The sequence below is a fragment of the Homo sapiens genome, chromosome 16 (genome assembly GCF_000001405.40).
Source record: "Homo sapiens chromosome 16, GRCh38.p14 Primary Assembly".
NCBI lineage: Eukaryota > Metazoa > Chordata > Mammalia > Primates > Hominidae > Homo > Homo sapiens.
The window spans coordinates 84,968,966-86,044,457 of NC_000016.10; the positions used below are offsets into that span (position 1 = coordinate 84,968,966).

Sequence of the window (1,075,492 nt, forward strand, 5' to 3'; positions counted from 1 at the left end):
CCCGAGTAGCTGGGACTACAGGCGCCCGCCACCACGCCCGGCTAATTTTTTTTTTTTTTTTTTTTTTTAGTACTTTTAATAGAGACGGGATTTCACCATATTGGCCAGGCTGGTCTCGAACTCTTGAGCTTGTGATCCACCCGCCTCTGCCTCCCAAAGTGCTGGGATTATAGGCATGAGCCACTGCGCCCGGCCATCCTTACTATTTCTTGAGCACCTACTATGTGCCAAGCATCCTCCTGCCCTTCAGGATTCATTATTGCTGATCCTCCCAGCAGCTACACGAGGCAGAAGTTGTTGTCATTTTACATACAAGGAAACTGAGATGCAGAGGCAGGAGGTGACCCACTCCGGGCCTCGCAGCTGACGAGGCTGGTGCTGGGATCCTGAATAGCCGGCAGATGACCAGATTTGGTGGTTTCTGGTTGCATTGAGCTTGAAAAGCCTGTTCCCCTCCACCCAGGGAATCCCCTACTCTTTCCAATGCTGGGTGCGAAAGCTGTGATTTTCAACTTGGAGCATGTTGCTAAAATACAGATCACTGGGTGGACATCAGAGTTTCTGACTGGGGAGGTCTGGGGTGGGGCTGAGAATTTCCATTTCTAACAAGTTCCTAGTGATGCCGGTGTTCCCGGTCCGGGGAGGGGAATGCACTTTGAAAACCACTGTCCTAAATAAAACAAGTTCATTCATATTAAGGTTTGGGGGACTGAGAACAGCTTCAGTATGAGCCTTCCCCCAGTTAGATGTGATGCTGTAGTGGGGAAGTTACAGGCTGAGGGTGGGAAAGGAAGGGACATGTTTTGTTTTGTTTTGAGACAGAGTCTCACTCTGTCGCCCAGGCTGGAGTGCAGTGGGGTGATAGCTCACTGCAACCTTTGCGTCCTGGGTTCAAGCAATTCTCCTGCCTCAGCCTCCAGAGTAGCTGGGATTACAGGCGTGCACTACCATGCCTGCCTCATTTTTGCATTTTTAGTAGGAACGGGGTTTCCCCATGTTGGTCAGGCTAGTCTCGAACTCCTTACCTCAGGTGATCCGTCCGCCTCAGCCTCCCAAAGTGCTGGGATTACAGGCATGAGCCACTGTGCAGAAGGGACATGTTGAGGGAGGGAAACTGCAAAAAACCCAGCCCTTTCCTGCCCCAGGGCCTTTGCACATCTGGTAACCGCAGCTGCAACCCCTCACCTCCCTCCAGGGCCCTTTCCTGACAACTCATCCTCCACAATATCCACCCTGATAGGGGATATCTCCTTTTCTCAATGCTGATAGCAGAAATCACAGTCTACAAATTGCATATTTAATTTCTTGTATTAGTGTCTTTTTTTCTTGAGTCTCACTCTGTTCACCCAGGCTGGAGAGCGGTGGCACGATCTTGTCTCACTGCAACCTCCGCCTCCCGGGTTCAAGTGATTCCCCTGCCTCAGCCTCCCGAGTATCTGGAATTAAAAACGTGAGTCACCATGTCCCTCTCATTTTTTTGTTTTTAGTAGAGACGGGGTTTTGCCATGTTGGCCAGGCTGGTCTCAAACTCCTGACCTCAAGTAATCCACCTGCCTTGGATTCCCAAAGTGCTGGGAGCACAGGTGTGAGCCACTGCACCCAGCTAATTAGAGTCTACTGAGGGCAGACGCCTTGCTGGCACACGGTAGGTGCTCTGTAAATATCTGTGGACCTACTGAGCAGATGGGCCAGCGATGGGTGAACTTCCCGCGGCCTGAGCAGTGTGTGGGTATTTGCTGTCTCGTGGCGCCCCCTGGTGGCCGTCATGCAGCACACGCTGAGGGGCCAACCCGTTTTCTCCCTGCAGGATAAGTCCCTCACCTGGCACCCACTTCCCATGTGGCCACCATCGGTGACGTGGGCAGATCCACAAAGTGGCAGCTTTTGGCCCCCATGGAGTTCTGTGCTTCTGGATGATCAGGTGAGTTGGAGGAAAGTCCCTGTTAGAGTTTCTCACATCATTAGTAATGGCACCATGATTAAAGAGCTAGTGCTGATCATGTTAAACATAATACGATCCTTGTTTGCTGCCTATGGGCCCCGAGCAACCTCTCTCAGCCTCAGTTTTTCCCCATCTATGAGATGGTGATGATTGCAAGAGTTAAGGGAAACGGTGCGTGTTAAATCAGCACAGGACAGGCAGGTTTTCCATAAAGAAGCGCTGTCGTATTTGGGGGAAATTTTCTCCTGAGCATGGGCTGATGACACCGTGAGAGGTCAGCCCTGTTACTCACCCAGCTGGGCATGTCAGAAAGCTTCTTGGCCTCCATTTCCCCACCTGTGAAATGACCACCTTGGCCACACTGCCTCCCAGGGATGTGGGGGGAGCACCAAGGAACACCAGAGCTTGACAGCTGGTTCCCAGATACGAAGGATGGGGAAAGAATTTTCTGTAGGAGGAGGTCAGACTCCTAGGTACCACCCCCCAGACCCCAAAGGAGAGGGGCAGCTATTCCTGGAAGATCACGGGGTCAAGGACAGCAGGCACTACTCGGGGCAGAAAAGGAGAGAGGAGCTGGTCTATTTACTGCCCAGCGAAGCTTCTGGGCCCTTCTCTACCGAGTCCCAGCAGCCAGTCTTCCAGTCAGGAGATGGGGGCCGCCTCATGGAAAAGCTGGCTCCCTACACAGCCCTGCCAGGCAGTGGGCTGGTGTCTCACGCAGAACATGGAGGAGGGCTTCTAATAGGAAAGCCAGAGAGCACGCAGAGGAGAGAATGCGGAGTGGGGAGCCTGGGAGTACACCACCCAGGAAGCCAGGGGAAATGCAGAACGAAACCCCAGTATCCTTAGAGACAGGGAACAGCAGGGCATCCGCAGAAGACACTCTGGCTGATGTTTCCTCAAAAACACAAAGGAAAATAAAAAGCTTCTGGAAATTAAATCTACCATAGCCTGAATTTTAAAAAACATCCAGAAGAGCTAGAAGACAAAGCGTGGCGTGGTGGCTCACACCTGTCATCCCACCACTCTGGGAAGCCGAGGTGGGCGGATCACTTGAGGTCAGGACTTCAAGACCAGCCTGGCCAACATGGTGAAACCCCGTCTCTACTAAAAATACAAAAATTAGCTCGGCGTGGTGGCACACGCCTGTAATCCCAGCTACTCAGGAGGCTGAGGCAGGAGAATCACTTGAACCTGCAAGGCCAGAGGTTGCAGTGAGCGGAGATCGTGCCACTGCACTCCAGCCTGAGGGACAGAGCGAGACTCCATCTAAAAAAAAAAAAAAAAAAAGCAAAGCTAAAGATTTCCAGAAAACAGAGTGTGTAATAAGAAAATCAGAGGATCAGTCTAGGTGGTTCAACATGCAATCTTAAAATTAAGAAAAAAATGGAGTGAATGGGATTCCCAAAGACATAACACAGAATGTCTGCCAGAACCAGAAAGCTGAGTGTCAGGTGGAGTCTACTGAGCATCAGCACAGCCAGCGGGAGAACTGAGGCCAAGGCACCTTGTCGACAACCCTGAGAAACCGAGGAACTAAAGAGAGGCCGTGGGCCAGGTGCAGTGGCACACGCCTATAATCCCAGCACTTTGGGAGGCCGAGGTGGGCGGATCACTTGAGGTCAGGAGTTCGAGACCAGCCTGGGCAACATAGCGAAACCCTGTCTCTTCCAAAAATACAAAAAAGTTATCTGGACGTGGTGACAAGGGCCTGTAGTCCCAGTGACTCAGGAGGCTGAGGAACAAGAATTGCTTGAGTCCAGGAGGTGGAGGTTGCAGTGAGCTGAGATCACGCTGCTGTACTCCAGTCTGGGCTGAGATCCAGCCTGGGTGACAGAGCAAGAACCTATCTCAAAAAAGAAAAAAAAAAAAAAAGCTAGGTCACACAGCACAGGGGCCAGGAGAGTGTGGGCTCTCCATGGCTGCTCTGGGAGCCAGAAGATGGTGGGGTGGTGTCTCCAACAGGCTGAGTGAAAAGTACTTAGCTACGCCATCAACCAAAGGTGAGGCAGAATAAGGTATTTTTAGGTGAGCCAAAATACCGGAAACTTGAAGAATAAGGCACCCCTTCTCCAGCAACTCTCAGGGAGCGGTTATACCACTGGAAGGATCTGGAAGGTGTAGACCCTGGGACCCAGAAGATTGAACCCACCAACCCTGCAGAAGCCAGGCCCTCTCAGCAGGGAATGGGGGAGATGGTGCAGATGCTGCCCGTGGCAGAGGCTGGCTGGGGTGCAGGCACTCAGCGACAGCTGGAACAGGCACACGAGGCAGCTTCACCTCTGTAAAAGCAAAAAGTTGGACCAAAAAATCAGAGGCCCCTATCTGGTTTAGCAGCAAAGTATTCAGTCATCACAACTAAACTTGATCATGTACGAAACGTGGGACGCACATATATTCGGTGAATGGGGAGGGGAGAGCAGGCAGGAAACCCGGAGTTCTCTGGACTGCAGATGTGCTGTGCCTAGAACTTTCTTCGGAAACTTGCTGGCCCTTTTGGGAAGCCGCCTGCATGGGCCTGTCGGGCCTGACCGCTGAGCTACTCGCTCTCTTAGAGCTCAGAGATTGGCTCAGCTTTCAGCGCCCAGAACCAGCCACACGGAAAACCAATTTTCCCTTGGCGTCTTCAGGTTGTCTTGGCTAAAATTAGCAGCTGGATGAGGGGCATTGCGGTTTTAAACAGGCTCCTCAGGAGATGCTGTAGGGCGCTTGTGCTTTTTTTTATGGGCACCCTGCTTTTTGTGTGCGGCTCCCAGGCTACCCTTCAAGCTATTTTCCCCTGCTTCCATACCCAAGCCAAGTTCATGTACAATAGAAGATAGGATTTAGCCACCTTCCTATTTGGAGGATATTTTTGTTTTGTTTTAATGCAAGCGTCATCCTTCTATACAATGAGCCTACATAACAATCTAATATAAGGAATACAAATAATATTGCAGCAAAATTCGGCAGAGCCACAAACACAAGCTGGAGGGCTGCTGCCCATGCAGCCGCCCGGCTCAGGTGTGCGCCTCCGTGTTCGAGTCTCCTTCTCATTTCCGCGTGTCTGGAATGCCACCAGGAGCCCCAAGGCACAGCACGTGCGAGGCAGGGCTGCGGCACACACTGACCATCTGGCCTCTGAAAGGTAAGCGAGGCAGGGCTGCGGCACACACTGACCATCTGGCCTCTGGAAGGTAAGTGGGCATTTTGGTTCCCTCAGTGCAAATGTTAGACAAATTTGTTGAATGAATTAAAATCAAATTGTAGGTACTTGAGATTCTGAACTGTGGAGATTTTGAAACATTGTTTTTATTTCAACGTGCACTAAAAAAAGGACTAAGTAAAACGATGGGAGTCGAATTAAACATTCAACAAGCAACAGTACTCACTGGGCAACATTTGTGAGTCGCGCTTGAGTGCCCAGGTCACTTGTCATGGGCACAAAAGCATTTAGAGTTTCTGGAAACTGTTTGGGAGTGACCTTAACAGCCTGGGGCTGGGCCCACGAAGCACGGAAAGGCACCCCCTGAAAACACCACCATCCAGGAAGAACGGGCGCTTTGGAAGCCATTTGAGAACTGTTAATTGATTACTTTATTTCATATAAAAGTTACATTGAAAGAAGAGGTTGAAAAGTCAAGTATACTTGATTTGCACACACTTGCCAAGTCTCACAGGATTCAACCACTTGGATAATTGTTTTATTGATAACAGGATATACATATTAAAAGCCTCACACTGAAGCCCACACGCATGTCCAACCCAGACAACAATGTGCAAATGAATATGCAGAACAATCTCGGAAACTGGCGTCTCCAGGATCACCCACACTTTGTCCCTCTGGCTGTGACGCAGCTCTTCCCCCAACGGCGCACACGCTTCTGCGGTGACCAAGTCCACTTCCAAACCCCCTGCAGGTTTGCTCGCTTGGCTAGGACGGTGGCTCAGGTAGGTCCCTTTGTGGTTTTGCATCAGCAGTGGTAGAAGCCCTGATTCGGATGGGGTACAGAGTAATTAAAAACAAAAAACAGTTCACAGATGAACAGAAAGGCAAAACAATTCCCAGGAGGGAGACGCCAACTTCTCTTAGTGTGGAGGGCAAGCATAAAGGAAGACCCTCAGACTTTGTCACAGATTGCTTCTTGATGCGTCCGGCAAAAAATGTACAAACCAGGCAAGTTTAAGGCAAGGCCCCACGAGGGGAGCTGTTGGCTTTCTGGCATAATTTTAAGCTCCGCACCAAGGATCCTATTTTATCACCTGTGCCGTGGGTGGAGAAGAAAACGTAAAAGCTAACCAAAAACTCCAACAAGAGGGCGCCATCCTGGCCATTCCCGACTGGAGCGCTGCCTGCGGTGGCACAGTCGCCCCTGCCAGGGGCTGGCTGCCTCATGGTCCCCTCCCCTTCCCAGAGGTGCCCAATGGCTGGGCCCTGCCTCTCCAGTAAGGATGCCTCCCCTGCCCCACACACAGCATCGGGCTGCCCCAAGTATCAAGTCACCGAGCCGCAGCTCTGCTCTTACCTAGGTGCCATTTATACACTGCTAATTTGGCTGGAACAAAAAAAAAAAATCAGTTCCAAGGCCCTCAAGCACTCAAGATTTCTTTAAAAAATGAAAGCAGGAGGGCAACGAAGGGCCGCACAGGAACGGCTGTTCTTTGGATCGAGATGTCCTCCAACAGCAATACATTCATAGTAACCACGGGCAGGACCCCGCGGCTCTCTCCCCTCTTCCCTGAAACGTCGGTTTCTAAAAAATAGCTTGTTTGCTGTACACAGCCGGTAAATGTTACATTGCCTAAACAACACTGGCAATTTTGACACACATGCACACACGCGCGCACACGCACAGACACGCACACACACAGACTTGCTGAGAGGGTCAAAGGATGTCTCTTCCGGGGCAGCGGGGAGTGTGCCGGAAGCCACCTTCACTGTTCAGTGCACAGATCTTTTGCAACTTCAGTGCAAAGCATCGGAGCTAATCGAGACCAAAACGTCTTTCTATGTAAACGCCCTGCTGTGATCCGGGGAGTGCACTGCTGAGTGGCGGGGTCAGCAGGAGCCCCCTGAAATGACTGCTTGGAGAATCCCTGTTCACTGGATTCACTGTTTTTCTTCATGATTGGAAACAGCAGCTCAGGACCCAGGATTTGAATAACCCATGTAATAACCCGAAGTATTCTCCACAGAAGCCCCAGCTCTGCAGGAGGCCACGGCGTTTGGCTTCTTCGTGTGGCCACACACCTTTCCGTTGTTGTACAGGTGGGGACTGAGAGCCTCTTCCTCTGCCATCTGTGACTATAAATATATAAAACTCTGCTTGCTGCAAGCAATTGGTTTGTGTAGGTTCCAGTTGCCCTGTTGGTCACAGATGAGCTGTTGATATCCTTCAGACCCCAAATAAATAACTGGAAGTCTGTGAGCAAGTTTCAGTCTGATGAGCCACGCCTCACACTGAGAACTCCGGGCCACCTTTTCTGGGTCTCGTGGGCAGTCGCCTAAATCGGAAGCCCACAAAGGGATTCATCCAGAGGAGTGAGGGGGGCCCCCCAAAGACGGACTTCATCCCTTCCCATCGCAGCCTCCGCTCCCATGTGGGCTTCTCACTTTTCAATCGCTCGATCTCCTGGAAGCAGAAAGAAAAGCAAGTGGCAGCGGCTCCAGGAAGCTCGGCAGACCCCACCAAGCCTCAGAATCACACCGTGCTCAAGCACAGTGTGGGCTCGATGGAGGGTAGGTGAGTGAACTCTCCTTCCCAGCTCTGCCCCGATCCAGACCCCGTGGCCTCTGTGAGCCCAGCCCGGCTGCAGCCACGTGGCCAGCCCAGACTACCACAATGGCCCTCCCAGCCAGGCACCAACATTTGTCGCTCGTTAGTTACTGTGTACAGACATTTACTGAGCGCCACTCCAGGCCTGCAGAGCCAGGCCCTAAAGGCAGTCAGTTCCCTGAAATTTACTGACTGCACTGGGAGCTGGGAATCTGCCTGGCTCTGCTGACTTGCAAATCAAACTGAGACTAGAAATATGCACTGCCCAGAATGAAAGAAACAGCAAACACAGGGAGCTGGTTGCAGCTCATCAAGACCGTCCCATTACGTTCCCGAGTCAGTCCACAGGCACCTATTGTTGACATTAGGACTTTTCATTTACTCAAGCTTGGACCACATATGAAGTCCACACAGCCGAGAACAAAGCTTACCGTCTCGTCGTTGCATATGGAGTGGATTTGGGTGCCAAACATAACTGCAGTGAAAGTGAAAAACAGAAGACCCTCAAGGCACAGGAAGATCAACAGGATTACAGTTATCGGAGGTGAAAAATCACTGCATTCTGCGGACAAGAGGAAGTTGGTTATAACTGGTCCTGAATACCCCGAGTGGCAGAATGTTTGGCTCAGAGAAGAATCCTCTAGGGCCAGCCCCTGGCCAGCTTCCAGGGGGAAGTTGTTCACTTTCTAAATGGGCACATTCATTGTTCTCCAAGGAGCAGAGGAGGGCCACCCTTCCAAGCAAAAATTCATACCATGACTTCCTGGCCAGTGGTTTCAAAAGAGTCTGTATTTTCTGAGGTTTCTATTGACACTGTATTTATGAATTAAATGGCAAATGAAGCCAGACCAGAAGAGTTGTGTGCACCCATACCAGTGAGCAGTGCTCACAGGAGTCTGTTCACCATGTTCCCCTGGGGTGGGATGAGCCTGTCCAGACCTCACTGCATATCTAAGGTAGGATAACGAGCACCTATTTTCACTACACTTGCTTAGGGTCGGTCACTCACGTAAGCAACGTGAAGCCTGCTTTGAACAATGGCGAGCTAGCTGACCAGCAGACAGACACAAGCTTTTGGGGCAACAATATACTAGTAAAATGGTGGTGTTAAAACTTAACTAAATTCTTTAAAATTCAATTGCTAAAATAATTGCAATGATTTCCTTCAAAATTGGAAAACTGGTTCTTCCTTTAAAGCTTTCCCCTTTCATCCAATAACAGCATGCAAAGCCAGGAATGACACATAGCCAGGGAACTTACCAGTCCACTGCCCTCGGACACAGGAGATGAACTGAAATCCACAAAGGATCAGAGCATGGACTGAAGACAGAGCTATATACATCTAGAATGAGGGGGAGATTGGTTAGTCACTTTTATTTTTTATTTTTTTTAGAAACAGAGTCTCCCTCTGTTGTCCAGGCTGGAATGCAGCGGCGTAGTCTCAGCTCACTGCAACCTCCGCCTGCCAGACTCAAGCGATTCTCCTGCCTCAGCCTCTCAAGTAGCTGAGACTACAAGCACCATGCCCGGCTAACTGTTTTGCATTTTTAGTAGAGATGGGGTTTCACCATGTTGGCCAGGCTGGTCTGTAACTGCTGACCTCTAGTGATCCACCCAGCCAGTTAGTAACTTAAACAAGTCTTTCTAAGAGCAAAGGCTGATGACACATCATGTGTATACCTCCATCTTGTCAGAGAAAAAAATGAGGGAAGGATTAAATGGCAGCAGTTGACATTTTCCTACCCAAGATCATATTAGACCAAGTAGAATAATTTTATAGAAAAATATAGCTGGGCATGGTGGCTCACGCCTGTAATCCCAGCACTTTGGGAGGCCAAGACGGGCAGATGGCTTGAGCTCAGGAGTTTAAGACCAGCCTGGGCAACACAGCAAAACCCCGTCTATAAAAAAATAAACGGCCGGGCACGGTGGCTCACGACTGTAATCCTAGCACTTTGGGAGGCCGAGGTGGGCGGATCGCCTGAGGTCGGGAGTTCAAGACCAGCCCAACCAATATGGAGAAACCCCATCTCTACGAAAAATACAAAATTAGCCAGGCGTGGTGGTACATGCCTGTAATCTCAGCTACTTGGGAGGCTGAAGCAAGAGAATCACTTGAACTTGGGAGGCGGAGGTTGCAGTGAGCTGAGATCACACCACTGCACTCCAGCCTGGGCAACAAGAGCAAAACTCCATCTCAAAAAAAAAAAAAAGAAAAAAAGAAAAGAAAAAGGAAATAAACTCTAACATACTTTAGGAAGATTCCTGTTATTATTAATAAACAATAGCGATTGAGGACATCTGGGAGAGAATTAAATTACAGTGAACACCTAAAATAATACAAGCAACATATTACTTATTGGGACTACTTCCTGCCAATGACAGCACAGTATTATAATTTGAATCCTGGAGAAAAGGCTGGAGAGAAACTGGCCTGACGTTAGTAGATTTCTCTGCTCCAGGCAAGAAGCAGTTAAAGAATTTCAAATTCAATGTAAATTCAATACAAAAATATTTTTACTTACAGTGAAGAGCACAAAAAATCTTTGATTCTTTTCTCCTACACAATTGTTCACCCACGGGCAGTGATGATCCATTTTCCGAATACATCTTTTGCAAATACTGAAAAGGAGAGTTTGATTTTTCAGTATTCCATGCTCTGAGGAAACCAGAGTAACACAACCAAATAAAATCAAAGGTGGAGGAAAATTAGAATGTATATTCTAATACAACATGTCAAAAAATATCATACATTCTCACTATATTCCTTTAAGGTTTATCATTTTAATTAAATGTCTTCCGTTTCCTAAGGAAAATACTCAATGGACCAACAGCTTGGGGCGAAAGGTCAAACTAAGCCATACTTCACGAGTTCTCAGACACTCCCCCAGTAGAGCTGGATCATGTACACCTATCAGTAATGTTCCTAATTTTGCAAGCTTACAAGTCTATTTCAATAAAAAACAAAAACTGAAATTTTACCCTCAAGGAGAAACATTCTTTGTATCTTCAAATAATTCCTACCACTGAATCCATATTCACTGATGAATATGCAGTATGGATTGCATATTCATCTTGAATCATCAACTACACACCCAGGCATGAAGTCGTCTTGTTTTTAACAGCTGTATTTTACTTTTGCCCAAAACACTCTGTATGTCCAATTTTAAATAACTAATTTGATTATCGATTACTTTTTAGTCCAAGCTTGCACCATTTAATTACATCAAGCAGACATCGATGGCAGCAGGTTCGCTGCAGGCAGACTTGCTATCATAGCGTCACCTTTTTTTTTTTTTTTTTTTTTTTGAGATGGAGTCTTGCTCTGTCGCCCAGGCTGGAGTGCAGTGGCGCAATCTCAATCTCAGCTCCCTGCAAGCTCTGCCTCCCGGGTTCACGCCATTCTCCTGCCTCAGCCTCCCGAGTAGCTGGGACTACAGGCACCAGTCACCATGCCCGGCTAATTTTTTTTTTCTATTTTTAGTAGAGATGGGGGTTTCATCGTGTTAGCTAGGATGGTCTCGATCTCCTGACCTCGTGATCCGCCCACCCCGGCCTCCCAAAGTGCTGGGATTACAGGCGTGAGCCACCGCACCCGCCCATAGCGTCACCTTCTTCTTATTCATTGACCTTGGCTCCCTGCCCGACCTCCACAGCACCTGACTTCCAAAACATTCCCATTTTATCTTCAACAGATTTATTGAAGTATAATTTATATACCATAGGTCAGGCGAGGTGGCTCATGCCTGTAATCCCAGCACTTTGGCAGGCCGAGGCAGGTGGATCACCTGAAGTCAGGAGTTCGAGACCAGCCTGGCCAATGTGGCAAAACCCCGTCTCTACTAAAAATACAAAGATCAGCCAGGCATGGTGGCGGGCGCCTGTAATCCCAGCTACTAGGGAGGCTGAGGCACAAGAATCGCTTGAGCCTGAGAGGCAGAGGTTGCAGTGAGCCGAGATTATGCCACTGCACTCCAGCCTGGGCGACAGAGCAAGACTCCATCCCCCCATCCCCAAAAAATTTATATACCATAAAAGTTCACCCATTTGCAATGTACAATTCAATGATTTTTATTCTATCTGCAGAGTTGTGAGACCATCACCATCTAATTTTTGAACATTCCCACCATCCCAGAAAGAAACCTCACCCCATATGCAGTCACTGCCTATTTCTAACCCCAGCCCAAAACAGCCACCCATTTACTCTCCGATACCATTTCATCTTTCTTTACTTTCTGGCCAAACCATGAGGATATGAATCTCTTAAAGCTTTCACTCCAGCCATAAAGCAGTCAGCACCCTGTATCTGGGTTTCCTCCCGTTGGAGGCCATCAATGGCTTCCAGCCTATTCAAGCAGGCCACGACCCCCCAGGAGAAGGGCACTGTCCAGGTGCAGCCTGTCACACAGTACAGGGACGTGTGACAACTATTTCAAGGAATGGAGAAATACACCCAGACATTCACACTTCAACACGTGAAATCAACAGCCAGCCCCTCCAGGAGCAGAAAAAGGAGTCAGGAACTGGCAAATGTGGGGGAAGAGGATAAAATGCAACCAAGACCAGCAGGGGTGAGGTGTGAGGGCCAGGAAGGCTACTTGAGCCAGGCAGATAACTGGACTGTGGCTTTTAAAAAATACAGTAACTGGTGTTTGAGAGCACGCCCAAATAAATACAAAAAAACAAAACAACAAAAAAATGAGAGCACATCCAAAAGAACCTTGCTTCTACGCTGCACCACCACCCCAGGTAAGAACAAAAGTGAACGCACAACAGCCTCTCTGGCTGGCTGGAAGAACCCAGAGCAGGAGTGAGGGGAAGGTTCTGAGCCTTTCTTCTGGCCCCCACACAGGATGTGCCCAGGAGCTGTGAGCACACACGTGCTGGCCTGTGTGGCATGTGTGCCACAACAGAGGCGGGAACCTTGTCACCTCCTCCAGTTGTTGAGCCACAGCGAGTCCCTCGGGAAGGAGGGGATCCCTGAATCCATACTGTTTCCCAGCTCCCAAAAAGACTCTAGGGCACCGGCCCTTTACTCAGCTCCCTACCCCAGAAAGAACATGACACCTACGGCCCCGCCCGTACAACGTTGCCCAGATGCTCGGGGGCCATGTACCTACGGTGGTGGGCGCACTCTGGTTTAATACAGCAGCACACGTACCCGCAGTGGCGGATGCGCTCGGGTTTAATACAGCAGCGCACGTACCTGCAGTGGTGGGCGCGCTCGGGTTTAATACAGCAGCACTTGGGGCACTTGTAGATGACTTCCCCGGGCTTCAGCTGCAAGCTCTCCATGTATTCTTTCGTAGCGTTTCCTTTGGGTACTGCCCCCTACCATATAAGAAGAATGTACTTTAGTTGGGGAGAATGAAAGTTAAAAACATCAGGCCGGGCGCAGTGGGTCACACCTGTAATCCCAGCACTTTGGGAGGCTGAGGCGGGTGGATCACGGGGTCAGGAGTTCAAGACCAGCCTGGCCAACCCAGCCTGGTCAACATGGTGAAACCCCGTCTCTACTAAAGATACAAAAAATTAGCCAGGCGCGGTGGCAGGCGCCTGTAATCCCAGCTACTTAGGAGGCTGAGGCAGGAGAATCGCTTGAACTCAGGAGGTAGAGGTTGCAGTGAGCCAAGATCGCGCCGTTGCACTCCAACCTGGGCGACAGGGCAAGACTCCATCTCAAAAAAAAAAAAAAAATCATATATTTTCTATATCATCAAACAATTAAAAAAAACTACCTTATTATCCTTTTGATAAATGGCTTAACCACCTGCATTTTCAGAGGCAAGGCTTATTCCCAGACAAGGGCACTGACTGTCCCCAGGTGGGGCAGGGAACCTCTTTGCACACCACTTCCCTGTAGCCCCTGCTGACAGGGAGGTGACTGATAAGCACTGCCCAGAGTTTTCTTATCGGGCAGTCGGGGAACAAAGAACAAAACAATCTCAAAAAGGACTTTAATTTCGTGTTGCTAAAGTGACATGATACTTTTGTCTCTTGGCCAACTTCCTCAAAGGCATTCACACACAAACCTGGAGGTGGCGGTCCAGACCACCTGACCCGATTCATGTCTGGCAACGAGGCCGCCCAGCGGCATCAGAAACTTGAACATGCATCCATCTGTGCCCCAAGTGCTAGAGGAGCTGGAGAAGATGAGCAATGGCGAAGCAGCGGAAAGAGGAGTTGGGGAGGCTGTGAGCTGCTGGTAAGGGGCAGAGCTGAAGGCCAAGAGTCACCCTACCAGCACCATGTCAACTGAGGACCCGCTGTAGGGAAGGTAAGGCCAGAGCTGGCTGCAACAGCAGAGGCTTTGTTCTTTGGGCAGTGGAGATAAGTCATCAAAACCATGTTTGTGGGAGACAATTCTGGGAGCTGTGGCAGGGTGGAATAAAATAGGCAGACCTGCCTGGGGGTTCCAATGCCTCAAGAAGAGGAACAAGGCCTTGTGTCTGCCTCTTAGCCTGGATCCTGCACTTCACGTAGAAATCACAGATCTGGAGAATGAGACCCACGGACACTGGGAACAGCAGTCAGGGCTGCAGTGATTGTGCAAAGACAGGGGATATAGGTGGGGCAAATGGAAGGTGGGAGCTAACAGCCTGGGAGATGGCAGAGGTGGTGAAGGGCTCTGCCAACAGCAGATGGCCCTGCTGGAGCTCCTTAAAATGCAGGTGCCTCGCTGGGCTCCGGAGCCACAGATCTGAACCTCTGCAGGGTGAGGGTTGACATCCAAATTTTAGAAAGTTCAGCAGGTGAGCGCCCTGCAGAGCCAGAGACTGCTGCCCGCTGGATTCAGGGCTACCAACAGGCCAGAGCTGGAGCCTTGGGCAGCACAGGCAGGGGGGCCCCAGGGCAAATGTGAGTGTTGACTGCCCAAACCTCCCCTGAGGTTTACTTCCTCCAAACAAGGCCCCGTCAGTCCCATGGCCGCAATATGGGGAAGCTGTTTTGGTCAAGATCAAAGTGTTTCCTAACATGCTGCCTCCTTAAAGAAGTTAGAAAAGGGTTTAAACTCATCTTTGAAAACTTAAATCAGAATAAGTAAAACATTTTACTGGCTGGGCAGGGTGGCTCACGGCTTTAATCCCAGCACTTTGGGAGGCTGAGGTGGGTGGATCACGAGGTTAGGAGTTCAAGACCAGCCTGGCAAAGATGGCGAAACCCCATCTCTACTAAAAATACAAAAATTAGCTGGGCGTGGTGGCCTGCGCTTGTAATATCCCAGCTACTCGGGAGGGTGAGGCAGAGCACCCGGGAGGTGGAAGCTGCAGTGAGCCAAGATCACGCCACTGCACTCCAGCAAAAAAAAAAAAAAAATTTTTACTTAACTTACATTCTACAATTTAGAGTCTTTTTTTTTTTTTTCTTTTTGTTGAAACAGAGTTTTGCTCTGTTGCCCAGGCTGGAGTGCAGTGGTGTGATCTTGGCTCACTGCAACCTCTGCCTCCGGGGTTCAAGCGATTCTCCTGCCTCAGCCTACCAAGTAGCTGGGATTATAGGCGTGCGCCACCACACCCGGCTAATTTTTCGTATTTTTAGTAGAGACGGGGTTTCGCCGTGTTGGCCAGGCTGGTCTCGAACTCCTGACCTCAGGTGATCCAACCGCCTCAGCTTCTCAAAGTGCTAGGATTACAGGTATGAGCCACCGTGCCTGGCCTGGAGTCTTCAATCAACTTTCCTCCAACAATCTAGGGATCTTAACACTGCTTTGATTTATAAAATTCCACAATGTTGCATATATGCCCCAGGTGACAGTCGAGTGTTACACATCTCCTCAGAGGAAATGGGCCAGATTTTAAAACTCCAAACACCGTAATTTTATGAGCCATGCATGCACTTTTCCACAGCAGCAGCAAATATGATACGATGTGGCACGATACACTTCTGGAAAGCGGCTACCCCAACGCTACCCCAGTTTTTGGTCACTTATGACCAAGGAAAGGCATTTCGAAGGGGAAGCCAAGTACACATTGGGTGATCCTCAGGGACCTGAGACTATGTGGGATTTCAGGCACTTGCTGGGTCCAGGGATTCCTTTTTGCTGCTCAGAACCTTGGGCAGACAATCAGTGAAACTCTTCACGGGCATGGTGTCCTGGGGGTTTCAAGGAGGGGTTCCTTCCACCTGAGGCCCCGAGTCTATCACCTACATTTTCATCCTGAGCCTTTCGAGATGTGGTTTGGCAGAAACAGAGACCATATGCAGAGGGGGTGTGCACGGCTGCACCATCTCAAAGGGCCTCGCCAGGATGTGCCCACGATGACAGCGGCAGGGGCTGGAGCACCGTTTCCTCTGCACCCATGGGGCATTCTTCTTCCCACCAGAACAAACCTTCCAAGTAATTGAGCACATTCCTCAGTTCCCATTTTAACCATTTTCGGGACGTTTTTTTCTAAAACACTTCTTGAATGTTTCCCACTCATCTTCTTGTGGGACTGACCATAGGCTCCAGGCCATGGGATGCCTTCAGGCTCCTCCCTCCCACCCAAACACCCAGCGGCCTCCCTTCAGAGGTGCTCCCTGATTGGCTGTTCCCTCTTCTGGTGCCCCTGCCCACATCCCACTTCCAGTCAGCCCTGATGAGACAAAGCAGCCAGCCAGGCCCAGGCAAGGCGCTCTGTGCCACCTCGCCCTTCCAGGGCAGTTAGGCTTCGCAGAGCATGCTTCCGGTCCTCTCTCCCCTGCTCTCCACCCCAGCTCCCTGTCATGCATTCTGGATCCCCAGGGCCTAACTAAGCGGCAGGTAAGAATGGGGCCGGGCCTGTGGATCTGCCTCCTAATTTATGGAAAATGCTGGGGACGAGGAGCACAGCAAAACCCAGTACAGGGATGTAAACTGCAAACAAAGAACTGTGTTTCTTCAACTTAAACCCCAAGGGAAAAAAAGACATTGCAGGGACCAGAGAGATTAATTAAAAGAGATGTCAGAGACACATAAACCAATCACACTGTATGGATCCTTATTTGGATCCTGATTCAAGGGAAAAAAATTATAAAAGAATTGAGACAGGCCAGGCACGGTGACTCACACTTGTAATCCTAGAACTTTGGGAGGCCGAGGCAGGCGGATCACTTGAGGTCAAGAGTTCAAGACCAGCCTGGCCAATATGATGAAACCCCATCTCTACTAAAAATACAAAAACTAGCCGGGCATGGTGGCACATGCCTGTAATCCCAGCTACTCAGAAAGCTGAGGTGACAGAATCGCTTGAACCCAAGAGGCAACCGTTTCAATGAGCTGAGATCCTGCCATTGCACTCCAGCCTGGGCAACAGAGTGAGACTGTCTCAAAAAAAAAAAAAAAAAAAAAAAAGAATTGAGACAATTGAGGAAATCTGAACTCTAACAGGAGAGGTGGTATAAATACATTGCTTTACATGAGCTACCGGTATTGAGGTTATGTTTTTACAAAGAGCCCTTTTAAAAGATACACACGTTTACAAATGAAACAAAAGAATGAGTGAGATTTAGGCGGGTTATCTGGGGGAGGGGAACGGCGTGGGCGAGGCCACCACATGATGTGGTGACAAGCTCAAGGTGGAGCGCTCTTTTCTTCCTACCGTGCACATTTGGAATTTCCCATAAGAAGTGAAATTTTCGAGGCCGGGGCTCTGAAGATAGACAATCTGGTTCAAATCCCAGCCTGGCCTCTTACTGGCACAGCGAGGCCTCGTGTTCTCACACGGATGCTACACCTACGTCCCAGCACTGCTGTGACGGTGGGAGGAAAGCACGCTTTTGGCAGAGCTCCTGGACAGCAGTCGCGGCCCCATGAAGGCTACCTCCGGAAGGCACTCGCACGGCTGCCGAGAAGGCTCGTAGGCATCCACGGGGCTGGCATTGAAGACACAGGCTCTAACAAGTAAAGGGATGCAGGGCCCAGGGCCGTGGGTGGCCTTCCTCCCTCCCAGCCCTCTCACGATCCCAAAGTGAAGCCTGGGATCAAAGTTGCATCCTTCCACAGCAGGGTTCATTGCTCTATCAGTAGGCCTCTGACCCCATCTTCCCCTCCACTCCTCACTCAAAGCACCAATGACTTTCCTCAAGTGACAATACAAATCCCAATTTGTATTGTCCAGGGCAATCCCAGCGAGGACTGCCCAGTCCTATTGGTTTAGAAAAATGACATGAAGTCCCACTGGGGTATCTGCCCCAACCCCTCAACTGTTCAGTTCAGAGGTGATGTGATGGTTCTAGTTCAGCCTGGACTGGACCCTGGTAGGGTAAAGACATGATCTGTGGAGAGAAGAAATCAACTCCCCACTGGGAGAACAGAGGTGACACCTGACCCTGCTGGGCCATGCCCACTCTCCCCTTCAGAAAAGTAGACCTGGACATCAGTGACTGCCACTCCACCTGCTCTGAGGACTGCCCTTCTTCCCTGGGCAGCAGGAAAGCCAGGACTCAGAGAGACAGACAAAGCCTGAGGACAGCTGCCAGCCTCTCCCCTCTGTCCACCTTCCACTCCACAGCCTGCCAGCAGCCAGAAGCATCCTTGCCCTGGGGCTCTGCGTACTCCCCCTTCCTCAGTTTCATTTACAGTGACTCCTGGTGGTTTCTGTCACTTGTCACCAGAGGACTCAAGCAGACATGCTTCCAAAGAAGACACACAAATGGCCAACAAGCCCATGAAATGATGCTCAACATCGTTGGTCATTAGGGAGATACACAGCAAAGACAGTGAGATACGGCGTCACAAAAGAATGGCAATAATGTGTTGAAGATGTGGACACACTGCAGGTGGGAATGTAAAATGGTGTGGATGCTTCGATGTTTTGGGGTTTGTTTTTTTTTTTTCATCATTCCCTTCCCCACAAGATTTTTTTTCCATTTTCTTTTTTTTCCCCCAGTGGGGACACTTTAGAGAATACTTGGCAGTTCCACAAAAGGTTAAACACAGAGTCACCATATGTCCCAGCAACTCCACTCCTAGGTATATACCCAAGAGGAATGAAACACCCATCCACACAAAAACTTACACGCGGCCGTTCAGAGCAGCATGATTTGTAACAGCCGAAAAGCAGAACTCGCCCAGATGCCCATCAACTAACGATGGCTATAGGTGAGAAGGGTCCGGCCAGAGCATGGAATATTATTCAGCCTTAAACCAAATGAAGCACTGATCATGCCACAGCACGATGGACCCCGAAGACGCAATGCCTGGTGAGAGCCAGGCACAAAAGGCCACAGACGAGATGACTATGAAAGTCCCTCAACAGGCGGCCAGGCGCAGTGGCTCACGCCTGTAATCATCCCAGCACTTCGGGAGGCCGAGGCGGGCAGATCATAAGGTCAGGAGATCGAGACCATCCTGGCTAACACGGTGAAACCCCGTCTCTACTAAAAATACAAAAAAATTAGCCGGGCATGGTGGCAGGCACCTGTAGTCCCAGCTACTCGGAAGGCTGAGGCAGGAGAATGGCATGAACCCCTGGGGGCGGAGGTTGCAGTAAGCCAAGATCGCGCCACTGCACTCCAGCCTGGGCGACAGAGTGAGACTCCGTCTCAAAAAAAAAAGTCTGTGAACATGCAAATTCCACAGAGACAGCAGATGAGTGGTTGCCAGGGGCAGAGGGCGTCGGGTGGTGGGGTCGGGGAACTGGGAAGTGATGGCTAAGGGGTGTGGGGTTCCTTTCTGAGGTGATAAAAATGTCCTAAAACCGACTGGGTGATGGTTGGACACTCTGTGGATGCACTAAACACCACGGGACTACACACGAGGATGGATTTAGTGCTATGTGAATTAAATCTCAATCAAAACACCCCTGACATCCAAGATCTCCAACTTCTCCCTCAGTATGTTCCATTCAACATTCTCTGCAGTAATACAACAAGCAAAAGAAATCTGCCCACCAGGGCGGCAGCACGCCCTGCACACACCTTCTACCCTGACTTCCTGGCCGCCTCCAGCTCTCCAGGCTTCTGGGGCCTTTTCCGCAGGAGCAGGAGCGGGGTGGGAGCAGAAGCTGGACTGCTGAGTAGCTGTAGAGTCTGAGCGCAGAGGAGGAAGGGGCAAGTGCGCTTGTCAGCAAAGAGGAGCAAACTGCTGAGGACTCCCAGCCAGGCTGACCCTCCCCCATGTGCCTACCCCACACTCACAAGCAGGAGGCTTTGCACAGACTCGGTTCCCTCACCACAAATGCCCACAAGGGTTGGGTCCAGCCCAGTTTTCACTGTGCAGGCAGATGGTCGGCAGTCACTGGATTTTTCCTACAAGGCAATATTCCAGTAAAAATCGCTGAGCTGGACCTGGCCCTGTAGCTGGCCCTCTCCTTTGTCGAAGTGCCTGGGCACTTTGGGCAACAAACAAGGGGTTTCTGCTGCAGCCAAGGAAGGAGAGGGCGGAGACACACAGGGATCAGGAGCAGGGTCTGGCTCCTAGAGGGAGACCTGCCGCGTAAAAGGAAATGACAAGACAGGCTTTAATTCTCTGAAGGCACAAACCCATCGAAGAGACTCAGTTATGGTCAAAGACTCCACCATCAGATCAGGCTACAAAGCCACTGGCAGACTTTGCTTCCAAGTTTGTCCCCAAGGTACCACTCCCCAGCTGCCCTCTGGTTGGGCCTATAATACTGTCCCATTCCCAGGACAGCTGCCCATGACCTCTACTAGTAAAACAGGAGACAGTAAACAATGTACATCCAAACCCTGAATAATTAATTCAGATAAAGCAAAGACAGATAAAGCCACGTGCAGACCACATTCTGTGAGCTGATCCGTTTCAGTTTATTCTCAAAAAAGAGTCCTGGTCAGGCGCGATGGCTCATGCCTGTAATCTCAGCACTTTGGGAGGCCAAGGCGGGTGGATCACCTGAGGTCAGGAGTTCAAGACCAGCCTGATCAACATGGTGAAACCCTGTCTCTACTAAATATACAAAATTAGCCAGGCATGGTGGTGCATGCCTGTAATCCCAGCTACTCAGAGGGCTAAGGCAGGAGAATAGCTTGAACCCAGGAGGCAGAGGTTGCAGTGAGCCAAGATCGCACATTGCACTCCAGCCTGGGCAAAAAGAGCAAAACTCCGTCTCAAAAAAAAAAAAAAAAAAAAGTCCTTATCTTATTAACGTCTGGGTACCTTCTTTAGAGAAAGCTTAGAAACAGACAAGAACCCAGTAGATTTTAAATTGACAAATTGGGAGTCCCTATACCATGGTTTAAAACCACTGTTTTAAAGCAGTGGAAAGAACTTTTTTCAAATGAAAATCTACTGACTGCTAATACCTGACTTTGCATGCCTGCAGCTGCTGGGCGTCTCCTCCGAGCTCTGTGGGAAGCCTGGAACTCACTTACTAGAGGTGACGGATGGCTGAGCTGCAAGATCTGTACGATCGGCCCGAATGCCCCTCCCTGATTGAAGGATGTCTCAAAACTCAGGAACAGCCTGAAAGCCCAGCTGGAAGCTGAATCTGGTGGCCTGCAAGGCGTCAGGAACTAGGGGTATTTCACTGCGCTAGGTCTGGCCTATGTTTATTCTCAGCCTAAAGGGAATCTGCTCCCAAAATGAGCTCAATCCACCTTTCTTGTTCCACACCCATGTCAATATGTCCCTGTGCACTGCTTCCTCCAAAGGGTCAGCCACACCCGAGGACACTAGACCAGACACAAGAGAGCCACCCAGAGACGCAGCCAGTACTCACAGGGTCGGTGAGCATGGTTCTCAGGTGGGATGACAGGGCAAGCACGGCCAAGCAGTTAAAGATGACCCCGTTGACCACAGAGTACCAGAAGTCTTTGGAAGGCAGCAGCATGACGAAAGTCACCACGAAGTCTGCATAGGCGACCAGAAGCCACGTCATGACAGCACAGATCATGCCGCAGCCGTCACGGATGAACCAGACCCGGTCAGCCACGTCAGCCTCGGAGGAGGAGGACGATGAAGAGTCATAGTTGTCATTTTCAGCCAGGAGAGGATGATGCTCGACGTCCCGGAGCCTGTGTCCTGATGGCTGCATGATTTCCCTGACGCACCCTGGGGAGGGGGACGACACAGAGCTGGTAAGGCTCAAAAAGCTCACAAGCTACCTTAAATATGATGTGTTACAGTTTGTCCTTGGCCATTTCATGAAGTTAGTCTAAATACACATAGTGGGAAAGAACATAAAAACATAACTAAGATCTGAATTTTTAAATCTCTGACTTGATTGATTGCTTTACTACAACACAGTAAGTCCCACAGTACAGGTTATGCCTACATATACAAAACCTATCTATGGCCAGCCGTGGCCACATACAAAGATTATGGAAAGCACAAGCTAGACGCGAAGTCCCAGCACTGGGTTCCCCGGCAGCGTGGAGAGGAGCTCTGCTGTATCACTGCTGCGCCTGCTCCCCTGAGCCCCACCTGTTCCTGCTCTGCTCAGCAGCTCACCTAAATGCTCCCAAGCAGGTGCTCGGCACACACTTCAGCAAGCAGCATGATGAAAGAATGACGAGTAAGTCACTGGTTCTCTATTCATCTTTACACCGCCTCATACACACTGACCTCATTGGTCTTACCTGATTTTCCTCAATTTGATTCTCAGTTTATCCTCGCTTATCTGTGATGTTTTTGGAGCAGACTCCCATTTTTATATCTCTGTTCCTTGACACTCTACCCTGCTTCTAGAATGCCCTTCATCTCTATTTTAATCTTTTTTTTGAAACCAAGTCTCACTCTGTTGCCCGGCTGGAGTGCAGTGGTGCGATCTTGGCTCACTGCAACCTCCGTCTCCCAGGTTCAAGTGATTCTCCTGCCTCAGCCTCCCGAGTAGCTGGGATTACAGGCGCCCACCACCACACCTAGCTAATTTTTTTGTATTTTTAGTAGAGATGGAGTTTCACCATGTTGGCCAGGCTGGTCTCAAACTCCTGACCTCAGGTGATCCATCTGCCTCGGCCTCCCAAAGTGCTGGGATTACAGGCATGAGCCACTGCACCCGGCCTCTATTTTAATCTTTTAAAAGTTTCCTGTTTTTGTTGTTTTGGGAACACAGTCTCCCTTTGTTGCCCAAGCTGGAGTGCAGTGGCACAATCACAGCTCACAGATGAGGTCTGACTATGTTGCCTGGGCTGCTCTGGAACTCCTGGGCTCAATCCTCCTGCCTCAGCCTCCCAAAGTGCTGGGATTACAGGTAGAGCCACCATGCCCAGCCTTTCCTTCATTTATTAATCCATTCTTTTGCAAGCCATCATTTTGACACTTCTTCCCTATTTCCAATAGCATCTGATTTCTAAGAACATACAAGATCTAAAGAAACTAAAGAAAAAAGTAGGACCGGGCACAGTGGCTCATGCCTGTAATCCCAGCACTTTGGGAGGTCAGGAGTTTGAGACCAGCCTGGTCAACATGGTGAAACCCCGTCTCTACTAAAAATACAAAAACCAGCCGGGCATGGTGGCGTGCGCCTGTAATCCCAGCTACTCGGGAGGCTGAGGCAGGAGAATCACTTGAACCTGGGAGGCGGAGGTTGCAGTGAGCTGAGATCACGCCACTGCACTGGACTCAGTCTCAAAAAAAAAAAGAAAAGAAAAGAAAAAAGTGGGTCAGGTGCGGGTGGCTCATACCTGTAACCCCAGCGCTTTCAGAGGCAGAGGCCGGTGGATCACGAGGTTACAAGTTCAAGACCAGCCTGGCCAAGCTGGTGAAACCCGTCTCTACTAAAAATATAAAAATTAGTCGGGCACAGTGGCAGGCGCCTGTACCTGTAATCCCAGCTACTCAGGAGGCTGAGGCAGGAGAACTGCTTGAACCCGGGGGGTGGAGGTTGCAGTGAGCCGAGATCGTACCACGGCACTCCAGCCTAGTGACAGAGTGACACTCCCTCTCCAGAAACAAAAAGAAAAAAGTGCACTTTTCCTGGTAACTGTTTTGACTGCTTCTTTGATTGTACGCCCTTCTCTTATCGGTGTTTGCTCTGAGAGTTGTAATATCACAGATAAAGAGCCAGGGAAAGGAAGAGACAGTCAATTTCACCTAGCTTTGCCATGAGGAGAAAATACTGACAAATATTTTAACGAACTGACCCGGGCACCTTCTCAGAGCAGGAGCGCTCCTCATATTTTAAGCAGGCAGAGTGCAGAAACCATGGCTTCTGAAATGTGAATAAAGGAGTGTAGTAAGAATGTTCTCAGAGGTCAGGTCACTACAACTGAGTAACAGCACTGGGTGCTGTTTTTCAAATCTGGGTGTGACTTTTTCTTTTCTTAAATGCAACTGGAACATAGCAATTATGAAAACATTTGCCGAATGAACATGTGGTGAGGATTCATTCGCCAAATACTTTAAAAAATTTCCTCTCGATGCAAAAATGCTGACTGGTACAAGAGCAAAATGAAATTGTTTTCCAAAGTCAGTAAAATAGCCCTATTTTTCAATCAGATAAAAGCAGCTTTAAAAAATGTTTAAGGCTGGGTGCAGTGGCTCAAGTCAGCACTTGGGAGACTGAGGCAGAAGGATCATTTGAGCCCAGAAGTTTGAGATCAGCCTGGGCAACAGAGTAAGACCTCATCTCTACAGAAAATAAAAATTAACCAGGCATGGTGGCTTGCGCTTATAGTCCCCCCTACTAGGGAGGCTGAGGGGGGAAGATTGCTTGAGCCTGGGAGGTGGAGGCTGCAGTGAGCCATGATCATGCCACCGCGCTCCAGCCTGGATGACAGAGAGATCCTGTCTCAAAAAATAAAAATAAATAAATACATGCTTAAGGCTGAGTGTGGTGGCTTACACCTGTAATCTCAGCACTTTAGGAGGCCAAGGTGGGAGGATCTCTTGAGCCCAGGAGTTTGAGACTGGCCTGCGCAACATGGGAAGACCCAATCTCTACAAAACAAAATTGTTTTTTTTTTTTATAGTCAGGCATGGTGGCACACACCTATAGTCCCAGCTGTTTGGGGGACTGACGTGGAAGGATCGCATGAGACTGGCAGGTTGAGGCTACAGTGAGCCACAATCCCACCACTGCAGTCCAGCCTGGGCAACAGAGTAAGTAAGACCCAATGTCAAAAAAATTGTTTTAATTAAAAAAACTTTTAAAAATAATCATTTGAGTGAAATAGAAAAAACTAAAGATCAAAAGAATTTGGACAGACCCCTTAGCCAACCATTCCTTCAGCATTTTCTGAACCTACATCTTCTGCATCTGTCTGCTCAACATCCCCTGCAAACACCTTTGCAGCACCATTGCCTCTACATAAACCTCATTCACCCTGCAGGGCCTAACTTTTCTCTCTTCTAGGCAAGCCAACCTGAAAAGGGAGTTCTCTTCTTCTGAGGAGCACTTTGCGAAGAGGTCTCTAGACATCAGATGTGACTATCCGGAGATAAAGGCTGAAACTGCTTCTGCCTGCACTACTAGTAAAGCCTGACTGTCAGGGGGCTGAGAAAGTACCTGGAAGTTTCTCTGCCTCCGCTGAAGCCCTGGGCACGCTCACCAGCTCTCCCTCCCAGGTACTTACCACTTGCTACCTGAGAGCTCTTGCAGGTCCGACCTCCCGGCCTGATGTCAGCCCCTCCAGGGGGGTCTGGGTCTCCTCCTGCCCTGTCCCCCTCATGCCTTGCATGCTGTCTGGCGCACAGCAAGGGCATGTTTGCTAAAAGGCAGATGCAACAAAAAGCAAGCAGTCCCTCTCTCAGATTCCAATCACCTCCTGCTGATTTCCATCTAAGTTTCTTGGTGAATCGTTATCTGTGGGCCCAGGTACATCAAGGCCGTAAGCTGAAAAATTCCTCTGAGCAGAACCATTTTGCTTTATGGTGACTTCTCTAATAGGACACGTTCCATGAGAAAAGGAAGGGTGCTTTCCAGGCAGTAAAACAAGCTATACTTTTGTCAGAGCACAATGTTTGGGCAGTCTGAGCTCTCTCCAGAAAGCAGGGCCTCTTGAAAGTCTTCTAAAGGCACACATGTGACACCTGAGCCAGCTCAGCTCCGCCTTCCTGGTTCAGGTCCTGGTAAGACCTCCACGGAGTGCAGGATGCTGCTGTGGCTCCATGCCTGACCTGGGGGTGCGGATGGCAGGCACAGCTGTGTAAGGAGAGCGCCCACAGACACCAAACACTGGCCATGGCAGGACGTTCCTATAAGCACATATTAGGGTGACATATCATACTTGAGGGCTTTAGTGCCATATCTGTAAGATCCATTAGAAGTCAACAGGAAAATAACATGAAATCCAAAAACTGCTTTATTTTCAACAAAGCAACAAACGAATATAGCAAAGTTAGGCTGGACAAATACAGCTCTCAGTAACACAGTGCACTCACTCGTGTCTCTGAGTCACTGTATTTACACTTGAGTAATGCAACAGGAAGGGAGGGGAAGAAATGAAGAAACCATTCCTTTACATGGAAGCTAATCTAAAAGCAAACAGCACAGCCATTTGAGATGCGGTATTAAAATGTACACATTCCTTAGGAGCAAGGGCACAGCCTTATTCTGCACTGAATTCCAAAACCACCGTTGACTTCATACTCAAGACAGTTTCTGAGGGAACCGTGAAACACTGGGCACTCTCACACAGATGCCCCAGCATCACTCTTCTACCCTAATGGCCGATTTAATGGGATTTTCTCAACACTCCCGAACCTAAGCTCTTTCTCGGCATGTTAAATAAAGCCCTGTTTCCCAGAACACCAAAAGCAACACTACAAATCTCCATATTTAAAGGGACAACCACACAAGCAAAAACTTTCCGTTTCAGGCCGGGCACAGTGGCTCACGCCTGTAATCCCAGCACTTTGGGAGGCCAAGGCGAGTGGATCACTTGTGGTCAGGAGTTCAAGACCAGCCTGGCCAACATGGTGAAACCCCGTCTCTACCAAAAATATAAAAATTAGCCGGGCATGATGGCGGGTGCCTGTAATCCCAGCTACTAGGGAGGCTGAGGCAGAAGAATCACTTGAACCTGGGAGACAGAGGTCGCAGAGAGCCAAGATCACGCCATTGCACTCTAGCCTAGGCAACAGACTGAGACTCCATCTCAAAAAAAACAGACAAAAAAAACCAAACCACTTTCCATTTCAGGTGGAAAGCGGGGTATTCCCCTCATCTTGTGATACTGGCCAAGAACTCATCAATTCAATTCATGGAGTCCCCTCCACAGATACACCCTCCTTTTAGGACCGGAAGGCAGCGGGTGAAAAGGAAGGCGTGCCTGTCAGCTTGGCACCACGCCTCTGCTTTGCCACATGCACAGGTTACCTTTTTAGTAATATACAAGCTAGTGTCAGCTGTGAGAAAGGAAACAGTGATTGGACCCTAAATAATCACACTCTTACCTCACAAGTTATTTCTAAACATCACTTGAACATTTTGTGCCGTTTCTTCAGGATCTTAAGGTGCATACTGTCCTATGTGATCGGATCTGAAAGGTAATAAAATCTGATTAGAAAAAGTGATTTATTTTATGACAGACGTGTGTCATATTTCTTAGGGTATGATTAATTTTTGGAGCGTAACATTTGACGCATCAAGTTCTGTCACTCAGAACTATCCTTAAGTATGAAATCATTGCTCTTCTAAGTTTTGATTACTAGGTAAATTCACAATCCTGGAAATCAAGTAATTTATTTTAAATATTTCCATTTACCCTCCTGCTCTTTTAGCCCCAGTGTTAAATACAGATCTATAAGCTAAAATCCCTCCAGAAAAATCCCCTAGGGCAGACCAAATCTGGGTAGCCTGCACTTCTACCGTCGATAAGCTGATTTACTGGCCACATTAAAGGAATCACAGAACAGAGAGACAGAGCACTTGAGGCAGGAGGGGTGGACTAGAATGGCAGGCCCTGCTGTGGGAGGGGCGAGGAGGTGAAGGAAGACAGTGGAACCCAGTGAGGGCCACTCAATGAGAGCAGAGACTCCTGGCACGCATCTCCCACGTAGCTCCCCGAACCCTGACAGATGGGAGGGTCGAGGAATCCTCTCTGGCACTAACATGACCCAAGAAAAAGGTCTAAAGACTCTGCGATGTAGGGAAAACCCAACAAGAAGGTCAGATTCACTGTCAGACCTCCCTAAGTCAGGGGCCACAGGGAAACCCCCGCCACGGACACAGAGGTTCCAAGTGCTTGTCGTAGCTCCATTATAAAAAAAGAAAGTCCAGGCCAGGCGCGGTGGCTCACGCCTGTAATCCCAGCACTTTGGGAGGCTGAGGCGGGTGGATCATGAGGTCAGAAGTTCAAGACCAGCCTGGCCAAGATGGTGAAACCCCGTCGCTACTAAAAATACAAAAATTAGCTGGACGTGGTGGTGGGCGCTTGTAATCCCAGCTACTCGGGAGGCTGTGGCAGAGAACTGCTTGAACCCACGAGGCGGAGGTTGCAGTAAGCCAAGATGGCACCACTGCACTCCAGCCTGGGCGACAGAGCAAGACTCTGTCTCAAAAAAAAAAAAAAATTAAATCCAAACACGATTCATGAAAGAGCACAAAACAGAAATGAAGGGTAAGAGTCCAGAACACGCACAATGCACAGAGAAGAAAATGTCAACAAGGCATAGGTAAAATTCATATTCTTCAAAATAAGAGAAGAGATTGGTTCTGTGAAACAAAAAGAGGAACAGTTTAAGAACTTCCTGGTTATTCTACAACGAAAATACAACAGTCTATAGATTCTAAATTTTCCTTTTTTTTTTTTTTTTTTTGAGATGGAGTCTTGCTCTGTCGCCCAGGCTGGAGTGCAGTGGCGCAGTCTCGGCTCACTGCAAACTCCACCTCCCGGGTTCACGCCATTCTCCTGCCTCAGCCTCCTGAGTAGCTGGGACTACAGGCGCCCACCACCACACCCAGCTAATTATCTTTTGTATTTTTAGTAGAGACGTGGTTTCACCATGTTATCCAGAATGGTCTCGATCTCCTGACCTCGTGATCCGCCCGCCTCGGCCTCCCAAAGTGCTGGGATTAAAGGTGTGAGACAGCGCACCCGGCCTCTAAATATTCTTAAACAGAATTGGACAAAAGAGTAGAAATGGGCCAGGCACAGTGGCTCACGCCTGTAACCCCAGCACTTTGGGAGGCTGAGGTGGGCGGATCACAAGGTCAGGAGATCGAGACCATCCTGGCTAAAACAGTGAAACCCCGTCTCTACTAAAAATACAAAAATTAGCTAGGCGTGGTGGTGGGCGCCTGTAGTCCCAGCTACTCGGGAGGCTGAGGCAGGAGAATGGCATGAACCCGGGATGCGGAGCTTGCAGTGGGCCGAGATGGCGCCACTGCACTCCATCCAGCCTGGGCGACAGAGCGAGACTCCGTCTAAAAAAAAAAAAAAAAAAAAAAATAGAAATGTCCCAGAGAGGAGAACTAGAAGACAGAGAGAAAACACTGAGAAGAGAATGTAAAATAAAATTAGAAGATCGGGTCTGTAATCCCAGTACTTTGGGAGGCCGAGGCGGGCGGATCACGAGATCAGGAGATCGAGACCAACCTAGCTACTAACACGGTGAAACCCCGTCTCTACTAAAAATAAAAAAAAATTAGCCGGGCGTGGTGGCGGGCGCCTGCAGTCCCAGCTACTCGGGAGGCTGAGACAGGAGAACGGCGCGAACCCGGGAGGCGGAGTTTGCAGTGAGCCGAGATCGCACCACTGCACTCCAGCCTGGGTGACAGAGCGAGACTGTCTCAAAAAAAAAAAAAAAAATTAGAAGATCGGGTCAGGAGGTCCACCTTCCAAACAACAGAGGTTGAGCACAGGGGTCCCTGGGAGAAAAGGGCGCAAGCAGATCTCCTTGTGGTAGGTTTCGGCTCTGGCTTCGGCGCCGGCTGCCTGGCTCCTCCACTCCATCTGTAGCTGAGATGCTTCCACGACAGTGCTTTTTCTGCCTGAGTCAACCCCCAGCTACTGTCTGTTGTCTGAAACCAAGAGCCCTGACTAGTTTCTGAAAACATATTCTGGGGTGCCTCCCGATAACCCGAGATGGCTCGCTGTCTCCCGCCCTAGTGTGCCAAGCCTCCACCTGGGCCCGCTCTGTGGAGGTCCCTGTGCCCATCACACCGACTGCAAGATCCCTCAGGGGTCGCTTTTCCCTCAAGCTTCTGCCCAGGCCCTAGACAAACACTGACACAGCACTGGTTCCCCAACAGAGCTCCAGCTCTCAATCCCTTCTGAACCTTTTTTTTTTTTTTTTTTTTTTGAGATGGAGTCTCACTCCTTTGCCCAGGCTGGAGTGCAGTGGCGCGATCTCGGCTCACCGCAACTTCCGCCTCTGGGGTTCAAGCAATTCTCTTGCCTCAGCCTCCCGAGTAGCTGGGATTACAGGTGCACGCCACCACTCCCAGCTAATTTTTTGTATTTTTAGTAGAAACAGGGTTTCACCATGTTAGCCAGGCTGGTCTCGAACTCCTGACCTCAGGTGATCCGCCCGCCTCAGCCTCCCAAAGTGCTGGGATTAGAGGCGTGAGCCACCGTGCCCAGCCTAAATGCAGCATTTATATATAGTAACTTTATTCAAACATCTATGCACCAGCCAGAAACTTGAAATGCTTAGTAATATTTTGAACTGTTTTCCAATGAGCTTATCTTAGCAATGTCTTAAAATCGGAAACTGGTTTGCAAAATTCAGGACTGTGAATCGCAAGCATCAGGTCTACACCAGATTTTCTACAATGAGATCAAATCTCCAATTAATTTTATAAATTTTAAAAAGTAACCACTTTGGAAAGCAGTCTGGCACTTTCTCAAAGTTAAACAAATACCTACCCTGTGACTCAGAGATTCCACTTCCAGGTATTTACCCAAGAAAAATAAATATAAATATGAACACAAAAACTTGTCCGATACTGTTCACAGCAGCTTTGTTCATAATACCCCCAAACTGAAAACAACCCAAACCCGTCAACAGGAAATAGATAACAAACATTGGTGTATTCATATAATGGCATACTTCTGAGCAAAAAAGCAGGAAAATATTACTGATACAAGCAACATGGCTAAATCTCAAAAATATTATGCTAAGTGAAAGAAGCCAGACACGGAAGAATATATAGTGTGATTCTATGTGTATGATATTCTAAATGAGGCAAACTCGTTTATTTAGAAAGAAATCAGAATAAGGATTTGAGCACAAGTAGAAGTGACTGTGGAGAGGGCCAAGGTAACATTGTAAGTTGACAGACATGCCTGTATCTTGAGAGGGAAGTGGGTGACACAGGCATATGCGTTTGTCAAAACAAAATACAATTCGCTGTTTAAAAAAAGCCCAATAGACTATACACTTTAAATTGTGGGGCCGGGCACAGTGGCTCATACCTGTAATCCCAGTGCTTTGGGAGTCCAAGGCAGGATCACTTAAGCCCAAGAGTTCAAGACTAATCTGGGCAACATGGCAAGACCCTGTCTCTACAAAAAAAATTTTTTAAAAATTGGCTGGGCAGGGCCTGTACTCCCAGCTGCTCAGGAGGCTGAGGCAGGAGGATCGCTTGAGTCTCGGAGGTCGAGGCTGCAGTGAGCTGTGTTTGTGCCACTGCACTCCAGCCTGGGCAACAAGCAAGACCCTGTCTCTAAAATAAAATAAAATAAAATTGTGCATTTCACTGTACATTAATCATGCCTCAATTAAAAACATGAGCAGGAGAAAAAATACCCAGCACAGGTATGTACGGCCGGTGTGATAGTGCAAGGGTGCGGCACAAGGCAAGTCCCAGCGAGCAGTGGAGTCACTTTTCTTCCTGGATAACCCGCGTTCCTGAGTCCAGACCCTGTCTTGGATTTACTTGTATCTGTAACTTCAAGCAAGTGTCTTAAGCTCTTCGCCTTTACTTTTTTCCTTGGCTATAAACAGAAAATGTATTTCTCAGGAACACACTGAAAACAAGTAAACAAAAGATACCAGTATTCTCTGGTGATCAGTGACTACAGAAAAGAACCAAGACATAATTATTTTTACCACTGCACTGCTAAGAATGTCCACCCTAGAGTCTGGTATCCATGTTTATATTAAAATACTATTTAAACTTGTCGTTGCTTTACTGTTCATACACCCACTTCAGCCCCATAAAAAACGGAATTAAGCAAACCTGTTTTAGGACAGAAGGTTACAAAACAAACTCAACCCCTGCCATGAACAGTCCACTCAATTCAAACATCAGGCTGGGGAGTTGGGGGGTGAGCATCCAAGCACGTACTCTGTGCAAGGCCTCAAGGATGTGCAGCCAAAGACAGCCTGAGCCACAGGAGCAGAGCGCACACAGCAGCGAGGTGAGGATCCAATGTGCAAAGTGCTTTCCCCAAGTTAGCAGCAAAGTGTGATCAGGGAGAGAAATGAAAACAGCTACTTCTGGAAGAACCAGAGAAAGTGTCAATAAAGACAACAGACAGCATGGGTGGGCCCCAGCAGACCAGAAAGACATGGACAAGAGAGGACAATCATGTGACACAGCACAGAAGGGAATTCAGCATTCCAGAGGGGAATGTGACCAGAAGGACAAGCCTGAGGTCCAATGGAACCACAGCCTGAATGCCACGCTAAGAAACCTGGAACTCTAGACTTCACTCTGCTGGAATGGGAGGCACCAGACCTTAGGTAAACCAGATGGTTTAAAAGATAACTGGGGCCGGGCGCGGTGCCTCATGCCCGTAATCCCAGCACTTTGGGAGGCCAAGGTGGGTGGATCACTTGAGGTCAGGAGTTCAAGACCAGCCTAGCCAACACGGCGAAACCCCGTCTCTACTAAAAATACAAAAATTAGCCAGGCATGGTGGCCAGTACCTGTAATCCTAGCTACTTGGGCAGCTGAGGCAGGAAAATCACTTGAACCCTGGAGGCTGAGGTTGCAGTGGGCCAAGATCGCACCACTGCACTCCAGCCTGGGCAAGAGAGCAAGACCCTGTCTCAAAAAAAAAAAAAATTAAGTAAATGGATGGCAAGAGCCAGGCTTCTCACTGTTGGGGTGGAAGTTTCCAGGTAAGCAAGAGGAGGAAGCTAGAATGACCTAAGTTTTTGGTTTAAGGAAGATACAAGCAGTTGCATATGGAAATATCTACAGATATGTATACACACATGGGTTAGCATCCACACATATATTTACTTGCTCTGTCAGCTGAGACGGCCTAGAAGCAACACACCAACAGCCACCAGCACACCTAATTCCCAGATCTTGGTTTGTTGTTGTTGTTTAATATTCAAGATGGGATCTTGCTAGTTGCCCAGGCTGCTCTTGAATTCCTGGACTCAAGCGATCTTCCCATGTCGGCCAAAGTGCTGGGATTATAGGTGTGAGCCACCACAGATCTTGGTTTTTAATACCATTCTCTAATAAATAAAAGGAACCAGGACTGAGGCAAAAAAAATAAATATATATACAAGATGAGCTTGGAGCATCTTGTATTGCCAGAGAATAATGAAGTGTTCACAATACACACACACAATCATGGGGACAGGTGGGCTCATGAAAGGGATATAGGAACCAAGTAAAAGAGCTCCCAATGGCCAAAGCTTTTTCCAGGAAAATAAAATAGTATTGCTTTATAACCCGAAGCATCAAGTAAACATGCACGAGTCCAGACTGATATAAAGCAGTGGCTGAATAAACAGAAAATAGACAAATACCCAGCGCCACGAGTCCGAGGAATGCCTGTGGCTCCTCCTCCTCCAGCAGGGAGGACGCTGCTCCCCACCCCTCAAGTATGGCCGTTCACAGGGACAGTTTCTAACGAGTGGAGTACGGAAAGGAGGAAAATAACTTTACTGAGGAGAAACTTGGCAAACACCACCTCAGTCAGCCAGGTGTTCAAGGCCACATCCATAGCAATGAGTCCTGTGGACAGAACACAGCCTTGACAGGCTGTGGCGAGACAGGCCCTCTAACTGCATCACCCAAGTCTAGTCATAAGGAAAATATCAAACAAGTCCCAAGAGAAGAGCATCCTACAAAAAAATCCCTGACCCACAGCACTGCTCCCAAGTGCCAGTCATCCAAACAAGGAACGCCTGAGAAAGCACCACAGCCAAGAGGGGCTGACGAGATGTGCCCACTCATGTCCTGTGTGATCCTGGGTGGGATCCTGGGACAGAGAAAGGACATTAAGGAAAAGCTGAGGAAATCTGAATCAAGTGTGAATTTTATCGATAGGAGAAAGCGTGGGTGGAGTGGGGGGATGGTCGACAAAGCGGAATGATCCTTCCTCCCTGGAGGAAGAAAGGGGAAACCCGGGCATGAAGAGAAGTGAAAGCAGTTCACTCAGGAAGACGAGTGCTGAGTGTCTCAGCAGAGAGGAGGAGCGGGGCTGCGGCGCTGGGAGGGCCTATGGAGACCGCAAAATGGAAATGGGGTGGAGAGGCGGCGGCCAAGAGGGGCCTGAACTGTCACCCTGCAGGGCCCAGACAATGCTGACACCTTAAGTGTCTCATAGAGGATGGGAATGGCTGGTCCTTTTATCCAAAAGCCCAGCCCAGCACCATAAACTTACCCAGGGCTGGAGATTAGCCAGGATGATGGGCTAGAAAAGCAGAGTAACGAAGGCAAGACCAAGATGCAAGCGGGAGAGGCCAACCTCAGAGTCCAGGGGGCAGGAGGAGAGGCCTGGTAAGCCAAGTGACCGAAACTCAGGGCACTGAGGGCCCGAGGAGCCTGAGAAACAGACTCAGAGGAAGTGAGGGGCAGGACTGAGGCTGGGTCCAGGGGGGCGCTGTAAGATCCGGAGGCAGTGGTTCCTATGGGCCGTGCAAACGGGGCCACATCCCAGGTATGCCACCAGCCCGGATGAGTCAGGGAACCTGAGTCAAGGTGGGGAAGGCTACAGAGGGAGCTCACGTCCTCCCTCAACTCACAAAAGGAGCGCAGCACTCAGCTGACCCACTGCAGTGAGCTGATGGCGACTGCGCTCCTAAGTGCTCTTGCCATCAACTGGCAATCATGAAATATTCAGTTTGTCCTTTCAAATCCTACCATAGGAAATGATGCTCTAAGAAACCATGATTTTCTACTCAAATTACTGAATCCAAAGATCAGAATATTACTTTTAAGGAAAAAAAAAATCCACACCAGAATATTAACCCAACTCAAGCCAGATCTCAATGATATGCTGGCACGTAAGTCATACGGTGAATAGTGACATTGCCTGACCTTTCTAGAAGGGCATTTCATATTAAAATACTTAATCACTCTACAGTAGGATCAGAACACTGCAGATCAAAAACATGGCAAAGTGGGGGAACACACACAGCACACAATGAACCGTGGAAGTGGGAGAGGGAACACCAGTCTCAGGAGTGAGGGGCCTGGGGGACAACACTGACTTCCCTTCCCCCTAGCCACACCCGGTCTCTGACTGGATACTTCTCCTCCACCCATGTAAACGCCGGGAGCACCCGGGCTTAGTCCTCGGCCTTCCCTTCATCTACATGCTCTCCACAAAGGAGCTAATGGGGAACCTCAGTTTCACGAAGTTTAAACAAAAAAAGATATCTGGAAAACTCTCAGGCTGACGATGCATCCCTAAGGGCGTCTATCCAACTGGCCACTTAACAACTCCAGGGCAGGAGGGTCAAAGCAGAACCTCCCCCACTCAGTCACGACCCCACTCTTTCCCATCTCAATCAACGGCACACCACACCCAAAAAAAAAGGCCCCGCCCTTCATGTATCTCATTCCCCACCTCTCCACATCTAGCTGATCAGCAAGTCCTATGGGGTGCACCTCTAAACCTACCCCAAATCCGACCACTTCTCCCACCTCCTCACCCGCCCAGACCAAGGTCCCATGAGCTCTCACCTGGGGAGTGCTTAGATCACCTGCTGACCAGTCCTCTCTCTACTCTCATGCCTCTGCTCACCCAACAGTCCAGTCCCCCATGCAGCACCCAGAGTGGTCTTCCACAGACGTAAATCAGATCATGTCACTCCCCTCCCTAAGCTCATGCAATCACTGCCTTTTCAGTGCGAATAAAATCCCACCCCACCCCCCACTCCACCCCACCACCATGGCCTAGAAAGCCCCACTCCATCTGGAGCCTGCTGGCCTCCCTTCCTAGCAGCCTCTCCCTGGCTGCTTGTTCTGCCATCACCTCAATGGAATGTTACTCATAGTATCCCCAGCACTCCCGGGTTCACCACGCACTCCACAAACATTTCTTGAGTGAATAAGTAAGGGAAGGAGGGTGCTTGAGGGAGACAAGAAAAAGTAGAAAGGAAGTCCACAGGCAAACGACAGGGGCGTGTGATAAGATCTGCCAGGGGAGTGGGCCAGAGGCCCAAAGGAGCCTGGCAGAAAAGGAGTAGAAGAGAAATGCACAAGGGTTATAGAGAAAGAGGGAGACGGGGGTGAAGAGAAAAACCCCACCTGTAGGCAAGTCACAACTTCAGGTCCAGAAAACATGTGCGCGGGACCTCACTAGAGCACGCAGGCCAGATGAGGTGGCCTCCAAGGAATGCTTACTCGTACCCCAAAGGTTCCCCTTTCATCCCTGTACGAGAGCCACAACCTAACTTTGACAGTCAAATGGAGCAGCTATTTTTAAAAATCCCAGCATGGTAACTAAACCCTCAAGAAATCTAAATCCAGAAATAAAAAGAACTCTAGAGTTCCAAACCTCATTAAGCATCCTGTCCCAGGGAAGAGCAGAGCCTCAATCAGGCTGGTATTCCCAACCTCCTTCCCTGTCTTCCTAGAGTTTCCCTGTTTAATACAAAATGAGCTTTTATAATGCCAGATTAACCAGAGTTCAAAATACTAAGAAAATATGACATGCTAACAATACATTTAGCCCTCAATTACAAGTTAATGACAACATAAAACATTTGAAGGTGAGAAGAAAGGCTATTTACTGAGCATCTACTCTGTTTGTCAGGAGATTTACACACGTGACCACCACCCTAAAAGCCAGGCGTATCACGAGCTCATTTTCAGGATGACAAAATTGAGTCTTAGAGGCTAAGTGCCTTGCTCAGATCCACAGCCAGTTAGGGTGGAGTCAGAACTGTTTTGATTCCAAAGCCCGTGTTCTTCCACTAAAATACACTGGCTTCCAGAGCACTCAGTTTAAGAAAGTGCATTCTGTAATGAATAAATTGAATGTTGGAAATATGGAATCTAAGAATTCAAAACATTTCAGTGAACTCTAAAAGCTGGTCTCCAATGAGACTGGAAGCCTCTCTAGCTGACTGCCCCTCCTCACGCAGTGCTGCAAATGAACGGCAGTGTTTCCCGGTGAACCAAACCACCAGCTTAACATAGAGCTAGCGTCTTTTTCCAAATCAGTGACATTCCTCATGCAACCAGGATTGATTCACCACCTTTTAGCCTCTGGACACAAAATTCCTCCATTCCTACATGTATGACGACACTTCCCACTTACAGCTCTGATCCTTCTCACCTTTCCCACAACCCAAATTTAGGCAGCCCTCATCTCTAGCCTGTACCTCTGCAGAACGCTAACTTCAAGGGTCACTAGATTCCAATGACTCTCCACATGGCTGCAGGAATCACCGTTCAAAATCACAGCACAGGCCAGAGGTGGCGGCTCACACTTGTAATCCCAGTGCTTTGAGAGGCAAAGGCAGGAGGAACACTTGAGTTAAAAGACCAGCCTGGGCAACATAGCGAGACCCTATCTCTACAAAAAAAATTTTTTAATTAGCTGGGCGCAGTGGTACACAGCTGTAGTCCCAGCTACTCGAGAGGCTGAGGCAGGAGGATTACTTGAGCCCAGGCGTTCAAGGCTGCAGTGAGCTATGACTGCATCACTGTACTCCAGCCTGAGTAACAGAGAGAGACCCTGTCTCAAAAAAATTAAAAACCTAAATAAAAATTCCTTGAAAAATAAAATTAAATAATTTTAAAATAATATATAGGGCCAGGTGCAGTGGCACCGGTCTACCTGTAATCCCGGCACTTTAGGAGGCTGAGGTGGGCAGATCATTTGATCTCAGGAGTTCAAGACCAGCCTGAGCAACATGGAGTTCAAGACAGGCCTGAGCAACCGGCCTGACCCCATTTCTGTAATTTAAAAAAAAAGGAGCCAGTTTCAGTGGCATGCACCTGTAGCCCCAGCTACTCAGGAGGCTAAGGTGGGAGGATCGCTTCAGCCCAGGAGGTTGAGGCTGCAGTAAGTTGAGATCATGCTACTGCACTCCAGCCTAGGTGACAGAATAACACCGTCTCAAAAATAGTAATAATAAAAAATTAAATAAAACAAAACCACAGCACAGGTCACAAAATCAACCTGTTGCGAAACCTTCTGGCTCTCCCAACCTTTCCAGGCTCAACATTCCCCACTCTCTTCCATATGGTGCTCCTTTGGATTCCCCTTACCTCGCCTTTCATAGCTCTGTGGTTTTGCTCCTGTTTCCTCCAATTAGAATTCTTTCTCTGCCTTGCCAAATTATTCATTCACCAAACAGTTTTCAAGCACCCACTACCTATAAGACACCGTAGAAGAACACGGTGTTTTCAAAACCGTAAGATGCTGAACCAAAATAAGGCATTGTCTGGGCCCCATATGGAGTCTGGGTTTGATTAGAGGATTAATAGGATTCTACTGAAAAGTTTTTCAAGAATGGAATGGAGGCTGGGCAAGGTGGCTCATGCCTGTAATCCCAGCACTTTGGGAGGCCAAGGCAGGTGGATCACCTGAGGTCAGGAGTTCAAGATCAGCCTGGCCAACATGGTAAAAACCCGTCTCTACAAAAATACAAAAATTAGCCGGGCATGATGGTGGGTGCCTGTAATCCCAGCTACTCGGGAGGCTGAGGCAGGAGAACCGCTTGAACCTGGGAGGCGGAGGTTGCAGTGAGCCGAGACCACGCCACCGCACTCCAGCCTGGGCAACAGAGCGATACTCCATCTCAAAAAAAAAAAAAAAAAGAATGGAATGGAATGGAACTCAGAAGCAAGCAGGGCCAAGATTACTAAGACAAGGATATGTTTGTAAATAGAAGTGAAGAAACCAGCAAATGGAAAAAACAATCAAAAAGGCAAGAGATAGTAAATGATAATTCACAGTCCCATAACAAGCAGACCAAAGCAGACACAAGCGTTAACATCAGGAAGGAGGGACTGTCTCTTCCTCAGAGGCAAAGCAGAAGAAAATGACTGATGGATATTCGAAGACATTTTAGTTAAAAGGGAACTAAGGTTGAGAGCTCTCCCTGTGGCCTGTGTCTCCTCCATGTTCTAGAAGGGACAGTCATTTGTCAATGGCAAAGCACAGTAGTATACAGGATTTTCAAGTAGGAAGGGACCAGGAAAGAAGTAGGATATGTAGTAAATAATTTAACCAGGCCAGGCACAGTATAACATGCCTCCGGGCGGCCAAGGCAGGTGGATTGCTTGGGCCCAGGGGTTTCAGACCAGCCTGGGTATCATAGTGAGACCCTATCTCTACAAAAAATAAGCCGGACAGGGTGGCGTACACCTGTGGTCCCTGTTAACCAGGAGGCTGAGGTAGAAGAAACCACTTGAGCCCAGGAGATCAAGGCTGTAGTGAGCCATGATTGTGCCACCGCACTCCAGCCTGGGCAAAAGAGCAAGACCCTCTCAAAGCAAACAAACAAAAAACAATTTAACCTTATTTAATCTTACCCAAAAAGAGGTCTGCCCTTTGTCCTCAGCTAACAATATGATGTAGGGTGAGGGGGGAGCTCTTCGTCACAGGGTATCAGTCTATCTGGGAACTAATATCAACCATGTGGGCAATCAATCAATCAATCAATCATGCCTGCATAATGGGGCCTCAATAAAAACTGACTACAAAGACTCAGGTGAGCTTCCCAGGCTGGCAATACTCCATGCATACTGTCACACATCAATGCCAAAAAAGTAACGTGTTCTGAGTCCACAGGGAGAGGACAATCGTGCCTTTGGTGCTTCCCCATCTGGTACTTCCCTGGACTCCACCCAAGGGTGGTTTTGGGAACCACCACCTACACCCCCCCCCAAAAAAAAGCCAACTTGCAGTTGGTATCACAAGTGAGGGCAGTCCTGTGTGGACTGGCACTATTCCCACTCAACTTTATAGCTAGCTAACTGGCACAGTCCAGCTAAACTCTTCTCAGATGTTACAACCGAAGGGTCACACAGCAAGTTGTTAACACTGACCCTGGAGACTAACTTTGGGAATAAGATATTTCAGTGAAAATGACAGTTTTGACTTTATGTTCTGCTCTAGGGTTTGAAGAAAAAAAAAAAGGGTCAGGCACAGTGGCTCACGCCTGTAATCCCACCATTCTGGGAGGCTGAGGCAGGCGGATCACCAGAGGTCAGGAGTTGGAGACCAGCCTGACCAACATGGAGAAATCCTGTCTCTACTAAAAATACAAAATTAGCCAGCCACGGTGGCTCAGGCCTGTAATCCCAGCTACTCGGGAGGCTGAGGCAGGAGAATCGCTTTAACCCAGGAGGTAGAGGCTGCAGGGAGCCAAGATCGAGCCACTGCACTCCAGCCTGGGCAACAAGAGCGAAACTCCGTCTCAAAAAAAAAAAAAAAGTACTTCTAAAGTTAAAATATTACAGAAACATACCCCAAAAAGCTGCTTTAGTAAAATTATCTTGTATAGTTGTCCAATCACGAAAACTATTCAATGTTCATCCCAAACATTAACTTTCTACATGAACTTATTTCTACACCCATTTTCTTTGTTAATTTAACAAAGATTGTATTATTTATATCAACAAAGCATCCAAGCCAGCAGGTAAGTTTCAGTAAGAATGTAAAAGTACGTTCATACTTTTGACTGAATCAAGATTGTTCTTATATAAAGTTCATTTCAGTGCTTTCTTTCTCACTGAGAGGGCCATTCTATTCATGCTAATACTCTTCTGTTCTTGAAGAGGATTTGTTTTTACAGTTCATTGATTAGCAGGGCTGTAAAGTTTCAATTCATTAATCTGTCAACTGAGGCAGGCTCTGAGCCAATGGTAGCAGAAGAGTTCCCATTGTTACTTAGCGAATCCTTTGGGAATTACCTTTTCAAATAGTCTTCTTCTCCTTCAACTCTCAAATCAGAAGCCAATGTGGGCCCCTAACCTATTTTCCAGAATGTTCAAGAATTGCAATTTAGTTAATATTTCAGTTCCATTCCATATTTCAAATATCCCAAGAGCCTTTCACTTTAACCAAGTTCTGACTTTTTTTCTTTTTTTTTTTTTTTTTGAGACGGAGTCTTGCTCTGTCGCCCAGACTGGAGTGCAGTGGCGCGATCTTGGCTCACTGCAAGCTCCGCCTCCCGGGTTCACGTGATTCTCTTGCCTTAGCCTCCCGAGTAGCTGGGACTACAGGCGCCCACCACCATGCCCAGCTAATTTTTGGTATTTTTAGTAGACATGGGGTTTCACCGTGTTAGCCAGGATGGTCTCGATCTCCCGACTTCGTGATCCGCCCGCCTCGGCCTCCCAAAGTGCTGGGATCACAGGCATGAGCCACTGTGCCTGGCCAAGTTCTGACTTTTAACAAGCGAATTTAACAAAGTGACTTTTTTTTTTTTTTTGAGATGGGGATCTCACTCTGTTGCCCAGGCTGCAGTGCTGTGGCATGATCTCAAACTCAAGTGATCCCCCCACCTCAGCCTCCCAAGCAGCTGAGACCTCAGGCGTGTACCACCATATCCGGCTAATTTTTTAATTTTTTTGTAGAGAAGGGGATCTCACTATGTTGCCCAGGCTGCTCTCCAACTCCTGGGCTCAAGTGATCCTCCTGCCTCAGCCTCCCAAAGCGCTGGGATTACAGGCATGAGCCACGAGCCACCGCGTGCGTACCAGGCCACAAAGTGACTAAAAGGTGATTTCAGGTATGTAAACACTGTAAAACATAACAAAAAAGAGATTCTTCATCTGTGAGATGAAGAGTTCAGAAAGAAATATTAATACACATTGACCTAAATCTCTAAACCCCTTGGGATAGTAACAGTAAAATAGATAAATACGTGCGCTTAAGTGCATACACTAAGCAGACTGAAAATGCAACACTGTAGCAGCGATTTGCCCAGCACTGTATACAGCCCAGACAGTAAAAGAAGCTACAAGGCAGGTAGCCGCATCAACACTGTCTCTTACACTCCAATTTAACGGCCACAATAAACTGGTTCTTCATAAGCTAATAAAGTGTGTCTATCTAACTGAGTGTGACAAAGTTGTAGAAGGAACCACACCAGGAGAGGTGAGCCTTACTGCCCTGAAAGCTTTACTGTCCCAGATGCCCTTTCAGGCAACTAACACCCAAAGATGACTGACGTGGAGCAGGAGGGAAGATAACTAGGAAGATGGGCAGAGAATAAAAGAGAAAAGTTTACAGCTTAAGAGGAAGAGAAGCCACAACGCGAAGTGCGAGACTGCTCATTGTAATACCTGCCTATTAAAAAACTCTTTACAGCTTACACAGGGTTTATAGCTGCTCTGTAACCACCACCCCGTCATTAGCCACACAGAAAACCAGGGCTCGGAGAGCTGAGTGTCACGCCCAAGGTCAGGCAAAAAGCTGGGGCTGCAATCCGGGCCCTATCCCGAGAGAGCAACTAAGGAATGACAAGGGGGCACCTGGAAGGGAAGTCAGGTGCGGGCACGGAGGTGCCCCTAGGAACTCCAGAAGGTCGCAGGTGTGCGGCGGGGTGGAGACAGAGCGGCGGAACCGACGGAAGGACAGGGCACGCCGGGGGCCAGAAGTGGCCGGGAGACCCGGGAGTGAGCAGCCCGCCCGGCCCAGCCCGCCGCACTCACCCGAGGCCCGGGCGGGGTCGCCCGGCGCTGCGGCTCCTCCCGGCCTGCGGCGGCGGCGGCGGCGACTGCAGCGGCCGAGGCAGGGACGCATCATGCGGCCGCGCTCATGGCCGGGCTGGAGCGGGCCCCGCGGCTCGGCTCGGCTTGGTCCCCTGGGTCCCGCCGGGCAGGTCGGAAGGAGGCTGCAGCCAAGCAAATGCCTCAGCCCGGAGCCTTGGCTGGAGAGCGGGGCGGTGCGAGCGCCGGAAGTGAACCCGACGAGGTCAGTGACGTCACGCCGGCGCAGTTCCGGCCGCGCAGCTCTCGCGGAGAGGGGCGCTCGAGGCGGTTTGAGGGGACCCGGAGGCTCTTACAAACTGGCAGTTCATTGAGAAAAGGCAGCTTTTAGTCACAGCCCCTCTCGCTAAGACAGAGATGCCGCCAAACTGAAGTCCGGAGGAGAAAGGATAGGGGCTACGGGCTGCAGCAGGGTCCAAGCCACGCCGTTAGGCTGCGGAACCGGGTTGGGAATGCCCTTAGCGGAGTGTGTACCCGCGCCCGCGGCGGTGTCTCAGAGGCAGCTCCAGTGGCCTGTACTATATGCGGGGATGTGACCGAAGGAAATGGGAAAGTAAGGGAGCGGGAGTGGAAATGGCTGAGCCAGAAAGCACTTGGGAAAAGAGGAAAGCGCCCTGAACTGGGGATTGGAGGCCTGACTCCTGAGGTCCGCGGAGCCCCCGGCCTCCTCCTTGAGGGACTTGGACACTAGAGCACCGCCACTGTCCCTTCCATATAGGAAGCCCTAAGTGTTTGAAAGTAGGAACATGTATTTTAAGGCCGGGCGCGGTGGCTCACGCCTGTAACTCCAGCACTTTGGGAAGCCAAGGCAGGCTGATCACTTGAGGTCAGGAGTTCGAGACCAGCCTGAACAACAATGGTGAAATTCCGTTTCTATTAAAAACACATAAATTAGCCGGATGTAGTGGTGCACGCCTGTAATCCCAGCAGCTACTCGAGAGGCTGAGGCAGGAGAATCATGAACCCAGGAGGCGAAGGTTGCAGTGAGCTGAGATCAAGCCACTGCACTCCAGCCTGGGCGACAGAGTGAACAGTCTCAAAAAAAAAAAAAAAGCATATCTTTTTTTTAAAATAAAATTATGACTCTCACACAAATATAAAATGAACATATGTCAAAGATACCATTTAACTCATTAATGATGGTATATATACAATGCTCCACTAGAGCTCTAGATAGCTTAAAGACAAAAGTAAGACCCCATAAGACGAGATAACCCAGAAGGGTATGCCAGACAATACCTACTTGTTCAATGAAGACACCTAAAGAAAACCAGAATAAGGCCAGGTGTGGTGGCTCACATCTGTAATCCCAGCACTTGTAGGAGGCCGAGGCAGGCAGATCACCTGAGGTCAGGAGTTCGAAACTATCCTGGTCAACGTGGCGAAACCCCATCTCTACTAAAAATACAAAAATTAGCCGGGTGCAGTTTTGGGCGCCTGTAATCTCAGCTACTCGGGAGGCTGAGGCAGGAGAAACCGCTTGAGAACCGGGAGGCAGAGGTTGCAGTGGGCCGAGATCGCGCCATTGCACTCCAACCTGGGTGACAGCGAGACTCCATCTCAATGAAAAAAGAAAAAGAAAAAACCAGAATATATCACCGCAAAATATGCCTCTTCGACAGAAAAATTATTTTCAGCTGAAGGCAATTAAGAAGCGACAAATGCAGGAAAAGTTCTCTTTATCCTCCCTTTTCTGCCTAAAGGGCAGGTGTAAATTCACCTTTACTGGACATTCTAGACTCTTCTTAGCCCAGAGAGGGCACCAAAGGAATCTGCAAACAAACCTTACTCTATTAAGTTTCTTCCCATATATAAACCTTTCCATAGTTTGCCACTTTTGGAAGCTCAAAACTCCTTTGTCCTGTCATTTCTCTACAAAAGTATTGTTCTTTTATTATTATTATTATTATTTTACTTTGAGATGGAGTCTCGCTCTGTCTCCCAGGCTGGAGTGCAGTGGTGCAATCTCAGCTCACTGTAACCTCCACTTCCGGGGTTTAAGCAATTCTCCTGCCTCAACCTCCTGAGTAGCTGGAATTACAGGGGCCCGCCACCACGTCCGGCTAATTTTTGTATTTTTAGTAAAGATAGGGTTTTGCCATGTTGGCCAGGCTGGTCTTGAACTCCTGACTGCAAGTGATCCACCCACCTTGGCCTCCCAAAGTGCTGGGATTGTAGGCATGAGCCACCACGCCCGGCCAAAGGTATTATTCTTTGTCGAAGGTACTATGTGAAACCACATTCCAAGCTACCTCTTCGAGTTACTCTTTCCCAAGTTTCTCTTATGAATATATGAGATGTACATGTTAATAAACTTCTGTTTTTCTCTTATTAATTTGTGTTTTTTTGTTTTGTTTTGTTTTTGAGATAGACTCTCGCACTGTTTCCCAGGCTGGAGTGCAGTGGTGTGATCTCAGCTCGCTGCAACCTCATCTCCTGGGTTCAAGCAATTCTCCTGCCTCAGCCTCCCAAGTAGCTGGGATTACAGGCACCCACCATCACACCTGGCTAATTTTTGTATTTTTAGTAGAGACGGGGTTTCACTATGTTGGCCAGGCTGGTCTGCAACTCCTGACCTCAGGTAATCCACCCACCTTGGCCTCCCAAAGTGCTGGGATTACAGGTGTGAGCCACTGCACTCAGCCTAATTTGTCTTTGTTACAGGGACCCCAACCAAGAATGTAAAAGGGTAGATAGAGATAAGGAGTTTTCTTTTCCTCCCCTACACACCCAATAATCTTTGCGCCCATTTTAAAGTTTTCTCAAAAAATGAGGAGTGGAGGGATCCTCACCACATAATTCTTAGTCCCCACACTTTTGTCAACCCAAAATAATCAAAAGGATTGGAATCTAAAGAGAGTTTATTCAAGCTCAAAGTTTCAGGATGGCCACCTGAGAAGTATAGATTTCAAAGCATGGAAGTCACTGTATGGAGTGTAGAAGTTTGGGGATCGTTTATAGAGAAATAGTTTAGGGAAGCTTAACAGAATTTCAACATCTTTCTATAGCAGGCTTAATGCACAGTTACAACAATCTGATTCGTCAAGGTGCTCTTTTTTTTAGAAAAGGTTTATTTAACATTCCACAGTGAAGGTGTGACAGCCATAGAGTCTTTGTGGCATCTGGTGTTGAGTTAGGTACAGGACAATAAAGAAGGCAGTTAATCTGTAACAAAGATTAGTGATTGGAAGGGGAGGAGGTCTCTCCTAGTCAACTACAGAACAAGAACAGCGAGGAAGGGAGTTAACCTACAGTGTAAGAAGTGGAAGTTGCAAACATGCTACATGATCCAGTCTCCAGGGCTTAACTTACCCCTTGACAAATTTAGAGGGTACTGTTGACAAAAAGAGCCAAAGAGACAAACTCTGTGAAATATTTGAAGAGATTTATTCTGATCCACATATGAGTGACCAATGGCCTAGGACACAGCCCCAGGGGATTCTGAGAACATTCCCAAGGTGGTTGGGTCACAGTTTGGTTTTTGACATTTTAGGGAGACAAAACATCAATGAATACGTGTAAGATGTACATTGGTTCAGTCTGGAAAGGTGGGACAACTGAAATAATGTCGTGAGGTTGGGGGAGGGGTGCTTCCAGGTCACAGGCAGATTCAAAGATTTTCTCATTGGCAATTAGTTGGCAGAGTTATTATCTAAAGACCTGGAGCCAATAGAAAGGAATGTGTCAGTTAAGGGGTTGTGGAGACTTTGGTTTCATCAATGTGAAGCCTCCAAGTAGCAGGCTTAGGAGTTTTGTTGTTTTTTTTTTTTTTCTGAGATGGAGTTTCACGCTTGTCACCCAGGCTGGAGTGCAATGTCGCAATCTCAGCTCAGTGCAACCTCCGCGTCCCAGGTTCAAGCGATTCTCCTGCCTCAGCCTCCCAAGTAGCTGGGATTACAGGCGCCCACCACCATGCCCAGCTAATTTTTTGTATTTTTAGTAGAGACGAGGTTTCATCATGTTGGCCAGGCTGGTCTCGAACTCCTGACCTCAGGCGATCCACCCACCTCGTCTTCCCAAAGTGCTGGGATTACAGATGTGAGCCACCACGCACGGCCTCACAGCTCTTAACAGACCTAAGAAAGGTGCCAGATTCTTAGTAAATTATCTCCTGGATCAAGAAAAACACCTGAATAGAAAAGGGGATTCTCAACAGAATGTAGACTTTCCCCACAGGAGACAGCTTTGCAGGGCCATTTCCAAATATGTCAAATAAATATACTTTGGGCCAGGCACGGTTGCTCACGCTTGCAATCCCAGCATACTGGGGGGCCAAGGCAGGAGGATAGCTTGAGGCCAGTTTGAGACCAGCCTGAGAAATGTAATGACACCCTGTCTACAAAAATTTAAAAATTGGCTGGGCGTGGTGGCGTATCCCTGTAGTCCCAGCTCCTCAAGGGGGTTGAAGTGGGAGGACTGCTTGAGCCCAGGAAGTTGAGGCTGATCATCCCACCACTGCACTCCAGCTAGGGAGACAGAACAAGATCCTATCTCAAAAAAAAAAAAGAAAAAGAAAAAGAAATATACTTTGATTTCTCTCAGGGCCTGCTATCTGTCATGTGATGCTATAATAGAGTCAGGCTGGAATTTGGTGTCATATGACAAAAAGTCTGTTTCTTCATCAGTCTTAAGATCTCTGTTTCAATGTTAGTTCTGGTCAGCTGTGCCTAAATTCCAACAGGAGGAGGGATTATATATAGTGAGGCATTTCCACCCCCCCAACCACGTCATGGCCTAAACTAGTTTTTCAGGTGAGCTTTGTAATGCCCTTGGCCAAGAGGAAGGGCCCATTCAGTTGGTTGGGGGGCTTAGAATTTTATTTTTTTAACTTTTTAAATTTTATTATTATTATTTAAATTTATACAGATGAGGTCTCACTATGTTGCCCAGGCTGGTCTCAAACTCCTGAGCTCACGTGATCCTTCCACCTCAGCCTCCCAAACTGTTAGGATTATAGGCATGCGCCAGCACACCTGGCCAAAAATTTTATTTTTGGCTTACAGTCCTGAAATGTTCTTTTATATTTGCATTGCCTGTGCTTTTAGTTACTGGTATAGCTTGCGTAAAATTGTACCCTTGCTAAAAGAAATTAAAAAATCAAATCATTTATTAAAATCTTTGTTTGGTGAGAGAGACAAGGTCTTGCTCTGTTGCCCAGGCTGGAGTGCAGTAGCCCTGTTATAACTCACTGCAGCCTCGAACTCCTTGGCTCAAGTGATCCTTTGCCTCAGCCTCCCAAGTAGCTGAGATTACAGCTGCCGGCCACCACACCTGGTTAATTTTTTTTTTTTTTTAAAGATTGAGGGTGATGGCCATGTTCTCACTATATTGCCCAGGCTAGTCTTGAACTCAAGCGATCCTCTCACCTCAGCCTCCCAAAGTGCTGGGATTACAGGCATGAGCCACCACACCTGTCTCGTTAAAATACTTAACAGAGATGCCAGCAGTGGACAAAAATAATTCCATTCTTATCAAGGATCTTCATCTGTTTCTCAACGGAAGTGATATGTGGTCTTCTGCCAGTCATTTCCCCTTTGTATGCCTCAGCTTTATACAAAAATAATCTCTAAAATATGAGATTAGACTTGATTTCTTTTTTCTTTTGCTTTTTTTTTGAGATGGAGTTTTCACCCTTATTGCCCAGGCTGGAGTGGAATGGTGTGATCTTGGCTCATTGCAACCTCTGCCTCCTAGGTTCAAGCGACTCCCCTGCCTCAGCCTCCCAAGTGCTGGGATTACAGGCATGAGCCACCGCACCGGCCAACTTGTTCAATTTTTTAATCATGAGCATGTATTCATTTTTACATACATGAAAAAATTTATGTAAAAATGTAATTACAAATAAATAAGACAACCCAATAGAATAATTGGCAAAACACTGAACATACTTTACAAAAGAGAATATCTGAAAGATATGAAAGTGCTCATTCTCATTAGTCATCAGGGAAATGAAAACTTAAACCACAATGAAATAGTATCCAGACACCCACTAGAATGGCTAGAATGAAACACCACCAAGGGTTGGCCAAACGCGGAACAACCGAACTTCCGCACACTGCTGGTGAGAGTGTAATTGTTTAACTGCCCTGGACAACTCACAGGAGGAGCTGCTCAAACTGAACATGCACATCCTATGCTCACCAAGAGACTTCTACTAGAATGTTCATTCATACAGTACCATCCATAATAGCCCCAAACTTGAAACAACCTAAATGTCCATGAACAGAATGAATAAATTGTGGCGTATTTGTGCAATGAAATACTGTGCCACAACGACAATACACATACATGCGACACCCAACAACATGAATCAATCTCACAAATATAATTGATACCCGTGGGCTGGGAGAGATCCCCAAACACCAATGGGACCTCAACCCCAGCTGGTGTCCAGGCTCTTGACACTGTCGTGAGAAGGAATTTAAGGATAAGTCAGAAAATAGTGAAAGCACAGTGATTTATTGCAAAGGGAAAAGTACACACTCAAGGGAATGCGGGCGGACTCAAAAGTCACGTGTAAGGGGGTTTGAGGTTGCTACCTCTATAGGTTTCTTTAACCAAGGACTGGGATATTCATGAACATTCCTGGGAAAAGGTGGAGATTTCTTGGAACTGTGGTGCCACCCATTTTTACATCAAACCTGGGTGTTCTTGGAACTGTCGAGACACGGGTGGGTGTGTGTTTAGGATATTAATGAGTGTATATTGAGGTCCTAGGAGAAACCTGGTCACATCCAGTGCCATGTTGGGTCCAGTTGGTCTCAGCCAGTTTGACCCACATCCTGGGTTTCAGGGTCTTATAAGTCCATAGCCTCTAGTCATGTGAAACTACTGCCCAGAATTTAATTCTCCTGTGGCCACCCTGGATTATTCTTGTCTCATAATGTTGAGTAAAAGCAGGAAGACACAAAAGAGTACATGCAATATAATAAAAAGAGGCAAAACTGATCTTCGGTGTAGGAAGACAGGGCAAGGCAGTGATTCTCACTGAAGGGAAGGGAGCGTGGGGGGCAGGGTGCTAGTAATATTCAATCTCTTGGTCTGGCTGCTGGTTATACGGATGTTCATTAGGTAAAAATTCATTCAGTTATGTACACTTATTTGTATTCTTTTTTTTTTTTTAAGACAGAGTTTTACTCTTGTTGCCCAGGCTAGAGTGCAATGGCACGATCTCAGCTCACCGCAACCTCCATCTCCCAGGTTTAAGCAATTCTCCTGCCTCAGCCTCCCTGGTAGCTGGGATTACAGGCAAGTGCCACCACGCCCGGCTCATTTTGTATTTTTAGTAGAGACGGGGTATCTCCATGTTGGTCAGGCTGGTCTCAAACTCCCAACCCTGTCAGGTGATCCGCCCACCTTGGCCTCCCAAAGTGCTGAGATTACAGGCATGAGCCACTGCGCCCAGCTGGTGTCTTCTCTATTTCAAGTAGATGCTGGCAGGGAGAGAGAGAAACTCGCAAAGGTTATGCAGTGGAAAATCAGAGACTTGTTCCGGACGGGTGTTTGGGTTCTTATTTTTCCCACCGAGTTTGTGGTGTTGAGTTCAACAGCCATGCTAGGAAAGCCAGAAGACTGAAATTCCACAACCTGTGGTAGATGTTTAAACCCGAAGAGGGTGACGTGTCCCTGAATTCCTTTTCTGCAGGCCACCTCACCTCCGCTGTAGGTGGAGCAGGTCTGGAATTGGAGGTAGGGTGCTTGGCAAAGCCTTGTGTGGGCCACTCACTGAGTGCCAAGCGTGACCAAGGTCGTCCATGCTCATTCTCTCGTGGCTGTTAGGACTTGACTCAGAAAGTGTTTTCCTCCCCGGTCCCCCATGTAAAATTTCTCCCTCCCTCGCATTCCTGCAACGTATTTCGTTTCCCTTCCCTGGTTTACTCCTTGCCACATCTCACGTCTCACCTGTATCCTTCACTTACCCCGTTGACTATTCCTCATCGGAATGCAAGCCTCACAAAAGGCAGGGGGTTTTGTTGGTGTTGTTCACTGTGTCCCCACTGCCTGTCCAAAAGTAGGCACTCATGTGAATAGCCACTGCATGCCAGCCTGGGCAACAGAGTGAGACCCTGCCTCTAAAAAGAAGTAGTCATCTGGCCAGGTACGGTGGCTCAGGTCTGTAATCCCAGCACTTTTAAGAGGCTGAGGCGGGCAGATCACCTGAGGTCAGGAGTTCGAGACCAGCCTGGCCAATATGGTGAAACCCCGTCTCTACTAAAAATGCAAAAATAGCCGGGCGTGGTGGCAGGCACCTGTAATCCCAGCTACCCAGGAGGCTGAGGCAGAAGAATGGCTCTGTGCCCAGGAGGCAGAGGTTACAGTGAGCCGAGATTGTGCCTCTACACACCAGCCTGGGTGACAGAGCAAGACTCTGTCTCCAATAAATAAATAATAAAAACTTTTGAAAAAGTAGTCATTCAATAGATCTGCACTGAATGAATGAGTGAACTCACTATGATTGGTCCCTTTTCTAGACAAACAGGACCAGAGAGGTTGAGCAGTGTGCTCCCGGTCACACAGTGAAGAGGTGGAGAGCCAGGATGCCGCCCCAAATGTGCCTTGAACTTCTTAGCTGCTGTTATACCCCCTCGTAGACTCACTTCATCCTCACCACCCTGTGAAATCTCTTTGTACAGCTGCAGAAACTGAGAGTCAGATGTAAGCCATTGACCAAATGAAGTACAGGAGCAGAGCCAGCTGGCAGGTGAGCAACACTAGGCTATGAAAGCTCTGCCGTTTCGGCTGCGCCACACCCCTCTGGAAAGAGCCCACAATCCTAGCTCTGTGCCAAGCCAGCCTCCTCGAGGGCTTGCCTTAGGCACGGGTCTCCTACAGTGGGTACCATGACCACATCCACTGAGTCCTTCAGAAGCAAGCCCCTGCCCATTTGTCCTCAGGCTACAATAACCCAGTCCTCATCTTGTCTACCTTCTCCCTGCGATCCTGGTTTTAAACTCATATTTATTCATTCAACAAGTGTACCTGGTACCATGCTAAGTGCTGCAGACACATGAGTGAGCAAAGCTAGGCAAAGCTCCTGCCTGTTATGGAGCTTAGAGTCCATTTTCACAAATGCATAATTGCAAACGTGTTTCTGTGGAGGAAGATGATATTATTTGCTGAGATGATACACCCAGGACTCTGACTTGGTCTGGAGGTCACATGCAGGGATTCCTTTAGGATGTGACATGTGAAAGACATGGATATTTGTTGAGCAAAGGAGCTTGAGGTCAAAGGAAGTGGGTTCTGGGCAAAGGGACACGCAGGCAGGTCCTACAGTAGAAAGGAGCATGGATTCTTTAAGGCCCTGCGAGGGTCAGTGTGTGGAGGGCAAGGGGAAGCGGTTCGAGACCACACAGAAAGCTTGGAAGGGCCAGGTCATGCTGGGCCCTAGCAACAGGTGAAGGACGCTGGCATATGTGAGGGGCAGAGGAAAGCCACTGAAGGACTGGAGCACATTTGTGGTTTTTAAAGGTCACTCCAGGCCAGGCACAGAAGCTCACATCTGTAATCCCAGCATTTTGGGAGGCTGAGCGGGGAGGATTACCTGAGCCCAGAAGTTTGAGACCAGTCTGGGCAACATAGTGAGTCCCCATCTCAACAAAAAATACAAAAATTAGCCAGTTAAGGTGGCACACACCTGTAGTGCCAGCTACTCAGGAGGCTGAGGTGGGAGGATCGCTTGAGCCCAGGAGGTCAAGGCTGCAGTAAGCCGTGATCACACCACTGCACTCCAGCCTAAGTGACAGAGCAAGACCCTCTCTTAAAAAAAAATTAAAAATTAAAAAAGGGGGGGGTGCACAGTGGCTCACACCTGTAATCCCAGCACTTTGGGAGGCCGAGGTGGGCGGATCACAAGGTCAAGAGATGGAGACCATCCTGGCCAACATGGTAAAACCTTGTCTGTACTAAAAATACAAAAATTAGTTGGGTGTGGTGGCGCACACCTTTAGTCCCAGCTATTCAGGAGGCTGAGGCAGAAGAATCGTTTGAACCCAGGAGGCGGAGATTGCAGTGAGCCAAGATTATGCCACTGCACTCCAGCCTGGTGACAGAGCGAGACTCCATCCAAAAAAAAAAAAAAAAAAGCCAGGCGTGGTGGCTCACACCTATAATCCCAGAGCTTTGGGAGGCTGAGGCAGGTGGATCAACTGCGGCCAGGAGTTTGAGACCAGCCTGGCCAACACAGTGAAACCTTGTCTCTACTAAAGAAAAACAAATACAAAAAAATAGCTGGGCATGGTGGCATGCACCTATAATCCCAGCTACTCAGAAGACTGAGGCACGAGAATCACTTGAACCCAAGAGACGGAGGTTGCAGTGAGCAGAGATTGTGCCACTGCACTCCAGCCTGGGCAACAGAGCAAGACTGTGAAAGAAAGAAAGAAAGAAAAAGAGAGAAAGAGAACAAGAGAGAGAGAAAGAGGAGGAGATAAGGAGAGGAGAGAGAGAAGAGGGGAGGGGAGGAGGAGGAGAGGAGAAAAGAGAGCCCTCCAGCTGCTTTGTGGAGGACAGATTAGAAAAGGGCAAAGACAGGCCGGGCGCAGTGGCTCACGCCTGTAATCGCAGCACTTTGGGAGGCCGAGGCGGTTGGATCACGAGGTCAGGAGATCGGGACCATCCTGGCCAACACGGTGAAACCCTGTCTGTACTAAAAATACAAAAAAAAAATTAGCCAGGCGTGGTGGCGGGCGCCTGTAGTCCCAGCTACTCAGGAGGCTGAGGCAGGAGAATGGCGTGAACCCGGGAGGCGGAGCTTGCAGTGAGCCGAGATCGCGCCACTGCACTCTAGCCTGGGCGACAGAGCGAAACTCTGTCTCAAAAAAAAAAAAGGGCAAAGACAGATACAGGGAAATGTCAACTAATAAATGTAGGTGGAGCAATAGAATTAGAAAACTCAGCCAGGCACAGTGGCTCACACCTGTAATCCCAGCACTTTAGGAGGCCGAGGCGGTTGGATCACTTGGGGTCAGGAGTTCGAGACCAGCCTGGCCAACATGGTGAAACCCTAACTCTACTAAAAATACAAAAAAAATTAGCCAGGCATGATGCACATGCGTGTAATCCCAGCTACTTGGGAGACTGAGGCAGGAGAATCACTTGAACGTGGGAGGCGGAGGTTGCAGTGAGCTGAGATTGCGCCACTGGACTCCAGCCTGGGCAAAAGAGTAAGACTCTGTCTTAATAATAAGAAGAAGGAGAAGAAGACAACTCAACATTTGGGGACCACTATAGACTTATCATTAATGGATGCTAAACCACTAGCTGAAAGTTCATTGAGTTTGTTGAAAGATAGGGTATCTAAATAGTCTCAAAGTATCTTCCCCACAAATTTCTGATTACTTACAAAGGAAAAAAGGTACCTTTACAATGGAGAAATATATCACCATTGGTCAAGCATAGTATCACCAATAATGAGACAAATAGACAGTATGTGCCTCCTGATATGAAGCACTAAGAAGATCACAACTTCACTATGAATTGCTGTTGCTAAACTGTGTTACCTGCCTCTAATAATAAGGGAACAATCAGGAAAATCTAAATGGAGGGACATCCTATGGAACAACTGGCCTGCACTCTTAGTCAATATCAGTGTCTTAAAGGACAAAGAAAAGCTGAGGAACTGTTCCAGAGTAAAGGAGACTGACTAGGCAGACAGAGGAAGGGGCCACAAGCCATGCAATGCAGGTGGCCTCTAGAAGCCAGAGAAGACAAACAATTCTCCCCTAGAGCCTCTGAAAGGAACACAGCCCTGCTGACACCTCAATTTTAGGACTTGACCTCCAGAACTGTAAGATAATATATTATGGTTTTCTTTTCTTTCTTTTCTTTTTTTTTTTTTTTTGAGACGAAGTATCGCTCTGTCGCCCAGGCTGGAGTGCAGTGGCGCAATTTCAGCTTACTGCAACCTCTGCCTCCCAGGTTCAAGCAATTCTCCTGCCTCCACCTCCGGAGTAGCTGGAATTACAGGTGTACCACCATGCCTGGCTAATTTTCGTATTTTTAGTAGAGACAGGGTTTCACCGTGTTGGCCAGGCTGGTCTTGAACTCCTGACCTCAGGTGATCCACCCGCCTCGGCCTCCCAAAGTGCTGGGATTACAGGCATAAGCCACCACACCTGGCCAATTGTGTTGTTTTTAAGCCAGTAAGTTTGTGGTGATTTGTTACAAACAAAGGAAAAATAGGCATGGTAGTCAAACACACACAGAACTGGTGCTAATGCATATCACCTGCTATTTTGTATAGTTGTATTTTGGACTCATCCTCTATTCAAAGTATTTCTTTGTTTGTTTTTTGAGACAGGGTCTCCCTCTGTCACCCAGGCTGGAGTGCAGCGGCACAATCTTGGCTCACTGCAACCTTGACCTCCCAGGCTCAAGCAACCCTCTAACCTCAGGCTTCCAAGTAGCCAGGACTACAGGCATGCGCCACCATGCCCAGCTAATTTTTTGTATTTTTGGTAGAGACGGGGTTTCACCATGTTGCCCATGCTGGTCTCAAACTCCTGAGCTCAGGTGATCTGCCTCGGCCTCCCAAAGTGCTGGGATTATAGGCATGAGCCATCACACCCAACCTATTCAAAGTATTTTTTTTTGAGACAGAGTCTCGCTCTGTCGCCCAGGTTGGAATGCAATGGTAGGATCTCAGCTCACTGCAACCTCCACCTCCCGGGTTCAAGCAATTCTCCAGCCTCAGATTCCCAAGTAGCTGAGATTTCAGGCATGTGCCACCACGCTTGACTAATTTTTGTATTTTTAGTAGAGATGAGGTTTCACCATGATGGCCAGGCTGGTCTCAAACTCCTGACCTCAGATGATCCACCCGCCTTGGCTTCCCAAAGTGCTGAGATTACAGGCATGAGGCCCCACACTTGGTCTCAGAGTTTTTTGTTTTTTTTTTTTTTTTTTTGAGACAGAGTCTTGCTCTGTTGCCTAGGCTAGAGTGCAATGGCACGATCTCGGCTCACTGCAACCTCCGCCTCCCAGGTTCAAGTGATTCTCCTGCCTCAGCCTACCCAGTAGGCAGGATTATAGGCACGCGCCACCATGCCCAGCTAATGTTTTGTATCTTTAGTAGAGATGGGGTTTCACCATGTTGGCCAGGCTGGTCTTGAACTCCTGACCTTGTGATCCGCCCACCTTGCCCTCCCAAAGTGCTGGGATTAAAGGCGTGAGCCACGGTGCCCGGACAGAATATTTTTAAATATTGATTTAGCCATCCAATAACTTTACTGCTTCTCCTACCTCCTTCCCGTGTCCTTTGTACAATGTCATGAGATATGTCGGCAGAGGCTCCATCCTGGATATCTGTAGCTTTTCCCTGCCTATCCAGAAACGACCCTCCTTGTTCTGGCCAGACCACCTCAGTTTCCTCAGAAGAGCCTCTGTTCCCTTGCTCTCCACTCAAGTAGTATGAGTGGGGCTGACCCCTACTCCTGTGCAGATCTGATCAATCCAGTTATTCCAACAATCTGGCCTCAGAGATTGGTTCCAGGGGATGAACACACAGGTGCATCAGTCCATTCAGAACAAATCCTGGGGCTTTTGCTGAAAGTATTGAAAGAGAAGATCCTTTTTTCCATGGGGGCTGCTAAGCTGAGACAATATAAGCCTAGAGCTCTTGGAGGACACTCTGTAAAAAGAACCTAATCTGAGGCCAGGCGTGGTGGCTCACGCCTGTAATCCCAGCACTTTGGGAGGCCGAGGTAGGTGGATCACTTGAGGCCAGCAGTTCGAGACCAGCCTGGCCAACATGGTGAAACCCCCATCTCTACTAAAAATACAAAAATTAGACAGGCATGGCGGTGCGCACCTGCATTCCCAGCTACTTGGGAGGCTAAGGCAAGAGAATCGCTTGAATTCAGGAGGTGGAGGTTGCTGAGATTGCGTCACTGCACTCCGGCCTGGGTGACAGAGTGAGATGATTTAAAAAAAAAAAAAGAGCCTAATCTGAGACTGAAGCCAACTCAAAGGAGCAGTGAAGAGTGGGAGAGACCAAGTTCTGATGACATCACTTGTGCCCCTGGATCCTGCTGAGCCAACCCCAGAGCCTTTTATGTCTGCCAACATATTCCTTTTTTGGGGGGGGGGACTAAGTCTCACTCCGTCGACAGGCTGGAGTGCAGTGGCGCGATCTCAGCTCACTGCAACCTCTGCCTCCCAGGTTCAAGCGATTCTCCTGTCTCAAGCCTCCCGAGTAGCTGGGACTACAGGCACCTGCCACCATGCCCAGCTAATCTTTGTATTTTTAGTAGAGACCAGGTTTCACCATGTTGGCCAGGATGGTCTCAATCTCTTGACCTCATGATCCGCCCGCCTCGACCTCCCAAAGTGCTGGGATTACAGGCGTCAGCCACCGCGCCCGGCCCCCTCTCTTTTAAAAACCAGTTTGAATTGAGTTTCCATCACTATAACTGAAAGAATACTGGGAAATATACCTTCCAGGCCCAGATATATATTTCCACCATATTTCCTTGATTTACACATTTATACATTTCACATCAAGAAATAAGGTTAACCTAGTGTGACTTGGTCTTTGTCACTGTTGTTTCATCTTTGGAGAGGTCACAAATATTTTTTTGTTAAGTCATCTGCCCTGAAGATTTTCCAGGCCCAATGTCAGGTTCACTGATCTGTGGTTTGCAGAACTCACTTTCTTCCTCTTTTAAAAAATGGTCATGTAATCTGCCTCTCTCTAACCTTTTGACAAGGTCAGAAAACCTTCTACGAAGTCAGGAGAGGGTCTGCATGATATTCCCCTAAAACAGAATCTGACTCTAAATGAGTCACCTTTTTACAATTCTCCCAAACAGCTGGTAATGCAAGGGCAGGTCAGGATGGCACAAGTCGGTGCCTTGTGCTAGGTTCACTTGCTGACCCAGGGAAGGAGTTTATTCAGCCACAGCATCCATCCTCCTCCATTCCCATGAATTCTACAAGATGGCACTTGCATCCTGCTGGACTCACGGCAGAACCTGCAGAGACCAAAAGCGTACCCACTCGCCTGTAGCAACCACGTAAAGGAATGAGGGGTATTGGACACAAACTGAATTCACACCAAGCTGGAGACACCCTGAGTTCCAGCTTCACATGCATGGTGGCCACACCCAGTTGGTCAAACAAATCTGGAGTGTACTAGAAGGAGCTATGGTGCTGAAGGCTCCATAACCCTCACGGCACTGCAGCTCCCAGCTTTTTTCTTCATGTGTTCCCTTAAACTTTCCCAAGGAGTCTACAGTTCAAGTCTACATCTTTCCAAGGACTGCCACTTCTGCTTGGGGTGTGGGACAGGTACTTGATCATCGATCCATATGTCATCTTTTCTCTTAAGTGATAGAACTTGTTTCTCCTGCATAACTCCCGTAATTTCAGAAAACCCACCGTTTTCTAAAATTGACATTCAGCCCTATTTCAGATATCACTGCATTTCTTTAGAGACAGAGCTTGATCATTTAAGGAGCTACCAGAAGGAGCATTATAGCACTGGAATGTAGTTGTACAAATATCTTCAGAAAATTTGAGGTGTCAGTCAATACTCCAGAACCAGATTCTCCACTTTGCTAGGTGCTGGAGTCGAGTTTGACATAACCCCCACATTACTAGGGAGGGGCTGTCAGTTTATGTTTCTATACTTCCTCTACAACTAAAAAGGCGTCCAAAGGCAGCACTTCTATTTTAAAAACTTTTTTTCTTTTAATTGAGGAGACACAGAAGAAACTGAATGGCCTGAACGTTGTGTTTACTGTATTTGCTGAAAAGATGCCGACTGGCCTAGAATTTATGGAGCAGCTGAGATGGAATCTACCAGTCTCAAAGATGCCCCGTTTTAAAAAGTAAATTGGCCTCTGATTGCTCTTCCATACCAAGTATCCAAGCCGGACATTTTTCTTTTTTAAATCTCTTTTGAAAAATTTTTATACCATTTATTTATTATTATTTTTTTTAGCTCCTGCTCAAAGCCTCGCTGGACTAATTTTAATGGTATGTTGGTTAATAACATGCCTTCGCCGTAACTAGGGGATAGGGAGGGTAACTGACACGGCTGTTTTAAAGGTAGGGAAACCGAGGGCCAGGAAACAACTAGAATCCGACGGTATTTCCTAGCTCCCTGATGGCGCTTCCCATGCCCCCAACTAAATCATGAAATAACCCACTCACCTGTTTGCACCGGGCCTGCCCCACCCACTCCTCCCAGAGTCCGAGAACACCCAGCCTCTAAGCAGAGCCAGCAAGGGGGCGCCGGGCGTACCCGAGAGCGCTCCCACCGAGCGTGGGCAGGCCTCGGGCCCCTCAGGCTCCGCCCTGTCACGTGACACCAAGCGCTGGCCGCCTCCCGCCCCCCGCGAGGGGAGGGCCGTCTCGCGCCTGCGCAGAAGGGGCTGGAGGCGGGCGCGTCCGGTTGACTGACAGCTCGCGCCGCGGCGCCGGGAAAGGACCCGGCTGCTCGCGGGCGGCGCAGTCGCCGCAGCAGCCGAGTCTGACGGCGCCGGTTCGCTGCCCGGTCCGCCCGCGGTGAGAGGTGCGGTGGGGTGGCCTCAGGCCGGCCTGACAGGCTCATGAGGGGAAGGATGACCCGGGAGGGACGGCGGGGACCCGGGATGGGGGTCTGCGAGGGGTGACAGCTGGGAGCGCCGTGGGGCGAGGGGCGCGGGGAGGGAGGAGGGGTCCGCGGGGCGAGCGGGGGCGGGGCCTCGCGGGCCGAGGGCTCAGGCCGGGGTTCTCCGCGGGCTCCTCGCCTGCTGGGAGGCAAAGGGAATAGGGGAAGGTCGCCGGGAGCCCACGGGCGGAGGGGCAGTGCGGACGCCCGTGAATGAGTGCAACCCGGGCCGCTGCCTGGAGGAGGCGCCCCCAACCCCGGGGCAGATGGTGGCAGCAGGTGGCTTTGGGATGGAGCTGGTGTCCCAGTCTTGGGGGAAGAAGAAACCCCGGACTCCTGCAAGGGCATTCTGGGGAGAGGGTGCAAGGACCCCGGGGGAAAGACATTGGCGAGTCATGCGTGTGTGCGGGGTGTGAAGTTGCTGCCTCACCGCTCCCGGGGCTTAGCAGGGTGGGGGTGAGAGAAAGGGGCTTCCTGGCCTGGGTGGCCACCCCTGTCCATTCTGCGTCTTCCCTCTGCTCTTGATGGGCCAGTGAGCAAAGGGGAGGATTGCAGGGAGGATAGCAATGGAAATGCGGTTTTAGCAGCTCAGTTTAGGACCGCTGGATCAGATAGAATTGAACCCGTTTAGAGGATCTTGCAAAGGACAGAATTGAGTGTTCTGGAGCTGGGTGCGTGCCCCCCACCCCCGCCCTTGTCCTGGGTTTGTGCTTTCCTGGGTTGCAGGTTGATTAGACTTGGGAAGATGAAAAGGGGAAGAGGAAAAAAAGACTTTACAGGGGCACTAGCCAGGTCCTATTCCTCTCTAGGTAGGGGCCAGGCATGAGTCCCAGCCTCCAGATTGAGCAGGAACAGCCTCTGAGCTGGCACAGGTGAGGCGCCCCTGACGTGGAAGTAGTGGCTGTGGTGAGTCAGTGTTAGAGGCAGGCTGACAGCTGTCAGGACCGAGGCTGCTTTAGCCAGCCTGCGACTCGATGTTGATGTTTCGGATTCATTTCCTTAGAGGCATCCTCCTCCCTCAGCCTAAAAGCAGGGCAGAGAGATGCTTAACACCGAATCGTTCAAAGGAAAAAGGTTTGGGTAATATTGCATGTGAGCGTTCCTTCCTGTCTTCCCCCCATTTCTCCTGGGAAGCGTATGTTCTCCATTGTTCAGTGTCTCTCTTTGGCTGTCACTTGTTTTTATTTCCACTTTGTTCAGAAATAGGACTGCTTACGCCTTTGAAACACAGGACGAAAGGCTATTGAAATTGGCTCGCAATGAAAAAGTTGACTCATGAGATTTTTTTTCCATTAAAGAGATGAAGATGGCGTGGGACTCACATGTAGGCAGCGTTTGCGATCAGATCATCACTAACCTCTCTGTGTTACATTCTGACGTTTCTGGCCCTGTTTGCCTTTTGTATGGGATGTGTCAGTTAGTGTGAAGGTTGGTTTGCATTATTTGAGATGTAACAGCCAAAGGCAATGAGAAGCCACTAGGTGACTGAGTAAATCACAAGCCTTAAATAATCTGCTGCCAAATCCCAGAAAGTGGTCGATTTCCATAGATATTGAATGTGGCTCTCTTTTCACGACAATAACTGCTTCTTCAAAGGTGAATTGCTTTATAGTAGCCCCAGCGGCTCTGAGGAGCATCTTTTAGGACAGTCCCCAGGAAGGGGTGGGATGAGTCATGCTGTCTGCTTCTCTCTCCTCCCACCTCCTCCCTCCTTTCTCTCATAAAGCAAAAGTAATCAGGTTAAAAGAAACACGAACAGCAGCCTGGGGCAGTTTTTTAAAAAAAGTCCTGAGAAGTCAACCAGCAGCAGGAAAGACATGCAAAGGCAGGAGTAAAAACCCTATTGCCCGTAATAACCCTCACTTTAATACTTCCCAAGGGTTTTCCCATGCAGACTCTTGGCTGATCTTCATTATAAGCTTGGCAGTCATGGTGGGTTTGTTATCGTTCCCATGTCATAGATGAGGAAACTGAGGCTGAGTGACTTGCCCAGGGTCTCTTTGCTACTGGGGGCACAGTGAAGTGTTTAACCCAACCGTCTGACGCTGGATATAGCAGCCCTTACCGCTCTGTGGAATGGGAAGTGGGGCGGATCCGGGTGGTTTGTGCCTCACACGAGGGGTCCCCAGAGGCTTGCAAAACATCCTTCTCTTCCACCACCTCCCCGGCTTACCGAGTCTGCCGCAGCACCCCTGCGCCCGCCCCAAGCTTGAGGTAGTCTGCATGGACTCAGATTTATTTAGACGTCCTTGAGAAATCCAGTAGGAAGTATGATTGCAAAGAGCGTCTTTTGCTTAAGTCTCTGTGTTTCCAAATAGCCCAGGTGTCTTCAGCTGTGTGAGGCAAGAGAGCACGCAGTTCTCCGGCAGCCTGCTAGAATCGTTTTCCTTGTCCCCCACCCAAAAGAGAAATGCGGTGGTTGTGAAACCAAGGGAGCTGACCCAGTAACTTTGTTTATTCGAAACCGTTTTTTATATGTGGCATTGTATGCATTATGGTGACACTTAAGAAAAATAAGCCATAGGGCTGGGCGCGGTGGCTGTTGTTTTCCTGTAATCCCAGCACTTTGGGAGGCCGAGGCAGGTGGATCACCTGAGGTCAGGAGTTCGAGACCAGCTTGGGCAACGTGGTGAAACCCCGTCTCTACTAAAAATACAAAAATTAGCTGGGCATGGTGGCGGGTACCTGTAATCCCAGCTACTCAGGAGGCTGAGGCAGAATCACTGGAACCCAGGAGGCGGAGGTTGCAGTGAGCCTAGATCGCGCCACTGCACTCCAGCCTGGGTGACAGAGAAAGACTCCATCTAAAAAAAAAAAAAAAAGACAAAAATAAAGGCATGGTGTTCTCATGAGGGAAGGACAAGTTTTAATCCCACTTTCTAAATCTGGGCATCATGGGGAGGAGTCCTAAAAAGGAATTCACGGGGAGGTTGGCCAGTAAATGTTTCGGCAAGTCAGTGGTATAAAACAATGGAAAGCCAAGGCAATCCCCAGCACACGAACAGAAGTGTAGGTCTGGAATGAAACAGGTGATAGTTCCAATCTACTCCATGCTTAGAACATTGTGTTCTTTTCTGGACATCACATGTAATGAAGGATGCAGAAAAAAATAAGCATATTAATTGGAAACCGCTACAGTGGTGAATGAATTAGATGTAAGCCTGGAGAAGCTTGGGAACTGTGATTTATTAAGCTCATTCTGTAGAGGCCCAAGGTTCCAAGAACTGAAGGACAAAAGTAATCGTTAGAAAGACTTGGCCTTGGCTGGGTGTGGTGGCTACGCTTGGAATACCAGCACTTTGTAGGGGCCAGGGTGGGCGGATCACTTGAGCCCAGGAGTTCAAGATCAGCCTGGGCAACATGGCAAAACCCCGTCTTTACCAAAAAATAAACAAAAATTAGCCAGGTGTGGTGGTGCAAACCTGTAATCCCAGCTACTAGGGAGGCTGGGGTGGGAGGATCAGTTGAGCCCCAGAGGTGGAGGTTGCCATGAGCTAAGAATGTACCACTGCACCCCAGACTTCAGTTTTAAGACCGTGATTATGCGAGAGTGGTCGTTTAAAAACTCTTGAGTTAAATCTTGTCTGTCCCCAGCAGCTTCCCAGGACCTTGGTCAACTAGGGCAACTGCACAGGTGCTGACTGACCCTGCCTGTTTCTCCAGCTTCATTGACTGCTGCTGTCATTCACCACGGTCCTGCCTTCTTCCTGTGCCTTCCGTGTGCCAAGATGACTCTGCCTCAGGACCTTTGCCTGGGCTGTTCCTCCCCTTTCCATGGCCAGCTTCCTGTCATTCAGGTCACTGCTGCAATATCACATCCTTAGTGAGACCTTCCCTAATAGTCAAAATAATGTTCCTTTTTCCTCTGATCCCTGCCCACTCACTCTATCATATTACAGTGTTTTATTTTCTTCATAACAATATCAGAAATGACCTTGTTTAATGGAGAATGCTTTTACTAGAGACGGTGAAACCTAGCCTGGCTAGCGGACCACTGGGCAAGAGAATTCAGGCACTAGACAGACAGTAATGCCAGGTCACCTTTATTTCTCTCGGGAGTGCTCTCACAAAGAACCACGCACTGGGGCTTAAAGCAACCGAAATTTATTCTCACAGTTCTGGAGAACAGAAGTCCAAAATTAAGGTGTCGACAGGGCTGGTTCCTTCTTGGGGACTCAGAGGGAGACTCTGTGCCTCACTCCCAGCTTCTACTGGTGGCCGGTGATCCGTGTTGTCCCCTCACTGGCAGCTGCATCACCCCAGGGTCTGCCCCTGTGGCCACATGGCCTACTTGTCCCTGCATGTTTGTCTCCACTTCATGTCTCCTCCTGTGGGTCTGCCTCTCTTCTCCTCTTAAAAGGGCACCAGTCGGATTGGACCTGGGGTCCACACTACTCCATTGTGACCTTCTGTTTTCTTGAGACAGAGTCTCTGTTGCCCAGGCCGTAGTGCAGGGCATGATCTCAGCTCACTGCAACCACTGCCTCCCAAGTTAAAGCCATTCTTCTGCCTCAGCCTCCCATGTAGCTGGGATTACAGGTGTGTGCCACCACGCCTGGCTAATTTTTGTATTTTTGGTAGACATGGGGTTTCGCCATGTTGGCCAGGCTGGTCTCAAGTTCCTGACCTCAAGTGATCCTCCTGCCTTGGCCTCTCAAGTGGTGGGATGACCTCCTCTTAACTAATTACATCCACAAAGACCCTTTTTTTTTGAGACAGAGTTTCAGTCTGTCGTCCAGGCTGGAGTGCGGTGGCACAATCTTGGCTTACTACAAGATCCGCCTCCCGGGTTCACACCATCCTCCTGCCTCAGCCTCCCGAGTAGCTGGGACTACAAGTGCCTGCCACCACTCCCGGCTAATTTTTTGTATTTTTAGTAGAGGCAGGGTTTCACCGTGTTAGCCAGGATGGTCTTAATCTCCTGACCTCATGATCCGCCTACCTGGGCCTCCCAAAGTGCTGGGATTACAGGCATAGAGACCGCGCCCGGCCCCACAGAGACCCTATTTTCAATTAAGTTCACAGATTCCCTGGGTTAGGACCTCAGCATATCTTTTGGGTCCAGGGGTTGCGGCGGGTGTGCCTGAATTCAATCCATAATGCCTTCCAGCATCAAGATGCAGTGATGTTTTAAAGGGATTGGCAGGAGGTGCTCAGTTATTTTTAGGGATAATGACAGGGATGTGGACGTTTTTACGAGAAGCATTCATGATCCTTATGATTTGCGAGACAAGTACTGACCGTTGTGCTTCACCGTGAAGAGGTCGAGCAATCCAGCGACCTGCCCGAGGCCATGCGGCTCCTGACAGTGAATCTCCTCACTTCTGATTGCAGAGCCCACAACATCTTTACCCCTCCCAGCAGGGACGCCACAGCAGCAGGGATGCCACAGCTGCTTCAGGTCAGGATGCAGGGTTTCTCTGATGCACTCTGCAGGGGCCCAGAGAGATGATTCCCTTCTTTTGCGTTTTGCTGCACTGGTCCTTGTAGTGGAGGAACAGCTCATCGGCGTCCAGCAGTGAAATAAATGGCGCGGGTGAATACGATGCCCTGCCACTTAGGCAATGCTGCCCAGAGGCGGTGGCGTATGTAGAAGCCTCCTCCCGTGTGTAATTTGGAAGGGCTGTTCACGAAGGCCTCCAGAGCTCTGCACTTCTGCATCTCATATCTGACCAAGGGTGAGCCCTCAGGGAGTTCATAGAGCAACTTTTCTCCCTTTGGGCTGGGGGTGGGGGCAGGGATGGGGGAGGGTAGAGCAGGACCGTCGCCAGCTGACTTATCTGGTGACTGGCACTGGCACCTGGAGATGCCTCAATTCCTCATTCTGTCACCCAGATACTCAATATGCCCGTCTTTATTTATTTTTGACTAAGTAATATGTGCAGATGGTACCAAATTCAAATGATACAGAAAGATGTCGTAGTTTGTCTCTCCCTGCCCCACCCCCCACTTCCCAGTTACCCTCCCCAGTGGCATTACTGCCCATTTCTTGTGTCTCCTTCCAGAGATCCAGTGTCCTTTTAATGTCCCCAATTACCATCATCCCCCTCACCCCGTGGGCCATGCTCGCCATCCCTCCCCTCAATCCTTCCTTCCTCCAACCTCGCCACAGCACATCTGTTGGGACAGATGACTTGTTTCCCATGTTAAGAGCTGATGAGGCCAGGCATGGTGGCTGATGCCTGTAATCCCAGCACTTTGGGAGGCGGAGGCAGGTGGATCACTGGAGGTCAGGAGTTCGAGACCAGCCTGGCCAACATGGTGAAAACCTCTCTCTTACTAAAAATACAAAAATTAGCCAGGCATGGTTGTGGGTGCCTCTAAGCCCAACTACTAAGGAGGCTGAGGCAGGAGAATTGCTTGAACCTGGGGGGTGGAGGCTGCAATGAGCTGAGATCACACCATTGAACTCCAGTCTGGGCGACAAGAGGGAAGCTCCATCTCAATAAACAGCGACAACAACAAAAAAGCTGATGACTGTACTCCTGCCAAGGAGTTTATCTGGGGAAGGAAGGTGCTTAGCAGAAATGAGTCTGTAGAGGTAAATGTGGGGCAAGAGTGTGGGGAAAGGGCTTTTATTTATGGGGTGGTTTTCGTAGTCTTGTGCCTTAGACTTCACTCGGTAGGGTTTGCCCTGTCCAGGGCAAGTACAGAGGACTCACCGGAAGGAAGGCGATGGGGGCAGTTTATCTTATGTGGCTGAGGTATAAAAATAGTGTGGTTGTTATTATGGCTCATATTTATAGGGTTTCCTCTGTCCACGCCCAGCTGTGTGCCCAGTGCCTTATGGGGCTGTCACTTTAGCCCTCACCAAAACAGTATAACGTAGCCAAGGTTACCGTCCCCATTTCACAGATGAGAAAACTGAGGCATAGAGAGGCAGAGTAACATGGCTCCATCACACAGTGTGTAGGGGCAGCGCCAGCACATGGGTCAGGGCAGCCCATCTCTGGACCTGGGTTCTTTGCCTCTCCCCTGTGCTGCCTCTCCTGAGAAAGTGCAGGTCACCTTTGAGACCCCCTGTCACCGGAGACAAGTGCTCTGCAGGGCGCTGGGCCCCTAAGCCCCACCCCACACCTGTGCACCTACCTCTGCCCCCCTTCCCCAGGCCGAGCCGTCAGGTACCCTGCTTCCTCTCAGCCCTCTGATTTCCACCTGGCTGTCAAAATCCCAGGCCCCAGGACATCTTCCCGGAGCCCCCAGTTCTCCGAGCATGGCCATGGTGGTGCTGGGTCTGTCCCCCATTCCGTGGCAGGCACTTGTCTCTTGCCCCCTTCGCTGCCTGTTCCTCTCTGAGCAGGTCAGAAGTGGCTCTGCAAGTTCTGTGTTGTCCTGCTCGTTCTTCGGTTCCCCAGGCCTAGCCCAGTGCTCAGCATGGAGCAGGTGACGAAGAAACGCTGGTAGCACAGGCAGCTGGTGGTTTAGGAAGCCCTGGTCTCCACCTGGCTCTGTGGGGACCCTCCTCTCCCAGGCTGTAAAAGGAAGGCTTTAACCTCAAGTCTTTTAGCGTCAGAATCTCTCTCACTTTGCTTACGCTGTTTGTTTTGTTTTTTGTTTGTTTGTTTGTTTTTAGAGATGAGATCTTGCTCAGTCGTCCAGGCTGGAGTGCAGTGGTGCAATCACCGCTCACTGCAGCCTTGATCTCCCGGGCTCCAGTGATCCTCCCACCTCAGCCTGCCAAGTAGCTGGGACTACAGGCATGTGCCACCATGCCCCACTAATTTATTTTTATTTTTTATTTCTAGTAGAAATGGGATCTTGGCTGGGCGCGGTGGCTCACGCCTGTAATGCCAGCACTTTGGGAGGCTGAGGCGGGCGGATCATGAGGTCAGGAGATCGAGACCATCCTGGCTAACACAGTGAAACCCCGTCTCTACTAAAAGAATACAAAAAAATTAGCCAGGCTTGGTGGCGGGTGCTCGTAGTCCAGCTACTTGGGAGGCTAGGCAGGAGAATGGCATGAACCTGGGAGGCAGAGCTTGCAGTGAGCCGAGATCGTGCCACTGCACTCCAGCCTGGGCAACAGAGCGAGACTCCGTCCCAAAAAAAAAAAAAAAAAAAAGGAATGGGTTCTTACTATGTTGCCTGAGCTGGTCTTGCACTTCTGGGCTCAAGCAATCCTACCGCCTTGGCCTCCCAAAATGCTGGGATTACAGGCATGAACCACCACACCTGGCCTGCTTAGAGTGTTTAAACAGCCTTCTTTCCTCCTTCTTTGTTTGTTTCTTTAACAGCTTATTGAGTATGTTTTAGATATCATAACATTTTTCCATTTCAATTGTACAATTCAGTGATTCTTAGTAACTTTACTGAGTGATGCAACCCTTATCATAATCTAATTTCAGAATGTTTCCATCACTCCATCAACGAAACCCCTTTCCCATTTGCAGTCTCTGCCCCTGCCTCCCAAACTGGCCTCTGACAACCACTAATCCAGTTTCTGACTCTGTGGATTCGCCTGCTCTGGACATTTCGTAAACCTGGAATTGTCCAGTATGTGGCCTTGTAACTAGATTCATTTTTAGTTCATTGCTATTGTAGCACGTGTCCATCCTTTGTTCCTTTTTAGTGTGGATGTTTTTAGTGATTGTCTAGTACTGGGAAAGAGTGCCGGTGCCTTCTGGCCCTCTGCACTCGTCTCCATCTGCCCTCTTGCAGATGGAGCCTTTGATTGTGGGGTGGACGAGCAGGCAGTAGCCCTACTGGGTGTGCTTATGTGTTACGCCACAGACCTTACTTGACTGTCACAGTGTTCCCGTACTTTCCTTTCTGTTCCAGGATCCAGTCCAGGGGACCACATTGCATGTGGTCACACCAGCCCAGCACCCCCTGCCCGGGGACAGCTCCCGCCTTTCCTTATTTCACACACAGTTTGGTGGTCTCCATGTAACACGGGATCTTCATAGCTCCCAGAAGGAAAGCCATGCAGCGGCAGCGTGTGTCTGAGGCCCGCCTTGCTCAATAGAGGAAGAACCTGACTTGAGAAAATCCTGCTTTCATTCTTGCAGGGTTTCTGGCCTTATTCCAGAAACTTTCTCCTGCCTCTAAATATCAGAAATGCATGGCCAGGACCCATAGCACTGTAGGAATAATTTCTAGCCAAGGCTGATGGGGATGGTAAATTAGAAGAAGGAAAGGAGAGAGAAGGGGATTATTTTTTTCTCTTCATGACTAAGTCCATGTAGGAAAGCATGCGCCTGGCAGACCATCTTCTTCAGTGACATCCTTTTCTCTGCCAGGTGTGTTTGGAGACATTTTCCTGGCCTTTACATCACAGCCAGGCGTGACTCACAAGCAGATGACTCAGTGGCAAAAGTGACCAATGAGCTAGGGGAAAATGAGAATCTGGGAACAGTGGAACAAATGGAAAATGCCAGAGTCAGTGCGTGTGGACGGCTGCTGTGACGCTGACTTCCTTGAGTCAGGGGATATCGGGTGAACCTAGGACGCTAGGATACAAAATGGGACCCTGAAAGGAGGGGTGGAAGCCTCATGAGGGAAGAGAACCACATTCTGAGTGAATAGTAAGTATCGAGAATGCAATAAAAGAATGAGATGAGACGAACACAGTGTCCATATGTCAATGTCAAACCTAAGACTGCCTCCCGTAATTTTTTAAAAACTTAATTTGCAGTGGTTAGAAGGAAATAGAAAACCCGTTAACCAAGTAAAACTAGTCTAATCCGCACTCTATTCAGTGAGAGGCAGATTATGTTGAACTTCATTATGCAGAACAACATCACTCCTAGAATCCCAAGGCCCAATTTGGATAATAAAAAACACTTTATGAGTCTGCTCTTGTGGAAGCAAGCGGTATTCTACATAATCAGAAATTTAATGGAAGTAGAATTAACAAAGTCATCTATGCTGTGGGAAAGAAGTAGCATCTCTCACGTCCTCTCTCCCTCCTCCAGGGAACCCTCCCAAGTGAGCTGGAGTGGCCAAGAGCAGAGGGGCCCCGTGAGGCTGCACGTCCTACCTGTGGTCCTGCATCTGTTCTTGCTAGCATGCCAGTCCACTCTCCACACAGTGGCCAGAGTGCAGCATCTTTCCAAAATCGAATTCAGGTCATGGCATTCCCCAGGTGTAAACCCTCTAGTTGCTCCTGGGATGTATTCCCAAGTCTGTAACTTGGCCTGCAAGTCCCTGCTTCCATGGGCTGGTCCCTGTAGCCCTCCCACCCTCAGCTCCTTCCACGCCACCTCTGTGCACCCCACTGGGCCACACTATGTCGCCGTAGATAGAATGGCCCAGGTCCATGCCCTTGAAGAGCATTGACTTTGCCTCTTCCCTGGGCTGGGCCCCACGGCCTCTGGATCATAGTGACCTCCCCGCTTTCTCCGGCTGAAGGTGCTCCTTGCTGCCAGCCGCCTTCCCTAACCCAGCACAATCCAGCAGAAATGCAAGACGCACCACGTGTATGATTTTAAATCTAGCAGCCACATTAAACAAGTAAGGGTATCTAGCAGTATAATTTATTTTTTAATTGGCCGGGTGCAGTGGCTCATGCCTGTAATCCCAGAAGTTTGGGAGGCTGAGGTGGGTGGATCACTTGAGGTCAGGAGTTCCAGACCGGTCTGACCAACACAGTGAAACTCCATGTCTACTAAAAAGACAAAAAGATAGCTGGGCGTGGTGGTGGGCACCTGTAATCCCAGCTACACGGGAGGCTGAGGCAGGAGAATCACTTGAACCTAGGAGGCGGAGGTTGCAGTGAGCCAAGATTGTGCCACTGCACTCCAGCCTGGGCGACAGAGCCAGACTCAGCCTCAAAAAAAAAAAAAAAATAATAATAATAATATCTTTGTTGATAGATTCTATTTAACTCAATGTATCCAAAATATTATTATTTCTACATGTAATCTATATAAAAATCACTAATGAGGTAGTTACATTCTCTTTTCTGTCCAAAGTCTGAAGTCTGATGTGGTCAGCAGGTCACAGCTTGAACGAGCCACATTCATGGGCTCAAGGGCCGCATGTGGCCAGCGGCTACCACAGTGGGTAGCACAGCTCTGACCTGTTAGTGACGTATTTTATTCATAGCACAGATGATGGCTATAGTATTTTTGTTTGCTTTTTTTGCTCTCTGACTAGGACATAAGCTCCCTGAGGGCCAGGCTTTTGTCTCTTTCACCCGGAGCAATGCCTGGTGCACTGTAGATGCTCAATAATACTTGTTGAGTGATTGAATGGACGGAGGCCAAACACAAACCCTCAATTCTCCTGCTGCTATAGAGGTCACGGAATAGTCAGTGCCATTGGAAGCCTATTTTAACCAGGCCCATTTAATGTCGCAAGGTTCCTTGTAACCCAAAACACTGTTTTATGTAGGGACTTATGTATCATCAAAGGTCTGTATGATTACTCTTTTTAATTTTTTTGAGATAGGGTCTCACTCTGTTGCCCAGGCTGGAGTGCAGTTGCACGATCAGGGCTCCCTGCAGCCTCAACCTCCTGGGATGAAGTGATCCTCCTGCATCAACCTCCTGAGTAACTGGGACCATAGGCATGTGCCACCACGCCCAGCTACTTTTATTTATTTTTTGTAGAGATGGGGTTTTGCTGTGTTGCCCATGCTGGTCTTGAATTCCTGGGTTCAAGCGATACTCCCACCTCAGCCTCCTGAGTAACTGGGACTACAGACTTGGGAATACTCCTGAGTAACTGGGACTACAGACATACGTCACCATGCCTGGCTAATTTTTATATTTTTTGTAGCAATGGGGTTTCGCCATGTTGGCCAGGCTGGTCTTGAACTCCTGACCTCAAGTGATCCCCCTGCCTCAGCCTGCCAAAGTATTGGGATTACAGGTGTGAGCCACCACTGCTGGCATGATTACTCTTTATTGGGTTTGGTTTTTCCGGATGATGCTGATACCAAAGAAAGAAAGGTTTTCTTTTCTTTTTTTTTTTTGAGGTGGCTCTCACTCTGTCACCCAGGCTGGAGTGCAGTGGCACCATCTTGGCTCCCTACACCCTCCGCCTCCCAGGTTCAAGCAATTCTCCTGCCTCGGCCTCCTGAGTAGCTGGGATTACAGGCATGTGCCACCGCGCCTGGCTAATTTTGTATTTGTAGTAGAGACAGGGTTTCACCATGTTGGCCAGGCTAGTCTCGAACTCCTGACCTCAGGTGATCCGCCCGCCTCAGCCTCCCAAAGTGCTGGGATTACAGGCATGAGCCACCGTGCCCGGCCAGAGAAGGGTTTTCAACAGGAAGCAAGTGCAGAGATTGAGATTCTTTGAAGCTATTGCTTGGAGTTAATATAGATCAGGAATTTTCAACTGGAGACATTTTCAGTTGTGACAACTCGGGGGTGCTTCTGGCATCTAGCGAGTGGAGGCCAGGAGTGCCCCAAGCATCCTATAGTGCAAGGACAGCCCCCACCACAAGGAGTGACCCAGCCCAAATATTAACAGTGTCATTGTCAAGAAACCCCACTGTTGGCTGGGCGTGGTGGCTCACGCCTGTAATCCCAACTACTCGGGAGGCTGAGGTAGGAGGATCGCTTGAACCTGGGAGGTGGAGGTTGCGGTGAGCTGAGATCGCACCACAGCACTCCAGCCTGGGTGACAGGATGAGAATCTGCCTCAAAAAAAAGAAACTCCAATGTCCATCATCGCAGGTACACGTTTGTTGCTGTCTCGGAATTACCTCTGGTAACGTTGGGAAAGTTTTTAGTTTCAGGAAACTTGAGAGGTTCCACGCAGGCCCCATCTTTTCATTCCCTTCTCTCTGTTCAGGTTAAACCCTCCCCAAGCTATCATTGCTTTTCCTAAAAGCACAGACTAAATGGGAGCCGCCTGCAGCCAAAGCGTTTTGAGATGAAAGAAAATTGGCTCCACTTGTAAACTACAGATGAGAATTTTGTAGAGAAGCCATCTAGAGAAGCGTGTGCCTTGAGAACTGTGGATCAATACACTTAAAGCAGTCCTTGGAACCTATTTAGATACGCTTGAAGCAAAACAGCCGCAGAAACCTCTTTCTTTTCGCTCACATGCAAGTAAACATCTGCCAACTCCACCATTTCCAGGCTCCTCAAAAATGCATTTGCATATTGCAAAGCAGGACTAGAGTGCAGAATGAGATGTATTTTAATTCTTGTTATATATTAAGGTCCCCTAAATAAGAATTCAGCTCCTGTTTTATTATGGGTAGAAAAGTGGTTGATTATATATGTTTCAGTTTTAGGGTTTTGGGGAATACTTCCAAATAGAAACTGAAGTTGTGCTAGACTAGGCAGTATTTTTTTAATCCTTCCCAACTCTCCAACTAGGTCGGAATCAGTCTGAATTAGCCATGTGGGGGATAGCAAACCACCTCACGCCTGTCACTTCGCGCCAACTGTTTCCTCTGTCCGGAATATCTTCCGTTGTATGACTGACAGGCTCAGGCTTCTACCAGATTTCACCCAAAGAACGCAGCCCTTGAAAACCGCCCCAGGCAGAGTGGAGTTCTGCTCCTGGGCTCCTACTGGCATCTGCCTCCTGGAGTCAGAGCGTATGGCACGTGGCTGTCATCTTCTCTGTATGCGTCTCTCTGGATTGTGCTTGGGAAAGGAAGGGTCATGTCCTATTCATCTTTGTTTCGTAGGATTTATCACAGTTCCAGTGCTTGATAGGGGCTTCAAGATGGTTGCCAAGTGAATGGCTTGAACTGGACAAAGTAACACCTTTTGTCTCGCTACTCGGGCGCTGCCTCCATCCGTAAGGAAAGGAGAAGTGGCAGAGACAGCAGCTGTCCTCTTCAGCCTCCGGTGATGAAATTCCCGGACTTGGCACTGAGCAGAGAGGTGACAAGCCACCCGGGGAAGGAGGGACCCTGGGTTCCCCTGTTTCTCTGTGTTACCCAGCTGGTGACACGGTGGGTGGAAAATGGGGGTTCTGGACCCATCTGAGGAAACCACCGCCTGACTTTGGGGATACAGCTTCACCTTGTCACTTCACTCTCTGGGCTTCAGTGTCCCGCTCTTGAAACGATTCCCGGGATTCCGAGCGTTTGCCCCTATGCTGCGCACTCCTGTCCCTCCTTGTCTGTCTGCCAAGCCCCTACCCATTTGCCAGAAGCCTGAAGTCTCATGTAACCCTGACATCCTGGGGTTTTATTTGAGTAACACAAAGTCTAGAATTAATTAGTGCACAGCTGTTTTGTTCCCACTTGTTTGCAAACATCCTTTATTCTCTTATAATTATTGTAATAACATTCAACTCTTTTCTTTTGGCAGCGAGTAACTTTTGCGAAAGCCCAGCATTTATGGGTGAAAAGTGCTAAGCCCTCCTTGTTTGTCAGTCTCTACTAAAGTGGGAAATAGAGAAGTTCAAATGCTTTGGATGGGATATCAAATTGCTAATCACGTGCGGTCTGTGTGTCTTCCAAATGAGGAGACCTATAGGTTGAGTCTTTTCCCATGGTGTTGGTCGAGGGAGTATTAATCCACCCCGGTGTACTGCAGCTATGTAAAGGGTCCTTATTCATCCCCCAGATGAGCAAATAGGGGGCAGGGTCCTTGTCCATACCCGCAATATTGTAAGGCTGTGGACTCCCCCTCTGCTTGGGTTTATCTAGACACTTCCATCTTTGCTCTGTAGCCTTAGGCAACTGTTTAACCCTTTTAAGCCTTAAAGTTTCTTCCTCCATAAAGTGGGGATAATAGTTTTAGCTCATATGTTACTGGAGAATGAAATCAGATAATTAATGCCTAGTATGTAGGGAATATACAATAAAGGTGAGTTGTAGTTATTATATCATTATCAAAAAGTAGTAAATAATGGTAATGCTGGGCATTGTGGAAAAGAATAGTCCAGACCAGCATGGCTCCCTCTCAGCAGTGCCGTGCACAGAGGCAGCAGCAGGCAGCAGTCGGCTTGGCCTTTCTGCAGGGCATTTGTGCCAGGCCTCGCCGTGGCACTCAGAGGCAGGCAGGCTTCTGACATTCCCCGAGAGGGAGGAGCAGAGACTTTTGAAATGTCTGAAATTGCCATCCTTTTATTCAAATATAAGTTTTTAAGGACACAATTTTTAGAAAACTGTGATTGTATATAACTTCTCTAACGGGTGGAATAAACATCTTTATTTTTAACAACTACGAGCTTTATAAACAAGTAGTAGGAAAGATAATTCTTTACATTTGCTAATATGTCATAACAGGCACAAACCGAAATACAATTTTAGACTAGCAGTGTATAAAAATACTTTTTAAATAGTAATTTTGATAGGTACAGTAGCACTTGAAAAAACAGCTGTGTAGTTATTCCTTGTGAGGACCTACTAAAACAATTCGATTTACTACCCCCAGCTACAACTGAAAGCACGAACCTGGAAAACAAGTTCTCTTACCCAGGTACACACCACACATACCTGCGCACTGAAACAACCTCCAGCCTCCGTCTATGGTGCACACCGATGAGGCGTCCTTCTCAAACAGGGCATGAGATGGCAGGGTTTGGAGCCTGTTGCTTCTTGGATTTTTTTTTTTTTTTTTTTTTTTTTTTTGAGACAGAGTCTCGCTCCATCACCCAGGCTGGAGTGCAGTGGTGCCATCTAAGCTCACTGCAACCTCTGCCTCCTGGGTTCAAGCAATTCTCATGCCACAGCCTCTTGAGTAGCTGGGACTACAGGCGTGCGCCACCACACCCGACTAATCTTTCATATTCTTAGCAGGGATGAGATTTCACCATATTAGCCAGGTTGGTCTTGAACTCTTGACCTCAAGTGATCCACCCACCTCAGCCTCCCAAAGTGCTGGAATTACAGGTGTGAGCTACCATGCCTGGCCAGGAAATGATGTTTAATGGATTGAAATGCCTTACTTGAGTCCGGACGCGGTGGCCCACGCCTGTAATCCCAGCACTCTGGGAGGCCGAAGCGGGCGGATCACCTGAGGTCGGGAGTTCGAGACCAGCCTGACCAACAAGGAGAAACCCCATCTCTACTAAAAATACAAAATTAGCCGGGCGAGGTGGCGCATGCCTGTAATCCCAGCTACTCGGGAAGCTAAGGCAGGAGAATCTTGAACCCGGGAAGCGGAGGTTGTGGTGAGTGGAGATTGCGCCAGTGCACTCCAGCCTGGGCAACAAGAGCAAAACTCAGTCTCAAGAGAAAAAAAAGAGAAATGCCTTACTTGAACCTTCTTGCTTGTAGACTGGCATGAACGTTTTTCCATCTTTGTTTCTTAAAAACCTCAATAGGACAGAAAGAAGGAAGCCCACCTTATCTTTTCCTTTTGTAGTCACTCATTAAGTTCTCTGTGGCTTGGGCCCTTGTCCCATCAACAGTGAAGACATTGGGTCAGTCGTATTGGTTTGTAACTGAGGAGAGGTGAACCAGTGGTGCCCGCTGTGTGTGCAGGGACTCTAGTCCCCAGGAAGGCATGTCGAGTGTCCCCTGTGTCATCTAGGGCAGGTCACAGCATTCAGCGAGGTGACTCAGAAATCAGGCCCCTCGTAGTATCCCAGAGGGGGACACGTTGACAATGTTTCCTTTCTTGGGGTTCGAAGTGAGGTCCCTGCTGTTCTGGAAACATAGTCTCTGTCCATCCACCACCACAAAGTAATGCTCCTCCTTTTTATTTTTATTTTTTTTTTTTTTTGAGACAGAGACTCGCCCTGTCGCCAGGCTGGAGTGCAATGGTGCGGTCTCAGCTCACAGCAACCTCTGCCTCCCAGGCTCAAGCGGTTCTTCTGCCTCAGCCTACCAAGTAGCTGGGACTACAGGCGCGTGCCACCATGCTTGGCTAATTTCTGTGCTTTTAGTAGAGACGGGGGTTTCACCATGTTGGCCAGGCTGATCTCAAACTCCTGACCTCATGATCCGCCTGTCTCAGCCTCCCAAAGTGCTGGGATTACAGGCATGAGCCACTGTGCCCAGGCAGTAATGCTCCTCTTAAGAAAGAAGGCATTTGGCCGGGTGTGGTGGCTCACACCTGTAATCCCAGCACTTTGGGAGGCCGAGGCAGGTGGATCATGAGGTCAGGAGACCAAGACCATCCTGGCTAACACAGTGAAACCCTCTCTCTACTAAAAATGCAAAAAATTAGCCGGGCGTGGTGGTGGGCACCTGTAGTCCCAGCTACTTGGGAGGCTGAGGCAGGAGAACGGCGTGAACCTGGGAGGTGGAGCTTGTAGTGAGCTGAGATTGCACCACTGCACTGCAGCCTGGGGGACAGAGCGAGACTCCGTCTCTAAATAAATAAATAATAAATGACAAAAAAAAAGAAAGCATCTGTCCCTCATCATGTCAATGGTCTGTAGCAGTCAGATGCGTTTCTGGACATCTCTGTGCTGTGAAAGAGCAGGTGAACGGGAGGCTGGGGCTACCACACATGCCTGGTTTCAGCTGATCAGGGCTGATTTATGGCCAAGCACTCACTGTTCTTTGGGGGAAGAGAGTCTTTATATTTGATACTTAAGCAGAGACCCAATGACCTTGTTTGTTTGTTTGTGACAGTCTTGCTCTGTCACCTATGCTGAAGTGCAGTGGTGCAATATTGGCTCACTGCAACCTCCGCCTCCCAGGTTCAAGTGATTCTCCTGCCTCAGCCTCCCGAGTAGCTGGGATTACAGGCACCCACCATCATGCCCAGCTAATTTTTGTATTTTTAGTAGAGATGGGGTTTCACTATGTTGGCCAGACTGGTCTCGAACTCCTGACCTCAAATGATCCACCTGCCTCGGCCTCCCAAAGTTCTGGATTACAGGCGTGAGCCACCGCACCCAGCCCCAGTGACCTTGTTTTAAGGACATGACATGGAATTCCTGGAACCGGGATCCGTTTTGAAGAGTCAGTGGTCCTAAGTTGTCATCAGGCAGGGGACCAGGTTCTGCTCTGTGCGTTGGCCTCTGCTCCAGCCTGTGCAGGCTGTGTGGACGAGTGCCACCTGCATCAGCGGGCACCTCGCAAGGCTTTGTTGAGCTCCAGTGAGTAGCCCACTTCCATCTGCCCATCTGGCTTGGACTTTCTGTACTTATCTTAGTCCCATGGCTGTGCTCCTGCAGGGCCAGGCAGATGATGGCAGCCGACAATGTGCATCTCAAAGGGACGACCACCCGAGGAAGGATCCACAGGAAATGTCGCAGGGGGTGGGTCGTGCCACAGCCCCTGGAAACGAGCCAGGATGTTGCCCTTGATCTTGCCTGCATTCTGGCTTTGCACATTGAGGGAGCTGCTTCGGCCCTTCCCTTGGTCTCTGGCTGTTTGAGCTTTATATAGAGAGCCGAGTAGGAGTCAACTCTTTGGGGCTGTCTCTTGTGAAGTCCTTCTTACCACGCGCCATGCCTTTCTGGGCAGTGCGGCTGCATCTTTCACACATGGCTATTCTCTTAGCAGTTTCTTACCCTGTACAGTTTAAAAACAAACATCTTACCTAACCTGGAGTGCTTTCTACATGCCCATGACACCTTTCTCCTTACAGAGGATGAAGAACCACGGAAAAACTTGGGGCTCCGATATTGCGAACTCCCTAAATTCTCCCACCTCCTTTCCCACATAACCTGATGCTCAGCCTACTGCTGACAAGCGTCAGCCCAGCGGAGGCCCGTCTGCTCTGCCTTCGTCATTTCTAGTCCCCTTCGGTTATGTTTCATGTTCCTCATTCTCACAAGAAAGAATCCCTTCCCTTCTACAGATGGACGGCCCGTCTGTAGGCTGGTGCCATCCTTCGAGGTCAGCTGGTGATACACACTGAGAGGGAACCTAGGTCCAGAATGTGCTTGTCAGGAAGGGTGTGCAGCCCAGGGTTCTCTCCGTGTTCACTGCCTCTTTCCTTTGTCATCTTCATTCTGCCGTTGAGCCTATCTAGTGGGTTTTTACAATTTCAGTTACTGTATGTTTAGTTCGAAGTTTTCCATTTGGTTCTCCTTTATACCTTCTGTTTCTTTCCTGAGACTTCTCATCATTCCCTTTATGTTAAGAATACCCCTCCTTACTTCTTGGAGTGTTTTTTGTAATAGCTGCTGTGGAGTCTGTCAGCTAATTCCAATGTCTCTGTTAGCTCAGATAAGATGTTGATCATCTTTTCCCATGCGAGTTGAGGATATTCACCTTCTTTGTATGCTGAGTGGTTCTGGATTGGTCCTGAACATTCTGAATATTACGTTAGGAAGCTGTGGTTCCTGATTCAGTCCTCTGGAGAGTTGTTGGTAGCTTGGTTGTGGCAGGCACTCCACCAGCTTGGGTTCAGGTTCTCAGTCCCTACCATTCTGCTGTGGGTTTTGGTGCCGTTTTCCAAGCCTTTGTCCACTCTTCAGATCTGTCCACTATGTAGCACTCCATGGCCTGTGTGGGCCCCGGGCATGCTCCGTCCTAACCTTCAGTGCTCAGGGTCTGTGCTTGAGGGCTCTGTTTACATATGCCTCGCTCAGGGCTGAGCCCAGGAGCTCGTAACAACTTGATGGGGTTGTTTTCCCGAGAGCTCCTCCCTCTCTGCAATCTCTCGAGCACTTTCCGGTTTCCTGGGCCTCCTATCTTCACCCCTTCAGCCAGGAGGCAGGGCTTCAGTTATCAGCTCTGCCACGCTTCTCCCGTGACTGAGCTTACTTTTGTGGCCAAGCAAGAAGAGGACACGGAGAAAAAAAGCCAGCGGGTTTTTCACCCTCTTTGGACCACCGTTCCTCCAGCTGGAAAGGAAGGTTTCCTCAGAGCTTCAGACACCTGCAGGCTGACCCCTCTGCTGGCACTGTCACTGTTGCCACCACTGCCGCTGTGGAATTTCCTGGGGACCAGGGCACCAGAGAGACAGGGAGAAAGGAAAAAACCCAGGGATCTGGCCCACTGTCTCAGAACCAGGTGACCCCTTTCCTGTTACTAGATGCTTCTCCTGGAGCCCCCGGGCACACTCTTGCTCGCCTCTGGATATCGAGTTGTATTTAGTCCAGGCTGGGGATACCAGGGTCAGGGACATGGCAAACTCACCGCAACCTTGGTGGCACTTCAAATTCTGGTCTTCAACCCCCTTCTACCTGCTACTGGTCAATTCTCAGAGGCCTCAGTAGCTCCTTTGTGTGCCTGTCTAGCCTTTTAGCCACATTCAGTGGGCAGGGAAGGGTGGCGGGGGTGGTGCTTACCCTGTGGAGTAACCATAAGGAAACCAGAACCATAAGGAAATGAGAAGATGTGTTTTAAAGGCCTTAAACAGAAACGTCTGGGATTACAAACAGAAATGAGGAAGTCAGGAATAAAGTAAAGGGTGAATGATTAGGTGAGAGTGAGCAGAAGCGCCTGATATGCAGGATCCTGTGGGCCTCTGGAGCCCATCCCCTAACTCCCTCACCCATCTTTCCATGTGCACCTTGCAGAGGGAGGAGGGAAGCCCTCTGCACCCACCCCGCCTTCCAGGTTGAGACAAAGGCTTCGACCGTCAGCACGCGAGCCTATCCTTTCCACGGGGAGTGTCAGAAAGGTATCGATGGAGACATGGAAAGGGGTTTCTAAGAGTCAAGAGTCTTTAATGCATGATATCAAGTGTCTGTATCCAGGTAGTCACCCATGTGCAGAGCCTCATGCTGCACGATTGGATCTGGGCTTGATAAAGAATTTAGTGTCTCAAAGCAGATCTCTCTCTCTCTCTCTCTTTCTCTCACTCTCACCCTCTCCCCCCTTTTTTTCTCAAAAAACAAAGCTTTTATTGCAAGAATGATTCTGGCTCTGTTAAAAGACTTTCTGAAGCTGGATGTGGTGGCTCACCCCTGTAATCCCAGCACTTTGGGAGGCTGAGGTGGGAGAGTTGCCTGAGCCCTGGAGTTCAAGGCTGCAGCGAGCCAAGGTTGTGCCACTGCACCTTAGCTTGGGTGACAGAACGAGACTGTGTCTCCAAATTCTACTAATGATGATAATAATACTAATCAAATATTGTTAAACATGTATCAACCAGATAAGGGAGGATTTCAGAAGACCACAAATGACCTGTAGAAAACAGTAGAACACAATAACAATCTTCCGATTTCTCCACATTGAGGGGCAGGTTTTGGGTTGGCCACAGCCCAGAGGGAGGTGGGGAGTGTGGTGGAAATTAAGAAAGCCTCAGCAAAGGTGCAGTGTGTGTGTGAGAGGGAGAGGGAGGGAAAAGCGGCCTGATTAGGGCAGAAGTTCTTTCTTGAAGACACCAACACCGAGTGCTTCTGTGAGGTTGCTTTGCACGGTGGCCATGTCCCCTCTGTCTTAGCTCCCTGCCAAACTGCGTGGGCAGCTACAAGCAGCTCCAGATTGCAGAGCGCCTTGGGCCCCAGCCAGAGATGGCAGGTGTCACGGGTAGGCAGGGACAGACACTAGTGGCTCTTGAGCAGAAGGCTCACTGTGGCCCGCCAGGCCATCCCTGGATCCAGGAGGATTTGCCCAGTCTTTCCTCCCATAGAGGCATGGATGTCCTCAGTGCACAGCTGTTAGCTTTGGCCCTTCATGGGGCCAGCGGGAGCTGAGCACCAAATCCAAAGACGGTGGAGGTTGGTTCCGTTCCACCCTCACCTACCTTGGGTTCTGATACGGTTTGGTTCTGCGTCCCCACCCAATCTCCTGTCGAATTGTAATCTCCAGTGTTGGAGGTGGGAGGTGATTGTATCACGGGGGCGAATTTCTCATGAATGGTTTAGTGCCATCCCCCTTGGCACTGTCCTCGAGATAGCGAGTTCTCATGAGATCTGGTTGTTTAAAAGCGTGTGGCACCTCCCCTCATTCTCTCTCTTGCTCCAGCTCCTGCCACGTAGGACGTGGCTGCTCCCTCTTAACCTTCTGCTGTGTTCATAAGTTTCCTGAGGCATCCCCAGAAGTCAAGCGGATGCCAGCATCATGCTTCCTGCCCAGCCTGTAGATCCAATTGAACCTTTGGTTTTATTCTTTATAAATTACCCAGTCTCGGGTATTTCGTTATAGCAGTGCAAGAATGGCCTCATTCACATTCATAAGGCCCGAGTCCTGCATCTCTTAGGGAGCCTCTCCCTGTCCAGTAATTAAGTGTGGCTGTCTCCATGCCAAGGGGTTGGGGCAATATTCATTTATTTTGCCAAATTACTTAAGAGTGGAAGGCCAAGTCGGTCTCTGTCCGAGTTGAATTCAGCTGTCCCGGAGTCAGCCGCTGTGTCCTTTTGTGAAAGAAGTACAGCCCGTCACCCAGGGAGGGCGCGCCTTATGGCGGGTTCTAACACGCAGTTGCAATGGAACCAACTCAGTCAATGGTGATCGCTGATGGTAAACAACCCCTCACCCTGCACTGTCTCGGTGCCTGAAACTCAAGGGCCCAGCCCTCGACTCAGGAATTACCTAGGACCAATTAAACAATGACTAAAGGGCAAAGTGTAAATCCAGGTGCTTGTGTGAGGTGACTTGAGTTGGGACTTAGGAGAACTTCTGAAAAAACAAGAAATTTCAAAGACTCCTACTCTGGAGGAGCTGTTGATTGATATTTATTTATTTATTTATTTATTTATTTATTTATTTTTTTTGAGACGGACTCTTGTTCTGTCACCCAGACTGGAGTGCAGTGGCGCAATCTCGGCTCACTGCAACCTCCACCTCCCGGGTTCAAGCCATTCTCCTGCCTCAGCCTTGGGAGGCTAATTTTTGTATTTTTAGTAGAGACAGGGTTTCACCATGTTGGCCAGGCTGGTCTCGAACTCCTGACCTCAAGTGATCCCCCTGCCTCGGCTTCCCAAAGTGCTAGGATTACAGGCGTGAGCCGCCGTGCCCAGCCGAGCTGTTGATTTATAACCATGGTGTTTCTTTTCTTCCCTCCCCAATCCCCTGGGGGCTGACTCACCCCTTGTTTTCCGCAGTGTGGTAGAGTTGGGTTTGTTGTGGAGCCTTGTGCATTGTTGCTGAGTCAAGGAAGGCAGAAACAGTAGATTGTGTGCTCTGTGCTGTGAGGAATGTATCCCCTGCACTGCCTGCCGTGTGCCCAGCACTTAGCACAGAGCCTGCCCTTCACAGGCGTTTACAAATGGACCCAGTGGGCCAGGTGCACTGGTTCATGCCTGTAATCCCAGCACTTCAGGGAGCCAAGGCGGCAGGATCACTTGAGCCCAGGTATTTGAGACCAGCCTGGGTAACACAGTAAGATCCCATCACTACAAAAATGTGTTAAAAAATTAGCCAGGCATGGTGGTGCAGCTACTTGGGAGGCTGAGGTGGGAGGATCACTTGAGCCTAGGAATTTGAGGTTAACATTGAGCTATGATTGCACCACTGCACTTCAGCCTGGGCGACAGAGTGAGACCCTGTCTTAAAAAAAAAGGAAAAGAAAAAAGAAAGGACCCAGTTGAAGCCCTAGTTTTGTGAGGTCGTCTTCGTGGAGAACTTAATGCGTTTTATTCTCCCACTGGGTTGGGGAACCAGCAGATGGCCCCTTATCTCTTTTTTTCTGTGAACTGTGAACCAAATTTAGATGTTTTCCTCTTCCCGGAGGTCATAAAATAGGACCTATCTTTGGATATAGCCATTATGACAGTTTTAGTGGAGAAGAACTGCATTAAGCTTTATAAAATGTTATCTCAGAAGAGAAATGGCAAGAAACCCTAGAGGTTCAATGGCCTCTCCCTGTTAATAACCTGTTAACAAGCAGACATCCCCATTCCCCTTCCCGCTTCCCTCAAAAGGAGACCCCAGAGAACTGTTCCGGTTGGTGGTGGCTCCGCCTTGCTGGAACTCCTCTGCAGGCTCAGCTTTCCTTCTGAGCCACATAGAATCATACTCTCTACTTCCTCTCACACAGCGACTCTTACACATTTAAAGACCACCATCTTGTCTCCCATGTTACTTACCCCCATGGTAAATTTCAACTTTCTCACCCTTGCTCATGTGATATGATTATTAGACTCCCTAACGATGCTGGCGGGGTTTGTTTGGGATTTCTTTGGATGCTCTCCAGGTTCTTGGTAGCTCTCGCCTTTTCCCTCTCATGTTTTTTTTTTTTTTAAGAGACGGGGTCTTGCTGTGTTGCCCAGGCTGGTCCCAAACTCCTGGGCTCAAGTGACCCTCCAGCCTCAGCCTCCCAAAGTGCTGGGATTACAGGCATAAGCCATTGTGCCTGGCCTCCTTTCATGATTTTTTAAGTCTTACAAGCACTTATTAAATGAAAATGCCTTTGCAAGGTTGTTATCCTTTCTAAAACGACGCATTGGCCAGGCGCAGTGGCTCACGCCTGTAATCCCAGCACTTTGGGAGGCCAAGGCAGGCAGATCACGAGGTCAACAGATCGAGACCGTCCTGGCCAACATGGTGAAACCCCGTCTCTACTAAAAATACAAAAATTAGCCGGGCATGGTGGCACACGCCTGTAGTCCCAGCTGCTCAGGAGGCTGAGGAAGGAGAATCGCTTGAACCCTGGAGGTGGAGGTTGCAGTGAGCTGAGATCACGCCACTGCACTCCAGCCTGGTGACAGAACGAGCAAGGCTCTGTCTCAAAAAGCAACAACAACAACAACAATAGCAACAACAAAAAGCTAGCCAGGCCTGGTGTCAGGCACCTGTAATCCCAGCTACTCGGGAGGCTGAGGCACCAGAATCGCTTGAACCTGGGAGGCCGAGGTTCCCAGGTTCCATTGCATCGTGCCATTGCACTCCAGCCTGGGCAACAAGAGCAAAACCCTGTCTCAAATCAATCAGTCAATCAGTCAATCAATCAATCGATGCATCCTAATGGGTTTCTTTGGGCTTAAGGTTTCAGGATAGCAATGAGTATAGATTCTTGGACGTGGCTAACCACAGTACTGCTGTGGAAAGTTGATCATTTCTCCTGAGGCATGGAATTGAACAGAGTGTTCCAGGAGCAGCCTGACCAGCAGAAGCAGAGTGAATGGCATCATCACTGTGGTTTGGGGGCAGGTGCTTTTGTCCGTGCATCTGAAGGTCGGTTCAGAGTTTGCTGTTTTCATTAGTTCCACATATGTTGACTCAGCAAGCGCGCCCTCAAGCAGTGAGCTGCCTCTCAGTATCGTGCTTGTGTAACTTCGGATCAAATTTTTATTTTTATTTTTATTTTTTTTATTTTGAGACCGTCTCGCTCTGTCACCCAGGCTGGAGTGCAGTGGCACGATCTCGGCTCACTGCAACCTCCTCCCAGGTTCAAGCGATTCTCTTGCCTCAGCCTCCCAAGTAGCTGGGATTACAGGTGCCCACCACCACACCCAGCGAATTTTTGTAGTTTTTAATAGAAACAGGGTTTCACCATGTTGGCCAGGCTGGTCTCGAACTCCTGACCTCAGGTGATCCGCCCACTTCAGCCTCCCAAAGTGCTGGGATTACAGGCGTGAGCCACCACGCCCGACCTGGATCAAATTTTTAGATAACCTCGCTAGTCATTTATGAGTTATTGGAAGGCAGACACCATGTTGTTTCTACATCATGCCTGATACACGGAAGGTACTCAGGAAACACCCAGCGAATGAATGAATTTCCCAGCCAGAGGCATCTTTTAGACCCAGCGCATTGCTGCAGCCTGCCAAAATCCTTTTGGGTCTCGATTGTGTCATTCTGTAAGTTAACTGTATCTCTTGGTTTTATGTTCCCACATTCTCTATCAACATGTTGTTTGCATTCATATCTGAATAATTAATAGGGTGTAAGGATAGGCCTGGACTAGAGTTTGCCCCATTAGGGATGGAGACATCTTTCCAGGTTGACTCTCTGGATAAGGCAGCTCAGCTATCATGTTTTATCAAACTTAACAACTCATCAGTCCTAAGATTCATCTTTATTTTATACATTACTAAGAAAGATTACTTGAGCCCAGGAGTTCAGAATCAGCCCAGGCAATATAGTGAGAAGTTGTCACTACAAAAAAATTTTTAAGGCCAGGCGCGGTGGCTCACGCCTATAATCCCAGCACTTTGGGAGGCTGAGGAGGCGCGGATCACAAGGTCAAAAGATCAAGACCATTCTGGCCAACATGGTGAAACCCCGTCTCTACTAAAAATACAAAAATTAGCTGGGCATGGTGGCGTGCACCTGTAGTCCCAGCTACTCAGGAGGCTGAGGCAGGAGAATCACTTGAAGCCAGGAGGCAGAGTTTGCAGCGAACTGAGATCATGCCACTGCACTCCAGCCTGGCGACAGAGCAAGACTCTGTCTCAAAAAAAAAAAAAAAAAAAATTAGCTGAGTGTGGTGGCGCATGCTTGTAGTCCCAGCTACTCGGGAGGCTGAGGTGGGAGGATCACTTGAGCCCAGGAGGTGGAGGTTGCAGTGAGCTGTGATTGTGCCACTGCACTCCAGCCTGGGTGACAGTGAGACCCTGTCTCAAAAATAAGATTAAACACTGCCGTTTACACTATTACACATTTTCTTATCACTTAGAATTTTTGTTCTATCCTTATTGAAAGAATGTCTTTTAGAATTACTTAGACATAGATTGTTATGTGTCACCTTGGTCCATAAGAAAGAAAATATAAGCAAAATAAATTGGTTAAAATACTTCGAAAGCTTCTTCACATTCAAAGACCCATATTTCTGAAGTTATCTCAGTGCCATTGAAATCTGTGTTTCTTTTTTTTCTTTTTCTTTTCTTTTTTTTTTTTTTTTTTGTTGTTGTTGAGATGGAGTCTCACTCTGTTGCCCAGGCTGAAGTGCAGTGGCCACATCTCGGCTCACTGCAACCTCCACCTCCCAGGTTCAAGCAGTTCTCTGTCTCAGCCTCCCAAGTAGCTGGGATTGCAGGTGTGCACCACCACACCTGGCTGATTTTTGTATTTTTAGTAGAGATGGGGCCTCACCATGTTAGCCAAGCTGGTCTCGAACTCTTGACCTCAAATGATCCACCCTCCTCAGCCTCCCACAGTTCTGGGATTACAGGCATGAGCCACCACGCCCAGCCAAAATCCATGTTTCTGTACAGTATCATCCTGTCGCCAGCAGTGTGCCCTTCCCAGAATGTGCCATCCATTTACCTTTGGGGAGGCCTAAAGGGGATGGCAATGTTGTACGTCCTGGCGCGGGTGGTGGCTGCATGGACGTATTCGCTTTGTGAGGGTTCATTGAACGGCATCGTTATGATTTATGTATTTTCTGTATTTCATTTTATTTTTGAGGCAGGGTCTCTCTCTGTTACAAAGGCTGGAGTGCAGTGGTACAATCTCGGTTTACTGCAACCTCTGACTCCTGGACTCAAGCAGTCCTCCCACCTCAGCCTCCCGAGTAGCTGGGACTACAGGTGTGTGGCACCACGCCCAGCTAATTTAGTTTATTTTTTTTAGAGACAGAGTCTCACTGTGTGCCCAGGCTGGTCTCAAACTCCTGGACTGAAGTGAGCCTCCCCGCCTTGGCCTCTCAAAGTGCTGGGATTACAAATATGAGCCACCGCCCCCAGCCTCTTTTTGTGGTTTTTTTTTGTTTGTTTGATTGCTTAAAAATAGAAAAGGAGTGTCCACTCTTGTCTCTAGACAGTACCATGATGGGCTGGTTGAAACAGTGGTAAGACACATGTGATTTCAGATATCTTAAAGTGCAAAAGAAAATAAGATGCATTTTAGGATAATGAAATACAATATTTCTAAATCCATGAAATTACACATTGTTTAGGCCATGTTCTGCCTCGTCTTCAAAGACAGAAAGTGAAAGTGAAGTCCCTTGCTAAAACTCAGTGTACTGTTCTACAGGACAGGACAATCTCCCTGATCTCTGAGTCTGTAACAAACACACACAAACAACTGCAGGGCTTAGTCTGGCACCAGCTCTTGACCTCAGCCCTCACCACTTCCCCTTCTTGGTGCTTGCAGAGTGTCGTGTTGGTAGCCTCTTTCTAGACACCTACTGACATGGATATCTTACTTAATCTGTTGCACAGAATCCGCCACCTTCTCCTTTTGAAATGAGGTTTCCATTTGCCCTTCTTCTCACCTCTCCCCCAGCCTGTTATCTTGGTTTTTTCGGAGATGAGAAATCGTGATTCAGAGAGTTCCTCTGTAAAGCCTGTGAGTTGTAATTCATCAGTGTGACAGCCGAGTGCTCGGAGCCAGCCTCCCAACAAGCGTGGGCTCTCGGGCCCACTCAAACTCTAAGCTGGTGCTTGGGTGGTGCTGCGGGGCAATCTGTGCTTTTTCTTTCCCTCCAGTGTCTCCCCCAGTCCCCATCCTGGCCTTGCCAGTGCTGCAGCTCAGCCCTTCTCTGCACTCTAAATGGTTCTGTGCTTTGTTTGTGCCTGTGGTTCAGCCCAGACCCCCCTGAAAGCCACAGCCAGCAGTTTCTCCTGTCCATGTGAGAAGCACGTGCCAGCAGGCACCTTGAACTCAGGATAGCTGGGGGTTGGTTGCGATGGACGGCACGACGGTCTGCAGTGGGGATCCAGGATCCCAGACATGGATCCTAAACTGCCATAGGAGCCATGCCTTCCTAAGCCTCCCACCCTTTGCTCCTTCCCATCAGCGCGGCGTTAGAAAAGCCCGCCTTTCCGAGGCCCCCTCTCAACACCGCCATGAGAAGTCTTTCAAACGCCCTGGAAGTTAGGTTCAGGAGAAGCCCGTCAGTAAGTTCCCCATCATACCACACTGCAGCGGTAGCTCTTTCCATTCCACAGAACAGCAGCCAGAGGGAGCCAGGGCAGCTTCACAGCCCACCCCACGGGAAATGCCTGACTTTCTCCATGTGGGTCCCTCTCCAGGAAAGCCTCCCTTCCCAGCTCCACTTAAAACCCACCCAGCCTTCCAAGACACAGTTCCCCAAGTCTTCCCTGAGAATCTCCTTGCCATTGGGTGTGCTCTTGCATTCCTCCGGGCCGCGCTCGCCGAGAGCCCTTTGTTCACTGGTTACGGTGCTGGCCCCCTCTGCTCAATTGCCCAATTATTTAGATGCTTGTCTTCTTGTTTTGAGGTGGGGTCTCACTCTGTCACCCAGGTTGGAATGCAGTGGTGTGATCATAGCTTACTGTAGCCTTGAACATCTGGGGTCAAGGAATCCTCATGCCTCAGCCTCCCAGACAGCTGGGTACTATAGGTGCATGCCTCCATGCTTGGCTAATTATGTTTTAAATATTTTGTAGAGACAAGGTCTCTCTTTGTTGCCCACACTGGTCATGAACTCCTGGCTTCAAGCGAGCCTCCTGCCTCAGCCTCCCAAAGGGCTGGAATTACAGGCAGGAGCCACTGCACCCAGCCGAGATACTTGTCTTATTTTTCCTACTGGGTGTACAGTGTCTGAAGACTGAGTCTGTCAGTTGTTCTTGTTTGCGCAGTGCCCTGTACATAGCACCTCCACAGAAAGCATGTTTGTTTGCGAGTCAGCTGAATTGTTGAATGGGTTTTTCTTTGCCTCCTGGGTTATATTGTAAACCCCCTGTGGTCAGGAATTGTGGCGTGTACACTTTCATGCAGCCGAGATGAATGGCGTAGAGTCCAGGCTGATGCATTTTATTGATCAAAAGACCAGTAAATGATCATATAGTTTTTTCTCCTTTCAGTTACAAAATAAATCAGCAGCAGGGCATTTTACTGACAGTCTTCCTTAAACTGTTTCTCCCCCATCACCAAGTGTACAGGGCGACGGGAGGAGGTGTGTGGTGTGATTGGGCCCCCAGTGGCTGGACTCTGCAACTGACCTTGCAGACTATGGCAGGTGTGGAGGAAGGAGCAGTTCAGATGCAGCCCCTTTGGGTGGAGCTCACCTTTGCTGGCACTGTGAGTTTTCAACCAAAACACATTGACAACATCTCTTATGGGCCTGACCCTGTTCCAGTCCCGGGAATACTGCAGTGAAGAAAACACACACGACTCCTGACTCCCAGGGAACTTGTGTTGGTGGAGTATTGTCCTGGGATCTTCAGTCCTGGGCCACGAGGAGGCAGTCAGCCAGAGCTAGCCCGTATGCCAGTGCCTGGTTTAGAGGATCTCCACTGGAGAGGCTGCCTCTGCTTTTTGTTTTTGTTTTTTTTTTTTTTCTCTCTCTCTCCTTTTACCTTTCCTGTGGTGCTGAGGCTGCCTCTTTCAAGCCAGCACCTGTGAGTAGGTCATTCTGTGTGGGACCTGGTGTGTCTGCACACGGCTTGGTGTGGGCTGGAGCTGCCCCCACTGCCCTCCTCATTGGTGACCCCAACATTTTTGTCTTTACTGGGCAGTGCTCCCCACAGGAGTAGCCCCTACATATGGCTAAGATGCTGCTGCTGTCTGTGTCTGAGGGAATAAAGCCAGGCTCTTATGTTCACAGCAGAATGACAATTCTCCCTCCCCGGTGACTACAGCACGCGGATGCTATTTTGGTTATCAAATCAGAACCTCGGCACTTCAGGCCCTCTTCAGAGAATTCAGGCATGAATGGTCTGTGGTCTGACACTTGTCAAAAGCCCTACTGAGGCATCTGGCACTGGAGGAGAGGCACCCTCACGGGCATGTTCACTGTCACGCCTCATGTATCAGGGAGCTCTTCTCTTCACCTAGTAGCGGGATCCAGCCAGACAAATACCTGTACCAAATTGATTTCATGTATGCCTTCAGATTTTTTGAGAGTCTTTTAAAGAAATGCCTGTTTTGGCCGGACGCGTTGGCTCATGCCTATAATCCCAGCACTTAGGGAGGCCGAAGCAGGTGGATCCCTGAGGTCAGGAGTTCGAGACTAGCCTGATCAACGTGGTGAAACCCCATCTGTACTAAAAGTACAAAATTAGCCGGGTGGGGTGGCGCATGCCTGTAATTCCAGCTACTTGGGAGGCTGAGGCAGGAGAATCGCATGAATCCGGGTGGCAAAGGTTGCGGTGAGCCAAGATTGCTCCACTGCGCTCCAGCCTGGGCAACAAGAGCGGAACTCCATCTCACAAAAAAAAAAAAAACACACAAGAAAACAAACAAAAAACAACAAAAAAAGAAAGAAATGCTGATTTCAACATCTCTTTACCTTTTATAGATCTTGTTAGAGACCTTGTCATCACAGTAATCAGTGTCATTGCATACGAAGACCCTCCTGACAAGTGCATTTCCAAATTCAGTATCTGCAGAAAGCTACTCTGCAGATGAATTTGTCAGATCAAGAGAATTTTATGAGCAAGGATGCTTTTCTTTTTTGCTTTGGCTGCCAAGAAACTCAACTAAATCTACTGCCCAACTGCCATAATGAATTTGGTTGATTCCACCGTCTCGTAGTTGCTCTAGATCCATATTGACTGAGTATAAATCTATGTCTGGACAGCAACGCAAACACACTGACATTGGATTTAGACACACACATCTAAAAGGACATTGAAATTTCCTGTGACTTGACATGGACTGTTGGACCAACTATTAGACCAACTATTGCTTAGTAGTCTGAAACAGCCAAAAATCTCTTTTTGGCTCAGATAGGGTGTCATCAAAAGACATGTAAACATGACCTCATGGTAGAAGTGAACTGCTTCAAGCTAGTAATGTGCGTCTTGCAGGTATCCAGTATTGCTGTGTTTCCCTCAAAAAATTGATCTATGCTGTGGTGTCCCTATAACTTTGCTTAGGTGTTCTGGGGGTGCCCTGGTGCCAGTTTGGGAACCACAACTCTAGGTTAAAAACATTCTCAGCCCCTTGAGCTGTGCCTCATGTAGTGAGGATTTGGGGTTCCCCCTGAGCCAGGCTGTCTCCTCTAGTCATAGGAGGCAGTATCCAGCTAAGGTGGCTCCAGAAAAGAGTGGGGTGCCCGAGTGCGAACATGACGCTTAAGATGCTATCAGATGCCAGGTCTGCCTGGAGGTGGTCCCCGCACACACCCCTCTTCTCCAGCCCCACGTTTCTCATCTCTCAACTGGGAGTGAAAGCAATAATACTGCCTCAGTGGTGTGAAGTTGTTCTGAATGAAATGGTTTTGTGTAGTGCTGCACTTTGAAAGGTATGAACTGCTCTGATAATAGGGTCATTGATTTCTCCTCTGAGCTGTCTCATGTTAGCACGGCCAGGGAAGATCTTCAGCTTCGCCCTTCGAGCTGGGAGGACCATAACCTATTTCCCCAAAGTGTTTCTTCTAAGGCCCTTCATGTAGTGCGTCACTTCCTGTGATAATCCTACTGATTAGGGAAAAGAGCAATTCTCCTTCACATTTTTCAAAGAGGAAAACTAGGGTACAGATTCAAATGATTTCCCAGTTTGATTTTTTGTTTGTTTGTGTGTTTTGTTTTTTGAGACTGAGTCTCATTCTGTTGCCCAGGCTGGAGTGCAGTGGCGCTATCTTGGCTCACTGCAACCTCCGCTTCCCGGGCTCAAGCGATCCTCATGCCTCAGACTCCCGAGTAGCTAGGATTACAGGCATGCACCACCAGGCCTGGCTAATTTTTGTATTTTTAATAGAGACGGGATTTCACCATGTTGGCCAGGCTGGTCTTGAACTCCTGACCTCAGGTGATCCTCCTGCCTCAGCCTCCCAAAGTGTTGGGATTACAGGCGTGAGCCACTGTGCCCGGCTTTCTTAGGTTGATTTGTGATGGAGCTGAGACTCAAGGACGAAGAGGTGCATTTTTCCTTGTTTGGGCTGCCAGGGAGTTGGCAAACTAGGTACTTTAGTCAGCGGTGGAGAGGAGGGAACTTCAGGCCTCCCTCAGAGACACAGGTGGTGTCTCGGGGTCCCGGTGCCCCATGTGCACAGTGCACCTGCCCTTCCTGCACAGCACCCTTCACGGACAGCAGGAGCAAAACCCAGGGACCCCAGCTGTGAGGCTGGGGTTAGGTGATGTTTCCACCTTACAGTTGAAATGAAGGTCAGGCCAGGCACGGCGGCTCACGCCTGTAATCCCAGCACTTTGGGAGGCCAAGTTGGAAGGATTGCTGGGGCCCAGGAGTTTGAGACAAATCTGGGCAACATAGTGAGACCTCACCTTTATAAATAATAATAATAATAAGTTAGCCAGGTGTGGTAGCACATGCCTATAGTCCCAGCTACTCAGGAGGCTGAGACAGGAGGATCACTTGAGCACAGGAGGTCAAGGCTGCAGTGAGCCAAGATTGCACCACTCTACTTCAGCCTGGGCAACAGAGCGTGAACCTATCTAAAAAAAAAAAAAAAAGAAGAAAGAAAAAGACTGGGCCCAGTGGCTCACACCTGTAATCCTAGCACTTTGGGAGTCAGAGGTGGGTAGATCACCTGAGGTCAGGAGTTCGAGACCAACCTGGCCAACATGGTGAAACCCCATCTCTACTAAAAATACAAAATTAGCCCAGCATGGTGGCGGGAGCCTGTACTCCTAGCTACTTGGGAGGCCGAGGCAGGAGAATTGCTTGAACCCGGGAGGCGGAGGTAGTAGTGAGCCGAGATCACGCCACTGCACTCCATCCAGCCTGGGCGACAGAGTGAGTCTCCGTCTCAAAAAAAAAAAAAAGAAAGAAAAGTTTCAGGTAAAAGCCCACCAAGTATATATTGCTGCAGACAGACTTTTGGCAAAGTAACTTGGTGATTCCTATCACAAGCCTTAATAATGCGCACACCCTTTGGCCAGCAATTCCACATCTAGAAATGCCTCCTCAAGCATCTGAGATGTCGCTGTAAGAGGTGAGGATGACGTGGGGATCAGGGCCCCTGGTTCTCCAGCTGACCTGTGTGCGGGTTCCTTGCCCGGTCTCTTCCTGGCCTCTCCCCGCCTTGCCTTACTGCAGCTTCAACAGGGGAGACAATCCAGGTGCACATGCGTGTGATGTGTGTGTGTTGTGTGTTGCCTGAGGTTTTGCACACTCTGGGTGAGAGGAGCAGCACATTTGGGAGTTCTTGGGGACACGAAAAGAGAGGAGAGTCTTGAGGTTGATGGGAAGGGGCAGGCTCACAGAAAGTTCCAGATTCTCCCTGCAGGGAGCTCTTGTCTGATTGCCCAAGGCCAACCTGCTGGAGAAGCCACAGCTCTGGTTGTTCCGGGATGCTGGGGAAATCAGTGTGAGCACAGCTCCATGGGGAAGTGGCAGAGCAGCCACACCGGGGCAATCTCGTGAGTTCCTTCTACAGCTGGAGGCTGCTGGGTGGGAAGAAGCAGTGGGGGAAGTGGGGCGGAAGGGGTTGCAGCAGGAGGTTAGGAAACCCCCTCCAGAATACAGACCGCTGTGGCCTCTTTTCCCATGAGCGGTGGCTCCCCGGCCTCATTGGCCTTCCCGGTTCTTGAACTTTCTAAAGTGGTTACCTTAGGGCCTGCATGCTTCATGTTCCCTCTGCCTGGGTCACCTTCAAGCCTTTTCAATGCTGGTTCTCCCTCTTTCCATCTCAGCTCAGAGGTCTGCCTCCCCAACCTCCCCGTCCAAAGAAGCCACTTCTCAGCCCTCTCAGGACCATCACCTTCAGATCGTCTCTGTAGCACTTAGTGCTGCAGAAGCTCTTGTTTGGTTTTTTATTCTATTAACTCTATCTTCCCCTCTCCCTGCCCCTGGTACGTACGTAAACACACACACACACACACACACACCCCATAAGGTCTCACTCATGGCTTCATTTCTAGCTCCTTGCACAGTAACCGATGCATAGTAGATGCTCAGTACATGTGTGAAGAATGACTGGATGTTTGCAGAATCTCATAAGGGCTTTGGAAGGTACAGGTTGACTTAGAATTTTAGCCTAATTTGGTTGGTGGAAGCCTCCATCATGGGGCCTACGATGCGAATTGCAAAGTGTAACCGCAGGGGGGTTGCAGTGCTTCAGGCCCGCAGGCCAGCATGTTCCTATCTGCGGTGACACAGATTCCCCTGTGGCCAAAAACACGGTTTCTCAGAGTCTGGGGACCTGCAGTGGGCCTCAGTACCTCCTTGAATGTAGAACGAAGCAGATGGGCTGGGATGCAATCCACAGATGGGTTTTTTGACTCCCAGCGTGTTTTGAAATAAATTTAAATTAGTTGCCAGTGTTGAAAAATCAGAAGATTTCATGTAACGGGATTTCAGCATTCCTTAGAAACCTGTAGAAGCTCTGATACTCCTGGGTCTACATTCCCAAATGGTAGCACCGGGCTGGCTCTGAGCAGGGACAGTGTGGCTCCTTGCTGGACCACCTCCTCTGTTTTCGCCAGATGGCCAAGACTGTGACCCTGCAATGTGAGAGTGGCCATGACCTTGTCCTGCCTAGAGGCCCACAATGACCTTTCCTTCTTAGAGGAAGAGGGTGGGGTTGCTTCCCTTGCCATGACTACACACAGTCACTGCTGTGACATCTTAGATCTGTGAGCGAGCCCCAGACAGCTGAGATCCCTGAGCTGAGGGGTCCGGGGACAGGGGTGGTGCACGCCACAGCTATCGGCGTGCAGGACCAGCCCTCCTGCCACCCATCTGCTTCCTCTCACTCTGTGCCTCTCCTGTGATATCGCCTCCGTGCTGAGCCCACGGAGGAAGGCGGCACCCAGCACTCAGGGCTTCTGGGAGAGGGTGACTCACGAGAGCATCTGAACGGCCCAAGAGTGCCTGAGGCTGGATCAGAAATAGCCACGATCGTCCAGTTTGATTGATTGATTGATTGATTTAGTTGTGATGGAGTCTCGCTGTATTTCCCAGGCTGGAGTGCAGAGGCACGATCTCCGTTCACTGCAGCCTCCACCTCCCCGGTTCAAGTGATTCTCCTGCCTCAGCCTTCCGAGTAGCTGGGATTACAGGCACCTGCCACCACGCCCGGCTGATTTTTGTGTTTTTAGTAGAGACAGGGTTTCGCCATGTTGGCCAGGCTGGTCTTGAACTCCTGACCTCAGGTGAGCCACCCGCCTCGGCCTCCCAAAGTGTTGGGATTACAGGCGTGAGCCACTGCCCCCAGCCCCAGCTTGATCTTGAACCTCCTGTGTGTGGGCAGAGAGACATGGCCCTGCTACTGCTTGAACGGCTTCCGGAGACAGTGACTTGTTTCCTTTTTCCCTCTGAACTGTGAGTGTTTGCCATGCAGTGTTAGGATAATGAACAAAATGAAAGAGGAAATCACCCTGATGCCAGCACCGCCAGCCATTTCTACATTCTTTCCCATCGCTTTTGCATATGTATACATGATTGTAATTAGAGTAAAATTAAATTTCTCTCACTTCAGTATTCGCAGGCCTCTGAACAGGGGGTGGCAAGCAGGAGCACTCAGTAAACCTTGGCTGACCGAAGAATATTCTGTTTACTTCACTAGAAAGTGAACGTTTTCTGAATTGTATCATACACTGATCACTACTGCAACTTTTTCACATGTATTTACCATTTTACTATATTTATTTATTTACTTTTTTTTTTTTTTTTTTGAGGTGGAGACTTGCTCTGTCGCCCAGGCTGGAGTGCAGTGGCCTGACCTCAGCTCACTGCAACCTCTGCCTCCCAGGTTCAACCGATTCTCCTGCCTCAGCCTCCCGAGTGTTTAGGATTACAGGCGTGCGCCACCATGCCTGGCTAATTTTTGTATTTTGAGTAGAGACAGGGTTTCACCGTGTTGGCCAGGCTGGTGTCGAACTCCTGACCTCAGGTGATCCACCCGCCTCAGCCTCCCAAAGTGTTGGGATTACGGGAGTGAGCCACCGTGCCTGGCCCGTTTTACTATATTTAGGTATTTTTTCTACCCATCTCCCCAGTTAGTCAGGATTATAAATACTGTTGCAATGAGCATTTTTCTCTATGTAAGTTTTTGTGTGTTTTGAATTATTTTCTTAGGATAAATTCCAAGCATTTGAATTCCTGAATCAGAAGAGAGAAAAATAAGAATGATAGAAATTGCCTTTTGAAGTATTATCTCTCCCTATTCCAGCAGTGTTTGAGAATGTTAATTTTACCATAACTTTACCAGTATTTAGATAGTTTTTAAATTTTTGCTAATTTAGAAGTATGGGATGGTACCTTGTGGCTTTAATTTGCATATTTATATCGTGGTTATTAGTATGGGTTGAAGAATTGTCTACGCCTTTAATAATTGTATTTCTTTTTTCTTTTTTTGAGACGGAGTTGTGCTGTCACCCAGGCTGGAGTGCAATGGCACCATCTCGGGTCACTGCAACCTCCGCCTCCTGGGTTCAAGTAATTCTCCTGCCTCAGCCTCCTGAGTAGCTGGATTACAGGCAAGCCCCACCATGCCTGGCTAATTTTTGTATTTGTAGTAGAGATGGGGTTTCACCATGTTGCCCAGGCTGGTCTTGAACTCCAGACCTCAGGTGATCCACCCGCGTCAGCCTCCCAAAGTGCTGGGATAACAGGCGTGAGCCACCGCGCCCGGCCTATAATTGTATTTCCTCTTGCGTGCCTTGCCTATTTGAGTGGTTTGTGTAGCTGTTAGAATATAGACTTTTTAGAGTTGTGTGAATTTGTAGTACAGACAGCACTAGCTTAATGTTCCTACTATATTTACTGTAAACATTTTACTAGTGTGTGGTTTTTCATTTTTAATGCCGGGCATGTTACTGTGTGTGTGGTTTTCTGTTCTTTGGTGAGTGAGAATGCGCTTGTGGAAGGGCCTTGGGTTTCTGATCCAATCTTGATGCCTCGGCCAGGGGGGACCCATCAGAGACTAGGCGCCCTGGCCGGGGACGCAGCTGGCGAGGGGAGACCCCGACCGGCCACTCCTTGCTCTCCAGGTCCCTGAGCTGTAGCCACTGCCTTTTGAGCTCATCAGAGTCCTTGGTGCTGTCCTGGCCTGGAAAGTTCTACTGAGCTGAGGTTTATGCTTCTCTCTTGTGGACGGAGGCTTGCTTTGCGGGGCTCCCCTGAACACGCCTAGCACCACGCTGGTGACCTGGAACCAGCCTTTTCTCTTTCTGACTCAGGGTATTTAAAAATATCCCAGGCTGGAGAATTTGGAGGAATCCATCATCAATGGGTGAGCATTAAGCTCTTAAGAGGCAGAAAAGGCCATTCTGCTATTGAATTGTCCTCTGAAGATGCGTTCAGTTCAGCAGTTTCACAGCCACCTCACTGGCAGGCATTGTCCTAGATATTTGGGGTCTAACAGGGACAGGGCTGTGGTTAGAGGTGTGCTCTGCTCTGAGGGGCTGTCAGGAGGGCGTCTCCTTCCCGCCTAGCTGTCTGCCTCTGTACTGGTGAGGAAGGTTCCCCAGTACCTTCTAAACCAGCAGTCAGGAGACCTGGGTTAGAAGCGAAGATTCAGATCCCAGCTCTGCCACCCTGTGACCTATGTAGCCAGCTCCCCTGACCCTGTGAGCATGTTCACAATCCGGTCTGTTCCTTCGTTCAGCAAGCACACGACACACATGCACGTAGTCAGGAGTCCTCGCTGGGCACAGCATGGCTACGGTGGTGCCAGGGCATGGTCCCTCTGGAGGGGCGTATACTTTACGGGTAAACAGAGATACTGGTGTCTGTCAGTAAAGCAAGCAGGATGATGAATGAGGCTGAATAAGATGCTGGAGCCCACAGAGGAGTCAGTCATTCATGTTGAATAGGAGCAGAGTGGAGCTTCTCAGAAGACGTGGCCGAGGCAGAGGCTTGAGGGGTGAATAGAACTCCAGGGTGGGAATGGCGGAGGAAAAAGTTGGGGAATGGAGAAGGGAGAGGGCTGCCCAGGCTGAGGAGCCGAGGGGTGTGTCGTTGTCCAGCGGGGCTGCAGTGCTGGGAGAGGGGACAGGTCCAGATGGCAAATGTTGTGCTTAGCAACCATCATAGGGTTTGAGAAGGATGCTGAGAGGAGATAGACCTGTGACAGTCCGGGAATGCTTTTGACGAGAACAGAGCCCAGGAAGGAGGAGGTCAGAGCTCAGGAGGTGAGGTGTGTCTTCCTCAGTAGGGAGGTTCTTCCGTAGCCACTGATTCCAGTGACAGCTAGCGGGCAGGTGGATTGTCCCTGGTGATCCTCCGTTTCCAGCCCAGGATGGGCCTTTTCTGTCCTGGCGATGGGCTCAGTCTTGGGGCTGGAGCGGGGAGGAGGCCAGCAGAGGCCGTGTGCTGACAGTCTGAAATGCTGATGTCAGTGTTTATTTGTTCATTCATTTCACAAGTATTTATTGAGGACCTACCATGGACCAGGTGTTGAACAGTAAAGCGGACAGTAGGAAGATGATAGCAAAGAGGCACCCCAAATTCCGGAAGAGCAGAGATTCTCTTTCTGGGGAGTCTGTGATCTAGGTCGGGATTCTGGTGAGGAGTGGCGCTAATGTCTGTGTCTGTGTTTCCATTCTAGATGCCGTAGGGCCAGGTGAGCTGCTGTGAAGGACTCATTCTTGGTAGCCGGCAGTTACTGGCAACTTGTGAGCTTGGTGGGCTCCTACTAACGCACCTGGGACACCAGGCTGCTGGGCTCCCCTCTAGGCAGCCTCCCCTCCAGGCAGCCTCACCAGCAGCTCCCCTGAGCCATGGAGACCCCAGAGGTCCCCGTGGGCTCGCTAATCGACTTTGGGCCTGAGGCACCCACCTCTTCTCCCCTGGAGGCACCACCCCCTGTGCTGCAGGACGGCGATGGCTCCCTGGGGGACGGTGCATCAGAGAGTGAGACCACTGAGTCTGCGGACAGTGAGAATGACATGGGCGAGTCGCCCTCGCACCCGTCCTGGGACCAAGACCGCCGTTCCTCCTCCAACGAGTCCTTCTCCTCCAACCAGAGCACCGAGTCTACCCAGGATGAAGAGACCCTGGCACTCAGGGACTTCATGCGTGGCTACGTGGAGAAGATCTTCTCTGGAGGGTAAGGGGCCTGTGTGGACGAGACAGCCTGGTGTGGCCACAGGGCCCAAGGGGACTCGCCTCCTGCTCTCGGCTCTGCCTCTCCCCAGGGTGCCACCTGGGACCAGAGCTTCCATTTCCCCATCAGCCAGGGGTGGCGACTGCAGGGGCCTCACTCCACTCCAGGCTGCATGCAGAGCCACGTGGAGAACTTTAAAAGAATACCTGAGCCTGGACTTCACTCCAGACCAGTTATATCAGTTCTCTAGGGTGAGGCCCAGCATCAAAGTATGTGCGGCTCCCAGGTGATTTGGAAGGGCAACCATGCAGAGAATCCCTGGAGGGACACGCTCCGGAGTGCCCAGCTCACAGGTCCCCATCATCCCCGTGAGCTCCATTATGTTCTTTTTGTTTATTTTCTTTTCTTTTTTTCTTTTTTTTTCTTTTTTTGAGACAGAGTCTGGGTCTGTCACCCAGGCTGGAGTGCAGTGGTGCGATCTCAGCTTAATGCAAGCTCTGCCTCCCAGGTTTAAGTGATTCTTCTGTCTCAGCCTCCCGAGTAGCTGGGACTATAAGCACCCACCACCACGCTTGGCTAATTTTTGTATTTTCAATAGAGACAGGGTTTCACCATGTTGGTCAAGCTGGTCTCGAACTCCTGACCTCATGTGATCCACCCGCCTCAGCCTCCCAAAGTGTTGGGATTACAGGCGTTAGCCACCGTACCCGGCTGAGCTCTGTTATTTTCCAGTGCATGTTGTTCCTGAATTTTATCCACGCATTCTTTTTTTTTTTTGAGAAGGAGTCTCACACTGTTGCCCAGGCTGGAGTGCAGTGGTGCGATTTCAGCTCACTGCAACCTCCACCTCCTGAGTTCAAACAATTCTCCTGCCTCAGCCTCCCAAGTAGCTGGGATTACAGGTGTGCACCACCACGCCTGGCTAATTTTTGTATTTTTTTTGTTTTTTTTTTGAGACAGAGTCTGGCTCTGTGGCCCAGGCTGGAATGCAGTGGCGTGATCTTGGCTCACTGCAAGGTCCGCCTCCTGGGTTCACACCATTCTCCTGCCTCAGCCTCCCAAGTAGCTGGGACTACAGGTGCCCGCCACCACACCCGGCTAGTTTTTTGTATTTTTAGTAGAGACGGGGTTTCACCATGTTAGCCAGGATGGTCTCGATCTCCTGACCTCATGATCCGCCTGCCTTAGCCTCCCAAAGTGCTGAGATTACAGGTGTGAGCCACCACGCCTGGCCAGTTTTTGTATTTTTAGTAGAGATGAGGTTTCACCATGTTGGCCAGGCTGGTCTCGAACTCCTGACTTCAGGTGATCCGCCTGCCTCGGCCTCCCAAAGTGCTGGGATTACAGGCGTGGGCCACCGTGCCCGGCCATCCATGCATTCTTAAACAAGGCTTTGGAGGGACTGTCTCTTTCTTTTCCCTCCGCCAACGCTTGTCTCACCTCATTGTTGCTAAACACAAGGGGCACTTGTTCTGCTTGTGGGACCATCTGAGCATGTGTAGGCTAGCCACTCCCTAGCGCTCCTTGTCACAGCTATAGTTGGCTAAGAGGTTGCAATGATTCACTGAAATTAAATATAGGGCCAACGTAAGATAATAAAGCTGTGGTTAGCCATACTGGTGTGCTCATAAGGAGCAGATTCTTTTTTAGAGAGACAGGGTCTTACTCTGTTGCCCAGGCTGGAGTGCAGCGACACAATCACAGCTCACTGCAGCCTCCATCTCCTAGGCTCAAGCAGTCTTCCCACCGCAGCCTCCCGAGTAGCTGGGACTATAGGTACACACCACCATGCCCAGCTCATTTTTTTGTGTTTTTTTTTTTTTTCTTTTTGGAGGCAAGGTCTCACTCTGTCACCCAGGCTTGAGTGCAGTGGTGCAGTCATAGCTCACCACAGCCTCAAACTTCTGGCCTTAAGCAGTCCTCCTGCCACGACTCCCCGAAGTGCTGGGATGACAGCAGTGCGCCACTATACTGGCCAGCAGCTGATTCAGAAGCAGCTGTTTGCATGGGGCCCTTCCCTGGATGGCCGTTCTTTTGTGGTTCTTGAGGGTAAAATAAGGAGTATTGACAATTGGAGCAGCAGGAAGGGAGAGTTCGGGGCTGTGACGTCCACTGAGAAGTGGGAATCTGTGCATCAGCCTGATGTTTCCCTACCCCGGTTCACTGCCTGTTAATATCTCAGCCAGGGGAAGGAGGACGCACACACACCCCGGAGCCATGGGGTTCAGGTGTGGATTGTGGAGCTTCCACCATTCACAGCAGCACACTAGATAAGGATGGTCTTGCTGCTGTGTCGTGTGTGGGCCGGCAGCATTGGCATCTCCTGGGAGCTTGTGAGAAATGCAGAGTCTTGAGCCCTGCCTGGCCCCACTGAGTGAGAACGTGCCCTTTAACAAGATCAGTAGACAGTTCTTACACGTCAGCGTCTGAGAGGCACTGGCTTAAGGGTAAGTTTTCCAGTTTCATTAACACAATTAGAATTTGTGGCCAGGCTCAGTGGCTTGCACCTGTATTCCCAACACTTTGGGAGGCTGAGGCGGGCAGGTCGCTTGAGCCCAGGAGTTTGAGACCAGCCTAGGAAACATAGTGAAACCCCCTCTCTACAAAAAAAAAAACCACAAAAATTAGCCAGGCATGGTGGCATGTACCCATAGTCCCAGCTACTCAGGAGGCTGAGGTTGGGGGATCAATTGAGCCAGGGAGGCTTAGGTTGCAGTGAACCGTGATCGGACTACTGCACTCCAGCCTGGGTGACAAAGGGAGACCCTGTCTCAAAAAAAAAAAAAGAAAAAAGAAAGAAATTTTGCGTTTTACTCTGCAGAGTCCATTGTTTCCACCGTGATTTGAGTCCCGCATGTGTAAACTGTCAAGGGCTGACTTCCGCCTTATTCATGGGTGCTTTTCATTTGATGGAGACCAGCCTCAGTTTTCTATGTGGTTAGAAAAGAGAACCGTTATATGATAATCCAAATATCTGACTGTCTCAAAATGCATTTATGGGCTGAGTACGGTGGCTCACACCTGTAATCCCAGCACTTTGGGAGGCGAGGCAGGTGTATCACCTAAGGCCAGGAGTTTGAGACCAGCCTGGCCAACATGATGAAACCCCGTCTCTACTAAAAACACAAAAATTAGCTGGGCGTGGTGGCAGGTGCCTGTAATCCCTGCTACTCGGGAGGCTGAGGCAGGAAAATCACTTGAACCCAGGAGGCAGAGGTTGCAATGAGCTGAGATTGCGCCACTGCACTCCAGCCTGCGCAAGACAGAGCGAGACTCCGTCTCAAAAAAAATTGATAAATAAAAATGCATTTATGTTTAATTTGAGTGCATTTTAGGAGAGCAGATGTAGCTTCCTACTCGTTTTGTTTGACCAACACTGAGATGGGTGCGCTTTCTCTGAGCACACGCTGGTTAACGAAAGGGGAAAATGCCCAGAAGTTTGTTCATTTGCCAGGAAAGCCAGCCTCTATTTGCAGTAGCCCATCAGCAATACGGAATGTGGACACCTGAGTCAGATGCATCTTCACAAGCGTTCCAGAAATTACTGCAAAAGCCTGCAGATACACATATTTCATCTGATGCTGTTATTGAGAGTAAATAAGGACCAAGATGTTTTCTACAAAACATAAATGAAGATTGCATAAGCCAAGTGATCTTCAGCCTTCTGCTCCATTTTTGAGTCTTTAAATTTGGGAAAGAGTGTTGGCCCCTTGCAAAGAGTGATGAGAAGTGGCCTGAAATCATGTGAGCATGTTATCCATCCTAGTGGTGGCGACACCAAGATGGAGGTCCCCGGTCTCCATCCCTCTCACACACAGCAGGGGATGGCCTGAACCATGAGCAGCCTCGCTCCAGAAGTGCAGAGGGATGAGCGAGCGCCCCGCTGATACGTGGGAGGTGATTTTCTTCTTGGCCTCAGACCTTGGCGTCAGTATGCTGAGACAGAGCAAATTCAGGATGTCTTAAATTCAGGGGCTGGTTCCATGCTGACTTCAGCATCAAAAACTAGTGGGAAGTCAGAGAGCTGGAGAACCAAGACCTCTTAGGGTTCGTGCCCTTATCCAGGCTCAGACCTCCCCAGGCAGGGGTCAGGAGGCGCAGGGGAAGGACATGGGCTTTGGAACCAGGAAGGCTGGATGGAACTCTGGTTCACCACTCTCAAGCCGGCGTGTGATTCTCCAAGCCAGGCTCCTCGCCTTTGAAATAATAGTAACACCCTTTCCTCATGGGACCGCCCGGAGGCTGAGATGAGCTGATGGGAGTTGGGGTCTGTGCTTGGCTGGGGAATATTTCGTTAGTTCCTTCTCCTTGCTCTTCCCCTGTTGCTCCAGGGGATTGAAAAGGGTTTTTTTTTTTTTTCCTCTGCTCTTTTTTTTTTTTTTTAGGGAGGACTTGGATCAGGAGGAGAAAGCCAAGTTTGGAGAGTACTGCAGCAGTGAAAATGGAAAAGGCCGGGAGTGGTTTGCTCGATACGTGAGTGCCCAGGTAAGGGCGAGGTGATGGGAAGGATGGGCGTTTACTCTCAAGGAAGAATCTAGTGAAGCATAACAAATTTGACTTTATCCTACAATGACACTCTGGAGAAAAGAGTCAAGGGAAAGGACCCAACAGTAAAAAAAGTAAAACTTATCCAAAAATACTCTGAAAAGGAGTGTTTAGAATAGTAAGAAACAGTCTGGGCACAGTGGCTCATGCCTGTAATCCCAGCAGTTTGGGAGGCCGAGGTGGGAGGATCGCTTGAGCCCAGGAGCTTGAGACCAGCTTGGGCAACATAGTGAGGTCCCCCCTCCCCGCATCTCTAAAAATTAAAAAAGAATAGTGAGAAACAGGAAGTAGCTCATTTGGATGTCGCACTTCAAGGGAAAGAGTAAGAAACTGGGCTTTCAACTTTATGAAATTCCGGAAAAGCTCAGTTTTTAAAGGCAAGCATGTGAATTATGTGCGTGCATATTTTTATTAACCCATAATACTCAGTGTTTTGTAAAAAACAAAAAATATTCAAGACCATGACAGCCATGTGAAGAAAATATATTAACAAAGTTTAGAAAAGAATTAAATTTTGTAAATATCCAATAGGTTCTTTTTTTTTTTTCCTGAGTGGCCTAAGTTTTTAGTTTTTGAGTATTTTAGTGCAAATAATTTATTTTTCATGGAAAAGTTAGAAAATGCAGATGAGCAAAGAGAAGTTAATTACCCACAAATGCACAATTTGGAAACAGCCAGTGTTGTCACTGTGGGGTATCTTTCTGTGTGTGGGTGTGTATGAAGTTCCTACTTTTAAAAATCTGGGAAGGACACCGAGGGGAACCCCTGCATGTGCCCTGCCCAGTGATGGTTGGGTGCAGGTGGCTACACTCTGCCCGGGTCCTGGCAGAAGGGGTGGGTTCTATAGTGCAGAGGCAGCAGACATCCTGGGCCCCCATCCCAGCTGCATTTGGAAACACTGAGAGTGCAAAGCCTGCAGCTTCACTGAGTGCTGCGTGTGTCGCCCTGAACCTCAATGATGTGTCTGCCTCTTTCTGGACAGCGCTGCAACTCCAAGTGTGTCTCAGAGGCAACCTTCTACCGCCTGGTGCAGTCTTTTGCAGTGGTGCTGTTCGAGTAAGTAATGCCGTGGCACAAAGCCTTTGTCCTGGCAAGCTCCTCTTCCCTCCCTGCCTCCCTCCCCACCCAGCCGTGTCATAACCCAGCTGTGAACCATATCCACACTAGTCATCAGGTTGCAGTTGCTCTGCTACGCCCAGCATTCAGCTAAAAGGCACAGTCGTGACCTCCATCTCGCGGGAGCAGGGCTGGCAGTCCTTAGCTGGCAGCGAATGAGAGGGCTGCCGCTGCGTGTGAGGAGCATCCTCTGTGTGGGTCCTCAGGGCCAGATGGTGATGGTGCACTGTGGCCCTGCCCTCCCCGGGAGATCTGGTACTTTCCCGAGTTCCTATTGTAGAGTACTTCAAACTCAACCACCCACCCCACTAGCATATAAACACTTAATGATATGTTGGGAGGACTGTAGCTTTCCCTGCGAACACTGATTAGGCACTGCTGGGGCCTTTTATCACAGGAAGCCCTTGGTAGGCGGTGAGGGGTGGTGGAAAGGGCATGGCTGCCAGCTGGAGATTTGGGGCCAATCCCATCTCTGCCCCCGCTCACCTGTGAGATTAGGGAGCCAGACCCCATGAGGCATAGACCCTCTTCTCAGGAGCATGACTCTCTGGGGTCAACAGACCAGCTTCATGCCTCCAAGGTGTGAAATGGAGGGGATGCCTCTTGGCCTTGGGGAGGCTGGGCAGTGGCCTGACCGACCCGGAGCCTCGAGAGGAGGATTCTGGGGCTGGGAGCCCTGATCTGGGCATATCTGTACCCCACTATCCTCGTCTCCTGCAGAAGGCCTCCAAGCAGTCCCTGCTTTGGGCCCCACGTCCCCTCCTGGTCCTTGGCTCATCCCATCGCCACCTTCTCACATCACTGCCTTTGTTTTGTCCTTCCAGGCCTGAAAAATATCCCTCCTTTACTTCCTTGTCTCCCAACCAAAAGAAAGCTGCTCTCTTGTGTCGTTTTTTTTGTTTTGTTTTGTTTTTGTTTTTGTTTTTGTTTTTGTTTTGAGACAGGGTCTTGCTCTGTCACCCAGGCTGGAGTGCAGTGGGATCTCAGCTCACTGCAACCTCCGCCTCCCGGTTTCAAGCAATTCTCCTGCCTCAGCCTCCTGAGTAGCTGGGATTACGGGCACGCACTATCATGCCCAGCTAATTTTTGTATTTTTAGTAGAGACAGGGTTTCACCATGTCGGCCAGGCTGGTCTCGAACTCCTGACCTCAAGTGATTCACTTGCTTCAGCCTCCCAAAGTGCTGGGATTACAGGAGTGAGCCACCACACCTGGCCATATTCCATTTATATATACATATATATATACACACATACACACACACACACACGTATATATACACACATACACACACACACACACACACATATATATTTAGTAGAGATGAAGTCATCAGGCTGGTCTCAAACTCCCGGGCTCAAGGGATCCTCCTTCGTCAGCCTCCCAAATTGCTAGGATTACAGGCGTGAAACACCACACCCAGCCTGCTCTCTTGAGTCCCAGTTCTCCTGCTTCATGTCTCTCCACTTTCTCTCTTTCTCTTTGAACTTGGGCATATACTGGAAGAAGACCAACAAAAGGAGTATCCCTATTTTTCCTGCTCTTGCTCAGGATACCCCAAGTCCAAGATCCATTTCCCCTCTGAGGTCTGGCCTTCAGAGCTGGCCAGGGGAGGGCTAAGAAACCACTGAAAGAGGTTGAGTGAGCCCTCACCTTTGGCCAAGAGGGCGGTGGTTTAAAACAGGCCCTCCAGATTGCCTTTTATGAAACATTCTCTCATGCAATTAAGATACTTCAATTTCCGACATTTGCAGTCACAGGCATTTTCATGAAGTCCCATTTTGCATAGTTCTAATTCTCCATTTTCTTTCTTTCTTTTTTTTAATTTGCACTAGGCTAAAAGTAATTCTCCATTTTCCTTTGAGTTTTTTGTCCTATATAAGTAACGTTGGGGAGGGAGGGGATTAAAGTCCCAACCCTGCCAAAACACAAAAATTCTTGCCATCACTTGGTCCCTGAGCATATATATGTTTGTATAGTTGCAAAAACAAAGTGAAACAAAAACCCTTTTACTATTTAGACAATATGGGATTTTTTAGTTTTATAATCTTTAGTTTGTTAAACATCTAAAGTAAAAAGTTAATTTTTACTTTTAGTCTTTTATAGTTTTATTACTAGTTTAGTTGATTAGTTTTTTATATAAAAAGATAAAAATGGCCTTTAATCCCACTGTCTAGATAATTTCTTTTGACTTGTAAAGTAATAATTGTCCAAGGTTAAAACCCAAACAGGAAAGAAAAGTCTAAAAGGGATCAGGATAGAAAGGCAAAGAAACCTACAAGGCAAAGGAATGGCCCGACCCAAGACCAAGACCTGTTGAATCAGAGGCTCCACCTCCTGACACCCCACTGCGAATGCTGTGGGCGGGAGCCTGAGAGCCAGGGATGCGGGGAAGGTCATCCAGCTTACTGCTAGTTCCCGAGAAATCAAGGGCTGGAGGGCTGGGCGGCCTGAGCCACGGGTTTTCACTGAGACTTGAGGGCTGGCATCTCATCCTGGCTCTGCTCCTGGGCGTCAAGTTGAGCTTCCCAGGCCTGGGCTTTCACCTTTCCAGTGAAAGAAGCCGGGCAGGCAGACCACAAACTCCTTCCCGTTCAGAATCAGTCCCAGGCCGTGTGCCTACGTGTAGTTCTCCTAATGGAACTTGGGGAGATTGTTTTGTGCATCTCCAGTGGGGAAGATATTAATTGGGACGCATGTGTCAAGTGTCTCAGTGATGTCTGACCGACTTGCAGGAAGAAGCAGGTGGAGCGATCTTTAGCCATGAGCCTTGCCTCTTGTTTCAGGTGTCATCAGATGGATGACTTTGGGCCTGCCAAGAACCTCATGACCATGTGCTTCACCTACTACCACATCGGTAAGACATGGGTGGGCTGATGTGGGGCTCACCTGAGGCTAGTCTGCTGATAATATGGTGTCAGAGGAAGCTTTCTTCATGATAAAAAGCAAAAGCTATGGGGCCTCCAGAGAACAGAGGAAGCTGATGTTAGGGAGGAGTGAGACTTCGGAGAAAACACAGTCCGAATCATGGGGCAGGAGGTTGACTGCCCAGGGTACGAAGGAAACTCTCCTGGGGCAGTAGGTTGACTGACCAGGGTGCAAAGGAAACTCCTGAGCTGGTAGGAGATGAGAAAAGAAACAAGCTAGGCAGGACATTTCATGGTGGAAACAGGAACTGCTGGACATGAAGTTATCAGTTTTATGTTTTACCAAAACAAGACGACACAGTTGGTTGTTGGAGGGTGGTGGGGAGGAGCAGCGTAGGATCTGAAGCTGCAGAGAGTTCCCAGGGATGGGCTGGAGATGGCTTATGAGGAGTGCGGACTGTGCTTGATGCTGAGGCTAGGACATCTCTTCCGCCTCATTGCGTTGGCACTTTCTCGTATGTTGGAGCTCAAGGGCTTCCTGCGTGAGTCTCCTTGGGCTGCAGCAACAGGACTCATTCAGGCCACCATAGGTGGGAGGTTGCTGGAAGCCTCCTCGTGGACTGGAGCTAGGTCAGGGAGGTGCTAGGCCCTGGTCCCCCGTGCTTTCCTCTCTCGGGACCCGCGTGCTCACTCTTGGGGTGTATGTATCCCCTCCCCCTCCCACAGCCATCCTCTCCGCACCCCTCAGTTCAGTTGGTCCAACTGCCATGGCTGGTGTCCCAGCCTCACCAGTGGGCAGGCCCTTCCTGCCAGGCCACACGTCGGCTGCTTTGGGTGGGGTAGGAACCCCCCAGTACAACCTGTGGCTCCTCCTTTTTGAAGAACGGATAGACACATAATGAATAGACACTGCTTCCTGAGACAGGGCCACCCACAGCAGCTTCAGCTAGCGAGGACACCCCACTGGGACCTGCAGAGGGCCTTTGACCTATAGTGGGCACTGAGGCCCGTGGGGGTGCCTCATCCTGTGGGGGTGCCAGGGCCTCATGTCCATCCACTGGCTAAGGGAGTTTGGGTGCTGCCCAGACTCCTCCTCCAGGCCCCCCCCCAACCCGGTGTCTCCACACTCCCATTCCAGGGGCCTGGTGCCCAGCTGGCTTCTGCCTCCCTGGCACTGGCATGGTCGGGCCTCTGCCCTCGCCTGCCTGCAGACCCTGCCACTTGGGCCTCGCTCCTCCTGCTTGCATCTACTTTGCTCCCTCCCTGCTCCTAGTGGCTTCTCAGTGCACAGCAGGTGCTGGGGGCACTCACGGGGAGCAGGGCCCCCACTTCCTCATCCTGGGCCGGCTGAGCCTGCACCACCCCCTGTCCTCGGCTGAGGAGGGAGGCTCCCGTATCCCCACTGCACAGGACCCCTGCGGGGCTCCCTCTGGGCCTCTGCAGTTAGCAGGCGCATACCCCAGCCTCACTGGCCTCGTCTTGTTCCCTCTCTCATCCAAGGAAAACCACAGCTGCTGCCCCCGGAGTCCCGGGAGAAGCCCGCGGGCAGCATCGACTCCTACCTGAAATCCGCAAACAGCTGGCTGGCCGAAAAGAAGGACATCGCCGAGCGGCTGCTGAAGAACACCTCGGCCAGGACTGAGAATGTCAAGGGCTTCTTCGGGGGGCTGGAGACCAAGCTGAAGGGGCCCCTGGCCAGGAGGAACGAGTACGTGTGGCCTTGGGGTCCCTCCCACCTGCAGGGGACTGGGGAGAGGCTGGTGTGGAGCTCGGACGGGGGCAGCAGGGAGGGTGCGGGTGAGGCCCAGAGACTGTCAGGAACACTGCGCTGCCCAGCCACTTCTGCCCCCACGGCTTGCTATGGTCTGCAAAGCCAAGCCCCCCCCACTGACATGCAGGGATGTCCCTGGGGGCCACACTCCCTGGGACTGATGAGGAGCCCAAGGGATTGTCAGATGGCAGAGGGAACTGCAGCCCTCCCTTCTGTCTCCTCTGTCCCCTCCATCCCCTGGCTGGACCAACAGTGAGTGCTTGTGGAACACGGTCTTGAGTCGCAGGAGAAAAAACACTGTCCCCAGGAGAGCAGGGCTCTGACAGACACTCGAGGAATGCTTTGGGGACGGGCACATCAGAAGTAGACGCGTAGAAGCTAAGACTTCCACAAGGAAGAGGGATGCGGCAGCCAGAGGGAGCCCCCGGGGTCCCCTGTTCCCACTCATGGCTGGGCCACAGCCGGGTGCCTTGGCCTCCTCCTCTACCCCATTCAGCTTTGGATTCAGAGAAAATGACATAAAGAAACCTCAATGCCACATTTCCTGAATTCTGAAACACTGGCAGTTGACAAATAGAGCCTTGATTTCATAAAAGGCTTTTCAGAGCAAGCCGTATTAAATGTACCCAGTCCCACCTTAGAAGTGTAGAACAGCGTCTTTGAGTTGAGAAAGTGTGGTGTGAGTCGCGTGTGTCATCATTGTGCCTTCTCTCCCTCAGGGAAGACGAGAACAAACCCCAGGAGAAGCGGCCCAGGGCTGGTGAGTCTGCCCAGGCAGCAGCAGGAGACGCCCAGCCCACAGCCCCTCAGCCAGCACACAAGCAGGTGCACGGCCTCTGGGGCTTTCCTGCCTCCACGGAGCATGGGCACCTTGCCCTGGGTGATGCCCCAGTTGCTTCCCAGCTCCCGTGGTTGTATTTTCTCACTGAGTTTCTGTGGAAGAGCCAGTTTTCTCAGGAGGAACTAAATTCCTTATCCCAGGAAGGCTAAGGGTTACTGCGAGGGGCTGTGGCCATGCTACGGAACCATCCCTCAGAAGAAGTCCTTATTGCCGGGTGGGAATAGCACCGTTACTGGCTATGGCTAGCAGAAAAGCCACGGTGGGGTTTGCATCACGTGTTTCAGTGACATTCGGGGAGAAACTGGCTGCTGGGAGGCTGTCACCCGGGGTTTGCCAACAGTGGGTGCGCAACCAGAGCTGCTTTCAGCCATTCTCTCTCCTCCCACAGTGACCGCGTACAGCCCCGAGGACGAAAAGAAGGGGGAGAAGATCTACCTGTACACGCACCTGAAGCAACAGCCCATCTGGTAAGGCCGAGCCCGCGGCTTCCCGTCACCCTCTTACTGACGGGGCCAGCAGTCACTCCCCGGGATCACTTCTAGCTGCCTTTGTCCCCATCAGAATGGCAGAATTCTCACACTCACCAGAGTGGCAGAATAAAAAGATGAACACTCACAGGCGTTGGTGAGGATGTGGAGAAACTGGAGCTCTCCTGTATGGCTAGGAGCAATGTAAATGAGCAGCCGCTGAGAAACAGTCTGGCAGTTCCTTTAAAGGTGAAACACAAGAGTTACTCTGTGACCCAGCAGCTCCACTCCTAGGAGTCGCCCAAGAGAAAAACATGTCCTCACAAAACCTTGTACACAAATGTCTGTAGCAACGTCGTTTATTATGGCCCCGAGGTGGAAACCACCTTCATGGCTGTCCAGTGATGAATGGGTAAACAAAATGTGGTCCATCCGTTGCATGGACTATTAGCCAGCCATGAAAAGCAATGGCATGCTGCTCCACGCTGTAGCAGGGATAGACCTGGGAAACATCGTGAAACTCAGTGGAAGAAGCCAGACACAGAAGCCCAAGTATTGTATCATCCCTATGAAATGTCCAGAACTGCAGATTCCTAGAGACACAGCAGATGACAGATTGCCCGGGCAGAGGGTGGGGAATGGGGAGCAGGGCGTGACTGCTGATGGGGATGGGGCTTCTTTATGGGGTGAGAGAATGTTCTGGAAATGGTGGTGGCTGCACAACTCTGTGAATACACTAAAAATCACTGAATTGTATGTTTTAGAGGGTGAATTTCATGGCAAGTGAATTATATCCTAATTAAGCTCTTACATATATATACGTGAATGGAGGTCATGGTTGAAGTGTGAGACCAGTGTTGCAGGGGAAATCTTGGCCGCCCTGGCATATGGCCTGGCTCCGCAGATGATGGTCGTGCTGCGTTAATCTCTCTGAAGCCTCTCCTCGACATATTTTAGAGTGCTTTGCTAGCACCTGGAATCAGTGTCAGACGGGCCCTCCCTCCCCTGAAGATCACAGTTGGCTGTGGTGCATTTTGCCCGTTAACCAAGCAAGGGTTACTTGAGGAGCTTGGCCAGGGAGCGCTGCCGGGACCCAGAGGGCAGAGGGCAGAGGGCAGGGCCGGAGCTGTCAGGAAGGCCCTTGAGGAGGCTGGACCCGGTTCCCATGGAAGCAGAGGACGGGGAGAAGCTGGCCCGCTTTGTCCCGCTGTCTGGTGATTCAGCTCAGCTCCTCTGTCCTTGACTTGGCTGCTGTCTTTTCATTGTCACTTGGCAAACTTTTCTGTGAAAGGCCAGATAATAAATATGTTAGACTTTGCGGGCCAGATGGTCTCTGCTGCAGCCACACCACTATGCTGTTGTAGCGTGAACACCACCAGAGACGTTGTATAAATGGATGAGCGTGGCTTGTTCCAATAAAACTTTATTTACAGAAACAAGCCACTGGCCCGCTTCAGCCTACACACCATCGTTTGCCAACCCCTGATGTTCTTTAAGAAGAATTTTTCTGCTGGGCACAGTGGCTCATGCCTGCAATCCCAGCACTTTGGGAGGCCAAAGCGGGTAGATTACCTGTGGTCAGGAGCTCGAGACCAGCCTGGTCAACATGGCGAAACCCCCATCTCTACTAAAAATACAAAATAAGCTGGGTGTGGTGGCGCATGCCTATAATCCCAGCTACTCAGGAGGCTGAGGCAGGAGAATGCTTGAACCTGGGAGGCAGAGGTTGCAGTGAGCCGAGATTGTGCCATTGAACTCCAGCCTAGGCAACAAGAGTGAAACTCCATCTCAAAAAAATAAATAAATAAATAAAATAAGAATGTTTTTTTCCTTGAGTATCCCTATGAACGTTAGTTCGCTCAGCACACGAGGAGTCCCTGCCTGGTTGCCATTGATGTTACTAGACCCTGATGTAGAAAAGCACACCTTCCCAGCCCTCTGCTTCGTCTTGGGAGTCCCAACGGGAAAGGCAGAAGAAGAAAACGACCCACCTCCGTGTCCTACAGATGGTGGCTTCAACTTTGCCCGCCAGTGCCCTCCTGCCTGCAGCGCAGCCCGGGTTATCATAGCTTTCCCTCCCACTTGCGCCATCTCTCCTAAGAGATACGCAGCCGCTGGGAGCCCCAGGGAAACAGCTGTAATTAGATCAAGCCATATGCTCAGTTTTTCCTTCTCAGCCCTACCTCTCTGAGACTTCTTAGAAGCTCAGACAGATGTGAGACACTGCCCTTGTTTATCCCTCAAGGGGCCCACAACCCGTGTCCTCCCCGCCTCCCCTTGGAGAGAGTGTGACTGGGGCTCTGTCTTGCAGGCACACTCTGAGGTTCTGGAATGCAGCCTTTTTTGACGCTGTCCATTGTGAGAGGACAAAGCGATCTCCCACTACCAGGTAGGAGCAAAGTGTGGCCCCATTTGGCCTCAGGAAAAAGGACCAGGGAGTGGCTTTATTTCCCGGTTTCGGAAGAGGAGAGCAGAAGAGCAGCTGAGTGGACGTGTCTGTTTTTTCTTCACCCCCTCATGGCCCTGGTGCCTCGCAAGCTGCCTGAGGGGTCACAGCTTCATGGGTGGGGGTGCTCAGCTTGCATGAGCGCTTTCTGTCCTGGGGCTCTGGCATGACTTGGCCTGACCCTCCTAAAAATGCAAACTCCCACTAAGACCATCAGGACCCCTGCTGCTGGGCCCACCCTGCTGTTTGCTGGACAAAATCAGCATCCTGAGGATGAACGCTTGGAGCAGGGTCCTGGGAGGAAGGGCTGGCCACCATCCCCGAGACTGCCCTCGAGAGCTGGCGCCTGGGGAATGCAGTTGCCGCTCGCAACTCACCTCTTGGGTCTGCAGCCTGAGCAGACCTTCCCAGCTTCACCGAGGGCCACCTCGCACGTGGCAGAGGGGAGGGGCTGGCACCCACCCCACGGGGGCCGATGCCATAGCAAGCAAAGCTGCCGTCCACCATGTGCAGCGACATGACAGCGAGGGACGGCAGCCCCTGGGGGAGCCCCTTCCAGTCATGTGACTGAAGTCTGAACCTCTCAGGGCCCTGGTCTCCTCATTAATAAAGCACATCCCTCCCCCTGTAACACTGGGGAGACCCTCTACCCTTCACTCTTGTCAGGAGAGTGGGCAGATGGCTGCTGTTGGGGGGAAGACTCGAGTCTACCAGCACTTGCCGTGTCTCAAGTGAAATTCTTTCTTCTGGAGGCAGCTAAAACCCTCTGGGGGCAGGAGGCCTGGAGCATTGTGCCATGGCCGCATTTCCTGGGGAGGCAGAGGGGCTCGTGGAGAGGGAAAGACGCTGAGACTGCCCGAGGAGCCTCGAGAGACCCCGCTGTGCCAGGAGACCAGAACAGGGACATGCTCAGATGCCCCTAGGCAGAGGGGCGTTGCCTCTTTAGTTCTCAGACTTCTAGGAAGTGAATTTATTTCGAATATTCCTGTCTTTCTCTGTCCCGCTCCGTTTCTGCCTGTAATAACCCTCCTCTGCTTGTTCTCTTTTTACCATCCACATATCTTGCATGACTTTGACATGTTCCTTTGTTTACCTGTTTCTGCTGCCGCTCCAGAGGGGATGCTGGAGAGGAGGAGGAGAAGAGGTGTGTGTGTCCACGTGACTTTGTTCCATTTTACAGTGCGGGCTCCTGCGAAGGCCACTGCAGGGTGGGGGCTGTGCACTGTGCTGAGCTGCTGCAGCAGGCACAGCCCAGACGCAGGTGCAGCCTGGTGGCCGGCGGGGAGGGCGGCCCTGGGGAGGTGAGGCCAGCGCTAGGGCAGGCTGGCAATGCGTCCCAGAACTGGGCAGGTGGGAGCCTGCCAAGGCCGGAGCACTCCGAAATAGTCAGAAAGCAAATGTGACACCTTGAGACGCCCTGGCGACAGCATGAGCTCGAGAGGCAAAGGCGGTGACGCCGGGGAAAGCGGGCTCCAGTTCTGAGCCAGCCGTGCTCTCCACCAGCCACTCCGGCCCCTTCTGAGCAGACCTGAAAGCCTCACCCTTGGCCTTACTGTTCACACTGGAGAAGTGGGTCCCGGCTCATCTGGGAAGCCACGGGTGGGGTGCAGAGCCTGTCCTGTTTGCAACACCACCCACTCTTGGGTGTCCTGGGGCCGCCAGTTTGAGGGAGGCACGGAAGAAGGACACACTCCCACTTTCCCAGCCACTCGGATGGGGGTGCGAGGGGCCCCCGAGGAAATCCGAGAATGGGGCTGTTTCCTGCCAGCCCACAGAGGGGTCTGACTCTCTCTGTTCCCCTTTCTGTGGGCTCGAATCCTTTGTGATGTATTTTTAGAGTCGCTGATCTGCCTCTTTAAATAGAGTCCCTGAGACGATGGCTCTTTTGTTGGAGGATTCATGAAGTTGCCTCCTCTAATCAGTGGTATGTCTGTAGTGTTTATTGTCATGAGCAATCGTGTTTCTTATGCAGACTTACGGCTTTCAAAGGAGGACTTAGGCCTAACAAACACCTCCTTTCATGAACAAAGCCCCTAGGTTTTCACTGACTCTCTGGGTGACTGTGTGTTTAACCAGCCTTCCAGGAACGAGTCAGCCCCACAGCCCTAGCCCAAGGAGGGCTGGGAGCATCCCAGCGTCCTCTGAGAGCTGGTTGGTACTGCTGGGGAGGGGTGGTCTGTCCTGAGCTCAGCTGAGGGGACAGCTGGCCTCTTGGGCCTTCTCACCGAGGCAGATTCGCTTTGACCACCCATAGCTCTGCACCAGTGCACCAGCTCCTCATCTCTGACCGGCCCCTGAGCCTTCCCCAGAAGAAGGCTGAATATTGCTTTGAGATTGAGGCAGGTGGCAGGGGGCGAGGTTGGCTCCAAGTCCCCAGGCAACCTCATGCTTCCAACATGCCATCTCTTTTTTGGTAACTTCTGCTGACAGCAAGATGCCATTATCATCCTCTCTGTGTACAGAGGCAGACGATTCTGCATTTCAGAAGGTTTCCCTCTCAGCAGGCTGTTGGTCCCGTCCAGATTCCCACTGTAGCGGTGTAGATGCATGTTCAGCTCGCTGCCCAGTGTCAGAGCTTGACCAGTACTGGAAATTGAACTCTTCTAATTTTTTTTTTTTTTTTTTTTTTTGAGATGGAGTCTCGCTCTGTTGCCCAGGCTGGAGTGCAGTGGCACAATCTCAGCTCACTGCAACCTCCATCTCCTGGGTTCAAGCGATTCTCCTGCCTCAGCCTCCCGAGTAGTTAGGATTACAAGTGCCCGCCACCATGCCCAGCTAATTTCTCTTTTCTTTTCTTTTTCTTTTTTTTTTTTGAGACAGACTTTTGCTCTTGTTGCCCAGGCTGGAGTACAGTGGTGCGATCTCGGCTCACTGTAACCTCTGCCTCCCAGGTTCAAGCGGTTCTCCTGCCTCAGCCTCCCGAGTAGCTGGGATTACAGGTGCCCGCCACCACACGTGGCTAATTTTTCTTTTCGTTCTCTTTTTTTTTTTTTTTTTGAGATGGAGTTTTGCTCTTGTTGCCCAGGCTGGAGTGCAATGGTGCGATCTCGGCTCACTGCAACCTCTGCCTCCCGGGTTCAAGCAATTCTCCTGCCTCAGCCTCCCGAGTAGCTGGGATTAGAGGCACCCACCACCATGCCTGGCTCATTTCGTATTTTTAGTATAGACGGGGTTTCACCATGTTGGTCAGGCTGGCCTCAAACTCCTGACCTCAGGTGGTCCACCTGTCTCACCCTCCCAAAGTGCTGGGATTACAGGCATGAGCCACTGCGCCCGGCCTAATTTTTGTATTTTTAGTAGAGACAGAGTTGCCATGTTGGCCAGGCTGGTCTTGAACTCCTGAACTCAGGTAATCTGACCGCCTCGGCCTCCCAAAGTGCTGGGATGACAGGCATGAGCCACCGCACCCGGCCTGAACTCAGTTGTAAGAAGTGATTTTATCGTGGGCATTACCTGATCTGCTACTGCCAGTGACCATTTACCTCTTTCTTGAGACATCAGGTTAAATGTCCCAGCTTTCGTCTTCACCATGGCAAGAAGAATCGCCTCCTCATTTGGCTCAGGAAGAGGAGGGGTCAGGGCTGCTGTGCTGTACAACTCCCAAGGGAGACGTTCCCGTGTGGTCTGGGGTTGTGCAGGGCGCAACCTGCACAGCTGTGCACAGCAGGCCTGCGAGGGGTGCGGGGGTTTATGTGTCTGGACAACCCTCAGGGTGGCTGTTTCGGGGAAAGACAGTAGGAAGGAAATGGGATGGGACTCTGCAGAGTACCTGGAAGTATATTCTGGTGTCTTCGTGGGCATCCTGCCATCGGCACGAGGAGGCTGGGAGTGACCTTTGTCAGTCACCCCCATCATGCCCCTGATGTCCTGTGACCCCTGCTAAGCTGCAGCAGTGCCAGTGACCTCTCGTGGGCCAGGGGGTGGCGAGGAGCCAGGAGATCATGTTCCTTTGTTTTGTTTCTCTTCCTCTGGCTTCTCCATGATCCCAACCTCTCACCCTCTCATACATCCTTCTCCCCTTTCTTTGATCTTCCTCTCAACCTTATTTTAGTCAGACTCATCCATCCAGTTTTCTTTTTAGGGGGAAAGGGGCTCAAATTAGTGTCTCCACATTCGCAGCTGCTTCTGCAGGTAGCTTCTCAGATGGACGTGGTGTCCAGGGAGTTGTGTAAGGGTCGGGGAGGCCCCAGGCCCTGGAGGGAGGGGAAGGAGCCGGCAACACAGAAAAGCTCTGTGGCACTGAGGGGTGGGGAGCCCCCTTGTTCTGCCCTGGACAGGTGAGGGATTAACAGCACTCCCGTCTAAAGCACGCAGCAGGTGAACGCTCAGAACACCCTCCCACTTCAGGCCTTGTGCGGAGAACGCATCAGGGTCCCCGCCGGCTCCTGAAGCTCGTGCAAACCTCGGCCGATGCCGTCTTACTGGGTTTTCAGCACTTTGTTCTCACGCCTGGGTGCTGTCTTCACCATGGTCCATAGCATTCACAGGGTCACGGTCAAAGAGACTGGTGGGAAGCGTGGGGGCCTGGTCTGTGTTATTTAGGGAGGGGACTAGAGAGAGCATTGAGGGCCTCGAGAAAGCCAACATGGAGAAACCGCAGCTGAGCAGGGCACAGCCCTCTGCAGACAGGGGACAGTGTGGCCCTCAGCGCCCTCAGCCTCTGTGGAAGCTGCCATCCGCAGCTGGCCCCAGGACGACGCACCTCGCTTGGCCCATCAGGCTGGTCAGGAGACACAGGTGTGAGTCTAAAAACGTTCCCTGGGCCACCAAGGCCCGCTGTCCTGGGACGTTGGGCAGGTCCCCTCCCTCTCTGGAGGTTTCTCCCCTGAGGACAGGCCCAGACCCCACTCTCCAACCGTAGTAAGGCTCTGGGGCCACCCTCGCTGCCTGTAGAGTGCCTGGATAGCCGCGTGGTGCTCCGTGCCTTCAGGGCCATAAAGAGCACTTTCATTTCCACGTCTCTTTATCTTATGAAGAGTGAGATGAATGTTGGGGACCCCAAGCGCGGTGTGAGGATCCCGGCAGGCCTTGTGGAAGGCCCAGCACACGGCTCTCCGGTGGAAGGCACCCCCTTCTGTGCCCGGTGGGGGCCGTACATGGGTGCCGCCAGCACCTGCGGGTCAGAACAGGGCGAGGAGCTGGGGCAAGGACAGCACCATCTGAGCCCCGCTTCTGTCACCTCCTGTGCTTGCAGGGAGAAGTGGTGCCACATGACCCAGGAGGAGCGCGACGACAGCCTCCGGTTCAACGAGAACATCACCTTCGGGCAGCTGGGGTAAGGGCCAGAGTGGGAAAGCGGGAGGGGAGAGGGGGGAGGGCCCACCCTGTGAGCTGTCACACCTGGTATCACACCCTGGGGTGTGATGTCAGCCTGCTCTGAGGCATGGGGTTCATCACACTTGGCCTCCATGCCAGCTCATAATTAATCCGCCTCCTACACGACCCCTGGTGGCCACAGTGCCACAGTGAGAGTTGCTGGTGGCTAATTAGGCAGCAGTGCGTTTTAGTTTCTGCTGACAATTCCAGGCAGGCCATGGTGGGCGTCCCAGAGACAAGGGCCCAGCTCCCCGGCCCTTTCCCCTGGGAGGCCAGCGGGTGACGCTCTTGGGGTTTCTCCTGCAGCACATTCACGCACAACATGCTGGCCTTTGGACTGAACAAGAAGCTGTGCAATGACTTCCTGAAGAAGCAGGCTGTGATTGGCAACCTGGATGAAGGTGCGTCTGGGGGAGGCTGCTGGCAGGAGGCGGGCAGGGCTGGGGTCAGGAGCCAGTGCTGTGCCCGCTGGCGCTTCTGCACTGCCAGAAGGCATGTCGTGTTGCAGTCGGAAACGTGGTGCTGAGCTCTCGGCAGACGGCCCCTCCTTTCTCCCCAGTCTGTATAGACAGACGCACAGGACACCTCTCGTTCCATTTGGAATCCATTTCTGCTAGATGGGATTGCGGGCATTGGGGCCATAGCCTGGGTGTTCACAGTCAGGGCAGAGGAAGAAGGGGGACGCGGCACTGGGACTCAGCTTGCACGGAGCCAAACTCTGGCCCCAAGTTGCCCCCTTCTAAATGGCTGTCACGTGGCATCCTTTTCTTTCTCAGACCACACTGCCATCATGAGTATCGGGGGACAAGGGTGGTGAGGAGTGAGTTTTGAGGTTTTTCTAGAATCTCTGGCTTCTGTGACAGCAGGGAGTTGCTGTGACATTGGCGCCCCCCTTGCTGGGGGCCCGTCCCTGTGTGCCCCCGCCATCTGCCACAGGCGTTGGTTCTTCTTCATCGAAAAGGACTTACACTTAGGCGTGGGTACGGATTGACCCATATTCTTTAGAGAATCCCATTCTCTACCTAATTCAAGGGATCTGTGGTGGAGTGGCCTCAGGAGGCATGAGAGTGCCAGTGGCTGCTGGACGACCTCAGAATGTTGCTCGCAGCCCCACCTCACTAGCAAAGGGCAAGGGGGATGCTGCCACCTCTCCCGCTCCCCAGGTTGGCTGGACTGACTGCCCCTTGCCTTTCACAGGCTGTAGGGGCTGAGCCCCATGACACCATTTTCATAAGAAGGTGCGTTTCCCAGTTTTGAGGGCTGCTTCCAGCCACCTGCTTGCCCCACAGGCGGCGTGCTGGCCAAGAGGCTGTGTGTGCAATGCGCCCTCATGGCACAGCCCTGCCCTGAAGCACGCAAGCCGTGTGGCCTGCAGAAGGCAGTGTGGTTCAGGAGCTGCAGCCCTGCTCCCAGGGAGGCCCGATTCGTCCCTGTCCGAGTGACAAGAGCAGGATATACCTGTCCCTGTCACTGTCTTTCATCTGAGAAATAACATCACTTTCTCTTCCAGAGCAATACAAGCTGCTTAGTGACCACATTGAGCAAATGGCCACTGAGTAGGCCCCAGAGGTCGCACTCCGCAGGAGGACTGAGGCCATGTGCCATTCTCCCGGGCCCAGCGCCCGGCCGTCACCCCACCCGATGACCTGCATGAAGCCAGCAGCACCCAGAGCCACTCCTGCTGCCCTAGAACTAGCGGTTAGAAGAATCCGCTGTTCCTCCCTCATCTCCTCTGCCTGTGTCTGCGACCCCCATCCATGTGCCAAAGTGTCCCTTGGGTCACACAGCTAAAGCCGAGGTGACCAGTTGTACCCCGAGTGCCAGGCTTGTGAGATGAGACCAAGAGGGAGGAGGGGAAGGACTCCATGGGCCATCGTGGGCCAAGGGCTGGCGAGGGTGGGGGCGGGCAAGGGATGCAGGCAGGACAGCCATGAGGTGGGGCTGCAGCCGGCACACCCAGTGGTGGAGGGCCGGCGCTGCCACTCACGGTGGGTGGCCGTGGGCCACCTTCCCTGCAATGGGTGCACACGCGGCTCCCATCCAGCCCTCTCAGCGTGGGGCTGTGGCTGGTCCTCACTATTCCCCAGTCTCCCGCTGTGGGGCAGGAACAGGAAGTGACGGGAACCTTGAGGAGGAAACGCCTGTGTTAGGGAGAGAGTGGGTGCGGTGTAGAGGATGCTCTTGGCCGGCTGGAGCAAGACCTGGCTCCCACCAGAGGGACGTGTGTGTGCCTGCAGACGGCCCGGGAGCTGTGTGTCTCCGCCAGAGTCACAGCAGTGCCGAGGTGTCCGCGGCAGACCACACAGACCGTCTGAAATGCGCCCGCCTGGCGGACAGCTCCCTTCTGAAGCAGAGAAGCCTCCATGGTCACGAAGCAGCGTTGTGCTGTGTGTCCCTCGCAAGAAGCACAGGAAAGAGAAGTTTCTTTAGTAGCCACTAGACAACCACCCTTTCTGAAAGCAAACAGTGCTGCTCTTTATTCCAGACAAGGCAGGAAAGTCTGAGTTGGGAGTGACAGTGGCTGGAGAGAAGCAGATCTGTGCAACGTGCAGGGCAAGCCAGTGGCGTGGCCTCTGCCTCTAAGCGCTGAGCATTGGGCCCCTTCCCCACCAGACCTTTGTAGCTCCTCCAGCCTCTGCAGAGACTCCCTTCACCTCGCACTTACTGCCTGGGAACCACGGCCCTTCTCTTCTGTGGGTCTGTACCAGGTACTCCAGGCCAGCCCATGGGCCCGGGGCCTGACCCCAACACCTGCATGCTGGGTCCAGAGCCTTCTGTTTCACCGTGCGTGGACACTGCTAGGCCGCCTGGGGTCCCCTGCCTCCTGCCTGTCGCTGCCGTGGTCCCTGACTGCGAAATAGGCCCGCGGGGCTCTCCCTCCTCCTGCCATCCTCCCCTCCCGCCCTTCCTGGCTACCTCCTCTGACATGCGGTCAGATAAGTCCCGTCTTGTTTGTGAGTACCACAGAAACGCCTGAGAGTCACTTACCCGGCCACTGCTTGGAAGGTTTCCCTCCGGGGAATGCCTCCCTGGAATGTTCCAGAGACGGAACATTCTCTAGAGACAACAGTCTGTGCTGCAGATTGGTTGGATCACAGAATGTGTGTCTGGGGCATTATCTGAAACGTGGTGTCATCTGATGCATTTGGACCATATGCTGCCAGACTGCAGAACGGGGGAGCCGGGGCTCAGGGCCCCTGACTGCATGGTGCATGAGTGATCTCAGCCTAGCGATGCCGCTGGCCAGACCGTGACCATGCTGCCAGTGTGCTCGCCATGAGCTGGGTCAGGGCTGGGGAGTTGTGCAGGCTGGGGTGACCCTTCCCCCATCATTGGGCCCCAACGGGCATGTCTCCACCGAATCCATTTAGAGAAATGTCAGAGCGAGGGTTGTGTGGACACCCCTCGCTCTGATGCCAACTGCAGATAATACACACCTCCTGCAGCGTCCAGCCACGGCTCCAGGGCACTGCTCTCCTCCTTGCACCGGTGAAACTCAGGCCACACTCAAGGGCTGACTGTCCAGGCGCTCCCTTCAGCCGCCTCGTCGTCAGCGTTCTTAGTCATGCATTATTCGTGTTAGCTGAAATGCATTCAGACTTTGTTCTGCGGTGCCCACAGGACTTACCCCTGTATGTACAGGATTTTTGTATGAAAGTTTTGTTTGATTCTGAGACTCTCTTGGGAACGCTGGAGAGCTTGTGCACAGCCTCTGGAAGGAAAGGCAGCGCTGACTTCGTTGGGCTTTTTTCCAAGCACTTTAACTTCAGAAATGGTCTTGACACTTTTTTCTCCACATAGACTCTTGAAATAGCCATTTCAGGGGAGGAAAGGGTTGGGGTTTTCTTTGTTTGTTTGTTTGTTTCCCCCTTTACTACCTGTTCTTGTAGATCTAGCTCCTCAGAGTTGGAGGAAGGCTGACAGAGAAGGTCTCCTCTGTGCTCCATCCACACAGGATGCCGGAGAGACAGCCCCTTGTGCTGTGAGCAGAGCAGGCAGTGGCTCTGGAGGCTGCCTGTGGTCTCCTTCCGGCTGTGGCTGACAGTGGCTCTGGCCAGGGTTGCTTGGAGAAGGCTCAGTGTGCCTGGGACAGGGCTTACCACCTGCCACCAAGGTTTCCTCTCTTCCCCCAGGACCTGGGCAGAGCAGGCATGAGCTGGGCTGTGGTGCAGAGCAAGCAGACCCAGCCACACTGCTCAAAGGTCCCTGCGTGGGGAGGTGTCACACCAGGGGCACACCCAGGGCCACCTGGGTGTAGGAGAGCTCTGGTGGCCCCTCCGTAAACTCAGGAAGTGTCAGGTGATTTCCTAGGGAGAGGTTCCCAGTCCCAGCAGGCAGAATGCCCAAAACCAGGAGCACGAAGGCCTGTCATCCATGGGGCCATTGCAGGCACTCTGCCGCCCGACCTTGAGGGCTGTGCCAATCCTAGTGAACCAAAATGCAAACAACTCACACAAGTGAAAAGCTCCCTGCTTTGAAAACAGGACATGTTGACAGGCAGCATGGTATGTTTTTAGCCTTTGTTACAGTTTTAGCAACATTGATGTCTAAGAGGGGCCGTGGTAATAGATTGCATCTGCCCTGTGCATGCGCATGTTTAACCACAGGCCAGAGAACTCAATTCTGATGTCGTAAGTTCTCTGTAAGTGAAATGGGGTAGACTGTATGATTTTCCTATTGCCAAAAGAAAGAAAGGGGGCCAAACAGCTCTGAAATTTCCAAAAAATGGCTAGAGGGAGAGTCCAGTTTCTGAGCTCTGTACCCAAATTAAAATCCTGATGTTCAGGTTAATCCAAGCAACACGCATTGGGTTTAAAACCAGCACCGAGGCCCAGTGGGGGAATCACAGACATCACCAAGTCTCGTCTTCTTTCCTTCCTGTGAGTTGAAACCAAACAGGCCTCTCGCTCACTCCTCCCAGCCCAGTAATGCTGAGGAGTTCAGTTGTGAGGAAAGAAGGCTGGAGCTGTGAGATTCGCTTTTCCCTAGGCTGTTCCGCGTGGGTTACCTTATCACCCTGGAGCACTTGGTATTCCAGACCCCTGACATGAGGAATGCAGGTTCACACTGTAAAGAGTTTGTGAAAGGTTTCAGTCTAACTGGGGTTCCTTAGCTGGAAGCCAGGGCTGGAAGCTACAGGCCTGACCTTCCTGGGTCCCACTATCTGTTGGCATTTTTTTTTTTTTTTTTTTTTTAGACGGAGTTTTGCTCTTGTTGCCCAGGCTGGAGTGCAGTGACACAATCTCTACTCACTGCAACCTCCACCTCCCGGGTTCAAGCAATTCTCCTGCCTCAGCCTCCTGAGTAGCTGGGATGACAGGTGCACGCCACCACGCCCGGCTAATTTTTATATTTTTGGTAGAGATGGGGTTTCACCATGCTGGCCAGGCTGGTCTCGAACTCCTGACCTCAGGTGATCCCCCCCACCTCAGCCTCCCAAAGTGCTGGGATTACAGGCGTGAGGCATCACACCTGCCTCTGTTGGCTTTTTAGTTAGGAAGGATCCAGCTAGGCCCGTGTGGTTAGATCAGCTTTGTTACTGAATTACCTAAAACCAGACCACAGCACAGCCAGGGAGCCCAGTAGTGTTTCCAAGAACAGTGTGGAGCTTGAGAAAGAGAACTTTAAAAATTAGAGGGTCCCTTTCTGCAGAGGAAGGGATGCTCGCAGGGTGGCAGTGGCCCAGCCCCAGCCTCAGGGACGGGGAGGGAGAGCCCCCTCTGGGCCCAGCAGGCAGGTGTTCTGAGGCTGGTCCCTCCTCAGTTTCCGCAGCCACAAGGCGAAACGGCCAGATTCTCACTCAAGGTCGTTCTCACTCCTTTTCCTGTCCCGTTTCCAGTCCCACTGAGCCATTCACTTCTGCTGAACCATTTTTCTTAGGATGCAGCCGTCTCACTCCCTTGTCCTGTAAATCGTGTATTCATGTTGATGATTCTTGGAGATAGGTTTCACTTTTTCCCAGCTGCGTCCACAGGAAAGGGGAGTCGGATGCCAGCTGCACCCCGCCTGGCTCGCACAGGCTAAGACCACAGACAGAGCAGGGCTTCCCGGAGCCACACAGGCCACGCACCCCAGGAACCCTTGCTGCCGCGGGCCAGGAACAGGAATGTGTTGGTGCCTGAGACACCAAATGGAAGAAGCACATCAAGACTGTTCTCCTGCGGCCAACACTGGCCCGGAAGCCGCCCTCCATACAGGCCCTCAGGGGGCCTGCCTTCTGCGCCTCAGTCCCCCGTGCATCCCTGGGCCTGGGTATCACATGCTCTCCAGGAAAGGGACGGAATCAATCCTGTGACCGATGGGCTCGCAAGGATGGGTGCCGCCGTGGGAGCCCTGCCTCTGGTGCTGGCAAGGGATTGGGTTTGTGTGGGTGTCTCTAGCCTGCAGAGTGCAGTGAGTGAGAGTCCTTGGGAGCGCGGCGCTGCCTGTAGCTGTGCCTGGGGATGCACGTGGCCACGGGATTTCAGTGGGACAGCGCTCCCACAGGGGCTGGGGGTGGGGGTGGGGTTTCTTAGTTACTGTTGGAAAGGGAAAAATTCACCATATCCAAGGGGAGAGACGATGGGCTGGGTTTGTTTACTCCAACTTCCCTTCTACACCCCTCCTGCAGGACAGTACGATTTGGGGAGAACCCAGCTCCCCACTTTATCTGCAGACTCTGGGACCTGACAAAACAGTCAGAGCCTGAGTGCACTGCAGCCTGAACTCCCTTGAGCAGCGCTATAAGGGACTTTGCACTTTAAAAAGGGGATGCCTGTCAGTAAATCCCCTGTGCATTGACTAGAACTGGGGGGCTGCGCCCGCTCCCTCCTTAATCCTAGATGATTTGCTCATGAAATAGAGGTGGGGGACGACCGCATGCACTCTGGGAGGTGCAGCCCTAAGGGGTGGACTCCAGATCTCCCTGCAAGAGACAGCTTGGCTTGGCTTTGGCTGTTGGGGAGGAGTCCCTGCCATCCCGGTGAGCCTGGGGCTGTTGCTTAGGGTCTTCTGGGTGGACACGTGGAGAAAGAGAAGGCAAACGTTGGAACACTAGGAAAAGCTAGAAATTCAGACAACACACATGGATCCCCTTAAAACATGTAAATGTGTCAGAACACGGTTGACCTGCCGCCTTCTTGAACCTGGTGGCCCCCGTTGGAACTATCAGTGGCGTCTCCCATGCACACGCCCTCTGCTTTCTCTTTCCTAGACTCGCGGTGCTCACATCCAGACATTACCTTGTTGGTAGCCCCCAAGTGGCGTGCAGTGACACCAGTATCTTCTCTGTTGCATTTTTGCAATCTTGTGTCCCGCTCGGTGATGTTCTACAAACTCTGTTTTAAGGTTGAGAAAGTTTCAAGGGTGAAGATCTCAAAACAGTGCTAAAATCAAAGGTGTTTGCTGTGAAGAAAAACATGTGTATATATTGCACCTTGAGTTGTCAGAAGGTAGAAACTGAAATAAACTAACTTTAAAAAAAAAAGTCTGTTTAATTTTTAACACATCCATGAGGACTTTTTACAGAATTTGCAATCTTCTCAGTGATACCCATAGCTTTTCAGAAGGAAACCATTTTCTCTAAGGCCAAATAGACATTTTTCCCATGCGGGCTGAGCACCCGGGTCTTAACAGATAGAGCAGCCACGTTGGCCATGTTGGTAGTCTGTATTCATGAATGAGGGACCCCCTTTCTGGACTGGGTCTCGGCCCAGGTTCCACCAGCGCCTTGAGCCCCTCCACCTGGACACCTGACCCTACCCCTCAGAGCCAAAGCCACCTTACCTCTTTGATTGGGGGTTTTGGGGTGGTCAGTGGCCCTGACCACAGCCCCTATCCGACACGAGCAGGGCGCCTGCATCAGTTCCTTCCAACTCCGTTCTACAAAAGTATTTCAAACATCTGGGGGGTTTTCCTTTTCTCTGATTGTAAGAAGTCCACAGCCACATTCTGATACTCTGGCCTAAACAGATGGGCAATGAGCCCTGGGAAGGAGCAGGACGCAGGGGCATCCCCCAGACCCCAGGGCTGAGATGCAGGGGTCCCCTTCACGCCCGGGGAAGGAGCAGGACGCAGAGGCGTCCCCCAGACCCCAGGGCTGAGATGCAGGGGTCCCCTTCACGCCCGGGGAAGGAGCAGGGCACAGGGGTGTCCCCCAGACCCCAGGGCTGAGATGCAAGGTCCCCCTCCCCCAGCTGCCTGAGTGGAGTGCCACTCCAGGCAGAGAAGAATGGAGCAGCCTCCACGTCCCTGGCTCTCCATCTGCCCCCTCTTAGCCACACAGGGAGGGGCGGGCATGGCTGGTGGGTGCACAGCCCTGGGGCGTCGCATCTGGGCTTTTTCTCTGGTGTTGGGGGATTCCTCCCGCAGGAGGTGAGGGGTTAGACTCGGAGGCAAACTCCAGGGAGGGGAGAAACTCCTCTGAAAGGCAGCGAAGACCCCAAAGAGTTTGGGCAGCTCGGGGCAGGACCTGGAAGGGCCTGGATCCAGTTCCACCTCCCGGCAGCTGACTGTATGCCCTTAGCCAGATGGTTCTTTGAGCCTCAGCTTCTTCATCTGTGGACCAGGAAGAAGAGCATCACACGCCCTAGGCCGTTCCTGTGGGAAATGCAGGCAGGCCTCTTCCTGCACAGCTGCCCTTCAGACAGGGGCAGGAAGTTCCCTATCTAGTGAAAGAAAAAGGACCCAGCTCTTCTAATTTTTATAGGAATAAATTAAAATGTACTATTCGGCCGGGTGCGGTGGCTCACACCTGTAATCCCAGCACTTTGGGAGGCCGAGGTGGGTGGATCATTTGAGGTCGGGAGTTGGAGACCAGCCTGGCCAACATGGTGAAACCCCGTCTCTACTAATAATACAAACATTAGCTGGGCATGGTGGTGGGCACGTGTAGTCCCAGCTATTTGGGAGGCCGAGGCAAGAGAATCGTTTGAACCCAGGAGGCGGAGGTTGTAATGAGCCGAGATCATGCCTCTGCACTCCAGCCTGAGTGACAGAGCAAGACTCCATCTCAAAAAAAAAAAAAGGCAGGGAGGGAGGGCATCCCTGTGGGAGGCGGCCACCCCCACCTCTGCCTCCTCAGGGCCCCAAAAGAGAGAATTTCTGAGTTTTCTTGCCAGTTCCCAAGTGACCAGTGGAGAAGGAGTGACAGGGAAGGCTCTGGGCCAATTGTCCCACCTGTACTCCGGGACCATTGGTCTCTTTGGTGCACTGGGGCCAAAGGGGAAGGGGAGAGACCCCCAACCCAGCCGACCTTACATGAAATTGGCACCACCAATTCCAGGACCACAGCCCTGACAAGCAAGGTCATTGTCCTTCAGAAACTATCACAGAGCTGGGACTCAGCTGAGGTTTCTGAAAACACAGACATTTACATATAAGCAAATGTGTGTGTACACACAGGTATATGCGTATAAAAGTATACAAATATACACTCTAAAGCATTCATAGATGGAATATACAGATTATATAGAACATCTAGAAAGTTTTAGTTACTTCTGGAGTGTGTATCCTGGCCTGGGGGAGTCAAGTTATTTCTGGAGTGTGTATCCTGGCCTGGGGGAGTCAAGGATTCCCCAAGAGGTGCCGTGGAGCCAAATCTTGGGTAATGAAAATCACCGTGGGCCGAGCGCGGTGGCTCCCGCCTGTAATCCCAGCACTTTGGGAGGCCGAGGTGGGCAGATTGCCTGAGCTCAGGAGTTTAAGACCAGCCTGGCCAACAAGGCGAAAACCCACCTCTACTAAAAATACAAAACATTAGCCAGGCGTGGCGGCGGGTGCCTGTAGTCCCAGCTACAGGTGAGGTTGAGGCACGAGAGTCGCTTGAACCTGGGAGGCAGAAGTTTCAGTGAGCTGAGATCGCACCACTGGGTGACAGAGTGAGACTCTGTCTCAAAAAAATCACTGTGATGAAGACGCCAACCCTACCTCGATCCTGTGAGAAAGATGTGTGTCCCTCACTTTGCTAATGAAAAAAACCAGGGCACTCCACGTGGGGAATGCGAACTCGGGGCTGTCTGGCTCTAGAGCTCAGCGGTTATCTACGAGGGCAGCATGAGGGGCCACCGGGTGGACCATTCCCAGCCAAGGTCTTCAGAATGCAGGAGGCTAGCCAGGGATGAGCCCCCCACAGCGTGGATGCCCCACCCCAGGCCCTCGAAAGGATTCCACAGCTGGAACAGGCGCCCCCCCAGGATGGAAGGTTTGTGATCCTACCTAGGAAGTTGGTAGAAAGAAGCTTCTATGCTGTTCCATCTCCTCATGGAGGATTTAGCCTCATTTGGAACTTTCACTGGCTTCCGTTGTCTCAACAGAGACAAGCTGCTTTCTGGCTTTGAGATGCTGGGACCCCCGACCGGGGGTGGCCCGTTGGGGGTGCTGGGATCAGTGAAGCCAGCCTGTATCTGCAGGCTCCAGGTGCACCTTCCAACCCGGGACCATTGGGCAGTGTGTGGCCTTGAGGGACAGAGATGGCCACACTCATGGGAAGCACGGAAGCCAGTTTTTTTTGTTTGCTTGTTTGTTTTTTGAGACGGAGTTTTGCTTTTGTTGCCCAGGCTGGAGTGCTGTGGCACGATCTCGGCTCACTGCAACCTCTGCCCTGCTGGTTCGAGCGATTTTCCTGCCTCAGCCTCCCGAGTACCTGGGATTACAGGCGCAAGCCACCACGCCTGGCTAATTTTTTGTATATTTGGTAGAGATAAGGTTTCACCATGTTGGCCAAGCTGGTCTCAAACTCCAGACCTCAGGTGATCCACCTGCCTCGGCCTCCCAAAGCGCTGGGATTACAGGTGTGAGCCTCCGTGCCTGGCCACGGAAGCCAGTTCTAGGACCCAGACATCTCCACCAAGCCTCAATGTCACCAAGTCGTGCCAGGCTGGGAGGAGCAGGCTCATCTCGGCTGCCCTCAGAGACGGTCCAGAGGATTAGCTCCCCGGCTGTGCACCAGGGGCCCCAGCAGACAGCCCCCCAGTCCACACACCCCAACCCTCTCTACACTTCCATCCCCCTCTGACCTCTGTGGACTTCTGTGACAATCTTTGTCCCAAGAGCATCCCTGCACATCACGTCCATGTGTTACGGGCTGAATTTTGCCCCCAAAGGTCTATGTTGAAGTCCTACCTGCCCCCATACTTCAGAATGTGACCTTATTTGGAAATGGGGTCCTTGCTGATATAATTAGTCAAGATGAGGCCATCCTGGAGTAAGGTGGGCCTCTGATGATGGGCGTCCTTTATAGGAGGGGGAGGTTTGGACACAGGCTCAAGTGCACACTGGGAGAACACCACATGAAGAGGAAGGCCAGGTCCGGGGGATGTGGCTACAAGCCCAGGCGTGCCAAGGACAGGAGCCACTGGAAGCTGGAGGGGGCCTGGGATGGGTGCTCCCTCTGAGCCTCCAAAAAGAAACAGCCCTACTGACCCCTTGCTCGCAGATTTCTGGGTTCCAGAACACAGGAGAGTGATTTTCTGTGGTTTGAGCTGCCCAGGCAGTGGTGCTTTGTCAAGGCAGCCCAGGAAAGGAATCTACTGTGCTTGCAACATGAACACAGGGGCAGGCACGTCCCACCCAAGCCCCCAGACTAAAGGCAGAATGAGAGAGCCGGGATCAAGCTGAGAGTCACAGGGCATTTATTGAACACCTACTATATGCCAGGCACAGCGATCCCCCAGAGCAACCTGTGAAGTGAGTGATATTGGCCCTGTTGTACAGATGAGGAAACTGAGGCTCAGAGGACACGTGGCTTGCCTGAGGGCACACAGCAGAGCCCACCTGAGGATCCAAGGCCAGCTAAGTTCTTCTGACTGTTGTGGGCAGTTCTCTCTTATGGGGTCCCTGCCCCAGTGCCCTGAGGTCCTCCACGGGGGCCTCCTCCATGGAGTTGTCCTCACTCTCCTCCCCTTCTTTTCCTGGGCTCCATATGGTGCTCTGAGCACTCTAAATAATAATAATAATAAAACGACAGCAACATCAGTAATGATAATGGCAGCAACAAGTCTCAAGTGTTTGTTGCGCAACAGGCCGGGTTTTCTGTGCTTCGTATAGATCTGTTCATCTGATACTCAGCACAGCCCTACACGGAGGTTACTGTTCTAAGCCACTCTGCAGGCGAGGACTCTAAGGCACAGAGAGGCTAGGAGACTTTCCCAAGGTCACACCGCCGGGAGCAGTGGGCTCGGACCAAGAAATAGATAGCATAAAGAAAAACAATCAAAACTTCAGGAAACATTGGATACACTCACAGAAATGCAAAATGCTCTGGAAAGTCTCAGCAACAGAATTGAACAAGTAGAAGAAGGAAATTCAGAGCTTGAAGACAAGGTCTTTGAATTAACACAATCCAACAAAGACAAAGAAAAAAGAATCAGAAAATAAGAACAAAGCCTCCAGGCAGTCTGGGATTATTTTAAACGGCTTGGGATTGCACTTACCCTACGTCGTTAGAGAGAATGTCCTGGAAGCATGAGATGCCCACCCTGCCCACACACACAGTGGGCTGGCTGCCCCTTAACCACCCACTCACAGAGACTAAACCTGCCATGATTGGCATGAGGATGTTCAGGGTCTTCATTTGCCCTACTCAGCTGGACCTGCAGAGTTCCCTGCAGAAATATAAATGCACCTGATGGCAGGCCTTCCTGGGGCTGTAAGGTAACATCTAATGTATGTACCTAATCACCTCCCTAACCTCTGAGGAACCCTGGATTCTGGAACCCGCGGGCCCACGGGCTGGGATGGAGGTGTGGACCTGACTGGGGGCCTCTGTTTCTCAAGTGGCAATACCTCAGAGTGCCTCCAGGGAGTGCTCAGGACCCATGGCAGCCACGGCAGGGACCGTGTGGCCTACCACACTGGGTGACGTGGCTTCATTGATTCTACTTTTTTTTTTTTTTTCCTGAGACAGAGTCTCGCTCTGTAACCCGGGCTGGAGTGCAATGGTACGATCTCGGCTCACTGCAACCTCTGCCTCCTGGGCTCAAGCGATTCTCCTGCCTCAGCCTCCCAAGTAGCTGGGATTACAGGCATACACCACCACACCCGGCTAATTTTTGCTTTTTTTTTTTTTTTTTTTTTTTTAGTAGAGATGGGGGTTTCAACATTTTGGCCAGGCTGGTCTCGAACTCCTGACCTCAAGTGATCCTCCCACCTCAGCCTCCTAAAGTGCTGGGATTATAGGCATGAGCCACCGTGCCCAGCTTCATTCTACTTCAAGGCAAAGTTCTGGTCAGACCCCCGGGCAGCCCTCCATGCTCCCACCACCCCTGCCTCCTCAGCCTCCCATTTCAAATTCGAGTTCTCAGCCACCCTCCTCTAATCCCTGGGGTTACTACCACGGGCCTTCCAGGCCGTGCACGACATTTTAGGTGTAACCCCTCACCCACCCACACGCTCACCTGGCTGGCGAGAGACTGAAGAACAGATGGAGGGGGGCTGGTGTTGGCAAGCAGCCGAGTGTCATAATGCCCATAAACTCCTTGCATCTTGGCTCTAAAATCCTGCCGGGGAGAGACCAGGGTGGGTGGGATCCGATGGGAAAACACAGCGTGGGTTGGGGGAGTGGGATGGAAAGACGGTGGGGACGAGAAGGCCCGAGACAGCTAATGCTCATGGAACTCCACGGTCCTCTCCAGGAGCTTCCTGTTTCTTATTTCACATAATCTACAGCAGCCCGGTGAGTGGGCATTATCACCCCATTTTACAGATGGGAGAGGCCCAGAGAGGCCAGGTAACATGACCATCGTCACACAGGATAACAGCAGGATTCGAGATCCCCCTTTCCCCTAAAAAGAATATTGTGAAGTGAGTGAATGCGAGAGAGCCCCTCTGACCTGCATCAAACCTCATGGTAGTTTTAAGGCTTACTGGTAACTCAGATGATCTGATGCTTCCCCCATCAGGAGCTGGAATCAAACTCCTCTCCCCTTGAATACAGGCAGCCTCAGAGATTCACTTCTAACAAATGGAATATGGCAAAGCCACACTGGGTTACTGCTGAAGTTAGGTCATAAAAGGTGATTGAGTGCCGGGCGCGGTGGCTCACACCTGTAATCCCAGCACTTTGGGAGGCCGAGGCGGGCAGATCATGAGGTCAGGAGATCAAGACCATCCTGGCTAACACGGTGAAACCCCGTCTCTACTAAAAATACATAACATTAGCTGGGCGTGATGGAGGGCGCCTGTAGTCCCAGCTACTCGGGAGGCGGAGGCAGGAGAATGGCTTGAACCTGGGAGGCGGAGTTGCAGTGAGCCGAGATAGTGCCACTGCACTCCAGCCTGGGCGACACAGCGAGACTCCGTCTCAAAAAAAAAAAAAAATGGTGACACTCCCTCTTGGAACCAGCTGCTGTGAGGAAGCCCAGGCCCCATGGAAAAGCCGTGGGCAGCCACTGTGGCCGTAGACCCCGAGGAAGACCCAGGGATGGCAGGCTTTGTGGGGTGTAGCTCACACAGTTGCCTGGGGCTCCACACCCAGAAGGACCCTGTGCTTGGCTTAGCACTCTGATGCTGCTGTCGTGGAGATCTTAGTAATTGTTGATACGCCCCACATTTTCATTTTGCAGTGGGCCCTGCAAATCTCGTGGCCTGTCCTGTGCTCAGATGACAGCCACCTTCTGCTAGACATGAGGGAGGAAAGCTAAGAAAAGACAGCCCCAGCCTCTGACCAATGGCAGCCACATGAAGCCTCCACCTGAGAACTGCCCACGTGAGCCCCATCAACCCCAGACCCACAGAAAAGAATCATGATAACTGATTGTTGCTTTACAATACTAGGCTTGCGGAAGGGTGTTACAGATAACGCAAACAGCTCATTCTAGATTTTAACCAGATCAGAAGGGGATAAAAAGCACTTCTTTCTATTTCAAAACTACATCAAGCATCAGCCAGGAAATGCTTTTTATTGTTGTTGATCCATTTGTGTTTTTTTGTTTTTGTTTTTTTTTTTTGATGGAGTCTCGCTCTGTCGCCCAGGCTGGAGTGCAGTGGCACGATCTCGGCTCACTGCAACCTCCACCTCCCGGGTTCAAGCGATTCTCCTGCCTCAGCCTCCCGAGTAGCTGGGATTGCAGGTGCCCACCACCACGCCTGGCTAATTTTGTATTTTAGTAGAGACAGAATTTCACCATGTTGGCCAGGCTGGCCTCGAACTCCTGACCTCAGGTGATCCGCCTACCTCGGCCTCCCAAAGTGCTGGGATTACGGGCGTGAACCACCATGCCCCCGCCGATCCATTTGTTTTTAAACACCCCAGTGATGATGAATATGTTGATGTTCCAAATAGCATTAAGAAAAATTATCCTCACTTTGGCACCCACCCAGGGGCAGATATTGACAACGCTTCATCAGCATGAGTCTTCAAAGTTAGAAAAGTTGTGAAATGTTACCAACAAAAACGACTTCTATCAAGACAAAACCAAAATGAAACTCTGCCCCACTCCACCATATAGGAAACGGGGTGTCTGTGACTCACCAGTAGATCCCTCTCCAGGTCATACTTCTCCAGGGTCTGGAAGGCGCTAGAATACACCTCCACCGCTTTGGCATGGAAAACCATCTCAATAGTTACAAAGTCACAAAAAAATTTCTGTGGGGAGAGAAACCCAAAGAATGTAAGCATCGCAGTGAGAAAGAGCCCAGGGAAGCCTGGGATGCAGGCAGATGGGGTGGGGGTGTGGAGGGCTGTCCGTGTGGGGACAGGCCCCAGGTGGGGAGTTTCGACATGTTATTTTAAACTTATTTTTCTTTCATAGAGAACACATTTGCATGGTTCAAAAATCAAAACTATTGGTCAGGCACAGTGGCTTATGCCTGTAATCTCAGTACTTTAAGAGGCCGAGTCAGGAGAATCACTTGAGCCCAGGAGTTCAAGACCAGCCTGGGCAACATGGTGAAATCCTGTCTCTACTAAGTACATAAGTAAATAAATAAATAAATATAAAGTATGCCAAAGTGTCAACTGAGGAGACTTGCTCTCCATCCTCCATCCTGTTCCCTTCTTTCACTTCCCCTCTGCCTCCTGAGATCACGTTGAGAAGTTTCTGTGTATTCCCGCCTTGTTTCCTTAGATAAGCCAGTATTCTCTTCTCTTCTCCCTTTTTCACTCTGGTCTGAGCTTGCTTTTCCCCTGCTAACAATCGGTCCTGGAGATCTCTTCACAGGAGGCTTTTTTTTTTTTTGAGATGGAGTCTCCCTCTGTCACCCAAGCTGGAGTGAAGTGGTGTGATCTCGGCTCACTGCAATCTCCGCCTCCCGGGTTCAAGCGATTCTCCTGCCTCAGCCTCCTGAGTAGCTGGGATTACAGATGTGTGCCACCACGCCTGGCTAATTTTTGTATTTTTTAGTAGGGACAGGGTTTCACAATGTTGGCCAGGATGGTCTCGAACTCCTGACCTCAAGTGATCCGCAGGAGGGCTCCACTTTCATGAATGGGATTAGTGCCCTTGTAAAAAAGACTGGAGGGAGCTTTTCTGCCCCTTCTGCCACATGCGGACTCATAGCAGGCACCAGCCATGGGGAACAGGCCCTCCTCGGATGCTGAATCTGCTGGAGCCTCGGTCTTGGACTCCCCAGCCTCCAACACCGTGAGAAATAAACTTCTGTTGTTTATAAATCACCCAGCTTAAAGTGTTGTGTTGGCGCAGGCTGGATGGACTAAGACAGGTGGTGATGATTAGCTCAAGTTCTTGCTTTTATCTCTTTTGAAATGTGAAGGGCTTTCAAGGCATGGTTTGGATTCACATCTCTTACAAATTTAATCCCAGAACTTGAAAGCACTCCCACTTTTAAGCTGTGCTTCTGTTGGCCCCTGACCTGGAGAACCGTGTGGTCCATGCTCCCTGGTGCTGCCCACCCAGCCCCAGACACATCAGGTGCTGAATAACGTCTGCCGACTGTTTCAGTTTCTCCTTGCCATGTAGGCAGCGTGAGCACTAATCACTGACGCTTCATTCCCTTGTGCATTCATTCATGCAGGCGTTCACTCATTCGTTCATTCCACAAGCATTTACTGAATACCCACTAGGTGCCAGGCCCTGGACCCTGGTGGCTGGGATTCGGCAGGGGTCCTGTCCTGTGGCACTGACATGCAGTGTGTCACACAGTGACCTCACAGGCTTCTCTGCTCCACGACGTGATGAATGTGATGGATGGCACACAGCACACCACAAACCACATGATCCGTCCATCTCCTCCCGCCCCAACGGTGTCAACTCCGTGAGCTCAGGGACCTTGTATGTTGGGCATGGTGTACCCAGCATCAGGCACAGCACCTGGCACGCAGTAGGTGTGCATTCCACACTTGTTAAAGTAACACGTGAATTGAATACACAATTAACCATTCCACCTGGGATGGCAGCCCCGTGGGAGCAGAGTAGGGTGTATAAACAAGGGGCCTGACCAGTCTTGGGTCCGGGTGACTTTCCCCAAAGAATGAGGTTGAAGCCGAAGGAGAAGGAGGCACCGACTGGACGCAGATCAAGGCACAACCCTGCAAAGGCCTCGGGTAGGAATGGGCTCTGTGCACTGGAGCTTGGAGTGCCGCAGGCAGGATGAGGCCGCAGGCCTGAGCCAGGGCTTCAGGAGCCTGGAAGGGATTTTGGTTCTAATCCTTAGAACAAGGGGAGCCACCAGAGGGTGCTCAGCCCAGCGATGATGAATTGGACCTGCCTTTTAAGAGATCCCTGGGGTAGGCGCGGTGGGTCACACCTATAATCCCAGCACTTTAGGAGGCCAAGGTGGGTGGATCAATTGAGGTCAGGCGTTCGAGACCAGCCTGGCCAACATGGTGAGACCACCTCCCCCCATCTCTACTAAAAATACAAAAATTAGCTGGGCGTGGTGGTACGTGCCTATAATCTCAGCTACTTGGGAGGCTGAGGCAGGAGAATCACTTAAACCCGGGAGGCGAAGGTTGCAGTGAGTGGAGATCATACCATTGCACTCCAGCCTGGGCAACCAAGTGAGACTCCATCTAAAAAAAATAAAATAAAATAAAATCCCCATGGTGGTGTGCACCTTTGGAGAATGGACTAGCGAGGGCTCAAGAGATGGGGAAGGAATCTCTGCGATCAGCTAGTACCAAAAGACCCCGCCTCTCTGAGCTCCTTTTGTAAGAGCTGGGGCTCTGGGCCCGGGGCTTTGTGGTGCTGGGGTGGGGATCTGGGTGGCAGGAGGAAGGCACCCACACCCAGCTGCTGGGCCTTCACGTGGCTTGTTCAGGGAGGGGGTTTAGAGCTGTGAGGAGAAAAAGAGGTTAGAGCCATCCTGTGTGAAGAGGAAGTGGGGAGTGTGTGTGGAGGCAGACAAACTCTTCCTGGCTAGGAGCTGGACCTAGGGCCACCCAGTGGCTTCCGGCTGTGCTGGGACAGCTGCCCTGAGCACCAGCCTCTGATGCCCTGTGGCCAGGATTAACTGTGCCGGGAGCCTGTGTGGGCATAAGCTCACTCACGCCTTCCAGTGCTCACACGTGTACACAGACCCATACACACTCATGCTGAAGCATGCACACAGACACGTGTACACACGTGCATGCACACACACACAAGGCAGCCCAGGGCGCCTCCCATCCCGGCCAACCACCCTCACCTGCAGGTCCTTGAGCTTCTGCCTCTGGAAGCCATCCACAGTCTCCTCCAGCTGGAGGGTGGTGCGGCTGGAGTCCACAGCGGCCCTCTGCACTCTGGTCTCTGCCTGGCCCCAGGGACACAAGACGTAGAAAGTGTCATGGGGGTGCTTCTGGCCCTTAGACACCTTTCTGAATCACTCTGTCTCTAAACCCTTCTCTCAGGCCAGTTCTCCTGCCTCAAGGGACGTTTCTTGCTAATTGGGTCATCAAAGGAATGGCTGAGTAGGACCCCGGCTGAAGGAGCAGTCACTGGAGTGAGACACACCTGCTTGCTAGCTGTGTGACCTCAGGCAAGTCACTTACCCTCTCTGAGCCTCAATTTCCATGCTTGTAAACAGAAGACAGTAATGAGACTTGCTTAGCAGGGCTGTTGTAGAAATTAAACAGCAGCACCTGCTGAGCCCTTAGGACAGGTGCTCCACGTTCATTGATAATTAATTTCTGCATGAGGAACACATTTAGGTAATTAACTCTTTCGTTCCTTTGATCAACATCTATAGACGCTTACTCCATGCCAAGCCCAGACATGAAGAATCTGGCTTTTAGAGTCAAACACCTTGGAGCTGCGTTTGAAATTTGCCACTTAACTGCCTGTGTGACCTTGGGTAAGTCACCTTTCTTGGTTTCAGATTCCTCTTTAAAATGGGGACTTAAAACCACCTTCGTGTTTGTGAAACGCCTGAGATGGGAAGAGACAGCTGGGGGCTGGCATCTAGGAAGCCCTCAGGAAAGAAGGGAAAGCTGTTGTCACTCAAATAAATGGCTGCAGAGACGGTGGGTGACCCAGGTGGGATCCAGGATAGAATCCGGAGGTGCTCGGGCAGGGCTGTGACCCACATTCGTGTAGGTCAGGACTCCCCACGCTCAGCACTAGTGTCCGGGGCCCTGTGGGAGGTTTAGCGGCATCCAGCATCCCTGGCCTCTTCCCACTGGATGCCAGGTGGTAGGTAGGATAAACGGCCCCCCAAAGATGTCTGCATCCTAATCCCTGGCACCTGTCAATATGCCCCTTCCAAGGCATCGGGGACTTAGGGTAGCAGGTGGAATGAAGGTTGCTAATCAGCCATCCTTGCCATGGGAGATGATCCTGGATTATCTGCTACAAGCAGTGCAATCAAAGGGTCCTTTCAAGTGGAAGAGGGAGGCGGGCAGGTCAGGGGAAAGATGTGACTACAGAGGGAAGGTGCAGGCTGCCAGCTTGAAGACAGGGGAGGGGCCATGAGCCAAGGGATGTGCGTGGCCTCTGGAAGCTGGAAAAGGCGAGGGCGCAGACTCTCCCTGGAACTTCCAGAAGGAACCAGCCCTTTCCACACCTTGATTTGGCCCAGTGGGCCCACGGTGAACCTCTAACCTCCTGAACGGTGAGAGTCCGTCGTCATTTTTCACAACAGTGGGAAGAACTTAACACTTTCTAGCAGAGCTCTCCAATCCTGAGCCAGAAACATCGCCAGAGAGTGAAATGCCCCCAGGTGAGGACCGCTGACTTAGCTCCATCAAGGGGCACTCTTTGTGGCTGGGCCTGTAATCCCAGCATGTTGGAGGCCTGAGGCAGGTGGATCGCCTGAGGTCAGGAGTTCAAGACCAGCCTGGCCAACATGGCAAAACCCCGTCTCTGCTAAAAATATAAAAATTAGCCAGGCACAGTGGTGGGCACCTGTAATCCCAGCTGTTGGGGAGGGTGAGGTAGGAGAATCGCTTGAACCCTGGAGGCGGAGGTTGCAGTGAGCCGAGACTCTGCCACTTGCCCTCCAGCCTAGGCAACAGAGCGAGACTTTGTCTCTCAAAAAAAAGGGGGGGGGCACTCTTTGGATGAGGTCACACACTCAGTCACAAATCAGTTACACATACAGCAGCGGTGACTAGCCCTCCTCCAGCTCTCACTCTACCTCCCGGCCCCTGCATCTTTCCCACGGGGCAGGACAGTAAGACAGACAGCATGCGGGGTCCCTTCCACCTGCTGTGCCCCACGAGCTCCCATAACTGTGTCTCTGTGAGCCCTGGTTTCCTCCTGTAGACGATGGGGATGAGGCTAGCAGTGCCCACCTGATGTGAGCATTAAACAGGTAACTGGAGGGGAAACCGAGGCCCATGGAGGGACTGATGGTATCAATAATGGGACAGAGCCCAGGTCTCCAGACCCCCAGAGCCCCTTTTTACTGGTACCTTTGGCTTTCCCAACCTGAGCGCAAGGTCCTGCACACACCTGCTTCAGACCAGGTAAAGTCTACCTGGCCGTTTTGTGAGGTCGTGTATTTCCTACGTGTGATTCTGCCTGCCCCAGACAGACATGTGACACTCACCTGGGACTGAAAAACGTGCTGTTAAGGAACCAAGTTAAGCCCAGGCAGCCCCGTTGGGGTGGTCCGCCCCCTTCACAGCCCCTGCCCAGCGGGCCCAGGCAAAGAAAACCTCAGAAGACATCAGTGTGAGTGGACACCCTGGCCCGGCAGCCCCAGGCCCCACTTCCAGGGAAGGATACGATCATTTGCTGATCCGAGGGTGACTTCTGCCTCAGTTTCTCCAGTTTTTCCAGTTGTTTGATCTCATGATTTTGGACATGTTTGAATTTCTTGATCTCAGCCTGCAGAAAAGGAGGAGGGTTGTTTCCTGGGATCCCACAGGGCAAGACAGGGATGCCACCCACACCGAGGTGCCCCGGCTCACCCGTGTCTGCTTGATCTGTGCCCCGTAGAGCTTCAGGGGGTTGACCACCTTGGTCTCCAGCCTCTCGACCTGGGGGAGCGGGGACACCAGGGGATCTGAGCGCAGGGTGCTGCCTGCCTCCAGCCTGGGCATATAAAGCAGAGCCGGCACCCGGGAGCCGCGTGTCCAGAGCTGTGCGGCGGGAGGTGGAGCGCGAGGTGCCCTCCCTTTTCCCGGTGTGTTGGAGGCACGGAGCTGGGTTCAGGGCCCGGCTCTGCCTCCCGAGGGCTCCAGCAACGCATTCAGTCTCTCGAAGCCTCATTTCCTCACCTGTCAAATGAGGTCATGGATGCACCTACCAGGGTTTCAGGACAGTAGGAAGATGGTGCCTGGCCCAGAACTCAGGGAGTGTCATCACTGAGGAGGGCAGGACAGGCCCCTGGTGTGTGCTCAGTCTCTCTACACGACAGCCCTGGCCCCGTCTCCCAACTGCCACACAGGGTGGCGATGACAAACCCACTTTGCGGATGAGAAAACTGAGCCTTGCTTTGGGGACAAGACTTTATTGAGAGTCACAGTGGGGCCGGGCGCGATGGCTCACGCCTGTAATCCCAGCACTTTGGGAGGCCGAGGCGGGCAGATCACCTGAGGTCAGGAGTTCAAGACCAGCCTGGCCAACATGGTGAAACCCCGTCTCTACTAAAAATACAAAAAATTAGCTGGGCATGGTGGTGCATGCCTCTAGTCCCAGCTGCTTGGGAGGCTGAGGCAGGAGAATCGCTTGAACCTGCAAGGCTGGAGGTTGCAGTGAGCTGAGATTGCGACACTTCACTCTAGCCTGGGCAACAGAGCGAGACTCCATCTCAGAAAACAAAAAACAACAAAAAACTAAAGCAGCCTCTTGCCAATTTTACAATCGGGAATGTCTTTGTGAGGGCCAGGAGCCGTCTCTGTGAACGCGTAGACATCAAGGAAGATGGCACCCTGTCTCCTGGTGCCCTGGTCTTCCTCTGGTCTCCGTGGGAGTTTAGGGTAGGCTCCTGGCTCCAAGTTCTGCCACCTGCTTGTCACAGAGCCGTGAGAAGTTTTATTTTTCCTTTGGTTAAAGGTAATTAACTAGGCCAGGCATGGTGGCTCATGCCTGTAATCCCAGCACTTTGGGTGGCCGAGGTGGGAGGACAGCTTGACCCCAGGAGTTCAAGACCAGCCTGGGCCACATGGCGAAACCCCATCTCTTAAAATTTTTTTTTTAATAAAATAAAGATAATTAGCTAGTACAGGTGGCCACCCCGTTACCAGGTGAAAGTAGGATGTACTGGTGAGAAATGGGGTTGTCAAGGCCTCTTACTGGGGGACAGTTGTCATCTGTCTTGAGAACATGGGCATCGTGGGTTGTGTCTGCCTGCCTGGAGAAGAGAGTGCCGTTTCTGTCTGTGCGATCTTTCTTGGACTGCCCATGACATGCGTTGCTATCTGGTTTAAAGCTTACTCAATTGTAAAGCTGTTCCATTCTTTGTTTTTTGGTATTTTTTGAGATAAAGTCTTGTACTGTCTCCCAGGCTAGAGTGCAGAGGCATGATCATGGCCCCAGCCTCGACCTTCCAGACTCAAATGATCCTCCTATCTCAGCCTTCTGAGTAGCTGGGACCACAGCTGCTTATTTATTTATTTTAGAGATGGAGTCTTGCTATGTTTCCTAGGCTGATCTTAAACTCCTGGGCTCAGACAGTCTGTCCACCTAGGCCTCCCAGAGTGCTGAGATTACAGGTGTGAGCACCTGGCCCTTTTTTATTCTTTTCTACAATTCATGGTGAGGAGTTTTCTGGGCTGGCAGGAATTTCTATTTTTAATTATTTCCTGAACACCCTGCAGCCTCCTTGCCCCTGACTCCCCACCAGGATTTCTGTTCCTTCCCGAGGCCCTCATAGGCCTTGGATGTGTCTCCTTCGGGGGTTCATGGAGCCCCCAGGGCTGGCTTCCTGGGTTTCCTTGCTTTGTTGACCCTTCATCCGACTCAGCAAAGCCTCCTAGGCTCTCAATCCTGCAGGTGGAGGTGTGACCCTGGAAAGGGTGTAAATGTCCATTGTCGGTGGATGTCTCTGGAGACACACCCATTGGCTGTGGCCACAGCAGGGCTCCTGCAGCCCTCAGGCCTGACCTTGGCATTGGAGCCTGGGTACCCCTCAGCATCCCAGACCCGGGCCGGCAGCACTCACCTGGGCCTGCCGGTAATCCTGCACTTTGGCCAGGTCCTCAGCGAAGCCCCTCATGGTGGCCCGCAGCTCGGGGTTCTCGGAGTTGGCAAAGTCGATGAGCTGCTTGACCAGCTGGTCCGCCTTGTCCCGCAGCCGGGCCGTCTTGCGCGTGTAGGCGGCCAGCAGCGAGCAGAACTGCCCAAAGTACTTCTCGGTGTTGGCCACGGTATTCTCCATCACCCTCACCTGGCTGTCCCTGTGGAGGCGGGGACCTGAGCAGCCATTCTGGGCAGAGATGCAGGGCCCCGGTCATGCCAAGAGCAGACAATAGCTATGAAAACAGGAGCTGCCACCAGCCGGCCTCTGGTGTGGCACGCACATGCCACAGGCTGTCACTCAAGGTGGCAGCATCACGGCCATTGAGGCTGATGAGGGGGATCTGCCTGGGCTGGTCAGTAGTGGGCAGGAATATAAATGCGGGCTTGGCTGCAGACCTGGCCTTTTTTTTTTTTTTTTTGGAGACAGAGTCTTGCTCTGTCACCCAGGCTGGAGTGCAGTGGTATGATCTTGGCTTACTGCAACCTCTGCCTCCTGGTTTCAAGTAATTCTCCTGCCTCAGCCTCCTGAGTAGGTGGGATTACAGGCGCCTGCCACCATGCCTGGCTAATTTTTGTATTTTTAGTAGAGACAGGGTTTCACCATGTTGGCCAGGCTGGTCTTGAACTCCTGACCTCAGGTGATCTGCCTGCCTTGGCCTCCCAAAGTGCTGGGATGACAGGCATGAGCCACCACGTTCGGCCCCAACTCACCTTTAAGGGCTCCCAATCCGGCGCCCCCCTGCAGCAGGTGCGCGATGACTGATCCACCGCATTCAGGCTTCTACGACAGCCAGGGAGGCCTGGCCTCTCCTGGGCCTCCTCACGCCCTCTCCTTTCCCTCATCCCCAGCGTGTAACTGTCCCTGCCTCTCTCCCTGTGACCAAAGTCCCCCGTGCAACCCTCTCATCAAATCCCTGACTCGAGAAACGCCCTGAGGAGCAGCCCTCTGTCCCGACAGACCCTAACTCTCTTGCCACCCTCACTGCAAAACACTCCACATGCACCGCCCTATAAGCAAGGTGCTGCTGGTATCACCATGTGAAAATGCAGTGAACTGAGGCCCAGAGAGGTGAAGCATCTTGCTACCGGTCACACAGCCAGACACAGCCTCTGTTCCCGCAGGTAGGGTCCTCACAGCCCCTGATTCAGCAGCACAGGGGTCAGAAGTCAGACACTGGGGCTCCTAGGCCCCCGACCCCAGGCATGTGCACCAGAATCCCTGGGAGGGGGCCTGAGAAGCTGCGTTTTAAAAACACATCCAGGCTGGGCACAGTGGCTCACGCCTGTCATCCCAGCTCTTTGGGGGGCCGAGGTGTGCAGATTGCCTGAGCTCAGGAGTTCAAGACCACCCTGGGCAACATGGTGAAACCCCGTCTCTACTAAAATACAAAAAATTAACCGGGCGTAATAGCACGCCTGTAGTCCCAGCTACTTGGGAGGCTGAGGCATGAGAATCGCTTGAGCCCAGGCGATGGAGGTTGCAGTGAGCCGAGATCGAGATGGCACCACTGCACTCCAGCTTGGGCTACAGAGTGAGAGTCCATCTCAAAAAAATAAAAGATAAAAACACATTGGTTGCTTGAGAGGTTGCCTGGAATTCGAACCTCAGAGGAACCAGGCGTGGAAATGAACGGGGCAGGGCAGGCAGGTTGTGAGAGCAGGGATGGCATGGGCCGGGGCAGTGTGGACTGGGTCCCCACAGAAGGGGGAGGCCTGGTTGGGGTTGAGGTGTGATGGGGGTTTTCCAGGTGGAGGCGAGAAAGGAAAGGGGATGAATTTGACTCCTCCAGATACACAGGCAGCGATGCTGGAGAAGCAGACGGAGGCCAGATTCTGGAAGCTTCTGTAGTCCCAAGCCCTGTCTTCCCTGAGCTGGATGGAGGTGGAGGCACCGTGGGAGGGAGAGCTCCCCTCACCCCCAACCCCCACCCCAAGCAGCAGGCCCTGCTGCCCTCATCTTTGTTGGTGCCCCGGGCCTCAAAACCCGACTTCCACCTCCCTCACAGCCAGGCTGGCGCTGGCCCACTCACCTGGAGAAGACGATGTTCATTGTGACCAGAGCTTTGGCTGTCCCGGTGCTGGGGAATAAGGACAGGGCCCCAGGGGTCCTGCAGGCCTGGGAGGAGCCGGGCAGGGCTGGGTGCAGCTGTGTGGCCTGGGCTCAAGGGACGCTGCCACCCGGTTGCTAGGCGATGGGGCCGCCCACGGCAGGCCCTAGGAGGAGCCGGTCGCCCGGGCAATGCCTCCCTGAGGCCGGCCTCCCCAGCCTCGCGTTGGCTCAGGAGCTGCTGAGAGAAGAGGGCACCCCACAGAGGCCCACACTCTCCCTTTGAAGATGGAGGCTCTTGTGGAATGGGGCTAGTGGCTGGGGCTCCCCAGGAGGTAGCAGGGAGAGATTTAGGGGGCTCAGGCCTGCGTGCGGCCACATGTGTGGGTCCTGCCCACTGGGCTCCTCCCTCCCTTCAGGGAAGCTGCCTGCCCCGAGCCTGCCACTGGCCTTTCTGGGGTCTAGTCTCAGGTGGGCGGGACATGGAAAAGCTCAGGTGGGGGGTGCAGACACACAGAGTAAACTCGGGCTCCCCAGGGTGGGGCAAGGAACCAGCTCAAAGGAGCGTCTTTCACGTTTTTATCATAATTGCATTGTTTTTTCCCTTATTATAAAAGCATTATCTGCTCACTGTTAGTAAAGTAAGATAATTAAGATACCACAGAAAGAAAATATAAATGCACATGTCAGATTGACTAGCTCAAGTCCAATACATTCCACTAATGGTATGATTTCTATGTCTCAATGTATAGACACTTTACCTTCAGAAAAGAAACATAAAAATCACGACAGTAAGGAACGGGGATGGGAGGCGGGCAGAGGAAGCGGCCCAGGCCTTACTCTGCCGTTCTGTTACTTTGTATGTTTGGAGGCTTTCATTATGGAAATGGAAAGGGTTTTTTGTTTTGTTTTGTTTTTAAAGCATATATAAAAGCAAGGACTTCAGGGTCAGCTAAATACAGGTTCAAATCCCAGACCCCGCTCTGCTGTGTGACCTTGGGCAAGTCCCCTGACCTCTCTGGGCTTCAGTCCCCTCCCCTGCAGAATGGGCTCATGACAGTACTCAGTTAGGAGAAGTAAGTCCCTGGCATGGGGGCGAAGGGACAGACACAGAGGCTGGGGCGGGGACCCAGAACTCATTGAAATTCCCAGTGCACAGGCCCAGGCTGGTGGCGGCTTCCCTCTGTGACCGATCCCCAGGTGCCCACTGGGCTGTGCCGGCTGGCTGGCCCCTCCTCACGCTTCTCCAGTGATCTCATCGTCACACTCTCTCCAATCGTCCCTTTGCAGATGCCCTGCCCTGTGTTCCCCGGAGTCCCCGAACAACGCATGGACCACCCCAGCTCTGTCCCTGCTGGGTCCCCATTCTCTGTCTGGGGCATGAACCCCCACAACCTCCCACGGGATGGCTCTAAGTAGCCCCCTGGGGTTCCACAGTCAGCGTGGCTCCTCCCTTTCTGTGCCAAGCTGTGGGGTGGTGGGGTCCTGTGTCCCCTTTGTGCCGTGCAGCCGTCGCTGAGCGCCAGTCAAGTCCCTCTCCTGCTCTCTGCTTCCTTCACTCTTGGGGGCTGTGCTGGGTGGGAGAGTGTCCCCCCAAATGTATGTCTCCCTGGGGACCTCAGAGTGTGGCCTTATTTGGAAACAGGGTGGCTGCAGATGTGATTGGCTGAGTCGCACCGGAGGAGGGTGGGCCCTGATCCCACCACCGGGGTCCTCATGGGAAGAGGAGACAGAGACACACCCGGGGGAGATGGCCATGCGGCCATGGGGCAGGGACGGGAGCGGCGCAGTGTGAGCCAGGAGCACGGAGAGCTGCCAGGAGCCGGAGACAGCCCCGGAGCCTCCGGAGGGACTGCAGCAGCCTCCGTAGATCCTTGATTTCGGACTCTGTGGCCCCAGAACTAGGAGAGAAGAAACTACTGTCATTTTAAGCCCCCAGTTTGGGGTAATTTTGCTATGGGAGCCCCAGGACACTCACACAGGGTCCAAAGAGAGCAAGCCGTCCTATGGTCTACCCCACAGGGTCTCTCCAGAGCCCCCTGACCTCACCCCTGCCCTTTCCCCTCCTCCAACACACTCCTCCACCCCATCACCTCCCCCCACGTCCACCTCACGTAAATGCTCTGCTCTGTTGCAATTTTGGGTTGTCGGTCCTAAGGGCTGTGGTTTTGTTTGTTTTGTTTGTTTGTTTGTTGAGACGGAGTTTTGCTCTTGTAGCCCAGGCTGGAGTGCAATGGTGAGATCTCGGCTCACTGCAACCTCCCCCTCCCGGGTTCAAGCAATTCTCCTGCCTCAGCCTCCCAAGTAGCTGGGATTACAGGTGCCCGCCACCATGCCCGGCTAAATTTTGTATATTTAGTAGAGATGGGGGTTTCACCATGTTGACCAGGCTGGTCTCAAACTCCTGACCTCAGGTGATCCACCCACCTCGGCCTCCCAAAGTGCTGGGATTATAGGCATGAGCCCCTGTGCCCGGCCCCTTTGAGGGTTGTGTTTTAACTTTCCAGCTGAACAGCCAGGTCCTGGAGAGAGTTTTGGATTATCCCCTTGGTGAATTAATTCCTTCATGCGCCAGCCTCCCGGAGGGTCTTCTGTGTGTCATGTGAGCCAATCCCTTAAGTAAATCGCTGTCCGATTGGTTCTGTGTCTTTGCGGACCCAGCTCTACTAGGACAGGAGAGACCATTTCAAAACCCGTGTCAGGTGTCTGCCCACCAGTTGGCCTGGTCCGCGCTACTGCCGATGGCCACGGGAGGGCAGCAGAGACCCATCTGGTGGAAAACGCTTTGCTGCAGAGGTCAAGTGGGCTGGGCGGTCCCCGGGGAAACCAGAGAAGCAGCTCGTTTCAGAAAAGGCCACCTTAACACAGGGTGGGAGAGAGGAGGGTCAGAGAGGAAGGGCAAAGTTTAATTCACCATCCTAGAAACTTTAAGCATTTTTTAAAAATGAAGGCTGGGTACGGTGACTCACACCTGTAATTCTAGCACTTTGGGAGGCCGGGGTGGGTGGATCACTTGAGGTCAGGAGTTTGAGACCAGCCTGGGCAACACAGTGAGATCCCCGTCTCTATTAAAAAAAAGAAGAAAAAGAAAACCACTTCCTGGTTGGACAACACAGAGACATCTAGCGGCCAGAGAAAGAAAAGTTGAGAAATGGGGGCTGGGGCGAAGTTGGGGGATGCATGAAGCCCTGTGTGCCCCGGTTCAGATGTCATGGGCCTCCTCCCACCCCCTCTCCTGTGTGCCCCCGTTCAGATCCATGGGCCTCCTCCCACCCCCTCTCTCCTATAAATGTTTTTGTATTTATTTTTGTTTTTGTTTTTGAGACAGGGTCTCCCTCTGTTGCGTAGGCTGGAGTGCAGTGGCACGATCTCAGTTCACTGCAACCTCCACCTCCGGGATTCAAGTGATTCTCCTGCCTCAGCCTCCTGAGTAGCTGGGATTACAGGCACGTGCCACCACAGCCCGCCTAATTTTTGTATTCTTAGTAGAGACAGGGTTTCCCCATATCGGTCAGGCTGGTCTCGAACTCTCGACCTCAGGTGATCTGCGCACCTCGGCCTCCCAAAGTGCTGGGATTACAGGCATGAGCCACTGCACCTGGCCCTGTAAATGTGTTTTTGGGGAACCACATGGGAGAGGGTTGCAGACATCAAGAAATCCAGGGAGCACCTCCAAAGAGTAAGGACGTCTCCCGCAGGTCCACCTGTGACTCCACACCCAGGAAATTCACACGGCCGTGCTGGCATCTGACACTGTCCATAGGCTCACTTGCCACATCCAGCCGCTGCCGTCATGGCAGCCGGTTTTCCCCGGATCCAGGGGGGTCTGCAATGACTACCTGGGTCTACATAGTCTCCTGGAATCAGAAACTGTTCTCAGTTTTTTTTGTTTTTGTTTTCGTTTTTTCTAAGATGGAGTTTTGCTCTTGTCACCCAGGCTAAGGTGCAATGGCACAATCTCAGCTCACTGCAACCTCCGCCTCCTGGGTTCAAGCCATTGTCCTGCATCAGCCTCCTGAGTATCTGGTATTACAGGCGCCCACCACCATGCAGGGCTAATTTTTGTATTTTTAGTAGAGACGGGGTTTTACCACGTTGGTCAGGCTGGTCTCAAACTCCTGACCTCAGGTGATCTGCCCACCTCGGCCTCCCAAAGTGCTGGGATTACAGGCATGAGGCATGGTGCCCGGCCTCTCAGCCTTTTTTCATTCATGATATTGACTTTGGTTTTTTAAGTTTCTGTAACTTTTTATTTTGAAATAATTTCAGTTGTGCAACAATAATATAAGAACTCCTTCACCCAGATTCCCCGGTTGTTGACATGTTACCACGTTTGTTTCATGATTCTCTCTGCCCCTCTCTCTCTCTCATGTGTATTTTATTTTCTGAACCACTTGAGAACAGTTGCAGACCTGAAGCCCCTTTGCCCAAATATTTCATATGTGTTTCCCAAGAACAAGACCAGTCTCTTACATAACCACAGTAAGAGTATCAACGTCAGAAAATTCACTCTGTTATGTTCCATTCCCCAATCTACAGACTTCATTCAGATTCTACAGTTGTCTCAATAACACCGTTTTAGCAAACAGGCAAGCCATTGTCTCCTGGCCCAGGACAGCCACCCGCTGCCTTTAGCAGGCGCGATACTGACGTTTTGGGGACTCTGAGCCAGTTGTTTTGGGCAACATCCCTCGGTGCCCATTTTCTCGAGCACCGATTCAGGCTGAGGTCATGGCAGGATGGCTCAGAGGTGCCCCTGGGCCCTGCCTCTGTTTTATTTTATTGTATTTATTTATTTTATTTTATTTTATTTTTTGAGATGGAGTCTCGTTCTGTTGCCCAGGCTGGAGTGCAGTGGTGGGATCTCGGCTCACTGCAAGCTCTGCCTCCCGGGTTCACCCCATTCTCCTGCCTCAGCCTCCTGAGTAGCTGGGACTACAGGTGCCCGCCACCACACCCAGCTAATTTTTTTGTATTTTTAGTAGAGATGGGGTTTCACCGTGTTAGCCAGGATGGTCTCGATCTCCTGACCTTGTGATCCGCCCGCCTCGGCCTCCCAAAGTGCTGGGATTACAGGCGTGAGCCATCGCGCCCTGCATCTGCCGCTGCCTCTGTTTTGTAAGACTCTCTACCCTAGATGCTTCTAGGCCACCTTTTCCCACATGACATAATTTCCAGCCTCCTCCCACCACCCATCTGCAGAGCGTCAGTCCCAGAGGCCGCCCACCGCCTGGAATTTCGGGTGGACCAGCCTGGCCAACATGGTGAAATTTGAAGCCCCATCTCTACTAAAAACACAAAATTAGCTGGGCGTGGTGGCACACACCTTTAGTCCCAGCTACTTAGGTGGCTGAGGCATGAGAATCACTTTAATCCAGGAAGCGGAGGTTGCAGTGAGCCAAGATCACGCCACTGAACTCCAGGCTGGGTGACAGAGCGAGACTCTGTCTCAAAAAGAAAAATAAATAAAATAACATTTATTGCGCTCTTAAACTGTGCTGGGCCCTGGGCTAAGGGTTTCACACATGCCCATCAGCAATTGGTATTATGCAAAAGAATTACCAACCTCATGTCAGGACTTGTCCCAGCCCTTCGCCATAGCAGGTCCCCTCACCACCTCTCTGTAAATGACTGCAACCCCTCCCCAACCAAAAGATAGTACAGGAATAGTATTGGCCACAAGTAAGAGAAAACCCCAAATACTCATGTCTTTAAAAAGATGAGAATTTATTTCTCACGTCTGTGAGGCTCCATGATGTTGGGACCCAGGCTTCTCCTATCTCATTCTTCTATCAATTTCTATTCCTGGAATTGCTTCATGGTCCAAAATGGCTGCTGGAACTCCAGCCATTGCACCTACCATCTAGCCAGCAAGAAGAAGGGAGGGGCAAAGGAGACCATGCCCCTTTCTTTTTTTTGAGACTGAGTCTTTCACCCAGGCTGGAGTACAGTGGCGTGATCCTGGCTCACTGCAACCTCCACCCACCGGACTCAAGCAATTCTCCTGCCTTAGTCTCCCTAGTAGCTGGGATTACAGGTGTGTGCTACCATGCTGGCTAATTTTTGTATTTTTAGTAGAGACAGGGTTTCACCATTTTGGCCAGGCTGGTTTCAAACTCCCAAAGTGCTGGGATTACAGGAGTGAGCCACTGCGCCTGGTCATGCCCTTTTCTTTACTGAAGCTATGCACATCACTTTGTGCTCACATCCCGTTGGTTAGAACTTAGTCACATGACCACACCTAGCTGCAAAGGAGGCTGGGAAATGTAATCTCAGGTACAGGCTCAGGTACAAATCAGGGATTATGTCCAGGGTAGACCAGGCTGCAGGGCTCCACTCTGGCTGGGCTGATGGCCATTCACCTCCTCAGGGGCTCTGTCGGCACTCATAGCTGCTAAAGCCCCAGCCTCGGAGCAGTTTGTGTAGACTCCCTCAGCCACTCCTGCAGGGGACCACAATCAGGCTGGGGAGCTTGGCCAACGCCCCTTGTTCCTGAGACCTTCGGGCTCATGAGCTGACCATGCCCCAGCGACAGGCCTGGTGTCCCATCTTCCTCCAGGCCAGCAGTGACTGCAGGGTCCCCGGGGTTGTTGTCATGTTTTTGGTGTGCCTCGCTGCCTGCCTCCAGTCTCAACCAAATAATTTGGAAGGGCGTTCAGAATTCTTCGAGTGAGCAGAAAAAAAGACAAACCAAAATGGCTGGGCATGGTGGCTCACGCCTGTAATCCCAACACTTGGGGAGGCCAAGGTGGGCGGATCACCTGAGGTTGGGAGTTTGAGACTAGCCTGGCCATCATGGTGAAACCCCATCTCTAATGAAAATACAAAGACTAGCTGGGCATGGTGGCAGGCACCTGTAATCCCAGCTACTCGGGAAGCTGAGGCAGGAGAATCGCTTGAACCTGGGAGGTGGAGGCTGCAGTGAGCCGAGATCGCACCATTGCATTCCAGCCTGGGTAACAGCACGAGACTCCGTCTCATAAAACAAGCAAGCAAACAAACAAAACCCCAAAATATGTTTCCCTTTGGAAAACCCAGTGATTATGTCAAAAGCTGGTGACAAAGGAAGCGAGGAAGTGGCTGGCATCACTGCGATGTGGGTTTACGAAACAGGCTGGGGTGGAGGCCCTGGAGAAAGGTGAATGGGACCTGGCAGGGGCTGGGCGGAGGCTCAGGAGTCATGGGATCAACTTCCACCTTAGCCACGGGTGTGCTGTGTGGCTCTGGGCAGGTCACTTTGTCTCTCTGAATCTCATTTTCTTTCTTTTTTTAATTTTTGAGACAGGGTCTCACTCTGTCACCCGGGCTGGAATGCAGTGGTGAGATTTTGGCTCACCGCAACCTCTGCCTCCTGGGTTCAAGCGATCCTCACACCTCAGCCTTCCAAGTAGCTGGGACCACATGCACACATCACCACACCCAGCTAATTTTTTGTATTTTTGGTAGAGACAGGGTTTCGCTATGTTGTCCAGGCTGGTCTCCAACTCTTGAGCTCAAGCCATCTGCCCGCCTCGGTCTCCCAAAGTGCTGGGATTACAGGACTAAGCCACCGAGCCTGGTCTCATTTTCTTATTTGTATAATGAGAGAGTGGGGCCTAGTGAGGCCTAGCGCCCTCCCAGCCCTGACACCCTGGGGCCCCATCCCACATCCCAGAACATCTTGCACCCTGACCTCCATGCAGCCTTCTGAGCAACAGGGAAAGGCCTCTGTTCCCAGCTTGGAGCTCCCCACAAAACGCCCCGCACGTGGGACCATGCAGGTGCTGTCTTCCTCTCCTGTCTCTCCTCTGCTGGACTCTTGGCAGCACAAACATTTCCACCGAACAGGAAAAAAGCCTGTTCCCCTCCTAGGCAAAGAGAAGGCAATTTAGAAGCAGTTTGCAGCTCCCCAGGACAGGAGATAAAGGGAAGGATGGTGGTGAAAGTAAGCCTGAAGTTGCATTTTTTACAAAGCTGTTTTTCCTCCTAATTATTATTATTTTCTTTTTTCAGAGGAGTCTTGTTCTATTGCCCAGGATGGAGTGCAGCAGCATGATCTCGGCTCACGGCAACCTCCGCCTCCCGGGTTCAAGCGTTTCTCCTGTCTCAGCCTCCCAAGTAGCTGGGATTACAGGCATGTGCCACCATGCCCAGCTAATTTTTGTATTTTCAGTAGAGACAGGGTCTCACCATGTTGCCGAGGCTGACCTCTAACTCCTGAGCTCAGGTGATCCACCCACCTCGGCCTCCCAAAGTGCTGGGATTACAGGCGTGAGCCACCGTGCCCAGCCTTTCCCTCCCTGATTATGTAGTAAATCCAGAAATACAGGTAGAAAGTACAGGAGGAAAAGTGCATAATCCCACATCCAGAGATACCCGTGGGTAACAGAGGATGCATTTCTCTACAGTCTTTAGGAAATAATTGATATGATTTCGTAATTTTGACATCACAGGCATTCTCATATGCTAATATAATAGTTGTTATTTTTCTTTTTTCTTTTTCTTTTTTTTTTTTTGAAATGGAGTCTCGTTCTGTCGCCCAGGCTGGAGTGCAGTGGCGTGATCTCGGCTCACTGCAAGCTCCGCCTCCCAGGCTCATGCCATTCTCCTGCCTCGGCCTCCCGAGTAGCTGGGACTACAGGCGCCCGCCACCACGCCTGGCTAATTTTTTGTATTTTTAGTAGAGTCGGGGTTTCACCGTGTTAGCCAGGATGGTCTCCATCTCCTGACCTCATGATCCGCCCACCTTGGCCTCCCAAAGTGCTGGGATTACAGGCGTGAGCCACTGTGCCCGGCCAATATTTGTTATTTTTCTATCTTTTTATTTAAAAAGATTTCAAATACATAGAACAATGAAAAAAAGAAGAGCATGCAGTTTGTGGCCCACCCTCTGGATTTGATGGGTGTTGGCGTCTGCACAGTGATCAAGCTCGTTTTAGTGGCTGGGTGGTATTGCACTAGGGCACACGTGTCTGGGCTCGGTCAGTTACTGAATGAATATGTATTAAGCGCCCACTCTGTGCCCAGCAATCTCACAGGCTTTGGGGCCTCGTCAGTGAACAAAATAGTCATGTGTTTGCTCAAAGGACACTCTATCTAGGAGCGTGGGGAGATGTAAAGGAGCCCTTAGGCATGGGAGAAGTGAAATTTCCAATGGTGGAAGGCCGTGTGCGGGTCAGCCAGTCCTCCCTAGTACTCGGGCGTCTTTGGGATGGTGGAAGGGTTTTCATGAGGACTTTTTGGCCAACAGTTTGGGACCTGTTTCCTCTGTAGTATGAAATTGCCAGGGCCTTCCCCAGCCAGCAGGAAGCCAGCGACAAGCATCTGTTGGTAGGATGCTACCTCCGAGGCACCCAGCCCAGGGACCCCTGAAAGCCAGCCGCACAGCAAAGTGAGCCAGGCTGGCACTGCCACTGTCCACAGTGAACTGGGAAGAACATGGAAAATGCGAACTGACAAAGCGACAAAGTGACAAAAATTTAAATTGTTTTAAATTTTTAAAACAATTTAGGGGCTGGGCACGGTGGCTCATGCCTATAATCCCAGTATTTTGGGAGGCCGAGGCAGGCAGATCACCTGAGGTCAGGAGTTCGAGACCAGCCTGGCCAACATAGTGAAACCCCATCTCTACAAAAAAAAACAAAAAAAAAAATTTAGCCAGGCATGATGGCAGGTGCTTGTAATCCCAGCTACTCGGGAGGATCACTTGAACCCGGGAGGCGGAGGTTGCAGTGAACTGAGATTGTACCATCGCACTCCAGCCTGGGTGACAGAGTGAGACTATATCTCAAAAAAAAAGAATTTAGGGATTTGTATTCCTTCATTTGTGGTAGTCTTGTGTGTCTTGTTGGGTACAAAATGGTAGTGGTTGTGTTACTTTTTTTTTAAAATGTCCTTGCTTAAGGCTGGATGTGGTCGCTCACACTTGTGATCCCAGCACTTTGGAAGGCTGAGGGAGGAGGATTGCTTGGGTCTAGGAGTTTGAGAACAGCCTGCAGAACAAAACAGACCCTGTCTCTACAAAACAGTTAAAAAAAATTAGCTGGGTATGGTGGTGCACGCCTATAGTCCCAGCTACTTGGGAAGCTGAGATGGGAGGATCACTTGAGATCCCAGAAGGTGGAGGCTGTAGTGAGCCAAGATTGCGCCACAAAAATTAGCCAGGTGTGGTAGTGGGTGCCTGTAATCCCAACTACTTGAGAGGCTAAGGCAGGAGAATCACTTGAACCCAAGAGGCAGAGGTTGCAGTGAGCCAAAATGGTGCCACTGCATTCCAGCCTGAGCCACAGAGTAAGACCCTGCCTCTGAAAAAAAAAAAAAAAAAAAAAAAAGGCCGGGCATGGTGGCTCATTCCTGAAATCCCGGCACTTTGGAAGGCCAAGGCAGGTGGGTCACTTGAGGTCAGGAGTTCGAGACCAATCTGGACAACATAGTGAAACCCATGTCTACTAAAAATACAAAAATTAGTTGGGCGTGGTGGTGGGTGCCTGTAATCCCAACTACTCGGGAGGCTGAGGCGGGACAATCGCTTGAACCAGGAGGTGGAGCTTGCAGTGAGCCGAGATCATGCCACTGCACTCCAGCCTGGGCGACAGAGCAAGACTCTATCTCAAAAAAAAAAAAAAAAAAAAAAAATCAGTACCAAGAAACATTTATTTAAAACTCCAAAAAGTGAAGTCTCCTTATCATACCATTTTATTCAAAGAAAGAATACTGTCACACCAATTTTTTTTTTAATAAAAGGACAAAAGGCATAAGGTTAGAAGCTCCTGAAGTGGTAAAAAATAACAATTTAAAAAAAAAACAACCTTAGAAGCAAGGCCAGCTGCCCTCACCTCTTATATTCTAAACACTATGCACCAAAATCTCAGAAGTCACCACTAAAGAGCGTATTCATGTAACCAAACACTACCTATTCCTCAAAAACCTATTGAAATTAAAATTAATTAATTAATTAAATATTCAGAGCCCTCCCCACCATCCCCACTTTTTTAAAAATTTGAGGTACAGTCTCGCTCTGTCACCCAGGCTGGAGTGCAGTAGCACGATCTCAGCTCACTGCAACCTCCACCACCTGGGTTTAAGCGGTTCTCCCGCCTCAGCCTCTCAAGTAGCTGCTATTACAGGCATGCGCCACCACACCCAGCTAATTTTTCTGTATTTTTAGTAGAGATGGGGTTTCACCATGCTGGCCAGGCTGGTCTGGAACTCCTGACCTCAAGTGATCTGCCCACCTGGGTCTCCCAAAGTGCTGGGATTACAGGCGTGAGTCACTGTGCCCAGCCTCCGAGCCCTTATTTTCCTCCTCTGTCTTGAGCTTCCGATAACTCTGGCCCAAGTCATCACCGACCCCCAGCCCCCATTTTAGGGACTGCCACAGCCAAACTGCTTGGTTCCAATCCCAGCTCCGCCACCTACCAGCTGTGAATTGTGGACTGGTTCTGACTTGCTGTGGGCCTCAGTTTCCTCATCTGTAAAATAGGAATAGAGCCCCCCTCCTCTCCCCAGTGGAATAGAGAATAATGCGGTGCCTCACCGGGGCCTGGGGCGTAGCACGTGCTCACTGAGCGGTGGCTGGTTTTACTCTGCCTCCTCCTCCGCGCCTGTCCTGGAGAGGAGACACCGGCTGGGCCTGGGATGGGAGCCTTCCCGCAGGGAGGGAAGGCCGGGAGTGTGAGCAAGGAAAGTGGGAAGGTCCCTGATACAAGCTCTGCTGACTTCAGGGTTCTGCTGAGACCACAGCCACCAGCCAAGCCGCCTCTGTCAGAGGGAACAAAGGGTGACCTCCCTGCAGGCTCCCCGATTCCACAGGAACGACTCACAGCCTCGGCCTCGGGGCTTTGTGAAACCTTCTTTAAACAATAAGTGCTGAGCTGGGCGCTTCCTCTCTCCAGAGCGGCCCGGGCACATCCGCTCCAATGAGGTGACGTGTCCGTGCATTTGGCCGGGACGACCACCTCAGAGGCCAAGGCGCGGGGACTGGGCCCCAGCCAGGCCGGGGTGCCGTCCAGGAAGGAGACACTGCTTCCCGTGGGCCTGGCACGGTCACTCCCCCGCTGCCCGCCCCACCTCGGGACCAAGTCCCCCCCAGGGGGGCCCGCTGTGATGACGACGTCCAGCCCCAGGGGGCCTGAAGTGAGGACAGGTCATCAGATGGGCCCTGGGAAATTTCCACACGATGGCAATTTTGTGATGGTTTCTTGGACTTCTCTAAATGATAAAAAATCCTTGGAACTCAGAGCCACATGCAGTCAGGATGGCTGCGCTTGCACTTTAGGAGTTCTTGAGCTACTCACTCATTTAACGCATTTTTATGGAGCAATTGCTCCGGGCTTGGCTCTGAAGGCCCAGTGGTGGACGTGACAGGTGACAGGCATGCGTGGGCCCTGCCCTGCTGGAGCCAGTCTCATGAGAGCCCCCAGTTAGACAAGCACATGCCAGTGAAGGGCCACATGGCACTGAGAAGCTGCTTCACTCCCACCAGTGCAGCAGCTGGGGTCATACAGACTGACGACAACAAGTGTGGGTGAGGATACAGAGAAATTGGAACCCATCTTTGTGGCAGGTGGGGATGACAGTGGTGCAGCTGCAGTGGAAACGGTCTGGCAGCTCCTCAAAAGGTTTAAACACAGAGTTAGCACGCAGCCCAGCAATTCCACTCCTAGGCTTATACCTAAGACGAATGAGAGCATCTGTTCACACCAAAACCTGTCCACAAATGTTTATAACAGCAATATTCTTAAGTAGCCAACCAGTGGAAACCACCAGATGTCCATCCATTGATGAAGAGATAAGGTGTGGTACGTCCACACAGTGGAATATTATTCAGCCACGAAAAGGAATGAAGTGCTGAGTCATGTTATAGTGCGGATGAATCGTGAAAACATGCTAAGTGAAAGAAGCAGTTCACAGAAGACCTGCAGGGCATAGGTTTCCATTTACAAGAACTGTTCAGAACAAGAACATTCATAGAGATATAAAGTGGATGCATGGTTGCCTGAGGCTGGGGGGCAGGGGGAGAGGGGATGGGGTGACTGTTAAGTGCATGGGATCTTTTGGGGTGATGAAAATGTTCTGGAAGTAGACAGTGGTGATACTCGAGCACCCTTGTGAATATATGAAAAACCTCTGAATTGCACACTTTAAAATTGTTAATTTTATGGCATATGGATTATAGCTCCATTTTTTTTCAGCAGACAGAAGGGCCAGGGCCGGGAGCTTTCAGTCTATGTGGGCTCTCTCAGCTCACAAATCCAGGAAAGCATATACCGTATTAATTCCTTTGAAGCTTTCCAGCCTTTTGAAGGCAATGACCGTAGCCCCATCTTCAAGGTCTTCTTGCTGAGGGCTATTTCTGTGGCTCTGGGCTGCCCAGGGAAAGTGCTGGCACACTGTGAGCACAGTGAGTGCTCAGAAAGGACAGGCGTGTTGGAAGCGGCAGGCAGGGTCTGGAACAGCCACCTTTTGGCTTCTCTCCAGAGTTCTCAGCGCCACCCAAATCTATCTAGCCTCAACGCCAACCCCTGCTGGACCTCTCAGCTCAATTGTAGCACCTTTTAATGAAAGACACTGGGAAGTGTACTGCCAGGTACTGTTGGGCAGTTTGTTCACTGTGCAAGCAGCATTTATCGAACTCCTACCATATGCCAGAAAGCTTGCTTAGCACTTTGCCTAAACTGAACCTTGTTTCATCCTCACACTCACTCTTTGGTGAGGGAGTCATTAACCTCAGCTTCTGAAGGCAGGAGCCTTGGGAAGCTTTGTGAGTCCCTCAAATTCACACTCTTTCCCTGGCTGCATCGGGGGCAACCCTGGCAGGCCCCAGTTCTTCAGCAAAGCAAGGCCTGCCTCGCCACTGGGAAGGGCCAGGAAGCCTCTCACGCCAGACCTGCCATGCCCAGGGAGTCCCGGGAGCCTGGGACCCGCCCGAAGCTGGGGCTCAGCTGTGGGAGGCACAGTGGTGAGACTCTCAGGACAGGGGTCAACAGGACCTGGGTCCAGCCTTCCTGACTCTGTTCGTCGGCAAGTTGTTGAATCTGTCTGGGCCTTGATTTTTCTCGTGTGTTCAATGGGCAGTGACAACATCACTTCTAGAATTGCTTGGGGATGAAATGACATAACACACGCAAAGCGCTTAGCTCACGGAGGAACCCCTAATGCCTATCAGCGTTCAGAGGCATGTGCTGGTTACTTTTCCCCACCATCCACGAGGGCAGGGCCTCAGCTGTCTCGTTCACAGCAGTTCCTGGTGCCTGGCGCCGTGCCTGGCACATGGCACTCAATAAATATTTTTGAACAAATTAATGAACGAATGAATTAGTGAACGAGGGCTACTTAGTACCGGGTGCTGCCCACAGACTTCAGATCTGCCGCTGGAAGTCACCAGACTCCTCCTAGAAGAGGCCACAGCCCCCAGTGCCCCACCCCAGCAGGGGTCAGATTCTCCCTGGGTGGTCCTGCTCAGAAAACACGGCTGGGGGAGCTGCCAGGCGGCAGGGGGTTGGGGGAGTCCCAGCCTCTCCTGTTTCTTCGGCCTTGCGGGCGCCGTGACCTTCCCCACCTGGCCCTGTCCGTCTTGCTGGCTGCCCTGGCCACCAGGGAGCCCGCAGTGCCTGCCCCGGCTCCCCTTTCACACGGAGAGGGGCGCCTTCTCCATCTGTACGGCCTCACCGGGACTTTCCTCCCCAGCTCTCAGGTTACATTCCATTCACAAAAAACAGTCCAGATTGTAAGATGTGTGAGCGAATTATAAGGAAAAAAGCGAGGTGGAAAAATGTGGTCAGAGAGTGAGCTAGCTGGGATCGGGGCACAGGAAATTGTTCCACCCACCCCCTTCCACCCACCCACACACATGCCCGGGGCCAGCTGGAAGCCTTTCCATCTGCTGCGTGGGCTTCCAGGCTCAGGGCTGCCCGCTCTATGCAGGGGGGTTGGTGGGGTAGGGAGCGGGGGAGGGGACACTGAGCAAGAGAGGCAAAGAGATTCAGTGGCAGAGGCTCTAATTAACAACCACTCCATTATGTCCTCTTGGCCAAAGCTGCCAGGTACTGTTGGGCAGGTTGTTCACTCTGCAAGGGTGCTTGGCTCCATCCAACAAGCCATGTGCCCTGGCATAAGGCTCTGTCTGCCCAGCGGGGGACATCTTTTCCTCACACACACAAAGGTAGCTCATGCACTGGTGGTCTCGGCTCATAAATCTTCACTTCTAAAATGCTTAAAATAGAACTTTGCTCAATGTGACTCTCTCACTCCAAGACTCTCCATGGCTCCCACTGATCTACAGGATAAAAATAGCAGCACATTTCCTGATGACTGCCTGTGTGCCTGGACTGTGCCAAGGGGTTTCGTGTGCAATGCCCCTTCTCCACCACCACAGACAATTCTTATGAACAGGTCTACAAAAAACTACATAAAATATATATGTACTGTTTAGTAAAAAAAAAAATTTTTTTTTTTTGAGACAGAATCTCACTCTGTTGCCCAGGCTGGAGTGCAGAGGCACAATCTCGGCTCACCACAACCTCCGCCTCCCGGGTTCAAACGATTCTCCTGCCTCAGCCTCCCAGGTAGCTGGAACTACAGGCGTGCACCACCATATCCGGCTAATTTTTGTATTTTTAGTAGAAACCGGGTTTCACTATGTTAGTCAGGCTGGTCTTGAACTTCTGACCTCATGATCCACCCGCCTTGGCCTCCCAAAGTGCTGGGATTACAGGCATGAGCTACCACGACCTTCCCTGTTTAACAAATTACAAACAAATGCCTTTACCCCTCACAACAATAGTGTGAGGTAGCCACTGTTACCATTGCATTTTCCAGGTGAGGAAGCGGAGACACTGAGAGGTGAGTTGCAGGCCTGAAGTCACACAGGAGGTACAGGCAGGATTTTGTTTTTCGAGACAAGGTCTCTCTCTGTCATGCAGGCTGGAGTTCAGTGGCACAGTCACAGCTCACTGCAGCCTTGACCTCCTGGACTCAAGTGATCCTTCCGCCTCAGATTTCAGAGTAGCTGGGACTACAGGTGTGGGCCACCACACCCTGCTAATTAAAAAATAATAATAATAATAAATTAGCGCTATGAGGTCTCGCTGTGCTGCCCAGGCTGGTCTTAAACTCCTAGCCTCAAGTGATCCTCCTGCCTCAGCCTCTCAAAGCTGGGATTCCAGGCACGAGCCACCACAGCCACCCAGAGGCAGGATTTGAACCCAGGCCTCTGGCTGCAGAAGCCCACAGGGGACCTCTGCTGCTTCATCTCAGTGCCCACAACAACCTTGCCAGGGGCCTCTCTCCTTGTCCCCATTTTTCAGATGTGGACACTGAGGTCCAGAGGGAGCGACCCCTTATTCAGGGCCAGCATTGAAGAGGCTGCACTTTACCACCGCACTGTCCCCTTGCCTACAGCAGGTGCCGAATTGATGTATGTTTGAGTGAAAGTGTGGGCTGCTTTAAACCACACCACCAGCCCTGTCCCTCTCCAGGTGGTTTTGTAAGGGACAGCAGGACAGATACTTTACTCCTTGTTAAGTCCCTTCAGACACTGGGCCTGATCCAGGCCCTTCAGCCCCTCCAGGTTCTTGTCTGATTTTCCTGGTGTGCAGGAGAGATATGACTCCAGGCAGAGCCTAAAGGCTGCAACCTTAGCCTCCCACAGGACGGCAAACTTTACTGCGCTTTGCACGGGGAGAACCTAAATGGCATAGAATTGCAAACAGTGGGACCGTCTTCAAAGCTAAACGAAGCCGGGCGCGGTGGCTCACACCTGTAATCCTAGCACTTTGGGAGGCCGAGGCAGGCGGATCACTTGAGGCCAGGAGTTCGAGACCAGACTGGCCCACATGGTGAAACCCCGTCTCTACTAAAAATATAGAAAATTAGCTGGGCATGGTGGCTTGCACTTGTAATCCCAGCTGCTTGGAAGGCTGAGGCAGGGGAATCCTTGAACCCGGGAGGCAGAAGCTGCAGTGAGCTGAGATTGCACCATTGCACTCCAGCCTGGGCAAGAAGAGGGAAACTGCATCTCAAAAAAAAAAAAAAGCGAAATGAGCCAGGATCGAAATCCCATCCCTGGCCTTTGAGAAAATGACTCCGCTGCTCCATTTCCTCACCCACAGAATGGGATGAGCTCTTTCTCCTTGGGTCTGTTGTTGGGATTAAACCATGCACTTGGCCGGGCGCCGTGGCTCATGCCTGTAATCCCAACACTTTGGGAGGCTGAGGCAGGCGGATCACTTGAGGTCAGGAATTCTAGACCAACCTGGCCAACATGGTGAAACCCCGTCTCTACTAAAAATACAAAAATTAGCTGGGTGTGGTGGTGCACGCCTGTAATCCCAGCTGCTCAGGAGGCTGAGGCAGGAGAATTGCTTGAACCCGGGAGGCAGAGGTTGCAGTGAGCTGAGATGGCGCCACTGCACTCCAGTCTGGGCCACAGAGCAAGACTCTGTCTCAAAAAAAGCAAAAAACAAAAAAACCGGACAAACCAACCATGCAGTCTTCATAACATGCCTGGGAGCATGTTGGCACACAGTAGATGCACAATAATTGCTCTCTTTCCCTGTCTTCATGCCGGCAGAGCAGGGGCACAGATCTGGTGGTTTAAACCATATCGGGGACTGCTTTTCACATTGAGTCCTTACCCACGTGGCCCAATGAGGCTCATTCCTGTTCATGGATTTTTTTCCCTGCTGCATCTGTCAGTATCATAAATACTTGCAAAGGGAAGAAAAAAAAATTCCCCCAGACTTGACGTCAACACAAACAGCCCTAATTGGTCCTGGAGCCTCATAATTCTCAGATTGTCTTGACCATGTGTATCTAGGAAATTCACAGCGGCAAAGGTGAAGGGTGTTTTCATTCGTAAATTGAAGTGAAGGCTTTGTCTCCAACTGAAATTTGGCTCCAACCCCTCACCTTGGGTCGCTTTTTCTGTGTGTGTGTGCAGAAATCTGACTTATCGCTTTCTTAGGGGAAGGAGAAAAGGCATGAATATTTAATTATTCTGCTGCCAAGAAAGGAGGGTTCGGAGCTAGATGAGGAAAGAGCTAGGTTTTTCTCTTCCAGGCCAAGGCAGGGCCCAAAACAGCCCTTCGGATTCTCCCCTGCCCTCCCTCTTTTTGTCATTTTGGGGGTGCCACAAGCTGTCCTGCTCTGCTTTCCCGGCCTCTCTATTTTTGGAAAGCATCAGCTGTTGGGTGAGTTTCATTAATTTCCGGTCAGATCTTCTGAGCTCCTTGGCATGTCTTGTTTTGTTCACAACAAACTTCAGAGAAGGAGGAGGAGGGAGAGGAGAGGTGAGGCCCAAGCTCGCTTTTGGCCAAAGAATTGCCAGCCGAGAGGGAAGGGGGGCCTGTGGCTGACGAGGCTAGAACATTCTGCAATGTGGAAGCCAAAAAATTCCAAAAGAAACATTCTGTAGCTTCCAGCCTGTAAGAGGAGGAAGAGGATTTCCTCTCTGGGCAGTTTCTGGGGGCTCTAGGGAGGGACCCATCAGTGCAGCCCCTCTGGCAGCCAGGACGGAGGGGCGGGATGTGGGGGGACAGGAAACAGGGTCAGGACTCTGGGCAGCACCAAATTTGGAGAAGCTCAGGGGTGAGAATTTCAGCCCAGGCAGGAACAGGACTCTGTGATGACCGAGCCTCCTCCGATCTTGGGGAGATTTGCCTCTCTTCTCGGGTGGGTAAACTGAGGCAGTGAGCTCCCTCCACTTTGCCACTTTGCAGAGCAAGTTTCCAGGAGAGCTGCATGTCAGAGGTGCCACTGGCTAAGCACCTACCTGCCATCACAAACTTCACATAGATTTTCCCGTATCCTTGGCACAACTCAAAAGGGGTGAGCCATTAGGCCCAGAAGACACATGTGGAAACAGGCTGAGAGGCCACCTCTTTCTCCAACTAATATTTTAAAGTTATCCTATGATTCATCTGGCCAGGTGGCTCAGACCTGTAATCCCAGCACTTTGGGAGGCCGAGGCAGGTGGATCACCTAAGGTCAGGAGTTTGAGACCAGGCTGGCCACATGGCAAAACCCCATCTCTACTAAAAATACAAACAAATTAGTCAGGCGTAGGGGTGCATGCCTGTAGTCCCAGATACTCAGGAGGCTGAGGCAGAAGAATTGCTTGAACCCAGGAGGTAGAGATTGCAGTGAGCGGAGATCACGCCACCACACTCCAGCCTGGGTGACAGAGCAGACTCCGTGTCAAATAAATAAATAAAGTTATCCTATGATTAATTTCTGTTTTTTTTTTTTTTAGATGGAGTCTTGCTCTGTCGCCCAGGCTTGAGTACAGTGGCGCAATCTCGGCTCACTGCAAGCTCTGCCTCCCGGGTTCACGCCATTCTCCTGCCTCAGCCTCCCGAGTAGCTGGGACTGCAGGTGCCTGCCACAACGCCCAGCCAATTTTTTATATTTTTAGTAGAGACGGGGTTTCACCATGTTAGCCAGGATGGTCTCGATCTCCTGACCTTGTGATCCGCCCACCTCGGCCTCCCAGAGTGCTGGGATTACAGGCGTGAGCCACCGCACCCGGCCTCCTATGATTAATTTCTTAACAATAGTATACCAGATATGATGTCATTATATATAAATTAAACAAAATAATAGGAACCCCCAGTTTTAATAACAACCACTGGGAGTAATTAAGACAATTGCATGACACTGATTTTGTTAGAACAAGCGCCTTTGCTGCCATCTGACAGAAAATTGATATAATTGATGGATAAGTAGTCCATCTTTCAAGTCAATAAAGCTGTCATAAAAACACAAACATGTTTTCTAGATTATAAAGATATCCACAATGTGAACAGCATCCCCTTTGTCATGGATTCCTTGCAGTGCTCAACCTAAATAATGGAATAGAGTGAGGCCTGGCGTGGTGGCTCACGCCTGTAATCCCAGCACTTTGGGAGGCTGAGGCAGGCGGATCACGAGGTCAAGAGATTGAGACCATCCTGGTCAACATGGTGAAATCCCATTTCTACTAAAAATACAAAAATTAGTTGGGCATGATGGTGCACGCCTGTAATCCCAGCTACGTGGGAGGCTGAGAATCGCTTGAACCTGGGAGGCGGAGGTTGCAGTGAGCCAAGATCGTGCCACTGCACTCCAGCCTGGGGCGACAGAGCGAGACTCCATCTTAAAAAAAAAAAAAAAAAAAAAACACGGGACACAGTAACCCTGATGAGTAATTGAATTTGAACTTGGCGCTGCCTCTCCAAAGCCTGGGTACCACTTATTCCATCCCTAGTTAGCCATGAGGCCCACCCCAACTTCTAGCCACTAGTGACTAAGAGCACTGAGGAGTCAGACAGGAAGGGACATGAAGTGCTCAGCTGTGGGATCTCCCCTTGGTCCTGGGGCTTGGAGCTCTGGAACCTTGAATGGCTATTTACAGGACACAGAGCCGGGCAGAGCCTTGGGGATGCAGGGGTGAGTTCACGGACGGAGAGATAGGGGGATGGGATTTTTTTTTTTTTTTTTTTTTTTTTTTAAATGAGATGGAGTTTCGCTCTGTCACCCAGGCTGGAGTGCAGTGGCGCTATCTCCGCTCACTGCAACCTCCGCCTCTCAGGTTCAAGCCATTCTCTTGCCTTAGCCTCCCCAGTAGCTGGGATTACAGGTGCCCACCACCACACCGAGCTAACTTTTGTATTTTAGTAGAGACAGGGTTTTGCCATGTTGTCCAGGCTGGTCTTGAACTCCTGAGCTGAGGCAATCTGCCCGCCTCGGCCTCCCAAAGTGCTAGGATTACAGGTGTGAGCCACTGTGCCTGGCCAGGGGGATGGGATTTTCGACGCCGTCTGTGCACACGTGTGTCTAAGCGTGCACATTTCTGTGTGTGCATGTGTTTTTGTGTGTATGCATTTCTGTGTGTACACGTGTTTGCACGTTTCTGTGTGTACACGTATGTGTGAGTGTGAGCATGTTTCTGTGTGTGCACACCTGCATACTGAGAGGGGTAGGACTTGTTTTCAGGTGGGGACCCTTTAGCACGGACATTTGGGGCCTACAAGAGGACTTTGCCCCACTCATTGTGGATCAGTAGCTGCTTCTTGTCAGGGGGAATGGGTAGCACCCAGAGGGCCCAGGAGCATTTATTGAATACCTACTGTGTACCAGGCACTCCTTGGCACCTTACCCATGCCCCTGGAGGGTCTTAGTAACCCCACTTTCCAGAGTCATTGTTCAGAGTCCTGGCAGGAGGGAAGTGCAGGGGACTAGGCTGGGGGCCTTGACTCTAGGCCCCCTGCCCCCTCCCCTCTCCTTGGGAAGGAGATAACCCAGAGCCCTCCTGAGAGTCCCCAAGTTGTCCTGGCCCTTTTTGCCTGGGTCTCCTCCTTTCCCCTTGTGATGGGGAGACTGAGGCTGGAGGAGGGGAGGAAACTGGCTGGTAGAGGGAGGAAAGTGTGCAGATGGGAAGGTGGTCAGGGGGTGCAGAGAGGGAGGTGGGGGCTGCAGATGGGAAGGTGGCCAGGGGTGCAGAGGGGGAGGTGGGGGCCGGGAGTGCAGACGGGAGGTGGCCTGGAGGCCCATCTTTTTTTGGAGGACTCTGCTGTGTCCTCTCTTCCTTTCACCCACTGGGAACCTAAACTCACCTGTCCCTCCAGGCTCAGCCTAAGGTCACCTTCTCCATGACGCCCTTGGCCAGTGCCTGCTGTCTGTTTCCAAAGGTCAAGTTCTAAGTTGTGGCTCGGTTTCTGGTTGGTCTGTCAGATCCCCTGGGACAGGGCTACACCCTTGGCCTGAGAAAGACTCTGTGTGGTGCATGACTTCACGGATCAAAGGGACTCAGACCTGGGTTTGAGTCCTAACCCACTCCTATTAGCCATGTGACCCTCGGCAGTGCCCTGATGTGCCACATTTCATATCCAGCCCTTTAAAGGCACTCAGAATGGCCCCGAAGCCTGACTCCTCTCCCTCATCCCCATTTTTGGTTGCTTATTTGTTTGTCCTACGGATTCTCTGGCCTCAGGGCCTTTGCACGTGCTGCCCCTTGGCCTGGAGTGCCTTCTCTTCTCTCTCTACCACCTCAGCCTGGCCGACTCCTGGTCCTTCAGGTCTCAACCTCCACCTCCTCTGGGAAGTTTCCCCATCTCCCCATGGCCGGGTCACGTGCTGCTCTTGGGGCACCTGCAGAATCATTGTGCATGTGGCTGCTCCTGGCCAGACCCCGCCAGAGCTCCTGGAAGGCAGGGGTCACACAGAGTTTCTATCGCCCTCTCCTCAGGGCCTAGCCCAGGGCCAGACATCCAGGGGCACACGCTGACGCAGGCTGAATGAGTGACTGCAGCCGGGAGAGCTCAGCCCTCCTCCCTTCCCGCCACACCCCTGGTCTGCAGCCCGCACCGGCACCAAGCTCAGGGACATGGCAGATGGAGGGCCGTGATCTGAGACCCCACTGATCCAGGAGCGCTGAAGTCAGTTCCCAAGGCCCCAGCATACAATGAACCACGTGAAAGCCACCAGCAAGCACCTCTTGTAATCAGGGACAATGCTTGGCCCTGCATCCCGAAGGACATCCCAGGGTCTCCGGAGGTAGGAATGGCCCAGCCAAGCACCCTGGCCTCATGCCTCCCGGCGCAGCCTGCCGAGGGCGGGACCCACCTGGCGACTCCTTCCTTCCAGCTGCTGGCTCTGGGGGTTCCGGCCACGCCTTTCCTGAAGCCACCCCCTTCTTTTTCCGGTCCCCACCCTGCTGGCCGGGCTGCTCCATTTTCTGCCTGACCCCACCCCCAGCCTTTCAGGGCTGCTGGACTGGGGCATGAGAGTGGGGTGGCGCTGGGCTCGCTGGGTGGCAGCTTTGGGGACAGCGGTGCCTGTTGGTATAACAGCCTACAGGCAACGGTCCACCAGTCACTCAGCAGTCCTAAGGGCATCATTATCTCCACTTCACAGATGGGGAAACTGAGGCTCTCAGAGGTTACGCGACTTGACAGGGTCACACAACTGAGTGTACCGGGGGGAAGGCAGGGCAAGGCTTGAGCCCAGGCATATCTGCCTTCAACAGGGACAGCCACTGCCATCCCCCCGCTGCAGACACCACAGGGCTTGGTGGGCTCCAGCCCCTCCCTGAAGCTGTACCTGTGACCCTCACACCTGGAGGAAGCACTGGGAAGTGCTGGAATCAGAGAGGACAGCCCTTCCCTCAGCTACGGCTCCAAACTATCCAGCAAAATGCCCTGGATGGGCCAGAAAGTCAGAAGGGACTTGGCCCAAATAGCAGTTCCAGGAGCAGAGGCTCAAAGCTGTGATGTCCCTTCCTTCTGAAGTTTCTCCAGGACAGACTGTGGTGTGTGTGTGTGTGTGTGTGGTCACCAGCTATACATGGTGGACAGATATCCACTCACAGCTGGGCTCTGTGAGAGAGGAGATGGGAGCAGAGAGTGGGGAGGCCATAGTCAGGCCACCACGAGACCAGGGCATCTGTGAGTCACCCCAGCATAGGGCGAAGGGACAGAGAGGCAGCTCCTCAGCTCCCTGGCAGAGCCCTGTCAGTGGGAGCCACAGAGCTGTCAAGGAAAGAGCTCTGGAAAGGCCCAGCACGGCACTCACATCTGGCATTCCCAGCACTTTGGGAGGCAGAGGTGGGAGGATCACTTGAGCCCAGGAGTTTGAGACCAGCCTGGGCAACATAGTGAGACCCTATCACTACAAAAACGTTAAAAAAATTAGCCAGGTGTGCTGGTGCATGCCTGTAGTCCCAGCTACTTGGGAGGCTGAGGTGGGAGGATCACTTGAGCCTGAGAGGTAGAGGCTGCAGTGAGCAGTGATCGCACCACTGGACTCCAGCCTGTGCGACAGAGTGAGATCCTGTCTCTAAAAGAAAAATAAAAAAGACAGAAAGAGCCCTGGCCTGGGGGTCAGAAGGGCCTGATTTCAGCCTCAGCCCTGTCAGTTATCAGCAGCTGCATCACCACTGTGACCCTCAGTTTCCTCATCTGTACAGTGAGCAAAACATAGTTCCTCCCCCGGCAGCTGTCCTGAGACACAGAAACCACGACCACAAATCACAGGGCTGCTTGGCGCTCAGACATATTAGGAAAAAAAGGAAGAAGATTTGGGTGATCTGAAAAGGTCAGTTTGAGGGTTGAGGGAGAGAGTCCTGCATTTCCTCCCTGGCCTGGCCTCAGCTGGGCCCCACTTCCTGTCCCAAGCTGGCCAGTCAGCTGTGCCCTTGTTTAACCCCCTTCCTGCGGCCATCTCTGCCGGGAGGCACCTCGGTACTTTGGTTTAATTGGCCTCTGCCTGCATTTTAAAGCAGAAAGCGGCCTCTCTCTGAGGACCCAGCGGGGGCAGTCCCTCCCCGTGCTCTGTGCGCAGCCCCAGCTGCCTCTGCACTCCTCATCCAGCTGCCCCGATTTCACGGGGCTCAAATGTTCAAGGTCACTGGGTCGCCCAGAGTGGCTGCTCCACTCCCTTCTCCTCGCCCACGCTGCTGGGACTGCCGGAGCCCCTCCCAGCCGGCCAGGAGCCTGGCTGATTCTTCTCCTAAACTCACCCTGCCCCTAGCTTGCTGCATGAGCTCAACTCCAAGCCCCATTCCAGATCCCGATCTCCTGGTCTGCAGAAGAGTCCAGTGGCCACGAGCGACCTTCCGGAATCGCTCCTCGCACGGTCTGAGACTCAGGAGGGAACATTCTTCATTCTCAGGGAAGGACTCCATTGGTCCTGTTCAGGTCCCGTGCCCATCCCTGCACCAATCACAGTGGCCAGGGGAATGGGAAACTGTGATTGGTCGGGACTGGGTTACATGCTTCCCCTGTTACCAAGGGTCAAGGGCAAAGTACTGGGACTGGCACCATCCCCAGAAACTCAGGGGCAGAGGGAGGAGCAGCCCATTTCCAAGCCGGGATGCAGTTCCAGGGCAGGCAGTAGAGGCCCAGGTAACCCCAAACCGGATGCCACTCCCAGGGCAGTCCACGGTGGAGTGAGCAGCCAGGTGGGAAGGGCAGGGTGTCTCCTCCTAACTGCACCTGACCCCATCCTGTCTGATGTGCGTCCCAGGAGAGGGGGTGTGGCGACACCCCTGTGTGGTCCCCTTGCGAGCCAGCCAGGCCATCCCGGTGCCTCTGGCTTCCCCTCCCTGCCGCCAGCGCACACGTTGCAAACATCTGCCCCGGCCGGCTGCTGGGGGTCCCCTCCTGGAGTTCCCTGCTGCTGACAGGAACCAGTGCGCCTTTTATCACCCGCGGTGCACATCTGGGAACACTCTGGCCAGTGCGCTGGAGAGCTGACTCCCGGCCAAGCTCGCCGGGCAGGAGGGGTGGCCTGGGTCTGGGAAGCGCCTCCCAGTCCCGGGCGAAGCTGCCCCATGTGACCTCCAGCTTCTGGACGGTGTCCACAGAGGCCGTTGTGTAACCGCCGTGTCCAGGAGCGGGGCGGGCCTGGGCGGTGGGTGGGGTCCCACCAGCAAGCCTGGTCTGCCAAGGGGAGACGGGGGCCTCTGGGGTGGCTTAGGGACAGGGGGCTGGGGCTCCTCTGATTGAGGGCTGATGTGCATGCTCATTCTTCCCCTTGCCCCTCCTGCCTTTCTCTTTTTCTTCTTTCTTTCTCTGCTTTTTCCTTCCTCTCCCGTCTCTCTGGCTTTCGGTTGGTCTCTCTCTCTCTCTGTCTTTCTTTCCTCCCTCCTTCCTTCTTTCATTTTCTTCCTTCTCCCTTTTCTCTCTCCCTCCCTTTTCCCCTCTTCTCTCCTTCCTCCCTCCCTCCCTACCTTTCTTTCTTTTTCTTTCTTTCTTTCCTCTCTCTCTCTCCATCCCTTCCTTCTCTTTTCTTTCCTGTTCTCTCCTTGCCTCTCCTTCCCACAACATTTTCTCTTTCCTGCTTGAAGACCGCCTTCTGAAGATGTCCCTTTGAAAGGCAAGAGCCTGAACAAATGATGTGGTTTTGGAAAAGCCCAGTCTGTCCGCTTCTAAAGATGGGGTTGGTGGGGGGAGCTGTGCTCTTGCCCACCCCCCGCCCACGTCATGGGTTGCATCCTTTTAGTTGTTGTCGTTGTTTAGTCAAGGTCTCCCTCTTTCACCCAGGCCGGAGTGCAGTGATGTAATCTCAGTTCACTGCAGCCTCCCCTCCCGGGCTTAGGTGATCCTCCCACTTCAGCCTCCCCGGTAGCTGGGACCACAGGCATGCGCCACCAGGCCTGGCTAATTTTCTCTCTCTATCTCTCCTTCTTCTTCCTTTTTTTTTTTTTTTTTTGGTAGAGACAGGATCTCACTATGTAGCCCAGGCTGGTCTTGAAATCCTGGGTTCAAGAGATCCTCCCCCTCTCAGCCTCCAAAAGTGCTGGGACTACAGGCATGAGCCACCATGCCCAGTGTCCACAGCATTTCAACAGAGAGAGCCAAGCCTGCAGCCACCAGTGGCAGGCCCCTAGCTCCCCTGACGCTGATGGATTGCAGACACTTTTGAGACAGACACGGTGCAGAGAGGACTTCTCGGACCTCAGCAGAGCTGTGACCCAGGCTGGTGGTTTTGCTTGCTTGCCCAGCCCTCTGTCCATCCGTCTGTGGCTCCCTTCAATGCCACCTGCTGAAACCTCCGCCAACACCAGGCCACGTGACAGGGACTACAGGTGTGAGCCACCATGTCCCCAGGCCACTTGAAAGCATGTTTGTTTTGTTTAAAAGCGTCATCTCTTCTGCACGTGACTGGGTAACATGTCTCCAGGAGAGCCTGGGGAGGCCGGTAGACGAAGGGGCTCAGGGGGGCGTGGGCAGGGGTTCTGGTCCCTGGCCTCCTCAAACCCAGCATGGCAGAGAAGGCCTACGTCCCTTCACTCATCCATTTGTTTCTCAAATATTGGCCGAGTCCTGTTGGGGGTGAGGGTGCATGCCAGGCATCTGGATTATAACAGCATGCGAGACAGAATATCCTGCCTCCTCCATTTTAGTGAAATGCGAGGAATAAAAACATAACCAAGTGGGTAAATACGGTAATTGTCATTAGGGTGGGTCTAGGAAGGGAGTCAGCCAGGTGCTGGAGCCCGTGAGTCTAAGGTCAGCCTGCTTCTGAGGGGGGCTCCTTTCACCTGGGCTGGGCAGGAGGAGAGGGCCCAGTCACATGGGGAGCAGTAGGAATTCTCCTGGCAGCAGGAGTGCATGTGCAAAGGCCCTGAGGCACAAGAGGTTTGCTGGGCTGTAGAGTATGGAAGGAAGCCCCAGGGGGCTTACAAGGAGGGACCAAGGGAAGGGGGGCAGGATCTGATCCGGGCGTCCTGTGGGCCATGGTGACGACTTGGGGCTTTATTCTAAGATCAGTGGGGAGGTCACTAGTGGGCTTGAGCAGGGGAGCTCAGGGTCTGACTCATGCTTTAGGAAGACCCCCTTGGCCAGGTGGTGGGACCGCGTGAGGGGAGGGAGAGTGAGCGGGGAGGAGGCGATTCTTCATTGTTTAAGTGGAGGTGCTGGTGACATCAATGAGATGGTGACCCCAGAGGTAGGGAATAAAGGATGAAACCTAGAGAAGTCAAAGGTCCCTATCCTCACAGGGGGCTGGCTAGCAAAGAGAACAATTATCCAAGTATTGACAAGACAGTGTAAGAAATATAAAATATATGGGCAGCTCTGGGGGCTGCACAAATCCTTAAAGACATCCCACCAGTCTTGGAATAATCAGGAGGGCAACCTGGAGGAGGAGGCATTTAAGCCGAAAATGAAAGGAAGAAAACAAGAAGAAAGAGGAGCGGGGAGGCAGAAAACAGTGTTTCAGGCAACGGGAGCTGCCTGTGCAAGAGGACAGAGGCAAGAGAAAACATACACATTTGAGGACGATAGAAGTTAAGTGCTCCCCGTTGCACAAGTGAGGAGGTGAGGGAGGGTGGGGTTGTGGTAGGCCTGAGCTCCAGGAGAGTGGTGGACTTTGTTCTGAGGACCTCAGGGGCCACTGGAGGGTTTAACTCTTAGTGTTAGTGTCATCGCCAGATTTGTGGTTTACAGAGATTCCTGCAGTTGCTGGTGGCGTGGGTGGTGGGGAGACGTGTCCAAAAGAGGGGTTCTAACTCAGCAGCTTCCTCCCCGAGCAGCCCTGCAGAGCCAGCCCATGTTCCAGATCCAGCACCAAGCACCTGAGCCTTGTGCCGGAGGGGGTGTGAAAGGAAAATAAAATATGGGGACCTCAATCCACTCTGCCAAAAGGAAGAAATTAAGCTGAAAGCTGAGTCCTGTAAGAAGCTGCCTTTCCTTTTGTTCCTAAGCAGAGAGCTGCAGAGAAAAGGTTCAGCATCTCCACACATGGCAGCTCCATGCTCAATGCTCACCTTATCTTTTTTATTTTTATTTTTTCCGGGGAGGGGCGGTGTCGGATAGAGTCTTGCCCTGTTGCCCAGGCTGAAATGCAGTGGTGGGATCACAGCTCACTGCAGCCTCAACCACTGGGGTTCAAGCGATCCTCCCACCTCAGCCTCCTGGATAGCTGGGACTACAGGTGCACACCACCACGACCAGCTAATATTTTAAAAAATTGTAGAGATGGGGTCTTGCTGTGTTGCCCAAGCTGTTCTCAGACTCCTAGGCTCAAGCGATCCTCCCGCCAACTCGTCCTCCCAAAGTGCTGAGATTACAGGCATGATCCGCTGTGCCCGGCCTGGTCTGAATATCTTTTTTTTTTTTTTAAGACAGATTTTCACTCTGTCGCCCAAGCTGGAGTGCAGTGGTGTGATCTTGGCTCACTGCAACCTCCACCTCCCGGGTTCAAGGGATTCTCCTGCCTCAGGCTCCCGAGTGGCTGGGATTATAGGTGTGTACAACCAAGCCCGGCTAATTTTGTTTTTTTTTGAGACAGAGTCTGGCCCTGTCGCCCAGGCTGGAGTGCAGTGGCATGATCTCGGCTCACTGCAAGCTCCACCTCCCGGGTTCACGCCATTCTCCCGCCTCAGCTTCCCTAGTAGCTGAGACTACAGGCGCCCACCACTACGCCCAGCTAATTTTTTGTATTTTTAGTAGAAACGGGGTTTCACCGTGTTAGCCAGGATGGTCTTGATCTCCTGACCTCGTGATCTGCCCGCCTTGGCCTCCCAAAGTGCTGGGATTATAGGCGTGAGCGACCTTGCCTGGCCTCATTTTGTATTTTTTAGTAGAGATAGGGTTTCACCATATTGGTCAAGCTGGTCTTGAACTCCTGACCTAAGATGAATCCACGGGCCTCAACCTCCCAAAGTGCTGGGATTATAGGTGTGAGCCACCGCACCTGGCCTTGTCTGGCTATCTTGATCACGCTGTGCACATCTTCCCTGTGGGAGCAGCTGGGGCACCGTCCTGGACCTGGGAGAACTGCAGTCACCATAGGGTTGAGGAGCTGTCAGAGTCAATCACGATAAGCACTAAACACACTGGACCGCCCCAAAGCTGCTCTGGGGAGGAGTGTGGGCCTTCCAGGCAGATGCGGCGGCCAAGACAAAGACCTCAGTCAGGGCGGGAGTGTTTGGCGTAAGACTGGTCTGCCTGGAGAGAGGGCTACCACTGGTGGAGACGCTCGAGAAAGCCTGCCTGCCAAGCTTCAGTGTCTAGACTTGATCCTTTGGGCAATGGGGAGCCATGGAATGTATGTAAGCAGAGGAGTGAGAAAGTGGGATTTTAGGAAGGCTGTCCCTCACAGCTCGAAACTCCCATTGCCCTCCCAGGTCAGCCTTTCTGTTCCCCTGCCTGACCACTGCTGCTCAAGGCCGTGATGATCCCAGGGGGCCACCCAGTCCCTTTTGAAAGCCTGAAAGCTGCCGGCACCTCTTTCCTGTGCCCAGGTACCCCTAGGCTGCCGGAAGCGATGCATTGTAGCGCTGGCCTCCAGGATTTCCTGCAGTGGCCCATGGGCTGGACAGGTCTTTGAGAAAACCTCCCCAGAGGACCCCATGCAGCCTGGCCAGGGTCAGGCCTGGGAGTCAGTGAGAGGGTTGTTTGCTCAAAGCAAATGGGGCCTTGGGGAGAGGACCCTGCAGGAAGTGGATGCTGTTTGTGGAGGCTGCGGGGTCTCTGGAGCCTCCTTCAGCAGCTCCCAGCTCTGGGACCACCTATGTGTCCTGGCCCCTGCTTCTCCAGCATCCTCTGCTCTGGCAGGCGCGGAGCGGGGCTCTGACCGGGTGGTGGCCGCCATCCCCTCACTCAGAGCTGGCTGTGGGCTCCCCTGCTCTTTGCAGCTGGCAGGAATGACATGGGGGACAGCCTCGGGCAAAACTGGGACATCATGACCTTTGTTGAGACAGTGTCCCCCTCCTTATTCCCCTCTCCCCCACAGTCCTGGGCAGGACCTTTCAAATGAGGCTGTGGAGGGGGTTGAGCTGCAAAAGGTCACCTCCTCTCCCTGCCCCACCCACTCCTGTGACGGCCAGGTCTTGTCACTCCCAGACTCAAACTGCCTTTTGGCTCAGGAGGGGATCCACACAGGCCCAAAAGGAGTTTTATTTATACAAATAGTGCCTACCCAGTGCCTAGCAGACACAGGGGTTCCGTGAAGAGTGTCGGGGTTGTAGGGGGGCAGTGGGGGAGGAAAGAAGGCGTCACTGCTGCCCAACCTGGCCAGGGATGAAGGGGCCTCCCCGTCCCCTAACCCACAACCTAGCGCCTCCCCTGCGTGGCTCTGTGGCCACAACACCCCGGGGCCCTGACCTGCCCCGCCAAAAGCTGCAGCCTCCAAACCCCGCCAAGGTCACGTCGTTTTCTGTCACCAAACTTCCGAGGCTGCTCTGTGTGGCTTTGTGTGGCCTGGCTGCAAACCAGACCCCGATCACGCCGATGAGAAGGCCTCGCTGGGGCAGGAACCTGGGCTGGGGCGGATTCCTGTCCCTGGGGAACTGGAATGAACGTTCTCTGAGCCCCCAAGCCTTTTTAGTCCCCCTGTCCGTGAGCTGGAGCACCTCACTCTGCCCAGCCCTGCCTGGCCGGCCTGGGAACCTTGACACGAGCTGTTCGTGGGGTTCTGGTTACAGCAGGAGGCATACAGGGACCTTTAACCGCTGCACGCAGATTCGGGGGTCTCTGTCCACAGCAGGAGGGGTACAGGGACCTTTAACCGCTGCACGCAGATTCGGGGGTCTCTGTCCACAGCAGGAGGTGTACAGGGAGCTTTAACCGCTGCATGCAGATTGGGGTCTTTGTCCACCTGTGAGATGCCTCTGAGTCCTGCTCTTCTTCTTCGGGCCACGGCAAAGCCACACAGAGCAGGTTGGAAGTCTGAATCTGTGACATGTCAGCTGTATGACCCTGAGCAGAGCTCTGTTGTCCCACCTGGAATGTGGCCATCCCCACCAGCGGGGAGTCCGCACAGCTGTGGGTCTCCTGTGCCCTCAGCTCTGCCTGAAGGAGGACAGGGCATCATGGGCTGTGCATTCCATGCCAGGGGAAACATTTTATCAATCAATAACCTCCCTGGCCTGTGGATCAAGGGGGCACCTTGACGATCATTGGAGGGTCAAGGGAAAGAGCTGCTGTTAGCTGAGCACATACTGTGTGTGCCATCAGGCGTCTTATGTCCTTACCAGACCTGCCTTTGTATTGCCATGTTCCAGGTGCAACCCCCAGCCCAGGAGGAGACTTGACTCGCCTGAGGTCAGCTGGAGCCAGGAACACCTTTGTGCAACAGCTGCCGTGGCCCATCTGTGAGAGACACGTGGACCCCGTGCCTCGAAACAGGTCCTGGGAGTGGTGTAGGCACCATGATCCCCTCAGAAGATTCAGGGGAAAAAAAAAAGGCCAAGCAATAAATGAAGTGATTTCCAGCAAGGGAGTGCCGTGCGGGGCAGCTCTCGAAGAGGTGGCTTCTCACTCCTGCCGCGCTGAGCCCTGAGCAAGACGGAGCAGCTCTGCACCCAGAGGGGCTGAGCTTACGGGCAGAGAGAGCTGCCTGGGCAGAGGCCCTGCAGGAGGACACAGCGGGAGGGAAGATGGGCTGACTTTGAGGGCTTCCTGGGCCACGGGAAACAGCATCAAGCAGCCCCAGGAGGTTAGCCAAGAGTGGGCAGGTGTGCGACTCAGTAAAAGTCAGTTCCTCAGTTTACCCAGTTTACCCAGTAGGAAGGCCACAGGTCCACCATCTGAGCCCTGATGACGCCTGAGCCAGGTTTCCTGCCTCTGAGGAAATTCCAATTAGATGCAGGCGAGATGTGCTGGGCTGATAAGGCACTAACAATGGCCCAGGGCAGAAAGCGAGCAGGGCCAGAGGCAGGGCCCAGAGCCCAGAGGCTGCGAGACCGGAGAGGCTGGGGCGGCCAAGACCTCCTTCACGCCTGGGGTCTGGGTGTGGGTGGGGGCCGCCTTGCATCAACCTGGGGGTAGGGAAGGGAGGAGGTCAGGCACGGCCAGGACTCGTACAGCAGCGGGGTGTCCAGGGCGTTGTGTGAGTGTCCCATGGCTGCCCTGACAAATCACCACAAGCTTAGAGGCTGAAACCTCGCAGCTGCTTCTCTCCTGCTTCTGCAGGTCAGAAGTCAGACATGGCTCTCACTGGGCCAAAATCCGGATGTCGACAGGGCTGGTTCCTTCTAGAGGCTCTGGGAAGCCCTGGTCCTTGTGCTCCCAGCTTCCAGGCCACCCGAATTCCTTGGCTCCTGGCCCCTTCCTCTTTCTCCAAATCCATCATTGGAGCATCTTCCAGTTCCTCTCTCTGAGTGTGATGCCCCTGGCTCCCTCCTGTGAGGGCCCCGGGGTTCCTCAGGCCCACTGGCTAATCCAGGACACACACCCGCCCCCCACATCCAGGTCCTTCACTGAATCATGTCTGCAGAGTCCCTTGGCCACCCAAGTTAACACAGTTGCAGGTGCAGGGGTTAGGACGAGGGGCACCTTTGGGGATTGTTTGAGCCTGCAGGGTTGACGTCAAGGTCAACATTTCTGGGCTGGAGATTCAGGACCCCGAGGTCAGGGTCGGGGACAGGACCGAGCTGCCATCTACAGGGGTTTGAGGGGACTGAGAAGCCACAGAAAATCTCATCGTAGGATGTGGCTGTTACACGCAGCCAACACCAACAGGCGAGGGGTTGTGGAGCCCTGCGAATCCCAGACTTTGGAGCAAGAAGCCCTGGCTTGGCCTCTCACCAGCTGTGCGCCCCGGGGCAGGTCACTCTGCCTCTCTGAGCTTCACTTTCTGCAAGTGAGGGGCAGGGAGCAGAAGAGGCCCTGGCTTTCCAGGGCTTGCGGGGACATCTGTGGGAGGATATTTGTAACCTGCATGACACAGTGCCCGGCACATGGTAGGTGCTCAACCTGTGATGGCAACGTCCCATGGGCCATCCCAGCGGGGCCTGGGGAAGAAGGTGACATGACCCACCCAAGACCACTTTACAAGGCGAGAAAGTAAAGCTTGTCCCGAGAACAGCTACATGACAGCTGAGGGATCAGAGACCTGGGCAAGCCACAGAGGGCGCTTAATGAATGCGTGTCGAATGAATGAACAAGTGACTGTGAGGTGGCATTAGATGGGGACGGAGGAGCCGACGGGGTGCCCTGGGTCCTGTGCAGGGGAGGGGGCCACAGAGAGAGGAAGTGAGGCTGCTGAGCACTGCCCAGGACGGATGGACAGAGCCACTGGGGCAGGGCCGGGGAGGGCAGAAGCTGGAGCGTAGCCGAGGCCCCCGCCCTCTTGCTGGCTAGATGTTTAACTCTGGTGAATGGCCCTGAGCGGGCACCACACCAGCCTGGAGTCTGCTCCCGGGAGGGGCGGACACAAAGCCTGCAGGCCAGGGGCCTCCTGACCAGAGCTGCCTGTCCAGGGCTCAGCCCAGATGGGGATCAGCTCCTCTTCCAGGCGGGCTTAGGGGGCTTCACGTGTACTTCCTGTCTGAGAAGCGCTGGTGTGGACACCCATGGAAGAAGGTCAAGTCGGGTGACCTGATTGCTTGGGGCCGGGTGGATGGGGTGCCTTTTGAGCTGAGCTTGTAAGATAATTTGACTGCAGGGGTGGAAGGCTTCGGGGTGGGGGAGCGACATCACAGTGATGGGGACGGCCAGTGGAGGCCGTGTGTTTTGGCTGGAGTGGATCCCAGATACTGTGCCCTGGTCCAGACCCTGGAGATGGACTGGCTCTGCCCTCAGTATTCACAGTCCTTACAATGACCAGCAGGCCCTGTGCTAAACATGTTATGTCCATCAGTTCATTTACTATGCCAAGAATGGTGTGGGAGGCCCCAGTGCTTATTCCATTTCACAGATGGAGCAAGAGAGGCACGGCAAGGTCAGTGACTTGCCCAGGATCTCTCAATGTGTAAGTAGCTGAGTCAGAATTCAAACCCAGATGTCCTGGCTCCAGCATCCTTGCTCTTAGCCTGTCTTCGAACTGCCTCTCTGAGAGCACTAGGGAGCCACGGATAGTTTGAGAGCAGGAGAGTGACATGCATGAAACAGAGTTTTGCAGAACTGGATGTGGCAGAAGCATGCTCACGAGTACACCGGGGTAAACATTTTTCAGGGGTTGGGATGGGAATTGGGAATGGGGGAATGAGGAGGGGGAAGCCTCTAGGGTGATCCTTCCCCAATCCAGGCAGGAAGTAGCATGATGGCCTTGGGGAGGGGTCAGCCAGGCTGAGATCCAGCCAAAAGTGAGGTCTCAGGAGAATTCCAAGAATGAGAACGAGGTGCGCCCATGGCCACTGAGGGCTAAGGACAAGAGGCCAATCAATGGCCGAAGCCCTGGGAGAGTCACTGCAGCTGCCAGGGGACAGCGGCCGGCCCAGGCAGCCATGAGCCGGTTTCCCTGGCCTAGTTTTGGCTGCATTTTCCTTACCTCCTTTTTCCCTCCAAGTCAGAGCCTCTGGGAAATCCCTGCCGGCCTGGCTGCCTTGAGGCCTTCTTCCTGGCTCGGCCGGAGGACCCCGGGGCAGGCTACATCCTGCTCTGTGCTTGGAGCCCAGGGTCTCTTCCGGGACAGACCCACAGGGACAATCTCCCTTCCTGGCCTCGTCTCTGTGAAAATCCAGCCTGAGAGTAGGGCAGAGAGCCTTGCTCTGCACAGATCGTCGAGGGTGGGCCTCTCCGTTTGAGGCTCGGTGATGCTGCGTGGGGGGAGTCCGCGCTGGCTGACCACACAGCCTGCTCACCTGCCCCATGGGCTCGGGAGTCGCCAGTCTGGGCTGGTGGCTGACCTTGGACGGCTTCCTTAACCCCTCTCGGTTTCCTTCTCTGTAAACATGGGGAGATTAACGATGGGGTTGTTGTGAAGATTTCTTGAAGATAGTGGATGTCAAGGTCACAGTCGTGCTGCAGACATTCTCATTACCATGCATTCCTGGCAGGGCTTTGCTTAGGGGCCTGAGGACATCATAGTCTCGAAGCTAACTGTTCCTGATGAAAAGATATTCATTGCGTGTCTCCCACATGCAGGCAGTGTTGTAAGCACGGGGACAGAGACGTACGTGAGCAGATGGAACCCCCGAAGACCTGCAGCTGTCATCCTGGGACTGTGTGCCCGGCACTGTGCTAAATGCTCCCTGGGGCATCTCGTGTAACCTTTGCAGGAACCCTAAAAACGACGATCAGATTAGCCTCCTCCTCTTGAAAATGGAGACAAAATTCAAATAACATAAACTTCACCACTTTAACCATTTTATTTTATTTACATATTTTTTTTGAGACAGAGTCTCGCTCTGTTGCCAGGCTGGAGTGCAGTGGTGCGATGTAGGCTCTCTGCAACCTGGGCCTCCCGGGTTCAAGCAATTCTGTCTCAGCCTCCCGCGCAGCTGGGACTGCAGGGGTGTTCCACCACACCCAGCCAATTTTTGTATTTTTAGTAGAGACAGGGTTTCCACATGTTGGCCAGGATGGTTTCGGTCTCTTGACCTCATGATCTGCCCGCCTTGGCCTCCCAAAGTGCTGGGATTACAGGCATGAGCCACTGCACCTGGCCCACTTTAACTATTTTAAAGGGTACAATTCAGTGGCGTTCAGTGCAGTCATGAGGTTGTGCAGCCACCACCTGTATCTCATTTCAGAATATGCCCATCACTCCAAAAGGAAAACCCTATCCCCACGATCCGTGGTTCCCCAGCCCCCTGGCCCCCAGCCCTAAGCAGCCACTAAGCTGCCTTCTGTCTCTACGGATTGCCGGTTTTGGGTATTTCATGTCGATGGGATCAGTGTGTGGCCTTGTGTCTGGCTTCTGTCTCCAGGCATATGTTGTCAAGGGCTATCATTCCTTTTCTTGGCCAAATAATGCTCCATGTTGTGGACACATCGTATTTTGTTTATCCGTTCACCTGCTGATGCATGCCAGATGGTTGTTTCCAACTTTTTAATTCCCATTATAAAGATAAGGAAACTGGCCAGGTGCGGTGGCTCAAGCCTGTAATCCCAGCACTTTGGGAGGCCAAGGCGGGTGCATCACCTGAGGTCGGGAGTTTGAGACCAGTCTGACCCACACAGCGAAACCCCGTCTCTACTAAAAATACAAAAAATCAGCTGGGCGTGGTGGTGTGAGCCTGTAATCCCAGCTACTCAGAAGGCTGAGGCATGAGAATCACTTGAACCTGGGAGGCGAAGGTTGCAGTGAGCTGAGATCGCGCCACTGCGCTTCAGCCTGGGAGACAGAGACTCTGTCTCTAAATAAATAAATAAACAAACAAATAAATAAATGTAAACTGAGGCTAAACCGCTCCACTCAGGGTCAACACCTGCCCTGTGACCCAGCAGTTCCACTTTTCGGTATTTATCTAGGAGAAATGAGAACACATGTCCACACAAAGACCTGTGCACAAATGTTCACAGCATCTTTCTCTGTAATAACTTCGAGCTGGCAACGATCCAAATATCCATCCACAGGAGCTGGGTAAACAAACCGTGGTGTCATCCTGGAGTGGGACGCTCCTCATCAGGAAAGAGGAAAGAATGACCCATGCACGCAGCAGCTTGGAAGAGTCTCAAAAACAAGATGCCAATGAAGGAAGCCAGGCACGGGACTGCAACTGTAAGCTGTGACTCTGTGTGACTCCAGCGGTACGAACTTCCAGGAAAAGCAAAAATATGGGACAGAGTATCCACAAGTGGCATTCAGGGACTGGAGTGGGAACTGGCAGGGAAAGGGGAAATGTATTGATTATTTCGATTGCAGTGGTGGGGAGGAGGGTGGACACCTGTGCCAAACTCACTTAAAACGGATGTATTTTATTGTATAAATTATGCCTCAATGAAATCCATTCATAAAAAGAAGCTGAGCCTGGGCACGGTGGCGCATAGCTGTAATTCCAGCACTTTGGGAGGCCGAGGCGGGCCAATCACGAGGTCAGGAGTTCGAGACCAGCCTGGCCAACATGGCGAAACTCCGTCTCTTCTAAAAATACAAAAATTAGCTGGGTGCAGTGGCAGGTGCCTGTAATCCCAGCTACTCCAGAAGGCTGAGACAGAAGAATCGCTTGAACCAGGGAGATGCAGATTGCAATGAGCCGAGCCGAGATGGCACCATTGCACTCCAGCCTGGTGACAGAGCAAGAATCTGTCTCAAAAAAAAAAAAAACCCAGGAAGCTGAGTTTCCCAGCCCTCCATGCCTGCTGTTCTCCGTGCTCCCCATGCTCAGCCCCAGCTCTCTGGGCCATGTAGCCTGGGATTCCCTTTATTTCGCTTGGTGCCTGAGTGCAGCACTTGGAGTCCCGCCAGTGCTGGGCACGAAGTAAGTTCACCGGGAAACCTGGCGGCTGCTGACCGAGCTCTGTTGTCTCCCTGGACGGGGGCAGAGCTGTGTCTGGGAGGAGTTCTGTTCAGAACCCAAGCCACAGCCCACATGGCTGGGACTAGAAGCCAGGTCCCCACTGGACCTGCATCTGATCTGGCCCTGACTCTTCAGACCGGCAGTGTAAACGCCTCCACTCCTGGAGTCCACACCGCTGGGCCGAGGCAGCCTGGCAGCCCCTCCGAGGCCAAGCAGGGGCCACGTCCTGGTTATCAACCTTCCTCCCACAGCCTGCAGCTACCCCAAGCCCCCAGGTTGGCCACCAACTCTATCTACCTCACAGATGAGGGAAACTGAGGCTCAGAGAGGTGAAGTCCCTTGCCCTGGGTCTCGCAGCATGCGGGTGGCAGTCCTAGGATGCACACACAGGTCTTGGGTCCAAGCGTGTCCACTGGTGGGCTTCCTCACCACGCAGAGCCTCGCCCTGAGCGAATTTGGGTCAAAACGCAAGACACTGATGCTGGGATGTGTGGCCCTGGGAGCAGAAAGCTGGGGGCTGAGAGCTGGGGGCTGAGAGCTGGGGACTGCTGGGCCCTGGGGACGGCTAAGCTCTGGGTCACGGCTGGCAGGATGGCCCCGGAGGCTGTTCCTGCTGCTCCCCAAGAAGCAGCCAAGATGGGGTTGCAAGGGCTGCACGTGTGCACAGGGCCTGTGAGGGCTGGGGGCTCTGTGGGGGATACTGGGATCAGTTTGTATGTGTCTGTGTGTGTGTGTATGTGTCTGTGTGTGTGTGTGTCTGTGTGTGTGTGTGTGTCTGTGTGTGTGTGTGTGTAGCTGCATGTGTGTGCCTCTGTCTGTGTCTGTGTGTGTCTCTCTTTGGGTGTCTCTGTGTCTCTCTGATTCTGTGTGTGTCTGTCTCTTTGCATGTCTGTTTCTGTATCTCTGTGTGCCTCTGACACACTCTGTCTCTGTCTTTGTGTCTCTGTATTTCTCAGTGTCTCTCTGTATCCCTGTCTGTCTTTCTGGGCCCCTGTGTGTCTCTCCATCTCTGTATCTCTGTCTCTGTATCTGTCTCACAGCATCCTGTGTGTGTGTCTCTCTGTCTCTGTATCTCTGTCTCTGTATCTGTCTCACAGCATCCTCTGTGTGTGTCTCTCTGTCTCTGTATCTCGTTCTGTCTCTCTGCTCCCCACTCTGTGTGTCTCTTTGTGTCTCTCTGTCTCTGTATCTCGTTCTGTCTCTCTGCTCCCCGTTCTGTGTCTCTCTGTCTCTGTATCTCTGTCTCTGTATCTGTCTCACAGCATCCTGTGTGTGTGTCTGTCTCTGTATCTCATTCTGTCTCTCTGCTCCCCGCTCTGTGTGTGTCTCTCTGCGTGTCTCTCTGTCTCTGTATCTCGTTCTGTCTCTCTGCTCCCCGTTCTGTGTGTGTCTCTCTGTCTCTGTATCTCTGTCTCTGTATCTGTCTCACAGCATCCTGTGTGTGTCTCTCTGTCTCTGTATCTCGTTCTGTCTCTCTGCTCCCCGCTCTGTGTGTGTCTCTGCATCTCTATCTCCCTCCATCTCTGTGCATGGTCAGGTTCACAGCGTCCCTCTCCTGCCTCTGGGCTCCTGAGTGGCACAGTGAGAAGAAGGCCCCTCTCCGGGCAGATGGAATGAGGGGATGGGCCAGCCCTGACTCGGTGGCTCCTTCTGAGGCTGCTCTAGCACCTCCAGGCAGCAGGAAGAGGCGTTCAGGCCTTTCCCAGGACAAGGCCTACCCCGCTCCTGCCCAGGCAGCAGGCAGCAGGCAGCAGGCAGCGGCTGGCTCCATGCCTTCCAGCCTTCAGGATGAATTCCCTCCTCCTGGGAGAGGCCCCTGTTTCCTATCCCTGAGGAGCGCTGCCAGCTCTGCATGCCCTCGGGTTCTGCAGGAGTCCAGGCAACCTCTGGCTGGGAAGAGGCCTGGGCCCCACCTCCCTCAGTGGCCTGCCAGGCCCCACCCTCCCAGCCTCCCTCAGCAATCGCCCCCGCCCTCCTCTCCCCGGCTGGTCTGTGTTTCTTGGCCCCAGTTGAGATGAGTCACTGGGGAGCCCCTGACAGCTCTGAGGGTGGCAGCCCCCCGCAGGACCCAGGAAGTCAGAGTCCCCAGGGCAGCCAGGCCTGAGCTGGCCTCGAAGCCACCAGCCCACTCAGAACAACCGTCTGTAGGGCTCATCAGAAACACAAACAGCCCAGCGGGACAAACACGCTTGGAGTTGGCCACCCTGGGGCCACAGCCCAGCTGCCCCTGTCAGTGACAGGATGTCTCCAAGTTCAAGGCCATCATCTCCAGGTGGAGGTAAGAGCCCCAGCCCACCGGGATAGCCGGAAGGCTGAGGTCACAGAGAGGGCCCCATGCCCGGCACAGGTGTCTTCAATAACGTGAGTGCATGGCGCCCACTGGCCACCTCCACGTGAGCTGCGGGAACGCTCACTCCTCAACAGCAGTGCTCTGAGAAACACGCACACAACGTTCTTCCAGCTGATACTCGGAAAACCCAACATGTATTGCTGAGTTACTGGGTGTCCCAGGCTCTGCAGGCGCCAGAGAGTCCATCATGGTGGGCAGCTCCCACCCTGGAACCCCGCAAGGAAGTGACTCTCCCAGTGGATGCTTAGGCTGGTGTAAGGGAGATGCATGGTGGCAGGAGGAGAGGCTGGGTTCTCCCCACAGGCATCAGGCAGGGCTGGCTGCCTGGAGGAGGGGGCCTGTTAGGGTGCAGGCCTCGTGTGGTGGGTAGCGCAGGATGGAACATGCTGTACCCAAGGCTCCTGCCTGGCCCCCTGGGCTCCCTTTCCTGCCCCTGATGGTCCAGAAGCTGCGTGTGTCTCCCCAGCCTCGGCCTGAGGCCTGGCACCAGGTGTCAAACACCAGAGTCCTGGCAGCCGGAGGATGACAGCTGGGCCCCACCCCAGGGGACAGGCTCCAACACGTTCCCTGCAGGGCAGAGGCAGATTCAGGGAGGAGGGGGGGTAGGGGGTGGGGATGGCCGGCTGGGGATCAGACTGACCAGGTCCGAGTCTGGGCTTGTCCTGGGTGCACTGACAAATAACTCGCCACGTCTATTTCCTCACTGCAAAAGGCTGGTGGGTGGGCACGGGGGCTCACGCCTGTAATCCCAGCACTCTGGGAGGCTGAGATGGGAGGATCACTTGAGCCCAGGAGTTCGAGACCAGCCTGGGCAACATGGTGAAACCCTGTCATTACCAAAAAATACAAAAATCAGCCAGCTGTGGTGGCACACATCTGCAGTTGCAGCTACTAGGGGAGGCTGAGCTGGGAGAATCACCCGAGCCAGGGAAGTCGAGGCTGCAATGAGCTATGATTGCACCACGGCACTCCAGCCTGGGTGACAGAGCAAGACCCTATAAAAACAACAAACAACAACAACAACAACAGCTGTTGATGTTGATGGCGACTGCTCAAGGTTGTGTGAAAAAAATTAAAAGCACGTGACGCTGAGGTTGAATAAAAGGACTTTCTCATCAGACATCCGTGACATGGCCAAGCATGCTAGCTCCAAGAGGTCAGTGCTATTATTATTATTCCTGTTTTACAGATGAGGAAGCAGAGGCTCAGGGCGCAGCGAACATTCTCTCAGGTCATCAGCAGCAGAGCTGGGAAGCTCGTGCATGAAGTTTAGGTGTCTGTATAGACAGCTCCTCTTCTCACTGGATTTATAGGCTCCCCCTCCTTTCTGCAGAGGGCAGGGAGCTCATTCAATAAACAGAATCAATGAATGAATCAATGAACAGTTGCGCTGTGTGACCCCGGGCAAGCCTCCTCACTTCTCTGGGCCCGCATTTCCATTTGTCGGGTTAAGCCTGGGAGCGTTCAGCTCTAGAAAGCTTTTCAAGCCAAGGTCCAGGAACCCAGAGAAGCAAAAGGCAGCCTGGGGCCCCAGCAGGGGGACTTTCCAAGGTCCCTGGTCATTTTTAGCCTCCCTCCCTGGGGACAAGTGACCCACACTCTGTCCTCAGGCCTGGCTGCTCTCGGCAAGTTCTTTTTCTGGCTGTATGAACTCAGGCTGCGTGCACAGCCAAAGTTAAACTCAAGAGGGCTGGACACGTGGCTTGGGCGGGGAGCCGGGGCAGATGGCAGGCCACCTGTGGAAGGGATGGCTGCGAGTTGGCAACCCCCACCAGAGGCACCTCCACCGCCCCCCTCCTCCTGCCTACCTGCTGGCCTCACTTACTCCCTGTGTTCTGCACTGAGCCCCTGCAGCATCCATGGCAGGGGCTCTCACAGAGAGGGGACCAACTGAGGCTGGACAGGTGACGAGGGGACAGACATCCTCTTCAGAGCCTGGTTTGCAAAGGCTCAGGGCAGGGAAAGCAGAGCCCCAGCAGACCAAGGGGAAGGGGCTTGGACACCTCTCAGAGGAGACCCCAAGTGGGGCCATGGGTAGGTGCTGACCCCCATGTCCCCTGACACCCCATCCCACCTCGGTCCCTTAAAGATCCCACCAAATCTGTCCCTCGAAGGTGTCACTCACTAAATCTTTGGGCATTTAAAGACTTTTAAAGTCCTATTTTTGTTGTTGTTTTTCTGAGACAGGGTCTCGCTCTGCTGCCCAGGCTGGAGTGCAGTGGCGAGATCGTGGCTCACTGCAGCCTCAGCCTCCCTGGCTCAAGTGATTCTCCCTCCTCAGCCTCCCAAGTAACTGGAACCACAGGTGTGCAACACCCTGCCTGGCTAATTTTCTAATTTTTCTTTTGTAGAGATGGGGTCTCACTATGCTGATCAGGTTGGTCTCAAACTCCTGGCCTTAAGTGATCTTCCCGCCTTGGCCTCCCAGAGTGCTGGGATTACAGGTGTGAGCCACTGCACCTGACCTAAAACTCCTGTTGTTAAAAATAAATCAGATGAATAATATACATTCATGGTCCAAGGTGGAGGTTTTTGAAAATATCCACAGGCAAAAAGAGAAAAAGCACCATCTGTATTCCCAGGTAAATACACCTACTATCAGTCTTCCAGTATTTTTTTCTATGAAGACATATATAGTTTTTAAAAATCTTCCTTCTATTTAACAATATAAGGTTAACCTCCTTCCAGGTCAATACCTAGGTAACCAGAGCATGATTTTTTTTCATAGCATCACCTGGATGCCCACTTATTTAGGTAGGTATTTATTTATTTATTTTGAGACAGAGTTTTGCTCTTGTCGCCCAGGCTGGAGTGCAATGGCGTGATCTCTGCTCACTGCAGCCTCTGGCTCCTGGGTTCAAGAGATTCTCCCGCCTCAGCCTCCCGAGTAGCTGGGACTACAGGTGCCCGCCACTACGCTGGGCTAGTTTTTGTATTTTTAGTAGAGACCGGGTTTCACCATGTTGGCCAGGCTGATCTCAAACTCCTGACCTCAGGTGATCTGCCCACCTCAGCCTCTCAGAGTGCTAGGATTACAGGCGTGAGCCACGGTGCCCAGCCTGCATTGGATTTCATGAACATGTGGGGTTTCTGAGGTCCATGGACTACAGTTTGAAAAACAATAACATTAGAGACATCTCAAACAGCATCCCCCAAGAAGGGGAAGGAGCAGGAAGGTCTAACGGCTTGAGCTTGGGCTTGGCAGCCAGAGATCTAGGCCCAGTTCTGGCCTATCTCTCATGAGTGGAACCTCCCTAAACCTCAATGTCTTTATGTGAGATAGAACAAATTCTCTCCATGTTTGAATTCAATACATGAGCAAAACACCAGCAAAGATCCAGCAAATGTCAGCCCTGAAGACATCTGTCCACGTGGTTAAAATCGAATGCACCTCCATCACAGCAGAGGAGTTCCAGAACTCAGCATATTCTGTAGCATTAGAATTATAAAATGGTACCAGTGCCAAATCTTACATGACACCCCAGCGGGGCTGAGGCAGTTCCCTTAATCAACCACTGTTATATTTCTGTAGCGAAATACATGAATATTCATGCAGAGTACAGCAAGTGGAGGCTCCGATGAGCCTCAGGTCAGTTTTTTGCAGCCAAATGAGTGACACAAAAACTTGGTTTTTTTGAGCACTTGTGATTTTAGAACTGCAGGTAAGGGACAGAGCCCTATATAAAGATGTGGGCATCCAAACTGGGCCTGGTGGCTCCCGCCTGTAATCCCAGCACTTTGGGAGGCCGAGGCAGGTGGATCACCTGAGGTCAGGAGTTCGAGACCAGCCTGGCCATCACGGTAAAACCTCATCTTTACTAAAAATACAAAAATTAGCTGGGTGTGGTGGCGGGTGCCTGTAGTCCCAGCTACTCAGGAGGCTGAGGCAGGAGAATCACTTGAACCCAGTGCGTGGCAGTCTGGGTGACAGAACAAGACTCCGTCTCAAAAACAAACAAACAAACACACAACAAAAAACAAAACAAAAAAATCAGTGCAGACTTTGAGGCCCCAGTCTGGCCTCCTGACCTGATCGCTGGGGAGCCACAGGCATCAGCTTGTTAATAGGCTCACGGTGATTCTGCGTGCTTTTTAGTTTGAGATTCTCTGTCCAGGGTCCCAGGACTGGGGTGAAGGGAAATGTTGTTCCAACTTCTTCTGGACTTGAACTTAGGGGCTCCAGGATCTCACTTTTTGCCTCTACCCCCTGCTGCCAGGAGCACGTCAACCTTAACTGTCACCCTGGGAGCCCCGTCTCTCTGAGGCAGCCACAGGGCTGTCAGGCATGTCCTGTTGGCCAAAAAGCCATGGCTGGGAGTGGCCTCTCCAAAGCCAGTCATTAATCTTGGTTAACGCAAGGGAATTGCACCTCAGTTCAGATATTACCTTCCCTGCCCACTCCCTTCTCAGAGCCTGACCTTTCTGCATATTTTGCGGAACACAGCACGAAGTTCCCACGTGAGCACTGACATTCCCTGGCCCTCTGCTGCTCCGCAAAGGGCAGTTGTGCTTTTTATCTTAAATCAGTCTGCCTGTCTTCTCTCCCTGCCTTTTTTTCCAGGAGTAAATCCTTCCTTCCTCCCATCCATATACCCACCAACCCATCTTAATCCATCCATCTGTTCTCTTTCTATCCATCCATCCATCCATCCTTTCTCCATCCATCCATCCATTCACCCATTCATCCATCTATCCATTTACCCACCAAACCTTCTATCCCAAACTCATCCATCTATCCACTCATCATTCATTCACCTACCCACCAAACCATCCCTCCACCAAACAATCAATTTGTCAATCCATTCATCCTTCATTTCTCTTGCCTTCCATCCATTCATCCATCTACCTATCCATCCACCCACCCAGCCATCATCTGTCCATCCATCTATCCATCCATCCACCCATATTCATTCACCCACTCACCAAACCATCCATCAATCCATCCATCCTTCATTTCTCTTTCCTTCCATCCATCCATGCTTCCATCTGTCTACCCATCCACCCACCCAACCATCATCCACTCATCCATCTATCCTATCCACCTATCCATTCTGGTGCCCAAGACAGGTGCCCATAAATCTAATCAAATGAGTGAATGATGAGTCTCTCCAAGCAATTTATTTAGTAACCTTATGAGAAAGGGAAAAAGATTCCCCTGGAGCAAGTGGCTTTGGTGGAACGCGTCCCTCCCAGCTCTCCTCATGCATTCATTTGCCCATTATTCAGCACATGTTTACTGAGTGCCCCCTAAGTGGCAGACATCACCTCGGTTCTGGTGCTGGAGATACACAGTTGAGCAAAAACAGATGCCTGGGCCTCGCCCTCATGAAACTTACAAATGTGAGGGGGGACAGATGTTAGCCAAGTAGCCACGCTCATGAAGCCATAATTACAAACAGCAATTACAAGCGGTGCCCACACAGTGCCCAGAAAGAAAAGAAATCACTCAGAATATCACAGAGGTTTCCGAGCCAGGCCCCGGGGCCAGGGAGGACTCCTGCGAGATCTGGATGGTCATGCAGAGGCCAACGCTGGTCAAGGAAAAGGGCACCTGAGCCAGGTGAGTCAAGAGAGGAATCCAACAAAGAGAACGGGCTGCAAAAGCGGTGAAGAAGCTGCAAGAGCAAGCAGGGAAGTGAGGCTGACTCGTGACGAAGAACAGCAGGAAGCTGCTGTCACCCCTGGGCAGGACAGGGGAGGAGGATGGAGTTACTAGAGCTGCTGCCGGAACCACAGAGATCTGGCCACTTGCAGAGACACTGCCCAAGCAGAGAGAGAGAGAGAGAGAGAGAGAAAGAGAGAGGGAGTGAGAGGAGGGCTTCTCCCTCCCCTGGCCCTCTAGTCTCCCTCAAGTGCCTCTCAAGGACTGTCCCTAATGGGAAGTCAGAGGCAAGGAAGCCTGGGAAATGTAGTTTGCAGGGTCAGCCTGCAGAGCAGAAGGGTGAGGAATGGGGTATGCCTGGGACAGGCAGGAATTCATCAGGCACAGAGGGGAGGGGCGCAAGTTCCAGGCAACGGAAGCAGCACATACAAGGACCCTGTGGTGCAACGTGCCTGGTGCCTCTTAGGAAGGCCAAGGCACCAGGAGGGTGCAGGGTCCCGAGAGGCCTCAGGGTCTCCAGGAGACCTGGGCAGGGCCAGCAAACAGGGATTCTGACCTTTAACCTGAAAGCTCTGAACGCTGAGAAGGATTTTAAGCAAGAGGGAGACCACAACCAGACTTGCGCTTTTGAAAAGACCGTGCTGGCTGCTGGGTGGAGAACAGACGGACGGGGGCCCCCAGAGGGGAAGCAGGTTGGAGGTTGGGGCTGCCCCGCCAAGCCCCTCCCCCAGCTCCCCAGCTTCCGGCCCAGGCCGGGGACCTCCGATTGTCCCCACCCTCTGGTCTCAGACCCCCATGGCAGGAGGGGAGCTCCAGCTTCTCCTAAGGAGACCCCCACTTTCTTGATCACCTGCTTCCCCCTTTCAGATGGCAGTCCTGGCTCCACCCCCCAATGAGGCCCCAGCTCGGCCCACACCACCCTGCCCACCTCCTTACCCTCTGCTAAGCCCCCCCAGCGGCCCACACCCTGGGCTGGAGTGCCAGCCACCGCGGCACCTGTCCATGGCTGTTTTCCACTGCTCCAGCAGCTCAGCTTTCAGCTCTGATAAATATTAACGGCCACGTAGGGTCGAGGGGGGCCCCACGGAGAGATAGTCTTTCTGGAAGGCACATCAGGGTGCCCAGTCACAGTCGCAACGGGACACCCGGGCCTGACTCCCAGCCTCCTCGCCTGCCCCCACCCCATCCCACTGGGCGCCAAGCCTGGGAGCCCCACAATCAGACTTTCTCTGGTTTTCTCTTAATGCCAGAGCTCAACTTCCCTTGAGTGAAACCTCGGGCTTCCAAGGAAGAAATGGAGTCAGGAAGAAGTTCTTGAATGACTGACTGAGGGCCCCTTGGCCTCATAACCACAAATCACCCTTTTCCAAAGGGGTAGAAGGAGCTTTAGGCTGGGAGTCAGGAATGCCGAGTTCTAGCTGGACTTTGTGTGACCTTGGTCAAGTCAGGGCTGTCCTGGGCCTTGGACTCTCAAATTCAGGGGGTGGGCTGGAGCACATCCAATGCCTCAACTCTCTCTAAAAATTCAGGCTTTGGAAGGCAGGCACTTCTGGAAGGTGGGAGCCATTTCAGGGAGCCAGGTGGGGGGTGCTGGTGGTGGGGAGATGAACCTTTGAGCAGCGTTTACTGTGTTCGAGGCCCTTTGGCATTTGATCTCTTGACAAGGGGGTGTCACGGGCATGGTTGTTGCGACACACCCACGTGGAGTAAGGAAATGTGGCTCGCAAGTTCAGCCACTTAGCAGGGGCCACACTGATAATAAATGGCAGGGTTGAATTTCCATCTAGATTTTGAAATCTAGAGCAAAGTAGTACAGTACTCAGTGTGGTCTCTGGAGCCAGACAGCCCGGGGTTGAAATCCCAGCTCTGTCTGTTAGAAGCTATGTGATCCTGGCCAAATAGCTTAGCCTCTCTGTGCTTCTGTTTCCTCATCTGTGAAGTGCAAATAATACTTGTGCACCCACCTCATCGGGCACTGAAAGGCTGAAATGGGATGACGTGTGCAGATTTAGCTCAGCTAGCTAAGGGCTCGGGATTGCTGTATTGATTAAGTCTCACTCGAAGACACATGTGCTTGCCACTGTGTCGGCCTGCTGCTTGTTTGCTTGGACTCTGTGCGGTGTGTATATACATATATATATATATATATATTTTTTTTTTTTTTTTTTTTTTTTTTTTTTGAGACAGTTTCGGTCTCTCGCCCAGGCTGGAGCGCAGTGGCACAATCTCCGCTCACTGCAAGCTCCGCCTCCTGGGTTCACACCATTCTCTTGCGTCAGCCTCCCGAGTAGCTGGGACTACAGGCGCCTGCCACCAGGCCTGGCTAATTTTTTGTATTTTTAGTAGAGACGGGGTTTCACCGTGTTAGCCAGGATAGTCTCAATCTCCTGACCTCGTGATCTGCCCACCTCGGCCTCCCAAAGTGCTGGGATTACAGGCATGAGCCACAGCGCACGGCCGGACTCTGCACAGTATTTGAACCCAGAAGTCCCCCGGAAGAAATGCACATTGAACCCAGGCCCGGTGGAGTCAGGACCCAAAATCACAGGCGATTGATCTCGGGGACTGTAAGCCACTGTTCCTGGTGAGCACTGTCCTTCAGACAGCTGGAATGTTCTAAATCATTCTAAGACCCAGGCAGATTGGAATTTAAAAATGTATTTCCCCTTTTAGAGTGAGCCATGCCTAAGTATTTCTGGCCTGTGAAAGGAACACAGTTTCAGAGCCAGGGCAGAAAAACCATGTGTGCTCACAAAACCCAACCCAAATCTTGGCCATGAAGACCGTTTCCTCTGTAGCTTGTACGGACTTCATTGCAGCTGCTCTGGAAGGCAGGGGGTGCCCTGTAAGAAGCCGCCCAGGGGGTTGGGCTGGTGGGTGAGCAGCTGAGGGGAGGAGTCAGGAAGGGCGGAGTCTGGGAACCAGGGAGCCTTGGGAATTCCATAGGCCTATGAATGTGATTTAAAACATCTCAGTATGCATTAAAGTCAAATATACACTGACCCCATGGTTAGCAGTTCGACTCCTAGGTATTTACTCAACAGAAATGCATTACGTATTTTTGCTTTTAGAGGTTTCTTTGCAGGCAGCTTCTCACTCTGTCACCCAGGCTGGAACACAGTGGCACGATCATAGCTCTCTGCAGCCTCGAACTCCTGGGCTCAAGCAGTCTTCCTGCCTCAGTCTCCCCAGTACCTGGGATTACAGGCATTCGCCACCATGACCAGCTAATTTTTTTGTTTTTGAGATGGAGTCTCGCTCTGTTGCCCAGGCTGGAGTGCAGTGGCTGCGATCTCGGCTCACTGCAACCTCCGCCTCTTGGGTTCAAGCAATTCTCTGCCTCAGCCTCCCAAGTAGCTGGGATTACTGGTGCCCACTACCACACCTGGCTAATTTTTGTATTTTTAGTAGAGACGGGCTTTCACCATCTTGGCCAGGCTGGTCTTGAACTCCTGACCTCATAATCCATCCACGTTGGCCTCCCAAAGTGCTGGGATTACAGGCGTGAGCCACCGCGCCCAGCCTGACCAGTTAATTTTTAATTTTGCAGAAATGAGGTCTCACTATAGTGCCCAGACTGGTCTCGAACACCTAGGCTCAAGCCATCCTCCTGCCTCAACCTCCCAAAGTGCTGAGATTACAGATGCGAGCCACCACACCCAGGCTGCATTTTGTGTTTTCAACCAAAGACATGAAATAGAATGTTCAGAAAAACACAATCATGTAAGTCCCAAATGCAAACTCCCCAAAAGCTCACCAATGGCGGAATGGATGAACAAATGACGGAATATTCATCCATAGACTACTATACAGCAATCAAAAAGAACAATGTACTGCTTCAGGAAAAAACAGGGAAGAATTGCACAGATCTAATGCAGAGCAAAAAGCCAGACCCGAAGGGTACATATGATACACTTCCACTTAGCAAAGGTACAAAAACAGCCTGTGCGGACATGGGCTACAACGTGAAGGTCTGAAAACATTATGCTGGGTGAAAGAAGCCAGTCACAAAAGACCACGTGTTGTATGATCCCATTTATACGAACTGTCCGGAACACGCAAATCCACAGAGACAGAAAGTAGATTATTGATTGCCAGGGAGCGGGTGGGGGTGCGCTGGAGGTGTTGAGGGTGAGAACTAAAGGGTATGAGGTTTCTTTTTGGGGGTGATGAAAATGTTCTAAAATGGATTGTGGTGATGGCTGAAAACTCTGTAAATATACTAAAAGCCATTGAATTGTACACTTTAAATGGGCGGATTGTGTGGTATTTGAATGATATCTTAATAAAGCTGCTAAAAAATAAAATGTTCTTGGTGTTAGAAATCAAGATGCCTGCAGTCCTGGCTCAAGTCGTTACCCTTGCGGGTAGGTGAGGGTCTGGAAGCAGGTACATGGGGGCCTACTGGGAGTCTGGACATGCCTTCTTTCTGGGTGCTAGTTACACAGATATGTTCTGTTTGTGAAAATGCAGCTTGCTGTACACGTATGAAGATGCACACTTTTCTGTACGGAGGCGACACTTCAGTGTAAAAAGGTTTTTTAAAAATGACACCCCAGTGTAGCGTCAGACACATGCCTCAGTCCCACCTCACGTCCCCATCCGTGAGTCCAGCAACGACCCACCAGCCGCATAAATCAGAGGCCAGGGAAGTCGAGCTGGCGGCTGGGTTTGGAACATGCTTCGGTGACTCAGAGCAGCAGCTGGAAATAATCTGCTGCTGTTGACTTCACCGCCCTCCTGTTCGGCAGCTCGGGGGACCTGCCACGGCCCACTGAGTATTCCAGTGCCAGAGAGCTGGGGAAACCTGTCCTGAAGTTGGCGGCCGCTGATGAAGCCATAGGCAGGACTCGAAGGCCTGCAGCGAGGCCTGACCATCAGCCTCCCTGGCAGGACCCCTTGAGGGACAAGGACGCCTCTAGCAGGAAGGATCTGGGAAGGTGGCCCAACAGGCCAGGAGCTGAGCACACAGCAGGGCGGATGAGAGTGAGGCGCTCCGGCCAGATCGGGTCTCAGTCCAGCTTTAACACTTCCCAGCTCTGACACTGGGGACATGGATTTGCTGTTCCAAGCCTCAGTGTCCTTGTCTGTAAGAGTGTAATCGTGCCTACTTTTTAGGCTGTTGAGAGAGCCAGATGGGATAATAATATGACTATCAGCTGTGAACATGGTACCTGGCTTCTAGTTAAACATCAGCTATTGTCATTGCAGGATGTACGCTGATTACTACTGAGCACCGACTGTATGCCGGGTGCCTTCGTGGCACTTCTCGGTTGCACGCTGGTTAGTATTGAGCACCGACTGCATGCCGGGTGCCCTCACGGCACTTCTCGGTTGCACGCTGGTTAGTATTGGGCGCCGACTGCATGCCGGGTGCCCTCACGGCACTTCTCGGTTGCACGCTGGTTAGTATTGGGCGCCGACTGCATGCCGGGTGCCCTCATGGCACTTCTCGGTTGCACGCTGGTTAGTATTGGGCGCCGACTGCATGCCGGGTGCCCTCATGGCACTTCTCGGTTGCTCTGGCTTCTGTCTCCCTTTGCTTGTGCCCCCACCCCGCCCACTGTGCCCCACCAAGAAACCTCCGTGGCTGGGAAGCTTGGGGACAAACCACATAAATGGCTGCTGTGAATTTCATGCTGCAAATCAGGGGCCTGTTGAGATGCCGGCGGCAAGGGAGTCTTTGAGTCCACTCCAGATTTATGTGAGTGTTTGTCCCATCATCCCCAGTGGCAGGTCAGCTCCAGCAATCATTTATCAAAAGGGTTTATGAGGCCCTGAAGTTCATGGCAATATCCTTGGATTTCAAGATGGTGAGGGCTGGGGTGGGGGATGATGTCTCCTGGAGGGGGAGACTGGGCTATTCTCTGCTGGATTCTTTTTCAGGCTTAGGGGAGCAAGGTGAGGTTTTAGAGCACCCGATTCTGCTCTGTGAATCTGTAGCCCGTGCTCTGACACTTAATTGTGTAATGCAAACCGTCATTGTTTAAAAAGGCACTTTGCAGTTTACAGAATGTTTCTGCCTAGGTTGTCTCAGGCCCCGGGATAGAAAATGGCCCACCCACTTCCATGCTCAGAAACTCCTGTATTTAAAAAGGCAACAAGGCTGGGCGCGGTGGCTCATGTCTATAATTCCAGCACTTTGGGAGGCCAAGGCGGGTGGATCACTTGAGGTCAGGAGTTCAAGACCAGCCTGGCCAACATGGTGAAACTCTGTCTCTACTAAAAATACACAAATTAGCTGGGTGTGGTGGCGTGTCCTTGTAGTCCCAGCTACTTGGGAGGCTGAGGCAGGAGACTTGCTTGGATCTGGGAGGCAGAGATTGTGATGAGCTGGGATTGCACCACTGCACTCCAGCCTGGGTGACAGTGAGGCTCCGTCTCAAAAATAAATAAATAAATAAAAATAAAATAAAAAATGAAAAGGCAACAAGATGCTAAGACACGGCTACAAAACATGCTGTATGTGTTTCATGTTTATATTTAACAAATTAGCACAATAAATGCACAGAAAATGCAACAAAATTTCATCAGCCCCAAAGCTGGCAACTTATCCTGATTCCAAGAATGGTTCCCCTGGGGAAATCCCTGCTTCTTGGAGCCTCAGTTTCTCTGTCTTTAAAATGGATGTGATGCCTCCATGTACTGCTGTGTCACATGAGTGCATGGAGGTGAACCGGTTCATAAGCCCAAGGCCTCCACAAATCCCAGGGATTTTTCGTTGTTAACAGTTACATTCTTTCCCTCTGAGAAGGAGGATATATTTTTGCCAGTGGCCTGCCATGTCTGAAGCTCTTTCTGAGGATAGCAGAGAAGGGCTTGCTTCGTTCTTAGGCAAAAAGAATAAAAAAGAATTTAAAAAAAAAGAAAAAGAAAAAAAGAAAGAAAAAAGAAAAAATAGGGCAGTCAGATGATAAATTTTGTTTTTCTGGTCCCCAGTGAGCCAGAGGCCAAACACAGCACACGTTGTCTCTGAAAAGAAGAGGATGGACCAGCCTAAGAAGGTAAATGGGTCCTGGGCGGGATGCCAAAGGCGCAGGCATAGTTTAGAGGAAGGAGGAAAAGGGCAAAAGGCCCACTGAGGAGGGAAGTCGGGTTGCAGGGTTGGGAAAAGCCAGGGGCACGTGACAGAGCTTAATCTTGATTGCTGGCACTCAAGAGGAATAAAAGATGGCGCAGCAGAAGCTGGCCAGGCAGCTGGATGATTCTGGAACTTGGAAGGCATAATGAGTGAGGTTTTGGATAGAGTCTAGCGGCGTCCCTGGTTCAAGCACTGATTGGTCCCCAACCATGTCCACATCCTTGTGAAACTGTGGGGCAGGGCAAGGCAAGCCAGCTCAGGCTCTGCCCCAGTAGGAGAGGCAGGCAAAGAGACAGAGATACAAAACAACGTGTGGTTAAGCATTTGGAGGCTGGAAATGAGTTCTCCTGGGCAGGATGAGGGCAGATACCTGCGGTTTCTGGGCTAAGACGAACCTACAGGTAGCTGCAAATCTGAGATGTGCCCAGGTGTTCCATGCTGACGGCCTCCTTGTCTCCTGCAGAATCCAGGTGGGCATTTTTTACCTGCTCCCAATGCAAGGTCTGTCTGTGAGCATCTGTCAATTCTTTTAAAGTCCTACAATTGAAAGATGAAGAGCCGGGCTGTGCAGTGTGTGGTCTGGAGGGAGCCTGGCACCCTCTCTCCAGCTGCAGGGTGAGGTGTAGGACTTAGAGGGAAGCCAGGAGATGGCTCTGCTGGGGATGGTCAGGCTGTGGCCCCAGCAGCACTTGGCAGGGATGTTTGGATGGCTTAGTCCTGTTGGAGCCTTTTGCCCATTTCCATTAGAAACGGGGACTTCAAGTCTACGTTGGTGCATGAAGTTCATGCCAATGCACCCTGACATTTCTTCTCATCTCCTGGCACAAACTTGGCCCGTTTTGTACCCAGACAGGCACGTTTGAGGGCCTGTTTCCTTTGGCATGAAACTGGGGACACATGTGAGGAGAGGGGGGACCAGATTCTAGGCTGTTCCTGTCCTAGCATTGCAGGATTGAAGAGAAAGTGAATCTCACTAGCCAGCAAAGCAGAGGGTTTCAGAGGCATGCGGCCGGGGTGCCAGTCCCAACTCCACCACGCTGTGTGACCCTGGGCCTGTGACTTCCCTCCCCTATGCCCCAGTCTCCTCACCCCTAAACTTGCGGGTACAGCACCACCTACCTCGTGGGCTTTGGGGAAAGATTTGATGAGTTGGCACCTGCAAAGCATAGGTCCTGGTGTGTGCTTCACACTGAATGGGTGTGCTGTGTGTTTAATGTCTACACATGCTGTGTGTGCTTATATCACTGTTTTTCTGCATCCCAGTGCAATGTACTTTACCAGCATTGGCTCAGTTCACCCTCTTTGCGCACTGTCAAGTTGGCTCTGCTTTACAGATGGGGAAACTGAGGCTCAGAGACCTAAACGAGCAAGCCGAAAGCCACACAGCTAGTAAACGGTTGTGTGATGTCAGTCTGCTGTGTCAAGCTGTGGCAGTGGCCCTGCCCCCATGTCATCCCCCCAGAGGAGCAGCCATCATCACCGGCCTCCTCCTCTGATTTGTGTTCACCCTGCTTCCTGGCTCCCAAGACGTGTTCCAGGGGACTTTCCTGAGTCATTGGGTCATTGAAGAGAAGAAAAACATTCAGCTGGACGCCTCCCACTCCCACTCCTGGCCCGCTTGACATGCACACACAGGCACACACACAGAAACACACAGGTGAACTCATACACACATGCTCACACACAGGGTGCACATACAAACTATGCACATGTACACACACACATATAATCTAACAAATGCAGAATCATGCACATTCAGATACGCGCACACTCACACCTGCATATGTATGGTGCAATACCTCCTGGAGGATTCCGGCTCAGCCAAGAAAACCCTAGCTCTCTCTTTTGGTCTGGTTGGCCCCGTGATCCTTCTCCCTCAGACTCTGTGTGAACTCAGCACAGTGGCCCTCCCTGCCGCCCTGCAGTGTGCCCTGCAGTGCGGACAGGCGGCAGGAGAACCTCTTCATCCACTGGAAAGAGGAAGAGGCAACACACGTACACGGTCACCTATAGCATGCCAGAGCCCATGCCTGTGCCCAAATCCCTATTTATTTAACAACCCCCATTGTACGGAGCAGAAAACCGAGGGGTGGTGTGCCAGGAAGTCCACCCAAGGCTCACACAGCTGGCAAGGGACAGAACAGGATGGAGACCCAGGTGTGTGGGACCAAGGCACTGAGCCAGGCCCCAGATCTCCAGTGAGCAAGACAGACCTAGCTCCTGCCCTTGAGAGGGAGCACCCAGGATTCCGGGGCGGGGCAGACAGGAGCAGGGGACGGAAAAATCAATAAAATCAATGGCAAACTCCTGCGCTGGGGAGCTGGGATGAGAAGCGCGGAACAGCACCTGCTCTAGAGAGGAAAGGGAGGCCTCTGAGGATGATGCTGTGACCATGGCCATACAGATGAGCCCAAAATGCATTTGAAGCAGAAGGGACAGCACGTGCCGAGCCCTAAGGAACCCATGTTTAACTCACCCGCTGACCTGCATGTCCCCAGCCGGGCAGTGTCTTACTAGCAACCTCTCGGTCTGTGTGGGACCTAATAGTCCCTCTTTAACTGTGCAAGGATGCAATTCAACAGACATTGTCCTTTAAACTTTTCCTAATCAGCCCTCCTCCTCTCTCCAGGTATTAAAAATGCCAGGAGCCGAGAAGCCCCCTGCCCCGCTCCCAACATTCCTTCAGGACAGTTTTGCTGACACAGCATTCCTCTGGGCCAGGGTGAAGGCCCAAAGTCCCAACCAATGATGATTTCCTGTTAACCCTTGGACTAAGGGTTGAGCCCTGGAATATCCCCCAGGGATTCCGGAGGCCTTCTTCTTGCGTTTGTTTACAATGCATGGCCCTCTTCCTTGCCAAGAGGAAGCCCAGTTTTATTTACATTTCAGTGTCCCAGAGGGTGGAGGGGACCACCGGGCACCTTTGTCCCCAGGCTGATTCTGGGCTGCTGCTTGCAAATGAGGAAGCTCTAAACTGCCCAGAAGTCAGACACTAGTAGAATTTTGAAGCTGGAAGGGGTGCCATTTCACAGATGGGGAATGAGAGGTCTGGAGATGCCTAGATTGGACCAGGGCCTGAGCCAGATCATCCGGGAGGATCCAGGGATCCTGGCCTTGTCCTGCCATGGACGGTCCCGTCCCCATCAGCAGACTGGCGACGTGGACCAGACGTTTGCCTCGCACGGCTACTCGCCCTGGTGGTCAAGAGTAGGGCCTGGAGCCCGACGTCCTGGGTCTGAATTCTGCTTAGCCCCTTTGGACGAAAACTTAACACTCAATGCCACTTCTTTCCTGTATGTGAAATGGGGCTGATCACCACAGTTAACCCTAAGCGCCTCGCACCGCAAGTCCCTCTGCTTGTTAAATAAATACAATGGATCTCTACACATGCACAATAAAGACACGGAAACAGTTAATCCCCTGCTGCAGCTCCTGTTGAAGGGAATAAAATCAGGACCCAGAGAGGTTGATTCACTGACCTTGGGACACACAGGACCCTTTCTACCTCTGCTGGTGACCCAGTGACCCCTGTCGATGGTGGGAAGGGGCAGAGCAGGCCTCAGACTGTCCGCAGGATGATGCATTCACTAACGGGTTCTAGGAGACGGGGACGGCTCCTCTTTTCTCTCTCCAAAATTAGAACGCGGGGCCCTGAATGGTATCCCCAACTCGGGCCTGTTCGGGACTGTAAATGGCTTTCTCGCTTGGTCCCCCCTTTTGAGAGGGTCGGACAACCCTGAACGAACCCGGCAGGGTGCCTGCATCTAGGCTGGGGCTGCCCTCACTGCAGCCCTGGGGTGGGGGGTTCCTCCGCCTCCAGGGGCGCCCGCAGCGTCCTTACCTGGCTCCTCCCGCGTCCTGATTGACCTTTACTTAAAGACCAGCTCCAGCCGCTGATGGGTTTCGGCGGGTCCCCCAGGAGACCCTTCAGACGGCTAGAGCCGGGCGCGCTGCAGAGAGCCCCTAATTGGGGCAATGAATCATCGCGCGCGGCTCCGGCTGGACACAAAATAGATAGAGGAGCCGGCCGCTATTGTGCGCAGTTTGGGACGCGGGGGGAGGCGGCGGCGGGCGGGAGGGAGGCAGGCTTGGAGGAGGAGGGCGGGGGGAGGGAGCGCGCGGGGAGGGATTCCCCCGCCCGCCGCGCGCCCGCCCTCCGCCCCTCCCCGCCCCTCCCGCCCGCCGCCGCCCCGCCCCCTCCTCCCCAATTAAATGACCCCACGCCTTGGCAGGCGCCGGAGCTCGCACATGCGGCTGCCGCTCCAGCCGCCCGGGCCCCGCCGCCGCCGCCGCCGCCGCCGCCGCCGCCGCCGCGTTCCGGGCGCGCTCGCCGCGGCGCCGCCTCGGCCCGCGCCGCCGCCGGGGGGTGCTCGGCAGGCCCGGGGGGGCGCCGCTGCGAGGGGCCGTGCGCCCGCGCCCGCGCCGGCCGCCCGCCGCCAAACTTTGCGGCGCGCACACATGCTCCAAGTTGGGCGCGGCGGCGGCGGCCTGGGCGGGAGCTGAGGGCGGCCCGGGGCGCGCGGGGGCCCGGGCGGGCGGCGCGGCGCGGCCATGAGCGGGCGGCCGGCCCCGGTCTCCCGCAAGCAGCGGCTCATGGCAGCCGTGGGCGAGCGGGCTGCGGGCGGCGCGCCGCTCTCCTGCTTCATCTGCGGCGGCGGCATCGGGCGCGGCAAGGAGCTGAAGCTGCAGGTGAAGCAGCCGGCGGCGGGCGCGGGGACCCCGGCGCAGCCCTTCTTCCCGTTCCTGCAGCAGCAGGAGCCGGCGCCCGGCGCGCGCGAGCTGTCCCCGGCCGACGGCTGCGTGTTGGTGTGCGCCGTGTGCCGCTGCTTCCTGGGCGAGCAGTGGGCCGCCTTCGAGCGCGCCCGCACGCCGGTGGACAAGCGCATGTACTGGCTCAAGCGGCCCCACCAGTGCGACGCGGGCGCAGGCGGCCGCCGTGGCGGCGCCGGGGCCCCCCGCGAGTGGAACGTCGCCTACGCGCTGGGCAGCGCCACCGGCGACGACGACGAGGACGACGGTGGCGGCCCCCGGCTGCGCGGGGCCGCGGAGGAGACGCGAGACTCCGACCTGTCGGAGCTGTCGGACACCGACCCCCTTTCCGAGCCCGACCCGCCCGCGCGGGACGCCGCCAGCCCCCACCAGGACGGGGCCCCAGGGCCAGGGCCTCGCGGGGGGCGCGGCCAGGAGTGGAGGCCGGCTCCGGGACCCGCTCCGGGACAGGGCGCAGAGGCCTCGGCGCAGGGGCGCGCGGAGGAGGAGGGGCTCCCCGCGAAGGCCCACGCGGATGGGGAGCCCAAGTCCGGGGTTAGGCGCCGGCGGAAGGGGGTTGGGAGGCACTGGGTTCCCGAGGCCCGGGCCAGCGTCCTGAGGAGCATTCAGGATCCCTGGCAAGGCCCTCTTGTCCAAGAGGCCCCTGCAGACGGCATGAAAGGGCCTCCCTCTGGCAGAGCCACTAAGACCCTGGAGAGCAGGCCGCTGGGGGAGACCCTACGGGGCTTCTGCACCTCCGAGGACAGTGACATCAACATCACCAGTGGGGAAGAGGACCACAAGGAACAGCCTTTCCCAGGCGTCTGCAACCCCAAAGAGAAGAACAGTGGCCGTGTCCCCCGGGCTCTCCAGGACAGCCGGGCGGCACCAGCAGAAGGCCTTTGCTGCTACATCTGCGGGGCCCCGCTGTCCCCGGCCTCGCACCACCAGGTCCACGTGCAGAAGCAGGAGAAGCTGGCTCAGGCCCCGTTCTTCCCCTTCCTGTGGCTGCACAGCCCGCCCCCAGGGGCACAGCCCATCAGCGAGGGCGGCAGTACCTTGGTGTGCGCCAGCTGCTTCTCCTCCCTCACGCAGCAGTGGCAGAGCTTCGAGCTGGCCAACGTGCCAGTCCTGCAGCGACTCTATGTGGTGCCCCTGGACAGCCACGCCCCCGGCATGGCCTCTAAGGGCAGGAGGCTCCCGAGGGAAGAGGGCCTGCCCTCCGGGGCCCTGCGAGAGGCCTGCTACCTCTGTGGGGAGGACTGTACCCCGGATGCCCGGGCGGTCCCCTCCAGGATCCTCAACGGCAACGCCAGGAGCGCCATGCATTTCCCCTTCCTCAGCCTCCTGCCCTGCCCGCCCAACGCCCAGGGCCCCAACAAGCGCTGTGAAGTCCGCAGCTGCCCCAAGTGCTTCAGCGTCCTGGAGGATGTCTGGGCCCTGTACCGGGCCTGCCAGAACGAGGAGCTCATCACCTCCGTGCAGGGCTTCCTGGGCAGGTACCACCAGGCCTTCTCCGCCTCCGACCCTGCCCTCTCCGAGCTGCCGGCGTCGGCCCAGGGCGGCCCCGTGTCCATCTGCTACATCTGTGGGGCTGAGCTGGGCCCCGGGAAGGAGTTCCAGCTCAACGTGAACCCCGCCAGCCGCTTGGGCGAGAAGGAGCCCTTCTTCCCCTTCCTCACCGTGTACCCGCCTGCCCCTCGTGCCAGGCCTGTGGACTCCACCGGCCTGGTGGCTACCTGTGTGCTCTGCTACCATGACCTGCTGGCCCAGTGGCTGCAGCATGAGGCCCGCAGCTCCCACCACGCTGTCAGCGCCTGGTCCCGGCAGTACCAGGTGGAGACGTTCGTGTGCTTCTTTTGTCAGCAGGAGAAGAAACGGTGTCTGGGGCTGAAGTCCGTGCGGGTGGCCCGGCTGCCCCTGTTCCTATACACCCTGCGAGCAAGCCACAGCCTGTTGGTGGATGACGGACAGCAGCTGATCATCGGTGCTTGCGTGGAGTGTGGGACCCTGGTGTGTGCGGGCCAAGGGCTCACCCGCCAAGGACCCATGAGCTGGAGCTCCCCGGTGGCAGCAGCGACGAAGGTAAGCAGCAGTTTTCATCTCATCTTAGACGCTTCCTCCAAAATCCATTCAGGGAAGGGAGAGATGTTTTCTGTTCCTCAGAAAAACTCTGAAGGAGGAGTTTTCACTGGTTCTGTGCGGGGTGTTCCGGGGGAGGTACCCTCCCTGAGTCACTGGGCTGGTGCTTGGTGGGTACGTTGGCCTGGCTGACCTTGGAGGCATGGGGCAGGGGTCAGAGGAGTGGGGATCAGGAGTGGTCTTAGGGAAGAATAGGGCACTGCTGAGAACAGCAGGCACGGGCCTGAACTTGGGTGTGTTTGCAGTGGGATCTATCAAACAGAGGAAGTTCGGGGCATGTCTGTCATCCGCCTGATAACATTGGTAATTAGTCCAGCCGTGCGGGTCACAGAGAGGTCTCCGTGCTCACCCGGTTTGAAACACATCAGAGGTGGAAGTTCCTCTCCGTTCTAGCTCCCGTGTGGCTTGGCTTTTCCAGAGTTTTCCACCTAAGTTCACACTGTTCTTTTGAGACCGTGCTTGCTTTACGGCGGAGGGAAATAGGGTTCCAGACATGGGGGTGTGGAATTTGAGGGACAGTGGCCTAAACAGACTTTTCCCCCAGCGGGAAGAGAGTCTTTCCTCTCTGCAAGTCAGCTGTGCAGGAGGCAGACGGGAGGCCTGGCACTCTCCCTGTTTATAAGGCGCCTGCCTTCCTGCTGCCCGCCCGCGAGGAGCCAGACGGGGCTCAGTTAATTTGGGATCCGGCTTTGCAAGGGACCAAGCAGGAACTGCCCCCGGTGGGTCTGGGGAGGTAGATGTAGGCGTCTGTGAGTGGCAGTCACCAACCCGGCCACCGGGGCATGGATGCTCATTTCTGCCAAAGACAGTCAGTGCGACTTGTTTTAATCAAACGCCTGTAGTGGCAGCTGCTGGCCATGTGTGGGCAGAGGGACGTGTGGATGGGAAAGGTGGCGCTGTCGTGTTCAGAAAGGGTCATTCCACCCTTTGAAAGCTTCCTGATCCTGCCTCCCACCTGCACGTGTGGGGCACGGAGGTGGACTATCTGGGGGACATGTTCACTTACAGTGGCTGCACCCGGGAAGTGCGCTCTGCCATGATTTGCCCACCTCTCCCCCGATACGCGGCCCCTGTCTTCATGCTCTACTCAGATTTCCTTTTCTACTGATGACAGCTTTGGACTTTCAAGCTGTCTTTGTGGCTTTGGTGGGATGGTCTCTCGTTTTAATTGGATGAGCACGTCGTCTCCCGTCACAGATGCTGAAGCTCTCCTCTTCGGCATATAGCAGTGCAGCCCCTGGGAGTCAGAAGAGCTGCAGTTCCCAAAAGGGCTGAAACTGGGAGAAGAGAACAAGTTTTGGAGCAAGACTGACCCCAGTTCATTTGTTCCTTACCATGGCGCTGCGAGGCCTTCTCATCTCATTTTATAGATGAGTCAACCAAGACTCAGATAAGTCAGACAACACTCAGTCAGTAGGTATCTGAGGCAGATTTCGAAATTCTGCCCTTTCTCTTGCTAAGTACCTGTGAGTTAGTTTCTTATCCTGGTGGAATGTCAGTTTCCTTGGTTGAGAAGTGGAAACATACCACTTGCTTTGTAGGGACATGGTGAGAGTTCAATGGATTGGGGGAAATGTAAGTTCCCCCAGAGGGTCAGATGCTTGACATATAGTGGGACCCTCGTGTCCTCCACCCTGGTGCATAGGAGCAAATTCTTCTTGGATGTGGGTTGGTTCTGTGTGCGAGGTGCTGGCTTGCAGGCTGGGTGCCAGTTTTATACCTGGCAGTGGTGTTTCAAGGGGCAGTCAGAACTCTCTGCAAATCCTCAAACACAGGGTTTTGTGCAAAGTATCCAAATTCTGGTGTATTTTCTCATGTGGATTTGCTCACGTGTCAGGAGTTGATGGGATGCTGCCCGTCGGCCTTGACTGATAAGAACGCCAGGAAACAAGAAGCCGCCGTTTCCCAGGCAGCTGGGAAGGGGGAGTGGACAGTAGTCTGGTGTGGACGGGAACGCAGGCTGGTGTCTGCCCAGAAGGGGTCAGCATGGGTTTGGTGAGGTTTCATGTGGTATGGATGTGTGCTCTGTTCCCTAGAACAAGTTAGTGCATTCACTCCTTATCATGGCTCTTGAGGCCTTCTTATATCATTTTATAGACGAGTCAACCAAGACTCAGAGAAGTCAGACGACACAAAGCCAGTGGGTATCTGAGGTGGGTTTTGAACCTGCTTCTGCTCCCTACGCCCTCTTCCACCAGCTGCCTGGAGGAGGTGGAGCTTGAGTCAAGCCTCAGAAAAGAGGTAGAATTTGTTGGAATGAGGCAGGCAAACAGGCCCAGAAGCAGGGGTGACCTGTTCAGCCTCCGTGGGCGGGAGGTGCCTGTTGGGGATGAGAGGAAATAAGGTTGGAGTGAACTCCAGGCCTTGAAATCAGGAATAGGAGGTTGGATTTGAAGTTGAAGGCTCAGGGGAGCAATAACAATTTCTTGAAAGAAAGTGGAACGGACTGAGAAGAGATCTGCTCAGGGCCCAGAGGTGGCAGCAATCCAGGTGGGTGGTGAGGCCGCTGGGGCAGGTCTGCCTACAGAGAGGACAGCTCTGATGGGTCTCAGGCTCCCCTGGACGGGAGGGAAAGGAGAAGCCTCAGCTCTCAGCTCCCAGGGAAGCACGATTGACAGCCGGGAGAATGCCGGAAATGCAGCCTTCTGGTCTTCCGTCCTCCCTCCCCCTCCTTCCCATTCATTCAACAAATATTTATGGAGCGCCAGCTCTGAGCCAGGCGCGGTTCCAGATGCTGGGGATCTGGTGGCAAGCACAGAGCCTCCAGTGTCATGGGGGAGGGGGACACACATGAGGAGTGGAGGGAAGGAGCCACTTCCAGCAGAGCAAAGTGCCGAGAAGTAGCCGAGCAGATTAAACTTAGGACCCAGTGCCAGGGTGGGCATGGGCAGCGAAGGTGACACTTGCAGGAGCTGGGAATGAGAGCTGGGGCTCCGGGCAGGGGAGAAGCCTGTGAGCCCCCTGGGGAGGGAGAGAGGGTGGAGGGGCTGTCCCCAAGCCCATTTCCTCATGCCAGCCCCCAAGATCTTGATCCTCACGTGCATCTTCCCATCTGTCTTTTGGGGGGTGGTTTGAGAATTTAGGTGGGATGAGGAGGGCAGTGGAAGTTAGCTGCGGGGAAGCCACTCAGCTGGGGACGTGGCATGTCCCAGAACCATGATCTCTGCTGCTTCCTGTGACTCCTCAGTTGTTCCCTATTGTTCCCTATGATGTGTTCATGCGTTAGCGAATCAGCTTTAAAACACAAGAGGAAACATGAGAAAAATAAAGAGAAGAAAGAAAGAAGAGGAGGAGGGTGTCCCCTGCACCTTCTGCTTTGGATAGGATTTGCACTTTTCCCTCCAGCTGGGCCCCGGGTCCCCAGAGAGCACCATGCTCTGCAGGCACCTGACTCGTGCCTCCTTCGCCAGGGCTGTGTCTGGGGTGGCCTGGGGAGGGCTGAAGCCTGCTCTTCTGGGCTGGGCACCCCTGCCCCAAGGACGGACCCTTCCCTGCAAGCTTCCCAAGGAAGCTCTGTGAAACCCTGGAAGGACCCCGGGCTTGCCTTAAGACAAGCCTGGCTTCAATCTTCATGCTGCTGGGAGTCGGCTGTGTGATGTTGGGTAAGACTCTTGCCCTGTCTGGGCCTTGGAACCGAGTGAGCCGGCCTGGGTGAGAGCGCCTGGCTCGCAGTGGGGTTGCGGATGCGTTGACGCCCCCTTCCCCCCGCCCCCGTGAAGTGCTGCTGGCGCGACGCTGGGTTTCTGAGATTGCAGCCTCTGCCTGCTGCCTTTCTGCTGGGATGGGGAACGGCTGTCCCTCCCTTCAGAGCTAGAAACAAGGCCAGCCAGGATGTTGGGGGCGGCATTTGGGGACGTGATAATGCGGGTGATAACCATTATGGAGTGCTTCCCACCCTCCAGGAGGCGTGCACACTTCACCTGTATTCACACATACTGAAGCCTCGCCGCAGCCCGGTTTCAGGAGGTGCCACTGTTCCCTTTTCGTAAATAAGGAAATAAGTTCAGAGAGGTTAAGCAACTTGTCCAAGGTCACTCAGCTAGTAACCCCAGGACCAGCGTCGGGCCTGAGTCCAGCTCTTGAGTCTGTGCTCCAGCCTCTACTTGGTCTTGCCTTTTTGTTTGCTTCTTTTCTTTTGTTTTGAGACAGGGTCTCACTCTGTTGCCCAGGCTGGCGTGCAATGGTACAATGTGCACTCACTGCAGCCTCCCCCTCCTGAGCTCAAGCAAACCTCCCACCCCAGTCTTCTGAGTAGCTGGGACCATAGGTGTGCGCCACCATGCCAAGCTAATTTTTTGTTGTTTTCTAGAGACTCTGTTGCCCTGGCTGATCTCCTAAGCTCAAGTGATCCTCCCACCTTGGCCTCCCCAAATCCTGCCTTTCTGTCTCCTGTGGGTCTGCAGTTGTGGAGGTGGCCATGGCCTGGAGGTGGGGCAGTGGCTCTTAATTTCCTGTGTGTGCCCACCCCTCCTTGCCACAGCCTCTAGAACATCTCAGGGGCAGGAGTTAGCTTGCATGGGGCAGAGGCCCTGAGACGCCCCACTTGGCTGCCTTGGCTGCACCCCTGAGTTTCTTTGCTTACTGAGCAGTGGTGCCCCGTGCCTTGGCTTCCCCAGTGTGGACCATCTGTTGAGGTCTTAGCCGGCACCTTCCTTCTGTTGCTGGGAGAGCTCCCGTCGAAGATGGGTCTGCTGCATGATGGATTGGCTCTCCCTGCAAGCCAGTTGGCGGGCGGGCCGCGCTTCCCGCTTCCAGGACTCTGTCCGGAGAGCATTCTGGTTAATGGCGCATGCAGCTGTTTACCTAACCATACCCCAGCCTCTCACTGTGGGGATGCCCCGGCCAGGCCCCCCGAGTGTGGCCTCCGAGCCCAGAACAGGTGTTGCTGCCGCAACCACCTTTCTTCTCTGCAGGGACATCTGAGGTCTGCAGAGAGCGTCTGTCGTCACCCACCCATCAGGCCACGTGCACATCTGTTTCCCATGCTTCCTGACTATCTGCGCCCACGCAGTTCCCTGCTCCTCAGGGGGCCTGGCTGCCCCTCCTCCCCAGGCCCAGGCTCTGGAACACCTGGTCAGGACTGATTGGAAGTGGGGACCTTCTGGAAGGTGCCACAGGAGGCAGCCTGGCTGGGGCTGGTACTGGCACCCTCTCCTTGGCAGCAGCTGGAAAGTGGCCAGGCCCTTCTCAAACTCAGAGGAGTGAGCTTTCCAGCTGTGCCCCTCCTAAACCCGGAGGCAGTCGGAGAAAACCAGGGGAAGGAGGAAGTGAAGGCGAAAGGTCTTCAAAACTCGGCCTCCCCTGGAAGCAGGAGGGGGAAGGGGTGAGGCTGGAGGAGCCAGGGTCGGCAAAGCTTCCTGGTTCCTCCTCTGCTTAGATCTCTCAGGATCTCACCCTTGTGAGGTTAACTCTGCTGGGAGTGTCTTTGGAGGATGTATAGCTTCTGGGCACCTTTTATTGGCTGGGGAAGACCCCGCATACAGAATTCAGGGCCCTCTTCCGCCTCAGGTCCCCCTTCTAGTGGGGACACTGAAGAGAGATGCCATGTCTGTCCTCGGAGAAGAGCGTTGCAGGACTTGCCTCCTGACTGCACATAGCTCCAGGTGGGACACTCTTGGGGTCAGTTGTGGAAGGAGCCCCTCCTCACTGGGCGACCTTCATCCAGTTTCCCCATCCGTCAAAGTGACAGGACTGGTCTGCAAAGATCACAGGCGATTTGCGTTGTGTACGTGGTGTCTCATTCTGCCATCTCGTGCTGTGTTAAGAAGGGTTCTGAGGCCATGTCTGGACTCTCTAGGAAAACGTCTTGTGATTTATTGGCAGTCTCTGCTGTGAGGCTAAGAACGGGAGCATGACTTCATCTTGGGGCCTGGTTTTAAATTTAGTATATGATGCCGGGACCCCAAAACGCCATGGGGTTCTGTCCCTTGGAGGATAACATGTTAGGGTCAGGAAGAATCTCACAGACCATCACTTTCAGACAACGCTATACCCTGGCAGTGCTGGGCCAGGGACGAACTGCAGTCCTGCCTCCCGTCCCTGTGTGAGCCTCTACCCTCATCCATATCTACCTTGGAGAAGAGCACCCATATTCTACCCACTAACTGAACAACGTGTGTCTGCCCTGGGCCAGGCACTCCGGGAGCATGTGGCGCTCTGGGCACCTGCTATGACATCAGGCATCCCCTGACCTCAGGGTGCTGGTGGGCGATGAGAGGTTGAGGAACCAGTGAAGAGGTCCAGCCGTGGTTGTGCAGTGCATTGAGTTCTGTGCTGAGGTCAGGGAAGGGTCTGCTGAGAGCCTATGGCAGGGTGAGAAACAGGCGTGCACAGGGAAGACTTCCTGGAGGAGGTGACATCTAAGCTGAGTCCTGAAGACTGAAAAGGATTCAGCCAAGTCCGTGTAGGGGCCATGTGCTCCTGGCAGAGGAGCAAGTGTTAAGGCCTGGATGTTGGGGGGTAATGTGCTGGCGAACAGTCATTCTGCATGGAGCCAGAAGAGGGGACGGGCACGAGGGGTGGGCAGGACCAGCATTCCCGGCGGTGTTTGGAATCCCTGGGTGCACACTCGAATCAGTGTCAATCAATCTGAATTTAAAAATACCAATGACAGGGCCCTGCCCCCAGGCCTGTTAAATCAGGATCTCTGAGGGGTGGTCCCGGGCCATGGTATTTTAAAGCTTCTAGCAGATTCAAGTGCAAGGGTGAGAACTGCTGACGGACGGCATCGTGGGCACAGCTGAGGAGTCTGGGATTTATCCTGGAAGGCCACGGGAAAAGGATGCTATTCCAGGTTTCAGCCTGTGTTTACTGAGTGCCCACTGTGTCCCAGGCACTGTTCTAGACACCAGGACCCAGCAGTGAGCAACCAGGCAGGGTCTTGGGGGCAGTGATGGTGGCCAGCAGAGTGGCCGGAGAGAGGGGTGGTGGGGGCCTGCCGTCTGCACAGTGACGAGTGTCCTGGCAGGGGCTCGAGGTGGGACTGAGGGACGGTGAGGAGGGAGGTGCGGGGGGTGGGCAGGGAGGGATGAGGGGTACGTTGTCCATTGTAGCAGCGGGCGGGGACCCGTCAGGTGGGAATAGGGACTGTGGGGCTGCCCTGGAGAAAGCATGGTGGTTTTTGTTGTTGTTTTAATTGTGATACAATTCACACACCGTGAAAGTCACCCTTTGAAAGTGTACAGTTCAGTGGGTTTCAGTGCAGTCACGAAGTTGTGCACCACCATGACTGTCCAGTTCCAGAACATTCCCATCACCCCCAAAGGACACCCTGTGCCCGTCAGGAGTCAATCCCCGTCGCCTCCTCCACCCACCCCTGGCACCCACTCGTCTGCCCTCTGTCTTTATGGATCTGCCCGTTCTGGTCGTCTCTTGTGAGTGGAATCATCTAATTCGTGCCTTTTTGTGACTGGCTTCTTTCACGCAGCACCATGTTTTCAGGGTTCATCCATGCTGTTGCGTGGATCAGAGCTTCATCCCGTTTTGTGGCTAAGAACGCCGTTGTATGGATGGACCACGTTCTGTGTCCCCAACATCAGACCGTGGACATCGGCTTGTTTCTGCTTTTTGGCTCCTCTGAATCATGCCACTGTGAACACGCATGGGCAAGTGTTCACAGATGTCTTCATTTCTCTTGAGTGTGCGCCTGGGAGTAAGGTTGCTGCGTCCTAGGGTCACTGGAGATTTAACCCTCTGAGGACTGTTTTCCCGTTGGGGGTTTTCAGCAGGCAAATGACGTGATAGGGCTTAGGTTTGGAAAAGTCATATTGGTGACTCCTTGAAGCCCTGTTTCATCACTTCTGCCTGCAGTCCATCCTCTTACTCCTGGTCTTCAGGCAGTGGATTTGTGTTTGAAGATGGCGATCGTTTTTGTTCTCCCTGGGATGAGGGGAGCTGTACTAAGAATTGAGAAGGGGTTTGCATTGGCTCTGGGGGCTTTTGCCTTGCTCCAGCCACAACCCTGGGCATCAGAAGCCTTGGGTTATGGCCCCAACACTCACAGCAGCCTTGGGCAAGATGTTCTACCCTGGCTGGGTCTCAGTTTTCCCCTCTGGAAAATGGGGGCAGATGGTAGATGATAGACTATTAGCTGAGCCCTCAGCTCCTGCACAGCTGACAGTCGCTAACCATCTCGTCTTTCTACATGTGTTGGCGGGGGGCTGTGGGGCAGGGAAGACCTGGGCGGTTGGGGTCTGGCCTGGCTCTGTGAGCCCATGGCTCTCAGGTTCCCTGCCTGGGGTCTGGTTGCCCTGACTGCTGTGTTTTAAGCTCTGCTGCCTGGCCTGTCTGGCGTGGAGCCCTTGATTAAATCGGTTGCTGGATTGGGCTTCCCGCGAGAGGTGCAGAACCTCATTGGAGTGGCACAAAGGCCGGGGTTGGTATTCTGCCCTGCCAAGCCAGGGCCCGGGGCAGGTGCCTCTGGCTGCAGCTCTTTCCACTTGGCGAGAGTGGGCTGGGGAGAGGAGGCAGCCCAGGGCCCAAAGGCGGCCCCTCAAAGGTCACCCACCGAGGCCACGCTATCCTGCCCATCATTAGTGTCATTTGTTGGCACAGAAAGGGTATTTAGGTTCCGGCCCTCCACTCCCAAGCCCTCGGGCTCTGATGAGAGCTGCAAGGGGACGCCAGTGTCAGTGGCAGCAGCAGAGGGCATTGATAGCATGCGCCTGGTGCCAGCCAGTGTCCGAAGAGTTTTGCCTGCATTGCCCCACGTGACTGTCTCACTGTCTTATAAGTGGGCTTATTTGTTTTTATAGACAAGGCAATGGAGGCACAGAGAGGTTAAGTCACTTGCCCAAAGTCACACAGTGGGGAAGTGCCGGCGCCGGGATCCGCACCCAGGCTGCCTGGCTCCAGCGTCTGCACTCTGCCATGCTCATCACACCCATCCTGAATGGGAAGGCAGGCTGGGAGGGAGATGAAGGTAGATGGGGTCAGGAAGCCTCCCTGGAGAAGGGGTATCCGATGAGTTCTTAGGATTTAACGAAGTGGCGAATGTAGAAAAGCTTCCTCTTCTGGAATTTACGTACCAGTGATGTCACCTTAAAAGGTCCTGATTTTCTTCTTTAAATGTGTGCCAGGGTGCTGCCTGCCAATGTATTATACTGTGGGAACCATTTCAACGTTTTAAGTCATTTTCAGATTGTGTCGTATTTTACATATAGAAAGAACATGTGTTTCATGATGTTGAACTTGGAAAGCTTAGAGCCGGTGAATGCCGGGCCATGTGTCTGGTGTCAGCCCCAGCTTCCGCAGCTGCCCACAGGGTCCGCTGGCCCCGGGATCCTTCTGGGTCTCATCTGGGCTCCACGCTGACACCGGCTAACTTGGTGACCTTGGGCAGGGTGCCAGTTCCTCCCCTCCCTAAAGCCTTCCCATTTCTCCTTGGACCACAGAGGGGGCGTGAATGGCCCCATGGGCGGATGGTATCATTCCCGCTTTTCAGATAAGGAGGCCAAGGCTCAGAAACTTAAGAGAGTTCGGGGTGGAGGTGCCAGCCGTCATTGGCAGGGCTGGGAGGTGTGGGAGAGTGGCCAGTCCAATGCCACTGCCTCAGCCTTTCCCCTGCCCTGGAGTTCAGGGGTGCTTCTGGGAGGCGATGCAGCCCTGGTGGGGGCCTGGCTTCCACACGGCCCTGCCCCTGATTGAGCACAGGAGGCCGCCGTGCTCTCTCGCATCAGCTTTCAGAAAGGCTCTCAGTTCCGGAGGGAGAGGGTCAGAGGGCTGACCGCTGCTGCGGCGTTTTATTCACCTTTCCAGACCCATCAACCTAGTCTCCCGCTTCGGGTGGGAAGGTTTGCAGGCTAGGAGGCTTGTGTGGGGGAGTGACAGTGATAAGGGCGGCAGCTGAAAAGTGGCGTGGGGCCTCCACACTTCCAGACACGACAGGACTGGCCATGGGGCTGGGACGGGTCCTGGGGTCCAGACCCAGCAGCAAAGGGAGGCCAGGAGGCACCTGGATGGCAGCTGAGGGTAGGTTGAGGCCTGGATGTCCCGAGAGCATGGCGGGGCCTTGCCACAGCTGCAGCGCCAGCTCTGTGAATCTGCAGTCCCTTTGAGCTGGCGCGTCCTCCAGGCGTGCCCTTGCCCTTTGAGACGGACCGTCTCACGGCTGTACACTGTTCTTTCTCTTGTGCAATTGTACCCAGGAGCCTCTGGACAAGGGAGCCCCGGAACGTCCAGAATGTGGCTTCGTGCTCTGCTTCCAGGCTGCGCGGCATCCCCAGCAAGGCTGTTCACACCAAGCATGGGGGACGCACGGTGGACAGCGAGGGCTCCTGGGAAGCCCTCCCCCACCCTCCCCGCCCCCCGCTGCCAGGAGTCCGGGTAGTCTGGGCTCCTGTGGGGGGAGGAGGTGCCATCGTGGGAACAATACCCACCATCAGCCTCGTACAGAAGGCCAGAATGTACCTGGTGGACCCCAGGGCGTGCAGAATGGCCTCTGGGTTCAGCCCTGTTGTCCAAGAAACCAGGCAGGCTCCAGAGGATGGGAGGAGGCTCGGGCCTGGCCTTCAGGTGGCCTCACGTGTGAGCCCCATGGTGAAAGGCAGCACCCAGACAAGGTGTCACTCCCCTGGCGGCCTGGTCCCTGCAGGGGGGATCGCTGCTTCTCCCATGCCTCAACCTCTTTCTCTTCCGGAAACTGCGTTTTCTTCCTGATTCGTAAGTGTTTGGGGTCAGTGCAGGGTCTGGTTTTCTGAGCGCCCAGGGGTGTGACTGCTGGATGCCTCCTGCAAGAGCACTTCCCATTAACGGGAGAAACCTGGAGCACGCTGACTGCTCACCTGTCTCTTGGCAGGTGACAAGGTGAACCAGGCCTGTCTTTAGGGTTTAAGACCTGGTGCAGTGCAGGTCTTCAGGGAGGCAGGCCAAGCCAACAGGCGTGCTGGGAGCCGCCTGCGTGGGAGGGACAGTGGATTGTTGACGGCTGCATGAGATGGGAGTGAAGCCCCTCCTGCCCCAGCATCCACAGGGTGGGGTAGTTTTGCCCCCACCACTCCTCTGACCCACACACCCCAGCACACCCGCCTCCCTCTCGCACACACGCACCTTGCACCTCCTTCTCCTGCACCACGCTCGCACACTTGTATGCGTACACGTTCACATGCAAACCCACCCACACACTTGTATGCATACTCACTGTTACACATGCGGTCACATGCATTCATACATGCATCACTCCCGTGCACACTCATACACTGTCTCACACCTGTGCCCACACACTCACATGCGTGCTCTTCCATGCACACCTGTACCCTCACCCCCTCACCGCCACATTCGCACTCATACACCTGCACAGTCATTTGCATGTACACACACCCGCATGTCCTCACACACATGTGTATGCACACACTCCCACACACCCTCTCTCATTCATGCACACTCATGCACACACACTCACATTCTTGCCTGGAGGTGAATCTGGCAGGGCCCGTGTGCCAGCCTAGCTCTCACCTGTGCCACTGTTTCCTCTTGGCCGTAGGGGTGTCCGTCTTAAGACACAACTTGGCACAGACTCTGGAGTCCAGCTGGGCTGCACCAGGAAGGAGGTGGGCACAGTGGCTGGGGAGGAAAGGTACAGGGTGGGGTTGGAGAGGCTGGTGTTCCACAGCCAGGGCACCCAGACTCCTCCCTGCTCTGCCCTCACCCCTGTGGTCCTCTGGGTTCTCATCTGTGACCCCAGAGGGTCCCTTCTGATTTGGTGATCTGGCCGTCCTCCATGCCCTGGGGCCATTTGGACTCAGATAGATGTTTGCACTTGTCCTTCTCTGTTGTGTGACACTTGGTAAGTCGACTGGCCTGTCTTAGGCTTGGCTGTAAAGCTGGGACAGGAATGATGGCTCACCTACGTGGATGCCCCCCTTTACCTCAGAGGTGATTATCCCCATTTTACAGATGTACAGGCTGAGGCTCAGAGAGGTGGAGACACGTGCCAAGGTCAGAGCTGGGGAGCAGCAGAGCTGACATGGGATCCCTGTGTGTCTGACCCAAAGTCTGGCTCTCAGATACCACCCTTTGCCTCCTTTCTAGAACTTTCTTCACAGAGATGTCATGAGGGTGAGACAAAGCTGTTGACGTGTTCTGCACAGACCAAGCTCCCAGTAAAAACTCGGTAATTGTTCATATTTGTTTCTGTGGCCTTACTTATCATTCCCCAGAGAGTCTTCAGTCTCCTCTTGAATCCTTCCAGGGATGGCGAACTCACTCCCTCAGAAGCAAGGCGTCACCTGTGATGTGTCAGGAAGGAATGACAGGCTTCTGAGGATCCTCTGCAGCTCTGAGAATTCTGCCTGGGGAGTTCTGGGGAACAGGAAGAGTCTTGGGAAGGGCTTCTGGACCCCATTTGTGACTCAGGCCTGTCTTTTTGTTGTTTCTGGTTCTGGTTTATTACCTTGTCTCAGAACCAATGCCTGTGGCTCCCCAGTGACTCTGCTGGTGGCATCTTCTGATGTCTCTACTCCCCCTTCCCCTGCATGCCTGGCAAATTCTTGATCTTGTATTCCCTAGGGGAAAAGAGGGGAATCTGCAAAGTCATGTTTTCCCTCAGGATGTGGAGAGAGAAATTTCTAACCTCAGTGATGCCTGCTAAATTATACTTAAGAAGGGGGCCAGGCACTGGCATATTTGCTAAGCATTCCCCATATGCTTCCCTCTTTCCCCCATGAGAGCTCCTTTTCTCTAAAATACTGCATGGGAGGGATTATTATCCCTACTTTAATAGAGGCAATTAAAGCTATGCATGTTCCTCTAAGCACTGCTTTAGCTGCACCCCACACTTTGTGATAAGTCATTTCTCATTCTCATCTCATTTGAAATATTTTTCAATTTCCCTTGTGTTTTTTTTCTTTGACCTATGGATTATTTAGAAGTATGTTGCTTAATTTCCAAACATTGGACTATCTTAATATCTTATGGTTATTGATTTCTAATTTAATTCTGTGAACAGAGAAGGTACTCTGTATGGCTTTAATCCTTTTATATTTAAGTGTACGCTCTTGAAGAAGGGACCACAAGCTCTTGAAGAGGATATGGAAACAGCAGTATTTGGTTCTCTACATATTAATTAACTTGAAGAGATTGGTGCTTGGTAGCAGTGTTCAAATTGTCTAGGTCATTAACTTTTTTTGTGTGTGTCTATCAGTTGCTAAGAAAAGAGTGCTGATTTCTACTACAGTTTGGATTTGTCTTTTTGTCCCTTTAGTTTTGTCCAGTCTTTCATCGTGGATTTGGCACATTCGTGGTTGTTTTGTCTTTCAGATGAATCGGCGCTGTTTCCACTATGATGCAGCTCCTCCATCTCTGGCAGCATCTTTGTCTTGGCACCTCTTTTATCTGAATTATTCACATCTGGACACTGAGGTCTCTGAGGTTCGGAGAGGGAAAGTGACTTGCCCAAGGCCACACAGGTGTCAGCTCCAGGGGCAGAGTGCTCCCTTCTCAGCCCAGCTGCACACAGGTTTTCTCTACTCCAACAGTCGCTTTGGGGCCATGGGTCTGAGAGATGCTCCTTCCCAGTGACTTTCTGGTTTCATGATTGCCAGGTGGCCAGAGCTGTGTCCCCGCCTGCCCTTGGCAGAGGACCTCCCAGCAGCCCCAGAAGTCACCTCCATGCAGAGCGCAGCATCTGGCCTGCAGCCTGCAGAGAGCTGGGCTGAGCACGCTTGGAATACCCACTGGAAACTTCTCACTAAGCTCTAGCTCTGGAGCTCCTGGCGCCATCTCCCTGTTTGGTGAGATGGTTCTGAGCATATTGGCCAGATCTTCCCAGGACTCACATGTCATAAGAATTTCTCTGGATAGCAGGAGAAACGTCCCCCGTGTCTGGCTCCCCTGGTCTGTGTGGGCTTTTGGGAGCCCCAGCCAAATCCACTTCCTGGTGCTTCGCCCTCGCCAGGCTGTGGCCTGAAGTGCCTCAGGGGCTCCGTGCTGGCAGAAGGCCTCCTGCCCATGGTCTGAACCCTCCCTGGGGCATTCTGGGAAACTCTGGAGGGCCCTGCGGGGGCTGGGAGGGCCGTTGTCTAGGAGATGTTTATGGGGGAAATTGACACAGTGAGGGGCATCTCTGCCGAGGGCGCGGAGGCCTGAGCAGGGTGATGGGTGGGTTCGGTCAGCAGTTTCACGGGCCTTACTGTGTGCCAGATGAGAGTAGATGGAAGCCAGCGCGAGAGACCACGATGGGCCGGGCAGCGACATCTGACCATAGTCACCACTGATACTGTTCTATGTCCCCCTAGGCTTGAGAAGATGCTGCCTTGGGAGACTGACCCTCCACCCATCGTGAGATTTTGTCCTGATTTCACATTTCACATACATTAACATGTAAAACAGGTTGGGTACAGTGGCTCACGTCTGTAATCCCGGCAGTTTGAGAGGCAAGGCAGGAGAATTGCTTGAGCCCAGGAGCTCGAGACCAGCCTGAACAACATAGTGAGACCCCATATGTACAAATAATTAAAAAATTGTCCGGGTGCGGTCGCTCACACCTGTAATCCCAGCATTTTACGAGGCCGAGGCAGGTGGATCATGAGGTCAGAAGATCAAGACCATCCTGGCCAACATGGTGAAACCCCATCTCTACTAAAAATACAAAAATTAACTGGGTGTGGTGGCGCATGCCTGTAGTCCCAGCTACTAGAGAGGCTGAGGCAGGAGAATTGCTTGAACCTTGGAGGAGTAGGTTGCAGTGAGCCGAGATCGTGCCACTGTACTCCAGCCTGGGCGACAGAGTGAGACTCTGTCTCAAGAAAAAAAAAAAAAAAATTTAGCCGTGTGTGGTGGCGCATGTCTGTGGTCCCAGCTAGTCAGGAGGCTGAGAATGGCCTGAGCTCAGAAGTTTGAGGCTGCAGTGAGCTATGATCATGCCACTGCACTCCAGCCTGGGTGACAGAGTAAGACCCTATATCAAAACAACAAAAGACAAAAAAATCTAAACAGTCTGAGTCTTCAAATCAGTGAAATACAGTAAGGATGATGATGATGGTGGTGGTGATAAAGAAATAGCAGCGATGGTTGCCATGTATCGATTACAAGACATTATCTCACTGACCCTGTAAACAGGACCCTCTGACGGGTGTACCAGGGAAGTTGACTTCCTCTTTCCCACCAGCCCCTCAGGGTGATTTGGTGGGGTCTGGATGAGGCCAGCCCTGCTGAGCATGTGCTGGGCCAGCACTGGGGTTGGTGCAGTGACGCAGCCACGCTTGGTGTCTCTGGGGAGTGGTCCTCCTTGAGGTGCCTCTTGTTTCTGTCGCCTCCAGGTCTGGAGCCGGCCAGTGGGAGCGACTCAGCTGCCTGGCAGGCTCTGTGGTGTCCAGGTGCCTGGAGCTTGGGGCCTAGGAGGCATGATGGGATCCCTTGTGACTGTGGCTGCAGCAGCTCCAGGGCCTTAATCAGGCCAGTGGAATGCAGCGTCAGCAGCAGCAGAGCTGGCAGCCCCGCAGCTCGGGAGCCTTGGCTGGTGGAAGGGACAGAGCGACGCTGGGCAGTGCTGGGGGCAGCTTCAGGCTGCGCCAAGGCCCTGGGGAGCACCGGGGCCCCCGCTTCCTGGACTGAGAGCCCTGCTCTGGGGGAAGAGAGAGAAGGAGTTAAAAACTTGCTTCTCAAGTTTTTCCCGTGACGAAGCCCATTCTTGCTCAGTGTCACCTGGCTCTCCAGCCATCCTTACAAAAGAAGCTGAGGCCAGCGCGAGTACTATCCCTTTCCTGTGACAGAGAAACCCAGGCTTCAGGAACAGTCGTGCTGGTCTGCTCTTGACCGGGAGATGGCGTGGTTTGGCTAAGGGTGTGCGGACATCAGGCCTCGCCCCCACCTGCTCCTACCTGGGTGGCCTCAGCAGGTCACTCCATTCTCTGGGCCTTGGGCTCCTCACCCACACACAGGGACAGGCTTGGGACCGACCTCACAGGACTGTGGGACATGGAGCACGTGAAGCCATAGCCGAGGGCCCTTCCTGTGGTCCAGACTGGGGAAATGATCGCTGTGGTTATTTAGGGGCAGAGGAAAGGCAGGGGGAGGTAGCTGAGGCCCCACTCAAAGGCCGTGGGAATGAAGGGGCCTGTGCCCCTCACGCTCAGGATAACCCTTCCCTTCCCCCACCTGGACCACCCTGGCCTTGTAGCAGGACCCCTGCTCCCAGACTCCTGGCACGTCTCCCATGGGCCTTGGTACCACCTGCAGGGTGCTGGGCCCTGTTCACAGTGGCTGCCAGGCCGTGGCCACTGTCATCCAAGGGGAGGCAGGTGTGGGATGGAAACCTGCGAGTGGCTGGAGGGTACCTGGGATCCAGGCTCCCTCAACACCCCGTGGGCTCCCAGTGCTCATCTGAGAGACGGAGGGGCATTCAGACACGTGGTCCTTCACGGGGCTGCTGGGCACTGGGCAGCAGTCAGCGGGCACCTGCTGCCTGACCGTCTGTCTGCGGGCCCTGTTCCCTCATCTGTATATGGGAATTACAGTAGAGTGTGTGTCACAGGCTGTAGTACATAGTATGTGCTCAATTAATGTTGGCTCTTATTACTTTTGCTATTTATTATTTCCCTTCTGTTCCTCCGTTCTCACTGTTCTGGAGAGCTGTCACCTAGACCTCAAAAACACAGGGACCTAGACCCTTTTAGTCCAGGTGAATCAGGAGGGCTACTTTTTAGGTCAGGTTATGGGAAAGAGCTAGGGGAGGCCAGGCACAGTGGCTCCCAGCACTTTGGGAGGCTAAGGCAGGAGGATCACTTGAGGCCGGGAGTTAAAGACTAGCCTGGGCAACATAGCAAGACGCCATCTCTACAAAAAAATTAAAAATTAGCCAGACGTGGTGGCATGCCCTATAGTTCCAGATACGGGGGAGGCTGAGGCAGGAGGATTACTTGAGCCGAGGAGTTCAAGGCTGCAGTGAGCTATGATCACACCACTGCACTCCAGCCTGGGTGTTAGAGTGGGACCTTATCTCTATCTTAAAAAAAAAAAAAACAAAACAAAAAAACACAGGAGTTTACAAAGATCCATCATCCTCATCACTACCTCTGTTCTTACATTCACCTTTCTTAACCCTCAAAATTTAATGCAAAATCTGGTGCATATGTGCATTTTCTGGAGAGAGGATCAGTGGCTTTTATCAGACTTGCTGTGGGGGACATGTGACTCCCAGAATGTAAACAACCATTGTTATAGACACATTTCCCTGCACACGCTCCAGTGCTGCCGGAAGCCTATTCCTCACCATTCCTTGAAGAGCCAAGCTTGTTCCCACCATTAAGTCTTGACACATGCTCTTTCTTTCACATTTCTGCCTATTTTCCTGCTCCGGGGAGCCTTCTTTGCTGGCTCCTGCCAGCTGAAGTTTCTCTTCCCTCTCCTGGCTGACCTAGACACTTATCTGTATGTAGCATTTTTGACATTTGATAATAACCTAGCACTTTATTCTATTTGACTTCATGTTGTCTTCTGATTGACTCATATGTGTAAGCCCTGTTTCTCCAACTAGATAGAAAAAATAGCTAAAATTTGAATTTTTACCCATTGACCCTCTATTGTTTTTCTTTTGTGCATTGTACACAGTGATTCCTTGCCAGCTGTGGGAGTGGCATTCCTGAAAAGCACTGCACTTGGCAAAATCACAGCTGGCAAGATCAAAGTCTCAGTGAAAATGGGAGGTTAGGGAAAAACAATAAAAATGGCATTAAGTATATGTCTTTAAAAACCACAGTAAATAAAAGTTCTAAGAGACATCACTGCCAAAACAAACCAGATTTGTCCACATTTAAAAACCTGTTCCAGTTGGTAATCTTTTTCTGAATTACCTTCTTAAGTAGATGGGAAACTTGGCCAATGTCTTGATGTACTGACAATGAGAATTCTCCCATGAGGTTTATTTCTTCTTAAGTCAGTTTTGGTGATTTATTGTTTTCAAAGAGCTTATTCATTTTGTCTAGGTAGTCAAATTAGTTGATAAAACTTTGTTCTTAATATTTCTTTATTATCTTTCTAATGCCTGTAGGTTCTGTAATGATGTCCCCCCTTTCATTCCTGATATTGGTGCCTACTCTTTTCTTAACCAGTATAGGAATTTTATTAATCTCCCAAAAGGTTTATATTTTAGAGATTTACCTCTTTAAAGTTTTTGAACCAGTTTTTTGGGGGGCTTAAGATGTATCATCTTTTGCACTTGTCACCTATCTTGTTCTGTTTTTGCAAATCTAGAAGAAATGTGTATGAAAACACCGGGACTGTTCCAAGTTATCTAGGTCTAAGGGCACACTTCCCAAGCCTGATCTTCTCTCTATGCATTGAGCCAGTGGAGGCTAAAGCAATTTCTCTCTATCACCTGCCCCTGTGATGGACATTGGTGAAGTCCAGATGGTGTGTCCTTTGGCTTGAGTGGATTTTATGAAAACTTGGATAAGTAAGAAAGATACTAAACTGAAATATTTTTTAATGCAGAAAAGAGAACTACTTTATCTCAGAATCACAGATCATAAAGAATTGCTGGCTCTCTCATATATTAGTGGCTGTGTTATTTGGAGCATATGCATTTAATAATATTGTGTTTCATTTCTTATACAAAGTATCCACCATTTAAAGTATTTGTGACCTTCTGTGCTTTTGCTACAAAGTATGGTTTATCCATAACCTTGATTGAAATTCCAGTTTCACTTGTCTTTGTATTTTTAACAAATATGAGTGTCTGTTGAGAATCACAAAACTGGGTGAAGTTGAGTCTAACACTCTTCACTTTAACAGGACTCCAAGGCCCAGGAAGGGAAAGGGACTTGCCCACCAATACGGAGGACTTGCCTCCAACTTAGCCTGTCAGAGGCTGAGGCAGAATGCCAGTGCCCTGGGAATTTCTGCTTCATCAGCCAAGACTGTCCCTCTGGCAATAGATATCCTGGTATTTTTACATTAGCAATTTGAGGGGCCATGGGAGGTCAGCCCCAGCTGCCAAGCCTGTGTGGGATTCCTGGCCCAGGGCACAAAGGGCGGACTCACCAGGGTGGGGCTGATGGTGAGCAGCATCCTGCAGACCCACTGCTCTTTCATCTCCAGGGTGGCCTAGGGTCCTGTCAGAGCCACTGACAGCTGCTTCTGTGTCAGTTCCATTCTTTTAAAAGATATATATATTTTAGAATTACAGAGTCTTGCTCATGCCTGTAATCCCAGCACTTTGGGAGGTCACGGCAGGTGGATCGCTTTAGGCCATGAGTTCGACACCAGCCTGGCCAACATGGTGAAACCCTGTCTCTACTAAAAATACAAACAATTAGCTGGGCGTGGTGTTGTGTGCCTGTAATCCCAGCTACTTGCGAGGCTGAGGCGGGAGAATTGCTTGAACCTGGGAAGCAGAGGCTGCAGTGAGCCAAGATTGCACCACTGCACTGCAGCCTGGGCAACAGAGCCAGAATCCATCTCAACAACAACGACAACAAAAACAACAACAACAAATGTATATATATAAAATATTGCAGCTTTATTATATAATTTGCCCTTTAAAGTGTACAATTCAATGTTTTTAGTATATTCACAAAATTGTATAACCATCACCGCTGTCTAATCTTAGAAATTCACCCCTGAAAGAAACCCCATTCTGCCTGGCCACATTAGCTTTCATTTTTATGATTATTCCATGCTTGCTGTAGGAATTTTGGAAAGTTCAGAGAGGAATGAAGGAGCAGTGCTCCCTGAGCAGCTCAGAGGCAGAGACAGCTGATCTTTCCTGTTTCCCCCTCGGCATGTTCAGTACGTACTTTCTATCAAGTTGAGATGGAACTCTACGTGCCGCTGTGCCTCTTCTGCTCACTTCACGCCCCGGCATGAACATCCCCCGGTGTTGCTACAAACATAGTCCTCGTGCCTGTGATGGGCTCCGAGTAGAGGCCGGAACTTATCCCTCACCTCGAGAGTAAACGCCCCGGGTGAGAAGGGCCGCTTGTGCTGATGCAACACGTATGGGAGGTGATACTTGCAAGGCTTCTGGCTAGAAGATTTCCCTGACACCATGACGGATAGACTTGGGTGGTGGGACGGTCTGGGGGCCTGAAGGACTTAGGCCATTAGCAGGGTCTCCAGGGTGGGCAGGCATGGGTGGGCGTGTGCAGAGGGGCAGGGCACCAAGGAGGACAAGGGCAGCAGTTTTGAATCTTTCCGAAGTCTAAGCTATTCATGTTGAAAATGTAGACAGCAGAGATGTGAAGGAGGTAATGAAAATGACCTAAGTTCCGCCATCCAGAGCTTCCAGCCCTTTTTTGCTCATGCACATTCTGGTGCACTCAGACACGTGCAGGGTGCACACATAGGCAGTACTGTGGGTGGGACCATGCTGTACATTGTATGTTTTGGTCTTTTTCACCCAGGACATCATGAATGTCTTTTAGAGGGGTTAGGATTATTCCACTGTAGAGCAAGATGCTGGGGTTCAAATCGGGGCTCTACCCCTTGCTAGCTGTGCGTTCTTGGGTCTGTTACTTAACCTTTCTGTGCTATAATTTCCCCATCTGTAAAGGTTAATAGCCATATGTCTATTGGAAGGTTGTTTCAAAGGTTAAGCAAGTTAGGACGTGTTAGAGCAATGTGCCAAGCATTGTTATATGGCCTCACGTGGCTCAGCATTCTTCTAGAACAGGAGTTTCATTGGGTGCATATGGCCGCCCGTTGCTGGGTGCCCAGGTTGTTTCTAGCTTCACAGGTGTGAGTGGCTCTGCAGGAGCCTTTGTGGACCTCATCTGTGCTTCTGCTGCCTCCATCCTGGGCCTGTCCCCCTCACCCTTTTGTTCTTATTGAGTGACCTTGCAGGTTCCGGAGCCTAAGCTCGTCGGGCACTGGGGAGCCTGGAGGCCTCCTGGCCTCCTCGCCAGCTTCAGCAAGTGGCAGAGGGCGTGAGATCAGGAGGGGGATATTCTCTTTGGCAGCCTCTGGGTGGCTTCCCTGGGCCAGCTGTTGGAAGGGACTAAGGCAGAAGGAGAGAAGGCGATGGGGTCGAGGCAGCATCTGGGCCTCACCTGGAAGCTGCCTCGCCCTTTTGGGAAGAAGGGGGGATTTGTGTAAATGCCCTCGCAAACAAGAGTGACCCCTGTTCTTGGTTCTGCTGGCTGTGTGCCTGCGCCCAACCTGGCGTCTGGCCGACTAGGGCAGGAGGGCTGTTGGAGGGGGCTGGGAGCCTGCTAGGAGGCTCTTCCCCCGGCATCTGGCACATCTTGGTAAGGCCTCTAATGCTTGGGAGACCATAGGGAGCCCTCTGGTTACAGTGTACCCAGCCATCGGACTTCAAAACGGGTTTCCTTTTCTGGACTATTAAGACTTCATCAAAAGAATAAGAAAAAAGGTTGAACACCGAGTCCACATTCCCTCTATTTCTCCATTCATTCAATTCTTCGGTGTCTGTTTATTGAACACTCGTGACGTGGATAGGCATTGGAAAGGAATGATAAACACACCATCCTGTTGAATAGCTGCCACATCTGCATGAGTATTCCTGCTACGTTTCTAAATTTATTCTTATTTTTATTTTTTTGTAGAGGCAGGATATTGCTCAGTCACCCAAGTTGGAGTACAGTGGCATATCATAGCTTACTGAAGCTTTGAACTCCTGGGCTCACCTGCTTCTTTTTTTTGTTTTTTGCTTTTGTTTTTTTTGAGTTGGTCTCACCCTGTCGCCCAGGCTGAAGTGCAGTGGTGTGACCTCAGCTCACTGCAACCTCCGCCTCCCGGGTTCAAGCGATTCTCCTGCCTCAGCCTCCCGAGTAGCTGGGATTACAGGCACCCGCCACCATGCCTGACTAATTTTTGTATTTTTAGCAGAGACAGGGTTTTGCCATGTTGGCCAGGCTGGTCTTGAACTTGTGGCCTCAGTGATCCACCCGCCTCAGCCTCCCAAAGTGCTGGGATTACAGGCATGAGCCACTGCATCCAGCCAATTTTTAAAAGCATTTTATTCTGAGATAATTGTAGATTGACCTGCAGTTGTGAGAAATAATGAAGAGCCAGTGTACCCTTCACTGAATGTTTCCCAGTGGTAACCTTTTGGGTAACTATAGTACAATGCCACAGTCAGGGCACTGACGTCGACAGTCCATAGATCTTATTCCGACTTCTCCAGTTGTACATGCACTTGTGTGTGTGTGTGCGCGCGCGTGTTTGTGTGTGCGTACATCTGTGTGTAGCCTGCTTCATTTTTGAAAAAGGAAATGAGGCTCTGGGAGGTGAAGGCCTTGCCCAGGCTCATGCGGCCAGTATGTGGCAGAGCTCGACTCTGACTCAACGACGTAGCAGAGCTTCACTCTGACTCCACGCCCCTGAATCCGTTCAGGAGAATGGTCACCTTCTCTCTTTGCTGCTGTTCTTGGACTCCGTGTCCGGGCGCCCTTGTGGTCTCTGCTGCAGCTCTGGGCTGAGACCCCTGGCCCTGGATAGACTAGAACCCAAAAATCCTAGTCCTGGGATGCTGGTTCTTTCATTTCATAGATGAAGGAGACTGTGGCTTAGGGAGGCCAGTGGATTCGCTTAACGTCACCCAGGAGGTCAGAGGCTGGTCTGGGACTATTTCTTCTAGATGTGCACAAGGCAGTAACCACAATGAGCTTCTTTTTCTAAGAGGTAAAAAGAGGTTGATTGCAAACAATCAGGATTCAGACTGGTTACCAGGGAGACAGGGGCCATTCTGGAAGGTTTTTGAGCAGGAGATGACTCTGGAAGTATGGGAGGTGACCGTGGACCCTTAGCAGGGCCCCATGTGTGTGCCAGGAAGACTAATGACTCGAGTGTTGGGATTTTTTTTCCCCCTTGCTCAAATGCATTTGGGAAACAGTTAGATTAAAGACAGTTAACCAGGAGCTTTGGCTGCAGGACTTATCAGTGCCTTTAATGCACGGATGTCTACTGTGTTGGACTTCTGTTCTGTGCAGTGTGTTTCAGGAAATGGCTGAAAAGACCTTCTCTCCAGGGTGCGAATCTGAAGTTCTGCTGCCAAGGTTGGGGTGGACACAAGTGTCTACAGAGCAGGATCCAAGGTGCCTAGGTCTGTGTATTTTTTTTTAAGAAGAGGCTAAAAGTGAGTGGCTAAAAATGGCTAACAGTGAGTGTTCGGGGCAGTCATAGCTCAGCCAGGGCCGGTCGTGAGGCCAGTAGCTTTCAGATCATCATAAAGACTTGTTCCCGGTACAGGAATCACTCAGGAGATTTGTGAGGTGGGAAAAGGGAGAAACAGACCTGTTCAGACTCCACCATCCAATCGCAGGCATGTACCTCTGCCTACGTGTGAGGGGAGAGGAGGAACAGGCATAGGTGAAGTCAGCTATCTTATGGTTGGTGGAATTTTAAGTACTTTAATATTTTTAATGTAAGATTTAAAAAACCCACAGAGGAGCTTGAGCTCCATTCACTGGGGCGGTAATAAGCCACTGTGTATTTGGAGCGGGGGTGAACGACGCTGTAACAAAACATCTTACAAGAAGGATTTTTCTGAGTGCCACCGGGCAGGCGAGTTGGAAGAAGGAGAGGAGGAAATCAGCAAGAACCACGTTGGAGGTGGGGGCCGTAACCCTGGCTGGGACAGGGGTGGCAGCTGTCAAAGGAGAGTTGGAAGCAGCTTTGCAGCTTCCCATGTTCCTGAGGCCCAGAGAGGTTAAGTCACTTGCCTCGAGTCACGCAGGGGATGGACTTGGATGCAGCTCTCTGGATTTAGAGTCTTGGAGTATTGCTCTATGCCACATTTGTCAAATCCGCCTTCTTCTGCCCTATATTTCTGACACCATTTGGGTCCCCCCTGCTAATCCCCTATCGAGGTAAAGATTCCAGGGGGTGCATTTGCACCATTGAGGATGACCACTGCAGCGTCTTGTGGTCGTCAAAATTAACCCCATGAACTTAACCACGAAGGAGAAGACTCAGGATGCACCAGGGCACCGCACTGCTGAGACTGTCCCGGAAAGGTTAGAAAGAATGAGAGCCTCTGTGTTTCAGAAGTCAGCAGCCTAATTCCATTTACACAGAGTTAAAAAATAAAACAAATCAAAGCCAGCAGCTCCTGTTCCCATCACTTCTGACCTGCAGCCCCTGGTCTGATACCTTTGGGGCCAGATATGTCTCGGAAGTCAGGATTTTTCAGAACCTCAGACAGATGCTTTAGTACCGATGCTGTGTTTGACACGACACCCCAGCGGAGTCGGGGGCAGCACCCGATAACCAAACACGGTCATGTTTCTGCTGCAAAACATGTGAGTATTCACGCCCAGTGGGGAAAAACGAGGGCTCTAAATAGTCTCAGGGCAGGGCAGTTTTTGCTGCCAAACGAGTTAAGAAAAACGTATGGTTTCCAGAACTTTTGGACTTGGGGGTTGTGGGTAGAGGGTTGGGGCCCGTGTTATCATTGTCTCGACCTGAGTGAGGCCCCTGAAATGTTGAGTAATGTGCATGGGATAATCTCAGTTTAGGTGACTAGGGAGAGAAGGCCCCTCTGTCCTCTGGAACTTTGTTCCAAGTTCCAACTTGTTCACAAGTTTCATGGAGAACTTGGAGGGGACCTGCATCTGACTGTCAGCCCCTGGGGGATGGGAGAGGAGAGAGCAGGGAAGGGATTGGCGTCAAGTTCACGTGTGCACTCCTGCGTCTTGGCTTGTCACAATGAGTGTGTGTGACTTTCTTAATTTGAGAGAGAAAGAGAAAAAAGGGCCCTCAGTGTGGCTGGTACTGGCTGAGTCTCTGGTGCCCAGGGGGAGTTTGGAGAGTTTTCTGGATTCCATCCGAGGCCTTTGGTAAGCATTGTTTCTCGATGGGTGGAACACAGACGTGCTCTTTCCCCGGTTGCTGGCAGCCAGACCTGCCCTGACCTTGAGCAGCTCCATAAATTAATCCAGCGACATGCTATCCTTCTTTGCCAAGGCTCCCTGTGTTGGGAGGGAGTCCCATTAGGCCCTGTGTTTAGACCGCATGTTTAGACGGGGCGGGGGGGCCTGCCGGAATTTTCATTCCCTCATTCAGAAGCTAAATGGATCTTTTATTAAGATCAGCAGAATCCATTTTTAACTGAATTTGAAGGTCACCCTGGGCTTGGGTTTCTCCCCTGTGAATATGTGTCCAGGACACTTGGAGAAGCCTGTACTGCGTCAGAGGATGAGCACTGGCCAGGGAGTCTGGAGACCCCGGTATGGGACCTGCTGCTTATTTGGTGATCTCAGGCCAGCCGCTTAACTTCTGCGTTTCCTGTGGGGTCAGACGAGGGGTTGGATGTGATTGATTTATCGATCAGCCATTTATTGAGCACCTCCTGCATGCCAGGCACAGAGACAACAAGACCTGGCCCCTCGGAGCTCGGAGCCTGGCGGGGAAGCCAGACACAGGGACGGGCAGTTCAGAACGGTGGACCCAGAGCCACTTGGGGATCCACGTGGGAAGGGGGATTGTGGGACCCCAGTGAGCCCCCTCCGTCCACTTGGAGAGGGGCGGGAAGGGAGTCTTCCCAATGCCTGGGAAAGGGAGAGATGAGGCTCACTAGCCACAGAGAGAAGAGCAGGCAGTTAATTTTAAAGGACTCCAGCCCTTTCTCTTCCTCGGGGAATTTCTTACATATAACTGGTTTTTTGCTTACAGCGTCTTTAACTCAATTCCTGTTCCAGCATAACACCCAGGGTGTCACTTCTAGCTTTAAAATCCCAAATCTTTTATCTCAGCCTAGGGCCTAAAACCCAAATAATTCAGGTCTTCCACTTGGTTCCAGAAGATGGGTCCTGGGGACAGTGTTTCCTGCGTCGCCGGCAGTCACAAGAGCGCTGGCCTCTCTGCAGACTAAAGTCAATCCCTCTCTATGCTAGGAAGCTTGGCAGCTCCCTCCGGGATCAAGGCCCTCCCTGGTCCTGGCGTCCCCACTCTGTGTCACCTTAGAGCAAGCAACTTCATCTGCCTGCCCCATCTCCTCGTTGGCCAAGGGACCTAGAGGGGCAGTCCCCTCCTGCACGTTGTTATAGCTGAGAATCCGAGGCCTGGAGCAGAGAGAGGGTTTGTCCGGGTAGCACCGCCAGCCCAGGGTCCCCACGGGGCTGTTGGAGCAAAAATCAGCGTGGTTCTCGTGAGGTGTGTTTTCTTTCCATCTTGGATGTGTGGTGAGCACGCAGGGCAATTCCTAGATACAGTCAGTGACAAACCAAATGCCAAGGAGTCAACAACTCCTGCCTCCTACCGAGAGCACCCCTTGGTTGGGCGAGTCCTGTTCCAGCAGAGGGTGGCCAGGACGTGCAGGTGTGGCCCTCAGCGTCCTCACACCTCAGGCTGGGAGTCAGCCTCTATGTGGGTGGCAGAAGGGAAGGAAGATCAGAAGCCCTGGCCACCACTGGGAGGGCTGGGAGCTGCAGTGAACCTGAGGACCCACAGGGTCACTGTAGCTCCCAACCATGGGGACCAGGGCTCAGAAAGACCGAAGTCATGTGTTCCTGGCTGTAAAAGGGGAGAGGAAAGGGTCCTCTCTACGGACGAGGTCAACAGGGGATGAGAGCAGCTGGCAAAGTACACTGAGACATGTCCTTGGAACGTGTTTTCTAGGCCCCAGCTGTGGGCCAGGCTTGTCCTTGGACAGGGTGGGGGTGCCTAGCTGTGGTCAACACAGACCAGAGTCCCCGGCTGCCAGGAGCTGACCTTGCGATGGGGGAGACAGGCCATAAAGCAGTGGATGAGCAGAGCCAGGGTGCATCCAGTGGTGATGTGCTGGGAGGGTCGGGATGGGGGTAGCCTGAGCTCTGCTGGCCAGAGTCTGGGGCTGGGGAGGGCTGCCGTCTTCCCTGGACAGTGCCCACTCAGCCCTGGATGCCACGGTTCTTTCTGCTGAGACTGCAATGCCCCCATTTGATTCCGCCCTACACTGCAGAGACCCCCCACCCCGACCCTTTAGCCCCTTGCTCCTTGCCAGGCCTCCTTGTTTTGAGAAAATATGAGCTAGAGTGTGGGGTTCCTTCTTTTTTATTTCGAGACAGGGTCTCACTTAGTCGCCCAGGCTGGAGTACAGTGGTGTGATCGTGACTCACTGCAGCCTCGACTTCCTGGGCTCAAGCGATCCTCCCACCTCAGCCTCTGGAGTGGCTGGGACTACAGGCATGCACCACCACACCCGGCTAATTTTTTTTTTTTTTTGGGAGACGGAGTCTCGCTCTGTTGCCCAGGCTGGAGTGCAGTGGCGTGATCTTGGTTCACCACAACCTCTGCCTCCCTGGTTCAAGTGATTCTGCTGCCTCAGCCTCCCGAGTAGCTGGGATCACAGGCATGTGCTACCATGCCCAGCTAATTTTTGTTTTGTTTTGTTTTGTTTTAGTAGAGACAGGGTTTCAGCATGTTGGCCAGGCTTGTCTCAACCTCCTGACCTCAGATGATCCGCCCGCCTCGGCTTCTCAGAGTGCTGGAATTATAGGCATGAGCCACCGTGCCCCGCCTGTATATTTTATAGAGATGGGGTTTCACTATGTTGTCCAGGCTGGCTTCAAACTCCTGGACTCAAGCAATCCTCCCGCCTCAGCCTCCCAAAGTGTGGAGATTACAGGCGAGAGCCACAGTACCTGGCTGTGGGGTTTCTTCTGTCCACTGGTGGGACTCACGGGGCCGAGTCTTCTGACCAAAAGACTTGAAGGAGGGCGATGTGTTTATTTTAAAATGTAAACACCCTCTCCAAGAATACAAACCAGAGTGTCCAGCTGCGTTTAATTTATCAGAGGCGCATCGGCTTAGCTGCGAAAAGAGACACGTTTCTTCTCCAGGAGGCCCCTCCGCTGATTTCTGGGTAATGCGTAGTTTTTTCTCCTGTGAAAAGTGCTGCGGGCCGGAACACCGAGTTTGCAGCTCTTCCCTTTTTTTTTCTCTCTGAAGTCTAAGTTTGGGAGCTCAGGATCCAAAAAGGATGACATTGGGACATTCTATTCAGAAGGTATGCTTTGCCCACTCAGCCACACAGCAGGGAACGGTTTTGAGCAGGGGTGTGATGTGGCTGGCAGACCCCCGTGTGGAGACCAAGGTGGCTTCCAGAGGCTGGTGGCTGGGAGAGCAGGGAGGGGGCTACTGCAGTGGTCCGAGCACCAGTGATGGGACAGCGTGGATGGCCACTGTGGGATGTGGAGGACGAGGGGGACACATGAAACTCCTAGGCCAGAAGACGCAGCCACCAGCCCCTGCCTGACTTTGCCCTCTTCTCTTTTTGCCATAAATAAAAATAGCTGTGGGCTGTCACCCTGCCTTCTGCCTTCGTCTCCTCTGTTATCCCACCCTCTGCGGGCTGAAGATAATTCTGCCTTTTCCTTCACCCGCTTGCTGACACCTTGTCACTCTTTCCTCCCACCTTCAAATATGCTCGGATCCCATTTTTATCACATAATACACAGGTTTGTCCTTGGGGCCCAGTTTTATATCTTTCTACCAGGGGTCTTGAGTTTCCTCGGGACAGGGACCTCATAGAACCCTTGGATGTTTTTCCTATCTCCCACGGCAGGTGGGCTCGCCAACCTCACCTTTATCTAGTAATCACAGGGAGAATAATGAATGTTTATGGAGCATTTTCCTGGGGGCTTGGGTCTCGGTGGCTGCAAGTATCCTCCATCTCCTTGAAGAAAGAAGGAAGCTTTGCTTAGAGAGGTCATGTGGTTTCCCCCACGTCACACAGCTCTTATGCAGTGGAGGCAGAGCCTGAACCCAGGGCCCTGTTCTCTAAATCCTGACCTGTCAGCTCTGGGCAGGTGTTTCCAGGTGTGGGCTGAACTCTTAACACCGGATGACGTGTTTCAAGGGGCCCTGCTGACGCAGCATTCACTGACAATGAATCACCCCAAGAGGACATTGCCCTCTTTCGCCCCACATTTAATCTTACTGCAAGGGGACAGTTCAAGGGCTAGTAGGTCACACAAACCTCAACAATTTTTGTCGTGCTAAGATGACGGGAAATGGACTATTTCAGCTATTTTTACGTGTACAGTTCGGTGGCATTAAATGCGTTCACAGTGCTGTGCAGCCACCACCACCGTCCGTCACCAGAACTTTGTCTTCTCACACTGAACTGTCCCCGGTAAACATGAACTCCACTTCCTGCAGCCCTGGCTGCTCTCTACTTTCTTCTCCGTGAGTCTGAACAGGCCAGAGACGAACTGACCCTGGTGGCAGGCTCCAAGCCTGGAGCAGGGCAGTGTCTAGAACAGAACGAAGCAGTATTGGTTTTGTTTTCGTTGTGTGGATCTGTAACCCCTTATCTGAAAACCCTTGGGACTAGAGGTGTTTCTTTTTCTGGAGACAGGGTCTTGCTCTGTTGCCCAGGCTGGAGTGCAGTGGTGCAATCATAGCTCACTGCAGCCTCAACCTCCCCGGTTTAAGTGATCCTCCCACCTTAGCCTCCTGAGTAGCTGAGGCCACAGGCAGGTGCCACCACACCCAGCTATTTTGTTTTTGTTTTAGAGACAGGGCCTCCCTGTGTTGCTCAGGCTGAGTTTGAACTCCTAGGCTCGAGTGATCCTTGCAACTCATGTTTCCCTTTGGTGTTTTTTTTTTTTTTTTGACTTCAGAAAGTGAACGTGAAGCCGGGCACGATGGCTCACTCCTGTAATCCCAGCACTTTGGGACGCCGAGGGCGGTGGATTGCTTGAGGTCAGGAGTTTGAGACCAGCCTGACCAACGTGGTGAAACGCCATCTGTACCACAAAAATTAGTTGGGCATGGTGGTAGGTGCCTGTAGTCCCAGCTACTCGGGAGGCTAAGGCAGGAGAATTGCTTGAACCCAGGAGGCAGAGGTTGCAGTGAGCTGAGATCAGGCCACTGCACTCCAGCCTGAGTGAAAGAGCAAGACTCCGTCTCAAAAAAAAAAACAACAACAAAAAAAGCCAGTGACCATGGCTGGGCCGCTGACCACTGACTCAAGCCCTGGCTGGGTCCTGGCCGTGCCCCACAGTTCCAGACTTCACTTTTCTCTACGTGTTGGAGATGTGAGACAAAGCCGCGTAGCCTTTTGTCTGTCAGCATGCAGTCTCATGGCCAAATGATTTGCCACAAACTTAGGAATTTTTGTTTTTTAGTTTTTCAGGGCCTCCTGGATTTCAGAATTGCGGACAAGGAAGCTAGGGCTTTTCAGTGCAACCCGTGGATATATTTTAGTTGCCATCTGTGGATGGTAAGAGAGAGAGATACATTTTAATGTTTAAAGAGTTTTTAAAAGTGAGTTGATGAAAAGGAAAACTTGAGGTGAGTGCAAGTCCTGGTGGGTGGTGGCGGGCCTTAGCTGAGCTGGCGGAAGGTGGTGGGGCTGGCCGGCTTAGGAAGTGCTCCCCTGTTAGGCCCCCATCAGGGCCCGGGCGGCCTGTGATGTGGAGGAACTGGCACAGGGTTGCCTGGGCAGTGAGGGCTGGGGCTGGCTGTCCCCCTCCCAGGAACCTCTCCTCCCCAGCCCCAACTGCCTTCTGGAATCCGGCAGCTTCCGAGGAAGGGCCTGAGTGTTAGGGTCTCTGGGGACTTCCCTACATCCTCATTCTTCCCCGTTTGTGCCCCACACGGCCTCCAGGGTGGGCTTGGGAAGCTCTTCCCATTGCTGGGAGTATTGGAACAAGCGGCCTGGCTTGGCTGGGAGAGAGCGGGGGTGGGGCCCACAGGACATTTTTTTGTAGAGACAGGGTCTCACTATGTTGCTGGTCTCAAACTCCTGGGCTCATGGTGGCGCTGATGGGGAGGGGGCCGGCTCTGGAGAACATGAGGCCCCCAGCCAGGCTGTGGGCTCACCCGAGGCAGAACCCCACCCCACACAGGGATGTTTTCAGTTGCCACAGTGATGGGGCTGCCAGCATTCATGGGGGACCCTTCGATCCTCAGGCCAGGCCCACAGGGTTCTGGGAGAGCCCCTTGGGAGGGGCCCTGGGGGGCCTCTGGCCGGAGCCAGGCCGATCGCACCCAGCTCCCTGTGTCTGTTCTCGCCTGGAGCCCTTCTGGGAGTCCAGATGCTGTGCTTCCAGGCCCAGCGTGGAGCCAGGCCTGGCCAAGGGGGAGCGGAGGCTGGGGATTGGGCCTTGTCCTGCGCTCGCCCTGGAGACAGGCTGTGGGCCTCCTGGCTGTGCCCCAGCTCTGTGGGAAGGTCAGAGCCAGCCCTCGTCCTCTCCCTTCGCCTCCTCCCCTTCCCTCCTCCCCCTCCCTCCCCACCTCTACCCCCCTTCTCCCCCTCCTCCTTGGCCAGAACATCTGTGTGTTCCTGGGGAATGTGGCTCTGGCCCCAGCTGGCCTCGGCGGTGGCAGGGGCCTGGATTTCTCCTGAGATGCTCACTGCTTTGGCCCTGGGTCCTCTCCTGTGGGGGTGCCTGTGCTCTGAGCTCACACCTGGCTCTGGGGCTGCTCTCCTAGGCACCCCCTTTCCATCTTTGCTCCACTGTCCTCCTCAGCATGCGTTTGCGATGGCCACCTAGATGGAGTGATGGCCACCAGCCCTGCAACAGCTTCGCAGGGCATAGCGCCAGGCTGGGCAGGTGGGGTCCTGGTGAAGCAGGCACACCTGTGTCCAGGTCCAGTCTAAAGGTGGGGCAGGTGCGGGATGCTAAGGTGGTGTGGCACCCTGGCAACAGTGGTGAGCGGGCAGAGCCAAGGCCTGAGGACAGCACGTGGGACACGGCCTGCCCCTGTGGCCCCTCAGGGAGGGGTTGGATGGAGGGAGACCCTGCTCGCTCTTTCGTGGGAAGCCAGCAGGCCCTTGGTGCAGGTTACACAGCTGTGCAGGACACGGAAGGGGAGGAAGAGTGGCAAGTGGGCCTAGAGTCACCCCACTCTACAGATAGGCAGCCAAGGCCAAGCAGTGGGATTTCCTTTGTGCAGCTGCTTTATTGAGACATGACTCACAGAGCATACAATTCACCTGTCTCAAGTGTACAGTTCACAGAGTTGTGCGGCCACCACCATAGTCAGTTTTACAAAACTTTACTTATTTGAGACAGGGTCTCACTCTGTCGCCCAGGCTGGTGTGCAGTGGTGTGATCTCAGCTCACTGTAGCCTCAGCCTCCTGGGCTCAGGCGATCCTCCCACCTCAGCCTCCTGAGTAGCTGGGACTACAGGTGTGCACCACCATGACCCGCTGATTTTTATTATTTCTTGTAGAGATGGGGTCTCACTTTTTGTATTTTTTGTAGAGACGAGGTCTCACTATGTTGCTGGTCTCAAACTCCTGGGCTCAAGCAGTCTTTCTGCCTCGCCTCGGCCTCCCAAAGTGCTGGGATTACAGGCATGAGCCGCCGTGCCTGGCCAATTTCCCAAAACTTTAACCCCTAAAGGATACCCATACCTGTTAAGCTGTCACTCCCCATTCCCCGTTCCCCTCAGTCTCCAGCGATTGTGAATCTCCTTTCCGTCTACAGATTTTTCTATTCTGGATATTTCCTGTAAATGGAATCATAACATGTGACCTTTGTGTTTAGCTTCTCTCACTTTGCAAAATGTCTTCAAGGTTCACCCCTGAACTTCATTCTTCCTATGGCCGGATAATACTCCACTGTATGGAAAATAGCATGTTTTCTTTATCCATCATCAGCCCGTGGGCTTTTGGGTTGTTTCCACCTTTTGGCTAGTGTGAGTAATGCTGCTGTGAATATGTGAGTACAAGTTTTTGTGTGGATGGATGTTTTCAATTCTCTGAGGAATTCTCAGTTCCTAGGAGCAGAAATGCTGGGTCGTGTGAGCAATTCTGTGTTTAACTTTTTGAGGACCTGCCAGGCTATTGTGTCTGAAGTTCCAGTCCTCCACCACCTCACCAGCACTTCTTGTTATTTGCCTTTCTGATTCTAGCCATCCTAGCAGGCGTGAAGTGGTGTCTCCTGGTTAAGGATTTGAACTGTGGGCTTTCTGCCCGGACAGACTGTGTCCTCTCCCCCAGGGAGAATGACAAAGGGATCTGCCCTTCTTGGGGACTCCTGTTTCCCCAGCAGCAAGCTGAGCTCACAGGGTGGGGCTCACATGTCTCTGAATTCCCTGCTATGCCAGGCCTGCCCCCCAGTCCCCCACACCCAGCCAGCCAAGGGTGCTGTGTGCTCACAGCTGTTTACAGGGTCGTCCGCCTAGGGCCTGGGACTGGGGACAGACCACAAGCTCAGAGTTCTGGAGTCCATGCAGTTGAAGCCCCTGGGCCAGGACACTCCAAAAGGGAATCCCTTAAACCCCCTAGAATGTTCCTGAAAGGTAACTTGCCCAAATCCTAAAAGCTCTCATTTGCTGGGCATGTACACGTACGTCTTGGCTCACTGGATCTCCCCGCAGCCCCTGAAGAGGTGAATGCTGTCATCGTTGTCTCCTTTAATTTTTATTTATTTATTTATTTTTTATTTTTTTGAGACAGAGTCTCGCTCTGTCACCCAGGCTGGAGTACAGTGGCATGATCTCGGCTCACTGCAACCTCCGCCTCCTGGGGGTTCAAGCTGTTCTCCTGCCTCAACCTCCCGAGTAGCTGGAATTACAGGTGCCCACCACCATGCCCAGCTAATTTTTGTATTTTTGGTAGAGACGGGGTTTCGCCATGTTGGCCAGGCTGGTCTTGAACTCCTGGCTTCCAGTGATCCGCCTGCCTTGGCCTCCCAAAGTGCTAGGATTACAGGCATGAGCCACCGCGCCCAGCCTTGTCTCTGTTTTGCTGATAAGGAAAGTGAAGTGCAGAGAGGTTAGACCACTGGCCTGAGGCGACCCAGCAGAAACAGGAGTTGAGGTCACAGCAGGCTGGGCTTTGTGTCTTCACTGCCTTACTTTTTTTTTCCTTCCCTAGTTTCCCTCAAACACACTCATCCCCCACAGCCCCTCTTTGGCTCCAGGGCTCTACACTGGGGGTAAGAGGCAGCTGTGGAGGCCCCTGCCCATCTCCCCTGCCCTGGGCAGCATGCGGTGTCCCCTCCTCAGTGTGAGTGGGTGTCCCATGGGCCTGCCTTGTGGGGAGCTCTGGGGAGCGGGACCCAGGGGCCCATCTGTGAAATCCTCGCAGACTGGGAGGACATTTGAACTGAGCCCTGGATGACCTTTCCAGGTGACACGGCTGCCTGACTCATTCATTCATCTGGTGCTTCATTCATTTAACAAGTACTTACTGAGTGCCGTCACGTGCCTGCAAGACAGAAACGTGGTGTGCAAAGCCAGACACAGCTCCTCCCTCACGGAGCTTCCAGTCTGGTGGGAGAGACAGATGTCGGTGGCCAAATCACACAAACAAATGTCAGCGTGCCACCAGGACAGGGGTTTGGAAGGAGAGAAACAGGGAACAGGGCAGGTAGGGAACTGACTTCCCTGGGGAGGCCGGGAGGCATCTGCCGGGGGTGCTGGCTGATCCCAGTTCTGAACGATAAGGGGGAGTGAACCGGGCACGGGAAGGGGGGAGGGAAGCACCCAGATGGGGGGGGCGCATGTGCAAAGGGCGCCGGGTGTGGTGGGAAGACCTGTGTTTGGCAAGGAGGCGGGCGTTGGGGGAAGCCCGGGCCGGAGACCTTCTTGGAGACCCAGGCCATGATCTGAAGGGTGGGGGCACGGTGGAAGGGTCTCAGCTGGGGATGGCCGGGCCACATCTGCCCTTTGAGAAGCCTTGTGTTCCAGCAAGGAGAACTGGAATGAAGCCAGGTTTTGAGCCTGACTGGAACCAGCAGCCAGGAGCAGAGTGAGAGTTGGTGTGAGAGGCTTTTCGGGGTGGCTGAACTGGGTCTCGATGGGGCCTGGACACCCCCTCCCCAGGAACCCCCAGGTTTTCCCAGATCCAGCTGCAAGCCAGGTGGGGCTTGGCATGCTGGAAAAGCGTCTGCCTACCTGGGCCAAGGCCGGGGGGCCCCTACAGCATGGGCTTCAGCCCCTCCCCCACCCCTTCCTCTCCTGCCCCTGCCCGTCCCCTCCCCGGCTGGGCCCCCAGCGTCCTCAGCAGGCCCCATTCATTCACAATCTCCCAGCGCCTCTTGGAGAAAGGGGGAAGCTTCTAGGCCGCCAGGATGGAGGTGCTGGCCCCCCGCCAGGATGGAGGTGCTGGCCCCCCGCCAGCCCAGCTTCCCTGCCCACCGCCCCCTCCACAAGCCCCCCCAGCCCTCCTGCCCTTTCTTTATGGCAGGCAAAGTGCTAATTCCCAGCCCAGAGGGGTGGGCCAGCGCCGGTGGCCAAGAGGAGAGAGACTGTTTACAGCCTCCGGCGGCAGTTCTTGGCTCCAGCGGTCCGGCGGGCTGGCCTCGCAGTGACATGTTTATTCTCCAGGCCCACTGCTGGCCCCGGCTCTTGGCAGGTCCGAGCGGAGGGCTCTTGGTGATGGGGACAGGCTGGCGGCTTGGGGCTCTTGGCGTCTGCACTTGCCTGCCTTCTCCCCACCTAGCATCTCCACCTTCAGGGAGGCAGAATGTGGAGCCGAATCTGGGACCCCCCCGTCCTCCCAAGGGCACTGCTCCCCAGCAGAACCCCCACTTGCTCCTCTCGGCCAGAAGCCCTGGCCTGGCCCCTCACTCAGGCTCCGCTCTGCGGGCCAGGCTCCTGGATTCCAACTGGGAAGGTCTTCAGGGCCGGCTCTGCTGTGCTGCACTGGGGGCCCCTGCCCGCCGCCAGCCATCCCCATCACTCAATCACCCAGCAGGTTCCTGCTGAGGACCTGGTCCGTGCCGGCCCCCGGGTGATGGCAGTGGACATGACAGATGCACTGGGACCTGCAGCCCAGCTGGGAGAGGCTGGCTTCCCCTGCTGGGGGTGACTGAGGGTCATTCAGAGGCCCCTGCACCCTGCCCCAGCGGCAGGAGATCTTCTCAGAGCCTGCAGCCCCTTCATGAATCCCCTGCAGGCGCTGGTGTGAGGAGCCCGGGCTGCAGAGCCAGATGAGGCTGGGTTGAATCCCGGCTCTGCCGTTGACCAGCGGGGTGAGGGCAGATGAGCCCATCACCCTCTCCAGGCCTCTGCTTTCTCGCCTGTAGAATGAGCGGAGGAGGACGTCACTTGACAGCCGACCTCTCTGGGTCGCCACTGATTCACTCACACACCCACTCCCGGTCACCACGCGCCGTGCTGGGTGCTGGGGATGTGACGAACAAACCCACAGAGGCTTTCAGGGATGGCGCATGAAGAGGAGACCGGCTCTGGAAAGGCACGATGTTGCTGGGGGGTAGCTGGGTCTTTGTCCCAGGGGCTCACTCAAGGGCCCTGCATCCAGGCCCGGGTGACCTCACAGGAGGGTGTCTGATGAGGGTCCCTGGGGACAGAGGAAGTTTGGGGGGGGTGCCAGGTGCCCAGGACCATGGGGATGTACCCCACAGTCAGTGTGTGGTTGGAGCAGCATTAGGAGGGAGTCAGGATGCCTGGTTGTCGTCCTTGTCCTTGAATGGCCTGGTGACTTTGGATGGGTCATGCTGTTTCTTCTAGCCTCAGTTTCCCTGGTGTCCAGGCCCTTGGTGTCTCAACGTTCCTGCTAGGCCTGGGTTCTTGAGCTCCGGATGGAGAGGGACCCCACCACATGCTGGGGATGCACTCCGCCACGTCGCTGGCGGAAGGAATCATCAGTGCTCCCTGAACGGTCTGCGGAGTTCTCAGCCATCGCCCGTGGCATCTCGGCTGGTGCTCCCACTCAGTACTCCCTCCTGGTGCCTGCCTGGGGCTCGAGGGGCGTCATAGCAGCCACGCCCTGGACCAGGCCCCTTCCCTGACGCTTTGCCTGACGCTGGCCTCCTGCTGCCTCAGCTCCTGACTCCTTCAGGTCCTCGTCCCCCACACCACCTGTCCCCTTTCACATGATTCCAAAGGAAACTTTGGTACCTCTAGACCAGGGACCGCAAACTCTGTGAAGGACCAGATTGTAGATACCTTAGGCTTTGCGGGCCACTTAGCCTCAGGCTCTGTGCCCCATACTCTCCCTTGTTTTTTTTTTTGAATGACTTTTTAAAAATGTAAAAGTCATTCTTAGCTTAGCCTGGGCCGCAGTTGACTGCTGCCCGCTCTAGATTAGCGGATGGGGGTGGGGGTGGGGTTCGCCGCGTGTTGGGGTTCGCCTGTGTTGGGGTTTGCCACGTGTTGGGGTTCGTCTGTGTTGGCGTTCGCCTGTGTTGGGGTTCACCATATGTTGGGGTTCACCACGTGTTGGGGTTTGCCGTGTGTTGGGGTTTGCCACGTGTCGGGGTTCGCCTGTGTTGGGGTTCGCCGCATGTTGGGGTTCGCCTGTGTTGGGGTTTGCCACTTGTTGGGGTTCGCCTGTGTTGGGGTTCGCTGCGTGTTGGGGTTCGCCTGTGTTGGGGTTTGCCACTTGTTGGGGTTCACCTGTGTTGGGGTTCGCTGTGTGTTGGGGTCTGCCGCGTGATGGGGTTCGCTGTGTGTTGGGGTTTGCCGTGTGTTTACTGAGTCCAGTGTTTCTGTTCTCTGCTCACTGTGGCCCTGGCCTGCAGAAGCTGCGCAGGAATTGGCTCCTTTAACTCTCACAACAACCCCACGAGGTAGGCACAATGCTCCCATTTTACAGATGAGGAAACTGAGGCACCGAGGATTAAGGAACTTGCCCAAAGTGTCATAGCTGGCCAGGGCAACATCCTCCGTCCTTGTTCGTGACCTCGATGTGCACCTCCTGGCTGTCAGTGCCTGGCTCCCGTGCCCCCGCCCCTGCTCTGATCATTTGGCATGCAGAGGAACCTGCCGCATTCTGTTCTTGAAGTCTTCTGCATCTCTTGTGGCCCCCAGCTGGCGTGCATCCCCCTGGACCACTGACCCCTCCCACCCTCTCCCCCATCACCATCGCTGCCCCACATTAGGGAGAAACCCATAAGCAACTCACAGTTCCAGAAACGGCTTCTGCAGCACCGGCCTCCCGCGGCCAGCCCAAGGGTCACGCAAGGCCAGGAGGTGTTCCCCGGCTGCTCAGCCCACATTCTGCAACCCTAGATCGAGGTGCATGGCCATGGTCACGACACGTGATCCCGAGGCTGGGAGGGAGAGTCTGGCAGGCCGCCTGACGTTGCCTGCTGGGCCTGCCCTGGTGATCCAGGCAGCTGAGGCTGAGGGGGCCGCTGGGAGAGGGTTAGGGGTCCCTACCCTAATCCTGCCTTTGACCTGGTCCAGAAAGTGACCAGTTGGTGACCTAAAGCTGTTGGCCACCAGAGACTGGTACTGAGCTTTCCTACCTCCAGGGGTGCTGTGATTTAGCAGGGGATTTTAACAGCTAATTCAAATGAGAGGAGACACAGCAGTAAATACATGGGGACACGGTTACAGTCTAAACTATTAGCATAATAGTCCCAACTATTAGCATACCAAAAAGATGGTCAGACTCGGTGCTGGTGAGCTGCAAAAATATGGCTCATTCATATTGCCGCTGGCAGCATAGTTCTGTGTCGTATTCGTCTTTACTGAAACCATTTGTCAGCAGGTGTCAAGGGTTTGAGAAACACTGGCTACTTTGACCCAGGAGTCCCACTTCTGGAAATTTGTCCTAAAGAAGTAACTCATAAGAAGGGAAATAATAGGTGCACAGAGTTGTTCTTTGCACTGTTATTTACCAGGTGGAAACAAAATCCAAATGTCCACAGTAAGGTGTGATTGACAAAACTGCTGTGTTCCCAGCACTTCAGGAGGCTGAGGCGGGCAGATTGCTTGAGCCCAGGAGTTAGAGACCAGCCTGGACAATATGGCTAACCCCATTTCTACAAAAAAATTAGCCGGGCATGATGCCTGTAGTCCCAGTTACTCGGGAGGCTGAGGTAGGAGGATTGCTTGAGCCAGGGAGGTCCAGGCTGCAGTAAGCTGTGATTGCACCACTGTGCTCCAGCCTGGGCAACAGAGTGAGACCTTGTCTTAAAAAAAAAACACCCCAGTGATGTCATGTTGAGTGGCCATAAGCAGATGCCAGACTGTACACGTGTCCTGATTCCAGCCTTAAAGAAATATGCCTGTGTAAGTTGAGGCTGGGAGGAATTTGGGAAGCTGCATGAGGCTGTGATTAGGTGACGGGGGTGCCACCCGCTGCCCATTGAAACATCCTTTAATGTTGTCACCGTGTCATCTTAGCACTAAATGGGAGGGAGGCATTCTTGTCACTTGAGCTTGTCATCTCTGGCAGCAGGAGAGGAGCCACCTGGACTCTTCTTCTGGCCAAGACCCAAGCAAGCTGTGTGATCTTGGAAAGGTTGCTTTGCCTCTCTGGGCCTCGGGTTCCTTCTCTGTAAGATGATCTTTGGGCCAGGAAGCTCCCAGACTCCTTTTCACAGGTGAGGACTGTGCCACTTGACCTTGCTGGGTTGCAGGTTTTGCTGATACTGGCTGTGGGGCCCTTGAGTGCTCAAGGAGCATTTATTGAGTGCCTCCTGTTTGCAGACACTGGGCTCTGTGAGCCACAGGCATGCTTACCCACACCCTCCATTAGGTTTGGATCCCGACACCACCCCTCTGGGAGTTCCTTAGGGCCTCACTTCTAGGGGGGTACCCAGCCCCCTGGCCAAGCTGCCCCTTCCCATGCCAGAAAGCATGTGGGGTGCCAGGAGAGACTGGTCTCAGCTTCAGGCTTGTGGTTTTTTTTTTTTGTTTTTTTTTTTTAAGGGAATGTCTTTCTTGCTAAGCACTTTATTATTGCTGACAAGCCACTGGCATGCAGGGCGGAGTCCCACATCTTGACTCCAGCCAAGCATCACTGCAGCCTGGGTGGAGTGTGAGAACTGCGTTCCTGTCCCACTCTGCCACTGCCGCGCTGTGTCACCTTAGACAAGTCACTGGCGGCGAGCCTCGCTTCAGTCATCCATACGGCGAGGCGGCACCTTCGCAGCTTCTCCGCAGGGCTGAGGGTCTGGAGGGGGCCCTGGCGTGCAAGCCCTTTGCAGGTGGTGACTTGTGGCGGGAACCACTTGGAGCTGTGTGGTTCCCATCTGGCCTGGAGAGACCAGGGGTGGAGTGAGATCCTGGGGATGGGAGGTGTGGGCCAGGGTGCCCCATGGAGCCTGACAGGGTACTGGGCACCCGCGAGAGAGGTATCAGTGCCTGCCCAGTGCCACTCCGCTGCTGCCTCTTGCAGCTGGAAGCTGACCCGGGCTCTTCCCCAGACTTGGATGCTGCCTCTTGGGGCAGAGCGATTTCCAGCAGGGCTCTCTTCCTGAAGTCACACACAGCTTTGAGCGCCTGGATTTCAAGGCACCAGGGGGCTGAAGGCTTCTGTGTCACCCCCGTGCTGGCATCACTTGAACCATCGCCCATCAAATGGTTTCTGACTGGGGGAGGACTCCTGTTACAGGCTGAGCCATGTCCCTCAACTTTGTGTGTTGCAGCCCTGACCCCCAGTTCCTCGGAATGTGCCTGTGTCTGTAGATAGGGTCTTCAGAAAGGTATTAATAATTGGGCTAGAAGCCGGGCGCGGTGGCTCATGCCTGGAATCCCAGCATTTTGGGAGGCCGAGACCGGCAGAACACTTGAGGTCAGGAGATCGAGACCAGCCTGGCCAACATGGTAAAACCCTGTCTCTACTAAAAATACAAAAATTAGCTGGGCATGGTGGCAGGCGCCTGTTATCCCAGCTACTTGGGAAGCTGAGGCAGGAGAATCGCTTGAACCTGGGAGGGAGAGGTTGCAGTGAGCTGAGATTGCGCCACTGCACTCCAACCTGGGTGACAGAGCAAGACTAGGTCTCAAAAAAAACAAAACAAAAAAACAAACCTGGGGTAGAATGGTTTGGGTAGAGTGAGCCCTAAGCCGATAGGACTGATGTAGTCATAAGGATAGATCAGGACACAGATATTGCATAGAGGATGACCGTGTAAGGACATGGGGAAGACAGCGTTTTCAGGCTAAGGAGAGAGGCCTCAGGAGACATCCACCCTGCCCACACATTGACCTTGGACTTCCAGCTCCCAGAACTGTGAGAAAATACTTTCCTATTGTGTAAGCCACCCAGCCTGTGGCACTTCGTTATGGCTGCCCAAGAAAACTAATATGACGCCCCACAGACGTCTGTGAGGGGTGTCCGCCCACTCGCAGGGGTGACAGCTGAAGATGGCCAGCTGTGTAGGAAGAGGGGGCGTCTGTGTTTTCTTAATGATACCTTATTGCTGAATGTCTAGAACAAACTGTAGCTGGGTGTGGTGGCTTGTGCCTGTAATCCCAGCACTTTGGGAGGCCGAGGCGGGAAGATCGCTCGAGCCCAGGAGTTTGAGACCAGCCTGGGCAACATGGCAAGACCCCGTCTCTACAAAATATTTAAAAGTTAGCCAGGCTGCCGGATGTGGTGGCTCACTCCTGTAATCCCAACACTTTGGGAGGCCAAGGTGGGCAGATCATGAGGTCAGGAGATCGAGACCATCCTGGCCAACATGGTGAAACCCCTTCTCTACTAAAATACAAAAAATTAGCCAGCCGTGGTGGCGCATGCCTGTAGTCCCAGCTATTTAGGAGGCTGAGGCAGGGGAATCTCTTGAACCCGGGAGGCAGAGGTTGCAGTGAGCCGAGATCACACTACTGCACTCCAGCCTGGCAACAGAGCAAGACTCTGTTTCAAAAAAAAAAAAAAAAGAAAAAGAAAAAGTTAGCCAGGCATGTTGGCATGCGTCTGCATTCCCAGCTACTTGGGAGGCTGAGGTGGAGGTGAGGGGGATCGCTTGAGCTCGGGAGGTGGAGACTGTAGTGAGCTATCATCGTGCCACTGCACTCCAGCTTGGGCGACAAAGTGAAACGCTGTCTCTAAAAATTAAAGAACAGCCCCTCACCCCCTACTATTATAATAACAGTGCAAAGGACCTCCCTGTGTACTTTGTCATTGCCATGCTTGCAGGGCACAATTCCAACAGTGGCATTTCCGAGCCGAAGTGTCACGTGTCCGGGCTATGGCTCCTGCACGGATTGCAACAGCCAGCCCGTGTGTGATAGTCAGCAAGGCAGGCTCTGCTGTGTGAGGAAGACACCCCCAGCCCAGAGTCTAGAGCCTGGACTCACACGCATCAGGGGTGCCCTTGCAGGGACCACATGACCTTGAACTGAGCTCAGGCTCTGAGCCGATTCTCAAAGAGTGAAGAACATTGAAGGCCCCCGCTGCCCAGCCTGTGGGAGTGGGGAGCAGAGTCCATAGGCAGCTCAGACTCACAGGCCCTGAGGACAGAGGGCCCCAGGCTGTTGGCAGCTGTGCCAGGTCAGTCACGTGGGAACAGAGGCCTCAGTCCTCCCCGCAGAGATTTTCTGTGACTGCTTCCATGAGACAGAGAAAAAGAGAGAGGGCTGTTAAGGGAGGTGGAGGCCATCCCAGGGCATCTCTTGCCAGGCTGGCACCGGCATCGTTCCACTGGGTACATAATATCCCATAATAGGGCCTGGCTGTTTGGAGTGCACAGAGACAGAAAGAAGATTGACATCGTACGAGTGTCGGGTTCCGAGACTGGCGTGCCCGCCGGCCTCTCCCTCTGTGGGCGGCCTCCGCTCACCCACGAGAGCAGCTCCGGAGGCACCACCTCGGGGAAGCCGACTATGCTGGGGTGAGGGCCCCCCCACCCAGATTCTTGTCACCCAGAACCTGTGAGTGTGACCTTGTTTGGAAATAGGGTCTTTGCCCATGCATGAAGTTAGGGTGAAGTCATACTGGATTTGGGGCCTATATCCAGGGACTGATGTCCTCACAAGAAGAAGGAGATTTAGAGACGCAGACACAGGGTGCAGGCAGAGGTCGGAGTGATGCAGCGACTGACCAAGCGATGCGCAGGATGGTGGCTGAGCCCCCAGAAGCTGGAAAAGGCAGGGAGGAGTCGGCCCCGGAGCCTTCAGAGGCAGCGCGGCCCAGCCAGCACCTTGAATCCAGACTTCTCCTAACCGAACTGCACCGAGAATGACTTTCTGAGGTTTTAAGCCACCAGATGGTGGTTCTTTGTCACAGTTGCCTTGAGACAGTAATACCCGGGCCCTTCTGAGGCCTCCCTCTCTGGCCTCTGTGGCCCCGCCCGGTCCCCTCTCACAGACCGCGTGGGGTGCAGGCGACTAGAGCCTCCTCTGCATGGCCTGGTATCCTAGGCAGGGTTGGCAGGCCTGGCAAAACATAGGTCTGCAGTGAGTGAGAGGATGCAGGGGCCCTCGTGGATGGACAGGTGGGTGGGGGTGGGGCAGGAGGAGAAGGGCAGGGCTGACTCTGAGAGCGGACCCTGTGGCCACAGGAGGGCTGGCCCCTTCCCTCCCCATGTCCATTCACCCCTCCTTGCCCGGTCTTGGCCTCTGCGGGTGGCGGGTGGGTGGAGACACAATGCCAGGCGCAAGGCCCAGCTAGAGTGCCCAGAGAAGAAAGAGCTGAGTGTCCAGAGCCTTGGGGAGTAGGCCACCGTTAACACTGACCCCTGACACAGGCTACACAGACATGGGATTGTGGCCAGAAGTTAAGTGGTTAAAGAGCTTTGACTCCGAATTCTATTCTGTGGAGTCAGATCCCTGCTCCTCAGCTCTGAAACCCTGTGATTTGGGTCATTTAACTGCTGCAAGCCTCACTTGTGTCATCTTTAAAATGGAGGTGCGAAATAATATCTGCCAACCATTATTCTAAGTGAAGTAACATAGGAATGGAAACCCCAAAACCATACGTTCTCACTTGTAGGTGGGAGCTAAGCTATGAGTCCACACGGGCAGGCGGAGTGATATCATGGACTTCAGACACTCAGAAGGGGAAGGGTTGTGGGGGGGCCAGGGATAAAAACTACACCTTAGATACAGTGTACGCTACCCAGTTGGCAGGTGCACTGAAATTTCAGAATTCACCACTGTATAACTCATTCATGCAACAAAAAACCATGTGTATCCCAAAAGCAATTGAAATAAACATTTTAAAAAATAATAATATCTGCCTTATAGAGCTGTGGTGGCAGTCCCATAGATGCCTGTTAGAGAAGTGCCTGACACGCGGCTGTTGTTTGTTCACTCAGCAAACATTCACAGAGTGCCTGCTGTGTGCCCCGCACTGTTCCAGCACTTGGGGATCAGGGAGTGAACACCACTGCTTTCAGAGCACACATTCTGGGGGGGTGTGATTATTATGGGATGTTATGGGTTAAGCTGGCTTTGGAGGGCTAGCCTAGGACTCAACTCTCCCCTTCCCCCGTCCCCACCGTAACCCCACCGGTTGCTGCTTCTGTTGCAGAACAGGATCAGGTTGTTGGCTGCCAACTGAGACATGAGGGCCCTCAGTCACCTGGAGGCCTGTCTGCAAACCCAGCTGTGAGCAGAGCCCTTGGAGGGGTGGGCCAGAGACATACTTGACACGTGTTCCCTTCAGCCCTGGGGGTCAGCCCACAGCCAACAGGAGTTGGGGAGGGGCAAGCCCCTCCTGTCCCACCCTGCCTCTGCCTGCTCCCAGGACTGAGCGAGAGGGTGGCCCAGCCCAGGGCTTCTGCCCCTTCTCTCTCGTTCTTCCACCATCATTCCGACCCCTTAAAGGGCTTAAAGGTAAAGTGCTCCAGGAGTTCAATACCATATTGGGCAACATAGTGAGACCCCATCTCTACAAAATATCAAAAAATTAGCCAGGCATGGTGGTGTGCACCTGTAGTCCCAGCTACTCAGGAGGCTGACTTGGGAGGATCACTTGGGCCCAGGAGATGGAGGCTGCAGGGAGCTATGATCCCGGCACTCCAGCCTGAATGACAGAGCAAGACCCTGTCTCTAACAACAAAAGATAAAGCACTGTTATTACCAGCTCTCTCTATTACCATATCTAATAGTGATATAATGTTATCTGATTATAATAATTCATAGCTAATATAATATTTTTTAAGTAGTCATAAGAAATAGAAAAACTTTAGCTTACCACACGTGTCAGGAACACAAACTGACGCCTATGACCTTCACTTCATACCCAGGAGGTTGGTACTTTTCTTATCTCCCTGGGACAGATGAGAAATTGAGGCACAGGGAGGTTAAGCTGTTTTCCCACAGACACACAGCAGGTGTAGAGGCTGCATTTGAGCCTGGGCTGTGGGACTCCCAGCACCTGCTTAGAGGTGCTGTGTTCACCTCCTCCAGCCTCTGGGGGACTCCCTGGCCTTGGGCTGTTTCTGGGGCTGTCCCTGGAAAGATATAGCACTTGCTGCTCAAACCCACTCCTGTCTCTTGCCGGCTGCCTGGCTTTGAGCAATCTACAGAACTCAGTTTCCCCAACTGCAGAATGAGTTTGCAGCACCCCCTCTTTGGGTTCTCTTGAGGAATGGGTGAGGTGGCCTATGGAAAGCGGCAAGCCCCTGATGCTTGTGTGGGATGAAGGAGCGGGGCGCTGTGGTTGACACAGGGCCGTAGAGGCGAGTGGCTTGGATTTGGGGCCTTGGCTGCGCCAGGTAATCCTGAGATAACCTTGGGCAACTGACTCAGCCCCTTTCTGCTTCCGTTTCCCCATATGGAGCGTGGGGGTGATGAGAGTAGCGACTTCACAGGTGTCTGGGCGGGTGTCAAGCTCCCTGTGACGCGCTGCCTTGCATAGGCGCTCAGCAAATGCTGCACATTGGGACGATGGGGGAAAAGGGTGGGAGGCAGGAGGAGGGGACTGGGGCAGGCCCTGGACGGGATGTGCCTCTCAGAATCAGCTTGTTTTCATTTCTGTGCTGTGTTTGGGGTTGGGAGCGAAGCCTGGTCAGGTGGGCCAGAAGAAGCCGCCACGCCTGGGACCATGCGAAGGCTGGCGATCCCTCCAGAGAACCGTGTGCCCTGCAGAGTATGAGAAGGTGGGAGCTGGAAGGTCCCTGAGCCAGCGGCTCCTCCATTCTCTGAGTTTGACCAGGGGGATCCCAGGCTCAGAGAGTGCGTGACTTTCCCAAAGCCACATGGGGAGTGCGTGAGAAGTGATGCTGGGTGAAATGGGGGATGATGCCCTTGCCTGGTTGTGAGAGTTAAATGCGTGAATACATGGAGAGCGTTCAGGACAGGGCCTGTGGGAGGAAGTGCTCAGTGAAGGCCAGCAAGCAGGAGTATCTCATTCCCTGCCTCAAAGCCGAACAGCCCAGCGGACTTTCCTAAGCCCTCCTGTTGCCCACGTCATTTTTCCCTGCTGCATCCTCCCCGAATCCTCTTCCTCCTGCCTCCTCCTCGAAGCCCTCCCTGACTACCACCTGTGCACTCCCTGTCCCCAGTCAGAAGTCCTTCCAGCCTCTTCTTTTTTTTTCCAACAGAAATTTATTTTTTATATATATTTTTTGAAACAGAGTCTTGTTCTGTTACGACGCTGGAGTGCAGTGGCGCGATCTTGGCCCACTGCAACCTCTGCCTCCTAGGTTCAAGCAATTATCGTGCCTCAGCCTCCTGTGTAACTGGGACTACAGGCACGCACTACCACACCCAGGTAATTTTTTGTATTTTTAGTAGAGATGGGGTTTCACCATGTTGGCCAGGCTGGTCTCGAACTCCTGGCCTCAAGTGATCTGCCCACCTCAGCCTCCCAAAGTGCTGGGATTACAGACATGAATCACCACGCCTGGCTCGTTTCAGCCTCATCTGAAGCTCACTGTGCTGAGGTGGTTTTCTCCTAGGGTTTCCACTGTAAGTCATGGGCTTGGGGGTCCAGAGCACCAGGTTTGAGCCCCAAGTCCGTGTGTTACCCTGTGACTCGGGATGGGCTGCTGAACCTTCCTGAGTCTTCATGGCCTCATCTCTAGAACACAGTGCATATTCTCAGCTCCTAAGATTCTTTGAAAGAGAATTAAACCCCTTCATTGAGTGCATGTTTATGGAGACCTGCGGAGTGCCAGGCACACTTCTGGGGCTGCACGTGAAACGAGACGTGCCGCTCGTAGTGGTAAAACGCGGCCTTTGGAGCAGTGAACCTGGGTTTGAGCTCAACTCTGCCACTTGCTACCTGTGTGACCTCCCAAACTGCTTTCTGCCTCTAGGCCTCACTTTCCAAATCATATGGAAAATGGGAGTAAGAACAGGCCTGTGGGAGTCCAGCAAGTGACGGGCCCAGCTCTGCGCCTGGCTCACCCATGACCTGCCTTCTGCAGGTCCTGCTCTGTGCGTCCAGCTGGTCTTGCGTCTACTTCATCTTTGCTTCCACAGCTTCCAGCGTGCAGTAGCCAGGCACCCTTTGCATATTTTTTATAAGAACCAAATGACCGATTGAATGTCACATGTCCTTCCTATGTATTCTGACAGTCCATGCGGATTTTTCTTTTTTTTTGAGACAGAGTCTGGCTCTGTGGCCCAGGCTGGAGTGCAGTGGTGTGATATCGGCTCACTGCAAGCTCCACCTCCCGGGTTCACACCATTCTTCTGCCTCAGCCTCCCGAGTAGCTGGGACTACAGGTGCCTGCCACCACGACCGGCTAGTTTTTTGTATTTTTAGTAGAGACGGGGTTTCACCATGTTAGCCAGGATGGTCTTGATCTCCGGACTCATGATCCGCCCACCTCAGCTTCCCAAAGTACTGGGATTACAGGCATGAGCCACCGCGCCCGGCCTAATTTTTGTATTTTTAGTAGACACAGGGTTTCATTATGTTGGGCAGGCTGGTCTCGAACTCCTGACCTCAGGTGATCTGCCTGCCTTGGCCTCCGAAAGTGCTGGGATTACAGGCGTGAGCCACCGTGCCCGGCCAAAAGGACTGCTGCCCATGTGGGTTTTTTAAAAAAATGAATTATATTTTGACACTTTGGTTGGATCCAGAATAATCTTTGTGGGGAGCTGGTTAAAAGTAGCTTTGGAGCCCAGGACAGACCTACCGCATGAAGCTGCTGGCCTGGGGCTGGCCTGGGTCCTACCTGGTCAGGGAGCCTCGGCCCTCAGGCCAGCTGTCTTGGACCACCTTGCACTCTCTAGAAAGCCCCCTCTTGACAGCATGAGTACACTCACTGCACGGCCCAGAAGAGACAAATGTTCTCATTCTGCTTCCATCCCACCTCCATCTCCGAATGTCGCCTGTGGCACTTTGAGTGTTCATATCATGTCCTCTGCCTCCGTGCACCTGACCTGTCTCCTGTGGTCATTTCTTTTCTTCTTGCGTTTTCCAGAATTGTATTTGGAGCCCCTCCTTCCCCCTTCTGCAAGCCACAGCCCCATGACTATGGGACCACCAGCTTTGCTTTATGCCCAGTTTACAGATGGGTTCACCAAGGGCCCCCAAGCCGACGTCTCTTTGTTTCTGGCCTGGGCCAGGGAAGGCAGGCTCTCCTGGTCTCCTGGCCCTGCAGGTGACAGGACTTCCTTTGGAACAGGTGGGCAGCATTTCCCAGGGTGACCCCAGCCTGGAGGATGGGAATCCCTGCTGCTATTTTCAGCTGCTTCAGGTGGGCGCTCCCTTCTCCCATGAGCCACAGCTGCCCAGACTTGGTGGCCTGTGTGTTCTTACATGATGTCAGAGCATCCTTCTGGCTGGGGGGCCAGCACCCCACCCTCGGCCCCTCACCCTTTCTCAAGGAGCACGGGGAAATCCCAAAACATTTTCCCCTCTGGGCCAGAAGCAGCTCGGCGTTACCCCGCACCTGGGATTTCAAGAGCTCTTCCTGGTCCGCTTTCCAGTGGGTGGCTGTGAAAATGGCACTTGGTTTCAGTTAGGAGCTGGGGGCAGGCGGGGGTCTGGTTTCCCTGCTCCTGGAGGAATTACCGGACCACATGTTGCCAGGAGCCTTGGCTGGGAGAGGCAAGCGAGGCTCCAAGCCGGCGAGCGGGCGGCGGCGCAGATGGAAACTCGATCACCCCCGGCTCAGCAGACTGTTTGATTTATTTTAAAATCAAGCAGATGGCTGCAACAGGGGTTTGTTTAAGTTCAGCTCAGAGCCGGGCCCGCGGCCAGGAGCCTGGGGCAGCTGTGCCAAAAATTTTTCAATGACTTTGGTCGTCAAACCACCTCTTCCCCTCCCTTTTGAACTTCAGCCTCCCCACACAGGCGGGCTTCTCGGGCCTGCCCGCTGCTGCCCGCTGCTGCCCGCTTGCCCTGGCCCGTCTCGCTTTGTCTCTGTCTTGCTGCCTGGAGTCCCTGGCTTTGCCACTCTCGTGCTCTCTCGCGCTCTCTGCACCTCTGGTGTCTGCCTCTATCCCTTTCTCTCTCCTTGCTTCGGTTTCTCTTTTTTTGTCTCTCCATCTCTCTCAGTATGTGTCTCTGTCTCTGATTCACTCTCTCCCACCACTTCCTCCCCATCCCTTTTCCGTTGCAGGAAACCTTCCCAAATCGTGCCCCCCACTGCTTCCTCCAGCTTCCTCCTACCTTGCCCCCCACCCCTCCTGCCCACCCCCTCCTCCAGTGGCCCCTCTCCCCCTCCCTGGCCCAGCAAGGCACATGGGAGAACAGCCAAGCCTTTGTGGGGATTCAGCGTCCTCCGGGCTGCCCCCTCTCCGAGACCCTGCGGCTGGGAAAACCAGGCCCCCAGCCGTAAAATCCTGGAGTCGACCAGACCTCCGAGGTCAAGCGGTGCAGCCCCCGCCCAGAGGCAGGGAGGCCAGGGGCACAGGCCTCATGGTCACAGGGTCGGCATCTGCAGCTGTCCCTCCCGTGCTGGGCGGGCGGGGGGCCGGGCTGTGCGAGGAGCCCCACTGTGCGGCTGGTTTGCCAGGGAGGTCAGCTGCAGGCTACTGGCCTGGTTCACACTTCCCTAGCGCGCACACACACACACACACACACACCCCAAGTACATGCACACACACACACCATGTACATATACTACACACACCCACATGCATACACACATACCACATACATACCCTGCATGCATGCATCCACGTGTGTGCACATGTGTACACACACACACACAGACGCACACAGACACACACTGCTTATGAGCAGGGTACGCCACATCCCTATCCCTCTACAGGGATGACCTGGTCCCCTGTTCACATGGCAGCAGGTTCCCTAAACCAGGCACCACCCGTCCAGCCCCAACTCCCCAGCCAGGGCTGCCCCTACCCACATCCCCTGACGAGGCCAGGACGTGCCGCCTGAATGGTCTCGGCCCCGGCTTCCTAAACAAGATGAGTGTTTGAAACAGCAGCAGCCCTTTAAGCCCAGAGCCAGAGAGGCCCACTTTCCTTCATGTCCAGGCAGGTGGGGGCTCGGCCCCCAGACACCCTGGCATCTCGGGGTGGGGTATGGATGGCACACCCTACCCCTTGCCGGGGCTGGGGGCCAGAGCCCACGTCAGTCCCGCTTGGAGCCCTCATGTTTTCCGCCTCTGATGGAGAGGCCAGCTCTCTGTTGATCTGAGGGAGTTGACTCAGCTGCCCCTCCCGGTCCCCGCCCCACAGGGTCACCGGTGACCAGGTGGGCTGGCCTCAGGGAGGGCCGGGGAGGCCCACAGCAGCCTGGTATCTGTCAGCCTCGGGTCTGCTGGGAGCCTGGGGTACGCAGGCCCAGGGCCTGGGGAAGGGGACAGGACACTAGTCCTCTCCCTCTGGGCCACATCTATTCCACGAGAGGATGGATGCTGGCACCCACTGCCCCTCCCCGCTCCCTGTGGCTCTGGTGGAGCAGCCTCCTGCACTTCAGTGTAGAGGCCAGCCTCTCCCTCCAGTGAACTCTGCCCTGAGCGGGGCCCACCAGACCTTAGGGACAGATTTGTCCAGAATGTCAGCATGGGAGCCCAGGTCCCGGGCTGGGGCCAGCGCACGGCTCTCCAGCCCAGGCAGGCCTCGGCATTGGTGGAGAGGTCCCTTAGACCACAGGGCGGGCTGGAGGCTATGCCCCCTGCTTGCGTGAAATGGGGTCGGCACATTCCACTTGGGGATTATCTTCATGGTCCAGTGCCTTTGAGTTAGGAGTTCTCCAAGACGTGCCTGACGGTTCACACCAGGCCACCAGCAGCTTCAGATCTTGGAAAAACACCGCCAGGAGGCTGATAGCTATTTTTCACAATAGCCAGTTCCCACCCCCAGCAGCCATGCACCAACATCTCTTTGTCGGATCAAACAAATTTGGAAATCGTAATGAATTTTACTGCCTCCTCCAACACAAATGAAGTCCAGGAAACGGAAAACGTGGCCCAATTAAAAACGTGTCTCCGTCTCTGCGTGGACTGCCGGGAGGAGATGTTTCTCATTGAAGATGCCCTCTCCGAGGGTGGGGAGCTTTTGTTTATTGATTTTCTGTCTCACTGGTCTCCCGCTGCTGACGGGCCTCCTCTGCAGCAGAAGTTTGGATCCATGCGGAGCTTCCTTCATACGGTGGCTTTTCTTCTGTTTTCTTACCATTTTAGTTTTGCATGCAAAAGAGGAACATAAAAATTGAAAAACTGTCTGCTATATATCCAAAAATCATGCTTGCAGAGTTCTTCAGAATTTCATTTTGCAGATAGTCTTACCGGACTGCTTCCCTCTAGTTTTGTTTTTTTCTGGTTAGGCATGAAGGAGAGGCTCTGTTCTCAGGTACGGGGCCGGCGGAGTCAAGGCTGCCATACCCATTTGTCTTATCTCAGGAAGAGGCAGAAAAAAGTCTTCAAGCCTATGGTTATTATAAATCCTACACGCTCCTGAATTCAGTCATGCCAAATGGAACCAGAACCATGTTTTTAACCCTTTTAAAATTGTGGTAAAATAGTCTGGGCACGTTGGCTCACGCCTGTAATCCCAACACTTTGGGAGGCCAAGGCGCGTGGATCATTTGAGGTCAGGAGTTCGAGACCAGCCTGGCCAACATGGTGAAACCCCATCTCCACCAAAAATACAAAAATTAACTGAGTGTAATGTCCTGAGCCTGTAATCCCAGCTAATCGGGAGGCTGAGACAGGAGAATAGCTTGAACCCGGGAGGTGGAGGCTGCAGTGAGCCAAGATCGTGCCACCGCACTCCAGCCTGGGCAACAGAGCAAGACTCCATCTCAAAAAACAACAACAAAAAAATTGTGGTAAGATACACGTGACATAAAATTTGCCACTGTAACCATTTTATTTTTATTTTTTGTTTTTTAAATGTATTTATTTTTAGACAGTCTCGCTCTGTCGCCCAGGCTGGAGTGCAGTGGCGTGATCTCGGCTCACTGCAGCCCCTGCCTCCCGGGTTCAAGCAATTCTCCTGCCTCAACCTCCCGATTAGCTGGGATTACAGGCTTGCGCCACCATGCCCAGCTAATTTTTGTATTTTTAGTGGAGATGGGGTTTCACCATGTTGGCCAGGCTGGTCTCAAACTCCTGATCTCAAGCGATCCACCCATCTTGGCCCCTCAAGGTGCTGGGATTACCGGCGTGAGCGACCTCATTTGGCCCACCACTGTAACCATTTTAAGGCACACAGTTCAGTGACATTTAGCCCATTCACAAGGCCGTGCAACCACCACTTCCCTCCATTTCCAGAACTTTTATCATCACCCCAAAAGGAAGCCCCAGCCCCATTATCAGCACCATTTTCAAGACATTCTGGAGGCAGAGACACTTCCTCCCTTGGCGATTCTGGGGGCACGTGGCGCATCTCAAAGCCCCAGGAGAAGGAAGTGTTGTCCGGTTCCTGTGGGAGAGGCCCTGTCCCACGATGCTGGTGGGGAGAAAGGAGCACAGGACCTCTGTAGAAAAACCTGCCCTTGAAGGATGCGCATGAAAAGCGAGAAGGCGAGGGAGGAGGAGGGTTTCATAACCCTTATGAAACCCTATCTCTACTAAAAATACAAAAAAAAAAAAAAAAAAAAAAAAAAAAAAGGGAACACACAGGGGCGGATTCCAGGAGCCAAACTCATTAAAAAAAAATTCTCGATCTGGTTGGCAGCTGATAAACTAATATTTGGGCTTAGCTCAAGGCTCTGCAAATTAGTGTGGTTGGTTCCAGTTCGGGTTTATAGCTTAGTTCAGTTGGAGCCTGACTCTCTAGGTTCCTGGATGCTGAGCTTTTGGCAGTATCCAGACTCATTCATTCATTCATTCCACAGAGGTTCCTTGAGCATCTACTATGTGCCGGGCACTGTTCTTGGTGATGGTGGTGTAGCCGTGGACGACAGCTCCATCCCTTCCCCTGCCGAGCTTACCTTCTGATGGCAGGGGAGGGGGGCACTTGGTTTGCAGAATGCAGAAATAAGTTGGCTGGGCGCAGTGGCTCACGCCTGTAATCCCAGCACTTTGGGAGGCTGAGGTGGGCGGATCATGAGGTCAGGAGTTCGAGACCAGCCTGGCCAATATTGTGAAACCCTGTCTCTACTAAAAATACAAAAAAAAAAAAAAAATTAGCCAGGTGTGGTGGCACCTGTAATCCCAGCACTTTGGGAGGCCGAGATGGGCAGATCACGAGGTCAGGAGTTTGAGACCAGCCTGGCCAATATGGTGAAACCCTGTCTGTAGTAAAAATACAAAACAAATTAGCTGGGCATGATGGCATGTGCCTGTAGCCCCAGCTACGTGGGAGGCTGAGGCAGAAGAATCGCTTGATCCCAGGAGGTGGAAGTTGCAGTGAGCCGAGATCGCGCCTCCAGCCTGGGTGACAGAGAGAGATTCCCTCTTAAAAAAAAAAAAGAAAGAAGTAAGTGAATAGTAGACCACGTGGGATCACAGGGAGCTGAATGCAACACAGACATCACACACACACATACACAAAGCTGAAGACACAGTTGAGGTGTTGAGCAGACACTCTGGGAGGACTGCCCCATAGATTCTGTGGTTGGGGCCCTCTCTGCAGAGCCCAGGGTGGAGCTGGGGCTGGCCAGGAGAGGGGTGTTCCTGGCAGAGAGCAGAGCAGTCAGTGCAGAGGGCCCGAGGAGGGAACGGGTGTGGGGCTTCCTGGGAAGAGCAGGAGGCCAGCAGGGCTGGAGCAGTGAGCACAGGGGCTTTGTGGGGGGTAGGGATTCAGAGGTCAGCAGGGCCTTGGAGCACTTAGCTCACACTCCGTGAGAAGGGTCCCCAGGGAGGTGCAGCCTGATCCGCATGAACCCTGTCCCTCCGCTGCCGGGTAGAGAGCTGCTGCAGGGGCTGGTGCGGTCACGGTCTTAGGGAATGCGTGGAGCCCCACAAGGATACATTCATTCCCCTTTCAGGTGTCTTTGGCCATTCTGACACCACTCTGTTTCACTGCACAGAGAATCTTGGTGTGGAATTATTGTCTTCAGAGCCTCTCAAACACTTGCAGTATTCGTAATGTATTGCTGTGTAACAGAATACCTCAAAACATTGTAGCCTAAAACAATAAATCTTTATCATCTCTCAGTTTCTGTGTGACAGAAATTAAGGAGCAGCTTAGCTGGCTGCTCCCACACAAGGTGCCCTCATCAGCACGTCAACTGGGGCTGTGGTCTCATCTGAAGGCTCTGCTGGGGCTGGGGGATCCACTGGCCGGGTGGCTCTTTTGTGGCTGTTGGCTGGAGGCCTCAGTTCCTGGCCATGTGGGTCTCTCTAGAGGGCTGCTGAAATGTCCCCACATTAGGGCGCTGGTTTCCCCCTAAGCAAGGTGGATGCTGCAGTGCCCCTGATAGCCTGGTCTCAGAAGCCACACCCTGCCACTCCACCATACTCACTTCCTTAGACACGTGTCACTGAGAAGGTAGGCACGTCAGAGGATCCATGGACATGTTCCGAAACCACCACTGGCAGAGAGGCCGTCTATCAGGAGTGATATCTGGATGAAATGGGGTAACACTGCTTGGTTTCCCAGGACCTCTTTTTAGGGTTACATTTCTATTTATGTTGCTTGATACTGATTGCCATTTTATGATAGTCATCTACAATTTTATTTTAATTTATTTAAGCTTAAAGAGTGAGTTGATTTAAGGAAAATTATGAAGTAAAAAATATTAAGTAAAGTGATGGTGAAGGACAAGTGGAGGGAGCATGCCAGGATGCAGAGGTGGGGCCTGACCAAGGGGGCTGCTGGCAGCATGTGACTCTGCAGCCAGATGGCCTTGGTCGGAGTCCTGGCTCAGCTGCCTACAGCTGTGTGTCTGCAGTGGGCATCTTACGTCCTTGGGCCTCGGTTTCTTCTTAATAAGGTGAGGGAGCAGGCTGCTGCCGGTGCTGTTGTGAGGTTTAGATAGAATGGAGTCTGCACAGGGGGCTCGGCATGGGGACTGGCATGATGGGTGTCCCCTGCTGGGAGGTGGCCTGAGCCTGAGCCTCCCTGGGCTGCCTGTGGTGCTGCCTGGACTGGTGTGTGTGTGTGTGTGTGTGTGTGTGTGTGTGTGTGTGTGTGTGTGTGTGTGTGTGTGAAGGAGGACGAAGGAGCTAGCACCCCTCTGTTCCTCTGAGCAGTGGTAGCACTTGGTGAGGCTGGGGGAAGACTTTGCAGGCTCTTCATCTGGCCCGAAAACTGAGGTTCTCCTTGCAGGAATAAGTCAGTCAGGTAGCGGCCATCCCCACACCTAGGGCCCACCTGCCCATCCAGCCACCCACGCATCCCCTTTCCATCCATTCACCCACCCACCCATTTTCCTTTCATCTTCCATCTGTCTATTTATATACCCATTACCCATCTTTCCTCAGTCCTTCTTTTCATCCATCCATCCATCCATCCATCCATCCGCCCACCCATCTGTTCATTGGTCCGTCTATCCATCCAATAGGCAGTGGATTTTATGCTGAAGACATAGCAATGAACAAAACAGCCCCTGCTATCAGAGAGCTCCAGTCTGGTTGGGAAGGCCTGTTCTTCATGCATGAATGGAGAAGATGGTTAGTCATCCTGCAGTGGTTTAGTGAGCACCTGCTGTTCTCAGTGAAGGCTACTGCACGCAGGCCTCTTCTCACGGACCTCAACGGTGGGTATGTCCAGAGGATGAGGTGCCAGAAGGGGCTGTGATCAGCTCTATCTTGCAAGGGACGAAGTACTTGAATGGGCTTTTGAGGGATGTGCAGGAGTTGACTGGGTGGGTGAGAGATAAAGGGCGATCCAGGTAGCAGGAACAGCACAGGCAGGGCCCAGGAGGCATGAGAGTGTGGCGAGCATGGGAAAGTGTAAGCAGCTGGGCAGTCTCTTGGGAGAGCAGCGGGGAGGTTCTTGCAGGTTGGGGCTGGATGCCGGGTGGTTGGGTCACTTGAGGGAAACATTGAGGGTTGGGGAAGATGAGGGCAGGCAGAGAGGAAGTGGGAGGGGAGATTCATTTCAGGGCAGCCGCAGGCTCTGGAGCACCCACCATAGTCTGGCTCTGCGCTGGGCCCTGGGAGATGGAGATTGATGGGTTGACTGATTGATTCATTCATTCCCTCACTGTTTGCTGAATGCTGGCCTCATGCCGACCGGGGGATACAGCAGTGAACAAGAGAGGGAGGGCCCTACCTTCACGGGGCTCACACTTGAGTCAAGAGCATCAAACCTGAAACAGATCAACGCAGAGAACCCCGTGCAGGGGAGTGAAACAGGGAATACCTCAGGAGGGGGTGTGGTGGGGAGCAGGGCCTGGGAGGGCTGGGAGGGCCCCTCTGTGGAGGAGGCAGCAGTCAAGTGGAGGGGCAGTGGGCGAGTGGCTCCCTGGGGACGGGTGATCCAGGAGGAGGGAACAGCACGGGCAGAGGCCCCGAGGCAGGAGTGAGCCTGGCTGCTGGAGGAGCAGCGCTGAGTCCCGGCCCCCGCCGGAGGAGCCCTGTCACTTGGCTCGCAGTGAAACATGAGTCAAGTCTGGGGGTAGTGTCAAGAGCTACAGACAGAGGGCTTTGCGACGGGTTTGTTTGGTTTTCTTTCCTGTGGCTGCTGGGGAGCCATTGTAGGTTTTTGAGCAGAGGAGGTTGTCCACACTGCTTGTGGCCAGCAGCGTACAGGATTAGATAGGAGGGAGAGGGCAAAGCTCTGGGGCCAGGAGCTTCGGGGAAGGCTGAGTCAGTGCGGCGAAGGCCCAGGCTTCCAGGTCAGCTGTGCCTGGGTTTGAACCCCCACCCTGCTGTGGGAGGTGGATAGGGTGTTTACGCTCCCCAGCCCTAGTGTGCTTTCCTATAAAATGGGAATAATAATATCGCCTATCTCTTGGAGTTGCCGTGGGCATTCCAGGAAGTGTTGCGTGTCAGCAGTACAGTCCCTGCCTGCAGTGTATGCCTAACGGGTGCCGTTTTCCAGGCCCCACGAGAATGGCATGAATTATGGGTCACAGGCACAGACGGGCCAGAGAGCAGATCTGCCGTGGCTGGGTGGCTTTGGAAAATGAGAGGGCCAGCGGTGACATATGCTTGAGCCCAGAAGACCAGTTGGCAGAAAGCATCTTCTCAGAAAAGGAAATTGTGCAGCAAGATTTGAGGCCACCTTCTGCCTCAGTTTACCCCACTAGAAGGCACCCTGGGGCCTTTGGTCTTCCATGGAGAAGGAAAACATACCCGAAGGAGTTAAGCCATCCCAGCCTTGCAGCCTGTTCTGAGCTGGGCAGGACCTGGGCATCCCAGGAGGGAACAACTGTTCCTGCCTCACCAGATGGACGTCCACGCTGGGCCCGTGGGAGGGTGCGACACTCGCCATCCCCACCAAGGAGGAAACACATCCGCTGGGGAGTTGTGGAGCACAGCCTGCAGCGTGGGGGTGGCGGCATCGTGGGAGCAGGGGGCTGAGGTCTCCCTACCTAAGAGGACGCCCCCCTTTGTGGGTTCCAGCTGAGATCTGGCGCGGCACCAGCGGCCTGGCCTGCGGGCGGGTAGGGGGGTGGCAGCCATGTCGGGTTGAGGGGGTGGCCCTCCCTGCAGTCAGCGGCAGGCCGGAGCCAGCTCTGGCCTTGGCAGGGCGGACACGGTGAGAGTCAGCTCCACCTGTGCCGTGTCAAGGCCGGGAGCGGGCTTGTGGCTGCCGTTCAGCTCACTGGGGCCTTGGCCTCTGCACCCCTCTGGCCTTCCCTGGCCCACCTGGTCCGTCCTCTCACTCCGCCCTGCCTTCTCTGGCTAGTGCGGCATCCAGAGTCTCTTGGACACTGTCTATGTGCCATGCACCGTGCTAAGTGTTTTCATGTGTACTAAACGATTTCATACTCACATGAGTTCCATTCTATAGAGAAGGAAACTGAGGTTCCGAAACTTGCCTGAGGTCACACAGCCAGCAAGTCGTTGAGCTGGGATTTGAACCCAGGCAGGTTGGCTCCAGAAGCCGTGCTCTTAACTGCTTCAAGAGACTGACTCCTGAAACCAATATTCAGTGAGAGTGGAAAGCGCAGTTCGCAGCTCCAGGGTACAACAAATGAGCTTTTCCTTAAATCAGAGTAAATCCAAATGTGATTCTCTTGGTCCTTTTCTCATGGTTGCGAGATAGCTGCCACGGCTCCAAACATCACATTCTCACACGATAGCATCCAAAAGCAGGGTGAGAAGGGGGTAGAGGGCCCTCTTGCCCTTTTCTCTTTAGGGGAAGAAAGTGTCTCCCAGGAGGTTTGTGCAAACCTAGGTCCAGTTGTCCAGGGCTGTGCCACATGCCCACTTGTAATTGAAAGGGCTCTGGGAACGTTATCTGCCTCCTCAGGCTCTGTGGGGGGCAGGCTGGGCCAGTATGGCTGCTGCGTGGGCAGCTGAGTCCCCTGCTCCATCATGGGTTCTCCCAGGAGCCCTGCACTGTAAGTGGTGCTGTCTGCATTTTACACGTAGGAAAACTGAAGCTAATTGGTTGGGGTCTTGTCTGGCCTCCTTTAACCCCATGCTGGCATTGAGTGCCTGTGCCGTCTGGTTTGTAACCTCATTGTTTGTGTTTTAGAACTGCTGCTCCAACCGGCAGGCAAGGACAGGGCTTATTTATCTTTTGTGTGTCCTCTGGCTCAGGGCTAAGCTTCTAGAAGGTTCTAAATCACTTTGTATTATATTGAAAGGGTTTGTGTTACCCACGCCCCTTTCTTTTTGCAACTGACGCAAACCCAACTCAGACTCACTCAAGCAAAAGGGGGTTTACTGACTCGTGTAACCGATGGGGTGACATTGGCTTCAGCCTCTTGGATGCAGGACTCACTGGCTGTCTCTAGGCCTCTACCTCTCCCTACTTCGCTCTGCCTTTTGCTGCGGGGGTTCATTCTCCAGCAGGCTCTCCTCGCATGCTGTCGGAGATGGCCACCAGCAGTTCTAGGCTGACGTCTAGTGATCCTGGACATGTGGGGAGAGATTCTTAGCAAATACCCAAGGGCAGATTATGACTGGCCTACCCCGGGGCACATGCCGTGTGTATAAAGGGGGAAAGGGGTGTATTAACTCACAGTCCTCCTGGGTTGGAGAGGGACAGATGCTGATTAGATAAAATGGAAAAGTTCCTTACTACAAATGAGTGTGTGGAAGACTAGATGGATGGATGGATGGATGGATGGATGGATGGATGAGTGGACGGACAGAGGGATGGGTGGAAGGATGGATAGAATGGAATGGATGGATGGATGAATGAATGGATGGACAGACGGATGGATGGATAGATGGATGGACGGACGGACGGATGGATAGAAGGACAGATGGATGGATGGACAGATGGATGATGGATGGACAGAAGGATAGATGGATGGATGATGATGGATGGATAGCTGGACAGAGGGATGGATGGATGGATGGATGGACAGATGAATGGATGGATGAAAGGATGGATGGAAGGATGGATGGATGGATGGAAGGATGGATAGAAGGACAGATGGATGGATGGATGGATGGACAGATGGATGATGGACAGAAGGATAGATGGATGGATGATGATGGATGGATAGCTGGACAGAGGGATGGATGGATGGACAGATGAATGGATGGATGAAAGGATGGGTGGATGGATGGACGGAAGGACAGATAGAAGGACAGATGGATGGATGGACAGATGGATGATGGATGGACAGAAGGATAGATGGATGGATGATGATGGATGGATAGCTGGACAGAGGGATGGATGGATGGATGGATGGACAGATGAATGGATGGATGGAAGGATGGATGGATGGATGGATGGATGAATAGATGGATGGACGGAGGGATGGATAGAAAGATGGATGGCTGAATGAGCAGATGGTTAGACAAAATAGACAGGTGGAAGTGTAGATGAATGAGTAGATGATAGATGGACCAGTGGTTAGATGCACGGGTGGAATAGAGGGGTGGCTAGTTGGATGTAGCCCCCTCTCCCTGCCTTCCTTAGGAGCTCTCTGGGCAGAGCTACCTGTGTGATGATGACCATGTTGGGTCTTCCTCTTGGTCAGCAACCTGTCTAGGCTCTGAAGCCCATTTAAACCTTCATTTTTGTATCAAGGTTATTTCTGCTCTTTTCTCTGTGTCAGAATTACTGTTGTCTCAGCCTAAAATGATGCCTGGTTATCTGAAAAAAGCTAGAAGGCGAGGAACTTGCAAAAGCAAATGAAAAGTCATCATGGTGCTGGCCTCTGGGGATACCCAATGTTGACATCTGGTGGGTGTCTCTCTGGTGGCTCTTTTCTGACCGCCATGAATGCCAGTGTTGGCTTGCCCCCCTGCCGCTGTTTAGGGAGTGCCAGGCCTCAGGGGACCTGGGCCAAGCCAGGCTCACTCCCCCACAGTGAGAGGCGGTGCTGGGGAGACATAAAGCAGCAAAAGCCTTCCTGGCAGGCAGACCAGAAGCAAGGCGTTGGCCTTCGATACATCCCTTGGGAGGTAAATGTTTGTTTCAACAAGGCCACAGCGAGCCAAGCATTTTTATGACTCCTTCCTTGGGAGCTGCCTTCTGAACCCCAAAGAACATCCAAAGAGAAGCTGTGGCCACAGTGTGCTCCCCAGGGGCCTCACTTTGAAAAGGCCAACCCTCGTTTATCTGAAATTAAATGTTCTGTCCACTTGACATCTACTCCCCTCGGACCTCCACCTTCCCAGGGGGAGGATGGGAACCCAGGCTACCCCAGGAGGACTCAGGCTCTGACATCCTCAGATGGGTGGATGGACAGGGGCTGATGGTGTGGACAGGCTGTGAGTGTCCAGAGTGAAAGAGGAACGAGCTGCTCCCTGGTGGCTTTTCCTGCTCAGGGTGTGGTCTCGGGAGCAAAATGGATAGACCCTCCAGAGCCCTGGTCTCCTGCCATGTGGCCCAAGGGAGGCCCAGCAGACCCAGCTCCTGTGTGAGGACTGGGCAGGAGGAGGTGGCTTCCCCTCCCATCGAGGTGCTCCTTGCTAGGCTCCAGCCAGTGGGGTCCTGCGAAACAACAGTCTCCTGCCACTGTATGTGGCTCTTCTGCCCAGAGCGCCAGCTCCAAGTCTCAGCTCAAAAGCCACTTCCTCCCGGAGGCCTCGCTGACCACCCCAGCTTTCTTAGCTTCCTTCCACCCAGGTTGCATTTTCAGGATCTCAACCCTATGTTAGGATTCTTTCTGATCCAAATGAATGAATGAATGAATGGTCCCAGGTGTGAATTAATGAATGGCTCCAGGTGTGAGCGTGCAAAGTGCATGAGCCTGGGCAAGGTCCACATGGCGGGGGCCACGTGGGCGTCAAGGTGGGCAGCTGAGGTCAGAGATGGCAGTCGGCAGTCGAGGGCAGGGAGACCTTTGCTTTGGTCCCAGTGGCCTTGCTGGGGCTGCTAGCCCCATGGCTCCAAACAGGCCCCCCAGCTGGGCCTTGTCCTCTTGAATGAAATGCAGAGGCAGCTCCAGTCCTGGTCTTCTCATCCCCGACAGTCCCCCTTGCTGTTTCCCTCGTGGGACCCTGTGCCTGCAAAGGCGAGGTGTCTACCCAGCCTCGTTTGTCAGCCAAGCACTCATTCATTGCATCATTTCGTCTTCTTAATCAAATCACTATCCACCCACCAGGTGTTTGCGTGGGGTGAACAGCCCAGTGCCTGCTAGGTTGACAGAATTGTCACCAAAATCAAGGGTACCTGAGTTGGAGCCAGGCTGGAGCCCTCAGGTGGAGGCTGGGCGGGGTGGTTCGGCCTTTGGGGAAATTTAGAACAGTTCCAGGGCCCCGTTCTCTCCTCCTGAGGGGTGGGAACTGCTCTGACAGCTGCATATGCACACATGTGCCTGTGTGTTCATGTATGTTCATGCACACATGTTGTACAGTGTCTGGATGCTTGCATGTATGCGGTGTGTGATATGTGTCCACGTGGCGTCTGCATGTGTGGCCTCTGCATGTGTGTGTGTGCATGTGGTGTGTGTGGATGGGGGGTGTGCGTGTGGATGGGTGGTGGAGGCAGTGGGAACAGACACACTGACAGGGACTTTCTTGGAATGATTAATGGTTTTTGGAAGGAGGCAGGCATCCATCAGACGCTCCTGGCAGGTTCTCAGCTGGCACTTTGCTGGCCTCCTGGCTGGACCAGCCCAGGTGAGGCTGCCTGCTCAGCCCAAGTGGCCTGGGGAGGTGTAGGGAGCCCCTTTGGAGCCGACACAGGTTTGTTCTGTCCCAGGGCCCTCCTACCCCTGCCCCCTGTCCACACATGGCAGGGATCACATGGGCAGGAGCACAGAAGGCGGCTCCTCAAACCTGAATGGGCCCCAGAACCAGCCCCCCAGCCCCTATATAACAAAAGCAGATTCCAAGGCCCCCTTGGGAACTCAGGTTCAATAGGACAAGACCAGGGCGAGGGAATCTGCATTTTAACAACCATTGTAGGCGTCTGGTTCTGGTGGGCTTTGAAGAACCCACCTAGTGCTGCAAGGGAGTCTTGGTGCAGGCCAGGAAGGTATCCACTCCCCGCCCTCCTATATTTGCCCCTTAGATACCCATCCCCTGGCTCCCTTTTGCTGAGTGATGCTAGGCTAGTCACTTTACCTCTCTGGGCTACTGCCTCATTTTGAAACCAGAGTCTCCTCTCTTACTAGCTTTGGGGCCTCTCTGGGCTCCACCATCTTGGTCTTGGTCTGTACAGTGGGGATCACATGAGCACCACCTCCCCAGGTTCTCCGGCTCATGGAAGGAGTGAGTGAGCACAGGGACCGCTCCAGCAGCAACTCTGGATAGTGACGTTTCCTGCCATTGCTATTCTCTGCCCTGGAGACGGATGGGCGGTTAGGTGGGGCGGGGTGGCTCTGAGCTAGCGGATCCCACTAAGGGTAACAGATGCCTGCCAAGCACTTTCCATCCCTGTGGGCTGTGTCCTCATTCCCAATTTACAGACAGGAAAACCAAGGCTCAGGGAGGCCCTGTGACGTTCCCAACGCCAGGAGGCCCAGGAGGGCAGATCTCAAAGCCGCTGGCCTCACACTGCCCTTGACCCTCTGCTGGACCAGGGGAGAGGCTGAGGATGCCGGCCCCGCCCCGGCTCCGCCCCCGCAGCAGCAGGGAGGAGCCGGCAGCCTTGGGAATGCTGGCGGGTGGGGTGGAGGCGGTGGGAGCCGCGGCCGCCAGCGAATACGGCCCAGCTGGGGGATTAGAAGGCATCTGGCTCAGTTTACACCAAAGAAACAAAGGCGGCTGCCGGCGCCTTTATCTACTGCGGAGGGGCGGGGGTTGCCCTGGGCCCCGCCGGAGACCCGGATACTAGAGAGAGAGGCCAATCTGGGCCCTGATCCCCCTCCTGGCTCCTCGCATCCCCAGGACCCTCAGAGATGGGACCAGACATCTGTAGATGGGGGCGGGGTGTTCCTGGGTGGGGTGAGGTGGAGGGGCAGGGGTCCTAGGGGCCCCAGACTCCTCACCGCTGCCCCTCCCAGGCAGCTCCGCCCAGCTCGAAATAGGGGTGTCCTTTCTCCCCAGGCTGGGGCTCTCAATTACTGAAAGGAAACATCCAATAAAACAAAATCAGAACAAGCTCCCAACCCCCCGGCCGCCTCTGGCTGCCAGGCGGGGGTGGGCTGGCCTCTTCCCCCACTGCTGGGGGGTGACGGCTCCCCAGGCGAAGAGGGGTTGGTTCTGGCCCCCTCACCCCCCTCCCACCTCAGAGAGGCCTCTCCTCTCCAGACCGCAGCGGGGGGTGGGGTGAGGGGGGTGATGGAAGGGTACTGTGTGTGTGTGTGTGTGTGTGTGTGTGTGTGTGTGTGTGTGTAGGGGGTGTGTTCTGGCCTCCCATCTCCCTCCCACTGCAGAGAGGTCTTTCCTGGCCAGACCTGGATGAGGGGGTGATAAAGGGACTATATGTGTGTGTGTGGGTGGGGGGGGGGCGCGTGTTCTCGCCCCTCCTCTGCCACCACGGGGGTGGGGCTCATACTCCTCGTCCCCCCTCCTCCCCCCGAGGGTGGGGTTGGATTCCGTCCCCTCCCCCAGACCATTGGGTGGCGTTCTGGCCCCTTCCCCTCTGCGGCGGGACTAGGAGGTGGGGGGCCCGCCCGCCCCAGGAAGCGTGGCGGGTGCCAGGCGGGCGAGGCGCCGGCCGGTGAGCGCGGCTGGCTGGAGCCAGGAGCTGACCTTACGGGCGCCGGGGCAGCTGTTCGCGATGCACATCTGGCAGCGGCGCCCGCGCCCCGCCCCCGCGCTGGCCGGGCGCTACCTTCCAGGAATGCGCGCATCTGGGGAGCGAGGCTGCAGCAGCCGGCGCCCCCTCCGGCGCCGGGCCTGGGCCTGGGCCTGGGCCTGGGGCTGAGGCTGGGCCTGGGGCTGCGGCTGGGGCTGGGGCTGGGGCTGGGGCTGGTGCCGCCCCTCCCGGATTTCCCGGCTCCTCCCTCCCTGGCTGCCTGTGTGGCTCCCGGGCAGGCTGTAAGCTGGGCCACCGGACCGGAAAAGAGGGCGGCCGGGCTCGGGTTTCTCCTGGTGGGGGCTGGGACCGGCTCTTGGGGCCCCCATAGTACGGAGGGAGAAACTGAGGCCCGGAGGGGTGAAGGGCCGGGTCCTAGGGCACCTTGGCTGGCCCCCGTGGTGCGAGCTGTGGCACAACAGATGCTGACTTCTGTGTAAAAGTCAAATAAGGATCTGAGTGTGGTCAAGTCCACAGAGCTTCATTTTCACATCCCCCAAGTTGCATGGCCCTGGCTGGGTCTGGGCCTCTGGCCCAGTGGGCTAAAAACTCTGAGACTTGGGGTCCCACTGGGGGCATAGGAATGAGCGGAGGCAAGCACATCATGTGTGACTCCCGTTGTGGGGAGAACGGCCTGTGCATAGGCCTGGGTGTGGGTACCTTCCGTGTGTCTCATGGTGTGGAGAGAGAACAGTGTGTGCATAGGCCTGGGGGTGGGTTGGGCCAGCTTGAAGGCTGTGAATGCCTGCTCTTGGGTCCCAACAGCCTGTATTTCTTTGGACTTTGTGGTTGAGTCATAGGGAGCCATTGAAGGTTCCTGAGCAGGAGAGTGGCCTGTGGAGTCCTGGCCAAAGTTCTCTCTCCAGCCTGGGTAGAGTGCCCCAGAGATTATGAGGGAACAACTCCTGCTGCCTGTAATACCTCTAAGGTGTGCCTCCCCTGTACCTACAAGGCCCCCTGGGACCTTGGGACCTCTGCCTGGCTCCCCCCGACCATCCCTTCCTTAGACCTCACAACTTCCAGCCACCTGCCCTTGCAGAACTCCCCGAATGAACTGTGAGTCACTTGCACCCTGAGTGCATTTATGACCACTGTCACCACCCCAAGGGTTTCCATTTCAAGCTGGTGTCTCACAGAGGATGAAAGAGACTTCCAGAAAGAATAATGGGCTGGGCGCCGTGGCTCATGCCTGTAATCTCAGCACTTTGGGAGGCCGAAGTGGGTGAATCACAAGGTCAGGAGTTTGAGACCAGCCTGGCCAACATGGTGAAACCCCGCCTCTACTAAAAATAGAAAAATTAGCAGGCGTGGTGGCGGTCGCCTGTAATCCCAGCTACTCGGGAGGCTGAGGCAGGAGAATGACTTGTACCCGGGAGCTGGAGGTTGCAGTTTGCTGAGATCGCGCCACTGCACTCCAGCCTGGGCGACAGAGCAAGAGACTGTCTCAGAATAAATGAATGAATAAATAAATAAAACAATAGAAATGGCATTAGAGCCCTACACCTGGTAGAGGAGGTGTGAGCTGAGCACGGTGCCCGCTGCAGGGGACTGTTCAGTGACTGGAGGGCAGAGGTGGGGCTACAGTCCTGGGAGGGAGTTCCGAGCTGGGGATTGACAGCACGTGCTTGGGGTTTGGCTTCTCCGTAAGGTACTGGGGAGCCACTGAAAGTGAGTGAATGAGGCTGGGCACGGTGGCTCACACCTGTAATCCCAGCACTTTGGGAGGCCGAGGCGGGCAGATCACGCGGTCAGGAGATTGAGACCATCTTGGCTAACAAGGTGAAACCCCGTCTCTACTAAAAGTACAAAAAATTAGCCAGGGGTGGTGGCGGGCGCCTGTAGTCCCAGCTACTTGGGAGGCTGAGGCAGGAGAATGGCGTGAACCCAGGAGGCGGAGCTTGTAGTGAGCCAAGATCGCGCCACCGCACTCCAGTCTGGGCGACAGAGCAAGACTCTGTCCCCCGCAAAAAAAAAGAAAAAAAAAAAGAAAGTGAGTGAATGAAACCTCCCTGTGGCAAGACGGGCCTATCTGCTGCTCCAACCCCAGCGTCATGAACAGGGCCTGGGACATCGTAGGAGTTTGCTCATCACTAGTTGAATGAATGAATGAATGAATGAATGAGTGAAGGGTTCTGAGGGAAGAATGCAGAGGGCTTGGCCCTGGGTAGGGGCAGTGGAGAGAGGAGGGCAGTGAGGAGCTGAGGCTGGAGGTTCTGCCTTGGGCCACATGGCCTGTGGTGCTGTTGGACCCAACACAGGCCTGGGGGTGGGTGGGTGCAGGAAGACCCCGGGAGGTGGCGTCCTGCTATTGATGTTTTCTCTGCCCAGGTTCTCCCCACACACGGGGTTAGGGAGGGTGTGCCAGCCTGCCCTCACATCCCCAGACAGAGTCCCCCTCCAGCATCTGCTGCCTACCTCCTTCTCCCTCAGTGCCTGTTTGTTTTTCTTCCAGAACCATCGCCTCTCACCAAGGCAGCCATCCAAGGGGGGCGGTGTTCCGGAGACATCCTCTGCCCCCCGCACCCCTGCAGCGGTAGCCTGGTGGGGGCTGGTGCTGCAGTTTCGTCAGCCCTTGGCTCCGGGCTCTGCAGGCGGAATCCCGAGCCTGCGTGAGGGCCGCCCTGGCCTCGGCGTGTGTCCTGGGAAGGGGCGTTGGAAGCCTCTCTGCTTGTCTTGGCTGCCTCTGCTCGCTCAGCTCTGCCCCCACTGGGGCCGCCAGCCTCTGCACTCCCCCTTGGAGGAGCCAGGCAGGGTTTGGGTCGGAGCTGGGGTAGAGGAAGGCTCCAGGCGGCTTGCCGCAGGATCTCCCTGCTGTAGCCAGCCCTTGGGGCGCTCAGCAGGGTGGGGGACCATCAGTCAGGGTGGGGGACCCTCAGTCAGGATAGGGGGGCTCCTGTTCTTTCCACTGCCACCAAGCTACCCTTCCCCTAACTTATTCATCCACAGGGCTCCTTCCTTCCAGTCCTTCCTCCAACAGATACTTAATGAGCATCTACTGTGTGCTAGACCTGCTGACGCCACCTGCACACCCGGGCCTGGGGAGGACAGTGGCATTTTCTTTGTTTTTTTTTGAGATGGAGCCTCGTTCTTGCTCACACTGGAGTGCAGTGGTGCGATCTCGGCTCACTGCAACCTCTGCCTCCCGGGTTCAAGCAATTCTCCTGCCTCAGCCTCCCGAGCAGCTGGGATTATAGGCACCCGCCACCACGCCCCCCTAATTTGTTTTTGTATTTTTGGTGGAGTTGAGGTTTCACCATGTTGGCCAGGCTGGTCTCGAACTCCCGACCTCAAGTGATCCACCCACCTCTGCCTCCCAAAGTACTGGGATTATGGGCATGAGTCACCACGCCAGGCCTGGCAGTGGCCTTTTTTAGCGAAAGTCATTGGAAGGTGTTAATGGGGGCGGTGGCCAGAGCTGGGCATTTAAAGACCCTCCTAGTGCAAGGTGGCTGCCTCTGGGGACAAGCAGGTATTGAGCACCAGGTGTGAGGCAGGGCATGTGAGCAAAGCTGGCAGAGATCCCTCCCTGGGGAGCTTGGTGGAAGGCGCTGCAGGGGTGAGGAGGACCGTCTGCTTCAAGAGCTCTGAGAAGGGACACTGACCTGTCCTTGCACGGCTGCCCTGAGTCCCCCTGGGCTCCACCTGCAAGCCTTTCCTGGAGCCTGGCCTCAGGATCCTGGTGCTACCATGCCTTCAGGACTAAGCACCTTCCCACCTAACCTGGGCTGCAGGAGATGAGGCTGGGAGAGGTGAGAGCTGGAGAGCCAGGGCGGGCCCCACGGCTCCCAGCTCCTAGTGAGGGCTCTTCCGGGTAACTCCATACCCGACCTTGGGGAGACACAGGGACACAGCCAGGGTTGGGGGTCCCACCGGGGCTGTGATTCTGCCATATTGTCATGATTCAATAGAAATCTCTTCTCCATCTTGATCACCCCAGTTCTGGATCCTGAAATCCGATACTGAAATCCTGAAAATCTCAGATCCCAAACCAACGGAAAGTCTGATTTGCCACCTTAGGTCTGGAAATGTTTTTGGTCTTGGTCTGCTGGTAACGGGGTGCATCCTTCTGCATCAGAGCATCAGGCCTGACATTGAACTGTGTGCGCTTCACTGTAAATGTCTGTGGCCTGGTAGAACAACCCTGGCTCAAGGGCCTAGAGTGAGCCTGCAGCCCTGTGGCGCCGCCAGTGCGTGGCTTTAAGCAAGTTACTGAATCTCTCTGAGCCTCAACTTGCTCATCTGTAAAGTGGGACATAGGTGTTGTTCTCCAAGCGTTCTTGTGAAGATGAAATAAGTTAATAGGAATGTGATGCTTGGCCGTTGTCACTGTTCTGATGACACGTGGGTGCCCAGGGTGTTCTCTGTACCTGTTCCCTCCTCCCCAGTCATTAGCCCAGGGGCTTCCCCAGCTGGAATCCCACACCTTCCCTGCTGGTTCTGGGTCCCTTCCCCAGCCGCACAGCCACAGCCAGAGCCCCTCAGTTGGCTCAGGCCCCCTCAGGGTAGACCAGACCCCCACCAAGGGGGAGGGGGGTGGAGTGTCAGCATCCGGCACTTCCGACCCCTGCATTCCTCATCAACGTCTCTCCTGGGGCTGCTGCTGGCCTTTCCTGCCAGCTTCCCTGTTGGGGTTCGCAGCCCAGGAGTCCTGGCAGGGGCGAGGGGCCGGTCACTGAGGCTCTCTGAGCCTCACCTGGAGTGAGGGGAAGATGGTAGTTCCCGCTGCTAGGGGTCTCCCAGACTTAAACGAGATGGTGCATGGAGGGGTCATGAAGAGCTGGAGCCTGGGTGCGCCCTGCGAGGTTCCTCGGGGCCACTGTTGGCATGCTGCCCATAAGGACTGCCATTGTCCTGAGCAGAGTGACAGTTGAGGGTGTCAGAATGGGCGCTCAGGACTTCGTCTCTCTTGGCTGAATTGTATTCAGAGGCTGGTGCTGGGTTGGGGGGTCCCAGGTAATTATGATTCCAGCACAGTCGGGGAGCAGAGAGGCTGGACGCAGGACCCAGGGAAGCAGAAACACGCCTTTCTGTAAGTCATGGAGAGATGTGTTCCCATCCTGCTAGCTCCCTCCTAGAAAAAATGCCCCCTTGAAAGCTGCCACCCTAGGCCTTGGTGTCTCTCAGTCCAGTCTGGAGGCTGGAGGAGGCCGTTTCCATCTTCCATGGATGCCTGTCATGGTTTTCAAGGCTTTAGCCAGGCTTCCCCGTGAAACGAGCCTCCTTCTTCCTCTGAGACAGACCTGAGCTTGAACCTGGCTCTGATACTTCCTAGCTGCGTGACCTTGGGCTCGGCTGCGTGACCTTGGGCTCGGCTGCGAGACCTTGGGCTCGTTGCTTCTCCTCCCAGAGCCTCAGTTCTTTGTGTCTGTAAAAGCAGGGCTGATGGTTTTCACCCTAGAGGGCTGTGGTGAGGAGTCGGTGCTGGGGCACCCAGCATAGGCCCTGGCACCTGGCAGTTGCCCCCTGAGGGTGTGCTTCCCTGTGCTACCTCCCAGGCCCTCTCTGTCTCTGCCCCACCTTTTCCCAAGTGGGCATTGCATGGCTTCATGCTGGTAGCTTGCAGTCTGCTGTGGTGGGAGTGTTTACACCAGGGAAATGGGCGGGTACTGCAAGCTGGAGTTGGTTATTTTTTTTCAGAAAGCTGGTGGTTAAACCTTTACCTCACACCGCAGGGAGGGGGCCTTGGTGAGTCTCTGAATAAACTCTGTCAATTACCCGGTGTGGTCTCCCAGTGCCTGGATTTAGGAATATGTCACTCAGCTAGTAAGCCACCGAACAGGGATTCAAACTCAGGTCTGCATGACTCTGAAACCCTGCGCTTTATGTACTCAGCCCTCCTAGGGTGGTGTGGGAGGGCTTCCTGGAGGCGGTGTGGCTCCCAGCTGGGATTCAAAGGACTTTATTTCCCAGATCTCTCCTCCTGTACTCACTTTAGGACTAAGAGTGGCCGATGCCCTTTATGGTATCTCATGGCCTACACAATAGACCCCCTCCCCGGGCACCCCCAGCCCACACTGGGCATCCTGTCCTCCCTTCATGGTGGCTGCCGGGAGGGGAGGGAGCTGGCCCCTCCGAAGCTGCTCATCTCTCCCAGTTGCTGTCTGCACCTGGGGTCAGCCAGGTTCCCTTGCTCCCTGCTACACCGTCCTGGTGTCCCTGCCTCTGCCCTGAGCCCTCCACTCTCAGGAGCTGCAAGAGTCCCACGTCCCCAAGTGATTTGTGCTGGTGCTCACTGGCATTACAGATTCACTGCCCATCACACGCCAGGCATCTCGCCCTGTGGATGCCTGCAGAGGCCCTCGCTTCCTCTCCTGGCACCAAAGAAGAGTGTAATGCCTTTCTGTCCACAAGCTTCAGTATCCTCTGCTCACCCCAGCCCCCCTGCAAGCAGCCGCCCTCCTGCTTCCCCTCTGCCAGAGGCTCAGCAGCCCTCGGGGTCTGTCCCTGCTGGCCAGGGCCTGCAAACAGGTGATGTGTCACCCTCCCCGCACCCCCATGCAGGAAGGGGTGGGTCAGTGTGGTCAGCAGGACCACGTGGAGCCAAGCAGTTGGTGAAGGCCACCTTCCATCTTTCTGTCGGTGCCCCGCAGGGCAGGGCCTGTGCTCGGCCACTTTGCACTGGTCCTTCTTCTAAACTCATAGCAGCACAGTGTGGACAGCGTTGTCACCAGCGCTTTACAGATGGGTGCACTGAGGCCCATCCAGGACAGCCGTGCCTGCTGGGCTTGAGGGAGCAGCCCCTGCCCAAAGCAGGGAGGGCTGGATGGGGACTCTGGAAACAGGAGGTATACGACAGCGACCCCGACCCCACTGCTCCTTAGAAATGCTGGCCCTGCTCCTGGGGATTCTGATGTAATTGGCTTGGGGTGGAGCCTGGGCTTGGACATCTTTGCAAAGTTCTCTAGGTGACCCTGTTTTATTTAATTAAATTAAATTAATTAATTTATTTATTTGAGACAAGGTCTTGCTCTGTCATCTAGGCTGGAGTGCAGTAGTGTGATCATGGCTCACTGCAGCCTTGACTTCTCGGGCTCAAGTGATCCTCCCACCCCAGCCTCCTGAGTAGCTGAGACTACAGGTGCACACCACCAAGTCCAGCTAATTTTTAAAAATTTTTACAGAGATGGGGTCTCGCTGTGTTGCCCAGGCTGGTCACGGACTCCTAGGCTCAAGCAATCCTCCTTCCTTGGCTTCCCAAAGTGCTGGGATTACAGGCATAAGCCTCTGCGCCCATCCCTCAGGTGAGTAACATGCAGCCCCCGAGGAGACACACAAATGTATCAGTTTGGAAAGTGTGTGGTCCTGATACAAATGACCACACACTTTGGCACTTAAAACAACACACATTTATTATCCTTCAGTTCTGCAAGTCCAAAGTGCAAAATCATTCTTGCTGGGCCGAGCTACAGTCAAGGTGCCAGTGGAGCAGGTTCTTTCTGGGGGCTACAGGGGAGAATCTCTTTGCTTCTAAAGGGTGCCTGTGAGGGGAAGGACACGGGCAGTGGGGCTTACCCCAAACGGGGACACACACTCCTTTGCTCACAGTTTTGCTGCTGAAACTGTGTCCCTGGCATCCCGGCCTGTGTTGAAGAAGGCGGTGGCGTGTGGCTGCTTGCTGCCGGGTGCACGCAGCGATCCCAGGAGCCTTGCACATGCCCTCCTGGAAGGCGGGGCTGGGAAATAAACCACAGGAGCCAAGTGTTGGCCTCTATGCAGCAGCAGGAGCTGGGGTGGAAAGAGCTCCCAGAGATGTTGTGAGTGGAGGAGCACGGAGCAGGCTTTGTGTCTGGTGCGCCGTGGTTTGTCCTGGCAGGTGAGCATGTGTGTGGACGCATCTGTGCATGTGTGGACGCGTGGCAGATTTGGGGAACATGCACAGGAAGGATCCACCATGGTCATTTTTGGGGAGTCCAAGCAACCTTCACTTTTAACTGTTTCTACTGTTTGGCTTTTAAAAAATCATGTGTTGGCCAGGCACGGTGGCTCACGCCTGTAATCGCAGCACTTTGGGAGGCCGAGGTGGGCGGATCACCTGAAGTCAGGAGTTTGAGACCAGCCTGGCCAACATAGAGAAACCCCATCTCCACTAAAAATACAAAATTAGCCAGGTGTGGTGGCACATACCTGTAATCCCAGCTACTCAGGAGGCTGAGGTAGGAGAATTGCTTGAACCTGGGAGGCAGAGGTTGCCGTGAGCGGAGATTGCACCATTGCACTCCAGCTTGGGCAACAAGAGCAAGACTCTGACTCCAAAAAAAAGTGGGGGGCATTAAGGTTGCAGGTGGAATTAAGGCTGTGAATTAACCCTGGATTATGCTGGTGGGCCCAGTGTAATCACAGCGTCCTTGTAAGTGGAGAGGAGGCAGAAGAGAGTCAGAGAGGTGGGATGCCAGAGGCACTCACCTGGCATCGCTGGCTTTGAAGGTGGAAGGGAGGGGCCGTGAGCCAAGGGATGTAGGTGGCTTCTAGAAGCTGGAAAAGAAACGAGATGTTTCTCTAGAGCCTCCAGAAGGAGCACAGCCCTCCTGAGCCCTTGATTTTAGCCCAGGAGACCTTATCAGACTTCTGACCTCCAGATGCATAAGAAAATTAATTTGTGTTTTAATAAGAAAAATTAATTTTAGGACACTAAGTTGGTATCATTTGTTACAACAGCCACAGGAAATGAATGCAACTATACGTGAAAAACCAGGCCAGGTGCAGTGGCTCACGCATGTAATCCTAGCACGATGGGAGGCTGAGGCAGGAGGATCGCTTGAGCCCAGGAGTTCGAGGCCAGCCTGGGCAACATAGTGAGACCCCAATCTCTACCAAAAATACAAAATTATCTGGGGCTGGGTGCAATTGCTCACACCTATAATCCCAGCACTTTGGGAGGCCGAGGCCGGTGGATCACTTGAGGTCAGGTGTTCAAGACCAGCCTGGCCAACATGGTGAAATCCTGTCTCTACTAAAAATACAAAAATTAGCCGTGCGTGATGGCACATGCCTGTAGTCCCAGCTACTCAAGAGGCTGAGGCAGGAGAATCGCTTGAACCCGGGAGGCAGAGGTTGCAGTGAGCTGAGATCGTGCCACTGTACTCCAGCCTGGGCAACAGAGTGAGACTTCATCTCAAAAAAAAAAAAAAAAAATTTTTTTTCCGAGTGTGGTGGCACATGCCTGTAGTCCCAGCTACTTAGGAGGCTGAGGTGGGAGGACGGCTTGAGCCCAGGAGTTCAGGGCTGCAGTAAGCTATGATTGTATCACTGTACTCCAGCCTGGGTGATAGAGTGAGACCCTGTCTCAAGAAACAAAACAAAACAAAACAAAACACCCCTGGCTCCACTCACCATAAATAAAAGGTAGCCAGTGAGAAATTTCTGATATTATAGCTTCTGATATCTCTCAGCCGCAGCCCTTGCCCTGCTATTAAAGCTGGAGATTGGCTAGTATTCGAGAGGCACTGAAGTCAGAGCATCACCCTCCCGAGACTTTCTGCCGGGAGCATGGTGAAGGGAAGTTCGCTTGCTGTGTGTGGACGTCATGCTGCGTTTCCACCTGGTCCAGGGGCAGAGCCTCTGCCTGACACATACCCATTCATGTGTCCTATTATTATTGTTGCTGTCGTCATTGTCCCGTCATCCTTGGAGAAGGAGCTTCTTCCTGACTGGCTGTGTTTAAAAGCACTTCCCCTCTTTTCTTGCCCCTTTTGATTGGATTTCTTGGATATAAAGTTTCATGCCCTAATCTTGTTGAAAAGCGGTTACATTAAACGTTTTAACTCTTAAAATAGTCCTTACTATCTCTTCCAGTTAATTGTATGAACCGGACTCGTAACAGATTGGGGACCTTTAATAGAAAAAAAGTGTCCTCTGATTAGAGGGGGACGGCAAGACTGTGGGCACCGCCTGGGGGGTGCCTTGTCCAGCTCTGGCAGTTCCAGGACATGGACTCTAGGTGGCACCAAAACCCAACCCTGAACTTTCCTGGTCCTCACTGGGAGTTCTGCCTCCTGCGTGTGCGTGTGTGTGTGTGCGTGTGTGTCGAGGTGTCTACGTGTGTGTGGGGAGGTGTCTGCGTGTGTTAGTTGGGGAGCAGGGCGTGTGTGTGTGGGGGGCTGTCTGGGTGTGTTAGTGGGGAGGCAAGGGGTGTGTGCGTGTGTGTGTGTTGGGGGTTGTCTGCATGTGTTAGTGTGCAGAGCATCTGTGTGTGACTGTGTGAATGCTTGTGAGTTGCAGGAAACCTGAGACCACACACACTAGCACCCGTGTTTTCCTGGGGAGTTTGGTGGACATGGGGTGCCGTGGAGGCCCTACTGCAGGATGCCCCAGCTTCAGGGACCCTACACACACACACACACACACACACACACACACACACACGCACACCACACGCTGTCTACACACACACACACACACCCCACACGCTGTCTACACACACCCCACACGCTGTCTACACACACACACACACACACACCCCCCACACGCTGTCTACACACACACACACACACACCACACGCTGTCTACACACACACCCCACACGCTGTCTACACACACACACACACACCCCATGCTCTCTACACACACACACACACACACACACACCCCACACGCTGCACACACACACACACACACACTCTACACACCCCCCCCCCCCCGACGCTGTCTGCAGGAGATGTGATTAGCAGCTGTGCAGGAGCAGCCGTGATTTATGTCCCCAGTCGTCTAATTATCCCCGGCCCTGGAGGAGGAGAAATGAGGCGCTTTGCAGGGCTGGGAGCCTGAAATCTCAGCAGGGGTTCTGGGCACCAGGCCCACCCCACTCCCACCCTCGGAGGCCCCAGAACCCTAGTGGACTAGAGAGGGCCTGGGGGGCAGCCAAAGGCACTGTGCCTGGAAGCAATGAAATGGGCACCCTCTGGGGGAGCCTCCCCCCTGGATGTCTGTGGCCCCTACTGAGCACCAGAGGAAGGGGGTGCTCAGGAAATCAGCCCCTTTGTCACGGAGTCCTGGCTGGTTTGTCCCCCACACCATAGCCCAGGGGAGCTTGGTAGAGGGGCTAGGTTGGGTTACCCCCTGCTAATGTTGCCAAGGCGCTTCCCAGTGCTCTTAGAATACAATTTTAAGTGGCTCGGGGGTGGGGGTCCCTAGAGGGGGGCACCGCCTTCTTCTCTGACCCATCTCGTCACCTGCCCCACCCCCCAGGGCTGCTGCTGCTGCTCTTTGCTGTCCCGGAAGCTTTCCTTGACCGCCTCTGGTACACCTCTCTCTTTCTTCTGTTTCCACCCAGGCTCTCATCTGTGGTTTCTCTGGTCACAAGTGTCCTGGTCTTGATTTCGCCACGGGCTGGATGCTCTGAATGGGAGGGTGTGTGTCTCCCTGTCCATGCTCTGTCCCCAGCACCTAGAAAAGACCTAGTGGGTAGGGAGTGCTCCACAATTGTGTGTTGTTTGGACACATAATTGTCCATTGGACATTGGATGGACAATGGATGGGAAACCCACCGCAGCACTGGGAGATCCTCAGAGCTCAGTGGGGTCCCTGAGCAGAGGAAGGTGGCTTGGAGGACTGTACAGGCTCCAGAAGGCAGTGGCTGCATGCAGGGACCGGGCCTGAGCCAGAGAGGAGGACGGGATGAGGGCCGGACCCGCACGTCATGCTCCTCAGAGGAGGCCTGGACCTGGCTGACCATACAGGGTCTTCTCTCTCCTAAGCCTGGCTCAAGCCACTGCCACCACTGCCACTTCTCCCACCCTGGGTGCAAGGACCTGCCTGTCCTGGGGTTTAGCAGCAGCAGCGTTGGGGCTCCCCGGCCAGCTGGCCCTGGGCAGGTCATTCACAGCCCCTGCCTCTCATCTTTCACTTCATTGCTGCCCCTGGGGCTGCTGTGAGCACTCAGGGAGGGAACGCGGGGAGGGAGGGGCTGGGCACATGGGGGACATGCCAGGGGGCTGGTCTTTGAGTGCAGTGGGGACACCTGAGCCCCGTTCTGAACAGTGGCACAGGCCCTGCATCCAAGCATGCACCTGAAGGCCCTTTCTGCAAGGAGGCCTGGGCTCTGCCAGATGGTGGCTTCCATCTTGTCACTTCTGGCTGTAGGAATTCCTCGGGGACAAATTGCCCAGTGCTGTTGGGCTCAGGACAGCTAGGGGTGACCCTGGCTTTAAAAGAGCTTACTTAAGGCCTGCCTGGTGCCCCCAGCTCTGTCCACCTGCCTGTGGGGCTGAGAGTGGGTGGGGTGCGTAGAGCTGCAGGTACAAATGGAGAAGGATGGGCAGGACCCTGCTGCTCATCTTGTGGGGACCCCGCTGGGCAGGTGGGCTTGGGACCCCCAGATCCCTGTACCCCTCAGAGAGTCTTCACAGCTGCCTACTCCGCCTCGGCCTCCCTCTGCCTCCCTTTACCTTTCCCCTTCTCTGACCGTTTGTCTTCCCGCCTCTGCCCGGTTTGGATTCTGGGTCCTTCTGTGTCCTGTGCTGCCATCCTCAGTAGCTCTGTCTTTCTCTCTCCTTTTGTCTATCTCTCCCCTTTTTTCCCTCTTCTTTCTGTTTCCTCTGTCTCTTTTCTCTTCCCGCATCTCTCTCTCCCTTTTTCTCTCACGCTCCCTCCTTTTTCCCTCCGTCTTTCTCTCTCCCTCCCTTTCTCTGCCTCTTCCTCCCTCTTTGCCTCTCTCTCTCTCTCTCTCTGAGCAGCTGTTACCTAATAGGCTGTTAATGATGATACAGTAAGTGGAAGGCAGAGTCCTGGGGGAGCCGCCATGATCTGTGTAATTGGTCTCGAAGGAGACAGAAGTATCTAATATTTACACACCAGTATTAGTCCTTTGGGAACCTTATCTTGGCTAGAACCAAGCAGGGAGGGGGGTGCTGGCTGGAGCCATCTCCCCCCATTGATACCAGCTCAGAAGGTCTTTAGTTAATGGGAACTGCTTCCTCCCTTTGGGTGAAGATACCAGGGTCCAGGCTGAGGTCCTGGGAGGTGTGGAGTCAGTGCTGAGAGTGGTTGATTGGACCAGCCTGCATGGGCCCTGGGCACTGGGCACCCCCGTGGAGTTAGTGCTCAACTGGCAGGTGGAGTCCTGGAGCTTCCGGGGCGTTATATGACTAGAGTCCCCCAAGAGTGAGGAACTTGGGGCGGGGGAGACACAGACACAGATAGGAGGCAGCTCCCAGGCGATGTCTTCAGCCTCTGGATCAAGCCATGCCTGAAGGCCTCCTGCCCCAGACACTTCATGTTCCAAGTCCACAAAAGCCCTTTTGCTCAGTCAGCTTGAGGCCCAGCTAAGACATCTTGCCTTTCCCAGGCATGAGAGTTATTTAAGCAGCAGCGGCCGCATTTGTGCAGACTTCATGGTGCCCAGTAGCCCAGTATACCCAGCCAGCAGGAATGAAGCTGCCTTAGTGGGCCCAGAGCCCGTCTCTGACTTGGCCCCTTCCCTAGGTCCCATGGGGGATAGCGGGGACCCCTCGCAGAAGGGGGCATGGGGCCCAGGAGGGATGCTCACAGCGAGGACTGTGGCACTTGCGGAGGCCCAGTCGGGCCAGCACTCTGTGGGCCTGTGCAGGCAGCAACCCCGAGGTGAGGCTGCCGTCAGCCCGTTTCAGACTGGGACCCTGAGTGGCAGTGCTGGGATGCCAGCCAGAGCTCTGGGTTCCGGGGGCGCGCCTCTCTCCAAAGGCTGCTGCCAGCGCCAGCACCAGCACCAAGACTTCTCACGGATTGTCACTCCGTGGAGCAACAGCACAGCAGGGCAGAGTCCTGGGTTCCCGCCAGGACACTGGGGGCAGGCGTCCAGCTGCTCTGGGGCAGGCCTGGTCCTGGGGCTCCCGTTGTCCAGCTGTCCCCGCAGCAGGACATTTGGGAAGGGGGTGTTCTGGTAGCCCTGAGGGCCTGGCTTGGAGTCGGGGCTGCCCCTCACAGCTGCGTGCCCAAGTGGCACAGGGTCAGGCCGCCCTGCAGTTTGGCAGGTGGGCAGGGAGATGCCCTCCACAGCCCATCGCTCCAGTTGTCCTCCATGAGGGCAGCAATGTCACAGCTGCAGAAGCTGGTGATGCGGCAGGGCCGAGAGCGATGCCAGCTGGGCGCTTCTCCATGCCTCGGTTTCCTTGTCTGTAGCAGGGATGAGAACGGCTCCTGCCTCCCAAGCTGTTGCGGGGTCCTCTGGGGTGAGGGCAAGGTTTGTGGAGCAGCATCCGCCTGGCTCCTGCTGCAGCTCCTGCGGTGTTGGTCTGCGGCGGCCTCGGCAGCTCTGCTCGGTTCTCTCCTAGTTTCGTCCACCAACTTGAGGCCAGGCCGAGCCCTTGGCTGTGTCCCTCGAAGAGACCCCTCTTCCCCTTGCCCACACCAGGGAGGGAGGCCAAGTGGCCTTTCTTTCAGAATGGGCTTGGACTTTTCCAGGGAGGCCTGGCAAAGGGTCCTGGGTTCCCGGCAGAGGTTCTCGTGGCGCCCTGTTTGCGCCAGCAGTGCACCCCCTCTCGCCCAGCCCCTGCAGGACCGGCTGGCAGTTTACAAACAGAGCAGCTTGTGGGGCGTCTGCGCTTGGCTGGCCCCGCCCCAGCTGGGTGTTCCCAGGATGGCTGGTGAGCCCAGCTGGGGGCGGAGGCGCCAGGGCCAGGCCTCCCCCGACCCCCTACCGCTCTGTCTGCAAGCCCCTTGCCATGGAGACCCCAAGCACCTTTATTATGCTGCTGATCAGCAAAACAATATGTGTTCATGCCTTTTCATTTTTGTATTTCAAAAATACCCCAATGTATGAAAAATGGCATTTTGTAAGTGCTATTTTAAGTGCAGTTTTTTTTATAACAGCCGTATTGAGATATAATTCACATATCATGCAAGCCACTGATTTAAAGTGTAGAGTTTAGTGGTTTTGAGGATATTCACAGAGTTGTGCAACCATCACCACTATCTAATTCTAGACTATTTCCACCACCCCCAAAAGAAGCCCTGCATCCTCAGCCGTCACTCCCCACCCCCAGCCCCCCTCCCTGGCAACCACCCATCTACTTCTTGTCTCCAGGCATTGGCCTGTTCTGGACATTTCATCTGTGTGGAATCACAGCATGTGGACTTCTGTGTCTGGCATCTTTCACTCGGCGCCTGGTTTCCGCAGTCATCCATGTAGCACAAGTCAAGGCTTCATTCCTTTTCATAGCTGAGTAATATTCCACTGTGTGGGTGTGCCACGTCTCGTTATCTGTTCATCCGTGGATGGATGTTTGGGCTGCTCCCACTCTGGGCTGTTATGAATCACCCGGCTGTGAGCATGCCTGTGGACGCGCGTCTCCATCCCCTCAGACATGTGCCTTGGTATGGGGTTATGGCTCTTGGGCACCTCCGTGTGTGAGTGCTCTCCGCAGAGCAGCTTCTTCCAGCTCTCAGAGGCCTTGCCCTCAGGCTGCTTTGTCCTCCCACGGATGCCCTCAAGGTGACAAAGCCTGTCCCTATGGGGAAGGACTCATGTCTGTTTTCTCCACCACCGTGTCCCAGCACCCAGCACAAATAACACAGAGTAGGTGCCCAGGAAGCGCCGGGTGAGTGGGCGGCCATATGGCCTGGCACTCGCCAGCTGGCTGAGCTGCAGCACAGTCCTGTTCTCTGTTTCCCTGGGCTCAGCAGGAAACAGGCCGGAGGTCATCCAGCGGGGGTGCGGCCAGGCCGGGGCTCGAACCCTGCTCCGCCTGACCCAGAAACCAGACAGGGCTGGAGAAGGGCAGCAGAGTGACCCTGGGCAGGGGCTGGGCCCGGGGCCTGCCTGCCTGTGGTGGTGCCTCCCGGGCCTTGCTGGGCGGTCAGACCCTGCCTGCTGGGCACGTGCCCTCTTTCACACGCAGGCCTCTGCTGCGGGGTACAGGACCCGCTTTTCTAAACGCAAGCGGCTCTTCCTCTTTCCCAGGTGATTCTGCATCAAGGGGCCTGAGTAATGCAGCAGCTGCCTGGTGGACTGGCACCCGGCTCCTGTCTGCATTAGGGGGCTGCACACAACCGCTGGGTGTGCGGAACCCCTATCCCATCCTCCAGGCAAGTAGGTCCCTGCTGTGTGCTCAGAGCCAGCCACTACCTGGCTGTCAGAGGCCACCATGCCAGGCTGCCATGAACAGGTAGGAACTGCTGTCAGCTCCATTTTAGAGATGAGGAAACGGAGGCATAGAGAGGTGAGTCACTGCCTGATCGGCACACGCTAATAGATGGCAGAGAGAGCAGTTGAACCCCAGAGTCTGACTCCGGAGACCCAGGGCTGACTCCCGCACTGTGGGATTAAACGAAGCTTGGAAATGACGGAGCTTCGTACTGAGTAGATGCTCAGTAAACATCCGCTGCCTGGGAATCTGCTCCATGTGGTCACCCGGCCTGGCTCCCGAGGGAATCTGGCGGCAGGAGGGGGCTGAGCCTGTCACTATCTCCATGCGATCACCCGGCCTGGCTCTTGAGGGAATCTGGTGGCAGGAGGGGGCTGGACCTGTCACTGTAGCTCAGTGTTACCTCCTCCATAGCACAAAGTTCTGGAATCTTCCTCCCTCCCCTTGTTGCTTAGGATGTGTACGTGCATGAAATTACTGTGGAAATCAGCCCTAGACACTTTCTGGTTTAAGGGGGACAACCCCCGGTCCCCATCTCAAATTTCCCCTGAGCCCCTTGGGCACACCCAAGCCCATCTGCAGGCGCCAGCACTCTGGGGAACCCAGTTTGAGAAGCTCAAGTCAGGGTCAGGTGTCAGGCCCAGAAGTGCCCTGAAGATCCTCCTTCGGGGGTTTGTCAGAGCAGGAAGAGGCTGGAGAGGCCCCAGCTGTGGCTTCAGGGGAGGAGGAAACTGAGGTCATGCCGGTGTGGGGACGGCACAGCAAAGCTTTGAACCCTTGAGCCTCCAACATCAGAGAACGCCACAGTTGAGTCACCCCATTCACCTGCCCCGAGTTACAGGTGCAGTCTGAGGCTGCCGGTGACAGGACGGGCCTGTCCTTGCAGGCTCTGTATACTCCAGTAAGGCACTCAGCTTCTCCGAGCCTCAGTTTGGCTGCCTGTAATGTGGGATGACCACAGGCTCGGCTCCCTTGCAGGGGCCTTCGTGGAGCTGACACATGCCCACAGGGAGGTGGAAGGGAAGTGGAAGCTGGGTGGGCTCCCTGCCCTCGGCAGCCCCTAGCCACTCCCCACAGCTTGTAAGGTGCAGCAGCCAGGCGGCTCCAGCTCATAGGCGCCCCCGCCCCCCCCCCACCCCCCCCCCCCCACCAGCAGGCTGCTTGCAGGCCCGCTGAAGATGCTGTGACGGGGAGAGCATATGGCGGGCATATGCCACGCGGGAATGAGCTGCCCACGGGAGGAGGCAGGAGGAGCAGAGAAGGCGCCAAGGCCTGCCTCGCCGCCGGCGACTCACAGCACCCGCCTGGCTTGCTGGGTGCCCCTCTGCCCCAGTCCTGCCCTGGAGTCTGCAACCCCGCTTGCTTGGGGCCTGGGCTGTGCTGGGCCTCCTGGGTGGTGGGGCACTGTGCCCGCTGCCCGCTAGGTGTCGCTGTCCCCTGCCAGATCCTGCAGAGCTGCAGCCTGTGTGGCCCTGGAAATGGGGTGGGGTCTCCAGGGGGAACAGAGCTGCTGCTGCAGCCACCTCTGCTGTCTCCACCTGGGACCCCTTTGTTCCTCTGCCTCCTCTTTCTGGAGTCCCTCCTGTAGGCTGGTTTCTGGGTGTTGCAGAGGGATTGGGAGGCCTCACCCTCCCAGGGCTCACTGTGCCAGGGTGGGCTATGGCACAGTGTGATTGATGCCACTGGTCGGAGCTCCAGGAGTCTGGGAGAACCCAGAGGAAGGACATCCCGCCCAGCCTCCTTCCTGGAAGACCTGGAGGAAGAGTTAGCCAGGGGAGAAGGAGGGTGGCAAGAGTGCTCCCGGTGGAGGGAACTGTGCGTGCAAAGGCCAGGAGGTGGGACAGGCTGGGTGCTGTGGGCTTGGAGGCTGCTCTTGGCAGTGAGAACTGTGTGTGCAAAGGCCAGGAGGTGGGACAGGCTGGGTGCTGTGGGCTCGGAGGCTGCTCTGGCAGAGGGAACTGTGTGTGCAAAGGGCAGGAGGCGGCACAGACTGGGTGCTGTGGGCTCAGAGGTGGCAAACATGTCTGGATGTCTGGAGCATCGTGTCTGGAAGGTGTGGGATGGAGCTGGAGCAAAAATAGAGGCCGAATTCCCATCTGGAGAAGGATGGGGACCCTGCCGTGTGGGGCATAGCCTCAGCACCATCCGATTGCCAGCCCGTATGGGGCACTTACCATGTGCCAGGCAGCAGCTCATCTCACCTCTCGGGATCGCCCCCAAGGGGGCATGGTTTCTACCCTGGTGTACTCTGGTGCACAGAGAGGTCAAGTGACTAGCCTGGGGTCACACAGCCCGTTGGCAGAGCCGGCACTGGAGCCCACTCCTGGGAAGCAGGAACAGGTGGTGGGACCCAGCTTTTCTCCCACAGAGCCCTGCCTGCCCCTGCCCTCAGCCCAGGTGCCTGCAGACCTGGTTCTCCTGGCTGTCTGGACTGGGACATGTGTTGACCCTGAAGAAGTTGTCCCCTAGCCTCTCCCACAGCGCCTCGCACACAGCAGGTACTCAGCACATATGCTGGTATTAGGTGACCCTTTAGCATGACCCCCCCACTCGGAGAGGTCCCCTGACCCCAGGAGGTCTGGCAATGAGCGTCATCAATTGAGACAGGTGACTCTGGGCTCTTAGCTTCTGGGGGGCCCTTGCCACCCACTGGGGAGGTCTTTTGGAAATCTCACTCCCTGTCCACACATCCTCGCGCCTCGCTCGCTCTGATCCTAAGCCCGGCCACACACCTGTGACCAGGATGACCGTGCTCCTGGGCGGCAGCACTGATTTGAAATGGGAGGGTCTTGGAAACCCAGACGTTATGGTCAGGAAACCTGAAGGGAAGGACGCAGGCAGAGGGGTCCCAGTCAGGGGCAGGAGCTGGCCTAGAGCCCACTGTTAAACCAAGACATGCTATGCCCGTTTCACACCTGCAGCAGCCGAGGCTGGAGATGTGTGCCCAGGTCCCAGTGCTGGAGGTGGAGGGGCATCCGGCCTGCTCTGCCCACCACAGTGCGCTCATAAACACTGTTCTGTGTCCCCCGGTGATCCCCAGGCTGGGGAGAAGAGGTGGTTGGGGGCAGCACCCACCTCTGCCGCGGGCGGTCTCTGCAGGGACCCGCCACCCACCGGATCCCGGTGCCGGAGCAGATGGGCCCAGAGAGGGAGGCGGCGGCGGCGGTCGCTGTTGCCAGCTTCCGGCTCCCCGAGGGGCGGGCGTGAGAGGCAGGATGGAGCGAGTGGCAGAAGCCCAGCCTGCTGTCCACACCACCCCACCCGCTCCCCAGCCCTTCCAGAGGCTTCTCCCCCGACTCCTGCTGCCTGGGAGACCCGGGAGCCCAGAGGCCAGAGCCTGGGCTTGGGAGGCCTGAAAGCCCAGCTGCCGGCCCAGCCTGACCCGCTGCCTTCTGGCTGTGTGGTCCAGGACCACTGATGATACCCCTCCCAGCCTCAGTTTCCCCATCTGTAAAGTAGGGGTGATGTCAGTGCCTACTTTTTTTTTTTTTTTTTGAGACGGAGTCTTGCTCTGTTGCCCAGGCCGGAGCGCAGTGGCATGATCTCAGTTCACTGCAACTTTTGCCTCCCGGGTTCAAGTGATTCTCCTGCCTCAGCCTCCCAAGTAGCTGGGATTACAGGCGCCCACCACCACACCCGGCTAATTTTTGTAGTTTTAGAGGGTTTCACCATGTTGGCAAGGCTGGTGTCGAACTCCTGACCTCGTGATCTGCCTGCCTTGGCCTCCCAAAGTGCTGGGATTACAGGCGTGAGCCACCGCACCCGGCCAGTCAGTGCCTACTTTTCTTTCTTTCTTTTTTTTGGAGTGCAGTGGCGTGATCTCGGCTCACTGTAGCCTCCACCTCCTGCGCTCAAGCCATCCTCCCACTTCAGCCTCCTGAACAGCTGGGACTACCAGTGTGCATGACCATGCCTGGCTCATTTTTAAATTTTTGTAGAGATGGGGTCTCACCGTGTTGTCCAGGCTGGTCTCAAACTCCTGGGCTCAAGCAGTCCTCCTACCACAGCCTCCCAAAGTGCTGGGAATACAGGCGTGAGCCACCACACCCGGCCAGTGCCTACTTCTCAATCCTGCGTGACCTCGGGCAAGTCCCTTAACCTCCGTGTGCCTCAGCTTCCCCATATGTAAGATGGGAGAATAATACTAATTTCCTCATAGTGTTGTGGGGCTGAAACAGTGCCGGTTTTTCTGGTTAAATCATGCGGTGGGGAGGGGACGCCAACAGGGTGAGTTGGAGGCTCTTCCCTCGGCAGGCAGACTCGGACAGCACCGGGGGGTGGAGGGTGGGAGCTTCAAGTGGGGAAAACAACCCAACAAACATGTGATGATAATAATATAATAATAATAATGACAACAGCCAGCACCTGTGGAGCACCCGCTATAAGGCAGACACGTCTAAGTGCTTTGCATTAATAAAAATGACAACAGTCAGCACTTAGGAGCACCCTGTATAAGGCAGACGCTTTGCATGCACTGGCTCATTCAGCCTTAGAGTAGCCTTAGGTTTGGGACTGTTCTCGTTGCCTTGGTGCAGATGGGGTAGCTGAGGTGTGATGTGGCTGAGGTGCTCACTCGGGGTCAGGGCCGCCCAGGCACGTTCCTTGGCGAAGCTCCCACTGGGCCTGATCCAGCACCTGGCCCGGCCTCCCGGCCTTGGCTTACGCTGTATTTCCATCCGGGACCCCGGATTCCACCAGCTCCTCCCCATCCCTGCCTGAACACACCCACCAGCTCAGACCCCATGTCTGTCCCCGTCACGGGGTGCTGAGCCACCCAGAGGTGTTGTCAGCCCTGGGGTCTCGTCCCTCACTCTTCTGCCCTCTGGCCTCAGGACACACTTGTGGTAAATGATAAACGTTTTACTCTCCAGCTTTGGGGCCCAGGACTGTCACCACACGTGGCCACTTATATTTCAATGAAACGCAACGCAAAATTCAGTTCCTCAGCTGCACTCACTGAATTTCAAGTGCTCACGACATGTGGCCGGTCTCCACTGCATTGAGCAACACAGATCTAGAAGGTTCTTTCTGTCACGATACTTTGTATTGGATGGTGCTGCTCTTGTTATTAGCCAAGGTGGGAGTCTTTGGGTGGGGAGGACATGGGACATAGGGAGGTTGAAGAGATGAGGGGTGGATTATACTTGCTGTATTTGTTGGAGAAGAACAACTGGAACAATGCTCTGTATTTTCATTTTTTTTGAGACAGGGTCACCCAGGCTGGAGTGCAGTGGCGCGATCTCGGCCCACTGCAACCTCCACCTCCTGGGTTCAAGCGATTCGCCTGCTTCATCCTCCCGAATAGCTGGCATTACAGGAGCCCTGCCACCACGCCTGGCTAATTTTTGTATTTTTAGTAGAGATGGGGTTTCAACCACGTCAGCCAGGCTGGTCTCGAACTCTTAACCTCAGGTGATCCTCCTGCCTCGGCCTCCCAAAGTGCTGGGATTACAGGCATGAGCCACCACGCTCAGCAATGTTCTGCATTTTCTACCATATTTCCCCAGGAGCTCATTCCCTTATATTTTATCCAACTTCAAGCCGGAGCACATAGCGCGAGGAAGGATGTTTCTTATATACTTGTAACTTGATTTACAGAAGTCTTAAAAGATAATGAAAAATGAAATCACATTTAGTCAAGCATTTTATAAACTGCCTTTATTGCAAAGGAAAAAAACTAGCCTGGGCAACATAGTGAGACCCCCGTTTCTACAAAAAACTTAAAAATTGGCAGGACGTGGTGGTGCGCACCTGTGGTCCCAGCTACTGGTGAGGCTGAGGTGAGAGAATCACTTGAGCCCAGTCCTTTGAGTGAGGCTGTAGTGAGCCGCGATGGCATCATTGCCTGGGCAATAGAGTGAGACCCTGTCTCAAAAACAAAAAAGAGAAAAGGAGAGAAGAGACTAGCTAAGATTGAGTATCTCCCTGAGTATCTGGGACGCTCTGTCATCATTCCTCCATGTCTGTTTATACATACACGTAAACTGAGGCCCCTCACCTGGAGATTCCAGGGGCCTAGGAGGGCTGGTGTGATTGGGAGCTCAGGGCCTGGACTTAGTTCCTCACTTTGCAGAGTAATCTTGGGCAGCTTGACTCACTTTGGGGGTCCTCAGTTTCCCCATCCCCAGTGCCCCCATGGGCAAAACATTCTACAGATGGGTTGGGTGAGGATCTCAATTGAGGGGCAGGGTAGAGTGTGCACCTAGAAGGCCAGCAGGCAGCAGGGGCCTCCTCACGCATCTTCAGAAGGGACAGAGTTGGGCTGAGAGTCCCCTGAAGCTCCCCCAAAACTGTAAACATGGCCCACTGGCCCATCGCACCGCTGGGAGCAGCCCAGTTCCCTTGAGGGGCTGACAAGAGGCTGGAGTCACACAGACTGAGCTTGATCTCAGCCGAGCATCTGTCCTGGCTCCGCACCCCTGGGACTCCCTTCCTGAGCCACAGTGAAAGGATGTTGAGACGAGGCCCACTGATTCCTTCGTTCTTCCACTGAACACATTCTCACCGGGTCCCCACCACGAGCTGCAGAAACAGCAGCAGGCAAACCCAGCAAAGCTCAGCCCTCTTGCATCCTGCGGCCCCGTGGCCACTGCTCCTGCCACCCCTTCCCGCCTGCCCTCCAGGTGGAGGGGGAGCTGGGTGCCAGGGCGCCTCTGCCCCCCAAGGCATCAGGAATCCCAGCGAGAGCCCCTTCTCCGCCTGTGGGAGGAGGAGGGAGAGGGTTGTCAAAGCGGTCGGGCCTGGAGGGGTTCCCAGATGTCCTTCCCGCCTGGTCAGTGACCGCCCAGCGGGGTCACCATGCACTCCTCCAGGAGGGACACGCTTGTCATGTTGGCGCTTGTCAGGCCCGCGAAGGGAGCTGTGGCGGTTTAGCCTCTGCCCCTTGTGGTCCCCGTGCCCCAGCCTGACCTCGCCCTCTCCCCGTTGTTCTGCCCATTGTTCTGCCAACCTCCCCCCGCCAGCTGCCCTGCCGCGTGGTTGCTATGGCAATCGCTCAGCTGTCAGGGGCCCACTGCTCCCCCTTCTTCTCTGGGGGCTGAGCTTCTGGGAGGCTTCTTCTGGGAGGCCCCCAGGAGCTGCCAGGCTGGGGAGAAGTTCCCCAGAGGCCCCTCTTGGTCCTGGAGAGAGGAGGGGGCCTTGACCTCTGCCCGGGCAGGATAGGGGCTCAGTGCAAGGGAGGAGGAGGGTTCTGCAGGGGCCACCGCGTCTGTGGAAGGGAGAAGTAACATCATGTCACCAGGGGCGGGGGCTCGTGCCCCTGGTCTCCAAGGAACCCCGGTTGCCTCCCGGCTGCCCATCCGCACGGCCCCACTATGTGCAGCCCCCGTCCTGCCCTGTGCTCCACCCTGGCCCACCCTGTGCTCCACCCTGGCCCACCCTGTGCTCCACCCTGGCCCACCCTGTGCTCGCCCCTTCCCTCCGTGCTCCACCCCTCCTGCCATGGGCTCCAGGCACCTGAAGACTTGTTTTTTGTGTAAAGAGGCCAAGGATCCACAAACAGCCAGACAGGGGATCTCAGAATAAAGACCGAAGTCACAGCTGTCCTGCGGGGTGTGGGCTGGAGGCCCTCACGGCCGGCTTGTTTTGCCCCAGGGCAGCCAGGGCACAGAGAGGGTGGGCAGCTGCACAGAGCTGCCCAGGGCTAGTGGGAGGAGCTGCTTGTCCTGCTGCTGGGGTTTTGTCCCCTGTGGAAGCATCAGTGCCAGATGGGGGCCACACAGGTGGCAGAGGAGAGGGGAATTGAGAGCAGTAACAGTCCCGAGGGCAGGGCTGTGCCCCTGCCCGTGTGCCCACCACCTGCTCTCTGCTTCCCTGTTGCTCCTGCACTGTACTGGGACCCCCCACCCCTGCACGACATCCTGCAGTGATGGGCGCATGGGGCATGGCACTGAGGGCTCAGGGAGTCCATGGGTGGCCTCCGTGCCAGCATCCAGATGGGGGCTGAGGACATCTGTTGACCTACCCCAGCCCAGCTGCAGGGAGAAAGGGCTGGATGGTGACCACTCAAGCACACAGAGGCGGGGCCCGACACAGCTTCCTGGAGGAGGAGGCCTACCGCAAGGCTCAGGGCTCCATCTGGCCAGCACTTACCAGAAAGGGACGGAGATGAGGCAGTGGAGGAGGGGGCTGGTGTCCCCGTGTGAGCCCCACAGGACATAGGGGGCCCTGCGGGGCATGGGCAGCCCCCCCGCAGCAGTGCTGGTCATCTTTGGTGGCGCTTCCAGACTGGGGCTCACGGCAGCCCACTGCCCTCCCATGGTACCTGGACACCTGACAGTCTAGTTGCCTCTGGTCTTGGGTCACACCACGGCTTTAATTTCAGTGACCTTGACTCTTGTCAGGTGAAACATTTCTTTTTTATTTTTCCTTTTTCTTTTTCTTTTCTTTTTTTTTTTTTTTTTTTTTTGAGATGGAGTCTCGTTCTGTTGCCCAGGCTGGAGTGCTGTGGTGCTATCTTGGCTCACTGCAATTCTACCTCCTGGGTTCAAGTGATTCTCCTGCTTCAGCGTCCCAAGTCGCTGGGATTACAGGTGCCCGCAACCACACCTGGCTAATTTTTGTATTTTTAATAGAGACGGGGCTTCACTATGTTGGCCAGGCTAGTCTCGAACTGCTGACCTCAGGTGATCCACCTGCCTCGGCCTCCCAAAGTGCTGGGATTATAGGCATGAGCCACCGCACCCAGCCAGGTCAAACATTTCAACTCAGCGACTACTCTGGTAGGAGCTGTTCCCAGGGCAATGGGGGCTACGCCACAGGGCCCTTTCTGGCCCCCCGTGCTCCCTACTCCAGGGAGCTGCTGTTCCCCTGCCCATGTGCCCACCATCTACTCTCTGCTTCCCTGTTGCCCCTGCACTGTACTGGGAGCCCCCACCCCTGCATGACATCTGCAGTGATGAGCGCATGGGGCGTGGCACTGAGGGCTCAGGGAGTCCATGGGTGGCCTCTGTGCCAGCATCCAGATGGGGGCTAAGGACATCTGTTGACCTACCCTGGCCTAGCTGCAGGGAGAAAGCGAATGTGTTTGGAAAGGCCCGGCCTGGCATCTTGGGAGGGGGCATTCAGCCTGGGGGTGCTCAGTTCCACCATGGCTTGGCCCTGATGGGTCCTGGCCTCTCTCGGGTGCTCTGGTCACCAGGCCTCACCCAGTGCTCTAAGTGATCAGCCCTTACCACCCCCGCCTGGAGGGCCAAGGCTGCCCAGGGTCTGGGCCATTTCTTCTGCCCTGGGCTGCCGCATCCCAGCTCGCATTCTTGCCAGAGCTTTCCAAACACATGCTCAAGACTACACCTTCGCTTTGGCCCTAACCATACCCAGTGTCGTGTGCTTGCCTGTCATACCTACCCTTGGGGGCAGGAGGCCTGGTGCCCCCACTCACTCAGTGTATGACTCTGCCTCGGTGCCTCAGTGTTCCATCTGTACAGTGAGCAGTTGCTGACTCAGTGAATTTCACGCAGTTTTGAGCTGTGCCTGACTTCTGGCAAGGGCTCAGCCAGGTAGGCACTTGGCATGTTTCCCCTTATCCCGCAGAGGAGGAGGGCGCAGAGTGGGTAGGCACATCTCCGAGGCAGTCCAGCTGGTTCTGACTGACAGGAGGCACATCCACGGGGGCCTCGTGGGAGAGGCCAGGACAGGCTCAGAGTGGAGGGCTGCCCCGTGTGGTAGAGGGGACTTGGCGGCCAGCAGGAGAGGGCTGGGCATTGATGGGTTCCCGACCATCTTGAGGCCACTGACTTTCGGCAGTGTCCACAGGGCCCAGCAGATGCTTTCGGACAGATCATCCCACGGTGGATGGCTGTTCAGGTGCACGCTAAGCACTTTGTATGCCAGAGCCGCCATCGTCCCCAGTCTACAGACAAGGAAGCTGAGGGGGTTGAGAATGTGCCTGTGTTTCTGCAGCTGGGCAGCAGTGGGGCGTATCAGCACCTGTGATTTGGTGCCCGCTTTGGCTGTCCCTGGGGGGCTAAACCCTCGTGTGTATCCTGAGATATGTGTATTTTCTCATAGGCTCTCCCCCATGCCTTATGTCGGGATGTTTGTCTCCCCCACTTTACAGATGGGCAGACTGAGGCCGAGCAGGTGAGGTGACTTGCCCCAGGTCACACAGGTTGCAAAGGACAGAGCCTGTTTTGAATCCAGAGCCCAGACTCTTAACCACTTCACTGGCATCTCCCCGGCGGGTGCTTGGAATGCCCCAAACAAGAAGCCTGCTCTTCAAGAATGACTTCTTTCTGAAAACTGACGATGACAAATTATTTATTTAATGGTTTTAATTTATCCCCCTTTCCTCAGAGAGTGTCAGAGGCAATCTGCTTCCTTCTGCCTCTCAGAGCCTCCCCGTCTCTTGTTAGTGGTTCTGCTTTGAACATATTTCCTTTTATCATGTGGTGACACGCGGTGGCAGAGGGCGATTCTGGGAGAGATTGTCGGGGAGGGGGCCAGCTAGAGTTTGCATCGCTTTTGACAGCTAATTAGCTGTGTGTCTTTGCACCGGGGGGCCTCTCAGATGGCAGGCATCATCGTCACGGCCCTGAAGCCGCATGCCGGGACTTCAGAGGAAGCATGCCTTGGCCTCCCTCCTCCAGCCCCACATCGGTGATTTCTAGGGTAACGGTTTCCATTTTGGCCATGCCATTAGACTGTGGGCTTGTCAGCAGGAGAAGGACGCAAGGCCAGAACGCCTGATCCCTAGAGCCTGAATTTGCCAACAGATCACAGGGTTCTGGATTTAGCAATCAGACCAGAGTGGGAGTCCGAGACTCCATGTGTGACCTTGCACAAGTTCTGATCCTCCCCACAGCCCAGTTTCCTCATCCGAAATTGGGTATGGGAGTGATGCTTGCTCCGTCTCTCACAAGCTTGCCGCGGGCACCAGTTGGAAAATGTGTTGCAATGGGAGCTGAAAAGAACTCGGCGAGCCTCTGGGTTCCTCCATTCTGCAATTCAGTGTTAATTGACTACCGACTGTATGCCAGGCCCCGTTCTAGGCTCAGAGGATAGAGCAGTGGACAAAGTGGACAGAGATCCCTGCCCTTAGGGAGCTGAGCTTCTAGCAGGGAAGGAGACAGTACAGGAATAGATAAATAACACACGGATCCCACAGATCGCGGGAGGGCGGGGGCCGGGCTCGCTTACAGCACTCCTGACAGCTAATTAGCGACGCGTAGTGATTAGAGGCTTCCAGAAGAAGGAAGCTCACGCTTGGAGAGTGCGGGAGGGAAGAGGGTTGTAGCTTCAAAGAGTGTGGTCAGAATAGGCCTCCCTGAGATCATCATCATCATGATGTTAGCATCATGCTTGTTTAGCAAAGATCATCAAACCTTTTTTTTTTGGCTTGTTAGAAATACACAGCCTATTAATTTACAATTTTTAGGGCAGGGATTGTGACGCTGGAGTGTGCATCAGAGGCCCCCAGAGAGCCGGGGAATCAGGCTGCTGGCAGTACTGGGAGTTTCTCACTCAGAATCTGCGTCTCTAACAAGTTTCCAGTTGGTATTTGCGCTGCTGGCCCGGTGGCTGCAGTTTGAGAATCCCTGGTCTAGGCCCAAATGGACTTGGCTCTTGCATTAAAGCTTGAATTTCTTCTACCTCGGGGGCACCTAGGGTCAGCTCACACCAGATGAAATGGCCACTTTTTCTTTCCTTTTTTTTTTTTGAAATGGAGTCTCAGTTTGTCGCCCAGGCTGGAGTGCAATGGAGTGATTTTGGCTCACTGCAACCTCTGCCTCCAGGGTTGAAGCGATTCTCCCGCCTCAGCCTCCCAAGTAGCTGGGATTACAGGTGTGGGACACCACACCCAGCTAATTTTTGTATTTCTAGTAGAGACAGGGTTTCACCATGTTGACCAGGCTGGTCTGGAACTCCTGAGCTCAGGTCATCTGCCTTCCTCGGCCTCCCAAAGTGCTGGGATTCCAGGCATAAGCTGCCACGCCTGGCCACTTTTTCTATTTTGTATTCGTCATTCCAGGTCTCCTCTGCCGTCCTGGCCTCACAGAGCTGCTGGTCGGCAGGGTGGACAGACAGAGCTTAGTCAACAGCGGGCCCTCCAGCCTGGGGCCGGGGAGGGCTTCTAGGAGGCAGGGACCTCTCTCCCCCAGTGAGGGCTCCACAGACCCTTAGCACTACCAGATACAGAAGGCGGGGAATGGTATTCCAAGTGGTAGGGCGCCTTGCAAGGAGGTTAGCAGTTAGGGATTATGGGGCACAACCTGTTGTGGGAGGGTGGGGGGCAGCTGGAGCTTGGAGTGGGCCCCTCTCAGAGGGCCTGAGGTTTCATGTTGGGGTAGAGGGGCCCTTGACCCGTGGGGTGGAATATCACGTCCCTGGTGTGGAATGTGGTATCTGTCCCACATCCCTAGCTTAATAGCACAAGGAGGGAGACCCTGCGGAGGACCCCGTCTCAGATGGGCTTGGGGGACCGGGTGAGGTAGAGGGGAGCCCTGGCCTCACGCTGGGCAGGCTGTTGTGGGGGTTCCACGCCTCAACTCCGGGGAGCCCCTGAGGTTTCCGGGCCCAGTCTTGATTTCACATTGATTCCCCCAGCATCACCGCCTCCCTCCTCGGCCGACTCTCCTCTGCACCTGCCACTCGCTGAAGACCTGGAACTGAGGTCTAAGAATCAACAGCAGAGGACCCCCAGGGACGAGAGGAAGGGGCCAGGGCCGGGGGTGGCTGCTCGGACTCTGAGCTCGCATGAGATCCCCCTGTGGACGGCGTCGGGTGGGCAGTCCCTGGTGCTTGTCGCAGCTCAAGCCCTCTCTCCCTGCTCGACTTCCCAGCTGCTGGTGTCCCAGTGTGTGTAGAGTCAGGAAAACGATGTGAAATTGGCCCGTCCCCTGTGGAGACCCCTGGTGTCAGGTGTGTGTAGAGTGTGGGTAACCAGGACCGGGAGGGGTGAGGGGGTTGGGCTGAGTCCTCGCATTTGGAGATCAGACGCCCTGGGTCCTTACAGGGGTTCCCCTACTTCCAAGCTGTGTGAGGCCAGGCAGGTGACTTGGCCTCTCCGTGCCTCAGTTTTCTCCTCTGAGAAATGGGACAGTCACATCACGACAGCCTGAGAGAGCTGCGGTGAAGAGTAAACGAGCAGGCACCACTGTGACACCCGGAGCAGCGTCTGGCATGTTGTAAGTACGCAGTAAACGCGCACTCTTATCACTGCAATGGCGGGGGCCGCTTCCCTGCATTGGTGAGTTGGGAGAGTTGCAAGGGGGAATATAATTTTGTTATTCTTAAGGGCAAACAAGTAGCAGAATTAGAATGAGGGCCTGCGGGTAAAGGCCTGGAGTGTGGACAGGACGCTGAGACCAGCCTGTTTGCAAAGGGAGAGCTTGTCACCAATCCTGACTGCCTGCCTGCAAGCCAGTTTCATAAACGGAACAGAAAGGAGTTGGCGGCCACCTCCGCTGGGTGGAGGCAGACATGACTGCTGCTAAGGAAGGCTGATTGCTCAGAGTTGCTGTCCTCCCCCTGTTGAGTCTCGACCGCCCCAGACCCGCGCTAATGCACCCTGTGGACCTCACTGCTGACATCGTTGCCCCAGTTCAGGCCAATTCCTGGCCTTTTCTAGAATATGTCCGGACTATATCTCATAACTGGGCAGACCCCTCCTTTGTCCCCTGGTCAAACTCCTCATCTCGGGCATAACCTCCTTCAGGAAGCCTTCCCTGATTGCCTCCAAATCAGCTGACTCCAGAGGCTGATGCCTACCCTGCTATTGCTGGGAGCAGGCACTGAAAGACCATGTGTTTGGGGCAGGTTCTGGTTTTCATGAGGGAGGAATGTTTTGATCAGGCCATTGGGGGGCTCTCTGCTGTGCTCAGGACCTGGGGTGCCCGAACATCCCATGCATCGCCGGGGTCCAGGCTTGTGTGACGTAGATGATTGAATTTTCCTGATGAGCAGCCCAGGGCCAGGGCAGGTGAGGTCCCAGGTCCACGGTCACAGGGCTGGGTGAGCCTGGGTCTCTGCAGTCTCTGGCCTTGACATTTTCTGGGTCCGCTGTGCCTGGTTCTGCCCGAGAATGTTTGCTGTAGTCCCTGTAAGAGTGGCTGGGTGGCCTGCGGGTCCTTGGACAGACAAAGTGGAATGATGGATTTCAGGCCGCGGCGCTGGGCTCTGGAGTGAGGAAGGGAATCGCTCATGCTGTCATGGGAAGGCCGTTCCAAGGAGCCCGAGGCTCCCCAGGGAGGTGGGGGAGCGCCCCACCCCACCCATCTGACAGGGGCCTCCCTCCCCAGGAAGGGCAAACTTGTCCCTGTTTCTGGGCACCTTGGGGGCCGTAGTGCCCCCTTCCAGCTCCGGGCGAGACTGCTGGGCATGCGTCCTCTCTCTCTAGGAAAACTCTAGCAATGAGCGAGCTTGATTGCTCAGTTAGAGAAACTGAGGCCCGAGGAGTGAATTCCCTCCCTGCTTCTGTTGAGCCAAATTGGAGATTGCCAATGGCAAGCATTCCAGAAGCATCCCGAGGCCTCCCTCTAACTGGACAGGGATGGCACCGTCTGCCAGGCAGGGAGCAGGGCTGGCACCGAGGGTCTCCGGCACAAGGACCTGTTTCTTCCCAACTTTGAGGTAGCTTCTGTTGTGCCCACTTCACAGAGGGCAAGGCTGAGGCTGATGGGTCTCCAACACTGCCTGTCACCCAGCAGACAAGGGATGGATCTGGTGCAGAGCTGAGCTGTGGGCCTCCTAGATGCCCCTTCCTAGTCCTTTTACCCCCTACCTCTCCAGGGAGGGAAGGGGTGGTTTGGGGCCTGCCAGAAAAGGTGAGGGCAGCATGAAGGAGGGGTGGCTGTTTGCTGGGGGTATGCTGGGGCTGGGAGGGGTGGGCAGAGACAGGGCTCTAGTGGACTCTTGCAGGTACTGATCTTATGTGACCTGTGTGTTGAGGCCTGAGAGGCTGAGGACTGGAGCCACACAACCAGCTGGTGGGGAGTGGAAACCGACCTCCACGTCCTGTGCTCCTGCCCTCTCCCCCTTGGTCCCCCATTTCTGGACATCTGGTGCCTGCTCAGCGCGGGGACAGGAGGGAGCCTGCAGGGGGATGGCTCTGCTCTCAGCCACAGGCCCTTGGGCTCCGAGACGGCTGGCTCCTTCCTGCCCGGGAGGCTGGGCCTCTAGAGCAGGGGATGCGTCTCCCGCTCAGCTAATTATGTGGAAAATTGGAAGAAATTGCACGAGCCTTGGTGGGAAATGAGGTCAGGGCTGAAGGCTATCGGAGCAGCGGCGGTGGCTGCCTGGGCTGGCCTCCCCTGAGACTCCCGCCCCTCGCCTGAGGCCGAGCCACATCCTCGGCCCCCTCCCCATCGGGGTGCCCAGGAAGTGGGGGTGGCAGTGGATAGCTAACCTCCCCTGCCCCTGGCATATTTTCCGAAACCATAAAAACCCAGAAGCAAAGTGGACCAGCTTTTCCACCCCTGCCTTGTCCCTGCCTTCCTGAGTCTCCTCTTTTCTCCATCACCCCCTCGGTGACTTCCCAAGGATACCTGGCATGGAGGGGCTGGCAGGAAGGAAAGGAGGGCAGTGACCGTGGGGGGTGGGGGAATGGGGAGGTGCCTATGTGCGCACGCATGTACAGGTGGGTTAAAGGACAGTCACGTCACGCTCCTTAGCCACCCCCTGCGAGCTTGCATCTAGCTGCTCTCCCCCAGCACCTGCTGCAACAAGTATTTTATTGAGCACCTGCTATGTGCCAGGGATTGACCTGCCCTTGTTCCCAGCTATACTCACTTTTCTTCATTCTCTTGAACACATCCAAGCTTTCCCTGACCCCTGGGTTGTTTCCTTTGCTCAGACAACTCCTATTCATCCTTCAAAACCCACTGCAGGCAAACCCTCCTCAAACAACCAGGGCACTGTATCGATATGCTCTTACTGTATAGGAGGCAGCATAGTGTCGTGGTTAAACATGAGCCATGGAACCAGATGCCAGATTCAAACCCCAGCTCTGCCACAGACTAACCGTCGGCCCCAGCTAAGTGGCCTCTCTGAACCTCAGTTTCTTCATCTGGGAGATGGGGCTAATAGCAGTGCCCACTTCAGAGGGTTGTGGCCAGGATTAACTTAGTGATACTTGTCAAGAGCTCAAGTCACTGCCTGGCACTGCCCAGAGGCTGCCAGGCTTTGTCACGGTTGGTAAGGAGGTGGGGTTCACTATGCCCACTGCTGAGCGGTCTGCTGTGATGCCTCTGTATTTCGTGACACAGTGCTGTCTATCCTGCTGCCTTGGGGGGATTGCTTGGGGCCCAGGGAAGGGGCCACAGCTCGTCTACTCTCTGAGGCCCTGGTACTGGCACAAGGTGTGGCACAAGGGTTCTATAGGCCGCTGGTGCAGAAGCATAATTTCACACACAGCATCGCACAGCTGTACTCCCCCCGCAGTCCTCCTCCTGATAATGATAATGGTCACAGTACAAACACTGCCAGGTCCCCACTGAGTGACCGCGCCGAGCCCCCCAGTGATCCCCTCTGCATCGTGCACTCAGGTCACTCCCCTTCCCCGTCTGGCCCCTGCCCCAGGTGTGGGTCCTAGTTTGCTATCACTCTTCTATGAGTGGGGAGGGGGGTTGCCAGTCAGGGGTGCTGGCTTTGGGCTGCGAGCCATGTAGACCAAAAGGCACCTTCATCCTCGTTCAGGTGTCTGATTAAACCCTGTCTGGCCATAAGGACAGGTGTGAGGCCTGTGAGGCTGGCCTGGGGCACTGCTGCTGCCATGATCCCGGCGTGTAGCTGCCCCTGGAGCCCCCCAAGGGCCTGGACAATTCACCTGCCAGCACAGCCTCAGCAGGAGGGGTGCAGCTGTCCAGACACCCTCTGCCTTCCTCGGGGGGCATTGGTTCCCTCTGTGCCCAGCCTCCTGGGTAAGAACCTGTGAGCCACCACCTTCCAGGTGGACTTTGGGACCCCCGTGCTCTCTCCACACTCAAAGCTGCTCAGACACAGGCCCTGAAGGATGGGACCCATTTCTACTTGAGGGGGGACCAGGGGGCTAGGCTTGCCCCTGCCTTCTAACAGGTTCTGATTTTAATGACAGGGGAGGGGGAGGCTGCAGAAAATGCCAGGAGGGAGGAAAGGATGGATCTGTGATGTCTTCTGAGTCAAGGGCTTCCTGGACAGTGACCCTGGGGTGGGCATGCCCTGCATTTTACAGATGGACAAACCGAGCATCAATGCCATTCAGAAACTTGCCCGAGGCCACTCAAGAACCATACTGTTTTTTTCTTTTATTACCATGCCATCTAATATGGAGAGATGAAAATAAATGAGCCACCCCCACCTCCAATTTACTCCTTTGATTGACGGGAGGTGGCCTCCTGAGGGCTGCCAGGCCCTTCCTGGGGGAGCATCCCACGTCCTTCCCCTGTGTCCCAAGATGGTGAGATGACCTCCCCAGCAGCATCAGAGGCAGGCTGGGAGGCGAGCGTAATTGACTTGTAACATACAGACCGTGGCAGGCTGTCATCTGCGTCAGCGCAGGGTGGGAATACGCCTGTTAGCATGAGTGTGTGGGTGTGTGAGTGTGTGTGTGTGTGTGTGTGAGTGTTCTCACCCTTGTGTTCTACGGAGGTAACAAAACACTCTTTCCTGTTAGGGAAATTCTTACAAACACAGTGCAAATGGCCTGTGGGGCTGGGGACCCAGGACAGAACAGGAGACTCCTGACTCCCCGGTGCTGCCTCCCGTGCTCTGCATGCCCGGCCCCTCCCCTGGCCCCCGAAGCCCCTCTGTCCAGCCTTCAGTGCCCACCTTGAAGCCCAAGCCATGGGGAAGGGGCTCCCAGTGTCCCCAAAGAGGAGCTGCACCAGACGCCCTTGCACCTGGCACTCTGCAGCAGGTCTGCTGGGGTCTCTGGGCTCCTCCCCTGGGGCAGCACCAGGCCCTGTCGAGAGAGGTGGCACCGTAGGTGGGATGCCTGTGCCCTACACACACGCCATGTTGATGACCAAGCAGCACCCGAGGCAGCGCCGACATGTAGCTGCGTTCTGTGGACGCTTTGGAGGGCTTTTGTGGTTTGCATAGTGAGCCCGTGTTGCAGGTTTGAAGACTGAGGCTGAGAGAAGGTGAGTGATGTGCCTGAGGCCACACTGTTGGTAGCTAGGATTCAAATCCAAGTCTGCTGGACTCCACCCCATGCTCCTCCTTCCATGCGGCTATGTTACCTTCTGCTGTGGAGCCTAGCGTGGCTTCACTCCTCTGGGGTCACACTGGCCAGAAGGGACTGGACAGACGCTCAGTGGTAACCTCCCCGGGCCATCGGCTTCCTGAGCAGATCCTGGGGCTCCCACCTGCCACAGCACAACTCTGCGGTCTCTGGGGACAAAACAGAACCACCCAGGCTCCCAGCACATGCCTCTCTGTTGAGGCCCAGGTGATGATCCCAGTGACCTGCTGCTCTCCCTGTCTGATGGATAGAGAGAGTCTCCTTCTTGGTGTCCTTCTTCTCCTGGACATTTGTCCCAGCGACATCCAAGGCTCCACTCCGTCTGCTTGGGTGACTCTCCGAGGACACAGCCCCTGTAGACATTCGGCACAGCAAGCCTGGGATGCTTCGGTAGCCAGAGGTAGATTTTTCCATTTGCATCCTCTTTTCCAGTGTTTTCAGAATCTGGAAACAATTAAAGCAGCCCAGTGGGGGCCGATTTTATTAAATCAAAGCTCTCGGGCTGTTGTATTTGTTGGATTGATGTTGCCCTGGGCTGGCTGCTTTGTTAATGCTCTGTCCTGCGTGCGGCCTTGAAGGAAACACACACGAGAGGGAGGAAAAATCCATTTAATAATCCTCAGAAGCCCAGCTCCCGCCAGCTGGAGAGAATGTCGCCCTGGGTGTTTCCGGGGTGGGAGAGGTTCCTTATGAGGTCTCGCCATCCACTCGGGAAAGAGCAGTTTCTAAATGTGCCTGTCTGGCTCCTCCGGCAGCCCATCCATCCCAGGCTAGACAGAGGCAGGCGGACATGGAAAGAAGGCACCCGGTGCAGGCACACAGACCTGGCTTCACATACCTGCCTCCTCTGTGCCAGCTGAACCAGCATTTCTTCCTTTCTTTACTGGTGCTAATCTCCCCCGTCTCACTGAGGCAGAGCGAATGCCATCAGGCCCTGTCCCCAAAAGGATCTCTTTTTCTAGGTGCTTTCTGTGGCCCAGCAGCCCACCTGGCCTCAGGGAGGCCAGAAGTACCGGGAGGTGAATGCCCCGGGGAGGAGCCCTTTACTAGTGTCTGTGGGAATTGGTGTATAAATATCCCAGATCCCTCCTGTAGGTGGACCACGGAAGCATGTCTCTCACGGTGGGTCCCAGAGCCCCCAAGCAGGATCGAGTTCCAGTTGCCCACCAGGGTGACTGGCTGAAGCCCACCCTCTCTCCCAGCCTCTTCCTCCCCTGCCCCTCTTCCCCGCGCTCCTGCCTGTTTGACATCTCTGCTCACATGAATGGCTCATCTTCCTCTCAGTCAGCTCCTTGGGGTTTCTGTGGGATGCAGATATATATTCAGAATCTGGTACAGGAAGATCAGGGCTTGGGAACTGGTGGGGAAGTATGAATGTGGTTCTTGGAGTCAGCAGTAGGACTTTTGGGGGTGAAAGGAGAGGCATCCCCAAAGCCCGAATCATCTGCCAAAGTGCGGGAGTGATAGCACTGGTGAGGCCTTTGCAGCCCACGCTGGCTTTCCTGCTGCTTCGCAGCGTGTACTGAGAGTCAGAGGCAGTCAGGGCCGTATGTACAGGAGCTTAAAGCTGGACATAGGCTCAGAGACACCAGGGGCCTGTGATCAGGTGCCATGACCCACCACCTCTGCCACTTTTCACCCTGTCTTGGGAGCCTGTGACAGAGGGGAAGTGGGGAGAGCAGTGCCGCCTGGAGGGAGAGATGGGATGGGGGAGCTCCAGTCGGGCTGTGATGGTTTCTTGGTGAAGCAATGGGTCACATTCTGGTTAAGATGCACCCTGTTCTAAGGGTAGCAGCCGGAGACCCCAGGGCTGGGGTCAGGGCACCTCAGGAGTGCCTTCGGGGGCTACGTGGCCAGGCCAGCGTCTGCAGGACGCCTTTCTGCAAGGGTTCCCCTTCCAAACCACTGTGTCACCCCTTCCCTCTGGTGGAGGCTGCCTCCTGTGCACTACAGGGCATGGTGCCGCCAGCCTGAGGGCAGATGGCCCCAGACCCGTATCCTGCGTTCCCATCATCGTCACCATGCGGCCGCCATTAGCTGGGTGCACACGCAGGCCCGAGGAAGCCTAGGCTCCCTTTTCTAACAGGCTCCGCTTTGGATGTCTGAGTTTGGGCTGCACACTTCCTAGCGTGGAGCGGATAGGGGCCCCTGTCTTTGGCCGTGCTCTGCAAGGGCTATGCGCGTGGGACGATCCGTTTTTCCATGTCTGAAGGAGCCTCAGGCCCGCAGAGGTGTCGGGGCCTTTGCCATCCCTGGAGTGATTCTTTGGGCAACTTTCTTCTGTTTCTGCCCTGATTCGAGATCTGGTTTTGTTTCTACTTATTGGGTGAATGCTGACAGTTTCTATTTTCCTGGAAAACGGTCTGGTTTTGGTGAGATCTTTCTACATGTCACCCTTCGGCCATAGGTGGCATTCTCCTAAACCTTCTGAATGTCTGTGGGATGGTGCCTGGGGTCCCTCAGGCCCAGGCAGTGGGAGGGGTGGAGCCGTGCTCAGAGCTGGCCCTTTCTGGAGAAGCCACGGGTGTGCGGGGAGCCTGGGCTGACTGTGGACAGCCCCTGGCAGTGCTGGGGGCTTGGTGAGGGGACCCACAGGAGAAAAGAGAACCTGAAGCTGTCCTTGCAAGGGGGCCCTACTTCTTGCTTGTTTGCTTGCTTGCTTGCTTGCTTGTTTTCTTCTCTTTTCTTTTTTTTTTTTTTTTTTGACGGAGTTTCACTCTTGTTGCCCAGGCTGGAGTGCAATGACATGATCTCTGCTCACTGCAACCTCTGTCTCCCAGGTTCAAGTAATTCTCCTGCCACAGCCTCCCGAGTAGCTGGGATTACAGGCATGCACTATTATGCCCGGCTAACTTTGTATTTTTAGTAGAGACAGGATTTCTCCATGTTTATCAGGCTGGCCTCAAACTCCCGACCTCAGGTGATCTGCCCGCCTCGGCCTCCCACAGTGCTGGGATTACAGGCGTGAGCCACTGTGCCCAGCCCATGGGGGCCCTACTTGTTCTCAGGGAAGAATTGAAGCCGTGACTGGCTGGGAGTTGACGGAATGGGAGCCTACAGGTGGGGGACCCCAGGCCAACTACTTGGCCTCTCCGGGCCCTGGTGTCCCCATCACTAGGGTTGGGGGTGGGGGAAGATTGAAAACAGTGATGCTAGGCCATTGAGTCAGCGCAACATCCACTTAGGAAGAGTAGATTTTACTGTATATAATTAAGCGTCCCCAGTCAATCTGACCTTAGGACAAGTTAAGGGAACGTGTGCCCAGATGTTCATAACAGCATTATGCATAGCAGCCAAAAGGTGGAAACACCTCATGTGTCTGTCAACTGATAATGGAGAAACAACATGTGGCCTCTCCATGCCGTGGAATATTACTCAGCCATAAAAAGGAGTGAAGTGCAGATCCATGGTGCAGCATGGATCAACCATGAAAACGTGACGCTGAGTGACAGAAGCCAGTCTGCAGAGGCCACAGTGTATGAGTCCATTCGTATGGGATGCCCAGAACAGGCCAGTCCATAGGGTCGGAAAGCAGACTGGTGCTGCCAGGGGCTGGGAGGAGGAAGAAGAGGAGTGACTGCTCATGGGCATGGGGTCTCCTTTTTGGTTTTTTTTGAGATGGAGTTTAGCCCTTGTCGCCCAGTCTGGAGTGCAGTGGTGCGATCTCGGCTCACTGCAACCTCTGCCTCCTGGGTTCAAGTGATTCTCCTGCCTCAGACTCCCAAGTAGCTGGGATTACAGGTACCTGCCACGACACTCGGCTAATTTTGTATTTTTTTTTTTTTAGTAGAGATGGGGTTTCACCATGTTGGCCAGGCTGGTCTCGAACTCCTGACCTCAGGTGATCCACCCACCTCGGCCTCCCAAAGTGCTGGGATTACAGGTGTGAGCCACCACACCCATCCAGGGTCTCTTTTTGGGGTGATGAAAAAGTTCTGGAAGTAGATAGAGGTAGTGGCTGCACAACATTGGGAATGCCACTGAATTGTACACTTGAAAATGGGCAATTGTAGGCTGGGCACGGAGGCTCACTCCTGTAATCCCAGCACTTCGGGAGGCTGAAGCGGCTGGATCACGAGGTTAGGAGTTCGAGACCAGCCTGACCAACATGATGAAACCCCATCTCTACTAAAAATATACAATCAGCTGGGCGTGGCAGCAGCCACCCCTGTAATCCCAGCTACTCGGGAGGCTGAGGCAGGAGAATCGCTTGAACCTGGGAGGCGGAGGTTGCAGTGAGCTGAGATCACGCCACTGCACTCCAGCCTGGGTGACGAGAAACTCCATCTCAAAAATAAATACATAAATAAATAAAATAAAATAAATAAAAGAGGGAAAGAGTGTATTGATGTATTTATCGAGCACTCGGCCAGATGGCTTTGGTGGCTCTCCTAAAACCTGGCTCAGGCATCCCAGTGGCTGTGCACTTTGCTACCTGTCAGGTTTAGGAATGGCCTCAGGAGTGTGAAGAGGGCCATGAATGGGCAGCCGTCGAGGCCTCTGTGGGCAGGGGACCTGGCGGTTGTAGGGATCCCCAGCCTCCCACGTGGGATGGGCAGCTTAGTGTTAGCAGTGCTAACAGGGCTTAGGTGCCTGTCCCCCTCTCGCCAGTGGGAGGAACCAAACCCAGAGCGCTGGTCCAGGCTGACCACTGAGGCTGCTTCCAGCCTGCACGTCCAGCCACTGGCACCTGCCCCCAGCAGCAGGTCACCTGCAGAAAGCTCACACTGGCACCTGCCTCCAGCAGCAGGTCACCTGCAGAAAGCTCAGTCCTGGACCCTGCAGATGCATGTGGGGCCTGGCCCTCACTGCCCCTGTTCCAGTTCCGGCCCCTCCTGCTGTTCTTGGAGTGAGACCAGGCATTTTCTGCAGTTTCTCCATCAGCAGCCTTGAGGCTCAAAGCGTTCCTTATTAGAGCTCCTTGGTGGCTGGTGCCTAGAGCCAGGAGTCTGTCAGGTGTGAGGGGCCATATGCTGTTCTGCTGTGGCTGGCCAGGGAGCATGACATGGAGCATCAGCCGATCCGCAGACACAGACCTGGGCCTGTGCGGGCCCCACCCCCAGACAAGGGAAAAGTCTCCCTGGACCACGTGGCCTGAAGTCTTAACTCCCAAACCACAGAGGCCTCCGAACTGGAGGAGACAGAACAGCTCCCTGCTAGGACAGCCAGCCAGGGCTCCAATAGCCCCCGTTCCTCCACACCGAAGGAAGGACAGGACAGAAAAGCTGGGCAGAGGGCAGGCAGGGGACAGAAGCCCGGGCAGAGGGCACCGAGGGGCGAAGGCTCTGTCGGGAGAGCATGAGCCAGGGGTGCTGAGGGCTCACTCCCTTGGCACCAGCAAGGAGCACCTTGGAGGAAGGGCCTGGACTTTGCATCCAGAAGTACCTCGGTGCGAGTCTCAGACCTGTCTCACTCGACAAGCCACCGAGTTCAAATGGCACCAGTGAAAAGAGAAGATTCCGGAGCTAGCACCCAGCATTTCATACTTTCCCTGTGGCATCCTCTCTGGGCCACCCCCAGGGTCCTTGGGGTCAAAGTTGATTTCCAGAGGTCGGTCCTAGACGTGGGGAGGCAGTCAGGGTGAGGGGACCCCAGGGACTGAATAGGGGCCTGTAAAGCTGCAGCCCTCCGCGTGGGGCCCTGGACCCAGGTGGAAACCAAGCGAAGGGATGAACCGGGGCGCTGAGCCCCATGTCCCCAGCAGATGGCGCCCTCGGCCTGGGAAGGGAAGGGCTTGGCTGGGAGGAGGGCTGGTGATGGAGGAAGCCCTCCCTGCCTGTTGGCGGTCTCTGCTCTCTGGCCCCGTTCACTTCTGCACAGGTGGGTGGAATGCCTCATGCTGCAGAGCTATAGGCAAAGTCAGAGGGGGTGCTTTCTATGTCCTTGGCCTCAGGGTCCCCCTCCCAGCGATGGGCAAACAGGGACTGATAAGCAGTTGAGTCCTGTGCTAGCACAGTGCCACAGAAAAGATGGTCCTGGTAGATTTCCTTGGGGTTTGCCTCCCCACTTTACAGATGGGGAAACTGAAGCCCAGAGAGGTTGAGTGACTTGCCTAAGGTCACACAGCTGGGAGCAGCAGGCCAGGCCTGTTGTTTCCGCCTTGCGGCGCAGCTGGAAGACCCTCCTGGTGGCTGCCAGCCCATGCTGAGCATTGCTTTCTGAACTGTTTGAGCACCTGACTTGAATCTCCCCGCTTGTTACAACGGGTACTGCTGCAGAAGGGGAAACTGAGGTAGGAGGACTTCAGGAAGGTGTGCCCCAGGAGCCTCAGAGCTGGTACGCACTGGACCAGGAAGTCTGGCTTACAGCTTGGCCAGGTCAGCGATTTGTTCACCCAGCGGTTTTCTGAGCACCGCCTGTGTACACTGCCTGCTGCCCCAGTGTATATTGGGTGAATGAAATGAATGGAATCGGCTCCTAAGTCACTGAGCAGGTTCAGCCAAGGCAGGGCCTCAGGGAGCAATATTAAGGATGTTTAATCCAGAAAGGGCCCGGGTTCGGGGTGACCTCCCCGTGATGACCATGAGGGGCTAGTAGAGGCAAGTGGCCGGGAAGGGCGTGGAGGATGCTTCGGTGGCGGGAGACAGGATGGACCCACCACGCTGCTCTCAGCGTGGGCCAGGGCAGGGGCCGGGGAGGTGTGTGGGGTGGGACCTCGCTCGTGGCCCAGCAGCAGGATGTCACCCAGAACTCCTTAGAGATGTGCTCTCGGCCCCACCCAGGCCCCCTGACTCAGGAGCTTCCCACCAGGGCTCTGAAAAGCAGGTGTCCTCAGACTCCTGTGCACGGTCAAGTTAGAGAACCCCCAAGGCCGGGCTCTGGAGAAGGTGCTGGGCAGCGTGGGTGGGCAGGAGGGGACCGTGCAGCCGGGCCAGGCCTGGGGGCTTTGTTCTGAGAGCAGGGGGACCCTGAGGGTTTCAGGTTGCAGGATGAGAGGATCGGATGGCATCTTCAAAGTCCCTAACAGCTGCTCCAGAATGGATTGAATCTGGGGAAGGAGCTGGGGGAGGGGTGTAGGGGACACCTGGCCCATCAGAGGCCCCTGAGACCCCACGGCCAGCCTGTGGAGTGGGGAGAAATAGAGGCGAGACTGGGCAGGTGAGGTGGCGGTGGGGGTGGGGCACTGTAAGGCCTGCCCAAGGAGGGAAGGAGATTTCCTTCTGGGGTTCTGGCCAGTGCCTCCAGACGGGCCCAGGCTGGGTCATTTTTTTTGCATGTGAGAGTTGGGGTGCCTTGGAGCCCTCCACAGGAGCCCTGAAGGAGAGAATGGGGTTCCAGGGTCTGTCAGTGCCAGAACCCACCCCTGAAAGGCGGAAGAGGCTGAGCTGCCGGTCTGGTGGGGCCTGTCCCTTGGGCGGCTGGTGGGCACAGGGCAAGCCTGTACTGCTCAGATGTGTATGCGAGTCACCTGGGGCCAGGCCTGGGATTCCGGATTTCTAAAAAACTCCGGTGTTGCCTGTGATGCTGGGTCAGGGCATCACTCTGAAGCCCTCCCGCCTACCCACAGGTGCCTCATCCAGCCCAACTTCCACCCCACCTGGAAGAGCCCCTGGGCTGCAGCTGGGCAGCCTGGAAGCGGTGGGTATGTGGTGGTCTGCTGGGGACTCCTCACCCCTACAAAGCATCTCCTCTTTGCTTTATGTCCATTTCCAACAGCTGAGGCCTGCTTCTCCGTTGCCCCTGCCTTCGAGCTGTGTCTGGGCCAGCCCTCAGCCTCTGTGCCATCCATGCCTGTGGCAGACCCCAGGCCGGCCCCAGGACACCAGCTGCTGCTGGGCCTCTGCCTGGGACTGGCCTGTGGATTCCTCCTGGCCTCCACCTCGGGGCTCCTTCCTGCTGGGGTCAGCGGGTCCCTAGAGCCCATGGGTGCGCACAGAGGGGAATGGGTGGGAAAGCAGGCTTCACGACTCCATTGAGAGCAGTCACAATATTGGCGGCATGTGTCCCAACCGTATCGTCCATTTGAACCTCACAGCTGTCCCGCGAGGAAGGTCACGGGCATGGCCCCGTTTTACAGATGAGAAGATGGAGGAGAGGGGTCCATGTCCCTGGCTGAAGTCCGGGGTCTGAATTCAAGCTGGTGAGGCCCCCCTGGACTCACCCTCCTGCAGCGTCAGGGGGCGGGGGTGCTGTCCTCTGACCCAGGCCCTTTGCAGAGTGTGACCTGAGACCCTCTCTTCTTGCTCCTGAGTAGTGAGGCCACACTGGCGGGAGCCCTGGAGGTCCCTCTCCACACATGCCTGAAGCAGGGTGCTCTGAGCACCCTTACTGAGCAGTGCTTTGCTTCTCTGTTTTTGTCTGTGTTTGCCTGTTTTTCATTAGGTTTTTGAGAAAGAAGACACTGTATTTAATAATACAGGTTTTAAAAAAATCATTTGAGCCTGGTCAGACTCTATGATCCTGAATTCACAAGGTTTGTTTTTGGTTTTGTTTGTTTACCCCAGATTTTTCAGGGGTATATTTTTACCCCAGATATTTTTCTGTTAGCCTCATAGTCTTCATAAGCACAGTTAAAAATCCCAAACCAATTCTGATACAAGTAAGTGTCTTGAATTATCAGTAAGAATAATTTAGCAGAGACCTTCCTGTCCAAAGTATTTGCCAGTTGTTTATTTCTCAAGAGAAACTATTTCTTAACTCACATATTCATGTTTCATAGTTCAGGAACATAGGTCAGCGACAAACTTTTAGGTCAACCCAAGAAGATTATCTATATTCCAAAATCACCTTGCACTCTGAAAGATACCAGCCTTCCTCATCTCCTCAAAATCCTTCACGGAATCCTAATTGCTGTAGAAATCTGCGAATGACTCTTTCTTGGTTCAGCCACAGCAGACTTACAGAGAGCTGCAGCCCCCAGAGAGACAGTGAATGCTCAGTACGGGAAATTGCAGACGTTGGCCAGAAGGCCACGCATCTGAGGTTTTGTCAAAGCACTGGAAGCTTTGGCGGTTATCGTCCTTGATAGGGACATCAACCTCAACACCAGTGTCCTTCCCAGCTGATGGAGAAATGCCCAGATTTTTTAAAAATGCAAACGACATAAAATAACGATGTGGTAACTTTCAGGGCTACAGGGCGATAAAATAGTGGGGAGGGGGGAGGAGGATGCTTCAGGCCAAGGCCCCAGGGAGAAAGCGTATTTTCCTGTGTACTCTACGGGTTCTATTCTCAGTCCTGAAATACCTTCTACCATGCAAGCCCGCTACAAGCTCATTTAAGGTAGTGCCATGGGGCTGTGTGTGGTGGCTCATGCCTGTAATCCCAGTACTCTGGGAGGCCAAGGCAGCGGATCACTTGAGCCCAGGAGTCTGAGACCAGTCTGGGCATTATAGCAAGACCCTGTCTCTACAAAAAGTACAAAAATTAGCCAGGCATGGTGATGTGTGCCTGTGTTCCCAGCCACTCAAGGGGGGATCACTTGAGCCCAGGAGGTGGAGGTTGCAGTGAGTCAAGATCGCACCACTGCACTCCAGCCTGGGTGGCAGAGCAAGACCCTGTTTCAATCAATCAATCAGTCAGTCAATCAATCAATCAATCAAACAGTGATGTAGCTCTGTGGGTCAGAGCTCAGTTTCCTCCCTGTGAAATGGTGCTGCCCGGCCTGCTCCATGGGGCCTCCTGAGCACCTGAGCCCGTAAGCCTTGTGTCATTATGGGAGGCGGTGTTTTCTCAACTCCAACTTCTCTGTCTTCACTTGAATTCTCAGGACTGTCTGTCCCTCCCCTGCCTGAGTGAGGATCTGTGTTTCAAGAGCCGCCCATTTCCCGGTGGAAGGAACGCCATCTCAGAGCAAACTCCGGCGGCGTCATTAGCCGGGGAGATGGCAGCTCATTAAGTGTGAGCGGTGACTCCAGGGTTTATCAGTGAAATTACTCAGTTCTCCCCACACACAGAGCTGAGGGGGAAATTGAGCCTTGCTGAGGTTCCAGAAAGTTCTCCTTTCACCCAAAGGTTGCTGAGGGCTGCAGTTCTGTTGGCAACACGCCCAGCGCTCGGAAGGTCTGCAGCACTCTCTCCAGAGTGCATGCTGTTTCGGAGCAGATGGAACTGGCCCTTGGAGACCCAGCTTCCCAGCAGGCGGTGCTTAAGATGGTAGGAAGGCCCTGGCCCAGGAGTCGGAGGTTTTGGGAAAAGTACACCCGGCCCCTGCTTTCCATTGGCCAGGTGACCTTGAGTAAGGCCTCTACCAGTCCAGGGTGAGGCTTCTCTGGCCAAGGCCCCATCCAGCACCCAAGCTCTCAGATTCCACCCGTGGAATGCACCACTCCTGGGCTGTCCCACTGGGTCATATGGTCTATTTATTTATTTATTTATTTACTGAGGCAGAGTCTCTCTCTGTTGCCCAGGCTGGAGTGTAGTGGTGCAGTCTCGGCTCAGTGCAACCTCCACCTCCTGGGTTTAAGCGATTCTCCTGCCTCAGCCTCTCGAGTAGCTGGGACTACAGGCGCCCGCCACCATACCTGGCCAATTTTTGTGTCTTTAGTAGAGACGGGATTTTGCCATGTTGGCCAGGCCGCTCTCGAACTTCTGACCTCAAGTGATCCGCCCACCTCAGCCTCCCAAAGTGCTGGGATTACAGGCGTGAGCCACAGCACCCGGCCACATGGTCTCTTTAATTTGGGGATTGCCCCCACACCATCCCTGCCGTCATTCTTTACAAAATGTCACCTTTGCCTCCTTGCAGCTGTGTCAGTGTCTCTCCATTTTTCAAACCCTCTGAGGACTCTGTCTTGTGTTACTGTGTCTGATTTCTTAGAAAGCCAGTGCAAGGAGAAGCAGAGAACATCGGCGGTGACAAGGAGAGGGTCCCGTGGGTCCTCGGGCTGAATTGGAACCAGGTCCTGGCGTTGCCTGCCCAGGTCTTCCCATCTGGGTTTGCTCCAGTGCCTGGGCCGGTCAGAGCTGCCTCTGCCGCCCCATGTCTCTGATGGGTTGCGGGGAAGTTTGAGATGAACGGCTCTCCCTGCTCTAAAGTCACTTCAGCAGGGACCCAAAATTGTCAAGAAGCAAATGAACCCACGATGCAAACGGCCTCTCTCAGCATCACCTCCACAAAGCCTTAGAGCTGGACATGATCTTCCAGGCTGTCAGTTCTGAACCTTTACTGGGGAGGACATCCGAGGCCTGCAGAAGCCCTGTGGCTTGTCCCAGGTCCCAATTAGCTGGGGACACAAGAGGCCCTCTTGACAGCAGGCAGGTGACGGCTCCTCTGAGAACAGCACTCTGGATGGTGACGTTCACACCCTCCAAACCCCGGCCACCAGCAGCTCCAAGCAGTTCCAGGCACGAGTTAATTAACCCTCACAGCAGCTCTCCAAAGGAGATAATTATTACTCATATCCCCTCTGTAGGTGGCTAAACCGAGGCCCACAGGGATGGGGTGAGTGTCTTAAATGCCAGATGAGAAGTTACCTTGCATCGGAGCGCCGTCTAACCTGCCTCTTAATTAGTTGGGGCTAAGAGGCCCCAGTGACTTTCAAGGATTCCATTTTTGTTATTTTCCTCTAAAAACGATATGCAATGCTCCAGAAAGAGAAAACCCTAGAAGAATGTAAAACTCAAGTTCCCTCCTACCTGGTCACCGTGGGCAAAACCAAGGTGCATGGACGTGGTTTTCAGGGTGTCAGCCCACTTCAGGTTATAGGTGGTGTCCAGTGATGGGGTGGGAGGATGGAGAGCATGTGCACGGGGTTAGTGTTGCTTCCAAGCTTATCATTGCCACTCTTGATTTCAGGAGCTCTGGAAGCAAAGCGGAATAGATTCACGTTATCTGAGCAGGACACGCCCACCACAGCATGCCAGCATTATTTTGCCAGAAACCTCACAGTCCCCAGGTTTGCCACCCACATGCAGAGCCCTGTGTAGGGTCTTAGATGGCACAGATGGTGCCGGGTGCCACAGCCGGGGTTATCCTGTGAGTTGCTATGTTTTCTTTTCTTTTTTTTTTTTTTGAGACAGAGGCTCACTCTGTCACCCAGGCTGTAGTGCAGTGGCACGATTTCAGCCCACTGCAACCTCTGCCTCCTGGGTTCAAGTGATTCTCCTGCCTCAGCCTCTCGAGTAGCTGGGACTACAGGCGTGCACCACCATGCCCAGTTAATGTTTGTATTTTCAGTAGAGACGGGGTTTCACCATGTTGGCCAGGAGGGTCTGGATCTCTTGACCTCGTGATCCAGCCGCCTCGGTCTCCCAAAGTGCTGGGATTACAGGCGTGAGCCACCGCGCCCGGCTGGGTTGCTGTGTTTTCATGACTGCTTTAGATCAATTTGCCACCGACCTGCCTCTCACTGGGGTAGACTGACTTCAAAGCTTTTTTCTCCTCCAGGTTTCTGAAAGTTGTTTTTTGCTGAAAGCCCGGTTCAGAGTTCTCATGTGTGTTTTGGGGACCCAGGGCATTTACCGAACCCGGTGAGGGCTGGAAATTCCAGTCTCAGAAAGTCAGAGTCGCACAGGATCGGGGAAACGTTCAGGCATCCTGGACTGTTTGGTGACGAGGTCACAGAGCCCCCGGAGGATCAGGAGCTGCTCGTTAAAAGCTGGGGACACTCAGAGGCTCTTGTTTTTCCTTGGAGGATTTTTATGAATTATGATTTCCTTTATTTCTGTCCATAATTTTGTGCTTTTGCTATACCAGGATTTTAGTCGAGATTCAATGTTATCACCTGCCTTGAAGTCTTGTCTCTTGACAAATTTGCATAATTCTGTGTTGTATTAATTATCTAGTGCTGCATAACGAATCACTCCCAAACCTTGTGGCTTACAACCACAGTCATCACTGATGATCTTTTACAGTTTCTGTGGGTCAGGATTCCAGGGGTGGCGCCACCAGGCACTTCTGCCTTGGGGTTTCTCTCGGAGTTGGAGTTGGACATCAGCTGGGGCTGGAGTCACCTGCAGGCTGGCCTGGGGTCGGGCAGGGGGATCTGCTTCCAAGGCTCTGCTTCAGAGGCGGCTCCCTCCCACGGTAGGCGCATGGTTTCCTGTCTCCAAAGTGGGCCTCTGCACAAGGCTGCTTGGATGACCTCATGATATGGTGGCTGCTGACCAGGGTAGAGGCTGGAACCCCTTGGATGGCCCAACCTGGGAGGTACTAGCCATGCCTCTGCCATTGGGCCCGGCCACACAGGTTCCTGCCCTCTTCTCCGCTGCCCTTGTGCCTCCCGTGTCCTCGCTGCGTCCTAACCAAATGCTGGACTGGCAGAGACTGAAAACGCCCCACGGGGCCCCTGTGGCTTGCTCACTCGGGCTCTCCGGAGAGTGGGTGCCAACCCCCTGCGCCCTGAGCATCTTGGCTCTGCTTGGCTTGCAGCTGGATCCCCTTTTTGGACTTTGGGGCTGCACACGCACCTTGTTCTGGAGCGAATGGGCTCGTGAGAGCCGCAGGCCCTGAGGCATGGCCTAACTCAGGCAGAGTAGTTGGCGAAGGCCCCAGAGGGACCCAGGCTATCGTCCTGCAGCTGCCGGCGAGTGGGCTGGGCTGGTGGCGTCCTCAGTGCTCTCCCTGGGATGGGCTGTGGACCCCAGCAGGCGGGGTTTGATGCACGCTGCAACCTTGTCCAGCCACAGCCCAAGGAAGGGCGCTGAATTGAACGTGGGGTAAAACAGTATTTATGGCTGTTGATTCTGCTGGGCCTGTTCTCAGTGCTTCATAAGTGTATTAGCTCATTCAGCCCTCAAACAGCCCCTAAGGGGTAGAGACCATTATTATACCCATTTTATGGATGAGGAAACTGAGGCCCAGAAAAGCTGAGGCTGCACAGCTAGGAAATGCTGGAGCTGGGCTTTAATCTCAGGCCGTCTGGCTCCAGCATCCATGCTTTTATCCGCTCCACCACGTCTCCCTCCTGCCCACATGTCCTCAGGCCCATCTCTTTGCCTTTCTGGGCCTCAGTTTCCTCTTGTGAGTAAGATGGGGGCGGGGAGGGAGGCAGGCTGCATGGCCTCCACAGTCCCTCCCAGCAATTAAATGCATGCCCGTGGCTGTGGCATGCGTGAGGACAGCTGCCTGCCAGCCTTCAGAGGCCAGTTGTTCAGCTTTCAAGATGCCCCCGGCCCAGGAGAAGGCCCGGCGGGTCGGGAGGCCGGGAGAATTGAGAATCTGCCCGGCGGGTCGTGCTTTAGCTGTCGCTGTAGGGCGACTCTTGGCGTGTAATCACAGCATGTGGCGCGAGGACAAAGAACATGACAGCAGAGAAGGATCAGACAGGGAGAAGGCGGGAGAGGGCAGAGCAGGCCGAGGGAAAGAGAGAGAGGTCTCCCGGCGGGGGCCGGGCGCGAGAGCCTCTGCTTCCATCTGCTCGGCGAGGACTCTGGGAGGTGCCAGGTGAGACCTGCCTCCCTGCCCTGCGCTCAGCCTCTGTCCCAGAAACCTGAGCTCCAAGCGGCACAAACTCCCCAGGCCCCCAGGACTCTGTTATTACAGCACAAAGCCCTGGATTTTCATGTCCACCAATTAAGGGATTTGCTGGGTTGACGATTCTCGGGAACTCGGTGCAGATGCTGTATTCGAGCCAGCGAGGGGGTGGTGAGAACCTGCTAACTGGATATTAAACGCCCGCTGCTGGGAGAGTCGTGGTCCACAGTAGGATGTGATCGTTCAGGCTGGAGGGATCGTGGGGAAAATGGTGGCTCATGGAATACTAAGGGGAAGGCTGTCAGGTGCGGGCGGGGCTGGCACACACAGCTCACCTTCAGCTGAGGAAGCTGCCTGCTCCGCTGCCGTCCTGGCAGTCAGTGACAGGTATTGCTGAGATGTCAGCTCAAGGGTGTCTGGGTTCTTTTTTGGTATTAGAGTAGGTCTGTAATCACAGACCAGAATTTGAACTTAAAAATTAATAAACCTAGAGGGGACAATGGAAATAGAAAATCGCCGCTTACAAATAGCACTGTGGTCATCGTTTCAGGCAAAACCATCAACGGATGCTGACATCAGCGAGCAAAAGTGTGATGAAGAACGGCGATTTGCATCGTTTCAAAGTATCTCTCCATGAGATACTTACTAATTTCAAAGGGGACAATGGCCAGGTGAAGCCTGGCAGATGTCACTTACACTGAGTGATCCATGTTGCCATCTCCAGGGTGACACGGTGTGCCTGTGACATGAAGCGCCAAGGGGAACCCAATGTCATTTCTGGGGTTCTTCCTGCCCCAAACAGTCCATTTGGTTAAACTCACGAGAGTGTGTGCTTGTCGATGTAGCTGATTCTGTATGGGTGGGGATTTGGACCAGCCCTTCACTACTCAAAGTGGGGTCTGTACACCAGCAGCAGGGTTACCTCCTTAACCCCGAGCTTGTAAGAAAGCACAGCCAAGCATGGTGGCTCATGTTTGTAATCCTAGCACTTTGGGAGGCTGAGGTGGGTGGATCATCTGAGGTCAGGAGTTTGAGACCAGCCTGGCCAACATGATGAAACCCCGTTTCTACTAAAAATACAAAAATTAGCCAGGCGTGGTGATGGGTGCCTGTAATCCCAGCTACGTGGGAGGCTGAGGCAGGAGAATCACTTGAACCCAGAAGGTGCAGGTTGCAGTGAGCTGAGATCGTGCCACTGCACTCCAGCCTGGGCGACAAGAGCGAAACTCTGTCTCAAAAAAAAAAAAAAAAAAGAAAGAAAGAAAGAAAGAAATTAAGAGTCTCGGGCCCTGCCCCAGACCTAGAATCAGGACCTGCATGTTAACAAACCCCACATCTGTGATCCCTGTCCACAGTAAAGGCTGAGAATGCTTAATCCAAAACACCTTCCGCCTCCCAGAGCTTGTGGCTTTGATGCCATTTGTCTGAACATCACAAGGAACCACGTGGGAAAACAGGACTTCGTGGCGTGCCCTGGCAGACAAGCCAAAGCAACTGTGGGCATCAGGCTGTGGGGGTGAGTGAGGCCCACTATCTTGGGCACTGGGCGGTCCCCCAGAAAAGATGGAGGGGCTGGTGTCTGGGCCTGGCACAGGGCGGGATGTCCCCTCATCTGGCCTGCAGCCCCTCCCCGGTCCCGAGCTGCTGAGTTTACAGCCCAGGGCGCATGTGTGCCTCTTGCCCAGCCAGGAGGTCAGCAGACTGGGCGGTGATGAACAAGTGCCAGCAAAGGGCCCCGTGCTCCGAGCATGTTAGCGGGAGGAGGACACAGTGGCCACTTGATATTTTCCAATACGGGGTTCAGGCGGGTCGGCCCACGGGCTGGCAGAGGCTCTCCGTGTCCTTGCCAAGTGACTCATTCCAGATGGGAACATTTATTCGAGGGAATGTATGACAACTCAGCTGTGACAAATAAAAAGGGGGTGTCTGTGTCTTTGTGCCCGGCTGGTGCCTCATCTCCCCTCAAATTGCTGCCGCAGTCCGTGTTACTGAATCAAGGACTTGGTGAGCCTGGTGTCCGTTCAAAGGATGGTCTTCCAAATGTCCGTTCCCACATGGGGAGACTTCCATGTTAACAATAGGTTATTGTAGTGCGGCTGGCCCGGAGGACTGGGGACTGTGAAAATAAATTAAGAGTGGGCCGGTCGGAGCTGCAACAGTCATCGTGGGCAGCTCTTGGGCTTGCCAGAAATTATTTGGCGCTGCGGTTTACGCATCTATTAGTCCAATTGCCCAACAGCTTCAGACTGGGTTGGGATTTTTTTTTTTTTTTTGAAAGATGAAAGATTTGGGGGCTGTTTGAACATCTGCTCTGGTATCACTTGGGAAGTTTAAAGTCAGACGAGTTCGTATGATCAGCGAGTGGGATGTTTTCTTCCCTGTGTAGGGATTAAAAACAAAATAGTGAGAAAACGCAGTTTTTTTCGTTGTCCCATAGTATGGGCTCCGTGGGCTAGGGCCGGGTCGGAAGCAGCTCTGGTGGAAGAGAAGCCTTTGCAAAATGTGCTTCCACCCTGGAAAGCGTCGGGGGCCGCGGGCTCCAGCGGGTCACTCTGCCCGCCCCGGGTGCCGCCCGCCACAGCTGGACTCTTGTTTCTCCAGCGCCTCTGGCCTCCCTGCCTGTCTCCGGGGACGGGGACTGAGCTGGCGGCGGCAGATGAGTGTTCTGCGGTGTCACTGAGAACTCTGGCTCATGCACGAGGCCAGCTGGAGGCGAGTGCCGGGGTCTGTTTGAGACAGATGGCTCTGTCAGATCTGGCTCCTGGAAACTGTGCAAGACGTGCACCACTTGGTGGGGCTTGGAGGCCTGAGCTCCCAGGGTGGCCTTTCGGGCTGACGCATGGGGCCGGAGCAAGCTGGGGAGTGGGGGACTTGCTGCCTGCCCATCCCCCTGCACCAGCCACCCCAGGGTTTTGTGGGACCTCATGGGAGACCTCAAAGTGAAACAGCCGTGCATGTCCCTACGGTGACTGACAAGGCAGTAATGATCCACCCACACCCCCGCCTCTGGCTTCATCTCCTCCACGCACCCGCTCTGTTCTGCCCCTGCTGGCCTTCTTGCTGTTCCTTGATTGCACCAGCCACGCCGCTGCCTCAGGGCCTTTGTACCCGCTGCCCCCTCTGCCTGGAATGCTTTCCTCCTGATTTCCACACGGCTCCTCCCTCGCTTCCTTCGGCCTTTCCATATTGGTCACTTTCTCTGTGGGGTCTTTCCTGACCACCCTTTCTAAAACTCCAGCCCCAGACTTGACAGTCCTGACCACACCCCCCGATGCCATTTTCCTCCTTGGCATGTGTTACCAGCACTGGCTGGTGAGTTACTTACTGACCTTGTACCTCTTGTCTCCTGCCCTCACCCCTGCTGAAGCCTAAAGGAGCCGCAGGAGCTCCATGGCTGGTCTGTTTTGTTCACAGCGGCATCCCTAGGACTCAGAATAATGCCTGCGCACAGTAGGCACGGAAGTATTTGTGGAAGGAAGAAATGGAGATCATCATGAAATAAGCGCTATTGGCCGGGCACGGTGGCTCACGCCTGTAATCCCAGCACTTCGGGAGGCCGAGGTAGGCGGATCACCTGAGGTTAGGAGTTCGAGACCAGCCTGGCCAACATGATGAAACCTTATCTCTACTAAAAATATAAAAATTAGCTTGATGTGGTGGCGTGCACCTGTAATCCCAGCTACTCGGGAGGCTGAGGCAGGAGAGTCGTTTGACCCCGGGAGGCGGAGGTTGCAGTGAGCTGAGATCACGCCATTGCACTCCAGCCTGGGTGACAGAGCAAGAATCTGACCCAAAAAAAAAGAAAAGAAAAGAAATAAGTACTCTCAGCCCCCCTACGCACTTTGACATTTAAAAAATAATTAGAGAGGCACTGACCCTGAAGTCACTCTGGGGTGCCAGAGCTGGAGGAACTCGTAGGACAATACAGCCAACCTGGGCAGATGGGCAAAGAGACCCAGGGCATAGAAGCCACCTGCCCAGGGCGGTGCAGTTAATTGGAAGCAGAGCTGCCTCTTAGCCTGGGCTGACCCATGGGGGCACTGGGGAGGTGGAATGTGACAACCTGTTGAGAGCCCGCTGTGTGTGGCAGTGCCATGCCCAGCTGGGGTCAGAAAAGTTTCAAAGAAGCCTCTGATCTGAAGGAGCCTCCCTTCTGTGGGGAGACACCCCTGCCACTGAGGACAGCAGAGGTCAGGATGCAGTCTATTCTGTCCTGGGGGCTGGGGTGCATAGAGGAAGAAGCAAAACTCACATGGGGTCCAGGCAGGCTTCCTGGGAGAGGCGGCATTTGTGCTGGGTCATTGGAATCTGGGGGTGGGGGGCATTTCAGCCCCAGCAAATCTTGGAGGTGGGGAGGGTGGAGCTGTCAGCATCTGCAGGAGGCACCCACCCTGAGAGAGAGGGAGTGGGGGTAAAATTCAGTCCCCTCTTTGCCAACTGAGACAGGAGGCCCAGCCTGGGCTCTATGGGCCTGAGAAATGGTGTGCCTAGCACTAGGACACTGCAGGGAGGGGAGGTCAGCGAGAAAACAATGGTGTCAGGCTCTCCTGAGCCTCGGCCACCTTCCTCACCTCCACCTGCCAGGTCTGTGGGGCAGCAGCTCTCACCACCTACCTCTGAATGATCAGATCCTGGGCTCAAGGTTCATTTTATCTTCAAATAATCTTTGGCACAGCCCTGAGTTTCCGGCAGGGTGTCACCTTGACCCCTTCTGCTTGCAAAGCTCATATACAAACAGGCATGACCTGCTACATGGGAGGGTCCCTGGAGTCCTCCCTGCAGTCCCAGAGGCTCTTGTGAGTTCATCCTCCCGCCATTGGCCTCCCCTCCAATGCTGGGGTTTTTTCCCAGGCCCGAGAGGCTGGCTTTGTCAGTGAAAGAAGCAGCTGCCCCACAAGGACTCACCTGTACTGTGGCCACCCGTGTCCAGCTCAGCTCCCCTGCCCCTGACACACTCGTGTCCAGGCCTTGCTTCGTGTCCCCTAAGTGACACATATGTGGTGCCAGGCCTCTCAAACCAATGTGTGTGAACCCTCTGGGAGCCTTGTGGAAATGCCGTTTCCCATTCTGCAGGTCTGGGATGAGGCCTAGGACTCTGCATTCTCACTGGCTCCCAGGGAAGGCCAATGTGCTGGGCCACAGACCACACTTTGAGAACCATGGAGCTGGACCGTCTGCAGCCTGGCTTAGGGGCTTAGGGTAAGCAACGGGGTGGTGGTGGGATACAGGAGGGTGCAGAGGACGGGGTAGAGTAGGCAACTCACGTTTGCTGGTGAAGGACATGGCAAGGTCCTGGGGCAGTCGCCCGATGAGGAACCCAGGCCGGGCTGGTCTTTGTCCCTCAACTGGTTCAGCCTCTGGCTCACAGGCTGGGGGGCTCCTTCATGTTGGGGCGGGGATGAAAACCACGGTTTTACTCAGAAAGAAGCCCCTGGTAGAGCTTCTGAGCATGTGTGTGCCTGACCTCTCTTTGGAATTCAGATTCATTAGATCTGGCTGGAGCCCAGGAATTTGCATTTTTTAACAAGCGTGTCCTTGCGGGTGATGGGGGCAGGTGGGTGTTAAGAAGGCCGGGGAGCAGAGGTCTTGGGTGCAGAACCCAGCGGGGAAGTGAGACGATGCCTCTTCCCCTCCCAGAGTCGCCGCTTGGGTTTTCTTTGGTGAAGGGGAGAAGTGGTTTGGATGCCAGTTATTGGACAGTCAGTCACTTCCCTGCGTGGGAAGGGTCGTCCCCTTTGTGGCACTCCTGAGGGCAGCCTTCCTGCCCCTGGCCAAGGCCCCGCCCGCACTTCCCTGCACAGGCCTGCCCTGCCTCAGCAGACCCGGGCCCCTGCCATCTTCTCATCACAAGGCCATGTCCACGTCACCCCCAGGCCCCCAACCTGGAGTGCGGCAGCCTTCAAGGATCCCTCCCCATGACCTCCAGTGAGCTCCGTTCCATTGGGTACTGATCCCATCAAATGACATGTAAGCAGTTCTCTTTCTGCAACCTCGATAGACACTAGGCCTCTAGGGGGCAAGGAGCATGCCTTAAACCCTCCGTCACTTGCTTGGCCTTCTGTGTGTTCATTCCACAGCTGCCCTGTGCAGTTGTGCAGATTACACACTGCCCAAGGACCAAGGACGCAGACCAAAATCCAGGCCACACAGCACACACCATGCCAGGTGTTCTGGAGCAAGGGAGCACCTTTTTCCAACATACACCGCTGTTTGTAATAATCTGTAATAATAACTAACTCTTCATAGAGCCTTTGTTGTCACCGAGACACACAAAGATAGGAGATGGCCACCCACGAGCTGTCCGGTAGATTCTGAGTTGTTTCACCTTGTCATGCTGACCAGATGGCCGGCCAGTGCCATGTCCTGCATTCTCTCCTGCTCCTCAGCCTCACCAGCTCGTGCAGTCCCCTCGTCCCTGAGCAGGCCAGTGTGGGAGCCCCACCCAGCCTCCCCTGAGAGCAAGCAGTTGGGGAGTGTCTGCCGGGTCCCCAAGCAGGGAGCAGGGAAGTGCCCGTTCTCAGTGTCAGAGCCGTAGCAGACAGACATGGGAGGGGGCTGCAGGCCTGGAATAATCACGAGAACAGCAAAGCCTGATTCAGGCAGACACTGTCCACACATGTGACATCCAGCATTTCATGGAATCCTTACAGCAGCCCTGGGAGGTTGGCACTGTCATTATCCCCATTTTACAGAAGGGGAAACTGAGGCATGTAGTGGGTATGTCCCTCACCCAGGGTCTCTCAGCAGAGCTGGACACCAGGCTGCAGATCCAAGCTGAGGTCTCCTGATCACCTTGAGCCTGCTCAGAGCTTGAGTAGGAGCCAGGCGTCCCTCCTCACCCTCCTCCTCCCTGTCCCAAGGGTGGCACCAGCCCCCCTGGGCAGCCCGCTCTGCAGAAGGGCGCCTTTGTGCCCATCTGGCTTGTGCTGGATTTTTTCCTTCCTGAATCCAGCAGCATTTTCTGGATCCTTCTCTTCCACTGGACCTGCTACCACCCTCGGAGGGGACGCCGCCCTCCCCAGCCTCCTCCCCCGGCCCCCGCGTGAGCCCTGGTGTCCCATGGGGTCGAATAAAGGGCTGTCGGCCCTGGCAGGGCAGACTTCCCCACAGGGCTCAGGGCCGGCTTGTGCGCAGTGTGTGGCCACCGCCTGGTAAGGAGGCTGGGCCTCGTCCCCGCCCTTTTCCGCCCGGCCAGCCGCAGCTGCTGACAGAGCCCAGCTGGGCCCCTGACCCCGGGGAGACCCTCCCTACACTGCCCTCACCCTGTGGGGGTTAGGGGTGAAGGTCAGGCTGGGGGCAGAGGCCCAGAGGCCAGAGGCCACCTCCCAGGCCTCTCCGTGGGGCCCATAACCTCCTGGTTGTCTGCCTTCCTCCCCATCCCCCCGCCAGCACAAAACACTCGTCCCTCTCACCACAAAGGGCCCTTATTTCCCTCCTGCTTTTATTAGAGCCGGCTTTGGGTTGACCGGGTCAGGCTATGGGGACTTACATAGAAATAAGGCAGCCCTGCCCTTGACCCTGGGAGCCCCGTAAAGGAGGCAGAGAGGTGATCAGGAAATCCACCCTCAGCATGGGAGGTGCCGCCCCCCATATTCCCAGCTACTTGCTGTGCAGCTTTGGGCACATTGCTTAACCTCTCTGGGCTTTGGTTAATTTGTTGTAACTGAAGGTGAAATTCACACAAAAGAATGAACCTTTTTTTTTTTTTTTTGAGGCAGGGTCTCACTGTCACCCAGGCTGGAGTGCAGTGGCGCAATCTTGGCTCACTGCATCCTCCGCCTCCTGGGTTAAAGCAATTCTCATACCTCAGCCTCTCTAGTAGCGAGGACTACAGGTGCACGCCACCATGCCCAGCTAATTTTTGTTGTTTTTTTGTTTTTGTTTTTTTTTTTTGTTTTCTGAGACAGAGTCTTGCTCTGTCAACAGGCTGGAGTGCAGTGGCGCGATCTTGGCTCACTGCAACCTCCGCCTCCCGGGTTCAAGCGATTCTCCTGCCTCAGCCTCCCGAGTAGCTGGGATTACAAGCACGTGCCACCACGTCCAGCTAATTTTTGTATTTTTAGTAGAGATGGGGTTTCACCATGTTGGCCAGGATGGTCTCGATCTTGTGACCTTGTGATCCACCTGCCTCGGCCCCCCAAAGTGCTGGGATTACAGGCCGGAGCCACTGTGCCTGGCCTAATTTTTGTATCTTTAGAGATGGGGTTTCGACATATTGGCCAGGCTGGTCTCAAACTCGTGATCTCAGGTGATCCACCTGCCTCGACCTCCCAAAGTGCTGGGATTACAGGTGTGAGCCACTGCGCCCGGCCAGAATGAACCACTGGTAAGTGTACAGTTCGGGGGCATTTCACACATTCACGACAGTGCACACCCGTCACCTCTGTGTGGTCCCAGAACATTCCATTGTCTGTGAAACAGGGACAATGCTAGACATTACCTCTTGTGATGAATAGCTGTGTGTGCACGCAAATTAAATTGCTTTATTTTTTATTGGCTTTATGGAGGAATATTATACATACAATACAAGCCACATGTTTTAAGTGTCCGTTTTGAAGAGTTTTGACAAGCGTGTACGGTTGTGTGGCCATCACCACCGCCACCGTGTTGCTGAACACCTCCCTCTCTCCGCAGTGTTCCACCGATCCCCCATGGTCAGGCCCCTCTCCCCAGCCCAGCCCCTGAGAGTCACGGATCGGCTTTTGTCCCCCCATCGCTGTACTTTTTCTGTTAGTGATTGGATGAGTGATAGGCCTGTGGTAGTGTCCCGTGTCCTGTTAGTGTCCTGTAACAAATCACCACAAAAGTGGTGGCTTGGCCTGGCACGGTGGCTCACACCTATAATCCCAGCCCTCTGGGAGGCCGAGGCGGGTGCATCACTTGAACTCAGGAGTTTGAGACCAGCCTGGTCAACATGGTGAAACCCTGTCCCTGCTAAAAATACAAAAATCAGCTGGGCGTGGTGGTGTGTGCCCGTAATCCCAGCAACTCGGGAGGCTGAGGCAGGAGAATCGCTTGAACCCGGGAGGTGGAGGTTACAGTGAGCTGAGATTGAGCCCCTGCATTCCAGCCCAGGGGATAGAGTGAGTGAGATTCCATTTCAAAAAAAAATTTTTTTTAAAAAGTAGCTTGAAACAGTAGAAATGTATTCTCTCACAGTTCTGGAGATCCGAAGTCCGGAATCAGGGTGTCAGCGGGACGGCTTCCTTCTGCTGGAGCTAGAGTGGGAATCTGTCCGGGCCTTTCTTCCAGTTTCTGGCATTGCCCACAGTCCTTGGGGTTCCTTGGCTCCTAGAAGCCATCTCTCCGATCACTGAACTTCATCGCTGTGATCGCTGCCTCTGCCATCATGTGACCTTCTCTGTGTGTCTTCACGCGGCCTTCTACGGAGGACACCAGTCTTTGGATGGGGACCCACCTTAACCCAGCATGACCTCATCTGGTCATAATTACATCTCAAAGACCCACTTTCCAAAGGAGGTCATGTGCTGAGTCTGTGGTGGACCTGAAGTCTCGGGAGCAATGCCAACCCAGCATGATGCCTCCCCATGCTTCGAGGCGCCCTCTGTGCAATGGGGATGGCAGCAGTGATGCCTCCTCCCCGGCCGCTGGTGAAATGAGAAAACACCGGCAAAGACTCCAGAGCATAGCCTGGCTCCCCGCAACAGCCAAGCCAGGTGGCCTGTTCCAGCTGGCATCTCTCCAGCTGCAGATGAGATCCCCGGGGTCCCTTCTGCCTCCTTCCCTCCACCCCAGAGCAGCCCACTCTTGAAAACCTGATGCTTCCTTTAGACTTTCAGGGCATATGGCTCCAGTCAGAGTCCACCTCTGGTTTTGTTTTGCCTGTTGGTAAACCCTGGATAAATGGTCACATGGAACCTGTACCCTCTGGAGTCTGCGCTTAAAGTGTGAGGTTTACTCTGAGTGACTCGTGCAGGCCCTGCTGGCCCTTGTCCCAGCTGCGTGGTGTTCCATGGGTGACATTTGTTCGTTCGTGTTCCGTCAATGGAGGGAGGTTGGTTCCAGGTTCTGCTATTACAGATGCTGCCCAGGCTGTTCTTTTGCCTCATGTTGGTGCCTGACAGTTTCTCAACAGTGTGGGGCTGAATTTCAGGGTTACAGGCTGGGGTCACATTCAGCCTTCCTGGATCTTGCCAGCACGCCTCTCACTCTCTCTCTCTCTCTCTCTCTCTCTCTCTCTCTCTCTCTCTGTCTCTCTCTCTCCCCCCCCTTCCCTCCCTCCCCACCCCCCACCAAAACCCTAGTCTCTCCATGATCTCTCCAGCATGGGTGCTTCAGGGTAATTGGGATCCTTGCACAGAAGTCCAGGGACCCCAAGGTGCAAGTCCAAAGAGAGAAGGGGTGGGGATCTCTTGTGAATTGAGGTTAATAACAGAATTTACCATTTGAAAGTGTACAGTTTAGTGACATTTTGTACGTTCACAGTATTTTGGGTTTTTTAGTTTTTGTTTTTTTACATTTTTGCAGAGACGGGGTCTCACTATGTTGCCCAGGCTGGTCTCGAACGTCTCACCTCAAACCATCCTCCTGCCTAGGCCTCCCAAGGTTCTAGGATTACAGATGGGAGCTACCTCTCCACCAAATCACCTCCTAAAAGCACCACCTCCTAATACCATCACCTCGAGGGTTCGGGTTTCAACCTGAATTTGAGGGAGATACATTCAGTGCATAGCATCACCCCAAAAGGAAACCCCACACTCACCCAGCGGTTACTCCATGCCCCGCTTCCCAGGGCCTCCGCACACACCGGTCCACCTTCTGCCTGAGGATGGCCTGTGCTGGGCATTTCCTGGGAATGGAATCCTGCAGTACAAGCTCTTTTGTGGCTTCTCTCACTCGGGACCAGCCTGGGGCGAAACCCTGTCTCTACTAAAAATACAAACAAATCAGTTTTCAAGGTTCACGCGTGCTGCAGCGCGGGTCAGCACATCAGCCCTTTTATGGCTGAGTGATTATTCCACCGTGCGCGTAGACCGCGTCCTTTTTGCCCATCCACCGCCGATGGCCGTTTGGGCTGTCTCCACCTTTCGGCTGCTGTCACGTCCATGCAGAAGGTCTTGTGTGAAGCCTCATGGCCTTTTATGACTTAGCCGTGGAAGTTACAGGGCTGTGTCACTTCTGTTGCACTCTCGATGTCAGGAGTGAGCCTGTGCTGGTCTAAGTCAAGGGGAGGAGAATTAGAGTCCCCTCTTGCTGGGGCTGTCAAAGAATTTGTGGACACGATTCAGGACCATCACAGCAACACTGGTAGAAAACACACATCGATCCTTTTTCCCATGGACAACTGGCTAATTCGTAACTTTTTTTTTTTTTTTTTGTAGAGATGGGGTCTCTCTGTGTTGCCCAGGCTGATCTGGAACTCCTGGGCTCAAGTGATCCTCCCACCTTGGCCTCCCAAAGTGCTGGGACTACAGGTGTGAGCCACCGCACCCAGCCTAACTTGGGACTTTAATGGTCCCTTGCTTTGGGCCCTTATTTGTAAAAGGAAGGGCGACCGTCACTGCTGCACTGCAATCCAGCCTTTTGGAGCACCCATCCAGGAAGCCGGCACCACAGCTCTCCTCGGAGCCAGTTTGGATCAGCTTTGCAGGCTGAGAACCAGGAGGCCGGCTTGGGAAATGTAGGGATGAAAGCTGTTTCAAGGCTGAGGGGGGATGTGGGAGCGGAGAGGAGGTGATTTCTGAACTGCACAAGGTACGAAAGGCACGCTAGGGAAGGGGACAGCCTGTGCGAACACTGCCCGTCCCTCCCCGTGGCCAGTCTCTAACCACCTCCCACGCACGGCTCATCATGTGTGAGCACGGACACCCAGGCACAAAGCGGGGTCAGGTAGTTTCATTAAAACAAAACAAAGGGCCGGGTGCAGTGGCTCCCGCCTATAATCCCAGCACTTTGGGAGGCCGAGCTGGGTGGACTGCCTGAGCTCAGGAGTTCAAGATCAGCCTGGGCAACATGGTGAAACCCCGACTCTGCTAAAATACAAAAAAAATTAGCCGGATGTGGTGGTGCACACCTGTAATCCCAGCTACTCGGGATGCTGAGGCACTAGAATCGTTTGAGCCCAGGAGGTGGAGGTTGCAGTGAGCCAAGATCGCACCACTGCACTCCAGCCGGAGTGACAGAGCAAGATTCCTTCTCCAAACAAACAAAAACCAAAAACAAACAAACAAAAAGTGTGCAGCATGAACCCATTTCTGAGCGCCCTTCAACTTCTTCCTCTGTGCAAACGACCTGGGCTAACGCTGACTGTGCACCGATTCTTTCAGAGCCTTGGCTTCCCTCCCTTTCATGTCCTAACTCCTTCCATTCTTACAGAGACCCTGGGAGGAAGGGACTGTCACTTGCTGCATGTAACAGTCGGGGAGACTGAGGCATGGGCCAGTCCACAGCTTGCCTGGAGTCTTGCAGTCTGTGAGGGCGGGGGTGGGGTCTGAACCCAGGGGGTCTGTCGGCACGCCCAGGCTGCTCCCCCGGCGCTTCCCCGGCCAGTGCCCGATCTTTCCTCCTTTGACCTCACTCTGTGCCTGCTGGGTGTGGACTGCATCTTTATTGACTTATGGGGCTTGGGAAGTCCCAAGCCTTCAGAACAGTGTGGGGCAAGGGGGATTGAGTGGGGAGGTTGGGGGGTGCAGTGATGCCAGTGAATCCTGCTGCCCGCCCTCTACCCGGCCAGGCTGGCACCCTCCAGGGTTGTCAGGAGACGGCGCTTCCTCTTCCCTCCCTCCAGAGGGCGCACTGGAGTTGCTCGGAGCATCTGTACAGAAGCTGGGCCACCAGGTCAGTGGGCGTTGAAAATTGGGGCTCACAGGGCCAGAGGCCTCCCTCAGGCCCACCAGTGAAGTGACTCGCCGAAGGGTAGGGGCAGCAGACGAACTCCAGAGATAGGAACCTTCTTAGCCAGAGAAGCAAAGCATCTGTAAATCCCTTAGACTTTGATCTGAACCCAGATGACGTCTTAGTTTTAGTTTAAGAATTATGACTTCCTATCAGATGGGTTGCCCCTGTCATGAATGTCTAGCTATTGTGTTTTTTTTGTTTTGTTTTGTTTTGAGATTGTGTCTTGCTCTGTCACTCAGACTGGAGTGCAGTGGTGTGATCATGGCTCACTGCAGCCTCCACCTCTCAGGCTCATGTGATCCTCCAGTCTCAGCCTCCCTTGTAGCTGGGTTCACAGGCACATGCCACCCAAAGTGCCTGGCTAATTTTCCTTTTCTTTTTTATCTTTTGTAGACAGGGTCTCACTTTGTTGCCCAGCTGATCTCAAACTCCTGGCCTCAAGGGATCCTCCCACCTTGGCCTCCCAAAGTGCTGGGACTACAGACGTGAGCCACTGCACCTGGCCCTTATCTTTTGAGTTTTATATTTCCTTGTCTCCCTCTGTTGCTGGGATATGAAATCTCCATCGTGGCCTGCAGAACTTATTTTCAGGGTGCCGTGGAACTTGATTTTAGTCCCTGCGTTCCATATGCAGAAATGTGGGGATGAGAGTGGGAAACAGGCCAGTTATCTTGAGCTCAGCTTATTAAGGATTGCCTTCCGTGAAGACAGTTGGAACAGATCACTGAGGGAAAAATGTAAAAGGCTGTAATCTCCATTCTCCAGAGAGGCGAGGACACCCAGAGCTTCTCAAACTGCAACGTGGGACATGTCCAGATCTTATTAGAAAAGCGGATTCGAATTCCGCAGTGCGGGGTGGGGCCTGGGACTCTGTATTTCTGATGAGCTCCCTGGTGATGCAATGCTGCTGTTGGTGCAGGGCCCTCTGAGTCTGAGAGCCTGGCCCCATCCCTCAGCTGCCTCCCTGCCCAGATGTCTCCAAGAGGCAAATTTGACATATCCAAGAAGAAGCGCTTTATCTCCACCTCCTTCTTAAACTGGCCACCTTCCTGAGTCACCCGCTGAGCAGGGCTATCACCACTGTTTGCATAGCCCTGACAGAGACCTCTTAGTATTTTATTTATTATTATTATTGTTATTTTGAGATGGAGTCTCTCTCTCACCCAGGTTGGAGGGCAGTGGCACGATCTCCGCTCACTGCAGCCTCCACCTCCTGGGTTCAAGCAATTCTCCTGCTTCGGCCTCCCAAGTAGCTGGGATTCCAGGTGTGCGCCACCATGCCTGGCTAATTTTTTTGTATGTTTAGAGATGGGGTTTCACCATGTTGGCCAGGTTGTTCTCGAACTCCTGACCTCAAGTGATCCACCTGCCTTGGCCTCCCAAAGTGATGGAATTACAGGCGTGAGCCACTGCACCTGGCCGAGACCTCATAATATTTTTAAAGAAACAGATTCACGCCCTTTGCATGTTAATCTGGGCCAGGACCGCATTGTGAACGTCACAGGTAGGGCAGGGGCACTCCGCTGCAGATGGGCTAGAACTTTCGGGAGTGGGTGTGGGGGAGCATAGGCGTTTATGGGTGTTTATGTCTGTGCTGGTGGACGGGCTTTCTCCTTGGTTGGCAAAGGCAGTCTGTGGCTGTCCCCAGTCACCTGCAGTCGTAGGCACACGGGCCAGCCTGCCTGTCTGGAATGTCCGTCCTCGCTGCTGGAGGACAGGTGTGAGGATGCTTCCTGACATTCGTGACCCTGGTTCCTCTGTGGGGCGTGGCCCTCTGGTCAGTGAATATGTGCAGTGAACATGCAGCATGGTGTTAGGTCAGTCAAATCCCATGTCCGTATGTTTGCACCGTCTTGTCTTTTTCGGGGAAAATACATTTGGGGTTGTCCTGGCAAGTCTAGGCAACATGCTGGCCAAATAATACCTGAGTTGTTAAGGGGCTTGGTCCTAAATGCGCCAGGTGCTGGATCTGGGATGTTGGAATTCCTGTGTCTATTCAGGAACGGGCCGGTCTGCAGGTGACAGGCTAGTGGTGGCAGAGCCAGGGGCAGGACCTGGATTTCTGAGTCCTGGGCTGCCTTCTCTATATCCTCTCCAACCCCCCTGCCAGCCTTCACCTGGCCACAGGGGAATCCAGGGAAGCCACCAAGCCCACTTCTGCCAGTGACCTGCCTGAGGTCGGAGGGAGCGTATCCCTAGCAGGCCTGCCTCTGGGCCTCCAGTGAACTTGTTCTTGCTTTGAGGATTCAAGCCCAGCATGTCACACCTGAGCCCTCTGCCTACTCCGTTCTCTGCAGAAATTAAGCAGTTTTAACTGCAGACTTAAAAATTGCATTCTTTGGCCAGGCAAGGTAGCTCACACCTATAATCCCAGCACTTTGGAAGGTCAAGGCAGCAAGATTGCTTGAGCCCAGGAGTTCAAGACCAGCCTGGGCAACATAGTGGGACTCTGTCTCTATAAAAAATTTTAAAAATAAGAAAAAATTTAGCCAAGTGTGGTGGCATACATAATCACAGCTAATCAGGAGGCAGAGGCAGGAGGATCGCTTGAGCCTGGGAGGTCGAGGCTTCTGTGAGCTCTGATCCCACCACTGCACTCCAGCCTGGGTGACAGAGTGAGACCCTGTCTCAAAAAAAAAAAAAAAACAACCCAACAAAAAAAGCTTTTTAATTGTGTGGAAACATATATAACATACAATTTCCCATGTTAGCTTTTTTTTTTTGAGACACAGTTTTGCTCTTCTAGCCCAGGCTGGAGTGCAATGGCACCATCTCAGCTCACCGTAACCTCTGCCTCCCGGGTTCAAGTGATTCTCCTGCCTCAGCCTCCCGAGTAGCTGGGATTACAGGCACCCGCCACCACACCTGGCTAATTTTTGCATTTTTAGTAGAGACGGGGTTTCTCCATGTTGGTCAGGCTGGTCTCGAACTCCTGACCTCAGGTGATCGTCCCACCTCGGCCTCCCAAAGTGCTGGGATTACAGGCGTGAGCCACTGCGCCCAGCCCATGTTAGCCATTTTTAAGTATACACCTCAGCGACATTGAGTACATTTGCAGTGCCGTACAACTGTCACCGCCGTCTAGTTCCCAAACTTTCTCCTCTTCCCAAACAGAAATTCTGTACCCATTCGGTGTCAGCCCCTGTTCTCCTCCCAGCAGATCCTGTAACCACTCATCCGCTTCCTGTCTCTAAGGAGCTGCCTGTCCGGACATTTCATGTGAATGGACTCACACACACTGCGGCCTTTGGTGTCTGGCTGCTTTCACTCAGCAGCGTCGTCAGGGTCTACTGCGTTGCAGGGGGTGTCAGTGCCTCATTCCTCTCTCGCCGAGGAATAGTCCATGGAGTGGTCCGACCACGTTTTGTGTGTCCTTTCGTCTGCCAGGGTTCCACTTTGGAGCAGCCGCTCTGCACCAGGCATTTTCACCTCCTGCCTCTCGGCTTCCGCTTCCAGTCTCACGCTGTGTGGATGGTGAGGCAGGATTTACAGTCAAGCCAGTTGGCCCCGACCACCCACCTGGCGTGTGGCTGAACTGGGACACACTAGGTAGTTGGACTCACGCCCCATACCTTGAACCCGCCAGCCATCCTGCCTCCCAGAATTTGGGGGGAGTGGGGACTGGGGGCTGGAGAAGGGGAAGACATAGGCAGAGATGCAGTGGGGGTGTGGGATGGCAGCATTCGGCCACAGGGTCCAGTGTGTTCCCTCCTCCAGGGGCCACCTTCCCCCACTACACAGAATTCCCCTGTGGTTGCACCTACCGGCTCTCTAAAGTGGCCCCAAACCTTCCCCAGACCCCCAGGCCTGGTGGGGCGCTCCCTCTCCCATCACATGGCGCCGTGGTGGTCAGTGTCAGGGCGGTTGCCAAGCCCACTGCAGGCATGTTTATGGTTAAACCTCCCAGGTCGAGCCCGTGTTCCATTTTATGAGCCTTTTGGGCCCAGGAAAGTGGTGCCCTTGGTGAATGTTTGCTAAGAACCCAGGCAGCTGGCAGGAGCTGCCTTCACTGGGAGACGTGTCGGATTCATGGGGGTGATTGAGGAAGGCCCTGGAGTGGGTGGTCTCTGGGAGGCGGGTTCCTGGGATGATGGAAGGTTTCCAGGAAACATGATCTCCTGTTAAAAGTCTGCCAGCAGACACAGGCTCCTGCCCTCACCTGTGCAAGCCACACTTGAGATAAAATCCAGTGGCTGCCGGTTGGTGGATGGCAAGCTGCCCTGCATGGGCACCGGAAAGAATCCCGCCAAAGGAAAGTTGCTGGGGCCAGTGTGGGACTTCTCTCCCTGCAGGGTTGATTTTTAAACAGGGACAGTGCTTTCTAATGGACATCTGTCCCTCGTCTCGGCTCTGTTGCCATCTGTGTTTCCTTTGCCTCTGTGCCCTTGAAGCTGGACCCTGTCTCCCTGGGTCCCCTCCCAGGGCAGGGCAGAGGGGCACCCCCACAGGCAGCAGTCCCCAAGAGGGAGCACCCTCCTTCCAGATGGCCCAGAGGCCCCAGCAGTCAGATCCTGCTGTTTGTCTCACAAGATGAGCACAGCCAGGAACCCGTGACCTTGTCCCCATTCTGTCCTTGCATCCTTGGGTTCTGATAGTCAAGCCTTGTCTGGAAATCAGGGTGCAGACCAGCCTGAGCAGGTCCATGCCCCAGGAAGATGGCCCTGTCCACCCTCATGGGGCACAGCGCTGGAGAACCAGAGAGAACTCTCCAGGCAGGGCTGTTTCCAAACCTCCCTCCCCGGCTGAGCTGCAGGGCAGCCCTCTGAACAGCTGCTAATGGCCACCCCAGATCTCAAAATCATCCACGTCCAATTTCCCGTCTTGGAATGTCACCTGGGGAGAGGAGACACAGCCCAGGAAGGGATCGAGGAAATAAAAGAGAGAGAGAGAGGACTCGAATGCACACTCTAATCTTCGCTTGGCGGTTCAGCTTTCAGGAGCCCCAATTAATCATTATTAATTTAATCCGGGGTGACTCGGAGTCATCCTGACAGAGATCAGCCACGATTTATCCCACCTGCTAAGGGGCGACCTTAGCAGAATTCAATGAATTCGTCATTGTGTTAAGCAAGGACCCTAATGAATCTCTTGTCGGCCCAGTTTACTGAATGACCATTAGCCACAAATGAGTCACAGCACACCGCCCCCCCCCGCCCCCACACACACACCGATAGTACTGCTATCAAGGCTCTTCTTGACAGTAGGAGGGGGCTGGGCTCGGGAGGACAGCAGGCGTGAGAGGTTGTGCTTTCCTGCGCTGATACTGACAGCTCTGAAATGCACGCATGCCTCAGCATCACCAGGGCTGCTGGTTTAAAATGTGGATTGCAGGACCTCATCCCCAGAGCCTCTGAATCAAAAGAGCTGATTGGGCCCAGGAATCTGCATTTTCACAAGCACCCCTGGTAATTCTGGTGTAGGGGGCCCAGGCATCTGAACCTGAGAACGTGATGAGCTCCAGGAGGTCAATTCTTGGCCTTGGCCTTGTCGAGGTGCGGTGTGCTGGGCAGGGTGGGTGAGGTCAGCGGCTGTCACAAGTAACCCTGCGTCTTCAGTGGCGTGATGCAGCCGAAGCGCATTCTCCTTCAATCGGGTCCAACGGGGTGCTCAGTGGGTCTTCCACAAGGTGACTCGGGGTCCGGTTTCCCGGAGCCTCGGCCTCCCCACTGCTAGTGATGAGCAGAGGATGGCACAGAGGTGACGTCACCTCGACCTACATTGCGCTGACTGGAGCCAGTCCTGTGGCCCCCGCCTGCAGCGAGGGGGTGAAAATGTTGCTTAGCCATGTGTCCAGAGCGAGGAAACGGGTTTAGTGACCATCCCTCTGGCCGTTGTTGCCCAGCCCGGAGGCCTAGTGGGGTGCCCGGCATTGAGGACAGGTGGCCAAGCAACGGGAAGCGGAGGCGGAGTTTTCCATGGGACCCACTGCCCTGCTTGCCGCGGTCACTCTGGTTGGGTTCCTATCTGGGGCTCCAGGATATGCCCCAGCCCCAGTCATGCTGAGGTCAGGGCACACCCTGGAAGTGAGGGTCTATGACCCCTCGGTGGGGAGTCCCGACCCAGATGTTTCCAGAAAGGAGGTCTGTGGTTTCCCACCTGTCGGTCTGACGGTGCCGCGCATCCCCTCCTCCTGCAGGAAGCCCTCCTAGCCACCAGAGGGCGCCGCACCCCCGCCGCTGTCCGCCGCTTGCTGAGCGCTTGCTGTGAGCCCGGGGCCGCTGGACTCGCTCATTGGACCTTCCCGACAACTGAGGGTGGCAGGTTCTATTGTGACTCCCATTTTGTTGACAGGAAGACTGAGTCTCAGAGAGGTAAACGGGGCTGCCCGAGGCCGCACAGCTGGCCAGCTGCAGACCAGGTTAGGAAACACGGCGGTGCGGGCAGGAGCCGGGCGCTGGGGCCACAGGCACCGGCCGCCGCCTCCCGAGTTCTGGGGGCACCTGGGAAAGCGGCTGCGGCCTGGCCCTGCCTCAGTTTCCTCACGAGTGAAACGAGGGTGAACACAGGCCCTGGCCTGGCGGGGTTGCGAGGGTTGCATGGGAGAAGGCTGGGAATCGCCTGGCAGTGCCGCTGCCCCCAGGGTTGTCCCGGGGACGCCCCGGCCATTGGTGCTGCTCTCGGCTGCCGGCCTCCTGCCTCTGGGCTGCTTGCGAAGACAGCGGAGACAATGAGAACAGGACCCCAGTGGTCTAGGGCAGGAGAAGGTTCCAGAAGCGAGGCCCAGATAAGAGGAGACAGCAGAAAAAGCCGCAGGACAGAGCCCCTTGGCCTCCTGAGGTCCCTGGTGTGTCTCTCCATGGTTAGGGAACAGAATCGCTGCCCAGTGGCCTTTCTGCACCGCATCCCATTGCCAGGGAATACAGAGCAAACGGGCCCCAGAGACATAGCCAGCCGTCCTGCTTTATGCCGGGAAACTGAGTCCCAGGAAAAGGAAGGGATCGATCACTCGGCTGCGTGGTGGAGAGCTGGGAGTAGACCCCTGGCATGGTGTCTTTACTGACCTCCTGCCCTTTTCTTCTCCTGGCTACAGCCAGGTGGGGAGAGGCCCTCGGTGGGGCCGGGGCTCTCTAGCAGAGGGGCTGGGTGCCTGCATTCTGTGGGGGCTGGGCCCCAGCTGACTCCTGGGCATTGTGGGTGAGGCAGGGTAGCCCGCCCGCCAGGGGCAGTGCCCTCAGCTCTGTGGAGCTCAGGCTCTCCCATGCCAGGAGAAGCACCCAACGTGTAGCTTCAGAAAGGAAAGGGAAGTGGGGAGCTTTTGAGATTGAAAAGCTGCATGGCAGCTGCCAAGCCGGGGGCGGGGGGGTGGGGCATCCCTTTTGCCTTGAGTCCACCACCAAACCTGGTGTCAGCTGAGAACGTGAAAAGCCACCTGTTGGCAGCTGGGCCGTGATGTTCCTGCCTGAACATAAATAACACCTGCAGAAGATGGCAGAGACAGGCCAGGGCCCTCTCGACTTCACTGGGGATAAGACAGCGACCAGGCCGCTCTGCAGCCACAGAATGACTCAATGTCCCCCTCTTTCAACCAGCGTTGTTCATTGCTGTTCCTTTACCTGTGACAACTCTAACCTTGCTTTAACCTTTTGAGCCCCTAAAAAAAATGAAGATAGCCCAGCACTGAGTGACCCCTGCTTCCTGACTGTCCAACCCAGTGTGGGACCCACTTCCACACCCTTCTCAGGCCCGCCCAACACAAGCCCACATCCTGTTAGGAGCCCATCCAGCCCAGCTCAACTCCTTATGAGAGGCCCTCCCATTCCCCTAGGGCACATGCCATCCTGGGCCGCAGCTTGTCCTGGTGGGCTCTGCCCTAGGCAAGCAGCTCCCTGGGCCATCTCCAGATTCCCCACCCCCATGACTGGAGCAGGGTCTACACGTGAGAATCACCTGGAGAGCTCTCCACAAAATACTGATGTCCTGGCCTCGTTCCAGTCCGCGAAGCTAGAATCTCTGACGATGGACCCTGGGCATCAGGATGATGATGATGATTATTATTATTTGGAGGTGGGGTCTCTGTTGCCGAGGCTGGAGTGCAATGGTACAATCATGGCTCCCTGCAGCCTCGAACTCCTGGGCCCAAGTGATCCCCCTGCCTTAGCCTCCCAAAGTGCTTGGATTGCAGGCATGAGCCACATGCCCAGCCAGCATCAGTTTTTTGTTGTTTTTTTTTTTTTGTTTGTTTGTTTTGTTTTTGAGACGGAGTCTTGCTCTGTCACCCAGGCTGGAGTGCAGTGGTGCAGTCTCAGCTCACTGCAACCTCCGCCTCCTGGGTTCGAGCAATTCTCCTGCCTCAGCCTCCCGAGTAGCTGGGTAATTACAGGCATGCACCACCATGCCTGGCTAATTTTGTATTTTTAACGGGGTTTCCCCATGTTGGTCAGGCTGGTTTTGAACTCCCGACCTCAGGTGATCCACCTGCTTTGGCCTCCCAAAGTGTCGGGATTACAGGCGTGAGTCACTGCACTCCGCCCAGCATCAGTATTTTTTAAAGTTCCCCTGGTGGACCGCACATGGTGTCTCACACTTGTAGTCCCAGAACTTTGGGAAGCTAAGGCAAGAGGATCACTTGAGGCCGGGAGTTCGAGACCAGCCTGGCCAACATGGTGAAACACCGTCTCTACTAAAAATACAAAAATTAGCCGGATGGTAGTGGTGCGTGCCTGTAATGCTAGCTACTCAGCAGGCTGAGGCGGGAGAATCACTTGAGCCTGGGAGGTGGAGGTTGCAGTGAGCCTAGATCGTGCCACTGCACTCCAGTCTGGGTGACAGAGTGAGACCCTGTCTGAAAAAATAGAAAAATAAATGAATAAAGGTCCCCTGGTGATTTGGTTGCAGCCAGGGTTAGGAACTCCTGCTCTAGAAAGAGAGAACCTTCCTCCAAGAATGTATTGGTCTCCAGTTTCCCTAAAGAACAGTCCAGCCCTGGCTGTGCTCCTAGCCAGCCTCATTTCCTAATCCTCCTAGCTCAGGAAGGAGGCTGGCTGGGTCACGTTGACACTCTGGCATGTGGACCTGGCGGGTCAGGTCTGCGTGAGTGCAGGAGGCCACGGTGCCTGAGCGGCAGTTGAGGGAAGTGGGGCTGCGTCATCACAGGGGCGTGGTCACATGGTCGTTGCTTCTGTTGTGAGTTGTGCTGAGAGTAAGTAGAGTTTTTCCGGTCAGAGCCAAGGGCTCCCCTCAGACTGTGGGTAGGAGTTGCAGGAGAAAGGCTTTGAGTCAGTAGGGGAAATAACTTTCTAGCCTTTTTTTAAAAATTGTTTTAGAGATGGGGTCTCCTCTGTCACCCAGGCTGGAGTGCAGTGGTACAGTCATAGCTCACTGCAGCCTCATCCTCCTGGGTTCAAGCGATCCTCCCACCTCAGCCTCTTGAGTAGCTGGGACTATAGGCATGTGCCACCATGCCTGGCTGTTTCTAGCAATTTGAGGCCAATAAGAGCGGGCCACCTCCAGCCCTGGGTATGGCCAAACGGAGGCAGATTGGAAGGAGCTGTGGACTTGACAGAGCGACTTTTAGGCTGAGCATTTTCCGGAAAGGAGAGTGGCCTTTCAGAGGCCCCAAACGGTTTGAACCTGTTCATAAAAGGCGGGAGCATACAGGCCTGGGTGTCCCCTTCCTGTTATGCACTGGGGCACAAGCTCTGCTGTGACACATCCAGCGCTGTGCCCAAGCTCAGCACAAGCCACCCAGGTGTGTGGGTGCAGCCCAAGCTCCTTGCAGGTGAGGGCAGGTTGGGAAGTGTCCACGAGGCTGGGCCAGCAGCTGAGTTTGGGCAGAGGTTGTTCTGTGCTCTGGTCACACGTACAGGCTGCAGCCGGCTGCCCGCCCCCGATAGTGGGGGTGGGGTGGGGTGGGGTGGGATGGAAGCTCAGGCCTCGTTTACCTGCTGACCTGAGGTTGTCAAATGGTTTGCATGGTGGAGAGGCAGGTACACTCCGTGTCAGGCCTGGAGGCTCCTTGTCAGTGGCCACCGCTTTCTCTTGTTTCTTTTCTATGTTCTCTCTGGTTTAACCACCTGCGACGTTCCAAGGCAGCTTCTAAGATCACCTTCACTTCTGACACACCTGCCTAGCTCAGGGGGCCCCAGGACAGCGCTCAGTTTCAGTAATTTGTTAGAAGAACCGCAGAACTGGCAGCCGAAAGCTGCACTCACAGTTATAGTTTATTACAGATGCAGGTTTAAGTCAGCCAAGGGGAGGGACCCATGGGGTGAGCCCAGGAGGGTTCCCAGCACAGAGCTTCGAGCTGTCCCTCTCCGTGGAGTCCTGGACAGTGTTAACTCCTCATGACAACAGCGTGTGATGGCACACAGCATTGCCAACCAGGGACGCTCCGCCAGCCTCGGTGTCCAGAGTCTTTGCTGGGCCTTGGTCACGTGGGCACGGCTGACACCATGTGACTGACCTTAACCTCCAGCACCTCCGCACGTCAAGCTGATGCCCTGTGGTTCAAGGCCCCACCATGAATCTTATCATTAGCATAGGCTGTTCAGGGTGGCTAAGCCCTCAGGTAAACAAAGACACTCTCATCAGGCGGGACTCTTCAAGGGCCTAGAGGTGACCGCCCCAGGAGCCGGGGGAAAGGTCAGACTTTCTGTGAGTTCAGTTAATCCTTCACTGTACACCAGTACTTGGGAGTTTGGGAATTTGGATTCAGCTGTGAAGCTGATAGCAGGTTCTAGATCCTCAGGGGCGGGCTTGGTTATTTCCCTCCGGGGGCTGTGCCGGCAGCGTGGACAGCTTCCACCAGGCAGGAGGGAGGTCAGGTGCGGTTCTGTGGGCAAAGGAGGGACTTGGTCATGGACTTCAGAAGACTCCGAGTAAGTGTCTGCATTTCGGTTTCCTTGTATTTCACCTAGAACGCTGAGCTGCTCTTCTCTTTGAATTCCAAAGAGACATCTAAAGGAAGCCCTCAGCTCTGAAGACCACCTAGCTGGAATCTCAGAGGGAGAGCTGGGGACAGGAAAGGATGACTACTCCCACCATTCTGTGGACACCGAGTCCAGCCTCCGGGAGGACGCTGAGGGAACCTTTTGGGACAGCCAGGGCAGAGAACGCCTTTTACTTCTTAAGGCTCTGGATCAAAACAGAGAAGCTTCTGTTTTGGAGCCTGGCAATCCTCGAACATCAGTGTGCATTTTAAGCCATAAAGCGCAATACTGATTACAAACAGGAATACGGAGGGCTTCCTTTAAACTGCTTCAGAAAACAAACTCCTCGGGGACTTCGAAAGGAGCTCTCACCATAGCTCCTGCAATCCACTCTGAACAGGAAACCTTCTCATCTATTTATTAAAACTGACCCCAGAAAGATTTTCAACAGGGAAGCCTGGCTTTATGTTGTGTATAGCCACAAAGAAGAACATATATTTTTAAAACACATTGCCTGGGGAAGGCTCTCGCTCTGTCAGTGGTTCTTGAATTCTGCAAGACAGCTGTTTCCTTCCTTTCAGTCTGAATCAGAGAGGTTTGCAGCAAAAGCCATTTTGGAGAGACCAGGTCAAGTTCAGCCTTCTCAGATCCAATTTTGCCACTACCATGACCCACAGGAGAAATTCCTCCCAGCTTGGGACTGTGCTATCTCGGATGACGTGACAGCGACAAGCCATTTAGAGTGTGACTTGGGGCTTTTCAGAAGCGCAGATGCACGGGAGGTCTGCATTCAGGTAGTGACAGGTCACAAGGACAGCCGTGGAGGCTCCAAAATTGGCCTGGGAATTGGGATTCAGTTCCACAGGATGGGGCGGGGCCTGAGTCTCTGCATTTCTGACAGGCTCTGAGGGGCTGCTGCAGCTGCTGGTCTCAGCCGGTTTTGCACTAGCGAAGCTCTCGACCCAGGCCGCCCACAGGAAACAGAATGCCAGCCAGATACAGGATTTTAAATGGTCCAGTAGCCTCATTTAAAAAGTAAAAAGAGGCCAGGTGCCATGGCTCACACCTGTAATCCAGCACTTTGGGAGGCCAACTAGAGGATCGCTTGAAGCCAGGAGTTTGAGAACAGCCTGGACAACGTAGTGAGACCCCTATCTCTACAAAAAATGTAAAAGCCAGGCATGGTGGCACCTGTCTGTGGTCCCAGCTCCTCAGGAGGCTGAGGCAGGAGGATCGCTTGAACCCAGGAGTTTGAGGCTGCCATGAGCCATGATCACACCACTGGACTCTAGCCTGGGCGACAGAGCCAGACCCTGTCTCTAAAACAATAATAAATAAATAAATAAATAAGAAGAACCGGGTGAGATTAATTTTGAGATGATATGTTATTTAACTCAGCACATCCAAAATAGCGTCCTCGAGGCACGTGGCCCACCCCCCGGATCTGGCCGGGAGCAGCTTCCACAGTGCCAGGACCTGTCCACCTCTCCTGCTCTGCAGACGCCATTTGGGGCTAATGATCCATTCTCAGCTGCTGTCTGAGCTGGCATTCAGTGCTGTCGCGGTGCTGCAGAGCCGAGCGGCAGGCTGAGCCCTGGGTCTGGGCCGGCTGGCGGCCTGGGGTTGGGGTTTCGGGTGAAGGGTGGACGCGGCCAAGAAACATCCATTGTGCCCGCAGCAGCTGATGTGGTTACAGCTGGCGAAGTGGCGGGCGCCCCCTTGCCACCCCCTCACGCCCCAGCTCAGGAACAGACATCCCTTCTTACAAAAAAATAAAAAAGGAGAAGTGGCGGGGTCACGGCTGTGCTTTCCACATGACCTGCCTGGGAACAGAGCGTGTCTTTGTTAATCCAGCGCCTGTCAGTCGGCCCGAGCCCAGGCATAAGCCCAGGCATAAGCCACTTAGCACGGCCTCACCCCTGTCCCGCCTGGCACTCAGCTAGGGCTAGGGGCACCACGCAGGCCTGTGCCTCCTGCCAGCTGCCCCCACCACCTGCTCCCGCTGGCGCCCCCACGCCCTGACCCAGCCTGCCTGGGTGGCAGGAGAGGACCCGGGAGGGGTGCGTGAGGCGTGTAACTGCTGTGGGCCTCACTTTGCACATCTGGAAATGGGAACAGTCGCTGTGGCCACTGCATGGGATGTTTGTGAGGTTCAGCGCCTTAATATGTGTGAACCAGCTGGCGATACTGGAGAAACAGTAGCTACTTTATTAAGCTGTCGTTCTCATTAATGTCATTGTCGGCTGCCTTCCTTTCACAGTGGCTCTGATCAGCGGTTCCTTCCTGTTTTCCTCCCTCCCTCCCCTCCCCTGCCGTGCTCTTCTTCTCTGCCCCTCCCCCCTCCTCCCACCTCCTCCTTCTCCCCCACCTCTCAGATCCTGTCACCTGCCCACTGCCCTTGGTCCTTGTTGCTTCTCCCTTTGAGCCCCTCTCCCTGCTCCCTGACACCTGGGCATCCTCTCTCAGCCATCCCAGGCTGGCAGGGAGGGAGGGAGGGAGCAGGAGGGCCCGCTGGGGCCCACCAGGGAGAGATGGAGCCTGATGTGGAAGGGGAGCGCACCCAGTCAAGGTCCACTTGAGGTGCTCGGAGCAACCTCTGGCCTGCGTCCCCCCCCCACCCACCTCCCCAGCCCAGCCCCTCCCCTCAACACCCACCCGGGGTCCAGCAAGTGTGGCCAGGTGGGCTGCAAGGCAGTGCACAGCCAAAGCCCTGTGTGTCTGCTCAGGGGCTGGGGATGGAGGGGGGCACCCACAGGCACAGTAGAGGGGACAGCAGGGCCCCCCGCCGCTCCGCATCCTTCAGCAACCGGCAGGCAGGAGCAGTTTGAGGCTAAATATAAACCCAGCCGCCTTTCCGCGGCCGTCAGCAATGGCCATGGCTCTGTCAAGAAGGATTATCTCGTCCTCCAGCAGGCAGGGCATCTGACAGCCGTGGAGGACGGCAGAGGGGAGGGCAGCCTGCTCCGTGGGCTGGTCCCAAATTCCAGAGGCCCATCGGATGCCCCTGGTTCCCAGGGTGCCCCCAGCAGAAGAGCTGAGACTTGAATCCCATGGCACTGATGTGGGCACAAAGGGGCAGAGCCTAGCCACGGAGAGAGGGTGTGCCATCCTCTCTGCCAGGCAGCGGGCTCCCTGGACAGGGTGGGCGTCGTTAGAGCAGAAACGGTGGTGGCAGGACCCAAGACTGTGCAGTTCTAAACCAGCTCTGGTGCAGACAGCCCAGGTCAGCAGCAGCATCGGAGGCAACCTGCCCTCGTGGCACCACAAGAGAGCTGCTGGGGACAGGACGTGGGCGGAGCCCTCGGCTGCCTCCCACCGTGGGACATTGGGGAGGGAGGGAGGGAGGGAAGGAGGTGCCGGGGTGCTCACCTTCCCCGAGGCTTTGTTTCCGGATTCTTCTCTTCCCTCCTTGGGGTACTCCATGGGCTTCTGCTTCGGTGCCCCTGGGGGTCCTTCTCCAGGGCCCCTTGGGCTGTGTACCTGGGCCTGGTGGCTCTGTCTGTGGCTCTCTTGGGGCCCTGGATACCTCCTGCCTGCTTCATTTCCCAGATGTCTTAGGACCTGAGGTGGTGCAGGCTCTCCAGGGACATCTGTCCCACCTGCCGATGCCCACATACCACCTTGCAGTCCTGGTGATGGGGACCCACTGTCTGACCTGTGGCCCCAGCCGCGAGTCCTTCTCACCCCAGACCCCAGCGTCTGTGTTTCATGAGGGTTGTGAAGTCCCTGCCTTCCCGGGTTCCCTCCGCCGGCCCAGCACTGCCCAGCCCCAGCCCCGCACCACTGTCCTCATGTCTGGAGATGTGGGCGGTGTCCGTGCACACTGCTGGAGCAGCTGGGCCAGCTCGACCTCTGGGACCAGGGTGGCCCAGGCTGGCTTGGCCTCTCTGCCTTGCACCCCCAGAGCCCTGGGGCAAGAACAGGACGCTCAGACTCTCCTGCTGGCCCCCTCGCCCACCGCTTCCATCCCCTCCCGTGTGCCCAGCTCAGAGAACATTGCAATCCCTCTGTGGTCTCTCTGATCCTCTTGCGGGGGGGGGGGGGACACACTTACCCCCAAACCCTAAACACAACTGAGTGCCCTTAGGCTGATGTGACAGTGTGCCACAAATTGGCGGCTTAAAACAGCAGAAACTCACTTTTTCACGGTTCTGCAGGCCAGGAGTCCACAGTCGAGCTGTTGGCAGGGCCGCCCTCCCTTCCAAGGCTCGGGGACCCGTCCTGCCTCTTCCAGTTCCCATTGGTCCCAGGTGTGCCTTGGCTCATGGCTGTATTGCCCCGATCTCTGCCTCTCCTTCACGTGGCCTCCTCACTCTTTGTCCCCAAATCTCTCTCTCATTGTAAGGACGCTAGTTAGTGGATTTAGAGCCCCGTGGATTTGGGTGCATTTAGGCTGGATTTAGAGCATCTTAACTTCCTGACATCTGCAAAGACCCCCTTTCCAGACTGCCACATTCACAGGTTCCAGCAGGACATGGGTTTTGAGGGGATGCTATTCACTACAGAAGAAGCAGGGAGGGGGAGGAGGGAGAGGAGGAGAAAGAGAAGGAGGAGAGGAGGAGGCGGACGAGGAGGAGAAGGAGGGGGAGGAAGGAGAGGAGGAGGAGAGGAGGAGCAGGGCAGGAGGAGGAGGAGGTCTCGTCCACCCAGGTTGACACTGGCCTCAGAGGGGAGTAGCTGAAGTGTCCTCTCCCCACACTGTCCAACCCTGTCTAGGCTGGTGGATTTCCTGAATGGCCTCCTGGGCAGGTGTGACGGAAGTGCTGAGGCCAAGGGGCAGGGGATGAAGCGGGCCTCAGGGCCAGCCGGGTTGCAGGTCCCTGGAGCGGGCAGCCTCCCTGGGAGAGGAGGAGGAGCCACTGCCCGGCTGATACTCGCCAAGGCCCCAGCTCTGACACTCCAGTGCACACTCAGCCCTGGCCACAGCAGGAGGGAAGCCTGTGGGGCCTCCCAGGGAACCGTCTCAGAAAGTGAGAGGTGGGGCCCCTGGCCTGCTGGGGTCCCTTGTCCCTCTGACCACAGCTGAGCATTCATGGACCGGGGGCAGCACCTGCGTGGGGTCAGGGCTCCGAGAGGCTCCTGGTGAGACCTGCCCTGCTTCTCCTTGGGCAGACCCCCTTGTCCTGCGTGTCTTCCTCAAGGTCCTCGAGACACCTGGCTTGACCTTGTCCAGCGTGATTCCGTGTTTGGGGAGGGCTGCCCCTGCCCCGAGACCACCCTGGTGGAAGTCTCGGATTGGCTTGTCCCGTTGGGCCAGGGCCAGGCCATCTCGGCCTCCTCTCTTGCAGACAACGGGCCCCTTTTCCCTTTCATGTTGGCCCCGAGGAAGCCAAGCAGAATATTACCACCCCCCACCCCCCTGATCCCCTTCCTGCCCCCTCCCTGCCCTTTGCTGTGAGAGGTTTTCCTGCCCTGCTAGTGCCCCTGGGACAGCTGGAGAGGCCCTAGGCTGGGGGGTGGGGAAGGAGGATTCTGGAGCCTGCTCAGGCAGGCCCAAAGTCTGGGCGGTCAGAACAGGCTGTGGGGAAGGAAGCCCGCGGAGAGCTGTCCGGGAGCCTCTGGGCAGCTCATGTGGCCAAGGCCTGGCTTCTGCTCCCCGCCAGCCTGGGCTGAGCTGGCAATGTCCACCCTGGGCTGCGAGACCCTCGTACATGCCCACTGGGGAGTTGGGAGGCCGGAGGACCCAAGATACATGAACAGCAAATGCATCCTGGGGTGATGTGCTACAGCACTAGTCTGAGCCTCTGTGTGTGTGTGTGTGTGTGTGTGTGTGTGACATAGCCTAGTGTGTGTGTGACACAGCCTAGTGTGTGTATGTGTGTGTGTGTGATACAGCCTAGTGTGTGTATAAGACATAGCCATTTGTGTGTGTGTCACAGCTGTTTGTGTGTATAAGACATAGCCATTTGTATGTGTGTGTGACACAGCTCTGTGTGTGTGTGTGTGACACAGCCTAGCTCAGAGAAGGGCTGTCACTTCCCCAGCCTCCCTCCCCTGAGGCAGTGCCTCACAGAGCCCGGGGAGTGAGAAGGAAAGGAAAGGAGGAGGCAGGCATTCTGCCGGCTAGTGCCACAAAAACCAGCCAGACCCTACACACGTCTCGCCAAAATAGGGGGACGTGAATGCTGCCACCTCCCAGGAGTCCCTTGGAAAGGTCTTGAGTCTGCGCTGGGTGCCTGTTTTCAGCTTGTGTCTCACGGGTAGAGGTGAAGCATGCAGGATGCCATGTCCCAGCCCAGCATCTGTGTGGGGCTGTGGGACAGATGAAGGGATGTGAGGAACAGTGGGGCCTGGTGAGGCTGCAGGGCTTGGAGGTGGCCAGGCTGGTCATCCCACTGTCCCCTACACGTGTGTGCACACATGCATGCACACACATGAGCATGTACACACACACACGTGAGCATGTGCACACACACGAACACACCCACAGGCTCCCTCCTTCCTCGCCCCACTCCTTCCTGAACACCTGCTCCCCTGGCAGGCTCCCCATGCATGGCGGGCCTGGGTCTCTGGCTTAGAAGCCTGGAGCTCCGCCGTCTCCCCCGCAGCAGGCCCTAGGTTCCCCAGGCTTGTTTTCTCCTGCTGTTTCTCATCTCCCAGGCAAGGTTCCCTGGGGGCAGGCCCAGGAGAGGTCTCTGTGTCTCATGTATCTTCCAAGGCCTCTTGGAGAGGAGACAGAACCATCCTGGGACCCTCCCAGCTAAGCATTCTGGGCCGTGTGTTGATCAAGTGACAAGCTGGCACGGCCCTGCGTTTGCCATTTGCTGACCTCACAGGAACACCCAGGATGCTTAGATGCTTGGGAAGAAAACTGGTTAGTGTTTGCAATCAGGGCCAGCTCAGAAAATCTGCAGCATGTCCCAGGACAAAGCCAAGGCCCAGTGAAGATCTGTCACTTATTTTAGAAATATTTGGGAGTGCCCCACCCTGCCCGCCCTGGACACAGTGGGCCTTAACATCTTCCTCTGAGAAGTTCTGAGGGCACCACCGCAGGGTGATCTTTTGACAAGGAAGGAGACAAAGGGGTGGCTGAGGGAGCAGGGGTCGGGGGGAGGCTCAGCGGGAGGCCACACAGCTCTGCCCCGTCTTCACAGGAGCATTTAGGGCCTGCTCTCCTGCAGTCCGGTCTCACTTGCCCCTCCTGCACGCACATCAGATTGAAGGACGTTTTGCTTACAAATAGGGTTCAGATGGCAAACAGGCAGGGAACAGGCCGTGGTACCATGGTGGATGGTGATCCTGCAGAGCCCTGGGGGTCAGGACTGGGGATTGGCCCTGAGAGGGAGCCCGTGCTGAGTGCCTGGGAGCGGGCAGAGCCTGGAGGGCCTCGGGTTGGCTGTTGCCTCCTACAGCAAGTGCTGGGCTCCCTCGTTCATTCCGTGGGACAGTGATGGGGACAAGAGTAACCAAAACCCAACCCCTGTGTCCTGGGGGAGCCGCCTGCCTGGTGTGTGTAGACTTGAGACCGTGTGTAAGGCAAGAGAGGAGTACGCACCGGTTCCATTTGCATTTCAGATAAACAACGAACACGCTTTTAGTATAAAAGTCTATCCCATGCAGTATTTGGGATATACTTATACTAAAAACGTATTCGTTGTTCATCCGAAATGAACTGGGCACCCTGTATTCTTATTTGTTGTATTTGGCAACCCTGAGTAGTGGGGATAAAGGCTTCGGAGCAAACCCAGGTTGGGAAAGGACCAAGCAAGTGTATCCGCTGCATCCCACGCCAGAGCACGGTGAAGCCCTAGTGGGAGGGGGGGTGAAGGTGGGAGCAGGACCAGGCTGGAGGGGCAGGGCTGGTGCCCATGGTGCCCCTGCTGGGCTTTCCTCTGGCCGCTCCTGCGTCAGCGCTCAGAGCCATCGAATGTCCCACCCGATGGACGGCAGAGGCCATCTGGCCTGACTGCTGTTTCCAAAGGGCGAAGTGAATTTACCAGAAACCTGATAGCAGCCACGAGCTCCCTGAGTAACTCGGTGCAGAAGTGCGACACCAGCCACCTATTCCATTTTCAGTTTCCTACTAGCCACGCTTTTAAAAAGGAAAAGCAGGTGAAATTTATTTTAATATATTCTCTCTAGCCTAATATATTCAAAATATTATCATTTCAACATGTCATCAATATGTTGAATTGTCAGAGAGCGATTCCTTTCTTCCTATCAAGTCTTCAGAATCCGGTGTGTCTGCTTATAGCACGTCTCAATCTGCACAGGGCACGTTTCGAGGGCTCCCTAGCCACGTGTGGCCCAGGTGGCCGTAAGGGACCAGCCCATCTTGCACCCACACCTCCCAGCCACTGGTCCGGGTGTCCTCTCTGCCCGGTGAAGAGCGCTCCAGCAGGCTTTGATCTGAGGTCTCTCCCACTGGGGGAGGAGTCACTGAGGTCCACAGGGGTAAGGGGACTGGACTGCCCGTGGCCAGTAGGGGGCAGTGGAGGTCAGTGCTCTGCCCTCCACGGACCAGGCCACCTGCAAGGACAGCAGACGTCCTCACTGGGGGCTGCACATCAGCCAGTGGCCTCTGCAGTAGATCGAGTCCCAACCCCCATGGGGCTCCGCAGGGGTTACCATCCACAGTGGTGCTGTGGCCTATTTCCTGTGTGTCTTGGGAGCAGACGTCTCCCTGTCAGGATGATGGGGTGTCAGGGGCTGAACCTGGGCTCAGGGAACCCCGCCCGGCGTGGCTGCAGCCCCTCAGGGCACAGGGTACGGCCTCAAAGAGTGGAAAAACTGAGTGGGCCACAGAGCAGGAGCCCCGGGAGGGATGCCCTGGCACTTTTGGGGAACCCACCTCTGTTGGGGGTGGGCTGCTGAGCGAGTCTCAGGCCCCGTCCCTGCACTGCTGGGGCCTAAGGCAGAGGCAGGCACATTGATTCCCTCCCGTAAAAGTCTCTGCTCCATCTTGCCATGTGTCTATTTAACCATGAGCGTTTACTGAGCACCTGTTGTGTGCTGGGCAGGCACCATGCCTGGCTCTGAAGATCACGTGGGGACAAGACGGGGCCTTTGTCTGGTTGTAGTGACTGTGACATCAGGCACCTCCTTTGGGTGTGGACGGGACTAACACTTGCTCCATGTCAGGGCTGCAGGACCTCCTGGCTGTTGACAGCAGGCATGCATCCCTCTGGCTGGTTCATTCCTGTAGAACGTCGATAGCCCTCCTTCTCCTCTTGGCTCTCTGGTGTGCTGTGCACACCACGCTTCCTACCTCCAGCTCCAGCGGTGCTGCAGACTCATGCCCCCAGGACCAGCCTCAGCCAGCAGCCCCAGGAAGTGAGGACAACCCCCCTACGAGTCCCAGCCCCTCAGGTGGTATAGCCTAGGCCTGATCTGCACAGCCCCCGTGGTCCGTGGCAGGACTGAGCCCTGCTGCCCACAGTGAGTGTTGGTGAGCATCCATGCGCCCTGCACAGCCCCCAAGGTCCCTGGCAAAATTGATCCCCAGTGCCCACGGTCAGCACTGGTGGGCATCCATGCGCCCTGCACAGCCCCCGAGGCCCCTGGCAAGATTGAGCCCCGGTGCCCACAGTGAACGCTGGTGAGCATTCATGCACCCTGCGCTGGCTCATTCGCTTTCCTGCCGCGCTGCCCACCAGTGTATCCAGCACTCCCCTCCTAAGTGTGGGACCTGAGCTCTGAGCTCAGCTCCTTGCCTCGTCCGCTTCTGGGAGAGCCCAGACTAAGAGGGAAACTATCGTGTGAATCGTCAGGTGTTTTGGACATCTGCCTCAGCCCGGGGTTCCTGGGGGAGGTGGGGCCTCAGTTGGTTCTCAAAAGAACTGGGAACATTCTAGAAAGCTGAAAAGAGAGGAATTGGCAAGCCAGTCAGGAAGAATAGCATCTGCAAAGATCTGGCCACAGGACAAGGCCACGTTTGAACAGGGCAGGGGAGGAGGCCGTCCCATGGTGGTGGGGCAGGGACCTGTGCCCAAGTGGGCAGGAGGCTTCAGATCTGGGGCCAGGGATGCGGTGCCCACCGCCAGGCCCCTTAAGAGATTCAGTCCTTTCTAAACTTCAAAGGGCATCGCTTTGAAGTTTGGCTGTGTCTGGAAGATGAGTAACTCGGTCACTCTGAGCCCCGGTTTCCTTATCCCTTTTTTTGGATGGGGGGATAGGGTCTTACTCTGGGCCCCAGGCTATAGTGCACTGGTGCAGCTGTGGCTCAGTGCAGCCTCAACCTCCTGGGGTCAAGTGATCATCCTGTCTTCGCCTCCCAAGTAGCTGGGACAGCAGGCATGCACCACTATGCCTGGCTAATTTTTTTAATTTTTTGTAAAGTGGGAACCTCCCTATGTTGCCCAGGCTGGTCTCAAACTCCTGGGATCAAATGATATTCCCTCCTGGGCCTCCCAAAGTGCTGGGATTACAAGCGTGAGCCACTGTGCCCAGCCTCCTCATCCATAAAATGGGGCTGACGATAGTGGGAACTAAATGAGTGATTTGTGAGAAGCACCTGGAACAGTGGTGGTTGTGGGGCACACGTAGAGCCAGCGCCATCGTTCAGGTCAGCGTCAGAGGTGGTGGGGTTGGCACAGCCCTATCAAGCTGCTTGGGCAGACTCCAGAGCAGCCTCCAGTGAGGATGTGGCTTCTCAGCTTCTCACCCCCAATGACTCCCCAAAGGTAGTGTCGCAGGAGACACAGGGTCGGGGAGACCTCCCGGACTGTCAGTTCCTGGGCCACCTTAGCTGTTGACTCAACCTGTGAGGGTGAGATGTTGGTAAATGACCTGGGTCCCTTAATAACATGGATGAGGCAGTGTTTAAGGCGGAGTCCTGAAGAAGCAGGCTGGGCTGAGGACCCAGGTGCTAAGAATGGCGCATCACCTGGTGTCTGGTGTCCTTTGGAAAGCGAGCATCATCTGTATCTTGGAAGGGTGGAGTGGCGGTGACATTAGATGTGAACTTGTGGGGCCCAGCATGTCATAGGCCCTCAGTATCGCTCACCCCCTCCCTTCTCCTCCTCTTCTCTCTTGACATTTAGGCAAATGCCCAGGCGGTAGATTGAGGGTCTCAGAGCCAATGAAAACACTAGCTTTCCACCATCAGTTGTCAGAAATTTGTGAAGAAAATTCTGGAAAAGTAGGCGTGTGACCCAGAACTTGCGATCGGTGCCAGGGCACTGGGTGGGACAGTGTAGCGGGAGTCCTAATGGAAGCCTCTGGATCGAGTCCCGTCGTAACCAGGCTGCAGTGAGCCGGGCAGCTCTTCTAGCAGAGCAGGAGAGACGCCAGCTCCTGGGCCTCAGCCTGTGTCCGCCCTGGCAGCAGAGCCTCCTCGTCCTCACCCTTCCGTTCCAGCGGGAGTGGGTGGGGTGGCGAGCGTCGGGCTGATGAGCTCCCTGTGTGAAGGGGTCCCTGTGCTGAGCCCATTGGAGCTTTTCAGTTGCCAGGCAAGGTTCTGGGCAGACATTATTGCGACCATCTCACAGATGAGCATATTGAGGCTCCACCCAGAACAGGGCCCATAGGGCCCTCGAACACCGCCTCCAGCATTAGTTCACTCTGTTTTCTCTGAGCTTCCCTGTCATCTTTTAGAGGCCTCTCTTGGGGGCATTTGCAGATTCTGCCTCGTACTGTGTTATTTCAGTTTGGTGTTACATCTTATACCTTTTAGACCTTCTTTGAAGGCCTTCTCACAAATGGTACGCATTCAGTACAACATCCTTGAACTGAACTGAAGTGCCGTTTGAGGCAGCACCTAGCATGGTGCCTGGCAAACATAAGGTGCTCAATAAATGCTTGTTGAGTCCATGGGTAAGCTTTCCCTGGGTCCCGGGCTTACAACTGGCAAAGACTGGGGCTGCGCCTACCCAGCCGGTTCGCTTCTCCTTGGGGTTGCGTTTCTTTAAAAACAAATTACAGGTTCTCAGATGGATAATGACAGGCCCCACATTTTCACAGGAGAAATCTGTCTGGGAAACTTTAAATGAGGCAACAAGGAGAAGCAGTCGGGGCCGGGGAATCCATGTTGCTGCCGTTCTTGGGGCCAAGGGCCTCCAGAGGGGACTGGGTGGGAAGCAGAGTGGGCAGCCGTGGCCCCACCCAGCAGGGCCCTGGTCGCCCTCCGTGGAGGGAGTGGGCGGCGCATGAGTTAGCCGACCTGTGTCATTTGAGGCCGGAGCAGTTTTCCTTTCGCTCACGCAGAACACCAGGCCCGTTTGCCTCCTCTGAGGCCAGGAGGTGTGTGGAGCAGACGCCCAGTTTTCACCTGGTGAATCCAAGAGCTCACAGAACCAGGACAGACAGGGCCGCCACCATACCCGGCTAATGTTTTGTTTTGTTTTGTTTTGTTTTGTTTTTTTGTAGAAATGGAGTCTCTCTATGTTGCCCAGGCTAGTCTCAAACACCTGGGCTCAAGTGATCCTTCCACCTCAGCCTCCCAAAGTGCTGGGATTATAAGCGTGAGCCACCACGCCCGGCCTGTATCCTCTCTTCTTACAGAAACACTTAATCCAGTGTGACCTCATCTTAACTAGTAACATCTTCCAAGACCGTATTTCAAAAAAAGGTCATATTCTGAGGTTTTGAGCAGCATGACTTCTCGGGGAACACTGTTCCAGCCATTGCACTTGTTCTCCCAAGGATGGGCTCTCACCACCTCTCCAGCCCCCATGTCCTTTCTCCCCACTCTGCGTGGCTGCCCTGGAGGCACTGCCTTCTTGCTATTGCTCCACAGCACCAGGCATGCTTGTGCCCCAGGGCCTTGGTACCTGCTGTCCTCCTGCCCGGAACACCCAGAGCTCCCTTCCTCACTTCTTCTAGGAGTCTACTCACATGACCTCCTAGAAATCACACTCCCGTCACTCCAGTCTTATTTAGCGTGGCTTAGTTTCCTCTGCGCCCCCTGCCCCCATCACCCCGATCTTATTTAGGTCGCCTTAGTTTCCTGTGTACCCCTGGCCCTCTATATGTTGTATGTGTATTTGCCAGTCTGTGACACCTCCAGGCAACTGGAAGGACAGGGACCTTGTCTGTCTCTTCTGCCGGTGTCCTAGAACAGTTCCTGGCACACAGTAGGTGCTCAACTCCATCTGTAGCCTGAGTGAATGCTCGTGTAGCTCAAGTGTGCAGGCTTGTGGAATCCCAAGGGGTCCTTGAAGTAATGATTTCTTCAGCACAGGGGTTTCAGAAGCTGCAGCACAAGGAGAGAGGAGGGCGAAGAAGGGATCCACTCCATGGTTTCTCCCCTCTTCTGCCTGAGCTGGTCTGCTTTTCTCTAAATTATATACTTATTTTTGTTTGAAAGGAAGGGCGAAAAGAATTCTGCCAGCAATGTACTGAGGCCCCTGTTTGTACTAAAAATTAAAAAATTAGGCCAGGCATGGTGACTCACAACTGTAACCCCAACACTTGGGGAGACTGAGGCAGGAGGATCATTTGAGCCCGGGGGAGTTTGAAGTGGCAGTGAGCCACGATCATGCTGCTACACTCCAGCCTGGGTGACAGAGCAAGAGCCAGCTCTTAAAAAAATTTTGTTAATATAAATAATAATGTAACTGGGTGTGGTGGTGTGCTCCTGTAGTCCAGCTACTTGGGTGGCTGAGGCAGGGGGATCGCTTGAGCCCAGGACTTTTGTGCCACTGCCCTCCAGCCTGGGTGACAGAGTGAGAGCCTGTCTTAAAAAAAAAAAAAAAGAAAAAAAAGTTCTGCCTGTAACTGACGGAAGAATCTAGAGGCTGATTGGAACATCTAGAGTAACAGCCTCGGACACTGAGGCTCCTAGAAGGACCTAAGCAGATGCAGCCTAAGGTCCTGAGCCAGCTGGGGTAGAGCCAGACCCCAAGTCCAGCTTCCTGACCGCCAGGGCCGTGTCCACCCACTGAGCCTGGCCGCGGCTCCTCCCTGCCTGGGCAGTGACCATTGCTAGGGGCTGGCGTGGAGCCTGCGTGGGAAGGTGCCTGAGGCTCTGCACCCAGCAACTTGCAGGTCAGAAGAGCTGGGACTGGGTGGACCTTCCAAGGCGCTCAGAGCAGTGTTGTTTCCAAGTTCAACATTCTGCCTTGCCAGCGGCTAGCTCAGTGTCACATGGCACACGTTCCAGGAAACAGAGCGGCCTCTGCCATCCCTGGAGGCCAGTCTGGGTCTGATAGTACCGGGTGGGTCAGCACCCTGAAAGCCCCGGGCGGGCGGGGGGGAAGGTGGCAGTGGGGGAAGGGGAGCAGCCCACCCAGAGTTGCTGAGAACTCCCGGAGGCTTCTGGAAATATTGTAACTGGCCACACTGTTTGCACTTTCAAACCTTGTTGCAAAGAAAAATAAATACATAAACCTAATCAGAGGAGGTTTGCAAGCAGTGACCAAGGGACTGTTTGTACTGCAGTGAGCCAACAGTGGATACTTGCAGGGGTCTGCTGGGTTCAGGACCTCTCTGCCGTGCTCTAGGGATGTTGTTCCCAGCCCTCTTGGGTGACTTTGAGCAAAGGGCTGTTATCTCCATTTTGCTTTTTTTTTTTTTTTTTTTAAGACAGAGTATTGCTCTGTCGCCCAGTCTCCAGTGCAATGGCGTGATCTTGGCTCACTGCCACCTCTACCTCCCGAGTTCAAGCGATTCTCCTGCGTCAGCCTCCTGAGTAGCTGGGACTACAGACGTCCACCACCATGCCTGGCTAATTTTTGTATTTTTAGTAGAGAGGGGGTTTCACCATGTTGGCCAGGCTGGTCTCGAACTTCTGACCTCAAGTGATCTACCCGCCTTGGCCTCCCAAAGTGCTGGGATTACAGGCATGAGCCACCACGCCCAGCCTCCGTTTTGCTTTTGAGGAAACTGAGGCTCAGACGACTTCGGGGTCAGTGCTGATTGGTGAGTGACCCTGCGGGGACTAGATGTCAGTTGGTCTGAGTCAAAAGCTCATGCTTTTTCCTACTTTGTCACCTCCCAAAATAGCATTTGGAAGGGAAAACAGAACAGGGCGTCATTGTTTGTTGTTTCTGACCGTTTGTGGTTCGTGGTGGAGACAGAATCTTGGGGCAAGACGTGAGAGGCAATTTCAGGTGGGCCTGGAACTTGAAGGGCTGCAGTCTCAAAACCAAAGATTGGGTCACATGGTTCAATAGAGCGTTTTTGTGCTGTCTCCGGGTGGGAGACAGCATTCAGTGCCAAAGCCTTGACATTTCCAGAACCTTCTGAGGGTTGCTGGAGACCACGAAATGGCAAGATAGAATTAGTGGCCCACTTGGACTGCCTCTAGAAAGGGTGAGAGCCTAGAGGTCAGCGGCACTGGCGGACCAGGCCTTGGGAGTTAGAGTCTCAGGAGGCTGCCAAGGTGAGCTGAATTCTGGAAGAAGGGAGACAGGCCCAGAGAGACAGGGCGTCTGGGGGGAAAGTCGCCGGCCTGGAGGAGGGGGCGAGTTGCCAGGTGGATGGCACAGCCTGGTAGCTCGCGGGAGGTGAGGTGGGGCATGAAATGAGGGACCCCAATCCCAAGGCCTATGTGGTGGGAACCTGCCAACTCTCAGAGGCTCTGCCCAGTGACTGCCCCCACCCCTGATTCTGGCCAGGCTGAGCAGTGGGGGGAGGTCTGGAGACCTGTGTCCAGGGCCGGCCCCAAGGGGGGCAACTGTGCAGACACTTGGGGCCCCAGGCTGACTTCCACGCTCCCCCATTGCCACCCTAATGTGCTGCATTGTTGTTGAGTGAGGAGTTCCCCCTTAGATGAGAAGGGGTCCTGCCTTGTGGTCTAGGTTGACACAGAGTGGCTGGTCATCTGGCCGCCTGCCACACAGCTTCCAAGTCCAGTAAGGCCTTGAGCCCGAATCTGCCTTGAGCCCAGGAGCATTTTCTGTGAACTGCTTCTGCACCACCCGATTCCTTTGCACATGAAAGCTTAACCAAGGTCTCGCTGCACACCCATGACGGGGCAGGAATTAAAAAGGCAGATAATAACAAGTGTTGGCGAGGACGTGGAGAAGTTGGAACCCTGGTGCACAGCTGCTGGGAATGCACGTGGTGCAGCTGCCATGGAAAACAGCCTGGCAGCTCCTCAGATGATGAACTTAGAGTTGCCCGAGGACCCAGTTACTGCACTGTAGGTACCCAAGAGAATGAAAACATCGGTGGCCGGGCACAGTGGCTCACGCCTGTAATCCCATCACTTTGAGAGACTGAGGCAGGTGGATCACCTGGGGTCAGGAGTTTGAGACCAGCCTGGCCAACATGGCGAAACCCCGTCTCTACTAAAAATACAAAAATTAGCTGGGTGTGGTGGCGCATGCCTGTAATCGCAGCTACTTGGGAGGCTGAGGCAGGAGAATCACTTGAACCTGGGAGGCAGAGGTTGCAGTGAGTTGAGATCACGCCACTGCACTCCAGCCTGGGTGACAGAGCGAGACTCCCTCTCAAAAAAAAAAAAAAAAAGAAAAAGAAAACATCGGAACATCGGTTCCACAAAAGCCTGTGCACACACGTTCACAGCAGCATTATTTGTAATAGCCTAAGTGGAAACAGCACAGAAGCTGTCAGTTGATGAGCGGATAAACAAAATCTGGTCTACCCAGAGAGTGGAGTATGACTGGGCCATAAAAGGAACGAACACAGAGGGTGGGTCTGCGCCATCCGTGACATGTCCAATAGGCAAATCCACAGAGACAGGAAGCGGATGAGTGGCTGGCAGGGCCTGGGGAAGGCGATTCCGTCGGGGAAAGGGGGATAAATCTGAATGGGTATGGAGTTTTGTTTTGGGTGATGGAAGAGTTCTGGAGTTAGTTGCACGGCATTGTGAAATGTAAAAAGCACTGAGTTGGACACTTTAAAATGGTGCTTTTTGTGATGTATAAATTATATCCCAATTCATTTTTATTTTTATCCGTTTTTTTTGAGACAAGGTCTCACTCTGTCACTGCAGCTGGAATGCAATGGTACAATCTCAGCTTGCTACAACCTCGACCTCCTGGACTCACTTGAGCCCAGGGACCTCAGCCTTTTGAGTAGCTGGGACTACAGGTGCATGCCACCACACCTGGCTACTTTTTAAAATCGTTCATAGAGACGAGGTCTCACTGTGTTCCCAGGCTGGTCTCGAACTGCTAGCCCCAAGTGATCCTCCCACCTCAGTCTCTCAAAGTACTTGGATTATAGGCATGAACCGCCGTATCCAGTCTAGATCTCAATGTCTTAAAAAGCTTTAGTGGCGAGGGGGGCAGGCCTTGGGCCTGGACGGGCACTGTGTTTTGACCTCTGGGGGCTCTTTATTGTCCCTCTAAGTTCTTCCAGTGTCACGATCATGGTTTTCAAACCAAAAATTGAGTCCTGTGATCTGATAAAGGGTATTTTTCAGTAAAAAAAAAAATTTTTTTTTTTGAGACAGAGTTTCACTTTTGTTGCCCAGGCTGGAGTGCAGTGACACGATCTCAGCTCACTGCAACCTCCGCCTCCTGGGTTCAAGTGGTTCTCCTGCCTCAGCCTCTGGAATAGCAGGGACTACAAGCATATGCCGCCATGCCCAGCTAATTTTTGTATTTTTAGTAGAGACGGCATTTCACCACGTTGGCCATGCTAGTCTCAAACTCCTGACCTCGGGTGATCCACCTGCCTTAGCCTCCCAAAGTGCTGGGATTAGAGGCGTGAGCCACTGCACCCGGCCTTCAGTCAATTTTTTTTTTTTTTGAGACGGAGTCTCCCTCTGTCGCCCAGGCTGGAATGCAGTGGCACGATCTCAGCTCACTGCAACCTCCGCCTCCAGGGTTCAAGCGATTCTCCTGCCTTGAGTAGCTGGGATTACAGGCGCATGCCATCGTGCCCAGCTAATTTTTGTATTTTTAGTAGAGAGGGGGTTTCACCATGTTGGTCAGGCTGGTCTCGAACTCCTGACCTCATGATCCACCCGCCTCAGCCTCCCAAAGTGCTGGGATTACAGGTGTGAGCCACCACCCCCAGCTCAGTCAATTTTAAAAATACGTTCATATGAAAAATTTGACAGGGGTAGAAAGTTGGCCTGACGGTGTCTACTTTAACAAGATCCTTGACTGGAAGGGTCATACATCTCTGGAATCGGTGCCCCCCTGGCTCGTTCAGGATATGGGCTCATCACAACCACCTGGGAGGGGCGGTTAAGCCTAAGGGTTAATGAGGAGGACTCTGAGCCACCCGCCTGGTTTGAATCTCACTTCCACCACATCTTGGCTGTGTGACCTTAAGTGAGTTAATTAACATGTCTGTGCCTCAGTGAACTCATCTGTAAAATGGGGATGATTGTTGTTGGGTTAAATGAGTTTAGCCTGTGATATGGTTTGGCCGTGACCCCACCCAAATCTCATTTTGAATGGTAATCCCCACAAACCCCACAGGTCCTGGGAAGGACCCCATGGGAAGTGATTGGATCTTGGGGGCGTTTCCCCTATGCCGTTCTTGTGATCATGAGTTTGGCATTTCCTCTGCTTGCACTCACTGTCTCTCCTGTCGCCTTGTGAAGAAGTTGCCTGCTTCTGCTTCCCCTTCTGCCATGATTGTAAGTTTCCCGAGGCCTGCCCAGCCATACAGAACTGTAAGTCAATTAAACCTCTTTTCTTTATCAATTCCTCAGTCTCGGATATTTCGCCATAGCAGCGTGAGAACAGACTAATATGGCCTGGTGCTTACTTTGTGGTTTCAGCTCCTGTCCAGGGTAGAAGCTGTGATCAGCAAGCACGTGTGGGCACCTAGAAGGTGCTAGACGCTGTGGGGTCCCGATCAGTTTAAGACCCAGTCCCTGCCTGGAAACATTTCTTCCGGTTGTCTATTACCCGGTGACAAATCACCCCAAACTTAGCAGCATAAACCATAATCGCTGTTTTTGCTCACAGGTCTGTGATTTGCATAAGGCTCGGCAGGGAGGGCTGGTCCTGCCCCACAGGGCACCAGGGGAGGCAGCTCCCCTAGGGCTGGAGCATCTACTTCCAAGACAGTGCGTGCACCTACCACAGGGCTGCTAGATTGGTTTGGGCTTGTTTCTTTCCATGGGAGCCTCTCCCTGGGCAACCTGGGCTTCCTCACAACATGGTGGCAGGGTCCCAAGACCAGTGTCCCAAAAGAAAGAGCTGGATTACTTTTATGATCTGGCCTCCAAAGCCACAAGGCACCCGCCACTTCTACCACGTGCTATTAGCAGATGCAGACACAGAGCCCTCCTCCTGCCCGGGTCCAAGGGAATGGGGACAAAACTGGAAGGTTCTAAGGCCGGATGCGGTGGCTCACACCTGTAATCCCAGCACTTTGGGAGGCTGAGGTGGGCAGATCGTTTGAGGCCAGGAGTTTAAGACCAGCCTGGGCAGCATGGTGAAACCCTGTCTCTTCTAAAAATACAAAAATTAGCTGGGCATGGTGGCACATACCTGTAGTCCCAGCTACTCCAGAGGCTGAGGCAGGAGAACCATTTGAACCCGGGAGGCAGAGGTTGCAGTGAGCTGAGATCGCACCACTGCACTCCAGCCTGGGCAACAGAGCGAGACTCTGTCTCAGAAAAACAAAACAAAACATAAACAAAACTAGAAGGTTGTGGAAGAGCATGTCAGGTGGGAAATACTGTTGTGGCCATTTTTGGAAACTAGAATCTGGCACACATTGTGTTTGTTCCATCTTTGTGAAATAGAGGGTCAAGACTGCATGGATTCATACAGGCCATTGACCCTTTCCACATGCCCATTTTACGGATCAGCAAAACTGAGGTCCCGGGGGGAGAGTGAATTCTTAGGATCACAGACTCACAGCCTGTCATATACAGGCTATTTGGGAGGATGTTGTCTTTCCTCCTTGATACCACATTCCTGGAGTAGGGGGGCGGATGGCTCATCCTTGCCCTGGTGCCCCCCACCCCCAGATCGCCTGGTACAGATCCCTGGCCATGCATGAATCCAGCTGGCTGTGGTCAAGTGGACCCCCAGGTCATGTCCCAGAAGGTCACTCAGCCTTTTGGCCTCTCCTCCTTATGTTGGCCACACAGCATTGCATGCAGTAGGTGCTCAATAAATGCTTGGCTGCTCATGCCCAGCCGATGCCAGGAAGCTCGTTCTCACCAGGCCAGGGCAGAACATACGACAGCAGAGTTGGGGGGCCAGGCCTGGCAGGCCCCTTTCCGCTCCTCCTCCACAGCAAGCCCCCAGACGGGGCGAAAGGGCCTGGAATTCCCTGTCCAGGGTGGGGCTGTCACCCCAGAGAAGAGTCTCCTGGCCACTGTCTGCCCACAGCCTGTAGGGTTCCCCTTCCCCAGCCACCTCCTCAGAGGCGTCGGGGCTGCAGGAAGAGCCGGCTGAGCCAGATAAAGGCACAGCGGGGGCCGGAGGGAGCCGTTTTCCAACAAAGGAAGCCTGCGGAGGCCTTCCCCCGCCCGCCTAGACACTCCAGGCTCCTTTCAAGCTCTCAGCCGACTGGCGGGCTATTCAACTGCAGCACAAAATGGGGTGGGAGGTGCCCCTGCTTCCCAAGCAACAGAGAGGCAGAGCCATTTATTTAAAAGAAAAAAGCCACAACATGTTCCAGAATATTCCTCCTCAGAATGCAGGTCCCTTTGTGGGCCCTGCAGGGTCTGCAGTGGGGCAGGGAATTGGAGAGAGACAACGGGGCTGGGTCTCTCCCCGTAGTCATGTCCGTGCCCCTGCCGGGTCCTCACAGGTTCCGCCTCTGCAGTGATTGACAAGGCCTTGCGGCTGGGCGTCCCCGCCCCGGGGCCTCCCCGCCCCGGGGCCTCCCGCGGTGGAATGGATGGACAGGGACAGAGGAGACCACCCAGACCTTCCAGCTGCACCCCTGCCACCCCTGCCCCCGCAGCCTGGCAGAGGAAGAGGATGACAGGGCCTGCAGGGTGGCTGATGCCCCTCCAGGACTGGGGGCCCCAACCCTTCATCAGGGCCCAAGAGGGGCGTTCGGTGGGGGATTGAGGGGTGAGGTCAGCTGCCCCGCCCCTAGTGGAGCCAGAACCCCCGCGGCCCCAGTGTTCTAACACTTGAACTCTGCCCTAGGCTCCTCCCCCTCCCCCACAGCTCCCTGGGCCCCCCAGAAAGAGCCACAGCCTTGGCATCAAACCAAGCCCAGCTAGAAACCCAGCATCGCCCTTTAGGAGCTAGCCAAGGCCTGAGCTTTTCTGCACCTCAGTTTGTTCATCTGTAAAATGGGGGTGGACGCTGGCTGCCTCCAGGGCTGGTGTGTGAAGTGAGTGGAGAAGGACCTTCGGAGCACCCGTGTGCTGTGAATACAGGGCCTCAGCTCTGCTAGGGGCGGCGTGGGGAAGACATAGGGCGGGTGTGAGTCAGCCACTTCGGCTAAGCCTGGAACAGCCCCAGCCCCAGGGGCTGCGGGCTGCTGGAAGGATATTAGCCGGGTGCCCTGCTGGCTTGGGGGCTGCAGAGCCACCTGCAGGTGGACCCTCAGTCGGGCACCCGCTGGCCCCAGGCCTGGGTCTCCGCAGGCTGTGGGAGCCGCTCAGAGGCGCTCAGCAACAAGCCCCTGGGGGGCTGCGGGGTGCGGGGAGAGGGCAGGAGAAGGTTCGCCTGTGCCAAGGCTCATTAAGCGCCGGTGTTCTGAGGGGATTAGGCCGGAGCCAGCCGAGGATTCCTTGGGCTTGGTTATTAAAGGCTCCGCGCAGGGTAAACACCAGGCGCTTCCTTTCAGAGCCGCACCTGCTAATTAGAGGGCAAGGAACTCATTAAAACAGTAACTCCAGGGACTGCCTGGGAAGAAGGCTGGGGACGGGAGGGGAGGGAATGTGTGGGGAGGGCGGAGGGCAGGAGGGGAAAGGGCCAGGCATCAGGGGCAGGGGGCAAGGGGCTAGGGGGATGCAGGGGGCAAGAGGCTGGTGGGGGGGCAGGGGTAAGACCCCGCCCTCCAGGGGCTCCCATGCTTCCTGCTTTATTTTCTGCCCCCTGGCAGATGCCCCTGCCAGGTGCTCTGCAGTCTCCCCGGTGGGCTCCGAGGTGCACGTGTTCTTCCTGGTGGCGGCCAGGAGTGGGGAATGGGCAGAGCCACGTCTGTGAAATAAATGCCTGCTGTGCTGGGCCGAGCAGGGACCCCAGGGCTCATGTCCTGATCCCCTCACCAAAGAGGCTTTGCAGATGTGAGCTAGGGACTTTGAAACAGAATGTCCTGGTTTGTCCTTGTGACTGTCCTTAGAAGAGGGTGATGGAAGCTGATGCTGCAGGAGAGGAAGTGGGCTGCGTGGTGACAGACCGAGGAGCTGGAGTGCTGTGGGGTGGGGGCCACCAGCCAAGGAACGCAGGGGCCTGGAGAAGCTGGAAGAAAGGACGGGTAACAGTCTCCCCTGGAGCCAGCCCTGCCTACACTTTGACTTTAGTCCAGCAAGACCCAAGTCGGATTTCTGACCTCCCAAGAGGGTGGATATGTGTTGTTAGAGCCATTGTTCGTGGTCGCATGTTACAGCAGCCGCAGAACACAGAGACAGCCCCTCGCAGCAGGCGCCTCACCTGGGGCACTGTGAGGGGCTGCAGCGCCCCACTGCCATGTCGTCTGCCTCTGCCGATCCAGGAAGCGTGCAGGTGGGCAGGGGTGGGCACCGGAGGGCATGATGCATCATTTTTTGTATGTTTAAAATGTTTCATAATTAAACTGTGAAACGACATCTGCCCGGATCCCAGAGTCTGCCCCTCTCTGAGTTCTCCTGCCCCTCTTGGATAAATGTCAGTGGCCAAGCATGAGCCCTTGGGGCCCAGGGACACATCTTCCCTGTCTTTCTCTATCTCCCTCCTCCCTTCTTACCCCAGGCTTGGGAAGTCTGAGTGTTTCTGGAAGTCTGCTGCTGTGTGGGAATCACTCTTGTCTTGCTGCTTAAGACACGTGGGAGCTGTTAATGGCTCACATTTCAAAGCCTGGCTTTGGGGTAGGATTTAATGCAAGCCACCTAGTGGGGAGTTAGAGAGGTCATACCCTGCTATGTTGCTTTAGGCTGGGCACCTAGCCTCTCTGAGCTCAGGCGCTCCTCTGGAGATGGGAATGGAGACGGGAAATGCTTCCTGTCTTTGTTTTTTTATTGTTATTATTTATTTTTTAAATTTTTATTATTTATTTATTTATTTTTTGAGACCGACTCTCACTGTGTCACCCAGGCTGTAGTGCAGTGGCACGATATCGGCTCACTGCAACCTCCACCTCCCGAGTTCAAGCGATTCTCCTGCCTCAGCCTCCCAAGTAGCTGGGATTATAGGCACATGCCACCATGCCCAGCTAATTTCTGTGTGTGTGTGTGTGTGTGTGTGTGTGTGTGTGTGTGTGTGTATATATGTATATATATGTATATATATGTGTATATATGTATATATATGCGTATATATGTATATATGTATATATATGCGTATATATGTATATATATGTGTGTATATATGTATATATGTGTATATATGTGTATATGTGTATATATGTATATATGTGTATATATGTGTATATGTGTATATGTGTGTATATATGTGTATATGTGTATATATGTGTACATGTGTATATATGTGTATATGTGTATTTGTGTATATATGTGTGTATATATGTGTATATATGTGTGTATATATATATGTGTATATGTGTGTGTGTGTGTGTGTGTGTGTATATATATATATATATATATATTTTTTTTTTTTTTTTTTTTAGTTAAGATGGGGTTTCACCACGTTGCCCAGGCTGGTCTCAAACTCCTGACCTCAAGCGATCTGCCCACCTCAGCCTCCCGAAGTGCTGGGATTACAGGCATGAGTCACCGCGCCCAGCTACTCCCTGTCTTTGCAGTGCTCCTGAGGGTGTGCCTCCCATGTTTGGAAGCTTGAGGCGCAGGGCCTAAGACCTTTAATGAGCGCATGCAGCCTTGGGGCCTCTGGAGGAAGGGGTGTGTACACCTGAATCACCTTTATGGCAATTCTGCATCCAGAGGGTGCTTCCTGCCTCAAAGTAGAGGCTCTGGGGCCCTTTGGCAACCATCTGGGGGCTCCTGTCCTAGCCTGACTGCCCCAGGTCTGAAGTGGGGAGCCAGGGATGGGGCAGGGGGCCCAGACTCCCAGTCACACCCAAGCAAGTGGGACAAGTACCAGAGGTGACTCATATGTAGAGGTAAAAAGCACAACACCGCTGCTGTCTGTCCTTTGGGGTCCTGTAGCCGTCGGCCATGAGAGGGGGCTGCAGTGCCACCAACCCCTGGGTCTGTATGCCTTGGTCTCCCACTTACAGACCCAGATGGGTCGAATTCCTCCGTCTCCATAATCACACTAAGGAATGCGGTACATACCGAGCATGCACTGCAGGTGCTTTGTCCTTAACTCACTGAATCCTCCAGCAACCCTACGAAGTCAGGACTAATGTCCCCACTTTCCAGATGGGGTGGCAGAGGCTCAGGGAGGGGATGTGACTTCCCCAAGGTCACACAGCGGGATCCATAGCCAGCAGCTCTTGGTTAATATGACTTACGGTGTCCAAAGCCCCCTCCCCGTGTGCCTCCCCCGACCCTCAGCTGGTGGGACTGAGAAGCCAGGGCCGCACTGCTCTCTGCGGACCCTGCAGGACTCTCCTTCTCCCCTGGCTTCCTTTGCGCCACACCGAGGGGACTGGATGGTGTGATGCTTTTCCCACGCTGGATTTGGTTGTTTTCCTACCTGGAAACACCAGTTCGGCCTCTTCCTGTCTACACCTCCCTCTGAAACGCCCTTTCTCCCCCTCCAGCCTCTTCTCTCCTCAGAGTCATTGCTTGTCTTTTGAGTGCCCTTCATGGCGGGCCCAGGGGCCAGGCCGTGTGCTGGCCACCCAGGGAGGATGCTGTCCCACCTCAGAACCCCCCTTTATCCCCTGTACCAGCCGGGGCCTTTGTGATTGGTCTACACCAGCTTCTCAGACTGAACCCCCCTTGCTCCCAGAGTGTGTCCTTTCAGAGGCCACCAGAGACCATCACCACCAGGGACCACTTCTCCACCTGTCATCCCTTTGTACCCCGCCGCCTTGGACCCTTCTAGAAACCCCCAAATCAGCCAGCACTCACCCAGGGCTGCAGAGCTGGGAGGTGGACACTGAGCTTCACAGTGGGGAGGCTGGTGGGCAGGCCCAGCGTCTGTAGGGCTCATACCAGGAGGGGTGGCAGGGGAGCTTCTGTCACAAGTGGGTCCTCTTTCCTCAGGGAAGCCTCACCCTGGCTCTGAAGGCCTCCCAGCTGATCCACGCGGGCCCACCCAGGTCATCTAGAACAGTCTTCCTTACTGAGAGGGCAAAATCCCCTCCCAGCAGCCCCAGAGGCCAGTATGATGGAGCAACCCACCCCGTGCTGGCCCAGCCCACCAGGCTTCCCTTCCAGCCTCCCACCCGGCCTCCTCCTTGTCTCTCCTGCCGGCTCCTCTGAGTGCGGCTGCAGCCCGGCCTCGGGCCCTTCCACTTTGCCCACCTCACCCCCTTAGGGCTTGGGGGGCCTGGGTCAGGTGCCTGAGGCCAGCCTGCATCAGAAGCTGGCTCCGCCTCTTTACTGTATGTGGCCCTGGGCCTCAGTTTCTTCCTCTATACAATGGGGACAATAACATACCAGCCTCCTGGGAACTGGCTGGGTTACAGGAGAGCAAGTCTTTGGAGCTGGGCCGGCAGGCATGGGGGCCCAAAGAGGGTCCTCAGCTTTGGATCTGGACGCCTCTTCTGGAGATCTCACTTCCGGAGCACCCGCCATCTCTGCGTGGACATCCCATTGGGCCACTTCCCTCAGGGGGCCCCAAGCTGCAGCCTCCTCCTCCCCCCACAGCCCTGCCTGCCCTCCCTGACCCAGACGCCCCGTGCTCAAGCTTCCTCTGCCTGGACGCTGTTGACATTGGGGATGTCCCGTGCATGGCAGGATGCTGAGCTACGCCTTTGGCCTTTCCTGCTAGATACTACTGTGACAACCAAAATGTCCCCGTCAGCCTCGGGATCAACACCGTCTGTCCTCCAGGGCGTGGACACGGGGCCTCTGCTTTCCTCAGACCCGCTCCCTCTCCAGCCACTCCCCTGCTCCTGCCCTCACCATGTGCACTGACCAAGCTGTCTTCTGAGCCCACGCGGCCTTCCTCGTCCCACACATGATGCTGTGTCGGCACTCCTCTACTCTATGATCGACTTGGCTCCCTACTGCCCACGGACCTTGCAGGAGTCGAGCTGGTCCATCCAGAGTGTGGATGTGGAGCTGCCACTTGCCACCTGGTGGCCCTGGGCCTCACTGGCCTCTGTTTTGTCATCTGGAAAAAGTCATCCACGCCTCACAGCATTTCTGGAACTGAGTTTGGACAGGGCCTGCATGGGGGAGCTGCGCTGGGGTTGCTGGAGTCACCATCCTGTTGCCAAGGTCCCGCACTTGGGCCCTTCTGGCCCCCTCCAGCCATGATGAGCTCTCCTCTCCCGGCATCCCTTCTCTGCGTTTCCTCTCTCCTGTCTGTCCCCAGGTTCTGCTCATCCTTGAAGGACCTGGTGTCCCGACCAGAGGGTGGACTCTGAGGTGCAGGGGCAGTGCATTGACTTTTGGGGACGCTTGGCGTGGGGTGGGCCACTTGTGAGGAGCCCCTTATTGGGGCTATGTGTGACCCATGGAGGGAAGCCATTTTTCTTCCCCCTAAATGTGGGGGCTCAAGACCCACCACCCCAAAATATGGCTGTAGGAGACCAGAATGTGCCACCCCAAAATATACTTCATCAGCGTATTCACTGCCGGTTATTCTGAGAAACTGCGGAGCCAGGAGTCGCTCTGAAAAGCTGTCCTTTTGTAAAAGCAATTTGCATCTGTAAAGGAGAGCCGCTTTAGTGAGGTGTCTGCACCCGGAAGAGAGCTGCTCCAACAACTTTTATCACCAGGGAGACTTTATCTGCACAGCAAGACAAGCTTGATTCACCAGGCACTTCCTCCCTCACCTCCCGCCACCCCTGGAAGCCCCAGACCCCTGCTCCTTCCTTCAGCTCGGATGCTATCTGTACAAGCGACAGTCACCTGACCCTTGTTTGAGTTTCCCGTGCGGTGGGACTCCCGTGCCTGCGCATGTAATTAAACATGGTTTTTCTCCTGTTAATCGCTCATGTTGATTTATTCACAGCCCAGCCAGGGAACCTCGGAGGGTGGAGGGGAATCATTTTCTCTCCCTACACCCATCCCGGGAGGCCCCAGCTCTGAGCCCGGGGGTGAGCGGCCCTGAGTAGTTTTCGCTGACACAGCCCTTTGCCCCATGGTGGCACTGCTGAGGCCGGGAGCAGCCCCGGGCCCGGGTGGAGGGCCGTACTGTCTTGGCATTCTTTCCTCGGCAAGCGAGTGAGTTCAGTCGGCTTTTTAATCAGCAAGACCTTTGATCCAGCAGGAATGAGTAATTAGCGCGGAGCCGGGAGTGGGCAGTTGCAGGAGGCGGAGGCCGTGCTGTGCGGGCTGGCAGGAGGCGGAGGCCGTGCTGGGTGGGCTGGGCTCCCTGCAGGTGCTGGGGCGTGGGTTTGTGGGGTGAGGGAGTACATGGCCCAGAATAGGAGGAGGTACATGGGGTGAGGCCGTGCACCGCAAAAGGTGCCCGGCTCCTCCCACAGCCACTGCTGCAGGGTGGCAGTCTCATGCCCGGCACCACCAACAGTGACAGCAGCAATAACACTGTTGGCTGCCGGGAGAAAGAGAAGGAAAAGAGGAAGGGAAGAGGTAGAAGGGAGGGAGCCATGTCCATTTCGGAGTTGGGAACCCTGATGCCCAAATAAGCCAGTGCCTTGTCTGAGGCCTCCAAGCAGCCGGGCGCGCTGGGAGCAGGGCGGGACACCCTTCAGACCTGACGTCCAGTGTGGAGTTTCCCTGCCACCCCAGATGTCCCATAAAGAAGGCTCCAGCATGCTGACCGGCTGGCCTGAGTGGACTTCCAGCAGCTGGGGCTGGGGTCCCAGGAGGACAGAGCCAGGGCAGGACCGCATACTAGGACAGGTGGGACCCAGGCCTTCCTGGGACCCTAGTGTCTCCGAGATATGGAGGAACAGGGCGTGGAGGCTGCCCCTGCCCCGGGTTCAGGCCAGGGTCCTCCTGGAAGCCTTGGTGAGGACCCGGCTGCAGTTCTGCAGGACTCCAGGGTCACCAGGGGCTGACTGGGCAGCATCAAGCCTTGGTGCTTTAATGAGCTTCCATTAGCCCTCCTGACATGCGCCACTCCAGCAGTGTTTGGGGATTGGCTGATGGATTTTTGAGCCTTTGTTCGTTCCCTTGATTATTCATTCAACAAATGTTCATGAAGCCTGGCACTGAGCCAGGGGATGGCCCAGACTTTGCTCAAGGAGCTCCCGGCCTAAGCATCAGCTCATCAGCTTTTGAAGACAGAGCTTCAGAGATGCCGACCAGTCGGTGGCGTTCAGCACAGAAGGGGCAGAATCAGAGGTGCAGGATTAGGCCACCTGCAGCCTTGGTGGCTCGGGTAGGACACTGGTGGCTTTCTGCAGCCTGGTGGGCTGTGAGCCACTGAACAGTCTAACACACACGTGTGAGCATGTTCATGTGTGCACAGGACACACACATGCCCTCACAATTTTTTTTTTTTTTTCGAGTTGAAGTCTCACTTCATCGCCCAGGCTGGAGTGCAGTGGTGTGATCTTTGCTCACTGCACCCTCCGCCTCCTCAGTACAAGCGATTCTCCTGCCTCAGCCTCCTGAGTAGCTGGGATTACAGGCGCCTGCCACCACGCCCAGCCTTGCCCTCACAATTCTTATGTGCACATATGCATGCTCACACACAAGGCACTCATATGTATACATATGTCATGCCAAAATACATGCATGAACATTCACACGTTCACACATACACATGCTCACACAGGCACACACGTTCGTGTACACGCATGCCCACACAAATGCACACGCTGACATGCACACATGCTTGTATACACATAGGCACACATATACATGGGCACACACACAGACATGTACACACACATATCCACAGGCACATTTGCTATGCGCTTGATGCACACTGACACATATGCACACACCCTGGGTCTGCCCCCAGCATCGAGGGGCTGGCGACAGAGTGCAGACAGAAGCTCCTGCTGTTGCTGTCTCTTCTCACCCGCCACTGTGTCCCCCATCACACCAGGCCACGCCTGTGGGCACCCCCGCCTGCTCCTCAAAGCTCATGCTACCCTTTGGGCCTAGGCAGCACAGCCCCCTTAGGAGGACAGGCCTGAGGGGAGGCCCTGCACTTGGGCTCAGGACTTTTTTTTTTCTTTTCTTTTCTTTTTTTTTTTTTTTTGAGACGGAGTCTCGCTCTGTCGCCCAGGCTGGAGTGCAGTGGCGCGATCTCGGCTCACTGCAAGCTCCGCCTCCCGGGTTCACGCCATTCTCCTGCCTCAGCCTCCTGAGTAGCTGGGACTACAGGCGCCCGCCACCACGCCCGGCTAATTTTTTGTATTTTTAGTAGAGACAGGGTTTCACCGTGTTAGCCAGGATGGTCTCGATCTCCTGACCTCGTGATCCGCCCGCCTCGGCCTCCCAAAGTGCTGGGATTACAGGCGTGAGCCACCGCGCCCGGCCAGGCTCAGGACTTTCAAGCAGGGAAACCGGGGACCTGGCGCAGGGATGGGCTGGGGGCCAGTCACCTGGGCTGCACATCTCCTTGCCTTCAGGGGTCCATGGGTGTGGGCCAGGGCCGGGCTTCTCTCAGCACAGGGCCCAGGGCAGGAGTCCTGGTTGTCCAGGTCTCAGCAATGCTGCCACACCTGGCGTCTGAAATGGAAGCGTCAGCCTCTGCAGTTTTCACTGCATGCGGCGCCGTCAGTGTTCTCATTCCATTTGATTTTCTTTCTGAAAACCACTGGCCAAAGCCTCCGTATTGGTCTCAGGCAGGACCCAGCCTGGAGTTGGAGACTATGGAGCAGGTGACCTTTCAGGTTCTTCCCACCTCTGAGCTTTGAGGGTGCTGGGAACACCCCTGGGCTCTCCCTCACCTCTGGATCAAGAGAATGAACACAGAAGCCACGCCTTCCCTGTGCTGGACCTGTGGGTGCTGGCCCTGCTCGTCCTGCTCTTGCTGACCACCTGTCCTGTTCTTCCCTGGAGCCCTGAGCCTGGGCTGCCCACGGCAGGGCAGGGCAGGCTGCCTGGGCGTTGCCTGCTTCATCCTCCTTTCTCATCTCTGCACCGGCAGATCTTCCCCCTCAGCATCTCCAGATGCGCCTTTTTCCGTATCTTGCCTTCACCTCTGGGTGCATTCAGCTGGTGAACCTCTTTCCTGCAATGGGGCCACCCTGAGTGCCCTCCTAACCTTCCGGGCTGCTCTGAGTGGTAGATGTCCCCCAAGGTTAACAGTGCAGGCTGAGGATGACAGCGTATGTGTGCAGAGCTGGCTCTGTGTGACGTGAGGCAGCTGACTTACCCCTCCCTGCCTCAGTCTCCCCCTCCATCAAATGGGCGTATAATGATAGCACCTATGTCATAGGCATGTTTGGAGGATCAGGCAAGTAAGATTTGCAAAGTGCTTGAGCATTGCATGGCACATGTGGTGGCTAAATAATTTAAATAACATTAAATAATTAAGGGGTTACCATCAGGGGAAATAAAATCAGCTAGGTTTTATCCAGCGGCTCCTAAAGGCCCGGTAGTAGTCTAAATACACCCATCTTGAGTCACTTTTTTCCCCCTGTGAGGTAGCTAGTAGGTACTGTCATTGTGACCATTTTACAGATGAGGAAGCTGGGGCCCAGAGAGGTTTAATCACTTCCCCGTGGCCACACAGCCCGCAGTAACCGAGTCAGTGCGTGAAGCAGGGCAAGCTGTGATGGACAGGTGCTGCTGCCGGTGGCGTTACTCTCGTGATACTGCTGAGGATGGAATGAGCGCGTGTCTGCAGAGCTTGGCCTGGCCCGCAGCAGGCAGAAGCATGGGGCATCTCATCCTGTGAGCGTCGTCGGTTTCGGTGTTGGGGCGGGTGTTTGGGTGGACTCGCAGCTGGGCATGTTACCACCCCCCACCGCTGTGACTGTCATGGGCAGGTGGATGCCCCCAACCCTGCTCTCTTCCCCTGAACCTTTGCTGTCACCTGGAAGGGAGGGAGGTCACTGGGTCTGGTGTCATTTCCCTCCCCACCAGCCAGGCCAGTAGCCAGGCCCGTAGTAGTTCTCATGGCTATTTTACGTGATTGCAAATTGATTTTCCCAGTGATCTGTTCTAGAGTCCACCTGGGCGTGGATGCCAAGCTGGCTGACCCGGGATTTCCAGCCGGCGACATCCTTTTCCTCCTGTGGAAGGGGCACATTTGTCTTTGCCTGGACCCAGGGCTGTGCTCGCTCCAGCCGTGATTTCTCCGGACAAATGGCCGCGGTGCTGACGAGGCCCTGGCACGACTCTGCCTGCTTGCTGCGCCCTTTCTAGAAGCTTCTGCCTTTTATTTCCTATGTTTCCTTTTCCCCTTTCCACCCCAACTGGGACTCACTTCAGTCAATTATTCCCTTCAGATCTTTTCAGGGAAGGCGGCAGTGAAAAGGCACTAAAATTGCTGTCTTCTCAATGTTCTCCCATTATTAGATTTCTTTCCGTGGATGTGCGGAGGGGGAGGGGGGCAGAGAGAGGCGGCGGGCGCAGGGTGGGGGTGGGGGCGGTTCTTTTTAATCTTTCCATTTTTCTTCTCTTTAAAAAAATGACTCTTAATCCTTTGCTGGTGAGAGTCTTAGACTCTGGAATTGTGTCTTTATGCCAGGGGACGGCGTCTGCATTTTCATTTTTGGTGACTTTCGTGTTTGCCTATGGAACCTGAAGGAGTGGATATACATCGTCTGTCTTCTTTTAACCTGAAATGTCAGCTTCACAGAAGCCGGATCTTTCCCTGTCTTACTCACTGCCAAGTCCTCAGTGCCAAGAACGGTGCTTGGCCCAGGGCGGGGGCCAGATAAATAATTTAAAATTCACTAACAGGCTTGTTTTATGTCCCCTGGTCCCCACCTCTCTCAGCACAGCTTTGAGCTTAGACAGTGGGCTTTAGGTACATTTCTGAATCTCAGTCGATAAAGGTGTATCCAGAATGGAAACAGATGGTACAAATCGTTTAAGAATCATCATGCAAGGCTGAGCCCAGGAGTTCAGACCAGCCTGGGCAACACAGTGAGACCCCATCTATACAAAATATAGAAAAAAATTAGCCGGGTGTGGTGGCGTGTGTCTGTGGTCCCAGTTACCTGGGAGGCTGAGACAGGAGGATCACTTGAGCCCACCAGTTCGAGGCTGCAGTGAGCGGTGATTGCACCACTGCACTCCAGCCTAGGTGACAGAATGAGACCCTGTCTTAAAAACAAAGGCGGGTATGGTGGCTCATGCCTGTAATCCCAGCACTTTGGGAGACCGAGGCAGGAGGATCACTTGAGGTGAGGAGTTCGAAACCAGCCTGGCCAACATGGTGAAACCCCATCTCTACTAAAAATACAAAAAATTAGCTGGGTGTGGTAGTGCACACCTGTAATCCCAGACACTCGGGAGGCTGAGGCAGGAGAATCGCTTGAACCCGGGAGGAAGAGGTTGCAGTGAGCCAAGATCGCGTCACTGTACTCCAGCCTGGGCGACAGAGCAAGACCCTGTCCCAAAAACAAACAAAGAAAAAACATCTTCACGTGAGCTGTTCGGGACCAGCTCCTGATACCATTGTGTGTGGTGCGTTCCTAGCTTGGGTTTAAGAATGAACAGAGACACTTCCTGCAGGTCAGCAGGTCAAGGGGTTTCTCCCACATGTCAGGCTGACAGGCTCTGCAGGTGGCTGGGAGGGTGGGACGGTGCGAGGGTGGGCTGGAGCCCTGAGCTGCTCCACTCCCGGCTCTGCCCAGGCCCCCAGTCTAGGAGGTTTTGCAGCCTCTCTGAGCCTCTGCACGAGTTTCCTCATCTGGAAAATGATGATGATAATGGCAGTGTCTACCTCACAGGCTGTGGCAAGGATTAAGTGAGTTAAAATATGTGGAAAGTATTTAAAACAGAGCAGGGCACAGAGCAGATGCTGCACCTGTGTTGATTATTATTTTATTGCCATTATACTTATTATTCTTCCATCCACTGAATTGAAACCTTCCTGACTGCTGAAAGTCAATTCATCACTGCATGCAAGAACATGCGAGTTTTTCTAAGCTCTCTAGGGGCTCTGTTGTTTACTTTTTTTTTTTAAATAAACAGGGTGTTGTTCTGTCTTCAGGTTAGAGTGCAGTGGATCTCAGCTCACTGCAGCCTTGACCTCCTGGCCTCAAGTGATCCTCCTGCCTCAGTCTCCTAATCAGCTGGGATCACAGGCATGTGCTACCATGCTGAGCTAATTTTAAAAATTTTTGTAGAGGCCAGGCGTAGTGGCTTATGACTATAATCCCAGTACTTTGGGAGGCCAAGTCGGGTGGATCACTTGAGGTTAGGAGTTTGAGACCAGCCTGGCCAACATGATGAAACCCCGTCTCTACTAAAAATACAAAAATTAGCTGGGCTTGGTGGCAGGCACCTGTAATCCCAGCTACACGGGAGGCTGAGGCAGGAGAATCGCTTGAACCCGGGAGGCAGAGGTGCAGTGAGCAGAGATCACACCACTGCACTCCAGCCTGGGTGACTGAGTGAAACTCTGTCTCTAAATAAAAATAAATAAAAATTTTGTAGAGATAGGATGTTGCTATGTTGCCCAGGCTGGTCTCAAACTCCTGGCCCTAAGCAATCCTCCTGCCCTGGCCCCCCAAAACACTGGGATTACAGGTGTGAACCACTTCACCTGGCCTGTTATTTACATTTTTTAATGTGTGAGTTTCAGATGGGCATCAGGCTTTAGGGAATAAGGCCTCGTGGTGATGGCTAGGGTTGGATCCTAGCCTTGCCTGCTAACGAGCCAATGGCCTCAGTCCCTGGGCCTTTGGGGATGCTCAGGACATACCCTCGGTCTCTCGGCAGTGGAATAGAGACCGGCAGGTGGTCTCTCTATCCCTGGGCTGCCTGCCGTCCCTCCACAGGGACTTGCAGGTGAGCAGGTGGGATTGTGTCTGCAGGGCCCGGTGGCCAGCCCTCCAGCCCATCACTGCCACCTCCCTGACACCTCGGGACCCACCAAGCAGAAGTGATATCTCCTGAGGCTGTTTGCTGTGGCTGTCACTGTGTTTCCATGATCCCGTGACAGAAACCCTGCCCTGGCGTTAACTCACACTGTAGCCAGTGCATCCGGACGTGTATTTTTAAAGGGTATAATTTCTATCAACTTCAATTAGAGCTATTTTTATGTTTGTCACCCTGAAGAATTTCCCTGTAGCTGAGCTGCCATTTTTCACTGTAATACCCTTGGCAGGGGCTGGGGAAGAAATTAATAGTCTAGTGATCACTTTAGCTAATGCCCTGTCAGCGCTTGAGAAACTGACTGCCCTGGGTGAGGCGGCTCTGCTCCTTCAGTCATTGTGTCACGCTCATCTGCGGTGGCCCACGCTTGAGCTGAGAGCTCAGGGCGTGGGCCTCGGCAGCCCCACCAGCCCCCACTCTCATATCCTTTTGGGAGACCTGCTGGATGAATTCCTCCTCCTCAGAGCGCATGTGTTGAGGATCTGTCTCTGTGAGGTTCAAGGCGCACCAGGGCGAGAGTCTGTCATCTTCAGGCTGTCTGACGTTTGGCAGTCTGTTAAACATCTCTGAGCCACATCTAAACAGGGAGCACACCCTAAGGATTAGCTGTTCATAGCCACTGGCCTCCCCAGCCCGGGACATCAGAGGAGGCGATGGTAGGGTGAAGGGAGCACTGTGCTCCACAGGTGCCTAGCAAATGGGGCATCCCTGCTGGTTCCCCCTTTTCAGCGGCACCCCCTCTCCATGCACAAATTGTACCCCTCTCCAAGCCATTTGTGCATGAAGAGGGGGTGCCGCTGAAAAGGGGGGCCAGCAGAGAAAGCCGGGCACAGGCTCTGAAGATAGGAGGGGGTGGCAGGCAGCAGGGAGTGGGGAGCAGAGGCTGTGGAGAAGGCCTGGGGGTGCAGAGGGAGCAGCTGAGCTGCTGGATGTGCCTCCCTCAGCCTCTCAGGGAGGAAGGTGCTTCTTGATCCTGTTAAACCCAAAATCAGCAAGCAGTTCAACAAAGCGTGGCGCGTCCACACTACGGCACGCTCCTCAGCAATGAAAAGAAACAAAGCATGGGTGCACAGGGCAACCTGGGTGCATCTCCAGAGGACCGCGCTGAACGGGAAGGCCAGCCCCAAAGGACCGAGCACTGTGTGATTCCATTTCCATTACGTGCTTGAGGTGACCGAGTTCTAGAATGGAGAGCAGATTAGCGGTTATCAATTCCTGCTTGTGGCGGGTACTACAGTGAGCAAGGGGTTGCCCTTGGAGGCTGGGTGAAGGGTGTCGGGGATGGCTCCATTACTGCTTACAGCTGCAAACAAATCTGCAGGTATCTCAGCTTAAAAAGTTTGCCCGGCCCAGTGGCTCACACCTGTAATCCTAGAATTTTGGGAGGTTGAAGCAGGAAGGTCGCTTTAAGCCAACAGTTCGAGATGAGCTTGGACAACATAGCCAGACCCCATCTCTACAAAAAATAAATAATTAGCAGGGCATATGGTGGTGCACGCCTGTAGACCCAGCTACTGAGGAGGCTGAGGTGGGAGGATCGCTTGAGCCCAGGAGGTTGGGGCTGCAGTGAGCTATGATTGCACCACTGCACTCCAGCCTGGGCAACAAGTGAGATCCTGACTCAAAAAAAGTTGAAATTTTAAAAAGGCAAAAATCAAAATGATGTCTCTTCAGCTCGGAACATCCAGCAGGCTCCCCTCTCACTGCGAATGAGATCCAGAGTCCTCCCGGGGACCTGTGGGAACCTCCAAAATGGGACCCATTGCTTCCCTAGCTCCTCCCGTGCCACTTGCTCCTTGCTCTTCCTCAAATGCAACCGGGCACAGTCCCGTCTCAGGGCCTTTGCACTGGCCATTCCCCGCGCCTGAAACACTATTCCCCCAGGAACATGGCTCCTTACATAACTCAGATACGTCTCCTTCAGCGGCTGTGCTGAGGACGCCGTGCCAGGGCCTGGGAGTGCTGTTCCCAGGTTGCTGATGGTCTGGGGGTGCGGATCTGCAATCCAAATCTCTGGCACTGGGATGTGGCACTAATGGACATGGGGTGGGATGCGGCCAGCCCTGCCCGGCGGGGGAGCTAGGGATAGTGCCCAGGGGAAAGGGTACGGTCCCTGGCTGAGGAGGAGGCAGAGAACATTTCTGGGAGAAAGGCAGGGGGCATTTTATGATGGGAGGGGACTCCTAGGCAGTTGGCAAGGTTTGTGAGCAGCCCGCGCGTTGCTTTTGCCCGGAACCCTGGGCCGAGCGGGGTCCTGCCCGGGGAGCCTCCTTGGCTGACTGCCCGAAGCTCCCAGGACGACAGCAGCCCTTGTTTCGGGGCTGAGAGCTGCCCTCCTGAGAAGCTGTGATGGGACAAATGTGTAGAGGACAGGTGTGCGGGGCACATTTGATGGGCACCAGGAGCATGTGTGAAGCGCAGGGCTGCTCCCCGTTTATCCTTCAGTGCCCTTGGCGGGCCAGGCCCTGTCCCAGAGCTTCACAACACAGACTCATTGGCCCTTGCGGCTGCCCCAGGAGGCTGGCACTGTCACTGTTTCCATTTCACAGATGGGGTAGCCAAGGCCCAGAGAGGTAGAGCCACTTGCCTGCAGGCACACAACTCGTCAGGTGGTGCTGGACTTTGAAGCAGGCAAGGCTGAGTCTATGCCCTCAGCCCCAGCAGGATGCAGCTTCCCAGGCTGGAGAGAGAAGGGAGGGGAGGAGCCGGTGGTGTAGACAAGCTGGCTGGTGCCATGTGTGCTTCAGAACGAGCTGTCTGCCGCCTTCAGGCAGATGCAGGTGACCCGTGGGTGCTGCTGTAGCCAGCTCTGCTCTGCCCTCACCGTGGCTCACAGGTTCGCCTCTTCTGTCAAGACTCAGCCGCCCCCTCCCACAGGCCCTCCTCCCTGACGGGTTTTGCCTACAAGAAACTTCCTTGTGTTTAGGAGTCGGCGTACACCGTGCCCCACCTCCCACCCCCTCCTAAACCCCAGGCCTCCTCTCTGCTTCTAGAGCAGGGGCCTGCGGGCCAAGTCCAGCTGGCTGCCTGTTTTTGGATGGCCCATGAGCTAAGAAAGGCTTTCACGTTTTTAAATGGTTGCCAAAAACAAAACCCAAAGGAAGAACAGTATTTCACCACAGATAAAAATTATATGAAATTCAAATTTTAGTGTCCGTAAATAAAGTTTTATTGGAACAGCCACACATGTTCATTTAGGTATTGTCTGAGGCTGCTTGGGTGCTGCAGTGGCAAAGCTGAGTGGTTTTGACAGAGACCATTCAGCCCACAAAGCCAAAAAATACCATCTGGCCCTTTAAGAAAAGGTTTGCAAATGTGCTGCTGCCTCTGGGCCATTGCGCTTGCTGTTCCTTGTTCCAGGAACACTCTTCCCCAGCTATCTCTGTGGCTAGTGTCCTCGTTTCCTTCAGGTCTTTTCACAAACATCCTCTTCTCAGTGTGGCCAGCCTATGGAAAATGATATCTCTACCATTGCCCACCCATCCGTTACTTTCTCCACCCACCCGCCCTTCTCTCCATCCTGTTCTTGTGCTGTTTGTCCTTATGGCACTTCCTACTGATGGACAGATGAACAGTTTGTTTATTCATACTCATGTTAAAATACTGTGTGTCTCCCCAGCCAGAATGTCAGCAGGGATTTTTAGCTGTTTTTCTTGCTGCTACATCCCAGGCACAGAGCCTAGCACATAGTTGGTACTCAGTAAATGTTTACTGGATGAATGGATTGATGGATGATGAGCAAATGGACAGGTGGATGAGTGGATGAACAGTGGATATGTGGATGGGTGGATGGATGACTGGATGGACAGATAGATAGATGGTGGACACATGGACACGTCAATGAATGGACAGATGGATGGGTGGATGGATAGATGCATGGACAGAGGGACAGGCAGTGGACAGATGGACAAGTGGATGAATGGATGGGTGGATGAACAATGGATAGGTGGATGGATGCATAGATGGAGGGGCGGGCGGGTGGATGATGGATGGATGGATGAACAATGGATGGGTAGATGGATGGATAGATGGAGGGGCGGGTGGGTGGATGAATGGATGGATGGATGAACAATGGATGGGAAGATGGATGCATAGATGGAGGGGCGGGTGGGTGGATGATGGATGGATGGATGATGGATGGGTGGATAGATGATGGACAGATGGATGAATAGTGGATGGGTGGATGGATGATGGATGGATGGATGATGGGCAGGTAGATGGATGGTGGACGAGTGGATGGATGGTGGGCAGGTGGGTGGATGATGGATGGATGGATGATGGGCGGGTGGATGGGTGATGGACAGGTGGATGGTGGATGAGTGGATGGATGGGCTGATGGGTGGATGATGGATGGATGGATGATGGACAGGTAGATAGATGGGTGATGGATGGATGGTGGATGGGTGGATGATAGGCGGGTGGATGGGTGATGGACAGGCGGATGGTGGACGAGTGGAGTGATGGTGGGCAGATGGGTGGATGATGGATGGATGGATGGATGGATGATGGACAGGTAGATGGATAAGTGGTGGATGGATGATGGATGGATGATGGGTGGATGGATGAGTGATTGACAGGTAGATGGATGGTGGATGAGTGGGTGGATGGTGGACAGGTGAGTGGATGGTGGGCAGGTGGGTGGACGGTGGATGGATGGATGGATGGACAGGTAGATGGATGAGTGGTAGATGGTGGATGGATGGATGGATGGATGATGGGCAGGTGGATGGGTGATGGACAGGTAGATGGATGGTGGATGAGCGGATGGATGGTGGACAGGTGAGTGGATGGTGAACAGGTGGGTGGATGGTGGACAGGTGGGTGGATGGGTAGATATGAGGGTGTGACAGAAATGTGGATGCAAAGCTGAGCTGAACCAAATAACGTGGCTCTTAGATGTCACGTGACAGGGTCAGAACTTTGGTAAGGGGTTGGCGGGATAAGTGTGGTGTTTCAGGAAGGCCGCTGCTCGGTGGTGTTGAGAGCTGTGGCTGGCAGGGCTGTACACCCAGGTCTAGCCGGAGGCTCTCACCCTTGGAGGCAGGAGATGAGCAGGTATGGGGCAGGCTGGGGGTTGGGGAATACCTCTGGGGCTGGGAGGGGTCCCTGGGAGAGACAGGATGTCCGTGGTGAGCCGGTCTGAGCTCAGCCTAGCTCCCACTGCCAGCCCCTAGGAGGAGGTTCTTGGGCTGATGCCAAGGTCTCAGGGCCTCCACATCTTGGGGCGCTGGCCTCTCACCCTGGCCCGGCTGGATTCCCCAGCAGCACCCAAGCGCCCTGTTGCCTGACAGCCATGAGGAGGCGCTCTTGCCTCAGCAAGCAGTGAGCTCCTGCCCTGTGCCAGCCTTTCAAGGGACCATCAGCTGCCTCCGAGCCTGAGTGTGTCCTGAGGCTGTCAGTTTCGTCAACATGGATGGATCCCCGCTTTCTAGTGACCCTCCTGGAAAGACCCGTGCCCCACCCGCCCATCCCACAGTGGGATCAGACACAGCAAGTGCACCAATGTTTCTGTCGCCAGTGACCTCATCCATATAATGGGACACACAGTTCCTGCCTCACTGAGTTGTTTAAGGCTTAAATGGGTCAGCCCCTGCAGGGACAAGCTCAGGCCTGGCCCTCAGTAGATGCTGTGGACATAGTGGCTGCGGGCATTGCAAAAGCCATCTTTGCCACAAGCTTCCGCTCTAGGACCTTCTGTTCCACCTGGTCAGGGACAGACAGCAGCTCCTGGGCTTGGGGACAACCCCAGTGTCAACTGAACCCAGATTTTTCAGCCCCAGCAGCCCTCGAGGCCTTGAACCAGGGACTTTCTTGTCTTCCAATGACAAGCTTTTCTTTGCGGCAGGCGGGGTGGGGTCCCCTTCTTTCTTCTACTCTTTATGTAGCAAAGGCATTCATGGACTTCTTGCGCTAAGTTGGAGTGCACAGCTGCCTCATGGTCCAGGACGCATGGTCCAGGGCTCGAAAAAATAAAAAGGCGGTTCTGCCCCAGGCTTCAAGTTTGGCCAGGCCACCTACCTGTCCTCCATCCATCCATCATCCATCCACCCATTCACTATTCATCTATCTGTCCATCATCTGTCCACCCATCTATCATCCATCCACCTGTCCATCATCCATCCATCCATCATCCACCCACCTGCCCCTCCATCTATCCATCCATCCACTGTTCATCCATCCATCCATCCATCCATCCATCCACTGCCTATCCATCTGTCCATTCAGTCCATCAACCCATCCAGTTTAAAGCTATGGGTGGGACTCTCAGCTCCACCTTTGCGGAGGAGGAAGCTGAGGCCAGGAACATGACATGGAGAGGCATTCCCTAGATTACCTTCACTCCCGCCCAGGTCCCAGCTCTTTCTTGGTCACCCGGCTGCATCTGGCCCCTTTGTCCACTTGATCTTGGCCACTGCCCATCCATGAAATGCAGGCTCCTTTCCCTAACCCAGACATCCGGGGCAAGGTGCTCTGTGCCTGCTGGAAGAGGATCCAGCTGGACAACCTCTGCCCACTTTCTGTCCGCTCAGCCTCAGTTTTCCCATCTATAAAATGGGTTGGTCATTCTCACCTGGCCTGCCTGGCTCTGGATCGTGCTTTTGTGCATGTGTTTCGTGGATTGTCCAGGAGACTCGGGCAGCTGCAGCCAGCCGTCACCTGGCCAAACTTGAAGCCTGGGACAGAACTGCCTTTTTATTTCTTCAAGCCCTGGACCATGTGTCTAATTGAGCTTCTGTTGTCCTCCCTCCCTCCAGCCCCCGAGAGATGGGGGAGAGTCTGATCCTGACCCCCCAGCTGCGGCGCCCTGCCCGAGACAGCCAACCCCCACCGCCCTGCCGCTCCCCAACCCCAGCCGGGAGCGCTGCAGCCGGAGCGGCCCTAATTGCAGTCACAGATGTGGCAGCCACCAGCCTCTCCCGCGCGATCTGCCGTGTGGCGTGTGCTTAATTAGTCCCTGATTACTCATTTGCCGGGTGCTGTGTGTATTCCATATCTAATAACTTTCCAATTACACCCGGTCGCCAGCGCACATTTAATAACCCTTTAGTTGTCTGCTTATCAGGGACTCTGCATTCGGCATCTCCAATCTCCCCCTGACCCGAAGCCTTATCATTCCCTTTATTGCAGTATTTGGAGCCTCTGCTTGCCATTATGGAGCTATTACAGGGAATTAAGGGGCGTAAAATACTGTTTTTGGCTTCTGACACACTAGCTTGCAGCACAGAACAAGAAATCCCATCAGGGCAGGTTGAGCAGAATGTCTTCGTAGGTGGGCTTTGGTGCGGGGCCACAGCGGGTCAGGACAGCGGGAGAAGAGGGCTCCCGTGGCAGGGCTGGCCTGTCCATGTTCCCTTCTCTCCCTCCCTGGCAGACGACAGCACTGGTGCTGCAACCTGAGTGTCCCCAGCAGGGGCAGGGGCCTCTGGCCAGCCCGGGAGGTGCTCCTGGGCTGGCTGTGCCCGCCGCCCTCCCTAGCCAATGCACACACCCTGCCAGCGCCCTGGGGAAGGGACTGTCTTTCCCCCTACACTTGGCTTCGTGCCTGTGCTTGATTTTTCCTCGGGGCGAAGAGGAGGCGACGCCGTGTTCTTTTGTGTTGTCAGGATGCTGGCGTCTCTTCCCCCTCCTGCGGTTGTGTTCCTTGTCTCATCTTCCCTGCTTTGCTCTTGAGATAAATCAGCCTCAGCCCATCAGCAAACCTCCCCTCTCTGCCATTCACCAGCAGCACAAACCTACTTGCCCCAGAGTGCGGCCTGGGTTGCTGTACGGCCGCTAGGCGTGGGGGTGCAGAACCAGGCTCTGCCAGTGTTTACTGAGCACCTACTGTGCCCTGGACACTGTGCGGGGACTAGGTACTTGACAGAGGACACATGCTGGCCTGCATTCTCGGCTCTCACTGTGACCAGCTGGGTGACGTTGGGCAGCTGACTTGACTTCTGAGCCTCTGAGAATTCAGGTGGGGTTGCTGGGATGATTAAATGGGCTGCCGATGGCAGGTGCTCAGCTGGCACCTGGCACATAGTAGGTACTCGGGACAAGTAAGGCAGGGGTTACTAGCCCACTTTCCGGAGACATCAGCTGAGAGCCAGAGCAGTTGTGGCTCGCTTGGTTTCTCCTAGTCACGCCAGCAGGTGAGTGGCAGCTTGGACTCAGGCCTACGTGTGTTTTACTCAAGATCAGCAGTGCCGGCTTCCTGGGGTGCACCTGGAGCTTGCTTGGAAGGAAGAGATGATTCAGGCTGGTCAGGAAAAGTGGGTGAGCCCTGTTCTCCTGACATTTAGCTGTTCAGAGCATCCTGCCCCTGTGACTTCAGGGACCCTAGACTGTCATGGGGCTCCAGGCCAGCAGCTAGGAGACAGCCCTGCCAGCTGGAGCCGAAACTGCCCAGCAGCCAGGGTGTGAGGGACACTGGACAGGCCCCGCCCCCACCATCTGCACCCAAGGCCAAGACGCCTTCCCCAGCACACACCCCTTCAAGCTTTGAGGGGCCATGAGGTCACCGTGATGCTTTGATTCTTGTTCCTGATGTTCCTGCTCTTAGTTCATGGGATCAGCTAGTTTGTTGAGAACCTGCTATGTTCCAAGTGCCTTAGCAGAAGAGTTCGTTGAATTTCCTCCGTCATTCCTCTTGGAGGTAGGCACTGTGTTGTCACTATCATTTTTTCTTCGAGACGGACTCTTGCTCTGTCACCCAGGCTGCAGTGCAGTGGTGCAATGATCTCAGCCCCCTGCAACCTCTGCCTCCTGGGTTCAAGTGATTCTCCTGCCTCAGCCTCCCGAGTAGCTGGGATTACAGGCGCCCACTACCGTGCCCGGCTAATTATTGCATTTTTAGTAGAGACAGGGTTTTGCCATGTTGGCCAGGCTGGTCTCGAACTTCTGGGCTTAAGTGATCTGCCTGCCTCGGCCTCCCAAGGTGCCACTCTCATTGTACTCAAAAGGAAACCAAGGCCTGGAGGGGTGAATCACTCTGCTAAGATCTCCCAGCTGGGAGAGTAGCCAAGACCTGGGGCACCAGCTGTGCCCTGCTACAGAGGAGGCCGGGAGATGGAATCTGGCTGGATGCCCAGGAGGGAGAGGGAACTGGCTGCATGAACAGCCAACCAGTTCCTGCCGAAGAGGCTCCTGGAGAAGGGAATTCTCTGTCCAGCAGCCCCTGGGCTGCTGTGGGTCCTCAAACTGGAATGTCCTTTATTGTTCAAAATACTGGGTTTACACACTACAACATGACAAACCTGAAAACATGGTGCTAACTTTAAAAAGAAGGCAGCACAAAAGGCCACATATTGGATTTGTATGAAATGTCCAGAAATGACATTTGTATGAAACGTCTAGAAGAGGCCAGTCCACGGAGACAGAGAGCAAATGAGTGATTGCAGGGCCTGGAAGGATGGGGTTGACGGGGGCTGCTCATAGGGATGGGGGTTTCTTTTGGGGGTGATGAAAATGTTCTGAAATGGATGGTGGTAATGGTTACACAGCTTGTACATACATTAAAGCCATCAAACGATACACTTTTAATGGGCGAATTGTATAGTATGTGAGTTGTATCTCAATAAAGCATTTTTTAAAATAGCCTTGGGCTGGGCGCAGTGGCTCATGCCTATAATCCCAGCACTTTGGGAGGCCGAGGCAGGCGGATCACCTGAAGTCAGGAGTTCGAGACCAGACTGGCCAACATGGTGAAAGCCCGTCTTTGCTAAAAATACAAAAATTAGCTGGGCCTGGTGGCGGCCACCTGTAGTCCCAGCTACTTGGGAGGCTGAGGCAGGAGAATTGCTTGAACCCGGGAGGCAAAGTTTGCAGTGAGCCGAGATCGCACCACTGCACTCCAGCCTGGGCAACAGAGCAAGACTCCATCTCAAAACAAAAACAAACAAAAAAAAAACCCAAATAGACTGGGGATCCCAGACCTAGGGATCTCATGGACTAATAAAATTAATAAAACTTGGCACTGACCACACGTGTGTGCATGCACATACACACATACAGTCTTCCTCTTTGGAGCAGGGATGTGGCGTCTGTCTTCCCCCACACCCTCCTCCCCTGAGTCTACCAGGAGTTGGCTTTCTCCAGAAAGCACTCCAGCTCCCTGGAGAAAGCATAACAATGCAGGATCTCATTAGGCTATTCAGCGGTGGGCTGTGAATCCCCATTTATTTGGAAGAACCCTATTAAATTTCCCCCTTTCATCCTTCCCCATTAACTAACTAAAGCTTTAAAGGTGGTGGCTGCGGTCCAGGGAAATTCAGGAAACAATGGCATTTTCCCAGCCTGGCCAGTCCTCCGAGGCCCAGTCTGCTTGAGCCCCTTGAACTGCTCTGAGATGCCATGTTCTCCAGGGCCCCCTGGGAGTGGGGGATGCTGACATCACAGGCCCAGGCACAATAGTACTTTAAATCCAGACCCACTGTGGGCTTGGAATTCCTGGCCCTGGTAGAGAAGACACAGCACATATGCAGGTTTCAGGGCCTGCTTTTTCAGGGACTGTCGTAAATGTGGCCTTAGAAGGATAAGGAAGGGGGGCCCTTTGCCTCTGTTTGATTACCTGGCTGAGAACTTTTGTCTCCACCTTCAAGATGGTGCTGAGCAGGAGATAATCCATAATCACAAAACCCTGTGTGCCCCACAGCCTTGCGTGTCCATTAATATTGACCAGGCTCCCCTGGGAGTCCAGGCCAGCTGCTGACAAAGAAAGGGGGTAAAATCCTTTCACTCCCAACAAGAGTCATGGTAGTGGGAAGAGCTAGGCCAGGGGAGGGACTGGCACCTGGTTCCCTCTGTTTCTGACACACACAGCTCAGCAGACAGTGGTGCCAGGGAACACTGATACCTAGGCCAGGCACTGTTCTAGAACTTTAAGGACTGTATCAGCTCTCTGTTGCTGTGTAACAAAGTATGACATGTTTAGCAGCTTACAGCCACACATGTTTATTATCACACAGTTCAACTGGGCCCTCTGCTCTGGGCCTCACTAGGCTGCAGATCAAGGTGTTGGCTAGGACGCAGTCTCAGATGGAGGCTCAACCGTGGAGGAACCCGCCTCCACACTCACTTGGTTTGTTGGCCAGGACGCAGTCTCACCTGGGGACTCGACCGGGGAAGAACCCACCTCCACACTCACTTGGGTTGTTGCCAGTCAGTATTCATTTGTCTGTAGGACTGAGGGCTGCTACGCACCTTCCTATACAAGTTCGTGTGCGGATGGCTGGATGTTTTCAGTTCTGTTGGCTATATGTCTAGGAGTGGAGTTGCTGGGTTGCAGGGTAACCCTATGTTAGACCGTTTGATGGACTGCCAGCTGTTTTGCGAAGCAACTGCATCATTTTACGTTCCCATCAAAAGCACAGGGTTTTCACATTTCGGGGATTAGTTGCTGACACTTCATCATCAGGAGAGTTCAACTTTAAAAAATGGATTCCCAAAGCCAGAAGCGATTGCATCCACCTGTAGTCCCAACTACCTGGGAAGCTGAGGCAGGAGGATCACTTGAGCCCAGGAATTCAAGGCCAGCCTCGGCAACAAGCAAGACCCTGTCTCTTAATAAAAACATGTTTAAAAAGAGGTTCCCAGATTCTTCTTGGAAAATCAGAAGATCTGTCAAGGTGGGGCTCAATTCCATCAAGGTGATACCTGCTGACCCTGGGAAGGGCTGTGGCTGTCTCCTTGCAGTCTCCTCCACTCAATGCCCTTGCAGAGTTTCCCCTCCTGGCCCCTGCGGGGATGTGTGTTCCAACCTCCTGTCCTAGACCACGAGCCCCTTGAGGAAGAGCAGGAGCCCGTCCAAGCTGCCTTTGCAGGAAGCCTGCTGCCTGGTCGGCTCCGTGTCTGTTGAACAATCTTGTGTGCGTTCCTGCCTCTGGCGCCTTGTGCAGGTGCCTCCCACACCTGGAATGCTGTCCCTCCTGTTCCCACTCCCTTTCAAATCCTACTCCTCTTGAAGGCCCACTTCACATTCCAGCTGCTCCAGGAAGCCCGTGCGGATTTCCTCAGACCTTGGGGACCCCTCCCCTTCTCAAACTCCTATAGTACTTGTCATCTGTGCTCCCATCTCCCCCGGTGGTATTCCCTCTTGCCATCTTCTGTTCTCTACTGAAAAGCTGTGTCCCCCAGTTGCTTTGTAAGCTGTCTGAAGTTACAGACAACTGCTTCAGGTCAAACCCGTATCCCTCCAGTTATTGTGTGAGCTCAGATCACTCAGTTCATCTCTTCCTGCCTCCATGCCTTGTTGGAAGGATTAACTATGCTAATCAGTACAAAGCCCTAGATCAGTGCCTGGCACATAGTAGGTGCTCAGTAAAAAGGGTTGTTTTCTCTTTTGTTCCAGTGCTGAGTTGAGTGGAGGGTGAGCCTCACCACAGCCGTGTTTGCTGCCTTCTTTCCTTATACTCACAGTCCCGCTTCCGGGAGCCATCTCCACCCCAGGAGGGGCCTCTCAGCTTCTCTCTCCAGCAGAACCCTGGCCCCCCAGCTCCAGGAGGGACCAGGAGGTGGACAGGGGTCGAGACTGGGGCATGGCACAGCCCTCCCCTGCACCCCTCCAGCCCATCCCCTGGGGGCTTGAATGCAGATGCGGCCCAGCATGACCGGGTGCTGCCCCATAAGCCGTCCCTCGCAGCAGGAGCCTCTGGGGCTGGCTGGAGCTGCCGTCTGTGCTGCATCATGGACACAGTAGCCCCAAGCCTTCCTCTCTCTAGCATCACCCTGCAGCATTTCCTGAGATGACTCAGGGCAAGGCTGCAGGAGTAGCTCAGTCCCCAGGGTGGGAACCACCTTGGTACAGGCCCCAGGGTACCTGCCGTCCTGATGGGCTTACCCTGGGCCCTGAGTGAGTGGATGAATGAATCAAGTGTGCTGGCCTGAGGTGCCGCCGCCTCCTGGCTCCAGCCTAAGCCGCCGGCATGCCTGTGGGATTTGTGGGGGCTGTGGTCTGGCCAGTGTCACCATATGGATCCCATAAATTAAAGCATTCCCGGAAACAAACGGTAAATTTATACGTCCCTTGCATGCAGAGCTGGTGGGGCCTGCGCTTGCCCGAGGAATTCTGAACCATCCATCTCACTTAGGCACTTGGGTTTTATAGCACTAATCCCTAAAAGAAAAAAAAAACAAAAAACCGGATCAACAGAAAGTTGCTTTTCCACAACCCTGCTGTCCCTGGAGCTCATCATTGGGAAGTGGAGGGTCACCAACCCCCACGACAGGGACCTGGTAGCACAGTTCGTTGTTCAAGCTGGGGCTTAGCTCACAACCTCACCAGACGGCAGGCCCTTAGCCTCCCACACCCAGGGCTCTGAAGCCTCTGGCCTGGGCTGACCTTGCCTGTGACCCTGGGCTCCTACCAACTCTTCCTGGAAAGGGGATGGGCCAACAACAGCAGCCCGTCACCAAGACAGAGAGCAGACGCCGACAGCCAGGGCTGAGGGCGGGGAGCAGGGAGCCTTTTAATGGGGACAGAGTTGCTGTGTGGGATGATGAGAAAGTTCTAGAAATGGATGGTGGTAATGGTAGCACAACACTGGGAATGTACTCAGTGCACACTTGGAAATGGTCAGAATGGTAAATTTTGTGTTCGGTATATTTTATGACAATTTTAAAGATTACAGAAAAGTGGCCAGGTGCAGGGGCTCACACCTATAATCCCAGCGCTTTGGGAGGCAGAAGCAGGCGGATCACTTGAGGTCAGGAGTTCGAAACCAGTCTGGCCAACATAGTGAAACCCCATCTCTACTAAAGAAACAAAAAACAAAATGAGCCGGGCATGGGGGCGGGCACCTGTAATCCCAGCTACTCGGGAGGCTGAGGCAGGGGAATCACTTGAACACAGGAGGTGGAGGTTACAGTGAGCTGAGATCACAACACTGCACTCCAGCCTGGGTGACAGAGTGAGACTCCATCTCAAAATAAAATAAAAAATAAAGATTACAAAAAAGTGAGGGCTGTGGGCATGGGATGACCCCCCTGCAGTGTGGACTGAGTTCATCCGTATAGTTATAACTGGTAGTTGGTCATTCCAAGTTCCATGTAGAGCTAGGGACAGGTAGGCCCTTAGTAACGGGCAGTTGGCGTCGTCACCATCAGCATCCCCATCATCGTCGTCGTCATGGTAGTTCTTGCTCGCCTCGGGACCAGTGAGCCCAGGTGCACGCAGGATGGAGAGGCACGTTTTGCAGTTCCTGCAAAAGTGCCCTGAGGCCCGGGGCTGCACCCTTGCAGTCCTGGCCCTCGCACGGGTCCGTTCCCTTGGCAGGGGGCAGCACCCGGGGAGGGACACGGCTGTCAGTGGTCAGTGGCCAGTGTTGCCAGGTCCCAGGAGGGTCCCACCAGTTCTGTGCTCCCTTTGACTCCCCTTGGTGCAGGGACCTAGAAGAAATATCTGTGTTAGTAAGCCACAGGTGAGACTCTGGCCAGCTTGTGGCGTAGAGCTGGTCACCACCAGGACGTGCACCAAACCAGGTGCCGCCCCACCTGTTCTCCTGCAATAAATGAAGACATCACAATCACAGCCTTCCTGTGTCCATTTTTTAAATTTGTTTATTTATTTTTGTAAAGATGGGGTCTCCCTATGTTGCCCAGGCTGGTCTGGAACTCTTAGGCTCAAGCCATCCTCCTGCCTCAGCCTCCCAAAGTGCTGGGATTACAGGCGGGAGCCACCGCGCCTGGCCTGTATCCATTTTGTCATGTTGTAATCAAGGCACTCCAGTTGCTCAGAGAGGTGAGGGGCCTGCCTGCTGCTCCCCGGCTGGTAATAACAGCTCAGGATCGCACCAGGTGCCCGGCGGCCCAGTCTGGAAGAGAGCATCCCCCGGGGGTACTCAGATGAGGGCCTTTCCCTGATTTGCAGGGTGCGGCTGAGATGGTTTGCCCAGCTCTCTGAGCCAAGTGCCAGGCCCCAGGGGATCTCTGGGCAAGCACCACAGAATAAACCTTGTCCCCACCACCGCCAGGGGACAGGACAAGGCTGGACCTTTGGGCTTAGCCTCAGGCTCCCTCTTAGATGCTTCTGGGCTCCGTGCAGTGCTGGCCAGCTGCCGCGAGGGCTCCAGAAGCTCCAGTTTTGGATGGCCAAGAAGATGGGGCTGTGTGGGTGGGACCCCAGCAGCAGGGGTCCAGCCTGGTGTTCCCTAGGCTGGGCTTGCTGGGCAAGGAAGACACTGGCACTGGCCTTACTGAGGACCTGCTCTGCTGTTGCCCTGAGCCAGCCAGTCTGAGTTCCTGATCACCAAGGCCAGGCCATCGTCGGGGAGGAATGGCACCTATGGCCAGAGAGTCCATTCATGCATCATCCCCTGCAGGCATGGCCCAGGCTCACTGTGTCCACCTCTTTTCCTTTCAGCCTGTTTGTGGATCTCTGGAAGCATCTGCAGCCAGCCACCCTCCCACCCGGGAGTCCGAGACCCGGCCACGCGCCCCCACGGAGACCCTGCCCAGAGGCCCCAGGATGGCCCAGGAGCTGAGGCCAGCACAGTGTCTGCAGAGCAGCCGGGAGGAGGACGGACCAGACCTTACTGGTGCAGGTAGACGCCAGCTCTTTTTGTATCTCTGGGTACTGGGCTGGGATGCGGTTGTCCCAGCAGGGATGGGGGCTCCCAGAGCCGAGTTCAGATACAGTTCCGCCTTGTGTCCTCGGCATCCTAGGGGAGAGACCGGGTGCTGGGTCTCCCTTACTGGAGTTTGGATTTTCTCTTCCATACTCCTTAGGGTTCCAAAACCGTAGTTTCATCAACATCCCTGGTTCTCGATACTCTCGCCTGCTGGGCTCCTGGGCTGCCTTTGTTTGTTTATTTACCTATACACTCTCTTGTCTTCATTCATTCATTAAAAAAAATGATGTTATGGATAGTCTTGAGCCCAGAGGGGGTCGTTTCTTGGTTTTCTCAGATGTCAACACACTGTGTCCCAGGTGCACGTGTGCGCTTCTCTTGGGCTGGGCCACGGGGAACCAGGCTGCTCTGTGCGGGGAGATGGCGCTGCCGTCCTCCCCCTCCCACTCCCGCCAGCCACAGGCGTGCTGTGGACCACACCCCCACTCCAAGGCATCCTCAGACACATCCTAAGGGCTTCTGCATGGTGCTTCCCTGAGGCCAGGCGAGGCTGTGCCCTCCTTGGTTAATCGCCGTGTGTGGACCCTTGAGGCTTTGGCTGCTGGGCCTTGGGGCCTGGGCCAGGTCAGATGCTTTGGCTGGGCTTGGACATGTGGTGACCCCCATGATGCGTTTTTATGGCCTCATCCTGAAGCCACCCCTTAGGCCATAGGTTCGTCAGCAAGACCCTCCAGAGGGCTGTGGTCAAGGCTCTGTCCTGCCCCCATCGCTGCCCCCACAGCACGGGAGACTTGAGACCCCCAGCCCAGCCCGCCCCTGGTGCCAACCACAGTGAGGGCAGTGGGTCCAAAGCACCCCATGTTATTGGGCTGAGCCGGGGAGGAGATGGACAGACAGGGGACTGCTGGGGGCCTGGGGACAGCTGGCCCATCCCCCAAGCCCTGGACTTTGATCTGGGACCTCCATCTGCAGGGCAACCCCAATACCGACCTCTTTCTCTTTGTGTGGTAGGCTCCGGGGAAGGGAAGGGGCTGGCCAGGGGCTTTAGGGACGCTGACCCCTCTGAAGGGCTTCCAGACACTGGCGGTTGAGGTCAGGGTGGTCAGGCCACAAAACAGGCCAGGCAGGGACTACTGTCCCCACCTTGTCTGAGGACCTGCTCTGCCGTTGCCTTGAGCCAGCTAATCAGAGCTCCTGATCACAAAAGCCAGGCCATTGTCGGGGAGGAATGGCTAAGAGCCTTGGACAAGTGAGTTTCCCTGCTCCGTGCCTCAGTTTCCTCATTTGGGAAATGGGAAGAAAGCTAATGGGAGTGCCTGGCTCACGGGGCAGATGTGGGGATTAACTCAGCCAGGACCCGAGCGTGTTTGTGACAGGCCTTGGCACCCTCAGTGTTCAGGGTGCAGGCTGGGGCCAGGGAGTTATGATTTGTTTGCGATTTCTCACGCTCAGCTCTGGGTGGCAGCTCAGGCTGGGTCCACACCCACCTGTCACTCAGGACATCCCCAGGGGAGGCTCAGGCAGAGGAGGACACCAGTGTTCCCCTGTGCCTAGGGCAGGCCGGGTGCCCCTGTTTGGCGATGCGTCCTCCTGGGCCTGGCGGCTCACGGGTCAGTGGAGGGCTCCGAGGAGGAGGCAGCTTGCCTGGTTCTCACCGTTTCTCTCCCACAGCTTTGGGCAGAGCCCTGCCCCAGGAAACCAGAGTCCTCCGGAGCAGAACAAGGCCCAGATGGACCCCTAGGCGGAGTTTGGCTGTGGTTTGGGGAGCAGGCCCACCCACTTCTTATCTGAGGGACCTTTGGCAAATGAATGAGTCATCCTGAGCCTCTGTCCTCACATCTGTAAGAGGGAGCCCTAATAGTAGGTGTTGGTAGAGGTTTCGTGGCAACCTCGTGAGCTGATGCTTGTAAGCTGCTTGAAGAGGGCTGGGCACCGAGGAAGAACCAAGTCTGCCTTTTTCCCACTCATGTTGGGACACATGTCCTCCTCCATCAGTGAAACAGTGTCCTGCAGGCCAGAGAGGCTGAGCAATCTGCCTCCACTCACACAGTAGTGAGCGAGGGGGATGGGGCACGAACCCCGACGTCTGGCTCCCGCGCCGAACTCACCCTCGGCACACCAGGCTGCTTCCCTGAGTGCTGGGAGGCCGAGGAGTTTGAGACCAGCCTGGGCAACCCCCAGGCGAAACTCTGTCTCTACAAAAAAATACAAAAATTAGCCGGGCATGGTGGCACGCACCTGTGGTCCCAGCTACTCAGGTGGCTGAGGTGGGAGGATCACTTGATTCCAGGAGGTTGAGGCTGCAGTGAGCCGTGATTGTACCACCACAGCCCAGCCTAGGCGACTGAGCAAGACTCTGTCTCAAAAAAATTTTTTTTAATTAAAAAAATGTTTTAAAACAATCAATTCAGGGGTTTTCAGAGTGACATTTCCAAAAGGAGCCCTTTTTGGAGACCTTTGGGGATGGGGCTGGTCACTCCTGAGTCCCTGGTCCCGGTGGCCACCAGGTCCCTGGAAAGAACCTTGTCTCATCAGCAGGTCCTTGCTGCAACTCACTGCGTACTAGCGGGGTACGTTGGGGGCGGGGGCCTGAGAGTCTGGGGGTGCCAAGAAGGGTGCAGAGGTTGTGGGGGACCCCCGTGAGTGTCCCTGCAACAACGGCTGACCTGGCAAGCCAGGAGCCCCTGCCCTGCGGCCGGGTGGGGGCAGGTGGGGCAGGGCCGGGGCACGAACCTGCGTCTGCCAGCTGCTCCCTGTCAGGCTGCAGCCAAGTCCGGGCAGCTCCTCAGCCAGAGACCCACCAGGAGCATGTCCCGCAGTCAGGCCCCGCCTGGGCAGCCACTGCTGCTCAGAAACGTGACAGTGACTAATGGTTTATTACACACCTGCCACCTCTCATCCGGCAGGCGGGCGGGCGCTGTCTCCCGGGCCCAGCTGTGCACTGCCAGCTGGGCGGCGGGGCGGGTGCAGGGGGAGGGGGCACGTCCAGACATGCAGACGCACGAGACAGACACAGACACAGTACATACACGCAAACACACAGACGAAAGCAGGCACTCGGAGACACAGCTCACAGACATGGCATAGGCACGGGTGCACGCGTAAGTCAGACACACACACACATACGCAGACACATGGGCAGACCCAGCACACACACAGATACACACACAGAAACCCGTGACACACACACACACACCTGCATAGATTTTTCCCAAGCACACGATATGCACGTGGATACACAGACTTACAAGCACAGGGCCACGTGCAGACAGACACAGACCCTGTCTGCACCACAAACATACCACACACAGCCACACACACAGAAGCCAAACATCCTCGCATAGGTGGATACAAGCACAGACTCACATACACATATGCGATACACATATGGATACATACACAGAGTACCCCCACAAACACACAGACACACACGGGCAGAGACAGACAGAGACAGGCACAGACCCCCCCCACACAAACACACAGACACACACAGGGGCAGAGACACACATAGACAGGCACAGACCCCCCACACACAAACACACAGACGCACACGGGGCAGAGACACACATAGACAGGCACAGACCCCCCACACACAAACATACAGACGCACACAAGGGCAGAGACACACAGAGACAGGCACAGACCCCCCCACACACAAACACACACACACACACACAGGGGCAGAGACACACAGAGACAGGCACAGACCCCCCCACACACAAACACACAGACACACACACACAGGACACACATTCCAAATGCCCATCCCCACCACAGCCCCGTCTCCCTCTTTCCAGGCCACGGCCTCAGGGGCACTGAGCCCTCTCAGCCCTCTCTGCCCTCTCTGTCTCTCTGGCCCCCTGCCATGGTGGCCCCACCCTGGCACTGGCTGGGGCAGGAGCCTTTACCAGCAGTGGGGGTGGCCAGGGCAGGTGGCGCGACTGTAACCGCCCAGGGCCGTCCGTTTCTGACCCCCACTTCCCTGGAAATGCCTCGTACGTGGGGACAGCAGCTTTTGCCAGGGAAAGGAAGCAGGTACAGGAGGAGCCTGTGCCGACCTGGGCCCTGGGCAGAGTCCCCCAGGGAAACACGTGGCCGTCAGCTGCCTTGGTCTCCCCCAGAGGCGGGGGTTGTGTGTGTTGTGGAAGGCGGTGATGAGTTTGGTAACACTGGGTTCCCTGCCGTCCCAGACTCCCGGGGCAGCCCACAGAGCTTATCAGACTTGCGTCACTACGGTCGGATAGGGCCACTGCCGTGTCCAGAGTGGGGCCACTCCCGGGCAAAGGCTCCTGGTGGCTGGCCAGGCTCTCACCATGTGGGCAGCTTTGGTTCCCAGGTGTTGCATTTGAAGTGGCCGTCTGGGAGGTGGCCACTTGCTGGCTGCCGGGAGTACAGCTCCAGGGCTGGGGACTCTGCCCTCCTGTGAAGGCCATGAGGAACCCTGGGGCTGGGATTCCTCTGGCAGGCAAGGCCCAAACGGACTGACCAGGCATCTTCAGCTGCCGGGAGAAGGGTGCAACCGAAACCTTGTGATGGATGTCCTTCCCTCGTGGGGCGGGTGAGCAGTTGAGCTCATCTCTTTCCAATACTCTTCGGCCTTTAGTCAAATGAAGACCCATTTCTCATGTGCCATCGCATGCAGTATAAAATCTATTGAGAGGACACTCCTAATTTATCACCAGTGGATGGGAACAGGCTTCCCTAGAACAATTATCTTTGTGTTGTCTGCAGCCACCTTGGGAGAGAAGCAGCACTGGTTGGTGATAGGAGGGAGGGGCTTGGACTCAGGTCCAAGTTTCCAAGTCCTAGCATTACTACTTCCCGGCCATGGAGCCTTCTCAAGGTTCAGGACCTTCCCTGGGCTCAGCTGCTCTGACTACTGAATAGGCATGGTAAAAATAAAATCCTTCTGGTAGCGTGGTGTCAGTGACATTGGATGAACATTGAGAAGGCACTGAGGGCTGCCATGCAAGGCTGTGCAGGTTGCACACTGCACAACTCCCGGAGGCACCATTCTTATTGTGGTCTCTGTGAATGTGCTTTCTGCATGGCCATTGGGGCTGCCGTGTGGCACATCAGTGGTGGCCCTGGAGTAGTGCCACGTGGGCCCTGGGTATCCTTCCTGAGCTGTGAAACCGTTTCTGAAGTGGTTATTGATATCTTTTTTTTTTTTTTTTTTTTTTGAGATGAGGTCTCACTCTGTCGCCCAAGCTGGAGTGCAGTGACATGATCTTGGCTCACTGCAAACTCTGCCTCCCAGGCTCAAGCAATTCTCCCACCTCAGCCTCCCGAGTAGCTGGGATTACAGGCGTACTCCACCATGCCCAGCTAATTTTTTTGTATTTTAATAGACATGGGGTTTCACCATGTTGCCCAGGGTGGTTTCAAACTCCTGAACTCAGGAAATCCACCTGCCTTGGCCTCCCAAAGTGTTGGGATTAGAGGCGTGAGCCACCGCACCCGCTGGATATCATTATTAATACAGATAGCAGATGCCACAGACCCTACCGCTGAGTTTGGGGTGGGGTTGCAGAAAACCAGGCCAAGATTGACTCTCTGCTTATGGCCATGTTCCAGGGGCTCCTCCCTTTCTCACCTGCCATACTGGGGTGTTGCCTTGCTTGACAGGGGTGCTGGGGCTGATTGCCCCTTTGGGGCAGTCTATGGGTTCCTTCTGCCCCAGTAGCTGTCTGCTTTGCCTCCACCCAGAGATCCCTTGTTCTCAGCAGTGCTTGCTCCAGGCTTTGGGGAACCACTGGGCCAGGCCTTACCTCCAACCCTGGCCGACCAGGACTGGACTTGCGTTCCCTATACATGGGTGTCAGAGCCTGTGGTGTCTCCACCTCCTCCTGGCTCTTCCCATGGGGTTTCTCTCTCTGTTCCCAGGGCAGGGCTGATCCCAGCATCCACACACAGCAGAGGAAGGAGGGAGCGAGGGTAATCAAGAGAATGAAAGCACTGAGCTGTTTTCCCACCAGAGGGTGCAGTTGCAAAAGCCTGATTTTCCCATGCTGTGCCTCAGTTTACCCGTGGGTACTGTCACCACCAGTTGCCCTCTGTTGGCCACCTGAGGAAAGGAAAGCCAGCCTCTCCCTGTGGTCTGGGACAGTGGGTGGGGCGGGGGAGAAGAGGAGGGGGCTGGCAGGGTGGGTGGGAGCTGCTGCAGAAGACACAGCATGCCCTCCGTCTCTACTCTGGGCTGATCCAGAAGGTCCCTTCCCTCTGCCTGCTCTTGTGACTTCTGCCTTGCCGATCACCATGGCAGGGGCTTACTTAAGAAGAGGTCTGTGTTTGTTTCCCATGGCTGCTGTGACAATACCACAAACTTCGTGGCTTAAAACAACACTCATTACTCTCACACGCACACATAGTTCTTACAGTGCTGGAGGTCAGAAGTCTGACGTTAGTCTCACTGTGCAAAAATCCCGATGTGGGCAGGGCCTGTTCCTTCTGGGGGCTCCAGGGGAGAATCTGTTTCTGTGCCTTCTGCAGCTTCCTTGGCTGGAGGCCGCCCGCATTCCTTGACTTGCGGCCCCTCCCTCCACCTTAAATCCAGCAACTCAGCGTCTCTCAGACCCTGCTTCCGGGTGGCACCTCCTTCTCTCTCCTCTTCTCCTGCCCCCCTCTCCTACTTAGAAGGCCCCTGTGACTGCACCAGGCCCACGTGGCTAATCCAGGCCCATCTCCCATCTCAAGGTCAGCTGGTTAGCAACCTTAATCCCCTTTTCCCAGGTAAGGTGGCACGTGCACAGGCTGCAGGGATTGGGATGTAGACATCTTTTGAGTCCGTGCTTAGCCTGCAGCCACAGTATTTATAAAGTCAGCTGCATTAGTCAGGGCAGGCACCCCCGGTGCCGTAACAGACAGTCCCAGGGTTCATGGTGGGTCTTCCTGATTGAGTGACTCAGGATCCCGGATTCTCTTCAAGCTGTGGTCTCTGCTTCCTTGGGACTTCCAGAGTGCCCTGATGTCCCATCACCAGCGGGCACGGGCAACAGACACAGGAACACCCCTGGATACTCTCCCGCTGTGGCCTTCCAGTGACCCATGCCGTTCCTGCCCACTTCCCGTTGGCCTGGACCAGCTCACACCCCACCCAGACGCACGGGGAGCAGGACAGCAGCCACTCCCCAGCAACTCTGTCCCCGGCAGAAGGGGCCGAGCCCTGCCATTCTGCTGGGCGGTTCGTCCATGGTCCCACAGTCCCTGAGACGGCACGGGTCAGAGGCTGTCTGTGCGCTGCCCAGGCACTTCCCACTTCTACATGCTCTCCCTGGGTCCTGTGTACTGTGGTTCTGAGGCAGCCCCTGGCTGTCTTCGAGGCTGTCTTTGGAGGCCTGTCCTCAGGCCCCTGCAGCTGCTCTGTAGGAAGGGCTGGGAGCTCTCATCTTTGGGGCAGCCCTTTGCAGCCAGTGACTGGCAGCTGTGGGGTGGGAAGCCCCTTACTTCTGGAGAGAGGAGCCACCCACCCTCCAGAGCTCCTCTGGGACAGGGCTGGGGTCGGGGCTGTGTCTGAAGTCACGCTTGCATCCTCACACCCGCCCCCAGTATCCCCGGGAGACCAGCCTTAGAGATCACGGCGTCCTGGTCTCCCTGTCTGCTTCTGAGAAACCTGCCTGAGACAGCACACGCCCAGGGCCATGGCCTCAGTCTGGTCTATGCAGACAGCACTTCAGACGCACCACTCCTTCACTCCTGCACTCCGCCTCCACCTTCACTCTTCTCTTTTCCCTGTGGACAAAGGGGCAGCTGGTTCACCTGGCTCCTCCCAGGTCAAGCTGGGAACACGAAAGAAGGAAGCCAGCAGAGGGCAAGTACAGACAGGTTCATTGCAGAGCGTAGCCTTGGGGTTCAGCCCCTCAACCTGAGGCTGAGGATCTCTTGGAGCTTGGGGAGCGTCCTTGGGGACCACATTCAGTAGATGGAACCACAGGGCCGTAAGGGTGCGTCCATGTGCATTGCCTGGAAGGTGAAGCTTGTAGAAAGCAAAGGTTTGTAGAAGGCGAAGGTTTGTAGAAGGCGAAGGTTTATAGAAGGTGAAGGTTTATAGTAGCCTACAGCGACTTCATTTCCACTCTCTCTCTTCTAGCCATGTGTTGAAATCAGTTATTCGTTGGGAATGACTAGGCTGTGGATGGCTTTCAGTGTGCATACCTGGACTCCCTCTCCCTGAGTTCCAAACCTGGCTCTGCTCCTTTGGAGCTTCTGCTATGTGGCAGATCGCCTCCCTGTGCCTCAGTTTCCCCATGTGTCAAACGGGGATGACGGGGTTTCAAGAATCAGAGTCCACATCAGATGCTTGCCTGGCACACGGGAATGTGTGAGCTGGGCCTGCCCTGGCAGCGACAGAGAGCTGGTGACCACCAGAAACCCTGGCCCTGGGACGGCTTTTGTCTCTTTTTTGTTGGGCAAATGGGCTCCCAGCCGGGCTTGGGCCTCCACCGCCGGGAAGGCGGGACTGCGCTCGGGTACTGGGCTCCGGCCTCCCGAAGTCCTTGGTAAGCCTTGCCTGTAGCGGCTCCGCTGCCGAGTGCTTTGACACCAGGCGCTCCCAGAGCTCTGCCCCCACTGCCAAGCGGCAGCTGCTCCGGAGGGCACGGGGGGCTGGATTTGGCTGTGGCTTCTCCAGCTCTGCACAAGAGCCCCCCTTCCCTGGCCCTGCTGCAGCATGACTGCCTCCTGGCTCGTGTCACCCACTCTGTCTCTGTCTCTCTTCATACGTTTCCAGCTGAGCTGGGATCCATAGTCTGTTTCCCTCTCCACGACCAATCTATTTATCTTCTCTGGAACTTCTTGTAATGCCGGGAGTGCAGAGCTTACAAGTTGGGGCAGGAAGCTTTAGAAGCCCAGGCAGCCCTGAGAGGCTCTTTCCTTGTAAGTGGGTCTCTCCCCAGGAGCCTCTTGGAATATTTAGCAGGGACTTTTACCCATGCTGGGTCTAGAGACCCTCCCGCCCCTCTGTTTCCTGCCCTCCTACTTAGACTGGGATCTGGTTTCCCTCAGCTGGTTCCCTTGCTAGCGTGTGACTCTGTGTGTCTGTCTGTGACTGGTTTAGATTTGTATGAAATAAAAAAGAAAAGAGAATTTAACTTGGGCAATTGAAAAAACAATACACCAAGCATTGAATAAAAGCAGATCTTTATAACTGGCAAAATTGCTGTTAAGAGGGTCTGTTTACCCTAAACTGGAATTTCTTTCCCAATAAGTTGGTGATAAAGATTTTAGATGGAAAAGACGAGATTGGCTGAGTAGCAGGAGTGGCTGTTCTGGAGCTTAGGGTGGGGTGTCCCCGGGGCAGGGCCAGGGACCCCAGGGACAGAGCCGTGTCACCAGGCACAGACCGTCTCTGCAGGGGCCACTGTGCCTTGGCCCGCCTGGCCACCACCCTGCCGTGGCCTCTGCTCACCCACTGTTCTTCATTCCCCTGACCGGTCCAAGCTGATAAACTGTCACCAGGGACCTCGGCTGGTCCGTTTGGCACCACTGTGGGTTTACGCGGTTTGAAGAGTGCCACCCTTGCCCTCACCCATGACCTTCTAAGTGGGAGCAGACACCACGGGAGAGCTGGGGATCTCTCCTGGCTGGCAACTTCACCACGGCTCCGATCTGACCGAGCTCTGATTGTCTGCCGGCACGTCTGTCTCTGCCGCTACAATGCCGTATGTGTGCCTTTGTTCACAAGTGTTGATTGAACACCACCTGTGTGCTAAAGACCATGCTGGGCATGGGGGGCATAGCAGGGCACACACCAGACACAACCCCTGCCCCGAGAGCAGATATTCAAGAGGAAGGCAGATAACTCCCGAATGAGCAGGTAAAGGAGTGATGCCGGGTGGTGAGAGGGCCACGAAGAAACAGGCAGGGGACAGAGAGACCTGAGGGCGTGGCTTTAGACGGGTGGTCGCAGAGGCCTAAGGAGGTGGCATTTGGCAGAGAGTTCCAGACCAAGCGAAGAGCATATGCAAGGGCCCCGGGGCAGCCAGTGCCTGGCATGCTTACCCTCACCATGAAGGCGGGGACCGTGGCTCCCTGTCCTCGTGATCTCTCCAGTGCGTGGCACAGTGCACATAATAGGTGCTCAGTAAACTTTTGTTGAGTGAATGTGAGCTTTTTAGTCAGCTGTTGCTGGGAGACATGACCAGGGGAGGGCAAATGTAAAGAGGAAATAAGATTCTTTTTTTTTTTTTTTTTTTTCCGAGATGGAGTTTCACTCTTGTTGCCCAGGCTAGAGTGCAATGGCATGATCTCGGCTCACTGCAACCTCTGCCTCCTGGGTTCAAGTGATTCTCCTGCCTCAGCCTCCCAAGTAGCTGGGATTACAGGCATGTGCCACCAAGCCCGGCTAATTGTGTTTTGTATTTTTAGTAGAGACGGGGTTACTCCATGTTGGTCGGGCTGGTCTCGAACTCTCGACCTCAGGTGATCCACCCGCCTCAGCCTCCCAAAGTGCTGGGATTACAGGCGTGAGCCACCGGAAATAAGATTCTTACAAGCACGGAGGGTGCGCGTCTTCCCGAGTTTCCTGGGTCAAGAGCTGATGTTCCAAGCAGGTTCTTACTGCATTCCAGAAGCTTCATTCTCTCTCCAGGACCCAGGGTGGAGTCAACCATCTGGCCTCTCTGGGCAGAACTCTTTGTGCTGGGAGAGTTCTGAAGGTCACTGGAGCATCGGAGGAGAGCCTTGGCTCTCCTGCCGCCTGTTTCACAACTGATTAGATCAGCCCTAAATGCCTTCTCTAAAAGATACAATTCTGACCAGGCACGGTGGCTCCTGCCTGTAATCCCAGCTCTTTGGGAGGCTGAGGCAGGAGGATCGCTTGAGCCCAGGAGTTGTAGATCAACCTGGGCAAGATAATGAGACCACATCTCTACAAAAAATTTTAAAATTAGCTGGGCGTGGTGGTGCACACCTGTAGTCCCAGCTACTCAGGAGGCTGAGGCTGGAGGATCGCTTGAGCCCAGGAGTTCGAGGCTGCAGTGAGCCATGCTTGCATCACTGTACTCCAGCCTGAGTGACAGAGTGAGACCCTGTCACTAAAAAACTAAACTAAACTAAAATTCCATTTGAAATGATGATGAAGTTTAAAATAAAATTCCAGCAACTGTAGACCACCCTGTTTTCTCTAGGGGGCTTCCCAGACTGATTAGATTGGGGTCAAGGGCACTTCAAGGTCACCCGAGAGTGATGGGTCCCCCTCCCTAGGGCATGGACGGCTCTGGGAGGGCTGCGGGCTCCCTGAGTTGAGCACATGGAGGGGGTCCTGCCCAAGCAGCTGCTGTGAGTCGGGTGCTGTGTCTGGAAACAGCACTCTTCCTAGTCATATTATTTCTGTGTTGCTGTAAGAAGTCACCGTGGACTTGGTGGCTTAAACCAAAAGCTTGTTCCCTTACAGTTCTGGAGGTCAGAGCCCTGACTCGGATCTCACGAGGCTAAATTCGAGGTGTGGGCAGGACTGGCTCCTCCTGGAGGCCCTAGGGGAGAAACTGTTCCCTCATCTTTTCCCACTTCTAGGGGCCGTTTCATCTCCTACATCATTCTGACCTCTTGCTGCTGCCTTTTTTTTGAGACAGGATCTCACTCTGTGGCCCAGGCTGGAGTGCAGTGGCGTGATCACGGCTCACTGCAACCTTGACCTCCCTGGGCTCAAGGGATCCTCCCACTTTAGCCTCCCAAGTAGCTGGGATTACAGACATGCGACACCATTCCTGCTTAATGTTTGTATTTTTGTAGAGATGGGGTCTCACTCTGTTGTGCAGGCTGGTCTCAAAATCCAGGCTTCAAGCAGTCCTCCCTCCCAAAGCAGTCCTCAAGCTTCCCAAAGTGCTGGGATTACAGGCATGAGCCCCCACTTGCTCCTGTTCTCACATCTCCCACCACCCACTCCTGCCTCCCTTGCAAGGACCCTGTGACCCCATTAGATGCCCCTCGCCACCCTGGACAGTCCAGGATACTCTCCCCATCTCAAGATTCCAACTCATGTCTGCAAAGTCCCTTCTGCCATAGAAGGTGACATTTTCATAGACTCCGGGGATTAGATGTGGACGTCTTTTGGGGCTGTTATGCAGCCTAACACACTCTCCCTGGCTGGGCTGAGCTGGCTGAGCCTGAGGGGCGTGGTGTCCATGCTCACAATTAGTCATTTATTGAGCGCCGACTGTGTGCCAGGCACTGTTGTAGGTGCTTTGCTGGGACTGGTCCCTCAGCCTCACGGTCATTCTGCAGGGGCAAACTGGGCCCCACTGCCTGGCTCAACCCCAAGGGTGCATTCTGCGTCACCCCGGGTCAGTCCCCTCCTTGGGAACACGGGGCTGATGACGGAGCCCCCTTGAGAGGGTGGCCTCAGTTAGTAACTCCCGAGTTTAGAGCTGGGAGGGCAGCCCTCTAGGTGGTCCCTGCGCCACCCTTGCGGGGCAGGGGCTGGATACTGGCCGGACCCAGGAGGTTCTGGGTGCAGTTTAGCGTTTTCCCAGGAGGTGGCGCAGTGAAGCCCTGGATGCACAGCCAAAGCCAAGCCCTGGGGCTGCCCCCACCCTGTCCCTGGGCACTGGGAATGGCACTCACCCTAGAGACCCAGCCAGGCTCTGCCCCTCCCCTAGCCTCTGAGCAACGCACCCCAGGAGATGGCCAACTGACCCCACCTTCCAGTGCACTGGGCGTCCCTCTGCCTCTGCCTGCCCCTCAAGCAGCTAAGCCATGGTCCTCACCTCTGGTCACTGCTCAACCCGTCTATCCCCAAATACACTAAGATGGGCTCTCACAAGACGCAGAGAACACAGCACGGTGCAACCCAGGAGGGCTCCAGGGAGGAGGCGCACTACTTGAACTGGGCACCCAGACCCTAGGAGGGCAAAGGAGGCCCCTCAGGGGAAAAGAACCTGAAAGTGGATACAGCAATGATGGTGGGCTTCCTCCTTTCCCCTCCCTCTTCTCTTCCCTCCCTCCTTCTCTCCCTCCCTCCTTCTCTCCCTCCCTCCTTCTCTCCCTCCCTCCCATGGGGACGGCTGCTTCTGCCTGGAGCGAGTTCTAGGCCCCAACCCAGGGCTGGACACTGCAGAAGGCCTGGAGTGAGAACCCAGTGTGTGCTGCTGGATGACTCTGCGAGCCCATGGGTGTGACCTGGGCGGGATATCACTCTGTGTGACCACCTTTGGGAACTGGGTTTTCTCTGCTGCCCACGGAGTTGACAGGGAAGGCAGGAAGTGGCTGCCGCAGCTCCCAGCTCCCACTACCCTCCGAGCCAGCCTGGCTCCTGTGTACAGCTTGCAGCAGCCTGTGCCAGGGTGGGGCGGAGGCTGGGAGGGCAGGAGGAGGGCCTGCGCCCGGCGGTGGCTGGCTGTGGCCTGCTCCACACCCTCGCGCTCTCTTCTGGGGAGTTTGCGCCCCACACTGAGTTGTGGGCCTGGGCCTGGAGGGAGCCGGAGGCGTCCTCTTCTCCTCCCACCCTCGCTGCTCCGCCCCCCTCGTTCCTTCCCCAGGCCAAGGGGAGCTGACTGATGACCGAGGCCACCGCTGCTCCTCGGGCTACCAGGCCAGGGCAGGGGGGCCAGGGGCTGGGCCAGGCAGTGCTCATGGACCAGAAGAGCCCCAAGTGGAAAGTGCTCCTGCCGGGTGAGTCCCCGGGGATGGCCCCACGCAGCGCCATGGAGGAGCCAGGGAGTGGGTCTTGGGACAGTGCCCAGACTTCCAGGACAGAAGACGGAGATAGCAAGGAGGGACAGAGGGCCGAGCTGTGACTCGGTGAGGGTGTGCGTCCTGGCTGCAGGGGCTGTATGGGTGCAGATGTGGAGCATGAGTGCTGGCCCAGGGGACGGTGACCTCAGGGACAGGCATAATGGTCCTAGTCTGAGCCCCAGTGCCCAGGCGCAGGCGTTAGGATTCTAAGGGGGCGTGGCAGGGCCTTGGGGCCACAGCTGACAGCCTTCTGGGCACTCCCTGGGCACATCCCAGCTGCCTCTGCTGCTGGCACCCCTATTGTACTGTGCATGGACCCTTACGGGACACAGGCTGGCACAGAGCCTGGCACCAGACACCTGAGGGTGAGCTCAGGGTGCCTCCCATCCTCCCAGCTCACTGGGCCCCTGGGTACTAGGTGGCCCTCTGAGGTCACTGAATCCCACCCTCCTTTCCCGTGGAGGGGGAAACTGAGGCTGCTCAGTAGTCCCGGATGGTGCCAAGCCTAGAACCTGAATGACCCTCTCCCAAGCTTCCTACTGCTTCTGGAAGTGGGAGGAAAAGGGCAGGAGGGGCTGGGAGAGGAGCCAGGCAGCCCTGGCTGAAGGAACGGGCAGAGAGGGAGAGGAAGCGTGCAGAGGGGCTCCGCCTCTGCAGAGCTTCCAGGAGGGCACAGGTGTGTGTGGCACAGGTGACACCAAAGCCCTGGTGCTCCTAGTTCCCTTACCAGGTGGGGTGTAAGCGGCTTCTCACCCTCCCCTTCCTCCATCATGGCTGGTTTCACAGCTAGCGCGGGACTGTGGCCCGGACCCTCCACTCCCTGGCTTGGGCTGTGGAAGATGGATTTGATTTCATTAAGAAGGAACCCCTGGCGGGCGCGGTGGCTTGTGCTTGTGAGATCAAGGTGGGCAGATCACTTGAGCCCAGGAGTTTCAGAACAGCCTGGGCAACATGGCAAAACCCCATCTCTAAAAAACAACACAAACAATAAGCAGAGTATGGTGGCTCATGCCTGTGGTCCCAGCTACCCTGGAGGCTGAGGTGGGAGGCTCACCTTAGCCTGGGAGGTTGAGGCTTCAGTGAGCCGAGATCATGCACACTGCACTCCAACCTGGGTGACAGTGAAACTCTGGACTCTGTCTCACAAAAAAAAAAAAAAAAAAAAAAAGAACACACTACCCTATGGCAAGCACACATTAGCAAGTAGTGCGCACCTCGTGCCCTTCTGCACGTGGGCTGGCTGCGAGGTAGTGAGCTCCCCATCCCTGACCATATTCAAACAGGATTCGTGCAACCCGTCAAGGAGTCTGTGGAGGTCAGAAGAGACCATATTCCTTCTGGGTCTTAGATTCCAGATCCCAGTTCCTCCATGCACCTCATCTGTACTGTAATGAGGATCCTAGCCGCCAGGATTTAGTGAGCACTTACTGTATACCAAGGTTCTTCACCACCCTCGGTGGGCACCAGTTCACCAAATCCTCACCACACCCTGGGAGGTGGGCAGGCTCCTCCCCCTTGTTGCAGATGAGAAGGCTAAGGAGGAGGGGAAAAGTGACTTGCTGACGGTCGTCCCGCCAGTCAGCTGAGTCACAGAGCTGGGTTGCAAAGCCAGGCCATGTGGCACAGAGCTTTCATCCTGACCTCAGTTACAGGAAGTCCACCGGTTAGGAAAGTGTTCTCTAAACTGTGAGACATGCAGAAGTTCTCCAGAATCACCTGCACGGCTTTGACTGTGAGGGCAGTGGGCTGTGGCCTTCTAGGCCCAGGTCCTCTGCCAGGACAGGCAGGTGTCAGCAACAGCAGCAGCCAATGTGGCCATGGGATGCCGGCTCCTTGTCCACCAGGGTGGGTGCCAGGCGCCTGGTAGCAGGCCCAGCTGCCTCGAGGTGCTCCCAGGGATGGATCGCTCCATGCTGGGATCCCCCACTCTCACGCGCTCTCCCTCCACCCCTTTGTCTCAAACAGCCAGGCTGTTGGGGTGCCTTCTCTGATGTCTTCTATCATGGGCTGTTTGTTTGGGTGTCTCTGGTGTCTTCTCTTGTCAAACAGACAAAAAATGGAAAGAAAGCAAGGGAGGGAAGAGCAGAGGAGGGGAGGGGACGAGAACCTCTCCCCCTCCGCTGCTTTCCAGCTCAGCCTGTCTCCCCATTTGTGAAGTAGGGATGCTGTGGCAGCTGCCTCCCGGGGCCCCTGGGAGAATGGGCTGGGGCACTGTGTATAGCAGGGATTCAGTGACCGCATCGCTACTATGTGTCCTCCCAGCCTGGAGTGAGTGTCTGGGAGGGCCACAGGTATGCTGGCCACGGCCTGGAAGAGTCCGCTCAGAGCAGGTGCTCCAGGGAGATTCTGGAGTGAACAGGTGTGTGGCGGGTGGGTGGAGGGACGAAAGGGCGAATGAATGAGCGCTGGCCGCCTTCTCCCGGCAGGCCTGGGGACCCTGGATCCCCGAGGCAGCCCAGGGCAGGGTGATTGTGCTCCTGCCCCACGGTGCCCCACGGTTACCACCGCCACGGCAGGGCCAGTCTCTTTGTCTCTTTCATGAGCGGCAGCCTCCAGGCACCCGCCCGGCCTCCCTCCCCGCTCCCCGCAGGCCCTGTCAGGTCAGCGGCGCCTTATCCATCGCCCCACGGTGGCTGCATGTGCGTATGTGTGTGGGTGTCCACATGTGTCAGGTTCACATGAATCTGTGTACCTGTGTCTGTGTGCACATGTGGTTCTCAGTGTGTATGTGTGTGGTGCTGTATGTGTTGGTGTGTGCACGCGTGGCCCTCAGTGTGTAGTGTGTGTCAGTGTGCATGTGCGTGGTTGCATGTGGCCCTCGGTGTGCAGTGTGTGTCAGTGTGCCTCTGTGTGTTCACGCGTGGCCCTCGGTGTGCAGTGTGTGTCATTGTGCCTGTGCATGGTCGTGCGTGGTCCTCGGTGTGCAGTGTGTGTCAGTGTGTATGTGCGTGGTTGTGTGTGGCCCTCGGTGTGCAGTGTGTGTCAGTGTGCCTCTGTGTGGTCGCGCGTGGCCCTCGGTGTGCAGTGTGTGTCATTGTGTATGTGTGTGGTTGTGTGTGGCCCTCCGTGTGCAGTGTGTGTCAGTGTGCATGTCTGTGTCTGTGTCCATGTGCATTTTTGTGTGCACATGTATGATTGTGTGTGGGTGTGTGGCTCTCAGTGTATAATGTGTGTCAGTGTGTGCGTGTGTGTGTGTGTGTGTGCGCGCGCGCGTGCACAGGTAGCTCCTAGCGTGTTGTGTGGTGTGATGTACAGGTCTCAGGGTGTGTGGCTGCCATGGCCAGGCTGAGGGCAGTAGCGTGGAGGCAATAGCTTTGGCAGCCAGCCAGGCCCATGACCCTGGAGGGGGTAGGGGGTGGATGGGCCCAGTGGATGCGTTCGAGCTGCTGGTTTGGTGAGGGCTGTGGAGGAGGGAGGCGCCCACGCAGTTTCGGGACCCTCGCCAACCTCCTCTTGGGCTGCCTTCTGCCTCACTGAGGACGGACAGCCCCCATCCTCTGTGGGGTGAAGACAAATGAGGGACGAAGACAGTCCTTCCTCTCGTCACTCCTCCTGGTGATGGTGACATTGTGCCTTCCCTTTGGGGCCGAGGCCATCCCAATTGGGCACCCCTTTGCCCCCGAGTGTCATGGTAGAAAACAGGGCTGCGGCCCCAGCGTTCTGGGTTTTGATCCTGGCGCAGCCACTCGCTGCTGTGTGACCTGGATGAGCCACCTAATCTCTCTGCACTGCTGCCGGCCATCAAGGGGAGTCAGCAGCCCCTCACGGGCTGGGACTGTAGGATAGAGTGAGTTGGGGTGCGAGGCCCTCAGGACACCCAGCTCAGGCTGTGCGAGCTGCCGGCACCCTGCCTGTCACTGCCACTCTTGTCATTACTAATCCCCTTGCCTGGGAGCTTCTGGATCCCAGTGTCACCTCCCAGGCCCCAGGTGCCTTTTCGGGCCACCCAGAGCCCATGCCTTGGCCCTGCCAAGTCACCTCACCTCCCCCAGGTGAGGGGCAATGCAGGAGTCTCAGATGAGCAGGACCGCAGCCATGAGGGAGGTTCCCGCCTCATCTTCACCAGGCCCAGGGCGCCCATTAAGGTGGGACCCAGTCCAGCCCCCATATCTGGGAAGCAGCGGGTGTCACAAAGAGCCACAGCTGGGCAGCACCAGTGCTGGTGGGGTGCAGGGCAGCCGGATGCCAAGACCCTGAGACCCCCAAGCCTGCCTGGGGCCATGCAGGGCTTAAGCGGTGGGTTTGCTGGTGTTCAAGCAGGTATAGGGGAAGCTGGGGTGGAGACTGGAGTTTGGACACCTCTGACTCTGTCTTCCCTCGCCGGGCACCTCCCAGGCAGCACCCAGAGCGCCATGAGCCCAGGCTGGGCCAGCACAGGCGAGGGAACCACACAGGCCTGCCTGTCTCTCCCGGGGGCAGCTCCGTAGCCACACTGCCCGCCTCCAGTACCCTGGCCCCTGTGACTCTCTCCCCTTCACCAAGTGAGATACTGGAAGGGAAAGAACATGTATTAAGTGCCTACTGCATGCCAGCTCTCGTGCGCATGTCAACTCCACCATCAGCCCCATTTTATAGGTGAAGAAACAGGCTCAGAGACGTGTGAGGTTTGCCCCAGGTGTGCCGGGGGCCTGGCTGCAGCCCAGCAGTTCTGAAGCTGGAATTCCCACAGGGAACCAGACCCCACACTCCAACTTGGCCTCCCTTCTGCTATGTGGATTTCTCCTTGGGCCTGAGCAACTGCCCCCAACCCTCACGGTCCTCACCCCCGCCAAAGAAGGTACAGACTCCAGGCTTCTCTCTTTTCATCCCCAGCCCAAACAAGCTCTGCACCCGCTGTTCTGCCTCCCCTGGCAAGCAGAACATGGTGAGATGGCCGCAGAGAGGCCCAGGAACCAGACCCCACAGGCACATCTGAGCCTGAGTTTCTCTCTCCGGGAAATGGGGATGATCGAGGAGCTCGACCTCGGTTAGTCCTGGGGAGGTGCCTGGGTGCCTGGCACAGTGCCCCTGCCCGTTAGGATTACTGCAACTGTTGGAACCCTGCCCTTCTGCTCCCGGCCCATTAGGGCTGGGCTGGGGTGAGTTCGGTGGCTGCGCGGGCTGGTCTGGCCACCTCCTGGCTCCTTGATGGCAGATTTGGGCACAGAAAGAGCCTGTGGCCGGGTGGTGTGGGCAGAGTGGGCTGGGGGCTCTGCCCTCCCTGCCTGCCTGCCGGGCGTGTGGTCCTGGCTGGAGACACAGGAACACAGCCCTGGCTCTGTTCTCGAAGTCGTGGGAGGCGGGCTGTCACCACAGTGGCTGGGAGCTGGAGGCCAGCCCAGAGGGAGAGAGGACGCCATGTCTGTGCCCTCACCCTTCAGCACAGGCCCTGCCAAGCCACAGGTGCCTCTGCTGCACAGGGAGTGAGAGGGGGCTTTGCTGGGCAGAGAGCAGGGGGCTGGGGCTGGGAGATGGAGGTGGGGGCTGTGAAGGGGAGGACAGGACAGCAAGGATTGCTGGGAAAAGAGGCTGTGTCCGTGGTGCCATAGGCCTCTCTGCACACCCCTCCGCACACCGCACACCGCACACCCGGCCCCGCGTTACCCGACGGCCCCTCCTGTTGTGCAGGTTGCACGCTGTGCAGTCGCGGGTGGCCGTTTGGCCAGAGTTGCCCAGTGTGAGTGACCCAGGCCTGCCTCCCACCTTCACCGACCACGTGTTGATTTTTGGTTCTGGAATTCTGATCACCTTATTTTTTATTGTAAGCCTGGAATGTTGACAAGGTTGCCGTGTGTGCACAGTTGTGGATGACGGGGTACCCCTGGTAGGCCGCACGTGGTCTGAGGATTTGGGGGCTGCAGGAAGCCGTTTCTGTCCTCAGGGGACAGAAGAACATCTCTCTGTGCTTCTCTCTGGGTGTGTCACGCATCCCACTCTCCACAGGCATCTGTGCGGTGTCTGAATTGCAGGGTGCCATGCTGCACAGCCCCCAGTGGTTCGGGTCTGGCCTGTTCTCCCCCTTGGCTCCTGGCCCCCCTTGCCAAGAAATAAAATTCTTAACTCAAGGACTCTGGTTTGGGCTGCTGGCTCCCTCAGATCCCTGGGGAAAGAGATGCCAATGGAAACCTCTCCTGGCTGTGTGACCTTGGGCAAGTTACCTACCCTCTCTGTGCCTTAGCTGTCTATCTGAATGAAGGAAGGACTGATAGAATATGTGGTAGGGCTGGAGGCAGTTAAATGAGATGATGATGAGGGCACTGTGAGAAGGAACAGTAAGCAAGCGTAAGCAGCAGTTCTCACCCCACATGCCCTGGGCAGAAGCCACTGCTTCCTGCTTTCCTGTGACACCTGGAGGTCCTGCAGGCAGGGGGCCGGGGCTCCCCTCTGTTGTTCCCGGGAGTGGCCGGCACCAGGCCTAGCCCAGGGTGAGCCCCAGATTTGTAAACATGGGCAGGGTTGCAGGAGGAGGCTCCCTGCGGGTGGCCTTCCAAATGGCCCGGCATCCACATGTGCAGGAGCTGGGGGGAGGGCATGGGCCCCCAATCCTCGTCCACACCAGCATCCACCTCCTGGTACAGGGGAAACCGCAGGGCCTGGCCGCTCCTTGGGCAGCCTCTCAGCCTTATCTTGGCCTTCTGCAGACAGCCCTGTCTCCAGGAAGGGCTCTATCGGCTCCGTCATCTGCACCCCGGGCTTGGGAACACATGTGGTCAAGTGGATTTTTCTGGGAATGGCAGCCACGTCTCTTGGAGACAGACCCCCACCCCCATCCCCCGCCACCACCCGGTGCCAGGGCTCGGGGCAGGGCCCTGGGCCAGTGGGGGCCAGCTTGGGGCAGGGCTGAGGAGGGCAGTGGGGGTAGGGCTCCCTCCTCCGTGGCAGGCTCTAGAAAGGCCAAGCTTCTAGACTCCCCTCTGGGACTCTGTGATGTTCAGGTTCCGCCAGCCCCTCCCTCAGCTGGGTCGGTGTCCTCCATGCTGCTGCCTGCCCATCCACTCCAGGCCAGGCGGCTTGGGGCAGCCTCCTGGGGGCAGTCTCCTCTCTGTGCCAGGAGGCAGTCAGGGGTCCCAGCCTGCGCCTGGCAGTGTGGGCATGTGTGGGAGGGTGGAGGCAGGAAGCCTTTCACTTAGGAGCTGTGAGCCACGGGAAGTCTGCTCAGCCTCCCTGACTTCCCCCAGGGCCAGAGAGACCCCAGGCTCTCCCTCTCTATAATCAGCACCATGACAGCGTACACATGCAGCGCTCACCAGACAGGGCAGCCCTGCTTGGCGCCCTTCGTGCTGATTGATTTTTTGAATCCTCCCATGGCTCTCATGAGGCAGGCACAGTTGCTGACCCATCTTAGAGACCAGGAGACCGAGGCCCAGGCGAACCTTTGCCCCCTGCAGCCCTGTGCCTGCCCTGAGTCTCTGGGCAGTGCCAGGAAGGCAACTTGGGGATGGAAAGCACCTGCCAGTCCCCTCCCCACCTTCGTCCCTGTCCTTGTGGCTACCCCCGTGCTGCTCTGCAGTCTCCTCCCGGCTCTGCTGTTGCTCCCTCTCCTCCACTTGAGAACTTCCCTGAACCAGTACTGAGGGTGGCCAAATTGGATGCTCCCCAACTCCTGCAAATGCCAGAGGACTTGAGAATTAAAATATCCAGGTTCAAGTTCAGATCCTGGCTCTGGGTCTCACTGGCCAGACAGCCTTGGGCAAGCCACCTATCGCCTGCACCATGCACAGAGCCACACACCTCTCCCACAGAGCCGCTATGACTCTCCCCAGAGAGCTGCCATCTCCCTGCACTCTCCCCAGAGAGCTGCTATCTCCCTGGACTTCCGGGGCCCGGCCTACCTCTTCCTCGATGGCTGCCCCTCCCTGGGCCTCAGCACCCTCCTCGCTGGGCCTCCTCCGCATGCAGTGCCATCTGGCAGAGGGAGTGTGTTGCACCAATCAACTCCAATCCTGGTCTGGTGTCCACACTAGCTGAGCAGCTTCCAGAAAGGCAGAGTTTCCATCCGTTTTGCTCCTCTCCATCACCCCCAGTGCCTAGAATGGTGCCTGGCCCCGTGAGGTGGCCCTCGGAAAAACCTTGTCAGATGTAGAAGGGAGAACACAGAGTGGTCTTCCCCTCCTCTTCTCCCACAGACCCCTCCCTGCTCCTGAGAAGATTCCAGGAGGTCTCCCTGGAACATAGTAGGTGCTTCCATGTATTGGTTCCTTCCTCACCCCGTGGTGAGCACAGCTCAGGTCTCCTGGGACCCCTGGGTTCTCATGGACCATCCAAGGTCTTACTTAGAAGCAGCAGCCCAGCTCCTGGGGTACGTTTTCCTGTGGCCCCTCCCTCCATTGCAGGTCAGACAGCTGGGCCTGGACCCTGCTCCCTGCCAGGCCACTGAAGGGGCGCCAGGAGTCCCGGAGTCCCCTCAGCCTGGCTGTGCACTTCCTTTGCTACTGGATCCTGGGCCCTGCCAGAGCCCAGCAGCCATGGCCTAGGGGTTGAGGGAAGCAGATCGCTGTGCTCCTCCCCCAGCTCCTGCTCCCTGGCCTAAGGTCACCAAAGAGAAGACCTTTGCTGGTTCTAAGACGTAGCCATTAGCTGGCCCCTTGGCCTGCCTGTCCATGCCAGGCTGCCCCAGACAACATCTACCAAGACCCTACCCCTGCCCTGCCAAGCATGGTGGGCAAAGGGGCTTTAATTTCCAAATCCAAGGACAGAACAGCAGGTGTTTGGCCTTGGGAAGCCCAAGCATTGCCATTTCTAGAACATTCTGATGGGCTAAAAGGGTCATAACTCTCTAATTTGAACTTGGACATTCACCATAGCTGTGAACAGCTGTGATCCTTTGTACTCAGGGATCATCAAGTCCAGCTGGGCGGGCAGGGCTCTTATACCCCAAGGATTAGGGCATGTGGCTGAGGCAGTCTGGGAGGGCTCCCTAGAGGAGGAGAGGTGGAGGCTGTGACTTGAAAGATTCCAGGACGCAAAGGAGAGTAGTTAAGGTCTTCTTGGAGGCAGAGGGAGACAAGTCCAAGAGGGGAGGAGGTGGCACTCCAGGGCCTCATCTAAATTGTGGCAGTGCTAAAACCACCCTCTAAATCCTCCCTGAGCCCTTGGCCAACCCCACTGTTCAGCAGGTGATGAATCTGTAGCGTAGGGAACCATTTGGTGAAACAGGATAGAAGCAGGGTGAGGCAAGGTGGGAGGACACCCCCCCTCCACCCGCCACCCTGGTACCCCCAGCTCCCAACACTGCCCGCCGGGGGAGGCCTCTCATCCCTCATGGTCGAGGTTTAGTGTGGCATCTCAGACGTTTGATCTGTGCTCTGCATTAGACGGTAGCTATTTGAAATCTTGACATCAACAAGGTTAACAAATTGGCTCCATTTGGCGTGGCCCCGGACCTAATTAGATCTAATTAATACTCACTGGGGGTCCTGCATCAAGCCGCAATCCATCATCCAGCCTCGCAAACAGCCCTCCGCTGCTCCTCCAGCTGAAGGGAGTGTCGCCCTGCCAAGCTGGGAGACCGTCCTTCTCCCTGGTCTTTGCATTTTCTTTGGGGAGCTGTGAATTTCCAGTGGGCATGGGAACGCGGTGAGCCCTGGTAAAGTCTTTGCAATGCGTGTTACTTTAATTTTTTAAAGTTGAGGTAAAATTCACCTAACACAAAATTAACTGGAAGCAAACAATTCAGTGGCATTTAGGACCTTCACAGTGCTGTGCAAACACCACCTCCGTCCAGTGCAAAAACATTTCGTCACCCCAAAAGGAAATCCCAGACGCATTAGCTCTGCCGTTCCTCACTCCCCCACCTTCCTTTCCAGTCCCTGGCAACCATCGATCTACTTTCTGTTTTTATGAATCTTCCTATTCTGGACGTTTCACAGAAATGGAATCGTACCGTTTGTAGCCTTTTGTGTCTGGCTTCTTTCACTCAGCGTGGTGTCTTCCAGGTTCATCCACGTTGCGGCCCGAATCCGAACTTCATCCCTTTTTATGGCCGAATAATATTTCATTGTGTGGATAGACCCCATGTTATGTATTTGTCCTTCTGTTGGTGACACTTGGGCTGTCCCCAGGTTTGGGCTATGGTGAAGAATGCTGCTGGGAACATGAGTGTGCAAATTGGTCCTTGAACACCTGTTTTCCCTTCTTCTGGGTATAGATCTCCACAGAGGGGATCTGATAGGCCACGGTATCCTTTTCATTTTGTTTAACAAGCACATACGTAGCTCTTGTTGGGTGCCAATTTAATATTCATAACCTCACTAAGAGGGAGGTACTGTTACCTCCGTTTTACAGATGAGCAAACTGAGGCTATGTGGGTTTAACAGGCAGGATTTGAACCAGGCAGCCAGATGCTGCTGGCTTTCACTAGTCAGTGTAGTAATTTGGCATCAAGGCCACCAGGTCTGAGCGGCCCTTGGGAACTGCTTCTCAGGGTTGCAGGCCCAGGAGGCCTCCCTTGTGCAAATCACTCCTCAGGATGCTGTTGGGTGACCCTGAGGCCGGTGCATCTGTTCACAGAAATGTCACTGCAAAGCAAGCTAGAGGGGCAGCCTCTCCCTGTCAGGGTCCCCTGCCTGACACCCGCCTGGGGGCATCTCACCGGGCTGGGGCCAGGCTTCCAGGCCTGCTCACAGAGTGCCTGAGGAAGTCTGGTCCCAGGCCCAGGAATAAATAACAGGCGTGCAGGCTGTCAGCCAAGCTGGCTCTCAGGTCTCCTGGAGCTCCACAGAGCCCCGGCTTTCTGTTGATCTGATCTCCTGTGGTCTCTTGGCTCCTCCGCTGTGATCAATCTTGCGGCCCTGGGCTGGCCGGGCAGTCACCCCCACGCAATGTGGTTATCTCCTGGCCACACATCGCTGCTGGGGCCCGGGGCTCGCTCAGGCGGCCCTCGATGGCTCATCTCCCCTGCCTGATCTCCCGTCCTGGTCATTCTCCAGCCCGCCCTTATCTCAGTGTCTGGGCTCTTCCTTTACTTGCAAACCGTGACTGTGGTGGGGGCAGGGACGGCCGCCTTGTAGTCACCAGACCCTCTGAGACAGGATTTGCTTCCCACACAAGGCTAATCAGGTCCATAGGCCCTGGACGAGGGCTCCTCTGTTTCAGAGGCCACATGGTGACCCGCTGCCCCTGCAATGTGCAGAATTGGGTAAAATCGCTCCCAGTCACACAGCTGGGAGGGACCCTGGGAAGATGCACGTGGTCTGCCCCTCACTTTCCCGATGAGACAGCAGAGCCCTTGAAAGCAGGGGGTACCTGCCTGTGCCCGGGCTCGGAGCCCACACCCGGAGATGCTGGGTAAGATGGGAGGGACAGAATGGGGAGCAGGGAAGCAGATCCAGAGCCAAAGCACTGCCAAATAACAGCAGAAGCCCCAGGCCATCAAGAGCATGGCACCTCACACATGCACACACACACACAGCCATGTGCACACTCAAGCATGTGCACACACATGTATGCACACCCATGCATGCACACACACAACACATGCACACACACTCATACACACATGCACAAACACACTCATGCACACACATGCATACATGTGCACACACAGCACACATGCACACACACCGTGCACACACACGCATACACTTGTGCACACATACATGCACACACGCGCACACAACACGTACACATGCACACACGTGCACACACATGCACGCTCACACGCACACATGTGCACATACAACACATGCACACACGGTTGCACCCACACATGCACACACACACCGTGTACATGCATGTGCGCACACACACACATGTAATCACAGCCTTAGTGCACAAGCATGCCTGTGCACCCACACACAGCTCTTGACACAAACACCATAACACACCCATATATACAGTAGACACCTGGGTACACAGTGCACATTTGCACACACACATCCACACACAGCCCTCTGTACATAAACACACACATTCACATGCACACACAGCCTGTCACACACTTGAGCATACACACAGTTCCCAGCACACATGCATGTGCACAAACATGTACATACACAGTCCTCAGCACACACACACCGTGACATACACCTGCACCCAATAGACAGCTGCATACACACAGCACACATACACTCACACACATGCACACACACGCACACACAGCCTCTGTACATAGATACGCACGCATTCACATGTACACACAGTCTGTCACACATTTGAACATACACGCAGAGCTCCCAGCACACACACACACACACACGCACACCTGCGTCTCTCTCTCTCTCTCTCTCTCTCTCTCTCTCTCTCTCTCTCTCTCTGACACTCATACTCCTCCTCCTCCTCCAGACCAGCCTGGGTGACCATGAGTTTCCTCAGAAGCCGACCACATGGACTCTTCCTGCCTCCCTCTCATTGCCTCATGGGTGTCTGTCCACTTGGGGAGGGGAGCAGAGGCCAAGAGGAGAGAGTGGCTGGCTCGTGAGGGTGGCTGACCCTGGCAGGGTTAAGAGGGGTCTACCGTTAAAGGGTCCCCATGAAGGCAGGAAGTCATCCAGCCGAGAATGGGAGGACCACACAGACCTCTTTCCTACAGAGCTTGGGGTCAGAGTGGACCACTGGTCTCTGGGCCAGTGGCATGGGGTCCACAGGATTGTGTCCTTGGCCCAGGAGCTGCTGTCCTCAATCCTTGGCCATCCTCACAGGGGCTTGGCCGCCACCCCTGACTGCTTCAAAGCCTCTTGGGCTTTCCCTCCAGAATCCAGTTCAGGCCAGTGATCACATCCACATGGGCAGAGCCTCCTTTTTCCAGGCTGCTCCAGAGAGCACGTCTCCCTCGACCCTCCGGCCTTGCTATGCACAATCAATGCCACTCCCCTTACAGGGGGGCACAGACTCAAAGGAGGGGAGGGAGGTGCTATTGTGAACACGGACAGGTGACTGCCCAGCCCAGGCTTCCTGATGGGGGCCCCGAGACCCTCTCCGAGAGGAGCAAGAAACACACGTGCCTTGCTCTGTGTGGGTGCGGCCGGGTGGCGAGCGGCCCATCCTGGGAGGGCTGGAGAACCTCCCCCTTGCCCATAGCGTGGCAGATGGGCCAAGGGCTCCACTTCCTCCCACCTCTGCTGTTTACTGGCTGTGTGACCTCAGACCATTCTCTCAACCTCTCTGAGCTTTTATTTCCACATCTATACATGGGACCAAGGATAGCCCCAATCCCAGACCTTGCCAGATGTGTCAGAGGGTCCTGCAGTGTGTGCAGCACCAGGCCTGTACACATGGTGCCGACTGGCATCATGAGGGAGGTTTCCTTTACTGTTCCTTGCCCCTGGGCCTCACTTTCCCTTCTCCTGCAAGCTGGGACCTGTGCAGGCGGTGGCTCAGCCTACAGAAGGGCTGGGAACTCACGGCCAGGCGTGTGGGTGGATTGTTCTGGATGCCTCAGAGCCCTGTTCTTCAGGGACCTTGATGAGCTCCAGCTAATGAAGCCCAGGCTCTCCTGAGGGGACAAGATGTTGATGGAGGCGTGGAGGACTGGAAACAGGTCCTCCAGCGCCAGGATCCAGGAGGGAACACACAGGAGGGGACAGAGCAGGCCTGTCCGAGTCTTGCTGGGCTTTTCTGCACCCTGGGGGCCCTCAGGCAAGCAGCCAAGCAGGTAGGAGATCCGGCCTTGCATCCGGCCTGCCGCAGACCCAGCAGGTTAGCGTGCTGTGCACACCTGCCCCGCCCGCCCTGGCCTCGGATTGGCTCGGCCAGATGCTTTCAGAAACACTTCCCATCATAAAAGTCTCACTGGCTCCGCCACCTGCCCCGGGCCCTGTTGCTCCGCCAGTCAGGAGACAAGTCTGTTCTCGCCAAGGAAGCCCTTTGTGCCACCCTGGGCCGAGCCACATGGGGCTTGGGATGGGTGCCTGGGGCAGGGCACCCGCAGCAGGTGTTTTGGGGTGGGTGCCTCCAGCCTGTGGCTGCTTGTCCGGGGCAGGAGGCTGGGAGGAGAAGGGGAGTCACATCAGCTGTGCGTCTCTGGCCCAGGTGCAGGCAGGGCTCCTCTCAACTGCCCCTTGCCCCTGACGCCATCTGTGTGTGAGGCCAGGGCTCCCAGAAGAGTGTGGTATGGCCCCCACTATTGGAGTCACCATGCAGAGGGGGCCAGACGCCTGGACAGAGACTCAAAGCCACACAGAGACCGGGCTGGGTGGGACATACTTGCCTCCCACCACTACCCGTGGCAGACAGCTCCTTCTCGGGGGCCCTGGGGAGCAGGGCAGGAAGCCAAGCGGAGTTTGTGGCTGAGGTGGAACCCTGGTGGAGGAGGGGTGTCCGCAGCCTCTGCACCCAGCAAGTCCCGTGGCACCCCCAGGGCCAGCCTGGCTGCTGACAGATGGTCATGAGACCCGGGGAGTCTGATGAAGTTCATTTTTCACCTGCACGTGTTTTCGCCTCCCCGCTCTCGCGAGGCAGCCGGCCATCCATCCTGGAGCCCTTCCGAGGCCTCGGCGGTAATGGGGTCATAGATCACTCCCTGGTGGAGACAGAGCTGGACAGGGGGAGGGGAGCCATTAAGAATGACCGCGGGTGACCCCCGGGCCAGGACGGCTCCAGCTCCAGCTCCAGCTTGAGACGGGGCGTGCACAGCCCTGAACCTGGGTGTGGGCTAGATAGGGGTATGGGGTGCTTTCAGGCCTGGCTCAAGCCCCATTGGGGAGGGGTGGGCAGGGAGCGAACCCCCATTCCCCGAGGGTACACCCAGGGAGGGCATCACTCTGCGGGGCTGTCTGGGCCTCCCGTGGCCATGGGATAGCGGCGCTTCTGGTCAAGGCCTCTCTGTGACAGGTCAGGGTTGAGGGGTCACTGGCTCAGAGACTACCACCCCCTCCCACCCTGTTTAAATATGGTGGTTCAGGTGGAACCCTCCCACGCCCTGCCCCCTGTTTGGGCTCAGCATTGTGGCCAGCAGAGCTGAACAAGGCCCTGACGCCGTGGCAGGTGCCTGGCCCAATGCATCCTGCCTGCGTGCCTGACACCAGGATGGACGGCTGACTCTAGGTGGGGAGTTGGATGCTGCCTGGGTCAAACCTGGTCATGCCATCTTACTGTGCAAATGAGTAAGTCTCTTGCCCCATCTTACCTCAGTTTCCCCCATAGGCAAAATGACAATAATAAAGATATGACGTAACGCACGGGGGTTTGAGATGATAGGGTGAGCTGTCGCCATGACGGGCTATGTCTGGCAGCTTGGGCACCTACTGCCTCAGAAGCGGTGTCTGTGGTTATTGTCATCCTTCTCATCATCACTGTCATAGTGGTGGCTCAGAGCATGGCTTCTGGTCCCAGCTGTGTCGGCTGTGTGGCCTGGAGGAGATGCTAAACCCTCTCTGGGCCTCCCTCAGTTTTGTGACCCGAGTGTTCAGCACGATTGTGCGTGAAACGCCTTGGAAGGAGGCTGGCCTGAGTCAGTGGTCAGGAAAGTCGACCTCACTTAGTGGGTGCTGGAAACAGCTCCCCCGCCATGCTGCCCTCCTGGGACACCCCTTCCAGAGGCTTCTCCTGGAGTTCTTGTTACCAGATTTTACCCTATGGGTGCTGGAGGGGAGGGAAGGGGCCAGGGTGCCATTCCTGGGGTGCCTCTTGGGGTGGCCCTGGCTGCTGGCTTTGGCTGGGTGGACTTTGGAAGGGACAACTGGACAGCTCCCACTGAAGGTTCTGGGGCTCCCTGGGGCCACGCAGCATCACACAGGGTCTTCTAGCACCAGCTCCCTGAGTTCTTGACAATTTGAACGTGAGGTTCTCAGAAACCACTTGAAAGACAGAAAGGAGTGATAGTGGGGTGCCCCTGCCACTGCCCGACCACCGTGGTTTCTAGATGGCCCTTCCAGCCCAGATGCCACAGGTACTGGAGTCCAGCACAGGGTGCTGTGCACAACGGACACCGGGCCTAAGGAGGGTGGTGGGAGCCCCCTGCACCCATGGTCCAGCCCCAGGCCTCTCCTGAGTCTCACGCCCAGTGACTCCCCAGAACCCCCCACTTTCCCGACGCCTTGCCATTTGCCACAGGCTGTGGAACGCTGGGAGTGCTGCGAGGTCTGGCCTCAGCCTCCCTCCTAGCCCCCCTCCTCAACCCCCCACGCATGCTGAAGCCGTTGTGGCTCCTGCTCTGTGGTCCTGCCCCAGGGCCTTTGCATCTGCTGTCCCTTCAGCCTGCGATGCTCTTTCCACAGAACTTTGCGGGACTGGCTTCTTCCCAGCCTTCAGGCCTCACTCAAATGTCACCTCATTGGTGAGGCCCTCCAGGATCACCTGACCTGGTGGCCCCTCTCCTCCAGGACATCACCTGCTTTCATGTTACCTTGGGTTGCTTTCTTCCTCTTGCTTATCACCAACTATCCAAAACTGTCTTGTTCATTGATTTTCTTCTTTTAAACATCTCTCTCCCTTGGTTAGAACATAAGCTTTGTGAGAACTCATTCATCTGTGTAGTTCACTATGTCACCAGAACACATTAGTGATAGTGCTTTGGTACAAAGTAGGTGATCAGTAAGTACTTATTGGTTAGACAAATGGGTGAATGAAAATGGATGGGTGTATGTTTGCATGGACGGATGATTGGATGATTGGTTGGATGGGTGGGTGGATGGATGGATTTGTGAGTGGATAGGTGGGTGAGTGGATGGATGGATGGATGGATGGATGGATAAAGGGATGGATGGGTAGGTAGATGGGTGAGTGGATGGGTGGGTGGATGGATGGATGGATGGATGGATGGATGGATGGATGGATGAACAGATGGATGGGTGGGTAGATGGGTGAGTGGATGGGTGGGTGGATGGATGGATGGATGGATTGGTGAGTGGATGGGTAAGTGGACGGATGGATGGATGGATGTATGGATTGGTGAATGAATGGGTGAGTGGGTGGATGGGTGGGTGGATGGATGGATGGATGGATGGAGGGATGGATGGTTGGATACATACATGGGTGGATGGATGGATGGATGAATGGATGTATGGCTGGATGGATGGGTGAGTGGATGGGTGGGTGGATGGATGGATGGATGGATGGATGGATGGATGGATGAATGGATGTATGGCTGGATGGATGGGTGAGTGGATGGGCGGGTGGGTGGATGGATGGATGGATGGATGGATGGATGGATGGATACACAGGTGGGTGGATGGATGGATGAACAGATGGATGAGTGGGTAGATGGGTGAGTGGATGGGTGGGTGGGTGGGTGGGTGGATGGATGGATGGATGGATGGATACATAGGTGGATTGATGGATGGGTGGATGAACAGATGGATGAGTGGGTAGATGGGTGAGTGGATGGGTGGGTGGATGGATGGATGGTTGGATGGATGGATGGATGGATGGATACATAGGTGTGTGGGTGGATGGATGGATGGATGGATGGATGGATGGATGGGTAGATGGGTGAGTAGATGGATGGATGGGTGGATGAGTGGATAGATGGGTGGATGGAAGGAAGGAAGGAAAGATGGAAAAAGGGCAGGCAACATCTGGGTTTCTTTCCTTCCCTTGACTCAGTTCTGACTACTGGTGAAGAAGTGGGGCAGCTGGTGGCTCTGCACTGGGGGTTGGATTGAGCCAGGACAAGTGACTGGGTGATGAGGTTGTGGTTAGATGGGGAATCCCCAGGGAAAATCATAGGTGTCCTGAATCCTACAAGGTAAAGAAGTGTTCTTTGGGAATAGATCATGAAGGAAAAAAAAGAGAGAGAAATGTTCCACGATGTTGAGGGTAATCTCTGAACCATGGAATGGCCCTCATTGACTGGGAAAAGGAGCTCAGGCTCTGAGGCCCCCCAGCCAGGTCCTGGGGAGAGGAGGGACTGGCCAGCAATGGGGGCCAGGCAGCATCTGAGGCATTCTGATAGAGCAGAACCTCATTAAGAAGCTGCTAGGGGCCGGGGCAGTGGCTCATGCCTGTTATCCCAGCACTTTGGGAGGCCAAGGCGGGTGGATCACTTGAGGTCAGGAGATCGAGACCATCCTGGCCAACATGGTGAAACCCCGTCTCTACTAAAAATACAAAAATTAGCTGGGTGTGGTGGCAGGCACCTGTAATCCCAGCCACTCGGGAGGCTGAAGCAGGAGAATCACTTGAACCCGGGCGGGGGAGGTTGCGGTGAGCCGAGATTGCACCACTGCACTCCAGCCTGGGTGACAGAGCGAGACTCTGTCTCCAAAAAAAAAAAAAAAAAAAAAGTGGCTGCTAGGGTCATACCAGGGGCTGAGGGTGGGGGTCACATTATTTTCATCTGGTTTGCATGCAGGTGGTGCAAACCAGGATGTGCAAAGCATCTTCCCGTGGCCATGTCTCTGCTTCTGTCCTCCATCCCTCCCACCATTTGTCACTGTCCTAGAAAGCCTCAAGCAGAGAGAACCTCCTGCTCTCACGGCTGAGCCCCCAAGGTCTTCTCTTCCATATACAGAAGAATAATCCTAACAAATCACTGAAGCCCTTCCTGCTTGGAGCCCTTTACCTGAACTAACCCATTGAATCCCCACGAGCCTGCAAGGCAGGTGCTAGTATTGCCCCCATTTAATAGATAAGCAAACTGAGGCCCAGAGAGGGGCGTCACTTGCAAACAGCTGCATGGCAGGTGGGCCCACGCTTAGCGGATCTGGGCAATGAGGCCTTACACAGACCCCGTGGAGTCAGGCTCTTCGTCTCGTTTTACCCCAGGGGAAAGTGAGGCATGACTGAAGCTTGAGAAGGGACAGAGAAAGCGAAGAAAGCACAAGCAGCTGACCTCGGGGCCTAGGCTGGGATTCAGCTGCAGATCAGGCCTAGAAAGTACAGATTATTTCTTTATCTATTTATAAAATTATTTATTTGTAGTTATGATGGATACATAATAGTTGTACAAAGGGAACTGTGTATTCTTACACATACTTCTGTGTCCCTGAAATCTGGGACAGTCGCTGGCACACAGTAGGTGCTCCAAAATACTCACGGCCTGTAGCTTTGTGCGGTCACAGGCACGGTTCTGCTGGCGTTGGGGTGGGGGTCATCACTCAAGTGACCAAGGGGAGGTGTCCAGCAACAGACGGGGACGGGGCCTCCTTTGCTTTCTGGCAACAAGATCAGGGTCAGATTCCTGCTAAGTGGGGGGCACCCGTGCCCCCCAGGGCTGTGCCTGGCCGGGGCAGCTAGTCCCCTTTGAGCCCTAATTCTAAGAGCTAGCTTCGTGTCCCTCCATATAACAATATGATGGGTTAGGGTCAAGCTGTGGTCCTATAACTTGTTGGAAGACATTTCAGAACAATAAAGGTGTCGGGCTTTATGTCTGCTCATATTTCATCCTGGCTCTGGCCTCTCCTGCTCACTCACCTTGGATTTACTGTGCGGATATTTTAAATGGGGTGAGCTTGGACGCTAGTGTTCCCGTACCCCCGCCTTGTCCCCCCCACCGCCTTGTTCTGCCCCCCCCACCCCTCCCCGCCACCGCCCAGCTCTGGGAGCCTGGCCCCAGCCCGAACCCCGTGCTGGCCTTGCCTGCTGAAATATTTACCTCCCGGCTCCTCTGACAGGCAGAGCTGTCTCCTTAAGCAAAGGTTATTGGACTGCGAATGTTATGACATTACATTTTTGTGTCTGCACTTTGGAGATGCGTCATGCTGGCAGAATGACAAGCTCTGGGCAGGGCTGAGCAGAGGGGCCGGGCAACGCGGGGAACTGATAGCGGTCCACTTTATTGCAGTGCCTTCACGGCTCCGCCGCTGCGCCCTGGGAGTTGACAGGACAAGGCGCCAGCCTCCTTGGCTGGGGCTGCTTAGCTGGTTTGATGCTGTCAGCTCCCAGGCACCGCCCCCCCACCGCCCCAGCTGGCAGCCCCAGCACCTCCAAGAGAGGGCTAGGATGGAGCAACAGGATGGAGCAAGGCAGACCCACAGCAGCAATGAGAATGGTCCCAGCAGCCCACGTGGCACAGAGCTGTGACATTCCAGGTAGTGTGCAAACACATTCGGGCATTAATGCATGTCCCACGCACCCACCCGAAGAAGCAGGCATTTTTATCCCTTTTGTCAATTGAGTAAACTGAGGCACAGAGTGGTAGTGACTTGTGATATCTGTCCCCTGCGGCTGCCGTAACAAAGTACCACAAACTGGGGAGCTGAAAGATTTCTTCTCCCACAGTTCTGGAGGCCAGAAGTCCAAAATCAAGGGGTTGGCAGGGCCACACTCTGCCTGGCAGGTCCAGCCGGCGATGCTTCCTGCCTCTTCCAGTCTCTGGTGACTTCAGCATTCCTTGGCTTGCGGCAGCATCACTCCAGTGTCTGCGGTCATCACGTGGCCGCCTTTCCTCTGTGTCTATGTCCCAATTCCCCTCTTTTTATAAGGACGCAGGTCGTAATTTAATATGCCCACATTTTAACTTGATGACATCTGCAAAGACCCTGTTTCCAAGCAAGACCTCATTTACAGGTTCCGGGTGGACATGAATTGGGGGTGGGGACATTATTCAAGCTGACATGTGTGCCCAAGGTCACTGGAGTAGATGCTTGTGGGGCCTCACTGGCATGTCCCCCACCAATCTCCGAGCTCACCTGCAGATGGCTCTATAGAACCCTGTGGCTTCTGGACTTGCTATGCTGGAACGTGTTCCCGGGCTGCCCTGACTCATGCAGGCTGCAACTTACATGCTAGGAGGTGGGTGTCCCCAGGAGTCACTCCAGCCCAAGAAGGAAAGGTGTTGGTGGATACCTCCCCATCGTCCTTGTCCTTCCTGGGAACTCCTCTCCTAGGGGCCCCAGCTGGCCTGTTCAACGTGGCCCCTGTAGGTTTCCTTCCCAGCCTCACCCCCCACTCCCTCCCTTCCCGTGATTCCCTCCCAGATCATCTCCCTGCCCTTGATCCTTGTCCTGGGATCCGCCTCTTGAGGAACCCAAATGAAGGCAATATAAATAATGATAACAGAACAGCTGGCACACACAGCATTGATTCTGCACAGGCGGCCGACTCCTTCAGGACTACAGCAGGCCTGGCAGAGAGCGTCACCAGATCCAGAAAGAAAAACACAGGACACCCAGTGAAACTTAAATTTCAGATAAACAACAAATACCTTTTAGTATAAGTATGTCTCATGCAATATTTGGGCTATACTTATGCTCTTAAAACATCCATTGCTTCGGGCTGGGGAGGGGATGGAGAGTGATTGCTAATGGTTATGGGGTTTCTCCCTGGAGTGGTGAACATATTCTGAAATTGACTGTGGTGAGTAGCTGCCCACTTTTGTGAGTATTCTAAAGCCCATCAAACTGTGTGCTTTAAATGGGATCATATGGGATGCAGGTTATGTATAATAAAGCTGTTATATTGAAAAAGTATTTGTTGTTTATCTGAAATTTAAGTTTCACTGGGAGTCCTATATTTTATCAGGCAATCCTATTTGGGGGTAGGTTCTCCCACTATCTCTGTATCACAGATGAGGAAACTGAGAGCCAGCCGCATATCACAGCCAGGACTTGTGGAAGGGACTGGAACCCAGAAGTCCAGCCTCCTTGACCCTTAGGGAGCGTTGCCTCAGTGAAGATGGAGCCTGAGGCTGGAGAGGCGGCTGGGGCCAGGTTGGCTGACCCCGAATGTGCGGGGATGCCCTCCGAGGTCTCTCCATCCACCCAGAGGCAGAGTGCATGCCTCTGAGCAAGGGGTCCCAATGTGGCTGAGGTTCCTCTCATCCTCTCCCTGCCTCTTTGGGCTCGGCCTCCTCCCTCACATAAGGACCGCAGGCTGGTCAGAGGGAGGAGGATCAGATAGAGGCCCTGTCAAGGCTGCTGGTGCAGGGCCTGCAGTCGTTGCTTCTCACAGGCAGCTGCCTCTTGGAGGTCGGAAGAGAAACTGCGCTGGGCACGGTGGTGCGCACTTGTAATCCCAGCACTTTGGGAGGCTGAAGTGGGAAGATCACTTGAGGCCAGCAGGTCAAGACTGCAATGAACTGTGATTACGCCACTTCACTCCAGCCTGGGCAACATAGCAAGACCCTGTCTCAAGAAAAGGGAGGCGGGGGCACAAAATATATGAACTTGAGGCTGTCTGAGGCCTCTGGCAAGACAGGAGCGGCAGGGAGGCCAGGGGCCACACCCTCTCAGGGCTCCCAGCCCAAATGACCTGGTGTCTGTGATTGATGCACCATCCCCTTGAATCCTGATGGGAGAAATGTCTGATGTCGTTACAGCTCCGTCTCACACAGTACCCAGCACACAGTAGGTGCCTAATAAATGCCTCTCATATTGACACCATCCCTGGAGCTGAAGGGGTGTGGAAGCAGCTGGGAGGGTGTTTTGCTAACTTCATTTTGCAGAGACTACTACTGAGTCCCAAAGAGCCACCTATCCCTGACTGAGACAGGTCTGCAACCTTCTGGAACAGTCTTCAGGCTCCTGTGTGATTTACAGGACCCCAAGGCAGGGGACCTGCACCCAGGAGGCAGCAGGCGGTTCAGGGTTCTGATCTTCTTAGGGGCCCAGTCCAGAATGAGGTGCCCTGCCCAGACCCCCTCTATCTATTCCCCCACTGCCCCCCAGCCTGGTGGCTGGGCTGGGCTGAGGGGCTTGAGGTTCCCCACCACGGGCAGGTGGGCCTTCTCACCGCCAGGGGGCAGCAGGGGGTTGGCCGCCAGCTTGCGCCCGGCAGTCCTGATGCAGGCCCACTGGGGCGGGGCTGGGCTGGGGAACTCCAGGCACCCTGGGGCCACGGTGGAGCGCGCCCCTCTTCTCGGGGGCCCACAGGACACTTCCAATCTGCCTGGGGACCTCTGGCCACTTGTCACCAGGCGTCGATACCGTTCGGGCTCACTGCTGGCTCCGGGTTGTTGACCCCCTGGGAGAATGAACATTCGGGCTGTCGGGGACCGGGGAAGGCTCAGCCGTGACTGCTGACGAAAAACACAAACATCTGTGAGGGGAGAGGCGGGGCTGGAGGGTGGGAGGCAGCCGGGGGCCGGGGAGCGAGGTCAAGGCCCGAGAAATTAAATGTTCATAAATGTAGGCCTGGCACTCACAAAGTAGGGCAGAGCCATTAGCGCTCATTAAAGTTTAATACCTGTCGGTGCTGGTGCGGCCCCGCTGGACGCTGCTCTAATTTGATGGGTGTAGAGGGAGAGTTCTCAAATAATCGGGGAGGTCGGGGGCTTGCTTCTGTGATGTTCACAGGAAGAGGACGGTTGGGCTTTGAGGGTCCCTTTAAAGCGAATGATTTGGGTGGTTCCTCGGATGAGCGGCTTGAGGGGGCTCTGCTTTATGTACCCTCCCCTGTGCCCATTTGTGGGGTCACTGGTTTAGTCCTGGATGGGCGGCAGCCCCCGCGCACACACACACGCACTCCTGTCTGCAGGATCACCTTGAGATTGCAGGCCCTGCCAGGAGCCAGGTGTGTGGGCGTCTCCCCCTGAAAGCCCTGGGGATTCATATTAGCTCATTTGTCTTAGTTGGAGCAGAAGCCCCGTCCGTCTCCCCCGAGAACATCTCTTTTTCTACAGCAGAGCAAACCTTTCCTCTCCTGTTCGTGCCACTTCCAAAAATCCAGGCTTCCTCGGGCATCCCCCTCCATGCCAGCCCTGGCTCCTTGGGCACACGGTTTCTGGGCTCAAACATTGGCCCAGACCAAGGGTAGATGAATGGTCTGGAGGAGGCACTCTGGAAGCTCAATGGGGCAGGCTAGAGGCATCCAGGGAAGGCCCCCTGGAGGAAGTGGCAATTGAGTCGGGCCTTGATGGACAAAGACATATAGGAATTAGGCCTGTAGAGGGAAGCACCTGGGCATTCTCGACGCGGGGAATGGGGCGGGCAGAGACTGGGGCACCTAAGCATAGGGAGGTTGTAGGCTGCAGCCACACAAAGCTGAGGATGAGGAGGAAGGATGGTCTGGGGCAAGCTGGGGTAGGCCTTGCATGCCAGGCTATTGGCTTCTCGAACGTTACCCTGAATCCCTGGGAATGGAATGGAACCGAATGAACAGGTAAAATCTATACGAGGCCCAGAAAAATCCAAGCCCCGAGCTGCTGAGGTGTCAGGGCAGTGGCGCCTGCTGAGCGTGTTAGAAAGGAGGGAGAAGCAGCAGCTAAGATGATCGCGCCCTGCTGTGTGCCAGGCTCCTCATGTGAGAAGGACCATAGGAATCTCCCGTTTCACAGGTGGGCACACCAAGGCCCGACAATGGGTCCAGGCTGCCAAGGGTGGAGCCGAGATGCAAAGGGGCACCTCAGAGCCTGCATGTCTGGCCAGGCTGGACACAGGCTGGCATGTTCGCTGCCTGGAAACACCCTCCCAGCAGCCAGCACCCAGCTCTGAAGCTCTGGCTTTGGCTGGGCACCATGCCAGCCCTCGCCACAGCGGCTCCAGACCTCCCTTTCTCTCCAGGCCTCCCGAGAAAGCCCTTTGCATCTTTTGACTCACCCTGAACAAATGCTCCCTCCCTCTGTCACGTCCGCCCTCCCCTGCCCACGCTCTCTAGGGGCCTGCCCAGAACAGCTCCTAAATCATCCCGCCTGCCTCCTCCCGCCGGCTTCCTCCTGGGCGCCCGCCCACCCTCCCCAGGCTCTGCCCTGTTCCCAGGATGGCCTGGAGCAGAGCCAGCCCAGAGATGGGGAGAGAAGAAAACCAGCCAGCGCCCCGCAGAAGGGCTGCGTGAGGAGTCCCGGCGGCCTGAGTCCCCCCAGCCTGCAGAGCCCACAGCCCTGTCCCCCGGCTGGTATGTCCTCTGAGTTTCAAGATGCTCTGGGGATTTTTCTGCTTTTTACCCCTGAGCTTGCTGCTTCTAGAACCTTCTCTTGGATATGAACAAGGCTGATGAAAGCTTCAGCCCCAAGTGGCCTGTTTCCAGCCTCAGTCTGTCCACTTCATTTGGAAAACTCACTGGGACCCCATGAGCAGGAGGCAGGACATCAGCAGGCCCGTCCTTCCTTGCCCCTGCCCGTCTCCTCCCCAGTTCCCCAAGTCCATGGAGGCAGGAGGATAACACGCTGTCCTGCTCACTCAGCCTCTCCCTGCTGCCCAGGCACTGGGGCGGGGGGAGTTGGGAGTGGGTGGCCGTGTTGTTTGGAGAGACAGGAAATATTAGGCCGTGGCCCAGCGCAGACAGGCCCTGTCTTGAACTCCAGCACAGAGTGGATGTGCTGCAATTGTAATGCAAAAACACCTCTGATTAGTTGTTTCCACACCCCTTCCACCTCCCCAGCACCCAAGTCTAGTTCCATGCTGGGTGGAGGAGCCGCTGTCCCGGATGCTCTCCGCTCCTCTGCCTGCCAACACCTTCCACTGCCTGGCCACTGCCAGAGGCAGCTGCCCACCACCTGGAGCCATGGAGGAGAGCAGTTGGCTGAACGGGCAGCTTCCTCCTCCCTCCGATTGGGAGCAGGATTTCTGCTCAGTTCAGGACGTTCAGGCCATTCTCAGGACCCCACAACGGGGCAGGATGGATGTCCGGACGCTACACAAGTGGGAGGCCACAGGCCCCCGTGGGGACTTGACCCAGGAGTGGGTGAGGGTGGCGGCAGGGGAGGCTGTCTGGGAAGCGCAGGTCAGGGCCATGGGCTGGGCGGTTGCCTGTTTCCTGTCTGTGTGTGAGATGGGGGTGCCCTCTCCAGGGAGCCCGTGAAGGTCAGAGAGAGACAGAGAGCAACAAAGAGACAGCGTGAGATGGTCATGGAGAGAGACAGAGGAAGACACCCAGGCAGAGAACAGAGTGACAGGTCCAGAGAGAGAGAGCAAACGTGAAAAGCAGAGCAAGGACCAAGAGACGGGGGCTCCCCTCCAGCTGGGTGGGTGGGAAGAGGGTGCAGAGAGGCATGGGCAGATGGAAAAGGAGACAGGCCAATGTCCCAGGGAGCCCCCTTGCCCCTGTCCCCCATCTCCTCTGTGAAGTCCTGGGGGGAGACTTGATTTCCCACACACTGGGGCAGGGGCTCAGATGCCTCCTCTCAGCCCCCTGGCAAAGCAGACACTTTTCTCCCCTTTTGCATTGGGGGAAGCAGATAGCAGCTCAGAGAGGTAGACTGGAGGGCCCAGGGCCACACAGCAGGGCACTCAGGCTGCGACCCCCGCTCCCACCCTTGGCACTCAAGTGACACTCAGTGTCTACTCGCTGATGCAGGTGCTGAGCCGTCTCCTGCGGGCGGTGTGTCCCCAAGGCAAGGCAGAGTGCATGGCACGTGTATCTCCTCGCATGGACCCTGCCTGGAACATGTGGTCTCTGCTGGCCCAGGCTTGTCACGGTACTAAATCTGGAGACTGAGCCCTCTGCCTCTGTCTGCCCCCCGCCGCTGCCTCCAGCTTCTGGAGCTGTCATGTTGAGTTCACGAGGTTCCAAAGTCACCTTCCATGCAGGGAGCCTTCGGGTTCTGACTCAGCCTGGGGCCTCCCCGGAGCACCAGGGTGCGGGAGGCACCACCTGCCATCTGGCCCCCTCTGGAGGACGCGCGTCAGCCTCACACCTGCATCGCCTTTGCCCCGCTTCCCTGGGGACTGGTGGCCCTGGGCTGTGGGACTGCAATGTGGAGGAAGGCGCACATCCCCTGCTGCCCTCCTGAAGGTCTGATTTAAATTCAGGAGCTTCCCCTGGGATCCTCCTCCTCCAGCCCGCATAGAAGGAGGTGTGAGGCTTCTGGAAGCAAATGAGCCCCGCAGACCAGGGGCTGCCCCTTAGAGTCACAAAATCCTGGGGCCTGGGCTCCACCCTACAGACCAGTTAGTTCCGAATCGTGGGGGTGGGGTTGGGGGTGGGGGCTGCAGACCTTGGTGTATTCTCAGAGCTTCCAGGTGATTCTGTGCAGGAGAGGACCCTAGGGAAGACGCACCTTGGTATTCTGGGGTATCTTGGAGCTAGGTCTCCAAGGTTCGGACCCCGATGAGTGATGTTGTCTCTCAGTACCTCAGTTTCCTCATCTGCAAAATGGGCGTGATGGGATCACAGGTTCCCAGGATGGTTGTGAGCACTGGGTGAGATGAAGTGAGCAGGTGAAGAATTCAGGCGTCTTTGGGGAAGTGGAGAAGGAATGTTAACATGTCGTGATTTGCAGTGGCAAAACCTGGGACACTGAGGCCTGAGGGGTCGCAGAGCTCCCAGGGGTTAGAGCAGGCAAGAGCCCAGTCCCTCCTGAGCAGGAGGTGGAGGGGAAGTGTGCCAGCTCCCAGTCAGCAGGTCTGGGTCCAGTACCGCCTGTCTGCTTGATGTCTGTGGGTAAGTAGCTGTGCCCTGCTGCTATCTGTAGACTGGGGATACCCCTGCAACCCCCTGAGGCTGTGGTGAGGATAGATGGAGGTAAAGCGTGGGAGAACTGCCTAGGACATGGCCACACATGGCCAAATAATGATGATGTTCCCGCATAATCCGACAAACCGCTGCATGACTCTGGACCTCAGTTTCCCCAGCTATAAAGTGGGATAGGTTAGGATCGAGGGGCTCATTTCAGATGCTACAACTTTAGTGTCAGAGCCAGGAGAGAGAATGTAACTTTACAGCCCAGCTCTGGGTTCCTGGGCTGGAAGAAAATGTCACTTTCTGTTCACGTGGTCCTTACATGGTCCCGCACAGAGAATGTGTGTGGGTGCATGTGTACACGTGCACATGTGTAGACATGTATAATGCATGTCGAGTGCGCACCGACATGTGTGGTATGTTTGTGTAGACATGTATAATGCATGTCGAGTGTGTATCCACATGCGTTGTATGTTTGTGTGTGCCTCTGGGTGTGTGTGTAGCATGTGCATATGTGTGTACATTGTGTAAGTACTTGTGTGTGGTTGGCAGACATTGGCAGACACATATGCATGTGCAGTGTGTTATATATTACATGCACATGTGTATGTGTATGTGGTGTGTACATGTGTGTGTGAGGATGCATAGGATTGCACATACACGTGGCTTGTGTGTGTCTGTATTGTGTGCATATGACCGTATAGATGTGCACGTGTGATGTGTGTGGTGCTGTGGGGAGCCCTCCAGGGTTTCATCACTGTCAGCTCCTGACCCTGCACCCATGGTAGGCTGCCTCGTCTGCTGGGCCCCCCCAGCACAGAGTCCTCTCAGGCCGCCCCGAGTGGGGCCCTCTGCACGTGGAAAGGTGGGCTTCCGGGGGGGTTCAGTCCACGGGGGCTCCACGGCCTTCAGAGTGTCTAATTGTGAAATATTTAATGCATTCCAAAAAGTAGAAAGAATAATACAGCCAGCACCCACATGCCCCACCAGCTTCAGGAAGAGAACGTTGCTGATGCGGTTGTACCTTGTCCCTAGTTTCACAGCCCCCATCCTTGCGGGCTTTCAGAAGCCCCTGCAGGCCCCTGGGTAAACCGACCAGTTTCCTAAGCTGCCTGCCTGCTTTCTTTGCCTGTAAAGTGGGGATATAGCAGTACCAAGCTTCGTGTCCTCAGCACATGTTTATTGAGCACCTACTGTGTGCCAATCACTGCCGTAGGCGTGGGGGATGCCGCAGACAGTGAAACGGGCAAGGATACCTACACTTGGCGGGGTGCACATTCTGCTGAGTTCGGGGGAAGAATGGATTAGGAATCTGTGCTTCGCTCCTAGAAGAGCCCCTGGCAGGTGGTGAGTGTTCCGTGAGTGCGGGCTGCGGTTATCATGATTAATATTACCATTAATATTGCTGAGAAGTCAAGACTGGCCAGGGCAGACCCTGGGCCCCAGGCCACTGCACACCCAGCTACAGGGGGCTGTGCCCTGGAGCTGCGCCCCATGGAGTGTGACCTGCCAAGTCACACTGGGCGCACAGCAGCCCCTGAGCAGGCCCAGCGCAAACACAGGGGCCTCCTGCAGGGACCTTGTGTCACGGCCACACGGAGCTACTGACTGCTGACACCTGCGTCTTCGCCGCCACACCGGCCCTGCAAATCATTAATGCTTATTCTTTCAAAGGCAAAAAAACGGAGAATGATCCGCCAGACGCCCCACAGGCCCTCCCCTCCCTGCTGAGGTTTTGGGATCATCAAAGAGATGGGAAAACAGGAAGTGTAGGGTTGTGTGTGTGTGTGTGTGTGTGTGTGTGTGTGTAATTGTGTGTGTGTGTTTCTGTGTATGATTTTGTGTGTGTGATTATATGTCTGTGTGTGTCGTGTTTCTGTGTACTGTGTGTGCTTTCGTGTATGTCTGTATGTGTATCTCTGTGGCCGTGTGTGTTGCATGTATGTCTTTGTGTGTGTCTCTGCATGTGGTTGTATGTCCGTGTGTTGTATGTCTCTGTGTGTAGTTTTGTGTTGTGTGGGTGTGTTGTGTGTGTCTGTGTGGTTGTGAGCCTGTGTGTTTTGTATGTCTGTGTGTGTGTTGCGTGTGGTTGTGTACCTGTGTGATGCATGCGTCTGTGTATGAGTGTATGTCTATGTGTTGCATGTCTCTGTGTGTCTGTGTGTTGTGTGTGTCTCTGTGTCTGTGTATGTTGCGTGTGTCTCTGTGTGTTTTTGTGTGTTTGTATGTGTTGTATGTGTCTGTGTCTCTGTGTGGTGTGTCTCTGTATGTGGTTGTGCACGTGTGTCTCTGTGATGTGTGTGTCTCTGTGTGTGTGGTGTGTGTCTCTGTATGATTTTGTGTCTGTGATTATGTGTTTGCGTGTGGTGTGTGTGTCTCTGGGTCTGTGTATGTTGTGTGTGTCTCTGTGTGTGATTGTGGGTCTGTGTGTCTGTGTGTGTGCGGAAGGGGTCATAATGGAGACCTAGCTTTGACCTTGCGCATCTGTGTGTGTGAGAGGAGGCAGCCGGCAAGGTTGGTTTGAGCATCTACATCAGTGCGGGTGCAGATCCAGAGACCCCACCCACGAAGACCTCCGCGTGGAGGCCAAACCACGAAAGCCCAAATCAGCGGATATGGTGCTGGGGTCCGCAGCTTGGGCTTTCTGAGGCCCAGCTGGGTGGGTGCGGTGCGGGGAGGGGCAATGGGGGCCCCCGCCCGGCAGGAGAGGGAGTGAGGCCAACGTCATGCGTTATTCAGCGGCTCCTGATTTCACATTATTCTCCCTGATACGTTTACAACCTGTCAGTAAATAAAAAGATTCTACATTATTTATAGAAATGGAGCAGAATTGGCCAGGAAGATTTAGTACTGCTATTATCAGGGAGTACCCGGGCCATCAGAGTGGGTGGGGTGGGTGGGGCACCAGGGGTGGGGGCAGAAAGAGAAAGATGCTGCTGCCCCAGCGGGACCGGAGCTCGGGGGCTCTGGATGGGCCTGCTGACCCCAAGAGGGGACACAGTTGCTTCCCTTGGGGCACCTCCCGCAAAGTCAGGCACCAGGGGCCAGGAGAATGAGCCGGCCCAGAGGGCTTGGGAGGGCAGGGTGGAGGCAGGGGACTTCTACCTGTGGGGCGGCCCATCCAGGTGAGGGCCAACACTCTGCCGAGGCCAGGGTGGGGTCCCCAGGCTGGGACAAGTGGCTGAGGCCCAAATGAGCCATATATAAGAGCTTCTAACTGCTGCTGAGTGTTTATTGAGCACCTGCTGTGTACACGCAGCACTGCACGCCGGTTACTGGGGTTGATACCCGTCCATGCTGCTACTGTGGGGGAGGGCCGAGAGCAGTGTTTCTCAATCTGGGTTCCACCATTCCTGACGGGAATGTCTAAACATGTGCTTTCCGTGTTCCCAGCCATCTAACTGTGCCTGGCGTGAGCCTGTGCTGGTTACTGGGCAGCCCCGCTGTGAGTGGGCACTTCTGGGGGATCCAGGTATGAGTCTGCAGGTGCAGCTCAGTGTCTGGAGCTCGCCCTGAGGGACAGCAGCTGCGCTCCATGCCAGGTTTTCAGAACTGGAGCCCGGAGACGTTGGAGGCCCAACCATTTCCTCACAAGTCGTTCTGTTCCCAAGTTTGAGAACCACTGGCCCAGAGAGGGTAGCATCCTGTGCCGTTTGTCCCGGAACGCAGCTTACGGCACACTCTGGGTGCCCTGCGATGTCTGGGCTGTGTCCATAGGAACCTTGCGGCCTGGCGGGAGGTGAGATAAGCTGGTGGGTACTGAAGCCAGAGCGGCCTGTCCACCGGGCCACCGTGTTTTCCATCCTGAACCCAAGACGCTGAGAAGCTCGGGGGAGAGGAGTCGCCAGTGGGATGTCTGGTTGGAGAAGCTGCCAGGAAGGGGGACTCGAGAGAGCCTGGGAGGAGGAGGTTTGCAGAAGGGAGCGCACAGCCTCAAGAACGGGGCTGAGCGAATAGGGAAGGTCATGGTGGTTTCTCTGAGGGCCGGGGCCATGCTGAGTCCCAAAGCTGAGGCTGGAGATGGGAGAGTGGACCCAGAGAGAGTGGCCTGCAAGCCATGTGGAGCCGGGGCTGGGACATCACAGGGCGGCACTTTGAAGAGAGCTTGTCGGGAGCGCGGCGCTGGGCCTGCCAGTTACCTCTGGCTGCCTAACAGATTGCCCCAAGGCCAGGCATGGTGGCTCACACCTGTAATCCTAGCATTTCAGGAGGCTGAGGCGGGAGGTTCACTTGAGCCCAGGAGTTCAAGACCAGCCTGGACAACATAGTGAAACCCTGTCTCTACAAAAAATACAAAAGTTATCCGGGTGTGGCTCCTGTAGTCCCAGTTACTTGGGAGGCTGGGGCGGGAGGATCACCTGAGCCAGGGGAGATGGGGCCTGCAGTGAGCTTTGATTGTGCCACTGCATGTCAGCCTAGGTGACAGTGAAAGACCCTGACTCAAAAAAAAAAAAAATTGCCCCAAAACTTCGTGGCTCCAGACGCCATTTATTATCCCACAGCATGTGCGGGTCAGGGATCCGGATCCAGCTTAGCCGGGCCTCCTGGGTATCAGCCTTCCCCAGCTGAAGGCTTGGCTGGGGAAGGATCTACTCCCAAGCCCTCTCCCATGGTTGCTGGGGGGGGACTCAGTTCCTCTGGGCCGTGGGATAGAGGCCTCAGTTCCTTGCCGGATGCTGGCTGGAAGCCACGCTGAGCTCACCACAGGGATCCTGTGCTATCAGGCAAGCCAGGGTGCGGGGGAGGGTAAGAGAGGGCACACGCAATGGCAACCACAGTCTGTAACCGACACCGGAAGCGAGCCCCCTCACCTGTGCCATGTTCCATTCATTAGGGGCAAGTCACCAGGTCCAGCCCACACTTAAAGGGCGGGGGCCACCCAGGGGCATGACCACCAGGAGGCGTGGTCATTGGGGGCTCGTCAAAGCTGCCCCCAACACTGAGTGTTCGGAGAATGAGGGTCTCTTGGTTGGTTAAGTTTGTTAATGAATGTGCCTTGTGACTCTTCAAGGGAGGGATAAAATTGACATTGTAGGCCGGGCACAGTGGCTCACACCTGAAATCCCAGCACTTTGGGAGGCTGAGGTGGGAGGATCACTTGAGCCCAGGAGTTTGACACCAGCCTGGGCAACATAGTGAAACCCTGTCTCTACAAAAATAAAAAAACAAAATAACAAAATTAGCCGGGTATGGTAGCACATGCCTGTGGTCCCAGCTATGTGGGAGGCTGAGACGGGAGGATCGCTTGAGCCCAGGAGGTTGAGGCTGCAGTGAGCTGTGATCCTGCCACTGCACTCCAGTCCTGGTGACAGAGTGAGACCCTGTCTCAAAACAACAACAACAAAAACCCAGAAATGTATTCTGCCACAGTCTGGAGGCCAGAACTCCAGCATCAAGGTGTGGGCAGGGCTGCACCCCCTTCAGAGGCTGCTGGGAGGCCCCTTACTGCCTCTCCCAGCCTCTGGGGACTCTGGCTTCCAGGGCTTGTGGCCGCTCACTGCAGCCTTCAGGGCAGGCATCTTCACCTCCCTCTCTGTGCCGTCCTTACGGGGCCTTTCCTCTGTGTGCGTCAGAACTCCCTCTGCCCACCTCTCAGAAACCAGCTTGTGATTGGACACAGGGCCCCCCCGGATAATCCTCACTGTTACACTCAGGGCCCCCCTGGATAATCCACACCGTTACACTCAGGGCCCCCCGGATAATCCTCACCGTTACACTCAGGGCCCCCCTGGATAATCCTCACCGTTACACTCAGGGCCCCCCCGGATAATTCTCACTGTTACACTCAGGGCTCCCCCAGATAATTCTCACTGTTACACTCAGGCCCCCCGGATAATCCTCACTCTTACACTCAGGGCCCCCCGGATAATCCTCACCGTTACACTCAGGGCCCCCCTGGATAATCCTCACTGTTACACTCAGGCCCCCTGGATAATCCTCACTGGTACACTCAGGCCCCCCGGATAATCCTCACTGTTACACTCAGGCCCCCCGGATAATCCTCACCGTTACACTCAGGGCCCCCCCGGATAATCCTCACTGTTACTCTCAGGCCCCCCTGGATAATCCTCACTGTTACTCTCAGGGCCCCCCTGGATAATCCTCACTGTTACACTCAGGCCCCCCGGATAATCCTCACCGTTACACTCAGGGCCCCCCTGGATAATCCTCGCTGTTACTCTCAGGGCCCCCTGGATAATCCTCACTGTTACACTCAGGCCCCCCGGATAATCCTCACTGTTACACTCAGGCCCCCCGGATAATCCTCACCGTTACACTCAGGGCCCCCCCGGATAATCCTCACCGTTACACTCAGGGCCCCCCTGGATAATCCTCACTGTTACTCTCAGGCCCCCCTGGATAATCCTCACTGTTACTCTCAGGCCCCCCTGGATAATCCTCACTGTTGCACTCAGGGCCCCCCGGATAATCCTCACTGTTACTCTCAGGCCCCCCTGGATAATCCTCACTGTTACTCTCAGGCCCCCCGGATAATCCTCACTGTTACACTCAGGGCCCCCCTGGATAATCCTCACTGTTACACTCAGGCCCCCCGGATAATCCTCACTATTACACTCAGGCCCCCCGGATAATCCTCACCGTTACACTCAGGGCCCCCCCGGATAATCCTCACTGTTACTCTCAGGCCCCCCGGATAATCCTCACTGTTGCACTCAGGGTCCCTCTGATAATCCTCACTGTTACACTCAGGGCCCCCTGGATAATCCTCACTGTTACTCTCAGGCCCCCCTGGATAATCCTCACTGTTACTCTCAGGCCCCCCTGGATAATCCTCACTGTTACTCTCAGGCCCCCCGGATAATCCTCACTGTTACACTCAGGGCCCCCCTGGATAATCCTCACTGTTACACTCAGGGCCCCCGGATAATCCTCACTGTTACTCTCAGGCCCCCCTGGATAATCCTCACTGTTGCACTCAGGGTCCCTCTGATAATCCTCACTGTTACACTCAGGGCCCCCTGGATAATCCTCACTGTTACACTCAGGGCCCCCCTGGATAATCCTCACTGTTACTCTCAGGCCCCCCGGATAATCCTCACTGTTGCACTCAGGGTCCCTCTGATAATCCTCACTGTTACACTCAGGGCCCCCTGGATAATCCTCACTGTTACACTCAGGGCCCCCCTGGATAATCCTCACTGTTACTCTCAGGCCCCCCTGGATAATCCTCACTGTTGCACTCAGGGTCCCTCTGATAATCCTCACTGTTACACTCAGGGCCCCCTGGATAATCCTCACTGTTACACTCAGGGCCCCCCTGGATAATCCTCACTGTTACTCTCAGGCCCCCCGGATAATCCTCACCGTTACACTCAGGGCCCCCTGGATAATCCTCACTGTTACTCTCAGGCCCCCCGGATAATCCTCACCGTTACACTCAGGGCCCCCCTGGATAATCCTCACTGTTACTCTCAGGCCCCCCTGGATAATCCTCACTGTTACTCTCAGGCCCCCCGGATAATCCTCACCGTTACACTCAGGGCCCCCTGGATAATCCTCACTGTTACTCTCAGGCCCCCCGGATAATCCTCACCGTTACACTCAGGGCCCCCCTGGATAATCCTCACTGTTACACTCAGGCCCCCCTGGATAATCCTCACTGTTGCACTCAGGGCCCCCTGGATAATCCTCGCTGTTACACTCAGGGCCCCCCTGGATAATCCTCACTGTTACACTCAGGGCACCTGGATAATCCTCACTGTTACTCTCAGGCCCCCCTGGATAATCCTCACTGTTACTCTCAGGCCCCCCTGGATAATCCTCACTGTTACTCTCAGGCCCCCCTGGATAATCCTCGCTGTTACACTCAGGGCCCCCTGGATAATCCTCACTGTTACACTCAGGGCCCCCCTGGATAATCCTCACTGTTACTCTCAGGCCCCCCTGGATAATCCTCACTGTTGCACTCAGGGTCCCTCTGATAATCCTCACTGTTACACTCAGGGCCCCCTGGATAATCCTCACTGTTACACTCAGGGCCCCCCTGGATAATCCTCACTGTTACTCTCAGGCCCCCCGGATAATCCTCACTGTTGCACTCAGGGTCCCTCTGATAATCCTCACTGTTACACTCAGGGCCCCCTGGATAATCCTCACTGTTACACTCAGGGCCCCCCTGGATAATCCTCACTGTTACTCTCAGGCCCCCCGGATAATCCTCACCGTTACACTCAGGGCCCCCTGGATAATCCTCACTGTTACTCTCAGGCCCCCCGGATAATCCTCACCGTTACACTCAGGGCCCCCCTGGATAATCCTCACTGTTACTCTCAGGCCCCCCTGGATAATCCTCACTGTTACTCTCAGGCCCCCCGGATAATCCTCACTCTTACACTCAGGGCCCCCCTGGATAATCCTCACTGTTACACTCAGGCCCCCCCGGATAATCCTCACTGTTACACTCAGGGCCCCCCGGATAATCCTCACTGTTACACTCAGAGCCCCCCTGGATAATCCTCACTGTTACTCTCAGGCCCCCCGGATAATCCTCACTGTTGCACTCAGGGTCCCCCGGATAATCCTCACTGTTACACTCAGGGCCCCCCGGATAATCCTCACTGTTACACTCAGGGCCCCCCCGGATAATCCTCACTGTTACACTCAGGGCCCCCCTGGATAATCCTCACTGTTACTCTCAGGCCCCCCTGGATAATCCTCACTGTTACTCTCAGGCCCCCCTGGATAATCCTCACTGTTACTCTCAGGCCCCCCTGGATAATCCTCACTGTTGCACTCAGGGCCCCCCGGATAATCCTCGCTGTTACTCTCAGGGCCCCCCTGGATAATCCTCACTGTTACACTCAGGCCCCCCGGATAATCCTCACTGTTACTCTCAGGCCCCCCGGATAATCCTCACCGTTACACTCAGGGCCCCCCCGGATAATCCTCACTGTTACACTCAGGGCCCCCCTGGATAATCCTCACTGTTACTCTCAGGCCCCCCTGGATAATCCTCACTGTTACTCTCAGGCCCCCCTGGATAATCCTCACTGTTGCACTCAGGGCCCCCTGGATAATCCTCACTGTTACACTCAGGGCCCCCCCGGATAATCCTCACGTGTTACTCTCAGGCCCCCCTGGATAATCCTCACTGTTACTCTCAGGCCCCCCTGGATAATCCTCACTGTTACTCTCAGGCCCCCCTGAATAATCCTCACCGTTGCACTCAGGGCCCCCTGAATAATCCTCACCGTTACACTCAGGGCCCCCCGGATAATCCTCACCGTTACACTCAGGGCCCCCCGGATAATCCTCATTGTTACACTCAGGGCCCCCCTGCATAATCCTCACTGTTACACTCAGGGCCCCCCGGATAATCCTCATTGTTACACTCAGGACCCCCCTGGACAATCCTCACCGTTACACTCAGGCCCCCCGGATAATCCTCACCGTTACACTCAGGGCCCCCCTGGATAATCCTCACCGTTACTCTCAGGCCCCCCTGGATAATCCTCACCGTTACACTCAGGGTCCCTCTGATAATCCTCACTGTTACACTCAGGGCCCCCTGGATAATCCTCACTGTTACACTCAGGGCCCCCCTGGATAATCCTGTTACTCTCAGGGCACCTGGATAATCCTCACTGTTACACTCAGGGCCCCCCTGGATAATCCTCACTGTTACTCTCAGGCCCCCTGGATAATCCTCACTGTTACACTCAGGGCCCCCCGGATAATCCTCACTGTTACACTCAGGCCCCCCTGGATAATACTCACTGTTACTCTCAGGCCCCCCTGGATAATCCTCACTGTTACACTCAGGCCCCCCGGATAATCCTTACTGTTACACTCAGGGCCCCCCGGATAATCCTCACTGTTACACTCAGGGCCCCCCGGATAATCCTCACTGTTACTCTCAGGCCCCCCGGATAATCCTCACTGTTGCACTCAGGGTCCCTCTGATAATCCTCACTGTTACACTCAGGGCCCCCTGGATAATCCTCACTGTTACACTCAGGGACCCCTGGATAATCCTCACTGTTACTCTCAGGGCACCTGGATAATCCTCACTGTTACACTCAGGCCCCCTGGATAATCCTCACTGTTACACTCAGGGCCCCCCGGATAATCCTCACTGTTACACTCAGGCCCCCCTGGAAAATCCTCACTGTTACTCTCAGGCCCCCCTGGATAATCCTCACTGTTGAACTTAGGGCCCCCCGGATAATCCTCACTGTTACACTCAGGGCCCCCCGGATAATCCTCACTGTTACACTCAGGGCACCTGGATAATCCTCACTGTCACTCTCAGGCCCCCCTGGATAATCCTCACTGTTGCACTCAGGGTCCCTCTGATAATCCTCACCGTTGCACTCAGGGCCCCCCGGATAATCCTCACTGTTACACTCAGGCCCCCCTGGATAATCCTCACTGTTACACTCAGGCCCCCTGGATAATCCTCACTGTTACACTCAGGCCCCCCTGGATAATCCTCACTGTTACACTCAGGCCCCCTGGATAATCCTCACTGTTACACTCAGGGCCCCCTGGATAATCCTCACTGTTACACTCAGGCCCCCCGGATAATCCTCACCGTTACACTCAGGGCCCACCTGGATAATCCTCACCGTTACACTCAGGGCCCCCCGGATAATCCTCACTGTTACACTCAGGGGCCCCCTGGATAATCCTCACCGTTACACTCAGGGCCCCCCTGGATAATCCTCACCGTTACTCTCAGGCGCCCCGGATAATCCTCACCGTTACACTCAGGGCCCCCCGGATAATCCTCACTGTTACTCTCAGGCCCCCCGGATAATCCTCACTGTTGCACTCAGGGTCCCTCTGATAATCCTCACTGTTACACTCAGGGCCCCCCGGATAATCCTCACTGTTACACTCAGGGCCCCCCTGGATAATCCTCACTGTTACACTCAGGCCCCCTGGATAATCCTCACTGTTACACTCAGGGCCCCCCTGGATAATCCTCACTGTTACACTCAGGGCCCCCCCGGATAATCCTCACTGTTACTCTCAGGCCCCCCTGGATAATCCTCACTGTTGCACTCAGGGCCCCCCGGATAATCCTCACTGTTACACTCAGGGCACCTGGATAATCCTCACTGTTACCCTCAGGCCCCCCTGGATAATCCTCACTGTTGCACTCAGGGCCCCCCTGGATAATCCTCACCGTTACACTCAGGGCCCCCCTGGATAATCCTCACCGTTACACTCAGGGCCCCCCGGATAATCCTCACCGTTACACTCAGGGCCCCCTGGATAATCCTCACTGTTACTCTCAGGCCCCCCGGATAATCCTCACTGTTGCACTCAGGGTCCCTCTGATAATCCTCACCGTTACACTCAGGGCCCCCCTGGATAATCCTCACCGTTACACTCAGGGCCCCCCGGATAATCCTCACTGTTACACTCAGGGCCCCCTGGATAATCCTCACTGTTACTCTCAGGCCCCCCCGGATAATCCTCACTGTTACACTCAGGCCCCCCGGATAATCCTCACTTTTACACTCAGGGCCCCCGGATAATCCTCACTGTTACACTCAGGCCCCCCGGATAATCCTCACTGTTACACTCAGGGCCCCCCCCGGATAATCCTCACTGTTACACTCAGGGCCCCCCGGATAATCCTCACTGTTACTCTCAGGCCCCCCGGATAATCCTCACTGTTGCACTCAGGGTCCCTCTGATAATCCTCGCTGTTACACTCAGGGCCCCCCTGGATAATCCTCACTGTTACACTCAGGCCCCCGGATAATCCTCACTGTTACACTCAGGGCCCCCTGGATAATCCTCACTGTTACTCTCAGGCCCCCCGGATAATCCTCACCGTTGCACTCAGGGCCCCCTGGATAATCCTCACTGTTACACTCAGGCCCCCCTGGATAATCCTCACTGTTACACTCAGGGCCCCCCGGATAATCCTCACTTTTACACTCAGGCCCCCCTGGATAATCCTCACTGTTACACTCAGGGCCCCCTGGATAATCCTCACTGTTACACTCAGGGCCCCCCTGGATAATGCTCACTGTTACACTCAGGGCCCCCCGGATAATCCTCACTGTTACTCTTAGGCCCCCCGGATAATCCTCACTGTTGCACTCAGGGTCCCTCTGATAATCCTCGCTGTTACACTCAGGCCCCCCGGATAATCCTTACTGTTACACTCAGGCCCCCGGATAATCCTCACTGTTACACTCAGGGCCCCCCGGATAATCCTCACTGTTACTCTCAGACCCCCCGGATAATCCTCACTGTTGCACTCAGGGTCCCTCTGATAATCCTCGCTGTTACACTCAGGCCCCCCGGATAATCCTTACTGTTACACTCAGGCCCCCGGATAATCCTCACTGTTACACTCAGGGCCCCCCGGATAATCCTCACTGTTACTCTCAGGCCCCCCGGATAATCCTCACTGTTGCACTCAGGGTCCCTCTGATAATCCTCGCTGTTACACTCAGGGCCCCCCTGGATAATCCTCACTGTTACACTCAGGCCCCCGGATAATCCTCACTGTTACACTCAGGGCCCCCCGGATAATCCTCACTGTTACACTCAGAGCCCCCCTGGATAATCCTCACTGTTACTCTCAGGCCACCCGGATAATCCTCACCGTTGCACTCAGGGTCCCCCGGATAATCCTCACTGTTACACTCAGGCCCCCCGGATAATCCTCACCGTTACACTCAGGGCCCCCCTGGATAATCCTCACTGTTACACTCAGGCCCCCCGGATAATCCTCACTGTTACACTCAGGGCCCCCGGATAATCCTCACTGTTACACTCAGGCACACCGGATAATCCTCACTGTTACACTCAGGGCCCCCCTGGATAATCCTCACTGTTACACTCAGGCCCCCCGGATAATCCTCACCGTTACACTCAGGGCCCCCCTGGATAATCCTCACTGTTACACTCAGGCCTCCCGGATAATCCTCACCGTTACACTCAGGGCCCCCCGGATAATCCTCACCGTTACACTCAGGTCCCCCCTGGATAATCCTCACCGTTACACTCAGGGCCCCCCTGGATAATCCTCACCGTTACACTCAGGCCCCCCGGATAATCCTCACCGTTACACTCAGGGCCCCCCTGGATAATCCTCACTGTTACACTCAGGGCCCCCCCGGATAATTCTCACTGTTACACTCAGGGCCCCCCCGGATAATTCTCACTGTTACACTCAGGCCCCCCGGATAATCCTCACTCTTACACTCAGGGCCCCCCGGATAATCCTCACTGTTACACTCAGGGCCCCCCGGATAATCCTCACTGTTACACTCAGGGCCCCCCGGATAATCCTCACCGTTACACTCAGGGCCCCCCTGGATAATCCTCACTGTTACACTCAGGCCTCCCGGATAATCCTCACCGTTACACTCAGGGCCCCCTGGATAATCCTCACCGTTACACTCAGGCCCCCCGGATAATCCTCACTGTTACACTCAGGCCCCCCCTGGATAATCCTCACCGTTACACTCAGGGCCCCCCTGGATAATCCTCACTGTTACACTCAGGCCCCCCGGATAATCCTCACCGTTACACTCAGGGCCCCCCTGGATAATCCTCACTGTTACACTCAGGCCCCCCGGATAATCCTCACCGTTACACTCAGGGCCCCCCTGAATAATCCTCACTGTTACACTCAGGCCCCCCGGATAATCCTCACCGTTACACTCAGGGCCCCCCTGGATAATCCTCACTGTTACACTCAGGCCCCCCGGATAATCCTCACTGTTACACTCAGGGCCCCCCTGGATAATCCTCACTGTTACACTCAGGCCCCCCGGATAATCCTCACCGTTACACTCAGGGCCCCCCTGAATAATCCTCACTGTTACACTCAGGCCCCCCGGATAATCCTCACCGTTACACTCAGGGCCCCCCTGGATAATCCTCACTGTTACACTCAGGCCCCCCGGATAATCCTCACTGTTACACTCAGGGCCCCCCTGGATAATCCTCACTGTTACACTCAGGCCCCCCGGATAATCCTCACCGTTACACTCAGGGCCCCCCTGGATAATCCTCACCGTTACACTCAGGGCCCCCCTGGATAATCCTCACTGTTACACTCAGGCCCCCCGGATAATCCTCACCGTTACACTCAGGGCCCCCCTGGATAATCCTCACCGTTACACTCAGGGCACCTGGATAATCCTCACTGTTACACTCAGGCCCCCCGGATAATCCTCACCGTTACACTCAGGGCCCCCCTGGATAATCCTCACCGTTACACTCAGGGCACCTGGATAATCCTCACTGTTACTCTCAGGCCCCCCGGATAATCCTCACCGTTGCACTCAGGGTCCCTCTGATAATCCTCGCTGACCTCTCCAGTGCAACTGTTGATTTAATCACACCTGCAAACACCCTTACCTTTTTGCCATATAAAGCCGCATTCACAGGTTCCAGGGATGAGGACAGGGACATCTTTTCAGGGGGCCGTGATCCAGCCCACCCCAGCCCCTGTGTGACTGTATTGACCATGTGTCCGTGAAGCCATCGGCCCGGGTGCCTGTTCGGGTGCAGGTTATAATGCTGAGCCTTTATCGCACACTTAGGAGGGCCTGGCTTCTGGAAGGTTCCGTGCTGCTGCTGGAGGGGCCGCCCCACGGAGCCCCTGCTGCTCTGCTTGTCTCTTGGCTGTTTCCAGGCCGAGCGCCCTTTTCCATTTTGAAGCCTGTGTGTTTCCGCACACCCTGCAACAAGCACGTGGAAGTGCCGCTCCCATCCGGGCAGCGGCCGCTGTGAGTGAGGTTGAGGCAGCGGGGCTGAGGGACCCCCATCTCCCACGAGAGTGTGGGACACGGGGAACGAGGTGGGTTGAGGGTTGGGAAGCCAAGAGCTGAGTAGCTTTGGCGCTTTACCTAGGAGGAAGGCAGGGCCATGGAGGGAGGGTCCAGGAGGGAGGAGCTGCCTGAAGTTGGGGAGATTGATGTCACCATCTTCCCCAGCTGTGACCCCCAAGCATGGCGGCCTGCTCTCCCGGGTGACCGTGGAGCACCATCTTCCATCACTAATGTCACTTACACCTTCAGGCGGCAAGGGCTGAGGGTGGGCTGAGGGTCCCGGTGGTCTCCAGACTTCCTTCAACCCATGTCAGTAAAGTCACGTTAAGCACACGCTTCGCAAATGGACATAGTTACTTAGGTATCAATTACATACATGTACCACTGGCCTAGCAGACTGTACCTTATAAAACTGACCCCCAAACAGCAATTCAAAAAGGGGGTGAGGAATTTAACATAGAGAATCCTAATGGTTACTCCCAGAACCTCCAGGGCAAGGAGGGTGATATGGTTAGACTTTGTGTCCCCACCCAAATCTTGCCTTGAATTGTAATCCCCAGCTGTTGAGAGAGACACCTGGTGGGAGGTGACTAGATCATGGGGGTGGTTTTCCTTGTACTGTTCTCGTGATAGTGAGTGAGTTCTCGTGAGATCTGATGGTTTTATAACAGGCCCTTCCCCCTTTGCTCAGCACTTCTCCTTCCTGCTGTCTTGTGAAGAGGGCACCTTGCTTCTCTCTCACCTTCCGCCATGATTGTAAGTTCCTGAGGCCTCCCCAGCCATGCAGAACTGTGAATCCATTAAACCCCTTTCCTTTATAAATAACCCAGTCTCAGGCAGTTCTTTATAGCAGTGTGAGAACGGACTAACACAGAGGGTGTGCACAGCTGGCACTCCCCCATGGGCCCACGCTCCCCTTCCATGCCACAGGTCTATGGGATGAGGAGTCAAGCTAGACACAGAGCAGGGAGGGGGCATTTAGGGGACTTACTCGGAAACATCAGATACTTTCACGTGCTGAGAAAGCTGGTATTTCGGGAACTGCATTGGTTGCTAAATCACTGCCATGGTCAGGTGTTTCTCCAACATCTATGTCAACAACCCACAATATGGATTTCACATTTTATATCATGACGCAGGCCATGTACACATCTTCCCTGAAACAGCGCACACCCTTTCTCCACACCCACATCTCTCGCATTTTCTATTCTGTTTTGTGCCATGGAAAAAGACTACTGCCCTGACCCACAGAATGACATCGCCATGCCTTCGTGGGTCCCAACACCCACGCTCAGAAACACAGGTGTCAGGGCTTGTGCCCTGGGGCTTTGGAGAAGGGAGACAGCATCATAATTTTGATATGCATAGACATTAGTATGACTTTATTCTAGTTATTTATTTATTTCTTGAGATGGAGTCTTGCTCTGTCACCCAGGCTGCAGTGCAATGTTGCGATCTTGGCTCACTGAAACCTCTGCCTCCTGGGTTCAAGCAATTCTCCTGCCTCAGCCTCCTGAATAACTGGGATTACAGGCACCTGCCACCATGCCTGACTAATTTTTTGTATTTTTAGTAGAGACGGGGTTTCACCATGTTGGCAAGGCTGGTCTTGAACTCCTGACCTCAGGCGATCCACCTGCCTCGGCCTCCCAAAGTGCTGGGATCACAGGCATGAGCCACCGTGCCCAGCCTGATTTTATTTTTATTTATTTACTTTTGATACAGGGTCTCACTCTGTTGCCTAGGCTAGAGTGCAGTGGTCCAATCATAGCTCACAGCAGCCTCTACCTCCTGGGGTCAAGCTATCCTCTTGCCTCAGCCTCCTGACTAGCTGGGACCTTGGGTGTGCACCACCATGCTAATTTTTGTATTTTCTGTAGAGACAGGGTCTCCCTATGTTGCCCAGACTGGTCTTGAACCCCCGTACTCAAACGATTCTCCCACCTTGGCCTCTCAGAGTACTTGGATTACAGGTGTGAGCCACTGTGTCTGGCCAGGACTTAATTTTATATTTGTGTACCTTGTTTTCTCATCTTTTGGGTCCCCCTGGGGAGGGAGTGTGTCCTCTTCATGTCTACAGAGGACCTACAGCAGACGAAGTGCTAAATAGGACATGATGATGAATGAATGAATGAACAAATGAATGACTATATAATGACTGTTACTGGTGGCTTCCAGGTGCTGAGGGCGTCCTGGGGTTTGCTACGGCAAACTTGCCATCCTAGAGATGCAGAGCTGGCAAACCGGGTCCTCACCCTGAGATCCCTGGCTCTGCTCCCCGAAGGCAAGGCAGATGGCCGCCTTCTCAGCCCCCGTCCCCTACCAGCCAGGGCCCCGAGCAAACCCTTCTACAGCAGCTGGCCTCTGCTGACCCCGTGATCGGGATCTGCTCTGTTTGGAAGAAGATTCATTCCCTGTACAGTTGACGGCCCCACAGCAGAGCTGCGAGGGTGGGAGGCGCAGCCCGGGTCGGCCTCCAGAAACTTACGGCTTGTTCCCCCTGTCCTGGAGGTGCTGGCTGCCAAGCTGGCAGTGACAGTTTTATTGGCAGGCAGGCCCGCTAGAAGGATTGTAGGCTATTTACAGTGTTGAGGCCATGGCTTTGCAAGGAGACAGTTAACATAAATTCACATGATGGATCCGTTATCACTTCATTGAACTTGTGGCGGACCCATCGAAGGCCGAGCAATAACACACTGTTTCCTGGGTTTGCACAGCCCAGGGATACATTAAATACACTTTATTTATGGCTCACCATCGCGGCACTGTGGGCAGGAGAATGCAGCTTTTGCAACTATCGTCTAATTTTATGATGAGCATTAAAGCCGGGCCTATAATTTGCACCTTTTTATTCATTAGACAGTGGTGCAGCCATAAGTCAAACAGGCCCAGGGATTTAGATGCCGATCCAGAAGATAAACTATTGACAAGCCAGATGTATTTTTACATTAGAGCGCCTTTACAATAGTTTATGTTGAGAGTGGAATATAAATTGCATTATTAAATATGAACCGCTCTTGGAACCCGGCTCGCCAGCCTGCTGGAGGAGGGAGGGGCCCGGGGCCGGGAGCTGGGAGGGCCGCCTAATTTCTCAAGGTTGAATGTATAATTCTGCTCTGTGGGGTTTCTCCGTTCAGAGCCCCCAAGTGGGAGCAAGTGGTGAGATGGGGTGGGGCCATGGGTTCAGAGCGGCTCCTCCCGAGCAGGTGGGAGTCCACCGGGCGGTGCTTTCTGCCCAGCTCCTTCCCGGAAGGAGGTGCAGCCCCTGCCACGTGGGATGCGGTGTGCCCACTTGCCCTCTAGGGGGAGCCCGGGTTGAGGGTGGCAACCTGTGGGGCCTGCCAGACTTTCAGGGGCCCATCACATCCTGTACATTTCAGCAGCCCTGCAGGTTTCCTTGCTAAGAGTTGCTAAGCAGGTTTCCTTGCTAAGATTCTTCATGGGAACCCAAGAGTCCCTGGCAAAATCCACTTTCGTGGAATTACAGGTTCCCTGGGTCACGGCTGACTTGAAGGCCCAAGAACTTGCATGGATCCCGGGGCTTCTCAACCTTAGCCCTGTGGAGTTTTTTGTTGGTGGTGGTTTTTCTTGTTTTGTTTTTTGTTTGTTTGTTTGTTTTTTTGTTTTTTGAGGCAGAGTCTCACTCTGTCCCCCAGGCCGGGGTGCAGTGGCACGATCATGGTCGCTGCAGCCTCAACCTCCCAGGCTCAAGTCATCCTCCCATCTCAGCCTCCTGGGTGGCTGGGAGTACAGGCACAAGCCACCATGCCCGGCTAATTTTTTTGTATTTTTTTGTAGAGCAGGTCTCACCATGTTGCCCAGGCTGGTCTCAAACTTATGGGCTCAATCGGTCCCCCGGCCTTGGCCTCCCAAAATTACAAATTATAGTTCAAATTACAGGTGTGAGCCACCATGCCCAGCAGCCCTGTGGATATTTGGGTGAGATAATTTTGGGTGGTGGGGGCCATCCTGTGCACTGTTGGGTGTTTGCCACATTCCCAGCCTCAACCCCACTAGATGCCAGTAGCACTCACTCCCCGAGTTGTGACAACCAAAACATCTTTTGATATTGCCAGATGTCCCCCTGGGGGCAACATCACCCCCGGCTGACCACCTGCACAGCCTGTCAGGCCGCTAGTCTGCTGGAAGACCCGAGCTGGAAGAAGATCCTTGGCCTCTGTGTTCTCCCTGCAGCCTGGAGAGGGTCAGAGCACACGGTTTCGGACTCCCTCTGGCTCTAAGTGCCTGTGGTTTTAGAAGGGCCGCCCAGGTGTGTGTGCAGCATAGCGGTAGGAAGCTCACCTCTACCACTGCCTCCAGAGTGTCTGCATCAGCGGGTTAGGTGGCTCTGTTGCCCCATGGGTGGCCCAGGCCGCTTTGGCTGCCAGATGTCCCTGGGTATGGAAGGCTGGGGCCCAAGGCCAGTGGGAGAGGAGGGGGCGCTGGGCCCAGGCTATTCCCAAGGCTAGAGCAGAGGATCTCAGTGTCCCAGGGCATCAGCATCCGTCGCAGGACGTGTTACAGTCCTGAATGCTGGGCTGCACCCACAGCATTTCTGATTCCATGGGTCTGAGGCAGGGCTGAAGGCTGCATTTCTTTTTTCTTTTTCTTTTGAGATGGAGTCTCACTCTGTCGGCCGGGCTGGAGGGCAGGGGCTCGATCTCGGCTCACTGCAACCTCCGCCTCCCGAGTTCAAGCGATTCTCTGCCTCAGCCTTCCGAGTAGCTGGGATTACAGGGGTCTGCCACCATGCCCAGCTAATTTTTGTATTTTTAGTAGAGATGGGGTTTCACCATCTTGACCAGGCTGGTCTTGAACTCCTGACCTCGTGATCCACCCGCCTCAGCCTCCCAAAGTACTGGGATTACAGGCGTGAGCCACCGCGCCTGGCTGGAGGCTGCATTTCTAACAATGCCGCCATTGGCCCAAGGGCCACATTGCGAGTCACCATGCCAGACGGAGGCAGGTTGGGGAAATGTGCTCCGGGAAGCGTGCTGAGCAGTCTTTTTAGCTGCCATGAAGCCAGTAACATGCAAAGTCACAGAGGTGGGGCTGAAAGGTCCAACCTCCAAGGCATGGGACCCCAGGGTCGCCCCAGGCACGGCTCCCTCAGAAGCAGAGGATGATGCAGCCCACTCGCTGCCTTTCCTGGCACACTGCTTGTCTCGTCTACTGCTCTTTGGCCATCTCCTGTGTTTCTCCTGGCTGCCCATCCAGATCAGCCCTTAGCACAAGCCCCGCCTCCTCCAGGAAGCCCTCTCTGACTGCTGTAGCCCAGCCTGCTCAGGAACAGGCACACACAGGCCAGCAGCCTTCCTGCCCCTCCCAGGAGCCAGACCCAGCCTCTCAGCATAGAGAAGCCACTGCTGTCTGTGGGACGTTGGGGACAGGCACCATCAAGAGGACACAGTCTAGTGCCAAAAGGAGAGAGAGTCCTTCCAAGGTACTGATGCAGGATCCCCCTGGCCACTATATGAGGAATAGAAAAAGGGGGACAAGCCGGCAAGCAGGGAGCCACCAGAAGACTGCTGCAGGGATCCAGGCAGGACCAGGGTGGCAGCTTTGTAGGGAGGGATTGGATTTGGGAAACGTTTTGAGCATAGAGCTGTCAGGATTTGCTGGCGGAGCAGAGGTGGGATAGGAGAGAGAGAGAACCTTAGAACATCTCCAAGTCTGTTGACTTGAGCGGCTGGAAGGTTAGTGTTGCCAGGAGGAGCAGGTTTGGGGGTGGGAGAGGCGCTGGAGCTCCGTCCTGGCCATGTGAGAGCTGCCGTGAGACACTGTGCGGAGATCCAACTGGCAGTTGGATATTTGAGTCTGGAGCTATGAATGTGGGCGTCCCAGCGCACAGATGGCGTGTAAAGCTGGGAGACTGGGGAGACACCTTGGGAGTGAGTGACGTGATGGGAGCCCAGGCACCGAGCCTGGGGATTCTGACAGTCAGAGGCTGCCTTAGTCTCTGCAGGGACAGCAGTGAGGGTGCCCGGGCCCTGCCCTTACAAAAGGTTCACCTCATAGAGGGCGCTAGAGGCCACCTCAGGAGGCAACATTTAGAGTCGGGGTCAGGGTTTGAGAATATACCAGATGGCCGGGCGTGGTGGCTCGTGCCTATAATCCCAGCACTTTGGGAGGCTGAGATGGGAGGACTGCTTGAGCCCAGGAGTTTGAGACCAGCCTGAGCAACATAGTGAGACCCTGTCTACGAACAAAAGTTAGCCAGGCGTGGTGGTGCACATCTGTGGTCCTAGCTACTCGGGAGGCTGAGGTGGGAGGATCGCCTGACCCTGGGAAATCGAGGCTGCAGTGAGCCATGACTGCATCACTGTACTCCAGCCTGGGCAATAGAGCAAGGCTGTGTCTCAAAAAAAAAAAACAAAAAACAAAAAACAAAAAATAACATTATGCCAGAACATGCCAGCCTTTCTCATGCCTCGGGTGCAGTCGTGTGCAACGGTGAATGCACGTTGGAATCAGCTGGGGATCTCTAAAAACCCCTCTGATGCCTGCCTCCCCCGCCCCGCCCCCACCCCTCCAAGACTCTGATGGAAATGGTCCGAGTAGGGCTTCTGCAGGGCCAGCCAGGAACTCCACAGGTGAAGTGGAGTGGGCAGCCAGGGCTGACCACCACTGCTCTGGGAGGGTCAGAGTCGGGGGGACTGGGCTGGAACAGAACTGAGGGACAGCAGGGGCAAAGTCTGAGCTAGGAAGGCCCCTCTGAGGCCCAGCTGGCAGTTATCATGGGTCTGTGAATGCTGAGCTTGACATCGGGGCCAGGGATGCTGAACAGAACAAGTCCCTGCCCTAAAGTGTCTAGAGGGGTCTGACGGGTGCCCTGGCAGACACTGAGCAGTGTGCTCAGGCCAGACGGGTGGTGGCTCATGCCTATAATCCCAGTGCTTTGGGAGGCTGAAGTAGGAGGACTGCTTGAAGCCAGGAGTTCGAAACCAGCCTGGGCAACACAGCGAGACCCCATTTCTTTTTGTGTGCTTTTTGTTTTTTGAGACAGGGTTTTGCCCTGTCGCCCAGGTTGTCGCCCTAGTACCTCTGGAGGGAGTGTGGCCCTGCGGACACCTTGATTTCCAACTTTGGGTGTCCAGGATCGTGAGGGAACGTACTTCTGTTGATCTAAGCCACGCAGTTTGTAGCTCTGGCAGCCCTGGAAAGCTAACACAGGATCAGGCAGGATTTGCTTCTGTCTTGTCCTCCCTCCCCATCGCCATGTCTCCTCGGAGGAAGTCCCCGCTGCGGAGGACCCTGGGGCTTCCAGGGCCAAGGGGGGTGGCACCATTGCTCTCTGGTCACTCAGGGCCCATGTGCCTCCTTTGTGTCACCACCATGCGTCCTCCAGTGACGCGACTCACAAACACTGGAGGGCCTGCAGCAGATGAGGCCAGCCCACTCGGCCCACCGGGCATGCTGGTGCTCAGATTCCACTATGACCACACCTGTGATCCGTCAGCACTCTCAGGGGTGGCTAGCCAGCAGCTGCCTTCCCTTGGGGAGCCAAGGGCAGGTGGCTTCCTCTCGCCCTGGGTGGAGTGTAAGGGCCTCCCACCAGGACCTCTAGAGAGGCTGCAGGGCACCCGGCCGCAGCCTGGAGCTGCAGTGCCGCGGGCCTCCACACGGGGGCGCCCCTACCGGCTGCGGCGGCGATGGCGGCTTCACCCGCGGTGTGAGACCGCGCTGTCCTGCAGGGGGCGCGCTGCAGTCGGGCTGCAGCGTCTGCGCCGCCACCGCCTGTGCCACGTGACGCTCTAGGCCTCAGTGGCCCCCTCTGTAAAATGGGAATCATAACAGAGCCTACTGTTATTACCCGGGGGCGTTGGGAGGATTAAATGAATTGATATGTTTGGTGTTGAGCACAGAGCCCGGCACGCAGTGGGCGCTGTGAAAGTGTGTGTTAAACCAAGAGAAACAGGAAGGGCAGGGCTGGGCAGTTCGGAGTGCAAGCAGGCACCCTCCTGTCTCCTGGACGGGGACCCCCGCCAGCGATTTGGGCCCAAGACTGGGGTCCCTGGGGGGGTCTCTCGGGCCCTGGCCCCAGATTGCAGGGGGATGGGAGCCTAGGGCATCCTGCGGGGGTCCTGCTTTCCACAGGGTCACCCCAATTTCCACACCCTCTGGACACTCAGCACCGGGAGATGCACCCCAGAAAAGAGCACAGCAAGCAGGGGCTCCACCGCCTCATTCAACCAGGAGAAAGCTGGGGCACAGAGAGGGGCAGGGCCTGGCCCCAGGATGCTCAGCCCAAGCTGGGTCTCAAACAGCAGCCCCAACTCCTTCATGACTTGTTAATTCAACAAACAGCTGCACAGCGATTTTCTGACCAGGCGGGGAGGAGAAGGCAGGTTTTCGGGGCTGCTGGCAGCTGCTCATTTGCAGGCCCGAGCTTGTGAACGGTTTCCACCTGGGGGCGTCGGGGGTGCTTCCAGGTACCATTTGTTCCTGCCTGGAGGGAGCCCCTTCCCTCGGGGAACCAAGGGCTGGTGGCTTCCGGTCGTCCTGGGTGGAGGCTTAGGGCCTCCCACCAGGAACCCCAGAGAGGTAGATGGGGAGAGGGTAGCTGTGTTTCCATGCTTGTATTTTTGGGGGGAATGGCTTCCGGGGTGAGGGGCCGACTTCAGGGCCTTTTTCCTAAAAGAAGCTTCAAGGCCGGCCTCCTCTGGCAGGCCCATGCTGAGGGCTTTCGAAGGGATCCCGTTCAGCCCCACAGCACCCCCCTTGAGGTAGGTGTGATCATTGTCTTTCCGGGGGCCCCTCTCCCATGTAGGCTCATAGTGGGCAGAACTCCCGCCCCACGGCCCATGTACAGGAACAGCCCAGCATGGAAAAGCTGCACCTCTGACCCAGGCAGGCCATCATCGAACCCCCATGTCCCCAGGGTGTGCCCGGGTCATCCTCGCACCCCACCTCGGCCCCCTCCTCCCCTGGTCCCTGGCTGGGCTGCAGCCACAGCTTCTTCTAATGGGTTAAGTGACTTTGCATCAGACACAATCCCGTTGACATTATCGGCATGAATAAAAGATGAGATCTGCTAGGGGTGGCTGTCAGGATCCTCCCCGCACAGGCGAGGCTCCCGGCAAGACTGACAGTAAGAGGCTCTGCGGGAAGGAGCTGGGCGGGGCGGGGGGGGGTGCCCCTGTGGAGCCACTAAATGAGGGATGTCGGTTCCTCCCCCGGAGGCCTGGTGGATGGGAGAAGCCTGGGGCCCACGCGGGAGGCAGTGTGGGGTGGGGCTGAGCAAGGAAGGGAGGAGGAGGAGGAGCAGCGTGCGGGAGTCCCCTTGTACACACGTTCACGGAGCAGCCACTGTGGGCCTTGCCCTGTTCTGGCCAAAAGAAAAAAAAAAAAAAGCAGACAGTAGGAGAGAGAAAGGGGCAGGAGAGAGGGGGCGTTCTGGCCGCAAGAAGCGGCATTCTGACCTGAAGGAGGCGAGAGGAGAGAGATCCAGGCAGAGGCCCTGCAGGTGCAGAAGCCGCTTGGGGACTTGGGAGGCCGGAGCCAGGGAGTGAGGAGAGAGGGGTTTGGGGGCGCTGCTGCCCTGGGTTTGGACTCAGCAGACTCTGGAAAGCAGGCATTGGAGGAAGGGCGGCTGAACCCTCTGGCTGCTCATTAACCAGGCCTGACGCTCGGGGCTCCAGGGGTGGGGCCGCACCCCGCTTGCTCACCTGCCTGGCTGCTTTATCTTGACAACAGATTGCACAAACCCCAGAGCTAATATTGAACTTGCCTGGCTTTTAAATAGCACCTGTAAACACCACTACTCCCAGCCCCTGGTCCACACATCCCTGCCCAAGGAGGCATTGAGGTGAGGCTGGCCCCAGGCACTGCCTCGCAAGCACTGAAGTGGAGCAGAGTCAGCTCCCCAGGAACCAGATCCTCATCATTTGCCCCACCCCTGATGAGCGAAACCTTCTCTGCTCACCTTTTGTGCTGGAAATGGTCAGGGGAACCCTTCTCTGCAGGGAAGGGGCAAACGCCCAGCCAAGCTGGAGAGCCATTTCCAGACCTGCATGGACGTCCTCCCTGAGTGGCAAGGCCAGGCCCTGGGTCAGGCTCCAGCCGGAGATGTCCAATGGCCTCACCCATCGCTGCCTCGGGGGCTCCACCCAGCTGCTGCTCTGCCGTGGCCTCATTCTGCTGCACCTGAGATCCCTGGAGGGCTTCGGAAGTCACCCCCAGCCAGAGTCCCAGCTGCTGTTCCCATCCAGCTGGTCTGGGGTGGCAGGGTTTGGCTTGCTTAAAGCTGGCGATTCCAGTGTGCAGCCAGGGCCTCAACACAGGCTGGGGGGCCGCTGAGCCCCTGGAGAGCCACCATGCACTAACATGGGAACCCCAACGAGAGAGGAGTTAGGGGGCTGTAGAAAAGAGAATGCGCAGTGGGGTAGGGGTGGGACCTGGGTGGGTGGGGTGTGGCCTGGTGTCCAGAGTGGGAGTCTTACTCCACCAAGCAGACCAAACCGTGGCAAGCGTGTATCCCTCTCTCTGTCGCCGCATCCATCCACCTGTCCATCCATCCACTCTCCCACCCACCGCTGCACTTGCTCTCCCTTCTCCTGGAATGCTCTCCCCACGGTCCTGGCCTCTGCCGCTCACAGGCAGGGCCCCTGCAGCCCCAGCCTCGTGGGACATCTTCGGGGAAGACCCCCTGAGGCCCCATCCAGGATGTCAGCCCCAGTACCTGCACCCCACCTGAAGGAGTGACGTGAGGCCACTTCCTGGAGGCTGGCACTGCCTGCTCTCCTCGAGTCCCTCCTCAGCCCTCACCTGCATCCACCAGGGAGGCCAGAGCCTCCTCCATCCATGCCCCACAGCCCAGACCTCAGGATGCTCTTTGGAGCAAGTGTGTTCAGAAGAAGAGTGTTCTGGGGTCTCTTGAAGGAACCAGAAAGAAAGCTCTTGTCCTCCTAATAATGACAACCCGCTTTAATGCATTTGTTCGTTCATTGGGGGACTTACTGAGCACTGTGTTCACAGGACTGGGATGGAACAGGGCACAAAGCCCCCGCCCCTCCGGTGCCAGCGTACAGACATCTTACCCAGAAGTCGAGGCTTGAGGTTCTTGGCGACGGCAGGGTCGCCGCTTAAAACATTTCACCTGTTCGGCCCGGGGCTCATGGGGAGGCTGGGGGCTTCCTGGTGAGAGGCCAGACCTTCTGGAAGCAGCTTGCTGGGGCCACAGGATGCAATGGCAGGGTGTCAGTTAACCAGCCTGGCTGGACACGTGGGGACAAGCCACATGGGAACCCGCCAGCCATGCCTCTAGCCCTGCCTGGCCCTGGGCATGTGCAAGGCTGCCCCTGAGCTGGCCTGGCCGCCTGCAGCCTCCGCCCTCTTCCTTCTCTCCCAGCCCGCCAGGATCTTGCTCACATACTTTAAAACAATCTAAAAGTAATTATTACAAACAGGCTGCTTGGGAACACCTGCTCCCGCCGTCCCTCGGAATCGCTAATGTTCCTGCGCCCAGCACTGACAGGCGCGAGGGCTCCTCACGCCCCGAGTCGCCAGATGCTCTGCGCCATGGCACCCCCCTCACCACCCCCTCTGCGTGGCATGGCGAGGGCCGCTGGAGCCTGTGTTTCCAGCGCTGCCCGCGCAGCTGTCACTTACAGCGATCAGTGGAAAAATCATCACCCCACGAAGTCATACATATGGAACATCATATTTGCAGAATATTTATTTTAACATGTGTCAGGGCCTCTTCGGGTTGCAGGCAGAGCTCTGCCTCCCATGCCAGGCAGCTGGAGCAGGGCAGGCAGAGGGCCAGGGTGGAGAGCAAGCTCCGAGCAGGCTGGGCTGGACTGGACTGGGCTGGGGGCCCCGGGCCACTCACCCAGGACTCCGGTCGGCCCTCCCTGGGCGCCCTGGGGCGGGGGGTTGTCCCAGCAGCCACTTGCATCCCTGGCTGTCCCTGCATTGTCCCAGCTGCCTGTTCTGTACCATCTCAGTTAGGGGCCAGCCACGATAGAAGCTGCTTGAGGCATTTCAACAGAGAGGATTTGACTCTTGGCACTGCTGAGCAGGTGCTGGAGGACCCAGAAGGCAGGAGGGGATGCACGGGTGATGTGAGGTGGTGACAGCAGGAAGCAGCCCCACCCCCAGGGCCAAGGGAAAGGGTGGAGTTGCTGGACCCAGAGGCTTGGTGGAGGATGGATCTGGGACTGACCTTGGAGGCAGGTGTGCTGCCGGGCTGGAGCTGCGAGTGTCAGGGGAAGGGAAGTCGCCCGTGATGCTCATGAGACAAAACCCATCTTGTGGTGGCAAAAAGGGGCTGGTCTCCTCCTAGCGGGATTTGGAGCGGAGCCACACCGATGCACGCTTTGGCGGAGACTGAGCCGCAGGGAAGAGGCGCAGTAAAGGATGTTGTCACCCAAACATGGCCACCCCACCCACCCTCCAAGGCAAGCCTGCCCTGCCCACCCAGAAAGTCATGCAGCCCCGCTTACCCATCGCACTGAGCAGTCTTATCTCCTGACCACTTACCACTAGGAAGAAGCAATTTTGTTCCCATTTTACAGGAGACTGAGGCTGAGAGACGAAGTAACTTTTACTTTGGTTAAAAATCCATGGCAAGTAAAAGGCAAGGAAGAATCTGAACATCCTAGACTGAGACCTCACAATATCATCCCTTTCTTTTAGATGGGGAAACTAAGGCATGGAGCGGTGGAGTTTCCTGCCCACAGTTGTTCAGCTTGTCAGTGGCGAGGCCGGGATTCAAACTTTAGACAGTCATGCTCTGGAATCCACACTTTTAACCACCACTCTCTAAGAATGAATGGAAAATGGATGGATGGATGGATGGATGGATGGATGGATGGATGGATGGATGGGTAGATGGATGGGTGAATGAGAGGGAGGGAGGAAGGAAGGAAGGAAGGAAGGGTAGATGTATGTATGGATGGATGAATGGATGGGTGGGTGGGGTGGATGGATGTATAGTGGATAGATGGATGGCTGGATGGATGGATGGATGGATGGTAGATGGTGGGTGAATGAATGTGGATGGATGGATGAGTGAATGGATGAATGGATGGATAGATGGGTGGGTGAATGGGAGGAAGGAAGGAAGGGTGGGTGGGTAGATGTATATATGGATGGATGGAAGAAGGGTGGGTGGGCTGGTGGATGAATGGATGATAGATGGTGGGTGAATGAATGTGGATGGATGGATGAGTGAATGGATGAATGGGTGGGTGGAAGGAAGGAAGGAAGGGAGAAAGGGAGGGAGGGAGGGAGGGTAGATGTGTATATGGATGGATGGATGGAAGAGTGGGTGGAAGGGTGGGTGGATGGATGGATGATTGAATGGTGGATGGATGGGGGGTGAATGAATGTGGATGGGTGAATGAATGGATGGATGGATAAATGGAAGAAGGACAGATGTAGGTAGATGGGTAGGTGGGTGGATGGGTGAATGGAAGGAAGGAAAGAAGAAGGGAGGATGGGTAGATGGGTGGGTGGATGGATGGATGGATGGATGGATGGTAGATGGAAGGATGGATGGATGAATGAACCACAGAAAAATATCCTCTTAAGCTATGTTATTTCCAGTCACTGGGAGTGTGCTAAATTAACCCTGGCTTCAGCCCACTTCTGGTGGCTCATGCATCCTCATCTTTTATTTTGTAGGGAGAAGTGCTTGAAAAATGTCTGGTGAGGGTAGAACAGAACATGGACTGTGGTGTGTCCCATAGACCTTGGTTTGAATCCTGACTGTGCCCCTTACTGTTGAGTGACCTGGGGGCCTCAGTTTGCCTGCCTAGGAAATGGAGCTATGAGGCTGTCCCCGCTTCTGTCCCCACCTATGAGCCCAGACCTCACATTGGGAACAGGCTCAGTATGTGGTGGCTATGCAGTGTCAACCCCAGCACCAGCACTGTGAGTCCTGGGGTCCTGGGAGTGGGACAGCAGCTGCCCGCAGGTTCAGGCAAATTCAGCCCTTGGAGAAGTATCTCCCAGACCCTCCAGGGTGCCTGAGTTCAAAGCAAAGCAACACTGTCTACGGATTATACAACTCAGGCACAAATGTGAGCCACGTGCTGGCTTAGGTTTTATTTCCAGTAGTCACCTTTAAAAAAGAAGAAAGAGTGAAATTGATTTTAACAATATGTTTTAGGCCGGGCGCAGGGGCTCAGGCCTATAATCCCAGCACTTTGGGAGGCTGAGGTGGGTGGAGCACCTGAGACCAGGAGTTTGAAACTAGCCTAGGCAACATGGTGAAACCCCGTCTCTAGTAAAAATACAAAAATCAGCCGGGCATGGTGGCAGGCACCTGTAATCCCAGCTACTCGGGAGCCTGAGGCAGGAGAATCGCTTGAACTCGGGAGGTGGAGGTTGCAGTGAACCAAGATCGCGCCACTGCACTCCAGTCTGGGCGACAGAGCAGCACTCCATCTCAAAAAAATGGTGAAACCCCATCTCTACTAAAAATACAAAAATTAGCTGGGCGTGGTGGCATGCGCCTGTAGTCCCAGCTACTCAGGAAGCTGAGGCAGGGGAATCGCTTGAACCCAGGAGGTGGAGGTTGCAGTGAGCCCAGATCGCGCCACTGCACTCCAGCCTGGGCGACAGAGCAAGACTCCGTCTCAAAAATAAATAAATAAATAATATGTTTTAACAAACCCCATATATCCTGTTACTATTTCAGCACATGGACAATATTAAAAAATATCAGTGAGATATTCCATATCCTTATTTTTGTCCTAAATCTTCAAAAGCCAGTGTGAATTTGAACCTAGAGCACATTACAGTTGGACCCAGCCACATTTCAAGTGCTCCATGGCCATGCGTGGCCCGTGGCTGCTGTATTGGACAGGACCTGCTGCATTGGACAGGACCCAGATAGACCCCTTGTTCAAGGGGCTTCGGTGCTGGGAACTGGTGCATCTCGCCCACCCTTGTCTCTTTGAGCCTCTCCAGATCCCAGGCAGGAGGGAGAGCAGGGGCTGGCCCCTCATTAGCAGGGCAGGCTGAGGGCCCGAGACAAGGTCCAGCCCCGGCCCTGGGCTCCTGACCTGGGCTTCCTGCACCACCCAGGATTCCCTCGTGCCTTGGTGAGAGCTGTGAGGGGCAACGATGGGCAGAGGCAGGTAGGTGTCAGGCATGGCATGGCTCTAACTTCGGAGCCGACCGTCTGGCTTCAGAGCTCAGCTCTGCCACCTGCTGGCCCTGTAACGCTGTGTAAGTGATTGAACCTTACCAAGCCTCAGCTTGCTTAGCTGTAAAATGGGGCGATAATCGCCCCTGCCTCACGGGGTGCTGAGGCAGTGACGTAGCGCTTGGAACCAGCACTGCTAGCAGTTTATTCCCCTGCCTCACTAAGACAAGGTGTTTTGGGTCCCTGTGGGGTTTCTGGAGTGGGCAGGTGAGTGAGGCTGCAGGCCAGCCCCTGAGGGCGGTCCTCTGATGGGGACACCTGGCTGAAAGGTAAGCCCTCCCCTGAACTGGACTGTCCACAGCCCCAGAAGATGAATTTCACTGTTGGCTCCTGTTTGAATTCACCTCCCACCCCCCATTCTAGTTACCAGGGGTCCAGTGGGTGGGAGCGGGCTGGGGGATCCTTGGCAGTTAGGGGAAAATCGATTCTGCTTCCAGTAGACAAACGCCTGGGGGGTCCCTGGTGTTGACAGCAGACCAGTAAACTGTCTTTGTCACTGGCCGGTGAGCTGTGGCCACCGTCCTGGGCAGCTGGAGTGAGCAGTAACATTTGTAAGGTACTCCTTCTGCCCAGCCACCTTGGAGAATCTCAGCTTCATAACACAGCAGCGTGCACAACGCACACATACAACACGTGCACATACATGGGGCGCCTACAGCTCCGAAGCCTCCGCACGCTGCATCACTCACGGTAAACAGCCGCAGGAGCAGCAGGTGCCTGCTCATCACAAGCACATGCAACATACATGCAGAGGTGCAGGTGGGGAGACAGCCCAGGGCATGCACGCCTTCTCAGGACACACAGCCCCCGCCCAGGACCTGTGTCCGGAGCACCCCCCAGGATGCCCGGCAATGCCAGGTGCCACGGTCACATTCTGTGTGGCATGCATCACTGGCATGTTCTGCCACGGGCATGTGCATGGAGGAGCTCCCCGCAGGGTCTTCTGTCTGGGGGCAGAGCTTCTCCATGCAGGAGTTGCGCTGCTGCCCCGAAACATCCTCCCTGGAAGCCGAGTGCAGAGGAACCAAGGACGGGGGCTCTGGTGGCAGAGGCAGGCACAGCTGTGACAAGTGCGAATCTGCTAGTGAGGCGTCATCATGTCCCTCCTTGCCCAGAACCTTCCTGTGGCTCCCATGTCCCTGGGGACAAAAGCCAGAGTCCTTAGCCTGGCCTCAAAGCCTGGTGTGATCTGTTCCATGGCCCCCAGCATCTCCTGTCCTCACCTCCTCCCAAGATCTCCCTTGCTGGCTCTGCTCCAGCCCCACAGGCCTCCTCCCCTGTCCTCAGACCTGCCCCAGGGCCTTTGCCCCCACTGTTCCCTCTGCCTGGAACGCTGCTCCCACCTGCACAGCCCTGCATGTGGCTCTGAGCCCCCTTGCTTCCCGCACAGCCTCCACATGGCCTCCTTCCATTCCTCGATTTTCCATTTTTCTCCAGAGCTCTGGGTCACAGCGAGCTTACTCATGGATGTGTGTGTGTGGTTATTCTCTGTCTCCTTGCTGAGCTGTCAGCTCCACCAGTGACCTGTTCTCCTCCGTGCAGTTCCCAGGACTGTGAACAGAGCCTGGCATTCTGCGGGGGCTCGGTAAAAACGTGCAGTAAGCACAGGTCAGGGAATTTCATTCATTCTCCTGTCTCTTCACCTCCTAGTCCTCGGGGAATCCATCGGGGGTTCAGTCGGAGCCCAGTGATGTGTGAGCAGGGTCCCTGCAATATCTAGCACTTTTTGAGCACTTACAACATCCCAGGGGCGAGGCTAGGAACGTTGCCCGTGAGCACATTTAATCCTCACAACCTCATGGGTCATGAAGCCCATTTGACAGAAGAGGAAACAGATAGAATGCAGTGAAGGATGAGGCCAGCCCCAGAAGCAGTTTGGAGCAAAGAAACACACAGAAGGAAGAACCGAGATCAGCCATGATAATGGCCGGACACCCAGACAGCCTCCCGTGCAGTCCTCATTCCCAGTCACAGATGGGGGAAGAACCACAGAGAGGTTCAGCAACTTGCCTAAGGTCACCCAGCCCGGTAGGGCCAGAGCCAACTCCAAGAGGGACACAGGTGGGAACTGTGCTGGGAGGGTGGCCAAGGGAGCCCGGCCTGGGAATGACCTTGGAAAACTTGCCCTGCACCTCGAAGGCCAGGCCAGGGGGCGGAGGGGTGAGCATGGAGCCACACAGCGGCGTTCAGCCCTCTCCACACGGCAGTCACTTGGGAGCTGCATGGAACGGGGACGCCTGGTGCCACCCCCAGAGGCTCTGGCTTGATAGTCCCCAGGTACGGGCTGGGCACAGGGCGGCGGCAGTCTAGGGCATTCGTCTGAAGGGCACCGCTGGGGAAATCCTGACGTAGGCACACACGTGCATGACCTGCCCGCCTCCATCAGGGCCTGGAGCGGAGGTCCCCCCACTTAGCGGGCAGCAGAATCCCCTGAAGGCAAATGCAGGTTGCCGGGCCCTGCCCCGGGGTCTCAGACACTGCAGGTCAGCGTGAGGCCTGGGAGCCTGCGTTCCCACCCAGCTCCCAGGAGAGGCTGCCGCTGCTTAAGACTCTGCACTTTGAGAGCCGCTGATACAGAACATTTCCAGCCCCGCCGCAAGGCCCTGGGCTGAGGGTTTTTTAAAGCTCCCCAAGTGATTTTTGAGTGCAGCTCAGGTTGAAAGCCACTGCCTCGGGGGGCGGATTTCTCACATCCTGGATTCAAGCCCTCCTGAGCTTGGCTCAGAATTGCACCAAGCTCCAGGGGTGTTAATCTGCAAAACCTCTCAGTCTAGCCTGATAGGGCGGCAGGCAACGTGAGGGGCGCGCAGGAGCCAGAGACCCAAGGAGGGAAGCCCCTGGGGTGAATGTGGAGGAGCTGCTGGCAGAAGCCAGCCTCCAGGCCCTGTCCATACGGGAGCTCGCTCAGGCCCAGCCCGCGGTGCCGCATGATGGCGTATGGCAAAATCTTTGTGTTTTCAAAGAGAAGCCAGAAGTCCAGATTTTTCTGTCAAATCTGATTTTTAAATGTTGGCAACTAATGCGAAAATACAATTCTTACGTTACCGCGGGGCGAAAAACACACAACGCCCCTACCGTGTTTGCAGGCCACACTTGCAGAGCGCGTCTCTGATCCAACGCCTGCTGTCCCCAGATCTGATCCTTTGAGCATCAGGGCTGGAAAGTCGCCTCCGGGGTGGTGGCCGTGGCAGCCTCAGAGGTTTCTGCCCGTGCTCCCCGAGACACTTGGCCATGGCACCTGCCTCCCGCCATTGGCCTTCCGTCCTCCTTCGGAGCGAAGCTCCACCCAGCCCACCTGGACAGGAGCTGGCCTGTCTGGCACTCTGAGCACCCAGGGCCCAGAGGGTATCTGGGCCGCCTTGCCTCCCTGGCCCCCCAGCCACCCACGCACCCTCTCCTGACAGCTTTATCAAGCCTCCAGCCTTCCCAATCCCATTGTTCCTGACATCTGTTTCAGTAAGTGATTAATTGCAATTAGCTAGCGGTTTGAAAGCCCTGGAAGAATACTCAGCAGAAAACTCATCAAGATTAATGAGTGGCGGGGCTGTGGGAGGGGCATCCCAGGCACAGCACGGCATGGGCGCCTGGTGGAATCCTCGCCGCCTGGGCGAGTGCTGGGACGCACACCGGAGGTGACCGTCTAGCTGCACGCCCCCGAACTCACCCCTCACCCCTCTTCCCCCATAAACGACCACTGGCTGACTTCTCATCAAAATGCATGAATTACCCGCTAATAGGCTATTAATAAAGCCCTTAGAGTGTCATAAGGTTAGGTTCTATGCATGCAGAATGGATTGCCGTGCTTCCAGAACATTCTGCCATTGGCCAAGACGGGCACGCCCAGATGGAGGAGGGAGAGGGTCTGTACACAGCCATCCCTTCCAAGTAATTTTAGGGAACTGAGGATGCACTTGAAATCAACAGTCAAGTCCGTATTGAAGTGAAACCTCCTCCCCAGAGGTGGGAATTCTCAGTAGCGTTCACTTCACAGGCAACGAGAGACTGGGTGGGAAGAGGGAGAGAATGAGCTTGAAGCTCTGACCCAGCCCACTGTCTCCCAGGTGCCGAGCAGCTGAGCTGCACATCCCAGAACACACAACTGCACAGGGTTCTTTCCACGCTTTGCTTGCGTGTTCTCTTCAGGGCCCTGCCTGCAAGCACATATGTTGCACGTCGTGGCAGGTGTCATTTGTGGGGCATATTTTATGCCACCTTTGTGTGTTTCCACGGTTCTCAGCATCTCTCCTCTTCCCCCATTTCTAATGAAAAAACAGGCATTCTTGAGGGACCACTGTGTATCAGGTGTTTTCCAGGTATTCTCTGCAATGCTTCCAACAGTCCTGAAATGCCCCCAGTTGACAGATAGGAAAAGCAAGGCTGGGATGCTTCAGCAGCAGGCCCCAGGTGCACAGGTGAGGATGGAGCTGGGATTTGAACCTCGGTCTGTCTGGTTGGGGATTTTTGCCTACCCCGGCACTCTCTGCAGCTCTATACGGGTCATCCTGTGGCTCCAGGACTTACTGGGGTGGCAGATAGGGACTGATCTGGCATCCAGAGGCCTAGAGCGGTCACACTGTGGATGGAAGAGCCCCGTTTTTATCTTGTGCTTTTTCAGATCTGCTTGGGGGATCAGGTGATGATAAGTCCCCCCCAGAGACTTCCCTGGGGCAACTTGGAATGGGGCTCAGGGGTTCAGGGAGGCTCAGCACCAGCCCCAGGCAGGTGCTCTCTTGTTCAACAGAGGGCCTCGAGCTGTGGGCGAGTGATGCAACCAGCCTTGGGTTCAACACTGGCCCCAGACATTCTCTTGCTTGGTTTACATTGTCATTTTCATTTAATCTTCATAAGAACCCCAAAGAAACATCTCTTATGCCCATTTTACAGGCAAAGGAACTGAGGCACAGAGAGGTTAAGTCACCTGGGTCCAGTTACCAGATTATAAAAGTAGAGTTGTGATTTGACTTCAATCCTTTACTTTCCCACAAATTACTTTCCCTGCCCTCGGCCAGCCTTAGAGAGAGAAGCAGGAGTGCACACCACTGGCCGTGATCCCTGGCCACCCCCAGGGACCTCTGCTGCCCACTCACTGTAGCGTCCTGACAACTCTGGGCCCTGCTGTTTGGCATTGGTGTCTGTATCTCTGACCAGATGAAGGCTGTGTAGATGGATGGATGAAGAGAAGGATCCTGGATGGATGGATGGATGGATGGATGGATGGATGGATGGATGGAGAGATGATTGGGTGAATGTTGAATGGATAGATACTTGCATGGGATTGGATGAGCAGAAGGATAGATGGGCCAGTGGATGTTGGATAGATGGTGGATGGAGGGTCAGATGGATCAATGGATGCTGGATGGATGGATGCTGGATAGATGGATGTTGGATAGATGGATGGATTTTGGATGGGTAGAGAATGGATGAATGGATGGTGGATAGATGTTGGTTGTACAGATGGATGGAAGTGGTTTGGATGGATGGATGGATGTTGGTTAGATGACTAGATGGAAGGATGGAAATCTCTGGCTCTGGGAGGGGAAGCAAGAGCCATAATTCCTCATATCCCTAGTGGAAAGGGGGACTAACTAGCTCCAGCCCTAGGCCTGCTCAGCTGGGCACAACCCAAACCTGAGGGCCTGTGGGCACCAATCTCCCACCCAAAGGGGCAGCAGAAATTCTCCAGTATCAAAGTCTGAAGGACTGTGGCCCAACTCCTCACCAGGAAAGAAACTGAGACTCAAAGATGGGAGGAGACTTGCCATGGTCCCAGGATTTATTTCCCACAGGGCTGGGGACTGCAGCCTCATTTCTGTGACATACTAAGGGTCCCAAGGAACGCCTTACAGCCCCTCCTGCCCCATGAGCACCATCTAGGGCATGGCCTAGGAGTCACTAGGATGGTGGTCTAATAATAATAATAATAATAATAATAATAATAATAATAATCAGTGCCGTCCGCCTCCTGTATACCCGGTGTCAGCGCTTTACTTGTATGTGTAACTCCTTTTATTTCCCCAGTAATCCAGTAAGGGAAGGACTGCTGTGTTATTACCTGCATGTTACAGATGAGGAAATTGAGGCACAAAGAGGTTGAGCTGTTTGCCCAAGGCTCCAGTTAGAAAGTGTCAGAGCCAGGCTGGTCACGGCAGCTCATGCCTGTAATCCCAGCACTTGGGGAGGCTGAGACAGGCGGATCACTTGAGGTCAGGAGTTCAAGACCAGCCTGGCCAACATGGTAAAACCCCTTCTCTACTAAAAACACAAAAATTAGCCAGGCATGGTGGCACGCATCTGTAATCCCAGCTACCGGGGAGGCTGAGGCAGGAGAGTGGCTTGAACCCGGGAGGCAGAGGTTGCAGTAGCCAAGATCGTGCTTCTGCACTCCAGCCTGGGAGACAGTGAGACTCTGCCTCAAAAAATAAAAGGAAGTATCAGAGCCAGAATGGAAAGACAGGCCAGGGGCTGGGCTTGCCCATCTTGGTCTGCTGCCCCGTCCTACTGGGGTGGGCCCCTGTGGTCGCAGCCTTTCCCTGTCCCCTCCCCAAACTGGCAGCAAGGCGGCTTCGTGGCTGTGCAGCCTCAGCAGTCACACAGGCCCCACACTCAGGAGGGCCTACGCTTGGTTTTATTGCCCTGGTGTTGCCATCTTGATGCGCTTAATCATTTTGGAACAGGAGGTCCCCATTTTCATTTTGCACTGGGGTCCCTCCAGCCCCATAGCCCCGATTCCCTGTCCAGGTCAGGCAGAGGCCCAGGCAGGCTGAGATGTGGCAGCAGGGCCTAGATGCCCAGAGCCTCGGCCCTGCACACGCCAGGAGGTGCCCTTTATGGAGCAGCCTCCTGGGGGGCCTGGCCTGGGTCCTCCTTCTCCCCAGCTCTAGAGATGGAGACCTGTGCCCTCCCACCACCCCCTCCCCCACTGTGGTAGAAATTCCTCTTAGACTGTGCCCTCCATGGAGGAGCAGCCTTCCAGGGGGCCCGGCCTGGGTCCTCCCTCTGCCCAGCTCTAGAGATCGAGACCTGCACCCTCCCTCCCTCTCCCTCGACTGCAGCGGAAATTCCTCTGAGCCTGTGCCCTAGATCTGTCACAGCCCCCCGCAGCAGGTGCGCCCATCTGACTTCTGGGGCGGGTCCTGGGGGAGGGGCTGGGGGCTGAGGGAGGGGAGGGGTCTGTTGCTTTCCTGCTGCCCCTGCAACTCCTCCCCTTGAGTGGGTTTTGAGGGGGGATCTGGGCTTGATGGGAATGTCTGAGAGGGAAGGGGAGAGGGAGAGACGGTGTAGGATGAGGATGGCCTGGGAATGGGCAGCAGAAATTCCCTCTCCTGACGTCTCCACGCAGCTCTGTGACTCCATCCCTGCCTGTGTGTACCTCAATTTCCTCATCTGTGCAAGAGGCCTGGGCTGAGGGTTGACCAGGGGCCGTGCACCCAGTGGGCCCTTCGGCTGTAGGTGGATCTGTGGGTCCCATGTTCCCCAGGCAGGAAGCTGAGGCCACAGGGGACTTGTGTGTGCCTAAGTCCTTGGTACCCCACCAGCCCCATGTAGTCACCCCAGAAGGCAGGTGGGGTCTGGGGCTCCCGGATCTCACCAGTGTGGTTGGCGTGGGTCTGCATTTCCAGGGCCAGAACCCTGCTGGGCAGCTTCCAGAAGCTTCTTTAAGCTGTCTGCATCATCGTACCCCCCAACCTCTACAGCCTTCCAGAAACGTTAGGAGTCAGGGGTCACTGAGTGGCCTTGCCCAGCCCTGGGTTAATGGGGTAGCTCCTTGAACTTCCTGTTCTCTCCTCCAAAAGTTCACCCCTAAACTCCTCTCCTCTCCTTCCCTTGCTCTTAGCAAAGCAGCCCGTGAAGGTATCAGAGCGCAGGAGTCCTGCAAGCCAGCTTTTCTTATTCCAGTTCTGCAGGTAGGGAATTTGCCCAGAGAGCTCAAGACACTGTCTCCGGCCACTGTGGATCCTGGCCCAGCCCATCCTAGCCCTGAGTCCAGCCCCAGCATCCCGGCGTCTCTGCTCAGTCAGCCACACTCCAGTGCGATTCTGCCAATCTGCCCTCTCCCTGGTTGATCTTTCATTTTACTTGGGGTAACTCTTAGCCTAGAATGCAGGAGGTGGAATTTGTTTTTCCCAGGAACAGGGGGCCTCCCTTCCTCTGTGGGGGCTAACAGTGAAACTCGGCCCAGAGTGTGAAGGCGGGGACCTCGGTAGCCCCAGTGGGGTTAGGATTTGACCTCCCAGAGAGTCCCGGGAGGCAGCTCTAGCCCCAGGCCCGGCCAACTGGGCAAGGCCCAAACCCCGAAGGGCCCGTGGGCGCCTGTCTCCTGCCCGAGGGGCGGGCCAGCTGCCTGGCAGAGTCCCCGCTGGCCAGGTGCCTGGTTCCGGGCTGGGACCCCACGCGCGCTGCCAGGCTGCCGGGCTGGTGGTGGGAGCCCGCAGGCCAGAGTGTGGGCTGGGCTCGGTTCCCCCATCCCACGCAGTGGGCGGCCCGGGACTGTGGGGGCGGGCTGGAGGCAACCTTGAGCTCATCAGTGGGAGACATCTGCTTAAAAAATGTGGGGATGGGGAGGGGAGGTTACCGTCGAGGTCGACGCGGCGGAGCCCGGGCAGAGGCCTACTCCCCTCCCCAGCGACTTTTGGCCTCTGAGCAGATGGCGGGGGCGGGGGCATGGGCGCAGCCGGCCGGTCTCACAAGCTACCACACCCATGAAATTTCCCATTAAGGGAGGTGGGGCGACGAGGCGGCCTGCCCCTCCCCACAGTCCCCCAACCCTCTGAGGCCATCTGATCTCCCTCCCTGCGGACGCCTCCGCCGCCGGGCTCCCCAAGGAGGCTCCTGGGGTCACAGAGGCCCCCTGCACGCCCTCCAAACAATCTTCAACCCCCAAAAGAAGTGGGGGAGGGGCGAGGAGTGCCGAGGAGGCCTTTTTACATGTAAATAGAAGAACTGGCCTCCTGGAAGGCTTTTTTCCCTCTTCTCATTTTTATTTCTAGAAAGCAGGATGTTGCCAAGACCCGGGGCCTCCTGCTGGACCGGGAGGCAGCCGTATGGTGCCTGGGAGGAGAAATAAGGAAATAATGACATCTAGGGAGGCGGCACCCACACCCACCCTGGGGGAGGAGGGAGCTACGTGTTTGCACAGCCCTGCGGGTTCTACCAAGGAGAAGGACGAGGAGGGGCAGCCACATGCTCGGGGGATTGGGATCGGAGACCAGGAAGGGATCTGGGCTGGAGCCTCAGCCTGCGCAGGAGCCGCCTGTCCTACCTGTCTCCTGCCCCACCTGGACCTGTTTCCCCACTTAAAAAAGTCAATCTGCCTCCTAGTTACCTTCCTCCTGTCTAGGAATCCACAGATCAGGGCTGGGGGATCCAGGAGGCCGAACACCACCGCCTAGAGCTAGCAGGGGCTATGTTCAGTGGTTGGACCGGCTCTGGGTTTAAATCTCCCTCCCACCCTTTCGCTGTGTGGTGTCAGGCATGTTGCTGAACCTTTCTGAGCCTGCCTCCTTGATGACAATAGTACCTGCCTCCCATCATAGGGTTGCATGGGGATTAAGTCACTTATGTGTGGAAGGTGCATAAATAACAGCTATTCTAACTAGTGTTATTACTGCTCAGGAGCTAGTTCCGTGTCCGAAGCTCTTCCAGGCTCATCTGGGGGAGGCGGGAGAGGGGTTCTGTTCTCAGCACCCCAGGGGCTGCCTACCTTTCTCTGTGTCCCCCGGATAGGATACTGTGTTTTCGTCTCTGCCTCCCCCGTCAGTCTGTGAGCCCCCACGGGGTACCTAACACAGGTAGACACTCTGTAGAGTGTGTGGAATGAGAGAGTGAATGAATGAAGACTTGATACTCCAGATGCTGGAGGATTCAGCCCAGCCCGGGGGACCTTGCAAGGCCATGCGGTGGTGTCTTTCCGGGTCTGTGCTGCTCCTTGCTGGGGAAAGTGGGGAGTGGTGGCCTCTGGGGAGGGACAGGAGGCGGAGGGGCGCACCCCGCTCTGTTCTTGGTACCCGCGCCTGCCCAGAGGTCCTTCGTGGGCAACATCAGCTGCCGCCTGGAGAGGCTCTGTGGTGGTGGACCTGCTCTAAACGCTGCCTCACTTAATCCTCGGGACAATCTAGAAGGTAGGTGCTGTCAGCCTCTTCTTTTACAGATGGGGAAACTGAGACCCACAGCAGTGGAGTCACTTGCCCATGCTCTTACAGCTCGGAAGGGAGTCACCAGAATTCACACCAAGCAGTTGCTTCCAGAGCCTGCGTGTCCCAGCCACAGCCTCTTGGGCCTCTGTTTTTTGAATGACTGCTTGAGCGAGTGATCGCTGCCTTGAGTTCTTGGGGAACTTTGTATAAAGTAGGTGTGAGCACCTGAGTTTCAGGGGTGAAGAAGCAAAGGGTGCTGGGACACTCAGCTGTGGCTGGCAGAGCTGGGACCAGCCCTCAGGTCTGTGGGCACTGTCTGTGCAGCTCCCGTACTGACCACTGCGTCCTGGGAATCTACCCGTGCAGTCCTAGGGTAGGGATCCCCCCGCGGCCTCCTGCCTGCCTCCAGGGGCCACCTGAGCAGGTGTGGGCCTGCACCTCTGCCCCAGGCCCTGTGATCAGAGTCAACCTCCCCACACGGTGAGGCAAAGCCAAGATCACCCACAAAGCCCAGGGGAACATGAGAGCCTCCTGACCTGCCCTCTGGCCCTCTGAGGCCCCCAGCCAGGGCTGTCAGGGGTCATTCAGCAGCCACTCTGTCTGCAGACCCGGGGGACGTGCCCTGCCTGCCCTGGCCCCTCACCCGGCACTGACCTGGATGGTGATTTATGTGGCTGAGGCAAAAAGCCACTGAGGTGGGGCCCGGGAACAGGGGTTAGGACAGCCAGGAGGCACCAAGAATGAGGGTGGTGGCCTGCCCCATGACCCAGGTGGCCAGAGAGGGGCAGTGGGGGCGGCCTCGGGCGCTGGCCTCCCTGGGGCAAGATGAGGCCTTGATTCCTGCCATCTGGCTCTCTCAGCCTTGGAGGCTGGGGGTGCCCCTCCACCACTGGCTCAAATGGCCGAGCAGGAGGGGGAGAGACAGATGGCAGTGGGCTCACAGAGGTAGAGGGTGTACTTTGTTCAGAGGCACTCACAGGCGGGGAAACACACGGTCTGTCACACACACACACACACACACACACCCCAGGCGTCACACTGAGGTGCTTTGTAATTCTCGGCCTGTGTCAGTGGGGGGTGGGCTTCTGATGGGCCTGCAGGTCCAGCCTCGCCTGGTGAAGACACTCCCCAACACACACAGACATGCATGTGCACACACATACATGCAACAAAAGTGCACACACAGGTGCTCAGAGAGCCACAGATCCACATGCATGCACACACACAGACACACACACAAAAGTGAGTGCACACATGTGCACAGAGATTACAGATCCACAGGCACAGATGCATGCATGCACACACAGACACATAAACTCACAGGCATGCACACATATGTGTACACAGGTACACACAGGCATGCACACCCACAGATACATACATGCATGCACACAGGCATACGCAGAGACACTCAGGTACACAGACACACATTATTACATATGTGCACATGCATGCATATGCAAATATGCACAGTACACAGACTGCACAGAGCTCCACAGACATACACTTGCACCTTCGGGTTTAAGCCCTGAGCAAATTGACATCCCGTGTCTTGTTCTCCACAGTGTCTCCAGTGCCAAGCATGGGGCTGGGTGTGGTAAATGTTTGTCGAGTCAGTGAATGCATGGATGGCTCGAACCGTGTCTTGACTCAGCAACACCGGGACCAGTGGGGTCTGGAGGTGAGGATCAGGAGACAGTCAGCCCTCTGCTTTGCTGGAGACTGGGGAACACCTTTAGGACATTCAGAGAAGGACAGCTGCAGGCACAACTTGCTCTAGCAAATCACAAGCCTGGATTGAGGCCTCAGGATTCCTTGTACCGTGTTCCTTTCCACTGCCCAGAGATAGCCAGCTGCTGGACTAAGCACTTGCCATCTGGGGGAGGCGCTTCCTTGGGTTCCAGAAGTTTCACGTGCATCTGAGATGAACCTGCTGCAGCAGGAGACGGACAGCTGGCCAGTCCTAAACATCGTCTTTCTCACACCCACCCCAGAATGAGGACTCGGCTGCTGATCTTCAGCCGACACTGGGAGGACCTGGGGTTAACTTTGCCAAGGGCCACACCAGATTCCCTGGCTGGGGTCAGTGGTCACTGGTCAGCTGGATGCTAACCTGACTGGGTCTCATTCCCTGCAGCTTTTACTTTTTTCAGGTTGGGTAAGTTCTGGTGCTGAGGCCCCAGGAACCATCACGGGGGCACAGCGCGGCCTGGAATATGCCCGTGGAGGTGGGGCCTTGCTGGGAGCTTTTCCTGCAGCTTTGGAAACTGTGGGCTGCAGTGAAGCCAGGCAGGCCACATCTGTGCCCTGGGAGGCCAACTGGCTCAGCCCCGGCCTGGCTTCCCGAGGACGCGGTCCCACCGGAGTCCTCACCCATCATGCGGGGCCTCGTGGCAATTCGAGCCCTGGGCCACTTGCCGGGGGTGGGCCTGAAATGCACACGTCCAGCCAGCTCCCGGGAGGCCAACGCATATGCTGGGCCACACCTGAGGAACGAGGGGCTGGCGGGGAGATGGGTGGCAGCTGATCCCAGTGCTGTGGCAGCAGAGTGTGGACTTCAGGGAATTCCCTGGGGGCTGCGGGATGGGGATAGGCTGGGGTTTCTCAGCCTCGGCACTGTTGGCATTTGGGCTGGCTCCTCCTTTGTGGTGGGGGCTGTCCTGTGGATTGTAGGACGTTTAGCACCATCTCTGGCCTCGACCCACCAGATGTCAGTAGCACCCCCCAATTGTCAAAACCAAAAATGTCTGCAGACATTGCCATTTGTCCGCTGGGGGGCACAGTCACCTCCTAGTTGAGAATCACGGGGTTAAGGGACACTCACAAAACAGGGGACGTGGTCTGGCGTGGTGGCTCACGCCTGCGGTCCCAGCACTTTGGGAGGCTGAGGTGGGTGGATCACCTGAGGTCAGGAGTTTGAGACCAGCCTGACCAACATGGTGAAACCCCACCTCTACTAAAAATGCGAAAATTAGCTGGGCGTAGTGGTGTGCGCCTGTAATCCCAGCTACTCAGGAGGCTGAAATCGCTTCAACCTGGGAGGCAGAGGTTGCAGTGAGCCAAGATCTCACCACTGCACTCCAGCCTGGGTGTCAGAGTGAGACTCCGTCTCAAAACACAAAAACAAAAAACAAAACAAAACATAGGACATTTGAGCTGGGTCTTGAGGGGTGTGTAGGAGTTTTCCAGGAAAGGCTGTTGTGATAGAAGGAAGGATCAGAGAAAGACACCAGGATTGATGGCAGTGGGCTCCTCCTTGGCCTCCCTGCCTCCCCTCTAACCCCTGCAATGCTTTCTCCTCGCAGCAGCCAGAGGGACCATTTTAGAACATCCGAGAGCCCATTTCACTTCCCTCGCCAAAACCCCCTACATCATAGCAGCTCCCTGTGCCGCTTGCAATAAAATCCCAACTCTTCACGATGGCCTAAAAGCCTTGCGTGCTGTGGCTTCTAGCGGCCTTGTCCAGCTTCATCTCCACCTCCACGTGGGCCCCTGCTGCAGCCACACTGACCACCTTGCTGGTCTCCAAACAGCCAGATCTGTTTCTGCCTCAGGGCCTTTGCACCTGCTGTTGTGGATGGCCTGGAGATCCTTCTGCCAAATATTCCCAGAACTTAGTCCTGCCGTCGTTTCAGGCCTCAGCTCAGGTATCACCTCCTCAGAGAGGCCTTTGCTGCCCCCCTCCTCCTTAAATAGCTGTTCTGCTGCCTCCTTCACTGGCTTTGTTTCTGTTATGGGGCCCCCAGTTGCTGCAACACTGTTCCTTGTTTGCGTGCTTGTTTACCGTCCTGGCCCCATCTCAGCATCAGCCCCACATGGGCAGGGACTTCTATCCTGTTCCCTGCTGCATCCTGGCCCAGCGCTGGGTGTCCAGCAGGTGGTGGACAAATGTTTATTGAATGAATGGATGAATGAATGAATGAATGAATGAATGAAGGGATAGAGAGAGGGGAGCCTCGGGCAGGCTAGAGGGGATGATGTGTTGGGAAGCACAGGAGGTAAACTGAGGCTGGGTGTTGCACAGCATCTAGGATCTGGCCAAGTGGTCATTGGGAATTTTTGGCAGGAGACAGGTGTGACGTGACTGCTGTTAGATTTTGTGCCTGCTGCTGCAAACCCAGAGGGCACCCAGGTGGCATCGTGAGCCAGGCGACCCATCAGGTGGAGAGGCAGCCCCTGGCCCCCTTGCTTGACAGCAGCTGCCCCCTTAGCTCCCGTATTAGTGGCTGCAGTAACATATTACCACAAATGCCGTGGTTGGAAATGACAGGAATGCATCTCTCACGGTTCCAGAGGCCGGAAGTCCGACATCAAGGTGTTGGTGGGGTTGATTTCTCCTGGAGGTCCCCGGAGGAAATCCATCCTTGTCCCTTCCGAGCTCCGGTGGCCGTTGGTGACCCGTGGTGTCCCGCAGCTAGTGGCTGCATCACCCTGACCCCTGGCTCCGTCCGCCCATGGCGTCCTCCCTGTGAGCTCTGTGTCTTCTTTTAAGGACACCTGTCATTGGATCGAGGGCCCACCCTACAGTGGCATGGTCTCATCTGAGATCTCTGATTGATGACATCTGCGAAGATCCTCTTCCCAGTAAGGTCCTAGCCTAAGGTTTGAGGTGGAAGTGAATGTGGTTGGGGGGGCACCGGCCAGCCCGGTGCAGCCCCCATTTCCTCCCCAGCGTGCTGCTGCCTGCTCCGTGAGGGGCTGTCCTCAGCACACCATGGCCCGCCAGGCCCCAGACCACCCTCTCCAGGCCCATCTCGCCCGTTTCTCCCTTTGGTCCCTGTACCCCAAGAGGCAGCGCAGTGCAGCGCATGGCCCAGAGCCTGGCCTGGCTCCCACTGGCTGACCTCGGGCCAGTGTCTTCACCTCCATGTGGCCACTTCTCCACCTGTAAAACAGAGCTAGGACAATGACCTTCCTCCTCATGTTACTGAGATCCAGTGAGGAAATGGATGGAAGGCGCTTCCACCTGGCCCATGGTAATGTTTATATAAGCGTTAACTGTTATTATTCTGGGTAGAAACTTAAGTAGTATTAATACAAAAAGTAAAAACTCAGAGAAGCATAGGTTCAGATGCTTCCTGCTGTTCCCGTGGCGTGTGCCGAGTGCAGCGGGGAACCGAGGCCTGGCAGCAGGAGGTGCAATGCCACATCCCCACCCACCTGCCTTCCCTGCTGGAGAGTCCTCGCACCAGAGGGGCCTAGCGTTTGGCTGACAGAGGGACCTCGGAGCCGGATAGCCCAGCGGGGAAAGTGCCAGGCAGGTCCCTCTGCCTGGGTGCCCCAGCCTCTCGGAGCTTCAGCTCCCAGCCCAGCTACAGGATGAGATCGCGCCCACTCTCAGTGACCTATGGCGACCAGAAAGCACATCTGCAGAAGCTGTGGGCCGGCCCACCTGTGATAAAGGGGGCCCTGGGGGTGGCTGCCACGTTCCGGGAGACAAGGGGGCGCTTTTTTTTTTTTTTTTTTTTTGAGACGGAGTCTTGATCTGTCGCCAGGCTGGAGTACAGTGGCGTGATCTTGGCTCACTGCGACCTCCGCCTCCCGGGTTCAAGCGATTCTCCTGCCTCAGCCTCCGGAGTAGATGGGACTACAGGCACATGCCACCAAGTCCAGCTAATTTTTGTATTTTTTGGTAGAGACAGGCTTTCACCATGTCGGCCAGGATGGTCTCGATCTCTTGACCTCGTGACCCTCCCGCCTCGGCCTCCCAAAGTGCTGGGATTACAGGCGTAAGCCATTATGCCCGGTCAGGGGGGTGCTTTCTAGCCAGCCCAAAGGACATAAGCAAAGGCAACCAGGGGACAGTGTCTCAAGAGGCTCTGAAGGGCTTTGTCCAGGGAGGCGAGAGAGATGGCAGGAAGTTCATAGGTGCCGTTTCCAGCTCAGCCAGGCCTGAGTTCGCACTGCAGGAGGCCGCTGGCGTTGAGAGCTGCCGAGTCTGGTTTAGTTGGAGAGGCAACACCGGACAGCCTGAGGAACCCTGGGGAGGGGCTTCTGGGGCATTCTGTTTCCTGGGTTATGGTCCAGAGGGCAAAGGTCACGGCCTGCCAGCTTGGCAGTGCCCTGGTTGCAGGTGTCCCCAGGACCTCTGCCGTCTGCTTGGGGTAAGTCCTTCAACCCTCTCCATGCATGTGCACACATGCACACGTGCACACACGCTATAGCCGGGCTCCGTGTTGCTAGAAAAGCTGCCTCCTGTGACCCACTGAACCAGCATCCAGCACAGGCCTGATCTCTCATGCCATCGCTGTGCTGGGCCCCTGCCCCAGTCCCTCTCCTCCGCCCCCTCCAGCCTCCAAGGGACTGTTTCCACTGTGGGAGCAGAAGCTCAGGATTGCTGACCCTGGGGTGTCCCGCCCATGCCCCTTCCCGCGGCGCTGGCTGTGCCTCCCCCGCCTCCCCACTGCCCACGTTGTCACAGGAGGCCCAGGTGTGTCGCCGGCTCCGCAGCAGCCAGATCTTGAGCCGCTTTTCATGCTTCAGGTTTCCCGCCGCACGCAGGCAGGGGAGCGGGGGCTGTCTTTTCTGCACGCCTTGCCCTTGATCTTCCCTGGCTTTATCTTCCAGCCTGAATCGCTGGTGGCACCCCACAGGGCCCCCTTGTTCTGAGCCACCTGAGACTGGGCATCGGGGTGCCACACACCTGACTGCCCTCCCCCATGGGGCCCCTTGCTGCTTGCTCTCCTCTCCCGGGAGCAGCTGCCACGTGCGGTAATTAGAGGCTGACACCAGGTGTGGCCGCCACTGCTGCTAGCACAGTGGAGAGGCGAGTGTGCTGCTACCTGCTCCAGCGAACCCCCCCACTCTGCAAAGGAGGCAGACCGTGAACATGGGGGGCGGGAGAGGCTGAGGAAAGGTGGGCTGGACCAGCCCTCAGAGTGCTCGCTGGCGGCCACGCACAGCGAGGGGGGGCGGCCAGTCCCCAGACCCCTCACAGGTGCAGGCCCAGATTCTGTTGAGCTAAGCTTTGCGTGGCGGGCGGCTGGCAGCGATCTGCTGAGCCTTCCAAAGGTAGCAGCCATCTGCACTGTGATAAAAAGCCCTGAGGATGATAAATAGACAAGTCGCACTTTTATTGGATTGCAGTTTGGGAGCAGCCACTTTGGGTTTGGCACTGTGTTAACGACAGATTTCTGCTTCCCTTGCAAGGCCTGGCCTCTCGGGGAGCGCGCCAGCAGCAGCAGCCCTCTCCTGGCTCGAGGGAGAGCTCCCCCCAGCCGCCCTGGTGGGTGGCTGGCCTGCTCCCATTGGCCCCTGCAGCCATGCTGCCCTTGTGGGATTTCTGCTGGGGGCCCGCCTTGCAGCTCGCTGGGGTCAGGCTGATGAGTTCACATCCCGGCACTGTCACCTAGTAACTGTGTGTCTTCAGGCGGGTGTCCTAACCTCTCTGTGCTGCCAGTGCCCCATCTGTGAAATGGGCAAATAATGGCATTTACCTAACAGGCTTGGGAGGTTCCACGGGTAACGGCTGTGCGTGTAGCATTTGGAAGAGTGCCTGGGTGCACACACAGTGAGCGTTCTGTAAACATTAGCTGCTGGTATCAGCGCCATGAGCAGCCTGATTGGTAGTATGATTGCTTCCAGAGAGCCCCGCCTGGCCCTGGCATCCCACCAGGCAGGGAGCTGTTTGGCCTCAGCTCTGCGACGTCGGGGCCTGTTCCCCGGAGGACCTGTATTTCCCAGGACAACAAGGCCTCTGCTGTGTCCTCCACTCATCAGTTGAACGTGGGAGCTCTGGGACCAGATGGTCTGACTACCTCATGGTCTCTCAGCTGTGAGACCTTGGGCGGTAGCTGCAATGCTCTCTGCCTCGGTTTCCCCTTCTGTCAAGCAGGGATAAAAACAGAACTGAACCTCATAGTGCTGGAGACGATCTGCTGTAAGCTCTTGGACCAACGCCTGGCACGTGATAGGCATGGGTGGGTGATGTCCCCCCACTCGGCATTGCTGGTGGCTCTCCTGTTTGCCAGGAGCCCCCGGTGGGCCCAGCGTTGGCTCTGGGTTCTGCGATGACCGGGCTCATGTGGAAGGACGGCAGCAGGAGTGGAGAGCAGAGGGTAGCCCGGGGTGGGGCTCGACCCCTATGGGGTGTGGGTGGCTCAGTAGACGCCATCGAGCGGGTTCTCTGCCTGCATGGCAGGGAGACCTACCGTGTGTTGGAGCTCAGCCCTGGGGAACGGAGGAACAAGGGAAGAGCGGGCATGGTGGAGGCGGTAGCCTGCGTCCTGTTCCGCTTGGCTTCCTGGGTGCGTTGGGCAGGTTGGCTCATCTGTCTTAGGCTCCGTTTCCTCACTGGAGCTTCCCGAGGTTCCTCCCAGGGCCCGCAACCCCGCTCCCGCTGTCCCCATCTGGCCTTCCGTTCCCTCTGCACGGGCACACCCTCCTCCTGCTCTGTGTGCCTGCTCCCTGCACCCCCATGCCCTTCAGCTTGGCTCGTCCGACCCCTCCAGCACAATGTCGGGTGCTCCATGGGCCACACGCCTTGAGCTGAGCCTCTATTTTGAGCCAGGACACAAAGCAGCCTGCCCTGAGCAGTGACCCTGCTCGGGCCTCTCACTCTGGGCCCTCTGCCCTGCTGCTTTCTGGGCCTCCGTGTCATGGGCCCTCCCAGCACCTGGGGCCATGCCGGGCCCACCTTGCCTGCTTTGCAAGCAAGAAGGCACTAGTTAGGAGTGTGCAGCACCCCCAGCCCTCCGTGGTCTGGGCCCTGTTTCCGCACAAGGATTCTTTCTTGGACCACTCTTTTGGCTACTCTGAGGCCCCAGTGGCCCTGAGAAGGCACTGGAAGAAGGCTCATATAAACACGTGGTGGCCAGGAGCTGGGGTTCACAGTTCAGGGTTCAAGTCCCAGATTCACCACTTGACCTTGGGCAGATGACCTCTCTGGACTTTGACTTTCTCATCTGAAAAACGGGGCAGTTAAAGGAACCAGCCACACTGGTGCGCTGTGAGGACGGAGGACTCAGGTTGGCTACGGAGCTGGCTCACGCAGGTGCTCAGCACATACCAGCTGTCACCAGCTGTCACCATCATGGGCCAGGCGCCTGCTCCGTGCCTGTTTCCTCATTTCACCCTCACAGCAACCCTGTGAGGTGTCACATCTTCCCACTAACCAGATGAGGCCACGGAGGCTCTGTGGGGCTCGGAGCTTCTGTAGGATCACCCAGGTACCCAGCAGTGGAGGCTGAATTGAGAAGAAAGACTGGCAGTGAGCTGCTGAGGCTTCCAAAGGGAGCAGCCACCTGCACCTTTAGGTGTGAGGTCAGACCCTGAGGTGCCTTTCACACAGCTCAGTGGCCATCTGGTTCAGTCTCCAGCCTCATCAGCAAAGGTCCAGAGAGCTCAAGTGACTTGCCCAGGGTCACACAGCTTCTCACTGCCAGCTCCTGGTGGGCGACTCGAGGCAGCTGCTGATACCTCAGGGCTTGCTGTGGCTTAGTGTAGGGGACAGGATTGCAAATCTTAATGGCAGAGGGAGAAGCAGAGCTGGGAAGGAAGCGTAGGGCACCTGGCAGCCAGCGAGGGCTCATCAGCCCTCTGCCTCCTCCCAGTCGTGTACCCAGCTCTGGGCTCCTCCGCCTGCCCTGCCCGCATCACCTTCTCTGGAAAAGGATGTGCAGACTTGAAGATCCAGATAATAATGATCCCAGACGGAGAGTCTCAGCCTCGCTTTGTGTTCCAGCTGCCCAGGAGCTCTGGAAACATACCTGGGCCCAAGCTTAGGGATTCTGGGGTACAGCTGGGCTTCGGGATCTTTCCGGAAGCTCTCCAGATGATTCTGCTGTGCAGCCAGGGTGGAAGACCCCTGGGGTGCAAGACCCTGTGCTCTTTGAGTGATGACCAGATACCGAACGGTGGTGTTTCAAAAGCAGAGAGGCCAGCTGCAAGCCAGGAGGGGAGAGAGTGCTTGCTGAGTGCCTACTGTGTACCTGGAGATGCTCCAGTCACCTGTCATGCTATTGTTAGCCCTGTGCAGTGGACATGAGACTGAGAGATGAGGCGGGACCCCAGGGGGAAGATGTGCTCTCACCTTCTGGTCCCTTCTAAAGTGAGCAGAGCCGACCCTGTGGCCATTTCCTGTCCCTCCTGCACGCTTATCTGGCGCCTCTTCCTCCCTCCATCTGCCAAGTTAATGCAAACTGGCAGGGGCGATGGAGGGGGGCTCCGGGGGCACCACTGGCAGCCCGCCCCACGCCGCCCACATCCCCGGCCCTGCAACCCGGGGCAGGAAACCACCAACGTGTTTATGAAAGAGGCAGGCGGCAGCTGCTGCTAACAGGTGAGCCCTTCCCGAGCCGAGCCTCTCCCAGGGCCTCCTGGAGAAATCGGTAATGAAGTGCAGCTGTGAACTCCGGTTTTGGGTCAGAAAGGCAATTTCTCATCTCTACGCGCAGCAATTGAGTCGAAAATCCAGGAGCTGTTTGCCTCTCCCCGCCCCTCCACCCGCTCAGCCCTCACTCGCCTGAGCAGGAGGCCTCTCAGGCGTCAATATTGACTCTGTCAAAGGCAGGTGGCCGGGCGCAGGAGGGAGCCGGGCTGGAAACCGGGCCGGGAGCAGCCCCTGGGGCCAGTGAGGTGGGAGCAGGGAGCAGCTGGCCGGGGTGCCCTGGGAGAACGGAAGGCTGTTTTTCCTCTCATTTTAATTGGTCTTTGTGACTCTAATGGTGCCCGTTTCACCTAGTGGCAGTGTATTGGCTTGGGGCCCCACCGCGCACCACATCTGAGCCATTCAAGAGGCGCCAGGCAGCTGTTCCTGGCCTAACCGACTTTTCTGGATGGTTCTGGGCCTGGAAGGGCCCAGAAAAACAAAGCCAAGGGATGGCTGGGAAACCTCAGGGCCTCCCTGGGATGGCAGCCGGCAGCTGGGCCGAGGCCGCATGGGGGGCGGGGAAGATCAGAGCCCCGGCTCCCAGATCCGGCTGCGGTCGTGGCCCTGTCTGGCCACCTTTGGCCACAGGGTCACCTGAGAATCCAATTTCCATAGGCCCAGATGAAGTAAGCAACGCTTGCCAAGTGAGATTGATTGGAAATCGGAGTGGGCGGCAGCTCCTGCCCTCTCTTCCGGAATGGACGCTTATGAAGCCCAAATGCCTTGTTCCCAGCCCAGCTGAGATGCATTCAGGAAACACTGGTAGCCTTTGAGGAGGGGCCAGGTGTAGTGGTTGTGAGCTGGGGGCACTGGGGCCAGCATGCCTGGGGTTTGGATCGCTGCTGTGTGACTTTGGAGAGATCGCTTGACTTCTCTGATCCTGTCTCCTGCAAAATAGAAGGGTTGCATTTGAAGATCCACCTTGCAAATCTGATGATGACAACAATAATCATCATTTCCCTGGTGGGGAATAAAACACAGAAAGTTGTGCTGTGCCTCTTCTGCCTGCCGCTGCCCTTCCTGCCACACCATGCCCACCAGGGCTCCCAGCTTGGCCCAAAAGGAAGGGCCTAGTCTCAGCCCCAGTGGCCTTCTGTCTTCAGCCCCTTGGTGTAGAATCGGAACCACACAGCTGCACCCAGCTGTCCCCATGTAATGGGAACCCTGTTACCATGGTGGGTACTTTGTGGCCAGTTCTATTTTAGGCAGCTGACTTTTTTTTTTTTTTTTTTTTTGAGACGGAATTTCGCTCTTGTCGCCCAGGTTGGAGTGCAATAGTGTGATCTCGGCTCACCACAACCTCCACCTCCCGGGTTCAAGCAGTTCTGCCTCAGCCTCCCAAGTAGCTGGGATTACAGGCATATGCCACCATGCCTGGCTAATTTTGTATTTTTAGTAGAGATGGGGTTTCTCCATGTTGGTCAGGCTGGTCTCGAACTCCCGACTTCAGGTGATCTGCCCGCCTTGGCCTCCCAAAGTACAGGGATTATAGGCATGAGCCACCGTGCCCAGCCACCTTACTGTTTTTTTATTTCTTTATTTTTTATTTTTTATTTTTATTTTTGAGACAGAGTCGCACTCTGTCACTCAGGCTGGAGTGCAGTGGCCTGATCTCGGCTCACTGCAGACTTCACTCCCCAGGTTCAAGCAATTCTCTGCCTCAGCCTCCCAAGTAGCTGGGATTACAGGCGCCCGCTACCATGCCCAGCTACTTTTTTTGTATTTTTAGTAGAGATGGGGTTTCACCATCTTGGCCAGGCTGGTCTTGAATTCCTGACCTTGTGATCCACCCGCCTTGGCCTCCCAAAGTGCTGGGATTACAGGCATGAGCCACCTCGCCCGGCCCACCTTACATATTTTTTAAAAGCCAGGTTTGGCCGGGCACGGTGGTTCACATCTGTGATCCCAGCACTTTGGGAGGCCGAGGTGGGCCGATCACCTAAGGTTAGGCGTTCGAGACCAGCCTGGCCAATATGGTGAAACCATCCCCCTGCCCCCTGTCTCTACTAAAAATACAAAAATTAGCTGGGCATGGTGGTGTGTGCCTATAATCCCAGCTACTAGGGAGGCCAAGGCAGGAGAATTGCTTGAAACCAGGAAGCAGAGGTTGCAGTGAGCCAAGATCGCACCACTGCACTCAAGCCTGGGTGACAAGAGCAAAACGCCATCTCAAAAAAAAAAAAAAAAAAAAAAAAGCCAGGTTTATTCAGATATAGCTTACGCACAAGAGCGTTCAGTCTTTTTAGAGCGTACCAGTTGGTGAATTCTCACAATCATATACAGCAAAACCACCACCATAATTTACAAAATTTTGCCTCCAACTGCAGAAAATTCCATGGTGTCCTTTTGTGGTCATTCCCCACCTCCAGCCCCTGCACCCACGGGTCTGTTTTCTGACTTGATTGTTTCACCTTTGCTAGGATGTCATGTAGGCGGAGGCGTTCAGTACAAAGACTCCTGTGCTGAGTGTGCCAGGGTTGAGACCCATCTAAGTTGGTGCGTGAGCTGGTGGTTGGTGCGTGCGCTGGTGGTGGTTGGTGTGTGTGCTGGTGGTTGGTGCGTGCGCTGGTGGTGGTTGGTGTGTGTGCTGGTGGTTGGTGCGTGCGCTGGTGGTGGTTGGTGTGTGTGCTGGTGGTTGGTGCGTGCGCTGGTGGTGGTTGGTGTGTGTGCTGGTGGTTGGTGCGTGCGCTGGTGGTGGTTGGTGTGTGTGCTGGTGGTTGGTGCGTGCGCTTGTGGTGGTTGGTGTGTGTGCTGGTGGTTGGTGCGTGCGCTGGTGGTGGTTGGTGTGTGTGCTGGTGGTTGGTGCGTGCGCTGGTGGTGGTTGGTGTGTGTGCTGGTGGTTGGTGCGTGCGCTGGTGGTGGTTGGTGCGTGCGCTGGTGGTGGTTGGTGCCTGCGCTGGTGGTTGGTTCCTTCCTGTTTTAGAGCAGTGCACCACTGTATGGATGCACCACAAATGGTTTGCCCGGTGGAGACACTGAAGCCCACAGTCACACTGCTAGGCTCCTCATAACAGGCCACCTGGCTTGAGAGGCCACCCAAGAGGCCCGTCTCTGCCTGCCTCCCCCCCTCACCGAGTTTCTGGTTCCAGGGAGACTGGGTCCATGTGCTGTAAGCAAGAAGCGTCCCCACCCAAGGTCCGTGTCTCGGTGTCAGGTTAGACCATGGCTGAAGATGCATCTTTGTCCCCGCCAGAGAGACCCGTGTCCGGCGCGAATAATTGGATTTTAATGAAACGAATGGGAGTGCTGAAGCCGTTTGCCACCCTGGCCTGCATCGGGGCCCCGCAATTAAGCCGATTATGTTTTGAGAGTCAAGCTGTCTGACTCCTCGCGTCCCTAATGTGATGATGTTTGATGGCCCTGCCAGCGCGGTTATTTATTTATTTACCCAACCCTCATGAGCTGGGACGTGCCAGTGGGCCCCGGTAATTAACAGCGGGTGCTGAGCCTGTGTGTTCCCACTCTGGCCCCCACCTCTCCCTCTGTCTGGCAGCTCAGGGCATCACCTAGGGACAGACTCTAACAAATGCAGATGGCCAGGCCATACTCACGCAGACTTTTAAGTTGGTTGATCTGGGACTGTGGCAAGGCCACTGGGATTTTTCAAAGCTACCCCGGCGGGGCCCAGAAGCCCCTGGTCTAAAGGACGCAGATTCTCCTGGAAGCCTGGGGTGCTGCTGCATCTCAAAGGGCCTCCTTCCTCGGAATCCCCTGCCCCAGTGGGCCCAGGCTGTTCCCACCTGTGGGAGGCCTGTGGTCTTCTCCTCCTTAAGGCCTCACTGAAATTCAGGGAAGGATTTGAACCCAGAGACCCTCAGCACAGGTCCTGGGAGAGAGACCCCTGGTGGGCGGTGCAGAACTCCGGGTGTCTTTCCCAGCAGTGGTAGTGGATTGGCGTTCTCTCTCCCCCGTTCGTTCTGTGAACAAACAGGGATTGGGCCCTTCCCTCTGCCAGGCGCTGGGCTAGGTGAGTGCTGCAGTGCTGGGTGGGGGACTGGGTGGTCGCTCGGTGCCTCCAACCCCACCCTGTGGGCACTGAGGGTCCTCCCTGGAGCTTTCTGGCTTCTCTGGCTGTGTGGTTTGGCAATTTGCCTGTGTTTTGGTTTTCTGTCCCCGACGCTGCCGGTCCAGGGCGGAGGGACACCAGGATTTTGTGTGATCTTGGATAGATGAGTCACGGAAGCTCCTGGGCCTGGGTCCCCCACCTGTAAAATGGGGGCAGGGGGTTAGCAACTGCCAGGCAGTCCTTTCCAGCTCCCGTATCGGGGGAAGGTTCTAGATTTAGACATTGGCACGGCTGATGGGGGTGTGAAGGAAAGCTGTTTTGGGGAGCTCTGTGGTAAAGTCACACGGTGGCTCGGGGACCCTGAGCAGCCCGCCCACCCTCCTCTACCTCCCTTCCCTCCGCGGAGGCTGGGCAGATTGCTCGGTGCATGGACGCAGTGTGTACAAAGGACTCAGCATCGGGCGCTGGGGCGTGCCAGGCAGTGACAGTGCATGCCGGGGTGGCTGGACGTAGGAAGCAAGGCAGCAGGGAGGGTTGGGGTATGGGGCTGCTTGTGGGGGCTGGGTCCCAGCTTAGGTGTGAGGGCACCTCTTTCATCAGGAGGAGGTCGGTGGGTGGAAGTAGCAGGTCCCTCAGGTGGTGACCCTGGGGCTGGGTGTGGCTCCTGGAGCCCCAGCTGTTGAGGGCAGGGCTTGGTTTGTGCCCCTCACCCCATGAGACCAGGCTCAGGTGGGCAGTTCCTGTCCTGAAGTCTAGAGCTCAGGGGGCTGAGAAGAGGGGGCGCCACTGCCTTTCCTGTGGGGGGATCCTACTTCATCCAGCGCCCTCCCTCTCTAGACCTCCTTTTCCCTCTGCACAAGGCGGTCGCACCCCATCCAGCTCTGGGCGGACCCCCAGGTGTCTGACCTCGGCCGGCCCCACTTGCTTGGCACTCTTGGACCTGGTGGGGGCTCAGCTGAGGCATGCAGAGAGCAGAGCAAGGGCTGGATGAGCTCCTCCAGGGCCCCAGGCCACCTGCACACAGCACCCCCTGCCTCCTTGGGTGAAGCTGCCAGCCAGGTCCTCATGCCCCAGGAAGGAGACTTGGGGGCGATTCCACCCCCGCCCCCTGCCCCACGGGCATCCAGCTTCAGCCCAGCTGGGCAGAGTGGCAGGCTCTAGGAGTGGAGGGAGCCACCCTGAACGTGGGGAGAATATAACCAAGGCCTGGTGGTAACCCTGCTTTCCAGTAAAAATAAGAGCAACCAACATTTATTAAGGACTGGCAGCGTGCAGGGCCCTGTGTGGAGCCTTTCCATACACTGCCTCATTCGATCCTGAGATGTGGTAGCATTGGTGGTGTGTAATTTTCATACCCTCCGAGCTTCTCCGAGGCTGCCCCAGGCCCTTGGTTCCTCGCCCTCAGCCCTGGTGGTGGCAGTGGCCCTGGAGGGCTACCCATGCGGCAGGGGAGCGGCCAGCAGATGGCTCCAAGCCAAGGCAGAACGGCTCAGGAGGGGTGGCCAGCCAGGCTTGCCAGTGGGCCTTAGTTTCCCCTGCTGAGCCCACAGTGCCCTTTTGGCTGGGCTCATTTTCCCTGGAGCATCCATGCAGCCAGGCTCCTGGGCAGATGCCGGATGAGTTTCCCGGGGCTGCCATAATGAATCACCCTAAACCAGGGGCCTCAAAACAACACACACTGACTCTCCCACAGTTCTGGAGACGTCCAAAGTCAAGGTGTCGGCAGGACGCGTTCCTTGTGGAGGCCCTGGCGGAGGATCTGTTCCAGCCTTCCTCCCAGCTGCTGGCGGTGCCGGCCATGCTTGGCAAGGAGGCTTGGCACTCCTTGCCGTGTAGACGCGTCACTCCAGGCTCTGCCTCCATCATCATGCAGCCTTCTATGGGTCCACGTCTCCTTCTCTGTTTCTTAGAACGGCACTCCTCCCTAGGTTTAGGGCCCACCCTAATCTAGGATGAGCTCATCTCAGGAGCCTTAAGTTAATCACATCTGCAAAGCCCCTGCCTCCAAATAAGGTCGCCTGCCCAGGTGCGGAGGGTGAGGGTATGGACAGATCTTTCTGGAGAGCCGTAACTCAACCTCCTGGGTGCCAGGTTCTGTGCAGGCACCTTATGTTCTGTTTCCTCCTCCGTAAATGGGGACACGGGTGCATCCCACGAGGCTTCGTAAGCATCAGAGGAGCGGGTTGGGGTGATGGCCTGAGCAGCGCCCTGCGGCTGCAATAAACACCTGCAGATTGGATGGTTATTCAGAGCAGGGCCTCATTCTCCTCCAAGGTGACCCAGGGTCCCTCTTCACAGGAGAGGAAACAGAGACTCTGAAGCTCCACTCAGCCTGGCGTGGTGGCACATGCCTGTAATCCCAGCTACTGGGGAGGCAGGCGGGAGGATCGCTTGAGTTTGAGGCTGCAGTAAGCCAAGATTGTGCCACTGCCACTCCAGCCTGGGAGACAGAGCAAGACCTGGCATTACAAAAGAGAGAGAGAGAGAGAGAGAGAAAGAAAGAAAAGAAAAGAAAAGAAAAAAGAAACTCCACCCAGTGTAGGGCTGGGGATGAAGCTGGGGTGTTGTAACAGCAGACCCCATGGTCCCCTCCTCACACCCCATGCTCAGGCCGGTGTGGGTTTATAGCGGCTACCCAGGAAACAGAAGGGCAAGCAGAGCCTCTGCTCATTTGGGGGACCCCGATTATCTGGGCTGCAACTCAGCCCCGTTTGGAATTGATGGCTCAGTCTCAGATCAGAGACAGACTCAGGGAGCCTGGCGCGCTGCAAGCTGCCTCCCCCGCACGAGACTTCAGGTGGCCAAGACTTCCCACATTGGGGAGTTCTGCTCTCAGTTTCTGACAAGCTTGGGGGGAATGTGACCCATCCACGTGCAGGCAGCTGTCTGGGGGTGAAAGCGTCACGCTCTCTCTCCACTCTCACGCCTGCATGGAGCCCATCCTGCTGCCTAACTCCCATCCTGGCCTAATGCCCTTCCCTCCCAGGGACCCACCCCCACCTCTGGGGTCAGGCCCCGCTTTGTGTGCCTTACAAATGCGAATAAACTCATAGCATCCTTATTTTAGAGACGAGGAAACTAAGGCTCAGAGAGGTTAATGACTTGCCCCAGGATACCCAGTTGTAAGTAACAGAGCTAGGATTTGAACTTGAGTGGCTGGCCCTCCCTCTCAACTCATCCTCATCTGTGTCCAGAGGAAGCTGTGCCTCCCTGAGTTCACCCAGTCCTGGTTCAGAGGAGGGTCACCGAGGGGTAGGACAGTATTTTGGAGGACACCTGGGCCAGACCCCTGGTATATTGTCGTGGGGTGCAAAGGGGGTCTGTCATCAGCATTACATTTGGCTTTGAGAAGCAGTGGAGCTGGGGCATCAGAATCCAGTGAGGCAAAGTGGGAGAGAGAGAGGGCATTCCAGTGGGGAGGCCCTGTGAGAGGAAGCGCTTGGAGGTGGGACCCTTTGAGCTTGTTCTGGAACATGAGAGCTCAGCCATCTCTACCACCCTCTGCCTTCCAGATTATGCTCTGGGATTTCCAAATTGCTTGTACCTTCAGCAGCACGCAGCCCACCATTTCACACTGCCACGAAGTCCGGGGTGGTGTGGTAGGGACCAGGACCCCGCTGCAAATCCCCAAGCACCCTGAGGACAGGGAGGGGAGGGTCATTTTCCTGCCGTGTGTGTGTGTGTGTGTGTGTGTGTGTGTGTGTGTGTGTGTGTGTGTGTGTGTGTGTGTGGTCTGCCATTTTTGCTCTGCTTCCAGAAGGGACTTGAGGCAGCTAAGTGGTATTTAAAGAAGATTAAGCATTTCCAGGGAGGGAGGCTGCAGCAGGGTGAGCGCTGGTGGGTGAGAGGCCCGCTAGGAGGCTGCTGTGGCGACTCAGGGTCCTGGCGGGGAGAACCTGCCCTCTGTGCCCCGCCACACTCCCAAGCCCCGCCATTGCCAGGGACGGTGGGACTCACAGGAGAGACACCGGCAGGCTGTGTTTTCAAAGAAGATGCCATTCACAGCACAGCCCAGGACAAAACGGGCCTTGCCTTGCTAAGTCACAAGAGACCAACTCCCGACAGAAGAGCTGACCAAGGGCTTCCGCAGCCTCCTTTCTGGGGGCTCGAAAGAATCTTCTGATAAATGAACCTCAGCAGTAGGCATCCTGAGATCACTGCCTGCTCGGGGTGGCTGTGGGGGTAAGCCAGGCAGTTCCTGCCTCCCGCTTTCCTCTGACCCCAAAAGAAAGGGCAGCGGGGTCTGCCCTAGAGGCTGCCAGGATTGCATTGCACATAGCCAGATAAGGATGAGGAGAGTGGAAGGGCAGAGGCCCCGTCAGAGCTTATCTGGGCAAGGTCAGGAACCCAGAGCAAGGAAGATGCTCTGGGAGGAGAGAAGGGAGCATGTCCATCTCCACCCTGAGCTGGCAGATGGGGGACAGCGAGACTCCCCCCAGACTGGACCGCAGCTGTCAGCCTGGCCATGAGTCCCAGCATTTGCCCACTGCAGGGGAGAGGCTGTCTCTGATGGTCCCTGACCTGGGGCAGGGATACAGATCATCCTGGGTTTCTCTGTCCGGTAGGGTTGGCACAGCAGGCTTCACAGTCTCCCTCGTGGTGATGAGATGTGTCATCGTCCCAGGACCTGGTGGAGGCTGAGCTCAGGCATGCAGAGAGCAGGGCAAGGGCTGGACGGGCTCCTCCAGGGCCCCAGGCTACCTGCACACAGCACCCCCTGCCTCGTTGGGTGAAGCTGCCAGCCAGGTCCTCATGCCCCAGGAAGGAGACTTGGGGGTGATTGCACCCCCACCCTCTGTCCTACGGGCATCCAGCTTCAGCCCGGCTGGGCAGAGTGGCAGGCTGTAGGGGTGGAGGGAGCCACCCTGAATGTGGGGAGAATATAACCAAGGCTTGGTGGTAACCCTGCTTTCCAGTAAAAATAACAGCAACCAACATTTATTAAGGACTGGCAGTGTGCAGGGCCCTGTGCGGAGGCTTTCCATACACTGCCTCATTCGATCCTGAGATGTGGTAGCATTGGTGGTGTGTAATTTTCATACCTTCTCTGAGATTGAAGTAGCTATTATTGACCCCATTTTACATGTAAGGAGACTGAGGCACACAGCAGTGACCCCATCCTGGTGCACCCTGGTTGCTGTCTTCTAGTGAGGTGCTCAGGTGTGATCTGACTCCCCAAACCCTACAATCTGCTCCGGGCTTCCTCAGAGGCCCCTCTGCAGCACCAGCCGGCACTGACCTGGCCTCCCAGCACTTGGAAGTGGGCCAGCCATTTCTGGACCCCCTGCAGCTCTGGGGACCCCCTGCCTCGCTCCCGGCTGGATGCCGTGGGACACTTCAGAAAAGGCAGACAGTCCTGCCCTCAAGGAGCAGGGAGGAGTGCAGCCCAAGGACACAGCTGAGGTAGAAGCTTCAAGGCCACAGGTAAATGAGGCCCTGCTTGGAGGAATGGGCCTTCAGGTGCAGGTGCCTGGAGGGGAGCCCTCGACAGCTGGAGCTGAAGGATGCACCCCAGGGCAGCCAGAGCTGAGCAGACACTGCCCTAGCAGGAGGGCATTGGAAGGGGGCATGGAGAGATGGAGGCCCTGTCCCAGGTACCAGGATGCCCAGATGGAGAGGCTGGTTGAGCTGGGCATGGAGGCCCAGGGGCCAGGGGAATCTCCTGTTGATGCCCTACTGGCCAGTGGCAGGGGCTTCCACATTGCGGGTGGCTATCACACCACAGCAGCAGTTCCCAAAGTGGGGTTGTCCTGGGAACTCATTAGGAATGCAGATTCTCAGGCCCCGCCCCAGACCTGCTAAATGAGAAACGCTGGGTGGCAGAGCAAGGCTGTGTCCTCCCCAGCACTGCTGGGGATCCTGGTGCTTCTTAAAGTATGAGGTCCCCTGTGCTGCAGGAGGGATAGAGTCACTTTGGGTTCAGGGAGCCTGGGGCCTCCTCTTTCTACTGCTAACCCTCCATCTAAGGCCAGAGGGGAGCTGTGTTCCTTCACCTTCAGCAAGGAGGTACCTATCTCCCTGCTCTGGATAAACCGTGCCACCTGCCCGCAGGTCTGGGTGGGGCAAGCAGTGCCCTCCCCACTCTCAGGAGTATTGGCCGCTTTCGCTCCTGCCACCCTGTGCCTAGGGCCTTGGCAGGGACTGAGACTTTCCGTCGGCTGCTGCCTGTGGTGCCTCGGCTCATCATCCTCTGCTTACACAGTGGCCTCTGACGCCGCCTGTGCTCATTCACCCAGAAAGATGGCATCGGGGTGAAGTCAGAGGCAGGCAGATTCTATCTAGAACAACCACCGTGCCAATTGCAAACGCCACCCCCAGGCACCCTCTGTGTCTCCACATGCATGCAGGCAGGAGTTGTGGGTGCCCCTCCACAGAGCCACCACCAGCCCATATGGCTCCTTTGTGCAAATTAGAAGGCACCCCTTGCTTCAGGCAGACCCATCCCGTGCCCAGCTGGTTGTTGAAGAGTAGAGTGACTTTGGGTTTCAGCTCCCGCTTGCCATTTCCTCCAGGAGCTCTTGTGCAGTGAACAATCTGGACGACTATACTTGGCAGCCCTTTTCCCTGGGCTCTTGTTGGCTCCCATCACCATCCCATTGGCTGTTAGGGGCTTAAAGCACAAACCACTCAGCTGCCCTTTCACTCCAGAGAGACCAGGGCATCCATTTCCATGCTCTGCCTGGTCCCTTTTGCCTATGTGCTTAGTGTGGAGTGGCTAAGATCTGTTAGTTCATGCCAAGGGCTGGATTAGAGGTAGAGGACTCCACGGAGTCACTGAACCCAGTCTGCCCACCCTGCAGAGGAGTATATTGAGGCCCTGAAAGTTACGTGGCCTCGGGCAAGTCACTGTTAAGACTTGTTTTCCCTTCCCAGAGGCTTTCTCTCTTTGGTCTTGAGCACTTGTTTTGTGCAAGGCTGAACAGGCATTCACCCCTCCTTCACAGAGGGGGTTGCTGACGCCCAGGGAAGCTGAGCGATTCCCCCAGCTCACGCAGTGAGTGGATGGCCTGGTTGGATCTCAGTCCAGGCTCCTGGCTCCTCTCAGGAGCTTCTCAAAGCATTTCTGCCAGAAAGCAGACCCTGTTCCCTGTGATCCTGTCCTTCTGCTGGGGTGCATGAGCCCCCAGGGCCCCGCAGTGCACATACCTTCACCCAGCGCCTGGCCTCCGATGAGCAAGGACACGATGTCCTGGGGGATGCAATCTCCTGGCCCACATCCCTTGACCAGATAAACACTCCCCTACAGACACTCCAGCCTGAAACACCAAGTGTGTTCAAGGTCAAACGGGCTGGCCTGGAGGAGGCCTTGAGTCCCTGATCCTTCCAGCAGCCTTCTCAGCCGTAGCTGCATCTTGGAACCACCCGGGGGGCTTTGAGACACACTGATACCTGGACCCCCTTCTCCAGAGATTCTGATACAACTGCTCAGGGGTGCGGCCCAGCCTGGTATTTTCTTAAACTTCCCGAATTGTCCCGTCGAGCAGGGGTGACCACCAGGGCTTACCCTCAAGAGAGGGACGCTGGACGATTTGGCCTTGGAAACCACATTATCTTGCTAATCTGCTAGACAATGGGAAGAAAGCACTTGGCAAAATGTAAGGTAGTTCATGTAAAGCCCAGCACTTCGTTTCAAAAGTAAACTGACAGGCAGAAAGTGGGCGACGTCACTTGTTAGGGGTTCGGGTGAATGAGGCCTCGGCTGCTCCAAGCTGGGCAAGAGCCGGCAGTGACCTCTCCTTGCCCGAGCTAATGTCACTTCCAAGACTTGAAGAGACGGGGGCTGTGGGAGGCCAGGGCGGAGCACCCATGCGCAGACACGGTCCTGTGGTCTTGCACTTTAAGGAGGTTGTTTACAGGCCAAAGAACGTCCCATAACCAGGGACGGCAATGGAGAAGGAGCTGAGGAAGCCAGGGTGGGGGTGGGGAGAGTCTGCCAGAGCAGTTCAGACCCAGGGGACCGTGAGAGTGGGCTGCAAATCAGGACGTGAAGTCTGATGACAGATGGGAAAGGGCTTGGTCCAGTGGGGTAGAAGTTAAGAGATTTCAGCTCAACACAGGAAGCAATTGTAACAGTCACAGGCTGACGGCAGCCAGCCGGGTGGGAAGGAGTGAGCTCTGGAGTGGGAAGGGAGACCCAGGGACCCTCTCTCCCCACACCCTTAGGGAGCACCTGCTTCGGGCAAGCCCTGAGCTGGGCGCAGTGGAGGACAGTTCCTGAAGGGCCTTTGCCTGGTGGGGGATTGGCTCACCCTGGGTTTCTTAACCTTGGGACTGTTGACATTTGGGGTTGGCTGATTCATTGGTTTGGAGGCTGTTCTGTCTGCTGGAGGGTGTTGAGAAGCATCCCTGGCCTCTACCCACCAGGTGCCAGCAGCGCTGTGACCCCCAGTTGTGTCAATCAAAAATGTCTGCAGACACTGGTTGCTAACTATGCCCTGGGGGACAACCCCCACTCCCCCTTTGAGAGCCACTGGTTTGGAACAAAGGATCTCTACCTTGGCTGCGCACTGGAAGCCCCCAGGGAGCTTTAGAAACTACCAATGGCTGGGTCCATGCCCAGAGGTGTGATGTCATTGGTCTGGGGGCAGGCCCACGCAAGGGGGGGAGGGGGCGCTGTGGTTTAAAAGCACCCAGGTGGTTCTAATCTGTTGCGAGGGGTTCGAGACCCCCTGGTGTACATGGTTGTTTCTCAAACTTGACTTGTCATAAGAATCGCCTGGGTAGTGGCTCAAATGAAAGCCCCCACCCCTTTAATTAGGATCACCTGGAATTCTCAGGCTGCAGTCGGTGGGCTGGGATAGCCATAATCCCCGTGCTGCGTGAAGCTCCAGGATTCAGAGCTGAGAGGCCTGGCCAGCCAGCCTCACTAGATCTCCTGCAGCTCCCCTATTCCATCCCCGCGGCTGGGCCCCCTCCTCACCTCCCCTCCTCCCGGACCTTCTCCCAGCCCTCACCCCTCCCCAGCTCCTGAGAGCGGCAGGCAGCCCTGCCCCTCCTTCCTGCTCTCCTCCCAGCCCATGGCTCTCAGCGCAGCTTGATTTAGTAGGCGGTGGAGGAGAAAGGCAGCTTGAAGAGTCACTTAGAGCCTCGGTGCTCACAGCACTTATCTGGAAAGGAGAGGCCAGCAGGCCCCCGGGGAGTGGGGCGCGAGGCTGAGCACACCTCCCCACAGGGGCAGGGAGGCTGTGCTCTGCAGGGCTGTGGGCACCGGAGCTACACACACCCTCTGTCCCCAGCACCCAGTCTCGGGTCTGCCCCTCCTTGCCAGAGCACACGGTGTCAGGAGGTCCCCCTGCAGTCTCCTCCTGGGGGATGGGCTCAGCTCCTTAAAGCCCTAGGTCAGGGAGCTCAGAGACCCCTGGGTTAGAAGCGATGTCAGGTCGTCTGGTAGGGAGGTGTCCTGTGGCCGCCACCTGGCTTTTGCTGGGCAGGAGGGGGCCCTCCACCCTCCCTACCCTCAGCTTGTTGGTTGGTTGCCTGCCCTCCTCTCCTGGTGCCTGTCTTCCTTCTCCCCCTCCTCCCTGATGAAAAATACAAAAGAAAATGCGCCAGTGCCCAGGTCTGGGGAGCCCCAGCCCTGGGGATGGAGAAATGAAAAGCGGCCCCAATTAGAGGCTTTGGTTCTGCAAACTTGATGCTCGGCACTTGAACTGTCACGGCGGAGCCTTAATTAGCAGCGGCGGGGAGAGGTCAGGACAACTCAGCAGTCTTGACAAGCGCGTTATCAAGTGCAGGGGAGCGGAGGCTGCCCGGGGAGCGCGGGCGGGGGAGGGCGGCGGGGGCGCCGCGGCGCGGGAGGGAGGCGGGAGGCGGGAGGCGGCGCCGGCCGGGCGGGGGACGAGGTGGTGGCTGCGAGGCAGCCGCGCCGCCACGGCTGGCGGTGCGTGAAGCCGGGGGCGCGGGGCCGGGGGGCGGCGTGAGCGGCTGCGGGGCCCCCAGGCGCCCCGGCCCCTCCCCGGGCTCCACGCCGCGGGCAGGGCGCACCGCGCAGGGACGCCCCGGCTGCTCCGTGCCGCCCCGCAGAATCCCGGGGCTCCATCCCCGTCTCCCCCGCCCCCTCCGGGCCCGTCTTCTGCCGCCCCGTGACGCCCCTACTGCTCGCCTCCGCCGCGGGCCATGCTGGGCAGCCCCTCCTAGAGGCCCCGGGTCCCGCGGCCCGGGGGGCGGCGCAGGATGCTGGGCATGAAGACCTGGTCGTCTCTGCTCCAGAACCTCAGTAAGTGCCCAGCTCACCGCCCCGTGGACGGGAGGGTGGGGGGTCCGGGATGGAACTTTCTGGGGCGCGCCACCCACCCGGGGCTGGAACCTGGCCCCGCACTCACCCAGCCTCGCCCTCCAGCCCCATCACCTTCAGGCCACGCACGTGCTCCCCAGCGCCGCCTCCTCATGCTGTCAACTCAGAAGAGAAGCCCTGGGTTGGTTTCCTCAAGTAGAAAACCCTTGACCCCCGCGGTCTGGCTGTGCCTGGGCCAACTCTAGGCAGCCGGGGGAGGCTGCCCTCAGACCCCGTGTAGGGAAGTGGCCGGCGGGCACCGGGCTTGCTGCACCGCAGGGCTCTGCCTTAGCCTGGCCATGCGGCTCCTGGAGGTGGGTCCAACCCTGGCAGGGCCCCTCGTGCCTGCAGTGACCCGGGAGGTGGGAAATGGGGCTGCTTGTGTGTGGACTTCGTGCCCTCTTGCTTGCACAGGTGGGACCTGGGGTGGGTTGTGGGACTGGAACTCTCAACCTACCCCTCCCCAAACTGCCCGATCACCTCCCTGGCCCCATCAGCTCTCTGGGGAGAACTCCTGGCATCAAGGCCTCGCATCACTGGCACAGTTAGGCAGCGAGAGGGTAAGAGTCACAGAGCCCGCCGAGGGTGGGGAGCGCCATGAGTCCCATCGGAGAGAGGGTGAGCGGGACTCTGAGGCCTGGGGCAGTGCCACAGGTGCGGGTGTGAAGCTGGCGGTGGGCCACTGAGGTCCTCAGGCTGAGGGGCGGCCAGAGTGAGGGATGGAGAGAAGCCTTCCATGAACAGCAACTCAGGCTACCAAGGTCCCTTTGGGGTGGCTCCAGTGACAGAGAATGGGCGGGGACGCTGGCCTCAGGACTGCTTCTTCCCATCCTGACCTTCGGGCCCCTTACCTGCGGGCCTTTTCTTCCAGGTGAGCCAGGCCAGCAGCGGGGGGACGACGCCATCCCCCATGCCTGGCCCCTCCTGGCTGCCTCGCCTGCCCGCCCACCCCTCCTCTCTCTGTGTGCACCTCTCTGCCTGTTTGAACTGCAGCTTTTAAAGCTTTTTGCCTTTTGAAAACTCAGGGGGAGAAAGAGTCATTTGTGGAGAGGTCGCGAACGGTTGATGATTATAGTCCAGTGGGTAGAAAGAGCTTAAAACAAATCCCTGTCCATCAGATGTCGGCTTAGGTGGTTTCCAGCGCTCTCCTGGGGGGCCGGGGTGGGGGGCAGCCGCTTAGAGAAAAGGGGAGGCTTTTTTCCTTGAAGCTAAGTGAACCTGCAAAACTCTCTTCTTATTTGGGTGTTTGATCACGGCTCCCCTCTGCCTGGCTTCCTCTGATCGCCCTTCCTCCGGGTGCCCGGCTGGTGGAGGAGGGCCTCGGCAGCCCCCAGACGGCCTCACCAGCTGTGTGACCTTGGCCTGGTCATGCGGTGTCTGGGAGTCTCTGTTTCCCCCGAGGGGTGATGGTCATGCCGGTTGCACAGGGTACTCACGAAGCCTCGGGAATGTGCCACCATCTCCCGGGCGGAGGGTATACCTGGCCTGCAGGGTGTGGTGGTTGGATCCTGTGCTGCTCCTCCTCTGCCACACCAACTCCCCTGTCCAGGTGCAGAGGCCACCTGCGTGGAGCTGGAAGGGCCCTCACTTTGTTTCCAAAGGCCAGCTAGTGAGGCCGGGAGGAGGATGCCGGCTGGAGAGGCCTGTGTTAAGTGCTGGGTTGACTGCCCACAGGGGCTGGTAGGGGCCCCTTGCAGACAGAATGGGCCCTCCCTATGTCCTTTACCTGTGGTCACGCCTCAGTCCTCATGGCAGCATCAGGGGGAGGGCACTGGCTTCGTGCCCTCTCGTTTTTGCAGGTGAGGAAACAGTGTGCTCGTTTTTCAGGGTCACACAGCTAGTGAGGTGCAGACGGGAGAGGCTGGTGGGAGCCTGGGCAGTCCCACTCAGGGTCACGCCCCCAGCCAGCCATCTGTGGCCACTGGCATCTCTTCCTTCAGCTCCAGAAAGATCCGGTCACTCCGATATCCAGGAGTGTGGGACGGCCCCTGGTTCCCGGCTGCATGCAGCGGTTGGGTGGGAATCCTGGGCTCCTCCATGGGCTGCCCCCGCCCACCTGGAGCTCCTGCCTCCCCAGCTCTCCTGCCAACCGAATCTCATGCTGCTTCTGTGCCACGCCCTGGCCCTTCGCATCTCTGCTTGGTGCCTGGGCTGTAAGGGAAGCATGTAATAGAACCATGAACAGCGCCAGGCCTGGGCTCCCATCTGGGTTCTCCTTCATTACTGCTGTGTGACTTGGGGCAAGTGACCTCACCTCTCTGTGCCACATTCTCCCATTCGTTCCATGGGGATGGCAGGACTGCCCTGCTAGGGGTAAGTGCATCAGTCCAGTTAATGACTGCACACTGTCAGTGTCATAAATGTCAGCTGCTATTTTTTCTTCCACCTGGAAGTCCCTTCCTGCCTCTCCCTACCGTCTCCCCATACTTCAAGGCCTAGCTTAAATGCCACCTCCTCCAAGAAGCCTTCCAGACTCCACCCAGCCATAAGTCATCTCTCCTGCCTCCTCATGGTCTATGTTGTTGTTTTTCTCAGTGGAATTCATACATTTGTACCTATTTTCTCTCCCTATCAGACAGACGTTCCTCAAGGGAAGATCCTTTACACTCTGATCTCAGAATCTTCCAAGCTACTGAGTATGTAGTAGGTGCCCAATAAATGTTTGTCATATGACTAGAGAGTAACCATTTTTCTTGCCAGACCAATGAGTGGCTTCACTTCCCAGCTATTCAGTGAGCACTTTGTTCTAATGATTAGTGGAGTCACATCCGAAGTCAGTCTGTACTTTGGGATGCCTTAAAATTGTTTCCAAGTCCTGTGGGTGGATGAGCTCATTGGCAGCGGTGTGGACCCAGCCTAAGAGCTTAGCTTTTCCTTTGGGGCCCAGAGGGCAGGTTCACATCTCAGTGACAGCAGCCGGCTGTGGGAATGTGAGAACACGGGCACTTTGAGTGGAACACGTGGTCAGTGTTGAAAGGACAAGGGCGGCTCATCCCCAAAGCCAGGTCGTGGTAACCTGGCTGCCTGCCAGCTGACCTGCTCTGCCAGGGCCCAGGCTCTGGTAGCCAGGAGTGCTCTCATTGTGCTTGGAAATTAAGGGCTATGGAGCAGTTGCCACGCAGGCGTGGTGATGTGATTACTCCCCAAGGAGGAGTGGCCCCCAGGACCCCCTGGGGAGTGGGCAGGGGCTGTGTGAACCCTGCGGATCCCTGTCATGGCTGCCAGCGCCCGTGGGCCCAGGCCAGGCTCTGCCCCTGAGATTCCATGGCCTCAGAGGGGCCCTCCTGGCGCACACTGGCAGCTGAGCTCGTCGGTCCTGAGGAGTTAGCAGCCCTGGGAGGTGAGGATGGCATTTGGGTGCCTTATAGATAGGGCCAGGTGGCCATGCCTTTGGCATTCTTGAAGACTCACTGCGGGTGGCAATGACGGTGGTATCATTTGTGCTTTTGTCTTCCAGTAAGGAAAGCGTGCAGAGTTTCCAGGTTTGCAAATTAAAAAAAAAAAGAAATATATATATATAGAGAGAGAGAGGGAGAGAGGGAGAGAGAGGGAGAGCGCACAAGAGAGCAAGAGAGAGAAAGGAAGGGAGGAAGATGGCTGAACGCAGTGGCTCACACCTGTAATCCCAGCACTTTGGGAGGCCAAGGCAGGCAGATCACTTGGGGTGAGGAGTTCGAGACCAGCCTGGCCGAAATGGCGAAGCCTCATCTCTACTGAAAATATAAAAATTAGCCAGGCGTGGTGGCAGGCCCCTGTAATCCCAGTTACTTGATAGGGTTAGGCAAGAGAATCATCTGAACCCCAGAGGCTCAGGTTGTAGTGAGCTGAGATAGCGCCACTGCACTCCAGCCTGGGCGACTCCATCTTAAAAATAAATAAAAAGGAAGAGGCCAGGTAGGAAGTGGGGCAGGGTAGGCGGTAGATGGCCTGGGCCCTGGCCTCCAGCAGCTGGGCGAGCATGCAGACCTCTGCTGGATGGTGTGGGCACCCGCGTCTTCACCCTTGCCTGACTGAACCATAAGGAGCGAGGGGCCGGAGCGAGCCAGCCTGGGTTCGCATCCTGCTGCTGCCTCTTACGGGTTGTGCGCAAGACACTTGGCCTCTCTGTGCCTCAGTTTCCTCATCTCTAAAAGGGGAAATAAATATGGTGGCACCTGTCTTGTTCCAGCCAGCTATTGCTATGTAACAAACTACCCCAAGACATTGGCGTAAAACAAGAACACAAATTTTGTTTGCTGGTGAATCTGGGGGTGCAGCTAGCAGCTCTCGCCTGGGATCTCATGTTGTTGTATTAGACGGGGGCTGGGTTGGGGAGCATCTTGCCGATTCCCTACTTGTGCCTGGTGTTTGTGCTGGGAAGACTCAAATGGGTGGGGTGAGAATGCTGGGTTGGTTTCATCCCCCCATCTCTCAACCTGGTGGCTGGACATCTTACTTGGCTCCCAGAGCCAGTGTCCCAAGAGAGGCCAGTAGAAGCTGTGTGGCCTTTCCTGACCTAGCCAAAGGGATCACGCAGCATCACTTCTATGGTGGTAGCCACCAAAGGCTGCCCGGGTTCAAGGGGAAGGTACGGAGATACCCCCTCCAGATGGGAAGAGTGTCAAAGAATTTGTGGATGTTTTTCAGGACTGCCACATACCTGCTAGGGGTGTTGGAGTTGACAGTTGATTCGTGTGAAGTGTGCTTACAGCATAGGGAGAACTTAGTGAATGTTAGCACATCTCTGAGCTGGGACCTGAGACATCGTCTGCATCGAAAGCTACACAGAGGGACAGAAGAGAATGGGGCGTGGGAGGGGTCAGGGGTTGCAGACTTGCCTTCTCTCGAGCCAGTGAGGGCTCCTTCTCTGCCCATCCCTCACTGTGTCCCTGGAGTGACCCCCTGGCCTCCTCCCAAGAGCCACAGCCCACCTCAGCCTTGACAGAGGTCCCGATGGGAGATGGATTCCCACCTTTTGGGTCTCAGGTGTTTCTGTACTTGGGGTTCCTTGAACCACAAGAAGGTGGGAAAGCCCTTAGAGGAACAGGGAATATTCGAGAACCTTGGGCAAGGTATGAAGCTCTCAGAGCCTCAGCCTCCCTAACTCCTTGAAGGGCTGGACCAGCTTCTTCTTGTAGGGCCCTTCTTTCCTTTTTTTTTTTTTTTTTTTTTTGAGGTGGGGTCTCACTCTGTCACCCAGGCTGGAGTGCGGTGACGCGACCTTAACTCACTGCAACCTCCACCTCCTGGGTTCAAGTGATTATTCTGCCTCAGCCTCCTGAGTAGCTGACATTACAGGTGAGTGCCACCATGCCCAGCTAGTTTTTGTATTCTTAGTAGAGATAGGGTTTTCACCATGTTGGCCAGGCTGGTCTTGAACTCCTGACCTCCTGTGATCCACCAGCCCCCCTCAGCCTCCCAAAGTGCTGGGATTACAGGTGTGAGACACCACCCCCAGCCCTCGTAGGGCCCTTCTGTGCCTGTGCCACCCAGAGATGTCATCTTGGAGAGCTTTGAGAACAGGAGGGCCATGTCTCTCCCCTCCCTGCCTGGAGCCACGCAGAACAGATGTTGGCAAGAGTGGCTGCCTTTCCCCATCTCCTGATGTCTAAGAGTATGAGCTGGAAGAAGAATAGCTAATCTTAGTGTGCTGATGGCATTGACCATCTACACTGGGTTGAATAGGGCCACCCCCAAAATTCACGTCTACCAGGAACCTCAGAATGTGAACTTATTTGGAAATAGTTTCTTTGCAGGTGTAATTAATTAAGCCTCTTGAGCTAAAATCATCTTGTATTAAAGTGGGCCAGAGGCTGGGCGTGGTGGCTTACACCTGTAATCCCAGCACTTTGGGAGGCCGAGGCAGGTGGATCACCTGAGGTCAGGAGTTCAAGACCAGCCCGGCCAATGTGGCAAAATCCCATCTCTACTAAAAATACAAAAAGTTAGCTGGGTGTGGTGACACGGGCCTGTAATCCCAGCCACTCGGGAGGCTGAGGCAGGAGAATCTCTTGAACCTGGGATGTGGAGGTTGCAGTGAGCCGAGATCGTGCCATTGCACTGCAGCCTGCACAAGAGCAAAACTCCATCTAAAAAAAAAAAAGAAGTGGGCCCGAAATTCAATGACAGGGGCCCTTATGAGAGACAGAAGAGGAGAAAACACAGACACAGGGGCGGCCACGTGAAGATGGAGGCAGAGATGGGAGTGGTGTGGCCACAAGCCAGGATGCGCTGGCGCCCACCAGATGCTGGAAGGGGCAGGAAGGACCCTCCTGAAGAGCTTCTTGTGGGAGCGGGGTTGGACATCTGGCCTCTGGGACTGTGAGGGAGGGCATTTCTTTGTTTTTAGTCACCCAGTTTGTCGCCGTTTGTTAAGGCAATACTAGGACACGGGCATCACCTTTTCCCCACCTTACATGTTTTAAAAATGTGTGATGGTTAAAAATTCTGTCTAGTGTTCCTTGTGGACTCTGAGGCCCCCAGTACTGTGGGGCATAGCTTTGGGGACCTGGGTCCTGCTGCTCCCTGAGGCTGGAAAGTCACTTTCCCTCTCTTGTCCCCAGTTCAGGTGGGAGAAATCAGCCAGGCTGACTGGAGGAAGGTCATTTTCCCGTCTGAAATGCGCCTTGCAAAAATCCAGCCTTTTCCCCAGCAGCTGCTGAAGCGGGTCCCCTAACCTCAGAGGATTAGGGACACCACGAGTGGGAGGCAAGGTGGGAGGGGGAGCCAGGGCCCTTGGCCCGTCAGAGTCCCCGACCAGGCACGGGGTACCCCAGGACCCCATCCTCACTGTGGTTCCCCGCAGTGGCAACCGTGGAAATGGAGGGCTGCTCCCACTCACCCCAGGCCCTCAGGCATCTCAATGCCACCCCCTCCACTGCCCAGAGGCCCCTCCCTGGGATGTGCTCACTCTGAGGGTGAGGGCCACGCTCCAGGGTGCGGGAGCCCCCATCCATGTTCCGCTTTTTATCACCTCCCACCCCTCTAGAAAGTCGGCAGCTCGAGCCAGCTGGGCTGTTCATGCTGTGCCCACGGCACCCAGAACTTGCTGGAACAAGGAGGTGCCTGAATCCTCGGTTGATGTGAGAGGGCACCTGGGGCCAGCCAGCGGGGGTCTTCCCACTGACTTGGAGTGCCTCTGTGGGGCTCGGCGCCCCTCAGTGATCCAGCCGCAGCCAGACTAAGCTCAGCACACCACTGGGCAGAGCTGGGGCTCAGGCCTGGAGAAGTCAGGACTTGCCCGAGGCCCCGGACGCAGAGCTGGGATCCGTGTCTCTTTCCCGAGTGACATGGCCCCTTGGGGTCCCCTTCATGCCCGGCCACTGCACCTGGGATGCTCTATGTGTGGCTTCTTGGGTGCCCCTTGTTGGGGTGCTAAACTCATCTCCCTGGTAACCTTCACCCGATGGGGCCAGATTCCTTCCCAATGCAATTGCTCTGCACCTCAAGGGAGCTTGGGGTCTGGGAGGGTTGTATGGGTGCCCCGGGAAGGGCTGCACCTTGTGGGTCTCCTCCACAGGGGTGAGCAGGTGCGCTTGCAGCCATCGGGCTGCCCAGGAGAGCCAGCCCCCGCCCCCTGCCCACTTCCCTTACCCCCACAGCTGCTGGGGTGGAGAAACGCTGTGACCCAGTCAGTGTTTCTTTTAATGAGCGGCGATTAAAACAGTGTAACCGTGGCAGTTTGGTAGCTTCTTTAGGAGGAAGCAGAGAGCCCAAACAGAACCTGAAAAAAATACAAAGATAAAATAAAACCCAGTGAATTTTTAATAGTGATTATCTCCTGACACATAGCGCGTTGCCATCTGGCAGACACGCGGCCCACTGAAGCTTGGTGCTGGTGGGGAGGAGGGCGCTGGGGGCTCCTACTGCCACCCCAGAGCAGGAGGTGCCAGGCATTCTCTCCATGGACGCCTCCGTGGCATGTCCTTGAGCCCAGCCACGTGAGAGGTGCACGGCTCGGTCCTCCCCCATTCGCCCTGGGTGCTCTCAGCCCGACCCCTGCCCAGAGACGCCCAGTCCCTGCTGCCCTGAAGAAGAGGCTGGGCTCTCAGCATTTCTGGTGGGGGCAGGTCCCCAGCTCCAGGGGTGGCTGAGTGTAGGGATCTGCCAGTCCCAATGCCACCTTATTTCATGTGAGGATTTCGTAGCTCCAACCTCATTTAGTCACAGTTTAAGATGAAGATAGTAAATGTTGGTTGCATGGTACCATAGGTCAGGCTCATAGGCCTTTCAGCCCACATTTATTTAGTTTTCTTTCTTTATTACTTGTTGAGGCAAAGTCTCACTCCATCACCCAGGCTGGAGTGCAGTGGTGAGACCATAGCTCACTGCAGCCTCCATTCCCTGTCTCAGATGATCCTCCTACCTCAGCCTCCCAGAGTAGCTGGGACTACAGGCACACCACCATGCCCAGATAATTTTTTTGCATTTTTTGTAGACACAGGGTCTCGCTATGTTGCCCAGACTGGTCTTGAACTCTTGGGCTTAAGCAATCTGCCCTACCAAAGTACAAGGATTACAGACATGAGCCACTGCACCCAGCCCATTTATTTCTTAATTTACTTTTTTTCGATGATCTCGCTCTGTTGCCCAGGGTGGAGTACAGTGGTGTGATCATAGCTCACTGCAGCCTTGAACTCCTGGGGCCCCAATGATCTTCCCGCCTCAGCCTCCCGAGCAGCTGGGACTGCAGACACACACTGTCGTGCCTGGCTAAGCCCACATTTGTTAAGTGCCCACTTGTGGCTGGCACCTGTGGTGGCCCCTCATGGGGGAAATCTGATGAGTGTTTACACCTTAAGGCACCGTAAGACCGTTGAGGTTTGGGGCCAGATACTTCTTTGTCCTGGGAGCTGTCCTGTGCTTTGTAGGTTGGCCTTGTCCTCTGCTCACGAGATACCAGTAATACTGGTTGTCCCAGTGTGACAACCAGACACCTGCCCAGACATTGCCAGGTGTCTCCTGGGGGATCTCAGACCATCCAAATGTCCCTGTTGAGAAATCCTTGCTTAAGGTGTGTGTATGTTTCCTGGGGCTGCCATGATAAATGACCATAAACTGGGTAGCCTAAAACCACAGGAATGTATTATTTGATAGCTTTACAGACCAGGAGTCCAAAATCAAGGTGTGCGCAGGGCTGTGCTCCCTCTGGAGGCCTGGGGGGAGGAAGCTTCCTGCCTCTTCCAGCCTCTGGTAGCTCCGGGCGTTCCTTGGCTTCTGGCCACACTGCCGTGGTCCCTGCCTTCTCCTCCCGCGGCCTTCTTTCTGAGTGTCTGTCTTTGTGCTATTCTGTGTCCAAATTTCCTTCTCAGAAGGACAGCTCATTGGCCTTAGGACCCACCTTATTCCCGTGTGGCCTCATCTTACCTAATTATATCTGCAAAGGCTCTGTTTACAAATAAGGCCATATTACGGGGTGACCATGCATTATGGGAGGCATAGCGCAGCCCGGCACAGCTCCAAGTTCAGCAGCGGCTCAGGACCCGGTCTGGCCTCCCCCTGTTGGAGCCCCAGGCCTTGCTCAGTCTGACCCTGCTGCTGTCTGCGGCTCTGTCTGCTTCTGCCACCGGGAAATGACTTTAAACGGCCTAAAGGCTAAGGACAAGATCCGGGAAGCTGTCACCATGACATGGATCCAAGTGAGATGACTTTGGCACCTCTGGTAGGGAGCAGGGTGCTGCAGAGCAGTGGTGGCAGGGGGCAGGGGCTGCAGCCTCTCCTGGGCTCCCTGCAGACCCTGCCATGCCATGGCTCCTCCAACTGAGGCTCACTCTATGTGTGTCTGCAGAGAGCTTTTGGCCCAAGCCCACTGGGCTCCTCTCCACATGGGCACAGGCGAGGGAGGCTGAGGAGTTTTGGGGTGGGGGCACAGGAGGTGCGCCCGGCACCAAGATGCCAGGAGCAGGGCACAAGGGAGGCCTCTCGAGGGAGGACATTTGAATGGAGATCAGCAGGAAGCGGGAGGGCCACGCAGAAACTGTCCTTTGTTCCACGGCCTATTTGCTGGTCACTGACTGCACCATTTGCTGTCCTGTGCACTGAGACAGCATTGAGTAAAAGGTACAGGTCCCTGGCCTGGGGAGCTTGTTTCAGGCAATAAACCATAAAAGTGATGAGTGGAAAGGTGCAAAGTGCTGTGGAAACCAAGTTAGTGCAGGGGCAGGGCCAGGAGCTGGTGGGGGAGTGGGCAGGCTGCAGGATTTGAGGGGGTGGTTGGAGTCCTGGGGCTGCCAGATCAAAGCATCACAAACTGAGGGGCTTAAAACCACAGATGTTTGTTCTCTCCGAGTTCAGGAGGCTGGAAGTGTGAAATCTGGCAGGGCCGGGCTCTCTCCAGGGCTCCGAGAGAAGACCCTCCCTGCCTCTGCCGGCTCCCCCTGGCTGCCACGGTCCTTGGCTTGTGGCCGCATGTCCCTGCTCTGTCTTCATGTTGCCTTTGCGCTTTGTCTCCTTTTCTTGTAAGGACACACATCGTGGGATTTAGGACCTGCCCAGATAATCCAGGACCACCTCATTGCAGGAGCCCTCACTTAACCACATCTGCAAAGAGCCTTTTTCCAAATAAGTCACACGCACAGGTTCCAAGGACAGATCATGGTCCTGTCTTTTGCGGGGCGGAGGGGGGGTCACCATTCAGCACTACAGGAGGACAGCAGAGACCTCTCTGAGAAGTCTGGTGGGGAGCAGGGCGCTGCAGGGGAGCGTCTGTCTGTAGCACTCTCCCAGGCACTAGCATGACCAGCTCCGAAAAAAGAGCCGGAGCTGGTCCAATGCCTGGGAGAGAGCTCCAGACAGACGAACAGCCTGGGGGCCGAAGGCCCTGGGGGGCAGCAGGCCTGAAACCAGCACAGGCGGGCAGGGTGTGACATAGGGAGGCTCCCAGCAGAGGAGAAACATGAGCTGACCCATCTTCTGATGGGTCCTCTGCTGCCACATGGAGGATGAGACGTGAGGGTTGAGGCGGAAGCAGGGATGGCAGTGAGCTGGCTCCTGCACCAGTCCAGACGAGAGGTGCTGGGCCAGGCCAGGCCAGGGACCTGGGACAGAGAAGGGGGGCAGAGGTTTGGGCTCTCCATGCAGGGAGAGCCGGCATCTCAGTGCAGCCTCCACCCCGCCGGCCCGTGCTCCAATGGGCTTCTGATTGTCTTGTCTTTCTCCCAAACAGCCTGCCCTGCCCTCTGCCCTCCTCCGCATCCTGCCACGTTGGCAGCTGCTGTTGCTGGGAGCCAGAGGAGAACAGCTGGAGGTGCACGGAGGGAGGCGGGTGGGGGACCTCGGGCAGTGGGGATGCCAGAGGGGCCATGCCAGCCCCGGCGGGGAGTCACATTTCATTTTCCTCTCTGCGGCACTTCCCACAATTAAACCCGGGTGCCTGTGCTGATGACCTGACCCAGCCTTGGGGAACGTGCTTGCCTGGGCTGTGTCCCCATCACCCTGTCTCCTCCCCCAGTCCCCCTTGCTCTTACCACCTCCCTCTCTCTTTCCTCTTGCCCCCCCTCTTCCCCCTCCTCTCCTTTTGTTTCCTCTTTCCCTGTGCCCCTTCCCCTCCTCCCTCTCCCCACTCCCACCTTCTCCTCCCCAACAAGCTCCTCTCTGCCTGGAAACTGAGCCTCCAGGACCCCTGGAAGGGGGAGCCTGGAGAAGAAAGATGCCATGAAGCCCTTGTGCCAGTTTCCGAAAAGAATGTTGCTTTTCATACTTCACCCTTCAATCCTTATCTTCTCTAATTTATTGGACAGACCCCGTGGTACTGACAGATTCGTGGCCAGGACCTTGGCGTCTGAATTTCACTGTAATCTGCCCCTCCACCCTGTTCTCCAGACGTCTCCAGTTTATCTCCTGATGCAGTCAGGGCGACCCCATGTCCTCTGTGCTACCACTAATGTGGCCCAGGGACGATAAATTGTGCCTTGTAATAACACTCCCCGATGGGTTAATTGACCCTGCTCTGACGGGCAGTCCCTGCTGGCCCCCTTCTCTTCCTGCCCCTCTCAGACAAGGCCCCAACTTTTCCATCTCCTTTCCTTCTCTTTCTCCCTGCCTCCACCAGCCCAGACCCCACCCCACCTCCTGTAAACCAGGGGCAGCAGGGGAGGGACGCTTTGCAGAGCAGTGCAAGTACAGACAAGTGCGTCGCTGAATCTGTGATCAGTGCTGGGGGCCCCTCAGGGCTGCCTGTACCTGGGTGGGGTGGGACATCACCAGCCCATAGCCCAAAGGCTAGGGCGGGATGCAGGCAGGCGGACCGTGTTTGTCCTGTAGAGGCACCTGGTGTCCTGAAGCAGGCAAGGGCAGGCTGTCCCTCCAGCCTGGCCATGCCGAGGTGGAGATGGTCTGCTGCCTGGATCCTGTAATTGTGCCAAAGAGTGATGATTTATCACGATGCTGGCTCCAGCCTTCAGAAGCTGGATTATTTGTAGCATGCCTCAGTTTTGTCTGCAGTGCCTGGGCAATTCTGGGCCTTGTAAATCTAGTGACAGGGCCTCTGTCCAGGGGTCGAGGCCTGAAATTTCCCAGGCCAGGGGCCCTCTCCAGAGGGAACTGGAGCATCTTGCTTGTACTGGGAAGAAAGAGGAGGCAGGAGCTTTGGGGGAATGTTTCTTCTAATTGTTTTTCTTTTTTTTTTTTTTTTTTTTTTTTAATACTAGAGACCGGGTTTCACTCTGTTGCCCAGGTTGGTCTCAAGCTCCTGGGCTCAAGTGATCGTTCCACCTCAGCCTCCCTAAGCGCTAGCATTACAGGTGTGAGCCATCGCAGCGGCCACTTCTTTATTATCGTTGTTATTATTGAGACATGGTCTCTCTCTGTCACCCGAGTTGGAGTGCAGTGACACGATCTTGGCTCACTGCAACTGCTGCCTCCCAGGCTAAGATGATTCTCCCGCCTCAGCCTCCCCAGGAGCCGGGACGACAGTTGCGTGCCACCACGCCCAGCTAATTTTTAAAATTTTTTGTAGAGACGGGATTTCGCCATGTTGCCTAGGCTGGCCTCGAACTGCTGAGCTCAAGTGATCCTCCTGCCTGGGCCTCCCAGAGTGCTGGGATTACAGGCGTCAGCCACCGTGCCTCACCTTTTGTTGAGGCCTGCGGGCTTTTAAGAACACGATGGGCTCCCGGAGACCTGGGATGGCGCTCAGTGGAATCGGGTGGGAGTTCCTGTGGCAACTTGCAGGCACCTGCCGAGGCTGGGTTGACGTTCAGGGATGGTGAGGTTTCTGGGGGTCTTCTAATCCCCCCATACACGTGCATATGACAGTCCCAGATAAGGCAGGCAGCCAGCAATCCTGGAACTCACGTCTGCTTTAAACTCCGTGTATCATGGCTTCATGGCGGTTGCTGCCCATGCCTTCTGTTCCCTGGGTCACCAGCCGTTTTTGGTTCATTATATTCCATCCGCCTTGTGGCCTTTGTACGTGCTGTTCCCACTGCCTGGAATGCTGTTCCTGGCTGACCCACTGTGATGATGTAATTCTTTCATTTATTTATTTATTTTTGAGACAGGGTCACTCTGGCATCCAGGCTGGAGTTGACTGGCACAATCACAGCTCAGTCGATCTTCCCACCGCAGCCTCCCCAGTAGCTGGGACTATAGGCGTGCACCACCACGCCTGACCATTTTTTTTTTTTTTTTTAAGCAGAGACAGGGTTTCACTGTGTTGCCCCAGCTGGCCTTGAACTCCTGGGCTCAAGTGATCCTCTCACCTTGGCCTTCCAAAGTGTCGAGGCTACAGGTGTGAGCTACCATGCCTGGCATCGTATGTGGTTCTTTTTTTTTTTTTTTTTTGAGCTGGGGTCTTGCTTTGTTGACCAACTGGAGTGCAGTGGTGTGATCTCTACTAACTGCAACCTCCACTTCCCAGGTTCGAGTGATTGAACCTGCCTCAGCCTCCCTAGTAGCTGGGATGACAGGTGTACGCACCACCATGCCTGGCTAATTTTTGTATTTTTAGTAGAAACGGGGTTTCGCCATGTTGGCCAGGGTGGTCGGGTGATCCGCCTGCCTTGGCCTCCCAAAGTGCTGGGATGTATATGTGGTTCTTGATTCCTGTGCAACTTCTTGCTGAGTTGGAGCTGACCCCGGGGGGCACTGGGTGGGCTTTGGCTCCACAGCCTGTCCCGGGTGCCCAAAACACGTATACAGGAGCTGCTCAGTGAAGATTCCGAATATGCGTTTTGTTTAATGTACATCCTGAGTCTTTGGCCAAAACTAAAACCCTAGGAACCCTTCCTGTGTGTGCTGCCCACCTAGGAGGGTGCCCCCCAGCCACAGTCAAACATGCCCACAGCCAGCTGGGTCTGCTCGGCACCCCTCACCTCCTTATTGTGAATGCTGTGAGCCCCTCCGGCCTACTGGGCTCTCGGTGGTCACTTTCCAGCTGCAGAAAAAGGTCTTAGGTTTTTTTTTTGTTTTTTTTTTTTGAGATGGAGTCTCGCTCTGTCGCCCAGGCTGGAGTGCAGTGGCGCGATCTCGGCTCACCGCAACCTCCACCTGCTGGGTTCAAGTGATTCTCCTGCTTCAGCCTCCTGAGTAATTGGGATTAGAGGCACCCGCCACCATGCCCGGCTAATTTTTTGTATTTTTAGTAGAGACGGGGTTTCACTATGCTGGCCAGGCTGGTCTCGAACTCCTGACCTTGTGATCCGCCCGCCTCGGCCTCCCAAAGTGTTGAGATTACAGGTGTGAACCACCGCGCCCGGCCTAGGGTTTTGTTTTTTCAAACAGCTTTATTGAGATGAAGTTCTCATATCATGCATTTCACCCTTTTCAAGTGTACAGGCCCATGGTGTTGAGTCATCACGACCTCATTTCAGAACGTTCCCGTCACTCCAGAAAGAATCCCCCTCCCCATTAGCGGTCACTCCGCGCTCCTCATTTCTGCACCCTGGCCTCGGACATCCACTCATCCGCTTTCTGTCTGTGGATTTCCCTGTTCTGGTCATTTCAGAGAAATGGACCTCCCACACTGTGTGACCTTTTGTGTCCAGCTTCTTCCAGGAAGCATTGCATCTTCACGGTTCGTCCGTGCAGCAGCGTGCGTCAGTACTTCCTACCTTCCTATGGCTGAGGAATATTCCATGGCATGGGGCCAGGCACGGTGGCTCATGCCTGTCATCGCAGCACCTTGGGAGGCCGAGGCGGGCAGATCACTTGAGACCAGGAGTTCAAGACCAGCCTGGCCAACATGGTGAAACCCCGTCCCTACTAAAAATACAAAAATTAGCCAGGTATGGTTGCGGGCACCTGTAGTCCCAGCTACTCGGGAGGCTGAAGCAGGAGAATCACCTGAATGTGGGAGGCAGAGGTTGCAGTGAGCTGAGATCGTGCCATTGCACTGCAGCCTGGGTGACAGCACGAAACTGTCTCAAAAAAAAAAAAAAAAAATTCCATGGCCTGCCATGGACAGACCAGTGTGTCCATTCTTCAGTTGGTGGCCATGTGGGCTAGCTCTACCATTTGGGTATCAAGAATGATGCTGGCATGAACGTTCTTGCATAAGGTTTTTCTTCTTTTTTTCTCCTTTTTTTGAGGTGGAGTCTGGCTCTGTCGCCCAGGCTGGAGTGCAGTGGCTCCATCTCAGCTCACTGCAACCTCTGCCTCCCAAGTTCAAGTTATTATCCTGCCTCAGCCTCCGAAGTAGTTGGAATTACAACCATGCACCACCATGCCCCGCTCATTTATTTTCTTTCTTTCTTTCTTTCTTTCTTTCTTTCTTTCTTTCTTTCTTTCTTTCTTTCTTTCTTTCTTTCTTTCTTTCTTTCTTTCTTTCTCTTTCTTTCTTTCTTTCTTTTTTTTTCTTTCTTTCTTTCCTTCCTTCCTTCCTTCCTTCCTTCCTTCTTTCCCTCCCTCCCTCCCTACCTCCTTCCTTCCTTCCTTCCTTCCAGATGGAGTCTCGCTCTGTCGCCCAGGCTGGAGTGCAGTGGCACGATCTCGGCTCATTGCAAACTCTGCCTCCCGGGTTCACACCATTCTTCTGCCTCAGCCTCCCAAGTAGCTGGGACTATAGGCGCCCGCCACCATGCCCGGCTAATTTTTTTTTTTTTTTTTTTTTTTTTAGTAGAGACGGGGTTTCACCGTGTTAGCCAGGATGGTCTTGATCTCCTGACCCCGTGATCCACCCACCTCGGCCTCCCAAAGTGCTAGGATTACAGGCGTGAGCCACTGTGTCCGGCCTTAGTTTTTGTATTTTTAGTAGAGATGGGGTTTCATCATGTTGGCCAGGCTGGTCTCAAACTCCTGACCTCAGGTGATCTGCACGTCTCAGCCTCCCAAAGTGCCGAGGTTACAGGCATGAGCCACCATGCCTGGCCAATTTTTGTATTTTTAGTAGAGATGGGGTTTCTCCACGTTGACCAGGCTGGTCTCAAGCTCCTGACTTCAGGTGATCTGCCTGCCTTTGCCTCCCAAAGTGCTGGGATTACAGGTGTGAGCCACCGTGCCTGGCTTATATGAGTTTGTGTGTGGGCGTTATGTTTTCAATTCGCTGAGTGTCGAGGTTTTTAGCTCACCAACCCTTCTCTGTGCAGGAAACCTCCTGTTGGTGCTGGGACACTGAGCGCAGCGAGGGGCTGGCTGGGGACGTCCCATTGCCGTGTGAACATTTTCCATGTGTCACTGTGTGCCAGGTGCCGGCCTGAACCCTTCACAGAAGCCCAAGCAGCTCTGCAGTGGGGCTGTCATAATTCCTAGTACAGAGTGGGGAAACTGAGGCCCGGGCCCAGTGGCTTATAGTTCTGCAGCATCGAGGTTTGTTTTCTCCTCAAAGCTCTCCATGCCTGGTGTTCAGATTCAGATCTGAGGACCCAAAGCTCAGAAAGGACCCAAGGTGCTTGAGGCCACACAGCGGCCATGATGCACGACGGGTGATGTTTCTCTGCCATTGCCCGTGTTCCTGGCCGGTCCCCAGCACTTGGTTGAAATCACTGACTCTCACAACATCCTCAACGTCCTGTTCCCATTTACTAGATGATGAAACTGAGGCACGGAGAGGTGAAGTAAGGAGCCAGGGTCATCGGCCTCAAGGGCCCCAGCCAGGAGTAAGACTCAGGCAGTTTGGCTCCAGAATCTACAGCGTGACCCTGACATTGTACCACTTGCATGAGAGGCAGTGTTTCGATGGGGATGGAGGGAAATTCCAGGGCCCCATTGGGTGAGGCGGGACTGGGAGTTTTCCTGGGCGACGTCTTCTGCATCTCGCTTGCTTCCTGGCCTTGCGGCAGGGGGCGCGCGTGGCACCAGTGTGAGCCTCCACCCCCCTCTGCCTGCTCCAGGGTCCCTGGTGAGCTCTGCCGCCACCTCCACTCCACCCTGTTTCTGAGCCCTCTTGGGCCTCGACACTCCTGTGACTGCAGCTGCTGAAGGGACACCCGTTCTTTGTCCTGGGAGGCCCAGTGGAGCCCCCACCTTCCCCCGCCACCCAGAACAAATCACATGGCCCATCGGACCTGTTCCTCTGCTTGGTGTCCGATTGCCCTCCTGGGAGACAGAGCAGGGACAATCCACCCTGGGTGTTGCCTTCCCAGCAGGTGTGGCGGGCGGCAGGGGTGGCCAAGGTCCCTGAGAAGATGTGGGGCCAGACTGGGTGGCCAGCACTGTCGGTCAGGTCCAGGGCCCCCATCCCCACCGTCTGATTTTTCTGCCTGACATCCCAGCGCCTGCTCCCTGAAGTTTTGACCTGAGGCCCAGAGACCTCTGCTTGCCTCCCTGCACTCCTGAAATAATACTCCGGAGCAGCTGGGCTCCACGCTGAGCAAGCACCGGCGGTGCCCCCAGGGAGCAGCGCGTGCAGAACCGCAGGTCTTCCACCCCCTCCTGGGACAGCGTGTGCTGCCTTTGCTCTGATTTCAGTTTTATTTTTTAATCTGCCCTTGCTCCCTCTCTGGGCCGCTCGGCCTCCGGCCTCGGTTTCGGCGTTTTTCTCCAACCGGCCCTGACACCTGCTCTTCCTGGGACAGCCACGCCTCGCTTCTCTCCCCACCCGGTCCATCCCCAAGCAGCTGAGGTCAGAGCCAGGCTTCCCAGGTTTACACCCAGCCTCAGCACCTGGTGTAGCCACTCTGTGCCTCAGTTTCTTTCTCTGTAAAATGGAGATAAAAGACACCTCCTTTTTTTGAAAAATTTCCTGAGATAAACCATGTAAAGCGCATAGCACAGTCAGTGGTTTTTGTCATGGGAGAGCTTGTACCAGGCTCAGAGGGGAAGAGGCAGGGGTTAACTCTGGGGACAGAGGAGCTTGATGCTTAGGAAGGGTTTTGAGGGGTGTATAGGAGTTTTCTAGAAGGAGGTGGTAGGGAGAGAAGGGCAATCCATGTAAGAGGAACCTTGCCAAGGAATTGAAGTTAGTTCTTTGTGGATGGCTCCTCTTCCTTCCAGGTGGGGAGTTGATTGAGATGCTTTTGTTTGGCTGGAATCTTCTGTCCTGTGTGTGTGCCATGGTTTGGGCAATTGATGTCCGTTTTCTGGAAGTGCTTGATGTGGTCACTTTCCAGGAGCTGAGACGAGCAGGTGGACACAGGGCCCAGCAGCTCCTTTTGACCTTGGGTGTCGCTAATTCTGCCGCCAGAGCAAATGCATTTAGGAGGACTCTGCCCAATGCCCGGCACTTTGGGAGATGTGGTGAGAAGCGTGGAAAAGGTGAGAAGATAGTCCTGTGAGACCATGTTTTGGGGCCCAGAGATGTTATTTGTGATGTACCTAAAAGGTCACACGGCGCAGAGGTGGCAGAGCTGGGGTGCAGGGCAGCCCTCCAGCCGGCATCCACATTCTCAGCCGCCGACGGACCATACCGGCCTGCTCCTCAAGGCCCTGGGGGCAGGGTGGCCGATGCCCTCGCCGGGACTACGCCCCTTGCAGGCGGGCCATCTGGCCTCAGTCATTCGGCCTTTGGATTTCATGTCCCCACCCATGAAGGGAGCCGCTGTTGTGGACGACCCAACTTGTCATGTTTGTTCGGGACCCAGGCGGCTGTAGGAGGGAGGCCTTGGCATGATGCTCAGTGTCTCCAGGTGATGCCCAGTGCTGTCGGCTGGAGAAGAGCCGTGGGTGATGGGAGACAGTGGGTGAGGGTCCAGCTCCAGGACCCTCCAGAACATGCTGGGACTCACTGGCACTGGGGGTGCTCGGATGTGTGCCCAGTCCTGCCAGGTGAGAGATCGCACTTGCGTGCTTCCTGGAGGAGGGCGTGGGTGCTTCAAGCTGCCCTGCAAGGGGATTAGAAAGGCTCTACTTGGCTTCAGAGCAGGGACCAGGTCAGGTGGTCTGGATTCAGACCCCCAGCCCATCTCTGACAACTCGAGCGACCCGCGACCTGCAGCGGGTCCCTCAGCCTCCACGTGACTCAGTTCCCCCCCCAAATAAAATCCTGGTAACAACAGTCCTTACCTGGGGGCTTAATATGAGAACCGACGTGAGTGACGTGGATGGGACATCTGTCTTCAGTGCCAGCCTCTGTTTTGAAGTGTGTGTTTTGCTTGTATGTACAGATCAGGCACCCCCGTCTGCAAATCCAGCATCCAAGGTGTTCCAAAATACAAAGCTCAGGCGAGCACAGTGGCTCACCCCTGTAATCCCAGCACTTTGGGAGGCCAAGGAGGGCGGATCACCTGAGGTCAGGAGTTCGAGACCAGCCTGACCAACATGGCGAAACCCTGTCCCTACTAAAAATACAAAGATTAGCCAGGCATGGTGGAGGGTGCCTGTAATCTCAGCTCCTTGGGAGGCTGAGGCAGGAGAATCGCTTGAACCCAGGAGGCAGAGGTTGCAGTGAGCCAAGATTGCGCCATTGCACTCCAGCCAGGATGACAGAGTGAGACTCCGTCTCAAAAAAAAAAAAAAAAAAAATACCAAACTCTCTGTGTAGCAGTGCGACGCTACATCTGGAAGATTCCACACATAAGGACTTCACATGAACTTTATTTCATGTACAAATTATTCAAAGTATTGTGTAAGTTACCTCTGGCTATGTGGATCAGGTGTATATGAAGCAGAAATGAATTTCCTGTTTACACTTGGGTCCCATCCCCAAGACATCTCACTGTGTATTAATACATGCAAACATTCTGAAACCTGAAAAAGCGAGGCTCTCTGTCCCGAGCTTTCAGAGGAGGAAGCCTCAGCTGTCGTTCCCGCTGTTCCCTGCCTGGGTGGGTCATGGGAGAGCGAGAACAGAAACGGGGCAGAGGGGAGTACGTGGAGTTGAGTCCCCTTCTCTGTGACCTTCAACCTTGGGCAAGTCCCTCACCCACTCTGTGCCTCAGTTTCCCCACCTGTACCCTGGGGTGCTAAGGGGCTGGCCACGAGGGTTGTGAGAGCCTGTCTAGTTCCCGTGGCCCAGCGCAGCCCAGCACACAGCAAGTGCTCCATGAAGCCTATGAACAGTTGTTTCTGCTCCCTTCTCTTCCACCAGGCGATGCCCAGGCCCCCGGCCACTGTCTCCGCCCTCTTGGTAGGCCCTGTGGGATCAAGTGTCTCCGAGGCGGCGGGCTGAGACGGATGGGCCTCCTGGCCGCACACCTGAGAACATGCTGGCAAAAGCGTTTGCTTAATTAATTGACTTTGAGCGAGGGAGCCCGTCCCCGTGTAAACCTAGCAGCAGGCTCGGTGCTTGCCGCCGGGATGCTGCGAATGCAAGGCTAGACTTTAAATAAGGGTGTGATTATTGTGTGAATAATTGAAGAATGTTGGGGAGCTTGCAGTCCTCGGTGTACCGTCCCCTGCCAGCAGGCCTCTGGGCCCTGCCCGTCACGGGTACAACTCTGCTGCCATCCTCTCAGCTGGGACAGTGGGGGACTTTCAGACCTAAGCGTTGGAGGAAACCTCCTCAGCGACCCTCCCCGAGAGGTGCGTCCCTGTTTTCCAGATGGGGAAACTGAGGCAGAGCTGGGGTTACCCCAGAAGACCCTCAGATTCGCGGTAGGATGACGTCCCACACTTGGTGACTTTATGTGGCTCCCGGACCAGTTATGCCGTGCAGGAATATGCCCCTTCATAGAACCGCAGTGAGGTTTTTCCATCCTAACAGTCTTCCAACTGGGACGGTGAGCAAGACGTGGCCAGGGGCCAGTGGGTCCCACACACCTGCCTCTCTGCCTTTCTCCTCCGCGGGTCCCCTGGGAACCAGGAGAGGGGTCTGCGCTCAGAGCCAGCATAGCCAGCAGGACTCAGATGGGAGCCTGGATTCCCATTTCTGCCAGTGATCGACAGGTTCCTTCTGGAGATAAATTAGTTTTTAAAAATTAGTTGATATAAATTATCCCTCCAAAACCCAGACCAGAAACAACAGATGGAGTTGAAGGAGTAAGTAAATAATACAGGGCAGGGTGTACACAGCCGTGGCGGAAACCACAGAAGTGGCCCTTGAGTGACGAAGCCAGGGAGACGCCTCCGCGACACAGCAGGGGCCACCATTGGTGCTTCAGGGGCCAGGCCCATTGGAACAGATTTTCTGCACAGCAGCTTACGTGTCTCCTGAGGGAGGGGCTGTTATTTCCCACATTTTTACAGCTGGGGAAGTAGGCGCAGAGAAGCTCAGTAACCTCCTTCAATTGCACAGCAGAGCCCCGACTCAAAACCAGGGCCCTGGCACAGAGTCCCTCTCAGCCACTCCACCTCTGCTCCATGCGCCGGCTCTGTGCCTGGGGTGGCCCCTCTTCTGTAGCCAGCTCCCCTGCCTTACCTGTCTCCTTGGGCCCCGTTTCCAGTTCACGGTCTTTGGCCTCCACTGTGATGGCCATGTGGGTGCTGCCTCACCCTGTGCCTGCCCTGGGCATGGGCTGCACCCCGAATCTAGCCTGAGGAACCTGCCTGCTCAGCCCTCATTCAGCCTTGATTCCTCAGCACCTGTCCTAGGCCCGGGGCCAGGCCCTGGGGACCCAACAGTGATCGCCCCTTGCCAGGCTACCCGTTGTCCAGATGGTGCGGTAGGGCCACTTCCGCCACCACAGACAAAAGCAGGATTTATGGTTGTCAGAAAACCATCTGGAACATTCCGGGCAGCGTTCACGCCACCACACCTCCCAAGGAAGTGGAGCGACAGCCTGTGCCCGGAGATAGGCACCCCAGGGCCACCCACTCACGGTTTCCCGCGCCCAGAGGCATGGATCCCAGGCCCTGCATTTTCCCAGAGAATGGCGTTGGTCCGGAGAGGGAGAGACAGGAGCCTGCAGTCACACAGCAGGGTGGGCCAGGTCCCGTGCAGCCGTTGTACAGCTACTGTCACACCAGGGGCGGTGGGGAGCCCTGTCCTCCTCCTCTTCCTCCCCTGTGCCTTCACTTCTGCCTTTATTTCATGTTCCTGGGCGGCAAAGGAGGGAGCCAGGCATGGCCCCTGCTCAGGCTCTGCCTGTGGCGCCTGCCGCCTGCCGTTCTGGGAGGGCATCATCCTTCATCCCGCAGGCCCGGCTGCCGCCGCCGCCGCGTTAAGGACAGATGGATTACAGCTAATGAGCCTGCTCGCACCATTAGCACTCGAGAGCCTTCCTCGGATTAAAGCCGTGCGCAGCCCGCCGGGCCAGCTTGTCACTCGCGAGGTGGGCGCCGAGGCGGCCGGCTGTGCATCAGTGTGCCCGTAATTGTTCCTGTAATTGGGCCGCCTCGCTCCTGGGGAGCCTGATGCCACCCTCCCTAGGGATGGCAGGCAGGCAGAAGCAGCCCTCCCCCTGCAGCCCCTACCCAACCCGGGCCCCAGGTAGGAGCTGGGAGCTGCTGCTCCGGGAAACACCGATGTTCTTCCCCCAAACACACACAGAGAGGGAGCACAGGCCCCTTCACCCCGGCCCTGAGGCCATGAGCCTGCACTGGCCGCTGCCTCTCCTCCATAGGGGCCCTGTTCTGGCCCAGAAGCCTGCTAGGGGGTGTCATGGCCCCATTCTACAGATGGGGACGTAACGGCAGCTCAGTGCAGTGAGGGTGCCCACCTCAGGTGCAGCCCTGCCAACTGGGGGCACCCCATGCCCAGTCCCTCCAATTGCAGCTTCTGTCCTCACCTCCTCTTCCTCTTCTCTCCCTCCCTACTCCCTTCCTCCCTGCCTGCCTCTCTCCCTCTCCCCTTCTCTCTGTACTCACACATAACACGCTTGCACACTCACACACTCATTCACATGCTCCCTTATACTCACAGGTGGACGCTGTCACCTGCTCTCACACACACGTACGCACACTCCTGCTCTTGCACGCATGTTGTCACGTGCACACGAGCCCGGGAAGCCTTCCAAGGGCAGCAGGGACCCTCCCCTGTTCTCCCCGGCGTTGCCCAGGGCCGCCGTTACCTGGCAGCACAGCTCCCACCCCTTGGCATGGCAGGCATCAAAAAGACATTGCAGCCGCTAAGTGGCACTAGGTGGCTCCGTTCGGGGGTGGCATGTCTCCTGTCTTAGAATTTCAGGATTCCAAACTGATAAGGCCTTGCCTCTGTGTGGAACCGTCCACGGCTCCTGTGGTGTGGAGTCTCCTCTCTCCCTGAGAGGCCTGCCCTGGTCCCCAGCCTCGTCCCACTCCTGCCCTGGCGAGGATGGTGGGAGCGCCGTCCCGCCCTCTCTCCTGCCGCCTCCAGCAGCCTCTCCATGCCCGGGACGGAGCGGGCATCTGTCCTGTTGCACAGGCTGTTCTCGGGGGTTCCCCCAGCCCCCCGTTCGTGGCTTGTGAGAAGAGCCCTCTCCCTCCCTCCCGGCATGGCTGGGGCCTCGCCGGTGCCTGGTGCTCAGTGCGCATTTCTTGGGATGAGTTTAGCTGTTGCTAAACATAGGCTGCAGGATTCAGGCGAAAGTATAGTTTTTTACTGATGAGTGGTCATTTTGTGCCTAGCCCTGTGCCCACCTCAGTATAGGCACCCCAGGGACTTGGGGTTCACGGGTGGTTGCTATGTACCCCAGGGGGTTCTGATACAGGGAGGCCTTGGGCCATGCTGGAAGGCAAGAATTCCAGAAGCTTCCAGAGGCTGCCGTGCCCCAGCGGATGGGCTCTCTGTCCAGTTGGGAAAAGAGGGGAAGCAAAACGGGAGCAGAAGAGATTGTCCTGCTCGAGGTGAGCATGGATACAAATAGCCTCTCACTGGGTGTCACCTCCTCACCCCCCCAGGAAAAATTCTGCATTTACAAAAATGACTGAGTCTGCCTTGCACTCACAGCCTTGCGTCTCCTCCCGTCACGTGGCGAGCTACGTCCCGTGGATACAGAGGAGTGTTTTAGAGCTCAGGTTTTGCAGAACTGAGCTCTGGGGTCTGTAGAGTGTTCCTGGCTGTGACAGGCATGTCGAGGGCCTGAGAACCCTCGCATGGTCTACGTTCGCACCTGGGCAGGCCGATTTCATAAACACTGAGGCCTCGTTATGAGCCAGGAAGATGTGAGCCCACAGTGACCACATTATTCCCCTTATTTCTATCTGTGTTATAGATGGGAAACAGGCACGGAGAGGCTAGGTGACCCGCCCAGGTCACACAGCTGAGAACGGCAGAGCCAGGCTCTCGAATCCAGGTCCCCAAGTCCAGGATGGGAATCACCCCGCGATACAACCTTGATGGCGACCCCAGAATAGAAGCAGGGAGCTGGGGGCTTGGGGCCAGGGCTGTGCCCTCGGGAAATGGGCGGTGGTGGGGGAAGGAGGTGGGTCGTCCAGGCCACTGCTCATTCTGGAATGGTGGAGCTCAAGGCAGGCATCTGTGTGACCTTGCACGGTTAACGTGCCCTTTCCGCCTCAGTTGGTGGTCCCTCAAGGCCGTGGCTCCTGGCCTCACAAAGGGTGGTTCGGGGCAAGGGTGACCCACCCATCACTGATGCCCCTGGCACCTCTAGGGCTATACCCCAGTGCCACTAGTCACTCCTCTGGGCTCTGCAGAGCAGTGGTAGCCCCACTGCCTGGCCATGGAGGCTCCTAGCAGGACCAGACAAGGGGAATCTGGGGGAACGTCTTGGAGTCTGTGGCTGTCCTCGCTGTGACCTTGCAGGGCCATGCTTCCCTCTGCAGCCAGGAAGGAAGCGGAGGAAAACCCGAGTGATGGGGTTGGCTTCTGGAGGGCCTGTCCTTCCTCCCAGGGGACATGGGCCCTGCTGCCTCATCTTCTTCTTGGTCCTTCCAGCTCTTCAGTTTCCCCATCTAGCATCCTCGTCCTCTTGCAGTCTTTTCTCCACTTAATTCAGCTTGTCTGCCCGCCTCCGTTTATTAAGCTCCTATTGTGTGCTTAGGAGTATGCTCAGAGTACAAACAGAGGATGGGACCTGGTTCCCATCTGTGGTTGTCGCACATTCATTTATTCGCACAGCCAGCACGTTACAGCCTACGGGGCTCTCTGCATGGCTAAGCTCTAGAAACGCAGGGTCTTGTTGCAAGTCTGGCTTATTCCTCTCTCAGCAGGTCCAAGCTCCCTGTTCCTGCCAGGTACTGAACTGACTGGTTACGAAATGCTCACAGCCAGACAGGGAAGGGCAGAGGCACCAGGCACTCAGGTTCTCGGTGAAAAGTGCCACAAGAGAGGAAGTTCAAGGTGCCTCAGGAACAGTCTTTCCGGAGGTCATGAAGTTGGACTTGGGTTTCGAAGGATGTGCAGGAGTTGTGAGGTGGAGAGCAGAGGACAGAGTGATGGAGACTGGAGGAGGACCTTGAGCTGCCTCTGGGAGAAGCTTGAGCACACCAGAGAATTAGGCAAGGGCCTCTTCGTCTGGGGACCGGGGGGATCAGAGGTGGGTGATTTCCTGGACAGTGTGGCCAGAGAGGGAAGGTGAAACAGCAGAAGACCCCCCCATTCTAACAGCCCCCCGGGGGTCAGATTTGGGATGAGGGCCATCAACAGCCCTGGCCTTTCGTTTTTAAGTTGTTAGTGTTTGCAGTGATTCTTTCCCGCTCCATGAGGCAACATGGTACAAATTACACCAGGAGAAGCGGGTCCAGAGCTGCCGTCCGCAGACCTTTCTGTCATGCTGGGAAGTATCCATGTCTGCAGCGTCCCGTGTGCTACCAATGAGCTACCCACAGCCTGGGCAACGCAGGAATGGAATTTTAATTTTATTTCATGTTAATTAGCTTAACTTTGAATTGAAATCATCACCTGTGGCTATTCTACTGGACAGCTCAGGTCTGGAGTCAGAGACCCTCTCCCTGCCCCCAGCCAGCCCCTCCCCATCCTGGATGGGCTGTTGAGCCGGGCCGGTGAGAATTTTCTGAGCAACGTCCCTGCCACCAAGATGCAAGAGGCTAGTGGCCCCTGCCTGTCAGTGGGCACTGGGGGCTGGGGGGCTGCCTAGAAACCAGGTGGTACATGGCTCCAGCACCATCTGCCTCTGCAGTTCTCAGAACCGCTGCAGAAGCTCTCAAGCAGAGACAGGCAGTGGCATATCGCCCTTCCAAGGAGCAGGGACTGTGCAGCCATCGGACCCAGACACACAGCCAGTGCCCACCCCGCAGCGCCTGCCCCACAGCCCCCGCCCCATAGCACCCACCCCACAAGCCGTGCTTCATTCGTGAAGTTGCTACGCGGCCCGCGCCTCCTTCACAAGAGGATGGGCTCTTCCCAGCTGAACCCCCAGTGTGGTGACTCAGACCCCGTCTGAACTGGGGTGAATATAGCGTCCCCTCAAACGTCATGTCTGCCCAGAACCTCAGAACGTGACCCTATTTGGAAATTGGGTTTTTGCAGATGTCATCGAGTTGAGATGAGGTCACATGGGACTAGGGTGGGCCCTAAATCCAATCTGATTGGTAGTTTTTAGGAGAAGAGGAGAGACAGGCAGGAAAGGCCACGTGAAGACAGGCGAGAGTGTAGCCGTGGCAGCCACAGCCACGCAGCGCCCACACCCACCGGGAGTGGGAATGAGGCAGGAAGGACCTACCTCCTTTAGAGCCTTCTGTGGGGGCACAGCCCTGCCCACCCCTGGATTTCAGACTTCTGGGCTTCAGAACTGAGAGAGAAGAAAGATCTGTGGCTTTATGCTATTTGCAGTCCTGTGTTATGGTGGGCCCTGGAGACATACAGGTGGGGGTGGTGGCAGATACCTGCCTTGGCCTGCTGGCTGCTGCTCCAGCCTCCCTTGCGCTAGATGTTGAGAGGCTGAGGGGCCCAGGAGCACCTCATGTTTTCTGTGTTCCCTGGAGGAGACAACGTTCTATAAATCAACAAGAGCTGCTAGGTGCTCATGTGGGCAGGTGGGGCCTTCACGGATGCCAGGAGCTGGGACCCGTCTATCCCTGATTCTGCTGCCCTGGGGCACACCCCTGGGCCTTCGTCTCCTCATGTGTAAAAGGGGCAGCAGGGTAGAGCAGGTGATGTCCGCAGAAGCGCCCATTCCTGCACCCCCTTCAGAGGTCTAGATCCTCAACTTGACCTCCCAGGCCCAGGGCATCGTAGCCAGAAGGAATGATGATGTAGGAGGCTGTCACCATGGTCCGCCTGCCTGGCTCCCAGGCCAGCCCCTCGCTCGCTAGCTCCTGCTGCTCCTGAGGAGGTGCCCGGTCACCGCAGAGAGGCACCCCGAGTGGAGGCGGCCACACCACGAGTGGATGCTGTGGCTGCCCCGACTTTGATCCCAGGGCGGGAACGGAGAGCACTGTGACTCCAGCCCTGGCTCGGAGCACCATGTCCGTCAATAGAAGAGGAAGGCTTTGTGCAGCAGTAGCGTGGGGCCTGCCGGGCAATTGATTTAAATCATTTTATAGAGAACCTATGTAAAATAAAAAGCCTTTAATCACATTTGTATCCATTTCCAGGCTCAGTAAATCAATTTGAATTGAGCTGGGTGCCACGGTTACAGCTGATTAGCGTGTGTATGTATGGTCAAATTAATGCCGGCCAAGTCTGCTGGATGGGGGCATAGCCATTAGCGGCCCCGGGAGCCTCCCCAACGCGGGGCTGGACTCCACACCCCGATCTCTCCCCCTGCCTCTGGCCGCCAGGGTACCCCAAAGCCCTCCTTGAGGTAGGTCCTGCAGGCGCCGGGGGAGGGGTACAGCTGGGCCCCCCAAGCCCTGTCGCAGGGGGCGGCACCAGAGCAGATGGAAAGAGCTTTTGAGCCTTCTCAGCTGCAGGTCAGCCCGGAGCCGCTAGTAGGCACTGTTGTGTTCACGCAGCATCAGGCCTCAATTCAGGCCTCTGGGTGCCACCTGGGGCCACGAGAAGGGACCCAGGATCAATCTGTTTCTTCACCCAATGTTCACTGAGCACCTACCAGCACCTGGGGTGCCCTGGAGCCACGAGGAACAGTCCCTGCCCTTGGAGACAGACAGGAAGCTCCCTACAGGAACAGGAGAGGTGGGGTGTTGGAAGATGCAGGGTATTCTGGGGGGCTGGGTGGTGGCTTTAGAAGAGAGTGGGTTGGGAGGGGCTTTATGAGAAGGTGATATGTGCCAGATGACTTGGGGGGCCAGGGTGTGAGCTCAGAAGCTGCCCTCTGGCAGGGGTGCTGGGGCGCAGGGAGGCCTGGCCTGTGGGCAAGGAGGGCGAGACGGCTGTGTGGCAGCTGGAAGGAGCTTGGGCTCAGGCGGGGTCATGGCCCGCCTGAGGAGTCAGACATGATGGTGGAGGAGGTGAGAAAAGTGGCCGAGCCTGGTCTCCTTTCAGGAAGGGGCAGCTGGTACCCCGAGTCCTCCTGGGAGCCTGAAAGCCAGGTCTCAGCGCCACAGTCTGATGAGGAGAGGGGCAGAGTGGGGGTGACACTGGGCCTGGCTGGATGCAGCCTGGAGGGTGCCCCTTTCTTGGGAGACACAGCGCCCCTTGCGAGGTCAGCCAGGGGGTGGCTGTGGCCTGTGTTGACACCACATGGCTCCATTCATGTGGACAGGAGGTGCCTTCTGTCTGCCTGTCCCTGTCCCCGCCTGGTGCTCTGAGCACCCTGTGGGCTGGGGCATCTTTCTGCTTACCTGGGCACCACCACCACCACCGAGGTGCTGGGAAGCTGACCCCTGGACACGGGCAGCCAGGCCTGGAGAGCTGGCTACCACTGGACACGCCCGCCCCTCCGAGGCAGCGGGTGCCAGACAGGCTTGGCCGGAGCCTCCGGTTGACTTGCTTTTCCTGCTTGTCAGAACCAGCTTTTTGGCGGGGACACAGGGACCTTGATGGTGAGCGTGTTTGATCTATAAATAGACTAGAGGCTGCCGGAGGCTGCACTGGCTGGGAGCCGCCCCCGTCGGCCTGTGCTGAGGTTTCTGGGGTTCCATCTCTAGCAGTTCGGGGACTCAGATTCTGTCCCCGCCAGCAGGCCCCATCCCTGTTTGAGTCCCCCTCTCAAATCGAATCCCCTCCCCCTTGCTGCACGCTACTTTCTTAGGAATTCTTTCCCTGGAATTCCAGCAATGATGGCAACAGCAGTAAATGCTTACCTGGTGCTTACGAAATACCAGCCCCTGTTCTGAGGGCCTCACCCACGTTCACTTGTTTAATATCCACAAGAGTTCAATGAGGGGAGGTACTTTCATATCACCACTTTACAGATGGACGACTAGGGCCCAGAGAGGCCGAACAGCTTGTCTGAGGCTCCACAGCTCCGAAGTGGCAGAGGTTGGATTTCAACACAGGTAGTTTCCAGATTCAGCGCCCTTAAGTAGCCACACTGCCTACCAGAGATGACACAGTCAGGCCTCTTCCCTCCCAGAGGGAGCCGTCCCTGGGGGATTCTGACACATGACCTCACGGTGCCTTTCTGTTCCTTCCTGAGTTTGCCTGGAGTGGTGCTGGGCTCAGATCACACATGTTCATCCTAGGAGTATTTGCTGAGCATCTGCTATGAGCCTGGAGCAGGTGACAGAGCAGGGACAGAGGTAGACACCCCTGCCCTGGAGGAGCTTATCGTCTCTGTGTGTGTTGGGGTTGGCGATACACGTCCTGAGAGTATGTGATCGGTCTGTGGGAATGCGCACTAAAAGAGCTCAGAGCTAGTGCAGGGTATGGAGCCACAGGGCTGGTGCCAGTGGGGGACAGCGGAGGCTGGTGGGGGGATGTTGGAGCAGAGGCCTGGAGGAAGGGAGCTGGTGAGCCCTGTGTTCTCCAGGGAGGGGCGATGCAGAGGCCCCAGGCAGAACTTTGCTGTGGCAAATTCCCATTGCACCTGGCTTGAGGTTTAAGACTCTGTATTAGCTGAGGCAGGGGGATTGCTTGAAGCCAGGAGTTCAAGACCAGCCTGAGTGACATAGTGAGACCCCATTTCTATAACAAAATAATATTAGCTGGGCAGGGTGGTGCACATCTGTAGTCTTCTACTTGGGAGGCCAAGGCAGGAGGATTGCTTGAGTCCAGGAGTTGGAGGCTGCAGTAAACTATGATCACACTGCTGTACTCCAGCATGGCCAACAGAGGCAAACCCCATCTTTACAAAAAATTATATTAGCCAGCTGTGGCCGGGCACAGTGGCTCACACCTGTAATCCCAGCACTTTGGGAGGCCGAGGCAGGCGGATCTCCTGAGGTCGGGAGTTCAAGACCAGCCTGACCAACATGGAGAAACCCCGTCTCTACTAAAAATTCAAAATTAGCCGGGCGTGGTGGCACATGCCTGTCATCCCAGCTACTTGGGAGGCTGAGGCAGGAGAATCGCTTGAACCCGGGAGGCGGAGGTGGAGGTGGAGAATCGCTTGAACCCGGGAGGTAGAGGTTGTGGTAAGCCGAGATCATGCCATTGCACTCTAGCCTGGGCAACGAGAGTGAGACTCCGTCTCAAAAAAAAAAAAAAAAAAAGCCAGCTGTGGTGGTACACATCTGTAGTCCCAGCTACTTGGGAGCTCCTCGCTTGAGCTCAGGAGTTCAAAACCAGCCTGCGCAATATAAGTGAGACCTTGTCTCTACAAAAAGAAAAAAAAAATTAGCTTGACATGGTAGTGGTTGCCTGTAGTCCCAGCTACCTTGGGAGGCTGAGGTGGGAGGATCGCTTGGGCCCAGGAGTTTGAGGCTACAGTCACAACATTGCACTCCCGCCTGGGCGATAAAGTAAGACTCTGTCTCAAACAAAAAAGTCAGTGTATTCGTTCCCTAAAGCTGCCATTAAGAACTTACCCCGAACAGAGGGGCTTATAACAACAGAAGCATATTCTCTCCCAGTTCTGGAGGCCACAAGTCTGAAGTCAAGGCATCAGCAGGGCCGTGCTCCCTGTGCAGGCTCTAGGGGAATAGTTTCCCTGCGCCTCCCAACTTCTGGTGGCTTCTGGTGGCTCCTGGTGACCTTTGGCTTGTGGCCGCTTCACTACAGTCTCTTCCTCTGGCTTTGAGTGTCTTCTTGTAAGGACCCCAGTCATGTTGGACTTGGGGCCCACCCTATTCCAAAATGACCTTATCCTTAGTAACTAATAACATCTGCAAAGATCCCATTTCCAAATAAGGTCACCTTTTTTTTTTTTTTTCCAAGACAGGGTCTCACTCTGTTGCCCAGGCTGGAGTTCAGTGGTGCAATCCCAGCTCACTGCAGCCTCCACTTCCAGGCATGCCCCACCACGCCCAGCTAATTTTTTGTATTTTTGTAGAGAGAGGGTTTTGCCATGTTGCCCAAACTGGTCTCAAACTCCTGGACTCAAGCAACCCTCCCTCCTTGGCCTCCCAAAGTGCTGGGACTGCAGGTATGAGCAACTACACCTGGCCCCAAATAAGGTCACATTCTGAGATTCTGGGTGGATATAAATTTGGGGGGAACTCTATTAAATCTAGTGCAGACTCAGGAGCTAGAAGGGGCTTTACAGCTCACCAAGTGTGACCCCCTGTTCTTCTGATGAGGAAGCCAAGCCCAGAAGGGCGAGGTGCCTCTGTGGCAGCCCCCACACAGAAAGGAGGTGCCGGGCCCTGTCCCCTGCCTCTGCCGGTGCAGGCTTTCTGCATCGGACTCCTGCTGCTTGGAAACAGGTGGGCTGTGGAGAGGTCAACCACTGGGCACAGGGGCAGAGCCCTGCTGGGTCCGGCCCGGCCCAGGAGTTTCTAGGTCAGGCTGGTAGCCTTCCTATGGGCTATGATCATGCTGGGCTGTTTCCAGCACTAAATTATTTAACGTGTGGTTATTCTAGTGTTCTTTGTCCTTCGGGAGGAGGGGAGAAAGGGAGAGAAAAGCTCAGGATGGCTGGGCCTGTTCCCCGAAAGCCAAGGTTGGGGTCCCTGAAAATACTGACCCCAAGTCAAGCTAGTTTGGAAGACCCTGCCCGTAATGTTTTCTGAGGCAAAGGGTGGTGTGGGGGCGAGGAGGGAGCACTGGAGTGGGAGTCCCGGCCTGTGGTTCGGTAGCGGCAGCGTGAGCCCTGCTAGGTTGCTCAGGACACCGACAAAGGCCGATACTGTCTTGCTGGGTTTGAAGCTCAGATGAGAACATGCTGGGAACATTTTATTTATTTATTTATTTATTTATTTATTTATTTATTTATTTATTTGTGTATTTATTTATTCATTTATGTTTTATTTTATTTGAGACAGAGTCTTACTCTGTCGGGCCCAGGCTGGGGTGCAGTGGTGGGATCTCAGCTCCCTGCAGCCTCTACCTCCAGGGTTCAAGCAATTCTTACGCCTCTCAATAAGCTGGGATTACAGGTGCGCACTACCACGTCTAGCTAATTTTTTAAAAAAAATTTTTAGTAGAGATGGGGTTTCACTGTGTTGGCCAGGCTGGTCTCAAAACTCCTGGCCTCAGGTGATCTGCCCACCTTGGCCTCCCAAAGTGCTGGGATTACAGGCATGAGCCACTACGCCCAGCCATGCTGGGGACATTTTAAACCCCTGCCAGGGCAGTTAAGGCCTAATCAAGGCCTCCAGGAGGCTGGAGGTGGGGAGGCTGAGTTTGAGGCCTGCCAGAGCAGCTTGTCCTGATAGAAAGGATGCCAGAGCCTGGAGACCTGGGGTGATTCATCGAGCATCCCTCGGTCTCAGACTCCTCATTTGTCAAAAGCCGCGGGGGGACCTGCCTCAGAGCGTCACAGGGAACCTCGGGAATCGATTGTTCTGCAAGCCAGAGCTGGATCCCGGGTGCAGAATCCATCCGAGCACTCTGTATGGGGGCACAGCTCGGAGCAGGGTCTCCGGCTTCATTTCCCCAGGGCCCGAGCCTGCGGTGACAGTGACTTGACCTCGCTCCCCAGAGGTGAGAGGTGCCCACTTTGCAGCCAATGGCAATTCCCAGAACCATCCATCTCCCGCCACCCCGTGCCTCCAAGGCCGTCGTCAGGGATGAGCGATGGGCCGCCCCTCGCGGGCCCGACCGGGATGGTTACAACAGGTTTATGCTGCGTGAGCGATGGCGTTTGCATGGCTGACGCCGAGCACCGCTGGGACCCAACAGTGTTGAAAACGAGATTCACAGAGAGCAGAGCGATAAGCACTGAGTGGAAGCTTCCAGAGAGGGAACCATTACTGTGCCCGGGAGACCAGCAAAGGGTGCTGGCGAGGCGGGCAGCCCGGGTGGCCTCGGTGCGGCGTGTCTGCGGAGTGGCAGCCAGGCCAGCTGTGGGCAGGGGGGCCGACCCACCCACCGCTGGCAGCTTTTGCAGGCTGAGGGCAGAAGTGGAATTGGGGAGAAACTGACTTGTTTGCAGGGAGCTGGGACCATGCTGTCACGACATATAGAGAGCGCTCAGGAAGATTCAAAACAGGATTCGAGGCCGGGTTCCTTGGAGGGTGTGAGTGATGGTCGGGGGTGCACGAGAGGGAGGGGCAGGAGCAGAGAGATGCTGTTGCCAGGGACCCAGGACAGGCAGGGCTGTAAAGTGCCCCTCACCTGCTCCTGTCACTGGCCCGTTTGGGGCTCAGGGCAGCCCCTGTGGCAGGAGGGTTTCCACGTGCCCCCTTTTGGTCTGGGTCTTTGTTGTTTTTTTTTTCTTGAAATGGAGTCTCACTCTGTCATCCAGGCTGGAGTGCAGTGGCTCTATCTCGGCTCATTGCAACCTCTGCCTCCCAGGTTCAAGCGATTCTCCTGCCTCAGCCTCCCGAGTAGCTGGGATCACAGGCACGTGCCACCACGCCCCGCTAAGTTTTGTATTTTTAGTAGAAACAGGGTTTCGCCATGTTGGCCAGGCTGGTCTTGAACTCCTGACCTCAGGTGATCCACCCGCCTCAGCCTCCCAAAGTGCTGGGATTACAGGCGTGAGCCACCATGCCTGGCCCTGATCTGGGCCTTTCTGGTCCCACTGAAGCTGCTGGGTCTCCTGAAGGCGGAGTGGGTGGGCGCACCTCTGGTGTTAGACCTCCTTCTCTGCCTCCTGCGTTTTACATTGGGACTCTCGTGGCAGCAGGGATTCCCAGATCCTAGCACATGTGGGACCTGGAGTGAGAGGCTTCAGCCCTGTGCCTCAGTTTCCTCATCTATAGAATGGGGCTGTAGAGCCCTCCAGGGGCCCACGGGATGGTTGGGATAGACAAGGTCGTGTGCGTGAATTCTTCAGCCCAGTGCCCAGCACAGGGTCACGGTTCCCTGAGAGGCACCCCGCTCTTATTTTTAGTTATTCTTTCTAATGGGAACCTATTTTTCTCCTAACTGCCATCTCACAGCAAACTGCTGAAAGGGACCAGGCCTCCTATGTCTGTGCAGCAGTATGGTGTGGCGTGAACTTACACCTTTGTCACATCTACAAAGACCCCATCTCTACATAATGTCCTATGCATGGTCCTGGGATGGGGACATGGACACAACTTCTTGGGGGACACAACCAGCACTTTCTTCAAGGTCTGGGACTGGGGAACCCGGGGTGGGGCAGACTGCTTTTCTGCACCCCCGGCCCACAGCCAGCACCATCTCAGCACCTGACGTGGCAACTCTGTTAGTCCCCACAGCCTCCCTGGGAGGGTGGCGCTCTTGTTATCCCCTTTTTACAGATGGGAAACCAAAGCCTGGGGAGCTGACATCGCTTTTACCAGAAGTCTGTCAGCTGGGAGGTGGGGGAGCGGGCGACGAGGGACCCCACGCCCTGACCACCGTGCCTGTGTGCTCCGCAGGAGCACCACACCTCAGTGGGGTGGGGGTGGGGTGGGTGCCTGGATCTGGCCCCAGAGGGGTGTGTGGGCAGGGCCGTGCTGGCTGATGAAGGAGAGTGGAGCTGGCGGGAGGAGGGAAGCACAGTGCACACTCCCCCGTTTGTTCTGCAGGCTGCGATTCCTCTCCTGGGATCCTCCCAGCCTGTGCCCATCCTTCCACGGCACTGAACTGCTGGGGTGTCCTCAGTGAGTCCCCTTCCCCACCAACACACATGCATAGATGGCTACACAGATATACACATGCATATACATCCAGACACACAGACACACACGGACACACAGATACCCACACATACAGATGAACATATACACACATAGACATGTACACACATGCACATACATCCAGACACACAGACACACACGGACACACAGATACCCATGCATACGGATGTGCATATACATGCATAGATGTGTACACACATGCATACAGACACACAAACATACACAGAGATACATGCATGTACACAGACATCCATGCATATAGACTCACGCATACACCCCATGCATACCTTACATATATATAAACACATGTGTATATATGTACATACCACACACATCCACACATGCGCACCTACAACCTAGACACCCCCCACACTCACACGTGTATGCACACGACAGCACACAGTGGTGGCTGTGACCGCAGGGGAGAGGTCTGGGGTTCCCCAGGGCCTGGGAGCTTTCACCTTCTTCGGCTTGGGCAGTGGTGCAGCTGGCCAGGGGTGGCACAGGCAGGCCTCACTTGGGCTCCAGTTGAAGGAACAGCTGTCTGGCCCAGCCACCCTTCCCCCTGCAGAGTGGCAGGGCCATTGTGGTTAGAGCAACTTGCACCTGGCCTGGGCTGACAGGCCGTGAGCGGCATTGCACAGACCGGGGAGAGAAGATGCCAGCTCCAGCAATTGGAAGCTTGATGCCAGAGTGGGGAGAAGGGCAGGGCTAGGGCCACCATGGGACCTGCATTTGGTGGAAGGCAGGGCTTTTTCCAGGAGGAGTTGAGGCCAGATGGGAAGTGCAGAGGAGTGAGACTGCAGGTTCTGAGCAGGGGAGGAAGCCCCTTGGTATCCCCTGAGTATGAGTAGGACTCTAGGACTTGGGACACTCCTGGGAGTGGCTTCTGAGGCCAAGGCCTGGGCACAGTGAAGCTCATAGGATCTGCGGCATGAAGGACAACCCAGATGGGCATCAGCGAGAGGGCGCCTGCCAGCTGTCAGAGAGAAGGCAGGAAAGTCACCTTTTTTTTTTTTTTTTTTTTTTTTTTTTTTTTTGAGACAGAGTCTCACTCAGTCGCCTAGGCCGGAGTGCAGTGGCGTGATCTCGGCTCACTGCAAGCTCCGCCTCCCAGGTTCACACCATTCTCCTGCCTCAGCCTCCCAAGTAGCTGTGACTACAGGCACCCGCCACCACGCCCGGCTAATTTTTTGTATTTTTAGTAGAGACGGGATTTCACCGTGTTAGGATGGTCTCGATCTCCTGGCCTTGTGATCCGCCCGCCTCAGCCTCCCAAAGTACTGGGATTACAGGCGTGAGCCACCACACCCAGCAGAAAGTCGTCTTTAAGAATGCACCTCAGCGTGAATGTACTTAATATCCCAGAACTGTGCACTTAGAAATGGCAAAGATGGCAAATTTTATGTGCATTTTACTGCAATTAAAAATAATTTTTAAAAATTTACATAAAAGGTAAAATTTCAACCCACCCTCCAGTACCATTTTATACCTGCTAGGTCAGCCCCCAAACATAAAAAGATAACATATGTTGCTGGCACAGTTGTGGTGAAATGGACAGACTGTTACAGCCCAAGCATCACGTACATGGGAAAAACCTTTTTGGAAAAGCAAAAAGGCAAAAGTGGAAGCAAGACCCATGGAGACGTTTCTTCATTTGGATTCCAGAAATCCCATGCTGGGGAATTTATTGTAAGAAAGCAAGTCATAGCAAACAGACACACAAGTGGGAGAATGCAGATGTTTGTTTCTGCAGTAAAATCATGAGACCACCCTAAACACCCCACCACGGAGCAGTGGTGTTAGTACTGTGGAATATTAGGGCCCCCTCCATATCATCATCCCCAATATTGCAAGAGCTAGAAAATAACCGGCTGCCAGGTGCAGAGCGAGGCCCGCTCAGTCTGGAAAAGGTTTGTTCTTTTTTCTCCTCCTGTCATTCTGGGGAAGGGAAAAACAAATGGGAACGTGTTTTGTAGTTCACGTGGATTTCCTGCAAACCTCCAGAGAAGTGATAAACAGATCTTTGCATCCTGGTGCTGGCTAATTTGTTTTCAATAGGTTTCAATCAATTACGTGTGGTCTTGGGGAAGGGGAAGTGCACCAGTAATTGGCTAAAATAAATCACTCGGCACTTCAAAAGCAGCTCCCCACTGACATGTGCACAGCCCAGCCTTCGATTCCTAATAAACAGGCGCATTTGTCCCCCAGCCCCTGGGTCCCCGATCTCCATGGGAACTGCGCACCAAGGGTCTGGGAGGAGAGGCACGTCGTGGCAGTGATGGATTTGGGCACGCTGCAGAGGGCACCCGAGTGGGGTGTGCCAGGGCATCGGCCAGCCGCTCTGCTCTGCCCCTCTTCTCCATGTCACCCTTCCTCCTCCATTTCACCCCCTCCCCCCATCAGTGTCCCATGGCTGCAGACACAAAGTACCAAAACCGGGGGATGGAGAGGGGGCTTGAAACAACAGAAATGTATTCTCTTATGTCATAAAGGCCCGAAGTCCCAGATCGAGGTGTCTGCAGAGCCATGCTCCCTCTAAAGGCCCCAAGGGAGGATCCTTCTTCGCCCCTTCCAGCTTCCTCACAGTCTCTGCCTCTGTCAGCACGTGGCTGTCTTCCGTGTGTGTGTCTGAGTCCCTTTTCCTCTTCTGCTAGAGACTCCAGTCTTGGGATTAAAGGCCCACCCTACTCCAGTATGGCCTGTTCTGTTTTTTTTTTTTTTTTTTTTTTTTTGAGACGGAGTCTCACTCTGTTGCCCAGGCTGGAGTGGCACGATCTCGGCTCACTGCAAGCTCCGCCTCCCGGGTGCACACCATTCTCCTGCCTCAGCCTCCCGAGCAGTTGGGACTACAGGCGCCCCCCACCACGCCCAGCTAATTTTTTGTACTTTTTTAGTAGAGACGGGCTTTCACCGTGTTAGCCAGGATAGTCTCAATCTCCTGACCTCGTGATCCACCTGCCTCGGCCTCCCAAAGTGCTGGGATTACAGGCGTGAGCCACCGCACCCAGCCAAGTATGGCCTCTTCTTAACTAATATCTGCAAAGATCCTGTTTCCAAATAAGGTCACATACACGGTTCTGGGATTAGGACTTCACCTTTTTTTTTTTTTTTTTTTTTAGGGGATGGAGTCTTACTGTGTTGCCCAGGCTGGAGTGTAGTGATGCAAATCATAGCTCACTGCAGCTTCAACTCCTGGGTTCAAGCGATCTCCCGCCTCAGCCTCCTAAATAGCTGAGACTACAGGCGTGTGCCACCATGCCCAGCTAATTTTTTAAAAATTTTTTGCAGAGACTAGGTTTCGCTATGTTGCCCAGGCTGGTCTCGAACCCCTGGCCTCGGCAACCCTCCCACCTCGGCCTCCCAAAGCGCTAGGATTACAGGCGTGAGCCACTGTGCCTTGCCAAAACTTCAGCATATCTTTTGGAGGTACCAGTTCAGCCCACAACACCCCCTTTTGGGTGAGAACCGCTCGGGTCAGGCTGCTGCCCACAGAGGCTGCCCCTTGGCTGTGTGGCTTTAGAATGGGAACCCAGCCCCGACAGGGCCCTGCCTCCACCCCTCATTCTACAACAGTTGCAGACTGGATCTCCTTCACACGAGTAATTTTATTTCTGAATTTCCCTCAGGCCCTGGCAGAGCTGTCATCTAAGAATATTTTGTTGGGGGGCAGGGTTGGAGGGGCTGCTCTCCTCACAGGAGGCTCAGCCGGGGAGCCAGATGTCCACCAAGAGCTCTCTCTTGCAGGAAGATCCCGGGAGGAGGGGAGTGGGTGTCAGGGGCACTCGATGGGGGTCCGTGGGAAGGGACTGTGCTGGCTGCAGGCGCTGAGCCTGAGGGAAGGCAGCTGGAGGTTGGGTGAGATGGGATGGAACTGCCCAGCTGAGCTTGGGACAGCCAGGGGGACCATATGGGCTGCGTCCCGAGAGAGCCTTGGTGACACCTCGTGCGTGAGGTTGTAGGACCTAGGTGCGCACAGTGGAGTTCGATCCTGGCAGCTTCCCCAGGAGATCAGCCTGTGCTGTGGGTAGCGCCGTGGGTAGCGCAGGTTCATGGCCCTGTGTGTGCCGCCCTGAGCACCGTCAGCTCATCTGCTCAGAAGGACAGCTCCCAGGAGGGAGGAAGCAGGACTCCTCCCATTTTACCAATGGGGAAACTGAGGCTCAGCAGGGAGCAGTCTGGTTCCAAAGTTCCCGCTATTACCGGTGAGTGAGATTCTGAGGGCAACCGGGCTTCTGGAACTCAGCCAGCGCTGGGCCAGGCCTGAGCCAAGGCCTCCACCTGGTGGTCCGAGTTCTTGGTCTGTGTCTGCCATGGTGGCTGCGAGGCCTCTGCTCTTGAGATCATGAGCTGAAAGAAGCTGGAGAAGGAACCCTACAGGGTCAGAGGCAAGGCTACCGCCGACCTGCAGGGGAGCCTGGGGTCAAGTTCAAGGAGTGAGCTGGGCAGGGCCATCTTGGTGTCCGTGGAGCCGGGAAGGACTGCGTTTACTCTGGCTTGTCCAGGGATCCTCTGAAACTTGAACAAGATCAACCTGGACTGGAGAGCAGCAGTGGCCCTGGGGACCAGGAGCAAGCAGGGGGGTGAAAAAGAGCTGCCTGTTCCAGGAGGCCAGGGCTGGGTGCCCACGGAAGACAGAATGCGTGGCGGGAGGAGGATTATCGGAGGAGACAGACAAGGTCCAGGGCTGGAGGGCGATGAGGGTAAGAAGGCTGGGAAAGGCCCCATGAGGAGACCACACTGAGCTTGTATTTGAGGAAAGACAGTGGCAGGAAACCCTGTTGACATTGAGGGGTGCCCCGGGCAGAGGGCACGGCCAGTGCCAAGGCCCTGAGGTCTGAGCTCACCCAGACCATTGGTAGAACAGCAGGAGGCCAGAGTGGGTGGGAGCCACTGACGGGATTAAGTGAGACGCTGAAGCCAGGATTTCCATTCCCCGTGACTTTCTCCAGCATCCAGGGGTCACCACACGGGTGTCTCACGGAGGGTCAGCTGCCAAAATGACCTGGTGGAGAGGCAGCCCCCAGGAGGGAAGGGTGTGGGCAGGTGCAGTCCTTCCTGCCCTAACTCCCCAGCCTCCACCTGCCCTCAGCTGCCGCTCCTCCTCCTCCTCCTCACAAATCATGACCACCTAGTGAAGGACCTCGGCCTTGAGAGAACTCTGGGGCCTCTTGCTCTGAGCCAGGTCAGAGCCTCCACAAAATTACAGCTGTGAGACACGGCGAGGGGAGCGGGGCCTCTGGCCCTGCTGGTAATTACGGCCCACGGAGCTCTGATTGCCGCAGTCCAATTAATTAAACACCGCAGCGACCCAAATTATGATCTCTTGCCTTGTACCAAGCAGTATTTTTAACCTTAACTGTCGGGGCTGAACTTAAATTTCCTATCTGGACAGAAGTGTCACCCGAGGGAGAAAAAGGCAGTGTCGAAGCAAACCTCGCCGATGACAGACCCTGTAATTAGAAACTGTAGTGTCCCCGAGACTGGTCTTTAAAACTGTCAGAAGCCAAGCGGCCGTCATTTGATACAAGACTATCATCACCCGTGAACCCATTAGCTGCAGGTAAATAACATATTATGCCAGGGACGGAAAGCAGCCAGGCTGGGGAATTCGCCGGCGCTTAATTAGGACCGGCAGTGCGGAAGATAGATGGTCATCCTTTTTGCTCCCTTCATTAGGAGGGAGGGTCAGGTGTGGCGGTGGTCACCGGAGCCCGGGCTGCCGACCCTGCAGAAAAGCGCCATCCTCCGCCCGCCCTCTGCCTCCCACGGTGCTGCCCGCACCTCTCTTCCAGGCCTGTGTTTACTGCTGATCCCTACCAGCTGGTAGTGTTCTGCAGGAGTCCATGTGTGAAGAGAGGTTGCGTGGAACAGGTACCCCGCTCAGCAGAGGGAATCTTGGTGAAGTGGGCTGAGGAGGGTGGGTGTGGACCGTCCCTGAGGGCCACCCCCAAAGCCCACGATGTAAGATGGGCACTTGAAGGTTTGCAAAGCCTATTGTGAGCAGGTGGGTTTGGACTCGTGCTGCGGGCCACACACTTTCCCCTTAGAGGCAGAATTGTGGAGCCCTGATCTGGAAAGATCTTTTGAGACCCAGAGGTCTGGCTTTCCAAAGCTGGGTGTGAGGACAGCTGCAGCCCGCAGAGCGGTGACAGGGGCACACACGTGTGTGTCTTCTGACTCACCAGCCACCTGATGGCTATTTTAAGGTGTTTCCAGGTAGCATACGGTTAGTGTGAAGCCGACGAGTCTTTGGGGTCTGGGCTCAGGGACAATTGGGTTAAATAGTGAGTGATTGCCACATAGTTAGAATTGGGAAATAAAGAGATGAAAGAAAACAATTTTTAAACACAAATAAGAAATTTAAGGAAAAAAATGGCAAGTGAGCCAATTTAGATAAATATTAAGTAAATTTATTTGTCGGGATGTCTGGGGCTGCAGGTTACAGAAAACGTTGACTCAAATTGGCTTAACCCATCTGGGAATTTTTAATATCCCAGAACAAGGGGGTACAGAGCTAGGGTGGATGGGGGGTGCTCCAGGCCGGTGGCTCTGGCCTTGGCTCTGCCCCTCTATGTGAGCATTGTCCTTGGCCTTGCTTGTTGGTGCATGAATAATTTATAGGAAGATGAAGGTCTGAAAGGAAGTTATGACGATGAAGTCGCTGCATCGAGAGTTCCTTCTGTTCCCAACCATTCTCCTCGTCAGCATCACATGTGCACACACATGTGCACGCACACACAGCCCCACGTGACCCAGCACTCCCATCCCTCACTTAGGCCAAATTTGCCTTCTCCTTTTCCGGTTTGGATCCTGGTTTGTTCAATGTTGGGCCTGGCCCTGTCGTGTGCCTAGGGATGGACTCTCTGGCGCCCAGGGGAGGATGGTGCTGTGGGTGGGAGGTGCCCCAAGAGCAGGGTGATAGGGTGATGAGCTGCATCTGCTGATGTTCATGTCACCTGAGGCCTTTCCCTCACTTTTCAGGGCCTGCCATGCGATCAGGGACACCCGAGACCACTTCCAGCCCCAACCTCCCATGCACGTGGGAGTCCCACCCGGGAGGCCTTCCACACATGCCCACATCAGTCACAGCGAGTGCTCCTGGGACTGTGATGGTGCCTGTCACTCTGCCTGGGGGCTGGGGAGGGTCACAGAAGATGGTCCTTACCTATCTTACAAAGAATTCAAAATAGAGCCCAGGCCCTGAGAGCATGATTTGAAGGTGCCGCTGTGGTGTCAGACCCACCATTCCAGTGCCAGCTGTGCCACCTGTGTGGGCATCAGTGTCCATCGCTGTGAAATAGGACATTACAGGGTGAAGTTGGGAGTGCCGGCGGGGGGCACATGCTCAGGGTCTGGCGTGTATAGACACCCCTAATACATGATTGTGATCATGATCACAGAATCTTCTGGAAACTCTGCCTCCCTGGAATTAAGAACAAAAGGTAGGCCGGGTGCGGTAACTCACACCTGCAACCCCAGCACTTTGGGAGGCTGAGGCCAGGAGTTCAAGACCAGCTTGGGCAACATAGGGAGACCCCCATCTCTATAAAAAATAAAAATAAACTAGCTGAGCATCGTGGTGCAAGCCACTTGGGAGGATGAGCCCAGGAGGTCAAGGCTGTAGTGACCTGTGACTGCACCACTGCATTCCAGCCTGGGGGAGACCCTGTCTCCAAAAAAAAAAAAAAGACCTGGTGCCACCCTAAACATCTCCAGTTTGTGTGCAGGTTTGGAGTGCCTCCTGAATGGCGCGTTCCAAGAGGGACTCCACAGTGAGTCGAACCAGGCACCCACCCCCGGGGAGGTGACCTGCAGACACCAGCTATTGTGTGCAGTTGTGCAGCAGAGCTTCCTATGGTAGCTCTGGCCAGCGGAACTTCCTGCATCCATGGAGCAATGTCCTGTGTGTGGTGCGTCCCTGACGGTCACCGCCAGCCACATGTGGCTCTCCAGCATTTGGAATGTGGTCCGTGAGGCCCAGGAACTGAATTTTTCCTTTGATTTTATTTCAATAATTTAAATGTAAATAGCCACATGTGGCTACCGTATGGATGGCTTGGCTGTATGTGGGGGTGGGGAGGAGCAGGCACGTGGGGAAGGCTCAGCTGATGGATGGCGTCCAAGCGTAGCCCTGAGGGATCTGGTGGGTCCACCAGGGAGGGAGGGAAGGGTTCTTCCAGGAAAAGGGGGCAAGACAAGCGAAGAAGGAGCCAGAAGAGCAGGGCCCGCTGACGATCAGGGGAGCTTCTGGAGTGGCTAGTGCAGAAGGCGTGTTTTGAGGATGGAAGAGGAGGTTGGCCCAGGTAGGGGAAAACGCACTCTCATGGGTCGGGTGTTTTCTTATATGTAGAGGGGGTGTGATTTCAATGCATTTCAACCTGGGGAGGTGGGGGCAGCGCCGTAATCATAACAACTGCTAACGTCGATTAGCCCTGTGCCAGCCACTGTCATTCATTCATTCATTCATTCATTCATCAGCCGATCCGTGAGCTCCTGCTACTTGCTGGGGGAAGTGATCATAGCAGACGAAGCCTTTGTTCCCCCAAACCTTATAGCTTAGTGAGGGGACAGTGCCAGCAACCCAGCAATCGCTCAGCCACCCTCCCCTGTTGAGCCAGGGAGGCCCCGACAGCCCCCTCCTTCCAAGGCATGGTCCATAGTTGCATGCACGCCACCCCGCAAGCTTGGAGTCCGTAGCCTTGGTGGCCTGTGGTATGCCGACCAGTGGCTCTGCCTCCCTCCTGGGGTAACCGTGTGGGGTTGCGGTTTCTCCCGAGCATGTCGTGGTGACATATTTGGTTGGCGTGGCTGTGTGGCTGAGAAGATCCATCAGCGGGCGTCGTCGACGCTCGCCGGCCCTGAACCACGTTTTAATTTGCCAGTCTGTGGGTTTCCTATCCATGTATTCATCTAGATTTGTGTCAAGCGAGATTGCTTTTGTCTTCTCTGTCTGCTCATAAATCCCTCTGCAGAGCTCCGTCCTCGGCATTCTGCTTACGTGGTATCCGGTTTGGAAACTGAGCGGGGGGCTGTGGTAGGCGACCCCACAAGGCCAAACCCCACTCGTCTCTCTCTTCCTCTGGCCTCACCCAGGCTCCTGGGCCGGGGTGGGGAGGGCAGCCCAGAAGGCTGGGATTCCCATTTGGGACCGCAGGGTTACTCGCCCTTGCCCAGTGGGTGCTGCATTCTTCTGTTGGGGCTGCCATGGCAAAATGCCACACTCTGGCTTGAACAATAGAAATCCATTTCCTTGCAGTTCTGGAGGCCAGGAGCCTGAAGTCAAGGTGTGAGCAGGGTTGCTTTCCTCTGGGGCCCCTCGCCTTGGTGTGTGAACGCCGTGTTCCCTCTGGGTGCAGGTCTGTGTCCACACCTCTTCTTCTTATGGGGACACCAGTCCTATTGGATTAGGGCCACCCGGGTGACCTCATTTGACCTTAATCACCTCTCCAAAGGCTCTGTCTCCAAATACAGTCACATTCTGAGGCCCGGGGGCTGGGATGTCAGCGTGTCAATTTTCGCAGGACACAAATCAGCCTATAATAGGTGTCATTTTCCCTCTTTTTCAATTTGAAATGGATGCGTCATATTCATCAGAAGAGTTGCGAGCACACGCCTCGTGTGTTTCTATGGGCTGAGCTCACCATGTAATGGGCCCCTGCATGACAAAGAGTGTGCCCAGTCCCCCAGAAGCCCCCTGTGGCCCCCTGCCGAGGTGGCCAGTGCCCCGACTTCTAACTCCGTCACTTATTTTTTTGTCTTTTGAGATGGAGTCTTGCTGTGTCGCTCAGGCTGGGGTGGAGTGACTCGATCTCGGCTCACTGCAATGTCCGTCCTCGGGTTCAAGTGATTCTCATGTCTCAGCCTCCCGAGTAGCTGGGATTACAGGCATGCGTCACCACGCCCAGCTAATTTTTGTGTTTTTAGTAGAGATGGGGTTTCACCATGTTGGCCAGGCTGGTCTGCAACTCCTGACCTCAGGTGATCCACCCGCTTCGGCCTCCCAAAGTGCTGGGATTACAGGCAGGAGCCACCACGCCCGGCCTCCCTCACTTATTTTTCGGAACAGGTGATGTTCCAGAGTGACATACGCAGGTAGCTTCTACCTAGCCCCTGCTCTGTTTCCACACCACCAGGGGCGAGAGGTGAGTTGGGACAGGATGGAGGAGAAGCCAGCAGCTCCAGGAGGAGCACACGCCATGGAGGGTAGGGAGCCAGGAGGGGCTGCCTGCATGGGTGAGAGGTGGTTGAGCTTCAGCCTGGGCCTCCAGCCGTCCACCCCCTCAGCTGTGGCCTGGATGGGTGTCAGGGCAGGGCCCGCGGCCTCTAAAACATCCTCGGGGAGGTGCCTCGTGGACACGTGGCAATAGTTACCCAGATACAGCCTCGGAGGGGAGGCTGCTGCTTGTGCTCAGTATGCTGGTGGAGACTGGTGTGCTGGTCTGTTTTTCTGTAGAGACTGAAATTAGCAGGAAGCTAATCACGCTTTGTCTTTTACCTGAACTGGGGTCCTTGAACTTCACATCCAGGAGAAAGGTTCGTAACTGTGTGCCCAGCCTGGTGTCAGGTCCTGGGGGATGTACAAACGTGTGTGTCAGGGTCTTTCCCCCTCAGCGTATGTGCACTGGGCAGGCACACATGGTTCGTTGGACAACAGCGCTGCTGGTCACTGGCGACTGGCTGGCTGGGTCACAGTGGATATGTCTGGTAGGGCTGGGCAAAGGTGGGAACAGCAGGGAGAGGGACTTGAACCAGGACCTGAGGAAGAGGAGGGATCCAGGTGGCCTCTGTAGAGAAGAAACGCTCACCTGGTGAGGGGCGAGACACGGACAAAGGCTGGAAGGCCGGGCAGAGCGGGGTTATCGTGTGACGGAGAAAGTGGCCTGCCCACCTGATGGGCGTGTGGGTATGTGTGGGTGCACGTGGACGCAAGGGGGCAGGAAGGGTTGGATCCATGCCAGGGACAGCTTTGGGCGGCGGTAACAAGAGTCCTGGTCGTGGGAAGGCAGTGTTGGTGGGGGACCGGGGCTGCGGTCTTCAGAGGCTGCCTGAGTCTCACTAAGTTTCTCCTCAGAACAATGGGGGAGTGGCTGGCTCCCATCTGGTGTCCTGTTCATCTCAGGAGCCCCCAGCTCCAGGTACAGATACGAGGAGGCCAAGGCCAAGGCCCTCCCAGCCAGCTCCAGAGTACGAAGGGGTCATCGTCCTTGGTCACCCACCTGGAGGGTCCGAGCTCCGTTTGGCCAGCGACCCCTGGCCCTCGCTGTCATCAGCTTGCCTGGTGCTTTGCGGGTGCCTGATGACTGTGGAGTGACGTTGAATGGAAAGGCCAGGAGGCTCCATCTGAGGATGTATGCTGGCCCTGAAGGCCAGCGTGGGGAACAAGAGCCGAATGGCCATGCCGGGTGGGAGACGTGTGTGCTGTTCACGGCACACCTCGGCTGCCTGCCTTCTCCCTGACTGTGTGCCATGAGCCACATTCGTGAGGGTAAATGTGTGTGTGTGAGTCCCTTCCTCGCCTCTGTCAGAGACTGCAGGAACCTTGGAGGTGTTTGGAAGGGATAGGAGACCCCCCCAGCCCCCACGTCCTGATCCCTTCGTCCCCTGCAGACGGTTCCTCTGACAGAAGCTGACAAGAGCCATTTCCAAGATGGATTGATTCAATTTAGCACAAATTTTTGCCGGATTTGGTGACGTATGGCTCCCTGTTGGAACCGCATTGAATGTGACTCCAAAGAGAGAGGCTTTATTAGGCCAAGCCGCGCTGAGCAGGTGGGGCCCCGGGGGCCAAGCACCCCCATGCCGCCACCATCAGATGTACCCGCCCTGGAGCCCTCAGGGCTCCCTGCCTGCCCCTCGGCTCTCCCATCATTAGGGGGCCGCTCAGCTGCTCAGAAAGAAAGTGCTTTGTGAGCCGGCTTTTCATTATACTCTGGGGGCTGAATTTCCATTTTATTCCCAGAAGCAAAGTTTTGCTGCCACGAGGACCCCACTGTGTGAGGCCCAGCACGAAAGACTCCTTCCCTCTGGGCTGATAAATTCTTAATGGGGCTGTACTCCAGCATCCCCTGGGCTCACCCACCGCTTCCCCGCAGCCCAGGACCAGGGCCCGAGCGTGCGTGTGTGTGTGTCTGTGTGTGTGTGTGTCAGTGTGTGTGTGTCGGTGTGGCCTGCGTGCACCCGCCTTGGCGGGGGCACACCTGGCAGCCTTGCTTTGTGCCTGCAGCTGTGTGTGTGAGAACAGGCCCTGGGCTTGGTACCTCAGCAGGGGCCGGGGCTGTTTCTGAGGCTCTCTGCTGGAAAACACTGGAAGGGAGGGGGAACCCAGCCTTTTTAGGGAGGCTGCCCCCCAAGTGTGGGTGCACGTAGCTTTGGCCTTGTTGTAGGAACCCTCCCACGGCTCCCATGCATGAAGAGTGAAAGTCAGAGTTGCCCCTGGAACCCCAGAGCCCCCCGCGACCCCTGCAGGCCTCCTGCTCAACCTGCTCCCTGCACCATGTGCCCTACTCCTGCCTCACAGGCCTCATGGCTCCAGCCTCAGGGCCTCTGCACCTGCCGTTCCCTTTCCCTGAAGCGCTGTTCCCAGGTCTGCACAAGCTCATGCTCCCGGCTCCTCCTTTATCCAAAAGCAGCCAACCTTGACCACTCTGTCAAAAACTGGGTCAAAAAGCACCCCGTTCCTCTCTGGCTTTATTTTTCCACTTGCATGCGTTGCTCTTTAATAGCACGTACCCGTAAAGCTCCATGAAGACAAGGGCTGCGCTCTTGTTTCTTCACTCCTATGTCCTCAGTGCCCAGAACAGTGCCTGGCACTCAGTGAACATTAGACGGATGGAAGAGGTGCTGACCAAGTGCCTGGCTTTCTGTGGCCATCTGAGCTGGACTCAGAGAAGCAAGAACCTGGAAGGCTTTTCCCTTTCTATGTGTGGTAGGCTGAAAAATGCCTCCCCCCTCCAGGCTGGGTTCAGTGGCTCACGCCTGTAATCCCAGCACTTTGGGAGGCCAAGGCGGGTGGATCACCTGAGATCAGGAGTTCGAGACCAGCCCGACCAACATGGAGAAACCCTGTCTCTACTAAAAATACAAAAAATCAGCCGGGCATGGTAGTGCATGGCTGTAATCCCAGCTACTCGGGAGGCTGAGGCAGGAGAATCGCTTGAACCCAGGAGGCGGAGGTTGCAGTGAGTCGAGATTGTGCCATTGCACTCCAGCCTGGGCAACAAGAGCAAAACTCCATCTCAAAAAAAAAAAAAAAAAGATGGCCTGGCAAATGATGCCCAGGTCCTGATGCCCTGAACCTGTGTATGTGAACTTATTTGGAAAAGGGGTTTTGCAGAGGGGATTATGTTAAGGATTTGGAGATGGGATTGTCCTGGGGTATCCAGGTGGCCTAAATGCAATCTCAAGTGTCTTCAGAAGAGACAGGCAGAGGGAGATTTGAGACACGCAGGGGCTGGAGTGATGCAGCCACAAGCCAAGGAACACCTGGAACTCCAGGAGCTGGAAGAGGCAGGAAGGAGCCTCCCTAGAGCCTCCAGAGGGAGCAGGGCCCTGCCTCTGCCTTGATTTCAGCCCAGTGCTACTGATGTCCAACTTTTGGCCTCCAGATCTGTGAGAGAAGCTATTCTGTTGTTTTAAGCCACTGCAGGGCAGAGACCCCTGCAGGCTGCTTGGAGGGCTCGATCCCCAGCCTCTCCCACTGCTCTGTAGTCAGGGTCTCCACGCAGGAGTGGAGGGAGGTGCATCGCAGTGTTGTGAGGGTCCGGGGGCTGGATGCAATGTGTGGGTGGGAGCAGAGGAGAGAGAATTTGCACAAGGTGTAAGGAGCACTGTTCTGCGAGTCCACAGCCTGGCTGGGCCCACCATGGGCATTATTAAACCCTGGCTGTGAGGCAGGGGTGTGGCCCTGGGGTCATCCTCTCAGCAGAGCCCCCTCAACGCCAAGCCTGGACCCAGGCAGTATTCACCGCAGCTGTGACCCAGAGGGAACACAGCAGGTGGCTGTGAAGCAGTTAGAGTAGGTAGCAGGACCAGCCAGGCACCCAGGACAGCTGTCGGGCCCCAGGACAGCGTCTTGCAGCGAGGCCTGGGTTCTCCAGAAGGGACTCCACACTCGCCGTGCTTCTGCGAGCCAGGACAGCCTGTGCTACTCCCCAAATCCTGGCTGTGCCATCCGTCTGCCTGATGGGAACCCCACGCTTCAAAGTGCTCACGGGCTAATCCTGCCCCTTCCCCAAGATTTTTTCGGGGACTGCTTTTGATATGTGTGGTGTTTTCTTCCCTCTCTTCTGAGGCAAATGGCTGATTGATTGCTTTTCATCTCCTACTTTGAGTAGCTGTAAGAGCTACTTTATATAAACATCAATTACAGGCACGTAATAAATTAAGGGTCCCTCACACCACACGCATTAGAGTCCACTCCGATATCAAAGCGCTCCCATCACCCAGGGAACGGGAGCGGTGGGGGCTGATTAGCCAGTGATGTTGGTGGAGACAGAAGCTAATTTAATCGCAGGTCCGAGAGGGTCGGGTATAGGGGGACCCCAATCTTGCCTGTGTATTTCCGGCCTGCTGACTCACAGGGACAGCTGGGCAGCGGTGCATCACCAGACAAGGCCTTGAGAGAGTTGGAAGGGCTAGCTACAACCATGGTGTTCTGCCCACCACACTTTATCTGACCCTAAACCCCAGCTGCCATGGGGAGCTCTGGAATCCCTGAAAACAGTCCTGTACGCTTGCCGCTGTCTGCTTTCTCGGGACCCACAGCCTGAGTTTTGAGCCCTGTGGGCGTCTCCATCACTCTGCTCTGTGGTCCATCAGCCCATCTGGGGAGCTCCTCACCTGGCCCAGCAGGGACCCCCCAGCCACACCTGACTCCTGCTGCCTCTGTGTCCTGCCTCTCCCTCTCCCGGCTCAGAGATGGCAGCTGGGAGCATGAACCCAGACTCCAGCCCGCCTGGGTTTTCCCTCCCGGCTCAGAGATGGCAGCTGGGAGCATGAACCCGGACTCTAGCCTATCTGGTTCCTCCTCTCCCAGCTCAGCCACTTTGCAGCTGGGTGACCTAAGGCCACTGCCCTACCGTCTCTGTGCCCCCATTTGCTCCTGAGTATTGTGGGAAGAACAGCTTCCCACAGTGGTTGAAACAGTGCCTAGAAGCACTAGCCGTCCCCACTGTGGGGGGCTCCTGCAGGCTACCCCCCTCACCGCTCACGCACCCAACGTCCTCTCTTCTCTTCCCCCTCTGCTGCTCCTCAACCTCAAAACACATTCCCAGGCTTCACTGGGCCAGCCCCTTCTTTGTCTGTCCAGCTTCTAGAAGGACTTGGGGGAATCTGCTGCCTCCAGGCCTCACCCTCCTCCTCCAGGAAGCAGAAGGAATCCCGCCTGAATCTCCACAGCTCTCCTGGGCCCTGTACCTCCTGCCTGGTGCAAGGCCCCTGGGCCACTCCTTCCCTGTCCTGCTCCTGAGAAAGGGCTGCTCTTGGAGCCCCCCACCCCCGGTGCACACTGCAGACCGGGGAGGGGGGGTCCCACATTCCTTCAAACATCAGAATCCCCCCGGGGCAGGGCACGTGTACAATGCAGAAATCGGGACCCCACCGCGGTGTCTGATACTCTGGGTCAGGGCCCCGGGATCTGCATCTGCATTTCTGCTCCCAGGTGGTACTGCTGCTATGTGGGATCCTCCTGTTGAGACCCCTCCACACTGGAATCCCTGGGGCCTCCTAAAGAAAACAAAAGACCCCAGGCTCCCCGGGTGATTCCAGGCTGAAGAAAGAGGGAGTCTCCCTTGGGTGCAGAGGTCAGGGCTGATCACTCTCCCTGCCTCCTTCTGGAAGAACCCCTTGCCCACCCAGCCCTCTTCCCCTGCTCTCTTTCTCCTCTTATCTTCCCCCCTCCCCTCTCTTCCTCCTCTTCTGTCTCCCCTCTCCCCTCCCCGGTTTCTCTCTTCCCCTCTCCCTCTGTGCTCTTCCTCTCCCTCCAGTTGAGATTCAGGGGAGAAGGGCCAGGAACCCCCAGGCCTTCCCTGGAAACACCTCTGCACTGCTGCCTGCATTTCCTCCTTCGTGGGACACCACCCCCCCATCCTTTGCACCCTCTGAGTCCTGCCCCCAGGATGCCCGCATGCTCTCGAGTCCCCCCCCCCACCCCAGGGCAGCTCCTGGGGCATCCTTGGCTCTGGAGGAGGGACAGGGCAGTCAGGCCTGGAGGTGGCGGGCTTGGCTGTGTAGCCCCCTTGCCTGGGAGAATGACACCGCTGGAAGCTTGGCACGGCCTCCGGGAAGGCGGCCAGCCCCACTCTTCACCCTGCTGGGCTTGTCACACAGGCGGCTGAGCTCAGAGGCTCTGCGCCCATTGTCCCTGGGAAGGGCCTCTATTGCCAGAAACCTCTCATTCCAGGATGGAGGTTTCCCAAGTCCAGATCACACGTCCAGGCCCCGAGTGCCTGCTCTCTGCCTGCCCCTTGCCCCAGGGGGTTGGTCAGGGCCTTGGCAGGAGGTTCCTGAGCCCCCAATAGCTCCTCTCCCTGTCCCTGCAGGGATCCTGGGAGCTGCAGGCCACGCTGATGAGTCAGAGGCTTGGCAGGGATGTGTGTGTGCATGCACATGTGCGTGTGTTTGCCCGTACGTGTGTGTGGGCATGTATTTGTGTGTTTGCCTATGAGTGTGCATGTGAGCGTGCATGCATGTTTGTGTGTGTGTGCAGTTGTACCCATGGGCACATGTGAATATCTGTGTGGGTGGATGTGTGTGCATGTGTGTGTATGAATGCATGCCTATGGATGTGTGTGCACACGTGTCAGGGGTGCTCCGCCTCCGGGGAGCCCAGGAGGCAATCTTGCTGCTCCCAGTGTGCCTCACTTTGACAAACAAGCCCTGATGTTTCCCAATCGGCATTCCAGCTTTCTGAAATCACAGTTTCCATCTGCGGGCACCCGCCTCACCTCTGCCCCCATCCCCGTCCTCAGGGTCCTGCACTCCAGCCCGGAGGCAGTGCCCGGGGAGCCAGGAGGGGCCTGGTCTCAGCCCACGCTCTCCTGAGGCTCCTCCTGCCAGCCTCCTGGGCCGTGGGGCTTCCGTGCTCAGCAGGGTTAAGTAGCGAGCTGGCAGTGGGTGAGGAAGAAACACAACTGCTTCTTTAGCTTCGGGGCCTGGGGTCACCCTGAGAGTCTGCTGATGAGATCTGGCAGCGGGTGGGCGGAGGGACGTGGGGGAAGGCAGGAGCTCAGAAAGAAGGGCCAGAGGCTGGTCTTAGCCTGGCCTGTGTCCTCTGAGGACCCTGGGGCGCCAGGGGCCCAGACTGGGCCAGGCAGTTTTCTGTGTGGGGGGAGATCGCCTGAACAGGTCGGGGGGCGTGGAGGGCGGGGGCTGGAGTTGGAAATGTCCCTGATGCCTTCCAGGGCACCCTGCAGCTGGGCTGTGCAGACCTGAGGTCTGAGGCTAGGATGGGGTGGGGTGGAAACACATTGGAACCTGCTCTTCAGTGGCCCCCAGCACATGTGGACAGAGCCCTTTAAGCACCCCAGAAACACGGGGGAAGAAAGCCGGTCCCCTCCTGCCTCTTCTGCCAAGGCCTTAAGCCTGCCTTTCCCCACCGGCTCTGGCCAGTGGCTGTTCCCACCCGGAGCCTGGGACTCCACTCTGCTGTCACAGCACCGCACACGTTGGGCAGGGGGCAAGCAGGGGAAAGGGCAGAGAGGAGATGGCAGGAGGAGGAATAAAATGCCAGTGCCTGGCAGCAGCCGAGGCTGGGAAAGGAGGCCTGGGGGTAGTGGCATCCCTGGTCTTCACTCCAGTCTTCCCTCTTGACAGAGCTTCCCCAGAGCTAAGTCTGTGGTCCCTGCTGGGGACAGATTGTGTCACGTGAGCCTCACAGGGACCAGACCCCTGGAGTACTCACTCCTGGGAGGCCTGGGGAAGGGGGCGGAGCTGGGCTGTGATCTGGTGCCAGCACCTGTGATCTCAGGACCTTGGGCAGGCTGCTGCTCTACCTGTGACCTTGTGACTGTGACTGGGAGACAGAGCCGGCACCCACTCACCAGAGTTCAAGGGGGCGGTGGGCGGGAATGTTGGAGTGTGGTGTGGCCCGGGGTGGTGGATATTTCAACAATGATTAAATATTCCCTGGAGATCAGCCTGGGCTGCATAGAGAGACCCCCATCTCTACAAAAAAAAAAAAAAAAAAAAAAATTAGCCAGGCTTGGAGGATCTCTTGAGCCCAGGAGGTCGAGTTTGCACTGAGACATGATGGCACCATTGCCCTCACTCTACAAGGCAACAGAGGAGACCCTGTCTCAAAAAAAAAAAAAAAAAAAAGATTTAAGAAATTACCCGAGACTCAGTTTCCTCAGCTGTAACATTAGAGGGCCAGGAGGTGGGCTGGATTCTTTCTAAGGCCCCCCTGCCATTTTTTCCACCTTGATTTGAGGAGCCAGGTGGTATTCGTAGCGTTACCTACTAACCTACTAACCATGGGGTGCAGCTTGGGGCAGGGATGTGTCTTGGTTCTTTTTTTTTTTTTTTTTGAGACGGAGTCTCGCTCTATCGCCCAGGCTGGAGTGCAGTGGCGTGATCTCCACTTACTGCAAGCTCCGCCTCCCGGGTTCACGCCATTCTCCTGCCTCAGCCTCCCGAGTAGCTGGGACTACAGGCGCCTGTCACCACGCCCGGCTAATTTTTTGTATTTTTAGTAGAGACGGGGTTTCACCGTGTTAGCCAGGACGGTCTCGATCTCCTGATCTCATGATCCAGCCATCTCGGCCTCCCAAAGTGCTGGCATCACAGGCGTGAGCCACCGCGCCCGGCCATGTCTTGGTTCTGGATGTTCCTGGTGGGTGGGGGCTTCTGCCTTCGTTGTGGGCAGGCTGTGTCCCCCCTCGCTGGGGAGATGAAGGCAGCCTAGGGTTCGACAGCACACAGGGACCATCAGATGGGTCCCTCCTGGTGTCTCTGTGGGAGGCGGGAGGAGATGGGTTACCTGAGGACACACGCAGGGGCCTAGGTTCTAGCACAGCCATGTGTCCTTGGTCCTGCTGCTTAACCTCCCCGTGCCACAGCTTTCTCATCTGTGAAATGGGGCAATAGAGCTGCCAGTGACCAAGTGAGTTCTGCACATAAAAAGCTTCCAGCAGACTCCTGGAGACAGTAACACATTAGTGCCCGTATGTGTGATCTTGTGATGGGGTGAAGACACTGGGGCCTCAGCCCAGAAGCTTCCACCTGCTCTCAGGCCTTGTGCTGAAGCGGTTTGCCTGGAGAGAGTGGAAGTGGCTGCCTGCTCCCCACCAACCGGCCCCTGAATCCCACGCTCCCCTCCCCCCGCCTGCCTAAGCTCAGCATTCGCCACCACCTCCAGCCCCGGCAGCCTTTTCTCCTTTTCTTTTCTCGTTTTATCTCACCAGCAGAGCATCTTGCAGTCGGTCATTCCATTTCATTTCTGGTCTTCGGAGAGTGACATTTACATATTAATATTTTCTAAGGGAGCCCCGTGCACGGAGCCAGTGTCCGCCTCATGGCCTCACATGCTGTGCGGGAGATAAAGCAGGCTCCGCCGTGAAGAACGACAAGCGGAGCCGCGTGGTCGCGAAAGGCCTTGCGTGTGCCCCGTCAGTGTGTGGCGCCTGGCAGGGCTGATGGAGCGCCCCTCTCCCCTCCAAGGTTTATCTCTGCTCACAGAGGATGTGTGCTTTGTCAGGGGCTCTGCCTCCCCGTCGCTTCCTGCTGCCGGCCCCAAGCCGGGCACCAGGGACACGGCTCCTGGCCCGAGATGCCCTGACAGGCGCGTCGGCTGGAACTGGGCACAGCCGGCCAGCGCCAGCCAGGCTATCACTGCCCTGCAGAGGCTGCTGCCACGGCCCCGCCATCCCCGGCCACCCAGACATCTGTGCCTGCAGGCCCAGATCCAGTGACGCCTTGGTGGGGGGCTTTGGGTGTGCCCCCCGGGGTCAGTTCTCTCTGGGTGTGAGGGCCCAAGAGAGAATGAAGGGGGTCTCTGGGTGATGAGTGTGCCCACCATGGATGGGGCAGATTGTGGAAGGAGATATGGAATGGAGCCACAGGACGGTGCCCTGACCGCGTGGCCGGAACCGTCCTGTGTGCTGTGTCTGTGTCATCTCATTCGCTGTCACACAGGGATGCAACTGTGTGTGTTACATCAGAGGAAACCGAGGCGCAGAAGTAACTTGGCCAAGGTCTCACAGCTGGGAGCCAAGGCTGGGCTGCTGAAGGGGCCTTCAGGGTGGGTCACATTCAGCTTCCGGCCCCAATTCTGCCTTCAGCCAGCAGTTGCTCTCTCTGAGATTCAGTTTCCCCAGCTGTAAAATGGGGACAGCAGCGCCTCAGTGCTGCATCTTATGCATAGGTGAGGTTCAGAGTCAGTCTATAAAGCCAGAATGTGGTGTGCGGATGGCCTTGTTTTAAATCACCCAGCAAGCAGGGGACGTGCTCTCAGGTGTGCCCAGAGCTGCCACCGTGGGTTTAGCACCCCTGTGGTATAAAAAGGACCTATCCTTACGCAAGACTGACACCTGGCACTGTGAGATACCCACGCAGGAAGGAAGCCCTGTCTTGCCACCCAGCTCAGGCTCACACCTGGGCCCCCAACACACACCCCCGTTTTGTCCTCCGCTGGCTCGTGTTTTTCTTCTCTGGACCTGGATCCAGGCAGGACCACATGGTGTTGAGAAGCGCACTCTGGACCCGTCTGCCTCGGTTCAGATCCCAGCGCCTCCCTCACCATGTATGGCTGCAGATCACTTTGCATTTTGTGCCTCAGTTTCTCCTCTGGACAAGTGGAGTAATGAAGCCACTACCTCATAGGGATTTGTGAGGGCTAAATGAGGTACTGGGTATCAAGTGTGGGACCACTTAGGTTCTAGGTATTTGTAAACGTTTTCCCCTATGACCCTCATCATCATCACCTTCACCACCATCTGTATCATCACCATCACCACCATCGTCACTTTTACCACCATCACTATCATCATCACCATCACCACCACCATCACCGGTCTCCATCATCATCACCTTCACCACCATCATCACTTTTACCACCATCACTATCATCATCACCATCACCGGTCTCCATCATCATCACCTTCACCACCATCATCACTTTTACCACCATCACTATCATCATCACCATCACCGGTCTCCATCATCATCACCTTCACCACCATCATCACTTTTACCACCATCACTATCATCATCACCATCACCGGTCTCCATCATCATCACCTTCACCACCATCATCACTATTACCACCATCACTATCATCATCACCATCACCAGTCTCCATCATCATCACCTTCACCACCATCATCACCATCACCACCACCATCACCAGTCTCCATCATCATCACCTTCACCACCATCACCACAGTCTCCATCACCTTCACCACCATCACCACAGTCTCCATCACTGTCATCATCATCACCATCACCATCACCACCATCAGCATCACCATCACCACCATATCACCACCGTTGTCATCACCACAACCAGCAATTGTGGTCACTGTCATCGTCATTCATGGCTAAGGAGTCCAAGTGCTCCCCTTCCTTCCTGAGACTGGTGCTCTGGGATTCTAGAAAGCCCGGCTGGGGGTAAGGAGAAGGAAGGCACCTTTCTCTCATGCCCTCTATACTTGGGAAAGGGTCCCAGAGGCTTCTCCTTATGACCCACGGTGCTTTGGGGCTTCTGGCCCTTCTGGGTGCATAGGGAGGCCCAGGACCCTGTCTTAGTCAGCTCAGGCTGCTATAACAAAATACCATAGACCAGGTGGCTTAACAACCATCGAAATGTACTGCTTCAATTTCTGGAGGCTGAAAGTCCAAGATCAAGGTGCTGGCAGATGAGGTGTTTGGTGAGGGCTCACCTCGTGGTTCCTGGATGGTGCCCTCTCGCTGTATCCTCACATGGTGAAAGGGGGGACCCTTTAACAGGAGCTTAATCCCATCGTGAGGGCCGCGCTCTCATGCCCTAATCACCTCCAAAGGCCCCAACTCCTAACACCATCACTTTGGGGGTGAGGATTTCAACACAGGAATTGGAGGCGGGGACACAAACATTTGGATTGTAGCAGACCCCTGAGAGAAGACATGCAGGGTCTTGGAGGGATCTTTCCAGCCCTGCTCCTATTTTTTTTTTTTCTTTTTTTGAGAAGGAGTGTCACTCTTGTCACCCAGGCTGGTGTGATCTCGGCTCACTGCAACCTCAGCCTCCCGGGCCCAAGTGATTCTCCTGCCTCAGCCTCCCAGGTAGCTGGGATTACAGGCGCCCACCACCACACCTGGCTAATTTTTGTTTTTTTTAGTAGAGATGGGGTTTCACCATGTTGGCCAGGCTGGTCTTGAACTCCTAACCTCAGGTAATCTACCTGCCTCGGCCTCCCAAAATGCTGGGATTACAGGAGTGAGCCACCGCGCCTAGCCCCTGCTCCTATTTTTATTCTCAACCTTTCAGAAGCCAAGACTACCCAACACACACCCACATTCTGTTTTTCTGATTTTCTGCCAGAGAAAAAGATTTTGTGGATCACAATGGGGACCAGCCTGGGGGGAAGGAGAAACAGGGCAGCGTCCTAAGTACAGGACCAAGGACCAAGTGGGCCTGGTCCCGCCCGCCACCCTCTGACAGCTGGCCAGCACTGCCCTGGATGGAGGTGGCTTGGCAGACAGACCGGTCCAACAGGTCTTTGCTTGGGGCCGGAAAGTCTCAGCCGGGGTTGAGGAGCCTTTGGGAGCCCAACGAGCCGGTTTGTCTGGGTTCTTCGTGAAGATCTCAGGGATCAACATGCTCATGCTGACACCCTGACCTCCGGGCTGCACCTCCGTCTTGACTAGTGCTGGGAGGCCTTGGACTCCTGACCACCGATTGCCATCCGCTGATACTTGATGTGGTCCCGGGGCAGGGTCAGAGATCAGAGGCACTGGCGCCAGGCGTGGGAGCTGGTTTTCTGTTTAGATTTAGAGACATAAACCCAAAGAGTGACCCTGTGCCTGTACTTAAACCTCACCTCGCGCTCACCTTTGTAGAGGAGGAACTGGAGCTCAGAGCAAACTTGTGAAGCAGCCAGGATGGGGTCCAAAGCTCCTGTCTCCCATCCACTGCCGTCCTCCCAGCCCAGCCTCCTTGGGCACACTCACTCTCCTCCTGCCTGCAGCAGAATCCTGTCCAGGGCCCAGCCTGCGGGCATCAATAGGCCAGGGTTTCAGGCCCAGCTTTACCTGCAGCAGTTCAGCTCTGGGCACGTTTGGGTCCTCTGTGGACCTCGGTATCTTCTTCTTTACAGTGGTGTCCCTGAAGTCCCCTTCCTGCTCAGGCATCCTTCCCTTGCAGTCAGTAACATGTGTTTGCAGCCTCCCTGTCCCTCTGCATCTGAGTAGCGGCTAAGGGGTTTCCATCTCCCGCCTGGAGGAGCAGGAGTGTGTTGCTCTGTGGAGGGCAGGGGCCTGGTTGTGCACTGGAGCCGCCCTGAGAGGGGCCAGCCTCTTTCTGTCTGAGTGTTCTCACCCCATAAAATCCGGAGCGCGCTGGCGCTCAGCCCAGGGGGTCGTGGAGGGTTCCCACACGACTCTTGTAAGATCCTCTGCTAATGAGGTCCCGGCAGTGCCAAGTGTTCCCGTGACAGAGCGTGCCAGCGTGAAGCTGGGCCCCGCTCACAGAAGCCAGGGGCATCTTCTAGCTGGCAAAGGTGGCAGGGGAACCAGCCTCCCATGGGAACCTCTCCAGAGCCTCCTAGAAACTCCAGGAGACCCCATGGGAAGACGGTCTTTGGAAGCCAGGCAGGCATATCTGGGCGGATGGCTGCTCTAAGGATTTAATGAGACATTCATCAGCCCCCACCCAACCAGCCTTAATGGATGCCTTATGAAGTGGGGCTCCCTCCTCTCCTCCTCCCACAGCCCTGGATGAGTTGTGGGATTGGCCGGGCCGTGGCTTGTCCAGTATCCCACCTCTTTCCCTGCACTGCGCCCTTCCCAAAGCCTGCCTGAGCTGTGGTCAGGGCCGTCAGGACTGGGTCAGGTATAAAAGATGTCCACAGCCCAGGGCCCACCCCATAGCCCCCTGCCCCCAGGATGCAGCTCTCCCTCCCCTCCCCAGCCCATCCCTCCCCATGTCCTTCCAGGGTCAGTAGCACTCCCTCCCTGCCAGAGGAGACCTTCCTGCCCGCCTCATCCAACCGACTCACCCCCGCGTTTCTCGTGAGAGTGATTGGATCCAGCCAGTGGTGCTGTTCTGAGAACTGCCTGTGTCTCCGGCCTTAGCTCATCTGTGGCTCACAAAGTGGGGATAATTTGCATCCTACTGATGGGGAAACTGAGTCACCTGGCGGTGACATCTCTTGCCCCAGGTTCACAGCAGGCCGGCTCCGAGTCCGTGAGTGTGAGGGCGTGAGTGGGTGCTCGTGTGGGTGTCTGTGATGGTTGCGCAGAGTGTTGGAGTTTACTGTGTGTATGTGTGTTGTGCTGTGTGGTGTAAATGGGTGTGTGCATGTGTTGGGTGTGAATGTGTGTTGGATATATGTATAAGTGTCAGGAGTGAGTATGTTGTGTATGGGTGTGTGTTGTGTGTGACTTTGTTGTGTGCATGGCTGTGTGTTGTATGTGTGACTTTGTGTTTGTGTATGTATGTTGTATGTGCATGTGACTCTGCATGACCTGTGTGGGTGTATGTTGTGTGTATGATTGTGCATTGTGTATGAATGTGACTATGTGGGCACGTGTTGTGTGTATGCGTGTGTGTCTTTTGTGTGCTGTGTGGCTATGTGTGCATGTGACTGTGTTGTGTGTGGCCTGTGTGTGTTGTGTGCGTGTGGTTGTGGTTGTGTGTGGCCTGTGTGTGTGTGGCTGTGAGACCTGTGTGTGTTGTGTGTATGTGGCTGTGGTTGTGTCTGCCCTGTGTGTGTGCACGTGTGCCTGTGGCTGTGTGTCCCCTGTGTGTTGTGTGCGTGTGACTGTGTTGTGTGTGCCCTGTGTGTGTGAGACCTCTGTGTGTTGTATGCGTGTGCCTGTGGTTGTGCGTGCCCTGTGTGTGCGTGCGTGCATGGGGCATCCTGCCTGTCCAGCAGAGCTCCCTCTCCCACTTTCGTTAAACCCCATCTCCATCCTCCATGCTCAGGAAGGTGCTGGGTAAATACATTGCCATCTGGCTGATGGAACAGCGTCCTGGTTGGGAGGAGTTGGCCACACTCCCCAGATCAGGGAGAGTCTCCAGGGACTGTGGAAGGAGCCAGGGCTGGGGCCAGGAAGGAAGCAGGGCTAAGGAACCCCTGGGAGCCGCCTCCCACTCCACTCCTGGCCCCAGCCGTGGGGGCTGGAGCTGATGCAGTTCCAGGGGGCTGAGGGACAGAGGGGGTCCCTCCTCGTGCCTGCCTCCACCCCCAAACCTTCCCTGGGTTCCAGTGTCACTGCAGGCGGCCTCCCCGAACACTGGGAGACACTGAGAGTCTTAGCTGCCTGGCCTGGTAGCTCAGTCTAGGTGTCACGTTTTCCCCAGGAGAGGGGCTGGCCCTCAGGCGCAGCGGTCTGGTTCAGAGCCAGCAACACCACGGGGCTCTTGCCTGGAGGGCAGTGCTGCGGGAGGCGGGGTCAACAGGCCCAGGCTGAGCAGAGGTGGGAGGGCGCAGGAGGGGGCAGCTTACTCCCTCGGTTTCTGGCCCACTGAGGAACGCCTTGGGGAGGGGAGGGCTTTTGGGGTGATGCTGTTTCCGAGACCCCTGTGTGCCTGCCTTGAGCCCTGTCTCCCGGGTGGTGGGGCCAGGGCCAGCTGCTGCAGCCAGGAGCCCCTCATCCCTCTGACTTCCGGGGCCCAGGTCTGGGGGCCGGTGGGGTGCAGGGGACCTACACGTTCAAACCTCCCCGTCTGATTCCTGTGGCTGCAGGTGGCTGGCTCTCTCTGGCTGGCAGTCAGGTGGCCAGGTCTCTGCCCTTTGGATGTCAGCAGAGGTGACGCGGGGTGGCGGGGATGGTAAGAGCTCTGGACTTGAGACCCCCAGGGCACCTCAGATGCCATCCCAGTCCTGCTGCTTGCCGGCTCTGTGGCTTCAGGAAAGGAACTCTGCCTCTCTGGGCCTCTGTCTACTTATCTAGTAATGGGGCTGCCTGCGAAGCTCAGAATGGGATAGCAGAGACATAAGGGCTCCTAAATGCCAGCACGGCTGCCGTGGCTGTGGTGGTTGTCAGATGGGGCCCTGCTCCCAGAGCCAGTAGCAGCCCCTGGGTCTTGCAGTCTGCATCTCGGGCTTGCCACGTGTGGGAGGGTGAGGGTGGGGTCCAGGGGGAGCCGAGGGGTGCTGAGGCCTCATGCCCTGGGCCGGGAGGGGCTGTCAGCCTCGGCCAGGAAGCCAGGTGTGTGTACACTGTCCTGACCTGTTTGCATTCCTGGGCCAGGAAGCCTGAGGCCAGGCCTGTAATCACGAGGGGGAGAGGGCACCGGGGCCAGTCAACTTCCCCCGAGGGGCATCTGATGGCCTCATCACATCCCGTATGGGTGGGAGGTAGGGGCAGGACATTTACACCCTAGGGAAACTGAGGCAGCCGGTCCATGGTCCTGGGCTTGTCTGCAGCAGCCCTGCCTCATCTCTGCATTGCTGGGATCTCCCGAGGCCCCCGAGGCCATGGAGGCTGCCATTAGTGAGCCCAGCAGGATTAAACATGAATGAGTGAGTCCCCGCCATGCCCGCTTCCCCTTTCCCCAAACAAACAACCTGCTCCCTGGGGTGATCCGGCCGTCTCACTGGCTGCCCGCAGCCTCTGCTGCAATCGGCCCTCGTGGTTGCGTCACCACGTCTGCTGGCCCGGGGGGTTTCGCCAGCCTCCTGGCCTCCACAGGGAACCTGAGGGCAGTGGGCCAGGGGGTAACTGGCCCCTGGCCGGCCCAGTGGTTTCATCAGCCGGGGAGGGCACCTTGGCAGCAGCTGCCCCTCTGCCTGCAGCTGGGCTCCTCTGGCTCACTTGTCCCCCCCCCACTGATGGTGAGGTGACCGCCGGGGGCACAGACAGCCCGTCTCCTGGGATCAACACCCCTCTGTTAGCTGTGGGCCCAGTGCGGCTGGCTCAGCCCGAGGGAAGGGCGGCTGTGGGAGAGCAGCTGTCGGCGTGGCTGTCATCTCCCCAGCGTTGGGGAAATCCAGGATGCTGAGAAGGAGCGAGGTGGCCAGGCTGGCCCTAGGCTTCCTTGTTTCACAGTTTCCCTCCTACCCTGCTCATGATGCCCAGCCAGCCGGCAGGCTTTCCTGTGGGGGTGAATACCTCATGGTGTGGGAGCTGATCCCCCAAATGGGGGGTGTCACTGCCCACATGCCTGAGGACCAGTTAACGTCACAGAGCCCAGACTACAGAGTTACCCGCCTTTAGGGGGCTCCATTTGTCCCTCAGGGGGCAGTGTGTTTTGTGATTAGACCATGGACTTTGCCATCAGTATGTCTGGGCTCAAATCCTATCTCCACAGTTGCTAGCTGTGTGACCCCAGACAAGCTGTTTAACCTCGCTGGGCTCCAGTTTCTTCCTATAATGCCACCCACATCCCACAGGGGTAGTAATAGGACCTGCCTGCCTAGTAGAGGGAGCACTGGCTGCCTTGGGTACCTCACTGGTGGCTGAGCCTGAGCTCGCGGCCCTCCAGCCTCCCATCAGCCTTTTCGGACACCAGCCAGCAGCCTTGGACTGGCTGCATTGACTCTGCCGGGGTAGAAAGGCAGGGACCTGCCAGATGCCTCCAGCAAGGGTCCTGGGACCGTGCAACTTTCCCTGTCCCCTGGCTCATGGCTCCTGGGTGCAGACAGTCCCCACCTGGTACAGCTGCTGAGAGACAGGCACCTGAGCCTGACACCTGACTCGCAGCCCACCAGCCGGACATCTCTGCACCCCCACCCTGTGCTCAGCAGCAAAAGACACATTCACTGAGCACCTACTGTGTGCCAGGCCCAGCTCCTCCCCAGGGATTAGCTCGAGAACCCTCTCCACAGTCCCTCAACATAGGGACTCGCTGTTCCCTTTTGCCAGCTGTAGTGATGGGGCGTGCAAGGCAATGTTGGGGACCCAGGCCGCTGTGCCACTGGCCCCCGACCCTCAGGAGCTGCAGAAGTAGAGTGCGTGCCCCACTGTCTGCACAGGGTGAGAAGAACGGCCAGTCCCACGCGCGCCAGCAGCCAGGACTGCTGGAATCCAGGGCAGGGTGGTCTGGAAGGGTCAGGCTGTGGGGAGAGAGGTGGATCTTCAAAGGCAGCGGCTGCCTGGGAGCAAGGCTGGGTCAGCCGGGCAGGCCAAAGGGACACAGCACAGACAGGGCAGTGGTTACAGGCAGTGTGGGATGTGGGTGGAGAGCAGGGATGGGGAGGGGTGGGACCACCTGCCCACTATCAGGGATCTGGGCAAGGTCTACGCCGCCTGCCAGCTTGGCTGCCTGTGACTGCATAAGAAAGAATTCAAACCAGCCACCTCTCCCCTCACTTCTGATGATGGATAAAGACGTCCGCTCGCTCTCTTACAGGCGACCAGAGCCGATAATTAGCTTTTAACCTGTCCCCACCGTTAACTGGAAAAGGTCACCATTTGTTCCAGGGAGCTGCTAGTGTATAAAGAACTAAACATGGCCAATTTTGTTCAGGATGAATTAAGACTTGTAAATGTAAAATGAGTTCATCTATTTAATTAAGTAGCAGCAATATGGATGTTAAATTAAGTTCACAGTGGAAGTGCCAAAACAGTGTTGTAAAAATATTGTCCGTGGTGCAGGGATTTGGGGAGGGGGTGGCCCTCTCCCTGCGTTCACCTCTCCGGTCAGGATGATCCCGATGAGGCCGTGGACTGCGCCCCACCTCCTCTGTCTTCCTGAGCAGCGGCCTGACTTGAAGCCCAGGGAGCTGCAGCGAGGCCTGTCATGCTTCCCCCTCGTGAGGAACCGCTGCCTGGGCTTGTCTCCCCACTGGTCCGTGGGCGCGCAGGGGCTGGCTCCGGCCTCGCCCACCTGTGCACACGCGCGTGTTAAAGGGCGTCATGTGAGGCGGGTGATTGATGAGAAGGCCACTGCCCCTGCCGGGAGGGAGGGAAGCCGAAAGGACCATGCTGAAGAGGTTCGCCCTCAGAAGAACCTCTCCCAGAGAAGAAGCTGGGCTGGGATGAACCGGGATTACCGGGGAGGCAGGGGTTGAGGACAAAGGCCACATGCCCAGAGCTGGGGCCAGAGCCAGGCTCTTGACCCTCTTCCCTGCTGCACGGGCATTGCCAAAAAGGCAGTTGCTCTGTGCTGGGGAGGCGGTTACTTCCTACGCACCCGCGCCACACTGCCCCGGGAGGGGCTTGCAGCGGTGAATGGGTGAATGGAGTTCCGGGACCAGCAGCCTACCCCGGTGGGAAGCGGGGCCGGCAGCCCTGGCAGGGGAATGTGGGGCCAGCAGCGGGCCGGGGAAGTGGGCTGATTGCACAGCCTGTGCTCTGGAAGAGAGCGCACGGGCTTGCCCACACCGATGGACGTGGACAGCTGTGAATGGTAGCACAGACATATACAGGAGTGACCGTCGAAGGAGGGGGATTAACTGGTGGAATGGGAACAGAGTCAGGGAATATTTCCTGAAGTAAGAGATTTCCTCACTGGGTTTTAAAGGACGCATAGGAGTTTGCCTGGTAGGTGGGGAGGAGAAGGCCGTTCCTGGAAGAGAGAGAGGAGCATGTGTGTCTGTTCTGTTCTCACACTCCAGCAGTTCACGGCAGAGGGAGAGACGAGGACAGCTGCAGAGGTGGGCAGGGGTGTGGGGGGGCCCCAGCATCAGGCTAAGCAGCTTGCACAAACCCTGCAAACAGGGAGGAGGCCTTCAGCCATTGGCACTGTTCTAACCTGGGTGTGTGGGCGTGAGCTGGACAGACAAGATTCTCACCCCCGTGAAGCGTGCAGTGCAATGAGGGCCTCGAACAAACAGATCAACAGATGAATATGTGTTAGGTTGGATGTTGAAAAGCGATGTGGGGAAGATATAAAAGAGTAAGGATTGGGGGAGCAGGGCAGGGATGGCTGGGGTTGTTTTTGTTTGTTTGTTTGTTTGTTTGTTTTGAGTTGGAGTTTTTTCCTGTCACCCAGCTGGTACAACCCTAGCTCACTAAAGCTTCAACTTCCTGGGCTCATGGGATCCTCCCACCTCAGCCTCCCGGGTAGCCGGGACTACAGGTGTGTGCACCACCACCCCCGGCTAATTTTTTTTTTTTTTTTAATTTTTAGTAGAGATGAGATCTCACTATGTTGCCAGAGCTGGTCTCAAAACTCTGGCTTTAAGCGATCCTCCTGCCCCAGCCTCCTTTTTAAGTGCTGGGATTACAGGCTGACCCACTGCACCCAGCCGTGGATTGCTGTTTTTTGTTTTGTTTTGTTTTGTTTTGTTTTGTTTTGTTTTGTTTTTTGATGGGGTGGTCAGGAAGGGCCTTCTGATACCCTTTGGCAGAGCACAGAAGAAACCAAGGGTGGTGGGATGTCTTATCGTCTGGGGGAAGTGCAAGCTGATGCCTCTTGTTCCAACATGATTATTGATAAAGCCCTTTCTGGTCATGTGGCTGCCTCGTGGAGGAGGTAAGACAGGCAAAAAGGGAAGAGCTGGTGCAGAGGCCCTGGGGCGGGAGTGAAAGCCAGGAGATCAGCGAGTGGGAGGAAAATAGCTCAAGACCCCAGAGGCCATTGTAAGAACTTGGCCTTTACTCAGAATCAAATGGGAGCCATGGAGGGTTCTGGGCAGAGGCACCCTCATCTTGGTGGACCGGCCTCCTCAGGCTGCAGTACTGAGAACTGACTGTAGGGGTAGCAGCAGGAGGCCAGTGAGGCGGCGCCTGCAGTTGTCCAGGGGGGTCGGACCGGGTTAGACTTGGTCCAATTCCGGATGTGCAGGTGGTTAATCGTGTGTGGGACTGGAGTGGGGGTGGGGGTGTCAAGCCGCCAGGAGGTTTTCAGCAGAGAAGCTGTGCCATCGGTGTGTGGCCCGGAAGGCCACGTCGGTGGCTCCGTGGCAAGCGAGCAGCGGCCCAGGAGACAGGGGCAGAGTCTCTGGGTTGCAGCTGGTGGAAGGCCTCAGCAGGCCTCAGCCTGCAGCCATGTTTTCTTAGCTCCTACACAGTATTTTATTTATTTTTTTAAGATGTATTGCCAATATTTACAATTAAAAACAAAGAAATTTCTTCCCCACATTTAAACCCCAGAGTTCCAGCTTCTCTTTAAAACTCCTGGTACCCTGGGTCTGTGCTCCCCCTTGGCACCTGTTGGGGGCAGCTGAGCAGCCCCTGCTATGCCGAGAGGGCAGGCACCCTCCTATTTGCTCTAGCCCCCCACCCCCACTACGGGGCCCCTTTTCCTTGCCTAACTGGCCCTCCCAGCACGTGAGTTTCTAAGCCCTGGCTTTAGGTGTCCCTGGCTGGAATATGGAGGCCTGTTTGGGGGTAGGCTAGGGGAGGGTAGGTGGAGACGGAACAGGGAGGCTTCCGGAACCTCACCGATTAGACTGTCTAGCTAGAGGAGGTTTGCCAGAAAGGCTGTCTTCCTGATTACTGGGAAACAGGACCCAGAATGCTAGGCAGCTGGGAGCCACGAAACACCTCTGTCCTTTGCCAGCAGGACCAGCCGTGGCCTGTAGGGCACCTTGCTGCACATTAGAAAAGGGGTTCCTCCTGTGTGTGGACAGGCACTGGCAAGATGAGTGAAAGGTCAGCTAGACTTCAGCCTGCTGTTCCCCTTTGCCCAGCCCCTTGTGCAGTGCACAACCTGCCCGCATGTACCCAGCGTTCCTGCCCTGATTGGAACCAGCTCTTGAAGCCTGGTAGGAAATGGCAGGACTGTCTGGAAATCCGTGAGGGTAGCGCCTGCCGTCCTGCCTCCTCCGGCCCCCGATTTCCAGCTCAGCCGTCTGCCTTGGCTCCCTGAAGCCTGTGGAACCATTTAAAAAGCTCCTAACGATATTGATCAATCTCTCTAAAATGGATTATCCTGTTTGCCTCCCAGCCTGACTGGATGCCCTGGGTAAGATCAGAAAGGAATTATGTTAGCCAGAGGCAGAGGGAGCAAGGGCGCGAATGTATCTCCTCCCCGGTGATGCAATCTTATCAGAGCTGAACTTTACTCTCCATCTTGGGATATAGGATACTTTGGGGATGTCGGAAAGAAATAATAATCTTACGATTTGCAGCCAGCTCGACACTGAGCCAGCAGGGAGGGGTGGTGGGGGTGGAGGAGGCTGTGGCATGGACCATTTTTCGTCGGAGCTATTCCCTAGAGAAATCAAGCCCTTGTAGAAATCCCGCTGGAGCCCAGCCTTGGGTGACATGCCTGCGACCCACTCCATGAGGATTACAGCCTGCAACGAGGGCCCAGGGGACAGGTGCGTTCATTAAAATTTGAAACACAAATGGAAAATTGCTACCTGAAGCCTCACAGAGCACCCAGCCGGGGAATCCAAGTTCCCATTAATGGATGGAATACACAGGAAACAATTACAGCCTGCATGGCAGTTCCTTCTGAGATAGTTGGGTGTCATCGGAGGAGGGAAAATCTGAACGTGACTGAGACCAGGGGAAACCTTGAGGCCCAAGTGAGGAGGATTCTCTTCTTGCAGCCTCCGTGCCAGAGCTGAGGCGTAGCCCCCTTGGCCACTCCCTGGACAGTGACTTGCCCTGGCTTCCCTTTGTCTGACAGGTGTTGTTTGTGTTGTCACCTTGGGCTGAACCCCACCAGCCTGGCTCTGTGCTGGGAGCAGGGGCTGATCTCTGGCTCCAAGGAGTTGCCAACTGATGCCATGCACACACCTTTGCCTCTGGCTTCGTTCGGTTGCCCGGATTCAGACCTCAGTGCAGGAGCTTTATTTGGGAAATGATCTCTGGAGATAGCAGGAGAAAGTGGGAAGGGGACATGGGGAAGGGAAGGAGCAATAGAGAGTGTGTCCTTTAGCCCCACTGTGGGCACAGCTCTGAGACGGCTGGGGTGTTGAGCTGCTTGTACCCATCTGTCCTGTGTCCTGTGAGGCCCTAAACAACACAGTCCTGGGGCAGAGAGGTCAGATGGTGGCCGTAGACAGCTTGGGAGTAGGAGTAAGTCGTCCAGGGCCGCTGACCCCTGTCATGGCCCTTGCTTGGGTAGACGGATGAGCACAGACTCTCGTCCATAGATTCTCATAGGGCATGTCTCTGTGGTGTCGGGTAGGAGAGAGGGAGGAAGGAGCCCTCTCGGAGGGCCTCAGCTTTCCAGGCAGGCATTCTTGGCCCAGCCTCTGCTAAAAGAAACCCTGGAACCCAAGGATGGCCCCGCTGGCACCTTACACAGAATGTTCTGGAACAGTGGCTTCTGCCTGCCCCCCTTCCGCCCTGCCCCGGCCCCACACTGCTGTATGGCCTCGCCGGGATGTCTTTTGTGTGAAGTTGTGTTTATTCGGCCAAGGGACTTGACGTCTGAGGAAATGGCAGGGGGCTCCCTTGTTCTCCCCCAGGATGGACCGGATGGCCCCGGGTCCTGAGACAATGGGCTCAGGGAGGGGCCAGGTGCTGGGCGCAGGACAGGAAAAGGACAACTTAAACACAAACCCAACTGTGGACTTGAACTTGGACTGCAGAGACAAGAGACTATTTTGGCTGATTGAGGCTCTCCTCCCTCTCTCTTGGTGTCCTCAGAGAGAACACAGATTCCCCAGGGAGCTGATGGAGAAGGGGCGCGAGTAGGGGGGCAGGCAGAGGCAGGACCCGGGTGTCTAGGGAGACAGTAACAGTGACAAGTCTTCAGCACAGGGCTTGCTCTGAGCGCGTTGTATACAGTGTTAGCCTTGAAGAAAGATTGACACAGACACTCCATTTTAATATGGTTTGTGTATTGGTTCTGTATATTAGCTTTTTCATCCTCACAACTTTGATAACCCCAAGCACATAGCACCATCCACATTTTTATATGGGGAAACTGAGGCACGTAGGAGTATGCCTAAGGCTGCACAGCTAAAATGTGGTAGAGCTGGGATCATTTTGTTTGTTTTTAAGACAGAGTCTTGCTCTGTTGCCCAGGTTGCAGTGTTGTGGTACAATCATGGCTCACTGCAGCCTTGACCTCCCGGGCTCAAGCAATCCTCCTGACTCAGCCTCCCGAGTAGCTGGAACCACAAGCATACGCCACCACGCCAGGCTAAACTTATTTTTATTTTTGCAGAGATGAAGTCTCCCTTTGTAGCCAGGCTGGCCTCAAACTCATGGGTTCAAGCAGTCCTCCTGCCTTGGCCTCCCAGAGTGCCGAGATCATAGGTGTGAACCACCACGTCTGGCCTAGCGCTGGGGACCCCTCCTTCCTGATTACTGCCCTACATGCCACGTCTGTGTGTCTGCAGTGGTCGCCTCCCACCGCCCCGCACTGTTCCTCCCTGCCTGGATTCTGAGCAGAGCCCCCAGGCTCCAGCATCGGGTGGAAGGCAGGATGGGCCTGTGGCTCCAGGTGGAGACTCCGTCTGCTTTGGAGAATTCTGGCATACCTGCCACATGTGTATTTTGGAGTCACGCCTGTTCTTATATGTGAGGGTGTAGGCAGAGGGCTCCAGAACCTGCAAAGTGCATGTGCCGTGAAGTGGGCCGCCCCTGCAAGTCCTGCGCCTGTGGCCCCTGGTTTGGTGGTTGTCATCAGCACACTTCAGGGACTTGAGATTTTCCCCAGAACATGCCCCACGTACTCCAAAACCAGCACAAACCAGCCCGCTCCCTACCTCCTGTTCTGCCGGAGGTGTCGGCCGCTGCCTGTCAACAGTGTTGATCTGGTCTCCAAGGTGAGGACAGCAACCCAGTGGGCTCTGGAAGAAAATGCTAGAACTCAATGTGTCTTGTCTTTTAGAAATTTCTCTGTTTGGCCGGGCGTGGTGGCTCACGCCTGTAATCCCAGCACTTTGGGAGGCCAAGGCAGGGGGATCACCTGAAGTCAGGAGTTCGAGACCAGCCTGACCATGGCGAAAACCTGTCTCTACTAAAAAAAAAAAAAAATACAAAAATTAGCCGGGCATGGTGGTGAGCACCTGTAATCCCAACTACTCAGGAGGCTGAGGCAGGAGAATCGCTTGAAACTGGGAGGCGGAGGTTGCAATGAGCCGAGATCGCACCATTGCACTCCAGCCTGGGCGACACAGCGAGACTCCGTTTCAAAAAAACACAAAAAACAAACAAACAAAAAATCTCTGTTTGCATATGTGTTATAATGGAGAGATCTTTAACATGTAGTACCTAAAAATGACTCAAATAAATATGCATATGTTGGAAGATGGGTGTTCAAAGTATGTTTTTAGCTTTTAATATCAATGTTATTGGCCAGGCATGGTGGCTCATGACTGTAATCCCAGCACTTTGGGAGGCCAAAGCAGGAGGATCACTTCAGCCCAGGAGTTTGAGACCAGCCTGGGCAACATAGAGGGACCCCATCTCTACAAAAAATTTTAAAAACTATCTGGACGTAGTGGCACGTACCTGTGATCCCAGCTACTTGGGAGGCTGAGGTGGGAGGATCGCTTGAGCCCGGGAGGTGGAGGCTGCAGTGAGCTGTGATCCAGTCACCGCACTTCAGCCTGGGCAACAGAGGGAGACCCTGTCTTAAAAATAAATAAAATAAACTCGGCATTATTGAGGGGTGGTTTGCATTCAACAAAATGTACCCACTGTGAGGGGACTGCTCACTGGTGTCTGACATATGCGTACGTCTGTGTAACCCCCACCCCATTAAGGTCTAGAATAATGCTGTCACTCCAGAACGTTCCTTCTCAGGTATTCCTTCCCAATCATCTCTCCACCACAGCCAAGCCTTGGCAACTGTCATCTGCTTTACATCCCTTTAGGCTAGTTTTTAAATTTCTTCTTCCTTTTTTTTTTTGAGATGGAGTTTTGCTCTGTCGCCCAGGCTGGAGTGCAGTGGCCTGATCTCGGCTCACTGCAACCTCCACCTCCCAGGCTCAAGCAATCCTCCCACCTCAGCCTCCCAAATAGCTGGGATTACAGGTGTGCGCCACCACACCTGGCTAATTTTTGTATTTTTAGTAGAGATGAGGTTTCACCATGTTGGCCAGGCTGGTCTTGAACTCCTGACCTCAAGTGATCCGCCCACCTCGGCCTCCCAAAGTGCTGGGATTACAGGACTGAGCCACCACGCCCGGCCAATTTCTTTTTTTAAAACATTATGGTAAAATATACATAACATTACGTGGAATCCTGCAGTACCTTTTTGTGACTGGCTCGTTTTACCCAGTGCAGCATCCTCAGAGTCCCTCCAGCCTGTGGCAACCACATTTTCTTCCTTTTTAAGGCAGAGCCATCTTCCACTGTATGCGCGTACTACATTTTGTTTATTCGTCGTTTGTCTGCAGACTCCTGGGTCGTGTCCGCCTCTTGGCCGCTGCTGGTCGTGCCGCCGTGAGCTCGGGTGTGCAATGTCTGTTGGGGCCCTCCCGTCGCTTCTTTTGGGGTACTGGGGTAGTTTTGCCTGCTGTGGAACCTCATGGAGATGCAGTCACACAGCGTTGCTCCCCTGTCTGTGACGTCCGTCAGCGTTGCTGCGTGTATTGATAGCCTGTTCCTTCTGCTGCGTGGTGTTCCGTGGTAGCGATTTAGCGATTTGTTGGTCCAGTCTTTTGCTTTGGGACAGATGCTTGGGTTGCTTCCAGCTGGGGCTGTGTGAATGAGGAATGAGGAGCCCGTGGTCTTGGAGGCATGTGTGCACGGCATGGCAGCAGCTCCTTACACACCTGTTTCTTAGAGCTGATTGTGCGGGACTGTCTCACATACACAGAGATGGTCTGAGCAGGGGACCCAGGCCTTCTCAGGGCCAGGATACAGACAGAAATGAGACCCAGCCCCGGCCCCAAAGGGCTCCAGGCTCAGTGAGGTGGGGCAGGGTCACACCAGCCTGGGGGAGGCATGAGGAAGGCTTGCCCTGTGTGCTCCCGGCTGACTCTGGTTCCTGCCTCACGGTGCCGAGATGGTGGAGCAGCCAGTTCAGAGCCACAGTCATACAACAAGGCATCCTTACGGAGCCCTCGGGGAACGAGGTGCTCGTCTTTGCCTCCCCTTGTCTGCGGCCACAGCCAGGTCTCCGGGGGGTATGAGATTCTCCCAGATGGGAAACCCTGGCCTCGGCCTTCCTTCTCTACCCCGCCTGGGTTACCTCCAGAGTCAGTGGGATTTTACAGACACCCTCAGCCTGTGTGACCCGGGAGCTTTTCCAGGCCGCTGAGGGGAAGCTGCAGAGGGTAAAGGTTGGCCTCCTTATCTGGGCCCGGGAGAGAGGGATTAAAAAGCAAAGCCACCGCGGCCCTCTGGGTGTGACAGTTGGCTGATAAGAGGAAGGCTGCTTGGGGGTTGGGGTGATACTGGGTGAAAGGAGAAGTGGGTGGGACCCCCAGTAGGTCCTATCACTGACCTGGAGCTGCATGTGTCAAGATACCAGCCCCAGGGCCTGAGAGAGCAACACAAAATCCCTGGCTAGGCGCCAATGGGAACCATTTTTCCACCCTCACCCCTACTCTGCCTGCAGAAATAAAGCTGTTGCCGCAGGGCCAGCGGACCTTCTTTCTTAATTCCCTCCAGCTTCAAAGGCCTGTCCTGTCCGGCCCTACCTCTACCTCATGTGGTCTCTGACGGGCATTCATTGGGCACCTGCTGTATACCCGGAAAGCATTTATTGAGCACCTGCCATACACAGGCTCTAGGCCTAGGCTTTGGGATTCAAAGATGGAAGACACAGTAAGGGCTGAGTCATCAGGACAGGGGCTGCAAGAGGGGACAGTAGCAAAGCAGACCCAGAAGGCCACGAGAAAGAGATTCAGAAGAACTTGGAGGGAATGTCCCAGGGAAACGGTCCCCAGGAGGGAGGCCCAGCCACCTCTAGCGATTAATGGGTTTTGGCCAGGTCACCAACAAGGCTTCTGTGGTTGAAGGCCAGGAAGTTCTGAGTTCTCTCCGTGGGGCCTCCCTGGCTTGCTTCCTTTAGGGAAGTGGGTGGTGCTCAGGAGGTGTCGACTGGGGCTCCTCTGAAAAGGAGAGGCTGAACCTTCTCTCAGTAAGTAACAGTGGAGTTGGCTGCATGGGGGTGAGAAGAAATAGAGCCCCATCCAGAAGCTCCAGGAGGCAGGACGGTCGGCCAAGCAGCCTCTAGTTCCCAGGGAGGAGGAGGGTCTCCAGGGTGTTCCCTGCTTGCCAGGCGCCTCTGCAGTCCTTGCCTGTGTGGGCCGCGGGCAGGGCTCGTCTAGCACATGGGACATCGGTCACACCTCACGGATAACGGAGGGCTGGGCCTCCGCTGTGTTTCACACGGTCGGGTGGCAGCTTCTTCACCCACACTCAGTGTGACAAGGATCTGAGGTACCGCGAGGCCACGGGCCCTGCATGGCAGTGGCTTGGAACCCAGGCCCTCTGGCTCCCAGCCCCTGCCCTCTCCAGGAGCCTGCCTGGCCTGGAATGGCCATGTCACTGTTCCCGTCTCTGAGGGGTGAGAGGGAGGGAAGAGGTGCCCGGGGCCTCCTGGGATGGGCCAGGTGTGGCTGATTTTGCCACTGCTACAGGCAAAGGGATGGGGCTGCTGTCAGGAAAGATCATGGGTCACAGGGGAAGTCTGTAGAAACTCAGGACCTGGAATGGAACCGGCGAGGAATGGTGACCCTGTGCATGGGACACATGCCCCTGGAGTTTGGAGAAAGAGCAGGACGCCTGACGTGGTCATTGAGCCTTCCGGCCAGCAGGCCCCACCCCGACGAGTGGGCTGGGCAGTGGTCAGGTCCTGCCCTCTCCAGCACCTCGCCCAGGAAGGCTCCAGTGAAGCCGAGATGCAGAAGCGAGACAGGAGGGAGATTCCAGCTGCCCGTTCTGTGGCTCATTAGTGGCTCTGAGCAGCGTTTGGTCGGAAGGCAGGTGACGCAGGGCCTAAAATCTGGGCTGCAGGTTAGCTGTGGATGGTGGTGGCCCATGCTCAGGCTGTCCCCATGACAACAGACCATCAAGGATGGGCTGTGTGAAGAGGAGCCGATCCTGATTTTGATTCTCACAGGCATTTGCTAAGAGCAGGGGAGTGGAGAGAGGGCGGGACAGTGGAGACAGGGGGATCTCTGCCCCGCTCCTGGGAGCTCGGTGACTCCTGGACCTGAGACGAGCTTTAAAAATGCAAAGGTGAAGCTAAGTGAGGGCTTGAGGGCTGCCCGGCCGGCCCAACCTGGGGTCAACGGGGCTGCCCAGGCGCCTGAAAGCTGGGGCCCAGCTCAGCCAGGGCTCGAGTTCTGGGCTCAAGCTCCCATGGCGCAGGAACCCCCTGTGGGAGGAAGCTTCCAGAGCCATAGGGCTCACAGAGGCCACAGTCCCCATGTGGATTCGTGCCCAGCCCCCTTCCGAGGCGCCTGGTTGGCTTCGTACCTGGCCACTGACTTGTCCAGTCACTGTGTGTCTGCTGCATAGCTGATCCCATGGTGAAGGCCGAAGAGGCCCTGGCGAGAAAGATGAATGAAGGACAGAAAAGCCAGGTGTGAATTCAGAAATCAAATGGTACCCTAAAGCCCCGCAGCAGAGTGAGGGGTCAAGGAGGCTGGGGCGGTTGGGGTGGGCCTCTCTATGGAGTTTGTGTTTGAGTACAGGCTGGGATAGAGCCAGGAGCCATGGATAGCCAGACAGAGGCCTGAGGCAGGGAGGCGAGCGTGGCTGGAGCAGGGGTGGACGGAAAGGCAGCTGAGGCCAGCTCTTGAGTGAGGGCCATGGAGCCAGAAGTGCAGCCTTGGGCCCGGACCCCTCCCTGGGCACCATTTCCCACTGGCCACCCGGCTGGATTGCTGGCCTCTCATCTCCCACAGCCGTAGCTGAATCAGGAGACCCAGGCCAGAAGGGGAGGGGAGAAGAGAGGCACGCTGGCCGTTCTGAGCCGTTGCCGGGCCACCCTAGAGCCACCTGTGGCCGCCCGGCTGGCCCGCCAGCAATGGGTTTTTAATTATCTAAATATTGCCTCTGCCCTTTGCTTTCAGCCAGGACTGCTGAGCCCTGCAAAAGGCAAATCGCTTTCAGTGGCTCAACTTGTGGGGAGAGACGGAAGCTTTTCTCCCTGGCCTGAGTGCAGTGACTATGATCTGCTTGGTTTTCTTGGTGAGAAGAAATACAGCAGTGCGGCAGGGAGTTTACAAGTGTGGGGGTACTGGGGAGCAGAAATACACAAATTCCCTTCAGTCCCCAGCAGCCTTTCACCTCCTGGCATGTACCGTCTTGTCGCCGGCCCCATGCGTCCTTTCTTTTCTCTGACGGTGCTTGTAGCCAGGGAGCTTGACAAGGGCCTGGGTCTCGACTAAAGGTGCCCTGGGGGAGCCAGCCTTGGAAGCCAGCCGGTGGTTTCACTGGGGACTTGCCACCTTCGGAGGCCCCTGTGGGGAGGAAGTGGAGGAGGAGAGGGCAGGTACCGCTGCTTGCAGGGAGGAGGTCACCCACCAGACCAACCAGCTCTTGGAAAAGGATCTGGGAGCAGGCTCGGTGCCCCACTGCCGCTCTCTGGACACCCAGGATTTAAGCCACCTTCGTTTCCTTTCCTGCTTTAACCTCCCTCTTGCCCTGGAAGACCTCTGGGGCTCCTCCCCATCTCCCACCAGTCCCTCTCCAGCCCCCAAATCTCCCCCACCCACCTCGGTATCCCTTGGCTGGAGTGGCCTACAGCTGTGTTCACCAGGAGTGGGTCTGCCACTGACTCTGCCATCCGGGCCACCATGGCATCCGCCCTGGGTGCTCTTCAAGGCCGGTGCCCCTGCACAGTGCCAGCCCCGCGGGGCATGGCTCACCTTCCCCTGCCTCCACACAGCTTTGCCCACTCCTGTAAGTGTCTTAATTAAGGAGCTGTGCAGTTTATTTATGTATGGACCCAGCCTAATTGGTGTGTTTGTCTTTCCTCGTTATTCCCAGCTGGACAGAGCCGTTTGAACAACAAATGCAAAAAGCCTGGATCTCTCCACCGCAGTGTCTATTTTTGCAAACCTGCTTGGTGCCCCTGCTATTAGCTGCATGCACATGTTTCCCGGCTCCAGCCACATGCCCGTAAGCACTTAATTGTGGGTGCAGTTAGTCAAGGCGGGCGGCTCTCTGCAGATTTCAGGGGTGAGGGAACCTAATTACACCTGCAATTGAGTGCTTTAGCAGGGACAAAAGCTGCCTGTTCAGCTAATTGCAGGCACCAAAATTGCCCCCACAGAAAGAATCCCTGGTACAGGCTTTTCGAGCCAAGGCTATGAGTTGTAATAAAGAATGGATAACTCGAAATTATAACGGTGGGGGGTGCTTGTTTTGGCCTAAAGGATTCAGCTTTTTGCAATAGTCATTACACCTCTGGGTTGTTTTTCTCCACTGTTGGAGGCCGTTCTGTGGCTGGGTTTGTTTTTTCATTAGCGCCTGCGTTCACACAGAGACATGTCACGTTGAAGGGAAATTTGGGGTTAATCACCTCCTCTCACCTATCTGCTCACTGACTAGAGTGATTCACCAGGCTCACCCAGAACAGGCGGATGGCTGCCCTGTCCCCTCCCTGAAGGCCTTAGTCCAGTGTGTTCATTTAGTTAGTTTGCTACTGAGCTCCCATGTGGGCAGGGCATTGCTCTAGGGGTCATGGCAGGGAACAAAGGAGAGTCCTGGCCCTCGTGGGGCCTGTGACCTGGTGAGAGGTTAGACTGTGCCGCTTCTCTTGTTATGATTTCCTCTTCTCTGCAGACAGCTGCAGGCTCGTCTTTTATTTTATATCGAAGTCAGCAGGGTTGTTGTACAGGTGCCTATAATTCCAGCTTCCAAAGTCACTGCAGGTCTGCTTCTGTCAGCTGTTGTGGCTGCTGATTCTCGACTGGGAAGTGTGGTTTGTTGTTTGCCTGGTTATTTTTGATTGTGTACAGCTCATTGTATATGAAACATTTTTGTAGGCATACTTTGAAGCCCAGAAGGAAGGTGCTTTCCTTCAGGAGGACGTACACGTCTGGTAGGTGCCTAGAGACAGGGCTTTGGACCCCCTTCATCCAGTTCAGGCCTTGATGTTCAATGGGCAGCACTAGAGATTCCACCCTGCCTGTCCTTTCACACAGGGGCTGGTCAAGTTGCCCTTCACTCACACGGAATAGGTAGTTCTTTGGAGTCCCAGCTTATTGTGGGGAGGGTCTCCTATCGGATCCCCAACTTGTGCAAAGTGCCTGAGGCTTGGCTTTGTGTTCCCCTTGACCCTCAAGGCCATAAAAACAGAAATTCAAATTTGCTAGGACCTGTAGATGCCCTTGGGGCAAATGTGGCCTCTGAGCTAGGTCAGCTTGAGGATTTCCTATTTCCATTCCTTTTGGCATGGTGATCCCTTCTAGTCTTGACAGCTCTTTGGTGCTGGAGGTACCCAGGTGTGGTGGCTCACCACTGTAATCCCAGCTTTTTGGGAGGCTGAGGTAGGATCGCTTGAGCCCAGCAGTTTGAGACCAGCCTGAGCAACATGGTGAGACCCTGTCTCTTCAAAAAATTAGCCAGGTGAAGTGGCATGGGCCTGTAGTCCTTGATACTAGGGAGGCTGAGGCAGGAGGATCCCTTGAGCCCAGGAGTTTGAGGCTGCAGTGAGCTGTGATTGCACCACTGCACTCCGGCCTGAGCAATAGAGTGAGACCCTGTCTCAAAAAAAAGAAGCCTTGGGTACATTCTTATCTAGTTTTTTTGGGTTGGTTTTACTGGCCATTATGAGACATTCAGGCCACTTCGCCAAGCAGGGTGGTGTGGCGGGGATGGGGGTAGGGGCAGAGACAGAGCCTGAGAGGAGGGTCTGGGGGCTGTGCTCGACAGGGAGAATGGTGGGGAGCAGCAGGCATTTTGTCCAGCGCAGTCAGGGTGGGAGTAGGCAGCTGCATGGAATGTTCAGGAGGAGACCAGCATGGAGGAAGAGTCTAGAAGCCATCCAGGGAGGCTGATAGGCCAAGGCTGGGATGGTGAGAGCTGACCACCTGGGGGTTCCCCGGGAGGGCTGCCAGCTGCAAGAGGACAGCTTGAGTTGGGGGTGACCGAGACACAGTCAACAAAGAGTGCCAGGCCCTAGTCTAGGGCCTTCCCGAGGGACTTTCTCCACTGTGCCCTGCCAGAGGCGGAGCCTGGGTACCCGGAGGAAGCCACACAGCAGCCACCTGGCTGGCACAGGCCTCACTGTCCTGACCGTGTCCCCACTGCCCCAGCTGAGCTCCTGGGCCAAGTGAAAACCCTTTTCTAAGTCCGGCTGGTGGGAAAGTCTCACCTGGGGGCCCACACTGTCCCCCACTTCTTGCCCAGCAGACCCCTGCCAGCCACTCCGTGGACAAGGCAGGGCCACGGGCACATCACAGAGGGTTCGCTTCTGTGCCTGGGATCAGAGTGGGCCTGAGGTCCTGTTTCTGAGTTGTCACATAAGAGGCAAAGCCACGGGGCACGGTGAAGGGCTGTCTGGAGGACAGAGCGGCAGGGATGGTGTTGATGAGCAGTACAGGGGGAAGGGGCCCTGCATGGCACAGAACATTCCACATGCGTGTACTCTGTCAGGGGCCACGTCCCTGCCTCGCTGCTTGTCCTTGGTGTGACCTTGGGCTGACTTTCTCCATCTGCAGAAGGGGAGAGCAGTCTCCCTCCCCAGCACTGGGAACGGGCTGAGCATGAGGGAAGGCTGTCTGGGCATCAGGGGAGTTGTGAAGTTTGGAGATGTGTGGTTTTCAAAATGCATCCTTGCCCTCGGGGTAGAGAAGGCAGTATAAAGGGTGGGAGGCCCAGAAGACATCAGTCATTTCAGGGTTTTATTAGGGCAGGCCTCTGCCTTCAGCTGCCCTGCCCCACCCCCACCCCATCCGGTTTTGACCTTCTGGGTTGGAGGAGGGGGAGCCCGCTCTGCGTGTGATTGTGTGTGTGCATGTTGGAATTTGTAGAGTCAGGGCTGGGATGCGGGGAGGGTGTGAACCCACATTTGGATCAGCAGGCGAAGGCGGGGAGCAGGCTGCACAGGGCAGCTTTCTCTTTGGAAACCCGTTCTGTTTCTTAAATGTCAGAGTGAGCAGATGGTGTGTCTGAGTTTTATTAATCATGGGCTTACCGAGCTGGAGGGCCTGGGGGATCATTTCGTCCAAGTGTCCTACAGAGGAGGAGACTGAAGGCCAGAGCCACACTGCACCTGCCACAGGGGCAGAACCGTGCTGGGACCCAGCATCCTCTCCCACACCCATAAGCCTCCGCTGTGCAGAACTTAACAGGTGTGTCTCGCTCTGCCCAGGCGCAGCAAGCCTACCTCCCAATGAAGAGCTGAAGCGGAGATGCTTCTGGGTTGCTCCACCCCACAAACAACCGGAAAGGCTGTCTTTGGGACACATGGGTTGGGACTGTGACTGCTAACTAAGAGTGCTCTGGCCTTGGTGCTGTGTTCAGCTCAGCACAAGCTAGCGTTTGCTGTATGAGACTGATGGTCGTGAAGCCCGGGGGACTGTCCACACAGCACCTGGTTTGTGGGTGGCCCTGCTGGCCCCACCTCTTCACCATGATACTTGTGAGTCACATGACCTCCTCCCAAGTCCAGCACCAGGCTGGGGCTTCTCCCTCCCTGCAGCAGCTGCTGCAATACAGGGTACTCGGTAGTTTCCCTCATTACATGACCTGAGAAATGGAAGCCACTGTTTTTAGCGTAAATGCCCTTAAGAATGTCTCCTTGTAGCCGGGCGTGGTGGCTCATGCCTGTAATCCCAGCACTTTGGGAGGCCAAGGTGGGTAGATCATGAGTTCAGGAGTTCAAGACCAGCCTGACCAACATGGTGAAACTCCATCTCTACTAAAAATACAAAAATTAGCCAGGTGCAGTGGCAGGCGCCTGTAGGAGGCTGAGGCAGGAGAATTGCTTGATCCCAGAAGGCAGAGCTTACAGTGAGCCGAGATTGTGCCATGCACTCCAGCCTGGGCGACAGAGCAAGACTCCATCTCAAAAAAAAAAAAAAAAAAAGTCTCCTTTGCCTTGCTTTTCCCAAATATATCCTATAGCTGTTCCAGGGGCTAGGAGATGGACCCAACCGGACATAGCCTGGATTCTATAGAGATAGCAGAGGGAAGGCTAAGTCATACTACAGTGTGAATGATTAATAGTAGATATTTCTTTTCAGAGCAGGTTTTGTTTAGGTTGGGGAGAAAGAGGACTGCAGAGAAAAGGGATAAACACTGAGATGCCAGAGGCACCAGGGTTGCCCACCCCATAGAGTCCACACCCCATTCCCCATGTTTTTTGCATGAGCCCTGCTGGGGGGCAGGCCCTGGGTCCCTTCCCTTCTGATCCTGTTGTCCTGAGTCACAAGCTTATCCCTGTCTTGGAACCATTGGTTCTAAGCAGCACTGGAGAATCTGAGACAGCTGGAAGACCAGAGCACCCCATTCAGCCCCTCTAAATTTGTATGTGGTAAAGCTGGGGCCAAGAGAGGGCAGCTGTTGGCTCAAGGCCAGCCATAGTAGGAGGTCTAAAACTTGTGTCACCCAGCGTGCTGGCTGGATTATTTAGGCTATGCGAGTGGTTCTTTACGGAGGCAGTTTTGCTCCTTGGGGGACAGTTGGCCGTATCTGGAAACTTGTTTCTAATTTGAGACAGTATCTTGCTCTGTCATCCAGGCTGGAGGGCAGTGGCATGATCTCAGCTCACTGCAACCTCTGCCACCCAAGCTCAAGCAATCCTCCTGCCTCAGCCTCCCAAGTAGCTGGGACTACAGGCGTGCACCACCACACCTAGTTAATTGTATTTTTTGTAGAGATGGGTTTTCGCCACATTGCTCAGGCTGATGTCGAACTCCTGGGCCCAAGTGATCCACCCACCTCGGCTTCCCACAGTGTTGGGATTACAGGCGTGAGCCACTGCGCCAGCCTGTAGACATATTTTGATTGTCATGACTGTGCCGTTCTATTGACATCTCGTGGGTCGAGGCCGGGGATGTTGCTAAACATCCTGCAATGCACGGGACAGTCCCCGCAGCGAAGAATCATCCGGCCCCCAGTGTCAGTTTTGCCGAGGCTGAGAAACCTTGAGCTGTGCCCATGCTTTGTAAGTGCCAGGACAGAGGAGCCATTCTACTGAATACCCCATGCTGGGGACACATCGAGAATTCCCCCATCAGTTCAGGCATGACCCGCTGGAGGGCAAGTAAAGGACAGCTCAGGCCACGGGGACAGTCCAGAAAGAGCAGGCGAGGAAGAGCAATAGGAAAGGAAGTGGCTGGGGCTGACTCCAGATTTCTTTGCAAGGTAAAGGCAGAGAAGGACACAGAGGGCCCTCGGGCATCCCACTCTGGTCTGTCGCACTAAAAAGCTCGCACCCAGCATGAGGGGAAAGACAGGGATGAAGCCGCTCATAGAAACCACATCTTGTTGGCCAGAGGGCTACATGGACCTGAACCAGTTAGGCCCAGGAGGAGACAGCGAGATCTGCGTGTCATCCACAAATGGGGAATTAACAACCCTGGCAGTGACTTCTTGTCCAGCAGACCCCAGCAGCGGACAGTGGGAAGGGCTGTTCGCAATGCCTGTTTTCCTGGAGCAGGGCCTCGCCTGGTCTCTGGAGTGCCTGGGGAGAAGAAAGCCTTGTCGGTTTGCCCCCAGGCAGCAGAACAGGACCGCGGCCGGAGCAGGATGTGAGGAGGCCAGCCGTGCCCGCGCTGTCACGGTGTCCACAGATGGTGTGTGAGCCACTGGTTCAGGGACTGCAGAGTCGCATTTATTCCCATATTTCTCCTCCCCTCGGGAGACCTCCGTGGTGCCTTCCAACAGCTCTTGCCAGGCCCCCATTGGCTCTGCACAATGCAGAATGTGGACAACCAGGGCTGTCTGAGATTACCAATGGACTCCCTCCAAAAGTGGCCCGTCTGCGTCCCAGGAGGCGTTCCGAGGACAGGCAGAGGGTCCCTTCACAGGGATGAGCTATGTGGCCTGGGCAGTCCCCAACACAGTCGCTGTCTGATTTCTCTGGCATCTCCGTAGTCATAGGAAGGAAGGCCTTTTGTCATATTGCTGCCTCTATCTTGTAAAACCATTATTTTAAAGAGTTCCCAAATACTGAGCTTGCTGGCAGCTTGCTCCAGGGGCAGCCCCAAAATGGAGGTCGGACACACAGTTCTGCATGTAGACTGCAGATGCGGTGTTCTTGCCCTTCCTGTTTTTTGTTTGTTTTGCTTTTAATTAAGAAGGGTTTCTGGGTAAAGCGTCTTTGCCAGCTCCTACCACAGAGAGATGAGAGAGTTGAAAATACAGGGCCTGGCTTCCGACTTCTCTGAGTTCCAGTCTGAGCATTGCTTCTTACTGGCTGTGTGACCTTGGGCAAGTCACTTCACTTTTCTAGGGCTTTTCAGTTTCCTCATCTGAAAAATGGAGATAATAATAGACTTGCTCTTGTTGTGAAGATGTAACAAGATAATGTACTTAAAGCATGTAGCACAGTATTCGGCAGAAAGTCAGCATCCGGAAAGGAGACCTAGAGACCTATGGGTATGTGTTGTTAGTTTGTTTTTTTGGTTTGTTTGTTTGTTTGTTTGTTTGTTTTTGGAGACAGAGTCTCACTGTCGCCCAGGCTGGAGTACAGTGGCGTGATCTCGGCTCACTGCAAGCTCCGCCTCCCGGGTTCACGCCATTCTTCTGTCTCAGCCTCCCGAGTAGCTGGGACTACAGGCGCCCGCCACCACACTCGGCTAATTGTTTTTTGTATTTTTAGTAGAGACGGGGTTTCACTGTGTTAGCCAGGATGGTCTCGATCTCCTGACCTCGTGATCTGCCCACCTCGGCCTCCCAAAGTGCTGGGATTACAGGCGGGAGCCGCCGCGCCCAGCCATTAGTTTTTTATTTTTCTTGAGACAGTCTAGCTCTGTTGCCCAGGCTAGAGTACAGTGGCCCGATCTCAGCTCACTGCACCTTCCGCCTCCCGGGTTCAAGCAATTCTAGTGCCTCAGCCTCCTGAGTAGCTGGGATTACAGACGTGCGCCACTGTGCCCAGCTAATTTTAGTATTTCTTAGTAGAGATGGGGTTTCACCATGTTGGCCAGGCTGGTCTCGAACTTGTGGCCTAAGTGATCCACCCGCCTCAGCCTCTCAAAGTGCTGGGGTTACAGGCATGAGCCACCCCGCCCGGCCTGTGTTGTTAGTTAAACTCACACAAGCCCCCGTAACAAAGAGGCTCAACCTCTCAGGGGTGCATTATATTAGAAGTTGTACAGTAGATATTTATTTCTCAAGGACACACCCATATAATGTAGGATTGGTGGGGAGCCAGAACAGGGGCCTCTGCCCTGAGCATCATTTGGGGAGTTGATGGAGGTGTTGCTGGCTTCAGTATCTGTACTCAGAGTCATCCTGGGAGAAGGTATTCATAACAAAGACCTAGGAAGAGAAAAACAGAGGCTCGCACAGGCAGCTCTTCCGGGCCAGGCCTGGACGCGGCCAGTGATTCCTTCTCCCACATTCTCTTGGCCAGAACTTGGTCACCTGGCCCCACCCAATTGCCCTAGAGGCTGGGATGAAAGGGCATGGCTTGGTAAGAAGCTGGCCACCAGGGATTCTTGTCGTTACTGTCACCCCTGGCCCTGTGGGGCCTGAAGGTGTGCCCAAGGCCAGCAGTTAGAGGTAGATCCTCAGGAAGGCTGGCGGGCCACTTCCCCGGGCAGATGGCCACGTCCGATGATCTCCGGGGGCCAGGCTTCCACCCAAAGCCTGGCTGGTAAATGTGTGTCACGAGGGAGTGAGATGAGACGGCGGGCAGGTCCCAGTGGAGTGTGGACGTGAGTTTTGTGGAGGGCGGGCAGCCTCACCACACCCCTGTCCAGGGCCTCAGGACACTTTATCTCAATCTCAGTCCCTGTGACACACCTGAAGGATGGCTTGACCCAGCTGTGGCCCAAGGCATGCGGCTTCCAGACTTGGACAATGCCCAGAGCTTCCCAGGGCTGGTGGGACAGAGGGCATTTGATAGAAGTGACAGGATGTATTAGCTTCCTGTGGCTGCTATAACAAATTACTGCAAACTGGGTGGCAGCTTAAAACAACAGAAATGTATTCTCTCACGGAATGAAACTGAAATCCATGTGTCAGCGGGGCCATGCTCCCTCTGGAGGCTCCTTCCTGCCTCTTCCAGCACCCGGGGAATCCAGACATCCCTCGGCTTGTGGCCATATCACGCCAATTTCTGCCTCTATTTTCACGTGGCCATCTCTCCTGTGTGTCTTGTCTTTTGTCTGTTCCTCTTTTAAAAAACATGTTTTTGGGGTAATGTGATAGTTTAATAAATTTATATAATTAATGTATAATTTAATACATTTGTATAATTAGTACAGATCAAACCAGTATACTGGGGCTAGGTGTGGTGGCTCATGCCTGTAATCCCAGCACTTTGGGAGGCCGGGGAGGGTGTATCACCTGAAGTCAGGAGTTCGAGACCAGCCTGGGCAACATGGTGAAACCCTGTCTCTACTAAAAATACAAAAATTAGCCAGGCGTGGTGGCATGTGCCTGTAATCAGCTACTTGGGAGGCTGAGGCACAAGATTCACTTGAACCCTGGAGGCGGAGGCTGTAGTGAGCCGAGATGACACCACTGCACTCCAGCCTGGGTGACAGAATGAGTCTCTGTCTCAAAAAAAAAAAAAAAAAAATCAGTGTACTTGGTATATTTTTCTTTTCTTTATTCTAGAAATATTTGAGGCCGGGCGAGGTGGCTCATGCCTGTAATCCCAGGACTTTGGGAGGCCGAGGCGGGCGGATCACGAGGTCAGGATATCGAGACCATCCTGGCCAACATGGTGAAACGCTGTCTCTACTAAAAATACCAAAAAAATTAGCTGGGCGTGGTGGCGCATGCCTGTAATGCCAGCTACTCTGGAGGCTGAGGCAGGAGAATCACTTGAACCAGGGAGTCAGAGGTTGCAGTGAGCCAAGATTGAGCCACAGCACTCCAGCCTGGTGACAGAGTGAGACTCTTTCTCAAAAAAAAAAAAAAAAAAAGAAAGAAAGAAAGAAAGAAAGAAATATTCGAATTATTCTAGCTATTTTGAAGTGTACAATAGATTATTATAAACTATAGTCACCCTACTGATCTATAGAACACTAGGTCTTCTTTTTTTTTTTTAAACTAGGTCTTATTTCTATCTAATTGTATATTTGCACCCATTAATCAACTTCTCTTCTGCCCTCCCGCCTCTGTCATCATGAGATCCACTTTCTTAGTTCCCACATATTAGTGAGATCATGCAGTGTTTGCCTTTCTATGTCTGGCCTATTTCATTTAACGTAAGAATCTCCAATTCCACACGTGTTGCTGCAAATGACAGGGTTTCATTCTTTTTTACGGGTGAGTAGTATTCCATTGCGTGTAGGTACCACATTCTCTAGATTCCTTCGTCCGTGTTGGACACCGAGGTTGATTCCATGTTTTGGCTGTGGTGAACAGTGTGGTGATAAACGTGGGGGTGCAGGTGCTTCCTCTTGTTATAAAGACCCTTGCCATTGAGTTTAGGCCCACCCTAATCATCCAGGATGATCTGGTCTGGGGATTCTTTTTTTGTTGGAGACGGAGTCTCACTCTGTCACCAGGCTGGAGTGCAGTGGCTCGATCTCGGCTCACTGCAACCTCCGCCTCCTGGGTTCAAGTGATTCTCCTGCCTCAGCCTCCCGAGTAGCTGGGATTACAGGCGTGCGCCACCACGTCCAGCTAATTTTTATATTTTTAGTAGAGACGGGGTTTCACCATTTGGCCAGGATGGTCTTGATCTCTTGACCTCATGATCCGCCCGCCTCGGCCTCCCAATGTGCTAGGATTACAGCCGTGAGCCACCGCGCCCGGCCTGGAGATTCTTAATTGCATCTTCACAGATTCTTTCTAAATAAGGCCACATTCACAGGTACCAAGCAGACATATCTTTTTTCTTTTTCTCTTCTTTTTTTTTTTTTGAGACAGGGTCTTTGCTCTGTCGCCTAGGCTGGAATGCAGTGGCACAAACACAGCTCACTACAGCCTCAATTTCCTGGGCTCAAGAGATCCTGCTGCCTCAGCTTCCCATGTAGCTGGGACTATAGGCACACACGCCACTAAACCTGGCTAGCATTTTTATTTTTTGTAGCGACGGAGTCCCACTGTGTTGCCCAGGCTGGTCTTGGAACTCCTGGGCTCAAGCAGTCCTTCCACCTCGGCCTCCCAAAGTGTTGGGATTATGGGTATAAGCCACTGCACCTGGCCATGTAGACATCACTTTTGGCAGATTACCATTCTGCCTGCTGCACAGGGGCAGGCTGGGGATGCCTCGGTCCCAGGATCCTGGTTAGATGCTCTGAGAGGAGACAGCACCCGTGGGTGGGGTGTGCCCTGTAGCTCCCACCAAGCAAAGGTAAAAACAAAACCTGGATATGCAGAAGTCACCATGAGGTGTGACCGCACAGAGGTTCCCTTTTTTCTTTCAACCTCAGACTGGCTTGAGACTTGGAATGTTCATAGACGGTCCAGGGACCTAAGGACTAGAGCCGGACAGAAAGAGAAAGAGGGTGTGTCCTCTCCTTGTATGCCCTTGCCCTTGCTGAGCGACTTCACTTCTCTGGGCCTCAGCATCTTCATGCACAAAAGTGGGTGATGGTCACTGTGGTGCCCATCTCAAGGGGAGGGGATGCTGGGGCAGGTCGTAAGTAAGATGACATCGTAGGAAAGCAGGCATTGTGGAGCCCCAGTGCACTAAGGCCCCATCAGTGGGAGCTGCTATTAGCATTATTACCACTGTTATCTGAAACACAGGACTAATGGCTGCTCTGCTCATGGAGTCTCTGTGTGCCAGGCACCGGTGTGATTACACGTATCTTCCTGGAGTGCAGGGGTGATTCGCCTCATTTTCCAGGTAAGGAAACTGAGGGTCAAAATGTTAATGTCACTGCCCGAGGGCACACAGAGGGTGGGGGCGAGACGGAATTTGAAGTCTGACTGCAAACCTTTGCCGATGGTAATGAACATGCACTCTGGAGCCAGCTTGGGTTCCAACCCCAGCTCTGCCACCCACTGGCTGTGTGTCCTTGGGCAAGCTGCTCGACCTCTCTGTTCTTCATCTGGAAAATGGAACTCATGGTGACCTTGAACCAGATTGTCACGAGGATCCAATGCGCTATCCAGGAAAAGTGCTTAGAACAGCAGCTGGCACAGACTGAGCAGGCGGGAAGCATCAGCTGGTATTATTACCCTAAAGAGGGAAACGGAGGCTGCCCACCCGAGAACAGACGGGGCATTCCAGGTTAGCCACGCAGCTTCCCCGCCCCTCCCTTTCCTGGAATTTGGGGAGCAGTGCCTCTCTCCAGAGGGGGGGGTTGTGGCCTGGTCCTGGGGGGCCACCAGATGCCAGTGGGCACAGCTCCCAGCCGAGGCACCCCGCCGCCTGCACTCCAGACCCCAGCCTGCAGCCTCAGTTTTCCCAGCACGTGCTGGGAGGCTATTTTTATTGCTCTCAGCTGACTCTCTTGGCCAGCTAGGCTGTCTCCGTGCTGTGGCAAAGACAGCCCCGCTAGAGGGAGTCTGGGGACCCTCCATTTTGAAGGTGCAGCTGGTGTTGGGTGGGGGGCTGCATCTTCAGATTGGGGATCCGGCGGGCCGCATGCCGCCTCCTGGGAAGCAGCCCAGCAGCCCCCAGCTTGTTTTCTCCCATTGAGAGATGAAGCAGTTTTCTCTCTTTTTCTGCTGTGTCCAGAACATGGCCCTGCGCTGTTGGGGCCCATTCTTCCCTCTGACCTTGGGTGGGTGTGCAGCGTGGGCAGGGCTTTTTCAGGGAGGTGCGGGGTGAGTTTGCCCCTTGGCGTCCCCAGTCTTTAACAAGGGCTACCTGGAGGCTCAGGTCTGGGTGGTCCAGCCTGCCCAGTTTCCTACCTCTTTTCCATAAATGTCTGACTCCTCCCCAGCGGTGAGCTGAGGGATGGGGACAGAGAGCATTGCCACCACCAGGCTTTTCCGGAGAAGTGTGGGTGGAGAGAGACAGAGACATCCTTTCCTTGGACAGAATCCCTCTGGTGTGAAGTCTTACGAAGAGCGCTGCCCTTCTCACATGGGCACCTGGCAGTCTGTCCTGGTGTGGCCTAGACTGGTGGCCCCTGTCACCCCTAGCCAGGCCATAGGCACCCTCAGAGGCAGGGGTGCTGCAGCTCCCCTGGGAATGAATGGCTGTAGTGATGGGTTCCAAAAGCCACAGCCAAGCCACAAGGGACAGTGGGAACGGGAAAATCCTTCCCGCTACCCCGTTCAGCCACACTGTGGCAAACAACCGGGCCGTTCAATGGAAGGCCGCCCGGGAGGCTCACGGCGGGGCACGGTGGGGTTGCTTTCTGTTTCTCAGCTGTTTCGGCATCAGGTCGGCAGCTGTGGTGTAACCACCCTCCCATAGTGGGTCTCATATTTTCCTCCCTTACAAAGGTCCCTGTCACCAGGAAATGTCACTAACCTACTTTGAGACGCCCAGATCCAGGGCCAAAGGAGGCTGGGCTATCGCTAGAATTTTACAGCTCTCCTTCCCGAGGATGTGGCTAAAAGCAATTAGGGCTTGGCCTGAGCATTTTAAGGTAATTCGATGCAGGCATTCAAATACTTATTAGAGGGAGATGTTTACCTTTGACTAGGAAGCAAAGATCAGCCAGGAGCTGGCCCACCGGCATGCCCACTCTTCTCTGGCCCTCTCCTTCCTGGTCTGGCCTACCCACCGCCAGCCAGGCCTGGGGAGCTCTCCAAGCCCCTGCTTCGCCTCCGTGCACTCAATTTCTTTCTTTCTTTTTTTTTTTTCTTTGAGACGGAGTCTCGCTCTGTCGCCCAGGCTGGAGTGCAGTGGTGCGATCTTGGCTCACTGCAAGCTCCGCCTTCAGGGTTCACACCATTCTCTTGCCTCAGCCTCCCCAGAAGCTGGGACTACAGGTGCCCACCACCACACCCAGCTAATTTTTTGTATTTTTAGTAGAGACGGGGTTTCACCGTGCTAGCCAGAATGGTCTCGATCTCCTGACCTCGTGATCCGTCCGCCTCGGCCTCCCAAAGTGCTGGGATTACAGGCGTGAACCACCGCACCCGCCCCTCCTTTTTTTTTTTTTTTTTTTTTTGAGACGGAGTCTCGCTCTGTGCCCAGGCTGGAGTGAAGTGGCGCGATCTCGGCTCACTGCAACCTCCGCCTCCTGGGTTCACGCCATTCTCCTGTCTCAGCCTCCCGAGTAGCTGGGACTACAGGCGCCCGTCACCACGCCCGGCTAATTTTTTTGTGTTTTTAGTAGAGACAGAGTTTCACCGTGTTAGCCAGGATGGTCTCGATCTCCTGACCTCGTGATCCGTCCGTCTCGGCCTCCCAAAGTGCTGGGATTACAGGCGTGAGCCACCGCGCTCAGTCTCAGGTGGACCTCGATGGCTGTCTCCAAGTGATCTTGCCTGGAAGCCAGGCTGATGGGAGCTCCAGACTAAAGGCCCCTTTCCCAATCTCCACAGGTGGCTCCCAGGAGGCAAGCTTCTTTCTGGCATAGTCTTCCCCACTGCAGCAGGGGAAGGGGGGCACCCAGCAGATTGGGGGAGCACCCCTCCCTCTGTACCATGCCTGTGATTGGCTCATAATTACAGGTTTATTGCCTGTACAGCTATTGTGTAATGACATGTTTGCAAATTAATTTTTATGGCTCCTGCCATTAGCATATACAGTGGAGGAAGGTTTAGTATTAATTACTACTGTTGTTCGTGTAATCCCGGAGAATTAAAAACCAATATAAGAATGACAACAGAAACTGATAGTTTAGGGTCTTTTAAAAATAGTTTTCTTTTTTTTTTCCCCCAAGTAAGATGGGAGATTTTTCCAGTTTGTGAGGGGTTAGCGGGTGGGCGGTCTAACCCGCGCTCTGGCCGCCCCCCGCCCCGCCCCCCAGGGGCACAGATCATGCAGCTCGCGGGTGATAAATGGGTGGGAGGGGAAAGCGGGGGCTGGAGCGGAGGCCCGGCGGGGCGCGCGGGGTGGGGGCAGGGAGGGCAGGTGCCGGACCCCGACCCCGCCGCCCCGCTTGCCAGGCCGCCGCCGCCGCCGCTGCCGGCGGGTGCAAGGGGAGGCGCAGAGAGCGCGCCGCCACGCAGCTCCGGAAACAAAGGGCCGCCGGCGCCGAGGGCCTGGCGCGACCTCCAGGGTCAGCGCGGGGCGGAGCAGCCAGAGGTTGGCGGCGGGCGCGGGCGGCCCCGAGCGGCCGGTTTCCTACAGGTCAGCAGCTCTGGCGCCCTCCCCTGCGCCCGCGTGCGCTAGGCCGCCCGCTGGGAGGGGGCGCCAGGCGGGGCGCAGCAGCGAGCTTGGGGACTCAAAGACGCTCCTCGCACCCCGGCGGTCGAGCCCCGGAGGAAGGCGGCCGCCAGCACGCCGCAGCCACCGAGCTGCTGGCGGCGGCGGGGAAGAGCGCCACCCCTCCCTTGGCTCCGAGCGCTCCGCCCAGCTCATTTAAGAATTTTTCTGGCGGGGTAGGCGAGGGTTTGGCAAGTGGCTTGGAGAGGTCAAAAGGCACGCCGCTGCCCCCACTCCCCCATCTCCTCCAATTTGCCCTCCGTAGCTTTTCTCTAGGGTATCGTATTCCGGGAGTTCAACTGTCATTTGAAGCCGCTGCATTTAGCAGGGACCCCGGGGCTGCCGCTGGGGACCCCTGATTTACGCAGTGGTTGGAGAGCGTTGGCAGGAACCCAAGCCTGGTGTGAGCGCGGTGCCCCGCCGTGTGTACCTGCGGGCTCAGGTCTGTTCCTCAAACCATGATTGTATCTGGGGTCAAAAGGTGACCCCTTAGTGTCACCAAGTCGTGATTCCGGCTGGTTGTGCCACCGAGGGGCCCCTCAGGAGGTAAAAGGGCTTGAAAATAAATTGTCACATCAAGAGGCAGCTTTGCAGCGTGCGTTTAAGGAGAGGGTGGGGGGACGTGGGTAAATGGATCCTGTCTCTTTAAAATCGCTGGGCTGGACAATGAGCGCACAGGATGTGGTTTGGCGGCAGGGTTTTTTCCCCTTCGATTTGGGGAATTATCACATGGGGCCTTCTTGAGCTGGTGTGAAAGGGAGGCGGCGTGGGGAGGAGAGATACAGGCTCCACACTCACACTCTCTGTGCAGTTGATCGTTTTCTTAAACCAAATTAGCCGGGGCTTTCGTTACTATGGTGCAGCCGGGGCTTGCAGAATCCCAGTAATAGCATTTATTAGGTCTATTTGCCTGGAAGCATGCCTTCCCGGATCTGATAATGCACCAGTGCAGGGAGAGTGTGGGAGATGCTATCAAGCATTTGATTACACTTGCAACAGGGATTTTTAAGGGGTGGGGTGCGGGGTGAGGGGTGAGAGGAAAAGAAAGGAGGGAAACAAACCGCTCGCCCGAGGAGCTCACCAGGGCCGGCCGGCGTGTGCGTTGCCGCAACCCCGCGTGGGTTCCACAAAAGGCGGCCCCGAGTCTCCGGGTCACGGTTTGGGGATTCTCCTCCCGGGTCCTGGCGGAGGGCGAACTCCCGGCTCCCGCAGCTGTCAGTCGTGGGGGGGGAGGGAGGGAGGACGGACGGGCGGGCGGGCGGGCGGCCAGAGCGCGGAGTTGGGCAGCCGGAGGGGGGGCCAGCGGCGCCCGCAGCCGCCCACTGTTTGCAAACGGCCCCCGCTTCGGAGCGAAGGGGAGCACCCTGCCTTCGGCAGCGGCACCCTCCCCGGGTTTGGAGAGGCGAGCCCGGCTTCCTGCGCCCCGCTCCCCGTCCGCATGGATCTGCCGCCCGGCTCGGCGGCCGCGCGGGGGGAAGCTCGCAAGTGAAACTATTATTATCGCCCTGCGAAGCATGGAGCTGTTGGAAGATGCCGCGTAGAGACGGAAGGAGCCGCCGCCGCCGCCGCCTTCAGCCGCCCGCCGCTGCGCCCCTACCCTTTCGCTTTCATTAGGGGAGACAAATCTGCTGTCAGGCAGCCAGCTTTCCAATTTACCGATAATGATTCTTGCATGAAAATTGATCGAGGGGCTCTCCACCGCCGTGCGCTCTCGCCTCCCCGCTCTCCTCCTGCCTCCTTCTGCCCAGGCGCCAGAGCCCCCGCGAGTTCTTTCTCCTCCTCCTTCCACCCCCTCTCTCTGAGTCAGTGGTGGGACGCCGGGCCAGGGAGATAACCAAAAAAGGGGGGGGAGGGGTGTTGGTGGCGAGAGGGGGAGGGGAGCCGGCTCCCCAGCCTGCTTTCTCCTGCCGGAGACTTGTTTGCAATCGCCGCCTCTTTTATTTACGAGAAGAAATCTCCCCCTCGGTACTTCTTGGCTGTTTGGGTATTAATTTTCTCCTCTCCCCTCTCCCGCTCGCCCCCTCCTCCTCTCCCCGCCACCCCGCCCCTCCTCACCCAGTAGCTAAGGGGAAACAAAACAAAGCCGATTTCTCCTTGGCAACAAGAGATACCCCCTCCCGCCGCCCCCCCCTTCCTTTTTCCTTCTGGTTCTGAACGTGAAACCCTGTTGGAAACAGGTCTCTTGACCCTCGCCCTTGACATTCAAATGGCTGAATGGAGGAGAGATTGCTACTCGCACGTCCTGGGGGCTGTTTTTTTTTTCTTTCCCCCCTCTCTCTTTTCCTTTCAAATGAGTAATCCCTGAAGATCTTAACCCCCCAATTTCATCACCCTCACCTCCCCCCTTTATTTTTCTCTCGCTCCTCTTCCCCGCCTGCTTCCCTCCGCCGCGCTCCCCCCTCCTTTTTTTTATTTGCATCTCAAGTCCAAAAGGCAGAAAATACACACGCGGCGAAGACACCCGGGCAGCCGTGGAGGCTCCGGCCCGTCCTTGGTCGTCAATTACCTCATTGTGGATCTGCCAGGGCCAAGGTGGCCGAAATTGCCTGGGCGCTGGTCGGAGAGAGAGCCTTTTGATCATCTTGCGGGGCGGGGGGGGGAAAGACTGATTTTTTTTTTTCGTCGCTCTCGGGATCGCTCTTCTGCCTTTATTTTATTGTTTTGGACATTTTTGAGCGCCGTGGCTTGAACGGTGCTTTTTGTTCATTCCTGGGTTTTAATATTATTTTCCTTCTTCATCCCTCTCTGGCCACTATGGAATTCTAATTTGAACCATGTTTGGATTGAAGCCGCCTCTGTATTACTTACCAGGTAAGCGAGCCGTGCGCCTCCCTGGGTCCCGCGCGGCGCCGGCGCGCCCGGGACCCTCCCTCACCCGACCCCCCTCCGCCAGACCCCCGAGCCAGGGTCGGGGCATTGGGTCCGCCGGTGCCCCCCGCAGACGCGCGCGGCCTCGGATCCTCCCGCTGCGGTCAAGCCCGCGGTGTGCGCGGCTACGTGCGGCGGGGAGCGCCCACCTGGCCCGCCGCCCCCATCGCGCCGCCGCCGGGGGTTGCGCGTCTCGCTCCTTTTGTCTGCCGGGAGCCGGCTCCGCCGCGGCGGCGGAGCGAGCGGCCGAGGCACTTAAACCTTCCAAGGTGAAGTAAGCGCCGAGTGTGAAGTTACTTTCCTGCAGGCCGCCCCGATCGGGTAGCATGCCCCCCCCCCCCCCAGTCCTGGGGTTTATTTCCCTCTCCCTCCAGCCAACCCCCTTGCGCGGTCTCGGCGCGAGCGTGGCTCGCCGGCCCCCCCGCCGCCCCCCTTCCTGCCTGGGATTCCCTGGAAGGTTTTGTTCCGCCGAGGTCGGAGGAGGGGGCCGGGGAAGCTCAGGAGGGTATTTGGCGTGGCTTCCTGTTTCCTTAACCTTCCTGCGCGGTGACAGCCGCTTGCCCTGTAACTTTCTGTTTCGGGGCAAGTCGCGCTTTCAGCCTGGAGGGGAGGGGAGGGGAGGGGGTTGACAGCTGGAGGTTTGGGGAGCCCCTCCTGAATTCACCTTATTTGGATTTCTAAACCTTAAAAAAAATTAAGTGTAGGCTACATGGAAGCTGGTGATCCAGGAATTCAGGCGAGGGAGCCCTGGGTGGTGAACCCCAGGGTTCTTCCCCACCGCGCGCCGTCACCCCCACTCCTGTGCCCCCTGGGGTCGGGGAGAAACGCACAGGCCTGCCCCAGGTGGGGCCACGTGACGCAGGTCAGGAAGGCTGTGCTGCGTGTGACTGCTGGTTCTAGGAATGAGCTGATTTTATTCCTCCCTCCCTCCGAGTTGATCTCCCTTGAGCTTTGACACACGGTACCTAATGAAGGTGGGGTGTGTGTGGGTGGGGAGGGTGATGTGGGGGTGTAGGGAGGAGAGGGGAAGTTCCTAGTTTTCCCATGTTGAGGCTTTTATAAAATTCTGCAGAAGACGCTGCCCTGGAGCTTTATTTCTGAATTGTTTTGCTGGGGAAGGGTGCACGTGGCCCGGTGTTCGGTTTCGGGTTTTTTTTTTTCCTCTGTTCAGAAGATCCTGTCACTTTTGCTGAGGCTTCCACACCTCTCTGGAGTCCCCAGGAGGAGCGTGTGGGGCAGGAAGGGGCCTGGACAGGACCCAGCTCCCTTGGATCTGGCCTTTGCTGCCCTAACCTGGGCAAACGTTTTCACTGAGTTAACAGAGCAGGGCAGAGGGTCACCAGAGTCCAACTGACTTAAAAAAAAAAAAAAGGCAGGAGAGACTCCTCCTGGAGGAAATCTGTACTTTTACTCTTTTTGAGTTTCGTGGTGTCTGTTTTAGTTCCCAGTAACTGACCAGGTCTATGTTTTTTTCTTGGTGTGTATGCCGTTTTGATAGGAAGAATATTGAATATTTTCCAGCGTTTCCATTCCATTCTTGATCTTTTTTTTTTCTCCTCCTCTGCCTGAAATGCAAAGCAACAACAAACAGCAAGCTTCGCTTTTCCCTCCCTCCCCTAGCGGATCCAATCCAAATTAGAACCGGGAATCCCCAACTTAGTAAAATAAAGGTTGTAAGGGGAGGGCGGAGTGAGCCCTTGGGAACTCAGAGCTATCTCTCCCATGGGAAGATTCCAGGTAAATGAGGGCTGGGTCTGAGTCGCGCTGACATTCATCAGAGCCCTTTAGCCCAAAATGAAACAGATCCTCATGCTGTATCTGGGTTTTTCTCGTCTGTCTCCCCCCGGGTCTGTGGCTGGGGAAAGCAGAGAGCTTGTGCCTCCCCGGCAGCTATGCCTGCCTTGGAGGCGCTCAGGACCAGCTTGTGCCAAGAATGAATCTTCTTAAGTACAGGGCGTCTTCAAAGCACAGGTGTTTGTAATCTACACCCCTCTTCACCTGCCACTGGAGGCTGCTGGTGCATATTTATTCATCAGGTGACCGATTTTCTGTTTACACAGGGAGACTCAGAAAGAGGAGGAGGAAGTGTCAGGCTGGGAAATTCAAAGCCATTAAGGAAGATCAGCCCAGGCTGGAGTAAAGCCCCCAGTGGGTAGGCAGGAGGGGTGACTTTTGTCCTGACCCCCAGGGAGATTAAGAGAGGTCAGAAGTGAGGGGAGGGGAGGTCGGGGCACAAGTAAATCTCAGCCTGTGGATGCAGGCTTTCCCCGCATTATAGTTTTTTTGGTGGTTGTATTTAAAGTCCCCACTGGGGTTTTACACTTTATTGTCTTAGTGTAATATTCAGGGTGAGGGCTTACCGGGAAGAACTATGGTCAGGGAGTGGCTTCCCAGGGCTGGGGTTAACGCATTGAGAGTGATGGAAACGGCAGTGGCCTGGTCCTCTTTATTTTTTGAGATGGAGTCTTGCTGTGTCGCCCAGGCTGGAGTGCAGTGGTGTGATCTCGGCTCACTGCAACCTCCACCTTCCAGGTTCAAGAGGTTCTCCTGCCTCAGCCTCCCGAGTAGCTGGTATTACAGACACCCACGACCATGCCAGGCTAATTTGTGTATTTTTAGTAGAGATGGGGTTTCGCCATGTTGGCCAGGCTGGTCTCGAACTCCTGACCTCAGGTGATCCACCCACTTTGGGCTCCCACCTTGGGCTGGGATTACAGGCTTTACGTGCCCAGCCCTGGCCTGGTCCTCTTGAGTGCTCTCAGGCCCTGTTACAAATGCTTTGTGGGCTCTCTGTAGATCTCACTTCCTCTCTCTGAGGTAGCTGCTGCCATCCACCCACTTATCAGATGAGCAAAGTGAGACCCAGGGGCTCAGCAATTGCCCAGCTTGGGAGTGGCGGAGCTGGGACATGAAGCTGGCTTCTGTCTGCCACACTGAACTGGGAATAAGGGGGTCCAGGTGCAGCAGCCAGCATGGCTTGCTTCGGGCCTGTGGTTCTGGATGAGAGGCTGACCCTGCCCCACAGAGGCCTGACACCATGGTGCTCTGCAGCCTCTTGGACTTGGTTTCTATGCCTGATGCCAGATCCCAGACACTGCAGGGAGCAAGGGCCCAGAACCCGCCTGTCCAGCCATTGCCCCAGGGGCAGTTCACAGTCAGGCTGGCATCAGGCACCCGCTGCTCCTGTTTGACAGGTGAGAGGACTGAGGCTGGGCAGTAGGTTTGAAGTCAGGCTCTGCCTCTCCTGAGCTGTGTCCTTGGGCGGGTGACTGATACTCTCAATTGAGTCTGTTTTCCCATTTGTAAGATGGGATCCATAATTGTATCTCCCTCAGGATCAGTGTAAGGCAAGGGTCAGCAATCCATGGCCCGGCCCATTGTAAGTCAAGTTTGATTGGCACACAGCCACGCCTGTTCCTCTGGCAGCTTTCACATTATAATGGCCAAGCTGAGTTGTGAGCAGAGACCATCTGGACTGGCCACGCCTAAAATCTTTAGTTATTGTCTGGTCCTGGACAGAGAAAGTTTGCCCACGCTCTGTTGCAAGAAACAGAATGAGCAGGTCCACTGAAGATGGTGCCTGGGATGAAGTTAGCGCTTGTCGAGTGATAACTGTAATAATAATAATTCTTATTTTGTCACGGTCATTATTGTTATTGAGGTAGAATTATTTGCAGCAAGTCACAGAGCTTTTTTTTCTTCTTCTTCTTTTTTTTTTTTTTTTTTTTTTATGTGAGACGGAGTCTCTCTCTCTTGCCAGGCTCGAGTGCAATGGCGAGATTTCGGCTCACTGCAACCTCCGCCTCCCGGGTTCAAGCGATTGTCCTGCCTCAGCCTCCCAAGTAGCTGGGACTACGGGAGTGCGCCACCACGCCCAAGTAATTTTTTGTATTTTTAGTAGAGACGGGGTTTTACCATGTTAGCCAGGATGGTCTCGATCTCTTGACCTGCCTTGGCCTCCCAAAGTGCTGGGATTACAGGTGTGAGCCACCGCACCTGGCCAAGTCATAGAGCTTCTTAGTGGGGACCTGAACTCTTGTCTTTGGACCAGGCCTCTTGCCGCCATGGTTGTAGCGTCTGCCTCTTAGTGCTTCTTCACTGGCCAGGGGGAAATGGTAGCCGTGAGGGGATGCTGGCTGCAGGGAGAGCAAGGTGCAGGGGCATGTGTGAAAGGAGATGGGGCTGGTGAGTGGGAGGGCACAAGCTGTGGCCTCCACCTTCCTGCAAATGGGGCGACTGGGAAATTCAAACGGGGGTCCCTTCTCAAACCTTCCTCTGTATGTATGTATGTATGCCTAGATCCCCCCTTTCCTGAACTCCACCAGGCTGCTAGCCCCATGCTGGCGCAGACTGGGTGTCTCCTTTTTACCAGACTCAGTGCCGGGCCAGTAATAACGATCCTAAAAAAAATAATAATAATAACGAGGACTGGGCGAGGTATCTTACACCTGTAGTCCCAGCACTTTGGGAGGCCGAGGTGGGTGGATCACTTGAGCCCAGGAGCTCGAGACCAGCCTGGGCAACATGGTAAGAACCCCTCTCTACAAAAAATGCAGAAACAATTAGTCGATCGTGGTGGTGCCTGCCTGTAGACCCAGCTACTCAGGAGGCTGAGGTGAGAGGATCACCTGGGCCCAGGAGGTCGAGGCTGCAGTGAGCTGTGATTCCACGACTGTACTGCAACCTGGGTGACAGTGAGACCTTGTCTCAAAAAAAAAAAAAAATTATTCATGAGGAAGAGGCAGTGGCTGCTTCGTCTACTATTCCCATTCCACGCCAGACACGGTGCTTCCTCAGAACAGCTCTGGAGGTGAGGCTACTCTTACCCCCCTTGACAGCCAGGGAAACTGAGGTACAGAGAGATTGAGGTCACATGTGCGCTAAATGGTGGAGCAGGGCGCCGATCCTGGGCAGTCTGGCTCCAGAGTCCCTGCTTCATAAATATTTGTTGACTGTGTTGAGTGGGAGCTGGCCGCTGGCGTTGGCAGCGGCGCCCTCCGAGCCCCTTATCTGGTTCCTGTCGTTTCTGGAGGGAGGACTGACTCCTCAGCCATCAGCTGACCCCACCCCAGCCCCACACTGAACTCTGGGTGACCCTGGCCTTCCCTCAGGATCACTGTCCACTGCTAGAAAGGCTGCCCTCGGCCCTCCAGGGAGGAAACTGAGGCCCAGAGAGAGCTGGGGCTTGGCCCATAGCCATGAAGCCTGCTGGTGGTTGCTCTAGGACTCGGGGTCCCCCTGGAACATTTCCCCGGCCCCAGCTGCCCCCGGAGGCCAGAGCAAGTCATAAATATCTCATCCGGCCTGTCCTAGGCCCCTTTCTTGACCATCCTGGGAGGGGCTTGCAGGAGGCTGAGGCTTCCCCTGCTGAGAGCTGGGGTACCCAGAGTGAAGCTCGGCCTGTGGGGGCCGCTGGGTTCTATTTCCCACCCATCTAAACTGCTTCCAGAAAGTCAAGGTGTGAGGCAGGGGCTCAGGCCCACCTGGGTTGGGGGTGGTGTCTGGAGGTGAGGTCAGGCTGGAACCCAACTCCCAGGGTGCTTGGAGCCGAGGCGGGGACGGGGCACCCGCAGGGACCAAGGTCTTGCATAGCCTCAGGCTTGTCATGGGACGTTAGCAAACCATAGCTGTGGCGCCGGAGCCACCCAAGACCCACTCTGGGCGCAGGTTAGGCCTAATGGGATCTGACTCAGATAAAAGGAAAACATGGCTATTTTAGTTGTGATTGAGAAAGCTGCTTATTTACAGCTCAGAAACTCAGCGGGGACAGGCATTTCGGCTTCCATCTAGCACTTTCCAGGCAGTCACTAATTAATCTTCCGATACCCCTGAGAGATGGGGAGGCCGCCACGGTTCCATCTGTCGGCTGGGAAAGCCAGGGGCCCTTTTGTCCCAGCTGCAGCCCAGCCCTTTTCCGAGGGGCCTGGTCTGGTTCCCACCCCCCCTGCCCAATTTGGTTCTCATTAAGGTTTTTTTCTTGCTTAAATGTGTTGTTGTTACGCCATGGGTGGGAACCTGATATAGTCCCGCTGGAAACTCTCTTCTTATCTCCTTGACTCTGGAGACAGAAGAGGTTTCTTTGTACTCTGGGAGCAAATGGTCATTATGTTACCTGGATTCCGGGGCAAGAATGCGTGTCCTTCTACGCAGGGGAAAGTGCAGGGTGGGAGCGGCAGGTGGCCCAAGCCACACAGCTCCTGGACAGAGCCGGGAAGGGGAGGACGTGTCTGGACTTGGCCTCCTGCTTTGAGCCTGGTGCTCCGTGTCGCTTGCCCATCTTCCTCCTGGACATGGACACGTGTTGGGGGGAGCGGTCCCAGGGGGGTTCCCTCTCACCAATGTCAAGTGTGATGGAGTCACCTGGTCTACCCTGGCATTGTGTAGATGAGATCACAGCGGTCAGGAGACCTCGCAGGCCTGTTGACTTCAAATTCTCTTCCTTAGACTTTTGGGGAGACTAGGGTGGTAGAGGCAGCCTCTCCATCAACCAGGCTGCGTCCTGTCATACTCTTTGTGGGAAAATCATTAGACTGTTGTGGCCCTTAACGTGGCCTTTCAGGAAGGATGATGGGATCCCCTCTTAGGGGACCTCCTCAGCCAAACAGATCCTTGTCCCTGTCTGGGATTGTCCCCTTTTGGTGGTCTAGCTGCAGGATCAGCAGAAATTTTGAAGCTGTAGGGGCACCGTGTATTCGAAGGGAAGAGGGAGTTCGGGGGTGAGGGAATCAACATCCACATGGTATCCTCCTCCTCCTCCTCCTCCTCTTCCTTTTTTTTTTTTTTTCTTTTAAGAGCGCCATATAGATTTAAAGTCCTTTTGTTAATTTAGGAACATAAAACCGTGTGATGTATAGTTTGGTTTGCTCGTAAAATTACTAAGTGTGGCATATTTAGTGCTGTGAAAGCTTGGGGTAAAAGGAAAAAAAATCAGTGAGAATTTTCTTACAAGTCTTTAGGGGAAAATGTATTTTTCCGGCTTTTTCCCACACATGCCAGGCCCTCCGCAGCTGGGGTTGGCGCTGGTCGTTACCCTCAGCCCCAATTACAGCTGTGCTGGAAGCTGGGAGTGGGTGCTGGGGCTGGGGGATTGCGGGAGTAGGGCACTGGTGGGGTTTGGGTAAAGCCAGGTCCAGGTCTTATCTCCAGAGGGTGATCCCACCCCATTCTGGAGCTCAGCCCTGCCGGAAGCCCAGGCCCTGAAGGATCCGGGCAGCTCCATCCTCTGCTCCCTCCCACAGTGAGACAGGAAGCGCCCTCTGACCAGGCCTGGACCGCCGCCCAGTGGGCATTTGGCTGCTTGCTTAATGGCCTGTGGGGTCAGGAAGTCACGGAACATTGGACTTGGGAGGGACCTCAGAGGTCAGACGGGCTGTCCCTCCCTTCTCTGGATTTGGGGGTCTCGTGGTCACCTCAGGCTGGGCACGTGCAGGTCCTGCTCCTGGGTTGGACCGGGCTGTGCCACTGTGGCGAGCTAGGATGTTGTTGCTTTTCGCACAGAACACGTGCCTGTGACCTAGTCCTGTCCTCTGAGGACACAGACCAAGCCTCCCCTTCCCAAGCACCTCCCGTCAGGCCCCCTGTGAGCTGGGCAGGGCTTGCGCCAGTGGGTGCCGGGCACTGCGCTGCGTCAGTCCACTGGGCAGGAGCAGCAGAGGAGATCTATGTTTTATCTGTAAGTCACTTAGGGAGCAAACAGAGAGCTGAGCACAGATGGATTGCTCTGGAAACTCTTAGAAGCATCCTGGCAGAGGGAATCCAGGAAGGCTTCCTGGAGGAGGTGGCACTAAAAGCAGGCTTTGGAAGTATGGAGCTTCGAGGTGAGTGAGGCTGGGAGGAAGGAGGCTAACACAGTGAGGAGGGAGGAACAGAAATAGGGAAACTGCTCTTACAAGACTCAGCACATTAGGTTCATGTCAGGTGTGCCGGGAGCTGGGCATGGGGCCATCCCTGCCCACGTTGTGGTGTTGGTGGTGGTGTGTGGGGGGCATGGATTGAGTAATCAGGGTGACAAGTACTGGTGCTGAGAGGTGTGTGTAGAATTTTCTGGGCGTGCAGAGGAAAACAGTTTGGTTTGAGATGGGGGTGAAGGCTGTGTCCAAGAAGGCCACAGAGCGGAGGTGACATTTGAGCTCTCCTTTCTACTCTGGGGAAACCCACATTCCTCACCAGTGGGGACTTGGCAGGGAAGGCCACCACTCCTGCCCCGTTGCTCAGCAGCACCCTCTAGGGGTGGGGCTCTGAAGCCTGTGCGTCCTTCAGAGGCACCATGGGGACCAGAGGGTGTCCGGCAGCAGGGCCCTTTCCAGAAGCCAAGGAACAGTAGGAGAGAATGTGCAGGCAGAGGGAGCCTGTGCGGAAGGGGTAGCTGTGCCTGTCAAATCTGTTCCCTGCTCCTCCCAGGCTCTGCAGGCCAGAGAGATAGATGCATTAGGCCCAGTCCTTGTCCTCAGACAGCCAGGCGTGCGGGAGTGTGGCGGACGGGCCCCTTCACAGCTTCTGGCAGGAAGCAGAGCCCAGAGTTTAGGGGTGGGGAGAGTGTGGCCAGGGGATGGTGAAGTGTGGGAATGAAGCCGGGGAGTGGGTCGGAGCCACGTCTTAAGAGGGTCTTGAATGTCATCAAGCCGGTGACACATGAACTCGATTCTGTTGTCAGTGAGTGGGAACCTGGGTTCTTAAAAGCGACCAACTTGGCCGGGCACGGTGCCTCACGCCTGTTATCCCAGCACTTTGGGAACCCGAGGCAGGTGGATCACGAGGTCACGAGTTCAAGACCAGCCTGACCAACATGATGAAACCCCGTCTCTACTAAAAATACAAAAAAATTAGCCGGGCATGGTGGTGCGTGCCTGTAATCCCAGCTACTCAGGAGGCTGAGGCAGGAGAATCACTTGAACCTGGGAGCGGAGGTTGCAGTGAGACGAGATGGTGCCACTGCACTCCAGCCTGGGTGACAGAGCGAGTGAGACTCTGTCTCAAAAAAAAAAACAAAAAAAAACAAAAAAACCACCAACCAACCCCCTGTGCTTGTTTAACACGTGTAGAGGGAGCGCAGGCCAGGCACAGGGAGATGCCCCTGAGAAGCCCCCAGAGCTGCATCCTCGTGCAGTGCCCACACCGGCGAGGGGCCCATGGCGAAGGGTCCCTCGAGGGAAGCTCTGGAGAGAAGGGGAAGGGTGAGAGAGCCAGGGCAGCGAGTGCCAAGGCTGTTTCCTGTGGAGTCTGCATGTTCATGAGCCCTCCTGGGGATGCCAGTGCCCACTGGAGTGAGAGAACAGGCCTGACCCCTTCACCTGACCCTGGACACCAGCAGGAGATTTGAGAGCAGGCTGTGGGGTGAGCGGTGCTCGAACCAGGCCAAAGCCTGAGAGAAGGTGTGAGAAGAAGCAGGAGGGACCCTGGGTCTCGGCCATGCTCCAGGAGGAGTTGGGTCCCGATGGCGAGGGTTCCCCGGGTGTCCTTGCCAGTCTTCTGGTGGGCCCTGTGGGTTCCAGGGCAGCAGGCTTTTCTGAGGCTGCAGCGCTGCCTAAGCACTGGGTTCCATCCTGCCTCTGCTCCTTACTGGCTGTGTGACTCTGGGCAGGTTCCTTACCCTCTCTGGATCTCTGTTTTCTCATCTGCTAAATGGGGCCAGTAGCGGAGCCTGCCTCCTGGGGCTGCTGACAGTGTTCGATGAGTTAACTGGCAGAAGGGAGGGACCAAGCGCTGTAGGACCCTGAGCTGCAATTACCATTTGGGTTGATAGCTCCCAGCTGTCATGCTCCCAGCTGCACGCCGTCCATATCTTGGATTTGAGAATGACCTGGAAGAGGGGGACCCCACCTGGGAGACCTGGCCAAGTCACTCCTGGTGGAGGCAGTGGGCTGGGCAGGGAGGGTCTTTGAGAAGCCCAGACTCCTGAAATGGCTGTCCGCCAGCCCAGGCCACGCACAGCGCCGTGGTCACAAGGCGGCAAGTTCTGAATAAGTAAAGAAGAAACGGAATCGTCCTGGTGAGGTCGTCCTGGCCCTCTCTCCACTGCGTCCCATGTAAGGAAAGCCGAACTGGGTGAACCCTGGGCCCCAGGAGTCACTGGATGGAGGGCGCTATTGGCCAGCCCGGCCTCAGCGGAGAATTTCTTTGTTATAGATTTCTTCTTCCACCTCCCCAACCCCAGAAGACTTCAGTGTCACCCTTAGTGAGTGACAGGCCCACAGCCAGTGCCCCGAGGCCGATGGCACCTTGTCTCAGACTCTGGGGCCTTTGAACCGGCCCCAACCCTCCCCACCTCTTGTCATTCTTGTCCTGTAATTCATTTAGGATTAGCTTTCAGACCTCCTCGCTGGTCCTAACTTCTGTCGTCTTGGTAACTGTGTCAACCGTTTGCTGGTTTCCCGTGATTATCTGACAAGAGAAAGGGGGGCCGGCAGGGAACATAAAAGAAGGGAGGAGGAGAGAATGGCGGGGTCTTAATTGAACTTGCTGTGGAGGGGCCGCAGCGGAAGGGCCGGCCACTGCATGGGCAGTAGGGGGCGGTCACGTAGGCCTCTCACCCGCTCCAAGAACCTGTGTCACTGTCGGAAGTGTCACGGCCTTTATCTTAGATCTTAAGGGCCCAGGGACAAGGTGTTACTCCCGCCCCCACCCCCACCCCCACCCCCACCCCCACCCCCCTCCGCCCAATTTCTCTCCTGGAAAGTTTCACTCACAGGCGGATTTCAACCGCCTGTGCTGTCTTTATGACAGCACTCACCACAGGGTGCCGGCCTGTCGGTGGGCAGGTCAGACCAACCGTTGCGGGGGAGGGGATGGGGCGGCTGGTGGGTGGGTCTGCAGGGGACCAGGGCTCCTGGCATGGAGGAAGACTTCATGAGCAAGTGTGTGGTCATAAAACATCGTTTTATTCTCCCAGCTGCTGTGCGTTGGAAATTCAGAAAGGGTGTGGTGGGGTGGAGCCGGTCTCTGCCCAGCTACACCTGGGGCCTCAGCTGGGAAGACTGGGAGGCAAGGTGATTTGCTGTGCAGAGTCCCGAGTCGTCTGAAGGCTCCTCTCACTCAGGCCTGGCAGTTGGTGCTGGCTGTTCGCCAGACCGCAGCCGGGGCTCTCAACGCTGGGACGCCTCCTCGTGGCCCCTCAGTGTGGCATGAGCTTCCTCAAAACATGGCGGCCCCAGAGCTCCGAAGGCAGTGGTCCCAGCTCACAAGCGGAAAGCTGCACGGCCTTTTAGGGCCTAGCCTCGGAGGGAAGGCTGTACCACACCACATTCTGTTGGTTGCAAGTGAGGGACAAGCCTGCCCATTTTCAACTGGAGGGGAGTTAGGCTTCATCTCTTTTTGTTTGTTTGAGACAGGGTCTCGCTCTGTTGCTCGGGCTGGAGTGTAGTGGTGCGATCTCAGCTCACTGCAGCCTCTACCTCTTGGGCTCAAGTGATCCTCCTGCCTCAGCCTCCCAAGTAGCTGGGATCACACGTATGCACCACCACACCTGGCTAATTTTTAAATTTTTTTGTAGAGACAGAGTCTTCTTATGTTGCCCAGGCTGATCTCGCATTCCTGGGCTCCAGTGATCCTCCTGCCCCAGCCTCCCAGTGGTGTTAGGATTACAGACACGAGCCACTGTGCCTGGCCTGGGCTCCACCTCTTAATGGGGGAATGGTACCCTTCTAGAAGGGCATGGGGTTTGGGAGATGCAATTGATGTTTCCTCTCTGGAAAATGTCATCAGCTACACATGCTCCACCCACCCACATCCTCTGTGAAGTATGTGTTTCCAGAGAGTGGTAGCCTTGCCTTGAGGAAGGAAAGAGGTTCCATCTTCTTCCAGGGTCTGCTTCTGGAGTTTCCTGAAGACCTGTGACATGGAGCTTTGAGGGCAGAGGTCTTTGTGCCCTGGTGGGGAGGCTGGTAGGCCTCCGGGGTGGGCCTCCACAGTCATGGCGGCCCCCAATTTCAGGTTCGCCAGCCCTCTGAAAATAATAGTGAGGGTTGTCTCTGAAAATAAGGGTGTTGTTTCTTGTCACAGAGGCAAGATGGGCCCCTCACTGGATCAGTGGGAAGATGGGAGTGCCTTTTAGGGAGCTACTAATGAGCTATGTCTGATTTTTATGAAACTCCATGGTAAATTATTAATTTGGGCCAGAAATGAAAGTGTGGAACTGGATAGGCTCATGAATATTCATCGTTGACTTCAGTACAGGGTTGGTTGATCAGTGGCTAGAGCAGGCAGCCAGCCTCGTGACCCAGATACGGGCTTATTACCCAGGGCGGAGGCTCTTGGGAAACCCTTCCCCATTCACTCCCTTAGTTTCTTGGTCCAGAGGTGGGGCTGGTAACTCACAGCTCATTAGCAAAGTTGAAGCTCGACCAGGGCTGGGCTGGGGCCAGCTCAAGATGGGAGCAGAAATCAGAGGGTTCTTGACCCCCTGGATCACCCTGGGTTCACAGCGGTCTGTTCTCACTTTGGAGCTGCTGTGGATGAGGGTGACGTCTGTGCAGAAGGAGCCGGAAGCTCCCACTTCTCTGCCTCTACTCCCCTCTTAGAGCCTCCTGGGAAGGATGGAGACCCCTAGAAATGAGTCCCTTTAACAGATAATCTTTGGTTCTGGAGTATGATCATGGTTAGTGTCATTGAGGTCACTTTCTGGGTGGCATGCAACGGAGCCTCCTCCCAAATTCAAGCCTTCTTGAAATAGTAAGTTTGCATTTTTTCCAAGATGGTTCTGCTGGGATCCTTTTCTCCCCGACAGGGCCAACCCTGCCTAACACTCTAGCCTGCCCTTCTCTACCTGTCCTCCACACCTTTGGCCAGGCTGTTCCTGCTGCCTAGAGCGCTGAGCCCAGGTGTCTGGGAACGGTCAGTGCTCACTCCTGTTAGGAGTGGCCGCTCCCTGCTCTGTGCTCTTGGGTAGATAGTAAGCAACCGTGACCTACCACTGTAGCTCTTTATTTAGTAGCTGAGCCCCTGGGCCTGGGGGCCAAGTGGTCGGATGTGAATTCTTGCTCCGCCTTGAGTCCTTGTGTATGAGACTGTGGGCAAGTTACTGAAACTCTCTGGGCCTCAGTTTACTTGGGTGGTAAATGTGGAGGATAATTTTCCTGAGGCTGCTGTGAGAATTAAAAGGCTTTGTACATTTCAAGAGCTTAGTGTGGTGTCTAGGCTGTCAGGAAGGGCGGACTTGCTCTTGGTATTATCGTCTGTGTGATCGTCATCATCACTGGATTTCCTGCTGGGAGAGAAGCTCCAGCGCAGGACCTCCTGGGACTCCCTAGCTCAGTGCCAGCACACACGGGTATATGCGGATGACTGCCGTCTCGTGTTACGTGTGTTTTCCCTGCTTCTCAGGAACCGAAGAGTTTACTACACTGTGGCCGTGGCGTGCGTTGGGGAAAGCCTCTGCACTGCATCAGGCCTGTGTGGGCTTTGCCAGTCTCTCCGGGGGGCCTTGCACCTGCCCACCGCCTGGACAGACCCATTTGTAATACAAGCCCTGGAGACCGCCCACCTCTGTGTGGAGATGAGGCCACTTCCTGCCTGAGCCCTAGGGGGTGGAGGTGGGGGTTTCAATCCCCGCCTCTGTCGGAGGAGGACAGAGAAAAGTGAGGTTTCTGGTGGCTTCCGGGATTAGAGCCAAGATACAGTTGCGGCCCTGAGTTCCCAGGCTGAACTGGCCACTTCTTGCAGTGAGCTTTTCGGAGAAGCAGCCGTCGGGCTAGCTGAGTGGCCAGATGGAATGAGAGGTTGCCTGCCAGAGTCCTAGGCACACAGGCTGGTTCTGAGGGCCCCTTCCAAGGTGGGGGGAGTTCTGGATGGGCCTGGCCCTTGGTCAGTGTCCATCTTCAAGGACCTTGGTGCTGGAGGAGGTCCTCAGAGCCTCCCAGCATGTGAGAGGCTGTCAAGTCTGTGCTTAGGAGAGGGAGTGCAATGGGGAGAGGAAAGACCTGGCCCTTGACCCGCCTCTGCCAGGGATTCTCTGGGGCTTTGGGGGTTCCCGCAAGTGGCCTGCTGGCAGGCACTTCGAGAACTGACACCTGCTGTGTGACAAAGTCGTGGCACTTGATCCCAGCCTGCAGAGAGAGTCATGAAAAGCATGTGCGGTTTTATTTGGCTATTGAAACCCATAACTCCACCTGCCTGGCTTTTCATCTGATTTTGATGCCTTTGACTCAGGGCCCTGTCACCTCCCAGGTTCTAGGGCTCTCGGAGAGAGGTGGCCAGCGGGTCAGACCGGTGGGGTGAGCCGCGTGGGAGGAATAGGAACGCAAATAGCCCGCAACCAACTTTGTTCTCCTTGCCCTGGTTTGGAAAGAGACGTTGGCTTCTTGCAAGTGCAACTGCCAGGGCAGTTCCTGAGCACCTGTTGGTGCCAGGCCCTGGAGGGGCTGAGGGGGAGGGTGGAAAGTCTGTCACAGGATTCTCTCGAAGACCCTGCCGGACGCCGGAGGAGGCAGGAGCTCAGCCGCAAGCCACTGACTCCAAGTTTCTGGGGGTTGGAAGGATACAGGTAACTCCAGGCGCTTGGAGGATGGAAAGTTTCCTTTTGGCTGGAGTGATCTGGGAGGACTTCCTGCAGGAGGTGGTGCTTGAAGCAGATTCTGAAGCGTTGGTTACTTTTGAAAAGGGAAGGTGGGGGAGGTGTGAAGAGGAGAGTGGTTTTTATCTCAGCATGCCACAAACTGTACTGTGTACTCCAGTGACCCGGATCTTGCTAAAGGGGAGGTTCGGATTCAGCGGGTCTGGGAGGGGCCCTAGGCTCTGCCTTTCTAACAAGGCACAGGGGAACTTCCCTCCCTTGAGCCCCGGAGTCACGTGCACCCTTCCAAGGCCCGGGCGGCATCAGTGCTGCTGGCCCAGAGGCCTCACATTGGATAGCCAGGGCACTGGACCTGCACCGCCTAATGTGGTGGCCACTAGCATAGATCCGTGGCTATCAGACCTGAAAACTGAACTGATCAAAATTAAAGAAAATGAAAACTTCAGTGCCCCAATCACAGCAGCTCCATCTTGAGCCCCCAACAGCCACGTGCGGATGGAGGCTGCTCAGTCGGACAGTGCAGATAGAGAGCATTTCCATTGTTCCAGAAAGTTCCACCGGACCGTGCCAGTCCTCAGCCCAGAAGCTGGAAGGCTGGGCCTGCAATCCTCGGAGCGATACTGGCACGGGCCTGGGAGCGTCACCGGGTCTTCTCGGGGAGGCTCTTGAGAGCCTAGTGGGGAGGTCTTTGCCGTGTTTGGGGCCACAGGGACCTGGAGCAGGGACCTGACTGACTGACCTTTTGACATTAAACACAGGAAGGACTGAGGGGGAGAAACAGGTCAGAGACTGCAGGAGGCCCCAGCAAGGGAGGCAGAGGCGTGGGGGCAGAGGCCATGGCGGAGCTCAGGCTGCAGAGGGTCCCTGTCGGTGGCCAGGCCCAGGGAGGAGCTGGCAGCAAGGGACATGTTTGGAATCTGAGAGACGGTGGCTGTCCATGAAATGGGGAAGTGAGTTGGGCGTGGGGGCACAAACCACCAAGTGGCAGTTTCATGAAGGAAGGAGTGGTTTCCATTGTCAAGTGGTATTGGATGTGGGGACCAGGTGGACCCTGGAGGACATCAGTACTAGTGTCTAGTGATGCATACGTAGAACACATAGCACACACACACACGTACAACACATACCACACACCATACACACAACCACACCCCCCCACACCCCACATACCACACACACACCACACACAACGCACACACACACACCACATACCACACACAACACACCACACACACACTGAATACTACACACACACCACATACTACACACACAACACACACAGCACGCACACACCACATACCACACGTACAAAACACACCACACCACACACAACCACACACACACCAACACACCACATACCCCCACACACAACACACACCACATACCACACAACACACCACACACACCACATACCCCTCCACACACAACACACAATCACACACCACACACACCACATACCCCCACACACAAACACACCACACACACTACACACCACACACACACAGCACATACAACACACAGCACATACCACACACACAACACACATCACACACACCACATGCACACAACCACATACCACACACACCACACACACACCGCACACACATACACGTGCACACAACACACAACACGACATACACACACACACCAGGCTGTGTGTGAGCACAGTGTGCCTTGCCTTCTTTTCCAGAGCAGGTTAAATGATGTGCCTGGGATGGGCTGCTTAGAACCCAGCAGGGGCTGCTCCGGAACCCAGTTCTCCTCCCTCGGTTTCCGAGGGCTCCCCCAACCCTAGGGGCCCCTGCTGCTCCAGGACCTCATCCGGGAAAGGGGAGCCAAGGGGTCATTGTGGGCTTTCTGGAAGAGGTGTGGGGCCTTGTCTATTACCTAAAGGAAGGCCCACTTTGGAGAACCTGCAGATGATCAAGTCAGGGCATTGCAAGAGAGGAATCACACATGCAGAGGGCCGGCAGCCCTCTGTCGCCCAGACTGGAGTGCAGTGGCGCTGTCTCTGCTTGCTGCAACCTCCGCCTCCTGGGTTCAAGAGATTCTCCTGTCTCAGCCTCCTGAGTAGCTGGGATTAGAGGCGCACGCCACCACACCTAGCTAATTTTTGTATTTTTAGTAGGGTTTTGCCATATTTGCCAGGCTGGTCTTAAACTCCTGACCTCAGGTGATCCGCCCGCCTCGGCCTCACAAAGTGCTGGGATTACAGGCTTGAGCCACTGCGCCCGGCCCATCCCTTTCTTTTTTTAAAGGATGAAGTCTTGCTATGTTGTCCAGGCTGGCCTCGAAGTCCTGGACTCAAGCCATGTTCACTTTCTGAGTAGCGGTGACTACGGGTGCGCTGCACTGTGCTGGGCTAGTACTTCATTCCTTTTCATAGCCAAGTCGTCTGTCCTGGCCTGGATAGACCACGTTCTGTTTCTCCATGCATCTGTTGATGACGTTCAGCTTGCTTCTACTTTTTGGTTATTACGAATAATGCTGTTGTGAACACTGGCGTGCATGTTTTTGTGTGTCTGTATGTTTTCATTTCTCTTGGGCATGTATCTGTAGTGGGACTGCTGCACCTTCTGGTAAGTCTATTTAACTTTTTGAGGAACTGCCAGACTCTCTTCCTGAGCCTCAGTTTTCCCAGCTGTGAAGTGGAGCTGTGTCCTGGGGTCCTGCTGGTTTTCTGTATCAAGTAGCGTATTTTATTTGGAAACTTGAAGGAGCTGAATGATGTCTTTCATTGCTGCTATTAATAGCAACACCCAGCCATCACAGTGGGCGCGTCCGGAGGGGGAGCCGGCAGGCGCACTGGTTTGTGCCAGTCTGGGCCCGGGAAGCATTTCTCCTCCTCCGGCCACCAGTTGCCTCAGATTGGAGTTATTGTGAGTGAGTGTCCTCCCTGTGTTTCTGGGGAACTTCCTGGGAACTCAAGAAAATGTTTTCCAAAGCTGAATTCCATAGAAAAAGAGACCAAAGCTGGGAAGGGCAGGTGACAGCTGCCACCCTCCTTGTGTGGGAATTTCAGGAGAACTCGGGCAGACGTGGCGCCGTCTCTTTGGCCAGAGAAGAAGCAGGACATCCCATCAGCTCAGCCCCCGCGGGGACTGGCTTGGGAGAGGCCCGCTCCCCACACATGGCGGGCGGGGGCGCCAGGCCTCCCGTCTGGTCCTGACAAGCAGCCCCCGGAGCCTGAGTTTTTCTTGGAAGGCGTCCAACTGGTGCAGAGCTGGCTTGGCCCAGCGCTCTTGTGGGAGAGAAAGGAAGCCATTGAGGGCCGGCCGTGGAAGTTGTAAACTGGATAAATGACCCTCCATAGCAGGCCCCCAGAATGCTTTTCCTCTGCTCTGCAGTGAGAAGCCAGCCTGGGAAAATCCCAGTGTTCATTATTCAGCTGCTTCCCAGAGAGGACAAGTGACCTGCCTGGGGTCACACAGCCAGTTAGAGGCCAAACTAGGAGGGCTCTTCTTGACACCCGGCTGGGTCTTTCCGGAGCTCTGCAATCCACCTGTCTGCTATCCCATCAAAACCCGAGGCTTACTCCCTGCGCGTCAGCAGTAGCCGAACTCTGCGAAGTTGTCCCTTCCGCCTCGGACGAGGCCCCGGGGTCAGAAAGCTACAGGAAGTGACCTCGTAGAACACACCCAAAGCCAGGTCATTCCTTTCTGGGCCTAGGTCATTCCTTTCTGGGCCTCTCCGCCCGGCCTCCAGAGGACACCTGGGCTGTGATGCCAAGAGCCCAAGAAGGCGCTGGTGTGGAATGTGCCAGATGTTTTTTTTCCTTCGGAAAACACTGTGTCCTGTCCGCTGGTGGCTCTGCTGAGATTTGGCTGGTCTCCTCCTGTGCTTCAGGTCCCCTGGGTCTCCTCCTCACCCAGCTACAGCCAGGGTGGGAGGCAGCAGGCATCGGTCACGGACCCTTGGGGGCTCCCTGCTGGAGCCTGCCCTGGTTATATTGGGATCTGCGCTCCAGGCAGGCGGGGGATTTAACCCTGAGCGTCCCCTCTTTAGATTGAGCCAGCTTGTCTTCGCACCCTCCCGACAAGGCCGGGCAGCCCCCTTGCCCTGCCAGCGGCTTGCTTCAAAGGTTAATCCCCTCGCTGGGGAGCGGCTCCCCGCTCCCCCTCTCCCCCGCCCCCCGGCTTTTTACGCTCCAGTTAATTAAATGTGGCTGCCTATTGTCAGAAGACAAAGTTGGATATTTATCACACCTTGGCGCTACAGAATGTCAGAGGCACGCACAGTTTGAAGAAATACTGGCAGGGAATGAGGCTGAGCATATGTCCACAGGGCCAGGGCAGGCAGGTGGCAGCCACCTCTGCAACCTGCGGTGCTCCCAGCTTTGGCTGTGGCGAGCAGCTTTCAAACGAGGCACTCCAGGATTTGTGTTTACCCGGGGAGTTCTGGCGGAATCTAGGAGATCTGCTATCCGGCATAAACATCCTGGTTCCGGAGATTATTTCATTGGAAGGAATTAAGGATGCCGTTAAAATACACACAGACCCCTCCTTGCTTCGCTCTGGTGCTGTGTGCCCTGTGGGGACCGGCTTCCCTCTCGTCTCCCCTCTCGTCTCCCCTCTTTTCTGATCTCCTCCTTGGGCTTTCACATTTTATTTTTATTTTTTCACTTGGGCACTGCAAAAACACACGGCTAATTGCGATTTCTTTTTCATGACGGGCGGGAGGGGCATATGGATGTGTTCATTTTATAGGGTTTTTTTCCTCCCCCTTAATAATAATGCTTTAAAGATGTTTGACATCTGTAACTAACAGCTGGCATCCTGTTATGGAAGAATGTCCTTTTATTTCAAAGCAGGTTGAACTGTCATTAATAGTATAATTAGGTGATTATCACTATATAGCAGAAAACTGCTTAATTGTAGAGATCGCTTTTCTAGGATTCCAGTCTTTTTATGGTTATATTTGTTTTAGCTGTTGAATTTTCATTATATTTTGGCATTTGGTATGCTGCCTCGTTTCTGTTTTTTTTTTTTTTTTCCCCTTCCTGTTTTTTAATGTGTCTGACAGCTGTCTTTGGGAGCATTTGGTTTTGAAGGTGCTCCTGGTGTTAGAGCAGTGACGGGGGAGTATTACCTGGAAGAGGTTTCTTATCCTGGGCCCTGCTTAACACATTCTGTGCCAGGCCAGAGGCCCACAGGAGCAAGGCCAGGAATACCGGTGCCCTTTGATTTATCTGATCTCTCTCTGGGTAATAGTATGGAATTAGACATTTAACCCTGGAGCTAAGGTTGTCTGTTAAGAGGCCAGCTTTTACAATGCAATTTATTTTTATGGTGCGTCCTTAATACACAATATTACCAAATGCTTCGGAGTCTCTTGGATTCCAGAGGGAAAGGCACATTTAAAGGGACATGGTCTCCGATGTAACTGGAATTTGAAAATAAATGGGTTTTCCAGACTCTACGAGGAAATAGTTTATCTCTTAACGAAGGACTTTGAAATGAGCATAGAGGTGGGCTTGCTTTTGAAAAGCGAAGGGAAGCCAAACGCTGCCCCTTCCACACTTTTGGAGCCTAGACGTCCTTATTGGTCTCTGCTAGAGGCCTGGGGTAGATGCTGGAGCTCGGATCACCTGACATCTGGGCCGCATGTCTTCCTCTAGCAAGTCCCGAATTGACTGTCTGCTCTCCCGGGAGAAGCTGTCCCCAGACCCTTTCTTCCTAACTAAGCCCTGCCAAGAGCAGGGGTATGTTATGGGTATTACGGGGCATTTTTTGAAGGGTCACCTATTCTTGATGTAGAGTTTTAGAAACGCTTTTCTTTCCCAAGTGTCCAGGAGGGACTAAAAGCAGTTGTGTCCTGGGGTTGCAAATCTGGGTTCCAGGCTTGCTTGGGGACTGATGCCCTGGTGTGTCCTTGGGGATCATGGTGCTTCTGTCTTGCTTTGCCACTGCAAAGCCTGTGGATTAGACACGGGGACCCTGGGTCATCACTGGGCTCTCACAGCTTCTCCCACCCCAGTTTTGCAACACTGCCTGGTTTACAAGAGCAGGCAGGCCCTTCCCTGAATGCAGGCCCTGCATGGGGGCTTTAGGTGACCCTGTCTTGATTATCACAGTCAGGACGCTGAGGTCCTGGAGGTGAGCTGACCATCCCCAAGCACCCGGCCAGGGGCATCACAGTCAGGACTTGGGTCCTGGAGGTGAGCTGACCTTCCCCGGGCACCCGGCCAGGGGCATCACAGTCAGGACGCTGGGGTCCTGGAGGTGAGCTGACCGTCCCTGGGCACCCGGCCAGGGGCAGAGGCAGGTCTTCTCCTCTGCGGTTCTCTTCATGGTAGGTGGTGGCTGATGCCCTTGAAGTTGGGGTCCCAGAAAGTGGAGGTGCCCAGCCTGCCCAGTGGTGATCACCTCGAGGAGGGAGGACGCGGTCCTCTCAGGGAAGTGGGGTGTGCATTCGGGGCACTTGGGTTTTTCTCTGCTGTCCCTGCAAGGGTGGTGGAGGAAGTGCTTCAGGGCCAGCCAGGGCAGGTCTGCTGTGACAAGGACCCCACCACCCCACCCAGCAGCTGGAGGACATCCAAAGAGTCCTCCATCCTGGGCTAGCCAGAGCTGAAGCTTATTGAGCGCCTACTCTATGCAGTACCTGCATGGGCTCATTTCTCCTTCGCACTAGCCCAGGAGGCAGCGCTGCGATTATCCCCCTTTCACAGAGGAGGGGCTGACCCCAGAGAGGCACAGTCACCTGCCCAGGGTGAGTGTGGCACAGAGGTCGAGGGTCACCCGGCAGGTCCTGATCACCCATCCTAGGAAGGGGTGGCCTGGCTCTACCCTTGACTCAGGAACTGATGTTTCTTTCTACCCTTGCCCAGGAGTTTTAGGAAGAAGCCCGGGTCCCCCACCCCAGCAGGGCAGATAAAGGCTTGGGTTCCAGGTTTCCCCTTTTCCACTCCAGTCCTCCAGGGGCTCCAGCATTTTGCATTTCTCAGTTGAGCTGAGCCTTCCAAGCCAGTCAGCAGTACAGGTGCTGATGCCCGATGGCCGTGCCTTTGCAGAGCCCGGCTTGCTGCTGTGCGCTGTGTGGCTCCAGGCAAGTTGCTTCCCCTCTCTGAGCCTCTTTCTTTGCTGTCAGCCACCTGGTGTTGGGAGGCTGCAGCCTTTGTTCTCCTGCGAGGAGGCTGCTGAAAGGCCTGCAGTTCTTCCGTTGAATTCCGGCCCCTCCCAGCTCTCCACTCTGGCTGGCACCCAGCAGGCTGGAGGAGATTGGCAGGGCCTCTCCCCAGGACCCCCTGAGCCGCCCCAGATATTGTGCGCTGACACCTGGGAGGGCGGCACCGGGACAGCTGCTTGCTGTGCGGCTTCCCCCAGGTTTTATGGCTGGAGGGATAAATTACCCCTTCATCAGCGTTTTCACCTGAATGCCATGGATAACGGTGGCAGCCTGTCCCGAACGCCAGGCTCCAAGTGCCTGGGCTCCCCAGACGACAGAGGCACAAGTCACTGGGCCTTTAGTCCTTCTGTTGGCAGGGGCTGGTTCCCATTTCACATGTGGGGCAGCTAAGGCTCAGAGAGCTTCTCCCCCGCCCCTCACATGCATGGCCCTCCCTTTCCCGACTTTCTCTGTCTTGTTCTGTGCAACAAGCGTGTGTTAGCTGTGGTTACTGTTTTTATTTTGCAGGGAGGAACAAAAGCTTAAAGGGCTAACTGACTTGCCCAGCATCCCAGGGCCAGGAGGTGGTAGATGCAGGAATCTAACAGAACAGCAGGCCAAGTGTCCCCCGAATCAGGCAGCTTCCCTGCTGGAAACCCTCTTGAGAGTAAAAGCCAGCATTCTCTGCCTCCACTACCCCTCACCACACATGGCCCCACCTCAGGGCCTTTGCACAGGCTAGTCTCTCTTGCTCATTCAGGCCTCTGCTCAGATGCCACCTTTGAGGCTCTCTGGCCACCGTGCACCCCGGTCACTCACCCATCCTGCACACCTGATGTGCATTTTTTTTTTTTTTAGCATCTTACTGCGTCTCCTCAACTGGACTGTAAGCTCCCCCCAGCACAGCGATCTGGTTTGTCTTGTTCTCTGTGGCATCCTGATGCTGGCACAGTACCAGGCACACAGCAGGCGCTTAATCAATGTCAGTGGGCTGCCACACCTCTCTGCAGGTCAAAAGCTAGCATCTTGGGATTTAAGGTTCTTTCTGCCCTTAGGCCTAAATAGTCTAAAAAGAGAGAACTTGGGAGAAGTGGGGTGACCTTGGTGGTGTCAGCTTGGAGCTTCTGGGCTTGGGGGAACCCGAGTGGTTTAGGAGCAACGCTGGTCGGGGTGGAGGGGACCCTCCCCTCTGGGTGGGGCTTGGGGTATCAGAGGGCTCTACCCTTGGGGCGGGGCTTCTGCCTGGAGGGTAGAATGGGGTTTTTCCAAAAACTAACCCACCCACTTCTTTTGAAATTCTGGCTGGGGCCAGCTTGGGTCGGTGGCAGACACAGCAGGTCTTTGTATCCTTGGAATCCTTCTGAAGCCAACTTGGGGAGGGCGCTTTGTATTGTAAATTTCCGCAGAGTAATTATGTCTTAATGTATGATAATCCGGCCTGGCCCTGGCGCTGGGCAGCCTGTGTCTGCAGCGGTTGCTGCCGGGGACTCACAGGCCGGGCAGGCAGGTCAGAGGGACGCGTCCTGGAGATCCAGGGCCAGCAGGGTCGATCCTGAGGGGCCTGGGGGATTCCCCAGACCTACGCCTGGGAGACCCATGAAGGGCTTGTGTTTTTGGTGCGGCCTCCCGTCTCTCTTCCTAGTCAGAGTCCTCCAAGGAGCCCCATCTCAGATCCCAGTCCCGGGTTCCTGCTGAAAGTTCCTTTTCGGTCTGGGCCAGGAAGAGAGTCATGGAACTACCAAGTCTTAGGTTAGAACTAGCCCTGAAAGATCGTCTAGGCTTGGCTTGAAATAGCTCCATGGATGGGGAGCTCACCCCAGTCAATCAGCAAGCAGTTATTGAGCATCTACTGGCTGCTAGGCACTACACACTAGTCACTAAGGCCCTGAGGAACCAGGGCTAAACTGAAAAGACAAAAATCCTGGAGCGGCTGGAACTGACTTAGTAGTTAGAGAGGCAGACAGTAGACAAGGGAAATAAAGTGGAATGCATGTTAGGGCTGCAGAGAAGGGATACAGCTGGGAGGAGGGTGAGAGAAGGGTGGAGTTTTGATGGGACAACCAGAGAGGGCCTCTTCTCTCTTTCTGGGGGAAGGGCAGGCCATGTGAAGAGAACAGCAGTGCAGAGGCCCCATGGCTGGAACGTGGCTCCTGGACTATGTTGCTTGGAATGTTCACTCTGTGGATGTTTGCTGAGCTCCTGCAGGGGAAGAGGACATTCTGGGCTGTCCCGATGATGTTCCAGTCTCACAGTGGAAAAGCGTGTAGGGAGAGGGAGAAGGGGTGAGTGCAGAGAGGGAGAGAGCAAGGGAGGGCCCTTCCTGGAGAAGCGGGAGGCCTTGGGCAGCAGCCGGCCAGCCCTGAAGGCTGGCCAGCATCCGAACCCCGCCAAGGAGGGAGGCTGCGTGCTCTCTGCCTCCCCACTGAACTGGGCTCCTTCCTGCCATTGAGCCTCTCAGACCTCTGCTCTCAGCCAGAGAGACTGGGTTTAGACCCATTTGAGACATGCCCCAGCGATGCCCAGGGACACCGCAGCCTCCTGTTGGGTCACAAGGCCTGGCTGTGGTGGCTGACATCTGTTGGTATCCTTGTCACAGGCTGAATGTTTGTGCTCCCCCAAATTCAGATGTGGAAGCCCCGACCCTCAGGGTGGCTGTATTTGGAAATGGAGCCTCTAAGGAAATAGTTATGGTTAAGTGAGGTTCTCAGGGTGGGCCCCTGCTCTGCTAGGATTAGTGTCCTCACAGGAGGAGACCCCAGAGAGTGCGCTGTCTCCGTCACGTGAGCTCTCGGCCAGAAGGCAGCCGTCTGCAATCCAAGCAGGGAGCCCTCCACGGAAATCAACCCTGCCAGCACCTTGATCTTGGCCTTCCAGCCTTAAGAACTATGAGAAAATAAATTTCTGTGTTTAAGCCACGAAGTCTGGGGTGTTTTGTTTGGTAGCCTGAGCAGAGATGCACAGTTGCTGAGGCCCTGGAGGTGACATCCAGGCATTGAGCTCTTGCCCTGCTGGACATTAGGTCAGAGGGACACTGGTGGTTGGCTGATTTTGCCTTTGAACAGGGATGGTTTTAATAAGGATTTGGTGAGGTGATCAGCCTGTGTGTGTTGGGAGGGCATCCCACATGGGCTCCTCTCTCCGCAGCAGCTCTCCAGCCTCCTTCAGAAGGGAGCTTCAGTGGGGAGGGGGCTGGTGGAGGAAGCCCCAAGAGAGGGGGAGGATCTCTTTCTGCCCCATGCCCCCTGCCCCTTACCCACCACCCAGGAAATGAGGAAGGTTGGCAGCTTGGAAGCAGGGGGATGGGACCTTGATGTCTTCAGGTTGCTGGGGGCCGTACTGCACGGTGTCCCTGGCAACTGAATGCAGGGCTCCGGCCTGGGTGGGAAGGGTCTCTGCTGAAGCCGGACGAACCCTGGGGAGAGCCTTTTAGGATTCGGATTCTGGGGAGCTGACGGGTTATCAGGCCCTCTGTTTCTGGAGAGAGGTTTATGCCACAGTTGTGGGGAGAGACCCCAAGGCAGGACCCTGGAGAGCCTGGTCCTACCGCTCTCCTCTTCCGTAGAAGTTCAGCATGCGTCTCTGTGCATGCGCATGTGCATATGTGTGCAGGGGACAGAGAGACAGGTTTGGTCCAGCAATCCGGCCGTCCTAAATGCAGTGTGCATTTCTGTGCTCAGGGTGAATTGGGCTGACCTGTGACCTGTCCCCTTCAGTGAGCTCGCCCTTCCTTGAGAGGAGGGCTGCATCAGGCACGAGTGGATGGGGTCTACACCCAGGGCTGCGGCTTCCCCTGCTGAAGTTCCTGTCCCCCACTGGCTGCATCCGAATCTTATGGGGTTCTAGAAAACACAAACTTCCTTGGGTTTCTACCACCCAGCAAATCCCAGCCAGAGGATCTGGGGTGGGGCCTGGGAGTCTACATTTTTCAAAGCTCCCCACCCCAAGTTGGGTGATCAGTCAGATTGAAGAGACAGATACTGCCAGCTACCTGGGGTGGAGTGGGTGCTGGCTCTTGTGGGATCCGTCTCCTGGGCCTCCATCCCTGGGCTCCTGGGGCGGAATTGGGTGGGGAAGGAGGCAAGAGGAGACACAGCCACTTCCGCAGGCACGCTGGTGTCATCGCACTGAAAACTCCAAACCTGGCAAATGTAAGAGGATTCACTTAGCACCCGAACGGGGCTCTGCAAACATTGCCCCTCCTCCCCCGAGGTGTCGGCACCCCCTGGATTAATGTGTCTCGGCGAGAAGGGAGCGTGCCAGTATTCAGTGTGACCTTGGATCCTCCATCCCTTCGCCTTCGGGTGGAACTCCACTGCAGAAGCTGGCTGCGGTTCATGGGGGATGGGGAAGCCCCCACGTGCTGGGTTCCTGGGAATGCTAAGTGCAGGAGAGGAAATGGTGTTCTTGGGGCCTTTTTGGGGACTGGCCAGAGCCCGGTCACTTGGGAAAGGGTGAAGCTTCCTTGGACCCGACATCCCCTGGGAGGACCCTCCTTGGCGAGGGGAGGAGCCCTGCCTGGCTTGCTTCCTGGGTGGCTCCTCCCTCTGGTGGTCCTCAGTCAGCACTGGTGGCATCCCCAGAGCTGACACCCAGTTCCCCCTTACGCAGCCGCCTGGGGTGCCTGGAGCTCAGTCCTCCCCGTGTTGATAAATTGAGCTTCTCTTCTCCACGGTTCAGGGCGTCGGGGTGGGGACGGGGCCATCCTGCACAACCCCCCCTCGCCTCTTAATGCCTTTTCACCCCTGAGAGCCTGTCTGCACAGCCTGCGGTTGGTCGGCCGCCTTGTCATTTAGCTGTTCCGAGCCAGTGATCGGGAGGCAGCACAAACTGTGGCATTTGCTGAGCGTAAAAATTCAATTAATTCCAGAAGGCAGATTAAATATAAGTGAGTTTTAATAATTTGCTGTAAAGTCGGAGGATTACTGTGGGCACGGGGAGGGAAGCCACACATGCGTGCTTGAGCAGGCTGGCACAGTCTCGGGGATGCCAGCCAGGGTGGCTTCCTGGAGCCACTCATTCCTCCCCGCAGGGTACACCCCCAGCTCTCCAGAGGACACCCTCCTGCGAGGGTGGTGTCCTGGGGGTCTCCCGCTGGAATTCTGGGGGACGGTAGGAAACGCTGGCCCAGTCTTTGATTCCAACCCTGTTCCCCCGATTACAAGGGTAATAGGCAGGACATACAGCGATTCTCAGTTGGGGGTTCCTTCTAGGATCCCCAGGGAGTGAGCTGTCTGCCCAGGCAGACCTGGCCATGTGTGCCCTGTGCCCTGCAGCTCTGCCAGCAGCCCCTGGTCCTGTTCCCTCAAACTCACCTTTCTCTGCCTGCTTCCAGGGTCCTCCATAGCTGACGGCTTCCAGGTCTGGGCCCCAGGGTGGTTTTGTTGTCATAACTTTTTGGAAAGTAAAGCAGTATCAAGAATGGGCTGCAGACTCCTCAGATTCCAAGGCTCTCGGCCTTTCCAGGACCGCCCCCCACCCCCATTCCAACACACACACAAACACACACACACACACGCCTGAAGTCACACACGCAGGAACTCACACATGCTCACACATTCGCACGCAAACTCACACACGGGCCCTGTGCTCTCCCAGCATGCCAGTGAGTGAGTCACCTTCCTGCAGCACCCCCATATTCAGATGCATGTGAGAGTGGGGGCTTTTCATGCCTGCCTTTTGTCTTTACCCACTGCCAAAACACAAAAAAACAAAAGAGGAGGCCTCACCCGCCCCCCGTCCTCCTCCTGTCGTGCCACGAGAAATGAGGCCTGACCCAGAAAAGGCAATTGCTGGAGGGGCTGTCTGGAGCCTGCCTCCCCGGCGGCCTCTGCTCCCAGGGAGGGGAGTGAGGGAAAGGAGGCAGGCAGCTTTTATGTAAAGACAGTGATGGTCCAGTGAGTACAAAACGCTGTTTCAAAGCCAGCGTTCATCACTACCACTTCCCACTGTGATCTCCATAGATTTCTTTGTCTCCTTCAATTGGCCCTAATTATGGAGCTGGAGGCTGCCTGATCAGTTTCATTCTTGTCATGAAATCCTGAGGGCACGCATGGGGACGGGGACACAGGCTCGCCAGCTGCACAGCCCGCAGACTGGCCTTGGGTCTTTGTGTGCGTGCGTGCCGGTGCGTGGGCCCCTGTCTGTTTGGAGACCTTCCTCCCCCTCTGCGTGTTCCCCAAGATGCCAGGCTGGTTCGGGGCCCCTGGCTCCCCTCTTTTTGGGCAGGAGGGAGTTCCCAGTGGGCCTCCCAGCTGAGAACTGGCTAGCTGGGATGTGCATATGGTAGGCAGGCTGGGATGCTGGCTACCACCAAGATGAACACCTGCAAAGATGAAAGCCACAGCCAAGCGGAGCACACCCCGCCTTCCCTCCACGCTGCCTCTAATGCCCTAATTATGCCGTGTTTGTTTCAGTAATTTACACTCTCCGGGTACTGATCCATCAATAGTGAATGTATTACCTGTCTCCGTGAGGTTTGGGAGATCCAGGATGCTGCTTTGAGAACGCCTGCGAAGCAGTAGGATCGGGGAGGTGGAGCAGTTTCCCCCACCCCTCCCTCTCCCCGCACGCGTTCTTTCTCAGATGGCAGCGTTATTTGGCGAAAGCCATCTGAGGCTGGTACTTGGTACTGCTTTTCCGTTCCCCCTCCGTTTTATGCCTTTTTAATATTTAAAACCATCATTGGGCTGAACGATAAAATTCTTTCAAATCAAATTTTATCCTCTAATCTCGTGCATTGGCTTCCCTCTGGCCGGAAAAGTTGGTGGGAGCAGCACGGCTGAGCAGGGTGTGGGGGTGGCTCTGCAGGATGGAAACGCGTGCCAAGGTGGAGGCTGCCAAGACCCTCGCCCCCTGCACTCCTTCCCCCACCCCTCCAGCCCCATCCACAACCTCCAAGGAGGCAAACCGTGGGGCCACGTGGCCCGGGTTGTCACGGTAATGGGATGCGCCAGAGATGGCCAGGGAAGTCCGAAGACCTCGTCTTCCAAGGCCAAATCCAGCGTATGGGGCAGGAGCTTTCACTGACGGGAAAGAAAAGTTGCGAGGACATTTTCTAAAAGGTGAAAAAAAAAGGCGTGATCAGCTGCTGAGCCGTTTGCCGCTTTCCACCTGCTGTTGTCTCTGGCGAGGCCACAGAGGATGGGACAATAAAAACGTGCTGGCCTGCAGGAACCCCTGCTGCAGCCCTGCCTGCCCTGCTGTGTGTCACCGGCGTCCTGGGGTCCAGAGGCTTCTACCCATTGGTCCCCAAGGGCTCCAGGAACCAGAGGCCCATCCAGGATGGCTCCAAGCCCTGCCCTGGGGCTTTCCTTCTCTCTTCCCTTTTTGGCGGTTCTTCTGTATGGCAGCCGAGAGGGCATTTTCAGGGTGCCCAGGCATGACCCCTGAGCTTGGAGGCCCGTGCCGTGAGACCCCATGGAGTACGCCCAGGACAGCAGGACTCTCCTCTGTGTCGCCTACGTTTCTCCAAACACTCGCTTTGGCACGTGGTTGCCTTTGGGGTGTCTTTCTGCCCAGCTGGGTCTCCATGTGGGGAGGAGGGAGGGAGACTTTCCTGCCCTGTCCCAGCCCCAGTCTAGACCCCTCCCATCATTGCAGTCTGCTGCAGGGCCCAAGGGGCCCATCCTGGTTCTGGAACTCTTCCTGCATGGCCATGGGCAAGTGCCGTCCCTTCTCTGGGCCTCACTTTCCTTGTTTATAGAGCTGACGGCGATGACACGAGCATCATCCCACTCTGAGAGCTTCCCAGCCAGTGTCTTAAGTGTCTGATCCACATACATTTCCTTTGGCTGCAGGGTGCGACTTGGGACCTGTGTGAGGAGTGTGGACTTGGAGCCAGCCTGCCTAGGGTCACTTCCTGCCTCTGACAATTGTTAGCTGTGTGACCTTGGGCAAGTTACTCAACCTCTCTGTGCCTCAGTTCCCTCACTTGTAAATGGGGGTAATAGAAGAGCCTGCATCTTGGTGGGAGGTGCAGGTTCACCCCAAGGCTGGCTCCCTTTGAGGGCTGGGAGGGAAGGGTCTGTCCAGGCAGGCCTCTCTCCCCTACTTGGCCGTCCGTTCCCTGTGTCTCTTCGCATCATCATTCTGCTGTCTGCATCTGTCTCTGTGTCCAGATTTCCCCTTGTTAGAAGGACTCCAGTCAGTGGGTTCAGGCCCACCCTACCCCAGTGTGACCTCATCTGAACTAATTAATTACATCTGCAATTTCCAGATGAGGGCACATTTTGTGGCACTGGGGGTTAGGACTTCAGCGTAAGAATTTGGGGGACACAGTTTAGCCCATGACATAGGTGTTGCCTCGGACGGCGGAGCCCTGGCCTGGATGCCTTTGTCCGTGAGGTTCCCGAGTGCCGAGTGCCGGGAGGGACAGCCCCTCTCCTCCAGCCCCATCTCTCTGATCTCGCCTTCCCATGGGCTCAGCCCGAAGGCTGTTTCATGAGCGTCATCATCGGTCGGCCCTGGTATGTTTGTTCTTCCAGGGGCTCCCAGGATGGATCCAGTCCCTCCCGGGAGCCGGGCCACACCAGCTGTCCCACTGCCAGGCCGCATGGCCAAGAGTCGCAGCTGCTCCTACAACGTGCTCACGGGCCCGACGCCGGCCCCCGCGCCCCCCCGACTGCCGTGCTCCATGGCTTCCCATGTGGAAAGTATCACCCCTCCCACCTCTGAGAGCAGCCGTGTGAGACCCCCGTCCACAGCCCCGGCATGGAGGGCCTCTTTCTCCTGGGCTGCAGGAAACCCCGGAGCCGGTGGGCTCTCCTCCGTGCCCCCAGGCCCCCTGGCAGCCCCTCCCTACTCCCCCAGCTCAGGCGAGCTCAGTGCAGAAGGCACAGTAGCTAACTTTCTTATTTTAAATAATTCCAGCATGCAGCGCGAGAGGAGTAAGTGCCCGCAGCTGCCAGGGGGCTGGATGGAGCTGTTTTGATTGCACTACCATGGTTGAGAGTGAGGGTTGGTTACAGGCTGTTCCTTGCTAGGCTCGCATCACCCCTCTAAGATGCAGAATTGTGTGTGTGGTGGGGGCACCTCCATCTCTTGTAGCCTGGAGGAGACAATAGTAGGATGGGCCTCGGCCTCTGGCGGGAGGGTACAGGGTGCTGGTCCCAGTGTGGGCGCTCTGGTCTGAGGACGAAACCCCCCCCCCCCCAGACCAGACCCCATGGTCTGGAGGGCCCGGCCGTGGAAGATGAAAACAGGAAAGAGCGGACGGGAGAAATAAAGGGGGAAACGGCGATGTGGAGCCCCAATTGCTAGCAGATGGCGCTGGTATTAGGAAAATGAAAATACATGCAGTAAATTTGCTATTAGCCAGTGTTAATTTCTTATCCCAAGGTAAAAACCTTCCCCCGGCCCTGGCCGTACCATCTGCATGTTCATAAAACACATCACAGCAGAACTGATCACGGCAGTGTGCATGTGAGGCTGTGGGTGGTCAGGCTTCAGAGGGGGAGGGGGAGGGACACCGTGCACCTGCTGGGCTCCTGGGGACACAGCGGGGGCTTCACACCTTCGGCCTAGGTACATCCAGGTACGATCCTGGGCGAGGTGGGGGCTTCTCAGCTCAGCCCAGGCCCCCTGTTGGTTTTGCCCCATCACTGAGCAGAGGCTGGAGTATGGGTTGCAAGGATCCCCAGGAAGGTTCTGCCACCGAGAACCCTCTCCTGCCCCAGCTGTTCCTCAGGGAGCCAGTGCTAGAGGGCTGGGATACTTAGTCTGGGTTGGCGGATAAAATGTTACAGGACTTTCCTGCCGGTTGGCAAAGAGGCTGTTCCTCGCCCTACCCCCAAGCCTTCCCGGACCCTTGGGCCCCCTCCCCCAGCCCTTCCCGTGTCTGGACGGTGAAAGAGTTAAGGTTTTGCAGGACAGGCAGGCACCACCTTGCTTCAGCCCCTGCCTTGCCGGGCTGGTTGTTAAATGTAACGTCACCCCTGTGGATGCCCTCGGTCATCGTAATTGGTCACCTGGCTGTCACCGTCCCCCGCCTCTCTACAGGGGAGGCAGTGTCTCTTCGTCCTCCTCTTTCCAGAGGCCAGGGGATTCACTGCTGCACCCACCCCTTTGGTGGTGGGCGACGCTGTCCTTGCCAGCTTCACTTCACTGGGGTGAGCCCCTCTCCCCAGCTGGCCTCTTGCATCTCGCTCGATTCCCCACCAGGAGGGCAGGGTCAGCCAAAGAATGCACCCACTGCTGGCTGCCACCAGCTTCCCAGAACGCTGCATTCCCTACATGGCATCGGCCACCAGCCTGGCCGCTCTTGAGGGGGTCCCTGGGCCTTGAGAGAGGCAGCACATGCTCACTGGCTGACTGGCCCCCCCTTCCCCGCTGCGGGCCTTGGGGGGCCCGTGTCCCAGCCTGGGCCTGCTAGGCTGCTAATTACCAGTGTGGGAACGGCTTTATGATCCTCAAGGGCCCTGAAAGAGCCCCCCACATCTGGTCAATTAATGCTGAATCTGTAATTCGGATGACATACAACCCCGGCCAGTGCTCCAAATGAGGCGATTAAAGAAAGGGCTCTTCTCCTGCCTCGCCAGAGAACAAGCAAAACCGGGGGCTTCTTTATTTCTCGGGATTGATAGGCCCTGTCTGTGACCTTTGCTGGGACAAGAAGTATTATCAGGAATATTTCTGTATTTCCCGACTTGGCGGGCTGCATAAATCTCCTATCAACTTGGGCAGGCGGCGAAATCTGCCGTGGCCGTTATTAACAAGGAGCACTTTCCTGGAGGGAGGGGGGCCTTTGTCAGGGGGCCCGGGGACGCTGGAGGGCTGAGGACAGCCCAGATAAGCACCCGAGGCCTGCTGCCTCCCAAAACGGCCCTCGGCCTCTGTACCTACTGCCCTGGGGGGCAGCTGTGCGCACAGCTCTGGGGAAATGAGAGTCCCCCCAGGGACTTTCACATGTTCACACTCACACATATTCACACACACGTTCACACTAACACATGTTCACACATATACTCACACATCTGCGGGTGGGGTACACTCCTGCATGCCAGGAGGGCCATGGGCTGTGCTGACTTCCAGGCCCCCAAATCCTCCCCTTCCCGGGATCCCCGTGTACCCGCCTCTCCCCTCCCTCCCTCCTCTCTGCCCAGCTGGGGACTTTTCAGGCCCCACCCCCACCGGCTTCCTAGCAGGAGCTGAAAGGAACGTTGGTGACCACTCTGCACCCCAGACCTCCTGCCTGGGGCATGGGAGACCCAGGATGCCACCTGAGCACCTGCTGGGGTGGGGAGGGTTTGTGGGTGGCTTCTAGGTCGGGCAGGGCCCTGTTTCTCAGCTGTGCACACAGGTGGAGAGGGAGAGGGCTGTGGACCTGAGAGCCCTGGACGCTGGGCAGAGCCTGGATGCTGGGTGGGCAGGGCCTGGGCTGGGTGGGAGCTTTGACACGGCGCGGGTGGAGCCTGGGCACTTTTGGAAGAACTCCAGAGGAGCCATGGCGGGAACCTGGTGGGTTGAGTTTCCCTGGCATCTCTGGAAGGTGGGGCGGGGGGTCCCTGGTATTTGTTTACCAGCTCTCCAAGTGAATAACATTTCTGAAGCATCGTGCCTGAGCATGTGTGACCCAGTGTGTGTGTGTATGCGCATATGTGTGAATGTCAGTGAATGTGTATGTGTGACGTGTGCAAATGTATGGCGGTGTATGGAATGTGAACGTGAGATATTGTGTGTGTGTGAACGTGTGAATGTGACTGTGTGAATGTGGATGACTGAACATGTGTGAACTTGTGTGACATTGTGAATGTATGTGTGAATATGTGTGAGACGTGTGTGAATGTGAGTGTGAATATGTGTGAATGTGTGTGAACATGTGTGAGATATTGTGAACATGTGACAGAGACATTGTGTGTGAAGGAATGTGTGTGATGTGAACCTGAGTGATTGAGCATGAATGTGAACGTGTGTGACATTGTGGGAATGTGAGAGTGATCGTGTGGTGTGTGAATGCATGTGTGAATGTGAGACTGTGTGACCTGTGTGAATGAACATGAGACGTGAGTGTGAATGTGTGAACTGTGTGTTTATGAATGTATCTGATTGTGAAGGTGTGTGTGAGGCGTGTGATTGAACATTTGTGCAATTGAACGTGTGTGATCATGACCCTGTGATTGTGAGCGTGTGAGTGAATGTGTGTGACATTGTGTATGTCACTGAATGAATGTGTGTGATTGTGTGAACATGTGTGACCTTGTGTGCGTGTGTGAACGTGTGGGCCCGCGTGTGAATGAGTGTGAACTTGTGTGAACATGTGTGACTGTGTGTGTGAACGCATGGGCCCATGTGTGAATGTGAGTGTGTGTGATTAACGCGTGGGCCTGCTTGTGAATGAGTGTGAGTGTGTGAGATTGTGTGAACATGTGTGACATTGTGTGTGTGAACATGTGGGCCCGCGTGTGAATGAGTGTGAGCATGTGTGATTGTGTGAGCGTGTGTGACATCTTGTGCATGTGTGAACGCATGGGCCTGTGTGTGAATGAGTGTGTGTGTGATTGTGTGAGCATGTGTGACATTGCGTGTGTGACTGGGCCCGCGTGTGAATGAGTATGAACATGTGTGATTGAGCATGTGTGACATTGTGTGCATGTGTGAATGCGTGGGCCTGTGTGTGAGCGTGTGTGATTGAGCATGTGTGATATGTGAATGTGTTTGAGACAGCGTGTGCGTGTGGGAGGGATGGAGTGTGTGTGGAGCATGTGTGGCGGGCCCTTTGTGGGAGAAGTGGGTGTTGGGCTCCCGCCCGGCCACGCTGCACCACCATTTGGCTCTGTGACCCTCCGCAGCTCACTCTGCCTCTTGGGACCCCTCTTTTCCGTCCTGTAAAATGGGAACCCCGTTTTCCCCAGGGCTAGCCGAGAATCCCTGGGATGAAGCTTGGGCCGCACTCGGTGCTGACATGCGGTGGGGGGGACCAGACGTGCTCTCGGAGCTGGACCAGGGACAGCCCACAGCTGTGTGCCCTCCTGGGGAGCAGGGCACAGGGCATTTGAGGTGCCTGTGTCCCGAGGGCCACCCTGCCCTTTCCTCCTTACTCTTGTTCGTGTGGGAAGAGATGCTAGGGCAGAGGCCATCGGGACTTACAGACCCCCTGACATTGGTGGCAAAATTGGGGTCCTTCCCTGTAGTCCTAGCAGAAGGTCCACGGCTTTCATCGGATCCAGAGAACAGCGCCTGACCCTGGGGTTGAGGTGTAGGGGCCTCTGTCGGGCCCTCCTGGTTTATTTCCAGGGCCCCTGGAGGTACCCAGGAGTTTAATTGTTTAACTCTAGTTTCCCCTCCAGTTGCTACCCTGTCACCCCCAGCCTGAATTAGAACTGAGGGCCCCAACTCAGAAAGTGGGGAGATGAGGCTGGTTAGTTTGGGCCAAGAGAAGGGAGATTTGGGAGCCCAGTGGCTCTAACTTTTCTCCCGACTCCCAGATGCGGATGGAGCCTTGGTGGGAACTGGTTCTTTGCAAACAGCCAACCTTTTGCTCCTCACAGCCTTGCGGGCTCAGCGGTGCTGGGGAGGGGTCCTGGAGGCAGTCACCTGGCTGTCGGCAGTGCCCCCCGTGGCAAGACCAGCCTCCCCTCTGACCCTGAGATGGGCATGGGCTGGGGGTGCTGGGGGCTCCTGGCTGCAGGCAGACCAGCCACTCAGGGTCCGGACCTCACCGGGACTCCGTCGGCTCCTTTTCAAAATCAACTGTTGTTCTTTGTAGAAGAGGCGTTTCATTTCTTCATTCATTCCATAAATGGACAGCCAGGGACGGTTCTGGGTGCTAGGAATTCATCACCAACAAAAGACAAAAATCCCGTGTTCCTGGAGCTGACTTTCCGGAGCAGCGCTGTCTGCTGGAACATTCTACACTGATGGAATGTTCTAGATCCGCGATGCCCAAATCGGAAGCCTCCAGCCACATGTGGCTATAGAGTGCTCAGAATGTGGCTGGAGCAATGAGGATCGGATGCACTCGTTGTATTTAATTTTAATTCACGTCAGTTTAAGGCTAAGTAGCACCTGCGGCCAGGGGCACCCCCCGCCCCCCGCTCCCGTCAGTACAGAGCTAGTGGGAAGAGCTCCGTGTGAGGAGGAGCTTTTCTGTGCAGATTTTTTCTTTTTCTTTTTTTCTTCGGGTTTTTTTGTTTGTTTGTTTTTGTTTTTTTTTTGAGACGGAGTCTCTCTCTGTTGCCCAGGCTGGAGTGCCGTGGCATGATCTTGGCTCACCGCAACTTCCGCTTCCTGGGTTCAAGTGATCCTCCTGTCTCAGCCTCCCAAGTAGCTGGGACCACCATGCCCAGCTAATTTTTGTATTTTTTGTAGAGACAGGGTTTCTCCATGTTGCCCAAGTTGGTCTCAAACTCCTGACCTCAAGTGATCCACCCACCTTGGCCTCCCAAACTGCTGGGATTACAGGCGTGAGCCACTCTGCCCGGCCTGTGCATATTTTCTTCACTGACGCTGTTTCCAAGTCACAGAGGCCTTCACACGTGTCTGGGAGGGTTTTGCCCGGGCACTTGCAGGGGTGGGGTGGGAGGAGCATTTCTACCCGTGGCCCCTTCTTCTGCTTAAACACACGGCAGATCCAGAAATTTCTCTCCAGCAGAATGCAGCCCCTCAAGGATGGGGGCCTTGGTTACATCGGTTTTTATGTTTAACTTCCACCCAGAGCTTGGCGTTTCAGGGGAGCCTGAGTTGAAGGCACAAATGCGTGACAGTTCCTGCTCTGCCCTTTACAAGCTGTGTGACCTTGGGCAAGTTACTGAACCTCTCTGTGCCTCAGTCAATAGGGATGATGACGGCACCCCTTGCAGACCTTTTGGAAGGCTTAACTGGATGAGTCACCCTAAGCATTCGGAGCAGTGTGGGTGGGGGCGCTCTGGGTGGAGGAGACCAGCTCTAGGCGAGGGTGCCTGGACTCCCTCATGGCTGCCTCTCTCTCCAGGCCCCGCCACCTCTGTTCAGCCAGCTCTGGGAGACTTGGATTGCATTTGGCTATTGGAGAGTGTCACCCCATCTTTTAAAGCTGCAGGGAAGTGAAGGAATCATCCTCTCTAGTCCTTTTGTTTGGAAACTGAGCCCAGAGACCACAAGCAAACTGGCTGGGGTCACACAGCTGCTGGGTCAGTCACAGAGCTGGGGGCAACCGTGGGCATCCTGGTCTATCGAGTGGGTCATTGTGGTGGCTGCCGCCTACCTAACCAAACCTGGTCCCACGGGCCAGCTCTCACTGTGGGGCAGCCAGCTGGAGGGACGGGGCCAGCTTGCCCCACCCCGCCCCTCCCCTCCACAGCAGAGAGTGCCCTGGCTCCATGGGGCCCAGCACAAGCTCTGGAGGCCACAGGAGTGCCTCCCCTCCAGGGCCTGGCAAGGCTGGCTCTCTGCAGGGCTGGTCAGGTCAGCTGCCTTGATTTCCCTCTCCCAGGGGCCTGATGTCATCATTCAGGGGCAGCCTGGGGACTTGAGGGAGGATGCAGTTCCCACTGCCTTCTCCCGTCCTCCCCTCCCCTTCCCTTGCTTCTCCTTCTCCTTCCTGCTTCCACGTCCTGACCCCCTGGCCCTCCCCAGCCCGGCCCCTTAGCCTCCCCTCCCTCCCGGCCCCTCACTCCCCCCCTACCAGGGCTGCCCTGTGCTAGCGCCTGCCTGTGTGAATGTCTAATCTCCAATTTTATTCGCTGGGCTCCAGCCCATTTGCATAATCCACACAGTCACCCTGGTTTTAATTGCCCACAACTCTGCAGAAAGATCATGTGGTTAAGTGGTAAATCATAATTAGATAAATAATTGGTTTGGCCACAGCAAGCTGCTTTTGTTACACCTGCCATCTGCTGGACCCGTTTTTTCTTCTGGCCAGAACAATGCGGTTCTGATGACAGAGCATGCTGCTTCTCTCTTCTGGGGGGGCCGGAGGGGGCTGAATGGAGGGGCTCGGAAGCAGTGCCTGGAAAATTGCCCGGTTGCTGGGGTCCGCGCCTGGCCTGCGCTTCTTTCTCTCCAAGCGGGCACACCACACACTCGCCATTCATTACCCGGCTTGGTTAATGCATCAGAGTGGCAAATTTGACTTCTTTGCAGAAAAGGGAGGGAGGAAAGGGGCCTGGAGGAGGAGGGGGACCAGCCAGGGCTGCCCAAGGCCTGGCCTGCCTGCCGGTTGTCGGTGGCCCCGATGGGCCAGGGCAGGAGGCCTGCTGTGGAGGGCCTGGGCCCGATCCCTGGGGGGTTGGGGGGGGGGGGCGGAGGGGACAGGCGGGCAGGGGTTGGAACCGCCAGACCTCCCTGCCCCACCGCGGTCAGCTTCTCCATCTGCTCTCCACCGAAGCCTCCTTTATTTTCCATGCCCCAGGCCCCATCTGTGAGCCCTGAGTCTCCAGGGGAATTGTGGCTCCCTGGCTGGACGGTCGCCTGGCCAGGGCCTTCCTTGGGGCTGCTGGCCTGCCTTTCATGCTGTCCTTCCAGCAAGCTCTTAGCTCCTAGACTTCAGGAACGGTTTCAAATTGTCCTTCCTTCACTCGCTCCCTCACGCATACACGCACACATTCATTCATTCAGCAAACGCCCGTGGAGCCTCTTCCTACATCAGAGTGCAGGTTCGAACTTGGTCTCCGTGGGTCAGATGGCCGCTGTGGGATGTGAGCAAGTTTCTCAGCCTCTCAGAGCAGGTTTCTTCCTCTGTAACACAGGAGTCATTATTGTCCCTGCCTTCTGGGCCTATTAGGAGGATCAAAGGACAGAATGTGGATAAAGTCTGTCGAGTGACACCTGCACGAAACACAGGCCCAGTGTCTGTGGCTGGTGAGTGCGTGACTGCTGGTCATGCCCGCTCCCGGGGAGGGCGCCAGCGCCGCTCACCTTGGGCATCATTGGAGGCCCACGAGGCTGTGCTGAACATGCTGAAGGAAGAGGTACCAGTGCCATGGGAAGGGCCCAGGAATGAGGAGCCTTGGAAAGAAACCAGGGGGCCAGGGGAACAGGCAGAGGGGCGGTAAGGAAGGGCAGGTTCTCTGGGGCCTGCACAGGCCAGGACGTTCCTGTCTCTGTTGAGTTCGGACTGGCAGGTTCTCTGGAGCCCACACAGGCCAGGACGTTCCTGTCTCTGTTGAGTACAGACCGGCAGGTTCTCTGGGGCCCGCACAGGCTGGGACATTCCTGTCTCTCTCGAGTACAGACCAGCACATGGTCCTGCTCTCTGGCCCCTGCATCCCCTCCAGACTGCGTTCTGGAAGCCCTGCCCAGGCCTCACACGCTGCCCCAAGGGTCTTTATTACCTGGGGTCTTCTAGCATTTTCCTCTGGAGAAACTCAGGAAGCATCCTTTCTCTGCATCCTTTCTCTTTGGGGGCCCAGCTTCTCCTTTTCAGTTTGACAGACACAGCCTGAATGCCCAAGGCCCCTCTGCGGAGACTTAGAGACTTAGGCTGGTGGAGAGGGTTGTGCCTCCTGGCTGAGAACCCCTCAGGGCAGATAGCTGGCTCAGAGTCCTCATGGTCTTGTTGATCAGGAAACACTGGTATGTTCCTTCCTGAAAACCCTCTGATGCCTGTTGAGGAGCCTCTAGGACACGTTCCATGTGGTTGGGACTTTGTAATGCCAGATCTTTTCTGTGTTTTAACATTCCTCCATCCATCATCTACCCATCTACCTTTCATCTATTTCTCTCCCTCCCTCCCTTCCTTCCTCCCATCCACTCACCCACCCATTCATTCATGCACCTATTCCTCTCTCTATCCCCACACCCAGCCATTCACTCATCCACCCAACCATCTATCCATCCATCCCTCTATCCATCCATTCCCCCACCCACCCACCCACCCACCCACCCACTCTTCCATCTACCCACACATCCATCCACCCACCCACTTTTCTATCTGCCCACCCACCCATTCCTCCATCCACCCACCCATTCTTCCATCTGCCCACCGATCCACCCACCCACCCATTCCTCCGCCCTCCCACCCATTCCTCTATCCACCCACTCATTCCTCCATCCGCCCACCCATTCTCCCATCTGCCCACCCATCCATCTACCCATCCACCCATTCCTCCGTCCACCCCTGAACCCATCTGTCCCTCAACCCATGCACTCATCCACTGTCTATCCGTGGTCCCTACATTTGGTCTAAAGGTAGGATCTTTTCTCTGGCAGAGACGTGGCTGCCTCCCCCACCGCTGCATCGCAGCTCGAAGGACGGATGCATCTGCTCTTCTCACATCAGCATGATGGTCCGCCTAACGTGAGGGGAGGGGGCCTGGCCCACCTTAGCTGCAGAACGCATCACTGACTTGGGAAATGAAGCCTCAAGATAGTTCCCCGGGGAGGAGCAGTGTTCTCAGACTTCTGTGACGCTTCTAGACTCAAGCTTTCAGAGAGACTCCCATGACAGCAGCCGGGCACCTGGCTCACTGTGTTCATCATGTGTGTGCTCGTGTGTTCTGGAATCCTCCCAGGAAGATTCCGCCTTCAGGTGGCCCACCTTGTTTTCTCCATAAGCCCACATACACCTCACAGACCAAATATCATAAACGTTGGCTCAGAAAATTTAAGTTGTTTCTGTATTCTAACATTATGCTGCCCAATACAGTAGCCACTATCTATTTATGCTTAATTTTAAAATTTTAAATTAATGAAATAAAATCTAGAATTCAGTTCCTTTGTCACACTGGCCACAATTCAAGTGCTTAGAGGCCATGTGTGCCAGTACTGGACAGTTCAGATGGACAACGTTCTCTTCATCATGGAAAGTTCAGCCAGGCACGGTAGCGCACAGCTGTAATCCCAGCACTTTGGGAGGCCAAGGCGGGCAGATCGCTTGAAGCCAGGACTTCGAGATCAGCCTGGCCAATGTGGCAAAACCCTGTCTCTACTAAAAATACAAAAATTATCTGGGCGTGGTGGCACACACCTGTAATCCCAGCTACTTGGGAGGCTGAGGCAGAAGAATGGCTTTGTAGTTGTTTTTTTGTTTGTTTGTTTGTTTGTTTGTTTTTGAGATGAACTCTCCCTCTGTCACCCAGGCTGGAGTACAGTGGCATGACCTTGGCTCACTGCAATCTCCACCTCCTGGGTTCAAGCAATCCTCCCTGCCTCAGCCTCCCAAGTAGCTGGGATTCCAGGCGCCCGCCACCATGCCCGGCTAATTTTTGCATTTGCAGTAGAGAAGGGGTTTCGCCATGTTGGCCAGGCTGGTCTCGAACTCCTGACCTCAGGTGATCTGCCTGCCTTGGCCTCCCAAAGTGCTGGGATTAATGGCGTGAGCCACCGTGCCCAGCCAGGAGAATTGCTTTGAACCCAGGAGACAGAGGTTGCAGTGAGCTGAGATCGTCCCACTGCACTCCAGCCTGGGCAACAGAGTGAGACTCTGTCTCAAAAAAAAAAAAAAAAAAAAAAAAAGAAGAAGAAAGTTCTGTCAGAGAGCAGTATTCTACAAGTTTACTCACACAGATTCTCTTTTTAAATTAAATTTAATTAATTTGTTTTGAGAGACAGGATCTCATTCTGTTCCCCAGGCTGGAGTGCAGTAGTGAGATCATAGTTCACTGCAGCCTCAACCTCCTGGCCTCAAGCAATCCTCCCACCTCAGCCTCCCCAGTAGCTAGGACTACAGGTATGCACCGCCACACCTGGCAGATTTTTGTATTTTTTTGTAGAGATGGGGTTTCGCCATGTTGCCTAGACTGGTCTCAAACTCTTGGGCTCAAGTGTTCTGCCTGCCTTGGCCTCCCAAAGTGCTGGGATTACAGGCATGATCCACTGCGCCTGGCTGGATTCTTCAATAACTAAAAGATGGGCCAGCCTCAGCCATTACTGGTCTCAGGTTAGATCTTTTTGCATTCGCTCTGTAGGAGAATGAGCTGGGAATCTGATTTGAACTTTGATCTTCTCTGCTGCTGTGTGACTTGGGTTCAGGTGCTTAACCTTTCTTACGGGTAGAGATCGGCCCTCAGGGTATTCAGAAGGGTGTCCTGCTTCTTGTGGAATGGTAGAGAGGAGAGTGGAAAATGGAACATAAAATACCAAAATGACTGGTGCACTGAAGAAGCGATTCCTCGGAACCTGACCCTGGACTGTTTCAGGGAGGTGTATCCCATCTGCAAAAATCAGTGTGCAGGCATCGGCGTTTTTCTCTCTCTCTTTCTCTCCCAGGCCTGAGGTTTGGTTGTTTTTTTTTTTTTTTTTTTTTTTTCACTTTCTCATCTCTCAGCAGAGTAGGGCTGGACAAGAGGGCCCAGAAGGTTCTTTGCAGCTGGCTCCTGCTCTCTGGGACCCCATGTGCTGTGCCTGGGTTTGCCAGCACCCAGCTGCGCAGGGCAGTTCGGGTGGGCTGCCCACGAGAGCCGGTCCCTGTGCCTTGGTGCACCCTGTCTGTGGGCATCAGCTTTCAGGAGAATGCCCAGCCCCATCCCAGAGCCGCGTGTCTGGCCCTCCATGCTTGGTATCCTGCCTCCAAACGATGCATATTAGAAACCAACTTTGATCTTTCAGAGATTGCCAGTGTACTTTAAAACGAATGTGCTTAAGAAAGCACCAGCACTCCAAATAGCTGAGCAGGAACTTCTAATCCGTAGTGCCCGGACCCCGGGCTCCCTCAGCCACCAAGGAGCATTGCAGCAAAGGCAAGGGAAGACGCCTTCTGGGCAGGCAGGCCAAGAGGGGCTCCAGGCCACGTGGGCCTCCCAAGTAGGCATGGGGCAAGGGTTTGCATCCCGCAACCATTGAGTGCTGGGAGGGCTGGCTTGGCTGCTCGGATCTTGGCTGTCACCTCTTCCAAAAGTTCTGTCCAGATGGGCTTTGTGGTGCGGCCCCCTCGTCCGTTCTGCAGCCTCTGGATGAGGACATGGCCCCTTGTTTGCTGGAGCAGGGACCTGTGGTCTGTGATCAATGACAAAGCCCACAGGCGGTGATTGGAGCATCGGGGCAGTGGTTGGCACAAGAAACTGCCAAGCCACAGGCCCTGCTCCATACCCTCCTCTCTCCTACTCCCCCTCAATTATTTTTCTTGGATGTTGTGAATTAAATCTTCCAGTAACCGCAGGAGACGTCTTCGGGTAAGGCCCACTCACATCTTCGTGCGCCGATAGAAGTTGTTAAATGAATAATGTTGACTTACACTGGGGACCCAATTCTCTCTGAATAAAATTCCCCCTTTGAGTTACCCGGCGCTTCCTGGAGAAACCATAAAAATAATAAACACATCTCGATATCAGAGGTTGGTGATGCTGCTTCAGGTTCTTTTGGAGAGAGAGGCGGGGGAGAAGAAATAAATTACAATTAATTTTTAAAAGACGATCACGCCACAGGTCAGATGACGAGGTGAGCTGGTGTCATGGGGTGGTTCCCCAGGGCTGAGCGGCAGACACCCCCTTAGAGCTGGGACAGGGGCTACCTGTGGACAATACTGATTCCTGGGCTCCGCCCTGGACCTGCCCCCAATCTGGAATGTGGGTGAGGGAGGTGGGGGTGGTGACACGGGACCAGCTGGTTCTTGTGCAGAGTGAAGTTTGGGGATCGTGAGTCAACGGAAGTGGCAGTGGGGTGCATCTTGGGATCTGGCTTCCTGGCCGCGTGCTTCCCTGGCCACCTGTGATCACAAGCCTCTTGCATCTCACCTCTGTGGCCTTCTCTGGACCTGAAGAATTGCCAGAAATGGGCTGAGGCAGTTGGAGGAGATGGAAGAGACATTTATCACAGGCCCTACCCTCTCTTCCTTTCTCTTTCTCCTTCTCTCCCTCTTAAGATCCCTGAACCTGGCTGGACACGGTGGTGTGCGTGTCGCCCCAGCTACTTGAGAAGCTGAGGCAGGAGGATTACTTGAGCCCAGGAGTTAGAGGCTGCAGTGAGCTATGATCGTACCACTGCCAGCCTGGGCAACAGAGACTTGCCACCTGGAAGACAGATGAGGCTGTCACCCCAGTCATGGGCAAGGCTCTGAGACTTTTCCTCTCTAAAATGGGAGGGCGGCAGCTGTCCTCCCTGTGACGGGGACCTGGCAAGGTCCCTCCTGTGTGAGCCCCTTGAAGCCGTGCCTGGCTACCCCTCTGGGTCTCTGTGGCCTCCGAGGGCGGCTGCGGGTATTCTCTATGCATTGCAGCCAGAGAGACACGGGGTCCTTCCTCTTCCAGGCCCGCTCCATCCACGTGGCTTCTTTGAGCTGAGCCTGCTTTTAAGGTGCCACCTTGGGTTATTCACGGGAACACTCACAGGTGGGGTCTGAGCGGTGTGGGGACTTTCCCAAGGTCACAAAGCAGTTTGCTGGCTGAGCCAGGAATAGAACTCCTGAGCCGGGCTGTGATCACCCTGTGCCCAAATGGCCAGGCAGGAGGGGGCTGGGCCTCCTCGATGCTTCCATGTGGGCCAAGGGGAGGGGCTGGGAAGATGTCACCCAGGCCTGATGGGGAAGGCCAGGCTGAGGGCTCTCTCGAGGACCACTGTCTTTCGTGGGAGAGGAGAGTGTCTGAACTCCGGGTGAGAGGCTAGTGTTGAGAGGCAGTGGCTGGCTGTGGCTAAGAAGGCTGTGGTGTGTGTGTCTTAAGATCATTTGGGAGCCTTGTTAAAAAACACACACACACACACACACCCCAAACACACACACACACACACACACACCCCAAAAACCCAGCATTTGTTTTCCTGGTGGCTCTTTGCAAAACACTCCAGCTATGAAGAGGGGAGGGGCTGGCGTAGCATCGCAGATGTAGGGACTCTGAAGGCTGATGAAATAAACCCATCCTTGTCAACTGGGGAAAGGCACTCAGCAATCCAGGACAAGACGGCATGGTGCGGATCCTGCAGGAGGTTCCCGCATCCTTTTTTGGCTGGGTTTATTTTGGGGACAGGAGGGCTGTTTGGCGCTGATGAGGGTTTGTGTCCTCCTAGGGGCTTCTTGATTTCATTTAGCTCAGTCTCCTCTCCAACGGCTCAGCTCAGTGAGCGCCTGGAAGAAAGTGAGAATGCCAAAGCAACCCCTCGGTGGGAGGAGGGAAGGTCGGCTTCCACCAGTGGGGGGGTTAGAGCTGCCATCCAGGAGGACTCCCTGGAGGAGGCAGAATTTTAAGCCAGGGCTTGAAGGAAGAGGTCAGGGTTTGAATAAAGGAGATGGGGCTCTGCTGGGGGAGGATACAGCAGGCCCAGGGAAGGGTGGTGGGGCTGGGCGAGTCTAGAGAGACTGTGAGACGCTTCCAGACGCCCCTAGTGCAGTCGTGAGGGCCAGGAGGGAGTCTCAGAGGGGAAATAGACCCCAGAGGCAGGCTGAGGGAGAGGTGCCGTGTGAGGGGTGGGAGGGGAGCAGCCCCAGGAGAGGAGGCAGCAGGGGTGGGGCAGCCATGGGTGTCTGCCAGGCCCACGGCAGTCAGGGAACGTGGGAGCAACTTTACTGGCACTGGGAGGGATTGCAGGGGCCAGGCTGGTGGGGAGGAGGCCTTTCAGAATGGGAGCTCAAAGACAGGCCAGAGGAAGGCCAGGCGGGAAGAGGCTCTCTGGCAAGAGGCAGAGCTGAGGCAATCAGGTAGAAATCAAGGTGGGGGGGTGACCTGGGGACCCACTGCCTCCACGCTCACCTTCAGCGCGGGGCCGGCAGACACCCAGAAGGGCCACAGGCGGCTGACTAAAAATCTCCACACCAGGAACTTCGAGCGATGAAAACAACTTTGTCCATCTAACCTTTCCTTTTTGATTATTTTAATTTTTGTGAGACCAAATTTTAAGGACATAAACACAACAAGAGCCGCAGCAGAGGGTTCCTTGCAGCCGACGTGAGCTAGGGAGCTGAGGCCCAGGTCTTGACCCCGCGTCCCCAGGGCCCGCCTATCCTGTGGTGGGTGAGGGCAGAGCTGCCCTGGACACCAGGGTCTCCTCTGTCTGCGTGCATCGCTTGTCGAGCCCGCGAGTGATAAAGGCAACTGGGACTTGATTGTCCGAGTGACAGTTGTGATCTTAATGACCGGCAGTAGGTTATTAATCAAGACATTTGTCAGGAGCACTGGGAGGCGGCGGGGAGGGAGAGGGAGAAGACGGGCCTGGAGGAAGAGAGAGTGCAGTTCTAGAAGAAGCTCCTCCGTGGTTCAGATCCCAGCCCCACCGTCCAGGGAAGTTGGCCTCTCCTAGGTTTGCAGCAAGGATGAAGGCAGAAGGCCGGGCACAGTAGGCACTTAACGAATGCTGATTCTGAGCAGCCAGGACTGCTGCCAGGGCCGGGTTAGCAGCACACAGCGCCCAGGGGGTTGCCTGGAGGCCGAGGCGGGGGCCAGGCAGGGAGGAGGCGGGGCGGGAGCAGCGTGTGGACTGATTCACAGGCCTGCGTGTCCCCAGCCAGTGCTACTTGATACGGAAAAGAACTTCGAAGGCTTTTAACATGTGGTAGAAAATCAGGGAACAGGGACCCAGAAATAAAAGTTTCTAAGGATCCCTGGGAGGCTTCTTGGGGGCTAATGGAGACCCTTGGGCCCTGGCCGCCCTGGGGTTCTAGAACCGCTCCTGGTCTGCCGGTGTGAGCGAGCTCCCCTGACCTTGCCGGATCCCTGCCCGACCCACATCTGTCCTGGGCCTAGGGTGACCCGCTGCTCCAGAACCCGGCCTCCTGGGTGCTCTCTGGGCATGTAGCCTATCTCTGGGTGGTGGCCTTGGTGGGGGCCTGAGGTGTAGGTGTCCTCTGAGCCAGTGGATGGACCACGAAGCCAGAGGAAAGCCCCTCACCCAGCCTGAGGACAGCCGGTTGATCTTTATGAAGGAAGACAGTTCCTCCCGGGCTTTTGAGTGAATCACCCAAATTTCCGGTCCACTGGTGTCCAGGCTCAGCAGGTGGAAGTGTACTCACTGCTGCCAGCGATGTACCCGGTTACAGGGGCTGCCCTTGCCCTCCCCCGCAGGGGCCCACACACTGGTCTCAGGTCAGGGGTCTGGGACCGGAGCGGGGCGCTCCGTGGGCAGCTGGTGACCTCTGCAGGCCTTGCTTCCCTGTGCCCCTGCCTGGGCTGCCATCCCATCCCCTCCAGGCCTGCCAGGGTCACAGCTGGCCGCTTTCCAGCCGAGTGGCCAGGTGGCAGGAGCTGCCTTGCAGCCCTGCTTGGAGACAGGTGTGTTCATTTCAGTGTCACGACCTCCAGCTGCTCAGAGCTCACGAGGCAGCAAGACCCGCCTTTCCCCTGCATGGGAGAATTGTCAGTGAGGACAAAAATAGGTCTGCAGCTTTGAGGGAGCTCAGCTGGGGGAGGGGACATTGTGAACCCCTCCATCTCAGAGCTTGGGTCCACAGAGAGGGCACCGTGTCCGTGGAAGGGGGAGAGACGCCGAGTGGGGAAAGTTCCCTGGGAGGAAAATGTGCTGGGTCATGACTGGCTTCGCTCGTGACTCTGCTCAGCCCCCAGTGCCCGAGGGTCATCCGCACAGCCCGAAAGGGAGTTTCCAGGGGATGCTTCTCTTCTTGAGGCTTCTCTGGAAACTACAGGCCCTGCCCTGCATCTGGCCTCTCCCAGGGACAGGCAGAGGCCTTCAGATTGGATTTTTTTGTTTTGTTTTGAGACAGGGTCTCACTGTGTCGCCCAGGCTGTGGTGCAGTGGTGCGGTCATGGCTCACTGCAGCCTCAACCTCTCAGGCTCAAGCCAGTCCTCCCACCTCAGCCTCCTGAGTAACTGGGACCACAGACATGTACCCCCAAGCCTGGTTATTTTTTTATTATTATTTTTTGTAGAGATGGAGTTTCACTATATTGCCTGAGCTGGTCTCCAACTCCAGGGCTCAAGCGATCCTCCCTCCTTGGCCTCCCAAAATGCTGAGATTACAGGTGTGAGCCACTGGGCCCAGCCCAGATTGGATTGTTTTTAATTGAGGTGAAATTCATGTAACATACAATTAGCCGTTTTAAAGGGTACAGTTCAGCGGCATTTAGTACATTCCTAATATGCAGCCCTCGTCTCTGTCCTGGTCCAAATCATTTTCTTTTTTTCTTTTTAATTATAAAGAAAAGCGGTATAATTGGTTCATGGTTCTGCAGGCCCTGCAGGAAGCATGGTGCTCACATCTGCTCAGCTTCGGGGGAGGCCCCAGGAAATTTACAATCATGAGGGAAGGCAAAGAGGGAGCCAGCATATCACGTGGCAAAGGCAGGGGCAAGACAGAGGGACCAAAAGGACCACCCCAAAAGGAAACTCAGATCCATTAGCAGCCACTCCCCTCTCCCCTCCCCTAGCCCTAAGCAACTACTCCTCTGCTTTTTGTCTCTGGATTTGCCTGTTCCGGGCATTTCATACAAATGGAATCCCCCTTGTTTGTCTGGCTTCTTCCATCCAGCATCGTGTCTTCAAGGTTCATCTGTGTTGTAGCGTGGATTAGCACCTCAGTCCTTTTTATGGCTGAGTAATAGTCCACTCACTGTATGGATAAACCATGTTTTCTTCATCTATCCATCATCTGATGGACATGTAGGTTTTCACTTTTTGGCTATGATGAGCCATGCTGATAGGAACATCCGTACAAGGTTTTGCGTGGACGCGAAGGTATGTTTCATGCCTCACTGTGTATCAGGCCCCATTCCTTTCTGTGGCTGAATAATATTCCATTGTACACAGAGACCACATTTTGTTTATCTCTTCCCCCCGTTGATGGTCACATGGGCTGATTTGATAATTTTTAAAGATGCACCTTCTGAGGCGGGAGGATCCTTGAGACCAGGAGGTCGAGACTGCAGTGAGCTATGATCGCACTACCGCGCTCCAGCCTGGGCAACAGAGTGAGATTCTGTCAAAAAAAAAAAAAAAAAAAAAAAAAAAAAAAAATATATATATATATATATATATATATATATATTTTTTTTTTTTTTTTTTTTTTTTTTTTTTGAGATGGAGTCTCGCTCTGTCGCCCAGGCTGGAGTGCAGTGGCGGGATCTCGGCTCACTGCAAGCTCCGCCTCCCGGGTTCACGCCATTCTCCTGCCTCAGCCTCCCGAGTAGCTGGGACTACAGGCGCCCTCCACCACGCCCGGCTAGTTTTTTGTATTTTTAGTAGAGATGGGGTTTCACCGTGTTAGCCAGGATGGTCTCGATCTCCTGACCTTGTGATCCGTCCGCCTCGGCCTCCCAAAGTGTTGGGATTACAGATGTGAGCCACTGCGCCTGGTCTGCTATCAGTATCTTCACACTTACAGAAGCCAGGGACTTGGGTGGCCGGCTGGGCCCCACCCGCTGTCCTGCTCCCCTTGCCTAGTGACCAGCCAGGGGCCGGCAGGGGCTGGGCTCACGCAAGTTGCTGGTGTGATTCTTGGAGTGTGTGTGACATTCCAAGGCCTCTCCTAATGTCGGAGGAGAAAAGAGTTCCGCTGCTCTCACTCTAGGCCCAATGTCCCAGGGCAGAAGTGGTCTAAGTGACCGACCTCCCTGCCCATCTGGTCTGGCGCCGAGAAGTGCTTCCTCGTAAAACTTTATTTGTCTGTGCTGCCACCTTTCCACTTCCTCCGCACAGCAAATGTAAGGGAATGCTTCTGAGCTCCAGCTTCGTCCCAGGCACTGGGCATGGCTCTCTCTATTGTCTTGTCTGGTCCTCACCAAAGTGGGGGCAGGGGGACACGTTCCTTGCAGGGCAGCAGCTAAGGAAACGGGTGTGCAGTGGGTGGAGATTTGCCCAGTCCGGCAGCTTGACTGCCATGTCCATCCTCCCCCTGCACCCCCGGGGGGGCCACCGGCTGTGCTCTCCAAAGCCACATTTTAACGTTTGCTGTCTGGGTGGTCATTGAATGGGGTTAACACGTCTGGCCCCAGGGTGTTTTTAGAGGTAAGTGGTAGAGAGGGTGCTGCCCGTAGCGAGCCGGATAAACTGAAGACCGCATTGTAGGTGATCAGAAGCCTCAAACAGCAGGCTGGGCTCATGGGCGGCCCAGGAGCTGAGACTGCCTTGCTTGGACTGGAGATAGTTTCCTGATGGGAAGAAAAGTTGCAAGGAGGAGACCCTGCTCCCCTCTGATTGCTGCCAGTGAACTGGACCTGTTTCTGCCGTGGTTTCTGTTGAGTTGACATCATTGAAAGCTACCCATGTGCCCATCGGGCTTGGCCGCCAGCCCCTGCCCTCCTTCTCACCTCCACCACAGAAGTTTCGGCTCCTGCCCTTGAAGTCTGCCGTGGCACAGCCCACTCCAGCAGGCCTGCCAGGTAGACGGGGTTCTCAGCGCCCTGGGATTTTATAAAAGCCTGCTAAAATCAGACCACTCCGGAACACATGCTCTCCCGGCTTTACATCACCCATGTTGACAGTAGGAAAATTTGGCCAGGTTTCTCTCAAATATGAAAAATGGGAACTAGGCATGTGAGGAAATGAAAACCTGGCATCCCCACCCCAGACAGCAGGAGCGCTGGGAAGGCAGGGCGGACTTCTCCGAGCTCCACAACCTCATCCGTGCAGTGTAGTGATGCCAGCCTGCAGGGCCCTGAACGCGGACCTGGTCAGGTGCCCTCACACAGCTGCACTGTCTGGATGTGCAGGGGATGGAACGGAGGGCTTCAGGCCACCAGAGGCGGCTCCTGGCAGAACGTCTCCTTGCCAGGAAGGGGCCACTTTGCCACTGAGTCTGCCCGTCACTGGGTCCTGGAGCTTCTGGGTGACCCGGGAGAGGGACAGGTTGTGGACAGCAGTTGAGCCAGGCCCACCACCAGGGTGCAGGACCCAGCCTGGATGCCCTGGGATCCCTGTGGCTTGCCTGTGGCAGCCCAAGTGGACGCAAGCTCTTCCCAGGATTTCAGACACCTGGGACACTTAGACTTGGCCAGGGCCGTCTGGCTAGCAGGGGCCAACTTGTCTCCCAGACAGTAACAGGGCAAGGGGTATGTGTGGGGGGTGCTCACTGGTGGCAGAAGCGTCCAAAACTCCCAGGATTCTCTGCCCCCCATCAAGGGTCCGAGCGCTGCTCCCCCAGCCCCCTTCCCCTGCCTCGGCCTGGCCCCGCCATATAAAGTTTAAAGGTTTTAAATGCAAATATTTCTTTTATAGATGCCAGCTGTCTCCAGAGAGTGCGTTTCCTTGCTGTTCAACTTTACTGTCCAATTAGCTTCCCATATCTGGATACTGGAGAGCCTGGGGTGGGGGGGGCGGGAGGGAGGAGGGGGAGGGGAGCTGCAGGAGGGAGGAGAGCCATGGCTCCTGGGCCAGCTCTGGAGCTGGAAGCTGCCCTCTGGGACCTGTATCTGGGTTGGGGTCAGGGAGCCCAGGTCATAGAGTGGGTGCCTCTCCAGAGGTGGGGGTCACCCGTTTCAGGTTTCCCCGCTCCAGTAGGAGAGGCAGGAGCTGGGGGGCGGTTGGTAGCAGGGGTATTCTTTTCTGATTTAGAAAAATAAAAGCCAGCAGCCCCGACGCACACGGCTTCCTTTTACTCCCTCTCCCGCCCGCTTTCCAGCCGCGGTGGCGGCGTCCCCATTCACCAGGGCTCGGCGGCGCTCACAAAGCGAGGCAATTAGAATTGAAAATCTATGCAAAACAGCTGTTAACTGATTGTAAAGGAGTGCAGCTGTGTGCGGGGTGCGGATTGGAACCAGGCGCTGAGAGGGCAGGAAGTGTGGGGCAGCCCGGGGTTAAGAGGAAAACTCCTCAAAGGGAGTTAGCCGGGCCTTAACCCTTTCCTGTTCCCCTAGAGGTGACCTGGGCTACTGAGGGCCACCTGAGCTGCTGGGGTGGGGCTCCCCCAGCATCCCTGGCGAATCTGGTTCCTCCCCAAGAGGGGGCAGGCAGGGAGAGGCGGGCGCTGCTTTCCCCTCTCTCCCTCCAGCCTTTATCCAATCAGCAGATCTGGGTTAAATCTTAAATCCTGCCCAGGGTCTGGGGACTGTGTCCCTGCTAGGAGACAGGGGCCTTCTTCCCTTGAGGCCCCCACTGCCACTCTGGAGCAGGGAGTCTGGGACTCCAGCAGACACGCTGTGGCCCGGCCTGCAGGGTGGCTGGTGGAGGATGCTTCTTCTCAGGCACTGCTTGGAGACCTTGGCTCCGTAAGGGGAGGGGCCTGGGGATCTGTATTCCTCCCCCCCATGATTTCAGACCCACTGCACTGTGTGATTGCTATCTAAGAGTGGGACGCAACCTGGAGAGATGAATTCCAGAGGCAGGGATGGGAAAAGCCTTCTTGCAAGAGATAAGATGTAAGCCGGGCTTTGAAGAATGGGGAGGATTTCTGGGCCAGTGATAGCAGGGCAGGAAACAGAAAGAGGAGGGTGGAATCTAAGTGGTGGGGGCTTGCACCTTCACCGATGCGTAGGGCAGGGCTGGGGGCTGAGGGCAGATGGGGTAGCTGGGCAGCCTTCCACCCCTCAGCTCTTCGTGCCCCCCGGATTCAGTGCACTCTGTGGACTTAGCCCCCCGCCCCTTGCCCCTGCACCGGGGCTGGTAGCCTTGGGGAGGGTGGACTGTGCATACAGGGGAGCTGGGTGAATCCCAGGGTGCTCAGCTCTAGGCAGCTAACGGCTCCCTCCCCCGGCCCCCAACCAAAATGGTTTTCAGGCACTGGACAGCTGCCCAGAGGTAAGAGCGTAGACCTGAAACCGCTTGAGACCTGTCGTACCCCTGCAGGTGTATCTTTCTTAATAATCAGAGTGACCATGGCAGGTGGTTACCGAGAAGTGCTGCCAGGTGTAAGAGCCACGTCTGGATGAGACTCGTGCTGGAATGTGTGTGCCTGAGGCAGGCCAATTAACCTTCTCAGGTCTCCCCACTCGGGCTGTGTAATGGAGGTCACTGCCTGCCTTGCAGGGCCGGGAGGGCTTCCAGTGACATGCGCTGAGCAGCGCTGGCTCTTGTTAGGTGCTTGGTGAATGGCACAGGTGATCTTTACCTCCTGGCCCACGGACATCCAGGTCCCTGATACTTATTGGCGGATCCAGGCGCTGAACAAGGTGCCCAGGCAACATAATGAAGGTGACATGCAGTTCCTACGTGCTAGGAGCAACTGGCCAGGATGGAGAAGGACCTTGGGTTAGGCTGTGTGCTGTCCTGCTGAGCCCTAGAAGAAGCAAGAACCAGAAAGAACGTGTCCGGGATCCATCCTCCGCCAGGGCTAGGCCGTGTGCTCAGACTTAGTGAGGTTGTGACAGTCACGGGTGGCGCCCGCACCCCTGAGCACCTGACGTGGCCCAGGTTGATGCCCAGGCAGTGGTGGTGGTGGTCTGTGCTGTCATCCTGCCCCCTTGCCTTCCAAATTTCCTTGCTGCCTTGAAGTGTCCCCTCTGTCAGCATCTGCCCTCTGCTGTCTGTCCCTTGCCGCCCCCACCTTTAAAAACAACCAAAAAAAGACAAGGTCTTGCTCTGTGGCTCAAGCTGGAGTGCAGTGGCACAATCATACCTCAGCCTCAGACTCCTGGGCCCAAATGATCCTCCTGCCTCAGTCTCGCGAGTAGCTGGGACCACAGGCTTGTGCCATCACACCCAGCTAACCCTGGCCTCTCTGAGGTGCTTGCTGAAGGCTTACTGGAATTTTCAGTTTTGTTTCTGGAAAACCAAGTGTGAAACACAGCCCAGGGTTTAGTGTGTTTGTTGAGTGAAAAACCGCCCACCCTCTGTGGTTCAAGGCGTCCCTTTCTTTCTGGTGGATCCTCCTAGGACTCCCGTCTCCAGACACCCCTCTTAGTTCCTGAGCTCAGGGAGTAGGTTTAAGGTGTCTCATGTTCATCTGAGATGGAAAGCTTTCTTTTTTTTTTCCTCCTTTGAAACAGGGTCTCACTCTGTCGCCCAGGCTAGAGTGTAGTGGCACAATCTCAGCTCACTGCGACCTCTGCCTCCTGGGCTCAAGGGATCCTCCTACCTCACTTTCCCAAGTAGATGGGACTACAGGCACACGCCACCATGCAGGGCTAATTTTTTTTTGTTTTTAATAGAGACAGGGTTTTGCCATGTTGTCCAGGCCGGTCTCGAACTCCTGATCTCAAGCAATATGCCTATCTTGGCCCCCCCAAAGTGCTGGGATTACAGGCGTGAGCTACCATGCCCTTAGGAAAGCTTTTAAATTTTAAATCTCTTTTGTGGTGCAGGTCTAATAGGTTCCAGGGCTTGTGGAGGTAGGGCTAGAGTTTGCACCTAGGTGTCACTGAAGCAGGTACCTGAGGCAGGTGAGGGGCTGGGAGCCTGCCTTCCGCTCTTGGAGGCACAGTTTAGCTTGGCAGGGGCCTCAGGGTGTGAGCAAACGCGCACCAGGCACCAGCATCCTGTTGCCTTGGCACAAAGCACAGTCCGTGGTAAGGAGCACCGCGTGCAGCATCCCCAGGGCAGGTGTCCTGCTCTGGGAGGTGCCTCCGTAGGCCTGGCCCTGGCACCTACCTAGCTCCTTCCAGGCAAATGGGAGTGGAGGGTGGGAAGGAGGTCCAGGGAAAGAGAGCTGTGCCCAGGAAGGGCTCGCACTATCTGGGGGCGCGGGGCTGTGGGTAGGGCGCTGCTTAGGAAGAGAGAGGAGGAGGAGCAGGCCTGGAGGGAAATGGAGGGAGGCCAGCCTTAGCCCCAGTGCTGGGAAATTAGGAGTCAAGCGACAAACCTCGTTAGCGAGGAGCGCGCCGGCTGCAGGAGAGCAATTCCCACCCTTAAACTCGGAGGCCGTGCTCCGGATTACTAATTTCCGGGGGCCGGGCGCACTGACAGTGAGTGTCATCCATCTCCCCCTTGCCAGCCCGCCTGGTGGCCGCCAGCGTTTCCCGGCCAGGACTCACAGAGCGGCTCGCTGCTGCCCCCCGGCGGTTGCCGGGGTGTCCGGCAGCGCCTCGCTCCCCTAGGCCTACTGGGTTGGGAAGGGGAGTGACTTCCAGGTGTGAGCAGTTTGGGGCGCAGCTTGCATGTCACCTGTGTGCACATGATCTTGAGCAACTCAGGGCCTCAACTTCCTCATCTGTGAAACGGGACCAGACCACCCATCTCGCAATCCAGGGGAGCTAGATGTATACGCCGGAGGGATTGGCCGGCTCTAAAAAGCCGAGTGATGCACCTCCCAGTGGCCACTCCACACGTTTTTGTGGTTGGCCGTCGTGGTCCTGCTCAAACAGGTGGAGAAACCTAACCCCACCTTCACCCCTGGCCCAAGGGCCTCTCCAAGGAAGAAGGGAGTAGGTGGTGGCACCGTGTCCGGGTGAGAGACCTGGAGGTGGGGCCTAGGTGTCTACCCGGCCAGGTGCGAGAGGTTCATTTGCATGCTGTTCCCCTCCCCCCGCAGCTTGTAATCCAGGTGGGAAAGGGGTTGGGCCAGTCCCGGAGGTGAATTTTGTTTTTAAGGCTCGGGGCCAGTCGTCGTCCATTCCTTCCTAACACCTCCCTATCCTCCCCTCCCCCCGCCCGTGACTCCCAGTGGGGGTGGAGGCGCCCCTCCCCCTCCCCCTCCCCCTCCCAGCCCTGGCCGCCTGGGGCCGGGTGAATCCGCCGGCCAGTGCGGGTATAAATTACCCGGGCCCGCGCGGCCGAGCCACCGTGTGGTGCGTAAATTATAGCGTCCGGCCAAGGCCGCAAGGGGGGCGCCGCCGGTGAGCTGGCGGGTCGTGCGGGGAAGCAGCACCCCCGCGCCGTGCCAGGGCCGGCCAGCGTCCGCAGGTAGGAGCCAGTAACGGCCCGACCCGGCCTCGCCGGTCCGTTTCCCTTTTCGTTTGTGGTCTGCCCGGAGCCTTGTGCAAGGCGGGGGGCCGGCCCGCGTGCGCCCCCACCTCCGGGCCCCGGCGCGCGCTCGGTCGGAGGTCGAGCGGGGAGCGTGGGGCCTGAGGGAGCCCGCCAGACCCTGCCCCCCGGAGGGCACACAGGCTGGTTCTGCTCCCCGCTGGCGCGGGCCCCGAACGCTCTAGGCCCGCCAGCGTCATCGGGAACAGATGGATGGGGGGTGGCAGGCGCCCAGCGCTCGCTCCCGTCGCAATCCGGGCTGGCGCGGGGAGGGGGAGGGAGGAAGGCGGGGGAGGCGGGCTCGCGGGGACGGCAGCGTGCGCGCCTGCCAAGCCTGGCGCGGGCATGTCCCGGGGCAGGTTTGGGGCTGGCACGAGGGGGCTGAAAGTCGAAACCCGCACCGCAGCGCAGCGCTGGGGCGGCCGCCCAGGGGGTGCTGGTTTGCCCCAGGGCTCAGAAGTAGGGACGCGCTAGATCAGAGGGGTGTTGGAAGAGGATGAGGAGGGAGCGACCCCGGGGCCTCAGAGCCGCCCGGGGGGGTTACAGCCCAGGGCGCCAGAAGGCGGCAGGGGAGGCTCGCCGACCCCTGCCCCCGAGGCCCGCCCCTTTAACCCCGAGCTTCCTGGGGACGCGCCCGCCGCGATGGGGTGGGGGCGGGGCGGGGCGGGGCGGGGTGGGCGGAGCCGGGGGGTGGGAAGGCTGGGGCCTTCAGTCCCTCTCCGCGCCGCCTGTGGGTGCCCAGGAATTTCAGGACGCTCCCTGAGTCATTCCAGTCAAGTGCCTGGGTGAGGTAGGGTGGGGGGTGCCAGGAATGGGGAGGCGCTGCGCTGGGGCCAGAAGCGCAATGGGTCGTGCCAGTTTCTGGAGGCGGGCGACCTCGCCTCTGACCGCAACCCCAGCTACTTAATGATCCCCCTGGCGAAGCGGCGCCTCCGTGGGTTCTCCAGCCCCTGGGCCGCGGGTTCTTTAAAGAACACCCCCCGCAGCGGCCCGCAATTGTGGCCTTCCCAAAAGTTACTTAAAACTGGGGGGTGGGGTGCCTTATGGAATTTTGAGGCCAAGTTCTTAGTATTCAGCCTTTTCTAGTTGGGGTAATAAGGTCAGGCATGGGGGGGGTGGGGCTTGGGTACACAGTCTGTTTTGTGTCGCCTCCCCCCACCCCACGCGCCACCAGCGCCCAGAAAGTTGTTCTCCAAAAGGCCTCCAGGACACGGAGTTACCCGTCCGCCCATTATTGGGCCTGCTCTGTGTCAGGCACTGTTCTAGGTTCCCGGGACGCAGCTGCGAGACAGGGCTCCGCTCACGTGGCGAGGGTGCTGCACTACTTTAAGAGTTAAGTGGCCGGTCTTAGCCACCAAGGTCCCCGGGACCCCCGAGCAGTCCAGCCAGGGGCTCCCGAGAGTGTGGGGGTGGCACCTCCGCGGCCCCGCTGGTGTCCCCGGCTCACCTGGCCGGCCGGGCCGGGGAGGGGCGTGTGCCTGGGCGGGTGGATCCGGGCGCCCGTCGGTGCGCGCGCGCGCGCCTGTGTGTTTGCGGCTGAAACCCGACACCTCCCGCTGGCTGAGGTCAGGGAGCCGGGAGCGAGCCAGTGGCCCGGGAGTGGGCGGCGTTGCGTTTGGGTGTGTCCTCGGCGGCGACAGCAGCAGGTGTTTCTTGGCCGGGGCCCCGGAAGCTCCACCTCCCCAGCGGGCCCGAGCTGCCGCCGCCGAGCAGCCCCGGGTGAGATAAGCAGTTTAGACAAACACTGGGCGACGGTGGCTCCAGCATGTATCAGCCGAGGTGGAGCTGCGGGGCCCTGGCATGAAAGGTGAGCGCGCCGCACCCGGCCGGGGACGGGGTCCTCCCCCCTCCCCCCACCGCACTGTCCTCCTGCAAGTTCGCGGGTTTCGCGGGGGCGGCCGCCAACGGCTCCCGGGCAACTTCCCCGGAGTGTTAGCGGCGATAAGAGCCGGGAGGGCGGGCAGGCGACCAAAGGCCACCCCCTTCCTCCGCCCGCGGGTCGCAGCCTGGGAGGCCTGGCTGCGGGCGGGGACTCGGGGGCTCCGGGCTCAGGAGTGCGCTCAGCGGGGGATGGGGGGGGTGCGTTTAAGTGCGTGCGGGCTAGAGGGCAGGTAAAGTGGGGGGATGGGGGTGGCGGGGGGAGTCTCCGAGAGCTGCGGGCGCTGGAGAGCTGGAATGAAAACTTTGCGGCGACGCGGGAGGGAGCGAATGGGGGTGGCTGTGCGCCCCCGCGGCAGGTGCTGGCGACGGCCGAGGAAGCGGGGGTGTGGGGGGGGGGGGTGCTCGCTACTGGGGCCGCGCCGGTTAGGGTTCTTGTCTTGCTCCCCTCCCCCTCCCCGACCCCTTGTCTCGGGGGAGTTGGTCGGGAGGGCGGGACCGCAGCCTGCCGGGTTTGTGACCCCCACGCCCTGCTTCCCGAGGAAGGGCGCGCCCCGGGCTCGGCCGCTTCTCTCCTCTCTCTCCCCCCACCCCCGGCGGAGCGGCTCCCTGCCCCTCCCCTCCCCCCCGCAGAAGATGGCTGCCCCAGCCTCGGAGGTGGGAGAGGGATTGCACATCCGCCGCCCCCCACCCGCACTGGCCTTTTTCCCTCCCCGGCCCTTCCTGCTCCGCCTGGATGCGCCTCCCCGCCCCCAGCCCTCCCGGGCCCTGCGGCCGCGCTGATGGGCGGCGAGTGGCCCGACCGAGTGGAGCCGATTCAATTATATTGCAGCACCAGAGACACCTCCTCGGCCGCCCGCCCGCCTCTCTAGCAGGCTAATTAAATTCCCTTCATGGAGGCGGAGCGGGAGTGGAGCTCACCCTCCCTGCGCCCGCCCACCCCCAGCTTTCCGCCTCCCCTCCCCAGCGCCGGGTGGGGGACCAGGGGGGCACTTAGAAATGTGCGGTGGAGACTCGAGGCGCAGGCCATAGGGAGGGGGTTCCCAGATGGGGGGAAGGGACACCGCGACACCCTCATTAGATGGGGGAGTGGAGGCTGCGCCCTTTCCACGTGGTGGGCCGGGGGCCTGGCCGCAGTGCCCGTCTGAGTTCCGAGGGCAGCGTGCTGGCGGTGGGGGAGCACCTGCCGGGTTCCCAGCTGGGCGGTGGATGCCAGCCGGAGTTGAGTCGGTTTGGCTCTTACAAACTAGCCTTTGTACAAAGTGCGTTTAAAACACACTAAACCCTTGCTCCCCGCTGCGGTGCCTTATCTGGGGCCTGAGGGGTAGCGGCCACACAGGTTGGGGTTTGGAAACAAAAAGCGGGGCCACCAAATGGAAAGAGGGCTCCTTTTGTAAAAGGCGCCTGAACAAAAGGCCCAGCCGCACTCCGGGTGGAAGCGAACCCGCCTAAGCCGATTTCCAGGCGGCGGGGGACAAAGGGGCAGAGAGAAGGTCTTGGTGGGGGCGTTGTGAAATGTGCCCCCTGGTCGGCCGTCTCGTCCTCTCCTCTGGGATTCCGTGCTCCCGCCTCCCGGCAGGGGTGGAAGGGGGAACCCAGGTGAGCAGCCTTCCCTGGCCTCCCTCGGTGTTGCTTAAGCTTGGGGCACTTCAGTGTTGCTCACCCTGTGTTTACGGCCGCCTCCACCAGCAGGGACGGCAGAACCTGAGGCACAGGCTGTGCCTGACTCAGCCGCCACGCCACAGGTGAGGGGCCCAGGGCGCAGGCTCCGACGGCGAAGTGTGTCATCCCGGCCGCCGGCTGTGCAGGGAGTCGCCCCGCCCAGGTAGATTCAGGAGCGCTGGAAGAGGCCCTGGCCTGCGAGAGCAGCGACCTCGGTGCTTCCTAAGAGACTTTCCGAGACAGCCAGCCCCGTGTCGGCAGCGTTCCTGATCTCCTGCGGGCCGGGTGCGAGGATGGCTTTTGTCACTCTGGCAGCAGACACCAAAGTCAGGAGGGGAAGCTGGGGAAGCTGGAGCCAACCACGGTTTTGACGCTTGGAGTTTTCTTTCCTGGAGCCTTGGGGGCGGTGCCGGGCCAGAGCTGGTGAGAGCCCGCCAGGAGCCTCCGGTGACCTAGGGTCAGCCCTGCCTTGGGAAGGGAGGTCGGGAAGTCCTAGTTCTAGGCACAGTGAGGCTGAGCTCAAAACAAGGAAGGCAACAAGGTGTCCACTGTGGCGCAGGCTCTGAGCTGTTTGGGACAGTTTTTAGGATCTTGGAGTGTCAGAGTTCAAAGGGGCTTGTACATCTCCAAACTCGGTGTTTTAAAACTGCTGCTGGCCAGGCCTTTCCAAGCCCAGTTAAGCCACAGCCTCTGGGTTCCTGACCCGGGTCTGGGGGTTGTCAGAGCTCCCCAGCTGATCCTAACGTACACACTGGGGGTAGGAACAAGGGGCAAACTGAGGCTTGGGGCCAGGCGTGGGGCGGACACCGCGCTCACAGCAGGAAGCCTCCTCCGATGGCCCCGATGAGCCCTCCCCTCCAGCAGTCACTTCCCTGTCTCTGGGGGAAGTTCAGGGGCTGCAGATCTGAGTGCCTTGTGGTTTCAGAGCAGAAGCCAAGCCTGCCTGTGGGCTCAGCATCGCCGGCCCCAGGAAGAGCCAAGTCTGCACAGCGCCACTCTGTGGCAGACCGGGGTCCTGCACCTCTGAGCTAGAGATTCCCCCCTTCCAACCCCTGGAGTCCCAAATTCCCCTTGAGCCCCTGGAGCAGGTACTGTCTGTCCTCCCCTGCTCTGAAGGAGGCGGACTGGGGGGCCTTTGGGCTCGGAGCCCCGAGCTGAGGGGCAGGAGCTGGTGCCTCCCACTTTTCTGGAAGAGTGCGGATAAGCTAGAGGGCTGGCTGCTACCTTTTCCCTGCCTCCAGGAGCTCGCAGGGGCTTGTGGAGTCGGCTAGCAGGGCCGGTTTTTCCTGGCCCCATTTGAAGCCTTGGAATTCCCAGCCTGGGTTACTCGAAGTCCAAGGATCAAACCCTGGGATCGGGCCAGGGTTGGATGGGGACCCTCTCTGGGTAGCCTGTGAATTGTCTCTGTTGTGGCAACAGCAGGGTCCTCTGAAACCACAGGGCTTCCCCTCCCTTTCCTGGTGTGCCGGGAGAGCTGTTTTTTTAACCTGCAGAGATCCATGTTGCAGGTGACATTTCAGCTTGGTGGCTGTGCCGAAGCCTGGCCGCCTGGCTTTAATTCCTCCCCCAGTGGAGTCTCAGATCTCGGTGGCCTCACCGAGTGCGGTGTGGGACGCCGTGCTGCTGGCTTCACTTCCGCATGCTGGCCTTTCTCCCCCGGCTGAGGCCACAGCCTGGGAGGTGACGTTTCGGAGTGTCGCTGTCAATGAGAATTTATTGAGCTCCTCCTCTGAATCCAGCCGTGTGCTTGCTGCTGGGAGGTGTACAGACAGATAAAACAGGAGCGTGGCCAAAAGCAGCCCTTTGCATGCCTGCCAAACGCACACTCGGGGGCCTTTTAATCTTGCTTCTGCAGCTCTGATTCCCCACCAGCCTCTTCTCTCACGCCCTCAGCTCCAGCCAGACGAAACCACACGCCATTCTCGCCACTCCTGCGTTTGGCCACGTCCCTGTCCTAGCATGGGCCATCCCGTCTGCCTGGGATTCTCCCGTCTGCTCCAAAGCCCACCTGTCACTGAGGCCAGTCCACCTGCCCCTCCTAACCTGATGCCTCCCTCGCATCCATACTCCCATGCCCACCCCGTGTCTGGAATCAGAAGTTCAGAGGGGAAGTGAGAGCTGCCCCCGGGAGGCTGGGGCGGAGTCCAGGCCTGGAGGAAGGAGCTGTAGATGAGGGCAGGGCTGGTGCTGGAGAGGGCCTCTGGTTTACCTTCACCTGCACCTACCAGTCATCTGTGGAAAGAAGGGGTTGGGCTGCACTTGAGGCTTTTGTGGGTCCTTGTGACTTGGGGGTTTCTAGGGAGGCAGGTGGAGGAAGTGGGGAGCCTCCAGCTCGGGGGTCTCTCCTGGCTGCACTTTTGAATCACCTGGGGAGCTTTAAAAGCTCCCAGTGTCCAGGCTGTACTGCCAGGCAGTTCAGGCCAAATCTCGGAGGGATGCAGCCTGGGCATCCGTGTGTCAACCCTCCCCCCCCCCCCCCCGTTAACTGCCACGTGCAGCCCAAGCTGAGACCCTGGCTCTGCTTTCTTCCAGAGCAGCTTCCTAGTCACCTAGGGGCCAGGGTGGGAGCTTTTCAATGCTTGGCCCCCCTAATCCAGAAGGGCCTTCTGCTGGGGGGAGCAATGTGGGTAGGAATTCCTTCTCCTGGGAAGATGGGCTGATGCTGTTTCAGGAGACCTGGGGTCTCTCTTCCCACCTGGGAAGCCAGAGACCGCCTTGCTTGCCCCGGAATTGGATGGAGAACCCTGGTGACTCAGAAATGGACGTCTCCCCTCTACGCCACCTCCCCCGCAGGACGGCGTGGCACCTGTCACCTGGCTGCTCTCTGGATGTCTGTGGGCCTTGTGTTAACCCCAGGCAGAATCCTGAAGGTCATTCTTGCCTGGCCCAGGTGTGCTTTGAGCTCTTCTAAAGGGGCTTACAAATGCAGAGTCCCACTGGCATGGGTGGATTCGTGTTCACCTGCATCTCTAGCCAGGCCTTCCAATTCTGGAACCGGTTCCTCCAGCTGGAGGACTTGACGTGTCTGAGGAGGTGTGTGTAATAGTGGCTTTGGGATCACTGGACTGAGGTGGCGTGAGGGGGGTGCGTGCTAATGGTGACATAGATCCTTCCACTTTAATCATCACGTCCTCACCCCCACCCCCATGTTCTCATCTGTAAGACGAGGATGCAGAGGCCCTCTGGCAGTTGAGGGTGAGGATGAGATGCTGTAATGCCCGCCACATGCCCCTGACGGGTAAATGACAGATGCGGGTGAGGGTTGAGAAGGCCTGGAGCGTGGGGTGAGCCCCTGATGAGTGTCAGCTGTTACTGTGTCGATCAGTGCATCTGACTGTTCGTATCTGCCTCTTGCTTAGCCTGTGTGACCTCAGGCACTTGTGTTCTGGGCCTCAGTCTTCTAATCTGTGGAATAGGAATGACAATGTCACCTGTATCCTGAGGCTGTTGAGGGTTAAAGCCTTTATTACCAAGTGCCCAGTACAGCACCTGACACAGGCTCTGCAAAGCCTTGCGGCTACTCCTGTTGCTGTTGTTTTAATTAGAGACAGGGTCTTGCTCTGCTGCCTAGGCTGGGGCGCAGTGGTGCGATCACAGCTCACCACAGCCTCAAACTCCTGCGCTCAAGTGATCCTGCTGCCGCAGCCTCCTGAGAAGTTGGAACCACTGATGCGTGCCGCGACACCTGGCTAATTTTAAAGAAATTTTTTTGTGGAGACAGGGTCTCTCACTGTGTTGCCCAGGGTGGTCTCAAACTCCTGATCTTGGGTGATCCTTCCGTCTCAGCCTCCCAAAGCACTGGAGTTACAGGCATGAGCCACTGTGTCCAGCTTGGCTTTAATTTATAAAGTTCCAAGGCTCTGTTCCCCTACGCTCAACTGACTCCCTTGCGGTGTTGGGGGTGGCCCCTTTTCCCAAAAAGACTGGAGTTGCTTTTTCTGCCCTAAGGCTCAAGTCACCACAGCAGACCCTGCCGGCCCCTCTGCTGGGCTTTAACAACCGGAGGTTCTTTTTAGGAGCCTCAACGTCCCCTCGGGCTCACATGCACACCACTGCCCCCTTGGTGATTGGCACTCTGGGCCCAGGTGGCGGGAGATGCTTTAACAAACTGTCCCTCCCCCAGCCCTGCCCTTCCTGCGCTCGGATGGTGGGTCTGTGGCCACAGGCAGCAATGAAGGGTATCGACCGCCCAGCTTTTGGTTGAGCAGTATTGATGTTGGACAGGTTAAGCCGTCCCGAAGGAAAATCTATATGTCAAGCTGAGCACAAGACAGCTTGCGAGTGGAGGCGGGAGGGGGGTGGGGCGCAGCCTTAAGGGCCACTTCTAGGCTAACCCTGAGTCTTATCTTCTGGGTTGGGGGGCAAAGCCCGGGGGTGCCAAGCGATGCCCCACAGCCCCAGACGGGCCTGGAGGGACGGCAGGCGCTCTTACGTGGTGTGATCTGTGGGCAGATGGTGTGCCGGCCAGGTCTTGATCCCACTTAAGGAGTTGTCTCTGGGATTTAGTAACCAGATGGGAAAGACTGTATTTCTGTATCCAGAGGTGCTGTGGCTGCCCCAGCCTATGAGGGTCACGCCGTGGGCTGTGCGTCAGGCGTGGTGGGGGGACGTTTTCACCCCAACGTGCTCCTCCTCCCCAGGGAGGGACTGACTTGCTAGGCAGGGATTATCCCCATTTAGCCATGCACCAGGGAAGAAAGGGGCCCCGGGGATCCATATCCTCCCTGTAGTCACACAGCTGGTAATTAATTGGTAGAGGAGCAGAAACCCACACCATGATTTTCCCACTCCAGCCTCCTCACCCAACTCCCACCCGCTCTCCCTTAGAGCCTGGAGAGAGGTCACCGGCTGCTTCGGAAGGCCCTGTTTAACCTGGGCTGCTTATGGGGTGCGGTGGCTCAAGCCTGTAATCCCAGCACTCCAGGAGGCCGAGGCAGGTGGATTGCTTGAGCTCTGCAGTTTAAGACCTCCTCTCTACAAAAAATAAAAATAAAAATAAAAAGAACTGGCCAGGCTTGGTGGGATGCGCCTGTGGTTCCAGCTACTCAGGAGGCTGGGCAGGGAGGATCACTTGAGCCCCGGAGCTCGAGGCTGCCTGCAATGAGCTGTGATCGCACCACTGCACCCCAGCCTGGGTGATAGAGCGGGACTCTTGTCTCAGCAAAAAAACAAAATTAAACTGAGCTGCTTCACCCAGTCTCGGGATGTGAGTGGATTCTTCCAACTGAATTCCCAGTGTACATTTATCTTTGAGTGTATTTTTGTAATGTTTTTGCATTTGACATGTGGTATTTTTTCCATTCACTTAAATATACGAGGATCCACTAGACAGCCGATGCTATACTGGGTGTTGAAGACACAAAGTGGAATGCGGTTCAAGCAAAAATTCTCAGCCAGATGGGAGCATTGGAGAGACTTCCGCCTCCCAGAGGCTGCCGATCCACGCGGTCGTCTCTGCCGCCCGTCGGGAGGGTGCGGTTAGTCACCCCGTAACAGATAAGAAAACAGGGTTTCGGAATCAGCCCTTGTGGAATGCCTGGGCTGGCGCCCCACTCAGCCCTGCATCTCTGAGCTGTTGGGGAACCCGTTTAGATGGTCTCAGCCTTGGGTCTCTGCACTGTTCTCAGCCCTGGGTCTCTGCTCTGTTGAGGAACCCGTTTAGAGGGTCTCAGCCCTGGGTCTCTGCTGTGTTGGGGAAGCCGTGTAGATGGTCTTGGCCATGGGTGTCTGCTGTGTTGGGGAACCCGTTTAGAGGGTCTCGGCCCTGGGTCTCTGCTCTGTTGGGGAAGCCGTGTAGATGGTCTCGGCCATGGGTGTCTGCTGTGTTGGGGAACCCGTGTAGATGGTCTCGGCCCGGGGTCTCTGCTGTGTTGGGGAATCCGTTTAGATGGTCTCAGCCCTGGGTCTCTGCTGTGTGGGGGAACCCATTTAGATGGTTTCAGCCCTGGATCTCTGCACTGTTGGGGAACCCGTGTAGATGGTCTTGGCCCTGGGTCTCTGCCCTGTTGGGGAACCCGTTTAGATGGTCTCGGCCCTGGATCTCTGCACTGTTGGGGAACCCGTGTAGATGGTCTTGGCCCTGGGTCTCTGCTGTGTTGGGGAACCCGTTTAGATGGTTTCGGCCCTGGGTCTGTGCTCTGTTGGGGAACCCGTTTAGATGGTCTTGGCCTTGGGTCTCTGCGGTGTTGGGGGAACCCGCTTAGATCGTCTCTTGAAAAAGGTTTGTGTCCACCGCCCCCCGTGCTGGGGTGTGCAGGGAGTGGAGTGTGCGCTGAGATCGTATCTATTTTAAATCAAGCCGATGTCCTGGCGTCCTTTTTTGAATACAGTCTTATCGTTTTACAACGTGTTGTTTCCACCTAAATGTACATCTTATAAGACTTTATAGGACTAAGGAAGTTAATCCATCCTTAGCAGGGATGCCAGACCCCTGGAGCCTGTCACCTGGGCACAGGGAGGACATTTTAACTAAGCAGCTGGTTTCCAGGTTGAGACTGGTTGGGATCCTGCGGAGTGACTCTGAATCCACTAACAGCAGGACTGTGTCTGCTTGGATGCTGGAGCTGGGGTTTCTCCAGCCACGGCTGGCAGAGTGGACCCTGGGGTTTTGTGTCATCCGTGTCTCTTATCCACTGGAGAGACTGTTGTGTTCCTTCTGCCAGATTACCCTTGAAGAAGCAGGGGAGGGGAGGGCGCTCCGGCCCACCTCTGCTTACCTGCCCACCTCGGGCTCATTCTTCCCACCCCATACTCCCCATGCAGCCTTCAGGACAGGAGACATAGCCTGGACTACTTCTCATGGCGCAACAAGAACTTTGTTACCAGTCTTGGTGGCAGAGACTGCCAGCTCCCAACAGCCAGGTCTGCACCTGACTGGGAAATTTACTAGTTCCTCACTGGGATTCTGGAGGGGCGTGTGTGTGTGCATGTTGAGAATTACAGAATCATTTAGACTTAAGCAGTCAGCCATTCAGCAGTTGACAGGATGATTGTGGCCGGAAAAGGTGACCAGTTTGTCCTGTTTGGTGGCTGGGTTGGATGAGGGAGTCCAGGACTCCTGGCGCATGACTGTTATGGGAGCTTTTCCTGGACAGCTCCATTCCAAAGTCCATCTTGGCTGAGGGTGCTTGTTGGTTTTTTCCAGTGAGGCATTTAGTGATGTCTGGGCACAGCACTTGGGGCTTTGAAGATGGGAGACGAGTCTGGACGAGGAAACGCCATTAGAACGTGGATGGTTCTGGGCCCTTTCTTTTTCCACCCTGTATTTCCTCTGTCCAGGCAGGTCATATTGGGGAGGGTGTTCATACTCGTGGGTTGCCACTTAGGGAACTCTGTGCTGTAGGAGTTTGTAGCCTGGGTTCATGGATGCTACACATCTTCAAACACACGCTCCCACAGGGTTTACAGATAGGCTCTTCGAACTTGGTAAAACTGTATGTAACATGCAGTAGGTGTATTTTCCTGGGGAGAGGGTCTGGTCCGCCACTTTGAACCATCTTGAGAGTGGACCTTTTTGCAAAGGCGGATGTAACTGTTTTATGACTTGAGGGGCAAGTCCTGACTTGGTGAGCTTGCTTTGATTCAGGGGAGACCTACCTTGGGGTTGACACACGCCAGAATTGTGGCCTTCATAGGCGTCCCCTGAAGCTGAGCCTGGGAAGGGGTTGACCTCTTTCTGTTACACCCTCATGGAGTTACCGTGTCGATGACATCTGAGTGGAGTGTCTGTGCTGAGGGTTGCAGCTGCAGCTGCCGCAGGGCTGTTAGTTGCTCAGACCTGCATGTACTTGGAGAATTGGGAAGACCTGGTGTTGAGGAAGCTGGCTGGCCTGAGACCATAGGGAGGGGAGGGGTGCAGACTCTGGCAACCTGGAGAGTTAGGGACAAACTAAGGGAGAAGTGCCACTCATGGGGCTGTGGTTTTTATGGCTTAGACTTTTCGGGAGAAACTGGGCACCTTCTCGTTGACTTGAAGCCTCCTATTTTAAGACATTGCCCATTGATTCTCGTTTAAACAACACAGCGTGATTTCAGGTCAAATAAAAACAGGTTGAAGGGTAAAAGGCTGGCCCCTTGTCCACTCCTTTTTTTTTTTTTTTTTGAGACAGGGTCTCGCTCTGTCACCTACATTGCAGTGCAGTCGCGCAATCACAACTCAAGGCAGCCTCAACCTCCTGGGCTCAAGCGATCCCCCACCTCGGCCTCCCAAAGCGCTGGGATTATAGGCGTGAGCCACTGTTCACTGACCCTCTTGTCCAATCATTTGCACCCTCTCTCCATGGTACTGACAGGGAAACTGAGGCTCAGGCCATGCGGTGCCCTGGAAGTCCGCACTGAGCTGTTGGGCATGAGTCAGCCTGGGCCCACCCCCGTTCCCCTTGGTTTTCCAGCTCAGGACCAAGCCCTTTTTGCTCTGCCCCCATAGTGTGTTCCCTCGAGGCCCCACAGCTCTCAGCCTTCAGTGGAAGTTCAGGCTGGCTGAGTGGGATGTGAGGACCCCGGTGCCTGCAGGCAGGCACACTGCGCCTTCTGACTTAAAGGCGCCCATTTCTGCTGGTGTGGGCGTCCGCCCTGTTGGAGGGAAGGGACGTTTTCCAGTCATCACCATCTCCCCGCCTCTGAAGCTGGAGACCCTGGACCCCTCTTCGAAGGCCAGGTGGCCCTTTCTGCCCCCGCGCCACCTCCCCTGCTGCCCAGGCCACTCCTGGCCCCTGTATGATTGCTTCTTTGAGCACCTGTTGGTGTCCAGCTCCTGTACGGCCTGGTCCCTGTTCTTGGCTGTAGACTAAGGGCCCTGTAGATAGGTACTGGCACTCACTCGGTACAGAAGGGACAGGCATTCATAGGAGACGTCCTTGGATCCTCTCTCCCTCCCACTTACCTGAGGGAGCTTGTTAAACACTCAGCCTCCTCCACACTGGGGAGAGGAGAGGGGCCTGCATTTCGTGGGTCCTTGTGAGCAAGCGTCTCAGCCTCCTCTTCCTGCTGGCCCATGCCCCCCGGCCGCCACCCGCCGTCCCACGGAAACTTGGAGACCTCAGTGCCCGCCCTGGGGTGGGGGAGCCAGGTTGGATTTCCCTCCTGGGCACCTCTCACCTGCCTGGACACCTTGGACCTCATCCGTTCCTCTGCCCAGGGCCTCTGGAGGGAGGAAGGGCTCCCACAGGAGCAGGTGCAATGGAAGGCAGCCTGGTCAGCTCTGGTGCCATGGGCTACACAGGGCACCCGGGGGCGGTTCCGGCCTCTAGCACAGGTGCCCTCTGGCTGAGAGCTGTGGGAAAGTGGGGCTGGGGGAGGCCTCGAGTCCAGAGCCTTCCTATTCCCAGCCGTGTAGGTCCCGTCCGTAAAACGGGTATAGCACTAGGGTGGGCACCCAAACAGCCGCCACAGGGTGAGAGCTGCCACAGGGAGGGGACCCCAAGTGACGCCAGCCATTTCCAATCTCTTCGCACATTAAAGGGAAGCAGCCGGCACCATGGCCAGGACAGCTGGGTTTCCTTCCGGCTCCTGAGCCTCTACATGTGACCCGGGTTGAGGGCGTGAATCTCCAGCCTCCGTTCAGCCTCTGTAGGCTGGGAGTGAGCATCCCACTGTGTGGAATAAACAGGTGGAGAGAGGCGCCTGGGCACCGCCAGGACCACTGCCTCCGGGAAGCAGCCCATGGGGAGAATGTGACAAGGGACCCCAGGTACCGCCAAGGGCACAGGGTGGCGGAGGGGCTGGGAATCGGCCGGCATGGGTGAGCCCCCGGCTCTGTCTCAGCTGAGCTGTGTGGCCCCAGCGGCCTGTGTCACTTTGCTGTTCGCAGCTTTGCTTTCTGGGGTCTGCTTACGTAAAGGGAAGTAAGGGTACAGGTAGCCGGCGCCCTGTAAAAGTTGCCCCCTGGTACCTTGATCGCTGTTGGTGCTGGGCACCATCTCCCAGAGTCACAGCTCTGGACACCGACCCCAGCCTTGACTCAGGGCCCCGCCCTCTCCCTTGGTCTGTCGTGCCCCTTTAGGAGGCCGCCTCCCTGCCGAGGCCAGGCTGCCGCCCGCATCTGCCAGTCCCGCCCTTCCCGCCGCCCTCCTCTCCAGCCCTTCATCTGCCCGGCCTGCTTCTCCGCACACACAGCAGCCGCTTAGGATAATCGCGTCAAATGTTGCTGCCATCTGTTGCCTGACTTCCCGTCCCTCGCCTCCATCCGGGAACCTCCGGGACCAGTCCGTGGCCGTGAACCTCAGTCGCAGGACCGTCGGCTCCTAGGAGGCTGCTGTCCGCGGGTCCCCAGAATGCAACCTCAGCATCCAGCGCCTTCTGTGCAGAGCCCCCCTGCTGTCCTCAAAACTGTAGTGTGGCGTCCAACCTGGGAAGCCCCTCCAGGTGACCTGGCCCCCCAGGTGACACCCCTGGGATTGACCTGCTCCCTTGCACTGTCCAATGCTGTTGTGTGGACGTCTCCCGAGAGCTCTGCACCCCGTGTTCTTCTGCAGAACACGGCCTCCTTTGTGTTCCCAGCATGGCAGTGAGCAAGAGAAGGCTGGGGAGAAACCGGGGTGGCCAGCCCCCTCCCCGTCACCCCCATTCACAGCAGGACTGCAGCTTCAAGGGTGTCGTGGGGCTCGGGCAGAATATGGGGTTCAGGGTGGCTGCTGGGGGCCCTAGGCATTGCTTGGGAGATGGCTCATTGCGGGTGGCTCTACGTGGTTGACCGGGGCCCTGGAGGGCAGCGTCTGGGGGCTCCTGCCGTGGCTCAGTGAGCGTGGCAGAGGACAGGTCTACACGGGCCAGGCGCTGTGTTGCTCTTTCCTCCTGGGGTAGGGACTCCTGTGGCTGCACAGGTTGCCCCCGCCCACCTGCTTGTGTTTTCTCAGCCCTTCTTGTTCCAGGTCAGGATCCTGGCCACCTGCAAGGGCTGTCCTTTGCCTTAGCCATGAGTGATGGCCCTGGCCGGTTTCTGGGGCATAGACCTTGGGAAGCAAGTCCAGTATGGGGACCCAGGGCAGCCTGGGGGGGTGTTTTTATTTGGAAAAAAAAAATTAAGGCACAAGCAGGCTGCCCCCATGTGTCTGGAGCAAGAAGACCTCTCCCCAGGGTCTCCCCGCCCCCTCCCTTGCCTCCACCCCCAAGAAAAATTGCTTTGTGCCACTGAGCTTGGAGCACGTGGAGGGCAGATATGATAATGAATTTATCATGAAGCCGCCCAGGCTCCTGCGATCACGTGGTGCCCGTGCAGCCTCAGCCGCCAGGGTCTGTAGCAGGGTGACCCGACCTCGTTAGGGCCACGGAAGCTTCGCCCCTTTGGGGGAGTGGGGATCGCGGGGGCGGGCACCAGTCCCCGAGCTGGGGGACGCCCTTTATTTGTTCACAAACATTTCTTTCTGCGGTAATGAAAAATTACCAAGAGGGGTGATTAGAGAATCCAGGTCCAGATTGTGTGTGCGGGGCCTGAAAGTGAAGGCCTGCTGGGCCCAGCCTCACGGGGTGTAATTACCCCACGGGGGGCTGTCAGGGGGAAGGGGCGGATTGGTGCTTGAACCGGGACCCAGCAGAAAATTCACCTCAGCTATTAGCTTGTAATTACAGAGCACAGAGGGAGCAGGCCTGAGGTCTGGTGCCGGGGAAGAGCCGGGATGAAAGGAAGCAGTAATTACGGGATCCGCGGGAGGCCGGGAGGGCGGCTGGCACGCTGATTAATAAGCCCCTCCAGCCTCGTGGGGAGGGGGAGCGAGGAATGGGACACCATATTTAATGGAGTAGAGAGGCCTCCCCCCTCGTTTAAATCCTGCTGTTGGAGCGTTTGGACAGCAGGCAGACCGGTTTGGGGTCTGTTCTGAAGAACTAAGAACGAGATGGGTTCCGGAAAATAGCAGCTCGCTGGGCCAGCCAGCCTTGTCCCTCTCCACTGGGACTTTGCTTCCTTTTCTTCTTGCCTTTTTTTTTTTTTTTTTTTTTTTTTTTTTTTTAAAGCATTGTGCTGCTTCTGACCCTATTAGAAACCTAGCCAGAGAATAGGAGAAAGTATTGATTCAAGAAGCGGTGCTTTGTTACGGGGGGCGGGGGGTGGGGGCCTCACCCGGGGGCGGTGGTCTTTGCTTCCCCAGACCTTTCCTGTCTGTGAAATGGTGGGACCTGAGGGTTTTGCGGTGCTGTGGGCTGCTGCTTCATTCTCCGTTTCCTGCCCTCTGGCTTCTGGCAGAAGCCTCTAGGTTCTCAGCTCTGCCAGGCAGACTGTCTAGACCAGGTGGGTTCTTTCTGAAAGGGTCCAGGGAGCAGACAGTTGAGGCTCACATGAAGAAGGGGTATGTCCCCTGGCCCCTCAGTTTGAGGGTGCCCAGGGCCGAGGGGCCTTTAGGTGTCTGGCTGTGGCAGCTTTTTTTTTCCTGGGGGTGGGGGTCAAGGTGGCAGCTGACAGTGGCAGGAAGGGTTGTCCAGAGCAGCACGTGATGTAAATAAGAGGGTGGGGGCCTCGCAGACCTGGTCCACCTAGACCCCTGGCTCGTTTTCGCCTGCTGAGCTGCACATGTCAAGAGAGCTTGTACAGTGCGGAGACAGCCCCCGGCCCCCCGGCCCCCCGGCCCTCATCCGTCACAGGCCTTCACACGGTGGAGCGTATTCCCAGCTGTTAGGATAATGAATTTACATGAGCTGATAATGTAGACAAGAATTCAGTCAATGTCCAGGAGCGCAGAAGTTAATAAATACCTCTCTAATGAGGGCAGCAGGGGGGTGTGCTCTCCCAGGGCCTCCCTCTCCCCGCCATCCCTGTGTCCCCCACGGACACCTTGGCACCTGCACTGACCTCAGCCAGAGAACACCTGCACGGGAGGAGGCCCGCATCGGTCTCCCTGGGGAGGGCTGGGGGCTTCGTGCCGAGGCCTCGGGGGCAGCAGCCTTGAAGTGATCCCCACCAGGCCTGGAGGGGCAGGAGGCACGTGGGCCCTGGAGGCTGTGTCCATTCACAGCAGGCCCAGGGGGACCCCTCCAAGGATCTCGGGGTTCCCCGGCTCTTGGCCTCCTGTCCTGGCCTCAAGGGAGCTGCGCCCGGCTGCTGCGGCCCCCGCCCCGCCTGCCCAGTGCACACATACTGAGGAGCAGCGCTAATTTTAGATTCCCCCTAATGAAGCCGCTCATTTGGAATTCTATTTTAAGTGACCTGACATCAGCAGAGCCGCTTCCCAGGCTCACAGCTCCTCAGGAGCCTGCAGCTGACACCGGGGCAGGGATGCTGCCCGCAGGGGACCCCCAGGGACCCAGGGAGACTGTACCTGGGGCTGGAGGGGGCCCATGGGGCCCGGGGAGCAGATATTGGGCTTTGTCAGAGGCCGGGGTAGGGAGGTTGCTGTCAGGATGCCAGTGGGCTGGTGATAGTGACACTGAGGTAGCCTCAGACCCAGGCATTGGAGGGAGCAGGCAGAGGGCCTCCCTGGTCACCAGGGAAGGGCTGGGGAGCTGTGGGTGAGGGCTCAGGTTCAGACTCCTGCAGGGACACCCCAGTTCCCTCCACCTCTGCCCTGTGGCTGGACAGCCCCACGCTTTTGTTGGCGGTGCTGACTTCGTGCCGTCGAGCCGCCATCCCTTTGAATGTCCGCCTTTTAAAAGCCTGGTTCACTGCAGAAAAATTAGAACATACAGAGAGAGAAAAAGGATGAAAGTGAAAGACATAGCTCTTCTCGTTGCCATCTGAAGACACTGCCAGTAGCCTCAAGGTGTGTGCGCCATCTGGGGTCTGGTCTGGGACTCGCGCCATGGCCTCTGTGTACCACTGATAGGGTTTGGATGTGTGTCCCCTCCGAATCTCATGTGGAAATGTGTCCTCCAGTTTTGGAGGTGGGGCCCAGTGGCAGTGATTGGATCATGGGGGTGGATCTCTCATGAAGGGGTTATCACCGTCACCTTAGTGGTGAGCACGCTCTCGCAAGATCTGGGTGTTTAAAAGCCTGGGACCTCCCCACTCTTGCTCCCTCTCTCACCACTGGATGTGCTGGCTTCCCTCGCCTTCCGCCATGATTAGAAGCCTCCTGAGGCCTCCCCAGAAGCAGATGCCAGCACCACGCTTCCTGTACACCCCACAGAGTCAGGAGCCAAAATAAGCCTCTTTTCTTTATGAATTACACAGCCTCGGGTATTTCTTTATAGCAACACAGACAGCCTAGTTCAGCCACCCAGCCCGTGCCTGTGGCTGGTGGTCATAGCACATCTGCCCGGGTGGCCAGCCAGCCTCATGAAGGCCACAGGAGAGAGAATTGGCATCTGCTCCCAGACCTTCAGGGCGGGTCACCTGGAGGTGAAATGACCATACGGTGCCCCACGTTCCCCTTTTGCGGTAGCATGTGGTGTGGTTTGCAGGGCATAGTCAGCCACCCAGCCTGCACCGGAGATCGGCCCCTCCTGCGGCCCTGGAGCAGGTCGAGCTGGGCCCTGGCTGGCTTGTCACATGGGCACTGTGCTGAGGTCATCTCAGCCCTGCTCTGCACTGGACCTGGGCTCCAAGCCTGCCTTCGCCTATCTGGGAAATAGGCCCAGTCCCAGCTTTCTCATAGGGCGGCCAAGATGTAGAGTGGCTGGCTCTCTGAGGAATGTGGGAAAGGGGGATGGGGGATGCTGATGGTCTCTGGCATCGAAGGGACATGTTTTGGAGACTCTGGGTGAAGATGCAGAGTCTCTGTGTGCAGATAGTTTCACTTCTTGGCTTTCTGATGGATTGAGGGGGCGGCCTGGATTAATAGAGGGTGTGGTGATGCTGACCGTATCAGTTATCTAGCGTTGTGTGACCAACTGTCCGCAGCTCAGTGGCTTAAACACAAAACCTTTGTTATCTCAGTTTCTGTGGGCCAGGGATTGGAGGATGGCTTAGCTGGGTGGTTCTGGCTCAGGGTCTGTGATGAGCCTACTTGAGATGTTGGCTGGGGCTGCGGTCTCATCAGAAGGCCAGCCTGGGGCTGGAGGATTCATTGCCAAGGTGGCTTCTCACATGGCTGTTGGCTGGAGGCCTTGGTTCTTTGAAATGTGGGTTTCTCCATGACCTGCTTGAGCATCCTCATGATACGGCAGCTGACCCCCCTCCACTGGAGTGACCCAAGAGGGCCAGGAAGGAGGTGATCTTACCTTGGCAGCTGCAGACTGCTGCTTCCATTATACTCTGTTCATCAGAAGTGAGTTGCTCAGTCTGGCCCACGCTTGGGGAAGGGAATTGGTCTCTACCTCTTGAAAGGATGACTGATGAAGACTTTATAGACATTCTTTTTATTTTTTGAGAGACAGGGTTCTGTTACCCAGGCTAGAGTATAGCGGTGTGATCATAGCTCACTGTAGCTCCAACTCCTGGGCTCAAATAATCCTCCCAAACAGCGGAGATTACAGGTACGCATGTGTCGTTTCAGGGTAATTTACAGAGACAGCGTCTATGCTGCCCAGGCTGGTTTTGAACTCCTGGCCTCACGCAGTCCTCCCACCTCACCCTCCTACTTACCTGGGATTACAGGTGTGCCCACCATGCCCAGGATGAATGTTTTTAACCATTACAGTTCAACGTATCTTAGCTGTGTGTGGTGCGCGCACATGTGACCATTCACGCCTTCTGATCGGGTGCCATGGTTGGGCCGTGTACTGGGCAGGTGCTGGTAATGAGCAGTGGGGGCCCAGGAAGCCGGGTTCAAGTCCTGGACATGCTGCTCAACTGACTGACCTTGGACCAAGCTTAGGTCATCTCCTGGTCTCGGTTTCCCCATCTGTACGCTAGGCCTCTTGGGCTTGGGCGATGGCTGTGAGGGGTGGGACACAGGCTGGGTGGTGGGTGACAGTTCAGCTGCTGTGGCCTCTCCTGGGCTCATTGTGAGGCTGTCTTGAGAGGTGCCCGACTGGTCTGTGTGACTTCTGAGAGCTGCTGCAGTATCCCCTGGGGGGGTGGTCTTTGCGTTCCCCGGGGCCCTGCTCCTGTCTTCCAGGCAGCTCTCCTAGCGTCACCCTCCTGAGTGCCTCGTTGGGACCACGAGGACCTGGTTCATTGATGTCCGTGTGGGTCCCTGTGAGGGTGGGGCTCTGTCCTGTGCCACTTCGTCTTTCTAGACATTCCCTCCTAAAAACCCGCAGCCTACTCGGTGTGGTGCTGAAGGTGCTTCGGTGACAGATAGGACCCGGAGGTCCTCTGGACTGCCCATGGCAGCCCCTATGTTGGCCATGTCCTCCAGTGTCCCCTGCAGGCACCAGGACAAGAGCTCTGGTCTCCCCCATCCTCCAGTGTCCTGTGGGTCACCTTTTCCCGGCCACCGGCCTTTTGGGGTCACGGGGTGGCCCTCTGCCGAAGGTGTGTGGGCTCGTGGGCCCAGGGCACGGGGCTTGTGGGCAGGGTGCCTGCCAGCTTGACACCATGTGCCCTCCCCATTGTGGCTCCAGTGGGGTGAGCATCGCAGACTCAGAGCATGGGTCCCATTTGCTGAGACACCTGCGTGGCCTTGGCTGGACCCCCTGCCTGCTGGGACTGGCATCTGCCTGCTGGGACTGGCATCTGTCCTCGCTGGCTGGCATGCTGTCTCGTAATGGCCCTGGGGTGCCCCACAGGCTCTGAAGCCCCTCATGTCAGTTACCCCATTATGCTCAGGGGAGTGACCTCATGAGGTCAGCTTTGCTGTGCTGTTACCCCGTTTGGTAGATGAAGAAACGGAGGCCCTGACAGGCAAAGTAACTTGCCCCAAAAGGTTGTTCAGCCAGAAGCATCCAGAAGCTGGGTCTGAGCCACAGGCGCGTTTTCATCGCCTCCAATGGACCCGCTGCGCCTCTGTGCACAGGGAGAGGCACTGATGGCAGCCCGGTGCGGGGGACACGCAGAGGCCAGGCCCGCCTTGGGGGCAGCGTGGCTGGCGGTGCGGAGCAGAGAGCAGCTGGCAGGGTTCAGGCTGGCCGAGGACGGGCCCTCATTGGCAGCCCGCATTTTCTGGAAGTGAGGCTGCCAGGCAGAGCCCCCGCCCTCCCGCTTGTTTGGATGTCTGTGCCGGGTTGAAGCGGCCTTGGAAAGGCAGGATGGGGGTGCAGGTCCCCCTCCACCCCTGGCCCCTCCAGAAAGAGCCAAGGGAAGACAGGCTAGGTGGGGCCCGCTGCTGCAGGGCACGGCCACGGCGCCACCTGGCTGTTGCCTGCCATGGGCATGGGGCTCTCAGGGGTCCTTTGTTCCCAAGGTGTGAGCTCTCACTGGGGAGAACAAACGATGCCCCCCGAACTCGTTCCCGCCTCTCTGTTCTCTCATTTGCAGCCCCCTCTCTCAGGCAGTGCCCCCAGCCCTTCCCTCAGTGCCCCCAAAGAATTATTTTCTCCCTACGTCCCCTCTATCAGGAGAGGGAGGACTTGGCTCCCTGAATACATGGCCAGGACTCACGGCCTTTGGTGGCAAGTTCTGGGGATAGCAGGTGGACAAAGGAGGTCTTGAGGGGGTCCTCTCCACGCTGCCTCCGAGCCTGCTGTCCCATGGGGACAGGTTCCAATTAGACTTGTCAATGTCACTTAGAATCTGGCAGAGGTGGAGTGGGCTCTGGAGGCCAGGGCAGCCTCTTCCGGGGAGGAACCTGGGGGCCCCCTTGCCCTTACCCCATAGGAAGTGCACAGTCCGCCCCTCTTGTGTGTTGCCCCCCGGATCTCTGTGACACCAGCCCCACCATGTGTGGCCCCAGCGCCCCCCCGCCCCAAGATGCATCCACAGGGAGGAAGCCGGGACCCTGTCTGTGGGTGATGTAGGGGTGGGGGCGTCTCTGCGGGGGAGGGATGTTGGTGGAAACATTTTGACCAGGTTGGGCTTTTATTGATTGGACACACGGGGTGGGCGGACTGAGGGCTTGTTTGGAGGTGGCCATGTCCTTTCCCCAGTGGTTCTGATGTCACCAGGTGGCTGCCCCTGGGCTCAGACCTCTGGTGCCGCCGCCGCCGCCGCTGTCACCACTGGCCGGGAGGGCCAGGTCAGCCGTTGCTGCGCCAGGTCGGCCTGAACTTGGCCCTGGGAGGAAAGAGGGTTCCAAGCTGCACCGCGGTTTGGATTTGCGGTTTTCTGTTTTTAGCATCTCCGGGCAGACTCTGTGCCCAGTAAGGGGCCACAGTGGGGTCTGCAGTGCGGCCGTGTTCTTCCCCACCGCTCCCTGTCAGCCTGCCTGTGTGGCCCCATCTCTGGGACCCCTCTCAGACAGAGACGCACAGGGTCCCTGAGTGGCGGGGAGGCCGGGGGTCTGCCCTGAGTGCCCGCGTGGACTGGGCCGAGTTGGGGCCTTAGTTTCCTTTTCTGTAACGTGGGGCAGAACTCCCGCCAGTCTTCTGAGGGCATTGCCATGCGTGCCTGGCATCGTGTGCTTGTCGCGTCAGTGGCCACAGCAGTTGTCTTGGTTCCCGTCGTCCCTGGGCCTCTCCACCAGCGTGTTTCTATCCTGAGGATGCGGGCCGCACGCCTCCTCCGCCTGGGCCTCAGTCTCCTTCCCCACGCCATTTGATGGTCAGGGGCCTGTTGGGTGATGCGTGGGATCCTCCACGACCTGCCCAGCCTGGACTGCCCTGGAGAGGTAGAGGGACAGTGCTGGCCCAAGCCGTTCAGCATCTGGGGTCCTGGGGGCCTCTTGGGTCTGTGCCGGGTTCCAGCTGGACTCTGGGGACGGGGTCTGTTCTCTCTGCAGCGCTGGCTCTGTCCTGTTCTTGCTTGTCCTGCTGGAGCCCCCGGGGCTGCCCCTGCTCCCTGCCTGCTGCTGCTGACACCGGCCCTGCCGACCCTGCTCTGGTGCTGGGCGCTCCTGCTCTCTGGGTGACCTCTGGTTCTTCTTTTCCTGTTTCAGGCATGAGCCATGAGCCCAAGTCCCCTTCGCTAGGGATGCTTTCCACCGCGACCAGGACCACCGCCACCGTCAACCCCCTCACCCCCTCGCCGCTCAATGGCGCCCTGGTGCCCAGCGGCAGCCCCGCCACCAGCAGCGCGCTGTCGGCCCAGGCCGCGCCATCCTCCAGCTTTGCCGCCGCGCTGCGCAAGCTCGCCAAACAGGCGGAGGAGCCCAGAGGTAAGGGGGCCCGCCAGGCTGCGCGTGGGGGGAGCGGCGGCTCCCGAGGCCGGGACTCAGCCTCCCGCCTGCGGCGTGCACGCTCACAGCAGGTCTCGTCTTTCCCACGCCGTGTGCTCTGCATGGAGCAGGCAGTGCTGGCTGAGCTACAGACCCTGGGCCAGTCCGCCTGCCCCAGCACCTCCGCTTTGCCTCTGTGCTTCTGTCTCTCCTGCCTCTGTCCTTCCTCGGCCCCCGGAGCCACTGCAGGGGTGTCCGGATGTAGCGAGGTGCTCCTACCAGCTCTGTGACTTGATTGGGAGGAGGGTGGGTGCCCTGGACCAGGGGAGCCCCAAGAGGCTGCAGAGGGAGAGCTGGGCCCCAGTGCTCCCCAAGTGGCTCCTTGCCCAGGTTTTGACACTCCCTCCAGAAGTGGCAGAGAACATGGTGTCCCTGGAAACACAGTGGTCTGGAGCGGGGGTCTCTGGCACAGCTGAACCCACCACTGCTCAACTCCCTGAGGCAGAGACTGTGGGGAGCATAGACAAGCGGCCCCCGGGGTCTGGAGCCTTGGCTTCTGGTATCACCTGGGCAGGACCTGCTGTGTGAACCTGGGCACGTTGCTGATCCTCTGAGCCTCATTTTTCCTGTCTGTGCAGTGAGGCTCTAAAGACGCCCCCTTTGGCTCTGGCTCTGGGGTACTTTTTGGCGCCTGCGATGACCATTGGCAGGGGCTGCTGCTGGCACAAATGGGGAGGGGCAGTGGGCGGCTGGAGCTGCTGGGGGCCTTGGCCATGTGGATTCTGGCCTCGGACACCCTCTGGACTCGCTGCTGACAGGCGGGGGGGCTGAGGAAACCGGGACCCCAGTGGCATCCGCTTCATTCACCTCCAAGGCCCACGGGTTAAGATCCGGGTGCCAGGGCCCTCCGGGGTGGCCACAGCAACACATGCAGGAGCCATGTCCGTCTTTACATTACCCGGGTTCCAGCTTGGCAGAGGGGACACCTGCCCTGACCAGGGCGGGCTGGGGGGACTTCTCATTTCTGAATGTCTCCTTCCTGGATCCTTTCTGCTGCTGCTCGTTGGAGAATGGGGGGAGTGTGAGAGGACACACCTGACATTGATGGATGGGGGGTATTGGCCCAGGAGGGAGGCCCGTTGGGGTCTGGTTTCCGTACCACCAGGGGGCAGCCCCTCGCCTCCTGGCTCTTCCTGGCAAACCAGGCACAGGCAGGACCGCCAGAAAACCCTCCACGCCCTTGGCAGGGGACTCCCTGGCCACACCTGAGCGGGCCAGGTTGCATGGGCCCCACCTGTGTCAAGAGGCCGGACAGCTGCAGGCAAGATGGCTCAGGGGGAAGCAGACTGCCTGCCTGGTGGAGGCATCCTGGACTCTCTGGGGCGGTGAACAAGGCAGCTGGGGACAGACCCTGGGAGGAAGCTGAGCTTGGAGTCGAGACTCGGGCTCTCCTGAGAGGGGTGGAGAGAAGCGAGGTCAGAGCTGGCCCAGCTCCTGCTGCTGCAGTTGTCTTTTTTTCTCAGCGTTTGGGGGCAGGAGAACCAGGGCTGGTGAGGGATTTCCGAGGCCACGGGCGGCACGTGACTGGCGCTGGTGCTACCTGGGCTGGGTTATCCTTGCATCCTGCTTTCATCCAGCAGCTGTGTCTGCTTTGGGGCCTCTGGGCTCCACCCCTGGGTAACGCTGCAGAGGACGTGGTCAGGAAAGGGCAGGTTTCCCTCCTCGCCAAGGAAGGTGGTAGAGAGGTGTTCAGACTCGCCTTCCCTCCCTGGGCCCAGCAGCGGCCGTGGGCGTCACAGCAGGAGCCTGCTCACAGGGCCGTCGCTTCCTCTCCGCTGCCCCATGCTGCTGGCCCCAGCACTTGGTTTGGTGGCTCGGCCAGCGGGTGGCCTGAGTGCCAGAGGCCGCTGGTCCCCACTGGCCAGGAACAAAGTGCCGCTGGGCGCCCCTGGCGGGAGGCCAGACACCATGGCCTCGTGGCCCTGCTCCCTCCCAGCTGCAACCTGGGCACTGGGAAGGGTCCCCCATGGTGGATGCCCCCCAGGAAAGATGCCCCCGGGGTGGATGCCTGGGAACTGAATGGCAGAGGGTCGGGAGAGCGGGCGAGCAGTGCCACTGCCTGAGCCATGTGCCCATCGGTTCACTCACCCACCTCACCCCCTATTGAGCTGGGAATGCCAAGGTTTGTGGGGCTCGGAGTCTGCGGATGTGGAGCAGTGTTTGGGTCCTGGAACGCCCTCAGCCAGGCCTGGGCCCTCGTCGCCCCCACCCGTTTTGATGAATCTCCAGCTGGTCACCCCTGTCAGGCCTTGGTCTGGATGGGGAGGGACTGGGTGACTCGTTCCTCGTGACCTCAGCCACTCAGTGCACCTGGTCCCCATTCTCATGGAGTCACCCGGACCCTGACCTCACGTTTCCCCGTCCATGGAACTGGCCGGCAGCCCTCCCGGGACCCTCGGGCAGCTGAGAAGGCCAAAGTTCAGAGAGGACAAGTCGCAAGACGGCAGCCACAGCGGGTGGGGTCGTGTCCGTGTCCCACTGCTGCTGGGCCTTCCCGGGGGGGGGCTGGGAGAGCCGCCGTTAGGACAGTTCTGAGCTGGTGGTCCCGGCGGTCCCTGCTGGAAAGGAAGCCCCCCTCACCCCTAGCACCACTGCCAGTGGAGCAGGGAGCTGGCGTTGGGCGCACAAAAGGGTCTATGCCTGGCTGTCAGCACGCTGACCCTGCCTCCCTGTGGGTTGTGGAGTCCTGGATGACAGTGGGGACATGTGGACCCCCCAGCTCCCCTGTGCTACCCCCCCAGCTCCCTGGTGCTACCTCCCCATCTGCGCCAGAGGGCAGCAGGGGGAACCTTTGGCGGACTTGGCAGTGGGAGGGGTTTGCATTTCTTATTTAAAATTTTTTTAGTTACAATTCACATGCCATAAAATTCACCCTGTAGAAGCGCATGATTTGGTGATTTTCCTACACAGTTGTGTGACCATCTAATTCTAGAACATTTGGGTCACCCCTAAGAGAACCTCGGTTGCATTTGCCGTCAGCTCCCACGCCCTCCCCCAGCCCCCGGCGGCCGCTGTCTGCTTTCTGCCTCTGTAGATGTACCTGTGGGCATTTTGTACACATGGGCTGGCGCGGTGCGTGTCTGGACCCTGAGCGTGACATCTCCTGGTCCTTGTGGGCCATCTGCGGCGTGACAGCCCTTCCTGCTTCTCGTGGCTGGACGACCCGGGTCGGGGGAGCTGGGTGGGGCCACGAACCCGCAGCTGCCTTTCTGCTCCGTCCTGGAGTTGGACCAGTGAGGGCCTCCCCACCTTCATCATGGCAGTGGCTGTGCCCCCTTGATTGCAGCAGTGGCTATGTATCGAGTCCCCCCTTGATCGCGGCAGTGGCTATGTATTGAGTCCCCCCTTGATCGCGGCAGTGGCTGTGTATCGAGCGCCTGCTGTGCCCCTGGCGGGCTCGCTGTGCTTCTCACACACCCTTCGCCTCTGGTGGATGAGAACTGAGCCTCCGGCTTGCCCGGGTCCCACGTTGTAAGTGGCATGGGGAATTCCAATCCCCAGCTTGTGCCTGAGACTCCATAGACCCCTGCCCCGCAGGTGTAGCCTCCTCCCTGCAGAAAGGGAGACCGGGCCTCTGTGAAAGCCACACCTGCCGGGGAGTGGGGTCCCTCTGGTGCCTGCCAGGTGCCCAAGAGAGCACCAAGCCCCAGCGGGCTAGCGGCTGAGCTGGCCAGCTCAGCGGCCCGCAGCCAGGGCTGCCTCCTGGCGACGGCACGTCCTGGGCAGAGGGGGCAGGGATGGAAGCAGGGCAGCTCCCAGAGCTGCAGGGGGAGGTGGCAGGAGAGGTGGCAGAGCTGGCGCACCCAGGGAACAGCAGAGGCTGTGCTGCCCCACGCGGCCCCTCCTCTGGGTGCCCTGGGCCCCAGCCGCCTGCGGCAAGCCTTCTCACTCACCCTGACCCTCCTCTCCAGTGCACGCCTGACGACTTCTGGAAGTGCCTCTCGGTTTTCGCCATCTGACTGCGATTGCCTCCGCGTCTCTCCTCTCATTGTGTCTCAAGGGTGTAGTTTAAAAATTCAATTCAGACGAAGCTGTGGCATGCGCTGCCCTGGGAGAAAGGCTGGGAAGGAGAGGAAGAGGAGGCCCTCGCTGGGATTTATTTTTCTGGAGGCGCTGAGACGTCTTCTCTTCTTCAAAGCTCAGTCACCCGCCCACCAGCGCGGGCCAGACACCCTTCCCCAGGGCCAGCCTGACCCTTTAACCTACTCACCTACTCACTGCCGAGGCTGGGGCGCTTTGGGCAAGGGCAGACGCTTGCGAATCGCCGATGCATGCCCCAGCACTTTCCTTCCTTGCTGTGTGATCCGGGCAGGCCGCTTTGCCTCTCTGAGCTTCCACTTTTTCTTGGGTGAGGAGCAGGTCTCTACCTCATGAATCGTGGGGACTGGGTGGGAATGTGCCACAGCCGGGAATGGTGGCATGAGTGTCAATGCAGCAGGCCTCCACCCTGGCTCCCACCCCCGCCTCCCCTTCCCTGCCCCCCACCCTAATGCTGCCTCCTTTCACCTTCCCCATTCTTGCCACCCCCACCTCCTACGTGCCTCCCCTACCCCTCCACCCACTGCCACCCCTTCCCCTGACTCCCCGTCCTACCCCTGTGACCCCCATCATCTGCCCTGGGAGGGCGTGTGCTTCCCCGGTGGGGTTGGAAGGTGTGGGTCCGCCATGGCTTCCCCCCGTCAATGGCTCTGGGCCGGGAGCCTGCGGTGGCTTCCTCTGTCCCAGTGGTGCAGGGTGCAGGCAGGGCCAAGTGGCTGCCTGTTGGTCTTGACTTTCTGGGAGAAATGGGGCTTGGAGTGCCCGGGCCCCACGCAGAACATTCTAGAAGGAGGCTGCAGGTTTGGGCGTGATCCTGAGTTGATCCTGGGTTGCACCCCCAGCCCCTTCCCAGCGACCGGCCTGGGCTGCAGTCTGAGCCGAGGCGTCCCTGACCCTGTTCTGCCCTGGTGGCTATTGGTCTCTTTGTTCCTCCCACATTGTCCCAGCCACCAAAGGGACGTCCCCGGGGCCGCCCAGCCCTCCCTTCGACGCAGCTGGGCCAGCTCCCGCTGTAGCCCAGACTCCTCGGGTGGCACCGGGTCCTTGGGTACAAGCAGGGACCTGTCCCCTCCTCGGAATGGCGGCCTGGCCACCGCCTCCCTCCCTGCCTCTCCTACCAGGACCTCTTCTGCACAGACACCCAACCACCCCCATAGGCATCTGAAACCTCAGCCTAGGAGTCCCAAGACTGGGGGGATGGGTCCCAGCCCTGTGTCCCACCCCCTGCGCTGGACAGATTCTGACTCCCCTCTAAGCCTCCTGGGCGCCAGGCCTAGCCTGCCTTGCGGGTGTGTCGGGATCCCCCCATCATCCCTTGTCCTTGGAGGTGCTTGTTGACTGACTGAATAAGAGGTGTTTGCCCCGAGGGTGCCCCGGGAACGCCTGTGCGTGGAGCCAGGCCCTGTGCTTCCAGCTCCCCAGCTCCACACCCTGAAGGCAGCCCTGAGCCAGGCTGGGGTGTGACAGCTGTCGGGCCTGCCCAGTGTCTCTGCAGAGGGCAGGCCGTGGAGCCTCCACCGCCGCCCCCACTGCTGTGTGACGAAGCCAGGGCTGCTGCCAGGCACCCTCGCAAGCTGTGTGGCATCTGCTTGCCGTGTGCAGCAGGCGGCAGCCTCCCGCAGGGACGCAGCGCCCGTCTGCCAAGGCGGCCGGGGGCGGAGGTACGGGGAGCCTTGCGTGTCCTCAGCTGCTCCAGGAGGCACAGGCAGCACCTGGGACCAGGCACCCCCTCCCTGGGAAACAGTTGGGGGCGATCGTGCTGCGGGCCTTTGCTCTGGGAGGCCGGCGCTTTGGGAACAGGGTGGCTCCAGAGCCTTCCCAGGTGGGCTGGAGAGCCGCCGTCTGGAGGACAGTTCTGAGCAGGTGCTCCTGGCTGGCGAGGAAGCCCCACCTCACCCCAGCACCACCCATGGTGCAGGGAGCTGGGGTTGGGCGCACAAGAGTCTGAGCCCGTTCCCACCCCGCCTCCTTGTCACCAGCCCGGTGGCCGGGACTCATGGCTTCCCTGCCCACACTTCGCTCCCTTAACACCGGCCGGGGGCTCATGGTACCTGCCCTGGAAGCTGCCAGAGGCCTCTCCAAGCAGGTGTTGGCCGCTGTGTTACCTGCGGCAGGGGTGGCCCAGCCACCCATAGCCCGGCTTGGGCCACAGGGACGGGGCCGACAGGTGGTGGCAGTGGGGCTGGAACTGCTCTCTTGTCATCGAGGCCCGCGGGGCCCTGTGCCGCCTTCCCCTGGTGGTGTCTGCTGGCTGCCTGCCTCGTCTTGTCACTGGCTTTGCAGGCAAGAGGGGAGGCAGATCCGGTTACTGTCCTGTCCCTGGTGCCACCTGAAACCGAGATCCCACCTGAGTGAGTGGGGACTACGTGTGCGGGGACCACGGAGCAGGGACCACAGACCCATCCTCATGAGCTGCCGTGGGAATGCTTCCACCGTGGAGCCGGCCTGGGCGGGGGAGAGGCTCCCCCTTTCTGCCGCTGCCTCGGAAATCTGCCTCTCAAAGAAAACAGCAAAACAAACACGGAGGAAGGATCCCGCCTGGCAGGCGCGCCTCGCGTGGGTGTCAGTCTGCGGCGGCGGCGGCTCTGCAGGCGTCTGGAGCCCGTCTGTCTCCCGCGCAGGTGTGAGCGCCGCGGGCGTCCTCATGGTGCCTCTCCGTTCTCCTGGCCCGGGGGCCAGAGGGCTGGTGGTCAGGGGAAGCCAGAGCCAAAGGGGAGCAAGGCCCACGGAGAGGACCCCACCACCTATCCCGACCCCTTCTCCGCATAGCACAGTGGGGAGCCCTGGGCAGGGTGGAGGAGCCCAGTACTTGGCGTGTCAGCCTTTGGGGGCCTGTCCTGGGATAATGGAGGCAAGGCCTCCCCTAGCCACGTGGACATAAGGGTGATTTTTTTCCGGTTTTCCCTGATGCACCCTGTGCCTCCCTGCAGCCCCTGTGCCCGTTTCTTCTTCCTCGTCCTAACGTCCCACCTCCCTCAGGGTACCTGTCTCAGCTCCTTTGGTCCCACGCGGACTCTCCCGGCTCCATCCGGCTCCCAGGGTCCAGCATCTAAGCTCACGCTGTTCAGCACATAATCCGCCCCCGGCAAAACGCATCTCCAGCTAGAAACCCGCACCTCCCGCTGTCAGTTTGGGTTTGATGACTGTGGCACGTGATGGCAGGGTGGGCATGGGAGCCCGCCACTGGCTGACGCCCCCCCCCGCCCTTTTGCAGCTGTGAGGTGGAGCCTCGTTGGTGGACGCAGGCCGCGGGTCGGGAGAGCCCTGCCCTGGGAGCCTTGTAGGGCGGCTGCTGCTACTTGGTCTCCTGCTTCTCCCTGGAACGCAGGGGGTCGCGGCGTGACTTCAGCCTTGCGCTGTGGTGTGCCTGCTGTCCCGTGTACCAGGGCTGCGGTGACTCCAGAAGGTTTCCCAGCCTGTTCTTGTCACTTGTGCGATGGGGACTTCACCTTCCAGACCCGCACCATTCCCAGTGGGTGGGGGGCTGATTGGCTCTTTCCTCTGGGGTCTGCTATTCCCGTTCCACTGGGCAGATTTCAAGGAAAGTGGCTGGGGTGACTCAGCTCCTGTCCCACTTCCCTACTCACTGGCTGGCGGCTTCCTGTGGCTCCCGTGGGCCTCCTGGGCCAAGGGGCTGGACCTCCTCTGGCCGGGCTCCTTTCCACATCCATGTCGCCACAAGTCCGCCCAGGGCTGGGTTCCCAGGTTTTGGGTGGAAACAGGTCGGTAGGCGAAAGTAGAAAGTGGAGGAGCAGCCCTGGCAGACACAGGCTCTGTGGACCTGCCCCGCCCTCCCTCCAGCTGTTCCAGCCTACACCGGCTGAGGGCCCAGCTGGCATCGCCGTTGGTGGGTCTGCTCCAGAGTCATGGCACGTGGCACACTGAGTCTCCTGCTGAGTGGACTCTGCCCAGAGCTTTTCAAGGTTGAGCTGGGAGCTGAGCATGATGCTGCATGCCTATAGTCCCAGCTGCTCGGAGGCTGAGGTGGGAGGATCACTTGAGCCCTGGAGGTTGAGGCTGCAGTGAGGCATGATCACACTGCTGCACTCCAGCCTGGGTGACAGAGAGAGACCCTGTCTCTAAAAATATTTTGTAATTAAAAAGAAAATTTTAAACACTAACTTGGGGACAGAACTGATGACAGGAAGAGCCCCCAGGTTAGCAGACACACAGGGTCCCCTGGGTTCCCACCCTGGCCGGCACCTGCCCCTGCATGGTTGAAAGCAGGGGGCAAAGTGCACCTGGGGACCCTCCTTCCAAGGGGCTGAGACAGGGGTCTGTCGCTCACCCATCTGTTCAAGCTGCCCCTCACCTGTGTCTCCATCGGCAGCATGGGCTAGGCATGGGCTGTGGACACCGGAGCCGTCCCCTAGGGCTCTGGCCCTGCTAAGCTCTGGGCAGCCCCCGGCCATGGCATCTCACAAAGACGTTCCAGGGACCCTCTTTAGGGAAGCACGTCCGGTAGTTACCGTTCTGTTCTCTCCACCGTTCCCCTGAGCAGTTGCAGCGGGGCCGGGCCCTGGGGTGGGTCGGGGCCGTGCAGAACAGCGGCTGGGGGAATGCCTGAGCCGAGCTCGGCTGGGGAGTCTTTACCTCTCCGGGTGCCCTGCCCTCCCCTTTCCTTCCATGCTCGCTGCTGGCCTGGTCAGGGCCTGTGGCTTTGGGGCCTGACCACGGTGAGGCCACGCCCGCCTCGGTCTACAGTGCGCTGGAGAGTGGTCCTGTGGCGTGGCCCCCAAGCGCCTCTTAAAGACCGATGACTCTTCAGGGGGTGCCGGTGGTTTTTGCCTGGCGGGGTGGGCCTGAGCCTGGGTGGCTGACAGGTGCTGCTGTGGCGCTGCGGTCCTGTTTTTGCCCTCAATACACTCCCTCGCTGACTTTGGGGTGTCAGCTGTTAATTACATCTGCCCGTGGGCCTCAGCGCTAATCTTCGAGGTCAGACAGCAGAGGTGACGCGGACACGGGCTGCCTCTTGTCATCTCCAATCCAGATCCGTTTCATTGACTTAACTCCTGGCTGAATACCGCCAGTTAATTACAGCAATCACAGACCTTCCTGCTCCAGCCACGCGGTGAGAATGAGGGTTCGAGGGCCAGGTGCCAGCCTCGCTAATGGGCCTGGCGTTGTGGGGGCATCGATCGAGGCTGAGCTGGCTGGTCTGATGAGTAGCACCCGCCAGCGGGGATTAGGCCGCTGAGTGTCAATGGCCTGCCCTGCCCCAGAGAAGCTCCCCACCCTTCACCCACCCCTCTTACTTCCTCACCCGCGCCTCTTTCTTCCTCACCCACTGGTGCTTAGAAACGAGGCTCATTCAGAGACTCTGGAGTGGCAGCTGCCTTGGTCATGGCAAGGGGTCTCTCTGGGAGGTGGGGTTCAGAGGGATGGGGCAGCATGGGGTCTGGAGCCAGGCAGCTCCAGGTCTCTGTGCATCCCCTTATGGCATGGGCTATAAGGTTCTCCCCATTTGTAGAGTTGGGGTACAGAGAAGTCTCTGAGGTTCCTGGGGCTTGGCACGTGGTGGGGCTCGGAAGCTCCTGCTCCCAGCTCCCCACTGTCCGGTCCCCAGGGAGGACCCACAGCCCACCTGGCCATTGGCCCCAACTTTTCCCCTGGGCAGCAGGAGCCCGGATCATGAGCTCTTGGCAGCCTCTGCCTGGGTGGGGTGGCGGCTCTCGGTGTGTTGGTTTTATTTCCTTTTTCGGCTCCACAGCACAAATGTCCACATTTCCCCTACTCACAGCTACTGGAATCTAGATGGGAACACCCTGGGTTTGGGCCGGGTGCACAGGAGGGCTTTCCATGAAGTAGGGTGGTGGGGCAGGCACCGTTACTCATGCCTGTAATCCCAGCACTGTGGGCAACTGAGGCGGGAGGATCGCTTGAGCCCAGGAGTTTGAGACCATCCTGGGCACCACAGCGAGACCCTGTCTCTACCAAAAACAAACAAACAAACAAAAAACTAGCCGGGCCTGGTGGCACGTGCCTTTAGTCCCGGCTCCTCAGGAGGCTGAGGTGGGAGGATCACTTGAACCCAGGAGGTTGAGGCTGCAGTGAGCTGTGATTGCACCACTGCACTCCAGCCCAGCCTGGGCAGCAGAGTGAGATCCTGTCTCAAAAAAAAAAAAAAAAAGAGTGTTGGGCACAGTACTGTTGACAGCGGCCACAAGGTGGGCCCAGCCTGTATGCCACCAGCTGAGGGACGGACCAGTAAGGAGTGGGTGGACAGAGGCACACAGTGGACTGTCACTTAGCCGCGGGAAGGAGAGATTCTCTTAGGTGCTGCAATGTGGATGAACCGTGAAGACACGGCTCCCAGTGAGAGGAGCCAGGCGAGAAGGGCCACGCGGTGGGATTCCCTTGATGTGAAGTCTCCGGAACAGGCCCTTCTTTAGAGACGGAGAGCCAATGCGTGCGGGGCCTGGGGAGACGGGAGTGGTTGCTCATGGGTAGGGGGTTCCTTTTGGGGTGACGGAAATGCTCTGAAATGGATTGTGGTGATGGTCGCACAACTCTGGACGTGCTAGAACCGTGGGGCCGCGCGCTGGGTGGGTGAATTACGCGGGATGGAATCATAGCTCGGTGAAGCTATAACAACTGAAACCCAAGAGCCATGGAGGTTCCATGGAATTTTTTTTTTTAAACAACGATCCTTTCCCTAGTTTTTATTTTTTTTCCCCAAAAACTTAAAGTGAACTTTTTCTCAAAATCTAAATACATACAGAAAAGCGCCTAGACTGCCAGTGTCCAGAACGAACCCACAGATCAGGAGGGCTGAGGCCTGTTCTCCTGTCCCCACCCTCTGCCCCTGAGGTGAGGGGCGTGGTGCCCCGCCCTGCAGCCAGCGTTTCCCCTCCTCAGGTGGATCTAGTAGCCCGCCGGCACAGTGCCCAGTCCCAGGTGTTGGCCCGGTCGACTTGGGGTGGTGGAGTTCTCAGGGTGTGGGCAGTGGTTGGCTAGTCCATCTGGGGGTCTGGGGTTGGGTCACGCCTCAGGGGCAGCAGCCCTCAGCCTCATTCCCCACCTGGGCCAGATCCTGGTGGGTGGGAGCGTGATGAGGTGGGGGCCTTGCCTTGGGCAGTTCGGGGGTTGCTGGGGAGAATGTGAACGTGCCTCTGGGCCGCTCTGGGGCGTGGCCGATCTGGCTAGACGGAGTGTCTGTTGTGGAGCTGCCCTATCCAGTTGTGCAGGTTGCACACAAGCCCAGGAAACCACATTAAAGAGGCCCAGATACCGTTCTGCAGGAAGCAACGGACTTGCCCTCGGGACAGGGCAGCTGCCCCACCCCAAGGGAGCACCTTTGGGAGAGCAAAGTTCTGTTTCCACATCGGGATGCCTGTGGGGCCTCTGCCTCCTGGTCACGCCACTAAGGCCACTTTGGCTGCCTGAGGCCTCTGGGCACCCCCTGTGAGCAGCAGTTTTCTTTGGTGAATGTGCGCGTGCCCACTCCGGACACAGTGAAGGGGAGATGAGGCTGCTTCTGCCCCCGGAACCAAGGCCAGGTCTGAACAGAAGTCGGGCAGGATGCCGGGAGCTGATGGGCTGGGGTCCTCCTTCTGGAAAGGGCATCTACCTGCTTCTACCACGCATTCTACCTGCTTCTACCACGCTTCCTATGCATGCATTCTACCTGCTTCTACCATGCTTCCTATGCATGCATTCTACCATGCTTCTACCATGCTTTCTATGCATGCATTCTGCCTGCTTCTACCACGCATTCTACCTGCTTCTACCACGCATTCTACCTGCTTCTACCACGCTTCCTATGCATGCATTCTACCTGCTTCTCCCACGCTTTCTATGCATGCATTCTACCTGCTTCTACCACGCTTCCTATGCATGCATTCTACCTGCTTCTACCACGCTTCCTATGCATGCATTCTACCTGCTTCTACCACGCTTCCTATGCATGCATTCTACCTGCTTCTACCACGCTTCCTATGCATGCATTCTACCTGCTTCTACCACGCTTCCTATGCATGCATTCTACCTGCTTCTACCACGCATTCTACCTGCTTCTACCACGCATTCTACTTGCTTCTACCATGCCCCGGGCTGTAGGTGCCTCCCAAGTGGGGCTTTTGCAAACAGAAGGTGCCCAATTGTACCACACCTCCTCAGATGGCAGCATCTGTCCCCGTGGGCCCAAGTGCAAGCTTGCACAGCTGCTGTGACACGGGGTCTGGGTGCCTGAACGCACGGTGCTGCTGGTGGGTGGACATGTGCCTGCTCCTGCTGGAACCTGCCCCCAGTGGACACTGCTGTGATATCATAGAATCCAGGGCCACCTCTGCGGCCTGCCTTGTTGGGGACCTTGGCCTGTGCTGGACACCAGTTGGGTGCTGTGTGTGCCTCTTGGGGGCGGAGATCTGCCCTGGGCCTGTGTCAGGGAAGGGGGCTTGGGGAGGGTGAGCCGGACACTGAGCTGTGTACAAGTCCACAACCGTGTGAGCGGCACGAGGTCTCCCCGCTGCAGGCTGCAGGCCAGCCGGAGTCGGGGGTGTGAGTGTGCAGCCGTGCACCCCCTGGGCTTCGTCAGGCTGGGCAGGGCTCTTGACCCCCAGGCAGCAGAGCTTCTGGAACCCCAGGCCCAGGCCTCACTGGCAGCCCCAGCCTCTGGGGAGCTGCTCTGGTCTCGGTCACGGGGGCTTGATCCCCACAACAAGGGGGGGGGTGGGGGCTCCGGAAGCGAGGCTGGTGCCTGGTTGGGGACAGGAGGACTCTTGCAGCAGGTGCCTTTGGACACCCCCTACCCCTGCCACCACACACACTTGGTCCCCTTCTGACCTGGGCGGGAGGGAGACAACAGAGGGGAGCCCTGGTCTGAGAAGGCAGTTTTGCTCCATGAAGGAGGAAGCCCCTTCCCTTAGGGCCTGGGAACACTCCTCCCCGTCCTCCCCGGTCCAAACCCCTGCCGCACCTGCAGATGGGCCGGGGCGGCCCTGCCCGTCCATGCCCCCTGTCCTTGGGGTATCCTCTTGGCTGTAGCCACCAGTCACCCAGGCCCAAAGCCCTCCTGCCTGCCCTGCACCCTCCCCCTGCTACCCGCGGGGCTGCAGCCACCCATTCTCCCATCCCTGCTGCGTTTTGGGGGCTGAGGGGTTCTTTCTGAGGCGACGGGCGAGTTCCGGGGTAGGTCGTGGTGGTGGTTGTAAACAGCGAACCTAGGCAAACCTCCTGATGTGTACCCTTAAAGATGGTGAATTATATCTCATTTTCTGAAATTTAAAAATAAATGGATCTTTTAAAGAAACTCCCCCAGGGTCACCGTGGGTCACCCTGAATGGCTGCCATTTGGGCTTCCTCAGCCACCACCGCACTGCATCCCTGCTTGGCTGGGCCCCGTAGAGGGGTGCTGACCACTTCTTTTTTTGTTTTGAGACGAAGTCTCGCTCTGTCGCCAGGCTGGAGTGCGGCAGCACGATCTCTGCTCACCAGAACCTCCGCCTCCCGGGTTCAAGCGATTCTCCTGCCTCCGCCTCCCGAGTAGCTGGGACTACAGGCGCGCGCCATCACGCCCGGCTAATATTTGTATTTTTAGTAGAGACAGGGTTTCACCATGTTGGCCAGGATGGTCTCGAACTCCTGACCTCGTGATCTGTCTGCCTCGGCCTCCCAAAGTGCTGGGATTACAGGCGGGAGCCACCGCGCCCGGCCAGTGCTGACCGCTTCTTGTGTTTGTTCCCTGCTGCACTGCAGCCCCATGTCTGCCCTGCTTGATGGGAGCCCCCGGAGGGGGCGCCTTTTCCTGTGACCCCCCAAGCACATGGGGGCTCCCCGGGAAGACTCAGAGGCTTGGGGTCTCTGCTGCTTACACGTGGAGCTGCCTCTCGGTGGGGCAGGGTGTGTGGCCCAGCTGGCCTGTGTGTCCTGGGATGTCCACAGGCCCTTGGTTCATGACACCTCCTAGAAACACGTGTGTTCTCTAACTCTGGGGCTCCATGTCTGTCCCGGAAGGTGCTACCTTCGTCTCTCACTCAGGGACGTCAGGCACTGGTCCTGCCCGCCCTGCCCAGGCTCCTCCTGTCTGGTGGCGGTGGGCGGCCCTGGGCACCAGAGCATCTGTGCTTTGTGCCACGTGAGCAGGGCCCGTGGGGCAAAGGGATAGGGAGTGCCCGGGGTAGACTGAGCTGCTGACCCGATCGGGCCTCAGGAGAGGTGTCTCCTGCCTGCCTGTCTTGGGTGGGGGCCCATGAGGCTGGTAGACCTGGAGGTCTGGGGCCTCACTTGGAGCAGGGGGGCAGCTGGAGCCCAGGTCCCCAGCTGGCACTGCACGTGGCTGTCACTGCGGCTCCCACTCAGGCCACCGTCTTCTCCTCCACAGGGTCCTCACTGAGCAGCGAGTCGTCCCCCGTGTCCTCTCCGGCCACCAACCACAGCTCCCCCGCCAGCACACCCAAGCGCGTGCCCATGGGCCCTATCATCGTCCCCCCTGGGGGCCACAGCGTGCCCAGCACCCCCCCCGTGGTGACCATCGCTCCAACCAAAACCGTGAATGGTGTCTGGAGGAGTGAGAGCCGGCAGGTGAGTGGGGCGGGGCAGGGAGCCTAGCGTCCTCTAAGTGGGGAGGCTGGATTCAGGCATCCATTGGGGGCTCTGGAGCTTTCGAGGTTGAGTTTACATTCCAGACACCCCCTCCCCCACCCTGAGTTTCCGTCTCCTTCTCTGCAACGTGAGGGTGACAGCGGCACCCTCCTGGAGGCCCTGTGCGGGTGAGTACATCGGCCCACGCATCAGTCTGTCAGAAGAAACCACCCGCTGGGGGTGTCCCGTTATTTTCTCCTGTTCTGGAGGCCACAAGTTCACAATCCGGGGGCCGGCAGGGCTGGTTTCCCCAGAGGCCTCTCCTGGGTTGCCGGTGGCTGCCTTCTCCCTGGGTCGTCTGTGGTGTCTCCATGTCTGGGTCCTGATCTCCTCTTCTCATAAGGACACCAGTCAGCTGGTTTAGCGCCCACCCTAATGTCCTTATTCTCATTCGGTCACCTCTTTAAAGACCGTGTCTCCAAATGCAGTTCCGTTCTGAGGCCCTGGGCATCAGGGCTCTAACACGGATTTGGGCGGGGGTGGCAGTCCAGTTCAAGCTGTGAAAGTGGTGTTTGCACGCTGAGCACCCGGCACACTAGCTGTGACTGTCATAGTCTGTGAACTGAACAAAGAATTGAGGTAGGAAAGATCCCAGCCCAGACGCTATCAGAACAAGACATCTGGTGGGTTTTGTGTTTCTGTCTTACTTTTGGGGCTCCCAGCGGAGGCCCCTCCCCAAGTTTTCGGGGCTCCTTATGTCTGTGGGCCCCTCGCTCTGCACTGACTGGGGCCTGCCTGTGTGGAAGGAGCTGGCACTGGGAGCTGCTCTTCTGCCGCTGCCTGGGGCCTGTGCGCCCTCAGGTGGGTACCTGCAGCTCTCCCGGCCCCCCACCCCTGGCGCGCAGCCTGGAGTGGGCCCTTCCTAATTAAGAGCGATTCTCAGGGGCTGCTGTCACCTGGACTTTTCTGCTGAGTTCCCAGAGGGACAGCCCCACTTGGAAATACTAATTAAACCACAAAGAAGGTGGGGAGGAGGGGAGAGTCACTCTTGCCTGAAGCTCCCTCTCCCCCAGGGGAGGACATGGGTATTGGAGCCACCTGCTCATCATCAGGGCCTGTCTGCCCTCTATCCCCAGAGGTGTGGGAAGGGAGCCAGCCTCAGTCCACAGGTGACAGCCCCCGGGCAGGCCCTGATCCAGGGTCCCAGTGGGAATCCCTGGGAGCTCCGGACTGGGACCCCCGGGGCCTGACGTTGCCTCTGCTTCCTTTCACGCCTTCCCTGGCTGAGGGGACAAACCTGCCCAGGGTCCTCACCTTGCTGGACCTCCTCTGCCCCTGAAGCCTCTCGTAGTTTGACTAATCCTCATGTGAGGTCTGGAGACCGAGGGGCAGGGCGTGGCCTGGAGGGTGGACCCTGGCCACAGGGGCCTCCACACCCCACAGGGCTTGGAGCAGCCCAAGGCGGCCCTCGTCCTGGTTTGAGGGAGGCTGAGGGAGTTGTTACCAGCTCCGCTGCCTCCAGAGGCCGCCCCCCAGGGCCAGCCTTGACCCCATGGGCCCTGAATCACCCGACTCAAACAGCTGAGGCTCCTTGCGCCCCACTGGTGGGGCCTGGCTGCTGGTGCCAGCGCCCGCAGCTCATGGGAGGCCACTTCCCTGCCCCAGCCTGGACCAGGAGCTTCTACCAGCCAGGACCCTGCACCCAGCCACTGCCTTGACCCCGACCAGAGCTCCTGGCCTAGACCCAGGACGCCTCGAGGGGATTCCAGCGCCTTTTCCGGCGACTCCTCCGCTCTGAGCTGGTCCCTCCTCGGAGGGTCCTTACCGCCTCGGGAACATTGAGCTACCCCAGAGCAGAGCAGGGGCGCGACAGGCCCGCCCCAGCAGTGTACCACCGCGGCGCTTAATGGAACACGGTGCCGCCAGGGAAGGCGCGGGGCCGGCAGCTGGATTAGCAGGTGATGTACGGCTCCTCGCTCGGGCACAGAGGCTCAGCGGGGCATTTAATCCTCTCGGAGTGGGGAGGCAGAGAGAGGATTCCCCTCCCACCCGGCCCAAAGCTGTGGCCATGAGTCTCCGAGGCTGCGGACGTGGGTGGCAGTTGCCGGGCCGGAGGCTTCTCGGCCCCTTCTCGGGGTCACCCCTCTCTCCCAGGTGTAGTGGGAGCTGCGAGAGGAGAAATGAGATGAAAAAGCCTGTTTTAAAGCTAACAGGGCATGTCCCGCCTGTCTGACTATGGAACCCTTGCTCTAATCACCGGAGAATGACGGATTTGCTCCTCCCCCTCCCCCTCCGCCCCTCCTCCCCCTCCCCCTCCGCCCCTCCTCCCCCTCCCCCTCCGCCTTCTTTCTTTCATCGTTGCAGCTGCGGCTGCAGCCGCTGCTCAGAAATGAAAAGCTGCCCACAGATGCGCCCTGATGCGTCTGTCTGTGGAGACGGCAGTGAGACCCCGGCTGCCGCTATCGGGGTGCCTTTGGGGTAGCTGCCGAGCCTGCCGGGCCTTGCCTGGATGGGGGGCAGCCCTGTGCCTCACTCCAGGCCCCGCTGACCTAGTTCCCAGGTGTCTGTGCCAGGGTTGGCCGGGCGCCAGCCAGACGGAAGCCACAGACATGTGGGTCTGGCTCGCCGGGCCCCTGCCCCGCCTGCTGGCTGCCCCCCAGCCCCCCGGACTCCCTGTTTGTCCTCAGCCAGGCCAGGAAGGTGCCATCTGGCCTGCGAGCAGGGCTTTGTCCTCGGCTGAGGGGAGAAGGGGTTCAAGGGCCGTGTCTGGGCTGGGGACAGGCCCCTCCTTGTGGCGGGGCGGCTGGGGCCCTGTGCTTTGCCGTTTGACCCGGCCCACGGCGCGGGCAGCATGCGGAGGAGGGCGGCAGGCCTGGGCTGTTGGTAGTTTGACCCTGGGTGCTGTCCTCAGGTCGAGGTCTGTCCTCCAGCCCTCTTCTGACTCTGGCCACCCAAGGCTGGGTGATGATTGAAGCCCCTGGCTGTCGTCTCCCTCCTGCCCTGGAGGCCTCCCCACCAGCCTGGGAGGGGGAGTCCAGGTACCCCGGGTGCCTGAGCAGGCGAGGCCCCTGTTCTGGGCATCCAGAGACCCACTAGCTTTAGGCCTGGTGTTCATTGGGGTGCTACTTGGATGCTGGGGGGCCAGGGGCCACTCCGTCTTGTTAAGTCCATCCCAGACCCTAGGAACAGGGTGTGTCCTTCCTCGTGCTCCGTTCCTCAGATGTTTGGCCCTATGCCAGGCAGGGTAGGGGCGTGAGGCAGGATCTAGAAGCCCAGCCTGGAAATAGCCTCACGGGGCTGGGGTAGGCAGGCCAGCCTGGCAACACACCTGCCATGTCCGGGCCCCCACCCTGCTGGTGCGTCCCCCACATGCCCGTGCACAGCTGTGCCATCAACTCTGCTGCCCTGTGAGTCCCCCGCATGCCCGTTCATAGCCGTGCCATCAACTCTGCTGTCCTCTGAGCAGGTGCCGTGACGGGCACATGCCATTGATGTGTGCACGAGGCACGACAGGATGGCCAGGTCTCCCAAGGTCAGGTTGGCCCCTCGGCCACTCCCCCACTACCCCGGTTGCTGACACCGGCTGGAGACCCCAAGGCCAGGCGCTGGCTCCTCAATAGGAAGTTCCCGGCCCCACGCAGGGCGTCAGTGCCCATGTGTACCTCCCACCCTCGAGACCAGCACCCTGGAGAGGCAGGTCAGAAGTCGTGAACCCAGGAGGACCCTACAGAGAAGGGGGGCCGGGGCTCAGCCCGCGGGAAGGGAGCAGATGCTGCCTCTCATTGAAGATTCCAGGCGGCGGCGGCGGCGGCGGCTCCTCCAGTTAATCCTCGCTGACTGTCTCCTGGAGGGTGGAGAGAGGGGAGGCGCCGGCCCGGGCTGCCTGCACTGCCTCTGCGCGGGTGCCATGTGCTGCTGCCGGGTCACCGTCTGCCGCTATGAAGATGGATGGGCCCAGGAAGAGGGGCTGGCGGGTCAGGGACACAGGCACGGCCCCTGGGAGACAGATGCTTCTCCACGGTGGGGCAGGTCTCAGAGCCCCTGGGCCATCATTCCTGCTGATCTTGTGGGGAGACGGCCATGGCCTCCTTGTTTTTTGGGTGTTTGGCATTTCGTGGCTCAGGGAGGCAGAGCGGGGCTGGTGCTCTTCAGGAGCACTGCCCGCTGATCAGCAGTCGTTACCTGACATGGCCAGATGGAACGTGAGGAAGGGCCGGGTTCCCGTGGCTCTGCATCCCTGGGAAGCTCAGAGGGGCCAGCGTGGCCATGGCTCTCAGACACCCCCAGGTCAGGGTAGGCCTGGGCAGTGCTGTCCCCACATGGGGAAGATGCTGGGGCTGAGAACGGCTGCCCCAGTGACAGAGTGACGCCTGGGTTGGCAGCCATCCAGAGTCCAGAGCACAGCCCCCATCTGGGCCGCCCTGAGGCTCCCTCCGCCCCCCTCCTCCCCCCTCCTCCCCCCTCCCCCTCCTCCTCCTCCTCCCCCCTCCTCCTCCTCCTCCTCCTACCCCCTCCTCCTCCTCCTCCTCCTCCTACCCCCTCCTCCTCCTCCTACCCCCTCCTCCTCCTCCTCCCACTTAGTCACACGAATAACAGGAACAAGCAAGGCCTTTTCATGCTCTGGTTTCTCCGGGCTGGACCCTGCGTGTGTGCGGGGCAGCCTCTGCGTGGCTAGGGGTGGCACGGCCTATCCTTGAACTTGGCAGGGACCTCAGCCCGGAAGGTGGGCTTTGGGCCACTGCCTCCTCCTGCTTTGTGCCTGGAGAAGACCCCTCATCTGAGTCCTCTGGACCACCTTCCCAGCTACACCCAGGTCCACTGTGTCCAGGAGCCTGGGACAGGCGAGCTGTTGCCTTCCCTGCCCCACCGTGTGTGTGAAGGCCGGTACCCCAGCTGGCCAGTCAGGGCCCAGCTGCTGCCTGTTCTGGTGGGCTCCAGGGCCAGGGCCACCCCAGGAGGTGGTTGGGGGCAGACCAGCACCTTCGGCCCAGGGGCAGTGCCAGCTTCCTTTGCCCCTGCCCTCCACGTGGGCACCAGGGCCAGGACATCTGCGGCCAGGTGGGCAGCTGTCGGCGCAGTTGACGTCTTGGCTACATCGTGGCACTCGCTTCACGGCGTGCTGGGTGCCAACGGTGTCTGCTTCCCCGGGTGTGTGTCTGGTGTGACCTTCGGATGTCCACACCAGGAGGGGTGGAGGCAGGAGCCCCTGCCACCCTGCATCCTTCACCTGCACACATTGTGTTTCTGGGGGGTTCTAGTTCTTTTGCTGGACTGAGGAGGCCCAGGGAGGGAGACGGATCCCGAGACGCACTTCACCCCAGACCTGTCGCAGCCACATCCCCTTTCTTACGGTTCTGCTTCCCACACCACATGCACCATGTTTTGCGTAGAAAGCCTTAGGGAAAGGATGTTTCTAGAACATGAACTAAATCTAGCGCCTTCCCGTGAGTCAGGAGACCTGGCTGTGTCCTGTGGTCAGTGGCCTATACCAGGCTCCTGCCCTGACTGGACGCTCTCCTCCCGCAGGATGCCGGCTCCAGGAGCAGCAGTGGAGGTCGGGAACGCCTCATTGTGGAGCCCCCGCTCCCTCAGGAGAAGGCAGGGGGACCAGCCATCCCCTCGCACCTGCTCAGCACCCCCTACCCCTTCGGCCTCTCCCCCAGCTCAGTTGTGCAGGATTCCCGCTTCCCGCCACTCAAGTAAGTTGGTCGGCGGGGACTTCGGTGAGGTGGCCAGGTGGGGACACAGTGCTCAGGGTCTGGGTCCCCAGGCAGCCTGCGGTCTGCACAGATGAGGCTGTGCCTGCTAGATGGTTGTCGGCCGCTGAGCCCTGGGGATTGCAGCCCTGTCTGTGCCCCTTCACACTGAGGTGGCAGTGGCAGCTCGCTCCCCCCGCTGCTTAAGCCCCGTCCTCGTTCGGGGTGCCAGGAGTCTGGGTGCCGACTGAGCGCCAGGGGTGATGCAGGGAGTTTAGCCGTCCCCCCATGCAGGAGCAGGTGTGCACTCACCTGTCCCCACCTTGCCCACTATCCCCGCCTGCAGCCTCCAGCGGCCCGTGCACCACGTGGTGCCCCCCAGTACCGTGACCGAGGACTACCTGAGAAGCTTCCGGCCCTACCACACCACCGACGACCTCCGCATGTCCTCACTGCCTCCCCTCGGCCTGGACCCGGCCACTGCTGCAGCCTACTACCACCCCAGCTACCTGGCCCCACACCCCTTCCCCCACCCGGCCTTCAGGTGAGGCATCCCCCACGCGCCCTCTCGTCTAGGTGCTGGCCTGTTCCTGGCAAGATGGAACCTGGCGGGGAAGGTGTTTCTTATGACCTGAGAGCCAGGCTCCTAGGGGAGGGTCTAGAGTAGCCCCTGAAATCGTCCCCAGCTTTGAGCCTAAATTCAGCCCTGATGGCCCATTAGGGGTCCCCTCCTGGTAGACAGTCCCCCTTGGTGACTGTACTGTCATCCTTGGCTCCTCCCCTTCTCACCGGGGGGTCCATTGACAGCAAGTCACTGTTAAGAGAGCAGGGCTTTGCCCGTGGGAGAGGCGATGCTTTGCTGTGTAGCAGGAGACCTCGGTGGCACTGTGGTCTGGCCTGGGTCCGTGGAGAAGCTCTGCCCATCCTTGTCAGAGGTCAGAGGGGCCTGTAGTCATGTCATGGACCACCCCACGTCAGGGCAGCCCAGCCTGCTCGCCAGCCTTGGAAGGGCCTGGGCGCTTGACCACTCTGTGCTGGTCTGGCTGAGCCGAGGGAGGTGGCAGGCGGCGCCCTGGAACCCCAAGCTGTCGGCACCTAGCAGCCTCCGGCATCAAGGGGCTTTGGGGCTAGCAGCAGGCATGGTCTTCATCCCCAGCCATTTTGTCACGTTCCCCACGCTCAGGCAGGTGTGTGTACCTGGCTGAGACACACCTGTCGACAGGGCTGGGTCTTCCCCTTGGTTCATTTGCTGCTCACAGCCCCGTCTTCTCTGCACAGGATGGACGACTCCTACTGCCTGTCTGCCCTGAGGTCCCCGTTCTACCCCATCCCCACCCCCGGCTCCCTGCCCCCACTGCACCCATCAGCGATGCACCTGCACCTCTCTGGGGTCCGCTACCCTCCCGAGCTCTCCCACTCATCCCTGGCAGCGCTGCACTCGGAGCGCATGTCTGGCCTCAGCGCGGAGAGGTAAGTGCGTCTCGAGCCGAGGAGCCCCTCTGCCCTCCCTGTCCCTTGATGGCAGCTGGGCAGAAAGCCTGGGCTGGAACCTGACTGGACTCCTTGGCCATGCCTGTCCTCACAGTTTGTCCACCTGCCAAATGGGACAATGATCGTTCAGGCTCTGCTCTGAAATAGCGCCTGTCTCGGTAGCCGTGGTCTCCTGCAGTAAACCTGCAGGCCGAGGAGCTCTCGGGCGTGCTTGGGCATTTTGTAAGCCGCTTTGATTGTATGGACCTTAAGTTCTTCCTGCACCAGTGAAACCCGGCTCACCTCCCGTCACTGTTCAGATTAGCGCCCTGGCTCGTTCCTGGTTATGCTTTTTAAGGGCCTGCCCCAGGTCCGTCTCTTGTTCCTGGTGCAGCAGAGCCCCCAACTCTTTCCATGTGCTGCAGGCTGCAGATGGACGAGGAGCTAAGGCGGGAGAGGGAGCGCGAGCGCGAGCGCGAGCGTGAGCGTGAGGCTGACCGCGAGCGGGAGAAGGAACGTGAGCGCGAACGCGAGAAGGAGCGCGAGCAAGAGAAGGAGCGTGAGCGTGAGAAGGAGCGCGAGCGCGAGCTGGAGCGCCAGCGGGAGCAGCGGGCCCGGGAGAAGGAGCTGCTGGCCGCCAAGGCCCTGGAGCCCAGCTTCCTGCCCGTGGCCGAGCTGCATGGGCTGCGTGGCCATGCCACTGAGGAGCGGGGCAAGCCCTCGGAGCAGCTGACCCCAACCCGAGCAGGTACCTGGGCGTGGGTGGGCTGTGCTGGGCAAGGTCTCAGCCACCCGCGGGGAGGAGCCCTGAATCGCAGCACCTGCCGGTTGCCGTGGTGTAAATGTTCCCCAGCTGAGTTCGCCCTAAAAGCGTGGTGTGGCTGAACATGGAGTAGGGAGCAGAGGCACGTTGGCACACGATGTAGACACAGTGGATATAGCTGACCCCAGGAGGACAGTTGTGAAATGTAGCCGGGGCATTAGGAAGGGATGTTTTGAGTGCTTCGTTGATTTTATTTCTCTGTAAGTTTACGAAACAATTGTCCAGTAATAACAACCAGCTTTTGCATGTTTCCCGGAAATTTAATAGTCTGCTCTTTGAGCCAGCATGAGCTGGCTCTGGCACCGCACTGGCTGGGCAAGAGTTTTGCCAGCCAGCCACGGAGCGTTTCCTTCCAGGGACAAGACATGCTTCTTGAAAGCTCCCGTAGGGCCCCTTCTGAATATCTTGGTTCTGGCTGCGGGAAGAACCCTTTGGAAGGGCTCTGGTTTCTCTGGGCAGTTGGGTGAGAGAGGACGGGGAGGGAGCATGCTGGCCCACGTGGCTGAGATCCTGCTTGACCGTGTTTCCCCCCACAGAGAAGCTGAAGGATGCCGGCCTGCAGGCGCCCAAGCCCGTCCAACACCCCTTGCATCCGGTGCCCACCCCACACCACACGGTGCCCAGCCTCATCTCCAACCATGGCATCTTCTCTCTGCCTAGCAGCAGTGCTGCCACAGCCCTGCTGATCCAGCGCACCAATGAGGAGGAGAAGTGGCTGGCGCGGCAGCGGCGGCTGCGGCAGGAGAAGGAGGACCGGCAGTCTCAGGTGTCCGAGTTCCGGCAGCAGGTGCTGGAGCAGCACCTGGATATGGGCCGGCCCCCGGTGCCGGCGGAGGCAGAGCACAGGCCGGAGAGCACCACCAGGTGAGTGAGCCCCAGGAAGGAAGGAGGGATGAGCCTTCACGTTCCGATTTGTTCAGCGTGTATTGAGCACCTCCTGTTTGCCCAACATCCTGCCCCAGCGTTTCTGCCTGCCTCTTTCATTTCTGTTCTTTCATCTTCACGTTATAATGCCTGTCTTGCCTATGGGGAAGCTGAGACTGAGGAAGAAAATGGATTGCTCAAAGGTATCCCCACCAGTAAGTAAAGAGACCAATCAAGTCCATGTTGAGAGCCAGGGCACTGCACACGCAGCCTGACCTAGTTCCCAGGAGGCCATTCACAGCAGATGAAGAGTGCAAGGTAGAAGCTTTAATTACTAATAATACCTGTTCTCTCCATCTTCCTCTGCTTTTGAGCCTGGACTTCTTTTTTTAACAAGAAGGGGACAGCTTTTGATTTTAAGGAAAAAAATGAGTTTTATTGCTTTTGTATTAATAGTAAAAACACATGCCCGTTTTCTAGCCCTTTATGAAAGCATTTCCCAGGAAACTGTGTGGTGGTCCCTTGGACCCCGGCTGCAGACACAGGTCTTATGAGCTGGGCCCCAGTGCCCCCAGTCCTCCCTGCCCCTGCCTGCCCTGGGATTCCTGCCTTGGGGCTGTGCTGGTCCCAGGCCCCCACGTCATATACCCCCAGGGCTCACTCTGAAGGGCTGAGCTAAGATCCTCAGCCAGAGTTGGTGGGAATGACCTGCCAGCCTTCCATAGCTCTGCTCCAGGCCCAGCTCAGGGACCTAGGGACACTGATTCTGTTCCCTGAGCCTCACTTTCCTCAACTGTCCACAAAGGAGGGTGGGTAGGATGATTTCTGAGCATCTTTCCAGCTCTCAAGGCTGTGATGCTGTCCTGGGATAAGAAACCCTTGGGCTCTGGGACGGAAGCGTGTTGGTGGTTTAAAATCTGTCCTCCCTTCTGCCTGCCTCCGTTATCCAGTAGGGCAGCGAGGGAATGCGCCCCCGCTGATCAGGGATGACTGGGAGTGACTGTCACCAGGCCACAGCTAAGTCTCCCTGTGGCTCACACTGCCCGGCACGGCCGAAGTGAGATCCCTTCTGCCTCTCCCAGCCCCCGTCCCTGAGGCCTCTCAGGCTCAGCCTTGCCTACTACCCAGAGGACTGAGGGCAGCCAGCTCCTACCTGGCATGGCCTGATAACATCAGGGTGCCCTGACTCCTGTAGGCATCTTCTTCCTCAGGGCTCCCCAGGGCCCCAGCACAGGTGTTGTGACTTTGCCCACCCATGGACTGCTTCCAGCCAGTGTAGCTGCCCCATCCGGACCTGGGGCATGATGGGAAGCAGGGCCTGGCCTCCCCTGGCTGCGGTGGTTCCCCTGTGGCCGGCTGCACACGTGGCCTTACAGCATTGTGAACTTGGGGGCCTGACAGGGCCCTCATGCTCCAAGCTAGAAAACTGTTCAGTGCTTGGTGTGGCGCATGAAATATTTATTCTCCTGCAGGTTTCATTCCCTTGCTGTTTACTTAAGGACACAGCTTCTTCCTGTGGTTCCCTGTTGTATTCTGCTAAGAGGGACAGCAGCGTCGGATTTGTCCCTTGGCCTGGAGTCTGGAATAACTAGGGAGAGCCTTGGTGGCTGTGTTTAAACAGGGCTCCCGGGGCAGGCTAGAGATCCCTGAGCCCGGCCGTGTGCCTGCTGTGGCCTCTGCCTCTTTCTTCCCCTCAAGCTTTGCCCAGGGTCTCTGCACAGTATTGGTCCAGACATCCTGTGAGTATATCTCCCTTTAAAAAAAAGAAAGATAGCCAGGCACAGTGACACATGCCTGTAGGCCCAACTACTCTGGAGGCTGAGATGGGATGATCGCTTGAGCCCGGGAGTTCTCGGCTGTAGTGTACTATACCCACTAGGTGTCCCAGCTAAGTCCAGCACAAATATGGTGACCTCCTGGGAGCGGGGGACCACCAGGTTGCCTAAGGAGGGGTGAACCAGGGCAGGTCGGAAATGGAGCATGTCAAAACTCCCGCGCTGATCAGTAGTGGGATTGCTCCTGTAAATAGCCACTGCACTCCAGCCTGGGTAACACAGCGAGACCCATCTCTTAAAAATAAGCTGGAAAAACAATACTAAAAATAGCCCTGTGAGTAGATTAAATCTTGTTTTAATTGCACTGAGGAAACAAGCCATTTAGTGTAACTAAGGGGCAGCTTCTTGTTTAATGGAAGGGTTCTGATGTTAGAAATCCCTTCTTTCCCTCCCTGCCTCAGCAGGCCTTAGCCTGGGTCCTTGAAGACACTTTGAGGCCTCTGCCACAGGCCACTTGGGCAGTGGGGTCGCTGCAGTTGTGACAGGGGCCACTGGGGGGCAGTCTCGGCACAGGCCCCATCCTGACTGGGAGGATCTTCATTTCACAGTGGGTTTGGCTCTGGCTGGGCAGACACTGGAAGGTTGTCTTGTGGCTGCCTGCGGGGACAGTGGGGAGGGAGGAGTACTGCCCTGTGAAGGTGGCCAGCCTGCCCTGTGTCATGTGTCCCTACAAGGCACAGCAGGAGGAGAGGGTGCTGGTGGCAGGGCCACAGCCCAGTATATAGAGTGGGTTTCCCCATGGAAAGTGCGGATGAGCGCTTGCCCTTAGGGGAATTCACGCAAGCAGGTGGGAAAATCGACCGAAACTGGATCTGTCCCAGGCCTGAGAGGGTCTCTGCCTTCCCTAGCAGCTTAGGCTGGGAGCCTCCCTATCCTCTTGGAGCAGCCTGCACACACCTGCCGCAGGTGTTGGAGGGCCGGGCACAGTGGCTCACTCCTGTAATCCCAGCACTTCGGGAGGCCAAGGCAGGTGGATCACTTGAGGTCAGGAATTCGAGAGCAGTCTGGCCAACTTGGTGAAACCCTATCTCTACTAAATAGGAAAAATTAGTAGCTGGGCATGGTGGCACACGCCTGTAATCCCAGCTACTCGGGAGGCTGAAGCTGGAGAAGCGCTTGAACCTGGTAGGCGGAGGTTGCAGTGAGCTGAGCTTGCCCCACTGCACTCCTGCCTGGGTGACAGAGTGAGTCTTTTTTTTTGTTTTTTTTGAGACGGAGTCTTGCTCTGTCGCCTAGGCTGGAGTGCAATGGCACGGTCTCAGCTCACTGCAACGTCTGCCTCCTGGGTTCAAGCAGTTCTCCTGCCTCAGCCTCTGGAGTAGCTGGGATTACAGGCACCCGCCACCATGCCTGGCTAATTTTTGTATTTTTTAGTAGAGATGGGGTTTCACCATGTTGGCCAGGCTGGTCTCAAACTGCTGACCTTGTGATCCACCCTCCTCGGCCTCCCAAAGTGCTGGGATTACAGGGATGAGCCACTGCGCCCGGCCGAGTCTTTAAAGAAAAGAAAGGAAAAGAGAAAATGAAAGACAGAAACAATGATCCTTGGGGTGGAGTGTGTGTCCCCTCCCTGCAGCCCTGTTGGCACTGGCTCTCTAAGGGGCTGCGCCATCTGTGTCATCTTAGGAGCGGCAGGCAGCCAGGGAAGCCTGTGGATGACTGAAGGGTCTTTTCTCCCTGACTGAAGGGTTGGTTTCACTCCCTAGGCCAGGACCAAACCGTCACGAGCCAGGTGGCCGTGACCCTCCGCAGCACTTTGGGGGGCCACCACCTCTGATTTCGCCCAAGCCCCAGCTCCATGCTGCACCCACGGCCCTCTGGAACCCCGTGTCCCTGATGGACAACACCTTGGAGACGCGGCGGGCCGAAAGCCACTCTCTGCACAGCCACCCGGCTGCATTTGAGCCCAGCCGCCAGGCAGCCGTGCCGCTGGTGAAGGTGGAGCGGGTCTTCTGCCCGGAGAAAGCAGAGGAGGGGCCACGGAAGCGTGAGCCTGCCCCTCTGGACAAGTACCAGCCACCTCCGCCGCCACCACGAGAGGGAGGGAGCCTGGAGCACCAGCCCTTCCTGCCCGGGCCCGGGCCCTTCCTGGCTGAGCTCGAGAAGTCCACCCAGACCATCCTGGGCCAGCAGCGGGCCTCCCTCCCACAGGCGGCCACCTTCGGGGAGCTCAGCGGACCCCTGAAGCCTGGCTCGCCCTACCGGCCCCCAGTGCCACGGGCCCCCGACCCTGCCTACATCTATGATGAGTTCCTGCAGCAGCGCCGGAGGCTGGTCAGCAAGCTGGACCTGGAGGAGCGCAGGCGGCGGGAGGCCCAGGAGAAAGGTCTGCCTCCCCGCGGGCCCCGAGCTGCTCAGGGAGAGCCGCACAGTGGGGATGGGGAGCCTGCATGCCAGCCACCTGCCCCTCTCCGTCCACTCCTGCTTTTTGCCTGGGGTAGTCCCAGGCCCCAGGTGGCAAGTGCACTGGCTTCTTTGTAGCAGCATGACACCCTCGTAGGGGAGGCAGACCCTAGTCCCCGTGCCTGTCCTGCCTCGATGCAAATTGTCCCAAAAAGCCAAATCAAAGCCCGCCTGTGAAGATAGTTCCGCAGACAAGCATGATGAATAAGTGATGAGCGGAGGCTAATAAGATAGTTTTAAATATTAATAGTGCAGCATAACAGGAGAGCCGGCCTGGGCTCAGCGGGGGCTCCACATACAGGGCCGCTGCCACGAGCTGCAGCAGGTGGGTCAGGGGTTGAGGACGCGGCGGCTGGCACTGCCCCGGGTCAGGGTAGGAGGTCAGGCACTTCATTCTTATTTCTGCTTGGGGGTGGGGCGTCCTCAGCCAGCGGCTCCCTGAGTTCTCCAGAGAGCCAGGAAGAGCAACCGAGCAGGCGAGAGTGTGCAGAGGGGAGCAGGGGCTCCAGCCCAGTTTTCTTCCTGATGCTGAACACTCAGGTCCTGTCCAGTGCTGAGCTCAGCCTCCTCTTCAATAGAAGCTGGGGCACAGGCGGTCTTCCTGGTTGTTGGTCTAGGCTGGATGGAGGGCCCAGCCAAATTTCTCTCCCCTACTCACTTTGTAAAGGAGGAGGGAGATACCCCAGCGCCCCTGGGCAGGGGCTCTGCTATTGTTCTCTGTGTCTTAGAGAGCTCAGGCCTGTGTGTGCCTGTCTCCTCCCAGGAGATGGACTCAGATGGCCACAGCATGGGGGAGTGCATGTGCACAAGCAGCCCTGTGTTGCCGTGGACACAGCCCCAGGCCTGTGTGATGAATGGTTCCCTGCCAGGGGGAGGAGGGAGGTCTTGTCAGCCCAGGGGACCACCCAGCTACTGGGAGCCATGGATCCCAGGGAAGCCTGGTGTCTGCGGTCCTGCAAAGCCCCAGGACTGGGTTAATGTTGGTTTCCACCTCGGTTGAAAGGAACTGGCCTTCAGGGTGTTCAGGTGCCAGCAGGCCTGGCCTGATAGGTGCTCTGCACACATGAGGCCCTGCGGGCATGTCCACTGGACAGATGAAGGCTCTTTGTCTGGCTGAATACAACCATTTCTCCATCAGGGTACTACTACGACCTCGATGACTCTTACGACGAGAGCGATGAGGAGGAGGTCAGGGCCCACCTCCGTTGCGTGGCCGAGCAGCCGCCCCTCAAACTGGACACGTCCTCTGAGGTACTGGGCTCTCCTCCCCACGGACATGCTCTGGGCTGGGCTCTCGTTCCTAGCGTCCACACCCTGCAGTCCACCCCACTGTTGCTAGGTTCCTCCGAAGTCCTGGCGGGTTCGCCCCATGAAGCTCTTCTCCCACCAGGCGCAGCCAGCTACGGCCCACACTTCGAGGACCCCAGGAGGGGACCCCGGGACAGTGCAAGCATACCACTGCCAGTGGCTTCAAACTCATTTGTTTTCTTTCCCAATCTAGAAGCTAGAGTTTTTGCAACTTTTTGGCTTGACCACCCAACAGCAGAAGGAGGAATTGGTGGCCCAGAAGCGGAGGAAGCGGCGGAGGATGCTGCGAGAGAGAAGCCCGTCGCCCCCAACAATTCAGAGCAAGCGGCAGACGCCTTCACCGAGACTGGCGCTGTCTACCCGCTACAGCCCTGATGAGATGAACAACAGTCCCAACTTCGAAGAAAAGAAGAAGTTCCTGACCATCTTCAACCTGACCCACATCAGCGCTGAGAAGAGGAAAGGTAGGGCCTCGCCTGGGTAGGAAGGTGGGGGCTCACTGGGGTGGAAGTGGGTTTCTGAAGCAGCAGGTGGGGCCGGTGGACTCCAGGCAGGATCTGCGATCACTGAGCCTGAGGCTGCCCCTTTACTCCTCCCGGCTCCCGGGAACAGCCTCTCTGTTCTTACAAGCCCTCCATAGCAGCCTTACCTGACAGGCTTTGCTCTGAGAGCCCCACCATCTTGACCTGAGGACTACCCATGTCACTCATCCATCTCCCAGCGCCCGAGAAGGCGCTCTTTGAGCCGAGTGCTCCAGTGACCACCAGGCGTGAGGGGAGGTGCCAGGTGTTCCAGGTTTGTCTGCTGCAGGCTTTTCCTCTTGCTGGACCGCTTAGGTGGTCTGCTGGGTGTTGTGTCCTGGTGGCCGGAGGCCTGGGGAAGGGCTGCCAAGCAGGGCAGCACACACTGAGCAGATGGCTTGCCTTGAAAGATGCTTCCAGTTCAGTCTGGCCACACAGGGCCACATTGGGACAGACCCTCTGGGCTCGAATCCATATAGCAGAAGAAACAACGCAGCCACAACACCTGCTCAGGGTTTTGGCTTCCTTGGCCTGCAGCGCAGGCTGGCTTGGTGCCCAGATGTTGACGTTCCTGGCCCTGCCCCTTACGCACGCTTTCAAGTCCTCGTGGGCCCCTGGCCTCCTCTCTGGGAGAAAGTCGAAGGAAAGCAGAGTTACTTCTTGGACCTTGAGCAGCTTCAAGGTGTTGATCAGGGTGTAGCCGTTTACTTTCTCCTTTTAACCAGTCAGTAGTTTTCCCTTTCTCTTAGCGGGCTAGTGACGTGTTGATTGCCAGCCCAGTTCCCTAGATACAAAGCATCTTTTTCCCTGAATTTTTGGAGGAAAAAAAATTAAGGGCGATGCAGCCCTTGAGTTTCACAGTCAAGAAGGGCCGGGTGACATCAGGGATCTGCTGCGTGGAACATCGTGGGGTCATCTTTCCCCTTCAGGAAGTGGCAGTAATGGTAGGAGTGGGGGAGAAGGCACCCTGCCTCAGAGGCCAGGCCTGGGTCTTTGGGGTGTTTCTTTGTGTTGGGGCCACCTTGTCTGACTTGAAATAAGAATACATCCTCGCACGTCACCACCGAGGTCCGTGGGCACAGTGATTCACAGAGGCGTCGTCACCGCACGGACAGCTGTCTTTGGAGCACGTCTAGGACATTGTGTAGTGGATGCCGAGAGCAATCTGGGCTCGCTTTGAGATGGTTGCTTCCTTTCAACTGGGCCTGCCCCATCACACCTGCTTTTGGTTTTTCGGGCTTTAGTGCTTTGCCTGCCCCTCAAGGCTCGGCTAGAATCCCGCTGTCCTTCTCTCCAAAAAATGATGCAACTGGCTCGTTAATCTCAGGCTGCTTTTCTCATAGACAAAGAGAGACTTGTTGAAATGCTCCGTGCCATGAAGCAGAAGGCACTGTCAGCAGCAGTGGCCGACTCCTTGACAAACTCTCCGAGGGACAGTCCTGCCGTCTCCCTGAGTGGTAAGGGAAGGATAGCCCCACCTGCCACCACCCAGGACCATCCCATGGGCTGCCCAGGCTCAGAGGCGACCACTCGAGGTCTTCATCATTGTGAATGTGGCCTCCTGCAGGCTGTCTTCTTCCATTCTTGTACCAGCGTACGATTCTTGCACAGTTGTGACAGTCATTGGGACGGAACGTCAGTTTGAAGGCGGGCTCAGAGTTGAGGGGAGGGTCTGGCTTCTGTGGAGCTCTACGTGCTGGTCACTATGGTCGTAGTAACCGTTGTCCTTCAGTTACGGCACAGAGGCTCACATGGAGGCCAATCCAATGGTACCATCCCAGGAGGGAGGGCGTGCTCCAGCCTTAGTGCCCGCAGCCTGGTCCTGCCACTAGCCTAGCCGCCCTGGCTCTCTTCCTGCTCTTTGTCTTCCTCACTCTGCCCTCTGGGCCCTGCCGGCACCTGCCGCCACACCTTTCCTCCTCTTACAGTTCTGGCTGGCCTCTGCCCTGTCAGATGTCAGAGGGAATCTTTACAGTGCGTCCCAGTCCTCGGCCCCTCACACACTCTCTTGTCCGGTTGGACTGAATACCTCCATGCTGCCTCCGTGGCTGGGGGACTTCCTTCTTCCTGTGGATCTGCTTCTTCCTTCTTGGGACATCTTTCAAGGATGGACTTGCCACTAAACACCCCACTGTCTTCAGAGAATAGCCATGTGCGCGGCGGTTACTTAAATGTTCCCCGGGTCTTGGTTCTTTGCGCTAGGTCTTTGTTAAGTGTAAGCTCTAGAGACCAGGATCTGCGTGCTGGACACTCAGCCTGTTAACTTGCATTTCTTAATATTTTCCTTCACTTTGTCTCTAAAAGAACCAGCCACGCAGCAAGCCTCTCTGGATGTGGAGAAGCCGGTTGGTGTTGCTGCTTCCTTGTCTGACATCCCAAAGGCCGCGGAGCCTGGGAAGCTGGAACAGGTCCGGCCCCAGGAGCTGTCGAGAGTCCAGGAGCTAGCTCCTGCCAGCGGGGAGAAGGCCAGGCTGAGCGAGGCCCCTGGAGGCAAAAAGAGTCTGAGCATGCTTCACTATATCCGGGGCGCTGCACCCAAGGACATTCCTGTGCCGCTGTCCCACAGCACCAATGGGAAGAGCAAGCCGTGGGAGCCCTTTGTGGCAGAAGAGTTTGCACATCAGTTCCACGAGTCAGTGCTGCAGTCCACCCAGAAGGCCCTGCAGAAGCATAAAGGTAATGAGGCTGCCAGTCCCTGCTCAGCTCTCGGCTGTGGTTGAGGCTGACCAAAGTTGCTGAGCGCCACAGCTGCTCAGCCGTTCAGCCGTGGGCACAAGTTTTTATAAACTCCAATCACCAGAAGAAAATAATTTCGTTATTATGCCAAAACCATGTTTGTTTGTTTATCTCCAAGCTCTAAAACCTGAACTCGTAGGTGAGAAACGTTTGTAGGCACCAGCGCTGACGCTGTGCTGTGAGCAGGGACGCATCGATCGGTAAGAGGTAAAGGAGTGAACGCCGACAGGCATTGGTTTTTGCAGAGATTAAAAGATTCCCCAAAGGCAGGAAGAGCACTTGAGTGGATTTTTACCCGCATTCATTTGAAAGAATCATGTTTTTCAAGACAGAGATGCAGATGGCCGCCAGTCCTCAGGGTAGAGCTTCCCTTCCTTCATGGTGGTATCTAAAGATGTCACCACCAGCCCTCTGGATCCGTGGGTTCCGCGTCTTTGGATTCAACCAGCTTCAGATTAGAAATATTTGTGGGTGGGGTGGAATTCCACCAAGTTCCAAAAACAAAACTTGAATTTGCCAAGCACCAGGTACTACATTGAATCCATGCAAATCAAGTCAAGTGTAGGCATTGTGTTAGGTATTACAAGTACTCTAGAGGTGTGCATAGGTGATACGCAGATACTATGCCACTTTATATCAGGGACTTGAACATCCCTGGCTTTTGGTATTCACAGGAGGTTCTGGAGCCAGTTCTCCATGACAGATACCAAGGGAGACTATACAGTGCTACTGAGATGCCTTTCGAAACTTCAGAATACCCTCCCTCCCTGCCCTTTGGCAGTGCACCTTGTAGAGGCTTTTCTGTGGCCCTAGGACACTTTCTGCCTTATTCTGACCTTGTCCTGGCCTTACACTAAACTGTTTCCTCTAGATTTTAGTCACTCTGCCATACCAGTTTGAGCCAAGTCACTCCATTGACTGGGCTGGTCTCAGGCCCCACCAGGGGCTGCCATCCCCACGGGAGGCCAGGTGTGCTCCTGAGGATGTCACCCACCAGGCCACGCCATGAGACAGGGCATGCCCTCTTGAAACGGGGCACAATGAGGCTGATTCCTGGGGGAGGGCAGAGCCCCATTATGCCTAGGGATCAAAACAGCCACGCCTTGTGAGAGGATGGGCTGGTGTCTGCTGAGGGCTGACTATAGACCAAGCTCAAAGAGATGGAGGCAGCCGGGCGCAGTGGCTCACGCTTGTAATTCCAGCACTTTAGGAGGCCAAGGCGGGCAGATCACCTGAGGTCCGGAGTTTGAAACCAGCCTGGGCCAACATGGCGAAACCCTGTTTCTACTAAAAATGCAAAAATTAGCTGGGCATGGTGGCACATGCGTGTAATTCCAGCCACTCCGGAGGCTGAGGCAGGAGAATTGCTTGAACCTGGGAGGGGAAGTTGCAGTGAGCCGAGATCACGCCATTTCTCTCCAGCCTGCTACCCAGAGGACTGAGGGCAGCCAAAACAAAAAATGGAGTCTCAGAGATGAATTCCAACAAAAATGGTCCACGTACCAGAATCAACTAGCACTCAGGGCTGCGTTGTCTCCTGGCTGTCTCGGACTTTCTCAAGTGGCCCAGAGGCCTTGGGCTAGGTCCCTCCTCTCTACGCGATGTCATCTTGGTCCCCGGAGCCCTGCAGTCATGTTGACTCTGCACCAAGGGCAGAGCAGAGCTCCCTTCTGAGACAGCACCCTGTGTCCCTTCCCCCAACACACTGATGCAAGCCCTGTCCCCTCCACAGGGAGCGTGGCTGTGCTGTCTGCAGAGCAGAACCACAAGGTTGACACGTCCGTCCACTACAACATTCCTGAGCTGCAGTCCTCCAGCCGCGCCCCTCCACCCCAGCACAATGGGCAGCAGGAGCCCCCCACTGCAAGGAAGGGCCCCCCAACCCAGGAGTTGGACCGGGACTCGGAGGAGGAGGAAGAGGAGGATGATGAAGATGGAGAAGATGAGGAGGAAGTCCCCAAGCGCAAGTGGCAAGGGATCGAGGCCGTTTTTGAAGCTTACCAGGAACACATAGAAGGTAAGGGGGTGCTGGGGAAGAGGGGGGAGGGGGTCAGGAAAGTACCTTTGGAAAGGAAGCTGAGTGATGAGTTCATGCAGACCTCTGCCAGCCTGGGGACTGTTTCTCCGTCCTGGGGCACAGTAGATATGAATACTGGAAGTTTCTTCCGGCTTCTGGTAGCGGTGATGTCCCATGCTGGAACCTGAGGCCAGTCTTGCTAGGGCATCCAAGTACCATGATGCCAGCTCTGGTGGCACCTGTCATTCTTTATGTGGGCCCTGCTCTGTGGGCTGCATCAGTGCTGATGTCGGCCTCAGCTTCGTGTAAGGGTCCTGGGAGACAACCTAGTTGGTTGATTTGCTGAGCCCTGGCAGCTAGGCCTGGTCACTGCTCCAGCATGCCTCTTGCCTAGTGACAGACTCCCCACACTGCAAGGATTGCTCTGTGGCCGGTGGGTGCCAGTCATGTTTTCAGCTGCCTTTACTTTAGCCAAGCACTTTGCCTAAAAAGACAGGCTCCTGGTAAAGGCTTAGTCGAAGGCTTGCCGCCTCTCAGAATACCCAGGATGTTTTGATCCCACCTGGGAATGCACACACCAACCCTCCTGGGAAGCCACAGCACCAGGCGGACTCAGGCCACATCTCCCCTGCCAGGGAGTGGGGCCACGAAGTTGGGCGTTGCAGCATTTGATGCTCCTGTATACTGCACACCACCTTCTGCCTCTGTGCCTCAGTTTCCCTAGGATATTGCACAGGCCCCTTTGGGGAACAGCAGAGGTACCCAGCCTTCATTTTGCACTCACCATCCTTACTGCGTGGGCACTGCTGGGTATGCGCTTTGACAAAAGCTGGGCTGGGCCACAGCCACCTGTAATTGATTTAACATGTCCTAGAGGACTCTTTATCATCACATATGACAGTGTTGTAAATATCATCAAACACAAAGACTTGATTATGAATGTCAGCCACTTCAAATACTTAGAAAAGTAGTTTTTTTCTTTTTTCTCCTGGTAGAACTCAGTCAGGAAAAGTATTCTCCAAACTAAAAACAAACGCCCATGTAGCCACAACCAGGACATCAAATCCCGTATTTTGTTTCCTTTCCTCCTCCCGTGGAATCTTTGAGTTTATTGCGCACCACCCCCTACATGTTGCCATTCTTTTAGTGCACTCGTATATATCCAGAAGCAATACACAGTGATTTTTAACTCTCCTAGATGAAATATTTCCATCTTTGCTGGTTTTGTAGGTTTTTTGGTGTGGTGTTGGGAATTATTTCCATACCCCATGGCTGTCAGGCTATTCTTCTGTATTTTCTTCTGTGAGTTTGGCTTTTTCCTGTTCTGCGTAGGATTCATGTGTGTGTACAGAGTAAGGCAGAAATCTTAACTGTACCTTTCCCACCCAACCAGTTGTCCTGGCAATGTGTGGGGTGCCCTCTTCCCTGCCTCACTCCCACACCTGCTGGGCCTGGCTTCGCCCCTGTCAGGCATGACCTGCGCTGACCCCCTCTTCTCTCAGCTACCGCTCAGCTGTTTTTAGCCCATGGCTTTCCCCCAAGGACTTTTCCCCTAAGGATTTTAGGATCGCCTTATATTCACCCCAAAGAGTCCTGTTAGATTTTCAGTTGCATTGAATTTACAGGCGTGGTTGGCATCCTTTTCCATGAATATGGTACAAAACTATTACATCATTTTTGGACGTGAAGTTTTGACTAGATTTAGTTTCAGGTATCACATAGATTTTGGGGGTCTTTGGATTTTTGTGTTGCCTGTGATTATTCCTTAGATCAGAGGAATCACAGATGATCAAACCTGCAAATACAAGGTTTGGTTCTTTCCTTTTGAATTTGTCTGATTGTCTTGTCACTCCAGTGCTGCCAAAGAGAGGCACTGGTGGGGCCCTTGTCTGTGAAACTTTAAAGCATCCCATTAAAGAGTGAAGGTTCCCATTTCCGGAGTTTTTCATCCTTTGATTTTTTTTTTCTTGATGTTGCTCCATCCTTGTTGAATTTGTTAGTACTTTTAGGATTTTTAATGTATGTTCGTTAGTATTAGACTCTAGTTTTATTGTACTTTGGTATCCAGATTGTGAGCACTTTCCCTGTTTTTCATTTGCTGAAACACTGTGTATAAGGTAGGGATTTGTCCTGAAAGATGTGAAGTCACTCTCCTGTTGAAACTAGGCCTGGTATCTTTTGGTAGAGCAGAGGCTTTATTTTATTAATTAAATCTGTGCTTTAGGTGTACTCTGGCCTTTTTCCAGCAGCCTAAACTGAAAGCCTATTTTTTTTTTTTTGAAAGCTGCATTTTAAGGCCATCAAATTTCTTCCTAATCTGTATCAAATTGCCTTTAGGTCCTGGATCCTTTGTCTTTATTCCTGTGTATTGGGCTTAATTTAGTGACGTTTATGTATTTATCGGTACAATTCAAAGGGCTGGGAGCATTGTGGTCCACAGGAGAGGCCTTCGCTGGCTGCACTGGAGAGAGGTTTTGGGCTCTGCTGGGCAGGGTGTGAAGAGGAGAGCACAAAGCGGGCCTTCGGGCTCCTGCATACGGAAAATACATCACCATCTCCTGTCTTTTCAGAGCAAAATCTGGAGCGGCAGGTGTTACAGACACAATGTAGACGACTGGAGGCCCGGCACTACAGCCTCAGCCTGACGGCAGAGCAGCTCTCCCACAGCGTGGCGGTGAGTTGGGAAGGGATGGAAACCTTCAAACACGCAACCTTTTGAGTTTGGGTTCAGAAACACCCATGCAGATAAGTTTCAGAGAGGAAATGTGCTCTTAAGAGATCAAAATTTGGCGGATCACGAGGTCAGGAGATCGAGACCATCCCGGCTAAAACGGTGAAACCCTGTCTCTACTAAAAATACAAAAAATTAGCCGGGCGTAGTGGCGGGCGCCTGTAGTCCCAGCTACTTGGGAGGCTGAGGCAGGAGAATGGCGTGAACCCGGGAGGCGGAGCTTGCAGTGAGCCGAGATTGCGCCACTGCACTCCAGCCTGGGCGACAGAGCGAGACTCCGTCTCAAAAAAAAAAAAAAAAAAGATCAAAATTTGGACTGCATGCAATGGCTTACACCTGTAATCCCAGCACTTTGGGAGGCTGAGGCAGGATCACATGAGCCCAGGAGTTCAAGGCTGCAGTGAGCTCTGACCACACCAGTGCACTCCAGCCTGGTTGACAGAGCAAGACCACTGTCTCCTGAAGGGGTAAATTCAGACACCAGTTGATTATCTAGGATTTACTTATAGAATATCGATCCTGGAAGGGTAGGGATGCTGTTTGTAGAATGAATTATTGCCTGTATCAGTCTCCTCTACCGTGATTTGCTGAGGAGAGCAGCAGGGTTTTATTAGAGAAGGGAAGCTGAAGCAACTGAAACCATCTCACGTGGCTCACAGCCACACTAGCAGGATTGGTTCAGCAGATGTCCTTGGGGGGCAGGGATGGGAAGCAGGTCTCAGATCACTCCCAAAGTTTTTACATCTGGGGGTTCCAAGAACTCCGAGTTTGAGCCAAGACAGCAGCAGATGCCGATTCTTAAGACTCTGGAAGAGCCAGGGACAGAACACAGGCTGAGAAGTGGACTTTGTTTCTCTTTTTGAGGCGAAGTCTCACTCTGTCACCCAAGCTGGAATGCAGTGGCGCAGTCTCGGCTCACTGCAACCTCCGCCTCCTGGGTTCAAGCGATTCTCCTGCCTCAGCCTCCCGAGTAGCTAGGATTACAGGTATACGACACCATGCCTGGCTAATTTTTTTGTTTAGTAGATGGGGTTTCCCCATGTTGGCCAGGCTGGTCTCGAACTCCTGACGACAGGTGATCTGCCCGCCTCGACCTCCAAAAGTGCTGGGATTACAGGCGTGAGCCACCACGCCCGGCCGGGACATTTTCAAATGTAGGTTTACCCTTCCATCCAGCATGTTTGTACTCTACATGCTTGTCCTTACAGAGGAAACGGGTTGGTTTTGACACAAATTTCCCTCTCTCCAGGAGTTGAGGAGCCAGAAACAGAAGATGGTCTCAGAAAGGGAGCGGCTCCAGGCAGAACTGGACCACTTACGAAAGTGCCTTGCCTTGCCTGCAATGCACTGGCCTAGGGGCTACCTGAAGGGATATCCCAGGTGACGGTTTCCCTTGCACTAGGCCGAACCTATAGTATAGAAATATTATCTATTTTATTACCTTGAATATTTAATATTTTTCACTGGGAGGTTTGAAGCTTACAAAATGAGAATGTGCCATGCATGAAGCAAAGGATTCCAGGCTCCAGAAAAAATGAATGAACTCACCTTGACGTCAATGCAATTGAATCACCGTTGTCATTCAGCGAGCAACCAATGTAGGATTGCCCACAGTTTTTCTTTTTAAAGGTGGTTTTCGCCCTTCCTCTCCCACATTATTTCTTAATCTGAACATGAAGGCTCCATTAGCAACACTAAAACTTGATCATTAACAGCCCCCTGTGCATATGAGTGGATCAAACCGGTTCTGTTCTTTCTTGTGTTGCCATGTTACTATGCCTCAAGCCCAGTTTGCTTTTGCCGCAGCGATGGGGCCAGTCTCATTCCTCCCCAGGAGTGAAACTTGCTTCAGCTGAAAAGGTTGGGTGCATTGTCAGTAAAAAGGGCTTATTTGTTTCATTTTACTTTCCTGCAAAATTTTCTTCAAAGCAACAAGTCCTAGGAGCACACAAAGCAACCCAAAGGCTTTTCCCTGGAAAAGCTCTTTCTTACCTAAAGATAAAACCAATTCACAAACTGAAGGTAGCTTTTTATTACTCCGTGGGGAGCATGTACAGAGCTCTGTGTATACACAGCTTCACACCCACCAGATTGTTACTACAGTGGGTTGGGTTTTCATACAGACGTAAATTTTGAGAGAAAAGTCAAAGGTGCTTCAGCCTTGTACTGTGTATATATATTAAAAAAAAAACAAAGTTTTGTATGTTTTTATTACTTTAACTATTGTTATAAAAAGCCTGCCATTTTTAATATGTGGTTTGGGGGATTTTTGTTTGTTTTTCCTGTTTGGGGGTTTTGTTTGTTGTTTTGGTTTTTTTTGGGCAAAAAAAAAAAAAAAACCTTGCTTTTAGTGTTTGTACTGCTGCTGGTCAGGACATTAAAATATTGAAGTGTTTTTAAAAATTAAAGAAGAAGAAAAGTAAAAGAGCTTACCACTGGCGCCTATGCGATCACTTCATTTTTAGTTTGAGTTGCACCAGAAGCTGCCGTAGAAAGCCATGCGCTACTGCTTACCTCCTCCACTCCCCCTGCCTGCCCCCAGCATCTGGACAAGCTAATAGCAAATATTACCCATTGCTATCAAGGGAGGAGGGGGTAGTCTGTAGAACCCATGTGTGACAGTCATGTGCACACATGGGCGGGGGCTTTTAAAAACCTTTCAGGAAGTCAATGATTTCTGTGATTGATATAATTCTAAGGTGTCTGAGAGCAGGTACAGAATAGGAACTTCAGAGGCTTTGTTTAAACGCAAAGCTTTGTAAAAGCCACAAGGTCTGAGCTGAACCCCTCCTTTTTGAACTTACTGTGACAAGCACAGGAACGGTCAGAAACTGGGCTCATCACACCAAGGCAAAGCAACGGGCGAGTCTTCCTCCTTGTCCTAGTTACTGCCTATGGAGGCAGTGTTTAGATCAAGAAGGCCTCTCTTGCTCCCAAGGGCCCTCACCAGAGGCCAGGGCTGCCAGTCACTGGTCTGGGGGGTGGAGGCCTGAGCTGAGGGCAGGGTGCCTGACCTGTGTGCCGGCTGCTCACTGCTGTGACCAGCAGCCGAGCCCTTGGCCCTAGCCCTTGCTGCGCAGAACAGCTTGCTGGCAGCTGGCATCGTGTCGCTTTATCTGCCCCCGCACAGTTTGCTTTGTACGTCTGCCAAGAATCTTCCAGTTATTAGCAAACTCAGACGAATGTACCGCCAGTATTATCAGCAGTCAACAAGCACCTTCCTCTCCACAGAAGCAGCTGGAAGAGAACTCGAGGGGCTGTGCTGCAGGCCTCCCCTCGAAAGACACTGGGAGGTCAGCATGTTCCACAGGTGTTCAGAGGGAGTCTGCTACAAACTATCAGGGCAAAATCTCACTGGATTTCTCCACTGAAAACCTACTTGAGGTTTCTGGTCTGAAGGCTTAAGAGTCACATCTTAGCACTTCCGCTCTCAGGCCTCCTCCTCCATCACAGATGTCTGGATGCTTTTGGAAATGGCCTTGGCTAAAGTAAAAGGGAAAAGTAGATCCGATAACTTAAAAACGTAGCTCATCCCTTACCATCCAAGGGGCACTCCCTTGGTTGGATTTTCTATGACAGCACAGGGGACAGGTGGCACACCATGAGAGGTCTGCCCAGGGTGGGAGCAGTGTCACTGTGCTAGCAATAGTTGGCTTCTCCCCTGTCAGTGGAAACCCCACTTCTGCCCGGCCCTTGAGCTTCTTGCCCACTGTCTCCCCATCCTTCCACCTACTTGTGGCGATCTGAGTACTCTACTCTTGCTCAAGAAGTAATACGACAATCAGAATACAAACCAGTAAGGCAACACGAATAAACTAAGAAAAAGGTAAGAACTGTCTCAAAAACGAAAGCACACCACCCAAGACACAGTACCCAGTCATGGTTTCCCCATCCAACTATTAGTTTCATACTTTGAAAACTTACTTTCAGATTATTCTCAAAGAACACAGTAGCACCTAAATCTGTTTTCAATTGGGCTTAAAAATTGACATGCAATCTCTTAAGTTTTTTGTTCAGCTACTTCACACTGAGTACCTCAAATCTGCTCTGGAGTCGATTATGCCACCTGTGTGTCAGGATGCACCTGAAAGCCCTCGGCTCGGTCCTTAGACCATCTTCCTACATTACCTGGAAGGGAGCTGCCATCTGTCCCTCTGCAGAGGGATACCTTCCAATAGTAAATTATCTGGTTCCTCACTGAAACAAGTTATTTTTGCTTCATATAGTCAGAGTCAGACTGACATGATAAAATATCATGTTCCTAATCTGTTGTCTCAGATAAGTGACCAAGACGGGACTTTCCACATTTTAGTCTACATTCTAATCTTAAAGGAATAAAGCACTGAATTGGGACTAACATTCTGATAGGTTGCACCCTTAAGAGTATTCAGAGAGCATCAAAAGGAGCCCACACCTTCAGCAGTGAAGGATTCTAACACAGGGAATCTGCAGTTTGTAGCAGAATGGTATTTTCCTCAAGTAGCTCATAATACTGCCAAATCTCAAAAGTTAAGCTGAATTTCACACCAGATCCTACCCCTTTCCCTGAGCCACATGTTTCACACAAGTGTAGAAAATGCCAGGGATCCACCACAAGATGGAGATGGTCAGCACAAACCGATTCTGTTCCTCTTTAAAGTGTATATTAGCCACTTAGCAATCTCTATATTCTTTCAAGTAACCAAGCTGTTGACTTTCTTACTACTTGCAGTAGCCTGTCCCCAACTTTTCCATCCAGTGCTTAACCTAAAAAACTCCTTAACTCTGCCTTGACCTGAGGAAGACCATGCTAACTGGTGTTATTTTGTATGTACCCTGTGCTTAATTCTATAACAGTAAACCCCATACGCAGGTGGGAGGGAGGAACACCGGTGCCTCGGTCACTCTGGGGGCAGTTTAGATGCTGTGAAATTAAACCTGTTCTAAGTGTACTTGTTTGAATTAATTGTATTGTAATATTATTTGTTGAATGTAGTAATTAGGTATTTATGAATATATTGCTGTAATTTCTGACAACATCCAAAAAATAAAATCTTCCTAAATTATGTTAAGAGGAAAATCTTTTTTATGATATAAAACAAAGCCAAACAAAGAAAAGCTCAATAACTATACATCTCCGCAGACGGAGCTGCCTCCACTGGCTCAGGCTCTAAGAGGAGGGCATTAGGACCCCTTGCCCTCCACAATAACAAGTGGTTTCATTCTAAAAGATCCCCAGATGAAAGCAGGAGGATTCCAAGGAAGGCTGAGATGAAAGAACAAGTCCTATGAGCTGAACCAAGTCTGAACAGCACCTTAAATTATGGAGACCTCATCTTTTGGTCCCAGTCTTCCAGGTCTGACCCTTCAGTGTCCAAATAACCACCAAAACCTGCCTGGCGGGGACACGTGGGCAGCAACATGGAGTGATAGTGTGCAGCATGCTAGACACTGGAGGGCAGATGCTGGGTGATAAGTCTTTAGGCTCAGCCTGTCACACATGCGCATTCTCAGAGCTCCCCAGACAGCACCCCACTGCTTTTGGCCCACTGGTGTCCAGCCAAAAATAGGCTGGCCAGGCATGGCGGCTCATGCTTGCAATCCCAGTGCTTTGGGAGGCTGTGGTGGGAGAACTGTGTGAACCCAGGAGTTCGAGGCTGCAGTGAGCTATAATCACGCCACTCTACTGCAGCCTGGATGACAGAACGAGACCCTGTCTAAAAAAAAAGTTAAAATTTTTTTTGTTTGAGACAGAGTCTTGCTCTCGTTGCCCAGGCAGGAGTACAGTGGTGCAATCTTGGCTCACTACAACCTCCGCCTCTCGGGTTCAAGCGATTCTCCTGCCTCAGCCTCCCGAGTAGCTGCGACTATAGGCGTGTGCCACCACACCTGGCAAATTTTTTTTTTTTTGTATTTTTAATAGAGACGGGGTTTCACCATGTTAGCCAGGATAGTCTCAATCTCCTGGCCTTGTGATCCACCTGCCTTGGCCTCCCAAAGTGCTGGGATTACATGCATGAGCCAAGCCAATGTGCCCGGCCAAAAATTAAAGTTTTTTTTAAAGCTGATTACAGAACCTTCTATCCATTGCATGATGCTGGACGATCATTTCACCTCTCAAGGTAATGTAATTTCTGTAAAGGTCCTAACATTTCCAAAATGCTACGAATAAAGTAATTTTCTCTTAGGAAAAAAATAATTTCCCCTGAGCCCACTGTTACCTACAACAAAGAATCCTTCCCCAAATCCATCAAGAGCAGCACTGAAAGTGACTTTTCTTCTAGCATTGTCACTCATGCTCAATACATTGTCACTCATGCTCAATACATTGGATTCGTTTTTTTCCTGACTCTCCTCTTGATAAGCAACCCATTAAACCTGAGCTAGAAGTAGCCAAGAGAAGGAGACACCCCAGGTGTTGGTCTGCAGTTTCCACTTAACTGCCGTGTGCCTCAGTTTCGTTGACTGAGTCATCTCAGCCACAGGCTCAGTCCTTTTACTTGGTAGTTACGCAGCACAAAAACCTAGAGAGTCAGAGCTGAGTTGGGTCCATTTTTATTGTGGATCAGGGCTTAGAGGATAAGCACCGGTCAGCATTGTTGGCTGCACCATCTGCCATCCTTCTCTGTGAGCCACCTCTGTGAGAGAGTCTAAATTCAGCCCAAGAAATCAGGATCAAGAAGGGGTAAAAAGCCGTGGACCACATGGCCACTCCTGCTGTATCTACACCTACCAGTCACTGAACACCTGCCCAAGTGTGATGGCTTCCATGCAGGAGACCCAAGTGGCTCTGCTAGGGAGAATGACTTATTTACCTAAGGCTTTTTTATTTCTCAAAAGTGGGGGGAAAAAGGGCTGGTTTCTAGAAACAGATGTGGAATTGAAGAATGTCCCAGGGAGCTAAGTTTTAAGGACTAATCACAAACTTGTTTCTCCAACAACATCCTGAATCCATTCCTTGCACCATCACACATTTTTCATGCATCAGAAGTGTTTCTAGAGCTCCAGAACCACGAGTACCTCATCACGTCCTGAGCGCTCACATCCCCCAGCAAGCCGCCTGCACCAGGCCTTTCTCTAGAAGTCCTGAGACTGAGTACTCTCCAGAGGCTGGAGGTTCGTGCGGAGTTTGTACATGTGGTTGAGCGCTTGTGTGAGGAAAGTCCCGCTGGTGTTGATCTCCATCAAGGTCAAGTTATCCAGCTAAAGCAAGAAAACAGACCAAGTTGGCCAAGGAGTTTTTGATTTTGAGAAAAAGGTAAACTCTACTGAATAAAAATAAGAAACCAATGAACTGTTGAAAAGCACAGCTAGTAATGCCTGCCTGTAATAGCCTCAGCAGACGGGAGCCATGTGAAATTATGCGGCATCAAGGCCACCAGCACCCAGGCAAGGCGGCACCTACCTTGGCATGTGCCTCCTGCTGTCTCACAAAGCTGTCAGCAGACACTCGGAGTTTGGCTATACGAGTGTCCCACATATCCTTGACCAGGGTCCGGATTTCGTCTGCCTTCGGGATGTTGTCTGAAGCACTAAAGGAGCAAGGGCTAAAGTCAGTCGGGGAACACTTGATAACCTGAGGCAATGCTGGATAGAGTGGCTCTTTTCAGGCAAAATACCGTGGCTATTCCAGACTCAGAAAGTCTGTTTTGCTTTATTTTCAACTTTAGGGTGTAAAGATTTGTAGCAGTTAAGCTTGGTGCGGCAGTGATCCACATGGAGTTTCTTTTGCTCACATTAACTATCCCATGGCAGGCTGCTGAACAGGACTGCTGTTTACCTAAGAAAATTAGTAGAGAATCAGCTCTAAGTCAGAAGCCTCTGTCTCAGGATAACAGCATTCCGTGCTGCCTAACCTCCATCTACAAGGAATCAGTTTCGAGGGCTGGCTCAAAGGTCGAGTTCTATTGCTCCTCATTTACAGAGTGTTGAGCAGATCTCCCTATTCCCCACCAGGAATCCAGGGCTCACAGCCTAGAGAAGGAAAACGCCAACTCCATGCCAGGTACTGGGCTCAGCACTTTACCTGGCATTTCTATCCTCACAAAAGCCCTGAAGGGAAGGGACTCTCCTGCTCTTCAGAGAAGACAAAAACAAGTTTCAAAAATCACAGAAGAAACTGCAAATTAGTATACAGTGAGCACACCTACACATAGCAAAATTCTGGCTAGAAGCTCAAAGCCAGCAAGGGATGAAGGAAGGCTTTCACAAAGTCGAGGCTCCCGTTGTGAAGTATTTTAAACTAACCTTTGAAGAAAAACTACACGATAAAAGCAGAAGCAAATATTGTTCGTCACTAGGCATTACAGGTTACGCTAGACATTCTCTCCATATGCTACAATTAATTCCTGATGAGTAAGTGGCAAACCACTGGTACAAAATTTATGTAGTGAGTTTTATTTATAAACCCAAACATTTAGATCTTGTGCTCTCAACAGCAGGTTAAAGGACAAAGGACCCCAACTCCTCGTCAGCTGAACTATAGAACAAACGTAAAATTAAGTCCCTTAACCGAATGAATTATAAAACAAGGTTTTTGATAAAAACTACATCCATAATATATTGAACTTCAAAAACAAAAAATGGATAGGCCCCCTCACCTAGCTAATGCCAAATTCTTACCTAGCCTGTTTATAGATCCTCTCCCTTCCAGCTACCATCCCCACCACCACTACAGTCTCTCTCAGGTCCCTCTGAGGCCACATGCCCCTCCCAGGGGCTGGCCACTGCAGCAGAACCTATGCCTCCATTCCTCTGCTCCCATGAATGTACTACACATCCTCAAATATCTCTGCTTGCCCGGCTACACCAGGTCCTTCACACTCTGCCTGAGCATATCAGTTCCTGCCTCACTGCCCTCTCCCCTACCGTCCACCTCCTACAAGTCTGCACTCCCAGCAAACCTCTGTGAGCCCTCTCTGGCACCACCTGGCCTTACTGCGCTCTGATGGACTGTCAAGAGCATTGGTCACACTGAAGATTCACTATAGGCTCCCAGGCCCACATCTCTCCCGCACCACACCAGGAAGCAGGCCTATGGGACAAACGCCACTGCCGAGTGGAATGCTTGGTGCATTGCTGCTTCTCAGCTTTTTATGAAATTCATGGGCTGACTGCAGCCTCATCTCAGCCTAAGCACAAGCCCATGTTGTGTCCCCAACTTTTCCTTTAAATTCAGCAGCGCCATTCAGTGGGCTCCCAGCCCTTCCTGCTGCTCTGCAGCATGCAGTAGTACTAGTGTCACAATTTTTTATTCTAGTTCTGCTCTTGAACCCAGTTAAAGGATACCCGGGGAGCTTCAGAAGCTTGAAATTGTACAAATGACATTCTAAGTATCTCCCAAGCAAAATTATCCACCCTTGTCTGCCTTCTTCACTAGTTTCACTTTCACTCAACAAACATGAGCCGCAGGCATCTCACTGGGGACATATGCATACGAGACCCAGCCCCTGCCCATTTAGAATGGGTACATGTGATGGCACAGCCAGGCAAACAAGAAAATTACAACTGGCAAATGCCATAGCAATGTGTAGAGCTGCCAAGAGTACATGTGTGCTGAACCCAGAAGAGACATGTTATGCTAACCAGCAGAGGTGAGCAGGGGCAGGGAAAGGACAGACTTACAGGGCAGAGAACAGTATATGCAAAGTCAGAATGCTTGAAGAAGTGACAGGGGCCAGTGTGAGCCTGAGCCCTCCAGAAGCAGAGAAAAGAGCTGTAGAGAGGGTGAAAGAGGGAGGAGGAGCACGCACTAGGCTGTACACTGCTTGAACACCACGCTCAGGTAGACGAGAGGGAAGACAGGATTTTAAGCAGGGAGTCACATGGCAGTTCTGCCTTTCAAAGGCCCCTCTGGCTGAGATGTGAAGAATGAATGGAAAGCTGAGCGGAGCCAGTATGGATGAAGGCAAACAAGCTACGGAGTTACTACAGCATGATTTTGCCAGGAAGTGGGCTTTCCTGTAACCCAAGGACAGAGGCAAATGTAAGCCCTCTGGCCTTTCCTGCGAAAGACACAAAAAAACTCAAATCCACCTACTCCAAGGAGAAACAGGAGTAAAGCTGTGCTAAATAAAACACATACATGGCAAAGAATGGCTACTGCCGATTCTGTGAGATGCTGGTGGCTCACACTGGGGTCCAATGTCGAGTGATGTGAGGCAGAACAAAAAGAGCCAAGGGCTTCACCGGGAAGTGGAGAAAAGGAAAAATGAGAGACAGAGAAAGGCAAAGAACAGACAGAAAGACACACAGAGACAGACAGAGTGCACCTGGCAGGTGTGTGTACACAGATGACCTCATGGTCACTGACCTGAGAAACAGGGCGGCCAGTGTTGCCACTTACTGAGGCAATAAGCAGGGAAGCGGAGAGGAAGGACGAGGGTTAGGGGAAGGGCATGGCGAGTCCAGTCTTGGGTGTGGCCTCTAAGAGGTGAGATCTACTTACTGATTTAACAGGAGCTTCGTAAGTTCCATGTAGTAAGGGCTGGGCATTGGGGTAAAAGTTTCTTCCTTTCGTTCATGATCCCTCATCTTCTCCAACTTTTCTGAAATTTAGAAGTTAATACATTTTACCATCATTATAACCAAGATATTTATTAAACCTTCCAAATTTACCAAGTGCCTATATTATCTGGCAAATACATTATCAACTAGCAAATACATGAAAAAACATTTTGGGATGACATTTGTATCATTATCTAGATGATTTGAGGCCTCCTCCTTGAAACTTTCTCTCCAAAAGAAAGGTAAATTTTTGTCGCTGCTTTAGCCTGCAGAAGATATTCCTAAAAACAATGTTAGAGTCAAAAGTTTGATGTTTGTTGTGTTTTGCTTTTGTTTTTTTTCTTTTTTAGGGAAACAGCAAAGTGATTTACCTTTACCGCCTTTTTTTTTTTTTTTTTTTTTTTTTTTGAGAGGGTCTCTCTCATGCCCAGACTGGAGTGCAGTGGCACCATCACAGCTCACTGCAGCTTCAACCTCCTGGGCTCAAGCAATCCTCCCGCCTCAGCCTCCCAAGGAGTAGCTGAGATCACAGGCACATGCCACCATTTATTTTTTGTAGAGACAAGGTCTCACTATGTTGCCCAGGCTGGTCTCAAACTCCTGTGCTCAAGTGATCGCCCTGCCTCAGCTTCTCGAAGTGCTGGGATTATAGGAGTGAGTCACCTGGTCAGTATTAGACCTTTGATGCAATAAGTGATCAAACTAGTCAGTGACTTAAATTTATTTATACTAAGCCTTGTTCAGAAGGGAGCAAGACAACTTACAAAACTAGAGCCACCCCAGCCTGGGCGCGATACAATATCCTAGGGGGGTTAAGCCACCCCAGCCTGGGCGTGATACAATATCCTAGGGGCTAAGCCACCCCAGCCTGGGCGTGATACAATATCCTAGGGGGGTTAAGCCACCCTGGCCTGGGCGCGATACAATATCCTAGGGGTTAAGCCACCCCAGCCTGGGCACGATACAATATCCTAGAGGGCTAAGCCACCCCAGCCGGGAGGAGGCATGACATCCTAGAGGGGTGAAAGCCCAGCGTCTAGAATCAAACAGCTGTATCCAATTCCACCAGCATCAGCACTGTTCTCACACATGCTCCAGCTCCCTCAGCCCTCCCCCTCTACAGAGAAACCTGTCCTGGGAGCAGACTGTGTACTATAGCTAAGGGACAAGCACGGAGCACAGCTACGCTGCAGGGTCCCATTGTAAACGGCCAACTACCCATCCCCAGGGCCCTTGGTGCCGTCCTGCAATCCTGGCCCAATTCCTTGGTCTACTCACCCTCTCTTCACTGCCGCCAGCACCGCCTCAACCCACCACCCACCTCTCACCTGACACCCAGCTGAGTGTGACCCACACACCACCCCATCCCCCAAACTCCCTGTGTAGCTCCTACCCACTCGAGGACCAGCCTTCCAGGTGTCCTGGACCCTCCTCTCACCTGCACAGTAAGGCACTCCAGCAGCTCTCATGCTCTTAAATGATCACTGTCCCCTCCTTGCTTGATCCTCCCAAACACACTAATAGATATAGCCTTAAAAAGAAGGCCCTCCGTGAACACCCCTCTGAGCTTGCTTATGAACTCACTAGGCTCCCCTTTTTGTCTCCTGGCAATTCCTCCTGACCTCTCGACACTGGGACAAAGAGCTCAGCTCCCAACCCCTTTCTTCACTACCTAAACTCATATCCACACCACCTCGTCCAAATGCTACCCACATGCTCAGAAAGACCTCCAAATTTATACCCCCATCAGCCCCTGAGCTCTAACTCCTAACTCAATAACCTCATTGCTGCTGTAACTTCCTCCTGGATATCCAGAAAGCACAACAGTTCAAACCCCCAACTCCTGATACCCACTGCAGCCCACAGCCTGCTCCTGCAGCCTCCCACCTCAGGAGACAGCAACTCCCTCTCCTGGGCCTCCAGCCAAGAGCCTGGCTGTCAGCTTTCACTCTTCTCCCTCACACCCCATGGCCAGTCCTTCAGCCAATCCTGCTGCTGCTTCCTTCAAAACACACCTAGACACCTACCACATCTCCCACCTCCATCAGCCAGAGGCCACTCTCAGTGCTTGCCTGGATTCATTCCCTGCTCCTATTGCACCAACCTTCTCTACACAGCAGAGTGATCCTTTCATTAACATCTGAATCAGCTTATGAAACACCTCTGGTCCAACTTTCTAGCAAATAAAAAAGCTACAGTCAAAATTTTTGGCCAGGACATGGAACAATGGGAACTCATATTTCTTGTAGGATAAAGGCTCAGCTGCTTTGAAGGACCAGGTGGCCGTTTCTTACAAAGTTAAGCATTATCCCTGAGATCCAGCAAGTCCATCATTCTAGGTATTTATTTACCCAAGGGAAAAAGAAACATATCCATGAAAAGACGTGGACAAGAATATTCACAAAAGCCTTATTAAGAATAGCCAAAAATGAGCCAGGCACAGTGGCTCACACTTGTAATCCCAGCACTTTGGGAGACCGAGGTGGAAGCCCCGGAGTTCAAAACCAGTCTGAGCAACAAAGTGAAACCCTGTCTCTATAAAAATTAGCTGAATGTGATGGTATACACCTGTATTCCCAGTTACTCAAGAAGCAGAAGTGGGAGGATCGCTTGAGCCCAGGAGGTGGAGGTTGCAGTGAGCCATGATCACGCCACTGCACTCCAGCCTGGACATCAGAGCGAGAGACTGTCTCAAAAGCCAAAAATGAGCTGGGCACATTGATGCACACCTGTAGTCCCAGCTACTAGGGAGGCTGAGATGGGAGGATCACTCGAGCCCAGGAGTTGGAGGCTGCAATTCACTATGATCACACCTTTGAATAACCACTGCAATTCAGCCTGGGCAACAGAGAAATCCCTGTCTCTAAATTTTTTGTTAAAGCCAAAAAGGGGAATCCCAAATATCTACCAACAGAAGAATCGGTGAACAAATATGTAGTATGGAGAGTACCCAGCAATGAAAGAACATAGCCAGGTGGTGTGAATATGAGTTTCAGTAGTGGAGAAAGGGGTTGGGAGCTGAGCTCTGTGTCCCGGTGTTGAGAACGTAAACAGGTAAATCTCAAAAACAGTGTTGGATAAGAGAAATCAGAAACAAAAAATGACATACTAGATTATTCCATTTACATGAAGTCCCAGAACAGGCAGAACTGGATTTGTTTTCCTGAGATGGAGTCTCGCTGTATCTCCCAGGCTGGAGTACAGTGGCGCGATCTCAGCTCACTGCAACTTCCACCTCCTGGATTCAAGCAATTCTCCCTGCCTCAGCCTCCCAAGTAGCTGGGATTACAGGCGCCCACCAAACACCCAGCTAATTTTTGTATTTTTTAGTAGAGACAGGGTTTCACCATGTTGGCCAGGCTGGTCTTGAACTCCTGACCTCAGGTGATCCACCCATCTCGGCCTCCCAAAGTGCTGGGATTACAGGCATGAGCCACCGCGCCTGGCCCAGAACAGGCAGAACTTATCTGTGGTGCAGAAGTCAGGAGGCAGCAGGCTGTTGGGTAGGGTCTATAGACAGGTTAATGGTGCCTCACTGTTCCCACAATATGGCTCCAGCCCAGGTAAAAAGTTCAAGGGGAACTCTCCACACCTTCTGACTCTAGCCTGCGATAAAACAGGCCCTTGCCATGTTATCACCTGGGGTCTAGATGGGACAAAAGTGCCAGACACTGATTTTAAACAAGGGGCCTGGAGAGGATGCTGCATTAATGGAGCCAGGCCTGGTGAGCCTCTCCTCTACAAAAGCCTTCCGGCCAGGGGCAACAGCTCACATCTGTAATCCCAGCACTCTGAGAGGATCACTGGAGCCCAGAAGTTTGACACCAGCCTGGGCAACATAGCAAGACCCCCATCTCCACTAAAAAAAAAAAATCAAAAAATTAGTCAGGCATGATGGTGCACACCTGTAGTCTCAGCTACTCCGGAAGCTGAAGCAGGAGGATGACTTGAGGCTGGGAAGTCAAGGCTGCAGTGAGCTATGATTGCATCACTATAGCCCAGCCTGGGTGACAGAGCAAGACCCTTTCTCAAAAAAAAAAAAAAAAAAAAACCGTCTCAAAGCAGAGGAACTGGGGTTTCCCATTATGTTTCAGGACTACCTGAGTCACTTGCCACTTTAGGACAGGGAGCAAGGGGAAGACACTAAGCAGTCTGTCTTAAACGGACCCCAGAGTGGCTGGCTCAATGAGCTCTTGCTTCTAGGAGGTAGGTACCCCCAATAAGTCCCAGTAAGGAGGGGGCAGTCAAAATCACTCACGGCTGAGACCCCATCTCCATAAAAAGAAAAAAAAAAAATCACTCAGGGTCTTTTCAAATTCTATATGTATGACCATACCCCTCTCCTCACCAACACACACAAAAAAATTAAGATTTTTTTTCCCTATAATAAGCTACTCATATCTCCAAGAGAAGAAAAAGATTTCAAAGGCTCAGAATAAAGCCTGTCTGCATCTTTGATTTGTTTCAGTTTTTTCTAGCAGCTTTATTGAAGCATAATTAATATATCATACAATTCAGCCATTTAAAGTATACAAGTTTTGAGGTGGGTGGATCACGAGGTCAGGAGATTGAGACCAACCTGGCTAACACGGTGAAACCCAGTCTCTACTAAAAATACAAAAACAAAATTAGCCGAGCGTGGTAGCGGGCGCCTGTAGTCCCAGCTACTTGGGAGGCTGACGCGGGAGAATGGTGTGAACCCAGGAGGTGGAGCTTGCAGTGAGCCGAGATCGCACCACTGCACTCCAGCCTGGGCGACAGAGCGAGACTCTGTCTCAAAAAAAAAAAAAAAGTATACAAGTTTTAGTAGCACTTGTGGGCTATTAAAAACAAAGTGTACAAGTCAATGGTGTTTAGTATATTCAGACTTGGGCAACCATTACCTCCATCAATCCCAATTTTCATCATGCCAAAAAGAAACTCCACAATCCCTCCATCACCCAAAGCAAGACCCCCATACTTAAGCAACTACTAATCTACATTGTCTCTATTGATTTGCCTATTCTAGACAGTTGATAGAAATGGAATGATACAGTGTGCGGCCTTTTGTGCCTGGTTTCTTTCATTCAGCAAGATCTTTAAGATGTTTCAGGTTCATCCACGCAGTAGCATGTATCAGAATTCCATTCCTTTTTATAGCTGAATAATATTCAACCTTATTGTGATATATTATTTTCATGCATTCTCTATAACTGCTTCTCAACATGCTAATCTATACTTATTTTTAAAATTTTAAAACAAATGCTTATTTAAGGTCATATATTTATTTTAAAGCAAATTGAAATATCTTACATTAAAATATAGGCTGGGCACAGTGGCTCACGCCTATAATCCCAGCAGATCTGCCAAGGTGGCCAGATCGCTTGACCCCAGGAGTTTGAGACCAGCCTGGGCAGCATGGCAAGACCCCATCTCTACAAAAACGCAAAAATTTGCAGGGTGTGGTGGCGCACGCCAGTGGTCCCAGCTACTTGGGAGGCTGAGGCAGGAGGATCACTTGAACCCAGGAGGTGAAGGCTGCATTGAGCCGAGATTGCACCACTGCTCTCCAGCCTGGGTGATGGAGTCAGACCCGTCTCAAAAAACAAACTACAACTTTCACACACACCAAAACCTAACATGACATTACTAACAGTGGTTAGCAGACTCTGCTGAGAGGTGAATCTGGAAGTATTCCTTTCAGCTGATCAGTAGATAACGGAACAGAGGGAGCACGGACCTAGTCAGGAAGGAGGCCCCATGCCTCCACCCCGTGGGAGAGGGCGTCACCCCAAGCCCAGCCCCACCCACGCATCAACCAGTCTCCACCACATCCTTACCTACATCCATCCACTCTGGAGGGAGCAGGCGACATTTCTGTCTTTGTTTCAGGTTAATCGCCAGCCACAGGGGCACTTCCACGGGTAAACCAGGGTTAAAAGGCCCCAGGTCCCCCTGCCAAAAGTAAAACAATTCCCCGTAAGATTGAAAAAGAACAAAAAAAGCATTACTGTGCGTTACTGCTATCAAATAAGAGGCAAGGCATTGCAGAGGCTGAAGTCCAAATGCAAATAATAAAAACCCAACTGTTACCAGACTCAGAACAAAGCGCCTCCTGAGCGGCTCCGAGACACCTGCGAGCGTGGGGCTCAGTCCTTCTGGCCTTTCCGCGGACAGGATGCAAGTCTCCCCTGAGTGGGTGGGGGGCGCTCCCTCTCCCGCCTGCACCCTCCAACTCCGGAACAGGTTTCACACACCCAATGTTGGGGTCCTGGGGTGCGGGGAGGTGGGTCTGGGCAGGTACAGAGCCTGCCCTCCTTCTCCAGGACTCCCAGCGCCGAGGCGCCTCCCTCATACTGAAAACGCAAAGCCGGGCGGGCGCGGGGGCTCACAATCCAGCTACTCGGGAGGCTGAGGCAGGAGAATCACCTGAACCCGGGAGGCGGAGGCCGCAGTGAGCCGAGATCGCGCCACTGCATTCCCGCCCGGGCGATAGAGCGAAACTCCATCTCAAAGATAAAGACAAAAACAAACAGAGGCAAAGCCGACTTTTGCCCATAATCCCAGCCCTTTGGGAGGCCGACGTGGGAGGATCGCCTGGGGAGCCCAGGAGTTCGAGGCCAGCCGCATCTCTACCAAATAAATAAGCCGGGCGCAGTGGCTCCCGCCTGTCATCCCAGCACTTTGGGAGGCCGAGGCGAGTGGCTCATGAGGTCAGGAGTTCGAGACCAGCCTGGCCAACACGGTGAAACCACATCTCTACCAAAAATACAAAAATGCGCCGGGCGTGGTGGCGGGCACCTGTAACAGCAGCTACTCAGGAGGCTGAGGCAGGAGAATCGCTTGAACCCGGGAGGCGGAGGCTGCAGTGAGCCGAGACGGCACCACTGCACTCCAGCCTGGGCGACAGAGTGACACTCCACCTCAAAAACCAAAAAACAAACCAAAAAAGCCCCCAAACAGATCAAAAAAACCCTGTAAACCCGGGCGTTCGGGGCACTGGCAAAGAGCGCAGTCTCGCTTTCCTCATCCGAGAAGCGGGAACGGCGGTGAGCGAGTCAAGCGCCGAGTGGTGGCCTCCGCAGATGCGGGAGCAGGGCGAGCCCGCGACCCCGGGGCTGAAGGCCACGCGGGAGCCCCGGACGCGCCCAGCCCGGCCTCCCCTCCCCACGGCGGGCCCAGGCCTCACCCCGATGAGGTAGATCTTGTCCAGACTGAAGTTGGGGATAATGGTAACCAGCTCCTTCTCGGCGAGGAATTCGACCTCGGCAGCGTCCATGGCGGCGCGAGCTGCAGGCCAGAGCCTCACGGTCTCCTCGGGCCCCTCAGCGTCCCGGAGGAGACGCCGCGGCCGCCGTTTTCCCGCCACGGCGAGAGCCCGCCCCGGCCGGAAGACGGCCTGCGCCAGCCTATAGGAAGGCGGTAGACAGCCTATAGGCGCTGTCTGCGGGCGGGGGGGCGGAGACCGCGCTCGCGAAGAGCCCGCGGATTGGCAAGGCCGAGGGAGGCTGCGCGCCGGCCCCGCCCCGGCCCGCGGACAGGCCCCGCCCCCACCCCGGCCCCGCCCCGCCCGTGGGCGTGCACCTGGCGCTGTCAGGATCTCCTGCCGCGGGCGCCAGCTTTGGTGTCCCTTCACCTGTCCCCGGCGCCCGCCGCAAACGGCCCTAATCAAGAGCCGGGGGTGGGGTTCCGGGCCGCTTCTACGCCGGCGTTCCGCATGGGGCCAAGAGTAAACGCATTTATTTTATTTTAATTTTTAAACAACTTTTCGTGGATTTGGGATCTTGCTGTGTTGCTCAGGCTGGTCTTGAACTTCCGGTCTCCAGCGATCCTCCCATCTCGACTTCCCAAAGTGCTGGGATTACAGGTGGGAGCCATCGTGCCAGGCCAAGAGTACAAGCATTTATTGGCCCAAACTCAGCACCGGGCCCGGGACTAGGCATCACCCGGGCTGACAGATAGAGGGATGAGGGAAGACCTTGTTTCCATTAATTTCACAATCTTCTGCCCTCTCTGCACACATTGTTTAAAACAGCTGTAAAAATGCAGATTCCTCCATCCCACCCCACAGCTTCCAATTCGGACACTTCAGAGCAGGAGCTCAGAATTTGCACTTCGGCAGGAGCCCCACATGAGACAGGAGCGGCAGGTTTGCACCACCTGAGCAAATACTCACCTGCTCGCTGGACCGGCTGCCCCTGTACAGTGGGCGCAGGTGAAGCCAGAGCGGTGGCTGGAGCTCACCTGTGTCAGAATCCCCTAGCGGGTGCCCATTGTCTGTGTGCACGCTCCTGGGAGTTGGGATTCCGGAGTCGTGGAAAGGACAGAAAGCTGAATTTCATCCAGGGCCAGGTGATTTTGATGGGGTGGTCATGGCCGGAAAAGCTTCCTGGGGGTGAAGCGCTATTCTAGGACTGCAGTCGAATTTGAAACCTTGATAATTAGGCCCGCGAGAAAAATCACAGGAGACATGAGGATTCCAGGGTTTGGAATTCCAGCAGAAAGCACCCCCTGCCCCCGCCCCAGCTAACCGGATGCTCTCCTCTCCAACCTCCCTGAAGCCCCATAGAGGGTCACTGGGAAGGTGAAAAAAAGCCGTAAAGCTCACAGGCCTGCTCACAAAGCTGTGTCTGTTGTGTATCTGCCTTAGAAGTTGTTATTTACAGATCTGGAGTTTTCGCTGAGTTACTTTCATGTGTGAAGACACATACTCTTGGCCAGGCACGCCTGTAATCCCAGCACTTTGGGAGGCCGAGGCAGAAGGATCACTTGAGGCCAGGAGTTTGAGATCAGCCTAGGCAACATGCCAAGACCCCATCTCTATTAAAAAAAAATAAAAACAAAAGAGAAAAGACAGATATGCTCGAAGAGAAGAAATCAAAGGTCACTCTGGATGCTATGTGACCAAGGGCAAGTGACAACTCTGAACCCCTGTCTCTTTATCTTCAAAATGAAGTAGGAAGAGAAGGAGCCTGCAGTGTTCAGGGAGGAGGGGGAGCTGTGGGCCATCTGGCCCCTCCCACAGTAGAAGCTCCCTCAGGCAGCTGCAGACGTGTGTGCCAGACTGTCCGGGTTTTGACTGATGAGGGAATGTTTTCTTCACTGGCAAATATTTGTGTTCCAAAGCTGACGAGGGTTTGCGTCCTGATTTGTCCAGCCTATAAAAGAGCAAAGGAAAAGATGAGAAAGCTGAGGTTCAGAGAGGCTGCTGAGGGATGGGTAGGAGGGCTACCAGAGCCTGGCTGTCCACATCACAGAGCCTCGGCATCCTTATCTGTAAAATGGGGACAGGGCTGCTGTTAGCCTCACTGGGCTTTGGAAAGAACAGGATGGGAAAGTGTGCAGCTTTACAGATTGCAGAAGGGTGGTGTCCTGATGCCTCAAGCCTGAGTGTGTGAGAATCACTTGGTAGGCTTGTGTCTTCCCCTTCATGGCAGCACGATTCATAATAGTCAAAATGTGGAAACAGCCCAGTGGCCACCAACTGACGTCTGGACAAACAAAATGGTGCCTATTCATACGATGGAGTAGTATTTGGCTACAAATCATAATGAAGTCCTGGTACACACTACAACGTGGATGAACCTCAAAACCGTGATGCCAGTGGCGGCTCACACCAGTAATCCCAGCACTTTGGGAGGCTGAGGTGGGAGGATCACTTGAGCCCAGGAGTTCGAAACCAGCCTAGGCAACATAGTGAGAGACCATCTCTACATTAAAAAAACAAAAAAGGAGTGGGGGGTGGCACGGTGGCTCACGCTTGTAATCCCAGCACTTTGGAAGGCCGAGGCGGGAGGATCACGAGGTCAGGAGTTCAAGACCAGCCTGGCCAATATGGTGAAACCCTGCCTCTACTAAAAATGCAAAAATTAGCCAGGTGTGGTGGCACACACCTGTAGTCCTAGCTACTCGGGAGGCTGAGGCAGGAGAATCACCTGAACCTGGGAGGTAGAGGTTTCAGTGAGCCGAGATTGTGCCACTGCACTCCAGCCTGGGTGACAGAGCAAGACTCTGTCTCAAAAAAAAAAAAAAAAAAAAAAAAAATTAGCCCAGCACAGTGACACAGACACACACCTGTAGTCCCAGCTACTAAGGAGGCTGAGGTGAAAGGATTGCTTCAGCCCGGGAGGTGGAGGCTGCAGTGAACCATGATTGCACCACTGTACTCCAGCTTGGATGACAGAGCGAGACTCAGTCTCAAACAAAAAAAAAGTTATGCTAAGTGAAATAAGCCAGACACAAAAGTCCACATATTATATGGTTCCATTTCCATGAAATGTCCAAAATAGGTAGATCCATAGAAACAGAAAGTGAATTAGTGGTTGCCAGGGACTGGAGGAGGGGGAATGAGGAGTTAGGGGGTACAAGGTTTCTTTCTGGGGTGACAGAAATATTCTGGAATTAGATAGCGGTGATGATTGCACAAATCTGTAAATATACTAAAAACCACTGAATTGTACACTTTAAAAGGGGGAATTTTACAGTATGTGAATTATGCCTCAATAAAGCCATTTTATTTGTTTGTTTGTTTGTTAATTTTTGAGACAGGGTCTGTCACCCAGACTAGAATGCAGTGGTATAATCTCAGCTCACTGCAGCCTCTGCCTCCTAGGCTCAAATGATCCTCCCACCTCATCCTCCCAAGTAGCTGGGACTACAGGTGTGCCACCCCACCCAGCTAATTTTTGTATTTTTTGTTTTTGGTAGAGACAGGTTTTTGCCATGTTGCCCAGGCTGGTCTCAAACAACCCTTGGGCTCCAGCAATCCACCCACCTTGGCCTCCCAAAGTGCTGGGATTAGAGGCATGAACCACCACGCCCAACCTATAAAGCTGTTTTGAAAAATGCCCCTCTCTAAGCCCCAGGCTCAGACTTTCTGATTGACAAGTATGGGGTAGGCCCAGGTATACAGCACACTCAAGAAGCTCCCAAGAGGTTTTTATGATTGAGAATACCGGTGAAGTGATTTGCCCCAATCTGGTCCAGCTCTGAGCCACTCCCAGCACCCAGGTGAAGGCCAATCCTCCCACCTGGCCTCAGGGTGGGGGAACCAGAGTCAACAGACAGAAGGAAACCAAAGGGGAGGGGAAGAGGGCAGTGGTGGAGGTGGGGGTGCTGGACCTTCCAGCATCATTTTCTGTTCTGTAAAACGCCTCCCCTAGAAAGCTGGAATGATTCATCTGGAGATGAATTACGGTTGGAGACGTCAGTATGAACTCAAGTTTAGCTTAATGCAGGTGCCAGGGGATGCACACAGAAGTATTTTGTTTTGCATTTTATGTTTTATTTTAATTTACAATACTTACATGTATTTACTGGGTACAGTGATGTTTTGACACAGGTATACATTGTGGAACGGTCAAATCAGGTGAATTAACGTATCCATCAACTTAAATCCTTATTTTTATTTTTCTGTAGTAAGAATATTTAAAATATACTCTTTTAGCTATTTTGAATAGACAATACATGACTATTAACTGTAGTAACCATGATTTGCAATACATCTCCCGTCTTTTTTCTTTTTTTCTTTTTTTTTTTTTGAGACAGGATCTCACTGTTGCCCAGTCTGGAGGGCTGGAGTGCAGTGGCATGATCACGGCCCACTGTAGTCTTGACCTCCCAGGCTCAAGTGATCCTCCTGCTTCAGCCTCCTGAGTAGCTGGGACTACAATTCTGCACCACCATGCCTGGCCAATTTTTTTTTTTTTTTAGTAGAGATGAGGTTTCACTATGTTGCCTAGACTGGCCTCAAATTCCTGGGCTCAAGTGATCCTCTCACCTGGGCCTCCGAAAGTGCTGGGACTACAGTCATGAGCCATCGTGCCCGGCCAGATCTCCTGTCTAACTGAGACTTTGTACCCTTTGACCCCCATCTCCCTATTCCCCACTTCCCCTTCCTTCCCCTGCTACTATCTACTTCTATGAGTTCAGCTTTTTTAGATTCCACATATAAATGAGATCATGCAGTGTTATTTGTCTTTCTGTGCCTGGCTTATTTCAGTATGCCTACTGTCCTCTAGGTTCACCCATGTTGTCACAAATTACAGAATTTCCTCCTTTTTTAAGCCTGAACAGTATTCCATGGTGTATATATACCTACCTTTTTTTTTGAGACAGAGTTTCGCTCTTGTTGCCCAGGCTGGAGTGCAATGGTGTGATCTCGGTTCACTGCAACCTCCACTTCCCTGCTTCAAGTGATTCTCCTGCCTCAGCCTCCCAAGTAGCTGGGATTATAGGCGTGTGCCACCACGCCTGGCTAGTTTTTTTTTTTTTTTTGTATTTTTAGTAGAGACGGGTTTCACCATGTCAACCAGGCTAGTCTCAAACTCCTGACCTCAGGTGATCTACCTGTCTCGGCCTCCCAAAGTGCCGGGATTACAGGTGTGAGCCACCATGCCCAGCCTGTACCCCATTTTTAATCCATTCATCCGTTGATGGTCATTTAGGTTGATTTCATATCTTGACTATTGTGAATAGTGCTGCAATAAACATGGGAGTGGCTGGGTGCGGTGGCTCATGCCTGTAATCCCAGCACTTTGGAAGGCTGAGGCGGGTGGATCACTTGAGGTCAGGAGTTGGAGACCAGCCTGGCCAACATGGTGAAACCCCGTCTCTACTAAAAATACAAAATTAGCTGGGCATAATGGCCGGCACCTGTAATCCCACTTACTTAGGAGGCTGAGGCAGGAAAATCACTTGAACCTGGGAGGAGGAGGTTGCAGAGAGCCAAGATCGCACCACTGCATTCAGGCCTGGGAGACAGAGCAAGACTCCATCTCAAAAAAAAAAAAATATATATATATATATAATATAAATAAACTATTTTATTTTATTTATTGTGGGTGGTTTTTTTTGTTATTGTTTCTTTTTTGGTTTTGCTTTTTGAGATGGAGTCTCGCTCTGTCACCCAGACTGGGGCGCAGTGGTGTGATTCTAGCTCATTGCAGCCTCAGTCTCCTGGGCTCGAGTGATTCTCCTCCCTTGGCCTCCTGAGTAGCTGGGACTACAGGCATGCATCGCGACACCAGGCTAATTTTTGTATTTTGTGTAGAGATGGGGGTCTCACTATGTTGTCCAGGCTGGTCTTGAACTCCTGACTTCAAGCGATCCTCCCACCTTGGGCTCCCAAAATGCTGGGATTACAGGCAGGAGCCACCACACCCAGCCTTAAAACTATAACACCGTGAAGCTGTGAACCTATTTCAGGATAATCAGCCCTAGAGTATCTTTTGGTGACATTAGAATGTAGACAGGCCAAATGGTCCTCCAAAAATGAGACTTGGTCGTGCTATTTTAAAGCAGTCATCTTTCAGCAACGATGGGATGTGTTACCCAGCATGTGGGAAACAGTGCTTGCAAGGTGGCCCCTGAGACTGAGTGCCTGCAAGGGGACTGGGTCCTCTGTGGGCCACTCAAGCATGTGTCTGACTTTTGGGCTGGCAGCACTTGGGGCGAGGCCTGCCCCCCGATGCACCTGCACAGGTCATTGTGGGGCTGAGCACCTGTGGGCCACCTGCACAGAGGATGTTAATTCAACCCTTAATTCACCCTCTTACAGTGAGGAGACCAGCAGCCTAGGAAAATAACGAGTTACAGTGAAGACACGAGGAGATGGGGGAGAGTCTCCTCAAACTCCCAGCCCCATCTGCAGTAGAACCACCGGCCCCACGACCAGGCCTCCTCCTGGACCAAAGAAATCGGCACCTCTAGGGGCAGGGCCAGGGCAACAGAATTTTCCAGACTCCTCGGCCAAGGTTAGGCGCCACCACTGTGGCATAAAGTGAGCCCAGCCTGTCTCCTGGGGTCTCCTGTGGGGAGCTTAGGGGAAAGCAGTAGCTAGCAGCTGGCGGTGTCATCGCTGAGCTGAGGAGGGGCTAGAAACACAGCGACACAGCCAAAAAGACACACAGAATGGAAATCACCTCTTCGGGGGTAACTCTTCCTGCTCTGCCTCCTCTGAAACAAGCCAGGGATATGGCACAGAACAGGGCCCTGAGAATAGGAAAGGAGGACTTCCCACGCGGGGCCTCCCACCCCTGCGGCTCCTGCTGAGAGACTTGGGCATGCAGTCCACCTCGGTCTGCGAGGGGGCAACCACGTGACCTCCTGCAGGGCCGATTCCACCAGGTGCCCATGGCCCAGTGTTTCTGGCTAGCAGCAGTGGGTCTGATGGACTGGGCCCTCTACCACTTCACCTGTGGCTTATTTTGAACATCACCTTTTCCTGGAGCTGTTGCAAGGCTTAAAGGGACTGACGCAGGTAAAGTCCTCAGTGGTGTCTGGCGCAGCCTTGCTCAATAGACAGTGGCGTGTCCTCTAGGCAGCAGCAGGGCTTGTCTCTCAACAGTCCTGCCAGGCGTTCCTCTCCCGCTGAGTGCAGCATCCCACCAGGGCAGGGGCCAGTGGTGAAGCCAGAAAGATGGGTGGGGGCCAGCCTGAAGGGGCCTGCCCTTGCGAGCTACTTTGAAGAACTTGGACTTGATCCTGAAGGCAATGAGAAGCCCTTTAAGGCAAGCCATCTCATTATAGGAGACCCTGGGGTGACATGATAGAGCTGCATTTTATTTATTTGATTAATACTTTTGAGACAGGTTTCACTCTGCCACCCAGGCTGGAGTGTAGTGGTGCAATCACAGCTCACTGCAGCCTTGACCTCTTGGGCTCAAGTGATCCTCCTGCCTCAGCCTTCTGTGTAGCTGAGACCACAGGCATGTACCACCATACCCAGCCAATTTTTTGATTTTTTTTGTAGAGACAAGGTCTCATTTTGTTCCCCAGGCTGGTCTCAAACTCCTGGGCTCAAGGAATCCTCAGCCTCCCAAAGTGCTGGGATTATAGGTGTGAGCCACCACACCTAGCCTATTTTATTTTAGAGACCAGGTCTTTCTCCGTTCCCCAGGCTGGAATGCAGTGGCATAATAGCTCATGCAACCTTGAACTCCTGGGCTCAGCCCGTCCTCCTGCCTCAGCCTCCTAAAACAATGGGATTACAGGTGCACCACCATGACCAGCCTAGATATACACTTTAGAAGAGAATTTAGGGTGCATGAAGTCGAGGGTAGGATGCAGTATAGCAGCAGGAGACTCACCTGGAGGCAGGTGAGCCGAGCAGCCAAGGCACCAAGAGTGGGGTCTGTCTGAATCTAAAGCCCACGGACCATCTACACTCTGTCCGGAAGAGCCAGGCACAGGGAAGCTTCCAGATCCAACCCAGGTGGCCACAGGTATTTCCCCATCTACCTGTAGCTCTGCACAGCCTGGCAGCGTGTCCCACGCCTCCTTGGGGGACCGGCATGTTCCTGCCTGCAGCGCGCCGGCTCCTGGGTTTGGCCGGGGAGCCATCATGACAGCCCCGCCGCGCACATTACGGCTGGGCCAGGCGTTCTCAAATGGCTCCGACATGGTGTGAATACACTCTTGTGTCTTTTTGCCATCTGCTGCTGTCATTAAAAAATTACATTTCCATCTGTTTTCACACTTTTCTCCCTCCCAACCTCCCTTCCTGGAGGAATACAACATGAATCCCAAGTTTCAAGACCAGAACGTTCCCTCGCCTCTTGGAACCTGGGAACTTTCCCCTGACACACCAGGGTTAGGGTTAAGGGGCTTTGCCGGCAGCCGGTGCTGTTAATTTCCATCTATTTCCTCTTCATTTGCCATTTACTGTGGCCCCATGTTCCCCCAACACACACTTTGGGGGAGCCATTCACGAAGCTTTTTTATCGTTGGTTTTAATCAGTATGCTTGGCTTTGGCATTAAAAATAAATGAAAAATAAACTGCAGACATTAGGAACCATTCCCCCAGGACGTACTTAAAGAAGAACAGACAAAAAATAAGAATAGGGGAGTGACGTTTTGGGTTCAACATAAATCCTCACTCTGGATTTGCTCCAAAGAGGCACCCACCCCCACCCACAGAGCAACCCCAGCCTTTGATGAAGCGTCCGGTTCACTGAGAGCCCAACACTGCAGCAACCCTGTGGCAACGCGGATCAGCCTTGCTTTTCTACAGCACAGCTGGGCAAACATCGGCGCTGGTGCTAGCATTTCCGGTTCCTTGCGCGTGTTCATTCATGCCATCTTCTGCACATCCTGGTTACCATCTCCATTTGAAGATTAAGGAAACTGAGGCTCAGAGAGGCCAAGTGACTTGCTCGAGGCCATCGGCTGATAGGTGGAGTGCGGGAGCGTCACCTGAGGTTGGATCCCCAAACAGGATCCAAGTGGAAGTGGTTTATTCGGAATGCAGTCCCAGGAAGGGAGGTTGAGACCGGGAACTTGAGAAGGAGCTGGTTCAGGTTAGCGAGAAGGTTTCTATGGCCGGCAACCAGGGCTCAGTTCCACCGGGAACCTCTGGGCAGCTATGACGCCTCGCTCCTCAGTGTGGCCCGTGGACCATCGGCAAGAGCCAATCCCCCAGGAGCTGGTTGGAGATGCACAATCACAGACCCCAGCCCAGACCTCTGCCTTTGAACCAGATCTCCACCGAGAGCACGTGAAAGTGTGAGAAGAACAGTTCCTCTGACTTGCCCACCACACCAGAACTAAGGGGCAAGGAGGCAGGGGTATTTATCTATTGACCCCACCTGATATGGGGTGCAGGCTCTCGCAAGAGTCTAAGGTCCCTAGTACCCCTAGTTGGTCTTCAGGAGCCCCCACCCCTGCCACACCTATTCATGTACCAGAGAGAACCTTGGAAAGGAAGAGGATGCTTGCAGTGGGCTGCTGGCATCACAGCAATGGGTGGGCACCGGGCGCGTCCACTAGATAGGACCCCAGGTGGGCTGCTCCGGGGCCCTCCCTTTTACTATCCCAGCCCACATTCATGCATTTGCACAATTTCACACAATCCTCAGATTCCCATTGCATTGTCCCCATTCCCTAGAAGAGCAAACTGAGGCTCAGAGAGGTTGGCAGCCCACCTGATCAAGATGACTTCCATTTAGAAACTGCTCCATGCCAAACTCCACGTGGCGGTGGAAGGGCTACATGGATGATTTCACACAATCCTCATATGCTTCCATAAGGTAGGTAGTTACTATCCCCACTTTATAGGTGAAGAAAAGGCTCAGAGAGGTTGAGTGACTTTCTAGGATCACACAGCACAACGGGGAGCTGGCTGACACCAAAGCCCTCGCTCTTACCCATTCCCCGGTGCCAGGGCTGCAGTGGGTGCCCTTCCCCCAGCTCCCATGCTTTCCTGTGTGAGAGCTGGTGCGGAGCAGGCCCCCCTCCGCTGAGCCCCTCCCTTCCTAGGGGTGGCAGAGCTTATGGGAAGCATATGAGAGGCAGAGGAGCTGGGCAGTGGGTATGCTACAGGGTTGACGGCAGCGTGGGGGCAGCTGTCACCAGGAAGGGTCTCTCTGCCCTTACTCAGCAGACATCATCGTGGGGTAACACCTCCCAAATGCTGACCTCACTGAGGCCTCTGGCCACACCAGGCCCAAAGCTGGGGATTGCTACGCATGCCTTGGGCCCCAGTTCCTTTAGGAGATAAGGGAACTCAGCCCAGGCCCCTGAGAGAAAGCCACACCCAGAGTCCTGGGGCCTTGCAGCCTCTAGCTGGCCCTCCCACCTGTGTCCCCAGCTCAGAGTCCTCAGCCAGGTTGCTGTGGGCCCTAGAATCCCTAGGGGAAGCCGGTGACCAGCCACGGCAGACCGCTGAGGAGTATTCAGGGAGGCGTGAGGTTTCCTGCAACCCTGACACCCAGCGCCCCCTGGATTCAAGAGGAGGGCAGAGGGTCCAGCCTGGCTTCTAGGTGGACAGAAGGGGCTCTGAGAAGCCAGAAGGAAGGGGGCGACGATTTGCCTGGCCAATCAACAAGCACAAGAGAAGCAGATTCCTTGGGTGGTAAGACCACAGGCTCTGAGTTTGAATCCCACCTCTGCCACTTACTTACCTCGGATGACCTTGGGCAAATGATTTAACCTCTAGGTGCCTCCAGTCCCCCATCTGTAAAATGCGGGTAATAAGAGCACCGACCTGCGGGAGATTAGGTTATTGTTTCTGACTCACCTTTCCCTCTCTTTAGAAGAATTGTCTGCCCCCTCCTTGTGGCATGCAACTTCCCGGCTCACAGTGTTGGGCTTAGCCATGTGACTTGCTTGGCTGAGGGAATGTGGGCATGTGTCACAAGCAGAAGCTGCAAATGCATTGGCTCTGCCTGTGCTCTGTGCCTCTGCCACCCACTGAGTGAGTGAACATACTCTGGTTGGTTCCTAAAAGAGAGGACACTTGAAGGAAATCGGAGTTCAACTGCAGCTGATAAAGCCCAGCTCCTTGCAGCCAATCGGCAAGGCCACGGCCAACCCACAGACCCGTGAGTGAGGAATCAGTGCTCGCTGTTGTAAGCCACTGAGTTTGGGGGCGGGGGACAGGGGTTGTTACATAGCAACATCACAGCAAAAAGAAAACTGACTAAGACGCTATCTCTCAGGGTTTCCATGAGAATTATGTGAGTTAAAATATCTGTCAAGTGTTAAGTACAGTGCCTGGTACATAGCAGGCGATATGAATGCTAAATAAGGGCCGGGCACAGTGGTGCACACCTGTAATCCCAGAGCTGAGGCATGATAATTGCTTGAGCCCCAGAGTTCGATCATACTATTCACTTCAGCCTGGGTGACAGAGCAAGACCCTGTCTCTAAAAAACAAAACAAGGCCAGGTGCGGTGGCTCACAGCCGTAATCCCAGCACTTTGGGAGGCTGAGGTGGGCGGATCACCTGAGGTCGGGGGTTCGAGACCAACCTGACCAACATGGCAAAAACCCATCTCTACTTAAAATACAAAAATTAGGCTGGGCGCGGTGGCTCACGCCTGTAATCCCAGCACTTTGGGAGGCCGAGGCAGGCCGATCAAGAGGTCAGGAGATCGAGACCATCCTGGCTAACGCGGTGAAACCCCATCTCTACTAAAAATACAAAAAATTAGCCGGGCATAGTGGCGGGCGCCTGTAGTCCCAGTTACTCAGGAGGCTGAGGCAGGAGAATGGCGTGAACCCGGGAGGCAGAGCTTGCAGTGAGCTGAGATTGCGCGACTGCACTCCAGCCTGGGCGACAGAGTGAGAGTCCGTCTCAAAAAAAAAAAAAAAAAAAAAATTAGCCGGGCGCGGTGCTGGGGGCCTGTAATCCCAGCTACTTGGGAGGCTGAGGCATGAGAATAGCTTGAACCTGGAAGGCGGAGGTTGCAGTGAGCCGAGATGGCGCCATTGCACTCTAGCCTGGGCAGCAGGGAATGTGGCTCCGTCTCAAACAAACAAACACCACAAAACAAAAAAACAAAAACGAAATAAATATGGTAGTGCCTATGACAGAGGTGCTGGGAGTATACCGATGTGTGAGACTAAGTCACTACCTTTAGGAAATGTATTTATTAGAGACAGTGGCAGGGGTTCCCGGGGTGTTGGTGAGTTGATCAGCTTTAGGCTGTGAGCCCCAGTGACAAGGCACCTCTTCCTGTGATGTCCTGCACATCAGTGACTGCGAAACAACAGAAGGGCACCCCGCTCACAGGGGAGGGAGGGAACACGTGCTGTGGGAGCTGGAGGACAGCAAGGCTTTCTGCTGGCAGGACCTGGCACAGAGGGGCACCAGGCTTCCATGAAACTGGACCTTGCAGAGAGACTGGGGTTGGGAGCAAAGGCGTTCCAGGGAGAAGAAATGCCTGAACCGGGTGGCAGGTTGTAGTTTCCAAGTGGGGCCACAACATCTCCCATCCACATTTTCTTCTTCTTTCTTCTTCTTCTCTTTCTTCTTCCTCCTTCTCCTTCATCTTTTTCCTTCTTCTTCCTTCTCCTCCTCCTCCTCCTCCTCTCTCCTCCTCCTCCTCTTTTTTTAGAGACAGGGTCTTAATGCTCTGTCACTCAGGCTGGAGCGCAGCGGTGTGATCACAGGTCACTACAGCCTCCAACTGGTGGGTCTACACTACCACACCCAGTTTATTTTTATTTTTTATTTTTGTACCGACAGCATCTCACTACATTGCCCAGGCTGGTCTTGAACTCCTGGCCTAGAGTGATCCTCCTCCCTGGGCTTCCCAAAGCACTGGGATTATAGGCAGAAGCCACTGCACTCAGCCGGTGCTCTACTTACGCCTTTGACTTTGTTCCCGTCACGAGGTGGTGCCTATGTTCCCTCCTTTTTCATCTAGGAAGGCACGTGAGGACCGCAGAAGTGATGTGATGTGACTTCAGAGACTAGGTCATCACAGGCGATACAGCTTCCACCTGGTTTTCTGGAGATGCTCTTGCTTGGATGTCAGCTGCCATGCTGTGAGGAAGCCCAAGCCGCCCAGGGAGAGGTTCTCGTGGAGAAAAACAAGAGCCCAGAACCAACTTGGCAGCCACGTGGTAGGTGCTTGCCCTTGTGGGTGTGCCATCTTGGAAGTGGATCTTCTAGCCCCAGATGACATACATGTCTCAGCTGATGTCTCATGAAACAGACAAACTCTCTCTTCAGGCCCTGTCCAAATTGCAGATTTGTGGGCAAAATAGATGATTGTTGTTGCTTCACACTAAATATTTGTTATGCAGCAATGGTAACCAGAACGAGAGGCATGCACACAAGGAAAATCAAGGAGTTCAGCTTGATTGGAGTGGAGGCTGAGCAAGGCTGAGCCTTTGGCCTCTTAGGGAGTGTGGAGAGTTTTTGGAGGCTGCTAAGCAGGCAGTGGAGGGCTCAGAGATTGAGCAGGCAGCAGAGTGAAGGACAGAAGTAGAAGAGAAGGCAAGCACCAAGCATCAGCAGGCATGCCCTTTCCTTCCTTCTTTTCCTTCCCTTCCTTCCCTTCCTTCCTCCCTTCCTCCCTCCTTCCCTTTTTTTTTTTTTTTTTTGACCGAGTCTCACTCTGTCACCCCAGCTGGAGTGCGGTGGCGTGATCTCGGCTCACTGCAACCTCCACCTCTTGGGTACAAGTGATTCTCGTGTCTCAGCCTCCCGGGCAGCTAGAGATTACAGGCATGTGCCACCATGCCCTGCTAATTTTTGTATTTTTAGTAGAGACGGGGTTTCGCCATGTTGGCCAGGCTGCTCTCAAACTCCTGGTATCAAGTGATCTGCCTGCCTCGGCCTCCCAAAGTGCTGGGATTACAGGCAGGAGACACCACGCCTGGCCTAAAACCACCTTTAAATCAAGCCACTTATGTTACTGCTATAGTCTGAACGTTGGCGTCTTCCCTAAATTAACATATTGGAAACTAATCTCCTATGTGATAGGATTTTTTTTTTCTCTTTTCTTTTTTTCCTTGAGACAGGGTCTCACTATCACCCAGGCTGGAGTGCAGAGGTACAATCACAGCTCACTGCAGCCTCGACCTCCCAGGCTCAAGCAATCCCCCTGCCTCAGCCTCCTGAGTAGCTGGGACCACAGACATGCCATAATGCCCAGCTGATTTTTTTATTTTTTTTTTGTAGAGGTGGGGGTCTCACTATGTTGCCCAGGCTGGCCTCAACCTCCTGAGGTCAAGTGACCCTCCTGCCTCAGCCTCGCAAAGTGCTGGGTCTACAGGTGTGAGTTACTGTGCCCAACCCCAGTGTGATAGAATTAAGAGGTGAGGTCTTGGGGGAGTGATTAAGTCAGGAGGATGGAGAGGAAAGTGAGCTGCCTTGCCCCTTCCACCAGGCAAGGACATGGTATGAAGGTGCCCTCTTTTGAGGCAGAGAACAGGCCCTCACCAGACTCCAAATGTGCTGGCACCTTGATCTTGGACTTCTCACCTCCAAGACTGTTTTTACTGTTTGCCATACATTTTACTGTTTTCACCCAGCCTAAGGTATTTTTGTAGCAGCAGGAACAGACTAAGACAGTTACTCAGCCAAGGCAGTCCACTGTAGTAAGAGTCCATGTATATGAAGGGCGAGAACAGGATAGAGGAACCCATGGTCAGGGACCCAGGACAGCAATGACCTCTCCAAGGTCCCAGTGAAGCCCGTGGTCAGGGTCCCAGCGACGTCCTGTCTCGCTCAGGGAGGTGGTTTCATGGTGGACATGCACACACACCTGATTGAGCCACAGGTTGATGTTTGGCTGTACTTAATTGTCCAGGTAATACCTTAATACAGAAGTTTAAAAACTGGAGGCCGTGCTGTAGCTCATGCCTGTCATCCCAGCACTTTCGGAGGCTGAGGCGGGCAGATAGTTTGAGGTCTGGAGTTCAAAACCAGCCTGGCCAACATGGTGAAACTTCATCTCTACTAAAAATACAAAAATTAGCCGAGCATGGTGGTGGGGAGCGGGGGCGCACACCTGTAACCCAGCTACTTGGGAGGCTGAGACACGAGAATCGCTTGAACCCAGAAGGCAGAGGCTGTGGTGAGCTGAGATCGTGCCACTGCACTCCAGCCTGGGCGACAGAGTGAGACTCCATCTCAAAACAAACAAACAAACACACTGGGGGCAGATGCGGCAGTGGCTTAGCAGCTTAGACGCCAGTGCCAGGCTGCTATTCCCATTTCCCAGGATGTGGGCTGGTTCCTCCAAGGATGAGAAAGAAAACATGTGAAACTCTAAGGAGGACGGGCTGAGGGGGACAGCGGGCAGAACCCCCCAAGTGGGTGTAATGCCATCACATCATTTCAGCTGCGTCTCGGCACACAGATGTTCACGGGGGCTGGAAGCAGGACTGGCCATATCACATTTGCAGAGCCCCTTGCACAGCCATGATTGAGAATTTCCTTTTTTTTTTTTTTTTTTTTTTTTGAGATGGAATCTCGCTCTGTCCCCCAGGCTGGAGTGCAGTGGCGTGTGATCTCCGCTCACTGCAAGCTTTGCCTCCCGGGTTCACTCCATTCTCCTGCCTCAGCCTCCCAAGTAGCTGGGACTACAGGTACCCACCACCATGCTGGCTAATTTTTTCTTGTATTTTTAGTAGAGACAGGGTTTCACTGTGTTAGCCAGGATGGTCTCGACCTCATGATCCGCCCGCCTCAGCCTCCTAAAGTGCTGGGATTACAGGCGTGAGCCACTGCGCCCAGCCTTCTTTTTTGTTTTGAGATAGAATCTCACTCTGTGGCCCAGGCTGGAGTGCAACAGCACCATTGTAGTTCAGTATAGCCTCAACATCCCGGGCTCAAGTGAACCTCCTACCCTGGCCTCCCTAGTAGCTGGGACTACAGGTGTGCACCTGGCTAATTTTTAAAAATTCTTAGTAGAAATGGGGCTCTATGTTGCCCAGGCTGGTCTCAAACTTCTGCGCTCAAGTGATCCACCCACCCTGGCCTCCCAAAGCCCTGGGATTACAGGGATGGGCCATCATGCTGGACCCTGATTGAGAATTTCAAGGTGCGACAGCAGAGTGTTGAACCCAGCGTGGGCCTTCTGAGACGGGCCCTGTGGCAGTGTGCAGGACAAATCCAGAGAGCTGGCCCTGGCCTTGGGGCCCACCGTATCCCTGGGACTCAGAGCCTGGTGTGTGCCCACACGGCCTCTGCGAGCACTGCTGTCCGTGGGTGGACAGGCTGGGAATCCTGGGTGGTTCTGGAAGCTGCTCTTGGCCAGCAATGAGTGGGAGTGGGAGGGTGCAGACCCCACATCTAACCCCTCAAGGACCCCTCACTGAAGGGATCCACACTGCCTCCCCAGAGGCCCCATGGCACCTTATAAGCTCCTTCCTGCGCTGCCTGGCCTCTCGTGCAGTGAAGGATCAGCCATGCCCAGAGACAGGCCTGGCCTTTCCCTCCTCAACTCTAGCCCTTTCAGTGTCCTGCCTGATGAGACTGTCTTTGTTTGCTGAGGTCTTGGGCTACACAGGATCGTCTAGGCTAATCATGGAATTTATGGTGGGGCCTTAGGCTACCTGGTGTCAGCTGACCTTTGGAGGGGCTGGAGACTAAGGTCAGCCATGTGGTATCTGCCACACCCATGTGGCCAAGCCCCAGCGAAGACTCTCGACACTGAGGTTCGGGGCGTCCCTGGTTGGCAATGCTTGGCGCATGTTGTCGCACATCATGGTCAAGAGAAGTTAGCACTTTCCCACTCTCCCCAACTCTGTTGTGAGAGGACGGCTGGGAGCCTGTGCCTGACCTCTCCTGGATTCTCCTGCCCTCTGCTGATTTTAACCTGTATCTGCTTGCCATAATAAGCCATCACCATGACGTTCTTCTGGTGGATGATTAGACCTGAGGGTGGTCTTGGGGACCCTGGAAGTGCCCTTCCCCACTCCGCTACCTTTGTGTCCTGGAGCCACCTCCAAATCCACCCCTCGCACCCAAAGCCTTGGCTCAGGCTTTGCTCTAGGGATCCTGAGACACAAGGAAAACCAAACTCAAGAGACACCACAGAAAATGAACACACACTGCCGGGCGTGGTGGCTCACACCTGTAATCCCAGCACTTTGGGAGGCCGAGGTGGGAGGATCACCTGAGGTCAGGAGTTCAAGACCAGCCTGATCAACATGGACAAACCCCGTCTCTATTAAAAATACACAATTATCCGGGAGTGGTGGCGCATGCCTGTAATCCCAGCTATTCGGGAGGCTGAGACAGGAGAATCACGTGAGTCCAGGAGGTGGAGGTTGCAGTGAACCAAGATCGCGCCATTGCATTCCAGCCTGGGCAACAAGAGCTAAACTCTGTCTCAAAAAAGAAAAAAAAAAAAAAAAAAAAAAAAAAAAAAGGCTGAGCACGGTGGCTCACGCCTGAAATCCCAGCACTTTGGGAGGCCAAGGCAGGCAGATCACCTGAGGTCAGGAGTTCGAGACCAGCCTGACCAACATGGAGAAACCCAGTCTCTACTAAAAATACAAAATTAGCTGGGTGTGGTGGCACATGCCTGTAATCCTAGCTACTTGGGAGGCTGAAGCAGGAGAATCGCTTGAACCCGGGAGGCGGAGGTTGAAGTGAGCCAAAATCGCACCGTTGCATTCCAGCCTGGGCAACAAGAGCGAAACTCTGTCTCAAAGAAAAAAAAAAAAGAGAGAGAAAATACACACCACACACACACATACACACACCCACACACACACACCACACATACACACACACATAGGCATATCCACATATGACCACACACACCACATGCACACATACATACCACACATGCACACACCTGCACATACATGCACACACCCACTCATGCACGTACACACTACACACGCATACACACTACACGTGCATCCACACCAGTATCAGAGTGCTCTATGGGAAGATAGGGACACTGGCTATGTATTTATTTGGATTGATTGAGATAGGGTCTCACTGTGTTGGCCAGGCTGGTCTTGAACTCCTGGCCTCAAGCTCCTCCTGCCTCAGCCTCCAAAGTGCTGGAATTACAAGAGTGAGCCACTGTGCCCGGCCCTGATGTGATGTAATTTAAAAAGCCAACACAACGTTGCCTCTCACCTTAGAGATGTATTATTACCAGGATCCTACAGCTGGGACTCAAACGAGGTCCACGTGACCGCAGAGCCCATGGCTGGGCCACGCTGAAGCCTAGACAGCAGACTGAAAATGGAGGGGCTCGAGACCCCCACAATGGCCTGCACACACCAGATTGGCTCTTCCATCTTAAGCGTCTCTCTTAAACCCACGCTTTACCTGGCATGATCCATCGCCTTCTCCTGACCCAAGAAGCAGGATTCACCATTTGTGGCCAGGCATGGTGGCTCACACCTGTAATCCCAGCACTTTGGGAGGCTGAGGCGGGTAGATCACTTGAGGTCAGGAGTTCGAGACTAGCCTGACCAACATGGTGAAACCCCATCTCTACTAAAAATACAAAAATTAGCCGGGTGCGGTGACTCATGCCTATAATCCCAGCTACTCAGGAGTCTGAGGCCGGAGAATTGCTTGAACCTGGGAGGCAACACTACAGTGAGCCAAGCCGAGATCATGCCATTGCACTCCAGCCTGGGAGACAAGAGTGAGACTCCATCTCAAAAAAAAAAAAAAAGGATTCACTATTTGTTACAGAGGATCTTTATTTATAATGCAAAAAAGAAATTATAAATCCCATTTTGGACTGTTTCCGTATCTGTAAAACAACTTATAAAAAACAGCCACTCCACCTGCAAGAAGTTCTTGTTGGTGCTTATGGCAGGGGCATGTGTTTGCACAGCCCTGGGGGCTGGGAGGGTGTGTTTGTCCAGAAGAGAGCCTCTCCCTGGGACCCCAACAGCCAGGACCATGGCGCTCCCTTTCACCAGGCCGGAGTCAGCAAGAACCTGGAGGTGTCAGAGGTCCGGTCCACTCAGCGGGGCCTGGGAAACACTGTTCTGGAAGTGGACAGGCTGGATTCCTCGCTGGTCCTGCCACGTCTCTCTGAGCGGAGGCCCGGGTTCGCTCAGTTCCCATCCAGGGTATTCAGCACACCTGCTCCAGGCAGCCACGCCCCCGGACACCTGAAGCCGGGCCGCTGGAGCAGGAGCCAGCCAGCCAAACCCAGGACACCTCCTCAGGCTTCTGGGTCGATTTCTCCATCATCTGGGCACGACCCTGTCTCATCCAGCCAGACTAGGAGAAAGAGGGGATGGACACCTGGATGCACCCTGCCCCCACCACACCAAGCCCCGTTTCCCTGGGAACTGCAGGGCTGGGGCCTCTGGGATTCCTTGCTTTCTGGTGCTGCCAGAGGCTGAGATGGGACCCAGCCCAGTGATGCTGGATCCTTCTGGGTGAATCGGACCCCGGAACTGCTTCAGTTTAAGAGGAACCCCTCCCAGCGTTCAGGAACCTCCCTGGGGCTCGGACTTTGTAGAGTAACCCTGTGTCTCCCCTATGCCCCCACTGGTCCTGGGAGCAGGGAAGGTGGTATGATCCCATTTTATAGGTGAGGACACAGGCTCAGAGAGGGAAGAGACTTTGACAGCCGAGCTAAGGACCTGCGCCTCTGTCCGCCCACACTGGGCTCTCTGATTAGACAGTACTGGGGTGCAGGAGGCGCACTGCAGCAGGAGCCCAGCTCTTCTCCCACCTTGCTGTGTGTCCCTGGGCGAGGCACTGTCCCTCTCTGGACCTGTTTGTTTCCCCATTTCTAAACTAGAGATAAGGGTTGGAATGAGAATTAAATGAGATTTGTGAAAAGCATTTAGCCTGGTGCCAGGCACTTGGAAAGGTCACAGAGGAATGCGCCCCATTGCACCCACCATGGCTCCACCCAGCACCTGCACTGGCCCAACCCAGAGGGGCCTGACAGCTTTCTCCCAGTCACTCGCTCTGCTGGGCAAGTGGAGACCCAAGCTCAGGACATCTGGAAGGGTCTATGGATTCCCCCTCCCAGACAGCCTTCCATGCACACTACACCAGCCTCATGGGTGCCTTGTCCCCTGCATGGGCCCAGCGAGACCCATGTCATGATGGCTGTCAGCTAACTGATGCCACTTGCGGGGAGGACATCCGGCCTGGGGGCCACGGGGTGAAGTGCAGATCACACAGCCTGGGGCTGCATGCCTGCGGCACCCGTGACTAGCACATGGCAAGTGTCTCAGCCTCTCTCAACCTTAGTTTACCCCTGTCTAAAATGGGGGTGTGGTGGCTCATGCCTGTAATCCCAGCACTTTGGGAGGCCCAGGTGGGCAGATCACCTGAGGTCAGGAGTTTGAGACCAGCCTGGCCAACACAACGAAACCCCATTTCTACTAAAATACAAAAATTAGCTGGGCGTGGTGGCAGGTGCCTGTAATCCCAGCTACTCAGGAGGCTGAGGCAGAACAATCACTTGAATGAAGGAGGTGGAGGTTGCAGTGAGCTGAGAGTGCACCACAGCACTCCAGCCTGGGTGACAAAGCAACACTCCATCTCAAAAAAATAAATAAATACAAATAATAAAATGGGGATGAAATCTGTACTTAACTCTGAACTCTGAGAATTCCTGTAAGAACTAAATAAGAAAATCCATTTGTTACGCTCAGTACAGTGCTACCTATCATGACCATCCCCAATGTTATTATTATTATTATTATTATTATTATTATTATTCATAGCAGCAGCCTCAGCACCCGGCATAGGCCCAGCTCAGTAAATCTCTGCTCAATGAATACATGAACAATTTGTCCCACCAGCTCCAGAGGTATCACAGAGAGGCAGGTAGGGCTGCCGATTTGGGCCTCTGTCTCCCACCTCCTCACCCTCTCCCTGGGAAGAACTCTATTTCCTCGCCGCTCCCAGCAGTGAGCTGCATCTGGAAGGCCCAGGGTCCGGCCCCAGCCTGGGCACGAGCTGTGTTTCCAAGTCTGTCCTGTCCGGCCAAACTGCAGCGGCCAACAAGATGGAGCAGCGGTCCTCCCGCTGGCAGGGGAAGGAGCATCCATCAATTACCTTGGCTGGCCGGAGCCGCGGCGTGGCGGGCCAGCCCGGCCCCATCCATCAAGCGTCCTGGCTGCTGGCAGGGGCTGTCTACTAATTACTTAACACGCCGCGTCGTGCTGAGGCTGGCGCCGTGGCAGGGGGCTCACGGTGCAGTGTACACAGGTCTGACCATAAATGTTTAACGAACCCAGTGGGAGGTGGGGACGCAAGCTAGGCCCCGTGGCCAGGAAGGACGCCCCTGAGAGCTGTCTCCACCGGGCCCCCACAGCCGACCCGGCTTGGCGGTGGAGGGGACGGCCTCACCTGTGCTCCCCAAGTCCCTCGGCAGCATCATGCCCGTGGGGGTGGGGGGCGTGATGATGATGTCGGGCACGTCCAGGTGCTTGTCGTTCAGGACGGGGGCCTCGTCGTGGCTGCTGCTGCTGCTGCTGACACACATTTGAAAGCCTGAGAAGCCAGGCGTGGAGCACACACGCACGTACACACGACAGAGAGACAGGCATCAGTGGCCGCCGGGAACCGCGGGCGCCACCCTCCCTTCACTATCACCTGGGTCCTGACGCCTCGCAGCAAGGAGCGCAGCTGTCCCCGCATCACAGATGAAAACCGGCGTCTCAGGAATGAAAAAGGAGCCCTTGTCACATCTCACAGAACCATGAGTCGGGAAACAGATTTTGGGAAATGCTGATCATAGGCTAGTTGGCCTCTGGGTCCAGTTGTCAGCCTTTACCATGTGGCCCAGCCAGCTGCAGCCTCATTCCCGGCCACCAGCCCCCACTCTCCACAGCGCTCCAGCCTCCACTCTCCAAAGTGCTCACACTTCCCCAGACTCCCTAGGCTCCTGGGGCCCCTTCGTGCCTTTGCATATGCTGCTCCCCCCGCCTGGGATGCTCTTTCTTCCTCTGCCTGAGTAACAAGCTCCTGCTTATCCTTCAAAGCCCAGTGCAACGGGCTCTTCCTTGGGAAAGGTGTCCCAGCAGATCTGGCTGCTCCCTCTTTTGCCCATCTGCACTCACTCATTCATCAATGAATGACATGATTTATTTTTACTTCTGCCTCTCTTTGCTGTGAACACCTGGAGGACAGTCTCTATTTCATTCATCTGTGTTTCCCTTGAGCCTAGCGCATGCTCGAGACAGAGTAAGTAGGAGTGCTTTAAATTTCAAATGCCAGCCGGGCGCGGTGGCTCATGCCTGTAATGCCAGCACTTTCGGAGGCCAAGGCGGGCAGATCACTTGAGGTCAGGAGTTCAAGACCAGCCTGGCCAACATGGTGAAACCCCCATCTCTACTAAAATACGAAAATTAGCCCGGTGTGGTGGCACACACCTGTAATCCCAGCTACTCAGGAGCTGAAGCAGGAGGAGAATCACTTAAACCCGGGAGGCAGAGGTTGAAGTAGGCTGAGATCACACCATTGCACTTCAGCCTAAATGACAGAGTAAGACTCCATCTTAAAAAAAAAAAAAAAAAGGCTGGGCGTGGTGGCTCATACCTGTAATCCCAGCACTTTGGAAGGCTGAAGTGGGCAGATCACCTAAGGTCAGGAGTTGGAGACCAGCCTGACCAACACGGAGAAACCCCGTCTCCACTGAAAATACAAAAAAAAAAAAATTAGCTGGGCATGGTGGTATGCGCCTGTAATCCCAGCTACTCGGGAGGCTGAGGCAGGAGAATTGCTTGAATCCGGGAGGCGGAGGTTGCAGTGAGCCAAGATTGTGCCATTGCACTCCAGCCTGGGCAACAAGAGTGAAACTCTGTCTCAAAAAAAAAAAAAAAAAAAAAAATTAAACGCAACCAAAAACCCTTCAGGCAGCATTAAGCTAGGTGTTACAATCCTTGTCTCTATGTCCCATCACTTTGGTTTTGCCCCAAACGGTGCCAGGCTGGGATTAAATTAGCTCAAGTATCAGAGCCCCTGACCAACAGGAGAAGCTGAGTAATAAGGGGTTGGGGGAATATTTTTCCTACTGTTCTCAGGCCTCCCTTGACCACCATTAGGACAATGTTCCTAAGTGACCACTGTAGGGTCAGTGTGGGGGTTCTGAAATATGGCTCTGAGAGGCAGAGTCTAAGCCCTTGAGTGTGGATGGACTTAGTGACTTGCTTCCAACAAATAGGACTGCCATGATGGTGTGTGACTTCCACGGTGAGGTCATAAAAGACATTGCAACTTCCTCCTTGCTCTCTCTTGGAACACTTGCTCTTGGGGAAGCCAGCCACCATGTTACGAGGATGCTCAAGCAGCCTGTGGAGCAGCTCACGTGGGTGAGGAATCAAGGCCTCTAGCCAACAGCCACAAGGGAGCCTCCTCAGCAGTGGAGCCTCCAGCCCCAGTCCAGCCATCAGATGAGACTGCAGCCCCGGCTGACATCTTGGATGTAACATCATGATCGACCCTGAGCCAGAACCACCCAGATAAGCCACTCCTCAATTCCTGACCCACAGAAACTCTGAGATAATAAAGGTTTGATGTTTAAGCCACAAAGTTTTGGCATAGTTTGTTATGCAGTGATAGATTACTGACAGTCAGCAAATCTTTCCCTGACCCAGTAGGAAGGGATGGCAGGTGCACAGTGGGAATCTCATACCCGGCTGTGGGGAAATCACAGGAGGCTTCTCAGGGTAACCTTTGTTCACCCAAGGGGTGTTCCTCTGAGAGGCAGGTTACACCTGGGCTGTCAGGGATGATCTGTTTGAATCCACAAAAGCATGTACACCTAGAGGACCTGGAGCCATGCCATTCAGGCCAAATTCTTGGTTCACCTGCAGCTTGACCAAGGCTGCAGGCTCAGAAAAACTGAAAGCAGTAGGCACACTGGCTTTGGAATCAGGCCACCAGCTGTGTGACCCTGCGTGCACTGCACCTCCTCTCTGGGCCCTTTGTGCAGTAAATAATTTAATCTTGCCTAAAAAGAGGTCTGGTCTCTGTCCGCGGTTTCTGAGAGGTGCTCTCTAAGCCCTTGGAATATCTTGCCTGATAGGAGAGTCTTTGTTTGCCGGGGGCTGTGGTTACACTGGGTGTCCAAAGGCGTGATTGATGGAGGGGGGCTCCGGGTCATGCCCGGAGAGACAGCAGCCTGCAGCCTGAGCTCCAAAGTGAGCAATCAATCAGCCTCCAGAGGAGCCCCAGTGCCTTCGTCTCCTGGGGTTGCCACAACAAAGCACCGTCAACCAGGCGGCTGGAACAATGGACATTCATTGTCTTATAGATCTGGAGGCCAGAAGTTCCAGATCCAGGTGTTGGCAAGGCTGGTTCCTCTGGAGGCTGCAAGGGAGACTGTTCCAAGCCCCTCCCCTGGCTTCTGGTGGTTGCTGACAATCTGGCGTTCCTAGGCTCGTAGAAGCCTCACCCCATCTCTACCTCTTGCCTTCACATTGTATTCTCCCTGCGTCTTGTCTCTGTCCAGACTCCCCCCTGCTTTTTTTTTGAGACGGATCTCACTCTGTCACCCAGGCTGCAGTGCAGTGGCACAATCTCAGCTCACTGCAACCTCTGCCTCTCGGGTTCAAACAAAATCTCCTGTCTCAGCCTCCCAAGTAGTTGGGATTACAGGCATGCGCCACCATGCCCAGCTAATTTTTGTATTTTTAGTAGAGACAGGGTCTCACCATGTTGGCCAGGCTGGTCTCAAACTCCTGACCTCAGGTGATCTGCCCACCTTGGCCTCCCAAAGTGCTGGGATCAGAGGCATGAGCCACAGCGCCCAGCCCAGATTTCCCCTTTTGATAAGGACACCCGTCATATTGGACTAGGAGCTCACACTACTAAAATGACCTCATCTTAACTCATTACACCTGCAAAGACACTACTCCCAAGAAGGTCACATTCTGAGGCCCTGGGGGCGAGGAGGTTGACTTATGAATTTTTGGAAGACACGGTTCAATCCTTAAAGCCCCTGGACACTGAAGCCAAGGGGCTTCCCTCCTGATGATGCTCTGTGCTGTCACGCACCATCGTCAGGAGGAGTTGGTGCTGTCCATGGCTCCACGAGGAGAGGACAGTGGGAGACTGTGCCTGGGACCCTCGTGGGATCTGCCCTGTGAGCGTCTTCCCTTTGGTCTTAACCTGGGTCCCTTCCCTGGAATGAGCCATAACCGGGAATCAGAGCCTCCAGTGACTTCTGTGAGTCCTTTCAGCAAATGAACAAACATGAGGGTGGTTTGGGGAAGCCCCAAACCTGCAGCTGGTGGTGGAAGGGTGGGTGGTCATGTGTGCCCCCGCCCCACTTCTGTTAGTCTAACTCTTTGCAGCCTTCTTGTTTTCACAGACAAGCGCAAGGTGGTAGTGGGGGAATCAGCCGACTCCCTGGGCTGGGGAGAGACGGCCACGGTCCCTGGGACACACGGCTGGTGTGAGGTGACCATGATGAGCCCCCTTTGTCCTGTGCACAGCCACTCACTTCCCTCCCCTCATTCTCAAACCCAGTGACGAGCATCCGCCCCTCACCCCAGGCACTGCCCCAGTCACCTCCCCACCTTCTGAACCCCAACACTGTTTCCTCCTTTGGAAGACCTATTATTTATTTATTTATTTATTTATTATTTATTTATTTATTTATTTATTTATTTATTTTTGAGACGGAGTCTTGCTCTGTCGCCCAGGCTGGAATGCAGTAGCGTGATCTCGACTCACTGCAACCTCTGCCTCCTGGGTTCAAGCGATTCTTCTGCCTCAGCCTCCCTAGTAGCTGGGATTACAGGCGCCTGCCACCACACCCAGCTAATTTTTATATTTTTCGTAGAGACGGCGTTTCACCATATTGGCCAGGCTGGTCTCGAACTCCTGACCTTGTGATCCACCCGCCTTGGCCTCCCAAAGTCCTGGGATTACAGGCATGAGCCACCGTGCCCGGCCTTGGAAGACTCTTGGCCCCCGACTGCTGGGTAGTTTTGAGGGAAGAGGCCACCTCAGCCCAACAGAACTCCGAGCCCCTCAGCGGCACCCACACAGTCCCATCGAAGCAGGTCTAATACAGTGGGGTTTGAACCTTCTTTAAAGAAGAGAACATTTCAGCCGGGTGCGGTGGCTCACGCCTGTAATCCCAGCACTTTGGGAGGCCGAGGCGGGCGGATCATGAGGTCAGGAGATCGAGACCATCCTGGCTAACACAATGAAACCCCGTCTCTACTAAAAATACAAAAAAATTAGGCAGGCACGGTGGCGGGCGCCTGTAGTCCCAGCTACTCGGGAGGCTGAGGCAGGAGAATGGCGTGAACCCGGGAGGCGGAGCTTGCAGTGAGCCGAGATCACGCCACTGCACTCCAGCCCGGGTGACAGAGCCAGACTCCGTCTCAAAAAAAAAAAAAAAAGAAGAGAACATTTCTCCTGCAATCTTGCACAGAAGCCCAGAGTGTGAAACAAATCAAAGGAAGTCACTTGGAGAGAGGCGCCCCTACCCCAAACAACCACAGACAAAGGGATGTGTTGCCACCGCCCAGACAATCTACTGGGGCCGAGGCGTGCGCTCCTTCAGGCTCCATGGCCACCGTGCTCGGTGTCACCAGCCCCATCTTACAAATGTGGAAACTGGGGACCTAAGAGAGTAATATCCACCCACAACTGAACAGCTAGTGGGAGGCAGGGCCAGGATCCATCCCCAGACTGGAATCTGGCTGACCCCAAGAGCCGGTGCTTCCTGTAGCATAATCCCATGTAACAGCTGGCAAACTTTCTGCAAGGGGCCAGGCAGGAAATATTTGATCTCTGTGGGCCACACAAACTACACACACAGCTTTGCCACGGCAGCCTGAAAGCAGCCGTAGACAACGTGGAAATGAACGAGCATGACTCTGTCTCAATAAAACTTTCTTTCTAAAAGCAGGCATCAGGCAGGATTGGGTCTCAGGGCTGTGGTTGCCAATCCCTGCTCTATAACATCCAGGACTGGCTGCGGAGGGGAGCTGAGATCTAGGACACACTGGCAATAGCAGAACCTCGAAAGCCTGAGGCTTGTTCGTGCCAAAAACAAAAGCCACAGCCAGAACCCCAGCTGCAGGTGGGCAGGGCAGCTCCCTCTTGAAGGGCTGCGTGTGAGGACATGAATGAATTCACGAAAGCACTTCGCCCAGCCAGCTGCCCCATAAGTGTTCTCTATTATCATCCACAAAGAGCTCCTTGCGGAGGCCCCCGACAAAAGGAATCGCTGATGATCGGAGGCCCCCGACAAAAGGAATCGCTGATGATCGTGTCTGTAACAGGAGGGAGCTTCCCTGCTCAGTCTCCAAACCCCTTCCTCGGTGAATACTCCAAGATTCTAAAATAAAACACCCCACGTTTGCATTTTAACGTGGTCTGGAGCTTGAGGACAAAACCTACACATATAACCTGGAAGGATCAGGTTCTCAGTGAGCCCTGGAGAGGCAGAAGTCTCGGAGGAGAGGGGGTTGGAGGGAGAGGAGGAAAGGAGGAGAGAACGGAGGGAAGGAGGAGAGGGAAGGAGGGAGAAGAGGGAGGGAGGAGTAAGTTGGGGGAGAAGAGGGAGGGAGGAGGAAGAGGAGGAAGGGAGGGAAGGAGGAGAGAGGAGAGGAGGGAGAAGAGGAAGGGAGGAGGGAGAAGAGGGAGAGAGGAGGAAGAGGAGGAAGGGAAGGAAGAGAGGAGGGAGAGGAAGGGAGGAGGAGAGAGGGGACGAAGGAGAGGAGGAAGGGAGGGAGGAGACAGGGGAGAAGGAAGAGGAGGGAGGGAAGGAGGACAGAGGGAGGGAAGGGGAGAGGGAAGGAGGGAGAAAAGGAGGGAGGAGGAAAGACAGGGCAGGAAGAGGAAGAGAGGAGGAGGAGGGAGCAGACAAGGCAGAGGGAGAAGGAGGAGGAAGGGAAGGAGGAGGAAGGCGAGAGGGAGGAGGAAGGGAGGGAGAGGGGAGGGCAGGCAGGGAGGAGAGAGACACCCCAGCCCCTCTCACATCCCCAGGGCCTGCCAAGCCTCAGCAGCAGAGGTGGCCAAACAGGAGGGAAAGCTCTCAGGAGGATGAAGCCAATGCTGGGGATTAAAAACCAAATGCCAGCCCTGCCCCAGACAAGGAGCTCATTTGTGCTAAGGCCAGAATTGTTATTTGTTAATTATGTGCCTGCCTCGGGCTATTAAAAGCCTATTTCCTGAGCCTGGGATTCCAGAAGGAAGGGAGCAGATCCCAGGGACCCAGGCCCGTCCCAAGGCTTCAGAAGGATGGAGCCTGTGCAGGAAGACCTCCCCACTTCCGGGGAGGCTTCGTGCTCCGGGTCACCAGGCCCTGACCCCCGCTCTGCGGCCATGCACTGTCCTCGCAGTGGGGGCAGAGCCACGCAGACCAGACCACAGAACCCAGGCCCCTGGAGCTGGATTTCCACATGGGTTACATAGGCGGGTGCTGGCATGGCGAGGTTGGACAGGCTTTGAGACCCGGCTCTGGGCCCTCCTAGCTCCAGGACAGCGGTTCCCATCGCGGCTGCCCATTGAGATCACCTGGGAAGTTAACATCACCTATCCAGGGCCTCAGCCCAGGCTGATTCAAGGCTCTGTGAGAAGTGCCAGGATTTTGAAAAACTCCCAGGTGACTTTAACAGCCAGGGATGGGAACCCCTGAGCTAGGGCCACTGTGGGAACAGGTGGCTTTACTCTTGCAGCCTCAGTTTCCCTGGCTGTAAAACTGTTATGACACCAGCCTTGCAGGAAGTGCCAGGTGTGGGGTGTGGGGCTGCCAAGTGTGGGGAGAAATGACCCTCGGGGAGCCAGCTGGCCGGGGCCTAGGGGGTCCTGAGCTGGGGGTGCCGTGCCGCCTCTCCGCTGAGACCACTACTTCCAAAGCATCCGGAGCCAGGCTCTGGGCTGAGCCTGCCATTTGCACTCCTGCATTCAACCCTCACACCATCCCTCAGGGAGAACACTAGGATCACGCCCATGCTACAAAGGAGAACACTGAGCTTTGGAGAAGGGAGGTAACGTGCTGGTAATACACAGAGCCTGGGGAGCAGGGCTGGGGCTTGACGTGGCTCCAGGCCCCACTGCCCTCACCATTGCTGGGATCCGCAGCCCTGATCCTTCAAAAGCCCTGAGCCAGGCAAGCCCGTGCCCGAGACGCTACATCCAGGCTCTGTGGAGGATGCCCAGGTCCCTGGGGTCAGGGCACCATTCCCTGTGCCAGCTCTTGGTGAACTCCCGGCCGCCCAGAGGTCACCGCAGACACCCGCTGGAGACAGGAGCAAGCGTGGGCATCACGGCTCACGTGCGCCCTCTACTAGTTCTTTTTCATTTCATTTAAATTAATGAATTGATTTTTTGAGACAGGGTCTCTCTCTGTGGCTCAGGTTCACTGCAGCCTGGACTTCCCTGGCTCAAGCGATTCTCCCATCTTGGCCTCCCAAAGTGCTGGGTGAAACTACAGGCACTCTCCACCACACCTGGCTAAGTTTTAAACTTTTTTGTAGAGACAGGGCCTCATTATATTGGTCTTGAACTCCTAGGCTCAAACGATCCTCCTGCCTTGGCCTCCCAAAGTCCTGGGGTTACAGGTATAAGCCACCCCATACGGCCTGATTCTTTTAAAAACAGCGTTTGGGCTTGCACCCCAGACGTTTCACTTGGAGGCCCTGAATGGGACCACGCCCTCTTCCCCAAGGCACCATCACACACACACAGGGCTCCAGCCTGTCGGACCCACGATGCGATGGACGGCCAGACGGCCCACCTGGGCTACGGTCCACCTGGGCAGTGGCTCCCCCTCTTTGGGCCTCTGCTTCCTCACCTGCAGAACTGGGGTAAATAACAGTGCCCAGGTCCGGGTGGGCAGGCATGAGAGGTTAAGGACCACACTTGAGTCCTCACTCCAGCCAATGCGGTGCGATGATTCTATATGCGTTTTGTGGATGAGAAAACTCCAGTGCTGGCCTCGCTGTGCACACGTAATAAACACAAGCTGTCATTCAGATCACGAGTTGATGCTAAGCTTAGATCCACATCACGTGATTTGAACTGCAGGTGTAAGTGTCCTCAGGGCACTTATTCATTGATTCCTTCAACATTCAGCACCTACTGGGTGCCAACGGCTACTGTTCCAGCCCCGAGTGTGGGTCGGGGGACTTGTCGCCCCCTTGCGGTCACGCAGCTGGAGTGGGTGCTACACAAAATATTCCTGGTTCCAGCCTGACTCTTGGGGCACAATTTTCCCTTATTCTATGGGAATGGCCAGGGGCTTGGGAAGGAGGACATCCTCCATCTGAATCTCACTTCTGCTTCCTGCTGTGACACTGCCTCTCGGCCTGGGCTTTCTCACCTGCAGAGCCAGCTTATGTCACCCTCCTTTGCAGCACAGGTGTAACACCCCAGCTCTGAGCCTGGGCCAGGGAGGTGGCCAGTCAACAGGCATTTATTGTGCACCTGCTGTGTGCCCTGCATGGCCCCAGGTGCTGCAGACACTGCTGCGGAAAGAACGGCCTCTACAGAGGTTTATCTGTGCCTTTCCCCTACACCTCCTGTCCAGGCTCCAGTAGCAGGAATCAGGTCCCCAAGATTTCAGGGTCAACTGGAGAAAAAGCAGGAGGGTCCCCAGTGATTCAAGCTATCACTGGGAGGGGCCCACGATGCTGAGCTTTGAGAACAGTGCTTGTGGGAGGCTGGACTGTGTGAGTGCCTCTGGGCACTGATCGTTTGATCCTCCCAGTGAGGCAGCCCCCATCTTCCAGACGGGCACACTGAGGCACAGAGAAGTCAGGGCACAGCCTGTTTGCGCACAGCCTGTGATCTGGGGGCTGGAAGCACAAAGATATTTCCAAGATCCTGGGTCAGTTCAAGCAGGGACTAGGGGCAGATGATAAGCCCACTCACAGTACCAAGAAGCAGGGTTTAGGGGAGACTGGGAATTGGAAAAGGCTTTTCAGAAGGGGTCAATCAGAAAGCGGCAGGAGAGATTCCCGAGGCACCCACAGCACACACAAAGGCCCTGAGGCAGGAACAGAGGGGCCACAGGCCACAGCACACACAAAGGCCCTGAGGCAGGAACATAGGGGCCACAGGCCACAGCACACACAAAGGCCCTGAGGCAGGAACAGAGGGGCCACAGGCCACAGCACACGCAAAGGCCCTGAGGCAGGAACAGAGGGGCCACAGGGGCTGAGCGGGGTGACACTAATCCCTCAGAGATGACCGGGTGTCTGGATTTAGTGCAGGTCTTTCAAAAGCAAACTGATAAATTCCTCCAAGGGTTCCAGATGCGTTTAATCTTTTTTTTTTTTTTTAATTCCAATTACAGGGAAAGCTTTGTGTTATTATGGATGAGGCTGGGGTAGCTCTTGGCGGTTTTACCTTTTCGAGGCATCCCAGGCCCGATAGAGACAGCAGTGGATGTTTTAAATCTCTTTTTAATTAAGGAAAAAGCCCTAGCTTGCGTCAGGGATGAGCTGCTGGAGAGAGACAACCTGAGAGGAGCTAGAGACAGGAGCTTCGACACACCAAGGTGGGGGAAGGTGCCCAGCCGCCTGGCTCTGCCCAGCCAAACCACATTCCTGCCCTGGGCACTGACTGCACTTCCTCCCTCCTGGGCAGCCCTCCCAGTTCCCGTGGTCTGTTCCTGCTCATCCTAGCACTGGGCGCTCTGGGAAGGCTGTGGAGGGTGTAGGTACAGTGTGGTGAGCCCAGATTCCAAAGGCCAGGTCCAGGGTCGGGCACAGTGACTCATGCCTGTAATTCCAGCACTTTGGAAGGACAAGGACAAAGGATTGCTTGAGCCCAGCAATTCTGTTCAAGACAGGCCTGGACAACATAGCAAGACCCCATCTCTAAAAAAATTTTTTTTTAAATTAGCCAGATGTGGTGATGTGCACCTGTAGTCCCAGCTACCTGGGAGGCTGAGAAGGGAGGATTGCTTGAGCCCAGGAGTTTAAGGTTACAGTGAGCTGCAATCACACCACGGCACCCCAGCCTGGGCAAGAGAGATCCTGCCTCAAAAAAAAAAAAAAAAAAAAGCGGTTGGGGGTGGCGCTGGGCGTGGCGGCTCATGCTTGTAATCCCAGCACTTTGGGAGGCCGAGGCGGGTGGATCACTTGAGGGCAGGAGTTCGATACCAGCCTGGCCAACATGGTGAAAACTCATCTCTACTAAAAATACAAAAAGAATTAGCCAGCCGTGGTGGTGGGCACCTGTAATCCCAGCTACTTGGGAGGCTGAGGCACGAGAATCACTTGAACCCAGGAGGCAGAGGTTGCAGTGAACCAAGATCGCGCCACTGCACCCTAGCCTAGGCAATAAGAGCAAAACTCTGTCTCCAAAGAAAAGAAAAAAATGAAGCCCAGGTCCAGCCCTTGCTCCATCACTTCCCAGCAGTGTCCCCTCCTCCAGCCTTCAATCTACTCATCCCTAAAATGGAAACAAGAGCAGGACAACCATGAGAACAAAAAAAAAAGCCACGTACTTGGCACCCTGCCTGGCCACGGAAACACTCGTGTGTGACCCAGGGTCCCCTAGCCTTGGCGCTGCTAACACTTTGGTCATTCTCTGCGGTGGGGCTGTCCTGTGTGTCAGGCAATGTTTAGCAGTGTCCCTGGCCTCTAGACCCTGTAGCACCCCCAGCTTCTATGACCAAAAATACTTCCAGACATTGCCAACTGTCCCTGGAGGGCAGGGTCACCAGGTAAAATGCGGGCCTTCCATCGCATTTGAATCTCAGGTTAACAAATAGTTTTTTTAGTAGAGGCATGTCCCATGCAATGCTTGGGACATGCTTCTACTTGACAGTATTCCTTATCTGAAATTCATATATAACTGGGCATCCTGTTTTTATGTTATTTTCCTCCTCAATCTGGCAGCTCTACATGGGGCTGTCGGGGGAGCAGGCCCGTCACCCACGGTCTTCAAAGACAGGGGTAATTGTCATTCACTGCAACAATAACTGGGCATTTCAGGGCTGGCGCTGGCACTCCTGGCATGGAGCTGCTGGCTTCCTCTGTCCCCATGTGGTCCCAGTGCCTGGGGCTACACGGAGGGGCTCCAGGATGGCCCAAGCCAGAGGAACCCAAGCCCCCAGTCTGCCCTTGACCTGCTGTGTGGTCTGAACAAGTTTCTTACCCTCTCTGTCACCTACTGCAAAGGGGGTTATCAGCGCTAACAATTGCTACACACAGTTAGCCTTCTCATTGGAATAGAGATTCTAACCTTTTTTTTTTTTTTTTTTTTTTTTTTAAAGAAATGGTGGTCTTGCTATGTTGCCAGGTGGAACTCAAACTTCTGGGCTCACGCGGTCTTGCTGCCTTGGCCTGCTAACTCCTGCGCTCAGGTGATCTTCCTGCTTGGGCCCCCTAAGTAAGCTGGGATTCTAGGTGTGAGCCACTGTGCCCAGCTCTGACTGTAACTTTTGCCCTAGATAATAACCTGTATACTGCAGTGCTGTCATAAGGATGCATGGTACTAAGAGGAAGGTGTCGAATGGCAGGCACTTAGTCAGGCCATATAATTAGCACCATTATTACTGCTTTGGAAGGAGTAGTATAAGCAGGCCGATTCCAGTTAGTACCAGAGAAAGGTGGTGAACGTTGCTACTTGAGCGAACTGGGAGTATCCCAGGGGAACATGGGCCCTGTGGGCAGCTGAAGCTGGGAAAGGCCGCAGCCAGAGAGCGGAGCAGACTGAAGGCTGGGCTGGATTTGCAGCTCCAGGTAGGAGCAACATTCAGGAGCGGAAGCGGCACCAAGCACTGTCACTCCCAGCTCAGGTCCAGCCACTCTGCAAGGTGAGCTCTCCGGGGAGTCCTGGCTCCCGCTGAGTGGGCCCAGGGCCCCAGGACTGCCTTGCTCTGCTCGCTCCCTGATCAGGGACCAGGACTTTCCTGGACTCCGACAGCAGCAACATGCTTTGGGACCCGGCCTATGTTGCCCAGGCAACCTCAGCGAATCTTACAGAGGGGCTCACTGCTGACGGGAAAGCCCCGGCCCAGGGCCCCAGGAGCTGCTGGCCCCAGTGTTGAGAAGAGACAAGTGCAGTGACAGGTCCCTCAGCACGTTCTATGAACGCCTATGTGCACCAGGCGCCACGGTGCCAGTGCCTTCACAGGACTTGGCTCCTGAAATGATCTAAACAGCCCCTGGTGTTATCCCGCCCAGCTCATCCTGGAAGACACGGAGGCGAAAAGAGGTTGAGCCACTTGCCCAAGATCACACAGCTAATTTCAGGCTCATGCCTGAAATCCCAGCACTTTGGGAGGCTGAGGCAAGTAGGTCACCTGAGGTCAGGAATTGAAGACCAGCCTGGCAAACATGATGAAACCCTGTTTCTACTAAAAACACAAAAAATTAGCCAGGTGTGGTGGTGCATGCCTGTAATCCCAGCTACTTGGGAGGCTGAGGCAGGAGAATCACTTGAACCCAGGAGGTGGAGGCTGCAGTGAGCTGAGATCGCACCACTGTACTCCAGCCTGGGCAACAGAGCAAGACTCCATCTCAAAAAAAAAAAAAAAAAAAAAGGCCAGGTGCAGTGGCACATGCCTGTAATCCCAGCACTTTGGGAGGCCGAGGAAGGAGGACAACTTGAGGCCAGCCAGGCATTTGAAGCCAGCCTGGGCAACATAGCAAGATCCCATCTGTACTAAAAAAAAAAAAAAAGTTAAATGCTTCCTGTTAAAAACAGAGGAAGCATGAACTTCTCCTGAGGTACCATTTTTCACCCAACAGATTGGCAAAAACGGGAAAGCTGTTAACGCTATGGCCACGGTCATCTCCCATGGGGTGAGTGGAAGGGGCTGCTGGTGTGACTTCAGGGGGTTCACTGGCAAAGCTGTCAAAATGTGAAGGGTACACACCCTCCAACCATCTAGAATGTTCCACCCTAGGCCACCTTCTGAGTGGATGGTAGAAGGATATTTACTGAAGTCCTGCTTGGGCAAGGCAGGCCGGATTTGGGTTCGAGGGTGGTGGGGCGTGCACGTAGCCGTGCTGTGCAGCTGTGGGAAAGGGTGGGCAGTACTGTGGGGCTGACAGGAGCCATCCCTGGTGTGTGCTGTTGGGTGACAAAAACAGGGCACAAGAGCAGGCTGCCCCTGCCCAGACACACATCTGCTCTCTGGAAACCAGGCCCCTGGGAGGGCAGCCGCGATGCCCTGGCCCAGGATAACTAGGCTGGTCTGCTCCCGTGCCCGGCCATGTCCAGCAGCTGGTAATTGGTCAACACTGCCCTAACTTCCTTCGATTTTTTTTTTCTTTTTTTTCAGAGACAGGGTCTCACTCTGTTGCCCAGGCTGGAATGCAGTGGCACCGGGCTACGTTTATTTTGTAGAAATGGGGTCTCACTAATATTGCCCAGGCTGGTCTCAAGCAATCCTCCTGCCTTGGCCTCCCAAAGTGCTGGGATTACAAGTGTGTGCCACTGCACCTGGCCCGCTCTGACTTCCGAGTCTTGAGCAACACAAAGCCAGGGAGACCCCCGGTGGGACCGTGAGTCCCAGCACCTCCCCATCCCTCTGTCTCCCTGGAGGCTCATTCCTCACCTTTGTCCATCCCACAGATACTTCTAGAGCACGTGGTGCAGGCCAGGCCCTAAGGAAACTGCAGGGAACGAGGGGGAGGCTCTGTCTGGACTCTGGACTTGCTGGGTTGGGTTGTGTTCCTGAGGCCCCTAGGGATCCAGCTCGGCCATACTCTGGCTGGGTGACCTCAGGTGGGAGCTTTACCACCTGACACCTCAGCTTCTGTATCTACAGTGGGGACAGTGGACAGCACGGAAGCCTTGCTGTGCGGATGAAAGGAGATGGAGGGAAAGAGCTGAACCTGCCTGGTGAGGTGTGAGCTTTGGGAGCGCTGAGCTCCCTGTGGGATGATGGGAATGACGGGGATGACGGGGATGATGGGAATCATGGGGATGACGAGGATAATGGGGATGACAGGGCAGCCACCCCGGCCGGCGGGAGGGTCAGTCCGAGGAGGGTCTCCATATGGTGCCTAAGGCTGAGAGCACATTCATTCTGCAAACATTTGTTGCGTGGTCTGTGTGTGCCAAGTCTTGGGCCAGGTGCCAGGGCTACAGGGATCAAAAAGACAGCGTGGTTCCTGACCTCACGGATCCAGGAGTGTGAGGAGGAGAACATCCTTGGGAACTATCACCCGAATACTAACACAGAGTGCTGGGGTGTAGACCAGCCAGGCTGACCTTCCCAGGCACGGCTGGAAATGGCGCTTCGTCTCCCACCTGCTGGCCTCCCTCCTTTCGGAGGATATCAGGTGCCGGAGGTTTAGCTTAAGCATGGGTGACTGATGGGGGGGGGACCGGCTAAGTCCCTGCTGTAAGCCAGGAGGGGTGCCCGCTCTGCCCTGGGCAGGGGGCGGGGCGAGATCAGACGCCATCTGCTCCCTCGTTTAAAACAGGCTTTGATGATCCACCCCACTGCCCTGAGCCGAAGGGAGGCTGGAGTGGGGTGTCTCTCAGGAGCTCCTGCCTCCTGGGCAGAGATCTGTTCAGAAGGTTCCAGAAAGAGCCCTGGAATTGAGCCTGCACACCTGGGTTCCCAGCCAGGCTGACTTGCTCCTTGTTAACTTGGGCAGCCAGTCCCCACCGCAGCCCCATCTGGAAGGCAAGGACATTGGCTGTCAGCCTGGACCACCCAGGGGAATCACCTAGGAGGCCTCCTAGAGCACCAGTGCCTGGGACCCATCCACACCAATCTCATCCCAACCTCTGGGGAATGGGCAGTGGCTGCATCCATTTGGAAGCCTTCCAGAAGATTCTGATGTGGGTGGAGGTTTAGACTCCTGGGCTAGAATGATTCCAGTGCTTTGTATTTCTTCTTTTTTGAGACAGGGTCTTGCTCTGTTGCCAGGCTGGAGTGCAGTGGTTTTGGCAATTTGGCAAAATTTGGCAATTTTGGCTCACTGCAACTTCCATCTCCTGGGCTCAAGCAATCCTCACACCTCAGCCTCCTGAGTAGCTGGCACTACAGGCGCATGCTACCACACCCAACTAATGTTTCTATTCTTTGTAGAGATGGGGTTTCACCACGTTGCCCAGACTGGTCTCAAACTCCTGACCTCAAGCAATCTGCCCACCTTGGCTTTCCGAAGTGCTGGCCTGTATTACCGCACCTGGCCTGTATTACTCTGAAGTTCTCAATCCACACCTCAGCTTCTATCACCTGCTGGCCCCAGGGACCTCAGCTCCTCCAGCTCAGCCCGGCCTCCATACCTGCCTCCTCGCTGCTCACCAGCTCAGTGTGCTTGGTCCTGACTCAGGGCCTTTGCATTTGCTGTTCCTTCTGCCTGGAACACTGTTCCCTGCATCCACATGGCTAACTCCAGTGTCGGCACCACAGAGAACCCCTCACCTTGCCTCATCCCCTCGACTGCACCTCCTTGCTCAATTCCCTTCACAGCACTCACCACGAAATCCAGCCTGCTGGGTGTGTGTTTGTTCACACACACCATTCCACATTTCCGTCTCTCCCCCATGGACAGGAGCTCTGTGCTGCTCACTGCTGCATCCCGAGGGCTGAGTGTGCTGCCTGGCATGCAGCAGGTACTCAGTACATGTTTGTGTGGAGTTGCCCGGGACACACTCTCCTCTGGGCTCTGTCCCGCACTGGAAGGGAACCAGCACCATGGAACAGCGACTGTGCGTTGGCTCCTGTTCGCAGCTTGGGTGTGGAGGTCAGCAGAGTAGACAAAGACCCCTGGAACATGGCGGTGGCAATGGCAGGCAGTGGGTGAGGACCTCCCCCAGGATCCCCGCAGGCAGGAGCCTGAGCCCATTTTACAGACAGGGACAGGAAAGCTCAGGGAAGTGGGGTGCTTGACCTTGGCTATTTTCTAACTCCTGGTTCAGCGGGGACTGGATTCCACCATGTGATCTCCCTTCAAATGTATGAAATTTCCAGTTTGTTCTGAACACTGCTGAAATGTATTAGTGGAATGAACGTTTTTCTCACCCTCCCATTTCACAGAGCTCCTGTCCCCAGGGATGGAAACTCCACATTCCCTGCCTGGCTCCACCTGGCTGCTACCATCCTCTCCGGCGTTGTGGCCCCTCCAGTTCCTCCACCATGCACGCCAGGCTGCTGCTTGCTTCCCAGCCCGTGCCCATGAGTTTCTGCTACCGGAAACAGCCACCCCTTCCCCGCTCTGTGCCAGGCCAGCTCTTTAGGCTGGGGTGCTTCCTGGGTGATGCCACCCCTAGCCACCCCGGGTAGGCAGGTGCTAGCTTCCATCCAGCACTGAGTTAGCATTAAGGTCACTCCTCACCTCTGTACACTCCCAGTGGCCAGGACCACACTGCCTTGTTCATCCCTGTAGCCCCGGCACCTGGGCCAGCGCCCAGTGCACGGTAGGGACGCAATAAACGTTTGTGGAGGGAACAATCTCTCACGCAATTCTGGCCTGCAGCTGTCCGCCAGCAGAGCCAGGCATTCACACTGTCACGGGGCCATATGGAGGGATTCTGGGTTTTGGGTTGACCAGGGGCTAGACGCAAGCCTCTGAAGGCAAATCAGAAAAATGGGTATCATAACGGCCAACCACCAATCAACCCCAGGCTGAGCCCCCCGAGCGAGGGAGTCACAGCCATGCCTGGCAGCCTGGGGTCCCCACAAAAACGAGGAGTGTCTGAGAAACTGTCACAGCCAAGAGCCTAAGGAGGTATGACAACTAAATATCATGTGGGATCCTGCGACAGAAAAAATACATGGGGGAAATCGGAATCACGTGGACATTCATTAATAATAACAGATCTGGCCGGGTGCGGTGGCTCACGCCTGTAATCCCAGCACTTTGGCAGGTTGAGGCAGGAGGATAGCTTGAGCCCAGGAGTTCAAGACCAACCTGCGCAACATGGTAAAACTTCCATCTCTACTAAAAATGCAAAAAAAATAAGCCGGGTGTGGTGCCTCTTGCCTGTAGTCCTAGCTACTTGGGAGGCTGAGGTGGGAGAATCGCTTGATCCCAGGAGGTGGAGGTTGCAGTGAGCTGAGGTTGTGCCGCTGCACTCCAGCCTGGGCAACAGAGCCAGGCCCTGTTTCAAAAAAACAAAAAGTGTGGATATTAGTTAATAAGAATGGATCTGGCCGGGTGCGGTGGCTCATGCCTGAAATCCTAGCACCTTGGGAGGTCCAGGCTTGAAGCCAAGACTTTAAGACTAGCCCGAGCAACAAAGCGAGACCCCTTCTCTACAAAAAAAAAAAAAAAAAAAAAAAAATTAGCTGGGCGTGGTGTTGTACACCTATACTCCAGCTGCTTGGGAGGCTGAGGCAGGAGAACCACTTGAGCCCCAGAGATCAAGGCTGCAGTGACTTGTGATGGTACCACTGCACTCCAGCCTGAGCAACAGAGGGAGAGTGAGATCCTGTCTCAAAAATATAAATAAATAAGCACAGAAATAAATAAAACACTAATAAATAAATAACAATGGATTTGTATTGATTGGTTTGCTGTAACGAGTGGACCGTGTGAGTGTAAGTTGTTCATAACAGCGGAATCTGGTGTGGGGTGTGTGGGAACTCTCTGTACTATCTTTTCAATTTTTCTGTAAATTAAAACTGTCCTAAAAAATAAAGTCTAATTAAAAAAACAATGACAAACTACCAACCCAGGACAAAGCCTTCATCTTTCCCACCAAGCCCCAGGCAGCCCCAAGGGACCTTCCCCAGGACAGTTGCTGGGACCAGTCTCATTCCCAGGAGCCTGTATCCATGGTGACACTGGAGTTAACCCAGGCTGGAGCTGACGCCCACCCCGCCCCCACAGAACCTCACAGATCACAGGGGTCCTCCCAGGTAGCCCTAACGCCCCAGCCAGCCACTCTAGTGGGAAAGCCCATGCCTGCAGTTTAAGTCTTCCTGCAGAGGCCCCCGCACACCTGCAGCCACCTCCATAGCAGGAAGGTGTAACGGCTCCTTGGGTGCCATCTTTAGTGCCTATCTCAGAAAACTCTCGAGACCTGACCCAGGAGATCTTCCCAGTCACCACTCCATTTTACAGACACAGAAACTGAGGCCTGGGCACGGGAAGTGACTTGCACAACGTTGCAGTCAGTCAGAGGCAGACCCAGAATATGAACTCGGATCTCTGACCCCAGAGCCACTTTGCCAGTGGTCCTCAAAGTTACACAGCCACTGGAATCCCCCCGGAGGATGTGTTGAAAACCCTGAGTTCCTGACTCAGTTGATCCAGTGGGTCCTGAGAATCTGATGGTCTGACTGGTTCCTAAGTGATGCCTATACAGAAGGTCCCGGACCCCACTGAGAACCATGCAGCAGGACCATGCCATTTCCTTGGCTGTGCCGCCCTGCTGGAACCTGGAGAGGGCGCACTTAGGAACCAAGGAGACGACTCCCCCTTTCCCCTTCCGTCTGTGGAGCCAACCCCTCCTAACTGGCCATGTGGCCTTGAGCCAGTGAGAGGTCCCCTGTGCCTCAGCCTCCCTGTCTGTAGAGTTCAGCAGTGATGAGGGTGCCATGCCCAGATCCTGTTGATGCCAGCACGTGCCAACCCTTATAGGGTGAGGCACGAGGGAGATTTTCTTTGGCCTGTGGGACACTCCCGTGGGTCACAGTCACCATGGCCAGGCCCTTGAGCAGAGGGACTCTGCAGCCCCTTTCCTTTGGACTCGGAAACAAAGGGGTGTTGGCACAGCTGTGTTCCTCCTATGCCACCCTCTCAATATCTACCACCCTTGGGCAGAGTCTTTGTTGCCAGACAGGAGAAGCACATTCCTGCCCCCCACAGGGGAAGCTCAGAGGTGAACTGACTTAATGGGGGCTGAATAGTGTCCCCCAAATTCACATCAACCCAGAACCTCAGAATATGACCTTATTTGGAAATGAGGTCTTTGCCGATGTAATTAGTTAAGGATCTCATGATGAGCTCATCCTGGATTTGGGGGCGGAGGGGCTCTAAATCCAATGCCTGGTGTCCTTACAAGAGGAGGAGAGGGAGGTTGAATGCAGGGCAACATGAAGAGAGGAAGGCCACGTGAAGACAGAGGCAGAGACTGGACCCAGGAGGCCTGAAGCTATCAGAAGCTGGAAGAGGCAGGAAGGTTCCTCCTTTGGCGCTGAGGAGGGAGGGCGGCCCTGCCAGGGCCGATTTCAGAACAATGAGAGAATAAAAATTGCTGTTTTAAGCCCCCCAGCGTGGTCATTTGTCACAGCAGCCACCGGACAGTCACGCACGGTAGAGATGGAAGCCAGCCCAGCAGTGGGCAGATCCCATCCCAGCCAGCCAAGTCGGGTGCCATCGACACAAAGCCAGCCCAATAGGGAAGGGGCCTGTGTCTTCCTGGGCAGTTACACAGCCTCAGAGCCCCTGGGGGAGCTGAGGAAGGAGGAGGTGGCGAGGGCTGGGGCTGTGGCTGGTCAGAGCGGGTGAGATGAAGCCCGCAGGGAAGAACGTCATACCCACTGTGACCCTCACACTCTGCTGAGTGGGTTCAGCCCATGCCTCCCGTAACCACGCCTCCAAAGGGAATAAGAACGGGTCTCGGAGCTGCCTCCCTAGAGGAGCCCATGTCTCATTTCTAGTTGGTGTGACTGTAGCTGGTCACTTCCTCTCCTTGGTCCTCAACTTCCCTATCTGTAATGTAAGGCTTTGCAAGATGAGTGCCAAGGTGCCTCCCGGCTCAGAAAGCCTACTTTGGTTCTAGAGGGAGAGATTCCCAGACTGGAGGGGAAGGGAAAGGAGGGCAGCAAACTAAATCCCCCAGACCAGGCAAGTGAACCCCCACATCAGCCGAGGGAACCCCCAGACCAGCCACTGAACCCCCACATCAGCCAACTGAACCCCCAGACCACACAACTAAACCCCCAGACCAGCCAACTAAACCCCCAAGACCAGCCAAGTAACCCCAGTCCAGCCAACTGAACCCCCAGATTAGCCAATTAACCCCCATACAAGACAGGTAAACCCTCTTAGACCAGCCAACCAAGCCCCCAAGACCAGCCAAGTAAAGCCTCCAGCCCAGCCAAGTAACTCCCAGACCAGACAACTTAAACCCCATAGATCAGCCAACTAACCAACTCCCCCATACGAGACAACCCCCCAAGACCAGACAACAAAATCCCCCAAACCACAAACCTAAATCCCCTAGACAACTGAACCCCCCCAGATCAGCTGACTGAACCTCCCAGACCAGTGAACTGGACCCCACTCATTAAAATGATGTTTGGAATATACTGAATTAAATAAAACATATTAAAAGTAATCGTACCCGTTTCTTTGTACCTTATTCATGGGACTGCTAGAAACGTCAAAATCTATTTCTACTGGATGGTGTGGCTCTAGATAGTATGTCCTTGAGCAGAGTCCTGTCTTTATGATTCTTCAAGTCCTCTCCAGAACCCAGCACTCAATAAAACCTGTGGGCTGGATGCAGGATGCCTCAGTTTACCCCAGAGGAAGCTGAGGCCTAGAGAGACAAGGTCACTTGCCCTAAGGCAGGAACCACTGTGTAATTTGTGGGGCTCAGTGGAAAACGAACATGTGAGGCCCATTGTTCAATATGTATTAAGAGCATTAAACTGAGCATGGGGCCCTGTGCAGCTGCAGAGGTCACATGCCTGTGAAGCTGGCCCTGCTCCAAGGCCAAATCGTTAAGGGGCAGAGCTGGGATTTGAACCCAGGGAGGCCTGGAGCTGGGGGCATGGTACAGGAGGGTCACCTGGAAACAGGTGGGTGGGTCTGAGTCCCTGGGCCAGGCTGCGGGGCTAGAGCAGAGGGGCAGAGGGCCTGGGTCCTGGCGGGTCCCTCCTCCTGGTGCCCTGGGCAGCGTGTAGTGTTGAGGCCCCAGGGAGTGAGAGTAATCGTATCCAGGGCTGAACGGTGCCCGCTCCAAAAGATACACCTAACCGGAGCCTGTGAGTGGGAATCTGACATTGTTGAAAACAGGATCTTTGTGATGTCATTTTTTTTTTTTTTGAGACAGGGTCTGGCTCTGTCACCCAGGCTGGAGTGCAGTGGTGTGATCACAGCTCACTGCAGCCTTGACTTCCTGGGCTCAAGGGATCCTCCCACCTCCGCCTCCCAAGTGGCTGGGACTGCAGGCATGAAATGCCACCATTCCCTGATAATTTTTGTATTTTTTGTAGGGATGGGGTTTTGCAATGTTGCCCAGACTGGTCTTGAACTCCTGGGCTCAAGAGATCCTCCTGCCTCAGTTTCCCAAAGTGTTGGGACTACAGGCATGGGCCACCGTGCAGCCCCGCAGATGTAATTGAGTTAAGGATCTTGGGATGACATTATCCTGGACTAGGGTGGGTGCTAAAGCAAATGACAGTTGTCCTTAAAAGAGAAGGGAAGACAGAAGAGGAAAGCCATGTGCCACAAGGCAGAGGCTGGAGCTAAGCCCACAAACCAAAGAATGGCTGGTGCCACCAGGAGCTTGGCAGGAAGGAGCCTCCTTAGAGCTTCCAGAAGAAACGAGGCCCTGCTCACACCTGGATGTCACACCTCTGGCCTCCAGAACTGTGAGAGAATAAATTCCTCTTTTAAGCCACCTAGTTTGGGGTCATCTCTTACGGCAGCCCTAGGACAGTAAGACCCCATGTTACAGAGTTCCTGGCTACTTCAAATATGGAGTTAAAATGATTCTCTCTGGGCCAGGTGTGGTGGCTCACGCCTGTAATCCCAGCACTTTGGGAGGCTGAGGCAGGAGGATCACTTGAGGTCAGGAGTTCAAGACCAGCCTGGACAACATGGTGAAACCCCGTCTCTACTAAAAATACAAAAATTAGCTGGGCGTGGTGGCACACGCCTGTAATCCCAGCTACTCAGGAGGCTGAGGCAGGAGAATTGCTTGAACCCGGGAGGCGGGGGTTGCAGTGAGTCGAGATTGCACCACTGCACTCCAGCCTGGGTGACAGAGCGAGACTCTGTCTCAAAAAAAAAAAAAAAAAAAAAAAAGAGTTCTGGCCCCCTAATCCCCATTCCCCAAGTCACCCCCATGCTTGTGTGGGCCTCATCACCTCCAGAGACCCAGGCTGGGCGAGTGGGGGTGGGCAGGGGCCGGCAGCACCAAAGCCAGCCATGAAAAATGGATGGACAAGCCACACTCGGGACAGGCGCTGTTCCAGCACTTAGCACACTTAGCAGCTCTGGGGCCGACAGGAAGACGGTCCTTTTAAAAGCTCCCAGCCCCACGAGCCCTGATCTGGCTGCCTGTGCTTTCACTCGTGAGGGGCCGAGGGTGGGTGGAGGTGGGAGGGCATTTCCCAGGCACTGTCAGGATCTGCAGGGTCTTGGTCTACCTTCCTGATCAAGTCCCGGCCTTGGGCTGGAAGAAAAGTGGTCCCAGAGATACCTCCAGGGGCCTGGTTTCTCCGTCAAAGATGTCCTGACACAATCGCCAAAAGGTGGAAACAACCCAGTGTCCATCGTTGGAGAAGTGGATAAAGAAAATGTAGTCTGTCCACATGGTGGAATATTATTCAGCCGTGAAAAGGAACGAAGCAGTGATGCATGTTCAATGTGGATGAGCCTAGAAAACACCACACTGAGTGACGGAGACCAGACACAAAAGGACAAATGCTGGATGATTCCACTGACACGAGGTCCCTAGAGCAGATTCTTAGAGACAGGAAGTAGAATGGTGGCTGCCAAGGGCTGGGGAGGGAACGGGGAGTTAGTGTTTAACGGGGACAGAGTTTCAGTTGGAGATGATGAAACCTTCATTCTGAAGACGGGTGGGGTGATGGTTGCACAACACTGTGAACGTGCTTAATGCCACTAACCTTGTACACTTCATGGTTAAAACGGTAAGTTTATGTGATATATATTATTTTTTAAAGAAGAAAAGTATCCTCAATGCCTACTTTGTGACAGGCACTGGGGAACTCATGTCTAAGGGAAGAAAGTCCTCAAGTTTCAAGGGGTTAGGCTTGACCCTCTCAACCACTGTCTGCTGCTGAATTAACCTCAGCCACTCACAGATACTCATTCAACAAACATCTCCCCACTCCTCTGTGGGGTCAGCCTGGAGTCTCAGAGGAAGCCAGGTCCTGGAGAGGACGTGGGCTGTTTGTGTCTGTCCGGCATCCCATCCCGCTTAGTAAACGACACCCCGATTTTCACCAGGGGAACCAATCTCTCCGCAAGCGGTGTTGGAGGAGCTGTCAATCAAGATGCACCTCCCTCCAGGCCAAAGGGGCGGGCCTAAGACCTAAACTGGGCCAATCGGATGCTCTCCTGGAGCGGATTCCTCCCAGCCTGGGAATCTGAAGGGTGGTCCATTCATCCCGGCTCCCAGCAGGGGCCTTTTCACGCCTCCTTACTTCACTTTTCCTGTGGGCTCCCCTCGGCTTTCCAGTAAATTCCTTGTTAACCAGTATCCGCTTCTGTAGCTTGCATCTAAAAGCCCTAAGCCTGCCTAAACCCAAAGGATGGGCTACAGAGCCTGGTGAATTTGACGAAGGAAATAGTACAATTAATTAAGAGCAGCCACCGCCAGAGTGTTCCAGGCCCTGCTCTCGTGCTCCCGGTGACCTGAGACGGGTCCGCCATGATCCCCATTTTACTGATAAGGAAACTGAGGCCCTTGATCTAGGTCTCACAGAGGCATTGGTGAGGCCACAACTCACACCATGCAGGCTGATCCCAGGCTTGGCTCAGCTCCCAACCACCTCTCCAGGTGGGTAGGTGGCCTCTGCCTGGAAGGGGCTGCTGGGGTCAGGTAGGTGGCCCCGGGGCAGGCTAGAAGCTTGGCACTCACACCACTGGCCATGGGACACCTGGAGCCAGAGGCGGTCTCAGGCAGCGGGGCCGCAAGTCAGACCAGGGGCCGCCCACGTGACTCCCAGGTTTTTGGCTGGGGAGAACAAAGCAACTGTCACCAAGGTAAAGAAGAGGGGCAGCAATGGACTTGGGATGGGAGGTTTCCTGCAACATTGGTCTGAGGTGCCCCAGGGCCATCCACACACAGGACAGAAGTCTGGGCTGCCTTTGCTAACACCCACAACACCCTTCAGTGGTTTTGTGTCCTTCTAGAACTTTCTCCCGCTGGCCTTCTCTCCTACCACCTGGACGCTGGACCTCCTGTCTGGGTGATAACAGGCCCCGGGTGTGTCCTTGGGAAAGCAAACAGCCCAGCATATGCCTGGCTCCTTCGCAAAGGCCTCCTCCTCCCTCACTCTCCACAGCCTGGGATTAGGCACCCTGAGGGGGAAACTGAGGCCCCAAGGCACTGCCACCTTCCCAGTCACCCACTGCTAGTGAAATAGAAGGCCTGGAGGGGTGCTCAGAGTCAGGACAAGCATTTTTAGAGCACCTGCTGTGTACAGGACTGCTTTAAGGGATGGTGCCCTGCTCCCTCTGCAGGGCAGAGGGCTTCAACTCCCCTCTCTCCTGCCCCCCAACCCAGCACCCCCTCTGCCATGAGAGCTGGTGGGGGCAGAGCTTCAGGCCTTACCTTTCAGGCAGGACATCTTAAGCCCCATGTCGGCACCTCTGCAGGCCTGTGGAGAGAGGACAGCGCTGAGAGAGGGGAGGGCGCGACTTGTTTGTATTGGCCACGTGCAGCCGGGCCCCCACCCTTGGCCCTGATGAGTGCAAAACAGGAGGTTGTGGTGGAGAGAAACCACCGGCCTCCAGGTCATGCCACCTGTCAACTACATCTGGGCTGGATTTGCTCAAAGATGGAGTCTGTGACGGTGGAAAAAACTTACGGGTGCCTCAAAGTTAAATATACAGGAAGCCAAGGCGGCGTCTGCAGCCCTGGCTCTGTGAGGTCACTTGAACCCAGGAGGCGGAGGCTGCAGTGAACTGATGATGGGGAACCGACACCACCAAGCCTTTCCTTTCAAGAGCCACAGGACGGCCGCAGCTGCAGAGATGTGAAGACCTGCCAGCAGGGCTCGGGGGTGGCCCAGAGGCCCCCATGGCCATGTACCTCCCGTTCTAATGCTTTTTTTTTTTCCCCTAATGCAGGTTCTTTGGAGATCTGACAGCCTGAGCTATAGAGGACGTGTGGCCCCCCCAGCCCACGGGTATTAGAATTGTCCCAACCAGTGTTCTCATGATGTTCCTGCAACATGAGGCATCCCGAGTTCTAAGCAATTGAAAAATAGAAGCAGCAGCCAGTGGTGCGGGGCCCCTGCATGCTCTTGACACTCACTCCTCAGTAACAGCCCCGCAAGGTACTATTACTGTCCCCACTTCACAGACACAAAAATCAGGGCTCAGAGAGGTGGCGGCACCTGCCCAAGGCTACCAGCTTACTAGGGACTGTGGAGCTGAGACTCGAACCCAGGACTGTCCTAATCCCTAGGCTGGGGCCCCACCCCACAGGGGCCTGTAGTGTGCAGAGATCCAGAGGAAGATAAAGCAACAGTCCGTGGGAGGAACCCCAGGGGATGGGAGGTCAGGCAGGAACAGGTGGGGAGAAGCCGAAGATGGGTGGGACCTGGGGTTTCTGGGGCTGGTTTGGAGTTAAGAGCTTATTCTGAGGACGCCAAGGAGCAAGTCTGCTTTCTAGAGGGGTGTGTGGCTAGTACCTGTGAGGAGACCCCAGGCCTGGCCCTCATGTGCAGGCTGTTGGTGGATTGGTAGCATCAGCAACCCGGAGGCTGGGGAGCAAGGCAGCAGCTCAGGCCCACCCAGGCGCACAAGGCCCCAGGGATTCCTGTGCCTGCTGAGGTCAGAGATGCTTGCTCTGGGCCAGAAATCGGGGAGGTGAATGTGAAGATGGCAGGCCAGGAAGGGTTTGGAGGAGAAGGAGCTGGAAGTCCAGGTGGAGCTAGTAAGACATGGGTGGGAGATACCACCAAGACATAGACCGGGGCCTTGGGAAGGGAGGGAAAGCGAGAGATACTGATGGGAACAGGCTTGGGCCAGCTGCGTATGAAAGGCAGCCATTCCAACTTACGAGTGGTCTCTGGAGCTTCCCCATTGCACTAGCTGGGCCAGGTCCCAGCTTGGCAACTCCCAGCCATGTGATCACGGATAGTTTATCTCAAGACTTCACTTTCCTCATCTTTAAAATGGGATGAGCTGGCCGGGCACAGTGGCTCACGCCTATAATCCTGACACTTTGGGAGGCCGAGGTGCGTGGATCAGGAGTTCAAGACCAGCCTGGCCAACATGGTGAAACCCCATCTCTACTAAAAATAAAAAAATGAGCCAGGCATGGTGGTGGGTGCTTGTAATACCGGCTACTCAGGAGGCTGAGGCAGGAGAATCACTTGAACCCGTAGGTGGAGGTTGCAGTGAGCTGAGATCGTGCCACTGCACTGCAGCCTGGGCGACAGAGTGAGACTTCATCTCGAGAAAAAAAAAAATGTAAAAAGGGGTGAGGCACATAACAGTCTCATTGAGCAGCAGCGAGAACTGAGTGTGGGGAAGTGATCTGTGCTGGGGACAGAGGAGAAGTCCGAACAATGTCAGCTGCTGCTGTCCCTCCTGACAGAGAGGGAGGGAAAGGAGGTCGAGGTTTCCAGCTAGGCCTTTTATCCAGGGCCTTGCTGTTCCCAGAATGGCCCATGGAACAGCAGCACAGGCTTCCCGGTAGCTGTGCATGCAGAGTCTCAGGCCCTGAGCTGGCCCTGCCCACTCAGAACCTGCATCCACACTACAGCCAAGAAGAGCTGGGCACTGCAGCCTCCGCACATCACCCAGGAGCTTTACAAAATACCTTTTCTTCCGGATTAGGTAACTCGCACCTGTCATCCCAGCACTTGGGGAGGCTGAGGCATGAGGATCACTTGGGGCCAAGAGTACAAGACTAACTTGGGCAACATAAGAAGACCCTGTCTCTATAAAACAAGCTTACGCCTGGGCGCGGTGGCTCACGTCTGTAATCCCAGCACTTTGGGAGGCCGAGGTGGGCAGATCACCTGAGGTCAGGAGTTCGAGAGCAGCCTGGCCAACATGGTGAAACCCCATCGCTACTAAAAATACAAAAAATTAGCTGGGTGTGGTGGTGGGTGCCTGTAATCCCAGCTACTCATGAGTCTTGGGCATGAGAATCTCTTGAACCTGGGAGATGGAGGTTGCAGTGAACCAAGATCATGCCACTGCACTCCAGCTTGGGCAATAAGAGCGAAACTCCATCTCAAAAACAAAAAACAAAGAACAAGCTTGTACAACCCGCAGCCCTCCAGCTGCCTGCAGCCCAGGGTGGCTTTGAATGTGGCCTAACGCAAATTTGTAAATTTTCTTAAAACATTATGAATTTTTTTTGTGATTTTTTTTTTTTTTTTTTTAGCTCATCAGCTGTCATTAGTGTATTTTATGCGTGGTCCAAGACAATTCTTCTTCCAGTGTGGCCCAGGGAAGCCAAAAGATTGGACACCCTGGCTATAAAACATTTTTAAAAAATTAGTCAAGTGTGGTGGCCTGTGCCTGTAGTCCCAGCTACTCAGGAGGCTGAGGTGGGAGGATCACTTGAGCCCAGGAGGTTGAGACTGCAGTGAACCTTGATCGTGCCACTTCACGCCAGCCTGGGTGACAGCAAGAGCCTGTCTCTTAAAAACAAAATGCTGCTTGCTGCCTGAGCCCCACCCCCAGAGATTCTGGGGCAATTGGTCTGGTGTGTGGCTGGCATTGGGATTTTTTTTTTTTTTTTGAGACAGAGTCTCACTCTGTTGCCCAGGCTGGAGTGCAGTGGCGTGACCTTGGCTCACCACAACCTCCACTTCCCAGGTTCAAGTGATTCTCCTGCCTCAGCCTCCCGAGTAGCTGGGACTACAGGCGTGCACCATGACACCCAGCTAATTTTTTTTTTTTCATTTTTAGTAGAAATGGGATTTTGTCATGTTGGCCAGGCTGGTCTCGAACTCCTGACCTCAAGTGATCCACCCACCTCGGCCTCCCAAAGTGCTGGGATTTCAGGTGTGAGCCACCGCGCCGGGCCCGGCACTGGGATTTTTAAAAGCTCCCTGCAGGACTCTCACATGCAGGAGAGAGAATCCTTCCCTATGGGAGGAGTGAGGGGTAGCGGAGGAGTGGGGCTGGGGCTGAGGGACGGAGGGCCCAGGCCTGTGGGAGCGACAGGCACATTTCCTGGCACTCACCATGGGCCCGGCACTGTTCAGAGCCCTTTATGTGTATTCATGGTTAGTGAATCCTCACTATAACCCCATGAAGTTGGGACCGTTCCTGTCCCCATCTCACAGGAAACAGGCACAGAGAAATTAGTTAACTTGCCTAAGGTCATCTGGGTAGCAAGTGACAGAACAGGGATTTGAAGCCAGAACTTTGGACTCTAGAGCCCACGCTTTTAGTGACCAGGCAGACCTGGGAAGTCTTGGAGTCCCCAGGGGACAGAGCTTCCAGGAACAGGGGAGGGCGGAGCAGACCTCATCTCCATCCCTCATCAATTGTGCCCATGCTGGCTCTCCTGCCGCCAGCCTTGCCAAGGGGTCCTGCAGCCCTGACGTCAGGATCAACCACAATAAGCCAGAGGGAAAGCTGCACAGAGCCCCAGGGCCTCTGCTGGCCAGGCTTCCCAAACCTCCCTGGACTGTGGCTGCTGGTAAGCCAGACTCGACATCCCAACCAAGCGCAGACCGGCCCTGCACAAAGTACTCGGATTTTATCATCTATTCCCTTTTATCCTGTCTTTGTTCAGCATTGATCACAGCCCACCCGGTGGATTTTGACATGTCTCAACCCAGGGTTTGAAAACCAGTGATCTGTACAGAAGTTCTCACAGAAAGAATGATGTCTGGAATTTGCTGTAAAATACTTCAGTAAAACAACAACAACAAAATGCTGTGGGGCACAGGGAGGCGTCACCATGAGAGCAGCGGGATGCTGTTTACTGTTGAGACTGGGAGATAGGAGAGCATGACATACTGGTGTGTTTGTTTGAAAAGTAATGACCAGCCTGGGCAACATGGCGAAACCCCATCTCTACAAAAAAATACAAAATTTAACCAGTCATGGTGGTGCATGCCTGTAACCCAAGCTACTCAGGAGACTGAGGTAGGAGGATCGCTTGAGCCTCCTTGAAGTGGAGGCTACAGTGAGACGTGATGGTGTCACTGCACTACCTGGGAGACAGAGCAAGACCCTGTCTCAAAAAAAGAAAAGAAGTAATAAAACAGTCAGAAGAGAAACAACTGTATTTTAGGTGACAGTCTGGGGTCAATATTAAGTTTTCTGATTCTGATTATTGTACTGTGTTCTGTAAGAAATGGTCCTTGCTCGGCCGGGCGCAGTGGCTCATGCCTGTAATCCCAGCACTTAGGGAGGCCGAGGCGGGTGGATCGCCTGAGGTCAGGAGTTCGAGACCAGCCTGGCCAACATGGTGAAACCCCGTCTCTACTAAAAATACAAAAATTAGCCAGGCGTGGTGGCAGGCACCCGTAATCCCAGCTACTCGGGAGGCTGAGGCAGGAGAATCGCTTGAACCCAGGAGGCAGAGGTTGTAGGGAGCCGAGATCACGCCATTGCACCCATAGGCTGGGCGACAAGAACGAGACTTTGTCTCAAAAAAAAAAAAAAAAAAAGAAAAAGAAATGGTCCTTGCTCTTAGAAAATATACACTGATGGCCAGGCATGGTGGCTCACGCCTTGTAATCCTAGCACTTTGGGAGGCTGAGGAGGGCAGATCACCTGAGGTGAGGAGTTCGAGACCAGCCTGGCCAACATGGTGAAACCCCATCTCTCTACTAAAAATACAAAAAATTATCCAGGTGTGGCCGGGCGCGGTGGCTCACGCCTGTAATCCCAGCACTTTGGGAGGCTGAGGTGGGAGGATCACGAGGTCAGGAGATCGAGACCATCCTGGCTATCACGGTGAAACCCCGTCTCTACTAAAAATATAAAAAATTAGCCAGGCGTGGTGGCGGGCCCAGCTACTAGAGACGCTGAGGCAGAAGAATGGCGTGAACCCGGGAGGCGGAGCTTGCAGGGAGCCGAGATCGTGCCACTGCACTCCAGCGTGGGGCACAGAGCGAGACTCTGTTTCAAAAAAAAAAAAAAAAAAAAAAATTATCCGGGCTTGGTGGCGGGCATCTGTAATGCCAGCTACCTGGGAGATGGAGGTTTTAGTGAGCTGAGATTGTGCCACTACACTCCAGCCTGGGCAAGAGAGTGAGACCCTCAAAAAAAAAAAAAAAAAAAGAAAGAAAATATACACTGACGTGTCTGGGCTCAAGAGTCATCATTTCCGTAACTTAACTCTCAAATTGTTCAGCAGGAACATAGTGATACGCATGAATACGTGCAGGGAGAGATGAGGACACGCGTGTAGGTAAATGTTCATTTCTGGCGAAGGATATTTGCAGGGCCTCTTCATATTCTCACAACTCTTCTTTAACTTTGAAACTGCTTCAAGAAAAAGGCTTAAAAAGGAAAGAAAGGCAACATCCAGAAGAGACAGGGCAGCTCAGTGAGAGTCTGCGCAATGCCTGGCCTCCCCACCATGGTCTCCCAGGGCAGGATGCGGGCGGCAGCATGTGCGTCAGATCGCGTTTTCCTGCTAGCAGCTTCTACAGCTTGGTGGAGATGCGTTCCTGGGGCCAGGCTCTGGCCGAGCAAAGGATCTGTATTATGCCGTGCCAGGCAGCACCACCTCCCTGAAGAGGTGTCTGGAACTGACAGGTTTTCTCTGAACAGCTGTCTTGCAATTTGAAAGACCCCTACCTCAAAACACACAGGGGAAGGAAGGAAGGCAGGGAGGGAAGGAGGGAAGAAGCAAACCAGAGGATGGGGGACCAGGAGCAGCTCCAGCCAGGATTCAGGTGACACTGGGGGCAGGATGCAGTGAGGGTCAGGCAGGTGCAGCATCGAGGGTGGTCACGTCCACATATGGCAATTTGATGTGGGGTGTGTGGAACTCCCACGTGGAGAGTTTTCACACAGCAAGTTTTCTCATCTCCCACAGTGTCCCTGAACTTGCCCTCATTGTCATCCTGCTTCTGCCTCCCTCCAAGGACAGCACAAAGGCGGCAGGCACAGGACTGGCTGAAGGGACAAGAAAGAATTGGGAGTCTAGAGGAGCTGTGCCACCTCAAGCAGGTCATTTCCCGAGTCTGAGGTGCTGGGGCTCGGTCCCCCAGGTTCTGTGTCCTCCTCTGCCAAACAGGCATTGAGCCACCAGCCTCCAGGACAGGGCCTGGGACAGAGTTGTCACCATCATCTTCATCATCATCATTGTTCTCATCATTCTTATTGCTATAGTTTGGATATTTGTCCCTTCCAAACCTCATGTTGAAATTTGATTCAGAACACTGGGCCTGATGGGAGGTGTCTGGGTCATGGGGCAATCTCTCATGAACAGCTTGCTTGGTGCCGTCCTCACAGTAATGGATGAGTTCGCTCCCTATTGGTTCCTGCAAGAGCTGGCTGTTAAAAAGAAGCCTGGTGGCTGGGCGTGGTGGCTCACGCCTGTAATCCTAGCACTGTGGGAGGCTGAGGTGGCTGGATCACTTGAGGTCAGGAGTTTGAGACCAGCCTGGCCAACATGGCAAAACCCCGTCTCTACTAAAAGTACAAAAATTAGCTGGCTATGATGGTGCATGCCTGTAATCCCAGTTACTCAGGAGGCTGAAGAATGAGAATCGCTTGAACCTGGGAGCCAGAAGTTGCAGTGAGCCGAGATCATGCCACTGCACTCCATCCTGGGTGACAGAGCGAGACTCCGTCTCAGAAAAAATAAAAGAGCCTGGCACCTTCCCTGCTTCCCACTTGCTGCCACCCTCTCGCCACATGATCTCTGTGGCTCCCCTTCACCTTCCGCCTTGAGTGGAAGCAGCCTGAGGCCCTCACCATCCTGGCGCCATGTTTCTTGTCCAGCATGCAGAACTGTGAGCCAAATGAAACTTTTTTTTTTGGAGACACACTTTCACTCTTTTTGCCCAGGCTAGACTGCAATGGTGCGATCTCGGCTCACTGCAACCTCCGCCTCCTGGGTTCAAGCGATTCTCCTGACTTAGCCTCCCGAGTAGCTGGGATTACAGGCATGCGCCACCACACCCGGCTAATTTTGTATTTTTAGTAGAGATGGGGTTTTTCCATGTTAATCAGGCTAGTCTTGAACTCCCAACCTCAGGTGATCCGCCTGCCTCAGCCTCCCAAAGTGCTGGGATTACAGGCGTGAGCCACGGTGCCCAGCATGAACCTCTTTTCTTTATAAATTATCCAGCCTTGGGTATTCCTTTGCAGCAACACAAATGGACTAAGACAGGTGTCACCTCACTACTGTTGTCATCCTTGTCACTGTCATCATTGTTGCTGCCACCTTTACCATCATCATCCTCATCATCGTCATCAGTGTGATTGCCACTAGGTACCACCAGGGCACCCCCACTACGTGGCCCCAATTCCACAGTGTGGCCTGTTGTGTTGGGGGTGAATTTATGTGGGAGTGTGGAGAGCCCTGTCCACTCCCTTTGAGATCTGGGGCCAGCCTCCTGCAGAGACCACAGATGCTTTCATGCGAGAGGCCCCTTAGATGAGCTGAAATGTCTGAGAAGGAGGAGTTACAGCTTTGATTCTACATCTGTCTGAATAGAAGCCATACAGTTGTCTAAACATAGGGAAGAGCCACTGTTACCTTAAACTTTATCATCATCGTCATGACAATATCAGCTGATAGATATCCAGCTGTTTTCAGTGTGCCAAATTCTGGGCCAAGTTTGCTATAAAAACGATGCCACTGAACCCTAACAATGCCCTAAGAGATAAACATTATCACCATCCTGTTTTATAAATGAGGAGCTGGGGCTCACAGCTGTCCAGCGACTCCCAGCACCCAGGGCTAGCAAGCTACAGCTCTGGGCTGCCAGACACTAAAGCCAAGCCCACATCACTGCACTGGGTTGCAGTGTTCTATTCCACACGCCAGAATTCTAGATTGTTTGAGTTTGTTACAAACACACGTATCTTTGTAACTAGAAAATAAAGATTTAAGGCCGGACGCAGTGGCTCAAGCCTGTAATCCCAGCACTTTGGGAGGCTGAGGCGAGCAGATCACCTGAGGTCAGGAGTTCCAGACCAGCCTGGCCAACACGGAGAAACCCTGTCTCTACTAAAAATACAAAATTGGGCTGGGCGCGGTGGCTCACATCTGTAATCCCAGCACTTTGGGAGGCCGAGGCGGGCGGATCACGAGATCAGGAGATCGAGACAATCCTGGCTAACACAGTGAAACCCCGTCTCTACTAAAAATACAAAAAAATTAGCCGGGCATGGTGTTGGGCGCCTGTAGTCCCAGCTACTCGGGACGCTGAGGCAGGAGAACGGTGAGAACCCAGGAGGCGGAGCTTGCAATGAGTCGAGATTGTGCCACTGCACACCAGGCTGAGCGACAGAGCGAGACTCCATCTCAAAAGAAAAAAAAAATACAAAATTAGCCGGGCATGGTGGTGCATGCCTATAATCCCAGCTACTCAGGAGGCTGAGGAAGGAGAATTGCTTGAACCTGGGAGGCGGAGGTAGCGGTGAGCCGAGATTGCGCCATTGCACTCCAGCCTGGGCAACAAGAGCAAAACTCCGTCTCAAAAAAAAAAAAAAAAAAAAAAGAAAAGAAAAGAAAAAGAAAATAAAATAAAGATTTAATGGGAGAAAAAAAGATTTAAGGCAAGGATACCCTTAGCTTGGCATGATGGTATGGGAGCAGTTGGGCCCAAAAGAACTGCTAGTTTAGGTATAAATGTTCTATCTTTTTCACACATTTGCAGGGGTGTGAAAAACTTCCGTTTCATATTGAATTGGGCTCTGTTTATGTTCCCGTTGAAATATCAGATTGTTAATTATTTGCACAACAGCTTGAAGAAGAACAGGTTCTTTCTTGCACCCAGGCATAAAAATCTCCCTGTCAGCAGCCAGATGCGGTGGCTCATGCCTGAAATCCCAGCACTTTGGGAGGCCAAGGCGGGCGGATCACGAGGTCAGGAGATCGAGACCATCCTGGCTAACACGGTGAAACCCTGTCTCTACTAAAAATACAAAAAATTAGTCAGGCATGGTGGCAGGCGCCTGTAGTCTCAGCTACTTGGGAGGCTGAGGCAGGAGAATGGTGTCAGCCCACGAGGCAGAGCTTGCAGTGAGCCGAGATCGTGCCACTGCACTCCAGCCTGGGCAACAGAGCAAGACTCCATCTCAAAAAAAAAAAAAAAAAAAAACTCTCCGTCAGCCGGGTGCAGTGGTTTACGCCTGTAATACCATCACTTTGGGAGGCCGAGGTGGGCGGATCACCTGAGGTTGGGAGTTCAAGACCAGCCTGACCAACATGCAGAAAGCCCATCTCTACTAAAAATACAAAATTAGCCAGGCATTGTGGCGCACGCCTGTAATCCCAGCTACTCGGGAGGCTGAGGCAGGAGAATCGCTTGAACCTGGGAGCTGCAGGTTGTGGAGAGCTGAGATTCCACCATTGCACTCCAGCCTGGGCAACAAGACGAAACTCTGTCTAAAAAAAAAAAAAAAAAAAAAAAAAAAAATCTCCCTGTCGCCAAATGGTCACGGATTCTCTCTGGTGACAAGGATGGGCAATGGGCAATTATAAAAACTGACTTCCTCGGCAGAGGTCCACCCCCTCCTGAGGGGTGGCAAGACAGACAGACATCAGATGTCATGCATGCCACACAGCTTCTCTAAGGCCAAGAGCATCTCCAGGGACAGGTCCCACTTCCATGTTGGCTGTGTTTGTTTTTGCAACAGCCTTGAAGGCAGGTGCCACAAATTACCAGCTCACAACAGACTGCTTGTCAGCTTGCCCTCTACAGATTTTCAGTGCAAACAGAAAAGCAAAATGATGTGTTCTTTCATAAAGTCAAAAGCAACCAAGACATAGCACTGACTGTGAGGGACAGAAACTCCTGCTGGCTGGAGGGACCCTGCTTTTCAAAGACAGAGAATCTCCCGCTGGCTGAGGGACCCTGCTCACTGCCTACCAGAGACAGAATCTCCCGCTGGCTGGAGGGACCCTGCTTTTCAAAGACACAGAATCTCCCGCTGGCTGGAGGGACCCTGCTTTTCAAAGACAGAGAATCTCCCGCTGACTGAGGGACCCTGCTCACTGCCTACCAGAGACAGAATCTCCCGCTGGCTGGAGGGACCCTGCTTTCCAAAGACACAGAATCTCCCGCTGGCTGGAGGGACCCTGCTTTTCAAAGTGGGCTCCAACGTTTGCCGATTCCCTTCAGTTACCACTTGTGTGGATCACAGAAGTTCAGCTCTAGGCTATGAGATAAACCCATCCTGGAGAGGCTCATAGAAATCTAGAGCTGGAAGTGGTCAGAGAGAGATGGCCAGGTAAAATACAGGATGCCCAGTTATTGCATGGGACACACTCATAAAAACTATTCATTGTTTATCTGCAGTTAAACTTAGCTGGGGCTGGGTGCGGTGGCTCATTCCTGTCATCCCAGCACTTTGGGAGGATGAGGCGGCAGGCAGATCACTTGAGGCTGGGCGTTCAAGACCAGCCTGGCCAACATGATGACACCCCGTCTCTACTAAAAATACAAAAATTAACTGGGCATGGCAGAGGGCGCCTGTAATCCCAGCTACTAGGGAGGCCGAGGCAGGAGAATCGCTTGAACTTGGGAGACAGAGGCTGCAGCTAGTGGAGATCGCGCCACTGCACTCAAGCCTGGGCGGCAAGGTGAGACTCGCCTCAAACAAACAAACAAAAACAACAACAAAAACTTAGCTGGATAACTTAGTTATCCTTGTGTTTATCTGCTGAATCTGACCACTCTATTCAAGGTCATCTGATTTCTAACGTCTGGCTGTCCCAGATGGGGACCTGGAGAACTAGACAGGGAAAGTGAATGAACTGGTTCCTGCAGAGCCACCTCCCAGATGAAATCAGAGTAACCCCATGGAGGTCCTGAGTCACGGTGGCACCTTGCCCTGCTTGCCTAACAAAGACCTCCTGGGAGGAGGACCCAGAAGAGGGCAGGGCTGAAGAAGAGTCACAGCTGAAGAATGTGACTGTTTGCCAGGTGAGTGGGCTCCAATCCCAGTGGGGCAGGGTGGTCTCTGAGGCTTGGTAAGCCCCTTCAGCTCTCTGGGCCTGGTCATGCTGCAAGCAGGGAAGAGAGTGCGGGCAAGCGGGGCTCCCAGCAGGCTCACGACACACATGGTGCTTTTCTTCCTTCTTTAGGAAAGCCACTTTCTTTCTGCAGCAGGATTAGAATTCCTACAACTCCAGCCAAAGGAACTGGGTTGGGAAGCGATACTGCAAGCATTCATGTGCTTCCATCCTGGTCTTCAGCTTAGCCACGGTCCTGCGGGGACAGTGAGTCCCTCTCTGAGTGGCCAGGACCTCCACCTGGCCCACAGGAAGCCTTCACCAGCAGGAAGCGAAACAGGATGGGGTGGAGGCAGGAGGCCCACCGAAATCCCCACCTGCTTGGCCTCCCACGGATGAGCCGTGTGACTCACAGCAAAATACTTGCCCATTGCCGACTCTGGGCCACCGTGAAATAATAGAGCTGAACACCTTTAGGATTTGAGCACCTTTCTGTACATTATACATCAATAAAAACATTTATCAAAAAATAAGAGGGCTTTGAGACCAGCCAGAGCAATATGGTGAAATCCTGTCTCCACAGAAAAATACAAAAATTAGCTGGGTATGGTGGCACACACCTGTGGTCCCAACTACTTGGGGGGCTGAGTTGGGAGGATCACCTGAGCCCAGGAGGTTGAGGCTGCAGTGAGCCATGATCATGCCACTGCACTCCAGCCTGGGCAACAGAGAGACCCCATCTCAAAATAAATAAAAGGGGTCTGCTATTTGAAGTCAGGTTAACGGCTACCCATAGGGAAACCATGGCTGGGAGGAGCATGAAGGGATTTCTGGGGGTGTCCTGGGGGGCTGAAGGTCTCTTTCTTGACCTGGTGCACACTTTTGATGTACACTTATTACAATGGGCATATCATCTTGCCCACAAAAAGTATCAAACTGTAAAATATTTGAAGAGATTTATTCTGAGTCAAATGTGAGTGACCAATGGCCTCAGGAGACCCAGAGAATATGTGCCCAAGGTAGTTGGTCTACAGCTTGGTTTTATACATTAGGAAGACACAAGGTATCAATCAGTACATACAAGATATACATTGGTTCCAGCTGGGCGCAAGGACTCATGCCTGTAATCCCAGCACTTTGGGAGGCTCAGGCAGGTGGATCACAAGGTCAGCAGTTCAAGACCAGCCTGGCCAACTTGGTGAAACCCCATCTCTACTAAAAATACAAAAAAATTAGCCAGGTGTGGCACAGGTGCCTGTAATCCCAGCTACTCAGGAGGTTGAGGTAGAGAATTGCTTGAACCTAGGAGGTAGAGGTTGCAGTGAGCTGGTATTGCACCACTGCACTCCAGCCTGGGTGACAGAGCGAGACTCCGTCTCAAAAAAATATATATATATATACATATATATATATGTGTGTGTGTATATATATATGTGTGTGTATATATATATATGTGTATATATATATATATACACATACATACATTGGTTTCATCTGGAAAGGTGGGACAACTGAAGGGGGAAGTACGTGGGATGGGGAGACATGGCTTTTGGGTCATAGGAGGATTCAAAAATTTTCTGATTGGCAAATGGTTGAGAGAGTTATTATCTGGGCTGGGTGCAGTGGCTCACGCCTGTAATTCCAGCAATTTGGGAGGCTGAGGTGAGTGGATCACGAGGTCAGGAGTTTGAGGCCAGCCTGACCAACAGGGCGAAACCCCATCTCTACTAAAAATACAAAAATTAGCCGGGCATGGTGGCACGCACCTGTAATCCCAGCTACTCAGGATGCTGAGGCAGGAGAATCACTTGAGCCTGGGAGGCGGAGGTTGCAGTGAGCCGAGATCACGCCACTGCACTCCAGCCTGGGTGACAGAGCAAGACTGTCTCAAGAAAAAACAACAAAAAAACCCAAAAGAGTTATTATCTAAAGACCTGGAATCCATAGAAAGGAATGTCTGGGTTACGATAAGGAGTTTGGCTTGAGAGAGAACAGATTGTACATGTTTCTTATCAGACTTAAAGGGACTGTCCTATTAGTCTGAAGGTCTGCACTGATGTTAATGCTGGTCTGCGGGGTCTCAATTTCAAAAGGCAAGAGAGTATAATGAGGCATGTCTGACCCCACTTCTCATCATGGCCTGAACTAGCTTTGCAGGTTAACTCTGGAATGCCCTTAGCCAAGGGGAGTGGTCCATTCAGATGATTGGGAGGCTTTGATTTTTTTTTTTTTTTTTTTTTTATTTTATTTTTTTTTAGAGAAAGGAGTCTCACTATGTTGCTCAGGTTGGTCTCAAACTCCTGGCCTCAGGTGATGCTCGTGCCTCACCCTCCCAAAGCACTGGGATCACAGGTGTGAGCCACTGTGCCTGGGCCCCATCATCACTTACTAATCTTTTTAATGATGGGGGATTATACTTAGCAGGCCCAGAGGCCTAGCCTGGCTTCCACTGCAGGTAAGAGCAATTCAGTACCACGGCTCAGGGTTCCAGGCCTGGCCTTGCCATTTTCCAGCCATGTAACCTTGTGTCAGTGACTTTGCCTTTACAAGCTTCTGTTTCCTCATTTTTATTTTTTAATTTATTATTATTTTTTTAAGAGACAGGGTCTCCCTCTGTTGCCCAGGCTGGAATGCAGTGGCGTGATCATAGCTCACTGTAGCCTCAACTTCTTGGGCTCAAGGAAACCTCCCGTCTCAGCCTCCTAAGTAGCTGGGACTACAGGTATGCACCACACCCAGCTCATTAAAAAATTTTTAGTAGCTGGGGGGACTCACTGTGTTGCCCAGGCTGGTCTCGAACTCCTGGCCTCAAGCACTCCTCCTGCTTTGGCATCCCAAAGTATTGCAGCCACAGGCGTGAGCCACTGTGCCTGGCCCTGTTTCCTCATCTTTAAAATGGGGCTGACAGTATTTGGTTGGAGAGTTGGTCAGGGGATTAAAACAGAAAACGCAGGGTCTGGTGCATGAGGAGTGCTCCGTAAGCATGAACTATCAGTGCGCTCTTCTTCAGTGTCCACTGACGGCACGCTCCCATTTCAAGTCTCCAGAGGTGACCTGCACCTTGGGCTGGGAAAATACACTCTACGTGGGTCTGGGGTGCACCCCACCGGCATGGGAAGGCGCTTCCAGGGAGACGAGATTAGGTGGTGAGCTTTCAGCCTCCTTGGGGCTGGTGAGGGATTAAGTGTTTCCATAAATACACGGCCTCCTCCCATCCACAGGACCGGGTCCCCAGCGGTGGGGGCGCAGAACCCAAGGAGGGCGTGGCCTGCACAGGTGAGGGTGCTTTTTGGAGTTAACCCAGCCCAGGACAGGGGCCTCCCCACAGCGTTGGATGGGTGGGGTCTAGGCAGGAAACGCCAGAGCCTGTGACTCAGGGTATCCCTCTCAGAGCCTCAGTTTCCTAACCTGTACATTGAGGCGTTCGTTCCCCGAGAACCGCACTACCTCACAAGTGCCTTTGCCTCGCAGCCTTCCCTTCCTCCCTCTTCCTCCGGGCTCCAAAGCCTGTCGAGCCTGCACAGATTTTCCCTTGATTCCATCTGGGCCCCGCAGCCGGAGGCGGTCTGAGAGAAGTCCCAGCCGCCCTCAGACCCCGCCCTCCGCCTATCCCTGGGGGGAGCTGCGGGTGCCCCTTTTTACTGAGACCTCCCCTAGTTCCGCTCGAGCGCAGCCAGCCAGGAGAAGGAGCGCGTGCGTCCACACGGGTCGCCCTTCGCGGTTGCAAACCTGCTTTGATGCCCTGGGAGCGCAGGGGGGCCCCTAAGTGAGGCAGTTCATAAATAATAGATTTGGAAATACTCGATAGAGTGGAAATGGTTCCTCGGGAGGCCTCCTGCCCCCGCCCCCCGCCGGGCTGCCTTCCAGCTCTCAGGAATGGCGTTCTGGTCCATTCCCAAGGAACTCGTGACGGCGCGGGGTGGCCTGTGGTGAGTGGGGGGCCAGAGGCTTCCGCGCGGGGTCACACCCCCACCGCCGTGCAAGTTGCAGCGCGGCCAGAGCCGGGCCAAGTTTCCCAAAGCCCGTGTCTCCGCAGCAAAGTCTGCAAGAAGTTGGGGGGACGCCCGGGCCCGCGTGGGTCTCCCACCGACCCCCGGGCCGCGCCCCTGCAGCGGCTAGAGCTTGCGAGGCGTGGACGCCGCCCGGCCGGGGCCGCGTTGCTCGGGGAAGGCGGGCGTCCCGGGGAAGGGGCGGCGGGCACGAGGCGCGGGGCACTCACCGCTTCCTTCTTGGTGGGCTCACTGCGGAGCCGCGCCCGAGGCGCGCGAGGCCCGCCCGGGCGCTGGTGGTGGTGGCGGCGGCGGTCGGGCTCGGGGGGCCGCGGCGACGAGCCTGCAAGACAGAGCAGCGGGGGTCATGGCCCGGCCGGCGCTCGGGCAGCCGCGCGCCTCCCGCGGTCCCGCCCCGCTCCTAGAGGGCGGCGCTGACGGCAGCCGCCGGGCCGCGGGCGCCAGGATTGCACGGGCCAGGCGCGGGGCGGAGCGGGCCCGCCCGTCGCCTCCCTGGGGAGCGTGCCAGGACCCGCCCGGCGCCCTCGGCGGCGGTCCCGACCCCTCGCTGCTTGCCTGTTTCCTCCCTCCAGGCCCCGGGCAGTCCCGGGGAAAGTTTGGGCCGCGGCCCGTAGGGCTCCCCACCGTGCGCCCCTCTCCGGGGCTGGGTGCCGGGCTCCCTGAGGCCCTGCACCCCAGCCCTGGGTGTTGAAAAAGGGCACCAGGGTTCCTCCCATACTGGGGGGCCCGGGTTCAGTGGACCTCGCCGCCCGGAAGCGAAGAGGAGAGGCGAGAACAGCCCCCCCGCCCCATCTCGCCGTCTGCAGCCGCCCTCCCCTTGTGCAGGACCCCAGGGACTGGTAGGCAGTGCCCCTTCCCTGTGGCTGCAGCTGTGGGGGTTCCCTTTTGCTCTCCACGCAAGCCTTTGCACCCCACTTCGGGGGCGAACCCTGGGTTGCAGCCTACAAGGAGGTCAGGGCTTGCCTCCTGGCCCCCTGGGCAGCTTCAGGTGTTTGGTGATGACCTTGATGAGCATCAGGGAGAGGAATCCCCCACCTCCCCGCGGTGTGGACACAGAGCTCCCCGCGGTGTGGACACAGAGGTCTTTTGGCCAGATGAGCTTCTTAGGAGGCACACTCCCTCCGTCAGCCCTACCTGTGTGGAGGCCTCTGCAGACACCTGCCCAGTGGGGCAGGAGGAACAGAAAGATGCCTGCCCTGTGCTTTCTATGTCATTGTCACAAGCCTGTGGTACCCTGTCCACCCTACAAGCCCAACGTCTCCACACCCCCTGCCCTATATATTTCTGGAGGCTTAGAAGGGGAAACTGAGTCACAGAGCAGGAAAGTGACATTCCTTTAGTGAATGTGGCAAAGAGTTGCAGGAAATGGAGTCATCTTCCTAGCCGTGTGCTGCTGCTTGAGTCATTCCTAAAAATGGGGCGATCTTTAGGTTCCCCTGACCTTATAGAGTCCAGACTGACAGGCAGGAAATGTATCATGTCCCCCACTCCCCCGCCTCTAACAAAGAGAAGGGGCAGGCCTGGGGCAGGACGTTCCTTCCATTCGTCCCCACCCTCCGGAGGCAGGATGGGACCTGCCGCTGGCCGGTGCTGGGGTGGTGGGCGTGCCCATCAAAGCTGCTGCCCCAGCTGCTGGGCTGGGGGAGGCCTGTGCAGGTGGCTCCCTGCTGAGGGCACATCCCTGGGGAGGGGCTAGAAAGCCAGAAAGAGCTCAGAGGCTTCAGGGTAGGAGGGTTAGGGGGCTCAACAAGCTGGCTGTGGGCAAATCATCATGCCTGGCTGTGTGCCGGCCCTTCGCTGGGTGTGGGGAGGCAGGGACCAGACCTAGGCTTCTGAGGAACTAAGATGGACAAGCCTAGGCGACTAAGAACTGAGGCTCCGGGACCCCACGGCACAGCGTCTCCCTCCTCCATCAGTCACCTCCCAGCCCAGCTGTCCCTGCCCTGCAGCCAGGTTCCCTTTCATGATTGTGCAAAGATTTGATTAATATCTATCTCCCCCGCACTGCCGGTTCCTGCCCATCCCAGGGGATCCCTGTGCCCCAGCCCCTCAGGAGTCAGCGGGTCCCTGGGGAAGTGCAGCACCTCCTGAAGGTCCCAAGGGGCCATTTCCTGGGCTGCTGAGGGTCCTATGTCCTGCTCCTCTCCAGGGAGCTTTGGGGCAGAGCTGCTGTGAACTGTCTCCTCTAATGGTGGCAGCGGAAGTCCCTAGGGATGACAGACAAGCAGTTGCCCTCACCCCTGCTTTCTTGTTCTGGAAGGGTGCAGAAGGAGTGACACTGGTGGAGATCAGCTTGTCTCTGGGCTTCAGTTTCCTCAAAGGAGAACTGGGGATTTACTTATTTATCAGGTTATGTGTTTAACCTGGCGCCAACTGGGCAGGCGGCCCTCACGTCACTGCCTGTTCATGACAACCCTCTCAGGTGTGGGGCCCGAGGCTTAGGGAGGTCACAGGTCCTGGGTCTCCCAGCCAGTGAGGACTGCCTTCTGACTCTGCTCCGTCTCCTCCACTCCTGCGCTCTCCTGCCCCCAGCGGAGACAGGAGCCGCTCATCACAGGGGAGTTTGGCCCAAGCCTCAGCCCTGGGGGAGGGGACGGTGCACTAATGACTGGAGGCCGAGGAGGATGTGTTTTGTCAACTGTACAGACTGAGATGAGGAGTGGAAAGAATCCGGCTGCCTCCTCCCCCAGGAGGCTGCTGCCGTGAGAACAGTGGGTTTACACTCCAGCGTCACTTTCCCAGTGTCTGCGCTGTTGGCATCTGCCCGGTCACCCTTTGTGCTGGGGGGCTGTCCTGCGCCCTGTGGGTGCTGAGAATCTTCCCTGGCCTCTACCTACGAGGTGCCAGGAGAGCCGTTCCTCAAAGTCATGACAACCAAAAAATATCTCCCAACATTGCCACCTGTGCCCTGGGAGCACCATGCCCTTGGCTGAGAACCCCTGAGTATTTTCCAATAGTTCCCGGCCCTGACTGCATGCCAGGATCACCTGGCAAGCTGACAAATAAATAAATAAAAATGAATGAAGCAAATACCCAGGTCCTGGCCTCGCCCCATGGGCTCTGACTTAATTGGCCCAGCTAGGGCCCAGGTATGGGTGTTACGTAAAAACCCCTAGGTGAGGCCAGGTGTGGTGGTTGATGGCTGTAATCTCAGCACTTTGGGAGGCTGAGGCGGGAGGATTGCTCAAGTCCAGGAGCTCGAGACCAGCTTGGGCAACATGGTGAGACATCCCCACACACAACCCCTGCCATCTCTACAAAAAATATAAAAATTTGCCAGGTATAGTGGCGCATGCTTGTAGTTCCAGCTACTTGGGAGGCTGAGGTGGGAGGATTGTTTGAGCCTAGGAGGTCGAGGCTGACCCAGATGATGTTAATAGTTGGCTCTGACAGAGAACTTTGAATCTAGCAGCAGAGAGCCCAGCTGCACGTCACTTTCCTGGCAGCCAGGTGAAGTGCTTGCCAGAGAAACTTGGTCTTGACCTTGGGGTGGGGCTGGTGGCGGGCAGCTGCTAGTGGGGACCCATGGGCTCTGGGAGGAGAGTCCCGCTCAGCAGCCTCACCTTGTCCCACCACCTGGGAAGAGCTGCAGGGAGCACTGAACCTGCAGACCCCGGAGACGAGGCCAGGGCTGTGGCCCCACACCTGCCTGTGATCAGAATCCCCTGGAGTGCGGGGAAAGGCAGGTGCTGGAGGCTGGGATTCTTCAGGTGCGGGGTACAGGATGGGAAGGTAGGCCCCTGACACCAAAGCCCTCTGAGTCCCGTCTTTCCTTCTCAGACCTGGAGACTCGGTCTGCAGAGGAAGTAGGAGAAGAAGAATTAGAGCAATTTCTCCCCCCCGTCTCCCCTTGGGGATTAATGGTTGGGAGAGCAGCTTCCTGTGCACAGTTTGACAAGAGCTCTACACATTTACTGGCGCCCATCAGGCACCACTCCAGGCCCTGAGAATAGAGAGGCTGAGAGAGACAGGCCAAACCCTGCCCCTCATGGGCACCAGAGCCTGAGTGCTACGGGGAAAATGCTTACAGCGGAGGCTATAAAGGGTGGGGGTGGGGAGTCAAAATTGTAGACAGGATGGGCAGGAAAAAGCTTCTGTGAGCCAGTGATTGTAGAGGAAGCCCTGGCAGGTGCAAGGGAGCTGCCCTGTGGGCGTCAGGAGGAAAAGCTCCCAGGAAAGTTCTGGGTTCCGGGTGCAGGATGAGACGAGCACCCCGCAGCCACACCCCACTCTGCAGGGACCTGAGCCCGGGGGCTCCGCATCACCTCCTAGGGGTCCTGCAGGGTGGGGAGTGGGGCTAGCAGGGAGACCCTCTTCCCATTCACAACTCCCCACGTCCTACCAACACGTGGTGCACCTGTGACATTCGGTTTCCTATTCAACAATGGTTTCTTTTCTTTTCTTTTCCTTTTTTGAGACAGAGTCTTACTCTGTAGCCCAGGCTGGAGTGCAGTGGCATGATTTCTGCTCACTGCAACCTCCACCTCCCGGGTTCAAGCGATTCTTCTGCCCCAGCCTCCTGAGTAGCTGGGATTATAGGTGTGTGCCACCATGCCCGGCTAATTTTTGTATTTTTAGTAGAGACGGGGCTTTCACCATGCTGGCCAGGCTGGTCTCGAACTCCTGACTTCGTGATCCACCCACCTCAACCTCCCAAAGTGCTGGGATTACAGGCGTGAGCCATTGCACCCGGCCCAACAATGGTTTCTTAAGCAGCGTGGAGGGTTAAAGGTGGCTGCAGGCCGGACACAGTGCTGAGATCACACCACTGAACTCCAGCCTGGGCGACAGAGTGAAACCCTGTCTCAAAAACAAAAAATAAACAAAGCCAAAAAAACAGACAAAAAGAAGTACAGGGCCAGGCACAGTGGCTCACGCCTATAATCCCAACACTTTGGGAGGCCGAGGTGGGCAGAACACCTGAGGTCAGGAGTTCGAGATCAGCCTGGTCAATGTGGTGAAACCCTGTCTCCACTAAAAATACAAAAATTAGCCAGGCCTGGTGGCGCATGCCTATAGCTCCAGCTACTCGGGAGGCTGAGGCATGAGAATCGCTTGAACCCGGGAGGCGGAGGTTGCAGTGAGCCGAGAACATGTGACTGCACTCCAGCCTTGGTGACAGAGTGAGACTGTCTCAAAATAAAAAAAAAAAAAAGAAGTACAGGCTCTGGGGAGACAGGCCCCAGGAGTGGGGTTGGCGGCAAGGGGACAGGCAGGGACACCCCATCCATGCAGGAGGCTCAGCCTGTGGCTCTGCAGCCCCTGCTCTGAGATGCCCCCTCCTCATGCCCCACACCGGCCTCCTGAGTGTGTCCCCAAACACCGGCGCCCTCTATCCCCGCCCCCCACAGCTCTGCCTCCCTTAGGGCCAAGGGTTCCTCTTGCAGCAGCGGGAGCTGAGTCTCTCACCACTGAGCCCTATGCCCGGGCCCCTGGCAGGCACTGGTTTATTGAGCAGCATCAGCGTGGGGCCCAGGGACGTCGGAACAGCCTCTGCCTGAGATTTCAGACGGATGGAATGAACCTCACTTTGTCTTTCTGGGAGCAAACGTCGGGGAGCGAGGTGGCAGGGGATCTGGAATCCCCTGACCTGGGCTGAAGCCTCGGCAGCCCCTCACGGGCTGTGTGAGACCTTAGCGACATCATTCGGCCTCTCTGAGTGTCAGTGTTTCACCCCAGCATGGGCTGAGGAGAACCACTCAGAGGACCGCTGTGAAGATGGAGTGAGCGTGAATGTTAATTCACCATGAAGTCGAGGGAACCAGACGAATCATAGCTAGTGTTTGTGGTGAGCTGCCTAAGTTCCAGGCACTGCTTCAAATACAAACTTTGCATAGAGTTCTGAGGTCAGTACTATTTTGATTCCCCTTTTGCAGATGAAGTGACTGATGCATAGAGCGGTGTCCTCACTTTTGCCCCAGGTGAGTGGGGGTCAGAGCCTGGGTTCCCGCTAGGCAGTCTGATTGGGATTCTCACCGTGCTGTCCCTCAGTGGACATGGATCAGAGTCACACACAGTGGCCACCCAGGTGTTAAAGGGACGACAGGAAACAGACTCAAGCCCAGGCTGTTGTACCTAGCACAAAAAGCGTCTCCCAACAGAGGGGAAGTCCCAAGAATAGTTGGCCACATCATCAAAATAGCAAGACCCTGTCTTAAAAAAAAAAAGGCTCGGGAGGCTGAGGCAGGGAATAGCTTGAACTAGGAGGCAGAAGTTGCAGTGAGCTGAGATCGCGCCACTGCACTCCAGCCTGGGTGACAGAGTGAGACTCCCATCTCAAAGACAAAAACAAAAACAAAAAACCCCAAAACCAAAAAAAACCCCCAAAAGACTGGGCTGGGCGCACTACCTCATGCCTGTAATCCCAGCAATTTGGGAGGTCAAAGTGGGAGAATGGCTTGACCTGGGAGTTCCAGACTAACTTGGGCAACACAGGGAGACCCTGTCTCTACAAAAAGTAAAAAAGTAGCCAGGCATGGTGGTATGTGCCTGTGGTCCCAGCTACTCGGGAGGCTAAAGCAGGAGGATCATTTGAGCCCAGGAGGTCGAGGCTGCAGTGATCTATGACTGCACCACTGCACTCCAGCCTGGGCAACAGAGCGAGACCCTGTCTCAAAAACAAAAACACCACTGGGCAGAAGATTTCAGTAGATATTTCACCGAAGAAGATATACAAATGGCCAACACACACGTGAAAACATGCTCAACATCATTAGTCATCGGGGAAATGCAAATCAAAACCACAGTGAGATCCCATTTCATACACACTAGGATGGCTGTGATTTTTTAAAAAAAGAAAATAAATATTGGTAAGGGTGGGTAAGAATGCTTAAATTACTGCTGGGAATGTAAAATAATACAGCCACTTTGGGAAGCAGTTTGGCAGAATCTTAAAAAGTTAAGCATTTATTTACCATGCGATCCATCAATTTCACTTCAGGTACTAGCCAAGAGAACACATGTTCATATAAAGACTTAGACACTCATGTTCACAGTGCTTGACTCACAGTAGCCACAAATGGAAACAACCCAACTGTGGGTTGTGGGTCAACGAATGAACGGATAAACCAAATGTGGTCCAGCCAGATGATGGCGGGTGTCTTTGTTTTTTTGGGAAGACAGGGTCTCACTCTGTCACCCAGGCTGAAGTGCAGTGGCATGATCTTGGCTCACTGCAGCTTTGACCTCCCAGGCTCAAGTGATCCTTCCACCTCAGCCTCCTGAGTAGCTGGGCCTGCAGGCATGCTGCACCACCACAGCGTTTTGTATATAAAAATACAGTAATTTTTGTATTTTTTTGTAGAGATGAGGTTTCACCATATTGCCCAGGCTGGTCTGGAACTCCTGGGCTCAAGTGATCTGCCCGCCTTGGCCTCCCAAAGTGCTGGGATTATAGATGTGGTCACCCGTGCCAGGACTACGATGGAGTATTATTCAGCCATAAAAGAAATAAAGTGCCGATACATGCTACAATGTAGATAAACCTCAAAAACATTATGCTTAAGGAAGCCAGTCACACAACACTACATACTGTATGGCTCCATTTGTATGGAATGCCCAGAACAGGCAAGTCCTTAGCAACAGAGAACAGATGGGTTGTTACCTGGGACTGGGGCTGGGAAGGAGGAGAGCCTGCAAAGGGGCAGAGAGACCTGTCAGTTCACTGAAAGTATTGAATCGAATACTTAAAACAGGTGAATTTTACGACATGAAAATGCCTCCTTGCCAGATGCACTGGCTCACGCCTGTAATCCCAGAACTTTGGGAGGCCAAAGTGGGCAGATCACGAGGTCAGGAGTTCGAGACCAGCCTGGCCAACATGGTGAAACCTCATCTCTACTAAAAATACAAAAATTAGCTGGACATGGTGACACACTCCTATAATCCCAGCTACTCAGGAGGCTGAGGCAGGAGAATTGCTTGAACCCGGGAGGCGGAGGTTGCAGTGAGCTGAGATTGCGCCATTGCACTTCAGCCTGGGCGACAGAGCGAGACTCTGTCTCAAAAAAAAAAAAAAAAAAAAAAAGGGCTCCTCATTGAGGCTGTAATAAAACAATAATGGAGGGAAGGGAGGTCAAGGGAGGGAAGGGGTGCTTCACCCAGCACAGCAGCCAGGCCTTGACATGACCACATAACCCACAGATGCCACAGATGCCAGGCAGCCCCACTGCTGTGGCAGAGCCGAGGGTGCATGGGCCCCGCAGTCCCAAAGGCTGGCTCTGCAGCAGAGAGGGAGGAACATAGCTGGGCATGGCAGTGTGCACCTCTAACCCCAGTACTTTGGAGGGCTTAGGCAGGAGAATGGCTTGAGGATAGGAGTTCCACACCTGGGCAACATGGGAAGAAAACAAATTTAAAAATTAGCTGGACATGGTGGAGCATGCCTGTAGTCCCAGCTACTCGGGAGGCTGAGGTGGGAGGATCACTTGAGCCCCGGAGTTCAAAGCTGCAGTGAGTTACGATCGCGCCACTGCACTCCAGGCCGGGCAACCGAGTGAGAACCTGTCTCAAAAACACACATAGAAAGAGGAACAGCCTGGCCCCCGGTGGTGGGGGGCAGCCCTCCTGCAGGGAGGAGGTATGAGGGCAAAGTTGGTGCTAAGAAAACAAAAAGATTCACACGGAAAGAGGAAGGAAGCCAGAAAGCAGAAGCCATGGGACAGCAGGAGATGAAGGGGAGGAAAAGAGACAGGTGGGGCGCTGAAGACGACGGAGGAGCCGTGCCGGGCCTTGGGGGTGCCCCACTGATGCAAGCAAGGAGGGTCAAGCTGTCACGTGAGGAGCGAGCTGCCGGAGGTCCCCCATGAGTGGGGGCATTTGGGATTAGGAGTCAGGTCTCAAATTTCCTAGCCCACGCTTGGGACAGGAAGAATTATGGCAGTCTCCCACTCGCTCATTCATTCCTGACATTATTTCCTGAGCATCTCATACGTGCTGGACACTTGGTCAGGTGCTGGCAGTCTGGGGAACAGACAAGCAAGACCCCTGCCTCATGGAGCCTGAGGCCGTGGGCAGAGACCCTGACTGATGGTGAGTGTGAGGCGGGTGTGGAAGCAAAGTGGAGGGGCCGGAGGGGCAGATGGCAGGGCTGGGATTAGAGAGGGCAGGGCCGGGAGGGCAGGATCAGCAGGTGAGGAGGCTGATGGACTGGACCCGAGGGCATGGGCAGTGTGATCCTCGGAGACCTGCAGGTGCTGGGGTCCCATTCTGGAACTCTGTGCCAATGCTAGCAGCTGGCTACGGAGGCGTTTTCAGCAGGGGCGGGCGGTCAGATCAGTGGCTGCCTGGGAAGCCGGCTCCACCTGCTGGTGGGGTGAGTGGGCGCAGGGCAGGGCTGTTGGGGCACAGAGAACTCAGTCAGGAGAACGGGGGCTGTGTTGGGAGGTGGGCAATGCCTGGGTCGGTGAGCTCCCCAGGAGCCTATAAAGATGTTCCAGAGCGGAAAAAAAACCCTCAAAACTAAAAGCAAAAGATTGCTTCGTAGCCATAAAGAAATAAAGAATGACAAAGCTTTTATATCCTGTCTTTTTGTTGTTGTTGTTGTTTTTGAGACGAGATCTTGCTCTGTGGCCCAGGCTGGAGTGCAGTGGCATATCATAGCTCACTGCAACCTCCACCCTCTGGGCTCAAGCGATCCTCCCATATCAGCCTCCCAAGGAGCTGGGAGTACAGGAGCACGCCACCATGCCTGGCTAATTGTTTTCATTTTTTGTAAAAACGGGGTCTCACTATATTGCCCAAGTTGGTCTCAACCTCCTGGTCTCAAGTGATCCTCCTGCTTTAGCCTCCCAAAGTGCTGAGATTACACGTGCACGGCACTGTGCCTGGGCTGTTACGTTCTGATATGGAAAGATCTCCAAGTGAAAAAATGCAAGGTGCAGAAGACCATACAAATGTTCAATCATTGCATAAAAAAGGGAGGAGAGGCTGGGCGCAGTGGCTTAAGCCTGTAATCCCAGCACTTTGGGAGGCCAAGACGGGTGGATCATGAGGTCAGGAGTTCAAGACCAGCCTGGCCAATATGGTGAAACCCCGTCTCTACTAAAAATACAAAAATTAGCCAGGCGTGGTGGTGGGCACCTGAAATCCCAGCTACTGGGGAGGCTGAGGCAGGAGAATCGCTTGAACCTGGGAGGTGGAGGTTGTTGCAATGAGCTGAGATCGCACCACTGCACTCCAGCCTGGGTGACAGAGCCAGACTCCGTCTCAAAATAAAAATAAAAATAAAAAGGGAGGAGAACCTGGATCTGCACTTTCTGAAGCATAAAACATCTCCATAAGGTTCCGATGGAAACCAGGGCTTTTGGCTGCCTGTGAGGAAGGGAATGGGGTGGGCAGAGGTCCTGGGAGACTTTTTCTCTATGTCCTTTGTTCCTCCTGCAACTTGGATCATGAAAATGTATTATCTAGTCCAAAAGTTAAAAAACAAAAAAACAAAAAAACAAAAACCTTATGGGTTCTACAATATGGAGAAAACTGCAAAATCCAAGCTAATGAAAGTTTACTTGAGACACAGAAACTTTGTCATTAAGTGTAGTCTTCACAACGATTTCAGTATGTTTAGAAGCCAAATGAAGTTTAGCTTCACTAATCTTCCTGAATATGCGTGATTGCCAAGCAGTCACGGCCACCGTTACTTTTTTTTTTCTTTGAGACGGAGTTTCGCACTTGTTGCCCAGGCTGGAGTGCAATAGCGCAATTTCGGCTCAATGCAACCTCTGCCTCCTGGGTTCAAGCGATTCTCCTGCCTCAGCCTCCCAAGTAACTGGGATTACAGGCATGTGCCACCACGCCTGGCTAATTTTGTATTTTTAGTAGATATGGGGTTTCTCCATGTTGGTCAGGATGGTCTCGAACTCCCGACCTCAGGTGAGGTCGCCTTGGTCTCCCAGAGTGCTGGGATTACAGGCATAAGCCACCACGCCCAGCCCACCATTACATTTAAGTTAACTTTAGCCAAATAATTTCAAATGCAAAATTATAAAAATTAGTTTTTAAATGTTCCAGAACAAATGGTATTTAATGGTGTAAATGGGTGGGATTTTTTTATAAGCTTGCTGGGCTCAGGAGTGGGACCTCCCAAAACAAGAGAGTTGGAGGCCCCAGCTTTGCTTGGGGTTGACATCGTGGTATGGAAAGATGGGATGGGTGTGTCGGGGAGTGGAGAGGTAAAGTGAGTCCCTGAGACGTGGGGTGGGTGGGGTAGGGGCAGGGATGGGATCTGTGGCCAGGCGGATAGGGATGAAGCATAGCTCCCAGATTTCAGCCTTGTGCCCCACTCAGCCCATGGGTGAGCTTGCTTTGTTGAATTAATTATTTCCTGCCAAATTCAGGAAGTAGCAGATGTTGAAACCATCTCGAAGACACAAAGATTGGTACTTTGCTAACTGCAGGGAACTTGTTGCCTTCAAGCAATAGGCATTTCTGTTCATAGACCAATTATATCCCGAGAAGGACAGGAATGACATTTATTTGAGGGCACACCTGGGGACCTCACCTGTCCACACCTCGACAGAGAATCAGGAGGCAGCAGAGGAGCCTAGGGGGACCCAAAGCCTGGCACCAAAGACCACCCAGCGATCAGAGGCAAGAGCTGGCCCAAACTTTTGGCCTAACTGTACATATGCTGAATAAGCTTGGCTTTTCCAGCTGAGTGTAGCAGAAGCAGCCGTCTGAAGATGGTTTAGGTAGGCTGCGGGGAAGGGGCTGCAGGGAAGGAGGTTGAACACGCCGCCCTGCCCTGACGCAGCAGGAGCGAGAGCTGATGACCAGAGGAGGAGAATGAAGAACTGTGAAAAGGATCCCCAACATCCAAACAGGGTGGCCGCTGGGAGAGCTGTGGAGGGACTCCCAGTCCAGTGCTCTACGCCCAGTAGTGCCAAGAGCATTTTGGTCCAACAGAGTCCAGCCTCGTACCTCCCTACACCACCATTTGTCATAAAGAAAAGGATAAATGCCATTGTTAGACATTTCTCCCCTAAAACCATTACCATGTTTAATTAAGCATTGTGCTTAAGGGGCTAAAAGTCAGGTACCTGAAACCTTAAGTAAAATATTTTTTCCCAAGTGTTCCAAATGAGTAGGGTTTCCGCACATCTTTGAAAAGAGAGGGGAGTGCTGTTGAGTCCAGCGGGCTTCCCTGCGAGATTCAGACCACGTGCCCCAACTGTACATGGGTGAACCAGAGGCTGCAGGGTTAGAAGCCTTAACACTCTTCCTAAAGCCTGCCTGGCTCAGCTGCTCGGACCGGCAGCTTCAAAGTTAACTTTTCTCGAGCATCACAGTGGGCGCCATGGTGTGCAGGCCCCTGCTGGGGCTGGCCTGGGCACCGTGCCCTGGGGGCTGAGCACAGCTTTGGCATTCTTCTTCCGTGAGGCCTCTGGGGCAGGCAGAGCAGGTGGCTCGAAGCCTGCTACAGTGTGGTCCTGGCCCCCCGTGGGCTTTGGATGAACACATGGGAGGCAGTGCTAGAAGCATGGGGGTGTCACATGCATTGGCCAGGGGCTGGGAGGGGCCAGGGGTGCACACCGGACCCCAGAGGGGCCTGAGCTGTTCTGCAGGATGCTGCTTCCCGGGTCAGCGTGGGGCTTCCCGTGAGGCCCTGCCCAGGGAGTAGGCTGGCTGGGGAACGCTCGGGCAGTCCTTCATGGGCATGGCTCCTCAGCCCATTCACTCACTTCACCTCACGTCAGGCCCCTCACCAAGGGACCTGCCTCTCTGCACAGTCTGAGAACACCAGGGATGGGGCCAGCTGGGACTCTGACGCACCGTGGTCCTGTTCTCAAGGGTCTGTTCCCTCCCACACTCCTTCATTCGCTCACTTACTCGCTTCTTCATTCATTCATCCATTCATCCACTTACGAAGCCCTCCTGGGCACCTCCTGTGGGGTGCCAGGCCGGCAAGGCCTACGGCCAATAGAAATCTAGCTCAAGCCACAAGTGCCACTTACAATTTCCCAGTAGCCATGTTAAAAAAAAGAAAAGTAAAAAGAAACAGGTGAAATTCATTGTAATAACATCTTTCATTTAACCCAATTTATCCAAAAATTATCATTTCAGCATGTCATCAATATTAAAATTATTTTAATTTTCATATTAAATCAATATTAATATTTGATTTAATATTAAAATATTAAAATAAGATAGTTTCCATTTCTCTTCTTTTTGTCTTAAGTCTTGGAAAGCTGGTGTGTATTTTACATTAAAGCACACCTTGACTCGAGCCAGCCAGGGGTCAAGGGCTCTGGAGCCACCTGTGCCAGTCAGGACAGTGCAGGTCTAGGTCTAGGAATACAAAACACAGGGACACCCAGACCCTTTACCGAGGGGATCTCTGCCTAGTCGCGGAGCTGACCCTGATATAATTCCAGGCTTGGCCGGGCGCAGTGACTCACACCTGCAATCCCAGCACTTTGGGAGGCCAAGGCGGGCAGATCACGAGGTCGAGATTGAGACCATCCTGGCCAACATGGTGAAACCCCATCTCTACTAAAAATACAAAAATTAGGCCAGGCTCACGCCTGTAATCCCCGCACTTTGGGAGGCTGAGGCGGGTGGATCACGAGGTCAGGAGATGGAGACCATCCTGGCTAACATGGTGAAACCCCGTCTCTACTAAAAATACAAAAAATTAGCCGGGTGTGGTGGCGGGTGCCTGTAGTCCCAGCTACTCGGGAGGCTGAGGCAGGAGAATGGCATGAACCCGGGAGGCAGAGCTTGCAGTGAGCCGAGATCACGCCACTGCACTCCAGCCTGGGCGACAGAGCGAGACTCCGTCTCAAAAAAAAAAAAAAAAAAAGAATGACTGACCTTGAGAAAGCCACCTAATCTCCCTGTACTTCAGTTCCCACGTCTGAAAAAGAGGGATGACAGTACCTATGTCAGTGGAACTATTTTGATGTAGGACAAAAATACAGCCATGTTTTAATGACCAGCATCTGGAAACGGAAGCCCCTCATCATTAGCAGTCGTGAACATTTAGCGAGAGCTTGCTATGTGCTAGACACCAAAAAGCCACGTAAGCACAGCACGCATAAAAGGCAGACACTCATTATGCTCCCATTTTACAAGTAGGACGCTGAGGCACAGGGTGGTGAAGTAAGTTGCCCAGAGTTACCAGCCAGGTAAGTGGCGGAGCCAGGATTTGAACTCAGTCGGGTTCAGAATTTGCATTTTTACCCCCTTCTGTATACTGCCTCTAATCAATGCTCATTTCTTTCCTTTTCCAGAGATTGAAAATTATTTTTAAAGTCTACAGGTGCCACATCACCCACTGGCGCTTGGTGCCTAGGCTAACCCCTTAAGAGGCAGGTGGTACCTGCGCTGGCTGCTGACGGCTTACGGCTGAGCCTCGGGGCTGGGCCCTCTCCCTATGGCCCAGTATCTCTGGAAGGGAACCCCGGCAAACCAGGGTCCATCCGCATATCAAAGGTTGCTGAGGACTTCACAACCAATCGCCCCATCTTTCCATCTTTCAGCCATAAAAATATTTGACAGAGTGGTGTCTGCACAGAAGGGGGATTCCCTGAGTCCTAGAGCCCGCCCTTAAGTTGTCCTGGGAGCCTGGAGAGCCAGCTCACCTCCCCAGGAGCCCCTGGCTGCCTCAGCTGAGGATGGAGGGTGGTTACAGCTCCCCTGCAGCTCCCGAGAAAAAAGCTGGATGCTCAGAAATTCTCTTCCGGCAGTGACTTCTCCTCCATGAGCAAATGAATTGTGCATCAAATGAACGCGATCTTCCCTCCAGGCGCTGCCAGCCAACGGTGTGAAGAAAATGAACTCTCTTCTCTACATGCCATTTAATTTCAATATCTGATTTAATTTCAGTTGGAATGACTCATACTCCACCGTGCCTGGGTGGGGGTGGGGGCAGAGGTGGGGGTGGGAGGGAACCCATAGCGCAGCCACTGCTTTGTCCGTATAGATTTTTTGTGATCCTTACATTGCAAACAAACTGGAGTACATATGACTTCTGCTGTAAGAAACTAAAGATAGCATTTTTGAAAATTCACCAAAAAGGGGTACAGGAAAGTGCTGGGCACACAGTGGGCACCCAGAAGGTGGCATTAAGTATTGAGAGGAGGTGAAGAGAGAGGGCAAAGAGGAGGAAGCTCTTCCCACACCTCCCAGGGACCTGGGGCAGGGGAGGAGACCAGGCTGCTCCCCCGCCACACACAGGAGCTCTGCCCGGAGCCCCCTCCCAGGCTCCCACCCACCTTCCCTCCTACCTCTGGGGATAAGAGATCAGTAGCCACCTTGGGTCTCAGGGACCTCGCTCAGGTTGGGGACAGTCACTCGCTCTTCTGGGCCATCTGGGCTGTGGCTGCTCCCCGTCCCTTCCTGGCCCACTCTTTGCAGACTCTGCCCATTCAGACTAAATGCCTGGCCTTTGCAGAGAAGGGAAATTATCCTTAAGCTCAGGCCTTGCCGTTGCCCGCGTGGCTGTGGGAAGCTTTAATCCCTTGTTCCATATCCCACTGTCTGGCTGAGGTTAGAGGAATGGACCAACCCGAGCCCATGCCGAAGACAGAAGCCCATGTGGTGGGGGAACTAAGCCACTGCCAGGGAGGAAGACTGACGGTGGGCGTGTTCCCGGGAAGAGGAAAGCACTTCTGCAAATCTGTCCTGGGTAAGGCAGGTGTGGGGATCTTGGGGGACCCTAAGGGTGACACTGGGGTTAGTATGGGAGATTCAGGAAATGGTTTCCATACAGCATAGGGGGAAATTTCTGGCAATCAGCAGCGGGCTTGAGCTGCTCAAGACCCAGTGAGTTCCCCGAACGTCGCGGGTTAGGCACGGGCTGATCGCTGCACTGGATTTATTGGAGAGGTTGGATCTGATGCCTGTTTCATTTCCTTGCAACCCTGAGAGGCTTGGAGGAGAGTTTCCAGTTTCCTCATGAGAACTAGTTGTGTGTGGCCTCGGCTCTTCGAGGCTGGACCTCAGGGAGGAAAAGCAGAATCCAGTCCCCCACGCCCAGCTGGGACCCTTAACATGGCAGTGGGAGAGAGGTGGTGGCTGGTGGTGATCCCCATACTGGGGTTTCAGGCAGCCCAGGAGGGTTCCCCCTTCCCTGTGCCCCCTTCCCAGATCTCTTTTCCTGATGCTCCACTATTGTTTTATTCTTTCTTTCTTTTCTTTTCTTTTCTTTTTTTTCTTTTCTTTCTTTCTTTCTCTCTCTCTCTCTCCCTCCCTCCCTCCCTCTCTCTCTCTCTCTCTCTCTCTTTCTTTCTTTCTTTCTTTCTTTCTTTTGAGACAGGGCCTTGCTCCGTCACACAGTCCGGAGTGCAGTGGCCTAATCATGGCTCTATGGCACCCTCAACCTCCCGGGGTCAAGTGATTCTCCCACCTCAGCCTCTGAGTAGTTGAGGCTATAGATGCACGTCACCACGCCCATCTAATTTGTATATTTTTAATAGAGACAGGGTTTTGCTATGTTGCCCAGGCTGGTCTCTCAAACTCCTGACCTCTAGCGATTCACCTGCCTCGGCCTCCAAAAATTCTGGGATTACAGGCATGAGCCACCGAACGCCACCTTATTTTAAAATTAAGATAAAGTTCATGGCCAGGCACGGTGGCTCACATCTGTAATCCTAGCACTTTGGGAGGCTGAGGCAGGTGGCCCATTTGAGTTCAGGAGTTCAAGGCCACCCACTGTGGCGAGGGTTCCTGTACCCACTGCCAGACTCTGTCCATCCCCATCGGCTGACCCAGAAGTCACGAGGGAGTGACGCTCCGTGGAACCACGGCGCAGGAGGTAGCAGCTAGGGGCAAGAAGGGCTTCCTGTGCCATCTCAGCCGCCTCTCCTGACCTTCTCTGCCCAAACCCCCACAGACTGTCACCTCCCTGCCACCCGGACTTGCAAATGGGAGCCCCACCTGTGACCCTTCTTGCTTGGCGCTCCATCCTCCCCGGGTACCTCCCTGCCCCTCCAGGCACTCAGGTTCCTTCCTGTCTGCGGCCTTCCCTGCACTCCATTACTCTCTCAACACTGCCCGTAGTCCCCAGGCTACCCTTCGTGCTTTCCGTTATCCCAAACACAGCACCCAGAAAGGCTGAGTAATAGGACAGTGAGTCAGCCTGGGTAAGACTTTCGAAGGCAGAGTCTGGGTGGGGCAGAGCTCAGAGCAGCTATGCCCAACATTCCTGGAGGTTCAGGGAAGACATGGGATCTTCAGAACACCTAGGGCTGTGTCAGGGTGGGCTGCTTGGGATGTGCATATGGGAAGTGAGCCAAGGGACCCCTTGCTGAAGATGGGGAGATACCCAGGTAAGCTGGCACTTTCTTTGGGTCCTGGACTTTTTTTTTCCCACCCGCTTTGCTCCACGGGTCCCCTAGTGAAAATGCATCCCTCCTTTTTCTACTTCCAGCCTACGTGCCTGCCCAGATGCAGTCCTGCCTGCTTCCCTCTGCCCAGGTGTAAAGGCGGAGGGGCTGTGTGAGCAGACGCTCTACCTACCGTGAGAACCATATCCCAGTAACTATGGAGACCACCACCCTGACGGGAGAGTCCCAGGATGTCTGTTTAAACACTGCCTTCCTCCCAAGGCCTCCAGTGGGTGAGGAGCTCTGGGTCTATGGGACTCTCAGGCACAGTTTGGAAAATTGCCTCTTATTGCAGAAGTAATTTAGCACAGAGCTCAGCTGACCTCAGGGCAGCCATTTTACCAGCAGGATCTGCAAATGGTTTTGAGCTCCTCAGAAAGCTGGCACTGAGAGAATTCCAGGCACCGTAGGTGACTAACAGAACAATCAGATTCTGGGAGGTCTTGCTCTGAGCTCCAGGGCAGGACTGGTGGGAGGCCAGGCTGGTAGAGGCAGTAGGTGATGACATCCAGGGTGGGACTATATAGCCTTTCTTAAAAGCCCCTCAGAGGAAAACCACTCAACAGTGCAGGAGAGATCCACGGCTGAAACCCTCAGACCAAGAACCACTGCTACCTATGTGCCCAGGCCAGGTACCGAGGCCAAGAATTTCAAGAATATTCAGGCCTAGGACTGAAAGAGGCAGTGGAGGCTGCTGTTTGTTTGAAGGCATTCTGACGCTCAGTCACACGTGTGAAACTGTCCTGGGGTATCCAGGGCACTTGGACTGTGCACACAAAGAGGATTCTGCTTCTAAACATTTTCTTCCCATTAAAAAACAGACTGATGGCCCAGTGTGGTGGCCCACGCCTATAATCCCAGCACTTCAGGAGGCCGAGGTGGGTGGATCAGTTGAGGTCAGGAGTTTGAAACCAGCCTGGCCAACATGGTGAAACCCCATCTCTACTAAAAATACAAAAAAATTAGCCAGGCATAGTGGTGCACGCCTGTAATCCCAGCTACTGGGGAGGCTGAGGCAGGAGAATTCCTTGAACCCGGGAGGCAGAGGCTGCAGCCGAGACTGCGCCACTACACCCCAGCCCGGGCAACAGAGGGAGACTATTTCTTTTTTCTTTCTTTCTTTTTTTTTAGACAGAGTTTCCCTCTTGTTGCTCAGGCTGGAGTGCAGTGGCGCGATCTCAGCTCACCCCAACCTCTGCCTTCCGGGTTGAAGCGATTCTCCTGCCTCAACCTCCCTGTTAGCTGGGATTACAGGCATGTACCACCACGCCTGGCTAATTTTGTATTTTTAGTAGAGATGGGGTTTCTCCATGTTGGTCAGGCTAGTCTTGAACTCCTGACCTCAGGTGATCCGCTCGCCTCAGCCTCCCAAAGTGCTGGGATTACAGGCGTGAGCCACTGCGCCTGGCCGAGACTATTCAAAAAAAAAAAAAAAAAAAAAAAAGAGGAAAGAAAGGGAAGAAAACAGACTCATGGCCAGGTGCCATTGTCCAAGTCTGTAATCCCAGCACTTTTGGAGGTCAAGGCGGGAGGATCACTTCAGCAGTCCAGGCCAGGTGAAAGAGTGAGACCCTGTCTCAAAAAAACAAAAACAAAAACAGACTCATGTTCTCACTTGGCTTCTCTTTGATGACATTAGTGAGGCAATTTTCATATGTTTATGAGCCATTTGGATATCTTCTTTTGAGATGTGCCTAATCTGGAAAGAAGCCTTGTTTTGTTTTTTTCGGAGATGGGGTCTCACTCTCTCATGCAGGCTGGAGTGCAGTGGTGTGATCATAGCTCACCACAACCTCAAACTCCTGGGCTCTAGCGATCCTCCCATCTCAGCCTCCCAATTAGCTGGGACTATAGGCGTGTGCCATGGCACCCGGCTCTGGAAAGAAGTCTTTTGCTGGATAATTGTTGGGTAATTGTATTACAAATATCTCCCACTGTGGGATTTCCCTTTTTACCACCCTGTTTTTTAATGAACAAAAGTTCTTAATTTTAATGTAGCACAACTTATTGTTTATGTGTCCTGTTTAAAAATCTTTGCCAAGCCCAAGGTCATGAATATATCCTCCTGTTATTGTCTAGAAGATGTATCGTTTTACTTTTCATATTTTGACCAAGAATCTGTGAGATACTACTACATACTACCAAAATGTCTAACATAAAAAAGACTGATGGCTGGGTGCAGTGGCTCACACCTGTAATCCCAGCACTTTGGGAGGCCATGGCAGGCAGATCACTGGAGCCTAGGAGTTTGAGACCAGCCTGGGCAACAGGGCAAAGTTCTGTCTCTACCAAAAAAGTAGCTCAGTGTGGTGACGCACACCTGTAGTCCCAGCTACTTGGGAGGCTGAGGTGGAAGGATTGCTTGAGCCGGGAGGTCAAGGCTGCAGTGAGTTATCATTGCACCACTGCACTCCAGCCTGGGCGACAGAGTGAGACCCTGTCTCAAAAAAAAAAAAAAAAAAAAAAAAAAAGGCTAATAACACAAAGTTCTGAAGATCTGAGGACATGGGAACTCTCAGACACTGCGGGTGGGAAGTTCAGCTCGTACAATCACTTTGTAAAACTGGCAACATATCTTGAAAAGCGAACACACACACACCCCTAGCAAGTCCACGCTACATATCCTGAAAGAAAAGCATACACAGGTGTGTGGCAAGGCACGTGCAGGAATGTTAACTGCAGCATCAGCTGTGTTAGCCCAAATCTGGAAATAACCCAAATATCCATCAACATAGAAATGGATAAATTGGGGTACATTGATACAACAAAATAACACACAGCGGTGAAAATGAATAAAAGATTGCTACATATCAGGTCACAGGTGAATCTCACACGCACAGTAAGAATACTTATTGTCTGCTCCCGCTTACACAGGCTCAGAGCCAGGCAGAACTAGTCCAGGGTGTGGACACAAGGGCTCCTGGGTGCTGGGGCGTCTTAGAGCCTGTTTTTTGAGCTTGGTGGTGCTTCCAGGAGCCTGTCCTTTTGCTTACCTTGTGAACCTCCGCTGAGCTATACCCTTATGATTTGTGTCCTTTTCTGGGTACCTCTTAAACGTCAATAAATAAGTTTTATTTTCAAAAACACCCTCTGCCAAATACAACTAAGATGAGGATACAAACAAAATTTAGGGTATTCACATAGTGGGGGTCCAAACAGTGGTTCTGGAAATGAAGTGTTTACATAATCCTGAAAATATCAATTACAATTTTTTTTTGAGGCATCTCATGTGTTCCTGGTGGTGGAACACTTTTATTGGCAAGATTGTAATTCAAGGCCAGGCGCGGTGGCTCACGCCTGTAATCCCAGCACTTTGGGAGGCTGAGGCGGGTGGATCACCTGAGGTTGGGAGTTCGAGACCAGCCTGACCAACATGGAGAAACCTCATCTCTACTAAAAATACAAAATTAGCCTGCATGGTGGCGCATGCCTGTCATCTCAGCTACTTGGAAGGCTGAGGCAGGAGAATAGCTTGAACCTGGGAGGCAGAGTTTGTGGTAAGCCAAGATTGTGCCATTGCACTCCAGCCTGGGCAACAAGCGCAAGACTCCATCTCAAAAAAAAAAAGTGTTCCGGCCAGGCACGGTGGGTCATGCCTGTAATCCCAGCACTGTGGGGGCCCGAGGCGGGTGGATCACGAGGTCAGGAGTTCGAGACCAGCCTGGCCAACATAGTGAAACCCTGTCTCCACTAAAAATACAAAAAATTAGCTGGGCGTGGTGGCGGGCGCCTGTAATCCCAGCTACTCGGGAGGCTGAGGCAGGAGAATCGCTTGAACCCAGCAGGCGGAGGTTGCAGTGAACCGAGACTGCGGCATTGTGCTCCAATCGGGTGACAGTGCGAGACTCCGTCTAAAAAAAAAAAAAAGTGTTGTACCATACAACTCTATCAACAAATTTAAATGTCAGACTTCACAAGCCAAAAATAAAGAATCCCAACATTTAGGAGAGAGATGATTAGAAGGATATTCAGCCATTGGGGGGATTTTAGGTGATTTTGCTTTTTTAGTTTGTACCTTTTTGTGTTTGGATAAAAAAAAAAAAACCAACAAGCCATTATCCTGGTGACAAAGGTAGAGCTATTTTGAAGGAAATAGGGATCAATACCCTGTCTCTGGGGGCATGTCCTGCACACACAGGGACTGGGCCAGGGCCCCAGAGACCAGACAGGCAGCTGACAGAGAGGCCTTGCTACAGAGCTGCCTGCTGGAAGTGGGGAGTACGTGACAGACTAGAGATTCAACTTCTGAAAAATTAAGTAAAAATAACAACTACGGGCGGGCGCGGTGGCTCACGCCTGTCATCCCAGCACTTCGGGAGGCCAAGGCGGGCGGATCACCTAAGGTCAGGAGTTCGAGACCAGCCTGGCCAATATGGTGAAACCCCATCTCTACTAATAATACAAAAATTAGCCAGGTGTAGTGGTGGGCGCCTGTAATCCCAGCTACTCAGTGGGCAAAGACAAGAATCGCTTGAACCCGGGAGGTGGAGGTTGCAATGAGCTGAGATCACGCCATTGCATTCCAGCCTGGGTGACAAGAGTGAAACTCCATCCCAAAAAAACAAACAAAAAAACACCAATAAACAACTAGGTCTTCTATGTGTAGGATGCTTTGGGAGACAGAAAGCAGTGTAAAGCCCTGTCATTTCTTGCCGTCCTGGCTCCAGGGCTGAGATGGCTCACAATCTGTCTGCTTTATATTGCTCCAATGTTCTTTTTTTTTTTTTTGAGATGGAGTCTCGTTCTGTCGCCCAGGCTGGAGTGCAGTGGCACGATCTCAGCTCACTACAAGCTCCGCCTCCTGGGTTCACGCCATTCTCCTGCCTCAGCCTCCCAAGTAGCTGGGACTACAGGTGCCCACCACCAAGCCCAGCTAAATTTTTGTATTTTTAGTAGAGATGGGGTTTCACCGTGTTAGCCAGGATGGTCTTGATCTCCTGACCTGGTGATCCACCTGCCTCAGCCTCCCAAAGTGCTGGGATTACAGGCGTGAGCCACCGCGCCCCCATGTTGCTCCACTGTTCTTAATCGAGATCACATTCACACATTCTTTGTGCAATAAATTTTGAAAGAGCAGAAAATCAGATGGCCTCCTGTGGAGACAGATAACAGCGTTCATTCAGGAGGTCTGAATTCTGTTAGGTCGACTCCTATGAAATTGCTGATGTTTGAGGTTTTGACTTACTAAATTAGCAATTTCATAGCATTCAACCTTATGCCCCAATTCTTCAGTTCCTGGCTGAACATGTGCCATTGGCCAAATTGCTTATTTCTGCATATTTGAAATTCGCAAGCCGGGTGCGGTAGCTCCTATCTGTAATCCCAGCATTGTGGGAGGCTGAGGTGGGAGGATTGCTTGAGGCCAAGAGTTCCAGACCAGCCTAAGCAACATAGTGAGATCTTGTCTCTATAAAAAATAAAAAAAATTAGCCAGGTGTGGTGGTATGCACTTGTGGTCCCAGCTACTTGGGAGGCAGAGGTGGGAGAATGGCTTGAGCCTGGAAGGTCAAGGCTATAGAGTCGTGATTGTGCCACTGCACTCCAGCCTGGGTGACAGACCAACTCCGTCTCAATAATAATAATAATAATAATAAAATGAAATTCTTCATAGTAAAATGCAGGTTTTGGCTAAAGATCAGGGTTATTTATAGCATGGCCTGAATCCACCTGCTAAAAATGCAGGATTTGGGCCCCAAATCTCAACGAATCTGAATTCTCTGGACCTGAGCCCAGGAATCTGCACAAACTTTGTAATATTTTACTGGTATTTATGCCTTTTGCTTTTTTTTTTTAAAGAAACGGGGTGCTGCGTGTGGTCGCTCAGGTAATCCCAGCGCTTTGGGAGGCTGAGGCAGAAGGACTGCTTAAGCCCAGGAGTTAAAGACTAGCCTGGGCAACATACCAAGACCCTGTTACCAAAAAAAAAAAAAAAAAAAAAAGAGCGAGAGAGACAGATGGGGTCTTGCTCTATCACCCAGGCTGGAGTGCCATGGCATGATCATGGCTCACTGCAGCCGCAAACTCTTGGGCTCAAGCAATTTTCCTGCTTCAGCCTTCTGAGTAGCTGGGACTACAGTGTGCCCCACCATGTCTGGCTAATTTTAATTTTTTTTTTTTTTTTTGTAGAGATGGGATGTCAGTATGTTGTCTAGGGTGGTCTCGAACTCCTGGCCTAAAGTGATCCTTACACCTCGGTCTCCCAAAGTGCTGGTATTTCAGGCGTGAGCCACTGCACCCAGCCCACCTTTTACTTCTTAGATTACATTGTAAGCTCCTCAAATGCAGGCGCCATGCTTTCCATTTCTTTGTATCTCAGGATCTGGGACAATAAAGGTGTTCACAAAATCCCTGCTGGTTCGACTACTTTCTGTCTTCCTTACACTTGTCTAGTGAAGGAGCGGGCATGGGAGAATGGAGATATTTTTATTTTCTCTTTGATTTTCTACCATGAACATACATTGATTTTGTAGAAAGGAAGAAAATGTATTAAAACTGGGGTGGGGGGTGAGCAAGAATGGGGAAGGGGAGGATGGAAAGTGGAGGAAGACATGGCTTTTTGCTGGCAGCAGTGGGGCTGCCCTGTGCAGTCCTCTGCCACAGCCTCTGCTGCTTACTGGGTGTGCAGCCTCAGGCAGTCACTTCTGCAGCCTGGGCCTTGATTTCCTTGTCTGTCAACTGGAACTGTCATAGGGTTGCTGGGAAGGCAGATGTAAACTGCTCTCATTTGGGAATGAATGGTTTGATTCACTCATTCAATAAATGTTCACTGAAGGTTTCCTATGAGTAAGTACCTCTCAGGTCAGTCTGGTCAACAGAATGTTCTATATTTACCAAACAACAACAACAACAACAACAACAAACCAGTTAAGAACTTTTTTCATCATGGCTCGAATATTCTAAGTATTAGCAAAAGCGCTGTGGTCTCCGTAACACCCATGCAAGCAGGTGTTATCACTACGAGGTAACTTGCCCAAGGCCACAGAGCTAGAAAGTGGTAGAGCTGGGATTTGCCCCCAGGAGGCTTTGGGAGCAGCACCCTAACCCCCAACCACACTAGCTCCCCCTGCTAGTGGAAACCGCAGGGGCTGTCGCAGCTCTGCCGGGTTATCTTAAGAATGGGGACCAGGTGCGGTGGCTCATGCCTGGAATCCCAGCACTTTGGGAGGCCAAGGTGGACGGCTCACTTGAGGTCAGGTGTTCGAGACCAGCCTGGCTAACATGGTGAAACCCTGTCTCTACCAAAAATACAAAAATTAGGCAGGCGTGGTGGTGGGCACCTCTAATTCCAGCTACTCAGGAGGCTGAGGTGGGAGGATCACTTGAACCTGGGAGGCGGAGGTTGCAGTGAGCCGAGATCACACCACTGCACTCCAGCCTGGGTGACAGAGAGGGACTCTGTCTTACACACACACACACACACACACACACAGAATGGGAAACAGGCACTGCTGGAAGCAAGAACAAGATTCTTTTTGAGAAAGTCCAGCCTTGAAGAAGAATCTGTATTCTTAGTAATGAAGGGAATGCAGAGAAGAGAACCTGGAGGCTACTGAATCCTGGCCCACCTTAGAGGTTTCACTGAACTCCTCAGTGAGGGTGGGCACCCAGGGTGCTTGGTGGAACTTGGGGGTCCTGCCTCCGGGGGCCGAGAGGGCAGGCACTTGGGCCACAGAACGTCATGAGTATTCTGAACTGCAATTCTTTAGGTGTATTGATGGAATCTAGAATTTTTTCAGCCAGCTCTAAATACAGGATGCTATTCTGCTTTACAAGGTAACACAGCAAGTGAGAGCTGAAGGGCTCCTCTAGTCAAACTCAAGTGGCCGCCGTACGGGTGCCTGTCACTTGGCTCTGAAAGCAAAAGACCAAGAACATGATTCTCGGCTGTTCTAAAGCTGGGCTAGATCTCCTATTCCACAGAAGTCTTCAGATGGCTTCTCTAATGGCAGCACTTCAGAAACCTGCAAGGAAACATCTTCTCCAAGAAGTTAATCCTAAAAGGGAAAAAAGGCTCCTCAGAAGAATGGTGATTCACTTCTTCTTCTTCTTTTTTTTTTTTTTTGAGACAGAGTCTCACTCTGCTGCCCAGGCTGGAGTGCAGTGGTGTGATCTTGCCTCACTGCAACCTTTGCCTCCTGGGTTCAAGCAATTCTCCTGCCTCAGTCTCCCAAGTAGCTGGGACTACAGGTGCACTCCACCCCACCCGGCTAATTTTCGTGTTTTTAGTAGAAACGGGGTTTCACCATATTGATCAGGCTGGTCTCGAACTCCTGACCTCAGGTGATCCAACCCCCTCGGCCTCCCAAAGTTCTGGGATTATAGGCATGAGCCACCACGCCCAGCAGGTGATTCACTTCTAAGAAATAACAAACTCGATTAGATATTATGTCCCATTCAAGAATATTGTGAGGATTTTAAAGAGTAACGAGTCAACTTTATGAGGATGAAAATATTTACATTATCTCCTGGATTCTGAGATGTATGGAAATGAAGTCAGATTAAGACACCACATACCTGAGAGTTGGCAGGGGCAACGCTAGCAATTCCTACCAGGCATTTGATTGAACTGAAAAAAAAAAAAAAAAAAGTCCAATGCATAAGAGGCATTAAGAGTTGATGGGAAGCCTCAAGAAATGTCAATTACTAAAGCGGAAGTCTATTTTTAAGTTCGGCTATCTTCACTAAAATTGCTAAAAATGTCCGTATGGAATAGAGTTTGCTGCTCAAGGCTATTTTTCTGCTTCTATTTACCATGATGCATAAAGTAGCTACTGTGGCAAGAGAAGTGTAATGCTAAAAAGGAGGTTTTGGAAACACTGTCTTGCCAATGCAAATCAAAACAAAAAAGGCTGATGTGAAAAGCTGAGAAACGCACTTCGCAGAAACAATAGGTTTTTCGAGACAACTACCAGAAAAATACGCTATTAAAGTAATATCAGGATGGAGTAGAGGATCACTTGAGCCCAGGAGTTCAAGGTTGCAGTGAGCTATGATCCTGCCACTGCACTGCAGCCTGAGTGAGAGCGAGACCCTGTCTAAAAATAAAATAAACCAAAGCTAATTATACAAGGACTTTTTACATCCAGGAGGCTTACAAATACCAGATCCATGGAAAACTGACTTGAAAATTTAACTAAGATGTCTTAGTTTTCTGCTCTAAAGCAATCCAATTTCATTAGCAAAGTTGACTTTTCCTTAGTAAGTGCACTGCTTTTTAGAGTATTTATGAAGTTACTGCCTATCTTTCATGTTTAGTACCCTCGGATCTTAAAGGTAACCATGACTAGAAATAGAATATGACATTTTCATATAAACTAATAATATATGTGTCTTACTTCTTAACGGATGGATGCTATGAAAGATGAAAATGGCCACCAGAATGACTGTAAGCAGATGGCTGGCTCTAAAGGCAGGTGTCTCTAAACACACGTCAACATAGGTGTAACCCCTCTCAGATTTAGTTTAAGAGACAGGGTCTTGCTAGTTGTCTAGGCTGGCCTCAAAATCCTGGGCTCAAACCATCCTCCTGCTCAGCCTCCTAAGTAGCTGGAACCACAGGTGCACAGCACTGGATCCTGGCTTCAACATTTTGTAGGGCAGATTTTCAACATACAAACATACTTTGTGTTGCTCCTGTCTTTCCTACAAAAAAGCAGAGTGTGAGTAAGTTTCAGGTGGCTCTGCAACAGGCTTGTTCTTTCACCCTGGGTGGGGCAAGATAGAGCCTAAGCTGAGGGCCAGACTCTGTCTTTTTGGGGAGGTGGTAAGAGGGAGGCAGCACAGGCCACACAGCACAGTGTGTGTAGACCAAGAGAGAGGGGTCAGCACAGGGTCTAAGGGCTCAGCAGAGGCTTCTGCTATTTTTACAAGGAATACAGGAGCAGGTATCTGCACTTTGGAAATCTGTTTTGGCTTTTCACAAATATATCCTTCCCTTCAGGGTATCTCATATGTTTTCTTTAGAAAATTTAAGCCTGACTCAGCCATAGACAGGGAACAGGTTATGTGGCTTAAGCTTTGGCCTAAATCCAAAATAGAGGACAGCGTATGCTCCTGGGAGGCAGGAGGAGAACCAAGGAAATGAATACCACGGGGAGGTGACACAGAGGGAAAACCACCCTGAAGGGTTTTAGGACAGCACATGCTCCTGGGAGGCAGGAGGAGAACCAAGGAAAAGAATTCCACAGGGAGGTGGCAGAGGGAAAGCCACCTTGAAGGGTTTTAGGAGGGCTGTGTCGTTAAAATGCCTCCCAAACGAGCCTTCACCAACCTTCATTCCAAGTAGCTCTGCCAGCTGCCCTGGACTTCTAACTGGAGGGGCCTACGCTGCTGTTTCAGTCTCAGGACAAAACAGCTTCTTACGTGCAAATGCTGGAGGTGATTCTTCTCCCTTTATGAAACAAACCCAAGCCCATTCGGAACAAGACTGCCCACCTCGCTCCAGCTGTGATGCTTTGGCATCCAAGGGCAGGGGAGAGAAGGGGCTGCACAGACACCTCACGCTTTCCTGTGCTCCCCACGTGAAAGAACGCCAGTTTAAAAAATCAAGAGTAAGAGGTATTTGAAGAAAGGGGAAGAGAGAATTTGGTGGATCAAATAAAGCACATTTATTGTAGCGATGTCTGAACTTTTTTCCTATGTGTTAAGAGAAAATAGTGACCGCTGTATCACAAACCCTTTCAGGTCACACCGATCGTTACAAATTCCTCCATGGAGTCAAAGAAAAGACAGTAGGAAAGGTACCGCTCTCTGAACTTTGTACAAAATAATTCATATAAAAAGGAAAAAAGGTAAACGTACCATAAAGTTTCCCTCTCAATTCCCTAAGGTTTGGTTACAAAACTTGACCAAATGTTCTAAGTATAAAAAGTACAGACGTCACTCTGCACAACTCGGGAAGTCTAAGTCTTGTTTTTCCTAATACAAAAGAAACGATCATTTCCCTTTCCTGGCCCTGCAGGCACGTGAGCTTTCTGCGTGGCTGAAGAGCACCACACTGAGCTCCTGCTACCAGAGATGTCTGCTTTTGCCCCTAACGATAAAGGCTTCTGTGGCATCAGTGGTGTCACTCCCGCTGGGCAGAGTTGCGGTGGCTCTGTGAGCCGACACCATGTGGAGCAGTGCTGTTCACAGCCCAGCCTACCTGACCACAGAAACACCCACACAGAGCTTCTCAAACAGCTCAGCACCAGCACTCCACGTGTCTACCCTGATCCCAGGACGCCTGGACGACATCAAAATTCAAACAGGATAAAAACTCACAAACACACTCATTGGAGTATAAGATGTGGGCTTTTTTTTTTTTTTTTAAAAAAAGATAGTTCAAAAGCCTTAAAAAGTATTCTCTCCAGATTATAAAAGGTTAGTTAAAACTGTTTAATAGGAACAATCTTGCACAAGCAGAAAGAGCTTTGATTTGGAGGATTATAGCAACATACAACTGAGAGAGTCCACAGGGACAGTCAGACGGGATGTCTGCACCTCTTCTAGAGACTCTGTGTTAAAAACACGACCGACTGAACATTCTGCCCCCTTTCAAGGCACATGCCACTTCTTAAAACGGTCAGCTTTCCACACAGGCTACAAGATATTTTATTTACATTTAAAAATAGGTTTTCTTCTTCAACGTAGTGGAAAGGCCCGGAGCCCAGTCACAGCGGTGCCTGCCTAGCACAAGTGTAGGACAGCTTTATTGATCTCTGGGTTTGTCCAGTCATTCCGAATGTCATCCAGGTGGTTATCGAAATCCACGAGCGTCTCGTAGGACCGGCTGTCCAGGAGCGAGGCTGAGATCCTCTGTGCCTCTGGCCAGTCTTCACAGTAGTCACTACGGGTCAAACATGAAGAAGTCAGCATCTAACAGTGAAAACGGGCGGCTTGTAACAGCATCAAGAGAGAAGGCCAGCCACATGCACAGTGGTATGAACAGAGATGGTGCAGAGTACTGAGAAACATGTGCATTTCAAACGCATGAAGAGGTATACAGAGCATAGAAGACATGGTTAATACATGGAAGGGACGCCTTTCACGTGGAATTCTGAGAAAGTTGGAGGCAGATGACTGAAGCTTTCTGAGTGGCCACAGATACATCAAAGCACAGGCCTGGGAAGAGTGTCTGTGCTCTAGCGCCTGGGGTGGGAAGACCTGTGGGTACCACTGAGGTTCCCTCTACTGCCTGGAAGCGCTGGAACACTGGGGCCTACAGGAGCCGGGGAATATGCTTGGTATCATGCTTCTGGAGAAAACGCTAACTGAAAACACAGGCGGGGTGAGAGTGGCTCTCACGTGGCCGGGCGCTGAAGGAGCCCAGCCCGCGCGGCAGCATGGGGCGCACTCACTGGTGTGGGTCTCTGCACCGCCATCTGTTCTCATGGTGCTCGTACACGTGGATCGTAGGCGCTACGCAGTCCATCGTAAACTTGGTGTTGTCTACCTGAGCACAAGGCAAAGGACACGAGAGTGAACAGAATGCCAGCCAAACAGCAGCGGCAGGCGCCTCCTCGGGGCTCTCCCTGCAGCCGTGCCCACGCTGGCTGGGGCAGAGACTCTTCCGACAGAGCCTGTATGCAGAGTGGCGCGAGTGTCTGGCCTGAGGAAAACTGTTGTGTCATGCAGGAAAACGTCAAGTCCTTCATTGTTTTTTCACAAAAGCGAAGCTTCCAAACATGACTTCTTCCCTCATCCTAGGATTCTGTCTGAATCAAGGCTGTTCAGCAAGGCCCTTGATGTCATCTGCTCACATACAAGGACCTTCCTTCCCTGTGCCCCTAGAGGCTGTGCTGGCTGTTCTAATTGTGCTTCTCACACTTGGCATGTTCAGACCAGAATCATCTAGAAGGTGTCTTAACATGGACTGCTGGGCTAAACCCCCGCATTTCTGATTCAGTGGGGTCTGGGGTGGGTGCCTGGGAATTCGCATTTCTAACAAGTTCCCAGGTGCTGCGGCTGGCAGGGGACCCCACTCCCACTTGTGTAGTGATGCGGAAGCACAGAAGCCATGGCCTGGGATTCAACTGGTCTGCAGCTGAGAGAAAACTGCAAGAGGCGGCAATGGTCTCAAGCAGATAAATGAGTGAAGGGGTTAGCGGAAAGGAAACCGCCGCAGAGCAAGCTCCAGGTTGGTGAGAGGAGGCGCAAGGGCCTCCCACATGCTGCACAGAAGCGACTTACCATGATGAGCGCAGTGTCGCTGAAGCCCTCGGCGATTCTGGAGGCCACCTTCTCTGCAACCTGGTTTGGACTGTCAAAGAAATAGGCTACCACATTCCAGTTAATGCCATTCAACACTGTTTACAAAAGGCACAGTCAACACCACTGAGACTTAACAAGCAATGACAGAAAGACTGGCAGAGCCAACAGGCTGCACGTGCTCGCTTCGCTGGTTTACTTATTATTTAATTTTTTGGTAGAGATAGGGTCTTGCTCTGCTGCCCTAGCTGGAGTGTAGTGACGCAATCATAGCCCACTGTAACCTCAAATTCCTAGGCTCAAGCAATCCCACCTCTGCCTCCTGAGTAGCTGGGACTATAGGCACAGGCCACCACACCCAGTTACTTTTTAGTGTTTTTTTTTGCTTTTTTTTTTTTTTTTTGGTAGAGAGGAGGTATTGCTATGTTGCCCACACTGGTCTTCAACTCCTGGCCTCAAGCAATCTTACTGCCCTGGCCTCCCAAAGTGCTTACAGGCATGGGCCACTGTGCCCAGCCTACTTATTTATTTGTATTGCTGGGGAGAGTGTGAGTGCAGTTCCCCACATATGAAGAAATCGCAGGGGTCAGCACATCTGGAGTGCAATGGACGAACCTTGCCCTGGGAAAACCACCTTTGTGATCTTGGTATTTTCCCTGACAGGTAAATACGTTTTGCCTGTTTAAAGTGGCTGATGACAGCCCCACTGTGATGGCTGTGGCCAGCAAGGACAGGAAACGCTGTTGGGTAATGGGGCGCACCGTGTAAAGCAGGTCCTTGCCTCATTCCAACCAGAAAGCCCTGGTGACGGGGATCTTGAGAGAGCATCTCCTAACGGAAGGCTCCCAGGAAGCCAGTGGAGAGTCGCCTGAAGCGGGCAGTGAAACTGCTGCTGGGCACCTGCCAGCTCCTGGGCCAAACTCCAAGCCTCCCGGGCCCGCCTTCTCCATCTGCACGCTAGCAAAGCAGCTTGTCCACTGTAACAAGTAAGAGCAACCTCAGGGCAGCTGGCAGTCCGTCACCCTCTGAGAAATTCCTCAGCCTTTCCACATCTTCTCCACGCTCATGAGCCTCCACTGCTGGCTCTGGCCCTGCCGCCACCCAACCCTGATAAATGACACCTTTCTACCTTAAGTTAATAGAGCTAATAATAGAGCAGCTCCTCCACCATTCCTGCACCATGTCTCCAAACACAAAGTTATTCTTCTATCCTATGCCAGGAAGGGGCCTTCTCCTCGGGGGCCTTATTTATATTCTTTCTGTGCCCAAGCCCCAGTTCTGCCTTCAAATCTGTGTAAGTCTTTATTTTCAGGGAAAAACAAAAGCATTGAACCGGTTCCCTCTAGCTGCTGTCCAGCTTCCCTCCTCCCTTCCATGACTGTTTCTTCAACTTCTTTAACAAGCCGCTAGTCTTGCTCCATGTCCTCACCACAGCTCTGTGCAATCTGCCATCTAACCCATTCCCTTGCAGAGCAGCACTCCGGAAGTCTCCTGACCACTGCCTGATGGCCCCAAGACTGCTACCCCCTCAAAAGCCTCCCAGCGGGAACCCACCACTCTCAGGCAGGCCAGTCCATTTCCAGCCTCTCCGACCTGAGGCCACCTTTCCCTCTGCTCTTCCCCACCCTGCAGGCCACAGGTCCTTTCTCTGCCCTCCTTTCCTGCATTCTCCCTGTCATTTATTTCCTTCAGTCTCTCACCTTAGGCAGGGGCTTCTAAAACTGCTTCCTAACCGGTCTCATAATTTCTACGGTCACTCGCTCGCTCTCTTTTTTAAAGAGACAGGGTCGGCTGGGTGCAGTGGCTCACGCCTGTAATCCCTGCACTTTCGGAGGCCGAGGCAGGTGGATCACCTGATGAGGTCAGGAGTTCGAGACCAGCCTGGCCAACATGGTGAAACCCTGTCTCTACTAAAAATATAAAAACTAGCTGGGTGTGGTGATGCACATCTGTAGACCCAGCTACTCCGGAGGCTGAGGCAGGAGAATCGCTTGAACCCGGGAGGCGGGGGTGGCAGTGAGCTGAGATCATGCCACTGTACTCCAGCCTGGGCAACAGTGAGACTCCACGTCAAAAAAAAAAGAGACAGAGTCTCGCTTCGTTGCCCAGGCTGGAGCATGGTGGCTATTCACAGGTGTGATCATGGCCACAAACTCCGGGTCTCAATCAATCCTTCCTGCTCAGCCTCACAAGCAGCTGGGACCACAGGCACGTGCTACGAAGCTCAGCTTAGGCTCTTCTTATCCGATGTAACCTGAAAATTCTCCTGAACTAAATTTTCCTAAAACAGAACTTCCATCACGTCCCCTGGTGCTCACAGCCCCACAGACTACTGCTCACCACTGCCTGCAAGATGAAGGCTGCTATTCTCAGGCTGGCAGAGGCAGGCCTTCGTTACGGTGAACTGAGCTACCGTGTGCAGCCACAGGGGCAATGCTGTGTCTTCAATGTCAGGAAATCTGCCTACATGTCATCTGCCTCACATGCCCGTCTTGTTTCACTCACACTGTCCCGTCTGGCCCTCCACACCAAGGCCTCCTTACTGAATTGCTTCCCCTCTTTCAGTGCCCAGAAGACATGCCACCCTCACCACAAAGCCCTGCTAAACCCTGGATGAGACCCCCTGCCCTGCTGGAGTTCTGAGGATTTATTTCTAAGAGGCTCTAACACAGAGTCCATGGCACGTGCTGCTTTCCTTCTGTGCATCCTGTCTGCCCTGCACAATCAAGGCTTTCAGCTTTTTGTGGCAGGGACCAAGCCATCCATCTTTCTTTTTTTTTCTTTTTTTGAGATGGAGTCTCACTCTGTCGCCTAGGCTGGAGTGCAGTGGCGCGATCTCGGCTCACTGCAAGCTCTGCCTCCCGGGTTCACGCCATTCTCCTGCCTCAGCCTCCCAAGTAGCTGGGACTACAGGCGCCCGCCACCACGCCCAGCTAATTTTTTGTATTTTTAGTAGAGATGGGGTTTCACCGTGTTAGCCAGGATGGTCTCGATCTCCTGACCTCGTGATCTGCCCGCGATGGCCTCCCAAAGTGCTGGGAATATAGGCGTGAGCCACCGCGCCTGGCCCCATCTTTCTTTTAACAGCCATAAAAATACATGCATTATTGTGAGTTATTTAACAAAGCACACTATATACAATTACAATCCTTCCCTTGTGATTAGGCTAAAAAAAATTAATAATGTTTTTAAAAAACAAATTATTTTATATGATTATTGTATTTTCGTTTTCAAAATTGACAAAGTGATGTACTGATTATAAATCTGCAGTATTAAGAAAAATATGACTTAAAAATGTGACTGTGTTAAGAAAAATATGACTTAAGAGGGAAGGGGAGGTTTTCAGGTAGAAGCCAATCGTACTGAAGAAAGCAGTGCGATGGTGGCTCCTAGCGCAGAGGGAAGGCAGTGCTTCACTGCACTGACCAGGACTCGGTGGGCGCCAGGTCCCCACAGCACTAACGGCAAGTGGTGAAGAGTGGGTACAGAGCCCTCAGGAGGCCTGCCCATGTACCCACCTCTGCCTGCTCCTGCATTTGCTGAGGAACTTGGAAAGCAAAAGGCAGGGCCGCTTGCCATGAAGAGCTTGCAAAGCCCTTACCCTCCTACTTAACACTGATCATGCTGGTTGTTGATTTTTATTGGGGAGAGGGTAAGGAAACACTCATTAAAAAGAAAAACTACCATTGCAGATGCTCAAGAACTCTTAACATCTGTCTTTCTATTCACTGATTTTTGAGATGGGGTCTTGCTCTGTTGCCCAGGCTGGAGTACAGTGGCGAGATCATGGCTCACTGCAGCCCCAACTGCCCAGGCTCAAGTGATCTCCCACCCCAGCCTCCCTTGTAGCTGGGACCACAGGCGTAGGCCACCATGTCCAGCTAATTTTTGTATTTTTTTGTAGAGATGAGGTCTTGCTATGTTGCCCAGACTGGTCTTGAACACCTGGCTCAAGAAATCCTCCTGCCTTGGCCTCTGAAAGTGCTGGGATTACAGGTGTGATCCAACATGGCTGGCCTAAAATTTATTATTTTAAAAGAAGTCTAAAAATTTGTAGTTGGCCGGGTGTGGTGGCTCATGCCTGTAATCCCAGCACTTTGGGAGGTTAAGGTGGGTGGATCACTTGAGGTCAGCAGTTCGAGACCAGCCTGGCCAACACGGTGAAACCCCGTCTCTACTAAAAATACAAAAATTAGCCAGGTGTGGTGGCAGGTGCCTGTAATTCCAGCTACTCAGGAGCCTGAGACAGCAGAATACTTTGAACCCAGGAGGTGGAGGTTGCATTGAGGCGAGATCGTGCCACTGCACTCCAGCCTGGGTGACAGAGTGAGACTCTGTCTGCTCTGCCACCGCCCCGCCAAAAAAAAAATGTGTAGTTAATGAACTGTCAAAGTATTTGAAACAGCTGCCAACTTTGCATTTCTCTGTCTTAGGCACTGAATCTCCAATACTGATCCACTTGATCCTGAATGAAGACTGCCACGCTGTGGTTCCTGCTAGTCAGGAACTCCTTGTTCCTAGGAAGAGCCAGCTGCCAACTGAAACTGCAGGCACCCTGAAGGCAGACCACTCTGCTCACCCTCAACAGCACCATGTCGGGCCAGCGTGTAGGTGCCATCTTACAATGTGTATCTAAAAGCTTCCTCCTGAGTGTCTGCCTCAGGCCAGGGCTCTCTGCCGGGCACCGAAACCTACTCATATCAAATGCTAACTATGAAGCAAAACACTGGCCAACAATGAATCATATAATAAAACTTGATGGAATGACCTAAAGTTTAGGAAATTCATAAAAGTTATAAACACTACGTTAGAACAGTAATAGAAAAAGTCATCACAGCACTAGTAACAGCACCAGCCACTACTGTAAACCAAGCACAAGGACAAACACACTGCGCAATTTCATTCTGTCCTCATGACTACTCTCTGAGGCATGAGCTCAGCTCCATTTTACAGACAGGGCCACAGAGGCCCAAGGAGGTTAATCAGTAAGTCACCTAGAATTTGAATCCAGGTCTACTTGGCTCCAAATCATGCTGCAAGACACTGTGAATGAGGCAATATTTCTAGAATAAGAAGAGCAAATTTTCAGCTAGGTCTGGCTGAAGAGAGGGGAAGGTTTTCCAGGCAGAAGCAAAACCATACTTAAGTCAGAAGTTGGCATGATCCTAGCTCCTGAGCTCCCAAGCTGTGTGGCCTCTGAGAAGCCACCTTCTCCGGCTGGTTTCTTCACTTGTGCATTGCTGTGAGGATGAAATAAAATGACCCCGATAGAGCCCAGGGATAGCACGGCATTACCTACCTGAGGTGTCCTCCTCAAACAACTGGGCACAGCGGGGGAGGGGGAGGTGGATTCCCTATTCCAGGGTGGCAGACTCCTAGCTAAGGTTTATCCTCTCTACACATCTGACAAATGGCTGCTCCGGATGCATTTAAAAGTCAGTATTAATGAAGGACTGCAAAACCTCCTGGAGGACGCAGAAGGACGTGGACTAGGTGAGGATAGGGAGGACATTCTAGAAGGAAGGTATGGAGAGCAGGAAAACTGTGTCCGAGTAGGATAATTCCAGGCTGGGCTGTAACGAGGTCAGCACAGAGGTAAGAACATGAGAGCTGTGAGCCAGATGAGGCATGCGCAGAGAGGAGCATAGGAGAGCCTGCGCAGGTCCATGTGGGGCGACCACATCAGGCATGGATTTGCAGGTGGGGGATTAAGGAAAGGGAGGCCCCTGCCCTCATCTGACAACCTGGTGCCATTCCCACTTGCCCAGTCTCCTCTCCCTTCTGCAGGGACAGCCACGGCAGACACTGCTTGGTCCAGGAACACCTTCCTGCCAAGGGTGCTCCCCACTGCTTGCAAGGTGAAGTTCAAAATGCTTCTGAGCACAGAGGAGCCCTCAGCTGTGGCCCAACCTACCTGTGCAGCCTCACTTCCTAGCATCTCCCTCCATGTGGGCACGGCCCCAGCCCTTGCCACGTCCTCACCTGTGTCTGCTGTCCCCCCAACCAGGAATGCTGACCTCCTGGTCTCCACGTCTGCACTTGACAAGGCCCTGCTCACTCTCGAGGGCCTGGTTTACAGGACACCATGCCCTGGACTTCTGGGATCATCCTACCAGGTCTAAGTCTCCCGGCCCCTGCCACCAAGCCCCCTGCAGGGGCCGCTGTCCTGCACCACAGCCTGTGTTTGCACTGTCCTTCATGTTCAACTCAGCCACGTGAGGGCAAGGGCCAGAGGGCTGCGCTTTCCTCAGCCCACGCCTAGTCTTTCATGTAACAAAGACTAAGATGGATGTGGCCCCGTGGGTAGGCTCTCGCTCAGTGAAGGCACTGAGAGGGGAGGCACTGATTCATCAACAAAGGGAGGCAGGCGATATCAAACAGAGGACATCCCAGTGAGAGTCAGAAGAGATGCGCTGAAGGCGGAGAGGCCAGTGCTGCTCGTGGGCTCAGAGGAAGCAGCAGAAGAGCCAATGTGCATGGGGATTCCACGCACTCCCAACCGCCTTGGCAGAGGCTTCAGCGGACTGACTTTGAGTGCAGCATCTCCTAGGACATCTGCCTCCCTCAGGATCCTGTGCCTGGACCCAGCCCTCCTAGGGTAAGATAATTATGTTTCTAAATTTGGGTTTCTTTTAGGATACCATGTTTCTCATCAGAAACACTGGTGCCTCATCAGTGATAGCAATGCTGTCACCAGCTTACTGTATTATTTCCAAAGTGCTTGAGCTCACCTTCTCATCTGTGCTGAGCAAGTGGACCCAACGGCAGGGCCCTTCACTGCACCCCCATCTCCCTGGACACTGGAGGGTCGGCTCTATCTGACAACATGAGGAAGCCACGTCAGGGCAGCCTGACGCATGCCCGTTATATACGGCGTGGACTTTCCAGCTGCCCATCTGGCTTCTGGCTCGGTTCAGCCAAAGGAAAATGGAAGGGGGACATCATGTACTGACTGCTCTGGGCCACCTCTCCCCTAATGGGAGGCCACGTCAGGCTGGCTGTGGCCACCTGCCCAAGGGCACTGCTTTTCTCAAGGTGGACTTGTTTACCCAGCTCCTTCCTCCCCACCCTTTGGGCTGTTGTCGCCAGCCTTGTTTACAGCACGACCCCCTGTGCGTTATCTACGGCCCAGGCCTTGTCAACAGCCTGCTTATTAAGCCCTCCTCAGATTATCACCACCTGAGTGTGTCATCTGTTTTTCTGTTGGGACCAAGATGACGCAGACATATAGAAAAATTCTCAGCTTTGTTATTAGCGAGAGCCCCAGTTGGGGAAGGATCTGGATAAAGGAAAAGAAAGAAGGAGCCAGTATAAAGGGGGCAGCAAATACCACATTTTCATCAGAGTACTGACCCCAAACCTACAGGCTGGTCTATTTACCGGCAAATAGAGCAACATTCCTTCCCAGTGCTCTGCCCAACACCACCCCTAGTCTGGGAAGGGGAAGCAAGGCAGAGCTGAGCAGGGACAGAAGTCGGAAGCCAACTGTCGCTTTCATTGTATGAATTCCCTTCATGCAAAATAAAGAAGACACAAAACAGAATTCCAAAGTTAATAGAAATGTTTGGAATTTCTGTTGTTTGGAATTATCCACACCACAGTTCGCCTCAAATACTACAAATAAGCACAGAGGGAAGGGGTGTAGGTCTCACAGGTTTCGTATCTGGCCGAAAAGCACACGAGAGACGGGGTCTGCCCAACACGTGCTCACTTCCTCGCCCACAGAGGGTTCTGCATCCACGTACCTGGCATCCTTTACTCGCTCATTAGCTTGATAATAACCAGCAATCACGTAGCTATGATCTTTGCACCATGAATCAATCTGAAAGAGGAACAAAAATTGGGAAAAGATGAATGACTCTCCCTTAAATATCAAGTCGTAAAAACCACAGATCTCACTGCCACATGCTGGGACAAGACATGACAGAATCTTAATCCTCATACCCTACACCCCAGAAGAAAGGGTAGGACTCAGGAAAAAATGGTCAGGAAGGGCAGGACTTTGAACATAAGGAATGACTATCTTCCTCAGTCCCAGCGAGAAGACCCTTTGTCTACAGGTACTGGATTGGTACAGTGCTGCAGAGAGTCAGAGGGAAGATGACCTTCACCTACCTTCTCTTATACTATAAAGAACTGGGGCTTTAGAAATGCTTAAAATTATTTAAATCATTATCCTTCATAGTTAAGGAAACAAAGCTTAGAGAGGTTCTAAGTTTGCACAACCAGATAGAAACAGAGCCAGAAGGGAATCTCAGTCTCTTTCAAAACAAGTCTTTTAGGCCAGGCACAGTGGCTCACACCTGTAATCCCAGCACTTTGGGAGGCTGAGGTGGGCGGATCACCTGAGGTCAAGAGTTCGAGACAAGCCTGGCCAATGTGGAGAAACCCCATCTCTACTAAAAATACAAAAATTAGCTGGGCGTGGTGGTGGGCGCTTGTCATCCCAGCTACTCGGGAGGCTGAGGCAGGAGAATCACTTGAACCCCAGAGGGGGAGGTTGCAGTGAGCCAAGATCATGCCACTGCACTCCAGCCTGGGTGACAAGAGTGAAACTCCGTCTCCGTCTCAAAAAAAAAAAAAAAAGTCTTTTATACTCCATCTCAGCATTCTAAGCACCGCATCATGAAATACCCCTCAGTTGGGGTGTAGGGTAAAGAGGTCCCAAGTTAGGAAGGGGCACGTGCACATGTCCTTAGTTCTCTCCGGCGTGCTTTGAAATGGAAGCAAGGTGGCAGACCTTTGAAGTTTTTGGGTTTCTTTTATGGTACCATGTTTCTCACCAGATGCAGCTTCCTGCAGGTCTAAGGCCATTATTCAAAACAACAAAAGCTCATCCTGTTTTGGCATAATGGAATTTGAATACACTGTAATAAAGTCTATTCTCAGTCTGCACAAGAGGAAACAAAATTGGTACCTTGATTTTTTTTTTTTTGTAGGGAATAAACTGGTTAAAAATGGATGTGTGTGTTTTTTAAACACAATCCTATTGCTCTTTTTCCTAAATTCTTGTTTGGGCCTCTGAGTCTCCTTCACGACCAAAAGCAGACAAGACAGTTACAGTCCAAGGGTCCCTGCCTTGCACAGGATTAGGATATTTCTGGCCTCCTAAGAGTTCACGAATTACCATATTGGGTCAAAACCAGGGCTCAGTGAACCAACTAGACATTCTGGTCATCCACCCAAAAGATCAGGATTATGTCTGTAAAATATCTATAATGGTGCTATCATTGTGACTTTGCTGAAAACAACTCCAAAACGACTCATATTTTGTTTCTATCACCTCTTAATGGAACAGATTCCAGAAGCTTTCTATTGCTGCTTAGAACAAACATCTCTATACACTATCAAAGGGGCTTGCTCTAAATTTGGTCAAGTTCCCTGATGAGCTGATCCTTGAGCACCGTGCTCCCAGCCTTCATGTGCCATCATGGGCCGGCCTCCTGAGTGTGTCCTCCCCTAAGGTGACCCACATCTCTGCCCCCCGGGTGTCCCTATCCCTGCTCTCCAGTGTAGCCTGCCCTTATTTTCACAGTCAGATTGGCCACTGTCTTAGTTTCCTATTGCCCTTGTGACAAGTTACACATACTTAGTGGCTTAAAACAACACTTTTTTTTTTTGAGAGTCTCGCTCCGTTGTCCGGGCTGGAGAGCAGTGGTGAGATCACAGTTCACTGCAGCCTTGAACTCCTGGGCTCAAGTGATCCTCCCACCTCAGCCTCCTGAGTAGCTGGGACTACAGGTGTGCGCCATCCTGTCTGGCTAATTTTTAAATTTTTTGTAGAGACAAAGGTTTCATCATGTTGCCCAGGCTGATCTTGGACTCCTGGGTTCAAGCAATCCTCCTGCCTTGGCCTCCCAAAGTGCTGAGATTACAGGCACAAGCCACCATGCCCAATTTTTTTTTTTTAAGGCAAGAAATAAATTTTATTGAAGGATTTTTCACCATCCATAGAGATTATCATATGATTGTTTTTCTTAGAATTTTTAATGCATACATTTTTTGGATTTTCTAACTTCAAATTCCCTAATTTCTTCCATTTCTGAAATAAACCGTACTTGATTAAAGTGCATGTTTTATTTTTTAATTTTTATTTAAGTTCTGGGATACATGTGCAGAATATGCAGGTTTGTTACATAGGTATCCATGTGTCATGCTGGTTTGCTGCACCTACCAACCCGTCACCTAGGTTTTAAGCCCCGCATGCATTAGCTATTTGTCCTGATGCTCTCCCTCCCCTCGCTCCCCGGCTCTGACAGGCGCTGGTGTGTGATGTTCCCCTCCCTGTGTCCATGTGTTCTCACTATTCAACTCCCACTTATGACAACATGCGGTGTTTGGTTTTCTGTTGCTGTGTTAGTTTGCTGAGGATGATGCCAGCCAAAATTTTTTATCTTACTGGTCAGAAGTCTATAATGGGTCAGCAGAGCTGTGCTTCTTCAGGATGCTCTAGAGGAGAATCCTTTTCCTTGCCTTTTCCAGCACCTAGAGGCTGCCCGCATTCCTTGGCTCATGGCCACATCACTCTGACCTCTGCTTCCATCATCCATCTCTTCCTCTCACTCTGACCTTCCTGCCTCCCCTTTACAAAGGTCTTTGTGATTACATGAGGCACACCCAGGTAATCCAGGATATTCTCTCCACCCTCAAGCCCTTAACTTAATCACATCTACAAATCCCTTTTGCTACATAAGGCCTGGGGATTAGGATGTGGACATATTTGGGGGGTTATTACTCAGCTGACCATACCATACAACATTTTCTAGGAAAAACCATAGGACATATTTTTTACTTAGCTACAGGCAACTTCCTGAAGACCCCCAGCAGCAGTCTCAGTTGGCTACTCCATCTCTTTCCTGGGCTGAAGCCACCTGGTTAGGACTCATAGCCCAGTAAACACATATGGTATCACCTTGTACCCACTCTCAGAGCACAGAAACCACCTGGTACAAAAGATGATTCCTATGACAAACACATGTATATCTCAACTTACATTTTGCCTGCTGAGGGACAAATTCCTGTAAGAAAACTCCAAGGGCCCAACCAAATTCCAGCAGAAAAATGTCATGACCTGGAACTTTAAGTAGAACCTCTTTGAAGAGGTTGCCCTTAAAGCGAACCAGGTCACAAAAGCTCTGGCCTGGCTTTAGAATTTAGAACTTTTGAATGACACACATGAGAATAACCAAGTTAGCTGTATGGATGGCTATGAGGGGTGCACACAGCCCGTTCACCAACTGAGGAATGGAGAACTCGAAGGGAGGAACGGAGACTCGGCCAAGCCTCAGCACTCACAGCGGCAGGGTGGATGAGTTCTAATAAGGGTAGTTTCCTGTGACAGTCCGGAATCTGGAACTAGGCATCAGGTGAGAGTGCCCTGGAGTGGAGTGGGCTGGGGGAAGAGGATGGGGCTTGCTGGTGGTGTAGGTGTGGGTGTGGCAGCCAGGTCTCCAGTGGCTGCAGGATCCTGCCCTCAGCCCAAATGGCTCCTGCATGAAAAGCTGCGGTGGATCTAAGTGGCAGCTAGGAGTCAAGGCAACTAGCTTCCTCCGAAGCGAGGCAAGACAAGGCACAGCCGAGAAGCCACTCAACCTCTGTTCCCAATGAATCCATTTCCATGTCCCTGCTTCGCTGTACGACACCCCACACCCTGATGTGCATCTTGTGAAAAATCAAGATGAAAATAAAAGGTCAGGAGAAAACTCTGTGGAGACTGTTGTCAATGTAGTCAAACTGACTCTGATATAGACACCTTCCGCATTCTGCACTTACTCATGCAATTTCATTTACTTTTTAGAGAGAAAGGACATTTTCACCTTGGCAGGAGTCTACCACCCTCTGCTCAATGTCCTTTTTGGCTGCTTCTGTTCCAGACATGGAAGAGAACTATTAAAAGGGCTGGGGCCACCCCTTTCATTCCCAACTAGACTCTTTGCACAGAGGCAGTAGCTTCTCACAGCAGCCTTGCTAAAATCTGCACTATCCCCCCACGCCCCTTGTGACTGTACAATAACCGTAAAGAAGGCGAGGCAGGGACCACAACTTGCCACTTACCAACAAGATGAGGGTAACCTGCTGAGCCTTCCTATCTGCAGCAAAAAGTAGGCCTTGGAGTTCAGAAGTAGAGCAACTGTTATTTTCACTGAGAAGGAAAGTTCCTTCTCAAGTCAGCTGCTGATCTTTCTATGGAATGAGAAGGAGTGGGAACCATGAAAGAAGAGCTTGGGAGGTCAATGGGACCGAGATAGAGGGTGAAGTTCAGGGGGAAGAACTCAAAGGGGGAACCACAGCATCCCTCTCCCCATCCCCAAGGTGGCACGTGAATGTTCTGGAGATGAACAAAGGGCAGGAGGGAGTAGGGGCATGGGAGAGCTCCAGGGCAGCCGCCGTGCAGAGGAGCAGAGGACAGGCCCACATGGAGGCCACAGCAAGAATTCTAGCCTGAAATCATGGTGATGAGGCCAGTGAGCAAGCCAGCAAGTCATCTGCGCAGAATGTAACAGAAAGCTACTCCACCGCACTAGAAATCAACAAGGGGAAAAGGGCAGAAAGGGATTAGAGAAGCGGGTTCAAGCTAATTTCCATACTAACATTTTATGGGTTTCTGCTATTAGGAATAATTCCTTCACTACCTACGTCAAAGGGTTATAAGGATAAATAAGTTAATAGGCGTAAGTACTTAAAAAAACATAAAAAGCATGCAAAAAGCATGCACAAATGCAAGGATTTTTTTAATGGAAAATAATGAAAAGCCTTTCAAAGGAATCTAATGTTGTCCTTTGATAGACAGTCTATGGTCTTTCCCCTTTATCAAAAACAATTCCAATAGGAAGCTCTCTGAATGGAACAGAGCCATGAGAACAAGGCCTCATTTACACAGCTGCATGGATTTAGATGCTTTGTGAAAACTGCATCTTCTATGGCTGATAACCTCATAAACTATGGCTCTAAACACTGAGAGTTTTCATTGCCTTCAGGTTAGGAAGTCACTAAGTCAAAAAGTGAATAATATAAATTTAATAGCTTAACTGAAGTACAAAATTTGTGGATGGACTCCAGCTGCAAATTTTCCCCTGTAACTTTCCTCTGAAAGTTATTTCATGGGCACTGGATTGCTGTCTTTTTCATATTTGCCCACTGCTGAGGGAATGAGTTTTTGTGAATATGAGAAAAGTCAGGGCTGAGTGCGGTGACTCACGTCTGTAATCCTAGCACTTTGGGAGGGCGAGGCGAGCGGACTGCCTGAGCTCAGGAGATCGAGACCCGCCTGGGTGACACGGTGAAACCTTGTCTACTAAAATAAAAAAGAAATCAGCCGTGCGTGGCGGTGTGCGCTGGTAGTACCAGCTACTTGGGAGGCTGAGGCGGGAGAATCGCTTGAACCTGAGAGGCCAAGGTTGCAGCGAGCCGACATCGCTCCACTGCACTCCAGCCTGGGTGACAGAGTGAGACTCCATCTCGGAAAAGTCAGTATAAATAACTATTGCCTGGCAAAACTTGCTGCTTGTTTTCACTGCTGAAGAGTAGTTACCGCAGGGAGTCAAGTGTGGACCTTACTTGCTGGATGGGGACTCATGTGGTGGGGGGAGGTGCTGGAGGCTGGATGTCTACAGTGCAGACTGTAACTAGGAATGAGGCGCGGGAGCAAGGTCAGAGTGGGCCCCTGCGGTGCCCGGTGCCCTCTCACGCTCAGGTAGCAGGCAGTCACTGTCCCCTCTGGGCATCTTTCCTCCCTGGTAAGTGGTTTGGGAGGCAGCCCTGCTCCCCCGTGGAAAATTCATGTACAGGTGACTTGAATGCAGTTGTTTATAGTTCCTGGGTTTAACTCTGTCAAGTACTGCATTCATATCCCATAGTCGGAACAGAAGTGTTTAACTCTGTCAAGTACTGCATTCACATCCCATAGTCGGAACAGAAGTGTTTAACTCTGTCAAGGTTACTTAAGAATGAGAAGAATAAGCAACATCTGACATTCCAAATGAGGTTCAAGTTTGTCTTCAAGAAGCTCCTAGAAGTTTCTGACAGGATTTTACATGGCCAGCAGCCACCACACCTTCTTCTCCCACTCCTGGGCTGGTCCTCAGTTGCTCTGTGACTCCTCCTCCACTCAACCCATAAAAGCCAGAGTGCCCCAAGCCACGTTCCTGGGGTGTGATGAGAGACACTGGTTTTCCTCCCCGTTCCTGGCTCCTCACGGCCCTGGTTAGTCTTTTGATAGAATGCCAGGTGCGTGAGCCTCAGGGGCGCTAGGACCCCACCTTCTCCTGCCCTCCTTCCACTCCACTGTTCCCTCTCCGCCTTTCTGACGGTGGGTCTTAAGACCTCCAGGAGAGGGTCCCCCCTAGACCTCGGGGGAAGGAATGCTGATGTCATGAAGCTCCCATAAAAACCCAAGAGGACGGGGAGCTTCCATGCCCCTTTCCCATACCTCGCCCTATGTGTCTCTTCATCTGTATCCTTTGCAGTGTCCTGTATAATAAACCCATAAACATAAGGTTTTCCCTGAGCTCTGTGAGTTGCTCCAGCAAATTAATCAAATCCAAACAGGAAGCCATGGAAACCCCACCTTGAAGCTGGTGGGTCAGAGGTTCCAGAGCCTGGACTTGCTGCTGAGCCCTCAACCCGTGGGCTCTGACACTATCTCCAGGTAGGCAGTGTCAGAACAGAATGCGGAGACACCTAGCTGGTGGCCGCTGCTTGGTGTGTGGGGAAACTCCTATACATCCGGTCACACAAGTCTTCTTCTGTGTTGACTGTTGGCGGTGAGAGCAGAGGACACACGCGGTTGGAGAGCTTTTCCCTACGCAGTCCTCAAGTGCTAAGACCTGCTCTCATGGCTTCAGAAGTCACCGGCACACCACTGGTTCTCAATCTACATCCATCTCTGGTCTCTGTACTCAGACCCATTCTTCACCTTTCAACCTAGGACTTCTTCATTTGAACATCTCAAACTTAACATACCCCAAACAGAAGTAATCACCTCCCCTCCAGACCTGTTTCTCTGCCTCTTCCCTCAACAAATGGCACCAGTGCACCATCGTCCCAGCGCACAAGCCAGGAACCTAGGTAACACCCTTACTTCCTTTTCCCCTAGGTCCATGCACGATTAGTCACCAAGACCTGTGGATTCTCCCACCTGCTCTCTCTTCTGTCCCCTTCTCCGTACCCATGCTGCACTCAGTTTTGCCACCTCCCTGCCTCTAGTCTTGGGTGTACTCCTGTCTCCAGCATCCTTTCTGCTGCAGGCTGGGGCCATCACTCGAAGGCACTGATCTGATCACGCAACTCTCCTCCAGTGGCTTCCCTCTGTCCTCAGGATGGTGCCCAAATGCCTCTGCATGATCTACAAGGTCACTACAAAGCAATCTGTCCACCACTCAACTCTCTCTGCCCGCTGCCCCTTTACACTCCATCCTATTGCTCTCTCCAAACTCCCCCACTCGCTCTCCTCTCCCGCCCACTATTTTCTCCTGCTCTTTGCACATGCTGGTCCCTTGAATGTTCTCCCTCCATCCCCCACCTCCTGAGGGTCAAAGGCTGGCCCGCTGCCTGCATGTTCCTTTCTCTGGGCAACCTGACTGCCCTGATTGCCCAAGCCTAGGCTGGCTGACTTCTCTCGAATCCCTTGCCACTTTTTTACTAAGCTCCGCCTGTGAGGTTTAGGTGCTGTGCTTGCTGGCTTGCTGCACCTTCAAGTGCTAAGCAGGTACTGTGTTTCATCCACAGCCATATCCCTCCTCAGCACGGGCCTGGCACAAAGCAGATACTCAAAAACATTTATTAGAAAAGTGAATAATCCCGCATAAATGCTACTGATGAATCTAGCTCCCTGCAAGTCAATGCATTTCACAGATCCAATAATTCTCTTGACAACAGAACAATTAAGATGGTTGGAAAGGCTGAGCGCAGTGGCTCATGCCTGGAATCCCAGCACTTTGGGATGCGGAGGTGGCCGTATTACTTGAGGTAAGGAGTTCAAGACCAGCCTGGTCAACACAGTGAAACCCCATCTCTACTAAAAATACAAAAATTAGCTGGGTGTGGTGGTGGACGCCTGAAATCCCAGCTACCTGGGAGGCTGAAGCAGAAGAATCACCTGAATCTGGGAGGTGGAAGTTGCAGTGAGCCGAGATCATGCCATTGCACTCCAGGCTGGGTGACAAGAGCGAAACTCCATCTCAAAAAAACAAAAAGATGGTTGGAAAGACCTGGATTAAAACACACACACACACTCCCCAGTGGTGTTTCAGTAATGACAGCAGATATCTTCAAGAGCTAAAATACTTAGTTTTATAAATATCATCTAAGTATTATAATCATCTGAATCCTACCCGGAAATGATATGAAGTTTAACTTTAACAGGCACTCAAAGATGTGCCCAGGAACCTTACGCCAGGACTCTTTGCCCAGAGATACTTCTTGCTTGCCCAGAACTGACTTGGGTGTCATAATTAGTTAAGTTATAAATGGTAGATTATGAAATGGCTTCGTTTTACTTGGTGGAGGAGGGACACAGATAAAGAAATTCTACTTACACCTTCTCAAGCTTAGCTACTTCTTACATCAATTAGCTACTATTTTTTAGCATCACAGTTTATTCTTAAATGAAAAACAAACAGCACCTCAGCTCAGGTATGCAGGTCTGAAGCTACAGTTTACTTTTCCTTCAGGTTTTAACAACTCGATGGAATTTATAGATGGTCTTTTTCCCTTCATTGATCACCGGAACTGAAAAGCTACTGCCTAAAATTCACTTACCAACTAGTCTACCTGCATGCTACATCTTTTTTCCCACTGTACTTCAATAAAGCTGTCATTGCAAACAAAAACATAAAAGCGTGTTGGACAGATCGTCTGCTCCTGCTGTTTAATGTCACAGAAATTCGTTTTTTTTTTTTTTTTTTTTTTTTTGAGACGGAGTCTTGCTCTGTCACCCAGGCTGGAGTGCAGTGGCGTGATCTCGGCTCACTGCAACCTCTGCCTCCTGGGTTCAAGCGATTCTCTTGCCTCAGCCTCCCGAGTGGCTGGGATGACAGGCGCCCGCCACCACGCCCGGCTAAGTTTTGTATTTTTAGTAGAGAAGGGGTTTCACCATGTTGGTCAGGCTGGTCTCAAACTTCTGACCTCAGGTGATCCGCCTGCCTCGGCCTCCCAAAGTGCTAGGATTACAGGGGTCAGCCACCGCGCCCGGCCCCACAGAAATTCTTTAGCTTTTAAAAGCCATGGAAACATTCTAGATAAGTTGTTAACCATTAACGGGAACAAATTCTCTTTACACAAAGCTCAGGCACATTCAATCAAGGGGAGCCAGGCCTAAGATGCATCACACAGATCTGACCATGCAACTACCTTTCTACAAGTGTCTGAGCTCCGGGGTGCCCGAGTACCGACAGCCAAAGAAGCATTTACACTTTGCCAGATAAGGAATCGGCTCTGCGAAGGTGCGAAGAACCAAATCCTAGCGATTAATGTCCCAACAACGTGAACACTTCCTGCAACTCGAAATCCTCAAGGGAAACTCTGTCGAATCCCCACCAAGTGAACGATGACTTGTTTCTACAAAGGCTACTGATTTCAGGAAACTAACGTATAACTCGTCGCCTTAAAGTGCCTCTAAAAGCATCCACGACGGTTAAAGTCGCTGCTACTACGGGACGCTATTTATTCAGCGCCAAGACCCAAGCGCCATCGTGGATCACCCCATTCCTGGCCACGGCAACCCTAGGGAGCGGGTCCTAGGAGCCTGCTGGAGGGCGACCGCTGGGCCAGCTTCCTCTCTGCTGACTGAGGGGAGGCCAGGCTGCCTGCAAGGGGAAGGGGCCCTTTCCGCGCTTACCAGGGTGAGAGCCACCTCCAGCATGGGGGCGAGGGCCAGGGTGCCGTGGAAGAGGGGGATGCAGTCCACGAAGAGGGTGTGGTGGGCGCCGGGGCCGCCCAGGGGGAGGTGCTCCTTACGCGGCTTCTGCTTCTCGGCCACCAGGAGCCCGTTGACGGCGCAGTGCGGGTACTTGGCGCCGTGCAGCACCATCTTGCAGTAGGCCTGGGTGGTCAGTTTCACCCCGGGCATGCTGACCCGGGAGGGCCCCGGAGGCCCCTGGGCGCGCGGCTGAGGCCTGGACCCGCTGCCTGGCCGCGCGGCGCCTCAGCCGAGAAGCGGGACGAGGCGGCGGCGATTGATGGCGCGGCCGCGGGCTGGCGGGGGACCCTTCAGGCCCGGCCCCGTTTGGGCCTCGGCTCCTGGAAAAGCGACTCGCGCCTCTGGGAAGCCGCAGCCCCAGACTCCAGTCGCGCTTCTCGCCCGGCGCCGCCGGAAAGCAGCCTCTCCAACGCCTGCCGGAAAGCAGCCCGGCCCGGCATTTTACGACGTTCGCAGCGCTACCCTTTTCCGCTCCACGGTGACCTCCGTGCGGCCGGGTGCGGGCGGAGTCTTCCTCGATCCCGTGGTGCTCCGCGGCGCGGCCTTGCTCTCTTCCGGTCGCGGGACACCGGGTGTAGAGGGCGGTCGCGGCGGGCAGTGGCGGCAGGTGAGACAGGAGGTGGCCGGTGCGGCGCCGCCAGGCCGGGCCGGGTCGGGGGGCCGGGAGCCATCAAGTCTGCACGTCCGCAGCCTGGCCGCTCGGCTTCAGCAGGAAGCACCGAATGGGCCTCGGAGCCAGGTGACATTGAGGCCGGCCCGTGGGGACTCCGGGCTCGGTGGCTCCAGGCTCGGGGGGCCGCCCCGAAGTGCCCGGTCCATCTTACCCGGTCTCGCAGCGGCTGCGGACCGGCCTCGGGCACTGACCTTGGAGCGCCCGCTGGCCGAGGGCTCAGGCTGCGGGGAGGCGGGCCCGCGCTCTGTGCCTGCAGCCTCCGCCCTTGCTCCTTCAAAAGGTCCCTGTGCAACCCCTCCCGGGTTTTGCGGGGCTCCCGGGCGGCGCTCGGCTTTCCAGCCTGGAAGGCGCCTATTGTTTGCTCACGCAAGGGCTAGGCCCAAGGAGAGAAGCTAGACGCGGGCGTTCAGCCCTGACGTCATGCTTGTTTATTCTGCCCCAAGGAGGGTATTTCCCCACATCACTCTCACCAGTCCTCCGAAGGGTCGATTTAAAGGGGGCCGTGTAAGGTTGATGGGCCTGAATAGAGGAGGGCCCGGGTGAGGGGGGGTCTCATAGGTTTTCCGCTCTCCTCAGGGATTGGAAATTGATCGGGGCTGTGTTGGCAGCCTTCTCCAATTTCCCCTTCTAGTCTATGTACAGGCGGTATTAGGTTTTAAACACTCAGTTGAATGTGATGCGTGCCACGGTCCCTGTGAGCTGTCACCTCCCCCCACCGCTCCCTGAAGAATGGAGTCTGTCACGGCAGCACAGTGCTTTAATGATCTCTAGCTTTTTCAGAGTCACCTTGTTAGCATTTTTTCTTCTTGCCTTTTTTTGTTTGAGACGGACTCTTGCTCTGGTTGCCCAGGCTGGGGTGCAGTGGTGCGGTCTCGGCTCACTGCAGTCTCTACCTCCCGGGTTCAAGCGATTCTTCTACCTCAGCCTCCCAAGTAGCGGGGATTACGGGCGCCCACTACCATGCCCGGCTAATTTTTGTATTGTTAGTAGAGACGGGATTTCACCATGTTGGCCAGGCTGGTCTTGAACCCCTGACCTCAGGTGATCTGTCCGCCTCGGCCTCCCAAAGTGCTGGAATTACCGGCGTGAGCCACCGCGCCCGGCCTCTCCTTGTTTTTTTAAAAAGACCAATGTTCTGTTAATTACCTGAAGCGCGTATATATTATGGCAGTTGATTTATAATGAAGCTCCTTAAAAGCATGCCAATTACTAAGAAAAACCTCATCCTAGGTCATTTTGTGAATTCAGAGACAGTGATAAAGAATGGATCATTTGCGTTGGGGAGAAGCAAACAAAAAAATTCCAAAATGCTCTGGGGCAAAAAGAAGACTAATTCCTTGCTGTTTGTCCTTATTCATAGAGAAGGTGTACATTTTTATCTTTCAGAATGTTGGCTACCAGGGTATTTAGCCTAGTTGGCAAGCGAGCAATTTCCACCTCTGTGTGTGTACGAGCTCATGGTAAGTGTGACTTTTCTTACTTTTAAATAGGCTGAACTAATTTCATTTTGCTCCTGCTGTGTATAAAGCCCTGTGCTGGAGTTTTAAAGACCTTAATTCGGCTCTTGAGGGTCTTTAGGGGAGATATAAATGTTCTCACAGGGCTTGGTTCTAGATTAAGAAGTGTTTATAAGTCAAATTGAATCTCTTCTGGATCTTTGGTTATACTGATACTTCCCCACTTACCCTTCCCTTCCGTTCCACTTTTTTAAGCTTCGAGATCTACCCCTTTCAAAAGATCTTCTGCACCATAACTGACTGACCTTAATGACCTCCCTCCCCACCTTGCCCCCACAACTCCCAACCATTTGCATCACCTCTGTTTACATTATAGAGGCAATGGAAACGAAAGAGCCTGGACTTCCTAGCCTGAGCTGGGTTTTCATCTCATTTCTATCAAGGACTAGCTACTGAAGCTCAGGAATCTCTTTGCTCACCTGAAGTATATGGACAGAGCTTAGTTCTGTGTCTGGCATACAGCACATTTACTTTTGCATGTATCTGGCGTCTATCTACTTTGTACCAGACACTGTTAGGCACCGAGAAGAAAAAGAATATGAAATACACACACTTTCCAGGAGGCTGTTTGCAATCTGAAGAGGGACGGATGGGTGAAGACAGTGTTTTATTAAGAGATGGCTCCTGGGTAGAAGCATTTAGCCCGATGTGGGTTTCAGGGAAGGCTTCTGGAGGAAACTCTCCAGGGTCTTTTCATTGCCTTAGTAGAGTCTACACCCTGCCTGGTTAGAGCTGGTCTTGCCTGCCTTTCCGATCTTATTACTGACTGTTGTACTCAAAACCCAAAAACTACCATCAGAACCACCCATCCCCACTTGCTCACTGCCCCAGCCCCCTGGCCTTACTCCATTCCTCCCGTAGAGCCCCGAGTTGTGGGTGGTCGCTCCTGTCTAATCATTCACCCTCGATACAAATGTGCTTTTAGAACGGCCTCTCCTGACCATCCTTTCTCAGGAAGCTCCCTGTCACCTCACCTTGCTGTGCTTTTCCTTATAACACTGGATGCCTCATGAATGCATGTCTATTTGAGTATTGCTGTCTCAGCCTCTTAGAGTGTAAGCCTTTTGAGGCCAGGGAGCCTGCCTGTCTTACTCATTGCCGTATCTCCAGCACATAGGAGGCAGATGAAGACGAACTGCAGGCTCTTAGACAAGTCTTCTCTGTTAAGTTATAACTTACGTAAGTCATACATGAATAATACATGAATGTGTTCTCAACATAAGATATTAAAGCAGTCTGGAATACCATCAGCCGTCACTGAAGTCAGTTGGGATATTTGTGTGGTGATGCACCTGAGTAAGGGGTGCCCAGATATACCAGATCTCCCCAGCAGAGGCTCAACAGAAATCCGTCCATGTTGAAGCGGTGACAAACATTCCTTACAATCTGGAGTCTTTGTTTTTCTCTCTCTCTAAAAGAAATGTTTGGTATATTAACCATTGATTTTCCCTTAATTGCTGGGGGACCAGGCCTGAAGCTCTGAAGAACCCCTGAAACCATGAATTGGCCATTCTTATTCTGGAAGATGCAATTTTGAGGTTTGCATGCGCCAAGGTTTTGAGGGTTTACGTCGTTATAATAGCTTTTTCCCCCCAGTCTCCCTGTCATGGCATTTACAACAGCTTTACAAGATGTAATTCATATAACAGTCACCCATTTAAAGTGTATGCTCCAGTGGTTTTTAGTATATTCATTGAGTTTTGTCATTAGCACCACAGTCAGTTCTAGAACATTCTCATCACCCATATTTACATTTATTTTTAATAACTCTCATGTGTAAGCTGAGTGTTTTAAACTTTAGAGACTTCTGGGGGGTGCTGAACTTGATAAAAATATTCAGTATACAAGTGTTCTTTATAGTTCACTCATCATTTTCATAGAATTAGGGTTTTAAAATTAGAAAGTAATTTAGGCCATTTCCATCTCCTGTCCCTCAAATCCCAGCTCAGTTTTGGGATGAGGTGTCAAGTATAAGTTTGTAAGTATGCCAGTCATTTGCACGGCTAAGAGAAACATCTAGAGAAGTCTATATACGACTTGCTTAAAGCTGAATGTTGATTTACTGTTCACATGATTTGGGTGATTTTAGTCACTGGGACTGAGCTAATGGAGTTGAAGCATTGTTGCGGGCATTGTACCTCCAGACCAGTGTGTAATACAAAGAGTTCTTGCAGACATAGGACAGAATTGGAGAAACAGCTTCTAACAGTGGGAAGACTCTCAGTACAACCAAGCTATTCCTTACCTTTCTGATTTCTGAACTTTTTTCCATGTGATACCTGCTGCTTTGAAGGCACTAAAATAACAGAAGCAGATAGAGCAGAAATCCTCACTCAGATCTTCCTCCTTCCTACCTGTATAACAGTTTGTGGCTTGCCTTGTCTGTTTTGTGCGTTTCGTTACGCGTATGTGAGTATGTGCACGTGATTTCCAGAAAGGAGAAGCGCACGATACTGCCCGTGCTCTGTGACTCCTGAGTGCACGCTTCCTCTGCATTTGGGCTCCTAGGTCGGCCTCGTCCTGTGGACGTTGCCCCTTGTTTCGTGCCATCCACACATTCCTGATGCCCCGCTGCTCTACTCTTTCTCCAGAGTACTTTTTCCAAACATGTGATTTGCACATTTGTTATGTTTATTGTTTGTTTTCCACTTCTAGAAGTGTGCCACTAGGCAGGAATGTTTGATTTGTTCACTGATGATCCCAGATCTCTAGAACCCTGCCTTGCCTGTAGAGGGTGCTTGGTAAATGTGCTCTGAATGAATGGCTCCATGATCCTCGTTTCTAAGAGCTAGCACGATTTCTCACTCAGTCCTGGTTGGACACAGGTTCCCTGGAACAGTGCTGTTGTGGTTATCTTCTCACGTGTCTTTGTTTCTGAACTTGAAACGCTTTGAGTTTTTTATTGTTTTTGTTCTTCCTCATTAGTTTGAGTCCCTTGCAGATAGGCTTTCATTTTGTCCAGTCACCTGTTCAGGGAGCCCTGAGGGCCTTGGCCCACGTCTGCAGGTAACTGGTTTTTTTATTTTTATTTTTTTATTTTGAGACGAAGTCTCGCTCTGTCACCAGGCTGGAGTGCAGCGGTGCGATCTCAGCTCACTGCAACCTCCGCCTCCTGCGTTCAAGCGATTCTCCTGCCTCAGCCTTCCGAGTAGCTGGGACTATAGGCACGTGCCGCCACGCCCGGCTAATTTTTTGTATTTTTAGTAGAGACGGGGTTTCACCATGTTAGCCAGGATGGTCTCGATCTCCTGACATCGTGATCCGCCTGCCTGGGCCTCCCAAAGTGCTGGGATTACAGGTGTGAGCCACCGCGCCCAGCCCTGCAGGTAACTGTTAATGTAGGAAGTGCTGCCTCTGGGCACCTTGGCCCCAGGGTTCATTAGCAGTTGCCCCTGGTGGGTTTTTGTTGGCTGTGATGAGAAGTGCTTCTGTTCCCCCTCCACCACACTCCTGCAACTGTTTAAACAGTGGCTGTGACCCCCTGAGATGATCCAGGGTTTCAAGGCGTGCACATGTCTGTGTTTCGGTTTTCAGAAGTATCACCTTGGGGTGACTCTCAACTTACATGGATTTTCAAAGATTTATTCAATATGTTTTTCAGAAAGTGTTGTGAAGAGCGAAGACTTTTCGCTCCCAGCTTATATGGATCGGCGTGACCACCCCTTGCCGGAGGTGGCCCATGTCAAGCACCTGTCTGCCAGCCAGAAGGCATTGAAGGAGAAGGAGAAGGCCTCCTGGAGCAGCCTCTCCATGGATGAGAAAGTCGAGTGTGGGTATTGAAGGGACCCACAGGCGCGCCCAGCAGCTCTCGGAAGCGTGTGTGTGACAGAGCCTCTGCTCACTTCTGGGCCTACTGTCTAGAGGCAGTCTTGCACAGGAGGGTTGCTCTGCTGGGTTTCGGGGTCACTGTGCCAGGGCCCCAGTTTATGTGCTCACCAGTCACTTAGCTCTGCCAGCTGACAGGATCTTTTGCTAGGCCCCCTTCTCTGTGCTGAGTGGAGGTAGCCTCTCAGCATATCTGCTGGGTAAGACATAGTTAACTGTAAATTATTGAAAGAAACTCAGCAAAATGCATAGTGTTTGGTATGAAAGGGGCAGAAAAATAACAAGATTAAATAGACCCTAATACTGTAATTCAAGTAAGAAATAATTTTGCAGTTTTAATTTGCACCTGAAGCGAACTGTATGCATTTTCTTCTTTCCTTGCCCTGTCACATGCCTGCGTGGGCACGTGTGTGCACGTACGTGCGTGAACATGATGTGGCCTGGGTTGGTGTATCCTTCAGCTCTGTGTTTCCTCCTTCACAAGTGTGGTTTTGGGGAGAAGTGGTTGAATGTTGCAGAGGAGGGAGCTGCTGACCTTTGTGCCTGTAAATGGCTGTCCTCTCTGCCCCCAGTGTATCGCATTAAGTTCAAGGAGAGCTTTGCTGAGATGAACAGGGGCTCGAACGAGTGGAAGACGGTTGTGGGCGGTGCCATGTTCTTCATCGGTTTCACCGCGCTCGTTATCATGTGGCAGAAGCACTATGGTGAGTAGAGAGGGAGGAAGGCATGGGCGCCTGGACTGGGGCTCCAGCCTGCAGTGCCCATTGGTGGGCTGTCGGGGACCTCCATACCTTGAGGCTATGAGATAGGGACTGCATTCCAGAGTTCATCTCAGGATTGTTTCCAGGCCTTGGTGACCTGGAGAACTGAAGTCGTGGGAGGTTAGTTTATAAGCCAGCATCTGATTATTCATAGCCATGCTTGTTGGGTGGTGAAATACCTTAACTACTTTGTACAGCACACCACGTTTTCAGTAGCAATTTATGTGCTCACCAGTCACTTAGCGAAAGATGACTTCGTGAAGGTTCGAGCAAGGATAAGGGGACTCATTCATTGAATGACTGTCTGGACTGTTGTGAGGACTGCATCTCAACAGCCAGCATCTGGGGGTCCCGACCTGATAGTTTGTGTGTGGGCATTGCCGGGTTGCTCGCTCGTGGTAATGACTCTTCCCCGAGGTTCTTTCTGTCCAGGCAGAACAGGCATTTTTGCATTCTGAATAGGTATATTCTCGTACTTTTGGTTTGAATGTGGATGTGGGTTAATAACAGACCCGAATCTATTTGATCTTCCAGGTCACCTTGGGCTCTGTTTGTCAGATCCTGTTATCCATAGCCTTTAGAGAGGACCTTCTGCTTTTAGCTTATTTTGTTGCTAACTTTTTACAAACAAAGGGCTAATTTTAAAATGTCAGTGTTGTCAGTGGTCAGAAACCGTGTGTTTGAGCGGGTGTTGAGTGGCAGGTGGCTCTGCTGACCTGGTGGCTGGTGTGTCGGGAGGATTTAACCTGTGTGAGGGATTGGCCTAGAAACAACCTGTTGAGATAGTCTTGCCCCATAACCTGTCTCACACCGTAGTGTACGGCCCCCTCCCGCAAAGCTTTGACAAAGAGTGGGTGGCCAAGCAGACCAAGAGGATGCTGGACATGAAGGTGAACCCCATCCAGGGCTTAGCCTCCAAGTGGGACTACGAAAAGAACGAGTGGAAGAAGTGAGAGATGCTGGCCTGCGCCTGCACCTGCGCCTGGCTCTGTCACCGCCATGCAACTCCATGCCTATTTACTGGAAACCTGTTATGCCAAACAGTTGTACCACTGCTAATAAATGACCAGTTTACCTGAAACCCTTTGTGATCAGTTCTTTAATGATACCTAAATGAAAGCTAATTAAAACAATAGGTTTCTCCCAAGGGTCTGGAGTAAATATATTTTGGGTGCAAATGAAATGGCAAAAATCTAGTATCTTAAATTGTATAAGGGGACATTATATAAAAACTGAAAATATAGAATTCCTTGATGTAGGAAATTTGAGGTTTTTGGCAAGAGATCTTTATATAAGTAAAATCCCATTATCGTAGGCACACCGGCAGGAGTTACCACAACCCTTTTTTTTTGTTTTGGGAGACGGAGTCTTGCTCTTGTCACCCAGGCTGGAGTGCAGCCGCACAATCTTGGGTCACTGCCACCTCCACTTCTCGGGTTCAAGGGATTCTCCTGCCTCAGCCTCCCAAGGAGCTGGGATTACAGGTGCCTACCACCACGACCAGCTAATTTTTGTATTTTTTAGTAGAGACGGGGTATCACCATGTTGTCCAGGCTGGTCTTGAACTCCTGACCTCAGGTGATCTGCCCGCCTTGGCCTCCCAAAGTGCTGGGATAACAGGTGTGAGCCAGTGTGCCCGGCCTATGAACCACTTTTCTTCTGGGACTGTCCCTCCCTCCCTGCAGTTTTCTTTTTTTTTTTTTTTTTTTTTTTTACTGATCATTCTTGGGTGTTTCTCGCAGAGGGGGATTTGGCAGGGTCATAGGACAATAGTGGAGGGAAGGTCAGCAGATAAGTGAACAAAGGTCTCTGGTTTTCCTAGGCAGAGGACCCTGTGGCCTTCCGCAGTGTTTGTGTCCCTGGGTACTTGAGATTAGGGAGTGGTGATGACTCTTAACGAGCATGCTGCCTTCAAGCATCTGTTTAACAAAGCACATCTTGCACCACCCTTAATCCATTTAACCCTGAGTGGACACAGCACATGTTTCAGAGAGCGCAGGGTTGGGGGTAAGGTCATAGATCAACAGGATCCCAAGGCAGAAGAATTTTTCTTAGTACAGAACAAAATGAAAAGTCTCCCATGTCTACTTCTTTCTACACAGACACAGCAACCATCCGATTTCTCAGTCTTTTCCCCACCTTTCCCCCTTTTCTATTCCACAAAACCGCCGTTGTCATCATGGCCCGTTCTCAATGAGCTGTTGGGTACCCCTCCCAGACGGGGTGGTGGCTGGGCAGAGGGGCTCCTCACTTCCCAGTAGGGGCGGCCGGGCAGAGGCACCCCTCACCTCCCGGACGGGGCGGCTGCTGGGCGGAGATGCTCCTCACTTCCCAGACGGGGTGGCTGCCGGGCGGAGGGTCTCCTCACTTCTCAGACGGGGCGGCCGGGCAGAGATGCTCCTCACCTCCCAGACGGGGTCGCGGCCGGGCAGAGACGCTCCTCACCTCCCAGACAGGGCGGCGGGGTAGAGGCACTCCCCACATCTCAGACGATGGGCGGCCGGGCAGAGATGCTTCTCACTTCCTAGATGGGATGGCGGCCGGGCAGAGACGCTCCTCACTTTCCAGACTGGGCAGCCAGGCAGAGGGGCTCCTCGCATCCCAGACGATGGGCGGCCAGGCAGAGATGCTCCTCACTTCCCAGATGGGGTGGCGGCCGGGCAGAGGCTGCAATCTCGGCATTTTGGGAGGCCAAGGCAGGCGGCTGGGAGGTGGAGGTTGTAGCGAGCCGAGATCACGCCACTGCACTCCAGCCTGGGCACCATTGAGCACTGAGTGAACGAGACTCCGTCTGCAATCCCGGCACCTCGGGAGGCCGAGGCTGGCGGATCACTCGCGGTTAGGAGCTGGAGACCAGCCCGGCCAACACAGTGAAACCCCATCTCCACCAAAAAAATACGAAAACCAGTCAGGCGTGGCGGCGCGCGCCTGCAATCGCAGGCACTCGGCAGGCTGAGGCAGGAGAATCAGGCAGGGAGGTTGCAGTGAGCTGAGATCGAAGCAGTACAGTCCAGCTTCGGCTCGGCATCAGAGGGAGACCGTGGAAAGAGAGGGAGAGGGAGACCATGGAAAGAGAGGGAAAGGGAGAGGGAGGGGGAGGGAGGGAGAGGGAGAGGACCCTGCAGTTTTCATGTTGGCTAGGGTGGGCGGCCACCAGTTCAGGGAGGACAGCCCCACTCTGAGGTCTGACTGAGGTGTGGGTGCTGGCCCCGTCTCCCTTGGACTGCTTGTGGCCTGCTCAGCTCCCTGGCTACTCACAACTCTTTGATCTAAAAAGTAGTCACAAGGCCAGTGTCAAAGCGGTGGTCTTACGAGCATCATCCTGGCCCTGGCAAGCTCTCTCCAGGACTCATCCTCTTACCTGTCCCACCCAAGCACCAGTTCCCAAACTGGAGACCCTGTCTGGAGAAGAGAACAAATCTGCAGCCTGTGTGCTGAGAGTAGCAGAGATGGTTGGCAGAGAGGGGTTTCCTGCCAGCACTGGGGGATAGGAATGAGGCAAGGGGAGAGAATGGCCCCGGAGAAGCATAGCTGTAGCCAGGAAGGGAAAGGGGACCCTTAGATCTTGCCCAGAGGAAATACATGGGACAAAGACCTTGGCTGGCTGGAAGGTTTGGGCTCAGTTCAAAATCAAGAGCAGGTCAAATACACCCCAATCGAGCACCTTCCAGTGCTGTAGAAACGCCCTTGATCCCTTGTTCTCGAAGGACCAGCTGAGCCCCCCGGGAGAGTGGGATGCAGGGGGCTACAGGGCCTTGTGGAGTCTTGCCGTGAGGACTCGTGTGAACCCCTTGGTGGTTTAACTACAAAAGCCCACACTGCCCTCTGGGGGATGCCATTTTCAGTTCCTTGCCCGAGGGTGGGCTCCTGGGGGTGGTAGGGGAAGCTGAAGTAGTTGACCCCGGCCCCACTGGTCCCTGACCCTTTGCCTGGCTCTGGTGGAGCCGCCTGCCCTGGGCCAGGCAGCAGGCCAGGCTCATCATCGCCTGCATCTCCCTCAGGAGAGGCCGAGAGGAAGGAGCTGTCACCCCAGGATGAAGGCAGAGGTGTCTGTGGAATCGAGCCTGCTGTACAAGCCCTCTACTTTTAGCCTTGAGTGAGTCCTTGAGAAGTCCGGCTCTTCCTGGCCTTTCCCTCCTACTGCTTAGGAAGCTGTGCTCTTGACCTTGCTAAGAGAACTGCCATTTTTCCATTGGATTCAGATTCCAAAACGTGGCTGTCCATCCTGATTTTGTCCTCACGCTTAAAAAAATAAAAATCCCTTTTTACTGCCATTTTAGTGGGAATTTGGGAGGCCGCAGGGGTTCATGGCTGGATTCAGCCCATGATCCTTCACTGGTCACCCGCATGCCATGGGGACGTGATGCTGACCTGACCCCAGGTGCTCACTTTCCCAGGCTCACAGGGAGGCAGACCACAAGTAAAACAAATACACAGAGAAGTAGAGGATCCAGCAGGGTGGAGGGAGGGGGCACAGGGAGAAAAGGTTATGGGTGGGGGTTGGTTGGGCAGATGTCACTGAAGAGGTGACATTTCGGCTGAGACTTGAAGATGAGCCGAGCCACTCACGCTGAAACCTGAGGGGAGGTCGGGCTGGCAGGTGGACACAGCACCAAGCCTGCACAGCAGGCATGACGCTGGAGGCAGAACAGGGCTTGGTGTGTTCAAAGGACAGCAAGACGGCCACCAGGCAGAAGCACTGTGGGAGGAGGCAGGGTGGGGGTATGGCAGGGGTGCTCAGATGCCAGGGCACATGGACTGCGGCCCACAAGAAGAGGAGGACTGAGCTCTTTCTGAGTGTGTGTGTGCGGGGTCTCATTTCACCCCTGGACTGCCCCTCCCAGGGTGCTCAGGGAAAATATTGAGGCTCCTTAACGAGGCAGGAGGACTTTGAGCAAGATGAGCCCTTGGGACAACCCCAACTTAGCTCACTGGAGGCTGGAGAGGGCCCTGTCTCCCCACGCCGGGGCCTCAAGGGAAGATGCCTCAGAGATGAGGCTCCTCACCCGTCCAGGGCCTGCATCTCCACGTGGGGCCATCACAGAGACCTCACCCCCCAGCCTAACCTTGAAGCTCCTTGGAATTTAAGATACACTGTGTCCCTCTTTGTCACTCTTCTTCCTTCTCTGCTCATCTTCCTCCCAGTTGGCAGTTTTCTACTCTCCAGAATTTAAAAATTCACGGCCAGGCGTGGTGGCTTGAGCCTGCAGTCCCAGCTACTTGTGAGGCTTAGGCGGGAGGATTGCTTGAGGCCAGCAGTTTTTTTTGTTTTTTTGTTTTTGAGATGGAGTCTCACTGTTGCCCAGGCTGGAGTGCAGTGGTGTGATCTCAGCTCACCGCAGCCTCCACCTCCTGGGTTCAAGCAATTCTCCTGCTTCAGCCTCCTGAGTAGCTGGGATTACAGGCGCACACCACCACACCTGGCTAATTTTTGTATTTTTAGTAGAGGTGGGGTTTCGCCATGTTGGCTAGGCTGGTCTCGAACTCCTGACCTAAGGTGATCCACCTGCCTCGGCCTCTCAAAGTGCTGGGATTACAGGCGTGAGCCACTGCACCCAGCTGAGGGCAGCAGTTTTGAGACCAGCCTGGGCAACATAGCAAGACCCTGTCTCTTAAAAAAAAAACTGCTTATAAAAAAATCATTACCTATATAGGGCAGGACAGCAGCAGACACATTAAAAGACATCTTAGAAGCTGGAAGATAAGGGAGCAGTGGTTTCCTCTAGATTAATAGTACCAGCTAAGCTTTTAACCAAGAGGAGGGAAAAAATGAAGAGTGTCTACCACCACCAAGCCCTTGCTGAGAAGAGTGCTGAAAGATGTGGCTCAGGAAGAAGAAAACTGCTCAAAGAGGAGTGAGATGCCAGGAGAAATGGTAGGCAAAGGAACTGAAAACCATGAACGCAAAGCCACTCAAGCACTGGCTGAATACAGCAGTAAAAATAATGGTGGGCAATTTGGTTTAAAAAGCAAAGAGGAGGGGGTTCCGGGAAGATGGTGGCAGAGTGTTTGAATTTCCCTGAATCCCCATGTAAAGACAGAGTAACTAGATAGCAAAACCATAAACCCAATGGACAATACTAGGTGAGAGAGTCCCACGAACCCCTCACGATCTGCGGAATACAAATGCGTGGGGACAAGTCACCTGCGCCACAGCCCGACACAGCATCTGCTTTGGTGCAGCAGGACGCGGAGGGAAGCAAAGGGACGGCGGGTGGACCTGGGACACAGCAGCGGGGCACTCACTGGGAAGCACAGCGACCCTCCTGTGACGCTGAGAGGCCGCCCCGTGCAGAAGCAGGCGATTGTGGGGCTTCTCAGTGGGTCCCGAAGGGGCTGGAGCGCTCTCTATACCCACTCTCCCAGGCTACCGTCCCCGGGCAGGGATCCACACTGCAGAGAAACTGCCGGCAGTGGAAAGGGACTGACCAGGACAGGCAAAGAAAGTACAGGCAAGATCCAGATTCTCGTGGGGAAAGTGTAGAGAGCCCGAAATCCCAGAGGCCAGGTCCATGCTTTTGAACCTCAAAAGAAAACAACCCCAGCGGGAGCTCTTGGGAGTAGGAAAGTTTTCCTGAGCCCCGCCTCCTTCCAGAAATGCAGGAAAATGAGTTTGGGCTGCAGTGAAGAATCTGCGCTGTAACGGATTAAAATCCCGGGGTGGAGAGACAGACAAAGCGGCAGGAGAGCATGGGCAGGGCTCAGAACGAGAGCAGGGGACACGAGCTGGGGCCGTGGAGAAGGAACCATCGCAGAGGGACGGAGGCATGGCATGGCCCGGGCCACATGGGTTTCTATTCCGCGTGAACAGGTCTGTGCAGACCCATCCACAAAGGCTGAGGGAGCCCAGAGGCCGAAGAAAGAGGCTGACAAATTCAGTTTCTCAGAAATAATAAACATAATTTTTTTTTTTAAGATACAGGATCTCCATCTGTCCCCCAGGCTGGAATGCAGTGGTGCAATCATAGCTAACTGCAGCCTCGACCTCCTGGACTCAGGCGATCCTCCTGCCTCAGGTAGCTGAGTAGCTGGGACTACAGCCATGTGCCACCAGACCCAGCTAATCTAAAATTTTTGTGTGCAGACAACCAATGGCTATGTTGCTCAGGCTGGTCTTGAGCTCCTCGCTTTAAGCGATCCTCCCACCTGGGCCTCTCAAAGTGTTCAGAGTACAGGTGTGAGCCGCTGCACCTGACCAGAAAGAAATAATAGGAACTTAGGAACAGAAATAGGGACTTACGAACAGATAGTGGCTCCCCATACCTGCCTTCCAGAAAGTCACCTTTATACAGCAGGCGTTTGAGGTAAAGACATGGGCAGCTGATCACGCCTCAGACTTTCTTGCCAAAGCTCGTTACCACTGGGGAGGTTGGATAAGCATCTTTGGGAGCGGTTATGAATGCCAAAGGCATTGTTTAAAGACTTTCCTGCAGAACAGCTTGGTGTGCAGGAGTCCAGCATTGGTCATCACGGCAGTTTTGCTCCAAGATGGCATCACTCTTGCCACGCAACAGACTGCCTCCCTACCGCTCCCGCTCGCTCCCCCGGGCTGCCTGCAGGCACTGCTGTTGAGGTACCCTGAGGTGGCAGCTTCATGAGGGAGCACCAGGCAGCCACTCAGTGGCAGGTGGGTGACATTAGACCCCCTCCTCCAGCGGAGGGGCAGAGATTTGTCCTCCAAGAATAGGCCCATATTCTGGAAATGGAGTTGCCTTCCCTGCAACAGCACCGTGCATGCCTCATTTGCTGTCTGGGCGTCCCACACATCGCTCTAATCAAGAAGCTCACTCACTTCACAGCCAGAGAGTAAAGGGTTAGGGCTCATGCCTCAGTGGTGAGGACACCACTGGCCTCACCGTTGCCCTCATCGGAAGCAGCCGCCCAGTTGAAATGGTCATCCCAACACTCTGCGACAGGCCAGTGAACGCTAACACTCTGAAGAGCTGGGGCACCATCCCGCCGGATGCAGGACATTATTTTGTAAAAAATACCAATTTTTAAAACTGTGGCAGAATACATAGAAAATAGAATTAGCCATTTTAACCTTTTTTTTTCATTTTCTTTTTTTTTGAGACCAAGTCTTGCTCTATCGCCAGGCTGGAGTGCATTGGTGCAATCTCAGCTCACTGCAGCCTCCGCCTCCCTGGTTCAAGCTATTCTCCTGCCTCAGCCTCCCAAGTAGCTAGGACTTTAGCTAATTAGCTAGGACGCCCAGCTAATTTTTGTATTTTTAGTAGAGACGGGGTTTCACCATGTTGGTCAAGATGGTCTCGATCTCTTGACCTCGTGAGCCGTCCGCCTCGGCCTCACAAAGTGCCGGGATTACAGGCATGAGCCAAGGCGCCCAGCCTTTTTTTTTCTTCATTTTCAAAATGCATCACTTAATTTTCCTTACAAGGTAGCCACGCATTAAACATGTAACAATCACAGGATTTCTTCAGCAAGCCCTAGTGCTTCCGTGAGCTTTCCTGGAGCTCGTGGCTCGAGGTGTCCTGAGGTTTCAAATATTACAGCTTTCTCCATGGCCATAAGTTCCTCTGATGTTTGGGTTACTGAACACAAACTCGCTGGATGATTTGTCTTCAACATGGTCCATTTCTGTTCCTAAAAGTGTTAGCTGTGCCTTCTTTTCTTTTTTTTTGAGCTGGAATCTTGCTCCGTCACCCAGGCTGGAGCGCAGTGGCATGATCTCGGCTCACTGAAACCTCTGCCTCCCAGGTTCAAGCAATTCTTGTGCCTCAGCCTCCCGAGTAGCTGGGATTACATACAGGTGCATGCCATCACATCCAGCTAATTTTTGGAATTTTTTTCTTTTTTTTTTTTTTAGTAGAGGCAGGTTTTACCATGTTGGCCAGGCTAGTCTGGAACTCCTGACCTTAAGTGATCCGCTCGCCTCAGCCTCCCAAGGTGCTGGGATTACAGGCGTGAGCCACTGCGCCCAGCCCTAGCTATACCTTCTTTTCGATGAACATTCTGACTCCATCTTGAACAACTTCTTCATTAGAGCCTCCTTTTGTCTTCATGTATTCTAGAGTATAAGAAAGCACAGCCCCAGGTTCGGACACTGAGTTTCACACCTGTGTGCTCAGATGCATCTTTAAGAAGTTGTTCTGTCTTGTTCACTACTGAAGGTGTCAGGGTAGCCGATTAGAAGCACACAATTCTCAGGCATCATGGACATGCCCCGTTTCCTTGTGTGTAAGCATCACCACTTGTTCCAGAACTTTTTCATCTTCCAAACTGAAACTCTGTCCCCACCAAACACTCCCTCCCCATTTCCCCTCCCCAGCCCCTGGCACCCCCCATCCTGCTTTCTGTCTCTACGAATTTGACTAGTCTAGGGACCACCAATCAGTGGATTCATACAGTGTGTGGCTTTTTGCGCCTGGCTTATTTCACTCAGCAAGTTGTCTTCAGGATTCATCCATGTTGTAGCATGTGTCAGAATTTCATTCCTTCTTAAGGCTAAATAATGCTGCATTGAACAGATAGACCACATTTTTGTACCCCAAAAATATCCCGCATGTTGTTTTTCCACTCGTCTGTCTGTGGAAATCAGGTTGTTTCCACCTTCTGGTTATGGCCAATCATGCTGCTACGAACACAGGTGCACAAATATCTGCGGGACTCCCCACTTTCAGTTCTTTGGGGTGTATTCCCAGACGCGAAAGCAGTTATGCAGGTGGCAATGCCTCACCTGTCCCCTATCATGCAGGCCCGAGGGCCTCCACCCTGTCAAGGTGAGTGTTCTCTTTTTTCACACAGCACTGTGCTTTGCGTGGGAGACCACTAGAGCCTGAACGTGCAGGTCAGGGAGCCGGTGGCTAGAAGTATGAGTGGCTCCACTCACGATCACCCATAATAACCACTTACGTGATTTATTTATGTTTATTATTTATTTAGTATTTTTAAAAAAATTTTTGTTGGTAGTAGAATTTATTCAAATGTGCCTTAATATAGGCGCTGGGGCTTGGTCATGGTGCTCTTGATACATAAGGCCCGGACATTCCGCCAGTTTTTCTTGGGCAATGACACCAACAAGGTGACAGCCAGGTGAATGTCATATACAAGCTCATCATCTGTCATCTTCACGTGACCCACAGCCACAGCCAGATATAACACCTTCTTCATTCGGAATTGATTGTGGACTTCGCCTCATCCACTTTGGCCACCGTGTTTTTGTTGTGTGTGAGCAGGGAAGGGAAGTTTCCCGCCTTATTTAGGCCTGGGCCAAGGATTCGTGAAATCTGCTTGATCAGAGACCCCGAGGCCAAAAATGCATCATACTTCTTGGCCAGCTTCTTGACCAGTTTTTTATTCTCGTTGAGTTTTTTCAGCGCCTCGATGTCCATGTGATGTCCATGTGGGGGATACCCATGGCCTTGGCCTCGTCACAGTGCTGCTGGTCCTCCAGGACACACACGGAGAACTTGGGCCGGGGAGTGGACTTCAGCCTGATGGTGCCTGAGAAGCGCTTGTCCTTCTGGGGGTCATAGTTCTTCAAGCTGATCTGTGACTCCACTGTCTCTAGGAACTTGCGGTGCTTGTGCTGGTTCCCACGTAGGACTTCCCACACTGCCTCGTACAGGGTGTCGCGAGAGACTTTGCTGCTCATGGCTTCTCCCACTGTGCTAACTGGAAAAGAGCTCTATTATTATTATTATTATTATTATTTTTTTTTTAGACGGAGTCTTCCTTTGTCGCCCAGGCTGGAGTGCAGTGGCGCCATCTCTGCTCACTGCCAGCTCCACCTCCTGGGTTCAGTCCATTCTCCTACCTCAGCCTCCCGAGTAGCTGGGACTACAGGTGTCCACCACCATGCCCAGCTAATTTTTTTTTTTTGTATTTTTAGTAGAGATGGGGTTTCACCATGTTAGCCAGGATGGTCTCAATCTCCTGACCTCGTGATCTGCCCACCTCGGCCTCCCAGAGTGCTGGGATTACAGGTGTGAGCCACCACACCCAGCCTATTTTTTAGTAGAGACAGGGTTTCACTATGTTACCCAGGCTGATCTTGAACTCCTGGGCTCAAGTGATCCTCCTGCCTTGGTGCCCCAAAGTGCTGGGACGATAGGTGTGAGCCATTGCACCTGGCCGCCTATTATTTTTTTAGAGACAGGGTCTTTGTTGCCCAGGCTGGAGTGGCAGTGGTGCAATTGTAGCTCACACTTGCAGGACTTTTTTTTTTTTTTTTTTTTTTTTTTTTGAGATGGAGTCTTGCTCTGTCATTCAGGTTGGAGTGCAGTGGCACGATCTTGGCTCACTGCAACCTCTGCCTCCTCTGTTCAATCACTGTTCAAGTGATTCTCCTGTCTCAGCCTCCCAAGTAGCTGGGATTACAGGCGTGCGCCACCACAGATGGCTAATTTTTGTATTTTCAGTAGAGATGGGATTTCACTGTGTTGGCCAGGCTGGTCTTGAACTCCTGGCCTCAAGTGATCCTTCTGCCCTGGCCCCCCTGGCTGGGCTGGTCTCGAACTTCCAACCTCAGGTAATCCACCTGCCCTGGCCTCCCAAAGTGCTGGTATTACAGGCGTGAGTCCCTGCATATGTCATCTCTTACTGATATTTTTGTCTGTTCGTTCTATTCCTCACTGATGTTTTCGTTTGCTTGTTCTATTTCTGAGACAAATTTTTGTCTATTTATCTATTTCCTTGTAATTTTGGTAAATTTTTGCTTTATATACTTAAGACTATATCATTAGGCATTTACAAATTAAAATTGGTTATAATGTCCTGAAAGTTGAAATTCTGTCATTATGAAGTGATTCTGTTTATCTCCAATAATACTTTAGTCTTAAAGTCTATTTTGCCTAATATTTTGGTTATTATTTTCATAGCATATCTTTTTGCATTCTTTTTTTTTAGTCAGAGTCTTGCTCTGTTGCCCAGGCTGGAGTGCAGTGGTGTGATCTTGGCTCACTGCAACCTCTGCCTCTTGGGTTCAAGCGATTCTCTTGCCTCAGCCTCCCGAGTAGCTGGGATTACAGGTGACCGCCACCATGCCTGGCTAGTTTTTTTGTATTTTTAGTAGAGACGGGGTTTCACCATGTTGGCCAGGCTGATCTTGAACTCCTGACCTCAGGTGATCTACCTGCCTCGGCCTCTGAAAGTGCTGGGATTACAGGCATGAGTCATTGTGCCCAGCCCATATAGCAGTTTTATATGTCATTTTTTTTTTGGAAAAACTTCTGAACTGTTTTCCAAAGTGTTCTACACCATTTTGTTTCCACCATCAAGCTGATGTGGTTCCCATTTCTTTGAGAAGTCCCGGCATGGGTGGAGAGCAGCCTGCAGCAAGGCCTAGGATGCTGAGGAGTGTCCTCATGACCTTGAGTGCAGTTCTGTGGCTGTCAGGTGTCAGGTGGGGCTCTGCGCCTAAGGGGTCCCTGGGCCCCACAAAGAGTCACACGCTGCTCTCTGAAAGGGAGTGTCACCACAGGAGGTTCATTTGTGTTTGTGTCCTTTATCACCCATGATTCCCAGTTCCTACCCCAGAGCTGGGGCTCAGATGCCTTTTATTTTTTTTATTATTATTTATATATATATTTTTATTATACTTTAAGTTCTAGGGTACATGTGCACAACGTGCAGGTTTGTTACATAAGTATACATGTGCCATGTTGGTGTGCTGCACCCATTAACTTGTCAATCCTAAGCCAAAAGAACAAAGCTGGAGGCATCACACTACCTGACTTCAAACTATACTGCAAGGCTACAGTAACCAAAACAGCATGGTACTGGTACCAAAACAGAGATACAGACCAATGGAACAGAACAGAGCCCTCAGAAATAATACCACACATCTACAACTATCTGATCTTTGACAAACCTGACAATAACAAAAAATGGGGAAAGGATTCCCTATTTAACAAATGGTGCTGGGAAAACTGGCTAGCCATATGTAGAAAGCTGAAACTGGATCCCTTCCTTACACCTTATACAAAAATTAACTCAAGATGGATTGAAGACTTAAATGTTAGACCTAAAACCATAAAAACCCTAGAAGAAAACCTAGGCAATACCATTCAGGACATAGGCATGGGCAAGGACTTCATGTCTAAAACACCGAAAGCAATGGCAACAAAAGCCAAAATTGACAAATGGGATCTAATTAAACTAAAGAGCTTCTGCACAGCAAAAGAAACTACCATCAGAGTGAACAGGCAACCTACAGAATGGGAGAAAACTTTTGCAATGTACTCATCTGACAAAGGGCTAATATCCAGAATCTACAAAGAACTCAAACAAATTTACAAGAAAAAAACAACCCCATCAACAAGTGGGCGAAAGATATGAACAGACACTTCTCAGATGCCTCTTAAAGGGTTTCCAACTTGCAGGCGTCTCAAACTGCAGCAATGGGAGACACGGGGACCTGCATCTTGGAGTTAGACTCGCGTTTCTGTGGGCTACATTCTGAGGTCTGGACAGCAGAGGGCGCTCTGAGACATAACCCGTCCTGTTTGTAGAGCGGGGACGTCCAGAAACCGGTCCCAGGGCTCAGTGAGCTTCTTTCTCCTTGGAGCTTCCTCCAGCCCAGAGGGCAAAGGAAGGACACACCCTCCTTTTCACGCATCTCTCTCTCTCTGTCTCTCTGTCTCTCTCTCTCTCTCTCCCTTCCTCTCTTTTTTTTTTTTCTTTTGAGACAGTCTCATTCTGTGGCCCAGGCTGGAGTGCAGTGACATGATCTTAGCTCAATGCAACCTCCACCTCCCAGGTTCAAGCGATTCTCCTGCCTCAGCTTCCCGAGTAGCTGAAATTACAGGCACGTACCACCACACCTGGCTAACTTACGTATTTTTAGTAGAGACAGGGTTTCACCGTGTTGGCCAGGCTGGTCTCAAACTCCTGACCTAAAGAGATTGTCCTGCCTTGGCCTCCCAAAGTGCTGAGATTACAGGCGTGAGCCACCGTGCCTGCCCGCATCTCTTCTTGCAGTGGCACTTTGCCCACAGGCAGGGGACTTGCAGGATGGCTCTGGCCAAACCCATTACTCACCAGGCAGCTGCTGTGATTCCCTCTCCTCTAGCTGCCGGGCTCTGCCTCCTACAGGGTCCTTGCCAGCAGGAACGTCTTGCAGCAGGTCACAGCTCTGCAAGGCTGGAAACATAATTTCACCACCAAGAATTCTTTGCACAGACTCTGACTTGGCACAGCCCCTGAAAGCAAGCACACTTTTTATAAGGGTCTGCGGCAGGCTTACAATGCTGGAAAAATGTGCCTTTTCCCAGTTTCAGTTGCATGTAGCGTCTGGCATTGCTCTGCCCTAACTCACAGTGCACGAGGACTTTATTCTTGAAGTAGCCTGGCACAGGGGTAAGTGCAGGGTCACTGACTTGACAGACCTGGATGCGAGCCCTGGCCCACTGCCTCGCATGCATTATTTCCTCACTATAGCCCATGGGGTTTTTAATCCCCATTTTACAAGTTAAGGATCAGAAGCACAGAGAGGTTAAGTGACTTTCACAAGGTTAGACAGCCAATAAAGCTGGAGCTGGGATTTGAATTTGCATCAGCCTACCCCAGAATTCAGTCAGTCCAATCTGGTGGAGTACCTTGTGAGCACCTAGCACATGGTAAGTGTTTACTGAATCAACGAACACATGCAAGCCCTCGGCATGGGCCAACCTCTAAGGGTCTTTTCAAATAACTTCCTCATCTTTTGTCCCTTTGCCACTACTCCAAACCTAATCAAAGGTCAACAATGAAAGCAGATAACTCAGATGTCCAGTGGTCTCCAACTAACCAATTACCCCCGAGCCACTTCTAGACCTGTGCTGTGGGCAGCACCTCGTTTTGGGATGGATGTTAAGAATCCCATTCCCAGGCTGGGCGTGGGCATGGATGGCTCGTGCCTGTAATCCCAACACTTTGGGAGGCCGAGGTGGGCGGATCACAAGGTCAAGAGTTTGAGACCAGCCTGGCCAACATGGCGAAACCCCCGTCTCTATAAAAATACAAAAATTAGCCGGGCGTGGTGGTGGGTGCCTGTAATCCCAGCTACCCGGGAGGCTGAGGCAGGAGAATCGTTTGAACCCCAGAGGAAAGGTTGCAGTGATCCGAGATCGCACTGCTGCACTCCAGCCTGGGCGACAGAGAGAGACCTTGTCACAAAACAAAACAAAACAAAACAAAACAAAACAAAACAAAACACCATGTTGGCCCAAGGCCAGCGTGTCTCAGTGAAGGCTGCACGTTAGAATCACCTGGGCGACTGTTTCAAGGCGCCACCCCAGACACAGCTACAGTTTCAAGTTCCCCTCAGGTGATTCTAATGCAGGTTCAAGCCACTGCATGCATCCCACGTTGCGTGATCACGAAAGTCACCTGGGAAATTGGTTGAAAACACCAATCTCTTGGCTCCAACCCAGAGCTACTTAATCAGAATCTCCAGGGGGAACAGATCTGAGCTTAACAGCCCACAGGTGAACACCTTGAGGCCAAAGGAACCCATTCATAAAGGGGTGGGGGCCCAGCTTCTTCTGAAGAAGGCTGGCGGGAGTTGGGGGGAGGTCCGCAATGCAAGGTTGCCCTCCACACATCAACCCCTCCCCCAGGACTGTACCCACCTGCCCGCATTTGAATCTGGGCCACCTTCCCGGCCCGCGGCGCGGAGTTGGCGGTCATATCCCGCGTGAGCACCAGGTGGCGCTAGGGCCCCGCGCTTGTCCTGGAGCCCCGGCAGCTGCTGCGCTTCCCCCAATTAATCTCTCTTCTGAAACCATAGCTGCTGAGAAGCTGCAGAGGGAGCCTGCGCCGTCTGGATTACGTGGCAGTGACCCGATGGTCCTGCCACACAGGTCAAGTTCCTTTAAAAGTCTTGTCCTTGATCTCGAAAATCCATGGGAATTTCCCATTTTGCTCCATGGTGCGCTGCTGTGTTTGTTTTAACACAGAAATAAGTATTTCCATAAATTCCACAAGACACAGCTCCCAAAGATGCACCTGCTTTTACAGGTTTCTTGGCCCTGCACCCCCTCGGAGGTGAATGGAGCCTCCCTGGTGTGAGAAGTGCAATCCACGTGGTTGGGGTGTAGGTCTCCCTCCTGATCTAAGAGGGAGAAAATGAGATGGGTGGGCACTCCCCACACCTGTTTCTTCATCTTTGCCACACTTCTGCTAGGGGAAGGACAGGGCGTCCATCCTCAGGGCCAAGCCAGAGCATTCTCATCTGCTCAATAAATTTCAATTTACTTCTGAGCACGTGTCGTTATCAAATTATCTGTGTGGCGCTTTCCACTCCCACTCTTCTGAAGATGAGCATGTGTAACAGAGCGGAACACATCTGGGCAGCCGAGGAAAGGCCTCACTTTAGGAACCGGGAAATAGAAACTCAGGGAGGTGGCAGAGAGGCCAGGCCCTGCGGGGCAGGCGGCAGGGGAGCCATGGTGGGGCCCAGCTCTGGACAGAGCTCTGGGCTGCCCCGCATCCTGGGTGAGGGCCCTGACCGCTTCCTGCTCACTTTTACCATCGGGAAGGGGCCTAGTCATAGAACTTCTGGCAGCAGTGACTTATGAGGATTCAAAAGCAGATCCCATTGTGCTGGCTGCAGATAGTGCTGGCTCACTAAGGCGATGGCTTCTTGTGGACCGTCTGGCGGAGGTGATACTGGAACCCACACTGCTGCATCCAAGTCATCCAGCAGCTGTTCAGCCCCCTTATGTGGCCGCTATGCTGGAAATACCCGGTTTTAAAGGGAAAACAAAGTTTCCAGAGACCTTTTCAGGGCCTTCTTATTTGATATCCTTTTGGCTCTACGAATACAGTGGTTGCGTCCAGGCCTACCTTCCTTGTCTATTCAGATCACAGAGAGACACTTGAGTTGGCAGAAGAGACCCCTGTCTTCAAAGGCTCGCCCCACCCCAACACCACTGGGAGAGAGAAGTGTTTTTTCCAGAGTGGCTTAGCAGCCTGGGTTTGTGCATCTGACCCAAGGCTCTGTGGACCTCCAGATGTATGGGGTGGTAGCCCGAGGGGTTTGGGGTGGGAGGGTCAGTGAGTCTGTGGGGGTGGTTAGTGTCTCAAAAGCCACAGATATAAACAAGCCATGTTTTCCTGGGGTATCATTTTCACTCAAAGTTTTGGAAAAAAGTTCTTGTTGTTTATAAGTAAAACAAACATGGATATACAATGGAATGAAATAAAAAGCCCAAGTCAATCTTAAAATACACAAATTCAAAGAAATTTGCATTGCAGGCCAGCTTGAGCTACTCTTGGGAGAGGGTTCTCCTTTGGTTAAAGCAACCTGAAGAAACATAAGTCCATCAACACATATTTCTTGAGTACCTACCATGTGCAAGGCACCGTGCTAGATGCTGAAGGGGACAGAAAATGTGAGATACAGTTCCTGTTCAGGAGGATCTTGTGGTCTAGAGAGTAGTCTTGGCTTCACCTTCATCATCACCATCACCATCATCATTATCATTGCCATCATAACCATCACCATCATCACCATCATCATCATCACCATCAACATCATCATCACCATCAACATCACCATCACCATCCTCATCATCAACATCACCATCACCATCACCATCATCACCATCACTGTCCTCATCATCACCATCACCATCATCACCATCATCATCATCACCATCAACATCATCATCACCATCACCATCATCACCATCATCATCACCATCAACATCACCATCACCATCCTCATCAACATCATCACCATCATCACCATCATCATCATCACCATCAACATCATCATCACCATCATCATCATCACCATCACCATCATCATCACCATCAACATCACCATCACCATCACCATCCTCATCATCAACATCACCATCACCATCAACATCACCACCATCACCATCACCATCCTCATCATCACCACCATCATCACCATCATCACCATCATTGTCATCATCACCATAATCACCATCATGATCATCATCACTGTCACCATCACCATTATCATCACCATCAGCATCTTCATCCTCATCGTCATTGCCACCATCACCATTGTCATCTTCATAGGCTTAAAGACAATGGTGTCTGTTCTGTTTCTCCTGTAACCTTAGCTTCTAGGATATTGTCTGGCACATATTAGGCATTCAATAAACACTTAATGCATGCCTTGTCATCATAAATCATGCTAACAGCTATGTTGTACATTGTGTCACCTAATCCTGCAACCCTAAGATATAGGAGGTATGGTTTTCTGTTCCAGATGGAGACACCAAGAAAGGCCGAACAACTTCCAAAGGCTGTATGTCAAACAGGTGATAGGACCGGGATTCAGACACAAGTCTGTCCACTTCCAGGGCCAGGGTGTTCAGCCTTGAGCCATGGTAGCCTGGCTAATAGCACAGACTTCAGATAAGAGTTGAGCTCAGAGGGAGCAAGCCCTTGAGGCCAACTTGGTCAGGGGTGGCTGTGGCTTGGCTCCTCCACTGGATATCGAGGCAAGTCATGTCCAGATACCAGAGAGTGCCAACTGGAGGTGACCACATGTGGTCAGAGGGTGTGGCCAACAGGGGACTCAGGCAGTCATTCTGTGTGCGGGCTTCCTGGCTAATAGCCATGTAGGCTTCTGGTGCTGCCCAGGCATCCCACACAAGCTGTGGGTGTGCTGGGCTGGAGGGGGGTCCCTGGGGTTTTCCCTTTGATCAGGAGCCTTCTGGGGATTTGGGGGAGGACGCGTCTTCAGACTCTCTGGGGTCACCTGGGAAGCAGAGTCATGAGGCTGCCCAGAGGACTTTCCCAGCCATTGGGGCCACTACTTCCTCAAACCTCCTCGTGGTCTTTTTGGAAAACCCCAGGTTGGGATCCTCATGGGTGTGGAGGAGCCAGTGGTCTGGGGCTGTGAGGGATATGAGCCAGGGTGACCGTGCACCCACGTCGGGTTGCCTGGGTGCACCGCCTGGTCAGAGCCAATGGCAGGACTGGACAGTGGGTGTGACAGTGTCCTGGGATTGTTGTAACAAACGGCCCCACTCTGGGAGGCCTAGAACAACAGAGATGTGTTCCACACGGTCCTGGAGGCCAGAGCCTTCATCAGAGCATTGCCGGGGGGCACGCTGTCTGCGGGCTCCGGGGGAGGGGCTGCCTGGCCTCTCCCAGCTTCTGGCGCTCCCTGGCGTTCCTTGGCTTTGGCCACTTCACCCCAGTCTCTGCCTCCATTGTCTCACGGCCGTCCCCCTGGTGCCTGCAAATCCCTCTCTGCTTTTTCTTATAAGGACAGCTGTCATTGGATTTAGGGCCCACCCTAATCCAGCATGACCTCATCTTAACCTGATTACATCTGCAAAGACCCTATTTCCAAATAAGGTCATATCCATTGGCTCAGGACTTCAACAACTTTAACATACTTCTGGGGTGGGGGGACCCAATCCAGCCCACGACAGATGGCACTGCCTTCCACCGCACATCCCTGCAGACAGGGCACCAGAGTCACCAGGCCTCGTCCAGGACTGGCCATAGTAAACTACCCGAGAGCTCAGCTCTAGGCTCAGGAGTTTGCCTGTTCCAGAATACAAGGGTTGTTCAATGCCCTGCCCTGCTCTGTAACCCCTTCGGCAGAGCATCACCTGGATTTCTGGTGGGAAGTCACACTTCCCCTGCCCAGCCACGTGGGGGCAGGTGACTCAGCATCCCCCAGGCCAGGGGTGGGCGTGGGACCCGGCCCGAGCCACCTGCACATCCCAATTTTCTGGGAGAGGGATTGTTCACGGATGGGCATGTGATGTATATGGGTTCACTGGACTCCAGGACTTCTGCTGGAGTGACTGAGGGACAGCATTACTTTCTGCTGCGTGTGGAGATGCAAGGGTGTGTGTGTGCACCCGTTTGGGGGACCCCAGGTGGAAGGCGCTCGCCTGGAGGTGAAGCCCTCGGAGACCCTGTTTTCTCGTGTGATTGGCAAGCCCTGCTACCCCTGGAACTTTTGCTTATTTGAGACAATACTTTCCATTTTTTCTCCTTTTTTCACTCAAGACAGTTTAGGTTGGATTTTTTTTTTTTTTTTTTTTATCATTCATAAGAGAAACAGCCCTGACCTAACACACAGATCCTAAGACTTTTGGAGTTCCCAGCCCCTGAAAATCCAACACAAGCTGACAATCCTCTCCCAGAAGTACATGCAAGATCACAGAACCTCTTGCACTCAAGCTGCTAGGCCCGTGGATCTCTTCCATGGACCTTCAAGGTACCAAGAATCTCAGGCTAAAATTTACTTTTAAAAATGTTTGAAAAGTCCTTGGAAGCCTGCGCTGGCGGCTTCCTGAGACTTTCTGGGCTGGGAGATTGGTAGGACGGGCTGTTGATGGGCAGGCTGTTCCTCCCAGGCATCCCCAAGCCAGTGGAAGCGTGGGATATCCGTGTCTCCAACTCCTGCCGTGGTGTGGGCGCCTTCCTCTTCTCTGTCATTCCTCACTGCAGCGTCCCCTGCTCACCTTGTTTTGAGTAGAAATATGTCCCCCACTCTCAGATGCGGGCAGGAGGAGAGTAAACAGGTGTGACCACGCTGCGGGGCTGTCTGGCCACGCCGGGCACAGCTGGCCGTGGAGGTCCCTGCCCGAGTGTTTATCAAGGGAGGAATGGAGAAATGAACTGCGGCAGGGCTACACCCGAGAGTCGCATCCTGCAGTTAATCTGGAAGCAGCAGATGTACCTGCGTCAACAGGAAGGATTTTGGAAACATGCAGGGGGCATGAGAAGAGAGGCTGCTGAGGGTCTGTGCCATAGGAAGCCTCTACTGACAAATGTTAAACAGAAGGTGGCAATAGACCGTTCCTACAGATGCCTTCAGCTGCAGCAGAAGAAATACAGGCATGTGGAATCCATACCAACCCCGGGAAAGGAGGGCAGGGAGCGGAACTGGGAGAATGAAGGGGCCCCCACTGTATCTGAGATGTTTTCGTTCTCTGAAGCAAACACAGAAAAACTGTCCTGCACGGGTTTGCTCCAGGCAGCACAATTCAATCCCCAAAAATCTTGCGTCCAGAGGCCTCGCCACGCTGCGGGCTTCACACACTCATGCACAAAGCATGCACACATGTGGACACACATGTGCACACACATGAACAAAGCACACACTTGCACACACGTACACACGTGGACACACACATGAACAAAGCACACACACGGATGCCACACACATGCACACACACGCAGTAAGCACACACTTGCACACACATGCACAAATCATGCACACGTTTACACACATACACACACGAACAAAGCACACACATGGACACCATACACATGCACACACACTCACAAAGCACACACGGGCACAGATGTGTACACCCACTGACGAGTCTCTACACCCCTTCACACTGGGTCCATTCTGGGACTTCCTGGTTATGTGGGTCCATACATTTCTTTTTCCCTTACTTCATCAGGGTGGGCGGGCTTCTGTTACTTGTGACCAAAGACCTCTAACGCCGATGCACTTCACGAGATCAATGTGGACATCTTGGATCTGTGGGGGACCTTTTATGCACTGATCCAGTCCACCCACCCGTGTCATGGACAGAAAGACCCCAGGCTCAGAGAACTGACCTGTTAAGATGTAAAGCAGGCTGGGTGTGGTGGCTCACACCTGTCATCCCAGCACTTTGGGAGGCCGAGGCGGGTGGATCACTTGAGCCCAGAAGTTCGAGACCAGCCTGGCCAACATAGTGAACTCCCATCTCTACTAAAAATAAAAAAAATTAGCCGGGCCTGGTGGTGCATGCCTGCAATCCCGGCTCCTTGGGTGGCTGAGGCACGAGAATCTGTTGAACCTGGGAGTCGAAGGTTGCAATGAGCCCAGATCATGCCACTGCACTCCAGCCTGGGCAACAGATTGAGACTCTGTCTCAAAAAAATAAAGATGTAAAGCATAGTTTCTGGTCCTGTGAAAGCATTTTCAAGTTGAAGCAACCCCAGTATTTGAAACTTCAGAATCTAGCACCCACCCCACACCAGATGCACAAGAGGGGGCTGAGAGTGGGCATGGGGGTGGGGGCCCCCAGGGCCTCAAGTTATCACCCCAACTCCAGGCTCTCTCCACACTCTCTCCCTGCAGAGCAGCTGCCGCCCAATCTCTGCTCGTGGAGACGAGCGTTGGTCACTGGCCATGAAACCCTTCGTGAAGTTTTTGAAATAAAAATAATAATAACAGATAGTTGGGGACTGGAGCAGCGGGAGGCTGGGCTGTTTATGCTGTGAGTGAATTATGTATTCTGTCCGTTTCCAGAGAACGGATCTTTCAGATGTTTATGTAATAAAGATCCTTGTGGAACTCAGGGTCAGAAAAGCCAAGTCAGTGTTTGTTTCAGGTGTCTGAGCAGCCTGTATTTTTCTTTCTTTGGGTTTGAAAAGTGTAGCGGGTTCCTCAAGTCAGGGTTGCTGTTTTTATACAGCTGGTGGTGGAGGCTGGGGGATGGGCCTCGGGAGTGACCTGCACAGGCTGATGGCAGAAGGTGGGGTCAGATGGCCCTTGGAGGCCGGAGGGGCTGTGGCGGGACCCTCGATAAACCCACGATTCCAATTCCATGGTGACACCTTAGGGCGGGCCTGGCCCAACGCTGTATGTTGGGTACTTGAATCCCGAATGTGTGTTTTGGGATAAATAGTGGAGCCCAGTGTCTTTGATGCAAAGATCACCAGCCACTTGGCTAATATTCTTCCTTGTATTTTTTCAGTGCTAGGGAGGAAAACTGTACAGTTTTTTGCTTTAAAATTATATGATTATTATATAATTATATTATTATGTAAAGTTTTTTGCTTTAAAATTATTATAAAAGATTTCAAACACACAGAATGTATAAAGGGTAATACAGTGAATCCCCATGGACCCATCAGCTGGTATAAGAATGCCACATTATCCGGGACCCAGTGTTAATCTCGCCCCCGCCCTCCCCACAGAAGGGATTCTCCTGGGTGCAGGTGTTTTTGGGTGTAGGTGGTTTTGGTTGCAGGTGTTTTTGGGTGTAGGTATTTTTGGGTGCAGGTGTTTTTGGGTGTAGGTGTTTTTGGGTGCAGGTGTTTTTGGGTGTAGGTGTTTTTGGGTGTAGGTGTTTTTTATTGTAGGTGTTTTTGGGTGTAGGTGTTTTTGGTTGCAGGTGTTTTGGTTGTGTTTTTGGGTGTAGGTGTTTTTTATTGTAGGTGTTTTTGGGCGTAGATGTTTTTGGGTGTAGGTGTTTTTGGGTGTAGGTGTTTCTGGGTGCAGGTGTTTTTGGTTGCAGGTGTTTTTGGTTGCAGGTGTTTTTGGTTTGTAGGTGTTTTTGGGTGTAGGTGTTTTTTATTGTAGGTGTTTTTGGGTGTAGGTGTTTTTGGTTGCAGGTGTTTTTGGTTGCACGTGTTTTTGGTTGTTGGTGTTTTTCTCTGCCCCTCGGTATTTCCTTCCGAAATGGGTGAACTCGGGCATGAGTCTCCACTCACCAAAGGATCCTCCCACGTCTGTGTGGCCTGGGCGGTACGTGGGCACCTGTGGGCACCTGGTGAGATGCTAGGTGGTTCTGCCTGGGGAAGTGGTTCCATCCGCCTCCCTGAGCTCAACACAGTTATCTTGCCAGCACACCCAGCGTCACAGCGGCACCCCTTTGGAGGACTCCCGGGAGGGTGGGATGGGATGGCACTCTCTCCTTGAGTGAACAGGAAGTCTCTGTAAACACCAGCAATTATGACTGCGCAGCCTCCGGGCACGCTTGGGCACCATCACCCAGGGACAGGGAGGAGAGGTGCTTCCAGTGGCTCTTGGGTCTGCTGGGGGCTTGTCCTTAGGACCATTTTAACGTCTTCCCAGACAGACAAACTGGGCTCCTTCCTCAAAATAAAAAAGCAAATGAAAGGGTTTTTTTCATCAACTGTTTAGCAACCCAGGCAGGGAAAAAGCAATCAGAGACGTGGAAACAGCCCCGGGGGCCACCGTGCAGGGGCTGTGCTTCCCTGCGGTGAGCCCACAGAGGCCGGGACCACACCGGCAGGAGCTGCACCCGCCTGGGAAAAGGGGAACAGGAAAAGCATGGCCGGTTGAGCAACTCGGAGTCCAGATTGGGGCCGAGGCAACCACAAGCCCATGGACGCCGCAGCGGGAGGCGAAGGGGCAGGAAGCGCCCTCCACGGGGCCTGCTGCAGCTGGGTGGGCGCTGAGGCCCCTCCCTGCCAGGGCCATTTCTCAGGACAGACCTGGCCCATCGCACCCCCAGGAGCCAGCAGCGATTGGCCTAAACAAGCCGTAGCTGCAAAGGATGGACCTCTGAGAGAATAGAATGTGGGCAGGAGTGGGTAGGACCGGGCAGGCTTGAAGGACTGTGGTGGGGTCCCTGGGCAGCAGAGGCCAAGGCTGGTGTCAGAAGGTGGACGGGCTCCTTTGCAGACTGGCTCCCTCCTTCATTCCTATTGCAACCAGCACCATGTCCATTTGGGATGGGAGTCCAGCCTTCAAATCTGAGGGCCAGACAGCTGGTGGCAGAGTCCCCGAGCTCCTTGCTCTGGGCTATGGCTGTCCTGATGGACCCCCAGCCTGCCTCTCCCAGGAAGCTGCTGGGCTCTCTGGAGTGATGTTGCCGTATCCCTGCCCTGGTTACTTCCTGACATCCTCTCTCCTGTTCCTGCCTTGGGTGGACGTAATTTACTTATAAAACTCTACAAGGGGCTGGGCACGGTGGTTCACAACTGTAATCCCAGAAATTTGGGATCGCCTGAGGTCAGGAGTTCAAGACCAACCTGGCCAACATGGTGAAACCCCCATCTTTACTAAAAATACAAAAATTAGCCGGGTGTGGTGGTGCACACCTGTAGTCCCAGCTACTCGGGAGGCTGAGGCGGGAGAATCAGTTGAACCTGGGAGGCAGAGGTTAAAGTGAGCCGAGATCGCACCACTGCCCTCCAGCCTGGGCAACAGAGCCAGGCTTCATCTCAAGAACAACAAACAAACAAACAAATAAACAAACTCTACAAGGAACTCTGTCAGAGAAAGTTCAGAAAAAGAAAAACCATGATCGCTTATCCCGCTCTCTGAACACCGTAGCTATTGTAATTTTGGTATATTTCCTTCCAGACTTTTCCCCCTAATGCCTACTTTTGCATATAATTGAAATCATATCATAGACATAGTTGGGTAGCCAGACTTTTGCCCACACAATCCCATGATCGTTTCACATGCCGTTTCATGCATTTCCTCATCAGCCCTGATGGATTTGGATTGCTGTTTTACTCTGAAGTTTTAAAGGGAGCATTTTCGTATGGAAGATTTCAAACACACACAAAAATGTGGTGGATACTCAAAAGAGCTCCTCATGCTCCCACACCCAGTTTCAACGATGATTGGCATAGCGCTCGCCCACCCTGGTATTTTTAAAATTATTGTGGCAAAATAGACATAGCCTAAATGTTACCATTTCAACCTTCTTTGAGTGCACACTTCAGTGGCATTAAGCACGTTTACGCTGTTGTGGAACTAGCACCACCGTCCATCTCCAGAACTTTTTCATCTTTGAAATGGAAACTTTGTCCCCATTAAATATTCACTAACATTCCCCGTCCCTCAGCCTCTGAACCCTACCTTCTGCTACTAATTGAAACTCTGTCCCCATTAAACATTCACTCCCATTCCCCATCCCCCAGCCTCTGAACACCACCATTTGACTTTCTGCTGCTACGATTTTGACTACTCTAGGAACCTCATATACGTGGAATCATAGTATTGTCCTTTTTGTTTGTCTCGTTTCACTCAGCATAATGTTTTCAAGGTTCATGCAGGTCATAGCATGTATCAGAATTTCCTTTTCAAGGCTGAATAATATTCCACCATCTGAATATCTGACTATATCACCCTTTGTTTATTCATTCATCTGTTGACAGACATTTGTGTGGTTTGATGCTGGTGTTTTTAAACAAGTTGCAGACATTGTCTTGTTTCATCCATGAATGTGTCCAAATAGTCTTAGAGATGAAGGCTTAAAAAAAAAAAAGAAAACTGGCCAGGTACTGTTGCTTGTGCCTATAATCCCAACATTTTGGGAGGCTGCAGTGGGCAGATCACTTGAGCCCAGGAGTTTGAGACCAACCTGGGCAACATGGTGAGACTCTGTCTCAACAAAAAATTAAAAAATTAGCTGGGTGAGGTGGTGTGCACCTGTAGTTCCAGGTACTCAAGAGGCTGAGGTGGGAAGTTTGCTTGAGCCCAGGAGGTCAAGGCTGTAATGAGCTGTGATCCCACCACTAAACTCCAGCCTGGGAGACAGAGTAAGACCTTGTCTCAAAAAACCAAAACAGGCCAGGCACAGCAGCTCACGCCTATAATCCTAGCACTTTTGGAGGCTGAGGCGAGCGGATCACCTGAAGTCAGGAGTTCGAGACCAGCCTGGCCAGCATGGTGAAACCCCATCTCTACTAAAATACCAAAATTAGCTGGGTGTGGTGGTGCGTGTCTGTAATCCCAGCTACTCAGGAGGCTGAGGCAGGATAATTGCTTGAACCCAGGAGGTGAAGTTTGCAGTGATCTGGGATCGTGCCACTGCATTCCAGCCTGGGCAACACAGCAAGACTCCATCTCAAAAACAAAACAAAACAAAACAAAAAACCCCAAAAAACAAAAAACCAAAACAAACAAAAATCAGAAAAAACAACCTTCACAGCAATATCATCATTCCATCTAGACCATTTAACAATAATTCCTTCATATCATGTAATATCCAGGCAACATTCAGGTTTCGCTGATTTTCTCATGAATGTCTTCCTGAAGTTGGTTTGCTGGTTTGCTTGAATTCAGATGCAAAAAGGTCGATTTGTGTCTTAAATCTCCCTCAGTTCTTTCTTTCTAGCCGCCTTTCATTGAGGAAGCTGGGCCGCCATCTGGAGGCGCCTCGCACGCGGGACACGCATGGAGGACCTGCCAGGTGCCTGTTGGTGGCCGCCTGTCCCCAGGGCGTTCTGACTCAGGGACAGCTTTCAGCGACTACACGGCAGAAGTGGTGTCCATCCCCCTCGTCCTGTCAGGAGGCACCGCAGCTCTGTCACTCTCTGTTCCGCCTGTTTTTATTTTTTTCTCCTTCCATTTATTGTGACTGTTTATCTGGAAACCATTTTGAACTTACGGAAAGGTTGTAAGACTATTTCAGAGAACTCCTGTGTTCCCCATCCCCATCCCCAGAGTCCCCACTCAGATTTCTCAATAGACGGGCGCCTGCTGCTGCAGTCCCATCCCCTCTGGGGCACAGGTCCCATAGCCACGCCTCCCTCACCTCCTGTTGTCTGGAACAGTCCTGTCTTTCCTGGTATCTGTGGCCTTGCCCTGTTTGGGTATGACAGGCTCGTGTTGTGTCAAATGCCCCTCAGTTTGGTTTTGTCTGATGTTTCCTCATGATGGGATCCACGTGATGCATTTTGGCTGGAAAAGCACAGAAGGGAGGCTGAGATATTCTCAGCTCACCCTGGGGACACATGGTGGGGTCTGTCCAGCGTGATGGCACCAGCTTTCATTGCCCAGTGCACATGGCGTCTTCTGGGTTTCTCCGTGGTAAACGTGCTTCCTCCCTTTGTTTTAATATGTTTTCGGGGAGAGGTACTTTGGGATGATGCCAGATCCTGTTCCTCATTTCCCTTCGAGTCAGGGGAGATTCTGGCACCGGGGTTTAGTGTGCTGTCCAAGGCCCCAGATGAGATTAGGGGTGGGGGCTGCGTAACACCCGGGCTCCAGACCAGGGCTGAGCTCACCTCCGCCGCTTTCCCCTCACTCCCACTCTTGAAATCAGACGCGTGCAGCTACAGCACAGGTCACAGCACAGGTCTCCTTCACCCCGGTGGTGAGGGAGTCAGTGAGGGAGAGGGCTGTTCTGCCCTCAGCCAGGCCGCAGCGGATGCCAGAGGCGGGGCACCAAGCTCACCAGGTCTGGCCCAGCCGGGGCTTGTGGGAGAGGAATGGGCTGTCCTCCCACCCAGGGTGGGGTCCCTGCTCCTCCGCAGCAGGTGGCTGGCTTGACTGGATGCAGCCCGCCTCTTCTGATGGGAGGCATTCTCCCGCAGAGAAGGTGGTGGGATGGCACCAGTCACTTTGTTCCACTTGGTCTGCTGGGTAGAAGAGATGGAAACAATGCCTGCTGAGTATCAGAATCAGATTTGGCTGTGTCAAAGGAAGGAAGGAGGGAGGGAGGCAGAAAGGGATGGAGGAAGAAAAGGGGAAAAGGAAAGATGAAAGAAGGGAGAGAAGGAGGGAGGGAAGGAGGGAGGGAGGGAGGGAGGGAGGGAAGGAGGGAGGGAAGGAGGGAGGGAGGGAGGGAAGGAAGGAGGGAGGGAGGGAAGGAGGGAGGGAAGGAGGGAGGGAGGGAGGGAGGAGGGAGGGAAGGAGGGAGGGAAGGAGGGAGGGAAGGAGGGAGGGAAGGAGGGAGAGAGGGAAGGAGGGAGGGAAGGAGGGAGGGAAGGAGGGAGGGAAGGAGGGAGGGAGGGAGGGAGGGAGGGAGGGAAGGAGGGAGGGAAGGAAGGAGGGAAGGAGGGAGGGAAGGAGGGAGGGAAGGAAGAATAGGAAAGATAAGAGAGAGAGGAACTGTGTTTTTTCTCTAGACAGGCCATTTCCCCCCATCATATTAAAACAAGAAAACTACACAGGTATCAGCAGCAGCTCAGGGCTGACCATGGCATGGTCCACAGTGCCTGCTCTCTCTTCTCGTGCTCCTCTGCCATTCTAGCACAGCACCTCAGGGTCTAAGACAGCTGCAGAGGCTCCAGCCATCGTGTCTGCCTTCAAACCAGCAAGAGGGGAAGAGGGGGAGACAGAGCCAGCTCTTTCACTTTGATGAGAATGCATGGAAGTGACAGACTGCCCTTCAGCTCACACGTCATTTGGTTCAGTGCTTAATGGTGGGGGCCGCTGGGAATGGGGATGGGGATGGGGATGGGGATGGGGTGGTGCTCTTGATTTCTGCCTAAGGAGAAACTCCCCTGCTTACCAGGAGTTGACCAGCCAGGGTGCAGCTGGAGTCCAGAGACCCAAGCAAGCCAGTGAGGGGTGAGGAGCAGCGAAGGGGGCTTGGTGAGGGCTGCAACCCTGAGCCATGTGAGGGCCGCCATGCAGAGAAGGGAGTAGTAGCCTGAGCGGCTGTGGGCCCAGGGCAGGTGCAGGAGCCAGGTTTCAACATCAGCAGCTTCAAACGGGGTGGTGCAATGGATTTTCTCTGGGTATTTGGGATGGGTTTGGGGGGCAACCGCCTGCAACTCAATGTATCTCCAAGAATTGAGAGCTTAGGAGCTCCTGTCCACTGAGGAGTTCCTGAACCACTCCTCAGGAGTGTGAAAAGGAAAAAGCTTTGCCCTCTGAGCTCAACTCTGATCCCTTTCAGGAACCACCGGTCCTCCTGTTGTACGTCCTTGCCCTGTGCTGGGTGCTGTTCCAGGTGCCTGCCAAGTGTCATCTCACGCAGCCCTCCAGGCCTAGCGGGTGAGCCCAGCACCCTCCCGACCTGAGGCTGAGCACACAGAGGTGGGTGGCAGTGTGTGGTGTGCCCCACGTCCACCAGTGGCAGGAGGCAGAGCCAGGGCTGGAACCTGGGCAGCCTTGACCAGCACTCGAACATGTGTCAGGCGACTGGACCAGTGCAGAGACAAAAGTCAGCAAAAGTTGGAAGTGGCTTCCAGGCACGCATGCTCTGGCAGGACCCCAGAGGACATGGGCATAGCGGAGGCAAGGGCGGCTCCATGCAGGGGGAGGAGCTCAGCTGTCCCACCAGGTCGTGCCTGGGCAGCAGGTGTCGGCACTGCGGCGCGGTGTCCCAGGCCTGCTGGCTGTGAGCGACCGGCCGTCGTAGGAGGGAGGCCCAGGCATCTCAGCAGAGGCTATGGGGTGTCTGCTTCATGCAGCTCCTGCTGTCTAACCCCGAGCTCGCCAAGAAACTGCGTGTTTATGACCTGGCTTCTGCACAGACATTTCAAAGCAAGAGACTGTGCAGGTAACCCTGGCAGGTGTATTCCAGGCTGTGACACGCAGAATGTTCAATGCCGATCACCAAGTCAGCAGGTCCTGGCTCCCTGTGCTTGTCTATTGGGTCAGGATCTCTACTCAGTTCTGCGTCTTTGAGGCTAGCAGATTCTGGAGCAGGACTGGGGACAGGGGACCAAATGTCACCCCACGAGGCCTCCTGGAGAGGACAACCCGGCTTCCAGCCACCCCGGGGACCACATTCCAGATTCTTCTCTGCAGTGGCAGGTGCTGCTTGTCGGGGTACCAGGCTCCCCCTGGCCTTTCTGGAAGAGAGGGTGTCCCTTATAAATCATAAGCAGAAAATAAATACTCAGCCAAGAAAGCACTCGGCAGGTCGAGTCCCGCTTGGCTGGAGAGGGAGGATGAGGGGCTCTGTTTCAGTGAACCTGTCAAACAGCCCCACACAGACACTGAGCAGCCCTGTCCCTGTCGGGGGCTGAGCGTCTTGGAGAAGAGGAAAGGCAGGTCTCGAGGGAAACCCGGGCAGCAAGTCTGGGCTTCTGGGCCCTTCCTCTGAGCCCGTTTCTGCTGTGCAGTAGAGAACGTTGGTTCAGAAACCAGAAGGTGTCTTGGGGATCATGGAACCCCCACTCTGCTGGGACAGGTGAATGCAAAGCAGCCCAGCAGTTGCTCGGGGCTCCTTCCGCTGGTGATGTGCTGGCGACCCTAACAATCAGCTCGCTCGGGGAAAGCTCCGATTGTCCAGGGCTTGCTCATCACATGGTGGCAAACCCTCCACTGTGGCCGATTTCATGTCACTGCCACGGCGTCACTGATGAGGAGCTGGAATGAGGTGCACAGAATGGGCTCTGGTGAGCTGGTGGGAGCTGGGGCCAGCTGCCCTGCCCTCACTGCTCCTGTTGGTCTAGAAATGTAATCGGCTGTGCTGCAAGTCCCTGGCCCTCTGGCTGTGATGCGGTGCACACGTGCACTGGGGCACATGACACCCTACCCAGGGAAACGGGAATCCAAAGGCCCCTTAGGAGAGTTTGAGAGGTGTGTCTGGAAGCCAGCTACAGGTGTGCCACCCCGGAGGACAGGTGGTGGGATACGGCATCCACAGCCAGGTGTGTGAACTTTATGTCACAATTACACAAGAGACCACAGTCGTGGAAGCAAATGGGTCTACCAGAAAGCCACCTGGGAGCGCCAGGACCTGCGGTGATCACGCCAGATCGTTTGTGCCCCCCTCCTCCAAGACCTGCTGGGCTGGTCCAGTGGCCTCGCTGTTCTGAATCTTTCATATTCTCCAGCGAGCTGAGTACAATTTGAATATGGAGAAGTGGGTCAAGAGGAGAGAACCACCACTCTGTGCCTTGAGAAGCTGTTGCAACACGGCACTTTGTTGTTGGAGACCAGATTTTAGAAACAATGTCAGTGGCTGTGGAGCAGGTTAGAGGGGCGAGCAAGGCGTGTGACGCAAGCTCACCTGGAGGGATTGGAAAGCACAGCTTCCTGAAACTGGTCTCAGCCAAGACCCCAGAATCAGCCCTTGCGGGGCATGGCTTATGAGGAGAGTACACGCCAGGCTGAGAGCTGGGAGACACAGTCCACTGGAGGTGGTGGTGTCATGGTCCCGGGACTGTCCCTTAAGCTCCTCAAGGCCAGGTGACTCTCCTGTCGAATGGGCATCATGAGCTCCACCTTGGAATTGGGAGGAGCAGACGCAATCAATGCCCGTGAAACTCTCGACTTCAAAGTTTATTTCAAAGGCCACTATTAAAAGGATTAATGTAAATTAGTTCAGCCATTGCGGAAAGCAGTTTGGAGATTTCTCAAAGAATTAAAAATAGAACTACCATTTAACCCCGCAATCCCACTACTGGGCATATGCCCAAAGGAAAATAGATCATTCTACCAAAAAGACACAGGCACACATGTGTTAATCACAGCGCTATTCACAACAGCAAAGACATGGAATCAACCCAGGTGCCCATCAATTGTAGACTGGATAAAGAAAATGTGGTACTTATACACGATGGAATAGTATGCAGCCATAAAAAAGAATGAGATCCTGTCCTTTGCAGCAACATGGATGCAGCTGGAGGCCATTATCCTAAGCAAATTCATGCAGGAACAGAAAACCAAATACCTCTTGTTCTCACTTAAAGGTGGGAGCTAAACCTTGAACACACATGGATGTAAACATGGGAAGGATAGACACTGAAGACTACTACCAGGGAGAGGGAGGAGGGGGCCGTGGGTTGAAAAACTACCTATTGGGTAGTATGTTCACTACCGGGGTACAATATACCCACGTAACAAACCTGCACATGTACCCCCTGTATCTAAAATTTGAAATAAAAAAACCCCAAACCTATAGGAGGAAGGCAGAAAACCTTATTTTCAAAACAGATTTCTGGCTTTTGAGCTCGTTTGAATTTCTATCCAAGCTCTCAGGATGAAAGAGGGACTAGGACGGGTGCTTATGTATTTGACTTTGGCTTTGGAGTCCAAAGTGTTTCTTGGAAAAAATAGGAGTGAATGCTGTTCTTAGAGTTTATCATGAAGTAAAACCTCAAATAAGGGAATTAGAAAAATTCTATTTTTAGGAGAAAGAGGCAAATTGTAAGAAAGCACATGGACGTCAGGCTTTCGGAAGGACAGAAGGAACCTCCGTTTCCAGGGGATGCCCTGGAGCTCCTGTGGATCCGCCCGTGTCTCCTACGCCTCCTCCGAGAATGGCTTCGACTTCTAGAAGTGGAAGTGCTTGGGGTCCTCAGCAAGTCCCTCTGTTTCGAATGAGGAAATGGCCCCTGGTGGTTATGTAAGTCAGACTCATGAATCTTTGAGCTTGGCAACTTAAGGAGACCTTGAGTTCAATCCTTCCCTGCTCTCGTGAGAAGGCCTTGGCCCTGGCTTACTGTTCGGGCCTCCAATAGCCACAGGGGTGACTCAGGCAGGTGACATGGCTGATAAATCACAGGCTGGACCCAGGGGTTCAGTTTCCAGTGTGGCCTGGGGTCCTTTTCCTGGGGGGTCCGGGGCGCTGGCTTTCTGTCCTTTAATACTCAGAAGCCACTGAACCATGTTCACAGGTGGCTTCCCATGGAGTGGCGGGCACCACCTCTTCCAGGATGGAACTTGGGGTGGATCAGTAGAGAGTAGGGACCAAGATGAGTTAGACCCCATGGCAGGTGGGGAGGGCAGCAGGGTTGGCCAGGCTGTGATGTGCTCCAGCGCTGTTCTGAGAGCTCCGCTCTGGGCCCGGAGCACCAAGCCCACCGTCCTTGGTGGTGAGCAGTGCCGCACCCAGCAGAGCAGGTCCAGAAGCCTGTCCAGAACACTCGAGAGCAGTTGTCACGGTGCCCGGTGTGCCCCTGAGACGAAGCGAAACAGGATTCCTCAGTTATTGAATGCGGGCTGTGCGTTGATGGAGGAGGTCCCAGAAGAGGGGGTGAAATGTGATTGAAGGAACATCTCAGGTGCTGGGGTGCATCTCAGGTGCACGTGTGGGGCAAGGGCAGGTGGGACGGAATTGTGTCTCCTGACTCGTTCTCCCGAGTGCCACTGAGGCCTCTGTGCCCAGCACTCAGCATGCCATGTGAGGCTCAGAGCCAACGGGAGGGAGCATGGGACAGTGCCCCTGGTCCCTGGACCACGTTTTCCAGAGGAGGTCCCAGAGGCCTCGTCTCTTCTTCCCTCAGTCTTCCTCTTAGTGTCCCTGAACCCCAAGTCTGCAGCTGCAGTGAGCTGGTTGACAAGGGCAAGCCCACTGTCTCCCGGTGGCCAGGCTCTGTGGGAAGCTTGGGGACAGACAGGTGGGGAAAGAAGACACGGTCAGGCCTTCGAGGGGCGCGCAGATACCAGGAAAGGCAGGCCTGGAGGAAAGGTCGGTGAGCAAAACGCAAACATGGACGTGGTTTAACCGGGTCCCCAGGCCAAGTCCCCGTGAGCCGGGCTCCCCAACTCCAGCTGGACCGTGCCACTGTTTTTCAGTTCCCCATGGAGCCTCCGTTCTCAGGGTTGCTGCTGGGGGAGCGGGCGGTGGCCCAGCCCAGCTGGAAGGCCCAGCCGCGGGTCTGTGGTCTCCTTGTGGCTGGGGTGGTGTGGGAGTGTGGGTGTGGGGCTCTGCGTGACAGCGCCTGCCCGACCATGCAGGACCACATCCCAGTTGGATGGGGACCTAGGCACGGGGCGGCCTGGTGTGTGTGTTGGGTTTCAGACAGGCTGTGGTGCAGGGCAGGCAGGGCATCCGTGATGCTGCCCGGGCCTGGGCCCCATGCTGTGTGTCGCTGGGCAAGTCTCCAGCTCCTCTGATCCTCCCCTGTAAGGCAGGGCCATACGCTCTCCACTGGAGCGTGGATGGAAGGAGACAATGGGACAAAATGCCTGAATTACTTAGCACGAGCTGGTGCCAGAACATGTCCCTGGCTTCGCTGTCTCTGGCCTCCCCTCTCAGGGCCTTCACTCCCTCCCGGCTTTGCCTCCTTCCTTTCCCATGGAGACACTGCTCTCCCCCAGTCTGGAGGAGCTGGGCCCCCTTCACTCTGGCCTCTTCTCTCTGCACACAGAGCTGGGCCCTGCACCCCAAGGTGTCCTGAGCCATGCTGGGACTGCAGGAAGAGGGGTGCTTCCTAAGGTGCTGAATGAAAGGGTCCTTGTGAGAATCCCTTCTGACTTGGTGACCCCATAAGTCACCCAGGGGTGGAGGGGTGGAGGAAGCATTATTGGGTGAGTCCTCCTGTGCCCTCCGTCCCCTCTGCCAGACCCTACCTGCGCTTCATCCTGCAAGCAGCCGGGCCACGCCACACAGCCTGCTCCCAGAACTCAGGGTGGCTGCAACGGAAGTTCGCACATGTGTGAGCTCAGGGACGTTTCCTTTTATCAACAAGTGCGAAGCAAGGTGGAAATAAGTCCCAGGGAGAAGGCTTACTTACCATTCCCCTCCCCAAGGCATTCTACATCTGAACGCATTTTCAGAACTTCTCAGCCTGGACAGGCACAATCTCTTCTGCTATCTTATCATGGGGACCCCAGAGTCCCCGAGCCCATCCCCACATCTGCAGAGGTGCCCAGAGGTGCCCAGATGACCTCCAGTGTTTCTGTCCAGAGTCCATGAGCCCATCCCCACATGTGTAGAGGTGCCCAGGTGACCTCCAGTGTTCCTGCGTTGAGCAGAGTTTCAAAACGCAGGGGCACAGCCTCCACTCCGTGTCCCTGGCATGCGGGAGACTTGGTGATCTGCAGTGGTTCCCAAAGGCATGCGGAGACGCAGGAGATGGGCCTTGGCCGGGCGAAGCCTAACGCCTGGGAATGAGCCCAGCTAGGCACTGGCCTCTTGGATAACCCAGAGCCACTGGGGAGAACTTACACCTCATGGGAGCCTTCCCATGCAGCACCCAGGTTCCTGACCGTTTCCCATGACAACAGTTGGGGCGAACCCCCTCATCTGAATTGCCATCACAGATGCCTCCAGATCACTGCCCTAGCTTTGCTGCAGCGAGAATCGGAGAAGTTTGGCTCCAGGGCTACCACATCAGCTGCGTTCCTTTTCCCTCTCCTCTTTCCTTCTTCCCACCCAAAGGAAGGCATCCCTTCTACCTGGTCACAGACGCCCCCCTCCGAAGCTCAAGGAAAGCCTTTCTTGAAGGCTCTGCTCACACACGTTCCAGGCTGGATCAAACTCTTTCCCCAGAATGCAGAGAGGCAGGCTGTGTGGGAGAATGTCTGCTGAGCTGGGTTCTTGGCCCAACCCCACCATGTACTGAGACATCGCTCGCCTCTCTGAGCCCTCTTCCCACCTGTCCAATGGGCTGAGCGCAGAAATGCACAAAGCGGCTGGGAAGTGTGGGACGAGGGGAGAAGACAACAAAGTTTATTACAAACATATCGCCAGATAGGAGGGAATACGTTCTCGTGTTCTGTAGCCCAGTAGGGTGACTCTAGTTAACAGTAATTTATTGTGTATTTCAAAATACCTAGAAGAGAAGATTTGGAATGTTTCCAACATAAGAAATGATAAAGGTTCGAGGTGAGGGATATCCCAGTTACCCTGATTTGATCACACACATTGTATATATGCATCCAGCTGTCACATGTACCCCATAAATATGTATACTTATGTATCAGTTAAGAAAAAATGCACAGAGTGCTCTTGTGGGGATCACAGGCCCACTGGGCCATGTTGGGCATGGGCGAGGAAGGGACTGGGAGCCAGGAGCCCAACTCTGCCCCTCCCCTTGTGAAGCCTGGAGAGCATGAGTTCATATACTTGGCTACAAAATTCCTAATCCTCTGAATGGAAGAAGTGGGGACTCTAAGATCCCTTTTGGAAAGGCCCTGAGAGTCTCTAGACATGTTGTTGAAGACCCTTGGCCACAGTCAAGTGTGACTTCTTTGGAGTCTTTTATGGGGTCGTGAATTATCCATCCCCTTGTCCACTTGTCCGTGTCACCAACTTGCTGTAGGCCAAAGAGCCTCTCATGAGTTCTTGGGTGCTTCTGGGCGTGTATGTGAATTAAAAGTCTGCTTTGTGGTATCAGGATTCCAAAGTCTGTCTTCAAAATTTTAAAGCACCCCCAACAAGCTTTGGGGTGTAGACTTTTTTCTTTTGATTCCCATATATAGAATTTAAAAATAGTTTTTTTCCACACATGAACAGCTCCTCTTAAGCTCGCAGCTGTGTGGTTTATCTCCCATCGGCAGGAACCTGGGTGTCTATAGGCTTCCCGTTGCCCCAGTCCTTTGGTGACTGAGAACGAACCCATCTGTCATGTAAGGTGTCCTTTCACCCTGACGGATTTGGCCCTGACTTGGACTGTCAGGCTGGGTGTCAGAGGCTCTGCTTTGCAAGAAGAGAAGTGACTGGTGGATGGAGAGGGGGCTTGCTCGATGATTGACTTTGAAACCCTGGCTAGTACTGCTTGGTTTGCTGAAGCTGATTAACTTCTACATAGAGAGAAGATGGGTCACGTATATCTCCTTGAAATACCCGGAGTGGGGAGAAAGCTTTGAACCTGACATCAGATGATGCACGAGACATTCCACCCACACTACGTCACTCAGTGTAGGTTTCCCGGGGCTGCCGAAACAAAGTACTGCAAACTGCATGCCTTAAAACAATGGGGACTGTACTCGGTTAGAGATCTGGAGGCCAGCAGTCCGCAGCTGAGGTGTGCGCAGGGCCATGCTGTCTTGGAATGCTCCAGGGGAGGCTCTCTCCTTGCCTTTCTCCTTCATTCGTGAGTGGCCAGCAGTCCTTGGCTTGTGCACCCATCACTCCAGTCCCGCCTGTGTCAGCACCGGGCCTTCCTCCCTGTGTCCAGATTCCCCCTCTTCTTATGAGGACAGGAGTCATTGGGTGGGGGCCCAGCCCAATCCAGCATGACCTTATCTGAACTTGACTCCATCGGCAAAGATCCTAAGTCATCTGCAAAGATCCTATAGGAATGTGAACTATCCAAATACGTTCACATTCACAAGTTCTAGGGGTGAACACTTCAATATATCCTTTTGGGAGTCACAGTTCAACCCAAAACAGAGAGGAAAACTGAATCCTGATTTTTGTTGTTGTTGTTCGTGGTAATCAATATAGTTTACACTTAGGATGCATTGATTTTGGAAGTCCCATCAAAAAGCGTGGTGCGGCTTGCTCTACTAACTTACGGGTTTTAGCCATTCTTGTGATAACTCTTGACCCACTTTAGGCACATGGAGCTACTCGTATCAGCTCTGGAAATGGTGGGAACCCGCTCCAGGTCCAAGTTCCTAGGTGCCAGTCAAGGGCCGACCTTGGAGGCCGCCTTCCAGGGGCAGCAGTCTCAGGCTGCTGTGTGAACTCTCCCCACGCGGCAGTGTTGCTGGGTCCCTCTGCCACTCTTTTGGCCTCCACTTTTGGCCTCCTGTGGCTACTCTGGTAGTCTGGAACTCCCCAACCTCCCCTATCCCCAACATCCCAGCGCCCCAGTGCTGGCCTCCCATGCTCTCTGCTTTGGGTTCCTGAAAGTCCTGTCCATGTATTACCATGATGTTACTTATTTTGACTTCCTGATGCTGGCTTTCCTATGCCTCTGTCTTCATTTTGAATTTTTGTTACTGTTTTATTGCATGTGTCCAACATACACTTCCGCATATCCTCACTCAGACCGCCCAGCACAGGGACTAATTCCATCACTGGTGTCAGTGGTTCAACTCTGGCCCTTTTTCAACAGAAATGCCTAATTCCAGATCTTTTATAAATTGATTGATTCCTTCCTTCCTCCCTCTCTTCCTTCCTTCCTCCTTCCTTCCTTTTCCTTCCTTCCTTCTTTTCCTCCCTCCCTCCCTTCCTTCCTTCCTCCGTCTTCCTTCCTTCATCTTCCTTCCGACCTTTCCTTCCTCCCTCCCTTCCTTCCTTCTCCTTCCTCCCTCCCTCCCTCCCTTCCTTCCTCCTTCCTTCCTTCCTTTCCTCCCTCCCTTCTTTCCTTCCTCCTTCTTCCTTCCTTCATCCTCCTTCCTTCCTTCCTTCCCCTTCCTTCCTTCCTACCTCCCTCCCTCCCTTCTTCCCTCCTTCCTTCCTTCTTTTTTTTTTTTAGAGATGGGGTCTCATTTTGTCACCCAGGCTGGAGTGCAGTGGCAGTCACAGCCCACTGCAGCCTCAACCTCCTGGGACTCAAAGGATCATCCCACCTCAGCCTGTTGAGTAGCTAGGACTACAGGTGTGAGCCACCATGCCTAGTCAATTACAGTTTTTTTTTTTTTTTTTGTAGATTTGGGGTCTTGGTATATTTCCCAGGCTGGTCTCGAACTCCTGGCCTCAGGTGATCCACTCGCCTCAGCCTTCCAAAGTGCTGGGATTACACAGGTGAGCCGCCGCTCCCGGCCCAAATCAGTTGATTTCTATGTTGCATTTCACTCTCTTAAGTTTTTAGGTCATGGAAATGTCTGTGTATTACTCTTAGGCTACTGACAATTGTGTAGCAAGACACACCAGCATCTGCTTTGCAAGTGTGTTCCTCGAACACCGTCTCCTCCCGGCCTCTGCTTCTTTGCTCCTGGGTATTATTACTTTGACCCCTTCGTTGCACCCTTTTCCCATGTTTCTGGAGCCAAGAGCATATTTACTCTAATAATATGGCAAAAGGCAGCTGTTGGGAGGAGGCTGCGCTGGCTCTATTTAAACAGTGCAGCTACTTCCCTCTCTGAGGTTCTCAGCCAGCCTCCCTTCAGAGCGGACGTCTCAGGGCTGTGTGTTATCTCACACTGTTTATGCGTCTGTGGGTTTTTGAAGGTCGAATGTAGGTTAACTTTCACGTGGGATGGGAGAGATGGATGGGCGGCTGGAGCTCTGGGTTGTATAGCGAGCGTGTGTCTAGCTACAGACGTTGTCTGACAGGTTTAACATTTGCCGTTTGCTGTGGCTTTTTAAAAGTTCTCACTTTTAAATTTTGGAGTGCTGACAGAGGATTTGGGGGGTGGAGGAGGGCTCATTTCATTGAAACACATTTGCCTTTAAAATAAATCTGGCATTGCCTTCGGTACTTGCAGTTGGTCAAGAAAGGCCCACGGTGCGTGGCTGAGAGCAGCCGAATGGAGGGAGCAGACGCTTGCTGGATGGAGACGCCGCCGCTCGCTGCATTGCTGATGTGTGAGGACGCGTGGATTTCCTTTCCTTGCTTTGCCTGGCGAGGCTGCCCTCGCATCCCGACGTGTTTAACACAGGACACCAGCTTCTCCACCGGGAGGAAGCCTTGCGTTCTGAGCTCAGCGACGCTGAACTTGTTCCTGTAGGCAACTTGTCTGAATCCCAATTTTTGCCCTAGAGCCACAGCGCATTTTTCTTTTTCCTTAAGGCCTTTGCCCTCAGACTTGTTATCAAGGAAAACAAAATGTAGGTCTGGGCTGGGCGCGGTGGCTCACGCCTGTAATCCCAGCACTTTGGGAGGCCGAGGCGGGCGGATCATGAGGTCAGGAGATCGAGACCATCCTGGCTAACATGGTGAAACCCCGTCTCTATTAAAAATACAAAAAAATTAGCCGGGCGTGGTGGCGCGCGCCTGTAGTCCCAGCTACTCGGGAGGCTGAGGCAGGAGAATGGCGTGAACCCGGGAGGCGGAGCTTGCAGTGAGCCGAGATTGCGCCACTGCACTCCAGCCTGGGCGACAGAGCGAGACTCCGTCTCAAAACAAACAAAAAAATGTAGGCCTGGCATGGTGGCTCACATCTGTAATCCCAGCACTTTGGGAGGCCAAGGCAGGAGGATCACTTCAGTCCAAGAGTTCAAGACCAGCCTGGGCAACATTGTGAGGCCCCACCTCTACAAAAAAAAAAAAAAAAAAAATTTGCCAGACATGGTGGTGCAAGCCAGTGGTTTCAGCTACTTGGGAGACTGAGGTGGGAGGGTTGCTTGAGCCTGGGAGGTCAAGGTTGCAGTGAGCCGAGATTGCGCCACTGCACTCCAGCCTGGGTGACAGAGCAAGACCCTGTCTCCAAAAAAAAAAAAAAAAATGTGTATAGTTTTCGTACTCACATATTTACACACTGGCCAGGCAAACAGTGCGCCTGCAGGAGACCCCCTGGGTCTTTCCCTTCCTTTGTACCGCTGTCTCGCTCTCCCTTCCTCACCCTCTTTCTTCTACAAATATTTATCAGAGTCCTTCGGGGGCTAAGGCATGCTGGCCCACACACTGTCAGGATCACAAAAAAGCTAAATATAAATATGCCTCCCAGAGCTTCGGATATCAGAACCCAAGTTAGCTGGGACCCAAAGTCTCTGGAAGGCTAGAAAGTTAATACGGGACGACGTCTCTTGGGACAAGGCAGGTTTTATCTGTTAAAGAAGAAACTTCTGGCTTGTGTGAGTCACTCAGGCTGCCTGGACTCCTGGGTCTCCCCCTGGAGGGTTGCATGGTGGGACTTCATGCATGAAAAACAGATTTCACGATTTCACTAAAATTGGTTCGAGGCATCCTGTGTGTCCGGCCCTGGTCTGGTGATGGTTTCCAGGGCGCAGGAGAAGGTGTGTGGGTCAGCAGGGTTCTCTGGGAAAGAAGACGGGAAGATGGCCTTCAGATTTGGCAGCCATGGGCCACCTGACTCTTCACATTGAGCCTTGGAGCTGGCCAGCTAGAGGGCAGTTGGGGAGAACACTCCAGGTCACAAGAGAAGGCCGAGCTGGGAGGGAGGGTCTCTAAGGTGCGGTTGATCTCAGACACCAAGATTCTACTATAAATGGAAGAGTTGGCCGTCCTACAGCCAGGCAGGGGAACTTGGAAATCTGATGTTCCAGAAGAGTGTCGTGAAGGAGCAAAGAAAACCCACCAGCAGATATTGCTGGGGCCCTGGTTTACAGGCTTAGGGTGGGACAGCGGCCTGACCCCAAGGTCTGGAGGGAAGCGGCAGAAAGATTGTGCATTCACCTCTGAGTGCAGGGAGGAGGCGGAGGAAGAGCACCTATGCTGCAGGGGCGGAACTGGCGGGTTCCTGCTCAAGGGGTGGAAATCGGGCCCTGCAGGGGGCTCTGTGCGCTGCGCGGGGTGCCGGCCTGCTGGGCAGTCCCAACTCACCCGATGGTGGCGGCTTAACTTTAAACTGTGCTCCCTCCCAGCACTTTGGGAGGCTGAGGTGGTCGGATCCCTTGAGCCCGGGAGTTTGAGACTAGCCTGGCCAACGTGGTGAAACTCTGTCTTCATAAAAAATAAAAAAAAAAATTAGCCTGATGTGGTGGTGCACGCCTGTAATCCAAGCTACTGGGGAGGCTGAGGTGGGAGGATCACTTGAGCCCAGTAGGCGGAGGTTCCAGTGAGCTGAGATCCCGCCACTGCACTCCAGCCTTGGCAACAGAGCAAGACCCTGTCCCCAAAACAAAACAAAACAAAAAATAAATTGTGCTCACTTTTCCTCTTAAAGGTGTAGCAGCTGGAACAAGAACGGGCGGAGCAGCTTCGTTCAAGATCAGAGACCGGCCAGGTGCCCACCGACGGGAGAATGGATGAACACGCCGTGGCGTTTTGTGCAGTGGAATGTCACTCTGTAGCAGAAAGGGACAAATGACAGCGTGGGTGAGGCTCAGCAAGGCTGTGCTGAGTGGAAGAAGCCCTGCCCAGACGGGCACCCCCGGTGCAATTCCGTGTCTGTCACGTCCCAGCACCGGCAGATCCACCCAGTGGTGGCAAGAGCCCAGACGAACGGTGGTCGCTGTTGTGCATGGGCAGGACTGAGCAGGAAATGGCAGGAAGCAGGAAGGGCTTCGGGGATGTGGTAACATGTACTTTGATACGGGTTTGGGTTACACAGGTCTATGCGTTTGCCCAAACTCAGCAAATATTTAAGCAACTGTAAACAAATGTTGGCCATGAGCTAGCAATATGCACACTAAGATATTAAATAGAGGACGGTGCTGGAGTCTGCAGTCTGCTCTGTCGTTTGTCCAAAAGCCAAGGTGGATGGATGGTTGGGTGAGGGAGGATTGACGGGCGGCTGCCTGACCAGGCAGGGAGAGCCAGTGTCCATGCGGCCTCCGGGTAGTGAGGACGCGAGCTGCACTGTGAGATCCTCTCTGCCTTGTTGTGTGTTTGAAATGTTCGTGCTGAAGTGTTGGGGGGAAAGTGTCCCAGGTGGGATAATAAATATCCGATCACCCCTACACACAGCCCGCCGTCTGTCTCCCAGCAAGGTCCAGGGCGGGAGAGGGCACCGTGGATTCAGATGGATCAGGAAAGGACGTTCCGGACCTTTCTCTGCAAACCTGCAGCCTGGGGCTGGTGCCAGCCCTTATCCTGCGGTGTCTCAAAGGTTTGGAAACACGGTGTTGTGAGAAAGTAGAATGCTGGCTGCTGGGGGCTGGGGGCCGGGGACAGGACTCAGTGTTTAACCGGGACAGAGTTTCAGCTTTACAAGATGAAAAGAGTCTGGAGATGGATGGTGGCTTTGCTTGCACAGTGTTCTGAATGTATTTGGTACCACTGAACTCTACACGTAAACATCGTTGAGATGATAAATAATATTATAATATTATGTGTGCTTTACCACAACTAAAAAATTCGGGGGAGAAACAAGAAATGTGGCATTGTGGAGAAAGTTCAAGCAGACAGACCTGGCTTCACCATTTCCTAACCTTTTTTTTTTTTTTTTTTTTTCCTGGGCAGGTTATTTAATGTCTCAGTCGTAGTTTTCTTATCTGTAAAACGGGTCAATTATAACCTGCCTCCGAGGTGTTGCCATGAGGAAATAAGGTGTGAAGTACTGGGCAGGATGAAGCTAATAAATGGTAACTTTCAGAAAAAAGTCCACTTTCACCTGCTGGTGCAACCAGAATGCTGGTCACTGTGGCGCAGGAAGCTCCCGATAAACGCCTGAGGCCGAGGGATTGTGGCCTCAGTCTCTACATCCACGACACCTCCCCCACCCTTCTCTGCATCCCAGCTGAGCAGATCCTGGCTGGCTCTGATCCCACTCGGCCTCCAACTGCCTCTGCCCCTCAGCCAGCCCTTACGTTCCAGCATCTTCAATTTCTTCCTTTCCACCAGCTGTTTCTTCCAATGAAGTGGCATAATCTAACGAAAATAGTTCCTGAACTGGAGTGGGAACCTGTACACACTTTAACAACGAAGTATCTGACCTGAAAAGTGCTTGATAAATATAAACCATGATTCGTGCAGGTATTATCTCCTATGGTTTACGGATAGCTGTAATAACACGAATAGCTAAAGCAACTGAGCATGGATCAGGTGACTATGAGCTCGTCAGTGCTATTCCCATCTCGCAGACAAGGACAATAAAGCTCGGAAGTGACAAAGCCAGGCTGAGGGCAAGGTTCTTCTGACTCTCAAGCCTGTGCCCTGCACCTCTTGCCTCTACTGTATCTTGGGAGCTGGGTACCACTTGGGACTGCTGACTCTCCAATTATAAGAGGGAGGAAGGACAGCTAAATGTCTCTCCTTAGCAGCAGGTGACACAATGCATTGTGTCCTCGTCGCTCACACAGGAGTAGGTCTCTTCTGCAAGACCACCTGCTCCATCCTTTGCCTTCACCTTCATTCAGTTGTTGAGTTTGCAGACAGCACCGTCCACGCCTGTTTCTCCCTCTCTTCTCCTCTCATCTGGGGTCCTTTGGCTCCCTCTCTGCTCCTCAGTCCCACAATGTGGGCACATCTCTACAGGAGTGGTTTACTGGAAAGCAAAGTGGGGTTTGTCCATAGGAGATGTGAGTTCAAGTTCTAGTTCCACCCTCCCCTGGTCATGGTCTTGGACAAGTCACTCGACCTCTCTGAGCATCACTGTCCTCATCTGCAGAACAGAGTCGGTAATAGTTCTACCTCGTAGGGTAGTGAGATCAAAGGGAGATGTCAGAAAGTGACCTGGACTTCCTGGGCAATGCACCGTGGCCTGCACTGTAACTAACCTGCCTTCTCGGCCACATCAGAGATGTTCTAGTTGCAAATCCACTGACTTTCCTGGAGCATTTGAGGTTAACCTTAATTTAAGTCAGTCGTTCCCTCTTGGCTCCTAAGACTCGGCATCAGCTTCCTGACACTCCCTCCTCCTCGGTCCTACCCGTCCACCTGAAACTCACCATGTTCCACATTTTTTTCCCCTCCAAAATGTCCTAAAAGAATCCAAAGGCTCACTTTTTTTTTGTCCTATCTGGCTGTCCCAAGGCCCTCATGCCAACAGATACTCTTATCAGGCATGGCCTCCCAAGGGCTTAGCAGTGACCCTCCAGAAGCTGAGGGCAAAGGTCAGGTCTCTCTTTGGTCAAAGATAAATTCTTTACTACACACTGTGACACTTGCTTGACGAAAACAAGTTTGGCAGAGGTGACGCAAGCCGGGGCCATAGTGCGTCTGCATGATCTGGCTTGGTCTCCAGTGCTTCTGGCACCTACCATGAAAACAGCATGCTCCAGGTAGACACCAGAGCCAGGGAAGGCCTGGGGACCAGACCTGGAGCTGCCCTGCAGCCTTACCCAGGATGCCCTTGCCAACCCACAGACCATGAGCTAGGACAACAAACGTCTGTGACTGTAAGCCACTTGTTTGTTATGCAGTGTGATTCAGCAAAACCCATAGTAGGGAAGACTTCCTGATAGGATATATTCCACCAGAAAAGATGGAGCCATTTGACTGAGTTAAAATGAAGAACTTTTGCTCTTCGAAAAGAACCTTGAAGAAAAAGGGAAAAGACAAGTTACTCACTGGGAGAACATAGTCTTCACACACATAAAAGTTTAGTAGCAAGACTATATAAAGAACTCTTGCAAAGTGGTAAGAAAACATAAACAGCCCAATTAAAAAAGGGGGCAAAAGTCAGGAACAGACATCGCACGGAAGACAGTGTGCTTATGCCAATGAGTATAGGGAAGGGTGATCGGAGAGCACAACTCTGGACCCTGATGAGACACCACTTTGCATCCACTGGGCTGGAAGCCTGGGCTGCTCTGTCAGGTGTCTGCTGGGGTACCGAAGGATGTTAGATAGGTCCTCAAAGGGAGGGCTGGGTCCTGCAGATAAGCAGGTCATGGGCTGTCGAGCTGGAAACGTTTTGGTGTAGGTGTCAATACAGTCTCATTGGCACCCATCGAGAGATGAAGCTTGGGGGATTGAGGTTAAACTGGGAATTTTTTAAAATAGTGTTTTCCCCAGCACTGACTCTGGTGCTTTTAGATGCCAGATGCGAATTGACGGATGGGTCAGGTGATGCGTCTCAAATTTCTCTACAGATGAGTAATCGAATAAGAAACTAGTGGCCAGGGGCGTGGCTTCTTCCCCATCTTCCCACTACAACCCTCTCCCGGGCCTTGCACACACCCCATCACCACCATCATCATCTCCATCCCTGCTCTTTGGCCAGGAAACCCTGTTAAGGTGGTGTGGGGAAATGAACATTGACTCAGGGCCAAAAAACCAGTTCTGCTGCAAGCCAGCTGTGCCACTGTGGGTGCGTCGTTTAACCTCATTAAGCCTCTGTTTTCCCATTTGTAAACTACAGACAGACTGGAGACTTGTAAGAGATAAATCTAATTCTTTCATAGACATTAATGATCCTTGAAAAAGGATCATTTGAGGGACATGGAGATTGGTTTCTACTGTTTCTGTTGTTACTAACACTCCTCCTTTCCCAAGGCCTTTAGAAAGGGGTGAGCTCTCCATCACTGAAAGTATTCAGATAGGCTTCCAGGAATTTTTTGGGAAAATGTTCCTGCTTTGAGTAAGACACAGGACTAGATCAGCGTTTGGCAAACTATGGCTCGTGGGCTAAATTCCGCCCCTCTCCTGTGTTTGAAGATAAAGTGGAACACAGCCACGTTTACTCGTTGACAGAGTCTACGGCTGCTTTGGCACACAGACTCGAGGAGTTGTGACAGAGACGGTATGACCTGCAGAGGCTAAAATACTTACTCTCTGATCCTTACAGAAGTAAAGGATTAGATGATTGCTCAAATTTATTCCATCATTTGAATTTCGTCGTTTAATAATTTTCCTCTGCTTTTTCTGTGACATGACTATCTCCATAAACGGAAGGAGATGATTTTCCCTTTAAATTTATAATTATTTTAAAATATTAACCACCATTAAGTTGTTTTATTCACAACAGGAGAATAATGAAAAAGCTTAGCTAAAGCAAGGATTGCATGAATTCTCTTGGTAGACCTTAATGCAGTAATTGTCTCCAATAATCGTAAGCCAATTGATTACAGACAATATGCTACAGGATTAGATCCTTAATAACTTTACATAATCAGGCAATCTGGTAGATGATAAGTATGTGTAAATGATTAAATACACAAAAGAAACTAAAAATAAAAGAAAATAAACAATTCTCAGAATAAGACAGTAGCTGAATGAAAAACTTGGTGCAAAATATCATTAAAAGGAGTTTACAGAGTCTTGGAGTCCAGCATAGGTTACATCAGAGTTCCGGGAGAGAGAGGACAGTGCTGAGAGAGAACGTCCGCAGAGGTCCAGAAGTGATGAAGAACATGACTCTTCCAACCAGCAAGGACAAAGCAGGACAAATAAAAACAAACCTACAGTAAGATGCATTGCAGCAAAACTGCAGAACATGAAAGACAAAGAAATGTCTGCAAGCAGCCGGAGAGAAAAGCCCTCCCCAGTGGAACACAGATCAGTGTACCATGGATTCTTACCAGCACCTCTAGACACAAAAGACAGTAGAAGAATATCTCCAAACAGAGCCGTGAAAATAACCGTGAAGCTAGAATCTAAACCCAGCTAAGGCCAGGCGCAGTGGCTCACACCTGTAATCCCAGCACTTTGGGAGGCTGAGGCAGGTGGATCACTTGAGGTCAAGAGTTCGAGACCAGCCTGGCCAACGTGGGAAAACTCCGTCTCTACTAAAAATACAAAAATTAGCTGGGCGTGGTGGCGGGCACCTGTAATCCCAGCTACTCAGGAAGCTGAGGCAGGAGAATGGCGTGAACACGGGAGGCGGAGTTTGCAGTGAGCCAAAATGGCACCACTGTACTTCAGCCTGGGCGAAAAGAGCGAAACTCCATCTCAAAAACAAACAAGCAAAATATGAAAAAACAAATAAACCCAGCTAAACTGTCACTCAAGGGAGATAATGAAACAATGACATTTCAGGCAAAAACTAACAGAGGGTTGCCACGAGTGACCTGCACTAAAATACTTTGTAAAGGCTGTATTCGGGAACAAGGTCACTGAATACAAATGGAAGATCTGCCCAAATCTCAGCCTGGCTCAGCAGGGATCCCATTCCACTGCATTTTTTTTTTGAGGTCATGGGAAGTGTTCAAACAGAACTGGCTGGACAGGCCTTGAATGTAGCCAGGGGTGAGAACCTGGGGTTTGGTTTGATGGACTCTGGGCTGGACAGGGGCTTGCAGGCTTAGTCACAGGATTCTTGCTGAAGCGAGGGTTTTCTTAAGCTTCACAAATTTAGGAAACCAAAGGGGAATCTGCCTGTTTGTTTTCTCCCTGAGTGGAAGGGAGAAGCTTTTACAAGAAATAACTTTTTCAGCAAATCCGCCGTATTTTTTTAACCTCTCATGTTTTGCCCCCTGCAATTGTGACACGTCTACATGAAATTGGCCACAGGAAGGAAGCCCTGTTGGAGAAGCTATTTTCTGAACATCCCTTTATACCCTCGATTTCACAACATGCAGACATTTAAGTCGAGAGACTGGGACTTCAGGCCCTAATGGCAGCTATAATTTGGAAGTCAAATGCAGCAGGGAGCTCTTAGAGCTGATGCATGATTCCTGCATACAGGCAGCCAAGGTAAGCATCATGGAAGCCATTAAATATTCACTCTAATGAGAGAGACTTGCAGAACTGCGAGTCTAAATCCTTCTGGAAATGAGCCTGAAATGAGAGTTCAACTCAATGAGATTCTCTAATGGGGAAGTTAAGAGTTTTGAGAAGGGCTAGAAGAAAATAGAATGACCCTACCAATGGGAAGTAGCAGTGACCCAGAACTGCTGCTTTGAAAGTGCCCTTTACTTAAAGTGGGGAGCTCGAGGGTCACTGGCTTATGGCCTTGATGAATGTACCACCAACGCTGGAGTCGTGCATCGTGACTTACTACAATGTTTGTACCAGTCCGTGTAGGTGCGGGGGGTAGGGGTGCCACCCTCTGATAGTCTTGCCTCCATAAGCACGCATAGAGTTTGCATGAAGCCCTCCTGTACTTAACAGTACTAGTCACTGAAGTAGCCGGGATGATAGAAAACACCTTGGCTCCTCATCTGCTTGTCCCATCGCAGTTTTTCCTCCTGCCTGTTGCAGGTGGTCATCTCCAGGCACCTGTGGGTTGAAGCAGGAAGACTGTAGCTGCCACTTTCAACGCTTGCCAGGCACCAGCTACTTCATACATCTCATTTAATCCTTGTAACAGCTCTTTGAGGTGGATACTTCTAACTGCAGCATGCAAAGGAGGTTGCAGGCTCAGGATCAAAGAGACTTTTGGGTCAGGGCACAAGGTTGGCACAGTGGAGGCAAGATATGGGTGCAGGGCTGTAGGACTATGTGGCCAATGTCTGAGATCACTTATCTCTTGCTCCACATCCTATGGGGTGCAATGCTTCCATGTGTGCAGCTGGGGTAAACTTTATGCTCTCCTTGGCAGCATCTATGGAATGGGACCAATTTCAGCCAAGAGGAGACAATGCTTATTCCCAGGCACTGCTCTCTTTGACTTGGCATCTTTTCCATCTTTTTATTTATTGATGTGGCAAACATTTATCTCCTTTCCTCATGACTGAGCTTCAGAGCTTTAGGAACCTAGAGATCATCTAATTCAAACTCATGTTTTAGATGAAGAAACTGAGATGTACAGAAGAGGAATAAACAGACTGGGAAAATGTATCAGTCAGCATTGCTGCATAACAAATGACCCTCAAACTTCATGGCTTAAAACAGCAATGATGAATTATTCTTGAAGATTCTTTGGTTTGACTGAGTGATTCTTCAGCTGATCTTACCTGGGCTCACTTGTGTGGTGGGAGCCACCAAGAAGCTTTCATCGCAGCATCTTCAAATGATGCTAAGAATGTACCAAAGCAGGAGCTCTCCAGCCTTGGAAGTTGCAGGTCATTTCCACTCCATTCTATTGGTCAAAGCATGTCACAGGCTACCCCAGAGGGGCAAGGAGTGGGGGAAATGGGGAAATAGACCTCATATATATATATATATATATATATATATATATATATATATATATATATTTATTTATTTATTTATTTTGAGAAAGTCTTGCTCTGTCGCTTGGGCTGGAGTGCAGCAACGCCATCTCCACTCACAGCAGCCTCCGCCTCCTGGGTTCAAGCTATTCTCCTGCCTCAGTCTATCAAGTAGCTGGGACTATAGGTGCCTGCCATCATGCCCAGCTGATTTCTGTATTTTTTGTAGAGACAGGGTTTTGCCATGTTGGCCAGGCTGGTCTTGAACTCCTGACCTCAGGTGAGCTGCCCACCTTGGCCTCCCAAAGTGCTGGGATTACAGGCATGAGCCACAGCACCTGGCCTGGACTTGACTTTTCTTTTCCTTTCTTTTCTTTTCATCTTTTTTCTTCTCCTCTCCTCTCATCTCCTCCTTCCTCTCTCTCTCTCTCTCTCTCTCTCTCTCTCTCATTCGTTCGTTCTTTCAACAGAGTTTCGCTCTTGTTGCCCAGGCTGGAATGCAATGGCAGGATCTCAGTTCACTACAACCTCCGCCTTCTGGGTTCAAGTGATTCTCCTGCCGCAGCCTCCCGAGTAGCTGGGATTACAGGCATGTACCACCATGCCCAGCTGATTTTTGTATTTTTTGTAGAGACAGGGTTTCTCTATGTTGGCCAGGCTGGTCTTGAACTCCTGACCTCAGGTGAACCACCCACATTGGCCTCCAAAAGTACTGGGATTACAGGCATGAGCTGCCGTGCCTGGCCTAGACCTCATTTATTGATGGGGGGAGCAGGAAAGCCACATGACCAAGGGGCGAGAATACAGGGAAGCATGAATCATGCTGTGGGGAGGGAGTCACTGTTGCAGCAGTCTACCTTGATGACAAGGCCAGTTTCTAGCACAGTCAAGCCTTGACCCCAGGACTCCCGATTTTGCTCCTTCTTGTGACAGCACACCGCTCTAACACTCCATGGGACTTCCTAAAAGCCCCTGGGTTTTCCAGAAGTAAGTATCCCAGCGCCAAGAGACCATGTGTGTCCCCTCTATGCTCGTGACTCTGCCAACCAGTGCTCCTTCCTAGTATCCTGAATTTTAGGAGATGAAGATCTCACACTGAAATGGCCATCTTGTCACCCTGTAGCCACCTATTCCTCCAATGTGTCCCAGGATGGGAGGGTTCCAAATTATCTCACCCTGGGGGGGGGGGGTAGGTGACCCATTAGAGTCAGAGAATAAAATATTTGAACTTCTACTCATATTTCTGCTTGTCTAAGAAGAAAATGAAGTTTGCAGAAGTTTAGAAGTAGGGAGACACCAGCACCCTCGCTTGGTTCTTGCAAGGTTGCCAGATGTCAAGTGTCATGTGCAGGACAAAGAAGACCCTGAGGGTGAAGGGGAAACTCCGCTGTGGTTGCACATCGAGACGTGTGTAGGTTGCACACCGAGACATATGTAGGTTGCAAGTCTGATTTACTGGACTGAGGAATGTATTATCCTAACACAATACTTTCAATAATTTGCAATGAAATAAAACATGACTGTGGAAATAGTTTGCATGGCACAGACATTCACTGGCAGCCTTTCTTAAGGATGAGAGATATTCTTTGTCCTCAAGGCGTAAGTTCCACACTTGCTGAGGGTTTTTTGGCCATGACAAATGGCCTCCTGATGTATGATATAATTTCTCTCCCTAAGGTATATATGTTTTTATCTTATCCCTATATGCTGTACTAAAGTAAGCACACAACCTGTGCCTTTGAGGTAGGAGAAATCCACACTATGGAGAGAGAATTTTGAAAATCGATCGAGTAAGTGTGGGTTATGGGCTAGGTATTGGCTTCCCAAACATCTCATTTAGTCCCCAGGTGAGGTGAGTGCCGATGCTCCGTTTTCCAGATGAGAAAAATGATTCTAACAGGTCCAAAGTAGAGGAGGCAGATCCCCACCAAGCCGGTCCTGACGTCCCCTGAATACCAGGGTTGCTCTCAGCAGGCACACAGACGTAGCCCACGTCTACAGGAGCTGTGACATCATGACAGTCGCCAGGCTCATCCTTCTCTCACACAGGACAGCCATGCCAGGCTTTGCTGTCATCCTGTTGTCAGGAGGAAGAAGCAGGTTTCAGAGACATGACAGGTGCAGCTGGCCTCCACACTGGTGTCGAGTCTCCTTTCTGCCCTTTCGTGTCACCCAAGACCTCACTGCCCTTCTCCTTGTGCAGAAAGGAGGTCCTGGGGTGGCCGGCAGGAGAGGGAACACCTGTCTTAGGTCTCCAGGTTGGAACTGCTCCTGATCACCCCCTCTGTGGGGGGTACTTGAGGGTCTGGAAAGCTCATTCCGAGGGGGAAGAGGGGGGAAATCTGGGGTGCTGAGGAGCCTGTCCCTATTGCCAGGTACGGGTCCACCCGCAGTGGGCTGAATGGTGGCCTCCCACAGAGATGCCCGTTTTCGAACCCCCAGGCCAGAGTGTGATTTGTCTTTGCAGATGTAACTAAGTCAAGCATCTCGAGATGAGATCAGCCTGGATTACCTGGCTGGACCTAAACTAAACAACAGGTGTTTTTTTGTTTTGTTTTTTTGAGATGGAGTCTTGCTATAGTTGCCCAGGCTGGAGTGCAGTGGTGGGATCTTGGCTCACTGCACCCTCCACCTCTCTGGTTCAAGCGATTCTTCTGCCTCAGCCTCCCAAGTAGCTGTAGCTGGGACTACAGGCTTGCACCGCCATACCTCGCTAATTTTTGCATTTTTAGTAGAGATGGGGTTTCACCCTGTTGCCCAAGCTGGTCTCAAACTCCTGACCTCAAGTGATCCAGCCTCCTGGGCCTCCCAAAGTGCTGGGATTATAGGTGTGAGCCACCGCGCCTGGCCAACAGGTGTCTTTATAAAACACCTACGGCCTGGCTCATAAGTCACAGAAACTCAGAATCTGTGGTTAAATTGAAATGTTTCCTAATTGTTTATTGTGTGTAGAACTCCTCCTGGTGGAAAGTCTATCAGGAAATACTCCAACAGCTATGAAGTGTGACTCCTACTAAACCTACAACAATTATCCATGGGCACTGAGCTGTTCCCTAAACTTCATCTTTTCTTGTGAGTCTGTTGGTCATAGCAGACACAAGGTGGTGTATGTGACCAATGGCTCTTGTCTTGGGGGCTGGGAGATCTTCTGTGTTTCTTTTGGTTCCAGATGTTTCTGTCCCAGCAGCCCAAGATGTTTCTTGCTGAACCCCTGTGGGAATGGCAAGACTCGCTAGCTGTCCATGTGCTTCCCACATGTGCATTTCATGTGGCCCCTAGTTAGCAGGTGCTGCCTTGAGATACCACCTGTTTTTCTCTTTTCCCTCTCTCTCTCTCTTTCTTTTTTTTTCCCCAGAGTCTCGCTCTGTCACCCAGGCTGGAGTGCAGTTGCGCAATCTTGGCTCACTGCAACCTCCGCCTCCCAGGTTCAAGTGATTCTCCTACCTCAGCCTCCCGAGTAGCTGGGATTACAGGCGTGTGCCACCATGCGCAGCTAATGTTTTGTATTTTTAGTAGAGATGGGGTTTCACCATGGTGATCAGGCTGGTCTCAAACTCCTGACCTCAGGTGATCCACCCGGCTCAGCCTCCCAAAGTGCTGGGATTACAAGCGTGAGCCACTGTGCCCGGCCCTGCCTCTCTTTTAAGGACCCTGTGGGTACATTGGACTCACCTGGAGATTCCAGGATAACCTCCCCATCTCAGAGTCCTTAACTTTATCCCGTCTCCCTCTCCCTCTCCATCTCTCTTTCCTCTCTTTCCTCTCTCCATCTTCCTCTTTCCCTCCTACACTTTTCCTCTTGTTCCTGCCGTTCATAGAAGGACACGACTTGTCATCCTGCACGTGTGTTTGACGTCTCACTCCCCAGTTGTGTTAGAAACTCCATTTTCTTCCTCATTGCTGTCTTCCTGGGTCCTAGAGAGGAATGTTGGTTGAATTTTCCTCAATGTCTCTCCTTTCATCCTTTCCTTCCACTTCCTGGGCATGCATTTGTCCAATAAGAGAGGAAGAAAGACTGACATCATGCTCTAAACCCAGGGGATTTCCAGCCCGTCTCGGGGTGACACTTATGTGACCATTGAGGTCTCTTTATGTGATGTCTTGCTGTGGGCAGTGCCAGGCCTAGTGGGCTGGCACCAGAGCAGCTTGGGGTTGGGGAAGCAACCTTCCATGAAGACCCTGTTTCCAGGTGGATCCCAGCCCCTTGGCCAAGCCCTGCTCCTCCGCTTGGGTCTCAGGGATGCCATCCACCTTCTCTTTTGCTTCTTCTATTTTCTTGGTGAAATAGCGGCAGGGCCGCGGGGCCGCTGGAGGCTAGGGGAGGGTTGTCTAGGACAGAGGAAGGGCGGGCAGGCTTACTGGGGGCCAAGGTCCCATTGCAGAGGGGGCCCCTCGGTTGTGTTCAGCTGCTGGGCGCCGGGGTGGAGGAGCAGAGTGCTTTTCTTCAGGCCTGGTGTTTGCCAGGCTGGCAAGCCTCTGTGGGAAGAGGTTCCCCTTTGTTTTCTGCAGAGTGCGTGGGAGCTCCCCCTGTGGACTGAGGGTGGCCACATCGGAGGTGGGAGTGAAGGAGCTCAGGGACACACAGGACATCTGGAGTGTTCTCAGTGAACCCAGGTAAATGGCCTCCTGCTTCCTCCACGGCTGTCCTGAGCTGTAATACGATCTCAGGTGGCAATGCCAAGGAGCAGGAGGGGAGGGGGCATGAATGTCCAGGCCCTCAGGCTGTTTGTCCAAGACCCGATCTTCCACTTGGGACCACTGTCTGAACACAGCACTCACTACCCACAACCTCAGGCTGGAGGGCGAGGTGCCATGAGCATCGCAGATGCTCACAGGGCATGTCTGCCATGCACCAGACAGGCAGGGGTTCAGGGGCACATAAGTCAAGAAACCCCAGTCTGCAGCAGGTCCACTGAGGCAGGAGAACAGCAAGGCAGCTCAGAAGTGACTTCCCATTGAGACCTGGGGATTAGGATCCATTCTGGTTTGTCCTTCCCCATGAAAATAGACAATGGGAAAAAACCAGGGACCAAGAGGTTTGCAGGCTGAGTTTCTGTCTGTGCTGTGGGCTGCTCTGACAGGTGTGTCCTCAGAGCCTTTTATGGGCTACGCTTGTGACTCAGGCAGCACAAGGGACTCCCCAGTTCCCTGCATGGGAGGTCCCTCTGACGGGAAGTGGTGCCTGGTATCCAGTTTGCTTTCGTATCAGTTCCTTTTGCATCCAACGACTCCAGTACCTCAAGATGTGGCAGGAAAAGCCCTTCCTAGAAACTTTTGGTGTGTTGGGCCTTTGCTGCTCAGACCTTGTGGAGTGCCTGAGGATCAGTGGGAGAGGGGTGGGTGCCCCTGAGCTGGAAGGCCCCCAGCCAGTGCTGAGGAAATGTGGGTGACACAGAACAGGCAGGTAACAGGCCAGTGCCATTCTCTGCCGGACTTCCACCTCCCCGACGACAGCAGCACTCCGTTGTGTTAGACGCCACCAGGCCTCCTTGGGACCCTGCCTTGGGGTGCTCACGTGGGAGGACTCTTGCCTCTGCTGCTGTCGAGGGGAGCCCTCCCCTCTGGGTCTGTAGGCTGCAGAACACGCCAAGGGGCACTGCAGCATGGAGGCAGGCTGGAAGGTTGGGGAGCAGAGGCTGCAGGGAGTAGAGGGAAAAAGATTTAAAGGAGACTGAAGTAAAAGGAAGAAACCTAATTCAGTAGTTCTCAACAGGGGGTGATAGCACCCCACGGGGGACACTCGCCAATGTCTGGGTGCATTTTTGGTTGTCACAGCTGGTGGTTGCTACAGGCATCTGGTGGGTCGAGGCCAGGATCTTGCTCATCATCTTACAATGCCCAGGGCAGCCCTGCCACAGAGAATGACCCAGCCCCCAATGTCCACAGTGCCCGGGACGAGAGGGACTGATTGGGCTCCAGGGAGTGGCTGAGGCTGGGAGGACACGGGCCTCATTTACCTCCACTTGAGCTCTGCAGGAAAACTCCTCCTTTGACTGGGTATTTCTGCAGTGGAAAAGCCCCATTTTTAATTTTCTTGAGCTGTGACTAGTGGTGCACAATGTGGCCAGTTGGCCTTTGGGTGAGTTTGGAAAATGGAAAGGCTCATATCTGGGCTCTGGGCCCTGACTTTACCTTGTCTATGTGGAGCACTCTCATGCTTGCATTCCCCACCCTCTCAGCTCTCACGGCAGAAGTGGCATCTCGCCGCCTGGGAGCTGTCCCTCAGGGGGTTGGGCCCGCATGGGCTCCTTCCAGCCTTCCATGGGATCTATGGGTGGGCAGAGCACAAAATAGCCAGGTGAGGCTGGGCGCGGTGGCTCATTCCTGTAATCCCAGCACTTTGGGTGGCCGAGGAGGGCGGATCATGAGGTCGGGAGATCGAGACCATCCTGGCTAACACAGTGAAACCCTGTCCCTACTAAAAATACAGAAAATTAGCCGGACGTGGTGGCGGGCACCTGTATTCCTAGCTACTTGGGAGGCTGAGGTAGGAGAATGGCGTGAACGCGGGAGGCGGAGCTTGTAGTGAGCCGAGATCGTGCCACTGCACTCCAGCCTGGGCAACAGAGCAAGACTCTGTCTCAAAAAAAAAAAAAAAAAAAAACCAAAAGAAATTAGCCAGGAGTGGTGGTGGGTGGCTGTAGTCCCAGCTACTAGGGAGGCTGAGGCAAGGGAATCGCTTGAACCCAGGAGGCGGAGGTTGCAGTGATTGGAGATCGCGCCACTGGACTCCAGCCTGAGTGACAGAGCAAGACTCCATCTCAACCCCCTCCCTCAAAACAAAAAAATAAAACAAAAGAAAAGCAAAAAAAAGAGCCAGGTGGGCCTTGCTGTCTTGGCCGACCTCTGCCTTTCCAGGTGAGATTGGGGCCTGCCTGCTGCGGAAGTGAGGAACAGACGTTGGAGCAGGAGAGATGGATGAGGAGAGTCCGGTCTACGTGTTCAAGGAAGCGAAGGGATGAAGACTCACCTGGTGTGGAGAAGAACAAAGAAATCCTGAAAATGTTCATTGGTTTGGCAGTGGAGGGATGGCCACACACGCTCCTGTTAGACTGGGTAATGGGGCAGCTCTTTCTTGGGGGATGAGCAATCGGGGACAGTGGCAGGCCCTGTCTTGGGGTCCACAGTGCTATTTCCAAGGGTAGCAGTAGCTTCCTGGAAGCTGCGGTCTGAGCTGTGCTCCTGGCTGTGATGTTCTCTTCCCACCCATGGGTGCCACTCACGCAGGACCCTGCTCTTGCCATATCTGCCCTGGATGCACGTTTCGGCCACGTGCCGCCTGGAAGCAAAGGATGTAGGTCAGCATTCATGGGAGCAGACAGAGATGGCCCAGGCTACAGGTCCCGGCTGCCCATTGGAGAACGCAGCTTGGAAAGTACACGCTGATGTGGCCGCTGAGAACCAACACCCCTTTGACCATGAGGTCAGACCCCTCTCGGAAGAAGAGAAACTGAGACGCTTGTGATGGGAGAGCTGCCATGAGCTGGCTTGGGGCACGGGGGTGGGGAGGAGACGTCAGGAAAACTCTAAAATTTCTGCAGCATGTTTTGCTTTTGCTCACCTAGATTTAGAGGAATCCTCTGGGAAAATGAAACTGAAATCTTACTTCCCCACTGGCAGCCTCCTGGTGGCCACAGGATATGGACTTGACTTTGGTTATAGGCGTGTCAGTGGTTTCCACTGCATGGTGATTGTTGGGGGTCAGATTTGCCAAGGCATAACTTATGTACAATAAAACCCACCAATTTTATTTATTTATTTATTTATTTATTTATTTATTTATTTATTTATTTATTATTTATTTGAGACGGAGTCTCACTCTGTCACCCAGGCTGCAGTGCAGTGGCTTGATCTCAGCTCACTGCAGCCTCTGCCTCCCGGGTTCCAGTGATTCTTCTGCCTCAGCCTCCTGGGTAGCTGGGATTACAGGCATGCGACACCATGCCTGGCTAATTTTTGTATTTTCGGTAGAGACACGGTTTCACCATGTTGGCCAGGCTGGTCTCAAACTCCTGACTTCAGGTGATCTGCCCTCCTTGGCCTTCCAAAGCGCTAGGATTGTAGGCGTGAGCCACCGCACCCAGCCAGAACCCACTAGTTTTAGGTGTACAATTTGGTAAGTTTCATAACCACCACAATAATGACCTAGAACATTCCCATCATTCCAGAAGGTCCTGTCATTCCCCTTTGTAATGAACCCATGCTCTGTCCCAGTGCCCTGCAAACACAGATCTGCTTTTCATCATTGTTTTGCCCTTTTTAAGAATTGTAGCCAAATGGAATCTTACAGTATTTAGTCTCTTATTCTTTTTTTTTTTACACTTAATATAATGCTTTGAAGAGCCATCTGTATTGTTATATTGATGTTTGTATAAGCAGTCCTTTCCTTTTATTTCTGTGTAGTATTCTAGGGTATGGATATGCCACTGATATGATTTGGCTTTTTGTCCCCACCCAAATCTCACCTTGAATTGTAATCCTCGTAATCCCCACGTATCAAGGGAGAGACCGGGTAGAGGTAACTGAATTATGGGGACGGTTTCCCCCGTGCTGTCTTCATGGTAGTCAGTGAATTCTCATGATATCTCATAGTTTTATAAGGGGCTCTTCCCCCTTCTCTCAGCACTTCTCCTTCCTGCCGTCATGTGCAGAAGGTGCCTTGCCTCCTCTTCACCTTCCACCATGATTGTAAGTTCCGCAAAGCCTCCCCAGCCATGCTGAACTGTGAGTCAATTAAACCTTTTTCCTTTATGAATTATCCAGTCTTGGCAGTTCTTTATAGCAGTATGAAAAGGGACCAATACAGCCACAGTGTGTTTATTCACCTGCCAGGTGATAGCGAGGTCATTTCCCTTGGCCATTATGAACAAAACTTCTATAAACATGCTAACAGGTATTCACTATGGAAAACAGTATGCTGATTCCTTAAAGAACTAAAAGTAGAACTACCATTTGATCCAGCAATCCCACTACTCGGTATCTACCCAGAGGAAAAGAAGTCATTATATGAAAAAGACACTTGCACACGTATGTTTATAGTAGCACAATTTGCAGTGGCAAAAATACAGACCCAACCAAAATGCCCACCAACCAACGAGTGGATAAAGAAAATGTGGTGTATATATACACCATGGAGACACTACTCAGCCATAAAACAGTATGAAATAATGGTTTTTGCAGCAACTTGAATGGAGTTGGAGGCCATTATTCTAAGTGAAGTAACTTAGAAATGGAAAACCGAATATTGTATGTTCTCACTTATAAGTGGGAGCTAAGCCATGAGAATGAAAAAGCATAAGAATGACTTGGTGGGGAAGGGTGGAAGTGGGGTGAGGCATAAAAGACCACACATTGGGTGCAGTATACACTGCTAGGGTGATGAGTGCACCAAAATGTCAGAAATCACCACTGAAGAACTTATCCATGTAACCAAAAGCCACCTGTTCCCCTAAAACTATTTAAAGTAAAATAAAAGAAATACAAAAAGTGAATGACTGACAAAAAACCCAAACAAGCACATGTTAATAGGTATTAATGTGGACATATGTTTTTTCTGTTTTTTTTTTTTTTTTTTTTTTTTTGTGGGAGGTGGGAGTTAATACTTCAAGTGGAATTGCTGGGTCACAGGATAAGTTTATGTTTAACTTTGTAAGGAACTGCCAAACTGTTTTCCAAATTTACTGCACAGTTTTGCATCCTTGCCATCAACATCTGAGAGTTTCAGTTGCTCCACATCCTTGTCAGCACTTGGTATTGTCAGTTTAAAAAATTTTAACCATCCTAGTGACCATATTGGGATATTTATTTATGGTTTTAATTTGTATTTGCCTGAGGACTGATGATGGTTTTAAGTGCTTACTTGCCACCTGTATATTTTCTTCCATGAAGTATCTGTTTAGATCATACGGCCATTACAAAAATTAGGTTATTTGTTTTCTTTATTGAGCAGCAAGAGTTTTTATATGTTCAGGATACACATCTTTGTCAGATATATGTTTTGCAAATATTTTTTGTGGCTTGCCTTTTCATTTTCTTAACAGTGGCATTTGAAGTGCAAAAATTAAAAAAATTTTGAAGTCCAATTTCTTAAATATTATAGTTTGTGCTTTTTGTGTCCTGTTTAAGAAATCTTTAATTAATCCAAGGTCACTTAGATTTTTCTCCTATTTTTTTCTAGGAGTTTTATAATTGTAGCTCTTAAATTTATGTCTTAGACCTATTCTGAGTTAACTTTTGTATACAATAGGAGAGTTGTGGTTTACTTTTTTCCTATAGGGATACTCAATATCACATCTAATTTCATCAGCTGAAAAGAGGATTCTTTCCTCATTGAATTGTTTTGTCATCTTGTCATATTTGCAGAAAATCCACTGGCTATTTATGTGTGGTTCTATTTTTAGTCTATTCTGATTTTACTAGAAAAAGTAAGATATACCTTCTTTTTGGAAAAACGGTAACACCAAATGTAGCTGAAAAAACAATGTAACAATGCCAAAAAAAAAGGCAAAAAGGCACTTATATTCTTATCACCCTAAAACCCGTATATATATGTGTGTGTGTATACATATGTATGTTTATATATGTATGTATATATGTATGTATGTAAGTATGTGTATATATATGTATGTGTATATATATAATATATGTGTGTATATATATGTATATGTATGTGTGTGTATATATATATATTTCAGATGACGTTTCACTCTGTCACCCAAGCTGGATTGCAGTGGTGTGATCTTGGCTCACTGCAACCTCCACCTCCTGGTTTCAAACGATTCTCCTGCCTCAGCCTCCCAAGTAGCTGGGACTCATCTGGCTAATTTTTGTATTTTTAGTACAGATGGGGTTTTACTATGTTGGCCACGCTGGTCTCAAACACTTGACCTCAGGTGACCCGTCCGCCTCGGCCTCCCAAAGTGCTGGGATCACATGCATGAGCCACTGCACCCAGCTTAAAACCCATATTTTATTTTATTTTATTTTTTAAGAGACGGGGTTTTGCCATGTTGCCCAGGCTGGTCTCAAACTCCTGGGCTCAAGTGATCCACCCACCTCGGCCTCCCAAAGTCCTGGGATTACACGTGTGAGCCACTGCACCAGGCCTAAAAACCCATATTTTCATACAGTTGACCCTTGAACAGCATGAGTTTGAACTGCATGTGTCCACTTACATGCACATGTTCTTCCACTTCTGCCACCCTTGAGACAGCAAGAACAACACCCTCCTCTTCCTCCTCCTCCTCAGTCTACTCAACCTGAAGATGACAAGGATGAAGACCTTTATCATGACCCACTTGACAGAGAGTAAATATATACTCTTCTTCTTATGATTTTCTTCATAACCTTTTCTTTTCTCTAGCTTACTTTATTGTAAGAATACAGGATAGACATGTAACATACAAATTATGCGTTAATTGACTGTTTTTGTTATTGGTAAGGCTTCTGGTCAACAGTGGGCTATTAGTGGTTAGATTTCTGGGGAGGCAAAAGTTATATGCAGATTTTTGACTGCATGGGGGAATCAGTGCCCTTAACCCCCATGTTGTTGCAGGGCCAATTGTATCTGCATATTCCCATTCGATCTGTCACATACCTAGAAATACAGGGACGCCCTCATATCATGTTCTGCCTTGGTATGTGATGTATCTATGATGCATCCCCAGGTTTAGTGTGGAGCTGCCAGGGGTTTCCTACTCTTTTGTGTTTCAGAGACTACTAGAAAAAGAGTGCGTGGGGAAGTTGATAGTTAACATTGTAATAGGTTGTTTAAAGAACCAACTACCATATAGTAGCATCATTATTCATAACAGGAAGGCTATTTTAGCTCCAAAAAATAAGGATGTCTCAGACTGAGTTTCTGCCTAAACCGCTATTCTAGAACTGCCACTTCAGACCCATGGACAGGACACAGGCCTGGGGTCAGCTGGCCTCAGGATGCCCCACGGCAGCCTCAGGGTGACTTGTGGTCTCTGTTGCTTTCTTCTGTGACTGATTTGCTCTCTCTGAGGCTCTGGTTCCTCATCTAATGAGTTTGAACAATATCCCTTTTCTAGACTGAAGCTGCTTACAATTTTTAAATGAGGGTTTTCTCAGCTTTGGTCTGTAGGGTTTTTTAGAAATCAGCATCAGTTCAGTCTGATACATATGCACCAGGAAGGAGAGTGAATGCTGTGGATACTTCCCTCTGTGACCTGACCACCCCAACACCCTCTCCTGGAAGTGAAGGTCCCCAGGAGGGGAGTGGGGAGCCTCTCATCCATGAGCTCCCCCACCCTCATGTCCTTCTTTCCACTGTGGAGGATCAGGAGCGTGGGTCTCCCCAGCCTTCCTTCCAAAGGCTTCATTCAGCCTCAGTTGCTTCCATTCTTTTGCAAATTTGGAGTCCTAATTGCGGAAACAGAGTCAGACTGGCAGAACTGAGGAAAAGCAAAAAGAAAAAGCAGGTAAGCCACAAGTCTGCCTTTCTTCATGGTCCAGGATATGCAGCCCTCCTGCACCCAACTTATTGTCAGACACCTGCAAGATAGCGCGCTGCAACCTCGGTGTTGTCAGTACTGCATGTCGCTCTCTCCTGCACGCAGCACGAGCACCATCCTATAAAGTCCTCAGCAAGCCTTTGCCTCCTTGCAGTCAGTTCCTCTCTTGCTGTCCTGCCCATTGCTCCCTTACAACATATTTTCCATACTTTCTCTAATAAATCTGCTTTTCTTTACCAACAACTGTCTTGGTAAATTCTTCCTGCCCTGGTACAACCGGACCCAGATAGTTGCTGCTCACCTGTGACATCAAATGCACACTTTTAAACCCCTCTTGGCCAGGCGCGGTGGCTCATGCCTGTAATCCCAGCAATTTGGGAGTCTGAGGAAGGTGGATCACCTGAGGTCAGGAGTTCGATACCAGCCTGGCCAACATGGTGAAACCCTGTGTCTACTAAAAAAAAAAAAAAAAAAACCCAAACCAAAAAATTAGCCAGGTGTGGTGGTGTGCACCTGTAATCCCAGCTACAAGGGAGGCTGAGGCATAAGACTCGCTTGAACCTGGGAGGTGGAGGTTGCAGTGAGCTGAGATCACACCACTGCACTCCAGCCAGGGTGACAGAGCGAGACTTTATCTGAACTAAACAAAACAAACAACAAAAAACCCCCTCTTTCTTGATTTATTTTAAATCTTGCCCATTTCCCTTGAGAAAAATCAGCCTCTTCCTTTTCATTTCACTGAGAAGCTCTTAGAAGCTGAGCGAGGCAGTGATGACAGCAAGGCCAAAGGAAGCCAGAACACTGAAGCGAGACCGCAGAGATGGGGACTGAGCAGAATACCACCACCGACGTTCCTGCAAGGCTCCAGATGCTCACCTGAACTGTTGACAGGTGTGATCAGAGGAAGACAAACAAGGAATACACTCGCTTGTCTTCTTCTGGTCACGTCTTTTTGTCAAGTATCAACAATTGAAGAAATACTTGTGGTAGGGAAAATAAGCGTCCTGTAAAGATGTCCACCTCTTAATCCCTGGACCTGTGACTATGTACCTGGCAAAGAGGAATTAAAGGTGCAGACAGAATTAAGCGTTCTCATCTGGTGACCTGGAGATGGGAGATGATCCCATATTAACCAGGTGGGCCCAGCATAGCCACAGAGGCTCTTCACTGTGGAGAGGGAAGCAGGAGAGAGACAGGGTGAGATGTGACTATGGGAGCAGGGTCAGGGAGGTAGCACTGCTGGCTTTGAAGACACAGGAAGGGGCCATGAGCCAAGGAACACAGGCAGCCTCTGGAAGCCAGAAGAGACAAGGAAACAGATTCTCCACTGGAGCTTCCAGAAGGAACCAGCACTGCCCACACCTGGATTTTAGCCCAGTGAGCTTCATATTGGAATTCTGACCTCCAGTAAGATAATATATTTGTGTGGTTTAAAGCCACTCAGTTTTTGGTAATTTTTTATAGCAGCAATAGAAAATGAAAATGAAGATAATATTTTCCCTTCCTTAGTCATTTTTTCCTGTTTTGTAATAGAATGGTGACAAAATTGCATTGGAAACTTACTTGTTTTCTTTTGGACTACCTTGAAGTTTATTCACTATTTTAAAGGTTGTTTTTTAAATTTAAAACAATCTGCAATAGATTTTTTTTGGATATAACCTGTAGTTATGAGCCTCCCACTTATGAATAGAATTTTTATACATTTTTCTCTACGTAAATCCATATGACAATATGCCATATGACAATATGCCATATGTTAAAGGAATTCTTTATAAATGTCAATGAATTCACCAAATATCAAAAAAAGAGAAAAAGATAGCTCTGTGCTAGAATGAGGAGCTGTACTCTGTCTCATTACAGATGATAGCCCTACTTCAAGTTTTGAATTGGAACCCATTTTATTTCAATTTAAGAGAGAGTTTGCTAAATGTTAAACTGTCGAAAACAAACTGCTTTGTGAGATAGCACTTCTATTATTACTGGAACAATTCAAAGATGCTGTTAAGAGGGGATTCCTGCAACAATTGGGAAGTTATGTTAGGTCATTCCTATGGTCATTCCCAGCACAAAGATGGTGCAATTTCATGATTTTGAATAATCTGGAATTGCTTCTCAGTTTTCTTGCTCTGACGGCCCAACCCCCATCCCAGTTGCCCTGTTTTTCCCAAGAAATAGATATGTGCAATTAGCACTGAAGCCTCTTCAGCGTTCAACCTGCGCTTTCTGCTAAGGGGAGTTGATCAAGGTCTGGCAGCTGGTGGATGACAGGAAGAACCTGGAGCCGTTCTCCTGGATCACCCGCCCGGACTGGCCATGTTGCAGGTTCCGGGGCTGTGTTTGTTCTTCTTTTCTTTGCTAGCCTTGTCGTCTTTGGGGAGTGTGAGGGAATTCAGGGCCAGCTGGCACGCCCAGTCCCTTTCCTTCCTCTCATCTTGGTCGCTCTTTAGTGGAGCTCATAACTTAGATTCTTTCCTGTTATCAACTCTCCTAACCCCCTATCTGATGGCAAGGCAGGAATGTGCCCAGGTGGCTGCCTCGGTCCCAGAGTTTGTATGTAAAATCCAGGGGGTGCCTTCAGCCTTTGAACAGACATTTCCTATGCTGTGATCACAACCTGAGGAAATGCTATGCAAGATGAGCTCAGACAGGGAGCAGCGGAGGGCACAGACCATTAATTTGTTCGAGTTGTAGGATTTGGGAATGATTTGCTTTTTTTTTCTTTTATATTTTCAATCCTGATGAACCACTAATTTTTAATCAATAAAAAACTGTTGTGAGAAACAAGAGACATAACTGTATACAGGGTTCACTATCTTTTAGGTCAGAGAAAATGATGATTGAGGACAAAAAGCTGAACAGCTGTTTTATCTCCTATATGTGGGTGAAACTTAGAAAATAAAAGTGAGATTACTTGCCATTGTTTTCAAAGTGTTAGTCATCGTCATTAGAAAGGAGAAGTTGACATATAAACAGTGGAAAAAGACAGTTGCTATTTGTGGATGATGTCAGCCTATGTAACATCATATTAATTAATAACTGATATTAATTACAACAAGGGAGGCCAATGAGGCAGCCAGTTACAGAATAGGAACTCAGAAATCTGTACTTACTAGTAATAAGAATTCAAAAATTGTAATAGAAAAAAGAGTTCATTCACAATGGCAACAAAAACAACTAGGGAAAATTTCATGAAAAGTATGTGCTGGACCCAAAGTGAAAAAAATTGAAGACACTCCATTGGGGAGCACAAAAGATGTTGTTCTTGGGAAGAAAGAGTCACATTGAAAAGATGTCAATTCCCCATAAATTATCTATCAATGTAATGCCGTTTTCAGTACATTACCGGTGAACTAACTTACTTTATTTTTCTTCTCTTTCTTTCTTTCTTTCTTTCTTTCTTTCTTTCTTTCTTTTTCTTTCTTTCTTTCTTTCTTTCTCTTTCTTTCTTTCTTTCTTTCTTTCTTTCTTTCTTTCTTTCTTTCTTTCTTTCTTTCTCTTTCTTTTTCTTTCCCTCCCTCCCTCCTTCCTTCCTTCTTTCTTTCTTTCTTCTTTTTCTTTCTTTTCTTCTCTCTTTCTCTTTCACCCTCTCCCTCTGCCTGTCCTCTCCTCTCCTATCCCTTCCCCTCCCCTCCCCTCCTCTTTCCTCCCCTCCTCTTTCCTCCCCTCCTCTCCCCTCCCTTCCTCTCCCCTCCCCTCCTCTCCTCTCCTTTCTCTTTCTTCCTTTCTTTCTCTGTTTCTCTTTCTTTCTTCCTCTCTTTCCCTCTCTGTCTCTTTTTTATTTCTCTTTCTTTCTTCCTAACACATTATTCTCAAGTTTATCTGTAAGACTACACATAGGAGGATGGCCAGGAAATGTTTGCGTGTGTTTTGCTAGCTTTTATAAAATTTATCCAAAACTTACAAGTAGTAAAATTCACTTGTGTTTTGGTGTTCAGTTCTTTAAGTTTTGACACATTCACAGGGCTGCGTGCCTTAGTGGAGATGCATCAGGATACAGAAAAGTTCCACCTCCCAAGCTCCTGGGGCGGCTCCTCTGCAGTCAGGCCTCCCTCCACGCCTACTGCCTGGCAGCCTGGGGCTGATCTCTCTCCCTGTAGTTTTGCCATTTCAAGAACGTCATAGACATGGAATCGTACATTATGTAATCTTTTGTGTCTGACTTCTTTCATTTGGCTTAAGGTATTTCAGATTCATCCATACTGTTGCCCGTGTCAATAGTTTGTTCTGTTTGCTGGTGGTATTCCATTTGATGGATGTCCCACAGTTTGTTTATCTATTCCTATTAAAGGGCATTTGAGTTGTTTTTGATTTTTAGTGATTATGAATAAAGTTGCTGTAAGTTTTATGTACAGGGTTTTGGGTAGGCATAAGTTTTTACTTCTCTAGTGTGAGGGCGTACATCTCTCCGCCTTATTCTCGGACTTCAGGGAAAGCATTCCCTTTTTCAACATTTAGTATAAGTTTAGTTGTAGGCTTTTTGTAGGTGTCCTTTATTGGATTAGAGAAGTTTCTTTATATTCCTAGTTTGCTGAAAGTTTTTTTTTTTTTTAATCATGAATGAATGTTGGATTTAGGCAAGCACATTTTCTACATTGATTGAGACAATAATGTGGTTTTTATTCTTTAGTCTGTTAGTATAGTGGATTACACTGATGGACTTTTTTAGTGTTGATTCAAATTTGAAGTCCAGGAAAAAATGCTATTTGGTGATGGTGTACTAGCCTTACTGTACTGGCTTTGAGTTGCTCATATTTTGATGAGGACTTTTGTGTTTATGTTTACAGGGATATTGGTTCAACTCCAATGTAAGAAAAATTATAACCTGCTTGTCGAGAACTTTGGAACTTGCATGAAACATGTTATTCCCATCCCATAGTCACCCTTGTTTGGTCGCGTGACCCAGAGGAAGCACATTCTCCTGGGTCGGTCACGCTCAGCCTAGCCTGGAATTTGCAGGAAGGAGCCTAGTTCCCTGCTGGGGCCACTGTCCATGCCAGCAAGGTCAGCATCTTTGGAGCAAAACTTTTTGAGAAGTAACAAAGGGTGTCACATGTTATTACCAAAGCAAATACAGAATGCATTTCAAAACATGGCCCTGGAGATCTCCCCACCAATCCTACTCAACCTCCCCTGACCTCTACCCCTAAGAACCATCCCAGGATGTCTTCTGGGAGGTGGTGTGCTCGGCAGATCTTTACATACCGGATGGTTGGCATGGCAGTTATAACAGCTTTTCTAAGGGAGGAATGTAGAACCCAGCACGCTGGACAAAATAAACACTGAATTATAAACGGATTAAAATTGTTCTAAGAAGGAGTGCAACTTAAACAGAAACAGAAATGGGTTGCTAAGAGTGTAAAATGTGATGGAGTGTCTCTGGACTGGTGAACTGTTAGTGATTACGAGGGACTGAGCCACACCCTTAAATTGCCACTTCCTGAATAGTTGAGAATACTCCTTAACACCTCCTGCTGTTGAGGACTACCCAGGCCTCCAAGTCCTTCAGGACAGGTGGAGCAACTGCTGCCTGTTTTGTTTGTTTGTTTTGAGTCAAGGTCCCACTCTGCCGCCCAGGCTGGGTGCGATGGTACAATCCCGGCTCACTTGCAGCCTCGACCTCCTGTACTCAAGGGATCCTCCCGCCTCAGTCTCCCGAGTAGCTGGGACCACAGGTGCGTTCAACCACGTCCAGATAATTTTTTGTAGAGACGGGGTCTCACTTTTTTGCCTAGGCTGGTCTTGAACTCCTGGGCTCAAGTGACCCTCCTGCCTTGGCCTCCTGAGCTGCTGGGATTACAGGTGTGAACCACCATGCCCACCTCTCCTGCTGTTTTTCTGTACCTTGACAGGGGGACAGCATTTGCTTTCTGTTCCTAGATTGCATTCCTAGTGGAATAAAGGCACGATCTGTGCCCTGGAAGGGCAAGCGTCACTGAGATTTTATTTTGGGCATATGGGAGGATTTTGGGTGAAACTTAGACAAAAGTAACCAGCATATTTTACTTCCTTAGTAGTAATTTAAATGCTTAGGGCTTAAACAAAGGCATTTGCAAAAATGGATCAGGTTTTGTGGATCATAACTTTTATTTTCTTATAACATTCCCTTAGATATCATGGGAGAGCCTCTTATTATCTCAAGAAGAAGATGAAGAATTCCACAATTTTCCTATTTAATGACTGCCTTATCACTCATTGAAAAGGTCTAGTTTCCTAATTATCAGAGCGAGTACCTAGAGTAGAATTTGCAGAGAACGAACAGTGTCTACTATGCCAAAATACTTCCTCCCATAGATTGGCGTTGTGGTCTAACCCTCTCTGTAGCCATTGTAGCCATGTGTTTGGTTTAACACAGTAGAGGCCTCTGTTGAAAGCACGCACTTTCACATCCCTTGTAAGTTGGATTCCTAGGTATTTTATTCTCTTTGAAGCAACTGTGAATGGGAGTTCACTTATGATTTGGCTCTCTGTTTGTCTGTTATTGGTGTATAAGAATGCTTGTGATTTTTGCACATCGATTTTGTATCCTGAGACTTTGCTGAAGTTGCTTATCAGCTTAAGGAGATTTTGGGCTGAGACGATGGGGTTTTCTAAATATACAATCATGTCATCTGCAAACAGGGAGAATTTGACTTCCTCTTTTCCTAATTGAATACCCTTTATTTCTTTCTCCTGCCTGATTGCCCTGGTCAGATCTTCCAACACTATGTTGAATAGGAGTGGAGAGAGAGGGCATCCCTGTCTTGTGCCAGTTTTCAAAGGGAATGCTTCCAGTTTGCCCATTCAGTATGACATTGGCTGTGGGTTTGTCATAAATAGCTCTTATTATTTTGAGATATGTCCTATCAAAACCTAATTTATTGAGAGTTTTTAGCATGAAGAGCTGTTGAATTTTGTCAAAGGCCTTTTCTGCATCTATTGAGATAATCATGTGGTTTTTGTCTTTGGTTCTGTTTACATGCTGGATTACGCTTATTGATTTGCATATGTTGAACCAGCCTTGCATCCCAGGGATGAAGCCCACTTGATCATGGTGGATAAGCTTTTTGATGTGCTGCTGGGTTCGGTTTTGCCAGTATTTTATTGAGGATTTTTGAATCAATGTTCGTCAGGGATATTGGTCTAAAATTCTCTTTTTTTTGTTGTGTCTCTGCCCGGCTTTGGTATCAGGATGATGCTGGCCTCATAAAATGAGTTAGGGAGGATTCCCTCTTTTTCTATTGATTGGAATAGTTTCAGAAGGAATGGTACCAGCTCCTCCTTGTACCTCTGGTAGAATTCGGCTGTGAATCCGTCTGGTCCTGGACTTTTTTTGGTTGGTAGGCTATTAATTATTGCCTCAATTTCAGAGCCTGTTGTTGGTCTATTCAGGGATTCAACTTCTTCCTAGTTTAGTCTTGGGAGGGTGTATGTTTCCAGGGATTTATCCATTTCTTCTAGATTTTCTAGTTTATTTGCGTAGAGGTGTTTATAGTATTCTCTGACAGTAGTTTGTATTTCTGTGGGATTGGTGGTGATATCCCCTTTATCATTTTTTATTGCATCTGTTTGATTCTTCTCTCTTTTCTTCTTTATTAGTCTTGCTAGCGGTCTATCAATTTTGTTGATCTTTTCAAAAAACCAGTTCCTGGATTCATTGACTTTTTTGAAGGATTTTTTGTGTCTCTATCTCCTTCAGTTCTGCTCTGATCTTAGTTATTTCCTGCCTTCTGCTAGCTTTTGAATGTGTTTGCTCTTGCTTCTCTAGTTCTTTTAATTGTGATGTTAGGGTGTCAATTTTACATCTTTCCTGCTTTCTCTTGTGGACATTTAGTGCTATAAATTTCCCTCTATGCACGCTTTAACTGTGTCCCAGAGGTTCTGGTATGTTGTGTCTTTGTTCTCATTGGTTTCAAAGAACATCTTTATTTCTGCCTTCATTTCGTTATGTACCCAGTAGTCATTCAGGAGCAGGTTGTTCAGTTTCCCTGTAGTTGAGCGGTTTTAGTGAGTTTCTGAATCATGAGTTCTAGTTTGATTGCACTGTGGTCTGAGAGACAGTTTGTTATAATTTCTGTTCTTTTACATTTGCTGAAGAGTGCTTTACTTCCAACTATGTGGTCAATTTTGGAATAAGTGAGATGTGGTGCTGAGAAGAATGTATATTCTGTTGATTTGGGGTGGAGAGTTCTGTAGATGTCTATTAGGTCTGCTTGGCGCTGAGCTGAGTTCAACTCCTGGATATCCTTTTTAACTTTCTGTCTCGTTGATCTGTCTAATGTTGACAGTGGGATGTTAAAGTCTCCCATTATTATTGTGTGGGAGTCTAAGTCTCTTTGTAAGTCTCTAAGGACTTGCTTTATGAATCTGGGTGCTCCTGTATTGGGTGCATATATATTTAGGATAGTTAGCTCTTCTTGCTGAATTGATCCCTTTACCATTATGTAATGGCCTTGTCTCCTTTGATCTTTGTTGGTTTAAACTCTGTTTTATCAGAGACTAGGATTGCAAACCCTGCCTTTTTTTTTGTTTTCCATTTGCTTGGTAGATCTTCCTCCATAGCTTTATTTTGAGCCTATGTGTGTCTCTGCTTCAAGGAGAACTACAAACCAGTGCTCAACAAAATAAATGAGGACACAAACAAATGGAAGAACATTCCACGCTCATGGATAGGAAGAATCAATATCATGAAAATGGCCATACTGCCCAAGGTAATTTATAGATTCAATGCCATCCCCAGCAAGCTACGAATGACTTTCTTCACAGAATTGGATAAAACTACTTTATAGTTCATATGGAACCAAAAAAGAGCCTGCATTGCTAAGACAATCCTAAGCCAAAAGAACAAAGCTGGAGGCATCACGCTACCCGACTTCAAACTATACTACACAGCTACAGTAACCAAAACAGCATGGTACTTGTATCAAAACAGAGATATAGACCAATGGAACAGAACAGAGCCCTCAGAAATAATACCACACATCTACAACCATCTGATCTTTGACAAACCTGACAAAAACAAGAAATGGGGAAAGGATTCCCTATTTAATAAATGGTGCTGGGAAAACTGGCTAGCCATATGTAGAAAGATGAAACTGGATCCCTTCCTTACACCTTATAGAAAAATTAATTCAAGATGGATTAAAGACTTAAATGTTAGACCTAAAACCACAAAAACCCTAGGAGAAAACCTAGGCAATACCATTCAGGACTTAGGCATGGGCAAGGACTTCATTTCTAAAACACCAAAAGCAATGGCAACAAACGCCAAAATTGACAAATGGGATCTAATGAAACTAAAGAGCTTCTGCACAGCAAAGGAAACTACCATCAGAGTGAACAGGCAACCTACAGAATGGGAGAAAATTTTTGCAATGTACTCATCTGACAAAGGGCTAATATCCAGAATCTACAAAGAACTCAAACAAATTTACAAGGAAAAAAAAACAACCCCATCAAAAAGTGGGCAAAGGGTATGAACAGACACTTCTCACAAGAAGACATTTATGCAGCCAAAAGACACATGAAAAAATGCTCATCCTCACTGGCCATCAGAGAAATGCAAATCAAAACCACAATGAGATACCATCTCACAGCAGTTAGAATGGCGATCATTAAAAAGTCAGGAAACAACAGGTGCTGGAGAGGATGTGGAGAAAGAGGAACACTTTTACACTGTTGGTGGGACTGTAAACTAGTTCAACCATTGTGGAAGACAGTGTGGCGATTCCTCAAGGATCTAGAACTAGAAATACCATTTGACCCAGCCATCCCATTACTGGGTATATACCCAAAGGATTATAAATCATGCTGCTATAAAGACACATGCACACGTATGTTTATTGTGGCACTATTCACAATAGAAAGACTTGGAACCAACCCAAATGTCCATCAGTGATAGACTGGATTAAGACAGTGTGGCACATATACACCATGGAATACTATGCAGCCATAAAAAAGGATGAGTTCATGTCCTTTGTAGGGACACGGATGAAGCTGGAAACCATCATTCTCAGCAAACTATCACAAGGACATCAAACACTGCATGTACTCACTCATAGGTAGGAATTGAAAAATGAGAACACTTGGACAAAGGATGGGGAACATCACACACCGGGGCCTGTCGTGGGGTGGGGGGAGGGGGGAGGGATAGCATTAGGAGATATACCTAATGTTAAATGAAGAGTTAATGGGTGCAGCACACCAACATGACACATGTATACATATGTAACAAACCTGCACTTTGTGCACATGTACCCTAGAACTTAAAGAATAAAAAAAAAAAAAAAAAGAAAGCACACACTTTCAGCTGGGGGTAGTGTCTCATGCCTGTAATCCCAGCATTTTGGGAGGCCAAGGCCACAGGATAGCTTGAGGCCAGGAGTTAGAGACTAGTCTGGGCAACATAGCAAGACCCCATATCTAAAAAAAAAAAAAGTTAGCAAGGCATGGTGGCTTGCACCTGTAGTCCCAGCTAGGCTGAGGCAAGAGGATTACTTGAGCCTAGGAGTTTGAGGCTGCAGTGAGCTATGATGGCGTCACTGTACTCCAGCCTGGAAGACAGAGTGAGACTCTGTCTCTGAAAAAACAAACAAAAAAGACAACACAAACTTTCACTGTTGTTGCTTGGTAGGGTGACCCATTAAGCTTTAAGAGAATGAGTGTTGATCTCTATGACCCGGCTTCTGACCCTGCTCTGCCACTCACTCCGGATGATGTCGAATCATCGATTTCACCTGGCAAAGTCTCAGTTTTCTTATCTGAAACACAGGGTAGCACCTACCCACTGGGGTTGCTGTGAGTGTTTGTGAGGCAATACACAGATCAGCACTATCCAGTTAAACACAATGGGAGCCATATGCATAAGTTTAAATTTTCATTAATTTAATTTCATTTAACTCAATAGATCCATAATATCATCAAGTCAACATAATCAATACAAAAGTAACTGAGGTATTTTGCGTTCTTTTTTCTTGTACCAAACCTCTAAAATCTGGTGTATTTTGAACTTACAGCACATCTCAACTAATGACAGCCATGTCCCTGACTCTCCCCGGACACATATGACCAGTGGTTGCCATGCCAGGTGGACAGGAGGAGGCAGTGCCTGCCTGAAGGAAGAACTCAGTAACTGGTGCTGCAGGAGCGTTTTGCTTCCTCTCTGTTGTGAATGCCTCGGCTCCAGCTGGCCAAGCAGCCAGCTCACCCCTGATGGAATGTCACTCACATGTTTCCCATTGTTGTATAACAAGTTACCACGAACATAGTGGCATGGAACAACAACCACTCGTCATCTCACAGTTCTGCAGGTCAGAAGCCCATGCAGACTCCACTGGGTTCTCTGCCAAGGGCCTCACAAGGCCAACATCAAGGCACTGGGTGGGTTGACTCCCATCTGGAGGCTGTGGGGAAGAATCTGCTTCCAGGCACACCCAGGTTGATGGCAGAGTTCAGTTCCTTGTGGGTATCAGACTGAGGGTTCCTGTTTCCCTGCTGGATATGTCATCCAGGGGACAGTCTTTGCTCCTAGAGGCCATGCACCTTCCTTTTCATGCTCCCCATGTGACACCCTCACACTTTGACTCTCTGACTCCCTTCTCTGACAGCAGCCAGAGAAAACCTTATATATTAGTCCATTCTCACACTGCTATAAAGAAATGCCCACGACTGGGTAATTTATAAAGGAAAGAGGTTTAATTGATTCACTGTTCCACATGGCTGGGGAGGCCTCAGGAAACTTACAATCACGGCAGAAGGTGAAGGGGAAGCAAGCACGTCTTACATGGCAGCAGGTGATGAAGACTGTGTGAAGGAGGAACTGTCGAAGACTCATAAAACCATCAGATTTCATGATAACTCACTCACTGTCATGAGAACAGCATGGGGGAAAACTGCTCCTATGATCCAATCACCTCCCACCAGCTCCCTTTCTTGACATACGGGGATTATGGGGAATACAATTTGGGTGGGGACACAGAGACAAACAATACCGCCTTCTGCTTTTAATGGCTTATGCAGTTAGATTAGACTCACCTTGATAATCTGCCTTTGGATTCACTCAAAGTCAACTGATTAGTAACCCTAATTCCATGTGCAAAATCCCTTTTGCCATGTAACTTATCATCATCATGGACGTGGTATCACAATACCTTTTTGGTCCTGGGATTGAGGTGGGAAATCCTGGGGCCATTTTAAGGTTCCTTTTACCTTGTTACTACACTCAGGGGTGATAGAAGCCCACAGTTCAGTCAATATCAGATTCTCCTGCCACTCACTCTGGATGCCACAGTGAGGTTCATGGGGTAGTTGGAGGCCATGGCTCTGTGGAGGTGGGGGAAGGGAAAGTGCTGAAGTCTGGGGAGGCATCTATAGACAGATCCCCCAACTCAGTGGGATCTAGTGCAGATTCTGGTGACTACACTTGGGAGTAGTTCCTTTTTCTCTTCTGAGGGTTTGACCAAGGCCAGCTGGTAATCTGTTCACTCACTAAGTATGTAGATCAGAGAAAGTGATGAGTCAATGCTAACACCTCTGGTTCTTTTTGAGTTTCTGAGGTTGAATGCAGTGACAATTTTGTGGCAAGATGATCTTAAATGTTTTGGAAGCAAAAGCATTTTTTGTTGAAAGAAGGCTGGTTGTCACTATGTATATATATTTGGTGATGAGGATGGGACCCCGTAGGGGTAGGAGAGCACCAACCTGGAGCAGGTGGTGCAGGCCCCCTCCAGGCCCATCTGGAATTTGAGCAGATCCTGTGTTAAAGGACCACCTAGGCCCCTTGAGGAGTCTGGCACCATTGTGCCCATCCCCTGAAATGAGCATGGTGTGGTGTTGTTACTCCTTTTACAGAAACTTAAGTAGAAGACGCTTAAGAGCCAAGTTTTGTATTCCTTCCTATTAAAAATCATTGGTTGAGGCTTATGTTTCACATTAATTGAAACCCTGTTATTCACATGGCACTGAAGCTGGGAATTGTGTTCTAGTTTGAACTTTCTAGAAAGAAACCTTAGGACACTGCTGTCTCTGGAGCAGATGCACAAATGACTGAGTGACAGATGGCCACTCCTCAGCCAGTGGCTGTTTGTAAGGAATTCTAGTGCATGGAAAGTGCTAAATTAGCAGCGCTCTTGGGGGTATCCCCTGTTACCAAACAGAGAAAAACTCCAAGAGAATCTCCACTAAGAGTCACAGAAGTTCCTCCTAGTTCTTCACTGGGGGCCTAAGGGCTCCACTGAGAAGTGTATTTCAACACGATTTGAGGCAGGTGAATCCAGGAGTTCGAGACCAGCCTGGGCACCATGGTGAAAACCCCATCCCTACAAAAAAGTACCAAAATTAGCCCAGCATGGTGGCACATGCCTGTAATCCCAGCTACTCCAGAGGCTGAGGTGGGAGGATCAGTTGAGCCCAGGAGGTGAGGTCTGCAGTGAGCCGAGATCACGACATTGCACTCCAGCCTGGGTAACAAAGAGTGACACCCCGTCTCAAAAAAAAAAACCAAAAAACAAAAAACCAACCATAAAAGAACCCCCTTCCCCACCCAAATTCCCATTATCCTTGACAAGGGTCCATCAGGCCTCAGCAGTTTGCCAAAGGAGTCTGTATTAGTTGCCTTGTCTGCTGTAAAAATGACCATAAACTGAGAGGTGAGGGGTTGGGGTGGGGTTTTAAGCAACAGACATTCTTTCTCTCCCAGTTCTAGAGGTCAGAATGCTCGAACCAAGCATCTGCAGGGCTGAGTCCTCCTGCATGCCCTGAAGGAGAATCCATTCCCTGTCTGTCTCCCAGCTTCTGGAAGGTGCTGGTAACCCTAGCTGTTCCTTGGCTCAGGGTGGCATCACTCCAGTCTTTGCCTCTGTCTTTGTACGGTGTCCTCTGTGTGTCCATGTCTTCTCCTCTCAGAAGGACGCCAGTCATTATTAGATTTAGGGCCCACCCTAAATTCAGGATGATCTTATCTCAAGATTCTTAACTTAATTACATCTGCCAAGACTCTTTTCCAAATAAGGTCTCATTCACAGGTTCTGGAATTTAGGATGTGGACATAACTTTTGGTTGGAGGCAGGGGCGGGGGGTCACCATTCAACCCACTACAGAGTCCATGACACAAAAAAGGTTCTGAAGCTCCATGATCTTGCCAGGGCCTTCCTGATCTTTCCTATCAAACTCCACATTTTCAAGAATTTTGCTCCTGTAACTTGCTTCTATTTCTGACTCCATAACCAGGTGAAGTGTGTGCCTTGTAAATGGAAAATTATGATGCATTTTTTTCTGTTTAAACAGCTTCTAAACAGGATTCAACTGTGGTGAAGGCTGACAAGTGCATCTTTCAGTCTCAAAAATGGTCTGATCAGGAACCCACGGAATGGGGGATGATTGACAATCTCTCTCATGGACCTTCTGCAGCCTGACACTTACATAATGCTTTCCTGGCAGGTGGAAAATCCCACAGTGCTTAGGCTAATGCTTCTCAGCTTTGGGCTCTATTTTCTGTAGGTCAGTCTCAAGGCTGACACCCACTCCCCCACCCCCGGCCCCTGCCACTTCTCCAGAAACATTTGAAGCCATTGGGGGGTCAGGGCTGACTGAGAGCTCTGCTGTGTAGAAACCACTTTCACCCACATGACTTAATGTGGCCAGGAGGCTTGTTTCTCCCCGGCTTACAGCCAATTTCTCTGGCTCTTCAAGTCTCAACTTAAATGTCACCTCCAAGCCGCCTGACCACCCTGTCTGCCCTGAGGTCCTTGCATTTTCTCTTCTCTTTCCTTCTTTGTCTCTTTTTGATGTCTGCATAGTGAGGGAACATCAATCTCTTTGATGACATAATTTTTAAATTTCCTCAAGTCAAAACCAGAATAGAGAAGTGGGAGACCTTGGGAGATAACCATGTTTCAATAGCTTAGGAAACATGTAGAGCAAAATCTTGGTGATTTTAGTTTTAATGTTCAATTACAATTTCTCTGAAATAGCACAATGGCCAAAAATAGACCATTATGCTGCGTTTAAACAGCTTTTGTTCCTCAACCTGTTGATAACATCTGATGCTTGTTTGTCGTCATTTCTTATGATGGAGGTAGAATTCACACCCTCTAAAATCGCCCAATTTAAGGGGTAAAATTCAGGGGACGTTGGCATATCTACAAGGTTGACCCAAGTCATATTTGGAAGGCTTGGCAACTGCCAAGGCACAGATTTACTTTTTTCCTTACTTGGAGTATGTGTAGTGTTTACTATAGTAAACAGTGTTGAAATCATATTTGAAAAATAGAGAATGTAAAACACGAATGCTTTCTGCACAGAGTTCCGTGCAGTGCAGAGACACATGGAGGGGTGAGAAGCTGGATGGGTGTCTGCCAAGCTGGAGAGAGGAGCAGCTAGGAAGAGGGCTGCCCTGTGGAAACCCCCAGGTTAGTGGCGAAAATGAGACACAGCCACGGAAAACTTTCCTGAATTCCACGGAGAGCCGGGGAGGAAGACACCGAAAGAAGTTCCCTGGTCCATGATGCTGCTGAGGGACGCGTCCCCCATGTCCTCTCCTTATTCTCCTGAGGGAGCCTCTGTGTCCCCTCCTTTTTCTCCTGAGAGACGCCTCCCCTGTGTCCTCTCCTTATTCTCCTGAGGGAGCCTCTGTGTCCTCTCCTTATTCTCCTGAGGGAGCCTCTGTGTCCCCTCCTTATTCTCCTGAAAGACGCCTCTCCTGTGTCCTCTCCTTATTCTCCTGAGGAAGCCTCCCCTGTGTCCTCTCCTTATTCTCCTGAGGGAGCCTCTGTGTCCTCTCCTTATTCTCCTGAGGGAGCCTCTGTGTCCTCTCCTTATTCTCCTGAAAGACGCCTCTCCTGTGTCCTCTCCTTATTCTCCTGAGGAAGCCTCCCTGTGTCCTCCTTATTCTCCTGAAAGACACCTCCCCTCAAGTCCTCATTATTCTCCTGAGGGACGCCTCCTCTGTGTCCTCCCAGATGCCCCTGAGGGACGCTTCTTGGTGTTTCTCAGTGCTCAGCAGCCAGCGGTGCCTGGCCTGTCCCACTCACGGTCCCTGTTCTAGCACAGAGTCCTTCTGGGCTGGGCTCCCAGTACCCTGTGTGCTCCTTCCTCCTCTAATGATGGCTGCGGCGGGCTGTGCCTCCCGCTGTCCCCTGGGTATGCTCGTGGTCCAGGATCACACCGCTCCTTGTGTGCACTGCAGAGTCCAAGAACACACGCGGAGACCACTGCTCCTCTGGCGTTCCTGGCACTATGTTTTTTCCTGCTTGGGTCCGTTCCTCCACACCTGTGGAAAACCTGTTGTACCTGCTGCTTCCCCCACAAAGCCGTTTCTGGTTGTTCCTGTGTAGGGTGAATTGGATGTGGTGGGATAAGCCCCACTCACTTCACACCAGCACTCTGGGTTTTCGCCTGCTCCTCCTCTCAGTCCTGGGGCGACTGTTTTCACCTCTCTGCATCCCAGTTGCTGCACATCTGCATCCCCAGGCTGAGGCTAGCCTGCTGCCCACGAGGCTGTGGAGAAGCCCCAGCAAACAGCCCAGGGGAAAGAGCCTCGTGGATTTTATTTGATTTATCTTTCCCTGTGAATTCCCACAGTGCCTGCCCGGTTTGGATCCTCTCAACCACATGGATTGTTTGCTTTGAATTGTAGTGATTTGTGCACCTGTCAAAACTTCCCCACCAGGGAGGCCACTGGCTTCTTCATAGCTCCTGAGCACCTAGCACACCCTGTGCACGTTCGTTTTCTTTTTTCTTTCTGAAATGGAGTCTTGCTCTGTTGCCCAGGCTGGAGTGCGGTGTTGAGATCTTGGCTCACTGCAACCTCTGCCTCCCAGGTTCAAGTGATTGTCCTGTCTCAGCCTCCCCACTAGCTGGGATTACAGGTCTCAGCCTCCCCAGTAGCTGGGATTACAGGTGCACTTTGCCATGCCCGGGTAATTTTTATATTTTTGATAGAGATAGGGTTTCACTATGTCGGCCAGGCTGGTCTTGAGCTCACGACCTCAGGTGATCCACCCGCCTGGGCCTCCCAAAATGCTGGGATTACAGGCGTGAGCCACCTTGCCCGGCCATTTTCTGAACAGCCATGTCAACAGGTTAGTCCTGCTTCAAGGACCAAGTAGAACTTCTTCCATGTCCTGGATTTGCCCCTTGGCAGTGTCTCGTCCTTGTGTCCCAATGTGAGTGCTACGTAAATGGCTTCTTCTCACTGTGTGCATTGACTCTTGCCTGGGACTCTCCTTTCCTACCCACCCCCCATCTCTGGATTCAGCCTTCAGCTGACTTTCTGCTATTAGTTTACCCTGTTCTGGTTTCTGGCTCTCACCTCCAGACATGCTTCCTCTTGCAAGTTCATCATGGGTTTCCTCCGCTAAGGTGCCCTGGCTCTGGGCTTCTGCATTCCCCAGGTCTGAATTTGGAATTCCTGGCTTCCACCTTGCAGCAGCCTCCCCCTACCCCATCCATTCTTGGCCCTGGGCCTGTACAGCCAGGCTCTGGCTGGGTGATCTTTCCGGATACCGCTTTGAAGAGTTTACCTGCCGATCTCCAAGTTTATCACGAGTGTATTCCCATGAACATTTCGAGGTAGCACTAGGTATCAATGCTTTTTGTCAAAAGTCATTAGATTTTGAAGCATACAGAAGAGAATAATACAGTGAATGTTCCCCTCCAGTTTTGTCAGTCTTTACATTATGTGATATTCACTTCATATTGCTTTTGTTATATACAATAAAGCAGACACGGCTGGGACTCTGTTGGCCACGTCTCATGGGGATGTCATTTACTTCCTCCTCCTCAGAGGTAACAACTACCTTGAAATTAGTCTCTATCATCCTCATACACATTTTTATTTTATGTCTACTGACGTCATTTCATAAACACATTACTCTGTGGTGTGTGTTTCTGGCTTCATATAAACGCCATGATATTGCATGCAGTTATTCTGTAACTTGTGTTTTTTTTTGTTCAAAATTGTATTTTCTAGGTTTATCATTTGAACTATGATGTTGTATCTATTGTATTCAAATGCCACAGGTTATCCACGACCTCTTGATGTGCGTCTATGTTGCTTCCAAATTTTGTGCCATAACAGATGGTGCCCACGTACATATTTTTTTCTGTGTCTTATTGATCACAGGTATGATCGAGGGTCTTTGCCTCAAATTGGAATTCTTGACGCATAGAGCATGACATCTTTTTTTTTTTTTTTAGACAGTTTTGCTCTGTCGCCCAGGCTGGAGTGCAGTGGCGCAATCTTGGCTCACTGCAGCCTCTGCCTCCAGGGTTCAAGCAATTCTCCTGTCTCAGCCTCCCAAGTAGCTGGGATTATAGGTGTGCGCCGCCATACTCGGCTAATTTTTGTATTTTTTAGTAGAGATAGGGTTTCGCTATGTTGGTCAGGCTGGCCTTGAACTCCTGACCTCAAGTGATCCACCTGCCTTGGCCTCCCAAAGTGCTGGGATTATAAGTGTGAGCCACTACGCCCTGCCAAGCATGACATCTTTACCGTTGGAGACAATGCCAGAATTTTCCACGTGGTTCTGTCAGCTTCACCCACTGATATGTGCCAGAGTGAATACGATGCTCCCAATTTCTCTACTTTCTCAGCCTTGCTAGGTGTTGGTAGACTTTGAGAGTCTTGCTGATATAAGGAGTATGAGAGTCTAGGTCATTGTTTGAGTTGCATTTTCCTTACCGCTATCATAGTTGAGCATCTTTCTGTGTGCTAATTGGCTTTTTGGATTTTTTTTAATTTTCTATGAATTATCCAGTTAGATAAAATATTTAAAAACAGCTTTATTGAGAGATAATTCACATACCACACAATTCATCCATTTTAAGTGTCCAACTCCATAGCTTTTAGTACACTCACAAAACTGTGTAACCATCACCACCATCGAGCTTAGAACATCTTCTCACCCCAAAAACAAGCCCCATATGCATTTGCAGTCACTCCTCATTTTCTTTCAAACTCCCTAGCCCTAGCTAATCACTGATGTACTTTCCGTCTATTGTATGAGGGGAAATAGGTATTGGGGAATTGGGTGATTGTTGAGGCGTGTTTTGCCCAATAGTCAGCCTCCCAGTAACCTGAAAGAAAGCTCCTCCACCTCTCTGCGTGTCTCTTTCCAATGTAGCAACCTTGGGCACCGGGCAAAGCCTTGTCCTAAACCTCGGCCCCTCCCACCAAACCATGACCAACTTGTGGTCTCTGGGGACGCTGGACAATGGACTGCCCCCTACGGGGACACCTCCCCCGTTCAGGTGCAGCTCATAATGAAGCCCCCTAACTAAGACAGGAGGAAATTTCTTCACTGCTGGCGCTGATCAAGGAAGACTGAGGGTGCCCGGGATTCTTTGCCCCACATCTAGTGAGTCCACTGAACCCAGGGTAATTGGGACAGCATCCGGTAAAATTTTTTTCTTTCTTTTGAATAATGGGGCATGCCTATCGGTATTAACTGAATATAAAGGCCCATTAGAATGATTATCGGTTTCTGTTGTTGGCATGAAGGGCATACAAGAAACCCCATACAAAACACCACCTGTATACTGCTCATTTCAGGGAGTTACCCACACTCACTCTTTCTTGGTCATTCCTCACTGTCCCACTCCTTTATTAGGAAGGGACATTCTACACAAACTAGGAGGAATCATTCATTTATCAGCCCTACATCAAAGCATCCCTTACTTATTGTTATGTCAAGAACAAAACCCTTCCTCAGACACTCAACATCAAACAGACTTAAATCCCAAATTCCTCAGCCAAGTAAACCCCATAATATAAAGCACTGACTTCCCCGTAATAGCTATCTACCATTCTCCAATACAAATTTCACTGAAGGGATCCTAAGCACTATATAGTGGTCCTAAAATGTCCCCTCAATCCTCATGGATTATGGGGACTCAAGCCCATCATCTCCTGACTTTTGGCTGCCAATATTTTAATCCCCTCCCACTCTCCCCACAATACTCCTATTCTCCCAATCAAAAAACCTGGTGGCTCCTACGGAGCAGTTCAGGATTTGTGACAAATCAACTCCACTCTTGTTACTGTTTGTCCCCTTGTCCCAAACCCCTACACCCTCTTATCGAGAATTCCTCCCAACACCAGCCATTTCTCTGTGTTAGACCATGCATTCTTCTTTATGTAATACAGATTCAAGACACTTGAAGATAAATTTACTTTCACGCCACTGCAGGAAAAGAGAGAAGGGTCTTGTCATGGATAAGTACTCAGTGATAAATTGACATATCATGTCAGTCATTTGAGGAAATTTATGTGTCAAAACAGTAAATAACCCAATCCAAGCAACAAATAAGGAAATAAAAGCATGAGAATAATTTTTAGGGAAAAGAAATCTGACATTCATAGTTCAGAAAGATAACCATGCCTAGTCCAGTCAATGTGGGGGAGTTTCAGCAGTGATATCTGGCACTCACTGTCTCTCCAGAACAACTACATACTGGGATGAAACAAACAGGCTTCCATCACCACTGTGTAACCATTTACTTAAATCTAAAAAGGAGTCCCTGGAAATTATTCCATAAAGGGATAGTTCCAAACTCCTTGAGGTTCCAAGAGGAACCCAAGAAATGGAGCCAAGTGACAAAACAGATTTGTTTTTTTTTTTGGAAACAGGGTCTTGCTTTGTCACCCAGGCTAGAGTGCAGTGATTGTGGTCACAGCTCACTGCAGTTTGAACTCCTGGGCTCAAGACATCCTCTTGTCTCAGCCTCCTGAGTAGCTGGGACTATAGGCATGCACTACAATACCCAGCTAATTTTTAAATTTTTAGCAGAGATGAGGTCTTGCTATGTTGCCCAGGCTGGTCTTTATCTCCTGGGTTCAGGGGATCCTCTCACCTCAACCTCCCAAAGTATTGGGATTATAGGCATGGGCCACCATACCCAGCCAGGAAAGAGAATTAATGCACCTCCTGAGGCTTCACGTGGACCTACCTGAACCTAATTTTTATACACGTTCCATGAGCAGCCCATGAGGCAGATGTTGTTTGCACTTTCATCTGGCTTGGCTTGAAAGTGATGATGCATTTATTTGCATGAGTGGGTGACAGGGGCTAAAAAATGAGATCAGAACCAGAAGAAGGCTGTCAGGAAGGAAATGACTAACTCGACAAGAAATTTCAGCCATTTGTGTCCTGTCCCCAGCAACTCCCCCACTAAGTTCCCAGTAGGTTCATTTTCAGTTTGTAGAACAACTCTGCCTGGAAGATTATGTACAATCATAGGCTTTTAGGTCTGGATGAAACCTGAGTGCCTCACTTGTGCAACCATTTCATTTCATAGAAAAGGAAACAGAGGTGTGAATTAGACACCCCTGCTCTGGACTGCGCCTCCACTCCCTGAGCAAAGCAATGCAGAGCAGTGGAAAGAGTCTTGGGTTTGAAGGCAAGAGGCTCCAGCCCCCCGAGCCTCAGTTTCCCCATCTGTCAAGTGAGGATAACCACGCCTGCCCTGCTCTACTGGGCAGGGCAAAGGAGATGATTTAAGAGCAAGTATTTTGTAAAAGAGAAAGCAAGCTGCAACTTTAAGTTGCTACTCCTAGTGCCCCTCAAAGCTGCCTAGCAAATTGATTCTTCTCCGTAGTTTCCTGCATTGAGTTCTAGAACTCAGTGCTGGGAGTCAAAGGGTCCCTGTTGACTCCTGGGCCTGGGGAACCCACTCTGCCTCGGAACCCTTCCTTGCATCCTTCCTTTGTAGGCAATCATTTGGTGCATCCCAGCCAACCATGCACTTACAGAGAAAGAAACAGCCAAAAGAAATAGAGAGAAGGGAATTACGACCTGGGGTGCATTTGACTGCTTCAGTTCCGAAAATACTTACTAAAGACCTATTAGGTGGCAATGAAGTTGACCTCAAATCACAGAACCTTAAAATTGGAAGGGACTTGGAGATTATGGATTAAGTAGTACACGCTCCTGAAATCACACAGCAACACTGCAATCACCTCTAACAGGCGGTCTAGCATGTGTTCCCTTCATGCTTCCAGGGACAGGTGGCTCCCACGTCACCAGGGACCTCATTCCACTTGTAGAAAGATTGTTAAAGCACAGCCCATTATTAAGTGGACTGAGGTAAGCATGGGGGCAAATTCTGCCCACTGACACACAACTACCATATGCCACCAAAGTCCGAAATGAAGCCTGCTTACAAATGAAGACAATTACAAAATCATCCGTCTTGTCTCTAAGTGCCAGGGTAAAAATGGACTTCTAGGATTGCATTTAAAAATATCTCTAACCACGCTCAAAGTTTGTGATTCTCCTTAGAGGTAAATTATTGTTGTTGTATTGATATTTTATTGTGCTTCTGCCATTTGTTTCTCACAGATGCACCTGCTGCACATCTGCAAAGGTAAGCTGGAGATGAACATGGGTGAGCGTTCTGGATTATTTGGCACTGCTTGCTAAGCACATAGATTCATGATGCACTGAGTCAGAATCCCTGGAGGCTCCTCCTGGGAACCTACATCTTGATAAGTGTCCCACTGTTGCTTATTTATGCTAAAATTTAAAAACACTCATCTATATAATATACAATAATATATATTTTGTAATTGTTGACTTTGTAATTGTCTTCATTTGTAAGCAGGCTTGGAGTCCCATAGGTGAACCCACCTCCCAGGTTTCAGCAATTCTCATGCCTCAACCTCCTGAGCAGCTGGGATTACAGGTGCCTACCACCAAGCCCAGCTAATTTTTGTATTTTTAGTAGAGACAGGGTTTCACCATGTTGGCCAGGCTGGTCTCGAACTCCTGACCTCAAGTGATCCACTGCCTCAGCCTCCCAAAGTGCTGGGATTACAGGCGTGAGTCACCATGCCTGGCCCAGAATTTATATTTTTCACAAACCAGTATTTCCTGGCAATAGCCCTAAATGTTCAGGATATTTTTGATCTATGCTTAAGAAACCTTTTACTCTTAAGTTTTTTTTTCCTCCCCTGGGACTGTTTCAAGTTCTTCCGTTAGTAATAAATGTGAATAAAAATTTATACCTGAAAGGCAAAACGTTATTGAATGCTTAATGAAATTTTTTCCTTTACATTAAATGTTTACATACTTTGCCACTCCTCGAAGGAGGGTTATGAATTAAATACCTAATACATTACAGCTGCTTAATAAACAGCCAATAAATGAACGCCAATGCATTTAAAAGTAATGAGTTTTAGGATATAAAAAATAGAAATCTCAGGTTTTTATTTGTAATCCTTCTAGAGTAAAGAAACAGATTGCGGCAATATTAGCAATTCGTAAATCACCATCCAAACCCACCATGAACAGATAGAGCAAACTGACTCAGTGAAAGAGAAATGACTGGAAGCAAAATGGGGTCAAAGTTCATGTCTTTAGGGCAGATACATTTTACCCAGTAATATTTCTCTTCCCAAGTCCCCTGAGTCGGTCCCAACTTACTGCCTTTTAGAGATCTCACTTTTATTGTAAGATAGCTTCTTACACGAAAACATTTACCACTTGTGCACGTATATATATATATATCTATACATATGCACACACATCCTTTGTATTCAACTGCCTGATAAACTGTAGTCATTTGTTCTGTGTTGTGGAGACTGATAAGTGAATCTTTTCCTTATCTGCCAGGGTAAACTGCCAACTTTCAAATACTCTTTGGTTTTCCCAGGTGAGTCATGCACCTTCCAGTGTCTGTAGCCCCAGGGCTGCTCATGCATGTGACTGGGTCTTAGTTTTTTGACCTAGAGAAGGCATACCAAAGTCTGCTTGAGCCAACATCTTTGCCAGGTGCCCTCATTGTGTTTATTTTTGTCATATAAACCTTAAGTGGATGGCAGGATTATGTTTCCACATGTGCACACCTGTTTACAGACCACCCACATCAGGTAGGGCAATCCCTCTGAGGGGCCGCAGCAGATTGTGAGGGGCTTCCTGTTTTCATTCCAACCTTCCTCTGAAACACTGGTGTGTAGTGGCAACGTTGTTCTTAAGCTTGAGCCCCCCGACCAAGTGAAGCATGAGAAAATGCAGCTTACCTTAGTCACAGGCAGCTAAGCACAGGTAGTTAATGGCAGGTAAATTAGCCACAGGCACCTTTGGAACCAGCAGCAGGTGCGGCAGACCGGACCCTCCTCGGAACGAGGAGCATGTGCAGAAGAGTTCGCACGGCAGGCTGGGAGTGCTGCCTCCAGGAAGGCCTGTTCTGGGGTTGAACCTTAGCTGTTGTCCGGGAACTTGGATTTCAGGGGGGTTCCTGCCACCCTAACGGATAAAAGTGCCTCACTGTGTCCAAACTATTTGTGCAAACAGTGTGGTTTATGCTGAACACCTGCTTTCCTTCTGGGATCTGGAGTTTTTTGGAACACGCCAGGCAGAAGGTGCCTATGTGGCCAGCACCCCCCATAAAAACCCAGGGCTCTGAGTCTCTAGTGAGCTTCTCTGGTTGACAGCATCTCAAATGTATTGTCGCAACTTGTTGATGGAGGAATTACGTGCGTTGTCTGGGATTCCACTGGAGAGGACTCTGGAAGCTTGGGCCTGGTTTCCTCCAGACCTCACCCCGTGTATCTTTTCCTTGTGCTGATTTCGCTCTGCATCTTTTTGCTGCAATCAACGGTAGCTGTGAGCGCAACTATATGGCAAGTCCTGCGGGCCCTCCTCCCGCGGAATCACTGAGCCTGGGGAGTTATTGGGGCCTCAACTCAGACAGGTATAAAAATTAATACACCTCCTAGAGCACAGAGATGAGCAATGTTCTTCCAGCTTTCTTTCCTTTTGCCCTCCCTGAGATTTTTTTTTTTTTTGCAATGAGCTTATACCTTGTCTATTTAAGGCATTTTTAATTTAGTGTTGGGATAAGTAGGGGCACTGAAATAGCATAAGATTTTCCCCCTTACCTCAAGAATAATTCAGCAAAATAATTCATAATATAGAGCAGGTACCAAATTATGTTATAAAGATTTCAGTATAGCTGGAGTCCAGTGTTTTTAAAATGTGGGTCAGTGAAGGCTGGAGTAGGAAGGAGGACAAGATTTAAGGTGGATCTTAAGGATGATGCGGTAGGCAGATTAATGGCCCGCAGAGAGGTCCAAGTCACAGCCCATGAAACCTGGGATTGTGTTAGGCTACATGGCAAAGGGAAATTCATGTTGTAGATGGAATGAAGGTTGCTAATCAGCTGACCTTACAATAGGGAGATGATCCAGGTGGACTCAATATAATTACACGGTCCTTAAACGTGGAAAAGGGTAGTGCACCTGCAGTCCCAGCTACTCAGGAGGCTGTGGTGGGATGATTGTTTGAGACAGGAGTTCGAGGCTGCAGTCAGGCATGATTGCAGCACTGCACTCCAGCCTGGGAGACAGAGCAAGCCCTTGTCTCTTAAAAAAAAGAGGGGGCAGGAGAGAAGGGCAGAGTGATGTGATGTGAGAAAGACTCACTCGCCATTCACAAAGCCATTGTGGGCTTTGAAGATGGAAGAAAAGGCCGTGAGCCAAGGCAGGCAGCTGGAGAGAAGCTGGAAAGACAAGGAGTGGATTCTCTGCTGCAGCCTCCAGGAGGAGCCGGCTCTGACGACACCTTCATTTTAGCCCAGTGACACCGTGTTGCACTTCTGACCCGAAGAACTATAAGATTATAAACTTGCGGCCGGGCACGGTGGCTCTTGCCTGTAATCCCAGCACTTTGGGAGGCCGAGGCGGGTGGTTCATGAGGTCAGGAGATCGAGACCATCCTGGCTAAAACGGTGAAACCCCGTCTCTACTAAAAAAATACAAAAAATTAGCCGGGCGTGGTGGCGGGCGCCTCTAGTCCCAGCTACTCAGGAGGCTGAGGCAGAAGAATGGCGTGAACCCGGGAGGTGGAGCTTGCAGTGAGCCGAGATTGGGCCACTGCACTTCAGCCTGGGCAACAGAGCGAGACTCTGTCTCAAAAAGAAAAAAGAAAAAAGAAAAAAAAAGATTGTAAACTTGTGCTGTTTTAAGCCATTAAGTTTGTGATAATTTGTGACAGCCACCATAGGAAATGCATTGAGATTTGTAGTATTTTGCGGGGTGAAGAGGAGGGTGAAAAGGAATGGACAAGCCTGTCAGGTCCCTGGATGGAGATTTAATGACGATGCCAAGACTATGGATCCTAGTGAGAATCCTGCATCCCCCGTGCCCTACAGCTACCAGGGAGATGAGGCACTGGGAGAGTTAGTACTCGGCTGGTGGTTTTGTGCCCTCTGGGCCTAGAAAGTATGTAATGCTGCCATCCCTGTATGCGCAGAAAGATGGTTAATGCAGCCCCACTCAGGGCAGTTTGGGGGCTTACCTGAATTTCCCCACTGGGAGCCTCTCTCCCGACTTAACCTCAACAGAGGCATCTTCTTCCAAGTGCTGCTTGTAACTCAGCCCCCAGTGCCTGAAGACACACCTTCAGCCTCTCTCCTGACGTTCCCCTGCCTTTCCAGGAGGCCCTGGAGGGAAGGACCCCACACTGGCTCTCTGCTGAGTGGCCCAGCTCTGGCCTATGGGACACGTGTGCGTTTGCCTTGCCCAGCACACGTTGGGGCTGCCACCATTCCCAGAGCAGTGCAGGCTCTTGGCGCCACCACCCAAGTGCCCTGTCAATTTCCAGGGCAGGAGTCAGAGCCCCATCTGCAGGTGACTCTGGCTTTCTCAAGACTGAGTTGACACCTGTGCTCTCAGCAAACATGTTTCTGAGCACTCTTGAACTCACTTGCTAAGCTTGGCTTGGAAAGTGTGAAGGGAGAGCTGGGGTCCGCAGCTGGAAAGACTCTCACCTCCTGCCTCTCTCCTGAACCCATTTGATGTCTCTCCTCTGGCCAAGGGGTAAATCTGCACATGTAAGTCTCATACACTTTGGCTCTTCATGGAATTGGTCCCTGTAGAAGCCGGGCCAGAAAGAATCTAGCACCCTCTTGCACTACAATTTATTGAGCCTTTACTTTGTGTCAGGCACCGTTCTAAGCAGTTTATATCTAAGATTGGATGGATTTCCACCACTCCTATTCCCATTTCGAGAAAGAGTACCCTTTCCCAAGACAGGAAAAACAGCCAGGGCCATAAAGGAGGGCCTTTTGTGACATCATCAGAAGTGGAGAAGAGGTACCCAGATCCCATTAGCAAAGTGCAGCCGAAGAGTCAAGCTAAGTTCACTGTGTCCCTTGCGGCATTGCCTTCCTCAGTGCTGGCTGCCATCATACAACCCCATAGCTTGTGTGGCTTAAACAGCAGACATTTATTTTCTCAGTGTTCTGGAGGCTGGAAGTCTGAGATCAGGATGCCAACATGGTCAGGTTTAGGGAGGGCTCCCTTCCTGGCTTGCAGACAGCTGCTTTCTCACTGTGTCCTCACATGGGCAGAGAGTGAGTGAGAGCAAGCTCTCTGGTGTCCCTAGTCCCTCATCGAAACTTCATTACCCCACGAAGGTCCCATCTCCAAATACCATCACGTTGGGGGTTAGGGCTCAACATATGTATTTGGGGGGACATCATCTGGTCCATAGCAGGCACTGTCCGGGTCAGAAGGCCTCCCAGGGATTTGGTCCTGAGGCTGGCTGTGGAAGGTGCCCTTGCTTCATCACCTCTGCACCTGCTCCACTGTAAGAACTGGGCAGACAGATTGGCAGCTTAGGCCAAGCAAGATAGATGGTACGGAGGCTCGACAGGAAGGTTTCTGGAGATCAGGAAGATAGGAATTAAGGAAGGTGAAGAGGAAGAAAAAGGGACTCCATGAAGAGGAGAGGGTCTCTAAAAGCTGGAAACATAAGTGAGGAGGTGAGAACCAGTCTGAAGCACCCACCTGTTAACTGGTGGGGGCAGGAAGGTGTTAGAGGAGCTAGGGAGCTGACCAGACGGGAGGAACCCTTCCCATTCTTCATGGAGGCAGATTATCGCTGGTCTGCAACTGGCATTCTTAGAGTTAGGAATCACTGTGTCCATTTTTCTAGACTTCTCTTATTGGTGATGATTTGACCTTTTCCTCTTGCACTAATGAGCAAGGTGGAGGAAAGAGATCTCTCTCTCTCACACATATACTATCTCACTCAATGCCCACCAATCCTAAGAGGCAGGAACAATTGGGTTACGCCATAGTGAACTGCCCTTCTGTAGGTCAAAATTTAAATGTAGGTGATGTCACAGAGTTTAACCTAGTATTACCATCAATGCCATTATACAGATTAGGAGACTGAGGCTTCGGAAGGTTAAGTCATTTGCTCAAGCTCACACATTTGGTGAGTCAGGGAGCTTGGATGTGAACTGGGGCCTAACTCCCAAACCTGCTGTGGTAGGCTGCCATCCATGGAAACAGGGGTTCCTGCGGGAATGTGTAAGAGATGAGGTTGGTAAGTATGACTTTTAGATGCCAGGAGTTGACCTGTGTGGCTACCAATGGGAAGCCCCTGAAGACAGAAAGGTAGGGTAGCAAAGTAGAATCAACAGGGAAGGGATGAGGAGGCCGGAGGGTAAGTAGGCCACTGCGAGATCAGGACGAAATTTACTGGGATCGTGAGATGCTGGAAGGAAGGATCAGAGAATCTGGGACCATGCTCTGCATCTTTTTGCTGCAATAAATGGTATTGCATGAGATACCATTTATTGCCATGTGTCCTCATTGTAGTCATTTTTGTAATTTATATGACAAGAAAAAATGACAGGGTGATTTTTACATATGTGCATACCTATTTACACACCTTCCAGATCAGGAGTGGTGATCTGAGCTCACTAGATATGCTCAATTAGGTAATAATCAATTCAGGTCATCAAATTGATCACCCAAATCAATTTAGGAAATTGATGACCTCAATTAAGGCAAATATATACAATGAAATATATGCAGCTGTTAGAAAGGGCTAGATCCCATATACTAAAATGGAAAGAAAGCCCTTTGAAACCTAAGAAAACTGTGTTTCCATTATGTGAGTAGAAATCTTGTGTACACAGAAAAATGGTCTTTCTTCTTCCCCTCCCCTCCCCTCCCGTCCTCTGAGACGGAGTCTTGCTCTGTTGCCCAGGCTGGAGTGCGGTGGCGTGATCTCGGCTCACTGCAACTTCCGCCTCCTGGGTTCAAACTATTTTCCTGCCTCCTGAGTAGGTGGGACTACAGGCGTGCGCCACCATGCCCAGCTAAGTTCTTTGTATTTTTAGTAGAGACAGGGGTTTCACCATGTTGGCCAGGCTGGTCTTGGACTCCTGACGTCAGGTGATCTGCCCGCCTCGGCCTCCCAAAATGCTGGGATTACAGGCATGAGCCACCGTGCCCAGCCAGAAAAATGGTCTTTCAATTGGAAATGTAATTCCAGAGAATAAAGAATAGAACCACACTGTAATATGACAAGTAATAACACACACAAGCGCTAAAGGATTTTTTTTTTTTTTTTTTTTTTGCCTCCCGATATCTGAGGGGCAGGCTCCGTGGAGCCTCCAGGCTGAGAGGCTGAGACTGGCAGAGCAGGCTGGGTTCTGGATTCTGATACTCCTGGGCAGGAGTGTCTCAAAGATTGAGACATTATGTTCATTCTTTGGGGCTCCTGTTCTTGGCACTATATCTAGCACATAGTAGTTGCCTCATAAATACCCATTAAATAAGAGCAGAACTAAACACATCTGGTTAGAAATTGTTCCTAGGCAGCAAGGAACCAACACGTGGAAAATATGGGGTTTCTGGAGCAGTGTTAATGCAAGCCAGTTCCTGTAATGTACATAGTGACACCTACTGCCAATGACACGTGCTGGAGCCCTTCCACTGTTGATTTCCTATATTCACTTACCCTTGTCTTTAAGTGGATGTTGGTGGAAACTTGAGGATACATCTTTGTGCAGCAGACAGCATTTGTAAGTAAATCTGTGTAGGCTTAGGGCCACATTGATAAAAATATATGAGAGTAAACATATACAGAAGCTGTTTTAAGAACTTCTGATGTCCTAGATGCTCTGATTTCTGGAAGCTCCATCCCACATCGTAGCAAATATATTAAAACACTCTCATATTCTCTAAATACTCTTAAATAATGTGAGTGTTAAAACAGTAGTTTCATTTGAAATTATTTGATGTTGCGGAACTCACTTTCTAATGACTATGACTTCCCGGCAATCACGGCATTAGGGAATTCATACCAAGTGATGTCTAAGTTATAGTTTCAAAATATAATGAAACATTTATCCATCAATACATTACAATTATGAAATTAACATGTTTTGGGGACCTTCATTTAAACATTTATTAATCTCAGATTTGCAGTATACTTTTTGTATTGTGCAGTCAATAAAATTTTCAGTCTCAAACATTTTCATAGGTCCCTGAAAAGCTCAACGCAAAAAACAGCCCCCATGTGTGATTCTCTACTGGGCAATAAAAGCCAATCGCGACCCTCATTTTCCCCCCATTCCAGGGCTTCCCCAGGATAGAACGCGGAAACGCTTCTTTTTCCGTTTCCAGGGATTTCTTTCTTTTTCCAGTGTCGTTCTCCCTCTCCCCCACTTCATTTTTACAATAAATGTCAGTGCACACCCAGGAGCGGGTGGTCCCACAGGGGACATCTTAACGCCCACCCAGGAGCGGCTGGTCCCACAGAGGACCTCTTAACGCTGACGCTTTCTGGAGAAAAGGATTTGTGATGAAAATTTCCCCAAGGGGACCTTCTAGCGCCTAGCACCTTCGATGCTCCTGTTTCAGTCGCGGTCTCAGCGGGCAGTGGCCTCCTTTGAAGCTGGGATTCTCCTGCCCCTCCCGGGCAGCGCAGGCCACCGGTGACCCGGGACGGTCTGTAAACGACCTTCGCGTCCCCGTCCCCGTGGAATAACGCGCGGCGGGCATCACTGCCCAATATCCAGCGCTCGTGAAGGCGGAGACCGGCGGGGCAGCTAGTTTCTGGCTGTGGATTCTGATTAATGGGCCGCAGGCGCACGGTCTGCACCGTCCGGCTCGTTGCTAGTGGCTCGCTCGGGAGCCGCCGCACTCCCGGGGCTGTCCGCCCGAGCCGGCCTGGAAGGCGGAGGACGCCTCCAGGTCGCTCCGCGGGGCCTCCGGAATTCCTGGGAAAGCCCCCCTGCAGCGCCGCCCCTGGACCCCAGGTGTGAGGAGCGGGGCTCGGCCAGCGGCTCCAGAAGAGGCCCGGACCCCACTGCCGTGGCTGCCGGGGGCGGGAAAGTGATTTCTCGGAAAGCAGAGCACTTCGAAGAAGGCGGGCCGCGCGAGCCAAGCTGACGCTATTGGTCGGTGTGGCCGTCGCTCTGCGCACCGCCCGTCCCCCCCACGACCCTTTTTAAGGCCGCGCGACCGCTGGCGCATCGCCTGGAGCGCGGCAGCAAGCGTGGGAACGCGGGCGGCGAGACGGCGGCAGGACGGCGGCAGGTAGGCACAGTGGGCGGGTAGGGCGCCCGTGTCCCGCGCGGTCCGGTCCCGCGGGGTCCCCGACGCCAGGCGGGGCGTGGGGGTGGAACTACCTACCGTAATGTCCCCGGGCGCAGCTCAGTGGCCACCCGTGTCCCTCTCTGCTTTTTGCCTATTTTCCAGCCACCTAAGTCCAATCTGAATGCCCAAGTCGTTGATTGTCGTTTGCCTGTTTCCAAAGATTGGTAGATAGATGCCTTTTTAAAAATCTCATTTTTCTTTAAATCTGGTTTACATGGAAAACGTTAGGAGAGCTCATATAATGAACGGCAATAGCAACCCCCTATCTTGAAACGCGCTCTATCATCCCACTGAAATTCTACCACGTGGAATAATGCTTGGAGGGTCAGAGTTGTGGAACTGCCCAATAACCAGTCGTTACTGAGGGTTAGTTTGTGAAGGAGGGGACAGACTGCTTCTAAAATTCTGTTTAATGACAGTCAATTAAGATTTCTGAGTCTGGCTTGAGGGCCTTTGCTTCCATCACAGCCCAGTCGTCCTTGGCAAGAGAGTCTGTATATGGGCCACAGCTCACAAAAGCATTGTTTGAAAAAATTTATTGAAAGAACATTGTTTGTAAAATGAGTCCCAATACATAGGACAGACTTTCCTAAGGTGAGATGTGTTACTTACCCAGAGCTGTGAAAGGCTTTACGGATGGAAACTAGAGACTGAATTTTCCAGAATTTTAAGAAGTCTCCCCAACCAATGGCCCCCCACTTTCTTTTTTTAAACCAAAGGTAAGAACTGGTAGTTAAAATGACAGTTCAAAGCTTGTCCTTTTGGGTTACGGCAGCTTCCTCTATGAAAAGATTTGGGAGTGATTCAGTCACTTGAGGAAGGTTGGTGCCAGAGAGAGAAATGGCTTTGGTGCTTTCTGGTCTAGTGATGCGGGTATGCTAGGCCAGAGCGAGTGCCCTGGGCCCTCCGAGGCGGGGGAGAGGGTGGGGTCTGCTGCTGCCAGCTCAGGTGTGACCTGTAATCTGGATTAGGTGGGCCCAGGGCAACCTCTTATCACGTCCCTCCTGGAAAGCCTGACTGCTGTATACATTTCTAGGGCTGCAGATAGGGCTTGGCCAATAGATTACCTCAAAATCAAGAAGAGGAAGTTATAAACATGTGATTAGACTTATTAATTTTTCCTGGCTGGGCATTTGGTGGAATTCGTTTGTTAATGTTTAATAAATCATTATGGATCATAACTGTAGTAGAATCTCAGGCTTTTGATGTTACTTAGAATCTTGGAGGAGACCACGAAGGACACACAGACGTGGCTGCACATGTGCAGAGATCTTGTAACGTAACTATGGCTTTTCTCTGCACCATGTGTGAAATAAGCTGCCGCTGGCGTTGGGGCGCCGGCCTGGGTTCCAACACAGTCCGCTGGCTGCCTCGGTATTTGCCGTGCCTCTCTGGGCCTCAGTTTTTCCTCTCTTAAATAAAGAGGGGACTGGATTAGATGATTTCTAAAGTATTTTCCAGCTTTCAGATGCTATGACTTACTCTTCTCTTTTTCCTTTTAAAATTTCTTTTTCCTGTAAATCACCAAGATAGTTGTCCTGAACAGTTTAGATGTTATGAATCCATTAGGAATCCTGATAAGAAAGTGTTGACCCTCTTTCTAGAAAAATGCGTGTACTAACAAAATTTTGCTTTTGGTTGCAGGAGGCTCAGGAACTGTGGATTCTAGTTTAAGAAACTTGTAGCAAGGAAATCAGGGGAGTTGAAAGTCTCAGAAGCCAACCCCTATGTTGTGTTCTGGCCACCTCTGTGCAGCTCATTCCTCAATCTAGGAGAAATTTTTCTACCTTGCCCCAGGAAAGAGCTGCTAACTTGTTTTCGGGGAGTGTGGGGGGGTCTTTGGTATTGGTGTTCCATTTCTCTTCTCAGGTACCCTCTCCCAAGTCTGTCCCTTCTTTATGATAAACACAGTGGCCTGCTTTAGAATTCTGGGTCTCTTGAGATACAGCCTCTCAACTTACAGGTGAGGAAGCCTCAGGGAGAGGTTCAAGTGACGTCACAAGGTCTGGTTAGAGAAAAGCCTTTGCCAGAGTTCAGAGTTTTCAAACCAAGGTCTAATTTGGGTGGGCGCAGTGGCTCACACCTGTAATCACAGCACTTTAGGAGGCTGATGTGGGAGGATCACTTGAGGCCGAGAGTTCAAGACCAGACTGGGCAACATAGCGAGATCCTGTCTCTAAAATGTATATCTGGGTGTGGTGGCATATGTCTGTAGTTCCAGGTACTCAAGGGGCTGAGGCAGGAAGATCGCTTAAGCCCAGGAGTTCCAGGCTGCCGCGAGCTATGATGGCACCACTGCACTCCTGCCTGGGTGACAGAGCAAGACCCTGTCTCTAAAGAAAAAAAAATTGAACTCATCCCCTTTTAAATCCATAAACGCACAACTGAGGTTGTTGGATGGGGAATTTAAGAAATCCCACCTCCTCCTCCCTGGGACCTGGCCCTGTTTCCCGTCTCATGGCCACCTGCAGGGTGGCTGAAGTTTCCAGAATGCGTACTTCTTGTGAAGGTTCTGATTGATATTTTGCTTTCTGGACCAGTGTGGCTCTACCATATTTTGGGATGTTATGTCTTGTTACTGCTGATTGTTTCAAACTCGTTTGCCCAAAGAGGTCACATTTTAATCAGAAGAACAAAAATGCTATTTTTTTTTTTTTTTGGGTGGGCGTCTATCCAGCTGTCTTGGGGATTTCCAGCACTGTTCTTGGAAATGTTGGCTCTAAGTCGATAGGTCATGCTAGTTCTCTCTCTCTTTCTCTGTGCTGTTGGGGAAGCTGTCTGCTTGGGTGAGAGTGTTCTTCCAAAGGATGTCTTTGGGTGCCCTGGGATGGTTAGGTCCCTAGAGTGGGACATGTTCTGGAAGAGGAGCCCAGTGAACTTTGCCCTGTTCGGTAGCTGCAGTTTATTTCCTCACTCTTGTCCCTATCTTTCAGTTGGTCGTAGGAGTTGCCCAGGAAGGAAGTTTGGATAATAATAATGACATCTGGCATGTAAGGTCCAGGCCCTGTCTCAGTTGCTTTCCGTGTAGCATCTGAATTCTCTTACAACCAGTACAGGTAGTGTTTTGTTAGCTGCATCTGGGACTGGGTAGCTGATGCCCTGAGTTTAAATGCTGATCCAGCGTCTCCCAGCTGAGCGGTGGCGGGACTTGAATGAGATCGCGGTTCTGTCTCATTCTCAAACTGCTGCTCTTATCACTGTGAAGGAACAGCTATTTAGATGGGCTGGCCTGAGGGCCTCCTCTTTCCCAGACGGCACGGACGCAGTATTCTATCAGGGAATGTGGGGCCAGCTGGGCATCTGGTAGCCCAGTTGGTTCTTCGGATAATGGGCTGCTCAGTGAAGGAACCTGGTGCTGTAAAAGTGATTCCCCCTCTCCTTCCAGTCTTGGGCTAAAACTGGAGCTGTTCACTGTGGTTGTATCTGCCTGAAAGGAAAGGGCAGATGAAAGCTGGAAGGAGCACAGCCAGCACAGTGGGAGGGGCCTGCAGGGGGCTGCTGGTGGCTGCAGGTTTCCCACGGAGCTTTCAGTTTGCACTCAGGGCTGTGAGGTCATGGAGGCCAGCATTGCCTTCTCATGGCAGGTGTCCCGGAGTCCCTGAATCTGTGGGTTTCCCCCAAGCCAGCACCTTTGCTGCAAACCTCTGAGTTTCCTGTTAGCAGTTTTTGGGTTGCTGTGATGAATGAGACAATATCCGTAATATCACAGCGTGTATTTCTGTCTTTCCAAGGATGTGTGACCGGAATGGTGGTCGGCGGCTTCGACAGTGGCTGATCGAGCAGATTGACAGTAGCATGTATCCAGGACTGATTTGGGAGAATGAGGAGAAGAGCATGTTCCGGATCCCTTGGAAACACGCTGGCAAGCAAGATTATAATCAGGAAGTGGATGCCTCCATTTTTAAGGTAAAGAGCCCAGCTCCCTTCCCCACTGTGGGCACAGTGTCTCCTTTCCCTCATGGACTAGTGGAGATGTTGAGTGACATCTTTCTCATTTACTTAAAAATTAATCCAGTTTTTTAAAAGCAAACATTGGTTCAGGAGTGCTGAATGTGTCTCAGACATGTACATGAGCTGATTTCACATCTTTTGAATTACGGAGTCACTTTTGTGGTCGCTTGTATTCTGATGAGGAGATCGAAGGCTCTTTTCTTCTCTTTTCTGCTGCTTCCTTTTCCTGATGAGCCAAGTGGGAGAAAATACTTCGAGACCTTCACGCTAAGACCTTTCCCCACGGGCTTCCATTAGAGGCGATGCATATACCAGGGAAGGTTTCAGTCCTTGTTCTTTCAAAGCTGATACTTCTGCCTGGCATTGTAGGGCCAGCTCAGGAGGGTGAGATGCCATCTGTCATTCCTTTGGGGGCTGGGCCGTGTGGGGGGTTGTGAACCTGCAGCAGATGTCTAAAAATAGTCTCACCTCCCTTGAGAGTAATCGGTTCCCCATGCGTGGAGAGACGTGATGGAGGGTTTGTTCTGTGCCAGGCCTGGCCCACGGCTTGTTTTCTGCTCACATGATCCTGTGTGGTAGATGCTGTTCCCACCCTCATTCTATAGAGGCACTGAGAGGAGAAGTGACTTGTTGAGGTCTCACAGCTCTTGTATGACGGAGCCAGCATTCAGATGCAAGATGGCCCAACTGTGAACCCTTGGTCCTAACTCCAGAATAGCTGATCAACAGAGATTTCTTGCCATTACACCTAGATTCAGACAGAGGAACCAGGAATTAGGGCAGCCCAGCTCTGCAGACCAGCTGGGCTATCGAATCCCTTGTGGGTCATCAGAGTCCTGTGTGGGCATCTCTAAGGCTCCAGATGTCCAGGTTTCACCTCTGGGAGATTCGGAGCCCAAGGTCAAGGTCAAGCTAGACTTCCACGTTTGCCAGTGTGGACACTACACGTAGTCTGAGTCCTAGCCCAGGTTATAAGCCATTGCCATGTGTGCTTATTCTCTTGCATTTGGGGGCCAGAGATGGGGAGGGGAGAGTGAGTGTGGGAGAGGGGTGAAAGGGGCTGAGTTGTTGGGGGCCAGAATCAGACCTGAGACCACAAACAAGGTGTGGAGGGGGTCAAGGCTGTAGGAGCCCATGACAGTGCTGGACTCCCAGCCACAGATGACTGTCCCCTGACACCAGAGAACAAAAATGACAAAAGATCACACCTTAACCCCAGAGTGGACCATAAATAGGTCAAAGGTAGCTTAAGATGCATTTTGGTCCTGCACGTCTCTGCCTGACCGATGTTTGCAGTGGGGCTGTGCGTTTCAGTAATTCTGTTAAATCTGCAATTTGAGGTTGCTGATCTTCTTGAGAATCTGATGCCCATTACTGACCACGCCAAGGAATATGGGGACAAGGGAACGCTTTGCACTCACTTTCGAGGGGTCCCTTGGTGCCCCCACACGTTCCAGATTCTTTCTGATCAAGGACCCCAGGTCAGGGAGCCTCAGCACCAAGAAGTTTTGTGATGCCACTGCCTGCCTCCTCACCCTTAGTGCCATTGTGGATTTCTCTCTTGTTTGATTGCAGATCTTTTTTTTTTTTTTTTTTTTGCCTTTGGCATCATGGTGAACTTCTCTTGGGAAGGACTGCAAATGTAAACAGTGCCAGAGTCCCATTCAGTCGGTTGGGAACTCTGCATTATAGATAACCCCAAAAGCCGGAATTTCTCTGCCTCGCCACTGTTGATGTCTGGGTCTGGGCAATTCTTTGTTGTAAGGGTTCCCTATGCCTTGTGGGATGTTTAGTGGCATCTCTGACCTCTACCCACCAGATGCCAGTAGCATCCCCTCCCCTACTGTCACAATCAAAAATGTCTTGGACATTGCCAAATATCTCCTGGTGGGGCAGAGTCTTCCCCTCCCCATTAAGAACCCTGATAAGAGCTGGCCACTGCCAGGATCAACAGACTTAACCAGAGGTGTTGGGTGCTGAAGGCACAGTTGCAGGTTGGACATCAGTAAAACATCTTTAAGACATGGCAGAGGGTGCTGGACTAGGCTGTGTAGCCCTGACATGTGGCATGCTGACGGAGACGAAGCTTCTCCCTTCACCCCATTCCCTACTTCAACTTGTGCTCGGGGGGTAATGAAATAAAGCCCCAGATTTATACATCTTATGCAATGTTCTTCATGGCCGTTTCAACAGTGTTGAGAAAAATGTGCAAGATTCCCAATGTTTCCGTTGGTTACGCAGTCGCCTGATGTGGCAATCTGAAATGAGTCTACCATCTCAGCAGGAATGGGGCCAGGAGGGAGACGCGGGTGCCCACTGGAGCAGGGAGGCCATCGGGAGGGCCACCAGTGCCGGTGGAGACATGGCGCCAGCAAGAGCCCATCATGTGCTTCCCTGAGCTATGCTTCTTCCCATCCATCCTCTGAGAGGCCTGTCTCTGTGACGTTGGCCGGATAGATCTTTGGCTGTTGGATGAAGTCAACCTCGGTCAGGTAGAGCCATCTTAGGGATTTTCCGGTTATGTAGACACTTGTTTCTTTCAACTGTTCAAAGAAAACCTTTCAACAATTTAGGAGTTAAGAAAGAAATTTATGAGTTTGGTTTCTTCCGTAATAAGTGGATGGTAAAAGGGGCCACTTATACCAGAAAATCCCTCATTGTCTGCAGGCATCATCCTGAGGCCGGCCTCATGGTATAGATCACAGAAGAGAAATTGAAAAAACATTGAGCTCATTTTGTACCGACCCTGAGTACACTGATGAGGCCCTGATAGCAACTCATTTAATTTTTAAAAAGTACTTTACCTTCTTGACATGACGACAAGGGGGGAAAATCTAGTTAAGTGAGGATTATGATTCATGGTTATTCCAGGCATCGTAACAGTCCTGAATGAGTTAAAGCTCACTTAGTAGCACAGATATTTCTCATTCAGCAGGCCTTGAAGGGAAAAATAGCATTTAATTAAAAAAATGCAACATGAAACAATCATATTAAATTAGGAAGACCTCCTGGTCTTAGTTCAGTGCTGTCAGCCTGAGTTGTGCGTCAACAGGAGAAATAAGTTATGGTGGAGGCTGAATGAGCCATAGTGACTGTTGCTGGCGGCAGGGGTGGGGGGGCCCTGAAATCACTCTCATGTCTAGTTTTTGCTCTAGCTCAAGAAGGATCTCGAGAGATCATCAAGCTAAGTTGACCTTTTAATGCTGGCCAGAGAGGCTGGGAGAGGGCCAGGTGCCTGCTGTGTCACAGAGTTCAGGGCAGGCGGCAAGCCAGGTACCCGATGGTGGCCCTGGATGCTTCCTGGCCGTGGGCCCTGCTGTGATGGATGATGTGGCCTGGACTTGCTCGTGGGGTGAGTGTGAGCTTGGCGTGAACGAGTGAGTATGGCAGTGCCTTGCAGGCACCGCGGTTGCGTATGTGTACCAGCGGATCACAACGTTGCCATGAAATCTGTGCATTTCAAGGCCCGTTTGGGATGTGGGTTAACTCAGTGGTTCTCAGGTGGGGGAGGTATCATGATTTACCCTCCAGGGAATACTTGGCCATGTTTGGAGACCTTTTTTGGTTGTCACAGCTAGGGGAGGGGTGCTATTGGCATCTGGTGGGTCAAGGCTAGGGATGCCGCTGAATATTCTACAATCCACAGGACCACCCCGCCACAAAGAAGGGTCCCAGCTGATATGTCAGGCTTGCCACGGTGGGGAAACCCTGATTTAAAGTAATAAAAATTTGAAACTACAGTTGATTTAGTACATGGTTTGCTGGTTTATTTCTTTAAAAATAAACAACAGCAACAAAACCCAAATTAATGCCCGGTCAGTGATGCAGTCAATGAAGAGAGCATTAAAGACCGTGTGCTTTAAGAAATAGTTTTAGAGGGGAGTTTTACATCAATGTCACATGAGGAAACTACCACTTATGCTCACTAATGGGAATGTTCTTCCAGTCTCTTTACCCCAGGTAGAGGTGCAACATTTTGCATCAACAAAGTAGGCAGCATTGGCCTTGAACAGTAAGCATTCTTGTCTTTTTTGAGAGGAAAAACAGTCTGGGCTATTTTAAAGGAGCTGTGACTCATGGGGGCATGATGGAGTTTCTGGAAGTGTGGTCTCCTGGGTAGCTAAATCCAAATCCCTGGAATACTGGCTAAAGACAGCTACCTGGGCCGGGCGCGGTGGCTCACGCCTGTAAGCCCAGCACTTTGGGAGGCCGAGGCAGGCGGATCACGAGGTCAAGAGATCAAGACCATCCTGGCCAACATGGTGAAACCTCGTCTGTACTAAAAATACAAAAATTAGCTGGGTATGGTGGTGCACACCTGTAGTCCCAGCTACTTGGGAGGCTGAGGTAGGAGGATTCGCTTGAACCTGGTAGGTGGAGGTTGCAGTGAGCCAGATTGCGCCACTGCATTCCAGACTGGTGACAGAGTGAGACTCCGTCTCAAAAAAATAAAAAAACTAAAATAAATAAAAATAAAAAATAAAAAAAGACAGCTACCGAGACCCAACCTCCCTTCCCCAGTGAGAATCTTGAGGGGCAAGGCCCAGGAATCTGCATTTTCACAAGCTTCCCAGGGGCAGGGGGTTGGTATATGCATTAAGCCTGAGAACACTTGCTGTGGTGGGGAAACTGTTGGGTTGGAAGTGGGTACAGCTGGCATTTAATCCCAGACTGGGTGGCCTTGGGAAAGTTACTTACCTCTTGGAATTGCATTTTCCTGAAGTGGGTACAGCTGGCATTTAATCCCAGACTGGGTGGCCTTGGGAAAGTTACTTACCTCTTGGAATTGCATTTTCCTGAAGTGGGTACAGCTGGCATTTAATCCCAGACTGGGTGACCTTGCGAAAGTTACTTACCTCTTGGAATTGCATTTTCCTGAATGGGATCGGGATGTCCCTACAGATCTCCTATCATTTTAGGCTGGAGGACACTGCCTGATTTTTCCTGAAACCGAAGATAATTCTCATCTGACTGTGGTTACCTCCTAGTTGGTGTGTCTGTATTCCAATTTTGCAAGCTTAAAATCTGTCCATTCACCTGTCTTATTTTTTTAAAATCTGTACTGCCCCATTCTACATTATGACTTTAAGATTTCAGCTTTGAATTTCTGGTCCTAGTTCAGATCCTAAGGTTTGGAAAAGTCAGAAAACAGATCTATTAAAAAAAACACACACACATTAAAGGGAAAGTACTTCATTACATTTTAAACAGCACCTGGGGGGAAAAGTCTAGAATAAATGCAAAAATGCAAAACAAAATTTCTATTAAAAGTAACAGGGCGATGGATGACCATTTTGACTTTTTGCAAATGTTCCCTTTTCATGCTAAATTTTAGGGGTTGATCTGAAAAAGCAACAACTTGTTCTTTGTTTTGAACGCTCTGGTGAAACCATATGCAACTTCCTCTTTGTGCTGTGTAAACCTCAGGTGTCTCCAGCTCTTCAGCCAGGCAAGGGCTTGGCTAAAAGGTGCACTCCAGGGTTGGAGGAGCCTTCAGCCTGGGTTCGACTTCTGACTCAGCTGTATGAACCTGGGGGACCCCCTCCCTGGCTTGGGTCTTTCCACATCTGGTCCCCAGATGTGAAAAGACTCAAGACATCTGATTGGAGTCTCTTTGGGTCCTGAAATTGAATGAGAGTTGATGGCCAACAAAGATTCATGGGAAGGGAAGGATGTGTGGGGTCCTGGTCATGGTGACGGATATTTGTGATTGGAGTCGGCCATGAATTTAATGTGCTTCTGTTTCTTTCTTCAGGCCTGGGCAGTTTTTAAAGGGAAGTTTAAAGAAGGGGACAAAGCTGAACCAGCCACTTGGAAGACGAGGTTACGCTGTGCTTTGAATAAGAGCCCAGATTTTGAGGAAGTGACGGACCGGTCCCAACTGGACATTTCCGAGCCATACAAAGTTTACCGAATTGTTCCTGAGGAAGAGCAAAAATGTAACTATCCTTTATGGGCATGAAACCTTCCAGAAGCTGCCCTGGCCTGTAGCCTTCACCACAGAACTTGGGTCTGGGGTAGACACAGGGTCTGGGGCACATAGTTTCAGTTAAACAAAGCAGTTCTCTCCTTCGTGTAAGCAGAAATTGAGATCTCTTTCCAGTGACCTCAGAGGGAAGGGCGGAGGAGATTGGGTGCTGCCCAACCTGTGCCCCACTTGCTGCCTGACCACAGACATTTGTAGGGCCTCCCTGGACAGGAACAAGCATCCTCCAGCAGTTTCTGATGAGGAATCCTTTCATTTTCCAGCAGCTTGCAGAGGAGGCCAGGGGAAAATATGGTGACCACAGAAGGCCTGGATCATGAGGGTTGGGAGTAAAGCTCTCAGATGAAGTTGTCAAAGATGGCACCATGGCCTTCGTTGTTGGAGATGGGATATGCCTCAGTGTGTTACTAGATCCTGATTGTTATTTGGGAACTCCGGGATGTGATCATTCCTGAGGTTTCTTCCAGCTCTCAAATCCCAAGAAAGCATTTGTGACAGATTAAAGCAGGACAGCAAAAACATGCCGCACCCTGGTCCTACATCACTAAAATAAATCCCAAAGTACTGAGCTGGGATCTGGCCTCAGAAGGCTTCTCAAAGCCCTGTGCTGTGCCGCTGCCATGAATTGTAGCTGATTTATGAGATAAAACCTAATTACCAGCGCTGGTTTAGAACATGCTTTTAACACATTGATTTTCTTAGCCACTTGATGAGGCTTTTAGAATAACCCACTCTGGCTTTCTCCTTCTAAGCTTCTGAGTAGTCCACGAATGCCTGTAAGAAACAGAAACCCCCAAAACTTCTTGGGGCTGTGCAGAAGTTTGAAGTTTGCACTCTTCCCGCTGTGGGGGTGTTGACTTAGAATTTTTTAAGAAGTTAAAATGGTGATTCAAACAAATCTATAGTGAATCTGTGTCAGAGAGTTGTGTAATCGTCATGAAGGAGGCAGCATGATGGTAAAGATGGTGGACAGAGAATCCGAGGTGCTGGTGAATGTGGCCCATGAACGAGAAAGCTGAGCCAAAGCCGATGCCCGACCCGGACAGTACAATTGCGGTTTGGGGCGTTTGTAGCCTAATCGTCTGCAATTAGCACCTAACTCTACTGAGCGTGAACCCTAGTCAATACTAAATAGTAAGGCCAACAAACTGACCTTCCCTTGGAGAATCGGGTGCCCTTTAGGAGGAAACCTCTATATAATAGTCTGGGGTGACCCTGAAAGGCTAAGCAGTCATCTTTTTGCCTCATTTCCCAGTTTTGGACAATTTTTTTTATCACCAAAAAGTAAAGTGTGATTTGAAGGAATAGAGAAGTTTCTTTTGGCCCCTACTGCCACCCCCAAGATCAGTCAGGCTTGAACCGGCAGGTGACCCCAACTTGTTTATAGCATGGGGTGCAGCCAGCATCACCTGCTAGTGATGTTAAAGAAGCAGCAGGAGGTTCTCAGGGGTGAAGCAATGTAGCATTTGCATAATTGCCTACAGGGGCCCACTCGCCTCTAACCTCAGTGGTTTGCAGGCTCCATGGTGGGCGCCCCACCTGCTCCCTACTTCCCCATCAGTAGCTTCTCAGTGAATTCTTTAATCTATCGAAATGGAATCAAAATTCAGCCAGGAGGAAACAGTGGGTAAATTCTGTAGGTCACTGGGAATAATGAATTTTTGTAAGTGTTGGTTGTGATACGTCTCACACTGATAAACTTCATAAGGTAAGTTGTCGACTGAGGAAGCGGCATGAGAAGGGAAAGAGCAGAGGCTGGCCCAGCGTGCCCCTGTGGACACTGTGCACCTTTAGGCGGTTTGTGATTACGGCTGGTGCCCACTGGGCATCAGTGAGGGTGCTGCGGTGTGTGTGTGTGCATGGCTGTGTGCACTGATGCACATGTGTATATTTGGAAAGGCCAAAAAGAGATTTCCTGCCAACTGGCAATACAAAAAAGACCCCAACCTGCCAACACGTTTTGCCAGGAAATCGGTGAGTGTTTTCAAATGCCCTGTCTTATAAATGTAACCTTCTTAAGTTAGCAAATGCTTGCTGTAAAGTATATCTGATACAGACTCATTTTGGATCTCAGAAAATAGAAGAAAGAGACCAAAGTGCTGTCTTTATCCTTTAAAAGTGTTAGCAGAAACAACCACCACCACCACCACCACCAACTTCTCTCTTTTGACTTTGCTGATCAGATGACTGAAGCATGGGAAAAAAATTCTGTGCCTTTCCCAAACCAATGAAGACACTCACTAACTTAATGTTTCCTTAAACTCAGCATTTACAGAGTAGATTATGGCTTCAGCAAAGGCTGTGATGCCTCCGTGCCATGTGTCATGGTGTTTGTCTGGTTTTCTGTAGGCAAACTAGGCGTGGCAACTGCTGGCTGCGTGAATGAAGTTACAGAGATGGAGTGCGGTCGCTCTGAAATCGACGAGCTGATCAAGGAGGTAAGCAGAGGCAGCATTTCAGGGGTCTGGCCCTGCCAGGAGGAGTCTCATGTCTTCTGGCAGGGAGGGGCACCGTTCTTGCTGTATGAAGGCAGCCAGACCCTCGGGCTCGCTGAGGAAGTGGCATCTCCACCTGTACAGATCTGGAACGGAAGGACTGGCTGGGCGCCCCCTCCCCAGGCCAGCTTCTGCCGACAGGTCAACCCCTCACGCCAGATCCCTCCTTCATCCCTAGGGCTGGGCCTGAGCTGCCGGTTATGTGTCAGTGAAGTTCCTTCCAGCTCCAAACTGTTCGAACACTTTGGACAGCAGTCTTTTAAATGGCATCGTGAATTCCCTTGCCTTCCTAGCAGGCTACAGAGAACAAAATGTAAACTTTCCTTGCTGCCTGCGCTTGTCATGATGGCGGGTGTTGTTGTACCAGCTCTCATGGCTATTTGATTGCTTCCTTTTTAATGTGCAGTTTTTATTCCTTAACGGATTGGAAAGCTGGATAACCAAGCATGTTCACATTGCACATAAATTCCTAACAGGCTACAAGGGAGAGCATAATCGGGGCCTCCTTAGGCAAGAATACATGGCTTTTGTATACCCATTTCAGCTATTGGGATGCCCTTTTCTTCTGTCTTTGGCCTCTTAACTATGCTTTTCATGGGTATTACAAGGTGGACATTTGCATGACTAAACCTCGTGCAGCCTTTGCAAAAGGTTGTGTGTGAGTACTGCATAAATTCTTCTTCTTAATAACATAGCAATAATGGAATCCTTAAGAGTAGCTTGGCTGTCAGAGAATGAAGATAACAGAATGTAACCTACCCGAACGGCCTTGCTCTTCTGCACAGGCAGCTGCCAAGTGTCTGGGTGGTCTTTGGCAGCCGACTGAGTGAATTCTTGGCTTCGTGGCCCTCCACCAATGTCCTGTTTTCTGTAGAAGGCTTTTCTGCTGACTCAGCTGAGAGAGTGAGATAATCGGATTGCCACACCGGGGTCACAAGAAAAGCAATTTCAAAACATTTCATAATTGGATTTATCAGCCTCCTTTAAGGAATGGGCCAGAGATTGAACATCTGCATGTGGCTCGTTGAGCGAGATTCTTGAAAGCATGGCAGCCTTTGGCCAGCATCACTGTTCACTGGTGTCTCAGAGCTTGTCTGCGTGTCCAGGGCGTTGAGGGCAATTGGATAATCTGGAACACTGGGTCTGCAACAGGCAGGTCGTGGAAAGGGCCAAGAAACTTATTAGTGGCCCCCAAAGAGCCTAGTAATTTGGCCACATGGTTTGAATGCTAAGCCTGGTAGATTTAAGGCCTAGGGCCTTTCAGGTTGCAAAGTGAAACTTGACTTTTGTCTCCTGAGATAAAGGTGACAATATGGTTTTACTTACACATGAACTGTTCATTTTTACAAACACTGGAGCCCCAGGTGGGAGATCAGTGACTGAGCTGCCCTCCTCTCCCTCCCCTGACTGTGCAGCCTTCTGTGGACGATTACATGGGGATGATCAAAAGGAGCCCTTCCCCGCCGGAGGCCTGTCGGAGTCAGCTCCTTCCAGACTGGTGGGCGCAGCAGCCCAGCACAGGTGAGGGTGGGTGGCCTAGAATTGTCACCAGGCATGGCCTGAAGGGTTTACGGCATTCCACCAGCCAGGGACGGAGTGGGGGTGGTTGTTGCTATCATGATCCATGTCTCATTAAAGGTAGCTCAGCCCTGAGAGGTGAAGAACGATGGCCCTGGTTTCCCAACATGAGGGCAGAGCCCAGCTGTGCCTTTGGCCCTGCTCTCCGCTGCTTCTCAGGAGGGCACAAGCTGCTTGTTCCCTAGGTGATGTCCATGCCAGCTCTCCCCACGCTCCTGGGAAAGTCCAGGGAAGAGGGTCTAGTGAACTTGTGTAAGGCCAGAGGGAAGATGCAGCTCTTGGCCACGCTGGCGCCCCCTCCCTGGGTACTCCCTTAGGTCGGCCAGTCTGTTACGACATTAAGGACCCCCTCAGAACCAAAGAGAGCCCAGGGCATTTGGAGGAGAGGAGAACTCAGACCAGGAACAGGAAGTTTGTTCAGAGCCCTAGATTTGAATCCCACGCTGGGAAGTTACAGATCTTGAGCCTCAGTTTATTCATCCGTAAAACAGAGAAACCAGGACTTGCGCCATGGGGTCACGAGGGTTAAGTGAGGCATTCATCCTTTGATTCTCTTTTGATGAGCCACTCAGAACCCCCAGCTGCTTGAAATGCCCCCGCCCCCGCCAGGCCCAGGCTTCTGCAGCCGGTGAATGTGTTTGCTTCCTCCCTCGGCGTCTTCCCCCTAGCCCTACATCCCCTGTGGGAGTCTGGGAGGTGGCAGCTGGCCCCGGAGGCCTTGAAGGTTGCCAGGCCTTGGGTGTCGAGTAAGAGGTCCCTGGAAAGGCACCTCTGTCTGTGCTGCAGGAACACCATCCGGAAAGCTAGCTTGCACCCCCAGGCTCTCCCCCAGAGATAAGCCCTGGGTGGTGGGTATGCAGTCCAGTGGTATTCTGGGGGTAAGTGCTTGAGGTGGGAAGGAAATGTGGCCCCACAGTGTCACATTGACACATGGTCAGAAATCCCACAGCATAGAGGAAGTCCCCCCGACTTGCCACTCTGGTTTTCTGCATTTGTGAAACAATGGCTCTCTGCTCTGGTGGGGAAAAGCACTGAATTCAGCGGAAGCCTGTGCTCCCTGGAGCCTCTGGCACGCCATGTGCAGCCTTTTAAGGGACTTTTGGAGAAGGAGCGATTGGGGTTACTCCCTGTACACCACACCTGGGTGGCTCTGAGCTTGCTTTTCTGTTTCTCCTGCAGGCGTGCCGCTGGTGACGGGGTACACCACCTACGACGCGCACCATTCAGGTACGGGGTGGTCCGGGCTGAGAGGGGCGTGGGCACTGTTTGAAGACAAAGCCCAGATAACCCAAGCAGGGTTGCGGGGTTTCGAGGATGAGCAGGACCTGGTGTGGAAGTCTAGGCCTGGTTCCAAGGATGAGCAGGACCTGGTGTGGAAGTCTAGGCTCCGTTCCGAGGATGAGCAGGACCTGGTGTGGAAGTCTAGGCCTGGTTCTGAGGATGAGCAGGACCTGGTGTGGAAGTCGAGGCTCCGTTCCGAGGATGAGCAGGACCTCGTGTGGAAGTCTAGGCCCGGTTCTGAGGATGAGCAGGACCTGGTGTGGAAGTCGAGGCCCCAATTTCTCCTCCTCACCATTTGGTCAGGAGCTGGCGAGTGGCCTCTTTTGAGGCCACTTTTCTTGGACTGGACCAGCAAGTAGACAGAGTACTCTTTGAGGCTGTAACTGTGCAGGAGAGACAGTGAGGGACAGGCCAGCGTCTGTCCCAGCGCTGCCTCTCTTTTGGGGCTGCAGGTGGAGTGGTGGAGCCTCTCAGAGCCTCATCTCAGGCTCCCCTGCCCACCACCTCTAGGTGGATGCAGCTGTTCCCATTTCGCGGGCTCAGGTAGCTTGTGTGCTCCAGACTGGGGGCCTCCCCGCGGTGGGCAGAGGTGGCCTTTGTGTGTAGTCTCAGCGGCTAAGGACCCTGGCTGCACTTCTGCCAGCTGCCCCTGGAAGTGACGCTCAGGCGTGGTGACGGCATCTTCTGAACAAGGAAGCTGGGGCATCTTCCAGCATTGGCTGGTTCTGTGGGAGGCGAGCAGCTGGTCTCATCAGATGGGCCACAGAACGTTAGGGCTGGGCCTCTGGGCAGGGGAGGAAATGGGGCAGGGATAGAAGCGTGCTGGCTGAGGACTGCATGGGACAGTTTTGTGGGTAGCAGAGGTCGGTGCTCACCCAGGCAGGAAAACTGTCGAGATGGCAATGCCCTGTCCATGAAGCTCTTGTCTATTTCCTGGCAGCCCTTTGAGCTGGGGGGTTGTTTTCACTCCGGCTTCACAGATGAGGAGACTGAGGCTGGGAGGTTCAGGATCTCATCCAGGTCGCGCAGGCCTCTGGCTGGAGCCTGTTCTTGAGGCCTCCTTGTGCCCGGCAGCCGCCATGCTCACAGGGTCTCAGTTCTGGGAGGCCTGGGTCATGAGGCTAAGCCTCCGGGCTCGCCAGCCACTGGGCTATGGCCTGGGAGTCTGCTGACCAGTGCTTTCCGGGGGCTGTGGAGTAGCCAGGCACAGAACTGAGCCATCTCGGTGAGATGCAGAGGCACAATTTGGGGAGAGCATGTCCTTGAATTAGTCCAGCAGGGTCATAGCCACTGCCTCATGCACAGAACATCCTTCTAGAAGCTGTGAGCTTTGGTACCTCTGTCCAGCCCCGCCCCCACCTCTATGTAAATCCATGCTTCAGTTTCCTTACCTGGAAAATGGGTATAATAATAATCTACCTTACAGGGTTAAATGTGCTGGTAGGTCCCAAGCCCTGGGCACAGCACCTGATATGAGCTGTGTAGACCATAGTCTGTGGTTTATAACTTCAGGAGTCTTGTCTGTGTAGATAAGCATTTGTCCTGTTACCCAGTTTCTTTAACTGGTGCTTACCTGTGCCGAGCACAAATACAAGCTCCGATAATCCTCACAGCAGCCCAGTGAGGTGGATGCTGTTTTTATCTCTACTTTGCTGATGAAAAGCTGAGGCACAGAGTGGGGAAGCGGCTTGCCCCAGGTCATCCAGCTGGGCAGCAGCTGGGCTGGGACCGCACGTCAGGCAGGTGGGCTGCAGGGTCTGTGCTGCGGGTGTCTTTGTTGCTGCCTCTGTGGTCAGGCCGTTCCCCAGCAAGGCTGTTCTTGTGGGTGAGTGGCTCTATAAGGGCAGGGCTGGGTCGCAGCAGGCCCTTACTGTTGCAGAAGGCTCACCTGCCTCACCTTGGCAGCCCTTGGTGAGCTGCTTCTCACCTGTCAGGTACAAGCCTGACAGCTGGAACCTTCTCTTAGCATAAGACGTTCTGGGGTGTGTGGTCACTAAGACACTCCTGCTTAGGCGTCTCTGAAGCACTTAGCTGTTCCGGGTGAAGCTGCCAGTTCACATGACTGAGAGGTGCTGGTACCAAGATAAGGCCCCGGAAATGACAGGGCAAAGGGCCAAAGGGGTGACGGAGTTGCCTGAAGCGTTTCATTCATTTGGAACAAAGTTCGAAAGTTGCTTCAGGGTAAAGGGAGGGGAGTGTGTGGAGTCCGCAGGCAGTGCAGAAGTTGCAGACTTGGCGTGGGGGGAAGATGATGAGTGAGGAAGAGCGAGACCAGCGGGGAAGATGGTGAGCAGGGAAGAGCGAGACCAGTGCTGCCATTTCCTTCTGGGTGACCCTATCTAGGATTCAGTTTCCTGAAGTGTCAAATCAATGAGGTGGACCAGAGCTTCTGCAGCTCTAGCTTCCTACCCTGCATGATTCTAGAACCTGCGTAACTCCAGCATGGCTGGAAATGGAGCCCGTGAATGGTGGGTTGTCAAATAATAAGGCAGGGAGCAGAGCCCAATGGGAGGGTCCAAGGAGTTCTGAGTGCCCAGCAGTGTCAGCAGGGAATGCAGATGGACTCAGGGCCTCCCCAGATGTGGTCAGCCTTGCACAACTCTAGGGGGCGCCGTGGAGTTAGGCACCTCACAACTTGTGTGGCTCCACAAGGCAGCCTCGAACCGGTCTGGGGTACTTAGAAGGAGCTGCAAACTCACTAAGCTCATTGCTAGCGTATGTAATTCTTTTGGTTTAAGGCAATTAAAATGCAGATACCTCCCTGCATTTACATGTTATCTGCATTCCTACCTTAGATTAGTGTTTTCCAAACTTTGGTCACTTGAGGTCCAGTGTCACAATTGGTTTTCACAGCCTGGACTGTTACTAACATCATGTTTTTCCTCAAATCTTAATCTTAAAATAAAACTTAAGTTTATTTTAAATGAGAACCCACTATCATTGGCTGTAAAGGAAGACCTGTGGCACCTGGTATAAGTAGGTAATACTGTCTGGCTAGAATTGATTAAGATTGTATTTGTCTTTCATTGAATTTGTCTTGACCTCTGACAATGCCCTGAATTTGGAGCCCTAAGTTCAGTGCCATTATTCAAAAGGGAGGTTGACAGGTGTTAGGTGTTAGAGAGCTATCAGCACCAAACTGAGGCTTGCTTTTTGAGGTAATCAGAGGTTGGAAGAATATTGAAGATGGAATAATCTTGTGATTACATGTATCACCCCTCCCCCATTATTCTGTGTGTGCCACTTTTGGGGAACCCCTGCTTTAGTTTGAGTGTTTTTCAGACTCTTTCCTGAGAACAGATTTGGATGAAGGGTTTTGCAGAGATTCTTAATCTGAAATCCAGGAAATACCAAGGGCGCTGTGAATTTGTTGAGAAAAAGATTATGTCTTTATTTTCTTTAACTTCAGGTTTAAATTGAGCATTTCCTTTTGTTATGAATGTAGGCAGCAGACCGCAGTGCCCTTGGCAGTGCCTATGAGACGGAGTATTGTCATAAGAAATGAGTTGTCGAAACATCGTTTGCCCTCAGCTTGACGTGTAAATTACAACAGTTACCAGACCTTCTCTAGACCTTGTATTTAAAGAGTCAGTGAAGAAGTACAGAGAACACTGTTGTAGTTAATATGTTCAGTCATTGGTTTCCTTAGTCATTCTGTGTATTTATTCATGCATATAAAAACATTACTTCTACAAGCAGTACATGGATTTCCCCAGAATATCAAAGTGGTTCAAGACACACAAAGAGTTACCCGTGTAGGTGTGAGACAGACTGTGCACTTGGGCAGGAGGGACCCTGTATGTCTCCCCGCAGCACCGTCATCGTGTCCCTCTTGTCCACAGCATTCTCCCAGATGGTGATCAGCTTCTACTATGGGGGCAAGCTGGTGGGCCAGGCCACCACCACCTGCCCCGAGGGCTGCCGCCTGTCCCTGAGCCAGCCTGGGCTGCCCGGCACCAAGCTGTATGGGCCCGAGGGCCTGGAGCTGGTGCGCTTCCCGCCGGCCGACGCCATCCCCAGCGAGCGACAGAGGCAGGTGACGCGGAAGCTGTTCGGGCACCTGGAGCGCGGGGTGCTGCTGCACAGCAGCCGGCAGGGCGTGTTCGTCAAGCGGCTGTGCCAGGGCCGCGTGTTCTGCAGCGGCAACGCCGTGGTGTGCAAAGGCAGGCCCAACAAGCTGGAGCGTGATGAGGTGGTCCAGGTCTTCGACACCAGCCAGTTCTTCCGAGGTCTGTACCGTCGTCACCTTGCTGCCCCCACATCTTAGAGATCACGCCTCCTATCTGTGTGCCATTTGCAGCTCAGGGTGGCCCTGTGGTCTCATGGAGGGATGTGGAGGAGGAGTGAGGGGCATGGTGTGGCAAGGAGGTGCTCCTTTGAATGGCACTCTGCCCTCTCCACTGAGCGATCCTGGGGTGCTTCTCTGTGCCTCAACTTCCCCATGTGTACAGTGGGGGTGCAGAATCAGTACCCTCATCAGGTGATTGTCGGGAGGGTAAAGGAACTTAACCTCATGTACCTTGGAGTATGTTCCAAGGATGGTCCCTGAGCGCTGGCTAGAGACACAGAGTCTGAGGCCCTGCTCCAGCCACAAGATCCGAACCTGCATCTTAGCAAGGTCCCTGGGGATCTGTGTACAGGTTTTGAGACACGCTGACTTTCCGCACACTAAGTGCTCAGGATGGCAGCTGCACACACTAAGTGCTGCCTGTTAGCTTTCGTTACGCTGTAGGGAGGATGTGTAGGATACCAGCCTGGGTGTCTCCTGGAGGGTTAGGATGGCGTCTCCCTTCTCCACGTCCCCATGCTCTCTGCTCCTCTCCCTGTAGCAGCACAGCCCGAGATAGTGTCAGGTCTCAGCTGCCACTGGCCTGAGAACTGCCAGAGGAGGGGCCTGGAAGGGCGGGTGCAGGGGTATGTGTGAGCTCAGGGGCATAAGCCCTGAGGAATCCCCCTAGTGAGGAGGTGTGAGGCCGCGGTTATCACCCCTGAGCAGGCAGAGCGGCACAGAAGTGCGTCCTGCAATGTACATTCCCGGGCCTACCTCACATCCTCTGATTCCATGGGTCTGAGGCGGGGCCCAAGATTCTACATTTCTAATGAGCTCCCAGGGAAGGCGACTGCTGCCGGTCCACCGGCCCACTTTGAGACCCTTTCAGTTGGCTGTCAGAGATTCGGGTGAGGGCTGCAGCCCTCCCTGGGTGTCCTCAGGTCGGGGTTGCCAACTCAGTTGCCTCCAAGGGCCAGGCAGGTAAGAGCAATGCACGAATTGAGAGATAAGAGAGAGCACTGGGCAGCTGTGCCCATGGAGAGGCGTTCAAACGAGGCATTAAAATCCCGGCAACAACCTGGAATGGCCAAACGAACAGCTCCTTGCTTGGAATTTGGCCCAAGGGCCACCAGTTTGAGATCCCATGGTGCCCTGGCCTAAATGCTACAAGCCCTGGGCCTCCTGATCCCCCAGCCCTGCTGCTGCGGGAGTTGGAGGTCATCTCGGCCTTGCTTGCAAACACCCTCTGCCTGTGTCATTCCAGAGCTGCAGCAGTTCTATAACAGCCAGGGCCGGCTTCCTGACGGCAGGGTGGTGCTGTGCTTTGGGGAAGAGTTTCCGGATATGGCCCCCTTGCGCTCCAAACTCATTCTCGTGCAGGTAAGTATGGGCAGCTTTTTTTTTTTTTTTTTTTTTTTTTGAGATGGAGTCTTGCTCTGTTGCCCAGGCTGGTGTGCAATGGCGTGACCTTGGCTCACTGCAACCTCCGCCTCCCGGGTTCAAGTGATTCTCCTGCCTCAGCCTCCCGAGTTGCTGGGACTACAGGCCCGTGCCACCACGCTCAGCTAATTTTTTGTATTTTTAGTAGAGATGGGGTTTCACCATGTTGGCCAGGATGGTCTTGATCTTGTGATCCTCCCAGCTTGGCCTCCCAAAGTACTGGGATTACAGGCGTGAGCCACCTCGCCCGGCAGTCTGGGCAGCTTTGAGCCCTGCATCCAGGTCTCCTGGCCCTGTCATGTAAGGATCAAGTTTTGGGCTGGAGAAGAGGACACAAGGACAAGTTTCCACCTGTGTAGGAGGCAGGCCTGGGCAAGACCTTCAATATGCGGGAAGCGGATTCTTGCCATCTCCGAGCCATCTTCTGGTGTCTGGGACGCGCACAGTCTGTGTGTGTGTGTTTTCTTTTTTCTTTTTTGGTTTTTAAATCTAAGCCTCTTCTCCAGAAAGATTCTACCTGTTCAGTTGCCCGAAGGTCTAAGTGACAGATTAGGGCATTGCCAGCCCTTATTTCATGTAGTCAAGGGAATGAATCTCTAATGGTGGGATCCTGGGTGCTGGCTGTCCCAGCTGGGACAGTACTGGGGAGTATGGAACAGTTTTGGCAGGAGTACTGCTTGCCCTTCCTTGGCATTCTGGCTCATTCACTTGGGACTCACGTGGCACTGGGGTCATCAGAGGACCTGGCTAGGGTCAAAGACAGTGCCCACCCCCTTTGGAGCCTCCGCCTCTGCCTCTGACTTTCTGCACCTCCCATCTAGATTGAGCAGCTGTATGTCCGGCAACTGGCAGAAGAGGCTGGGAAGAGCTGTGGAGCCGGCTCTGTGATGCAGGCCCCCGAGGAGCCGCCGCCAGACCAGGTCTTCCGGATGTTTCCAGATATTTGTGCCTCACACCAGAGATCATTTTTCAGAGAAAACCAACAGATCACCGTCTAAGTGCGTCGCTTGGGCGCCCCACCCCGTCTGCGTCCTGCATCCATCTCCCTGTTACAGTGGCCCGCATCATGATTAAAGAATGTGGATCCCTCTGTCTGGGGTGGGATGCCTTACTTTGCACTTAATTTAATAAGGGCATTCTCGGAGGAGTAGACGTTTAATACGAAGTGGCGGCATAGCCCTGCCGAGATGTCGGTGATGGCCTGGATGCTGTAACCACAACCTGTGGCTAAAAATTTTATTTTCTATCCTTTACCCGTCATTATCATTAGTTGCTATGATTCTTTCTGCATTTTCGGTTAACTATCATTTCCAAAGACTTGTCATTCAGTAATATTAGCAGATAGCTGCTTCGATAAAGGAATTTGGAGTTTAAAAATCAACTTGTGAAAACAAGGTTGTTTTTGTCTTTATCGTTTGTTAGAGTTATAGATTTATGATTTCATAGGCTTGATTCTATGTGAAATATCTTTTTACTTTTATGCATTTTAATAAGATTTAAAAATATTTAGATTAAAGCCCCCTTTAATGAGTACAAGAAAAACTCTTGGCTTGTTAGAAGAAAGTATATTCTTTCTAGAATTTGGTGCAGGAATATGTGTTCATATCCAGGCAAACGGGTGTGTTTTTATCTTCAGACAATGAAACCTTCTCCTCTGGGGCTTTGTTGCCAGGAAGATTAGAACTAAATTTATTTTTTTCATTTCTGTCATGAAATCATTCCAGATACCTCTTTTCTTCTTTCCAAATGGTTTTCACATGTGTTTGAAATATTTGTACTTCGAATTGTCGGATTTTCCATGTCCTCCTTTCTCCTTTGTGCCCAGCCTGAGTCAGCACCAATCCCGCATTCAGAACCTCCCAGTGAAAGGGCAGCCTTCATTTTGAGAAGGTGGAAGGTGTTAGGGTTTGGGAGACAGCTCATCCAATCTCCCAAGTCTCATGGTGGATTTGTGACTGTGAGAGTTTCCGGTTTAAAATCTGAAAAGCCAGATATGCCTGTTTCCTTTTCCCAGCACCATGCCTGTGGAGGGGACAGTCAGACCCAGAGGTCCTTTACGTGTGGATGGAGTTCACAGGCGAATAGAGGAGAGGACCAGGGGACGTGGCTTGTCCCTTTTGTCCAACAAAGCATTATATTTTTAAGAATGGCAGACCTGTTTGCTGAAGTGTTCATAAGATAACAATAGGCTTGAATCTCCAATTCAAATGAATGTCAAAGCACATATCTTTAATATGCTGAATGAATATTTATTTTTGTATCCATTAAAACAGTATATTGATCTCTTTTATTCTTTATTAAAATAAAATGCTCTTTTTTAAAGCTGCTGTGTACTGTATTTTTTTAGTCACTGTCAAATATGATGTAATTCTCACCAGATTCTAGGTTCTGTAAAGGGGGAGTTACTGCTGCAATGTGCAGTGTTAATTCAGTGCACTGGACTGAAACAATATCGCACTGGGATTTTAAGGATTTTTTTTTTTTTTTGAGACAAAGTCTTGCTCTGTCACCCAGGCTGAAGGGCAGTAGTACGATCTCGGCTCCCTGCAACTTCCACCTCCCAGGTTCAAGCGATTCTCGTGCTTCAGCCTCCCAAGTAGCTGGGATTACAGGCATACGCTACCACATCTGCCTAATTTTTTTTTTAAAATTAGAGTTGTGATTTCACCATGTTGCCCAGGCTGGTATCGAACTTTTGGCCTCATGTGCTCTGCCCCAACCTCTCCCCCAGCCTCCCAAAGTGCTGGGTTTACAGGTGTGAGCCACCTCACCCAACTCCTGTTTTAAGGATTTTTCTTTTTCAACCTATCCCTTAAACAACAGCAAAAAGATACGGAGACTTAGACTGATCCTATGGAATGAAAACATTGGAGAATGTTTTTATTCCGAATGGGGGGCTGTTTGGGTTTCTGTGAGCTGACAGATGAGTGTGCGGAAGGGTGTGGAGGAAGTGGGGTCTTGTGCTGATTTCATCCTCCTGGATGCAGCTGGGGTGATTTGTACGAGGCGTCCCTGGTTGGGTCAGCCACACGTGGCTGGAGTGTGTGTCCTATTTACGCACATCTCGCTGTGCTAGGCCCTCAGGATACAGCAAGGACATGAGGGACCCAGGTTGGCAGTCACAGAGATGACTTCCAGCCTAGTAGGACATTCCCATCCATCAACACAACAAAACCCATCAATTCTGGGAGGTGCAGGGCTGGCCAACCCAGGTGGAGAGAAGTTCCCCAGCAAGCTTCATCCGCAAGGCCATGTCTGTTCTCTCCTCTGCCCTCATACGAGCCCAGTGAGACTGGGCCTGTTCTTCATTTCTAGCTTACAGATGAGGAAACTGAGGCACAGGCTCATGCGTGGCTGACTGAGAGCCATCTATGTCCCAGGAGGACAGCTTCGCCTGAGAGGCTTCATGAGCAGATCTCGCTGCCATCCTTGAGCTGGTGGGCTTCCTAACACCCCACGCAAGAGGTCAGCAGCTGGGTGCGTCGCTCACTGTCTTAGGCATCTTTGCCATGAGTCACACTAATGTCCGCACGCTGCAAGTAGGAATTTTGTTTACAAGCAAGCTCTTCTCCATCCTGTGGATTCAAGGCCAAATGTGGAAAGTTGATATCGTCTGTTGTCTCCCCAGAGTTCAACGCTCTCGTGCAGACGGTCGACAAATCCTTCCTACTCAACTTCTTGCAGCAAGCTCGGGGAGAGGCGGGAGAGGGGAGTGTTTTCATTTGCAGAGGAGGAAATTTGGGAACAGGATGCTTCTTTAAGAAGTCGGGTTTCTAGAGAATGCTGTGAGGGCCCTGGATGTGAACTGACTTTTGAGATGCTGACCCCACACTGGCCAGTTAGCTCTGGGCCCTGGAGGGAAGCTGGTGGGGATGGGCTGACGGGACATCCTGAAAAACAAGCCATCTCCACTCTTGGTAGTTTAAAAATGTTTTAAGAAGTTAAGGTATTTCAACAATTCCTTTCTGAGTGATTGCCACTTAGTTCATTAACTTTTGCAAAATCCCACTTTGGGAGGCCAAGACAGGTGGGTCACTTGAGGTCTGGAGTTCGAAACCAGCCTGGCCAACATGATGAAGCTCTGTCTCTACTAAAAACAAAAACAAAAACAAAACACAAAAATTAGCCAGGTGTGGTGGCAGGCACCTGTAATCCCAGCTACTTGGGAGGTTGAGACAAGAATCACTTGAACCCAGTGGGGTGGAGGTTGCAGTGAGCCGAGATCACACCACTGCACTCCAGCCTGGGTGACAGAGTGAGACTCTGTCTCAGAAAAAATGTGCAAAATCCATCTGGGACACAACATTTTTGCTTGCCCTCGTAATGTCCAGAAGGCTGGAGATGATGACCCCTGGGTCCAAGCATCCTCAGGATCCGGTGGGTCCTAGAAATCCTGGGAAAATCTTCCTGAAAGGGCTTCACCGGGCAGCCACCCATGCCTGCCACAGGGACACTTTCTCTCCATAAAGAAGCAGCTGTGGGAATCAGGAAGAAATGACTCCTGTGCATGATTCAGACTCTCCATAATAGAAAGTTTTGCAACCCAATGACTCGGAAATGTTTAGAAATTCTAAAGAATAATCTATAATTAATGACTGTAATTTTAACAACCCAGTGGGCTGAGAGTGGGGTGTGGCAGTTTCTCAGTGGAAAATCTGGCTGCTTTTACTACAAGTAGGAGGAGAATGACAAATATCCTGGCCCCAGGGCACACCTGATCTCAGGCTTTCTCTTCAAGCACACCGTTCATTAATCTGTTAAAAGGCCTAGCTCATGGTAAGAAGCCCATTTAAACCAGCATTTCCCAAACTTATTTGACTTGACGTTTTGCCTTGCAGCGTGTCTGTGGATGAGAGGTGCCCACAAGCGTTCAGTCTTTTATCACAATCCGACTGGAACATCTTAGGAGTTGAGAAGAGTGTGTACATTATTTCTTTCCTATTTTCTTTGGGCTACCTTTCAGTCTGGATGGAGTCTGCCAGGGATGGGGATGGCTTCAGTCTCCTCTTTATATGTAACTAACTATTCCTAAACTTAGTGGTATAAAAAACGCTTTATTTTGTGGGTCAAAATTTAGACAGGGTACAGTGGTGTTGGCTTTTCTCTGCTCTGCAATGTCTGGAATGTTAGCTGGGAACAGCTGAGAGTGACTTGAAGTCCTGCAGATAGAACCACCTGGAAGCTTTTTCATTCACATGTCTGGTGCTTGGGCTGGAAGGAGGTGAGGCTGGGCACAGTTGGGATACCGATGAGAATATTGACTTTGGCCTCTCTATGGAGTTTGGGCTTCCTCACAATATGGCAGCGTCAGGGCAGTCCCGTGGACACAGGGGAAGCTGAATGGCTGTTTGTGACCCAGCCATCACTCAACTGGACAAACAAGCCCTCCTAGGTTCAAGAGGAATGGACAGAAACACCACCTCTTGAGGAAGAAGTGTCCAGGAATTTGCAGCCATGCTTTCAACCTGCCACGGGAGCCCCGAAGCCTCTCCTTTGCTGCAATCCCACCTGCCTTTTATCCCCCTGACCTCTCCTTGGGCATCCTGATTCCTTTCTGACCCTATTCCTTGAGTCCCAGGCAGATGGGCCTTTTCCTCACTTTGTCTTGGGAGTATGGCAGTGGACTCTGCCTACTTCATAATGGAGCCTTTTTCTTGTCCATTTTGATGACCTCTCAGAGCAGGGCTCTGACACGTTACTGGGTTACAAAGACCCCTCCCTGCCAGGGCCAGCGTGCAGCACAGTGTGCTTTTGAGTTCCGGTGAACGGGGTGCTCTGGCTGGAGCCTAGTGCGAAGTTTCCCCTTCTCCGCCCATTCCTCATCCCTCAGGGCACACAGGTCACCTTTCCTCGCCTTCTCGTCCCCACCTCTAAGGCTTGGCCAAAGTTTCTTCATAAAAGCAAGAAAGATAACGAAAGAGCCCCCCATGGGTTATGGTTTTTGTGGGGCCAGGAATGCCCAGTTTGAACCTCCAGTTCCGCCACCTGTAGCCGAGTGAAAGAGGCTGGGTTATTCAGACACCCCAAGCCTCAGTTTCCCCACTTGTTGTGAGGCTTGAGTGTGCTAACACATCAAGGCAACCCAGAACAGCGCTTGGCAGAGACTCGCAGTTTATCACTGTGAACTGTCGTTATTGGAAAGTGGGTGGAGTCGGGTTTGGATTCCCCCAGGAGCAGAGACAGAAACAAAAGGATTCAAGGTAAGCGGCCTGTATGGGAGGTGATCTCAGAAGTGCTGGGAGGGGAAGGGGACCTGTGGCTTTAATGGTGACCCTGTGCTACTGGAGGCCTGGGATCTCTGAGGAATGCTGAGGCCCAAGCCCTGCAGAGCCAGCCCCGGGTTGTTAATTACTTGGCACTTTCCTCTTGCCTTATGTGCAGGGGTGGGCTCAGGCGACTGAAGTCTCAGACACTGCTGCAGGTGCTGGCAGGGGGAGTCACAGCTGCATAAACTGGAATGGGGCAGGTGGGGTGGGGCGGGTAAGGGGTTGTGTTTGCTTCGGAGAGGGTTTGTCAGCACTTTGAAGGAAAATTTGTGTAGTGGCCGGAACCACAGATGACCCAGGGTTTGTGTTCCAGCCCAGGGATCATTAGCTGTGTGCGTCACTTAAACTTTCTGTTCCTCAGTTTCTTCATCTGTAAAAAAGGGGCAATAATGTTACCTATTGGGAGGATTAAATGACTTAATAAGTATGAGGGGCTTAGAACAGTGCCTGGCACGCAGTACATACTAAGAAAGTGGATTTGCACATATCATTAATGCCTCCCTCCCTTTCTTTCTTTCTTGTTTATTTATTATTAAATAGTTATAAGTATAAATAATTACAATAATTTATGTCAACGAACTATAGTGTCAACAATAACTATAGGTAATTATTTAATAATTAGTAATTATAAAATAATTGATACTAAATTAACTATAGAATTATATAGTGCCAGAGTTGTTTGGCTATCTTTAATTATACATGTAGTTATTTAATTTCACAAATAGTTATATGAATTATGGAAGTGAAGGTACGATGGTATAACTATACAATTATTAGATAACTTATCATAGTGGTATACATATTTATCATGCAGTTATTAAATAATTACAATGGAATGACTTATTCGCTCTCTGCGTTTGTGCAAGGGCAAGGATGGCCACGTCCCAGCTCTATCCAGCCCCTGGCCCAGTGCCTGGGGTTCGGTGGCGCTCAGTTCACGCTTGCAGAGCGAGCGGCGGTGAGTGGATGCGGTGGGGTCGGGCTGTGGTGGTAAAGGTGGCCGTGAACAGGAGGGGCCACTAGAGCACACAGACGTGAATGACATGGGGCTCCAGGAGGGGCAGGAAGAGCTACAGAAACAGCATCCCCAAAGCTGCCTGGCACGGAAGAGGTGCTGCAGAAATGGGACTTCCCTTCCCATCCTCTTCTCCTGATAAACAACTGAAAACATAAGAGCGAGATCTTGGGGCTTCTGTGAGGTTAAATGAACGAACAAAAGTCTTACAGCGGAAATCACTGAGAATCTCCCCTCCCCTGTCTTCCAAGGAGAACATGATTGTGAGCCTGCTCCTCCCTTCCTGGGGGGGTTGCTTCCTGCTGGGGAGAGGCTAAGTTGAACTCTAGGATCAAGAAAGGGAAGGAGGCAGAGAAAGGTGAGAAAGGTGAGAAAGATGAGAAGGTGCTCGCATGGAGCGTCCGGGCAGTACCAGGCTGGCCCGAAGGAGGTGCGGATGAGGGGGAAAGGCTGTTTACAGATGTGGTGGCTTCTCCGTGTGCATTCACCTCCTGGGTCTCAACTCGTGCAGATGGAGGGTCTGAGTTAATCTGAGGTTACATTTGTTTGCTCAGCTATGCTTTTTCAAGAGGCCATTCCTCTGAGACTGAGCCCCATGGCTCCTGGCTTTACATGAGTTACACGCATCTTCTTCTCCTTTTTTCTAAATAGTAAGGGGCAGAGAGAGTTAGAAATAAAAAGGAAAGCTGAAAACAAAAACCTCTCAGAAGAGACTCTGGCTGTTTTTTGTTTTTTTTTAATTTTTAAGTTTTTATTAATGCTCATCTTCCCTGAAGAGCCCTGGCTGTTTTCTTGACCAGCTTCTGGAGAGAAAAATCACAGTGCATTTGAGTAGCTCCAGATGTGATCTCCCCATTCAGCATTTCCCTTCCTGTAGCATCTGCCGAGCCTTCCTTCTGGCTTCTCTGCTCTCCGTGCCTGAAAGGAGACATTGAGCAATCCAGGCCAGTTCGAAATCCTGAGCCCAGAAATAAAGTGACTGTTGCTTTTGCGTCCTTGCACGTTTGCCCCGGCTCTCAGCAGAGGCAGAAGGTGATGTTTGGAGGAAGCAGATGGCCCGGTCTACTGTACATTTCAGAACATTTCAACTGCAAGGCTGGCTGGGGCTATTGCATCACTGAGCCCGATAGGGCTGCAGGGCAGAGGCAGGGATCCCTGTGGGTGGAACTGCTGGGTGGCAGGACGGGGTGGGGGAGCTGAGGGTGGTGTTTGGAGAGGAGGGGGAGAAGGGGGAGACAGTTTGGGGAACGTGCCTGAATTCCTACCCAGGTCCAGTGTGGGTTGATGCAAATGGTGCACACGGGCTGAGAGGTCAGCTAGATCTGGGTTCCGATCCCGACTCCTTACTGATGAGTTGTGTCCTTGGAAAATGACTTCTTCTCTTTGAATTTCAGTGTCCTTGACTATATACATGATGGATTCTTCCCACATCGCATGGATGTTGTGGGGATTCATTGTCCTGACCTCCTGGGGTGTTGGTGAGGATTAAATGAAATCATGATTTCGTTTGACATGCTTGGACAAGAGCCCCACACACTAGAAACCCTGGGTGTGTGTTAGCTGTTGGGAAGATTCTCCTGACCGTGATGATGGGAGAACTCGGCATAGCCCTGCGGGAGGAGTGTTGGTTCTCAACAACTGCGGCTGTTTGGGGGTTGTTGGCTTGTACTCCCTCTTTGTAGAGGCTCCTCGCTCCTGGCTCAGGGCTGCTCCCAGGTGCACTTTCGGTGGCAAGGCATTCAATTGTACACGCTGACTCAGGCGTGGTGAAAGCCAGCTGGCCCTCTGGACCCTGGCCTTGGTCCTCAGCCCTATTGGTTGTCCCCGCTGCCCGGGATTGGTTGGCCCACGGGGAGGGGCTCTCTGCCTAAGGATGGTCTCCCCAGCTCAGTGACAGAGGGATGCTTAAGCCACGCCACCACCTTCGTTCAACTGCCAGCATACCTGAGTGTTTGAGTCAGCCTCTCTCCCTGTGGCCCAGTGACATGGGCAGCAATGTGGGAGGCTGCCCAGTGGGTGGGGAGTCGATCAGACGGAGCGAAGAGATTTCTCGAAGGCCCTCTTCACCAGCGTAGCTTACGACAGTGCTGGAGCGCCTACCTGAGCAGACCACGCTCTAAGCTTGTTTTGCTGAACACCTTCCTATTGTCCCAGAATCCACCTGCTCTCCCAGGAAGACTGATCTCTTCCAGGGACCATAAGCAGCTTCCCCAACAGGTGCCCCAGCGGGAGACCAGAGGGAGGGAGGAGACAGGTCAGAGTGCCTACTCCCGTTTTCTCCCTGAGTCAACGTTGTTCCTCCTGAGGCACCGGCCCCCATACCGCCCTCCTCCTGGGCTCCAGCAGCCATGCTCTCTCCTGGCCCCCCTGGTCCCCTGCCTTTAGTGACAGCTTATCCTCGTTCCTGCTCTGTCTCCTTTGGTTCCCTTAGACCAGGTGTCAGCAAATCTGGCTTGCAGACCGAATCTGGCCACAGAGCTGCAACGACAGAATTCAGCGACTGCAGCAGAGGCCGTGCGGCCCCCCAGGCCGAAAATATTCACTATCTGCCTCTTTCCAGCTTTCCAGAGAAAGTCTGTGACCTCTGTGTGAGACCCACCCACACCCATGAGATTAGTCCCTTTGCAAATCCCTTCCTTGAATTAACCTGTGTTGAGTGTGCCAATGGCTGTCTGGGACCTACCCGGCACGCATTCTATTATCCTGACGTCCTCTTAGCCTGGCAACATTCTCGTTCTCTCCATTTTGCAGATGGGAAAGCGGAGGCACAGGGAGGCTAAATAACTTTGATGAGATTAGGCACACAATCAGTAGGGGGAGGTCAGTTCCAGAGTCAAAGGCAGGTGCCACCAGCACCCCATGGCACTTCCTGTCCTGAGCTGCTCTTACTCGCTCTCGGGACGGTCATGCCAAGGAAGTCCCCTGTCCACAGCCGGGACGCCCTGGGTGGTGCTCGTGGCGGCAGGGCCAGTACTCGAATCAGTGTCCCTACTTTGCTTCTGTGCCCGGGTCCCCCTTGATTGACACACGACCTGTCATCTATTCTGGTCTCTGAAGGGCCTTTGTGCGCCTCTTCTGTGCTGCACGAGGCGCTGATTTTTACGGCCTGTCCTTTGCAGAGGAAGCTTCTCTCATGAATTTCTCAATTTTTGTGGCAAGGAGGGTCCCCAAAGCCTGGACATGTCAGCAACACTCCTGTCTTTTCCAAACCTCTCCACGCATCGCCACCAGGAAGCGGGGCAGCAGGCTGAAGCTGGGACCCTCACTCTGCCCCTTAGAATGTGAGCAAGGGAAAGTCCCAGAGCAGATCCCAGGGCACTACCGGGCCCTTCCCTCATCTGTAAAGGAGCTCCTTCCTCCCAGGGCCAGAGGAGGCAGCGTGTGGTAAGTGTTGAGCAGGTGTAATTATACATTTAATTACTGCCCTCACTAAGGAAAGTGTGCAGCTGTGTCCACCGGTGGGTGGTTCTCAACCAGGGGTGGTTTGGCCTTTGGGACATCTGGCCATGTCTGGAGACATTTTTGGTTGCCATGATGGAAAGCAGGTGCTACTGGCATCTAGCGGGTCAAGGCCAGGGACGCCGCTCGACACCCCATAGTGTAAAGGTTGGCCTTCACCTGCCCAGCTAGAAGGATCCAACCCCGAATGTCAGAGGCGCTGGGTTAGAGGAAGGCCGGAGTGGCCGTCTGTCTTTGTGGAGGGAGGGCCTGTGTCTGTCTCGCTCACTGTCACATCTCCAACACGTAGTGCGGGTTTCACAAATGGTTCTTGACACATGGGCGTGTGCTGGCTGCCCACCGGAGCTGGTCAACACGGTTCCCACTTCTAAGGCAGGCAGTGACCTGTGCTGGACCTGACACGGGCTTTAGGGGCTCAGAGGATGGGGACGAGGGCTCCATAGAGTGGGGGGGGTCAGCTCGTCCCTGATGGATAAGGAGGATGCTGGTGACCACCTCGGGCTGGGGCTTGGAGACTGGTTTGGGGTAGGTGGGAGATGGGGGTGTTCAGTGCCCCCAGGGTGGCAGATGGGGCTACGCTGAAGGTCTCCAGATGCTAATGGGGGCTTTTGTGCAGCCACTAGGAAAACAGTGATTCCAGACAGCTGTGCCTGCTCAGCCCGGGCAAGGCCACGAGACTCAGCCAAGGAGCAGCTTCGCTCAGGGCGAGCCTGCTCTTCCGAAGGCCCGGGTGAAGGTGGGGACTTGGGCCTTTCTGAAACCTAAGGTCGTTCCTTCAAGGGTTCCTTTCATTTCCTGATTCTGATGTCAGCTGAGATCCTTTCTCTTCCTCTAAGGCAGGAAAACCTGTAGGGCCTAGAGGTCAACAGCAACTGCCCTCTGGGATGGCTGCCCCCTGCCCCAGCCGGGAGCGGGAAGGGCAACAGCACCGGAAGGCGGGAGGCAGGCAGTGGGTATGTGTGTGGGGGGGCTCTGCCCGCCTTTGCTGTGTCTGTGCCGTTTCAGGCAAGTCCCTTCAGCTCCTTGAGCCTCAGTTTCCTCACCTGGCAAATGGGGTGGGAAGACGCAATGTGATGTTTTCTTGCTAAAGAGCCTCAGCTGCTGCAGAATGGGCCTGGGGGAATCACCTCCTCCCCACCTTCCGCTTGGCCGGGCTGGCGCCTAACACGCGTAACTTCTCCCCTGCCAAGAGGAGACGCTGGTGGGAAGGCAGCCTGACTGCTGACATCAGCCCAATCTTGACTTCTAGGGTAAGCACCCTGCTTTTCTCTACACTTTTACTGCCAACTAGTCCCTAAACACTTATCTTGAGTGTTATATCAACAGGCGTAGAGAGTACACGCTCCTATGTGTCTGATTTCTTTTGCTCAGCCCTAGGCGGGGTGAGCCCCCAACTGCTGCGTGTAGCTGGAGTCGCTCCTTCACTGTCCCCGCTGCATTCTATGGTATGACTGTGCTATCACTGACCCACTCTCCCATGGAGGGGCACCTGCTTGGTTTCCAGATTTTGGCTGTCACTGTGGGACCTGCAGTGAGTGGTCGTGCACAGGTGTACCTCTTTCAGAGCGGGCTTTCTGAGTCACAGGTGCATGCACATTCAGCGTGACGACCTGCTGACCTGCTGACAACCTGGGTTTCGTAGAAAGGTCATCCTCTTCCAGATACTCTTAGAGAGTTTAAGGAAACAACCTGTGACTAAGTGACCTTTCATGGCACGAAGGACATTACAGATGTGATCCTGAGTTGGGGAGAGCAGCCTGGATTATCCGGGTTGGCCCTGTCAATCGAGAGGGCCGGTCTCCCACGGGTCGCCCTAGTGCACACGGTAATGGGCAGCACGAGGGTTTCCGTGGCTCCGTATCCTCACTAACACTCAGTACTTTCAGTCGTTTATGTTTTAGCCATCCTGGTGGGCGGAGCGGTGCTCATTTTGGTTTAAATTTGCACTTTTCCGATGACCGGTGGGGTTGGGCTCCTTGCCTGTTTCTTGGTGAAGTGCCGCTTTAGGCTGTCCAGCTTCTCCACTGCATTTCATCCTTCCCTGGTGGACACATGGGTGTTCCCGGGGATCAGAAAGGGGGCCCACACCGTGCTGCAGAGCTGGCATCTGCTCGAGTGGCTGCTGCCTGCAGCTAAGTATTTTGAATATCCGCCTGCCTACTCTGTGTGCGTCCTCTTGGTAAATAGAAGCTATGGTGGAAACCAGGAGAAGGTCTAAGTCTCAGACATGACAGCGGGTCCCACATGGGACTCCAAGGGATTCCATGAGGGAGTCCGGCCATCACTCAGCCTGGTGCTGATTCCTGCTGCTCGCCCGGGTCTTCCTGGCGGTTTCTAACACCAGCCCCAGGCTCCTCACCACATAGGCCCATCCCTGCCCAGCCTGGACCGAGGTTCCTGCCATCCCCTCCTAATCCAGCTGCAGTCACAGTTAGCTGCATCTGTGCTCCCTACATGAGGGAGCCTTGTTTAGGGGGCTGGGCAGTGCTGATCCCAGAGCCGTACTCTTCCCAGAGGGAATGCATCACAGAAACATGTTTAAACTTGGCCTTGAGGTAAAAAAAAAAAAAAAAAAAAAGAGTGTCAGATGGGAAGGCAAGCATGACCTCCGAGGCCCACGGGGCATGCTGTGTCTGGGAGGTGGCTGTGCTGTGCAGGCACGGTGAGGGGTGTGATGGTGAGGTTGGGTAAGAGCCACAGTGGGGAATGGCCTTGAATGCCGGATTGTGTGTTAGGTTTATTCTTCGGCAATGGGACGCCATCAGAGATGTAAGACATGAGAGGGCACCAGGCTGACGTGGGTGACCTTAGGCTCTGACACTTTCTAGTGAGCTGAGCATGTATGGGTCACCTGGCTTTCCGGAGCCTCAGTTTCCTTATTTGCAAAACAGGGATGATGTTGGTAGTTTCTGTGGCTCCACGTGCTTGTGTGGGGCTCTTGGGTGAGTGCCTGCACCTGACTCGCACGTGGCTCTCAATGAATTCTCAATAAATCCTATGACTACATCAAGGCAGGGGCTAGAGGGTCAGGGGTGTGTTCTGGAGATGTCCGGGCGGTGTGTGGCTGAAGGGCAAGAGAAAGGAGAGACTGCGGCTGGGAACCCATATGGGAATGCTGAGTGTCCAGGCCACCCAGTAAAGGGTCAGGGAACCCAGGTTCAGAGCTGGGACGTGGGGCCCACAGCGGGTGCTCCTGCATTTGCCCTCCCCAGCTCATGGTCTAGGAAAAGGAAACAGGGGAGGGCTCCTTATCCAGTCTCGGGGCCACAGAGGGATTTGGATGGAGGGCAGGTAGGGTTTGATCCAGGACTCAAAGAACTGAGAGGAGCTAAGATGACAGGGAGGGAGTGGGCATGACAGAGTGAGAAGGACCAAGGTCAGAGAGCACATGGTGTGAGGGGAATGGTGAGGGGTGGAGGACGCCGTGCCACGAGGGCAGTGAGAAACAGGCCGGGCCACTACGGTGACGAGCTTGGTCTTTCCTTCCTGGACTTTGTCTTAATTCAGCAGCTCACATGGCATCGCAAAGCTCACTGGTGGCACCTCAGGAAGCTCTGCGCCACTTGGCAATCATGAATAAAGCTGCCGTAAACATCTGTGTGCAGGTTTTAGTGTGGACATACGCTTTCAACTCATTCGGGTAAACACTTGAGAGCACGGTTGCTGGATCGAATGGGAAGAGTGTGTTTAGTTTTGCAAGAAACTGACGGGCTGTCTTTTAAAGTGGGGGTGCCAGCTTGCATCCTCATCCAGGAGCAATGGATGACAGCTCCTGTTGCTAAGAAGCTTTACGTTCAACCCTTGGATCTGTTTTGATTCAGCCAGGTGAGGCCATTCTTGCCTCTGACACCAGGGTGGCAGGATATTGATGTGGCCGAGAGCTTGCGCTTTGCTGCCATGTGAACGTGAACTAGTCATTCGGCGTGTCCACCCCAGGCCTCGTTTTCCCGTCTGTGGACAGAACATGAGGATAGGATTTAACTTGTGGGGATGCTGGTAGAACACATGGGTCATGGAGCGGCAGCTGGGGGAGAGGAAGCCCTGGATAAACATTAGCCACCACTGTAACTGATAGTGGGTTTTGTAGAAGGGTCATCCTATTACAGAGACTCTTAGAGAGTTCAAGGAAACAACCTGTGACTATGTGACCTTTCATGGCACGAAGGACATTACAGATGTGACTTTGAGTTGGGGAGAGCAGCCTGGATTATCCGGGTTGGCCCTGTCAATCGAGAAAAATGACACGTGTCCGTCACTTTATGAGGTTTATTCGACAAAGTTAAGGATGCGCATCCGTGACACGACCTCGGGAAGTCCTGACGACATGTGCCCAAGGTGGTCGGGGCACAGCCTGGTTTTATACATTTTAGGGAGACATGAGACATCAATCAATACATGTAAGAAGTACACTGGTTCCATCCAGAAAGACGGGGACAGCTCCAAGCAGGAAAGGGGTTTCCAGGTCACAGGTAGGTGAGACAACTGGTTGCATTCTTTTGAGTTTAGAGACAACCGGTTGCATTCTTTTGAGTTTCTGGTAAGCGAGGCAATCAGAATATGCATCTATCTCAGTGAGCAGAGGGATGAGTTTGAATAGAATGGGAGGGAGTTTTGCCCTGAGCAGTTCCCAGCTTGAAGGGACCCAAGAGATTTTTCCTTTCACAGCCCCACGTCATCGCAGGAGTCGTTGTGAGAGGGAGGCAGGAGGGTCAGGGTCAGCAAGGAGATGGTTGATGGAGGCGGAGGTCAGGGCGATGCGACCGCTGGCTTTGAAGATGGCCGTGAGCCAGGGACTGCAGGTGGCCTCTAAAGGCTGGAGAAGCGAGGAAACAGATTCTCCCCTAAAGCCTCCAGAAAGGAACCGTTCTGCCCACACTTTGACTTCTCAAAACTGTAAAAGAATGAATGTGTGTTGTTTCAAGCCACTAAATTTGTGGTCATTTGTTACAGCCGCCATAGGAATCTCACACAGAACCTCAGAGAGCAGGTGAGAAAACTGAGGCCCAGAGCGTGGGTGCCCGGAGCCCAAGGCTCCACTGAGGACATGTGCCACCCCCGCATCCCCTGAATCTCCTTGTTCTCACCTGGCTTCTCTTTTGTCCTTTTCATCAGTCCAGAGCACCGACTTTCTCAAAGGGGAGCTGTACTCTGCCCCAAGCACTTTGGGGACCCTGGGGTGAAAACCCCAAGGCTGAAAATAGCTCTGCACCTTGCTTGGTTACGTTTCTGCTTCTCCCCCTCTGTGAGGTCGATGGCTCACAAAGCCACTTCCTCCTGACTCGCTTCTGCCACCCTCGTCTTGCCTGGCATCTGCCTTCCTCCCGTGGCTGCCTCATGGGTTCTCTCTCTGTTATCCCAAGCTCTCAGCCATCCTGAGGTTGTCCTTGAGGTCTCTTTCCTTGGAAAAATTCCCAACACGTTCCCAGGCTGGGCAGCGGTTAGGGATTTCTGGGGTAGACGTTTTTTGTCTATTTTTTTTTTCTTTTCACTATTATGATCTTCCTCGTTTTGAGGTTAAAGTCGGTGTTTCCTTTCTCTGGGTGTGAGAATCGACCATGATGCTGTCACAGCCAAGACATTTCCTCTCAAACCACGGTGAGCGCAGAGGTTTCACAAGAAATTTTCCTTCCCGTCCATCATGTTCTTGGGCTTGAACGAAAGGTTATTTGTAGTTGGAAAGTCTGAACGACATCATCAGACACGTTGTCTTAGGTTGTGTGGGAAGAAAAGAATCAGTTTAAACGAGGCTTACAATTTCGGTTGCATTTCAAATGGGATTGCTTTAAAAATGCCAAGCACATAAGAAGAGCCTGTGCCTAGAAACTCAAACAGAGTGGATGCTGACTGCGTGTCCAGTCCACTCCCGGGGCACAGAGCAGGCACTCGAGCGATGGTTGTCGAATGAACAACCAAATGGGTGAATGCGTGAGTGGGTGAGCAACACATTCTGAAGTGACCGGAATGTTCTGGAACTGATCACCATCTTCTGCTAATGCTGACTCATGTTCTGACTTTGAACCGTTCATTAGGCGAGAGCTAACTACCTTGAGAGGCTCCTGGTGATCGTAACTCTTGCTGAATGGGGACCAAGAGGCACTTCAGTGTAATTAGTTCCAGTTCCATGACCCAAAGAGGCCTGAGCGGCAGCACGTTTCCAACACATGGCCTGCTCCAGGTCTTGAAGAAATAGACACAGGCACCACTAACGCTTTGGCTGATAGATTATGCCAGCAATCAAAAGGCTCTGTGGAGGATCTGGTGTACAGGGAAGATAAACGTGTTTATTCTGTCTCATGCCCCTTCTTGAGCCAATCACTGTCAAGGGGGATGGGGGACCTTAGAGAGTGATGGGGATTCATAGCTGGGTGTGAGGATGGGGACTCTTCCCCTCAAGTCTATAGAGGAGGACTGGACATCTGCACAAAATCAGGGTTCTGTGAACAAGGAAGAAAGGAGGAATGTCCTAGTGACAACTGAGCATCTTCCTAATTAGGACGGCAACTCAAGGTTGTTGAGAACCTGTGAACATACCATGCCACCTAACCCTCCCAACATCTTGCAAGAGCATCGTTCCCACTGTCTAGATAAACAGACTGAGGCCAGGTACAGTGGCTCAATGCCTGTAATCCCAGCACTTTGGGAGGCCAAGGTGGGCAGATCACTTGAGCCCAGGAGTTCAAGACCAGCCTGGGCAACCTAGGGAGACCTCATCTTCACAAAAAAATTAAAAAAAAAATTAGCCAGGTGTGGTGGTGTGCACCTGTAGTTCCAGCTACTTGGGAGGCTGAGGCAGGAGGATCACTTGAGCCCTGGAGTTTGAGGCTGCAGTGAGCTGTGATTGCACCACTGCACTCCAGCGTGGATGATAGAGGGAGACCCTGTCTCAAAAAAAAAAAAAAAGAAAAAAAAAGAAACGGAGACTCAGGGACCAGGCTCGGGTGGCAGTCCAGGATTCTCATAGAACTTGGCCACTGATGGGAACAGTGTTGCTTCACCTCCGACGTGCATTCTCCCTTTTCTCCTTGCTCATAGAGTCCTAATCTTGTTCAGCTATCGAGTCCTCCTCTGTATGGTTCAGTGGGAGGGGTCCCCATCCACACTACCAGCTATGAATCTTTATCCCTCTCTAAGGTCCCTCACCCTCTCGACAGTGATTGGCTCAGGAAGGGGCATGGGACTGAATAATGGCCAATGAGCTGAGAGGAAAAACACCTGCTGGGGCTTCCAGGAAGGTCCCTCCTTCCTTGCCACCTGGTGTGTCCAGAGGATGGGATGGAAATGGGGCCACCATGTTGCTGCCAGCCAAGGATGGCACTGACACGTGGAGACGGGAGTGGCAGAGCCTAAAGTGCCAGCTCCAGGCTGCCTTGATTTAGGACTCTGTGCGAGGCAGACCTTCCCTTGAGTTGGAGTCAAGGAACCTGACTCTGCTCCTTGCAGCCCGAGGCATCCTGAGGGACATTATCGGACTTCTCTTCCTCACCTCTTTCCCACCCCTTTCCTTGCCAATTAGAAAAGCTTGAGGACTCTAGAGCCTTCTGTTCCTGCCCTGGCCCCATCATTTACAGAAATGGCCCCACCCCTCTGGGCCTCCACTTGTTCAGCTATAAAATGGGACTCTCCTGCCTTGCCCACTTGGCCGTGTTGCTGGAGTGAAAACGAGGTATCACATGCAAAGTAAGGCACTTTCAGAATGCCACTGGGCTAGAAAGAGTGAGAGAGGGTGAGCCACCTTTCCTATCATGCCATTTCTGGCATTGCCACAGAACCCAGCACCCCACAGAGAATGGCACCTTGATGGATGGGCAGTGCTGTTTGCTCTTGGGTGTCTTCCTAATTCTCCTTTGACTGGTCTGCATAGTTTTTGTGCTGGTTAATTGTATTTGGTGATGATAATACCAAGCCTTAATCCTCCCGGGGAGAGGGATGACCACAGCCGGCGGGCCATTTGCAGAACATTCCTTTGACGACAGCATTGCAGGGCCTTGTATGCATTGTCCCAGCCCTGAATCAGTTAGAGGTGTTTGTTGTAAACAGCAAATGCCAACTGTGGTTAAGGTGCATGGGACCTCATAGAAGGATGTTGGGTGGGTGGACAACAGGTCCTGCTCCCTTGCTTCTTGGGTACTGGTTACAGAGTTGACGCCACCTGTGGAGGTACCTGGGGAACCTCAGTCACGTGGCTGCACTCTAGCTGCAAAGGAGGCTGGGAGAATGAGTGTCTGGCATGTCCTACTCCCTTCTCACGGGAGGGGAAATCCTGTAAACAGCAGAGGGGCTCTTAGGCTGGGGTGCCCGCATTAGTGACAAACAGCCCCTACAGCGTAACGATGGACACTGACTGAGTAAATGAAAGTGGCCCGTAGTTCACCCCCCAGATATCTTTGTTCAGTTGTTTTGATGGCCTATCTAGTGTCTGAGAGTGTACGGGTTGGAAGGGGACTGAGAGCAAGGGCTCTCAGCATTTTTCTCTTGGTAACCTGCTTTTAAACACTGAAATTTGTGGCCAATCATCTGAAAGATTAAAAGCCTGAAAATAATAGCAAATAAATCAGCGAGAAGAGCGTTGAGCGATGACTACAGTTTAACAGTCTCTCCCTATGTCCAAAAAAATGCTTAGAGCCCTTGTCACCTTTCGTCCCTGTCACTGGCTGAGCAGATGTCTCTGGCCCTCGCTGTAGGCTCTTGCACACTCATTGTATTGGCCTCCCATAGCTGCTGTAATAAATAAGCGCAGATTTATGAATAATACAAATTTAGTCTCTTTCACCGCTGGAGGCCAGAAGTGCAATGTCAGTCCTAGTGGGCTCAGATGAACATGGGGGCTTTGTTCTTCCTGGAGGCTCTGGGGGAGAATCTGTTTCCTTGCTTCTTCCGCCTTCTACAAGCCACCTTCACTCCTTGGCTTGTGGGCCCTCCCCCTACTTCCAAAGCCAGCGATGCCAGGTGAGTCCCTCCCACATCCCACCTCTCTCTCTTCTGCCTCTTCTCCACTTATAAGGACGCTGTGATGACAGTGGGTCCACCCACATAATCCAGGATAAACTCCCTCTTTTAAGGTCAGCTGATTAGCAACCTTGATTCCATCTGCAACCTTAATTCCCCCCTGCTGTGTAACCTAACCTGTCTATAAGTTCCGGGGTTAGGACATGGAGGTCTTGAGGATGGGACACCATCATTCTGCCTGCCACACTCCACAAGGCAAATCTTTCCCAAGTTCTAGGACCTACAGAGTGTTTCCTTCCATCCTGTGTCTTGTAGCTACCTGTGCTTTGTTCCACTACAGAACGTTCAGCTCAGTGTTTTGTCTTGTAATACTTGGTTAATTATTTAACAATTCCACGGATGTTTGCTAACCACCCACATGCCAAGCCTGGGTCCACATCAATGAGTAAAACATGGAGTTTCTGTCCAGCCGTGCTCCCTGTCTCCTGGGTAACAGTGACCGTCTTTGGAACATTGCCTGGTTCATCTCCTTTAGTTGCAAACAGTGCTGTGAGGTCATCATTATTGTCATTCCCATGTTACAGATGAGGAAGCAGAGGCACAGAGAAGTTAAGCGGCTTGCTACTCACCAGCATAGTCCAAGTCCAGGGCTCCTGCGCGTAACCATCATTCCTCGACGCTACGCTCACTGCAGAACTTATTGCTCTTACAGGACAACACTGACCTTGACGTTGGTCAAGATTCGGCAGCCGTCCACCAAAGGGCAGCTGTGGATTAGCCTGACACACTGCTCTGTTTCGGGAGGACAGCTCTCAGCAACCAGTCCTGGCCTCTGTCTATGGAGATTTGGACACTGGAGTCCAGAAGGTCGCTAAGCTAAAGGACACATAGCTTGAGCTAGAATCCAGGTGTCCAGAATCTGGTAGCTTTCTCCTTCTGGAGCCGTGGAATCTTGTGGTTGACGGTGACCTCAGAGCATCATGCTCAGTTTTCCCACCTAGAGTAGGAACCCCAGCCACAGCACCGTCGGCTCATGGTCACTCAGCGTCCTTAAGTGCCCAGTGCAGCTTAACTCGGGCTGGTTGTGGACCCAGCCCAGAGCGACTGCAGAACCACAGCCCTTCCTGCTACGGCCGCACCACCCACGTCCACAGTGAAGCTCGGCCACTTGCCCCTGGCCACGCATTAGGGAGCTTCAAAAAAGATCAGTGCCTGCACCAACCCAGGCTGCAATTTGAATCTCTAGAGATGAGGCCTGGGTATCTGATTTTTTTTTTTTTTTTTTTTGAGACGGAGTCTTGCTCTGTCACCCAAGCTGGAGTGCTGTGGCGCAATCTCAGCTCACTGCAAGCTCCACTTCCCGGTTCACGCTATTCTCCCACCTCAGCCTCCTGAGTAGCTGGGACTACAGGCGTCTGCCACCATGCCCGGCTAATTTTTTTGTATTTTTAGTAGAGACGGGGTTTCACCGTGTTAGCCAGGATGGTCTCGATCTCCTGACCTTGTGATCCACCTGCCTCGGCCTCCCAAAGTGCTGGAATTACAGGCGTGAGTCAGCGCGCCCGGCCGGGTATCCGAATTTTTTAAAGCATATAGACTTTGTTTTTTAGCACTGTTTTACAGATAAATTGAGGAAATAATACAAATGGTTCCCATCTACCTGCCTTCAGCTTCCCCTTTTACTAACATCTTACATTAGCATGGTGCATTCGTTCTAATTAATTAACCAATAAGGATACATGATCATTAACTGAAATCCACACTTAATTCCAATTTCCTCAGATTTCCCCTCGTGGCTGTTTCTGTCCCAGGATCCCATCCAGGATTCCACGTGACAGTCATTGGGTTTCCGTGGGCTCCTCTTGGCTGACAGTTTCTGGGACTTTGCCTGTCTGTGATGACGCTGATGGTTTTGAGGACTGCTCGGGTAGAATATTTTGTAGAAGATCCCTCAGTTTGGGCTTTTCTGATGTTTTTCTCATGGTTAAACTGGGGTTATCGGTTTTTGCGGGAAGATCTCAGATGAAAGTGCTGTTCTCATCACTTCCTATCCATGGTCCATGCTGTCCGTGTGACTTACCACGGTGGACGTTGACCTTGGCCACCTGGCTGGCTGTTGGGTTCTCCACTGGAAGTTTACTCTCTTCCCCCTTCCCATACTGCACTCTGGAAGAAAACCAAAGCCCAGACTCACTAAATCCATTAAAGAACTTTCCTGAGGTAACAGAGCCAGGGAATAGTAAGTGGCTCAGGCCCTGGCCTCTCTCCCTTGGGAAACTGTGCTCTGAGGACCATCTGGTCTACCCAGGAGAGAAGCGGCTGAGGCAGCCTCTGTGGCCTTTCAAGCCCTGGTCTTCAAGGAGTTTTGACACAACCAAGATGCCCTTCATTTAGCAGCTATGCAAGACGTTCGCTAGAAAGTGAACATCTTTTCAAAAGCCGAGGAGCGTGGGTTTTGTGCTCTGTAAAGGTCTGCGTGGGCTGGCCCTGCTCATCCACCCCAACCCCTGATTCCTGGCTCTCTCTTGTTTCCCCTTGCTGTCCTGGCTCCAGGCACACTGGCTTTCTTCCACTTTCTCCAGCATGTCATGTCCCCTTCCATCTACCCTGGGGCTTTGCACGTGCCATGTCCTCTGCCTGGAATCCACTCTCTTTCCTCCTGTGCTGGCTAACTCCTGTTTCCTTCAGAGTCTACCTGAAGCAGGGTCTACCTCTTTAGGAAAACCTTTCCTGACCACCCTCCAGATTAGGGCTGCCCCCATTGCATATGCACAGGGCTCGCCACCTCAGCATGCATACGCTCCTGTGTGGGAGCTTTTCTTTTTGTTTTTTTTTTTGAGATGGAGTCTCGCTCTGTCACCCGGCTGGAGTACAGTGGTGCAATCTCGGCTCACTGCAACCTCTGCCCCCTGCAACCTCTGCCCCCTGGGTTCAATCAATTCTTCTGCCTCAGTCTTCTGAGTAGCTGGGACTACAGGCGTGTGCCACCACACCAGGCTAATTTTTATATTTTTAGTAGAGACGGAGTTTCACCATATTGGCCAGGCTGGTCTCGAACTCCTGACCTCATGATCCGCCCGCCTCAGCCTCCCAAAGTGCTGGGATTACAAGCGTGAGCCACCACACCTGGCAGGAGCTTTTCTTTTCTTTTTATTTTTTTAGAGACTGGGTTTTTCTGTGTCACTCAGGCTGGGGTGCAGTGGTGATCACAGCTCACTGCAGCCTCAAACTCCTGGCCTCAAGCAATCCTCCTGCCACAGCCTCCCAAGTAGCTGGGACTACAGGTATGCACCACCATGCCTGTTTTTTTGTTTGTTTGTTATGTTTGTAGAGATGGGATCTCATTATGTTGCCCAGGCTGGTCTTGAACTCCTGGCCTCAAGCGATTCTCCCACCATGGCCTCCCAAACTGCCAGGATTGCTGGTGTGAGCCACGCCTGAACAAGTTTTTCTTTTTAATTAGCATGTTTCCCCTATAAGACAATAAGTTCAAGAAGGACTAGACTGTGTCTGTCTGTGTTTACTGCTGTATCCCTAGAGCCTGTGTCTTAGAAGCATCTGGAACATGAGAAGTGCTCAGCTCAGTAGATGTCTGTTGAGTAAAATGAATGAATGAGGAAGCCTTGGGCATTAGTTGCCTGGACACTATAGAAGGATAATCCTCACCATTAGAATTCATATTATCTTGTCTTTTAATTTTTTCCATTTTTCCTTCCCTTAGGGGGCATTTAGGAGTACATTTCAGTGGGGATGAAATGAAATTTTTAAGTCAATTAATTTGGGATTTTTAGTCTTACACCCCTGTCTTAGCCTCATCTATCTGGGTTTTATCAAGCCAGAGTGAGAGTTAAATTAGAAGGGCCTGACCCTTGTTGATTTTGGAGCTCCATGACTCAGAGTCACAGTGTCTCAGAGACCACATATGGTCCATGGCTCTTCTTTAGGCAGAACAGTTAGTGTGTCAGTTCTCTATTGTTGCAAAACTAACTGCCCCAAGCTCAGTGGCATAAATGACAACCTCTTTATTCTATCTCATAACTTTGCAGTCAGCCGTTTAGGCAGGGCTCAGCTGGCTGGGCGTTCTGCTTTCCTGGCATTGATGGGGGTCCCTCAGTGGGACTCAGCTGGTTGATGGCCTGCTCTGGATGGACCAAGGTGGCTTCACTGATGGGGATGATAGGAGGGCTGTCAGCTCTCTGTCTCCACATTGCCTTGGGTCTCTCCATGTGGTCTCTTCAGCAGCATAAATGGACTTCTTCCATGGTGGCTCAGGACACCAAGAGAACATGTTCTAGGAGGCAGGAAGAAGCAGCTCGCAGATTCTTAAGTCTCACGCCTAGAAACGGACACAGCATCACTTCTACCTATGCTGCTGGTCAAAGCAGGCACAGAGCCCACTGGATTGAAGAAAGAGGCATAGACCCCCACCTTTAAAGGGCTGAGTGTCAGAGAACTTGTGGCCAACATTAATCCACCACAACTGGTCATACCTGGGCTTGAATTCTTGAAGGATGGGGGAGCTCTATTGCACACAGAGCTGCTTTTTCCATTGCAGAGAGACTTGGATGGTGAAAACATTGATCTTTTCTGTGGAGTGGTTTCCTCTCTCCCTATTAGTCCACAAATTTGTCTGGGTCTGAACAGCTATTTGGAGTCTGGCCTCCCCCGAGAACTCTGTTGGAAAACTACAATCTCTTTCTTGGGTCGAATGCAGGTCCCCTGTGCTCTTAGGTTGTACACTTTAGCTCCACTTTGTGGTCTACTGGGATCAGCAGGTCCATCCTGTGGGTTAGCCCTGTCCAAAGGTCCCCGGCCACCAAGGGCAGAGCCAGGACTCAAAGGTGGCTGTGAGTCTGTGTGAGTCCCACAACTGCAATTATAAGCATTTGGCTGCATTTCCTCTCACACTGGTTCTGTTAGCTGTCAAGTGATATGGTTTTCAGAAACAAAGTTCACCCACTCACTCATATTCATTCACCCACCCACCCATTCATCATCCATCCATCCATCTACTCAACCATCCATCCACTCATCTACCCATTCATCACCTCCCCACCTCCACATGTATCCTCCGTCCATGTATGGAGCCAAGCACCTACAGGCTCAGGGCACAAGGTCAAAGGAACCCACTGTCTTGGTGACCCCTCACGATTCTCACCCATCTCCCATTTGGAGCCTCTGGTCTTTAGGAATTTGCTGTCCCTCTCCTGATCTCTCTGTGGCTGCCCTGTGCTGGGGGCAGATGATGGTTCAAGGTTGGATCCTCACATTTGCATTTTCTACCCTTTTGGTCTCAGTGTTGCCGTGGAAACTTTTCTGGAAGTCTTAAAAAAACTGAAGAAAAAAACCATACAGGAAATTGTGTCTTGTGTTCTTTGTAGCGAATCTTGTGCTAATTTTGAACCCAGCTTTATTTTTCTTTATTTTTTAACACCAAATCTTGAGTGTGAAGATAGAAGCTTCCTCCAGTGAAGCAGCAGCCCCGGCACTGGGCCTGCAGTGGAGACCGGGAATGAGAGAAGCCCCTGGCGTGGGCTGGCAAGGACGCAGAGCACGGAGAGCACCTGGGGCAGGGCCGGCGCCAACGGCATAACACATGCTGCTGCTCCTCTCCCGCGGGGCCCATGGAGATGGCTGGAAGCAGCCCAACGTCAGGGCAGGTGAATAGCATGAGCACACATGCTGGGCATAGCTGGGTACAACTATGAGGAGGCATGAACAGCTATGAGTGCCACTTGGTGACAGGTGGCCTAGCTGGAATCTTGGCTCTGCCAGCCACAAGCTGTGGGACTGTGGGCCAGTGATCCCATCTCTCTGTGCCCCACCTTATTCATCTGTACAGCAGGATGATACTGATAGTACCTGTGTCTCAGGGCTGTTATGAAGGTGAAAGGAACACATCCAAGGGCTGTTCCCAGAGGCCGTGAATTCTTTGGTACTTTTGGCTTCTGCCTACGCAGCAAAGGAGTTTCAGGTAGCCAGAGAAGGCTGCCAGGTGAGAACAGGCAGGGTATCCAGCTGGCACTGGGCAGGTGGGTGGGGGGTGCATAAGGATGGGGAGGATGGGTGGCTAGCAGCAACAGAGATAGCACCCCCAAGTCCAAGAGTGCCTGTGCGTGCTCAGATGTGTTGGTGGCATCACCAGGAGGGAATTTCAGGTCACTTTCTGCCATCTCCTTGGGCTGTGCTGGTGTGTCCTGGGTCTTCTCATGGGACCACGTCTACTCCCACGATGTAGCTGCCACCCTTGGCTGACAACTTCCAAGTCCTTGTCTTTAGCACCAGTACAATGGATTCTCGAACCATCTGAGGAATACCCTCTGAACTGCTCTGCCCAGACAGCCTGCAGGCACCTCACTCTCAAAACGTCTTAACCCAAATTCGTCCTTGCAACCCTCTCCCCTCACCCCAAAGCTCCTCCTCCTCCTGGCTCCTAGATCTCGGGTGAGGACAGCTATGAAGTTAGGAACCCACATGCTGCCTGGCTGCCTGGCTGCCCTGCTCCCTCTGGGCCACCACCATCTCTCACCTGGGTTATTGCCGTAGTGGGGTAACTGGTTTCCCTGCAAACATTCGGCCACCCTTCCTGTCTGCTTCCTACACCTCTGGCAGAGCTATCTTCAGCCACGCGGGGAGATCACATCACAGCCCCCAACTTAATGTTCTCTAATCCCCAATATGGTGGCCACTAGCCCCACGTGGCTATTTAAGTTTAAATTAATTAAAATGAAGTCATGACAGCTTCCCAGCTGGCCTCCAGGTCTCCAGGCTGCCTGCTGTGCTCCATTATCCACATGAGCGCCACAGGGAATGTCCTAGAACCTGGCTCTTGTGGGGCCAGTGCCCACCTCTCACCCTCAGTGGCCTCAGCGCACCATGGTTCGTAGGGGCACTCACCCACCAGGTCAGCCTCCTCCCGCCTCCCTTCTGCGTGGCTCCCTCTCAGCCCTGCTCCTGCCTCCCCCTTCCGTTGCACTGCCTGCCTCCATGCTGGCCTCCTCCCTCCTCCCTGTGCTGGTCCACACCTGCTCCCCTCCAAGACCCCAGGGTGACATATTGCTGACTGCCTCAGGAAAACAGCTTCCTCCTCTGCACGCATCAGATCTTTGCTCTTTGTGTGAAGGTCACGGCGCTGGGATCACCCAGGCTTGGGGAACCTGGCAGGGCTGCAGATGGATCACCAGGCTAATGAAGCTGGAACTCCAGGTCTCCTTTCTTGCCTGCTCCCTTACAGGGCACATGCGGCACATTTTGTGTTTTTATCCTGAAGAGGGACCCTATTTAGGTTGTTTAAGCAGCAAGCTCACAAACCTAGACCCACTCTGGGCTGGACTTGGCCCTGATGATGCCAGTCTTCTCATCTGTGAAATAAGAGTAAGAAGACAGCCTTGTGGGATGGCTCTGACTAGCAAAGAAGGACATGACCAGCCCATTCTCAGCAAAACGCCCAGCGTGTGGTGGTGAAACACCTCAATGTTGCATAATATTTGTTTCATTGATAGAGAAAACAGGTGTTCAGTAAATCCTAGTTATTATGAGAATTACTAATACCCATTGATGGGCATGCTGACTTCACCCTCTGCAACCTGGTGAGGTGGGCATTACTGGTGCCCCGTTTTACAGATGAGGAAACTGAGGCTGACAGAGGAGAAATGATTTTGCGTGTCAGGCAGCTGCTGCCCACGGGTGGAGCCAGGTCCGGGTGGCTCAGGAAACTGCGACCCTTTCTGGGACGGTGCTGTCCCCCGAGTGAGACCATCGAGAGGGCACTCCGCGTGTAGAGCATTCCCGTCTCGCGCTGAGGCGCGGCACCTGTGGCCTGCCCTGGCTCCCGTCCCTGGCTCTTCTCGTTTCTATTTCAGCTCTCTTCATTCTGACTTTCGTTTTATCTCAGATCCCTACCTTCACACTCACATAAGAGAAGAGTGAAGTTTCGGGGACTCCACACCTCAAGGTAGTTCCACCGTGCGAGGTGCTGCGCTCACAGTATTACTCATGCACCTTTCTGATAAGAAAAGTGAAAATGTGAAGTTGAAAACTGAAGACGCCCAGCAACTTCCTGAATCCAGCCCTCCACGTCCTGCCCTACGGGACGGACGACTCCCAAAGAGGAATCGTTGGTGGAAGTCCCATGTTTCGTTGCCGTTGGAAGGGGGAACTGGTCAAGGCAGGTTCGGTTTCAGGATCTCACCTCACCTGGGAGCGGGGAGGTGACGGTCCCCCAGCGGGGCAGTCACGCCGCCCTGGCCTTGAGGCCGGACTCCACACTGCGCTTGGCTAGGGTGGTCCGTCCCTCTCTTGGCCACCTGTGTCGGGCAGCCTGACGCCGCATCTTCCTGAGCAGCTGTCGGCGTTGCCGTGTGGCAGCCACGCTGTTGCAACATGAGCGGCTGAGGTTTCTGAGGCCCCTCCGGCCAGAAGCTGGCCCAGGTGCTGTGGGCAAGACATGTGCGAGAGACTGAATTAGACCCCCTTGGAAAAAAAAACCACGCACACAAACACCATCCTGCCTTTTTTTTTTTCAGGGCTCATCTCTGGACCCACACCCCATAACCAACATGGAAGCCTGGATTTGGCCCTGGATCAGGCTGGCTCCCCAGGGAAGGGTCCAGTCTCTCCGGGGAGACATCCCGACTTCGGGTCCTGCTTTCTCTACTGTAATTCGAGGCTGGCCATGCCCCTCAGTGGGCCTCAGTTTCCTCACCTGTACAGTGGGGAAATCCATAGGACCTACCTCCTGGGAGGGCACTGAGGACCGAGGGAATGAATGCCTGTCCAGTGCTCATGATCGTGACAAGCACTGCGCAGAATAAATCCGGAATAAACGCTCACCGGGTGAGGGAGGGCAGGGAAGATTTCTAAAATCCCCCTGATTTGAGATGAGATCTGATTCACCCACTTAAAAAACCACATTGGGAAATAATTTGAAATGTACAGGAAAGTTGTAAGAATCGCACAAAGAATACTCCCAAACGTTTTGCCCATACTCACCTGTTTTCTGTGGCAACTTTGAGACAGAATTCACACGCCATACAGTTGACCCATCTCAACTGTACAATTCAATGGCCTTTCATAGTCAGAGTTGTGCAACTGTCACCAGGGTCAATTTTAGAACGTTTTCATCACTCTCCTCTCACAAAAAACCCCTCACGTCCCTTGGCTGTCACTCTGCACCTATTAATATTTTTTTGTGTTAAGACTTTTTCTTTGAGATGGAGTCTCAGTCTGTTGCCCAGGCTGGAGTGCAGTGGCGTACATCTCGGCTCACAGTAACCTCCACCTCCTGGGTTCAAGCGATTCTCCTGCCTCAGCCTCCTGAGTAGCTGGGATTACGGGTGCCCGCCTCCACGCCCGGCTAGTTTTTGTATTTTTAGTAGAGACAGGGTTTCACCATGTTGGTCAGGCTGGTCTCGAACTCCTGACCTCGTGATCCACCTGCCTTGGCCCCACAAAGTGCTAGGATTACAGGTGTGAAACACTATGCCCGGTAAATGTTAAGACTTTTATGCATCTTCTTGACCTGTGGTCTTCAGCATTTGAGTCTTAGGGGACCTTTAAAATATTAAGATAGGCCAGGCACAGTGGCTCATGCCTGAAATCCCAGAACTTTAGGAGGCTGTGGTGAGACGATTGCTTGAAGCCAGGAGTTTGGGACGAGCCTGGGCATCATAGTGAGACCCCCATCTTGGCAAAAAAGTAAACATAAAAAATATTAGCTGGGCATAGTGGCGAGCATCTGTAGTTCTAGCTAATTGGGAGGCTGAGGTGGCAGGATCCCTTGAGCCCAAGAGTTCAAGAGTATAGTGAGCTATGATTGTGCCACTGCACTCCAGCCTGGGCAATAGAGTGAGACCCTGTTTCTAAAAAACAAAAGCCATACTAAAATACTCTGCAAAGACCTCATATTCATTTATTCACTCAACAAATGTTTGTTGAGCACCTGTTTTATGCCAAGTCCAATACTAGGAGCTCTGGTTGCAACAGAGAGCAAAACAGACACGGCCCTGCCAGTCACCTGGGGCAGGGAATCCCCCTGCCCCACTCCCTGCAATAATCGATTGTAGAGAAGAATTAGCAAATCACAGCTGAGAAGGGTCTGCTGGAAAACACAGCAGAGGCCTTGACTTTGCCTGATGAATGGAGGTGGGCTTCCTGGCAGAGGGGCGTCTGTGGGTGAGGGAGGAAGTAGGACTGGCTGGTCAGAGGGGACGGCACACAGGAAGCTGCTGAGCAGGCAGGAGTGTGCTCCGTGGAGGAGCTAGGAGGAGGCCAGTTCTTAGCTGGAGGGTGGAGAAGGAGGGCTAAAGCCAAGCATGCAGAGGCCGAGGGATGTGCAGCGCCGGTCAGCCCACGTGAGATCTTTCCTCCCTCTCCGTGGACTGGGAACCTCCATAGTTACCACATGCTGCGCTGACTTCTCTAACACGCTTTGGCCAATGATGTTTCCCTAATCACAGCAGCTCCTCATTTAGAATGTGTTCTTATTTAGGATGCGTTCGAGTCTCTGTGATCTGAACTCCACATGAGGACTCCCTGGGTCCCTCAGGAACCCATGTCCTACCAGTTAGACTCCCTTGTTTTAGACCCCTTATTTCAGCATTTTATAAACTCTGTCCCGTAGGATACTGACCCATTTGCAACTTAGCCAAAAAAATGAAAGTTATGTAGCCAAACAAGCTTTGAAAATACCCCATTTCTTTCTGGACGTTTCACAATGCACAGGAGCATATTAAAGGCTCTGATAAGTCCTGCAGCAAAGAACCAAGTGCTTCCCAAATGCAGTAGTTCAGGGAACCTCTTTGTTCCATTACTCCCATGAAGTTTACAAAACTAGTGCTATGTGGAAAATGCTTTGTAAAACACGGATAATTCTGCAAGTGATCTGCCTGAGTGTGGAATGCAGATATCCAGCCAGAGTCTGTAACTTCAGACATGGTGTGGAAGGCCAATGTGAAAAGCAGGAATAGTAGAATGGTTTTAAAAGGGTTCCCTCTAATTACTCTTGAGTAGGAAAGTAGGAGCCGCCGACACCTGGGAACTGTCCTGGAGCCCCTGGCCGGGCTGGGCCATTCTCCGGTTTGACATAAACCATCTCCCAGAACACCAGCTGCACAGAAGGTCACTCTGAGATCACAGTAGTGAGACAAAGACAGGTCACGGTGTCACCCACAAACACCAATTATCCCCCTTTCCCCACTAAAATGAAGAATGGCTGTTTCTTGACCAATCTCAGCTTTATGCTGGTGCCCGTCTCCCCTCTCTAGAGGTGACAGTGATTGAGGCACCCACTCAGAGAATTGCCCCCTTTCTTTTGGCTTCTGGTCTACTGAGCCCCACTTCCCTAGACCTTCGCCTTCCCACTACCCACCCAAACCCCAAATCCTACAGGGGCTCTTCCCAGCACCCTCTCACCCCGAAGTTCCTATGGGGAGCGTCCACCCTCATTGCAAGGTGGAAGAAACCTGGCTCTTCAACCAAAGGCCCCCAGGGGAGCGTGGCTGGAGGGCACGACACTCTCAAAAATATATAATTCTCTGAACAAAATATACCTCTGTTCCTTTACAAATGAAGCATCTGTTGAAAGTGTGTGGAACTTATTTTGCAAAGATATTCCTTGTGATAAGGCTTGATTCCAGGTAACTCTTTTCAAAGTGAGTCACAGACCAGGAAGTCGTATGGAATGAGTGATGGAAAGATGTATTTTACACGTTGCCCCTCAAGTCCAAACTTGAACTCATGTCTCTCTGAACCAGAGTGGAGCTTCCTTCCATTGCAGCCCCATATATGCTGTCAGGGAGCTAGGGGGCCTGGGAGGGTGGCCACCCTGCACACCGTGTGTTACTGGGTGAGGATTTGCACGTTTGTGGCTGAGGGGAAGACGTTCACGTTGGATAGTTGTAATTTCCAATCCAGGCCCCAACTCTCTATAACTGAGTGACTGTGGGTGAGTTTCTCCACGTTCCTGAACCTCAATTTTCTCATCTATGAAGTGGGGATGCCACTACAAATCAGGTAGCACCTACAAATCAGGTTTAAGGATTTGAGTAGATAACATATGTAAAGTGTTTAGCCAGTACCCTGCCAGCAAATGGTGACCACCACTGTCACTGTTGTCACTGGTATTATCTAGTGGTCAAGGTCAGCGCATCAGCCTTTGGTCAGTGTTCTTTCTCGGTTAGAGGACTTTTTGACCCCGGGTGTCCATGAGGGTCACCTGGGGAACCTAAAAACAATGGACTCCTGGGCTGGCCCCAAGTTTAGGGAGGAACTGGTCCTGGCTGGCTGGGCTGAGAGCTGCTGCTCCAGACCTGGTGCTGGGGAAAGGGATGCGGCTTCCCGTCTGCCCAGTGAGCGAGGGAGAAATGGTTCTGATGACTGCCCGCTGGCCCAGGCCCAGTCTTACTGACCAGGGCCATTGTGAGAGGTGCGCCAGGCCGGCTGCTCCCACAGCTGCTCGAAGCCTGGGGACTGGACATCAGGGTGGCAATGGGTTGGCACCAACCCCCACATCACTCTCTCGGAGATAAAAGTAGCTGCCATCTGCAGGGTGCTTCTGACGTGCCAAATGCTGCTGAGCACTGCGTATGCATGCGTTCATTTCATACCCACAACCCTAGCAGGCGTACGAGCCAGCTTCCAACTGCTGCAGCAACAAACTGCTGAAACTCGGTGTCTTCGTGATATTTATTTGTTTAGAGGCAGAGTCTCACTCTGTTGCTCAGGCTGGAGGGCAGTGGCACAATCTCGGCTCACTGCAACCTCCACCTCCTGGGTTCAAGTGATTCTCCTGCGTCAGCCATCTGAGCAGCTGGGATTACAGGTGTGTGCCACCACGTCCAGCTAAATTTTGTATTTTTTAGTAAAGACAGGGTTTCACGATGTTGCCCAGGCTGGTCTCGAATCCTGACCTCAAGTGATCCACCCACCTTGGCCTCTCAAAGTGCTGGGATTACAGGCCACAGCAAGTGAGAACCACTGTGCTTGGCCCAAACTTGGTGTCTTAGAATGACACAGAGGCCTCTTAGAGTGCTGGAGGTCATGTCTGACGTGGGTGTTACTGGGCTAAAATCAAAGCGTGGGCAGAGCTGGTTCCTTCTGGAGGCTCCAGGGAAGAATCCACTTTCTTGCCTTTTCCACCTTCCAGAGGCAACCTGCACTCCTTGGCTCCTGGCCTCTTCTTCCATCTGTTAGCCGGTTGAGTCTTGACATGGCCCCCCTCCAGCCCTCTCCTCTCTTACTTTAAAGGGACTTTGTGATTTCATTGGGTCCACTTGAAAAGTCCAGGATAATTTATTTTAAAATCAGCTGATTAGCAGCCTTCATCCCACCCTCACTGTCGTTCCCCGCTGCCAGGTCACCGGACATAGTCACAGGCTCTGGGGACTGGGCTGTGGACATCTGGGGGACTAATGCCTCCACATCTGTTCTTATTGTTTCCATTTCACAGAGGAAGACACCGAGGCTCAGAGTGATTAAATGGTGGCTTGACTAAGGCCCCACGGTGAGCGAGGGCTCCAGTGAGATCCAGGGTCCCCTCGAGTGCAGGTCTGAGGACCACCCTCCCCTTCCTCTGCTCATTCTCTGCAGCCCTTCTTCGGGCTCTCCACTTCCAGATTCTCATTCTCCACGACACCAGAGCTCATCCTATTCCTGTAGCCTGAGCAGATGCAGAAACCACACCCGAAGCCGAGGTGGGGGCCTGCCCGCTCCTCACTGGGTCCCCAGACCCTCTCCTGGCAGATGGGCTTCGGCCCCACCCCTCACCACACCGTTTGCCAGCCAGTTTCTGTTCATTTAATGGGACCTGTTGTGTGTTGAGCTGAGCCCAGCTGGGAACACAGTGGGAGATAAATATCAGTAACTGTAAGACTCCGGAACCCAACTGGAATGGTTCTTGATGTCTTTCATTTTTAATAAAAGAGATTACCTAATGAGATGCCCTCACCTTCTTGATGGGCTGGTTGTCTGCCTGTAGGTCCATGTAGGGTGGGCTTGTTTCGGGTGAGTTGTAAGATATGGAAGGAGCAAGCTATTTTATTATAGTATAAAATCTTTAGGCCAGGCATGGTGGCTCATGCCAGTAATCCCAGCACTTTGGAAGGCCAAGGCAGGAGGATCACTTGAGGCCAGGAATTTGAGACCAGCCTGGGCAACATAGTGAGACCCTATCCCTACAAAAAGTTTAAAAATTAGCTGGGTGAGGTGATGCAAGCCTGTAGTCCTAGCCACTCAGGAGGCTGAGGCAGGAGGATCGCTTGAGCCCAGGAGTTTGAGCCCAGGGAGCTATGATTGCCTCACTGCACTATAGCCTGGGTGACAGAGTAAGACCTTATCTAAAAAAAAGAAATAGTAAAATCTTTAATGAGATGTTGTTTTCATTGAAGGTGACATGTCTTTGTATGAGCCTGACTTAGAATCAGGAAAATAATAACTAGAATAGAATCTACAGTGTCTGCCCGCCTCTGTAGTAAGGACACAGAGGGCCGAAGGGCCCTACCTGGCCCAGGCCACAGAGAGGGACTTGGACCCAGGCCTCCGAGGCTTGTCCAGGGCTGCAGATGAGTTGTGGCCCATCTCAGAAAACTACCTCCTGGCTCCCCGTTCTCCTCTCTCAGGCATTCTTCTGAAGCCATGCTTCCCCCCTCCCCCGAAGATTCCAGCAAACACATGGAGGTGGGGACAACTGACTTGTTGGGAATGCGGGGTGCCTGTCCCCTTCTCTCTCTTTTCAAGAGCCTTTGAGGCCTCACTGGGAAGGCAGAGCTCCCCTGTGCCTGAATCGCTGCAGAGCCCATTGGAAATGCCCAACCTTTTCCTCCCAGAGCATCGGAATCAGTTCCTTTAAAGTCCCCTGCCTGGGCTGCCCCTGAATTCTATTGTCTGCTGGACACCGGGGTGCCATAAATAGCCCCCCAGGCAATTCAAATGTGCAGGCATGTCTGGGGATCTCCTTAAGGTTGTTGTAAAATTTCCAGACCCTTCTAAGGTGGGGATAGCTTAAATGCCGTGGTGGGTGGGATGCAGTGAGGCCAAGGAAGGCTGCTTGGAGGAGGTGACTTCTGCATTGAGCATCAAGAGCTCAGCCAAGCAGAGCCTGGTAGAGCAGGCAGGAGACTTTGAGCCCAGGGAGCAGTGTGGGTGAAGGCATATAGGCCAGAGGGAGCCCAGCCTTGTTGAAAAGGCAGCAACCCGCTTGCTCTAGTGGCACCTGGGGAAGGAGGGTGGGTTGGGGAGAGAGGGCAGGTAGGCCGAGAGCGGGGCAAGGCCACAGGCAGTGCCCCGTGAGTGCTTTTGTGCTTCACGCTGAGGGGAGGTGGGTGACCACAGAAGGTGTCACAGCCGTGGCAGCCTCTGCTTTGCCCACTAGCTGTGACATCAAGCTTGAGGGCTGTTGGCAGAGCAGCCGAGCCTGTTCACTCACCTGAGGCAGAGGCAGTGGGGACCCGCCTCAACTGGAGCTGGAACCTTGCACAGAGCGAACGCGGGGCATGATGGGGAGGTGGGTGGTCTCTGTTAGGGGTTAGGAGGGAGCCCCTGGTGACCCAAATGGGTCTCCGATGGTGGAATTTCAAGCAGAGGCCAGGGATGGATTTTGGGGTGAAGCATTGTTCAGGTGTCCTGCAAGAATGTCTTCCCCCCGCCATCCCCACCTCCACTGCCTACTCTAGATGTCCAGCTAGGCTTTGGGCGAGAAGGCTGTTTAGGGAACACAGTCTCCTGTTCCCGAGAAGCCATGTGGCCCCTCTGGGGCTGGATAGGAGAAGCGGGACCCTCCTCGCCCGGGCGTAGCACTCCGTGGGCTGGCTGGGTTCCAGCAAACAGTGGTGAGAAAACCCGAAACCCTGGTGGGAGTTGTATCATGAGGAAGGGAAACTGATCTTTTTCGTTGCCTCCCCTCACTCAGCCATTGGTTTGGTTTGAACACATTTTCTCCCTTAATTTTTTTAAATCATAAAAATAATACAGCAACCGCATTATATAAAATTTGAAAAAGGGAAAAAAGAACTGCTCCCCACATTCCTCCCACACTAACCCAACAGCTCTCGGTCTTCATTCAGGTGCCAGAACGTATTTTGAACTTATTATATCATGCCTGTTTTCCTCATTGCTACAAAATCTTGTAACTGTCATTCAGAGTGCTTGGGGAGCGGAGCGCTATCGCCTATGAAACAGCCCCGTGTGGATGGCCATTCAGGCCATTTGTAAATGTCTGCTTTTCGGGACCAATCCTGCCAGTGCCTGCGTGTGGATTTCTGCTTCTGTTTAATTCCTCTGTTAGGATAATGCCCAGGAGTGGCGTTATGGAGTGGTCAATACCATCCGGCCCCTGGTCACCTCTCCAGTGCCTCCCCCATCCCTTGCATCCCCCACTCCACTACAACCACAGGGCTGCTTGTTGTCCACAAACATGTTAAGTGTGGTCCTACCTCAGGCCTTTGTACCGCGCCCCCTTCCTCCCAGAATACTTCTGTTTATTCATACGCTTTCCCTTCGCTTTGTCCAGGGATCTGCTCAAACATCACCTCCTCAGAGAGGGCTCCCCTCTCTTTCTCTGGCGTGTCTGACTTTATTTTTCTTGGGAGTACTTGTCATCGCCTGACACTGATATAGCTCGCGGCCCCTCGCAGGTGGTGAGCACCATGCGGGCAGGGTCTACGCCTTGCACACTGGTGCGTCTCCAGCTCCCACATGTGCTCGGCACAGAGGGCATGCTCAGTAAGTACTTGCATGTGCCCGGCACAGACGGCATGCTCAGTAAGTACCTGCATGTGCCTGGCACACAGAACGTGCTCAGTAAGTACCTGCATGTGCCCATCACACAGAACGTGCTCAGTAGGCACTAGCTGAGTGACTATTTAAATGCATGGGGTGTTATGGCCATTTCAGGTCTCTGCATATGGGTCACTAACTTGCTGACGGGAGCTGTGGCCATGGCCCAACGCTCGTCAATGCCCAGCCCCTGGGTGCCAGGGATCCAGGGGTGATTTCAGTTGGGAATTTTCTCTGGAGAGTGGTTTTGATGCATTCATGCCTCCCAAACCACCCCCGTGAGCACCTCTGCCTGTCCAGGGTGATGTGGGTGACCAGGTGAAGGGAATTTGACTTTATTCCTGCCGGCAATTGGTGCAGTCTGTTAGAGACTGTGGGTCTGTTTCCACCTCTGCTGACCAGGGATACAAGTGCCCGTCCTGACTGGTGTCTCAGCTGGGCGTGGAGCTCCGATGAAGACTCGTGTGTGAAGGGCACGAGGGCAGCACAAGTGCAAGGAGGGTCGGGGGCTACTTCCATTCGCGGGGCTCATGGTGGGCCCAACGCTTTCTAACCAGGGCTGTCTGATTTCATTCATGCGCCATTCCCATGGAGTTGGTGAACGTCATCATCCCCATTTTATAGCTGGGGAAACTGAGGCTCAGAGGGGTGGAGGGCCTTGCACAGTCAGGCCACGGTGAGTGGTGGAGTGGATGGCAGGGAACACCCCTGCATTCTCCTGATGCCCCTGGAACAGCCCACCCACCGCTGCTTGGCTGGGGCTGCGGGATGGTCACCCAAGCAGAGATTATATCCCTGAACTTAAAATAATACCTAAGCCTTGTCCCCAGGGCTTCCAACTCTGTAGGTCTCAGCCAGGGCCTGGAGTCTGTATCTTCATAAACTCAGCAGGTGATCCCGACGCACGTGGCCAGAAAAGCCTTGGAGAAACCACCTTGCTAGAAGAATCAAACCTCCCCTTGGCCTCATCTTCCCTAAATTCTAACCACACGGTGAAGACATCTGATGGTGGATGTACCGGCACCTGTGTAAGCTGCAGTTCCTTCCCCACACGAGCAGGAACCGGTACCAGGAAATCCTACTTTCGCTGGTGCTAATTAAAGAAAGGAGACAAAAGCCCTGTGGAATCTCAGATCTGGAAGGACACCTGGAAATCATGCCGTGCTCTTTTTTTAAAAATAATTTTTAAAATAGATGTTATTTTTTCAGATCCGTTTCAGGTTCACAGCAAGATTGAACAGAAAGCACAGAGGGTTCCCACCCACCCACACATGCAGCCTTCCCACCCCTGCTACACAGCCTCCCCCACCATCCATGTCCCACACCAGAGTGGGACATTGATTACAATGTATGAACTTACACAGACACTTCATTATCACCCAGGGTCCACCGTGGACATTCGGGTTCACTCTTGGTGTTGGACACTCTGTACGTTTGGATGAATGTGTGATGGCACTCATCCACCATCACAGGCTCAGGCAGAAAGAATCATTCCACTCCTCTACATGCTTTGCCCACCTGTTCATCCCTCCCTCCCCAGGGCTCTGTTTTTTAAACTAGAAAACCCAGTTATAGTGAGATGTAACAAAGCGCAGGATAAACATGGCAGCCTCTCAGAGCATCCATTTTAATAAAAGATTGCAGTCATATAATTGGTCATTAAAATGTTTTTTTACTAAAATCAAAAGTCAAGTTTTCCAAAGTGCAGAATATATGGGAATTTTATTTTTTTAAACTTTGCCCCAAAAATGTGATTTTATTTGAAATATAGAGGTATAACCATGGCAAAATACATTGTCTTTAAGAATTCTTGGATGAATAGTTGGAAAAATTTTTAACATTAATTATTAGAGGATCTTAGGGATTATTGTCATTTTTAAATCTCTTAAGTTCAGGTATACATGTGCAGGTTTGTTACACAGGCAAACTTGTGTCATGAGGGTTTGTTGTACAGATTAAATTGTCACCCAGGTACTCAGCCTAGTACCTACTAGTTCCTTTTCCTGATACCCCACCCTCAGGCCCCAGCGTGTGTTGTTTCCCTCTACGTGTCCATGTGTTCTCATCATTTAGCTTCCACTTATAAGTGAGAGCATGCGGTATTTGGTTTTCTGTTCCTGCATTAATTTGCTAAGGATGATGGCCTCCAGCTCCATCCATGTTCCTGCAAAGAAATGATCTTGTTCTGTTTATGGCTGCATAGTATTCCATGGTATATGCCGAGATTTTAAACATAAGACCAGATACTTCAAAGAAGTTTGGGCCTTTTAGAGGGGTACGCTGGTAGAAATTTAACAACTGGCTCTCCTGAAAAAAAAAAGCACTTTCCAATTTCCATCTCGTAAATATTCCCACAGCGGCTGATTTCAAGCCACTATCGTGATGTCCCTGAATGTGGAAGGTGCCCTGGGAAGGTCTGGGCACAATCAGCTCTCACGGCTGGTGAAGCTGCCTCTAGCACATCACTGGCCTTGTTGACTTCTGGGGGCAGCGACTTTAGATTTCTCTGTAGAAAATAAAAAGCGTGGTTCTGGAGAGTTCTGGAGAGGTGGGAAAATCAGTTATAAGTCTCTCAGGAAACTGGTAATAGGCCAGTATTAGAATCTGGCTCGTGACCTGCAGGGAAGTGAGTTCTTTGTCCACATGCTGAGTCCTAAATTGTAAGTAGTGACTGAAAAACTCACCTGTCCATATAACAATAAATAAAAATTGTTTTAAGTAAAATGACACCATGGGCTCCATGGCCGCACAGACCATAACAGTAACCAATCTCTCTCTCCAAGTGATCTGACCTGGTAATTAATTCCCTCATTCATTCACTCACTCAGTTATTTGTGAGCTAAATAAGAAAATGTTTACTGAGCACCAACTTTAGGTCAGGCGTTCCTTTAGGCACTGGGGATGCAGAAGTGAGCGAGACGGTTCCCTGAGCGGGGGTCCCACGTGCTTGTGGCTTCAAGACGACATTAAAGGAAGCTGCAATGCAAAGCAAGAGCTGAATGCAGCTTTCTGGACGTTTCTGCAGGCCTCTCTCAGGCTCTTCTTGTGCTGTATCAGTTGTCTGGTGACTCTGCCCAGGCAGCGAGTGTCTCAGGGCGGGGCTGGGCCTTGTTCCTGACTGCACACCCAGGGCAGGAATCTGCACAGAACAGTGCACAGTCGACGCTGGAGTCAAAGAGGGTGGGGCTGGCCCCCTCGCCAGTGGGGACTGTGATTTGCTTACTCTGCAGTGATGATAATTTCCACGAACACATCTACCCTCGGCTCTGGTTTTCTTTCTGTCAACAACATCACACAATTCCATGTTGAATGGCCAACAGCAAAGTCCAAATGGTAAAGTCTGGTTACTTGCAAAGAAGCTAAGGTGGCCACTGGAGGGTTTGAACCAAAGGCAACGTCAGGGTAAAACATGGAGTTTGGAATCTGACCAACGTGGGTTCGAATCCCATCGCTACCACTCACTCACTGTGTGGACTGTGGCAATCCCCTTTCTGAGCCTCAGTTTCCCCATCTGTGTAATGGGGATAAAATGGTTTACCTCCCAAGGTTGCTGTGAGGATTGGAAATGAGGTATTTAAGTACCTAGCCTCTGTCTGGCACTGAGGGGCACACAGTAAATATTAAACAGGTAATTAAGGCTGTAGACATCAAGTCTAGCAGGAAATCTCAGCATGCTGCAGGAAAAGGGACCCTGGAGATGAGGAAACTGGGAATGGAAATGGAAGTAACTTGCCAGAGTCACCCAGCATGGGAGCATCAACACTGAAACCTAGCCTGGGGTGGATGACCGTCCTTTTCAAGGAGCTGTGCTGGGGAGGCGTTGAGGGCATTACCTGAACTTCTGCTTCAGGATGGTTTACTCCACCTTCACAACCAGAGCAACGGCTCTGTGGGGTGTTGAGATGACAGCCAAGAAAGTGCTTTGCAAAATGTCAAGTACTGTGCATTCCTACCAATCACTAGTCACGTTTCCATGCCAGGGAGCCAGCTCAGTGCTTTGGGTACATTTGTCTCATTTGGTCCTGCCAAAAGTCCTGAGAGGGACCTATTGTTATCATCCCCATTTTGTAGACAGGACCAGAGAGGTGAAGTCATTTGCCAAAGGACACACAGCTGGAAATGGTGAGAGCTGATACCCGAACCTGGATCCAGCCAACCCCAAGTTCCGATCTTCGTTTACCACACTGAGCGGCCTCTTTGGAGTGTCCTGGCTCCGTGAGCTGGGAGGTCAGCAAATGTTTGTGGCTGGATAAGGTGGCTGGTGGGTGTGTTCACCAAGGCCGCCTGATGTTCCTGGTTGCCATGCTGAGTGGTCCAACCATCTGGGTCTTCTGTAAGTTTCAGCAGGGATCTCCATAACCCAGTGCGCTCTGGCCATACAAGTCAGCCCAGGTCAGAAAATGGAACTGGCCAGCCTCTCTTTCAAATGTGAGACAGAAGTTGAGTGCCGGTCACTTCTTGCAAGGAGCCCCAGGGGTGAAGGGCAAAATACTCTCTTGGCTCTTGAATTCCATCCTGTCCCACATCTCCTGTGCCACACCAATGCCCCCTCACTTCTCAAGTCACTGAGCTCAAGCGGTCCTGTGGGAGGACAATAGGGCAGAATTTTGGATCCACTTTGGAAACATCTGGGTCCTGAGGGCATTTTGTGGAAAACTCATATCCACCCACCTCCCGGTCTTCAGCAGAGCCAAGAGCAGGCAGGGTCTCTCAGAGCCTTAATTTTCCTCCCAGCACCCTTGGGTTGGGGGCCGATGGGCAGAGGAACAGGTCAGAGGGGCTCACGCTGCAGCCCCATCTTCAGGATTTCCATCAAGGGGTGCTCAGGGATCATTCTGGTGGGAAAAAAAGAGGGTGTGGTTTGAAGTTGCATATAAATTACACTTTGAGTAAAAATCAAGGAAACGTGAATTGTCTTTTGTGAAGTACACGGAGGGGGCTGATTAGGTGGAAGGTGGGGGCTACACCCACTGCTTGGCACCGCCCCCCGCCCCCCGAGCTTCTCAAAGGCCAGAGTCATCCAGAAACGGAGGGAGTGAGCTCTCTTTCTCTCTGTAGATGCACCAGCCTGGCAGGTGTGACCTGGGGGTTTCACCAGATGCCCTGTGTGATGTGGCCGTGTGGGATATTCACCAGAAGGGGTTCCTGGTGTGGGGATCAAGTTGAGTTGGAAGCCAGCTGTGTTGCTCTTCCAGACATGGGTGTTGTCCTGGAGGAAGGGCCACCTTTTCTAAGTCGGGCATAGGCAATGCATGGGGTTCAGCTTCTGTCTCTTGTACCAGAGACAGAAATAGGACCAAACAGACTTCCAGAATCATGCCGTTTATTATTTCACACAACAGGAAGTTTGGGCAGGCTTCATGGCTGCCGGCTCCACGGCTCAGAGATGTCCTCCAGGACCAGGTTCTTGCCGTCTCTCTGCTCTGCCATCCTTGACGTTAGCCTTGTTTTCAGTCTGGCCACAAGGTGGTGGCAGCAGCTCCAGGGGTCACATTTGGGCAACAGAACCTGGAGGAAGAAGAGAGACCACCTCTCCCGGGCATCCTTCTGGAGGGAAGAGACATCCCAGAAGCACCCCCATGCAGACCCGAACCCAGCGACCTCGTCTCACATTTCATTGGTCAGAACTGGGTCACATGTCCATTCCTGAACCAATCACATGCAAAGAATGGGATCACATGATTGGTTCAGATTAATGGTTGGGCGTGGACTGGAAACTGAGCGTCAAGCTCCTTGTCCTCTGCCCTAAAAGACCAGGATTCTATGGGCCTTGCTGGGCTCTTGCCTTCAAAAACCCAGGCCTCCTAATTCTCCCCAGAAACAGCTGCATTGGAGACCCCAAGTCTCGGGAGCACACCCCTGCTTCCTGCCCTGTGACTGGTCAGTCTTTAACCTGTGCCTTGGCGGGCGCTGGCTTTGCGGTGCTTCCTCTGCAGGGACTGACCTCGGACACCCAGCTTGTCATTGCCCCGGGGGCGTCCTGGCTTTGGTTCTGTTAACACCTCAGTGCTGAGAAGGCACCTCAGCCCTGGCTTTCTCTCCCTGTCCCGTTCTCTCTCTTGGGCCCCCTGCCTCGAGGCCCAGATTTTATATCTTTGCTCCCATAAACCTCTGGTCCCTGAAGCTTTCCTCTCAACCTCAGCGGGTCCCCACCTCTCCGTCAAGTTCAGTCTTGGGAAAATGGTGAGTAGAACTGTGCTTCCTCTAACCATCTGTCCTTTCTCCCGACCTCACCACTTTTTATTATGAAAACTTTTCCAAATTGGAGAGAAGAATGATGATGAAGGATTTACTCACTACCCACGTTTGACAGCTGTTACCATTTCACCATATTTGCTTTTAATACCTGTGCTGAAATATTTGTTGCCCAGGCATGGTGGTTCACGCCTGCCTGTAATCCCAGTACTTTGGGAGGCTGAGGCTGGCGGATTGCTTGAGCTAAGGAGTTGAAGCCCAGCCTGGGCAACATAATGAGACTCTGTCTTTATAATTTTTTTCTTTTTTTAATAGCCAGGCATGATGGCTCGCACCTGTGGTTTCAGCTGTTCCGGAGGCCAAGGCAGGATGATAACTTGAGCCCAGGAGGTCAAGGGGTCAAGGCTGTAGTGAGCCATGATCCTGCCACTGCACTCCAACCTGGGGGATAGAGTGAAATCCCGTCTCTGAAAAAATAAATAAATACATACATAAAAAACATTTGCTGTCTCATTTGAAGGTAAATGGCAGGCATGTCAACAGACCACTTACAGACCTTAGCAGCGTCTGCTAAGAATAAAAGCTTTCTCCAAAATCCCAATGGTATTATCACACCAGAGAAATGTAATATCATCTTTAATATCCAGTCCCTGTGAAAATCCCCCAGTGATACACCCATCATTGGGATTCATTTGAATCTGAAAAGAAAGTTAATTTCTTGCAGCCTCTGAGGGGTTAATAAGGTTGCTCTAAAATGACCAAAAAATACACTGACAAACACACGCAGTTGTCCCAGCCAGAAGCCTTCCGTATTCTCTTCTCTGTCCCCACTTACATCTCTCAAAGTGATTTTTTTCCCCCTTAGGTCATACACAGGGCAGAAACCAGATGACATTTTAATCTGCAACTCAAGTGCCTTGTCCTGGGAAGGCTCCCGGTTCTTGGCACGGGATTCTGTGTCTCTGGGCGCCCAGCAGCAGCTTGAGAGTGGGCTCCGCTCCTCCTTCACGTTAACTGGCTCAGCTTCTCTTGACTTTTAATAATACCCTGCCAACTGGCTGCCTTCTGCTTTGTCTGTGTACCGACGCTGGAGCCACAGTTCCTCTGAGCCAGGCTTCTTGGTGCGTCGTGTGGACTGACCCTTTTCAGGAAAGTGGTTGCTGGGTCTGTGGCTACAAAAAAGTGGAGGCCTCAGTCAGATAGCAGACACATCTGTTTCCAAGCAAATGTTTGAGGGAGTGACCATTCTGCTTTCTAGGCTCATAAACTAAGCAACAACAGTGACAGAAACAACATTTTTTTTTTCTTATGTTCACGAGGTCCTGTGGTACAATGTTGAATAGTTGTTAACACAGCTATTTATCGGGCACTAGCTATGTACCAGGCATGGCTTAATCTGCCCCGATGGGGTAGTGTGGTAGACTGACTCATGGCCAAAAGGCTCCTCTAAGATTCCCATGTCCTCGTCCTTGGACCCTGTGAATGCTACCTTATGTGGTAGAAAAAAAACAAAAAGATCTTTGCAGATGTGGTTACATTTAGGATTTTGACATGGGGAGATTCTCGTGGATTATCTGGGTAGGCCCTAAATGCAATCCCAAGTGGGCAACATAGTGAGACTCTGTCTCTACAAAAAAATTACCTGGGTGTGCTGGCACACCCCTGTAGTCCCATCTACCTGGGAGGCCGAGGTGGGAGGATTACCTGAGCCCAGGAGGTTGAGGCTACCGTGAGCTGTGATCATATCACTGCACTCCAGCCTGGGCAACAGAGCAAGACCCTGTCTCAAATCAAAAAGAAAAAAAAAAAAGGGAGGGAGGCGGAGATTTTACACAGAGAAGAGGTCAAGGTGATGCGGCCACAATGGTGGAGATTGGAGTGACGAAGCTGTGAGCCAAGTGAGGCCGGCAGCCAGCAGAAACTGGAGGGGCAAGAAAGTGGATTCCCTCCTGGAGCCGCCGCAGGAAGCGTGGCCTCACCGATGCCTTCATTTTGGCCCAGCAGAATTGCTTTCAGCCTTCTGGCTTCTAGAACTATGAGAGAATACATTTCTGTCATAAGCCATTAATTTTGTAATTTGTAACAACAGCCTCAGGAAACGAAGACAGGTAGGCCCAATGAGCACCTCCCCATTTTACAGAAAAAGAAACTGAGGCCCTTCCAGTGAGTGGTAGGGTGGGCTGATGTTGGAGCCCAGGCTTTAGCCCTTTTGTCTTCTATCTTCTATCTCAGCCTTAATGGAAAACAAGACCCTGCATCGCCAGCCGTGAGGGGCTGCGGGAAGCTGTACGATGATCTGTCTTCTCATTTAGTGGGGCAGGGATGAGGTGCTTGATTGTCTCCTAGTAGAGAATGCAGAAGAGCTGATCTTTATGTAAATTCCCTTATGCAAATATCCCTGAGGGAGTTTGCTTACCGAAGTCAGTTCCTTCACACTGTAGAGCAGATTACTTGAGAACAAGAAAGTCGGTTAGGTACCCGTCAGGGGGTTTGAGGTAGAAAGAAGGGGGCCCCTGAGAGGGGGACAGGAGGAAGACCATCAAAGACAGATTTTAAGTACTGTACAATTTTTTCATTACACAGAGACAGAGTTGAGCCATTCCAAATAAATAAAAGCTGATTGGTGAACAGGTCCATTTACTCAACAAAGTAGGACAATCCATGATTAGGATTCAGAATAGGCCGGTGAGATGGCTTACGCCTGTAATCCCAGCACTTTGGGAGCCCTAGGCAGGTAGATCACTTGAGGTTAGGAGTTCGACATCAGCCTGGCCAACATGGGTAAACCCAGTCTCTACTAAAAATACAAAAAGTAGCCAGGCGTGGTGGCACACGCTGGTAATCTCAGCTACTCGGGAGGCTGAGGCGGGAGAGTCACTTGAACCCAAGAGGTGGAGGTTGCAGTGGGCCAAGATCATGCCACTGCTCTCCAGCCTGGGCAACAGAGCGAGACTCCATCTCAAAGAAAAAAAAAAGGAATCAGGATAAAGCAAGGAGTTAGGAAATGTGATCATTGCTGCTATTCTTATTTGTATGACTTAGGTTAAGCTGAGGGATGCTGCAGGAGAGAATCTCAAAGGTTAACACAACAGGAGTTCATGGACTACGTAAGCTACATGTGATAATAGTGGGCTGGAGAGGGTGGGAGGCAATGGAGGGGGACTCTCCTTCACCATCAGGAACTCACAGCCCCCTCAGCTGATACAGCCGAGAGGACAGAGCCTGGAGAATCACACGTGGCCTTTTTATTGCCTCCTTCTGAAAGAGACCCCTGTCACTTCCTATCCCATTTTATCAACCAGATCTAGCCACACGCTCCCTGTCTAGCAGCATGGGGCCTGGGAAGCCTAAAGGGGCGAAGGGAATATGTGGTGAGCGTTTCTGTGTCTTCCACTTTGTGATTAGTAAATATTTGTTGAATCTATTGAGGTACAGAGTAATTTCAGTTACATTGCTTTTATCAATAGCAAATAGAGAAGAAAGCCATTTCTGCTCCAAGGAGCTGTTGGTGCAGTCGGGAGACAGCACTTCAACATTAGAACACTGTGCAAAGGTGTTGCGAATTTCCAGGTATAGACGCCTTTTCTATCAGTCAATGAATCTCAGTTATGCTTCTTGAGCAGAGTTCATCACTACAGGTAGACCCAGCAGTTCCCAGATTAAACAGTGAGGCATCCTAGCAGTAAACTTGACCTGTGAGGGAAAAAAAGGATATGACCAAGGGTTGGCTCAGTTTGGCTCTTGCCTGTCCATCAAGTTCCCAAGCAGACTGGGGCCAAGTACTCTAGACTGTAAGTGCCATGTGGGCAGGGGCTTTGCTCTCATACTTCTCTGTAGACCGTGGTTCTTGGCATGGCCAGCTTTCCAGATGTCACTGTGGGTTCCGATGTTGATCCGCTAATCCCTGCTACAGTGTGTTGGGCTTTTAGGATTGGAATGGTTCAACTGATTGACTCAGTCAATCAAGCATCTGTCTATTTATCTATCACTTCATCTGTTCATTCATTTATTCACATATTGATTCACTTGTCTATCCATTCCTTACTCCTCCTTTACTTCTTTAAGTATCCATCTGTTATCTATCCATCCATCTACCCATTCATCTGTCCACTTATCCAGTTACCAACCTACCCATCCATCCGTCCGTCCGTCCATCCATCCATCCATCCATCCATCCATCCATCCATCCATTCATCCGTCCATCTTCATATCCATCAAAAAACATTTGTTGAGCATAAGTCTGGGATATAGTTTGGGGTTAGACACAGCTGCAATGGCAGGGAGCAGGGGAAATCCAGGTTAGGGGGCCAGAGTCTCTGCATGGAAGGTCACTACAGGTCAAAGCCCAGTCAGGCAAGGGGAAGTCAAGACTGAGCAAAGCTAAGAGGAATTTAGGAACAGGGGAAGGTTGACTGTCTGTGCCGGCAGCTGCTCAGTGCAGAAGCTCTGATAGCAGAGGTAGGCTTTAGTACATCAGGGAACAGCTACACTTCCATGTGAGTTGGGAGCCCATGAACTAGGTAAGAAGCAGAAAGCAGAGCCCCAGACAAGGGGACTAGCTATAATGAGTAATAAAGAAACTAAAGTCACCATTAATTGGAGCATGAGGTGGGGAAAAAGGCTCAGGAGCAAGGTAGAAGGAAGCCCAGGAAATCAAGGTCACAGCTAGTACCCAAGGTCAATCTGATGAGTAGCCCAGACACCAATGCTGAGAGTCCAAGGGCCTGGGCTGGATGGAGTCCATGTCCTGGGAGAAGCAGCCAGGATGGCTCTGCCAAGGGGGTCAAGTGGCACCCCAGCTGTGAGCAGACAAGAGCAAAGAGGTTGAGGACCCGGCTGGGCATAACAGGGCTGGGCAAGATTGTGAAGGAGCAGGAATGGGTACCAGGTGCTTATAATTCCACTTGGCCATTTTAATTCAATCACACACATATTTGACGGGTCCTTGTTATGTGCTGGGCACTTGAGACACAACTGCAAATAGAACACAGTCCCTGACTTCTGGGAGCTTACAGTCCAGTGGTGAGGCAGATTAATAGAAAATTACGCTTAGGTGGCTAAGAGTTGGGCACTGTGGGACATCAGTGGGGGCATCTGACCAGCAGGAGGGTCTGGAAGGGCTCTGGTGGAGGCAACCTGGGAACGGGGCATGGGGGTGGGTAGGAGGAGACTTATCTACGGAGGAGACTTGTCTACAGAGGACAAAGCAGGTGCAAACTGGAGATTGAAAAAACTCTCGTGCAAATGTGTAAGTAAACTTCGGTGTAAAGCAGAGCCTCTCTCGTGCTGCTACTTGCACTTGGGTACCCTGGGGGTTTTTGGAAAGTGCAGGTTCTGTTTCAGCAGAACTAGGGTGGAGCCCGGGATTCTGCATTTCCAGCCAGCTCTCGGGGAGACCCGATGGTGCTGGTTGCAGACCACACTTTCAGTACCAAGAGTGTGAAATAGTCTTATTACAACTTGATATGGAATGACATTGGAAGTTTTCCATGGGCTTTAAAAACAGACAAAGAATAAAGTGGTTCCTGAGGTCGGCTGGTCCCATGATGCAGGAAAGATGAAAAGCAAACCTGAGATGATGGGGAGGTGGCCCCCAGGGGTCCTGATTTGGATACAGGATTGACCATGCATGCTCTTGTGCCTGCCATGCTCCTGACCGTGCAGCACGGGTTGCTATGATGCCACTTTAAAATGATGTCTGGGTTCCTCTTACATATGCAACAGTATTCTACTGGGGGATTTATGTTTCAAAAATGATGTAATAATTAGGCAAGGCACAGTGGCTTACACCTGTAATCTCAGCATTTTGAGGGACTGAGGTGGAAGGACTGCTTGAGCCCAGGAGTTCGAGACCAGCCTGGGCAATATAGTGAGACCTTGTCTCTACAAAAAATTTTAAAAATTAGCTGGGCATGTCGGTGGTGTGCCTGTGGTTCCAGCTAGTCAGGAGGCTAAGGCGGGAGGATTGCTTAAGCTGGGAGGCAGAGGTTGCAGTGAGCCGTGACTGAGCCACTGTACGTCAGTCTGGGCAACAGAGTGAGACCCTGTCTCAAATAATAATAATAATAAGGGTCAGAATAAAGAATCAAGACAGTTTTTTTTTCAGGATAAATGAGGGACGTTGGAAAGAGTTTAGCAAACAAGAAGCAACACCAAGTAGTGTAGGATAAGGATTATTTAGCGGGGGAGAGAGAGAGAGAGAAAGAGAGAGAGGAGGGAGAGGGCAGGAAGGAAACATGAGAATATGAAGAGAGAGACCTCACACTTCTGCTAGAGGGAATGGTCCATAATCAGTTCTGCTCCTTGAAGAAATTACCTAAAATGTGAACGTTTCTGCTGCCTGGAGGCAGCTTTTGCTGGCTGGATCACCTCATTCTTTCTGTATTCTTATTGACCTTTGTGGTTGGAATCTGCTCCGTGGCATGCTGAAAATAACCCTGAGAAATAACTTTTGTTTTCACAGTCATGTTAACTCATTTTCACCTCCTCTTGCAAGATGGTTGTCAGGGCTCTTTCTTGTGAATTTAGGCAGCAGATCCCTTGCAGGTAAGCTCAGGTGTCATCCTGAGCCCTTGTGAGGTTCTGTGATTTGGGCTCCTCCTGGCTTTGGCAACTGCATTTGTTTTCTCATTGGGCCATTTGTCACTATCCCCCCATTGTGCATCTGGAAGTCAGTTGTCAAAAAATTCCAACCATCCAGAAGGTAGCCACGAAAACCAAAATGAAGACAAAAAGCCCCAAGATCCACATACAGGACCTGAGGACCAGGCATTCAAGCCCGCGTCTTGAGGTCAGGAGGAAGGGCTCCGAGCCCCTTCATCAGTCTTAGTTCCCCTGCAAGTTTAACCTCTGTGGCTATCAGTGGTTTCAGGCCGTAGCAGTTTATCACGCTGCTAGAGACTGGTGAACTGGGAGCTGCTGAGAAAAGGGCGGTCTCTGCATTCCAGAGAGGGATGGAGACTGAGACCTCGGGCGTTCAGTGCATCTACAAATGGCTTTCTGCACTTTGATAGGCCCACTCTGCCTGTTCATTTCCCAAACATAGCTGGGGCAAAAGGACAGAAGGGGGACTTTTCACTTCTTTATATAATTGCAAAAGCGGTGAGGTTATGAGTGATGTTTTCATTTTTTTGTGTTTTTGTTTCAAAAATATTTCGAATGGAAAAAGTTTTCTTCTCTGGGGCAGTGGAAAGGGGCTTTGCCTCCTCCCTTCCCATGCACCACCCCCCACGTCTGCTCCCGAAGCGCCTGATTCGTGCTGTGCAGGGTTTGCATGTGCTGCTTCCCTTGGCTGGGGATGCTCTCTCCCCAGCACCTTTTGTGGCTATACCTTTGTGTAAGTCAGATCTCTCTGCTCAAATGTTGCCTCTGGTGGGGCATGGGTGTGGGTGGGGAGCTCACCCATCCAAAATAGACAACCCCCGTCCCCTTCCACACCCCTCACCCATTTCTCTTCTTCCCAGCACCCAGCACTCTCTGGAGGGATTCTTTGCTGCCGTGGAACCTCCCTACCACCAGTCCTGAGCATCTAGAGCGCTGGGCTCTGCTTCTGTTCACTGTGGCCTCCCTGGGCCTAGGATGATGCATGACAGGGGGAAGGTGGCCAGATGGAGGCTGCAGTGCCACACGCGCCTTTCAGCACTGCGATGCAGAGGTCTCTTGAGAAGCTCTGCTTCCTCCAGTTGGGGTGGCTACCACGTTAAGACCACGTTTCCTGGGTTCAAATCCTAGTTGGGGTTGCTTTTTGGGGTTCCTTAATATGCCTGTGCCTCAATGTCTTTATCTGTATAATGGGGACAAGACCAGGACCTATCACATGGTGTTATGAGGATTAAATGAATTAGTATACGTGTCAGAGGCATTTGAACCAGAGCAACTGCATCTTGAAAGCAGGCTCTGTAAAATAAGGCTGAGACCTGCTGGGCTACATTCCCAGACAGTTAGACATTCTAAGTCACAGGATGAGATTGGAGGTCAGCACTAGCTACAGGTCATAAAGACCTTGCTTATAAAACAGCTTGCAGTAAAGAAGCGTCCAAATCCCACCACAATCAAGATGGTGATGAGAGTGACCTCTGGCCGTCCTCACTGCTACACTCCCACCAGCTCTGTGACAGTTTACAGATGCCATGGCAACATCAGGAAGTTATCCTATATGGTTTAAAAAGGGGAGGCATGAATAATTCACCTCTTGTTTAGCATATCGTCAAGAATTAACCATAAAAATGGACAACCAGCAGCCCTCGGGGCTGCTCTGTCTATGGAGTAGCCATTTATTCCTTTACTTTCCTAATAAACTTGCTTTCACTTTACTCTATGGACTAGCCTCCAATTCATTCATTCATTCATTCATTCATTCATTCTTTTCTTTTTTTTTTTTTTTTTGAGACAGTTTCACTCTGTCACCCAGGCTGGAGTGCAGTGGCGCAATCTTGGCTCACAGCAACCTCTGCCTCCCAGGTTCACCCTCCTGAGTAGCTGGGACTACAGGCTTCTGCCACTACATCTGGCTAATTTTTGTATTTTTAGTAGAGATGGGTTTTTGTCATGTTGGCCAGGCTCGTCTCAAACTCTTGGCCTCAAGTGATCCGCCCACCCTGGCCTCCCAAAGTGTTGGGATTACAGGCATGAGTCATGGAATTCTGTCTTACATGAGATCCAAGAACCCTTTCTTGAGGTCTGGATCGGGACCCCTTTCTAGTAACATACGCAAAACACTTAGCACAAAACACTTCTAGAATCATTCCTACAATGACTGAAACTGCCTTTGCAAAAATTATAGCTGGGGAAATTATAACAGAGAAAGAGATCAGACCTAACCAACTCCATCTTGCTTCTAACCTTTAAGCTGTCCTTGTTCATTCCTGGGTGTAGGCTGAACTAACCTTGGAAAGGAATTTAGTTTCTAGTTTGACTCTGAAACAAAATTGATAATAGCCCTTTCCCACAAGAAAACCCCTTGTTGTCTGGGGCCCAGTTTGCCTTTGTAGGACTAATAAATTAGCTACAAGATTAGAAATTACGATTTAGGGGCCCTGCAGCCTCTGGCTGAGTCTGAACCTTCCCAAATTGCTCCTGGGAATGATATCACTATTTGTAAAACCTAAGATAAGTGCTTGAGATATTTTGCACCCAAACCCGTCATCTGACTCAACCGGTTCTGTGATCCCACCCAGGTACAGAGGACGGCAAGAAAACCTCACTTCAATCCCCGATCATTCCATCTCCAACTCTACCAGCCAGCACTCCCCACATCCCAAGCTCCTACCCACCAAATTGTCCTTAAAAACTCCAATCCCCGAAGGCTCCCCAGAGGCTCAGGGAGACTGATTTGAGTAATAATAAAGCTCTGGTCACCCATACAGCCGGCTTTGTGTGATTTACTCTTTCTCCACTGCAATTCCCCTGTCTTGATAAATCAGTTCTGTCTAGGCAGCGGGCAGGGGACCCTGTTGGGTGGTTACACTATGACTACTGCTAGGACCATTGCCAGTACTACTCATGTACTGAGTTGTTGCGGATACTGCCAGGATCACTCTCGGCAGCACCACTGCGGCTACAAGGACTGCACCTGGGGCTTCTGTTACCATTACCACCGTGACTACTGCTGCTGTGATGATGTGACTGTGCTGCCATGATCTTCACTGTTCCTACCGCCTCTGTGACTACCGCCTCTATGACCGACGCTGTTACTACGACTGTAGCCATTGTTCCTACCGCCTCTGTGACTACCGCCTCTATGACCGACGCTGGTACTACGACTGTAGCCATTGTTCCTACCGCCTCTGTGACTACCGCCTCTATGACCGACGCTGGTACTACGACTGTAGCCATTGTTCCTACCGCCTCTGTGACTACCGCCTCTATGACCGACGCTGGTACTACGACTGTAGCCATTGTTCCTACCGCCTCTGTGACTACCGCCTCTATGACCGACGCTGGTACTACGACTGTAGCCATTGTTCCTACCGCCTCTGTGACTACCGCCTCTGTGACCGACGCTGGTACTACGACTGTAGCCATTGTTCCTACCGCCTCTGTGACTACCGCCTCTGTGACCGACGCTGGTACTACGACTGTAGCCATTGTTCCTACCGCCTCTGTGACTACCGCCTCTGTGACCGACGCTGGTACTACGACTGTAGCCATTGTTCCTACCGCCTCTGTGACTACCGCCTCTGTGACCGACGCTGGTACTACGACTGTAGCCATTGTTCCTGCCGCCTCTGTGACTACCGCCTCTGTGACCGACGCTGGTACTACGACTGTAGCCATTGTTCCTACCGCCTCTGTGACTACCGCCTCTGTGACCGACGCTGGTACTACGACTGTAGCCATTGTTCCTACCGCCTCTGTGACTACCGCCTCTGTGACCGACGCTGGTACTACGACTGTAGCCATTGTTCCTGCCGCCTCTGTGACTACCGCCTCTGTGACCGACGCTGGTACTACGACTGTAGCCATTGTTCCTGCCGCCTCTGTGACTACCGCCTCTGTGACCGACGCTGGTACTACGACTGTAGCCATTGTTCCTGCCGCCTCTGTGACTACCGCCTCTGTGACCGACGCTGGTACTACGACTGTAGCCATTGTTCCTGCCGCCTCTGTGACTACCGCCTCTGTGACCGACGCTGGTACTACGACTGTAGCCATTGTTCCTGCCGCCTCTGTGACTACCGCCTCTGTGACCGACGCTGGTACTACGACTGTAGCCATTGTTCCTGCCGCCTCTGTGACTACCGCCTCTGTGACCGACGCTGGTACTACGACTGTAGCCATTGTTCCTGCCGCCTCTGTGACTACCGCCTCTGTGACCGACGCTGGTACTACGACTGTAGCCATTGTTCCTGCCGCCTCTGTGACTACCGCCTCTGTGACCGACGCTGGTACTACGACTGTAGCCATTGTTCCTGCCGCCTCTGTGACTACCGCCTCTGTGACCGACGCTGGTACTACGACTGTAGCCATTGTTCCTGCCGCCTCTGTGACTACCGCCTCTGTGACCGACGCTGGTACTACGACTGTAGCCATTGTTCCTGCCGCCTCTGTGACTACCGCCTCTGTGACCGACGCTGGTACTACGACTGTAGCCATTGTTCCTACCGCCTCTGTGACTACCGCCTCTGTGACCGACGCTGGTACTACGACTGTAGCCATTGTTCCTGCCGCCTCTGTGACTACCGCCTCTATGACTGATATTTCTCCTGCTCCTCCTATTACTCCCTGCACTGCTTCTATCACTGCCACGTTACTGCCTTGACTCTATGATTACTGCTGCTAGTCTAGTGATTACTCCTCTGGTTACCACTATGATCATGGCTGAGACTGTTGCTTCTGCAATAGTGACTGCTGTTGCTGCTGGTATTACTGCTACCTTTAGTACTGTAACTCACTTGTGGAGGAATGAAATACCCACCGAGCCCCCTTTTCCGCAGCATCCCCTGCAGAGTCCTGCCCTGAGTTTTCTCTGATGCCAGACTTTCTGAGCCTCAGTCAGTCGTCCTGGGGTCCTGAGGTGGCGTCATTTAGGGACGGTGCTGTGGGGGGCTCTGCCGGGCACGCAGGCTGACTTCACCTTAAGCCTGAGCCCAGCCTGATGGAAGTGGTGGTTCTGTGTCCTCTAAGCTCAGGCTTGCTGAGCCTTCCACGACCTCAGTGACCCCTTGTTTCTGTGGATGCCATTTTGACCTTTGGTTGTGTACTCAAGCTAACTGACAACTCCTCGGTCATAAAAATTCTCTGCCTTGAGTTGATGTTCAATGACAGTGTAGGTTTATTGAAAGCAAGTGTGTTCATTATCTAGCACAAGGGTTGAAACATGATTCCTCTGAATGTCCAATATTTGGACAACATTTTACAGGTAAAATATTCCTTTAAAGGGATATCTCTGCGTCAGTAATAGCACAGGCACTGGCGCCAGAAGGTCCTTGGTTGGAGGCCCAGATCTGCCGTCTCCTGACTGTGTGAGCTCAGCTGTCTCCTCCTCTCTCTAAGTCTCTGTTTCTCCATCCATGAAACAGGGGTAAAAGTAGTCACCACCTCCTTCCTGGGACTCAGGTGAGGACTACATGAGATGATGCTGCTGGAACTCAGTGAGGGTCTCACGTCCTGTTTCCTACCTTGACTCAGTGACTGCCACAGAGCAGAGGCTGATACTGTTTATGGAATAAGTGAATTAAGACATACAGAGCCACATTCCAGGGTGGTGCTGGCAGAAAAGCCAGGTGGGTGAGGCTTTGCTTCCTCTCCCTCCTCTTACACTGTGTTCCCACAGCCCCCTCTCCCCACTCCTTAAGGTAGAACTGCCCTGGCGGTTCCCTCTGTCTCAGTCACACCCTGTTCCTAGGATAAGGTATCAGCCGGTGACATCTAGATGCCACTGAAACCAGCAAAGCCCCTCCTTTAGTGCAATGGTGGGTGGACCCTTCCTTTCTATTAGGACTAACCATTTATTGGTGAAAAGACTTCAGGCGAGCAGGTGGAGGGGGTGGTTAAGCCTTAAAACATGCCAGTTGGAGGGCACCAGCCTGGCACACACAAGATCATCCTCCCCTGCCTTGGTGCTGTACAAATATACGACTGCAGCGTGACTTTAAAGGGAATCTCAGATTGGAGGTGCCCGTACCCTGGTCAATGTTTAACAAAGGGCTCCCGGCCAACCCCAGGGTGAGGGGTGAGGGGCTTGTCCAAATTCCACTCTCATTGCAAATTGAACTTAAGGAAATGCCTCCTTTCTACAGCCACACCGTGAGCTTCCCTTCCTCCTTCTAACCTCTATATGAAGGCACCCTGCAGGGGGCCAGCCTCTCTTCTCTCTCTCCATAACTCTCCCAGACATGAGTTGCTACCCGCTAAGATGGCACTTTCATTTGAATGGGAAAAAGGCTTCCTTCCTGGGTGAATGCAGACCTGCAGGCCTAGGGGTTGGTGAGCTAACTGCCAGGGCTTTTGTGCGAAGAAAAAGGTGTTCCTACAAGGCAGCTCACAGCTTGGACTTTAGCCCCACTTGAGACAGAAGCACTTTGTGCAGTGCACAAACCACACCACTGTATGCAGCAGATCTTTTCAAATGCCTGATCCGTTGGCCTTGAAAACTCAGTGGTGGGATCTCCCAGCAGCCACGCAGTTATGTTTCCTCAGAATAGCTGGGTTGCTAAACGAGTTGGAAAACAAAGTCACAAAAAAAAAAACAATGATCTGGAATTAAATATCCTCAAACCAAAGTTCTAGACAGCAGCTGCTTCCCAAATGAACCAAATTTGTAAGTATGAAAAACCTACTCCCGGCCGGGCGCAGTGGCTCATGCCTGTAATCCCAGCACTTTGGGAGGCTGAGGTGGGCAGATCACGAGGTCAGGAGATCGAGACCATCTTGGCTAACATGGTGAAACCCCGTCTCTACTAAAAATACGAAAAATTAGCTGGGTGTGGTGGCGGGCACCTGTAGTCCCAGCTACTTGGGAGGCTGAGGCAGGAGAAAGACTTGAACCCGGGAGGCAGAGCTTGCAGTGAGCCGAGATCGCGCCACTGCACTCCAGCCTGGGCAACAGAGCGAGACTCCGTCTCAAAAAAACAAAAAAACAAAAAACTGCTCCTATAGACAAATCTCCTGATGCGCAGTCTTTGAAAGCTGAGAGAACATTGCTTCTGTGCTGCCATCTTTTGAGTCTGGTTGCCTCATGAGTTTGATGTTGTGCTGTACTTTAAAAATTCTTTCTAATGCTTCCTGGCTTGAGATTTAATATCCTGGTGACTCTATCTTTGGTTTTCATTTTCACAGGCCTTATCACAACTTATTGAGGGCTTTGAAGGAACTTCTTCCTCTTTGATATTCCTGTATGGACAGGGTGAAGTGTAAAGGGATGGCCAACAACAGTGGTTTTAAAAAATTGGGGTGTATCATTAAAAAAAGCCCTGGGAATCTCAAAACCATAGCTGTGATGCCTCTGGGTAAACATTCGAAATCACTTCTTGACCTGAACGTACCTCCTGGGCTTAAAACTCCTTCACCTTCTGGGTTTCCTTCCCTCCATTGTCTGCAACATTGAGTCATTTGCAAAGACCCCTCCTGGTTCACCATGGCCTCACAATGGTCCACCCCTGCTGAACCCCCAACTGCTGCCTCAGCTCAGACCCCCTTCCCATCCGTCTTGCCTGTCTCTCTTCCATGCACGTTGCTGTGTGAACAGTACTCTTCCATAAGACCATCTCTGGCCATACCTCATCCTTGTGATGTTGGCCATGGAATAGCGGGTGGTTGTTCAGGATAAAAATCGCAGTGTTTAGATTGGAGGCTCCCAAATCCAACCCCCCAACCACCACCTGTCGTGGCTGCTGATGACCTTGGATGACTGGCTTAACTTTGGGTCTCACATTTATTCCTCATCCGTAAAATGGAACGAATAGAAGTAGCCACCTTAAAGAGTTGATCAGATGCAGAATGGCTATAACAGCTTGACACAGAGTAAATGCCCAATTAAATTAAAAGGTAGCGGTCACGTTTATTACCACTTCTCACTTTTGTATGACATTCAGTATCTGATCTAGTGTCCTACGTGTAGTAGGTGCTCAATAATAGTTTCCCTTTCTTGTTTTTCAAGGAGACGTGCATCCAAACGTAAGAAGCACACACAAGGGATATATGAGTTTTGCAACAACATTGAGACAATAGAGAAATGTACGAAGTAAAAAATGGAAGCTTCTCCCTTCTCATTTCCATGCCAGCAGTAACCTATGCCAATGGTGTTCTAAGCATCCTTCCCAGACAAACATGGCTTGTTTGTTTTGACAAAAATACGATTTTACTAAATGTATGCCCTGCCCCTTGCCACATGTAGATCTGGGCATGAGGAATGTTTACTTTCACAGGGGCTGTTTTTTCCCAACGATGTGTAGCTGAAAGTGATCTCTGTGGAAGGGCCCTTGTGTCTGGGATTCCTGCCCTGTGGGACAGCAAGATGCCATGTTTTTGAGGTTGCTTTCAAATGGTGACTTTTTTTCTTATCAGAGGAGAGAAAATGGGGAAGATGCCCACCTGAGTATCTTTCTGCATAATACTGGGCCTGAGGTCCTGACGCTAGGGAGGGGTGTTTGCCGCTTTGGGCAAATGTCCAAAATTCCACAGCAGGACACCCTGGTTCAAAACAGGAGAGTTGAACCTTTGTCTCCGCTTTCTCTTTAGTGCCACAGGCAAGAGCAATTCTGACCGAGAATAATTTTGAGAGAACGAGCTTCTGCATCGGTATAAAAACAGTTATTTTGCAAAAGGGCAAAACTGAAAAAAAGTTGTTTTAAGGAGCATTGCAGTTATAGAAATGTGTCGCCTAAAATACTTTGTAACGGTTTGTGGGAATGCTCCCAGCCACATTCTGAGAGGACTCTGGGTGAGAGTTTCCAAGGGGGATGTAAAAAACCAACCCAACCCTGCCAGCGTGCCCGGCCCACCAGCGATGTCACAACACACAGTGCTGAGTGCCCGATGTGGGGCCCACGAGGAGCCAGCCTGGCGCTGACGCTTCGCGTTAGGATGGACGAGCTGAGGATTCGTTCTCAGGGCAGCGGATGCCTCTGCCTGACCCCTTGGTTCCAGTACATTCTTTCAAATGCCGGATTCTTAAAGGAAAGCTTTGCACTTGATTAAGAAGAAAAAAGAAGTCCACCCACCACTTCCTCAATTGTCACGGCTCTTTCACCACTGGGAATGATGAAGATTAAGTAAAAATAGACACAGTCATGATTTGTTACTTAGCGAGGAATACCAGGGCCGCGCTCAAGCCGGCGCCCCGCACGTCCAGGCTCTTCCCACTGGTTCCCACCCCTGCTCCTGCGTCTGCACCACCCACTCTTTCCCGGCCTAGATGCCTGCTCAGCGACACTCTGAGAGATCTCCTGAGCCTCCCTTTCTCCTTGCCCTTGGAAAAATGGAGACGCAGCTACAAATCCCTCATCTCAGTGATGGGTTCATGGCAGGGGAAGACGGTGAGGGCCACGTTGCTCAGGGAATCTCAGTGCCTTCACACCGGCTCTGTGATGCGGGGCTCAGAACATACGCTCCTTCTTGAGCCTATGGAAACGCCACCAGTTACCTGCTAACTTGGTGTCCTGCCACACCGTGTGGTCACCAAGATCAAGGAAGGGCTGGGAAGCAGAGCGAGCAGCAGACTGGAGGCCCAGGTGCTTGGCTGCGCACAGGCTGTGTGCCCTGGGCAGGCTGAGCAGCCTCTCTGGGCTTTCATTTCTGCATCTTTAAGATGGGTGTAGGAATCCCAGCCCTCCCTAACTCACCCGGTGAGCTGGCAGCGGACCGTGTGCCAACAGCGACCGCAGCTGCTACGTGTGGAAGGCCTGAAGAACGCCAGGGCCTGTGTGTTGAGTTCCATCCACCCCTCACTTGAAGTGGGGAGCCCGAGGCACAGAGAGGAGAAAGAACTTGCCCCAGTGGGGAAATCATAGAGCCAGGATTTCAACCCAGGCAGTTTAACAGGGGAGCGGCGTGGTGGACCAGAACTTTCTGCATGGGTAGACACACTCTATTGTCTGCTTGTCCAACACAGAATCTGAATTCTGAACTTTAATTTTAACTTAAATGTAAGCGACACATGGCTTCCTGAAGGGACAGTGCAGTTGAGACCCTTGTGCAGCACCGTCTGCTGGAACTTTCTGTGATGAACGGGAAGTGACCCATGCCCGCACTGTCCAAATGGAGCCACCAGCCGCCATGACACCCGAGTGCCTGATCCTTAACAGGATGGGATTGTAATCGATTTAAATGCGCATTGCCTAGCTGCAGGTGACTGGTGGCCGCCGCTGGGTGGCTCCAGTCCTGCTCACTTAACAACGTGCACACCCATCTGAGAAGGGCTTGTCTGGCACTCACTGCGTTGTGTCCTAAAGATCCACTTATCTCTTTCTCTCTCTCTGTGTGTGTTTTTCATTTTGATGTGTGCAGTTCCCAGCAGGGCATATGGTCCACGGGTGGGGCTGAGTAAGTGTTTGCCAATGAGTAGGCTGGATGTCTTGGTTTCAATACTCATTCACCAAAAGTTGCATTGAGAATTCTGCAGCTGCCGGGCACGGTTCTGGGTACTGGGCAGATATGAGCCATGTATCTCTGGAGGGGGACATGGATGACCAAACAGCTGAATATGGAATTACAGCCTGAAAGGAAAATATAGGGTGGCATTGGGGACGCAATGGGGTGCCCGCTTCAGACAGATGCCCGGGGGGGTTCTCTGAGGACCCACCTGAGGGTCCATTTAGGCTGCAGCCTAGAGGATGGGAGGAAGGGAGGAGTGGGGTTGGAGGTTGGGGAAGAGCTGTTCAGGAACGTGGAACAGCCAGTGCAAAGGCCCTGGGAGGGAAGATGCCTGGTGTGTGCGAGGCAACCAGAGGCCAGTGTGTCGGGAGGCATGGTGCTGAGAGATGGGCTGGCTTGAGAGGGAACTAGGAGGCCCGTGTGTCGGGAGGCGCGGTGCTGAGAGGTGGGCTGGCTTGAGAGGGAACCAGGAGGCCCGTGTGTTGGGAGATACGGTGCTGAGAGATGGGCTGGCTTGCTCCGTTCACTCCCTATTACGACCTTTTGCACACCAGGGTTGGGAGCCTCACGTTGTGTGTATCACCTATATACAAATTTCCCAGATCTTCAGGGGATGCTGAGCTGTTTTAATGATGTGATAGAAATCCTGGTTCCCATGGAAGACTTGCAAAGGATTGTCGTGTTACAGAGCAAGTCAGTTACCCAGCAGGGAAAGTGCTAAACCCACAGGCAGAAACTTGCCTGTAGCAAAATAATTCTTATATTTGACAAACATACATACGTAGCATTTACTGTGTGCTCAGTGTAGCTGTATGAACTCTAAATATGAACCGGTTGAATCCTCCCAGCAGCCCCACAGGGAAAAGTACCATCATCATCATCATCATTGTTGTCACCATAATCGCCTTCATCATCACCACCACCACCGTCACCATCACCACCATCATGACTGTCACCACCATCCGCCTCATCACCATCATCACCACCATGATCATCATCATTCCCATTTCACAGCTGGGGGAAGAGATGCTCAGAGAAGATAGCTAAGTTGCCTGAGGTTTGTGTGACTGGCAGAATAATTCTGTTCATCCTGCCCTGCAAAGACGTCCCCACTCCAGGACTGTGAATGTGTTACCTGACGTGAAAAAGGGACTTTGCAGGTGTGATTAAATTAAGGATCTTGCGAGGAGGAGATTGCTCTGGATTATATAGGTGGACCATCACAAGGGTCTTTGTAAGAGGGAGGGAGGCAGCGCGTCAGAGTTAGAGATGGAGCTTGCGATGAGGGAAGTAGAGTCAGAGAGACACTGGAAGATGCTGGCTTTGAAGGTAGAGGAAGAGGCCAAGAAATATGGCGGCCTTTAGAAGCTGGGAAGGGCAAGAAAAGAGATTCTTCCCTGGAGCGTCCAGGAGGAGCACAGCCCTGTGACACACTGACTTTAGCCCAGTGAGACCTGTGTCAGATTCCTGACCTCCAGAACAGTCAGAGAATCAACGCCTGCTGTTCCAAGCTGCTAAACTTGTGGTCATATGTTATGGCAGCCATAGGAGCTGAATGCAGTCTTAAAAAACGGAGAATGGCTGGGTGCGGTGGCTCATGCCTGTAATCCCAGCACTTTGGGAGGCGGAAGCAGGAAGATCACTTGAGCTCAGGAGTTCAAGGCCAGCCTGGGCAATACAGTGAGATCTCGTCTCACTATACAAGGCTACATTTACAAGAAAATGAAACTAGCCAGGCATAGTGGTGTGCACCTATACTCTCAGCTACTTGGGAGGCTGATATGGAAGAATCCCTTGAGCCCAGGAGTTGGAGGCTGCGGTGAGCTACGATTGCACCAGTGCACTCCAGCTTGGGTGACAGAGCGAGACCCTGTCTCCAAAAAAAAAAAAAAAAAAAAAAAGGTAAGGCAGTGACTTTCAACTTTAAATCTCCTTCATAGACCTATGCCCCTCCTGGAGCAGTGATGGACTCACTGTGGTGCCGTGCGCAGCCCAGGACTTCCCTGAGGCTCCAGCTGTGTCTGAGCACAGCACAGGCAGACTCCAAACCCACGGCACCCACCCCTTGGCTGCTTATCCCACTACAGGGGTATTTCTGGGCTGTGACTTGGGCTGGAGAAGGTGGTGGAGGGTCCATGTTGCTGCACTAGTGTGCTGCTGACTTCTGAGCTATGATCTAGTAGGATCTGGGAAGAATAACTTTTGCCCATGCCTGAACAAACCCACTGAAACACAGGAAAAGCTGCCCCAGTGGGCTTGGAATGTAGTCAGCCCGACCCGCTGCCTCTTCACGCCTGACGACCAAGGCGTGCACTTACAAAGGGCTGAAATGAATGTTCCTAGGCGCCCAGCTGGTCAGGCCTGGATCTTTCACATAAAAAGGGATGGGGGGCAAAGACAATGAGAAGCGGGGGACAGAGGGTGGAGAGAAAACATAAGGCCTCCCGCAGTGCCTGGCCTGAGTTTGAGGGACACGGGGTCCCGGGGTGAATTGTGGTTGGGGGGAGCGGCTGGGGTGGGAGGATGACTCGGCAGCTGCACTTTCTCTGATTCTGCCAAGTCCCCCAGGAGCCTAGATGGACCTGTGAGCACCAGGGGCGGAGGACCCCGGTGGGGTGGGAACCACCAGCAACAGGAAGAATCTGAAGGAGAGGAACTTGGCAGAAACCCGACTTCTCTAAAAATATTCAAAGCCCGTGGCCCACAGAGGCTGGATTGCGAGGCTCCTGGGCTCCAGCAGCCGCGTCTCTGACCGTTGAGACCTGGCGCGGTCCAGGCGTTGAGCAATAGGGCTGCGCCCGGTGTCATGCCCGCCGCCCACCCCGCCCTGCCTGCTCCACTTACACGGAGACGAGAGGCAGCTGCTGGTGTGGCCGCGTGTGCATGTGGCCATGTGTGTCTATGTGTGGCCATGCGTGTGTGAGTGTGGCCTCTCGTGTCAGTGGGTGGGCCTGCTGTCGGCTCCTGCAGTCCCCTGTGGCCTCTTCTCCAAGGACAGGTAGCAGAGCCCTCCTGTGAACCCAGCACAGATCCTGGGCTGGCTGTGGTCCGGGAGGGCCAGAGCATAAGGGAATAAGTGTGGAGCGCTTGCTCTAGGCCCAGCCCTGTGCTAAGCAGACCATAGCTGTAACCCAAGACACTATGAGATAAGAACTACTTTTGGCCCTATCGTACAGAGTCTGAGATGAATTCAGAGAGGTCGAGTTGTTTGCCTGAGGCCACACAGTGATGGGTGAAGCTGGAGGAAGCCAGCCTGCAGGGTGGTGCCCCTAATGCTCCACTCCACGGCGTCGTCGAGGACGGACACCCCAGAGCCAACCCAGGGCCAGGGGGCCCGCATTCCCCAACACCAACCATTGACCTGGAAGGTGGGGGCTCTTGCCTCTACCGCCAGGTCGCTTGGGGCTTCTAAAGCCTTTGGCTGTTCTGCAAGGAGGTCTTCGGGGGTCTTAGTGTGGGGAGATGAGGGATGGCAAGCCGAGGGTGGGGAGGCTCTAAGGCCCCCAGCTAAGAATCGTTCAGGTGGGACTGAGACATTCATCCTCCGTCTCAGACGTCTAAGATGTCTGTCCTTGTCTGAGACACAGCTGAGGTCTGGCTGTCTCTCTTAGGCCCTCAACTCCAGGAGGCATCAGAACTGGGCGAGAGCATGGGGCGCCAAGAGCAAGCTCCAGATTCACAGGAGCTGCTGCCTCTCAGCCCCTTCTCTGCGCTGGTCAGGCCTCTCAGCCCACCGGAAGGGCAGCGGGGCCAGCTCTCTTTTCCTTCCTGGTGTCTGGCTCTGCAGCTGACGGTTGGCTCCTCCGCAGCCCCTGCTGCGCTTCCTCATCTGCAGAGCAGAGCTGCGTCGGGGGCACTGCTGCAGGCGGGGGACCTGGTCCTCCCTCAGCGGGGTGTCCGCTCTGTGTCCTCGCCTTCCCTGGACCCTCCTGCCATTCATTCTGGGGCTGTCCGGGGTGGTCACAGGCATGATGGGGTGGAAGGCGCATGCTGCCCAGTCCCTGGTAGACCAGGTGGAAATGGAGGTGCCCAGCTTTGAGGTGTCTGCCACTGGTGGCCCCGAGCCCGGGTCCTGGATCCCAGCTGCGGGCTCACCTTCTAGCACCCTCCCAGCCACTCTCCAGCCACAGGAGCCTCCCCGTGCCTTGGTTTAGGGACACAGGGACAAGAGCCTCTGTCTCAGGAGCCTCCCCATGCCTTGGCTTAGAGACACAGGGACAAGAGCCTCTGCCTCTTGGACAGTTGTGAGGATTAAGGAATCCCTCATGCGGCATTCTTAGCCCTGTGCCTGGAACCATGTGGCTGGGATTGTCACCTGATCAAAGGCAGGGCGAAGGTGTGCTGAGTCCTGCCTTGGCCAGGAAGGGATGTCTACAGTCAGCCCCATCACCCCATTTTGCAGATGAGGAAATCGCCCGAGGATGGATCCGACTTGTGGTTTCAATGGAGCCCTCATTCTTCTCTTCACTTACCCTCTCCGTGAGGAGGAAGCCAGTGCACATCAAGCGTTTCCTGTGTAGCACAGACTCTTCTCCCAAACATCTTTGCATTCTGCACTGGTGAGGGCCAGTGGTGCCACACCAATGTCCCAATTCACCTTGGGAACGTCCTTGAGCGCATTTCTTTTTGTCTGTAGAAGTAAAAGAGTAGAACTGAATGCCGAAGCCAGCAAGCTGTTGGAACCTTGGAAACGCAGAGGGCATGAAGGCTGAGTCCGGGGTCCTACAGTCAGAGGCTCGCATTCAAATCTTGCCTCTGCCTGTAATTGCCGTGGGACCCTAGCAGGTGACTTAGCCATGCCCTGCCTGGGTTTACCTACCTGTAAAGAGCCCTTGTAAGGATGAAAGTAGGTGGCACAGACCAAGCATCTGTACCTGGCAGACCAGTCCTTAATAAACAGGAATTATTGTTACTATTATCTTGATTGACATTTTCATTTTAACGCATAGGAAACAGGCCTGGAGAGAGGAAGTCCGTTTCGTGATGGCTGGAGAAAGGGCGTCTCCTGACCCCTCATCCAGAGCTGTCTGTGCTTCCCTTGGCAGCAAGATGACTGACGGAGCCCAGACAAAATTTTAGTTCCTTCAAAGAAGTGTTTTGCTTTCGGGGCCGTTGCTCAGTAACCCTGGGGCCGCTGGCTGAAGGCAGCATAGGCACTTCTCAACAAGCTCTTGAGTACACGCCTGGGGAGACGGGGCCTCACTGTCAGGGGGAGACCAGCCAGGCTGCCCTCACCGCGTTCTCTCTGTCTTTCGCGGCAGCCCTGCAGTCCTGGTCCTGATGAGTGGGAGCCACAGCACGTGGCCTTGGGAACAGCTCTTAGCCACTGGGAGTCTTGGTTTCCTTACCCGTAATATGAACGCAGAGGCTCCGAGCTCCAAGCATGGTCAGACTTAGTCACGTTTTCACCCTGCAATGGAGGGATGTTTTCGAAACATTTTTTTTGACACCGTGTCCGCCCAGGAAATACCCTGAGAAAATTAGACAACTAAATGATATTGACTGTTCTCATGAATTACTCCAATAATTTGTTTTTTCCTTGACCTGCAGGTTAAAGTCAGCATTCATTGATCTGCTACATAAAGTAACATTTCTTCTAATTCCAAATGTAACATGGGCTTAATTTGGAAAACCTGGAAAACAAGAGACAAACAAAACGTTGGAGGGGGAAAAAAAAAAAAACCCAACAGTGTGGGGAAATTAAAAAAAAAAATCCCCAAACAAAAAGAAAATGAAAAGGAAAGTCAAACATTTATCACGAGATAGGAAGCTGTCATAAAACTCTTGTGTTTCTTGGAAACACTGTCCTGCTCCCAGTTTGGAGGGCCATAAAAATCTCAGGTTATTGCCTTTGCAGATGCCCTCTGGGAGCCTGCTGGAGGAAAGTCTTCATTTTCTAGAACCTTCTACCCTTCGGATACGTAGTGACACCAACCACGAGGTGGTCGGTGTGGAGGGGCAGCCCTGGTCTTGCACCTCCAGCAGGTTGCATGTTCTGGACTCTGATGGCCCAGAGGGACCCTTCTTTCTGCAATTTTCTAGGCAACTTGCAAGAGTTTCTTAACCTCTGTGCCCCCTACCTTCCCCATCTGTGAAATGGGGGATCGCCGGGGGTTGATAAATGTGAAGTCATACACATGGTAGTTGTTACTGGGAGTCTAACCACACCCCAAGCATTTTTTTTTTTTTTTGAGACAGTCTCACTCTGTCACCCAGGCTGGAGTGCAGTGGTGCGATCTCAGCTCACTGTAGCCTCTGCTTCCAGGGTTCAAGTGATTCTCTTGCCTCAGCCTCCCGAGTAGCTGGGATTATAGGTGTGCACCACCATGCCCAGCTAATTTTTGTGTTTTTAGTAGAGATGGGGTTTTCACCATGTTGGCCAGGATGGTCTTGAACTCCTCACCTCAAGTGATCTACCCGCCTCGCCTCCCAAAGTGCTGGAATTACAGGTGTGAGCCACTGTGCCCGGCCCCCAAGCATTCATTTAATAAAAAACTATTGCTTTAAGAACAGAGCATGGGAGAAGCAGATGGAGAACTGGAATGGCATTAGCTTCCCAGAAACCCCCATCCTGTCCCTTCAGATCACCACCTAGACCCCCATGGGGAACCCCTATCCTAACTTCTAACAATGTAGATCAGTTTTGCCTGGTTTGGAAACCTGGGTAAATGGCATTGCTGTGTGGACTCTTATATGTGGCTTCTCTTACTAAATATCAAGTTTGGGAAATCATCCATGTTTTTACATGTAGTTGTTCCCTGGAGCAGCTTCCACGACTTGCCTGGAGGCTGTCAGAAGACAAAAGACACATAGGCCACTTCCAGTTTCATAGATTCTGCTGGTTTGTTTTTTTTAAATAAAGAAATGCCAGAACACAGATGCACACACAAACAGAAGGTCAGCATTCACAGGTGGACACCTTCCTCCAGTGTTGAGTGACTGTGTGCGTGGATGCCTCCGTAAGTCCAACACTGACACTCTCTGTGAGTTGGGGCAGCCCTGCCCTAGTGTGTGAAGCTCTGGTCTTGTTAGCACTCGGTCCCTCCCAGCTGAGAAACACTGCCCAGCACACAGCAGCGGCCCGGCATCTGTCGATCAAACACATGAATGCACAAATGAATGAATGGGACTCAATCATCATAGGAGGAAAAGCAGAGGAAAGAATGTATTCTGATCTCCATGCCCAGGGCTGTCCTCCAGGTCCAAGGAGCAGAGGAGATCAGCTCATCGTGTCGGATAAGGGACACCTGTCCCCTGGGAGCAGCTGCTATGGCCTCTGTTGCAGATATCTGTTCTACTTTCTCTTTCACTTTCTTTCTTATCCCTGCATTTCAAGTTGGGGTGCAAAGCAGGGTAGGGCCATAAAGACAGGGGATGTTGTAGCAAAGAGCTTGGAGGCTGCTCTCTTGGCTTGGAGCTTAGTCCAGGGGTCCCTCAGCCCTGAGATGCTGGGGATGGGGCCCGAGGGTCTCCACCTGCTTCCTGCTCCCATTCCCTGATGGCCATGTGGGAGTCCAGGAGGTCATCCGAGTGTGTGGCAGTGCAAGGATGTTGGGGTGCAGGGATCCCTCCCTGTCCAGCACACTCTTGACACCCCCATGCCCCAGCGCCTCCAAAGTCCCACCCCAGGGGCTCATGCCACATCCAGTGGGTGTTTGGGGTCACTGAGAAGACAGGGACAGCTGGAGCAGCAGCCCTCAGATGGCCTCCACCACCTCCTGGGACCCTTGGCCATGAGGATCCCATGGGCAGCAGCGCCCCCTGCTGGCTTATCGTCGACCCTCCCCCCCCCCCACCACCCCCCGGCTCTCCTCACCCCGGCTTCTTCCCTGCTCCTCCCCATCCTCCTCTGGGACCTCTAGGACCTTTGATTGTCACTAAGTCCATGCACTGCCTGTTGGGCTGCTGGATAAGCTGCAGGGTATCAGTGGGGTGGATGAATTAAAAAAGGTGGCCTCCCGAGAATATGAGCCCATCATTGCACTCCTGGATACATACACCCCAAAATTCTCACCTGGGGTCCACTGGGGACGTGGATGATGGTGTTATGTGTGCTGGGGAGTGTGGGAACCATCCGATGCCCCTCAGTGAGGGCTGAGTTGTATGGTGGGCATACCCTGGTTATGCAGCGGCAAGGATGAATTTTAAAAACAAAACACCAATTTAAAACAGTAAAAAAGGGCCAGAATGGGAGGACAATATGATACCAACACCTGTATTTACCAGAAGTAAAATGCATGGATCATGTGGATGGTTACAAAAAACATGACAGAGTCCAAGCAGACCAAGTAATTGTGAATCCCCAGTCTGAGGGTATACTCCAGTCTGAGGGACCGGGACTCCAAGGTTCCCACGTCCAACAGACCTTCCTTCCAACACTCTTCATAGGTGCGCAAGGGAGCTCGCCTTCTCTTAAGCCTCCCCCTTTAATTGTTTTCTGTAACCTACAAAACGGCAATTTCATGTCATTTAACCAGACAAAGTGTGATGTGTTTCTAGAATAGAGAATGCAGCAGTGAATGTGAATGATTAGATCCACATGTAAAAACAGAGATGATTTCCCACACTTGATACTTAGTAAGAGAAGCCAGATACAAGAGTCCACACATCCTGATGCCATTTATCCAGATTTCCAAACCAGTCAAAACGGATCTACATTGTTAGAAGTTAGGAGAGGGGCTCTCCTTGGGGGTCTGGGTACTGACTTCCAGGGGGCATGAGGAGGGTTCCTGTTGGGGGCGGGTAAAGCCATTCTATTTCTCTACCCAGTGCTGTTACTGGTGCTTAGTGGGTGAAATTCACTGAGCCGTGCACTTAGGATGCATGCGTTTTTCTGAACCTGTGTCATACTTCAATACGACGTTCAGAAACGCATGTTTCTAAAGCAACCACGGACAGTGCAAGGACACCTGAGAACCACAGGACACACATTCAGTGTGGGAGGACAGTTGTCCAGGGTGGGGAGGGTCCAGGAAGCTTCCTTCTGTGCCAGGCATCCTGGGCCCCTCCTCCAGCTCTCTCCTGAGCGCCTGCATTGCTGGGGGCCTAGACTTGGCTGGCAGGAAAGGAGGAAAGTCCCCTCTAGTTTCTTTTTCTCGACACTGAAGGAGGTGACAGGTATTTGTTCCTGAAACTCATGGCTGAGCTAATTTTACACAGTGAGTGAGGCGCTGCAGAGAGAAATGAAACGGTGGCTCGGGGGGTCTGATCTGGGCAGAATGGAAACCCTCACGGGGCAGCTGGGAGTGGTGAGGGGGAGGCTTCAGAGAAGAGGATCCCCCCTTGCATACTTATGAAGAGTGTTGGAAGGAAGGTCTGTTGGATGTGGGAGCCTCGGAGTCCTGGAATGTCAATGTATACCCTTGGATGGGGAATTCACAACTACTGGGCCCTCTGAGCCTTGGTTTCCCCATTTCTAAGGGGACGGGTTGGATAAAATGATGCTTAAAATTCCTGCCATTGAGAGCTTGGAGGCTGCTATCTTGGCTTGGAGCTTAGTCCAGGGTCCCTCAGCCCTGAGGTGCTGGGGATGGGGCCCGAGGGTCTCCCCCTGCTGCCTGCTCCCATTCCCTGATGGCCATGCGGGAGTCCAGGAGGTCATCTGAGTGTGTGGCAGTGCAAGGATGTTGGGGTGCAGGGATCCCTCCCTGCCCAGCACACTCTTGACACCCCCATGCCCCAGCGCCTGTGCAAGGTGTTGTGCCCATCTTCGCCTTGCCCCTTCTCTCTTTCTCTCTCATATTTTATGTCCCATCTGCAGAAAAGGTTGAACAAGAAAGCATCACATTGTGTTTGGGTTTTCAGAAAAACAAAAACATATACCCATTAAGAGCATGCTAACTGCTTCATAAAAACATCCCACCGTGGGCACCGTGATGGCAAACAGAGGCTGTCTGGGCTTCGAGGTTGCTGCACACTGAAGGAATGTTTGGTGAGCCCACTGATGCATCCTTTACATTCCATGACACCGTTAAAAAATAAATTCATTTTTACTGTAGCTGTTTTGTGACTTATATAATCATCCAAAATGCTTTAAAAGCTCTTAAAACAACCGCGGCACATAAAAAATTTACAACGTCTGTAAGCAAAGTAAACAGTCGCATTTAGCCACAGCAGGGGGATTCTTCTTTTTCTTGGTGGCAAAACCGACGTGAAAGATGAGAAGGAAAAAACAATGAATCTCTCTGAAACTCTTCCCTTTAGTTCTTAGTCTTGCTGGCTCACACTGTACTATCAGAAACCGCCTACCATGCTTAAAAGAGAAAGTATTATTTCTGATCTTGTTTTTCCAAGGGAAGGAGTGGGGAGGCTCATGTGCTTTTTTCCCAGAGACAATGTTTAAACTAGAAAACACACTTGGGTTAACCAGAGCCCATGCAATGGCCTGTGTGAAGAGGACAATCTCCAGCCCCTCAAAATGCTGGGGAGCAGTGTCAAGGTTGTGACTGATGTTATAGATCACGGAGCCTCGGCTGAATATGGGAGGGGGTGAAGCTTGAAGGGTGGATGGGAGAGAAATAAAGGACCCGCGGACTGGTGGCCTCCGAGAGGCTGGTGAACTGATATTGTGCCCACATTCGAGCCTAGGTACAAGAAGAAGAAATTGGGTTCTGAAGTCTGAGGGTGTCTGAGTGAGGTATTCTGGAGATAGAGAAAAGACTTGTGGGTTATTGGAACAGAATGGAGACGAAGGTCAGTGAGATGAAGAAATTAAGACAGGGAGCACAAAATTCAGCTCTGAGCTTCCTAGCAGCCACAGCAAAAAGGAACATGATGAGCTCCAACTTAAGAAAAAGAAGATAATAGGTCATCTGATAGGTCTGGGGTTCACCTTGGATGACAGATGGAATTGGGAGGAAGGAGAGAGCTTGTGAGTGGGTATCTGAGTATTCACTGAGTGGAGAGAAACCATCTGGAAGGCCAGTTCCTGCATAACCCTGCGGCTCATGTGTGAGAAACAGAAAAGCTGTTTGTTGCTATCACTGCAGACCTAGTAGACCATGGCGGGTATGGTGCATTGGCTGAGTGGTTATCGGCTGTTTTCACTACACCACAGTGATGTGGCGTCTGGGAGACAGACCTTGCCATGCAGGTGCGGGTGACAGAACTGGGGGTTAGAGGTTAACACCAATGGAACAAGCCCAACTGGACCCCCTGCTCCAACTCAAGCCAGTTCAGGCTGGGGAAGTGGAAGAACCCTGCTGGCTAATGTGCCTGACCCAAGGGTGATTAGCAGCCAGGCCGGTGGACGTGGAGCCGCATAGTGATCGTCATGAGCGCCATTTGTTGGGGACCTGCAGCGCGCTGAGTACTCTATTGTGTCACCTCTTTAATCCTCTTTCATCACCTTTTTAATCACCTCTTTAATGAAGCTCTATTCTTATCTCCTGTCTCCGGCAGAGAAAACTGAGGCCTGAGAGGCCGAGTGCGTGGCCTGAGTTTGCATGGCTGTGGCTAGGAGGCAGCTGAGCTGGGATTGGAACACATGCCTCTCTGATTCCAGAGTCTGTTTTTTTTTTTTTTTCTTTTTCTGGCCCCTTCTAAGGTTTGAACAGGCTGAGTGAGATGTCCTGAGTTGGGCAGTCCCTCGATGGGAGCAGAGCTGTCCGTGTCTGCGGTCTTCGGGAGGCTCCGTGCTGACTGAGAGGCAGCTGGCTGGCTCACACCTGTGCTCAGAACCCCTGGGGTTTTTCCTACAAACCCACTCCATCGCCTTCTGAGTTCACATCAGGGAGAGAGTGACTACGATGAACCTTCCCCAGGAGGCTGCAGGGTTTTAGAAAGGATCCTAAGGAGGGAGCTGCTAGCAGGTGATTTTTGGCCTCAGACATTTAAGAAACCTCAATGGCAGAGAGAGGACTCGAAGGAGGGAATATTGATTTCACAGAATTCATGGTTCCTGCTCAAGACATCCTGGGCAAATCAAGCTCCAGAGACCTAAGGGTCCTCTTTTCCTTTCCTGGCTATTCTACATATTAAAGGGTCCTTTGCATTTATCCTGACAAATCCCACTGGGGTGTGTCTGTCCCGCTATTGTGTCTGATGTCACAGTCTTGAATTTGCTTTAGTGTTGGAACACGGCCTATCCACCACCGTGGCTCTCCTGACATGTGGGGCTGGAGCATTCTCAGCTAGGGGGGTGCCATCCAGGGCACTGTGGGGGTGTTTAGCAGTACCCCTGGCCTCCACCCACTAGATGCCAGTCGTACCCCACCCCAGTTAGCATGACAACAAAAAATGTCCCCAGACATGGTCAATATCCCCCGGGATTTAAAATTCACTCCCCCAACACCTTGTTGAGCTTTTCCACCTGCTCTAGATTTTCTAAGCTTAATGGTACAGAGGGATTTGGGGCTCCATTGCCAATGGCATGTCCTCGGGCAGATCTCTGAATCTCTCTGAGCCTCAGTTTTCTTAACGGCAAAATGTTATCCCCCAAAGGAATAGCAACAGAAGCAGTGACAGTCATGGGAGCCATGGGCTCTTGAACACCTGCTAGTGCCGGGGAGTGTGACAGGAGGGGACGTGCAGCGTCTCATGGAAACGGGGTGTCTTTGGCTACAAAGCCAGAGGTCTGTCCACTCTTCCAAGCTGCTGCCTTTCTGTGATGAGTAGGCGTGAACCTTAGGAAGTGTCATACACAGGACATCACACGAGTGTTAGTTACCACCCTTTGGTTAAATTGCTGAAATGCGAGGCATGTGCACTTTGCCATTGTGGTTTTTACGGACCAGTCACTTAAAAGGCTTGGCCCTTGGCGGTCATCAAGGAATGAGAAAAGAAATGGCCAGCTCTATTGGTGACCATAGCCCTCATGTGCATGGGGCAGTCCTCGTTTCTGTCTGATGTTTTGCTATAATTACTAATTTCACACTCAAAAATGCCCTGGTCTGGATGCAAAATTAAACAGTCATGCTGCCTATGTGGCACTGACTTCCTCCCTTCTGTCCTTCCTCCCTTCTGTCCTTCTTCCTTTCTGTCCTTCTTCTGTCCTTCCTCCCTTCTGTCCTTCTGTCCTTCTTCCCTTCTGTCTTTCTGTCCTTCTTCCCTTCTGTCCTTCCTCCTTTCTGTCCTTCTGTCCTTCCTCCCTTCTGTCCTTCCTCTCTTATGTCCTTTTGTCCTTCTTTCCTCCCTTCCTTTGGCCAATCTACTCTCAAATGTGTCACTCATATGAAAGTCCCAGAGAGACGTCTCCCAGAGTTAGGTCTGAGGAATAAATGAGTCTCTGTTCAATGATGATCCCTCTTTTTTATTAGCCGAGAGCTTGTCATGTTCCCTTTTTGCTGTCTGTCAGGAAGCTCAGAAATAAGGTTTGTGTGCAGATGTGGTAGCTCTCCTTAGCCCAAGTTTCCGGGATCTTCACTTTCTCATCAACAGCTGGATGGTGGCTCATTTCTTATTTTTATTTTATTTTTTTGAGACAGAGTCTCACTCTGTCGCCCAGGCTGGAGTGCAGTGGCATGATCTCAGCTCACTGCAACCTCTGCCTCCCAGGTTCAAGCGATTCTCCCGCATCAGCTTCCCAAGTAGCTGGGATTACAGGCAGGCCACCACACCCAGGTAATTTTTGTATTCTTAGTAGAGATGAACTTTCACTGTGTTGGCCAGGCCGGTCTTGAACTCCTGACTTCAGGTGAGCCGCCTACCTTGGCCTCCCAAAGTGCTAGGATTACAGGCGTGAGCCACCGCCTCCGGCCCCATTTCTTGAATGGTTCTGGGCCTTTGATGATTGCTTGCAAGCGTTTAACCATTTATCTGTAGCCGCTCTTTCACAAGAAGCTGGCTTCAAGGCCTCCCAGCAGCAGGGCAGCTCATAAAAGAAAGACGAATGCACTTTCAGAATGTGGTCGGGGAGACCTGGTTACTCCTTAAAGCTTGAGGACACACACATGGGAGTCACTGTTTGGAGTGGGTTCTGTGATGGGTAGCGCGGATGGGTGAAGAACGAAGTTCCGGCACCAGGCATTGCATGAAAATGTGAAGCGCATTGTCTGCTTCCAATAGGAAAGCACCAACTCCTGTGTGTTGGGGGTTGTTATTATCCCCATTTTACAGAGGAGGAAAGTAAGGGCCAGCTTGGGAGGTGCACCCGCCTGCTTCCTACACAGTTAGCAAATGGAAGAACCACGCTTTGCCCCAGCACTGCTGGTTTCAAAGGCCACGTTCCTAACATCTGCTGCCCACTGTCTCAACATGGCCCTTTGGGATTGTAATAACAGCCTGCGCTGACGGCCTGCTTCCCGTGTGCCAGCCCCTGGGCTGAGAACTGGAATGAACCCCCATGTTATCCTCATGACCAGTCAGAGTTGAAATAACAATGAGTTAGCTGGGCATGGTGGCTCACACCTGTAATCCCAGCACTTTGGGAGGCCAAGACTGGCGGATCACCTGAGGTCAGGAGTTCGAGACCAGCATGACCAACATGGAGAAACCCCGTCTCTACTAAAAATACAAAAAAATTAGCCGGGTGTGGTGGTGCACGCCTGTAATCCCAGCTGCTCAGGAGGCTGAGGTAGGAGAATCGCTTGAACCCAGGAAGTGGAGGTTGCAGTGAGCCAAGATCACGCCATTGCACTCCAGCCCAGGCAACGAGAGCAAAAGTGCATCTCAAAAAAAAAAAAAAAACAAAAAACAAAAAAACAAAAAAAAAAAACAATGACCATCTGTTGACATGTGAAGACATTGAACGTGGAGAGACACACTTGTCCGAGGTCCTGTGCCCCACGATCACACAGGAGGCAGAGGCAGGACTGGTCTGCAGCCAGGTCTGTCTGGGTCCAGCAGCCTAATTTCAAGGATGACTGACCCGTAACAAACTCTCCAGGGAATGTTCAGGGCACATTTCTGACCTTTTGAATTGAGGTCGCAGAATGAAAATGCCATTGTTTGTCACAAAATGTCCTTTGTCATTGCTGTAAATGCCTGGGGAATCAAAGATCTAAATCAGAGGGTGCTTTCTTACGCTCTGTGATTCTGTGCAAGAGGCCTTCAGCAGGGCTGGACTTCCCTCCCAGAAGGGGAGTTTGGTGCTCAGTGGATCCTGTCAGGTGAGAAGCCGAGACCCAGCAGATGTGTGTGCGCACAGCGGAACCAGGTACAAGAGGTACAAGCGGAGATCGAGGTGCCAGCTGCTAAGAGGGGTCTCGCTTCTCATTCATGGAAAGACACGTCCTGGGGCCTGTCCCATCCCCTGTACTCAAACAGCCTCCCACATCTTCCAGGATCTGAAGCTGGACTTACCTGGAGTCCTGGAACATGGTGATCCCATCTCCACTGGACCTGAGTCAGAAGCCTGCTCTAGAGGAAGCAGGAAGTACATCTGGTTTTGGTTGGAGACGTTGCATCCATTCTAATAAAGCCAAGAGTCAAACTGAAATACTGGCTCAGGCTGAGAGGATATTCTGCCGTTGTAGTTTTGCTCGGGGCCATTCGTTTTAAGAAGACTGGAGAGTCAGTTCCAGTTTGTCTTGGGGGACTAAGTTCTTATCATGTGGTTTCTACTGGTGGCTTATTGAGAACACATGCAGGTACAGCCACGTTTGGGTTTTATTCCGTGCGGGATTTCACAAATGGAAGCTATGGGTTCCTGGTCTATTTATTTTACTCCACAGACATTTAAGGGGACCCGCTGGGTGCTAGATGAGTGCGTAGGTACAGAGACAGAAAAAGACGATGTGAGACCACGTCCAGCCAGTGAGTCTGGAGCAGAAAGTCTGTGGTAGGGGCCAGACAGTTGGAGCCAGTTGGTACTAGACCCTAGCACTAGGCTGGGCGTTGGAGCATCGGTCTCTGGCACTGAGGTTTGGAGATGCTGAGTGAGTTCTGGGGGTCAGCCTGCGGCCCCCAGCCCCCAGCAGTGGCTCATGTCGGAGTCCCGGAGGAACGAATACCACCCCACTGTCACTTCTTCAGAGGCGAAAGGGGAAGGGCCGGGATTTGGAATGAAAAATGAAAGTTCTTGCCCCACGAAATGGAAACCGTAGCAGCTGTTTTCAATTTCCTGCCTAGTAGGCGACATGCCCACTCCCTCCCTCGGTCTCATAAACACCTTTCTTTAGAATTTGGAAACACAGAGGGTGGGGGAAAGGCCAGGGTGGCATGCTAGCACGTGGCTCTGGAGTCAGGTGTCGCAGCGGCGGCTCCATCAGAATGCTCACGTCCAAACACCCACTGTCTCTGTGAGAACAACTCCCCGGGAAGCTGTTCTTTCTACTTTCTCTCTCTCTTGCAATTAATAGTGAGTTCCTCTATGAGGCTGTAAGTTTCTGGAAGGTGGTTTCTGGGATGTTCAGTTCCCTAAGCCCACATGGGGCCCAAGACTAATCACTTAAGTAAGGACCACAGCTGCCGCTTGGGAATGCTACTACACGCCTGTCAGTGAATCCTCGAGTTAGCGCTATGATAACCAGCGTAGTAGGGGTGGCTATCTCCATTTTATGTATGGGGAAACTGAGGCACTGAGAAGTGACATCATTTGCCAAGGTTGTAAAATCAGGAGTGGCAAATCCCGGAAACAGAAGGAGTCTGTGATAGCTCAACACCATTGTGACAATGTTAATAACTGCTAAATTGTGACTTTAAAATGGCAAATTTTATGGTAGATAGATTATATCTTGATTTGAAAATGCAATAAAAGGGTACTGGTGTCCCCCACAGTGGCTCTCCTGCCCAGGAGAACAGAGATACCTGTCTTTTTCCACTGCCATGAATGTCTAGCAGATGATGTTTTCAGTAAATGTTGGAAGGAAGGGAGAAAGACACAGTAAGAGAGGAAGGAAGGAGGGATGGAGGGAAAGAGGAAGGAGAGAGGATGGAGGTAGGAGAGGGAGGGAGGGGGGAAGTCCTTTCCAATCTCCACTCTGCCTCTATGGTATTTCGGCAGGTGACTCTACCACTGACTCCTACCTGGGAAGGGCACGATGGCCCCGGAATAGTATGGGCATTGGCTTCCTTCCACCTGGAGCTGCCTGCCAGGCGGCCTCCTTCCTCTGCTGGAGATCTCTGAGCGGCTGGGCTCCCGCTTCCCCCAGGGCCTGCAGTCCCTGGCCTCCTGCAGTTACCCTGGAAGGGCCTGGCACCCTGCCCAGGGCAGAGCTGGGTTTGGAGATGTGATGTGTCTCTGGGGGAAGCTGGCTGAGCCCCACCAGTCTCATTTCAAGTCAGGAACCACCACGGGTCTCCCACATGAAGCCACAACATCCACCGAGCCTCCACTTCGAAGACTTCACCCTGCTGCTGCTGGGTGGGTCAACGCTGGGATGCAGATGCCATTTTATGGCAAAGCTGTCTGTGAAACCAAATGACATTGTCCTCAAAGGAACCAAACCTGCCTCTCTTTCAGGCAGATGACAACCAGAAAATCATTAGCAGGCCTAGGATGTGAGGGAGGAGGAGAAGCCAGTGTCGTCCTTGACTGGAGCGTTGAGAAGCAGCGGTGTGGTAGATGGGCTACTCCTACCCGAGAGTTGAGACGCAGGGGTGTGGTAGACGGGGCTGTTCCTACAGGCCCGAGGGGGCCACTATCTGCACCTCTTCCCAACTCCACGTTCAGGGCAGGCATGGTGGTGGCATGAAATCTGCCAAGCTGTGAGTATTTACGCCATGGGAATTGGCATACGCCATAAACCATGGCTTGCTTTTTCAGAGAGCTGACTGTGACACAATGGATACCAGTCATGTTGTGGTTTATCCTCACTGCCTCATTCTGTCCTTCCAACCATCCTATTAGGCTGGCTCTGTTGTTACAGTTGAAGAAACCCATGCTCGGAGAGGTCACAGGGCTTTCCAGAGGACCCCCAGCTTGGAGAGGGCATGGCCAGGGCTGGATTTGAACCCAAACCTGGAGTGCATTACCACCCTATTCTATGCAGTCTCCAGGTCCTCGTTTGCAAAATGCAATGTGAGCTGACCTCACAGGGATGTTGGGAGAATCTGGATAATGGTTTTGGAGAAGAGGGAGCCCAGCCAGGGGTCCTTCCAGGAGGTTTATTATTTCTCTCTTCTCTACGGCCCTTACCTTCTAAACATTTAGTCAAATATGCCTTCTCACTTCAAAGCAAAAAGCCTGTGATCAGCAGTGATGGCAGGAAACTAAAGAAAAATCTGCCTCTCCTTTGGCTGGTGAGAGATGCTTTGCTTCTTCGGGGCCTCGCCATGGCCCTGCGCATCTGCTTCCCTCCTCCCTCTGCCACCCCTGGCAGATAGAAAATTCTGCAGTGATGGAAACACTCCAGGTCTGTGCTGTCCAATATGCAGCCACCCGTACACAGGGCTCTTGCGCACATGAAAGGTGGCTGGTGTGAGTGAGGAACTGGATTGTAAGTGTAATTTAATTTTAATTAATTAAAATTCAGTTATCATGGCCATGCGTGACTAGTTGCCACTGTCTTAGACAGAGCGACTTCAGAGTTCCGCCCCCTCCACCTTCTGGCTCAATGCCTAGCTCTGCTTCTCCTGTCCAGCCTGGGAGTCGCCCTCTCCATCCTCTCCACATCAGCCTTAGTATTTCAGGCCCTTCTGGAGGTAGCTTTGTCTCCAGAGCCCTCAGGGGCAGGGGCAGCCTGGGACAGTGCAGGCTCTAGTGAGCTCTGTAGCTGAGAAGGGGACCCCCTTTCCTGAGCGGCCTTTGGGAGTGGGGAGCCTGAGAGCAAAGGGTGTCAGGAACACACCCCAGCCTTGTGAGCTGGGACCTGCAGGGTGAGCCCAGGCCCCTGAGCTTTTAAAAGCTCCCGGGTGTTCCTGGTGCAGTGTTTCAGGCTGCAGACTTCAGGCACATTCTTATTTTCTTGGGCCACCCCCTCCTCCCACTTTCCCTCATCCTGGGTCTGAAGCCTCCTCCTCTTTCTCCCCTAAGGAACTCTGTCTTCATCTCTTTCTTTCTTTATATCTGTCCGGGAGCTCCTTGGCCTGGCCCACCTCCTCTGATGGGCTCTTTCCAGCTTGATGGCTCCTTTGAGTACCTGCCGTTCCTACCTCCTGTGGGACATTTCCACCTGCAGGAAATGCCAACCACACAGACTTAAAAATCCCCGGACCGAAGTCCTCATTTCCCCTCCTTTTTCCTCCTCTTATCTTCTCTGCTTGTGTTAGCAGGGCCAAATCTTCCGCGGGTCACTGAGGCTCCCATCTTTAAAGTCATTGCCAACTTCTCCTTCTCTCTCAACCTGACTGGATGTTACAAATTCCTGTGTCATTTCCATTCTATTTCTTGCTTTCAATCTTTTCTTTCACTTTCAGCATCTCTGTTCAGACCCTTGTCTCTTCCTGGATCTATCTTCTGTAAACTCCAAAGCAGCCCTCACAACTCCTCATGATCTTCAAAACAAAGCTTTGAAAATGATTGGGCCCTCTGCTCAAGCCCCTCACTGCTGTCAGGATGAGGTTTGAGTCCTTAGCAGTGCTGTCAGGATGAGGTTTGAGTCCTTAGCAGTGCTGTCAGGATGAGGTGTGAGTCATTAGCAGTACATTCAGTGCCTGCTATTACCTTGCCCTACTTCTGTCTTTCCCCGGGACTGACTTCATGCTCCAGCCCTGAGTGAGTATCTCATGGGCCATCTGTGCACCTGGTTGGAGCTTGTGCATCTGCAGCGTTCTGTGGTGAAGCAGTCTGATGTTGATGGGGATCATGAGGCTGTCCCTGGGATCACTGTGAAAGCGTGCTGCAATTGATTAGCAATGTCTGCTGCTGGTGAGGGTGGGGAGAGTGTGGCACAGGTACCATGTATTTACCAACCTGTTTTCCAACAGATGGGGTTTTTCTCTATAGCCTGCCCCAAATCACTTTACACTTTCTGATACTTGGACTTTTCCTCCATTCCTGTCCCTTTCTCGGTATGTTTGAATTCTAGCAACTCTCTAAGGGCCTGCCTGAGTACTACCTTCTTTGTGAAGTATTCCTTGTGTGCAGCTGATGTTGAAGACAGAAAAATGTATATAGATAATTCAGCCAGAGACCAAGGGGCAGCCCCTGGTGGAGTGTTAAGCCAGATGTTCCCAAGCACAGGCATGGCCAGCCGCAGCCACATCATGGGTCAGAGTCCTGGGCCCCAGCTTGGACTCTCCTGTGATGGGGTCAGAGATTGGCATTTTTAACAAGCTCCCAGGTGATTCTTAGGCATTACTTGGTGAGAGAACTCCTGTTAGAATGCCTAAGAGTAAAATTCTGCCACGCTGTCCCAGAGCTGAGACCTCAGTCGCTGCTTCTCAAACCATTACATTTAATGGCAAAAACTGCAATCGCTTTTGCCCCAACCTGCAGGGCAGGACCAGTTGTTAAAAATTCCTTGATCTAATGTGAACCAAAATTGCAATTAAAATGTTAGTGGGCATTTCCCCATTTTTGTCATGATATAGATGGATACTGAATTTCTTATCTTTGAATCATTTATTGCTCAGAACTCAAGTAAGCATGCCAGCACTTCCTATGTTCGTGCTGGAGGGGAAATGTTTTACTTTTTACTGGAGAAGACAAGACAGGGTGATTTTCATGCTATTGTTTTATACACATGACAACAACATATCTTGCCTTATGTAAAGGCAAGTTCATATTTGTAGATAATTTATCTTTTCTTCCTCCACTAAACATATGCAGTAATCACTCAACTGGAAGGTGAGTATTTATTTTGTTTTTAAGGAGAGCCACTTTCTAACTGAAGATGATTGATACAGGGAAAAGTTTGTACTACAATATATACCTCATATATTTGACTGCAGGTTATAAAATTTTTTAAAATGGGCTGGGTGCGTTGGCTCATGCCTGTAATCCCAGCACTTTGGGAGGCCAAGGTGGGTGGATCACCTAAGGTCAGGAGTTCAAGATCGGCCTGGCCAACATGATGAAACGCTGTGTCTACTAAAAATACAAAAAATGAGCTGGACACGGTGGCAGGTGCCTGTAATCCCAGCTACTGGGGAGGCTGAGGCAGGATAATTGCTTGAAACTGGGAGGTGGAGGTTGCAATGAGCCAAGATTGTGCCACTGCACTTCAGCCTGGACAACAAGAGTGACACTTTGTCTCAAAAAATATTTTTTAAAATCTCTAATTAATATATTTGGAACTGATTCATAAGAAAGACTATGCAAACTGTCCTGAAAATGAAAAAAAGTTTGAATCCATTGCACACTGCTACTTTTATAAAATAATGTAAAAATGAATTACTGGAAAAATACAATAAAGATATAAAAATATAAGCCCAACTTTAGACCTCAAAGTACTCTGTTGAATTGCTGTAAAAATTTCTAACTCTTTCTCTCAATTTCTTCACTCCTTGTGAACCGGCACCTAATAGTTTGTGGATCGCACTTGAGCCACCCTTAGAACAGCACAGGTCCGAGGGTCATCCCAGCCGTCCCAGCTAGCTCTCGTGGTCATCTTGCCAAAATGAATCCTTTGCAATAAATAATTCAATATGACACATGTTCCTCTTGTATGACGGTCAAAAAAATCCTTGCATTTTTCCTGGGTGTGTTCTCAGTGGAGTGTAGGCATGTGGGTAAGAAGGTCAATAAAGGCCAGGTGCAGTGGTTCACTTCTGTAACCTCAGCACTTTGGGAAGCTGAGGCAGCAGGATTGAGTCCAGGAGTTTGAGACCAGCCTGGGCAACGTAGTAAGACCCTGTCTCTATAAAAAATAAAGAAAACTAGCCCGGTGTGGTGGTGCGCACCTGTAGTTCCAGCTACTTGGGAGGCTGAAGTGGGAGGATCTCTTGAGCCTGGGAGGTGGAGGCTGCAGTGAGCTGGGATTGTGCCAGTGCACTCCAGTCTGGGCAACCTTCAGAGTGAGACCTTGACTACCCACAAGTTGTTTTCTTATTCGTAGTTAACTTTTTCAGCTTCCCCTTGTCTGCGATTATGTTCATTCCCTTTAACAAAAATCACTTAGATCAGGTAGCTACTGCCCCAAAGTAGAGAGAGGAATGACTTCATGGAACTCTCCCTGATTTTAGAAACCCTTCCCCTCACTCGCTGTGTCTCTGCAGAGCAGCTGCCTGCCTCTCGGCCTACACATCTTGGCAGCTGTGCATGGCGTTGTGCTGTGTACTCCTGACTAACTCTGTTTGACCCTTGGAGATAGAAATGCAAGTAAAGGCATAAATGCATTTTTAGGAATGTATTTATCAGAATCCAATTCTACACTAGGGAAAGGGTTTTGACAGCGCGGCTGGAACCTATGAGATTTTACTTGTCTAAACAAACAAATTTTTAAATACCTGATTTTGGTTGGGGCCCCTGCCTCGAACTATGAAAAAGATAAAATATGCAAAACGCACATTTCCACCCTGTTAAAAATATGTCTGGGTGCTAGGTCTGGCTTCCTTTGTTGGCCAGAGTGGGGGCCTCATCCTAGGTAGGGTGGCGTGACCACTATTTGCATAACCTATTTACTTCAGAGTTTTAAAACATGTGGGAGCCACTGAGTGTCCCCAAATGGTAGTTTTTCATGGGGAGACAGAGACCTGGCACTAGATGTGTAACCTCAGTTAGGTCTCAGCCTTGCTGATTCACAGTCTCTGTGCCTCTCAGATAAGGAAGGTGAACTTAATAATGAAGGCTACCTCTGTGGAGTGTTCACCACACCCCAAATTCCTGCTAAGCCAGCTCCATGCATTAATCCAATTTAATGCTTGCAATCCAATGAGCTTCATGTGATGATCAGGACATTTCACAGATGAAGAAACAAGGCACGGGACATGGTCCCTTGCCCGAGTTCACACAGCTGGGATATGCCAGAATCACCCTTCCTCTCTTGGAGTTTTGACCCCCAAGCCTATGTTCTTTCCCTCTAGCTTTTTTTTTATCGTGAAAATTTTCAAGTATTTGGAGAAGTTGAAAGATTAGTACAAGGATCATCTGTACAGCTACTATCTGGCTTCAACAACTTAACATTTGCTATATTTGTGCCTTCTCTCTCTCTTTTGATGAAGTATGTACCCCATTTTAGAGAACAGCCTTCCGATACCAGTTTTATTGAGGTGTAATTGACATATGATGAGCCATACATATTTAAAGTATGCAATTTGATACGCTGTACATACACATGTCCCCTTGAAATCATCGGCACACTCAAGACAAGGAACAGACTCATTATCCCAAAAGTTCACTCAGGCCTGGCTTTCATCCCCCCACCTGCTCTTCCTTGTTGCACCCCACCTCCAGCCCCGGCAATCACGGGTCTGCTTTCTGTCACTGTGCGTTAGTTTGCATTTTCTAGAATTCTATAAAAATGGAATTACATAGTTTGTATTTTTTTTTTGGTGGTGGTAGTGGGGCGGGGAGGTGTCTGGCTTCTCTCACTGAACACAGGTCGTCTGTGTTGCAGTGTGCTGTGGTCCAAATGTATCCCCCCAAAAATTCACACGTCGGAACTTAACCTCCAAGGTGATGGTACTAAGAGGTGGGGCCTTGCGAGGTGATCAGTCAGGAGGGCTCCACCTGGGAGACTGAAGTTGTGCCCAGATAGACGGGCTTCAGGGAGTGAGTTAGTCCCTTTGTGGTTCCTTCTGCCATGTGAGGACAAAGCAAGAGGTACCATCTGCAAAGCCGAGAGCAAAAGCCCTCCCCAGACACTGAACCTGCTGGTGCCTTAATCTTGGAGAACTGTGAGCAATAAATTTCTATTATTTATAGGTCACCCAGTTTAAAATACATGGTTATAGCAGCAGGAACTGACTAAGACATAGCATGAATCGATTGTTCATTCTATTTCTTGCTGAGTAGCATCACATTATATGCATATACCACAATTTCTTTATCCACTTACCTTTTAGTGTTGTTTCTGGGCTTTGGTGGTTACAAACAGAGCTGCTCTGAACATCTGTGTACAAGCATTTTCATGAACAGCATGTGCTGTGGTAGGCAGAACGTCCTACCTCTCCTCCCTCCGGGATGTTTGTGCTCTTATCTCTAGGACCTGTGGATATGTTACATTATATGGCAAAAAGAATTCATATAATTAGGGTTATGGACTTTATGATACGGGGGCTGTCCTGGGTTATTTGGGTGGGCCCAATCTAATCACACAAGACTTTAAAGGTAGAGAAGCTTCTCTGGCTGGAGAGAGAGGAGGCAGAAGGGGAGAGAGAGGAGGCAGAAGGTCAGAGAAGGACTCAATGTGTCATTGCTGGGTTGAAGATGGAGGGAGCAATGTGATGGGGCATTAGGGCCACGTAAGGAACTGACAGCCAGCAAGGGAATGGAGACCCCACACCAAGAGCCCCAGGAACTGAACTCTGCCAGCGACCTGAACAAGGTTGAAGTGGATTCTTCCCCAGGGCTTCCAGAGAAGAACACAGCCCTTGACTTTGGGCTTGTGAAACCCTGAGCCAAGAACCCCACCAAGCCTGCCTGGCCTTGAGACTCAGGCACAATGAGATAATAAATAGGTGCTGTTTTAGCTGCTAAGTGTGTGTGGTAATTCATTACGGCAGCAATAGAAAACTAATACATATGTATTCATTTCTCTTAGGTAAACGCCTAGGAGGGGGATGACTGGGTCATATGGTAGGGGCATGTTTCACTTTTTGAGAAACTTCCAAACTGTTTTTCGAAGTGGTTGTACTATTTTATACTCAGGGTATGTGGGCTCCTGCTGCTCCACATCCTTGTCAATACTTGGTAGGGCCAGTCCTTTAAATTTTAGACGTTTTTTTTTTAACATGGAATTTTAGACATTGTGGTTTACCTTGCGTTTCCCTAATAACTATGACATTGAGCTTCTTTTCACAGGCTTATTTGATTTCCATATATTTTCTTTGGTAAAGTGTTTATTTAACTCTTTTTGCCCACTTAAAAAATTGCATTGTTTTCATATTATTGAGTTTTTTGTTTTTTGTTTTTCGGTTTTTTTTTTGAAAGAGAGTCTCGCTCTGTCGCCCAGGCTGGAGTGCAGTGGCGCGATCTCGGCTCACTGCAACCTCCACCTCCCAGGTTGAAGTGATTCTCCCGTCTCAGCCTGTCGAGTAGCTGGGAATACGGGTGCACGCCACCACACCCAGCTAATTTTTTTGTGTTTTTAGTAGAGATGGGGTTTCATTATGTTGGGCAGGCTGGTCTTGAACTGACCTCAAGTGATCCACCCACCTCAGCCTCCCAAAGTGCTGGGATCACAGGCATGAGTCACTGCACCTGGCCTTATTATTGAGTTTTGAGAGTTCTTTATATATTTTTGATACAAACCTTTTATCAGGTAGGTAATTTGTAAATGTTTTCTCCCAGTCTGTGGCTTGTCTTTTCTGGTATTAACAATGTTTCTCAAAGAAAGAAGTTATTAATTTTGATGAAGTTCTTGGTTTGTCAACTTTTTTCTCTTACGGGCCATGCTTTGGTGTCATATGTAAGAAACCTTCACTTAACCGAAGATAACAAAACATTTCTCCTGTGTTTTTTCTAGAAATTTTATAGTTTTGCTAGTCCTGATGGCTCATGCCTATAATCCCAGCACTTTGGGAGGCTAATGTGAGAGGATTGCTTGAGGCCAGGAGTTCGAGACCAGCCTGACCAACATAGTAAGGCCCTGTTTCTACCAAAAGATAGAAAAACATAGTCAGGTATGGTGGCACATACCTGTAGTCCCAGCTACTTGGGAGACTGAGGTGGGAGGATTGCTAGAGTCAAGGAGTTCAAGGCTGCAGTGAGCCACGATTGCACCATTGCACTCTAGCCTAGGCAACAGAGTGAGAGCTGACTCCAAAAAAAAAAAAAAAAAAAGAAATTTTATGGTTTCAGAGTTTACATTGAAGTATATAATCCATTTGGAGTTAATTTTTATATATCATACAATGCATGGATTTTAAGTTTAGTTTTTTCTTTTTTTTTGAATGTAGATATAGATGTTTTCTAGCACCATTTGTTGAAAAGACCACCTTTCTCCACTGAATTGCCTTTGCACCCTTGTCAATAATCAGTTGGTCAATATACAAGTGGGTCTATTTCTGAACCCTATTCTGTTCCATTGATGTACTTATCTATCTTTATACTTATGCCACACTGTCTTGATTACTATAGCTTTATAATTAGTTTTGGAACTAGATAGTGTAAGTCCTCCAGCTATCTTCTTCTTTCCCAGGGTTGTTTTGGCTATTCAAGGTCCTTTGCATTTTCATATACACTTTAAAATCAGCTTGTAAATTTCTTTAAAAAAAAAAACATGTATTTTAATCAGGATTGTGTTGAAGAGTCTTCTGACTCATGAACATGGTACATCTCTTCATTAATTTAGGTTAGCCCAGAAATATTTTGTAGTTTCCAGTGTACATGCTTGTATATCTTTTGACTGATTTGTCCCTAGGTTTTCATATTTTTGAATAGTATTGTCAATGGTATTGTTTTTAAATTTCAATTTTGGATTTTGCTAGTATGTAGAAATACAACTGATTTTTGTATATTGGTCTTGTAACTTGCAATCCTGCTAAATTCACATATTAGTTCTGCTAGCTTTGTTGTAGATTTCACTAGATTTTTGACATGAAGCATCATGACATCATGTCGTCTTTCCTCATACTGAAGCCTTTATTTCTTTTTACTGCCTTATTGCACAAATTAGAAGAATGTTTAGTAAAATGTTGAATAGAAGTGGTGAGAGTGGACATCCTTGCCTTTTTCCTCACCTTAAGACAAACTATTTCGTCTTTCGCTACTTAGGGTAATGTTATCTTAAATGCCCTTATCAAGTTGAGGAAGTTTGTTTCTTCCTCAAATTTGTTGAGAGTTTTAAAAATAAGAAGTGATGCCAGATTTTGTTAAATGCTTTTGCTGCATCTATTGAGGTGATCATATGGTATTTCTTTTTATAGTCTGTTAATATGGTAAATTAGCTGTTGACTTTTCTATGTTAAACCAACCTTATATTCTTGCAATAGCCTCTGCTCCATAATATTGTCTTATTCCTTTTATATATTGTTGGGGTTTCCCAATGTTTTTATATTATTGGGCTTAATTTGCTAAAACTTTGTTAAAAACTTTTGATCTATATTCATGAATGATATTGGTCTATCATTTTCTTTTCTTGTAATGTCTTTTTCTATTTTTTAGTAGAAACAGGGTCTCACTAAGTTGGTCAGGCAGGTCTTTATAGGACATTTACAAGACATTACAAGAAAAGAAATGGTTTTGGCATTAAAGTAATACCAGTCTCATAAAATGAGTAGGAAAATATTCCCCCCCTCTTCAATTGTTATGAATAAATTTGTGAAGAATTGACATAATTTCTTCCTTAAATATTTAGTAGAATTGATAAGTGAATCCATTTGAATCTGATGCTTTCATTCTGGGAAGGGTTTTAACTGCAAAAAGCCTGTCTTTAATAAATGTATGGATATTCAGATTTTTTCTTTGAGTGAGCTTTGTTTGTGTTTTTCAAGAAATTTGTCAGCTTCACTCAAAGTGTCAAATTTATGGAAATTGTTTATAATTTTCCCTTATTATACTTCTACTATCTGTAGAATTTATGTTAATGTTACCTCTTTCATTTCTAATTTTGGTAATTGTGTCTTCTCTTTTTTTTTCCTTGTTAGTCTGGTTAGAGGTTTATTAATATTATTGATCTATCAAAGAACCAGTTTTGGTTTCTTTGATTTTGGTATTGTCTTCTAGTTTCTATTTCTTTCATTTCTGATCTTATCTTCACGATTTCCTTCCTTTTGCTTGTGTTGGTTTTACCCTACTCTTCTTATTCTGGTTTCTTAGGTGGAAATCAGGTCATTCATTTGGGCACTTTTTTCTTTTTATTAGATGGGTTGGATGCTCTACATTTCCCTTGAAGTTCTGCCTCAGTATCATTACTCAGATTATGATACGCTGTGTTTTCATTTTCATTCTCTTTAACATACTTTCTAACTCCTATTTTCATTTTTCATTTGACCCATATGTTATTTAGAAGTGTGTTAATTGCATTCTAAATCTTAGATTTTTCTGGAGATCATTTTGTTATCAAACATTTTAATTTCGTTGTGGTCAAAGAAAATACATCGTATGACTTAAATTATTTTGAGTTTATTAAAACTTGTTTCATGACTCAAATATTGTTTACTTTGGTAAACATTCTGCATGCACTTTCAAAGAATGTGTGTTATGCTATTGTTGGATGGAGTGTTGTATGAATGCTGGTAGATCGCATTGTGTGATAGTGGTGTTTAGGTCTTCTGTATCCTTGCTTATTTTTGTTATTCTGTAAATTACTGAGAGAGGGGTGCTGAACACTCTGACAATAGTTGTGAAAGTGCCAGTTTTCTTTGCAGTTCAGTCATGTATTTCAAAGCTTTGTTATTAGGTGGATAATACATAGGCTCATATGGCCTCTTAATGAATAGACCCCTTAATCTTTATGAAATGGCCCTTTCTCCCTGGTCATATTCTTGCTATAAAATTTACTTTGTCAGATATTAATACGGCCACTCCTGCTGTCTGCGGTGTTAGCATAACGCTGTGTCTCTCCTGGCCCTCCCCACCTGCCTGTGGCACTTTTAACCTATTTGTTTCTATACATATTTAAAGTGAGTTTCTGATAGTCAGACTAAAGCTGGGTCCTGCATTTTTATTCAGTCTCACAATATCTGCTTTTTCAGTGTTTAGGTCATTTATTTTAATATAATTGTTGACATGGTTGAGTTTCAATCTACCAATCTGGAAGATATTTTCTATTTGTCTCTACTGTTCTTTGTTCCTTTTTCTTTCTGCCTTCTTTTAGATGGAATATTATTTTAATGGTACACTTATCTCCATTGCTGGCTTATTAGCTTTAACTCTGCTGTGTTATTTTAGTGGTTTGTTGTATGCATATCTAACTTATCACAGCTTACTCTCAAATGTTCTTCCACTGCTTCCCATATAGTATAAGAAGTCTTTCCTTCTTACCTTTGTTCCTCTTTACCTAATATTTTTTCCCCCTCTGGTTGCCTTTAAGATTTCATCTTGATCACTAGTTTTGAGTAATTTGATTATCATGGCCTTGTGGTTTTTTTCATTTCTTCTGCTTGATATTTGTGGAGCTTCTTAGATCTGTGGGTGCTGAGTTTTCATTACATTTAGGGTTCTTTTTTTTTTTTTTTTTTGAGATGAAGTCTCGCTCTGTCGCCCAGGCTGGAGTGCAGTGGCGCCATCTCGGCTCACTGCAAGCTCCGCCTCCTGGGTTCACACCATTCTCCTGCCTCAGCCTCCTGAGTGGCTGGGACTACAGGCGCCCACCACCACGCCCAGCTAATTTTTTTGTATTTTTAGTAGAGATGGGGTTTCACCATGTGAGCCAGGATGGTCTCGATCTCCTGACCTCGTGATCCGCCCTCCTCGGCTTCCCAAGTGCTGGGATTACGGGCAAATTTAGGTATTTTTTAGACATTTCTTTAAGCATTTTTTTCTATACCCTCCTCCCCATCCTAAGGGCCTCCAATGACACATATGTTAGGGTGCTTGATGTCCCACACCTCACAGATGATCTGCTCACGTTTTTCAGCCTTGTTTTTTTTTTTTTTTCCCTTAGACAAGGTCTCACTCTGTTGCTCAGGCTGGAGTACAGTGGCACAACTACGGCTCACCGCAGCATCAACCTCCCAGGCTCAAGCCTCCCACTTCAGCCCTCTGAGTAGCTGGGACTGTCGGTGCACACCACCATGTTTGGCTAATTTTTCTAGTTTTTGTAGAGATAGGGTCTCACTATGTTGCCCAGGCTAGTCTCGAACTCCTGGGCTCAAGCTATCCTCCCACCATGGCCCCCCAAAATGCTGGGATTACAGGCGTGAGCCACTGTGCCTGCCCCATTGCTTTCAGTCTTTATTCTCTCTGTGTATTATTCAGATCGTGTCTCTTTCTATTGTCTTCAAGTTCACCAACATTTTCTCATGCACTTTAGAAAAGAGGGCATGGAAGAAATCATATCCTAAGTGGATAGTCAAGGAGAAGGGGCTTGGTGAAGGCCCTGTCTGGACACCTTATTTGTTAAGGTGTCTTCATTAAGGTTAAGCTTGCTGATGCTAGCTGGCCATGGAGAAGCTGCAGATTGGCTGTCCGGATGTGTTTTTAGTGGCGTTTCTAGTGAAGCCAGGTTCTGAGTTGCATGCAGGAAACCATCATCCTCAGCAAAGTAACACAGGAACAGAAAACCAAACACCGCATGTTCTCACTCATAAGTGGGAGTTGAACAGTGAGAACACATGGACACAGGGAGGGGAACACCACACACTGGGGCCTATCAGGGGGTGGGGGACAAGGGGAGGGAGAGCATTAGGACAAATACGTAATGCATGCAGGGCTTAAAACCTAGATGACGGGTTGATGGGTGCAGCAAACCTCCATGGCACATGTACACCTATGTAACAAAGCTCGACGTTCTGCCCATGTATCCCAGAACATAAAGGAAAATAAAAAAATAAAAATACAAATAAATAAATAAAAGAAGAAGGTAGAAATAGAATCGGGGTAGGGGGTCTCGTAGCAGACTCACACACCTGCAGGGAGTTTGGAGGTCACGTCTCTCATCCCTTTGTTTTAGATGTAGTTAACCCCAGCTAGTGCTCATTAAGTGCTTGCCTCCAGCAACTCTCGAATCCTCATAACAAGCCTATTATAGGGGACTCTTATACCTATTTTGCAGGTGATAAAACTGAGGCACAGAGAGGTTGAGTAACCTGGTCAAGGTCATTCAGTGAGAAGCACCAGAGCCCGGATCTGAGCCTTGGTGGTCTGGCTCTGAAGCCCCTGTTTTGATCCACCCCACTGTCTGGCACCTAGAACCCCACTTTGCATATGAGGATATTGAGGTACAGAGAGGGGAAGTCACCTGTCCAAGACCACAGAGTGAGTGCCTGTTGGAACGGAGGCTGTGGCTGCAGCAGCACCTGGCCATGCCTGGGAGTGACTGCTTTCCATTGATCTCGGTGCTTGGGGCCCATCTTCTTGGTGGCTGGTGAGCACTTGAGGTCAGAGATCTGGGGCTGTGGACACAGTGGGATCCTTTGGGGTGACAGTTAAGGGCCTTGACCACCCCATTTCCTGGAAGCAGCATCAGCTGCCTGAGTGTCTGTTGGCTCCTATGTAAGATGGGGACATCACACCACGTCCCTGAGGGTTAAATGTGACCACGCAAGGGGAGGGTGTAGCTCAGAGCCCAGGGCCTTGGCAAGCACAGTCAACAGCAATCACCAGAACCCCGCAGCAGGGTTCCCCTGCCTCCCCCGAGCTCCACTGAGGTCTGGATTCGCAACCCTCCAGCTGCTTTTCCTTATTTCCCTTTTCCTGTGGTCTATGCTCCTTCCAGAGAACAGACAGCTTCACCCATCCTTCGGCAGGGAGCATTTTGAGGGAGAGCTGCCACCATTTTCATTCCTAAAGATTAAAGAGGCCGGGCACAGTGGCTCACACCTGTAATCCCAGCACTTTGGGAGGCCAAGGCGGGCGGATCACGAGATCCGGAGATCCAGACCATCCTGGCTAATACAGTGAAACCCTGTCTCTACTAAAAACACAAAAAGTTAGCCGGGCATGGTGGCAGGTGCCTGTAATCTCAGCTACTTGAGAGGCTGAGGCAGGGGAATCGCTTGAACCTGGGAGGTGGAGGTTGCAGTGAGCCGAGATCATGCCATTGCACTCCAGCCTGGGTGACAGAGCAAGATTCCGTATCAAAAAAAAAAAATATTAAAAACACATGCAAACAAACAAAACCCTGCTCTGAGGTCTCCTGGCCATTTCCTCTTTCAAAGGTGCACATCGAAACCAGAAGATGAATCAAAACGTTGCTGGTGGAGTCTAGAAAACTCCAATCCCAAGGATGAGGAAGAATGTGCTGAGGTGTGGAAGAAGCTGCTTTGTGGCTGCTTCTGGTTTTGGGTCTCTGCTCTATGACAGTGAGCCATTGTGAAACGTCCTTTCCCCAGAGGGCGCCTGGGCCACTCCCATGGCTCTTGGGCCTACAGTTTGGCCAGGGGCTCTCCTGGTGGGAACACCTTTGAACATATATTTTCTGAAGTTTCCAGTAGAATCACAAGACTTCAAAGTGGCCCAGCTACTCGGGAGGCTGAGGCAGGAGAATCTCTTGAACCTGGGAGGTGGAGGTTGCAGTGAGGCGAGATCTCACCACTGCGCTCCAGCCTGGGTGACAGAGTGAAACCCTATCTCAGTCAATCAATCAATCAATCAATCAAACAACTTCAAAGTGCTACCCAAACAGCATGCTTCTGAACATTGATTCTAAGACCATCGTCGTAGCCGACCTAGACGGTGGCTGCAGAGATGTTGGAAGCATCGCCTAGGTTATGTCAGGTATATTGGACAGGTGTGCTCATGTGCTCATTCGCGTCCTCTAAGAAGCAGACACCAACAGAGGATTAGATGCACCAGAGATTCCTGGGGGAGCTGGTGCCAATAATAACAGGCCATACGTGCCAGTTGCCATATGAAGCAGGATATCCTGTTTCCCTTTCCACTTGGGAACCATCAGGAGTGGGAAGCTGAGTCTCTTTTTCCAAGCGTTTAATTCTGATTTACTGTAAAAGTCCCTGACTGAATTTTATCATTGCTGAATGGCTCCTGTAGGGGAATGCTGTAAGGGGGCATAAACAGCACATCATGTGATTTCTACTGAGAAAAGGGAAACACACCATTGGTTGGATGACAGAAATGACGCTGCATGGCTTTTTCTTCCTTAAACCTGTGGAATCAGATTCTTCCAGGGCCCGAGTTATTCCTGGTTCTAAGTTAGGAATCTTTAGAAGCCACATGAACCTTGAAACTGAGAACTAGTTAAGTGATTCATTTAACAAACATCTGTGGAGCACCTGTGTGTCAGACCCTCTTAGATGCAGAAGATGCAGAAATAAACTAGACACAAATTTCTCCCTCTGGGAGCTCCTCTTCTAGGAGCTAAAGATGGACTACAACAAATACCCAAGCCACGCACAAAACAGTAGACAAAGGAAAGCTGTATTAAGCTATTCTTGCATTGCTGTAGAGAAATACCTGAGACTGGATAATTTACAAAGAAAAGAGGTTTAATTGGCTCATGGTTCTGTGGGGTGTACAAGCATGGCACTGGCATCTGCTTGGCTTCTGGGCGGGCCTCAGGGAGCTTTTACTCATGGCAGAAGGTGAAGCTGGAGCAGGAACGTCACATGGCAGGAGTGGAAGCAAGAGAGAGAGAGTGAGGGGAAGTGCCACATACTTTTAAACAGCTAGTACTCACTCACTATTGTGAGGACAGCACCAAGGGGATGGCATTAAACCATCCATGAGAAATCCACCCCCACGATCCAATCACGTCCCATCAGGCCCTACCTCCAACGTTGGGGATTACAATTCACCATGAGATTTGTGGGGGACAACATCCAAACTATATTAGGAGGTGACTGGGCAGGCCATTGAGGTTCCCAAGGACGTGAAAGGGGTTTGGTTGGGAAAAGCCTCCAGGAGGGGTTGTCTGAGCTCAGTAGCCATGATCCTAGGGCCCCTCTTCTATGGAGTGGCTGCTTTCAGAGGTTCTGGTAGAAATTCTCTGGACTCTGTGGTCTGCTTTTGGACCACAGAAAGGTGGTTCCATGAGAAGAACCAGCCTCACCTGTTGTACCCTGGGCACTGTACTGAGTGGGATGGGAAAAGGCCCCCATCCTAGCCTCTGACCTGGAGTGTGGCTGGGGGGTTCAGAAAGTACAGTGGGTCCCAGCTCACGGAGGCAGCTATGGTTTAGAAGTTCATGCTCCTTGCTGAAGTCCTCAGGGATAGGGAGAAAACTAAGTGAGATGTGAGAAGCACATAGCCCAGTGGCTGGTATGTCACAAGCACCAGTAAAGGACAATGATCAATGAATTGGATTGTTATCATTAACCAAATGAGCGCCACCATCATCATCAACAACACCATAATCATTGTCACATCATTACCATCACCATCATCGTATTATCACCATCATCATCACCACCATCATCAGCATCATCATCACCATCACCATCATCACCCTCACCTTCACCATAATCATTGTCACACCATCTTCATCACCATCATCACCTTCATCATCATCATCACCACCATCACCACCATCATCACCATCTTCATCACCACCATCACCATCTTCATCACTATCATCACCTTCATCTTCATGTTTATCATTATCACCATCATCTTTATCACTCTCATCATCACCACCACCATCACCGTCATCATTACAGTTATCATTGTCGTCATTATACAAACAGACATGGCCTTGCTTGCTACCTTTTTAAGCCAGCTCTCCAGTCTTAGGTGAAGAGTTACAGGGAGCAGTGGGGTAGGATTTATGCAGTAGAAAAAGTAATCAAGTTCTTAGGACAATGATATTTAGAGGGTAGGGTGAAGTAATCTTTTGGATTTTAATCCCTACCCTGATTGTAATGAAATCAGTAGGTGGCAATACAGGGCCTCTGACCATCTTCATGATTGCCCCTCAATTGTGCTCAGGGATGGCAAAGCTGTTATTTCAGACAAAATCTGATGATAGTTTTGCCATGAAATAATTGCTCTTTTGAGGAAGTCTCAGTCTTGGCATCTTCATAAATAGCTCCCATTTCTTTACCAGAATAATCAGGTGTTGTTTCAGAGACAGGCATAGCTATTCTGTGGATTCCAGCAGTCTTTCTACTTCATCCATGGACAGTTTCGCAATTGCCAAACTCTGAGCCTTCCTTCTAAAGATTATGGGTTTAAAAGTATGCCTCATCCATTTGATGAAACTGGCACTTCAACTGATTCAACCTCAAGGGGAGGCAGCATCACTTAGCAAACGGGCATAAAATGAGAAGCCACAGCTCAGGGGTGAGCCCTGGCTTTGCTGCTGCAGATGTGGATCCTTGGGCAAGGCACTCTTTGAACCTCAGTTTCCTTATACAAATGAGAATAATAACACATTGATCCAAATTTCACAGGGCTCTTATGAGGCCAACAGGAATGCATAAGACCTTCTGAAATTAAAGCACCAGCATTAGTTAGTTACAGATAGATAGGTAGATAGGCCAGGCATGTTGGCTCATGCTTGTAATCCCAGTACTTTGGGAGGCCCAGGTGAGAGGATCACCTGAGGTCAGGAGTTCGAGACCAGCCTGGCCAACATAGTGAAACCGCATCTCTACTAAAAATACAAAAATTAGCTGGGTGTGGTGGCGGGCGCCCGTAATCCCAGTACTTGGGAGGCTGAGGCAGGAGAATCTCTTGAATCCAGGAGGTGGAGTTTGCAGTGAGCCAAGATCATGCCACTGCACTCCAGCCTGGGTGACAGTGAGACTCTGTCTCAAAAATAAAATAATAAAATAAAATAAAGATGAATAGATTCAAGGCAGTTCAAAGGCAGTGCCTTCTGATAGAACTTAGGGTGATGATGGAAATGTTCTGTAGGTCAGAATCAACCATGGTCTAGGGAGGACAGCCATCCATGTAAGAAATACGCCAGTTCCACGTGGGGCCTCCTGGTTGGACAGAGAAGGGTGGAAATTCTCAGGGGAGGAGGGTTTTCATCACAAACCATGGTCTGTACAAATTAAGAAATCTTGGGCTTACCTTAAAGAATGGTAGAACAGTGAAGGAGTTGGTAATCAGATGCAGAAAGATCCTTTGCTATGACTATTTGGAAGCCCTCCCTGGTGCCCCCACAGTCTGGCCCACTGTGAACCATGAGGTGCCAGAGCACTCACTGCCCCGTTCCTTGTCCTTGTGACTGCTCTAGGTTTGCTGTCAACTTCCCACGCCCCTCTGTCTTGTCTCTCTAACCTCACTTCCCAAGACAGGGCTTTGTCTCCTGGGAACTCCTTGTATCAGCCGTGGGGCCTGGTCTGATGCAGTGCTCATGGTCACTGTTGGCATGAGAAAGTCATGTTTCTTAGCCACCAGGAAGACAATGGGTCAATCACGTGAGAGAAGCAAGCCAGATGGAATGCCTTCAGCTGCAGGAAACAGAAGATTCAACCCCAGCTGGGGTGAGCTACCAGGGGTTTATCAACGTACATCACAAGAAGTTCCAAGGTAGAGAAGCTCTGGGGTTGGTCATTCGGCAAGCCAGTGACATGGTGAATAGCTGAGGCTCTTTCCATTTTTAGTGCTGCTATTCTCAGCATGTATTTCTTGGATATCTTCCCTCCTGGGCCCAATACGGCTGCCCTGGCTCCAGACCTTGCAAGCAGGCACAACAATCTCCATTGCGTTCCCTGGCTAGAGAGTATGCGATGTGTGGCGTGGTACCATAAAACCCGTGAAATAACAGCAGAGGCATCACGATAACCTCTCAACATCTGTGTGACAAGATCGCCTCCGGCTTCCTAATGTTTTGTAGACATTAACGTGTCTCAGAAGCCATTTGGGCCCAAAGCTCTACTTCACAGACGAGGAAACAGGGTCGGGGAGTGAAGGGTTCTGCCTAGGCTGCACGGAGAATCTGACAGATGTGGCTGCTTAAGGTCAGGTGGCGGGGTTGCATTAGAACTCAGGTTTTCTGACTCCTGTCTAATTAAGATGCTCCCTTTTTCTGAATTCTATTGACTGGAGTGACTGGAGCATCTCTCCTAAACAGCAGCCATCGCTGTCAGCCACCTGGTCCCAGATGGGAAACTTGCTGTTTTGCGGTTCTCAGGGAAGCTTCATGGTTGTGTCCCTGGGGCACTGGCTCCCTCTAGTGAACAAACTAAAAAATTACACGATGTTCCTTCAGGATCCATGCAAGGACCCAACTAACTCTCAAAAACATTCTCCGTGCTGGCTAAAATGCTGATTCCAGGGCCTCATCCTCAGAGATTTGAATTCAACAGGTCTAGAGTGGGGCCTGGAAATATGCATTTTAACAGACTCCAAGACGACTTTGATGCTGCAGGTCCTCTGACTGTACTTTGAGAACCACGTTCCCTGGCAGTTTGGGGCCAGGAAAGGAGCATGTGGGGTCTGAAGACCTGGTTGCTGGTCTTGCTGTGTCTGTGACCTTGGGCAAGGCCATTTGCTCTCTGAGCCTCTCTGTTCTCATCCATAAGACCAGTGGGTTGGACTAGAGATGGGGCAAATTGTGGAGTCTTGGGAATGACACATCTCTTTGGCCTCAGCATCCTCAACTGTAAAATAAAAGGGGTGGGCAAATGGTTAAAAAGAAGAAGACAGACAACACCAAATTCCGGACAGGCTGTGGAGCAACTCAAGCCCTCATGCGATTTGATGGGATGAAATTTGTTGCAACCACTTCGGAAGACTCTGTGGCAATGTCCACTATATCCATCCCCCATGACGCAAAGACTCCTCTGCTGGGTACAGTCCCTTCTTGTTCAAGGTGTCACTTTCCATGGGTTCAGTTACCCTTGGTCAACCTCAGCTTGAAAATATTAAACGGAAAATTCCAGAGAGAGTGAGAGGAAGAGAATGTACATGCACATTCACATAACTTTTCTTACGGTAACTATTATAATTATTCTAGTTGGTTTTTTTTTTTTTTTTTTTTTTTGATATGGAGTCTCACTCTGTCACCCAGGCTGGAGTGCAGTGGTGTGATCTCGGCTCACTGCAACCTCTGCCTCCCGGGTTCAAACGATTCTCGTGCCTCAGCCTCCAGAGTAGCTGGTATTACAGGCGCATGCCACCATGCCCAGCTAATTTTTTGTATTTTTGGTAGAGATGGGGTTTCGCCACGTTGCCCAGGCTTGTGTCAAGTGATCTGCCCTCCTCGGCCTCTCAGAGCATTGGGATTACAGGCGTGAGCCGCTGTGCCCGGCCTTATTCTAGTTTATTATTAGTTATTATTGTTAATCTTTTACTGTGCTTAAATTAAACTTTATCATGGCTTTGTGTGTACAGGAAAACATAGTATATATAGTGCTTGGTGTTATCCAAGGTGCCAGACATCCACTGGGGGTCTTGAAATGTATCCCCTGAGGGTAAGCGGGGAAAACTGTATGTATGCAAGAGAAATGTAAACATCTGTTTACCTAAAGACATAGAGAAGAAACGTCGTAGCGACATGGTTCAGTTTAGACAGCAGTGAGGTCGGGAAACTATTGCCACAGGCTACAGCCAGCACAGCTTTAGCAACATGATGTTGAGCAAATAGTCTAGATTCTGCAGAGCTGGTCCAGGGCCCCCCAAGTGCAGACCTGCCCCCTTTCCCCCTCTGAAGTTTTATGATTGCAAATCAGATATCATTTTCTCATCAACATATATTATGATTCCAGAATGTATTTCCACCCCCCTCAAATTGTGTGACTCTGTTTATAATAAGTTCAACAGCAGGTGAAAGCAATCTGTGCTGTTAGAAGTCAGGAGAGTGGCTACCCTTCTGGAGGAGAGGGAGAGGTGGCGGGGAGGGTGGTGATCACAAGGGCTTCTGGATACTCCTGGAGGGGCTGACTGATGTCCTGTTCCTTTTTTCTAGGTGCTAGTTACACGGGTGTGTTCAGTTTGTGAAATTCCTCAAGCAGTATGCCAAGGATTTGTGCACTTTATATATGTCACATTTCCATAAAACATTTACATCTTAAAAAAAGGAGGGTGGGATAAGGGGCTGTCTTGGGGTCATTCTGGCCCTGCTGTGCCTCGGCTCTCTCAGTCTAGCCCTGCTTCCTTTTTTTTTTTTTTTTCTTTTTTTTTCAGCTGTGCTCAGCGCCCAGGGAAAGATCCCAGTGGTGGGTGGGGTGGGCTCCTTGCTTGGGGTTTGGCAGGGTTTTCTGAGGTCACGCCAAGAGGCTGCTGTGGAGGGAGAGATGCGTAAGGACTGAATTTCCTTGCAGGGTCTGACTCTGGGCTGCAAAGTGGTTTCCTGGGCAACCAGTTGTTGTGAGAAAAACAGAACAGTGAGAGAACATGGCAGGGTCAGATGAGGAAAGATACTCTGGGGAACTCACGCACGCAGAGGAATAAGAGGAAGCAGTAAGCGTTGGGGCTGGGTCAGGGTCCTCAAAGCGCAGACCTGCCCCTCTTCCCACTTTTGGAGTGTTATGTTTGCAGATAAGATCTCATTTTCTCATAGACATATATTATGATTCCAGAATGTCTTTCCATCCCCCTCAAATTGTGGGGTCTGTGAAATATGGCTGTGAAATTCGATCCCCAGGTTGGGGGTCAAATACGGTGTCTTGTCCGTTTGGGTGGCTATAACAAATTACCATAAACAGAGTGGCTTATAAACAACAGAAAGTGATAAGTCACTTCTGGAGGCTGGAAGTCTGAGACTAAGGTGCCAGCAGGTTTAGGGTCTGTGATGGCTGCTTCCTGCTACATGGATGGCGCCTTGTGCTGTGTCTTTGCGTGGTGGAAGGGGCGAGGCAGCTCTCCAGCGTTTCTTTCATGAGGGCACTAATCCCATCATGAGGGCTCTGCCCTCCTGACCTTATCACCTCTCAAAGGCCCCACTTCCTAATGCCATCAGCTCGGGGATTACAGTTTAAACATGTGAATTTTGGGGGAGCACACATTCAGAAAATGTCATATGAGCACATTGAAAATTTAAAAAAACAATCACTTACATCCCAGTTGTCTTTATTTGTAGAAAGTCCAGTATTGCATCTTGAAGATCCTCACCTTCCCTATTGTCCGTGAAGTCTGGGGGCATTCTGGGTCCATGGGGGAGGTCAGCAACCTTCAAACTGCAGGTGGAGGGAGGGTCCTAAAATGGTTGAGCCTCTCGCTGGAGCTGCTGCGCCAGTGGTGACCACACTGTGTCGCTGTTGAACACTGGGTTTGCATAGCCTGAGGAACGCTGGCTTTCCACTGAAGTGGGGCCCCCAGGACAGCGCCTTCCAGGCACACCCAGGTGCTCAGCTTCCGTTCTCCCAAATAAAGCATCAGGCAATAAAACACCAAGGTCGCTGGGGCCAGAGGTACTTCCAGTCTCCCTAGAGATGGGACAAAACCTCCCCAACATCGCACAGCCGAAAGACCAGGCTCCTGAACACATGCACACACACACACGTGTGTGTCCTGATGTGTACACACGTATGCACACACATGCACACACATGTACACATGCACACACGCATGCACACATGCACACACATAATGCACACACAAACTCCCTTTCTCTCTCTCTCTCTGCATTACGTAGTTTGGAGCTGTGAAGCTGAAAGCTATTCTAAGATACTTTAGGGCTGACTTTGCTCCAGCTAAAGATCCCACAAAGATCCCCTGTGGAAGCTCACATGGGGTCTACACGGGGTAGGATATAAGTTTGGGCTGCAGAGTTAGATATTTTTGTATTCAAGTCTTGGTTCTGCCAAATGCAACCTGTGGGTTTTGGGCAAGTAGTTTCGTCTCTCAGAACCTTATAAAATGGATAATAGAGTAGTACCCCTCCGATAGGGCTGTTGTCAGGGACAAGGAACTAATACCCATGAAGCACTGCTTAAAGGTTTCTCCTCCAAGGGCTTTGGCTCTTGGGGACTCTTTTGCCTCTGTGCCTGGCTGCAGGCTCTCCCTAAGGACTGAGTTCTGGGGTTGTCTTGCCTTCTGCCCACCCTGGAATCAGCCATTTCTTCAAGGAGCTTGGGCTCTGGCGTTCCTATGCCCCAAACTCCCTGGATACTTGTAATGTGAAACCAGGTTGAGGACTGCACAGCATCTTTGTTCTTTCTAGTATTTGAAGAACCACCTGGTGTGAGTGTTCACTGTGTGCTGGGGGTATCATCTGATTTGATCCTCACAAACCACCGCACAAGGGAAAATTGTTAACCAGTTTTGCACATAAAAAAACAAAGGCTGCCCGAATTAGGCAATGTGTCCAGGGTCACACACAGAGTGTGGACAGAGCAGGATTTGAACCCAGGCCCCTTTTTCTCTAGAGCCCTTTGCTTCCTCTCTGCCTCTACTTCTCAGCCTTCCAGCCCGGGAGCTATGAAAATCAGCCTTCCCTACAGGCTCAAGCCTGCACTCCTCCCATCCCACTTAATATGTTCTCCCACACGGTTTTATGTTGCAATTTTCATTCATTCATTCATTCATTTTGCAGGTCGTTTTGCATGTAAAGCCAGGCTGATCCAGAGCAGGCAGGTGGCATGCAAGGCTGAGGGACTGGCAGGCTGGCAGCATTGCCCAGAGGAGCTCAGTCTGGGAGCACAGAGACAGCGCATCTCTGGGACCAGACTCTGCAGGCACAGAGTGAGGACCAGCAGCTCTCCTCTGGCTGCAGCCCTTGTATATAAGGCTGCAAAGCTGCAATCATCTCGAGGAACTCTGTGCAGCAGCAGGAGCTTATCCCAGAGGGAAACACCTGGAGGAGCCCGGGAGTCAGGCATCATGGGCCGCGGGTCTCAGACTCTGTCCAAGAAGCAGTCAGGGGAAGATGCCATCTTTCCTCAGACCATCACCCCTACGCTGGGCCTGGCTGCATGGAGCGTCTGTGACTACTTGATTAGGTTTAGACTCCCCATTTAAAAAGGAAATTCAGGCTCATGAAAAAAGATTTGGAAAATACACAAATAATACTCATTTGCACACTCAACATCCACTGTTCTTGGCATTTGGGTGTCCTTCCTTCTTTCCTTCCTTCCTTCCTTCCTTCCTTCCTTTCTCTTTTTTTTTTTTTTTTTTTGAGATGGAGTTTCACTCTTGTTGCCCAGGTTGGAGTGCAATGGCGTGATCTCAGCTCACCACAACCTCCACCTCCCGGGTTCAAGCGGTTCTCCTGCCTCAGCCTCCCGAGTAGCTGGGATTACAGGCATGCGCCACCATGCCCGGCTAATTTTGTATTTTTAGTAGAGATGAGGTTTCTCCATGTTGGTCAGGCTGGTCTCGAACTCCTGACCTCAGGTGATCCGCCTGCCTCTGTCGGCCTCTCAAAATGCTGGGAATAGAGGCGTGAGCCACTGCGCCCAGCCGTTTGCGTGTCTTTCTTTCCAGATTCCACTTGCTGCCCATGTGCTGTCAGGTGATTCTCAGTTGACATCTTATCACCGCCATGTCCTAATAATAATAATAATAAAATACGACTTGGAGCACATGCTGGGACCTGCTATAACCTGCACGCCATGAGCTCCTTCAGTTCTATGATGACGCTTTGAAGGGGGAAATTTCACCCCTCCCTGTTTGACAGATGAAGTCACTGGGGCAAAGCCACGCAGCTAGAGCCAAGCTTTGAGGCCAGGCAGCTTTGCACAAAGGCGACTGCACAGACCACCTGTTCTTACTCCTCCTACAGCAGTGACTGAGTTCCTTCCAGCTGAAGGTTCTGTCTGGAGCTCCCAGGACTCTGCGATGGTGAAAACTGCATCCCTGAGAGTCTGTTAATTCCTTCAGGGACCCTCCAAGACTGGGGCTTGACTCAGCTTCCAGCGTAGCCAGGCCTTTCTGGAGTCTTCCAACCCCTGGTATCAGCTCTTTCTCGTGGGAGGCTAAGAGTCCAGAGGATCCAAGTGACCCTGGTCCTTGTCTCTGTCCACCAAAGGCTCCTGAAATAAAACAGAGTTGGTAGATCTGTTTCCAAGTGACAACACCCCTTGTCTGTCCCCACCAGAGGCTCTTGAAATAAAACCCTGAGTTGGTAGGTCTGTTGCTTGCTGCTGAAATGCAAGCTCAGGGCTCCCTGGGTTTTGAACACCATTTGGGGCTCTGAGTACCTGTGGGGGAAGGGAAGCCTTCACTATCAGCATGGCCTCTTCACCCCGCCTGCCCGTCTGCTGACACCTCTGCGGGTGTCTCCTCCTTCTCTGCAGAGGGAGAGATAAGCATCTTTCTAAAGGAGGCAACTGGTCACCTTCTGGCACAAATTAAACCGCAGAGGCTCCTGAGGACATGCCGGGAGTCACTCTGAGCTCCTTGTAACCGTGAGGGGCTGGCTGGCTGCTGGGGCTCTGGGTCCCCCAGACCCATCCATCAGCTGGGCGGCTTTGATTCTGATAGTGGTTTGATCTGCAGTGACAGGAGTGGGGGAGGAGGTTTATGGCCCCCACTTCCCCCAGGCCTTGGAGCTCAGTGGCTCCAGAGGGGACCTTGTCCAGCCAGGTGGTGGCCTGCATCTGGTCTAACAGGCTGCTGGCCTGGAGAATTGACAAGAAACTAGCTACAAACAGCTCCATGTGGGGCTGCAGATCTACGTTTTGAATACTTGTCTCATTTATTACAATAACTTGAGGGTAGGTATTAGTGCATCACTTTTCACATGAGGAAACAGGCTCAGATAGGGTAAGTTGTCTAAGGCTGCCCAGCTAGGAAGCAGAGCTGGGTTTTAGACAGGTCTATCTGACACTATAGCTCAGTGTCTTCTGATTTTCCCCAAAGTTTCCCAAATGGAGGGGCGGGTGGGGCTGACTCTGGGCCCTAAAAAGTCCTGACACCATGGGAGAGAAAAGGCTGTGCTGAGACCTTCTGTTCACATGAAGGAGAAAGTCTCAGGGTGGTTCCAATAGGTCTTTAACCCTCAGTAGCATTTGCTCATCTCTCTTGGGATTTTATTGTTATTGTTGTTTGTTTTGGATACAAATTTGTTTGTTTTAATTTTTTCATATATTAACTTCTTTTTGAAATAATTTCAAGCTTACAGAAGAGTTGCCAGTGTGCAACAACTGAACCTTAGAGTGTAACTTGCCGACCTGATGTGCCTTCACCCCTGGATGCTTGGTGTAAGCCTCCTACACACCAGGACTTTTCCCTGCAGAGCTATAAAAGCGTCATCAAAATCAGCAGCTACACTGGCACATTGTTGCCATGCAACCCTCAGACCATGCTCAACTTTCCCCAGTTGTTTGAAAAAGACTCAGAGCCTTAGACAGCCCTCAGTTTCAAGCTAGGATTTAATAACGTTGTCTTCTTTCGTTTTAACTCGTTTGGATGATTGATTACTTTCTGTTTATTGCTGGCAGCATCAGCTTCCTTTTAAGGTTGTGATATAAATTCCATTATATCTAATATTTTAAAATTTGTTGAGGTTTGTTTTATGACCAGGGTATGGTCTATCTTGGTGAAGGTTCCATGGAGCCTTAAAAAGAGTGTGCATTCTGCTGTTGTTCATTAGAATGTTTTATAAATGTCCATTAGATCCTGTTGGTTGATGGTGCTGTTCGGCTCTTCTATATCCTTGCTGATTTTCTGTCCAGTAGTTTCATCAGTTGCTGGGAGAAGGGCGTTGATGTCTTGAACTATAATTGTGAATTTGTCTGTTTCTTCTTTCAGTTCTATCAGTTTTTGCTTCACATATTTTGAAACTCTACTGTTTGGTGCATACATATTCGAGATTGCTATGTCTTCTTGGTAGATTGACTCTTTTATCATTGTACAATGTCCCTTTTGGTCCCTGATAATTTTCTTTGCTCTAAAGTCCACTTTATTTGATATTAATATAGACAGGCCTCCTTTGTATGGATTAATGTGCTTGAAATATATATATATATATATATATGCATACATACACATACATATATATATATTTAAAACTTTGTCTACCTATGTAACTATATTTGAAGTGAGTTTCTTTTAGACAGTGTATAGTTAGGTCATTAAAAAAAATCATTCTGCCAACCTCTGTCTTTTAATTGGTGTATCTAGGCCATTTACATTTAATGTAATTTTTGACAGAGTAGGACTTAAATCTCCCATTTTATTGATTCTGTTTTTTCCTTCTGTGCATCATTCCTCTATTTCCATTTTCCTATCTTTCTATGGGTTACTTGAACATTTTTAAAAAGAATTCCATTTATATATTTGAGTATATTTCTTTGAATGGTTTTTTAATGGTATTACATTATACATACATATCACAGTCATGAAGTTTTCCTTAAAGTTAATTTAAGTAAAAAAGTGAGCTGATCGAATAAGATATTGAGTAAATAGCAGTTAACACTCACAGAGTGGTTACTCTCTGTTAGGCATTTTCCTAATTGCTTTACAAGTATTAACTCATTTAATTCTCAGATAACGTCATGATGTAGATTATGATTCCTGTTTCCTAGTTAAGGAAACAAAGGGACAGAGAGGTTAAATCACTTGCCAAAAGCCACACAGCCAGTAAGTGGCAGAGTGGGGATTGGGACCCAGGCTGCCTGGCTCAGACTCCGTGTTCCTGACCATCATGTGATGATATGGCAGAAACTGTGAAGGTGGACTGCATGGTCTAAATTTGGGAAACCTTCTACTTGGCCGTATTTGTTTCCAGACCCTCTGCCATGAGATCCTTACTCTCCTGGTAGAAGAAGAGAGAGAAAGGGTGGCTCTGTAGCTGTTTTGAAAATATCATGAAGGTGCAGCCATAGAGAAGCTTGTAGGGCTCTTGTGTTCCCAAGGCTGCCGAGCCCAGGTGTTGGGGGCGGGATGGAGGAAAGGGGAGGAGTGGCCTCTCTGCCATCTAGTGGTGCGCCGCATGCACCCATATGCCACCTGCTCATGCTCTTCAAGGTTGCCCAGACCACCCTCTCTCCCTCACTCCCTCCCTTCCTCCCCAGCTCCCACATCTTTCCTTCCATTCTTCCTTCCATTCTTCTTTCTTTCTTTCTGTCTCTGTCTCTTCCACTTCTCTGCAGGTCTCTTGGCTTATCTCTGTTGGTTTCTGTGAGCATCTCTCTCCTCGTCTCCCTGTCTCCCTGCTCTGTCTCCCTATCTCTGGTCCACAGCCCCACAGCTCTTCACCCTCCTTAGTTGTCTCTTAGCACAGCCCCGGGGCCAGGGCTGAGGCTTTGCGGCCCTGCTTTCAAGCAGACAAGATCAGTCCAATGTTCTGACAAGTGGAGACCTGGTTTCTTTGCCAGCTTCGGTTCTTCTTTGCAGGAGGGTCGGGATTTGGGGAAAGGAAAAAAGCCATATTCTTGAAGAAAGGAGAAGCAGGTTTGGGACCCTCTAAGTTTTGAAAACCCAGACCCTTCCCAGGCAAGCTCATCTCAGGAGGGCAGAGCCAGTCCCCCTGCACATTCTGAGGTAGGTTGCACCAGGGAGCCCAGGCCAGGCTGGCAGGGGAGTGGCCCTGGATAAGAAGCACACCCTCCAAGTCAGGAGGCTCCCCACCCCCGGGGGAGGACAGAGGAGGATGTGTGGGCAAGGCCATTGGCTTCCTGCTCTCCACCTCCTTGCAGATGCCCTGAGGGCCCACGCCTGTCTCCTGGGGAACATGGAGGACTGAGCTGTAGGAGCCAGGAGAGCCAGGTCCCATAGTGGATCAGCTGTGGCCTTCATAGAGGACTGCCCTGGAAATGTCCATGGGACAGGCCCCTGGGAGTGGGAAGACGAATTAGTGGGGGTAGGCAGAGACAGAGAAGGGGCGGGGGGAGAGAGAGAGAGGAGACAGAGAGAGAGAGGGAGAGAGAGAGAGAGAGAGAGAGCTCCAATTACAGAGATCCAAAGAAACCAAGGAGCCCAGACACCATGAGAGAGAGACATTGAGAGCAGTGGGGGAGGCAGGCAGAGGGAGACAGGGCGGTGGCAGCCAGCCTCGCTGCACGTGCCAGGTAGTGGGGCATCCCTGGATGAGGGGGCGGGACTGTGGCCTGGGGGTTAAGCATGCGCGTGGGCTAGGTGGAGCTGCTACCTCCACTGACCCTTCCTAGAGGCCCATCCTGCCCTGCCTGGGGCACCAGCGGGACCTGGGAGCTGGGTTGTGGGTACACCAGGAAGTGTGAGTGTGAGAGTGTGTGTGTGTGTGTGTGTGTGTGTGTGCAGGCCTGCCTAGGGGAGTGTGTATCCCAGTCCACTTTCCTGGAGGAGCCTGGTTCTTCATGCTGGGGGCCTCCCCCTGGGGTCCTCCATCCTGGGGCCTCCCCGGGGGTCCCACACCAGCAGGTTGCTGGGTGGGCAGCAGAGCTCTGTAAGTGAGCCCCACCTCCACTGGGGGTTCGGGGCTGGGGCTCTGTGGCAGCTGCCTGAGGCCTTTGGCTCCAACTAAGCAGCCTGCTCCTTCCCACACGGGCTCTGGGCTGTACCTGTGAGCCATCCTTCACACCCTCTCACTTCCCGCCTCCTTAGCTTTGGCGAGGACTTTGTACAAAGGAATTTGATCTCAGCCCTTGTGATGTGCGCTACAGTGGAAGTGAGAGCGGAGCCTGGGCCGCTGTTGGGGCTGGTACCCCGGCTCTGCCGTTTGCCCTGGGACCACCCTGCTGGGCCTCAGTTTTCTTATCTGTAAAGTGGAGATATGAATAGCACCTACCTCTCAGGGTTCATAGCACAGTCCTAGCTCCTGACTGGAGCCTGCAAACATCAGCCATTTGTATGGTTTGAAAATGTGCCCCTGTGTACTTGCAACCCCCACTCCCCCGCGAAGCCCCCAGGCCCCTTGGTGACGCTGACCAGAGCCTGCTCCAAGTCTGGACCTGGCATCGTAATGGTCTCCCTTGCATCCCTGCCTCTTCCCTGCTGTTTAACCCAGGCAAGTCCTGAACCCTCCAAGCCTCTGTAGAAGGCGGCAGAAAAAACCCTTTTCTTCCCCCAGGCAATGCTCTGTGTAAAGACACTCCACACACACACTCAGGAAATGGAAGGTAATGCTGCTGTTAGAAAGGCAAATTCATCTCACCGCTGGGCCTCTGTATGTGAACAGACTTGGTGCTTTGGAACCAGAAGAAAACTGCTGGGGTCCTGACAGTCCCCTCCCTCCCCGTACTACAGATGAGCAAGCTGAGACCAGGCGAGGGAAACAGCAGAGGAAAAACCAGAACCTGGCCCAGCCCTGCAGCCTCCTTCTTCACCGAGTGCTGCGGACTCTGTTTTGCCTCGTTTCACCTGCAAGTCCCCATCATTGAACTTGTATTTATTTTTATGACTCATACAGGGAACTCGGCAAGCGTGATAAAGTGCGATGTCGGGCAATAAAATGCCTTGTTCCAAAGCCGGTGGCCTGGCAGAGACTGACAGATGTTCCCCAGGGTCTTTCTTAAATAATAGAAATCATAGTTTTTAGCTGGCCACATAGACATCACTGGAAATAAAGACGACATTTCTGAGCCTCCTTGCAGTTAGATGTAGCAAACTGACAAAATTTTGGCCAGTGGCATGTAAGGGAAAGTGTCCTTAAAGAGTATGGGGTGCACATGTATGCCATTATCTTCCTCTTCCTAGCTTGCTAGAATGTGAATGTGATGGCTGGAGCTTTAGCAGCCACATTGGACTATGAGGTAACCTTGGTACTAGAAATCCTTGCCTGGTGGAACAAACAAGATAGAAAGACCCTGGGTCTCCAACCCTTGGCTGCCACTGGGCTTCTTGAACACACAATAAAACACATTTCTATCTTGTTCAAAAACATTGTTAATCTGAGATGTTTTAGCTGAACTTAACCTAATGAATCGACAGGGGCGTATGAAGTGAGGATGGGAAGGGACTGGTCCATCCTGGCAGGGAGGTGGAGTTTATCACAGATGTGTTTGGATCAGCCAGCATGTTACAGTGTGTTTGGGGGGATCCATGCTGGGCTTGGCTTTTACATTTATCTCCAACATAATTCTTATCATCACAAACTACAGCTCAAAAACCTTCATAGAGAAGGCCCACACTTCTTGGCCAGGTGTTGAAGGCCATTCCCACCTTCCTGAGCTTACACCTGCTGTTCACGGTTTGCTTCTGCCCAAGCAGTTTCTGTGACTTGATAAGAAGATTGCACCCACTCCTTCTACCTCCAATACTTGGACCCACTATTCCCTGCACCTCTTGTTCAACACCATTTTCATGAAGCAGTAACACCCAAGGTGAATGCCTCTCTTCTTCTGAGTGTCTTTTATTTCTTTATTTTTTTTTAGAGATGGGGTCTTGCAGTGCTGCCCAGGCTGGAGTGCAGTCATATGATTACAGCTCACTGCAGCCTCAAACTCGCGGGCTCAAGCAACCTTCCTGCCCCCGCCTCCCGAGTAGCTGAGACTACAGGTGCACACCACTATGCCTGGCTAACTTATTTATTTATTTTTGTAGAGATGGGGTCTTACTATGTTGCCCAGGCTGGTCTCAAACTCCTGGCCTCAGACGATCCTCCCACCTCAGCTTCCCAAAGTTCTGGGATTACACTGTGGCCAACCTTCCTCTGAGTTTCTTTCCCACTGTCCATCCTCCTTGGAGGTGCAGGTATTTGTGCATTTATCCCATCTCCCTCGCCCGAGGCCACGTTCCTCGAGGGCAGGATGTTCTAGGCCCTCATTTCCCACTCAGGGTTGGACACAGTGTCCAGTGTCTGGGGGGCAGTGGAGGGGAATGAGCTCTGGGCTGGAGACCGGTGACCCTGGCCTCGAATCCATCTCCACCTCTTCCCAAATGGGTGAGGAGCAGCACCTGATCCCTTAGTCTCAGCTTTCTCAGATGCAAGAGAGGGCTGATAACAGGCTCATCCAAGTCCAAAGTCCAAGCCCCACCTCATCACCCAGGAGGCGCTCAACCATCCTAAGCAGGGCCCGACCCCAGGGCTCTGAGGATGGCTGAGCTCAGGCTGGAAGTGATCAGCATGCCTGGCTCGCACACCTGGCTAGCGACCCTGCACTAGGAAGTAGGGTGGCTCCTCAGGTGACTGTTATGATGAGAAATGCTGGCTGAGCCGAAGTGCATACATTTCCGGGAGAGTGGGAACAAGTTCCCAAGCTCTGGAGGAGGCTACTCTGGAGGCATTCCCTCCTCTCCCCTCTCTGATCCTCTCGCCTTCCAGGCAGCGCCCCATCGACTTTGTTCTGCATGTGGTTTCTAGGGCGCTTTGGTGGAATTGAAAAAACACGGAAATGCCAGCTCAGTTCCCAGCAGTGCCTGGCTCTGCACTGAGCTGGTTCCATCTGCTGTGGCCTGAGACCAAAGCAGCCTCGCGCACTTCTGACGTCTGGCAACGGGGCCCAGCCGGCAGCGGTGGGGGCGGGCTCTCCTCGCCCCCTGGGAGCTCAGCACGCTCAGGCTCCCTTTGAAGCTACTGGGAACTCAGTGCCCAGGGCTGCTCTCAGGGATCAGAGACAGGATGAGGCTCCCGGTCCCAAGAGCACACTCCGGGGGTAACGGGGACTTCCTGAGTCCACTCTTGGCCTGGACAGAGGGGTCAAACCAAGGCCATTCCACAGGTCTGATTAACCATAATTCATTCACTCATTCACCCCCTGGCAAATGTAGCATTTCTTCATTTCTCAGACATGGCTTTGTCATCTGTAAAGTGGGGGTAATAATAGTACCTATTTCATGGGGTTGCTGTGAGGATTAAGTAAGATATTCACGTAAACTGCCTAGACCCAGCAAATGCACATTCTTATAATACAATGTCACAGCTGTGTGTTTGGACTGCAGCCTGGCCCCCTGAGTCCAAACCCAGGCTCCACCACCCACTGGCTCTGTAACCTTGGCCAAGTCATTTGACCTCTTTGGGCCTCAGTTTTCTCACCTATAAATGGGTATAGCCAGGGTCCCCCACTCCCTAGCGTTTTGAGGTGGCATAAGTTAATATTTGCAAAGCACACAGAACACAGCCCGGCACTGAGCAAGCGCTATATCAGTGTTTGTTGAAAAATCCTGTATTCTAGTAAGAGCTAGCAACCAGAGACCCCGATCCTCGGTCCTCTGCTCGAATGTATTAAGAATGTCCATTCTCCCCTGACTATCAGCCATGGCGGGGTAGAAAGGAAGACAGGGGACGGACTGAGAGGAGAAGTAACGCATCATCCCTGAGCTGGAGGAGCCTCTCATTTGCGATATTTTGTGTCTGAAGAAACTGGGGCTCAAAGAGAGGATGTGACTTACCCCAGGCCCCGTAGTAAGGAAGTGCTGGGGTTGGGATCTGAACCCAGGTCATCTGTTTCCAAGACCTGTGGATCCCAAGACCATGAGACAAAGTGACCCCAGCAAAGTGGCCAAGTCAAAGGAGCCGGAATGGGGCTAAGCCCATTAGTATTGGCTGACACAATAAAAGACTTGGTTTTTCAGTCTATGTAAGTGAATGTTCTGGAGACAGGGTGGGTGTCAGAGTTGGTTTGCTTCAGCTCCTGATGGTGTTACCAAGGGACCCAATTTCTTTCCTTCTCTCTGCTGTGCTGTCTGCCATTTTAGTTCATCCTCAGGTTGGCTTCCCTCTTCATTGCAAAAGAGCTGCAGGAGTTCCAGGCATCCCTTTACACACCACCTCATTCACAAGGAGAAAGAGCCGGTTGCTAGGAGAGGCCTCTTCTTTCCCAGAAGCCTCCAGCACATCCCCATGCCATCTCTCTGGCTCCAGCTGGGTCACATGCCCATTTCTCCATCAATCCCTCTGGGCTGAGGAATAACTCACTCTGATTGGTTTAGGTCTGACTTACCAGGGGTGAGCGTGCTGACAAGGATTCACATCTGATCTTGCAGTAGAATCAGCCCCTCCCCAACCTATGTCTAAAATCACAAAAAGGCAGGATGCAGGAGATCTTGGGGACACCTCTGTGATGCCCACCTACTGTATGCCAGGCTTTGTACCAGGCCCTGGGGTCACAGTGAACAGGACATTAACCTGTGGGCTCAGAAGCTCAGACCTGCTGTGAGAGACAGATGAGAAAGCAGGGATGTGACGTGCCATGTGACCCACATCATGAAAGGTGAGCATGGGGAAAGGGTGGCTGACCCAGCTTGGGAATGGCCAGGAAAGTGTTCTGGAGAATTTAACCTGAGACCCAAGTAGGTGAATGGAAAGGGCTGCAAATTAGAGGGAGTGTGATGTGCTCTGTGATTGATTAGTGATGTCTGCTGTGGGTGGGGAGTAGCAGCGGAAAGGCAAGTGAGTTACGCACTGAGAAAGCGAATCCACTTAAAACTGGACCCACCTTTCAGAGCAAATTGGGACTTTATCTGAAAAAATACCCCAGCATTATGAAAATAAGCTCATAAAAATACGGTGTTTAATAAAACTAGATGTATAATTGCAACTGTGAGCTAATTCTTAGACCACTGTGGATAGTTATGTTGCATATATATATATATATATATAATATTTTTTTTTTGAGGCAGGATCTTTCTCTGTGGCCCAGGCTGGAGTGCAGTGGTGCAACTGGCTCACTGCAGCCTCATCCTCCTGGGCTCAAGTGATTCTCCCATCTCAGCCTCCGAAGTAGCTGGGATTACAGGAGCATCCCACCGTGCCTGGTTAATTTTTTGTTTTATTTTTGTGGAGACAGGTTCTCCCTATGTTGCCCAAGCTGGTCTCGAACTCCCAGGCTCAAGCGACCTTCTGCCTCAGCCTCACAAAGTACTGGGATTACAGGCATGAACTAACTATACCATGCCTGGCCAACCTTGCATAATTTTATGACTTTTTTTTGACAGTGTGAGACAGCTCAAATCCAATGACTGATCAATGTGGGGGTTTGAGGGCCCAAACCTCTTGCTCCAGCAGAGGACAGCTGGGAAGATCCCTTCTACCCCACATGGGCACAGGGAGAACTTGAGCTGTGATGCAGTTTCAAGAAAGGCATTGGCTGTCCCCGCAGGAATCAGCAGTGCTGAGGCTCCTCTTGAAACTGCATTACAGCCACTGCTGCCTCTGCACAGGCCAGCTCCTTTCCTTTCTTTCCCCTCCCAGCAGCCCCCACCACCCAAACCATCTGCAAACCAGGAGTCTGCCTCCTGGGGAGCCCAACAGGACAATTGCTACAGTCCTTTGCTGGAAGGTTTATTTTTCTTTCTTCTTTCTTGGAAGTGTGGGTGGGGAGTGCATGTTTCTGAGCAGCAATCCAATCAATCACAGATTGATTCCAAACCCAGATGAGACAACCTCAGATCAAGTTCTTTAGGGCCACGAAGCATCCTTAATTCAGGAAAACCCAGCCCTTGGGATATAGCTGCCCCGCCCCCACCTCTCTCTCTCTCTCTCTCTCTCTCTCTCTCTCTCTCTCTCTCTCGCTTTCTCCACTATGCTTCCTACCAAAGCCAAATTCCTTCTGCCTCCACCCTGACCTGGCCAGGCCAATTTTCCCTTAATGCTCAATTTCACCTGCCAATTTGTGAGACAAGACTTCCTCTATCCTGCCTTGCGGAGGCCCCTCAGGGACTCACTCTCCGAGGGCGTCCCCTACTTCACACAGGCTCTTCTCAGGGTGTATTTGGAGAAGAAGCCTGGGATTTCTAAGCCCCACTCCCAAGCAGGCGGGAAGAGCCTTCTTTTGCCTGCATGCTTGCATTTTCTAAGAGGTTTTTCTTATGGGAGTAATTGGAGCAGGCTTCATTTATCCCACAAAGAGCAAGCCTTCGCGAGGTCACACAGAGAATGCCAGGCTTGTCCAATGTTGTGGTGCAAAGCTCCCCGCAATAAGAGGCAGGAAAATGGTTGGGCTCCAGCCGGCAGAGGCGGGGCTGTGATCAAAGCCGTGTCCTCCCCAAACTCAAGCCTGTGACTGCAGCTGGGCCATCCTCCCTCCCGCTGCCACCTGAGGAGAGCCTCCAGCTGGCCCAGGCGTCATCCATGGCCGGCCAGCCTCTCCAGGCAGTTTGCCTCCCTGGACTGTGGGGAGGACCTCACGGCGCCTCCCTCCTGGTGTCCCCGGTTGGCTTCACACACTCTCCCCAGAGCCCGTTTGGCCACGTTTGAGGAGGGATCCTGCGGAGTTTCCAGGGCGCTCCTCTGTCTTGCCTCCTCGAGGCAGTGAGAACGTGGTTTCCCACGTGCCTGTCCGGGCTGTGAGCGACTTGCTGGCTATGGCTTCATTCTCCTGGGGGAGCCTCAGCATCTGCCTTCTTTCCCTTTTTCTCTCAGCTGAGGGCTGGGTTGTGCATGGGCCAGGGAGGTTCTGAGAGATGAGACTGGGGGAAGGGGCTGCAGAAGGCCGGGTTGGGGGACGCTCTGCAGGGAGAAACTCAAGCCATCCATGGCCTTCCTCTCGTTAGTCAATTAGGGGAAAGTTTCATTTTTACTGTTGCACCTTTTCTGACAGGGTGAAGCAGCTTACAGCCACTGACTGATCAATGGGTTTAAGGGCCCAGAACTCTTGCTTCAGCAGAGGACAGCTGGGAAGATCCCTTCTAAGCTGCATGGGCACAGGGAGAATTTGAGCTTGATGCGGTCTCATTACAGAGTTTTGCATATTTTGCTCCAGGTTTGTTGAGGTTAGAAGCAGCAGAAAAATATCGAGTTGTCTTTTCCAAAATCCTGGTCAGTGCCACAAGAGTGACTGTAATCTATGGGAAGTGTCATCCAGGGTCAGGGTCTTGTAACAGAGATTTGAACCTGGGCAGACTGGCCCTGACTTTCAGATCACCCTGGGCAACCAGTGTCCTTGTTTCTGGGCTGGAAGAGCCTTGGGGAGTCCCAGAAAGTCTTTGGAGGGAGTGATTGAGAGCTAGGCTCTGGAGGGCACCAGCCTTGAGTCCAAGCCCTGCCATTGCCAGGCTGGGCAAGGTCCCCAGCACACCAGGTCTCAGGCCAGGCTGGGCAAGGCCCCCAGCACGCCAGGTCTCAGGCCAGGCTGGGCAAGGCCCCCAGCACGCCAGGTCTCAGTTTCTTCATCTGTAAAACTAGGCTTCCCTGGGGTGGATAGTGGGTTCAGAAAGATACGTGTGAGTCCTAACACATACTGTGCCGTGGGTTTAGTTGTGTCCCCAAAAAGATATGTGCAAGTCTTCACCCTCCTACCTGTGAATGTGACCTTATTTGTACCAAGGGCCTTTGCAGATGTGAGCAAGTTAAGGTGAGGCCATACTGGAGTAGGGTGGACCCTAAATCCAATCTGACTGAGGTCCTTAAAAGAAGAGGGAAATTCAGATGCAGACGCACAGAGGGCCGAGACTGCAGAGATGCAGCTTCCAGCAGAGGAATGCCGAAGGTGGCCCTTAGCCACTAGCAGCTGGAGCGAGGCCTGGAGCAATCCTCCCTCAGAGCCTCCAGACAGAGACAGCCCTGCCGACACCTTGATTTCTGGAGTGGCTTTCAGAACTGGGAGAGAATCCATTTCTGCTGTTTTAAGAACCCCCAGTTCATGCTAATTTGTCTCGGCAGCCCTGGTTCACGAATACACGGCAGGAGGTTAAGTGCTAAAGCTGTTGAATGCGTCCTACACACTCCGTGCACATTAGCTACTGTTTTAACTGTTGTCCTTGAGTTTTCCCCGAAATGCTGTCTCCCCATGGAGCTGAAGGGAGTGCACTGCTGTGCGCACAGGAAGATGTTGGATTTTGAGGGGTCCCAAATAGCCATGCAGTGGAACACGTGTGAATGTCGGCTCTGAAGTCAGCCCGTCTGCAGCCATCTCCTGCTCTTCCACTTGTTGACAGTGTGCCCTTGCATAAATTATCCAGCCTCTGATAGCCTCAGTTTACTCATCTGTAAAGTGGGACAATAATTGTATTTATTTGGGTTGGGTGAAATAATACGGGCAAGGTACTTATCCCTGGTGCACAGCAAGTGGTGAAGATGCGTTAGCTGTTATTGTTGTTGTGAGGGGCGGAGCTTCCCCCAAGGCTAAGACTGCCTTGGGTTTGCCTGAAGATGGGTGTAGTGGGTTGAAGAGTGTCCCACCAAATTCATGTATTTGCAGAACCTGAGAATGTGACTTTGTTTGGAAACGGGATGTTTGGAAGTGTAATTGGTTAAGGATGAAATCATCCTGCATCTAGGGTGGCCCTAAATGCAATGACTAAGTGTTGTTATAAAACATTAGATAAGGGCCGAGTGCGGTGGCTCACACCTGTAATCCCAGCACTTTGGGAGGCCAAGGTGGGTGGATCATGAGGTCAGGAGATTGAGACCAACCTGGCCAACATGGTGAAACCCCGTCTCTACTAAAAATACAAAAATTAGCCAGGTGTGGTGGCATGCACCTGTAGTCCCAGCTACTCTGGAGGCTGAGGCAGGCGAATCGCTTGAATCCAGGAGGTGGAGGTTGCAGTGAGCTGAGATCGCACCACTGCACTCAAGCCTGGGCGACAGAGGGAGATTCCGTCTGCAAAAAAAAAAAAAAAAAGAGACAACACAGAGACAGAGGAGAAGCCCACGTGAGGCTGGAGTGATGTGGCCACAAACCAAGGAACACCTGGAGCCACCAGGAGCTAGAAGGCTGGCTGGAAGAGGCAGGAAGGTACTTCCCTAGAGCCTCTGGAGGGAGTGGAGCCCTGCCCACACCTTGATTGCAGACTTCTGGCCTCCGGAGCTGGGAGAGAATATATTTCTGTTGTTTTAAGCAACCCCAGATCAGGGTACTTGCTGTGGTAGCCCCAGAAAGCAAATACGAGGGAGACTGAGAGCCTCAGTCTTTGAGATCCTGTCATCACTGCCTCTCGAGTCGCCATGGGCATGTGGCCTCAGGCCGTCAGCATCTCAGGGTGTTGGCTCTGCTCAAAGCCATCCGTCCTCGTCCACATTGCACCTTGTCCAGGCCTTCTTCGAGTTGGTCACCTGAGCCTATTATTGACGGTTTGGCTGTCCTCCCCGTTGCAAGCATGGGGATGGTGCGATGCTGCCATTTGTCAAACAAGAGCCCCGGAAAGCCAGAGGTACAACCAAAGACAGAAAAATAAGAACCATGAGCAGTCGCGGTGCCTCTATTATTTTCCCAGGACGATTGCTCTTTTCCTCCAATGGGCCTGGGGAAGAAGCAATTCTCACAGATCCTCCTCAACATGAAGGGTGTCAGGGTCCCTGCAGATTTGGCTGGAGCTCCAGACCTCCTCTGTGATTTGGTTGCCAAGGCCGGATGTGCCCAGCGAGCACTTGAAATGAGGCCTGTGCAACTAAGAAACTGAATTTTTAAAATTAATTCTGTTTTAATTAATTTTAATTTAAACTCCGGTCCTTGATTCAGTTATTAAGAAAACTCACGTATGTTTGGAACAACCTGCTATGTGAATCTGCCTTTTTGACTGTAAATTTTATGAACTCTAAATACAGATCACGTCTTTCCAATGGAAATTTAACATTCAAATTGAAGTGTGCTGTACGTGTAAAATATACACCAGATTTTGAAGACCTAGTATGAAAAAAAGAATGTAGGCCAGATGCAGTGGCTCGTGTCTATAATTCCACCACTTTGGGAGGTCAAGGTGGGAGGATCGCTTGAGCCCAGGAGTTCTAGACCAGCCTGGGCAATGTAGTCAGACCCTGTCTCTAAAAAAAAAAAAAAAAAATAGCTGGGCATGGTGGCATGCACCTGTAACCCCAGCTGCTCAGGAGGCTGAGATGGGAGGATTCCTTGAGCCTGGCAGATTGAGGCTGCGGTGAGTCATGACCATATCACCGCGCTCTGGACTGGATGACAGAACTAGACCCTGTCTCAAAAAAAAAAAAAAAAAGTAAAATACCCCCCTTTATTTATTTTTTGAGAGGGAGTCTCACTCTGTCGCCAGGGCTGGAGTGCAGTGGCGTGATCTTGGCTCACTGCAACCTCCACCTCCCCGATTCAAGATTCTCCCACCTCAGCCTCCCAAGTAGTTGGGATTACAGGTGCCTGCCACCACAGCCGGCTGATTTTTGTATCTTTAGTAGAGATGGGGTTTCACCATGTTGGCCAGGCTGGTCTTGAACTCCCGACCTCAGGTGATCCACCCGCCTCGGCCTCCCAAAGTGCTAGGATTACAGGCATGAGCCACCAGGCCTGGGCTGCCATTATACTTTTTATATGGATTATAGGTTTTGGATATTTTGAGTTAAATAAAATACATTATTAAAATTAGTATTTCTCCCCCTTTTTAAAAATTTTACAATGTGACAATTAAAGAATTTACAATTACATACATGGCTTGCATGATTTCTTTTAGACAGCACTGGTCTAGAAACCAAGCTGGAAGTTTGGAACGGATGTGCGTTTTAATCTCCACCAATACAGGGCTTTGTGACTTGGGGAAACTGCGAGCTCCCTCCGGACCTCAGGTTTCCAACACCAAATTAAGGACGGGACTCGCCTGGTGGATTCAGGGTATTGAGGGGAACTTGAGAGGGGTAGAGCTTTGAAAACCACCACCAGGTTCGTTGACCCCAATTCCTTTCTACTGTGACTTCATGGTTCGACCGAGGACTGGCTCACACTATTTCCTCTCGCAGGCTGAGCAGGTGATGGCGCTTGCAACAGGGTTGCTGGGCACAGTTGTGCAGGTCGTTGACTGCACACAGGAGCCTTTCCTGATTTCCATGAAAGTGCTCTGTGCCCATGGAGAAGAATGTCAAGATTTCTAGATTGGAATGGCATTTCCATTTAAAAGCACTTGCCTATCATCTAGATGTATAAATACCGTAAGGGCCCTCTGTTTCCTGAGGCCACTTAGGAATCTGGAGGGAAGGTCTCCGGGATGAGGAATACATTTGCAGAGAAGGAAGAGGGTTGTTGTTGGTTGCAGCGGTGGGGTGGAGAGAGTATTCCTGCCCAATCTCTCCTTTGTAGAGACTTGCATCTTCAAAATGGCCATCTCGGGCGCTCAATATTGAAAGCTGCTCCACGTGGATCCTTGAAACTCTCACCCTGATGAGAGTGGGCAGTGCTGCTGGCTCGGTTTGCATGGAATCGGTCTCTCCCGGTATTTCCTGAGTGCCTGCAGCACCCATAGGATCAGCTCACAGTGCGGCGACCCCTCTCCTTCCCGGCTCCAGGAGGTCTCTATGCTCCAACTCCCACATCTAGGTGGGCCAGGTGCCTCACTTGCTGAAGGAATGGGAACAGGAGCGGTGTGGGCCATTCTGGGCCTTGCATGAGTGTGTGGAGCTCCCTGCAGAGCGGCCCCCGGACTGTGTCCTGAGCAGAAGCACACTTGGACTGTGTGACCCCCCTGCTTGTCACAGTGGTGGGCACATGGACTAGCACAGTGTGGGGGAGGGGCTGGTCCTTGCTTGCCCTAAAGGGCTGCACTTCCAGGCAGCAGGGAATGGAGCGGGCACAGCCTTTGTTAGAGTGTCCAGGCCTCCCCGCATTGGCCTGGGCTTCCCTGCAGAGCTTCCCTGTGCCATGGGGAGGAGGAAGGTTTCCCAGCTTCCTGTCCTGCTTCCCAGGACTCAGCGCGCTCCCCATGGCCTCCACCCTGCCACCCTTCTCCACACGTGGGTAATTAGCAGCTGCTGGCCAGAGGCTGGCTGTGAGCCAAGGCATTTTCTCTGCCTGGGAAAAAAAGAAAATGAGGTTATAAGTTCCAAGCCATGGAAACCACCTAGAACTCCGAGGCTGTTTTGCCGAGCACCGTCCGTGTGGAGTTTTGGAGGGGCACGGAATCCCCAGCGCCAGGATGACCGCCTTCCCTCGGCCTTGAGGCTCTGCTCTCCCCCGGGCCCTTGCTTGGCACAAGGAAGGAGGCCTGGAGGATGCTGGATGCTTCTGGACTTCCCAGTGTGCAGGAGCCTGGAGGGAAGGGGGTGGTGGGTGGGTGAGTGGGGAAGGAAGGGGACTGGGCGGACCAGAGGGAGTTTCCCAGAGGGTCGTTGTTGGTGTGGCATGGGGGTGGCTTAGTGGAGCCTCTGTTCTCCCTGCAGCGTTCCGCCCCCAACGGGACGTGATCGTCACTGATGGAGACCACAGATAACTTCTGAGGTTACGTGAAAGCAGCAACATAGATTGTGAAGCATGAGTTGAGTCTGGCAAAGCCACTCTGCGTAATGCCAGGGCCTCCCTGCCTGGCATTATGTCCTGAGTAAGGGGCAGCGCTGGGATCCTTCGGACTCTATGGCCGTGCTCCAAAGCAAACAGATATGCAAATATCTTTTAATGAGAAAGAAGCACACGCTCGTAAAATTCAAACAACACTGCAGCTTGTAAACTAGGCACTTTTAACACACGGCCACTGCATTCTTCCATACTCCTCTCATTGAGAGATGGGGTCACTGTCCCCTTCCCTTGACTCTGGGGGCTTATGACCACATCCCCCAATAGAGTTCAGTGGAGCTGGTGCCATGTGACTTCGGAGGCCAGGTCAGGGAAGGCCATGCAGCTTCCTCCTGGTGCTCGAGGGATGCTTGCTCTGGGGAAGGCTGGCTGCCATATGAGAAGTCCTACAACCCTAAGGCCGGCATGCTGAAGGGGCAGGTGTGGGTGCCCCGGTCCTCAGTCTGGCTGAGCTCCAGCCAGAAGCAGCTGCCTGCCATGACAGAGGACCAGCGCGAATGTCCAGCCACGAGGGACGGCTAGCATGGACATCCAGGCCTGTTGACGGCAGAACCTGGAACTTCATGAGAGCACAGGGCTCATCCTCCGTTCCCTTGGTGTGTGGTGTGTTCGTGGATTCACTTACTCACTCGTAACTTCATTTATTCAACAAATGTTGATTCAGCACCTTGGGCCAGATGTATTTTGAAATTCATGTTTGTTTTTGGATTTTAGCAAGGCAATAGGGGTATTAGGGTTCCCCAGAGAAACAGAACCAGTAGGAGATATTGATCTATTGTCTCTCTCTCTCTCTCCCTCTCTCTCTCTGTCCCCCCTCTCTCCCTCTCTGTCTCTTCCTCTCTCTCTCTCTCCCTCTCTCTCTTCCTCTTCCTCTCTCCCTCTCTCTTCCTCTCTCCGTCTTCCTCTCTCCCTCTCTCTTCCTCTCTCCCTCTCTCTTCCTCTCTCCCTCTCTCTTCCTCTCTCCCTCTCTCTTCCTCTCTCCCTCTCTCTTCCTCTCTCCCTCTCTCTTCCTCTCTCCCTCTCTCTTCCTCTCTCCCTCTCTCTTCCTCTCTCCCTCTCTCTCTTTCTCTCTCTCTCCCTCTCTCTCTTCCTCTCCCTCTGTCTCTTCCTCTCCCTCTCTCTCTTCCTCTCCCTCTCTGTCTTCCTCTCCCTCTCTCAGGAGAGGGGCCTGCTCAGGGAAGCTGCTCTTGTGGCTGGACGTCCGCGCTGTCCCTCCCTTGAGGCTGGACGTCCGCGCTGTCCCTCCCTTGAGGCTGGACGTCCGCGCTGTCCCTCCCTTGAGGCTGGACATCGGCGCTGTCCCTCTCTCGAGGCTGGATGTCCATGCTGCTCTCCCTTGTGGCTGGCAGTTACTGTGGCTGGCATCCAGTAGTCCAGCTGGACTGTGAATCGGGGCCCCTGTGCTGGCCCCCTTCATTGTGGTGGCTCAGGGTTGTTGGACTTCTTATGTGGCAGCCGGCTTCCCCCAGAGCGAGCGTCCCAGTAGCACCAGGCAGAAGCTCTCTGCTCCTCTGATCTGGCCTCAGCAGTGAGGCAGCATCGTTTCTGTTGATTCTTTTGGCCAAGTGACCACAGATCCTACCCTGATTCATGGGGAGGAGACGTGAACTACCTCTCAATGAGAGGATGATCAAAGAATGCTGTGGTCATGTTTTAAAACTGCCACACTTTATGTTAATTAGCTTGATTTAATCATTCACATCGTACACATGTATCAAACCATTAAGTGGCACAACATAGATACATAGAATTCTTCATTTGTCAATTAAGAGAAATGAATAAACATGTATGGGATGAGTTTTTAAAAAGTGCCACACTTTATAAGCTCTAGTGTTGTTTGAACGTTTACAAGCATGTCCTTGTTTTCTAGTTTTAAAAAGGCATTTGCATGTTTTTCTGTTTGCTTTGGCTATAAAGTCTAAAAGATCCCACCTCTGCCCCTTGCTCAAGGAGCCTCATGTGACTTTCATCTTCCTCTACCTCTGCTAATTTCCCCTCTGAGAAGAAGAGAATAGGCTTCGGATCACAGCTCCTTGGCAAGCAAAATAACAAGGATATCGCGAGAAATCAGTGAATGCCGTTGTTTCGCGGTCTGGTACAGGAATACCAGGCCTTCGCCAAAATCCTAAGCCTTGTGCGTTCGAAGTTTAAATTTCCCTTGGGCAGTATGGTGTCTGTACAGCGATTTGCTTAACACTTTTAGTGGGTTCTGGGGAGTCCCTTATTACTGTCTCTTTTTTATCTGTTTCTTCAGCGAAAAATGTGATTTTCACACTAAGTAGAATAGAGAGACTACAGAGAGCTCCAAGTCAGTTCAAGTCAGGTTTGCCACCAAAGGAGAATGTACCAAATTTACAAATAAATAATAAATAAAAACAAAAAGAAAAAAATCAAACAAACAAAACCCTCTTGCTTTTCAGAGCCTTGGGTTTGGGTTGTGAATGAGGGATTGTGGCACTGTGTTAGTTTTTATGGTGACCTTCCATTTCTGGAAAGCAGGGCTGATTTTTCTATGATCTTAATGATATGCAGTTGTCCCTTAAATAAAATAATATTTAAGTGAAAAAAGTTGAAATATAGTGAGTAAACGTAAACAGAAACCACTGGTGGAATGCAGATGTCCCCAAAGTGTGGTTGTTTCCCCTTGAATGACTTAAATCTGAGGAACTCAGATCTAACCCAGCCCCTACTCGAACTGGGAGGGAGAAGTGACTCCTCTGAGCTCCTCCTGGGAGATGGCGTCACAGGTTTGCAGGGCTCAGGTCCCAGGTGAAGGGGCACAACATGCCCCAACTCCCAAAAGGCCCCCCGTTTTCCTCCATTCTGGTAACTACCCTTCCCAGGAACCACAATGTGACCTCTGTCACCACTGAGAAGTCGTTTGAGTTTGAGTTTATGGCTGTGGCATGTGGACTTTTTTGATCATCTTTGTGCTTGTGACTGTGTGGTTGCCAAATTCTCATTTTCTTTGCTGTGTAGTATTCCACGGGGAGACTGTCCTGATTCACTTACCCATTTTACCATCGATGGACATTTCGGCAGGACAGCCACCAACATTCGAGACTGTGCCTTTTGGTGAATGCGTATCCCTGTTTGGGGTGGGAATCTGCCCAGAAGTGTAATTTCTGGGTCACAGGGGGATTGTGTGTTCAGCGTCAGTAAATCCTGCCGGCTGTCAACTTCAAAAGAGGTTCTAAAGTCTTGCCACTCCTGCTGCTTTGAAAACCTGCCTACCCTTTGCTATAAATAGGCAATTTTAAAGGATTTGTTTCTTTGCTGGTTTTAATCGCCTTGAAATTCTTGGCGACATAAAATATGCTCCAAAGGGGATAAAGAGAGAGTTGTGAGAGTTCTCGTTCAAATAAATGGCCTGTCTTCTGGGTCGAAAGGCAAATCCATTCCTTGCACGACAAGCCTTTGTTCCCTTGCTCCTTGTTTTAATCCTTATTTCTTAGTCCGTGAATAAAACTCCAGGGATCCTGTCAAGTCATGTAACATTGGTTTCATTTTTATTCCTTTTGGCAGGTGCTGGCTTCCCCTGGCTTCAGATGAAGTTATCGGGGTTGGCCTCACTGCCCCCCACCCCAGGGTGCAGGCAGTCCCTGCCTCCCAGGTGTGAGTTGCCCCATCACCAGGAATTTTGCAGCAGCTGGGCTATAAAACCAGAGAAGCTTTGCGAGGGATGTGGCTCAGAGATGCTGAGGTGGGGCTGGTGGCTCCTCGTGCTCCACCCTGGCTGCCCTGTACCTGCTGCGGGTGACAGTTGACACACCCACGTCTTGGGCTCCCACCTGCTGGCTCCCAGTGACTTTGGCTGCTGGGGCCACTGGGCAAATCCCAAGAACAGGAGGTGGCAGGGTTGGGGTTTTTCTTATCCTGTCCCCACCCTGTTCTGCCACCACAGCCCTGACCATGGCTGTATCTCTCCTGCTCGGTGCTCCCTCTCCCACTGGCTGGTGACACTATTTCCTTCCCTTGTCCCTTCGGCCCTGGGGTGGTCACAGTTTCCTGCTGCCGTTCATCTTGGGGTCTCCATATCCCTTACCTGTCCCCTTGGCTCTGCCCGCTGTGCGGTGAATGGGCCCTGCAATGTGCTGTTTTCACTTAAACTCTCTGAGGGGGGTCACTGTTTTCTGCCAGGACTGGCTCAGCCTGAAATCAGCGGTCACGTTCTGGACTGGCCAAACCTCCAGAAGCTTGGCACTCTTGGTGTCTCTGCGGGGTTCCTGCCTTGCTGGGACTCCTCTTGCTGTCTGGTGGAGCCTGAGGGCCTCATGGTCAGCAGAACAATGACTGCCAGAGCTATGCATGCCCAGATCTCCAGAGCCCATGAGTATCTGCCCTGTGGCATGCACATGTGACTGGGTTAAGGACCTTGCAATGGGGAGAGTATCATGGATTATCTGGGTGCCCAACGTCATTGTGGGGTCCCTGTTGGGGATGGGGCAGGAGGTTCAGAGTCAGAGAAGTGCTGTGAGGGTGAAAGCAGAGGTTGGAGCCATGCAATTGAGGGCTGTGAAGATGGGGGAAGGAGCCGTGAGTCAAGGAATGCGGGTGGCCTCTGGAAGCTGGAAAAGGTGAGAGGCCAGATTTTCCCCTGGAGCCGCCAGAAGGAACCAGCCATGCCCACACCTTGGATTCAGCCCAGTGAGGTTGTTTGGGACTTTGGCCCTAAGAATTGTAAGAGAATGGATCTGCGAGGTGAACTCAGTTTTGGGTCCTTTGTTACAGCAGCCACAGGAAATTCTTCTTGGAATAAGGTTTTTAAATCCGTAAAACAAAACGCATAGACTTATACAGGAGATGGATTGTACAGACCCACCGTCCCAGCCACGCACCCCGTGGTGGGTGCCGGACCCTGCCTGTGCCCTCCTGCATTCCCCTCTGCAAGCTGGAGGCTGTTTATCATCCGCACACTTGGGTTCTAGCCAAGGCCTTTGTCCAACCGCAGAAGCTTCCTCAGACCATGCGGGGCGAGCTGGCAACACAGGAAAGTCAACGTTCCCAAAGCAGCCCTTACTGTGGGATGGGGGTGTGGTGGACAAACATGGCCTCCACCAGGGGGCGCGATGCATCTCCCGTTCCCCTAAGCTGGCCTCCCGGTGCCCACTGTGCTGGCTGGCCTGG

General features: G+C 53.4%; 9 protein-coding genes, 14 long non-coding RNA genes, 4 other non-coding genes and 5 pseudogenes across 102 annotated transcripts, besides 266 other annotated features; 12 read left to right on the forward strand and 20 right to left on the reverse strand.

Annotated features, from left to right (window-relative positions):
• Positions 1 to 5,209: 5,209 nt before the first annotated feature.
• ZDHHC7 (zDHHC palmitoyltransferase 7) lies at positions 5,210 to 58,666 on the reverse strand. 13 transcript variants are annotated; one of them, XM_047434352.1, is made up of 9 exons: positions 58,533 to 58,666; positions 26,957 to 27,042; positions 21,339 to 21,670; positions 19,798 to 19,908; positions 12,905 to 13,029; positions 10,224 to 10,320; positions 8,959 to 9,040; positions 8,130 to 8,260; positions 5,210 to 7,554 (listed from the first exon to the last, which is right to left on the reverse strand). In XM_047434352.1, exons 3-9 carry the CDS (start codon positions 21,651 to 21,653, stop codon positions 7,378 to 7,380), a joined length of 1,038 nt encoding a protein of 345 aa, XP_047290308.1. In that variant the 5' UTR covers positions 21,654 to 21,670; positions 26,957 to 27,042; positions 58,533 to 58,666; the 3' UTR covers positions 5,210 to 7,377. The 13 variants fall into 13 exon arrangements, with proteins under 13 accessions (XP_047290308.1, NP_001139020.1, XP_047290306.1 ...); NM_001145548.2 differs by lacking the exon at positions 58,533 to 58,666 and adding an exon at positions 42,321 to 42,570; XM_047434350.1 differs by lacking the exon at positions 58,533 to 58,666 and adding an exon at positions 42,141 to 42,570.
• Positions 7,366 to 8,565: an enhancer, noted in NCBI's record as "CDK7 strongly-dependent group 2 enhancer chr16:85009937-85011136 (GRCh37/hg19 assembly coordinates)". NCBI's record gives its function as "activates an origin of replication core promoter dependent on BRD2, BRD4, P300/CBP, MED14 and CDK7 cofactors, with strong dependence on CDK7, by STARR-seq in HCT116 cells {active_cell/tissue: HCT116}" and the evidence as "EXISTENCE:reporter gene assay evidence [ECO:0000049][PMID:35650434]".
• Positions 25,656 to 26,156: an enhancer, noted in NCBI's record as "H3K4me1 hESC enhancer chr16:85028227-85028727 (GRCh37/hg19 assembly coordinates)". NCBI's record gives its function as "activates a minimal SCP1, AML or CMV promoter by ChIP-STARR-seq in naive and primed H9 embryonic stem cells {active_cell/tissue: H9 hESC(naive and primed)}" and the evidence as "EXISTENCE:reporter gene assay evidence [ECO:0000049][PMID:30033119]".
• Positions 35,638 to 36,388: an enhancer, noted in NCBI's record as "H3K27ac-H3K4me1 hESC enhancer chr16:85038209-85038959 (GRCh37/hg19 assembly coordinates)". NCBI's record gives its function as "activates a minimal SCP1, AML or CMV promoter by ChIP-STARR-seq in naive H9 embryonic stem cells {active_cell/tissue: H9 hESC(naive)}" and the evidence as "EXISTENCE:reporter gene assay evidence [ECO:0000049][PMID:30033119]".
• Positions 42,193 to 42,492: a silencer, noted in NCBI's record as "silent region_7796". NCBI's record gives its function as "represses an Ori minimal core promoter by ATAC-STARR-seq in GM12878 lymphoblastoid cells {active_cell/tissue: GM12878}" and the evidence as "EXISTENCE:reporter gene assay evidence [ECO:0000049][PMID:35858748]".
• Positions 42,717 to 43,473: an enhancer, noted in NCBI's record as "H3K27ac hESC enhancer chr16:85045288-85046044 (GRCh37/hg19 assembly coordinates)". NCBI's record gives its function as "activates a minimal SCP1, AML or CMV promoter by ChIP-STARR-seq in naive H9 embryonic stem cells {active_cell/tissue: H9 hESC(naive)}" and the evidence as "EXISTENCE:reporter gene assay evidence [ECO:0000049][PMID:30033119]".
• Positions 48,260 to 48,309: an enhancer, noted in NCBI's record as "active region_11257". NCBI's record gives its function as "activates an Ori minimal core promoter by ATAC-STARR-seq in GM12878 lymphoblastoid cells {active_cell/tissue: GM12878}" and the evidence as "EXISTENCE:reporter gene assay evidence [ECO:0000049][PMID:35858748]".
• Positions 58,538 to 58,917: a silencer, noted in NCBI's record as "silent region_7797". NCBI's record gives its function as "represses an Ori minimal core promoter by ATAC-STARR-seq in GM12878 lymphoblastoid cells {active_cell/tissue: GM12878}" and the evidence as "EXISTENCE:reporter gene assay evidence [ECO:0000049][PMID:35858748]".
• Positions 58,830 to 125,265, forward strand: KIAA0513. 10 transcript variants are annotated; one of them, NM_001388359.1, is made up of 13 exons: positions 58,830 to 58,893; positions 97,935 to 98,435; positions 102,818 to 102,917; positions 103,960 to 104,033; positions 106,879 to 106,949; positions 108,460 to 108,667; positions 109,450 to 109,490; positions 109,960 to 110,038; positions 112,350 to 112,427; positions 113,599 to 113,628; positions 117,679 to 117,759; positions 118,107 to 118,201; positions 119,311 to 125,253. In NM_001388359.1, the coding sequence occupies exons 2-13, from the start codon at positions 98,107 to 98,109 to the stop codon at positions 119,358 to 119,360; spliced, it is 1,236 nt and encodes a 411-aa protein (NP_001375288.1). In that variant the 5' UTR covers positions 58,830 to 58,893; positions 97,935 to 98,106; the 3' UTR covers positions 119,361 to 125,253. The 10 variants fall into 10 exon arrangements, with proteins under 10 accessions (NP_001375288.1, NP_055547.1, XP_047290940.1 ...); NM_014732.4 differs by having other exon boundaries at positions 58,830 to 58,886; XM_047434982.1 differs by lacking the exon at positions 58,830 to 58,893 and adding an exon at positions 59,229 to 59,843 and having other exon boundaries at positions 119,311 to 125,265.
• Positions 59,118 to 59,187: a silencer, noted in NCBI's record as "silent region_7798". NCBI's record gives its function as "represses an Ori minimal core promoter by ATAC-STARR-seq in GM12878 lymphoblastoid cells {active_cell/tissue: GM12878}" and the evidence as "EXISTENCE:reporter gene assay evidence [ECO:0000049][PMID:35858748]".
• Positions 60,512 to 60,571: an enhancer, noted in NCBI's record as "active region_11258". NCBI's record gives its function as "activates an Ori minimal core promoter by ATAC-STARR-seq in GM12878 lymphoblastoid cells {active_cell/tissue: GM12878}" and the evidence as "EXISTENCE:reporter gene assay evidence [ECO:0000049][PMID:35858748]".
• Positions 66,138 to 66,638: an enhancer, noted in NCBI's record as "H3K4me1 hESC enhancer chr16:85068709-85069209 (GRCh37/hg19 assembly coordinates)". NCBI's record gives its function as "activates a minimal SCP1, AML or CMV promoter by ChIP-STARR-seq in naive H9 embryonic stem cells {active_cell/tissue: H9 hESC(naive)}" and the evidence as "EXISTENCE:reporter gene assay evidence [ECO:0000049][PMID:30033119]".
• Positions 87,298 to 87,592: a silencer, noted in NCBI's record as "tiled region #15308; K562 Repressive DNase unmatched - State 25:Art". NCBI's record gives its function as "represses a minimal TATA promoter and a strong SV40 promoter by Sharpr-MPRA in K562 cells {active_cell/tissue: K562}" and the evidence as "EXISTENCE:reporter gene assay evidence [ECO:0000049][PMID:27701403]".
• Positions 98,320 to 98,820: an enhancer, noted in NCBI's record as "H3K4me1 hESC enhancer chr16:85100891-85101391 (GRCh37/hg19 assembly coordinates)". NCBI's record gives its function as "activates a minimal SCP1, AML or CMV promoter by ChIP-STARR-seq in naive H9 embryonic stem cells {active_cell/tissue: H9 hESC(naive)}" and the evidence as "EXISTENCE:reporter gene assay evidence [ECO:0000049][PMID:30033119]".
• Positions 107,464 to 108,019: an enhancer, noted in NCBI's record as "H3K4me1 hESC enhancer chr16:85110035-85110590 (GRCh37/hg19 assembly coordinates)". NCBI's record gives its function as "activates a minimal SCP1, AML or CMV promoter by ChIP-STARR-seq in naive H9 embryonic stem cells {active_cell/tissue: H9 hESC(naive)}" and the evidence as "EXISTENCE:reporter gene assay evidence [ECO:0000049][PMID:30033119]".
• Positions 108,124 to 108,193: an enhancer, noted in NCBI's record as "active region_11259". NCBI's record gives its function as "activates an Ori minimal core promoter by ATAC-STARR-seq in GM12878 lymphoblastoid cells {active_cell/tissue: GM12878}" and the evidence as "EXISTENCE:reporter gene assay evidence [ECO:0000049][PMID:35858748]".
• Positions 109,130 to 109,684: an enhancer, noted in NCBI's record as "H3K4me1 hESC enhancer chr16:85111701-85112255 (GRCh37/hg19 assembly coordinates)". NCBI's record gives its function as "activates a minimal SCP1, AML or CMV promoter by ChIP-STARR-seq in naive H9 embryonic stem cells {active_cell/tissue: H9 hESC(naive)}" and the evidence as "EXISTENCE:reporter gene assay evidence [ECO:0000049][PMID:30033119]".
• Positions 112,786 to 113,613: an enhancer, noted in NCBI's record as "H3K27ac-H3K4me1 hESC enhancer chr16:85115357-85116184 (GRCh37/hg19 assembly coordinates)". NCBI's record gives its function as "activates a minimal SCP1, AML or CMV promoter by ChIP-STARR-seq in primed H9 embryonic stem cells {active_cell/tissue: H9 hESC(primed)}" and the evidence as "EXISTENCE:reporter gene assay evidence [ECO:0000049][PMID:30033119]".
• Positions 113,614 to 114,441: an enhancer, noted in NCBI's record as "OCT4-NANOG-H3K27ac-H3K4me1 hESC enhancer chr16:85116185-85117012 (GRCh37/hg19 assembly coordinates)". NCBI's record gives its function as "activates a minimal SCP1, AML or CMV promoter by ChIP-STARR-seq in naive and primed H9 embryonic stem cells {active_cell/tissue: H9 hESC(naive and primed)}" and the evidence as "EXISTENCE:reporter gene assay evidence [ECO:0000049][PMID:30033119]".
• Positions 114,442 to 115,267: an enhancer, noted in NCBI's record as "OCT4-NANOG-H3K27ac-H3K4me1 hESC enhancer chr16:85117013-85117838 (GRCh37/hg19 assembly coordinates)". NCBI's record gives its function as "activates a minimal SCP1, AML or CMV promoter by ChIP-STARR-seq in naive and primed H9 embryonic stem cells {active_cell/tissue: H9 hESC(naive and primed)}" and the evidence as "EXISTENCE:reporter gene assay evidence [ECO:0000049][PMID:30033119]".
• Positions 114,442 to 115,368: a biological region, named in NCBI's record as "OCT4-NANOG-H3K27ac-H3K4me1 hESC enhancer GRCh37_chr16:85117013-85117838".
• Positions 115,195 to 115,368: a silencer, noted in NCBI's record as "fragment chr16:85117766-85117939 (GRCh37/hg19 assembly coordinates)". NCBI's record gives its function as "represses an EF-1alpha promoter that drives an FKBP-Casp9 reporter gene in an ReSE screen in K562 erythroleukemia cells {active_cell/tissue: K562}" and the evidence as "EXISTENCE:reporter gene assay evidence [ECO:0000049][PMID:32094911]".
• Positions 117,890 to 117,939: a silencer, noted in NCBI's record as "silent region_7799". NCBI's record gives its function as "represses an Ori minimal core promoter by ATAC-STARR-seq in GM12878 lymphoblastoid cells {active_cell/tissue: GM12878}" and the evidence as "EXISTENCE:reporter gene assay evidence [ECO:0000049][PMID:35858748]".
• Positions 119,280 to 120,105: an enhancer, noted in NCBI's record as "H3K4me1 hESC enhancer chr16:85121851-85122676 (GRCh37/hg19 assembly coordinates)". NCBI's record gives its function as "activates a minimal SCP1, AML or CMV promoter by ChIP-STARR-seq in primed H9 embryonic stem cells {active_cell/tissue: H9 hESC(primed)}" and the evidence as "EXISTENCE:reporter gene assay evidence [ECO:0000049][PMID:30033119]".
• Positions 121,755 to 122,578: an enhancer, noted in NCBI's record as "H3K4me1 hESC enhancer chr16:85124326-85125149 (GRCh37/hg19 assembly coordinates)". NCBI's record gives its function as "activates a minimal SCP1, AML or CMV promoter by ChIP-STARR-seq in naive and primed H9 embryonic stem cells {active_cell/tissue: H9 hESC(naive and primed)}" and the evidence as "EXISTENCE:reporter gene assay evidence [ECO:0000049][PMID:30033119]".
• Positions 125,266 to 129,392: 4,127 nt separating the features above from the next.
• On the reverse strand, positions 129,393 to 143,507 carry CIBAR2 (CBY1 interacting BAR domain containing 2). 4 transcript variants are annotated; one of them, XM_017023198.2, is made up of 10 exons: positions 143,368 to 143,507; positions 141,261 to 141,495; positions 139,066 to 139,134; positions 138,881 to 138,982; positions 138,702 to 138,707; positions 136,362 to 136,466; positions 133,249 to 133,362; positions 131,174 to 131,275; positions 130,303 to 130,381; positions 129,393 to 129,716 (listed from the first exon to the last, which is right to left on the reverse strand). In XM_017023198.2, coding segments are annotated over exons 1-10 (834 nt in total). In that variant the 5' UTR covers positions 143,388 to 143,507; the 3' UTR covers positions 129,393 to 129,714. The 4 variants fall into 4 exon arrangements, with proteins under 4 accessions (XP_016878687.1, XP_011521365.1, NP_001353849.1 ...); XM_011523063.2 differs by having other exon boundaries at positions 130,211 to 130,381; NM_001366920.1 differs by lacking the exon at positions 130,303 to 130,381.
• Positions 133,548 to 133,617: an enhancer, noted in NCBI's record as "active region_11260". NCBI's record gives its function as "activates an Ori minimal core promoter by ATAC-STARR-seq in GM12878 lymphoblastoid cells {active_cell/tissue: GM12878}" and the evidence as "EXISTENCE:reporter gene assay evidence [ECO:0000049][PMID:35858748]".
• Positions 136,192 to 136,241: an enhancer, noted in NCBI's record as "active region_11261". NCBI's record gives its function as "activates an Ori minimal core promoter by ATAC-STARR-seq in GM12878 lymphoblastoid cells {active_cell/tissue: GM12878}" and the evidence as "EXISTENCE:reporter gene assay evidence [ECO:0000049][PMID:35858748]".
• Positions 136,282 to 136,341: an enhancer, noted in NCBI's record as "active region_11262". NCBI's record gives its function as "activates an Ori minimal core promoter by ATAC-STARR-seq in GM12878 lymphoblastoid cells {active_cell/tissue: GM12878}" and the evidence as "EXISTENCE:reporter gene assay evidence [ECO:0000049][PMID:35858748]".
• Positions 136,352 to 136,411: an enhancer, noted in NCBI's record as "active region_11263". NCBI's record gives its function as "activates an Ori minimal core promoter by ATAC-STARR-seq in GM12878 lymphoblastoid cells {active_cell/tissue: GM12878}" and the evidence as "EXISTENCE:reporter gene assay evidence [ECO:0000049][PMID:35858748]".
• Positions 143,508 to 149,092: 5,585 nt separating the features above from the next.
• Positions 149,093 to 155,219, reverse strand: LOC105371381 (uncharacterized). Of its 2 annotated transcripts, XR_933837.2 has the most exons (3): positions 155,186 to 155,199; positions 154,900 to 155,008; positions 150,978 to 151,231 (listed from the first exon to the last, which is right to left on the reverse strand). It is a non-coding gene; the product is annotated as an uncharacterized LOC105371381 (long non-coding RNA). The 2 variants fall into 2 exon arrangements; XR_007065155.1 differs by having other exon boundaries at positions 149,093 to 151,231; positions 154,900 to 155,219.
• Positions 156,701 to 157,223: an enhancer, noted in NCBI's record as "H3K4me1 hESC enhancer chr16:85159272-85159794 (GRCh37/hg19 assembly coordinates)". NCBI's record gives its function as "activates a minimal SCP1, AML or CMV promoter by ChIP-STARR-seq in naive H9 embryonic stem cells {active_cell/tissue: H9 hESC(naive)}" and the evidence as "EXISTENCE:reporter gene assay evidence [ECO:0000049][PMID:30033119]".
• Positions 157,224 to 157,745: an enhancer, noted in NCBI's record as "H3K4me1 hESC enhancer chr16:85159795-85160316 (GRCh37/hg19 assembly coordinates)". NCBI's record gives its function as "activates a minimal SCP1, AML or CMV promoter by ChIP-STARR-seq in naive H9 embryonic stem cells {active_cell/tissue: H9 hESC(naive)}" and the evidence as "EXISTENCE:reporter gene assay evidence [ECO:0000049][PMID:30033119]".
• Positions 168,138 to 169,070: an enhancer, noted in NCBI's record as "H3K27ac-H3K4me1 hESC enhancer chr16:85170709-85171641 (GRCh37/hg19 assembly coordinates)". NCBI's record gives its function as "activates a minimal SCP1, AML or CMV promoter by ChIP-STARR-seq in naive H9 embryonic stem cells {active_cell/tissue: H9 hESC(naive)}" and the evidence as "EXISTENCE:reporter gene assay evidence [ECO:0000049][PMID:30033119]".
• On the forward strand, positions 168,185 to 180,478 carry LINC02139 (long intergenic non-protein coding RNA 2139). The gene is made up of 3 exons (NR_033984.1): positions 168,185 to 168,244; positions 174,853 to 174,976; positions 178,658 to 180,478. It is a non-coding gene; the product is annotated as a long intergenic non-protein coding RNA 2139 (long non-coding RNA).
• LOC105371382 (uncharacterized) lies at positions 173,705 to 200,061 on the reverse strand. 2 transcript variants are annotated; one of them, XR_933839.3, is made up of 2 exons: positions 199,850 to 200,061; positions 173,705 to 178,796 (listed from the first exon to the last, which is right to left on the reverse strand). It is a non-coding gene; the product is annotated as an uncharacterized LOC105371382 (long non-coding RNA). The 2 variants fall into 2 exon arrangements; XR_002957894.2 differs by having other exon boundaries at positions 173,705 to 180,338.
• Positions 177,647 to 178,191: an enhancer, noted in NCBI's record as "H3K4me1 hESC enhancer chr16:85180218-85180762 (GRCh37/hg19 assembly coordinates)". NCBI's record gives its function as "activates a minimal SCP1, AML or CMV promoter by ChIP-STARR-seq in primed H9 embryonic stem cells {active_cell/tissue: H9 hESC(primed)}" and the evidence as "EXISTENCE:reporter gene assay evidence [ECO:0000049][PMID:30033119]".
• Positions 178,192 to 178,736: an enhancer, noted in NCBI's record as "H3K4me1 hESC enhancer chr16:85180763-85181307 (GRCh37/hg19 assembly coordinates)". NCBI's record gives its function as "activates a minimal SCP1, AML or CMV promoter by ChIP-STARR-seq in primed H9 embryonic stem cells {active_cell/tissue: H9 hESC(primed)}" and the evidence as "EXISTENCE:reporter gene assay evidence [ECO:0000049][PMID:30033119]".
• Positions 182,687 to 182,736: a silencer, noted in NCBI's record as "silent region_7800". NCBI's record gives its function as "represses an Ori minimal core promoter by ATAC-STARR-seq in GM12878 lymphoblastoid cells {active_cell/tissue: GM12878}" and the evidence as "EXISTENCE:reporter gene assay evidence [ECO:0000049][PMID:35858748]".
• Positions 182,797 to 182,916: a silencer, noted in NCBI's record as "silent region_7801". NCBI's record gives its function as "represses an Ori minimal core promoter by ATAC-STARR-seq in GM12878 lymphoblastoid cells {active_cell/tissue: GM12878}" and the evidence as "EXISTENCE:reporter gene assay evidence [ECO:0000049][PMID:35858748]".
• Positions 183,187 to 183,266: an enhancer, noted in NCBI's record as "active region_11264". NCBI's record gives its function as "activates an Ori minimal core promoter by ATAC-STARR-seq in GM12878 lymphoblastoid cells {active_cell/tissue: GM12878}" and the evidence as "EXISTENCE:reporter gene assay evidence [ECO:0000049][PMID:35858748]".
• Positions 184,531 to 185,031: an enhancer, noted in NCBI's record as "H3K4me1 hESC enhancer chr16:85187102-85187602 (GRCh37/hg19 assembly coordinates)". NCBI's record gives its function as "activates a minimal SCP1, AML or CMV promoter by ChIP-STARR-seq in naive H9 embryonic stem cells {active_cell/tissue: H9 hESC(naive)}" and the evidence as "EXISTENCE:reporter gene assay evidence [ECO:0000049][PMID:30033119]".
• Positions 191,538 to 191,832: a silencer, noted in NCBI's record as "tiled region #15454; K562 Repressive non-DNase unmatched - State 7:EnhWF". NCBI's record gives its function as "represses a minimal TATA promoter and a strong SV40 promoter by Sharpr-MPRA in K562 cells {active_cell/tissue: K562}" and the evidence as "EXISTENCE:reporter gene assay evidence [ECO:0000049][PMID:27701403]".
• On the forward strand, positions 200,547 to 707,235 carry GSE1 (Gse1 coiled-coil protein). Of its 32 annotated transcripts, none has more exons than XM_005255859.6 (17): positions 200,616 to 202,842; positions 388,498 to 388,678; positions 664,949 to 665,167; positions 679,587 to 679,786; positions 685,313 to 685,485; positions 685,829 to 686,026; positions 686,761 to 686,952; positions 687,378 to 687,700; positions 688,312 to 688,639; positions 692,181 to 692,800; positions 694,016 to 694,128; positions 694,379 to 694,649; positions 696,050 to 696,163; positions 697,011 to 697,382; positions 699,175 to 699,459; positions 702,030 to 702,133; positions 703,440 to 707,235. In XM_005255859.6, exons 1-17 carry the CDS (start codon positions 200,893 to 200,895, stop codon positions 703,572 to 703,574), a joined length of 5,778 nt encoding a protein of 1,925 aa, XP_005255916.3. In that variant the 5' UTR covers positions 200,616 to 200,892; the 3' UTR covers positions 703,575 to 707,235. The 32 variants fall into 32 exon arrangements, 31 of the variants coding, with proteins under 31 accessions (XP_047289793.1, XP_016878573.1, XP_005255916.3 ...); XM_047433821.1 differs by lacking the exons at positions 200,616 to 202,842; positions 388,498 to 388,678 and adding exons at positions 586,471 to 586,552; positions 587,377 to 587,398; XM_005255860.4 differs by lacking the exon at positions 696,050 to 696,163.
• Positions 202,020 to 202,729: an enhancer, noted in NCBI's record as "H3K27ac-H3K4me1 hESC enhancer chr16:85204591-85205300 (GRCh37/hg19 assembly coordinates)". NCBI's record gives its function as "activates a minimal SCP1, AML or CMV promoter by ChIP-STARR-seq in naive and primed H9 embryonic stem cells {active_cell/tissue: H9 hESC(naive and primed)}" and the evidence as "EXISTENCE:reporter gene assay evidence [ECO:0000049][PMID:30033119]".
• Positions 202,730 to 203,441: an enhancer, noted in NCBI's record as "H3K27ac-H3K4me1 hESC enhancer chr16:85205301-85206012 (GRCh37/hg19 assembly coordinates)". NCBI's record gives its function as "activates a minimal SCP1, AML or CMV promoter by ChIP-STARR-seq in naive H9 embryonic stem cells {active_cell/tissue: H9 hESC(naive)}" and the evidence as "EXISTENCE:reporter gene assay evidence [ECO:0000049][PMID:30033119]".
• Positions 218,590 to 219,530: an enhancer, noted in NCBI's record as "H3K27ac-H3K4me1 hESC enhancer chr16:85221161-85222101 (GRCh37/hg19 assembly coordinates)". NCBI's record gives its function as "activates a minimal SCP1, AML or CMV promoter by ChIP-STARR-seq in naive H9 embryonic stem cells {active_cell/tissue: H9 hESC(naive)}" and the evidence as "EXISTENCE:reporter gene assay evidence [ECO:0000049][PMID:30033119]".
• Positions 221,455 to 221,955: an enhancer, noted in NCBI's record as "H3K4me1 hESC enhancer chr16:85224026-85224526 (GRCh37/hg19 assembly coordinates)". NCBI's record gives its function as "activates a minimal SCP1, AML or CMV promoter by ChIP-STARR-seq in naive H9 embryonic stem cells {active_cell/tissue: H9 hESC(naive)}" and the evidence as "EXISTENCE:reporter gene assay evidence [ECO:0000049][PMID:30033119]".
• Positions 230,768 to 231,967: an enhancer, noted in NCBI's record as "BRD4-independent group 4 enhancer chr16:85233339-85234538 (GRCh37/hg19 assembly coordinates)". NCBI's record gives its function as "activates an origin of replication core promoter dependent on BRD2, P300/CBP, MED14 and CDK7 cofactors, and independent of BRD4, by STARR-seq in HCT116 cells {active_cell/tissue: HCT116}" and the evidence as "EXISTENCE:reporter gene assay evidence [ECO:0000049][PMID:35650434]".
• Positions 230,852 to 231,351: an enhancer, noted in NCBI's record as "H3K4me1 hESC enhancer chr16:85233423-85233922 (GRCh37/hg19 assembly coordinates)". NCBI's record gives its function as "activates a minimal SCP1, AML or CMV promoter by ChIP-STARR-seq in naive H9 embryonic stem cells {active_cell/tissue: H9 hESC(naive)}" and the evidence as "EXISTENCE:reporter gene assay evidence [ECO:0000049][PMID:30033119]".
• Positions 232,005 to 232,741: an enhancer, noted in NCBI's record as "H3K27ac-H3K4me1 hESC enhancer chr16:85234576-85235312 (GRCh37/hg19 assembly coordinates)". NCBI's record gives its function as "activates a minimal SCP1, AML or CMV promoter by ChIP-STARR-seq in primed H9 embryonic stem cells {active_cell/tissue: H9 hESC(primed)}" and the evidence as "EXISTENCE:reporter gene assay evidence [ECO:0000049][PMID:30033119]".
• Positions 238,048 to 238,791: an enhancer, noted in NCBI's record as "H3K27ac-H3K4me1 hESC enhancer chr16:85240619-85241362 (GRCh37/hg19 assembly coordinates)". NCBI's record gives its function as "activates a minimal SCP1, AML or CMV promoter by ChIP-STARR-seq in primed H9 embryonic stem cells {active_cell/tissue: H9 hESC(primed)}" and the evidence as "EXISTENCE:reporter gene assay evidence [ECO:0000049][PMID:30033119]".
• MIR12128 (microRNA 12128) lies at positions 238,831 to 238,930 on the forward strand. The gene has a single exon (NR_162142.1). It is a non-coding gene; the product is annotated as a microRNA 12128 (primary transcript).
• Positions 240,518 to 240,812: a silencer, noted in NCBI's record as "tiled region #3131; K562 Repressive non-DNase unmatched - State 8:EnhW". NCBI's record gives its function as "represses a minimal TATA promoter and a strong SV40 promoter by Sharpr-MPRA in K562 cells {active_cell/tissue: K562}" and the evidence as "EXISTENCE:reporter gene assay evidence [ECO:0000049][PMID:27701403]".
• Positions 245,712 to 246,212: an enhancer, noted in NCBI's record as "H3K4me1 hESC enhancer chr16:85248283-85248783 (GRCh37/hg19 assembly coordinates)". NCBI's record gives its function as "activates a minimal SCP1, AML or CMV promoter by ChIP-STARR-seq in primed H9 embryonic stem cells {active_cell/tissue: H9 hESC(primed)}" and the evidence as "EXISTENCE:reporter gene assay evidence [ECO:0000049][PMID:30033119]".
• Positions 252,200 to 252,901: an enhancer, noted in NCBI's record as "H3K27ac-H3K4me1 hESC enhancer chr16:85254771-85255472 (GRCh37/hg19 assembly coordinates)". NCBI's record gives its function as "activates a minimal SCP1, AML or CMV promoter by ChIP-STARR-seq in primed H9 embryonic stem cells {active_cell/tissue: H9 hESC(primed)}" and the evidence as "EXISTENCE:reporter gene assay evidence [ECO:0000049][PMID:30033119]".
• Positions 252,902 to 253,601: an enhancer, noted in NCBI's record as "H3K4me1 hESC enhancer chr16:85255473-85256172 (GRCh37/hg19 assembly coordinates)". NCBI's record gives its function as "activates a minimal SCP1, AML or CMV promoter by ChIP-STARR-seq in primed H9 embryonic stem cells {active_cell/tissue: H9 hESC(primed)}" and the evidence as "EXISTENCE:reporter gene assay evidence [ECO:0000049][PMID:30033119]".
• Positions 256,357 to 256,456: an enhancer, noted in NCBI's record as "active region_11265". NCBI's record gives its function as "activates an Ori minimal core promoter by ATAC-STARR-seq in GM12878 lymphoblastoid cells {active_cell/tissue: GM12878}" and the evidence as "EXISTENCE:reporter gene assay evidence [ECO:0000049][PMID:35858748]".
• Positions 256,883 to 257,045: a silencer, noted in NCBI's record as "fragment chr16:85259454-85259616 (GRCh37/hg19 assembly coordinates)". NCBI's record gives its function as "represses an EF-1alpha promoter that drives an FKBP-Casp9 reporter gene in an ReSE screen in HepG2 liver carcinoma cells {active_cell/tissue: HepG2}" and the evidence as "EXISTENCE:reporter gene assay evidence [ECO:0000049][PMID:32094911]".
• Positions 258,214 to 258,323: an enhancer, noted in NCBI's record as "active region_11266". NCBI's record gives its function as "activates an Ori minimal core promoter by ATAC-STARR-seq in GM12878 lymphoblastoid cells {active_cell/tissue: GM12878}" and the evidence as "EXISTENCE:reporter gene assay evidence [ECO:0000049][PMID:35858748]".
• Positions 258,334 to 258,683: an enhancer, noted in NCBI's record as "active region_11267". NCBI's record gives its function as "activates an Ori minimal core promoter by ATAC-STARR-seq in GM12878 lymphoblastoid cells {active_cell/tissue: GM12878}" and the evidence as "EXISTENCE:reporter gene assay evidence [ECO:0000049][PMID:35858748]".
• Positions 259,026 to 259,601: an enhancer, noted in NCBI's record as "H3K4me1 hESC enhancer chr16:85261597-85262172 (GRCh37/hg19 assembly coordinates)". NCBI's record gives its function as "activates a minimal SCP1, AML or CMV promoter by ChIP-STARR-seq in naive H9 embryonic stem cells {active_cell/tissue: H9 hESC(naive)}" and the evidence as "EXISTENCE:reporter gene assay evidence [ECO:0000049][PMID:30033119]".
• Positions 259,238 to 259,532: an enhancer, noted in NCBI's record as "tiled region #4907; K562 Activating DNase matched - State 8:EnhW". NCBI's record gives its function as "activates a minimal TATA promoter and a strong SV40 promoter by Sharpr-MPRA in K562 cells {active_cell/tissue: K562}" and the evidence as "EXISTENCE:reporter gene assay evidence [ECO:0000049][PMID:27701403]".
• Positions 264,865 to 265,031: a silencer, noted in NCBI's record as "fragment chr16:85267436-85267602 (GRCh37/hg19 assembly coordinates)". NCBI's record gives its function as "represses an EF-1alpha promoter that drives an FKBP-Casp9 reporter gene in an ReSE screen in phorbol 12-myristate 13-acetate-treated (for megakaryocytic differentiation) K562 erythroleukemia cells {active_cell/tissue: K562(+PMA)}" and the evidence as "EXISTENCE:reporter gene assay evidence [ECO:0000049][PMID:32094911]".
• Positions 265,114 to 265,971: an enhancer, noted in NCBI's record as "H3K4me1 hESC enhancer chr16:85267685-85268542 (GRCh37/hg19 assembly coordinates)". NCBI's record gives its function as "activates a minimal SCP1, AML or CMV promoter by ChIP-STARR-seq in primed H9 embryonic stem cells {active_cell/tissue: H9 hESC(primed)}" and the evidence as "EXISTENCE:reporter gene assay evidence [ECO:0000049][PMID:30033119]".
• Positions 266,482 to 266,531: a silencer, noted in NCBI's record as "silent region_7802". NCBI's record gives its function as "represses an Ori minimal core promoter by ATAC-STARR-seq in GM12878 lymphoblastoid cells {active_cell/tissue: GM12878}" and the evidence as "EXISTENCE:reporter gene assay evidence [ECO:0000049][PMID:35858748]".
• Positions 266,802 to 267,121: a silencer, noted in NCBI's record as "silent region_7803". NCBI's record gives its function as "represses an Ori minimal core promoter by ATAC-STARR-seq in GM12878 lymphoblastoid cells {active_cell/tissue: GM12878}" and the evidence as "EXISTENCE:reporter gene assay evidence [ECO:0000049][PMID:35858748]".
• Positions 269,836 to 270,411: an enhancer, noted in NCBI's record as "H3K4me1 hESC enhancer chr16:85272407-85272982 (GRCh37/hg19 assembly coordinates)". NCBI's record gives its function as "activates a minimal SCP1, AML or CMV promoter by ChIP-STARR-seq in primed H9 embryonic stem cells {active_cell/tissue: H9 hESC(primed)}" and the evidence as "EXISTENCE:reporter gene assay evidence [ECO:0000049][PMID:30033119]".
• Positions 271,746 to 272,450: an enhancer, noted in NCBI's record as "H3K27ac-H3K4me1 hESC enhancer chr16:85274317-85275021 (GRCh37/hg19 assembly coordinates)". NCBI's record gives its function as "activates a minimal SCP1, AML or CMV promoter by ChIP-STARR-seq in naive H9 embryonic stem cells {active_cell/tissue: H9 hESC(naive)}" and the evidence as "EXISTENCE:reporter gene assay evidence [ECO:0000049][PMID:30033119]".
• Positions 289,481 to 290,185: an enhancer, noted in NCBI's record as "H3K4me1 hESC enhancer chr16:85292052-85292756 (GRCh37/hg19 assembly coordinates)". NCBI's record gives its function as "activates a minimal SCP1, AML or CMV promoter by ChIP-STARR-seq in primed H9 embryonic stem cells {active_cell/tissue: H9 hESC(primed)}" and the evidence as "EXISTENCE:reporter gene assay evidence [ECO:0000049][PMID:30033119]".
• Positions 290,186 to 290,889: an enhancer, noted in NCBI's record as "H3K4me1 hESC enhancer chr16:85292757-85293460 (GRCh37/hg19 assembly coordinates)". NCBI's record gives its function as "activates a minimal SCP1, AML or CMV promoter by ChIP-STARR-seq in naive and primed H9 embryonic stem cells {active_cell/tissue: H9 hESC(naive and primed)}" and the evidence as "EXISTENCE:reporter gene assay evidence [ECO:0000049][PMID:30033119]".
• Positions 290,890 to 291,594: an enhancer, noted in NCBI's record as "H3K4me1 hESC enhancer chr16:85293461-85294165 (GRCh37/hg19 assembly coordinates)". NCBI's record gives its function as "activates a minimal SCP1, AML or CMV promoter by ChIP-STARR-seq in naive H9 embryonic stem cells {active_cell/tissue: H9 hESC(naive)}" and the evidence as "EXISTENCE:reporter gene assay evidence [ECO:0000049][PMID:30033119]".
• Positions 297,588 to 298,135: an enhancer, noted in NCBI's record as "H3K4me1 hESC enhancer chr16:85300159-85300706 (GRCh37/hg19 assembly coordinates)". NCBI's record gives its function as "activates a minimal SCP1, AML or CMV promoter by ChIP-STARR-seq in naive H9 embryonic stem cells {active_cell/tissue: H9 hESC(naive)}" and the evidence as "EXISTENCE:reporter gene assay evidence [ECO:0000049][PMID:30033119]".
• Positions 300,979 to 301,681: an enhancer, noted in NCBI's record as "H3K4me1 hESC enhancer chr16:85303550-85304252 (GRCh37/hg19 assembly coordinates)". NCBI's record gives its function as "activates a minimal SCP1, AML or CMV promoter by ChIP-STARR-seq in primed H9 embryonic stem cells {active_cell/tissue: H9 hESC(primed)}" and the evidence as "EXISTENCE:reporter gene assay evidence [ECO:0000049][PMID:30033119]".
• Positions 302,614 to 303,610: an enhancer, noted in NCBI's record as "H3K4me1 hESC enhancer chr16:85305185-85306181 (GRCh37/hg19 assembly coordinates)". NCBI's record gives its function as "activates a minimal SCP1, AML or CMV promoter by ChIP-STARR-seq in primed H9 embryonic stem cells {active_cell/tissue: H9 hESC(primed)}" and the evidence as "EXISTENCE:reporter gene assay evidence [ECO:0000049][PMID:30033119]".
• Positions 306,276 to 307,248: an enhancer, noted in NCBI's record as "H3K4me1 hESC enhancer chr16:85308847-85309819 (GRCh37/hg19 assembly coordinates)". NCBI's record gives its function as "activates a minimal SCP1, AML or CMV promoter by ChIP-STARR-seq in naive H9 embryonic stem cells {active_cell/tissue: H9 hESC(naive)}" and the evidence as "EXISTENCE:reporter gene assay evidence [ECO:0000049][PMID:30033119]".
• Positions 306,954 to 307,003: an enhancer, noted in NCBI's record as "active region_11268". NCBI's record gives its function as "activates an Ori minimal core promoter by ATAC-STARR-seq in GM12878 lymphoblastoid cells {active_cell/tissue: GM12878}" and the evidence as "EXISTENCE:reporter gene assay evidence [ECO:0000049][PMID:35858748]".
• Positions 307,249 to 308,222: an enhancer, noted in NCBI's record as "H3K27ac-H3K4me1 hESC enhancer chr16:85309820-85310793 (GRCh37/hg19 assembly coordinates)". NCBI's record gives its function as "activates a minimal SCP1, AML or CMV promoter by ChIP-STARR-seq in naive H9 embryonic stem cells {active_cell/tissue: H9 hESC(naive)}" and the evidence as "EXISTENCE:reporter gene assay evidence [ECO:0000049][PMID:30033119]".
• Positions 308,223 to 309,195: an enhancer, noted in NCBI's record as "H3K27ac-H3K4me1 hESC enhancer chr16:85310794-85311766 (GRCh37/hg19 assembly coordinates)". NCBI's record gives its function as "activates a minimal SCP1, AML or CMV promoter by ChIP-STARR-seq in primed H9 embryonic stem cells {active_cell/tissue: H9 hESC(primed)}" and the evidence as "EXISTENCE:reporter gene assay evidence [ECO:0000049][PMID:30033119]".
• On the reverse strand, positions 309,655 to 310,139 carry COX6CP16 (cytochrome c oxidase subunit 6C pseudogene 16; annotated as a pseudogene).
• LINC00311 (long intergenic non-protein coding RNA 311) lies at positions 313,993 to 319,117 on the forward strand. Its single transcript, NR_038859.1, has 3 exons — positions 313,993 to 314,592; positions 316,033 to 316,998; positions 318,897 to 319,117. It is a non-coding gene; the product is annotated as a long intergenic non-protein coding RNA 311 (long non-coding RNA).
• Positions 327,629 to 327,864: a silencer, noted in NCBI's record as "fragment chr16:85330200-85330435 (GRCh37/hg19 assembly coordinates)". NCBI's record gives its function as "represses an EF-1alpha promoter that drives an FKBP-Casp9 reporter gene in an ReSE screen in K562 erythroleukemia cells {active_cell/tissue: K562}" and the evidence as "EXISTENCE:reporter gene assay evidence [ECO:0000049][PMID:32094911]".
• Positions 328,078 to 328,372: a silencer, noted in NCBI's record as "tiled region #9478; HepG2 Repressive non-DNase unmatched - State 12:CtcfO". NCBI's record gives its function as "represses a minimal TATA promoter and a strong SV40 promoter by Sharpr-MPRA in HepG2 cells {active_cell/tissue: HepG2}" and the evidence as "EXISTENCE:reporter gene assay evidence [ECO:0000049][PMID:27701403]".
• Positions 328,274 to 328,323: an enhancer, noted in NCBI's record as "active region_11269". NCBI's record gives its function as "activates an Ori minimal core promoter by ATAC-STARR-seq in GM12878 lymphoblastoid cells {active_cell/tissue: GM12878}" and the evidence as "EXISTENCE:reporter gene assay evidence [ECO:0000049][PMID:35858748]".
• On the reverse strand, positions 337,261 to 337,360 carry MIR5093 (microRNA 5093). Its single transcript, NR_049816.1, has one exon. It is a non-coding gene; the product is annotated as a microRNA 5093 (primary transcript).
• Positions 337,391 to 337,440: an enhancer, noted in NCBI's record as "active region_11270". NCBI's record gives its function as "activates an Ori minimal core promoter by ATAC-STARR-seq in GM12878 lymphoblastoid cells {active_cell/tissue: GM12878}" and the evidence as "EXISTENCE:reporter gene assay evidence [ECO:0000049][PMID:35858748]".
• LOC101928502 (uncharacterized) lies at positions 338,483 to 344,002 on the reverse strand. Its single transcript, XR_243488.4, has 2 exons — positions 342,578 to 344,002; positions 338,483 to 339,111 (listed from the first exon to the last, which is right to left on the reverse strand). It is a non-coding gene; the product is annotated as an uncharacterized LOC101928502 (long non-coding RNA).
• Positions 338,638 to 338,932: an enhancer, noted in NCBI's record as "tiled region #9835; HepG2 Activating DNase matched - State 1:Tss". NCBI's record gives its function as "activates a minimal TATA promoter and a strong SV40 promoter by Sharpr-MPRA in HepG2 cells {active_cell/tissue: HepG2}" and the evidence as "EXISTENCE:reporter gene assay evidence [ECO:0000049][PMID:27701403]".
• Positions 338,638 to 338,932: a silencer, noted in NCBI's record as "tiled region #9835; K562 Repressive DNase unmatched - State 6:EnhF". NCBI's record gives its function as "represses a minimal TATA promoter and a strong SV40 promoter by Sharpr-MPRA in K562 cells {active_cell/tissue: K562}" and the evidence as "EXISTENCE:reporter gene assay evidence [ECO:0000049][PMID:27701403]".
• Positions 338,847 to 340,561, forward strand: LOC107984830 (uncharacterized). Its single transcript, XR_007065158.1, has 2 exons — positions 338,847 to 338,933; positions 339,197 to 340,561. It is a non-coding gene; the product is annotated as an uncharacterized LOC107984830 (long non-coding RNA).
• Positions 347,552 to 347,721: a silencer, noted in NCBI's record as "silent region_7804". NCBI's record gives its function as "represses an Ori minimal core promoter by ATAC-STARR-seq in GM12878 lymphoblastoid cells {active_cell/tissue: GM12878}" and the evidence as "EXISTENCE:reporter gene assay evidence [ECO:0000049][PMID:35858748]".
• Positions 348,397 to 349,192: an enhancer, noted in NCBI's record as "H3K27ac-H3K4me1 hESC enhancer chr16:85350968-85351763 (GRCh37/hg19 assembly coordinates)". NCBI's record gives its function as "activates a minimal SCP1, AML or CMV promoter by ChIP-STARR-seq in primed H9 embryonic stem cells {active_cell/tissue: H9 hESC(primed)}" and the evidence as "EXISTENCE:reporter gene assay evidence [ECO:0000049][PMID:30033119]".
• Positions 350,784 to 351,294: an enhancer, noted in NCBI's record as "H3K4me1 hESC enhancer chr16:85353355-85353865 (GRCh37/hg19 assembly coordinates)". NCBI's record gives its function as "activates a minimal SCP1, AML or CMV promoter by ChIP-STARR-seq in naive H9 embryonic stem cells {active_cell/tissue: H9 hESC(naive)}" and the evidence as "EXISTENCE:reporter gene assay evidence [ECO:0000049][PMID:30033119]".
• Positions 351,295 to 351,804: an enhancer, noted in NCBI's record as "H3K4me1 hESC enhancer chr16:85353866-85354375 (GRCh37/hg19 assembly coordinates)". NCBI's record gives its function as "activates a minimal SCP1, AML or CMV promoter by ChIP-STARR-seq in naive H9 embryonic stem cells {active_cell/tissue: H9 hESC(naive)}" and the evidence as "EXISTENCE:reporter gene assay evidence [ECO:0000049][PMID:30033119]".
• Positions 352,555 to 353,085: an enhancer, noted in NCBI's record as "H3K4me1 hESC enhancer chr16:85355126-85355656 (GRCh37/hg19 assembly coordinates)". NCBI's record gives its function as "activates a minimal SCP1, AML or CMV promoter by ChIP-STARR-seq in naive H9 embryonic stem cells {active_cell/tissue: H9 hESC(naive)}" and the evidence as "EXISTENCE:reporter gene assay evidence [ECO:0000049][PMID:30033119]".
• Positions 353,086 to 353,616: an enhancer, noted in NCBI's record as "H3K4me1 hESC enhancer chr16:85355657-85356187 (GRCh37/hg19 assembly coordinates)". NCBI's record gives its function as "activates a minimal SCP1, AML or CMV promoter by ChIP-STARR-seq in naive H9 embryonic stem cells {active_cell/tissue: H9 hESC(naive)}" and the evidence as "EXISTENCE:reporter gene assay evidence [ECO:0000049][PMID:30033119]".
• Positions 358,817 to 359,385: an enhancer, noted in NCBI's record as "OCT4-NANOG-H3K27ac-H3K4me1 hESC enhancer chr16:85361388-85361956 (GRCh37/hg19 assembly coordinates)". NCBI's record gives its function as "activates a minimal SCP1, AML or CMV promoter by ChIP-STARR-seq in primed H9 embryonic stem cells {active_cell/tissue: H9 hESC(primed)}" and the evidence as "EXISTENCE:reporter gene assay evidence [ECO:0000049][PMID:30033119]".
• Positions 359,386 to 359,953: an enhancer, noted in NCBI's record as "OCT4-NANOG-H3K27ac-H3K4me1 hESC enhancer chr16:85361957-85362524 (GRCh37/hg19 assembly coordinates)". NCBI's record gives its function as "activates a minimal SCP1, AML or CMV promoter by ChIP-STARR-seq in naive and primed H9 embryonic stem cells {active_cell/tissue: H9 hESC(naive and primed)}" and the evidence as "EXISTENCE:reporter gene assay evidence [ECO:0000049][PMID:30033119]".
• Positions 361,660 to 362,227: an enhancer, noted in NCBI's record as "NANOG-H3K27ac-H3K4me1 hESC enhancer chr16:85364231-85364798 (GRCh37/hg19 assembly coordinates)". NCBI's record gives its function as "activates a minimal SCP1, AML or CMV promoter by ChIP-STARR-seq in naive H9 embryonic stem cells {active_cell/tissue: H9 hESC(naive)}" and the evidence as "EXISTENCE:reporter gene assay evidence [ECO:0000049][PMID:30033119]".
• Positions 377,730 to 378,006: a silencer, noted in NCBI's record as "fragment chr16:85380301-85380577 (GRCh37/hg19 assembly coordinates)". NCBI's record gives its function as "represses an EF-1alpha promoter that drives an FKBP-Casp9 reporter gene in an ReSE screen in phorbol 12-myristate 13-acetate-treated (for megakaryocytic differentiation) K562 erythroleukemia cells {active_cell/tissue: K562(+PMA)}" and the evidence as "EXISTENCE:reporter gene assay evidence [ECO:0000049][PMID:32094911]".
• Positions 380,664 to 381,302: an enhancer, noted in NCBI's record as "H3K4me1 hESC enhancer chr16:85383235-85383873 (GRCh37/hg19 assembly coordinates)". NCBI's record gives its function as "activates a minimal SCP1, AML or CMV promoter by ChIP-STARR-seq in primed H9 embryonic stem cells {active_cell/tissue: H9 hESC(primed)}" and the evidence as "EXISTENCE:reporter gene assay evidence [ECO:0000049][PMID:30033119]".
• Positions 385,242 to 385,945: an enhancer, noted in NCBI's record as "H3K4me1 hESC enhancer chr16:85387813-85388516 (GRCh37/hg19 assembly coordinates)". NCBI's record gives its function as "activates a minimal SCP1, AML or CMV promoter by ChIP-STARR-seq in primed H9 embryonic stem cells {active_cell/tissue: H9 hESC(primed)}" and the evidence as "EXISTENCE:reporter gene assay evidence [ECO:0000049][PMID:30033119]".
• Positions 385,946 to 386,647: an enhancer, noted in NCBI's record as "H3K4me1 hESC enhancer chr16:85388517-85389218 (GRCh37/hg19 assembly coordinates)". NCBI's record gives its function as "activates a minimal SCP1, AML or CMV promoter by ChIP-STARR-seq in primed H9 embryonic stem cells {active_cell/tissue: H9 hESC(primed)}" and the evidence as "EXISTENCE:reporter gene assay evidence [ECO:0000049][PMID:30033119]".
• Positions 386,883 to 387,383: an enhancer, noted in NCBI's record as "H3K4me1 hESC enhancer chr16:85389454-85389954 (GRCh37/hg19 assembly coordinates)". NCBI's record gives its function as "activates a minimal SCP1, AML or CMV promoter by ChIP-STARR-seq in naive H9 embryonic stem cells {active_cell/tissue: H9 hESC(naive)}" and the evidence as "EXISTENCE:reporter gene assay evidence [ECO:0000049][PMID:30033119]".
• Positions 395,357 to 395,983: an enhancer, noted in NCBI's record as "H3K4me1 hESC enhancer chr16:85397928-85398554 (GRCh37/hg19 assembly coordinates)". NCBI's record gives its function as "activates a minimal SCP1, AML or CMV promoter by ChIP-STARR-seq in naive H9 embryonic stem cells {active_cell/tissue: H9 hESC(naive)}" and the evidence as "EXISTENCE:reporter gene assay evidence [ECO:0000049][PMID:30033119]".
• Positions 395,984 to 396,610: an enhancer, noted in NCBI's record as "H3K4me1 hESC enhancer chr16:85398555-85399181 (GRCh37/hg19 assembly coordinates)". NCBI's record gives its function as "activates a minimal SCP1, AML or CMV promoter by ChIP-STARR-seq in naive H9 embryonic stem cells {active_cell/tissue: H9 hESC(naive)}" and the evidence as "EXISTENCE:reporter gene assay evidence [ECO:0000049][PMID:30033119]".
• Positions 401,762 to 401,987: a silencer, noted in NCBI's record as "fragment chr16:85404333-85404558 (GRCh37/hg19 assembly coordinates)". NCBI's record gives its function as "represses an EF-1alpha promoter that drives an FKBP-Casp9 reporter gene in an ReSE screen in HepG2 liver carcinoma cells {active_cell/tissue: HepG2}" and the evidence as "EXISTENCE:reporter gene assay evidence [ECO:0000049][PMID:32094911]".
• Positions 403,647 to 404,160: an enhancer, noted in NCBI's record as "H3K4me1 hESC enhancer chr16:85406218-85406731 (GRCh37/hg19 assembly coordinates)". NCBI's record gives its function as "activates a minimal SCP1, AML or CMV promoter by ChIP-STARR-seq in naive H9 embryonic stem cells {active_cell/tissue: H9 hESC(naive)}" and the evidence as "EXISTENCE:reporter gene assay evidence [ECO:0000049][PMID:30033119]".
• Positions 415,980 to 416,545: an enhancer, noted in NCBI's record as "H3K4me1 hESC enhancer chr16:85418551-85419116 (GRCh37/hg19 assembly coordinates)". NCBI's record gives its function as "activates a minimal SCP1, AML or CMV promoter by ChIP-STARR-seq in primed H9 embryonic stem cells {active_cell/tissue: H9 hESC(primed)}" and the evidence as "EXISTENCE:reporter gene assay evidence [ECO:0000049][PMID:30033119]".
• Positions 426,824 to 427,389: an enhancer, noted in NCBI's record as "NANOG-H3K4me1 hESC enhancer chr16:85429395-85429960 (GRCh37/hg19 assembly coordinates)". NCBI's record gives its function as "activates a minimal SCP1, AML or CMV promoter by ChIP-STARR-seq in naive H9 embryonic stem cells {active_cell/tissue: H9 hESC(naive)}" and the evidence as "EXISTENCE:reporter gene assay evidence [ECO:0000049][PMID:30033119]".
• Positions 427,390 to 427,955: an enhancer, noted in NCBI's record as "NANOG-H3K4me1 hESC enhancer chr16:85429961-85430526 (GRCh37/hg19 assembly coordinates)". NCBI's record gives its function as "activates a minimal SCP1, AML or CMV promoter by ChIP-STARR-seq in naive H9 embryonic stem cells {active_cell/tissue: H9 hESC(naive)}" and the evidence as "EXISTENCE:reporter gene assay evidence [ECO:0000049][PMID:30033119]".
• Positions 434,212 to 434,740: an enhancer, noted in NCBI's record as "H3K4me1 hESC enhancer chr16:85436783-85437311 (GRCh37/hg19 assembly coordinates)". NCBI's record gives its function as "activates a minimal SCP1, AML or CMV promoter by ChIP-STARR-seq in primed H9 embryonic stem cells {active_cell/tissue: H9 hESC(primed)}" and the evidence as "EXISTENCE:reporter gene assay evidence [ECO:0000049][PMID:30033119]".
• Positions 449,358 to 449,975: an enhancer, noted in NCBI's record as "H3K4me1 hESC enhancer chr16:85451929-85452546 (GRCh37/hg19 assembly coordinates)". NCBI's record gives its function as "activates a minimal SCP1, AML or CMV promoter by ChIP-STARR-seq in primed H9 embryonic stem cells {active_cell/tissue: H9 hESC(primed)}" and the evidence as "EXISTENCE:reporter gene assay evidence [ECO:0000049][PMID:30033119]".
• Positions 451,099 to 451,940: an enhancer, noted in NCBI's record as "H3K4me1 hESC enhancer chr16:85453670-85454511 (GRCh37/hg19 assembly coordinates)". NCBI's record gives its function as "activates a minimal SCP1, AML or CMV promoter by ChIP-STARR-seq in primed H9 embryonic stem cells {active_cell/tissue: H9 hESC(primed)}" and the evidence as "EXISTENCE:reporter gene assay evidence [ECO:0000049][PMID:30033119]".
• Positions 451,099 to 452,104: a biological region, named in NCBI's record as "H3K4me1 hESC enhancer GRCh37_chr16:85453670-85454511".
• Positions 451,795 to 452,104: a silencer, noted in NCBI's record as "silent region_7805". NCBI's record gives its function as "represses an Ori minimal core promoter by ATAC-STARR-seq in GM12878 lymphoblastoid cells {active_cell/tissue: GM12878}" and the evidence as "EXISTENCE:reporter gene assay evidence [ECO:0000049][PMID:35858748]".
• Positions 453,598 to 453,892: a silencer, noted in NCBI's record as "tiled region #8888; HepG2 Repressive non-DNase unmatched - State 4:PromP, and K562 Repressive non-DNase unmatched - State 8:EnhW". NCBI's record gives its function as "represses a minimal TATA promoter and a strong SV40 promoter by Sharpr-MPRA in HepG2 and K562 cells {active_cell/tissue: HepG2 | K562}" and the evidence as "EXISTENCE:reporter gene assay evidence [ECO:0000049][PMID:27701403]".
• Positions 465,557 to 466,217: an enhancer, noted in NCBI's record as "H3K4me1 hESC enhancer chr16:85468128-85468788 (GRCh37/hg19 assembly coordinates)". NCBI's record gives its function as "activates a minimal SCP1, AML or CMV promoter by ChIP-STARR-seq in primed H9 embryonic stem cells {active_cell/tissue: H9 hESC(primed)}" and the evidence as "EXISTENCE:reporter gene assay evidence [ECO:0000049][PMID:30033119]".
• Positions 466,877 to 467,536: an enhancer, noted in NCBI's record as "H3K27ac-H3K4me1 hESC enhancer chr16:85469448-85470107 (GRCh37/hg19 assembly coordinates)". NCBI's record gives its function as "activates a minimal SCP1, AML or CMV promoter by ChIP-STARR-seq in naive H9 embryonic stem cells {active_cell/tissue: H9 hESC(naive)}" and the evidence as "EXISTENCE:reporter gene assay evidence [ECO:0000049][PMID:30033119]".
• Positions 467,537 to 468,195: an enhancer, noted in NCBI's record as "H3K27ac-H3K4me1 hESC enhancer chr16:85470108-85470766 (GRCh37/hg19 assembly coordinates)". NCBI's record gives its function as "activates a minimal SCP1, AML or CMV promoter by ChIP-STARR-seq in naive and primed H9 embryonic stem cells {active_cell/tissue: H9 hESC(naive and primed)}" and the evidence as "EXISTENCE:reporter gene assay evidence [ECO:0000049][PMID:30033119]".
• Positions 471,447 to 471,967: an enhancer, noted in NCBI's record as "H3K4me1 hESC enhancer chr16:85474018-85474538 (GRCh37/hg19 assembly coordinates)". NCBI's record gives its function as "activates a minimal SCP1, AML or CMV promoter by ChIP-STARR-seq in naive H9 embryonic stem cells {active_cell/tissue: H9 hESC(naive)}" and the evidence as "EXISTENCE:reporter gene assay evidence [ECO:0000049][PMID:30033119]".
• Positions 471,968 to 472,487: an enhancer, noted in NCBI's record as "H3K4me1 hESC enhancer chr16:85474539-85475058 (GRCh37/hg19 assembly coordinates)". NCBI's record gives its function as "activates a minimal SCP1, AML or CMV promoter by ChIP-STARR-seq in naive H9 embryonic stem cells {active_cell/tissue: H9 hESC(naive)}" and the evidence as "EXISTENCE:reporter gene assay evidence [ECO:0000049][PMID:30033119]".
• Positions 475,234 to 476,122: an enhancer, noted in NCBI's record as "H3K27ac-H3K4me1 hESC enhancer chr16:85477805-85478693 (GRCh37/hg19 assembly coordinates)". NCBI's record gives its function as "activates a minimal SCP1, AML or CMV promoter by ChIP-STARR-seq in primed H9 embryonic stem cells {active_cell/tissue: H9 hESC(primed)}" and the evidence as "EXISTENCE:reporter gene assay evidence [ECO:0000049][PMID:30033119]".
• LOC124903738 (uncharacterized) lies at positions 476,619 to 493,703 on the reverse strand. Of its 2 annotated transcripts, none has more exons than XR_007065156.1 (2): positions 483,679 to 493,703; positions 476,619 to 480,825 (listed from the first exon to the last, which is right to left on the reverse strand). It is a non-coding gene; the product is annotated as an uncharacterized LOC124903738 (long non-coding RNA). The 2 variants fall into 2 exon arrangements; XR_007065157.1 differs by having other exon boundaries at positions 483,011 to 493,703.
• Positions 479,605 to 479,694: a silencer, noted in NCBI's record as "silent region_7806". NCBI's record gives its function as "represses an Ori minimal core promoter by ATAC-STARR-seq in GM12878 lymphoblastoid cells {active_cell/tissue: GM12878}" and the evidence as "EXISTENCE:reporter gene assay evidence [ECO:0000049][PMID:35858748]".
• Positions 482,668 to 483,167: an enhancer, noted in NCBI's record as "OCT4-H3K4me1 hESC enhancer chr16:85485239-85485738 (GRCh37/hg19 assembly coordinates)". NCBI's record gives its function as "activates a minimal SCP1, AML or CMV promoter by ChIP-STARR-seq in naive H9 embryonic stem cells {active_cell/tissue: H9 hESC(naive)}" and the evidence as "EXISTENCE:reporter gene assay evidence [ECO:0000049][PMID:30033119]".
• Positions 483,181 to 483,681: an enhancer, noted in NCBI's record as "H3K4me1 hESC enhancer chr16:85485752-85486252 (GRCh37/hg19 assembly coordinates)". NCBI's record gives its function as "activates a minimal SCP1, AML or CMV promoter by ChIP-STARR-seq in naive H9 embryonic stem cells {active_cell/tissue: H9 hESC(naive)}" and the evidence as "EXISTENCE:reporter gene assay evidence [ECO:0000049][PMID:30033119]".
• Positions 489,283 to 489,934: an enhancer, noted in NCBI's record as "H3K4me1 hESC enhancer chr16:85491854-85492505 (GRCh37/hg19 assembly coordinates)". NCBI's record gives its function as "activates a minimal SCP1, AML or CMV promoter by ChIP-STARR-seq in primed H9 embryonic stem cells {active_cell/tissue: H9 hESC(primed)}" and the evidence as "EXISTENCE:reporter gene assay evidence [ECO:0000049][PMID:30033119]".
• Positions 490,569 to 491,277: an enhancer, noted in NCBI's record as "NANOG-H3K4me1 hESC enhancer chr16:85493140-85493848 (GRCh37/hg19 assembly coordinates)". NCBI's record gives its function as "activates a minimal SCP1, AML or CMV promoter by ChIP-STARR-seq in primed H9 embryonic stem cells {active_cell/tissue: H9 hESC(primed)}" and the evidence as "EXISTENCE:reporter gene assay evidence [ECO:0000049][PMID:30033119]".
• Positions 491,278 to 491,984: an enhancer, noted in NCBI's record as "NANOG-H3K27ac-H3K4me1 hESC enhancer chr16:85493849-85494555 (GRCh37/hg19 assembly coordinates)". NCBI's record gives its function as "activates a minimal SCP1, AML or CMV promoter by ChIP-STARR-seq in primed H9 embryonic stem cells {active_cell/tissue: H9 hESC(primed)}" and the evidence as "EXISTENCE:reporter gene assay evidence [ECO:0000049][PMID:30033119]".
• Positions 491,985 to 492,692: an enhancer, noted in NCBI's record as "H3K27ac-H3K4me1 hESC enhancer chr16:85494556-85495263 (GRCh37/hg19 assembly coordinates)". NCBI's record gives its function as "activates a minimal SCP1, AML or CMV promoter by ChIP-STARR-seq in naive H9 embryonic stem cells {active_cell/tissue: H9 hESC(naive)}" and the evidence as "EXISTENCE:reporter gene assay evidence [ECO:0000049][PMID:30033119]".
• Positions 494,108 to 494,815: an enhancer, noted in NCBI's record as "H3K4me1 hESC enhancer chr16:85496679-85497386 (GRCh37/hg19 assembly coordinates)". NCBI's record gives its function as "activates a minimal SCP1, AML or CMV promoter by ChIP-STARR-seq in primed H9 embryonic stem cells {active_cell/tissue: H9 hESC(primed)}" and the evidence as "EXISTENCE:reporter gene assay evidence [ECO:0000049][PMID:30033119]".
• Positions 495,524 to 496,229: an enhancer, noted in NCBI's record as "H3K4me1 hESC enhancer chr16:85498095-85498800 (GRCh37/hg19 assembly coordinates)". NCBI's record gives its function as "activates a minimal SCP1, AML or CMV promoter by ChIP-STARR-seq in naive H9 embryonic stem cells {active_cell/tissue: H9 hESC(naive)}" and the evidence as "EXISTENCE:reporter gene assay evidence [ECO:0000049][PMID:30033119]".
• Positions 505,196 to 506,051: an enhancer, noted in NCBI's record as "H3K27ac-H3K4me1 hESC enhancer chr16:85507767-85508622 (GRCh37/hg19 assembly coordinates)". NCBI's record gives its function as "activates a minimal SCP1, AML or CMV promoter by ChIP-STARR-seq in naive H9 embryonic stem cells {active_cell/tissue: H9 hESC(naive)}" and the evidence as "EXISTENCE:reporter gene assay evidence [ECO:0000049][PMID:30033119]".
• Positions 506,052 to 506,906: an enhancer, noted in NCBI's record as "H3K4me1 hESC enhancer chr16:85508623-85509477 (GRCh37/hg19 assembly coordinates)". NCBI's record gives its function as "activates a minimal SCP1, AML or CMV promoter by ChIP-STARR-seq in naive H9 embryonic stem cells {active_cell/tissue: H9 hESC(naive)}" and the evidence as "EXISTENCE:reporter gene assay evidence [ECO:0000049][PMID:30033119]".
• Positions 519,741 to 519,911: a silencer, noted in NCBI's record as "fragment chr16:85522312-85522482 (GRCh37/hg19 assembly coordinates)". NCBI's record gives its function as "represses an EF-1alpha promoter that drives an FKBP-Casp9 reporter gene in an ReSE screen in HepG2 liver carcinoma cells {active_cell/tissue: HepG2}" and the evidence as "EXISTENCE:reporter gene assay evidence [ECO:0000049][PMID:32094911]".
• Positions 521,176 to 522,023: an enhancer, noted in NCBI's record as "H3K4me1 hESC enhancer chr16:85523747-85524594 (GRCh37/hg19 assembly coordinates)". NCBI's record gives its function as "activates a minimal SCP1, AML or CMV promoter by ChIP-STARR-seq in naive H9 embryonic stem cells {active_cell/tissue: H9 hESC(naive)}" and the evidence as "EXISTENCE:reporter gene assay evidence [ECO:0000049][PMID:30033119]".
• Positions 522,024 to 522,871: an enhancer, noted in NCBI's record as "H3K27ac-H3K4me1 hESC enhancer chr16:85524595-85525442 (GRCh37/hg19 assembly coordinates)". NCBI's record gives its function as "activates a minimal SCP1, AML or CMV promoter by ChIP-STARR-seq in naive H9 embryonic stem cells {active_cell/tissue: H9 hESC(naive)}" and the evidence as "EXISTENCE:reporter gene assay evidence [ECO:0000049][PMID:30033119]".
• Positions 522,872 to 523,719: an enhancer, noted in NCBI's record as "H3K27ac-H3K4me1 hESC enhancer chr16:85525443-85526290 (GRCh37/hg19 assembly coordinates)". NCBI's record gives its function as "activates a minimal SCP1, AML or CMV promoter by ChIP-STARR-seq in naive H9 embryonic stem cells {active_cell/tissue: H9 hESC(naive)}" and the evidence as "EXISTENCE:reporter gene assay evidence [ECO:0000049][PMID:30033119]".
• Positions 523,213 to 523,349: a silencer, noted in NCBI's record as "fragment chr16:85525784-85525920 (GRCh37/hg19 assembly coordinates)". NCBI's record gives its function as "represses an EF-1alpha promoter that drives an FKBP-Casp9 reporter gene in an ReSE screen in phorbol 12-myristate 13-acetate-treated (for megakaryocytic differentiation) K562 erythroleukemia cells {active_cell/tissue: K562(+PMA)}" and the evidence as "EXISTENCE:reporter gene assay evidence [ECO:0000049][PMID:32094911]".
• Positions 529,704 to 529,983: an enhancer, noted in NCBI's record as "active region_11271". NCBI's record gives its function as "activates an Ori minimal core promoter by ATAC-STARR-seq in GM12878 lymphoblastoid cells {active_cell/tissue: GM12878}" and the evidence as "EXISTENCE:reporter gene assay evidence [ECO:0000049][PMID:35858748]".
• Positions 545,072 to 545,756: an enhancer, noted in NCBI's record as "H3K27ac-H3K4me1 hESC enhancer chr16:85547643-85548327 (GRCh37/hg19 assembly coordinates)". NCBI's record gives its function as "activates a minimal SCP1, AML or CMV promoter by ChIP-STARR-seq in naive H9 embryonic stem cells {active_cell/tissue: H9 hESC(naive)}" and the evidence as "EXISTENCE:reporter gene assay evidence [ECO:0000049][PMID:30033119]".
• Positions 545,757 to 546,440: an enhancer, noted in NCBI's record as "H3K27ac-H3K4me1 hESC enhancer chr16:85548328-85549011 (GRCh37/hg19 assembly coordinates)". NCBI's record gives its function as "activates a minimal SCP1, AML or CMV promoter by ChIP-STARR-seq in naive H9 embryonic stem cells {active_cell/tissue: H9 hESC(naive)}" and the evidence as "EXISTENCE:reporter gene assay evidence [ECO:0000049][PMID:30033119]".
• Positions 546,441 to 547,125: an enhancer, noted in NCBI's record as "H3K4me1 hESC enhancer chr16:85549012-85549696 (GRCh37/hg19 assembly coordinates)". NCBI's record gives its function as "activates a minimal SCP1, AML or CMV promoter by ChIP-STARR-seq in primed H9 embryonic stem cells {active_cell/tissue: H9 hESC(primed)}" and the evidence as "EXISTENCE:reporter gene assay evidence [ECO:0000049][PMID:30033119]".
• Positions 547,126 to 547,808: an enhancer, noted in NCBI's record as "H3K4me1 hESC enhancer chr16:85549697-85550379 (GRCh37/hg19 assembly coordinates)". NCBI's record gives its function as "activates a minimal SCP1, AML or CMV promoter by ChIP-STARR-seq in primed H9 embryonic stem cells {active_cell/tissue: H9 hESC(primed)}" and the evidence as "EXISTENCE:reporter gene assay evidence [ECO:0000049][PMID:30033119]".
• Positions 552,036 to 553,581, reverse strand: LOC124903739 (uncharacterized). The gene is made up of 3 exons (XR_007065159.1): positions 553,518 to 553,581; positions 552,553 to 552,760; positions 552,036 to 552,281 (listed from the first exon to the last, which is right to left on the reverse strand). It is a non-coding gene; the product is annotated as an uncharacterized LOC124903739 (long non-coding RNA).
• Positions 555,271 to 555,886: an enhancer, noted in NCBI's record as "H3K27ac-H3K4me1 hESC enhancer chr16:85557842-85558457 (GRCh37/hg19 assembly coordinates)". NCBI's record gives its function as "activates a minimal SCP1, AML or CMV promoter by ChIP-STARR-seq in naive H9 embryonic stem cells {active_cell/tissue: H9 hESC(naive)}" and the evidence as "EXISTENCE:reporter gene assay evidence [ECO:0000049][PMID:30033119]".
• Positions 555,887 to 556,501: an enhancer, noted in NCBI's record as "H3K27ac-H3K4me1 hESC enhancer chr16:85558458-85559072 (GRCh37/hg19 assembly coordinates)". NCBI's record gives its function as "activates a minimal SCP1, AML or CMV promoter by ChIP-STARR-seq in naive H9 embryonic stem cells {active_cell/tissue: H9 hESC(naive)}" and the evidence as "EXISTENCE:reporter gene assay evidence [ECO:0000049][PMID:30033119]".
• Positions 557,118 to 557,733: an enhancer, noted in NCBI's record as "H3K4me1 hESC enhancer chr16:85559689-85560304 (GRCh37/hg19 assembly coordinates)". NCBI's record gives its function as "activates a minimal SCP1, AML or CMV promoter by ChIP-STARR-seq in naive H9 embryonic stem cells {active_cell/tissue: H9 hESC(naive)}" and the evidence as "EXISTENCE:reporter gene assay evidence [ECO:0000049][PMID:30033119]".
• Positions 572,942 to 573,851: an enhancer, noted in NCBI's record as "H3K4me1 hESC enhancer chr16:85575513-85576422 (GRCh37/hg19 assembly coordinates)". NCBI's record gives its function as "activates a minimal SCP1, AML or CMV promoter by ChIP-STARR-seq in naive H9 embryonic stem cells {active_cell/tissue: H9 hESC(naive)}" and the evidence as "EXISTENCE:reporter gene assay evidence [ECO:0000049][PMID:30033119]".
• Positions 575,612 to 576,445: an enhancer, noted in NCBI's record as "H3K4me1 hESC enhancer chr16:85578183-85579016 (GRCh37/hg19 assembly coordinates)". NCBI's record gives its function as "activates a minimal SCP1, AML or CMV promoter by ChIP-STARR-seq in naive H9 embryonic stem cells {active_cell/tissue: H9 hESC(naive)}" and the evidence as "EXISTENCE:reporter gene assay evidence [ECO:0000049][PMID:30033119]".
• Positions 577,956 to 578,456: an enhancer, noted in NCBI's record as "H3K4me1 hESC enhancer chr16:85580527-85581027 (GRCh37/hg19 assembly coordinates)". NCBI's record gives its function as "activates a minimal SCP1, AML or CMV promoter by ChIP-STARR-seq in primed H9 embryonic stem cells {active_cell/tissue: H9 hESC(primed)}" and the evidence as "EXISTENCE:reporter gene assay evidence [ECO:0000049][PMID:30033119]".
• Positions 581,200 to 581,788: an enhancer, noted in NCBI's record as "H3K4me1 hESC enhancer chr16:85583771-85584359 (GRCh37/hg19 assembly coordinates)". NCBI's record gives its function as "activates a minimal SCP1, AML or CMV promoter by ChIP-STARR-seq in naive H9 embryonic stem cells {active_cell/tissue: H9 hESC(naive)}" and the evidence as "EXISTENCE:reporter gene assay evidence [ECO:0000049][PMID:30033119]".
• Positions 581,789 to 582,376: an enhancer, noted in NCBI's record as "H3K4me1 hESC enhancer chr16:85584360-85584947 (GRCh37/hg19 assembly coordinates)". NCBI's record gives its function as "activates a minimal SCP1, AML or CMV promoter by ChIP-STARR-seq in naive H9 embryonic stem cells {active_cell/tissue: H9 hESC(naive)}" and the evidence as "EXISTENCE:reporter gene assay evidence [ECO:0000049][PMID:30033119]".
• Positions 584,303 to 584,562: a silencer, noted in NCBI's record as "silent region_7807". NCBI's record gives its function as "represses an Ori minimal core promoter by ATAC-STARR-seq in GM12878 lymphoblastoid cells {active_cell/tissue: GM12878}" and the evidence as "EXISTENCE:reporter gene assay evidence [ECO:0000049][PMID:35858748]".
• Positions 584,573 to 584,822: a silencer, noted in NCBI's record as "silent region_7808". NCBI's record gives its function as "represses an Ori minimal core promoter by ATAC-STARR-seq in GM12878 lymphoblastoid cells {active_cell/tissue: GM12878}" and the evidence as "EXISTENCE:reporter gene assay evidence [ECO:0000049][PMID:35858748]".
• Positions 586,134 to 586,634: an enhancer, noted in NCBI's record as "H3K27ac hESC enhancer chr16:85588705-85589205 (GRCh37/hg19 assembly coordinates)". NCBI's record gives its function as "activates a minimal SCP1, AML or CMV promoter by ChIP-STARR-seq in primed H9 embryonic stem cells {active_cell/tissue: H9 hESC(primed)}" and the evidence as "EXISTENCE:reporter gene assay evidence [ECO:0000049][PMID:30033119]".
• Positions 586,912 to 587,041: an enhancer, noted in NCBI's record as "active region_11272". NCBI's record gives its function as "activates an Ori minimal core promoter by ATAC-STARR-seq in GM12878 lymphoblastoid cells {active_cell/tissue: GM12878}" and the evidence as "EXISTENCE:reporter gene assay evidence [ECO:0000049][PMID:35858748]".
• Positions 587,751 to 587,920: a silencer, noted in NCBI's record as "silent region_7809". NCBI's record gives its function as "represses an Ori minimal core promoter by ATAC-STARR-seq in GM12878 lymphoblastoid cells {active_cell/tissue: GM12878}" and the evidence as "EXISTENCE:reporter gene assay evidence [ECO:0000049][PMID:35858748]".
• Positions 587,906 to 588,764: an enhancer, noted in NCBI's record as "H3K27ac-H3K4me1 hESC enhancer chr16:85590477-85591335 (GRCh37/hg19 assembly coordinates)". NCBI's record gives its function as "activates a minimal SCP1, AML or CMV promoter by ChIP-STARR-seq in naive H9 embryonic stem cells {active_cell/tissue: H9 hESC(naive)}" and the evidence as "EXISTENCE:reporter gene assay evidence [ECO:0000049][PMID:30033119]".
• Positions 590,150 to 590,340: a silencer, noted in NCBI's record as "fragment chr16:85592721-85592911 (GRCh37/hg19 assembly coordinates)". NCBI's record gives its function as "represses an EF-1alpha promoter that drives an FKBP-Casp9 reporter gene in an ReSE screen in K562 erythroleukemia cells {active_cell/tissue: K562}" and the evidence as "EXISTENCE:reporter gene assay evidence [ECO:0000049][PMID:32094911]".
• Positions 590,356 to 590,565: an enhancer, noted in NCBI's record as "active region_11273". NCBI's record gives its function as "activates an Ori minimal core promoter by ATAC-STARR-seq in GM12878 lymphoblastoid cells {active_cell/tissue: GM12878}" and the evidence as "EXISTENCE:reporter gene assay evidence [ECO:0000049][PMID:35858748]".
• Positions 595,318 to 595,367: an enhancer, noted in NCBI's record as "active region_11274". NCBI's record gives its function as "activates an Ori minimal core promoter by ATAC-STARR-seq in GM12878 lymphoblastoid cells {active_cell/tissue: GM12878}" and the evidence as "EXISTENCE:reporter gene assay evidence [ECO:0000049][PMID:35858748]".
• Positions 596,141 to 596,870: an enhancer, noted in NCBI's record as "H3K4me1 hESC enhancer chr16:85598712-85599441 (GRCh37/hg19 assembly coordinates)". NCBI's record gives its function as "activates a minimal SCP1, AML or CMV promoter by ChIP-STARR-seq in naive H9 embryonic stem cells {active_cell/tissue: H9 hESC(naive)}" and the evidence as "EXISTENCE:reporter gene assay evidence [ECO:0000049][PMID:30033119]".
• Positions 598,330 to 599,057: an enhancer, noted in NCBI's record as "H3K4me1 hESC enhancer chr16:85600901-85601628 (GRCh37/hg19 assembly coordinates)". NCBI's record gives its function as "activates a minimal SCP1, AML or CMV promoter by ChIP-STARR-seq in naive H9 embryonic stem cells {active_cell/tissue: H9 hESC(naive)}" and the evidence as "EXISTENCE:reporter gene assay evidence [ECO:0000049][PMID:30033119]".
• Positions 599,204 to 599,399: a silencer, noted in NCBI's record as "fragment chr16:85601775-85601970 (GRCh37/hg19 assembly coordinates)". NCBI's record gives its function as "represses an EF-1alpha promoter that drives an FKBP-Casp9 reporter gene in an ReSE screen in K562 erythroleukemia cells {active_cell/tissue: K562}" and the evidence as "EXISTENCE:reporter gene assay evidence [ECO:0000049][PMID:32094911]".
• Positions 600,670 to 600,919: an enhancer, noted in NCBI's record as "active region_11275". NCBI's record gives its function as "activates an Ori minimal core promoter by ATAC-STARR-seq in GM12878 lymphoblastoid cells {active_cell/tissue: GM12878}" and the evidence as "EXISTENCE:reporter gene assay evidence [ECO:0000049][PMID:35858748]".
• Positions 601,950 to 602,099: an enhancer, noted in NCBI's record as "active region_11276". NCBI's record gives its function as "activates an Ori minimal core promoter by ATAC-STARR-seq in GM12878 lymphoblastoid cells {active_cell/tissue: GM12878}" and the evidence as "EXISTENCE:reporter gene assay evidence [ECO:0000049][PMID:35858748]".
• Positions 602,320 to 602,409: an enhancer, noted in NCBI's record as "active region_11277". NCBI's record gives its function as "activates an Ori minimal core promoter by ATAC-STARR-seq in GM12878 lymphoblastoid cells {active_cell/tissue: GM12878}" and the evidence as "EXISTENCE:reporter gene assay evidence [ECO:0000049][PMID:35858748]".
• Positions 607,591 to 608,157: an enhancer, noted in NCBI's record as "H3K4me1 hESC enhancer chr16:85610162-85610728 (GRCh37/hg19 assembly coordinates)". NCBI's record gives its function as "activates a minimal SCP1, AML or CMV promoter by ChIP-STARR-seq in naive H9 embryonic stem cells {active_cell/tissue: H9 hESC(naive)}" and the evidence as "EXISTENCE:reporter gene assay evidence [ECO:0000049][PMID:30033119]".
• Positions 608,723 to 609,288: an enhancer, noted in NCBI's record as "H3K27ac-H3K4me1 hESC enhancer chr16:85611294-85611859 (GRCh37/hg19 assembly coordinates)". NCBI's record gives its function as "activates a minimal SCP1, AML or CMV promoter by ChIP-STARR-seq in primed H9 embryonic stem cells {active_cell/tissue: H9 hESC(primed)}" and the evidence as "EXISTENCE:reporter gene assay evidence [ECO:0000049][PMID:30033119]".
• Positions 609,564 to 614,637, reverse strand: GSE1-AS1 (GSE1 antisense RNA 1). Its single transcript, NR_198978.1, has 3 exons — positions 614,378 to 614,637; positions 613,054 to 613,204; positions 609,564 to 611,264 (listed from the first exon to the last, which is right to left on the reverse strand). It is a non-coding gene; the product is annotated as a GSE1 antisense RNA 1 (long non-coding RNA).
• Positions 610,985 to 611,549: an enhancer, noted in NCBI's record as "H3K27ac-H3K4me1 hESC enhancer chr16:85613556-85614120 (GRCh37/hg19 assembly coordinates)". NCBI's record gives its function as "activates a minimal SCP1, AML or CMV promoter by ChIP-STARR-seq in naive H9 embryonic stem cells {active_cell/tissue: H9 hESC(naive)}" and the evidence as "EXISTENCE:reporter gene assay evidence [ECO:0000049][PMID:30033119]".
• Positions 614,008 to 614,617: an enhancer, noted in NCBI's record as "H3K27ac-H3K4me1 hESC enhancer chr16:85616579-85617188 (GRCh37/hg19 assembly coordinates)". NCBI's record gives its function as "activates a minimal SCP1, AML or CMV promoter by ChIP-STARR-seq in primed H9 embryonic stem cells {active_cell/tissue: H9 hESC(primed)}" and the evidence as "EXISTENCE:reporter gene assay evidence [ECO:0000049][PMID:30033119]".
• Positions 614,618 to 615,229: an enhancer, noted in NCBI's record as "OCT4-NANOG-H3K27ac-H3K4me1 hESC enhancer chr16:85617189-85617800 (GRCh37/hg19 assembly coordinates)". NCBI's record gives its function as "activates a minimal SCP1, AML or CMV promoter by ChIP-STARR-seq in primed H9 embryonic stem cells {active_cell/tissue: H9 hESC(primed)}" and the evidence as "EXISTENCE:reporter gene assay evidence [ECO:0000049][PMID:30033119]".
• Positions 615,230 to 615,840: an enhancer, noted in NCBI's record as "OCT4-NANOG-H3K27ac-H3K4me1 hESC enhancer chr16:85617801-85618411 (GRCh37/hg19 assembly coordinates)". NCBI's record gives its function as "activates a minimal SCP1, AML or CMV promoter by ChIP-STARR-seq in naive H9 embryonic stem cells {active_cell/tissue: H9 hESC(naive)}" and the evidence as "EXISTENCE:reporter gene assay evidence [ECO:0000049][PMID:30033119]".
• Positions 615,841 to 616,451: an enhancer, noted in NCBI's record as "H3K4me1 hESC enhancer chr16:85618412-85619022 (GRCh37/hg19 assembly coordinates)". NCBI's record gives its function as "activates a minimal SCP1, AML or CMV promoter by ChIP-STARR-seq in naive H9 embryonic stem cells {active_cell/tissue: H9 hESC(naive)}" and the evidence as "EXISTENCE:reporter gene assay evidence [ECO:0000049][PMID:30033119]".
• Positions 616,452 to 617,062: an enhancer, noted in NCBI's record as "H3K4me1 hESC enhancer chr16:85619023-85619633 (GRCh37/hg19 assembly coordinates)". NCBI's record gives its function as "activates a minimal SCP1, AML or CMV promoter by ChIP-STARR-seq in naive H9 embryonic stem cells {active_cell/tissue: H9 hESC(naive)}" and the evidence as "EXISTENCE:reporter gene assay evidence [ECO:0000049][PMID:30033119]".
• Positions 619,023 to 619,979: an enhancer, noted in NCBI's record as "H3K27ac-H3K4me1 hESC enhancer chr16:85621594-85622550 (GRCh37/hg19 assembly coordinates)". NCBI's record gives its function as "activates a minimal SCP1, AML or CMV promoter by ChIP-STARR-seq in naive H9 embryonic stem cells {active_cell/tissue: H9 hESC(naive)}" and the evidence as "EXISTENCE:reporter gene assay evidence [ECO:0000049][PMID:30033119]".
• Positions 621,362 to 622,277: an enhancer, noted in NCBI's record as "H3K4me1 hESC enhancer chr16:85623933-85624848 (GRCh37/hg19 assembly coordinates)". NCBI's record gives its function as "activates a minimal SCP1, AML or CMV promoter by ChIP-STARR-seq in naive H9 embryonic stem cells {active_cell/tissue: H9 hESC(naive)}" and the evidence as "EXISTENCE:reporter gene assay evidence [ECO:0000049][PMID:30033119]".
• Positions 630,375 to 631,075: an enhancer, noted in NCBI's record as "H3K27ac-H3K4me1 hESC enhancer chr16:85632946-85633646 (GRCh37/hg19 assembly coordinates)". NCBI's record gives its function as "activates a minimal SCP1, AML or CMV promoter by ChIP-STARR-seq in primed H9 embryonic stem cells {active_cell/tissue: H9 hESC(primed)}" and the evidence as "EXISTENCE:reporter gene assay evidence [ECO:0000049][PMID:30033119]".
• Positions 631,778 to 632,497: an enhancer, noted in NCBI's record as "H3K27ac-H3K4me1 hESC enhancer chr16:85634349-85635068 (GRCh37/hg19 assembly coordinates)". NCBI's record gives its function as "activates a minimal SCP1, AML or CMV promoter by ChIP-STARR-seq in naive H9 embryonic stem cells {active_cell/tissue: H9 hESC(naive)}" and the evidence as "EXISTENCE:reporter gene assay evidence [ECO:0000049][PMID:30033119]".
• Positions 632,498 to 633,216: an enhancer, noted in NCBI's record as "H3K27ac-H3K4me1 hESC enhancer chr16:85635069-85635787 (GRCh37/hg19 assembly coordinates)". NCBI's record gives its function as "activates a minimal SCP1, AML or CMV promoter by ChIP-STARR-seq in naive H9 embryonic stem cells {active_cell/tissue: H9 hESC(naive)}" and the evidence as "EXISTENCE:reporter gene assay evidence [ECO:0000049][PMID:30033119]".
• Positions 633,217 to 633,935: an enhancer, noted in NCBI's record as "H3K27ac-H3K4me1 hESC enhancer chr16:85635788-85636506 (GRCh37/hg19 assembly coordinates)". NCBI's record gives its function as "activates a minimal SCP1, AML or CMV promoter by ChIP-STARR-seq in primed H9 embryonic stem cells {active_cell/tissue: H9 hESC(primed)}" and the evidence as "EXISTENCE:reporter gene assay evidence [ECO:0000049][PMID:30033119]".
• Positions 635,658 to 636,301: an enhancer, noted in NCBI's record as "H3K27ac-H3K4me1 hESC enhancer chr16:85638229-85638872 (GRCh37/hg19 assembly coordinates)". NCBI's record gives its function as "activates a minimal SCP1, AML or CMV promoter by ChIP-STARR-seq in primed H9 embryonic stem cells {active_cell/tissue: H9 hESC(primed)}" and the evidence as "EXISTENCE:reporter gene assay evidence [ECO:0000049][PMID:30033119]".
• Positions 641,617 to 641,796: a silencer, noted in NCBI's record as "silent region_7810". NCBI's record gives its function as "represses an Ori minimal core promoter by ATAC-STARR-seq in GM12878 lymphoblastoid cells {active_cell/tissue: GM12878}" and the evidence as "EXISTENCE:reporter gene assay evidence [ECO:0000049][PMID:35858748]".
• Positions 641,867 to 641,956: an enhancer, noted in NCBI's record as "active region_11278". NCBI's record gives its function as "activates an Ori minimal core promoter by ATAC-STARR-seq in GM12878 lymphoblastoid cells {active_cell/tissue: GM12878}" and the evidence as "EXISTENCE:reporter gene assay evidence [ECO:0000049][PMID:35858748]".
• Positions 641,867 to 642,435: a biological region, named in NCBI's record as "H3K27ac-H3K4me1 hESC enhancer GRCh37_chr16:85644485-85645006".
• Positions 641,914 to 642,435: an enhancer, noted in NCBI's record as "H3K27ac-H3K4me1 hESC enhancer chr16:85644485-85645006 (GRCh37/hg19 assembly coordinates)". NCBI's record gives its function as "activates a minimal SCP1, AML or CMV promoter by ChIP-STARR-seq in naive H9 embryonic stem cells {active_cell/tissue: H9 hESC(naive)}" and the evidence as "EXISTENCE:reporter gene assay evidence [ECO:0000049][PMID:30033119]".
• Positions 641,987 to 642,106: an enhancer, noted in NCBI's record as "active region_11279". NCBI's record gives its function as "activates an Ori minimal core promoter by ATAC-STARR-seq in GM12878 lymphoblastoid cells {active_cell/tissue: GM12878}" and the evidence as "EXISTENCE:reporter gene assay evidence [ECO:0000049][PMID:35858748]".
• Positions 642,347 to 642,956: a silencer, noted in NCBI's record as "silent region_7811". NCBI's record gives its function as "represses an Ori minimal core promoter by ATAC-STARR-seq in GM12878 lymphoblastoid cells {active_cell/tissue: GM12878}" and the evidence as "EXISTENCE:reporter gene assay evidence [ECO:0000049][PMID:35858748]".
• Positions 642,347 to 642,957: a biological region, named in NCBI's record as "H3K27ac-H3K4me1 hESC enhancer GRCh37_chr16:85645007-85645528".
• Positions 642,436 to 642,957: an enhancer, noted in NCBI's record as "H3K27ac-H3K4me1 hESC enhancer chr16:85645007-85645528 (GRCh37/hg19 assembly coordinates)". NCBI's record gives its function as "activates a minimal SCP1, AML or CMV promoter by ChIP-STARR-seq in naive H9 embryonic stem cells {active_cell/tissue: H9 hESC(naive)}" and the evidence as "EXISTENCE:reporter gene assay evidence [ECO:0000049][PMID:30033119]".
• Positions 642,997 to 643,306: a silencer, noted in NCBI's record as "silent region_7812". NCBI's record gives its function as "represses an Ori minimal core promoter by ATAC-STARR-seq in GM12878 lymphoblastoid cells {active_cell/tissue: GM12878}" and the evidence as "EXISTENCE:reporter gene assay evidence [ECO:0000049][PMID:35858748]".
• Positions 643,587 to 643,816: an enhancer, noted in NCBI's record as "active region_11280". NCBI's record gives its function as "activates an Ori minimal core promoter by ATAC-STARR-seq in GM12878 lymphoblastoid cells {active_cell/tissue: GM12878}" and the evidence as "EXISTENCE:reporter gene assay evidence [ECO:0000049][PMID:35858748]".
• Positions 643,887 to 644,646: a silencer, noted in NCBI's record as "silent region_7813". NCBI's record gives its function as "represses an Ori minimal core promoter by ATAC-STARR-seq in GM12878 lymphoblastoid cells {active_cell/tissue: GM12878}" and the evidence as "EXISTENCE:reporter gene assay evidence [ECO:0000049][PMID:35858748]".
• Positions 644,867 to 645,026: a silencer, noted in NCBI's record as "silent region_7814". NCBI's record gives its function as "represses an Ori minimal core promoter by ATAC-STARR-seq in GM12878 lymphoblastoid cells {active_cell/tissue: GM12878}" and the evidence as "EXISTENCE:reporter gene assay evidence [ECO:0000049][PMID:35858748]".
• Positions 645,187 to 645,246: a silencer, noted in NCBI's record as "silent region_7815". NCBI's record gives its function as "represses an Ori minimal core promoter by ATAC-STARR-seq in GM12878 lymphoblastoid cells {active_cell/tissue: GM12878}" and the evidence as "EXISTENCE:reporter gene assay evidence [ECO:0000049][PMID:35858748]".
• Positions 645,290 to 646,141: an enhancer, noted in NCBI's record as "H3K27ac-H3K4me1 hESC enhancer chr16:85647861-85648712 (GRCh37/hg19 assembly coordinates)". NCBI's record gives its function as "activates a minimal SCP1, AML or CMV promoter by ChIP-STARR-seq in naive H9 embryonic stem cells {active_cell/tissue: H9 hESC(naive)}" and the evidence as "EXISTENCE:reporter gene assay evidence [ECO:0000049][PMID:30033119]".
• Positions 645,307 to 645,546: a silencer, noted in NCBI's record as "silent region_7816". NCBI's record gives its function as "represses an Ori minimal core promoter by ATAC-STARR-seq in GM12878 lymphoblastoid cells {active_cell/tissue: GM12878}" and the evidence as "EXISTENCE:reporter gene assay evidence [ECO:0000049][PMID:35858748]".
• Positions 648,128 to 648,307: an enhancer, noted in NCBI's record as "active region_11281". NCBI's record gives its function as "activates an Ori minimal core promoter by ATAC-STARR-seq in GM12878 lymphoblastoid cells {active_cell/tissue: GM12878}" and the evidence as "EXISTENCE:reporter gene assay evidence [ECO:0000049][PMID:35858748]".
• Positions 649,798 to 650,469: an enhancer, noted in NCBI's record as "H3K4me1 hESC enhancer chr16:85652369-85653040 (GRCh37/hg19 assembly coordinates)". NCBI's record gives its function as "activates a minimal SCP1, AML or CMV promoter by ChIP-STARR-seq in naive H9 embryonic stem cells {active_cell/tissue: H9 hESC(naive)}" and the evidence as "EXISTENCE:reporter gene assay evidence [ECO:0000049][PMID:30033119]".
• Positions 650,470 to 651,141: an enhancer, noted in NCBI's record as "H3K4me1 hESC enhancer chr16:85653041-85653712 (GRCh37/hg19 assembly coordinates)". NCBI's record gives its function as "activates a minimal SCP1, AML or CMV promoter by ChIP-STARR-seq in naive H9 embryonic stem cells {active_cell/tissue: H9 hESC(naive)}" and the evidence as "EXISTENCE:reporter gene assay evidence [ECO:0000049][PMID:30033119]".
• Positions 655,999 to 656,507: an enhancer, noted in NCBI's record as "H3K27ac-H3K4me1 hESC enhancer chr16:85658570-85659078 (GRCh37/hg19 assembly coordinates)". NCBI's record gives its function as "activates a minimal SCP1, AML or CMV promoter by ChIP-STARR-seq in naive H9 embryonic stem cells {active_cell/tissue: H9 hESC(naive)}" and the evidence as "EXISTENCE:reporter gene assay evidence [ECO:0000049][PMID:30033119]".
• Positions 656,508 to 657,015: an enhancer, noted in NCBI's record as "H3K27ac-H3K4me1 hESC enhancer chr16:85659079-85659586 (GRCh37/hg19 assembly coordinates)". NCBI's record gives its function as "activates a minimal SCP1, AML or CMV promoter by ChIP-STARR-seq in naive H9 embryonic stem cells {active_cell/tissue: H9 hESC(naive)}" and the evidence as "EXISTENCE:reporter gene assay evidence [ECO:0000049][PMID:30033119]".
• Positions 657,524 to 658,030: an enhancer, noted in NCBI's record as "NANOG-H3K27ac-H3K4me1 hESC enhancer chr16:85660095-85660601 (GRCh37/hg19 assembly coordinates)". NCBI's record gives its function as "activates a minimal SCP1, AML or CMV promoter by ChIP-STARR-seq in naive H9 embryonic stem cells {active_cell/tissue: H9 hESC(naive)}" and the evidence as "EXISTENCE:reporter gene assay evidence [ECO:0000049][PMID:30033119]".
• Positions 658,120 to 658,939: an enhancer, noted in NCBI's record as "H3K4me1 hESC enhancer chr16:85660691-85661510 (GRCh37/hg19 assembly coordinates)". NCBI's record gives its function as "activates a minimal SCP1, AML or CMV promoter by ChIP-STARR-seq in naive H9 embryonic stem cells {active_cell/tissue: H9 hESC(naive)}" and the evidence as "EXISTENCE:reporter gene assay evidence [ECO:0000049][PMID:30033119]".
• Positions 658,940 to 659,758: an enhancer, noted in NCBI's record as "H3K4me1 hESC enhancer chr16:85661511-85662329 (GRCh37/hg19 assembly coordinates)". NCBI's record gives its function as "activates a minimal SCP1, AML or CMV promoter by ChIP-STARR-seq in naive H9 embryonic stem cells {active_cell/tissue: H9 hESC(naive)}" and the evidence as "EXISTENCE:reporter gene assay evidence [ECO:0000049][PMID:30033119]".
• Positions 662,740 to 663,517: an enhancer, noted in NCBI's record as "H3K27ac-H3K4me1 hESC enhancer chr16:85665311-85666088 (GRCh37/hg19 assembly coordinates)". NCBI's record gives its function as "activates a minimal SCP1, AML or CMV promoter by ChIP-STARR-seq in primed H9 embryonic stem cells {active_cell/tissue: H9 hESC(primed)}" and the evidence as "EXISTENCE:reporter gene assay evidence [ECO:0000049][PMID:30033119]".
• Positions 666,390 to 667,343: an enhancer, noted in NCBI's record as "H3K27ac-H3K4me1 hESC enhancer chr16:85668961-85669914 (GRCh37/hg19 assembly coordinates)". NCBI's record gives its function as "activates a minimal SCP1, AML or CMV promoter by ChIP-STARR-seq in naive and primed H9 embryonic stem cells {active_cell/tissue: H9 hESC(naive and primed)}" and the evidence as "EXISTENCE:reporter gene assay evidence [ECO:0000049][PMID:30033119]".
• Positions 670,343 to 670,877: an enhancer, noted in NCBI's record as "H3K27ac-H3K4me1 hESC enhancer chr16:85672914-85673448 (GRCh37/hg19 assembly coordinates)". NCBI's record gives its function as "activates a minimal SCP1, AML or CMV promoter by ChIP-STARR-seq in primed H9 embryonic stem cells {active_cell/tissue: H9 hESC(primed)}" and the evidence as "EXISTENCE:reporter gene assay evidence [ECO:0000049][PMID:30033119]".
• Positions 670,878 to 671,410: an enhancer, noted in NCBI's record as "H3K27ac-H3K4me1 hESC enhancer chr16:85673449-85673981 (GRCh37/hg19 assembly coordinates)". NCBI's record gives its function as "activates a minimal SCP1, AML or CMV promoter by ChIP-STARR-seq in naive H9 embryonic stem cells {active_cell/tissue: H9 hESC(naive)}" and the evidence as "EXISTENCE:reporter gene assay evidence [ECO:0000049][PMID:30033119]".
• Positions 682,434 to 683,335: an enhancer, noted in NCBI's record as "H3K27ac-H3K4me1 hESC enhancer chr16:85685005-85685906 (GRCh37/hg19 assembly coordinates)". NCBI's record gives its function as "activates a minimal SCP1, AML or CMV promoter by ChIP-STARR-seq in primed H9 embryonic stem cells {active_cell/tissue: H9 hESC(primed)}" and the evidence as "EXISTENCE:reporter gene assay evidence [ECO:0000049][PMID:30033119]".
• Positions 690,413 to 690,710, forward strand: RN7SL381P (RNA, 7SL, cytoplasmic 381, pseudogene; annotated as a pseudogene).
• Positions 702,127 to 702,300: a silencer, noted in NCBI's record as "fragment chr16:85704698-85704871 (GRCh37/hg19 assembly coordinates)". NCBI's record gives its function as "represses an EF-1alpha promoter that drives an FKBP-Casp9 reporter gene in an ReSE screen in K562 erythroleukemia cells {active_cell/tissue: K562}" and the evidence as "EXISTENCE:reporter gene assay evidence [ECO:0000049][PMID:32094911]".
• Positions 707,233 to 719,989, reverse strand: GINS2 (GINS complex subunit 2). Its single transcript, NM_016095.3, has 5 exons — positions 719,844 to 719,989; positions 718,495 to 718,609; positions 712,617 to 712,716; positions 709,575 to 709,701; positions 707,233 to 709,372 (listed from the first exon to the last, which is right to left on the reverse strand). Exons 1-5 carry the CDS (start codon positions 719,931 to 719,933, stop codon positions 709,247 to 709,249), a joined length of 558 nt encoding a protein of 185 aa, NP_057179.1. The 5' UTR covers positions 719,934 to 719,989; the 3' UTR covers positions 707,233 to 709,246.
• Positions 718,798 to 719,331: an enhancer, noted in NCBI's record as "H3K27ac-H3K4me1 hESC enhancer chr16:85721369-85721902 (GRCh37/hg19 assembly coordinates)". NCBI's record gives its function as "activates a minimal SCP1, AML or CMV promoter by ChIP-STARR-seq in naive H9 embryonic stem cells {active_cell/tissue: H9 hESC(naive)}" and the evidence as "EXISTENCE:reporter gene assay evidence [ECO:0000049][PMID:30033119]".
• Positions 719,675 to 719,804: a silencer, noted in NCBI's record as "silent region_7817". NCBI's record gives its function as "represses an Ori minimal core promoter by ATAC-STARR-seq in GM12878 lymphoblastoid cells {active_cell/tissue: GM12878}" and the evidence as "EXISTENCE:reporter gene assay evidence [ECO:0000049][PMID:35858748]".
• Positions 720,095 to 720,304: a silencer, noted in NCBI's record as "silent region_7818". NCBI's record gives its function as "represses an Ori minimal core promoter by ATAC-STARR-seq in GM12878 lymphoblastoid cells {active_cell/tissue: GM12878}" and the evidence as "EXISTENCE:reporter gene assay evidence [ECO:0000049][PMID:35858748]".
• LOC124903740 (uncharacterized) lies at positions 720,378 to 724,196 on the reverse strand. The gene is made up of 2 exons (XR_007065160.1): positions 723,961 to 724,196; positions 720,378 to 721,812 (listed from the first exon to the last, which is right to left on the reverse strand). It is a non-coding gene; the product is annotated as an uncharacterized LOC124903740 (long non-coding RNA).
• Positions 720,382 to 720,883: an enhancer, noted in NCBI's record as "H3K4me1 hESC enhancer chr16:85722953-85723454 (GRCh37/hg19 assembly coordinates)". NCBI's record gives its function as "activates a minimal SCP1, AML or CMV promoter by ChIP-STARR-seq in primed H9 embryonic stem cells {active_cell/tissue: H9 hESC(primed)}" and the evidence as "EXISTENCE:reporter gene assay evidence [ECO:0000049][PMID:30033119]".
• Positions 726,662 to 727,234: an enhancer, noted in NCBI's record as "H3K27ac-H3K4me1 hESC enhancer chr16:85729233-85729805 (GRCh37/hg19 assembly coordinates)". NCBI's record gives its function as "activates a minimal SCP1, AML or CMV promoter by ChIP-STARR-seq in primed H9 embryonic stem cells {active_cell/tissue: H9 hESC(primed)}" and the evidence as "EXISTENCE:reporter gene assay evidence [ECO:0000049][PMID:30033119]".
• Positions 732,788 to 733,003: a silencer, noted in NCBI's record as "fragment chr16:85735359-85735574 (GRCh37/hg19 assembly coordinates)". NCBI's record gives its function as "represses an EF-1alpha promoter that drives an FKBP-Casp9 reporter gene in an ReSE screen in phorbol 12-myristate 13-acetate-treated (for megakaryocytic differentiation) K562 erythroleukemia cells {active_cell/tissue: K562(+PMA)}" and the evidence as "EXISTENCE:reporter gene assay evidence [ECO:0000049][PMID:32094911]".
• Positions 736,250 to 736,942: an enhancer, noted in NCBI's record as "H3K27ac-H3K4me1 hESC enhancer chr16:85738821-85739513 (GRCh37/hg19 assembly coordinates)". NCBI's record gives its function as "activates a minimal SCP1, AML or CMV promoter by ChIP-STARR-seq in naive H9 embryonic stem cells {active_cell/tissue: H9 hESC(naive)}" and the evidence as "EXISTENCE:reporter gene assay evidence [ECO:0000049][PMID:30033119]".
• C16orf74 (chromosome 16 open reading frame 74) lies at positions 738,552 to 782,131 on the reverse strand. Of its 4 annotated transcripts, NR_161452.1 has the most exons (5): positions 781,961 to 782,131; positions 766,225 to 766,270; positions 741,445 to 741,508; positions 741,199 to 741,320; positions 738,552 to 739,101 (listed from the first exon to the last, which is right to left on the reverse strand). NR_161452.1 is itself a non-coding variant. In NM_206967.3 (4 exons), exons 2-4 carry the CDS (start codon positions 766,250 to 766,252, stop codon positions 739,043 to 739,045), a joined length of 231 nt encoding a protein of 76 aa, NP_996850.1. In that variant the 5' UTR covers positions 766,253 to 766,270; positions 781,961 to 782,131; the 3' UTR covers positions 738,552 to 739,042. The 4 variants fall into 4 exon arrangements, 1 of the variants encoding a protein (NP_996850.1); NR_161454.1 differs by lacking the exon at positions 741,445 to 741,508; NM_206967.3 differs by lacking the exon at positions 741,445 to 741,508 and having other exon boundaries at positions 741,199 to 741,342.
• Positions 740,606 to 741,175: an enhancer, noted in NCBI's record as "H3K27ac-H3K4me1 hESC enhancer chr16:85743177-85743746 (GRCh37/hg19 assembly coordinates)". NCBI's record gives its function as "activates a minimal SCP1, AML or CMV promoter by ChIP-STARR-seq in naive H9 embryonic stem cells {active_cell/tissue: H9 hESC(naive)}" and the evidence as "EXISTENCE:reporter gene assay evidence [ECO:0000049][PMID:30033119]".
• Positions 759,820 to 760,687: an enhancer, noted in NCBI's record as "H3K27ac-H3K4me1 hESC enhancer chr16:85762391-85763258 (GRCh37/hg19 assembly coordinates)". NCBI's record gives its function as "activates a minimal SCP1, AML or CMV promoter by ChIP-STARR-seq in primed H9 embryonic stem cells {active_cell/tissue: H9 hESC(primed)}" and the evidence as "EXISTENCE:reporter gene assay evidence [ECO:0000049][PMID:30033119]".
• Positions 766,541 to 766,750: an enhancer, noted in NCBI's record as "active region_11282". NCBI's record gives its function as "activates an Ori minimal core promoter by ATAC-STARR-seq in GM12878 lymphoblastoid cells {active_cell/tissue: GM12878}" and the evidence as "EXISTENCE:reporter gene assay evidence [ECO:0000049][PMID:35858748]".
• On the reverse strand, positions 772,656 to 772,735 carry MIR1910 (microRNA 1910). Its single transcript, NR_031731.1, has one exon. It is a non-coding gene; the product is annotated as a microRNA 1910 (primary transcript).
• Positions 777,654 to 777,703: an enhancer, noted in NCBI's record as "active region_11283". NCBI's record gives its function as "activates an Ori minimal core promoter by ATAC-STARR-seq in GM12878 lymphoblastoid cells {active_cell/tissue: GM12878}" and the evidence as "EXISTENCE:reporter gene assay evidence [ECO:0000049][PMID:35858748]".
• Positions 778,004 to 778,083: an enhancer, noted in NCBI's record as "active region_11284". NCBI's record gives its function as "activates an Ori minimal core promoter by ATAC-STARR-seq in GM12878 lymphoblastoid cells {active_cell/tissue: GM12878}" and the evidence as "EXISTENCE:reporter gene assay evidence [ECO:0000049][PMID:35858748]".
• Positions 778,154 to 778,223: an enhancer, noted in NCBI's record as "active region_11285". NCBI's record gives its function as "activates an Ori minimal core promoter by ATAC-STARR-seq in GM12878 lymphoblastoid cells {active_cell/tissue: GM12878}" and the evidence as "EXISTENCE:reporter gene assay evidence [ECO:0000049][PMID:35858748]".
• Positions 781,430 to 781,489: a silencer, noted in NCBI's record as "silent region_7819". NCBI's record gives its function as "represses an Ori minimal core promoter by ATAC-STARR-seq in GM12878 lymphoblastoid cells {active_cell/tissue: GM12878}" and the evidence as "EXISTENCE:reporter gene assay evidence [ECO:0000049][PMID:35858748]".
• Positions 781,500 to 781,549: a silencer, noted in NCBI's record as "silent region_7820". NCBI's record gives its function as "represses an Ori minimal core promoter by ATAC-STARR-seq in GM12878 lymphoblastoid cells {active_cell/tissue: GM12878}" and the evidence as "EXISTENCE:reporter gene assay evidence [ECO:0000049][PMID:35858748]".
• Positions 782,040 to 782,469: a silencer, noted in NCBI's record as "silent region_7821". NCBI's record gives its function as "represses an Ori minimal core promoter by ATAC-STARR-seq in GM12878 lymphoblastoid cells {active_cell/tissue: GM12878}" and the evidence as "EXISTENCE:reporter gene assay evidence [ECO:0000049][PMID:35858748]".
• Positions 787,203 to 787,502: an enhancer, noted in NCBI's record as "active region_11286". NCBI's record gives its function as "activates an Ori minimal core promoter by ATAC-STARR-seq in GM12878 lymphoblastoid cells {active_cell/tissue: GM12878}" and the evidence as "EXISTENCE:reporter gene assay evidence [ECO:0000049][PMID:35858748]".
• Positions 788,643 to 788,692: an enhancer, noted in NCBI's record as "active region_11287". NCBI's record gives its function as "activates an Ori minimal core promoter by ATAC-STARR-seq in GM12878 lymphoblastoid cells {active_cell/tissue: GM12878}" and the evidence as "EXISTENCE:reporter gene assay evidence [ECO:0000049][PMID:35858748]".
• Positions 790,922 to 791,001: an enhancer, noted in NCBI's record as "active region_11288". NCBI's record gives its function as "activates an Ori minimal core promoter by ATAC-STARR-seq in GM12878 lymphoblastoid cells {active_cell/tissue: GM12878}" and the evidence as "EXISTENCE:reporter gene assay evidence [ECO:0000049][PMID:35858748]".
• Positions 806,288 to 806,788: an enhancer, noted in NCBI's record as "H3K4me1 hESC enhancer chr16:85808859-85809359 (GRCh37/hg19 assembly coordinates)". NCBI's record gives its function as "activates a minimal SCP1, AML or CMV promoter by ChIP-STARR-seq in primed H9 embryonic stem cells {active_cell/tissue: H9 hESC(primed)}" and the evidence as "EXISTENCE:reporter gene assay evidence [ECO:0000049][PMID:30033119]".
• Positions 809,659 to 830,579, reverse strand: EMC8 (ER membrane protein complex subunit 8). Of its 5 annotated transcripts, XM_017022867.2 has the most exons (6): positions 824,318 to 830,174; positions 823,257 to 823,924; positions 820,009 to 820,085; positions 812,246 to 812,315; positions 811,414 to 811,508; positions 809,659 to 810,902 (listed from the first exon to the last, which is right to left on the reverse strand). In XM_017022867.2, exons 2-6 carry the CDS (start codon positions 823,329 to 823,331, stop codon positions 810,743 to 810,745), a joined length of 477 nt encoding a protein of 158 aa, XP_016878356.1. In that variant the 5' UTR covers positions 823,332 to 823,924; positions 824,318 to 830,174; the 3' UTR covers positions 809,659 to 810,742. The 5 variants fall into 5 exon arrangements, 4 of the variants coding, with proteins under 4 accessions (XP_016878356.1, NP_006058.1, NP_001135760.1 ...); NM_006067.5 differs by lacking the exon at positions 823,257 to 823,924 and having other exon boundaries at positions 830,100 to 830,579; XM_011522813.4 differs by lacking the exons at positions 809,659 to 810,902; positions 811,414 to 811,508; positions 823,257 to 823,924 and adding exons at positions 817,258 to 817,326; positions 817,406 to 817,503 and having other exon boundaries at positions 830,100 to 830,579.
• RNU1-103P (RNA, U1 small nuclear 103, pseudogene) lies at positions 812,810 to 812,934 on the reverse strand (annotated as a pseudogene).
• On the forward strand, positions 823,450 to 823,968 carry LOC101928557 (uncharacterized). Its single transcript, NR_135193.1, has 2 exons — positions 823,450 to 823,629; positions 823,741 to 823,968. It is a non-coding gene; the product is annotated as an uncharacterized LOC101928557 (long non-coding RNA).
• Positions 829,932 to 830,538: an enhancer, noted in NCBI's record as "H3K27ac hESC enhancer chr16:85832503-85833109 (GRCh37/hg19 assembly coordinates)". NCBI's record gives its function as "activates a minimal SCP1, AML or CMV promoter by ChIP-STARR-seq in naive H9 embryonic stem cells {active_cell/tissue: H9 hESC(naive)}" and the evidence as "EXISTENCE:reporter gene assay evidence [ECO:0000049][PMID:30033119]".
• Positions 830,301 to 830,470: a silencer, noted in NCBI's record as "silent region_7822". NCBI's record gives its function as "represses an Ori minimal core promoter by ATAC-STARR-seq in GM12878 lymphoblastoid cells {active_cell/tissue: GM12878}" and the evidence as "EXISTENCE:reporter gene assay evidence [ECO:0000049][PMID:35858748]".
• COX4I1 (cytochrome c oxidase subunit 4I1) lies at positions 830,730 to 838,103 on the forward strand. 8 transcript variants are annotated; one of them, XM_024450156.2, is made up of 5 exons: positions 830,730 to 830,919; positions 832,240 to 832,313; positions 835,972 to 836,139; positions 836,768 to 836,899; positions 837,773 to 838,103. In XM_024450156.2, exons 1-5 carry the CDS (start codon positions 830,903 to 830,905, stop codon positions 837,907 to 837,909), a joined length of 528 nt encoding a protein of 175 aa, XP_024305924.1. In that variant the 5' UTR covers positions 830,730 to 830,902; the 3' UTR covers positions 837,910 to 838,103. The 8 variants fall into 8 exon arrangements, with proteins under 8 accessions (XP_024305924.1, NP_001305715.1, NP_001852.1 ...); NM_001318786.3 differs by having other exon boundaries at positions 830,730 to 830,787; positions 832,219 to 832,313; NM_001861.6 differs by having other exon boundaries at positions 830,730 to 830,787.
• Positions 830,801 to 830,900: a silencer, noted in NCBI's record as "silent region_7823". NCBI's record gives its function as "represses an Ori minimal core promoter by ATAC-STARR-seq in GM12878 lymphoblastoid cells {active_cell/tissue: GM12878}" and the evidence as "EXISTENCE:reporter gene assay evidence [ECO:0000049][PMID:35858748]".
• Positions 830,931 to 831,000: a silencer, noted in NCBI's record as "silent region_7824". NCBI's record gives its function as "represses an Ori minimal core promoter by ATAC-STARR-seq in GM12878 lymphoblastoid cells {active_cell/tissue: GM12878}" and the evidence as "EXISTENCE:reporter gene assay evidence [ECO:0000049][PMID:35858748]".
• Positions 831,011 to 831,210: a silencer, noted in NCBI's record as "silent region_7825". NCBI's record gives its function as "represses an Ori minimal core promoter by ATAC-STARR-seq in GM12878 lymphoblastoid cells {active_cell/tissue: GM12878}" and the evidence as "EXISTENCE:reporter gene assay evidence [ECO:0000049][PMID:35858748]".
• Positions 838,595 to 839,302: an enhancer, noted in NCBI's record as "NANOG-H3K27ac hESC enhancer chr16:85841166-85841873 (GRCh37/hg19 assembly coordinates)". NCBI's record gives its function as "activates a minimal SCP1, AML or CMV promoter by ChIP-STARR-seq in naive H9 embryonic stem cells {active_cell/tissue: H9 hESC(naive)}" and the evidence as "EXISTENCE:reporter gene assay evidence [ECO:0000049][PMID:30033119]".
• LOC100422319 (iron-sulfur cluster assembly 1 homolog (S. cerevisiae) pseudogene) lies at positions 845,460 to 846,097 on the reverse strand (annotated as a pseudogene).
• On the reverse strand, positions 846,881 to 847,602 carry RPL10AP12 (ribosomal protein L10a pseudogene 12; annotated as a pseudogene).
• Positions 852,863 to 853,372: an enhancer, noted in NCBI's record as "H3K27ac-H3K4me1 hESC enhancer chr16:85855434-85855943 (GRCh37/hg19 assembly coordinates)". NCBI's record gives its function as "activates a minimal SCP1, AML or CMV promoter by ChIP-STARR-seq in primed H9 embryonic stem cells {active_cell/tissue: H9 hESC(primed)}" and the evidence as "EXISTENCE:reporter gene assay evidence [ECO:0000049][PMID:30033119]".
• Positions 887,697 to 887,746: an enhancer, noted in NCBI's record as "active region_11289". NCBI's record gives its function as "activates an Ori minimal core promoter by ATAC-STARR-seq in GM12878 lymphoblastoid cells {active_cell/tissue: GM12878}" and the evidence as "EXISTENCE:reporter gene assay evidence [ECO:0000049][PMID:35858748]".
• Positions 890,407 to 890,526: an enhancer, noted in NCBI's record as "active region_11290". NCBI's record gives its function as "activates an Ori minimal core promoter by ATAC-STARR-seq in GM12878 lymphoblastoid cells {active_cell/tissue: GM12878}" and the evidence as "EXISTENCE:reporter gene assay evidence [ECO:0000049][PMID:35858748]".
• Positions 890,547 to 890,596: an enhancer, noted in NCBI's record as "active region_11291". NCBI's record gives its function as "activates an Ori minimal core promoter by ATAC-STARR-seq in GM12878 lymphoblastoid cells {active_cell/tissue: GM12878}" and the evidence as "EXISTENCE:reporter gene assay evidence [ECO:0000049][PMID:35858748]".
• Positions 891,932 to 892,431: an enhancer, noted in NCBI's record as "H3K4me1 hESC enhancer chr16:85894503-85895002 (GRCh37/hg19 assembly coordinates)". NCBI's record gives its function as "activates a minimal SCP1, AML or CMV promoter by ChIP-STARR-seq in naive H9 embryonic stem cells {active_cell/tissue: H9 hESC(naive)}" and the evidence as "EXISTENCE:reporter gene assay evidence [ECO:0000049][PMID:30033119]".
• Positions 914,545 to 915,045: an enhancer, noted in NCBI's record as "H3K4me1 hESC enhancer chr16:85917116-85917616 (GRCh37/hg19 assembly coordinates)". NCBI's record gives its function as "activates a minimal SCP1, AML or CMV promoter by ChIP-STARR-seq in primed H9 embryonic stem cells {active_cell/tissue: H9 hESC(primed)}" and the evidence as "EXISTENCE:reporter gene assay evidence [ECO:0000049][PMID:30033119]".
• Positions 929,826 to 930,055: a silencer, noted in NCBI's record as "silent region_7826". NCBI's record gives its function as "represses an Ori minimal core promoter by ATAC-STARR-seq in GM12878 lymphoblastoid cells {active_cell/tissue: GM12878}" and the evidence as "EXISTENCE:reporter gene assay evidence [ECO:0000049][PMID:35858748]".
• Positions 930,066 to 930,365: a silencer, noted in NCBI's record as "silent region_7827". NCBI's record gives its function as "represses an Ori minimal core promoter by ATAC-STARR-seq in GM12878 lymphoblastoid cells {active_cell/tissue: GM12878}" and the evidence as "EXISTENCE:reporter gene assay evidence [ECO:0000049][PMID:35858748]".
• IRF8 (interferon regulatory factor 8) lies at positions 930,197 to 953,644 on the forward strand. Of its 4 annotated transcripts, XM_047434052.1 has the most exons (10): positions 930,197 to 932,281; positions 933,252 to 933,924; positions 934,050 to 934,224; positions 940,025 to 940,208; positions 942,605 to 942,693; positions 944,166 to 944,271; positions 945,508 to 945,555; positions 949,452 to 949,838; positions 951,144 to 951,259; positions 952,141 to 953,644. In XM_047434052.1, exons 2-10 carry the CDS (start codon positions 933,896 to 933,898, stop codon positions 952,315 to 952,317), a joined length of 1,311 nt encoding a protein of 436 aa, XP_047290008.1. In that variant the 5' UTR covers positions 930,197 to 932,281; positions 933,252 to 933,895; the 3' UTR covers positions 952,318 to 953,644. The 4 variants fall into 4 exon arrangements, with proteins under 4 accessions (XP_047290008.1, NP_002154.1, NP_001350836.1 ...); NM_002163.4 differs by lacking the exon at positions 933,252 to 933,924 and having other exon boundaries at positions 930,197 to 930,258; positions 952,141 to 953,641; NM_001363907.1 differs by lacking the exon at positions 930,197 to 932,281 and having other exon boundaries at positions 933,865 to 933,924.
• Positions 931,483 to 931,542: an enhancer, noted in NCBI's record as "active region_11292". NCBI's record gives its function as "activates an Ori minimal core promoter by ATAC-STARR-seq in GM12878 lymphoblastoid cells {active_cell/tissue: GM12878}" and the evidence as "EXISTENCE:reporter gene assay evidence [ECO:0000049][PMID:35858748]".
• Positions 933,911 to 933,970: an enhancer, noted in NCBI's record as "active region_11293". NCBI's record gives its function as "activates an Ori minimal core promoter by ATAC-STARR-seq in GM12878 lymphoblastoid cells {active_cell/tissue: GM12878}" and the evidence as "EXISTENCE:reporter gene assay evidence [ECO:0000049][PMID:35858748]".
• Positions 939,945 to 940,024: an enhancer, noted in NCBI's record as "active region_11294". NCBI's record gives its function as "activates an Ori minimal core promoter by ATAC-STARR-seq in GM12878 lymphoblastoid cells {active_cell/tissue: GM12878}" and the evidence as "EXISTENCE:reporter gene assay evidence [ECO:0000049][PMID:35858748]".
• Positions 940,145 to 940,354: an enhancer, noted in NCBI's record as "active region_11295". NCBI's record gives its function as "activates an Ori minimal core promoter by ATAC-STARR-seq in GM12878 lymphoblastoid cells {active_cell/tissue: GM12878}" and the evidence as "EXISTENCE:reporter gene assay evidence [ECO:0000049][PMID:35858748]".
• Positions 941,190 to 941,269: an enhancer, noted in NCBI's record as "active region_11296". NCBI's record gives its function as "activates an Ori minimal core promoter by ATAC-STARR-seq in GM12878 lymphoblastoid cells {active_cell/tissue: GM12878}" and the evidence as "EXISTENCE:reporter gene assay evidence [ECO:0000049][PMID:35858748]".
• Positions 941,360 to 941,409: an enhancer, noted in NCBI's record as "active region_11297". NCBI's record gives its function as "activates an Ori minimal core promoter by ATAC-STARR-seq in GM12878 lymphoblastoid cells {active_cell/tissue: GM12878}" and the evidence as "EXISTENCE:reporter gene assay evidence [ECO:0000049][PMID:35858748]".
• Positions 941,540 to 941,609: a silencer, noted in NCBI's record as "silent region_7828". NCBI's record gives its function as "represses an Ori minimal core promoter by ATAC-STARR-seq in GM12878 lymphoblastoid cells {active_cell/tissue: GM12878}" and the evidence as "EXISTENCE:reporter gene assay evidence [ECO:0000049][PMID:35858748]".
• Positions 944,806 to 944,855: an enhancer, noted in NCBI's record as "active region_11298". NCBI's record gives its function as "activates an Ori minimal core promoter by ATAC-STARR-seq in GM12878 lymphoblastoid cells {active_cell/tissue: GM12878}" and the evidence as "EXISTENCE:reporter gene assay evidence [ECO:0000049][PMID:35858748]".
• Positions 945,908 to 946,573: an enhancer, noted in NCBI's record as "H3K4me1 hESC enhancer chr16:85948479-85949144 (GRCh37/hg19 assembly coordinates)". NCBI's record gives its function as "activates a minimal SCP1, AML or CMV promoter by ChIP-STARR-seq in primed H9 embryonic stem cells {active_cell/tissue: H9 hESC(primed)}" and the evidence as "EXISTENCE:reporter gene assay evidence [ECO:0000049][PMID:30033119]".
• On the forward strand, positions 949,382 to 949,451 carry MIR6774 (microRNA 6774). Its single transcript, NR_106832.1, has one exon. It is a non-coding gene; the product is annotated as a microRNA 6774 (primary transcript).
• Positions 954,745 to 954,794: a silencer, noted in NCBI's record as "silent region_7829". NCBI's record gives its function as "represses an Ori minimal core promoter by ATAC-STARR-seq in GM12878 lymphoblastoid cells {active_cell/tissue: GM12878}" and the evidence as "EXISTENCE:reporter gene assay evidence [ECO:0000049][PMID:35858748]".
• Positions 966,312 to 967,209, reverse strand: LINC02132 (long intergenic non-protein coding RNA 2132). The gene is made up of 2 exons (XR_001752391.2): positions 967,144 to 967,209; positions 966,312 to 966,950 (listed from the first exon to the last, which is right to left on the reverse strand). It is a non-coding gene; the product is annotated as a long intergenic non-protein coding RNA 2132 (long non-coding RNA).
• Positions 966,640 to 966,739: an enhancer, noted in NCBI's record as "active region_11299". NCBI's record gives its function as "activates an Ori minimal core promoter by ATAC-STARR-seq in GM12878 lymphoblastoid cells {active_cell/tissue: GM12878}" and the evidence as "EXISTENCE:reporter gene assay evidence [ECO:0000049][PMID:35858748]".
• Positions 966,750 to 966,889: an enhancer, noted in NCBI's record as "active region_11300". NCBI's record gives its function as "activates an Ori minimal core promoter by ATAC-STARR-seq in GM12878 lymphoblastoid cells {active_cell/tissue: GM12878}" and the evidence as "EXISTENCE:reporter gene assay evidence [ECO:0000049][PMID:35858748]".
• Positions 966,892 to 967,391: an enhancer, noted in NCBI's record as "H3K4me1 hESC enhancer chr16:85969463-85969962 (GRCh37/hg19 assembly coordinates)". NCBI's record gives its function as "activates a minimal SCP1, AML or CMV promoter by ChIP-STARR-seq in naive and primed H9 embryonic stem cells {active_cell/tissue: H9 hESC(naive and primed)}" and the evidence as "EXISTENCE:reporter gene assay evidence [ECO:0000049][PMID:30033119]".
• Positions 968,080 to 968,139: a silencer, noted in NCBI's record as "silent region_7830". NCBI's record gives its function as "represses an Ori minimal core promoter by ATAC-STARR-seq in GM12878 lymphoblastoid cells {active_cell/tissue: GM12878}" and the evidence as "EXISTENCE:reporter gene assay evidence [ECO:0000049][PMID:35858748]".
• Positions 975,973 to 976,022: an enhancer, noted in NCBI's record as "active region_11301". NCBI's record gives its function as "activates an Ori minimal core promoter by ATAC-STARR-seq in GM12878 lymphoblastoid cells {active_cell/tissue: GM12878}" and the evidence as "EXISTENCE:reporter gene assay evidence [ECO:0000049][PMID:35858748]".
• On the forward strand, positions 976,414 to 980,670 carry LOC105371388 (uncharacterized). Its single transcript, XR_001752395.1, has 3 exons — positions 976,414 to 976,665; positions 978,900 to 979,176; positions 979,531 to 980,670. It is a non-coding gene; the product is annotated as an uncharacterized LOC105371388 (long non-coding RNA).
• Positions 978,191 to 978,240: an enhancer, noted in NCBI's record as "active region_11302". NCBI's record gives its function as "activates an Ori minimal core promoter by ATAC-STARR-seq in GM12878 lymphoblastoid cells {active_cell/tissue: GM12878}" and the evidence as "EXISTENCE:reporter gene assay evidence [ECO:0000049][PMID:35858748]".
• Positions 978,601 to 978,850: an enhancer, noted in NCBI's record as "active region_11303". NCBI's record gives its function as "activates an Ori minimal core promoter by ATAC-STARR-seq in GM12878 lymphoblastoid cells {active_cell/tissue: GM12878}" and the evidence as "EXISTENCE:reporter gene assay evidence [ECO:0000049][PMID:35858748]".
• Positions 979,001 to 979,130: an enhancer, noted in NCBI's record as "active region_11304". NCBI's record gives its function as "activates an Ori minimal core promoter by ATAC-STARR-seq in GM12878 lymphoblastoid cells {active_cell/tissue: GM12878}" and the evidence as "EXISTENCE:reporter gene assay evidence [ECO:0000049][PMID:35858748]".
• Positions 986,052 to 986,161: an enhancer, noted in NCBI's record as "active region_11305". NCBI's record gives its function as "activates an Ori minimal core promoter by ATAC-STARR-seq in GM12878 lymphoblastoid cells {active_cell/tissue: GM12878}" and the evidence as "EXISTENCE:reporter gene assay evidence [ECO:0000049][PMID:35858748]".
• Positions 987,112 to 987,231: an enhancer, noted in NCBI's record as "active region_11306". NCBI's record gives its function as "activates an Ori minimal core promoter by ATAC-STARR-seq in GM12878 lymphoblastoid cells {active_cell/tissue: GM12878}" and the evidence as "EXISTENCE:reporter gene assay evidence [ECO:0000049][PMID:35858748]".
• Positions 1,003,275 to 1,003,775: an enhancer, noted in NCBI's record as "H3K27ac hESC enhancer chr16:86005846-86006346 (GRCh37/hg19 assembly coordinates)". NCBI's record gives its function as "activates a minimal SCP1, AML or CMV promoter by ChIP-STARR-seq in primed H9 embryonic stem cells {active_cell/tissue: H9 hESC(primed)}" and the evidence as "EXISTENCE:reporter gene assay evidence [ECO:0000049][PMID:30033119]".
• On the reverse strand, positions 1,008,451 to 1,016,332 carry LOC124903741 (uncharacterized). Its single transcript, XR_007065161.1, has 2 exons — positions 1,015,824 to 1,016,332; positions 1,008,451 to 1,015,634 (listed from the first exon to the last, which is right to left on the reverse strand). It is a non-coding gene; the product is annotated as an uncharacterized LOC124903741 (long non-coding RNA).
• Positions 1,010,827 to 1,010,886: an enhancer, noted in NCBI's record as "active region_11307". NCBI's record gives its function as "activates an Ori minimal core promoter by ATAC-STARR-seq in GM12878 lymphoblastoid cells {active_cell/tissue: GM12878}" and the evidence as "EXISTENCE:reporter gene assay evidence [ECO:0000049][PMID:35858748]".
• Positions 1,018,113 to 1,018,232: an enhancer, noted in NCBI's record as "active region_11308". NCBI's record gives its function as "activates an Ori minimal core promoter by ATAC-STARR-seq in GM12878 lymphoblastoid cells {active_cell/tissue: GM12878}" and the evidence as "EXISTENCE:reporter gene assay evidence [ECO:0000049][PMID:35858748]".
• Positions 1,019,923 to 1,019,982: an enhancer, noted in NCBI's record as "active region_11309". NCBI's record gives its function as "activates an Ori minimal core promoter by ATAC-STARR-seq in GM12878 lymphoblastoid cells {active_cell/tissue: GM12878}" and the evidence as "EXISTENCE:reporter gene assay evidence [ECO:0000049][PMID:35858748]".
• Positions 1,019,993 to 1,020,252: an enhancer, noted in NCBI's record as "active region_11310". NCBI's record gives its function as "activates an Ori minimal core promoter by ATAC-STARR-seq in GM12878 lymphoblastoid cells {active_cell/tissue: GM12878}" and the evidence as "EXISTENCE:reporter gene assay evidence [ECO:0000049][PMID:35858748]".
• Positions 1,022,173 to 1,022,232: an enhancer, noted in NCBI's record as "active region_11311". NCBI's record gives its function as "activates an Ori minimal core promoter by ATAC-STARR-seq in GM12878 lymphoblastoid cells {active_cell/tissue: GM12878}" and the evidence as "EXISTENCE:reporter gene assay evidence [ECO:0000049][PMID:35858748]".
• Positions 1,022,243 to 1,022,362: an enhancer, noted in NCBI's record as "active region_11312". NCBI's record gives its function as "activates an Ori minimal core promoter by ATAC-STARR-seq in GM12878 lymphoblastoid cells {active_cell/tissue: GM12878}" and the evidence as "EXISTENCE:reporter gene assay evidence [ECO:0000049][PMID:35858748]".
• Positions 1,026,872 to 1,027,061: an enhancer, noted in NCBI's record as "active region_11313". NCBI's record gives its function as "activates an Ori minimal core promoter by ATAC-STARR-seq in GM12878 lymphoblastoid cells {active_cell/tissue: GM12878}" and the evidence as "EXISTENCE:reporter gene assay evidence [ECO:0000049][PMID:35858748]".
• Positions 1,030,156 to 1,030,355: an enhancer, noted in NCBI's record as "active region_11314". NCBI's record gives its function as "activates an Ori minimal core promoter by ATAC-STARR-seq in GM12878 lymphoblastoid cells {active_cell/tissue: GM12878}" and the evidence as "EXISTENCE:reporter gene assay evidence [ECO:0000049][PMID:35858748]".
• Positions 1,033,004 to 1,033,103: an enhancer, noted in NCBI's record as "active region_11315". NCBI's record gives its function as "activates an Ori minimal core promoter by ATAC-STARR-seq in GM12878 lymphoblastoid cells {active_cell/tissue: GM12878}" and the evidence as "EXISTENCE:reporter gene assay evidence [ECO:0000049][PMID:35858748]".
• Positions 1,041,892 to 1,041,941: an enhancer, noted in NCBI's record as "active region_11316". NCBI's record gives its function as "activates an Ori minimal core promoter by ATAC-STARR-seq in GM12878 lymphoblastoid cells {active_cell/tissue: GM12878}" and the evidence as "EXISTENCE:reporter gene assay evidence [ECO:0000049][PMID:35858748]".
• Positions 1,063,094 to 1,063,753: an enhancer, noted in NCBI's record as "H3K27ac-H3K4me1 hESC enhancer chr16:86065665-86066324 (GRCh37/hg19 assembly coordinates)". NCBI's record gives its function as "activates a minimal SCP1, AML or CMV promoter by ChIP-STARR-seq in naive H9 embryonic stem cells {active_cell/tissue: H9 hESC(naive)}" and the evidence as "EXISTENCE:reporter gene assay evidence [ECO:0000049][PMID:30033119]".
• Positions 1,069,726 to 1,070,226: an enhancer, noted in NCBI's record as "H3K4me1 hESC enhancer chr16:86072297-86072797 (GRCh37/hg19 assembly coordinates)". NCBI's record gives its function as "activates a minimal SCP1, AML or CMV promoter by ChIP-STARR-seq in naive H9 embryonic stem cells {active_cell/tissue: H9 hESC(naive)}" and the evidence as "EXISTENCE:reporter gene assay evidence [ECO:0000049][PMID:30033119]".
• Positions 1,075,419 to 1,075,468: a silencer, noted in NCBI's record as "silent region_7831". NCBI's record gives its function as "represses an Ori minimal core promoter by ATAC-STARR-seq in GM12878 lymphoblastoid cells {active_cell/tissue: GM12878}" and the evidence as "EXISTENCE:reporter gene assay evidence [ECO:0000049][PMID:35858748]".

Bases quoted from the DNA above. Each gene is read 5' to 3' on its own strand.
- ZDHHC7 (XM_047434352.1), bottom strand. From the start codon at position 21,653: ATGCAGCCATCAGGACACAGGCTCCGGGACGTCGAGCATCATCCTCTC. The intron at 8,261-8,958 runs GTAAGTTCCCTG...TCTTGTCCGCAG, and splicing joins TGTCCGAGGGCAGTGGACTG to AATGCAGTGATTTTTCACCT. The intron at 7,555-8,129 runs GTAAGCTTTGTT...TTCTGCTTCCAG, and splicing joins CCATATGCAACGACGAGACG to GAGATCGAGCGATTGAAAAG.
- KIAA0513 (NM_001388359.1), top strand. From the start codon at position 98,107: ATGGAGACCCCAGAGGTCCCCGTGGGCTCGCTAATCGACTTTGGGCCT. The intron at 106,950-108,459 runs GTAAGACATGGG...CTCTCATCCAAG, and splicing joins CTTCACCTACTACCACATCG to GAAAACCACAGCTGCTGCCC. The intron at 113,629-117,678 runs GTGTGTGTGTCC...CTGTGCTTGCAG, and splicing joins GGAGAGGAGGAGGAGAAGAG to GGAGAAGTGGTGCCACATGA.
- CIBAR2 (XM_011523063.2), bottom strand. From the start codon at position 143,387: ATGAACATCGTCTTCTCCAG. The intron at 139,135-141,260 runs GTGAGTGCTGCC...CCGCTCCCCCAG, and splicing joins AGGATTACCGGCAGGCCCAG to GTCGAGAGGCTGGAGACCAA. The intron at 130,382-131,173 runs GTGAGCGTGTGG...ATATTTCTGCAG, and splicing joins TTCAGTCTCTCGCCAGCCAG to GGAACTCTGCAGGTCCAGCT.
- GSE1 (XM_005255859.6), top strand. From the start codon at position 200,893: ATGTACTGGCTCAAGCGGCCCCACCAGTGCGACGCGGGCGCAGGCGGC. The intron at 694,650-696,049 runs GTAGGGCCTCGC...CTTTTCTCATAG, and splicing joins CAGCGCTGAGAAGAGGAAAG to ACAAAGAGAGACTTGTTGAA. The intron at 702,134-703,439 runs GTGAGTTGGGAA...CCCTCTCTCCAG, and splicing joins AGCTCTCCCACAGCGTGGCG to GAGTTGAGGAGCCAGAAACA.
- GINS2 (NM_016095.3), bottom strand. From the start codon at position 719,933: ATGGACGCTGCCGAGGTCGAATTCCTCGCCGAGAAGGAGCTGGTTACC. The intron at 709,702-712,616 runs GTAAGTAGATCT...TTGCTCCTTTAG, and splicing joins ACGAAGCTCCTGTTAAATCA to TGCTTCAGACAACATCCCGA. The intron at 709,373-709,574 runs GTAGGTGCCGCC...TTCTTGCTTTAG, and splicing joins AGCAGGAGGCACATGCCAAG to CTGGATAACTTGACCTTGAT.
- C16orf74 (NM_206967.3), bottom strand. From the start codon at position 766,252: ATGGGGCTTAAGATGTCCTGCCTGAAAG. The intron at 741,343-766,224 runs GTAAGGCCTGAA...CTGGCTTCTCAG, and splicing joins TAAGATGTCCTGCCTGAAAG to GCTTTCAAATGTGTGTCAGC. The intron at 739,102-741,198 runs GTGAGGCCGTCC...TCTTTCTCCTAG, and splicing joins GAGGGACTTGGGGAGCACAG to TCTGGCTGGATGAGACAGGG.
- EMC8 (NM_006067.5), bottom strand. From the start codon at position 830,330: ATGCCCGGGGTGAAACTGACCACCCAGGCCTACTGCAAGATGGTGCTG. The intron at 820,086-830,099 runs GTAAGCGCGGAA...TTCCTCTTTCAG, and splicing joins TGGAGGTGGCTCTCACCCTG to ATTGATTCATGGTGCAAAGA. The intron at 810,903-811,413 runs GTGAGTGCGCCC...TTTGACCCGTAG, and splicing joins CGGTGCAGAGACCCACACCA to TGACTACTGTGAAGACTGGC.
- COX4I1 (XM_024450156.2), top strand. The intron at 832,314-835,971 runs GTAAGTGTGACT...TATGTTTTTCAG, and splicing joins TGTGTGTGTACGAGCTCATG to AAAGTGTTGTGAAGAGCGAA. The intron at 836,900-837,772 runs GTGAGTAGAGAG...CTCACACCGTAG, and splicing joins CATGTGGCAGAAGCACTATG to TGTACGGCCCCCTCCCGCAA.
- IRF8 (XM_047434052.1), top strand. From the start codon at position 933,896: ATGGCAGGTGTCCCGGAGTCCCTGAATCT. The intron at 940,209-942,604 runs GTAACTATCCTT...GGTTTTCTGTAG, and splicing joins TCCTGAGGAAGAGCAAAAAT to GCAAACTAGGCGTGGCAACT. The intron at 944,272-945,507 runs GTGAGGGTGGGT...TTTCTCCTGCAG, and splicing joins GGCGCAGCAGCCCAGCACAG to GCGTGCCGCTGGTGACGGGG.